The sequence below is a fragment of the Eublepharis macularius genome, chromosome 7 (genome assembly GCF_028583425.1).
Source record: "Eublepharis macularius isolate TG4126 chromosome 7, MPM_Emac_v1.0, whole genome shotgun sequence".
Classification (NCBI taxonomy): domain Eukaryota; kingdom Metazoa; phylum Chordata; class Lepidosauria; order Squamata; family Eublepharidae; genus Eublepharis; species Eublepharis macularius.
This window is the reverse complement of record NC_072796.1, coordinates 135,640,148-136,694,848: the sequence shown is the minus strand read 5'-3', so window position 1 is coordinate 136,694,848 and position 1,054,701 is coordinate 135,640,148. Positions and strand designations below refer to the sequence as shown.

General features: G+C 43.6%; 5 protein-coding genes across 7 annotated transcripts; 3 read left to right on the top strand and 2 right to left on the bottom strand.

The window, feature by feature from the left end:
- The first annotated feature begins 92,494 nt into the window (after positions 1-92,494).
- On the top strand, positions 92,495-385,463 carry PTK2 (protein tyrosine kinase 2). Of its 3 annotated transcripts, XM_054985812.1 has the most exons (34): positions 92,495-92,672; positions 115,319-115,379; positions 163,657-163,683; positions 217,071-217,297; positions 222,413-222,579; positions 232,745-232,832; positions 260,629-260,708; positions 264,518-264,580; positions 270,565-270,619; positions 275,162-275,302; positions 276,238-276,315; positions 277,156-277,263; positions 278,863-278,980; positions 280,307-280,337; positions 281,967-282,019; positions 283,810-283,863; positions 299,832-299,888; positions 304,039-304,136; positions 306,818-306,902; positions 314,240-314,340; positions 316,116-316,231; positions 317,806-317,906; positions 319,910-319,999; positions 324,876-325,080; positions 332,119-332,230; positions 339,318-339,404; positions 343,022-343,159; positions 344,569-344,700; positions 358,435-358,497; positions 364,014-364,053; positions 365,326-365,432; positions 377,359-377,514; positions 379,234-379,314; positions 384,393-385,463. In XM_054985812.1, the coding sequence occupies exons 4-34, from the start codon at positions 217,103-217,105 to the stop codon at positions 384,603-384,605; spliced, it is 3,213 nt and encodes a 1,070-aa protein (XP_054841787.1). In that variant the 5' UTR covers positions 92,495-92,672; positions 115,319-115,379; positions 163,657-163,683; positions 217,071-217,102; the 3' UTR covers positions 384,606-385,463. The 3 variants fall into 3 exon arrangements, with proteins under 3 accessions (XP_054841787.1, XP_054841788.1, XP_054841789.1); XM_054985813.1 differs by lacking the exon at positions 283,810-283,863; XM_054985814.1 differs by lacking the exons at positions 115,319-115,379; positions 283,810-283,863 and adding an exon at positions 297,015-297,032 and having other exon boundaries at positions 92,645-92,672.
- Positions 385,464-388,920: 3,457 nt separating this feature from the next.
- Positions 388,921-392,928, bottom strand: LOC129334123 (60S acidic ribosomal protein P1). Its single transcript, XM_054986077.1, has 4 exons — positions 392,734-392,928; positions 390,251-390,325; positions 389,612-389,729; positions 388,921-389,049 (listed from the first exon to the last, which is right to left on the bottom strand). Exons 1-4 carry the CDS (start codon positions 392,803-392,805, stop codon positions 388,970-388,972), a joined length of 345 nt encoding a protein of 114 aa, XP_054842052.1. The 5' UTR covers positions 392,806-392,928; the 3' UTR covers positions 388,921-388,969.
- An 11,684-nt stretch (positions 392,929-404,612) lies between these two features.
- AGO2 (argonaute RISC catalytic component 2) lies at positions 404,613-448,823 on the top strand. Its single transcript, XM_054984710.1, has 19 exons — positions 404,613-404,703; positions 420,698-420,893; positions 422,109-422,229; positions 423,989-424,170; positions 424,913-425,049; positions 425,204-425,338; positions 429,926-430,013; positions 431,562-431,709; positions 432,392-432,511; positions 432,840-432,962; positions 435,072-435,205; positions 436,468-436,652; positions 437,196-437,355; positions 438,252-438,342; positions 440,156-440,350; positions 441,952-442,086; positions 444,633-444,734; positions 446,005-446,204; positions 447,981-448,823. The coding sequence occupies exons 1-19, from the start codon at positions 404,658-404,660 to the stop codon at positions 448,087-448,089; spliced, it is 2,607 nt and encodes an 868-aa protein (XP_054840685.1). The 5' UTR covers positions 404,613-404,657; the 3' UTR covers positions 448,090-448,823.
- A 16,495-nt stretch (positions 448,824-465,318) lies between these two features.
- On the bottom strand, positions 465,319-469,190 carry CHRAC1 (chromatin accessibility complex subunit 1). The gene is made up of 3 exons (XM_054984596.1): positions 469,037-469,190; positions 467,540-467,666; positions 465,319-466,172 (listed from the first exon to the last, which is right to left on the bottom strand). The coding sequence occupies exons 1-3, from the start codon at positions 469,178-469,180 to the stop codon at positions 466,048-466,050; spliced, it is 396 nt and encodes a 131-aa protein (XP_054840571.1). The 5' UTR covers positions 469,181-469,190; the 3' UTR covers positions 465,319-466,047.
- A 509-nt stretch (positions 469,191-469,699) lies between these two features.
- On the top strand, positions 469,700-970,009 carry TRAPPC9 (trafficking protein particle complex subunit 9). The gene is made up of 24 exons (XM_054984964.1): positions 469,700-469,763; positions 472,182-472,218; positions 472,969-473,569; positions 492,212-492,357; positions 492,956-493,084; positions 501,975-502,001; positions 504,091-504,212; positions 506,389-506,514; positions 509,971-510,187; positions 512,479-512,622; positions 520,231-520,357; positions 522,856-523,001; positions 533,439-533,524; positions 542,173-542,299; positions 543,435-543,567; positions 544,365-544,528; positions 547,228-547,380; positions 555,981-556,105; positions 602,374-602,516; positions 609,824-609,934; positions 674,183-674,336; positions 687,644-687,734; positions 959,181-959,404; positions 966,844-970,009. The coding sequence occupies exons 3-24, from the start codon at positions 472,986-472,988 to the stop codon at positions 967,021-967,023; spliced, it is 3,459 nt and encodes a 1,152-aa protein (XP_054840939.1). The 5' UTR covers positions 469,700-469,763; positions 472,182-472,218; positions 472,969-472,985; the 3' UTR covers positions 967,024-970,009.
- Positions 970,010-1,054,701: the final 84,692 nt, after the last annotated feature.

The window sequence follows — 1,054,701 nt, the reverse complement described above, 5'->3', positions numbered from 1 at the left end:
ATGTGAGAGAGTCATGTCTTCAGTCACTCTGGAAAGAAGAAATCACAACGATGAAACAGCAAATAAATTTTCCCTTTAAAAGAAGGAAGACATTATTCACAGTGCTATATCTGCAGCATGCTTGAAATGCATCTTATGAATTTGATGGGTACTGTCTGCTCGCTGCTATCTTTGATATCTCACTACTTAATACCAATGGACTAAGAGCGGGATGCCATCTTTTTTATCAGAAACTTTGATAGGCACCTCTTGCCTAATGCAATCCTGACATGTACAGTATCTAGGAAATCAATATATGTGGCACACTTAAATATATTAGAGATACACCTATAAAAAGGACTGTCCTTCACTCATATGTGCCTGCCCGCACCTTGAAGTCTTTTGAGGAGATTTTGTTGCAGGGACCCAACCTGATGAAGTAACATTTGACAGGACTCACATGCACGCCTTCTTAACTGCCACCTCTAATCTTTTGAACGACCCCACAAATTAACATGTGGCCCCTTCATGGCAGGCCTTCTGATAGCAGTTAAAGGCATTTCTATTTAAGAAATTTAAACCACAACCCTTTAAAACTTCTCACTCACAACAATGCACACCCTAACATAGATCCAGAGGAGTTAGCCGTGTTAGTCTGTAGTAGCAAAATAGTAAAGAGGCCAGTAGCACCTTTAAGACTAACCAAGGGCCAAACTACAAGTGACAAATGACACAGGTTGGACACTTGTCAGTTTCCCTCAAGTTTTGATGGGAAATGTAGGCAGCTTGGCGGAATGTTGGACAAGGGATAGTTGAAAAGTCCATTGGACAGCAGTTGGAGAGCCAAACTGTGTGACCAGGATGCCTACATTTCCCATCAAAACTTGAGGGAAGCTGACAAGTGTCCAACCTGTGTCATTCGTCACTTGTAGCTTGACCCCAACTTTATTGTAGCATAAGCTTTCGAGAACCACAGTTCTCTTCATCAGAACTGTGGTTCTCGAAAACTTATCCTACAGTAAAGTTGGTTAGTCTTAAAGGTGCTACTAGACTCTTTACTATCTCCCAAACATAGAGTCTGGAGCTAGGGCTGCAAGAAACCAAGATGCCAACTCTGTCCCCCTATTCACTACAACAACACAATCACTGGACCTAACAACTCCAGTTTATACCATCTCAGGTTCATTCACTTGTTCGTCTCCCAACGTTATATGCTATCAAGTGTCAGCAACGCCTTTTCACTCTCTACACTGGACAAACTGGTCAGTCCCTATGCGAGTGAGAGAGAAACCCAGTCCCTCCCATTCTTCTCCCGGCAGGATCCTGTTACACCCCCCCCCCCCCGCCCCATCTCTGAGCTCCTGAAGGAAAATCAGCCAACTGGATTTTTGAAAGAGAGAATCTGTCCAGTCGAGTGGCTGTTCTTTGCAAGAAAATCCACTTTGTTCGGTTTTCCTCCAGTTGTTTAGAGAGAGGAAGGGTTAGACTACCACTCCCAGGGACACTCGTAGGACCAATCAAATGCTCTTCACATGTAATTCGTCTCATGTGTTTCCATTCTGAGACTCTAGAAAGCTCTGCCCGTCTAAGTAGACATTACTGATCTTGATAGTCCAGGAGTCTGTCTCAGGATAAGGCTGCTTCATGTGTTCATGGCCAAAGTTTCTTGGAACTTCCCACCACGTGCTGAAGAGGCAACCCCCTTCTCAGTTAACTTTTCAAAATTCAAGCTGAAAAGTGGCTTGCCTCTTCAGCGGTGCAAGCTGTAGCCCTGGAAAACTCAGCCCCAGCGGTCAGTGATGTTCTCTCAAGTATGAGGGGCTGTGGCTGAGAAGAAGAGCCTCTCTCTGGCATGCAGAAGGTCCCAGGTTCAATCTACGGTATCTCCAATTAAAAGGACCTGGCAACAGGTGATGGGAAAGGACTCCTCCTGATACCCTGGAGAGCTGCTGCCGGTCTGAGAAGACAATACTGACCTTGATGGCCTGATAGTGTGATTCAGCAGAAGGCAGCTTCTTGCGCGTTCATGCAAATATTGTTTGGTTGGGTCACAGTCAGTCATAGAGGAGGAAGGAAGCAGGTGAGTTTCAAAGTGCCTCCTCTCTGGTGCTCATAAAATAAGACAATATGGTGGCCCACACGAGTAAGATCAGAATGCTCCAGGAAGGTTTAAGAACCATAGGCTCAGAGGGCCTCTGGGGTGACTTTGCTACCATTTAGCAGCGCTACTGCTGCTTTAAGAGGGCTAATAGGAAGACCCGCCCATGCTCATTCCATGCTGCTGACCAAGTGATGTGTTATGTAGAATGGTCTTCCTCTCTCCCTCCCCTCTGATTGCTTTTCTGTGGCTTTTTTGTTTACTATGGCTTTTTTGTGTCAGACAACCCATTCACAAGTGCAAAGCACCTTCCCACATCCTTCCACTCTATAACATCTATATCATCCACAGTGCTCTGGTCATTGAACTAGGTTGTATGCTTCCCGAATTTGGAATGGATCTTCTTGGTCCATCTCTTGCTCTTCAGGCCGTTGCTCAAAAGCAAGCTCTGCAAGTCCAGATCAAATGTAGTCAAATGGACAGTGCCCTTTTAGTTTGGGCCGAATCGATGCCTTTTTATTCTGCTAGGGCTGATTCAGTATGCAGAGCAGACTCCTTGCTCTGACACAGACTTTTGCTGAGCAGCGCCGAAGCCGAGAATCGATACCATTTCCTTTCTTCACATTGATCACAGAAAGAGTTGCTGGGGTATGAATTTTCATTCCATCAGCAAAGCACCATGCTGAAGAGCTCCAGGGTGCAGGATCTAAAAACAAGTAAACAATCTCAGTTCCATTCAGATGCACATTACATCTCTGAAGAAATGTCAATCACACAAACATTTGACAAGTTTTTGGGGATGTTTGCAAAATGCAAGCCATAGGAATTAGCCGTAGGGTTTCATCATTTCTTTCCAATCTATGCAAATTCACTTTTAGGGTTTTTATTCTGTGCCATGGGGAAATTCACAATTCAACAAATATAGCACCATCCAAAACTGGACCTAATGGAACTGACATTTCTTGTGCTTCCAGTTCATTGCTGCTGCTTAAAGCAACCCTCTGATGCTGGGGTAGGCAACCCATACCGTTCCAACAGAGGCACACCAGACAATTTTGTTTAGCAGTGGCTCCCAGGGCCAAATCTCTCCCCAAGCAACTGAGGCTCCAGAAGCAACTGAGGCTCCAGAAGCAGTGGCTCCCAGGGCCAAATCTCTCCCCAAGCAACTGAGGCTCCAGAAGCGTTGCTTCTGCCTCCCAAGCTAGCATAGCCTGCATAGCCGCAAGGTGCATCCAAGGTGAATCCCTGAGTTGCTCAGGTTATGGGTTACTGCAAGCAACATCTGGCCAAGTAGCTGGGTGATAAAGATTTTGCTGTATCCTTACAATGGATTATCACCCAGTCATATTTAATGTCAGCTCTGTACAGAAGGGTAGTTTGGTCTTTGTTTAGTTGTCTCGTCTTTGTTAAATTGTGAGATATTTTTTGTTTCTTTCGGTATCTCAGAATGGCAACTTTTGCTGAGGATTTAGTGAGATGCAGATGTACTTAAACGTAATGAGCTAACCTGTCTTTCGTTGGTTAACAGCCCCAGCTTCATCTCCCCCCCCCCTTATATAAAATAACTATCCAGAATATTTCTGTGGTTTTAAAATTACTCTCTCAATACACATCCTTGTCTGGCTTCTTTGAAATGTGATCAACCCTGCTTATTTGCCCAAGTTCAACACCTCATGTAAACCATTCCTTTCCCTATCTTGCATTCCCTATCTTGCGTGTAAGGTCAGTTGGACAGAGCAGAATTTCCTTGTGTAATAATGTAAATTAATCTTCGGTCAACGATATCAATACTTGTTTAAACTGTGACAAGCTAGCTAGGAAGACAAGGTTATACAAGGTCACCCTAAGTTGAAAATGTCAGATCAGCATGTTTATGCTGCAATCCTCGGAATACATTTCTGGGAGTAAGCCCCGTGATATAAAATGGGACTGACTTCTGAACAGACTTTAAATCGATTGCTGCCTTAAAACACAACCTGTTTATTATGTACTGGGATCAGCTCTGTGGCACGGGGCTGCTTACCCGCATGTCGTGATTTCGCTCAGCGCGGGGCTGCCTGCCCGCATGTAGTGATTTCGCTCTTGGCACTCCTCTTGCGGGGCTGCATCCCATCCTCGTCGCCAGTATTATGTACTGGGGTAGGCCCCGCAAGTGATTCAGCCAGGCAGTGACTTCAGCTCATAATATAGTTTATTGTACAAGAGAACAACAACTGGCCCCGAAGGGGCCACAATATATACACTCCCAACTCCACCCCATATCCATAACAACCCAATAAGAACGTGGGCTTTAGGATCCTTCATTTGCATGCACACAACAAAAGACATCCTGTTTACTTGATTGCAATTGGCTCCTGTCCAAGGAATAACAATTGGTTGCTGACATCCCAATTCCTGATAGGATTGGTTACCTTAGGAGCCCAGTTCTCCTCGAAGCTAGCTCAATACATAACACTGTTGGCGTCTAATGCTCATGCCTTTGAGTTGCCCTTGTTGTGCTATTTTTGCCATGAGAAGATACTACAAACATCAGAAAAAGGAAGTCATTTCCAAACCAAAACTACGTTTTAGCCAAAGTACTGTTTTTGAATTACAGATGCAAAACACAATTTAAACACTGCTTATTGAAAGAGAATCAGAGTAAATGCAAATCTAGCCAGAGGCTCCAGTGCTCTGATGTATGTGTGTAACTCCCCTATGCACAGAGCTACCCCGTTCAGTTCAATTCAGGGCAAAGTGAAGCTTCGAAGCCTATTGACTTCAGTGGATCTAGAAAGGTGCAGTTCTCTTAGGACTGCACTGATAGCAGCCTGTGTTTGCCTCTCCTCCTAATTCCTGATCTTGCTCCATTAGTATCAACTAATTTGTCTCTGTACGATACAGAAGACAAAAGAGAGAATCACAGTAATAGATCCCAACAAAAAGCAAACAGCGCCATGACAACTAACTAAGAACGTTCTGTACACAATAAATTGTTTCATGAAATCCATCTTATTTGTTAGTATGCAGTTACGACCTCGAATGGAGTAGTATCCCCATTGGATTCAATTGGACATTTATTTGAACTTCTGGATACTGTCAGCGTACATATGAATATTGGGGCTATTATGTCTGTGTATCCACTAACTATAGTCTTCCAATGAGGCACTGTCACTTTAAAAGATAAGGCATGGGTCACTTTTATTATCTCACATGCTGTAGGTATAGTGATTTGTAATTAAGCACACAGCACTTTATCAAAGCTAAGCCAACTATTTTGAGCATGTCTTAGATCATTTGTTGCTGTTTTGTATTGATTTTGAACAGAAATTACTGTCACTGGCATATTTGCATTGAAGTTAGAATATTGCTTAAGCATACTAAGAAATAAGATGGATTTCATGAAACAATTTATTGCATACAAATGTGTTCTTAGTTGTCACAGCGCTGTTTGCTTTTTGTTGGGATCTGTACTATACAGAGGCAAAAGTCTTTTCCTGAATTTTTATGCTTTTTAAAAATTATTTTTGTACTCTCCTCCAACTTAGCATGGTGACACTTTTTTGAATGATTTCAAGCCACTCTTTGTTTGTCTTTGTTTGTGTTTGTTTGTCTTTGTTTGTTTGATTGTTTTTATTGCTTTTATGCTGCAGATTGTTTTGTGCTGATTTACGCTGCAAACAGACTTTTAATACTGTGTTTACCCAAGGCTAGATCTTACATTTGCATGAAAGTTACAAATATCTTCAGTAATAAACAACTTTATATGCATAGTATATTTTTAGGGAGGTCATCTTACCTTCAGGGTCATCTTCCTTCCAAGTAACTATGGTAGCATTTTAAGGGGAAACGTTTCTAATTGTCTTTTAAGGAAATTAGCTTTTACTCTGCTGCTTGTTTTAATGTTTTAGGTATCTGTTGTCATTTCATGCATATTTGATATTTTAAATTATGTTAACTACCTAAGGAATCAATAGATTGAGAGCCTGGAATAGAAATGCTTTTAAGCAACAAATAAAAGTTGATCCTATTACTTCTGTTTTGCTTTAATGCACAATTCATGCCAAAAAACCAATACCTTGGCCACTGTACTCTTATGGGGAGGTGCACCTTTGATTCCTAGTTTGCTTTTATTTCTTTCGTCTGAAGAATCTTTGTACCAAAAAGCTTCAACCATACAAAGGCTTTCTGAAAATCTGCTCACTAACACCGTCAAAGGATCTTGCCTTTTCTCTAGCATTTGGAACTGGGGTTTTCAACCGTTTCTTTCACCAGTTCATTGCAGAGCAAAGTGAATTTTTTATCCCTGAAAGGTGAATTATTCATCAAAGATATCACTTTTAGAATCATGCAGCCTTCCTTTTCTCATCTTCTTTTCCCCCCCGACTGAGTTAAATTGAGTCTTCTTGATGAGTTTTTTTTTTTTACTATGCTGTTTGGGAAACTTTTCTAAAATTAATTTGCCACAGCCTTGAAGAGTGGACCACAAATTCTGCTAGCGCCTGTGGTTTTTAACCTCAAAGGCTCTTCATTGATGGTGCTATTATTATACTGCGCCATAAATGTATGTACCTTTTTAGTTATCAAGGAATATGCATATCTTGAAAATTATGTACATACTTTCGCCTACCTTGATTCAGGTTATTGCCAAAGATAGGTTGGTTCTTTTATTTACTTGAGTTAGAAACGAGCAAGAGTCCAGTAGTACCTATAACTTAAGACTAACAAATTTTGTGGTAGGGTATGAGCTTTCGTGAGTCACAGCTCACTTCTTCAGATATCTGTACGCGCTTTTGGGAGTCACAGATCACTTCTTCAGATATCTGTATCTTACCACAAATTTTGTTAGTCTTATAGGTGCTACTGGATTCTTCCTCTTTTCTGCTGCTACAGACAGACTAACGTGGCTACCCCTCCTGATCTGGTTAAGTTAGTTTCATGATACGAAATCTGCCGTACCATTTTCTTTAGGAATATGGCACCTACGGAATGCAGCACTGTTTATCATATAATCTTCCTGCATTAGAGTGACTGAGATTCACAAATGAACACAAGAAGGGCCCTGCACGATCTAGCCATGCTCCGTAGCCGAGAGACCTAACACTTGCTTTGCATGAAGATTTGTTCATCTTTTACCTGAGCCCATCGGAGAGGACAATGCTTCGCTAAGTGGACCAATGCTCTGACCCACTATAAAGCAGCTCCTTATGTTCAGTCTCGTCTCCCAGTGTCTTGTTTCCAACAGCAGCCATGCTTTGGAAGCCCAATAGGGCATTTGACAGGGCAAGAGGTATCCCCTGATGGCTTCTCCAAAGTTATGGCCAGTTCATCCAAATGATAACACCAGCTTCAGGATCCGTTGCTAAAAAAATAATGTTTGTCCAGGAAGAAGCATAACCTCATGCCTGCTACGTATACGCAGGACTTTTTTTCAGCAGGAACGCGGTGGAACAGCGTTCCGGCACCTCTTGAAAATGGTCACATGGCCGGTGGCCCCGCCCCCTGATCTCCAGACAGAGGGGAGTTTAGATGGCCCTCCGCACACAGTGCGGAAGGCGATCTAAACTCCCCTCTGTCTGGAGATCAGGGAGCGGGGCCACCAGCCATGTGACCATTTTCACGGAGGGCGATTTAAATGTTTTAAAACTCCTCCCCTTGTTCCAGCTGATCCAAAGTGACATCATTGCACGGTCCCGGAAGCGTGCGTGCACTTTGCGCATGTGCATGTGGTACCAGGGGCACCACCTCCTGCCAGGAGTTGCCCCCTGTGATGGCAACCCACTGAGTTCCACCTCCTCTTTTCCCAGAAAAAAAAGCCCTGCGTATATGTACTTTCATACTCATGTATACACACTAAAGGCATGGCAATGCATCCATGTTTTCCAGGGAGCTCTTGCTCCTTCACTCTGGAGGCAATTCAGTCTGCTGCTAAAACTACTCAAAGTTGGTAAACATATCTCTATAGAGAAAGACGGCCTTTAGCTCGTAATCCTATCCCATCAGGTCCTGCTACATGTCTGTCATCGCTCATAGAATGAACTGTCCCAAAGTTTATTAACTATAATTGATTTATTTTTATCCCATCTGTCCTCTGAGGAACTAAAGCCTCATCTCATCATCATTTGCTCATCTTTCTCCCATTTTGTCCTCCTAACATCCCTGCAAGGTAGGTTAAGATGAGAGAAAGCAAGTGGCACAAAGTCACCCGGTGAGCTTGCAGTCCTCATCCAACGTTCTAACCGCTGTAATCACTATCTCTTGAATTTATATGTCTTAAAATGAGAATACTATTACTTAGAGATCTTATACAACCACTTCCCTAACCTAGGAGAGAATAGCACCATAGAGCCATCCCATATACCTACTGGATGACTGGGCTCCTGACACTGACGACTGTACCAAATCACAAGCGTCTTGGATTCTGACACCCGGATTATACATTACGTAAAATCAAGTTGTAAAGTGTTTCATAATCTGTGCTGTTACAATTGTGGAAAGGGGGAGTACACATCTGTAAAAAAAACCCCACCCTTGTACATAAAAGAATAGCATGATAGGAAGAAAGCTAATCTGAACGTTCTACCAGACATGCTAAGTTTCTGTGTGTAGAAAGATTTCACAGGGAAGTTTTCAAACATTCACTTCCCAGCCTATACAGGTGAAGTGGTACAGTCCAGGAAAAGCTTCAACACTTGATTGAAAGATCCTCTGGATGCCGCAACACATTCTGCAGGCTGTTGGTGCTGGGTTTGTTGTTTTTTTGCAATCTTTGTTTATTTGTTTACTTCATTTATACCCCACTTTTCACCCCAATGGAGACTCTAAGAAGTTTACAACATTCTCCCCTCCTTCATTTTATCCTCACAACAACCCTTTGAGGTAGATTAAACTGAGAGCATGCCACTGTCCCAAAGTCCCCCAGCAAGTTTCCATGCCAGAGTGGGGATTCAAACCTGGTTCTCTCAGATCCTAGTCCGACACTGATGTGACATCCCCTACCACCACCAGAAAAAGATAAAGATTGGTTCACACCGGACAGCTGGAAGTTAACATTTTCAGTTGCAAAGCACAAGCAATGTATTAAGATTTCCCTTCGAAAGGCGCAGCAAATAATTTCCAGCCAAGTAGCAGACGAGACAATGATGTCTTCGGTGCCTGATCACAACACAAAGCTCTCCTTTGTCACTTGCCTTGCTCAGGGCTGGTTCACTGCACACATGCAAATAGGCTATAACAAGCATGACACAGATGTCACGTTTCTGCTCAAGCGGAACACAAGGGTCTCGGCAAAACCGGATAAACCTGATCCAGAGCAGTGTTGGACCGCCACAGAGCGACACGGTGCCCCAAAGCAATGCAAGTGATCGTGTTTCACGCTGTAAGTGCTGACGCTCAGAAACCAGACCTGGTCCTTCCTTTGCATTGTGTAACATGGATCTCTCATGGCTTTTAACAATAAGGACACACAGGGCCTCTTCAGGCTTCTGAACAGCTTTGAAAAGTACCAGCTCTAGTGTTGGGGGGGGGGGCCTTAAGCAAAGTCGTCACAGAGATCCACCCTTGACTTGGAAGAAGCAAGGCATGCTGAGAATTTTCTCACACCATGTCTGAATTTGCAAGCCTCCCTCACCAAAATCAGAGGCAGCGTGAGAAAATTCTCAGCGGGTGAGAAGAAAAATAACATAATAATAACATTTGATTTATATACAGCCCTTCAGGACAACTTAACAGCCATTCAGAATGGTTTACAAAGTGTGTTGTTGTTGTTATTCCCACCACAATCACCCTGGGAGGTGGGTGGGGCTGAGAGAACTCTAAGAAAGCTGTGACTGACCCAAGCGCAGGCGTGGGGAATCAAACCTGGCTGTCCAGATTAGAGTCCTGCCGCTCTTAACCACTACTCTAAACTGGCTCTCCAGTGCTATTGGATGAAGGCTCCTTTTGCCACACTTGCGGCCCTAGCAAGTGCCCATCTTTGTCAGTAGTGGTGCCAACTTCCAGGTGGGGCCTGCAGATCTCCCAGAATTAATTTCCAGATGACAGAGAAAATGACTACTTTGGAGGGTGGCATTATCCCTCTCCAAGGTCTCTCCCCTCCCGAAACTCTGCTCTCCCCAGGTTCCAAAAATTGCCAGAGATTTCCTAGCCTGGAGTCATCAAACCTACTTGCCTCCCTCTGAAGCCCACCACGTTTGAATCATATCAGTTATTAGTTAATGCTGCTTCATGGCCTCAGATCCACTCTAGTGTTTCAGTGGATGAAAAACTTTTGCCTGCGGAGCAGAGCTTTCTCACCTTTGCCCTTCCTCTGCAACCTAAAATGCCCCCAGAAACGCTGCTCCAGGAGAACAAAATGCTCCAGTGGATCCAAACCATTATTTTGCCATTACCATTTTTTCCTTCCTTTCTGTGTTTCACTATTTCCTCCAGGCTACTCCAAAAGACCTCCAAAACGTCCTATCATTAACACTTGCTCAGATCCTGCAAACTGGAAGATGTGGCTTCCTTTATTGAGTCAAGTCATCTCATTTTAAGTATTCCTCTTTTCCTACTGCCTTCCACTTTTCCTAGCATTATTGACTTTTCCAGAGAATCTTGTCTTCTCATGATGGGACCAAAGTATGATAGCCTCAGTTTTGTCATTTTAGCTTCTAGGGAAAATTAAAGCTTGATTTGTTCTAGTATCCGCTTATCCCACTCATTTTCTACGTTGTTTTTACTGTGAGCAGCCCTGGCAACTCCTGTTGGAAGTGATTGAATAACACATTTGCTGAATGAGGAAATGAATTCCAGAGTCTGAAGAATCCCGACTTGCACTAAAAAAAATAGATATAAAGATAAGTACTAAAGGATAAAGATGCTGAAAGGGGAAGTCTGGGAGGACTTCTGCTAATATTTCCACTCATGAGTAGAGATGGGCACAAACCGAAATACGAACCAAAATTAAGCACGAACCAGGCCGGTTTGTGGTTCACGAACCACGGTTCGTCAGATCGACAAACCGCCACGAACTTCACTACGGTTTGTTTGGTTCATTTTTTGGTTCGTGACTGCAGACAGCCTGGTGCCAATCAATCAGTTTCCTAGGCAACAGGGGATGGACTTCCTGCAGACCTTCTGCTGACCTGGAAGTGACCTTCTCCTGGCCCAGAAGTGGGGATTTTCTGACCTGGATGTGACGTTTTCACGAACCAAACGAACCGGTCTGCGAACAAGGGGCAGGTTCATGAAAGTTTGTGGTTCGTGAAATTTGACAAACCACGAACCGCATGGTTCAGGTTTTTTCCGGTTTGTGCCCATCTCTACTCATGAGTATTTCATCAAATAACTGAGCGGAAATAAACATCCATATGATGGGGAAATCCCAAACCCTACCTCTGGCATAGAGAGACCTGGGGGCATAAAATAAACTTGCAGTGGCCTCTGTTCCCCTCATATTCCTCAGCAACCCAGTTTTCATAGGTTCCTATAACACACCCAGAAGCAGAAGTAGGTCAGACCAGAGGAACTGGGTGGGAAAACTCTCAAGCAGCTGAACGATGCATTTGATTTGCTTGCCTGCACAATGTAAGCCTATTTATATTTCCCCAGGCAACAGCTTTCAGAGGGAGTTGTGTATGGTGGTGGGTAGACTTGCTAGAAGAAGCCTTCCTCCGACACAGACCAAGAGGGAGATTGCCCAGACAGAAGGCTCTCAGTTGCCGCTGGCATGGGCCAATATTTCTTCTCTGCTCCCCACACAGATACTCTTCAAAGCCAATAACTCAAACAAAATCTGGAACTAGGCCAGACCTCAGGTGTGACTGCTTAGATTGGTCCTGCCCCTACAGCTAGAGACAGAGTTGCCAACTCTGGGCTGGGAAATTCCTGGAGATTGGGAGATGGACCCTAGGAAGGGCATGGTTTGGAGAAGGGGAGGGGCCTTAGTATAGTATAATGCCATAAAGTCCACCCTCCAAATCAGCCATTTTCTCCAAGAGAACTGATCTCTGTAGTTTGGAGATCAGTTATTATTCTGGGAGATCTCCAGGCACCATCTGGAAGTTGGCAATCCTATCTGGAGAACGTGCATCTTGCCAGGAGTAAAAATGTATGCAAAGAGGAGACAGCATGAAATAGTCCCAAGGATGTGAGGAGCCAATAACCCCCACTTTCTCATGTGGTTCTGTAGCCTTTGAATGAAGGCAGATGTCACATTTAAAAGTGGATGTTTGCAACTATCCTGAACACATTCAACACAAATAAACCTTTTCTGTCCCAAGATGAGCTCTGGGTGGGGTGGAGTGAGGTGGGGTGGGGAGGGAGCTTTCTGCAGATTTTCTGCATGGATCTCTTTAAACCAGGACAAGCTAGCTTGAAGGATGCCTACTGGCTATTGTTCATACTGTTACCAACCCCCTTCCCTCCCCAATTCCAAAAGCAGTTTTGCAACTGTTTTTTAAACTGCCTGCATTCTACATTTTTTTGCTAAGTGGAAGGATAAGCATGTACACATATAGTATATGCCTATAAGCCTCTTTAAAAGTATTTTTGAAATGTGGACAGCCCACCAAATTCTGAGGGGAGGATCAGAGTGACAGCTGAACTAGTATTTGATTTGCTGGTATGCCGACATAAAGGATATTACAAAGCTGGGATCACACAGTGAGCGAAGAATTGGCTTCGACAGCTGTTAAAGTATTAAAGGTGAAAACAGACATGGAGCAATGCTCAGCCAGTGACACATAAACATTTCCTTGACTGCTAGTCACAGGCGTTTATGCTTCCTTCGGCATTCAGCACAGACATTGACAAGTTCATACACCAACATGGAGTTTTCACACCAGTGATCCATGTTAATTCTTTGTGTCTACCAAGAGGCTGTTCTGGTGGAAGCAGAAACATTAGCGAAACGTATATAAATGAACAGTTTTTAATCTGGGCTTCAGTGCCTCTGTGGTTCTATCAGGAAAAGGAAGTGTTAACATAAATGGGGATTTTTTTCTCATGTCAAAAGGAAGTCAAGGCAGAACTGGCCATTCGCTTGTATCTCCTTATGAGAGTGAGAGGCATCAAAACTTATGTAGTGGTTACAAGACTGAGACATTCCTCATTAGAATTCTGGATAGCTTACAACATTGAACCACAATGCCTGAAGCCTGGAGTGAAATTTAGGCTCGGCTTGGCCCAGCTGACCTAGTTGTTATTATCTTGAGGTCCGATCTGAGGACTGACATGGCAGGTAGAGTGTTCAAGTAGAACTTGGGACCACTAGATTTGATATGCTGCTCTGCTGTGAAAACTCACAGGGTGATCCTGTGCTAAGGTTAGCCTGACAATGACTGGGACATGGGTGGGGGGGCATGCTCTAGGAATCTCCAGGAACTCTATGATAAAGCCATAGAGTTTTTGGCAATTCTTAGAGCTACCCTATGTCCCATCCCATTTTTTCCCCCAAAGTGATGTAGCAACATCAGTAACATCACTGTTTCTTCCCTCTCCCTTGACTTTACTTATATTCTACTTACCTACTGGACATTTACTTACTTGGATTGTCCCTCGGACGCTGCACCTGTTGAACAATACGACCACAAGGACTCAAAATACTGCAACAGCGGCTTTGACTTATGAGTTAAAGGACTGAAAATACTGTAGCAGTGGCTTGGACTTATTACTTAGGATACCTTTGCCTATTGGATTTCTTATATGACTATAATTTATAACTGATACTTTACTTTGGATTGTATATCATATTGAATAATTAAGAGCACTTTCATATTTCTTTTCAGTGTTACATTGGATATTAGTTAATTGCAGCACTGCGTCCTTCACGTGCAGTTTCTACTGCTTATAATATTGGTCTTGCTTGTGAGGGTGCCTCTCCTTGTTTTTTGAGTATAATGGGAGGCCTGGTAACCCTACCTTGTGCCCATCACAATCTCTCAGCCTACCCTACCTTACAAAGTTGTTGCTGTGAGGATAAATTGGAAGAGGGGAGAATGGTAGGAAAAGCCATCAGGGAGAAAAGCATGACATAAATGAAAATACCTTTTAGATTAACAGAAAACAATGGAAATATTAAGAAAATTACATTTCTTTTTAATGAATTGAAATACTCTTATTAACAGAAGGCGGTGGTTTTGCCACTTATCCCCCTCCTTCTATACATGTGTCAGTCCCTGGCAGTTGGGTCCCCAAGTTCTCCACAATTAACACACGGGTGCTCCAGTTGAAGTAACTTCATTAGAGATCCATTCAGTACAAGGTGCATCAACAGGTGAAATTGGCAGAAGTGACGTGTATGGGGCTAGCAATGTTAGTTATAGGGACTTTTCCCGCCAAGGGAAAGAGGACCGTTAAGAAGGGGGAGGGGTTGCAGCAAGACATTGTTTTAGAGCAGACAGTGAGAACGATGAACTTATCTTTGGTTCTCAGAAGGAGCGCCCCACGAGCTGGCTTCGGCTGGCTGTCAAGGACACTGGCTCCGTGAAGCGAGAAAGAAAAACATTTGTAACATTTGTAAGATAACCCACTGGCATGGAGCAATAAAGAACTTTCCACACTCTCAGAAGCCAGAGGCAGAACCCCTTCACATTCACGCAGATAGGGAGAAGGCATATGGGACAACATGTCTGACTCCCATCTTATGTTGTTTGGAAAGGCTTCCTGTCTTCCCAAAGCAGCAGCGTAGACTGCAGTGGGAGACCAAAAGCATAGGCAGCATTCTCTTCTGTCCGCAGAAATTACTGCTGGAGTCAAGTAATAGTTTCAGGGTATTTCCATCCTTAAAAGAGCCCTGTGGTGCAGAGTAGTAAGCTGCAGTACTGCAGCCCAAGCTCTGCTCACAACCTGACTTTGATGCTGGCAGAAGTCAGGTTCAGGTAGCTGGCTCCAAGTTGACTCAGCTTTCCATCCTTCTGAGGTTGGTAAAATGAGTACCCAGTTTCCTGGGGGTAAAATGTAGATGACTGGGGAAAGCAATGGCAAACCACCCCATAACAAAAGTCTGCCAAGAAAACGTTGTGAGTCAGTAATGGCTCGGTGCTTGCACAGGGGACGACCTTTACCTGTTTCCATCCTTGAGTACATAGATTAGGTATAAGCTGCCCAAACAACAGAATACCTACACAGGAGTTTGCACACTGTACTATAGATGCTCCTTCCTTCACAAATATTAATTGAAGGCAGCACAGATATAATATTTTTCCAAGCTTTATTCATTACCAAATGACACCAAATTATTCAGTGACAAGCCAGGTGGATAACTAATGGCTCAAGAGGATCTCTCCAAGCCAGGTGAGCAGGCAACAAAATGACAAACAAAGTTTGGTGTAGGCAAGCACAAAGTGGTCCACACCAGTACAAAACAATCCACACTTGATGTGTACAGTGTGGCATCTGACCCTACACTGACTAAGCAGGAAAAGTATCTTTAGGGTTGGGTGCATTGCTCAATTAATATATCCACTTGGTATGTGGTGAAAAAGACAGCTACAATAGCAAAGGAACTGGGGATAACACTAATAGCATCACAATGTCTTTACATATATTTGTGGGGTGGCCACATTTCAGGGTACTGCATACAAATTTGGCTGCCCAGCCTTGGAACTGGAAGAAGTGAGGAAAAGGGCAACCAAGATAATCAATAGTTTCAAGTGGGTAGCCAAAATGGTCTGTAGTAGAAGAGCAAGATTTGGGTCCAGTAACATGCCAACTAGATTTCCAGGGCATGAGCTTTTGAAAGTCAAAGCTCCTTTCATCAAATCTCGTTGGTCTTTAAGGTACTACTGGACCCCAGATCACAGAATCATTGCATCATAGAGTTGGAAGGGACCTCCAGGGTCATCTAGTCCAACCCCTTGCACAATGCAGGAAATTCACAACTACCTCCCCAGTGGACCCCCCCCCCAGTGACTCCATGCCCAGAAGAAAGCAAAACACCACCAGGATCCCTGGCCAAACTGGCCTTGAGAAAATTGCTTCCTGACCCCAAAGTGGCAATTGGAATTACCCTGGGCATGTAAGAAGGGGCCACAAGAACTAAGCACTGATGTAACCCTTCCTGCCCTTCCTCTCACACCCAGATTCACGGAATCAGCACTGCTGTCTGATGGCCATGTAGCCTCTGCTTAAAAACTTCCAAAGAAGGAGAGCCCACCACCTCCCGAGGAAGCCTGTTCCACTGAGGGACCACTCCTAACTGTCAGAAAGTTCTTCCTCATGTTCAGCCGAAAACTCTTTTGATTTAATTTCTGGTCTGACCTTCTGGGGCAATGGAAAACAACTTTGTGCCATCCTCTATATGACAGCCCTTCAAATACTTGAAGATGGCTATTATATCACCTCTCAGTCATCTCCTCTCCAGTACATGTATATAACAAGTGTCTGAAGCACCTTCCCTACAAGGAAATCCAAGGATTTCCACTTTAGAAAAAAAGTTCAGTGTGGGGGACATGATAACATAAAATTATGCATGGTGTGGAAAAGGGGGCTAGAAAATGTGTTTTTCCCACCATCTCTTAAATCACTAGAACCCAGGGACCTCCAATGAACGAGCAGCAAACAATTCAGAACAGCACAACGAAAGTATTTCTTTAAGTGATGAAAGGAAGATCCATAGTCAAGATCTCCTGCTTTTTATTTTGTTTTTAAAGTCAAAAGCACGGCATTGTTACCCTATGAGGAGGTCTCCTTGAGAGTTGGAGAAATTATCATGGAAGGAGAGGCTGCAAGAGGCAGGGAACTTTGGCATCTCCACCTAGGTATATGAGGATTGTCGCAGTTAGAGAACTCTTTCAATGACCAGACAGACATTTTAATCAAAAAGGGAGGGGTATTGAAAATAATAAAAATCAACAATACACAAAAAGACACACAACACATGCAGAGCTAACTAGAAAGCCGTGGTGAAAATTGGATAGAGTGAGGGATTTGGGTGATAGTTGCCATCCACAAGAGGGCATCTGAGACAGAGAGAGAGTGTCGAGCGACCAGCACGTCAATGCGGAAAAGCCCAAACGGAGGTTTGAGGGTGAATGCTAGATCCAAGAGCATGCACACACTATGGCAGAGGAGTGGTCTAATTATACCATGGAACCTACCCAGGGGCAAGATTGCATCTTCTGCCCCAAAACAATGACTTAATGGTTGCCCCTGGGGTGGGACAAAGAATTGGCGAACTGTCTCTGGGGCGAGACAATGAACTAGGAAGATTTGATTAAGTGTTCCCAGGTGGAACTGGTAGGGTGTGAAGATTGGTAGACTGAGTTGTGGTGATTAATTCAAGAACTCCGGGAGGACCCTTTGTCTTAGAATCTATGCACAACTCCGCATACAATAAACAAAACAACAGGGAAAAACAAAAACATGCAGCTCCTTCTACGGGATTTACTGGAGCAAACGATCCAGGACTTCTTTGCAAAGATAGTTACAATTGCTGAGGTCTAGAAGACAGGGGGAAAGGACAGCTGTGATTGCAAATCTATTCCTTTCAGACAAAACATGAGGCAGGTAAAGGTGTTCTTGAGCACACCTGAGTGGCAGGAGACACAGAAGAGGAAAGGAGGGGGAGAGAAACATATCAGTCATGTAGAATATCTCTCTATTGTCAATTGCCCATACTACAGCGTTACAAAAGTGAAGTGATTTTGGTGATGATGGGGGAATCCTCTCTCTGAAAGTGGAAGGTGCAAATGTCATGTCTAATTCTCTAAAACTGCTGACAGCAGCCACTTAAAATCTCGTCCTTGGCATGTTTCTGTTCTTGCCTTCCAGCAAAGACTCCAAATTACTGAACTAGACACTTCTTCTTTCTTTAAGTAACATCACCTATTTCCCATCCAGTTGTTCTCTGACGATATTATAGTTCCGCAAGAAGTAGGAAGTTTTTATCGTAGTATTAACTGACTCACTGCCTTTGGAGGTTGCTGTAATATTTGTTGATTTACTTATATACATGTTGAGTAGGAGGAAGGAAGGCCGGCAGGCAGGCATCCAGATGGGCAATGCTAGTCTTGAAACTGTATCAGTTCCCAAACAGCAAAATCTCACCTTTGTTAACTGGCTGCCAACAGTTTGACTGGTTTTAAAGGTACTTCTGCCACCACTCCTCCACCAGTAGTGAAGCTCTTCCCAGAGTTTAGGTTGATACCACGGCCAAGCTCAGCTATAATAATTAACAATTAATTGAATGCTGATAGACCTAATACAAGCAATGATTTCTTATGTGTCTGCTGTGAGCAATTCACAATTGCTTTGTTACTCTAAGAAGCTGTGGATGCTGGAAGCGAGAATTCAGAGCTCTGTCTCAGAGATAACGGTTCAGGCTAGCATTATGTATTTGCCAGATACATCCAGGCAGAAAGGAGCTCTTGTAAGGTAACATATTCAAAAAATGGCTTATTCCGTTAGATCACGCATGTTGTGTGATCCTACAGTTGTTCGCTTAGGGGAAGATCAGAGGGAACCATTTTTGGCATTTTGTTCTCTCTCCTTTCATTGCAATTGAAGTTCTATAGACCACTCACTCGACTCCACCTCTTTGTGTCTAATTGGGAAGGGCGCAGAGGGGTGACTGTTTTCAGGCATAACAAGGGGTTCCAAGAATGGTTGTTGGGGGTTTTCCGGGCTGTCTTGCCGTGGTCTTGGCATTGTAGTTCCTGACGTTTCGCCAGCAGCTGTGGCTGGCATCTTCAGAGGTGTAGCACCAAAAGACAGAGATCTCTCAGTGTCACAGTGTGGAAAAGATGTAGGTCATTTGTATCTACTCAGGAGGGGTGGGGTTGAGCTGAGTCATTCTGTAAGAGTTTCCCAGGGTGTGGAATGCTAATGGCGGGAGGCTTCACTGTATCCTGAGGCGGTTCTTTTGCATATGGATTGGTGCTTGATGTGCTAATCTTCTCTGCAGGGCTATTGTCGGGTGTGGAGTGTTTTGTTGGCCTGGTGTTTTTCAGAACTGGAGCCCATGCTCTGTTCATTCTTAAGGTTTCTTCTTTCCTGTTGAAGTTTTGCTTATGCTTGTGAATTTCAATGGCTTCCCTGTGCAGTCTGACAAAGTAGTTGGAAGTGTTGTCCAGTATTTTGGTGTCCTGGAATAAGATACTGTGCCCTGTTTGAGTTAGGCTATGTTCAGCCACTGCTGATTTTTCAGGCTGTCCAAGTCTGCAGTGTCTTTCATGTTCTTTTATTCTTGTCTGGATGCTACGCTTTGTGGTCCCGATGTAAACTTGTCCACAGCTGCAGGGTATACGGTATACTCCTGCAGAGGTGAGGGGATCTCTGCTGTCTTTTGCTGATCGTAGCATCTGTTGTATTTTTCGGGTGGGTCTGAATACTGCTTGAAGGTTATGCTTTTTCATAAGCTTTCCCATCTGATCAGTAATTCCTTTGATATATGGCAAAAACACTTTTCCTGTGGGAGACTGTTTTTCTTTGGTTGTTTGATTCATCCTGGGTTTGATTGCTCTTCGGATTTCATTTCTGGAGTAGCCATTTGCCTGAAGTGCGTGGTTTAGATGATTAATTTCCTCATTGAGAAAGCGCGGCTCACATATCCGTCTTGCACGATCCACTAATGTTTTCATTATGCCTCTTTTCTGTCGGGGGTGGTGATTGGAGTTTTTGTGTAAGTACCGATCAGTGTGAGTTGGTTTCCTGTAGACCTTGTGACCTAACTGAAAGTTTGCTTTGCGGATGACCAAGGTATCCAGGAATGAGAGTTTTCCCTCACTTTCTTTCTCCATTGTGAATTGTATGTTCAGGTGGATGTTGTTGAGATGATTCAAAAACTCCATCAATTCTTCCTCCCCATGGCTCCAAATGATGAATGTATCATCCACAAACCGGAACCATACACTGGGTTTGTGGGGTGCTGATTCTAGAGCTGTTTTTTCAAAATGTTCCATGTAGAAGTTTGCTATAACTGGGCTGAGTGGGCTCCCCATGGCCACCCCATCCATCTGTTCATAGAATTCGTTGTCCCATTGGAAGTAACTGGTTGTCAGACAATGATGGAATAAGGCTGTTACATCCTCTGGGAAAATCTGATTAATCAGTGCAATAGTGTCTTTTACTGGAACTTTGGTAAACAGGGATACAACATCAAAACTGACAAGTATGTCTTGTGGATTGAGTTTCAGAGAACTGATTTTGTTGATGAAATCTGCTGAATCTTTGATGTAAGACGAGGTTTTCCCGATGTGGTCCTGCAGGAGATCTGCCAGATGTCTAGCTAATTCATATGTCGGTGAACCAATGGCACTCACAATGGGTCGGAGTGGGACTGAATCTTTATGTATTTTGGGGAGTCCATATAGTCTAGGTGGCTGTGCTTCTGTCTTGCATAGTTTGCTGTGCAAGACAGAAGCACAGCCACCTAGACTATATGGACTCCCCAAAATACATAAAGATTCAGTCCCACTCCGACCCATTGTGAGTGCCATTGGTTCACCGACATATGAATTAGCTAGACATCTGGCAGATCTCCTGCAGGACCACATCGGGAAAACCTCGTCTTACATCAAAGATTCAGCAGATTTCATCAACAAAATCAGTTCTCTGAAACTCAATCCACAAGACATACTTGTCAGTTTTGATGTTGTATCCCTGTTTACCAAAGTTCCAGTAAAAGACACTATTGCACTGATTAATCAGATTTTCCCAGAGGATGTAACAGCCTTATTCCATCATTGTCTGACAACCAGTTACTTCCAATGGGACAACGAATTCTATGAACAGATGGATGGGGTGGCCATGGGGAGCCCACTCAGCCCAGTTATAGCAAACTTCTACATGGAACATTTTGAAAAAACAGCTCTAGAATCAGCACCCCACAAACCCAGTGTATGGTTCCGGTTTGTGGATGATACATTCATCATTTGGAGCCATGGGGAGGAAGAATTGATGGAGTTTTTGAATCATCTCAACAACATCCACCTGAACATACAATTCACAATGGAGAAAGAAAGTGAGGGAAAACTCTCATTCCTGGATACCTTGGTCATCCGCAAAGCAAACTTTCAGTTAGGTCACAAGGTCTACAGGAAACCAACTCACACTGATCGGTACTTACACAAAAACTCCAATCACCACCCCCGACAGAAAAGAGGCATAATGAAAACATTAGTGGATCGTGCAAGACGGATATGTGAGCCGCGCTTTCTCAATGAGGAAATTAATCATCTAAACCACGCACTTCAGGCAAATGGCTACTCCAGAAATGAAATCCGAAGAGCAATCAAACCCAGGATGAATCAAACAACCAAAGAAAAACAGTCTCCCACAGGAAAAGTGTTTTTGCCATATATCAAAGGAATTACTGATCAGATGGGAAAGCTTATGAAAAAGCATAACCTTCAAGCAGTATTCAGACCCACCCGAAAAATACAACAGATGCTACGATCAGCAAAAGACAGCAGAGATCCCCTCACCTCTGCAGGAGTATACCGTATACCCTGCAGCTGTGGACAAGTTTACATCGGGACCACAAAGCGTAGCATCCAGACAAGAATAAAAGAACATGAAAGACACTGCAGACTTGGACAGCCTGAAAAATCAGCAGTGGCTGAACATAGCCTAACTCAAACAGGGCACAGTATCTTATTCCAGGACACCAAAATACTGGACAACACTTCCAACTACTTTGTCAGACTGCACAGGGAAGCCATTGAAATTCACAAGCATAAGCAAAACTTCAACAGGAAAGAAGAAACCTTAAGAATGAACAGAGCATGGGCTCCAGTTCTGAAAAACACCAGGCCAACAAAACACTCCACACCCGACAATAGCCCTGCAGAGAAGATTAGCACATCAAGCACCAATCCATATGCAAAAGAACCGCCTCAGGATACAGTGAAGCCTCCCGCCATTAGCATTCCACACCCTGGGAAACTCTTACAGAATGACTCAGCTCAACCCCACCCCTCCTGAGTAGATACAAATGACCTACATCTTTTCCACACTGTGACACTGAGAGATCTCTGTCTTTTGGTGCTACACCTCTGAAGATGCCAGCCACAGCTGCTGGCGAAACGTCAGGAACTACAATGCCAAGACCACGGCAAGACAGCCCGGAAAACCCCCAACAACCATCGTTCTCCGGCCGTGAAAGCCTTCGACAATACATCGGTTCCAAGAATGTTTAATAAAACAAGAGCTTGTTCCTATCTTTAACAGCCGCATATTCCCATGCAAATCTTTCTGATAAGATCTAGTTGGAACTACTACTCTTTATGTCCACAGAAATCAAAAAGCTTGCTACCAAAAGAAGGGCTTTTTCTGTTGTTTTTGGAATCCTGCCCCCTACTCAGTATCTATTTCCCTGGCACCTACTTTTTTGAAATTCAGGCACCAGATAAAGACATTTTCTCCAGTTGATAATTACTTTGCTTGTCAGTTCTGAGGCTGTCATGTGCTTCTGCTGCTGCTTTTATTGCTGTTGCTGATTTTTGTGCTCATTTTTAAAGACTCAGACTATTGTTATTGGTTTTATGACATTTCAAGACAGATTGTAAGCTCCTTCGAGAACTAGCGCTACGTGGAGAAACGGCTTTGCTCACCACCTTTGTGTCTGTAGTGTGTTTTTAGGCTTTTAATTTTGGCAGTCAGCTTTTCATCGTGTGCACAGGAGAAAATTGTGGTAGAAATGTTTTAAATTAACAAATTGGATGGGATGCCCTTTGGGGGCATGGTGCGATCAATGCCACAATCACCCACCAAGTTTGAGCCAGTTTGGTGTAGAGGTTAGAAGCGGCAGGACTCTAATATGGAGAGCTAGGTTTGATTCCCCACTCTTCCACTTGAAGCCAGCTGGGTGACCTTGGGCCAGTCACAGCTCTCTTTGAGCTCTCTCAGCCCCACCCACCTCACAGGGTGATTGTTGTGGAGATAATAGCAACATACTTTCTAAGCTGCTCTGAGTGGGTGCTAAATTGTCCTGAAGGGCAGTATATAAATTGAACCAGGCATGCTAGATGGACCTTTTGTGCCTGTAGAAATATGTGAGAGCTATCTATATGAAGCTCACCTTAGGACTTCCTCAGTGGCACCATCATTTGGGCCCTACGGGAGGGGGAACAAGAGCGCTTCATTCCACAGCACTGTGTTAGAATCAGGCTAGAAAAACAGGTTAGAAAACAGAATCAGGGCCTTGTGAGTTTTAAATTGCCTGCGTCAAATGATGGTAGCATCCCCAGGTTGGACTCGGGGTTGTACCACGTCTAGTGTGGCATAAGTGTTCAGAGACTCAAGTTCAGCCATGAAACTTAGTGGATGACCCTGGGCCAATCATTTTCTCTCAGCCGACTCTATCTCACCTTGACCTGGATAGCCCAGGTGAGCCTGATCTAGTCAGATCTCAGAAGCTAAGCAGGGTCAGCCTTGGTAAGTAATTGGATGGGAGACCTCCAATGAAGACAAGGGCTGCAGAGGCAGGCAATGGCAAACCACTTCTGTTAGACTCTGGGCATGAAAACCCTGCCAGGGGTCGCCATAAGTCAGCTGTGACTTGAGGGCACTCTCCACCACTCTGTCTCAGGTTTGTTGTCAGAATAAAATGCGGAAGGGAGAATCCTGAATGCTCCTTGGAAGATGTGCAGGATAAAAAATAGCTAGACTTTCTTTGAACCACCCAGCTGAGTCTTAAGTGCTTATTGCAGTGGAGATATTAACCAACAATTTTCTGAGATACAGCAAGCCTTTGATATCTTGCTTGTCCTTTTCAGAATATGAATGAGGAATATATGAAGCTACCAGCCTTAATGGGATTTAGATTCATTCTTTCAGTGTTATGTTTGTTATGTTAATGTGTTCTGCCCCCCACCCCTCCAGTGTACATATTCCATTAAACTAGAAAAATGGGGAAAAAATGGCTTTGGAAATATCTACGCTAGCCTTTTTTCATTACTGAGTAAACAGATGTTATCTTCACCCTGCCCTCCCCCTATTAAAACATCTTCAAAAGAAAATCTTCTGTTTAATGGACCATGGAGTCCAACGGGGGAGTAAGTAGAATGCCAGAGATGTACATTGCCTTCACAATGTGTGTGATAGTGAATAACTGGCTGTTCACTAACGCAGCAGATTCTCGAAGATAAGTGTGTGTGGGAAGAGAAGCGGAGGCTGCAGCCGTACTAGGAAGATGCCAGCGGGGGGAAAGGATGCTAGCTAGCTGGGTTGTTCAGTATCTCGGGGCAACAATTTACTGAATGAAGGAAAAGGTGAGAAAAGGCAGTCAAATAAAAAGTTTAAGAAGGTCATGGCACGAACTTTTGGTAAAATACCAATCCACGTGAGAAACATTCTTGAGGAAATAAAAAAGTTTAGCATAACAAAAATAGCTTCTGCAGAAGTGGAAGCACATAAAAACTGAACCAGACTGCAGGTGTATCGAGATAAGTATTGGCTGCTTCCACACACGTTGGATAATCCACTTTCAATACTCTTTAGTGAACATTTGGAACTGCTCTTCCATGCATGGAACAAAAAATCCACTTCCAAAGGATTGCTAAAGTGCATTGAAAGTGCATTATTCAACGTGTGTGGAAATGGCCATTGTCTACAATGATCACCAGTGGCTCTCCAGGGTCTCAAATAGAGCTCTCCCACACTACCTGCTAACTGACCCGTTTAGCTGGAGATTCCAAGGATTGAACCTGTTACCTTCTGCATGCAAAGCAGAGACACTATCAGTGGGCCATGGGAAACAAGCCCCCTGGATCATTTTTTATTAAGCCTAATTCTCTGGCTCCGATGAAAACAAAACCTATAGCAGCCATCTAAAGAACGTTTACTAGGGAGTACATCCCATTGAACTCAGTGGAACTGACTCCCAAGTAAACATGCCAAGGATTGGACTGCCTGGATATGTGACTGGTTTTGCTCACACTCATTTTACTCTCTTGTTACCTTTAATTTCCCGTTCCTTCTTTAGTTGTCTCCTCCATCGTCAAAAAGTTAGACTGTAAAATAAAATAAAATATTTTTTAAACAAGTTAGACTGTAAACTCCTCAGGGCAGGGACCCTTCCCCCCCCCTTACATTTCTCAGTCAAATGCATGTGGATGGGAATAATCTCTGCAGGAGCATGGCACTGAAAGGTGTATTATGGGTCATCTAGACAAACACCCTATTCAGTTGAGGAAATCCAAAGCAAGAATTTCCCTCAGACATTACAGGCAATCTAAACAATCTAGAGAGCATGGGTGCATATCAGCATACACCTACGCACACTTCTGACTTTTATCTTTGGCAACATCAAAAAGCACCCCATCAACCTGGGGCTGGCATATCTCATCTGGTTTGAGAAAGTTTTATATTGGTGGAAAATTACCCAGCAAGTACAATAGACACAGGACCCTGTTCAAAAGAGGAATCTCATTTATCTCCTGTTCTCTTTTATTTCTTATTTCTGCCTTAATGCAGGAAAATATTCATTAGTACACTTTATCTAAAAGTGTTATTGTTAGCAGTCAAACCCTACACTCACGCTAACAGGGAAGTTTATGAATATGGCTATATCATAAACCCATTCCTGACGCGCTTCAAGCACAGAAACATTTCCTGGCTAGGCAGAACGGACCCTGACCCAGCTGGAGTCAGAAACTTACGGGAATGTGAGTCATAGGCAAGGCTGACTAGCTGCCCCACACTCTGGGAATGTGCAAAGATTTAAAGACAAAAGAGGTCTTCCAGGAGTTCTGGAGTTAATCTCATCCACACCATTTTGATCTTCCCTCATCAGCCTTCCCAATCTGGGCTATTCAGGGACCTGATAAGCCCTTCCCATCTAGCGATTGTGGGTCATCAATCACTTTTCTTACCTTTAGTTACACCTAGGAAGGAACAATCAAGCCTTTCCCATTTTATTGTCTCACTTCTGGGGACCGCCATTAAGCTATTGTTTTTAAGCAGAAGATGTGATCCTGCCCCAGGGTACGTTCCACAGTGTAATTGAACTGCCCTGCCACGCGCTCAGTGTGTGTCCTGGGGTTCTATGCACACCCTCAGATGTGAATTTGAGCTTTCTTCTTGCCCTGAAGCACTGGCCGCTCAGCTGCTACTCTCTACAGACATCAATGGTTGTTGTGGGTTTTCCGGGCTGTATTGCCGTGGTCTTGGCATTGTAGTTCCTGACGTTTCGCCAGCAGCTGTGGCTGGCATCTTCAGAGGTGTAGCACTTAGTGACACTGAGAGATCTCTGTCTTTTGGTGCTTCACCTCTGAAGATGCCAGCCACAGCTGCTGGCGAAACGTCGGGAACTACAATGCCAAGACCACGGCAATACAGCCCGGAAAACCCACAACAACCATCGTTCTCCGGCCGTGAAAGCCTTCGACAATACATCGAACACCTCTACGGGGAGGAAACATTCCAAGTGACACTGAGAGATCTCTGTCTTTTGGGGCTACACCTCTGAAGATGCCAGCCACAGCTGCTGGCGAAACGTCAGGAACTACAATGCCAAGACCACGGCAATACAGCCCGGAAAACCCACAACAACCATCGTTCTCCGGCCGTGAAAGCCTTCGACAATACATCGAACACCTCTACGGGGAGGAAACATTCCAAGTGACACTGAGAGATCTCTGTCTTTTGGTGCTACACCTCTGAAGATGCCAGCCACAGCTGCTGGCGAAACGTCAGGAACTACAATGCCAAGACCACGGCTATACAGCCCGGAAAACCCACAACAACCATCGTTCTCTGGCCGTGAAAGCCTTCGACAATACATCTACAGACATCCCTTATCTCCTAGATTGGTAACTATTGCCCAACCCTGTACTCCTCTCCCTCTCCCTCCTGTTTTTTAGTTAGCTCTCTTTGTATGTTGTGTGTGATTTCTTGTGCATTTGCTCTTACTGCCCCTTTAATAAAACCATTTCTATTAAACACCTGCCTGGTTCTTTCAGCGAGTTCTCTAAGAGAACGATCCTGGTATACATTGGTGGAGTTCCCCATTTGGGTAACATCGGGGCTTTTTTGGGGGGAAAAGAGGTGGTGGAACTCAGGACTGCACAATGACGTCGCTTTGGGTCAGCTGGAACAAGGAGGGAGTTTTTAAAAGTTTAAATCGCCCTTGGTGAAAATGGTCACATGGCCGATGGCCCCGCCCCCTGATCTCCAGCCAGAGGAGAGTAACTCCCCTCTGAACTCCCCTCTGAACTCCCCTCTAAACTCCCCTCTGGCTGGAGATCATTGGGCGGGGCCACCAGCCATGTGACCATTTTCAAGAGGTGCCGGAACTCCATTCCACTGCGTTCCTGCTGAAAAAAAGCACTGGGTAACACTATCAGCATGCCATATGAGGTATTTCTTTGGGCGCCATTTCTTATTTCTTCACACTTCACACCATCGAGAGAGAGAGAGAGATCTGAATATATGGTAATCTGAATACAATATAATATATAATTATATGTATAATGTACATTATATATAAGATATATAAGTTTGGTTCACTTTTAAAAAATACAATCCTGTTAAATACCCCTGCGCTTAAATCTGCCTTTACTTTTGTGTATTTTCACATACTCAATTTTATATTTCGTGGTGGTGGTTTTTGAGATAATACGTTTTATCGTCTCACTACTTTGTTTTTAACCAATTTGTAATATTTTTTTAACCTTTTTATCCCATCCTTCCTCCAAATGACCTGGGGAGTGTACATGTTTTTCCCCTCCCCATTTCATCCTCACAACAACCCTGTGAGGTCAATTTGCCTGAGGCAGTGATTGGCTCCAGGTGACTCCAGGAGCTTCATAGGAAACAGGCGTTTTGGACCCAGTTCTGCCTTCTAACCACTCCCCTTTGACCACAAGCAAGTAAGTTACTTGCTTATAGCTGCCCTTTCACTCTGTTAGAGTGTTAGATTCAGAGTCTATCTACACATGATGCCTCAGTGCATGTTCCTCAAGTGTAGGTAGGCGTAGTGTTAGCTGGGAAGCTTAGTTTAAAATGACAGAGCCAGCAAAGATCACTCCTCAGAGAGCACTCTGAGTCCTCACCTCCTGGAAGGCTCTGTCAATTTCACCTCTACAGTCTAAAACTGTGTGGGATCGCAACCAGCAGGCAGCGAGGAATGGAAATGGGCAGGAGCTGCCTTCCAGAGCCAGGCTTGGACTGGGAGAGGTTATAATGGGCTGAAGTTCCCTTCTGGCATTTCACAGCCCCTTCAGGCAGCTCCAGTGTCAGGGCCGGCGCGCCCATGGAGGCCAGGTAGGCGGTGGCCTCGGGCGCGCGGGCACTGGAGGGGCGCTGGAGGGGGTGTTGGGGGCAGAGGCGCGCGCAGCGAAGCTGGCATGACAGGGCTGCCTGTAGCTACTGCTGCAGCCAGCCAGCCAGCCCCTTGCTGCCGCCGCCGCCGCCATACACCTCAGCCGGGCGCAGCCTCTGTGCGCCGCTCGAGCAGCAGCTCGCGGCTTCTGCGCCCAGCTGGGGCGCGCGGCGGCGGCAGCACGGAGCTGGCTGGCTGGCTGCAGCAGCAGCTGTAGCCAGCCACGCCAGCTCAGCTGCGCGCTCCTCCGCCCCAGCCGGGCGCAGAAGCCGTGAGCTGCTGCTGGGGCGGCGCACGGATCAGCCTCCACGCGCTGCTCCAGCAGCAGCCCGCAGCTTCTGCGCTCGGCGGTCCGCGCGCAGCCCAGCCCCCCCGTGGTGCGTGATGACGTCTGCGATGACGTCATCACGCCTCCCGTGGGGCGCGTGCGCGCCCGCCGCCGCAGGCGCTGAAACCTCTGGCGCCGGCCCTGTCCAGTGTATAGAAAAACCTTTGCCCTGTCGCTGGCTCTGTCTTTTTAAACTACCCATCCCGGCTAACATTGCATCTTCCAACACGTGTTCTTCACATGTCAAATATCTCTTGTAGAGAGACTCTTAGCAACCTAAGGCTTGAGATGAGTAGTTCATTATCTCCCGGGTTTTTTGGATTCTGGGGTCTTCCCTGATTCTGTCTGAAGACTAGCGCTACTAAATAAATAAATAAATAAATAATACTTGGAAATGCTGCTGCAGCCATCTCATCTGTTCCTAGCTTGGAAACTTCACATCCATGTGCAGCCAGCACAAACCATGACCAGAGTAAAGAAGAACAAGATGATACAAAAGACGCAATCTCTCAAAAATGTGATGGGGTGGAGAGAGATTTGGATTGGTTGAGAATCCAAGATAAAAGGAACGGATGTGCAAGGCCTTTCAGCATCCCACCCGCCCCAAGAGTGACTCCTATTTTCTTTGTCTTCTCCCTAGACCCTTTCAGTGAGCAAGGACTGTTGTGAGTACAAACCTTTCCTCCGCATTTCCTGAGACGCAGGCATTGTGTGCCAGTGGAAGAGAAGTCTGGCTGAGTGGGTCACACTGTCAGCTTCCACACAGCCCTTGCTCTTTGCACAAAAACAAAGAACCCTTTATGAGCCGGGAATGAGAAGCTCCCTTGTCAAAAACAACCATGGATGGCTTGCTCCGACACAATACTTGCACGTAGCAGAGCTGGCATCTGGTGGGTCCAGCTACTGCTGACTCCCTATTCACACATCTTCTCTGACACCTGCACTCACACCCTTACACTGCCTGCTTGTGAGTGCTTGGCCACCCCTGTTCCAAACTGCATATGCTGTAGCACAAGTTTCTGTGGACTAGAGACGTATTTATTAGATGTCCTCATTTGGTTTCGTTTAACAACGCTAGGGAAAATTGGATTATCATTAATCGCCACTATGGTGTTTGGCCTCTGTACTTTTCTTTGCATTGCATTTGTTTTTTTCGTAATTACATCTCACATTTCATGGACTTTTGACCTTACTGTTTACAAAAAAAAATTCCAAAAATCTAGGGTTTCTGTTCCCCCGGTCCCACCCTCTGCCCCCGCCACCACTCACCTGGCCAGCAGGGGTGGGGAGTGGGAGAAGAGGCCTCCCAGACAATGTCAGTCCTGGGAGTAACATCATCGCACCACCCCGAAAGCATTTCCACGCTTCACAGCGGGCCAGTGTGGGTCCCAAATGGGCCAAATTGGGCTTGCTTCGGGCCCAAATAAGCCAGTGCAAAGCACGTGTGCACTTCGTGGGCATGGGAAGAAGAAAAGTAAGGTAAGTGCCAGGTCCCCCCCCCTCCCACCGGAAGGGTAAGGAGACCTGGCAACCCTACAAACATCATATATAACTGCCTGCCTAAATGAGGACCCACGCCATCCATCTGATGAAGTGTGCTCTAATCCATTAAATTTATGCTAGAATAAATACTTGTGAGTATTTAAAATGCCACAGGAGCTCTATTTGTTTTTGCTGCAGCAACAACATGTCTGCCTTTCCAGAATTAAAAACGAGGCAGCATGCTATTTGAGAACCAGCTCATGCCTCTGTGGTCATATGCATGACAAAACAGTGCTATGCTCTCTTAAATGAGAATAGCATTTGTGGACAGTGCTTATAGTGTTGAAGTGTGCCTGTGGAGACACCCAGCTCGAGCCCTTTCATTTTATGGAACTCCTTTGACGGTTTTAGACTAGCCCCTCTCACTCTGCCTGACCTACCTCTTGGGGTTGTTGTGATGAAAAAAAATGGAGACAGAGAAACCACTCTCCTCTGAGCTCCTTGGGAGGAGGATGGGGGGGGCAGGAAACACACAACACATAATGCAACAGAGTGATATGGTCAGCAGAATCACATGGTATGGTGGTGTTTGAATGAGCCATTTCAGGCGCCCGTGCATAAGATAAAGATTCTTTGCACAAAGAAAGCTAGCGTGTTAGGAAGCAGCTTTAGGTAGAAACTGTGTCAGTCCCTGGCAATTCAATCCCCAAGTCCCTCACATCAAGCACTCGGGTGCATTGGTTGAAGTAACTTTTATTAGAGATCCATACAGTTCAAGGTGTTCACACAAAGGTAGCAATTGGCAGAAGTGACTATTCAAAAATGGGCACTACTAATTATAGGGAAACTTCCCGCCCTTTGGGTCCGTTGACATTCTGGCGCGAAACCCCCAAAGAATTACATGGGAACTGATTAATTTAGACTAGACATGGTACAGAATGAAATCGTCTCTGTCTCTGAGAAAAGATATATTGCTCGCAGCTTGCGTCCAAGGACACTTAGCATGAAGTGAAAGTAAATACTTTCAAGAGATAACAGTCAACCCCCACTGGCTCAGTACATTATAGGTTAGCAGTTAGATGAGTAATACAGTGTACAGAATACAACCTTAGCAAACAGTTATGATCAGCACAAAATGCGTTCGGTGAGTGGGCCATCCCTTTAAGGGCATGGAAATGGCCACTGTAATGGCCACCATAACGGCCAGCCTTTCTAATATGTAGGAGCTGCCTCTCCCTTCTGAAATTTCCTTTCCAAGAAGGAACCCACATAGGTATTGTGACAGCCCTTGCGGGCAGCTTCCTATAATTTGGGAGAATTAGGCTTGTTGTGACAAACTTTTCCCCACACTTCCCTAAAGTGAAAATATGGTAGCATGTGTAAAAGCTTTACATGAGGTGGCGATATAATACAGGGTTCACTGTTGTGAGGTAATTTTATTTGAGTTACAGCAAGGCACTGAGTCCTCTGAGGCAAGAGTTTAAAACAGGAACAACAAAATAGGTTATTTAACTTGGGAGAGTTGTTTAAACTCTTTGCCAGGCACAGAGTTCCGCACACAGACAAAGACCAGCCTGGTTGAAACATTTATTTGCTCACACTCCAATTACAGCTTCAGTAAGGTTTGAAGTACGTGTTAACTTATTAGGATCACAGAGACTTTAAGCTTTAAACCACCTCTGAATGATATTTATTCAGCCTGTTATCACTCAGGGATTCTCCTTAGAAAAATAGTCACTTTCTGACAGGCTTCCTCAGCCTCAGCATCAGATAAGACCCTTTGCCACACAGAGGTATTAATCTTACTGGTCTGCCCTCTTCCCAAGAAGAGGGCAGACCAGGTACTATTGGTACTACTGGACTCTTGATCTTTTCCACTGCTACAGACTAAGAGCCAAGCTACAAGTGATGAATTACACTTGCCTGGCAAGTGAACAGACTGAGGGCCAAGCTACAAGTGATGAATGACACTTGAACGGCAAGTGGATTGAGTGGAGGGCAAGTGAACAGGGAGAAATACACTTGCTATTCAAGTGTCATTCGTCACTTGTAGCTTGGCCCTCACGTGTATTCCTCCCTGTTCACTTGCCATTCACTTGCTTTCCACCTGATCAAGTGGAGCGCAAGTGAATGGCAAGTGAACAGAGAGGAATACATGTGAGTCTGTTCACTTGTCAGGCAAGTGTAATTCGTCACTTGTAGCTTGGCTCTAACACAGCTACCTATTTTATCTCTCTTCCCAAGAGACAGACTTCCGCTTTCAATGAGATTGGGCCTACTAGAGATAGGCCTAAACTGTCACTCTGGCCCTCTTTCTGAGCTAGAGCTAAAACCTGCTCTGTACTTAGGGTTGCCAAGTCCCCTTACTAGACTTGGGCACGAATTAAAATATGAATCAAATTTCATGACAAATCAGGCCGATCGAACAAATACGAACAAATATCGGGCCGATCGAAAACTGCAGCCTCATGAAACGTGTTTCGCGAAACACGTTTCATGAGGCTGCGGTTTTCGTGAAATTCACGACTTTGGGGGCCAATTCGTTTGATTCGTGAATGATTCGTGATGTCAGACAGGCTGGCACTGATCCATTGATTTCCTAGAATGTCTGCAGGCCTTTTGTTGCCGTTGGAAACCCCAATCTTAGCCCATGTAACCTTGATAGGCAGCTCTCCCTGCCAACTGGAGAGCTTCCATTCTGCCCTATACAGCAAGGAGCAGGGGGGTTAATCCTCTCGGCAACTGAGGAGATGGGTCTTCTGTAGCCATGGGAACACCAATCTCATCCCTTCAAACTCTGTTAGTCAGATCTGTCTGCCAACCAGAGACCTCCTGTTCTGCTTTATGTGAGCATTTCTTATATAAGGCACAGCTCTCTGCCTCACGCTTTTCAGTTCCAGTAGACAGAGGGAGAGGGAGGACCTGCTGCTGGGATTTGGAGTGAGAGAGTGGAATTGGGAGCTTTTGGCTGGATTTGCTGCTGTTTTAAAAGAGACTGAACAGCCTCTTTCTTATTTTCAGCTCTTGGCCTTGCTAGGAAGGTCATTGGGTGAGGGTGCCTTTTTTCCTCCACCCCACCCAACCCCAGTCTCAGGGCATTGCCTGGCTTTGGGGCCTAGCTTGACTGAGGCCTACCTTTTTTTTCTTTAATTTTCTTTGCTTATATTCTTAGAGTATTTGTTCTTGCTGGTTTGTTGGGTAAGGGTGGGTGGAGGAGAGCCTGCTGAAGTCTCCCTGCAAGCTTGGCATCTCTGGGTAGGAAGGGGGCCGTTGAAGTGCCCTGGGTTCTGACAAATCACAAAACTAACTAATCATTTTGCGAAATGAGACAATTTCATGAAAGTTCATGATTCGTGATTCATGGAATGTGACAAAACACGAAATAGTCGTTTCGTTGTTTTCCCATTTCGTGCCCATCTCTACCCCTTACCCTCCTGGTGGGAGGGGGGGAGATCTGGCTCTTACTTACTTCTTCCCCTCTTCATGCTTTACTCCCACGGCTGTGTGATGACATCATTTCACACAAAATGGACACTCATGAAGTGCCTTAATCATTTTTTTCAGTTCAGGAAGATCAATAAACACATATAATCTGTAGTAGGGTTGCCAAATCTGGGTGGAGAAATTCTGGGAGGTTTGGGGGATGGAGCCTGGTATGGGCGAGTTTGGGGAGAGGAGGAACCTCAGCACGGATGTGATGCCATAGAGTCCACCCTCCAAAGCTGCCATTTTCTCCAGGGGAACTGACCTTTGACATCTAAAGATCAGGTGTAATTCAGAGAGATCACTCAGTGCCTCCTAGAAGTTGGCAATCCTATCCTTACACCTGTTGTTATAATCTTTGTAGAAGAAAAGCCACTGATACCATCATCACTCCTGGAAACAGTAATGAATTAGACAACTTGGGCAAGTTCCAGTGAGGACATTATGGAAAACAGTGACCTGTTATAATAGGCCACCTCCTCCCCTCGCAGAAGTTTTATACCGAAATAAAGTTTCCATCACAGATTCTAAACCTCTGCCCAGGTTCTCTGTTTCCTCCACTCCAGGGGCTCTGAGGGTACCCGTGAGATCCCTGGCAAAGGGCAGGTTTCGCTGACGGGTTCTTTTGTGCCCTTTGTGTCTGGTTCCTGCTCAGGAGCCCTTTGGGTCTCTGGTGCCATGGTCTCAGCAGGTGGTGTGTAGAACAGCCACAAATCTCTGTGCCGTAGCCTGAGTAACTTTGGTTCAGACCCATGAGTTCCACAGGTCCCGTTTTGGCTTGCCACCCTGGGAATGGAACGAGCAAGCTCCTTAATTAACTGCACCTGCAGCCTGTTGTTCCCAGCAACTTGTCCTTGGGAGGAAGGGAGCTCCAGATGCTCTCCCCACTTTCTCGTGCCTAGCAACGCAGGTATCAAATGTGCCCTGATTGGCTTACAGCCCTAGAAAAGATGGCTCCTCGCAGCAGTTCAACCCTCTCCCGTCTTGACCATTCTATTGCAACCATTATTCTATCTGCATGTGAGAGACTCTGCTCCATGGCAGGTCCTGTGATGACCAGCGCTGCCTGGTGTGATTTAGGACTTTCTTTCTGTGAGTATGAGCAACCTGGAAGCTACTTCAAAGAATGCAAGTTAGCAAGCCTGCATGTCTAGTCAGATAGTTTTAGCTAAACTTAGGTAAGCTGTTGTTATTTTATTACCTTTTGCTTGTGCCTTATAGAGTGGTTCGTGCCCTGCAAACACTCTTTTGAAGCTAATGAACAACATATATTTAAGCCTGGTGTCTAGAGTTACTAACCACATGTGTGCAAGATCTCCCAGAATGAACCTGGAGACTGGGAAGTCTCAAACAACTAAAGGGCTGGAAAACAAGTGACCCCTAGCAGACCTCAAAAGGGCTGCTAGGGGTCTTGAATGGCTGTGTTCAGCACTTGGGAACAGTAGGCAGGTGGTTGAACCTTTAGATAGGTGGCCTATCTGAGTCCTGGGTGTCTGAGGGCTCAGGATCCTTGGGAGTCTTCTGGGATCTTGATCTATGCAGCATTATGTCACCATGACTTCCTCTTCCAAAGAGGACTCATCAGGCTTATCTGCTACGTAGAGAACAGAGGATGGGCATCTGCTCAGCAAAGGATGAAAAATGCTGAGCTGGATGGACAAGGGTCTCATCCTGCAAATAAAGCGTATGCTATTATGATATTCTTCCAACATACGCATTTTTAAGAGAAGGAACTTGGATAGTAGTAGTCGCAGTCGTAGTCATAGTAGTAGTAATGTGTGTGTTATGTGCTCCGACTTATGGCAACCCTATGAATGAAAGACCTCCAAAACACCCTATCATTAACAGACTTGCTCAGATCCTGCAAACTGGAGGACGTGGCTTCTTTGATTGAGTCAAGCCATCTCGTTTTAGGTCTTCCACTTTTCCTACTGCCTTCCACTTTTCCTAGCATTATTGACTTTTCCAGAGAATCTTGTCTTCTCATGATGTGACCAAAGTACGATAGCCTCGGAGCCAAACTACAAGAGACGAATTACACGAGGATGAGCACGTGAAGAGAATCATAATGTTAGCTGGGAAGCTGAGTTTTAGAAGAGATCGGAAGGCTTTGTCAATTTCCCCTCTTTACAGAGCCTGGGAGATGCTCTGCAGAGTTTTTGTTAATTTCCTCTTTGCCTCCCAAAGACTCTATCAGATTCATCTCCTCTTCTAGGAGGTGAAGAGGAAATAAACAAACCCTCTGAGGAGTGATCTTTGCTGGCTCCTAGAGAGGGGAAATTGACAGAGCCTTCCGATCTTTTTTAAAACTCAGCTTCCCTGCTAACATTGTGACTCCCTTCACATGATAGTCTTCATGTAATTCGTCTCTTGTAGCTTAGCTCTCAGTTTTGTCATGTAGTAGTAGTAATAATAATAATAAGTAATAATAATAATCTGGATTATTAGGCAGTGACTTTGTTCATATTGAACTGATTGATCGTATGGAAGGACTCATATTGTCTTTTAAAAAATTCCCTTACAAAACACTAGAGGGAGCTAAAGTGGTGCACATCCAAGACCGACAATATTACAACAATATTACCCTCTTGTAGGGAAGATATTTTGCAATCCAGATGTGAATCCTGCACTGAGGTTGCGGAGAAGGAAAGCTCCTATAAGAGTGTCAGCATAAACATCTGTAACACAGCAAGTCAAGAACAGCTGCTCCACCATAAACCTCTCTGTATTAAACAAAACACTCCGTATGAAATCGGATTAAGCTAGCACAAGAGCTAATGCTTGAATGAATGCACAACCCAAGGTGGGGGGAGATAGAAGGGGGGGAGTTTGGAAATGAAAAGCATCTTGCTCATTATAAAAGGAAAGAAGAACGTGAACAAGTAATTGAAAAAGCAAAACTGTGCTCCCCAAGTAGCTCAGAGGAATCCGAATCAAATTAAAAAATCAATTAAAACGCAATACAAAGTGTTCCTTTGGGGTGGTGATTTTCTTCATAACTTACTTCAACACAGGTGGATGAAAGAATGACTTCCCATAGGCGTAATGTGGATGCTATAATGTAGCAAGAGAAGCAGAATTTGCTATAGAGAGAGCTAGCTAAACAGGCAATGTATTATTTGTGTCATAACGTCACAGTGTTTTGCATAACATTATATCTATATATCTATATCTTTCAGGTCATGTGCCAAATTTCTTATTTGAGTCAACAAATTGTTTTTTTAAAAGTGGTGATAACATTTTTTCTGTATTTGCTTATTTCCGCTGACCTTGTTCAGGTACTAGAACAGAAACTCCGCGGTTAATCATACTGGTCTAAACATTGTCCTGCTGGGAAGAATTGCCAGGGCATGTGAAATGATCGCAAAACAGACAGTGCCTCTGGGCATGTCTGGATTTCCTAACTCACATCAGTCAGTCATCATGTCCAGAGCCAACAATTTGGAAGATAAAGTTTCCAAAATGGGGTGAAGGAAGGAGCCCTCAAGTTTGCTTCTATCTCAGGACATCTTAAAAAACGTAATGACAATAATAATGACATTCAATTTATATACCTCCTTTCAAGACAACTTAACGGCCACTCAGAGCGGTTTACAAAGTATATTATGATTATCCTTGCAACAATCACCCTGTGAGGTGGATGGGGCTGAGAGAGCAGTGTCTGACCCAAGTCACCCTACTAGCTTCAAATGGAGGAGTGGGGAATCAAACCTGGCTCTCCGGATTAGAGTCCTGCCGCTCTTATCCACTACAGGAGAGAAAATCTCTGTTTTCTCTCCCGTAGTTAGTGAGAGCCCCCATCTTTCCTGAATTTGGCAACAGAGTCATTCTCAGGGGTCCAGACGTCCAGTGTATCTGAGTGACACAGGCAGGAATTTCTCTGCTCAGGTCTTTGCAGGGATGGTGGTGGAAAGTGCTGATGTCATAGCTGATCTAGGGCGACCCCTGATGGGATTTTCAACAGATACATTTGCTTTAAAATTTGCTGGTGGCAGCAGGGAGAGCTGCATTGCATTTAATTAAACATGTCATAGTGGTTAAGACTGTCAGACTAAGATCTAGGAAAGCCAGGTTCAAAACCTCGCTCTGCCATGGAAGTTTCCTTGCACCAGTCACATACACCCTCCGCCTAACCTACTTCACTGGGTTGTTGTGAGGATAAACTGGAGGAGAGGAGAATTGGGTAAGCCGCCTTAGGTTCCCATTGGGGAGAAAGGTGTGGTACAAATAAAGTAAATAGATAAGTTTTGATGAGACCGTCTCGACTCCATCTTTGTAGGTCGAGATGTAGTACCGCAGGGACACACTATAATAAAGAGATACAAGTGGACAGAGAAGGTCTCGATAAAAGTGAAACATATAACTAGAAAGTATAGGTCAATTGGGCTAGAAAATGACTAATGGGAAGCAAGGCTGGTCCCAGATATGATATTGTCCTAAACAGCACAAAATAACAACAAGAACAACATTTGATTTGTATGCCACCCTTCAGGACAACTTAATGCCCACTCAGAGTGTTTTACAAAGTGCTGTGACTGACCCAAGGTCACCCAGCTGGCTTCAAGAGGCGGAGTGGGGAATCAAACCTGGCTCTCCAGATTAGAGTCCTACCGCTCGTAACCACTAAGCCAAACTGGCTAGGATTTTGACAAGCTGTAACGTGTCCAAAGGAGGGCAATAACAACAACAACATTCAATTTATATATTGCCCTTCAGGACAACTTAACACCCACTCAGAGTGGTTTACCAAGTATGTTGTTATTATCCTTATGATAATTACCCTGTAAAGTGGGTGGGGCTGAGGGAGCTCTGAGAGAGCTGTGACTGACCCAAGGTCACCCAGCTGGCTTCAAGTGGAGGAGTGGGGGATCAAACCCGGCTCTCCAGATTAGAGCCCTGCTGCTCTTAACCACTACCCCAAACTGGCTAGAATGTTGACAAGCTGAAACATGTCCAAAGGAGGGCAACAATAATAACAAAAACAATAATAATAACATTCGATTTATATACCACCCTCCAGGACAACTTAACACCCGCTCAGAGCGGTTTACAAAGTATGTTGTTATTATCCTCACAACAAACACCCTTTGAGGTGGGTGGGGCTGAGAGAGCTCTGAGAGAGCTGTGACTGACCCAAGGTGTCCTAACTGGCTTCAAGCAAAGGAGTGGGGACTCAAACCTGGCTCTCCAAACTAGAGTCCTGCCACTCTTAACCCCTACACCAAACTGTTCTCTCTCTTCCTGCCCAGCATGGCCCAATCACTACCCAGTCCTTGCCAACTAACCATTTCCCTTCCGGTAGCGAGCTCCTTCTCAAGAACTCTGATTTTTCTCAGGTGGGGAAGATTCACATTGCAAGCATAGGTAAGGAGTGCTGGATAACTTAACAGGGATGGAGATGCCCAGGTTGGGCAAGGCCAGGCAAGGAAGTCTCTTTACCTGGCTGGGCTGGCTTGGTCCTTACTATAATACATCTGCTTGTGCTCCGCTTTTCCGTCTCCAGCTCACTTGGTCTGCTGCGGATGGACCTGGTCTTCATACTGGTGATCTTATAGAGTTATTATGATCCCCCCTTTCTTTCACATGAATACGATGTCACAGGGCTGGGAGGTCACATGTGTTCATCTCACTTCCTGGCAGTTCACCAGGTCCCGTACTGCTGCCTGCTCCCTGATACGGAAAGATCGAAGGCCACAGATATAAACTATTAATGGTAACCGTTCAAATCAGAGGAAGTGAGCTCTGACTCATGAAAGCTTACACTGGTATAAATGTTATTGATCTTGAAAGTGCCGCTGAGCACCTGTTTTATGTAGCAGTAGAGCAAAGCATACCTTTGAGGGATACTTTTGCACGCTTTTTCTTTTTGCATTTGCTTCTGTCGTTATTAAAACGTTGGAACTTTGCTGGTTGATCTCAGCCTTTCCTCTCCTCGGCCCATTCTATCTGCTCTCAGCAATGCTTTCTGCATCGTATTTCCTACATGTCATTTTGAGCACCTCTCTATTGCTCCCAGTGGCTTCTACTGTTTTTTATATGCCACATTTTATGTTGCCCTCCCTCCATGGAGTTCAGAGTCCCATATGTGATTCTTCTTTCTCTCATTTTATCCTTAAAATGTCTCCCTTTTCATTCCTTCTCGACTGTCCTCTCTCTTCACTTTCCCTGCCTGTCTTTCTAGTCTCTCATCTGCCACCATGAGCCTTATTTCTAAACCCAGGATTTTCTAGGAGCTAAATTTGGATTAGCTCCCCTCCCGTCACACTAAGCCGCTCTGCCTTTCAGCTTATCGTTATCTTCAAGAAGCATCTAAAGTTGCATCTTTTTGCTCAGGCCTTACCCATACAACATGCTGTTTCTACACATTTTATGTGCAATCCGCTTTCCTCAAGAGTCCTGTCTTGTCTTGAAATGCTACAAATCAGAGACTTCCAGTTTTTAATCTTTGTAAATGTGCATTCAGGTATTTGATTAATAATTTTGTGTTTGTGTGGAAAGAGTTGTCAAGTCGCAGCTGACATGGCAATCCCATAGGGGTTTTCAAGGCAAGAGGCCAAGAGAGGTGATTTGCTGTTACCTATCTCTACACAGAGACACTGGACTTCCTTGGTGGTCTCCTATCCAAGTACTAACCAAGCCCAACCCTACTTAGTGTCAGGTCTTGCCAGGTAATCCCCCCCAAGCACTTCACTGCATCGCTTAGGTGTATGAGTTAAAGTTACTTTATTAAAGAAGAACACCAGTATCAAGATGGTCAGACAGGATCATTGGCTGAAGTGACTCAAGGCAGCAAAGCAAGGTTAATTATAGGGCAAAGTCCCCACCCCACAGTGGGAAAGAAAGACCATTAGGACTTTGGTGCGCTGTGCCAGGGAGCCAGGAGAGACGGGAGGAGGGAAAGGATGAACTCTGCTCAGTCTCTTAGGAATTTGGTGCAGTCTCTGCTGGAACTTCAAGGCCACGTTCTCAGGCCTGCCAGGAAATTGTAACCAAAACACCTGCAAGATAAGCAGCTAGCAATCAGTCAGCAAAACAAGTTCCCTCTGCATGTTCTCAGAGGTACACTACACACTGCAGCAAGGAATCCATAACACATGACAGATATGCTGGAGGTGTATCTGACACTTAGTTTTTGAAAGCTGATGAGACTATCTTGAGCCATTCGGGTTATGGTTCAAACCCCCCACCCCAAAGCAAAGCCACTTGATTTATCTAAGAGTAAAAAGCATCAAATTATTTGAGAAAGGAAGTGGGGAGGGGAAGGGAGCAATTCTGCTGTAATCTACAAACAGCAGAAACAAGATCTTCAATCTCTATAACCTTGAAACTGATAAAAGGACTCTACTCGATTAGATCTTCTGTATGTACGTTAAGCTTTGTAACTTATAAATATCTGATGTGGGCACAAATTTTCAAGCGCCTATCTACATCAAGATAAATTCACTGGAAACTTTGAGGCTGTTTCAGATTTAGATTTTTTAATTTTATTTGTAGACACACCAACCGCCATGAATATTCATTTAATCATTTCTGATATTTATATCTTACCCTTCTTTTAGATATTTTAATTTAGGATAAGTTTAGCACTTAGCTATGATCTGCTGATAATTTTCACTGTGTTCTATTTTTGGCCACTTAGAGTAATTTTTTTTTATGAAGGACAGGATTTTTGTAAATATTTATATCCTGCCTTTCTCCTCAATGGAGACCTGTAGCAACTCACATCATTCTTCCTTCCTCGACTTTATCCTCACAACAAGTTCACCCAGCAAACTTCAAGAGCAGAACAGAGAACTGAACTCGGGTCCCACAGATCCTAGTCCACCACCATAACGACTATAGCATACTGACTCTGATTCTCTCTACATGAGACATCTTACACGAGGACGATCAAGTGTAAGGAGACACAAGGTTAGCTGGGAAGTGTAGTTTAAAAAGACAGAGCCAGAGATCGCTCCTCAGAGGGTTTGTTAATTTCATCTTTGCCTCCCCCAAGGGGAGGTGAAATTGACACAGCCTGAAGGCCACCTGGTGAGTTCATGGCAGTAGTGAGATTCGAACCAGAAAAGTGCTGAATTGCAGCTCAAATATACACAGTGCTCTCCCACCACCACTTTAACCCCACAACAACCTTGTGAGGTAGGTCAGTCTGAGACAGCGCTCCTGGTCCCAAGTCACCAGTGAGCTACTCCAAAGAGTGGGGGACTTGAAGTATAACCTTTTAGGTCCTAGGACAGCATTCTAACCACTGTCCTACCATCAAGTGTTTCCAAGCTAATTTCAGTTACTTTAAAAAAAATTGTGCATATAATTTTGCAGGAATTGTCACATAGGACTGGTATGTTAGATCACATCAGATAAGACATTGCGAAATAACTAAACAGATAAACACCAACTCCGGATGCACTTAGAGGACAGTCAATACCTGCAAGCTAAATTTATCCAGTTATTCTTTCTAAATTGTTCTGGTACATTAAACTGAAGATATTTAGATGCTGTGCTAGCACAGTGAATTCAGCTATAAATTTTACTGTCCGTAGGAATCAATACAGCAAAGATGGAACGTAGAGAAACATCCTGGAAATTTACAAGGTATAGAATATTGCTTGTGTACAGTAACCATCATGCAAAGAACGGCAGGTCACCCTGTTTGTATGCCTCCACGTATCCATGTGGGTACTGCAGATTTAACTGCGCTGGTTAATGTGTTTCTGACATGGTAGCTGCAGTCATCACTTGGTAGTCTGGATGCTCGAAAGGTAGGGTCACCAACCTCGAGGCAGTGTCTGGAGATCTCCCAGGAGACAGAGATCTGGGATGTTTCCACACGGCTTACCTTGTTCCGGAAAACAGTGAAATCTCGCGAGAAGACACTGTTATCGTATCTTCTCGCGCGATAACCGCATCTTCTCGCGTGATTTCATGCAAGATTTCGCTGTTTTCTGGAACAAGGTAAGCCATGTGGAAACGGCCCAGTTCCCCTGGAGAAAATGGCTGCCTCAGAAGGTAGACACTATGGAATTATACCCATCGGAGGTCTCCCAAATCCCCAGGAGTTTCCCAACCTGGAGCTGGCAACCCTGTTTGAAAGATCATCGCAGTTCAACTGCGACTGAATCTCACTACTGTCTATAAGCAACGGTTTGCATTGGGGACTGATCATAAAAGCAGCCATCCGCAACTGGAGTAAATCGGTGCAGTGCCAGTAACAGCTAACTGGCACAAGGACACCAGTCAAGACTCATTGTAGAATTTGATTGTCCTAAATGATGTGATGAGATATACTTGCCTGATTATTGTTATGGTGGTTCCTTCTTGCCCCTGAGGACGTGGTTAACACGAAACTGCGGAATCAAGACGGCACTGTCTGTGGGGCGTCGTGGGCTGCATCTTTACCGCCTGCTGGTTACAGCTCCACCTGGAAGAAAAGCACAGCGTCATTGACTCTATTGACTATTTTGACCAATTAGAGGTCTTTTTCATTATGGACTCCCTGGACTTACCTTACGGACGTCTTCCTTACTGAACTGGTTGCATTATACATAGGTGCACATGGGTTTATTGTTACTGTGCACCAGATACTGTATTTGTTATTGATTCTTGTTAATTCCCTTAATTGGTCGTAGAGAGTTTATACTCCATTATATTATTTTTGATACTTTTTGTGACTGATTTTTCCTACTCATGGGTATTCACCTTGTTTAGGTACAGCCAACTGGCAAGCCACTGTGTGTTCTTCCACCCTAGCATCTTCTCTTAGTTTGGAGCTTCTTGAAACATTTTGTTCTTCACAAAGGACTTGGAAGGAAAGAAAGAAAGAAAGAAAGAAAGAAAGAAAGAAAGAAAGAAAGAAAGAAAGAAAGAAAGAAAGAAAGATTACCGTGCATAGAAAGCATCTGGGAAATTCGTTCTAGCCTACCCATCCCCCTGACATGCTAATTTTCTGTGTGCAGGGATTTGGAGAAGAGGGTAACTGAAAAGCATTCAGTCTTATGATCCCCTACTTGCATTCTGAAGTGATACAGCCTAGCCACTGTTTGACCATCCCACCTTGTGTGTGTGCGTAGTTGGTTTCAGCATTGCATTTCTAGTCTGGATCCACAAAACATTGATTGTTGCTTCATACCCCATTGCCAAACAGTAAGACATTCGTGACCAGTTCAATTTACTTATTTACTTACTTCATTTATATTCCACCCTTTTCCCCAATGGGGACCCAACGCAGCTTGCAGCATTCTCTTGTCCTCTACTTTATCCTTAGGCAGTTGCAGCCTGTACTAATTTGACTAGCAGCTGACTCAGCAAGCGCTCAGCGCTATCTCCAAATAATTCTTTCTCGATCTGTAAACCACTTTCCTAAGCAAATGTTCTTGTCCATGCAGGCCTGACAAAAGTCTCTGGCACTGACCCCTACCAGAACTTGTGTGATGTGCTGTCTAAGTCCCCTCAAAACCCTCCAGTTTGTGACTAGAGATGGGCACGAACAGCAATATGAACAAAAAAAAGACACGAACAGCCCAATCTGCTGTTCGCAAACAAGCTGTTCGTGAGGCCCCATTCTAAACGAACAGGTGGTTGTTGCAAGCCTCGTTCATTGCTGTTCGTCAAGCCAGACAGTCTGGCACCTGCAATCAATTCCCTTGGCAATTTAGGCAGGGATTGTCTGAACTCTGTCTGAACTCCTGCTGTTGCCCTGGAAACCCCAACCTAAGCCCAATTTAGCTTGATAGGCAGGTCTTCCTTTCTAGTGTGAAGCTCCAAATTTGTTACAAGGGAGCAAAGACCGGGGGGATGGGGGCTCCCAGCTCTGACTTTGCAGACAGTAGAGAGGGAGAGAGACCATTGCTGTTGGCATTTTGATAGAGAGAGTGATGTGGACTCACTGTCTATGTTAACATCAAATGCTTTATTTCATCAAATTAAGAGTAGATTGCTAGATATTGAGTGTCAGAAGTTATATAGCCTGGCTACTAAAACCTGCTCTCCCCTGAGCTTTGAAGTTCCTCTCACTGTAGGGAGGATGGCTCCATATTTATCGTCCCTGAAGGTGCCACAACTTCGTAGAGCATTTTCTTCAGCCATTCTACATGGCAGATTTAGACTATTCAGCTAGATGCTGTTTATGTGTTGAGTCAATTACACATGTTTTTTTGCACTGTCATTTGTATGCTGGTATAGGTCAAACATACTTAAAATCTGTTTTAACTAGTATGATGGATTGCTCTGACTCACTGAAGGTCTATAGACTGTTGAACTATTCCTTTCATGACATCACTGAGAAGGTGGCTAAGTTTCTCCATTCTGCTTTGAAGTTTGAAGTTGCGTCAAAGGATATCATGGAAATAAGCTATAAATGTATTATTTGTAATGCAGTATTCTTTAACTTTGTTCTTTCTTTTTTGTAAGTGGATAACTTGAATTGCTGCTATATGTCAATAAAGGCTAACTTGAACTTGAACTTGATAGAGAGTGCATTGGAGCCTGAATTTTCTTTGTGTGTGGTGGGACAGGAATCTACCCCTTCAAGTTCCAGGGCTGCTGCCAGGCTCTGGGGCCAAACTATTATTTATTATTGGTACCTTTCCTGCTGCCTGCTCAGGTCAGATTTCTGGGAGTGGTGCAGTAGGGATCTTGACTTGGGTGATGGCTGGAGGAGAGCCTGCTGGCCCCCATGAATAGCCAACCACGAACATGTTCGTGAACAGGGCCATGTTCATGGTTGTTTGTGAGTCCCTGTTCGTGGATGGCGATGAACAACGAACATCATGTTCGGGGTTTTTTTTTCTGTTCGTGCCCATCTCTATTTGTGACGTCTGAACAGAGCCAAAAGGTTCCTGTATGGGAAAAGTTACTTCTGCACTCAGGCCTGGTGGTGGTTTCCTTTGCAGAGCACGAAGTCTTGGCAGTCGTGAATGCCTTTATAACCATTATGAGTGATCATTGTCTCTGCAGGCATTTAACTCTCGCATATGTGCCACCTCTATAACACCAGTGCTTCTTGGGAATTAAATATCATCTCGAAAGGCCGCAGCCAGGAACAGGATGTTAATCAGGTTTATCATAGCGTTTCATTTAGCCGGACATTGACTTTCTGTAATTGCTTGCTCAAAGGAGCAGCAGAGGTGAAGACATGTAATAACTTACAGAGCAAACTAGATGGAAGCAAAGGCACTGGCAGGCATCCACTTTAACCTTTAGCCAACCTAGGTGTTGCAGTTTAGGCCCAGGCATTAGAAGATACATCATCCAATGCAACCGTGTGAGTTATTTCAGAAATCCTGCAGTTAACTATTTTGGTGTACTAGTTACTTCTACAGGCAAGCCAGGAGTAGAATTCTAACTCAAGAAAAAGGGAGGCCCCCACAGATGATACAAAGTCACCACTATTCATCTGCAAGGGAAAATGAGCCCCAAAGATAACATGTTCAAGGTATTGATTTTAGTGTTTAAAGCCCTTTACGGTACGGGACCAGCATACCTGCGGGAGCGCCTCTCCCATTATGTCCCCTGCAGGGCTCTGTTCTCTGCAGACAAGCAGCTACTGGTGATCCCCAGCCTGAGGAACATTTGTTTGGCCTCGACCAGGACCAGAGCCTTTTCAGCTCTGGCTCCGGCCTGGTGGAACGCACTCCCGATGGAGATTCGGGCCCTGTGGGCAAGGTTGCCAGGTCTCTCTCTCCTCCCATCAGGAGGTTTGGGATCTGGCACTTACCTTCTCCCAGGCTGTGTTAAATCCTCGCATGCGTGCCCGCACACATTTCAGCAGTGACGTGATGACATTACTTCTGTGAGTGATGTCACCATACCAGCTGCATGAGCACTTCCGCACTTCGCACGGAGCTGATTCTGCCAGTTTGAGGCTCAAATCAGCCCCAAACAAAGCTCTGCGACGACATCACTTATGGAAGTGACGTCACCGCACCGGTAGAAAGTGTGCGCACAGCGTGTGCTCCTGAGGTGCCTGGTAGCGGCAGGCAAGCTTCAGGAGCTTGCCCCCTCCCGCCAATCACCCAGCAATCGGTGAATGAGGCGGGAAATCCCTGGGAGTTTGCCCGGCACTGGTGGGCACCTGGGAACCCTACCTGTGGGATTTGTTGCAGTTCCGCAGAGCCTGCAAAACAGAGATGTTTTGTCAGGCCTTTGGCTGAGTGCCAGCAATCTGTCCCCCTTCTGGCAGCTACACCCTATCTTCTACTGCCTTGAGCACTGTATCATAGCTGTGTCTGTAGCTTTTTAAGGTAGTCTTTTTACCTGTTAACAACGCCTGAATTTTGGATGGTTGTGATTACTCTTTTGTATTTTATGGTGTTTTAACTTTGTACCTTGTATTTTATTGTTGTGAGCCACTCTGAGCCTGTTCACGCGGAGGGCGGGATATAAATACGATAAAATAAATAAAATAAATAAATAAGACGAGGAGTTGCAATTGCTATTCAGCAATTTCCTGCAGCCTTCATGTGGGCTGCCCTCTCGGTTGGTCAACAAAGTATGCGAGAGTGTCAAGAATACAAAACTGTTGCCCATATATGGGAATCCTATTTATTACAGTTTCTAAGTATCACTCCTGCTTTGTGTAAACACAGATTTTTTGATCAGTTGTTTCAAGGACTTTGGAAGAATTGGCCATTGTCATTAGCGACATGGTGTTTCCTCCCAGGATACTCCTGTATTCTTCTCCTACAACCTGGATACATCTGGGCTTACTGCCAAGATCTCTTCAAACATGTTTCATGAACAATTACTTGATTGCTGCTGATCGCTTTGACAGCCGTAATTCTAAAACAAAGGGAAAAGTTATGTACTCTTAGAGGCCTCTTTCTCCAGGTGTGTGGAATATTTAGTCAAGTTTGGAGCAAGTCTATGATATATTGAGTGTCTCACACAGGCTGCTACACATACTGCATGTAATGATTTTAAGTAAATGTGTGTATATGTCTTTAAATGCTTGGTGTGGTCTAGATGAAGAGTAGGGGTGAAAGAGAAGGATGAGTGAGTGATATGATTAGTTGATGTAGGCGGAGTGAATGCAGTTTCAGACTTAGGTCCAAACTACAAGTGACGATTGACACAGGTTGGACACTTGTCAGCTTCCCTCAAGTTTTGATGGGAAATGTAGGCAGCTTGGCGGAATGTTGGACAAGTGACAGTTGAAAAGTCCATTGGAGAGCCAAGCTGCAAGACCAGGACGCCTACATTTCCCATCAAAACATGAGGGAAGCTGACTTGTGTTCAACCTGTGTCATTCGTTACTTGTAGCTTGGCCCTGAGAGTGGAGAGAAAATATTCGATCAGGGCAAGAGAGGTGAGCTGTGTGCAGCTTTAGCATGTTTAAACATTTCTGAGAAAAATATTGAGTCTGATATTAGCAGGCAAGCTGTGTGCAGCCTGAGTATTTTTAAGCAGTTCTGTGAGAAATATTGAGTCAGGAGAAAGCAGGCAAGCTGTGTGCAGCCTGAGCTTGCTTATGTTGTCTGAGAGAAATACAACCTGTGTGGAAGCCTGAACTGTGTGTTTGTGAAAGAACATTCAGTCAGGAGAAAGCAGGCAAACTTTGTGTGCGTCTGAGGAAAGGTCTTACTCGTAATTGAGAGAGAAATTAATATCAAAAGCAGGCAAGCTGTGTGTGAAGCCTGAGAGAAGATATGTGTGACTGGGTTTAAGTAAAGTAACTTTAAGAATTGATAACTCCTCTTTTGAAACCATCAAGTTTTAGAAATAACATGAAACCGATACACTTCTTATAAAAATAAAAGTTTACTGTGGTTTTTTTAATACCCCAGAGTATTTGTCATTCCTATATCCCATTCCTATCCTCAGGGCCACATAGTACCATGAAAAGCCTGACCCTTGGGCACATTACTAAAAGGAGAAATTTAAGTTATTCTGGAATTTAATTCTTGGTGGCAGCAATCTACCAAGAGGGGGCAAGAATAAAAGGCTTAAAGACCAAATCTACCCAAGAGAAAGAAAGAATCATAACACTGCACTACTACAAGGGCACCATACATAGGCTTACAATCCCGACGATACTTTCGATATTAATTTCTTTTGATATTAATTTCTCTCTCAATTATGAGTAAGACCTTTCCTCAGGACTACAATGCGACAGGGCATTTTCTGTGGTGGCACCTCACCTTTGGAATGCCCTCTCCCTTGAGACTTGCCTGGTGCCTAACACCTCTTTTTACCAAAATTAGAGTATTTTTATTGGCTTTTTAAATGCCCTGTTTCTGTTTTATGGATGTTTATGTTTATGTCCAATGGCTTGTTTTTCAGTCTTTCTACACAAGACATCTGACTTGTAACAAACACGTGTCAGAAGATGCAATGTTAGCCAGGAAGGGTAGTTTAAAAAGTTAGAGCCAGTGGCAGGGCAAAGTCTTTTCTATACACTGGAGCTGTGTAAAGAGGGTGTGAAATGCCAGAAGGGAAACTTCAACCCATTATAAGCTCACCAGGTCCAAGCCTGGCTCTGGAAGGCAGCTCCAGTCCATCTCCATTCCTTGCTGCCCTCTGGTTGCCATACAGCACAGTTTTGGGGAGGTGAAATTGACAGAGCCTTCCTGCAAAGGTGAAAATGACAGAGCCCTCTGAGGAGTGATCTCCGCCAGCTCTGTCTTTGAAAACTATGCTTCCTGGCTAATATTGCATCTCCCTACACTTGACAAACATGCACCGAGGCATCTTGTGTAGAGAGATGCGGAATGTCACATGGTTTTAATTGTAAGCCACCTCCAGCAGGACACTGAAGAGGTGGCATAAAATATCCTAAATAAATAAATACATACGTTAGATATTTGCAACTTAACGGGGGGGGGGGGGGAGAACAACACCATCATCTGACATATGGAGGAAGAGTTTGCACTGGTGAGGGAGCATGAGTTTCCTGTGAGCTATAGTTATTTCAGCACATCATTTTGGAAATGTTCTTCATGGGAGCACATGGATGTTTACATTGCTGGAACTATGACAGTCTTGTAGCTGCCTTGAGACAAGAAGAAAGGCAGGGTATAAATATTCTTCCCATTTGGAAGAAGAGAAATATTTGTTCTGCACCTGTCTGGAAGATGATAGGATCCACCATTAAACCCAGATTGCAATCCAGTCATAAATGCCACTTCTTTGTACAGAAGTCTTTTTCAAGGCTGGAAGTACAATTTAAAGGCTGTTCTAGGGAAATTAAAATGTTGTCCCCGCTTGGTTTTTTTTTGTAATTAAATACAAAGCAATAACCCAAGAGTATGCCAGTATACTGTTGGCTACTTAAAAAAACAACAACTTCACTTTCCTTTTGCAATTGCATCTATGCCTTGGCAGACAGCAGAGGTCAAAAGCCTCTAAATTGTGTTCCCTGATTATGCCAGGGATTTCAGCCCAACAGACGAGCTGCTCTAAAGTAACTCTATGCAGTTTCTTCTAACTATAGACAGCATCTCTCTCCCTCTCTCCCTCTCCCCAAGACCTTTGGAAAGTTGAGGCAGCCACCCTTGGAATTTCGATCCTTAGACATTTGCCTGTCTGGTTGAGCCAGCCCTGATCATATTAGCAAAGCCCTGGTTTCGCACATGGTTTATTTGCTTTGCTCTGTTTGCAAAAATAAATTAGGAGTTTCCTTCCTACCTAACGAAGCATCGAATACTTCTGTTGCCATAAACATTTGCTTTGGCTACAGCTCTTCTTTTCACACTGGATTGATTCGCCAGTAATAATCTACTGACTTTGCTCAAGGTGTGTCAGGGCGCTCCCAAAGATTTTTTTGACCAATTTATCTAACATTGCTTAGGAAGCCAGTTGGGTTTATTATCCTTTCGCCCGGCCTGCAAGATAGAGATGTTCTGCCAGGCATATTGTGGTTGAGGCAGGCGGGCCACCAAACCGGCTTCCGGCTAGGGAGGGGGCGGAGTCTCCCCAGACTGGGTCTTCACCTGGTAGCTGGACACCTTGCCCCTTGGATCTGTTAATACCTGATGGACTATGCAAAATGTGTGGGACTGTTTTAAAAGGATTTTATTGGTTGATATTTCAATCTATGCTACTATGTCTTTTATTGTATTTATTGCATTTTTGTGATCTACTCTGAGCCCGCTTGCAAGGAGAACAGATATAAATTTAATAAAATAAAACATAGATAAATAGAGACCTGCATAGGCAAAAGTCTCATGGGATGGGGGATGAAATGAAGAGGAGAATTAAGTGGGGTTGAGTGAAGGAATCCGCTAAGATCCAGTCCAGTGTTTTATTTTCTCCACTGTTCAACCCTCGGAGGCACTGGATGGCTGGTGGAGACAAAAAGGATCGGGAACACATCTCCCCATGTGCCAAAGGTGATGACTAGATTTGCCAGCTCTGGGTTGTGAAATATCTGAAGATTTGGGGGGAGGGGGTGGAAGCTGGGGAGGGCAGGGTTTGGGGAGGGGCAGGAGCTCAGCAGGTTATAATGCCATGCTGTTAGGGTTCCTAGTTGCTTTAGGAACCAGGGCTTTTTTTCAGCTGGAACGTGGTGGAACGGAGTTCCTGCATCTCTTGAAAATGGTCACATGGCCGGTGGCCCCGCCCCCTGATCTCACGGAGAGCGATCCTAACTCCCCTCTGTCTGGAGATCAGGGGGCAGGGCCACCGGCCATGTGACCATTTTCATTGAGGGCGATTTAAATTTTTAAAAACTCCTCCCCTTGTTCCAGCTGACCCAAAGTGACGTCATTGCGCGGTCCCGGAAGCGTGCATGCACTTTGCGCATGCGGTACCAGGGGCACCACCTCCTGCTAGGAGTTGACCCCTGTGATGGCAACCCACTGAGTTCCACCTCCTCTTTTCCCAGAAAAAAAGCCCTGCGTATATGTACTTTCATACTCATGTATACACACTAAAGGCATGGCAATGCATCCATGTTTTCCAGGGAGCTCTTGCTCCTTCACTCTGGAGGCAATTCAGTCTGCTGCTAAAACTACTCAAAGTTGGTAAACATATCTCTATAGAGAAAGACGGCCTTTAGCTCGTAATCCTATCCCATCAGGTCCTGCTACATGTCTGTCATTGCTCATAGAACGAACTGCCCCAAAGTTTATTAACTATAATTGATTTATTTTTATCCCATCTGTCCTCTGAGGAACTAAAGGCTCATCTCATCATCATTTGCTCATCTTTCTCCTATTTTATCCTCCTAACATCCCTGCAAGGTAGATTAAGATGAGAGAAAGCAAGTGGCACAAAGTCACCCGGTAAGCTTGCAGTCCTCATCCAACGTTCTAAACCACTGTAATCACTCTCTCTTGTCTGGAGATCAGGAGGCGGGGCCACCGGCCATGTGACCATTTTCACTGAGGGCAATTTAAACTTCAACCCCCCCCCCCGCCCCGTTTCAGCTGACCCAAAGGGACGTCATTGCGCAGTACCGGAAGTGTGCGCGCACTTTACGTGTGCACATGTGGTACCAGGGGCACCACCTCCTGCCAGGAGTTTCCCCCTGTGCTGGCAACCCACTGAGTTCCACCACCTCTTTCCCAGAAAAAAAAGCCCTGTTAGGAAGTATTGCCTGCACTACCTCTGATGAAGCCCTGCTCCATCCCGCTCTAAACATATACCTCTCGAGAGCAGTCATCTAGTGGCTCTTTCCTTTCAGACTTCAGTGAGGAAATGGCCGCCGGGGATCCCCTCTTGGATGCATTTCAAGCAACTCTTCCTTGGTTTAGTAAGTGTAACATGATGATCGCCTAGCAGCACTTCAGCTTGGAATACCCTTGCTTTGTCATATATAGCAAAATAATTTCTTTCCTGCCCTACTCTTCTCTCTCTCTCTCTCTCTGACAGCCTGATTAGTTCTGCAGCCCATTTTGCTTTAATTGTGATTGAAGATTAGCGATGATCACATTCCTAAATCCCCTTGCAGATGATAAAAGATAAAAATATGCAAAACAGACAGAATTTCTGCCTCGTGCTTCCTGATCATGGCAGATAGGAAGTTGCCAAACCCCAAAGGCAATCTATAGGGAGCTGTAGAGCTTGCTGCAGAATTTCTAGGACAGGCTGCCGGATACATCATTTTATTTGAGCTCCTTTCATTTTTTTTTTACAGCATCTGAGTATAGACTTTCACTGTGTCTCTATTTCATCACCATAACAGGCTTGTAAAATAGGATAGGTTGAGACATACATGCCCAAGGTCGCCCAGAGCACCTAGATTAAGTCTGGGTTTTAAGCAAGATATGCTGGAAGGCCTCTTCTGCACAGAGATCTACTTTACACTGATGATGATGTCAGTTTGGAAAATATATACTTAGTACTGATATTCTGACACTGCTAGGCAATATACCCAGTTGAAAACAGAATCAGGGTCTGCCTGCTGACCTGCAATTTAACAAACACATCAGAGAGAGGCTTTGGATTAACAAAAGATGTCCTTTATTTATAGATCCAGAGGAGTTAGCCGTGTTAGTCTGTAGTAGCAAAATAGTAAAGAGTCCAGTAGCACCTTTAAGACTAACCAACTTTATTGTAGCATAAACTTCCGAGAATCACAGCTCTCTTCGTCAGACGCATCTGATGAAGAGAGCTGTGGCTCTTGAAAGCTTATGCAACAATAAAGTTTGTTAGTTTTAAGCTGATTCCGCACACGTTGGATAATGCACTTCCAATCCTCTTTAGAGATCATTTGGAACTGAATTTTTCGAGTGTGAAACAAAAAAGAGCCCTCCCACAAACAGCCCAGGTGCCAGGGTTTTTGGTGCCTGCGGCCGGCCGGCTGGCCGAGCACGCGCACATGCATGCGCGCACACACACACACCAGCCTGCGTGATGACATCACGTGTGACGGCAGCACCAGCGTGCACAAGCCAGCCCGATTGCTGCGGCGGGCGGCTGGGGCGGCGCGTGGGTGGCCTCCCAGCTCTCCCGCTCAGTTGCCCTGCGCCGCCTGAGACACATGCCCGTGGCTGCTGCGTCTGGCCGGGGGCATGTGCTGGCGGCGGCGGCAGTGCGGGGCAGGAGGGTTGGGAGGCTGCAGTTCCGTGGCACGTGCTCCTGCCCCCGGCACCTCCTCAGGCGCCTCTTCCGGTGCCCTGCGCCCTGAGGCAACTGCCTGCCTGGCCTCAATGGGCGCGCCGGCCCTGCCCACAAATCTCAAACCCCTCCTCTTGCCATCACCCCTCTTTTGAACATCACACATGCATCTGGCTCACGTGCGTGGTTGTATAATTCCCCCCTCCATTTTAACTTTTTTTTTAGCAGTTGTTTCAATATTACAATATCTACGTATCCGAAGGGAATCATACTGAAGTGCTTGCTACATTGGATCACCCAGAGAACGGAATGCCATTTCTGATTTTATTTCAAATATGGAATCACACAGTCACACTAATCTACAGTTCGCATATTTATTAAACAGTTTCGCATTTAAAACTGTGAGTAGGAACTCAACGGTACAGAATTGAATGCTACGCATGTGTACTTCCTACAGAAGCTGAAAGACAGGACAATGATTGGGCAGGAACGCGCCAACGTCATTCGTGATGAGACGCAGATAAAGAACACATTTTCTGTTTTGGGACCTTTTTTTGCTACAAACACCCACAAAACACATATGAGGACGATGCATGTGAAAGGTGAGTTCTCAAAGCAGATCAGGAAGACGCAGCTTTGGGACAGGAACCCCCCCCCCAATAGAATAGTTGGAAGTGGCCTCCCTCTCTTTTCCTGGCCTGGTCCTGAGACAAATTGAGGCTGCACGAACCCACACTGCATTTTACAGAAAGAAGATTGGTCATCTTCCTTCTGTCTGTTTGAGCTTCTAGCCCAGCATTCTAACTGTTACACAGTGGCCGTCGTCACACGGGCTTTTATTTAGCGCTAAAATGGTGCTATTTCCTGGCAAACACCCACCTTATTCCAACAATGTAGCGATTTTCTCTCTTCTGCTTTGTGCTTGATAGTCGCGCTATTTTGTGCCTCAATGTGAATGCCTCACATCGATGTATTTCGCCTCGCAACATCCTATGCCCTCCCTTCAATCCCAGAATCCATTTTTTCCTGCGACTTCCCTTTTTTTATTTTATTATGTCCTTATAACGCCATAACGACATAACACAATGCAAACTTTCTGCTGAAGTAAAAATGACTCAATCGCCATGGCAGAGTCTTCAGCGATGGGGATCATGTCAGACAGGGAGTTTTCTGTGGGCAAAGGGCTATTTATATAATTTCAAAGTTGGAAAAACAAAAGGGTCGTAATGTGTTGCTCTAACGGAATGTTTATATGCTGTTATTCCGTTATAGCGGAATTAAACGCCAGAATAATAAAAAGGGGGGGAGGAGCTGCTTCTGCGCGGTTAGAGAGAACAGAACAGAGTGCTTCGGTGTGGACAGCTGGTGGCGCGAAGAGCCGTTAGGTGACCCAAAGAAAAGTTACTGTGCCGATAACAGGTAGGACGCTATATGCTGTAAATTTAACGGAAGAGATGCCCGTGTGACGACGGCCAGTGCTGGATGTCAGTGTAAATCCTGTGGTAAGGAAAGGGGTTTACCACCTGTCTTCTCTTACCATTTGAAGTGGATCTTTGGTCATATGACACTTAAGATCCTCGGTTGGATTTGCCAATATGTAATTTATCTCCGGAAAGCAACTACTGGAGACCTAGGCTGAATCCACACTTACCGGCATAGCGCTAAACAGTCGGAATGATAGCGTCTTCCTGACGCGTTTTATGACATCATCGCACCACGATGACGCTCTCATGGTGCGATGATGTCAGAAAGAAGACGCTATCATTCCGACAGTTTAGCACTATGCCGGTAAGTGTGGATTCAGCCCTATTGTGGATCACAGCAATTGAGCTGGGGCAGGGAGGGTTAATTGTTTCCCCCTTCCATGCTACTTCCCTTTATCTCACCCTTGTGAGGTTGCTTTTAGTTCCAATGGGTCAGTTACCTATAGTGTGTCCATTTTCCCCCTGAGTGGGTCTAAAAGTAGCTGGGGGTATTTGGGAAGAGTTCAGCACCACTCCCCCTCCAGTGCCATGGCCACAGTTAGGGTTACCGTGCTCCATCTTGGGCCTAAAAGTTCTCCAGAAATGACAAGAGATCTCCAGATTACAAAGATCGGATTCCCTGAAGGAAATGGCAGTTTCACTTTATGGAATCACATCCCTGCTGAATACCCCCTCGCGCCAAAAAAACTCTGCCCTTCTCAAGCTCTACCCTCAAATCTCCAGGAATTTCCCAAGCTGGGGTTGGCATCCCTAACCTCAGTCCATATCAGCCTTTTCCCATGCAGCTGCTTTTTGTAGCTAAATTGCACACTGTAGGATCTAATAATGGATCCCCCCCGCAACAATTCACATAGTTTAGCCCTAAGCTCCCTTCAAATAAAAGACATGCACGCTAGCAGGCGCAAATATAAAGAATGCAATCATAACATCGAGAACATCTGAGGCGGCAGTTAATAACCTCTGTCTTGGTGTGTAATCTCATTATCATCAAAACTGCATTCTCTCTTTTTCTTTGACGTGTGATAATTTATTCCACCGCCCACCTACAAGAAAAGCCCATGCAAACTCTGTGGTTATGGCTAGCAACGAGTCTGCATTCTTTTCCCCCTTTGGTGATATTGTTAACTTATTCACATTGTGGGTGGATAGCTTGGGTGGAATAGAAATTTGCATACACCGAAGCATGTACACCAGAAATGTAAATGTCTCCTATAATTGCATTCTAGTATGTATTAGGCAGAGTTAAAAATGGGCCTTATTTTCAGATATATTGTCGAAGGCTTTCACTGCCGGAGAACAATGGTTGTTGTGGATTTTCCGGGCTGTATAGCCGTGGTCTTGGCATTGTAGTTCCTGATGTTTCGCCAGCAGGTGTGGCTGGCATCTTCAGAGGTGTAGCACCAAAAGACAGAGATCTCTCAGTGTCACAGTGTGGAAAAGAAGTTGGCAGGTAATTTATATCTACTCAGGAAGGTGGGTTTGGGCTGAGTCATCTTGTAAGAGTTTCCCAGGTGTGGAATGCTAATGGAGGGAGGCTTCACCGTATCCTGAGGAGGTTCTTTTGCTACACCTCTGAAGATGCCAGTCACAGCTGCTGGCGAAATGTCAGGAACTACAATGCCAAGACCACGGCTATACAGCCCGGAAAATCCACAACAACCATCTTATTTTCAGACGTCTAGCCTCAACCTACATTGTCCTATAAATAGTATTTGTTCTGCTATGTGGGGCTGATGAATAAACTTGGCTTTGGCAAGTAAATCAGACCTGATAGTTATGGGAGGATCCTTGTGCCATAGAAAGCCATGGGCCTGCCTTGTTTTGAGTTTTTTGTCGAGCCACAAATTCTGTTAAATGGAGATGAACAAAGCATATGACTGTCCTGGAACTGAGATGTGAGAGTGAAGCAGCATACACATCTTGTATCTGATGAAGGGAGCTTTGAATTTTGAAAGTTTATACCCTGGAAATTTTATTGGTGTTTAAGTTACTGCTGGTCTCAAATCTTGCTCCAGCATACAAATGTGACATCTTCTATTGCTTTCACTTTGTTAGATTTTCCCATTTTGTGTGTGTACACCTTTTGATCTTTTTAACAATTTGTTCCTTTGATTTTAAGATCCTTTTTGGATTATTTCCCCAACAAAGTGACTGCTTTCAGGTCACCTTACCTGAGCGGGGAGCCCTTTATCTCACACATGCATGTACGCAGACATACACTCTAGGGGAGAATTCAGTTGTTGATCTAGGACAGCCTGCCTTATAAAATTATCCTAGGTGGTGGCAGAATATCTGCCAAAGGTGTATCTCTAAAGTCTAAGATGGTTGGGGTGCGTACAGATGCCCAGATTTCAGAGACACCTGGGGAATTTGTAATACAGGTTATTGTTATTGTTGTTGTTATTCGAATTATCCAAAACACAATCAACAATAAGCAGAGGTCACATGTTATTTTTGATTGGCCTTGCTAAGCTGATACAAGTTTCTACCGGAGACCTAAGTATCAACCAGATACCGGCGTAATATGTACGCTGTTCCAAGTAGCGCCATCTTTTGCAGTTCTGTAGGTGTTATGTCAGAAAGCTGCAGTTTTTCCATATGAATTGCGAAGCTTTTCAAGATAGTTCCAAGTGCCCCAATTATTATTGTTGTTGTTGTTGTTGTTGTTGCTATTATTGCTATTATTGCTATTATTATTAAATTTATATTCCGCCCTCCCTGCAAACGGGCTCAGGGCACATCACAACATATAAATAAATTACAGATAAAATACGGTAAATAAGACAATAAAATCACAATTCCATAATGCAAGTTCAGTAGCATAACAAGCTCTACAGCAACTTTTAATATCCCTGGATGGGATTTCCTTCACCCATCCCCGCAACCCATAGATAAGGAGAGAAGAAGGGGTAGAGACGTGAGTTGATGTTTAGGATCACTGCTCACACGTGGAGGCAGATGGTCCTACAGCCCTACCACCGATAGGAGACTGGGAGGGAGGCTGACTTAGTAAATCTTTTTCCCTCTTTCCATGGTTAAGTCTGACAAATAATGCATTAGATCAGGAAGAGTTTTTCAGATGCATTTAGGTGGAGGTTGCTCGTTAGTACTAACTGTAAATTTGCATACCAGTGAACATTCTGTATTGCTCAGAGGAAGACATTCAACGGTAAGGTTTGGAAGACAGGGCTCTTTCAGTGGTGGCCCTTTATGGTGCATTGTACAAAGAGTGAGCAGAATGCAGATGGGAAGTACTGAAGTGTCAGACTAAGGAAATCTATTCCACAGTGTGGGATCCACCACTGAAAAGCTTGTGATCAAGCAGTGGCCAATGTAAAAAGCCTGCTGGAAAACAGCAAAATGAGATGATCAGAGATGGCACATGGCTTCATATGGAGAGAGGCGATTCTTCAGATATGCCAGTCCTGGGTCATGAAGGGCTTCCGGTGTAAGAACTGGCACCTTGAACTGAACTCAGAAATAGACAGGGAGCCAATATGTTCATAAAACAGGAGAAACCAATATATAGGAGTTTGCGCCAGGTAACATTCTGCACCAGTTCACAGAATCATAGAGCTGGAAGGGTCCTCCTTACAGACCATCTAGTCCAACCCCCTGCCCAGTGCTGGAACAAAACACAGAGTTATATTCAAGGTGGTCCCACATATAATGCATTGCAATCATCTGCTCTCAGGGTTACTTAGCACAAATCAGTGCTGCTAGACTGATAGCCAGACTAGATATGATTTTTAAAGAGTCAGGTAAAGGTCTTCTGAGCTGAAATGGTGCAGGGGGGGGGATTATTTCCCTCTCTCTTTGCAGCTGCATGTTTCAGCTTGAGAAAATGACATGGGGGAGAGGCAGGGGCCCCTCCCCCACACAATGCAGTTCGGAGCCAAATCAGAGTCCCCTGATTTTTAAAATGACATTCCCTACAAGTGTTGTGTGGCTGCAGGGAAAGCGAGTCAGTTCTGGGTTTAAAAAACATAATATCTACTTCTGAGCCAAGCTATCCATAAAAAGGACTGGGCAGAGTTTCACACACTTCTACCACCTGTTCTGCTCTCAGACTAGCCTCCATATTGGGTGGTTCCAAGATATTTTGTTAGCAACAAATTGTGTCACTGCTGATTGCCTATTCCTCTTCATTCTGGGGCTGCCTGACTGCTTCTAAATAACCCAAACTATGGTATTCCCCAGAACCCCATGGTGCAGAGCGGTAAGCTGCAGTACTGCAGACCAAGCTCTGCTCACGACCTGAGTGTGATCCTGGCAGAAGCCAGGTTCAGGTAGCCAGCTCAAGGTTGACTCAGCCTTCCATCCTTCCGAGGTCGGTAAAATGAGCACCCAGTTTCCTGGGGGTAAAGTGTAGATGACTGGGGAAGGCAATGGCAAACTACCCTGTAAAAAGTTTGCCAAGAAAACGTCGTGATGTGGCATCCCCCCATGGGTCAGTAATGACTCGGTGCCTGCACAGGGGGACTACCTTTACCTTTTTTTATGGTATTCCCCGTTACTATATATGGACGTGTAAGTTGGACAGTAAAAACCTGACAGGAAGAAAATTGATTCATTTGAAATGTGGCGCTGGAGGAGAGTTTTGCAGATACCCTGGACAACCAAAAAGACAAATAAGTGGATACTAGATCAAATCAAGCCTGAATTCTCCTTAGAAGCTAAAATGACAAAACGGAGGCTATCGTACTTTGGTCACATCATGAGAAGACAAGATTCTCTGGAAACGTCAATTAATGCTAGGAAAAGTGAAAGGTGGTAGGAAAAGAGGAAGACCTAAAATGAGATGGCTTGACTCAATAAAAGAAGCCATGTCCTCCAGTTTGCAGGATCTGAGCAAGTCTGTTAATGACAGGACGTTTCATTCATAGAGTCGCCATATGTCGGAGGTGACTTGACAGCACATAACACACACACAGGTGGAACAATGGTGAAGCAGAAGCACAACTTCTTTGCTGCTGTTCTCACCACCCATAGACTCCCTATTGCACTCTGTAATAGGCTTCTCCTATTCAGGCTGTTTTCTGCCATCAATGCTCCATTTTCCAATTCTCTTCCACTCTCCCAGCTCCACAGCAAACCATGCAGCCAAGTTTCTATTCAAGGACAGCAGAGATGCAACCTCATCTGTTTCCCGCTAATGATTGCCACAGGAGGTGGTGGCAGCTTCAAGTATAGACAGCTTCAAGAGGGGAATGGATAAACGTATGGAGCAGAGGTCCATCAGTGGCTCTTAGCCACAAGGTATAGATGGAACTCTCGGTCTAGGGCAGTGATGCTCTGTCTTCTTGGTGTTTAGGGGGGGGGCAATCAGTGGGAGGGGTTCTAGTGTCCCTTCCACACTGGCAGACCTCCTGAGGACACCTGGGTTTTTGGCCACTGTGTTACACTGAGAGCCAAGCTACAAGTGACGCCTGACACAGGTTGGACACTTGTCAGCTTCCCTCAAGTTTTGATGGGAAATGTAGGCATCCTGGTCTTGCAGCTGTAATGGAGAGCCGAGCTGTAAAACCAGGATGCCTACATTTCCCATCAAAACTTGAGGGAAGCTGACAAGCATCCAACCTGTGCAAGGCATCACTTGTAGCTTGGCTCAGAGTGTTGAACTGGATGGGCCACTGGTCTGATCCAACATGGCTTCTCTTATGTTCTTATGTTCTTATTCTGTTTTAAGGCTCCTGCCAAGGCTTCAGGGTAGTTTCTATTCAGTCCCTCAAAATCCCCCAGAACATGCTGAAGTCCAAATGGATCTATCCGTTTCTGAGGGTGGGAGAAGTAAAGTGTCACAACCTCTGGTAGCATCAGCAGATAATGGGCAGCAGAGAAGAGGAGAAGCAGGGAACCGGATTGATGGCTGTTTGGGCTGGCATTAATGGATCGAGAGGGTCCGTGGCTCAGTGGCAGAGCATCTGTTTAGCATGCAGATGGTCCCAGGTTCAATCCCTAACATCTCCATTTAAAGGACAGGCATGGAGCAGGGGTCACTGGATGTGTGTGACGGGAAGGTAGTTGTGAATTTCCAGCACTATGCAGGGGGTTGGACTAGATGACCCTGGAGGTACCTTCCAATTCTATGATTCTATGATCTGGAAGTAAGTAACGTGAAAGACCTCTGCCTTAGACACTGGACAGCCATTCCTAGTCTCAGTAGACAATGATGATTTTGATGGACCAAGGGTCCGATTCACTATATGGCAGCTTCATGTGTTCATGTATGTTTTGATTTGGTGCTTACCCTTCCATCTTTAACCACCCTCCAGCAAAAATAGCCTCTGGCTAAAACTAGATACCAGCTGGTTTGTACAGTTGTGCAGTTTCTTAATAAGTGTAAGATGCGATCTGCTGAAACCAAATCAGCAGGAATTGCACACACATTTCATGTAGATTTCTTCCGTTTATTAATATCTGCCTGGAAAAAAATTAGGGGAATAACAGAGAACGAGAAGACAACAGCTGATATCAGCAGACTCTTGGCTGTCACTTCGGAGCAATGGTGATTCTTCCTGCCAACTCAAGAACTTCTGTAAAGAAATAACCATGAAAAGGCTTTGATTTGTTTCTGGGCTGAGTAAGATTCTTGAAAAGCCATTTCCTTTTTCTAAGATCTTGAGTGTTCTGGGCAGGAAAGTGAGACAATCCGTGTTAAACTGCAAATATTTCTCTGTATTAAGAGCACTGAAAATTCTTATCCAAAACAAAACAACAAAAGAATAAATAGGGAACAGTCCTGCAACCCAGGTAAGGATCCAGGTCCCCCAGTGGGGGTGGGGGATCCCCTCTCCCACCCTCCACCCCTTGCCACCACTCATCTGGCTAGGTTGGAAAGCTGTGGGAACGGGCCTCTCAGGCGTGCTCCCAGGGTGGCATGACAGACATCACTTCCCAGGAATAACATCATCGCACCACCCAAGAGCACACCCGCACTTCACAACAGGCTGATTTGGGCCCCAAATGGCCCAGCACGAAGTGCACGCTGCTCCCACGCCTGCACGATGATGTCACTATCCAGAAGTGAGGTCATCGTGCAGGCATGGGAGAGCTTGCATGAGGAGCAAAGAGAAGATGAGTGTCGTCCCCCGCCCCCGCCAGGAGGGTGACGGGACCTAGGCTGCTTCCACACATGTTGGATAATGCACTTTCAATGCTCTTCAGTGATCATTTGGAACTGAGGTTTTGTGTGTGAAACTAAAAATCCACTTCCAAAGGATTGCTGAATTGCATTGAAAGTGCATTATCCAACATGTGTGGAAGCAGCCCTAGTAACCCTAAACCCAGAGAGGGAGGAGTTTCACGGCACCCAATGCAAGAATCAACCCTCCCAGAACAAGCTTCTAAAAGTCCAGCTTTGGATGCCCTGTGGGCATTATTTTCAGCTGCAATGTGCAAGCTAAGGAAATATAAAGTCCAGCTGATGATTTTTCTGGGTTCCTGTTCCAAATGTTAGAAGGCAGCTGGAGCAACACAGTAGGCAGCCCTTAGCCTCTGGAATGGTCCAAAGAATAAATTAAAATCTACAAAAATAAAAAAGATCCATCTGGGGCAGGCATAACTCATCCGAAAAGGAAGCTCGGAGTCTCAAACTTGGCCACCAGTTTCAGGATGATGATGGGAGTTGCAGTGCCAAAAATGAAGGGAATTGGATCATCCTGGCCCAGCTAAGATTTAGAAGAAAAGGTTTAGCCAGGAAGGTGCATTTAAGGTCTTTCAAGCAGATCCTCGAGAGTTTTATTTATTGCACTCTATAAAAGCCATGCAGGTTGGTAGCTCTGTATAAATGAAAAAGTCATTTCTTCTGGTGGTAAAGTTCACGGTCATGGATCTTTCAGGAAGACAGTGAAATTGTTTTCTCCAAAAGCCAGTGAGGTATAGTAGTGTTGAACTAGAATATGGAAGAGCCAGGTTCGAATCCCCAGCCTGCCCCAGAAGCTTCTTGGGTGCTCTTGGACCTGTTACACCCTCTCAGCTTAACCTACTTCACAGAGTTGTTGTTTTGAAGGTAAAATGGAAAAGTGGAGAAGGATGTGAGATCCTTTATGATCAAGAAATCATTATGTAGGCCCCAGAAACCTAATCAAAGCGTTCCATGTTTGGGCCGTTAGCAGAGTCTATCGTTTGGCATAGGAAGTGTGATTACAGGTGGTTGTGAGCTGGTTCTGCTGGCTGGTGTGCGTGCAGGAATGAAAATAATAAATCATACACTTGCTTTATATTTGGAAAAGAAATGAGAGTTCTTTATTGTAGGAACTCCATACTCTGACAGGAAAGGAGGAGAGACAGATCCCAACTACCTCTCTAGTCTAAGGATGGACATGGATGCCAGGACAAGTCCTGCATCCATGCTGCCAAGATGGGGGGAGGAGAAGGAGAGAGGTGTTGCCTGGAACAATGCTGGAAAGAGAAGAAGTGAGAGGGAGGAAGTCAGGAGGAGGAAATCCCAAGAATAGCAGTCAACTTATCAAAGGACAGTCAGAGCAGTAAAGAGTAAACAGAGTGATTTGACCTCTCTATCTTTCTAACTCTTTGGTTTGTCCCACTCTGAAACTTGAGGAAAGGGACGACGTTAAATCCTCCTCTTCCAACACTTTAGCGCCTCACTGGGAAGAAGGTCAACAGAGAAAGGATGGCATATGTACTTTAAAGAACAAAGGGGATTTGACAACTTCCTTGACCTATCAGAGCCTCTGTGGCGTATTGGTTTGGCAACTCTAGCTTAGGAAATTCCTGGACATTTGGGGATGGTTCTTGGGAAGGGCAGAGTTTGGAAAGGAGAGGTGTTAGCAGTCAGACCACCCCCTACTATTGAGAGGCAGTTTAGAGATATAAAACCATAAACACCCTTCGTCAAACACACTGCCTGGCCAAAAATGAAACAAGATAGATGCCAGCCAGGTGAGAGCCTGGAAAAATATTTTAGAAGGGAATCACAGTGGCTGTTTGATTAATGGACCCTCCATGCCCTGGAGAGATGCATAATTTAGGACAATGAGTTTCCCAAGAAGCTCTTGACTAATCTCATCCACACCTGGCCTCACTTCCTCTCACCCATTTACCCCAACTAAGCACCACCTAACACTATTCACCAAACCTGATAGCTTTTCCCATCCAGTACGCACAGGATCATCAAGCACTGTTTACACCTACTATCCAACTCTGGAAAACCCATCAAGTTGTTGTTTGGGGGGCAAATATGTCAGCTTGCCCCAGGGAAGTAAGACAGCAAGAGAGAGAGAGCTGTCTTTTCTTCTCTCTGTGAAATGCTGCCTCCATGGACCTCCATCTTTGAGACTGGTGATTATAGCCTTCCCTGGAATTGCTTTCTCCTCTCTCCTCCCTGATTTCTTCTTAGTTAGTCTCATATGTAAGAGCTCCATGGCGCAGAGTGGTAAGCTGCGGTACTGCAGCCCAAGCTCTGCTCATAACCTGAGTTTGATCCCAGCAGAAGTTGGGTTCAGGTAGCCGGCTCAAGGTTGACTCAGCCTTCCATCCTTCTGAGGTCGGTAAAATGAGTACCCAGTTTCCTGGGGGTAAAGAGTAGATGACTAGGGAAGGCAATGGCAAACCACCCCGTAAAAAGTCTGCCAAGAAAACGTCGTGATGTGACGTCCCCCCATGGGTCAGTAATGACTCGGTGCTTGCACAGGGGGACTACCTTTACCTTTACCTTTTAATAACTGCTGAAGTCCTTTGTCTAATATCTATGATGTACTATTTATTGTATTTATAATATTTGGATATTTATTAACTATTTATGAACTACTGTTGAACAATGCCAAGACCACGGCTATACAGCCCGGAAAATCCACAACAATCATACTGTTGAACTGTTTAAGCTACATATGTATGTCACCTTTACCTACCTAGTCTCATATGTGTTCTGTATGGGCTTGTATGTTTGCCCTTTTATTTCTCTTTTAATAAAAACCTTTCCGGCTGAACATCTGGCTGGTTTATTTCAAGAGTTCCTTCAGAGAAAAGTCCCCATAAACATTGGTGGAGAATCCCAGCTACCCCCTCTCGCTTTGGGTAACAGAAAGCGCTTAGCAGGAATGTGATGCCAGGGAGTCCACCCTCTAGAACAGCCATTTTCTCCAGGGGATCTCTGTGGTCTAGAGAGTGGTTGTAATTCCTGGAGATCTCCAGTCCTCAACTGGAGGTTGGCTAGAGGTTAGAGTGCTGGACTAGGATCTGGGAGACCCAGATTAAAATCCCCACTCTGCCGTCAATACTTGCTGGGCAGGGCTTTTTTCCTGCGGAAAGAGTTAGACCTCTCACCCAGGGCAACTCCCGGCAGGAGGTGGTGCCCCTGTCACTATACGTGCGTGTACTTGTCACTTCCGGGAAGTGACTTCATTGCGCACAGCACGGCCGCCTCCCCCCTCCAGAGAAAGCAAGGAAGGAAGGAAGGAAGGTGTGGAAAGACATGGAAAGAGAAAGGGAGGGAGGGAGGGAGGCTTCAGCTGGGAGGAGGGGAATTCCCCTCCTCTCAGCTGAAGTTTAAAGCCCATTGGGGCTTTCCTGGCTTCAGCTGGCCTGCCCAGGGAAGTCTTGGGCTGCAGGGAGAGGTGCCTTAACAGTTCCACCCGGCTGAAAAAAAGCCCTGTTGCTGGGTGACCTTGGGCCAGTCACACGGTCTCAGCCTAACCTGCTTCAGAAGGTTATTACTGTGAGAATAAAATGGAAGAGAGGAAAATGGTGTATACTGCTTTTTTAGTCCTCCTTGGGGAGGACTAAATGAAGTAAATCCTTCTACTCTTTGCAATGGAAGGGACAGGCTAGAAGCCACGATGTTAGAGACAAAATATCCTCTCATTTACAAAACAAAGAGCTATTAGAGCCAGCATTCTTAGTGGTTACAGTGTTGGCCTAGGATTTAGGAGACCGATGTTCAAATCGCCAATCTGCCACGGAAAGTTGTTGGATGACCTTGGACCACTCACACTTTGAAAGAGCAATCCTAAGCAGGTCTACTCAGAAGTAGACCTGTTATTCAGTGTGGCTTACTCCCAGGAAACCGTCCTTAGGATTACGGCCTTAGCCAGAGCTACCTGACAGGTTTGTTGTTGCGAGGATAAAATGGAGGGCAGAGAACAATGTTCACTGCTTTGGATCCTCTTTGGAGAGAAAGGTGGGCTGTGACTTTTGTTATAAATCTAATTTTGGCTACAGATTACAAAAACACGACGCTTGCTCTTTCTGTTGCTTCGTCGGTTATCGCTGCAACTGTTTTGGCCAGATGCCGCTCATTCAGTATTCAAATTACCGTTAAATATTGCGAGCACAGTAAGCGATGGGGTTGGCAAGCGGAGCGAGTGTGGCGGGCCCTTCGTTAAACAATAAACTAGAAAATTAAAAATAAAAACTTCAACAAATTGGCTTGGGCATGAAGGGAGGGAAAGCGCGTTGCTCTTTGGCAACGATTTTATGGTCACTAACCAATATTGACAGTGACGCTCACAGAATCACATGACACCCCCAAAGGGCACGGATGGTCACCACTTGCTTTCAGCAACATCTTGTTTGAAAGCAATTTCCATTCAGCAGATAAAGCCGCTCCGCTCTCAAGACCTTTGGTCAAAGGAACTTATTAATAAAAGGAAAGGATAAACCAGCTGTTGAAAAGGCATATAAAAGCTCTGAATCAACTGACTTAAAACTATATTTAAGGTCTTCATGCAGGGAGCTGAGCGCTTTGTTTACATCACTCTATAAAAGCCATATGAGATGGTAGCTCTATGTAAATGAAAAATCATTGCCTCTAACCGTAAATGTCATGGTCATGGATCTATTAGGAAGACAGTGAAACTGGGGCACCACGGACAATATTTATTTATTTATGTCCTTTATAGTCCACCTTTCTCACTGAGACTCTAGCTGGATTACACAGTGTGAGATTAGTACAGTCAGTATCAAGGACAAACTGGAGAGCCAGTTTGTTGTAGTGGTTAAGAGCGGCAGGACTCTAATCTGGAGAACTGGGTTTGATTCCTCATTCCTCCACTTGAAGCCAGCTGGGTGACCTTGGGTCAGCCACAGCTCTTCCAGAGCTCTCTCAGCCCCACCCACCTCACAGAGTGTTGTTGTTGTGGGGATAATAATGACATACTTTGTAAACCACTCTGAGTGGGTGTTAAGTCAACCTGAAGGGTGGTATATAAATCTAATTTTATTATTATGTTTCCGTATACAATACCATGGGTAAATAAATACAAGTTTACAAGACATAGCATTAGCAAAAATCCAATACAGAGTAGAAAAAATGCTGAAACAGAAAATAAACAATTCTAGGACTGACATTAGACAACATGAGGCACAGATAGTGGAGAAGTCTCTGATCTCTAACTCATTAGCAAAGCATCTGAGACCCCATCCCTACAATACAGCCCTTCTATCTGAGTAAAAAACCTTTTTGAATAATTCGGTTTTGTATCGTTTGTGTGGAAAGCCAGGAGTGTAGGGGCTCTCCCGACCTCCTCAGGCAGGCTGTTCTACAAGGTAGGGGCCACCACAGAGAAAGCCCATGTACGGACTGCAGTTGATTTCACCCATGTGCAGGGTGGCAGCTGCAGAAGACCCTGTTTACATGAGCGAAGCTGCCATGGAGGAACATAGGGAGGGAGGCAGTCCTGTAGGTATGCTGGGCCAAGACCGTGAAGAATTTTGTATGTGATAACTAATACCTTGAACTGAGCATGGTAACTTGAGAATCAAGTTCCATATTTGGACTCCCTTACCCACTGAGATCTCAGAATACTTTAGAGGACTTTGTAGGTATTCAGAAAAACATGACTTGGAAATTTTTTTAAAATCCCCCCATATGAGAAGAACCAAGTTTGATCATTATTCTCAGAATGTTGAGACCAGTTGAGAATGAGGTAAAGGGGACAAAAAGTGGGGTGGGTGAGTATTTATTTATTTATTTATTTATTTATTTCAAATTCGTATTTCACCCTCCTCGCAAGCGGGCTCAAGGCGGATAACAACATATTAAAAATACAATTAAAAACAACACATTTAAAATAGGATGGTGGACAGCCTTCACAGGGAGAGTTAAGATTTATACACCCCTTTTTTCCAGGCCGGTGGAGGCCCAGCATCAGCCATATGCCTGGCGGAACAACTCTGTTTTGCAGGCCCGGCAAAAAGATAGTAGGTCCTGCTAGGCCCTGATTTCAGCAGACAGAGCGTTCCACCAGGTGGGAGCCAGGACCGAAAAGGCCCTGGCTCTAGTTGAGGCTAGGCGGGCCTCCTTGGGGCCAGGGACCATCAACAGCTGTTTGTCCCCTGATTGGAGTGTCCTCTGGGGAATATATGGGGAGAGACGGTCCCATAGATATGCTGGTCCCAGTCCACACAGGGCCTTATAGGTCAATACCAGAACCTTGAATCTGATCCGGTATTCCATTGGCAACCAATGTAGCTCGTGTTAGAACGGTGTTATAGGCGCCTTATTTGGCACTCTCGTAATAACACGCGCAGCTGCATTTTGTACCAGCTGTAATCTCTGGGTCAGGCTCAAGGGCAGCCCCGCGTAAAGCGAGTTACAGTAATCTAGCCTAGAGATGAGTAGAGAAACTGGTCTGCTCTAGGGCCCCTAGATCTTATAGAATTCGGGGCGGGGGGGAACTATTCCTCATAAGTCCCCAGCTTTTAATAATTTATTGTGCCAAAAGAAAGTTATATGGGGGGGGGCAAGCGGGAAGTAAAGGTCATGCAGGAAAAAAAACAGGGCACAGAGTGTTATTAAATATTTTACCTAGCAATATTATTAAAACACACAGTGTGCTTTTTAAATATATGGTGACGGCAGCAAGAATAGTATATGTAGCAAAATGGAAGACAGAATCTTGCCCAGATATGACAGAGTGGATGAACAAATTGTATGAATATGCGTCTATGGCCAAATTAACTTCTTATATACATAATAGACCAATCTTAGAATTTCAGGGGGGAAAGGAAAGACTTTTTTTGACTATGTAGCTGAAAACGAAGAATGGCTATTACTAAAGTAGGCCAACTGTAAAATTAACATTTTAAAACTTTGATTATAAATGTTAAGTGTATGTAAGTAAGGGGATGGAGAGGTGAAATAGTTTTTGTTAGTATAATAGGCTATTATATATTCTGTTTTTATTGTTTTTGTGTATTGTTACATATCTTGCTTATGTTATTATTTTTTTAAAGACATTTTGACCAACAGAGAGGAGGCAAATTACAGTTTTTGGGATTCTTTGGTGGTGGTGGTGGCGGCGGCAGGAGTTGTGATCATTAAAATGGTATAAAACCAGGGCTTTTTTTCAGCTGGAACGCAGTGGAATGGAGTTCCAGCACCTCTTGAAAATGGTCACATGGCTGGTGGCCCCGCCCCCCGATCTCCAGACAGAGGGGAGTTTAGATTGCCCTCCGCGCCGTCAAGCGGCTCAGAGGGCAATCTAAACTCCCCTCTGTCGGGAGATCAGGGGGTGGGGCCACCACCAAGGACAATTTAAACTTTAAAAAACTCCTCCCTTGTTCCAGGTGACCCTAAGCGACGTCACTGTGTGGTCTTGAGTTCCACCACCTCTTTTCCCAGAAAAAAAGCCCTGTATAAAACAAATATATCGTGTTATGCTTTACCTCTTATTTCTTCTTCTTACAATTTATCCTTGACGGTTCTCTTAATGTCAAAGCACACTAACAAAGGAATATTCCCCGAACATTCATGGGGAATTAGTTCTTGGTGAACGTCCCTGCATTATACCTGCTGCTGTTCTCAAGTAAAAGAAATCGAAGCCTCTAGCATCGCCTTCCATAGCCGGATGATTCACGCACACTTGAAAAATCAATGATTGTCTTATATGCATATGCCCGAACAACAGCTGAGTAGAAGTTGCTCTGAGTTACTCAATGTGCTATTAGGCACCAGCCCAAGGTTTCCTGAAAGCCTGGCCCTGTTGTGCCAAATTTCATTCACACTTCATCTTTTTGCAAATAGAATGAAGTCAAGCAACAGGATACGGTTTGCAAGTAGCAATGCAGTTGCTTAGCACCACCTCCGCTGCTGTCGCCGGGTTGGATGCCAAAGGAAAAATCCAAATTCTAATTCTCTCTGGTAGATCCTCTCTCATTGCTCATAGATACAGAGCATCTGTAGAATACCAATCAGAGAGGCTTGCAGGAGCATGAAATGGGCCTTTGAGGCAAGGAAACATAAATCGATTTGTATGACCAAAATGCAGTACTATGGTTTACTGAGGAGTACTGGGAGTTGCATGTATTGCAATAGAAAATTCAGGATACAGGAAGTGTTTGACTTTTAACAGCAACTGAATATGTTGTTATCCACCCTGAGCCCGCTCGCGGGGAGGGCGGAATACAAATTTGAAGTAAATAAATAAAAATAAAAGTACTGCAAGAAGAAGGAAACTTACAACATGGGGTTTTCTTGCTTTTTCTTGCCTTCGCCTCCAGTCCAGTGAGACCTCGAAATTTTGTTCCCAGGGGTCAAAGGATCTTCATGAAGAGCGTATGTGTAGGAAGGGGTAAGGTTGGGTCTGCAGTGTGAAAAAGGAATCAACAAAAACTGTCTTCCCCCTATTATAGATCCAGAGGAGTTAGCCATGTTCGTCTGTAGTAGCAAAATCAAAAAGAGTCCAGTAGCACCTTTAAGACTAACCAATTTTATTGTAGCATAAGCTTTCGAGAATCACAGTTCTCTTCGTCAGATGCATGGAGGGCCAAAAGAAACTGGTCAGATATAGAGGAGGAGAGGGGAGGGTGGGGTAGATGCAAACATCTCCTTCTGATATGCCGAGGCAAACAGCTCCTTCTGATGTGGAGATCAGTTTGCTTCTGTAAAGGTTCAGAGGAGTTAGCCGTGTTAGTCTGTAGTAGCAAAATCAAAAAGAGTCCTGGCGTGGGCTTTCAAGGATCACAGTTCTCTTTGTCAGATGCATCTGGCGGGGAGGGCTGTGGTTATCGAAGGCTTGTGCTGCAGTGGAATTGGTTGGTCTTGGAGGTGCTGCTGGACTCTTTTTGATTTTGCTACTACAGACTAACACGGCTAAGTCTTCTGAACCTTTACAGAAGCAAACTGATCTCCATATCAGAAGGAGCTGTTTGCATCTACCCCGCCCCCCCCCTCCTCTATATCTGACCAGTTTCTTTTGGCCCTCCATGCATCTGATGAAGAGAACTGTGATTCTCGAAAGCTTATTCTACAATAAAATTGGTTAGTCTTAAAGGTGCTACTGGACTCTTTTTGATTTCCCCCTATTATATCATCATATATTGGATTCAACCAGGAACTTATATTTTGTTCGAAGATTCTGTCAAGCTATTATCCTTCGACATCTGCAGGAAATTACCTTATGACTCAGCCAATGGTGCTTTACAAATTGTTGCACTTTTAGTTTCCCCCCTTTGTCACTGTTTTATTCGTCTTTCCCACTACATGATGTGAGCAGGGGCTCAGCTGCCTCCAGTCCCTCCAACATCATATTTTGTGTTACTGCCAGTCTGGGAGATTGTCTTCGGAATCATGAGAAATGTGTTACGTGATTGTTTCGCATGTGGAAGTTGTATGCTGGTTTTCTGCCCTGGAATTAAATCTGCCGCTGTGGTCTGACTGCAGCCTGGATTATTGTACTGCAAACATGCCAGCGATGCCACTCCAGTAGCTTGCACACTTTCACAGCAGCTGTGTGTTGCCATTTTGGGTTACAAAGAAGATTATTCCCTCTCATAGATCCAGAGGAGTAGCCATGTTAGTCTGTAGTAACAAAATAGTAAAGAGTTCGGTAGCACCCTTAAGACTAACCAACTTTATTGTATTCATCAATGCATCTGACGAAGAGAGCTGTGGCTCTCAAAACCTTATGCTGCAACAGGGGTGGCCAAACTTGCTTAATGTAAAAGCCACATAGAATAAACGTCAGATGTTTGAGAGCCACAAGGCATGATGCATTGAACTGACTTCATATGAAGAGGTGAGTTTGGGGGAGAGTCTTCAAAGTGGCATCACAGGAAGGGGTGGGCTTTGGGTGCAGTATGCTGGAAGTGACATCATCGGAAGGGGTGGAGCTTGGGAAGAGCCATCACCTGACCTTTGACTTGGAAGTGACATCACAAAAGTGATGTCACATCCTTGCTAGGTTTCACCGCCAAAGTCCCCAGGTGTTTTCTGAATCAGACTTGGCAACCGCAACATTTTTATTGAAAATATGAAAGACATGGAAAGAAAGAAGGAAGGGAAAAAGGAGGGAAGGGAGGGAAATAAATTAAACTAAAATAAAATGTATGGCCACAGCGACACTCAGAGACCTCCAGGAGCCACACAATATGTCTAGAAAAGCCACATGTGGCTCCCGAGCCACAGTTTGGCCACCCCTGTGCTACAATAAAGTTGGTTAGTCTTAAAAGCGCTACAGGACTCTTTACTATTATTTCCTTTGTTTTTACAGAGGCCAGAATATGGAACTTCCAATGTTTCCCCTATGGTCTTGATTTTATTTAATACCTGATTTCTGACATTGTTAAAATTTGAAAGCAACTTGGCAAGCCTTGATACATGTGACTAAGGTTTTTCAGAACTACTGTTCCTTTAAATCGCAGCTACTTCTCAAATCTGCTTAAGCTGCACAATCATTAAAGGATGGTCATGAAAAATAATGATCAATTCCTTTGGCTGCGAAGAGAAAGAAAGATTCAAGTCCAGGAGCACCTCAGAGTCTCTCTTCACGAGACATCTTACACGGGGAGACTCAAGTGTAGGGAGACGCAATGTCAGCTGGGAAGTGTAGTTTCAAAAGACAGCTCTGTCAATTTCACCTCTAAAAGACAGAGGCGGCAGAGATCGCTCCTTAGAGGGTTTGTTAATTTCATCTTTGCCTCCCCGAAGACTGTCAATTTTACCTCCCCTTCCGGAAATGCCCCTTACCTACTTCTGTCTACAGTGAACTCAGGCATTCAGTGATAGCCACACCAACAGCTGCCACCATTACAGTCTGCGGGTTTCCCGCTTCTGTTTCCATACCAGGCAAACCCACAGCATTTGTTTAGCTGTTCCCCCCCACCTTAAATCCAGCGAGAAATGAACAAATCTACAGACAACATAAGCATGTTTCATGGCTTTCACTCCTTTGTAATCCATTCTTATAGACTTCTCTGCTGTACTCCTGACTGCAGCTTTTGAGTTTAAGCCTTTATTGAATACTAGCAAAATGCTTACCATTCTGATAGGCAAGGTGCACATAGAAGGGAGACATGGATAGAAAAGAATTCCAGGAGGGTGCAGTGTGCTTCTCTGAGCTCTGCACATCGACATTTTGTAAAATTTTACTTCATTTATACCCCCCTTCCTCCCCAAAGTGGCTTACATCATTCTCCTCTTGTCTATTTTTTCCTCACAACAAACACTGTGAGGTAGGTTAAGCTGAAAGATTATGACTAGACATGGGCACGAACAGAAAAAACCCAAACATGGTGTCTGTTGTTCATTGCCATTCACAAACAATGAACAACGAACACTGATGAACATGAGCCTGTCGTGAACATGTTCGTTGTTCGTGGGGGCCAGCAGTCTCTCCTCCAGCCATCAAGATCCCTGCTGCACCACTCCCAGAAACCCTACCTGAGCAGGCAGCAGGAAATGTACCAATAATAAATAATAGCTTGGCCCCAGAGCCTGGCAGCAGCCCTGGAACCTGAAGGGGTAGATCCATATCCCATCACACACAAAGATAATTCAAGCTCCAATGCACTCTCTCTATCAAAATGGCAACAGCAACCGTCTCTCCACTGTCTGCAAAGTCAGAGCTGGGAGCCCCCCTCCCCCCTGGTCTTTTCCTCTTGTAACAAATTTGGAGCTCCAGTCCACACTTGGAAGGAAGACCTGCCTATAAAGCTAAATTGGACTTAGATTGGGGTTTCCAGGGCAGCAGCAGGAGTTCAGACAGAGTTCAGACAATCCCTGCCTAAGTTGCCATGGGAATTGATTGCAGGTGCCAGACTGTCTGGCTTGACGAACAGCAATGAACAAGGCTTGCAACGACCACTTGTTCGTTTACAATGGGGCCTCAGGAACAGCTTGTTCGCGAACAGCAGATTGGGCTGTTCGTGGGTTTTTTTTTTAGTTCGTATTGCCCATCTCTAATTATGACTGGCCCAACCTCACCCAGTGAGTTTCCATGGCAGAGTGCGGAATTGAACCTGGATTGCCCATCACTCTAGTCGCTACACTGTCAGCAGGGGTCAAACCACCTACTGAGTAAACCCTGGCTAGAGAGCAGGGTTATCAGGTCCCCTTATCCTTCCAGTGGGAGATCCGGGGCTTATCTCTTTGCTGCTCCCATGATGATTCTCCTGGGAAGTGACATCATCGCACAGGAGCGACGGCGGGCGTGTGCTTCATAGTGGGCTGACTTGGACCCCAAACAGGCCCAATTCGCCTGTTTGCAGCCCAAATCAGCCCACTGTAAAATGCGGGAGCGCTTTTGGAGTGGCACGGTGGCATAACTCCTGGGAAGTGATGTTGTTGTGCCGCCCCAGGAGCATACCCGGGAGGCCTGTTCTTGCACTCCCCGCCCCCAGACAGGTAAATGGGGGGTAGAGGATGAAAGTGGGGGATCCCCTGCTGCCACTGGGGGAATGAGATCCCTAGTAGGGAGCCAATTTGGCATTTACTGAAAACTGTAATTTGTTCCCCTCCAAGAATAGTCTCCTTCTAGGGTTATCAGTTCTGGGTTGGGAAATTCCTGGAGATTTGGGGGGTAAAACTTGGAGATGGTAGGGCTTGGGGACAGAAGGGACCTCAGCAGGGTATAATGCCATTGAATCTACTTTCCAAAGTAGGTTTTTCTCCAGGGGAAGTGACCTATGTTGCCTGGAGATCAGTTGTAATTCCAAGAGATCTCCAGCCTTCACTGGGAGGCTGGCAACCCTAGGTCTTTCTACTCTAGAACCATTTCTTACAGTAGCTATTTCATTGTCCATCATATAACATTTATCTACCAGAGAGATTTCCAACATTATTAAGCCTGTAGGCACTTTTAGCACTTGAGATCAGCCATTGGGCACCACTACAGAATGCCTGGGGTTTTTTTTTTCCATTCGTGCCCATGTCTAGTTTCTGGGCTCAAACGTTTCTATGATTTTCTGGGGCTCGGTTGACTGCCCAGATGCTGGGAGGATAGAAGTCTCCTCAGAGCAATGCAGCAGCATCATGGATCATGCCTGTAGCTTTCTAGGTTAGGGTCTGTTCAATGGATCTCAATAGTCTTGTTTATTATCATGCTCCAGTCTTCATGTCTGTGGAGAAGAACTTGAAATGCAAAAGAAAAAGGGCTCTGAAACCAGAGGCAGATGCCAACAGAATTTTAATTTTTCAGAGGAAGAAACTGCAACATTTTTCAGAACTCTAGGCTTGCAATCTGGCCTGCTGCTTATTTGAATTGACAGCCTTTGTGCATATGGTACTGCTGCAGGTAACTAACAATGAAATCCTAAGCAGAGTTACTCCATTGAAATCAATGCACTTACACTGGAGTAACTCTAGTTAGGATTTCGCTGTAATTCCTTGGATCTGTCAGAGTAACTCCTTGGCTGTTTCCACACGACTTACCTTCCTCCGGAACATCGTGGAATGTCGCAAAAAACACGCAGAAGATAGCGTCTTATCGCATGAAATCATACAAGAAAGACTTGATCATCCGGGAGTTTTGTGCGACATCGCATCTTCCTGTCGCGATTTCATGCGAGAAGACACTATCTTCCGTGTGTTTTTCGCGACGTTCCGCAACGTTCCAGAGGAAGGTAAGTCGTGCAGAAACGGCCCTTGAAACAGTGCAAATGCAGAGTTAAAGAGTTAACCCCAAACACACATGCCAAGTCACAATGCTCACAGAGCGTCCACAGAACGGGGCAGGACATCCTAGTGAGGGTGGTACAGTTCACACCAAGCATTCAGCTTAAGCACATGGCCACGTGTTGCTGCTCGCACCTCAACCGTGCCAACACACCACAAAAGAGAAGGCAGAGAAAGGAAAATAAGGAAGGAATGGAAATAAATAATTAAGAAAAAGACCTACACACTGAAGATTTCTATGAACCAGCTTAAGCAGATCTCCTTGGAAATAAAGCCCATTTGATTCAATGGGGCTTACTCTAAGAAAAAGTATTCTCCGAATTGCAGTCCATGTGTTTGTCAAGTAGTACATGAGTATAAACAGCGGTGCAGCAAGTCTCCTGTAGGATCAAACTGACAGTATTTATTTATTTATTTATTTATTTATTTTTTTATTTATTTATTTATTTATTTATTTATACCCCACCCTCCCCACAGATGGGCTCAGGGCGGCTAACAACATTAAAAAATACATTAAAATCACAAAAACAAAAAATCAATAATAATTTTTTAAAAATCATTAAAATAGTTCAGGAGCACGCTATTTAAACAAATATTGCGAGTCCGTATACAGGCATAGCAGATGGCCTAGGGCAGCCCCAGAAGAAGTGGTGATTTTAGATGGAAGAAGGGGGACACCCGCTGGCACTCAGCTGAAGGCCCGGCGGAACATCTCCGTTTTACAGGCCCTGCGGAACTGTAACAGGTCCCTCAGGGCCCAGATCTCCAGTGGGAGAGTGTTCCACCAGACCGGGGCCAGGGCAGAAAAAGCCTTGGCCCTGGTTGAGGCCAGACGGATGTCCTTCGGGCCGGGGACCACCAGGAGTTGCTTGTCTGCAGAGCGCAACAACTTGCAGGGGACGTAATGGAAGAGGCGGTCCCGCAGGTATGCAGGTCCCAGTATCCTTCTTCTGGAGAATAAAAATTAGTATGTTATTGATGAGGCAGTAAGCAGCCAGGCTTCCCTCCATCGTGTCTGGATTGGGCCCTGGCAAGAACCCCCCCTCTTTTCAGATATCATTGATTAGCCCGTCAGAGGGAGGACAGGAAGGAACCTGACATTTCGGCATTGTGTCTGAATCTAGTTGAGAATCCTCCATCCAAAGAACACTTAGAATAAATTTGAATATCATTTGTACTGGGTTTTTATTTGTGGAAGTTCCGTTTGGAGTCCTCTACTGCTGTTTTATTATTTGTATATTGATTTTAGTTTTTGTTTTTATCGATTTTAACTGTTCACCGCCCAGAGCCCCTGGGGATGGGCGGTATATAAATTGAAGAAATAAATAAATAAAAATGGGATAAAATTGAATGAATCTGTCATTTTAGAAAATGTATCTATTTCTGCAAGAAATAGCCTAGTATGGTATAGGCTGGTATGGTATAGCCTGATCTCGTCCGATCTCGGAAGCTAAACAAGGCCTGTACGTGAATGGTGGACCACCAAAGAAGACCTCTTCTGATTTGCTTTGAAAAACTCTTGCTGGAGTCTCCATAAGTCAGTTGCAACTTGATGGCACATACATACTAGACGTACTTGATGGCATCTATCCATACTATCTACTTCTGCAGAAAAAAATGCTGTGAATAACACCACATTATTTATTTAATTTTTAAAATTTAAATCCCCTACAATTCAGAGAAACATTTCCTTTTCTTCGTTCAGCCTGATTAGCCATGGTTCTTTTAATGAATATTTACTCTCCTGTAGTATAACTGGAACGGCTTCTGCTAAATTGTTAAATACTAAGATTACTGTTTTCATTTTCTGCATAAAGCTATTCCCCCCTGTTCAGTAATGGAAAAGATAATTAATGTTGTGCTGTAATTAAGTTCATTATTATTTTATTGTTTATACCAATATAGCGTAAGGATTTACAGGTTTATCCAACTGTTGGGGAATTAAAAGAGGTCGTGGTGGAGGGAGGTGGGGAATAATAAGATTAGTATAAATTGAAATGTTGTGTGCTGGACTAGGAGCTGGGAGCCCCCGATTTGAATTCTCACTTTGCCGTGGAATCTTGTTGGGTGTTCTTGGACTAGTCGCAAACTCTCAGTCTAACCTATCTCACATGGTAGGTGGGAGAGGAGAACCGATATTCTCGGGGGGGGGGGGAAGTATAGTTCATGTTGACTTCTAGCCACTTGAGACTAAAACAACATGTTACATGCCAAAAGCTACATCCAACCTGAATCCGACTTAAGAGGATGGACGTACATTTACAACTGCTCTGCTACGGGCTGAAACAGCTGGAAATCAGCATAGCGCAACCCTCATAAAGGGATTTTCGCCTTATGCAGATTGTCTTGCAAGGGTAAGAAAAGTAATATTATTTGCTTTATAAATACATAACAGTTCTTTCTTTCTTTCTTTCTTTCTTTCTTTCTTTCTTTCTTTCTTTCTTTCTTTCTTTCTTTCTTTTTCTTGTACTCAGTCATTAGAGGAGCCGTACCCTCCCTTCCATGGTTACAAATTCCAGTGTAGTAGGCGTATTTGTCTGTTGCAGAGAGAGAAACATTACATTTACTGAAGCGTAAGATTTCATGGGCTGGAGCCCACTTTGTCAAATGCATAAAATGGATTCTGAGTCAATAGAATATATCTAGGCATGGGAAAGGAAAGTGAAATACATATTTAGTGACATTTTAATACAAAACTCAGATGCAGACAAGGAATATACAGTGACTGTTCAAACCGATTATAGTTGGTGACCAGGAGTTATCCTAAACAGCTTCCCTTCCCCGCCAGCCATACTGGTCCACAACAAAATCCCAATCCACAAGCCAGTTGATATTGTGCATGCTTTTGTGTCCTCCAGAACTCTTCCTCAGGCTGGATATTAAAAAGAAAAGGGAGAGGGAAGAAAAACATAATGAAGGCCACGATATTAAGGTCTGTATGGAGAAATGCCATCCACCCAAGAATTCATCCCAGTACTTCAGTCATAGTAACTAAACTTTGTCCATCTTACTCTTCACTTTGGATGGGCACAAGTCATGACACTTTTCCCTATAGACTCCAGTTTGTCCATGTGAAAGGGACAATGGAGAGAAGTCCCAGCCAAGTAGCACAGTGGTTAAGTAGTTCAGCTGCGAATCGGCACTCTACTGGTTCGAATCCCATTACTGCCATGAGCTCAGTAGGTGGCTTTGCATAAGCCACTCCTCTCAGCCCCAGCTGGATTGTGGGGATAATAATAACACTCACCTCTTTGGGTGAGGCACTAATCTGTCTAGAAGGGCAGTATATAAATGCAGTTGTTGTTGTTGTTGTTGTTATAAGTAAGGTAATACTCAACTATAAACCACTGCAATATCAAGGAAAGCTAACCTGTCCTAATTAAACATCATTTAGGATAAGTACCTAGTACAGGGACAGAAGAGTGCCTGTTTTCACCTTTTCTTCGTTTCCTTGCTCAGCCTGACTGCTTGAAAGACCATGTGTACTCTTTTTATCCATTTATTAAACTTTTTTATATTTGATTTCTGGAAACATATCACACTTTTTGTTCTTGCTAACTGAAGTGCAGTAACAAGGAGAGGTAGCTGGAACTTGATTGCTCAAATATGCAAATACAGAGTGCTAATTGCAATTCCACTTAGCAGGAGGTACACTCTGAGTTCCTGGTGGCAGTGGGTGATACCAGTTTGTTTTGGGCAGCCCCAAGGAAAAAGAGAAAGGGGCACATCTCCAAGAAGAGATTTGGGGTGGTTGGGGGAGTTTCGGACCTCCCGTTGGTAACCTAAAAAAATGGGAGATGGATGAGTTTGTGGGTCCTATTCCCTTACAGCTTGCATTGGTTATTATATTTTCAATTGGATGGCTTTCATTTTTCCTTCTTCCAGCATGCTAGCGACAAAATCTGAAAAAGTTGGCCACACCTGGTGCCTATTGAAGTTTGTAAAGCATACCACAAGAAGCACATGAAGTGCTTTAGGCATCTGGAAAGCAAACACTAACAGCGCAATCCTATGGCCGGCCCCAACGCCGACGCGGCTGCACTGGTGGTGTGGCGGCGCCGCCGGGCCGGATCCTGTGCCAGCAAAGTGTGGCCGCAGCGGCGCCCGCAGCGGCGCAGAGATGCAATTTTGGAGAACCAGAAAGTGTTGTGGGCGGGTTTGATGCACGGCCGCCGCCAGGCGCAGCCAAAGGGCGCTGTTCCTGACAAGCGTCAGGGGGAGGGGCCAGGAAAGGCGCAGCCTATGGGCAGCACGCGATCCCGGCCAGGCCCCAGAGCAGCAGGCAAACCGCGCCCATGCCGGCAGACTGCCTCGGCTCGTGTGTCGGGCGGGGCTCGCAGTCGGGAAGGAGAGGGGTGGGCGTAGTCTGAGAAGCCTTTCCCCCGTTTGCCCAATGTAGCACCAAGTCCGTGGCGGCCGCATCCAGAGAGGTTGGCATGGGACTGGCAGGCGCCCTGCCATGAGGAATCCAGGGCAGCAGCCAGTCTCTGGCAGCAGGGGACAGCCCCCAAGTGGCGCCGAAGGGGAGGGCTGGCCTGAGGCCGCCACCAAGAGGCAGACACAGCGGGCCTGCCCCCTCGTCCCCATCCCAAGGCAAAGAACACAGACACCCATTGCACAGAAATCAGCCTTTATTATTATATCATCCCACCTCCCCCAGCAGACGTGAGGAAGGGGAGGCATGTAGGAGAGCCGTCTGTGCAGCAAAACACCCCACCCCACCCCCAAGGCGGCAGCGGCGGTCACCGGCGAGGCCGGCGGCCGGACCCCCTTGGCCGTCCACGGGCCCGGCCTCTCGCACGCAACTGGAGGGAGGGGTGCCTCTGGGGCGGGTGGAGCTGCTGCAGCGGGTGGGGCCGGAGGGTCGAGGATGGCGACGAGCCGCCCGAGCAGGGCTTCGGCACGGACTTGAGAGGCACGGACCCCTTCCCCCACTTCCAGTACCGCAGCCATGAACTCCCGGCCGCGGTTGTTCGCCTCCTCCCATGCAGCGTGCACCTCTAGCCGCTCCCTCTCGATCGCCGCCCACATTGCGGCTAGTGTCGGGGGAAGCCGCTGGGCAGGGCGGGGGCCGCGAGCCCGTGCGCCTGGAAGGATCCCCTCCATGGGCCCCTCCCCCTCAGAGGCGGAGCCAGGTCCTTCCCGCACACGGCCCATGGCACCCGGGGGCGGGGGGGCTGGAGGGGATGGTGCTGCAGGCTGGGACAGCTCCTCGAGCGGCTCTGTCGATGAGGTGTCCTGAACCGGCGGAGTCCCAGGGCCACCTTCACCCTCCACCGACACAGGGAAGCTGAGCGACTGCAGGAGAGCCGCTCCGGCAGCAGAGGTCCTCCGGGAGGGTGGCAGCTCGCGCAGCTGGGCAATCACCTCCCCGCCTATCTCCAGGCGCATGGTCCCTGCTGGAGCGAGACATGGGTGGGAAGAGGCCCCAGGGAGGGAAGAGCAGCGGCCCAACATGGGCTGCCACAGGCCACCAAGCTGGGCCAAGCACACCCATTCCAACTGCGGCCGCAGCCCCTCGTCTTGAGACCGGTCGGCGCCATGAGTGGCCTTGGATGTGTGGCCGAGGCCGGCGGCCGAGCCGGTCCCTGGCCCCACCAGCAGCAGGGCCACAGATACATACCGTGCTCCGGATCCATGCCCCCCGACGGGCCCGGTTGAGGCTCCTCGTCGCTGGCAGCAGGGGCTTGCTGTGGCGGTGGAAGGGCTGCCGGTTCCTGGGCCCCGCTCTCTGCCAGGGGGGGCACAGACTCCGCTGCCTCTGCCTCCGCCTGGCTTGGGTCTGGACCCTCAGGGGCCGTGCCTACTCACGGGAGAGGCCCTGTCACACATGTGCCACGATCCATACGTCCCCCCCCTCGCCTCCCTGAATCCACAAATACTAACCGGGCAGGACCTCAACGCCCAGGCCACCCACCACCGCCTCCGGGATGACCGCTCGCATGACCGCCTCTGGGCCTGGGAGCCCCTCGTCAAGGGCCCGCTCATAAGGAACCCCCTGAGACATGAGGAGGCGCACTCGTTTGCGCGCGGGCCCGAAAGAATCATTCCAGCGCTTCATTGCCGAGTGAGCAGTGCGGGGCGCGTTGCCCACAGCCGAGACCCTGTCAGCTGCCATCTGCCAGAATGCCCGTCGTCGAGACCGGGACGAGGCGCCCCTGTGCGTGCTCAGGGCGACCTCCGCATTCTCCACCACGAGCCCAAAAAGCAGCACTCTCTCGGCCTCTGTCCAGTTTGCCTGGCGCTGGCTTCCGCCGCCACTAGTGCTCTCAGCAGACATGGGGGTAGTGCCCGCTGGAATGTCCGGTCCCCGAGATAAGTGGTGGGAACCAGCCACCTAGTCATGTGCTCACCCATCCCCTCGGCAAGATGGAGGAGGGCACAGGGGGTGCAGGACCGGGAAGGGTGGCTGGGATGGCCCATGCAGCGGACAGAGGACCTGCTCCTGAGCACCACTTGCAACGGGCCGCTGAGACCGGTAGGCCTGCTGCTTCCAGGTGCGTGGGGGGGGGGGGTTCAGGGTGCTGGAACTCAACCTGCGTTCCTTCCAGGCAGGACCTTGATCATCCCCGCCTGGTGCCCGCCACTGCCGCCGCGGCTCCCAGCCATCCGGACCAGCCACCTCCTGCCAGCCGTGTTTGTCCGAGCGGCCCTCAGGCGGCGCCGCCTCAGACGCCGCCGCCGGTTCCAGGCCAGGGTGCCATCCCTGCTCCTGGGCGACATGACTTGCCTGGACCGCTTCCGCCTGGACAGGGCAGCCATACAGGCTCTGTGCGAGGAGCTCGCGCCCGCCCTTCAGGGGCAAGCTGCGGCTCCCCGGGGCATCCCCGTCCTCCAGAGGGTCCTGCTGTCCCTCCGCTACCTTGCGACCGGCTCCTTCCAGGGAGTCATGGCTGAGGCCTTGGAGGTCTCCCAGTCATCCGCCAGCCGCTGCCTGCATGCCTTCCTGGACGCCCTAGTTGGTCGGATCCGCGAGCACATCCACTTTCCCACCTCGGAGGCAGAGTTGGCACCCATCCGGGCTGGCTTCTCCTCCTTTGCAGGCTTCCCCAATGTGATTGGAGCAGTCGACTGCACGCATGTGGCCATATGTGCTCCCAGAGAGGAGCCGCAGGTCTACAGGAATCGGCACCGGTTCTACAGTATCAACGTCCAGGCAGCCTGTGACCACCAGGGGATCTTCACGGACCTCGTTGCCAAGTTCCCGGGAAGCGTCCACGACGCACAGATCTTCACCACCTCCGGCCTGAACAGGCTCCTGTCATCATGGCCTGAGGGGAGAGGCTGGCTCCTAGGTCAGGAGTTGGTGGGGGAGCTGTGAGGGGACGGGGATGGGAAGGGAGATCCTAACTCCGCCTCCCCTTGCAGGTGACCGTGGCTATCCATTGCTGCCTTACCTCCTGACGCCATACCCTGCGGATGAGCCCGCCGACAGAGCCAACTACAACCAGGCCCACCGGCGCACGAGGATGGTGATCGAACGTGCTTTCGGTCAGCTGAAAATGCGCTTCAGATGCCTCCATCACACGGGCGGCCGCCTGGCCATGCAGCCGTTCACCGTCGCCAAGCTCGTGGCTGCCTGTGTCATGCTGCACAATATTGCCGTGCGCCAGCAGCTCCCCTTGCCAGCCACAGAGGGCCCAGGCGAGGACCCCTGGCTGCCGCCCGCCGGTCGCCTTTCTCCTGACGCCCCTGCAGAGCCCCAGGAGCATGACCGAGCTGTGCGAGACAGGGTCGCGGAGCACCTGTGGCATGCTGCGCGCTGAGGGCCATGCCTGGCCATGGGGGGCTCGGCCGGCCAAACACTCGCCCTTTACGCCCCTATGGTGTCCCAGGCGGCCCCTCCGAGTCCCCGCTCCCTCAACCCCTGCATGTAGAGAGCATGGGAAAGCCGCCCCGGCCAGCAGCCACCGCCCCCCATGGACGGGCTGCACGGGAAAAGCGGTTAACGAACTTGGCTTTATTCCCAATCGATTCCAGGGCCGCATCAGGCGCCCAGAGAGCAGCTTGCCAACCCAGAACCCTGGCCTCAGCAGCCAGGAGGGTGAGGGCTAGGTAGCGCGTCGGAGCAGGGGGAGGCCAGCGGCCCCGCCACGGCATCCCCGTTACAGAGCAGGGGCCCGGCTGGGGTCCAAGATGCCTGTGCCTGGGATGGCATATTGGCAGCTGCCCGGCCGTCTGCGGGGACGGGCTCCAGCTTCGGCCGCTTCCTGCCAGGCCCCTCCACTGGGTCACCCTCTGGGTCTTCAGCGGGTGGCAGGTAGCGGGGTGGAGACCAGGCGGTGAAACCCCTCCCAAGTTCCTCCTCATCTGGCAAGGGGCTCCGGGCGGGCGCCGCTGTGGGGGCAAGAGGTGGGGGATGGGAGCGTCAGGGCCCCTGTGGGCTCTGGGGTTGTTGTCACGGCCGCAGGCCGCCCCACCCCACATGCCCGTGCCCCTCCTGTTGGCGAGACTCACATGGTGCCGCTGCCCGCGCCTGCTGGAATGCCCCGTGAACCCGGTCCATGGCAGCCATCCACCTGTCATTGATGGTCCCTGCAGAGGGGGGAGAGAGGGAGGGGGGCACCCGTTGGTGGCAGCCCGGCATCTGCTGCAAGCACCTACAACCTGCGCCTCGACGGAAGTGGCTGGGACGCCTCCGGGCCCTTACGGCCTGCCCTCTGTGGCAGCGGAGGAGGCTCCCTGGATGGCGCTGAGGACCCTGACTTACTGCGCGCGGGGCCCGCAGCCACCTCCTCTTCCAGGAGGTCATGCTCCACCTCGCACAGCGCCGTGTCTAGCCACGCTCGTATGAGGTGGGCCTCCTCCGCACGGCCAGGGAAGAGCTCCTCCAGGTAAACTGGCCGCGCAGTCATCGCACCCTCATCTGCCAGGAGGTCATTCCCGGCTGCCTTGGCAATGAGCTGGGCCCCGAGCCTGGCCGCCCACTGCTCCCGCCACCCGTCGCCCTCCATGCAGCTGGGACCGCTGTGGGTATAGTGTTTCTGTGCTGCCCACCGAACTACACCGCCCGCCGGCATGACCTTGGAGGGTCTGAGATGTAACAATTCCCTATCTTCTGTCTGGCAGCTGCATAGTTCATGGATAGGTTCAGCACAGGCCCCCCCCGTCTCAGACCTGTGGGTTGGAGGGGAGGGGGCCGTGGTGGTTGGCTTCCTATGGCCCCAGGGCCCTCTTCCCTTGCGGGGATGCTGTGCTGCTCAAGTGCATCCTTGCGGGACGTGAACCCTTGGGCCTGGCTGTACGTTGCGCCGTGGGACTGGGAATAAAGCTCATCTACACATGGACCCGTGTCTGCCTGCGATACTTTGGTGAACTGCCAGCCATATCCTGCCCTGGCACCATGAGCGCATGACCAGGCCCGCGGTGACAGCGCATCCCTTCCAAGGGGGGGGGCTTAGGATGCACAAGGACTGGCCAGGGGCCGCTCTGGCATGTCTTCCATATTGCCCTAACGCACCTGCCCTGCCTGGCATGCCGCCCTGAGCTGGGGCAGTCACGCAACCTGCCATCGGGGGGCCCTCCCGGGCCTGGGGTGGCCACCCAGCCTGCATGGCCCGGCCGGGGAAGGGGCACGCTGTGGCAGCCAGCCGGGAGGCCTCGGGCTCCCGCATTTTAGCCACTTTGCGCAGCTGATGCACTCTTCCACTGCCCCTGTGGGCGGGGCCAGCGGCCTTCCCTTCAGGATTGGCGGGGCTGGCAGCCTCGGAGTGGTTCCCCCCCCCGGCAGGGCAACGCGAGTGGCCACAATTGCTGAACGCAGGAGACGGCGCCGAGCCAGGGCGGAGCCACGCGCAGCCTCGGACACACCCCACCCCTCCCAACAACCATGGCCTGTTGGCGTGGGAGGCTGGCAACTGCTCCACGGGATTGGATGCGAGGCAGGACGCCCTGGGGTGGAAGGTGTTGGAATGACCAATGGGGCTGCTGCAGACGCCCGAGGGGCTGGACCCACTCTGGGAGGCGGCCGCTCATGGGACTGTGTTGCTGGGGCTGCGGCTGCGATGGGGGCGACCCTCCCCAGGCGCGCGAGACCTCCTGCCCGGGATATGGCATCCGCCTGCCACCACCCTGGATTCTCCATTGGTGGGGGCTAGGGTTCCCGCGAGTGGACCGTTTCCCCTGCCATCTCCCGCCCCCTTGCAGCGGCAGCTTGCACCACCCTCTCCCTTGCTTATCGGGTGCCAGCTACTCTCCCCACCGGGGATTGATCCCTCTCCCCGCTCACATGCCCCGCCCCAACCCTCTACCTGGCCATAGATGCAGGGGGGTTAGCCGTGTTAGCCTGTGGTAGCGAATTCAAAAAGGGTCCCGTAGCACCTTTAAAACTATCCAATTTTATTGTGGCATAGGCTTCTGAGAATCAAGTTCTCTTCGGCAGATGGGTGGTACAGACACTGGTCAAATACAGAGGAGGAGGGGGGGGAGGAGGAGGGAGGGAGGGGGCGGGGAGGCAAGACGGGGTGTGTCGGATACATTTGTGGCAATGTGCAGGTGGGGAGATGTGACGGGAGTGTTGGGGGAGGGGCGGAGGACGAAGTCAGACTCGCAGACACAGAAAACAGTTGTTGTACATCTCGTTTTATTGCACTGGAAAGAGCGGGCTTGCGTTTAGGCTGGCGAGGGAGCCGGAGCATTCCACACAGCCCTCCTTCCCGCTCGGAGGGGCGGGGCTGGGATGCAGGCTGCGACGCGACGGTGCTTCCTGGGCTGCAGCCAACCGTCCGTCAGAGATGTTTGGGGAGGGCGGGGCGCGGGGGAGCAGCCATGCCCTGGACGTGCCTGTGGGGGAAAAAGACACGTGTGGGCTTTGCCTCGTTCCACTGGCAAGGCAAGCCCCACACTCCGCCATCCGGGGGGGGGGGTTGCACATGGTCGAGGGCAGCAGCTGATGCCTGACGGTCTGGCGAGGATGCACTCAGCCTTGGGAAGCCTTTACCTTTATGGGAGGGAATGAGCTGGTCACAACAAACACCTGGCCACATGTGGTTTTCGAGGCGCCTGCCTCTGAGGCAGCCAGGGGCGGCCATGGTTGCCCCCCACCCCTGCTGGGCCTCACCCAAAGCGGCAAGTGAGCGGGTGGGTTCAGGTGAATGGGCGGTTTGCACTAATCTGCGGAATGCCCCCCCACCTCCTCCTTACCTGTCAGCGCTCCGTCGGTCATCACCAGGTGGGAGCACCAGAGTCAGGGCACCTGCAAGGAAACGGGAGAGCATGCGGTTAATTTGCAAAGTGTCATTCCCTTCTGCCACGGAAGGGTCAGTTTGTTTGTGCTTAGTTAGAAGCAACTAGCATGCATCAGTTAGCTGTGGAGTCATTCTTTCTATCACGGTAGAAAGAGAGTTAGGCAGACATTTGCACCTCTTCCCCTTTATGCGAAGTTCCCCCAGTTTTTCGCAAATTCCCCCGAGTGCATTCTGCGCCTGCCAATGTGAATGCCCTCAGCCCGTTTCGGTTTTCAAAGGGGCAATGCCACTCAGCAGACGGGCAGAGCCTCCGGCCGAGTGCTCACTTACCTGGGGGTTTGGGCGGCGCTGGCCGGATGTTTTGTAGGGCGCGGTCGCAGGTGATTGGGTGCAGAGAGGGGGGCTCGTCCACGCCGGGCGCGCACGCTGATTGGTCCCCGGGATAGTTCTCATCCTATGCTCCTTCGGGCCATAGGGGCGGGGCGGGGCGCTCAGAGAGGGGGCTGATTTTTCGCCGTTCCATGGACGCCTATGGGCTACGCCTTCTTTTTCCGTGGCGTAGCTTTTTTGCGCCGCTGTGGGCGTTCCCGCTTCTGGAGGAGCTTAGGGAGCGGACTAACTCCGACCCCGCCTTGCTCCCCGCCCCCCCTGCATCGGCGTAGGGCTCTACGCCACTTCTGCGCCGCCGCCCAGGCGCCTGTGGCTTGCACCGATGCTGGCCCGCCGGCGGGCCAGCGCCGCGTCCCAGCGCGGGCGGAAGGCCACTTACGCGGGCGTACGGGCTAGATGCGCCCTCGCAAGCCTTAGTTCGGTTCCTGTTCACTTTCCGTGCCCTTCTTAGGATTGGGCTGCCCGTGTTAGTAAATGCTATGAATAAGGTGAAATTTGAACCATCATTAGGTATACAAATCAGTACAGAGCAGCATCTTGTATTAGGAGAGCTAAGGAGAAAATTGGTGCCATGCCTGTTAAATATGTTTAGTTGAAGGCTATGTTCAGCAGCCTTAGGAAAACGTGTTGTGTGTATGAGGTGGAGGAAAGAGAAATCTCTCTTTTTCTTGAAAGGCAGCTGGATTAATCTGTTGCAGCCAAAATAAACAGGAGTCTCGGGTCACCTTAAAGACTGTAACTCAGTTCAGACATTATACAAAGCCTCGGTTTATTTTAACTACGGTTAGTTTGTGAAACTGAAATTCATCTTCAGACTCTGCTCAACGAATGCTGGTTTCGTTGGGCTGGATTCAGCGAAAAAGTTAATAGAAGGAGTTGGCAGAGCAGATCTCTCCTTCTCTCCAAGCAGTGGGGTTTTTGCTCTAAAAATCCTCTTGGAGAGTCTGGAGAACATTGAGAAGAAAACCTTCCACAGTTTGGGAAGCTGCAGCAACCTTTTTCTCCTTCCACTGTTGCAAACCGCTAATGGAAAAAGGAGAAGAAAGTGTTTTTACCTGATTACTTCCCCATTGCTGCAGTGCCCCGTACGGTAGTGAAATTTTCTTCACATTTTAGAGCAAACAGCAGGCTGTCTTTAGATGGGGAAGAATCAGTCACTGGGAAACTTTTCTGCAGCATCTAAGCCCATTAATTTTTACTAAAGCCTGGAAGGGTACTTGCTGCCAGGAACGCACCAAGATTAAGCCAGGATGTCTGCATTCCTATATCATATAAAACCATAGTTTAAGACCAGCTGTGGTTAATAAACCAACTCTGGATCCTGGCCTTCAGATCCTGTTTTGACAGAACTTAACTAGCTATAGTTAGCTTAGCGGCCTGCATTCCAGCACACTAACCACATATACACCTTTCCTCTTGGCTCAAGGCAGCTGATGCCTGAAATTAGCCTAACAATTTCTTTTATTCCAGCATAAGCTTTTTATGGACTCAAGAGTTCTCTGGCACTTTAGGGACAAACATATTTTTATTCTCACATAAACTTCTGTGGACCCAGGAACCTTGTGGCACCTTAAAGACATCAATTTTTTATCCTAAAGAGGCAGTGTGGTTATCTGGGCTCATTTTGAGGGGGAATGCGCAGAAACGCAGTTCCGGCAGTTTCCCAAAGAGGTCACATGTCAGGGCCCCCCGCTCACCTGACTCTCGGCCACTTGGGCCCGTTTCAGCCTGGATTGGGGCTGAAACAGCCTGGATTGGGCCTCAAATGGGTGGTGGATCACTCTCCTGCTCAGCAGCGGCCCGATCCTGACCATTTGGGGCCCCTTTTCAGCCATTTTCAGCCCCCTTTTGCCATTTTGGGCCCAATTTTGGCCCTGAATGGCCAGGATTGGGTCCAAAACAGCCAGGATAGGTGATGTCAGGGGGTGTGGCATATGCAAATCAGTTATGCCAATGACACACTTCTGGTGATGTCAAGAGGCATATGCAAATCAGTTATGCTAATGAGTTATGCTAATGAGTTCCGCCAGCTCTTTTTCTACAAAATGACCCCTGGTGGTTATAGTGGTTATGGTGGTGTACTGTCCAGGGCTTTTTTGTGTGTGGCGGTACTCACCGGTATTAAGTGATGGCACCTTTTGGAGAGGCTCTCCTAAGTTGTGAGGGGGAATTAGTGGAAATCAGTGCAGCCATATCTGTGAGTACTGGCACCAAAAAAAGCATTGGATGTGCCTGCCTAGATGCAGCAGAGCCATCCTACGCAAAGTTATATCCTTTTAAGTCCATCAGGCAGAAATGTGAAAACAAGCAAAAATCTGATAACAGTGTTGAAACAAGTGGAAACACAGCATAAATATTTAAACATGACATTAACCCATGAAGCAGAAATTACATAGGAGCATACTTACAGCAACAAACAGTACACAGAAGTATAACCTACAGTTCCTGTCCCTTTACCAAAGCATCTTTCTGAACGTTTTTTGATACCTAAATATGTTGATATTAGATGGATAAATTTATTGATAATCTGCAACAAGTTATTAACTGGGTTTTACCCTGTTATTATTTAATGCTTCCATGTTATGTAATATTTTAATACATAGGAATTTGATTTATGATTTAGGTTCCTATGTATTTTATTGGTCTTATTATTACTCATTGTGTGGAACCATATTGTCTTCTGAGCTAATGCAATAAAACTCTAGATTGAATGAAAAAATATATTTGTGGTACTAACAAGCCTTTAAGGAAGTGGTCTCAGAGGGGTGCATCAGTTGAGGGACAGGGGCTGTAGACTACTATTGTGTGCTACTGTGTACTATCTGTTGCTTTGATTATGATCCTACTGGGTAGTTCTATGTTGTTTAATGTAGTTATATGTATCAGTCTTATAATTGCTTCTGCTTCGTTTCTGCATTTCTTCAAGTTTGTTTTAGATTCCTGCTGGTTTTAAATCTTTGCAAATTTGCATCTACAGACTCTAATTCATTGTTTGGAGGGAAGGCAACATGGTATAGCTTGATCTCGTCAGATCTCAGAAGCTAAGTAGGGTCAGTACTTGGGCGACTACCAAGAAAGACTCTGACGAGGAAAGCAATGGCAAACTACCTCTTCTTCTCGCTTGCCTTGAAAGCCCTTTGCTGGGGTCTTGCTATATGTCCATTGCAACTTGACGGTGCACACACACACACCATCATTTATTGAAACATCCTTAAAATTTACTGTACTAACTTGCACTCTCTAATCTGCCTTGGGTCTCAATGAGAAAGGCAGACTATAAATAATGTATATTGTCGAAGGCTTTCACGGCCGGAGAACGATGATTGTTGTGGATTTTCTGGGCTGTATAGCCGTGGTCTTTGCATTGTAGTTCCTGACGTTTCGCCAGCAGCTGTGACTGGCATCTTCAGAGGTGTAGCACTGAAAGACAGAGATCTCTCATTTTGACACTGAGAGATTTCTGTCTTTTGGTGCTACACCTCTGAAGATGCCAGAGGTGAAAGCCCGGAAAATCTACAACTATAAATAATGTAGTTTCAGGTGGGTAGCCGTGTTGGTCTGTAGTAGAAGAGCAAGATTCTGGTCTCGTAATACCTTAAAGACCAACTCGATTTCTGGAAACCTATTTGGTCTTTAAGGTACTATGGAACCCAATTCTCTATAAATAATGTAAATAAATAAATCAGGAAGATATTGGTGCATAACCTTTTGTGGCAGTTATCTGATGACACCTTGAAGAAAAATAGTGCAATCCTAAGAAATCAATGGATGTAGAGTGGTGTGGTGGTCTCTACTCTGTGGAACGGCCTGCCTGAGGTCAGGAGCGCCCCCGCTCTGCTAGATTTCCGCAAATGATGCAAAACCAAATTATTCAAAAAGGCTTTTGTATTGTAGGGAGGGGCTCTCAGATGCTTCGCTAATGAGTTAAGGACCAGACTTCACTTCTATGTTGCCTTACATATTACCTGTTTTCTTAAATATGTGCTCCTGTGAGCTATTTGTGCTTCATGTGGTGTAATGTCAGCCCTAGAATTGCTTATGTTCTTTTCCAGCATTTCTTCAACTCTGTATTGGATTCTTACTAATGCTATTTCTTTGTAAACTTGTGTTCATTAACCCTATGGCATTGTTTGTGGAAATATCCTTGACACTGACCGTACTGGTCTCACACTGTGTAATCCGCCTTGAGTCTCAGTGAGAAAGGCGGACTATACAAGACATAAATAAAAATAAATTTCACTTCTATGGAGACAGATGAAGATGAGTAGCCACGATTGTCTGTCTGTAGCAGCAGCAAAGAGCAAAAGTCCAGTAGCACCTGTAAGACTAACGAAATTTGTGGTCGGGCATGAGCTTTCGTGAGTCACAACTCACTTCTTCAGATACTCACAAAAGCTCACACCCGACCACAAATTTCGTTACAGGTGCTACTGGACTTTTGCTGTTTTCTAGGATTGCGCTGCGACTGCTCCATCCAGTGAAGAGTGACTCCATGCAAAGTCCACTGAAGTCAATGGGCTTAGGCTGGAGTAACTGCCTTGGATTTTTTCCCTCCCTCCTCGCTTAGCTGTTGCTAGAATTGGGGGCGGAGGGGGGGGGACAGAAAAATTTGTTCGCCTCTGAGGCTGACGAAGCGCCCGCCACTTTCTGAGGCGCTTCTTCCCTCTCTCCCTCATGGAGGGAATCCCGCCAGATTCCCCCTCACGGAAAGGGGAAGCCGCGGTCGGCGCCGGCGGCGCTTTCCCTCAGGCGGGCGGCGCGCCCGAGGCTGCTTCTCCCGCTCCCTGGGCCGGGCTGGGGGAAAGAGCCGGAGGGCGGGCAGAGGGCGGCTTTCCCTCGCTCGCCTCGCAGCCATGTTCTGGGAAAGGCGCTGAGGGAGCCAGGCGGCGTCTCCCAGGGTGCAGCGCGCCGGGAGTGAGGAGGCAGGCGAGCCCGCCCGCCCGCCCGCCAAGGGGGAGCGGCCTGGAAGTGGCCGGGACGAGGGAGGGAAGGAGGTTGCCTGCCTGCCTGCCTGCCTGCCTCGGGGAGGAGAGGCGAGCGAGGCGGCGGCGGCGGCCGGGAGCGAAAGGGAAGCGAAGGGGCGCAACTCGGCGGGGGCGCCTTTTGTGTCGCGTTCCTCGCCCGCCGCCGCCTGAGGGGAGACGCGGGCTTCTCCGCGCTGCAGCCCGGGTGAGTCTCCTCAGCGCGGAGCGAGGCTGTGGGGGGCCCGGCTGGCATCCATGAGGGATGGGGGGGGCGCGCCGGCGGATAATTTCTAATGGAGGGATGGAAGGGGGGGCCCTTTCGAAGACACGCCCTCTCGTGGGGGGGGGGAGAAGTCCTCCTTTATCTCCCCCTTTTCCTGTATAAAGGAGAGGCGGGTGGGGGGTTCTCAGGCAGCGCCTCCCCTTTTTCTTTTCCTCAGGTGGAGGTTTAATGTGGAGAATACCTGCCCGGGTGTTGGGCTTGCCAACCTCCAGGCGGGGCCTGAAGATCTCCCGGAATTGCCAGTTGATCTCCAGGTGAGGGGGGGTCCGTCTTCCCCTGGAGGAAATGGCTGCTTTGGAAAGTGGGCTCTAGAGCATTATATCCCCTCTGACCTCTGCCTGCTTTCCTCAGGCTCTGCCCACCAAATCTCCAGGATTTTCCCAGGCAGGAACTGGCAACCCTTCCAGGTGTGTGTTTGTATGGGGGGGGGGAGAGATGAAGTAAAAAGGGGCCCTTTATGGGTCTCAGAAGGTATAACCCCCATGGAAGGAAGTGTGTCTTCACAAGTTGGATGAGGTGCTCTGACTATATTTAAAGATGTGTGTGTGTGTGTGTGTGTGTTGTTATTATTTATATTCTGCTTTTGTGTGTTTATATGTTTGTACACATGTATTTAAAAAGAAGTGTTTTATTGTTGATTTTTTTTAAGAAGAGATGCCCTCAGGCACCTTTCCTAATTTATTATTATGGACATGATGTATTATTACTGTTGCATTTATTACTGTTACATTTCTACATTACATACTGAGTTGTCGTCGTTTTAATTTGTTGTCACCCAGGTTGCCCAAGCAAACGTTAGGTTGCTGGGGGTTCTGCTGCCCCCAAACATCCAACTTTGAATTTTTGGTCTAGCGTTCTGGATTTTTTTAAAAAGAAAAGAAAACCCAAAGTCACTTTCGCCCCCTGTACCAAACAAAAGGGAATGGATTCTTATGATCATTGCTTCTACTGCTACATGCTCTTTTTGTATAGAGGAGGAAAGTGACTTGGTTTTCTTTTCTTTTTAAAATCCAGGTTGCCAGATTAGAAATTGAAAGTTGAATGTTTGTAAGTAGTATAATATTAAATTTTTGATCTAAGAATCTGGCTTACAAAATAAAGAGGGGAAGAATTAGTCACTTTCACTCTCTGTGTAAAACAAAAAAGGAATATATTGTTTTTACCCATTTTAAGCCAAAGGCTATAGAAATCTCTGCAACTCTGAACTTTGAATTTTTGATCTGGTAATCTGAATTGGGAGGAAAAAGAAAAGAAACAAAATGAAGTCACTTGTTTCTCCCATTCTGTACAAAAGCACAGAAAGGAAATGAGGTTACCTAAAATGAATAATCCTTCCTTTAGGTTACCCCCCCTCCCCAATTCCTGCCAAGTAGTGTGGGAAGGGAGGTCAGCATAGTTAACTAGGAGTTAGGGAATCAAAGGCATCGGACTTTGGAATGGAGGCCTAGGTGTCTCTCGGTTTCTTGTTTAGTTGAAGGGCTGGTGAGAAGTAAACACGGGGGAAGCGTGGGGTGGTCTTTTGGTGTGTAACGTGCCTATGGCAAAACCCATATATCTTCTCTGTTGTAAGATTGAGTTTTAAATCAGTGTTTGCTTCTGAGCATGGGAGCAGAGTGGGAAGCGGAAGAGGAGAGGGGAAGCGGTTGAGATTTCTCTCATGTGTACATCTTCTTTGCCGAAGACTCTTTCTGGTCATTTGATCCAGCAGGGAAAGGGAACAATGCAATCTGGTTTAAAACATGCATACACAATCTCTTTCAGGTAGTATTCTGTATCCAGTGTAATGACCCTGTCCCCAAGAGATAGCTACACTGACAAAAATAGCAAGCCCCCTTTCATTTCAAGTCAACAAAATTAATTTTAAAACTTTTGCTGGACTTTGTATGTTGCCTGTTTCCATCCGTCCTCTTCCTGTTTTTCTTATTCTCTCCTATTATTGGTTTTGCATTGATTTCTGTTCTTGATTAATATTTCTGGCTCATATCCTTTATATGCGAAGTTTTGCTTATGCTGAAACACTGTCCTATAAAAGTTCTTTATTCTTTCTTTAGTGCTGATGTTGGGTTTTTCTACAGCCAGGATGCTGTTGCATTTTTGGCAAATATGTACAGGTAATACCAGCAGCTAATAAAGACATTGGAAGAGAGTTGAGCTGAAAGCAGGAAGCTGGATAGTTGAGATTTCCAAGTTCATTGTTCATAGTGAACATCTGTACTGCAAACTTTCCACTCCCCTTCCCCACCCCCACATCTGGAAGTAGTTAGTTCTCGTTCTTTGTCTTTTCCCCAACCCTCCACCTATGTGAAATGATAGAAATTTCATCTACTCGCCTCATCGCAAAGGATCAGGGCAAGTCATATTATATTTGCCCTTCCTCATACGAAGGCTGTGAATAATCATTTTAATTTTTGTTACTGGTGACTGAGACATTATGATTCCCTGCTGAGCCACTAGCTGGGGTGCCAACCCAGGTGCCTCAGGGCAGCTGCGTTCAGAGCATCATAGCTGCTTTCAGCTCTTGCTATGGGGCTTCATGATGCCACAGATCTTGGCTTCACCATTAATGATGCAGACAGAGTTCTTGTGTGCAATTGAAGTGACATGATAGGGCTTCTTTGTATAGAAGAGCATGTTCTGGCTTCAGTTTGTTGGTTCAGGGGCTTATGACACAAGCAATGGTTTGGGAAGCTGCACTTCCCAGTGAGTGAAACTGCAGTAATGTTGCGTCGATTCAGCAGCATCCAGCCCACCTTTCTTTTAAATCCAAGGCAACTTGCAGAATTGAGAATCCCAAATAAATAAAATCAATAAGTAACGTTTTATTGGGAAACCCCAAGCAATAATTATAAAATCAGAAAATAGCAAGGATAAGTGAGGGTTAGGAGGTAAGCCAATTAAATGCTTGCTGGGAGTGGAGGAGAGAAAATAATGACCTCTGTAACATCAAAAAGAACAAGATCCAAGGGGTGCGCGCGCGCGTGTGTGTGTGTGGTGGGGGGTAGTTGAATTGTGTAGGAGAGGGAATTTTACATATGCCATTTTTATCAGTCTTGTGATGTGACAAATTACTGCACCTGCTGAAATACTGTTTTCTAGGCTTCTATCAATGGTTTAAGAGCCCCTGTCGCTGATTACATCTGGTCACTCTATCCCTGTTTCCAGTGGTGATGTAATCATATCCTGTTTTTCAAGTAAATGGTGTAGTATTAAGAGCCTATTCTTGTTGTACACCATGATTTCTAATTAATGATGACTAATACTGGAACATCGAAGAATCTTCAGCTTTGTATCACTTAAGCACCGGCTCCATTTCTACAGGCAACAGGCTTCCTGGTGACAGACAAGAAAATATACCAATAAGCATATTGCAACTTGACAAGTTTTATTTTGACAGTGATTTGTACAAACCTTCTAGGAAGATAGGAATCCCCATAACATGTTATTTTCTTCATTGCAGAAATCTTGATGTCTTTCTCTGTGAATGACAGAAGTATAGTTGGTGTGGGGTTGTCTACAATGGGAGATAACATACATGATATTCCAGCTCCTTTCATATCTCTTTAAGATTTGTAGATAATATTTTTGTACTTTTTATTCTCTGTTGCGTTGTAGGAAGATTAATAGTGTTGTTTTAGAAATGGTGATAGTGCTAATTGTTGACAAAATTATCTTATTTTATCTTTTAAAAAAAATAAAGATTGAGGGAACAGTTTCATTCTCTTCATCATGAGTAATACTACGTTTGTCTGCTGTTCAGTTGTATAGCAATTTCTTTCTAGCTAATACTAACTTCCTTTCAAACATATGGTTTGAGGTTAATTTAAACAAATATTGAAAGAATATTTTGAATTATTTTATAAAACTTGGAACATGTTGTTCAGGCTATTTATGTATTTAAGAGGAGAGAGATCATGAGAACGAAGAACTGTGAACTTGCAGCGGACCTATTCTCCCAATTCAATTTAGAAGGTAGAATCTGTGGATATTTGAACATAGCATTTCCCTTAGACCTGTTTGCTTCCTTCCCTGGGAAAAGTGTTCTTATGTCCTGATTTAGACGTTTCCTTTATTTGAGGGGTGGTGGCCAAGTGGTGGATTTTCTGGAGAAGGTAGAATTGGAAAACTTTCCAGTGTCTGATTTGTATGACTTGCATTTGGCAAACGGAACAAAAAAATTAATAATTGCACATGATGTAAAATATCGCAAATGTTTTTCTACTAGTCAGAAATTATTGAATTAAAATATATTAAGGGGGAAAATCCATGCAGTGCACTTAATTTGCTTTAACTGTCTATGTTTAAACAAATTCAAAGTTTTACTTCAAGTTGTCTTCATTGGATTACTTGCAAATGCAGAAGTGTGGCAATTCCATAGTATACACTGTCCTTACGTTGTGTATATACATACAGTTTAAAGTTAAGTTGCTAGAAATTGTTAACATTCCAATTTTAGCATGCCAGAAGAATTGTGCATGATATACCACGGCTGTCCATTTATGTTTCCGTAAATCTGCTAGTTTTAAGGGGCAAGAAGGCTACTTTTTTGCATTTGCTCCAACATACTAACGTGACTTCTCCACGAAAATTTGCTGTTTACTACTTTAAAGGGTTTAACTTTAAATGCAGTCACTTTTGGCTTCACTGTCAAAGTCCATAAAGATGCTGCTGCTATTTGCCACGTATATTTAACATTAAAGTCAATTTTGATACAGCACTGCTTGATCTATGTTTACTGAAGAATGTCCTAGTGTTCAGTGAGTCTGTGGACATCCTATCAACCATCCTTTTCCTCATTAAATGTTCTACTTGGATAAGTATGTTTGGTTAATATATATGCTTTTTAGGGATAGGTGTATAAAACTCCCCTAATATTAACATATCGTGTCCTTTTCATTATGCTATTAAGTATTTATTTTTTGAATAACATAAAAGATTTGTTTGCAGAGAAATAATGAATTTTTTTCCCAAACTGAGTGTGGGAACAAGTGCATAAGCCCAAGGACTTCTGTCTTGTTGACATCCAGCAAAGGGAAATTATGTTCAAAATGTTCTTAATGAGTTTAAAATGTTGTGTAGAAGGCATGCAACAAGTGGCAACTCATGACACTGATGTGCTCATATGTGACAGCAAACCATAGTTTTGTTTTACATGAGTAACAGGATCCTTGGCTTTATATACTTCCTCCAAATCTGCACAGTTCAGGAAAATGAAGCGTTACTTTTTTGTGGCAAACTGTGATTTACCTTTTTATCTGAATCAAAAACCGTTGTTTGCTTCTTCTCTCCCTCCCAGGATTGCAGTTTAATCCTGATCTGGAGGGAGGAGAACAAACCCATAGTTTGTGTGTCAGACATAGCAAATGATTTGCCACAGATGCAGAAGTGTTTAATTGGCTATATGTGAAGGGAAGAATGGAGTGTGTGAGTGCCCGTGGATCCACCAGACACATTCATGTAAGGAAAAAGCATTTCTTGTTGCATCTGATTCAGGCAGTTGTATTAAAAAGATGTACTATAGGTATTCTTCTACATAGCTTCAAGATTTGGATGTGTTTTTCTGGCCTATGTTTATTTTATTTATTTATTTATTGGATTTTTATACTGCATGCCTTTGGTTAAGAGATCGAAGCAGTTCATGTCAATAATCAGTTTACATTAGTTAAAATAAATAAAACATAATGAAAATCCATTAAAATCCAATACTGGGGGAGATTTTGCATTCACTTTATATCTGAAAACTTGACTTCAGATTTTTTGAGGAGTATGTCAGGTAGAAATATGCAAATTTTGAAGGTGAAGAGCAGTTTAGTGTGAAGTAACTTCTAATTGCAAGACATTTTAATAAGGCCAGGGGGGTAGCCATGTTAGTCTGCTGCAGCAAAAAGTCCACTGGTACCTTAAAGACTGGTACCTTAAAGACATATATGCAAACGTGACCTTTTTTGAATCAGAGCTCAATTTTTCAGATACATCTGGCCAGGGCTTTTTTCCTGGGAAAAGAGGTGGTGGAACTCACTGGATTGCCCTAGGAGAAAATGGTCACATGGTGGGTGGCCCCACCCCCTGATCTCCAGACAGAGGGGAGTTTAGATTGCCCTCTGTGCACAGCGCGGAGGGCAATCTAAACTCCCCTCTGTCCAGAGATCAGGGGGCGGGGCCACCCGCCATGTGACTATTTTCAAGAAGTTCTGGAACTCTTTTCCACCGCGTTCCAGCTGAAAAAATGCCCTGCATCTGGCAAAAAAAAATATTTCTGGAAATTTTGGTAACAGAAATCACAGAATGGGAGAAAAAATAAGAGTTGGATCAGAGAGAGGTCTGATGTGAATCTTATTATAAGTCTTTCAAATGTTGTTGAAGAGACTAGAATGTTTTTGGTTGATGTGAGAGCTCAGAGGTTCCATCCTGTCACGAGGTACAGATAAATAAAGTATCATGAAGTACACTGATGTCCAATCAATGAAGAAGTGGTCTGACTGTAAGAAAAAGTAACAAGCATCCGTAAAGGGTTACAATGTAACACATTGTATGTATGTTATTAAGATGGGTCAGTTAATATATCTAAAATGTGGGCCATGTTGAGCTATTAGCAATTACAGTGAGTAAGGAAATCCAAGTCTCTGTTTAGGCCAAGGAGACATATAGTGTTTAATTATTTGATTATTTTTAATTCAGCACTTTCACATTGAACTTCCTTTTGAAGTGTGTTTTGTAGAATTGTGACTTTCAGATCAGCAGTATTAGGTCCAGAAAGATTAAATATTTCCCCCACTGGCTTCTGAATATTGAGGCTTTTATGAAAGATTTATGTTCATTTATTCTCTCTTGTAGGAGCATGATCAATATGTCCAATTTAGATAGTAGAATTGCATCATTGGCACGTGATGTTAGGTTGGATAATGAGCAAGTGGAGGAGCCCAAGATGGTATAACTGATCATTAGATCCTGTAATAGTATTGCCCGAGCGTGTATGGGGACAAAGTTGGCATCTAGATCTGTAGTAGAGTTTAGATCCTGGGTTTGTTAGGAAGTCCTGTTAGGAGGTCCATTGTTGTTGGTGACAACTGCTTTAAGTGGAGGGGGGACGCTGTATGTAAATGAGAAAAGAGCCACCCAACCTTATAAGCTGTAGGTAACAAACAGTGGTGTTCTGTTACTATCGCCTTTTCAGCAGGGGTGAAAATTGCTGAAGTTCTGGTGGAATCTCTCAAGAGCTTTGTTCCCATCTATACAGATGATAAAAATGCCATCAACTGCTCATTGACTACTTTAGATTTAATGATGCACGTGTGAAAAGGAAGCTCTCAAAAAATTCTACCAGGACTTCATCAGTTTTCACCTGACAGTGACCTCAGTATGAACAACAGGTGACATTTCCTGGACAACAAAGTGAAACCATGTAATGGATGCTTAAGCATTGTTTGATATTAAAAGCCCACCACCTGCCAAGCATTCCTGTACGCTTCTGTAGTTATCACCTTTGGGCTTGTCTTGTAGCAGGCTGGCTCTGGGTACCTGTCTGGCTTTGTTGATCTGTTTTTTTTTCCCCACTTTGCTGGGAGGGTATTGTAATCCTGACATTGCTTGTTGTAAATCCTTCAGATGAACGTCTCTGTCTGAGGGATCAGAACAAAAGCAACTGTAGTGCTTGACTCAGTTGACTGCGTGTGTATCATGCTTGCCGGGGTTTTCGAGGAAAGAGATGTTCAGAGGTGGTTTGGCATGTCCTGTCTGTGCATAGCAACCTTGGCCTTTCTTGGTGGTCTCCAAACCAAACACTGACCAGGGCCAACTCTGCTTAGCTTACAAGATCTGATGAGACAGGGCTACCTGGGCCATCCAGGTAAGGAAGTGCTTGATTACAGACTATGAATTGTTTTATATATTCTGGGTGGTACTCGGAATACATTTTGTTAGTCTTGGAGGTGGCATGAAAGTACTGTTTTAGTTTGCTTTTTATAAGGACCCTGAGTTCAGTGGTAGAAAGATGGAATATAAACATTTTAAAAATAGAGAAAAACATAGACCTTTAATTATGGTATCCTCACTTAGAAACAGTATGAGTTTTTGACATTTACTTCTTACTTGCTACTGGTTGCACCTTTCAGCTGCTAGTGTTTTTGTGTGCTCTGTTGGATGCTTCCATTTTTTCTGCTTCTTCCCAAAAGGCCAAGGCCAGGGTGCAAACAATGCTTAGCATTTCATACAGAGAGGAAGAGGCTTTCAAATCATGGCCTGAGACACTGTCTTCTCCTCTCCTCTCCTGTGGTTAGTAAACAGCCTGATGAAGAGAGAACTTGAAATTTTGCACACTGTTTTGCATTGTTTTCATTGGTCTTGATAAAAGGTATTGCATGGCTTTTGTTCTTGGATTTTACTTCTTCTTCCTTTGTTCCATATCCCTGAGGTCACAACTTTGAATTTTAGGTAACATCTTTTTCTTTTCAGCTGATGCCCTACATGTGGAATCATATGATCTGATATTTCCTGTTTGCAAATAACTATTTAAATGCAATTTAACATTGTGATCTAAAGATGGGCAAGAGAGAGCACAGGCCTTAGGTACCCAGCCCATCTACACGGTATTAAACTTTTCAGAGAAAATGTGGCGTTTGTCCTCTCTTTTAAGTGGTTTTTAACCTTTTGGAACTCTTAACTCCTCAAATTTCTCTGTCATCGTTGGTTGGGTGGCAGTGTTTTCCTCGGGGCTTCCACAGAGACAGGAAAGAAAAGTAGCAGCAGTTGGGTCAGCAGGAGGCTTGGGAAAAGGAGCGGGACTGAAAACTTTGGGTTAGGAGTGATACAGAAGATCCTGTCCTTAAATCACATTTATTTATTCGGGAATTTTATTTGCTGCCTCTTCAGAGACCAGCTTGACCATCTGCCCCCGCCCCTTGCTTAGTGCATCAGTCACAAAAGTATGCCATTATTTTATTTATGTCACTTATAGTCTGCCTTTCTCAGGAAGACTCAAGGTGGGTTACACAGAATGATATCAGCACAGTCAGTATCAGAACAGTTCAATAAACAAATGCCATAGGATAAATAAATGCAAATTTACAAAGATATATCATTAGCAAAAATCTAATTCAAAGTTGAAGAAATGCTGAAACAGAGCATAAGTGACTCTAGGACTGAGATTAGACAACATAGAACTACCCAGTAGGGTCATACTTAAAGCAACAAGTAGCACATAGGAGCACGTAAGGAATAGATAGTATGTACGGCAACATAGTGGTGAAGTCTGTGGTCCCTAACTCGTTAGTGAAGCATCTGAGCCCCTCCTTACAGTACAGCCCTCCTATCTGAGGGAAAAGCCCTTTTGAATAATTCAGTTTTGCAACATTTGTGGGGGGCCGGGAGAGTAGGGGCTCCCCTGACTTACTCAGGCAGGCCGTTCCGTAGTACGGGGGCTGCCGCAGATAGTGCACATGTATGGGCAGCTGTTGATTTCACTGTCTTGTCTCTCTCCCAAAACAAAGCAGAGGCAGCAATTGTTGCCTTTATTTGTATCATTTATTGTTTTTCAAAATAGCTAGCTTTCTAATGAGTTGGCATGGCAGGGTGGTTAAGTGACTGGGCTCTGAGTCAGCACTCTGCTGGTTTGCCTCCCACCCCTGCCATGAACTCTGCAGGTGGCCTTGGGCAAGCCATTCCTCTCAGCCCAGCTCCCCAGCTGTATTGTGGGGTTAATAACAACACTGACTTTGTTCAGCACTCTGGGCACTCATCTCTCTAGAAGTGTGGTGTATAAGCACACTGTTATTATTATTAAATAAGTCTGATTGTACAGTGCTGTACTCATTTCTCTTCTGTTCATGCCTGCATTCTGTTCGTGTATCTCTTAAAAGAAACTTTTGTTAAATTTTAAATAGTTGTAGTACAAATGAGAGTTCTGAGAGTTATGAGAGATGAATGCCAAAATAATGATGGAATAGGAGTGATGAGGCAATTCTATCCTTAAGCTTGGATATCCTTTTTTATACTTGCTTACCGTGAAACATACCTTACCATAATGTAGTGGTATTCACTCTGTGGCTCATTTGTAATTACCATCAGCCAAAGGAGCCATATTTACTTCTGTCCTTATCATGATGCCTGTTCCTCAGGGACATAGATCCAGAGGAGTTAGCTGTGTTAGTCTGCAGTAGCAAAATAGTAAAGAGTCCAGTAACACCTTCCAGTAGCACCATGCATCTGACAAAGAGAACTGTGGTTCTCGAAAGCTTATGCTACAATAAAGTTGGTTAGTCTTAAAGGTGCTACTGGACTCTTTACTATTTTGTTCTTCAGGGAGAATCTCAGCTTATCCTTTCCTCCAGCTGTTTCAAGGGGGGGGGAACAAACTGCCAGCCACAAGCCTGATAGCACAAGGCCCTTGTCACGTTCCCGAAACATGAGGCAGGTGCCACATTAGTGAACAGCCAAAGGTAGCATGTCAAAGAGCCACATGTGGCTTCTGAGCCACTGAGTATCACTGTTACAGTATATAGAACAGAAGCTAAAGATTGAATTAATGATTACTGGGAAAAGTTAAATATCCATGCTATTGCAGGTTGCTTAAGCAAGCCAAACAAACGTTGGCTGCCTGCAAGAGAGGTGTATATTTTCTAAAGTGACAGATGAATGCAGTAATCTGTGTATAAAGCAGAAAAGGTAAATGAATCATATGAAATAGTATATTTTAAACAAATTAGCTGTTTACATAAAAATAGAGCCCCCCCCCCCCGACATAGGTTGCATGCCCCAGGTTCAGATGGTGGCATGTCCAGATTAAAGGATCACTAGTAGCATGGCTAGAATGATCTGTATTTGAAACTCTGTAATCCATTGCCATTCAAAGTGCTGGATTGGGTGGAACAATGGCCATACTCAGTGTAAAGCAATTTCATGTATACCAGGCTACAATCCTTTACACATTTGCCTGGGAGTAAGTGTCATTAAACCCAGTGGCATTCACTTCTGATTAAATATGCATATGATCAGATTGAATGTCACTGGCCGTTTAGCCATTATGTAGATATCAGTAGCAAATCTGATTTCAGATTTTTTTAAAAAAAAGAAACCTCAGTCCTAACCCTGCTACCAAGCAGGAAAGGGAAAACGAAGGGTAGCCAAAGAGAGCCTACTTTCGAGACACAAAAAAGCCTCCGCTGAAAATGAATATAAAGTTGGCTGCGCACCTCATGCTGTGATGCTCTTATAGGTGCACCACGATTTATTTATTTTTTGCCTTACAAGGCACTTGGCAGGATGAAAAACACCCTTGCTGTTGGCGAGCTGGTAAGTGCTTTTTTGGAATAGTGTTTTGACTGACATTTGTAACTAATCCTTAATAGGATGTGCTTTCTGGATTTTGTATGATTGATTGATTGAGAAATGCTGTTAAATATTTGTGACTCTTTTTAGTGAAATTGGAATCCTTTATTTATTTATGTCATTTATAGTCTGCCTTTCCCACTGAGACTTAAGGCGGATTACAATGTGTGAGATTAGTACAGTCAATTTCAGGGACAGTTCTATAAACAATAAGGTAAATAAACACAATTTTACAAAGATGTAGCATTAGTAAGAATCCAATACAGAGTTGAAATGCTGGAACATAAGGAATTCTAGGGCTGACGTTAGAAGCACAAGCAGCTCATAGGAGCATGTATTTAAGACAGCAGGTAGTACGTAAGGCAACATAGTGGTGAAGTCTGTAGACTGGCTTTGTGAAATACAAAATAAATTTTCAGGGCGTCTAAAACTGCTGCCTTAGCCAGAAAATCATCTTACTTTCTTTTGTTCTTTAGCCTGAGTTCAGAGGCTGGGGAGGGGAAACAGCATCTGTGTTTATACTTTTCCTCTGATTATTAGGAATTGTTTCCGTGGTCCCCAAAGACCTTTGTTGTTCCAAATGAAAAACAAAGGATATTTTAAACTGCATCCAAGTTGGTGTTGATTCTGTAAACATTTGATGTGTGCTTCTTTTCATTTGAGCTAGTATAACAGAGTGGCTAAGAAACATAACTGTAAACTAGGAAGTCCCAAATTCAAATAGCTCTGCTATGAATTGACTAAGTAGACTTCCACAAGCCAGTTTTCTCAGCCTCAGTTCTTCCTCTGTAATAGAGGGGATTTAAGGATCAATTAAGGACATGTGACAGAGAAACTGCATTATCACTATATATGATAGCAAACTGGTGTGGTGTATGCCAATTATGAAAGCATCATCCATAGGAGAAAACCTACATATTTGAGAGATTCCTCAATTGTGCAGAAAAATTACCTTGGAAATGACCTAAAATTCATTTGCAGCCACATGTTGTATTAACTACTTCTGAACTTTCTGATCCTATATAAATGTTTATATCATCCACTTTTGACTGTTCTAGGGTAGAGGACTCTGGGTTCAGAGGCAGAATTATCAGATGATGGGGGGTGGACTTCCTGTGGCATCTGAATGGATGCTTTTGGAAGCAGGAAGCAGGATTGGATTTGATGCTATGACCCGCTATGAGTACTTGTTTGATATAGTCTCATGTGTTTGAAAAGTATTTTTTGCTACTTTGTTTTGATGAAACTATAGGCAGTTGATAGGATTTCTTTTTAGAAGTTCCTCAAAAGAAGCAGAGGCTCAAAGTAATTGAGAGGTGCATGAACAGATTTTCTGCATGTTTTAAATGATACTGTGAAGGTCCCAGTTTGCATTGGGGCCACAATGTAGGTGAATTGAGTGTGCTCTAGGGCATGAAATTCTATGCTAGAATAAAATCTCAGAATTTTAGATGCCACAAGACTCCCATTTATTTTAACGTAGGAGGAAGATTGAAAAACTCTTTCTGCCCTGTAATTTTCGCTATCTTTTATTGGTTCTGTCCAGCCGTTTGTTCCCCCAGGGATGAGAAATGTAGAGGAAAATTTATGCAGGCAGCACAGGGAAGGAAGTGTTGAGGGAGTCTTGCCTTGTCTAGCAAGGAGGACATAGAGTCAGAAATACTAGAAAATATAAGGGGAATAAAGGTCCCCATGGAATTAATTACTGTTGGTGGAGATACCAGGACCTAAAGGTAACATACGAGTGAGGGTGTATAGTCATCCACATAAGCAATGATAACTAAATGGGGTAGTCTATGGAACATGACACAGTTTTATAAAATTGTTCATGGCTGGAGAACTCCCCCCTCCCCCGTTATGTAATACTGTGGGGAACCAATGAAGTTGATGGGCAGAAGGAAGTACGATTTCCATCAGCGTTTAGTTAAATTGTGAAATTTCTTGCCAGTGAATGCCCTGAGAGCCACTAGCACAGGTGGGTTTAAAAGAGGATTTGACAGATTCCTGGAGGATTGCTTCATCATTAGTTACTGTCTGTGAAATTCCATATCGGGTACAACAAGCCTCTGAATGCCAGTGCTAGAAGACGGCTTTGGGGGAAGCCATGGCTTCTCTGCCCTGTTGACAGGCCCTGTAGAGTATTGTGTGAAATGGGATGCTAAACTAGATGGACCACTCATTTGATCCAGCAGGGTATGTTTTACTCAAAAGGGGGAGCTGAACCCCTGCTCCAGGGGACCTTTCAGCCTTTATATACGCAGGTCTGAATAGACCTCCAGAGGAGACGGAAGTGGGGAGAGACAGATACTTAAACAGAGAATAAATAAAGGTGACCAAAGTTCAGAGTAGTGAAGAAAAGTAAAACGATAGCTTCTTTATGCAGCCAGAAAGACAGCAGTTCTAGGCATAAAATATGATGGCAACTTACTTACAGCAATCCAATAAAACCTTCATTCTGCAAGATCTTAGGATCCAGTTGGATTTATTTTAGCCCAAATTAATATGTTCATTCCACATGGATCTTTCAAGGAAATAAATTTCCAAAGGAAGTATTTTGTTGGTGGTCTTTATTCACGTCAGTTGAATCTCATAATTTGTGTTATGTTCATCTTGCTTTTCATGAAAATAAATATTTGGACAAATTTGCTGCCTACTCCTCTAAATGCTTACTCTGATACAAGTTCCATTGGAGCTTGCTCCATAGTAAGAGTGATGAGAACTGGAGCCATAATAGTTTCTATACCGATCTCTTGTAAATGATTCGTGACTACTGCAGTTGTAAAACATGTCATGTATGTGACTTTAAAACGGCTCACGTGATTGGTTTGAATATACACTGTATGTAATCTCATAATTTGATTGGGTGTCCCTGGATGTCTCAGTTACTATTGCTTTATCTAACAGTAAATAGTACACTGTTAATTCATATCTTCATCATGGTACTTTTGGAGAGTTTCTGAATAAACTGTCACACAGATGTTAGAGGGAGTAATCGGGCAAGCGGCCAGAAGGAGCTGAACGGAGGTCAATGTTAGAAACAAAACTGAAAGCAGTGAGTCATAAGGCATTTTGTGGGCAATGAAAGTTATGATACTTAGGGAGGCAGTGCGCATTTCTGTCTTGCCCTGGAATAGGTAATTCTCACAGATTTCAATCAGTAAAAACACAAAAAAGCTCCATGAAGTGACCGTGTTAATCAATACAACACGACTTGTAGAGGATGAAATGATCCTTGATCTCTCTTAGATAAAGTCTGGACTGTAGTCCTCCAAACTTGTGCAGAATGGAAATACATGCCGTCAAGATCCAGGGACACACAGACATGTGTGTGTTTTCATTGTAATTTTGTTGAAATTTTCCTTTGAGGTTTCTCTGTTTGAGAATTTTTACTCTTAGGTCAGTGTTGGAATGTCCCAGCAGAAATGTTCTCCCTCTGGTTTTTGAATGTTGTGATTTTTGATATCGGGTAAGATTTACGTCCCTTCATTCTCCTTTGAAGGGACTGGGAGCTCTGACTCTTGAAATCTCATACCCTGGAACTCTAGTTGGTCTTTAAACTGGTACTGCACCCAAATCTTGTGTTTCTACTACAGACCAACGCAGTCACCCTCCTGAAAAGGTGGAAAGATTCCATCTAAGGTTATGGCTCTTTTTTCATGAAAAATCTTCCACTTGATAACTTGTTCACACATCTGGATTGTTGAGACATCTTGGATCAGAGTGGAAGATTTAATATAAGTAGGTATATTGGCAGCTTTGGTGTTCATAAGAATCTTATACTACTGATCTGAATATTTTCTCTTCTCTGCAAGTGAGGTGTAAATCTGTGAGTTAGGATGTTCCCATCTGAGTTGTGTTTCAGTTGCTTGTAAACAAGCAATTCGGTGTCATCTTCAGCCCCCTTTCTCTAATCTGCATCATGCAGATAATGCTGATAAGCGGATACTGTATGTGAGGGGGGCTTTGAACACCCTAGGGTACGAATGCTAAGAAATAAATATTTCCCCACCTTTTTACCTTTTTGTTTTCTTGTACTTTATTTCCTATACTGTGCTGCCTCCAGTGTGCAATTTCATTTTTGCTTATTGGCTAATATAAATGTAAAATGCTAATGCGGCATGTCCTAGTATGGTTCCTCTGCTTTCAATATAATGCACTACATGGCACAGCTTCCTGTACAACTCATGTCTGCAAAAAGTGTTAGATGCAAAGTCAGTCGGCTGGTTCTTTCCTTGGTAAGAAAGCAAAGTGTTAAGTGTTTTTATTTTTTCAAGAGGTGTACTCCTTTGCTAGTAGTATAAATATGATTTCCTCCAACAGTAAAAAGAGCAAAGCATGGGGGCGGAAGCAGATCCTCAGAGATGTTATTTATTGGCTTGAGTCACTTTAAATCTGAAAGCCCTTCTATTTCAGAGATTATCCAGTTTACCATTCTGGAGTTATTCAAAATTGTCATGGTTGCCTTGTGTGTTGGCTGTGAAGGAACAGGCCTCTGTAGGCCTACGGTTATATTTAATGCTTAGTCCTGCTTGACATAAATTGAGATGGTGTGCTTGTTAATTCTGAGTGAGCTCATTTCAAGAGTTATGTCCCCTTGAGTTCTTGACATTGGCTATCAATCCCCCTTCCATTTTCTTGTTACCTGTGCTTTGCCCCTTCTTAGCAGTAACAGTGTTTTCTGCAATAGCCAGGAAGTAAGCATACAGAAATGTATCATAACAGACTATGAAGAAGTTTGATCCCAGGAGGAAATATTTAAAGGTGTTATATTCTTAAATAGAGATGTGAAGAGAGGGCACATGAAAAAGAAATGGAAAAATTGGAACATAATCTCTTTTGTGTTTTTCTGGTTTTTTTCCTCTGACGTCTTTCACTTTTGCCATTGCAATTTTTGGGAGAAAATAACAACAACCAACCCCACCCCCCTCTCTTAGAGAATATCTTCTTTTAGAATGTTGAATGAAATGCTCTTTATCTAGGTTTTAAAATACTGCTTTACATCCTCCAAATGTTTCCCAGTAACAATGAAATATCTACTTTTTAAGTGGCAGAATAAAATTTTTGTAACTCTGAATGTATGTACAACTTCCAGCATGCGTAAAAAAACTACTCTGTGTTTGAAAATACATGCTCAAAATCAAGAAATAAGCTGTCTTTTGAAAGAATAGACACATTGGCTTCATTCTGAGCAATCACTCAGTTTTTTGAAGTCTAGGGAAATCAAAGCTTCCAATTCTGAACCTTTATTTTTATTTTTCAGAAATTGATTAAAGGTGTGTGTGGGGTGGGGTGGGGGAATGAGATGGTAGAATTTTGAAGGATACTGTTAGTGTGACAATTTCTAAAATGTTTCTAAAGAAATAACTGATGTTCCAAATCTAAAGTTGAATTCAGTGTCTAGGTTCCTTGGTAGCGCTCATTGCTGTTGTTGATTAGGCTGGTGACAAAGGAGAGCTTTATTCAGCGAGCAGGAAGCAGTTTGAAAGAGGGATCATAGGTGTTGTGTGTCTGCTTAGCCCATGGTCACCTCTGGTAAACAGTATAGTCCTGTTGGCCCATGGAAAAAATCCAAAAACAAATTCCTGATAACTTTTATTGTTAGGACCCACTAGAATATCATAAAACAGTGTGCACGCTTTTGAGTCCCCCAGAATTCTTCATCAGACTGGATGTTCAGTACAAAAAAAACAAAACAAAACCAGCAGGGTAGGGGGAGATAAAAAAATAATTCAGGGCATGATAGAAAGCCCCTACTTTGCAGCTTGTAGGAGCTTAAAGGGAAACATGGGCTTTTAAACAGACTTTTGTTATTCCATCTTAAGATTCTGCAAGCTGCAGACTGGAAGCTTCACTGTTGTGTCCTGAAATATTTTTTCCTTTTTCCTTTTGCATTACTCGGCATCTTGCCTGATGAAGAGTGCTGGAGAATTAGAAATATTACATTTAGTTCCGTGATACTTTGTTGTGCTTAGATATCTTACAATGCAGCTTGCTGCCTCATCTCCCTAACATTATGTATATTTATAATTGTAGTTTGCATAAAAGTAATACAGTACTTAGAAAGATCACAAATATTCCAGGTGTTATGTTTTTCCTATTACAGTTAATGCATTTTTGTTCTTATCATAATAAAGTAAGTTTAGATCTGGTAAATCATAGAATCACAGAGAGTTGAAAGGTACCTCTAGGGCCATCTAGTCAACCCCCTGTAAAATGCAGGAAATTCCCAAATAACTCCTCCCTACACACAGTGACCCTTACTCCATGCCCAGAAGATGGCAAAAGTCCATCAAGATCCTTTGCCAAACCGGACTGGGGAAAATTGCTACCTAATGTCAAGGTTGTGATTGGCCTTACTCTGGGCATGTATGAAGCGGCCACAAGAACTAAGCACTGGTGTAACCCTTCCTGCCTTCCCACTCATGATCTCTGCATTGCTGTCAGATGGCCATCTAGCCTCTGCTTAAAAACCTCCAAAGACAGAGAGCTCACCACCTCCCGAGGAAGCCTGTTCCTCTGAGGGACCACTCTAACTGTCAGGAAGTTCTTCCTAATGTTTAGCTGAAAACTTTTTTGATTTAATTTCAACTCATTGGTTCTGGTCCGACCTTCTGGGGCAGCAGAAAACAACTCTGCGCCATCCTCTATATGACAACCCTTCGAATACTTGAAGATGGTTATCATATCACTTCTTAGTCGTCTCCTCTCCAGGCTAAACATACCGAGCTCCTTCAACCTTTCCTCATAGGACTTGGTATCCAGTCTTCTTACCATCTTTGTTGCCCTCTTCTGGACACATTCTAGCTTGTCTATATCCTTCTGAAAATGTGGTCCCCAAAACTGAACACAGTACTATAGGTGAGGTCTAACCAGAACAGAGAAGAGTGATGCCATCACTTCTTGTGATCTGGACACTATGCTTCTGTTGATGTAGTCCAAAATCGCATTTGCCTTTTTAGCTAATAATAATAATAACATTCAATTTATATACTGCCCTTCAGGGCAACTTAACTCCCACTCAGAGAGGTTCACAAAGTATGTTATTATTATCCCCACAACAAAACACCCTGTGAGGTGGGTGAGGCTGAGAGAGCTTCTAGAAGCTGTGACTGACCCAAGATCACCCAGCTGGCTTCAAGCGGAGGAGTGAGGAATCAAACTCGGTTCTCCAGATTAGAGTCCCACACTCTTAACCACTATACCAAACTGGCTACCACATTACACTGCTGACTCATGTTCAGTGTATGGTCTATGAAGACCCCTAGATCCTTTTTGCACATACTACTGCCAAGACAAGTCTCCCCCATCCTATAATTATGCATTTGATTTTTCCTACCTAAATGCAGAACTTTGCATTTATCTCTGTTGAAACTCATTTTGTTTGTTTTAGCCCAGTTTTCCAGCCTGTCAAGATCATCCTGTATCCTGACTCTTTCTCTGACCGTGTTTGCTACTCCTCCCAATTTAGTATCAGCTCCAAATTTAATAAGTATTCCTTGTATTCCTTCATCCAAATCATTTATAAAAATGTTGAACGGAACAGGTCCCAGGACCGATCCCTGAGGCGCTCTATTTGTCACTCTTCTCCAAGAGGATGAGGAATCATTAACTAGAACTCTTTGGGTTCAATCTGTCAACCAATTACAGAGCCACCTAACAGTAATAGGATCCAAACCACATTTTACCAACGTCGACAAGGATATTATGTGGAACCTTATCAAAAGCCTTACTGAAATCCAAATAAACTACATCTACAGCATTCCCCTGATCCAGCAAGGTAGTAAGTTTCTCAAAAAAAGAGATAAGGTTAGTCTGCTGTGACTTGTTCTTGAGAAACCCATGCTGGCTCTTAGTAATCAAAGCCATCCTTTCTAAATGTATGGCATATATGTTCATTTCCACTCAAATTTCCATTTTTCCATGGCTGAAATTTTTGAACAACTTACATCTCTATTTCTGTATTTTTTGCTGAGGTATATTGGTAGGTCTTAACAAACTGTTTTTATATGGCTTCAATTTCAGGTAGCCATATTGGTTTTGAGTCTAGTGGCACCTTATAGACCAATAAGGTTTTCAGAGTATAAGCTGTTTGAAGAAGGGAACTTTGACTCGCAAAACCTTTTACCCTGAAAAATCTTGTTGGTCTTTCAAGTGCTACTGGACTCAAATCCTGCTGTATGATTTTAGTTTTTGGATTTTGCTGTGGACTAACGTGACTACCAATTTTCTCTCTCTATTCTTGGGGACTCTGAATTGGGTAGAAAGGCAGCATAGAAACATTTTAAATAAGTAACTTGATACTCATATGAATATCTAAAAATAGTGTGCAGCTTTTCTTTTACACATGTGGAAGTAGAATTCACAGCAATACATTTATATAGGATTTTTTGTTTCTTTAAAAAAGGAACAATTACTGTTTGAGGTTCTTTAACGTATACATTTTTCACCAGAACATTGTGTCATTCCTGTAAATATGAGAGAGTGCAATGCATATTTGAGTGACAGTGTGATGTATTGGTTAGAGTGTTAATCTAGGACTGGGGAGATGCATGTTCAGATTCCCACTTCAGCTTGGGGGGGGCATACATTTGGAGGCCCAAGTCTCCTATGTGGCACATACTGCCTGTTATTAGCTTTAGCTTGGACACCAACTATGGCTGTTCCTTGAAAAGTGTGATCTGGCCGCGGTGATCTGCGCTATCATTACATCCAGACTAGGTTACTATAATGTGTTTTACATGAGGCTACTTTTAAAAATGTTCTGGAAACGTCAGCTTGTCTGAGACTATTGGCTGTTGTCAGGGGTGTGATGCAAGGATCGTATCATCCTAGTTCTGAAAGATCTGCACTGGCTGCCTGTTAGTTTATGGGCCCAGTTGATGGTTCTTACCTTTAAGGCCCTAAATGGTTTGGGGCTAGGGATCCCAGGTGCACTGGTGAGAGCGGGGAATCTCCTGCTCCCACCCTCTGCCCCACACCACCACTCATCTGGCTAGTGGGGGGGGGAACAGGCCTCCTGGGCACGGTCCTGGGGCAGCCCAATGATATCACCCCTGGTTTTGATGTCATCATGCTGCCCCAAGAATACTCTCAAAGCTGGCCAATTTTGTCCCCAAATGGGCCAAACTGGGCCTGTTTGGGGCTCAAATTGGCCCGCTGAGAAGCGTGTGCATGCCCCCTGCATCTGATTGATGATGTCACTTCTCAGAAGGAGCATGCAAGGAGCAAAGAGAAGGTGAGCTTCAGGTCCCCCCTCCCATTGGGAGGGTAAGGGGACCTGGCAACCCTATTTGGGGCCAGGGCACGCGAAGGACCACCTCTTCCCATACTGTCCAGCCTGCCGCGCAAGATCTGTCTTCCAAGGCTCACTCTGTGTGAGCCCATGTTCAGAGATGAGGCGGGTGACATCCAGAGATGGCTTTTTAAATAGCATTTTGCTTATGGAATGCCCCTCCCCTTGAGGCATCTACATTGCTTTCTTGTAGGCCCCAGGTCCCAAATGTTTCTGTTCAGCCAGGCTTTTAAATAAAAGGTTGATCTTTTAATATGATTTTAGCCTAGAAACCATTATTTTAAGCTGTCAGTGGTCTGTTTTTACGGTCTATGTTTTTATGTTGAGCTGGGTTTTAATGCTGGATTTTAATGATTATCTTTTAACTAGTAACAAAGCCCATTGTGGGAAAAAATACAATGGGCTCTAGAAAGGGGAGAATGAGCAGGGGAGCATTGCCTTCTCCTCCATGACTGATCCCAGGTGGGTGAAGGTGGGGGGCAGACATTGCCACCTGCTCCTCTCCTGATTCCAGCTGGGTGATTGGGGGGGGGGGCAGGCATTGCCACGTGCTCCGCTGCTGATCCTAGCCAGATGATGATGTGTGGGGGGGTGGGCATTGCCATCTGCTATGTTCCTGATCCTGAATGGGTGAGTCGGGGCTGAGCATTGCCACCTTCTCCGCTCCTTATCACAGCTGGGTGTAGGCTGGGGGTGGGCATTGCCACCTGTTTCACTCCTGATCCCTACTGAGTGAAGTCAGGGGGCAGGCATTGCCACCTGCTCCGCTCCTGATCCTAGCTGAGTAGATCCAGGGGGCGGGCATTGCCACCTGCTCTGCTGCTGTTCCCAGCTGGGAGCAGGGGACAATGCCCATCTCTTGCCTTCATCCAGCCGGAATTGGGTGTGGAAGCAGGAGGCAATACCTGCTCCCCCCTTCACCCAGCCTGGATCAGGAGTGGAGCAGGCAGCAATGGCTGCTCCCCCTTCACCCAGCTGGTATCAGACACGGAGCTGGCAGCAATGCCTGCCCCTCTTCACCAAGATGGAATTAGGCGTAGAGAAGGAGGCAATACTTGCCCCTCATTCACCCGGCCAGGATCAGGCATGGGGCAGGAGGCAATCTCCAGCCCCTCTTCACCTGGCCGGAATCAGGCACGGAACAGGGTGCAGTGCCTGCCCCCATTCACTCCGCCGGAATCAGGTGCGGAGCAGGAAGCAGTGCCCGCCCTCCTTCTCCCAGTCGGAATCAGGTGTGGAGCTGTAGGCAATGACCGCTGCCACTTTACCTGGCCAGGATCAGTCATGGAGGAGGAGGTAATGCCCGCTTGCCCTCCCTCTCCTTTCTAGAGCCCGTCGTATTTCCCCCCACAACTAGTTATAAATAATTCCTTAAAAGCTTAGCACTTGCATACAAGTTCTATGAGGTCTGACAACTTTGAACAATTCTTTTAACAATCAGGTAGTTGTGAAGAAAAATTACTGTCTTCACAACAGTTCTTATTCACACATGGGGACAACTCAGGCTTTCTTGTGGGGTCAGCGTCTTGGAAGGCAGTTCCGAAAACAAGAATGCTCTTGAATTAATTGCAAATACAGGTTTCTTGTTCTTTATTCCTCATTTGTTGTGACTGCTCTAGTTCAATATATCTGCAGTTACTCTTGAGTGTATCATAGGATGCTTACAGTGGAACCTGATGCAGTTACTCCACTCTAAGCCCATTAACTTCAGTAGGCTTAGACTGGAGTAACTCTGCTTAAGATTGTACTGTTAGTTTCTTAAAGTTACAAAAATGTAATCCAGCTGTAAATGTCGATTTGCTTTCAGTTCTGTACAAAATCTTGTGCTCTCTGCTATTCACGGTAACTGTTTATCAGTCAGTTCTAAAACTCTTATATTCTGCCGTGGTTGTATTTTTTAAAGTTTGTACATAGTATGTAAAGGAGGGAATCTGATCAATTCTAATTATTATTACAGATTTCAGGACCCATCATTCATAGATCATACCTACTGCTGAGAGCTGGAAAATCTGTTTAAGGTTTGTATTTTCTGCTTTTGTTTCTTTCCCCCTAACTTTGGGCGAAATAGTCATAGATGTGTTTCATCCAAATATGTGAATGAATGTATGAACCTTCAGAGTCAATATGTTCGTTTCCACCAGGAGGTTTTGAAAATCTAGGCCAGGGGTGGCCAAACTTGCTTAATGTAAGAGCCACATAGAATATATGTCAGATGTTTGAGAGCCACAAGACATGATGCATTGAAGTGACTTCAGAGGAAGAGGCAGGTTTGGGGGAGTGTCTTGAAAGTGGCATCACAGGAAGGGGTGGGGTTTTGGTGCAGTATGCTGGAAGTGACATAATTGGAAGGGGTGGAGCTTGGGAAGAGCCATCACCTGACCTTTGACAAAAGTGACATCACATCCTTGATAGGCTTCACCCCCAAAGTCCCCAAGTATTTTCTGAGTCGGACCTGGTAACCCCAACATTTTTATTGAAAATATGAAAGACGTGGAAAGAAAGAAGGAAAGGGAGGGAGAGAAATAAACTAAATTAAAAACTGTACAGCCACGGCAATACTCAGAGAACTCCGGGAGCCACAAGGTATGTCTAGAAGAGCCGCATGTGGCTCCCGAGCCACAGTTTGGCCACCCCTGATCTAGGCCATAAGGAAAGAGACCAATGCACAATAAAACAGTTTTAACATTACAGTGGTATGTAATGGACATTTTGAAGTCTGAATTCTATGCTGTTACTCTGTGACGCTCCCCCTGGTCAAGACTGTGTTGTCCTTGCTCTGGTGTGACCTTCCCCACAGTGGAGGACCTGCAAGGCCTCTGATTGGAGAGGGAAGGGGCTTACACCACCATATTTTTCCTCTTCTCAGTACACTCTGCTCTTACATGCTGTATCTTGAACCCGTCTGAGCTGATCTTATGAGTAGATTCCTCAGATGGTGACCAGGAGGAGCCAGAACCCATTCCAAGGGATGACCAGGAGGCCCAGGCAACACGCAACACCACTAGACCCCTTCCAGACGCACAGCCTCTTCCAGGTCACGGGCCCCTGGATCCTGAGGCCTCAGTTGAAGGAGTTACCCCTGAAGGCTCAGCTACAGACAGCACTGTTGACATGACAGAATCCAGAGCAGCCAGTTCCCAGCCTTGTAGGACCAGATCCTGAACCATCAGTCCCCCATGTTCTCCCCCATCCTTTCTGACCTGCCTATCATTCTTAAATAGGCTGCCCTTCCAATTCCGCTTCCATGGCTGGCTCCTCCCCTCTACTCTGTTTCCCAGCAGAAGTGTCCTGGAATTGTCTCCTTTGTAGCTGCCTCCTGTGTTGCTCCCTCCCCCAAGCAGGGCTTGAAGCTCCACCTGGCCGCCCAATTTGATTACTTAATCCAGAGCCTGTGGGCATGTCCTGTTTGTATAGCTGCAGGTGCCAGTTATGTATGGCTTGCCTCAGCCAAGTTGAGTTTCACCTGCAAGTCTAGGGTGAGTCCCATTGCTGGACATATTCTATAATGCAGACTGTTCTCTCAGTTTAAGGACACAATGGACAAGGATGATTTTTGTTATGCAGCGTACTGGTGAATGGAGATCTTAGGTATCTCACAATTACGTTGCATAGTACTTTTTGAGAAACTTCTCTTCAAACTGTTTTATCCCTTTCTTCTAAGGAACACTAAGGAGCAGTGTTAGGGGCAAGCAGCCCTCGCTCCTGCCTTTGATAACAAATGACACCATGATGAAAGTATGCATCAAGTATTTTTTTGTTTCATAAAGTAGTGGGAATATTGAAACATGATCAAATTGGCAAGCAATTGACCTGGCACCAATATTACAGAAACTAGGCACAAAATTTAATAATCATGGCTTTCAGTTTGTAAGAAATCAAATTTCTAATCCTTGGATTGCAAAGGTTCTCGAAAATATATGGGAGTATTTGGTGAAACCTTAGAAGGGATCTGAGCAGGATTTCTTATGACTAGGGTATAGCAGCAGAATAATTTACGTACAGATTTGCTTAAGTAGTCAATTTATACAAATTGTAGGCTTTAGCCTCTCAATAAATGGTATTAGTGTGTGTTTAAGGAAACAAAGCATGCAATAAAATCAGCCTATTTCTATGTGTCATTTGGTGGCTTTGCCCCTTTGCTGTCCAAGCAATCCTAAGTATGCTCAGTGCGCTTTTTGACATCAAGCGGAAGATCCCCTTGCTGTGTCACCAACTTCATTTGAGAGTTCACTGAGTGTCAGAAGTGGTTTATTGTGAAGCGTTGGGTGGGCAGCTTTTCTAGAAACACAAGATCACTGTTCCGTTGGGAATGTGGGTATGTTTGCAGTCTGTATATTGGTGGCCACTCAACCCAAATCTCTAGTTGACCTCTCCCAGCGCATTATGTAGATGTTGAAAAGTATGGGGAACAAGAACCTTATGGAGCACTGTAGGCCAGAGGCCAATGGGCAGAGCAACTGACCCCGGCAACACACTCTGAAACCTACCTTTGAGATAGGACTGAGACCACATCAGAACAGTGCTTCCTTGTCCCAACCTTGACAGACAGTCCAAAAGAATATCCTGATTGGTGGTATCAAAAGCCTCTGGGCGGTCCAAGAGAATTAACCGGGTCACACTCCCCCTGTCCATCTCCCAGTGCATGTCATGCAGTAGGGCAACCAAGACCATTTCAGTCCCATAACCAGATCTGAAACCAGATTTGAACGGATCTGAACAATCCACTCTGTTCTGGAATCCTTAATGTTTCCCAGCTGCAATTTGTTTGAGCGCCTTGCTCAAGAACGGCACGTTTGAGACTGGACAGATGAAATTGAAATCTCCTGCGTCCACAGTGGGTTTCTTTAGGATGCACACACCACTGTCTGCTTCAAGGCATGGGCAACCGCCTCCTCTCTCAAGGAGCATTTACTATTTCCCAGACCTGCCCCCCTGCCCCCCCAGCAGATATGGAGCTGCCAGGAGGGGCAAGGGTTGTATAAGCAGGTGGTAAGTCTCAGACTTCCAAGAAACCTTTCCACATCCACGGAATGGATAAGCTGAAAGGGTATCCCACATGACTGGGCAAATCAGCAATTCTGGATGTTCTGAGAATGAAACTCATGTCGTCATAGCTAGATATCTTGGTAAGTTTCTTGTAGTTTGTCTTACACAATCAAACGAAAGGAGGATGTTAAACTACTATTTAAAAGATCTGGGCTTTCCTCAGAAACCTCTGGGAAATTCAGTCATATTGTGTTCAGATAACAGTTAAGGAGAGTATTTTGATAATAACTTTCACGATGATAAATGCTTTATTAGCTTTCATGGCACTGGGAGGGGAGTAGGAAAGCACACATACTGCAATAGATGGTGTTTTGGTTAACAAATCTCAGTTGGCTAGTAAGAGCAAAATGGTAACAAAAAACTGAGAGATGGTTTGGTTGTTGATCTCCATTTCTGCTTTAGGATTGAACAACTTTAGCATGTGATGGGATATAGACCATTTAGGAGGGAATTTATTTGGGCCGGTGAGAAAATTGGTCTGGTGTGGGCTGCGGCTGAAATTCGTTCACAGGTATCTTTGCAGTGAAATAGGTTTTGAATTCTGAAAAGCCAAGAGACCACCTGTCGCACCCATCAGATGCTAAGTATTTTTTGGAAGGCCACATGTTTCTTTAGTAGTTTGTGTGCTGGTGATCTTAATAGTGCATGGTTCAGAACTGATCATTCCAAACCTTTTTGCAAGGATGTACGTATATACTTTGCTACATCCCTGATTGGGAATTAACTGTAAGTGTGTTCAGGTGTTGATGGCCCATCCTGTTCCTGCGGTTTGTACTGCCCAGCACTTACAAATTCTGCCTTCGTAAGAACCTCCTAAGTGGACCACATGCATAATGAAAACCCTCCATAATGTGAATCCCAGCACTCCGTCTACTGGTTTGCCATGGGAATTTTGGATGTCCTGCTGGGAGTCAGCTGTACATTCAGGATGATGCATCCTCCTCATTGAAAAACAGGTGTTGTTCCTTTACGTGCTAGTTTGTAGACGCTTCTTGCAAAGCCTTTATTTTGGCTTGCTCGATTTCAGACTTGGGAGCCCTATCCTGTAACAAATATTAAGCATGTTCATAAAGGACGAGCTGATAAGACGCAATCAGTCCCTTATACCCAGTCCTTACTCCACAAATCTCAGAAACTTGTATTGCCCTTCACCTTTGATCTGCTCCACCAAATAGAAAAAGAATGCCTCAGATTGGATGCTAGGAAAGCACTAAAATTTTGGGGGGATACAACTTGGGATTTCAAAACTCATGGAAGTGCTTTTTTCATTTCCTACAGACAGTCTGTGGCTGCCATTGCTAGATGGCTTAGGCAGTGCACCATCTCAGTACATATGATCAGGAAAGTTTCAGCTTGGAGCCCCTGTATAGCTCTGATATGCACACTTATAAAACAGGCGAATCTTTAAGCATTGGCCAATTTGTAGACTCTGCATCCTGGATACTGAATCTACCCTCTGGTCATGGAGAGGAAAGGGAAATTGCCACAGAGGGCAGTCAAAGCACATGACAGTCAAAACATATGACTAGGGCTGGGCTCTTAGATGCATGGGGAGAGGGAAGAATCGCAGCGCAGGGATAACCTGTTCTACTTCTTTCATATGTCTTCTGTATTTTGTTTGTTATTCTCAATATTCATTTATACTTGAACGGCTTCACTACCAAGTTCATTTACATGGGGCGGAGGGGACTTGGTCTGGGGAGTTGAGGGAACACCTGCCAGGTGGTCAGAAACTGGTCCTTTTGCACAGGAGGAGGGTGCTGTCCAAGAGCTTAAAATTGTCCTCTGGCTAGAATGGGGATTTGTGCTAGAGAGGGATTAGCTTTTGTGTGTTGATGAGTACGTGGCCATTGGTTGGACCCTCAACTGTGAGGCCTACACCTACCCACATTCTTGTCTCAAGTAGTCTTGTAATGAATTTTGGTCCTATTTTCTACCCGGTTTTAAATGCATCGTTATTTAATATCTGCATTAAAACTGCTGTGTGTCTCCATACTGATCCTTTTCCTGACAGGCTTTTAGAATTGTCTCCCTAATTTCTCAAGCTCACACGAATATTCTGAAAGTTCAGTATTAGTATGCATAATTGCAATGTTGAGGCACTGCTCTTGCTACAAGGTGTAAAGATATTGGGTCGATTATTGTAGGACCTGGATTATACAACAAAAACCTTAGATGGCCTCTGTGCTGCTTTCCTGTACCAGAACAGCAGAAGACTTTTTTCTTGCCCCAAATTTTCATTCTGTCCTAGATTTTTGTGCTGAAAACAAATAGCAGATGAAATTGAATAGTACTCAGAGCTCCTGAGGAGGACAGTATGCTATATGTTCTTGGCAGGGAGGATGTTAACATGGGAAGTTACTTATTTTTGGCAGCGATGGGATATGATGGTCTGGCATTAGCATAGTAATTGAGCATTTCTCATAATACTCAGTGAAAGTGCTGTCAAATGTTGGAATTGGTCACTAATGCCTAGCCTGAGGTTTTATATTTAAAGCCACCCAGTTTCCTTCTGCAATTGAAGGTTAGAAAACTCCAACAAAACATAGCTGGGTCTGCTTTTTAAAACTGCTTCTGTGCCGAAGGCAGGCTGGGCAATATAAAGATGTTTTTGTATGACTTTCAAGTATTCTGTTAATAAGATGTATGTGTTTGTTTGACTTTCTTTTAAAATGCAGTTCTGTATCCCTTTGCTTTGGAAGAAACCTGCAACAGCAGTTTGTGTTTCCCCAAGAGCTAGAAGAAAATAATTACTCACTTTTATTTTGCCTTCCAATCTCATGATTGCTTATTACTGGTTTGCACTTTCCCTGTAGTGTCACATTGTACAAGAATATCTGGCCTAAAGTTCATGTGTGTGTTCTGTGTATTTTTGTGTGCCTTTTTCTTAATTACAGACCAGGGAATCTCTCCCTAGCTCTCTGTCTCTTACGCTGCCATGTGCTCAACATCAATAGACAGCAAGCGTGTGACCCACCCACAAAGCTTTTATGACTCATTAGCTGGTTATTTTCTACCATTTGAGAACGGCTGAATGACATTTTCAACTTGTGGAATGAGAAACTCAGAAAATAATGAGCCTGAAATTCATTTGAATTGAAACCTGTGTCGTTGCTTGATAATATCTGCATGTGGAATTGAGTTCAGCTTGTTTTATTTCACTTGCAGTCGCTGCTAGAGAGCTCTCAAAACATGTCATGATGTCATCTAGAAATGTGCTTTATTTGGTCTGCTCTGTGCACTGCAGCCTCCTGTTCTCTTGAGTACTCCACACGTAACAGCTTAAGTGAGTCATTGGCCAATTGTGTAATCATTAGTTTGTTGGATAAATAACTTGCAAAATGGAGAGGAGTGCTACCTTCTCGGATAAAACTTCGTAACAGAATTCTCACTGTGGTTTGACTGGTGACCACAGTATTAAAATGCAGGATTGCAAGTACAAATATGCCCAAAAAGCTGCATAGCAGAGCCTTTTTCAGTTTTTTGATGAAAAAGTTTTGTGTTATCAGTTTTCTGACCACACGGGAACACAAAATTGGTATTATTAAGTTCAAAAGATTTAACATTATTTGGATCACCCACAATTAGAACACATGAAACTGCCTTATAGTGAATCAGATCATCAGGTCAGGTTTTTATTTACTTAGACTGGAAGCGACTCTCCAGGGTCTCAGGTGGAGGTCTGACCTTGGACTCCTTTCTTTTTTCACTCTTCGTGTCAAACAAAGAGGGCTCTGACTCTCGAAAGCTCACGCCCTGGAAGTCTAGTTGGTCTTTAAGGTGCTACTGGACCCAGATCTTGCTCTTCTACTACAGACCAACACAGCTACCCACCTGAAACTGTCTTAGTGGTAGGAAGCTTTTCTAATGTTATATGTGAGGATGGCATGTGTTGTGGGCAGAGGAACCATTGTGGGCTAAGGAACCATTGTGTTTTGACAGTCCGTGCCTGTGCCTCTCTCCCACAATTACACTACCTTTTTGAGTGGGTTAAGCTGTGTTGAAGGCTGGGCACATCGTATCTATAAAACTAATATAAAATATAGCTGAGGTCTGGTGGCAGTTGCTTGAAAGGATCTCCCCATGGCGCTTTACACCTACTGCCTTCATAACAGTTTAATACCACTTTGTGCATGTGCGTGTGAATTTTGCTCAAGCTGTGCAAGTCACAATGTTGGAGTCATCAAATGATGAACATGTATGTGCAAACAGGGCCCGTCTCTTGTTCCAGTGTGCTGTGGTACAATAAAAGCAGATTTTGTTGACTGTGCCACTTCCAGTCCATACTCACATGAAGCAGACACCATAATTTCACAAGCATGTCTTTGGTTTTGATTTTTTTCATTGAAAGTGGTTGTATCTAAAATTAAATGGCTTTACCTTGACAAAAATCTGCACAGATTCCTTTTTTGTTTTATTAATTCAGTTTATATCTTGTTTCAGTGGCATACATAGGTTCCTAGACAGATTCTTGTTTAGGCCTGAAGGCTGGTATATTGTGTATTTCTCCCTTGTTTAGTTTTGGAAGGAGAGAAATAAAGGGAGGGGGGGAGGGAGGGTAGAGTAGCTCTTTTGTTTCCTGGAGCTTTCTTTTCTTAGCGTTTGCATTTTTCCCTTGAGAGCAACGCCCCTTCTTTAAAACAGTTGAGCTAAGTGGGCTCAGCTGTACCTAATGAGCTCCATGTTGGCAGTGACTCTCTGAACCTTAGTTGGGAATTAACTCTTCAAGTCCTAGCTTTTGCTTGAGTGAGTAGCAGCAACAAGAGACAAGTACGCCTGTTTTCAGTGGCTACACTAGGTAGGAAGTTTCTTGTTCAAAAATAAAAATGATCAAATGTGGAGACTTCTGCTATGCTAAACTTTGTACCAGTTATTAAATTCTATGCTTGCATATTAAATTGAGAGGTGTGCAAAATTTGTGGAGCCTTAATGTTGCACAGTGAAACTCACCGATAATTTCTCTAAGAAAATACTGTGTGCCTTTATAACCACTCGTTTGCATTGATGAGTTTGTCCCCTCTTAGTCTCTGTGATAAAGCACTTGATGTCAATTGGCTGTAGGTTACCGAGATGTCTCAATTATTTACAGGTGGGGCTGCCCAGTTAACATGTTAGAAAAGGTACCAAGGAAGACTGAACCCTGCTGTGTCCTGACCTCATGCATCTTGGTGGATAAATGTGATCCAGTTTGAATTTGTATTGTCCTGTGCCCAGATCATGTTTGTGTGCTTGCGTAATAGCGTAAATGGCTAAAAAAATGAAAATTAGAAATAAATGCCATTGTGTTGGAGAGAGTGCACGTGTATGAAAAGAACAATGGAAAGGGTTTGCTGCTGCCTCTGTGGTAGGAAAGAGATTTGTTGTGCTCAGCAAGGGAAGTGCTACAAGTGCCGTTACAAGTGTTCATCTGACCCCGTGTTGATTTTCATATTCCAAATTTAGCTAAAACGAATACTTTGTTGTATAATGATGATACAGGCATTATTTCTGAAGCCAGATTGCGCCTCTCATGTGCGCTTAAGAAATTTGCAAAGTATTGCAGAAATGAGTACTTAGAAATTAATTGTGATAACATTCAAATTACAGTCTTTTCAAACAGCAGAGCAAAGTTTTAATGGCCAGAGGATGGACATCTGCTAGAATAAATGCAATCTTACAAGTATTTGGGTATTGTATTTCATTCTTGTGGTGAATGGGCAGCACATTTCCATTATGCACAAGCAAGTACTGAGCTGTCTGCTCAAACAAATATTCAATTTTGTTGTGCCAAAGGTGGGCACTTTTGCATCAGCTACTTTATGGAGTGAGTGCCTGCCTAGCTTGATGAATGCATTCCATAAAGAGTATTTTATATACTAATAGCAAAGTAGCCCTTCTCTGTGGATACTTAAATCGGGAGACTGGAGCCATGAATGGACAAGACAGATCTTCCTATACAACTAAAAAATGCTCCAGATTTGCATTTAGAAAACAAACAAACAAAATGATTAAAGGAGCTCCCATAGCTTTAACCAGATGCCTTTAGTGGCTGTTGCTAGACAAAGTATTCCAGATCTGGTTTCTTTCCGGAAAAGGCAAGGGGAGGGGGCTGTTTTGGCCTTTGAGAGAGCTTATTGGAACTGGGCCTAGAAACAATCACCAGGTAACTTGGTACCGTGCAACTTGCATGACTCACCAGACTTGGCTGGTTGCTATTGCTCATCAGCAGCCCCCCCCCCCAAGCCAGTGTAGTGTAGTGGTTACCATTTCAGAGTAGGATCTGGGAGACGTAGGTTCAAATCACCACTGTGCTGTGGAAGGTCAATGGGTGACTGATCCTGTCATTTACTCTGAACCTAACCTACCTATCACGGTTGTTATGAGAATAATATAGGCAAGAGTGGTGATATAAGCTGCTTTTGGTCTCCACTCTGGAGAAAGTAAATCAAGTAAATTATTAAATATAGATGAATGGGGGGCAGATAAAAGCTATGTTGTTTAGTGGGTTTGAAGGAGAGAAGGATATAAGGAAAGATGAAATGTGGGGGCTTCCGGGAAGAAGGAAAGAGGATTTAGCATGGGGAAGTAGATACAGGGAAAAGTGAAGTCCTTGCAGTTTCCCACCATGCAATTGGGCCTGGCTCAGCCAGCATCATGCAGCTGGGCTTAGGGGAGATGCTGCCTGTGGTGGAAGGGGGAAAAGTGAAAACGGGGACAGACAGGCGGGTAGGAAGGAGAAAAGGGGGAAAGGCTATGGGGGGCCGGGAAGGAAAAGAACACATGGTGTGGGAGGGGAACATGAGACGCCCCCTGCAAGTCCTTGTGGGTCCGCATTTGTACAGGCTGTATTCCTCATCCTCAGAGCTATTACTGGATGACCTAAATGTATAACAGCGGCAATTATGAGCCTTTAGGTGGGATTATTTTCTTTACCTGCTATTGCAAGGTAAAGCTCAGTCATAAAGTTCTGGTTTACTATTTGCCAAAGAGATCTGGCCTATAGTTTTGCCTCTCTAGTATTAGAAGGTGAATTTCTCAGCAACTGGAAGATGGTTATAATTCAGGAAGTTAACGATGCTAACTTTTCTACCCTGGTTTTACTATTTTACAATCTGGAGAAGATTTGAGCATTAGTCAAGCAATGTATTTGCAATATACAATACCAAAATACTCATGCTGTGGCTTGTAGACCTTGTTCACCATTAATCTTGGGTCTGAACTTTCCAGTATTAAAAAATATGTAAGCTATTTAAAAATCTTAAAGAGTACCAAAATACAGGAGAGCTTTTATATTAACATGGTACAAAGTTTTGCCATCGGTAGTCCTTGAGGGTCATTAAAAGCACATTTCTTCAAATGATTATCTTTGTTCTTGTAGATAAAAACCGTATCCCAAGCACTGTTGTTTTGTATTTATTATGAAGGAGCTAGAGGTGATGTAATTACTCCACTCTTGGGTATGGTTATTTTTGCTGGGGAGAATATTACATGTCACTGAAAGTGGCTTTCTCGTACATAGCCATTGAGATAAGATCCTGGATGTTGATAGAACTCTGTTAAACTAATCAAGCATGGACAATTGCTATATTTTGTTTTAATGATTGTATTACTGAAAGGTCTGTTGACTGTATAATAAACCTCATGTAATCATCTCCAGATCATTTGTTTTCCCTCTACAAACTGTGTGGAGATTGTTTCGGCAGCACAGTTACTCTGTTTAAAGATGTTGGAGTGGCTGTGTTTGCTTTGCAAAGTATCTCACTTCTATCTGGTACAGCATCACGTTGTTACCTCAGAGAGCATGGTACTGATGGTTCTTTCTCTGCTTCCATGTCAGAGGTGAGCGCTTGGTGTTTGAAATATTCACTAGTTTGGGGTCTTATCAGAGGTTCACATGCTTACTTTGGTGTGTTTTGGCTTCTGTCTACGGCCCTCGGTTTGCCCTCTTTTGCACAGTATCTATCAAACGATCATGTAGTTGGTTATAATGCTGGTTGCTTTAAATATTGCTTGGTTTCTGTGTTGTTTCATATTGAGGAGGCTATCAAGTGGGAGAACTTCTTCAAGGTAACACTGTGTGTGTCCAACTTCCAAGTTATAAAGAGCAGGTTTGTGGTTTTCATAAATAAACAGTTCTGATCTGCAGAAGAAATCTACTGTAGACAAGGGCTTTATATTAATATCCAGTGTATTAGAAAATATATATGTCACTATGTATCCCTAGGCTTATCTGTCTAGACCAATTAGCTATTCTGTCTTGGTCCTGCATTTGAGCAGAAAATATTCTGGGATCCCCTAGGTATCTTTTGTTGAAATATTCCACCTAAGTGTTAAAAGCTCTGGCTTGGTAGCTAATGGAACTGCTGACAGATCACTTAAGTATAACACTGTGGACGAAGATAACAGAAAGATGTTATTTTTAAGAGCTTGGGAGTTAGCTTTATTGTGCAGCCAACAATAGCAAGAGTTTCTCTGTTTCCGACTGTGATGGAATGGGCTTTTAAATTAAAGGTTTACAAAGTGCAGCACACAGAGGGTGGAAGAGAAAGGGTTAAAAAGAACTGCCTGAAGGAAGAATGATTGACAGGCTGCTCTCCCCTCTCTGTGATTGAACAGTGAGAAGGTGACAGTTGGTGCTGACAAAATTGTTGAAAGGTTGAAGTTTGGAGTCTGACAAAGAGGCGCAGCTTTAGATTTATGGAAGACTTTTAGTTAAAGTACTTAAACATGAAAGCCAGGACTAATTTAGACAGTCAGGATACTGGGGGTGTTTTGTTGGCAGAGCATGTGGGTGGTGAAAGGAGAGTCCCCTTCAGCAAAGTGATCAAGGTTATGTCTTTCGGAGAAGAATAATTCCTGCCCAGTGTCTAAAAAAAGGGGGCGGGTTGGCTCTGAGGAGGACCCTGTGCCTGATATAAAGGGTAAATAATGCTGGGTTGAAGTCAGAACATCTAAGCTGAGTAAAATCTATGAAGGAACCTTGTGAATGCAACTGAAGTCTGAAACTACCAACTTCTCACTTTGTAAGATCTGTACTACTAGAAGTGGGCACGAAACGAGAAAATACCAAACCGTGCAGTTCGTGGTCTGTCGCGTTTCACAAACCACAAACTTTCATGAACTTTCCCCGGTTCACGAACTGGTTTGTTTGGTTCATGAAAATGTCACTTCCAGGGCAGCAGAAGGTCACTTCCAAGGCTGCAGAAAGCCCATCCCCCATTGCCTAGGAAACTGATTTATCAGCGCCAGGCTGTCTCCAGTGATGAACCAAAAAACGAACCAAACAAACCGGCCTAAAGTTCGTAGCGGTTTGTAAGAAATGGGCTCTGACTAACTGCCAGTTCACGAATCACGAACTGGCCTGGTTCATAACGAATTTTGGTTCGTATTTTGGTTCATGTGCACGTCTAGTGACTACTGAAACTAAACTTTAAGAAGATTATTGTGCCTAATGCTTGTGAAGTAATCTGTTCTACAATCAAAATTTACCTCAGGTTTTCTTTCCCTGCCTACCTATATACCAACCCTGCCTGTTTAACAAACCTGCTGTTTCCTTTTGAACTTTACTCAGCCTCTAGTGCCATTTCATTTGAGGAAAATGTGAGCTTTTGCTTCTACCCTTCCAAATATTTGGGCTGGGGTAGAAGCCCTAAATACTTAAGCTTAAAGCGTGGGACAAAAAGACCTTTAAATAACACCCAGAGAAACACTACCAGAGGCTGTCCAGCCACAGCAAGCAATCCTGGCAGCTTTGAAGAGAAAATCTGCCTCACAGTGGGGGAGTGAGTGGAGTTTACATCATACCAACTTTCTGCCCTGCCTACTATTCCATAAAAAGATCGCATACTGGATTCTTTTCACTACTGTTTTTGACTGGTCAGATTTGGAAACAAATCAGAACAGAATAAGTTTACAGGTTTAGGAAAGAGTAATAGGGAAGGGGTTGTGGTCTAGTGACTGAGCGCCTGCTTTGTGCACAGAAAGTCCCAAGTTCGTTTCCCAGCTTCCCCAGTGCGGGATCTCCAGGCTGGGGATAGTTATCCACAGTCCAGGTTTAGGTAGAAAAGAATGAGAATTCTCCAACCCAGCCCTTACTAGTATATACCAGGCTTAGGTACTCATTACTTAAATAATATTTTTCAAATCCTTGGAATGGATGGGTTACTGCTACTACTCCAGGTTTCAGGCCTATGTAGCGATGAGGAGGAGGATAATCTGTGTACAGATGAAAATGACATAATGAAGTCAAAATATAATCCAGGGTTAAATGAAGTTAAAACTGATATTTTAGTTGGTTTTGATATAGAGTATAACATCCACCCCCAGGTCAACCTGAATATCCTTATTTGTATGAATATGTGAAATAAATTTTGGGATTTTCCTGGATGTTGTTGTATATTAAGGATTTTATTACTAAAGTTGTTATTGTTTACCTTGAGTATGAGAGGCAGAAAAGGGAGGGGGGAATGAAAGATCCAGACTTCTTGGGAAGAATCTATATCCTGTATAAGAAAGCAAGGAATTTAGCAAACACTGGTGTTTCGTGCTCTCTGCATTGTCTTCAACACGTATAGGCAATAGGATTTCCTAAGAATAAGCAGTTTTTTAATGAAAGGCTAAAATGTTTCTCCAGTAATTGTTACAGTTTTCTGGTTTCTCTCTATTCCCTCTTATCATTAAAGGTGTGCAAACTGTTTTTGAAGCAAGGGTGTGTGTTTAGATGTATGCCTACTATGAAATTTGATAGCTCCTGAGCGTTTACAGATTTGACAGACACACACACACACAGCGGTAGACGTAGGTACAAGCAGCCTTTCGAGAAGGAAATCAAACGTTAACTTTCTGTTCAAGGATATCTTGCTTCGCAAGGGCAAATGCAGGTTCTTGGATTTCTGAATTGTGCAACTAATGGTATGTATTCATTTAATGCTTGCATGAATTGGTGGGAAGTTGGTGATAAAGTACTGGAAACAAAACAAGCGACTACCAAATATACTACTTGGTGGAGAGCTTGGCTGTGTATTGTCAGTAGCATTTTGCTTGTTGCATATCATGTTAAATTTTGTTTTTCAAGCATGCAGTAATACTTGGCTTTAACTATTCGTATAAAGGCTGTAGTTCTCTAGAGATTTTGAGATGGTGGCATACAGGACATCTGTGGTACACGTTCATTTTGTGTGTGTTCTTCAGTGGCTCCTGTCAAGCAGCTTCTGGAAGGTTTGTAGCAATTTAAGCTGTATCATGGAAAATTGATAATGCCTACCAAAAATGCTGGGGTAATATATGTATATGATGGTTTGATTATTATGGTTAGTTGTTATGTAGTGCTTGGAAAAAAATGAAATCCTGCCCTCAAGTCATAGTTGATTTATGGTGGGGTTGTCATGGTAAGAGACTAACAGAGGTGGTTTGCCATTGCCTGCCTTTGCAACCCTGGTCTTCGTTGAAGGTCTCCCATCCAATTACTAACCAAGGCTGACCCTGCTTAGCTTCTGAGATCTGACAAGATGAGGCTCTCCTGGGAATTTCTGAAAATGTTGAAACCTGGAAAAGAGTGTTTTGGAAACATTAAAATATATGCTGTACTTTCCTGTCAAACTTATTTTACTGTTTTAACCACACAGAACACATTGCTAATATATTAGCATATAAATTGTACTATTTGGCAAATTAATGGAATTTAGAAATACAAATGCTTTAGTTTTCTACAAGCAAAATAGCAACTGTACCCAATACTTCATGCTGCACCTTATGCTACTTAGCACGTATATTTTCATTTGTGTTGGGGCGGGGGAATTAATAAGCAAAAGGGATTTTATATAGTCACTGGGCCATCAGCATATTTGGATATCAAAATTTAAATAAACATATATTTGAGTGTTGTATATGTTTTTAGAATGTTCAGGAATTATCATTGTCTAGTGCTGTAGATTCTCACATTAAAAAACTTCATGTTACATGGATTACGACCAAGGAAGACTGGGGCTACTATGCAGAAGAAGGTAATGGCAAACCACTTCGGCTAATCTTTTTGCCTTCCCCATGAGATAGAACTTAATGGGGTCACCATGAATTTGTTGCTACACGACAACTCACTTTACCTTTTAAAACTTCGTACTAAAAATTTCACTCAAAAAATCGTAGGAGGCTTTTTTTTTAGTGCTCCCCCAAATGGAATGGAAAGAAATCCTTGGGAAAAACTGTGCTTTCTCCACCCCACCCTTCCCCTCCAGTCCTTCATGGATCTAGTAATGTCTATTAGGATTAATCTTTGATGCAAGACCCTCCCCTCGTCTTAATCATATTATCAAGCCATAGGGCTAAGGTTCCAAAGGTGCTATTGTTCTACAGGACTATTCTGTTTGTTTTACATTCTATATAAATAACAAATGCTCAGTCTGTTCCAGGACTCCCATTTGCCTAATGTCAGAGCTTTGCTCTTAAACCACTAAGAAAAATCTAATTTTAGCAAACCGTGTATTGACCTGCCTCATAGTTATTGATTTTTCTGATGCTCAGAGTTAAATTAGTTCATTCAGAATATGTTGCTGCTACAGACATTTGAAAATGTACTTCTGGATAGCATGATGAACTGTATTCAGATGTTTTCCAGTGTGTTATTTGAACATGTGATAAAGTGGCAAATCTGTTGTTTGGGTGCGTTAGAGTCCTATGTTCTCTGATGAAAGTGAAGGACTATAAAACGAGGTTGCATGAATGCTATAAACAACTTTGAGAGATAGTAAGATGGAAGCATTCTGACTATAATGGATAAAGATGATCTTAATGAAACTTAAGTAACTTAAAATTGGGAAGACACAATGTGAAGGTATAATTGCATAGTATTCCTCTTACTCCCTGTATACGTCATGAGGAACGTAATGTTATTTTGCTTGACTGCTCAAGCCATTTCTTGGACTGAATCCATATATGACTGGCATTTGTAGTGGCTGGTTAGCAGATGGTTGGGATGTGTATGATCATGTCTGGTGGTCTAATTGCCTCGTAGGTTTTCATATGAAGAGTTTTCTCTTGCCAAAAAAAGTTATCACGAGCAACTTAAAGTAATAATTTTCCTTTCTAAATTGTACCCTGTCTTGGGTGGTTCAAATAAACACAATAAAATTGTTGTGAGGTTGCAGGCATTTTACTTTGGGTTGGCCATTTCTTTCTTGTGGTGGCAGCCTTCGTTTAAGTCAGGGCACTGATAAATAACTGTTTAAACTGGACTCAGTATCATGGAGAAAAATTACCAATTGACATATTTTACTAATAATTACCAATGCAGAAAGTAAAATGTGAAGATTTTAGTACTGGCAGTTTATGTGTACTGACAAACCTTCCCAGCTGAACAGCAACAACCCCCCTCCCCCAGTCTTACCATCTGTACAGTGCTTGATTTTAAAGCCAGCAACTTTTTACATCCAATTTTATTCAGTCCTATGAATATATCTGCCTAAAATTAACTCTCTAGTTGCTTCATAATCCTGCTGATTCAAGAAGCGTGCAGTAAACTGTTAAAAGCTTATTGTAATTTTATTGGTATTTGGCATAAATCTTATAAGGATTGGTGGCAAATGCTTGTACTTTTCCTTACATCATAGTTGACTGTTTGCTGTAAAATAGCGCAATGCCAAACAGTTGATCTTAGGAGTCTAACCGTTAATCTTTCCACTGCCGGATGTATTTCTCATCTAAGCTTCTCCATTATTCTTGGTTTTTAATTCACCTTCCACATTTTCCATTTTCAGTGCAGTAGAAAACAAGTTTACATTCCGATTTGAAATAAAAGATGGTTATGCGTTATCCATATTTTACTTTTAATACCCAATAGCTCTGCAAATATTTAATCACAACTAAATATATAATCCATAATATATTATAACATTGTTGAAAATGCTTCAGGGTGATGGAAGCTAACTTTTATAAAGCAGTATTCTTGATGTGGTGTTTGGCTGTGTGTGCTATGCAGTAGAAAGTCTCATTGAACCCAGTGGTATTTGCTTCTGGGTGAATATGGATAAAATTAGGGTCAAGTAAACTAGTAAAATTATTTCTGTGAAGGAGAACTACTTGATATGGGACCAGCTATCTCCTATCATGTATGGTTGCTGTGAGCTGCCTTAGGCAGAGTGGTTGCAAATTATGCTTTTATGGGTTATCTGCCAAAAAACCACACAGGGAAAGTTCAAGTAAGTCATAGTCTTTAGCTAGGAACTCTTCTTCGAATGTGACATGTAAACAAAGGATACCTATTACAACAGTCACATCATGGTGTGCGTTTGGGCATGTTGCTCTGGCCGTTACGCATAGTTTCAAGTATGCAGTACATGAATGCTTTCCATGTGGCAAGGAGTCTACAATAGCAGGCATTTTGGCAAAATGTGGCTAAGTGAGGTGGTATCATTTACAAACCTCAGAAGACCAATATGACCATCAAGCTTCATTAACTGGATGAATTGCTGCAAGTCTTAATTGTGGTCTGTTTATATTATTGTTACTGAGCTAGAATGTATATCAAAAGAAAACAAATTAAAATTGAGTTTTAAAAAGATAAATTCAGAGTAAAAACATTTTGAGCACATACATTCCAGTTAGTACTTGCTAAACGGGCCCTAAAATCTGTGCGGTATTAAAATTGTTCTCTTGGAAATGCTACACCATGGATTGACTTGCCTCAGATAATTTAACCACTTGTCTCGATATAGCTCAAAGAGGGAGCTTTTAAAAATCACAGCTGAGCTTGCCACCTCTTGCTCTTGGGAAATAGTAATTAGTTGAGTCTTGTTAAATGCTGTAATTCTGTTCAGGATACATTTGAAATGTTACTCGCTGAGGAAGCCTTGATGATGAAATAAAACCCCATTTGTCCCCTCCCCACTGCTTGGTCTCAAAAGGCTGATGTTTCTCAGGAACAACTTGATACCTAAAAGTGTGTGACCTTTTCAGTTCATTAGAACTTTTCCCTAGGTTGGCCCTGACTTGCCATGCAAGAGCCACAAAATTAATGTACATTGGAGAAGTTCTACTTGGTCAGAGAAAAAGTCAATCTAGTTCATCATCCTATTTCCCACAATGACAGCCTGTGTGGAGCTCACAGTGAGAGCATAAAGGCAGCTAGTAGGAGACCGGCAGGGAGGCTGATTAGGTGGATCCAATGCTGTCCTCAACCATACAAGATCTTGGCGGGCCCAAGTATCTTCCGACAGAGAGTTCCACCATGTTGGGGCCAGGATGGAAAATGCCCTGGCCCTGGTTAAGGCCAGTCGAGCCTCCCTGGGGCCAGGGACCATCAGTAGTTATATACATATAGATAATTCCAAATAAGTAGATAACAATAGTTATGGCAGCAGCATCCTATAAAATTATGCTATCTAGTATGTGTTTTCCGTTGGCAGTGGTTTACTACTAATTCAGCGTCTTCAGTCTTCCGGTTTATTAAAACGATCCAAGTTCAAAATTCAGGTTGGTATATACAGTAAGATACAACAAGTGCATTAATTCTAAATTTAAGCATATCTAAGAATTAAATACAACTATGTACTAAAATGAATAAAATCGTTAAAATCTAATTAAAATTTCTTAGATGAAATAATAATATTCTGTCTGATTACACTAGCCAGGGTGCAGAATCTTGCTACCTTGGCAGTAATTTCCTTACAACATATCCAGCAGCACTTGTGAGGTCCCATATTATCTGCCATGATGTTTAATATCTACTTCGAAATTTCTGGGGGATTGTCTGGAGGAAAGGAGCAAAGAGAAGGTGAGTGCTGGGCCCTCCCTCTTGCTGGGATGGTAAAGGGACTTGGAAACCCTAGGATAAGGCCTATTGAGTAACATACTTCTGGGTAGACCTGTTTAGGACTGCTCCCATAATTATCTGCCTTGGGTCTAAGTACATAAAATTTAGACTACTTTTAACAACATTTTTCCATCTAAAAGATGCTGTGTACAATAAAACCTGATTTACACCCCCCCTCTGTATACCTTTAACCAGGTGGTAAGAGAACCGCTGAGCTGGAAGCAAGTGGCCGGAGATCATATAACATCACAACAGCATGACAATTCTTTGGGCTTCCTCACTTTCTGAAGCCAGATGGGTGGCGCAACCCCAGAAAACACCTTCTCAGTCACACCACCAAAATTATTGAATATCTTCAATAATTCATTTGTCTGTCCCCCTCAATCATTTTCTCTTGCCAGCAGATGACTTATTTGTTCAGTTCGGCATTGCCTCAGTGACCTTCCTTCCTGTTTATGAGTTTTGTTGGTTTTAATTGGTTTTATATTATGTATTTTTAAAAACCTGTTTTAATGGGTTTGATTGTTTACTGCTGTGGAGAGCCTAAGTTGGGTGGAAAGGCAGGATAAAAATGGCCTAAGTAAATATAGACTGATCTATGACTGTAATAAATAATGCATTCTTAGTAAATAAGTAAGTGTGATGAGGGAAGGAGGAACCAAAGTTGTGACTTCAGCTCAGGTGGCTGTAGTGGGAAGGACCAAATATTCCTTCTACAAAACTTGCTCCATTCATGGTTTCCTGAATCAAATCTTAATTTTTTATCTGGCACATAAAATAATTGAAATAGGTGCTGGAAGAATAGCAGTGCCAAGTTCAGGTCTTCAGTCAGTGATGGGTGATTGGTGGAAATGATCTTGTGTTCTAAATATAAAATATTCTTCGTAGTCATCCCACAAACAGGCAATAACTCCTCCCAGAAACAGTCCAAACCCAAATATTCTCCTGCTGTGCACAATATTTTGAGATTCCTTGTTTATATGTTCTGTTCCGTTACCTCATACAGTCCAACGTCTTGGTCAATGAAGACTTTATTACGAATCCTAATACTCTACTCAGCAAAGCTTGAAGCCTTCTTCAGAAGAAGTGAACACAGGAATGCACAAGATTGCCTTATATGGAATCAAACCTTTGCTCCATCGAGGTCAATGTTATCTACTCAAACTGCAACAGACCCAGATGCCAGCTCTGCCCCTATATCTACCCAGGGAATACAATTACAGGACCCAATGGCATCAACTACACTGTCTCTAGCTCTTACAGCTGCTCATCCTCCAATCTGATATATGCCCTCATGTGCCAACAATGTCCTTCTGCTCTGTACATTGGACAAACCAGCCAACCTCTACGCAAAAGAATAAATGGACACAAATCTGACATTAGAAATGGAAACGTCCAGAAACCAGTGGGAGAACACTTCAATCTACCAGGACATTCCATCAAAGACTTAAAGGTCGCTGTAGTTCAACAGAAACCTTTCAAAAACAAAATCCAACGGGAGGCTGCTGAACTGGAATTCATATGCAAATTTGACTCTGTCAAGCTGGGACTGAATAGGGACTATGAATGGTTATCACATTATCACAGGTAACAGATTTCCTTTACAGAGGTGGGGTCTGGGGGAGCTCAGTGGCACCTGGCGTGGGCTTTCGGGAACCACAGATCTCTTTGTCAGATGCATCTGGCAGGGAGAGCTGTGGTTACCGAAGGCCCATACTGCATTGGAATTGGATGGTCTAGCTGTTTGGCTGCTACAAACTAACAGGGCAAACTCCTTTGAAGCCAACTGATACACACACTAAAAGGAGATGTTTACATATACTAGCAAAGGAATGTTTTGATTGCACCCCTGCTTCCCCCCCCTAATTGCCTCTTCTCTCTCCTCCCCTTTTCCTTCCTCCTCTTCTATATTTGACCAATCTCTGTAACATGCATCTGACGAAGAGAACTTGATTCTCGAAAGCTTATGCTACAATAAAATTGGTTAGTCTTAAAGGTGCTACTGGACTCTTTTTGATTTTGCTACCATAGACTAACACGGCTAACTCCTCTGCATCTACTCAAACTGGCAGCAGCTCTCCAGGGTCTCAAGCAGAGGTCTCTCACATCACCCCCATCTGATCTTTTTAACTGGAGATGCTGTAGATTGGACATGGGGCATTCTGCATGCGAAGCAGGGGCTCTTGCACTCAGTTAGAGCCCCTCCCCACTAGAAGAAGTACCACTTCTACTGGAGGAAGATGCCATCAACTGGAGGGAGGCTTCAGCTTTTGCTGATTGGAGTGGTATGATTTAAGCTGGTATCTACTTGTTTTGCTTGTCCTTGCTTTGCTGTCTGCTGATTGGCCAGACCAATCTTCTTGTTCCCTTTCTGGAAAACATCTGTGTACATTTTTTCATACTAAAGGTGTATCGTTGGGCCTTCCCTCCAATGTGAACTTCATCCAGCTCCAGTATATACTGCTTTCTTTGCTGGTGGAGTACTTAAGGTGGAACAGAATTCCTGCTTTTGAGTTATAATACTAGTAGGGACGTTCTGTAGCATTCAGGCCCTACTGTATTGTTTTAGAGCATAATCAATGTCTTGATATTAAATGTTCTTACTTTGTTCGTACTTGAAGACCAGTTGTGTTTCAAATGGCTTTTTTTGTGCTTGTTACTGTAAATCTGATGCAGTGTGTATGAGGAATGGTGCCTTTTAACAAACTTTTCTGAGCTCTGTGCTGTAAATGATTTATAACCCTGCCATAATCTGGTTTAGGCAGGAGACTACAGATATGAGAAGAATTATCTATTAGCAGGGGAATTTTGCTTTTGATTTGTATCAGATGATCAGTTTCTCTGATCACAGTATGCTAACATGAGGTTCTTTGCAGTGTAGAACAGTGGTTGCTTTTGAAGTTTTATTTTTTAAGAATTTTGTTCTGAGGGGATGTCTGAAAAATGGATTCAGTTTCCTTTGTGGATATCATTCTAACTACCTTCTGTCTCCAAAAGCATGGAGTAGATAAAACTCATCATATAGGACTGTGTGGAGGCATATTGGTCACCAAAGCCAGTTTCTGCTTTTGATGTTAGAAATAACATAGCTATATTACAATCACAAAAAACATTGTACTGGGGGCAAATTGGTAGAGAACTGGTGCTTGTGAGAAACACATCCAGAAAATCATAGTAATAGAGTTCGTTCTTTTTGGATTTGTTTGGTATTGATACTCCCCAATAAAAGAGCTGATATTTTGGGAGCTCTTCTGCTCATAGTGGGGGAGAGTTCTGGCATTAATGGCGATATTTGACTAGAAGGAGTATTTACTACTCCAACATGTGATACCATACAATCTGTCTTTCTGCCTCTCCACTTAGGGACAAAGAAAATATATTTACATAAGAAAAAACATTTTAGCGATGAAGGTCTGATAGCGTGAACATTTATTACTTACATTAATGTTGCAATGGATTCTTATACAGATAAGTCATCTACCCTCTGGCTTTCTTACAAAGTTCCCCAGAGTGTGTGGTCAGGAAGTTGGTGGAAGGTTGCATCATACTGGCTGTATTTATTTATTTAGTGCATGTTTATCCTTCTGCCAAAGAGCTCAGGGTGGTTTTTAACCTGATAAGACCACTGTGAGGTAGGACAGGCTGAGAGGGAATGACTGGCCCAATATCACCCAGTGAGTTTTATGGCAAGTGGGGATTTGAACCCAGGTCTTCTTGGCCCTAGTCTGATGCTGACCACTGCTCCATACTGCCACTCAATTCTGGCCCCCTCAACTTCGTTTCATGCTGTCATTGGGCAGCTTAGGCAAGACTTCAGCAGAAACTCTTTCTCAACATAACTTTGCCCATGCTGGCTACAATTCATCACAGCATGGGCCTGGCAGAGCTTTATTTCTCTAGAAAAATGTAGGGTCTTCAGTCTCTAAGCCCACTGTTTTCTTCCTGTCTTGATAACTTATGTATGAAGCAAGCAAGCAAGCACATGCCTTCTAGGGTTGCATCATTATGTCTTTAAAAATACCTGTTAAGATAATGGACAAGAACACAGCAATAGTTTTTCAGTCCTGTGTTCTAATTTGACTTCGGACACTTAAAATTCAGTAGCATCTACTATATAATTTTACAATATGGGATCTCTGATTCTCTTTCTCTGTACCTCCACTTTGTGGTATTTTCTAGTAGGATGAAAGTGTCTTGGTTCTGCGGAGTTAATAGAAATTACAAGCTAAAAGTCTTCTGCATCTATAATTACAACTTAAGCAGATGTTTTAGGGAGGAACAGCTTTGTTTGGTGTAGTGGTTAGTGTAGACCCAGTTTGGTGTAGAGAGCCAGTTTTGTGTAGTGGTTAAGAGCGCAGGACTCTAATCTAGAGGACCAGGTTTATTCCCCACTCCTCCACTTGAAGCCAGTTGGGTGACCTTGGGTCAGCTATAGCTCTTCCAGAGCTCTGTCGGCCCCACCCACCTCACAGGGTGTTTTGTTGTAGGGATAATAATGACATACTTTGTAAACCACTCTGAGTGGGTGTTAAGTCATCCTGAATCGAATGTTGTTGTTGTTATTATTATTATAATAAAATGTGGTACCTTTAGAAACAAAATTGTTTAAGATTGTTCATTTAGCTGACATCTGTCATATACTTTGGGCTTTTAATTGATGGTGTGCAACTTCCTATGGATTGCTCAAATTTTACTAAATCCACAGAAACAATGTACTGTTCTTTATTTATTGTCACCACTGTTGGTGACTGCTTCTTACATACTGTGTATTCAATGCTTATGGTGATATACTTAATTACAAGGCTGGCCCAAGGCACTCTGAAGCCTCAGGTGGAAAAGGCAAATGGCACTCTTCCCATTAATTAACATTTGGAGTAATCCCCTTGGAAGTTCTCTTGTACAGGACAAACTGATGAGGAAACAACACAAATTTACCTAGCTGGAAATAGAAACTGGATCATTTCCCAATATGCCCGTTATTTTTTCTTCCTTCTCATTTGTCTGCAAAGTTTTGTCTCATTCTATCACAGTAAAGGGGCATCTGTTGCACTGGGCTTTCCCCACATAATCTTTGGAATAACTCAACCACTGTTGGTTTTTATACAGCATACTTTAGATGCTATTGCATATACTTATTCTCAGATCACCTCTGAAGTTCCTGGGTTGGATCCAGTAGTGCAGAGCTGTATCCAACCCAGACACCTAGACAAGTGGAGATTGAAGATTTTCCTTCTCAATTATGGAATGCAATTAGAGGTGTAAAAATGTTTTGAGTTCAGTGTGTCCACAGTCCAACCCAGAGCCATGGTTAGGGACAAATGATTGTCTTCATGTCATGCACTCAAATTAATCAAGAAAAGGATTTATGAAATTGGATACACAAGCTAAAGGTCCGCTAAAACAATTTTCCTCCAGCTCTACTCGAGAACACTACGAGCAGTTTAAACACTAGAAATGTGAAATTAATAAAATATGCCTCCAAAGTTGAATTTTCTCTTTTATTAAACAGCAAACCTTTGGACTGATTGGTTGTCCAATGACCTATGAAACAAAACAATCTATGTCCAGGAATTTTATTTGGCCAGTATGAGATGCTACCAGTTAAATACACACCCATATTTATAGCAGTTAAAGATTTTTATGGATGAATTGTCTGGAAAGTCCAGATTGGATTACTTATCTCCCCTCATATTTCATTTTGGTCTAGGCAGTAATGAAAAGGTTTTTGTATAAATTATAAAACCTTTATTTCAGTAATTTGAAAAAGAAGCTAGTTGTATGAATTATTCTACTCTGATTTTAATCTTATTTATTCTTATTGCACAGCAATTAAGATACTCCACCTGGAGAGGGCACATCCCACTTGTAGTTGGACGTGGGGGATAGAGAAGAAAGCAAATACGTAGTAATTGATGGTTGTTGTGGGTTTTCCGGGCTGTATTGCCGTGGTCTTGGCATTATAGTTCCTGACGTTTCGCCAGCAGCTGTGGCTGACATCTTCAGAGGTATAGCACCAAAAGACAGAGATCTCTCAGTGTCACAGTGTGGAAAAGATGTAGGTCATTTGTATCTACTCAGGAGGGGTGGGGTTGAGCTGAGTCATCCTGTAAGAGTTTCCCAGGGTGTGGAATGCTAGTGGCGGGAAGCTTCACTGTATCCTGAGGAGGTTCTTTTGCATATGGATTGGTACTTGATGTGCTAATCTTCTCTGCAGGGCTATTGTCGGGGATAGAATGTTTTGTTAGCCTGGTGTTTTTCAGAACTGGAAACCATGCTCTGTTCCTTCTTAAGGTTTCTTCTTTCCTGTTGAAGTTTTGCTTATGCTTGTGAATTTCAATGGCTTCCCTGTGCAGTCTGACAAAGTAGTTGGAAGTGTTGTCCAGTATTTTGGTGTCCTGGAATAAGATACTGTGCCCTGTTTGCGTTAGGCTATGTTCAGCCACTGCTGATTTTTCAGGTTGTCCAAGTCTGCAGTGTCTTTCATGTTCTTTTATTCTTGTCTGGATGCTACGCTTTGTGGTCCCGATGTACACTTGTCCACAGCTGCAGGGTATACGGTATACTCCTGCAGAGGTGAGGGGGTCTCATTATTTGTATATTGATTTTAGTTTTTGTTTTTATCAATTTTAACTGTTCACCGCCCAGAGCCCCTGGGGATGGGCGGTATATAAATTGAAATAAATAAATTTAGATAGAAATATGAAAATGAATGTTTCATTGCTGTTCCTTTTGATATATAACATAATTTCTTTAATTTATAGGCTGGCTTTCTCACTGAGGCTCAAGGCTGATCATGTGGTACGAAACAATGTTATCAGACAGCATAAGTAAACAATCTAATAAGACTAGAATTACAAAAATTAGAAAAATAAAGTAACAAGAAAAAGATGCCAGGCATGATATAAGCAATACAGGAAATGGAGTTACAGAAGTAGAAGACAATAGGACAATATGCAGAATAAATATTGTTCCTTTTATAAAAATCCTCTTTCTGAACCATTCCATTATACTACAGCCCTATTTTTTAAAATAAAAATGCCCTCCGGAACAATCCTGTTTTACACAATCTGTGAACCAATTAGACATATGGGAGCTTTCCTTACTGCCTCAGGCAGGCCATTCCATAAAATGGGAGCCCTCCATGAGCCCTCGATCTTGCCCATTTATGTGGTGGCAGCTTCAGAAGGCTTTGCTCAGATGAGTGATGCTGTTGTGGTAGAATGTAGCAGGAGTGGCAGCCCTGTAGATACATGGGTCCAATGCCACAGATGGATTTGTAGGTAATAGAAGGATCTTGAATTGAATCCAGCAACTGATAAGTAGCCAATGGAGTGACTGTACAATGGGTGTAATATGGATATTCCTCCTAGCTCCCAGTAGTAACTGAGCTGCAGTATTCAGTATCAATTAGAGTTTCCGAGTTGACTTCAAGGGCTGATCCATGTAGAGTGCATTGCAGTAGTCTAGTCTTGAGGTCACTGTGTTATAGATCCATGTGGCCTGATTAGCCTGATTCAATGAAAGTGGAAGAATGCATTTTTTGCTGTTGAATGAACCTGCTTCTCCAGTAACAGTGTTGGGTTAATATGAACTGCTAGGCTCTTAACAGAGTGTTAGCATGGGTCAGCTGAACTTCAGCAATTGTGGGGTCAGCTTTCTCAACCATCATAACCACTGTCTTGTCAGAATTCAGTTTCCCCCAGTGCACTCTTGGTTAGTTTTTTTTTTTTAATTTGGAGGCCTGTTGAGGAAGGAGTGTGGGAATACATACCTACAATATAGAAGGTTCTGTCTGTCTGTGGCACACATAATTCTTCAGAATTTGAAGCTCGGAGTCTCAAAATTGGCCACCAGCTTCAGTATGACTATGGGAGTTGCAGTGCCAAACATGAAAGGAATTGGAACATCCAGACCCATGCCATCCCTAGAAACTCTCACCCCCGCCCTTTGCTTTTTGTGTTGGAAGCCATGGAAGCTACCACTCATCCAAAAATAAAGATAGGACCCTCAAAATTGGCCACCTGCTCCAGGATAATAGTGGGAAGTACCGTGCCTCAAACAAGGGGAATATCCTTGCCAGGGTCATTGCAACAGCCCCCCCCCCCGGACACTGTTTCTAGTAGAAGCTGAGGTATTCTGTTTGTGGCACGCATAACTCCTCAGGAAATAACACCAGTAGTCTCAAAATTTGCTGCTAGCTTTGGGGTGATGGTGGGCATTCCAGTGCCAAAAATCAAGGGAATCTATCCGTCCTGACTGGTTAGCCCCACAACATTGCTCTCCTGTTTGGAATGAAAGCTAAGGTTTACTCATGAGAAGCCAAGAAAGTGCAGGGTGCATAGACAGGAGCTGGAAAATAGCCCCTCTCTGACAAAACAATGGGGTTTTTATAGCTTCCCTGACCTATCAGAGCCTGTGTGGTATATTGGTTAGAGTGGCTTGTAGCACAATGGGAGAGTATCTACTTGGTGTTCAGGAGATTCCAGGTTCGATCTCCAGTTGAAAGGATCAGGCAATAGGTGACTTTACAGAAGAGCCTGCCTAGATCATTTGATGACTGGATTCCCATTGTGTTCAGATTAGCAAGAGGGATATGCAGAGCCAGCGCCATCATTGAGGCAGTGAGGTGGGCACTGCGGGGCTGGAGGGAGTGCCGGAGGGGGTGCTGGAGGCGGAGGCACATGCCATGGAGCTGGCGTGCCTGGCCTGCAGCTGCTGCAGCTGGCTAGCTCCGTGCCGCTGCCGTCACACGCCCCCTCCCAGGTGCAGCAACTGTGGGCCAGGCATGGCAGGTTCTGGGGCAGTGTGCGGAGCACGGGCAGCCTCCGCACGCTGCCCCAGCCATCCCCTGGCCAATGGAGGTGGCTTTGCTGCACGGTGATGTCACCACACAGTCCGGGGGCGCGCGCACTGCGTGTGCACGTAGAGGCAGCCATGGGCGCCAGAAACCCTGGCGCCGCCCCTGGGGATATGGAATCTTGAATGGGTGATAGACTGACACCAGATCTTAAAACAGATCTCTTCCCTCTCCTCCCTCTTGCTTCTGTTTTATTCTGGGACGTTCAGCTGGCTCTTAAAAACTTGGTGCCAGCTCGGAAGAAACAGGCCTTGCTAAGAGATTAATTTTGCTAAGAAAACTTGGAGTGGATATTTTTCATTTCATTGAACAAGCACGTGGGGAGTTTAATGGTGGTGGACAAGGGTTAAAAATCCTTGGATGCTGCCACTAATAGATACAGCCACCGGTTAGTTACTTTAGAGCAGTGCTAAAATTGATTAATAGCTACAAACTAAACAAGACTTTTACATGGTAACAAATGTGTATATGCAGGATTTGAGTCCAGCAGCGCCTCAGAGACCAGCAAGATTTTCAGGGTATAAGCTTTTGAGAATCAAACCTCCGTTCTTTAGATACATGTGTATGCTACATTGTTTATCTATAATTTAACCAAAAGAGTCTGGCATCTTCAGTTATGTTTGTTAGATTTAATATCAACAGAAATGTTAAACACCTGCTAGGTAGGGTGGTGTGTGTATTTATTTATTAGATATCACTTTGAAAATTCTACACATGAACATAAATCTAGGAATTAAAAGTCACTTTGATATCCCAAGATAGAAGGAAAAGGAGGTGTCAGCAAAGAGCTTTTTCACCTTAATGAACTGAGGATTGATAGCTTAACTCAGTAAACCCAGTTATGTCACTACGAATAAGGACAAGAGAGCATTTTATTCAACTTGCTATTCAAGCTTTCAGAATTATTGCTTGATCTTTGTATCCGTACTGCTCCATTCCATTTAACAGTTGGTGATTTGTTTTTCCAAATTCAGAGCATCCATTTCTTCAATGGATTTGCATGGAGATTTGCATTTCAGTTTTTTGGTGTCTTTATTAATTGAGCAAGTTCCAAATAGTTCTTCACTGATGAAGGGATGTTGCTTCTCTTTGCAAAAGGAAAATCCTGCTTTATTTCATGCTGCTTGCTTCTGTGCCTAACAATAAATTGTGAAGGGCTGCAGCTATCTCCCCGGATGGACTTGCATCAGTGCTTTTACTGTCACTATTTTAAAAAGGGACTGACTAAAAATGAATGTTAGCGTGTGAGGCTTTCAGGTGAACAGAATGGGCTTATTTACTAGCACACACACAAAAAATATTGGAGTTGAAGAGCTTCAAAAGGCTGATTGCTGTAGCTATTCTCCTTTTAGGATTTATTGCGGCTGCAGCCAGATTTAGCAAAATACGTTTACCCATCTGGCAGCCTGGAATTGTCTCGTCAGCTGAAGCTAATGGACTTAGTGATGGATGCCTTTTGTTTGCGCTGCCTGACTTTTGAGTGAAAGGAGACAAAAGAAGCTCTGCTGTCTTTGCTGTACTGTGTGATAAGCTGATGACCAAAGGCTGCCGCTCCATGTTGTAAGATCAGAGAGGAAAATATTATATGACAATTTAAGTGTTTGGGTAGAAGGATGCTGAAGCCATACTGAGCACACTGGACTGGAGCACGGAAAGTCTTTGCAAGAGAGCTACATGGAAAGACTATACTGTGGTAAGTAGAACATAAGACAATGCTGTCTTTCACCTCTTAGTGTATGCATGAAGTGTGGTGGAAACCTTGCACTGATCCCATCTTTTGGCCGTAGAATCGGTATCTCTGCCTGTGGAAGTAAGCTGGGAATAATATTAGTCACGTTGTTACCTTTGTGATCATTCTATGTAATCTTCCAAGATGGATTGTTCTTTATGTTGTTCTTGCATGAACTCACAGTTTCCCCCTCCACAGATCGCCAGAGATCTTGACCAGAAACATCTTTGGGACAAAATTAATATTCACTAGTTTGAACGGGGTGGTCTGAAATCCTTGCCTTCATAGTATGGCAGGCAGTGGGTGTGTTTGGAGATGTTCGCTGATAAGATTTTTTAAATGTCTGCCTGAGCAAGAAACATCTTGCTACAGTGTGATTAGAGAAGATATAACAAATTACAGTTTCTTTTAAAAAATGCACAGACATGCTGTGGTTTTTAATCAGTGTTTGTTTTTTCTGAACCCATTATATCTTAGCAGTGTCACAATAGCAAGTTTCAAGTTCTCTTTGCACTTGTGTAAAAACCATATTGTTTGTTCTGACTTTAAAGGTCTTTAGTGTGTGTGTGTGTGTAAGTGGCAGGAGAAAGTTATATAGAAATCATCTGCAGAATGAATTGCCCAGTATTTTCATATATATACAAAAAAAAACCCACCACCCTGTATCTGCTGCAGAGGAGAAGGGTGGAGAAGAGGCAGGCCTAGGAACTGTACTTAACTTCTTTCCCTACCTCCAGACTCTGGTCGAAATAACCAGTCTCCAAAACAATTTTTTGTGTGTTCACTTTCTGCTGTGGCTTATATAGCTGTATTTTGCATTGTATTGATAAGCTTGCAAAATCTTAGAACTTTGCATTTGGACTTATTTTATATAACTTACGTGTTACATTTTGAGAGCTATGATGTTCCCTCCTTACACAGCAGAAATGGCACCAGAAAGGTTTTTAAAATTCAAAAACAACTATTCTTAGAGGAGAAAGGTCATATGAAACCAGGGGTTGAAAATTTCTGAGGTAATTCAACATAGAAATCTCTGAGGTAAAATCAATACACGGACAGACTTTAGTTTTTATGCTCTTCACAGATATTTAAATTCTTATGTTTAGAGGCTTTTGTTCTTGTGTTTTCCCCAAACACTCTAGTACACTTTATTTTAGTATTCTCTGTCTCTTTTGGGTTTAAGAATGCTGGTCCTCAGTTTCTACTACCCCAAACCCCTTCTCTTCAAACACTAGAGCTTTCCTTTAGTTTTTAACAATCTTAGGGTCTCCAAAAAGCAGTTTCTAACCACACCCGACCAGGGATCTCTCCATTCTCTGGAGCTACCTCCCTGTTTAACTAGGTAGGGAAAGTCTTCTCTTTGTAGCAGATCTATCCCCTTTCTTCGGCTCAAACGGGAGTCTGCAACTACTTCCCAAACTTCCTTGCCAGCTTTCCTCCAGTTCTCCTGTTGGTGTAAACTGCTTTCAGTTAAGACTTCTTTTCCCCACCGTTCACACTGGATTCCTCTCAGCTAGGGCTGAAAACAGATACTCCTCTTTCCAGCTCATGCCACCTAGTCAAATTCCTGGAGTAGCCTTTTACTCAAAGCGCTCTGCGTCTGTGAGGGATTAACCCTTAACAGTCCTTCAGCTGTTTGTACAGCACTTCCAGGCATTTAAAAAGTGCAGTCCGTCACAAGAGCATATTTAGTTTCATTCTGATGTTTGCACATTTCTTTTCTCAAATTGTTTGCCTGATCAGAGCAGAAAAGTTCGGCATCACAGAACATTGTTGGAGTAATAGTGTTGAGGAGGACTGCATTCAGACATCATGAAAAACAAGCTTTATTTATCATGGGCAGGAACTTGGCTTACTGTGCTCATATTCTCCTTCTTCATCTCTCCTCCCCTCCCATGAGCCTGTGAAGACTTACTGGTTTCAGAAGTCCTATCTTCAATCAAACTCAGACCCTAAACCAGGTTTAAACTGCAGTTTAGGATTCCAGTTCGTGAGGAAGAAACAAATTCCAATTAGTCCAGATTCCTACATTTGGATCTCTAGACAAATCTGAGTTGGAATCTTTCCATGAATGGGACATCTTCATTTGCACTGTTGAGTATGAAGGGAGGTGGGAGGGAATGCACAGCGCAAGCCGGGCTCATGCATTTCACAAAGAAACCTCTGATGGTAACATCTAAATGCAGCTGCAGCTGAGGGTAGTTGCTGAGCTCGTCCCATAGCCTGGTTCCTGGAAGAGCGTTCCTTTTCATGGTGACCAAGGAAACTTGTTTGTTCTTAACAAGAAAATTGAAGTTCTTAAGATTTCCTGACACCTAGGAGCTTCTGTCTGAAAAGCGACTCACCAAACAGCTCACCAACTATCTCTGGTGATCAGTCAGTTGCTTCTTAGGAACCTGTGATCACAGTTTCAAGATTGCAGCAAAGGGGTTTATTGAGCAAGGAGAATCTCTTCACTTCCTCTGTTTTGCCTGCTCTACTCTTTACAGCTAATTCTGGGTTCCCATTTGTGTTACATATATGTGTGTTATGTGCCATCAAGTCACCTATGGTGACCCTAGGCATGAAATACCTCTAAAACGTCCTATCATTAACAAACTTGCTCAGATCCTGCAAACTAGAGGACATGGCTTCCTTTATTGAGTCAATCCATCTTGTTTAAGGTCTTCCTCTTTTCCTACTACCTTCCACTTTCCCTAGCATTATTAACTTTTCCAGAGATTCATGTCTTCTCATGATGTGTATTTGTGTTATGTGCCATCAGGTCATCTCTGATCTATGGTGACTCTATGAATGAAAGACCTCTAGAACATACTATCATTAACAGACTTGGTCAGTTCTTGCAAACTGGAGGATGTAGCTTCTTTTAATGAATCAAGCCATCTCGTTTTGAATTTTCCTACTGCCTTCAACTTTTCCTAGCATCAGGGCTTATTTTGAGGGGGAATGCGCAGGAACGCAGTTCCGGCAGTTCTCCCAAGAGGACATGTGTCAGGTGGCCCCACCCACCTGATTTTTGGCCATTTTGGACCCGTTTTGGCCCGGATCGAGGCCAAAACGGCCTATCCAGCACCGACCCGGTCCTGGCCATTTCAGCCCTGTTTTGGCCTCCTTACTGCACCCCCTGACTCTCATGGCTGTTCCTTTGCACAGGTCCAGCAACCCCAGGAATGACTTTTCTAGGGTCAAAGGGGACTGCAGAAATGAACACAGGAAAATGGCCATATCGGGTCGGCCATTTGGGGCCCATTTTGGCCAGGATCAGGGCCAAAACCTCCAGGATTGAGTTGGTGCCTGACGAGGGCCCCCTCCCCTGCCCGGCACCAGGGTGGATTTGATTTAAATCAAACTGATTTAAATCACAATTTAAATCACTAGTCATTAAGGCTTGATTTAAATCATAGTTTTCTACATAAAGACTAATTCTTGCTGGTATAACTTTAATATGCAAGTAGATGCCTGCCTTACCGATAGGTAAAGGAACTTCTTTAAAGTATTCCCAAACTGGGTCTCTTTTACGGCCTGCTGCCATTATAGGTTTTTTCCTCCAAGGAAAGAATGTGATAAACCTCAGGTCATACACACAAAAGATCCAAAGACTTGTGCAGTATTGTGCTCAAAAAGTTTCACTTTCATCTTGTACTGCTTGCCCCTCCCTCCTCACACTTAGTTTTTTCTTGTGCAGATCTATTCCACTCCAAACAATCAGAAAAATATTGTTTCTATTCACTGAACTTCTTGAAACTTAGCACTGGAGGGGTTGATTCTGTCTTCATAGGTTTGTAGAACAATAGGATTAAGGTCTTTTTCTCAACTCTGTTCATGTTATAACATTTTTGCTGTGAAGAAGAGGCATGTGATCTCTGCTGAGCTGACACAAATTCAGTTTTGAGAACTGCAAAACCAAGCATCTGTGATAATATCTTGTAGGCAGAGAAACTGCCCAGTAATCTTACAAAAACCTCTGGTGAGCATGACATTGTGAATGGATTAATGGAATTTATTTACCAAAAAAATTAAACATATACAGCCTTATTCTACATAATTAAAAACTAATCTTTATTTCATGATGGAATAACCTTTGGATGGTAATATATTTTCCTCAAAAAGCATTTTATTTTAAAAAATCCGATTTAAATCAAAAAAATCCGATTTAAATTTTAAAAAATTGATTTTTTTTGATTTTTTTTAAAAAAATCATTCATTTTTATCCACCCTGCCCGGCACTGACCTGATCTGGGCCGTTTGGGGCCTGATCAAGGCCTGAACATGCCCAAAATTGCCAATTTTGGCCCAGATCGGTGGTTTCATCCCAAACTGGGGAGAAAACAGCCCTGATCGGGTCACTGCTAGGTGGGGGAACACTCCCTCATCTGGCAGCAGCCGAATCCCAGCCATTTCAGGCCTGATCCTGGCCATTTTGGGCCCCTTTCAGCCATTTGGGCTCAATTCAGGCCCCAAATGGCCAGGATCAGGCCCCAAACAGCCAGGATTTGTCCTGAAATGGCCAGGGTCGAGCCTCTGATGGGTGGTGGATCATTCTCCTGAGCAGCAGCCCAATCCTGACCATTTTGGGCCCCTTTTTGGCCATTTTCAGCCCCTTTTTGCCATTTTGGTCCCAATTTCGGCCCTGAATGGCCAGGATTGGGTCCAAAACAGCCAGGATAGGTGATGTCAGGAGGTGTGGCATATGCAAATCAGTTATGCTAATGACACACTTCCAGGGATGTCAAGGGGCGTGGCATATGCTAATGAGTTATGCTAATGAGTTCCTCCAGCTCTTTTTCTACAAAATGACCCCTGCCTAGCATTATCGACTTTTCTAGTGAGTCATGTACTTGCTACATTTCTTCAGCCTTTTATATACACTATGTAAAATTTTGCTTGTGCAAATATTAGTGACAATTTAAAATTACCATATGCAGTTGACAAAAAAGCCAATGTCATTATGGTGTCAATACACAAAAATTAATCAGGTTAACAGAAAAGTAAATTCCAAGTGAACCTTTTTAAGCTATGATAATGTCTTAATGGCGCAAGACTCAATCTATTCATTTCATTATTAGTGTTGAACATGTAGCTTTCATCAGTGCTGCGACAGATGAAAATGCGAAGGTTTAGAAATCTTGATAAGCTGACAAACGTTCACAAACAGCATACGTGTTGAGTTAGGCTACCTGGAATTGTCTGTATGATTGCAATCCCTGGAATCTTCTACTAAAGTAGCAAAATCAAAAAGAGTCCAGTAGCACCTTTAAGACTAACCAATTTTATTGTAGCAGAAGCTTTCGAGAATCAAGTTCTCTTCGTCAGATGCCTGATACAGATACTGGCCAAATACAGAAGAGGATCTCCTCCTTTAGTGTGAAAAGTGGAACATCGTCTCTTGAAAGGCTAGAACAGCCATTCGACAGATTTATTTAAGAGGACAAAGCGTTTGGCATATTAGTTCTTAACATTTGACATGCTCCTTTAACAACCCTCTCTGTCCTCCTTTCCCTCCTCTACCTATCGAAATTGCTTGAATCTTCTTAGTGTTCTCCTGTCATTTAGCTCTTCATGTGGTCTCTCTCTCAAATCTGCCTTCACTTATTCTACGTTTGTTTTTCTGTTCCGTAATGCTCTGTCTCATATAGTAATAGTTTTGCTAGTCAGACCCCTTACATGGCCCTCCCCCAAACCTTTTATACTAGGGCACAGTTTTCCCTTTTCGTAACTGAAATAGGAAGTATCACATCAAGTAACTTAAACAGATGCATTGCTCCCAGAACAATGGCCATGCATCCTGCTTGCAAGTTGCAACTGCAGGATAGCTTGGTTCATGTTGTTTCCTGGCGTACTGCTCTGCTCTTTTGAGTTGGGACTGGGAGGTGACCCTGCTTTATGGGCAAGCTTCAGGGATTCCTTCAAGCTTATCAACTATAGAGCAGGGAGCATTGGCAAAACCCTACAGAATTCATACTCTGTTTGCCATCTTCTGGGCATGGAGTGGGGGGGGGGTCACTGATTGGGGGGCAGCTGTGAATTTCCTGCATTGTGCAGGGGTTTGGACTAGATGACCCTGGAGGTCCCTTCCAACTCTATGATTCTATGATTCCTTGAAATTATATTATTATTCAGACATTGGCAGAGAGGAGAAGGGAATCAGTGTTGAATGGGGCCTCCTCATTCTAGGAAGCAAGGGATTGGATCCTGTCTAAGATCTGTACTTGGAAGCACAACGTCCCTGCTTCCCCCTTCCCACTGTGCCTCCAACTTTTCCTTGAAATGGTGTTCTCGGGAGGGGACTCCAAGGAGCATCGTGAGAAGGGAGTCGGCACGTTGTTGCATGAGAAATGACCCTCCCTCTGCACACACATATTTTTTTTTTGCGGGATCCAGCAGAGTAGTCTATGCCTCCATCTGAAATAAAATCAGTTTTACTAATCCCTAGAAGTTCAAGTGCAATTGGCACTGATGAATTTTTGTTGGGAGGTAGGCCCATAGGACTAGCGCTCTCACCAAAAAGGTCCTGTTCTCTGCCATAGTGCAGTGTGAAAATCTAATGGTAGCACACATGCAGTTCATGAGTTTTTCTACATGGACTGTTTTCTTAAGGCGCTTCTACCTAAATGGATCACAGTGCCAATCACCTGCTGTCCTCATGCTTGGAGTGATTTACATTTTGGTAGCGCCTAGTCTTGCCCTGTTGGGGCAGTTTAAACAAAACTGAGGCTGAACCAAGACAGTGACTGTCCTGACCTCATAACGAGCTATCACTTCAGTGAGATGCTTCTTGTTTGCTAGGTTAGCATCCAGTAGCACCTTCAAAGACCAACAACATTTTCAAGGCTGTAAGGTATTGAAAGTCAAGATCTCTTCATTAGACTCTCGAAAGCTTATACCCTGGAAAATCTTTTTGGTCTTTAAGGTGGACTCAAATCTTGCTTTTCTACTGCAGACCAACTCAGCGGTTCCCCTGCAACTATCTTCTTGTTTACTGGTTATTGATGCTCATTGAAGGGAGTGTGTTGAAATACTTTTAAGCATCCCTTTCAAGTAACTTCGTAGCAGTCATTGTTCGAATTCCAGCTTATTGATCCTGCTTATTTTAAGAACTGCTTGAGTTGTAGTTACCAGGTGACGATTATCGTGTGCCCTGGAAAACTTCACCTAATTTTTGGAGATGAGGCTGGTGTCAAAGTATAGGAGCCTGCCAGGGGCTTCTTTTCCAAACCAGTTGGCAACCAATTCGAAAAGGTAATCTTTTTATATCTTCTTGTTTGAGCTTTCTGTCAAGAATTGTCTTATTTGAAGGAAAGAACTAAGTAAGAATATTGTGCACTGAGTACAACTCTCCCATTTATCTTTGATTTACCAACTACCCAGGTAATCAAAACTTGTATGAATTAGCTGTGGCCTTTCAATTTAAGAACCCTCTGTGCGGGAGTTGGGGAGGGGGTCATGAAACCATAATTTATCTCACCTGTATGTGGGATGAAAAAGTAAGACATATAAATAAAGGTTTTTTTTAGTGTTATGTGGGTAATATCTGCTTTAAAGGATTTTTTCATATTGCTCCAGTTTGAATCTAATATTACTACAAGCATTCCAATCTGTAGAATGTTAGAAGTGTGGAGAACATTGGGGGTTTTTGTTAGTCAAAAGTAAATTAATGTGGGTTCACATTCTTTTACAGTTCAAAATATCAGATGCCATATTTTGCCATAAATGTTGTCATTTGAAAGCTACACATGTTAAATCACTGATCCCTTTCCATGATAACGTTGAGGGTGCCATGTAGTGTAGACATGACTGTGTTTTCATTGATGCTGCTGCATAAGGTATCACAGAAACAGCTTTGTGTAGCTGAAAACAACTAGTTTGAGGCTTTGCTTGTGTGTTTGGCAGTGGGTAATGAAAAGACATTATTAATTCCTTTCCAGTTGGGTGGTAGAAATCTCACATGTGCTTAAACTAATATTTTCGGGTGTTTCATTTGGCAGTGTAAAAGTACCTCTCAATTTTTATTTTGTGTCCCTTAACCATGGCTGTTTCTGTATCATGAAAGAAATGGAGAAGCAAAGTTCAGCTCTCTTTCCTGTCCACTGTTTTAATTGTTGTTTTAATGTTTTTGTATGTAGTTTAGCTCTGGTTTTAATTGTTTTAATAATGTGTTTTAGTTTTAATAGTTTTTAAGATGTTTTTGTTGTGTATATTTTTTAGCTGCCTTGCTGGCTCTTAAGAGGACAGGAAGATGGGGTATGAATTTTGCAAATAAATAATCAGTCTCAGGGAAGGCTTAACTAACATGAAAGGCAGAGGAGTTGCAAAGATGTTTTGTATATTGCATAACTGGAAGTGCAAAATAAGTAAGCAAGCATGTATCATTTACAGGACCAAGTTGGCTTGAGTTGCGTGGCTTAAGAGGCACATGGAATTTTTATTCATACACTTACCTTGGCCCCAGAAGGATGGCAGAACCTTGTTTGTGGGTAGCTAATGCTGTTTGTGAGACAGCTGTCCTAGACTTTTTGAATGGATTTTTTTTTATCTTGAAAATGTAAATGTAGGCAAGGGGAGAACCCACACTTGCTTTGAATAAAGGGGCTGTTTGTAAAAGACAGCTTATGTGCAAACTGCTTAACAAAGTCACAGGAGCTCTTGAAAAACCCCAGGGGACAACTGTGTGTCAATCTGTGCTCCTGTGTGCATACTTTTGAAGTTGCCTTTTTCCTTTTGCCTCCGCAAACTTAGGAAGTTGTAAGTAGGTGGGGGAGGAGTAGCCGTGTTATTCTGCTGTAGCAAAATAATACAATAATCTGTTGGCACCTTAGAGACTAAAACAGTTTATTTCAGTATGAGCTTTTGGGGGTCATGGCCTACTTCGACAGATGGATATGTGATGGGAAACTGTACTGGGGGATTTTTATGGGGCAGGTTGGAAGAGAGCAGTTTAAAGCACGTCATCACCATAGTATTGCAATGGATTTTGAGTCAGAGGTGGTAATTTTTTGAAGGGAAAATTATTTGGGGAGTTAAAAAAAATATGTTATTTATAGTCCACCTTTTTCACTGAGACTCAAGGAGGATTACCCAGTACGAGTCAGTATAGTAGTACCTTAAAAACCAACTATATTTCTGGGGACAGCAGAGCTCTCGAAAGCTCATACCCTGGAAATCTAGTCAGTCTCTAAAGTGCTACGGGACTGGGATCTTGCTCTTTTATTACAGATCAACATGGCTACCCACCTGAAACTATGAGTCAGTACAGAGACACTTCAGTAAACGATGTAATAGGATATATAAAAGCAAGTTTGGTGTTTGTGGCTTAGACTAGGTCTTGACAAATTTTCTTTGGATCTAAAAGCCAGCCCAAACATTCAGGAGCCAGACTTATCAGTAACAAATATATTTTCATCATCATACGAGCCACCATGAGCAGCAGTCTGAAAGGGCATGTACATTTACTGGAAACTGATGTAAAGTGTAATAGAGACTCATCTTGAGTGTCAAGTTCAAAGCCTCTTATTTTCTTTAGTAAAAAAATCCCATCTATTATAATACTAGGATCTTGGACTATATAGGAAAACTGAGAAATATTCATTATTACTCCTCATACTTCCGGCTTAGACTAACATTTCAGTTGGTGTGATATAGGAGACAGACTGTGCTCCTTGGACTGGGGAGACTTCAGTTCATTCAAATTCCATCACAAACACAAGCTCTCACTTGACCTTTGGATCAGTCTTAGCCTAACTGACCTCTGAGGGATAAAATGGGGATGAAGAAATCCTGAGGACCTCTGCTAAAGGGTGGGTGCAAAATATAGTCATTAAATTAAATATGTATTGCAGTCTGTGTTCTTGGTCAGTTCAGTTATCACCACAAGTCCAACAGTGGCCAGTCAAATGATTTTGGGAAACTCCAAAGGGGAACCTGAAACAACAACATTGTACTGCGGTTGATTCCAAGCACCTGGGAAATTATACTTCCTTTCAGCTTCGATTTAGTTATCATGGGTGGTGGGAGGGGCTTCTTGTGAGGAGCAGAGTTAAGGTATGGTCAGAATGGCTTGCATGGAGGGGAGGGATTAATTATATGAGAACTATAAGTAGATTTGTTTATAATTATATAGAGTTTGTTACACAATAAGTAAGTTTCAACAGTTATTGAGGAAGTCCTTAAACAAATATGTAGAGCCTACAGAGTGATCAGTTCATGTAGCATGACTGTAATTGGCGCTCTTAAGAATATGATGATTGTACAATTTAATTCCACGCCTGTGTGGTTTTTTCCAGCTTATAGCCACACTTTCAGCTCGTTTCAAAACTCTCTCCATTTGTTACAGTGTAATTTGTGAACAAAATTAATCAAATATATATTAACAATTTCAGATGTATATAAGTCGGCTTACAATTTTGGTGCGCTTGTTTTTTAAGCACTTTGTTTCCCAGTTGTGTGAAACGTTCAGATTTTTCTGAAATCAAAACAAGTTATATATTTATACTTGCCTGGCAGGGGAGACACCATCATCACAAAGCAGGTTATATATTTGTGCGAATGCTGGCACGATGCCCCCTGGGACTCTCCAGCAGATACAAAGGATGACAAAGCTCTTTCTAGACTTTGCCACTTCAAACAGCAAGTAGTAGGTAATATGTTACTCCTTGTTCATCGTAACCTAGTTGGAGAGGGGTAAAGGTTCTTTCCGTTGTGCTTGCTTTCCACATTCAAGAGATTTTATTTGGAGAAGTATAGATTTATCCTGTCTTTTATGAATGATGATTGCTAAGGTGTGCTTTATTGTGTGCTTTATCAGTACTTTGGATTGTGAAGGATTCGCTTAAATCCTGAAGAAATGAATGGACAGCAGTGTCTTTTTTAAGAACAGAAAATTTCATTTAAGAATTACTAGGGTGACCTTTTAAAAAAACATAGTGTTAAGATGCAGCAAGCTGCCTTAAGACAATAAGAACATAAGAACATAAGCAAAGCCATGTTGGATCAGGCCAGTGGCCCATCTAGTCCAACATTCTGTCACACACAGTGGCTAGAAATCCAGTGCCATCTAAAGGACTGTCAGTGAGGCCAGGACACCAGAAGTCCTCCCACTGCCTTCCTTCCAGCACCAAGACGACAGAGCACCACCTCCCCACAAAGAGAATACCATCTATCTCCTGTGGCTAATAGCCACTGATGGACCTCTGCTCCATATATTTGTCCAGTCCCCTCTTGAAGCTGGCAATGCTTGTAGCTGCCACCACCTCCTGTGGCAACGAATTCCATGTGTTTATCACCCTTTGTGTAAAGTAGTATTTTCTTCTATCTGTTCTAACCCAACTGCTCAATAATTTCATAGAGTGCCCACGAGTTCTTGTATTGTGAGAAAGGGAGAAAAACACATCTTTCTCTACCTTCTCTAACCCGTGCATTATCTTGTAAACCTCTATCATGTCTCCCCTCAGTCGTCTTTTCTCCAGGCTAAAGAGCCCCAAGCGCCTCAATCTTTCCTCGTAGGGAAAGTGTTCCAACCCTTTAATCATTTTAGTTGCCCTTCTCTGTACTTTTTCCAGTGCTATGATATCTTTTTTAAGGTGTGGCGACCAGAACTGTACACAGTACTCCAAATGAGGCCTCACCATCGATTTATACAGAGGCATTATGATACCGGCTGATTTGTTTTCAATCCCTTTCCTAATAACCCCTAGCATAGCATTAGCTTTTTTTATGGCAGTCGCACACTGTGCTGACGTTTTTAGTGAGTTATCTATCATGACTCCAAGATCTCTCTCTTGGTCAGTCTCCGCCAGTTCAGACCCCATCAACTTGTATTTATATTTTGGATTTTTGGTTCCAATGTGCATTACTTTGCACTTGGCTACATTGAACCTCATTTGCCACATGGATGCCCACTCTTCTAGCCTCGACAGATCCCTTTGGAGTGCCTCACAATCCTCTCTGGCTTTCACCACCCTGAACAATTTCGTGTCATCTGCAAATTTAGCCACTTCACTGCTTAATCCCAATTCCAAATCATTAATAAACAAGTTAAAAAGCATTGGACCCAATACCGACCCCTGTGGCACCCCACTGCTCACCACCCTCCACTGTGAGAAGTGCCCGTTTATACTCACTCTCTGTTTCCTATTAATTAGCCAGTTTTCGATCCACAAGAGGACTTGGCCCTTTATCCCATAGCTACTGAGCTTACTTAGGAACCTTTGATGAGGAACTTTGTCAAAAGCTTTCTGGAAGTCAAGATAAACAATATCTATCGGGTCTCCCTTGTCCACTTGTTTGTTCACTCCCTCAAAGAACTCTAACAGATTGGTGAGACAAGATCTCCCCTTACAGAACCCATGCTGAGTTTTCCTCATCAGCTTTTGGTTATCAATGTGCCCACTAATTTTATTTTTGATAATAGTTTCCACCAACTTACCCGGTATTGACGTCAGGCTGACTGGCCTGTAATTTCCCGGATCTCCCCTGGAACCTTTTTTAATGATGGGGACAACATTAGCTACCTTCCAGTCCTCAGGAACAGATGCAGAGTTTAATGACAGATTACATATTTTTGTGAGGAGATCTACAAGTTCACACTTGAGTTCTTTCAGAACTCTTGGAGGTATGCCATCTGGGCCCGGTGATTTATCAGTTTTTAAATTATCTAGCAGTCGCATAACCTCCTCTCTCGTCACCTCAATGTGACTCAGGTCTTTCAAAACCCCTCCCAAAGTCAGTGCTTCCGGAGTGGGCATGCACTTCTTATCTTCCACAGTGAAGACCGAAGCAAAGAACGCATTCAGCTTCTCGGCCATTTCCCTATCACCCTTTAGTAATCCTTTTACGCCTTGGTCATCCAAGGGCCCCACTGCCTCCCTAGCTGGTTTCCTACTTCTAATATATTTAAAGAATTGTTTATTGTTTTTCTTTATGTTCTTTGCAATATGCTCCTCATATTCCCTTTTTGCCTGTCTGATCACAGACTTGCACTTTTTTTGCCACAGCTTATGCTCCTTTTTATCAACCTCACTCCGACTAGTTTTCCACTGACTAAAAGAATCCTTTTTACCTTTTACAGCTTCTATTACATTGCTTGTTAACCATGCTGGCCTTTTCCTAAACCTATTTGTGCCTTTCCTAACCAGCGGTATATATTTAATTTGAGCTTCCAGGATTGTAGTTTTAAATAGTCTCCAAGATTCCCCAAGTGTTTTGACCTTTTTTACTTTCCCTTTCAGTTTCTTCTTCACGTACCCCCTCATCTCAGAAAAGTTACCCCTTTTGAAGTTAAACATGGCTGTGTTGGTCTTATTTGGCAATTTCCTATTTATACATATGTTGTACTCAATAACATTATGGTCACTGTTCCCAAGTGGTGCAATCACATTTACATCTGTCACCAGGTCTTCAGCATTACTGAGGACCAAATCCAGGATCACCTCTCCCCTAGTAGGTTCTGTAACCATCTGTTCCATAGCACAGTCATTGAGACAGTCTAGAAACTCACTTTCTCTCCCCCGATTCGAACACCCATTGGCCCAGTCAATGTGTGGGTAGTTAAAATCACCCATTACAACACAGTTTTTTTGTTTAGCAGCCATCTTTAATCCTGTCATCATTTTATAATCCTCCTCTATTTTCTGATCTGGAGGGCGATAACAAACTCCCACAGTTAAGTTTCCATTTGGGCCCGTAATTTTAACCCATAGCATTTCCAGAAGCAAATCTAATTCAGTTACCTTCTCAATCTTACTGGAATGTATACCTTCTCTGACATATAGAGCCACCCCACCACCAACCCTTCCCTCCCTATCTTTCCGATATAATTTATATCCAGGAATCACCGTGTCCCACTGATTTTCCTCATCCCACCAAGTTTCTGATATGCCCACAATGTCTATGGATTCGCCCCCAACACTAAACATTCCAGCTCCCCAATTTTACCTCGGACACTTCTAGCATTTGTATATAAACACCTGTAACTTCCCCGGCACACTTTGTCTCGAGACGTAGTTAGGTCATCTGCACTGTTTGTCTCCATCTCAGTTGACAACTCTAATCTATCTCCCTGTAGAAGTGTTATACCTAGCCCTTCATCTCTCTGAGATGAACCATCCTGAACCAGAGACACTTTATCTCTTGTCGGCTTTCCCCTAGCATTTAGTTTAAAAACTGCTCTGCCACCTTTTTGATTTTAAGTGCCAGCAGCCGGGTTCCTTCTCGGGACAAGTGGAGACCGTCTCTCTTGTACAGCTCCCGCTTGTCCCAAAAAGAATCCCAGTGCCTAACAAACTTGAACCCTTCCTCCCTACACCATCGTCTCATCCACGCATTGAGACTCCTGATCTGCGTTTGTCTCTCTGTCCCTGCGCGTGGAACAGGTAGCACTTCTGAGAAGGCTACCTTGGAGGTCCTGGCCTTGAGTCTCCTGCCTAACAGCCTAAATTTTTGTTCCAAGACCTCACGACTGCATTTCCCAACATCGTTGGTTCCAACATGGACCACGACCGCTGACTCCTCCCCAGCACTATCTACCAGCCTATCTATAACACGTGTAATGTCCGCTACCTTCGCACCAGGCAGGCAAGTCACCATACGGTCAGAACGCGGTTGTGCCACCCAGATATCTACTTGTCTAAGGATCGAATCACCAACTACCAAGAGCCTCCCTCCCACCCCACCCAGGGATGATTCCTTGATGCGAAAGGAAACCTGCTCACCAACTGAAGAAGAGGTCCCTTCTGAGGGCATGTTCCCCTTATCCTCAGTACGGTGCCCTGATTCCACAAGATCCTCATTCTCCTTGACAACAAGAACGCTGCCATTTTTAGAGTGGGACACATCTATCCTGTCCCTGAGAATCTTGTCCTCGTGCCTATCTAACTGTCTCCGCTTCTCCAGGTCAGCCACCTTGGCCTCAAGGGTATGTACTCGTTCCCTGAGAACCAGGAGCTCCTTGCAGCGAGCACACATCCAGGACTTCTGACCAGAAGGCAGATAGTCATACATGTGACACTCAGTGCAATACACTGGAAAGCCCCCAACCCCCTGCTGGCATTCTGACTTCATTATTCTGTTTTAGGAATAACACACTAAGAGGAAAGAAAACGGCTATGATCCCCCGGCTAAGAGCCACAGGCCAAGAGCCCTTTAGCTCTCGCCCTTCGGCTCGCTCCAAAGGCTCGCGCCCCTGCCCAGCAGTTGCCTTTTCAATGCAAAAGGTCACTTCCTGCTAAGCACAGGAGGTGAGCACAAAGGGGTGTGTGGCTTGTACTCCAGCAACCCCCAGCAGCCTTACAAACACACTCACCCTCAAACACAATCAAGCCCAAACACACTCAGCCTCAAAACTACACTCAAATCAACACAAAACTACACACAAAAAGCCCCAAAGCTAGAGAGGACCACCCTTAGCTTCTCAGCTTAACCCACCACAGCCAAGAAAGGCAAAAAGCCCTTACCTCCTCCAGCAGCTGCAGACCGTGTGCTCCTGAGCCCAGGTGACTCTGCTCTGCCAATATGGACAAATTTGGACGTATCTATTGTGTGTGTGGACATAGTGCTCATATATCTGGGCTCTTCTAGCTGCTTTTGTAGATGCAAGACTCACACTTTTTTGGCAAGTTGTTTGCGTTACGTCTCCTACAACAGCATTTCACTGGCACTTTTACAGTTTGTTGTGGAGTAGTCCTGAATCAGCCAAAGGTTCCATGAACAATCTGTCCTTTTCAACATTGGTTCTACAGATTGCTTAGGACTGAAGGGTCCCTTCTGGTGAATCAAGAAATTAATTTTGTTAATGAAACCTGATCGCCTCCATGTCTCTTTAAACAAATGCAACCATTTTTAATCTTGATGTGTTACATACTGAGTTAAATTTGCTGCATTATAAATTCACTTAGTTGAAAATAGTGAATATGTTCAGTGATCTAACAGATCATTGTGTTTAACAAAAGCAAGGTGGTAGGGATATTTTGCTTCAAAAAAACAATATGTTTTCTTTTGGCTTTAAGCAGTAGAAGTGTACAAGAGTAACCATTCCTTGGGTGTTAGTTTCTGTTGTACACGGAAACTGTTGCCGGAGGCAAGTTGAGGCTTTCCTTCCTGGAGTATGTCGCTCTTTCTGCATTTTGGTTTTTCTGTTATACCGAGAACAAGTCAACATAATGAAAGAATAGGCAGTTAGAAGCATTAGTTGCCACCTGCCCCCCCCCCAGCCCCTTGTTGGTGTGGGAGGATGATCGCCATGGGGAACTGGGGCAAGAAAAGTCCTGGGAAACATGTGATATGAAAGCCTCCTGGCCGCTGCACTGTATCAGCAGTTCGTCAGGGAAAGCACACAAGGCAGGCCTCATGTAGAAGAAATTGCTGCAGTTTGTTACCTGACTTTATTTTCTCTTTTGGTCATGGTTGGGTAGTTGGTTGTTGTGGGTTTTCCGGGCTGTATTGCCGTGGTCCTGGCATTGTAGTTCCTGACGTTTCGCCAGCAGCTGTGGCTGGCATCTTCAGAGGTGTAGCACCAGAAGACAGAGATCTCTCAGTGTCACAGTGTGGAAAAGATGTTGGCAGGTTGGGTAGTGTTAGGCAGCAGTTTATAATTAAGGACAAGCCATCTTCATAAGCCTATGACTTACCTTGGTATTATTATCTATTGTTATAGACTTCCCTGGGTACAAGTCAGCACTGTGTTAGGTGTACTATTACCAGACAACTTGGCTAAGATTCAGGGACTCATGCAAATGATATGATCCCAACGCTTGTTTTTCAACAGTGCCCCCCTCTCTACTGCCTTTGAAAATGGTGTGGCCATCAGAATGTGTGCGCGCGTTATTGTTGAAAGAAAAAGAAAAGTTAAAAATGGCATGAGCCTTTTTGATTCCTGGCATCTTTCTTTTTGTGGAATTATACTAGCCTGTTTTCTCCTCAGATATCTGATAGCTGTATTTTGAGGGATTTTCCCCAGACTGCTTGCAGTTTTCAGCAATATTTGTATCTTCATAGAGGCAAGCTTGAAACTGCGTTTGAAATAGGCCGCAAGCTGAGCTGGGAAGCTTTCAGTATTTGTAATTATTTTTCTTTAGTGTGTTTCATTAAATTTTTATTTGCTTTTACAAAAAGGACTGTTGATGATAAGCCTAACTAAACACACAATATTTGTGTGTGTGTGTGTTTGCTAATACAAACTTTTGCTAGCTTTTTTGTCTGATCAAACTGTGCTCTGATTGAGAGAGAAGCTACATTTTTAGGAGGAATTAGCAGCTGGAATGCCTGTTGCTAAAGTAATATCTGGATTGGCCTGTTAAAGCTAGTTGCCGGCTTTCTTTTTTCATCTGCGTAGTCCTCCAATACTTAGTCCTCTGGCAGCAGAACACTGGGTTGGATCCCAGCTCCGCTTCCACGCACAGCAGCAACATTTGCATTTCCTTTTGCCTGAAGGCAGTACTTCCTCTGATTTTTCCTCTACCTCAAGATTCTCATATTCTGCCCCACACCATTGCTGTGGGTCTGTTGGCTGCTGGGTGCTGTTTCTAAGACAGCACAACATGTAGCAGGAAAAGGAGAAGGGAAATTTCTATTTCATGAGTACAGCGGGATCGGATCCAGTGGTTGTAAACACAGTTTATCGGTTCAGATGCCATGCCATATTATTTAAGCTGCTGTAATTGTAACTTGGCATGATATCTGAACTGCTCTCTTCAGTCAGCCTGCTGTGTATTACCGTTACTTGAATTATTGTTGGGTGGCTTTATGTCCCATTTCTGATGTACAGAATATATGCTGTTCAGCTACCAGACGGTATACCATTTAGCAGAAGACAAGATTGTACTCTAAGAGAAAAAGAGAGCAATAATACCAGTGTTTTTTTCTTTAAAAAAAAAAGTACTGGTGCTCATGATGGTTCTCCCCTCTCAGTCTGTAAGGATCTGCCAAGTAACTCTCAAAAGACTTCACTGCACGAGTCCAGGAACTGCGTGAGTTAAAGCACTTTATTGATAAGCTACTAGAATCATACCCCTACTGCTGCATCCCTTGCCAGGAGTGGTGTTTCTCCACAAGCACATGACATATATAGGATTCTAAGCACAGCCTAATCCCCAAAGACCCCACCCCCTTCAGGAAACAGCTAGCTAAGTTCAAGAGAGGAGCAGCAGGACAAAGCAGAGATGATGTGTTGGAAACTTCAAGGCCTTGAGGCACGGCTTCCTAGGCTAAAAAGAAAACACACAGATAACAGCAGAGTAGCCCCCTCCCTTGCAGACTTTCACATTCCAGTCAGAGAACAGCTTCCGCCCCTATCACCAGAGTTAAACAGTACACAGGGCCTTATAGTCCGCCTTTCTCACTGAGACGCAAGGCGGCTTACGTAGCGTGAGATTTATACAATCAGTATCAAAGACATTTCCAAACAGTGTCATTTCCATAAACAATGTCATAGGATTTTACACAGATAAAGCATTAGCAAAGATCCAATACAGAGTTGAAGAATTGCTGAAAAAGAACATTAAGAATTGCTGAAAAAGAACATGATTCTAGGACTGACATTAGATAACATGAAGCACAGGTAGCATATAGGAGTATATATTCAAAGCAACAAATAATATGCAAGGCAACATAGTGGTGAAGTCTATGGTCCCTAACTCATTAGCGAAGCATCTGAGACCCCCTCCCTACAATACTTCCCTCCTATCTGAGTAAAAAGCCTTTTTGAATAATTTGGTTTTGCATCGTTTGCGGAAAACCAGGAGAGTGGGGGCTTAGACTAGAGTAACTCTGCTTAAGACTTCACTGCATATTTTGTTGTGTCTGATTGACAAAATCTTACACCGGAATACATTTTTGGAGTCTTTAAAGTGCCACTGGACTAATGCTTTATTTTTCTTTTCATTGTTACAGATATTTCCAGACTTTCTTTCTCAACAGGTAAGATTTTGTTTTAATAATTTACAGTAAATTTCATTAAAAATGACTGTATAAATAAATACCTGCATGTGTTGTTTTTCTATTTTGTGGGCTTTAAGTAATGTTAAACGTTATAAGGAAATAGTGCCCTTTCTTCATTTGGGCCCTCAGACATCATGGTTGCAAACATGTGTCCACAAAACTGCATAGGACTGCAGCTCTGTCTTGAATATAGGGATGAAAGTAAATAGGGTATTTCTGTAGCTGGACAATAGGAGAGCTTTCTTATTCTTGGGTTTTATTTTTAAGCACACAGCTCAGAGCATCATGCATGGTCAAGAGTGGGGTAGGAGATCTCCATCCAGGTTGTGCCTACACAATCCTAACTGTAGACATAGAATTACAGCCGGTGCCTTCTAATGACTCTCTGTCCTGCTCAAGGCTGGGGTTCCAGGAGTTAAGTTACTGTGGTTGGAGCTGATAGTATATTGTGGTTGTTGTTCTAGCAAAGGCCGAAGGTGAACTGAGACCTTAAGTACTCTTTGAAAGAGGCCTCTCCCCTCCAGGAACAGGCTGCCAGTAGTTAAAGAAGCTGCCCGACTGCAGTGGTGCTGAGGTGTTCAGATTTTGGAGATGCTTGAGGGGGCCGTTTAAGGAGAGACCTCTGGTTCAGTAGTGGGCTCTAGGGTGGAGCGTTCGGGATCCAAGTCTAACAGCACCGTCTTATACAGAGTTACTCCAGTCTAAGCCCATCGAAAGCAATGTGCTTAGGCTGGTGTAACTCTGCATTGGATTGCACTGTAAATCAAAAGGCAGGGCTGTATCTCAGGGTGAGTGGCTGATTCAGTCTTGGGGCTCCTGCATATCAAGGGCTGCTCCAGAAGGTGTCTCAGCTACTTCCTTCGACACGGTTAGTGGCCCAGCTGCCGCATTCTCTGAGTCTTCAGCCTCTTTGCCTAATGAGGAGTCCATTCTCTGGTCTATGACGCTACTTGTGGTTTTGGGTTTTTTTTGGTTGTAATGTACTCATTGTTGTTGTTGCTATTAGTTTTCTAGTATGAACAAATGAATTCCTGGAGTGTAATAATGGCTCTTTATGTGTCTTAATCTTTTTTTTCCTTGAGTGCAATTTAAGACACTTGTGTTTGCAGACTTAATGTACATGTTCTCTCTCGTAAGCCATTCAGAGCTGTTGAAAATTATATTGGAGGAAGGAACAGAGTCCTTATATAGCTCTCCGAGGTTACCATTAGTTCATTGGACTTGGGACTTTTTATTGTTGTGTCTAATGTTTCCTCCATGGTGTGTATTCTGTGTGAGAGCCTTCCCAGACTTCTGGATGCTATCTTGATTGAGGGAGCTGAAATGAAAACTGTGGAGCCTGCCTGGGAAAACTGGTGGATTGTATGTGTGTAGCCTTCTACAAACAGGCACCCTGTGTTTATACATAGCACTTGGTTATTATTACTGAAACATGCACCATGTTATCTAATGGATATCTCAGAATCCATTATATCAGTCTAGATTTCTCAGGAAATGAAACCGTAACCACTCCTCAATGCAGGGATGCCAATTTTAGCTTCGGCTGCATTGTTCATACTGCTTTTCCTGTGACTTTTCAGTGAGTTTGCCAGTGAGAATACATCACTCAGAGAAAAATGGAATCATAAATGTTTAAAGGGAATTGGTTTGTTCTGAGTGCGTTTGCTGTCTGCAGGTCGCGTAGAGCTCTTAAAAAAATGTATATGGAATAAAAAAATAAAGAAGTCTTGTTTCCTTTGCCTGAGGCTTGAAAGAACATTGTTTTTTTCCAATCAAGAGTGGCAGGCCTTTAAAACTTTATGCCTAGGACTCTGTTTTACAATCTCTAGGTCATTTCTGTCTCGGGCAGATGCTTATGTGTGGGTGTCTCCATTGCAGTCTGCTCATGAATACTAATTTCTGGGGGCAGCAATAGAAAGAAGGATTTGGTATGACCTTTAGCCCTGCTTGTGGGTTTCTCAGAGGCAGCTGGTTGGCTCTTGTAGAAAACTGAATATTGGACTGATGGGCCTTCAGTTGGATCTAGTTCAGTACTTCTGTACTTTCCCATTGCAAAGCAAATTTAGGCCCCGTAGATGCATTTCTTTGTAGGTAAGCAGTTCAGCTGCTCTTTGAGAAGGAAAAAAGACAATGGTAATATCGGTATGCCAATTTGTTTTCCTTTGTTCTTTAAAGAGGTGGGAATAGGTATCACGGTCCTTCTAGAACCTTGTGCAGACATGCAAATAAGATAAATTTTAGCTGGCCTCTGTTAAAAATTAGTAGCTTCTGGTATTAGGAAACACAAGAATTTTATAACATGCTCTAAATGAGTGCACCCCCCCTCCCCAGATGATCTGGTTCAGAGTGCTTAATTTGTGGTTCCTCTTTCAAAAGGTCCTTCAGCTCTTGTTCTTATCTTTCATGCTGTAGACCACACACAAAGGGAAGTTCTCTGGGGATGCTTCTGGAGTTTATTCTGTATAAAACTAGAAGACTGAATAAGTGCTGTGGCAGACCACTTAACCCTTACGTCGCTCTGTGCTAACCCCATATATGTTATTGGAACTGTTCCAGAAGAGCGTGTGCATTTTATATGCTAGTACCATTAGGGAGAATTATGGATGAAAGAGAAATAAGGGACCAGCCCTCTAAACCTTCTTTGCATACCTTTGCATAGTAGAGTGCAGGGAATCTGTGGGTGGGAAGAGCGTTGGAAGGTACTTTGTCCAAGGCCCCAGACGGCTTGGTGTTAATAGGCTGTCTCCAAGGCCTCAGCAGAGTCACTGTTGAGACACTTGAAATCTCTTGGAGCATTACAAAAGTCATTATGATCTATAAGTCTGCAAGTTTAAACCGTTTAGCTCTTGCATGAGCTAAAACCAACTAGGCCTTAAGCAAAAAAATGTTCTGACCAATAACATTGGTTTTAACCATGCAACACAATGTTGAGTATAACTATTCTTCTTCTTCTTTTTGGAAACTTGCATCTCAAGGGTTTTCTTAAACATCTGAAGCATTAGTTGCGGGTTGCTTCTGTAGATCAAGTGTGTTAAAGTACAGTCATAAAGACTGGATTGTCCAGAGAAGCAGACTGAGCTGAGATGACTGATCTGTTTTCACAGTGCATGTCCCATTTCCTGGCCTTTTGTGGACAGGAACTAAAACCACAGTTTGCAGTGACACAGTAGCTGTGTCTCAGAAAACTAGAAGGAAAACAGCAGCTCCGAGAACCTTGGTTAAATATGAGACTTGAAAGTCACTGATCTACACCCCCCTCCAAAAAAAAACCCTTTCAAAAGGAATATACAACATGGAAGTGCTGAATTAGAATTCATCAAGAATGCTGTATGCCATACTGGCTTAAACAGAGATTTAGATTTCCTCAGTCACTACAGTTTCTAACAGCTATACAGGACCCATTTTTCAGACATCTCAATTGGCTGTTGTTAATATGCTTTATCAGACTAGAATTTTGTACCAGTATCAGTTAATTTCTGTTTAAGCTGTTTGTTTATCTGTTCAAACATCTGACTTCCCTCACCATCCAGTATGAGTAACTGCGAATTCTGGTGATTACACCTAACCTTTCTACATCAACTCTTTCCCTTTCCCCTTCCATTGAGATTTACACTTAAAAGACTAATAGTGTAATTCACGCTGTCTTCCCCCATAAATTTTTCCACTATGATTTTCCCTTCACATATCTGTCTGAAGAAGTGGGCTGAGACTCATGGAAGCACATGTTGAAATGAATGTCGTTAGTCTTTAAGGTGCTACTGGACTTTTGTTTTGCTACGACTAACTACCACAGCTATCACTTTGCCAACATACTGTGGTTAGCAAGACATGATTTTTATATAACATGCATTATTTTTGTTCCTTTTCCTGTCTTAACAACCATCTATAAAGTTTCAGTATTCAGCAAGTATTATAAGCATGGATGCAAACAGAAGATTTTTTTAAAAAAACTTGAATTTTATTGAAAGTTCCTGTTTTAAAGATAAGAAAAAGACAAGCACATAAATATCATAAATAAGACTAAAGATTTTTTTCATTTAAAAAAAACTATTGAAGACCAGGCAGTAGCAGCCGTAGAATGTGTTTTGGGTGTCTGCAGCATGTCTTTCTTTATGTGCGAGACAATTTCCATCATAATACACTTCTGCTCCACGAGGCAAGCAATGCAGCAATGGGGTTGCTTCCCCTGCTTTTTGGTCATAGTGTACTGTTGACAACCGGATTAAATATAGATGCTGTTGTTGCTTGTAGTCGCCGGCAGATAAAGGTCATCCAGAACATTTCCTTTCCTCTTTAATTTCATAGTTAAACCTTTTTGTAAGGATGATTGAGCATGTGCTGTTGAATGCATTACTTGATTAGGTAGTTTGTTAAACCATCGCATAAGGGAGTTATCCTACATTTCTCTAATCTCCATCATGGCTTTGAAGTCTTTGCCACTTACTTTGCTCTTCATTTTTAATTGAGGCCAAGAATATGAGACTTGAGGATTTGAGAGTCAAAATCACTGGAGGCTCTTGAGGGCAATTTGTTAAAAGTTTTATTATCTTAAAGCTGGATTGTAAGTAGTACTCCAGTGTCTTTAACCCTGTGTAAAGTCTTCTCACTATGTTTGTCACTGTGTGGCATACAAAACAGGAGAAAGATTGATTTATGTTTTTTTAATTGGACATCTAACTTCATTTCTATACATGAGTTGAATTCATATTTGTTGAGGTAGAATTGGTTAAATTAAAATTAATCCCATGAAAGATTTTACTTGATTTCACTTGAACTGAAGTGAAACCAAGCTGCAGGTGGGATAATATTGAAAAGGGTGCAGACCAACTTTTAATTTCTGGGGGAAAGTGGTGAACTTCTGGTTTGGGACAACTCTTCCCCAAGGGGAATTTTTTTGGGAAGAGCATCTGAAGAATTGATTCATATTGAGGGAACAAAAGGTAAATTAGAGGACTACTGTGCAAATTAAATACTGTGAGTCTCTTGCTCTAGATGCCATACACCAGAGAATTCTTAAAGAATTCAAACGTGAAATTGTTGATCCCCTAACCAGTATGTATAACCTTGCTATAATTTACCTCTATATTGGAGGACTGGAAATTAGCGAATTTACACTGATAGATAAAGAGGAGTCAGAACAGGTCTGGGAAATTACAGGCCAGTTAGCCCATTCCAGTAAAAGCAAAAGAAGATAAAGGTAAGGTTGTTATCTTTATTTACCAGCAGGTAGAGGAACTAAGCCTGTTGAGGGACAGTCAAGCAAGGCTTCTGCAAAGGGGGGAGTCCTGACTCACCAATATTTTCTAGTTATATCCTTGGACTCCCAAGAGGTTTTTAATGAAGTCCCTCACCAAAGATTTCTGAGTAAATGTAGCAGACTAAGAGAATGACATTAAAAACTGGTTAAACAGGAAGCAAAGAGTAGGAATAAATGAACAGTTCCTGCAGTAAAGAGCAGTAAGCAGTGGGCTGCTATAAGGACTGGTACTGGGATGGGTGCTGCTTAATTTGTTCCTAGAGGTCTGGAATTGTAAGAAAGCAGTGTTATGACCAGGTTATTATTTAGGATGGTGGAAACGAAAGTGAAGACCTCCGAATTGGGTGCATGGGTGAGACTGTGGCAAATGAAGTACATAAGCCTAATTTTAAATCTAAACTGTCAGATAGAAAAAGAGATTGTAAGGTTGCCTCAATGTGAGGCAGTGTTAAAAAGGCAAACTCCATATTTATTATTAGGAAATAGGAACGGAATATAAGACAACCAATATTGTAATGCCCTTATATCGATCTATGGCTTGTCCTTGTATGGAAGACTGTGTACAGTTCTGGTTGCTGCTGGTTTATGACAGAAGAGGCCTGCCCAGTTTTGGGTTTGCTCCAGAGCCTCAAAATGCCATTTCATGGGGATGGACACAGCCTGCTCACATCACAGATGGGAGGGAGGAGAGATGTAACATCTTCACCACCCTCACAGAACCTTGTTGACCCAGTGGGGGACCCATGAAGCATTTCCCCATCCATTCCTTCCTCTTTGCTCTGTGTCTGCTGTTTGCACACTCATTCATTTTGAGGGCTGTGAGCAAAAAACCCTAGGACTCTAGAGTAAAATTGGATTGGTGCAAGTTTTGAATTCATATCCCCAATTTTCTTTTTGGTCCAAGAAGTAAAATTCCTATCTCCTGGTGCCCTAGAAATATAGGTGCCAAAGAAGTAAGTTTTGATCGGTGTGCCAGTCTTTCAGTGGGCAGCGTGTCACCTTTTGCCAATCTCAGATGCCATCTAGGGGAGCTGCTGATGCATCTTCTAAGGCCGGAAGTTTTTCAGAGGTTTTGAAGAAGTGTTTAGATAGCAACTGTGTTTTTTCTTTTCTGTTTTCTACAGTCTTGCACTTTTTGTAGATTTGTCACTAAATCCTTTCCTTATCTTTTTCTCTCTCTTTCAAGAGTTGATCTATAGGCTAACATGGGGCAGTGTAGTTTTGATAGGTTATACCTTAGGCAGTGGAGGAAGAAAAACTACCAAGGAGGTATCTCAGGAGTCCAAAGAAGGTAGGCAAAAACTAAACACACAGCTGAGGAACTCAGGGCAGGATCATTGCACTGGTGTACCATGCAGAGTATGGATCTGTTGCATCCACATCTCCAAACAGATATTGCTGAAATGGAAAAGGGGACAACCAAAATAATTAAGGGCTGGAGTGCCTTTGCAATGAGGAAAGGTCTATGAAGCATTTCAGTTTAAAAAAAAAAGATGCCTAAGGGGGAGACAGGACAGAAGTTTTTAAAATTAAATATGGGCTGGAGAAAGTGGATAAGAAGAACTTTCCCCCACTGTCCTATAATCCTAGAATTCACTTCACCCAGTGAAGTGGATAGGCAATCGATTCAGGATGGAAAAAAGAAAATGCTGCATTCAATGGTGGAAAGTGCCATCAAGTCATAGCTGACTTATGGCAACCCATGCTGGGGTTTTCAAGGCAAGAGACTAACAGAGGTAGTTTGTCATTGCCTGCCTCTGCAACTCTGGTCTTCTTTGGAGGTCTTCCATCCAATTATTAACCAAGGCCGACCCTGCTGAGTTTCTGAGATCTGATGAGGTCGGGCTTGCCTGGGCTGTCCAGATCAGGGCATTGCATTTAATGTTTAGTTAAATTGTGGACTTCGTTGCCAGTGAACATATTGATGACCTCTAACAAAGATGACTTTAAAAAGGAATTAGATTCTTGTAGGATAGGTGGTTCATCAATGGCTGCTAGCCATAATGACTAAAGAGAAAACCTTTACAACGAGAGCAAGTACATTTGTGAATTCTGTTTTGGAATGGGGGTGCCCTCTATGCCCGATGATCTCTCTTGTTCAATTCTGTAAAATAGGATGCTAGACTAGAGGGACTACTGGTCTAACCCAGCAGGGTAGTTTCTTATGTTACTTCTATCAGCTTCTTTTTAAATAAACCATAACAGTGTTTCAGGTGTTTTTTCCCCTTAATTTTCCATGGTATGAAGAGAAAGCTTTAAGACTTAGGAGGACAGTTCCTACATGCTTACGTTTCTAAGTTTTTACAATCTATTTTCTTCAAAGAAAAAATGTACAAGTTAACAGGAAAGAGATTTGAGTGTTTAAGGTTTAAATATAGGTGTGAGTTAGGACTGGATTTTTGCATTCTTTGCAGATGTGTGTACATGTTCTACCCTGGCACAATGTGACACCAGGATAAGCCATGGTCCTGGGCACCCCATTAACTGTACTTTATGTATGGACACGAGAAACTGACTTACACTGAAGCAGACCATTGGTCCTTCAAGTTCAGTATTACCTGCTCAGACTGGCAGTGGTTTTCCAGGTTCTAGCTGCTAAATAAATATTCCCTGATCTGGATAGCCTATGCTAGTCCAAGCATGTAGATCTTGGAAGCTAAGCAGCGTCAGCCCTGGTTAGTACTTGAATGGGAGGTCACCAAGGAAGTCTAGAGTTGCTGTGCTGGAGCAGGCAATGGTAAACCAGCTCTGAGCATCTTTTGCCTTGAAAACCCTATGGAGTAGCCATTAGTTGGCTGCAGGTTGACAACAAAAAAGTAAATATTGCCTTAGACCAATTGTGTAGTGTCAAATAAAGTAAATTACTATGACAGAAGTACCCCATAGCCCTTGTGGTTTAAAAGAATACAGTACATTAGCATGCCTTCAAGAGATCTGTGAATCCCACTATATTTTATTTACAGGACTTTTTGATTTAACTTAACCTCCCTCATTTTAACCACCACCACCACCAATTTATATACCACCTTTTAGGACAACTTAACACACTCAGAACAGTTTACAAAATATGTCATTATTATCACCACAACAATCACCCTGTGAGGTGGGTGGGGCTGAGAGAGCTCTAGAGAGCTGTGACTGACCCAGGGTCACCCAGCTGGTTTCAAGTGGAGGAGTGGGGAATCAAACCTGGTTCTCCAAATTAGAGTCCCAGCACTCTTAACCACAACCCCAAACTGGCTCTTAATAGCAAGAAGTTTTCATATTAAGTGAAGTTAATATTTGTGTGAAATCACACAATTTCGAAATATTATTAAATAGATCTTGAATGTATTTTTTGCCTAAAATTGAAGGATTAGAACAGAGAATCTTTGATGGTACTTCCTTTCTTCATTAATAAATACACCCTAATCAATATTTTGAAAGGTACTTTTGCACCAAGCTGTATTAGTTTTATAGACAATTAGATACAAACATTATCTTTGCCCTCTTGCCTATAGCCTGCCATGCCCTTGCCCTCAGTGAAAAAGATGGGATTACATTAATGAGGTGTTCTTTTCCATTTCTCTACTTCACTGCTTTACTGTGTTTTTTTTCTTACCTCACATGTGGTGTACTAATAACATATGCTTGAAGTGATGACAGCTAGCAAATTTTTACAGCATCAGTAGAATTAACAGGCACTCACTTGGACATCTTCATAAGGGACACGCCCTGTGAAAGCAGGTTTTGTGTTCTCTAGCGTCCTTTTATATGGATGCCATAATTGTACTTTAACAATAAGAGTTAATTTGAAAACTAGAATTGGCATTTGATTAATAAAAATATCTTGTTGACCAGTCAGATGTTGTTCAATATTGGTTGAGTTTTTAAAACAATATAGTACAATAATTATGAAATAAAATATGGTTCACTTTTGGTGTAAAAGAAGCTTTCAGTGTAAAAGAGGGGCGAGTGAGCATGTGCATTGCATACTTGTTTTGTGAACGGCTGCTTCCTCTCCCGTATAAAATTGAGGCATCTAGTATATCACACTTTGTCTTAAACCTGCTTGCCTAGCACGGTGATGGACTCAGTGATCTGGCTATGCTTGAAAAGTGGCATGGAGAGAGAGAGCAGGCAGTTCTTGGCTAAGGGGGAATATGCTCAAATTCTTCTATGATATCAGTTCTAAAGGGGTAGCCATTTTACTCTGTTCTAGCACAATTACACAGGAGTCAAGTAACGCCTTAGAGACTAACACATTTTGTTTAAGCATAAGCTTTTGTAAGTCAGAGCTCACTTTTTCATATGTATGAAGAATGCAACTTATGTTCTTTACATTTTTCTGTGGACCAACACAGCTATCTACAATCTTTGTCAGTACACAGAAGTAATTCAAGTTTGCTAGCAATGTTTTGAAATTTGAAAACATGTTCAACTTGGCTTCCAAGAAACACTTGAAATAAATATTAACAAGAAAAAAGAAGTTTAAGTACTAATGGAACTGAATCTGAAAATAAAATTATCATCAGGTTAACACATGCAATAAATGTTATAATTATATGCATGTATATATATATTTTCAAGGATGTTCACTAGATATAACAATTGATATATACCACAAGAGAGAGACGTGTGTAAAAAAAACCAAAAAAAACCCATGGGTTAAATTTTGTAAATCACCTTGAATATTTTACAAAAACTTCTATTTTTAAAATAAACGTAAAACAAATAAATCACTACAATAGCTGACCCCCAAACGAGCTGATTCTATTTAACTTCTACAATTACTACTACATTCAGCACTCACTGCTGTATCTAATGATATCGCATTACAAAGGTATCCTATTCTGAGTACACCTGTGGCAACATGGAAATAACCATTAATTAAATTGTCTTATTTAATCTTTGAGGTACGTAAATTATTGTTGTGCCACAGAAGTCTAGTTTTCTTCTGTGGCATATCTTTGGGAAATGTATATTTACAAATTAGTCTCAAAGACTTATGGGAAGGTGTATTATCTTCTGTTTGCAGGGCTTTTCCCACATGTTAGTTCAGCTTCTCCTCTTCACCATTATCCCCCGCTTCTTTGAGTCTCTCTACACGAGACATCTTACACGAGTATGTTCTAGTGTAGGGAGACACAATGTTAGCCAGGAAGTATAGTTTTAAAAGACAGAGCCAAAGACTCTGTAATTTTGACCTCTCCACACAGAGCCAGCAGGGATCACTTCTCAGAAGGTTTGTTAATTTCGTCTTCACCTCCCCTTTGGAAATTGACAGATCCTTCAGGGAGGCAAAGATGAAGTTAACAAACCCCTTGAGGAGCAATCTCCATCTGCTTTTTAAACAATCCTCCTGTAGAGAGGGGTGAAGTTGACAGAGCCATCAGGAAGGCAAAGATGAAATTAACAAACCCTCTAAGGAATGATCTCCGCTAGCTCTGTGTAAAGAGGTAAAATTGACAGAGCCTTCAGCTCTGTCTTTTAAAACTACGGTTCCCGGCTAACCTTGCGTCTCCCTACACTTGAGCATCCTCCTGTAAAATGTCTCATGTAGAGAGACTCTTTATTCCTGGCTGCTTCAGAAGCTCCCCCGCCCCTCAAATGCTTGCTGTGTTTCTTCTTACCCATCCCCTTTTTCCAGCTTCTGCTTTTTCTTCTCTCCGCCCACTTCTCACCGCTTCCTCCCGTTGGCCTTGCTGAGTCCTGTAAGTTCCGTGCAACTCCAGCAACATCACTGAGAAGGCCCTTTGACTGTGATTGCATAAGCAACCTCAGATGACAACTGAAATGTTGGAAAGTAGCTTTTGGGGATCTCGGCTGCCATTTTGCAAAGACAGACAGCATTGCTGAGGTCCCAGCCTTTCTTAGCGTTTCCTATGGAATTTACTTAAGTGTGTGGGGCCCTTGCCTCAGTAGTAAGTGAAAGGTGTTTGATGCTTTGGGTAAGGCCATCTGTTTCAGAAATTCTGCTTACAAGTCGAAGTGAGTTGTTGCCGTAGGCAGCCTAAAATGGGAGCTAACGTTATTTTGGTTGCTCTTTTATTTCTTTTTTTCTTCAAGGGTTTTTCTTTATACTTGAGGATTTTTCTATAAACCTTTTGTACAAAAATCTTTACAATAGCCCTGTGTTCCCACCCACTCTCAGACCTGCACCGGTAGAGTATACTTTGCTATTAAATATATGATTATCTTTGAATTACTTGAAGTTCATTTGTTGAATCTTTGCTCAGAGGCTTGCTTTATTTTCTGATTTAGTTATACTATTTATTATTTCATATTTATATTTCATATTTCATATTTATATCCCACCATATTTCATATTTATATCCCGCCCATATTTATATTTCATATTTCAATCCCGCCCTCCCCGCAAGCGGGCTCAGGGCAGCTAACAACATTTAAAAACAATTTAAAACATTTTAAAACATTTTAAAACAATTTAAACAATGTAAAACATTTTGTATTGTATGGCAGCAACATCAGGAAGACTTGTAATATTTTGCATGCGTACTGTGGTGGACAATTTTTTCACAGGGTTTTTTAAAATTTTCTTCCCCCGGCAGAGGCCCAACCTTAGCCATGAACCTGGCAGAACAACTCTGTCTTGCAGGCCTGGTGGAAAGACAATAAATCCCACTGGGCCCTGGTCTTAGTAGACAGAGCATTCCACCAGGTAGGAGCCAGGACCAAGAAAGCCCTGGATCTCGTCATGGCCAGGCGGCCTCCTTGGGACAAGGGACCACTAATAGCTGTTTTTCTCCTGATTGGAGAGTCCTCCGGGGAATACATGGGGAGAGACGGTTCCTCAGATACGCTGGCCCCAGTCTGTATAGGGCCTTATAGGTCAATACCAGAACCTTGAATCTGATCCGGTATTCCTCTGGCAACCAATGCAGCTCGCATAGTATTGGTGTTATATGCGTTCTACTTGGCGTTCTCATAATAACACGCGCCGCTGCATTTTGCACCAGCTGTAATCTCCGGGTCAGGTTCAAGGGCAGTCCTGTGTAGAATGAGTTACAGTAGTCCAACCTCGAGATGACTGTTGCCTAGATCACTGTTGTTGTCACAGGTTGACAGGTAAGGGACAAGTTGCTTGGTCTGCCGCAGATGGAAAAAAGAGGACCTAACAACTGCTGCGACCTGTGCTTCCATTTTTAGGGAGGCATCCAGGATCATCCCCATGCTCTTATCCCTCGGAACTGGCACAAGCTGTGCCCCATCGAGGGCTTGGAGCCGGTGTCCCGAACCTAGACCCCCCTGGCTCAAGTACAGGACGTCCATCGTTGTCAGGTTCAGCTTCAGCCGACTTTGTCCCAACCAACCAGTCACGGCTGCAAACACATTTTACTACCATTTTAACTTCTTTTTCTGTTAGTATTCAATTTAATTTTGTTTTGGAGGAATGGTGTTTACCATTTTAATCAAATATACATTTTACTTTTCTTTTTTTTTAGTTTGTGCGGACTTCTTTATAAGTCTTTCTTTATTAATTGATTGATTGATTGATTGATTGATTGATTGATTACATTTCTAGACCGCCCTCCCCGTCGGACGGGCTCAGGGCGGTGTAACAACATACAATTTATAACATACAGTTTAAAACAATAAAAACATTATAAATAAACATTTAAATACATTATCCATGTGCAATAAAATTTCTCAGATAGCGGATATAAGTACGTGTCACACTTTATGAGCTCCTGCATGGGTGGTGGACGGTCTTCAGTGGTATGGCTGGCAAGAGGACAGCCTAGCCCCCACCAAATGCCTCATGGAACATCTCTGTCTTGCAGGCCCGGCGGAAAGATAACAAATCCAGCCAGGCCCTAGTCGCCTCAGACAGAGAGTTCCACCAGGTTGGAGCCAGGACTGAAAAGGCCCTGGCTCTGGTAGAGGCCAGGTGGACCTCCCTGGGGCCAGGGACCATCAGCAACTGCTTATTAGCTGATCGAAGTGACCTCCGGGGAACATATGGGGAGAGGTGGTCCCGATGGTATGCTGGACCCAGTTCGCATAGGGCTTTATAGGTCAACACTAAAACCTTGAACCGGACCCGGTATTCAACTGGTAACCAGTGCAGTTGATGATGGGTGTTATATGTGCCATGACTGGAGTTCTGGCAACCACTCGTGCAGCTGCATTCTGAACCAGCTGCAGTTTCTGGATCAAGCCCAAGGGAAGCCCTGCGTAGAGTGAGTTACTGTGGTCTAATCTGGAGGTGTCCGTTGCCTGGATCACTGTCGTAAGGTCATGGGTCGACAAGTAAGGGACAAGTTGCCGAGCCTGTCTTAGGTAGAAAAATGAGGATCGAAGAGCTGCTGCGACCTGTGCCTCCATAGACAGGGAAGCATCTAGGACCACCCCCAGGCTCCTAACTCTCGACACCGGGGTAAGCAGCGCTCCATCGAGAGTAGGGAGCCAGACCCACATGCAGGACCTCTGTCTTCATGGGATTCAATCTCAGACAGATCTGCTTCAATCATCCAGTCACAGCTTCAAAGGCATGTTCCAGGACATCTGGGGCAGAGTCAGGCCAGCCGTCCATCATCAGATAAAGTTGGGTGTCATCTGCATATTGATGGCACCCAAGTCCAAAACTCCATACCAGCTGGGTGAGGGGGCGCATATATACGTTAAATAGCAAGGGGGAGAGTATTGCCCCTTGAGGGACATCACATACCAGCGGATGGTGGGATGACAACTCCCCCAGTGCCACCCTCTGTCCCCGACCGTGGAGAAAAGAGGCAAACCACTGCAAGGCCATACCTTGTATCCCCACATCGGCAAGGCGGTGGATCAACAGGTCATGATCGACCGTATCGAATGCTGCTGATAGATCTAACAGTATCAGCAGTGCCAACCCGTCTTGATCCAGCTGTCTACGGAGATCGTCCATCAGGGTGACCAGTAAAGTCTCCGTCCCATATCCCGGATGGAAGCCAGATTGGAAGGGATCTAGGGATGAGGAATCATTCAGGAAGACCTGCAGCTGCTCTACCACCGCTCAATCACCTTACCCAGGAACGGGAGGTTCAAAACTGGGTGGTAACTGGCCGGGTCAGCAGGGTCCAAAGATGTTTTTTTCAAGAGAGGCCTAACCACAGCTTCCTTCAACGCTCCAGGAAAAATCCCGGAGCTCATTACTTCTTATTACTGCTTGTGTTCTAACCAGGGCATTCTGTAAAAGCCCGAAAATGTCACAAACAACCTTTTAGATTATTCGGAATTTTTCTTTCTGCAGAATGTATTGCAAGCCAAAGTACGAATAAGAAGCCCAGGCTTAACATATTACATTTGAAAGTTGGCAGGAAACATTAGTAGGAAGATTTTATTTACTTAAAAGGAAGATGACCCGGAATGTAAGATGGCTGCTTTAAAAATGTCACACACACACACACAAAATTATTATTGGACGTAAAAGATCCTCTTTTGGCAGAGAAGGAAATGACATACTTGTGAAAAACCTCATTTTGCATTTGAGTGAATTCTGTACATTAATCTAGTTGTTAATGTCTGGCTTTCAGATTACCTGCAGAACACTAAAGTGTATGTATTTATCATTGCTTTGTGAACTCTCATGGCTGAAGAAGTTTTGTGTAATCTGAAATTTCACTTCTGATGGGATTAATGTTCATTTCAGTCAACAGCATTGCAGGTGTCTTTCCATTTGTACAGTATGTTCTGTGTGTAGAACAGACAGTATATTGTATTACTCAACTGGTATATTACTTTACATGAATATTGCATTACTCAACACATTATATCTAAAATACAACTGGACACTCTTCTTGAATAGAGCAGAAACAATAAGTGGTGTTTTGTGTCTTCTGAGACCCTCTTCCCACTGTACTGCCTTGTTTTCTTTTGAAAAGCCACTCCAAAAATGTGTGTATGGGAGGGGGAAACGTCTTTGGAGCAGCCTCCCATATAGCACAACGGCTCTGAAGGATTTTTCAGGTGCAGAAAACTTGTTCGATTATATTGTCTGTATTTTTTGGAATAGCATCAAATCTTCTTAAGTATTCTTAATTTTAATGAGCTGGAAGGCTGAACGTTCTGAAGACTGAACGTAACTATCCCAAATGGGTGGGTGGATAGTTATGTACAACCTTGTGCTTAAGGAAAGTGCCTTGGGGATCTTCACTGATAATAAGCAGTAAATGGCAGGGGTTTATGTTTCGTCCTGATGGTTGGTTCCTGGCTCCTTGCTGGGGGCATTAGTTTGATCCTGATGTTTATGGGCAAGACTGCCACCTACTACATAACCCTTTGTAAACGCTGCCAAAATCTGCCTATGCTAAGCTTGGAGATGTGATGGCAGAGCCTAAGATGAGAAGGCATAATATTAAGTATCAGTTCAGAGTTCTCATTATTTAAAAAAGGTATTTAAAAAATAACTTCTTAAGCTTTATGATGACCTGGATTTCCTCTTCCTTTATGAAATGCTTTTTAGTGGCTTCATACACTGCAACCTTGATTTTTCGAGGTCAGGTTTTCTGTGTAGTGCCAAGCATATCACTTGTTTTCCTTATGAATTTTAATCTGTGTATTTTTTGCTTGAACTATGGCCATTCTGGGGTGTGATCATAATGTTTAAAAGAATTAAGGAGGATTTAGTTGGATGGCTGGGAGTGTGCAGAAAATAGGAGGCCTTATGAGGAAAGCAGACATTTTTTAGCTACAATCATTACAGCCACATCCTGATTGTCATAACTTTTCGTTTTTCTTAATATAGTTAATCACTTTGGTATTTTTGCTCAAGCAGCTAGATTTTTCATTCGAAACCAGATTCCATGCTGCGTTGCTTGATTATGGCCTTATGATTATGAGATTCCCTGGCTATGCAAAGAACATCTCCTTCATGAAGACCTTTAATTTACTCCATGAGTGTGCCTATTCCTTAGTCCATTTCAAAATAGATTTGCCACATATATGTGGATATAGTCTAGTGTGATATCAGTGGGTGATTGCGTTTTCCCAGAAACATATTGGTGCCAATATGTTTGGATTTTTGCACACAAACAAAGGTGTGGTAATAAGATTGCATAGACAGTCTGTTGACTACTTAGCTGCTCTATCTGAAAAATATAACAGCTAGCTTAAAAATTTCATTTTATTCCTTGGGAGGTAACACTTGTCGTTTTAACATCCAATAGTTCCAGATAACTTGGACTGGGAAGTTAAACTTATCAAGTAGTTGGAAACTGTGAGCTTTCCTTTTAGGGTACCCAAGGCCTTTGGCCATCAATTGCTGCATTTGATTTTGTGGTGTGCGTGTACTGGAATCCAGATATTTTCTGTTGAATCTGGCTGGTTTATATGTAAGGAGGACATGCGACGAATGAGAAATATTTGTGGATAGTGTAGTTCAGTGGCTATAGGAATCTATATCACATTTAGAGTCTTGTACAACTCTTTGCTGTGTAACTATTTTTTATGTTTAATAATTTGAACTGTGAAAATAGTAATTGAACTGTATTAAATGGATGGATGGTTTCTTGCAGAATCTTATGTTTATTTTGTTTCAACCTTTCCTGTACTTAATCAAGTCACCTCAAAAGAGTACTTAAACAAGGGCCTAATTTGGTACAGCTATCTAAAAACAGCCAAGGATAGCCTTTGAGTAGCCTTTTCAGAGTCTCTCTATACGAGACATCTGACATGTGAAGAACACATGTCGGGTCGGGAGATGCAATATTAGCTGGTAAGGGTAGTTTAAAAAGATAGAGCCGGAGGCAGGGCAAAGGCTTTGCTATAGACTGGAGCTGTAAAATGCCAGAAGGGAATCTTCAGCCCATTATAACCTCTCCTGGTCCAAGTCCAGCTTTGGAAGGCAACTCCAACCCATTTCCATTCCTTGTTGCCCTCTAGTTGGGATCTCACACAGTTTTAGACTGGAATGATGAAATTGACAGAACCTTTGGGGAGGAGAAGATGAAATTAATAAACCCTCTGAGGAGCAATCTCTGCCGGCTCTGTCTTTTCAAACTACGCTTCTCGGCTAACATCGCATCTCCCTACACTTGACAAACACAGGCTGAGGCATCTCTTTTCCCAGTGCAGAGACTAGATGAGCTAGTGATCATGATCAAATGATGCTGTTAGCATCTGCTTCCAAGGTCAGAACAATGAACTGGGCTACTGTTTCAGCCAATGTGGATCTTCTGCTGTTAGCCACTATGCACAATGTGTCCCAGACAAGAAGTGACTGGTGAGGATTTTTGTGCTGCCCCTGCCATGTTCCTTCTGTTTTCCATCTTGGAGAATACAGAGTAAACATGACTTCAAAATAAAGTCTCAGTGGAAATTTGGTTATTGCCATATTAGTGTCTGTTTTCATCCAGTTTCATCATAGGAGATGCATAAAAGAATCACAAAGTACAGGTTCGTTTGTTTCGAAAACGTCCATGCCCTTTCAGGGAATCTCCTCAAGGGAGGAAAAAACAATGAAACCCCATGAAAGCTGCTAATAAAGGATTCGGTTTCGTTTTCTCAGCCATGCCGGACGCTCCTCTCGGCTGGTCCGGGAGGAAACGACCGGGCACCCTGACCGGGCGGCTGATCCGCAAGGATTAGCCCCCAGGACTCCCAGGGAGGGAGCCAGGGTCCGGGACGCGGCGGGAAGAACTCCCCGAAATCAATGCGGGGGGGGGGGAATTGCCCGTTTGTCCCTATGGAGGCCGGCAGATGTGCGCGGCGCCTCGAGTGCCGCCGGGCAACGAGAAACGGCAAGTAAAAGAAACAGGCGGAAGCCTGTAAACAAGCGAATCCCTTCTGTTCTACAAGCGTTTGTGAAGGAGAGGTTGATCTGAAGAAGACTCGCTCTTCCCCTTCGTTGAGTTCCAGAATTTTGTTGGCGCCCCCCCCCCCAAATGGCAGCAAAGAAGCAAAGTCCCGCTCTCGGTAAGTCAATCTCGGCTACCTTGCAGAAGGGGGAGTCGCTCGAAGAGTTGGTGCACAGGGCGGTGGTGGAAGCTATAAAACCCTTTGTTGACAAGCTGAACGAAACTGATCAAAGGGTGGGCTTAATTGAAAGCGAGGTGAAAACCATTAAGGCAGCAGCGGGGGGGGCAGAAAAGTCTGCTCTGGAAAGTGCGTCACTTGTGAAGGCTACAAAAAAGGAGCTGAAGTTGGTGGAGAACCAGCTGATCGGGCTACAGGTGGAACGAACGCAGACAATTTTGCGTCTCCAAAACGTGAAAGAGGAGGAAAATGAGGATCTGTGGGATGTGGTCTCGGAACTACTGGCGACACCCGCTAGGACGACTAAAGAAGAGGTTAAAAGCGCCATTTTGGAGGTCCGTCGGGCTTCTTCAAAATATGCAACAAAGCGACAGTTGCCTCGTGAGATCATTATTGACTTTTCATCTAAAAAGATTCGGGACACCATCCTATATAACTCATACAATGCGGATTTGGACTTTATGGATTTGAAAGTCAAGATTTTGAAGGACGTTCCATTTCTAGTCCGGAAACGGCGTTTTAAATATAAAAAGTTTGCAGCTCTTCTGAGGGACCATGGAATAAAGTACAAATGGTTATTCCCGGAAGGAATATGGTTCAGATATAAAGATCAGGCCTATAAGATATTATCAGAAGATCAACTAAAGGATTTTGAGAATAAAAACCCAGAACTCTGCTGCACCAAGAACGAAGAAAAGGAGGAGCCGGAGGGGGGGGAGGAGGAGGAGAGCATCGCAACAGCAGTTGCACAGAGAGAATTGCATCCGGGACCTAGAAGGGGGAGGAAAGTTTAATCAGAATTTGAAATGTTTATTCTCTGTATGATTAACCACTCCATCATTATTCTATGGAGCTATTTTTGTATTATGACAGTATGAAGGGAAACATTGAAGTGTAGTGTTTAGTGTTTGTAGTTTATTCCCCCCCTTTTCCTTTTCCACCCCCCTTTGTCCCTTCCCTCTCCCCTTTCCTTGTGATAGTCTGGTGTAGTGTTTTGTAGTTATGAAAAATAAAAAAAATTATAAAAAAAAAAAAAGAAAGCTGCTAATAAAAAACGGCCAGAGCATAAGAAAAGCATAAAAAGTCGAGCAGCTTAAAACAAGTCTCGTGAAATAGTTTTCAGGCTGAAAAAAGACTACAAAAATTACGTTAAAAGATCATTAATTAATTAAAATTTATTTATTTATTTATTTATTTATTTATTTATTTATTTATTTATTTATTTATTTATTTACTTACTTACTTACTTACTTACTTACTTACTTACTTACTTACTTACTTACTTAGATTTATAGTCCGCCCTCCCCAACCAAGTGGGCTCAGGGTGGATTACAACAATTTAAAACACAGTACACAATACATCAGGAATAGCCATTTAAAATATAAACAATACAAATCATTCATTTAAAACATTGGCACCATATAAATACAGCTATCAAAATTGCAAACATAGCAGCACATTATACATTCACCTATAGATGATCATATAATGATGTGAGATGACTTTGGGTGGGAGGGCACAGAAACTCACCTCCCCCCACTGGGGGGAGGGGCACCACCCAGCATCACCCAGCATCACCCATATGCCTGGCGGAACAGCTCCGCCTTGTGGGCTAGGCGAAATGATAACAAGTCCTGAATTAAAGAATGAAAAATGAATTAAAAGTCTGTGTAAAAAATAATGTTTTGACCTGGTGCTTGAAAATAGGGTTACGTGCCTCTGAAGGTCTTAAATGGCTTTTGAACAGAGGTCGCATGATGTGGAGGTTGACCAGTGTGGTCTCTACCTCAAGCTCCACCTGACAGCTTGAACTGCCAGTAGCTTCTAAATATAGATATTTTTGACAAGGCTTAAGGTAAAGGGGGGTAGGGGGTGGCTTTATTAACTTCTTTGAGTGGAATAATGTTGTTCAATAGAGAAGCTTGAAACTGTATACAAGTATAACACACAGCATTTGCTGGGCTTATATGGTGACAACGTTTCAGTTATCAGTTGCTGAATGCAGAGAATAGTTTCCATCCAAGCTTTTATTCTTGAGGTAGTGGTGGAGGAAGGTGCTATCAAGTCATAGCTGTCTTATGGTGACCACCTACTGGAGTTTTCAAGACAAGAGGCTAACCAGAGGTGGTTTGCCATTGCCTGCCTCTGCAACCTTTGTCTTCTTTGGAGGTCTTCCATCTAATTACTAACCAAGGCCAACCCTGTTTAGTTTCTGAGATCTGACAAGATTGGGGTTGCCTGGCTGTCCAGGTCAAGACACTGCATTTAATGTTTAGTTAAATTGTGGACTTCATTGCCAGTGAACATATTGATGGCCTCTAGCAGAGATGACTTTAAAAGGGAATTAGACAGATTCTTGTAGGATAGGTGGTCCATCAATGGCTACTAGCCATAATGACTAAAGAGAACTTTCACACTGAGAGCAAGTAAATTTGTGAATTCTGTTTTGGAATGGGGATGGCCTCTATGCCCGATGATCCCTCTTGGTCAATTCTGTAAAACAAGTCGTAGCTGTCTTATGGCAACCACCTACTCGAGTTTTCAAGGCAAGAGGCTAACAGAGGTGGTTTGTTATTGCCTGCCTCTGCACCACTGGTCTTCTTTGGAGATCTCCCATCTAATTATTAACCAAGACTGGCCCTGCTTAGCTTCTGAGTTCTTGCAAGATTGGGCTTGCCTTGGCTATCCAGCTCAAGGCACCCCTTAATATGCCTACACACATTCCCTTGTCTCTGTGGTGGAGTGGGCATTTGAACCTACTTTTTGTTGGTGCAACATTTAATCACTCTACTACAGAGCAAATTTGCTGTGCACATTCCGTGAAGGAGTTGAATATGATTTGTTGTAATTAAATGGAAGTCTTTGTGCTGCTTATTGTTTCAGAAATTGAGGCAAAACATACACTGTGTTTCAGTGGCAAGTGAATAATTAATCAAACGGAATCTGCTCCACAATAACTAGAAAGCATTTTCACACTGAGAACAAGAAAAAGTGCTTTATATAACAAAGGGTAGATGAGAGAACGTATGTTAATAACTAAAAGCAAAGCCATTTAAATATAAAAGTTTTTGGAGGACTTTTTTGATTTGTGTGATTCTGGAAGTCGAAGAGCCAAAATGTGCACCATGTTCTGTGCTGTACACTGGGTTGCATGTATAAATGGTTGACTTATCATTGGTGGTATGTGTATTTGTATTTATGTGCTGGATGAAACTAACAATGAAATCCTAAGCAGTTACTCCAGTCTGGAGTTACTTCAGTCTGGAGTTACTCCAGTCTGCAGTAACTCTGTTTAGGATTTCATGGTAAATCTGTCTCCTGTTAACCATTTGTGTTTGATTTGTAATATGCATAGATACACCACATGTAGTGTGACCTGTACTGTGTACTAAGTTCTAGAGGTTTTAAACAACGACCATTCTGTACTTTGCGAAGAATACATTGCAATGATACTATTTTAGCTTGGTCCTATTTCTACGTAAGTCCGTCCGTCCGTCCGTCCATCCATCCATCCATCCATCCATCCATCCATCCATCCATCCATCCATCCATCCATCCATCCATACATACATACATACATACATACATACATACATACATACATACATACATACATACATACATACATACGCAATTGCTTTGTATCTTCCCCCACCTCAATTTCAAATGAATGCAGCTAAGTTAAGATACAGATGTTCTTGCAGGTCTTTATGCTAGATACAACTTGTAATATTTCAAAACATCCAAATACTATACCTAGAAAATGCAACGTTTTCTAGTTGGATTGCTTTTAAATGAAACATGACTGCAGATTAAGTCCCTCATTGTTTTGTGCCCCCCCCCCAATTATTTTGATTTCATCGGAGTACTTATTGCAATTCAAATGTCAGAATAGGTGGCTATGGTGCCAGAGGCGTGGATTTAAAGCTAAAATGGTTGCAACAGTGGTTCTACAGTTATGACCCGGGTCAGGCTTGATTTGCAGCTTAGTCAGTTTTAGAATCTGCTGTCAGTTTTGTAAACAGGAGTCTGCTGGCTGAATTGAACAGAAGGGTGAGATTAGCATATTAATAAGGTTGTTGCTAATCGCCTTCCCTCCCCCTCTCTCCTCCTCCCTCCCTCCCTCCCTCCCTCCCCCCTCCCTTCTCCCGCCTCTCCTGAATGAATCTAGGAATACAGACGCACACAGTCACATCGCTGGCTGGTTGCATTCTGCTCAGTAGCTTGTCCAGGGAAAAGGATGGTCTGTGCTTTAAATTGTCAAGGCATGAGAAGACTCTGAAACTGAAAGGCGTTCTTCATGCTGTCGGAATATATTATCAGAAGGACACAAAGGAATGGGGTGGGATTTGCCTTTTCTTTTTTTGCTTATACCTTTGCAGCCAGACCTGAATGAAAGACACTTAAATGCAGGGAAGGGTAGTTTTTTCTTCCTGCTTGAGGCTTGGCTACATTCAAGTGGCTGGTTTCCCAGCCCCCCTGCGGGAGCAAATATTACCGGAGAGCTGAATTGGAACATTGTATGCTGGAGCCTGGCGTGATCTCTATACGATTGTGTGTATGTTGTTCTTGGAATTGGCAGGGCAACGGGCCCCGAAACAAGCAGGTGTTATCTATATGGAGAACAGCGGCTGTAGCCCATTCCCAATATGCTGGGCTAAAGGTACACCTAACTTCCACATCTTGTATATATTTTACTAACTCTGAAACATTTCTTCATCTCTTTTGATGAATGAAGTTAGTGCTATTGAGAGAGGAAGGGTGGCATGAAATTGAAAACAAAGCCCTGTATTCCGGTCGTGCAATTCTGATGAGGCCGTCAGCTGTATTTCTTTTCACCTGATGTCCGGAAGCCTTAAATGTGTGGGGGTGGGGGTGGGGGGAGATAAATGAAAGGGCATTACTTTAACTAGACATTATTTTTTTGTTTCATTTTGCAAATGAAGAAGTCATTTGCCCCAATTAGTAGGATTTTCTGCATGCTTTTACCAACTAGTGTCATACATTTAATTCAAGGGAAGATGCTGCTATTTAGGGCTGTAATTTCAGTGGCCAAAATAGAGCAGAAGTGTGGCAAAGTATGAGCTCCGTTAGTGAGACAGAACAATTTTGAGTTTGATGCAGAAGAACATGCAAACAATACTACCGTAAGTGTAACAGGCCAGCACTTGGTAAGTGGCATATTGCTAGAGTCTGACTTGAAATTCAAGTTGAGCGCTTATAAGGTGCCAGTACAGAATTCTGTCTGATGGATTTTATTGCATTTCAAGGCATTAGCATTATTTGCATTCCTGTGATCTCAAAAGGCATTTGTATACTGGCATGTAAGAGTGGGATTCATGTACATTAACCTAAATTCTAAGGCAAAATTGTGCAAGAGGCAGAAACAGTTAATTAAAAAAAAACAGAAAAATTGTGAAAATTGGAATTGGATGACTTCCGCTTTATCATCAGATGAAGAAGGAATACTCCATCCTTGCGCTGAGCCTTACTTTGCTGTACCTTGTCAAGAAGGGAGCATTTGCCTGCTCGGTTTACTGTGTGACTGGAGACTACAGATGACTATGCCCGTGTGTGGTTTGACACATCATAAGTGAAGCTGAAGAGCTGGCACGTAATAAGTGATCATTTGTGCCCTAGTAAAGGCATTGTCAGTATTCTAGATTCTATTCCTGGCATCTCAGGTTAAAGCAGTTCTTGGAAATACAAATGCTTAAGACCCTAGCATACGGTACCAATCAGAGTTGCACAATTAGTGGGCTCAGCGGATTGTTAAGTATAAGGCAGCTGCTTGGCTTTAATGTGTGCCCCCCTTCCAAATCAGGCAGCTAGTTCTGCAGCAGACGGTATAGCCAGAATTCTTGCATCTTTTCTCCAGGCATGTACAGCTCAGCCTCTGAGGATTATTCTGGGGAGCACCTCAGGTTCAAAGTTGGTTAAGGCTAAAATTAAAAAAAAGTACCTCCCCCCCTCTCTTTTGGATCACAGATCAGTGTTTGTTGTTGGAAGTTAGGTGGAAAATGTTTATTCAATAAGCCAGTGGTAATGTTGAGTTTCTAAGGCAAAAATGCATTGAATGCTGTTGGCTTACATAAAATTAATGCCAAGTGTATTTTTGGTTAGGGTTTTTAAAATAGCTTCACATAAAGGATGCACTGGAGCCTTGCACTGGCTTAAACTAGGATGTAGGACTATACCAGTTGCTAAGAGTTAGTTCTATATCTGTTTGTATGTTGAGCTTTAAAAATGGTATGCTTTATGGCTGGTAAATCTAATGAACTATCACGTTTCCTAAATTGCACATATTGAATGGTTCAGAAATGCTCAGCATGCCAAAAACAGTTATGGAGTGGTGTTGTCACTCTATACTGGTCTTTCACAGATTATAGAAATCAGTTTTGTTAGGGATGTCTTGAAAACGAAATTGCAGTTAATGAAATTAAATTTAACGCAGCAGCAAATACATAGTTGCGTTAAGGGAAAAATATTCCTATCAATAGAGGGGCTAAATAGCTTGTCCTGTCAGTATATTAGCTTTTAATGTGAATTCATTTCATAATAGTTTTTTAACAAAATCACTGAATACACAGACTTAAAGTTATCCACTTATCTGTTGCTGGACAGCTCATGCCCTGTTGGGAAAACATGGGTCAGACTCCAGTTGGCATAAAGAATACCATTCTAAGAAGCCAAGACCTCAGCAAGCCTGGCTAGGATATCTGCAGGGTGATGATGTGAGGAGTATGAAGTGGTTATGCATGTTCAAAATACAGTTTGTAGATCAAGAATTGTTTTAAGCAACGGAAAAAATGCCTGGAATGGGACTTGTCATGAAAAAAGGCTGTTAACTATAGACAGGGTGAGGCAATTCACTGTTCAAATGTAGTTCCTTTGGATTCATATCCCATCCTTTCCTGGAGCATTGGGGCACTTTATCCTCATAACTTGCCTGTCAGATAGTTAAGGGCCAAGAGATGGTGATTTGACTAAAGTTACTATGGGTTATGGGGGATAAGAGTGCAAGATGCCCCTAAATCTTTTGGTTGTTGTAGTTCATTTCCTAAAGAGAGCTCTAGCGCATTCACAGTCTCTCTACACAAGCTATCTTACGCGAGAACACTCAAGTGTAAGGGGAGACAATGCTAGCTGGAAAGCGTAGTTTAAAAAGACAGAGCCAAAGGCTCTGTCAATTTCACAGAGCTGGCAAAGATCACTCCTCAGAGGGTTTGTTAGGGAGGTGAAATTGACAGAGCCTTAGGGGAGGGCGAAGAGGAAATTAACAAACCCTCTCCTTTGCTGGCTCTGTAGAGTGGTGAAACTGTTTGCCAGCTAACCTTACGGCTCTCTCTGCTTGAGTGTTCTCATGTACGATGTCTCATGTAGAGAGAGACTCAGTGTTTCTGTGCTATGGACAAACTACTTCATTGACTAGACTAGATGCATCTTTTCCCTAGTCAATATATCCTCCCATTTCCCCCCTCCCCTTTTATCTTGCTATGCAAAGTTGTTGCTTCACTAAGTTAAGAAAACTGGTGAGTCTACTAAGTGTGTGTCAAGGAGGGCAGAACTGCAGTTAGATGCATAAGCTCCTCTTTAACATGTAAGCTTTAAGGATGCTGGAGCCCTGTTGCTTGTGAAGTCTGGTTTAACTGCTACTCTGGGCATGTTGGATCAACCCTTTCTGCCCTTGTTTATGTCTCCAAAAATATTACCAGTTCTTAGCCCTGCCAGTGTTTTATATCTAGAAAGATAGGTATCTGTGTTTGAAGACAACACTGGCTAATTAGAAGATGGTTGTGTGTGTGTTATGTGCTGTCAAGTCGCTTCCGACCTATGGCGACCTTATGAATTAAAGACCTCCAAAACATCCTATGGTTGTAAGTACTGATAATAAGAAATGAGAGAGAGGGGGGAGAGAGAGAGAGCACTCAGAAAAGTCTCATGGGGATACTTGGCAAATCTAAGGGCACAGTCTATAGCACGTGTAATTGGAAGTAAGTTCAAAGTTTAGTATAATCAAGTCGAACTAGTCAGTATGTTGGGACTTGGAAATTGCTTAGTTGAATGCTTTTTCCTTGCATTTTTATATACATCAGAAAATATGTTGGGAGACGCATACTTAAGAAGAAGAGAAGTTTGGGAGTGGTGTACTAGTTGGGTCTAGGCAGATGGCTGCCCTTTAGCCCAGAGCTCTTTGTGACCCCGTTTCTGTTTGTGAGCAGTGGTGCAATGTTTCTCCACACTCAACAGATTTCCTCAGGGGTGTTTTCTCTCTGTTGTCTTCTTGCAGCTAGGTTTAGCAAACAAGAAAACTGTCCTTCCTGCTCCCAAAGGGGGGCGGGGGGGGGAGAAACTTCCCTGATGTGTAAAAAGCAAAAATCCTTGTCCCTTCAGTGGCTGTGTGGTGGACTCACATCTGCTGGTTATATATCAAAACTAGAGATTTTGCCATCTTTTATAAGTAATCAGTTTTCTGCAATGCACACAGGTACAGGGCTGTGGAATTCATTTTCATTTCTGGCGATTTGTTGAAGCTACCAAAGAAGCAGCTCTTCTGTTGCATTTTGGTGCCAGTAACCTCTTTCACATGCACCTCCCCGTGTTTGGTATGAGATAGCATGCCAAGGGAAAATTCTGCTGGCTTTGGTTTAGTGAATAAATATGTGAATCCACCCTAGTTTACCTATTGTGGTATTAACTTCCTTATGCACGATGGTGTGTCATCATCAACTCTTTTGAATGAAAGCCATATTATGGTTGTAAAGGTGTGACATAAAGAAATCTGAAAAGTGATCATTTCTGGAATAGTACACTTTTTAGTGATCCCCTGAGAACAAGGAGCAATGAGAGTTTCCTATTTGCAATTGAATAGTGACTGACTAGTCTTTATCTGATGAATATGCGTCACGTGGGCTGCTTGTCAGCTTAACCTTAAGTGAACAAAACTGGGTCTTGCTTACCTAGAGAGTAAATAGCTGAAGACCCAGGCCAGGGTAACAAAACAAAGAAATATTTGACTGATTGAAAAAACATTCAAAGCAACTGCAAAGTTCACTCTTGACAGTTACTCATCTGCACATACACCCAGTATAATTTAAATTTATGCTGCCGAGACTCGAGAAACTGTTGCTGTATTTCTATGTTGACTTTATTATTTTCATCTTGACCTACCATGTATGAGTGGCACTGCCTTTCTCATCCTTGACAGATTCCTCATGTTAATTCAAGGTATGTGTTTGCATAACAGCAGTTCTTTTCACTGTATTCTTGCTTCTTGTTTTGAAAACAGACAAATCAGTTCTCTCTTTTTGTGACCTAATCTGTACTCCAGAATTGATGTAGCTGCTACCTTGTCTCTATAATCAGCAAAGTGAAGCTTGTTCCCTGTATAGACTCTGCTTTACACCTAGTGCCATGTAATCTAATTAAGTCTGCAATATCTCTCAGTCTCCTTTTTCAGAAAGATCCAAACTGTAGTCTTCTGAGTGATGCTAAGATGCTCTGAAAACCTTTCTCACTTAATTTGAACCTACCCAACCCCCATCCAGCTTGGTGAAGGACCTTGGAAAATTATGTCACGTGCACTCCTTGTTTTGTGATGTTTTGGTTGGTCCTAGTTTTATAAAAAAGTAATATACAGGGGGTTTTTTTGGATTTCTGTAGGAAGCAAGCATTGTTCTTTTTCTAGATTCAGCCATGCCACACTAATATAATCTTGGTGCAGTGTAACTGGAGCTGGTTTGGCTTACTAGAAGCTTTTCCCTTTTGGAGGATGCTATGGATTCAAGAAACCTTTCCTGCTGTATCTATGTTAAGAACATAAGAGCAGCCATACTGAATCAAAGCACAGGTCCATCTAGTCTAGCATCTTCCTTTGTACTATGGTTCCTGGGGAAGACCTACAAATAGGACAAGAATCCAAAGCCTCCCCCGATCTAGTCCCCCTGCTGTAGTATTCAGAAGGTTACTCCATCTGCACATGGAGGGTCTATTTATTTCTACAAGTTGAATGAAGAAGAAACTTTATTTTGCCTTTCCTGAATCCATTGCACATCAACTTGATCGAGTGCTGCCAATTCTAATATGAGAGAGGGAAAAGTTCTTACAGTCCACTTCCTCTATCCCATGCATAATTTTATACGCCTCTGTTATATTTCTTCTTAGTTGCCTTTCTTTTAAATTGCAAAGCCCAAACTCCTTTCTTTGTTGGGAAGATGGTTCGAGACCCTTTAACATTTTGATTGCCTGTTTCCCCTCCTCCTCCAGTGCCACAATATCCTTTTTTGAGCCATAACAGCCAGAATTGAGCTGTTTCAAAGATAATGAGGACAGCTATTGTAATCTGTTTTGGAAAAGTGCTATAGAAATAATTTTGGACATGTGATCTCTTATACAGAAACACCCAAGATGGCTGCATGGTCAAGAGATTGTTCCATTTCACTTGTGCTTATCGAAAGACTTGGGCCTCATGTTCATGTATCTTTCATACATAATCTGAGGAATAATTAAGAAAAATGTATAGCTTACTTTCTTTGTTGACCTCGAGATTTCTGAACTACTCCTAAGTGGCAGCAAACTAACCCTTACGTTGCTCTTTGTTGCAGTAGGCATTTGTGTATAAAACATGTGGGATTACATTTGTAGTGAGAAGATTTCTGTCAAATCTGAACAAAGTTCAGAGTGGTTGCATGAATATTTGTTACTTACATTTATATTCCATCTCTGTTCCATGGGACTCACAGTGGCACACCTAGAACCCTTGGAACCCTCCTTGGAACCCTTTATAGGCATTGACCATGCCCCATGTTGTGGCATCATGTGCCTTGAAACCATACCTGAGACCTTAAAAGCCTGAATGCCTTAAAAGTGGACATGTACGCATGGCAGTAGCCAGTAGTTCTAGTGATGTATTTAATTTATACCCCTTGACATCTTGTAGGCTTGACTCGTCGTTGCATTGTTCCTGGAAATCAGAGTTGTGTCAAAGAGGTGATTTCCTTGGAGCTATGACTCTACACACATTTGGGGAAGTCTTTATGTGATGCCAGTCTGGTTTGCTCAGTGGATACAAGTCAGCACAAGATAGCCATGAAACATCAGGGAATGAGATATCTCTCATATACACGTATTACTATGTTTAAATGAAATAGGGGTGTGCGTGCATTTATATTTTTACAATAATGAAAAATGTAGATTGTAATTCATGAACCATAATTTTGAGTATTTGCGTGTCCACACTTGTTACGGTTATATTTAAAACAAGATAGAATGTTAAACAAATGGCTTTGTTTGCTTTTGAATGTAATATTTATTGTTTTGATTGCTTTCCCCCCTACTCATCTGAATCAGCTTCCACTTAGCGTTTAGGCAACTAATGTGTTTTTACAAAGCACTTTTGCTTTCTAATCTTTTCTAATGAACAGAATCCATCAAGCCAACTGGACAGGATGTACAGTTTGTATCGGTGAGATTAATGTGATCAAAATAAGCAGTTATATTTGCTTTAGTCTACTCATCTAATTTTTTTCCCATTTGTTGAAATCTTGTTGCAGCATTGGGAAAAACATCTATCTTTGTCTTGTGAAGAAATTTGACCATTTTGCATGGTTACTTCTGGTGCTATGTGCTTCAGCTTCATATAATCATAAGCTGGAAGAAAGCTTTTTCCAAGGTTATCAAAAAAATCTATCCCTCTGCAAAGCACTTTCATCCATATTTCATCCTTTTAATGTACTGCTGTGCCTTAAACAAAAGACCATATGAGAACAAACTATGGTTTAGATTCTGCAAAGAATTTCTGTGCTTGTACATGGAGTAGTTGGTTTATACTGCTTGTTGGTTTATACTGCTGGTTTATTGGGGAGGGGATTTGGCTTGATGAATGAGCCTGTGCTTGGCATTCAGAAGGACCAGTTGTCTGATTCAGTATAAAATAGCTTCATGTATACTAGTGAGGGGCATACAGGTTCAGTATAGACAAAAATTTATAAAACATTAGGTTGGTAAGAACAGGGAGAAATGGTGGGCAGGATAGCAGAGTTCCTTGACACCTACCACCTAAAGTTTATTTTGCCTTGTATTTGTTTGTGACAAACTCCTCACCTAAAAATACACATCTCTGCAGATGTATGTCAGAAAAGAGCTGGTGTGGTATAGCAGTAGCATGTTGGATTAGGACCTGGAAGGCCCAGGTTCGAATCCCTGTTCTGTTGTGGAAGCTCCCTTGGTGACCTTGGGCCAGTCACAAACTCTCACCTAACATACTTCACAGGCTTCTTGTGAGGATAAAATGGAGGAGAGGAGAATGATGTAAGGTGTTTTGGGTCCCCATTGGGGAGAAAAGGTGGAATATAACGAAAGTGAATGAATGAATGAATGAATGAATGAATATGGAGTAGTTGACAAATCTACTGATCCAGCAATGTATTGGGCAAACACTTTTTAAAATTGGAGTATAATAATCTAATCCATTATCAACATAGGCTAAAGCTGTGAAATTCACAGGATTTTAATATTTCTTGTTCAAAATGTAATTATTGTAGAGAACATTCACTCCACTGCAAAGCCTTGAGTTTCGCAAGCAATAGGACTTATTCCTAACATCGTTACAGTGAGGTGAGTAAGCCACTGGCCAGGGGTTCATTGATAACCTGGTGCTGTGGTGCTGCTGACAGAGGTTTGGTGCTGTGTCCACAGTCATGTTTAGCTGAAAATATTAAAAGGATACAGAAGGCCTCCTCTGCTTTATTTAGTGCCCCGACAGTTTATTTGGAAGTTACTGGTTTTTCACCCATAGCAGGCTGTGCTCTGGTTCTTATATTATATAGACACAGGTGTTTGGGTCAAAACAAGCTAAGGCTCTTGCATGTCCAGGCATTGCTGGGGCGACTGAGAAGAGAGCAAATGTGGCTTATGTAGGCTGAGACCCGCTATTATCCATACAGTATTGCCAAAAGAAAGAGTTGGATATCTGTACTTGAAGCCTTTTAAGTTGGATAGAACCATAATTCTCTAATATTAGGCAGGTCATGTATAGGTCTGTTTAAAAATCATAAAATCCCTTAGGCAGAAAATAGAAATGGTTGTTGTTATTACAACATGCAGTTTTCATATTCAGTGGGGCCGTTGATGAGGCAGAACAGAAAATTAGCAAGATTTATGGTGTAGTGCAATTCATTTCCAAGTGCCTCTAATAAGAAGTAGAGTTTGCGACTGCTTTGTATCTTATTTTGCTTGTGACTGATACAGTAATGTATCTACATAAATGAGACAGTCTCATTAAAATGGAGATTCAGGGTGCAAAATATGTTGTACGTAACATTTTCGTTTCATCTCAGTGTATACTCAGATTTGGTTCAGATGTAACATTTCTGATCCTTCAAATCATGGTTTGAGGTGTCAGGGTGGGCTTGCATGCTCTGTTCTCCTCTCACACCTTTTTGCACTTCCTCTCACTCAGTAAAACAGAGTTTCTTCATGCATCTGAAGCAGGTAAAAAACTTGCAAAAAAACAGGTATGAGCGTAAGGGAATATAAACATGAGAGTCCGGCATGAACCAGGTGTTTTCCAGTAATTGTGAATTGAACCATAGTTAGAAGTTCAAGAGGTGACATTTTGAAGAGATCATACCTTTTGCAATCAGTTATCTCATGTGACCTGACTATTAATAGTAAATACAATTTTTATTTTTCACAGCATACTTCTGAGGTTCTGCAGTTCAGGTTCTTCTTATGAAGGTCACCTAAGGAATGTTTCTAAAGGGATACCCAGTAGAGCTACGTTAGTCTGTTGCAGCAAAATTAAACAGTAGCACTTTTTGTTAATCCTGAAGGTGCTCTTGGACTCTAAGGAATGTTTGAGAACGTGAGTGATCAGTGTTTGAAGAAATTGTTTCTGCTTTCTTTATGCTTTTTCAGAAATTCTTTTGAAGCCCAGTTACCCACATTGAGCACTAGTATCCTGTACACGCCCCCGCCACCCCTTCTCCTGGTCTTCATATTTGTGTTCAGGTGCCTTTATGCAGATGTGGTGACAGAGGCCCTTTAAAGCATTAAAGGACGGAATCTGCAAGAACATCTCTTTAAAATCTCTACAGAAATGAAGGGGTCCTGAGTAAGAGCACAGAGATCTTTATAGAGGACTCAGAGATACAACAGACCATAACGATATCAGTGATTGAGACTATAATCTCTTACCACATTCTGCTACGGGTAGACTGCCACCACCTCCATAATTTTGCCCATGCAAAGATGGGAGCAACCAGAGAGTTGCTCTCAGTAACATGTTTACATACAGTGCCGAGTCCAGCTCTTTGGGAAGTGTCTGTTTTGTGCTGAACTGGAAACCTGATTTGAGCACATCCATTATTTTCTCAGAATGATTTGCATCTGAGTATTGGTGGTATTCAGTGTATCCATGGTCTGGGTGACTGCTGTTACTTACTGCATTTCCACAGATCTTAACTGAAGAGAAGGTGTATAAAAATGGAATAAATTAATAAATACTTGAATGCTGAAGGGTCATTGTTGTAGGCAGGCTTAAACACCATAGAAAATCAAGTACATTAGCATGCATGTGCTTCTTCTCTGACTGCCCATTCAGTAGGCTTCTACCATTAACACAAATGAACACATTTGTCTTTGGGAGCTAGGCAAGGAAGCAAAAATGAGCAAGGCTGGAACAGTTTGGAGACAAGCCATGCATCTTCCCCTGCCCCAGCAGGATCAAGGGGACCAAGGGAAGCATCTCTTTGAATATTTATTTCTACCAGGTGTGTTAGGTGAAAGGATGCAGACGGGGGGGGGGGGGGGTAGAGCCATGGCAAAGTTTATGAAATCTGGCCCTGACAAAAGTTGAATAAGCAAAGCAAAATGAGGAGGATGGAATAGAAAAACAAGCCATACACACCCCAACCACCAAAGATTTAACTGCTTTCTCTTGGCTTATCACTGGCTAAATGACTTTGTGTTCTCAAAACTCGGCCTTCAATTCACAGTGTTGCCATTGTAAAACTTGTGATTAGAATCTCTTCTGTAGCAAAAACTGTGATGAAGTTGCTGGAAAAAAATTGTTCATTAAAAAAGAACTTTTAAAAGTGTCTTAACATGCATCAAGAGAACCAAACAAGAGAACCAAACAAAAGTGTGATTTGCTGGGAGGAGGAGCAGTATAAAATTACTCTTAACAGTCTTCAAAATGCAGAGCTAATTTAAAGACTGGTGTTGCTCAATTATATTTAGAATTTACCATTCTGATGTCTTACAGTGTAGTTTGAACCCTGTAGTCTGTTCTCTCCTCGTTTCATCTCGTACAATTTACAGTGACCCCATTAAAGGCATTCACGTTCTTCTGGGAAAAGCAAATAAAATACACTCTTGTACTTTTTCCAGTAATAGCAAAATATTTTCAGAGTAGATTGGGGTTGAGATGGAAGCCATTACCTTACTATCTCTAGCAAGGACAGTCAGCCTCCTGTGACCCAGTAAAGATTGCTGTAAAATGTGTCCTTTGTGTCTACACACCTGGGAGTTTTGCTTGGCTGTGGAACTTTCTTGTAGGAAGTTCAAAGTACGGAGGCCTTAATCCTGGGTTTACTTACAGCACAAGGTTTCTACTTTCATTCACAAGTGGAAAGTCTTTGCAAGGTATTTATTCACACCCAGCAGATGCCATTGATTGGTTCAGTTGTGTGCAGCATGCATGCTTTCTCTCTTCCTTCTCTCCAAAGGCATTAGAAACTAGAAGCCATCCAGGTTTACTGGTGATCTGTGACTTGGTAGCTGGGGATTTAACCTGTGAGCATCCAGTCTTTGGTTAAAGGAGCAGCTTATAGGAAAATTAGCCATACAACAACTAAGGAGGCCCACTTATGAGTCTCTTGACTCTCCTTGTACTCCATGAAGACTTTTTGGCCAAGCTTCCTCACTGGTCTGATCAATGAAAATCTGCTCTGGCTATCTGTTGATGCACTTTTCCAATGTGACTCACCTTGCCATTCACTCATTATTGACTGTGTAAGAATTGGGTTCAGTAGTACTTTAGTCAGCAACTGCCTCAAAGTCTAGATACAGTCTTCTGGATTAATGAGTTCATCTCAGAAGAGGAGCAGCCAGTCATCAGCCTCACAGGAAGCAGCAGCAGGAGTCATTCCTATTGAATAACCTCCTACTCTGGCTTATTTCATTTATACCCTGCCTTTTCCACAATGGGGACTCAAAAGTGGCTTACATCATTCTCCTCTCCTCCCTTTATCCTCACGGCAGCCTGGTGAAGTAGGTTAGGCTGAGAGTGTGTGACTAACCCAAGGTCACCCAGCAATCTTGCATAGCAGGGTGGGGATTTGAACCTGGGTCTCCTGGATACTGGTTTATTAGTTTTATTTATTTATAGTTTGTAGTTAAAAGTAAAGTGTGGTGGAACAGACCCATTGACCTGCAGGCACTGCTCCATCTTGCCCTCTTGGGTATCCAGGGTCCAGAAACTGTCCAGGTCTCTACTCTCCTAGCTTTCCTGACCCTTAGAGGGGCCTTCTCTCCCTCTTTTGGTACATCACTGCCACCACTTAGCTTTTGTAGGAATTACAAAAGCTGGGAGCCCTGGTCCTCTCAAGATGGTAATTCCTTCCTGCGTTGCTGTTCAACCTCATGCCTGTGTCTCTTGCTACACAGCAGTGGGTAACCATGAAGATAGCTTACTGGATTTGGGCATCCCGGGGGATTAGCAATTTGCCAACTGACTGCTCCCCTATTCCTGGTGCCTGTTTTAAACAGCATGTTTGAACAGTGGAGGTCTGTGTGGTACAGAGAACAGCTACCAGCATTGAAGATTTTAAAAAAATTATTAAAAAGAAAACATCCACACACATACCCTTTTAGCACAGCAACAGATTGAGCAGGGAATCTATAGGAAAGGTATAAACACTCAGTTCCTCTGTCTCTCACTCTGTAATGTTCCAGCAGCCCTTATTCTAAGGAAGGATCTTTTAACAATGTTCTAAAAACTTCCCATTACCTTGGAGTCTGTTCAGGGCAGTTCTCACATAGCAGCTCTCACATAGCAATAGTGGTGTTCAGCAGGTGCCCAGGTGTAAGAGCTTTTCTCCCCAGATGGAATCAGCTAAAGAGAACTTCCTCCTCCATCCCAAGGGGTTTTGTTACCTTTGTTTGCCCCCCAACCCCCACCACATGAGTCAAAGAAGCCTTTCCTGAAGTCTCCAGAGAAGAGCCCTTCTGGCATCATAAACCTCCCAAATCTCTCTTTCCTACTAGTTGTCAGCTTCTAGCTGAGCTGACCATTCCATTGTCTTTGACTAGGGAGGCTATTAGCATTTCTAAAGCTAGTGATGTGTAGTGGTCAGAGCGTTGGGCTGTGATCTGGAAGATCCAGGTTCAAATCCCTGCTCTGCCATGGGAGATTTCTGGGTGACCTTGGGTTAGACAACTCCCACCTCCATGGTCCCTCTTACTTGTGACACCACCTCTGTTAATCTCTTGCCTTGAAAACCCTGTGGGGTTACCATAAATCTGCTGCAACTTGATGGCACTTCACACACACATTGTACAAGTTATTCTTGAACATGTCTTTTCTTATGGTTATTCCTATATCACTTTTCAGTGGTGAACTGCTTAAATAAAACAGCTCTTCTGTGTGTAACTCTACAATCACAAGCTAACTGAAATGCAGTACAAGGACCATTCTTTACTCTCAGGGGCTCTGCAAAATTACTGTATGTCTACAGATCTACTTAACATCCAGATATGCTTATCTGCTTGCTGATTTCTTAAATGTTCTGCTGTTTGGTCAGTGGGTGGTTACTAAGCTGCAGTGCTTTTTAAAAGGATTGGGAGTGATTTACATTTGCAAGACTAATAGGAGAAGTATGTATTTTTCAGATCCAATTTATTTGCATCTCTTTGGACTGAAGGGTAGGAGAGATTGGTGGACCACATCTGTTCCCTCTACATGCAAAATCTACTGACCCATAGAAGTGATTGCTTAATGTCTTCCTGACATCTCATTTACCTTTGATGCATGTAGAACACATTCATTAGTTTTAAGATCCTTCCTCTTTTTAGTGTCCCTCTCTGCTTATATTAATCTGAAGTTTATCTATCTAGAGCAGATCTGTTCTGTGTGCCGTTGCTCACATCTTGAATGCCAGTCAGCACTGTCTAGATGCTGTCTAGAGAGCCAGTTTGGTGTAGTGGTTAAGAGCACGGGACTCTAATCTGGAGAGCCGGGTTTGATTCCCCACTCCTTCACTTGAAGCCAGCTGGGTGACCTTGGGCTAGTCACAGTTCTCTGGAGCTCTCTCAGCCCCACCCACCTCACAGGGTGTTTTGTTGTAGGGATAATAATGGCATACTTTGTAAGCTGCTCTGAGTGGGTGCCAAATTGTCCTGAAGGGTGGAATATAAATTGAATGTTATTATTATAAATCAAATGTTTTATGGTGTTGCTACTATGATAGGCTTGGATCCACCTAGCTTTTCTGGTGGTAAAAATGAGGGAGGGAGAAGGCTCCCCTTTGACCACCAAAAATGCTATGCTGGGTGGGGATCATGGGTCCTGCATAGACAAAAGGCATATGCAGCTGGAGCTGTGATAAGGAGGGGGTGAGGTTGCGTGAAAAAGCTGACTGGATCCCAACACATGGTCTTTATCTTAGCTATTGCATTTGGTGCAGGTATAGGATAACTGAAAATTCCAAATAACTTTGCTCCTTCAAAACATTTGCCGTAGATCTGATTTTAAGAGATGTGTTTTAATTTATGTTTGTTTCTTTTGGTGTCCTATATGCTAATATATTAAGAGCATGTAACAGTCTTGCCAGATCTGACGGAGAAGCCAGCTAGTCCAGCATCTTGTTTTCAAGAGTGGCCGTCCCAGATGCTTCCAGGAATTCCACAAGCAGAGCATGGCGACAGTAACAGCCCCCCATTGTTACCTCTGACTTGTAGCTGGCATTCAGCGTTATACTGCCCTTGGATCTCATAGGTCCCATTTAGCTACCATGGCTAAATAACATTAACAGCCTCAGTTTCCACGAATCCTCCTGTGTTGTGATGACATCTTGTGGCCTTGAATTCTGCAAATCAATTATTCATTGTGTGAAAAAAGTACTACTTTCGTCCTAACTCTACCGCCAATCAGTTCCATTGTGCATTGCTTTTTCTCAGAGACTGAGAATACATGACACTTTTCTGCTAATGACAGGTTAGACTGCCCTAGTTTTATTCAGGAAAAAATAAATGCTATTTTTCACTCTGAAAAGGGCCTTGGTAATGTTTATTTGTCACTGTAATGGCTGTAGAAGTGCCTGAGAAAATGAGAGTTTAAGGTAGAGTCTCTGCCCAGGCCTAGTTTTAGCATCTCAACTGTAAACCTTTCAGAAAGGGAACACATTAAATGAAGAGGTTATGGCTTTTGCTTTTCTGAGTTAGGCTACTTCCTCATAAGTGTTCATTTACCCCTGCGCTCATCTGGTCAAACAGCTTATTATTTGTGCATTTTAGAACTCTTTTATGTAGTATCTAATCTATAGAGAGACAGAAGAGGAGAGAGAGGCTGTGGACAAAGAAGCGCATCTAGTTATACTGGAAACAGTCTGATTGCATTTGCAGGGTGGAGCAGCTGAAAAGTAGGGAGAGATGGATCATTAAGCGATAGGAGGCCAGTGCTATAAAAGTGGAGATAAGTTCTGATCTGAAGAAGCCCGAGGAATTCTTCCCATGAGTTACGTAAATCTGCTACTCCAATTGAACTAGCAAGCTTTCTGTCTTTCTCTGTGCTGGCTCCTGTCACAGGTGGCTTATGAATAGCTCCTTTAACTTCTGCAATAACAAATGGAAGATAATTTACTTTGTTTGGTAAAATCTAGGGAACACTGCACTGGAATGTGTTGCTTTTAAAATAAGTGCTTATTGACCCATTGTGTGTTCTAAAAAAGTCTGGAAATGGCAGAGTAGGGATTCGGACCTTTCAGTTCCCAGTCCAACATGTGAACTACCACACCATCCAGGCTCTCATTGGGTCTAAAAACTCAGAAGATAACTCCAGCTGTAATTTTTTCACTTAATAATGGTCAGTTCCAAAAAATTGTTGTGCGCACGAGCAGTGTAGTGTATCTATGGATTTTCCAATGTCCTCTTAAAATGCTCAGCCAGTGTGGGTTTTTTTAAAAAAATCCATTTGCATTTATATGGATTTTTGTGGAGGTTCTCAATCATAGTTGACATTGCTGATGTGTTGATATTGTGACATCATCAGTTTTAATAGTCTTTCAAGTTGATGTTTGTATGAAATACCACACCATTAAGCTTTTATCGGTCCTTTTTGTCCATTCTGAAATTGGGCATCTTGATTTTTCTCTCCCCCCGCCTCTCCCAGAAAGATTGTAAAACCTTTCCAATAACATATTATTTTCTGATGGTTTCTTATTTTTTTAATCCTTTTGCACTCACACTGTGTGTTTTTTTTTAAATAATTGGTCAGTGTTCTTGGAGTCCTGTCTTCCCTTCCGTGAAAGGAAAGCCATTTTGAAATGAAAGAATGGGTCAAATAGAATTCCTTCTGAGAGAGTTTAACTAGGTTACCATGTTTTCTGGTCCCTGATAGAGACTTTGTGCTGTGCTTTTATGACAGAGACAAGTGCAGGAGGGGCACCATTTTTTGCCCTAGTACCACGGAGCCTCAAATCTGAACAGGCTCAATTGATAACAACGAAGGATTAAACTCTCTGGAGTCCTCTCCGAGTCAGGAGTTAGCAAGTCTGTAAGTAAAGAGATGCAAGATCGCTTCTGGTGCTCGTGGATGTTCGCTTTGAATTATTAATTTTTGGGTGGGGGAAAGCAATTAGTCATAATTTTCCCTTTTCTCCCAAATTACTGACTGATGGGAAGTGACCCTATGGACCGGTATAAACTGTCTTTGTAATAATGTGCTCGCAGGTGAAGGGTGGACTCTCACTGATGCTGGATCTTTGAAAGCTAACGTGACTTAATCATATATTTTAGAAGTGGGTGCATTTGAACTTTTCAAGAATAGGAAGGTTTTTCCTTCTAAATGTCAAATTTGACAGTAGGTCTCAAAGCAGAACATAGCTGTGTAGAAAAATCCACCGAGTCATTGCTTTAAAAGGCTATTGTGTGTCAACTTTGAAGCCGTTCCCCCCCCGCCCCCCAGCCACCTTCTCATTCTTTATACAAATGAAACTTGGTGTTTTGAAAACTTTTAAAACTTGTCCTCACAATGATAGTGTAACTTTGACCATCGTGTTCAACATTTGGTGTCGAGAGGGGACACAGTGTTATGACTAATGCTGTTTGCTGTATAAATTGGGGTTGCTCATGGGTATTTCATGAGCAATGTGGATATTTTGAAAACCTTAGCCCTCGAAAGTAATTTGAACAGACGTATTACCATGCTTTTTAAAAGTAACACATAGAATGACTGAGTAACACAGCATGAGCTGCCGATGACCAAGTTCTGACTGAAGCAACTTAGTAAGAAACTCAAGAGGATTGAAGCAGAGAATTGTCTCTAGAGGGCTTTATTATTTGCAATTATTTGAATAAAAACATGGAAACACAGGAAGGTACTGGTTAGATCTATAAACAATCATGATGTGGTACAATATTGAGGAAGATGAGGGGAAAACATGGAACATGGGCACATAGAACATTGGGAAATCACATTTAGATTGCATTACTTGGCACACTTGGTATCACTGGTGGCAGGGGGGGCGGGTGGAAATAAAACTAAAAAGTTAGGTTTGAGGACTGTTCTAGGCAAGGGGAAGAAGGAAATCAACGTATGTGGGTGATCACAAATGCTTCTCTGTCCCCTTGGTTAGAATGGATCTTTCTTTGGCTTAAGGCCTTTTTCTTCTCCTAGCTTCATTCACTTTTAAGAAAGGCTGGTAGTGTAGGCACTCTCATACTTCCTTAAACATGAGGTGAGCTTGGTCCACCAGTTTCTGCTGCTGATCAGTATAATATACTCCAAGATCTTGCTTGCTGTTTGTCAGTCTGATGGGCAATTAGACTGGAATAGTGTTTGTTGGCCTATAGAAATTGTTTAGTATTAAACTTGTCCGTTATGGCATGAGTGTCCCTAATGTTTGTATCCCAGGAAAATTTAAAAATATAGCTTGGTTCACGCACAAACATTTGTGCCCAGAGGTCAGTCCCTCCTTAAGCACTCACATTGTCTTGACAAATCATAGTTTGTTGTAAAATGCAAACTGGGCAAACATGACTTGCCTGGGAATCGGACTTCCAAAGCTTGCTTTGGTTGTGGTTCAGACAACATGTGCAAACCATAATTTGTGTTTCAGACAACATGTGCAAACCATAATTTTCTCAGTTGTCATAAAATGACAAACTGTAGCTTGCTAAGAAATAGGAAAGAATAGAAGGAATCATAACATTTGTGGGTGGGAGAAGTGAAGAGGGAACTTGTAAGGTTATGGAGTATTCCTGATCCTCCAAATAAGGATTCCTTCTGTCTCTGTCCTCATTTTTCTTCCTTCACCCTCCTGTCTTTATTGGCAATTCCAAATGTAAAAAAAATTGTAATCATCTGTTGTAATCCACCTTGACTCTCAGTAAGAAAGGAAGAATATGATTGAATGAATGAATGAATTGCACAGTGTAAATCAATGCAATCAATAGGACATGAAATCAATAAACATGATTGGGTTAATTACAGAAATTTGAAACAAAGCAGAAAGTATTAGATATGATACTTTAATAAAGCAGAAAATGATAGTACATAAATGAAAGAGAGTGCGGTGGGAGTTGTAGGATTATAGATTCAGCAAACAGTTAATGCATACTATAAGTGATCTAATCCAGTGCTTCTCAAGCTATTTGACATGGCACACCGGCAATTCCCCCCCCCCCCAGTGTTCCAGGGACTGATATATGGAGCAAGCGAAGACTGTCTATTTCACTATAGGTGTGTGGTAGTCATTTGTCTCTATGTAAGAGATACAGCAGGGTAGGATAGAAAATAATTGTTAAAATTTATAATATTAATACTTACATTCACAGATCAGTGGGTTTGGAAGGGGTCCCAAATGTCAAACAAATACAAATTCCTACAAGCAGGTTCCTGCAACAGAATGTCCCAGCAGCTCTTCCTTGTTTCTGTCTCCCCACTCTTCCCTGTTGCTCCCGCCCCGGCACCCTTTGCTGCTACGGTTCTTACCTCCCCTGAACCCTTAACCCTTTCCCCCTACTTCTCAAAGACCCATAACGCTTTACCACTGCCTGGGCCCAGCTGCAGTGCTGGGCAGCCCTTGGGGCGGCTTGCCTTTCCATGGTGCTGCTCAGCCTGGCCTTGATGGCTGCACCACAGTGCTGGGCAGGAAGGAAAAGGTGTGTTTCCTACTCAAGCACGCAAACTGTAGTTTGGGCTTTTTGTTTTGGGGAGTTCATGTGATACATGCATAGGTATGTACGATATGATATTTATTTATTTGCAGTCAAAGACTATAATTGTAATAATACATCCTTAACAACCCATGTAACAGTTAGTAACAATATAAAAAGGAAAAGGGCTTGAGGACTACACTTAATTTTTAAAATATTTAAAAGGCATATAATTTCACAATGCATAAAAATATCTCAGTATTTACTACTTCCTACAATGGAATTTGACCAAATAGTGACAAAATTTGGCTTTTTGTCTGGAGATGGTCTGTTTTTCATCATTCAGAAGCCTCTCCAGGCAAGTCATGTCCGCCTCCAGTATTGGTCTATCTGGAAGTGGGGAGATAAACTTCTCCCTATACTTTTGATGAAGAGGGCAGCAAAAAAACATATGGAGAAGTGATTCTACTTCTCCAGAAGGGCAGCAGCAACATCTATCCTCATAAGGGATCCTCCTATATTTCACTTCAATAACCGTTGAGGGGATGACTGCACAACAGGCCAGGGTGAAAGCTCTTCTGTAAGATGGAATATCCAAATAAACCAGATATTTGGCCATATCCATGACGTATCTGGATTCCCTGGAGACCATAAAATGTGGAGATCTCGTTGGCGCTCTATATCTCTAACCCTTTGTTTAATTATACCTTTCTCCTGGGCACTGCCCTGCGTCAAAAGATTGTCCGGTGAGAGACCAATTTTCTCTAAATTGGTCTTAACCAGCCACCATCCACTTTGGCTGATAAGAATCTTGCTTTAAGAGGGAGAAGACCTTTTTGGTTGGTACAGATCTTAATCTGCTGATAGGCAGAGGATAGAATTCTGGCTCCAGTTCTTATTTGGCCTGTTTCTAGGCGTTTGGCCTGTTTCTAAGAGCGTTTGGCACACCTGGCCGAACTTGTAGAATGGCACAAATAAATTTGGATTGAGTCTTCTCAAGAACACGCAAATTATCAGCAGAAATGCCGAGATAAATGCCAAATATAAGTTGCGTTAGGGCTTTGGCTTGATACAGTTTAAATGCTGCTGGGACATATAAGTCCCCCTTAGAGTGGAAAAATCTCAGGATTACGTGGCTCACCTTTTTGGCTTTCCCTGTCATCAAATTGCAGTGCACTGTGTTGGCCCCCGAGTCCTGTATCGCCACCCCCAAGTATATAAATTTATTCACTTGCTGGATTTTATTCCCTTTTATCGTCCAAGAGTGCGTCTTAGGATGTCTACCAAATGCCAACACTTTTGTTTTATTGAAATTGATTACTAGGTGTTCTTTATCGCAGTAAATTGAGAATCTATCTAACGCCCTTCGCAGTCCGACTGGGGATCTGGACAAAATAACTGCATCATCGGCATGAAGCAGGATGGTAAATAACGCGAAGCTAACTTTGGTGGATGGAAGTTGGGATCAGTCGTATGTTTCACCACATCACTGATATAATAATTAAATAGCATAGGGCAGGGGTGGGAAAATTGCGGCCCGTGGGCCACATGCGGCCCGCTACAGAGGTTTTTGTGGCCCGCCAAGACAGTCAGTGTGATAGGGTACATTTGTCTCATTAAACTTATTCTAAAATTAAATGTGCTTGCAGCTATAGATGATATGAAATTAGCACAATAAATAAATTGAATAAAACTATCACTATTTTATTTAATTTATATTTATTGATTTTTATGATACAATTTGTACCTTTTCTGAAATGCAAAGTTAACTAATGAATGCAATCATTTTAAAAGGTGCAGCCCTCCGCTAACCTCCGCTCCCACAAAGTTGCCCCCGAGCCAAAACAATTGCCCACCCCTGGCATAGGGGCCAAAAGGCATCCCTGCCTAACTCCCTTGAAGGTTTTTATTGCATCAGTGAGCAGACCCTGTCGGTTGCATCGCACTCTGAGATATGATTCCTCATGCAGGGCACGCATAAGAAATAGCAGTTTTTTATTTATGCTAGAGGCCTCTAGTTTTTGCCACAATCTTTGTCTTGAGATGGAATCAAAAGCTGTCTTCAAATCAATGAAGGCGGCATAAAGAGAAGGTGAACCTTTGACGGCGTATTTTTCAATTAGCTGTTGCAACACCAGACAGTGCTCTGCTGTCGACCTTCCTATCCTAAAGCCTGCCTGCTCCATAGGGATGATTTCTTCTTGTTCTAGCCATAGTTCAAATTTGTCTAAGAGGTGCCTTGCATATATTTTACTAATGATATTTAGTAGACTTATGTGCCTATAGTTCGCGGGATTACTTTTATTGCCCTTCTTAAAAATAGGGACCACAATAGCAGTCCCCCACTGCTTTGGAATTTGACCATTTTGATCTATATATGTGAACAAAGTTGCAAGGAATTGTGTCCACCAGTCTACATTCTCTTTTAGTGCTTCGGGAGGTATTCCATCTAGTCCTGGTGCCTTCCTATTTTTTAATTGAAAAATATGGGCTATTATTTCTGATGGCCTGACTGGGAGCCAAGCTGGAAAATTCTCAGTATTTCCAGGTGAGGTGGGCTGACTATGGTCCTCATAAAGATTCTGGAAAAAGACAGTCCAGCCTTCAGCCGAAATATGCATATCCAGAGGCGAAGACATCTTAGGCCTCCAAACATCAGTGAGCTTCCAAAATAAGGCAGAATTATTTTGTTTGATAGCCCATAGCTTCAGAGTATACTCTTTTTGCTTCCGTTGTATAACCTGTTTATGGTTTTTTTTCCTGATTAACTAACGCTACCTGTGCCACTGCTCTCCTTTCCAACTTATCATCAAATTAGAGTGAATATAGACGGTTCAGTTCTTTTTTTGCTTGGGCACATTCTGGATCGAACCAGGGTTTGACGTTCCTATAAGGGTGGGTTGAGTTATTTTCTGGTAAACTTGTCATTATAGTTTTGAGTTAATAGGTGATAAGTATCTAATGGATCATAATTTGTATTTAAATTTGTGAAAGATAAAGTATATTTCGGCGCATTTTCTGGCATAAGAAAATCCTTTGCTTTTTTATCAAGTTTACTGGACAATCTTAACCTTTTCCCTATAAGTTCAACCTGTGTTGAATATCGTTCCTCCTGTCAGTTTAAATTCAGCGGGAGGACTTCAGAATGGGTCATCAAAATAAATAAATAAAGTAAACAAGGCAAGCAAAACTATGCAAATTAAGTATGCCAAATCTAGATTACAGTAAGTGCTGAGAAACGGCAGCCGTGGTCAAATGGCAGAGTTTTTGGACTCAGCATATACTTTGTAAAAACACCACAGTCTCTGCTGTATAGCATGAATCTTTGTACAGGGTAGGTTCATGCATGCATATCATGGTAGATACAAGATTAATAGTAGGTTGAACTGAAGCACAAGCCTCTGAAGTGTGTAATGTGTGTTTGGATTTACAACAGGTGTCATCGCTATGCTTCTTCAACAGTGTGGTGCCATGGTGAAAAGTCAAATCTATTATTCATCCAACTAGTGTGGTAGCTGCTCTGCAGAGTATGTCTTCAGATGTCTTTAAAATTCAACATATGATGAAGAGCAACCTACTCTTGCCCTCTACTTTTGTCTTTTGTAGCTGTTGTTTTTCTTTTCTCCTAGCTATCTTTTATGCATTAATTAAAAACTGTTGTGCATTAATTAAAAAGATTTCCTCTTGAACTTGGATGTGATTAAGCTCTTTAACTTGGGAATCTGTGATAACAGCCTCTACTTATAAAGCTTGTAAAGGCTATGACCTTTTCCTTTTGGAGGCAGGAAAACATTTTATAATACCCATAAATATTTATTCTGGTAGGTTCTAAAACCAGTTGGAAATAGGCTGATAAATTGGCACAGGTGGAAAGTGGTTGTCTTGTTTGTGAAGGCATTGGTTTTGTTGATTTGCATGCTGCCTAATTGATGACCACTTTCTGCTTCTGCAAATGGCTAGATAACATACAAATTATACTTTCTGTCATTCTGACATGGCAAGGCAAGACAATTAGTTGAATATGGACAGTCAGGAGAATGTAATGTTATGGCAGGAAAAACTATTCCCACAATCCTATGCTGATGTTTCATCCCCCCACAGCCCCTCACTGGAAGGGTGTTTGTGTCTGTGTCCATAAGAGAGTCCAAAGGGGAAAGAAATACCCCTAATAATAATAATAATAATAATAATAATAATAATAATAATAATAATAATAATAATAATAATAATAATAATAATAATCGATTTATATACCGCCTTTCAGGATGACTTAACACCCACTCAGCGGTTTACAAAGTATGTTACTATTATCCCCACAACAAAACACCCTGTGAGGTAGGTGAGGCTGAGAGAGCTCCAGAGAACTGTGACTAGCCCAAGGTCACCCAGCTGGCTTCAAGTGGAAGAGTGGGGAATCAAACCCGGTTCTCCAGATTAGAGAACCACACTCTTAACCACTAGACCAAACTGGCTCCCAGTTTGATCCCAGTTGATCCTGTATGGCTATAGTTTGCACCGTCCTTCCTGGCATTGCATCCAGCTTATGTGCCTAGATACTGTACTACTTGTGTTTATATTTGGTGCATCCAAAATGAATTATTATTATGATTCTGAAATAATTTTTATTGTGATGTGCTTTGAAGACCACATAATGAAAAAGTGACATATACATTTTAAAGTAAATTAATAAATTGAAAGGCTCAAGTGTGTCATATCTAGGCATCCTTGTTGGCTTCTTTTAGTCATCGTTTTTTCACAAGGGCTGTTCTCACACGTCTTACCAGCTCCAGTATGTTGCGCAAAGCTGCCGCAAGGACAGCATCTTCCTGGCGCGATTTCCTGGTTCTCGCGTGAAATCGCACCAGGAAAACGCTGTCCTTGGGGGAGCTTTGTGCGATGTACCAGAGCCGGTAAGACGTGTAAAAACGGCCAAGTTCTCATTGCTAAGTGCAAATACACATTTCTCCCTGTGGGGAGAAAGGTGGGGTATAAATTAAGTAACTTAAAAAAAAATCTGCATGCATGTTCAACTTGTCCCATTTCTTGGACTCAGCCAACCTAGCCACATTAATCCATGCTACAGTAACCTCAGGACTAAGGTACTGTGACACACACACTCTGCACGTGTGACGGCCCTTGAAGACAACATGGAGCTTACCATTGGTGCAAAACATAAGAACTACACTGCTGACAGAGGTTAAGCATTATCTATATTATCTATAATGCCCCAAATAAAAGTTATGTTGGCTGTCAGTTTGCTTCCCTGCTCAGTTCAAAGTGCTGCTGTTAACCTTTCAGGCCCAGAGACAACGAAAGTGAAGTCAAGACCTAGTAATTATTTAAAGCAGAATAATAACAAACCGCTTCTGGAATATGTAATACCAGATAACTCAAAACCATGGAGTAAGAAAGGTAATTTACCAAAGTATGTTAGCAAAGGCGAAGTACACTACCTACAAGAAATGTAAACTTACAAAATGATAGGGGGTGCACCTAAGTGATCTTTCTACACTTTTTCAATTCAGGAATATATGAATAGGGTTTACATATTTTTCATGTAATCTGGAAAAGATATTAAGAAAATATTGAAATGAGTCTGTAACTGGGATTTTGTCATTGTTCTATTTGTTCTATTTCTTATAATTTGTATATGATTGGGTTATATTTAAAATTTCTGCATGCTTAAGTATAAAGGATTGTCTATTGCACCACTTGTCATTTTGTTTCTGTTTATATTTCTTGTGGATAGTGTGCCTCATTTTTGCTAATATGCTTTGGAAATTTTACTCTTGTGTAATTTACCTTTCCTAGAGCTGTGCTTTTGTGTTATCTGGTATTACATATTCCAGAAGTGGATTGTTGTTGTCTGACTTCCATAATTACTAGGTCTTGGCTTTGCTTTTGTTGTCTTGTTTCTTGTTTGGCTTAACCTTAAGCCCCAATACTATGCAGATGTCGGAGGTTCTGTAAAGCATGTTTTTGGTGGATAGTGGCTTGCTTCAGTTCACTTGTCTTTTTTAAAAGATATTATATCTGCTTTTTAAGTTTATGTAAATTTCTTTGACTCCCACTGATCAGTAAAAAAGCAAAATACAAATATTTTAAATACGTCATCCCCTTCTATAGCCATTGTTGAGATATTATATCACGTACTCATGATATGGTGCTTGCATTTGGATCTGAACTGAAATATTTATTATCTATTGTTTTTATGCCCCACTTTTCTTACCAGTGGACCCAAGGTAGCTTACATAATTCTCCTCCATTTTATACCCAGAATGACCCTATGAGGTAGATTCAAGACAGGAAAAGGAACTACTTCTTTACACATATGATTAAGATATGGAGGAAGTAATGTTGGCCACAAGCATAGACAGCTTTAAAAGGAGATTCGACGGAGCCATGGAGGAGAGATCTGTCAGCAGCTAGTAGTTATGGTGTCTAACGTGAGCCTCCATTTTCAGAGGCAGTGAACCTCTGAATAACAGGTCCAGGAGGTAACTTCAAGGGAAGGCCTCCACTTTGGTGCCATGTATTTGGCCCTCCATAGCAACTGGTTGGCCTCTGTATGTGGCAGATGCTTGACTAGATAAACCACTGGTCTGTTGTTATGTTATTATAGGTTAGGCTGAGTAGGCTTCCCAGTTGCCTGCTGGTGGCAGGTGAGCTCTTGGGGGGGTTTACCCCTCCCCCGATGGCCGGTGATTGCCAAGCAACAACGGGGCGCGATCATGTCACTTCCTGAAGTGACGTCATCACACTGGCCACAAGCATGCTCCCATGTTTCGCTGGGGCCAATTTTGGCCCCAAACAGTCTGAATTTGGCCTGTGCAAAGTGCAGTAGCATGCCCATAATTGGCGTGATGATGTCATTTCAGGAAGTGATGTCATCTTGCAAGCACCAGGAGCACGCGTGTGCAAAAAGGGAGAAGCATGAGGCGCGAGGAGAGAATTTTCCTTAGCAGAAAAACTTTAAATGCATATGCCTGAATTAATAAAGATATCAATCAATTTAAGAGCTGAATTGATTTAATAAGAAAATCCCTGATGTGTTAACTAGTCTTCAGTGTATTGTTGGTAATGCTTAGAGGAAAGTGTCAGGTCCTCCTCCCTCCCGCTGGGAGGATATAGAGACCTGTCAACCCTAAGGCTGAGTGTGTGTGACTGGCCAAGGTCATCCAGCAAGGTTCAGGACAGAGTGGGGATCCTTGTCCAACTCTTTAATCACTACATCAAGCTGGTTCAAAATAGTCAGATAGGCAGGGGTATCCATTGATCATAATAAACTTATCTCAACATGAAGTCCATTGTAGGCCGTGTGAAAGTATAAATGAGAAGAAAACTGAATTGATTCTCCAAGAAACTGTTTGTGAGAGCTAATGCATAAATGGTTAATGATACAGAAGAGATTAATTTTGATACAGGAGTACGATTAGAAGTAAATAAATGAGCATGGGCAAACATATCTTGAAAATAGAAATTGGAGCTAACTCTTTGGGGAGCAGTTTGAATATCTCCGAGCAAGAAATGAAATAAAGGAAACTAGGTTAATCTAAGCATATAAGAACTGTCACTGCTTAGCCTCTGGGATTCTTCCCTTGTGGGGCTTATGCTGTTTGGTGGTCAGAATGAATGAAATGACAGCAGTCTCCAAAATCATTAAAGCATGCAAATCTATTGAAATGCTGCTCAGAGGTAAACAGTTGGCCAGTGATGTCAACACCATTTACATGTTCATTTTTCACAGTCTTCTCTGGTCCCAAAATGCGGAGCTCGGGACATATGTTCAGTGAACAATGAACAGGTAACACTTAATCCCCCAGTAACACTTTGCCAAGGTGACTTGAACATCAGTGAGAGAATTTTCCTTAGCAGAAAAACTTTAAATGCATATGCCTGAATTAATAAAGATATCAATCAATTTAAGAGCTGAATTGATTTAATAAGAAAATCCCTGATGTGTTAACTAGTCTTCAATGTATTGTTGGTAATGCCTAGATACTCTGTGTGTGTGTGCTAGATGGCAATGGATTTGTTGGTCAAAAAATAATTTCTCTGTCTCAGAGTTAGATAGCTGTTCATATCTCGCTGTCTTCAGTCTGACCAGAACACTTAAAGTCTTATTGCATATCAAGATGGAACTAAATGTCAGAATCCTCTTTTAGCTGCTCTAATCCCACATTTACTTTGGCAGTGTAAAGCAAGGCCAGGGGAAAAAATCCAGAGGCTTGGCAAGGTAAAATCAGCAGTCTACAGACTGTGTATGTGTGCATGTATGTTGTGACCTATCTTCCCAGCAATTTTGTCTCAAAGTTTAACTGCACTTGTGGAGGAGAATGACTTTGGGAAAGAGGGAGAGCAACTCTTTCCTCTGCTGCCATTTTCTCACTACAAAAAGATGCTTCTCCATTTTTATTGACAGAACAGTTCTCTGTAAATGATAAATGTTCATGTTTATGCAGAAATAGTACGTAGTTGGTTGAATGAAAGATTTGACTTTACTCCATGGCAAAGCAGGGGAGGACAAGCTAAGCAACAGGGCATAGAGTGTTAGTCTGTTGCAAAATAGTAAAGAGTCCAGTAGCACCTTTAAGACTAACCAACTTATTTGTAGCATAAGCTTTCGAGAACCACAGCTCTCTTCGTCAGATGGCACCTGATGAAGAGAGCTGTGGTTCTCGAAAGCTTATACTACAAATAAGTCGGTTAGTCTTAAAGGTGCTATAGGGCATAGAGTGTGATTGATTCCTCTTAATCATCTGACTTCTGGACTTGGGGGCTCAGATAGAAGTTTAAAGTTCTTCCTGAGTAGAGACCTTGTACCTATTCTCAAGAGCTTCAAAGTCTGCCACATCCATTCTGCCACATCCATTCTGACAATTTCTTGTAGTGTGAAAAGGATACAAGGAAGGGGGATACAAAGCTCTTGCTCATTGAGATGAACATACCCTGACTTAATTATGCTTGAAAAGCACCACTGAGAGCAGTTAGATTTGATCTGATTGAGGCCTTAGTAATGAAAATTCTCTTCCACTCCTCTGGTCACTCTGGACTTCCCAATTACTGCTCCTGGAAGGCTGCAAAATGTGGTACTGCTGCGGTGCAGCTGTAGATGGGCTATTAATCTATTATATAACATTTGATTTATTGTGCAAGCAAGACTCCTGTGTTTAGCAGAACCCTCATGTTGGAAGGTCAGAACTGTGTCTGAGAAATAATTTTGTCTAAGGAAGCAGGAAAGAATGCAAACATGGGATAAGATATCATTGTGTTTTGCATGCACAGTTGATAAAATTGGAAGTCTATTGGAGAAATCATCTTTGCCCTTTAACAGGTTCTAAAAACTGGGTTGTCTTTGGTGATCAGTCCGGTTCATCAGCAGTCAAAATACTGATGCTGGTGTGCCATTAAACCTCAAGTTGGGCAGGGGGAGGAACATAACTCATTAGCAAAGTACAAAGGAAAATGGAAAAGAAGGTGTGCTATTTTTCTTATTTGATATTTCTGTGTTTTGAAACCTCTGCATCTCCAAATAGCAGGGTGTTCAGCACTACATTTTCGGTTTCCTTTGGTAGATAGTAGAGGATAGTCTCTTCGTAACAAATGATTAATAAATGTAGGTGAAGTAAGTCTTTTGGGAGTGCAGAAGCAGGCATGCCTAACATCTCCTGAAAGAACCGAAACCTGCTTCTGTTATCTAAATCCAAATGGTTTCCACCGGTTTTCCTTATACATACTCCCCCAGACTTAGGTTGGGGAGTAGCTTGGAGCTAACTCTTACACCCTCAGGTGGGCGTGACTCTCCAGAGGCCTCCCTCTGGTTCTCCCCATCATCTGAGATCAAGCAGGTTATGACTAGAGATGGGCACAAAGTGAAATACGAACCAAAGTTTGTGACGAACTGGGCCGGATCGTGGTTCGCGAACTGGTGGTTCATCAGAGCCCATTTCTGACGAACCGCCATGAACTTTAGGCTGGTTCATTTGGTTCATTTTTTGGTTCATCACTGCAGACAGCCTGGCGCCGATCAATCAGTTTCCTAGGCAACAGGGAATGGACTTCCTGTAGACCTTCTGCTGACCCGGAAGTGGCCTTCTGCTGACCCAGATGTGATGATTTGCTTTTTTAAAATTTTATTTTAATTATTTTATTGGTTTAAAAAAGAATGCATACATATACACATAGACATCACATCAGGGGATATCAAGCAGAACTTCGTAAGAAATCAACAGCGATAATAATAACAAACTATGTATTATACTCATTTTCCATCTCTACAGTTCCTTCTTCTTTATATCTTGTTTTCCTTATCCAAAACCTAATTTTCCTGTAAGTCTACCCTGCTTATTTCCTGTAAGTATTCTCTCCCATCTTCATATCCTATACTTAATTTCTTGTTCCATCTATGAAAGGGTGACCCTCTTTTCTGCAGATCACCCCTACTTTGTTCTTTTATCAAGTCTGTTAAGACATCCATTTCTGCTGTTTCTAAGATTTTTCCTATAAGAAGTGATGATTTGCTGACTTGGATATGACGTTTTCATGAACCAAACGAACTGATTCGTGAACTGGGGCAGTTCGTGAAAGTTCGTGGTTTGTGAAATGCGACAAACCACGAACCGTACGGTTCGGTTTTTTCCTGGTTCGTGCCCATCTCTAGTTATGACTATTAATGAGACATTTTTCATCTATGGGCTACCTGCCACAGACTGATCAGTGAGATGCCTGTTTAATTTCATTCAAATGCTGTTAAGACTCTATTGTCCATAGCCTTTATAGATAAGAGTTATAGTCCTGCTGTCTTTTTAAAAGCTTTATTGGATTTTGTGTTGCTTATCTGTTTGTATGAGTTTGTTCTCCTCCCCCCGCAGCTTTGTTTATACTTAGATATATTTTTATTTTTAATTTATTGTTTGCAACACTGTGGACTTTTTAATGTTAGAAGTGGCCTATGAATTATACTTTTAAGGGAATTCAAGCTTCCTTTGTGCCAGAAAATTGTCTCATGGCCTATTAACTCCTTAGCAGAGTTACACTCTTCTGCTTTCACTGAGATCAGTGGGTTTAGAAGAGTGTAGCTTGGTTTACAGTTGTATATTTAGCATCCCATCAAGGATCCTCCTTTAGGATAGAGCCACTTTGCTTAACAGATCAGCAAGATTGTAATGATACACTTCTACCAAAGCCCGCAAAGATTTACTACTTCAGTGAATTTATCTACTATCCCTTATTTTATCTGAAGACTACTTGGGAAAAAATCAGTGGACTTATAGGCGTTTGAGTCTGTTTAGGATAGCTTTGTTAAGGTGCCATACTCATTTAAAAGGGAAAGCACTGATAGCAATACAAATTATTTAATGAATCAATCATTAGCAGAATTTTTGTTGCTTTAGGAATAAGAATAAAGTTTCATCCTGTTATCTTGGGCCCTTTCTTATATGCCCAAGGTAATGACAGTCACCACTTTGGGATCAGGAAGGAATTTTCCTCCAAGCCAGATTGGTCAGGGATCCTGAAGGATTTTTGCCTTCCTCTGAACATAGAGTAGGAGTCACTGTTGGGGGAGAGAGGAATAGGGGAGGTTAGCTGTGAATTTCCTGTATTTTGCAAGGGGTTGGACTAGATGACCTTAGGGTTACTTCTAGCTTTGTGTTTTGAGGTTTCTATGTTTCTTCCAATGCATTAAATTATTTCATATGTATAGCCTTGTAAAATGAGCTAGATGCTGTGGTGTAAGAGTCTGAGATGCTTATTTTCTTCCCTTTTCTCCCATTTCAGAATATGACAGATACCTAGCATCCAGCAAAAGCATGGCAGCAGCTTACCTAGATCCAAACTTGAATCACACTCCGAGTTCAAGCACAAAGACACACCTCAGTACTGGGATGGAACGATCCCCAGGGGCCATGGAACGAGTCCTGAAGGTTTTCCATTACTTTGAGAACAATAGTGAGCCAGCAACATGGGCGAGTATTATACGTCATGGGGATGCGACAGATGTTTGGGTGAGTTAATTTTATATAAAAGATGGCAGAGATGGTTATATGAAGGTCATGCTTAGACTGTGACATAGATGACTTGAGATTGAGGAGAAAAACACGGATGTTGAAATATTACTTAGAAGTCTGTTCAGCTCATGCTGTGAGTCATTCCGGGCAAAGCTTTAATTTCTAGCACTTTTCTCAAGAGAAAAAGGAGGGCATTAAACTGTGTATGCCAATGTAACTAACCTATTTTATATGATTGCTCAATTTCTGTGCCACAGTTATTTTTGGAAGATAGTAGCTTGGTTACACCGGCTCAGATTAACGTGCTCCTGCATTTGGTGTGTGTGAAGATAATTTAAATGTATTTAAAAGGAGTGTCTGAAGGTTGGTGTTTTAAAGGTCATTTAAGAAGAGGTAGCATGCTGTATAGTTTGACCAGCGTGGTCAAACCTTCTACAGATAGACTTAACCCGTGGCCTTCTAAATGCAGTTATTACATAGAAGACATCAGGGAAACAGGATTTAAAATAAACTTTTATTCATTGTCAGGAATAGGAGAAGTTAAGGAGTTCATTAGCAAGGCAAAAACAATTTACAGGTAACACAGAGTTTTTGCTGGGCTAATCAAGTTATAATCTTTGTTTCACGGAGTCAGTTAACCACCTAGCTTTTGTTTTGGAGGTGATTGTTTCCCTTCCCTCAACCTCAGGATTTTCACAGTGTTAATGTGAGCTACTCCCAAGACTACAAACTATTAGCCGCCTTCCCTCACACATGCATTCTGTTAGCCTGCTTTATCGTAAAAGACCGGTTCTGAGACTTCCAAAATCTCCCCTGAGAAAGGATTGTCAGCCTCCCCCTTCTCTGTTGTGAGCACAAGCCCTCTCCCCAAACATTCACTTATTTAGCCAACTTGCACTCCAAACACTGACACATGTATTGTCCGTCGAAACTGGTTCTCTCCCACTCTGGAGAGACAACCCCTATCTGATCTGAGCTGACAGCACACTGGCTTTTTCTCTCACTCCTCCCCTCTCATCAGGCTTCCTCCAGCATGCATGGGTCTTGATTGGATAAGCTGCTCTGCACATACCCCAAACAGTCATACAGGGGATTCTTGTCTTACACAAAGTGGCAAGATCTCTGCTTATCCATCACAAGGTGAATGAAGGGGTTTTTCGAAGTTTGCAGCGTTTATGTTTGTGTGCATGTCTATGAGAGCGTCATGTGCCATCAAGTTGTTTCCGACTTACGGTGACTCTATGAATGAATGGCCTCCGAATTATCATCATTGACAACCTTGCTCTGGTCTTGCAAACTGAAGGTCATTGCTTCATTTATTGAGTCAGAATGTGGTATGCAGGATAATCTGGTATGCCCTGGGGATCTTAGATTTTTATTTTAGACTGAAGTTGAAGCACACTATTTTTGTGAGTTGAAAAATACTGTTCTTCTTAGTGGATTTTTTAAAATGGTCACTCAGATGTAGCAATTTTTCATGTTGGAGGAAGTGTGAATAGATTCGGTACAGCTCATTCGACAGTATAATATGTGATTCTCTATAAACCACTAAAAGTAGTTTTAAAATCCCATTTAAATGTGCCTTGCTTGATTATCACCATGCTTTACAGTGAACACTGAAGTTTTGATATTTCCCATCCACTAACTTTAGAGATTATAATTGGCCTTCCAGAGCGCTAAAAATCAACCTTGCCATCAGTGCCGTTATTTGTCCCCCATGGCACACTTCAGATCTTAAGTCTTTTAAAAGCTTCATGGGCATTTTTTGTTTACTTGGTATGTCTATAATTGTTGGCTTTTATGGATGCTTCTGAAAGATTGAACAAGTTTGCTAATGGTTATAATGGCTTCTAGGAACTTTGTTCAACTTCTTTCTTTTCTGTTTAGGGTAAGGAAGGAAGCCCAGGCTAGAACATTTTAAACTTGTTGCAGTTAGCTTACAATTTTAATAATGTTGAAATCTGTTCATCTTGTGTTTTATGGATGATTTAGATGTTAGACTTGCACATGCATTGAAATGGTAAAGCAAATTTTTATGACAATTCTGGTTTCCATAATTTTATTTTTCCTCACCTTTTATGGAACAGACTGGCACATAAAGTGACTTCAACATTTTATCATTTTAAATTTCTGTTCCTCCTTTAATTTCCAGGCAGATTTCAACATTTTTGCTTTAGAGATCTTTAAACAGATATTCACGCAAAATGCAGCTTTGTGCAAATGTTAGGTGAAGAAAAAGCCAACCCTAATGTGAGGGGAAAGAGCCGTGAAAGCTGTGGGTGAACCTTGCACTGCCATCAGCCTGGCTGAGTTTAAAAGCAGCTGGGACGGGAGAGGGGGTTGCAGTGGGTGGGCAACAGAGCTCTGTTCCATTTACCTCATGTACAGAATCCTTGGTTGAAATGGAATTTTTTTCGTATGTTCTCTCCCACCTCCATCTTCCTTTGACCAAACCAGCCCTTCTTGCTCTACCTGATATTGCATCTCCTTTCCATTGTGTCTATGCAGACAGTAGAGTACAAGGCTTGGAGTGGAGTGGTTAAGAGCGCGGGACTCTAATCTGGAGAACCGGGTTTGATTCCCCACTCCTCCCCCTGTAGTCAGCTGGGTCACCTCGGGTCAGTTACAGCTTCTAGGAGCTCTCTCAGCCCCATCCACCTCACAGGGTGATTGTTGTTGAGAGGGTAATGATAACATACTTGTAAACCACTCTGAGTGGGTATTAAGTCATCCTGAAGTGTAGTGTATAAATCAAATACTATTATTATTCAAATTATCCGAAACACAATCAACAATAAGCAAAGGTCACATGTTATTATTGATTGGCCTTGCTAAGTTGATACAAGTTTCCACCGGATATCAAAGTATCAACCAGATATCGGCGTAATATGTACGCAGTTCCAAGTAGCGCCGTCTTTTGCAGTTCTGTAGGTGTTATGTCAGAAAACTACAGTTTATCCATATGAATTGCAAAGTTTTCAAGATGGTTCCAAGTGCCCCAATGACAATGGGGACTACTATTGCATTCTTCTTCCATAGACGGGTGGTTTCTATAGCCGAATCCCTATATTTAATCCTTTTTTCTTGTTCTTTTTGTTCGACTCTGGTATCCCCAGGAATTGCAATGTCGATTATCCAGACTTTTTGATTGTTGTTGTTGTTGTTGTTGTTGTTGTTGTTATACTCTGCAGCTGCTTTGTTCTCATGGCTGTTCACCTCCAAGTTAGAAAAAAGCATGACTGAGGCTCTTTTTGCCATGTTTATGTAGGTTTTTTTCAGTTGGACACTAGGAGAATGTTGATGGAATTCTTGGTGGATTCCTACATGTTTGACCCTTTTTGATCCTAGCTGATAAAATCTGCTAGAAGGGACCGGGTCAGTGGGTATTCCCAGTGATTAATGCCACATTGAGAGATTATTGTTTTCAAACCTTTATTTGAAACAAAACAAAACAAACCCTCACTGGACTGACTAATATTAACAGTTATTGTCCTTACTCATTTGTGAATACGCTGGTATGGGTTTTGTTTAGGTTTTCTTTGTTCTAACTGTAGGCTTATACATCAGTGATCTCTGTTAGGTTTGCCTGATTTTTTTTATAGTCTCATCTTTGTCTTGTATAAAGTATATCTTCCTTTCCAAAATAAAAAGGCTGTCATTTTTCATTGTTAGAAAAAATGTGTCCTACTTGGCCAGTTTTCTGAAATAAACTCTGCATGTTACAGAGGTTTTGTGCCAAGTTCAGAAAGCATAGAAAAATGAATGAGTTACATTCCATGGCTCCTTCTATTTATGTGCAGATGGTAGTGGTGGGGGATTTGCCATGTGCCCAGTTGGCAATGGTGGTGGATGACACAACACCAGGCCTTCATTTAACTATGTTAAGATGTTGTCTTTCAGACAGGGAAGGAGTTATTCTTGATGATAGTGCTGAGCTATACAGCTTGAGATATGGGCAACTGTCCTATGTAGAGAAGTTAGCCGTGTTAGTCTGTGGTAGCAAAATCAAAAAGAGTCCAGTAGCACCTTTAAGACTAACCAATTTTATTTTAGCATAAGCTTTCGAGAATCAAGTTCTCTTCGTCAGATGTCCTATGTAGGACATCTTGCTCAAATAGCAGCCACGTGAAAGTAAGATTTTTTTGTTAGAAATGAAGGAACAAGTTTCCCCACTTTTTCTACACGGCTCTCAGTGTATTCTGAAGCTAGGTTAGAAGAAATGCTGTGTAGAAATGATGTTCATTATGGTTCCCTTTCCCTAAGGTCAGCTGTTCACATAGTTGTTTGTTGCCCAACAACAAACAGGGAAAGGCCTGAGGCTTATTGGCCAAATACCTGTTACTTTTTAAGGAATCAAATAAGATGTGATCTTTTACAGTATTGCACTTTTTTTTAAAAGTGTTGTGACCAGCCAGTTAAAATCTTGAGGATATTAAAAATGAAGGAATTTCCTCCGAACTGTGCAGTCTTGTAAAAAAGAAAAGTTACCATTTACCCATTGCAGTCCAGTTTTACAGTCCAGCGGCACCTTGACCTGTTAGTTGTCTTCTAGGATTGGACCTAGCAGGGATTAGTCTGAATGCTTAAGTTTTTTTGCAGAGAGCAAACAAAGATCACAGTATGAAAACTTATTCAACAGTAACAGTATTGCCTGTTAGGAGTGTGGAGATTCATGTTGACACTTAAGGACAAGCAAAGGAATTCAAGAGCTTATGAGAGAGAGTTATCAGGCTTTTTCCTTAATCCTTTCTGCTCAATCACAGAGGAAGATGGAAAGCTGTTGGCTGTTGGTGAGATTGTCACAGATTATCTTTTAAAGCATTTTAAATCATTTTTATATGAAATATTTGACAAGCTTCCTATTGTGTAGTATGAATTGACTCAGCTTGTGGAAAAAATAAATGTAAAATGTCGCTATAAACTTTTAAAAACACGTGTAGCTAGCATTTTATTAATCTTCAAAGTTTTGATTGAGAAATAGTTTGTGATACAGTTGATTTTTTTCTATTATACTCAGTTTAGTATAGAAAAATGTTTTTTTAAAATTAATCATAAGCTATGCATGTTCTGTTGAAGTTTGTGAATTAAAATTGCATTTATTCTCCTTTCTAGGGCATAATCCAGAAGATAGTGGATAGTCACAAAGTTAAGAATGTCGCCTGTTATGGTTTACGGCTCAGTCACCTGCAGTCGGAGGAAGTTCATTGGCTGCATCCAGATATGGGAGTGTCCAATGTGAGAGAGAAGTTTGAACTGTCTCATGCTCCAGAGGAGTGGAAGTAAGATTTTATCCTTTCCCGTTGTTTAAGAGCATACTCTTTGAAAATTGTGTAGTGGGGCTGGAAAAATTGTGAAATAGTGGCTTCCTTTTTTTCTTCTTCCAGGGTCTGAGACTGTAGATGATGGAGAGAAACTGGGTATTTCAGTGGTGTGTGGTTCCAGTTGCCACAAGAAAGGCAGTGGGATGGCCGAGAAACTCTATGACTTCTTTGTATCTGTTTTGATTTTGGAAATTAAGGGGCATTCTTTGTATTTGTTTTGGGGAAGGGTGTTTGAAGAAATTGAGTCAAGTTGAGGAGATGAGAGTTGAAATTTTAGGACTACTAGTAAGCTGAAAACTAGTAAGACTCCAGGTCCAGATGGCTTACACCTAAGTTTTCTTAAGGAACTCAAATGGGAAATGCTGTATGTAACTTGTTGCTTAAATCAATTTCGATGCTGGAATACTAGAAAGGAGCAAATGTCACATCGATTGTTACTGCTGAGAACTAATCAGCACGGCTTCTGCAAAGGGAAATCCTCGCCAACCTTTTGGAGTTCTTTGAGTAGGTTAGCAAGCATATGGACAACTGTGATTCATTAGATATTAGATACTTGGACTTGCAAAAGCCTTTTGACAAAGTACCTTTTCAAAGAATTCTGCATAAGTTGATTAGTCTTGGAGTAAGAGGAGGGGGCATTTTATGAATTAAATATTGGTTAAATGACAAGAAACAGAGAGGTAGAATAAATGGACAGTTCTCTAAATGGAAGGAAGTGAGCAGTCAGGTTCAACAAAGATTGGGATTGGTACTGGTTTTTTAATAAATTGTTAGGGTTATTTGGGATGGTGAAACCAAGGCAGATTTTGAAGAGATCCAGGAGGACATTTCTATATTGGCTGAGTGGACAACAACAATGTAAATGAAGTTCAACATTGGCAAGCGTAATCCTGAGTTTAAATATATGCTGAAGGGGTTTGAACTGGCCAAGACTGACTGGGAATGAAATCTTGGAGTTGTAGTGGATAGCTCTGAGGAAATGTGAACTCAGCATGTGGCAGCTATGAAAAGACATGGAGATTAATAATCTCCAACATGGAGATTTAGGAAAGGGATTAAAAATAAAACGGCAATCTTGTAAAGCCATTATGTGAAAGTGAAAACATAATTTCAGATGAGTAGGCATGTTGATCTGCAGTAGAAGAGCAAGATTCGAGTCCAGAATCACCTTAAAGACCAACAAAATTTCCAGTGTATAAGCTTTTGAGAGTCAAAGCTCTCTTCATCAGATACATAAACTGACGCAGTTCTGTTTGCATGCAACCTTGTACAACACCTAGTGCTTTCCTCCCTATATATTATAGTGCCCAGAATCAAGTTGCGTGACTTGAGCAACTAGAAACACAGGTGGAGATACAATAAGTTTGACAGCATAAGCAAGTACCGTAGTCTTTCTTGCATTTCCGCTTGCATAAGACCTCTAGCTCTGGATGCAACCCAGTGAACACAAAAATAGTTTACCTTAATTTGGAATACTGTGTACAGTTCTGGTCACTGCGTCTCAAAAGGATATTGAAGAGCTCAAAAAAGTACAGAAGAGGGGAACCAAGATGATTAACAGTATGATCTGATCAGACTTACTCTGGTCTAAGCCCATTGAAATCACTGGGCTTAGACTGGAGTAGCTCTGTTTAGGATTGCACTGAAAGAGACTGGATCTCCATTCCCATGAGAAAAGGCAAAAGAATTTGGGACTTCTCAGTTTAGAGAAAAAGGTTACTAAATGGGGGAAATGGGGACATGGCCAAGGTTTATAAAATTAATCATATTATGGAGAAAGTGAATACAGAGAGCTTTTAAATCATCTCCTATTATGCTAGAACTCAATATTGGTTTGGGAAAGACAAAAGAAAATATTTCTTTATTCAACAAATAATTAAATTGTGGAATTCACACTCAGTGGACATAGTGAAGGCCACGAATATAGATCGATTTAAGGGGGAATTATACAGAGAATGGGTCTTTCAGTGCCGATTAGCCATGGTAACTAAAGGGAACCTCCATATACAGAGCATACCTTTTAATATCTGCGCCAAGAGTCATGAAAACCTTGACATCTGTGCCCTGTTAGTTTGACCCTCTGGGGTAACTGGTTGGCCACTGTGTGGAACAGTGTGCCGGGCTACATGGAACTCTGGCCTGATCTAGTAGAGCTCTTCCTATGTTCTTATTTAAAAGGAAGGTCTGGTGAACAGAGACAGCATTGAACTGGAAGCATGGAACATGCCAGTGGGGGTAGTATTGGCAAGTGGTTCTTGAGCTTGCTTAAATACACACTTGTGATGGAAAGCCTGTCCCAGATGGCTTATCTGCTGTTCCAGCAGCCTGAGACAGGGAAGGATACGGCCGCTTATCTGTGATGCATTAATCCTGCTGACAAGGCACGAAGGTGAGGCTGCATCAGGCAGTCCATGAGTGGAATGCAGAAATAATAAAGGGAGTAGAATGAATTAAAAACAAGAAGTCAGGAAGCAGAATAAAACATTACAGTTGGAACACAGTCCTTCTTGGGCTCTAAGGCTTATAGCAGATGACAGACTGGAAATTAGGGGGGGAGAAATTCAATAGAACTAACATCATTTACAGTTTAGGATTGCCTTGAAGTGTTTTTCATGCTGTGGGAGCTGTAGCAGGGGGGATTTTCAATCTGGCTGCAGGCCTGGGGTTGGGGACAGAGACAGCTTTAGTGGCACTAGTGGAAAATCGCCATCTTCAGATGGATAAAGGGAATCTAACTATTGCTGTGGTTAGATCCGTTGGCAGCTTTTGATACTGTGGATCCCGCCCTGTTGCTTAGGTGCCTTGAATGTGAGGTGCGTCTTGGCAGATCAGTCTTCAGATGGTTCTGATCTTTTCAATCAGATCAGATACAAAAGGTTGCCATGGGAGATGCTGGATGAATCGCTTGGGAGCTGACCAGGGTGTATGCCATTATTTCCATGTTGTTTTATAACTATGTAAACTTAGTTAATTTCCAGAGTTTTGGATTAAGTTGTTAATATGCTGATGACAGATACATGTTACTCTGAATAAGGGACAAAGTAGACGTGACATTGGCCAGGGGGTCTGACCAGTGGCCACTGAGATCACTTTAGAGAAGATGTTGTCCATTTAAAAAAAAAGCTACCGGGGGGGGGGTATTTCGGCACTTGAGAAGATGTGAGGGGAGGGGTGACAAGATGTCCTGTCCCCCCCGTGCTTGGATCAGGCCCTCACAGCAATATTTAAATGGACAAAATCTTCTCTAAAGTGGTGTCTGCGGCCATGGGTCAGACCTGTGGCCACTGTAAGATCTAAACGGCCTGCTGCATCTGCTTCTGTTCTGGCCTGGTGCCTGAATGCAGTGGACAAGTGGCTGAAAGGGAACAGAAGGTGCGTCCATATGCAAGTGATTCTGGCTTGAAGGGCCGCTGCTGGTTTGTTCCTCCTACCATCACTGGGGTGTAACTGTGCTAAGACTGTGCTAAGAACTTGGGAGTCTTGCTGGATGTGGGGGAAACAGGCGTTCATGACAGCAAAAAATGCTTTCTTTTGAACCACAACTAGTAAGGAAGTTGGCTCTCTATTTGCAGATATGTCATCTGCCTGCAGTGACCTATGCTTTGTATCTAGAGACACCTGAGCCACCCCTGTGCTCACTGGTCTTTGGAGCTGACTAGTCAGCTGTTGAGATACTGATACTTCTGGCCAGGGACAGGCTTCACAGGACCAGGGACAGCAGCCATGATGCCCAAATTGATGGGCCTGATGGTGGCCATCGGGGATACCTTCTTTTAACATGCTTCTGCTAGCGTTTTCACCAGCTGAGCACCAGGCACTGAATGGAATGCTTGAAAAACAGCTCCCCCCCCCCGGTCCATCATAGGGAATAATGGAACCCAAATATTTCCAGAATCTCGGGCAGGGAAAATCCTGAAAGGGTGTTGAGAGGACCAAAATAACCCAGAATACTGGTATTTAGGTCCTTCCTGAAACCTAAATATGAAAAATTCAGATTTTTTTTCCGGATGCACATCTTTAACATTGTATCACATAAGACATATAGAAATGACTTCCTTAAGGGCTAGCCTCCATAGCCCATCAATATTAAATTGACATTTTAAAAATCTGGTGAACAAAATGTTGGTGTATTCCCTGAACTTTTCGCATTTTATGTTCTGTGATGAAGATGTGACTCTTTTTCTTCCCTCTTCTCTTTCCCACTACAAAATTACACCATTTAACTAACTATACATTTGGAAAAATAAGTTTTTAAAAAAGCTTTGCCTACCCAATGTGACTTCAAAGATTAGTTACAAAATGTAAAAATGCCTATGTCACATATTCTGCTCAGTGATACTCTCATGTCTTAACATATTACAGAAGATAATAACCATTAAAAGCAAAGTTAAATAATTGTTCTGGTGTTTAGGTGATCAGGTTTTATAAATCCCTCCATGCATGCATCGTGACATTGGATAAATTATTCAGTATTTCTCTAGAGTGTCATTTCACATTTTATCAAAGACGTGCAGTCTGACGGGCTCTTTTTAAGCTATAGGAGTTTGTTGGGAATAATGAAAACACGGCTGTCATATTTTTAATACCCTGAAACATAGCATTTAGGATCAGATGACAGTACTTGTAAAAATATTTAGATTAGCAATATAGAAGAGGGAATCCAGGAAGTATTCTTGAATGTAACAGCTTATGGGATTGTATTAATAGACGCTCTTGGATGGGATTCTCTATTAATGACTTTAAAATACTGCGTGTGAAATGTGAAGAAGGGCATTATTACTATCTAGAGGAGAGCAAAGATATGACAGCTTCAAAATTCTGGCATTCATGTTTATAATCCAACTCTTAAAACTGTGTTTCTGTAGCAAAAGGATCACATGCTGGTGATGTGCAGTGATTTTTAGGTTGTAGAGTTTATATCTGCTGCACTGGACTCAAAAAAATCTCAAATAGATGCTAACAAATTTTTAGTTTGACTCCTATTTGGTTTCTCTGTTGTGTAATGTGTAGGGATGTGTGAATGTCCTTTTTTGTTTTTTATTGTCAAGTGTTGTCATTGTGTGAGCCTTTTCATTCCACACATTTTCATCCTGACTATCCCAATTAATTAGTTTCTTTTAATCCATGGGAACAAATCACATGCAGATCTTTTCAGTAATACTCTATAAAATTTTGATAGTATGATCAGGAAAACAGACAACTGTAGCTTCATCCTGGGTGAACTGATGTATGAAATTGGAATTTTCAAAGGTAAACAGTGTGGCCAAAAAATTCAGTAGCATCTGTAGCAAAGAGTGAAGGGAAATTTAACACTCTCTCTTGTGGGGAGAAAGGTGCAGGCTGTGTGTGCATTTGGTGAGTAAGCGTCTTACTGCAGGGGAGTTAGAAAGGCGCAGAATGAGTTGTGAGGTCTAGCTGAGTGTGGCTAGGAGAACAATGCTCAGGAGCAAAGCAAAACAGTTGAAGGAGGGGGGAGTACATTGCTGGCGGAGGGAGATTGATCACAATAGAAGAAAAGCTAGGAAGAAAACTGGGGATGCGGATGTGGACGATCCAAGTTGCAAGCAAGGGAGGCATGGATGAGAGTGGAAGAGGACAATAGGGGGCCCTTAGAGAGAGACGGAAGGAAAGGCCCATTGGTTGCCTGGTCCTGAAGCATGAGTGTTGTCCAGAGTTGTGGGGGCTGAGGGATTGTTCCAGGGATGAAGCTGAGCTGACTGACCTCCCTCAAGTGTCACAGTAGCAGTGGAGCTGCCTTGAGGTGGATCTGAATTGAGTGAACTCTGAGTCTCAGTAGTGGAGGAGAAGTCCAGGGAAAAACTGAAGCTAAAATGATGGGCTGAAAGTGGGTTCTCGTGTATACCTAAAATATGTGCCCATTTCTGCCGGTGGCAGGAACAAAATTTTCTGAGTACTTCAGTTAGTCCAAGGAGGAGGATGACAAGGCAGGAGATGAAGTTATTATGTTGGTTAAAGGGTTTAATTAGGTTATCTGGTAGATCTGTATTAGAAGGATGCTGTTGAAGAGAATCCAAGGTCCTGCAAATTCTGCTTATTTAATTTGACCTGGGAGTGGGGAGGTTCCATGGAGTCACAAGATGAGGCCTTAATTGAGTGGTGTGACATTTTTCACAGAGATCTAGCTTCATTACACTAAATTCCTGCCGCTCTGGTTTCCTCTCAGATGGAGTCTCCCTCTGGCTACCTAGGCCATAGGTGTGTAGGGCTCTGGAGGTAACACATATTTTTTCATTCCTTCATTGTATTTTCACAACCTTCTTGTGAAGTAGGTAAGGCTGAGAGAGTATCATTAGATGATCTGGAACAGTCACTTTCATGGTTGAGTAGGGATTTGAACTCGAGATGGTCGTAGTACAGCACTGCTACCTATGCTGGGTGAATGTAATGTACATAACTTCACCATAATTGAATACTGGATTTCAGCATATGATATTGCCCTTCTTACCTTGACACAGATGATCTGGTCACGTGGATTCACGCCATGTTAACATTGAGACTAGACTACTATAATGCACTTTACATAGGTTTTCCCTCAAAGTCAACTCAGAGACTCCTGCTGGTACAAACCGCTGCAGCATGGCAACAGACAGAGTGTCTGTTGCTGTAGATATACTCCTACTGCTAGTTTCTGTGCCATTAAAGATGTCATGTTTAATTATTTACGGTTTGTTTCAGCAATATTTCTTCTCTGTGTTTTGGATTTATGCTGTTTTAAAGTTCCTACAACCCATACCCCATTGTATTTATTCACTGAATGTCCTTGAGCATATGGACTTGCACTGGTGTAATCTGCCTTGGGTCTCATTGAGAAAGGTGAGCTATACACAAATAAATATTAAAAGGTGAAACTGTACGTTTTAACAGCATGGTTTTAAAAGGATGTTGCCAGTAAGCTTGAGAGATTATCGCAGTTTAATTTGAGTCAGTGCTTGCCTGACTGTTTTGAATTTTGTGATAATGTTTTCTTGCTTAGAAGAAACTTTAAAAATCGTACTCCTCTACTATGTGGTAGAAACTGACATTCTGGCACTTTTTAAAAACTGCTGTTCTTTGGTAAAGCGTCATTAAGTATTCTTTTTGAGAGGTGTGAGAATGAAAACCGGTTTATTTTTGTGCAGTACCAATTCATGCAATCTCTCTGAGATTTATTTTGCATCATTTGGGTCAAGACTGTTAGAAGTCAGAGTTAAATTCTGAAGCTGTGGCACTGGTAAAATTGGCTTTATATTTAACCCTCTGGAAGAACTTGTTTTCTGTAAAATGCTTTCTAGTAATAGCTGGTTGCTATTTTAAAAAGAAAAGGAAGCCACAAAGAGCCTTCTAATTATCAAAGTTTTAAAAGCTTGGCAACTTGTCTAGAAGCCTCAGATTTTAAAAGCTCTTGTGATGCTGATGATTATCTCTGGATATAATTGATTGCCTTAATATGGTGATAACGATGCTTTCATAGGCTGAGACTTGGTTATATTCCTTTTGACAAAACCATGGAGAGAGTGGAACGATGATTACAGTAAAAAAAAAACAACCTTGGAAGTGGAAGGAAATTATTTTCTTGTGAGATCAGATAGGAAGAGGTTTACTGTGCTTTTGTTGCATGAGATGCATATTAAAAACTTAACACTTCGGTGTCCTCAAAATGGTTGCCAGTAAAAATGTACGTGCAGAAAAAGAGGTGATAAAATTTTGGCAGCGAATGGAACTGAATGGTACAGTAATTTTGCAGGAATTAATGTTATTGGAAGAGCAGCTGTGAGGGAGCTAGATAAGATCCTTAAAGATAAAGATGTCTCTCTGGGAACCAAGATCAAGATAATCCAAACTATGGTATTCCCCATTGCCAGTTGGACGGTAAAGAAAGCTGACAGGAAAAAAATGGATTCATTTGAAATGTGGTGCTGGAGGAGAGTTTTGCAGATACCATGGACAGCCAAAAAGACAAATAAGTGGGTACTAGATCAAATCAAGGCGGAATTCTCCTTAGAAGCTAAAATTACAAGACTAAAGCTATCGTACTTTGGTCACATCATGAGAAGACAAGATTTTCTGGAAAAGTCAATAATGCTAGGAAAAGTGGAAGGCAGCAGGAAAAGAGGAAGACCTAAAATGAGGTGGCTTGACTCAATAAAAGAAGCCACATCCTCCAGTTTGCAGGATCTGAGTAGGTCTGTTAGACAGAGAACGTTTTGGAGGTCTTTCATTCATAGGGTCGCCATAGGTTGGAAATGACTTGACGGCACATAACACACACAGTGTTATTGTAGAGAAAATATTATAGTTCTGAACAAGGATGGTGCTAGTTAAGCATGTTAAATGTAGACTGATGTCCAGTAAAGTTAGACACGTGTATTGGTCAGAAACTTTTTCAAGTTTCACTGCAGTCTTTGGCATTGCTGAGACACTTGCTGGGATCTTGTGCATCATAGCAGAGTAGTTGAATGATGGGTGCCATTGCAGTGGTGTTAGCGATATAAATGCCATTGCTTTTCATGGAATCCTAAAAATAAAATAAACTTCCCTGCATTCAGTGTATGCCCATCTGAGAGAATGGCTAGCAGTTATTTTTAAAAGAGAAATAAGCAGAAAAGTAAATGTGTCTGTGTATTATGGAAGAGCCGCATCCTGAAAGGAACTACTTTTGTACCTGATGAAGTGAGCTTTTACTCACAAGAGCTTATACCTTGGAAAATTTTGTTGGTCTTTAAGGCGCTAGTGGACCTTTTCTTCTATTCTGAAAGAGGACATTAGTTGAGAGTGTATTGAATAGTGGATATTCTCCCCTCTTGAAATAAAAGCACTTGTCATCAACTGAAGTTACAAGACTGCAGCTGAGCATATGGAACTGCTGTGTTGCCTTGACAGATCGGTCTTATCTATGTACTCGAAATAATAGCCATGCTGAGAGAGAAGGCCATCCCATACTTAACGCTGCTTATACTGGATGAGTGAATATAGCCTTCAAAGCCCAACTTGCAGAAGTGAATTCAAATGGAGAAGGGGGGAAAAGAGAACCCTGTGCCATTAGCTCTCTGGTCACCGTAATGCAGTGCAGATTTTGCTTTACAGGGGAGAAAGTAGTAGAGAGCTGGTGATGATATAGAAATAATATGAACAGTGTGGATTATGTGTATTTATCTTGGCCCTTTTGTGCACAAAATGTTGTCATCGTGGTGCTCAGAATCCTGCTTTTTCATTAAGCAGCTTAAAGTGCTATGTTAGGATCACATCCATCCTGCGGACATACGATAAGCCACATGTTTGATTCCACCGGTGAATTTTGTAGCCGAGCAAAGATTTGAAGCTGCTATTCAGAGCTGAACTCAATAACCGTTATACCATACCTGTACTTCTTATTTCCCCCCCAGATTGGTTCTCTTGTCTTAATGTTCATTATTGTTTTGTGTGCATGTGTATAAAATATACAGGAGTTTCTTTGTCTCTTCTTCTCACATAGATGGAAGAAAAGACTTCGGGGTATTTCATGCAAATGCAAACAAAATCTCTCAGAAGGAATGTAATCAATAATGTACTCCTCCTCACGGTGCACATGGATTGGATTATGAAAATTGGTTAGCACGCATCTCAAAGCAAAACCCCAGACCATCTTGCTAAATCCAGTATTTAGTTATATAAGCAGATGTCATTATTAATACACACTACAGGCCAGGATCAAAAAAGGCTTGTACACATAAAGGAAAAGGGGTAGCGGATTTTTCTTTCTGGTTTTAGCATGTCATGAAACTTTGAATGCTGTTCTGGAGTGTCTTCCAACTTGTGGTGTGACTTTTTAGAGGGGAAGTGTAAAGAACAGCAGTAGATAGGGGGTGGGCAGTGATAATCATGCAGTTCTGGAGAGGGAATGTTAATATTAGATTGGTATTAATTCTGCAACTGTATATGCCGTACATACCCTGATGAATCAAGGTCATTATAAAATGCATAAATGCCATTTTAAGTGTAAAAATGTACTATTCAAGCCTTATTTTCAGTTGTGATACTGAATATCGAAAGGGAATTATATAGAGGATATTCTCTTTAGTGATGTGTTACTGAGGTATGATGTAGAGATTCCAAAGAAAATAAAAAAAAATTTCTTTCTTCATAGATATGAACTGCGAATCCGATATTTACCGAAGGGATTTCTGAACCAGTTTACTGAAGACAAGCCAACATTAAATTTTTTCTATCAGCAGGTAAATCTAGACTACATCTTTAATATAAACTCGCTTTTGTATCCTGAATATTTGTTTTATTTGTTTGTGTCCTGAAAGTTAATTTTATTTTGAACTTCTTAGTTTACTCAATTCCTGTCAATTGATTATGGCAAAAGTGGGAGCAGAGGAGAAACTGATATTCTTGAGCCTGTACTGCAAGGGCTGCCTATATGACACCATGTTTGTTCTGTGGGCCAAACTACAAGAGACACCATACACGTGGTGGGTTCATGCAAGTTTACCTGGGAAGTATAGTCAGAGACTCCTTCCCCTCTATAAAATGGATGATGAAGTAGCAGCTGTAATGGCGGCGGCAGCCTCAAAAGCTCCTTCTGCCACGGCTCACTTCCTGCCACCTTCAGGCTCCACTTGTCGGATGCAAGGGCCCAAAAGACCATTCGAGGGCGGGCAGCTGCTGCTCTCAGAGCAGTCTGTGTCTGACGGGCTGCCAGTCCCCGGGGAGCTGCTCTGGAGACAATCACCATGTCGGCAAAGCTCCAGCGACTGCAGAGGGATCTGCTGCTACTGTGACATGCTCTTCCCCTGCCCCTGAGCTCCCGAAGGAAAACCGGAGCGAGGGCATGTCTGAGCAACAGCAGCAGCAGCAGCAGATCCCGCTGCTGTCACTGTGGCTGAAGCTTCGCCAACATGGCAGCTGTCTCCAGAGCAGTTCCCCGGGGCTAGAGAGCAGCAGCTGCCCACCCCCAAATGGTCTTTGGGGGCCTTCAGGCTTGTCCGGCAGGTTTGTGCCTGGAAGAATGATTTGCGATGGCTGCTGCTGGCTTCCTCTGACCTCAGCCAGCAAGGGGAGCCTGAAACTGGCGCCGCCACTGCCACTGCACCTGCTACTCCACCATCCGTTCTCACAGAGAGAGGAAGGAGTCTCCGACAACATTTCCCAGGTAAACTTGCGTAAATACACCACATGTGCTGTGTGATGTGGGGAGATGGATTCTCCCAAGGGGATACAGAGAAGATCTCCTCCTTCTTGCTGTTCTCCATGGATGGGTACAAGCTATGAAGATCCTAGGGACTCCATCTTGTTCACATAGAGGAGGACAATGGGGAGAAGTCCCAACAAACAAGAATGAAGGAAATGCTGAAATCTGAATGATTGCAACTTCAAGTAATACTAGTGTGTCCTATTTAAACATCATTTAGGATAAGTACCAAGTGTAGGGAAAGGGAATTGCATGTTTTCACCTTTGCTTTTTGCCCTTGCTCAGCCTGAATGCTCAAACAGACCATATGTAATCTCCTTATTCACTTATTAAATATTCTTATATTTTGAACACTTTAAATCTGACCTCTGGAACCACCCGCACCTATTTGGTCTTGCTTTCTGAAGTGCGGTAATGTGGAGGAGCAGCAGGTACGCTTGCCATCCCTGGTGCATGATATATCACAACTTTACAGTTTTGAGCTATCACCCCCATGCTTGCTTGTTAAGAATGAAATGGGAGGTGTGGCAACTAGGCAGAGCCTTTAAACAGCAATGAAGGTATATAGTGCTGGCTCAGCAGGAGATACTCTCAGAATCGCTGGTGGCAGCAGTTGTTAGTTAATTTGTTTTTGGTACCCCCTAGGTAAGAGAGAGGGTGGCATCATTGAGCATAGACTCAGGTCAGTCACGGGGTTTTCCAACCTCCCAGGGACCAGACTGAAGGAATTGGGGGGTGGAAGGGATGTTGTGAGTCCGTTCTTTGACATCCTGCAAGGGTTTTCTTCCTTCAGTTCATTGCAGCCCTCAGAAGGACAACAGCAGAACATCAGAGGTCTCAGGAAAGGCTTTTTAACATCACTCACTTCAGTACCAAGAGACAGGCTGACTCCATGCGAAGCCATGTTTGCTGTATTCTTTTAACCTATTCTAAACTGTCGTGGCGATCATTTGATTTAAAGACAGTGAGAAAACTGCACAGAAAAGCAGCTTTCATATTTCTTCCTCCCTTTTTGTTCCGTTGTTTTGTGCACTTTCAAAGCAAAATGTCCATGCACTGTGAAAGCAAAGAACTTGAAATAATTTGGTTGTAAGAGAGGACAATCTCTGGGAAATGTGAGTTGAAAGAACAAGATAATTATTAGCCCTGCTTACATAGACTGCTTACAAGCAGTTTTAGGCTGCTTAGAGACTGTATATGGATGTTCTTAAGAGAAGGACAAAACCCAAACACATTAAATAAAACAGCAGTCTCAGAAATAAGCAAGGGATTTAAATGTGATGATGTAACCATACTGGAAATTACATGTCAGCGACTCAGCAATAGTTGAAATTAAAGTTGCTTCATCATTATTGTGGTCACAATCATAAATAATGAAAACCAGGAAAAAAACTGATGCTATGGGACAAATAAGTAAAGTAAGAGTAACAGATCATATTAGGGCTCCTGCCTTTGCTTTGCTCCACCTCCCCTCCCTCGTTGACTATTTTTGGTTGCTTTTGCCCTGTGTTTTGCTCCTCTGAGCACGAGTTGTGGAGCACTCAAGAGTGTTTCCCTTTTAGCCAGAGCAAAATATTAAAATCCCCTTTGCTCCATCTTGAAGTGGAAAGGGTGGGATTGGCTGCAGGCAAGTGTCCGTGTGAAAGTTCTGCCTGCAGCCAATCTGAGGATAGAGGGCAAAACTAAGTTCCACTTTCAAAATGGCAGAGCTAAGCTCTATTTCTTACAGCCATAGCCTCAACTGTTAAGGAGGAGATGGAGCAGTCTAGCAGGATTCTCCCTTGCGACCGCATTTCTGTGCCAGTTGCATAAAGCGAGTGAGCTGGTGACAGCAGCAAGCAGTGCAGGGTTGGGGTTTGTGGAGGCAGTCCCTGCATGTGTGTGTGTTATGTGCCGTCAAGTTGCCTCCGACCTATGGCAACCCAATGAATGAAAGACCTCCCAAACGTCCTATCATTAACAAACTTGCTCAGATCTTACAAACTGGAGGACATGGCTTCTTTTATTGAGTCAAGCCATCTCATTTTAGGTCTTCCTCTTTTTCTACTGCCTTCCACTTTTCCTAACATTATTGATTTTTCCAGAGACTCTTGTCTTCTCATAATGTGGCCAAAGCACGATAGCCTCAGTTTTGTCATTTTAGCTTCTAGTGAGAGTTCAGGTTTGATTTGATCTAGTACCCACTTACTTGTCTTTTTGGCTATCCATGGTATCTGCAGAGCCCTCCTCCAGCACCACATTTCAAGTGAATCAATTTTCCTCCTGTCAGCTTTCTTCACTGTCCAACTTTCACATCCATGCATCATAATGGGGAATGCCATTGTTTGGATTATCTTGATCTTGGTTCCCAGAGAGACCTCTTTATCTTTAAAGATCTTCTATCTAGTCCCTGCATGCCTCCACCCCATTTGCTCCTGCTTCCGCAACAGGGGCAGCCCCCCCGCTCCCCGCCCTGTGGAGTACACTGGGATTAGATTACAGTTTTCTGTTCCTTAAATCTAGTAGTATAGAAGTCATGTCTAGAGAGGTAAAACTTCCGAAATCTTTTCTGAAGCATAAAAAAGAATGAAAACCTTCCATCACAATCAATATGCGATGTAAGGCCACTAGGGATCACTGGTGACCCTCATTTCTGGATCTCCTTCCCTGTACCTGCCCACCTGATGCCGGTGTTGTCTGGTTTTAGGCACCAATTAATGCTTTTTTCCTTTTTGCCAAGCCAGTTGGTTCTCTCTCTTTCCTCCCCTTGCTTTCGCCTGCATGAGTGTCACTGTTCTTTGTTGTTTAATTCGTTTGTTGCCTTTTTTATTTTTAATACGAGATTTACTTGATTTTATTTATTTTACACTATATATCATTTTGAATTTCCCCTGGTGAATGCGCGCTTTATTTCATTTTAAGCCAATTTACATTTTTTTAAAAGTAATACATTATCATGCAGGAATAGAAGAAATTCATTTTTTTTATAGAAGAGAAATTTGAAAAATTAATACCCAGTTTCAGCTTTCCCCTTAATTTTACTTTAGTTTCTTGAAAAAAAATCTTTCCTCCATCAACTTCACGTCTCTGATCATGTCACATAGTAAGAGTGGGATTTCTTCCCACGGCTAAGTGGGGCTATCTTTAATAATCATCACCTTCTCTTCCTTTTAAATCTCTTCTGAAAATCCTGTTAACTTGAACCAGCTTACCCCTTTTCAAGCCTCCCTCTGTTTGACGGAGTTTAAAACCTGTCCCCTATTGCTAGGGCAACAGTGTGTGCTCTCCAATCCCATATCCTCTAGCAGATGAAAATAGGGAGACACTTGCAGTACACCAGTTCACACATGTAACAGCCACTGTCCAAAGCCTCCCGTTAACATGATTTCATATTGCTGCGAGCTCTGCTTTGTCTGCTGTTGTGCAAAAGCCTGTCCTCTGCTAATTCGATCCCCGTAAGCAGGAGGCCTCTAATCCTACAGGTTTGTCTCACACCCCTGTGGCTACTCCACTGTCAATAGGAAGACACAGGCTCCAAGATGTTACAGATATAAATTAAACAGTTTATTGGAAAGTACTATTGCACAATACTCTGCAGAAACAGAATCAGATGCATGAATATATGGGAAAAGGCATGGATACAAAACTATCAAAAAGATACGTATGGCTATGGAAAATAATACATAAAATGGCAGTGCATAAGCAAGTAAGTTCTGAGTCTACTGTGCGGTTCTAAACCAGTCCCCAGTAGAGGACACACTAGGTAGTGGAGAGATGAACCATAAACTTCTCTGCATTGCAAATAGATGTGAAACAAACGGTTGCCAACATGAGAGCAATCCTAATGCATGTTGATTGCTCTGAATATTTAAAACTCTGTTTGCCACTCAACCACCCTCTTGCCTTTCTAGTCATAGTTCAGTTCCCTACCAAGCAAAAGCAGCTTCGTAGCTATGGATCCAAGGCTCCAGGAAGGCTCAAGAAACAGAGGCCCCTGGCAGACTTGTGGGCCTTTCTGCTCTCAGAGTCCCAAAACAGGTGAGGGACAGAGTGAGGATAGGCCTTTGGAGGCCTCAAAACACAGCGAGAGAGCATCCTCAAGGCAGGTGGTCCCTAAAAAGAAAAGGCTGCTGTTGGCCCCAGGCTTTGTCTATTGGACTTTTCTACATTTCCCTTGGCGAGGAGCAGTATCACAGTGGGATCTTACTCCTTGCAGGAGAGGACAGAGGCATGGACTTAATTTCCCCTTATTTATTGTTTACTTTGGCACCCACGGGACAGGAAGACCCCATACCCGTAACATATTTCAGTATCCCAGAACAATGTGTCAGTCTGAACTCCTGTTACAGGTCGTGAGACTGGTCTTCCTGTTTGCCAGAGTTACGAGTGTCTTGCACCCATGTCCTGTGGCCTTTTTGCTTTCTCAGCAATGTTTTCTGGAGACTTCTAATGAGGAGTTTCAGTCCAAGGGCCAAGGGAAAGTATCCCTGTATAGTATGGTTGTGCATGCAAACAGTTGGAGAGAGAGGTCCTCTTTATGTGTGGGGCACGGCCCTGTGCGTTCTGGTTGCCTGTAACATCCAGAACGCCAAACTTCTCCTGGTATCTCAGCATCTGCTTTTCTTAACTCTGTTGATGCAGAGTGTTTCAATTGATGCCCTGGCTTCTGTGCTCCTTCAGGTGAATCCACACTCTCTTCCGAAGCCTTGAAAGAGTCAATTCAGAATTGGACCAAATGTCCAGCAATTCAGGCATCTCCTCACCACGTAATATCATGTAGAGCCAAATACAAGTGGGGCCATATAGAGGGAAGGGTCTTTTGTTATAAAAATTAATTTGGACAAGATACCTCTGTGAACAAAAATTTTCTTTCAATATTGTGGCACTTTTGAATTGTTTACAGCTGCTTGTGGTTACATATTTCTCATGGAATGCAAAATAGAAGCTCACTATGGTGTCACTGTAGTCTCAGCGAAAGTCTCAGCAAAATTTCTAATAGCAAACTGCACAGAGCCAGGATCTGAGAATCTGTAGCGTTCAAAGATGGGGGCTTTAACTGGGTCAATCCAAGGCCTAAAATGTACTGGACTAAAATCCTCCACATTAAAAAGCCAAAGATGTATTTGTTCTGCTCGTTCAAGGTACACTAGAAAAATGTAATGGTCCTATATTATGTTATATTTTAAGGTTACATCTTATACCTTTGCAACGTTTGCAATAGCACAGTATGGTGTGTTAGTGTTCATGCATAATCATTGCTATATGTATGTGTGCTAGAGACAAGATGTGTCCATTATTCATCCCAGGAAGGGGGTCAAATATTGAAGCATGACACTGCTTCCCAACTTAAAAGGCAAAACTAGGAGGAAAATAATAGAGGAGAGTGGCTTAACGGGGATAAGCAGACAATGGGGGCTGCCCCTTATAAGTAGGACAGTTTGAATGTAAGCAATTCAGCGCAAGTGCAGCACTGTGGGCAGAATATATTGCCCCGAATAATCTTTGCTTTGATAACTACAGCATTACAGGGAAATATGTACATGGACAAAGTCTGCAGGTGTCTCAGAAGACAGAGCGGGGACCTGGATTATTAGGCTTTCCCTGTCTAGAGAGCAAAGTTTCATGATCCTGTATAGCTCCTTGTCCCTGCCCTTGACTGTGCACAATCAAAGGCTGCGTCAGCTGTGTAAGTTAAGGAAAGATGTGCGTATTTGCTTAACTCTTCGTACTGATAGGCTTTGCAGAATTCAGTGTTTCTTGGCGAGGAATTTTTTAGCAGAATATATAGGGTCCCAACGTGATAGCTAAATTAGTCCTTGTTCAGTTGTATCACTTCTGTGTGCTGTATAGAATCAAGCATTTTCTAAATACTCAATATTTCATAGTACTGTGATATGTTGGTGCAGATTTACCCTATATGAGGTACTTGCCCCCATAACAAGAATAATGAAAATAAGAGTCAATATGAAGGGAAAGTTCTCTTTCACCTGTTTTGGATGTCCAACATCACATAGCTTCTTTCAGAGCTTTTTGATGACCGGATGGGAATATATTTGCTTTCTTGAGCATTTTGTTACTGATTATGGGCAGAGCTTACATTTGGCCAGCCAGTTGCACGGTAGTGTGGCAAATTCTTTGTTCTTTTTATTCAGTGGAATTATTTCCACAGCTGCTCACAAACAATGTGGAGTATGCTCTGGGCAACTACGCTCTTGTCTGTGAGGATGTTTTGTTTCACCTTACGTTAGTAAATCCCTGCATTGCTGATTTAAGCACCCTCACATTTTACCCATGAATTATTTGATTTGTTATTTGAATTTGGAAAAGTTGTCACAAGAGGGTTTCAGGAAATAAGGGAGGGCTTGGTGTGCTTGATCAGCTATCCTGACATAACTCTTAAAAAGGGTCCAGTCTCTCATCGACTTAAGTAGTCAAGGCATTAATCCAATTCAAGGCTTTTAAAAGCATAGCACGGGCCTTTGACTCACCTCCATTTCATGAAGAGATAAGTGATCACATTCATGGTGTCAGGTTGATTGCATGGATGTTGGTGACCTAAATAGACAGTAACTTATTAACTCTTGTGATTAAAAATAGGTGATCTAGAATGAATGACTTTAGGTATATAAATGTTACATATTTAAATTGATATCAGAATTATTTAGATGCTTTGATAGTCTTCAAGGGGAAAAATCTAGGGATTTTTAGGTTTGTGTGGTTGCTGAAAATGCTCGTTAGTTAGAGATTCCTATCCTCTTCACAATAATGCTGCTACTTAAAAATATAGACATACTGTTCCATAGTATAGTGGTTAATTTATTTATTTTACTTAAAAACATTCCTCCAAAGGTTAACAAGATGAGCTGACAAGTCCTCAGTTCAAACATCATAACTTTGTTGTGAATTCACATGGTGGTTTTCAGACACATCTGTACTGTGTGTGTGTGTTATGTGCCGTCAAGTCGTTTCCGACCTATGGCGACCCTATGAATGAAAGACCTCCAAAACGTTCTATCTCTAACAGACCTACTCAGATCCTGCAAACTGGAGGACGCGGCTTCTTTTATTGAGTCAAGCCTACTTTATACCATTTGTGGCTTCCTCTGTATAAACCTAGGAATCATCATTTGAGAGCACAGAGAATTTTCTGTTAGAGATTCACACCCCCATCCCCAAACTACAATTCTAAGGGTGTATGCCCAAATAAGACAATCATAGCATCTAAAAAAGTGTCATGGCCTTCCTTCCTTCCTTAACCATGACAAGCTGAAGAAAACTGAGGCCTCTCCAAGAATACCTGGAGGATGGCTCCCCTTCTCACTGTTGAGTATGCTGATACCCCACAAAAAGATACCGAGAAAGTGCTAACTGGCACGTAAACTATGCCGTAAAGGGATCTGATGATGAATGCAAAGATTGCAGGTTCTTAAAAAGGGAAGGATGATTCATGTTAAGTGTCACCTGTCTAGAGCTTGCAACTTGTCAAGATAATACTGTGAGCTATTTGTTTATAGAAAGTGAATTTCTTAGCTATATAATTAAGTCATATTTTGAAAAAGATGGCTACGCCGGTGACTAATCCATGTTAAAAGCTGTCCTTTTTCATGTTGGGTACCCCCCTCATATTCTTTCTGTCTCTATTAGATGTCTGTAGGTTTTCTTTTATGTTTTATGGATGGCTTCTTTGCAATCCTCATGTTGATATTAGTGGTTTCTTAGCTATTAGAGGTTGGGAGGAGATGGGCTATAAGCCATGGTGTCTGGGCTTCCCTAGGCAGCATTATGGGCAGAGAGCAACGTGGTGGTGAGATCGCATTACCATTCTAGGAATCCACCAGATTTTAGAATTTTGCTGATGGTGACCAGAAAAGCAGCCCTCATCCAGGACTTGATCCTGGATAAATCTACTAATGTGATATGTGTCACAGAGACCTAGCTGGATGAATGGTGAGGTAGAGTTGGTTTCTCTCAACTTTCCCTCCAGTTTTTAAGGTATAGCAGCAGACTATATCATGTGGATAGGGAAATGGAAGGTGGTAACTTGGCAATTGTGTTGGAATAGCTTGAGTTTACTATTCTGGAGGATTGCATCATCCATGCTGGGTTCTCTGTAACTGGTACAATTTCGGATTTCACAGTCATCATGACGACTGTGTGACTCGCTCAATCAATACCACATATATTCAGACACATTCTCAAATTGGAGATCTTACTCATTCTTTTGTCATGGGCAGGTAATCACCTGGGTTAGGTTTCAACTTTCAGTGCCCCTGGAACCTTTGCAGAGCTGGCAGGCCCATTCAGATGGTCCGCACGTGGAGAGCAATGGAGCCACATGGTTCCCTGAATGTTCTGGGGAATTTTCCTTCTAAGTTGACTGGCAATCATGTTGAAGTCCTGGTTGAATTCTGAAATAAGTTGGTGACCTGACCTGTTTGTGTGATTGCTCCAAGCCATCCTCTTCCCCTGGGCAATGTTAGAGCCTCACAATGATTATCTGATGGTTTGCACTTGATGAATTGGCATTTTATGGCTGACATCCTAGTCCTTATGCTTAAAATTCCCTTTGTTTTAGGAGAGTCATGTGACCATTTCAAACTAAGTTAACTTTATCTGCTAGTTTCCTGGTTCACAGAAGTTACTTCCTTGTTAGTGTGTGTTTGTGGCAAAAACTGACTGTGACATGATTAACACAGAGAATAAATATTTGCTTAAAGATATGTTGGGGCTCTGGAGATGAGTTTTTGCCTTATGATTAACTCAGGAAGGAGACTAAATTGTTCTTTTGGATGCGTTAGACATTTGGTTTAAGAAAATCCCCTTATGTCTTCTGTAACATTTCTCCTTTGTGGTCACAAACACCCACCATTTCTTGTGGCTGGAATCTGAAATGATCTCAGCTAACCAAGGTATTTGCCTTTAAGATGAACTTCTTGCGAGTGCCTCACTTTACAGTTTAACTAATTTTAACAAACCAGTGATTACTTTGTGAGACTCAAGAGTCTGATCCATGCTACTTCTTCCCCTGGACTTTCGGCATCTGTACTCTGGGTGCCTTTAATTGTCCCTTTTTATTATGGGCTGCTGGTGTAACAAAGAGCTTAGACCACATTTTTAAGCCTGATGATGATGATGGTGAAGTAATCTTACCTCTCATTCAGAGTCATCAGAACTCAGAAGTGCTTTTTCGAGTGGCCTGGACTTTTTACATTCTGATCTTGAACAGAATTTAGAGCCCTTGATGGCTCACTGTGACAATTTTGCAAGAAATTTCTCAGATAAAATTGTGTTTATTTGCTTTGACAGCTATATGTTAAATGCAACTGTTGTAAGTGATCCTAAGGTCTGTATATACTTTGCAACTTGTTTTGCTATGACACTGTGTACAGAATCCTTGACGAGGCAGCATTTACCTGCGAATCCAGGCTCCCCTGTCTTAGTCTGACGTTCTAACCACTACACCATACTGCTGCAAAGCATATGCCAGCTCTCATTGAAATTAAAAGTGAGTGAGATTGCATGTAGGATTGCTCATAGGGTATCCTTGGACTAAAGGAAGAGCAGCAACTGAACCTGTCCAATACTGCATAGTCTTCAAGTGTGCAATTCAACTTCATCAACAGTTTTCGAGGCAGGAGCCTTCAGCTGCCCACCCTGACAGAAGGGATAATTTTAAAGCCATTCTCCTCACACAATATGCTATTGACAGTTAATTCCCTACTCTCAATCACTAATGTCCTAATTATTAACATAGACATGGGGAGGGGACGTGTAATTAGTGCAGGATGTCAAAGATCCGACTTGTGTTAAGGCTGCACCTGTGACCTTTGTGATAAGGAAGAGCAGCAGCCAAGGGCAGATGGCAGATGAGGGTTGTCCTAATGCAAAATTGTGCTTTTAGAAGCTGTAAAAAAATAGCAGCTTTTATTTCCTTTGAGGGGGGCATGTCTCATTTAATGATTCATCTATTATGAAGCTGGCAGAAAGAGGGAAGGGGGGACTTAGATGAATGCGGCAGTAGCCATGCTGTAAATTCAGTGTCTTTAGAAGCCACCGACGATCCTACCAAAAAAGAAATAATGCAAGTGATATGGGGGGATTTATTTAGAACAGCTAGTGGTTCAGATTGCCGGAATCAGATATTTTATTTTCTGCAATTGGACCAGCATATGAAGTGTAACACCTAAATAAAGAACATAAGCATTTGCAGGCTTCCTGCAGCATGGGTTTGTGCAATGAAGAGGATTTACTTAAGTATATAAAAGCACAGATTATACATACTTCTGTTTCTGCAGCTGTAGCTCTACAGCTAAGTTCCTGAGAGCTGTTGTAGCTGTTACTTACTACGGGGAATGGCATCCCCTCACCCCCGACACATATACAGTATTATTGTTCAGTACAACTCTGTGTGTGTCATTTGGGAAGGGAAGATATCAGGAAAACTACATACTTAGCTATAAATTTGCGTATTCATGGCACAGTTTGTAAAAAAAAAAGGATGAATGAAGAATTACTGTAAAGATTGAAAGAACTATCTTCTGACCTAATACTGATTGACTTGGTACTCTTGCACAAATCAGTATCAGTAGGTCAACACCTGTGAATGCTTTCGGGTGACTTACAAGAAAACTCTTAAGTATAACAGTAGCTCTGAATCCAGCAGCACCTTAAAGACCATCAAGATTTTCAGGGTGTGCGTGAGTCAAAGCCATCTGAAGAAGGGAGCTTTGGTTCTCAAAAGCTTATAGCCTTGAAAAATCTTGCCGGTCTCTGAGGTGCTGCTGGATTCGAATCCTGGTGTTCTACTGCAAACCAGCAAAGCTACCTCCCTGAAACTGTAAAGGCTTTGTACAACAGGAATGGAACATCAAAATCTGGTTTAACCTCTTCCTATCCCAAAGATGCATCAAGATGCATTTAACCACCTAATCCCAGGTGATTCACTTTTTTAGGTGTCTCCCCCCCCCCCACACACACACACACTCCTGGCTCTTGGGGCTTCTTGCAACCTCAGCACCCTGCCCCATATTGTACTTTGCTTCAAGTCATGCAGTTGGCTGTTTGTGGACCTTGCCATGCTTTCACCAATCAAGAACCTCTCTAGTCGTGTAGACGGTTTGTTTAATGGTCGTGTTTGCATATGAGGTCTGGTTAAGTGCCCCAAAAACCTACAGCCAAAATGTATTTAGTGTTCAACAGGGCTTTTTTTCTGGGAAAAGAGGTGGTGGAACTCAGTGGGTTGCCCTCAGAGAAAATGGTCACATGGCTGGTGGCCCCACCCCCTGATCTCCAGACAGAGGGGAGTTTAGATTGCCCTCGGCGCGGAAGGCAATCTAAACTCCCCTCTGTCTGGAGATCAGGGGGCGGGGCCACCAGCCATGTGACCATTTTCAAGAGGTTCTGGAACTCCGTTCCCCCGCGTCCCCCCTGAAAAAAAGCCCTGGTGTTCAAGGAAAGTATGTCTCTGTGTTCTTCCTCTTTTTGGTCGCTGTTGGAAAACTGCTTTCTAGACTTCAGTGAATGTTTCCCTCCAAGATTTTATTGCTATGTTTAAAAAAAAAATCTGGCTAGATGAAGCAGACGTCTAAAATGTAGCAGCTGATAATAATAATAACATTCGATTTATATACCGCCCTTCAGGAAAACTTAACACCCACTCAGAGCAGTTTACGAAGTATGTTATTATTATCCCCACAGCAATCACCCTGTGAGGTGGGTGGGGCTGAGAGAGCTCCGAGAAGCTGTGACTGATCCAAGGTCACCCAGCTGGCTTCAAACATAGGAGTGGGGAAGCAAACCTGGTTTTCCAGATTAGAGTCCCACACTCTTAACCACTACACCAAAGTGATACAGTCTGTGATTAATTTCTTCGTGCATCAGAGTTAAGGCTAACGTGATGCTGAGAGTTCACACACGAACTCTTCATTCCTCCCATCTTGACTGTGTATCGTGCCAGTTGGATTTGCCAACAGCTTGGCTGCTGGAAGTCTTGACCACCGTTCCCTAAAAAAAGTTTTAAGGTTCAGGAAGAGATGAGTCAGCAAGTTATTCAAGAAGTGCAGGAAAACAGGGTTCTGTCCCAATAAAAAATCAGGCTCCTGCTGTAGCAAGATTTGCTTGAATGGTTAGTTATTATAGTTTGAACATGTGGAGTGAAGTGCTACCTTTGGTTTCCTGACTTGCAACCTACTCCTCTGCATGTTTACTTGTTGTAATACATCATGCTGAGTTCAGGGGGTGTATAGGATTGCAGACTTTATCACTGCAACATGTTAGTCTGTTGTAGCAAAATAAAACAGAAGTCTAGTGGCACCTAAAGACTGGCAACATTTATTTCAATATGAGCTTTGGTGAATCACTGTTCATTTCATCAAATATGGAGGTGAAACTGAGCATCCTCCTGATGGGGCAAGTTACAAGCGGGGGCAGGAGGAGTTAAGGCAGAAGGTTAATTCCTGCATGAGTCTTTCAGTTGAAGATTTACCTCCTAATAGCCGTATGCCATCATAGGTGGCAAATTTGCATGGGGGGGGGCAGTGATTACAAGGGTGTGTGCACTTAAAACTTTTCATTACCTGCTGCTTTTCTTCTGCAGCCCCTCTCCCCTCACCCACACCACTGCTTTTCTGCCAGCAAGGGTTTTGATCTGATCTGGTGGAGATATTAGTTATAGGAGGAATTGCAGAGGAAGAGAAGCAGATGGGAAAGCATCCCCTCTTATCCAGCTGTTCTTCTCCGTTAATGTGGTTTTGCATACTAGTTGTTGACAAGGAATTGAGACTTCTGTGTGTGTTTGCATCCCAAAAGATTGTTCTGTCTGCAATTGTTTCCTTCAGTTAGGGACCCAGTTAGCTCATCGTACCACATACATTAGAGTCGAGGGTCTCCATACCAAAAAGGTGGGAAACCACTGCCCTAAACTTGACTGTAACAAACCAGAAAGCTTATACATGGTTTCCACAGCACTGTTCCCCAGTGCCCCCGACCCTACCCTATGAAAGCATTATTCAAAATAGTGGTTTGCATGACCCACTAAGGAAGATAATAACAACAGTTTGTCAGAACTGTTGTCTGGTGATGTATTTACTGAAAAATCCAACAGTGTCCACCAGATTTCAACATCATGCAGAGGCAGACGCTTGAAGCAAGGAAGGTGTTTCACTCTAGGTTCTAGCCTGCTCAATCCTAAAAAAGCAAACACGACACTCAGAGGAGCCCATCTCCAGTGCCCCCACCACCCCTTTACCTCTTAGCATCCCCTAGGTAATCCTACCGCCCCCCCCCCCCCGCCCCCCGGGTAGTACTGCCTGTGGGAACCGCAGGTCTAACCTGCATTAAAGGATTGTTGCCAGATAAAATGGAGAGGGGAGAACCATATGCCTCAGCTCCTGGGAGGGAGGGAGGGAGGAAGGAGCTTATTGTTCTTCATTGCAAGACAAAAATGAAGGGGAGGACAGAAACTCAAAAAAAAAAAAGAAATCCTGTTATGGATAGAGAGAGCCTTGGATGGCAGAAGCTATGATATATGTGATTAGGCAGAATGGGATACAGCATTCTGTTATGTGAACAGAAGTAAGGCATTTATACTTTCAAATTTACTAAGTGTGCCAAAGCATATAATTTCATATGCTAGCGAAGTCCTGAATGATATATTTTGTTCTCAAGGCAGTCAAATAGGTTGAGGTTGGATTTTCTAAAAAGTAAACATCACAAATGTTTTGCTTTAACCCCATTTATCTTCACAATTTCTAGAAAATTTACAAAAGTAGTTACAAAGGTGGGTTTTTTTTCACCCCATGCCTTTGGTATTAGTGTTTCTAGGGGCGTTGCGTGAGTCCTTTTTACACGTAAGTAATTCAAAACATGCCCAAAAATATCGTCTAAAAAATACTGTGTGTTTCAGTACCAAACAAAACTTGAGATGGGTTTGGGGGGCAGACAGAGCAGCATTAGTTGTGGGGGGCGGGAGAGAAAGAAAGGCTGAAACATTTGGACGTTCACATTAAGGAGAGCATGATCATGCATACAGCCAAGTTCAGGGCATATAAGGCCCAGCTGTGACTCCAAAAGCATGAGCTTTTGTCCTTTGGCTTTTAGCCTGAGAGTCTGGCTGGGTAGAAGATCTGCCAGTGGAGAGAGGGAGGTAGACCCTCTACTCTCCACTTGACCCTCCCCTTCTTTTTTTCTTCTTTATATATTCATTGTTAGCTGTTTTACGTTCCCATTGAGGAGAAAAGCAGATTGTAAATATGCTAAACAAATGTGCTATAGGAATGATGGCAGTCAGGATTGGCAAATGCATTTTCAAGGACACTTGTTTTAATAGATCTTTCTATCCCATCTTTATCCCAAAGTGGTTTGCATGGTGCCTAGACTACTCACCTTTAGAGGGCAGATAAAATGTAGTTTTATCAGGCTTCTGGTTTTATTTATGTAAGCATTTACACCCCACCTTTCCACATGGTTCAAAGCAGCTTACAAAATGATTGAAAATTTCCACTAGCTCCTCACACCCCCTTAAAAGTCCTGGCAAATTAGCTAGCCTTGCAGCACCTCTTGAAGATCTCCAAGGAGGGCCCTCACCTCCTTAGGGAGCCCATTCCACAGAGAAGGAGCCACGATGGATAAGGCCTGGGCTCTGCTTGATTTCAGATGGGCCACCCTAAAAATATCCCGCCCAGTTGATTCAGCATCTCTGGTGGAGACTCTTTGTGTCCAGTCAGGCAGTTGATTTTTGCCTTGTCCTCAGTGCTTTTAGTGATTATACCAGTTTTGTTTACAAATTTACTGCTGTAGACTATTGTGAAGGAGGTTTTAAAGCTGCTGTTACCACCCTGCCTTTTATGGCTTTTTACTGTTAATGATTATCCTGTTGTTGATTATTGTTATGATTGGTGAATCTCTCAGATGCTGCCTCAAGAACCTGTTAGGGAAAGAAGCATTCCACAGATTGGGGATAATTGTACTTCTGCTTCTTGAATTCTGTCTGGCTGTTCTCCGCATCCTCTGCAATGCAGGGAGAGGCTTGCTATGAGAACGCCTGTTTCATCTTGCGAGGTGTCAGGTGTATCTTTTATGACCTCTGATTTCAAACGTGTAAAAAGCTACCACATATAACAGTGCCAATTCAACATTACCTTGGAATGTTGCTTTTAAAGTAACAGGATTTACAACTCGGAATACTCAAAAATTTGTGTAAGTGCTTATCTGAAGGTATACTGTCATCTACTGTCGTCCTTAACATCAAAGAGATAGTGTCCTTAAATTGTAATTAAAAATGTAGCTGCGCATGAATATGTATTGTTTTCCTGTGCCTTAATGAGGGTGCTTTGTAGTCTTGTTCCTTCTCCTGCATTCTTGTTGTAAAGCAGTACTAGGAAGAATAGATAGAAATGCCTGTATCCTTCAGCAGAGCAGTGGTTATATTGGTGCAAAGAAACGACCGTTTGTGGACATCCCTGTTGAGAGATGACATTTATCAATTCCTTTATCAGTAGAACTCACCTTGGCAGGTGTGTAAGATACAATTGAATCCTCTTAAATGCAATAATTGATCCAGCTTGGAACTGACCCATTGATTGAGTTCAGCATAGTACCGTGAGCTTCAGTACAGGAGACCTGGTTTAGATTCCCACTTCTACCGGGAAGTCAAGCTGTTTGAGATACGCCTCTGAGCAAGGGGAACTGGAAGAGTTCTTACTGAATCTGGCAGGAAGATATTCAGGCTATTCCCATAGTGGAAGTTTAAACATCTTTCCAGTTGGTTATCTCCAGGGGTCATTTTGTAGAAAAAGAGCTGGAGGAACTCATTAGCATAACTCATTAGCATAACTCATTAGCATATGCCACACCTCCTGGCATCACCTATGCTGGCTGTTTTGGACCCAATCCTGGCCATTCAGGACTGAAATTGGGCCCAAAATGGCAAAAAGTGACCCAAAATGGTCAGGATTGGGCCGCTGCTGAGTGGGAGAGTGATCTACCTCCCGTCAGAGGCCCGATCTGGGCTGTTTCGGCCCCAATCCAGGCTGAAACAGGCCCAAAATGGCCGAGAGTCAGGTGGGTGCGGCCACCTGACATGTGACCTCTTTGGGGAACTGCCGGAACTTTGTTCCTGTGCGTTCCCCCTTGAAATGAGCCCTGGTTATCCCATTCCATTTATGTAACAGGCTCAAGGCAAAGTAGTTTTTTCATAACACATGATTAATTGCCCCAGGATGTGGAGATGTCCAAAGTAGACATTAAGCTAAACATGTAGTAGAAGTGGAGCTAGTACTTAAAAAAGCAATTATGCAGCTGTTCCCTCCATAACATCTAGTAGAACGTACTCATTTTATGACATGCTAGCTTTCTGTCCTTCCCTATTTCCATTCTATATCATTGGCTGTCATCTCTGAGCAAGGAGATGTGAGGTGGCAACATGTTATCACTCTGCTCTGGTTATACCTCACCTAGAGTATTGTGTTCAGTTTTGGGCACCACAATTTCAGAAGGATATAAGCTGGAACATGTCCAGAGGAAGGCAACAAAGATGGTGAGGGGTCTGGAGACGAAGTCCTGCGAGGAAAGATTAAAGGAGCTCAGTATGTTTAGCCTGGAGAGGAGATGACTGAGAGGTGATATGATACCATCTCAAGTACTTGAAAGGCTGTCATATAGAGGATGGTGTGGAGTTGTTTTCAGCTGCTCTTAACTACTATGCCAGTTTGGTGTAGAAATTAAGAGCAGCAGGACTCTAATCTGGATTGGTTTTGTTTCCTCACTCCTCCACTTGAAGCCAGCTGAGTGACCTTGGGTCTGTCACAGCTGTCTGGAGCTCTCTCAACCCCACTCACCTCACAGGGTGATTGTTGTGGGAATAATAACAACATATTTTGTAAACTGCTCTGAGGGGATGTTAAGTTGTCCTGAAGGGCAGTATATAAATTGAATGTTATTATTATTATATTGTTAAGGCAGGGTCGGATCGAGGGGGGGTAGTCCGCCCTGAGCCTGCTTGCGGGGAGGGCGGAATATAAATATGATAAAATAAATAAATAAAAATAAATAGTCTGCCCCCGGTGCCACCAGGGAGGAGGCGCCAGGAGCAGCTGCCAGCGGGCGCAGGCAGCAGCGCAGGCAGCCTCGCAGCCCCCTGTGCTACCTTTCACCTGCCCGGCAGGACAGGGGGCGGGCGGCTTGCCGCGCACCCCCTGTCCTGCGGGGCAGGCAAAAGCAGCGTGGGGGGCTGCGAGGCCGCCCGCGCCATTCGCCTGCGGGAAGGCGAATGGTGCGGGCGGGCAACCCTAGATCCGGCACTGTATTAAGGTTGCACTAGAACCAATGGGTTGAAATTAAATCAAAAGTGTTTTCGACTAAACATTAGGAAGAACTTTCTAACAGTTAGAGTAGTCCCTCAGTGGAACAGGCTTCCTCGGGAGGTGGTGGGCTCTCCTTCTTTGGCTGTTTTTAAGCAGAGGCTAGATGGCCATCTGACAGCAAGGCAGATCATGAGAGGGAGGGCAGGAAGGGTTACATCAGTGCTTAGTTCTCGTGGCCCCTTCTTACATGCCCAGGGTAATGCCAGTCGCCACCTTGGGTTCAGGTAGCAATTGTCCCAGGTCAATCTGGCTACAAATCCTGATGGCATTTTGCTATCTTCTGGGCATGGAGCAAGGGTCACTGGGATGTGTGGGGAGGGGAGATAGTTGTGAATTTCCTGCATTGTGTGGGGGTTAGACTAGATGACCTCGTGAGGAACCTTCAAAGTCTATGATTCTATGACACAGCTAAGTTTGGAGGGGAACTAAATATGTGGCTATCACTTGGTAACAGACACATATGGAGAAGGAGGGCTGTGTCTCAGTATTAGAGCATCTCTTCCTATGCAGAAGTCCCAGGTTCAATCCTCAGCACCTCCAGTTAAAAGAATCCGATAGCAGGTGATGTAAAAGACCTCTACCTAAGACCCTGGAGAGCTGTTGCTGGTGTGAGTAGACAAGACTGACCTTGATGGACCAGTGGTCTGATTCAGTATAATGCATGTTCCTGTGTTCATGTATAGTTTGATCCTAATTCATATAAGCAGTTAGGAGTCAGAATAAGACTGGGGGGTCTGGTTCAAATCCCCTCTTGCCATGTAGCTTGCTGGGTAACCTTGGCCCAACTGTTCTTTCTCACAAGTTGTGATGTTAAAAAAGGAGGAAAGGAGAATCGTGTACATTCCTTGGAGAAAGGGTTGGGTAAAAATGCGCTCAGATGAATAAATAATTGCAGTAATTTAATGCCACAGACGGTACTGTAATAGACAGTTCTCTCTGATGTAACAGCTTGAGAAAAGAAACAAACAAAAGTGTTGCACTTGTTTAAAAAGGCGTGTTGGTCTGATTAATGTAATATGACTCTTTTTATAAAGAAGCTTACAAGGATTTTAAATCAATATAGTAGCTTCCTGGGGAAATAAGTCATTATAAAATTAATGTAATTGAACAGCTGCACTAATTAGTAGATATTAAGCTCACAATCATTTTCAGGAATCAAGTAAATAGCCACCAATAAGTGCAGAAAAATCTAAGCTTTCGATGTAATTCTGTTAAGCTGCAATTAGTTATCTTTAAGCGTTTTGAAGATGAAAAGCTCTGTCTGCCCTAAGTATTAATATTCAGTTTTTTCCCCTATAGCTTATCTCTGCTCTAATAGCTATGCACTGGGATGGTTATTATTAATTGTTCAAGCTAACAGAACATGTGGTGTAGCGGTTAGAGTGGTTGAAGCCCCATTCTGCTTACTGGATGACCTTGAGCCTGTCACATCCTTAGCTCAATCTCAGTGGAGAAGAGGTGAACAATGTAAGCCACTTTCAGTCCTCATTTAACAGAAAGGCGGGATATAAATGAAATAAATAAGCAGACCGCATGCAATCAATGATCTATATTACAATGCACATCTCAGTCAGACTGATACTTCAGGGCAAACAATGTAAGCAGCGGCCCTTCTTTAATGGTTAGAATTGAGCGTACATTCTTGGTACCCATGCTTGCTTTTTCTCTCGGACAGGGGAGGAAAGAAGTATTCTCAAAGGCCTCTTAGTGTATTGCTTTGATATCTCTTCCTTCAAATAATTCTGGCAGGGAGGATCATATCTGAGAGCCTCGCGTAGGCCTAGGAGGAGAACATGCCTCTGGAACGTATGTCAGCTTTTGGCTACAGATTTATCTCCACTGTTGGGTTTTGTGGGAAAGAAAAATGTGAGGAAAGGCCAATTAGGAGGTTCACCAGGACTTTAACACATTTGCTGCCACTGTCTGCGTGCTGTTGCAGCCAGCAGGGGGGCACTCAGCCGTTAGCCCCTCTTTTGTGACCTTCGGGATTTGGTCGCTCTGCGGTTTTCTTTGTTTTTTGTTTCTTGAGCCCCAACTAGCCATGTATGTTGCACAGGCAGGAGAAAGATAGCTAGACCTAGCTGCTTTAAAACAATACTTAGTGCCATTGAAGTCCCAAGCTGACATAGTCGTATATATTTGCATGAGAAGGTGAGCAGATACATCCACAATAGCTTTAGGCGGGTAGCCGTGTTAGTCTGTAGTAGAACAGCAGTATTTGAGTCCAATGGCTCCTTGGAGACCAACAAGATTTTCAGGGCAGGAGATTTCAAGAGTCAGAAGAACTCCCTTCTTCAGGCATAAGTGACTGTGAAGTTCCACAATAGTCTTGTTTCTGTTTTGCTGAATGAGAACATTCATGCTTGAAGTTTCCTGTCTGTGAAGCTTTTGAGGTAGCAGCCCTATGGACTACAGATGTAGGTTGATGTTATGTTTTGCTTTTTTTGTTGTTGTTTGCATTATTTATTTTCCGCCTTTCTTACCGGGACTCAAGGCAGATTACGTAGAATGAGTCAATACGATCAACAGGATGGGACATCCAGTAAACAATGCAATAGGATTTGGATTGTAGAGGTCAGGAAACAACGAGAAATCTGAAACAGAGCTGAAGCAAAGCATAAGTATTAACATGATGTGTTAAACAATACAAAATTTACCAAGTAGGATCCTCCTTACAGCAACAGACAGTACAAACTGTACACAATTGTATACTCCAGTCCCTAACCCTTTTCACCGTGTATCTTTCAGAACCGTTTTGTTACTTTATAGCCCTATTACCTGTATAAAAAAAGCTCTCTTGAACAATTCAGTTTTGCATAGTTTGTAGAAAGCCAGGATAGTGAGAGCCTTCCTGACCTCATCTGGCAGTCCATTTCATAAGGTGGGGCCACATTTGACCCTCTCAGTTGTTAACATGTAACTTTGGCTCAGAGGTGATGCAAATTACTTCCTAAGGTTACAAAGATTAATATTAATGGACAGTCAGGGCAGCTTCACATATTTTGGACTGTAGGAAAGGAAGCGCAAGTGATGTGTGCTTTCCCTTTTTGTATTTCTTGTGTAACATCTGAAGCAAGAAGTCACACAGCTCACCAATAGTGAGATGTGAGTGTTCCAGTTGTCAGAAGTGCTTACACACCTCTCCTTAGGGCAGATGCACAACATTCCTCTTTGAATGTTGAGTGTGTGTTGTCAGGGCTTGCCGCCGCTGCCACTGGGCGTGGCATTGGGCGGTCTGCTCCTAACGTCATAGGGGGGCCAGGGATGCTGCAGGACCCTGCTCTGTGAAAGGAGGGGCGGTATACCTCACCCAGACTCCCTCTCAGTCCACTCGCTGGCCTGCTCAACCTGGCCTGCTTGCCCCCCGTGTCCTCCTTCATCCCCTCCTTCCAGAACTCTCCTCCAAACCTCCACTCTTGCATTGCACCGCTCTCACTCCACATCATCACTCCTCACTCACACCCACCACCACAGGGCTCTTCCCAGCCAGCTTTTATAGGGCTTCCTCCTACTGCCCCACCCCTCTTCCAGCCTGGCCTTTGGCTGCACCAAGCAGTTGCAGCTGGGGTAGCTGATCTGGCCCCACTGACCAGCACCAGCTGTGCCTTGTTCTCTGGCTGCCCAGCCTCCCTGCCTTGGCTGATTGCTGAAGGCATGTCCAGCTGCAGTCCCCTGGCTAGCAGCCCGGCCTCCCTGGCTGAGCTGATGGCTGAAGGTGGGTCCAGCTGTGGCTCCTTGGCTGGTTGCCCAGGGCTTCCTGCAGAGTGCCTCCAATAGCCCCACCTGGAGTGGCTTGGCTTTTGGCAACTCCTGGGCCAGGCTACTATTTTCTAGCTGGGGCGTGGCTTTGGGTTGTTGGGGCTGCTGCTGCTTCTCCTCCTCAGGTAAGGTCTTTGGGTGGGTGACTGCTGAGCTTCCAATCCCTCTGCCCTTGCCCCCTTCCGCCTTGCCTAGCCCCCTTTCCCTCCCTAGGGGAGTGGGACTCGCTGGCCTCTCTCTGTCTCCCCCTGCCTCCTGAGGCCCTGGGCTTTTGCCCCTTGCCCCTGGCACCGGCAGGTTCTGGCTCCATTTGCCTGTGGGAGGGGTTGACCTGCTGTCCCCCAGCTGCCCCCTCTGCCTGCCAGTCAGACCGGTTGACCTGCTGTCAGCTGGCTGACCAGTTGACCTGCTGTCAGCTGGCTGACCAGTTGACCTGCTGTCTGCTGGCTGCCCCCTCTGTTTGCCCATCAGCCCGGCTGACCTGCTGTTCCCTCCTACCAAGTCTGGGGGCTGGGACCCAGACCCCGGACACACCCCCCCACTTAGCTTTGAGTTGTGGGGGTCAGGGTCAGATTCAAACATGCGGGACATGAAGTCCGCATCCACATGCTGCGCCCCCTTGCGGTACTTGATGGTGAACCGGAAGGGGAGGAGGGAGAGGTACCACCGCAGCACACGGGGGTTGTGCGCCTTCATGCGGTGGAGCCACTGCAGGGGCGCATGGTCCGTTAGTAGGACAAAGGGATTATTGGCCAGGTAGTATTGCAGGGCCCCCACTGCCCACTTGACCGCTAGGGCCTCCCGCTCCACTGTTGCATAGCGCCTCTCTGCGGGCTGCAGCTTCCGACTCAGGAAGAGGATGGGGACGTCGGTTCCGTCACGTTCCTGAGTCAGGACTGCCCCAAGGCCGGTGTCAGAAGCGTCTGTGGCCAGCGTAAAGGGTCGGTCAAAGTCCGGGTTCCACAGGGCTGTGGTATTAGAGAGGGCTGACCGCAGGTCCTTGAAAGCTGCTTCTAGTGCTGGGGTCCACCGGACTTGGTTGGGCAGCCCCTTCTTTAAGCAGTCTGTCAGGGGGGCGGCTCGGGAGGCAAAGTGGGGGATGAACCGCCCGTAATACCCCAGTAGTCCCAGGAAACGTCGGACCTGCTTCTTGGTCCGGGGCTGGGGGGCATCAGCTATCGAGGCCACCTTGTCTGGTGGTGGGCGAACTCGGCCTCCCCCGACCACAAAGCCCAGGTACTGGAGTTCCTGGAACCCCAGGTGGCTCTTCTTTGGGTTAGCCCGTAGTCCGGCTCGCTGGAGGGCCCTCATGACAGCTTCCAAGTGTTGGAGGTGGGTGGGCCAGTCCGGGCTGAAGATGATGATGTCATCTATGTACGCCATTGCATACGCCCGGCACTCTCCCAGCACTTGGTCCACCAGCCGCTGAAACGTGGCAGCTGCCCCATGTAGACCAAACGGCATCTTCTTGAACTGGAAGAGGCCTCGTGGGGTGGCAAAGGCCGTCTTCTCCCGGTCTGCTGGCCGCACGGGCACTTGCCAGTAGCCCTTCGTCAAGTCTAGGGCCGACAGGTAGCGGGCGGAACCTAGGTGGTCTACCAACACATCTGCTCGGGGCATGGGGTATGCATCGAACTGGGCCACCTTATTCAGTTCGCGATAGTCGATGCAGAATCGGGTGGTCCCATCCGGCTTGGGCACCAAGACTATCGGGCTCCTCCAAGCGCTTCGCGAGGGCTCGATTACCCCAAGCCTGAGCATCTCGTCGGTCTCTTTCTCCACTGCCTCCCACCGCTTCCTGGGGATGGGGCGCCAGGTAGCCCGGGCTGTCTGCCCCGGGTCCGTTGGAATGGCATGTTGGATCAGGCTCGTGCTGCCCGGCCTGCGGGAGAAGACCCCGGGAATCCGAGCCCAGAGGTCTTGTAGCTGGGCCCTCTGAGCTGGGTCGAGCTGAGGGTCCACCTTGGGCTCCTCGAACTCCGGGGCATCAGTGGTCCAAGGCAGCACACTGTCAGGGAGCTCTAGCGGGTCCTCAGCCACGCCACACTCCTCTTTTGGGCGCTCGTGCCACTGCTTTAGGAGGTTCACATGCAGGGTCTTCCGCCGACGCCGGCCGACCCCACACTGGACTTCGTAGGTGGTGGGGCCCAGCACCCTTCGAATCTGGTAGGGACCCCTCCAAGGGTCCCCTCCTCTCTTGGGAACACCGAGTGGTGCACGAGGACCTTCTCTCCGGCCTGGAAAGTCCTCATCCGCGCACCCCGGTCATAGGCGGCCTTTTGCTTTGACTGGGTGCGAGTCAGTCTGCGATTTGCCTCCGCTTGGGACTGTTGCACCCGGTCACGGAGCCGGCTCACGTACTCCTGTATGGGGGGTGCGGGGCTGCTGGCCCGGGGCCCCCAGCATTCTGTCAGCCGGGAGAGCATCCCCCTTGGCTTGCGCCCATATAGCAGCTCGAATGGGCTGAAGCCGGTGGAGGCCTGCGTGGTCTCCCGGAGGGCGAACATGAGCGGGTCGATGTACAAGTCCCACTGGTGAGGCTTCTCCCGCGTCATCTTCTTCAGGGCCTCCTTGACGGTCTGGTTCAGCCGCTCTGCCAACCCATCTGTTTGAGGGTGGTAAGCCGAGGTGAACACCTGCCGGATCCCCAAATTCTGGCAGAGCTGGCGCATGGCTGTGGCACGGAACGGGCCCCCCCGATCCGTCAAAATTTCGTCTGGCAGCCCCACCATTGCGAAAAACTTGGACAGGGCCCGTACCATCCCCGGGGTCTGCATGGTCTTCAGCGGGATGACCTCGGGGAACCGCGTGGCATAGTCCACAATCACCAGGGCAAAGCGATGGCCTCGGGGTGTGCGTGGCAGCGGTCCGATGAAGTCCATTGCGATGCGTTGGAAGGGCATCTCCATGACGGGCAGCGGGGAGAGGGGGGCCTTCGGCGGGCGGCGGGCTGCCACCCGCTGGCAGGTGGGACATGAGCGGCAGTGGGCCTTCACGTCTGCATTCACGGAGGGCCAGAAGAATTGCTCAAGAACCTTCCTCAGGGTCTTGTGGTGCCCCAGGTGCCCGGCCCAAGCGTGCTCATGGGCCGTGCGGAGGACTTCCCCCCGATAGGCTGCTGGCACAAGTAGTTGGCGGACCTCCCCCTGGCCATTTGGGGCACGAGCTATGCGAACCCAAACCCCTCCTTGCTTCTCGATGCGAGGGAGTCGTTGGGACCTCCGTTCATCCCGCACTTGCTCCTCCTCACGAGCGGCTGTCTCTCGCAAGCGCTGCAAGGACTCATCCGCCCCTTGGGCATCACGGAATGGGCGGTCTGCCAGGGTTCCAGCTGGGCCTCCAGTCCATGGTTCTGCCCCTGGTCTGGTGGAGGGACCCTCTCCCGGGTCGTTGGCTTCCTCCACTTGCAGAGCGGTGGCAACTTGTGGGTCTGTCAATTCCCCTGCCGCCTTCAGCCGAGACCCGGCGATCCCTGGGGTGTCTCTTCCCAATTTCTCCGCTGCCTGCTGGAGGAGCCTGAAGAACCCCGGGGCATCTCTTCCCAGCAGTATTGGTACGGGTAGGTGAGCTAACTGGGCAACTTCCATTTGGTGGCGGACCCCTAGGTACTCTATCGTGATTAGGGCCGTAGGGTACGGCTGGGTGCGGCCCATCACATCCGTCACCGGGATCCAGCGGTACACTGGGGTGGCAGCTGGGAGGAGCTGGGGCCGAATTGCTGAGACTGCACTCCCAGAGTCCAACAGGGCTTGTAGGATCAGCCGGCCTATCTTCACGGTGGCGCATAGACTCTGCACCTGCTTGCCAGGCGGTGGGTTATTTTCCCAAACGAGGGCGCAAACCCTTGGCAAGGCCTCAGTGAGTGTGCCGGCTTGCATCTGCAGCTCCGCTGTCTGTGCTAGTTCCACTGGAGCGGCTGGGTAGGCTGCCTCCAGCTTTCCCCACATCATATCCTGGCGTTCCTCCAGCCACGGTCCGAGCTCCGCTGGGGCGGCGGCCTTGGGAGGCCGCCCCTTGACTGGCGCCTGCATCGGAACGTCTCTCCCCGTACGGGCCACCAACTTGTCAGGGCTTGCCGCCGCTGCCACTGGGCGTGGCATTGGGCGGTCTGCTCCTAACGTCATAGGGGGGCCAGGGATGCTGCAGGACCCTGCTCTGTGAAAGGAGGGGCGGTATACCTCACCCAGACTCCCTCTCAGTCCACTCGCTGGCCTGCTCAACCTGGCCTGCTTGCCCCCCGTGTCCTCCTTCATCCCCTCCTTCCAGAACTCTCCTCCAAACCTCCACTCTTGCATTGCACCGCTCTCACTCCACATCATCACTCCTCACTCACACCCACCACCACAGGGCTCTTCCCAGCCAGCTTTTATAGGGCTTCCTCCTACTGCCCCACCCCTCTTCCAGCCTGGCCTTTGGCTGCACCAAGCAGTTGCAGCTGGGGTAGCTGATCTGGCCCCACTGACCAGCACCAGCTGTGCCTTGTTCTCTGGCTGCCCAGCCTCCCTGCCTTGGCTGATTGCTGAAGGCATGTCCAGCTGCAGTCCCCTGGCTAGCAGCCCGGCCTCCCTGGCTGAGCTGATGGCTGAAGGTGGGTCCAGCTGTGGCTCCTTGGCTGGTTGCCCAGGGCTTCCTGCAGAGTGCCTCCAATAGCCCCACCTGGAGTGGCTTGGCTTTTGGCAACTCCTGGGCCAGGCTACTATTTTCTAGCTGGGGCGTGGCTTTGGGTTGTTGGGGCTGCTGCTGCTTCTCCTTCTCAGGTAAGGTCTTTGGGTGGGTGACTGCTGAGCTTCCAATCCCTCTGCCCTTGCCCCCTTCCGCCTTGCCTAGCCCCCTTTCCCTCCCTAGGGGAGTGGGACTCGCTGGCCTCTCTCTGTCTCCCCCTGCCTCCTGAGGCCCTGGGCTTTTGCCCCTTGCCCCTGGCACCGGCAGGTTCTGGCTCCATTTGCCTGTGGGAGGGGTTGACCTGCTGTCCCCCAGCTGCCCCCTCTGCCTGCCAGTCAGACCGGTTGACCTGCTGTCAGCTGGCTGACCAGTTGACCTGCTGTCAGCTGGCTGACCAGTTGACCTGCTGTCTGCTGGCTGCCCCCTCTGTTTGCCCATCAGCCCGGCTGACCTGCTGTTCCCTCCTACCAAGTCTGGGGGCTGGGACCCAGACCCCGGACATGTGTTATGTTCCGTCAGTTCCAACTTATGGCAGCCCTACGCAGTAGGTTTGGGAAAGCCCTTCAGAACATCCTGTCATTAACAGCCTTGCTAAAATCTTGCAGACTAGAGAACGTGGCTTCCTTTATTGAGTCAAGCCATCTCATTTTGGGTCTTCCTCTTTTCCTACTGCCTCCCACTTTTCCTATCTTTATGAACTTTTCCAGAGAGTCTTGTCTTCTCATTCTAGGGAGAATTCAGTCTTGATTTGATTGAGAACCCACTTATTTGTCTATTCGGCTGTCCAGGGCATCCATAAAACCATATTTCAAATGAATCAGTTTTCTTTGGATGTTACACAATGAGTTTTCCCTGCCCTGGTTCATTTTAAAGTGAGCAAATACACCATTTTGATATGCATAGAAAGGATTGTTCAGTACATATGAATGATTTACCTACAAAGTGGACGAACACAGAAGCTTGTATAGGAAAATATTGGAAGAAGCAATGAATACGATCTTTGGTTGCAATTGAACTTCAGGGCCATTAATACATTTCTTCTGTAGGACACATTTCTGTTTGCTTTTACTTTAGGTGAAAAATGATTACATGGTAGAAATAGCAGACCAGGTGGACCAAGAAATTGCCTTGAAGCTAGGTTGCCTTGAAATCCGGTAAGACCATTTTACATATTTATTATTCAATATATGTTTGCAAGCTGAAAAATTCATCTTAATATTGATATTTTGATTGATGGGGATGTATTTTAAAGGAAATATTTTTTTAAAATGTAGAACCTGTATACTTTGTTGCAATATATTTTTGACGCTTTTCAAATAATGGGTTTTATTTTTAAAAAAATCCAGTTAATGGTCTCTTCATCCCACTTTTGTTCAACTCATGCATGCAACTAAATAATTCAAATGCTAAGAAATAAACTGCAATCTTGGAAATAATATGTCTGAAGTTAATTTGTTGTGAGATAAGCTCAAGATAAGCTGAGAATAATTTCAAAACATTTCTTGCTGATGTGACTACTAAAAACAAAACATGAAACACCAAGATGCACTGTATATTGAAGTAGAAAACTGTCTTTTAAAAACAAAAGATGAGGAGGATGATTCAGAACTGGAATCTCTTCTGAAGCTCATTTATGAGTATAATGTTGCCTAGGACTAAGCACTGGGTTTGGAAGGTTGGCAAGCTGCCCAGATATTCCTGTGCCTTTCTCCAAAGCTGGTTACTTAACTAGTAAGGAGATTGAGATGCCATTCTTCTATGCATCCTCCAATAAAAGCTCCTGATATTGTCATTAGATTTGCATATCGAAGAGTCAGGGATGCCTTTAGTGGAGAGAGCTGTGAGAATTACTGAGCCCATTCTGCTTAACTTGTCCCACAAGAGAGGGAATTCTCCTCCTTAAGAGGCAACAGCTCCAGTCTGTCAAGTCTTGCTAGCTATCAGTCTACTCCGTTGCGTGCTTTGCAGACAACCTTTATACATTGTGCTACAATCCCATCCTCAGGCTTGCCCTAAAGTGAGACCTGCTTGTCCTGGGGCAGCTCTGACTCCCATCTAGGTTGCTGGTTATCCAGCCTGGATGTATGGCATCGAATTGTCTTCCCCACCTTCATGGGGATAAAGGATTTTCACAGGCTTCAAGTTTTTCAACCTGGTCCTATGTTAAGTAGTTGCCTTGGTGGGCTGGCATGGAGCCAAGTTGTATTTTTGAAGTTGGGGCCTGTAACAGCAGTATCAAGGCATTGGGGCACAATAGGATGAACTTATGATCCATAGGCTTTGATGGCTGCCCAAAGAATAGGAAGGACAGCAGAGGTTGCTGGAACACCACCACTTTATTACATATCTCATGGTTACAACATAGCCTTGACCTGGGAAGAAGTTCCCACACTCCTCCTATCTCTGCCGTGCCCTGCCGATGCCTAATGGCTCTTTTGAGGCCCTTCCCAGTGGGCTCCTTGTCTTCCTGGGATGCCTTCAGGCCCTGGCATCCCTATGTATTTTCCCTATGCTGGCTGAGATATCCCATGCTAGTCAGCAATGCCCTAAACATCTTGCTCATGGCCAAGCAGTAGCTATGGATGCCTCCTTCCTTGTTCCTGGTCCTTTCTCCAGCAGTACTTTGGCCATAAGGGGCTTCTGTCTGCCGTGCTAATTTGATGGAAAGTGGATTGTATAGTGGGTTTCTCTCTCCACAATTTGTCTTCAGGTACTTGGATGCAAATTCTTTCCTCCTAATAAACTAGTCACTGTGTTTTGGGTGTGTTGGACCTCTTGGTTCAATGGGTAGAATGAAAATCCTGTATTCAGCAAGTAATTACACCTTTCATCCACCCCTTTTGAAATCCTCCAATGCCTTTCCTTTCAGATGTATACTATGGCACTGTGCAAAGACCCCACGAAACATTAGGAAGGCTCCAGTCTAGCACCAACTCAGCTGGAATTTCCCCCCTCGATGTCCTCCTTGTAGTCTGCTTCGGTTTCATAGAGAAATTTAATTTTTAAGCTGCTAATATAGTCTTCCAGATTATGAAAATGGGGGGAAGAGAGAGAGATACTAAAACAGTAGCAGTTATTACGCAAGCATATTCTGATTGTTGTTAAAGGTCTTTTAGTTGAGACAATTGCTTTGGTTATACTGTCGCCTTTCACAGCAGGGCTTGGAAAATAACAATCAATAAGAAATTAGTGGTAAATCGAGTGGCAGAGTAATAGGGCTCAGAAAAGCAAATGCTGATCTGTAATTTTGAGATGTGGTGCGATTCAAACTGTTGTCCATCCTGAACATAGCTAGAATGTGGCAGCAGAATATTGTCTGGCCCGTATATTCTGGATGTCCTCAGGAAACAATCACTGTTGCATCTGGTTTAATACATGAAATCTGGTCTCTTGCAAATCTCAGCTTGAAACACTTGAGGCTGTTGAAGTGAATAAAACACGTTGAATCCTCCAAGCCCCTCTTTAAAAATCTGAGTGAGATTTCCGATGGTCTGAGGTTGAGCCTATGAAAAAGGTCTTTCTTACTTGGTGGTGATAGAAGCACTCGACCTTGTCAGCAGGGTCAGAGGAATGGCGAGGTGGTGCCGGGGAAGCCCTAAAAGCTGATGAAAAACTGCAGGCCTATCTTTAGGTTGGTACTAAAGTTAATTCCATATAGGGATCCCATTCCCCCAGTGAAGACAGAGAATACCCCGCTTTCACCCTCTGCCCCCCGCCTCCACTTACCTGGCTGGTGGGGGAGGAAGGCATGGGAACAAGCCTCCTAGGTGCACTCCCGGGGTCGTGTGACAACATCTCTGACATCATCGCACAACCCCAGGAGCACTCCTGCACTTCGCCACAGGTTGGTCTGAGCCCTAAACAGGCTGAATTGGGCCCGTTTGAGGCCCAGATTGGCCTGCTGTGAAGTGCGCATGCTCCCTGTGCTGGAAGTGATGTCACTGCACAGCTGCAGGACTAAAGAATGCAATGAGGAGGTAAGAGTCAGGCCTCCCCCCCTTCCCACTAGGAGGGTAAAAGGACTTGGCAACCTTAATTCCATAGATGGCAGAGCCAACCAGTGGAGTGATGGACTCTACAGCAGGGCTCTGGCGTAATATGAGCCATATGATTACCAGAGGAGGGTAGGGCTGTTTGTTGATTCGTCTTTTTCTCCAAGAGCAGTACTGCACTCTTTCTAATGTACAAGAAGAAAACTATTAAAATGAGTAAAAAACATGTTAAATGTCACATGCCAGTTAAAATATTACTGCCTCATTAATAATATATCCTTGAGGAATAAAATTGTAATATGCTAAAAGGCTTGATGTTTGTTTTTACGCTCTCTCCAAAATCCAATCCAGTTCCTTCCTGGCAAGCCTCTCTGGCAGGAACATGCCATTGCTTTGGCCCCATAACTGTAAAAACCCAGTCATGGATACCTGTAAGCTTCACATCCCGATATCTGAAGCAGGCACCCTGGGGCAACCCTAGGTTTTACTCTCACAAAAGCAAGTAGACACACTGGCTTGAGAACCCTAAGTGTCTTGGGATGCTTGGGACATAAAGAAGGTCCTTATTATATGATATAATATATTTGAGAATGTAATAATACCATTGCAGTTCAGTTGCTACGTTTTAGCCAGCCTATAAAGGGCTTCTGTTGGTCAACAACTGGGGGCTGTGGCTCAGGGATAGAACTTCTGATGGGCACACAGAAGGTCCCAAATTCAATCCTTGGCATTTCCAGCTAAAAGGACCAGGTAAGCAATGATGCAAAAGACTGAGGTCCCAAAAGAGCCACTGACAGTCTGAGTAGACCGGACTGGCCTTGATGGACCCAGGGTCTAAGGCAGGGTCTAAGGCAGCTTCGTGGGTGTGTTCGAGTTGCAGAAATGCCCTGTGTGCATTGATGACTTGGTATTGGGTTTGTCCAGACAAGCAATTATTCAAACTATTTTTTTTGTATGTGTGCTGCTTTTAGGAGATCGTACTGGGAAATGCGAGGCAATGCACTAGAAAAGAAGTCCAACTATGAAGTATTAGAGTGAGTATATGATTTCAGCTTCCAGTCAGAATCCTCTTGCTTAGGGAAACGAAGATCAGTGCAATTAAGAGTTGCACTGCTCGTGCTCTTCACGGTGAGGTCATGATACTAAGGCTGCTTTTATTGCTTTAATTAGGATGAAATGGGAAATCATACAATCTAATACATTCCACAGCATTCGACCTACTGAGGAAGCAAGAGCACATCAGCTTCTGTCTTACCAAGACAAATTGGATTGTTTGCAGTTTAAACCTGCTGATACACAGCATCAGAGTGTTTTTCAGTTCATCTGTATTCTGTCAGGGCTCTGGGGATCAGCCGGTTTGGTCCTACAGACTTAACAGCGCTTTGTGTAAAATGGATTTTCTATTTGCGATTAGATTAATCAGTCACGGGACTAAATTACACGGAGTTCTTTAATTACTCACCAGTGCGTGGAAACTTACAATTTGTGGCTTTGTTTTGCCTTCCTGCCTTTCTGCCATATTGTGATGATGCAGTTAACACAACATTTGCACAGTGTGCGCTCCAGATTTTAGTAGTTCATTGTTAAAAGCCAGTATATTGACTTAGGCAAAATCTGAAATGTTGGCTTATAACCAGACTTCAGTACAGAGACTGTAGACTATCTTTGCATCCAATTCCTAAGAAGACAGTTGATGTTACTAGTGGACAGCAGGGGTGATCAGTGAGTCAACAAATTTTCTAGCAAGATAACACGTCTTGCTGGTTTGTGGAAACCAGAAAGGCACAAGAGAGTATAATGTGTAACAGGTGGACAGTTTAGAGTTACATTCCTCAATAGGCCACTGAGGCATAGACGCTGTGAGGACAAATGTGATAAAGATTATCACATGAATGAAAAGTGCTATAAAAACTTCCAGCATTTTAAAAGTACAGAGTGCACTTCCAGTATGTGCTGCTACATCTTACACACATACATATAGTGTAGATCAAGATGGGTAGCTGTGTTTGTCTGTAGGAGTAGAAAAGAGCAAGAGTTCAGTAGCACCTAGAAGACTAACAAAATTTGAGGTAGGGTAGGAGCTTTTTGTGAGGCTGATACAGAAGTGAGATGTGACTCTCGAAAGCTCATACCCTACCTCAAATTTTGTTAGTCTCATAGGTGCTCTTTTCTACTGATACATATAGTGTATTCATTCGCAAACAAGTTCACGTTCAAATTGATATAATGTTAATGAAGATGCTTGAGAGAGAAAGACAGAGAGAGAGAGAGAGAGAGAGAGAGAGAGAGAGAACACATTTCACAGTGAGTTCTAATGCATGTTTAATTGCCATTTAAGGGGGAAGGGCTTAATGTATTATCTTGATTTCTTGCTCCTTATTTTAATATAGCCTTTCACAGATTTTGTACCATGAAGCTCAGTGGAAGCATAGTATGAGTTTGGAAGGCAGGTGGTGGTTTTGCTAGCAGCCGTGTGCTTACCATCATCTCTCTCAATATGAGCCCATTTGGCAACTTAGCTCAGCATGGCAGTATTTGTTGGTTGTCCCACCCCCTTTGAGGTTTGCATTCTCCTGTTACCTTTTTATGGCCCTTTCCAGTGGCTGCCTCAGAGCTCTGTGCTGAAGTCCCAGATAAAGATGGGAAGGCTTCAGAGTCTGTAAAACTGAACTTTTTAATAGGCTGTAGGAACTACTTGAACAGGAATTTGCTGAATGGGTGTCCCCTTCTGTATCTGAGCAGCTAAGGATGAAGAACAGGTCTCTGGCTCACTGCCAAGATCAAAGCAAGCTTGAGCCATCTGCCAGTTAAGAAGCAGGAGACTAAGAATGTTCACAAGAGTCATCAAGGGCCTGGAGATGTTGGAACTCTCTATGCAAGGATCTGTCCAGGCTGATGCACAAGCTGGTTGTGTGAGGATGTTGCACCAGCAAAGGAACTGGTAGCCCCACCCATTACTGTATCTAGAGTAGAGTAGAGCCTGATCCTCCCAGGCTTCTAGAGTGTTATGATCTTCTCCTGAGACAGACCAGAATGTGGGAGGCTTTGCACTATGCTAGGTTTGTAGTGTGCTAGATTTGTAATGTTAGATCCTGGCTTCAGCTCTGACCCACTCCCTCCCTCTTTGCTCCTGGGGAGGCTCTGGGGGTGTCAAAGTTGGATAAGTCCATTCAGGGGGTATGTGATCTTCCTGCTCCACAGGATCTTGAATGGGAGCCATTGGGGAGAATTCCTTTCCTTCCGAGGAGTCTTCCATATTGAGGCTGGGTCAGGAGGACAGGTCCACTCCTGACAAGAAAAAATTCCTATCACAAAGAAGGTTTTGTGTGTGTTTGTGTTTGTGTGAGTGTGAGAGACAGAGAGAATGTGTCTGTGATACAGGCATATGTGCATGCATTACTTACCTGTATGATAACACAATTGCTTTGCAGTTGGCTTTATATGATTGGTAAGGCCGTGCAGGAAAAAGTTGTGTTTACTGGTATCCTTGTAAAACCAGGGCTTCTGGCTAACCAAATGAGCACCTACTACCTGCTCTTCCACAGCCAGCAGCAGGTGGAGGAGAAACAGGCAGCAAGTCTCGGTAGGCTCCTGGCAATGGGCCCCTCCCACTAGGCAGCAGTGCAAGTGCTGCCCATGACCAGGACGCACAGCCCTCCCCAGCCATGTGGTGAGAAGGGATTTAAAGGGCCAGAAAGCTGTGTGGCCTGGCCCCTTAAGTCCCCCATTCCCACTGCACAGCTGATTAGTGGTATAGGGGGACATTTTTTTCTGGTCCCCCAGAAACGTTTCAGTAGTATGGAGAGCAGGAGTATGGAGAGCATGGCTGGAAAACACCTCCTGTCGCCCCCTATACTTCCAATCAGCTGTGCAGCAGGGCCCTTTAAATCACTGCCTGTCACACAGCTAACTAATGGTGTGGGGAGACGGAGCAAGGGGCCCTGACAGTGGGATCCCAGCCATGGGCTCTGCCCCTCAAGGCTAAGGCTGGGATTTGTATCCCACTCTGCCACTGCTTTCTCCCTTGATAACAGGCAGCAGCAGTGGCAGACAACATGTCAGTTAGCCAAATGTACTAGTTAATGGAGTGCCACAAAACACAGCTTTTACTGTGTCTTATTCTCATATAGTCTAACCTGGATCGTTGCTGCTCTGTCAGATTTTTACATTACCTGCCTCTGTCAATGAAATATAAACCTAATTTATATTCAGTGTTGATCCAATTGCCTGAAGAGACCTGTGGGGCCCTGCCAGATCAGACAAAGGAAAATCTTGCTCCACCATCCAGTTTCAAATAGTGGTCAGCCTTTGAAACACTTACAAGCAGAGCTCGAAGAGATCTGAGAGATCTCTCTCACTGAGAGATCTCTGTCTTTTGGTGCTACACCTCTGAAGATGCCAGCCACAGCTGCTGGCGAAACGTCAGGAACTACAATGCCAAGACCACGGCAATACAGCCCGGAAAACCCACAACAACCATCGTTCTCCGGCCGTGAAAGCCTTCGACAATACAGAGCTCGAAGACTCTAAAATTGTAATCTGCCCACAAAACTATTACAGCAGTTTGTTGTGAAATACTATTCATACCAAAGCATGGTAGCCATGCACTGTAATGCAGCAGTGAGTAAAAACTTCAAAGTTGCGTGATGTGTTCCCTGTTGGAGTGCTTTTGCCTGTCATGTAAACTGTCGGATTTATCTAATATTATAGAAGAAGATAAACTGCATGAAATTTGAATCTAAGAAATATATCAAAGGACTTAATATAATTTAAAGTTTTATTGTATTCTCCCAGTTCTGTATCACTTCAAGAACATTTCTGATGTGTCTGTTATGTGCCGTCAAGTGACTTCTGACTTATGGCGACCCTATAAATTGATGACCTCCAAAACATCTATCATTCACAGCCTTGCTCAAGTCTTGCATACTGAAGTGGCTTTCTTTATTGAGTCAATCCATCTCATGTTGGGTTTTTGTTTTTTCTTGCTGCCTTCAACTTTTCCTAACATTGTTTTCTCCAGTGAGTCATGTTTTCTCGTGATGTTACCAAAGTAAAATAGCCTCAACTTAGTCAGCTTCTAGGGAGAATTCAGGCTTGATTTGATCTACAGCGCACTTACTTGTCTTTTTGGCTGCCCATGGTATCTGTAAAAGTCTCCTCCAAGGCCACATTACAATGAATACTTTCTTCTTGTCCTCTTTCTTCATTGTCCAACTTTCACAGCCATACATAGCGATGGGAAATACCATAGTCTGAATGATCTTGATCTTGGCCTTCAACAACAGCTCCTTAAACTTAAGGATCTTTTGTAATTCCTTCAGGGCTGCCCTTCTGAGACAGCAGCCTTCCAAGGGTAGCCCTGAAGGAACTGGTTATGTATTGGGTTAAAATAGGGCTTAGCAAGGCCTCTCTAATGTATTGAATGTTATGCACTGTGTTGAGCTTCAGGTTATGCCAAGGTTCCTAATGACTGAAATCTCATTGGTTACATTCTGTGGGCAGCAGCCAATCTGTCCTCTCTAATAAAGACCAATCGTTGGCCTGCTAGTCCAGTACATTGTATATAGTTCATGCAAATGATGGCATTCTAAAGTACATGTTCCTTTTGGTTACTGGTTATTATCAGGGCGGGGTATATATTGGCTCACATTGAGCTTCTCTGTCTGTCTGCTATTGTCTGTCTGTTCTGGCTTGCAATAAAGCATGTTGTGTTGAGCTGAATTCACTCTGGGCTGAAATCATTCTGAGCACCAAGCTCAGTACATAATAGAACTACAAAAGGTCCTTAAGTGTAAGGAAGTATCGCTGGAGATCACGATCATTCATACTATATTCCGCATACCATATCCTCTTCTCATAGTTGCTGCCAAAGAGATACTCTTCTGTCTTCAACCTTAATTTATTTTTACTCCTGTTGAAAAGTTTATTTTTCATCACGACCAGTATCTTTTTTAAAAAAGGTCTGCTATTCATAATGTCACAAAATGGTAGCTGGCTGTGTGCATTTGATACCTCTATTAATGCAATTTAACAGCTCTATTAATGCATTTTTTCCCTTTCTGTAAGTAAATGTACATCCACTAGATAGTGATCCCCTTGGTTATATCACTAGTTCAGAGTAGTTAAACAGAAATCGCTTCCACATGTAACAGGTGAAGCAAGTATGTGTGAGAGAGAAGGCTTCTCCCTCAGTTTGGAATTTAAACTGTCACTCAAGACAGTAAGTTAAATAAAAGTGAAACTTTGAGGTTTCAGGAGGGGAGGGGAATGTAGTTGGACTGAAAAACTTGTTTTCAGTTAAATCCACACACTGTCTCACATATAGCTAGATCAAGATGGGTAGTCGTGTTAGTCTGTCTGTCACAGTAGAAAAGAGCAAGAGTCCAGTAGCACCTATAAGACTAACAAAATTTGTGAGCTTTCGTGAGCCACAGCTCACTTCTTCATAGTGTTTGTCTTATAGGTGCTACAGGACTCTTGCTCTTTCCTGCTGACTCATATATACATATACATGGAAATGAGGAAATCGCTCAGGCAATGAAGAGCGAGTGCCACCAGGCAGGCTTTCTATCCTCTGTTTTGCAGAATGTCCTATTCTCCATGTGTCTCCTCCTATATTCTCTTATTGTTCCTCCTTATGTCCGCCCTATTTTCTATGCGCTGAGTCCTAAGGGACGTTGTAACAATGCTCTACTGACTAACACCATCCCAGGGTTGTTTTGTGAAGGGGAAGAGAATGTATATTTAGTGTGTATGCTTGGGTGTGTGTGTGTCACAACAGGGATCAAAGGCCTTCTTATGGATATATTCAATATTTAAACGACAAGAAAGCAGTTCAAGACCATGTGTTGTGGTTAATTTTTCATTCCTCATATTTTAACCAAGAGATATTGATGGGTGCTTCTAAAAAATAACTTGTATGACTTGTTAATATTCTCACATGATTTGATAGTAGTTCATTTCATGTTAATAAGCTGCTCAAAGTTTCTCATAAACATTACTGATTTTCTCCTTTCAGGAAAGACGTTGGTTTAAAAAGATTTTTTCCGAAGAGTTTGCTGGATTCAGTGAAGGTATTCATAGTTCTTACTAAAATGCTAGAAATGTATCGTATGTTGTGTCTCCAGCATACCATTTCTTCTTTCCTCCCCTGTTGTCATCTTTTTGTTTTACAAATTACTTAAGAGACAACTACCACTATTGTTAGTTAGTTAGTTAGTTAGTTAGTTAGTTAGTTAGTTAGTTAGTTAGTTAGTTAGTTAGTTCGTTTGTTTGTTCATTCGTTTAAGTTTGTATTACACCCTCCCCGCACCCCCCTCCCCCGTGTGTCTTCTCCCAACTTGTAACTGCTTTGCAGCTCCATGGTTGAGACCTGCTGATCAAGGTAAGCTGGGCTTCTATTCGGGTTTCCAGGGCGACAGAAGAAACACACCTTAAGGAAGCCCAAAGTATTGTCATACACCACCTTAATTTTGCTGTTTTACCACTTGCTGCCGTGCATGTAGCTTGTGAAGCCCAAACTAGAATTCACTTCTGCTGATGAATTTGGATGCTCAGTACTGCTCTTTCCATCCACCGCAAATTATGTTAAAGTTAAACTTAGCCCTCGGGGTTCCCCCCCCCCTAGGATAATACTCTAGTTGTTAGTAAACTGCTATAGAAGGAAGTGTACATTTTTGTTCAAGTATAGGCACTTGCACAGGAAGTGAAAGCGAGTATTACTGAGCAAAGTGATTATCTACCAGTGTCTTTTCATAGTCCCTGATGAGTAATAGCTGTCCTGCAAATGATGGCATGAAAGAGGTGCCTAAAGTGGCATAAAGCAATTGGGTTGGATCTGCAGAGCTATTCCACTAGCGTTGATGCAAGAAGCCTTCCTCTGACACAAGAGGCATCAAATGCGTAGATCCTTGCACTCATAAATCATAAAGTAAGAATCACTCTGTAAGATTTCACAGTTTGAGTGAGGATGTATCTTTAGCTTGTTAGCGTGCATGGCCATTGCTTATTGCTGTAGCATGGAAATGGGTGGGCTTCAGTTGGCTCTCCCCTCCCTGGCAGTTGTTGGGGGGGACAGGATTCTAGATTATTATAGGCGTCCAGAAAAGATGGTTGCATTCATTTACTTTGATTCTTCTGACGTCCTTGGAGGGGGTTGGGCAAAGTCCCCATCTTTCTGGAGTGTAGCAAGAAGCATAAACAAGCTTGTATATGACATACGTACAGTTTGTGAAATTTGGGAGGCAGGTGCATCATCCGTGTTCACACTCTCAATAACTACATGTAAGTCAAGGCTGCTTAATTTCATTCCTTTATTTCTTTAGCCTGCCTCATCACTAAAATGATGCCCACCAATTTACCACACATAATAACCCAATAAAAATCAATAAAAGCATGAAGCCACATTTGCCAGCAGTCAGAAATAAAATAATCATGTGTTTTACAGGTATTTTGAAAGATCAGCTTTAAAAACTAATATCAAAGGTTGCTGTGAAACCTTGTAAAAGTGAGGAGTGTGAGTTTTAACACAAATAGTAGCAAAGAGGTTATGAAAGAAGGAGAAAAGAATTCAACCAAATCCATAATGAGTACCCCAGAGACTGCTGGGAGCTCTATGGTGGGGACATAAAGAAGTGGTAGTTGTAAGAAGCCGACGGATATAAATAAGCATCAGTGGTATTTTATCTATATCTGAAGCTGAGTTGCTATTCTACATTCATAGTGTCTTTGAATTATTTACGAATATAAAACTGTTTTTTTCTTCTCCCGCTGTGGCGATTCTAGAATTTTTTTTAAAAAACTTCCACCATGGTGTTCGGATTTACGGTGTGCTTAGATCAAATAAAAGCAGAGTCTTCCCTCTCTAGAGGTACTACATAAGAACTCTGGAAAGCTGGACAACAAGAGCAGAAATTTGGAATATTTTTGTGATAGGAGAATGAAGTGTAGAGGAATGTTGGAAGCAGAAGCATGGCACAGCATGGCAGACTCCATTCAAATCTCGTCTCAGATATGAATTTACTACATAGTCTAAGCTGTCACTAACAACTTCAGCCTTTCCAACAATACAGTTGCAAATAATCTGGGTTTTACATGGGCCCCGCAAGTATTATTGACATGATTTATTTGGCACACTCAAGGACTGTTATATGAAAGCTGAGTATCCCTTGAGGTGGTGGTGGTGGTAGCGGTAATAGATTGTATTCAAGTGACTGGATCCTTCAGAAGGGATCTGCAGCCTTCTACTTCTTTCTGTAGCCCCCTACTCTCAGGAATAATTGGGGGTGAAGAGTGCAGAGGGTTGCACACAGGGCTTTTTTTCTGGGAAAAGAGGTGGCGGGACTCAGTGGGTTGCCGTTGGAGAAAATGGTCACATGGGTGGTGGCTCCGCCCCCTGATCTCCAGACAGAGGGGAGTTGAGATTGCCCTCCGTGCCGCTGAGCCACCACCCATGTGACCATTTTTAAGAGGTGCCAGAACTCCATTCCCCTGCGTTCCCCCTGAAAAAAAGCCCTGGTTGCACATGATTGAAGGAAATAGTTCCATAATATTGCCCAAATAAACTTGTCTGTGTTAAAGGTACTGTTGCAATATCATTTGCTTTGAGAGTTTGTTATATACCAAAGATTAGGGTAATAATTTTAATTAAATATCGACTGCCATCAGCAGTAGCCTGGTGATAACACCTAACCTTATGTTACAAACAAATAGAGAAAGCGTGCATAAGTCTCTGTACCAGCTGCTCTTTTGGTTTCGTTGCCGATGATGGAAACTTCCCAAAACCTCAGCATCTTTTTGATTTGGGGTATGGGTAAGCATGTGGTTATTTTTATTTCTAATGTGACTGGTAGTGTATTAGTTTCAGTCCAGAAAAGATTAGTCATGCTTAAATTCCTTTGAAATTAAAAGATTTAAATTAGTCGTGACTGACTTTTATGAGTTAGAATGAGTAACTTTTTCTGGATTGCGGCCCATATCTTCAATTTAAAAAAAAATTACCTTAACATTCACTGAGTCTAGGGGTTAGAACAGTGAATAAATCGAAGCCAGTCTTAAGAGCTACATCTGTAATATGTTGGTTTATAATCTCAATGTACTTGTTCTCCAAAGCATATACATTTTCCTAACCAAAAACACACTTATGTTTCTGTGGTGGTGGTGGGGGGGGGGGTTCTCGTATTTTGAATTTAAATGTAAATGAATATGACGCAGATAGAGATGTAACTGACTCCTTGTTCACACCTTAACTAAGCTTCTGCTATCCCAGAAGAAAGATTTATCTTTTCTCTTGGATAGCTTTCAGCAATTAGTTCAAAACTTGTCAAACAGAACTGCTCTTTGAACAATCTGCTTATCAGTGCATTTATTTATATAGGGTTCTTTATTGCTTTGCCCCTTCTCATCAAAAGTACACAGACACCTTTCTAGAGTTTATTTCCTTTTATTGAAATACACCCTAGTTTCTTAATGAAGCAACTTATCAATATATATATATATTGTTATTTGTATAAATCCTGCAAAAACAGAACACAGAAAGGCAATAAGTATTAGGGTTGTTAACATTTCCTAATTAAATTCTAAGTTTAAAACAATCAATGTTTCCATGAAATGCATCACAATGCAAAGGTAAATTTGTCACCTAAATCCTCATGAGATTTCTTCCAATCAGAACTCTAACGCACTATCTGAATTTGCATGTTTTATAGGTTATCTTATGCAAATATCTAAGATTTCTCACTTAATAGAATAATCAAGCTATGATTGGTTTGATACTTCATTAGATATTCATATTTTCTATTGTATAACCTTCTAATTAGCCAAAAAATGACGTTATACCCAACTTGCAAAACAAAACTATAAATGTGTGAGAAATGACAGAAAAAGTTATATTGGTAGATCACTATTGGTCTATGTATTGTCGAAGGCTTTCACGCCCGGAGAACGATCGTTGTTGTGGGTTTTCCGGGCTGTATTGCCGTGGTCTTGGCATTGTAGTTCAGGAACTACAATACAGCCCGGAAAACCCACAACAACCATCACTATTGGTCTGTTCTGTGATAGAGAAACATTAATCTTGATAGATTCCACTATTTTTAATTAGCTGTCAAGGATGAAAGGACACCTGCTTTGGTTACCTAACATTCTGGGAAAAAAAACCACAGAAAGTTCATACAAAGTTTAAAAGTACACACAGAATACAAGTGTATTGACTTGTACTGCTTAGTATTGCTTACTATAATGTACTTTTACTGCAACAGAGGGAGCTGGTTGTGATATCCCCATCTCCCAGTAAGGGCCCTGGAAAAAAAGCTTAAGTCATGAATAATAACAATTTAATTCAGCACTATGATAGTAGTCTGTTGAATATTATTAATTAGTTAAACTTTGCTTATACAACAGCACCTGTTAAAATGTGTGAAATTATTTTTGTTTGTAACATGCAGCAACAAAAAAACAAATTAATGCTTGAAGCTCCTTTCTGCTTCAGAAACGTTAATTTGTACATTTTGCCAGGAATTCAAGTAAATGTTAGCAATGCTGTGCTGATGAATGCAATTAATACTCAGTCTTGCTGGCAGAACTTTGCAACAGTGTCTGAATATTTCATTACCCAGGCCAAAACACTCCGAAAATTGATCCAGCAAACATTTCGACAGTTTGCCAACCTCAATAGAGAAGAAAGTATTTTGAAATTCTTCGAGATTCTCTCGCCAGTGTACAGATTTGACAAGGAATGCTTCAAGTGTGCCCTTGGTGTAAGTATGCTGCATGCAACTGTTCCAGCATGTTATGAAATCATCAGGCTAATTACTGTTCCTTAAATCAGCAATGAATTATCAGCTATTACAAGTGGAAGATAGGTTGTCTGCTGCTTTACCTATGCGCTAGTGATGAAAGGCATGCTCATTCTTTAATTTTACCCCATGAGCCCCAAAACATGTAGGTGAATTGCAAAATGCTTGCTTAAAAATTGTGTGTGTGTGTGCGCGTACACACATACACACAATGTCATTAAAACTTTGTTACTGTGAACAGAAGTTGCGGGTGAAAGGGAACAGAGAAACGATAAACAGTGGATGGAGGGATGGATGGAGTTTGCAAGCTGTGTTTCTGTGGGACACTTTTGAGATATTCATAGAATCATAGGGTTGGAAGGAACCTCTAGGGTCATTCTTTCTCAGAATTTAATTGAAAGCCAGCAGAGTGAAGAAGGCCTTTGCCCCCTTTCTCTTCCCGCTACAAATCCCTGAGCCCCCTGAAATTCTGCTTCAGGGAGGGGTGAAGGGACCCACAGAGACAGCATCGAAGGCAAAATAAGGATACGTGGGGGACACATGTTCAGTGAACACTATCCACTCCTCTGCCAGCAGAAGTGCCATTTCACCAGGCTCTTACATCAGTGGAACAGCATCTTTGGGTCCATTTATTTATAAATTCTGTTTATTTAAAATATATATTAGCCACCTTTCCTCTAAAGGTGCTCAAGGTGGCTTATAACGTAAAATCAAAAACCGCGGTTAGCAAGTTAAAACCACAATTAAAATACAGTTAAATCCATCCCTCTGAAGGACAGTTTTCCATTCTGTTTTACTTGTAAAGTTCCTTTGAAAAGGGTGACGTTGAAGGTCTTTACCCAAACGTTTTCTTTCTGTTCTCTCCAATTTTTCATCACTTCCTGTGGACATAAAAGTCAAGCTGGATTATTTCGGTGGAGTTGGCCATTGGTCCAGAAGAAGGAATCAGCTACCTTACTGATAAGGGTTCCAATGTAAGTCTGCTTCTCTGACTCTGATCTTGGGAGGGGGGGGGGGCAGGGTAGTACTGTGAAAGAGCATTTCATGGAAAGTTGTGTCTTTCAATGGAAATGAATAAGTGGCAGGTAACATAAATGAGATCTGCCACTAATTAGCGGGGAAGTAGCCAGGATTGTCAAACAGCCACTTTTAGATTTGTGTTTTGACTGTTGTTCTATTGCTCACAATAAAAAAAAAACTTACATTATAGATGGTAACATTTTAGAGAGAAATCAGAAATGCTATAAATATTTCAAATGCACTTTTAGAAACAGCAAAAACTGGTTTCTCTGCAAAATTCACAGCAGTAACTCTTATTGATAGATTGTAGCAGGTATATAGAGTTCAGCTTTTATTTTGAAGTACAATTTTTTTTGTAGAGAGCAATCAAGGTATGTGTACTACTATTAATCATAGCCAATGTGTGGTCTGTATTTTATTTTGTTATATAATTTGTGTGTGAGAGAGTAAGCAAGTAGATAGATAGTCTTTGATTTAAGAAAACTGAGTTATTCGCTATTTCTGGAGAGATCTTGTATCAGTTTCTCAGCTGGCTCTTTACCCAGCACCATTCATTGTTCAGCATCACTCTCTTCAGGCAGAGTTGCCAACCAGTCAGCATCAGCCCTTCCCACAGCAGAGGCTATGATGACATTGCTTAAAAATGGAGTAAGAGTTGCAAGATAGGAGGAAACTTTGGGAAGACATTTCTCTCTTGGTCCTGTGTCGGGATGGAGTGTCCCACAGTGTCCTTAGGGTAAAGGTACCCACAGTGTCCTTAATAAGCTTTTATTTTGCCATATGCGTTTTTGCAGCCAACCCACCTGGCCGACTTCCATCAAGTGCAGACCATTCAGTATTCAAGCAGTGAAGATAAGGATAGGAAAGGAGTGCTACAGATGAAAATTGCTGGAGCACCAGAGGTGGGTAGGCTGACTTTGCCACTGCCTGGTCAGGCAACAAGGGTTAACTGTTTATGTATGGTTTATGAATAGAGCTGTGTCTCTCCTCTACCCCTCCCCCTACAAATATTTAGGAATTATTTTTCAGTAGTTATTCTTCACTTCCCCCTGTGTCTTATTAAGTGCCCACCACACACACACTAAACTAGCCATTCAGCTAAGGTTGCTGTGCAGTAAATTTCCAGTGGGATCTATTACATTAATGCAATCCAAAATATGATCCAAAATGCTGGAGATCATGTGTATGCTGGCATCTACATTAGTGCACATACCTTTTCTTTTCACTTGTTGCTTCCAGAGTAATTCACGGTGTTGGTTGCAATGAAAAACCACGACAGCTTTTTCTGTGTGCTTATTATTACGATTTTTGATGGAAACAATTAACTTTTGCATTGTAGGGATACTTAGATGTTTGTTGTCAGCCATGCGTGGAAGTGTAAGGAAGTTTTAAAGTTGGAAATTAATCTTCCTGACCTATCTGTGTATTGGTTTTCATTGTCAAGAGCTGGGAAATGGTGGACAAGAGGAAAAAATGGACCGCAGTGTGTTCTAAAAAGAGTGCATTTCCATGTTTGGTCAGACACTGTTGCTACCCAAGAACTTTATGCAACACACACACTGTGATCCAGAGTAATTCAAGACCTGTAGATTTAAAACTACATGCAACGTGTATTAGTTTGCAGCCATAAACTTCAATGCCTTGGATGATCATCAAATGATCTTTAGGTGGCAAAGGTGTCTCATTTGTGCTCCCATTTTAAAACTATATGAAGCTGGTATTCGAGTGTTACAGATGGTGGGGAGGATCCCACAGTGCAGAGAGGGAACCTGCAGAAGCAGGATTTGGAGGTTAGTTTGAGAGTTATTTTGAACTGCTGCAGGACGTGGGGAGTGTACCCACAAGAGCACACTGTTGGATCCACCCCATTGCTTGAATATCGAACACCATTTAAATTTAGTTAGAATCTGCTATCCAGGTACATTTCAGGTCGTCTTCAAAGTTACATCAGATAATGAAGTTTGGTCTCTGACATCCAAATAGGAGGTCTCTGAGCTTCTTCCATTCACTATGTGCCAATGCTGAATCAAAATTTTCGAACAGGTTGTAAATGTAACTTGGTATGCTAGGGGTGGATTCATATATGTTAAAGTTCTCCATCCAATGCAGCCCCCTAAAGTACAGCTACATGGAAGAATTAACACGAGTCCATGTCACTGAGTTGATGCCCTGTGTTGATATCCCTGTAGAGACGCAAACCTACTGGGGAGCTGGAAAATGTGCTGCTGTGTTAATGTGCATTGCCACCTAAAAGTGGTCCACTGGTGTGGTTGTGTCATCTCACATGTTACATTTTCCCATAGGGCTGTTTCATGTAGAAGATTTTGGGTCATAGAAAGTGAACCTTAAACTGAATGATCTGAGCGCTTTTTCTGTTTACTGTTTTCCAGTAGCATGCTCTCCTCTGACATAACTGTTCAGCTGTTCTCCTAAACGTCTGTGTCTGGAATAATGCCTCTTTGTTTGGTGCCCTATTTTTTTTCTCCTCCTGCACTTTTTAGCCTCTGACAGTGACAGCACCATCCTTAACCATTGCAGAGAACATGGCCGATTTGATAGATGGCTACTGCCGACTGGTCAATGGTGCTACACAGTCCTTTATCATCAGGCCTCAGAAAGGTAAGAGAGAAATTTGTTTTACAGAAAATTCATATGGCTTCTGGCCAGGTTTGTGCTCAAGCAAAAGTAAATTTCCAGAATCCTCCATTTATCACCTAGTTTCTGCCAGCAGTGTATCTCTTGGTCTTTAAAAAACGAATGAGCAATTGAGATGGGGATTCTAGTAATTACTGTCATGCAGATAACTCTGTAATGGTATAAATGCAAGTTAATTGTATTCTAAAACTGTATGCCAAGTTATTCGCGATCATTGTTTCACTCCACTCATTCAGAAATACCTTTCAGCACTGTCCATTAAGGATGGATTGTCAATAATGATAGGAAAGTCAGGCCTCCTTTTAGTCACTTTAAAATTGACTATTCTGTGATAATTATATTTTACTGCTTTTTTGTTCCGTCCTTCTTCTAAAGAGCTCAGGGTGGCTTATATGTGCTTCTTTCCCTTAGTATCTTGAACCATACATTGATGAAATCTTCTTGTTAGGTTCAGTGAGGCTTCGTCGCATGGTAGTGTAGCAGCTTGTTGAGTGAACTCTCAGGGAATGCAAAGATAAGGATGCGTTCCCCTTTTTGCTTCCTCGGCTGATGATATGTACAAAGTGTGCTGGGTCATCCAGCGCCCACAGTACAAATGAAAGAGGCCCAAATCCTTCTGTGTACAGATTGAGATTTTTGTTTATTTTGCACTGAAAAATTACACTTCAGTACCCTCAGCATCATAGGCTGATGCAACCATAATGAAACTTTAGAATACTAATAAACGGAGGAAAATCTGACTCTGGAATCATCCAGTCCTGATCAGAGGCTTGTATGTGTATTGGCAACATTTCTGCAACGTTTTCCTTTTCCATTTCTTGTCTTCACTATGTGACATACCAGGCTTAGCCTGGGTGTCTTGGAAATTGTCTGCAGAAACTAATGGAAAGTCAATTCTAGAATTAACCCCTGGAGGGAATCATATTTCATAGAAAGCACTGAAAGAATGTGTTGCAGTTCTGAGACTTGTACACAAAACAGCTCTTTTTTCAGAGAGGGTTTTTTTACAGTGGGGATTTTCTTATATGCCCAAAGTAATGCCAATCGCCACTTCGGGGTCCGGAAGGAATTTTCCTCCAGGTTGTCCAGGGATCCTGGAGGTTTTTTCCCTTCCTTTGGGCATAGAGCAGTGATCATGGGAGGTGGGGGATGAAGGGGGTTGCTGTGAATTTCCTGCATTGTACAGGGGGTTGGACTAGATGACCTTTGTAAGTCCCTTCCAGCGCTATGTTTCTGTTCTAATGAAATGAAGGAAATACTGATTTTGTGAATTTTCCTTTCTTCATGCAGAAGGAGAAAGAGCTTTACCATCCATACCAAAGTAAGTCCTAATAGTTTGTATTCAGATGCTGAATAATGCTTTAAAGCATGTAAATGTATATTATGGAGGCTTTGAATCATCCTGATTATCTTCCATATTCATTATCCCCTTTTTAACATCCTATCTGAAGGGAAAACTCAGAAAAATATAAACTAGGGTTGTTATTGTCAGCATTAAATAACATTCTTAAGACAGTGTATTGTGTTTAATTCAACAAAAGTGTCATCTCCATCTCTGTCTTTAAACTGCAGCATCATTTCTTGGTATTACAATTAGGGTCCGTGGATTATGACTGTTTACAAGGACTTGGGGCCATCCAGTATTGTTACAACTGATAAGTTCCAAGTTAGGCATGAATACAGTCAGCATGACCCTTGGTCACATTAGATGCATTGAAAAAAAATAATATCTGTTTAAAATATAGCTAAGTAGCATTATGCCAATTAAATAAACACAAAATTAAAAATAGAATGATTGTCCAAGTGGAGTACAAGGAAATCTTACAAGGGTTCTACAGGATGAAAGTGGCCACACAGCAGCTCTGTTCAGAGTATTATTTATTAAATTGCTCGATAATGTACTAAGTGCCACACCTAGTTGAATTCCTGCTTTGGGGTGGAGGAACCCTAAGTAATGCCTGCTACAGTCATGAAAAAAGGGAGTCTAAAGGCCATGTTGGTCTGCTTCTTCTGCATTTGGTTTTCCAAAGGTTAGAAAACTACGGCTGTTCTGTTAGCCGGCAAGCAAAATGGGGAAGCACCTCATGGTTGAGAGGTCTCTTCAGCAGGGAAAAGGCTGGCAAGAGAGCAAACCAGGGAGGGAGTGAAAATCTTGTGCCCTCCTTTAAGGCCAAATCTTCAGTCTCTGATGGCTTCTGTTGCTAAATCAGATCTTTTGTTTCTAATTTACCTTTACACCATACATATTTTCACAACCAAATCTGAATTATTTCAGTGTTATCGGGTGTTTGCAGGTTAAAAGCATGACCCTATACATGCTTCCTCCAAAGTAAGTCTTATGGAATTCAATGGGACTTTTTCACAAGTGTGCTCAGACTGTAGGTGTAAGTTTATTAATGACTCCTACAGCCATATCTTTAAAACTATCTATGTTATGAGTACTATGAGAAAGCTGATAGTGGAGGACTTTTTAAGAACCAAAGCATTTTCCCCTCTATTTTGGCAAATTTGTCTTTTAAGATAGGTATGTCCTATGCACTTAAAAGAGAATCAGAAGATGCCAAATAAATCTCTTTATTAAGTTGGAAATAATGCTACCAATGAAAATTGTGAACATGGGGTTGAACTGGGTTAGCTAAGAGCACTGAAAGTAACTCAAAACCAAAGCCTGTCTTCTTTGTTCAGCATTTAACAAAGTCATATTATGCTTCTTCAGACTTGGTGAAGAACTCAACTTTAAAATTGAATTCTCAAAGTATTCCCTCTACTCTGACTCCCCCAGGTGGACTTAAAATGATAAACTTGCCTTTTCTCACCCTCAAAATTCGTTCCATGGAAAATGGATTGGCCCTACTAATTGCTGCAGGATGCCCCATTAGAATGAATGTGTTCAGTCACTTGGAATGAGTACAATGGATGGTATTCACAGATTTGAACTTATGTATTACAGGCTGGCCAACAGTGAGAAGCAGGGGATCCGATCGCATGCAGTCTCTGTATCAGGTAGGATACATAGGATGCTTGCTTCTAGGAAATCTGTTTTGTTTGGCCGGTTCTGTGCACGTTTTTCCGATAGGATTTCTTAAAATTACTGCTTTCTGCCTCATAGAATTTTCCGAAGACAAAACTTGCGAGATGCTTAGATCATAAAGCATACAAAGAAATCTGATTTTAAATTATTTAAATGAACTTTGCATTGATTTTAAAATATGCTTTACTGTAATGGGTTTTAATTAATCATGTTTATGTGCAGATTACTCTTCACAATTCATGTATGCAAGGGCTGTCATAAATGGAAAATAGCTAATAAAAATCTAGTGTTACATTTTATGAAAGAAGAAATCATTGCTGGTATATTTTGTCAGTTGGGGGTGGACAGAAAACGGGAATGAAAGTGTGCGTTCTCCATGTATGGATTTAGTGATCAGCCACAAAAGGTTAGGCAGTGGTTGTGAATTAACGATTTAATGGTAATTGCTGCATTTTAGCGTGTTGTGGTTTCCTTGTTTGGTTAAAGAATTTCACATTGGGATCCCTTTGGGTCTTTTCCCAAATTAAGCCTTTCTGAAAGAAGCGAGGGGGTGTGTGCATAGCCTAATAAAAACTTAGAGCACTGTAGGAGGCATTTATAGCTGTTGCACAGATGCTGCAGTCTGGCATAATGTGTGTTAAAATTCTCCATTCATATGAGGCCATGGCCGCTTACGCTATCATTCTGCTTCACATCTTCAAGTCGTATGTATAATGTTAAGTACTTGCATTTTGCAGTTGTTCAGAGAATGATTGTAACCAAAAAGCATTTTAGTGCTGAAAGTACCTTGGGATTGACAAAATAGTACTACAGAAGTCAAAAAGAATTTAGACATCATTTACTCTATCGAGTGGAAACATCAGAGATTGAATCCAGCCAGCTTCTCACCTAAGTCTCCTCACTGCAGCTCTCATCCATATGAATATCCCATAATCCCCCAAACAGCCTTTTCACTAGCAGGAAAGCTTCTTGGATCCCTCCCCAAGTATATAGCTGGTTTAAAGAAAACATTCCGTTAATAGACATATGCTTAACTGGACCTCATCCGTTCAGTGCCCTTTTGTCTATATATTAAAGAAATTATATCAGTGAGTTTGGATGCTCTGTCATATACTGCCATGTTAAATATTATTTCATTGTGTGATCTCAAGAAACAAATAAACCATGCTAATAATGGTTTAGTCCAAATTTGTAAGATATTCCACAAAGATTCATTCTCTCCTTATTCTAGCTGCATTGTCGCATAAGTGTTTATTGCCTGGTATAAGAGGTATTTGGTATAAAGAATGGCATATTATTCTAGCTTTTGTTTGGAGAAAGTATTTTCGCGCACCTGTGATACATGTGAACTTCACTGTGCTGTCTAGCTTGTGCAAGATCCCCTATGTTGTTGGATGCACATGTGTCCCTTAAGTTGTAAGCAAAAGAAAAATGGATATCTACCTTAGCTGGAGAAAGGATACTATTTAAAACAGCTATTAGCTGCCTTTCTCCTCTGCAGGAACTCATGACAACTTACAGTATACTTGCAACTTTCAGTTCATACATGAGTGATTCCTCTAGATACTAGCTGGAAGTATCCATCTTATTCTTGTAACTATTTCTGTGCTTTTCAATGGCTATAAATATGTCACTGTAATTGGTCTTTATCTGGTGGGATGGAACCCCAGACAAGTGAGTTTTACTTGACCTACCCTGGATCTTGCCCTGGGCACTATCACCATTTCCTGTTTCTTCTGTTTGTTTTATGGCTTGTTTTAAGAGGAGAAAAGAGGAGAGAGGAAGAAAGAAGGAAGGAGAGAATTAGACATATACGGTTAGAAATTTTAAATTATGTCCTATATTTTCAGTTACAGATTGGTCCTGGGTTGGAGATGACTGATTAGCAATCATCTCCAACACGACATGTAGTGACTACACTAAGTGGAGGTGGGGTGGGGTATGTCAGTGTTCACACTGAGCTAAGCTTTTAACCAACCCATCTACCTGAGTGAAGGATTCACGAGTTTTAGTAGAGAATGGCTTTCACCCCCGTAATGTACACACAGAAGATGATACTTAGTCTGTTGCTTTCCCAGCCAGCCTTTCACATCACCCTTTCTGTTGGCTCATGCAGTTGGAGTACTTGATCTGATGATTCATGAAGAAATTAGGCCAGTTTGTTGTTTAAACAGAAAATTCTAATTAGTACAGTGAAGAACCAACTGGGAAATCTTATCACTGCCTTTCTCCGGAGCAACCAGAACTCATTCTTAAATTCAGCAACGTCTGAAAAAAGTAGGCCAAAAACCAAGAGGATTTTGAATTCCATCATGTTCAACACTTCGGTTGCAGTAGGTTTAAATCCATGACCTTGTGCATGTTTCTAAAATGTGTATTAAATAAACCATCGGATCCCAATTTTGCAGAAGCGCTGGCACAACTCTGGAATTACTCATACTGTCCAAGTGGTTACTCATGAGGATTTGGTTCCTTTAAAGAAAGTTATTGCATTTTTAGGGAAACCCCAAGAGAGCATTTCCCACCAAAAATAAAGTGCCCAAACCAGTATTTAAAAGCCACGCGAACAGTCTGTGCCTGAAGCACAAATTCAAAATGACAGCACACTATGCCAAAACTTGAAGGAACCATGCTATGATTTTGAATTATTTTGTGCAAATAATGGCTCAGAAATGTGCAGGAGTAAGTGATGTTTCATGTAGTTGCCTAGAAGAGGCATGCTTTCCCAGTGAGTATGTCTGGATGGCACTGATGAATGAAAGCAATACATGTCCACAATGCACAATTAATGCAGAGTTATAGCATCATGGAGTTTTGACAGCTCATTGTCTAATGTGTAAAACCAACTGTGGTGATGTCATCCTGAACTGCATGATGAAATGCTTCTGTGATGATATTTAAAGTGTCTCACAGCCCAGAGGCTTGAAATAATGCAGAGGTCAATAGCTAGCTGGCAGATCCCACTGCCTCTTCCTTCAGAATTCTGCTCTTGGACTTTATCAGCTTTGCAGTTCTTTCTTACGTGTGCATCCTGCAGTTTTGAAGACTATTTAGGACTCCAAGCAAAAGATGGGTGCTAACGTTGAAGTTCTGCATAGCCAACTAGCTGCCATTTTTATTGTCTCAAATAAGAGCAGAAGCATTCTCTCTGATAAATCCTATTTCTAAAACATCATTGAACAGTACATTGTGTACTGAACATTGTGTTCAGTTTGGGGCACCACAATTTCAGAAGGGTATAGACAAGCTGGAGGGCAGCAAAGCTGGTGAGGGGTTCGGAGACCAAGTCCTGTGAGGAAAGGTTGAAGGAGCTTGGTATGTTTAGCTTGGAGAGGAGACGACTGAGAGATGATAAGATAACCATCTCAAGTACTTGAAGGGCTGTCATATGGAGGATGGCACGGAGATGTTTCCCGTTGCCCCAGAAGGTCGGGCCAGAACCAACAGGTTGAAATTAAATCAGAAGAGTTTTCGGCTAAACATTAGGAAGAACTTTCTGACAGAGTGGTCCCTCAGTGGAACAGACTTCCTTGGGAGGTGGTGGGCTGTCCTTCTTTGGAGGTTTTAAAGCAAAGGCTAGATGGCCATCTGACAGCAATGCTTATTCTGTGAACCTAGGCAGATCATGAGAGGGAGGGCAGGAAGGGTTACATCAGTGCTTAGTTCTCATGGTCCCTTCTTATATGCCCGGGGTAAGGCCGATCGCCACCTTGGGGTGAGGTAGCAATTTTCCCTGTGCCAGTTTGGCCAGTGGTTTGCCATCTTCTGGGCATGGAGCAGGAGTCAGTGTGTGTGTGTGTGGGGGGGGGGGCATTTGTGAATTTCTTACATTGTGCAGGGGGTTGGATTAGATGACCCTAGAGGTCCCTTCCAACCCTATGCTTCTATGAGTGGGCAGCGTTTTGGTTTCACTGGGAAATGCACACCCAGAATTGCTTGGTTTCTATATCTTTGGTTTCTTTCAACCTTAAAATTGATGGTGCTTCCTGTGTGCACTTTGCTTAGTGAAATCTCAAAGCTGCAGTTTTAGACCATTTGACATTTAATACAAACATTGCACAGAAGTTAATCAAAGAAGAGAGCAAAATGTTCCCTCCTTGTCTATATTTTTTATGTAGGGCTCCTCTAAAAATTAATCTGAATGCCTAGATTAATCCCAGACCTGTCACTGAAATTAATATAGGCTGTAAATTGAAAATTAAAGATTAAGAGCTTTTCTGTGGGTTCCTGAGATTTATTCACACACAGCCCTTACCCTATAGTGTCAGTCAGCTGGTATGATGTGATTGCCACACACATGCAAAGACCTCTGGTTACTCCTTCCCATTCAAAAGCCCTGTGGAAGTACGTACAGTATTTTGAAGGATTTTAATTCAATAAGGCACTTGTTTGGCTTGGCTCCTCTATTCTCCTTTCCCATGCCCTTTAGATTTGCCCTCTGGCTATTTTCTAGCTGCTCAGATGCTGAAATGTGTGTGTGGACACTTATGCATTCCCTATAAACATCATACAGTTTTTACACCCAGCATTTTTCTAACTATAGTGCCCACCTGGGGAAGTGCAGACGCAGATAGGTAAGGCTGAGAGCTCTTTGGCTGTTGTCCTTTGGTTTGTGCCTGAAGCCATACTCAGCTCAGGCTTAATTACCTTCAAACAGGAAGGGAAACAGAACCTCGGCCTAAATATTATGCCGCTGGCAGATATGTTGTCAGTCATTCCCCTTCTACGCAAGCTACGCTAGGTCATGTACACAGTTCAGATTCATCCTGTTGATGCATCATTCATTTAGAAGGGTTCAGACCCACTCCAGCGGGATCAGTTACTCTTGGTTCCATTTTCATCTGTGTTCTGCAATGTAATGTAGCATGCCTGAGTCCTGGAAAACGGGGGCTCCTAGCCACTGCTGGCAATACCCTCCCTGTCCCCTCCTGCTCTTCTGTTGTTTGGAGTCTCATGTGAATATGTGTGTCTGCCAGAAATGTCACGTCCATCTAGTCAAGTGCACTACTGCTCACAAAAGCTTACATCACAAGACTTTTTGTTATACAATTATAGGGGTACATTTTAATAAGGGAAGATAAGAAAGAATTTTACCAGTATAGCTTGATCTAAGTGTCTGGATTCTTTTTGGTGTTAGCAAACTCATGCTTCTGTGTCATCTCATCACCTCCAAGTAAGCAAGTGAGATGATACCTTTTATTGGATCAGCTAGTCTTAAAATACTGCAAATGAATTTTTTTTGAGTTGCACATGACTTTTCAGGATGACAGGATCAAAGCAAAGAATTAAAATGTATGTTATGTGGCTGAATGTACTGTGTGTTGAAGAAAAAAAATTATCAATAGCAGAAATTGTTCTGTTACAAATGACATGGCTTTGTCAGAAGGGGCTGAATCCACATGTACTGGCATAGCGCTAAACTGCCGAAATTTCTGACATCATCGCTCCACAAGAGCGGCATCGTGACACGATGACTTCAGAAATCGTGCCAGGAAGATGCTGGCATTCCGGCAGTTAAGCACTATGCCGGTACATGTGAATTCAGCCAGGGTTCCACATATACAAGTGCTTCAAAGGCAAAGTGCAGAAAGGAAAATGTGTGTTTCATCTGAGAATTTAATATTCAGAATTAGTAAAGTCTACCTCCAGTATCTCCTATACTTTAGAAATTTCCTGTAAGGAAGTGGGACCAGATTTTATCAGATTGTATATCAGAGATATACAATCTTTCAAAGGTGTTTGGATTATCTGCTTGTGAGTGCTAATGCAGCCAAAGTACTAGTGCACACATTTTTAAGCTTCCCAGTTCTTCTGGTGCAGTGATTTGGTGAAGCCCTGGACATTCTTAACTGTCTTGCCTCAGGGCTTTCAAGGTTGTTGTTTAGTGTACTGCACAGAGCAGCCAAAACACTACAGGTCCTTTCAGTCTTAATTTTGACTGGGGACAGGGAATAAAGAGGAAGATTGCAAGTTTAGTTTCATCTAGGGATGGTTTTGAAATCTATGATTATCAAAGTTCAGCTTCAAATTTTGAGTTATGAAATGTTCCAGATCAATTTCCTGGATGTAATGGAGTCTACAGGGGTCCAAAAACAATCCATATAAGGGGCCAGGGCCTGTTCATGGATATCTAGGTCCTGGCACACACTGATGATGTCACTGTTGTGCAGTAGGGTTCATAAACAAGCCCATAGAAACTACATTTTTCCAGGTATCAAGAGGTCTGGCTGTATTTGGGAAGCCATGGACTCTGGAATTCTAGTAACATCACAGGTGGAACAGGAGCTGTTCATAATTCACTCTGATTCTGAATGAATTGCAATTCTGAAAGGTACTGAAAGGTGACCTTGGGCTAGTCACAGCTCTCTGGAGCTCTCTCAGCCCCACCCACCTCACAGGGTGTTTTGTTGTGGGGATAATAATGACATACTTTGTAAACTGCTCTGAGTGGGCATTAAGTTGTCCTGAAGGGTGGTATATAAATCGAATGTGGTTGTGGTTGTTGTTATTACTTTAAATAAAGAGTCCAAAATATGTAATGGAGCAAAATCAGCATGTTCTGCCTATTTTTAGTTTTCTCCTGTGTGCAGTGGACTGTACCTCATTTGTTCCTACATGTCTGAACAGAAAAGAGTTGTTGAAAGATTGTAGTACTTTATTATGGAGCATTGTAGGAAGAAACCAAGATCTCCCCTTGCTGGTAAATCTGGGAAAAAAGCTGCCTTTCTGCCATTCAATTAATATCTTGAACCCTTTAGTCTAGTGTTAGTACCTCTCAACTTTAGGGTCATAAATAGGGTTATAGATCCAGAGGAGTTAGCCGTGTTAGTCTGCAGTAACAAAATAGCAAAGAGTCCAGTAGCACTTTTAAGACTAACCAACTTTATTGTAGCATAAGCTTTTGAGAGCCACAGCTCTCTTGGTCAGATGAGAGCTGTGATGCATCTGACATTGAGAACTGTAGCTCTCGAAAGCTTATGATACAATAAAGTTGGTTATAGGGCTGTGCACGGGTGGGGAGATTCGGTATTCCCGCTTCGGGTTTACCCAAAGCGGGAAACCGATTCAGAATACCCCCAAATCCGAAGTGGCAAGACGCTTCGGATTCGGATTTCAGGAATCACTTCAGTATGCTCCATGAAGATTCCGAATGCTTCGGAAAGCTTTGCTTCAGTGTTCCGAAGCAGGGCCAGCATGCTGGCCCCTCTTCAGGAATACTGAAGCTTGCCGAATCGGGTCTGCTTCGGGTATCTTTACCTGAAGCGAAACCCGAATAGCACAGCCCTAGTTGGTTAGTGTTAAAGTTGCTACTGGACTCTTTGCTAAATAGGGTTATAAATCACTTATAGCGAGAAGTTATTTTGACTTGATTCGAAAGTACCATTGCAGTGAAGCTAGCCTTCCCTCTAAGCCCCTCTGTTCTGCTCCTGGTGGTCAAGGGACCCACACAAATAAGAAGGGGGGGGGACAAAGTGGGGGTCAGCTGTGGGAGGAAGAAATTGACAAAAATCACACGGCCCATGTATCAGTGCTCTAACATAGATGTCTTTAAGCCAGTAGGGTAGATCCTTTGAACCTCTTTTTAAAAACGTTCTTGAAGTTTTGAGTGTACTTAGTTTTTTTACGTATGCATGAGGTATACATACATGTATGCTCATCAAAGAGCCGTGATTGGCTGAATCTCCCTGTCAGAGGTAGGCTTGCTGTTAAACATAGGTCTCTTGTGGAATAGCTATAAAATCTAACTTCCAAGAGACCAGTTGGTGCCACATTTCCAATTTGTTTTCATAGAGAATGTGTACCTCTGTGTTGGGATTATAAAAAAGAATTCCATAATAGCCGCAACTAACTTTTGAAGCTTATGCCCAGAGTTAATCTTCTTACTCCTAATATATTGGAAGAAAAAACCCAGATGGATTTGTATTTGATATTCTCCATATGCTGAAAGGCAACACTTTGGCAATTATTTTCCTCATTGCATTTCTTGCATTTGGCTGCAACGTGTTCATTTTCAGGATAAATGTTCTCAATTAACACAAGAAATGTATAAGGTCTGTAGAAATCCACTACCTGAATTGCTGTTTTTCTTGGATCTTTTTTCAGCAAAATGGATGAAACCTAGCTGAGAGGAATTTTCCTTGGCCTGCGATTGGGTTTAGAACAGCAAATATTAAGCTTTCAGAAAGCAAGCTTAAAAGAAGCATGACTTCCAAAAATAATAACTTACCCCTCCAGTTTATATAACTTGTATATAAACCCCTTTCATGCAGATGTTTTTCTTGTCACATACATTTCGTTTTGAGATTAAAAACAATATTTATTTACAGTGTTTTGCTTAAACCGGAGCAGGGGGAGGCTTTATATTGGAATCCATGGGGCAGTAAACACAGAAAGATCCATACACATCGTATCCTGTAATGATCCCCCCCCCCCCATGATGTATCCTAGAGAACATCATCCTGAGGCTGGTGTTTATTAGGCTTGGCTTGTACTTTGCCATCTGTCTTGAGCAACATGCTACATATCTGCCATGCACAAAGTCCCATCGAGGAATAATCTGAAATGAATGCAGGAATATGTTATTGGCTGCCTCATAGCTAAACTACAAGAGACGAATTACACGAGGACGCTCACGTGAAGGGAGTAGCAATGTTAGCGGGGAAGCCGAGTTTTAAAAGATGGAAAGACTTGTCAATTTCCTCTCTCTACCCAGCCAGCAAAGAGCTCCTCAGAGGGTTTGTTAATTTCCTCTTTGCCTCCAGAAAGCTCTGTCGGTTTCACCTCCCCTTCTAGGAGGTAAAGAGGAAATAAACCCTCTGACGAGTGATCTTTGCAGGCTCTGCAGAGAGAAGAAATTGACAAAGCCTTCAGATCTGTCATTTAATACTTGGCTTCCCTGCTAACATTGTGACTCTCTTCACGTGAGCGTCCTCGTGTAATTTATCTCTTGTTAATGGGGATCACCTCTGCTGACAATCTGTACCCCTTGACAATGCTATCCAAAAGCCAGACATTAAGCTTGAATTTAATCATTTTCAGACTTAAATGAAATTATTCAAAAAGGCGTTTGCATTGTAGGGAGGGGTCTCAGATGCTATGCTAATGAGTTAGGGACCAGAGACTTCACCCATAGACTTCACCACTATGTTCCCTTACATGCTATCTGTTGCTTTAAACACGGGCTCCTGTGAGCTACCTGTGCTTCATGTTGTCTAATGTCAGTCCTAGAATTGCTCATGTTCTGTGTCAGCATTTCTTCAACTCTGTATTGGATTCTTGCTAATGTTATGTCTTTGTAAACTTGTGTTCATTTACCCTACGGCGTTGTTTATGAAATTGTCCTTGACATTCACTGTACTAATCCCACACTGTGTAATCTGCCTTGAGTCTCAGTGAGAAAGGCAGACCATAAATTACATACATACATACATACATACATACATACATACATACATACATACATGCCTGAAGCTTTCCTTATCAGCTGGCATAGTGGAGCTCCTAACATTGAAGAGGTACGTGATGAAAGGTGTACATGCAGTCCATTGTTGGTTCTAACCTCTTCCCTCATGACCTGTGACAGTGCACCCTAGGACATGCCCAATACTCCCCTACCAAGGCTGCTCTTAATTAGTTAGTGTTTTCCAAGTTGCTTTGCAGGAAACTCTGCAGATAATTCTTTAGAGCTAATCATGGGTTCCCCCCTGAGTAGATCAGTAAGCATGAGTAAGGATCTGTGCAAGGCAGCTTGCCCATCGGGGTCCATCTTCTTTTGTGACGTGCACTGGGATATAAGCAAGCTATCCTTTGCTGGCAAAAAACAGTGCACATTTTATTGTGTGATCCTTGCCCTAAAGGGGCTCTGATGAAATAAAATGGTAGGATCCAACCAATATTTGTTTTTATTTATATATTTGTACCCCACGTTTCTCCCCAAGGAGATACCAAGAAGTTTACAGCATTGTTCTTCCCTTTTCCACTTTTAATTCTCATAATACCACCAGTTTTTCAGGTAGGTTAGGCTAACTTCCATGACAGATGGGGATTCAGACTTGGCTATCCTACTCCAGGGCAATAAGTACTGCACCACACTAGCTCTCATAGAAAGTTGCCTTTTACCTGCAAAACATATTATATGTTTGATTTTGTGATTCCCATGGCCAAACTGAAATTCTTTCCAAGCATGCCGTCTGGAAATTGTGTTTTAATGAGATTGCTCACAAGTGAATGTGGTATTTTCTAAGACAGATTTTAGTAAAAAAACAAATGGGAGTCCTGCAAAGAGATGCAGGGGGCATCTTCATTTCCTCTCCCCACTATTTCCTCTTTTCCTTCCCTGAAAACTCCCATAGCCTCTCCTCTTTTCTCGCTTTCTTCGCTCCTTCCCATCCTCCAGCCAGTCTACCGTTTTCTGCCCCCCTGTCTTCAGCTTTCCCTTCTTCTCTCCCCCCTGGCACTCTCTCCCTTGCAAAACTATGGCCCAGTTGAGTGGTGCTGGCTGGACCCAGTGATGCAGTGCCAGCTGCTGGGCTAGGCCCAGTTGCACGGTGGCGAACCCACAGGGGCACCTCGTTTTTGCCTGAATCCCCTTTCCTCACGCTGTTTCCTCTTTCCTTCCTCCTGGCAGTTCCTACTTCCTCCTCTCCTTCCCACCAACTTTTGTCTGTCCCTCCATCATCAGCAATACTTATTATTTACTTACTTTATTTGCACCCTGCTTTTCTCCCCAGTGGGAACCCAAAGCAGCAGCCTACGTTATTCTCCTCTCCTCCATTTTATCCTCTCAACAACCCAGTTAGGTCACTTAGGCTGAGTGGGCCTGACTGGCCAAAGGTCATCCAGTGAGGTTCTGTGGCAGAGTAGGTATTTGAACCTGGGTCTCCCAGATCCTGTTCTGAAACTTTAACCACTACACCACACTGGCTTTTGAGGAGTGGCTCCTGTTGAAAAACAGCAGCAGCTGGGCCTGGGTGAGTCATGCGCAGTGTATGATAGCGAGTTGCCCAATGGTTGCTGCTAGTGTGCTCTCCTCTGTGATGCAGGAAAATGACGTCATTTTCCGGCGCCACAAGGGAGCATTTGCATGTACAAGTTTATGTACTTGAGTTGTGGCTTGGCTTTGGGGGGAAAGTACACTTCCAGTTAGATTTCCCTAGACATCTTAAGTTTATATTTGACGTGTTCTTCATATTTTTTTTTCTGTGGCCTCCACCATTCCATTCATAAGGGACATAAAGTATCTGACGAAGGGAGCTTTGACTCTTGAAAGCTCATATTTTGGAAATCTGGCTGGTTTTTAAGGTGCTGTTGGACCTGGATCTTGCTCTTTTAAAGTAAACATGCTTAAATTACTACCCAGAGACTTGGATACAAATATTTCTGTGCTTGAGTGGAAAGTGTCTTGCTGATTTCCTTTCCCTTCTGCAATTCCCTCGTCCTCTGAATACTGCCTCTGGCTGGCTGGGGGGTAATCCTGAGAAGCTGTTCTAGATAAATATCACATTCCTTGTATCCAACCCACAGTCTCTCCATTCGTTCGTTCACTCCCTCACTTTCTCTCTAGGACACTTCTACTCTGCTTTCCCTCCAAACAACTCACAATAGCCCTCTGAGGTAGTTTAGGATTAAAGAGAGTGTCTGATCCAAGTTTACCCAGCAAGTTTTGTGACAGAGCAACACTGACACTCTTTCTCTTGCAAATTTGTCTCCTGTGCATGTAAGAATTTTGCTTATCTGTCTGTTCAGCGGTTCCATTTTTATCACACCCTTCCTCTGTTGAGCTCAGAGTATACGGTTCTCCCTTCTTCCATGTTTACAGTGCGATCCTAAGCAGAGTTACTCTCCTTCAAACTGCACTGTTAGTTTAGATTAGGTTAGGCTTGAGAGAGTATGTCCGATCAAGGATTGCCTAATGGATGACTTGGGATTTGAACCTGGATCTCCTGTCCTGATACTCAGACTGTTGCCTCATACTGGGTTCTTGCTGTAATGCTTTTGTTGCATAATTTCCCAGGCATCATTCAAGCATAAAATGAAGCAGCCGAACGTCCTGTAGTGATTTTCCCTAACAGGCATGTTCGGATGTTTGCAGCTGTTGTAGAATTCTTTGAATATACATTCCATTTGCATTAATTTCCTTAACATATATAGAAAGTATTCTGCTGTGCTTGTATCTAAATGTTAAAAAGAAAAAAGACATTTTATTCAGGTGTCATGAATTTCCATTCTTGGTGATTCTGGCGTAGGGCAGCCTATTGCTTTTTGCAAGTGGCCTCTTGTGATGCGAAGGCGGATCCTTGGGGGGTACCTGGTGACCCCCAGTCTAGCCCCGTCTAGCTAGCAGACACATTCTGGGCTTCACATTTAACAAAGCTAACCCTCCTTTTAAAACCAAGGTGTGTCCCCCTCCCCAATTTCTCAGCTAAAGCAATGGGACTTGGAGGTGCAGCTCCCATACACCTCCCTCACGGTGAGGGAAACCAGTTCTGATGGGGGATTCTTTCCACCACCAGGTAAGGAAAAGAGTGGAAAAGCAGAACCAACTGGCCACCAAGTGATCCACAGTCCATGTGAAAAATCCAGGCTTGCCAGGAAAATACCAACTTAAGTTCTTAATAGTTTTAATAGTTTTTCTTTGTCACATCCCTTTTTAAAAAAGCAAAACAGGAGTAAAGTATGTGTTTTTGAAACAGTATCTGAAGAAAAGTGGATATAGGTTTTTTACTGTTAAATGTTACTCGCAACTTAAGTATCAGTACCACTTTCTTATGTTCATTCCTTGCAGATGTTACTGCATATTCCTTTCCTCGTAAATAATTTGTTTGTTTTTACCCCCCCCCACCCTTCCCCTCTTCTTGCCCTTTGGTAAAGGAGTCAATCACTGTCAACATAAAATAAGGAAAGGCAGGCGTTTTCTCCCTTTTGTCTTCTGCTCACAGGAGCCGCCACATCAGGGTACTGCTCTATTTTGTCTCTAGGCTGCCTGATTAACTCAAAAGCTGAGCAATACTAACCTGGCCGCAGCTTTGTTCGCCTAAGGCTGGAGAAGAATTGTAAACAGAGTTCCAAGAATAATCCCATTGAAAATTCAGAGGCAATCTCTCTTCACAGTTATCCTTCAGTAAGGCACAGGAAATATTTCCAACTGCTGTAAGTGTCAGCTTTTTACTGGTGTGCTGTGAGGCAGAACAATTGAGTAATGGCCGCAGAGAAGCTCTCCCGACCCATCTTTCAGTGGCTCACTTGGGCCTCACACATTCTTGGACCCCTGATTGAGCATGCCGTTGAATGTAATAGAATAGCAGCTGTGAATATGGATTGAGATCACTTGCATTGATAAGTGATCTTGGCAGTGTGGGCTACTGGATACAGGTCTCTGTGCTTGTATAGGCATTGCTTTTTGTATGGCAATTACTATGAGATAGTTGTCATCATTTGTGTTATGGGGGGTGCTGTAGAAACTTTCAACAGGTTCTGTTATTTGTGTGGGGAGGGGAGGCAGTAATTATGCCTCCCCCCCACCCCCGGAGAGGCAAACGCATGCCAAAACCCTGATTGATAGGGTTTTGAGTGGTGCGTTTTCATCCTGTCATCTCTAACAAGTAAATGTTTAGAGCATGACACCTCTTGATGCAACTACTTGGAATTATGTTTTCTAAATATAGTATAAAACCTAGAGCACAGATCAAATTTAATTTTCCTAAATGAATTAATTTATTTTAAAAAAATATTAGCCGCCTTCTTACCTTGCAGGAACTCAAGCTTACAATATAAATACAATAATAACAAAATGAATAAAAACGAAGTTTAAAAATATAGTTTAGAACTGCCAATGAACATAGAAACAAAGTTAATTAAAAGCAGTCCTAAATAAAAACATCTTTGGCGGTCTCTTGAAGATCAGCAATGAGGGGGCTGGGTGCACTTCCTTGAGGATTCTGTTTCGTAATCGTGAGCCCAAAAAGGCCTTCTCTACTGTACCCACCAGGTGAGCTTTTTTAACTGATGAGACAATCAAGAGGGACTCACCCAGGCAGGAATATATGGGAGAAAAATGTTTCTCAGATACCCTGCTCCCAAGCTGCGTAGATCTTTAAAGACCGAAGCCAGCACCTTAAATTGAGCTCAAGGCAGATTGGTAGCCAGTGTGATTTCTGCAATATCCGCATCCCATGCTCCCAATAGCTGGTCCCAACCAGCAGTCTAGCGGCAACATTCTGCATTAGTTGCAGCTTCTGAACCATTTTCAAGGGTAACCCCAAGTACAGATGTCCCAAAGGCATAGATCACTGTGGCTGGATCTGACTGGGCCAGGAATGGGCATAGCTGATGCACCAACCAGAGCTGGGCAAAAGCACTTGGAACCCCTGCAGCCGCCTGGTTTCCTAAGGTGACGGCTGTGTTGAGCAGCACTCCCAAGCTGCGGATGTGGCTTTTCAAGGGAAGTAAATTGCAGCTTCATACCATGATTTTATTTTCAATGAACTTGAATTCGTACTAGCATTAGTAAAAGGTGTGCATCAAAGGACAAAATATTTGGTACAAAGCTTCAGGGGCTCTTTGCATGTCAGCTTAACTCATCCTTTCGCTTACACTTCCCTCTCCCAGTTGTGGAAACCATGAATTAAGGCACTTGTTATGCTGTGTGCCACGAAGTACTGGCTTAGTTTACTTCTTTTCAGGCTTCATGTTTATAACCATGGCGTTTACCTGCATCTTGTGAGCTAAGAGGAAATTAGGCCATTGGATTAGACTGAGAACAGCCTTAATTTCCCTCTGCCTGATCAGATCTTTTTAGAGTTAGACATGTAAGATGATTTTATTTTCCTGTTCTGTTTGGCACACTGTGATTTTAATACTATATTTCCCCATTTCTTTCCCTCTTTCTCTCTCTTCCTCCCCATCCCTTTTCTTTTCCTGCTGTTCTCCCCCCCCCCCTTTCTCTTTGCATGCCACCCGGATGAACAGATGAAATTAGTGGGGACGGTAATATGTGGTCATATATTTTTCTTCAGGCTTGTGTGTCACTAACATGCAATGTGCAGTTCTTGTGCTCATCTGTTATTAAAGTCCGATTTTTGTGTGCGCGCGCAAAGTAAAGTATGCATAAGGCCTGTTTGCAGGCTGAATTTCTTACTACTCTGCCAGTATTACAGTTACAGAAGAAAGTGACTGCTTTCTTTTGGGCTGGAACTTGGGTCAAAGCTAGATACTGGGTTGTTTCCTTTGAGGGGAAATTGGGTGAAACTGGCAGAGCAAGTGGATAACTTCTCCTCCTCTTTAATTCTGACCTGCTCCATGGCTCCTCCGTGAGGGTCCATGTGCTCCCTCCACCATCAGCTTTCCAGAGGTCACCAATGGCTTCTGCAGAGAGAACGAGGCAGGAAAGATTCATGTCCATGAACATTTTCACTTGCTGTTCATAGGATCCAGCCATTTTCTCGAAAATGTGCCTCCTGCAGAAAATGGCAGACATCATAGAGTTGGAAGGGGCCATAGAGACCATCTAGTCCAACCCGCTGCCCAGTGCAGGATCAGCCTAAAGCATCCCTGACAAATATTCATCCAGCCTCTTCTTGAAAACTGTCAGTGAGGGGAAGCTCACCACCTCCCTAGGCAGCTGGTTCCACTTTTGAACTAAAGTGGAATCAGCTGAAAACTGTTGCAGCTGTTGCATAACTTTTAGTTACGCTCTGCCCCCTCACCATGTAATGTCTAGAATAATTTCCTTCATGATTTAATTCCACAACCTCCCCCCTCCCCGCCAAGTTATTGGCAGCCAATTATGTGGCCTGGGATGGGGAAATACGGGATATAAGATAAGCGGTGTTAGACATGTTGCAAAGGATGAGGGGAGCTGAATGTCCTGGAGCCAGCTTAGTTTGGCCCTGAAGCCATTCTAGTAGGCTCAGAATATTTTAGCAAAGCGCAAACTGTGCTTCTGGGTTGGTACTGAGAATCTGTTTTGCTTTTCAGGGTAAGCCATTCATCTTGTCTGCAATGGGAAAAAATTAAATGCAAACAGATTTGAACTGCTTATCTCAGAGCCAAGCTACAAGTGACGCCTTACACAGGTTGGACACTTGTCAGCTTCCCTCAAGTTTTGATGGGAAATGTAGGCATCCTGGTTTTACAGCTTGGCTCTCCATTACAGCTGCAAGACCAGGATGCCTACATTTCCCATCAAAACTTGAGGGAAACTGACAAGTGTCCAACCTGTGTCAGGCGCCACTTGTAGCTTAGCTCTCAACTATACTAGTATCATCAAAAGTGAAGCTTTCCCCAGCAGAGGTCATGAACTCACTGGAGCAAATCTGACTTCTCCAGTATTTGGAAGGGAAAGGAAGGAAACCAGGAGAGAACAGATTAATCAATTACCTGTGCGGTTGGTATTTAATACAGACAGTACACACTTTTTAAAAATCATCCTTCAAATGTTCAACACGCTTTCTTTTGATTCTTTTGTGCTGGCGTCTGTATGGTCTGTGTGTTGGGTTTATTTTCTCTGTGCATGGGGCTCCTGCCCATGCAAAAAGACAAGGAACTATTACCATGTAGAAATATATCTTTGCTCAAGGAGCCAGTAAAAAGCAGCCCCTGAACCACTCTTGCTGATGCAATTACTAAAAATTGTCCCCTCCCCTCTCCTTTGTATGTGTGCATTCCTACACGCATAATCCACGGAGAAGAAAAGCCCCAAACACTGTTGAGACCAACTATAAGACTGGAAAGTTAACGACCACCAAAAGTATTCAGAGGCTGTCCTGTAGTTGGTGTTGACATACTTTATTTCAGTTTACGTTGCCAAGGGAAAATATCATGCATCCTTTCGACATGCTTTTATCAAGGAGATGCTGCATGCTCAGCATTGTGCAGAATTAAGCTTCACAGAGCCATAATCCTTTTGGAAAAGTGCACCTCGCTGCCACCCGCAGAAGCTCTTAAGGTTGGCCAGGGACTTGTCGTTGGTGATTAGAGCTTGGGAGGAGATGTTATTTTGAGGAGATTTCATACCTCTTTTATATAGAGGCAGCATCATAACTGGAAACTCAGGAGAGTCTACAAAAGTCTGTTTAACCGCCCCCATCCAGGCTTGGATAGGCTTTGCATGATAATTTAGGTAGATTTTTATAAAAATTAAATGTTTCTTTATGATTAGCGTTAAAGTTATATTTCATGAATTAATTTTTACATGGCAGTAGTAGCCAAAAACAATTAAATCATAAATAGGAGTTGCCTAGGACAAATGTTACCCAAGACTTCTTTTGGCAACGTGAAAAGAAATTGCAGTAGGTAAACCACATTTGTTTGCTGTCTGTCGATCCTGCATCTTTTATCCTTCACAGTATTCTAAGACCTGCAGAGTTCTTCCTTGTTTGCACTTAGATGAGTCTCTTGATAGTAGCTCCCCCCTCCCCATCCATTTAGGGTATGTGACAGGAAATTTCTGTTGATGGTAGGATAGGGCTTATTCATATTTTGACTAACAGATCTAAATAGGGAAACTGTCTACGACTTGATAAAAGATGCATTCAATATATGTTGCTAACCCCTGAAAAACAAGTCTGTGTAATGAAATGTAGTAGGCAATGAGGTCATCTTCATTTCCATGAATAACTCATGCATGGGGGAGGCGTTAGTCATGATAGCCTGAGTAGATTTATGTGGCAGGGAAAGGTTACAGGTTTATGTTGGGGGCGAGGACAAGAGGAATGAGGAATGTATTACATATCCCCCCCGCTGCAATTTGATTTTTTTTAAAACTGTCTGATTCCTTCCTTTCAGAAACAGATGATTATGCAGAGATTATAGATGAAGAAGACACTTACACCATGCCCTCGAGTAAGTAAGCCAGTTCATTCTGGGGCTTTTCGTGTTCCGCATCAGATCTGCAACCAATAGGACATTTCAGTAACCACTAGTAATTTTTTCTTATGGAGGCAAGTTGGTTGTGGGTCACCTGATGATTACATTTAAGAATGATTTGCACTTAAAAGAGAAAGTTCTTTAGGCAAGATGAGATTCTGGTGGCTTCAATTCGTTGCTTTTTTTGAGCTGGTATTATGAAACATATTCCTCAACCATCTAATAGCATTTCTGTCTGGCTAGGAAATATATTTTAATGAAATATATAGCCCCTAAAAATTCTAAAAGGTCGAGCAGAAACTCCAGATGATTTTAGCTGTTTGAGGCTGTACGATTTTAGACTGCAAGCAAGGAACATCAACTGCTGGAATGCTCTCCCACATTAAATAATCTCTATACGTACTGCAGATAGCATGTCTTACAAGACTTTGCCTGTTCAGTATTATAGCTTCTTTTGTTGTTTCTTCTTCCAGTGAAGCCGCACATGATCTGAGCTTGCACATAAAAGCCTGGCTAAGTGCCCAAAATATAATCCTTAAATTTGTTTATTTCTATGTTTAAAATATTTATAGCCTGTCTTGTTTTCTTATAGTCAAGACAGCTAACAGTGGAGCTACAACTTGTAGAACATAAATGTCCATTAACAGATAAAAATAATGCAGATTTAAAAGCACACAACTAAATCTGTAGGGACAGTTCACCTCCTTCAAATGCCTTCTGAAATTGAACTGTCTTGCATGCCTTCCGAAATGGAGCCAGGGAAAGTGCCCTTTGCACACATGTGGGTAGGCCATTCCAGGGAGATGTTGTTCAGTGAGTATGATGGCTCTAGGCTGTAAATGGCTTTAAAGGTAATAACCAGAACTTGAAATTAATCCCAGAAGCAAATAAGTAACCAGTGCAGTCGATGTAGCACTGGAATGTTATACCCCAAATGGCAGGCCCCTAACAGTAATCTCACGGCTTCATTTTGTATCAACTGAAGCTCCTGAGACATCGTCAAAGGCAGCCCCATGTAGACAATACTACAGTAGTCCAGTCTGAAGGTTACAGAGATGTTGTTCAGCATGGCTAGGTCTGCAGAATTTAAATAAGAGGGCTAGCTTACAAGCAAGATGCAACAAAAAGAAGACACTCTTAGGAGCATTGGGAGTAGACATGGGCACGAACTGGGGGTGGGGGGGGACGAACTGGGAGGTTTGAGGTTCATACAGTTTCATGAACCACGAACTTTCATGAACTTGCCCCAGTTCCTGAACCGGTTTGTGAAAACGTCACTTCCGGGGCAGCAGAAGGTCTGCAGAATAGGGGTGTGCTCTTTTGGTTTCCCCCTTTTAGTCGCCAGCCGCTTTTCAGCTGATGGGAGGGGAATCCCCATTAGCTGAAAAAAAGCTGCTGGCTGTTCTGCTTCCCATGTTTGGAGAAGTTTGCTTATTTCCTGCTAGCTTTAAAAGCCAGGAAAGGGCTAAATGGCTGGTTTCCCTTCCTCCTTTGGGGTATGCACACTCTTTTCCCCCCCCCCAAAGGCAAGAAAGTGTAGCAACATTGTAACATTGTAGCATAGCAGTATTGCAACATTGTGACATTACTGCACTTTCCTCCTGGCTTTAAAAGCCAGGAAAGGATTAAATAGCTGCTTTTCCCTCCCTCCAAGACATGTTTCAGGCTTTGCAATCCAATTGCGAACCAAGCGTTTTGCACAGCCCTTTGGAAACAAAGTGGCAGGGAAGCTGCTGCTGCCTGGTTCATGACGAATTTTAGTTTGTATTTCAGTTCGTGCCCACCTCTAATTGGGAGTGCTGGAGAGTGCTGTCAAGTCATAGCCAACCCCTGCTGGTGTTTTCATGGCAAGAGACTAACAGAGGTTCTTTACCATTGTCTGCCACTGCAACCCTGGTCTTTGTTGGAGGGCTCTCTTCCAATTGCTAACCAAGGCCAACCCTGCTTAAAGATCTGATGAGATCGGGCTTGCTCAGACTATCCAGGTCAACAGCATTGTCAACCTGTTTATCCATTAGTAAGGCTGGCTCCAAGAGCCCTCTCAAGCTCTCTGATCTAAATTAGCCTTTCTGTAGCTTTTGTCTTCCTAATAAGTGACAAAAAGTAGGCTGTTCATCAAATATGTTCATCAAAATACATTTTTCCAAGTTTCTGTTTTTGGCTGGGTATAAAATAACAAAAATTATCAAAGATTCCAAATGTGAGGATTCAGAAGATATTTAAAGTGAGCCTCAGATCTTGGTGAACATCTAGTTTGATCTTCAACTTTTCCCCTTTAAGTAGCAAGCAAATATCATATGTCATAACATAAATTGTGGTTTTGAGATGCTCTTACATTTAAACAATTACAAAGAATTTAAAAGGGTAGCCCTTGAAAGTGCACTTTGCGTATTCTACAGCATGCTATACTGAAGAGATAAAGTCTTAAATCAGAGGATGTCAGATTCTTGCTTGCAAACAAGGGGTTTTGATGCCCTGTTGGTGCCCCCTTCATTCAGCGTGCATACATACACAAATATAATAATCAACTGGCTTATTCCAAGGGCCTCAATCTTTGGCCTGCTTACCTGGAAATAAATCCCATTGAACATAGTGGGATTTACTGTTGCCTAGGCATAGGGTGGCTGCTGGTTCGGCTCCTTCTCTGCCCTGGACCCACAGGGCTGCCTGCGGCAATACACGCATGAACACACACCCCAATCTGACGTAGGCTGTTGCCTGGTAGTGGTGAAGAGTGCCCTCAAGCCATAGCAGATTTAGGGCATCCCCTGGCGGAGTTTTCATGGCAAGAGACTCACAGAGGTGGTTTGCCATTGCCTGCCTCTGCAACCCTGGTCTTGGTTGGAGGTCTGCCATCCGATTACTAACCAAGGCGGACTACCTCTGTTTAGCCGTGCTTGCGGGGTACTGTGGAGCTGGTTACAGAAAGTACAGATTTCATGCTTGGGGAAAGCTCCCAGTCATTTCGTGAACTTACTGTGTGTGGGTTTTTTATTAGAAATATTTTTCCAAATGTGTTCTGAATTTCTAAGAAACTATTTCTAAGCCAAGTGTTTGATTTTTCTCTTAATTGCACTGCAGAAAGCTATGGAATAGATGAAGGTAACAGGAGAAACTTTAATCATCTCTATGCTTGATACTTTGGAATGATGTGGTGTTTTTTTTTTAAAAAAACTGTTGACTCTCTATTACTAAAGTCTTAATTGGCTTAATTGTGTACAGTTAAGCCAGTGTATTTGAAAGCTTTGGGATTTTAAAGAGGAAAATGCATTATTTAAATAAAAACGATGTGTAATAACTGACTCCCATTATTTTTATGTCAGGCATCTTCACTGTTTCTTACTAAATATGATGCCAGTGTGGCATTCTGGCATGAGACCTAAACTTGTGGAGGGATACTTTTGGAAGCCGATACCAGGGAAAGCAAGAAATAATCATGTTTCCCAGTAAATAGCTTTCTGTGGATGATGGAAATAGAATAAGTAAGATTAAACAATTCGATTGGGAATTAAATGACAGATTAGAAAACCATTGCTTTTTAAATAAAGGTGCAATCCACTAAATAAAAAGTTAATAATGCAGTCTTATTTCAGTTTTGCTTACAATGTCAGCAGAATGCATTATTTAGCTGTGGTTTCCTCCCCACTTTTTAAAAAATCTGGTTCTTTTTCACCATCTTCTGCACACCTCTTTAAAAATACTCTTGGCTGATTTGCTGAATAAAACATCTAAAATACCGTATAGTGGAGAACTCTTAAACATACTGTTTGCAGAGGCTAACCCTTATTACACTACATTTGTTTCCGTGTGGTCCTGTAGGCCATAATCAATTAAGATGTTCTAGCATATATTTATTGCATTAATATAACTAAACAACTTTGGGACTAATTCAGTATGTCTGAATTTCACAGCATCCTTCTTAGATTTTCATTCAAACAGTTGTTTAAGTGGATTCCACTGGACAGACAGTTTTTATATAGATAATGTGCAGCAAACTCTAATCTGGTTTTCATGTGCCAGACCATTTTGTGGGAGTTACTTTTGACATTTTTGGCATCTTGTGGATTATTTCAGTTGAAAGCTTTTCATCAGTAGATTGAGATTTAAATGGATTGCATTCCAACAGCCAGGGATTACGAGATTCAGAGAGAACGGATTGAACTGGGACGCTGCATCGGTGAAGGGCAGTTTGGAGATGTTCATCAAGGAGTTTATGTGACCCCAGTAGGTATTTTTAATGTTGCCTTATTTTTTCATGAAACTAATTCCTTCCCTTCTAATTACATTTTCCTGCCTGCATTAATTAAAGATGACTGTTGAAAAGCTTCCTATTTACATGAATGTGGTGGGTGGAATTTAAAAAATTATCTTTAATAGAGAAGTCCGGAGAAGCCTCCGGCCCAGAAATGAAAACTCATCTTCTATCACTGTACTTACATTGAACAGGGACAGGGAGTCCCCTCTGTTTTCTGCACCCCAGATTTCATGCTTACCTTTCCAAAACTAGGGTATTTCTTGCTTGTGTAGTAACAGTGGCAGCTTCTCATAGGATATGTAGAAATCCTAGATTTTATCATTGCTACGATCTGGGCCCTTTCTTTCCATTCCTACTTCCAAAGATGGACGTTCATACGCTATCATGCACAGGTGATCTTTAGTAGGGCAAATGTCAGGCCCATAGCCAGAAAGTTTACAGTGATGAAGGGGTTATAAATGATTAGCAAAAAGAGTTTTGCCCATAGGCACAAGTTCTTCACACAGGAAAGGTAAGTTTTTGGAGGCTTGGCACTTTTCTGTTCTTCCTCTCTAACGTCCATGGCCCCACCTACTTCTTGACACCCCATCCTGAAAGCAAAGCAGATGCTCTGCCACTGAGCCACTACTCGCCCTCAGTAACAGGCTGGGAATGTGTGCATAGGTCAAAATCCCTTCATTTACATAACTGTTGCGGATCCTTTGTGAAAAGCTGAAGTGCACCTATATAAAGCTTTTGTGCCGAGATGTATCCCTGTATTTTAGTATATTAACTTACAACATGCTCCCTTTGTAGGATAACAACCATGTCTTCAGGACCATCTGAAACAAACCATCATGTGAGGGGGAATGGCTTTGCTAGAGAATGTAACCAAACACACACACAACTTTTGTACAATGGTAGACACAAGGGGTTGGATTCAAACAGGTTCTTGCTCAAGGAAAAAATACTTCCGCTTGTACGAGGGGAGGCATGTCTGAATTTTGTGGATTTCTCCTTCCGCCTGCACCTTCCCTTGTCACATTTCACCCTATTTCTAACACTGTGTTTGATGTAAGAGGGAGGGAGGGCAACAGGAGGAAAGAGTCTTCAGGAAAGTTCCTAGGGATCCCAGGTCCCTGTACCCTTCCAGCAGGAGAGGGGGGACATCGTCAGTTACTGGAAAGCTCCTCTTCTCATGTGCGCGCTCCCAGCGCCGACACACTCCCGTAAGTGACACCGTCACACTGGCCGTGATTCTTTGAGAGTCAGCCCCTTTGGGGCCAAAATCTTCCCCAAACGAAGTGCGGACAGTGCAATGACATCACTTTCAGAAGTGATATTGTCGCATCCACTGGGAGCACGTGCACCGCACACATTCCCGGGGTGCCTGCCGGCAGCTGGCGATTGCTGGGCAGCCTGAAGCCTCCCACCAGTTGCCAGCAACCAGCAGGCAAACCGCCGAGTGATTGCCGGCCACCGGTGGGCACGTGGGATCCCAACAAGTTCTGCAGACCCAACCAATGTTCCTCTTATTATGTGGATTATGGTCTTCATTGTGTATTGTGTTGTGAAGTGTGGTTTTTTTGCCAGGTTAGTATGGACCCCTTGTAGGGCTAATGATCCAGATGCTGATCACAAATTATTTAGAAAGTCAGTCTAGGTATGAAGAGTTCATCATGGGCTCGGTCTTACAGAGAACTTCTCCTTTGCAGCTGCAGTGAGCTTTGGCCCAGCAGCTCAATTGTGCCTTGGCACAGTTCCTGTTGATTTTTAATGGAGCACAGCAGGAGATATTCTTCATAGTTTGTCATTATATGGGCATTTAGGGAACAATGATATTTTAAGTAAAATATTCCTCTGTCTCTTCCTCTCTACGCCAAACCTTTTTTGAATTCTAATAACTCAGCATTATCTCTGAGAAGCAGGAAAAGAAGAAGGAATAGTTCCAGGATGGCCCCGGGATATAGATATTAAAATTCTTTAAAACTTGCAAGTATTGTTTTCGTCTAAACCGTTTCAAAAGCATCTCTGTGTAAAGGTAGACATTGAAAGGGCAGAACGTGTAGATGCGTATGGGTTCATATTGCTGTCTACTGAACGAATAATCATACAATATTGAAAATGGAAGGGGAGAATGTTCTGTTTTTATCATGTATCACTTCTATATTGTATAAAACAAGCCTGTCAGAAATTGAGAAGCAGTATTTTTAAAAGCTTCATCTGTTATACAAGAACACACACACAAGAAGGATCTCGATAGATCAGATCTAGTACCCAGCTAATCCTGCATTAGGTTCCTTGTAATGACTCCCTGGATGCTTTCAGGAAGCTTATGAAAAAAAGGGGGGGAGATTGAAAACAGAGAGGAGCTTTATTATTTACTTAGAAGTGCTGTGACCTCAGCATCATCCTGCAGAATCAGTTCAGAAAACATTCCTTCCTGTAGAAGGAACACATTAATATGTATATGAATTTTAATGTGTTAAAGTGAATAATGTGTAACAATTTTAAACAATGTTTTTGGTTAATCTGAATTAACTGAATGAACCTGTAGAATTCTAATTGAACTTGAGGGTGCTGTTTGGGGGGGGGGGAATTACTTTATCTACCTTAGTATGGGGTTGTATTTCTTAAAAGCTGAAGCTGCCCTGACCTTTGCTTCTTTCAGGAAAACCCTGCTATGGCAGTTGCAATCAAAACGTGTAAAAATTGCACCTCAGACAGCGTGAGAGAGAAGTTCTTGCAAGAAGCCTGTAAGTCATTAAACTCTTCTTACTTGATATCACGCTTGGGGTAGGCAACTTGCATCCAGTGGGCCACAAAATGCCAAGGTTCCTAGTTTTTATTCAGTTATGCACATAATTCTCTAGCTTTCGTTTGTCACACAGGTAATGGTGAACATTAAATGCTGGATTTTAGGGGAGAGAGAGAGGCATGCAAAAAAAAAAGGACAGATTCATTACAGTTTTAAAATCTAATGATCTGTCCTATTTATAATCTGCATTCATCTCCCCAACTCAAGACACTTGCCTGAACTGCCTCCCTCCCACCAATAGTTAAAGAACTAATATCTAAAATGCAGCGCTCTCCACATCTCATACAAATAGCTTACTATTTTATAATTTTATAGGGCTTGTAAAGCTGTTTGCTATTTTTATCGTGCTGTCCTCGAAACATCTCTGTTAGGTCAGTGCAATCCGTGTTTTGCTGATGAGGGACAGAGCTGGAGGAGAACAGGAAACTGAAGTGCACGCTCAAGTCTTTAGCAGAAAGTAGATTTTACCAGACCCAGCCACTTCAAGGGCGCTTCCACCAGGTTACATCTTTCATAGCCCATTGAAGTGGTTAGCTAAGTCTCTGCTGGGTGGGGCCTGTGCTGTTACCTCATTAAGAAAAGGAAAGTACAGTTTTGAAAGCAGCCGAGGAAGTATTGCCAAATATGCACCAGTTTATTTCCAGTTTATGTCATAATATAATGAAACACCAGTATTGACTTATTTTTTATCCCACCTTTTTGCCTCAAGGCAATTTACAGCTAAAACATATCATAAAAACAAAACTGAAAAAACAGATTCAATACCCCTCCCCCATTTAAAACATAGGGCAGGAAGGGAACACCCCAAAACCCCTCACCCATTGGCGGAAGGGGAAAGACAAATATCCCCAAGAAGAGAGGCCCATAATTTTGGTGCCATGGCTGAAAAGGCCCTGTCTCAAATTGCTACCCACCTAATCTCAGAAGGCAGGAGGACCCAAAGCTCAGAAGGTGAGCATAGCGGTCAGGTAGGTTTGTAAAGGAGTAGGCAGTCCTCCAAGAGTTCCAGTCCCAAACCATACACCACTCCCTCAGAGCAGCTTCTGTTTCTTAAAGCATTTGCCTCTTGTCCCCAAACTTCCAGCAACCCTTGAGTTAGCCTTTAAAGGCTTAGCTGTGTTTTGAGGGAAAGGGATGCTGATTTTCAGTTTTTAAGCAGGTCTTTGACCTTTTGAGCATTAATTTCTTGCACATTTTTTGTGCAGCTAGACTTTTGCCGTCTGCTGTCAGACAAAATAGTACATTTTTACCTTGCCTTTCCTTCAAGAAGCTCAAGGCAGCATGCATCATCCTTCCCTCTCTCAATGCGGTGAGGTAGGTTAGGCTCAGTGTGTGCGATTAACCCAAGCTAGCTCCATGGCAGAATGGGCGGAGGGGTTACCTTTATTTTCAGTCTTTACTCGAGGTTTAGGCTGCCTCTGGCGCAGACACATGTACCCATAACATGCAACATGCTTTAATGGCATTTTTGCTCACAGAACGAAACTTTTCATCACTCTCCCTCCCACTACAGACCACTGCTGTTCCTGAAATTCACTTGGTTCCCAGGGGGAGTGCTGGATACTATGCAGAAGTCTGCTGCAGGACAGGGAAATTAAGACATACTGATACGTGCACAACCCTCCCCTGCCAGCAGAAGTGCCCTTGCCCCAGTGGAAAATGTGCATTGAGTTCAACTTAGTGTGAAGGACTGCCTCAACCCATCTTGTCCAGCCAGCCAGTTAAGATCCTTTGCTCTCTGTGCCCCCATCTTTAGAGGTGGGGTGCATGGAGACCAAAGACAGGGCTTTTCTGATGGTGACACCTTGCCTTCGGGATGCCCTCCCCTGTGAGGCTCACCTGGGCCGATTCCAGACGGCCCTCCCCATCCCGAAACGTCGCGCGTCATCGCGCGGAAAACACAAAATGTCACGTTTTCTCGCACGAGTTTTGCGCAACGTCGCGCAAAACTCGCGCGAAAAAACGCAGTATTTCGCGTTTTCTGCACGATGACGCACGACGTTTCGGGATGGGGAGGGCCGTCTGGAATCGGCCCTGGTGCCTCACTCATTTTCTTTTAGGCACCAGGCTAAAACATTCCTTTTAAAATAGCTTTTTAATGAAGGAGTTTTATCTCTGAAATGTTCTGTGATCTGCTTCTGGACCAAAGGTCATTTTAGCTGCATCATTTTGGGCTGCTCAATGTGTATTTTATGCTTTTATGCCCTAGCTTGTTTTAATGGCAGCAACTTGCTTTTTAGTGGCTAGTTTAATGGCAATGGCTTGGGGTTTTTTGGCTTCTATAATGGATTTGTTTTTAATGGTGGTTTTACTGGTTTTGTTTTATTGCCTCAGCTGTAAGCTGCTTTGAGGATATCCCTGGAAAAGGTGGTATATGCGTTCTCTAAATAAATACTGGATACTAAGAAGTTTGTGCATGGGATAAGATTCAGAAATTTATAATCCCTGTCACATAATCTGTCTGCTACTGAATTTCATCCCCACTCCCACCTTTGGTTTAGATGTCTCATTCCGGAAAACTTTGGCTTAAAACATGAGCCACAGTGGCCCAGAGGTAACCATTTCAAATCCATGTAGCTACTTAAAAACATGTATTGAAACATATTTTATTTTATTTTAAAAATTTATTGGCTACCTTTCTACCTTATGGCACTCAAGGCAGTTTACAGTATAAATTAAATGACCATAAAACTACATAAAAGGCCACAATTTAAAGTCACAATTTAGGATTGCCGATAAATAGAAAAACTAAAATAGTCAAATGCCATACTAAATAAAACCAGCTACCTCCTGAAGATTGAAAGTGAGGGGGCCAGGAGGGAGGTTGCTCCATAATCACAGGGCTTCCGGCTGTTTCTCATGCACCCACCAGACAAGGTTCTTATTTGATAGGACAATCAGAAGGGCGTCTCCCTATAATCTTAATTCCCAGTCAGCAGCATATGGGAGAAGACAGTCCTTCAGATACCCTGGTTCCAAGCCATGCAGGACTTTAAAAGACAAAACCAACACCTTGAACTAGGCTCGGGGGGGGGGTGGAGGGGGGGATCAGTAGCTATTGTAATTGCTGAAGTATCAGGTTCACATGCTCCTAGTTGTTAGCCCAGAGCAGCAGTCTAGCTGCAGCATTCTGCACTAGCTGCAGCTTTCAAATGCTCCTCAGCTTTAAGTGAACTGAGCTGCTGCAGTTAGATCAGAATCATGTTTCCCTTCTATATTTTAAACTCTGCTTGGTACATACATATATAGCCTGATACTCGAGTAAACTCTCCTCTGTAGCAGCTACATGGAAGCTACCAAAGGTAAAAACCTGTGTGGCAAGTCTCTGTTCAGCAGGCATCTTGCCAGGTGGACCAGCTTTATAAAGGGGAATGTTTTCATGACTGTTTCACACATTCTTTCTGCAGCTAGTGCAGGGACATAGGACAGTAGCTGCAACATGTCTAAGAATCTCAGGTGGATCGAGCTCTATGTACAGCATAGCTTTCTTGTTACCATATATGAGCTTGTGTATGAAGCAGTCCTAAAAGAATTTATGGTCATGGCCTAATTCCAGTTAAAGAGCTGTGGGGTGGGAGGCTGATTATTATGAAGGTGATAACATTTTCCAGGATAAGGGGGGAAATATTACAACAGTTACAGAAGGGAGAACCGTGACAGATCTAACCTTATTCCTCAGGAATTTTTGTACCCAAAAAATCAGTTTCACTTAACTCCCAGGAGGTGGTTTTCTGACCAGGAATATGAGAGAAGGATTTAAATGAAGGGTATAATATTTTAAGTAGCAGCCTGAATAGCTCAAACTAGCTTGAGCTAGTCAGAGCTTGGAAGCTAAGCAGGGTCAGCCAGGGATAGTCCTTGGATGGGAGACCGCCCAGAAAGTACAGAGTTGCTCACAGAGGCAGGCAGTGGCAAACCACCTCTGCTCATCTCTTGCCTTGAAAACCCCCATGGTCCTGGGGTAGCTGTAAGTTAGTTGCCACTAGGCGGCACAATTAAAACTCCAAAGATCCTGATCAAAAGAATTAAATGATTTTATATCTAGAATGTTTGCTTCAGTGTAATTTAAGTAACTTTCTTATTTGGTACATTTCTGTAACATTTTGTACTCATTTTAAATGCTGGCATTTTCAGATTCTAATACAAAAATGAGGACAAAATACCAAATTAATGCAATGTCATGCATACAGTTAAGAGAGAATATAAATCAAAAGGCTGCTCCAAATTTGTTATGTGAAAGCACAGCTCTCTAGCAACTGAAGGAACCTCATTTTGATTTAAAGAATTTGTGGACTCCCCCAAACCCTCCTCTCTCCCCACACCCACCATGCACCAGATAGCACCATTTCCAAGTCATGCATGCCCCATGAAGAACAAACAATGGTAAAATATTTTGTGAGAAATACTAGGAACTCAGTCCAGTCAAGCAATGGTGCAGCCAGTTGTAAAGGAGTCCTACTAATAGAACCATAGTCAGCCATACTTGTGTGATGCAAGTCATTCATGTACATGAGCACTGTGCCTGGCAGGAGAGCCAAACTTGTGGATAGGGAAATTTTATATGGCCTTCCCATTTCCTACATTGGAGAAAACCTAGGCAGATCATTGGTGGGGGGGGGGGAGGAAGGGTTACATCAGTGCTTAGTTCTCGTGGCCTTCTTACATGCTCAGGATAATGCCGATCGTCACCTTGGGTCAGGTAGCAATTTTCCCCAGGCCAGATTGGCTAGGTATCCTGACAATGTTTTGCCATCTTCTGGGCATGGAGCAAGTGTCAGTGAGGGTGGGGGGTGGGGAGGTACTTGTGAATTTCCTGCATTGTGAAGGGGGTTGGACTAGATGACCCTGGAGGTCCCTTCCAGCCTAATTCTATGATTCTACCTGGCGAGGCAGAGTAGTAAAGCCCAGACGCAGGGGCCCTCCCATTTCCTACAGTGGAGTGAATCCCATCAATTGTGAACAGACCTTCACTTGCAGAATGGATCTTTCCTGCCTCTCCATTCTTGTTGTATACTTTTCTGCCTCCCCCCACCTCAAAAAGCTGCTCCTGAGCATTGGGGCACCCTCCTGAAAGGTGTCAGACATGATTGAGAACTGCAGGGGAAGCCATGAAAATCACAGAAATCCTCTGCTTGGCCAAGCAAGTTTTGAATTCAAACCTGTTCTGTCTATACAAGTTCATGTGTGCTCATGTTGTCAGACAAAGACAGAGGTCTATTGACTCTAGTAAGATTCCTCCACGTGCGGATGCTGCACCCTAAATATTTGTTTTAAACCAATGCTTGTATAACTTTATAAATACCACCATTGTCAGGTCAAATTATCTTAACGTTAAAGCAACATTCCGAACCATTTTTTAAGAGCTAGGATAGGGCATCAGAACACCCTGGTATTGTATAGCGGGATAGGTAGAATGAATACATTTACTATATAACGAGCTGTTAAGTAACGGTGGTGGCAGCAATGACCGCAGTTAAAGCACTTTAGCACACATGGAGGAAGCCAGCCAACCACCCTGTGCTGACCACATTAGTAAACTGACCGTCTGAATTTTCTCTGCTGCACAGTATGTTTGCATCAGACTAAGCCAAAGTGGTTGACATTTTTTGTGTAAATTATTTTGATCGCCAAGCCAAACCTAACACCAGTGTTTAACAAGAAATTACCCTTGACAGGAATAACGAGGGCTATTGTGCATGTGTCTAAAGCATAAAGGACCAACTCTTCAGAACTTCAACCTGTTTTCATTCACAGAGCCAGTGTTGTAATAAACCAGCTTAAATTGAAAATAGCACAGTTAATTTATAACAGCTACCAAACCATGAGCAGCCAAGATAAAGCTGCTACTTTAATATATGTGTTTGGAAATACTTATGTGCATGTCATGAGATAAAAGGCTGCTGTCCCAGGTCCAGACAAAGAATGCTATCTCTGAACAAATAGATGAACAGTTTATTATGTGCAAGGTACTGCTGTTGCACTGCTGAGACTGATAATAGGGTAATTACGCTCGTAACAAATAAGATTGGATACAAACCAAAGCGCTAAATGAGATTTTCTTCTGGTCATCCTATGCATGTCAGCCCTGTCTTCTGTCATTGCTGTTAACAGCATTATGCATCTGAGAATAGTGAACCATTTTTCCTTTTTCTACTGAATAAACACCTTGAATGATTCAAAAGCATTATGAAAAGATAAGGGAGTGTTAAGGTTTAAATAAACTTGCTGGGCTCCATCCCCCTCCCCCCAAATGTAGTGTAGCTTTTCTACGTTTACGTAACTCACAAACAACCAAAGTGAAGCTTATAGTATTAATTGGTTTACTTAAAGCTGAATTGACCTTTCAGGTCTTTCGTGCAGCTCAGTATAACATGTCCCGTTCTCTTAACCAGGGCTAAGCAATTGGCAAGGGGGCTCACGCACTCCTCCCCATGTCCTTTTTACTCCCCCCACCTGTTTTCTCAATGTTTAGTTTTAATTTGGAATTTGAAAATCAGTTTAAGCCCTGGATTCAGATTCTGACTTAAAACTGATCATGGTTAATGTTCACCTTTGTACTGGTGCGAGTTAGAACTTTTTAGCACTAAGAGGGAAGGGCAAAGGAATTTCAGGGGGAAAGGAAAGAATGAGTAAGCCCAGAGATTGTTCTGGGTCTCCTCACCATAGGGAGATGTTTCATCTGTAGCAGGCAAAGATGACTGCCACGTGGTGATTCTTTGCAAATAGCTCTATGTGGCAGCTGATTTATATCTGCTGTGCTTTAAAGGGCTGATCCCATGGTGAGCTGGTACATGCACAGTGACTGGCCACTTGGAAACCAGTGTGGAGTGGCACTTTGGTGTAGAGGTTAAGAGTGTCAGAACTCTAATATGGAGAACAGGGTTTTATTCCCCGCTCCTCTGCTTGAAGCCAGCTGGGTGACCTTTGGTCAGTCACAGCTTTTTCAGTGCTCTCTCAGCCCCGCTCACCTCACAGGGTGATTGTCGTGAGGATAATAACAACACACTTTGTAAACCGCTCTGAATGGGAGTTAAGTTATCCTGAATGGAAGTATATAAATCAAATGTTGTTGTTATTAATGTTATTATTATACTTCCAATGGACCTCCATGTGGAAGCTGTATAATATGGAGGCCCCCTGGCTGCTCCCAGTATTTAGTCTGGAGTTTGTAATTCACCCCCTCACTGCTACCAGGCTCATGGATCAACAACCCTGTTACATTGCAAATTGCCACGATCTTTTATTTAATGACAAAGCTCGCTTTCTCTGTTCTAGTAACGATGCGGCAGTTTGATCATCCCCACATTGTCAAGTTGATCGGCGTCATCACAGAAAACCCCGTCTGGATCATTATGGAGCTGTGTACTCTGGGAGAGGTAGGAAGCATTCTTCAGCACTTGCCTATTTCAGCTCCACAGATGTTTTGTGAAGAGGCTTGGGAGGGCTGCTTGCTTTGCCAGCCGTGTTATGCTGCTTGAATATTGCACTCCAAGGCAGAGCCATCAAAATGTCACAGCTGCAGGATCATGGATTTAAATTCAGCCTTGGAGTAACTGGGCAAAACTCCATTGGATAGAAGAATTTTGCACCTGTTTACCCCAGTGCCAGTTTTGATACGTATATAGACCTCAAAGGGGTTTTCATTTGTCAGGAGGAGCACTGAACGTGACAGCAAATTAAAACCTTTTATACAGGCAGCATATGTATGGTAAAAATAAGAACCTCATTTCCTTTCTGAGGGGAAGTATTCCTGATAGACTTATTGAAACAAGGTTACAAAATGGCATGGAGAATGGACATGTGGATATGTTACATAAAATTGATTTCACAATTCAACTCCCTTCTGATTTTTCAGTATTACTGTTTGACATACAAAATTGTGATTGTCCTCTTACCCCTGCTTCTAACAGTTCTTACTGAACCTATTTTTTACCAAAACATTTTAACTCATATCATTTGTAAACAGAAAAGAAAATAGCACAGATGTATTGTCGAAGGCTTTCACAGAGCACAGAGATTATCATGTGTGCCTTCCAGGTAACAAATTAATATAGAAAGAGCAGGGGCAGTTCAATCCTTCTGCCTTCTGGTGGATATTCCTCGTGCATGGACCTTCCTCTGCCTTAGTCAAGAACAGTGCTTGCTGCTGAACCGGGCTAAAGGGTCTCATCCCTTCCTTCGGGTCTCTTAATGTGTCGCTCAGAAGCGCAGCACATTAAGAAAGAGCAAGAAATGGCCAGGTGATCAGCAAGAGGTTTAAGTAGCAGCAGGTAGGCAAAATCCAATGGTGCAGGTACCATAAGGATGTCCTTGAGACCTAACGAATCAGAGAGAAGAAGGTGAATCAGGAGAAACCACTGTTGGTTCAGTTTAAGTATGGGAAAGAATTGAGTGAATCAGGTCCTTAGTAAAACACACAAGGCTTAGAAGATGTTGCCTTCGATGTGGGGATGACATTGAAGCAATTACGGACAGGGGGTGGGGACCACCACCTCCACTGTGACTTGGCTGAACATGGTTGAGCTTGTGCACTCATCCAGGGAGCCTCCATGAGCTTAGCTTTATTCCCCAGTTCAGTGAGAGCCAGCGTGGTATAGAGTGGCGGACTAGGATCTGAGCAGTCCAGATTCAGTTCCCCGCTCTGCCACGGAAGCTCCGCGGGTGGGCTCAGGCCAGTCACACCATCTCAACCTACCTTCATAGGGCTGTTATGAGGAGAAAATGGAGCAGAGGAAAATTGTACAAGCTGTTTTGGGTCCCCATTGGGGAGAAAGGCAGGATATGCATGAAACAAAATAAAATACAATTTGGGAATGCAAACAAATAGAATGGAAACGAGACCTGGGGGTTTTTTGTTTCCATTTTGACAGGCTGTGTAAAAAAAGTGCTTGGAAAGTGGTGTTATGTCTCTTGTTTTCCTTAAAATCTCACTTTGGTACTGGATGAACTGTAGGCAGTGTTCAGTTTGGGAATGTAAACCCTGAATTTACATTTTAACCCATTTCTGCTTTTAAGTTAAAAGGCAAGAACCAAAGGCCGTTTGTCCGAATCCAGAGGCTGTTAGCGTATAAGCACCTCGACTCCTTCAAGTATGTTTTTGTCTCACCTTCTGCTCTCTCTCTCCCCTCCCCCCTCTCCTCTACCCCTGAAGCTGAGGTCATTTTTGCAAGTAAGAAAATACAGCTTGGATCTGGCATCTCTGATACTGTATGCTTATCAACTTAGCACAGCGCTTGCCTACTTGGAGAGCAAAAGATTTGTACATAGGTAAGATAATTTGAAAATGATTAATTTTAAATGTGAAAAATGGATGGATGGTTCTCAGCAGCCATGTTGAATGTTAGATATTCTGGTTAGAAATTTTGTTTGCTAATCCAGAACTTCATCCTTCCACTGCTTTTCTAATTTAATTTGGCTTATTTTCCTGCTAAGAATAAGCTGCCTCTCAATCAGACTGATTACTCTGAATTTTCAAAATTGGCTCCCTTGCACTTACTGGTTTGGTTTATATGAATTCAGCCGCAGACAAGAGAGGCTTGGCATAGAGTGACACCTACTGGTCATCATCTTTTAGTGATTCACATAGTTGCATGAAATGAACAAAGGGGCCCGTTTGCCTCTGCCACGTCTTCTGGTGGCATTCCAAATGCCAACACAAAACTGTGCGTAGCCTTCCAAACGTTGGAGAACTCCGCAGCTATTTTGAAGAGCGGAAAGAACATTAAATAAATTCCTGCTTATGGATTCACTATAATTAAATATGGAGGAAAAGAACAAAATGCACTTGTAAGCAAACCTAAGAGGGTTTGCTTTAAGTAGCTGCTGTAGCATAGTGGTTAAATGGGTGGTCTGCGAATCAGTACTCTGCTGGTTCAAAGCCCAGTATCGACAGTCCTCTCAGCCCCAGATGTACTGTGAGGATAATAAAAACCCTGACTTTGTTCACCTCTCTGAATGGGGCACTAATCTATCTAGGAGAGCAGTATATAAGCACATTGCTGCTGTTGTTAGAATGATCAGTATTTGGTTTCCGGGAACAATTTTTTTTAAAGAAATGTCACATTAATTGTAGATGACAGAAGCACCTCAAAGAATCTGTGAAGTAGCATGTTTGTTTGATTAATTAACTTACTTTGGCACACAAAACTGCTAAATTGCTAACTGCTAAAACATTATAAAAACATATAATAAAAAAATCATTAAAAATTAAAACGAAAACTAAAGTATACACTAAAAACACATAAAACAGTAAAACGTAGGGCAGGAAGGGTGGGATCCTTGAGAGACAGTTTCTTCTACATGAGCAGCTGGCCAAATGCACTCTTCAAGTTGCCCAGTGATACTTAAAGCCATTGTATGCATTTAGAGTTGAAAACAATGGGCTTAGACTGGAGTAGCTTTTCTTAGGATTACACTGTTAATCTTGTATGTGGATCTGCTCCTTTTCATGGGGTAGGAGAGTTTTGTATAAACGTGTTCCTGGTAGGATTTTTGAAACTGTAGTCAAAACATCCAGAGATCTCCACTTCTCCTTCAGGGTGCTCACCTTGGGGTGGGTGGGGATGGGTCCTTCCTTATAGATCGGTATATTCCATACTTACCAGCCTACTGAAATGTGGGAAGACTGAGATTTGCCCCAGGTGTGAGTTTGTTTTTGTGTGTGCGTGTGTGCATGAGAGAGAGAGAATTGCTCTCCCATGGATCCAACCTTATAACTGTCATATCTACATCTCACAAAGGAACTTTGGTACTTGTTAAATTAAAGCATTTGTCTGCTTTACAGCAAATGTTGTAGCATATTAAATCTGTGCAAGATAATGACAGTTTATGTCCTTTGGTAGAGATATTGCTGCTAGAAATGTGCTGGTGTCCTCCACCGACTGTGTGAAATTGGGTGACTTTGGCTTGTCCCGATATATGGAAGATAGTACGTATTATAAAGGTGAGGAGGAATGTTAAAACTGTTGTAATATATCAAAGAACATTTTTGATTCAGAAAAAATAACATTGACCATTGTGACAGCTTAACCACATTCCCAACAGTGAAATGATGGATTTTTGGCATGCATCTGCATTCATTCATTTCTAGTAGCTATTATCCATAATATGTAATTGGAATTTCCGTGTTAAGAGTTAGTATACGTGATGAGCCAAGGGCTAAGGACAAAAAGGGAGAGGGGTTCTCACTTTTATGCCCTCATTGTAAGCTTTCCAGAAGTATCCTGGTGGTCGTTATAAGGAACGTAATGCTGGACTAGCTGGGCGCTAGATCTGATGTATCAGGATCCTTCTCGTGTTTATGTTCTCGTATAACAGATGAAGCTTTTAAAAATACTGCTGTCTCTTCTGTGCTATTATTTCAATATTTAAGATGAGCTTGGGAATTATAATACAGTACATTTTTAACAAATGATAGGACAAAAATAAGCCTATCCCAGTTTTAAAAAAATATAAAATGACTTATTACATTCAGCAAAAACTGTGACAGGGGTTTAGGAGTTCTGCCTGGGTTTTTTGCAGCATTTTTTGCACATCAGATCTCTATATCTTTGAGAAAAAGGGAATGATATTCATAATCAAGGTGCATCAGTATGAAACTGAGGAGATAAGTTAATGCTATTTGGCTGAGGAGTGGCACAACGTAATGATAAAGAGTGGCAGACTAGTCCCTGAGACAACTGGGCTTGAATCCCAGCTCTGCCATGGAAGTCCACTGGGTGACCATGGGCCAGTCACTCTCACAACCTAACCTATCCTCACAAAGTTGTTATTGTGGGGTTTAAGTCGAGGAAGGGGGAACAATGTGAAAAACCCCTTTGCCCAATCAGGAAGAAAAGTAGGATATAAGAATTAAAATTTAAAGGTAGAATATCAGTTTTAAAAATAAGCAGTTCATTTTAAAGAGAGAATTGGAAATTACACAGTGGAACTTATCACCAGTCTCTTTCAGTAGGAAAGCATCCTCTTTTCTCAGCCTTGCTTTTGCCTGGTTTTTTTGCAATGGGATAGGCAGGGCACCAGGTTGCATGGATTTTTGAGTTTTTGTGCAGCCATGATCCAGTTTCCTGCCCATCCTGGAGTGAGAGATATGTGAACTTGAAACAAGCAGGAGTAAGTGTCTGTACTGACGTAATCACCTGACAGCAAATCTGTTTCAAGGGCTCCTGAATCCGCCCGCCCCTCCGCCCCCACCATTAAGCCTATAGCCAGAGACATTACTCTCTACACTGGATGTGGACCAACTCAGCATGATTGTGGCTTTCCTTTTCAGCTTTATTGTTCTTGATGAGACTCCAAGCTCTTAGTTAACTATATTTTTTCCCTAATGTAAGAGAGGGGATATATCATCGCCTTTCTTTAAAAGCGGCTGCAAAGCAGCTTTCTCAGTATTTACCTTCCTCATTAGAGATGGGCATGAACCGAAATACCAACCAAAGTTCAGCACGAACCAGTTCGTCAGAGCTCATTTCGGACAAACCGCCACGAACTTTGGAATGGTTCGTTTGGTTCATTTTTCAGTTCGTCATTGCAGACAGCCAATCAGTTTCCTAGGCAACAGGGGATGGGCTTTCTGCAGACCTTCTGCTGACCTGGAAGTGACCTGTTGACCTGGAAGTGACCTGCTGACCCGGAAGTGGTGGTTTGCTGGCCAGGAAGTGACGTTTTCATGAACCAAATGAACCCGTTCATGAACCAGGGCAGGTTTGTGAAAGTTTGTGGTTTGTGAAACATGACGAACCACATGGTTCGTTTTTTTTCTGGTTCATGCCCATCTCTATTCCTCATTTTGACTCCCAGTAGAAGTCTGCAGATTCCCTTTGCTTGAAATGTGGCACAAAGTAACATTTCCCAAAGGCCTTTCCACTATTGAGGATAATCTTGTAAGCAGGCTTTAGCACAGGCAATTAAGAAGCATTTAGTTGTCTTTTTATCTCCACCTTGTAGCTTCCAAAGGAAAACTGCCCATCAAATGGATGGCACCCGAATCCATCAACTTCCGACGTTTTACCTCAGCCAGTGACGTATGGATGTTTGGTAAGTGAACACAGTAAGAGCTAGGTTTTCAAAACAAACCACTTCCAGCCTTCCCACTATGTCCCCCGCAAGGCCTTGCACTCTGAAGATAAGCAGCTTTTGGTGGTCTTCAGCCCCCAGGACATTCGTCTGGCCTCAACCAGGACCAGGGCCTTTTCAGCCCTGGCCCTGGCTTGGTGGAATGCACTCCTGATTGAGATCTGGGCCCTGCAGGACCTATTACAGTTCCACAGGGCTTGTAAAATGGAGATGTTCTGCCAGGCCTTTGGTTGAGAGCCAGCTAATTGTCCCCTGCCCATCCCCCCCCCACATAGTCTGTCGCTGGCTGCTCCAGGCTTACATCACAGCTGTATCCATGCTTTTTTAAAAAGATAATTTAATGTAACCTGTACTGTTTATGGTGCCAATCTAGTATTCTGTGTTGTATTGTACTGAGTTTTTAAACATTGTTTTTAGATAACTGTTGATGATTTTAATGTCTGTTTCCCTGTTGTTAGCCACCTTGAGCCTGTTCACGGGGTACAAATATGATGAATAAATAAATAAATAAATAAATAATTTATTTTGCCCTACCTGAATGACCATCATAGCAGGTGCAACATGCAAAGGGTATATTTGTATGGTAAGAACGTTTGTGGGGGCTGCAGGCATATTTGCCTGCTTGGTGCATAAACATAGCTACAGTCTCATGCATGGAATCTGTAAGTTAAGTTGGACCCCCCCCCCAGTATCGGTTGTGGTCTCAGTGCGGAAGCACGTAGGTGCATGGGGCATGTGGGGTCAGTGCCCCCTTAGAAATGCACTGTGCCCTCTCTCTGACTTCCCAGCTTTACTGCCTCAGGAGTTGGTGAGGCAAAAGGGGAAAGGGGGGATAAGAAGAAAGAAATAAATGACTAGTCTCCATAAGCTTGTTTTAAATCATTTCTTACAAGCCATGTTGCTGGAGCTTTCCTGTATGATGGAGAGTGCACCTTTGGGTGTTGCAGAATGCTCAAGAATGACCTCTTTTTCGCCCCCATCAGCAATTAAATTGACAAGGGGGCACTGTGATATAATTACAAGCAAGTCCCTGAATAACTGATGGCATGCAATACTACAGATGTATTTGCTTCACAAACTCCCAAAACAGATTTTAACATTTTAAATGTATTTTGTTTCTGTTCATTATGACTAATTTTATTTTAAAACATTACATAGTCAATAGCTAGAGATGAAAAAGTGCCCAATGTTGTATAGAAAGCATTTTGTTGTACTGCACTTTGTGTCCCCTTCCCCCCGGCCCAAGTTAAATGAAGACTTGAGCTCTTCTGAGGTGCAATTCAGGATTGTGCGTAACCACATCTAGATGAATGTCATCCTTTCAATGGCTTGGCAGTCTTTCAGTTGCCGAGATGCAACTATTTCACCATCACCAATGAATGTAAGGTTTTTTACTTCCCAAGCGCAAAAAAATGTTTAGGTAGACATTAGCAGGGCTTTTTTTCTGGGAAAAGAGGTGATGGAACTCAGTGGTGGAACTCAAGACCGCACAATGACATCACTTTGGGTCACCTGGAACAAGAGGGGATTTTTTTAAAGTTTAAATTGCCCTCTGCGAAAATGGTCACATGGCCGGTGGCCCCACCCCCCTGATCTCCAGACAGGAGGGCAATCTAAACTTCCCTCTGTCTGGAGATCAGGGGGCGGGGCCACCAGCCGTGTGACCATTTTTAAGACGTGCCGGAACTCCGTTCCACTGCTTTCCCACAGCGAAAAAGCCCTGGACATTAGACCGATGTAACCTCTCTAATGTGAATGGAAATCCATCAGAGGTCACACTAGAATATAGGATCTACACCAGCATGATATTTAATAGTCAATTTAAATAAATGCATTTAAACTTAAGTATATTGGACATACTTAGGCTTTTGTTGCTTCAGATTTACTTACCCAAGTCCTAGTCAGATTTACTTACCCTTATATCTACTCACCGTAAAATTTCTGGCTACAGGCCTGTTGCTGCAGCATGTTCTTAAGCGCTGTGGTTTAGTTTACGGAGGACTAAATGAAGGTACAGGAGAAGCTGAAGTGGTTGGGTAAAGTTCATGTTTGAAACCCCAGTGTTCAGAGTAGCCTTCGTTAACCCTCTGAATACCTGTGCTGTGGGCAGTGGGGGGAGGCAGGGCCTTTGGCTTCTAGGGCAACTAGTTGACCACTGTGTGAAATGAGAGGAGTGGATGCACCCTTGGCCTGATTTTGCAGAGTTCATTCTCATTTGATAGCCCCACCCCTTCACATACATAGCCCCAGCTTGGGTTCTGCTTTTGGGGCACAATGGGACATGATGGGATGGTGAGAATTGGCTTTTATTTGAATTGCATGTGTCTCTGAACAATAAGGTGCGAGTGGGGTGTTCATCGAAGTGTTCCATCAAGCTTAACAAAAGCCACGAAGCATGAGAAGGACAGTTTTGACCTCACTATGTTTAGGAGAGAGTACAGCAAAAAGGAGCCAGAGTTTAAGAGTCGATAACCATTACTTTACGCTGCCATGGGTGTGTGCATTGTCTTCAGAAATGTTTTTTTTTATACCTGACGATAGGGAAGAAGGCGGTGTGGGAGAGAGTCTCAGCCCTTGCCAAGCCTCCCCCCAGGCAATTTTTTCTGGATTACCAATGTTAGCATAGTTTCGATTGAAACTGCTTTGTGTCTGGCTTGGACTTTTTTTTTCTTTGTTGAAACTGAGCCTCAGACTGAAATACAGTCAAGAATTGTCAGCAAGTAAGAACAAGCCAGTGGAAACTAGCAAAAGCCGGTGTGACTCGTGCTGCTTCCTTATCAGCGGGTCAGCAGGCTCCGGTCAGCAGATGGATCAGCTAAATCTTTCATCGTTGATTCGTGGGGTTGGATTTTAGGAAGAGGGGCTGAATGTTCAGGCTGAATATTTATTATGTTGAGATCACATTCATTCTGGTGTGTTATTGCAGGAGGCAATGGGAAATCGTATGTTGAAGTTCTTTACCTGGCAACATAAAATTTTAAATAGAATTATCTCTCCTGTCCATCAGTATCTTCCAAATACACATTTTGAGAAGTTTGTATTTTGTACTTCATTAAAATTAGTTAAATGACAGATTCATCGACTAAAGCCAGTGGGCGTTTTTAATTATGAAAGGAGTTTTTACCTGGTTTCTCCATGATAATTATGTGCCTCCTAATAACATTACATATGGTAGAGTATACAAGTAAAATAATACTATTGCAGCGTTGCATGTTCATTAAATAAAGTCAGGAAAAACACAGCAACTGTTCAGGGAAGTCATTTACAACTGTCTGCTTAAACAAAATACTGATTTGCCTTCTAAAGAACAGCGAAGTAAGCCATCTACCCTTCAGGAGGGAATTCGATGCTGCAGTTGACCATAGCACATTCCTCCCATACGTCTCAAGGACAAAAGAGGGCCTCATGTGAAAGAAGGTGCTCCCTCAGGTCTAGAGGTGGGGGGGGGGGGGATTTTTTTTAGCATTTTGAATTTTGTCCAGTAGGCTGTTGGTAGAGCAGACAGATCATGGGTCTGAGTGTCTTGCTGACTCACCATGAATAAGAGGTGGTTAACAGCATTTTGCAAACTGGAGAGCCAGTTCGGTGTAGTGGTTAAGAGCAGCAGGACTCTAAACTGGAGAACTAGGTTCGATTCCCCACTCCTCTGTTTGAAGCCAGCTGGGTGGCCTTGGGTCAGTCACAGCTTCTCGGAGCTCTCTTAGCCCACCCACCTCACAGGGTGATTGTTACAGGGATAATAATAACAAACTTTGTAAACCACTCTGAGTGGGTGATAATTTGTCCTGAAGGGCGGTACACAAATCAAATGTTGTTATCTAAGAAGCCCCATGAAAATTACATGGCAATAGTTGGTCTTTTTGTTTCCAAAGCAGAGAAGAGGTTGCCAGTTCCTTGTCCTCTGGAAAGGACATGTATCAGAATATGTATCATTCCATGTATCAGAATATGCCTCTGATAAAAAGATGCCACCGCTGCCACCTGAACCTTCATATGCAGACTTACTGTTCCCCTGAGATCCCATGGGTGGCATTTGTCATAATGTATAACACTTGCTGCAGGATTCTGTTGGTAGAATACCAAGAGAAGGACTTTGTGCCTTCCCATACTGACCGTGCCTACTAGCAGATAACAGGGCTTCATTGGAGCTGTTTCTTTCCTTCTGTGAGAGAGGGGAAATTTGCTAACATGTGAACAGCTTACAGAGGAATTTCTGAGAACTCTTCAAAAGTAGGGCATGTTACAGTAGTCCAGGGTTGAGGTCAGCAATGCATATATAAGCACTGCTAGGTCAGACTGTTCTAAGAAGGGTTGAAGTTGGTAAAAAGCGCTCCTGGCCATTGCAACGTATGTGGATGTTCGGGAACAGTACTTTATCAAGAAGTGCCTCTGAACTGAGATTGCTTACAGCCATAAGGAGCAGCTGTAGCAGTTAACTGTCTTTACTTACCTCAGAGAATAGGAATTCACAGATATACAAATTTCCTATTTTTTTTCTTGGTGTTACACTTAACCCAATGTATTTCGTTTGTGTGATTGGAGTGTAAATAGCAAAGAAAATAGTAATTGTTTGAAATAACAGACGAGTAGGTCTTCCAAGACACATTTCTGAGCAAAGATTCTACTCTGTTTGCTGAGAGCTTGCTCAATTCCTCACTGGTGATTCCCACCCATTGTCTGACAACTCAGTCACCTCTTTTACCTGTACATCTGAGTGAACATTGCTTTGCAATGCCACAGTATTTAAATGGACTGGTATTTTCTCATGAAAGCTGCGTTTCAAGTTCCCTGCTTGCTGATTAAAACTTCGTTTGCACTTTTTGTTTTAATTTAATAGGTGTGTGTATGTGGGAGATTCTAATGCACGGCATCAAGCCGTTCCAAGGCGTGAAGAACAACGACGTGATTGGGCGCATTGAGAATGGCGAGCGGTTACCGATGCCCCCCAACTGCCCTCCCACACTGTACAGCCTTATGACCAAATGTTGGGCTTACGACCCCAGCAGGCGGCCAAGATTTACAGAACTTAAAGCTCAGCTCAAGTAAGAATCTCTTTCCTTTTCTGCTGACGTCAGATGGTCTGCTTTTGCAGCTGTATGGAAATACTGACTTGGGGAAGGATTGTGTGTTTCCATCTGGTTCTTGTGGATGTGGAGTGATGGCATTCTCTTGCAAACCAGTTTGTTTTTCTTTTTGCTGATTACCTTTTGGGATATTGTTATTTCGATTAAAGATGTAAATATATATGAAGTTGAAATAGCTGATGTCTAAAAATAGCTATGTGACAGCTGAACACACAGGTCAGATGGTGGGTCTTTTGAGCTCAGAATATTCTGTTCTGGTTGGCCGTTGTTGTCAAGCAGAGAAAAGGAAAGATCTTTCCTGATGCCGGCTACTTAACTGGCGATCCCAGAATTTGGACCTGGGACCTTTTCTGTAGTTCGCAGTTGCAGTTCTGCTTCTTACCTTTTCATTGGTGTATTTTGGATCATTGGAGATCAGTTGAATCTCCGCCAAATGCTTTTTTTCTGAAACAAGTATTTAACTTTATTTTCTCTGACACATTTCTTTTTTCATTCAGACTGTTTATTTTGTTATCATAGAATGGCTGGTTGTTAACATACTTCTGGGGGGGGCAGACAGCTGTAGCACAGTGGTTAAGTGGTTTGGCTGCGAATCAGCACTCTGCTGGTTCAAATCCCACTACTGCCATGAGTTCAGTAGGTGGCCTTGGGTAAGTCCCCCCTCTCAGCCCCAGCTGTTTTGTGGGGATAATAATAACACTAACTTGGGCTGATTCCGCACACGTTGGATAATGCACTTCCAATCCTCTTTATAGATCATTTGTAACGGATTTTTTCATGTGCAGAACAAAAAATCCACCTCAAACGATTGATAAAGTGCATTGAAAGTGCATTATTCAACGTGTGCGGAATCAGCTTGTTCACAACTCCGAGTGAGGCACTAATCTGTCTAGAAGAGCGCTATATTATTGCAGTTACTATTATTATGTCCTGTACAGTTGAATTTAGTCTTGTAGACTATACCTGCCCTGCATTCTGGAACTTGAAGCAGCTGCATGGAAAGCTATGCACTCAATCCCTTTTAACACAATGTGCAGACCAGTGCTAAAACCCTCACTGTTGCATTCTAGCCGTAAGAAAAAAACGAAACACTCCCTGCAGGTTCAGAAATAAAAGAAACCTCCTAATTTGGCTGATCAGCATTGGAATATCACCCCCAAGTGCCTTATTTTCCCCTTGTACAAAGATCTCCTGGCCTCCCTTGAACTCCACAGTATGGAAAGTGAGAATTCGCTTCGGCTGACACAGTCGCAAGGAAGTGCATTGCAGGCCCTCCGTTGGAATGAGCACACACAAAGCTGCCTTATACTGACTCAGACCGTTGGTCCCTCAGGGACAGTATTGTCTGCTCTGACTGGCAGCAGCTCTCCAGGGTCTCAGGTGGAGGCCTTTCACATCACCAACCCTCTGGGGATGTCGGGGGTTGGACCTGGGGCCTTCTGCATGCAAAGCAAAGGCCCTTCCACTGAGACGCAGCCCCTCCCAACAGGCCCACAAGCACCTTGCGAACTGGCAAAGCCCAAGTCCTTTCTCAGTTTGTGTGTATGGAAGGTTAGCGATATGATGTAAGCACTGACAGAAAGCACGAGAGAACTCCTTCACTTGGGCAAGGAGCCACTTCTGGGACTTGGATGCATTGGAGCTCCTGATTCAGGCTTGCCATGCCTACAAGAACTGTTTTTAGGAGGAAGACTTGAATATTTTCTACAAATGGAAGTTGCCTGTCTGGTATCTGAGTGATGATATCAGTAGCCCTCATATCTCCCCTGTTTCTGATGAGCAAAAATTGTTTTAGGAGTTATGGAATTTTAAAGGGAAAGGTAATTAGCCATATCCTCCAGCAGTCTTGTGAAATTAAATGAATCTTCGGTGGATCATGGCCCAGTCAAGGGAGTAAAATAGTAAAGAGTCCAGTAGCATAAGCTTTTGAGAACCACAGCTGTCTTCGTCAGATGCAGGAGTGTTTCTAGGAAGTGTTTCTCCAATAAAACCACAACCAGTTTATTTTTGCTTGACATTTTGTTCTAAGAACCTTTTAATCACTTTACCTCTGACGTTCAGTAGTGGTGCAAAAATGCATAGCACTCTATCTTAATGTATCTCTGTTGTTGTTGAGATGCAAGGGTTTTCAGGGAATTTTGCATTTAGACAGCTGTGAATAAACTGTACTTTATTCATGCTATGTAAATTAGTTACGCTTTGTTTCAGAAAGATTTCATCATGCTTGTTTTTCAAATTTTCTTCTACCATACCCTATTATAGCTTTTTCACTGAATGTCCTAACTGTTCATTACTGTATTTTGCTCAGTGAATGTCCTGGCTGTTGCTTATATTGTATTTTCACTTGCACTGTGTAATCTGCCTTGGATCTCAGTGAGAAAGGTAAACTATGAATAATGATGACAATTGGTGTAGCAGGTAATTATTAATCCCGTTTGACAGATTATTGCATTTAGGCAGATGTGAATACAGCTTACAACATTATCCGTTATTTATTTATTTTATTTACGTTATTTATAGTCTGCCTTTCTCACTGAGACTCAAGGTGAATTACACAGTGTGTGTCACTACAGTCCATTTCAAATGCATTTCAGTAAACAATGTAATAGGATATATACATGCAAATTTGCAAAGATTTAAAACAAGTAGAATTCCAATACAGAGCAGAAGAAATGCTGGAACAGAGCATAAGCAATTCTGACACATCAAACAACACAGAAACTACCCGGTAGGATTGTACTTAACAGCAACAGACAGTTGCTGTTAAGCAGAGTATGCTGAGTCTATAGTTGCTGTTAAGCATAGAAGCAGAGTCTATAGTTCCAAATCTCTTTACTAAATGTATCTCTTTGAGGCTTCTTCCTTACAATACAGTTCTCCTATCTGAGTAAAAAAGCCCTCTTGAATAAATCAGTTTTGCATCATTTGCAGAAAGGAAGGAGAGTGTGGGAGCTTTCCTGACTTTCTCAGGTAGGATGTTCCATAAGGTGGGGGCCGCCGCAGAGAATGCACATGTATGGGCAGCTGCTGATTTTGCCCATGTGCCGGGTGGTGCCTGCAGAAGCTTTTGTTCAGATGAGCGAAGCTGCCATGGTGGAACGTAGGGAGAGAGGCATAGGACTGACTAAGGCCAGGCAGAGCTTGGTATGGAACAGCGAATGCCTTGAATTGAGGCCGGTAAACAACCCTGTGCGGTAGGTGAGGCTGAGCGTATGTGCCTGGCCCAATGTCATCCAGCAAGCTTCCAAGGCAGAAGGGAGATTTGAAGCTGGGTCGCTCAGATCCTAGTCAAACACACAAGGGGAGCTGAGCTGTACAAGGAACAATGTTCCCAAAGCCATTTAGTGAGCCCATGCCTAAAGAAGGAATGTGAACTTGGGATTCCCTGCTCTGTACTGAGTTCTGCATTCTCTCCGCATGAGCCTGAGGAACATCCAGAAGATTTCAGTCAAAGTAGCTGTGGATTACTCAAGAATACAGTGAAATGCAATTCCATCTCAGGGCAGGAAATGCCTAAGCCATGGTAACTGTGGTTAGGATAATGGTATATTGCTGAAAATGCATTCTGATGGCTACTGCAAATCAAACGTCTCAGCTTTCCTAAGAAAACAAATCAAATGCCTCCAGGCTGTTTTGGGATATATCCGAGACAGGCTGCATGATAAGACGTGCTCCTTTAACTTAATCTGCTACAAATAATGTTCCTTTTGGGAAAACATGGCTTGTTCTGACTTCCCTGACCTCCTATGAGTTTTAGCCTTAAAATGCTAAAAGTGTATTAGAGCAGCTGTACGGAGGGATGGTCAGAAATATCTCTAGACGTTCCAGTGCTCCCATCTATGGGCTGACCCTCCCGATGGCGAAACAAAGACAGTTTTATGAGCTATTTTTAATCCTTTGCTTCGAGCCAGTTAAAGCTTCTCAGAGAAATTTCCACTCCGTGCTCTCTTCTTTGTAGAAACACACATGTGTGAGGATGGGCTGTTTCATCTGATCAGGATTGGGTGGGGGGGTTGCCCAGTGCCTCTGATTTTAAAGTTTTGCCCCTAACCGCATAATCACGAATCTGATTCTGATAAATCTGCATTCATTTTGCAGTTCATCCCAGGAATCTGATTTCAGTACCATGGCTTTGGCTGTCCACTAATTAAGTGAAATTGAGCAGCTCTGGCCATGCACAAATTTATTTATTTATTTATTTTAAAATTTCCTTTTAATTCAAGGCTGCTTAATATAAAAGATTAAGAATGCTTACAGTTAAAATCAGAATAAAATAACAAAACAAATACATTACCTACCATGATGATCACAGCAAACCTTCTCCCAACCATGGATTAAAAAACTAATAAGCAACTTGCTTTGCCATAAACCCTTTTAAGGAGGGGAATGGCGAGGTTGGTATTAGCTATAAAATGAATTCTTGCTATTAGGCTAACATTTGCAAGGTATGTGTCAGCCATTCAAAATGGTTCACTTTGCAGCCTTTGCTCTCCTCTCAGGTCTGTCAAACTGAGGGGAAGTTTTGGCCCTAGCATGATCAGTTGCAGCAAGCATCATCCATGACTTGTTCTTCTTTTAGAGATGGAACATTTTCAGATTTCCCCGCTCTCAGCAACATAGACAAACCTGTTTTAGAGGATCCAGGTGGAAAGTTGTCTGTTAGCATCTCGTTGGGGCACATAATAGAAATGTATGACTTTATCTGAAGGAAAAGGATAAGACTAAATTTGAAAGGAGAAAATATCATGAATTCCTCCTGCATCTGTTCAGACATAATTAGCATTTGCGAGGTGTGTGTCAGACTCCATGGCAATGAACCTAGATGGATGGGCAGACAAGTGGCTAAGAACGCAAGATACCCTTTTAGCATTGTTCAGTTTTAGTCTCTGTTTCCCATCTATCAGCTGTGTCAAAAGGTACCCATTGCATCCACCCTCCTCCAGATATTTTGTAAGCAAAAGATTCTGTTCACCATTTTAAAAATAAATCTTGAGAAATGATTGGTCGGTTGGCAGTGTGTGCATGGAGAACAGGCTTTGCAGATCTATGCAGCATGCAGTTGAAAATGAGATGGCAGCCTATAAATCAAAACTATTGCCTGGGTTTAATAGTTAGCAAGAGCCGGGGGCAGGGTGGGGGATTGCTTTGCTATAGAAAAATGGAGCTGAGGTGAGACTGCTCTAGCACTAAGCCACATGAACACACCTGAAGCCGCCACATTCTGAATCAGACCTGTGGTTCCTCAAGGTCGGCATTTGCCCACTGAGACGGGCAGTCGCTCTCCAGGGTGTCAGGCAGAGGTCTTTCTAATCGGCTGCTACCTGGTCCTTTCAAATGAAGATGCTAGGGGTTCAAAAGGGGCCTTCTGCATGAAGGTAGATGGCTCTCCCTCAGAGCCACAGCCCCAGCCAGGCAGATGATGATGCAGGTCGAGGGCAGTTTGAAAGAAGGGCCATTGCTGATGATGCAGCCAGTCATCTTAAATTGGCTTGTGGCTTCACGGGCCTTTGAATCGTTTCTAAAAGCCGCACATCCAAAGACCAATAGTGTGACAAAACAAATCTGCGTACAGTGAGAAGGGAAGCCCCTCTTCATACCCCTTCCATATTGGGGAGGGGGATGTTTCCATTCCTCTTATACCTGAAGTTTTCCTCTTGGAATACTTCGAACAGAACAACTTGTGCGTACCACTCTGGGTTTTCTGGGTGCTTGAGATTGCAAAGCAGCTTACTTGAAATCCACATATTTTCAATGGTATGGTTACATGTATTGCTATCGGAGTTTCTGCCTGCCCCACCCCATGAGGACTGGCAAAGCAAAGAACTAGAATGTAATACCCAATGAAGGAGGAATTTGTTTTTGGAATGAGCAACAAACTAGGGCAACTTTCATGACTTATTCTAGGCTGTTTACTGTGGGAACTAGACAAAGAGCGTACAAACTTTGATCAACCTTTAGAAACTCCTGATCTGCATCCAAAGCTCCGCAGTTGCCCAAACTGATCCACTTGCAGCTCTGAAGAGACTAGTGTGCAAATGATCAGATCTAGTGTGCAAATGACCAGATCGGCTTAGAACTCCGAAGAATCCAAGTAGTATAGGATTCTTTAACTGCTTAGTAAATTTAGGAAGTTGCATTCCAAGTTTTCTCAAGATGGCTAATATCCAAGTTTCATGATTTGCATAGCAGGAAGGGGAGGGAGTTTCTGAGGAGGCAGCAAGACTCCAAATAATCACTTCAAGTGGCAGAGAGGTGGTAAATAGATGAGTGATGAGAATTTAATACTCTTACTGTTTCACGGCAGAAAGAGTGATTCTCCTCCTTGTTAGCATAGTAGCTAAGAGAATATTCTATTTTTATTTGGTTGATCTTGCCTGCAGGTTAAGGGTTAAGGAATAAGAGAATTTTGGTCCCAGTTTTAAGAGTTTCAGGTTATTTTAAATTTGCCAGTAGGACTGAAGGGCAGTCAGTCTCTCTTTCTCTCTCTGCAACTTTTTCATAAGAGACAGTCTGCTGCTTGTCTCTGTCCAGAAATGTGGCAGTATTATTTTCCATGTGGAGTATGAATGTTTTCATGCAAGTATGTGCTTGATTAATTGCCTCAGAATAATTACACTGGTGCCATTAGATCAAAAAAGAATGTGAATTGCTTTTATTTTTTAAACGTTTTTCTGCGGTATCATTGTGATTTTCTAAATATATCTCTCCTTGCCACATGCCCTGGTGTTTTAAGAGTCTTGTGTTTCAAAATTCAGCTGCTAATTTTGCAAAGGCATGCTCCCCCCTTACTTCCCCTGCCCATTATTAGTTTTATATACCCTGTTTCTATTGCTGTCTTTAAAAAGAAGACATATTTGTCTAGCAAATTCCTTGCTAGTCTGCAGTCTGGAACCATCGGTTTGGGGAATGTGCTTGAAGGAGACTTGAGGACGGCATCTATTACACTCTGGGCCAGAATGCCATTTATCTTCAGTGCAACATTTATTTTCTCTTTAGTACGATACTGGAGGAAGAGAAGCTGCAGCAGGAAGAACGAATGAGAATGGAATCAAGGCGACAAGTTACCGTGTCCTGGGATTCGGGGGGATCAGACGAGGCTCCTCCCAAGGTACTTAAGATGGGGTCTCTCATATATCCATTCTACTAAAACAGTATAATGGCTTTATTCCATTAGGCTGTTTCATTCAGGATTGTCAGTATATAAGCCATTATGCCCTTTAAGATCCTGTTAAAACACAAAGAACTGGACGTTTCTTTCCTTTTTTTCTGAGAGTTTATTTCCTTTGTGGCATAGAAGTAATTTTGAAAACCCTGATAGAAAGAATGGTAGAAGTAAAAAGAAGTGCCGTTTTGTTCCATTTTCATTGCTTCTTAACATCATCGGGGTTTGATAGCTAATCTGAGCTTTTGCATGTTTGAGAGTAAGAATTTTGAAGTTAAAATTACTGAGTGCGATGAAGCGTAATTTGATTTGGTTGCTAAAGTGAAAACAAGATCCAAATTATGTTAATCTTAGATATTGACAGTGCCTGATAAGTGTAATATGCCTATTAGGAAACATTTTGCCATGATCGTGTCCTCTGAGCTGAATGTGCTGCCTTAATGCAAAGAGGTGTATACTTCTAATTCCTCTTCCATTTTCATCTTGTTAGTTGCTTGGGTGGGACTTGGTAAGGTTTTTGACAGGTCCTCTGTAGAGTTTCAGGCATTTGTGAAGGCAGTCCTCTGGTTGCTGTTGTAGTTGGGGATTAGTAGCCACATTTCTTCCCTCTGGATTCCCTCCTCTCAGGAGAAGGGGCGGCATGCGGTTATATTGTTTTGCCTGGGGCATGACCTTTTTTTCTCTTTGTCTTGTGTGCCTTTGCATAAATAACTGGCTGAGGAGAGTCCCCGACAGCCATAAAGTTATGTTTACGACTTAATAGCAAGTAATTTAGAAAGCAGTTCATTCCATTCTCCTTTCTGCTGGGGCAATTGCCTAGTCTGTGGATCATGAGACCTTTTGCTGCCATCTGTTTTCACTTCATCTCCTTGCCTCACAGCAACCTAAGTCTCAACATCACTCCTAGCTGCTGCTTCTCACCATTCCCCTGCTCACCCCCACACACACATTCATCCTTCCACCCATTTCTAAAGCATGCCCTGTGTACTGGCACTAGGACAAGAAACCCTTTGTTGTTGTTGGGGATCGCAGGAGGTGATCCCAGAGTCTTTTTATGATCCAAAGGCTCGGCTTCAAGTGAGAGGCTAGGCAAGAAGCAGAATGGGGATTGGGTCGGGAGGAATACCTGTGGGGAAAGATAGGCAAGACTGGGAGCAGGAATTGAAGGGCAGGACAATGCTGGGAATGCTAGGCAAGGGCAGGCATAATTTCTGCATGCTAGCAGAACGAGATGGTTCTGGGTGAGGTTCTTGCTCTCTTAAGAGAGCCGGCTGCTTCAGAAAGATTTTATGGCACATTAAGGGAAGTAGTTGAGTTTTTCTTGAGCTACCATAAAGCCTTGGTTGTTGTGGATTTTCCAGGCTGTACCATAAAGCCGGTTACTGTGTGCCCCAGAGCTGCCATGGTTGGATGGACTCTCTTTGAGGGTTGTTAGTACTGTAGCGCACCTCACTTCAGACAGGTGTGTGGTAGGGTCATGTTGCTTTTGGTGTATTCTTTTCTTTTTATTATACTGTTACCTTCTTTGTTTTCCTTATGTTCACATATTTTAGATGATATGAGCAGGGGACTTTGCTTTGTTGCCGTACAAGATTGACTATTCTTTATCAGTATCATTGTTGTGTGTGAGCCTCTCTCAACAGATCACATTACATGGGTTGGGCAACAAGAAATGCAGAATCATTTTTGTACGTTGATAAGTTGAGAGAGATTTTTTTATTGCAGTTTAATTATAGGTCACTAGCTGCACGTTTTTAGTTCAAATTAGGGTAGATGTGTGTTAAGGGAAAGCTAAAATCAGCACAAACTTCATAAAGAGCAAATGCAGATACAAATATAGTTAAAGTATGTATGCTGACCCTTAACCAACTTCCTAACCACAAAGCCCAGTGGACTACAATGCTACGCTCTGACTGGGTCAAGAGCAATAGGGGATGTGGGTGATAAGAAAAATTCCTTGATTGTGGTTTTCCTCTAAAGCCATCAGTCATGAGTAGACATGGGCACGAACAGCATTATGAACAGAAAAAACCCACAAATAGCCTGTTCGTCTGTTCGTGAACAAGCCGTCCTCGTTCATTGCCTTCGTCAGCCGTTCGTCAAGTCAGACAGTCTGGCGCCTTTCAATCAATTCACCTGGCAACGGAGGCAGAGACTGAACTCTACCTGAACTCCTTCTGGCTTTCCTTCTGGCTTTAACTCTTCAAAGTACTTCCAGCAGAGGGTCCCGTTTTTTGCCACTGTGAAGAGAAAATGACAGCAAAGCGGGGGGACACATGGATCATGCCTTTCCCAGAGTGCAATCTCTCTGAAACTTGGGGCGTCTTTGGAGGACAGTGAGGACTATGTCCCCTGCAAATTTGGTGGGTATTGGGCATTGGGAAGGTCAGTTTGTAATCCCTCAAAGTAGCTGCCTTCCAACAGGCGGTCCTGTGTTTGCTACTTTGCAGAGAAAATGACAGCAAAGTGGGGGGGGGACATGGATCATAGAATCATAGAGTTGGAAGGGGCCATACAGACCATCTAGTCCAACCCCCTGCGCAGTGCAGGATCATGCCTTTCCTGGGGTGCAATCTCTCTGAAACTTGGGAGGTCTTCAGAGGACTGTGAGGACTATGCCCTTGCAAAATTGGTGGGTATTGGACATTGGGAAGGTCAGTTTGTGGGGTGTTTAAAGGGCCCTGCCCCTTGCACATGGCAGGAAAGGGCTCTTTAAACTATCAGCTGGCAGGCGGCATGGGGGAATTTCCCCTACCACCTGCCAGTTGATAGTTTAAAGGGATCTTTAAGGGGCCACGAACAACGAACATGTTTGTGAACAGGGTCATGTTCGTTACTGTTTGTTGTTCATTGTTCGTGGATGGCAATGAACAGCTTGTTCGGTTTTTTCTCTTCGTTCATGCCCATGTCTAGTCATGAGATGTTGGTGCCCTTGTACCTTTGGGCCTCCTTGACATCTGTAGAGTCATCACCAAAAGCACAGAAATCTTTATCTGCCTGTTTGATTATGAACCTATAATTGAAGACCTACAGCAGAACTGGAATATACAACTCAATAGCCAAAGTCAGAAAACAGTATGGGAAGAAATACTGTGTTAAACAAACTTATTTACTACTACAATTAATACCAAAAAGAGGACTATCCTCTGCATTTATTGTACACCAAGTAGATAGATTCCTTAAATGATAGGACATTTCTGTTGGGGCTGAGGCTATGGCTAAGCTGGAAAGGAGGCCTTTTAAGTACTGTTCTGAGAGAATTTTAATGTGGATGACCCGTACCTGAGCAAAGTATGGCTGAACGGCTTGATTCCTAATACATACTTCTGCAGAAATAAATAAGTGGCATGAATGATAACAGCAGCTGTCTCAACAGCATTGTTTGAGGGAGTTAAACGTTAAATTCTTAGAACTAATCTAAGCAGATTTAATGCTTTCCATTAATCAATATGTAATTCTTCATTTGTTGTGTTAAGACAATCCTTTGAAAACTGTGATTGGTAAGCAATGGGACCTAATTACTAAAGAATAATTCTGAAATGTACTGTCTGCACTTTGTGGTGGGGACATGCCCTGGGATGAGTGAGAGGAAGGGAATTAACAGTGGAGTCCTAAGCAAAATTCCTCCAGTCTAAGCCCATTGATTTTAGTGGGCTTAGACTGGAGTAACTCTGTTTAGGATTGCACTGTAAATGTACCTTGTTGCCTTCCACCATGGACCCATATGGCCTCAGTTCTGCTTTGTGCTCTTCCACTGATATATACTGTTATATCAATTATGAGATTATTGATTATTTAGAAAAGGCTATTTATTTAAAGGAATGTCTGAACCCCAAATTCCTAAACATTGTCATTTATTTACTTCATATATAGTCTGCCTTTATCTCTGAGACTCAAAGCAGATTATATAATTTAAAACAATAGAGTAGGAACAATGTATAATAGTGTAACAACAAAACCCACGTTCATGCATGGATTACATTCAGCTGTAGAAACAAGGCTGTGTGACTAAGTTCCAGTGACAGAACATCTTCTTGGGGAATTGGAGTACATCATCTTGGAATATCTTGGGTCAAATTTGCTGTGGTGCACCCTCAAAGTGCATAGCACTTTAAGGAATCAGTTTCCTGCTAAGCAATTTTATTATATGTGAGGCAGACAACAGAGAAGGGAATAAAAAGGCAAGGGAATAACAGGCTGGATTAAAAAAATCAGTGCTTTTAAAAAAAAATTAAACGCATTCTAATTTAAATCAGATTTTTTAAAAATTTGAATTGGATTTTTAATAAAATGCTTTTTGAGTAGAAACCTATGTAAAGATAGTTTCTAATTAAATTACATTATTGCTTAGAGATATCTTGTCATGAAACAGGGATTTTAAATATGTAATTCTGTAGTATGAGATTCATGTAATGCTTTTTAAAAACAGAAAATGAACTCCCATGATTCATGCACCAGGGGCCCAATTTTGGCATGTTATTGCTCAGAGAAATCTTCTCACGAAACAGGGATTTTTAATTTGTAATTCTGTAGTATGAGACAATATATTCATGTAATGCTTTTCAAAAATTGTAAGTGAATTCCCATGATTCATGCACCAGGGGCCTAATTTCATGCTTTACAGAGTCTTCTGTAAAGATTATTTTGGTTAATCTTTTCTGTCTACCTAAAAGGACTTATTTTTCAGTTTTGTAGTTCTCGAACTGTTAATTCATGTCCTCATTGTCTGATACAACTGCAAAACTAACCTGAAAAGCTTCAAAATAAGACACAGTATAAAAATGTGTAGAATGTACCATTTAAAAACGAAACCTGCATCTATCTAAAGCCAGTTTGGTGTAGTGGTTAAGAGTGGCAGGACTCTAATCTGGAGAGCCAGGTTTGATTTCTCACTCCAATGCTTGAAGCCAGCTGGGTGACCTTGGGTCAGTCACAGCTTCTCGGAGCTCTCTCAGCCCCACCCATGTCACAGGGTGATTGTCATGAGGATAATAATGGCACACTTTATAAACCTTTTGGAGTGGGTGTTAAGTTGTCCTGAAGGGCGGTATATAAATTGAATGTTAATGTTATTATCTCTGAGTTGCACATATGTATTAAGGTTATAGCAAAATAGACTTTTAGGTAGAAAGCCAGGATTATTTATTTTATTTTATTTTATTTTATTTTATTTTATTTTATTTATAGTCTGCCTTTCTCACTGAGACTCAAGGCAGATTTCATAGTGTGAGATCAGTACAATCAGTAGCAAGGACAATGGTAGGCATTTCCATACACTGTCAAGGACATTTCCATAAACAATGTCATAGGGTAGATGAATACAAGTTTACAGAGACATAGCGTTAGCAAGGATCCAATACAGGGTTGAAGGATTGCTGAAACAGAACATAACCCATTCTAGGATTGACATTAGACAACATGAAGTACAAGCAGTATATACGAGTACATATTCAAAGCAACAGATAATATGTAAAGCAACATAATGGTGGAGCCCATGGTTCCTAACTCATTGGCGAAACATCCGAGACCCCTTCCCTACAATACTGCCCTCCTGTGTGAGTAAAAAAGCCTTTTTGAATAATTCGGTTTTGCATTGTTTGCAGAAAGCCAAGAGCGTGGGAGCTCTCCTGACCTCCTCAGGCAGGCTGTTCCATAGGGTAGGGGCCACCACAGAGAAGGCCCGTGCACAGTCTGCAGTTGATTCTGCTCATGTGCAGGCTGGCACCTGCAAGAGACCCTGTTCAGCTAAGCGAAGCTGCCGTGGAGGGACATAGAGAGGGAGGCGGTCCCGTAGGTATGTCGGGCCAAGGCTATGAAGAGCTTTGTATGTAATAACCAGTACCTTAAATTGAGCACGGTAGCTGATAGGTAGCCAATGGAGTGACTGCAGGATGGGAGTGATGATCATGCTCCTGCTTGCTCCTGATAACAGTTGAGCTGCAGCATTTTGCACCAATTGGAGCCTCCTAGTTAACTTAGATGGAAGACCAATATATAGTGCATTACAATAGTCAAGTTTTGATGTTCCCATAGCATGGATGCAGGTGGCCGGGTCGGCTGTGTCAAGATAAGAAGCCATCTTCCAGGCTAGAGTAAGATTGTAGAAAGCATTTTTTGCAGCTGCCTTAACTTGTTTTTCTAGTAGTAGCGCTGGATCCAGTATAACCCCTAGGCTCTTAACCAAGTCAGTGAGGTTCAAACAAATTTCATCGAAAGTGGGGAGTACAATGTCTTTCAGAATATCTGACTTCCCAACAAGCGTCACTTCAATCTTGTCTGGGTTTAATTTCGGTTTGTTATTTTTCAGCCATTTCACCACGGCTGTCAGGCAGCGATCTAAGATTTCTACTGCGTCCTGCAGGGACCTGGATAGCGAGATATAGAGTTGGGTGTCGTTCGCATATTGATAACATCATAGCTGCAAATAAGTTCTCCTAAAGGTTTTACATAGAGATTGAATAACATGGGAGATAGGTCAAGTCTTTGTAACAAAAGGAGAGGGGGAAGGGTGACATTTCCATGGAGGGATATCAAGTGTTTTCCAGTTAGGGAAATCAGAATAATCTGGAGGTGTCAGTGGAGTAATCTGATGAGAAGCTCTAAGGGCCAAACTAGACAAAACAGTAGCCCTGGGTCTGACCTGTGGATATTGCCACCATTTTAAAGCCGAATGAGGCAATTTTAAAATGCCTCAAGGGCACACAGCACAGTTAGATGAGCCTCTCTTGTATCCACCCTGGATCAGGATCAGGCGCTCACAACATTTCAACTCACTCCATGAGGCTTTAAAATGGCAGCGTTGTCCATGAGTCAGACCTGGGGATGCCATCACGTCTAGTTTGGCTCTAAGTAAACATTCCAGAGGTAGATCCTTCAGTCGTCCTCCATGCTAAAAGCAGTCTTGACAGTGAAAGAATCATACGAGGTATGGATTTAAATACGTAAACGGAGAGAATACATTCCTTACTTACAATCCTAGAATGGTTGTGAGTTGTCTTTTTTTTTTAATACAACCATATTTCTTTGTTTGCAGCCCAGTAGACCCGGTTATCCCAGCCCAAGGTCCAGTGAGGGTTTTTATCCCAGTCCACAGCACATGGTACAGCCAAATCATTACCAGGTAAAATACTTACTTGTTTAATATCTCAGTGTCTCAATATTTTCTTGCTTCTTGAAGAAAAGTTTTAAGGTTTGCATTGCATAATGATGTCTACCACATTGCCTGTAAGCCATAGGCAGTCCTGAGGCACTTCTTGGAGAATTTTGAGCATCTCTGCTTATAGTACTGCAATTATTATTACCATTAAAATGGATTATTCTTGCCAAGAATGGCACATGGATGTGATGTGATTCCTGCCCATAGGGCTTACCAATGTTGTTACCGAGGCAGAAGTATTCTGTTTAAGAAAATACGCACATCTTTGAATATATTCTGATAATCACATTCTATCTACCCGGTCCCCAATTTCAGAGTGCGTTAGGCAGTTGCCTACGCACTGTCAAATATATCTTCTTACCCTAGGAACTTTTTTTTAAAATGAAGTGTTCAGAATGTAAATGCTGAGACAAGTGTAATTTCTAAACTTGCACTGTGTGGCCAGATAGAATAAGCACTGTGTTTGTGTGTATTGATTTTTTAAAATGGTTACGTAACAAAAAATTAGGTAACAAAAAAATCTAGTAGCCAAATCAACAAAAGTTTGTCATCAAAGAAATAGGAAGTACTGAAATATAAAGAAGTGGATAAAAGAGAATTAGGACATTGCTAGATTGATGGAGTTGATGTAGTATGTGAAAGAATGAGGGGGAAGGGTAATGTCTGGTGCTAGAGAGACAGTTTATTATATGACAGAATGCTAGCTGTGATACCAAAGACTTCCACTTATTTCAAATTTCGTTAAAGTCCTTGTATATTCCCATAGTCAGTGGGTTAAAAGAATCCAAAGGCATCTGTATGCTCTTAGAGGAACCTTTTGTTCATGGAAGGAGTTTTCCAAGAGTGAGAGGAAGGGCGTCTTCAGAGCCAATCCATGATTTATATGTTACTTTTATCATTGCAATCTTGTAATATCTCAGTACCTGACTGGATGGTCCAGGCTAGCCTGACATCGACAGATCTTAGAAGCTAAGCAATGTCAGCCCTGGTTAGCACTTGGATGAGAGACCACCAGCGAGACACTTCACAGTGTCTCTTGCCTTGAAACGTGTTAAGGGTTTTTCAGTCTATTGGCTTTAGTTTGTTTGTAACCAACTGAAAGGGCATCAGTTTGCCCTTTGTTTGCCACTTGCCTTGCCTTGAGTCTTGAGGTGCAACTTTCAGAAAGTTGGGGGAAACCCAAAATTGGATTCCAAGGGAATTCCTCTACAAAAACCCTACAGGGTCACCATAAATTGGCTGTAATTTGACGGCCCTTTCCACCAACGGTATCACAGTATTTGGTTATGTGTAATTATTTTCTCTATTTAAAAAAAAAATTAAAAGATTTTTGAAACTGGTGTACTGGAGCATTAGGTGGTGGCAGAGGTACAACAGCCCAAAACTGCCATGCCCCCTTAGAGTCGGCTTCTCCAGGCTGAATGAGGACACCCTCTCCTTTCCCCCAGTGAGTCTTGGCTCCCTCTAGGCCGTTGTCCTCCTAGCTCCAGGTGGGTGTGGTCCCCCAGCCGCTTGCCCCCTGTCAGTGGTGCTGGGAAGATGCAGAGCACTTGGAGAGAGGAACAGCTTGACCACAGTGGCACCGCCGTCGGACTCTACAACAGCTTGAACAGTGATGAATGCGAGATAGCTTTAGGAGGGGAAAGGCTGCTGCAGTGCTGGCAAGGGGGAGGACTTGATAGCTGAGAGGAGAGGCTTCTAGGGAATGGATGAGAACTTTACTTGTAGGCTCAGACAAGAAAGGTGGATGTCGAAGAGGAAGAAATGGTGGAACTTGGCAGTGGCTTAGATTGGGATAATCTCAGAATTCTCTCAAAGCTGAGAGCCGGCTTATAAAGGAAATGATAGTATCTCACCTTACATTTATATCCTCCTCCTTTCTCCTCCTCGGGGAGCCAAAGCATCTTACACCATTCTCACCTCCATTTTATCTTCACATCAGCCCTGTGAGGTAGGTTAGGCTGAGAGTGTGTGATTGGCTGAAGGTCACCTAGTAAGCTTCCAAGCAGAACGGGGATTCAAACCTGGGTCTCCCAGATTCTAATCCAACATTCCTAACTTCTATACCACACTGGCTCTCAATGTTAGTATATTTTTAATAGGAAAAGTAGTTCCTGAACCTACTTTTTTAAAAAAAATGACACAACATGATGCTGTTCAGCAGGAAATGGTGGTGAGGTTGCATAGGAGGTCATACAGAAGAACAGATGAGCAAGAGAGTACCACTCTCCTTAAGTTGTAGCAGAAACATCTATATGGGGTCTGTACAAGTGTACCACTTTATTGAAGCAGGAAGTCGCAGATGTCACACAGACGTGTTGAACTTGAATTAAATGTACTAATTAGGCTCTGTTCCCCAGGGAGCTCTTGAAGCTTTTCAGGTTTCCTGAGAGAAACCAAACAACCCTTGGCTTTGCCTGGGCTTGACTTTGATCTTGCACTACACCCAGGATGCGTGACTGAATTATTGCAAGAAGACTGCTGCACAGATCCATGCAAAGCTTGGCGTCCTCAACAAGGAGGGCATCACTCTGCGTTTAAAGGCAAATCTCCTTTTAAAACCTCTGTGATTCATAAAGCAGAAAGAGCTGCACCATCATCCTGCTACCGGTGCCAACTAATGAGCTGGAGCTGGGGATAGGGTTGGCAGGCCCCCTCGATCTCCCAGCGGGAGATTGAGACCTTGCTCTTGCCTGGAGGAGGGGGGTGCGCGCGCGCTCCTGCAAGCGTGATGACGTCACTGCTGGGAAGTGACATCACCACGCAGCCTGTTTGGGCACGAATCGGGCCCGTTGTGGGCCCCTGTGGAGCACATGAGCGTTCCTGTGCTCTGCAGGGGCCCACAACGGGCCCGATCTGCACCCATTTTGGCACAGATCGGGTCCATTTTGGCGCGGATTGGGCCCGTTTTAGGCCCCTGTGGCATGTGGGAGCATTCCTGCGCTCCGTAGGTGCCCACAACAGGCCCAATCACACCAAAACGGGCCCGATTTTGGCACGGATCGGGCCTGTTTTGGCGCGGATTGGGCCAGTTGTGGGCCCCTGTGGAGCGCAGGAACGCTCCCGCACTCCACAGGGGCACCGATCCAGGCCAAAACAGGCCTGATCTTGACGGTTGCTGTGCGTGGGGGCGCGCAGCACCGCAGGGGGGCGTGCATGGAAGGTGCGCCCCCCCCCCCGCTGGCCAGGTAGGGAGCGGCGGAGGTGGCAGGGTGGGGGCGGGGGATCCCCCGCCCCCACCAGGGGTCTGGCAGCCCTAGCTGGGGAAGGCAATGTATTTAGTATGATTCAAGCATAAAGGATATTGTCGGTGAGCATCAGGTGCTTGTATAGCATTCAGTGCTTTGCACATTTTGATAGTGAGCATTTAACAACTTTTTCATGGAGTAAATCATCTCTCAGCTTTGTAAGTAAACCCTAGATGTCCTGTTAAAGCAGCATCTGAGGATATGTCACATTTGGGGCTCATAAAGTATTAATGTTGCATTTTTTTCTCTCAAAAGAATTTTGATGATAAAGAGCCTGACTAGACACTCCTTAAGCATTACTCATGGCTGTGTTTTCTTTTTAAATCTCTGTAGGTCTCAGGCTACCCCAGTTCTCATGGGATTCCAGCAATGGCAGGTAGCATTTATCCAGGGCAGACTTCTCTCTTGGATCAGACAGAAACCTGGAACCATCGGCCTCAGGAAATCTCCATGTGGCAACCCAACATGGAGGTAATTATTACCTGGATTCTTGGCAGCAAATTGACAGCAAATCCTCTTGTTTTCTAGCTCACACACTCAAATCTTTTCTCCCCTTGCCCTTTCAATAGGGCTTTGTTTTTTTTAAAAAAAAAATTAGACACTTCTGTCCATCTTGTTGACTAGTGGTGAGGCCTTTTTCCTCTTGCAAAATGGTACTAAATGCACCTGTTAAAGAATTGTTTGGGATTGTTGTCCTGTTTGAGTGCAGTTTTAAAATTGTTACCATGAGGGGAAATGCCTGTCCAAAGGGTCCATCTGGATTTGCCTGGAAGTGTCCATCAACGGGCTGCAAGCAAAAATCCTGCTTGGCTGCCTCTCCGCCTGGAAATTTTCTGGTTTTTTTACATTTTTGGGGTGTGTTTTCCTTTGCAACATTTTCCAAGCATATTTCTCCCAGGAATAATTCTCGGAGGAACTTGGGTGAAGGAAAATGCTACAAAACTGTATTTGAAATTTCACCCAACTGTTCCCCCCATCCCCAACTTAATCAGCAGATATTCCCAAACAGTTGCTAACCTAAAAGTCTCAGTCGTTGCCTTCCTGACTACTTGCTTCCTGGATTAATTTACACTCTCTCTGCCTCCTTCAGTTTTTGCATTTGTTCCCTCAACTGCTCCTGTCTGATTCCCTGCACAGATTTTTCCCCACATGGGCAGCAGAAAGCCCTGGCTGCAAATAGGAAGTGTACGTTACTCACTGGGCTCCCGTGCTCCCCTTTCCCTCCTTTTAACCTGTACAAAATAAAAAACTTAATTTTCTCCAGTCAAAGGGGAAACTCCAAGATAGTTGCAAGGGGTGTTTCTGCCTGGACACTCCACCTGTAACCGCTGTGGGGAGGAAGTGGAGCTAAGCTTCACTTTCAAAATGGGCGGGGCAGTTCCCTGCTGCTCACCATCCCCTCCGCCGCTTTTTAGCCCATTGAAGCAAACAATTCCTCAGTGGTGTGTGAACTGGACACCCCCCTGTGTGAATTGGACCTCTGTTAAGTGTCTAAATATGTGTTTTAATGCTACATTCATTCTTTTCAGTTCTCCTCTTGTATTGCATGTTTTTCTGTTCAATCAAAGAGACAGTCCATGATGGATAATAGATACTGTATAGCACTTCTTTACAGTGCCAAGTTCTTGGAAATCCTTTTCCTTTATCCTTGCAATGACCTGTAGGTTAGACTTGAGATTTTTGGCTTGCCAAAAAAACAGCATAGCTGTGGTTTGAACCTAGAACTTCCCTGTCTCTGACCTTAAAACATCAGTTTTCACAAGGGTAGTTTAATGAGCTGATTGTTACTTGGATTTAAGTCCAGTATGGATTGCATAGCAACAACATGTACAACATAACCATATTTACAATGTACCCCCCCTCCCCCGCCGCCTTTATAGGATTCCAGCAGTTTGGACCTGCGAGGGATAGGGCAGGTTTTACCAACACACCTAATGGAGGAGAGGCTGATACGGCAGCAACAAGAAATGGAGGAAGACCAGCGTTGGTTGGAAAAGGAGGAAAGATTCCTGGTAATGCCATTTCAGCCCTGTCACTGATTAATACAGCTCTTTCCTTGTAGCCGACATTTTGGTGCAGACTTGGGGCCGATTCAGACATTCATCAGAATGACAGCTGTTTGCAAAAGCATCTCATGAGTGCGATTATTCCTGCTGATAATTTGCAAAGATCAGATGTCCGCTGGCACTGTTCAGTATTTCCACAGTGCTTTTCCTTGAGTTCCCCACTCGAGATATCCCATCAGAAGCCTATTGCCTGTTGTGTTTCTGGAGAGAGGTGCTTCCATTTTATGTTCACTAAATGTTACGCTCTTTTTGAGAGCAAAGACAGGGTCGAACAATCGTTTCACAATAAAAATGGTACACTCCCACCAAGACATACCAGCATCTCCTCATTCTGCATCCCTGTGTCCCTTTTGAAATTTCTCTGGATTAGTGGCAGATAGCATTTATTAGTGCTATATAGAGACGCTCTTTGGGGTGGGGGCTCAAAGGCTTTGGTGTCCTCAGATTCCTCTTGATCATAGCCATAGATGTTCAGAAGTGGTAGTGGTATATATTAGCTCTCAGAAACAAGAGGCCCGTAATAAAGAAATCCCATATAAGTGATTTCCCCCTCCCCCAAGAGCTCATAATGTTTAATGTCTCATAATATTTTCCACGGCTTTTGGCATGCTGACTCCTCTGTCTCCAAAAGGACTTGTTTCCACTTTGAGTGCAAAAACGTATGTGTGCGCTAACTGTTGTCTTCACACTTGTCACACTGATGGAAGTGATAGTCCAGGAATAGCTGCTGTGTAAATTTTATTTCAGTCAGTCCTAATGTACATGAATTGTACACCACAGATCCAACACAGCAGCGCTTACAAACGTGTTTTTTTTCTTCCTAGAGTTCTCAAACCATGGACTCTAAAGTCAAATCTAAATGAGGGACAAAATACCTTGAAAACAAGGGAGCTGTGATAGAGCTGTAATATGGGAGGACAAAGCTTCTGTCTCCATAAGGAAAATAAGTCCAAGCATGGAATATCTTATAGCACCAATACTAAAGTACCAGTGTAGCCACATCACTTATAGCTACTAGTATAGTATCTCCCTGTTGTCCTTCCATTATGAATCTGTGTAGAGAGATGAGGAAAAACCTTCACTCGTCAGGATCTGACCTGCCATATCCTCAAAACTTTGGTTTGTGCAGACCTCTTCTTCCTATGAGGCTCAGTACATCCAGGGACTCAGGCAATGGGGAAGTGCGCTCAGCTTGTCCATTTCACACATTACATGGGAACAGACCCAAGTGTGCCGGCAAGCACACTTTTATTGCAAAGCTTCAGCCTTCCTAACCTCCTGATGAATGTCCCTGTTTGATATAAGCTTTTCCTAACGTCTTTCTTACAGTCACCTGTTGCTTGTTTAGAAATATAATGATACAATAATACAAATATAATGAAATATAACAATACACTAATGTATTAGTGTACACCCGAAAACTGTAACGTGTGAAATGGCCCTAAGGGTGAATCAGCTGTAGCTTTTCCCACCAACACCATCAGAAGCCAGTTAGAGATCTTGAATCTGTACCCAGTTTGTAATCTGCGGGGAGTAGATGTGTACACTGTACAGAACCATAGCTGGCTTGGCTTCCTAGGTTGGGGGTGGGGGGGCAGTATTTTCTATTTTCTCCATATTCAGAGGCAGCAAACGTCTAAAACCCAGTGCTAGAAGGCAACATCAGGGGGGAGGACTTTGGCTGCTGTGCTCTCTTTGTTAGCCCTCCGGGAAAACCGATTGGCCACTGTGTGAAACAGGATGCTGGACAAGATGGACGACTGGTCTGGACCCAGCAGGGCTCTTCTTATAGTCTGTTGTGTTATTGTATTATATTGTCCAGCCTACCCACTAAGTTCTGTAATTTCCAAGGCCTTCTGTCTGTGCCCCTGCATTCAGAGGTAAGGAGGGCAGCAACGAGAGACAGGGCTTTTTCAGTAGTGGCACCAGGGCTTTTTTTCTGGGAAAAGAGGTGGTGGAACTCAGTGGGTTGCCAGCACAGGGGGCAACTCTTGGCGGGAGGTGGTGCCTCTGGTACCACATGTGCGTGCGCAAAGTGCACGCATGCTCCCAAGGCCAATGACGTCACTTTGGGTGAGCTGGAACAAGGGGGGAGTTTTTAAAAGTTTAAATCGCCCTCGGTGAAAATGGTCACATGGCTGGTGGCCCCCGCCCCCTGATCTCCAGACAGAGGGGAGTTTAGATTGCCCAGCACCGAGGGCAATCTAAACTCCCCTCTGTCTGGAGATCAGGGGGCGGGGCCACCAGCCATGTGACCATTTTCAAGAGGTGCCAGAACTCCGTTCCACCACGTTCCAGCTGAAAAAAAGCCCTGAGTGGCACCTTGATTATGAATTGCCCTTCCCTTTGAAGCTCACCTGATGCCTACATTGCTTACTTCTAGGTGCCAGGAGAAAACCTTTCTGTTCTCTCAAGCTTTTAATTAATAGGTTGATCTTTAATATCCTTTTAGTCTGGAAACTCTTGTTTTAAGCTGCCAGTGGTCTGTGGTTTTATGCTGGGCTGGATTTTAATATCTTGTAATGTTTTGTTTTGTTACTTTTGTAAGCTGCCTTAGGCAAGTTTCTGAGAGATGGCATACAATTTTTCTAAATAAATCTTTTAAGATGTAGGTAGCACCAGACTTCCCCCAGCCAGGGCGCTGCAGGAAGTAGTGGTGACAACATGCCTGGGGAAATCAGGCTCCTGGACAGCACGACTGGGGAGGATCCAACCCAGACGGAAGAAGTGGCTCATCCCTGCTTGTCCTCTTTACGTACATCATTGTTGTCACAAGCACAGTAGCTAAAGGGGGGTATTAATTTCCCTGAGGACAAGCGTCCTTTCTTTTATTCAAAACTTATGTCACCAACTAAGAGCAAGATTTGAGTAGCATCTTAAAGACCAAGAAGGTGTCCAGGATATAAGTTTTCAAGAGTCAAAGCTTGCTTTGTCAGGGTATTTGATGAAGGGAGCTTTGACTGTCGAAAGCTTATACCCTGGAAATCTTGTTAGTCTCTAAGGTGCTACTGAACTCAAATCTATTGCAGATCAGCAATAGATCTTAAGTGAAACTATCATCAATTCACAGTCCAATCTTGAACATAGTTACTCCGGTCTAAGACCACTGAAATCAGTGGGCTTAGACTGGAGTAACTCTGCTTAGGATTGCACTGTAAGTCTGTTGTTTCAAAGAATCATTAGATAGGGGTAAAATGCTCCAGGCGGGGCAATGCAGCAACTGGCTCCCATGCCAGCTACAGCCCCATTTCCTGCATACGGAGCATCAGTTCCTGGCAGTCTTTGCTGACACAGTATTGAATAGTCATCCTGCACCAGTCTTGAGGACCCAGCATTAGATTCTCTAGAATGCATGTGGCTCTTCTGACGGGCGTTTGCCCCAACGGAAGGTTCCTTGTGCCATGGGGAACTGCTGCCGTTAGCAGAACGGGTCTACGGAATCCAATTCACAGTTTCCCAAACAAAACAAAACCTGATGCTGACCGCTGCCTAGCAAGCTGCCCAGATCGGGTGGTCAGATGAGATCATTTATGGCAACACTATTGCAGCAGGCCTAGAGTGGTGCTCCCTTCCTGTGGTGCCCCACAGTGGTGTCGTGAAAGATAGCAGGCAGGGACGTTTAGCAGCGTGGAAACAGTACTCCTAGAGGGCGTTAGGGAACTTTCCAAGGGGCAGCTTTGTTAATGCTCAGGTATTTATGATGTTTATAATTCTTCAGGGTATTCAGTCTTGCCTAAGGCTGCCTGCCAAATTTATGCTGAGGTAGGGTTTTAACTGGGCTTTCCCTGTTCATACCCTGGGACGGCTTGGAAGGCAGTAATGGCCCTGGAGATGGCCTCACTTCCAGACTTCCCCTGACCTCATATTGGGAGGGGGGGGAGCAGGAAGAACAGGCTCCCAGCTCGAACTCACAGCACCGTACTGGCAGCTTGTGCCTGCCTGCCCACCAGCTATGCCCACCAGTTCCTCTGCTCATGGGAGCCACAGCAGCGGCTGTTGCTGATGCTCAAGTTTACCTGCCCCTCCAATTGCGGCGACCGCCCCTCGCTTTTTCTCACGGTGGCCGCGACTGCACCCCTCACCCGCTCCACTGCTGTTAGATGCGCCTACCCATTCATCCCACTGCTCATAGCGATGGCTGAGGCTGCGGCTGTGGCTGCTCGTGCCCACACACTCCTCCTCTCCTGGGGGGGTGCCCTCGTCTGCCCATCCCTCAACTTGCCTGTGCCGGCCCTCCCCTTCTCTAGTGGCAGCTGCCCCATCGGAGGGGCTGCAGTGAGGAGTGGCATCGGCTGCGCTCATCTCTTCCTTTGCTCTTGCAAAAAAAAAAAAACCTGGTAGGATTTTTTCCAGGCTTTTCTTTAACTCTGATTTTTTTCCCCTTCCATGATGTACAATAGTACTGTACTGAAAAAGGAGACAGCCATTGCAGTGTTTTGATAAGTGAAAGATTTGAATCGGAAGTGGAATTACAACCGCATACATTGGTAATTTTTGCAAGGACTGAAGTTTGGTGGGCGGTGTGCGTTCTCCCTGTGGAAAAGAAGCTGTTTAAGTGTATGCAGCTGGCAAGTACTTGCATAAAAGGTATTGTTACATTGGAGGTATTATAGACTGTAATCTGAAATCCTGCTTTTAAATAAAAACAACAAAGGCAGCCCGGAAATGCCACAGCTAAATCTAATCCTGACTACATAGAAATGGGGATAATCGCTAGAGAGTGAAGAACTGTTTAGTAGAACACGTGCTGGGAGAGTTAACTAGTCTGCATGCCGGGCATTGTGTTTTCACAGCTGCTTTTCTTTGTTTTGCTACAGTCTGTTGTCTGTAGGGTTGAAGGATGTGTGTTCTTGTCAATGGCCTTGAAGAGGTAAACAGGGAACAGCCCCTTTCAGATATAATACAAGAACTAGAGAGCATTCCCAGGAGCCGGCGCTCAGCAGATGAAGTGGATTTCAAAGGAGGAGCCCTTGCTCTGTAGATGAGTGCCAGGTACATAATAGCGTGTACCGAAGACTACTAGGATTCCTCTCAAAAAGTTTAGATTAGATTGTTCACTAAAATCATTTTTCTCCACGTTTAAATAGCTTCACATCCTTCCAAATCTGGAAGTGAATGGCAACAAGGAGGACTCACCGGCGTGCCACATGTTTTGTGGTCTGATTCAGGGGGGAGTGTTGCCCCAGCAACGGCTGCCTTTTCCTCCCGGTCTGCTCCCACTGTGCTCTGAGGACATACCTTGAGCTTTACTGTTGTGTCATCGCAGTTTGTCACTCCTGCTTTTGGCCAAGCTTCCCTGAGCAAAATTATACTACATTACGGAAATAACATGATGTTTGTTTGTTTTCAGTTCTGAGGGACTGCTGGAAACAAGCCACTTGGACGCATTTAGATACTCTGTAGTGCCAGGTACTTCAAAGAAAACTGAGGCAAAGCACATTTGATCGGGGAAGCATAAGCTTTTAAAAAATATAAGATGGCTTCATCCAGCTGACATGGATAGCCCTTGCCATGTTATATTCCAGATTTGTCTACCAGTAGGGAATAGACACGTGTGCAAGCCTTGTAGCCGCTCACTTGCCCAGTTTAGAAAAAGTTGGTTTGAGCTTTTGTTTTGCAGAACATTTTTGTACATGTGCAGAAAAAAAAATAGTTTGTCAGGGTCAATTAATCCCAAAGTCTACAAAAAGATTCACTCATACCTCCACTGAAACCTCAAACAAGAAGAGAGAGGACTATATTTTTTGAGAATTTAACGTAAGATACATGCATTCAGTCACTTAAGTTTTAACTTTCTGGGCATGCCCTGTTGAGAGCCAGTTTAGTGTAATGGTTGGAGTGTTAGAATAGGACCTTGGATGTCTATGTTTTATTTATTCATTATTTTTATGTATGTTATTTATAGGCTGATTCCGCACATGTTGGATAATGCACTTTCAATGCACTTTAGCTGTCATTTGGAAGTGGATTTTTTGTTTCACACTCAAAAAAATCATTTCCAATTGATCTCTAAAGAGGATTGGAAGTGCATTATCCAACGTGTGCGGAATCACCCATAGTCTACTTTTTTCACTGCTATTCAAGGCAGATTACACAGTGTGAGTCAATATGATCAGTGGCTCATAATACAATAAACAATGCAATAGGTGTGGATTGCAGAAATATGAATACACACAGAAATCTGATTCAGAGTTGAAAACAACGCTGAAACAAAGCACAAGCAATTAGCAAAGCATAAGCATATTAAATGATGCAGAAGGTACTCAGTGGGTACGCAGTATAGTCCACAGCCCCTGTCCCTTAACCCAAACATCTCTCTGAACCATTTCCTTGATATGGTCCTTCTACTTGTGTTAAAAAGCCCTCCTGAAGAATTCAGTTTTGCATAACTTGCAGAAAGCCAGGAGAGCTTGAGCCCTTCTGAACCTCATCAGGCAGGCCATTCCATAAGGCGGGGGCCACCACAGAGAACGTGCACGGGCAGACCGTTGTTGGTTTTGCCCATTTGCAGGGTGACACCTGCAGAAGGCCCTGTTCAGATGAGTGAAGCTGCCATGGCAGAGCACAGGGGGAGAGGCAGTCCTACAAATACGAGGGACCAAATCCATGCTCAGCCATAAAGCTCCTTTGGTGACCTACCTCCCAGACTGGTTCTTGGGATGAAGCAGGAGGGAAGATCTTTGGTGGAAGGGCAAGCTAAAAATGGACAATTCAATAGCTAGAGGGGCTAGTTCTCTTGAACTGTGCCAGGCTATCCTACGATATAAAAGACTCACTGTGTTACTGACGACTCATGTCTTATCCTGGCGCAGGTGCACTGAGGGGTCCACGGGTGTACCTGCGCCAGAATAAGAAGTCATTTGTTGGGGGTCACACCCGCTGCAGGGCCCTAGTAGGGCAGCACAAGGCCTCCCTGCCACCTGCCCCGGGCTTCTGTGGCGCCGCAGAGACAGCGTGGCACCATGGCCTAGTGAGTGGCCTTGCTGCCACGGCAGCAGCAGGGAGGCCTGCCACGCTGCACCTGATGCTGCAGCCCAGCATGTGGTCTTGGAAGGGCTGTGTCTCTGTAGAGACAATGGGGAGACGCGATGCACCGTGGAGGGAGCAAGAAGGCCCTCAGCAATGCCACAGCTTGATGCACAGCCTCGGGAGATCTGCACCACCAGGAAGGCTTGGTGCAGTGCAGTGCGCTGGCGGCAAAAAGGCCACAGTGGGAGGGCTACCCGCCGCCTCCACGGTCTTAGGAGGACCATGTGCAGTTTGCACCAGGCCTCTGAGGGGCCATGGTGCAGCGGAGGCGCAGCAGCTCCCCCAAGGCTCCCTCAGCTGTAGAGGGAGCCTCTACAGCTGCCACCTCCTCCAGCTGTAGAGCTGCCACTGCCACTGACCAGGAGCAGTGAGCGGTGGTGGTGTTGTGGGTCGCTGGGGAAGTTTGGCAGAAAGAAATATAGCTGTAGAGGGGATCGGAACACTTGGTGGATGGGGGCAGGGGCTATCAAGAAACTGGCAAGATGTGGGCTCAGGGCGCCAAGCAAGCCGGGCAGGAGACGAGGGAGAAGGGGACTGAGAAGAAGAGGAAGCTGCCGAAGATGAGGAGGGGAGGGACTGGGGGCTCATGCACTCCACGCGCATCCACAGAGAGCCCCTCATCCAAACCCAGGCCCGCCCACTCACACCCACCCACCAGCACTTTGCACTCACACACAGACATGGACAGGCATGCAGAGGTGCAGAGTAGCGCCGCCACTGCCATGCCAAGCAGATTCAGGGACTTGTCCGCCATCGCCCTAATGACCACAGCCTCATAGTATTTCCCCTAAATCCACAGCGAGTGCAGTGCCGAAGCATTTTGTTTCACTTTACTGTTGGCCTGCCGGGGTCGTCATTGCGTCGCCATGGCAGCACCCTGCCCACTGTCAGCCCTGCCAATCATCGGGGGCTATGTAAGAAGGGCTCTTGTCACTGCACTCAAAGGTAGAGGGAGGGGCAATGGGGAGGAGGGAGGAAGCCAGCCACCCGGAGGAGGAGGGGAGCAGAGGGAAGCCTCAGTGAGTGCGGGTGGGCGCAGGTGCGTGTCTCTCTTGTGCGTTAATCTTTGCAACGCCGCACCTTGGCACTTCCACTTCTCTCCCCTCCAGCAACAACCTTCGCCATTCCCTCCTCTGAACGCAGGGTCAGAACATGCACAAGGCGCTGCACATCTATTTTGTTTGGCCAGCATGTACAATGGGAGGCGAAATGCAACCGCAGTCTTTAACAGCCCACTTTAAACTAACAGATCAGAGACAGGGAAAGGAAGTTAAAAAGAAGAAGGAGAAGAAGCTGGTCCAGCCTGAGCTCTGCGTTGAGATAAAAGGCTCCTGACATGACTTGCACATAGATGCGCTTCATTCTGCCTATCTGAACACTAATAGCACTGGGGAATAAAAGGCAGATGAGATCATTAGGCCCATCCTCAGGTCGCTGACTCTGCCAGGAGCAGCCGCTCAATGCCGCACTGGCTGGGGCAAAGAGATGGGAGAGGGAATGCAAAGCACTTCTGAGTGCCTCTTCCCCTAGCAGAGGTGCTGCTTGAGGCAACTTTCCACGCCAGACTTGGCAGAAGCGGGCTCCTGCTGCCTCCGCAGCTGCTGCAGGGCCTTGGGAGGGCGAGGCCCCACAGGGGTGATGGCAGGGCCTGGCCAAGAGGCGCGGCCAGGGAGGCCACTTGCCACCAAGAGAGGGCCCACCAAATCTGTTTTCTAGAGCCCGCTGTATTTGCTCACGCAACGGGCTCTGTTGCTAGTTTCAAGTAATGCTGAAAAAAACCATTTGTTCTGTATCAAAAGTGTTGGAAGGGCAGGCTGTGGCACATCACAACTGAATACTCAGCTATCCCTTACCCATAATCCTATGCTATTGAACAGGCTGTAGAACCAAGGAGTGTGTCTCGTTCGTGGCTCTCAAAGGGAAGGGAATATTGGGCCAAGTTTATCTGCTCCCAAAGCCTTACACCATTGAACCACTGATGGGGCTTGGGGATGGGGGGGGGTTAGTCGAATCCTGCACGCCTGTAGCAGGAAGCAGTAAAAACCAGTGTAAAGCAGTTGGGGAGGAGGATGATAGAGGAGGCCATCTGCTGACAGTGATTTTGGATAGCTACAGGAGGAATTGTCAGTTTCTCAAAGCTTAGATTATTGGCTCTACCCTTCTCATCCTGTTCTCAGTTTGGATTCCCGTCTATGATGGTTTTGCACAAACAAGTTGAGTATGTGTTCTCTTTAGCCGATTGTCTGCCTTGAATTAGTTTATTGACTTCATTTATAGTCACCCTGTCTCGCTGAGACCCAAGGCAACTAAAAACAACTGTGGGGAAGTGTGTAACACACACACGCAAGCAAAACTGGGTTTACAAAATTCCAGAGTAATGCAAAAATGACAATGTAACAGGGACACTAAACAATGCAATAAAACAAGATTAAAATATTGAAGAACAACGCGCTTGAAAACTATATGTAGAACAAGCAATGAAATAAAATTGGATTGCAAAAGAAAACTGCAAAAAAAAGCATGATAGGATAAACAATATAGTGAAATCTGCCTAATTTTTTTCTCAGATATTAAAACTACAGCTGTACTCCCTTTATAAAAATACCTTCCTGTTTAGAGCAGCAGCATAACCATTGCTGCACAACAACCCTTCCCTGGCCCCTCTGGAATAACTGACGTAATTTTCATCTCTCTTTAGGTTTGCCCTCCCCACCATTTGAAGGTTTTTTCACACACACCCCACATATATAGGCAGCACTGCTTGTCCTGCATTGACTTAAGAAAACAGCAATGACATTGATGAAACTCTGTGCTAAAATTAGGTTTTTATTTTAGGATTTTTTTTAAAGGCCAAAATGCCATAGTTTTTCCTTTGTCGAGAATGTGCATTTTTTCCCACTGATTTAATAAAAAGCTACATGGAATGCAGTCAAGTAAGGAAGGGATGCTAGAAGACATATCTTTTCCATTCCCAAAAGAATTCAGTGAAATGAAGACTTCTGTGCCCATTTCAGCTTTGCGGCATTTGTCTTGATTCCATTTGTTGCCATGTTGTGTGAGTAGTAGACTGTCACCTCCAGCTAGATCCATTGAGTCAAGGTTGCTTCCCAGGGCTTATGGCACTCTGGAAGGTGCTGAATCAAGGATTTCTGGTTCGTGTGCTTACCTTGGTGAGTTCTGGTGCAACCCGCAGAGCCGGGGACATACTGAGGCATGGCAGATACATGGGGTCAGGGACAAATCCTGGAGGAAACTAAGCAAAATTCAAGGTGGTTGAAAGGGCAGAACATGCCAAAGACATGGAAGGGCAGTTTTAAGCCGAAGTGGTTGACCAGCCTGCCAGTAGCCTTGTTCTGCTTCTATTAGGAAGGGCTGCATGAAAAAGTCTGGAGAATCCCAAGCGAGGCCTGCATTTTTGAGCTGCTCTGAAGAGCTGCTCCTTGATCGGCTAGGAGGAAGGGTAGACAGCCTTAAAGAAACAAAGGAGCTATTGGGTTGGATTGACAAGGTTCACAACATCCACGTCACAAAATGCTTAGAAAATTACCACCTTTCAGTGAATTTCCATATGCAGGAAAAGGTGAGGGTGCCACTCAAAGGTTTTCAAAATACCAACAGATAAAAACAGCACGGTGCCCTTGGTATTTGCCTAAGGAAATCCACATGGGGAGCCGGTGGAGAATGGCGTGGGTTTGTGCCGGAAGTAGGTCGCGATAGTACTAGGAAATCTGGAGCGATTGGCGGAGTTGTGGTTTGCTGCTGTTGTTTTTTTAATGTCCTTAAAAGGAGCTTCCCATTAAATTCTTTTGTCAGTTTCTTCTGTTTCTGAGAATACGCCCCAAAGGCTAAACAAACAGTTTTGGTTGAAAATTGTACATAAACGGTACAAACATGCATCATAGATGAAAGTGAAAGTTTTTAAGAGAGCAAAACTTTAGAGATAATCTTTTTTTTTTAACTTAAGTTATTTTTATAAGGCCTCTTAGAAATCAAGTTCACTCTCACTGCGTCAGCTCTGTCTTGAAACAAAACCAACACGCAATGATGCAGCACAGCACAAGGTTTCTGAACGAGATAGGAAGCAGCGCTGTCCTGTTGTATTTTCTGTAATTTGAGGAGAGGCGCAGCTTGGTAGCAGACGCCATGCATCATTTCCTTCCCAGTGACAGCAGCTCAGCCACACCCAATCTGCTCCCTCCTCTCCCACTGCTGCAGTACTCGTCTTGGCCATTTAAATCTTGGAGTGGTATTTTCCTTGTCCCATGGTACAATAGTTTGCAGAATTACTTCAGTAAGCCCATGGAATTTCAATTGCCACAGACTGGAGTAACTCTGCATAGGATTGCACGGTCAGTCACTTGCAAGTCGACGAGCAAAATCCTTTTTGAAGAGATGTCTACATACTTGGACATATCTCGCTGTGCTTTACCTTAACTTATTTCAAAGTGTGTTAATGTCTTCAGCCCAATCCTACGCAAACAGGATTACACCCCTAATTGTAGCAATGATGGAATAGATAAGTTGCAAAATCTTAAACCCCATTAATTCATTTTTAAACGTTTTCCTCTTCAAAGTCTATGCTGTAGGAACATAAGTCTAAAGTGAATGGGGGGGTGGGTTGGAGCATACACACATCAAGCTCTAATTGTCCTGTTTACAGACTGACCCCTGCTTTGCTCTTTTTTTCCAAGCCTGCTTTGATCTCCTCAGGAGCAACACAGTCCAAGTATGGAAGCAATGGCATATGTGTTCCTGGACTGTAAACGTCCTGCCTGCTTCAGCGCCATTTTCTCTAGTGGTATCTACTGAAGTTTTTTTTAAAGAGAAGTGATTGTGTTGACTCCTCATAATAATGTGACAACCCTGGCCTGGATAGCCCAGGGGAGCCTGATCTCGGTCAGATCTCAGAAGCTAAGCTGAGTCGACCTTGGTTAGTAATTTTCTTGCCAAGAAAACCCCGCCAGGGGTCACCCCAAGTAAGCTATGACTTGAGGGCACCTCACACACACATACAACTTGTCAATTTTGATTTAAACATTGCACTGTAAATGGTTACAGTGGGTACTACACATGCTCAGAAGGACAAAGGAGCAACCAATCAAAGGAGTCCCGGGGCAGATCAAAAGGACAGCCAACCAAAGGAGTCCCAGCAGTGTTGAGACTGCACCTGGTTCCTCCTATTATCCCATGCACTGCTCATCAGCAACGTTTTTGGACAACGTTTTGTGGGCAATTCTTGGACAGCTTCTCTGCCTACCATTTTCTCTAGTTCTTCGGTTTCTTTTTTTGTCAGCTATGCCTTTAGCGAATAATCAGCAGGTGTCTCTGAGAGTATAACAGACGCATGAGGAGACCCCGGATTTGCTTTCTCTCTGGGGGAAGCAGAAGGTTCTCTGGAGCTGCCACTGGAACATAGACACCATCAGAATAAGGAGGGGGAGATGTCTACCAGGGGCCGCAGCTGGTCATTTCAGCAGCTCCCTACCCCCATTCCTTGGGTGCACCATTTGTCATGCTGTTCCGTTACCGCAAACTTAAGAGTCTTGCAAATAATATTTTGTGCTATCTCCTGCTTTTGCCTCTTTATTTGATTGAACCACCTTTTAACTTTGTGCACAGAACACTGCAGCTTGCTTTATGTTAACAGATCTCATATCACAACTGCTGTTGGGTTTCAGGGGTTTAAAGTCTGCTGAAAGGGAATGTAAAGAAGTCACCGAGATTATTTCGGCTCCTCTTAACCTAATTTTGGTTCAAAAAGCATTGCAAATGAAAAGCCCAGGCAAAACGAAGCATCATGAAAACCCAATCTTGGGGGAGTTTAGTGCATATTAAATCTGCCATAATGAAGTTCAGTGGCACTTCGAAGTGCTTTGCTTGGATTGGATTGTCACCATTAATTGCAGAAGACGGTTTTCCTTAGGAACGCTGTACAGAGATAGACACGTTATCTTTTATTTTTAACGTCTGGTAGACTCTTTATTTTATCTCTCTGACTTTTCCAGAGATCTAATAAACAGTGGATCCTGTTGATTTCTCCTCCTGCTAGTAGAGAAGTCTTGCATCCAGCCTGTCTTCTGAACTTTCTGCATCTCTGTGCTTTTAAAGAGCTTCAGTAATTGGCCCCATTTGGGAAGCTTGCAGATGGAGCCAAGTACATTTAAGCCTTCCTCAAGCAGGAAACAGGAATTAATGTGCAGTGTTTCTCATCCTGTGGTTGAAATTTTCGCTGTTAGGAAGAAAAGCGCAGCAAAAGGACGGCTGTGGTGCTGCGACTGCTCCTCCTAAGAGAATTAAAATGCAGGTTTTCCAATGTTGTGTTGGGGAAATGGTACTATCAATATTTATCTCAAAGCCTTTTTATGTACAAGCAGAAAGGGGGTGGCTAAGAAGTTCAAAAAGAAAAAATAATGCTTTAGAAGGCTGCTTAGAAAGTCGAGTCTCTGTAGCGTTGAAAGAGTGGCGGGGAGGAGGGGGGGGGGTTCACCCAGGAGAAGGAATGTAACAGCATCCGTATTAGTCAAAACGTTCGGGTTTTTTTCCAGCACTATTTTCTTTGCCTTTAGTTAGACCTTTTTGTTCCTGTGCTATTTGACTTGAAAGGCTCTTTAAACCCAAAATACAAAACCACATTTCTTTTAATTCCTTTAGAAGCCTGATGTGCGGCTCTCTAGAGGCAGCATTGATCGAGAAGATGGGAGTCTCCAGGGTCCGGTAAGCACATGTGCCATCTTTTTCATCTATCAAGCAGACTTTGTTTAATTTTCTCGGTGGAAAAAGCTGTTAACGTTTTGCTGATCACGGCAGAGATGTTTTGATTTGCTAAGGGTCTGCATGATTATAATGTCTACCGCAAGAGATTTCCAAAGACTCGGATTCTGAGGGAATGGCAGTAACAGGAAAATCTTGTTCCTGCAGCTCTTTTTCGGGCTGCTGCTTTTCAAGCGGCTACTGAGACAGATGCTGCTTTTTCCCTCTTGCGAATAAAGCTCTAATTGTTTTTAAAGCAGCTGTGTGGTAGACACAGCCAGGTTGCTGGGTGCTTGTTTTTTCTTGTTTCTATAAAATTAGCTTTGCATATATGCCTCTGTCAACAGGAAGCAGATTTTTCAAATAACTCCTGCAGATGTTGAAGTCACTGGGGAGAAGTCCCCAAAGCTCTGTAGCAGTGCCTTTTATTTATTAAAATCTCTATGCTCCCTCCATTCCCTTGTGGCTCAAAGTGTCTGACAATTCTAAATTAAAACCATTCATAATAAAATAAAATCCCATTCCTCCGTCACCACCCGTAAGAAACTGCCTGCAGCTAAAACTCCATTAAAAGATCCTTATGAACGTACAAGGAGGGCACTCCCCTCCCCTCCTCAGGAAGTGTATCCCATAAGGTGGGGTCCTGTGACTGAAAAGGAGTGGGCTCTGGGCACCCAGGTGGGCTACTTTAAGCAAGGAGGTGAGCAAATGGTAATAACAGCTAGAGGACTATAATTGGTGCCTGGGGATATATGGGGGGAGACAGAGCCTCTCCGATATGGTGGTCCTTGGCCTCCTTTAGGTCAGGCTGTGCTAGCGTATTGTCAGACAAATGAGTTGGATCCAAACTGTGTTGGTGTATGGGCAGTACAGCTGCATCCATGGCATAGACTCGCTAACAATGTAAATAAATGTTTATTTTTTTCCCTCTGCCATGGCTCAGAGACTGTTTCAAAACAATTTCCCTAGGTGGAGCAAAAGCTGTAAAAAGACATCTCTGTAGACAGTCTGGCTGGAAGAGTCGCAGTTGATGAGTGAGCAGCCATCTAGACCGAAGAAACTGTTCTGAGAGCCAGTTTCGTGTAGTGGTTAAGAGCGGCAGGCCTCTCATCTGGGAAGCCGGGTTTGATTCCCCCTCCTCCACGTGAAGCCAGCTGGGTGACCTTGGGTCAGTCACAGCTCTTCCAGAGCTCTCTCAGCCCCACCCACCTCACAGGGGGATTGTCCTGAGGATAATAATAACACACTTTGTAAACTGCTCCGCGTGGGGGTTAAGTTGTCCTGATGGGCGGTAAATAAATCAAATGTGGTGGTGGTGGTGATGTAGTTCAGGGGATAGTCACGTAGGCTGTGCCCATCTTGACATCTTTCCAAAGCGAGATTAAAATTGTCCCCCTGCCAGAGTGGGTGGGATCTGATGGGAAGAAGAGGGAGTAATTATTTTGTTGGTTCAGAGAGTCTGCAGAGAATCTGAGGAGGGAGAAAAACCTATTTTTGCTCTTCCCTGCTGGGAAAGAAAAGAAACCATGTGGGCTGGCTAAAAACTCATGGATTCAGGAGGCGACTAATCTCCCAGGTGGGAGAAAGGGACGGTACCTCGGAAATAGGTAAAACGGCCTTCAAAATTGCCTTTACACAGAGAGATTCCAGATCTAGGGAAAGATGTTTGTGTTTACTACCTGTTTTTATTTGTCCTTTGCTCAGTGATTGTTGGAGGATGTCATGATCAACTTGCACGTGTTTTCTTAATCAGTAGATTCCCCCCCCCCCCCCAACAAAGCTGTATTCCCTTTTATGAAGTCTTCATTACTGTAGTGGTTATTTAGCCCCATGTAAAAGCCTAAACTGGGGAAATGTTTGCCAAAATACACGGAAAAGACGGAAGAACCACCAGCTGATTTCAGTAATTTAGACCCAGGCTTCAGTCTTGATGCTGCTTTCAAGGCCAGTTGGAGCAGGAGGCCTTGCGAAGTCTGTGGTTCCTTATTTGAAGAAGGGCTTTTGAAGAGTCACATGGACGTGGTTCAAGCTTCTAGAAGGGCTGAACTGGTATATCTGTACAAACCTGGTGGGGCAAGCAGGCGGTACCGTTTGTTTTTCTGCTGGGGATGGTGGAATAAGGCTGGAGAGTAGCTTGGGATCTAGACCAACTGAGTAAATTCTCCTTTCCCCTAGTAGAGCAGAGGTGCCTGACACACCCATGTATTGTCTGTTTCTTGCCATAAGATAGTATTGGTGGGATATTTTAATTCACTTTTTGCATTATTTGGAGATGTGTCTATAAAATCCAGGTGTATCTTAAGAACTTGATTGTTTTCAGGAATCAGAATATGGTAATTGAATTACTGGGCAGACAGAGCAGTGTTGCAGGCCTTGTGGATCAGCACTAGAAACTTTAGAGTACCAGCATTGGGTGTAGCCTAACAGACATTTGAATGCTTGCTTGTTCACAAAAGTGACTTCGACTGCTTATGAAGTACAGGCATGCTACTAAGATAGAGTCAGGCCCCCATTTAGGTTTTTGTGGTGCCTGGCCCACGATACTTCATTGAGCTCCCCACAGAGGGGCCATGGCTCAGTGGTAGAATATCTGCTTGGCATGCAGAAGGTCCCCTGTGCAATTCCCAGCTCTGCAGTTTGAAAAGAGCAGGTAGCAGGTGACGTGAAAGACCTCTGCCTGAGAACCTGCAGAGCTGCTGCCAGTCTGAATAAACAATACCGACTTTGATGGACTGATGCTTATATAAGGCTGCTTGTACATGTTTGTTCATGTGTGACAACTACTACCCTGCATCTGTAGCATAGTGGTTGAGTGGCTGGGCTGCAAATCAGCACTTTGCTAGTTCGACCCCCACTACTGCCATGAGCTCAGCAGGTGGCCCTCGATAAGCCGCTCCACTCAGCCCAGCTCCCCAGCTTTATTGCGGGGATAATTATAACCCTGACTTTGTTTACCACTCTGAGTGTTACTCATCTGTCTAGAAGAACGGTATATAAGCTCACTGTTACTATTGTTGTTGCTGCTGTTGTTATTATCTACGGTTGAGGTCGAAGGCTTCTTTCAGGGCTAAGTAGCCCTGCGAAACTGATAAACTGTAGATCAGGACAATTAAAAGGATGTGCTTCTTTACTCAAAGAATAATTAACTTGTGGAATTCACTGCTGCAGGATTATTGGTGGTCACCAATTAAGTTGGCTTTCAAAGGGGGGAGGTAAACCCATCAATGGTTATGAGCCCCAAGAACTTGAATGTTCAGAGTCAGTAACCCTGTTAAGAGGTGGGGATGGGGGAACAACAGTAGTGTTAGATTCTGGCCTCCATATACTGTTTTGTAGGCTTGTACTGCTTCAGAAGAGAATACTGTGTAAAAATAGTAGGTAGCAGCAGGTACATGTCCTAACTTTGCACATGCATCATTCCTATGATCTTAGGGGATGGAGGTGGGGTTAGTTTAGCTTATCTGCACTCCTGTGAACCAGGAGTGTGCCATCTCTAGTCTGCTGGCACAACTATGGCTATCCTCTGTGGCCTAACAAAAACCTCAGGGCTCTTGCCCCTTCCAAGGCAAGAGCATATCTTAAGCTGCGGTTCTGCCATCAGCCAATTAGGGAATGGAAAGAGCTGCACTGTGACAGCACTTCTGTATTGTCCCAAAGTATATGCAAATGTACCAGAATGTCCAGCCTTATTATTTCATAGACTGGTCAGGAGGAAAGTGTTAAAGACGTCATTTTCCAAATTTGTCTGTCATTATAGAGGCGACATTTAATTTTTTAAAAGAAGTGCCCTGTTTTGAGATACTGTGCTCTGATGTGCCTGCTTTAAATAAGTGTGACAATAGGAAAAGATCACGATGAAGTGAGTAGCGACATGGAGCCTGGCAGTGAGGTTGGTGCGCTCCTGGCCCCGCCCTGTGGACTGCTGCCTGTTCCATCCGAGGCAGAGCACACCGTTTCCAACAGTCGTTGAAACAGGAGCCCCCTGGCTACTGCTAGAAGTGCATATGCGTATCAGAGCTTCGCACTTTCCCAGAGTAAAAGCCAAACATCTGTTGCTCACGTGTCTTCCCCATTCACATATAAAGTGGGGGTGAGATCTATATTTTACATCAAAGGGGGTTCGTCAGTGAGTCAAACTTCACCCTCTCCCCAGCGCTTTGCTGCTTTAGGCCCTTTCTCCCAGCCTCTTCTGGTATTTGAGGGGGGCGGGCATGGTAGGATAATAGATTTCAAGGAGGAGAGGGAGGGTCTGCCTCTCCCAAGGGTGGTTTTTTATTATCCGGTCTAATTTGGGCCTGAGATTTCTATCTTTTATCCTGGGTTAAGTTAGAAGGAACCTTGATAAGGATTTTTTTCCATAGATCTTCTTTCCAGCTTTCAAGGTTGCGCATTGCTTGCTTTGCAAACACACATTTTTGTATAGGCGGGCACACACTCAGGAGAATTAGCCACAAAGGTAGAAACAGCTAGCAAGGACATGTTGAGTGAATCAGCGTAGGGAATTATTCTGGATTTATTGGTGGGGCAGAGGAGCTTGTGCAGGCACTCTGTGGCTTGGCACTGTTACGCACCGTGACCTCGGAATACTCTGGATATCGGTAGTTTACCATTCTTTGGATATGCACCACTTTAAAGTCAGAGCAACCTATCCAGCACTCTTGTGTGAAGATCATACCTGTGAGAATTCTCTGTTCCAAGTTGCTTTTTGTACGATAAACCTGTCCCATTCAGATTCTCTTATGGCCTGGCCTGTGTCAGCACTTTCAATTGGCAAAGGAAAACTCTTTCTCTCTGCAGATGTGCTTTTCATAAAGCTTTTCTAAATAAATGTTTTCCGAGAACTCAGATACGAAACAGCAGACACAAATGTCACATTTGTTGTGCAGTGACTGTTCAAACTTTTATTCAAATTGGCAGAGAGTTGTATAAATATGATTAGATTTCAATCCAGTATAAAGTCTTTCCAAATTATTAATCAAGGCCTTCTTGTTTGTTTCCCTTTTGATTGTGAAACAGAGCAGTAATTACTATGAAGAAAAAAACTCCTGTTAGTCTCCTGTATTCTGTTGAGCAGTAAGGAAAGATCTGAACCATAAGATTTTCAAACCCCACTTGTGCAGCTCGGTAGCCATGATTTATTTTAACAAGGTATTTCTGGACTGAAGTCATAATTTGCTATAAACATGCCATTCTGGTTGACTAATGGCAGCAGCGACTTAGCGTGGATATATCATATGGATACAGAGCAAAACAGCATGCAGTGAAGGGTCCTTTTTATTCTTTAGCCCATGATTTACACCGGGAGTTTGTTTTTCTCTTGAAATTTGAGATGGATAGGAGAGGAGAAATATGCTGAATATTTTTGTGGTTGGATCAGCCCGATGTTTAGAAGTTTTTTTTTGAGGCGAGGGTGTTAAATAGAGGGTTTTTTGCAGATAAACATTGTGAGTAGACGGACTGAATTTATTTTCCTTTTCCAGGCATCTAACCAGCATATTTATCAGCCTGTGGGTAAACCAGGTAAGCCATAAACAAACAGCTTGGTTTAAACTCTCCTCCCTTTATCTCTGTTTTGAAAAAAAAAATGCATTCGAGATTGAAGAGCTAATCCATATTCTTCCAGTAGCAACTTAGGAGTAGTCCCGTGTGTTCAAGAGACCTCCAGCTCAACAGCAGGAGAGCATGTGGAGTCTGTACGCATTTCCTTTTGTGGCGGTGATTCCTGTAGCATTGCTTGTACTCTCCGGGGGCATCTCAGTGCATGTCCAAAGCCAGAAGGTCAATTTGAAAAAGTATCAGGAGTACTCTTGACTCCTGCTGTTCATGTGGCAATTGCTTATCTCTGCAGTACCAGGTTTATTGGTGGGTGGTGAGCATCTCAGTTGCCAACTGGTGGTACTTAAAGGCGCTGCTGTGAACTGCCTCCAGTTTGGAAACGGGAAGCAAGTTTGGTTGAGGATTCCTTTAGGTCACACCTTAAATTCTTAGTTTTATTATTTATTTAGAAAATGAATATGTGACATCTCCAGAGACCTGCTTGAGACAGTTCTCAAAGTAAAAACACTATAGTAGTATCATAAAAATAACAGCATAATAAATACACGTTCAGATGTCACAAACAAGCACTGTTTTGTTTGTGTGATAAGAATCCAGACTTGCATTTTGTCTTAGATTCTTGGTTTGCAGGGAGCAAACAAGCCAAAATTTGTTACACTTGCCTCTCTTTGGACACCACGACAGTCTCTTTCAGACCGCAGAGGCTGAGGCAGGGTGTACTGGATTCAAAGGACTGCAAGCAAAATGTGTTTTCCCAACTAACCATTCCCACTGTAACCCCCTATACTTGCCAGAATCCTGAGGATCGGAGGACAGCATGGGAATGATGTATGTGCTCTGCCGCGGGAGGGACAATTGGTGTAAATGACACACACACACCCCATCACCAGTGGAAAATGGTTTTGGATCCTGACCAGAGACTTACCCAGAGCCCCACTCACGTAGAGCAGAGAATTTCAGCATTTCTGAAGGAAATTAATTCTCAGAGAAAAAGCAAACAGAGTTTATTTTTTATGCTCACTGATAAAAGAATGGCTTGATGGGATGTATTTCTAACTGCCACTTAAATGCTCCTGGTTTTTTAAGGCTTGCTTTGTGTGGAGCGGGGTTGCTGATGCAGGTTGAGCTTGATACCATTTGGGTGCATTCTGACTCCATGGATGAAATAAACAGCAATGGGTAGGATTTTCCTCCCTTTATTGTTGCATACAATGTTTCTTTTTTTTTTTAAACTAGATCACTCTGCCCCGCCAAAGAAGCCACCTCGCCCAGGAGCTCCCAGCCACTTGGGCAGCCTTGCCAGTCTCAGCAGCCCCGTGGACAGCTACAACGAAGGGGTCAAGGTATATTCGTATTCCTTCCTGAAACGCCTGTTTGCTACTCATCAATGAGTGGTTAAGTGTTTAACGTTATTGTTACTAATGTAGAAGTGGATCAGAGCTTACGAAAACCCAACGTCGCCTTTCCTGTTTAGAACAGAAAGATGTCAGCATCTCATGGCACTCAAAGACAAAAACTGGCCGGACTCTGTTGTAGCTGGTCATCCTCTATTTCGACTCTTTCAGTTCAGATTCCCTACAGAGGTGGCTGCTCAATTCAACCACAGGCCAAGGGTCAAAGGCGCAGTCTTTGAGATGAACTCAGGTGCCCCCAAACTCTTGGCCTACACATTTCTGTAAAGGTTGACATGGAATAAGAGCTCACGTATGTATTAAGTTGGAACACTGATGATGCCTTTTAAAGATATTAATTAGTTTATAATCACACCAAGCCACATGATATATTCAGACCCAATACATTTATGGACCACAGTGCTGTGCAGTAGAGCAGTCATTTCCATTTGGTTGCTCATGTAGAAGCCAAAATGTCATTTGTAGGAGTGTGCACTAAAAAAAAAAACCCAAACAGATTTGGATATATACCATATAATCTCAATATTCAGGTCCAAAAATAACAGTATCATATTAAGATGCAGGTTCTATTTGGAATTCCAAATATATTCAGCTGCATTTTTCCCTATGGGAGAAATATTTCTGGAGGGCTGGAAAGTCCATGTTTCAAGCAAACTACACCAAAATTGCAAGGAACTAGTCCTACCTGTCCCCTAAAGACTGCCCACCACAAGTTTTAAATGAATTGAACCAAAGAGTCCAGTTCTACAGGCCCCTGAACAAGCTTCCCTCAGCCTCTCTCCATTGTTTCCTGTGGGGGGGGGGGAAATCCCAAGGCTGTCTCCAGGACACTGGAAGCCTTACCCAGACACAGAACAGCAACCAAAACCAACAAAGCCCAACAGAAGCAATGTCAAATCAGAGAATTGTGCCAGAACCAGCGTCAAACCAGAGAATCCCTCAGAACCCAACTGAAGCAAGGGACATTGTTACAAGCCGAACAGAACCGGTGTCACTCAAAGGTGCCAGGCAGAACCCAGAGCCAATGCAAGCCCAACAGGACCTACATCAGTCCAGAGAATCCCAGTTTCCAACCTAGCAAGCCAGTAATCCCAAGGCAGCAGCCAGGCCTGGCAGTGGCACATGGCAAGTAAGCGACACTGACACAGAGACACACAAAAACAGTCACCTAGGAAGCCTGTGGGGGGGGGGGCAGGCAAACAGCTGCCGCCTTTAAAATGAGATTGCCAGTTATTCTGGAATATAGCTGAATTATTTGGGAATGTAAATACCAGTTTATCCAAATATACTTGAATAAGCCAGATATATCCAGATATACCCAAATAATACCAAATAGATATTTTTGGGGGGTGTATATTCAGCTCTGGAATACTGAATCGCATACCCCTAGTCATTTGTATTGTGCAGTTGGGTAATTAAAAGAGTTTGAAGCCAATTAAATACCTCTTCAGTTGAGAAAACAGTCACTCGGTGTTAAACCTTGAACACTATCAAGGAAATATTGGTACATGTGGCATAATTTTAAACAAGCCCCTCTTATCAGTGGGATGTGGCTAAACTGTCTTAATCTCCAGAAGGCTATTGGTGAGGGGTCCGTTTCAGTGTCCCGTCGATGTTGCTTGATTCCTGCCTTTGCAAGGATATGTTTGGGTTCCTCTTTATATTGAAAATGGATGTAAAAAAAAGGAAAACGTTTAATTATACGCCACGGAGCTGAGGAAGAGAGCAGATTCGTGGGAGCGAGCTAAAGCAAGCCCCACGATGTCGAAAAAAGAGTGGCAATCGGCAATAGAAAACTTGGACAAAAAACTTATAGACATGATGAAAGAACTTAAGGACACGAAATTGGAGCTTATTAAAGAGGTTAAGGAAGTTACACAGACAGTAAAGTCGGAGCTGTCAGAAGTGAAAAAAGGTGTGGAAACGATTAGCAGTGAATTACAAGGAACGCAGCAGAGAGTTAAAACAGTAGAAGACGCGATGGAGAATTTAATAGACACGCAACAAACAGAGATGAGGCTGGTGAAGGGGAGGATGTCAGTTGCAGAAACTAAACACATGGAGAAGCAGCTTCGTTTTCGTGGTCTGCCAGAAGTGGAAGGGAAGTCAGCGCAAGAACAGATGACTGAGGTGTTGGCTGATTACCTGGGGAAGGAGGAGGAGGAAATTGTGGCTATCCTAGATGTGGCGTATCGTGTGAACTCGAGAATTGCAACCCAGAGGAAACTGCCAAGGGATGTGATTGTGCAGTTTACAACTAGAAATATGAAAGAGAGGATTGTGACCAAACAATTTCAAGATCCATTGGAGATTGATGGCAAGACGATTATTATAATGAAGGAACTGCCCAGATCAGTGTTATTGGACAGGAAAAAATATAGAGTGCTAATTCAGACTTTGAAGGACATGAATATTAGATACAGATGGGAGTTACCGGAAGGAGTGTCCTTTGAGTTTGGAGGGGCAAAAAAACGTATCAGATCTGAGCGGGAGATGGAGAGATTTATCAAGGACAATGAAAAAGACTTACCAACAAAACCATGAATATGGAGTGTAAAGTATTATCTTGGAATATAAATGGACTAAACTCACCGAATAAGAGAAAAAATATTTTTCATTGGCTACTAAAACAAAAATGTGATATTGTTTGTTTGCAGGAGACCCACATTAGAAAACAGGATGTAAAATATTTAAAATCTGGAAAATTGGGCAAAGAATTTGTAGCGGCTTCCAACAAGAAAAAAAGAGGAGTGGTGTTGTATATAAAAGAGGAGCTCCAGCCAAAATTTGTTATGAGAGATGTGGAAGCTAGATTTGTAGCAGTGGAATGTAATTGGAACTTAAAGAGAGTGTTGGTAGTCGGACTTTATGCACCTAACGGTGCAAAGGAAAGCTTCTTTGAGGACTTAAGGAAGCACCTAGACGATCTTGTATATGACCAGATAATTCTTGCTGGAGATTTCAATGGAGTGACAGATTTGGAATTAGACAAAAAGACTACAAAAGCACAAAAGAAAAGAGGACTATTGCCAAAGCTTTTTTTTGAGTTGATTCAACAAGAGACTCTCGAAGACGTATGGAGGAGAGAATATCCTAAAACCAAACAGTTTACTTTTTATTCTGCAAGGCATCTTACATTATCAAGAATTGATATGATCTGGGCCTCAAAGGACTTAGCGCTATGGACTAAGGAGGTAGAAATAATGCCGATGGTAGGCTCAGATCACAACCCAATTATGTGGAAATTTGGAAAAAGGAGAAAAAGGAAAGCCTGGAGAATAAATGAGGACCTGTTACAGGAAAGTGAGAATATGGAAACACTGAGAAGAGAGACTAAGTTTTTTATACAATACAACGTGAATAAAGAAGTACCAACCAGTAAAGTTTGGGACGCGTACAAGGCGGTTGTAAGGGGCATACTAATGGACTTAAATGGTAGAGCAAGGAAAAAGAAAGAGGAGAAAAGACAAGAGATTGAGGAGAAAATAAAGGCCAAAGAAGTACAGTTAAAAAAGAGACCAGGGAAAAAGAAAATACATCAGGAAATCAAAATTCTTCAAGAACAGTTAACAGCAATGAGTAACAAAGAATTGGAGTGGAACCTTAAAAGACTGAATCAAAAAGCTTTTGAGGGTGCTAATAAACCTGGGAAATATTTGGCATGGCAATTAAAGAAGAAAAGGGAAAAGAAAATAATAAATAAAATTTGTGAAGAAAACAAAACGTATTTGGAGCAGACTACCATTAGCAGAGCCTTTTATAAATTTTACGCTAAGCTGTATAATAAAAAAGAAGTAAACAAAGAATCAATAGCATCATATTTGGAGAAAACCAAACTTCCAGAGATCTCGGAAGCTTGGAGAAATAAGTTGAACAGTGAAGTAACTGATGAGGAAATAAATATGGCAATACAATCCGCAAATCTAGGAAAGGCGCCAGGGCCAGATGGACTTACGGCTAAATTTTATAAGACAATGGCCAATGAACTGGCACCATTCCTAAAAGAGGTGATGAACGGAGTTTTTAGGGATCAAAGAATTCCAGACACTTGGAGCGAAGCGAATATATCATTGATCCCAAAAGAGGGCCAAGATCTGACTAGCGTGAAAAATTATAGGCCTATATCACTACTCAATAATGACTATAAAATTTTTGCGAAGATATTGGCGGAGAGATTGAAGGGGTGGCTCTCGGAAGTCATAGAGGAGGAACAAGCAGGTTTTTTGCCAGACAGACAAATAAGAGACAACTTAAGGACAGTGATCAATGCTATTGAATACTATGACAAGCGTTGTGACAAAGAGGTTGGTTTCTTCTTTGTAGACGCTGAAAAAGCGTTTGACAATTTAAACTGGGATTTTATGTTTGCCACTATGGAAAAGCTACAACTGGGAGAAAGATTCGTCAGAGCAATCAAGGAAATCTATAGAGACCAGTCTGCAGCAATTGTAGTGAATGATGAATTGACCAAAAAATTGACGATTAGTAAAGGAACAAGACAAGGTTGCCCGTTATCTCCATTGTTGTTCATTTTAGTATTGGAGATTCTGATGATACAAATTCGACAAGATGAGGAAATACGAGGAATAAAAATAAAGGACTACTCATATAAGGTCAGAGCATTTGCAGACGACATAATGTTAATTGTAGAAGACCCACTGGAGAACATGCCAAAAGTGATAGGCAAGATCAAGGAGTTTGGAGATTTGGCAGGTTTCTTCATTAACAAAAAGAAGTCAAAGATATTATGCAAAAACATGACTAAGCAGAAACAACAATTGTTAATGGAAACAACGGATTGTGAAGTAACTAGTAAGGTGAAATACTTGGGAGTTGAGCTGACTGCAAAAAATATAGATTTGTTCAAGAATAATTATGAAAAATTATGGACTCAGATAGAGAGAGACTTGATCAAATGGAATAGATTGAACCTGTCATGGTTGGGCAGGATTGCAGCAATTAAGATGAATGTGTTACCAAGAGTAATGTTTTTGTTACAGACAATACCAATCATCAGAGACTCTAAACAATTTGAAAAATGGCAGAGGAAAATATCAGATTTTGTTTGGGCAGGCAAGAAGCCTCGAGTGAAAGTAAAAGTTTTACAAGATGCAAAGGAGAGAGGCGGAATGCAACTGCCCAATCTGAGACTTTACCATGATGCAATTTGCCTAGTTTGGCTAAAAGAGTGGATGACATTAAAGAATAAGAAACTATTAGCCCTAGAGGGATATAAAAAAATTTTTGGATGGCACGCATACCTATGGCATGACAAAGTAAAGGTCAACTCGATGTTCCTGCATCATTTTGTAAGGAGAAGTCTATTTACAATCTGGAAGAAGTATAGAACTTACTTACAAGAAGGAACCCCCTTGTGGGTGGTTCCATATGAGGTGATAGATCCGAGAGCTGTGGATAATGAACAACAATGTTTAACGTATAAAGAAATAACTAAGATTGAAGTATCTAAACTTAGAATAAAGACGCAAGAGGAACTATCACCTAACTATGATTGGTTTCAGTATAGACAGATTAGAGACTTATACAACTCAGACTTTGCAAAAGGGGGCATACGAACAGAGAACTCGGAACTAGAGCAGACCCTTCTTAAAGAAGACAAGAAAAGAATATCCAAGGTATACCAAGTATTGTTGAAATGGTATACTGAGGATGAGATAGTTAAAACACAGATGGTGAAATGGGCTATAAATTTCAATAAAGAAATAACAATGGAGGCATGGGAATACTTGTGGAAAACCACAATGAAGACAACGACATGTATTAATATTAAAGAGAACATTTTTAAAATGATCTATCGTTGGTACATGACACCAAAGAAGATTGCGCTAGGGAATTTGAATACTTCTAATAAATGCTGGAAATGTAAGAAACATGAGGGTTCCCTCTATCATATGTGGTGGTCGTGTGAGGTAGCTAGGCAGTTCTGGGGGGAAATAATAAGAGAAATGAGTGAAATTTTACAGTTTCAAATAAATAAGAACCCAGAACTCCTGCTGCTAAACTTGGGAATGGAGGGAATTCCAGCCCATCATAGGACGTTGATTTTTTATATGACTGCAGCAGCTAGACTTTTGTATGCGCAGAAATGGAAAGTACAAGAAGTACCAACTATTGAAGATTGGATCTACAAATTGCTGTATATGGCTGAGATGGACAAGATGACAAGAAAACTAAGAGATCTGGACTCAGGGCAGTTCAACACAGACTGGGAGAAGCTGAAACAATACCTGGAGAAGAAATGGGAGGTGGGAGGAAAACTGTGGCAGTTTGAGAACTACTGAAATATAATAAAAGTATAAAAGAGAGGGGTGACTTTACCGGGGGAGGAAGAGAAATTTATAAGCAGTTAGATTAATTGATTGAGATATATATAGATATGTATAGGTCAACTGATAGAGAATAATTAATGATAAGGTTTAAACATGAGGATTGACTAACTAACAATATTTTCTTTCTTTGACAAGATTTATATGCACCAAACTGAATGTATAGAAGAGTTAAATTGATTGAGTAGCTGAGGAGTTATATAGAATTACCATAAAAAGTTGAAATGAGTAATATATAGAGAATAAATCAAATTGTTTGATTTAAATGTGGGAATTTTTATGGTTTATGATATATAGGTTTATATAGAATTATTCAAAACTGGAAAATGGGATAAATTGTTTATCTAAAGACGTATAGTTTGGGTGTATAATAATTAAAGGAGTTAATGATGCACTGCTTAATATAATGGAGAATGTATATCTGTTTTAGACAGAGGAATTTAATAGAAGTGAAAAGGGACAGAGGGTGGGAAAGCTGTTGGAAGTCAACAAAAGGGGGGGAAAGGGAGGGGGTTAGAAACGAAAAATTAGGGGAAAATTGATTGTAATGTAAAAATAAAAATGTTCTAACCCAATAAAAAATTTTTCAAAAAAAAAAAAAAAGAAAATGGATGTGAAAAGCTGTGCTGTCTGTTTCTCTTAGTTGTGCTTAGGAGAGCTCTGTTAGTTTTTATTTCCTTGCCTTCAGGAAGTGCCAGCAGTCTTAACCTTTTCCCAGCCCTTTTCTTAAAGAGGTCAGCTGAGCTGGAGCAGTATCTTGAAAGACTTGAAATCCAGTGTGATGTTGGAATCCCTACTTTGCCGTGGAAGCTCACCACCACACTTTCCACCTAACCAACCTCGCATGGTTGTTGTGAAGATAAAATAGAGGAGAAAAATGTATGCCACTTTGGGTCTCCATTGGGGAGAAAAGCAGAGTATAAATAAAGTTTATTCTCTCTCTTATGTTTATTGTCTTAGCCATAAGCCATAACAAATCACACAGTAAAAAACAATAGAACAAAAACACAGCAATATATACAATTAAATGAAAATGGACAATAAAATCAATAGCTTACAATGACATGTAAATTAAAGTTAAAGCAAATTAAAAAGACGTGTGTTGAGAAGCGTCACAGCACAGAAAGCAGTTTTGTGCTCACAACTCAGTGGCTACTTTAGACAAGTCTGGGGGCTACGATGCCTGGTGCTATTTCCTGTCATGTGGGTGTGTGACAAATGCATGCCACAAGTCTACTAATTGTGTGGTTTTGTGGATCTTGGCCTCCATAGGTGACAGTCTCTAAACAGAATTTTTTTCCGCGTCTAGGACTCAGTTTTTATATAATTTTTAAATCTTCATTTATACCCTGCCTTTCTCCCCAACGGGAACTCAGAATGGCTTTCACCGTTCTCCTCTCTGTTTCCCCCTCACTACTACTCTGTGAGGTAGGTTAGGCTGAGACTGTGAGATTTCAGAAGTTTCAGCCTTCCAGTCTCTGCCCAATACCTTTGGGAGTTGGGTTTGTGTTTCTTGACTACTGCCTGGAAACGGAGGCCCAAACTGCATATGCTTATTTTAATAGGATGCAAAAGTTGAGCCTGTTCTCTGCAGGCCTCACTGTCAGTGGAAGTGGCCAGTAGCCGATGAATGGCAAAAAGGGACGGTGTTTCCACTTCTCCATGGGCTGTTTCTAGCATTCCTTCCTTTGCACGTGTGCAGGTTAACTTCGACACAGCATTTTTGTTGTGCCGCTGACCCACTCTTGCTGCATAAGGTTGTGATTGTGTTTGGGGTTTTTAGCCTACCTTGACCCTAATGCTGAAGTTAAATATCACTTTTTTTTAATCCTGAACACTTGTGGGAATATAATTCCTCTCGATCCCCAGATTGGCTTAAACCCAGCTTCTTGAAAACAAACACAAATTTTAAAATGTCTTAACAGTGATTTTGAAGAATGCTTGGAATTCAGCTTTGGCAAATCTCCAACAGAAGAGAGCAGCCATGGGGGGGGGGGAGTGCCCTTGTTCTAGAAACTCACAGAACAAATTAGTGTGGAATGCTTGATTGTCTAGTTGGGTTGTGTTAAAGGTGCGCCGTTTATGTATGTAAATGAGTAATTCCTCTTTCTTGCAAAATAGTGGTAAGTCTATGTCTGTGCAGCTAGTCCGCAGACAGTTTATTCATGTCCAAATAGTTTGCTAAAAGGAAAAAAGGGGGGGGGGTAAGAACATGGGTATCAACTGCAACAAAGCTATGGTATAAAAAGTAATGGACTGTAACATCTTTTTAAAAATTGATTACGTGAAACCATGGAGGATAGGGCCACAGGGCTGTTACCCAGAACTCTGTACTGGCCATCTGTGTTTCCCCTTTGCTTTCCGGACGCTGGGATCAAACAGTGGCCGTTGCCATAGGGGCCTGCTTGCGAGTTTCCCAGGGGCATCAGGCCAGCCACTTGATTAGCAGGCCGCCAGTTCCAGCAAGATACACTCTTATAATTCTAGGGCAGCTGGAATGGGTTTTCCAAATTTAGTTTCTCAGGAAAACTAGCTCAGCCTCGCCTTTCCCAAGAGCTCTGTTCTCATTTAATGATCAAAATGGAGATGCTTGGTGAAGCAGCATCTATTTTAGGACTGGGAGGCAGTTTAAAGTGAAGACCCAGTTTAGTCCCATCGGTGGAATTCAGAATCAAGAAGTTTGCCAAATGGATGCCGTGCCCTTCTCTCTCCCTCTCTCTTTCTCAGAATGGAGTGAGATTGTCTCTGTGCTTAGAAGCCAGCAGATTGCTTTGTTAGAAACAACGCCGAAGTCTTTCAAGCTGCCAGCCCTCCGATTTGTTTTGTTTTTTAAAGGATGATTTGCTAATCAGGGTTTTGAGCTAAAATTGTTGGGTAAACATTAAAAAATGGGGAAGGAAGAAGACGATGTAGGAATCCCCCTTATATGGAAATGAGGAAAAGATTTCAGGACTCGCACACTTCTCCATTTGTTATATTCTCATTCGGTGCGGAATATTAACAACAGCTTTCTTTTCGGAGAGGCAGGATTGTATGTGTCGTCTTCTCTCGCTGTCTTTCTTCCTGCAGTGGATTTTCCTAGCCCTGCCTCAGGAAGCCACCAAACCTTGTGCTTTAATATAACATGGCTTTGTTGGAACCTGCCAAGCTAAACAGAGAAGGCTTTGCCTCAGAGTTTTTAGGCCTTGCAAAAGCAATCTGATGTGGGCTGAACAGAGATTTTCCCATGTCGCAAGCACCAGCAGAAACGACAAGCCTCAAGCTTTTTAATCCCGAGGGAATCTGGAGCGGGGATGTGTTTTTTCCCCCTCAGTTTGCCAGGGGAAGGGTCAGTGAAATGCAGCACAGATGACCCTGTTTGTTGACTTTGCAGAAGAGCAGGGATGGTCCTGGCTTCAGAAATAGCAGTGAAGCATTAAAAAGTTAACATCAAGCCAAGCAGAAGGATTTCCCTGCCAGGGCTCTTGAATTTCAGCAGAGGAACCAAGTGGGTTGTTTGTAATTGGCCCCCAAACCATCCTTCAGTTGAACTCCGCCAAGGGCTTGACCAAAAATCCTTCCAAACGGGAGCTGAGCAATTAGATGACTAAAGAATTCCTCCTGCTGAGCACTTCCTCCCTCTCCCAAACCAAGAGACTTCGGTTTCCTCTGCCTGATCTTTTTGTGCTGCCAGTTGGGTGTTTGGGGCACGCAAGAGAGAGGGGAGGGAGAGGGGGAGGGAGGGAGAAGCCCCTCACACATGCAATGATTTTGCTTCTCGCCTGGTGGGTTTGGACCTGTTGCTATTTGCATGTTCTGTTGTCGAGGGTGCATGGCAGATAACCCTTCCCTCCAGATCCAGAGCACAGGCCCCGTCTGGGTCTGCGATGCGTGAGAGGGCAGCCGCTAACCCCACCGGGCAGATAGGGGGACAAATGCACTGCGGGGCAGAAGCTTTTTAACAGGTCTCTCTTGCTGTGACTCATATTTTGGATGTTTCATCCTCTTGCTGCATTTATTAATATTTGTTCTCTTTTTCTTTTCCTGGTAAATTTCTTTAACCTTCCCTCAAACTCTGCTCGACACTAGCCATGGCGGGTAAGCACTCTGCGTGGGTGTGTGTGGGTGTGATTGGTGGGGCTGTGTGGTGGTACACCTTTCGCTTCTCGCCGATGTCAGTCTTTGCATGTGCTCACGTTGCTGCAGCCGCTACTCAGGCCCAGCCAACCAAACCCTGTGCTCCCCAAGTGAAGGTGTGCAAGGGGAGCAGGGGAGAGGAAGGGTCAGTGTGGCTTGGGAGGTTTAAAACAGCTGTGGACATCACCACGGAGCCACAGTAGGGGCGTGAGATCTGAAGGCACTTTTACCCTTCCAAAAGTATGCCAAAGAAATGAATAAGAGAGATGAATAGCTGTCATTACTGCCATGTCTTCAGCCCAAACACAAACATACCAAGACCACTTTTTGTCTTCAGGTTCTTAGGGCGGGGGGGGGGTCGGTTTCTCCCCAGCTCTGCTACCAGAGTTTAAACCAGGGACCTTTTCCACACAAAGTATGTCTTCTGCAAGTGAACTGTGGAGCCTGAGAAGACACTGGTTCTCGGGGGGGACACCTGCCTCCCCCACAGCGACTGTTGATCAGGACAGCCCGTTTGTGTTAAGGGCCTGCCACGGGAAGGCTGCAGTCTGCAGGGCTGCTGTATGGCACAGAGGAGACAGGAGGCCCAAGCAGGGATCTGGGCTGTGAAGGAATGGAGGGAGAATGCTAGCAAAGTTCCCCCTCCTGCATTCTCTCCCCCTCCCCTCTTCCTGGTATCATCAGAGCCAAGCTGAGCCCGAACCAAGCCTGGACTCCGCAGTTGTTAACTAAAAGACAGAGATTATTTTAGCCGGAATTAAAGGCAAATTCATGACAGTGTGTTTCGATCCACAGAGAATGCATCATTAAATAAATTGCAGTCATTTGATGTGAAGAAACGCTCATTGCACTCCCTTAAAAATCCTCGTGTGATTCCAAATCCATCAGTCACACTAGAGGGTTTTTCGTGTGCCTGTATGTGTGCATACCTTTGGGATATCTATCACTTGCCTGTTGTGTGTACAACATGGGTGGGAATGGAACTAGGTTTTCAGCAAATGATGTTATCTTTAAAAACACAGAGCAGGCAGATTTTCTTTACATTTTTCAAGACGTTGGGCTGTTAGGCTATTCGCTGGCATACTTTCATGCAAACCATTGAAATATAATTGTTGTAAATCTTATGAAGGAAGGAATACCGTAAAAGGAACTGAAGTGTAATGAAAGCGAGGCTGCAATCCCCTTCCTCCGGAGTATTCTTATTGAACGTAGGGAGTTTGAAGATCTCGTTCTACATAGTCAAGGCCATACAGAAATTCTGGCCTGCGATAAGTTGGGTTTCGGACCTGAATGTATGCCGTGGATGTATTTATAGCTAAAGAAGCAAGAGTGGTTTTCAGCGGAAGGAGGCGAGCGCCATCTGCTGGAGGAATAAAACTTCTCCTTCCTTTCAGATTCAGCCGCAAGAGATCAGCCCTCCCCCGACAGCCAACTTGGATCGGTCCAATGACAAGGTGTATGAGAACGTGACTGGCCTGGTGAAAGCTGTCATAGAGATGTCCAGCAAAATCCAGCCAGCTCCGCCAGAGGAGTATGTCCCCATGGTGAAGGTAGGAAGACCCCATTTCCCACCGCCTCACCCTGGAAAGCCTTATACTGAAAGGCTGTGTGTAGCCCTTTGGAGGGAGAGGCGAGGGCTGGGACACATGGCAGGGAGGGGCGGCGTGTGGGTGTGGGTGTGCGTGCATTCCCCCCCCCTTCCCTTGGCATCAGTATAGCGCATTCACATATCTTTTTGGACATGGTACTGCCTTATATCTGGTGAGAGTATTGGTTCATATAGCTCACTGTTATTATCCCATTATCTCACACAGGGCTGAGCAAGCTAAGAGAGGATGGCTTCCTAAGGCTTCCTGGGCAGGGCAGGGGTGGGGGAGAGAAATGAGATTCAAACTGGATTTTTCCTTCCTGATTTGGAGCGCTCTCTCTTAGCCGCTAGGCTCTGTTTTTATCAGTTCATCCATTGCCACGGTGGTGGGAGTTGCTTCTCCACTGCTGCCTCTCAGGCAACATCTGTATGTCAGAAGTGCCAGGGCAGGATGAGGGACGTGGACTTGTCTGCCAAATGCCTGTCTTAAGAGGGCAGCCTTGCATCTCTCCCAGGAGGCCAGCGTAGCCTTCCACTGCACATCCTCATGGGGGGCTGGGTGTTCCATAAAGCTGGGGCTGTCACCCAAAATGAGCAGGCCTGAGCACTGGCTGACCACACAGCTCGGAAGAGGGCTTAGTCAGGAGGCGGCCCTGGGAGGTGCCTAGCCAGAACTTAGGTGTGCCTTTATGTACACTGGCCCCAGATTGTGAAGGCCTTTAAAGGTCACAATCAGCACCTTGATTGGCACTAGCAAGTGGTATTGGTAGCCACTAAAACTGTTCTGAGATTGGAGTAACATGCTCTCATCTCCATGCTTTAACCAATAGGCAAGTAGCCCTATTTTCCAAATAGTCTTCAAAGGTAGTCCCACATATATCACATTGCAGTAGTCTAGCACTCAGATTACAGAATAATGGATCAATGCAGCCAAATCCACAGAGCTCAGGAAGAGGGCTGATTTCCTTCATCAAACATAGCTGATGGAATTCCATCTGTGCCACTGCATTTACCTGATCTTTTAACACAAATGCAGCTCCCGTAACACCCCTAAGCTCTTTGTAGATAGTCAAATTCAGCCCTACCCCTCCACAGTGAGCATGGACATCCTTGTCAAAGTCTCTAGTGCCTTACATCAGTTACATCTTGACTGGATTCAGCTTTAGTTCGTTCTTCCTCAGCCGCCTGACTAGTCTCCAGACATTGACTCAGCCCAAAGACTGCTGCTGTTCCTAAACATTGAGACAGTTTCTCCAACAGGTGCAAAGATAAAGTTGTTTGAAGAGCACTGAGCCAGGACTGGTCTTCATATGTGGCAGAATGGAAATTTGATAGTCAGTTGCAGAGGTGATAAAATGAAGTGGGAAAATCACATTATTGAATGCTCCTGGTCCTGAACTCCTCTGTGAGTGCTTTAAAAGCACCCACAGGAGAAGGATAAATATGAGCTTTTTCTCTTAGGTGTGCTAGGAGTTTACTAGGAGGGGATTTTTTAAATAGGGAGCCTACAGAAATGGCGGGCTGTGTCCTAGCACTCCATTCAGCTAACTTCCAGACCCTCCTCCAATGGAAAGAGCTTTCCTTTGTGGAGGAAGAGGCTGTTCCCCCAGAAGGAGGCGAATTGATCCACGGTGCCCATTGGGTGCAATTTAATCTTTCTTTGATTATTGTTTTTCACCAGGAAGTTGGTTTAGCACTAAGGACCCTTCTGGCCACCGTAGATGAGACCATCCCAGTGCTCCCTACAAGTACTCACAGGGAGGTAAGTGAAGGCTGAATATCACAATAATCTGTATCTGACAGGGGAATTTTTGTAATAGTATTCTGCTGCCATTTATAAATCCCCTACTGCCACTTACCCAAATATATTCAAGACACCAAGCGATACAAAGAGATATGGGCTTTAAAACCCAGATGCGTACGCTCTAGGATATATGCATAAAGACCAGTTACGTCCGACGATCTTATATACCCTCAGCACTGATTGTTTACAGAATAATTTACAGAATTGTTTAAAGAATAAGATTGGAGGACACTCCAATCGGGACAAACAGCTGATGGTGGTCCCTGGGCCCAAGGAGGCCCGCCTAGCTTCGACTAGAGCCAGGGCCTTTTCGGTCCTGGCTCCCACCTGGTGGAACGCTCTGTCTGCTGAAATCAGGGCCCGGCAGGACCTACTATCCTTTCACCAGGCCTGCAAGACAGAGTTGTTCCGCCAGGCATATGGCTGAGGCTGGGCCTCCGCCGGCCTGGAAAAAAGGGGTGTATAAAATCTTAACCCTCCCTGTGAAGGCTGTCCACCAACCTGTTTTAAATGTGTATTAATACACTGTTGTTTTAATATAGATGAATTTTCTATTGTATTTTAATACGTTGTTATCTGCCCTGAGCCCGCTTGCGGGGAGGGCGGAATAGAAATTTGAAATAAATGAATAAAATAAATAAAAATAATTACTAATTTTTTACAGAATAAAAGATCAAAAAACGTTAAAACAAACAGTTCTTCAGAATTACATTTCCCAGGAAACATGGCACCCAACAAGCCTGATTGACAGGACAATCAGATCTTACTGTAATATAAATACCTCAATGCTGAAGTCATACTTTTGTCATGGGTTCAAAATGCTTCTGAGAAATAACACATTCAAAGTTAAAATCTTAGTTGCAAAGTGGAAACAAGAGAAAATGTTTATCGTTAGAAGGAACTTCCTCGCCTCACTGCAAGATTGAGCTGACCTGTAGTTCAATCACAGAAGCCAGGGAGAAAGAATCTGCCACTGAGGCAAATTTGCCTCGTGTGTGTGTGTGTGTCTTTTGCTTGACTGAGCTCACACACAGATTCTAGAAGAGAGCTCCTAAAAGTCCCTTAAGAGGATCCTTTTGGGAAGGATTACAGAGCTAATGAGGTCAAATGGCTCCCATGGAGCAGAAGGAACTGGCTATTTTGACTGTTTGTATTGCTGAATCGTGACCTTTTCTCAGAATAAAGAATCACTGCTCTGATTAGGGAGATGCCATGAGCTCTTCTCTCCAAGGTGCCTGAGACAGGGGCTTACCAGCAGTGGCACTGCAGAGATGGATTTCCCTCCCTCCTGGCCTTCAAACAGCAAGCAAAAGCAGTCTTGCTTGAGAGAGCATTTGGGGTGTGCATTTTGGCTTTTGTTTCTGCCTGGATTCTGTTCTGGTTTATATGGGTTCTGCTCTTCCTTGTTTATTTGCTTGACTTTGTTGTTCTTACTGTGTAATTCTGTAACTCTCTTTAAAATGTTTTATGCCACCTTTGGGCCAGGGGGCAGGATAAATATATATATTTAAAAAAATAGTCTTGGAGTATTTTACACTTCAGGACATGTGAGAACCCTTTGAACAGAACAGATAAAGCTGCCTTATGCTGAGCCAGACCCTTGGGCCATCAGGGTCAGTCTTGTCTACTCGGACTGGCAGCAGCTCTCCAGGGTCTCAGGCAAAGGTCTCTCACATCACCTGCTATGTGATACTTTTAACTGGAGATGCTGAGGATTGAACCTGGGACCTTCTGCGTGCCAGGCAGATGCTGTTCCAATGTCTGAATTAGTGTGTCCCAGAAGTGCGCATGAAACGTGCTACAGGATATCGTCGAAGGCTTTCACGGCCGGAGAACGATGGTTGTTGGGGGTTTTCCGGGCTGTATTGCCGTGGTCTTGGCATTGTAGTTCCTGACGTTTCGCCAGCAGCTGTGGCTGGCATCTTCAGAGGTGTAGCACCAAAAGACAGAGATCTCTCAGTGTCACAGTGTGGAAAAGATGTAGGTCATTTGTATCTACTCAGGAGGGGTGGGGTTGAGCTGAGTCATTCTGTAAGAGTTTCCCAGGGTGTGGAATGCTAATGGCGGGAGGCTTCACTGTATCCTGAGGAGGTTCTTTTGCATATGGATTGGTGCTTGATGTGCTAATCTTCTCTGCAGGGCTATTGTCGGGTGTGGAGTGTTTTGTTGGCCTGGTGTTTTTCAGAACTGGAGCCCATGCTCTGTTCATTCTTAAGGTTTCTTCTTTCCTGTTGAAGTTTTGCTTATGCTTGTGAATTTCAATGGCTTCCCTGTGCAGTCTGACAAAGTAGTTGGAAGTGTTGTCCAGTATTTTGGTGTCCTGGAATAAGATACTGTGCCCTGTTTGAGTTAGGCTATGTTCAGCCACTGCTGATTTTTCAGGCTGTCCAAGTCTGCAGTGTCTTTCATGTTCTTTTATTCTTGTCTGGATGCTACGCTTTGTGGTCCCGATGTAAACTTGTCCACAGCTGCAGGGTATACGGTATACTCCTGCAGAGGTGAGGGGGTCTCTGCTGTCTTTTGCTGATCGTAGCATCTGTTGTATTTTTCGGGTGGGTCTGAATACTGCTTGAAGGTTATGCTTTTCCATAAGCTTTCCCATCTGATCAGTAATTCCTTTGATATATGGCAAAAACACTTTTCCTGTAGGTGACTGTTTTTCCTTGGTTGTTTGATTCATCCTGGGTTTGATTGCTCTTCGGATTTCATTTCTGGAGTAGCCATTTGCCTGAAGTGCGTGGTTTAGATGATTAATTTCCTCATTGAGAAAGCGCGGCTCACATATCCGTCTTGCACGATCCACTAATGTTTTCATTATGCCTCTTTTCTGTCGGGGGTGGTGATTGGAGTTTTTGTGTAAGTACCGATCAGTGTGAGTTGGTTTCCTGTAGACCTTGTGACCTAACTGAAAGTTTGCTTTGCGGATGACCAAGGTATCCAGGAATGAGAGTTTTCCCTCACTTTCTTTCTCCATTGTGAATTGTATGTTCAGGTGGATGTTGTTGAGATGATTCAAAAACTCCCTCAATTCTTCCTCCCCATGGCTCCAAATGATGAATGTATCATCCACAAACCGGAACCATACACTGGGTTTGTGGGGTGCTGATTCTAGAGCTGTTTTTTCAAAATGTTCCATGTAGAAGTTTGCTATAACTGGGCTGAGTGGGCTCCCCATGGCCACCCCATCCATCTGTTCATAGAATTCGTTGTCCCATTGGAAGTAACGTACTGTACGTTGTCCCATTGGAAGTAACGTACTGTACGTTGTCCCATTGGAAGTAACGTACTGTACGTTGTCCCATTGGAAGTAACGAATTCTATGAACAGATGGATGGGGTGGCCATGGGGAGCCCACTCAGCCCAGTTATAGCAAACTTCTACATGGAACATTTTGAAAAAACAGCTCTAGAATCAGCACCCCACAAACCCAGTGTATGGTTCCGGTTTGTGGATGATACATTCATCATTTGGAGCCATGGGGAGGAAGAATTGAGGGAGTTTTTGAATCATCTCAACAACATCCACCTGAACATACAATTCACAATGGAGAAAGAAAGTGAGGGAAAACTCTCATTCCTGGATACCTTGGTCATCCGCAAAGCAAACTTTCAGTTAGGTCACAAGGTCTACAGGAAACCAACTCACACTGATCGGTACTTACACAAAAACTCCAATCACCACCCCCGACAGAAAAGAGGCATAATGAAAACATTAGTGGATCGTGCAAGACGGATATGTGAGCCGCGCTTTCTCAATGAGGAAATTAATCATCTAAACCACGCACTTCAGGCAAATGGCTACTCCAGAAATGAAATCCGAAGAGCAATCAAACCCAGGATGAATCAAACAACCAAGGAAAAACAGTCACCTACAGGAAAAGTGTTTTTGCCATATATCAAAGGAATTACTGATCAGATGGGAAAGCTTATGGAAAAGCATAACCTTCAAGCAGTATTCAGACCCACCCGAAAAATACAACAGATGCTACGATCAGCAAAAGACAGCAGAGACCCCCTCACCTCTGCAGGAGTATACCGTATACCCTGCAGCTGTGGACAAGTTTACATCGGGACCACAAAGCGTAGCATCCAGACAAGAATAAAAGAACATGAAAGACACTGCAGACTTGGACAGCCTGAAAAATCAGCAGTGGCTGAACATAGCCTAACTCAAACAGGGCACAGTATCTTATTCCAGGACACCAAAATACTGGACAACACTTCCAACTACTTTGTCAGACTGCACAGGGAAGCCATTGAAATTCACAAGCATAAGCAAAACTTCAACAGGAAAGAAGAAACCTTAAGAATGAACAGAGCATGGGCTCCAGTTCTGAAAAACACCAGGCCAACAAAACACTCCACACCCGACAATAGCCCTGCAGAGAAGATTAGCACATCAAGCACCAATCCATATGCAAAAGAACCTCCTCAGGATACAGTGAAGCCTCCCGCCATTAGCATTCCACACCCTGGGAAACTCTTACAGAATGACTCAGCTCAACCCCACCCCTCCTGAGTAGATACAAATGACCTACATCTTTTCCACACTGTGACACTGAGAGATCTCTGTCTTTTGGTGCTACACCTCTGAAGATGCCAGCCACAGCTGCTGGCGAAACGTCAGGAACTACAATGCCAAGACCACGGCAATACAGCCCGGAAAACCCCCAACAACTACAGGATATCCTTTGAGACTTGAATCATGCCCCTAGCTATCAACTGTAAAAGGGAAAGGCAAAAAGCAAAAGGTGTCTTGTGTCCCCTTATATCGAAGCACAGGTTTTTGTGAACCGAAGCCCTCTTCATCAGAGCACATCTTTTCCTGGTGCTCCATGCTGTCTCTCTACTTCATTTAGTGTAGAATCTCAGCTCTCTTTCGTTTCAGCCTGCTCAGTTGTGAACAAGATGAAGCTCTGGGGCTCTTCTTGTACAGGAGCTCTTCACAGGGGGAAGAAGGGCCTTTGCGAATGTGCTGTGCCGATTCTCTGCCTGGCCTATGTTTTGTGTCACCTGGAACCTCTTTCTTTTTTCCAGATCGAGATGGCCCAGAAGCTCCTGAATTCTGACCTGGCTGAACTAATTAACAAGATGAAGCTGGCTCAGCAGTACGTCATGACTAGCCTGCAGCAGGAGTACAAAAAGCAGATGCTCACAGCCGCTCACGCTCTGGCTGTGGATGCCAAGAACTTGCTGGATGTTATTGACCAAGCCAGGCTAAAATCCATTGGCCAGTCCAGGCCCCACTAAAAGCAGAAAGTGGCGTTTGCATCACGCAATGTGGAAAGAATTGCTCTTGTAAGGAGCGCTCGTTAGCCTTCCAGCAGCAATGAGCATCGCCTGTGTGTGGTCCTGGGTTTCAAGCAATTCCCATCCTGCTTAACCGAACGACACCTGTTGGCGCTCTCTCTTCCCTCATCATTCTTTAAAGCAAGGATGGGCTCTTTTTTAAATAATCCCAAGGCCAAGAAAGGTCCGAGATCCAAAACATGGCAATTTTCACAGAACTCTGTACAGACGCCTGAATGGTGGGAACCAGTTTGAAAAGTTTCACATCACATGGAATGTGAATCGCTTCGATTTGCCAAGACTTTACTTTTTAAAGAAAAGTCTCAGATCTAGAACTATCCAAGCTGCAGAACTGAGCAACATATTGTGAAGAATTCTGGGAAACCTCAGGGCTGAGAATTCTTGCCTGCAATATATGGATTGTCCAGACTGGAATACTTTTTTTATTAGAACACTTAATGCCGCAAAATGCTAATCACGATTTACAGAGAAAGAAGATTAAAAAGCTATATTTTCAAAGTGTCAGTCATAAACCAAATCCCTCTTCATCTGTTTCCCTCCCCATTTCATGTGGATGTGTGTGAACCATTGGATCAGAACGTAGCCATAGAAACAGAGAATTTGGTCTCTCTTTGCCAGAATAACGTGCCAGTTTTTGTAGCAATTTTATTTTCCTTGGAAGCAAAAAACAAAAAAAAGCTGCTTTGTACCAGAGCAACTCAAAAGCTGCGTTTAGAAGGAAAAACAAGTTCTGTAACCATACATGTTCCCCATTTTTATATAATTTATAAAGATTAAAGCCATGATGAATATTTTAAACCTACTGTAGTCAAATCAGCCCTTGATATGCCTGAGGGAGGGAGGGGTTACAGGAAAATGTGGATCCTTCCGTTTTGTCCCCCCCCCCCCCGTTGCTTGTATGCTGTGCACCTTACCCTTTCTGGAGGAGGCAAAATAGGTATCTAGCATGCTGGCTGGTATAGAGGTACCGCCTCATATGCTAAACAGCAGCACTTCAGATTGTTTTGTCTAGCGAGCAGGGCCCAGTCTATGGAAAGGACTAAGGCAAGACTCAGAGGCACCAGTAACACCCTAGGGCTGTTTGCTGCCACACCAACATTTTCATGTATAGATGTGAGAGAGCAGGAGTCCAGTAGCACCTGCAAGACTAACAAAATTGGTGGTAGGGCATGAGCTTTCGTGAGCCACACCTCACTTCTTCATGGCTCACAAAAGCTCATACTCTTGGCTCTTTTCCACTGCTGATTAATATGGCTACCCATCTAGATGTGAGGGGTTTTGCTTATTCGGGGCCAAAAAGTTGTACTCTATCCCTTGCGTTTGTGTGTCGTTTTCCTTTACAAGGTGAATATCCAGTTATCCCAAAGAGCAGGGTTTTCCAAACTTTTATTTTTTTTTGCTACTGACATTGGATTAGCAAGCACAGCCTAGAGGGCTTCAGTAATGCTGTTTCCATTTTCAGGCTAAGCTCAGTGCTGTTTGTGAACCTCTGCTTAAGTAAATTTAAGCGTGGAGAGACATTGTTTAAAGCTGGAAACCTCCTAGGGATGAATTTTACTTAAACTAAGTCATAAAAGTAGGATGCTGAACCTGGAGAGGCACAGAATCAAGTCAATAATGTGACCTGAACAGCTTCCTGGCAATGCGAATGGATGGCCTGCCTTGACCACTCTTGTGCTACAAAACTTTAAGGCTGACTTGAAGTAGTTCCGAAAATGTATGAAATAAAAATAGTGACTATCCTCAGCAGAAAGGTCCTAAGATGATGATCCATTCTCGCACTGGAGGCCTTTAGCCAAGTGGCCCTGATCTTGGGATACTTAAAGCCAGAGATTGAAGCTATAAAACAGAACAGACAGATCTTCCTACACCCGTTCGCAGAAAAATCTGAAATCTTTAAAAAATAATAATCAGGGGATTAGGAAAAACTCAGAATGCTAAAAGGAGTGGACAGCTTTAACAAGATGCTCTTAGTGGCTGTTGCTAGACAACTGTAACAGTTTAGGCAGTATTCCAGGCTTGGTTTCTGTCACCAATAGGCAGAGGGAGCAAGGGCCTTTCCATAACTGTTTTGGCCTTTGAGGGAGTACTCCTTGGGGCCGGGGCCAGGACTAGATACCATTAACTTGCATGGCTCACCCAGGCCTGGCTGCTTCCCACTGTTCCAACAGCAGCTCTCCCACCCCACCCTTAACCAGTGTGGTGTAGCAGTTGAGTAGGATCCAAGAGACTCAGGTACAAATCTCCACTCTTCTGTGGAAGCTCACTTTGCCCAACCTACCTCTCAAGGTGGTTTTAAGGATCATATGGAGGCAAGGAGACTGATGTAAGCTGCTATGAGTCCTCATTGTGGAGAAAAGCAGTAAATGAAGTAAATTAATAAATACAGATAAATATAGGGAGCAGACAGAAGTTGTTTAGTGGGTTTGAAGGAGGACCGAAAGAGGCAATTAGCATGGGGAAAGGGATACAAGGGAAAAGCTCCCCACCCCCCAAACCCTTGCAGGTTCCCCACCATGCAACTGGGCCACAAGGGAGAGGCTGCCAGTGGAGGCTGCTGGGGGGGGGGGCAGGGAAAGAGAACAAATATATCCAATGTATTTACTTTATACAGAACGGAGCTTTGCTAGCCTGCATCTCTTGCCTTTCAACCCTATGTACAAATCTCTCCATACACAGCTATAACTTGACAGCAGTCTTGTTATATATACATACACCACCTGTTTTGCCATATATACCTCGCACAATTGTGCTTCTTACGATACTCTTGCCTGAAGTTTAGACCGTGATGCTCTCTCACATTAGAAGCAGGTAGTTTGGCTAAATGTGTGTCATGTGCCATCAAGTTGCCTCCAATCTATGGCAGCCCTATGAAGGAAAGACCTCCAAAACATCCCATCATTAACAGATGCAGAGGAGTTAGCCGTGTTAGTCTGTGGTAGCATCATCATTAACAGACTTGCTCAGATACTGCAAACTGGAGGACGTGGCTCCTTTTATTGAGTCAAGCCATCTTGTTTTAGGTCTTCCTCTGTTCCTACTGCCTTCCACTTTTCCTAGCATTATTGACTTTTCCAGAAAAAAAATAGGTAAATTATTTTCCATCCTTTCTGATGTCGAGGATCCATTTTGTTGTGTTCTAGAAGTCTACCTCAGTACCTGTGTCCCTTAGGGAAAGGATTCAGCAGCAGTTAACACCTTATAGATTCAATGTTTGTTGCATAAAAGGAAAGTTAGAATATTAATCTGACTTGGGGTTTAAAGATGTACTAGAGAGGCTAACAGGCAGCTTTAAGTTTCTGGGCAGACGCATATCCAATTAGCCTTGTAAGTGATTTGTCTGGATAGGTCTGATCCCAAACAGGGAGCTGTGTTTACAACTCAAATGCTTCTGAAACTTCTTGCGACTGATGTTTAATCAATTGCCATAAAATTTCTTGAGGTTTTGCTGTAAACTCTCTTTTGCATAACAGAAAATGACTCGGCAGCCTACTGCAAAAGATGGCAAAACCAGAAATTAATTAGGATGATAGCATTCATTCTGGTCCCTAGAAAAGAGCACATTTAATAGCCTCTCTAGGGAAAGTGGGCTCTAGCCTAGATGGCCCAGGCTAGCCCTAAGTCACCAGCTATGCAGGATCAGCCATGGTTACTACTTGGATGGGAAAACACTCAAAAGTAGTTCAGGGTTGCTACGAAGACACAACCAATGGCAAACCACCTCCATTCGTGTCTTGCTTTAAAACCCTGTAACTTGGCTGCAACTCTGACAGCAAGGGGTCCCCAGCCTTGCTAAGCCTACAAACATGTTTGGAGTTTTAAGAGAACTGTGGTGAAATGGAGTTGTAAAGGTCCAACATTTTTATTGAAATCCTAGGCATGTACTTAATGCATCAACAGAACTTTGGATACAGAGGATAAAAGCACGCTACTGCAGAGTAACTACAATGGGGGCCCCAATCTATGCACCTTTTTAGAATACTTAAATTGAGATCTATGTGACCTAAAGTGGGTTGCACTGGTTTAGACTGTGTCAACTTTAGTTCCAAGAGAATTGGCAAAGAGGCGATAACCACACTGAATTAAAACTGTGGAACACTCGATTCCAAGACATTGGGGGTGAAGACCTGGGCATTTTTTAGGGAAGGATAAAATGTATTCACTTTTGTAAGAGTAGGAGATCACAAGCAGCCTGGGATGCAACTGTCACCTGTTGCCTTGTAGCACTTAAGATCCTCATCAACAAACTATCTGATTCCACTTGTGTACTTGTATCTTTATTGTAAAAGAGTACAAAAATCAGCTTAGTCAAAAAGACCAAAGCCCATGTCGTCATCAGATTCTTCAGACTCTTCTTTCTTTTCTTCCTCTTTCTTTTCTTCAGCTAGGAAAGAAAGAAATGCGTATTACAACACTTGAACTGCAGCCACCAACAGAATTATATAGGAAGCCCAATGAAGTGTCTCAAACTGTCTTAACACGCACACCACTGCTCCAGCTGCTGTTTACAAGCTCAGCCTCAATCCAACTATACTATAACTAGCTTATATCCAGCCAACAGAAGGCCAATTTTCCTCCGATCTCCCCCCACACCTGCTCCCTTTCAACTCCTCAAAAGATTATTGCTGCGACCGAGTGAACTGTGTGGGTCAAGTGAGGCAACAGTACGGAGAGGTTGAAATTCCCCTTCCTTCCTAAACACAGATCCACTGCGGGGGGGGGGGGGGGAGGCAATTTCACACAGATTCACACAGGCCTTCCTCCATCAAAAATAGACTTTCTAGAGTTGAAAAGAATGGCAGGATATTGACCGCAACACGCGAATCCCACAGGTAACATTAACAATGAAAAGCCCATCAGAAGGAAAGTGGTTCTTGGTTACTTTCTGTATCCTACTAGGAACTCTATCACAGTTAACATTCCCATAGTAGACAGAGGGCACTTACCAGGAGCAGCGCCACCTGCAGGCGCCCCTCCTCCTCCAGCGGGGGCCGCAGCAGCCGGAGCACCACCACCCACTCCAACATTACAGATGAGACTTCCAATGTCAATGTTGGCTAAAGCCTAGTCATGTGATAAAACAGCACAGAAAGATCAATAATGCATTGTGTTAAACCACCCATAACCCCATGCCACAAAAACCTACAGTTTACATACAGATTTCAAAGGTACACTAGCTAATAAAGCCAAGCATCTAATCCTAAACACAAGAAGACAGCGTGCATGGCCGCTGTTAACGTTTGTTTGCTACATGGACAGGTTGTCCCTGTACCAATAAGTAGACAATGGTGTCACCCACAAATACAGACATCCTTGTAGTCCTCCCTCCAGCATGCAGAAAAATCCAACTTTGCAAATTTAACCCGAAAGGAAAACCTCAAAGACTAGATAAATAAATATGCTCAAAGGAAGAAACAATGTCTAGCATCTCAATGTCAATACAAGTAAAAGTAGTTCAGCCTGTTCAACCTGCCCACCCACCTCCAGAGCTTACAGAATTCACAAGGGGGAAATTTGCCAATTTCCCTTCCCCCTTTTTCCTCATGAGCCCCCAACTTGAAATTAGTAATTCCAGTCCTCCTTACCTTTGCAAACAGGCCTGGCCAGAAAGGTTCAACATTCACTCCAGCTGCTTTGATAAGTGCATTGATCTTATCCTCCTAAACAGGACACAAGAGCAGGTAACAAAATCAGACATCACCTCTCCCACTCAACCCCATCTTATGACACTTCTCGAGGCAATACCTTGAAAGTGCAGTATTCGTACTACCCCAATGAATCGAAAATAGGTCAAAGCAATATTCTGCCAGTACTCTGACTGACCTCACTTAGTAATAGTTATTCCACTGTCCTAAGAATGGTCAGCCCTGACCTGGATAGCCCAGGCAAGCCTGATCTCCTCAGATCTCCAAGGTAAGCAGGGTCAGTCTTGTTTTATAATTGGATGGGAGATCTCCAAAGAAGACCAGGGTTCTAGAGGCAGGCCATGGCAAACCACCTGTGGGAGAGCGGAACTACAAGTGACAAAAGGCACAGGTTGGACACTTGTCAGCTTCCCTCAAGTTTTGATGGGAAATGCAGGCGTCCTGGTCTTGCAGCTTGGCTCTCCGACTGCTGTCTAACGGACTTTTCAACTGTCACTTGTCCAACATCCCGCCAAGCTGTCTACATTTCCCATCAAAACTTGAGGGAAGCTGACAAGTGTCCAACCTGTGCCTTTTGTCACTCGTGGTTCCGCTCTGAGTCTCTTGCCTTGAAAACCCTAGCAGGGGTCACCATAAGTAAGCTAGGGACTTGACTACACTTTCCACCACCACAAACTGTCAAATGCTGCAACTGTGTAATCTCTACAAAGTACCCTAACCTCTGGGAGAAAGTTGGACCTTCCTACTGGCAATGCAGCTGTCAGAACGGAAACCCCTCAATTCTAAGCAGTGGCTGCTTCCTTAAAAGGCCCTCCTCCCCCCTATGAGGCTTTTCTACATCAAGTCCTGGAGGTAAGACAACCACCCACAATGGACAGACTAAAAGCCAAGCATGTACACAAATTCCCTACAGCTAAAGCAGCCTGTAGCAGCAGGCCAAGAAAGGCTTGCTTTTTAACTCAGTGACAGATGAAATGGGTTTAACAAAGTCCCCATAACCCTTCGTGGGGAGGGTGGAATAGAAATAAAATAAAAGTAGTGGTACAAAATCCTGGTCCCTTGTTGGATCAGGCAGCACCTGAAGTGCAGTTCCCCAAGGATCCCCTTTCTTCTGATAGGTTCTGCAACCTAAAAAGCAGTACCTCTATCTGGTAACCCTTGCATCTCCTGGCAGCCAGACTCTTTTCTATGTTTCTAAGTGCACTGGAGCAAAAGCTTTCGATCAAAAAGCAGGACTAAAGTGACCACAGGAGAAACCAGTGAAAAAAGCACAAGAGCAAGAACTACCCAGCCACAAGGTACCAGCCTGTATTTGATACTGCATTTTCTTCGTGGAGGTGGGACCTCCACTCTCTCCCATTCAGAAGAAAGCAGCAATAACATTTTCTTTCGGACACATCGGTATGGTCCTTCACAAACTCTCATTTTTCTCTCAGCATAGTTTAGTGGCTAGTGTTGAGGACCTAGGAGGCCTGCTGGGCGTCCTTGGGCCACATACACAGCCTAACCTACCTCACAAGGTTGTTGTAACAATAGAGAAGGAACTGATGTAAACCTCTTTGGGTCCCCATTAGGGAAAAAGGAAAGTATAAATGAAATTAGGAAATTAAGAGGGGGGGGGGTTCTCCACCACTAGAATCTTCAAGGACAAGGAGCAAGCCCAGACCAATTCAACCCTTTATTTTCTCCCAGTGGGTCGGGAAAAATACTGCCTGGGCTCACTCAACTTGATTCTCTTTTCAAAACCGTGTTCTTCCTCAAAGCGCTTCCTTCTACTGCTTATGCGAGAGAAAATGGATTAAGGTCCCGTACAGAGCTTCATGAGCAAGTAAGGATTTGTATCCAACTCTGCTTGCTCCGAGTAGTGCGCTCTAACCATTAAGCCATCCTGGCTTGTTTTTAAGATTTTAATGTTATTTTCTGTTAACACATGCCAGCTCGCCCCAACCGGCACAACGCTTAATTTCGCTTTTAAGAGGAACCTCTTAATCAGTAGCAGATAAAGGACAATACCGCACAGCTATTTCGCAAAGGTTGCAAATACGGCTGCCATCCTCCAGCTGGGGGCCTGGAGATCTCCCATAGGTACAACTGATCTCCAGGCAAGAGTTCAATTCCCTTGGAGAAAATGGCTACTTTAGCACTATAACTTGCTGAGGCCCCGGCCGTCCCAGTAGCTTCCCCATAAGTATCCAGGAATTTCCCCACCCGGAGTTGGCAACCCTAGCTGCAAATCACAATACGGACCGCTGCGCATACTACACGGGGGGCTTAACGGGCTCCCTGCTTGCTGCCGCCCACAAGGCTTTGGGCCCACGTGGAGATGAAAGCTAAAGCAGCACGAGGACTTTACGGCCGGCGCATGCGCTATGGCGACCCCGCGCGCATGCGCCCTCCCCTACAAGGCCTTCTTGCTCCCTCACCGTGACGGTGACTTCGTCATCGTGAAGGATCAGCGCGGAGTAAATGCAAGCGAGCTCGGAAACGGAGGCCATGACGGGTGAGGAGGTGCGCGGTGCTAGTCGCCGGCTGGGACTCGGCCTTAGCTTCAGGTGAAGGACACAGCACCTTAACGCGCCGCCGAAGAAGACGAAAAAGAAGGGCCGCGGCTTCGTGAGGGTGTTTTATATAGAGTCGCTACAACCAATCACGAGCCAACTCGGCCGAGAATCCACCAATGGATGAGGACATGGCGAAACGACAGCCGTTCGGAAGAAGGCGGAGGCGGGGCTTTGCCTTCACGCGGAATCCCGCGAGACGTGAGGAGAAGGTACCGTCCATTGAAAAGGGGGGGCTCCGTCGCTATGGTGTTTTGTGAGCGAAGGACGCTCGGGGCGTGAGCCAGGATGCAGCAATCAGAGAGAGGAATGTTCCACGGGAGCGTCCGTAGCCAATGAACGGCCGCCTCAGACAGGAAAAGCGGGGAGGAAAGAAAGGTTGGGCGGGGAGATGGATGATTGACGGACTGCGGCGGAAATAGCCGAGGGGAGCCGAAATTGATCGGGCTCAATCCCGCCTCCCCAGCTGGAGAACGTTTGGGCGGGAAGAGGGGGAGGGGCGCCCATCAGCTGCTGCCGCTGCGATAGTATCACCTCCGTATTAATTCAAATAGCACAACTTTTCGAAGTGTTTCTGTCCTGCCGTCCTGACGATCACATTAATAAAATCTCAATAAGACAAAAATAAAATCACACTCAAGCACAGCTGAGGAAGGGGGGGAATCGATCCCTGGCACAGGTTGTGCGACTGAGGATGGTTTTGCTTCACCCCTACACCTTTTTTTTGTTTAATTATCTCAAATATAATGTTTATTCTACCCTTCTTTCTAAAGTAGCATATGTGCTTCACGCCCCCATTACCCCTCACAACAACCCTGCGAGGTAGGCTTAGGCTGACAGTAACTTCCCCAAGGTCAGCCTAGCGAGTTTCAGGGCAAGCAGGGGCTGAAGCCTGGCTCTCCTTCCCCCAACACAAGCTACCAAGCTAACCGTTACACCACACTGTTCACTCCCAAGGATCGTACAAGGCAGGCCAATTTTTATTGAATATTGGTTTGCTTCATTGAACCCCCATCTTTCTTTCCAATGGGGACTAAAAGCAACTTCTCCATTGTAGCCTTACAACAACCCTGCGAGGTAGCAAAATAGTAAAGAGTCCAGTAGCATCTTTAAGACTAACCATCTTTATTGCCGCATAAGCTTTCGAAAACCACAGCTCTCTTCGTTAGCATGCATGCTGACGAAGAGAGCTGTGGTTCTCAAAAGCTTATGTGACAATCAAGATGGTTAGTCTTAAAGGTGCTACTGGACTCTTTCTATTTTGCAGCTACAGGCTAACACGGCTAACTCCTCTGGACGTGTGAGGTTGGTCAGGCTGAGAGTGTGTGACTGGGCCAAGGTCACTCAGCGAGCTTCCATGGCAGAGTGGCGAGTCGAACTTGGCTCTCCTAGTCTGATGCTCTAACCACTATACCATATTGACTCTGTCTTCTCACAGCAATCATTTGAGGTAGGTCAGGCCACTGAGACTAAGACCCAACGTCACTCGGTGAGCTTCTGGGCTGAGTGGGGAGTTGAACCTGGTTCTCACAGGTTCTCCTCCAATGCTCTAACCACTACACCACACTCACGAATTGTGAAAATGGCGTCCCTGTTCATTCATTTTAACTGTCACACCATTCCAGAGAGGTGGCCTTATTAGCATGTTGCAACAAACTGAAATGGGAGCCCAGCAGAGCACCTTAAAGACAACCAGAATTTATTCCAGCATGAGCTTTCCAGAGTCCAAGCTCACTCCCTCAGTCTTCATTAGACCTGCTGTAGCACAGTGGTTAAGTGGTTTGGTTGTGATTTTGTGAATCAGCCCTCTACTGGTTCGAATCCTTCTACTGCCATGAGTTCAGAGGGTGGCCTTGGGTCAGCCACTCCTCTCAGCCCAGCACCCCAGCGGTATTGTGGGGTTACAAAATAGAGGGGTTAAGTAACTACCTAAAATATATATGTTAGAGAATATTTGTTATAAATGTGCACAATGTAGATTAAAAACAAGTTTAAAACATAAGGCCTGAATGGCAAGCTTCATGTATATGCTAAAACTTGCTAAAACATCTCAAGATACAGATGATGGTACAGTGCAATGACCAACACAAATAGGCCAAGGTACAGTAAAATAACAACAACAACAACAACACTAACTTGTTCACTGCTCTGGGTGGGGCACTAATCTCTCTAGAAGGGTGGTATATAGGCGCAATTATTATTACCATTATTATTATGTGACAACCACCATCTTGAGGATCACTGATACAGCTCGGGCGGAGTGTGTGCGTGCACATTGGGATTATATTTTGTGTGGTTGCTTTGCTTTAGTCCACAAAAGCTTCTGCCACCCCCACCCCACCCCCAAATGTTAGTCAGCAGGGCTGGGATTAGGCCTGACAATTCATCATCAGAGGATAAGGACACCAAGATGTTGTCCCATGGAGGACAAAGCCATGACGTGTGTGGGCCCTCTGACTTCCCTGGAGCCATTGGGGGACTTGTAACCAGCTGTGGCTACCAAACCAGATGCTCAGGAGCAGGAGCCGGCATGAGAACCTGGGATTGCTGAGGGACACATGACGGAAACTTGCCCGTTGCCCCCATGGTTGCTTCCAGGACCCTAAGAGCAGAGAAGACAGAAAGCCCAGGCAGAAGCACAACTGCACCTCTGATGGCAGAGGCACGGCTAGCTGCTTGAGGCCTCTCTGCTGACACCAAGGCATCTGGAGACATGTATCCACCATAAGACTTTGCTGGATGCCGGACAGAGTGCTTGCAGACTCCAATCCACTGCTGCAGCTGCAGGCACTCAGTCCTACAGATAACCTCAGTTCTGCTCCAGCTGTTGTGGGTTCAGCAGTTTTAATAGTGCTTGCTATCCTTGATGCCCACTTGCCTCTGGGTGCAAACAGGACAGGAGGACGGGCTGTATAACTTACAGGCAAATTTCCTGGTGGGCCACTTGCCTCACTCTCTTTATGGTCATCGGTGTCAGTTTGCCATTAGTCTTTTCCCACGTTGCTGCCAGTTTTCAGCATTGCTGAGCTGAATTACCCCTGCAGCCGCTGGCTTGTGGCACTGCAGGGTCCACTTAGCTTGGCTTGCTCCAGGGCCGTTTGCACTTTCCAGTCTGTTCCTGTTAGTCCCAGAGGAGCCGCAAGACTTTTTAAATTAATTTTGTTGTAACAGATTATCCTGTGAAGATTAGCTGAAGATCCGTACGCACTTGTAACAAGGACATTTTATTGCTGCGTCATGCGCATAGTATACATCTTTTTCAGATATACCCATCTGTCTGGGTGTTATATCGCCCCCCTTCCCTTTCATTCAATATGAACAGAGCTTTGAAATTTTGAAAAACAAATCATTAAAAACACTTGAGACTCGCTTCTCTATGGAGTTACTGGAATGGCTGGGGACTTCTACATCCATTACAAAGCTGAAATTTGGAATATGCATTGTCCAAACCACCTTGGTTACTAGAGACATTTTTAATATTGTCACCCAAGGAATGCCACAATACAAAAAAGGACATTCTAGTGTCTGCCAACAGTCAGAAGTCAAAGGACTATTGAGCTGGTGTACCCACTCGCTCCCAGGAGGAATCCCATCTCTGGAGGAAGACTTGCTTGGCCTCCACTAGATATAAATGATGGCATTGTCAGACTTACCTTCCTCCATTATCTTTTCTCCACTTCTCTTGAGTGCCTTATCTCTTTTAGTTTAGCCTAATGGCACGGGGTAGTGTTCCTTGATTGATGTAAACCCCACTGGGAGACAATTGTTGCCCAAATATAACTGATAATCAAACAAACATGGGGTATTTTAACTCTAATGGTCAAAACATGGGGCATTAAGGCTCCAGTCTTTTGGAGACTTCTTGGTGAGTAAGCTGCACTGGTCACAGTGGGAATTTCTTCTTAGTAAAACGCAAAGAGTTGTGCCTCATGTTTCTAAAGGTCAACAGTCCAGCCAAAAGCAAACCCAACTACTCGTGAGATAGCATTCTTGCCTGTCTGTTAGGGATCACACACTTTAATCAACCTCTGGCTGAGGGAATGGGAATTTTCAGTGGCTGTCAGCAATGCCAGTATGAAATTGCACAATCCACATGTGCCAGAAACTGAGACGCATGGAGATTTTCACTTTATGTGTCCTCAAATCTAGGAAGAGAGATTTTAATCGGCAATGTTACTGTGGTTTGAGGATGCAAGCTGGATTTATGTTGAGTAAAGTTATATCTCTGTGAGAAGCCTTTTTCCGTGTTACTGTCACTACCAGCACCATCCCAGTGCTAGTGAACTGGATGCTAATATGTGGAGATGCTGGTAAGGAGTCAAGAGGGGGAAAAAAGACAAAGGGTTGGGTGGGAAGGGAAAATTTGGAGAGCAAATCAGATTTCCAGACAACACAACCAAGATACCATCAGAGCCTTAATTAAGAGGAAGCAGATGTTGGAAGACTTCTCCTTGGAGCGACGATGCCCAAATCTGCATGAAGCAGACCAGGGAAGAACCAGGAAGCTCCAACACAGTACAGTGGAGCAGTTTATTGGAGTGCGGCTGTGATCGGAGAGATCACCAGTTCAAATCTCACCTCTGCCATGAACTCACAAGCTGGCGTTAGGCACACAGTGGCTCAGATTAGACACAGCGTTCGCTGGTCCTGTCTTGCTTCCCTGCAGCCCCACAACAGTTGTGGGGAACCCTCCTGGGCCCAATTTGGTTCAGGACCATGATGCCGAAAGAAGGGGGTCTTTGCGTTCCCACTGTTCCATTTTTCCAATACAAATCAATCCTAGAGGACATTTTTGGCCGCATTTTGGGATTTCACATGTACATGCAGCCCTGCAACAACAATGTGCCCACCACACTGTCTGACGATGGCTGCAGCCCAACTTTCCCTTCCTGCTCCCCTATTCTTTCTCTCCCCAATTAATACATCCTTCCCATCTCCATTCCCTAAATATCTCACCCCAAGTTACTCTTCTCCCTCCTTTCCCCATTCACCCGCCCCTTCCCCTTTTCCCTTACTTTCTTTCCTTCCATTCCTCTCTCTGCCTTAAAGGCCAAATCAGGTAAAATGCTGGAGTTAGAAATCTTGGATCTTGTTGAGCATACAGATTCGTAACCACCAGTCCTAGAAGAGCACGACCACCTTTCCAATCTCCTTTTCCTGATCTGTCCCCTAGAAACGTCTCTTGCCCTGGTAAGGAAAATACAGGATTTGCACTATTTTCCCTTACTAATGCAAACAGCAGCACCAGGGGCTGATATATGTGTGGGGTTGATTGATGTCAGAGGTCAAAAGGATCAACCACCCACTGAAGTCCATGGTCTAGAAGGCCAATGGTTGGTTGGAGATCCTGGAGTGCCTCCGTGCTGGAAGAAACACTTGCTGTTATTGGACGGCCTTTCTCACGGAGATCCAAGGCAGGTCACACAGTGTGAGTGAAGATACAATATACAACAACACTTGAAGAAGTAGAGCGGCAGCTCTCTTATATCCCTTTTAGGTCATCTAGCCCTTGGAGAACGAACAACGTACTACCTGCTCTCCCCCCAAAAACATCCCAGGTCACCTGAAGGACTCTAGTGATATCATAAGAATCTGTAGGGTGATTTTCCAACTTGTTGGTTGAAAGAGCACGGAGGGTGTAGCACCTCTTTTATGTTCCTTTTAGACTCTTTGGCTCCTTGAAGCATGAGTAAGTTATGCTCTGCTTTCTCCAGCAGTTCTCCCTCACCACCCTAGAGGCATCTAACACTTCATAGGAACCTCTGGGGCAATCTGCCATTTCCCATCACCTGGAAGCGGCAGACGAGCATGACTCTCAGAGCAGGGGGACATGGCTGCTCTCCATCTCTGCTTTTTCTTTCCCTTCCTTCTCCGTGTCTTCTTTCCCACTCCTCTCCTCTTCCCTTCTTCCGCTCCCCAACCCACCTTCCCTTCTTCTTTTCTTCCATATGTCAATAAATTCCCTCCTCCCGAGGTCTTTGCATCTGTGTGGGAGAAAGAGGCAGTAGGAAGAGGGGAAGGAGATGGCTGTGGTCAATGTCCTCAGACTCCCATGAACTTTGTAGTTAATTATGTTTACTTGCTGTTATGATCTTCTCTTTCTTTAGGGTGGATTTTGCTTTAATCTTTCCCTTCACACCCTCTGGGTAGTTAGCTGCCACCAGGAATAATAAATTCCAATATATTTTATTTAAGTTTTCCCTTTGGTAACGTGTTTATGCGTCAGGCTCCTTCGTGGTTCTATGTGGCCCTGAGGATAGGAATGGGAGATAACAATGACTGCTACTCTGGGATATAACTAAACAAAATAAAAGTTTATTTTTTAAGAAACGTATTGGTTACATAAAAGTAGTTCTTAGTTCTTCTAGTTGCTTCATCCAAACTCATTCACACAGATCTCTTGTAAGGCGTCACACGCAGTTAGCCTTTTTCTCTAGGCTCTATATTTCCCTCACAGAGAACTCCTCAGACAGCACACAGCTAGCCTGTTTCCTTTTCACTCTCAATTCTCTCTCTCTCTCAGGCGCACACACAGTTTGCCTGCTTCAAATAGAATGAATATATAGAGCAGAACCACAAGTGACAAAAGGCACAGATTGGACACTCGTCAGCTTCCCTCAAGTTTTGGTGGGAAATGTAGGCAGCTTGGCGGAATATTGGACAAGTGACAGTTGAAAGGCCATTGGACAGCAGTCAGAGAGCGAAGCTGCGAGACCAGGGCGCCTACATTTCCCATCAAAACTTGAGGGAAGCAGACAAGTGTCCAATCTGTGCCTTTTGTCACTTGTAGTTCTGCTCATAGTCTCCCAGACACACTCAGTTCAGGCTTCCCCTCAGGTTGCCTTTCCCTCACAAATACATGAACACCCTCAGGCTGCACACAGCTCGCCTCTCTTGCCCTAACTGAATCTTTTTCTCTCCCTCAATAACTGAAAACTGCCTTCACTCCGCCCACTCTCTGTCATCAACCAATCATATCACTCACTCATCTCTCTTTCACCCCCCCCACTCTTCACCTATCTCACCAAACATTTAAAGACACATGCACCCATTTCTTGAAATCATTACACTTGCATACTGATTAATTGTCATTATTTAACACACATTATCACATATTGTGCTTCCAGCCTTTGATAGGGTTCAGTTGACTCTGGCTAACTCAGTTAACAGCCCAGGGGTTATATTAGACCCAGCACTGTTGCTAGAGAAACAAGTAAACACAGCTGCAAAAAAGGACTTCTCATAACTTAAACTAGCTTGGAAGATGCCCCCCTACCTTGACACGGCCATTCTGGCCACCTGGATTCATGGCACAGTAACATCGAGACTAGACTATTGTAATGCACTCTACGGAGGTCTCCCCACAAAGTTGACTGGGAGACTCCAGCTGGTGCAGAATTCTGCAGCTTGTTTACTCTCAGGAGCTGCACAGAGCATCCATATTACTCCCATTCTGCAGTCATTCCATTCATTTCCCATCAGTTACTGGGCTCAATTCAAGGTCATGACTATCATATTCAAAGCCCTCCATGGCCTTGGCCCCTTGTATCTGTGCCACTGGCTATGTTCCCTACATTCCTCCATGGCAGCTGTGCTCATCTGAACAGGGCCTTCTGCAGATTCCAACCCTGCAATTGGGCAAAATTAACAGTTGCCCTCACATGTGCTCTCTCTGTAATAGCCCCCACTTTATGGAATGGCCTGCCTGAGGTGGTTAGGAAAGGCCCCCCTCTCCTGGCTTTCCACAAATTCTGCAAAACTGAATCATTCAGGAGGGCTTTCTACTCAAATTACCAGACCGTGTGATAAGAAATAGTTCAGAGAGTTACCTTGGTAGGGTTGGGGGGCTAAATGCTATTGGGTACTGTCTGCTGATGTAGACATGTGCCTGTTAAGGAGTTTACACATTGCTAAACATGTCATGGAAATCAGTTATGCTTTGTTTCCGCTAGATTTCATCTCTGTGCTCAGCTTTATGCTTACTGAAAAAATTTCTGCTACCATTCTCTGTTATATCTGGTTCCCGGAATGTCCTAACTGTTGTTCATTATTGTACTTTGCTCAGTGAATGTCCTAGCTGTTGATTATACTATATTTTCACTCACACTGTGTAATCTGCCCTGGATCTCAGTGAGAAAGGTGAGCAAATAAATAAATAACAATAATGAAAATTTTCAATCCGTTATGTTATTATTGAACATAATCCACAATTTATTGTCGAAGGCTTTTGCGGCTGGAGAACGATGGTTGTTGTGACACTGAGAGATCTCTGTCTTTTGGTGCTACACCTCTGAAGATGCCAGCCACAGCTGCTGGCGAAACGTCAGGAACTACAATGCCAAGACCACGGCTATACAGCCCGGAAAATCCACAACAACCATAATCCACAATTATTTCTTATTTAATACGAGGGGCTCTGCCCCAGCTTTCTCCCTTCACCAACCCCCTAGCTCCCTGCACTTGTCATATATAATTGAATGAGAGATTCTGTCTCCTGCTGAATGAGTTGCAGCAATACTGGACAAAACAACAGCAATAATGCTTGTTTTTTCTTGGTGAACTGTAGCCAAAATTAGCTTTATAATAAATGTATTCTCTCTGGGAATCAGAATGTCAATTTTCACAGTAAATAAATAGGGCCTTCTCAGGAGTGGAACCTCAATTGTCGAGCTCAGGAGTGGAACCTCAATTGTTGAGCTTCATTTGCCTGGTACACAGTTTAATTTCTTTTAGTCACCCATTTACAAGGTTTGTATTCACTCTTGTCTTTAGTTAACGTGATTATTCTGCCCTTGTCCTCCTCTGCTCATTACATAATGTACTTACTGTCCATTGTTCTTTTCATCTTGTTTGCCCTGAAGCTAGTGGTTTACTGATGAGGTATTTTTAATTGTTTAGGGATAACTGAGTTCATCTCTTCTGCAGCTATGTCACGCCGAGAAAGTGGACACCAATAGACAGTGCTCTTTTTTCCCTCTAAAAAAGAAGGGCAGGTACTCATAGTGTTCTCCCCTTTCAGCCCAAGAGATGCTGGTACTCCATAAAGATATAAAAAAAGCCAAGCCGATAAATAAATATTGTCATCAAATTAATGACGATAGTCGCAAGTTGGTAGCCATGTTGGTCTGCAGCAGAACAGCAGGGTTTGAGTCCAGTATGTTGTTTAATATATCAGTCTTAGAATTGCTTACCCTCTGTTTCAGCATTTCTTCACCTCTGTATTGGGTTTCTACTTTCTGTAAATCTTTACAAATGTGCATTTATATATGCAAAGACATTGTTTATTGAAATGCCTTTGAAGTTGACTGTAGTAATTCACGCTGTGTAATCCGCCTTGAGTCTCATTGAGAAAGGGGGACTATGAGTAACATAAATAAATGAATAAATAAATGAACAGCATTTTCCAAGGGTATGAGCTTTCAAGATTCAAAGCTCCCTTCATATACAAATTCCCAAAGGCTTACTTCTGAGTCCGGCTGCAATCCTATACACCCAAACTTTGGCTCAAATCCCACACCACTAAATGGGAGTGCATCCCGGGATAAGAGATGACATCAAGCCCCATTGAGCTCAACAAGACCTACGTGTGCAGAACCATGCTGTAGATGAATGCTACATTGTGTGTATGACTATTGTTGTTATTATCTCTGTTTCCCTTAGTCCACCAGATGTCTGGGCTGGAATGTTTGGTCCCTCAACGACTCCGATTTTATCCAAAAATCAGTGAGGTGTATTGCCTTAGTATATGGCATATTACAAGGAGCGTGGCTTTTTGTAACTGGCCAGTTGTTATCCTGATTATTATGATGTTTGATGACATCCCAGATGTTTGGGCTGGAAAGTATTATAATCAATATAATATATTAATAAATAAATCCACCAGATGAGAAGGAACTTTTGGTCCCTCACTGACTAGGGAAGGCTTGGGCGTTCAGCCGAACTCTCTTCTGTCATAGGGTCAGCCTTGGTCAATAATTGGATGGGAGACCTCCAACAAAGACCAGGGTTGCAGAGGCAGGCAATGGCAAACCACTTCTGTTAGTCTCTTGCCATGAAATCCCCACCGGGGGTCGACATAAGTCAGCTATGACTTGGGGCAGGATTTCATTTTTTCATAATCAATATAATATATTGATAGATCATCATTATATTATCATAATTCACTAGATGTTCAGGCTGGAACTTCCCTCACCAACTAGGGTTTTACCTAAGAATCTAGAAGCCAGTCAGGTACTCCCTTAGTGTGTTGGATAAACGTTCCAAGTAGTGCAGCCATTATTATTGCTTTTGTTATGATTATTTATTTATAGTCCACCTTTTCCTCACTGAGACACAAATTCTCCAGAACTGTGAGCCCTGAGAGGGAAGGTTTGGGCATTCGGCTGACCTCTCTTCTATCATATGATGTGGAATTTTATCAATGTTTTTAATATGAAATTAATTGATATCTTGTATGTGAAATTTAAAAGATATATTAATTGATATTTTATTATAATCAATATATTAATCAATAATATAATTGTATTATTATAATCAATATAATATATTAATAGATTATTATCACAGTTCACCAGATGGGAAGAAACTTTCGGTCACTTACGGACTAGAGAAGCCTTGGGTGTTCAGCCGACCTCTCTTTTGTCTTACAATGTGGAACTTAATTGAGATTTTAAATGTGAAATTAATTGATCTTGTACGTGAAATTTAATGAGCATCTTAACTGATATGTTATTAGAATCAATACATTAATCAATAATACATTATTATAATCAATATAATATTAATCAATAAATTATCATCATCACAATCCACCAGATGAGAAGCAACTTGGGCGTTCAGCTGAACTAAATTCTGTCATAGGATGTGGAACTTAATCCATATTTTTAATGTGAAATGTAATTGAATTGATATTTTTAAATGTGAAAGGTAATTTTAAAAACCTTAAATATATATTTATAAATACTATAAATTATATACACATGCACACACGAAATATTTCTATAAATACATAGATACGAGCCTGAGTCTGTCTGACGGGGAGGACGGTCTAGAAGTGTAATAAAATAAATAAATAAATATTTAAGTCTGAAAAAACTCTTAAGCGGCCACGGAGGCGGTCGCCGCCTCCTGGGCGGCGACGGAAGGCGGAATTTAATCAATATTTTAAATGTGAAATGTAATTGATGTTTTTAACGTGAAATGTACTTTTAACGTGAAATGTAATTGAATGGATATTTTAAAATGTGAAAAGTAATTTTAAAAACTTAAATATATATTTGCACACACACATATATATTTATATAAATATTTATATAACTTCATATATGAAGATTAATATATATATATATAATACATATATATATATTTTAAAAAAGCGGCCGGGGAGAGCCGGCGCTGAGGCACAGGCGGCGGGGCGGGAGCGCCGCGCTTCCCTGAGGCGATCGCCGCCTCCTGGGCGGCGACGGAGAGCGGCCGGCCGGGAGTAGCTGAGGCCAGCCGGGGCGGGGCGAGCGCCCTCGCCTCGCCTCCCTCCTCCTCAGCCTCGGCCCTGCCCGCCTCTCGCCTCAGCTTCCTCCGCCCTCCCCGTCGTGTCTGCCTGTCTGCCCGCCCGCCCGCCCGCCTGCCGGGGGCTCGCGCGCGCGGAGGAGGAGACGGAGGAGGGCGGCCGGCTGAGGCGCTGCGAGGGGACGCGGCCAGAGGAGGAGCCGGGCGGGCGCTGCCCCCCCCCCCCCGCCAGCCGCCTTTCTTCTCCCTCTGCCGAAGAAGCAGCCGCCCGCGCGCCCGCAGCCATGTACACGGCGGGGGGAGCGGCCCCCGTCGCCGCCGCGGGGCCCGGTGAGTCGCGCCCGCTTCCAGACCGGGGGGGGGGGCGGCGGCGGAGAGCGAGCGAGCGAAGGAGGCAGCGCGCGCGGCCTTCCCTCCTTCCCTCCCTCCTCCGCTGCTGAGGCGGAAAGCAAAGCGCGGGGAGGCGGCGGCGGCGGCGGCGCGGGAGTGGGGGGGGGGGGAAGAGCCGGAGCACGAGGCGCCGCCAACGGCCTTTGGCTACGGGGCCGCCTTCTCCCCCCTCGCGGCCGAGCGCTGAGGGGCCCTGGGAGGCGGCGCGTTTCCGGAGGCCTCTTGGCCGAGGGGGCGACGCGAAATGGCCCCTCTCGTGCGGGGCGGGCGGGAGGCGAAAAGAAGCGGGAGTCTTTCCCTTCTCCCCCCCCCCCCCCACCCCCGCGCCGCCCGCCCGGCCGGCCGAGACCGCACGCGCTTTGCTGGGACCGGGGCGGGCTCGCAACGGCCGCTGCCGGTTATTAAGATGATCAGTCATAATAGGAAAGAGCAAGAGTCCAGCAGCACCGAGAAGGCTAGCGAAATCGGTGGTAGGGGATGAGCTTTCGTGAGCCACAGCTCCCTTCTTCAGATGCAGCCAGGAGGGCAGTCCATTTGTCCATATATATTGGAGAATCGCTCCGCTCTCCCAAGATATAAGGACAAATGGATTCATATTGTGGCTGCGTTTGAAGAAGGGAGCTGTGGCTCACGAAAGCTCATCCCCTACCACCGATTTTGTTGATCTTCTGAGTGCTACTGGACTCTTGCTCTTTGCTGCTGCTGCAGATAGACTAACGGGGTGACCCATCTGATTAACAATAATGTCATTAACGATATTGTGTAGTTTTAATACGCCAATCTTAGAATCGTTTACTCTCTGTTTCTGCATTTTTCCAGCTCTGTATTGGGTTTCAAGGTTTATTCTTCGCAAATTTGCACGTATATTCCCTATTCTGTTATTGGAATGTCTTTGGAATTGTTTGTAATGACTCTCACTGTGTAATCTGCCTTGACTCTCAGAAAGGAGGGCTATAAATAATGAAAATAAATAAAGAGCGCTTACTATTAGTAAAATCAGTAAGGATATTATTGAACACCTACTCTTAAGTGTTGTTTCTTAGTAGCAAGAATAATAAAAAACAAAGTATTAAGTACTGATAGTTCAGTGTTAACATTCATGAAGAAATTATTTAGCACCTGCTATTAGTAACAGCAACAAAATAATAATGGAATTGATGATAGCTTACTAGAAAGGAAAATCAATAAGGATATTATTGAGCCCCTGCTCTTAGTAGTGAGAGTAACCAAAAATAAGGATTGCTAGTTAAATATTAATAATATCCATGAAGAAATTATTTAGTACCTACTATTAGTAACCCTGGCATGGATAGCCCAGGTGAGCCAGATCTCATCAGATCTCAGAAGCTAAGCAGGGTTGGCCTTGGTTAGTAATCGGATGGGAGGCCTCCAATAAAGACCAGGGCTGCAGAGGCAGGCAATGGCAAACCACCTCTGTTAATCTCCTGCCAGGAAAACCCCACCAAAGGTGGCCATAGGCCACCTATGACTTGTGGGCACTCTCTGTCACTGCCATTAATAACAAGAACAAAATAATGCATTCATGTTAGCTTACTATTAGTAAAACCAATATTAAGCACCTACTCATAGTAGCAAGAACAACCAAAAAGAATAATGGTATTAAGGACTGATAATTCAGTATTAACATCCGTAAAGACATGATTTAGCACCTACCATTTTTAATAACAACAAAATAAGAATGGTGTTAAAGATTAATAGCTTAGTAATAATAGCACCATTAAAGAACTTTTGAGACTCAAAGCTCAAATCATATTGGTCTTTAAGGTGCTACTGGACTCGAATCTTGCCCTTCTACAGACCAACACCGCTACCCCCCTGAAAATATTAATAAAGATAGTTTCAGGTAGGTAGTTGTGTTGGTCGTCAGTAAAACAGCAGGGTTTGAGTTCCATGGCACCTTAGGACCGACAAGATTTTCAGGGTATGAACTTTTAAGAGTCAAAACTCCCTTCGTCAGAACTCTCTAAAGGTTATACACTAAAAATCTTGTTGGTCTCTAGGGTGCCACTGGATTTAAATTAATAAAGATGCTGAGGGCCTACCATTAGTAATAATAAAAAGTTACTAACCATGCTACCTACCACCCAGGGGTCCTGCAGTTCCATTGTAGATTCTCCATTCTACCCATTATTTAAATATATGATCTCTCTTTCTTTCCCTCTTTTTCACCCCCTCCCCACCTCCGGTAGTTTTTATTTTTTGGTACAGACATTTTGCATTTTTGCCGGCTTTCCCCATGCTGCCCGGCTAACTTTTACTGTGAGGTCTCAGCCCTCTAACACAGCCACCACAAGGTGTGCCGCTGTTGTCCTTTGCCTCAAAGTTAATTGATGGGCAGAAACGGCTCTCCCTCCACCGCTTTGTGAAAGTGAGTTTCTTTGTGGGCCTGAAATTGTGACCTTGCTTTTGGTACCTTCGCTTCTCGGTGGAGCAGGATGAAAATGGAGAAAACTAGCTTGCTGAAACGAACCCCGCTGTCCACCCTATGTTGCCTAGAAACCCATTCTGTTAGTCTCTGGTGGCACTGCTGGTTGCCGTATCCTTTATGTGGGTCTCTCTCTGTCCCATCCACATTGCTTACTCCCTCTGCTGTAGGCAGCTTTGCAACAGATCTTGCAGCCAACGTCATTTAGCTTGCTGCCACTTCTTCTGAATCCCATTTTTAGCTACCAATTGTTTTTGTAGTCCTTGTACTACTACTCTAGAGCTGGACTCCTCCACCTTTCCCCCTCATGTTGGTTACCCCCTTCATTGTGAGGAAAGCCTTGCAGTTACCAAACAGTGCCTCTTCTTTTGCTCTGGGTAAGTTGCTGGCACGCACTCTGTCCAGGGTTAAAGGGGGTGGGGGCAGTAGAAACAAGTAACTTCAGTAATTCCTTCTGTGCCTTGTATCTAATAGTAACAGTAAGGATGAATAAGAACGGTGGCCAACCTGTTTGGCAAGCGTGCCTCAAGCCCAGTCCAAAAGGTAATGCAACTCTAATGTTCACCGCTGTGTACATGCAGCATCTGAGCGTTGGTGTGGTTTTGCATTGAGTTTATTGAGCAGGAGAGGAGACTGACGTGCAGATTTCATATTATGACTAGTCCAAGTCACACACGGACTTTTCCTGTCCAAGTGTGCCACAAACAGCTGCTTGTACCCCAAGCTGGCTACTGTGTTTAATCTGTTTTGCCTCTTGGTGAACTAATTGGATTAATGAAGTGCACAGGGCTCTGTGTTGGTAGCGGTGTGCTGTGACTTTCTGCATTTATATATACTCCTTCAGATTCCAGTGCTCTAGATCTGAGGGTCTGTGCCAGTTTCTGCCATTTCAGTTCTCAGGCACTGAATGAGGGAGAGTAAGAACCGAGGAGAGTTTGTATTTCTGCACATAAGCCCTGTGGAATTGTTACCTGGAGCTTTCCAAAACAGTCTATTGAAAGCGCAATAAATACTGTTGTTCAGTCATTGCAGGAAATCTTGAAGTCTTTTCTCAGGTACCTTATTCAGTCAGTGTGGAGAAATTGCATTTATCACATCTCTCAAACCTGATAACTTGATGCTATAAAAACATTTCCTTTCCACTCAGGCGCAGTGTTAGTTGGAATAATGGGTGCAGTGTGGAATATGGTTGTGCCAAGTACCATGAGTGTTCTTAGACTCTTGTCTGTAAAATCACTACCAGCACATATATGTCTCCACTCGCTGTGTGTGACTCTGCTCAAAAAACTATTTGATCAAATTTGATCAACTCGGCTCTGATCAAAAAACTATTTTGATTCTTAAAACATGGGGAGGCTGAGCCACTTCCTCATTTATACCAGGATAGCCAAGCAAGAGATCCCTATATTGTAATGACGAAGTCAACCAAAGCCACTTTTCACTTCTGGCAGCAATGCCCATCTTTCTTTTACATACATATACACACACGCTCCTACCTACCCACCAGCACTGCAGCACACTTTCAGCTGATTTAACACATGACATGGCAAACATGTTTAGGATATCCCCCCCCCCCCACCTTCCTGCAAGGATATTCTGTGGGGGTGGAACTGGTATTATTTTTGTGGCTCGGATTAAAGATAACATCTTTTTTTTGGGTAATGTCTACCAAAGTCTTCCAGCATCTCCTATAGAGTTTTATGTGGGCAAATACAGAAGCATTAACATTAGCTGTTTGTGTATGTAAGAGTGTTCTGTATGCTGTAGGATCTTGGCAGCATCTCCTCAACCAGTTGACTTTGCCTTACCCCGTGAATCTTCACCTCTCCTCCCTATCTTGTCTGTTAAAGATTGCAAGCTCTGTAGATAGGAATTGCATTTTTTTTAAAACAATCATCTACTATATAGCCTGCTGGTTGCAGGGAAATCAGATTTAACAGTAAAGGAAAAGGTGAACTGCATTAGCATTGTTTTCAGACATGACATAGTCTGCTGAAGTTAGTAACCTGCTTGCTAACTATAAAACTGCTCTTGAGTTGATTTCATTTGTTGCTTCATACTTACTCATCTTGGAACAGATGCTTCCAAGCAGTGTACTCTGGGCCCAAATCAATTTGGCTTGGTCCAGATAATTATTGGAAATAGCTGTAGGATCAAGCTCACTGTTCTTTGCACTAAGCAGGACAGTAAAAACTGTGTGTGTGGGGTGGTGGGGGTGGTGGATATAGCTTGCAAAGCCTATGTGTTTAGTGGGGGATATCTGATTGAGTGTTACGGAAGATAACTTGGTGTGCATTGTTACCCTGTTTAGATATTACTTGAGGTAACTTGGCTACATAGCCTTAGGATTGAACTGTACAGAAGAGGTACAATTCTGATAGGATACCTGAACATGTCTTATATAAATTACGTCGGTATTTAAGTGTGTGTCACTCGGCTTAATTTCCAAAATGAAGAGGCATAGGTTGCTACCTGCACTTCATAGGTGGCATAAGCTGAAACAGTTGTGCATCCTAGAATTCATACATGGGAAATTGTCTAGTGACATTAAAAACTGCTTTGCTGATAGTGTGGAAGCTTAGTGCTGTGAATTTACTAGCTGCCCAAACACTTCCTAGTTGCCTTCATCAGGTATGGCTGCTGAGGTCCATTTGGGCTGCATGTTGATGATGTTCAGGTGCATGGGTCCTAAGTTAGGAAGGACAGCATTAGCTCCATTTATCTGGTACAGGAGTTGCTGTCCTAAATGCTTTATAGCCTAATGTATTATGCTTGCTCATTTTTCACTAATGTGGCAGTATCATTACAGACCATGTTAAATATAGTAAAGAGTCTGGTTGAAGGCCCAAATATAATTCCTACAGGAGGAATTCAATAACTTAAAGGCACTGCATTATTCTGGATGTGCTTTACAGTAGACAGGATTCAAAATATGGCATGTGATACGCTTCTGCATTGAATGAGTTACAGCTAGCCTGTGAACACAAACTTTTGAGATGCATATAATTCTACAGCAGAAATTATGTATGATTCAAACTGTTTTTTTTAACACTACCTGTATTTCTTTAGGAGCAACACACAGCCACTCGTTTAACTTCTATGAAATCATTGTAAAAAGCCATCTGTCTTCTGCTAAACCAGTGAAATATTTCGGAAGTAATGGCTGGGTTGAAATCCAGCAAAACATATGTTTACTTGTGTGTTCTTGGTTTTGTGTAATTACAAATGTAATGTGGAAGCAAGTTTAATTTATGCACTTGCTGCAGATGCTCGGAGTATTGTGTGTGATTTCCTTCAGGAAGATTAAAAAGAAATCTGTTCAAAATTGGTTTCTTATATAGTTCACATGCTGTGAGTTTAATTCCTAAACAAATAAGTAATTCCTAAACAAAAAAGACACACTTCTACTTGTTATCTGAATTATATTATGAGAGTCCTGTTTCAAAATAGGATTTTTACTTCATATGTAACATAAAATAAAACTTTTCATATTAGTTTTAATTAAGATACCATTTGCAACATCACATTCCTATGCCTTAGTATATCAGCAAATAATTACTTAAGATGAGGCATTCTGTTCATGCCTGACAATTTACCTCCATATAGTGTCAAGCTACTATACCGGGGAAGGTTTGCTGTGGCAGGTGTTTGAGATATGGGTAAGTTCTCTTTCTGGGATTCATTTTAGCCCTCAAGACTGAACTTCACATTGTTCTTAGAGAACTTTAGCTAGGAGGGTAATTTATTTCTTTGTCACTCCTGGTTTAAATATTTGCAATTTTTCTTATTGGTTCATCTGTATTTGTTATTAAAAATTATGAATGCCCACCTCTTTCTAAATTCATCAGTTTTCTTTGAGTTCTTTGTATATGCATAATCTCTGAGTAAAAAAAAAAAAGTGGTTGCGCTGTTAAGTGCCAGTATTACGACTTCTTCCTATACATTTTGGAAGAGCAGAACTTCTGCTTTCTGTATGTTATGTGTGAAATAAGAAGTGGTCAAGATTGGAAACTTCTAGGTTAATCTGCTTGGGGATCACCCCTTGACAATGACACTTTCCTCTTGGTTGTGTAGGAATATGAAATTTCCATGTCCAGTGCAAAGTAGGCAGATGTCCCAGAGAAGGGTAGCTATGGCGTATTCTCCCCTTTGGCACTGAGTGGGCAACTGCCAGTTCAGAGGCAGTGCATTGAGCACTAATGTCAGCTTGAGTGATGCCACTTTCATGGACCTGCTGGGGGTACCAGACAGTTGCTGCCCACAGTCACATCCAAGACATGCATTTAGCACCAAGGGGGCACCACTTCCTGCTACTAGGGAGAAATGTGCTAGGTATCTCTTCAGATCTCTTCAGTGAACAGTGAAACAGCTAAGTGCTGCCAGCCAGTTCAAAAGGGGCACCTTTTAAATATAAAGCTGATTCCCTGGCAGCATCAGACTTCTAGAAGTGATATAGTATGGACCAATTAAGGTATTGGAGATTGCTTGGAAGCAGTTTGTGGCCATAGTTGTCTTCCAGGTAGTGTTTCCGCTACCTGCCTCAGTAAATGCTGGAAGACTTTGAGGGTGGTGCCTTGGCAGTGTAGAGTTTGGTGAAGGTGTGACATCATTTCCAGGGGATGTTTTATGGATTTTTTCCCTAATCTCTATGCTAAAGACCATAGATAGGCACATGGGGAAATTCCTAGGGTGTCATTATGGAGGCCATTTTCCAGCCGTTTTTCTCCTCCTTAAATTTTGAAGGGGCAGCAGAGCTAAGCCTGTTTCTACGCCTGTATTTTTTTTTTCTGCCATTGTTGCAACTGTAATCAGTGGCAATCTTGCTAAAACCTCTTAACTTTTTCTTTTGAAATTATATAGACAACCAGTGTCCGTATGGGGCCACAAATCTTTTGAATCACAAGTGGAACTTAAAGATTTACTGATGGAATTAATACAGCTTCAAATCCACCTAGAATGCAGTGAAAACACAGCTGAATTTGTTTCATTTATACCTTGGCATTTCTTCCCACCAGGGGCCTAGAGCAGCATATGTTGTTGTTCTCCTTTTTATCCTCACAACAACCTTGTGTGACTCGCCCAAGATCACCCAGTAAGCTTCCATGACAGAGTAGGGATGCAGACCTGGTTCTTCCAGATTGTCTTCAAGCTTAGTAATCATTCTTTTAAAATCAAGAACAGAATATTTAAACAAATTTAAAACATGACCCATTTTATAATAATAAAATTATAATATTACCAGTAATAAATACTGGTAAGCATGTGTATGTAGTAGATGGAATCATATGATTAATTGCTCTTTCACATGAAAAAAAAATGCCCAGCGTATAGAAAATTGGATGGCAGGGAGAGAAGACTTCTAGAATTGCCTTCTCACTAATATGGTAATTTTTATGGGCAGGATTTTAAAAATAGAGAATTGTTTGGTGATGTGATCTTCCCTTGATTTGCAGTCTAAAAACAGTGAAGTTTTATAATTTTTAAAAAATACTTTTGCCCTATCTACCATGGTAGATTGTAGACTGATGCTTTATAAACCTAAATGATAATTGATTTAAATAAATATTATCTAGTCTCCTTTGGTCATCTCTTTTCTACTGGCACACTAACTTGCAGTTTTCAAGGCAGATTAGGTTGTGTAGATAGTTGATTTCTAAAATCTAGGTATCTTCTGTTTATTTTATGCACTGCAGGACAGCTTGTAAACCTTTCAGGGCTGGGGGAGAGTCAGGGCAGCAGGCTAGTTGCTTTAAAGTAGGCAGGCTGGGTGGGGGGAATGGAATATGGACTAGACAGGACAGCATTGCTTGATCCTCTTCTAACATGATTCTGGCTGAAGAACCAGACCTGAGGCTGTTGGCTTCTTGTCTGCTGACACAAGCAATGAGTTACCAACTAGAGATGGGCACGAACCGAAATACGAACCAAAATTTGTGATGACCCAGGCTGGTTTGTGGTTCGTGAACCAGCGGTTTGTCAGATCCCATTTCTGATGAACCACCATGAACTTTAGGCTGGTTGGTTTGGTTCGTTTCTCAGTTCATCACTGCAGACAGCCTGGCGCCGATCCATCAGTTTCCTAGGCAACAGGGATGGACTTCCTGCAGACCTTCTGCTGACCCGGAAGTGGTGATTTGCTGGCCTGGAGGTGACATTTTCACGAACCAAAATGAACCAGTTTGTGAACTGGGGCAAGTTCGTGGTTCGTGAAATGTGACGAACGTTCAGTTTTTTTCTGGTTCGTGCCCATCTCTGTTATTAATCCACATTACCTCACTTCATCTTAGATGTGCTTGTGATGCCTAGAATTGTGAAATAGTAAATACATTATATACTAAGTATATGAGTTATATACTAAGCATTACCTTGAAGAATCCACAGGCTCTTAACTTCATTTTCTGTTGATGTTGACAGAGCATGCATGTCACTCCCATTCTGCAGTCATTCCATTGGCTACCTATCGGTTATCTGATTCAAGTCAAGATTAGACTATTACATTCAAAGCCCTTCCTGACCTAGGCCTCTCGTATCTGCAAAACTGTCTCTCTCCGTATGTTCTCTCAAGGCAGCTTTGCTCATCTGAACAGGGCCTTCTGCAGTTAAGCTAACTCAACAACTGCCCATTACATGCGCTTTCTCTGTGGTAGCTCCCACCTTGTGGAATGGCCTGTCTGAGGTGGTCAGGAAAGCTCCTACTGTCTTTGCTTTCTGCAAAACTGAATCATTCAGGAGAGCTTTCTACTCATTATGGGGCTGCATCATAATAGTTCAGAGATATCCCTGGGTAAGGGACAGGGACTATAAAGACTAGGCTGTTGGGTACTGTCTGGTGGTGTAGATAGGTTCCTACTGGGTAGTTCGACATTGCTAAAGATGTCATGTTAATTACTTAAGTTTTACATTCAAAACTGTTTCATCTGTGTGTTTGGCTTTCTGGGAGAGGTTATCCTTAACACAGAAGTTCTTTGAGTATTTTAAAAGGTTAGTTAATGAAGCCAAAAGTTGAAGCAAGGATTGGCAGGGTACAACAACACAAGATTTATTGCTGGCTGTTGTGTAACATTGCACTATCTTCTACAAAACCCTGGGCTAAAATATGGGACTCAAACTTGGCAACTTCAATCCCCTCTTTTCCTTGCAAACTGAATCTGGTTCGGTTCCACATTTTTAAGTAAGTAAATACACACATGCGCGCGCGCACACGCACGCGGGGCAGAACCAGATTATAATAGTCTGCAGAATATTCTGCAGAATATTCAGACGAACACCTCTGTTAAAATCTGTTTAGCAACATGAGCAATTTGATTGGTTCAGTAAGTTCAGATACAAACTTCTCTTCCCTGGCGATTGAATTGTCCAAACTAATTGTTACAGATTTGCATGCTGTAACCCTTTTTCATATCTCCCTAGATGATGACATCTCTCCCTTCTCTCTCATCTTAACCAGTACTGCCGCTTAATAATTCCTGGCTGCTGTCCAGGGAGGAGCATCTTTAAGCAGTCTACCTCACTAGTTGCATAACTACAAATTTCTCCCATCACATGCAAATTCCTTTTTGACCAATAATTTATTGGGTTACAATTCCAGCTTTTCAAAACTTGCTGCTTATCATAAATATACCTATTTAGAACATCTGATGTGTCTCTGAAACTGAACCACAAGGTATTTTGTCTCAGGCTGGTCATACGTCCCTGCAGGGTGGGTTACATCAGGGTTCTCATATATGTGTGTGTGTGTGTGTGTGTGTGTGTGTGTGTGTGTGTGTGTGTGTATGTATATGTATATGTATATGTATATGTATGTATATATGTATATGTATATGTATATGTGTGTGTATGTATGTATGTGTATGTGTATGTGTGTGTATATATATGTGTATATATGTATGTGTATGTGTATATGTATGTGTATATATATGTGTGTGTGTGTATGTGTGTGTGTGTATGTATGTATGTATGTATGCATGTATGTATGTATGTATATATATATATGTATGTATATATGTATATGTATATGTGTGTGTGTGTGTATATATGTATATGTATATGTATATGTGTATATATATGTATATGTATATATGTATATATACATATGTATATATGTATATATATGTATATATATATGTATATATGTATATGTATATGTGTGTATATGTGTGTATATATATGTGTGTATATATATGTATATATGTATATATATGTATATATATATATATATACACACACTACAAATGTTTCCTAAACAGTGCTGTATTCTAACTTTTTAATATAACCATTAAAATCTCTTATAGCACCAGCATCACTTCTTTTTGTGGTGTTAATTGCCTTGGGCTATCTTGCTAGCCAAGAACCCTTCTCTTGACTGGTGCCTCCATTTACACCTGGTCTGTTTCATTCTCTGCGCTTTTATTTATTTTACTTACTTTTACTCAAGGTCCTTTGTATTAAAAGAGCATTACACTTCTGTATTTTTTCCATTAGACACTCATTACCCTTGTTGTTTTGCTTTGTGAAACTTGCAGCTACTTTCATGGTCTGTTTTGGTCCTGGGGATTTGCCCATGCCTGACTGGCAGCTACTTTGGGCAGTGGAAGAGGTGAACATCATCTTGGGCAGCTGCCACAACAGTGGAGGCTTTAAAATAGGTGCTGCCTTATGCAAAGTAAGGGATGTTTTGCAAGGGAAGGGATTTGTCTGAGGAGACCTTACAGGGCCTGAACAAAATGGTATGTGCTCAGCCAGGTTGGTTGAGGAGGATACTCAACTACTTGCACCTTGCAATGTGGGGTGGGAGTTCATGGAAGGAGGAGGAGCTATATGCTCTAAAGCCCCTCCCATTCTGAGCTGATGGATGTTGGAAAATTGTGGGATTCACTGCCAGTAGAGGAATTGATGGCCACAAGTGTTGGCAGCTTTAAAAGGGGGTTAGACCGATTAATAGAAAATAAGTCCATCAATAGCTACAAGCCATGGTGACTGAAGGGAGCCTCCATATCCAGAGACAGCAAACCAGTGCTAGGAGACAACATCAAGGGAAGGTCTCTGCTTCTATGCCCCTTTTGTCGGACCTCCAGGGCAACTGGTTGACTGTTGTGTGAAACAGGATGCCAGCCTAGATGGTCTGATCTGCCAGAGCTCTTCTCATGCTCTTATGTCCAGGCAAGGGTACCTGCTTGGCCTCCTCTAGACCAGTAGGCAAGATCTCACTCTAGGTGTGTTCAGTGAATGTGCTGCAGACGAACATCTGAAGAGGGCCAGGGGGGCAGTGGTAGGCCGCATTGCACTTATTAATGTTGATGTCAGTCGCAAGGCTTCCAAACACAAGGAAGTCCTGCCTGAAAGAGGGCAGCAAACACTGGTCTTCTGTGTAGCAGAACAGGCATAAATTGGCGCTGAATTGTTGCCTTTATTCATCTGTTTGATTATCTTCAATTACTTTTCCTAGATATTTCAATTTATATACTGTTTCTACAGTGTGTTTCCTATTCTTCTGTACTTATGTTCTTTGAATTTTCATATGCCTCTTGGAGGTTTTTGTGTTTTCTTTCCTTCCAGTTCCAGCCCTTTGTACCTATACTTATTCAGAAGGTCACCTGACCTTAAGGAATGGCTTTTCAGGTACAGTGAGGTCTTGTGGTAATAGCCATTTCTGCCCCTTCAGTGCTCACTTGGAGCCTAGTTCAGGGGTTCTTAGTTAAAAGAGTTATGGACACATTAAGTTAGCATTAACTGTTTCATGTTTTATTTATTTACTTATAGTTTGCCTTTCTGACAGAGACTCAAGATGGATTACGTAGGATACGCCAGTGCAATCAATAGGAGGAGACATCTAATAAGTAATGCGCTAGTATATAAGACCATTCAAAATAATTCTAAAATTGCCCTACGTTATTGCTATTTGCATAAATAAATACTATGCACCAGTCTTTGGCTCTTGAATCAGCATCGTATTATGCTTGGTGTTCACAGGTCACACAGATCCTTACACTTACTCATGGAAAAGTATAGCATAGTAGTGTGATGTTACATGGTATTTTAAAGGTTTCTTAAATCTTCAGTTTCAGGTGGGGAACTGTGTTGGTCTGCTGTAGAAGAGCAAGATTCGAGTCTAGGTGTACCTGAAAGACCAACAAGAGTTCCGGGGAATAAGCTTTCGACAGTCAGAGCTCCTTTCATCAGATATCTGACACATCTCAAAAAAAAATGCTCTCAAAAGCTTTTACCCAGGAAATCTTTCTGGTCTTTATGGAGCTACTGCTCTCGAATCCTAATCTGCAGTTGTTATCATTGTGTTCCTTCTCACTTCATACTCTTGCTGGAGTAGTCATTCGCCCTTCCGTCTTAGAGCGTTGGCCCTCTGATTCCAGACATCCTAGTTGGTGGTGTGTGTACTGTAGAGTAAAGGTGTATGCTTAGACGAAGCAGTTGAAATCACTTTTCAAAAGTAAAACATGAAATGTCAGTCCAGTTTTATTGAACTTGTTCCAGACGTTGTCATTTGTAGAATTTCTTAGAGAGACATTTTAGATAATTCTGAAAGTAATGGTATATGTAATTAAAAAAACACTTGAACGGCATGAAGTTGGATATGTAATTAAAAAGAGTTCAGAAGTTTTAGTTTTTAAATTACTTTGTAGAATATCATGGGGCTACAGCTCCTTAATTCTCTTCTGTTTGGAGCTGATAGGTGAAGATAGGGAAAGGACATGAAATGTTCAGTCCTAGATAAGGAATGTTTCTAGTGTGCTGGGCTCTGTGAAGCTCAAGCTATATAAAATAAGTATTGGCAGACATTGCTAGTCTAAAAATACATATTAAAATGCAGTGTGTTTAGTTTGGGAAATGAAAATGTATGCAGAAGTAATGTTTATAGTTGGTGTTTGGGTGATACAGGTGCAGAAATAACTAAGTGGACAATGTTCAGAAACAGGCTGGAGTATTAGAAACACAACCCTCTTCTCCTCTGTTTCTGTCTTTGTAGAAGGTACTTGTTGGAGAGCAGGAATTAGCATAGGGGACTACTGTTGCGACCCTAGCAGAATTTGACCTTAACATCATTCCTCATAAATGTCCCCATGCACAAAGAGTAAACCAGGCCAAGAGGGAATCTTGAGTACTTAAAGCTCCCTCAACACGGGAGGCACAGGTATTAATTCCTCATCTTCCTCACTCTGAGAAAAGATAAGACGGCTATAGGGAAGTGCTTTAGAAGTCTGGGGCATGATCCTATGCTCGGGTTCGCTTTCACGCGCCCAATATTCTTTACTGATCATCAGGTGCTGGGGAGACGTCACCAGGCCTTGCTTGTGGGCTTCCCTGGACCAGTGCGTGAAATGAAATTTTTGGACTAGGTGGATCATTGATTGAGTACTTTATATCGTTTATGTAGTGCTTTCAGGAGTTCGAAATGCTTCACTTTATCTTGTGACTATATCTGGGGTGGAGGCTGAGTCTGAGGGAGAATGACTTGTCCTGTTGATAGTTTTAGGTGGGTAGCCCTGTCAATTTACAGAAGAAGAGCAAGATTTGAGTCCTGTAGCACTTTAGAGACCAATGAGATTTCCCAGGGTATGAGCATTTGACAGTCAAGCTCTCTTCATCATATACAAGGGAGCTTGACTTCTGAAAGACGTATACCTGGAAAATATTGTTGATCTTTAAGGTACTGTTGGATTCTTGTCTTACTGAATTAATTGCAGGCTCAGTCAGGGATTTTCTGATTTGTAGCCTAGTCTCTTAGCTTCTATACTACATAAGATGAATGTAAAGCCATTTTAGGGGTAGGCAGGTTGTTAAGAACATGTGCTGAAGAACTTGTTAGTTATAATCGGGTGTCATAGAATTTATCTCTCAGCTGAACACTGATCACTTCTGCGCTGACTTTCTGATGTTTGAAACCATTTATTCCATAATAAATATTGGAAAGCTTATCAGTTGTGCTACTGTAATAGTTTCATATTTTGTGAAATGTAAACTTCTGAAATGATCAGGAGTTCTGCAACGGGACCACCAACAGTAATGGCCGTTCTTGGGAATTGTAGTTAAACGGAAGTATAGGGCATATCCTGCGATATGTTCCTGCAGAGAGCTAGTTAAGCTCCTCAGCCCATATAAGCTACAGATAGTCCATTTCTCTCTTACAAGGGAAGTTGCATCTTTATTAATTAGTGAGGGTTTTCATATATAAAATGAATTCACTTAAGCGTTCTAGTGAATGTTCCCTCCGTTGAGATATGAAAACAATTTAGCACTGGAAAGAAAGTGGTTAAGGGAAAGAGTATGCGAAGAAAGCATACTTGTTCTGTTAGAATAATTGTCATAAGGTGATAGTTCCAAGCTGTTAGAATTCCTATTTTTTTTTTAAAAAAAATACTGGCTAAAATTAAATACGAGCATAAAGATATACAACCTATACTTACTAACTCTTAAACGTGAATCACTGGCCATTGCAGTAAAATTTACAACATGATGCAAATAAAGAAATATGGGGACAATACATTCTTTTAAAATTAGCCTAAGCATATAAGTGCAGCACATTATTTTGTTGTTGTTAAGGGCCAAATACTGTTGGATCAGGGCTAGCCATCATAGGTACTAGGGTCCAACCCTGGTCTCTAATCCTGTATATCCCTAAAAGGCTCCATCTGCTGGGCCAGCTTGGATTAACTTGCATACTACTATTTTTATGGTCTTCAATTACTTGAGATCTGCAGTTTCCTCTGTTAACAAATTTAGAGAGCCTAAACAGGGGCATTCGTAAACCTCTAATTAGCTGGCTGCTCATGGATGAGCAGGAAATTTATGAGTGTAAGGATTTCCCAGGATTGTTCATGTAGGCAAATCATGGTTTGCTGTTAAGTATTCACGGTTGGTTCAAAGTATGTGCACTGTGTAGTAAAAAATAAAATAGAACTGTTAAGCGCCACGCCCCAGTCTCGCCCTACAAATGATACGTTTTTATTTTCAGCAGGTAGCTTGACTTTACACTTATTGTATATATTTTACGTGGTGAAAAAGCAATTCGGCAAAACAATAATTGCATGTGATCTACAAATTGTATCTGAGTTCTTACACAGTCTGTTAGTCCCAGTTACTTAACAATCTGACTAATGTTACCCATTTTTGTGGCTTGGGGAGAAACATTACCCATTTTTGCGGTTTAGGGATCATACTGTTAATCTGGTTAATTTGTCATACAGGCTTTCATTGTAGACCCTAAAATTATTGCTTGTTTATAATCTGGCTTTAAGGGCAGGTACTCTTGTTTAAATGATATTTGTTCTTGTTATATTTGCAACATTAACGAGAACAAAAAGTGATTTTGATTTTATATTCTAGTCCAGTGTATAGGTTACTTTGCTATTGACAACAAAAGAGATAGTACCAAGTTTTATGATAAACTGGATCCGTTCATCAAGAAGAAAAGGTCTAAGCGGCAAATAAGTATATTTACTGACCTGCATTGTTTGTTCTTTTCTTCCCACCCAGTACTTGCAACTCCCCCACCACTGCCACCTCCAATACAGGCATATGCATTTAAGCCTCCTCCTCGACCTGATTTTGGAACTTCAGGGAGAACAATCAAACTACAAGCCAATTTTTTTGAAATGGACATTCCCAAAATAGACATCTACCATTATGAATTGGATATAAAGCCAGAGAAGTGCCCTAGAAGAGTTAACAGGTATGTGCCACTCTTTCCTTTTCTTCCTTTGAACCTTTTTAAAAAAATGGGAGTGTTTCCAATAGTTCTGGCCGGAATGATTCCTCATTGAATAGCTAGTATGTGGCAGGCTCAGAGCAGATCACATTAGTTTAAAAGACATCAACTAAAATGGATAGCATAAAAAACAGGAACAATTCACAGATTCATCTGCAGTGCACATTGCACAGTCCCGTATACAGCCATTCGGGGTCCGTGGGGGCTGTTGATGATCATCGGATGAAACAACAAACCAGAAGCATCAGGTAATACTTCTTAGGAGTAGCCTCCAGTTTTAGTTTCTCCAAATCTTACACCAACCTAAAAATTTCCTTGTAGTTAATGGAACTGTATTTGTCAAGAAAGCTCTCAGATTTGGATCAGTCATTGGAATGTAGCTCACTACAGTTCATCTACTTCATCCAGTACTGAACTTGCTTACTGGTGGTGGTGCGTATTTTGTTACCAGACCTCTTAAATGGAGAGGTGAGGTTACCCTGCTGGGCAGGGGGAAGTAAACTAATTTGTCTGGTGGTGGTATTAAAGGACTTCGGAGAAACTGTATGTAGCAACAGGTAAGAGATTGCCTGTTCATGGAAAACTTACAGATCAAGAAGAAAGGCAACTGGGTTCCATCTGGAGGAAATGTAGAGACTTCAGATGGCTGTTCACAAATCATACTGTGTAAGAATACGTGCAGACTACCATATATTTTACTTTTTTCTGTAACATGAATTGCTGGAATTGAAAAAAAAATACACAGCATTTCCAGTTAAAGGGCCTGGCAGCAGGTGATGTGAAAGACCTCTGCCTGAGACCCAGGAGAGCCACTGCCAGTCTGAGTAGACAATACTGACTTCGATGGACTAAGAGTCTGATTCAATACCGGGCAGCTTCATGTGAGATAATGCTGTGGGATGCTTTGAACACTCTGCTGTATACATACATTATAATGGGTTGTATCTAACAACTTGGTTTCAGTGGTGGTAGAGCCCATAGAGAGCTCCTGATGCCGGTGGAAAACTCAGTGGAACAGAACCATTGCATGTAACCTGGTCTCTTGAGGGAGGGGAGGGGTCTCTCCTCACTATTAAATGTTTTGCTTTTTGTTTATAGCTGGACATTAACAACAGTGAATTGTTCTCAGCTCTTCAATCAACGTGAGCTATTTTGTTAACATAATTATCTTTTTTTCAGAGAAATAGTTGAACATATGGTCCAGCACTTTAAAGCACAGATTTTTGGGGATCGCAAACCAGTGTTTGATGGAAGAAAAAACCTCTACACAGCTATGCCACTTCCAATAGGGAGGGACAAAGTAAGTATTGGGTCAGTCACAGCTCTCTCGGAGCTCTCTCAGCCCCACCCTCCTCCCAGGGTGTCTGTTGCAGGGATAATAATAACACCGCTCTGAGTGGGCATTAAGTTGTCCTGAAGGGTGGTATATAAATCGGTTGTTGTTGTTGTTGTTATTATAATGGAGGAATTAGCATGATGCCCACTTGAACTGTGATACCATCTTTTAGATATAAGAAACTGATTTCATGTTTGGCCAAAACTGCTGTCTTTCCAAGTTTGGATTGCTTTTGTGACTAGATATTGATTTAAGGTCCAAGTAGGAGACTGGCATTCCTTTGTAGCAAGTACAACAGTTCCTTGTTCCATGACTGGGAGCCAGTGTGGCTTATATGGTTTGAAATATTTCCAGGAAGGTTTCCATCAAAAATATTACCAAGTAAAGAGTTTTAAGGGCCAATTGGGTAGGCATTGGAAGAATGACTACCAAATTGTACCACTAGATTGGTCTGTTTAAGATTTGTTCTTTGGTTATGTGACATTTTGTCTGGTTGATGTTGGGGTAGATGACTTATAGAAGCCCTACACTTTAGTGATTATTTGCAAAGTGTTTTCAGTAGAAGCTGTATTCTGGCAATATAAAATGGTCTGGTATCTAGAAGTGTATAAACAGAAACACAAATCTGTTCTGCTCATCGCACTAGCAAAGTAGTGTTGCTTGGGGATGGAGTATGACTGATCCCTGAGCGTTTAAGTCGGCAACTGTGTTGGTCTGCAGTAGAACAGCAGGATTTGAGTCCAGTAGCGCCTTAGAGGCCAACAAGATTTTCAGAGCATAAACTTTCGAGAGTCAGAGCTCCCTTCTTCAGACATGAGTAGGAATGGAGATCCCTGAACCTTTATATCTCGGCCAAAGGTGGGTGGGTTGTTTCAATGGAGGGCATCAGGATGTAAAGGTACGATGCAGCTTGATCGGAGCAGAAATTAGCATCTGTAGTGAGATAAGAGTCCCGAGTCTTTGATCCCTGACAGATAAGCAGCTATGCCCGACTAGCTCTGAACTTCACTGTGGGAAAGTTCAGTTTGGGACTTGGAACTGTAGAATTGCCTTGAAAAAAAATGTTGAGGTGCCATAGTGGATCTCCATCTTCTGTAGAAGGTTGGAACAGTTTGCCCTTACAGTGAATGTGCTTTAAATAGTCCCTTACAGCTTCTTCGGTTCCAATTCATCTGGACTGTGTCTGTGTTAGAAGGATCCTGAACATCACCTGCCTTACCTCAAAGGTGCTCAGGTTCTCCTTCCTCCCCCCTTCGCTTTTTATCATACTGCTTCCAGAGAACTGTGCAGATTCTTTGCCGTCATTGACATTGAATAAGTGCTGTGTAGCCATAATTAAATTTGGAAGCAGTTACTGGGATTCCCAAGGAGACTCCCGGCACAGCTCTTGAAATCCTTACGAAATAGCACGGCTTGGCGTTTACCGTGTTTATCTGAAGTCAGTGCATTGGAGCCCTGTTCAGTCTCATCGGCTTGTTAAATGGACATTGCCAAAACCTTATGCTTCTCTGAAAGCGCGGCGGGCAGGATCTAATTATGAGAAGTCCTTTATGAAGAGAGAAATGACGGTGAAGGGGATGATTCTGTTGAGAAGTGCTGTGGACCACTTTATTACTTCTGTGTCCATTTTGTGTGCTCGTTCGCTGTGTCGAGAGGAGTCCTGTGGGCAACATGCATGTTTAAACGGAAAGAATCATCTGGTTGTGCTTTCATAATGTTGCAGGTGGAATTGGAGGTCACCTTGCCAGGGGAAGGGAAGGACAGAATATTCAAAGTGGCAATAAAGTGGATGTCCTGTGTGAGTCTGCAGGCTTTACATGATGCTCTTTCTGGTCGTCTTCCAAGTGTTCCTTTTGAAACAATTCAGGCACTGGATGTAGTAATGAGGCACCTGCCTTCCATGAGGTAAGGGAAATGCCCCTCTATATGTCTTTAGGGCATTCTGCGGCCCTAAAAAAAAAAGACTTCTGTTGCCTGTTCTACAGTTGCCTCAACGAGTTCTACAGTTTGCCAGTGTAGTACATTTTTTGCACACACATAGACACATTTGTTTACCGCGCAGTCCTGTGCAAAGTCACTCCAGCCTACGACTGAGTTTCTGAGGTCACAGATGAATTGCACAGTTGATATGGATTCCTAAAAATCTCAGGTTCATTTGAAAATACAACAAGTTTAAGAATGCCATATGCTGATGGCCGACTTGATCGAAATTTCCGTATGAGTACCAGTGATCCTATGGGACAGGTGTCCATGTGTTTACATGAATGGGACAAATAGCTTTACATGCACATCTGTTAAAATGTAGTAAAGCACTGATAGGGATTGGAATCAGGACACAAAGTACACCTATTTGGGAGCTGGCCAGTGTGTGCCTTGCATGACCAGTTGTCATCTCCATTCTTCCCTTCGCCTTGCTTGTCAAGCACTCCTGCAGCCCTTGATTTGCCATGCCTTTCTTTCTGCAACCATGCTGCCTGTTCTAGCTATTGATAATACTGGTCTGTGTCTCAGAGATTGTGAGAATGAGGAGGCCTATGCTGGATATTGACCCATATTTTTCCTGCTACGCTACAAGGGTGTTGGATCAGGGGTTAACCCTGGAATAGTGTTGCTGTAATCTTTTTCTGTTGTCTGGTTTATATTACAGGTATACTCCTGTGGGCCGGTCCTTTTTTACTGCCTCCGAAGGGTGTTCAAATCCATTGGGTGGGGGCAGAGAAGTATGGTTTGGATTCCACCAGTCAGTCAGGCCTTCACTGTGGAAAATGATGCTTAACATCGACGGTATGCTTTGTGTTATTTTTACATCCATATCATTTATGTTGTGTTTAAATTGATCAATGAAATGCAGTTTAAGTGAAATTTCTGAGAATATTCTTACTCCCTTAAAGTCTGTTTCTTTTGATTAATTGCCTGTATTTTTCCTTTTCGATTTTAGTATCTGCAACAGCATTTTATAAGGCACAGCCAGTAATCGAGTTTGTATGTGAAGTTCTGGATTTCAAAAGTATTGAAGAACAACAGAAACCTCTGACGGATTCCCAAAGGGTTAAGTTTACCAAAGAAATTAAAGGCAAGTTGAAAGAAACTTGAACAAGACTTGGTGTGGAACAAAATTTTAGAGTTTTAGAAAACTGATTTATGACAAATGGGTTTTGATCAGCTGTTTTTATTTATTTACTTATTCATCGTTCATGCCTTCATTCTCCTACATTTCTCTTTCATTCTACCCCTCCCCCTTTTTCTGCACAACAGCCATCCTAAAAGATAAGTTAAGGAAGCAAGTTAAGTGCAAATCACCCAAGCAAACTTGCATCGCAGAGTACAGATTTGAACCTGGTTCTCCTAGATTCTAGTTTGACAATTCAATCACTGCACGACACCACACTGACTCCCAAGAGGATAAATTCAGCTTGAAGACTTTATATACATTATTTCAGATCTATTTAAAAGTAAAAAACAAACAAACAAAACAAAACCCACTCTTAATATAGCTGAAACTTTTAACAAACCCTATTTAAAAATTTAAAAGCAAATTAACACTTTCTTTATCCACCTTGCTGAGTGGTCTGTGGATCATACAAAACCATGTTGCAGTCTTCCACAGTTGGCAGTCAGCTCCATCTTGACGTTGCCACCTTTGTTTGCTGTGTGTAGGCCAGAGAAAACTGGAACAACCAGCCAACTCAGGTCCCCCATTTGCTTGAAGTTGGGAAAATGGGCCTTGGCTCTTGTCCAAAAAGCTTTCTTTGGTTACGTTGATCCTGCTCTGAGTGAGATAAATGATCCACCAAGACATACCTGTGGCTCCAGAAAGCCTCATATCCTTTCCCACTGTAACCAAGACCAAAAGATTTGACGCACCATTCCCATTGACACCTGGGACTTTTCATGAAGTTACTAAGCACTATAGAATTACTTCCAAGGTTGGCCATCACATCCTGTAGCACCTTCCCTGTAATTCAGAGTTAAAACCAGGTCTATAATGAGGTCAAACTTTTTGCAGTCAAACTGTATTTTAATGATACATTACAAATGGATTTGAATTTCTCTGATGTTTCTAATAACCAATGAGCTTTCGTAAGTGCTGTTTTATCCCAGTCCTTATTTCCTTATTCTTGCAAAGCACAGTTGCAGGTTTTTGTTCTAAAACATTTGTGACCAGGCATTTGCATTGCATCGTTATTTAGTGATTAACTCCTCTTAAATTTTTATCTACATACATCAGTTCCTGTTTAATAGGGCCATTATGTTGTTAATATTTATTCATAAAATTTCTTGGAACAAAACTCTTAATGCAGTTTCCTTGTTAATTTTTAAAAATAAATCCGTGCACGTTGCAAAATGTTCTTGATGTTCCAAGGCCATGAAAACTCTTGTTAGCTCAAGTCCCTTTCTAGTTCCCAGGTATATTAATCTCCTTATTCCCTCAAGGCAGTTGTGTCTGTGGCTTTATTTAGCTATCACAGTAAATGGCGGTGTTTGCTCTTTGCCTCCTTTTCCGTCTCCAAGCAGGACCCTTGAGGTTCTCTCAAGCTCTCTTGCATGCTGGCCAAGCATCGCTGTGCATGCAGCCAGTTCACTATTGGTCAGCCACAATAAATGAATGCGGAATGAACAGGCAAGTCTAGGGCAAGACAAGCCTTCTTCTCCATGTAGCTGTCAGATCTGTGGCTAAATAATAGTTGTATCCAGACTACCTTCTGCAATCAGACAAGAGTCCGTTGTTTTCAAAAGATTTACTGAAAAAAGCAACCATTATAGTCCACTGGCCCAGATGCAATATCTGGACTGGTACACGTGTATTGTTACGAATGATAGGCACAGAACAAGGTACAGAGTATCAAACCCCAGCAGGCCCAACCTCCCCCCATAGTTCTCAAAACAATCCGCTTGAGGCTGAGAAAGTGAAAGTTTCCCAAGGCTGGCAAAGCTGTAGTCAAAACATTCCTCTTCTGTGAGATAGCTGCTAGGGAATGTCTTGGCACCTGTGAATAAAGCACTCAGAATACTAAAAGAATTAAAATGGAGTCCCTTTGGTTATAACATTAAAGAAAGCATTCTGAACCTGACAGTAGCCACCTCCCCCCCTTTCTGTCTAAGTCATTTTATTGCATTCCATAAACTGGTTTTATGCTGAAACAGAACAGAGCTTTGTAGCCACCTCTTTTCTCATTTGTCAGATTCCCTAATCTTGTTTTCTGTCAGAAATTAAATAATTTTTTTTAGAAAAAACTCTTGGGCATGGCCTGGTTAATCACTCAGTTTTTATATTGTATCTCAGCTCTGTACTGAGATATAATGTACTTTGGAGCTTATGAGTGTTATGGGGAGGAAGGTATGGCAGTAGATGAGTTGTGCACTGGTTTTGACTTAGCAGTTTTTTGTGTTTATGGTGAAAAGCTGAACAAAGGCATGTGATTAATAATAACAGTGTGCTTATATACCTCCCTTCTGGACAGATTAGTGCCCCACTCAGAGCGGTGAACAAAGTCAGTGTTACTGTTATCCCCACAATGCAGCTGGGGAGCTGGGCTGAGACAAGGAGTGGCTTCCCCAAGGCCACCTGCAGAGCTCATGTCAGGAGTGGGAGGCAAACCAGCAGAGTGCAGATTTGCAACCCAAGCACTTAACTACTATGCTACTAAGCCATGGTACAAACTGAAAAAGCACAGTCCTACTTGGCAAGTCATCAGTAGAGGAGGTGGGGGCATGGAGAGGAGGAGGAGGGAGCGAGTCCTGAGAAAATCCCGTGGAGAGCAGAATGCTGCACAAGTGACCACATTTTTCTGCTGCCCTGTGCAGGCAGATCTGCATACAAGAGGCTGGCTGGGGGCGGTGCTTTTGAACAAGCTAAAGGTTTCTATTAGCGGACATAATGAGAAACTAAGGTTTGTGTCAACAGCTGTTAACAGACCAGGTTAAAATTAGCACCCTCCCACAAACCAGTTGGTTGAACAGTCATCATTTGGATGTCATGATGATAAGCCATGCTCTGATTAAAATACAGTTCATGAACTGTGATGTACTAGATGAAGACTATACCTGATAATATATGGGTATGATACTAATTTAAGAACTCAAGTTGAGAGCAAAAGCCTCTTGTATAGGCATATGATGCTTCTTGATGCAATAAAACCAGGGGATGTTGATGGATCATTGTCCCCCAGCCTTTTCTCTTGATAATTCCCTGGCATAGACGTCGTCCTCCTTTAAACTACCTGTAAAAATATTTCGCCAGTCATATTTTTCAATCCTGGGGAGGGGGGTGGGTGGGAGGTCATAACCCCTGATGCAGGCCTTTCACTTGGTAGCGGTTTTTTTCTTTACATACCATTTACAACCTATCAGGATGGCTGATTACTTTTAACTTTTATTTTTATCATTGAGCCCCTTGGAACCACTTAGTCTTCTAGTCCTTAAAAATGGCAGTGTCAGGACTCAGGGGTGCCATCCATGGCCTGTTATGAGGGGATGATAGGCTTGAAGGAACCACACAGTGTGCTTGATAAACACAACTAAGAAAACGGGTTTATTTTAGTGGTGAAGTGAATTGTAACTTCCTCCCAATTCAGCCAGCTGGGCGACACAGCGCTGGGTCTGGGAGGAGCGTTATCCTTCAGAGGCACACTGCCGCATGATTTAGTAGTGTGTAATGTGACCACAATGATCAGACCACTTGGCACTTTTAAACTGTTCTTTAATGGAGAGCAGGACCCTGACTCCTGCCTGTCAAAGTCAATAAACGTAGACCCTTCTGGACTCCCCTGCCGAATCCAGGAAACCTAGTAGAATCATAGGATCATAGAGTTGGAAGGGGCCATACAGACCATCCAGTCCAACCCCCTGCCCAGTGCATGATAAGCCTAAAGCATCTCTGACAAATATTCATCCAGCCTCTTCTTGTAACCTTGTTCCCTCCAAAACACCAACCGTGTTTCTTCTGTTGGTGGTCGATAGTTCAGCTCTCCACTTTAGGATTCCATTCCTTGTGAATGTGATTGGGCGACTGCAACCAAGGAGGACAGAGGGTGGAATCTTCTCCTGCCCGTCACGGGGGTATTGCCAGTCAACTCTACCCAGGGATGACAGAGGGTGGAATCTTCTCCTGTCCGTCACGGGGGTATTGCCAGTCAACTCTACCCAGGGATGACAGAGGGTGGAATCTTCTCCTGTCCGTCACGGGGGTATTGCCAGTCAACTCTACCCAGGGATGACAGAGGGTGGAATCTTCTCCTGTCCGTCATGGGGGTATTGCCAGTCAACTCTACCCAGGGAAGACAGAGGGTGGAATCTTCTCCTGTCCGTCACGGGGGTATTGCCAGTCAACTCTACCCAGGGATGACAGAGGGTGGAATCTTCTCCTGTCCGTCACGGGGGTATTGCCAGTCAACTCTACCCAGGGATGACAGAGGGTGGAATCTTCTCCTGTCCGTCACGGGGGTATTGCCAGATTCCTCTTCCTCACTGCACCTGGGAGGAAGGGGGAAGTGGGGCCGAGCCTCCTGAGCAAGCTGCTCTCACATCTAGCCTGTTCTCTTCACAATGTTAAGGAGAAGTGACTGCCGCTAAGAGAGAATTGCCGCAGCAGCTGAATTTTGAGAATCTGGTTTAACTGGGATGAAAAGGGCATTGATCACTCATGTTTGTGAATTACTAGGTTTGAAGGTGGAGATCACTCATTGTGGGCAAATGAAGAGAAAATACAGAGTATGCAACGTTACACGACGACCAGCAAGTCACCAAACGTAATATTTTGGTTTTTTTTATTTTTCTCAGAGTTACGTTGTACTTTCTCTCTTCCTCATAAGTTGCCACTTTGTTTCTCATGTACTTGCGTATGACCAGATAAAGAACTTATCAAGGCAGTTCAGGTGGGTCACAGCTCCCAGTTAGTTTCTTCTGGTGTCAGGGAAAAATACTTTTTAAAAAAGTACTTTTTAAAAAGTACTTTTTAAAAAGTAAAAAGTTTTGGAGCCCATCATGCTGATTTGATTTTGTTTCCTCTAGTTGATGAAAACCCACGTAAGCTCTTTCTTCAAATGTTTAGTAAGTGATTGGTGAAGGTTTAGCTTTCTCCTTACCTTGTGCAGTAGGAAACATTGTCTCAAGAAGTTAGTAATGTTTATTTTTTGAAGAGGGATAGAAAGTCTCTTTTGGGAAACTGGAAAAGCGTAAGGCAATCCGTGCTGGGCGTTATGGTTATGAAGTGCGTCTTCCTGTTTTAGGGGGAAGACATAAGCCTCTAGCTTCTAAATGTCAGAAATAATACTTTTTTAATGTTGAGAAATTGACTTCTTATGGCACCTATTAGAATCGGGTAACGTTGTAGCAGGTCACTCTAAGATAGAAAATTGGCTTGAGCCTCATGGAGAGAATTGGCTGGGGGTGCTCACATCTCCCAAGCATAGGATCTCATGAATCAAAGAAGATTAGAGTGAACAAGGACAAGTTGGTCTGTGATAAGCTTTTGGATCTATGAAGAAATGGCTATAAAAGAAGAAAAAAGTGCAAGGAGAATCAGGGGGACTTGTGCGCTTTCTTTCCATCATATATAAAACATGATTAAAGGGTTCCATATTTGGGGAGCCATAAATCAAGCTCTGATCTGCTGTCATGTCTGAATGCAGGTGCCTGGATAAATTGAAATTTGCTTCCCCCCCCCCGCCCCTTCCACCAGATTGGACTTCTAAACTGGGATTAAACAGAGTCTTAGAATTCTTGTTTGAGGGAGGGAAATTTTCCCAGGTGCCTGTATTGAGACATCATGACAAATGAGAACTTGATTCAAACCAGGCCGTCTTGAATCTCACTCTGCACTAGAGAGGCAGACAGACCATTTCTTTATTGTGCTGTGTGAGTGCCGCCTGTGTCAGTCATGCACTTCCCATACCTACTGCATGAGGAGTTTGCTGTGGGGGTGATCCAAGGAACGGCAGCAAATCTAGCCTGGTCTGCTTTGTTGGCAAAGTTCTGTGGCCTTGTGTGATGGCAGCTACATAGCACAGGGCGGAGTTGTAGCTAAGACTGCCTGGGCAAATTATTTATCATCGCCTTTTAGCAAAAACAAAACCTCAAAGACCTCTGCAGTCCAACCAAATAAATGTAGTGTAGAGTTGATCATCGGTACGATCGTTTGGATAGCAGATTTTCAGGACCCCGTGAACATACTTGCAATTTCTATAGCGCATTTAAGTATTTTTAAAATAAATAGTACTCTTGATATAATGGTGAGAGAACTGTGAAAGTATTAAGTAATTGAATTCTCCCCCTCCCCTGTACTTGATTGTCTGTAGATTCCCACTTCAGCAGGAGAGTGGACAGACAGTTGAATGCACTGTAGCTCAATATTTTAAGGATCGGCACAAGTTGGTTTTGCGCTACCCTCATCTTCCATGTTTACAAGTTGGACAGGAGCAGAAACACACATACCTTCCTCTGGAGGTAAGTAGCCTCTTCTGTCAAGATGGGTTATCCCTCCTCTCTGATACGCTTGTCAAAGGCACGTATGTTGCTTCCCATTGGCCAGCAGGCTTGGGTCGTTGCTCCCTGGTGCTGTTTTGTTCCATGGTAGGGGAAAAGGGATGCTACTTCCTGAAGTGCTATAAAGCAATTCCGCTCTGTTTCTGGATCTCTCTTGTCCCAGCCAGGTGTTTTCAGAAGGTCTGGATAGGAGATGGGTGGCTTGCCCCAGCCTTCTGTTCACCGGTGGGCTGCTGTGGTGCCTGTGTTTGCCCACTGTGGGAGGAGAAGGGGAACGCACAGATCTCTTATGCCTTATAAGGAGCCAGTTTGGTGTAGTGGTTAAGAGCACAGGACTCTAATCTGGAGAGCCGGGTTTGATTCCCCGCTCCTCCGCTTGAAGCCAGCTGGGTGACCTTGGGCGAGTCACAGTTCTCTGGAGCTTTCTCAGCCCCACCCACCTCACAGGGTGATTGTTGTAGGGTAATAATAACATGCTTTGTCAACTGCTCTGAGTGGGCATTAAGTTGTCCTGAAGGGCGGTATATAAATCGAATGTTATTATTATCATAGGAAACAGTCCACATGTCAGTGCTGAACCAAACTGAGTACTATATACTTTGAGCAGCCTTAACATTATAATTTGTACATTGCTTTGCTTTAGGTATGCAACATAGTGGCAGGACAGAGGTGTATAAAGAAGCTGACAGACAATCAAACTTCTACTATGATAAGGGCAACTGCCCGATCAGCACCTGACCGTCAAGAAGAGATTAGCAAACTGGTGAGTCCTTTCTCATAGGGAAGTATGGCTAGAGTTTTCCTGTGTGTGAAAAAACCTTCAATTTTGGCTTTTAAAATCAATGATGCGTGTCTGGCATGCATAATTCTGCATAACCGTCCAAGATTTGTCCTTTCAAGTAATTTGTGAATGTTTTAGAGAGGACAGGGGGTTATGAAAAGAAAGGAAGAGACAGGATAGGCTGAATGGTTCCTGGGTCATTCTTCACTTCCCCATTTCATTCTCAACAAACAAATACTGTATTTGAGTTTTTAAAATTAAGTCATGAAAACTTTGTCATCACTTTTTTTGTTTCTGTTTTTGTTTCTAGATGCGAAGTGCAAGTTTCAATACTGACCCTTTTGTTCGTGAATTTGGAATAATGGTCAAAGATGAAATGACTGACGTGACAGGTCGGGTCTTACAGCCTCCTTCAATCCTCTATGGAGGCAGGGTACGTGAGCAGAGATCCTGCAGGGGCTGTAAAGATGTCTCATTTTTTCTTCTTGATGTTCTTAAATGAATAAGGTAGCAGCTGCTTCTTCCCTGTTGTTGTGAGGATATGGAATAATACTTAGTACCCACACATTTTTTTAAAGGCAACTTACAAAACAATTTTAAAAATATAATACCGACAATAAAATAAGCAAATTCAAAATCTACAGCCAAAGCGGCAAACTAGAGATTAGTTAAAATCAGTAAAAAGCAGTACAACCAGTCATATACTTGAATTCTAAACAGAGTTACGCTCCTATAAACGTATTCCATTGACTTCTGTTGACTTAGAATGGTGTCACTGCTTAGGCTGGCTTGGTTAGCCTCCAGTAAAAGCATGGGTAAATTAAAAAAAAAATTGTCTACAATCTGAAGGTAAGCATTAGGCAAATGGATGTTGGAAGAGGATTGCACAGACAGGCTACTACAGTAGAAAATTCCTGTTGCCGGTAGACTGCCACTCACCTGTGAAAGAGGAGGCATACAAAGCAGGGCCTCTAATTTTTTTTTTTAATGGGGCAGGTTTGTTTGGGAACAGCAAGTATTTGTGATATCCTGGTCCAAATTGCCTTGGCCGTTAAAGATATCTTTGTAAAAGCCCATAACTTCAAATTTATGCCTCAAAATAAATTGATAGACTGTGAAGATCTTTTGTGGAGTTGTGTTGCTTTTTGTCTTTGTCAGTCACAAGTCTCAGAGCTGCGTTCTGAAGGAATTCTATTTTGTGAAGACTCTTCTCTAAATTAGGTGTTCAGAGAGCATGGACTACCCGGGGTCTACTTTTCCAGGAAGTGCCTAAATGAGAGAGTCAGTTTTGATTGAAGGTGTTTGGAGCATCCGTCTGTAGAGTCCGATTCAGTAGTGCCCCCAAGCTCTGATCTTCGGTCAGCTATTTCACCAGTCGACAGTTCCTTGGTCTTGTTGGAATTCTGTTTATTTGCTTTCCCCAAGCTCATCACTTTCTTCAAAGACTTGTTCAGGATATCCCAGAGTCTCCCTTGATTTTGATATAAAGGGGAAGTTGACTTGGATGTTCTCTGCGGATTGATGACACGTCACTCCAGCTCCTTGAGCAACCTCCATCTTCAGTTTCCTTTAGATGTGAAATGGGGCTGAGCGGCATTCCTCTCCCCACCTGACCTTGTAGAACTGTGAGCCAGATAGGAACAAAGCCACCCTCCCTGGTGGTTCCCCCTAGTTGTCATCCCAGCAGGCCAGTCAAGGAGGAGTTTTATCAAAAGCAGCCAAGAGGTCCAGGAGAATCTGTGACACCACTGCCTGTACTGCTCCTAGTGGAAGTCATCCATCAAGGCATCCAAGGCAGTTTCAGTCCTGAAAATACATTATAACTTCCTCTGTTAAGCATTAATCCATCCAATTCGTCTCCTACCACTAGGTCTAATGCAAAGAGGGACAAAGGACCCTCTTGATTTGTATCATCCACTGGTGTTGACTACTGAATGTCTACTAGGAAGGAGTTATGTTGTTGTTGTCCAGTCATTCCTTCTGAATGCAGAGATTGTGTGCAGTAGAATTCTAGACAGAGTTCAGGTTTGATTCTCCTCTCTGCAACCCATTTACTCCTAGCCTGAAACGTGATGTCTTGATGAAATTATAAAACACGGACGACTTTATTTATTAAATTGTCTCACTAGTTATTAGGCTACCAAGGCATTTTAAAGTCATCTGTAAAGAAAACGTAAAAGCGGACACCCTGGATCAGGCTGTGATGGCCCATCTAGTCCAGCAACTTGCTTCATATGGTGGCCAGCCAGGTGCTTCAAGCAGGAGGTGGAAGCCAAAACCTTTGCCCTTCTGCTGCTGTCCAGCTTTGTTATTCAGCAAGTCTGCCTCTGAACACAGAGGATTCTTTTAGTTGCTGTGTTTTATAGCTTGTTGATGGACCATGTCCTCCATGTATTTCTCCTTTACTGATCATCGCCACATGTTACAGCAGTGAGTTCTGCAAGTTAATTTCTTTTTAAGTAAAGTACTTCCATATGAAAGCAGTGCAAAGTCCCCTTACCTACGGTAAAACATTTGCTGCTTTCCCCCTTTCTGTTTCTAGAACAAAGCAATAGCTACACCGGTTCAAGGGGTTTGGGACATGCGAAACAAACAGTTTCACACTGGAATTGAAATAAAGGTCTGGGCAATCGCTTGCTTCGCTCCACAGCGCCAGTGCACTGAAGTCCATCTCAAGTAAGCGCGCTATTTTTAAAATTAATGCACATGATTTTTGAATTTTTTTCTTACAGTTTATAACCAGTGATGAGGGTTTTCAGAGGGAAATTGAGTTGGAAAAAATTCCAGAAAATGTTTAAATAATCTTGGTTAAGTAAAGCCTGACCCGTGTACAAGCACCGGATTTTTCCCCCGTGTTTCATATCTCACATCCCATCTAACATGATTGATTTGCAGCACGACAGCCTTGGCAGCTATAGATGGTACAGCTGTATTTACATATGTGAACTAGAACTTTTTCTATGGGAAAAATACAGCATTGGAAAATTTGCCGCCACACGTCACTATTTGCAACATTACTGTGCATGAGAGAACTTTCAGCATTGCTATGAGTTTTCAAGTAGCAGAATTATGTACTGCCCAAGTTGATGATGACAACTTAACAGAAGAATCGCATATTTTACATATAATGCAGTGTTTGTGCCATGTCTTTGTCTGCTTGTCATTAGCTATTGTGAAATGTGTGCTTGTGAAATTTACAGCCCTCTCCCGCGCGTCTACATTTGGAAGCAAATCCTACTGATTTCATTAAGGATGGCTTTTAAGGCTGTATGCATCGGATTGTATACTTAGCAGCCTATTAACTTCTTGGGGATTGGACCCCTGCCTCCTTCCTCCTCTTCTACAATTATATATTCTCCTCTAAATAAACATTATTACTCAAAAGCGCCTCCAGTCTACTATTGATAGGTGTTTGAACCCAAGCCTGTCCTCAAGGAAGAGCACCTGCCCCGGGGAGGGCTGGGGGATCAGTTTTCACCATTTCCCCCTTTTCTACTTTTCAGGCTGTGACTGAGGGTCTATGATTCTCAGGAATCACAATTGCGGGGTGGGTGGGACATGCTGGAAGTTCAGTTTGCAGAGAGTTGGACTCAAGTGGCTGTTAATAATGAGCAGAAGGAATATGTCTAATATCAGGGCGTTTTTGAACCACGAAATCCATTTTATGTTTGTGTGCTTATTTTGGAAATTGAAGTTTTGGTTGGATTCTTCTCTGCCTTTGAAGAGGTTGCTGTAGGCATTCAACACTATAGCTCTTTAAATGAAGGAAAAATCTAAGTTGAAAGTATTTAGCTATTGAATAGACTTATATGTGTTTTGGGAGGAGCCTTCATAACCGAAATAGGATAGCCACGGAATCAGGAATTCTGTGTCGGTTTAATTAAATGCAAAGCACAAGTTTTAGTCTCTTAAACACGATTCTTGTTTTTGTTTGTTAGGTCCTTCACGGAACAACTGAGGAAGATATCAAGAGATGCAGGAATGCCCATCCAGGGTCAGCCTTGCTTCTGTAAATATGCCCAGGGAGCAGACAGTGTGGAGCCAATGTTCAGACACCTGAAGAACACCTATGCTGGGTTGCAGCTTGTGGTAGTCATTCTGCCTGGAAAAACTCCAGTTTATGGTGAGTCTTTTGTGGGTTACAGTTAGCATGTTTGTTTCAAAGTGTGCAATACTGAAAACCCAACAAATGTGTAGCTGTGTTCATCCATAGCAGTTTTGACTACTTGGCTAGGCAACTTAGACTTGTAGCTGAGAAGGTAAACTTTGTTTATCTAGCTTATGTGCATATGTTGGTGTCTAGCCTATAGTAAAATGCTGCAGACAAAAACATCTTAAGTGATCTTAATTCAGAACACAGGTGTAGAATGCAGTCCTTTTCTTAAAGGGGAAAAGCCACATATAAATGGCCTAAATAAAAACCCAGCGGTCTTATACCGATAATTTAAAAAGATAAATGTCTATAACACGGGAATAATAGCATGACTTCTGAGAGGAGGAAGGTAAAAAACAACCCTTCAGATTAAACATATTTCTCTGTTTCTGAATGCACGTTTAATTTTATATGCAAGAGTAAAATGATGAATTTATCAACTGCTAAGGCAAAGAAAACACAGCTGTGATCGAGTAGAACTGGCTCGCCTAATTTTCTTTTCTAACTTGGCAGCGGAGGTAAAGCGTGTAGGCGACACAGTGTTGGGCATGGCCACGCAGTGTGTGCAGATGAAGAATGTACAAAGGACAACACCGCAGACACTTTCCAATCTTTGCTTAAAGATCAACGTTAAATTGGGAGGTGTAAATAACATTTTGTTACCCCAGGGAAGGTAAGAGTGACGGACAAATTAAGTTCCACCTCTCTCAGCAACAGCTATTCAGTGAGAGCTAATGGAATGCTGAGGCTGGTGGCAGTTGAGATCTGTTAGGACAGTTGGGGCGGGGGGGGGGGCGGATTTTAGGCTGCTGAGGGAGCAACAGAGATACTCTCTGCCACTAGAGCGGGTCAGGGTTTGGTCTTCTGCTTCCAAAACAAACCTAATGTCTCTCTCATGGAGATAAAGAAAACTTTGTTTTGGCAGGGAAGAAGCTGTTTCATTCAGAAACCGGTGTGGCGTAGTAGTGTTGGATTATGGTCTGGGAGGCCATAGGAAGGGAGTTACTTTTGGTCCCCATTGAGCAGAAAAGTGGAGTATTAATGAAGTAAATAAAATTGTGAGTTGTTTAAAGATGTGTTATGAGATGATGGTAAATGTAATGCTTTTAGAATTGGATTGCATTCACTTGGCAGGAACCCACAAATTTTGACTAGCTTCATAGCCTCTGCTGGCACTTACTCTCTCCCAGCTTGGGTTAGGGGCAGGTCTGGTCTTTGATGTAGTGTTAAGCTGTGGTGGAACTCAGACTTGTTGCTGCTTCGGAGTGCTCCCGAAGCTCAGTTTGGGGCCAGGTAATTTACTTTTATCCCATCTCTCACCATCTCTGCATGTTCCAGACTAAAAGTTACGGTTGAACCTGGTGAGAATATTTTCCATCCTTCACTGTTCGGGGTTCTGTTGAACTCCTTATGTTCCTTGAGGGGGAAAACTATACGTTTTGTTTATTCCATGCACTTCCCAGAAGGTCTGCTGAATGAATATGCTACTGAATATACTGACATGATGAATCTGTAGAACATGAAAATATGGACCCCAGCACCTTGTTGTCTTACGTTTTTCTTAATTAGGCCTCCGGTATTTCAGCAGCCTGTAATTTTCCTGGGGGCAGATGTCACTCACCCACCAGCTGGAGATGGAAAAAAGCCTTCCATTGCTGCTGTGAGTAAATTATGCACCATTTGTGAACAATATATTTCTGTCTTTGGTGGCGGAAAGTGCCATCGTGTCATAGCTGATTTCTGGCAACCTCTGCTGAGGTTTTTGAGGCAAGACACTAACCGAGGTGGTTTGCCAATACTTGCCTCTGCATAGTGACTCTGGTCTTCCTTGGAGGTCTCCCATCCTGTTATGAAACGAAGATTGACCTTGCTTAGCTTCCAAGATCTGATGAGTTTTGCCTGGCTTATCGAGGCCAGGTCGTAGAACGTCTTTACAATATTTATATTGTCTTGGATCCAGAGACCCAGCCATTGCAGCCTACTTCTGGAATTCATCCTTGCCACCTTGTTCTTTTCTACTGCAGCCTTTTTGCACCTTGCCTCCCTCGAGTCATTCTTAAGGGTCAGGAGAACTTTGGGAAGTTTATAAGATGCTGTGCAGGGAAAGAATAATAATGTGTGCTTATATACTGCCCTTCAGGACAGATTAATGCCACACTCAGAGCTGTGAACGAAGTCAGTGGTGTTATCCCCACAGTATAGCTGGACTGAGAGGAGTGGCTTAATGAATTCCACCTTCTGAGTTCAGGGCAGTAGTGGGATTTGAACTAGCAGAGTGCTAATTTGCAACCTAGCCACTTATCCACTATGCTGCAGCCTTGCATGGGTTTGGATTTTAGTGTGATTGTGGAATATATGCTTTCCTGTTTGCTTTTTGGGCCTTATGCAATGTTAAGACTTTGACATAAATACCAGTGTTTGCCAGCTTCATATATTGAATGAGATCTGGGCCCTGCCATTGTGTGCAAGAAGAAAATGCACCTCATGGAGTACCAGGTTGGAGGGCTTATGACAGGTGGTAGAATAATAAATAATAATAATAATAATAATCGATTTATATACCACCCTTCAGGACAACTTAGTGCCCACTCAGAGCAGTTTACAAAGTATGTCATTATTATTCCCGCAACAAAACACCCTGTGAGGTGGGTGGGGCTGAGAGAGCTCCGAGAGAGCTGTGACTAGCCCAAGGTCACCCAGCTGGCTTCAAGTGGAGGAGTGGGGAATCAAACCCGGCTCTCCGGATTAGAGTCCCGCGCTCTTAACCTCTACACCAAAGTGATTCCCCACTCCTCCATTGAAGCCAGCTGGATGACCTTGGGTCAGTTACAGCTCTCTCGGAGCTCTCTCAGCCCCACCCACCTCACAAGGTGATTGTTGTGAGGATGATAATAACACACTCTCTGAGGGAGTGTTAAGTTTCCTGAAAGGCGGTATATAAATTGAATGTTATTGTTATTATATACAAGGGGGCCACCACGCATGAAATTCTAAGTTATTGTTCTGTTGGCCCAACAGGTAGAGAATGGAGTTTCTGTTTCTTTGCCCGCCATACTGGGTTGGACACAGCAGAAAAGTTTTGCTGATGGAAAGGAGGAAATGTGCTTTTTTTTTCATCCCCCCCCCCCGGGGCGACGTCCACATGCATGCAATTGCCGGGGTTTCCCCTGTTTCCCAGGAAGAGCATGGGGTGCATTTTGGGCTGCTGAGGGATAGGAGAGGCGTTTCATTCCAATAACCAGAATTCCCTCATTCAGTGGAGATTTTGTGTGGGATCAGACCTGTTGTTTCTGGGGGGTCCACTGGCAGGAGCAGAGTTTCAGGTTGCACAGAAGGTGGCCAGTGGTGGTGGGAGGGACGAGGAAGGGAAGTTGCCTTCACCTCCCATGATTCCGCTTGCCCTGCTAAAAATCCGAGACCATGTTTTAAGAAACACATTTTCCAGTTGAAATGAACCTTTATACCCCCAACAGGTTGTAGGCAGCATGGACGCCCACCCCAATCGATACTGTGCCACTGTGAGAGTCCAGCAGCACCGCCAAGAAATCATCCAAGACTTGGCAGCCATGGTCAGGGAGCTGCTGATTCAGTTCTATAAATCCACCCGGTTCAAACCGACTCGGATCATTTTCTACAGAGATGGTGTTTCTGAGGGGCAGTTCCAGCAGGTGACCCTTCTTTTCTTCTCTCCCCTCCCTTATTATGCTGTGCTGCTTCTTTTGTATAATTCTTCTTTTGGGAAGGGAATCCAGATTATTTTTACTGATTTGAGTTTGGACATTAACAGATGGTGGCTTGGTGTGGAGTTCTCTTCACTTTATTTTTTTGCTGTGCCTTAAAGAAGGAGGCAGCTGAGGTCCCGTCTCCCTTTTACTTGCTGTTCTCTGAAGGCCGGGTGCCAAGTTACACGAGTGACCGACTCCCCCCTTTCCTGAGTGGTCTCCTCCTGTTGCCAGGCGATTCGCAGGAAAGGAGGAGTTTTGTCTCACTTCGCAGGAGGCTTTTGCCGGAGATTGAAGCAGCACAAATCTATTTTGCTCCTCTTTCCCCTTCCGAATTCTCTGGCAAGAGCGAGGGGACTCAGGGGAAGCAGAAAGGAAGTGGTGGGGGTCCAGAAATTATAACAAGCAGCAAAACTAAGCCAGCCGATTCTTGTGAAGACCTCTGAACTCAGATAGAATTGAAGTCTCTATAAAGGGGGAAATGCACATAGACTCAGTTTGCTGACACACATTATTTCCCATTATGACAGAATCAGCTCTTCACTAAAGAGCCAGAATAGGTTCCTATGTTTTAAATGTTTTTTTTAAAAAACTTCTTGAATAAATTATAATACTGACCCGCAAAATTCTTGAATGGCGTGGGACCAGGGCATTGGAATGACCAGTCTGCATTATTCCTTGATTTTTTTAGTTTTATTTGCGAATTGCATTTTAAAACGTGATTTTGATTTTAAGCTGCCTCGGAGGATTGTCAAGTGGAAAAACAGGATATAAGGGTGTGAATGTTTTATTTATGTATGTAAAGCTGTGTTTTCTAAGCGAACTTTGGCCTGTGTCCAGTTCCGTTTTGATCCAAGCTGCCAGTGGTCACGGCACTGAGATTGGATAGCTGGCAGCGGTGAGAATTTGTGCCGTGGGGCAAGGCGATGCCCACACATTCCTGTCTCCCACTTCTTAGCCTTTAATCTTTGTTCCAGAGTTAAACCTGAACTGGACCTTGGCGTTGCAGGTGTACATGGTACATTAACAGTGCCGGAATGATGATGTATACCACATACCAAGCCCGGCCAGCGTGCCTGGGCCCATAAAGGCTTTTGTTTACGGTATTGGCCTTCCTCCAAGTGCTCAGCAGTCTAATCTCATTAAGTAAAGAATGTAGGGCAGGTACCTGGTATTCCTGCGCGCTTAAGATCACCTGTTTTGCTGCAGGGGAAATACCTAAAGATTTGATTCTGTGAACCATTGGTGGTGGAAAGTACGTTCAAGTCGCCGCCAACTTATGATGACTCCATAGGGGTTTCAAGGCAAGAGATGAACAGAGGTGGTTTGCCATGGTCTGCCTCTGCATAGCAACTGTGATTTTCTTTGGCGGTCGCCATCCAAGTATTGACCCTGTTTAGCTTCCAAGATCTGACAAGATCAGGCTAGCTTAGGCCATCCAGCGCAGGGCTGTAAACTATAAGATGTTCAAAAGCGCTGTCTCCTAATGGCTGTATGTGTTTGGAACATTTCAGGATGACGATCTCCCCCTCCTCCTCTCAATGCAGGTTCTTCACCATGAATTACTGGCTATCAGAGAAGCATGCATTAAGCTAGAAAAGGACTACCAGCCTGGGATTACTTTCATTGTTGTGCAGAAAAGGCATCACACCAGACTGTTCTGCACAGATAAAAATGAAAGGGTACGTGGCAGTTTGCTCGCTTTGTGAGACCTGTGTGACACCGCTTCCCTGGCTTGCTCATTGCCACCTAGAGACGTTTGCTGCCAGGAAGGGTTCTTGTGGTAGTTCTCTCTGAGTTCACTGTAGCATAGAAAGGTTTAGATGTATTTTGTATAATGATTGAATGGGTTGTTTAAGGGGTTGGCGGTGAGATAAAAGGGGATCCTTTATACTAGATAAAACATGTTTTACTTAAACAGAACTAGATGAAGTAAATATGTTTAATGGTCTCAGGGTGGTTCGAAAGTGGAATGGTTCCATTAAGACTATGAGTTTCCTAGTTCCAAGATAAATACAGGTTTCCTTCATATTTTTCTAAACAGACCTAATCACAAAGACTTATTTCCCTTAGTTGCTACTTCGGCTAACACCATCCACACACAAAAAAAGGCACACTGGCTTCTCTCAGGCTACAGAAAAGGTAGATTCCTCATCTTACCCTCATGGCCAGTATGCATTTATCCAGCTACTCCGGGCTGGTCCTCTGGCCTGACTACATATTGTATGGATCTGTCTGGATTCCGTGTTTGCTTGTCGTTCCTCATTGGTCTGGGCTGGACTTCACCTCAGGTCACTGATCATTGTATTTGTATTTATTAGACTTCTATTCCGCCCTCCCCGGCAAGTGGGCTCGGGGCGGATTACATCATTTAAAACACAATAGTATAATTTCATACAATTTCTATAATCATTTAAAAACATAAAATCTCAGTCAGTTATAGTATAAAATATAATAAACAATTTCCAGATGGCAGGAATCTTTGCTTAGCTGATTAAAACAGGTGGTGGACAGATCTAATGGGAGGTTCAAATCATTCACTCCTCCTACAGGGCCGGTGGAGGCCTGGCAACCATATGCCTGGCAGAACATCTCTGTCCCCAAGGGAAAGATAACAAATCCTGCTGGGCCCTAATTTCAATAGACAGAGTTCTACCAGGTCGAAGCCAGGACTGAAAAGGCCCTGGCCGAGGCCAGGCGGGCTTCCCTGGGGTCATGGACCACTAATAGTTGTTTTTCTGCTGATCGAAGCATCCTCCGGGGCATATTTGGGAAGAGGTGGTCCCGCAGATACGCTGTCCCAGGTCCACATAGGGCTTCATCACTCGTTGCTCTGGTCTGGGGTATTTTTCATTGGGGTCATCACCATTTTTCTGGCCTGGGGTATTTGTTTCTCAACATTGGTCAGCTGCTCACATCAGGACAAAACATCTGCAGCAGCGTTGACTTTTCTTTTCACACGCTGGATGTTAAGATTGTACTTGTAAAAGCACCAGGACCACCTCTGCAATAATGTGTTGGTGTTTCCCATTGTTTGTGGTGATTTAACTGTAGTGTACGATGAACATAAGCTCAAATGGGAGAAACAAGTGGATTCTTGATAAGGCAGCTTTTCGTCCCGGTCACTGGGATTGGTTCGCACATAAGCCTTTATCGTATTTGTCAGAACCCCATTCAATTTTTCTGACAAGCTGTTTGCATGCCGTTGCCAGGCAGTGGTTTTAAGTGCTTTGTCCTACAGCACTCTCATTTAGCCTGTATCACCTCCGATGAGAGAACGCTATGACTTGATCTGAAAGTGTTTCAGTGGGAAACCCCACCAGGTCTGTTGCCCCACTTCAGTTGCCTTGGCATCCTGTGCAACCTCTGACCAGCGATAATTCTCTTATCGACCTCTTTCTGGTTTTCCTCATTCTTAAATATCCTGACCAGGGAAGATCATTTGCCATTTTCAGAAGCTGTAATCTAAGCTTTCTTGTGATTACAAGGTGTTTTGTGGGTTTCCACTCAGGAGGTTGATTCTTGGGCACCCACACTCGATATAGCAACCCTCTCTTCCTTATAAATTACTCCCTCACCCAGGGTTTAACAGAACTAGTAAAGAGCATAAGGGACAAAATGGACCCTTATTGAACTCCGTATGTTGGGTCTGAACTTGCTGACTCTTGAAATTCTTTAACTCCTACCAGTAAGCAAGAGCAAAGCCATTGGAGGGCCATCCCTCCCATACCCACCATGGACCCGTATTGGTCCAGCAAAATGTAATGGTTTACTGTGTCAAATGCGGCTGATTGATCTAACGAGTCACCCAAGAGACGTCGCTGTTACCCATTTGCAAGTGGAGATTGTCTACCGGAGCAGTTGCTTAAAACTATAACACAAAATAAACCACCTGCTTATTAACACACACACCCCCCGCCGACCTTATACTGTTACTATACCATGGTTTGCTTAAGCTTGCAGGCAGCACTGGTGCTTCTATCAAGCCGGGAATATGTAGAGCGAGATTGCCGTTAGCTGACATGCTGTGTAGCTCAGGGACACTGTATCGCTAGGGACGCTGCCTGCTGTTTCTGTTTTTGCATCTGGCTGTGCTTTAAAACATCGTAGCTTCAGAGCTGTGCAGTGTTTAGCACTGTTCCAACTTACGGGGCTGTCAAGGACCCCTGGATTGGATTCCACACCTATTAGGTAATGCAAACTTTTACATTTTATTTTACTCCTACAGGTTGGGAAAAGTGGAAACATTCCTGCAGGTACTACAGTGGACACAAAAATTACCCATCCTTCAGAATTTGACTTCTACCTGTGCAGTCATGCTGGTATTCAGGTAAGGCCTTAGGCTTGGCTCCCGCCTAGAATTTCCATGAGCACAAGGAGAGGGTACAATTTTTAACAATCCCCCCTCTTAGGGCAAATAGCCTCTCCCATGTTTCTCCTGGAGGACAGGAGACTCCCAGGGAATACCTTAGAGGAAACGGGAGATCTCCTGCAAGAGAGGGACTTGGCAAAAATTGCCCCTTACCCCACCATTGGGAATTCCGGGCAGGATTACATTGTGTAGTTCCCTTTTGTGGGGCACTTGAGGGGCTTGCCGTAATTATATGCAGTCCGATGTATTGTCGAAGGCTTTCACGGCCGGAGAACGATGGTTGTTGGGGGTTTTCCGGGCTGTATTGCCGTGGTCTTGGCATTGTAGTTCCTGACGTTTCGCCAGCAGCTGTGACTGGCATCTTCAGAGGTGCAGCACCAAAAGACAGAGATCTCTCAGTGTCACAGTGAGAGATCCCTGTCTTTCAGTGCTACACCTCTGAAGATGCCAGCCACAGCTGCTGGCGAAACGTCAGGAACTACAATGCCAAGACCACGGCAATACAGCCCGGAAAACCCACAACAACCATATATGCAGTCCATTGATCATTTAGTCTTGTCATTATCATGTATCATCATGTAATGTCTCAAATTCTTCCTAAAGAGGTAATACCTCCTTTTTATAGATAAATTCATAAAATTTTTAAGAAGTATACAAAGAAACATTTTTAAAACAACCTTTCAGGGGTCTGGGATGGGGAGAAAGCATAAATGTTGCCGCTACAACACCATTTTTCATCTTAGGTGCTGGAGATTTTCGCCTGCCTCGCCATATTCCAGCAGCCTCTTCTTCCAGGATCGAGTTATGTGGCTCAGCTTTCTCAGTCTGGCTGAGACTTGGTTCATAGAGGATTTTAAATTGGCTGTCTCAGAGGCCTGCTGCTCTTTGCGTCTTTTGACAATTCCTTAAACAGGGCTGAAACTATTTAAATATCTTCTGCTTTAAATTCAGAAGGAGCCATTTTAAATGGTGATTTTGGAGGTTTCATTGTGTCTGCAAGAGTGTGTTAAAAAAACAGCCTGAGTCCCTTAGCCAAGTAGAGAAGTAAACAGCTCCCCCCTCCATGATTTTTTTTTGTAATGGTTACCAGCAAATTTGGGGTCCTGATGACTGTAGATTATTCTAAGTTTTTCAGAAGCAGTTCAGTGAAGTGTAGCCATTTTCTTTGGAGCTACCGTCCAGGAAGTCAGAGCTTGTATATATTAATGTTGTTCTGTGGTCTCTTCAGGGAACAAGCAGACCTTCTCATTACCACGTTCTCTGGGATGACAATCGTTTCTCTTCAGATGAGCTACAAATACTCACCTACCAATTGTGTCATACGTATGTACGCTGTACTCGTTCTGTTTCAATTCCTGCACCAGCATACTATGCGCACCTGGTTGCCTTTAGAGCCAGGTACCATCTGGTGGATAAAGAACACGATAGGTGAGTGGCGTGTTTGTGATTGTTGGTCATTAGGGATGCCTGCTTTGTGTGGGCATTCTCTCGCTGCAGGGCCCCTTCACCACCCTCGCCCCTCGGGCCGTCAGCGGGTGGATATGACGTTGTGCCATGTGGCAACATCGTGTCTGGACAAAAACCCTGGATGGGAAATCAGCGTGTCATCCAGAAACGGCGCTTGAGTGTTGCCTAAGCTCACTGACGACATGGCCAGGTTTTCTCCCCGACACGATGTCGCCAAGTGGCCCAACGTTGTGTCCACCCCTTGCCCTGCCCCCAAGGCTCTTAAAGGAGTGCCAGATGACAGCCAGTCATCATCTGTACTGGTAACGAATAGTGTGTGTTTTTAAATAATTTTATTTATTTGCATTATTTATAATCGGCATCGGTTGCTGGGACTCCGGGTGGATTATACAAAATAAAGTCGTGCTGTGCTTTATAGGCCGGATCGTGACGGTGGAAGCGTGTGCTTCTTTCCCTTTCTGATGGTTATTAATTAGGATATGCCTGCATCTGTGGCTGACCTCAATTAAAGCGACATGGCTCCCTCCTGAACCTGGGTTTGACCTTCCTAAATGGGATCCCTGCTTGACCTCAAGTGTAGTTAATACCTATGCCAACTGTGGTTAAGGTGGGAGGGAGACATCTTTCCCGATAAAAGGAGGGCCGCAGGAGCGGATGCGAATGATGGCTTTATTCTCTCCGACTTCTTTCCTGCTTTCGAAGGAGAAGCTTGGTTATGTCTGCATATGTTAAATTTTACTGCCCGTGGGCTACTCTTTCATATGGTGATCAAGGATAACTTAAATAGTATAGGAAGACAATGGAATATTCCGAAATGTTGAGTCTGTTAAGGGTCTGCGTGCTTGAATATGCTTTGACTGCCATTTGTTTAAAGAAAGATACAGGGTTGGATCCATTGTTCCAGTGATAGAGGCAAGAAACATTTTATCATCGAGCAAACAGAGCTGGCCAAATTACTGGGACTTCTTTACACTTGATTGCAGAGTTATTTTTCCTTGTTGTGTAAGAAGTGGGCCCTGTGTTAAGGAAAATGCATTAACATTTTGTTTTCACCATTAACAAAAACAGCATAATTGGCAAAGGAATGGATATGGTTCCACTGTGGCTAAAGGGGTCTTAGTTAGGTTGCAGTGAGGTGGAACCTACAAGCTTTCTTCTGGTGCAAGAGAGAAGAGGGGTAGACTTGCACAGTTCCCTCTTCTTTGTAGCTCCCTGCCCTGCACGACTTCTTGTCAGCACAGGTCCTCTGATCCCTGGCATGGTCTTTTCATGGGTCAGAAGGAGCTGCTGTGACAGGGTGGGGAATAATCTGCTTCTGCCAGTGGAAAGTTAATACAATCTACCTCTGAGAAGAATGCCATACCACTGTGGGAAACCAAAAGAATGGGTGTGTACTTCCATAACCATGCAGGTGCACGATAAACAGCAGGAAAAACCACCATGTATAGGCTTGCTGGTTTGTTGTAAAGCAGTTTTGTGCATATGTAACTGCTGCAAGCTGGGAATCGACCAACTTGGCCTTCTCGACCCCCTTTCCTGGGGTTGGCACGTGCCTCATAGTCTTGTGAACATAGTGCATGTAGGAGATTTTGGCGGGGCGGGGCAAGTGGTTATTTTGAATTGGTGTGATGTAGGCTCGTTGGAGATGTATCCTACATCAGAATTGCCAAGTATCCAAAATGTGATTTGAGGTTCGAATAAAGGACATTTTTTCCTCCTTCCCTCTCCATCTTCTAGTGCCGAAGGGAGCCACACTTCTGGTCAGAGCAATGGCAGAGATCATCAAGCACTTGCGAAAGCTGTTCAGGTTCATCAGGATACATTACGCACCATGTACTTTGCTTGACATGTTGCAGTGATCTAAGTAACTCGGTTCAGAGTTGGATTCACAGGAGACCAGCTGCACTTAGACCAACAGTTGCCCAAGCTACAGCGACAGCCAGCAATGAGTGATGCATCTGTGTTTTATTAGGTTCTTAATTCCCCCCCTCCCCATTTGCAAGGAAAGCCTTCCGTCCAGAAATTTCAGACTCAGTTGAAACTGCAGACCTGTACAAAATCCCACAGCTATCAGAAGTGCGGATTTGCCAAAATCAAAAGCTGCTTATCAGAGAAAAGGAAAAAAAAATCAAAACCCACGGTAACTAAATTAAGAGCTGTGATCTCAGGGTGAAGACAAAACTTTTCATTTAGTTATGCTGTTCTCAGTATATACTTGTTCATTACTAATTTGGGAATACCCAGCCAAGATCAGGATTAATGAGCTGGGGAAAGTTTTATGAATTTGCTTTTATGCCTGAAAAGAGGAGAAAGCGCTAATTTGGGTGTCATTGAAAGCCTTGATTGTTCTGGATGCATTCACAAATGTTTTTTATCATCAAAATGCAAAAAGAGGAAAAAACCTGGTTTGTCCTTAAGTGGTCTTTTTGATGAACAGTCTGTATGTGGGTCTAAGGGCAAAAGTATTTTCTGAAGTCTGTTCTTGAATGTTTTTAATTGTGTTCATCATTTTTCGTAGAATTACTTATGAAATTATTTCAGGAAGAAAAAGGAAATCTATCCATTGAAAGATTAGCAAAGTGTGCCATTAAAAATCATGTTTTTAAACAAAATCCATTTTGATGATTAATCATAGAACTTGTCCTGTAGGACTGTGACACTTAATTTTCCAAAGTTTTTCCTTAAAAAAAAAATACGGGTCTGTGGTGATACAGTACAATCTTTTTCACTGTTAAGTTTGAATTAATGTAAAATGTATGTGTTTCACAGTATTAACATGATAGACTAGATGCTATTTATTTTTATTTACTAAGGAGTGCTCAACATATTTCTGTTAACATATCAAGAATGCTTTAGATTTTAGAAATGAGAAGCTTATCTTGGGGACACTAGTGATACAGGACGCAATTCACCAACCGTAGCTTGCAGGTCCTCTGTTCATTTCATCAGGGCTCGTATAGGAGGTTTTGCCCTCATGCCTTTGAAATGAATGAAGGATGCACTGTAGCGGTCGGTGGTGTATTGCACCTTTCAATATGCAACTGACGTGTGACAGAACTAAAAGATTTACATGGTATATATCGTTTAGCATGTATCTGGAAGGACTGTTCAACTTGGTAGAGCTAACGTTCTGTAGTTTAGACGTGGGCATGAAAACAGAGTTCTTGATTTGTTCAAGCACAAAATAATGTACTCGTTCGATCCTCTGGGGCATAGGAGTGGAAGGAGAGAGAGCAGGTGTTTACTTGAGGAAGGTGGTGACTGTCTCATATCAGGTGACTAGGAAGGGGAAGGGAGGGTTGCCATTCTCTCTGGAGAAGCATCCGTTCAAATTGAGACCTACTAAAATTAAAAACAAGACAAACTTCAGTATATTTGCACAGGGTTCACATAAAAAATTCATACACGCCATTGCACTAAAGATACCAGCGGGAACGCTACTAAGCTATTACAAAAGAAAAGGGGGGTGATTTTCCTGTTAACCTGATCTTGCCAGAGACTTCCCCCCCCCCCAAATATCTTTTAATTATTTTGAAATCTTAATTTACTGAGACAGCCACCCCACCCCCCACCCCCCGGGGCCGTTGCCGTGGAACAGTAGCACTGCTATTCTTTTGACCCATTTCTCTGTTCAAAGAAACAGGAAAATGGGTTCAGGCTGCTCTAAGGTGTAGTGTTGCCAGGGGAGAAAAGTGCTCAGATTTTGTTACCTAGAAAAGTTGAGAGATCTGACCTGCTGTGGTGCTGTCTGCGCCTAGCAAACAGTGCCTTGTATTGCCAAAAACGTGCGGCTTTTGAGGCAAGACTGTCAGCTTTTGGAGGATGGGTGAGTTGTCTTTAAAAAAAAAAAAAAACACTGTCCCGTGTGGCTCTGACAGCTTGCTAGGTTTGCGAAAACAAAGATCCAGTCCTGGTCTCTGCCATTCTGCTGTGGAAAGTAGCGTGAGGGGGGGGGTCTCCCCTGTGTGGTGGGTGATTTTTCCTGTGTGGCTTAGTTGCACTTCCACCTAGTGTCAGGAAAGATGTCGAAATACAAAGTCGCATTCAGTTCTGATCACTTTTTAAGTTGATGAACAAGCTAATTTTCAAAGCTAATCTCCTGCTTTTGAAACTGCACCCTGATTTAGCTGTCTGTGTGTCGGGCACTTAAGGTGACGGTGATTTGCTTTCCCCCCCAGCTGCTCCATCACCTTGAACCTGAATTGGGCAGAAAGAGACGGATGCAAATCTGCCTTGTCTTCCTGTTTAGAACTGGGTTGTCAGGTCATGGTCAAGACCATGTTCCACGGCTGCTGTCGATTAGCAATGTGCTAAAATAGTGGCTGCTGTCTTTAGGTGCTGGTTGGCAGTTGCTAGCCACTTGATCTCCCCCCCCCCCCGCAACCTTGTCATTTAGCCCAAAGTGTAGCTGTGTACTTCTCACTTGTCAGAATCTTGTATTTGTGACTCACGTAAGGTCCTTCTCCAAAGAATTAATGTTGTCTTGTCACTGGCGATTTTGTTTGCATATCTTTTTTGTGGAAGGAAGGTTTTTCTGCGGGTTAGACATGGTTATTGGGGGCAGAAAGGAAAAAAAAATGCGTATGATTTTCTCTTGCTTGTCCTCTTCAAATGGCTTTTGCTTTCTTTCTTGCACGCGTGGCAAACCTAGTGTCTGGCATATTTCAGCATCTTTTGGAGGGAGTGGGGGGGTTGTAATTTTTGTTTTGCAACAACTGACAATGCACTTTGAAAAAAGTAGGGCACTCTGAATATGCACAGGAACTGCTTTTTATAACATATGCATAAACCAAAACTTCAAATTGAAACCAAGAACACACCTTTCTAAATAGCTGTTTACTGCAGTGGCTCTTGTAAGCACAGCAATATCTCAGGTGAATGATTCTATACACGTACTCAAAATATCCTCCAGAACCATGTGAAATAGTTTACAAAACTGAGGAAGCATCCAGCATATATACTTGGAGATACTATTAAATCTGGTCCCTTTATCAGTCAAGTCAAATAATAAGATTGATTCTGTTGCTAATTTGGTCCCCCCCTTCTTTTTTAGAGCTGCTCCTCATTTGTCGATCTCTGGGTCTGACCATTTGTGTAGCTGATGAAGTACCACTATAGATTTTTGCCATCATGGTCTTCTCTTTGCCTGCCGTAATTGGCAATAACGGGTGCCAATGTTCAGTTGTATGTAGCCAAATAGGTTTTGCAGGATTTGCAATGACCATAATTGCTGCACTTCTTTCTCATACTTGACCCAGTCACCCGAGCAAGTTTCTTGATGCGGGTGGGGATTTGAACCCAGATGCTTGCATGTTATGCTGTTTCCCTCTGCACACCGGTTTGTTCAATGCCATGATGTGGGATTGCGTTAGAGGTAGGGTTGTGGTTTTCGATAGAGCAGAAGATCCCAGGTTCAGTTTCTAGTTCAAAGGATAAGGCAGTAGGTGATGTGAAAGACCTCCACCTGAGACCCTGGAGAGCTGCTGCCAGTCAGATAAGACAGTGCTGACCTTGATGGACTATACCAAAAATGAAATGCTTTTTCCTTGGGGAAACCATTTTGGCTGTTTTCTGTGATTTTGAGTGAAATCCTTAAAGAAGACAATCTTGAACTGTATTTGTTAGTGATTGCAAGTTGGCAGCCTTTGCTAGAAAAGTTTCACAGCTTTCCAGTTTGGCAGTTAAAGAGTTAAGCTTTTTTCTAACAAATGGCTTGGGTGTTCCTTGAGGGAGAGCAAGGCCTGCTTGTTGCAGGCGCATTGAGCCTTCTGGCAAAATGGGATCTAAATTGCTAATAGAAACAAGGAAGATGGTGTATTTTGAGCTTGCAGCATGAAGAAAACTGGGCCACTTTAAGGCTACACTTGATCTGACATGGCACTAGATAGTGCTTTTGCTTGTTTTCAGCGATACACAGGTCTCTTTACTGAGCTGTTTCAGCAGCTTACTGGTTTAACACATCTTACTTCTGTTTTTTGCTGTTTTAAATCACTAGGTGGTTATGGATTAAAGTTTAGCTTTTAGCTTTCTCTTTGCTGTCTTCAGTAATATTTGTTGATATCAGGGTTCAAAGCAAACAGAATCATCATTAAATAGTAAACAAAACAAGACGTAGGTTAGGTAGATTGTTTTGAAATAACAGTATATATAAGATCTGATACCCAAGCAAATTTTAAAGCAATGAATGCTGTAACATTTCCTAGAATTGGATTTAGTGGTGGAAGAAGGGGGTAATTGCTGGTTTTAGTCCACCTGAAAGATAAAAATCAGAGAATGTCACAGATTAAGATAAAATCTTATGAATAAACAGTACTGTACTTAAAACAAATTTAAAATTAGTTTTATTCATATATTATTTAAACAACGTAGAAACTCCCAGTAGGACTCTGTTTACAGGCTCTACCCTTTTACCAATAAATCTCTGACCCATGTCTTATTTTCACTCTGGGCTCTTTTTTTGATATTTCAAATTTCCGCAACTGTTGTTTTAGCTCAGCAGTCTCCCTGGTGGGGAGGTGGAAATTTTCTGGAAGAGAACAACCCCCCCCCCCCCCGAATTCCCCACTCTTCCCACATTTCCAAACATGGATGTAACCCTACGTTGGCTGAGGTTTTCCATCTGCTCAGCCCCACCCCACCACTTTTGATGCCTTTAAAAGCAGTTGTGACATGGAGGTGCTTATTTTTGCTTGGGGAGATGTTGCTAGTCGGTAATTTGACATATTTTTATGGGACTCCATGTTCGTATTATTGTAGGATGCTCTGTTCGTATTGAGTTAGGGTTTCATGTTTGTCAGCTGCCTTGAGTGTTCTTTTGAACAGAAAGGTGGAATGTAAATAAATAAGGGATAAACTGTGTGCTGGATGCTTATCTATGCCATTGCTTAGGTGGTTCTGCTTGGTGCTTAAATCCACGTGATGTCTCTTAATGTAAAAGAACAAAGGGGCTGACATCTCACCCCATCAAAAAAACCAATGGCTTTGCTTTTGGTTGCACATTGCCAAGTAAGAAAATCTCATAATGTAGCAAGTTCGGCTTTAGGAGCAAACATGTGCCGGATTCAAGTGCACCAGGCTTAAGTTTGAATTTTCTGGTTCATCCGTCCAAAATTTTTAATAGTATAGAGATGTAAAAGAAGTGCAGCAACCAATAAGAGTGTTGCTATTCCAAAGCGCAAACTGATCAACCAGCAATGATAACTGAAGCCATTTCTTTTTGTAAAAAACAAAAAGTACTATAATTGGTCTTTTGTGCCTTCAAAAAACACATGCTCTTGATGCAGAGAATACTGTTGCCTTCTGGAACAGATGCAAAAGCTGTCGCTGCCCCTTCTTCAGAGCCTGTGGGCTGCTGGCCAGAGGAGATGCTAGGAATGTAGAAGGGAAGAGACATGACTGAATCTGCCCCCTGTATCGTCAGTCATTGCCCAAGTAGGATTATGTCGTTACACTATCTCCTTTGCTTGGGTCTTGAGAGCAGACATGATCCGGACAGCTAGTTTTAATCCTGTTCCCATATTGACTTGGTTTGGGATATGCAACACATTTTATGTCCCACTGAATATTTTTATAACAATAAAGAAGCCTAGAGCTTGATTTTTTAAATTTAATTTTACAAAATGTATCCCCCCCTTTTTTTTTATCCTCATGAGGGCCACCACGGTAGCTAACAAATTAAAGCATGCATAATAAAATCACATCTTAAAAACCATCATAAACAACATTAAAACAATTAAAACCAGAGCTAAAATACATAAAAACAAGGGCAGGAAGGAGAGGATACCGAGAGAATGCCAAATGAAACAAGCCTTTACCTGCTGGCAGAAGATGACAACAGAGGAAACAGATGTGTCTTACTCTGGTTTCTCTTCAGATCGTATAAATCTTTCGCCTTTTACTACTGAGAAAGCTAAATCTTAGGTTGCCACCTGCCTAATCTCAGAAGATGGGGCATCCGAAGCAGGGCCTCTGAAAATGACCATAGTATTCAGGCAGGTTCATAAGGGAATAGGTGGTCCTTCAGGTATATTGGTCCCATAGGGCTTTAAAGGTAAGCACCAGTACTTTGAATTGTGCCCGGAAACTGATTGGGAGCCAATATGGATGGACGAATACTGGAGTGATATGATCCCTACAACTCACTGATTACTGGAGGGGTACTTTTTTTGCCTCATCGGAAAACTTGCCAATAGGTTTCTTTGCGTGTTTGGCTTTTAAGGATTTATGCAAATTGGGCTGTGGTGGTATTTGAACAGGAGAGAAACGAAGTTGCTCATTAGCTCTGTGTTTTGTGCTTTGCACTTCCATCCCATATTATGCAGGAGAATAATTCCCATGTTATAGGTAGATTCCTATAAGCTTGTGCATGTGTTTTAAAATCTGTGAATATAATGCTGTGAAGGGCACCAAGGTATGCTTAGGCTGTGGAAGTATCTCAAGAGTGCCAAGCTCTTAAGCGTGCATATGTGTTTGTGTGTGTCTTGGCTCTTTCTGCTTCAGGATATTAGCCAAGGGAATAGCATCTGTTGCCTGAGTGATAAATGGGGAGAGGCCCATGTGACTTGCCACTCTAATACAGATGTTGTCTTTCCTCCACAAAGTATGTTGGAAAACAATAAAATAATAAAACAAATCATACAAGGGAGAGAAGATCGAACTCTAAGTAGCTCTCAGTGATACGGGTTTTCCAGAAAAAAAAAATCAGAAAATTTTCCAGTGCCCCAAATAGTATCTGATTTAGCATATTTCTTTTGACTTACATGTAGCAAACAGTACTTCATGATAATTCTGTGTTCTGGTAGCAATACTTGAATTGAAAATTCAGTTTAAAAAAATTAAATCAGTAATGGGTTTAAATGTTACATTCAAACAACTACAAAGCTTTAGGTAGAAATTATTTTATTATTATTACACTTGTAAACATTTAATGCCAATATAACATACTTCCTTTGTTAAAATTTAAGGGGGAAAAGGCACTAGAATGATCAAAACACTCATTTTAGCATTGCCAGAAAACTGCATAATATGCAGTGGATGTGGCTGTTCACTCTTCTGTTTCCAGAGGCTTGGAAGCCCTGATCACTTTGCGTTGCGTTGCTCATTAGTTCCCTACAGATTGGTTTCGACAACATCCCTTCCGCTATATGAGACGAGACACGTAAATATGTATTTGACCCGCACAACCAATTAAGTGAATTTATAACTTGACTTTTTAAAGGAAAAAACGGATTATTTATATGTATTTTTGGTTTTATTTCCCCCTCCTCCCAATTTCCAAATCAATAAAACAAATAGGATTTTTTTTCCTGGAGATAAGTCCTTTACAAACTACTAATAGCAACTTTGAAATTGCCAACATTGCCTGGTATTGCATTGACAATGGCATCCATTCATTGTTGTTATTTGGATGGAACGATGAACCTTTAGAAATGGAAAACCATCCTCAGGAAAAAAAAATACAGCACTGAAAAATGCTCCATTCCATCTCTCTCGTAGCTCAGTTAATCAGTGATTTGCAGGCACACTGGACAAGTGTAAACCTTTCCCCCTGAAATCAATGAACTTCTTACGTGCAATTTTGAATTAGGTCATCTGTTCTCAGCAACGCACTCTTCATAGTCCCCATTTCCCCTCCCTTTGAGGAATAGTTGCCCATATTTTGAACGATGCATGGTTTTTTCCTTCTGTAGTTTGGCAGAAGCCCCACTGATGCTTGCAGGGGGCGTGGGGGAGAGTCCTGGATTCTAGTTAAAACTGGGGGCTGTCCTTTGCTGTGGAAAATTGCCCTGTAATTAACCCAGTGAACAAATCCTGTGGCATTACTTATACACATAAGAAAAATAATGTAAATAAGTTCTTATCTGTAATAATAGTTCTAAATTGCATCTTTTTTTCAGATCTCCCTCTTCCAACATCTGTTTTGTTTTGTTTAAATTACAGCTTTGCAGATTGTCTTGGCTCATTGTGGTCCATAACTTGCAGTAAGAGCTTCCTTTATGTTTGTGCTCTTTGTTGACAACTTACTTCTAAAGGCAACCAAGCAATCATTTCTTGTGGGGAGAGGCCTGTAGCAGGATGTAATTGCACTGATTCTTACTAACTTTCTTTTTACTGTAAAGGACTTTCTGTTTGCATCTTCTATAGCTGTTAGAATAATACTGTACGTAGTGTTTTGAATATCATAGGGAGGGAGTAGTCTTTGTTCATTGATGTGTTTCTAGGGATAAGAACCCATTTTACAGTATTAAAGGATGAGCTGAATTGGCGTCTACATTTTTCTCCATGTGAGTGTAGCTGGCAAATCTTTGGAGGGGCAGAGTTGGTTATTTTTGCTGTGTGTTTTGGGAAGTGTGTCCTTTTGTTTCTTCTCTGTCCCTCCCCAAACTGCACTTTGCTTTCGGATTAATATTCCCCTTCCACTTGCACCTTTGGTGTAATCAACTATACATGGCAGCTCGTGTCTGCCTTTTTGACCGGTAGCCCAAACCATCTCTTCTGTGAAGTTGTGCCAATGGAAATGAATGGGCAGAAAGAGAACCCCTGCATTTGATTCGCCGAGGATCCGTAACTTGATTGAGGTCACAGCCACACTGTTGTGATGCCTGTGTGAAATCACCAGTCACTAACGGAGGGCCAAAAGGGGCGCTGTTTTTATGCTACTGTACTTCTTCCTGTATCCCTGGGTGGCTATTGGGGGGACTGTTCCCAGATTCCTCCCTGAAGTCTCCATCCTCGTTCAGTTCTTACTGTTGTGATTTCAAAAGCCTTGATGTGAATCGGCCTTCCTATATTATTTAATTCTCCTGGGCACAAACGTACCTGCTAGTAACGTCTGAGTTTTAGACAGAGAAGCGAATGTCTCCGCACTGTCAGGTGCTGTTCTTTCACCCCTTGTTCAACGTCAGTTGTTTTTATCTTACTGATCTTGGTATTATATGTTGGTTGTGGTTTGTACCCTGCAGTATCCCAGTAAAATATCTGCTTTCTTTTTCATATTTTTGCCTAAAGTATTAAAAGTGAATGTAATGGCTTTGCCACACTACCGCAGAACACTCTTCACTTAGCGAGCAGATAGTGTTTAAAAACCTACCTCCGACCTTCTTTGAAAGAGATGAGGGTATTTTTTTTTTTAATTCTAAAATGCTATCGACATTTCTCCATGTAGCCAGATTTCACCAAATGACATGAATATCTTAGACCTTTTGACTTCTGGTTTGAGAAGTCAGGTGCCATACAGATTCTGGTAATATGACCTCGTCTAGAAGAAGCAGGTCTGATTTGACTTCCCAAGTAGCTTCCTTTATATTTTATGAAAATTGAAGCAAGTTGCTTTGACCGGTTTGGCAAGTTCACTTTTTTTTTTTCTTTAGGGAGAACAGTTACCACTGTGGCACACTCAGCTGTGCCTTGTTTTTTTTTCGTGTTGGTGCTTCCAAACAAGACTTTCCCACCAGGAATTAATAATGCACATAACGAGAGGGAGGGAATGGGAGTATTTTCATCCGGTTCCAGAAAGCTATACTTTAAACATGGTCAAGAACTAGGAGTGTTCTGGATATATTTTTACTCCCCCCACCCCCCAATTGAATGGCAGATCTTCAAACTGATTTTGAATTTCTCATTGGTTTTAAAAGAGGCTTGCAGTATAGTAGAAGTGGGGTGGGATTGGGGGAACATCCCAGTTTTAAAAAAAACACAAAAATCCAAACAAGTTGTGTGGCTCTTTTAGATCCAGTCAAACACAGATACGTTATTTTTATATGTCTTATAAAATCTATTATCATTTTGAACTGAAGGTAACATGAAGGTGCTTTAAATTTATTTGAATCTAAGATTTTTTTTTTTTTTTACAGAATACGTATTTAAGATAGTATTTAGGAAATTTTTCTTGAAACTAAGCTCGAAGATGCTATTTTCCCTGTACCTGTCAATTACTTATATAAAACTCTAAATGTACAAAAAAACAAAACAAAACCCCCAATTGAATTATGTTTTTCTATTGTGAGTGGTTTTGTTTCATTGTTGTAAGGACTTGGTTACATCTCAGATCTTGACACGAGTGCTAGTATAAAGGGTGCTTTTATCTCAGACTAAACTGTAGAAAACAGTCTTGCAGTCATCGCTTTCTTTTGATGGCCGAATGCATCAGGCTTTCATAATTTTTTATACCACATTACTATCAAGCTTGCTACCTTTATATATCCATAGGGCTGTTATCCACAGATCACCTACTGTGACATAGTGTTGCTGGTCAAGTATGTTTGTGGCTCACGATCTATGTCATAATGGCTTGTATACTAGAATGTTAATGAAATTAGGTGTGCTTGGCTGGTGGTTTGCAAAGTCCGCTTATAATTTCCATTGTCACTTGATAATTGGGGGGGGGGGGGAGCAGTGGCATTAGTGAACACTAGTGAAATATGCAGCGATGAGTCTAATGTGTTCTGCTAATAACAGCCGAGAACTAGAGAGCTATTTAAAGCCTGCCCAGGAGCTTTGGTATGTCCATTGGGATTTTTTATTTTGAACAGCAGGTCACACAATGACATATCCTAATATGCTTTTCAAATTGCCTTGAGTTTCCAAAGCAGGCTACCAAGTGAATATGAAGGGAATCGTTCAAGAAACACGGCCTTCAAAAGCCCCCTTGGATGTGTGGCACTAGTTCCTTTGGAGCTTGGCCTGGGTCTTTATCAGCAAGAGAAACACTCGGGCGTGATGACTTGTTGCAGGTTGTCTGACAGATCCGTTAGCTTCCTATTGAGAATCCAGTGATCAAGCTCACGTGCTTTGTGTGTATATGCAGCGGAATGGTTTTTTCCCCCTGGGCTTGCTTTTGTTGTAGGCTAGTACAGCGTTAAATGCTTCCCCGCCCCAATGGCTGGCTCCTGATTTTGCAAGCTGTGGCTTTAAGGAACCAGTACTGATACTGCACTGGCTCACAATTAGTGTTTTTGTTCTTTTAATTAATTAGGGGAGGAGGGTGCTGCTGCTTTGAGTGCCAGGATGCCCCTTATTTACAGTTAGTTACGACTGAGAACAGGGAGGTTTCCCAAGACTTCCCCCCCCCCCCCAAGAATGACCCATTACATCAAAAGTGCATTATGAGAGTTATGATGATGACTTACAGAAAAACCTGCTCAAATTAGTGTGAGGCCACCACGGTCATCTAGGAAAATCCATATGAAATAATACTTCACAATGCAATGGGCTGCCTCTGTTCAAAAACTTTCTCCTGTGTCAGAACCCCCCAAAAGGGCATAAGAATGTAGCTCAGTGGAGGCTGCTTAAAAGAGCTTCCGTTCCTTGAATTGTTATGCATCCCCTTAGTGGGCTGCTGGCTGACTGCAAGCAGGGAACATCGCGCCTCGTGATTCTGCCTTTTAAAAGAGGAGAACGATGCTGCTGTTGCTTTTCTGAATGAAATAAAATACATAGCCAAGCGATTAAGCTGGGATCTCCCCCCCCCCCCCCCGCCCCGCCCCTTTGTCCCTTGAGAGAGCTCCAGATTCCAGCAGCTTGCTCTCTCTAGAGACTTTTTGGATGTCCAAAAGTACCCTTGGAGCACAACAGGAAGAATGCATGTAAAGATCTCTGATCTTTTTTTTCCCCACCTTCTTAGCCTTTTGTTAATATCATACCCATAGGAAGAAATACAGCTCTTGGGGGAAAGAATCTGGGCCTGGTGCCCTGCTTTTAAAACAAAGACTACCTCTGACTATGATAAGTTGGCAAGATTGTGGGCACCTTTTAGTTAGCATTTTTGTGTTTTGGTTTGTTTTTTGTAAATCAGATCGCAGGATTTGGGTTGGGGAAGTCCTACCCTGTGCCGTTTTCTTCCCTCACCTATTTCCTGCTGAATCTATTATATTATCATACTTTCTTCAGGTGTGAATTCTGAGGCCTCTTTCTTTCTGTTGGTAGTGTGGAAGTCACAATGCTAACCTTGGAGTTCTCTTGTTCACTCCAAAGGCTGCTTCATATTAAGTTTTTTTTTAAAAGGAAGTTTATCTGCACACCTAAAAATGTTAAACACACACTGTCATATATAGGCACACGTGTTGGAGCTAGGATTGGCCTCTTCCCCTTGCTGACTGTACACAGAGTGACAAATCTAGGTTTGCTATTATATCATGTATGAAACGGCTTTGAAATTCCATTTGCTTCAGTTCTGAGACCCCAAATCTGTGTACGAGACTGATCATTGTGGCTATCAATCCCTAATAGTTCAAGCAGGGGTGTGTGTGCGTGTACAATAAAAAGGAATAGGAAGGACCAAAATGTTACAATGTAAGATTGGAGCTCATCGTTGGGAACACTTCAGGTTTAACCGGAAATTCCTGGAAGGTATTTTTAACCAGTTCTTTCTTTTTTTAAAAAAACTTAACAAAAACACATTCAACCGAAATTGTTACCTTGGAACGTCAGTCTTGTACCTACTTCTCCTTGGTGAAAGAAAAATGAGATTTGGAAACAATGTATTGGTCATCATTTGGGGGGAAATGCCTGTTTAATGAAGCAGAGGAGAGCCTTATTTCAAAGTGGTACTATATAGGAATGTGTTTAAGTCATTTACAGCTGTTAGCATCCTCTGCATGATAAGGCTCAAGGCTTGCAGTACATTAGACGTCAGCAGAAGGAGGGGCTGGAGCCCGCAGATCTGTTCCACTGAAGCTGGTGCTCTCCTCTGGCCCAAGGAGCCCCTTCCCTTCCGCAAGAGAGACAGCTACCAGCAGAAGAGCCCCTTGTGTCAGAAGGCTCCTTGTGCCAGAGATAAGCCCCTCCGTTAGTGGAACAGAGCTCTACCCCCACCCCTATAAAATGCGCACTAGTTGGGGGGGGGGAGAATGCAATTTTGCTACCACCCAATAGTAAAACTGTAGAATTCCATTTCATTATATAGATTATATATTTCACTCAACACATTTGTTCATCTTAAAAAAGCTTTGTTCATGAGAGTCAGTGTTTTATGCAGTATGTGTATCTGGAGCATTTAGTTATGTGCTTGCTTAATGCTACATGGTGATACTACTTTAACTTAAGCCTTAACAAACGTATTGAATTTGTCCACAATCAGAATATGCAAAAATATAGTACGATTAACTCTTCCCGTGAAGGCACATAATTTTTTTTTTTAATTAAATGACGCCATCCTTAAAACACATTAAAGTTTTTAAGGAGACTACTTAGGCATCTGCCAGCACCCAACCCCAATTATACAAAATGTGTATTGCGGAGTTGTATCCAGCCAACTTTTCTGCTGCTGCAAAAGTGAGGAGAGGGGGAGTCATGTAGGGGGGCCTATAATAAGGGGAATGGTGCTGCAAAAAGCTGGTTGGATTCCACTCATGGAAAGTGGTTCCAGGATACAGCCATACTATTGATCGAGGCGTGTGTGTGTGTAAATTCTATATACATCATTTGATTTAATTTTTTTTGAAGGGCTAGGAAATTACTGTACCTATTCATTTATTTTCCCCAAGTGAAATGTAGTGTGAAAGAGAAATCTGACTATTTCTAAGCTTATTAATTCATTGAAAACCTCTGTTGGAATAGTGATAGTTTTTGCATCTTTCAACTGACACTGAATCCGCCTGTCTCCGAGATGAATTAGAGGGGAAGGCGAAGTGTTGGGGACCCGGCTATCTTTCCAGTTTGGATCTACCTCAGACCAAGCAGTTGGGTGCTAATTTATTCAAATTTATCAATGAGATTGTCCAAAGTGACCAAATGGTGTGTGATTACTTGTCATCTGATGACAAGGACATTTGAGGGTTTTGTGTTAGGGAAAAAAATGCATTTGAGTTTGTGCCTTTTTTGTGTTTGAGTCCCAATGCATAGCAAAATCAAAGTATCCTACCCTACCCTAGAAACCATTTTTAACAGCAAAACTGAAAACTGCAGTCTATTAAAAATGTATTTGTGTATTAAAACTATTAAAATATACAATGTAGTGGAATGCTTGTAATGTGGAACCATTTTTTTTAAATGTAGAAATAAAATCTCAAATAAATCCCAAACTATTCTATGCATACATCTCTATGGCCAAGCACCATTCTGTATGGAGCATCTCAAGTTGTTTAAAGCCCTGGATTGATTTGCTCCAGTGTGCAAACAGAGCGTTCTCGTGGCCTGCTCCATTTGTTTCCATGAAGGGAACATATCCATGCAAACGGATCTGTTCCTGCCATTTAAATAGGAAGGTCCTTTTGGACAAGGGAGTTCTGTGGAAGGAGCTCAGTGCGCGTGTGCATGTGTGTGCATTGAAGGAACAGGATGAAAAATGTGTATATATGCAGTTACTAATACACAGTAATTTGTAGCTGTATATATACACATGTTCAATGCGAAGTGTTGTGTGCATATGTCAGGTAAGGGAATTAAAAGTTCGAAATAACTTTCTGCATGCTTTTATATAACAGTTTGAATACCCTTTTTACTATAAGATGACTTTTTTTACTTAGCTTTTTTTGGAGACTGAGTTGTAATATGCTATTGTTTTTTGAAGCCTGAAAAAAAAAAGACTTTATAAACCATAACCAATACAGCATGGGAAACATTTCCTGTAAAATGATATTTAGTTTTAATATTGAAAAAGCAGAATACCAACATTCCTAAATGGCAGGATTTAAGCTATGCCCTAATGGAGTTTTGCTGCAGAGAGACTCAGTGAACAGGTAAACAAACAAAAAAAAAAACATAAAAAATGTTTTACAAAAAACTGCCCTGATGGGTCTATAAGTAAAGCTATATTTTATAAAAGAGTAACCATCCTTTAATATGCTGCATATAAAATGATCAGCATTCTTGCACTTTGTCAGTAATAATGTCATGTAAATTGGCTTATGGTAAAGACTTTTAAAAAATGTTTTTAATGTACCATAGTACTTTGGGCAGAAGGTAAGAAGACTTACAGGTACCTCAAGATTGAAACAAGAGCCTGAATATGCTGCATTTTGTTCCTTTTATTTCATAGATCATTTTGTTTGGCTTTCATTAGTTTTATTCTGTTGTTACTGGCTACCTGGCTTTTAATTTGTAATTGTACTTTGTACCCCTGAAGAATTGGGAGAGTTGGTCTCTCTTCACTAGGTTAGAGATTCTTATCCTTTTCTGGTGTTTAATTCAGTAGTTGATATAAAGTCTGCCCTGCATTGTAAAATAGAGGATGTAGTGATTGTTTTTTGCAATGTAGTTTTTGAGAAAAGGGATACCAAGGTTGTAAAACGGACAATGAATGTTCTCTCTTGTCTTGACTGCCTGCCTGGCCTTTCTTGAACATGGCAAAGTTTGGGGCTAGTGCTTTTCCCCTCCATTTGCAGAAAATAAATCTTATCTTCAGATCTGTGTAACAATTATGTCATGACCAAGGAATAAGCTAATGAATCATTGTACCAGCAACCCCCCCCCCCCAAACAATAATCATCTTAGATAGTTTCCTTCGGAGTAACATTTATAGTCCAGTCCTCAATCACATAACATGGATAGAATCTTTTTCCCCAGAGGGGCAGAGAGAAACTCTTGAAGGAAGCTTCAAAAGACTGTGAAATTCAACATTTAATGTCCTGTTTTACGCTTTGGTGATCCCTCTTTCCATGTTTGTTTTACAGCTTGCTAGGTGAAAATACTTTGCACTACTTCTGCAATAAATTCATGATAAACTAACCTTTTACTTTTGTTTTGGTTTCTTGTGTGTGTGCGTGTGCGCGCGTGGGTGTGTGTGTATATATATTATAAACTAATACTAAAGATCTAGCATAGTGTTTTTTTACCTCCATACCATAAGACCTGTAACAAGCTCAAAAATGCTGTAAATCTTGACAAAATGATGTGAATGATATTTTATAAAGTTATTTTGTATGGTGTCAGTTTTGTTTCTGCCTCATAGTATGTCAATAAATTACTCATATTTACAAGTTCAGATTTGTTTTCTGTTATGTATAATAGATTTCAGCTGCCATAAATTTGCGTCAGAGACTGAAATAGTTCCTGACAGCACTCAATGGTCTTGAGAAGAAAATGCATCTGTTCGATGTTATAAAAATTCAGTAATGATTATCAATACTTTTATTATCTATACACTCATATTTACTCATTCAGTGATATTATACAGATTAACGTTAGCCACGAGGAACATATTTCTGACTTCCCTGAGGAGCCTGTAATCTCACATAAACAGAAAGGATTGGATCCAGCCTTCTGTTTGAAAAGCACCTCTGCTAGCTAAATGGATCCACAGGATCCACCTCACAGGCATGAGGGAGAAAGAAAAGTGGGAGGCAGCAAGAAAGACTGGTGAGCAGTATCTGCAGTTCTTTCATTTTCAGGCAGTTCGTTTAGCATTTGTCTCACTAAAATGCTACCAGTTCATTTTCGGACTGAAATAATGAACTATGCTTATGCTTTCATAGTGTTAACTACCATTTTTTTTATTTTTACTTGTTAAAATATTTGTATACCCAGTTTTCCACCTGAGTGTCCCCAAAGTGACCAAAAGTCTTAAAATACAGATGTGTACACACAGCTATCTTCCACGGATCTGTTTAATCCCCTTTTAACGCTGTCTATGCTATCACTACATTCTGTGGCAGCAAATCCCGTATTTTAATCATTTTTGTGTAGCGACGTGTTTTCTTTTGTATGGGACAAGTCCGCAGCCCATCACCTTCACTGGATACTCTTGGGTTTCCAGTATTTTGGGAGACAGACAAAATTCTCTGAGGAATTCAGGCAAAGCAAAGAAGTTGGTCATAGTTTGAGACAGCTGGAAAGGAATGCCACATCCTGTCTGACAATGAAAACAGGAAATAAGGGACAGTGAAAAATTTGGTTGGAGAACTTTTGTCCTTTCTCAACAAAGTAGTCACCACTACTGGCAAGATAACAAGGTAGCAGGCATGAGAACAAGCACAACCAGCAACACGTGAGTGAGCTGTGTCCTTGGAAGAACTTGACCCAAGGCACTTCTCACTTCCAAACACAGCAGGTTTGACCACAGGTCTCAGACAGAGGAGGGGTTTTTACAAGAGAAGAAAAAGCACACAGCGACGATAAAATTCTTCATGTACTTGTTTTATAAAAGATCTTATATAAAGTAAGCATTCAAATGTTTCCACTAAAAAAATATACAGCTGTTTCAAACAGTAATGAATCTCGCTGGCCAAATGTCATCTTTCAAAACAAGGCTGTTCTAACTTGTATATATTTAAACCTATATAGTTAACGACCTTGAAAATATACATATTTACATGAGGCAGTGGGACGCTGCTGCCCCCACCCTGAACACCACACTCATTTTTACAATCAGAAATTGGCAATGGAAAACCAGCTTCCTGTTTTAATTCCCAACGAGGTTGCACAAACTGCATTGTGACAGAACCCAGGTTAGTCTGTGCAGCAGCTACAGAGGAGGGTTCCCTTCCCCAGCTAATAGGAAAGGATAGCCATAATTCTGGCATGTTGAATAAATAAACAAAAATTACTCTGCATATTTGACTATAGAGTCACCCAATGTGAACAGAGATTAACTTCTATATTGAAAGGAGAGTATCCACTGGATAGTGAATCTACATTTGTCTAGCAGATACAGCAAAAAGCTATAGCTTAAGACAACCTCCTTCCCACACAGCAAGATGTGAGGTCTAGGTCAGTCAGTCCCATCTTAATTTCTGGCATATACTATAGTATTTGCTTGTGCAAACTTGTCAGTCCTCATGTGCTGAGAATCCACTAGCTTAGATATCTGCTTGCTAGAGACAGCACGAGTTTCTAAAGTTAATGCGCAGTAGAATCAGTCTTGTCACACTCAAGATGCTTCTTCATTTTCACTACTTTCTTCCTCTTCCTCTTCCTCTTCCTCCTGCTCTCCCTCCTTCTCTCTCTCAAGCATCTTCAGATACTTGCTAGCTAAGATTTTCTTTGGCAAGATATCTGAAAGAACGGCATTTTCATCCTGTTATAGCAAGTATCCTTTCAGAGCTACAAACTAGTGAGTGCTGCGAGTATTCTGCTGCAAGGCTGTCCACAAACTACAAAATCAGGTATACAACACTGTATCACACTTTCAGAAAGAAAGCCTTTCCCCCATTTTAAAGTCACAAACACAGTTACTAAAAAAGTTTGGAAAACCTATGCACAGTACTGTGTAAAGGCTTAGACACCTGAATAATTTGGATGGGGCTGTGACCAAAACATCAATCCGTCAGCCAGGATTTTTATTTATGCTTGTTTCTCCATGCTCCTTTTTCCCTTCTGCTACTGAATACTTTAGCACTCTTTAGTGGAAAATCAATAAAGAAACTACATGTTTTTCAGAATGAAATATTCACCAACACTGAACCAAATGTTGGCCTTATTTGGGCCAGGCACTAGGCCACCATGCCTTTAGTTCCCTACATACTTGAGAAAACTCAGTCTCAGCTCAGCCAATCCTACGGAAATGCCTTGTAGAGCTTCTACAGGGGCTCTGAATCTAAGGAAAAGAAACTGATAGCATATCAGCCTGGTGGAACGCTCTGTCTGATAAGACCGAAGCCCAGTAAGACGTTATCCTTTCACTGGGCCTGTAAGACAGAGCTGTTCCGCCAGGCATGTGGGCGGTGCTAAGCGGAGCCCCCCAGGCTGGTTGATGGTGGATTGGGCCCTTCCCACCACACAAATACCCCCCCATTTAAATCATCTTTTTACTACGAAGATGCTCTGAAGATGACTTAGGCTGGTCAGTTGTGCTGCTATGTTCAGATTTTATATGTATTTTAAATTGAGTAATATTTTTGGATGTTTTATGGTTTCTTTATTATAATAATTGTTTTATACATTTTAACTGTATGTGCCTGTAATCCGCCCTGAGCCTGCTGGAAATGTGGGGAGGGTGGAATATAAATTGAAAATAAATATATTACTTTTAATCTACGAATTGTTAAAACCTCTTACATGGGGTTAACCTGCTATTCTCCCAACAATCTTATTATGGGAGAATAGCCTCAGGCTTCCCACTGGGCCTGATAGGGATTTGATTCACAATCTCCCATCTACAGGTCCACTACCAAAACAGACTCTTAATTCTCTATGTATTGAAAAGGCACTGCAAAATGATACCAGTCAAATGAATGACAGACTACAAATTTGTTAGGCATCACTTTTTTAACACCTGATGATGTTCTATCATGTTTCCAATTGGACCTAAAGCACTAACAGTATAAACATGGCTTGGCTGACTTCTGAGACTACAATGGAACTGAAATGAGTACCCCTTTCGTAGATAGTTTTCTCTAGCTATAAGTTGGGCAAAGACCTACCTGCAAGGAACTGAAACGTCTCCGACTTCTCTGCTGTGCGAGATAGATCACTGTAGGTTAAGGCTTTGTTCTCCTTGCCTTGGCCATGTTTGTAGGAATGTGTTGCTAAATACTGGACAAACAACTCCTAAAGGGAAAAATAACGCCGATAAGCCTATAGCTTCAGATATCAACTGACTCCACGACTAGCCACTAACTGCACCCAATTTCCCAACATGTACATATAGATAATGACTAGTCAAAATCCAAGCTGAGGACACACTGTTGGTTATGGAAACCATGCTAAGGAGATGTTTAAAAACCCAGATTATATAGGACAACTCCAGCGATTTTTCTGGCAGCACTGCAATGTCTACAGCCTACATTCTGCACTCAGTTTCCAGCACTACCTTTCTGTTTCTACAGGGAAAGGAGGGACCGCAAAGGAGAGCTGCTCAGCAGAATGTGAACACGCTGTCCAACCAACCAGAACTTTTAGTCTACGTTCACACCACACAAAGTCATCCTTGAATGGATTTTCTGCGTTTCATGTCTCCCTAAGCACACTACTGGCTCAATTTCAGGTGGGCAGCCGTATTTGTCTACACGGTAGAAGAGAAAGATCCAGGTCCAACAGAACTTTGAAAATTTCCAGGAATCATCTGACAAAGGGAGCTTTTACTCTCACAAGCATACACAGTGGTCTTTAAGGTATCATTGAACCTGAATATTGCTATACTACTGGCTCAATGGCTTGAGGAAGGCTTTCACTCTTTACAAACAGGGTTGCTTTGTGCATAATCCTGAATGCAGGAGCAAGAAAATTCTTTGCCTGCAGTCAGAGGTAAGAGACAGGCCAGGGGAGGAGACCAAAGCAGTTTCTGGCCTTGTATGTGGCTGCAGCAGTACTTGGGGAAAGAGTGTTGTCATACCTTACACCCCCGTAAATGAAATTAATACCTGAGCAACCATCAGAGCCGTCCATTACCCTGTTTTAAACTGTTTAAATTGTTTGATAATTCATAGGGTACTGCCTATGGTTCTCTTCCAAAAGGAAGCCAAACAAATAGCCAAGCACTGATTGCTGTAGGGTTGCCAGCTCCAAGGTGGGAAATTCCTGGAGATCTGGGGGTGAAACCGGGAGAAACCTGGAGAAAGTGGGGTTTGGAGAGGGAAAGGACCTTGGCGTGACATAACTCCATAGAGTCCACCCCCCCAAAGTAGCCATTTTCTCCAGGTGAACTGATCTCTGTGGCCTGGAGACCAGTTCTAATTCCGGGAGATCTCCAGCCACTACCTGGAGGCTGGCAAACCTAGATTGCTGCCATCTTGGTAATTTATTTTTTATAATGTTTTAATGCATTTTTATGGCTCGTGTTCTATGGTGTTTTAAATTACGTGATCCCCCCTGGGCCCGCTTGCGGGGAGGGCGGAAGAGAAGCGCAATAAATAAATATTTTGTTCCCCCCGGAGAATGCAACGAGGAGCGCGAGCGGCGCCGGCCCCCTCAGCACCTACCGTGGCTTTGGCGATGAGGAAAATGGCGTCCGGGTTGATGCTGGACACCTCCGGCGAGCTCTTCATGATCACTCGGATCCGGGACAAGGGCAGCGACACCAGCCGGTTCTCCCCGCCGCCGCTTCCACTCAGCCCCGACGCCATCTTCCCAACGACGCGGCTCGCCGGCTGCAAAGGCCTCCTCACGCGACGCCTCTCCTCGCTTGCTGGGATTTGTAGTTTCCAACTCTTCGGCGTCGCTGCTCTCGCATGAAAGAAACAACTAGCAGTCCCACTATGCACCGCGCGAGACTCCGCCTCGAGGGAGCGTCTCCTTCTATCCCATGAAGCATTGCGATTTTAAAAAAGTACATACGGGCTACTGATCGGTCTTCTATGGAGGCCGTTTTTAACAACTCAACAGGTTCTAAGCCGCATTTCCGAGCTCAGTGTGAAGCGGCGTTCAATTAAAGTGTTTTTTGGGGGGTGGGGAAGGCGGTAGACGAGGAGGCCCTTTAAAAGAGTCCCCCCTTCAGAAACAAACACAAAAAAGCTCTCGGCACTGAGAAAACGGAGTGACGCATGCGCATTTCACCTTCTGAGGGCAGAACGCCACCGACAGTTCGGCTATCGCCTAGGGTTAACCTAACGCATGCGCGGTTGCTATCTTTCCTTCCCCCTTCCCGGCAGGCGTCTTGAAGAAGAGGCTGAGGAGAGGCGGAGCTATTACGTCGCGCCGGCTGCGTGGGTGAGCCGCGAGCCCCTGACCGTTGGGCGGGGGAGGGGAGGGACGGGACCTGGAAGGGGCGCCTCGCCTCGCCTCGCCCTCGGGGACTTTTACCTCAGGGGCAGAAGGCGCAGCCTCGCCCTCCCCAGGCTACGAGCCGCATCCTGAGGGGCGCCTCTTCCTAAAACCCCTTCCCAAAACTCCATTGCCTTTTGAAAGCACTCAAGCCTGAGTGGAGTGGGCGCGCAGCTTCACCTGAGAAGGAGGGTCGCCAACCTCCTGGAGCTCTCCTGGAATTGTACCTGATCCCCAGACGGCAGAGATCAGCTCCCCTTAGGCTTGCCAGTCTCCTGGAATTACAATTGATCTCCAGGAGACGGAGATCAGTTCAGCTGGAGGCAATGGCTGCTTTAAATGGTGGACTGTATGGCATTATAGACTACTGAGGTCCCTTCCCTCCTCAAACCCTGCCCTCTCCAGGCTCTACCCCCCAAATCTTTAGGAATTTTCCGACCTGGAGCTGGCAACCCTACCTCCCCTGGAGGAAATGGCACTCTTAGAGGGTCATTACACTAGGAAGATATATAAATTAACACTAGCATTATATAGGGTTGCCAGCTCTGGGTTTTGGAAGGTCCTGGAGATTTGGGGGATGGAGCCTGGGAAGGGAACTCAGTGGGGTATAAGGCCATAGATTCCATCTTCCAAAGCCGCATCTTTCAAAGGGGGGAGTGATCTTTGTGGCCTAGAGATCAGCTGTAATTTTGGGAGATCTCCAGCCACCTCCTGGAGGTTGGCAGCTGTAGTAAGGTGGATTCTGGCATCACATCCCCTGCTGAGCTCCCTTTCCAGGCACAACCCCCAAATCTCCAGGAATTTCTCAAGCTGGAGTTGGGAACCCTAGGTGGAAGCCATGCCTCTGTGATTTATTATGTTTCTAAGTGACCTGAGGCAAGTCAGAAGAGTAAGGCTTACTAGTCTATTGCAGAAAAAAAATAAACACGAGCCTTTATGGCACCTTAAAAGACAGACTAGGTTTTATTCCAACAGGTTCCTGTTTTTATATTGAATAAAAGGTTTGTTTGTCTTTCAAAAGTCTCCTACTACCTTTAACAGACCAGTGGTCTCATTTAGTATCAGGGCAGTTTTGCATGTGCTTCCATCCATCCTATCATCTTTCTCTTCTTCAAGGATTTATTGTTGTTGTTATTTATAGTCTGCCTTTCTCACTGAGATCCAAGGTGGATTACACAGTGCAAGTGCACAATAGTGAACAGCTGTTAGGACATTCAGTGAAAGAGATACAATAGGGTATGGAAGCAGAAAAAAGAAGAGAAACAAGTATAACTAAACTTTCTGAACTTTCTGAAACCAAGCATAACTGAATTATATGGCATCTTTAGCATCGTGGAAACTCTCTAGTAGGTGCACATCTGCCAGTACTCAGTAGAGTAGTGTATAGTCCCTACATTATTTTTTCTTCCCTGTATTCTCAGAACAGCCTTGTGAGATAGGTTGAGCTGAGAGAAGTGACTGCCATTCCCAGTTTTGTTCTAAACAAGAAGCGTGAGAGAATCCTGCAAACAACACACACACACACACACACAGAGAGAGAGAGAGAGAGAGAGCTGTGGCAAAGGATTTTTGCGTCACCCTCTTCCCAGTTTCTGCTTCATTGGACATCCATCATCATCATAACTCTGCTTATATACTGTTCTTCTAGACAGATTAATGCCTTACCCAGAACAGTGAACAAAGTGTTATGATTATCCCTACAATCTAGCTGGGGCCGAGAGGAGTGGCTTACCCAAGGCCACCTACTCAACTCATGACAGTAGTGGGATTTGAACCAGCCGAGTGCTGATTCACTGCCAAACCATTAACCACTGTGCTTCAGCAGCTCTCTGCTGGACATGTGCATTAGGGACTGCAGTTGTTAATTGTAGGCACTATCGGTTTAGGGAACTCTTCTGAATAAGCATGTGATACCTGAAAATAGTTCTGCCTACCCGAACTGTGTGTTGCTGTTTCACACAATATGAGGTGAAATGCAACACAGTAGTTTAAAATCCCTCTGGATTGTTTCCATGTGTTTTCATTTCTTCTCTTTCAAAAATAATGTTAGTTGGGATATCGCAAACTCGTTTAGGAAACAGTTTTTCTCTGTGGGAAGTTTATAATATATTAGAAGTCTCTTATTGCTGAAAAGTTTTTGTATTTTTTTTTTGGCCTCCAGAGGTAAGAAAATGCTTGTGTTAAACACACATTTGTTGGCTGCCGTGCTGTCTTTTGTTTGGACCTGTTAATACACATTCACAAAATGGGAAAAAACACTTTAGTTTTATGCATACATTTATTTTAAAAACGGTACATGCTGATAGTATTAATGCATGTGTAATATCTATGTTGCCTTACATGTGATTTTTTCCTGTTTTACAGTGGCAAGCGGCTCAAGTCTCTGCATATTTACTCATAAGTAAGTCCTACTGCATTCAGTGGGAATCACCGCAAAGTGTGCATGGGACTGCAACCTTGATATGTTATGCCTGGCATCTGATTTTCTATGTGTTCATACTGTTCTTCCCTATTCACGTGTCTGAGGGTGGGGGTTTCTCTCCATGGCAATTAATTTTATGAGTCAGCCCAGTCCTATGCAGATCTAACAACAACAACAATAATAAACTGCACTTATATACTGCTCTTCTAGACAGATTAGTGCCTCACCCAGAGCGGTGAACACGTTAGTGTTATTATTATCTCTACAATCCAGCTGGGGAGCTGGGGCTGAGAGAAGTGGCTTACCCAGGTCACCTACTGAGCTCATGGCAGTAGTGGGATTCAAACCAGTAGAGTGCTGATTTGCAGCCAGACTTAACCACTGTGCAACAGCAGCTAGTTATGGCCTCACCTATTGAAATCTGTTCTCCCTTAATAAAGGTGGGAGGGGGCAACTGGGTTTGACCCTTTGTTCTTCTGCTTTTTTCCTCACATGTTTTGTACAAACAGACAAGCATATCAGGGGAAAGAATCATGTATACTGTGGTATGTAAAGTGACGTGGGCTACGTGACTAGAATAAGTTAGAGCTTAAAAGTGCAAGAAATCTGAAGGTATGAATGATTTTTTGGGGGAGCTGACAGTCCAAGCCCCAACAATATCATGTTCATAATGTTGTGTATGCCCTTGAAATATAGATACTCCTAACATGAGTTGTTTTTGTTCATTAGCCTACATTTGATGCAACATGAGTGTCCCAGACTATATGCAATGTGCTGAAGACCATCAGACGCTGCTCGTCGTGGTCCAGCCTGTTGGGATTGTCCCTGAAGAGAGCTTTTTCAAGATCTACAAACGGATCTCCACAGTGAGTCAGATAAATGTCCGTGACTCTCAACGTGTGTTGTATATTCGCTACAGACATCATTATCCACCAGAGAACAACGAGTGGGGGGATTTTCAAACACATCGCAAGGTTGTGGGGCTCATAACAATCACTGACTGTTCCTCTGCAAAGGACTGGCCTCAGACCTTTGAAAAATTTCACATTCAGAAGGAAATCTACGGTTCAACGCTTTACGATTCTCGGCTCTTTGTCTTTGGACTTCAAGGAGACATCGCAGAACAATCTCGTACAGATGTGGCGTTCTATCCTAGTTACGATGAATGTGAAAATGTGGAGAAGAGAATAGAAGACTTCATTGAATCTCTCTTCATTGTATTAGAATCTAAGCGTCTAGACAGAGCCACTGATAAGTCTGGCGATAAGATCCCGCTTCTCTGTGTTCCTTTTGAAAAGAAGGATTTTGTAGGTCTGGATACAGATAGTAGGTAAGTAGCTTAATTTACCAACATACATGATCCCTTGACTGGTGAATTAGGCCTACAGATAATGTGCAGTATTTACATCATGGCTGAAAAAAAGATTGTTCCTGTAGCTCAAAGCCACATCACTGTACTTTATAACAATGGCTAAATTTTTGGTTGTTGGGAACCACCAGTCCCAACAACCAAAACCTTGTCAGTAAAGTTATAGATTGTATTGAAGAATTATAAAGCTGGTCAAATGCTGCAGATAATTTGATTGTGTTACTGTTCCTCTTGCTTTTGTTGGAGAGTGTTTCATTGGAAACATTGCAGTGGTATTTGGGTGAAATAAAACAATACCATTGCATTTACTGTAATATTTGACCAAACTTTGTTTCTTGCTTTTGAATTGTAACTTCAGTATATATTCTCCCCTTCCTCTATTTCTATGTCTATATAGGAATCATTGCATGTTTAATATTTTTATCCAGTATTTTTTCTGTACAGTGCATATTAACACAATTAACATTTTATAATATCACTGTTTATGAGTTTTTTTAACTTTTAAGATGTAAAAGAAAATAAGAACTTATTATTAAAAATAAATAATGAAGGAGAAAGGGAGGAGGGTGATCCAGTTAAAAAAATAGTTCATGCTCAATAGTGTTTAATTCTGGTGATGGTATTCCACTAGAGACTTGTTTTTGTGAACTGTCTTCATCTCTATTCTCCTCTCCATCTGCCTCTTTTTAGGGTTCTCCTGCAAGTTTTTCTTTTCTTTTATCATATGCTTCTAAGTACATCAGCATGGAAGTTACATAGCACTCAGCCTCGGAAGTACACCAACTTCTTTGCCAGTTCTCACACACCTGTGGCATACTAACAGTTTCAAAAGTTTCAGAACCTTTACAGTTGATTGATATTTCCCTGTCTGGTTGCCTATAGACAGTTCTTAGTTACTGTAGGCAACCAGGTGAGAGATTATTTAAAAGCCTGATGGTACCTGAGCTGATCTGCAGCTCTATGCCGTGTTGATGTGGAGACTTAAAGCAAGGAAAGCGTTTGGTATACATTTCTCCTCCAGTCCCATAGCTCAGAAGCAAGGGTAACCTTCTCAGATTGCCTGTTCTTTGGGTACTGTTTGAGTGGCATCTGAATCTACAGCGACTTCTTGTGTTACTTTTAGAAGACATGAATAAGGAGGTCTGTTCCTGAAGACCTTGGGAATTATTTAAAAAATGTATATTTTTCTAAGAACTAAATTTATGACTAATGGTTGGAAGTGTTTTTCCATAGTAGACCTGAAACACTGGACATTGCAAGAGATACAGATTTTTCTCCCTTTGTGATAAGTTCCCTGTCACATTGAGGCGTATTGGACTCTGTTATCAGAGTCCAAAGTTGATTTGATTTAACTTGTTTGGAACTATATAGATGAAGACTCAGAAATTTTTGCAGAAAAGCATTTTGGTTGTTGGAAATATATACAGTGTATCTCAGCATTGGGCAACTGTTGATTGAAGATTTGGGTATTGCTGAAATGAATGTTAATAGATACAGGAGGAGAGTATTTGTAATCCCAGTTCACATAAGAGATAAATTTTTGTAATATATTAAGAAAAGTGTGGTTTAATTTCAGGATTCCAGTAAAATTGTAGCCACTTTAAAAGAAGTGTTTTTAAGAGATTATGTGATGCTTACAAAGTTATTTAAGAAATGTGTGAGCGCAAAGCTGGGAAAAAAGTGTTATCAGCTAATTATGAAGTGTTAAGGCAACCAGGCAGTTCCAGTTTCTTAGCATGTTACAGCCTTCTAAAAAATGATGTAAGAAGGGCTTTTTACTAGGCAGATTGAAATAGATGAGTACACTTGATGGCTGGGTGCATCCCGTTGAGCTCCTGTTGATCCCAAACTGCACTGTGGTTCTGGATGAGTTTCATATCATATGTTCATCTACTTCATGCAATCTACAATTACAGTTAGGATTCCAGTGTCTGTACTGCATCTGAGATGTTTTGGTCCTAGTTTATCTCTTGTTCCTCTTGACATGGATGTATTCCATGGCAGGACTTGCCACAGTGCTGGTACAATTACATGGTGGGCAGCCTAAGAGAACAGAATCAAAAGAATACTTGCTGAGTTCAGTTGGAGAAAAGGGACTCACATGTGAATTGTTGGGAGTTGTTAAATTGGAATTGGGAGCCAGTGTAACGTAGTGGCTAGAGGATTAGGCTACAATCTGGCAGACCCAAATGTTGTGTGTAACCTTGGACCAGTCATACACACTCGTCCTAACTGATCTCACGGGCTTGTTGTGGGGATAAAACAAGGGGGAGCCGCGAACACTACCTTGTGATCCTTGGGGAGAAAGGGTGGGGTAAAAATGCAAAAAACAGAGAGAACTTTTTTTATGCTGTCTCTCCAGGAACCTGCCCCAGGTGGGTTACAAGTATAATAAAGCAAAACGTTAAAAGATATTAAGTAAAATCCAGCACTAAAAAAGCCCAGCCCAGCATAAAAGAATGATCATAAAAATAACCTACGGACAAAAGCAACAAAATGACATTAAAATATCAACCCCTTAATTAAAGGCCTGGATGAACAGAAACATTTTGGCTGGGTACCAAAAAGAAAGCAGCATAGGCACCAGACAAGTCCCAAGGGGACTGGCTTTCCACAAACGAGGTGCCACCACTAAGAAAAGCACTGTCTCTGGTTGCCACGTGCTTCACCTCTGAAGGTAGAGTCACAGAGAACAGGGCTTATGAGGAAGGGCTTAACTGGCGGGCTTGACAATATGTGAGGAGGTGGTTCTTCAGGCACCCTGGCCCCAAGCTGTTTAGGGCTCTAAGCCCACGCTTAGAATCAAATGGGCATCAAGTGCAGATCCTTCAGCACTGGGATGATACCATGCTTGTATCCTGCCCGTGAAGACAGTTCATGCAAAATGTAGCAACCAGGCTAAAATTTCTGAACTGTTTGGGTGGCAGCACCACCTAAAGCTCGTTACAGTAATCTAATCGGGATGTAATCAGAGCATGGATCGCTGTGGCAGATAGTACAAAGGTTTAATGATTGTTTCCATTGAAAATATGACAAAAGATTTAGATATTTTATAGTTAACCGGACAAAGTCAAAGATCTATGTAGGAGTCAGAAAAGAAATTTAGGGATGGACAGATTTCCAAGAGCGCAGAGAAGACCGCCTCCAATGTTCATGGGCATCTCCGGAAGTGTGACTTCTCTACACAGATGGCAAGCTATCCCAGTATTGTTTATCTTAGTTTAAGATGTGCAAGTTGACAATTATATATTTTTTAAAAATAAAGACAACTTAGTGGATTGGATTCAAAGTCCCACGAGGGGAGTGAACCTTGAAGACTGTGACTTTCCTGCCTTCACCATATTCTTGCAGCCCACTGAGATGGCCAAATACTGCTTCAGGGCAGGGGGCGGGGGGCGGGAGGGTTAGGATGGGCAGATGAAGTGGGAGAGGAGAATCAACCAAAATTGTCTTTGCCAACAGTAAGTTCTGTTATACTGACAGAAGAGGATCTTTGGATCCACACCAGTGTTTTAATGGAACTGTGTTCAAATCTAGGTGCGGTCACGTGCACTTGTGTGATAATGGTTTTAGGCACTGCCCATCACTTTCTACTGAACATACTGACAAAGACCAGAAAATTAACATTTGCTTTTGCTAATCTGTACTGCTAACGGAGTGATTTATTAACATCTCTTGTTGAATAAACTGTGTGCTTAACTTCAGTGTTTCTTTTTGTCTGAGGCTGTTTAATTTCCGCCCCCTATTCTTGTGTATTTCTAATTTTTGTTGTGTTCCTTCCTTTCTTGTTTCTTTTTTTCTCTCATACTGCCCTGTGAGTGTGTTTTTGGGTCTGAAAAGGTAGGCTTTTGATCACATTGCATTTAAAAACTCGCTGTTTTTTATGCGTGCTGCCTTCTACTCTGCCTTCATTGCACAGTATAGCATTGCTTTTCTGTGTCTTTATTTAATACAGCAATTGACTGTTGCTGCCGGGACTCCTACTGTAGTTTATCTTCTTTTAACATTTGGCACATACCTTCGACAGTGTTGTGTTTTTTTTCCTTTAATCTGTTTTTCCTTGAGCGAGGGTGAAGAGGAGAATGAAAATAATTTGCTTAGGAAGCTGCTGGCCTTCAAAACTTGGTGGCTTTGTGTTTTGCATTGTTTTGTGTTTCTTTAGTTCAAAACTTTTACAGCTAAAGATTTGCCTGTTCAGTTTCAGAACTGAAAAGTTCTTTCATGATTCTGAAGTGCTGTTTGTTGTTCCTGAAAGCCTGGAGGATGTTGCAACCTTTGGTGATGGTAGTTAAGCATGTTATCTTAACCTGAATTTGGTGGAAATGTTTCTTGTAATAGTTGACATGAAAATCTTCACCAATTTATTTTTGCATGGTTATTTCCCCCCATTTTGAGAATCCTTGAAAGCTGAACATAAATCTGAGCACTTTTTGTGTCTTCCAGTTTATCACTGAATGAGGTCTGGGTGTCTATTTAATTGTAACTGAGCCCTAAGATTTCAGAGGGTGTTTATTAACCCCGGAGAAGAAAAAGGATGAAATAACATACTTTTTAGCATGCAGTGCAGTTTAAAAAATTAATCGTACTATATGTTTCCATCCTTTTTATTGTTGTTCCTGGCTCTTGGCTGTGCTTGTGCTACTGCCTCTTGTAGCCCCTTAACTGCCTGGCTTTCTACATCTGATTGCTCACTTCTTTTTCTCCTCCTTTTGAGTACTGATTGTTGCCACATCTACCAGTTTGCTTACCTTCTTTCTCTCTGCAGTTTAGAATACCTAGACCCTTTTGTCCTTCAGTTCAGATGACACCTTCCTTTGGAGAAGATTGTTTAAGGCAACTGATTAGCTCATGTTTGCCTTATGCTGTTATGCTATTGGACTTTGAGAAAGTACTACCTACTGTACTTGGATGTGTTCAGGACTTTGTCTACTTCTGTTATTCTTCTAGTACATCTTGGCTACTCAAATACATCAAGTAGTTCCATTTCGGTGTTTGCAGTTTATCATAATGGCAGTTTCATTTTAAAAGACATTCTGAGTGGCTGATGATACAGAAGTAGATGAGTATGAAATTTGGTTGAGAGTATCAGTAGAAATTGGACTTAGCATCCAAAAGATTTTTTAGTTTTCAGAAAGACACTTGTCTTGTACTCACAACTGGAACACTCACTAAATCACAAAAAGGAGAGAATCACGGAAGAAAGACCTCAAAAAGAAACAAACAGCCGTGAAAGACTAAGTAACAACAACAACAACAACAACAACAACAACAACAACAACAACAACATGTATAAAATGTTTATTTTAACAATAAAGTACTAGATACAATATATAATCTCAGTTTCTGTGTTTTTCAGTTTCCGTATTTGTTTCTTCTAACAACACACCATGTAATAATTTAAAGAAACATTCCTACTTTTGGAATCACAGCCACATCTTGAAATTCTTATATATTGTATTGTTGAGAGACTTTAACCGATCTATTTATTCAAGTGTTTATGAAGACTACTTGTTTTGTATTTATTCAAATGTTTGGACTGTGATCTGGATCTGAAATTTTGTACATTGCATATGTTCTAAAAGCACTGAGAGGCACTGTCACTTTAGTGTATTGATAAGGCACTGGAACTTCTGTATCATTTTTCAGCGTATTAGGTACTGGTACCATATGAACTCTTTAATAATAAGCACTATGCACTTTAATCCTTACAAATCTCTGAATGGTACTTTGACTAATATTTCTTGTTGCTTTACTGGGAGACTTCAGTATATCAGTTGCCCTCTGTATAAATTGCAATGATTACATGGTGTGTTGTTGGAAAAAAACAAATATAGAAACTGAGCATATATATTGTATCTAGTACTTTATTGTTAAAAGATACATTGTACTTAGTCTTTCATTGCTGTTTCTTTTTGAGGTCCTCACTAGATAGGGTTGCCAGGTCCCTCTATCCTCCCGCTGGGGCTGTGTGAGCGCTTCCGCGCTTCACATGGAGCTGATTCTGCCAGTTTGGGGCCCAAATTGGCCCCGAACTAAGCGCAGAAATGCTTCCGCGGGCAGCACAATGATGTCACTTATGAAAATGACGTTGCCGTGCTGGTAGGGAGTGTGCGCATGGTGCGTGCTCCTGAGGTGCCTGCTGGTAGTGGGCAAGCTCTGGGAGCTTGCCCCCTCCTGCCAATCGTCCAACGGTCGGTGGATGAGGGGGTAAATCCCTGGGAGTTTGTCCACCACTGGCGGGCACCTGGGAACCCTATCACTAGACCATACAGTTCTTCTTTTCATAAACCAGAATTTCAGTTAACATTATTTGAACAATGCAGATTTATTTGCATTGGTACAACTGCTGCAGCGGACCGTAAATTTTTATCTATATTCAGGTAGCCAAATAGTATTTCTAGTTGCCAGTGAGGCTCAGCTTTCTTGCTTCTTTTATACCTTCTACCTGCTAAGCAGATTTTTAATGGCAGTGTTGGTTTTTCTGCCTTCTAGTTCATGCCACAGGAATTCAGGAACCATTTAGAAAGATGTGTCCCCTGTGCTGCTGACCTCTTTTGGTTTCATAGCAGAAGTTAGTACCAGTTAAGCAAAGATCCTCACAGATGCATTTTTGGGTTTGAAAGTGGAAAAGACATTAGGCCTTGAAATGAGAGAACAGGGATTTTTACCTCATATTACCACCTCATAACTAACACTGTGGTTTCTGACAAGATGCAAATGGTATTTTACCATTCATAAAATGGCAATAGTCATGTTTGCTTTCTTTTTAAAAAAGTCAGCGGTAACCCATGTGTGATGGTTCTGCCCAGTTTGCTAGCGGCATGCTGTCTGCTTGGCCTTCAAGCAGGTGAGTGAAAGGCAGCCAGTCTTGGAGTCTGGGACAGAAGTCATTCCCTTTGCTCCCCAATCCCCATTAAGCAGGATTTTGAGCTTCCTCTCAGGTAGCGTGCCATCACCTCTTGCTCGTCTTGACTCCTCTCCCTGGGTTGTTGCCAGGAGGTACTACAGATGAGAGCTTCGTTTTTGTAGCACGAGCATGTGGCCAAGTCCATGGGTAGGAATCAAGGCAATCTTAACTAATACAACTTTATTACTTATATACACAGGTCGAGAATAAATACAGTTCCAGGACTAGAGCGCAGACTAAGAAAAGAACAGTTTAGTTTATTTGATTTTTAGCCCGCCTTCCCCGCAAGTGAGTTCAGGGTGGGTTACAACCAGGGCTTTTTTTCTGGGAAAAGAGGTGGCGGGTTGCCCTCGGAGAAAATGGTCACATGGCCGGTGGCCCCGCCCCCTGATCTCCAGACAGGGGGGAGTTTAGATTGCCCTATGCGCCGCTCAGAGTTTAGGGTTTGTACTAAGGAGATTGCCTCCTAGCCCTGATTTTTAACCAAGACTGTATTTTTAATATGAACATGAATTGAAGGGGCAACAATATTGTCATCGCTTGCTGACTCATCCCACATGAGCAAATAAGAATAAGTATTACAATATACCAATCCACCCCCTCCTTTTCATTGTGAGTAGCTGCTAGGTTTCTCTCTTTTCGTCTGGGTCCTGTCTTGCGCTTGGGAGAGAACAGCTGAAGTTGTTTACGGGGAGCACACCAAGAAAGGGATTCAGATGCTACGCATTACATGCTTGCCCTGACACCTTATTTAAAGAGCACAGTGGTTTTAAGAAGGGCTCCTTCATGTTTTGCCTGCTGGCCATTTTTCAGTTCCACTTCAGCTCGCTGAGCTGCTTTTCACCCCGTGAGGCTCTGAGCTTGTGTGTGCATCCTAATTTTTTATTTATCTTTACTAATTAAAATATTTATACCCCATTTTCCCCCTTTGCTCAAGGCGACTTACAAGTAACTATTAAAACACAGAAGTGCATTGAGAACCACCTGGAAGAAGAAGCTGCTTGTCGAAGGGAGGGGGTGTTTTTTGGGGTGGGAAAAAATGACAGCAAAAGCATTGAATACGCCCTCCCCTCTTTCCTTCCCAAGTTTGGCTGATGTTCTAAAAATAATGATAGAAACTTGGGCCGATTCCAGACGACTAACCTGAAGGCGCTGCATGCCGCCATGTTCCGGATCGCGACGGGGAAAACGCGAAATATCGCGTTTTCTCGTGCGAGTTTGGCGTGACATCGCACCAAACTCACACGAAAAAATGTGGTATTTCGCGTTTTCCCCATCGCGATCCGGAACATGGCGGCATGCAGCGCCTTCAGGTTAGTCGTCTGGAATCGGCCTTGCTCTGCACCTCGGTTTATAGCCTATAATTAACCCCTCTAAAGACCTGTTAACCTGTGACTTTGCTTGACAGAAAATGGAGGAGGTGCACAACAGTGTGTTAAGGGTGGCTGCGAGGGGAGAGACCGGATCAGGGCCTTATTCTGGAGTCCCAAGTGAAAGCCAGGGAAGGCAAGGCCCCCAGGCCTCTACCTGCCTACCCCACTTAGTAAAACTATTTATTTGAAAGAACACATTTGCATCTTTTTTTCTGGAGAGCCAAAGTGAGTCTCACACACCCACACTCACACCTGCTACGACTGATCATATAGATATTTCCATCGCATTTTACAATGGGTCATTTCTTTCCTATTTATAATCTCTCAAATACTGTTCTTAGAAAAAGAGGGGGTGGGGAGAATGCCATTATATTTTTCAGAAGGCTTTTGGAGCCAGGGTTGATGGACCTCCTTTGATGAAACATGTCTCAAAATAGGCCTCTACCGTGGTTGCCAACTCTGGGTGAGGGGAATTACTGGAGATTAGGGGGTGGAACCTGGGGATGTTGGGGTTGGAGAGAGGAGGGAACTTAGCAGGGATGTGATGCCATATAGTCTGCCCTGCAACACTGCTGTTTTCTCCTGGAGAGCTGATCTCTGTAGTCTAGAGATCAGTTGTAATTCTGGGGGATCTCCAGACCCCACCTGGAAGTTGGCATCTCCAGCCTCTACTACAAAAAAGCTGCTACTACTACAAATAAAGACACCCTTACCTAAATAACGTTAAGTATTAGTGTTATGAAATGATAGTGACTGTTTTCCATTATTATGTAACATACTGTCATTTAATGTTAATGGTTTTTGAGGACAATAACTATTTTTCTGATTAAATGTTGATTGTGAAAATGTGTTTTGTGAGGTACAGGCAGCAACATACATCAGTGAAGTTATTTTTAATGTTTTAATACCACCATCTTCCTTTTTGTAAGAAAAATCTAATTCATTGAAAGTTTTAAAATGTTTCTTTTTGCATTCTTTCTTGGTATGTTATTAAATGTATGCAGTGCTAAAGTCTCTGACACCTTAACATTTTGGTTTAAAACATGAACTTGCATCTTTTCAAATGTAATATTGCAGTACAGAGATGTGAAGTGAACTTGAAATCTAGTAGTGAGATTGAGGCCCTACTTCCAAGGAAACTGCATTTATGCATAAGAACTGGATTGTTTTTGGAAGAACGTTTTAAATTGTTGAAAACATATACAGAATCAAGAAGAAAGGCCATAGAGCATATTCTTTCCATGTAGAAGATACTGGGCTCTGTTTCCAGCATTTCTAGCTAAAGGAAATAACAGGTAGTAAGACATCTTCTTGAAACCTTGGAGAACTGCTGAAAGTGAGAGTAGGCAATAGGGCTGGGTTGATTAACTAAACTCCAAAGTGGTTGGGAATTCGTCCTCCCTTTTCACTAAATCTGAGGAGCTGAACACAAGAAATAATCACAGAATAATCCTTCTTTCTCGTGTCCTCTGTCTGTGGATTATTATTTATTTCGTTCAGAAAATGTTTTATGCTGCCTCTCTATGGAACTCTGACTGCAGAGGTTTTTTTTTTTTTTTAAAGTCCCATGGGAGTGTATTTCTGACACCTTAAGAACTGGGAGTTTTCAGAAAAAGCACACCGGTGTATTACAACATAAAAACAAAACATTTCTTCAAAAGCAACCTCTTGTGTGATGAAAAATATACTTTTGTTTTCAGCTGAAAAGGGATTTCTATTTTTTGTTTTGTTTCCATGTTGTAATAGCTTTGTCTAGTATCTCTTAATTTTGGGACCATGGAAATCTGCACCTATAGGGCTTCAACGGAAAATGTTTCTTCTTGATTTTCATGAAAATTTGGGGCCCCTTCCAATGTAAATCTCTGATTGCTTATTAGTTCTCCAATAATCCTCACTCTTTTTGGAAGCTTGCTGGGTGATCTTGGGTCAGGTACACACACTCCCTCCTTTTTTTTTTTTGAAAAATTTTTTTATTGGGTTAGAATCCGTTATTTTTACATTTACATCCAATTTTCCCCAAATTTTTCATTTCTAACCCCCTCCCTTTCCCCCCCTTTTGTTGACTTCCAACAGCTTTCCCACCCTTTGTCCCTTTTCCCTTACTTCTATTAAATTCCTCTATCTAAAACAGATATACATTCTCCATTATATTAAGCAGTACATCCTTAACTACTTTTCTTGTTATATACCCAAACTGTAAGTCTTTGTTTCCATCTTGGATAAACAATTTATCCCATTTTCCAGTTTTAAATATTTCTATATATCATAAACCTATATATCATAAACCATAAAAATCTTACACTTAAATCAAACAATTTGACTTATTCTCTATATATTACTCATTCTATCTTTTTATGGTAATTCTATATAGCTCATCACATAGTCAATCAATTTGACTCTTCTGTACATTCAGTTTGGTGCATTATATAAATCTTATCAAAGAAAGAAAATATTGTTGGTTACTCAATCCTTATATTTAAACCTTATCATTAATTATTTTCTATCAATATTCTATCTATTAACCTATATATATCTATATATATATCAATCTGTTAATCTAACTGCTTATAAATTCACATTTATCTCTTCCTCTCCCGGTAAAGTCACCCCCCTCTATTATACTTTTATTATACTTCAGTAGTTCTCAAACTGCCACAGTTTTCCTCCCACCTCCCATTTCTTCTCCAAATATTGTTTCAGCTTCTCCCAATCTGTGTTAAACTGCCCTGAGTCCAGATTTCTCAGTTTTCTTGTCATCTTGTCCATCTCTGCCATGTACAGCAATTTGTAGATCCAATCTTCAATAGTTGGCACTTCTCGTACTTTCCATTTTTGCGCATACAAAAGTCTAGCTGCTGCTGTCATATAAAATGTTAACGTCCTATGATGGGCTGGAATTCCCTCCATTCCCAAGTTTAGTAGCAGGAGTTCTGGGTTCTTATTTATTTGAAACTGTAAAATTTCACTCATTTCTCTTATTATTTCCCCCCAGTACTGCCTGGCTACCTCACATGACCACCACATATGATAGAGGGAGCCCTCATGCTTCTTACATTTCCAGCATTTATTAGAAGTGTTCAAATTCCCTAGCGCAATCTTCTTTGGTGTCATGTACCAACGATAGATCATTTTGTAAATGTTCTCTTTAATATTAGTACATGTCGTTGTCTTCATTGTAGTTTTCCACAAGTATTCCCATGCCTCCATTGTTATTTCTTTATTAAAATTTATAGCCCATTTCACCATCTGTGTTTTAACTGTCTCGTCCTCGGTATACCATTTCAACAGTACTTGGTATACCTTGGATATTCGTTTCTTGTCTTCTTTAAGAAGGGTCTGCTCTAGTTCCGAGTTCTCTGTTCGTATACCCCCCTTTACAGAGTCCGAGTTATATAAGTCTCTGATCTGTCTATACTGGAACCAGTCGTAATTAGGTGATAGTTCCTCTTGCGTCTTTATTCTAAGTTTAGATGCTTCAGTTTTAGTTATTTCTTTGTACGTTAAACATTGTTGTTCATTATCAACAGCTCTCGGATCTATCACCTCATATGGAACCACCCACAAGGGAGTTCCTTCTTGTAAGTAAATTCTGTACTTCTTCCAGATTATATATAAACTTCTCCGTACAAAATGGTGCAGGAACATCGAGTTGACCTTTACTTTGTCATGCCATAGGTATGCGTGCCATCCAAAAATTTTTTTATATCCCTCTAGGGCTAATAGTTTCTTGTTCTTTAATGTCATCCACTCTTTCAACCAAACTAGGCAGATTGCATCATGGTAAAGTCTCAGATTGGGCAGTTGCATTCCGCCTCTTTCCTTTGCATCTTGTAAAACTTTTACTTTCACTCGAGGCTTCTTGCCTGCCCAAACAAAATCTGATATTTTCCTCTGCCATTTTTCAAATTGTTTAGAGTCTCTGATGATTGGTATTGTCTGTAGCAAAAACATTACTCTTGGTAACACATTCATCTTAACTGCTGCAATCCTGCCCAACCATGACAAATTCAGTCTATTCCATTTAATCAAGTCTCTCTCTATCTGAGTCCATAGTTTTTCATAGTTGTTTTTAAATAAATCTATATTCTTTGCAGTCAGTTCAACTCCCAAATATTTCACTTTGCTTGTTACTTCACAATCCGTTGTTTCCGTTAACAATTGTTGTTTCTGCTTAGTCATATTTTTACATAATATCTTTGACTTCTTTTTGTTGATATAAAAACCTGCCAAGTCCCCAAACTCCTTGATCTTATCTATCACTTTTGGCATGTTCTCCAATGGGTCCTCTACAATTAACATTATATCGTCCGCAAATGCTCTGACCTTATATGAATAGTCCTTTATTTTTATTCCACGAATTTCCTCATCTTGTCGTATTTGTATCATCAGAATCTCCAATACTAAAATAAACAACAGTGGAGACAACGGGCAACCTTGTCTTGTTCCTTTACTAATCGTCAGTTTCTTAGTCACTTCATCATTCACCACAATTGCTGCAGTCTGGTCTCTGTAAATTTCCTTAATTGCTCTGATGAATCTTTCTCCCAATTGTAGCTTTTCCATAGTGGCAAACATAAAGTCCCAGTTTAAATTGTCAAACGCCTTTTCAGCGTCAACAAAGAAGAAACCAACCTCTTTATCACAACGCTTGTCATAATATTCAATAGCATTGATCACTGTCCTTAAGTTATCTCTTATTTGTCTGTCTGGCAAAAAGCCTGCTTGTTCCTCTTCTATAACTTCCGAGAGCCATCCCTTCAGTCTCTCCGCCAATATCTTCGCAAAAATTTTATAGTCATTGTTAAGTAGCGATATAGGTCTGTAATTTTTCACGTTAGTCAAGTCTTGGCCCTCTTTTGGGATCAATGATATGTTCGCTTCACTCCAAGTGTCTGGAATCCTTTGATCCCTAAAAACTCCATTCATCACCTCTTTTAGGAATGGTGCCAGTTCATTAGCCATTGTCTTATAAAATTTAGCCGTAAGTCCATCTGGCCCTGGCGCCTTTCCTAGATTTGCGGATTGTATTGCCTTGCTTATTTCCTCGTCAGTTACTTCACTGTTCAATTTATTTCTCCAAGCTTCCGAGATTTCTGGAAGTTTGGTTTTCTCCAGATATGTCGCTATTGATTCTTTATTTACTTCTTTCTTATTGTACAGCTTAGCGTAAAATTTATAAAAGGCTCTACTAATGGTAGTCTGCTCCAGATACGTTTTGTTGTCTTCACAAATTTTGTTTATTATTTTCTTTTCCCTTCTTCAATTGCCATGCCAGGTACTTCCCAGGTTTATTGGCACCCTCAAACGCTTTTTGATTCAGTCTTTTAAGATTCCACTCCAATTCTTTATTACTCATTGCTGTTAGCTGCTCTTGGAGTATTTTAATTTCCTGGTATAATTTCTTTTTCCCTGGTCTCTTTTTTAGCTGTATTTCTTTGGCTTTTATTTTCTCCTCAATCTCTTGTCTTTTCTCCTCTTTCTTCTTTCTTGCTCTACCATTTAAGTCCATTAGTATGCCCCTTATAACCGCCTTATAAGCATCCCAAACTTTATTGGTTGGTACTTCTTTATTCACATTATATTGTATAAAAAACTTTGTCTCTCTTCTCAATATTTCCATATTCTCTCTTTCCTGTAACAAGTCCTCATTTATTCTCCATGCTTTCCTCTTTCTCCTTTTTCCTAGTTTCCACATAATTGGGTTGTGATCTGAGCCTACCATCGGCATTATTTCTACCTCCTTAGTCCATAACGCTAAGTCTTTTGAGGCCCAGATCATGTCAATTCTTGATAATGTAGAGTGCCTTGCAGAATAAAAAGTAAACTGTCTACTTTTAGGATATTCTCTCCTCCATACATCTTCGAGAGTCTCTTGTTGAATCAGCTCAAAAAAGAGCTTTGGCAATAGTCCTCTTTTCTTTTGTGCCGTTGTAGTCTTTTTATCTAGTTCCAAGTCTGTCACTCCATTGAAGTCTCCAGCAAGAATTATCTGGTCATATGAAAGGTCATCTAAATGCTTCCTCAAATCCTCAAAGAAGCTTTCTTTTGCACCGTTAGGTGCATAAAGTCCGACTACCAACACTCTCTTTAAATTCCAAATACATTCCACTGCTACAAATCTGGCTTCCACATCTCTCATAACAAATTTTGGCTGTAGCTCCTCTTTTATGTACAACACCACTCCTCTTTTTTTCTTGTTGGAGGCCGCTACAAATTCTTTGCCCAATTTTCCAGATTTTAAATATTTTACATCCTGCTTTCTAATATGGGTCTCTTGCAAACAAACAATATCACATTTTTGTTTTAGTAGCCAGTGAAAAATATTTTTCCTCTTATTCGGTGAGTTTAGTCCATTTACATTCCAAGATATTACTTTACATTCCATGCTCATAATCTTGTTGGTAAGTCTTTTTCATTGTCCTTAATAAATCGCTCCATCTCTCGCTCAGATCTGATACGTTTTTTGACCCCTCCAAACTCAAAGGACACTCCTTCTGGTAACTCCCATCTGTACCTGATTTTCATGTCCTTCAAGATCTGAATTAGCACTTTATATTTTTTCCGGTCCAATAACACTGACCTAGGTAGTTCCTTCATTATAATGATACACACACTCCCTCCTAATTTACCTCACAAGATTGTTGTGAGGATAAAGTGGAGGAGAAGTGAGCGGTATCAGCTGCTTTTGGTCCCCATTGCAGAGGAAAATGGCATAAATTAAGCAAATGAATAAATTAAATAAATACATAGGTTTTCATTACCATTCCTGATACTGAGTAAGATCAGAAAACTTCATTTGCTAACGTTTCAGTGTGTTCTCATAACCAGTCTCCATATGAGTTTCCATTTAGTGCATGCGAAAGAGTTCCCAAGGTTCCATTTTTCTACATTTTAGTAACTTACTGTGTGAGGAATACATGCAGGAATGTAACCTAGCTGTAGCAGCCCTTTCTTAAGGTCTGAAGTACCTGAGTTTAAAATGCTATTTCTTGTTTCGTAATAGGATTTCTCGTGACTTTTATGAACTCTGGATTAATCTAAAAGTATTGAAAGAAGTGCATTCTTTGTTTTTCCTTTTATCCCCTTATAAGCTCATTGAATAACAAATCTTGAGTAGCAGAAAGTTCTTGTTCATCTTCTTTTTTTAACTCCAGGGATAGAAGGACTGAAACAAATTTTGCTATGCCAACGTATTCTTAGGATCGTTATCTCTAAACAGTGTTTCCAAGGTGTGAGGGGGTGATTGATCAGTAATAAGTGGCTTAATAATAATATAGCCTCTGATAATCTTATACAAACGACATTCAAGCAGGACATGTAAAGATGTATCAATCCTATTAAAACTAAAAGGGCGGATTCTATCAGAATAAGGGCCAGTTTAAAAATCTTCCTTCTTAAAAAAAAAAAGGTATAGTATTCAATCTCGCAAATAAAAAAGGTCTGCAGTAGTGTGGAATATAGGGAAGTAAAGATTTTGAAGGAGAAATGCCAAAGAACGGGGCGAACAAACACGACGAGCTCTATATGTCAAATTTCCATGGCCGATTTCTAAAATGTGCTTTTTAATCAGAGAGAGCTTTTGATTTACCCATCTCGGAAATAAGATTAGGCATCATACCAACTTGTGGCAGTTTCTCATCCAAAGTTTTAATCCAAACCGATCTGCAAGTATTCCGTTTCAAGGCAGCCAATAGGTCATTATCAGCAGAAAACAATTTTATTCTCAGTTTGAGGGCAGAGAGCCACGCTCTTGCATCCATAGATGTTTGGCCAAATTCTGCTTGCAGTGCAGCATTTGAGACACAAGTTACATTCAGTAGTTTTCTTAGAAGTTGAGCAAGGGGCTGATCGATATTTTCAGATGCTGCTTTAATTCAAATAGCTGAACCATAAAGAATTAGGGGAACTGCTTTCATTGGAGATGGTGGAGGCCTGATAGTAGCTTTTATATTTATGCCAAATTCTTAAGTTGGCATGTGTAATAGAACAGTTTTTCATCATCCATTCAATGGATTGGATCTGTAGCTTGTTTTCTGCCAGCAGAAAGATGTGTGCACAGGTGGCTGAAGGGTGTTCACCAGTTCCCACATTCTATGGCCCTCTCACACTCAGCACTGTTTGGGGCTTTTCTTGAGGGGGGAGCATAGCAGGCTGCACTGGGGTGATGGGAAGTTCCCTTCCACAAGCAGAGCTCTGCTTACTGTACTGTCGATCCAGCTTCATACCTTGAAGCTGCCAAGGCACATTAGAAGAACTTCACATTAGCCTTGTTTTGGCAGTGTCATATTTTCTTCTGCAGATACACCCAGCTTGCATTTTACTAGAATAGGTGTACCTATTCTACCCTCTATATTGTCTCCTTGCGGTGTGCATACTAAATCCTTGATTTTTCTTGCTAACTCTGAAGAATAGAATGAAGTTTATAATACAAGCAGCATTTTAAGAAGATGCTTTTTATAGTGAGAGAGAACTGCCCAACTATGAAAATATGTTGAGTCCAAACCCACATTTGCAAGAGTAGAAAGAACTTCCACTCATTTTGGGAAGGTGGGGGAAGTGTTTCCTCGATTTCTCTTTTGCCTTCAGTTGCTGCCCTCTGGGCGGCATCTCATGCAACTTCCGAGGCCCCTGTGACTCTCAGAAGCAGGCTTGTGAGGCATGCAGTGAGCTGCAGGAGAAACGGGGAGGCGTGAATGATTTCTCTTGCGAGGGGATGCATGCTTGCGGTTCTTAGAGTCCATCCCATGATTTTATGGTTGATATGTGTTAATCATGACAAGTATGGAGAGGCTGCTTCCCAAATTTCTGGTCATTTTAAAATAACCCATATATAGTCTGATAGCCCTTCTTAAGAAGGACTATAATTCTTTCTATAATAAAACACTGATTTTGCTTCTTTCAGCTCATAACCTTATTAGGCTCCAAATTTTAATTGATAATTGGGTTAAGTTTTGACATTATATGAAAAATACAATAAAAACCAAGTCTAATCTGCCTCTGCCTAAAGTCTGCCCCCCTCCCCCCATATTTTGCACTTGTCCTTTCAAAAGCGAATGGAATCTAGGCAACAGATGCATGGTATTAACAACAGCAACAACAACAACATTCGATTTATATACCACCCTTCAGAACAACTCAATACCCGCTCAGAGTGGTTTACAAAGTATGTCATTATTATCCCCATAACAAAACACCCTGTGAGGTGGGTGGGGCTGAGAGAGCTCTGAGAAGTTGTGACTAGCCCAAGGTCACCCAGCTGGCTTCAAGTGGAGGAGTGGGGAATCAAACCCGGCTCTCCAGATTAGAGTCCCACTCTCCTAACCCCTACACCAAACTGGCTCTCTTAATGCAGCAAAAGCTGCTTCTTGGAATCGTAATTGTAAAACTCCCCATGTTGTCTTAAGCATTCAGTTACCTAGCCGTAGGCTGTTCTGATCTTCTTTAAGGGCAGCTAGAGGAGTCCTGGCCTCTACTTGCCAAGCCCTGTGGAGACATTAGCAATAGAGTCCTAAGCATAATACCTCCTTTTCAGTCTGTTGAAGTCCATGATCTTAGAAGGGTTTGACTGGTTAGGATTGCACTGTAGGTCAGCAAGATATGTGTCCAGTGACAAATATTAAAGCCTAACAAGATGTTATGAGTATTGATTTTTACGAGTCAAAACTCCCTTCATCACAATCTCAAAAAATTATATCCTTGTCTTTAAGGTGTCCTTGAACTCAAATGTTGCTGTTCTACTTCAAACCAGTATGGCTATCTAAATAAATAAATAAGTAAATAACAGTGCGCTTATATATCACCCTTGTGAACAGATTAGTGCAACACTGAGCAGCGAACAAAGTCAATGTTATCATTATTATCCCCACAATCCAGCTGGGGAGTTGGGCTGAGAGGAGTGGCTGACCCAAAGCCACTTGCAGAACTCAAGGCAAGAGTGGGAGTCTAACTAACAAACTGCTGATTTGTAGCCCAGCCACATAACCGATATGCTACAGCAGCTCTTTCACTATAGGCTAGTCAGTGACATCAAGGGAATGAGACAGGCAGAGAAAAGAGGAAGGAGGACTTCTGGGTAAAAGTGACTCTCACAGTCCATTGTACTGACAGAACCATTGTTACGTATTACATGAAATGGGATGTATTTGCTTCATGTTTTCTGATGGTGGTGTGTCTGCCTTTATTTTATTTTTTCTCACTAGTGAAAAACAATAACTATATTCCTGTCTGTGGTGAATAAATGGATACAGAAGTGTTAAAGCAAACTGCCTTCTGGTGCATCAAGGTAAATTGAACTGATTGTGTCTTACGCATTTTATGTTCCAGACACTATAAGAAGCGTTGCCAGGGTCGTATGCGGAAGCATGTTGGAGACCTTTGTCTTCAAGCTGGGATGTTACAAGATTCTCTGGTACACTACCATATGGCTGTGGAGCTTCTCCGTTCTGTAAATGACTTTTTGTGGCTTGGAGGTAAGAATGGTTGGAAATAAACAACAATTGTGTTTAAAACAGCTTATGACACAATTTCTGGTGCTTTTGTGATGCCTGCTTGCTACAACTTAAAGGGTAAAGCATTTACAACTTAAAGGGTAAAGCATTTATAGGTTTACCACCTTTTCATCATATCTGTTATAGGCCTAGGTCTACTTTGTTTTGCTTCTGAAGTCACCAGTTGGGTGTATGGGTTTTGTGGGGCTCTGAATTTTGGGGATTTGGAATATGGGATAGCTTTTAACAATTTTTTTTTAGCATGAGATGTGTATCGGAGGGAAGGTGAGTGAAAATTGACTATGTGAATGACCCTTTTAATAGGAAAATAAATCTTCACTGTGATTGATTTGTGAATTCATCCTGAGCCTTTTCTAATAGGTCTTTTTCTGTAGATGCTGGTAGCATCAGCTGCTTTGCCTTCTCCTAGGTGTGGTGAATCTTGAGATTGGTTTCAGAGTGCCTTGACATTCTCTTTGCCTAGACCTGCCTCAGTCCTTGCTGGTGTGCCTATTGCATTTGGAATTCTTTGAGTGGGCTGTGATATCATTGCTGTTTTAATTTTATGTTTCACCCATAGCTGCCCTGGAAGGATTATGTTCAGCTTCTGTTATCTATCACTATCCTGGAGGCACAGGAGGAAAAATTGGTCCTCGCAGGGCACAAGGAAGCTCACTTCCTGCAGAGGCAGGTAACAGACACAGACCAGGTAAGAACTAAATTGTATGCAGTCAATTTCCTTCTCAGTGTGCTCAGTAAATAATCATTTGGTGACATCATGCAGTTTCTTGAGTTGCTTACTGGAGTTAAGGAGATGATGGGATAGATCCCATGGTAAATTTCGACTACAGGAAGAGGGAAGTTTTGCTGAATCTCCCCTCATACTTTTCCTCTGGACCCCCTGGTTCTTAAGTGTAGTACTTTGGGGATAGTTTTGGCATATGGGGGAAGTGGGAGGAGAGGAAGTTCTGTTCTACTGATGGAAATCCCTTCCATCAGCAGAGATTTGCCATGGGACCAAAGCCTGTCTGTTTAGACTGTTAACCACATTGCATATAAACCTTTGTAAAATAGTCATGCAAGCCTTATTTTGACAATATTCTGTCCCCATGTAATAGCAGAGTAAGTGTTAAAAAAAAAGCCGGATGATGTATCTTCCCTATAAGAGGGGGAATGAATACACATTCTGCAGTGAGTGGCACTGCAGATGAAATCAACTAGTCTCAAGGAAATATAGAGATTTACTTTGCAGCTTTGTATTGGTAAAGGGAGCCCAGTCAGGTTAGTCATAAGCCGTTTTACTACATTTTGCCTTGAGGCCAATCATTTTCTGTTCCTGCATAAGCCTGCTATTTGCAGATTGTGTGCTAGTATTGGTGATTGACATGAGCACTGTGCAAGAAGTCCTAATGATATTCACATAACTACACTGCATTCAGCAAGAGTAAGAAATCCATTTCCCAAGGAAGAGTACGTGACAAATTGATTAGAGAGATCACATTCTACTAGCAAGCAGAAGTTTCTCTGTAAAAGGAAGACACACCCTTAGATCATGAAGCAAAGGCCTCATAGTAAGACTTTGCCATTGGAGGAAACAATATATATATATATTAATTACATCTGTACCATGATCTTAATATTCAGCAATCATCATTTTAAAGCTTTATTGCAACAGTAGTATGAGGAGCTGTACTTGGGACATAAAATTAATCATAAACTATGTATGCGTCTCCTGATTAATAGACTGTTACTGAATATATTACTAGTGTGAATTAAACTATCTGGCATTTGTTCTTATTATGCAAATATACAAAATGTCCCTTTGGTTAGATATCTAAAATAAGTTCAATTCAAATTAAGTATTGCATATGGTTGCCTTTTAGCTTTTCAGAACTGTAAGTGAACTGTTTGGGAGGGTCTATGAGACTGGACCAATCCTGTGCACGCTTACTTGTGGAATGAATCCTGTGGAATTCCCGTGAGACTTACTTCTGTGTGAGTTTGTGTAACTCTCACAGAGTTCCATGGGATTCAGCAGGTAGATTAAGAGATGTGGTGGATTTAATTTGGAATCAAGGGCCTGACTACATGTTACGTTTTCCCCAGGAACTTTTCCTCGCCATGTGGAGAGTTGAGTTCTGAAGTTCCGTACTTCCCAAGCATAGGCCTGAATCAGATAAGGACTGTGGTGCACAGAGAGAGGGGCTTCTCCTGAAATGGCTGAGGTGGGGAGGGGAGAGGCCTGTATTTACTACACTAGGGCTAAATTCCCACATTGGTGTTGGCAGAGTGACAGACAAGCAGTGGTAGTTACGCAGTACTGATTAAACGTGTAAAAAGAGTTTATTTAGGAACTACATATCAGATAGTAAAGAGTAGAGATGGAGATAGATGCTCGCTATCTAGCTACATCATAGAGAGAGTGTGCTCAGAGGAGAGAGAGAAGGAAGATATTTCCCTGTTTAGCACAATAGGAGACAACACAAGGAAATGACACTTAACAGAGAAGTGCTGTCTTCACTTTCTCTGGTGGTCCTAGGAGTGGGGCAGTCCTTACTCTTGAGATATAGCTCCTCCTCTCTGAAGGCAGAGTCAGTCAGCTGATTTTGATCCCGGAGGGGAGGGGCTTGTTCCTGGAATCACCAGTCTTTCTGGCCCTGTCTTCCAAGCAGGACGTCTTCAGCAACACTCTGTAGAGCGCAGCAATCCAGGTGAAGAAGAAACTGCCAGACACCGGCAGTGTGGAGCTCGCATGGGAGGGAAAGGCCCTACCGCCCTGCCCCACCTCCATATCGCTTTGGAGTGACTGCGAGCATTAGAGTCGATGGCCCTAGGTCCTCCTAGGTTTCACGGCCGTAACCGTGATGCTGAGTGAATAGCTAATGGTCCCTAGGTTCTCCTAGGTTCCACGGCTGCAACTCCACTGAGGTTTCCCATCTACAGGCTGGGAGGAACCCCTCCCCCCTCAGATGACCAGAGGGTGTGGTGTTTGAGTCCGCAGTAGCCTGTTATGGAGACCGATATTTCCGGGAACTCCTTCAGGCTTGGTAGGAGAGCCTCCAGCAGCAGCAGAGGAACTGCTCCAATCCTGGCAGCCCTGACTGAACTGTGGTAAGACTGATCCAGCGGGGAATGGGGGTCGCAAAAGGAAGGGGGGGAGGAGAAAAGAGTAGCAGAAGCTTCTGAGCCAGCTTGCCCCAAATAAAAGGGAACCTTTTATTTCTCCATCTTTCAGCCGGATTTCATCTGAGGTGCGCCTTTCACTTTCGTTTTCTCCCTTTGGTGGGGGAAAAAAATCTGTCGGCGGGAATGTCAGCAACGGCATGCCTCAGCCATTTCCCAGGCCCCAGGGAGCCCAAATCTGCGGCGTAGATGTGCCAAACTCCCAGGCCTCAGCTCCCTTCTGGGCCTCTCAACAGGCCAGTGAAAGAGAGAAGGCCCAAGGGCCTGCCTGAAAATTCCTGTTGGGTGGAATGCCAACAAAGGCAGGCCTAGCCACCTCCCAGACCTCAGAGAGTACAAACCTGCAGCCTAGATGTGCTAAACTCCCAGGCCTCAGCCCCCTCCTGGGACTCTCAACAGGACAGTAAAAGAGAAAGGTCTAAGGGCCTGGAACCGTCAAGCAAGGACACCTGAAAAAAAAATTCTGTGGACAAAATTGCTGGCAAAGGCAGGCCTAGCCACCTCCCAGACCACAGAGAACGCAAGCCTGTGACCTAGACTTGCCGAACTCCCAGGCTTCGGCCTACTCCTGGGCCTCTTAACAGAAGTGAGCTGCTGTAACATTCTAGTTAAGTGACTGGGCTGCGAATTCAGCACTCTGCTGGTCAACCGGGGGGGGGGGTCTAACTCCAAGATAGGAAAAGGGTTGGGATCCCCCCCCCAACTCAAACAGACAAGTGCCTTTGAGAACACAGCTCTCTGTTAAGCCTCCAACTGGAGGACTCTTGTGCTACCAGGTTCTCCCTCAGCCAAGGGGGAAAAAAAAGAGTGGGAGGAATCTGTTAAAAGAAGTGAATTTTCCCTAGTACACATAGTCACCCCGAGGCAAACAAGATATTTCCCCAGGAGCTGTATTCTAGATTGCTCCATAAGGTATTGAGGACCTGGAGTTCCTTGAAGGGTCAGAGAGGGTCCTCCCCAAAATTGGGAGCAACTCTGCCAGGGATTCCCCTTTCCAGTAGCCTTTTATACCTTAAGAAGGCTAAGAGGGAAACTCCAGCAAAACCCCAAAAGCTAACCACTCTTTCCTTTTTCCAAGTCTTATAAACTGATTCCAGAGACTACTAAGAGGATCAAGATGCCAGTGGTGGATGATCCAGTAACCTGCCTGCTGTTCAATCCCGTTCTGTCCACTGACACGAATAGCCATACCCAAGGATTTCTGTGTAAGGTGGTTTGAACTGGCTCTGTGCAGAAACTTGAAGCTTCTACTACATTTCTCAGAGCATGGGCAACAGCTTTGCTCTTGGCTAGAGTCGCATTTTCTTGGGCCTCAGACTTGGCTGCAGTGAGCAGCAAGATCTTCAAAGAGCTGAAGGACAGAACTAAGAAAATAGCCTTGGAAATAGTCCTTGCACCTCCTTAGATGCTCTGCTATGGTCAACAAGAACGATGAGTTCAACATGGCAGCCAGGCACAACGCTTGGCTTAGGAACTAGAATGTCGACCCTTAGGCCCAAGCCAAAGTAATCGTGGTTCCCTTCAAAGACATCAAACTGTTTAGAGAAGCTCTGGATAAAGAAAAGCAGAAAGTGCTTCCTTCAAAGAAGAAGGAAGAGAATTCGAGGAAGAGGCTTTAGTCCTTTCGAGAGCCCAAGTATCCTTTCCACTTGGGATGCATTAGACCATTCAAGGAAGGTCACAGACCAAACATTGAGAGGAGGGTAGTCCCTCCTCAACAAATCCGGTTGGAATACCAAGAGACCTGAGAAGGGAACTCAGCGTGATTACACTAAAGCAACAGACACGAGTGTGATTGGAGGGCGCTTACAATGCTTTGTAAAACCTTAGCAGCAAACAGTAAGCGACAGGTGGGTGCCAGATACAGTGATCAATGGATATTCACTGGAAATTCAACTCTGTACCACCTGAGTTTTTTCCTCCAGATCCAAAAGAATTGGTCAAATAAAACAGACACATAAGGACAAGAAAGTTTGGAATGGAAATGCACAATTTGTCTTGTCTGCCATTCAGAAGGAAGATTGTCTGGTTTCCATCGATCTCTCAGAGACACTTCCAATAGAGGGCTCTGCCTTTTGACCTGAAAGCACCACCGTGGGTGTTCACCAGAATCCTAGTAGCACTGGTAGGATGGCTGGACTGCAGAGAGTGGCTCCTTTCCCGTATCTGGACCACATCTTTACCATGGTTCCATCCCTGCTACAGCGGGCGGAAGCGATGAAATAGACGGTAACCTGTCTACAGGATCATGGATTCATGATCAACAAAGTAAAGACCAGTTTTACTTCCAACCCAGTAAATATTGCATCTGGGGATAGTGATAGACAGGGCTTAAAACAGAGTTTTTTGTCACAGGAAAGGCAGCAAAGATCCTGATGATGGTGGCAGAGATCTTAAGGAACCAGAAGGTGGAAGTGATGCTACTGGCTCAGTTGCTGGGGATGGTATCCTATCAGGATGTCCTCCAAGGGGGAAAGGTTGTAGGTCTGTGCACTCCATAGAGTCGTGTTACCATACCAAGAGGTGTTAGAGCAAGAGGTTCAAGATAGTTAACTGCTAGAGATCATCAAACAGGAGACCAACCGGTGGCTGGACCTTGTCAGATACCATGATGGCATCCCACTCAGGGAACCAAAAAGAATGGTGATGACCACAGACACGAGCCCATGGGGCTGGGGAACCCACACCCAGGGAAGAATGACATGGGGCATCGGGTTGAAGGAGAGATGATCAGCAGTGTAAACCCTTTTAGAACTTAGAGCTATCAGACTGGGTCTGGTGGAATTCCAGGATCTTCCCACAGGTCACTGCGTGTGAATATAGATGAAGGTTCAACTCAAATCTCTAAAAGCTACACATGTAGCAGACCAGGACAACTCCCCAGTAGACTAGCTAAGCCAGAGATGGACCCATTAGAATGGATGCTATCAAGAGAGAGATTTCAACTGATCTGCCAGTGTTTGGCAAGATTCAAGAAGAAGAAACCCTTAAGCCATAGTGGTAGATGCCACGATCTGCGAGGTGCCTCCACAACTTCTGTACGCTTTCTCTAGTACAGCTACTGCACAGAGTTGTTCAGAAGAATAAACAGCAATGTGCAGAAGTGATTCTAATAGCATCCTTCTGGTCCAGAAGGACGTGGTCTCATGACCTGAAGAGACTATCAAGCATGGATCCCTGGTACCTTCCACTGAAGCAGGGCCTGTTGAACCAGGGAACAATACAACACCTTCGACCAGCTTTGCCAAGCCTCACAGCCAAGAGGTTGAATGCAAAAACCAATAGGGTTGTATCATGCACAAGGCATAGTTGGTACAGTTCCACAGAGTTCCACAGAGTCTATAACAATACCTGCCGAGTTTCCAGACAGGGTGCATGGATAGAGGCATGGAACCTCTTAATGGGCCAATTAGGGAGATACTATCCTTCCTTCAAGAAGGGTTGAATAAACATTTTAACACCAGCACCTTTAGACAACAAGTAGCGAACATCTCAACAATTAGAGGTTCTAGGAAGGGACATTCCCTTATACATCATCATCATATCAACAGATTCCAAAGGAGGACATCATTGTTGAATCCCCCAAGGGTTCGCCGGTTTTCCCAAGTGGAATCTTAATTTGGTACTGGAAACATTATCCAAAGACCCCTTTGAGCCTATGTCCTCATGTCCTCTAAAGGAGTTGGCCTTTAAGACCATCTTTCTGATGGGAATCACGTCAGCTAGACAAGTGTCAGAACTGTAGGCGTTAGCAGTAGATAGGGAGCTCTGCTCTTTTCCTTCAAGATGCCAGTAGAGATAGTACTACCGTCTTTATATCCTAATCCAAAGCATGAGAAGGAAAGGGAATCTCACTACCTTGATATACGTAGAACCATGAGCTTTTACTTGAGCAGGACTAAAACAATTTTCAGAAGTCTGAGACACTAGATGTGTTTTTCTTCTTTTTTAGGAGGCCCTTCCTGGAACAGAGAGTGCCCTTTTCCATGTTAAGTAGGTAGAGTGAGGGTTCATAATTCTGGCATATCAAGCCAGAGGTTTGAAGATATCTCAGGGAGACATGGTGCACTCACTAAGGGGGGCAGTGACATTGGCAACCTATAAATTCTTTAGTCATTAGAGACAATCAGTACAATCACTCATTAGGCACTATAGAATAGATAAGTTGGCCACCACTGAGGCAGCTTTTGACAGGAGGGTACTACAACACACCCTCTAGACCTGGAAGCCGGACGACCCACCCTGGGGCAAACTGCTTTTGTATGTCCCAAGAATAAGGATTGCCCCATTCCTAGGACCACCAGAGAATGGAAGATTTGTTTTCACTTACCATGAAGCTTCCTTTCTTGGTGGTCCAGGAGTGGGGCGGTTCTACCCACCCGAGTTTCTTGGGGGCAGCTTCTAGGATTGGATGGAGAGTTAGGACAGTGGTCCTCCTCCCACAAGTGTCAAGGGAGGGACCTTACTATTTTAAAAAAAAGGTTGAGGGAAGTGGTTTTCTCTCATGGTATCGTGATGGGGAGTCAGGGCTTGGGAACGGATTGGTGATTCCAGGGACAAGCCCCTCCCTTCCAGGATCAAAATCAGCTGACTGACCCTGCCTTCGGAGAGGAAGAGCTATATCCCAAGAGTAAGGACTGCCCCACTCCTGGACTACCGAGAAAGGAAGCTTCACGGTAAGTGAAAACAAATCTTCCACTCCTGTCTAACTGATCCTTGCTGCTCCCCCGTATGGAAGGGTCTTCTCGTCTTCCTTCTTATACACCAGATATTTTTACTTCCATCAGTTGGGACAAATAGTGCCCCAGGACTGTTTCAGGTCAGGAAAATAACATATAAGATCAAAGTCTCCTTTCTCAGTGCCATGGTCTCTGTCTTGAATCCGGCCCTTGTATACCTGGGAAGCACAGAAATTCAGAGAACATGTTTCTTTACCTGGGAGAAACATCATCCATAGTTAGACCTTCCAAAGTGACATGTTTGCAGCATGAGTAGTCTTCTTTAATAGATACCTTGGAAAGTTGTCATATGTTCAATACAGTGTGTATGAAATGCTTTAAACATTCAGAAAGCTGTACGCACAATATTAAAGAGACTGGGCTGATCTTTGCTATTTCAGGATGCTTGCTAAGCCCTCCTTCCCACCTTTTAAATGACAACTGGCCACTTCAGGCAGAATGAGGAAAGCGAGACGGAGTGCAACTTGACACACGAAAGACATTGGTTTCTGTTCCAGAGAGGTAGCCGTGTTAAGTCTGCCACTGCCAAAATATTAGAGTCTTGTGGTGTCTTAAAGACTGGTTTATTGTGGCATAAGCCTCTGTGAGCCAGGGCTCATTGCAGCATTAGCATCCGCATCAGATTATAACGGGTAGCTCTACCCTCATGTTGCAGATGGGGGCTGGCAATGGGAGAGACTGACTTGCCTAAGGCAGTAAAGCAAATGCATCCTAGAAGCAAGATATGAACTCAGGTGGGGCTCCCTGATTCATAGCTCAATCTCAGGAGCTTAGCTGCTCCTGTCATCTTAAAGGACCTTTCTCTCTTAAAGCTTCAGTACAGAATGCACGTGGATCCTTGTTTGCCGCATGGATTCCCACAGGGAAGACAGTTTGGGGTTTACTGCTCACCCCCAACAGCACCGTCCCCAAAAGAGTTATGCTTTTCTACATTCGTTGAAAACAGTGGGCTCAGAAACATGTATGGCACTGTAAAGCTGATGAGAAAAAAAAGCAAAGTTTGACATCGGTGTGATTTTACCATCCTCGCAGATGTGTCCACAGAGCCTACTAGAACTCTTACCCACACATAACTTTGCTAATCATTTGCAGCAAACCAGACCATCTTAAAAAACAGAGAGAATACATACACTTTGCAAAAACTTCCGTGCTTAGTTATTTGGAGTCAGTTCTTTGCCATTAGAGGCAACCAGGCGTGTGGACAGTATACAAGCCTTGATTTCAGCTGTCACATTAAAATGCCAAAATGAACCTCCTGAAGAATTTCAGATGTGGCTGTATAAACGCTAACAGCAATAGGTTGAAAAGAGCATGCAGTAGATCAGCTTGTTAAACAACCATCTGCCTGAGGTCTGCAGTGAGACAGATGCTGTCCCAGGTGAACAGACAGGAACGTTTTATAAAAGGTGCAGGAGTTCTCCTTCCTCCCGCTTTTAAGACACATCTTTGCAGCGAAAATATTTGTGGGATAGTAATTTGTGTGGAGTTATCTTCCGGGCTGAGAGATCCATGCAAAGCAACAAGACCCCACATGGCTACTAACATGTCCCCCATATTATATTTTGGTCTAAGTGTTTTGTAATAATTCTGCCACTGATTGCTTCTTTGCATTGTTAAAAAAAAGTAATTGTTTATTTTGGAAATGCTGGTTAATACTATCACTTTGGTTTCCCTTAGGGGCACAAGAAGTTCTCATTGATCCAGGTATATTTATAAAGTGTTTCGAAATATATTTTTGTGTTAAAGGTTTTTCTAGTACTGTTTTTTAAACATGGTACTAGCAGTTTATTCTCAGCTGTTTTCCCCATTGCACAAGCAGCCAATGTATTACCGTCTCCCAAGCCATGAACATACACATGGGAACATTGTCTTTTAATGAAAAAAAAGATTATGAAAGTATAAAGGTATATTAATACACTATAAATAATGTTGCATAATATCGCATATATTAAAATTCAGATATTAATGACTAAAATGCTGTAAAACATATATTTATATACATGTGTCTAATTTTCACAGAATCAACAAATACATCTAAGCAGGCTGAAATATTCTCAGTGCTTCTTCCATTCCTGTAGTATTACAAGTTTTGCTAGTTTTGCAGTCTAGTTTGTTTAAGCCAAGTAGTTAGTGCTGGAAGTTCAGAATTATACCTTTTATCTGCTGCTAAAATTCTGGCTGCTGAAAATAGATTCCAGTTGAAAGGAAGAAAGGAAGCTAAAACAACAGAGGAAGAAAGAATTTTTTGTAAAAGAAAAAAGAATATTTATGTTAATATTCTTTCTTTTTCTTGTCTCATCCCTTTATTTTAAGGACTATCATAGCTGCTTGATACCTCATCTCTCTACCCCCACACCAGCTGCATGTTAAAATAAACTCCAGGCATTTCAAATTTTAACTTGCCCTCCCTCAACACACATAAAGCTTGTGAGTTGAACCCAGTGGTTCTGCTATTTGATGGAGAAATGAGTCCTCACTTTAGTGGAAAGGAACCACTGGATACAACCCAGTATTCAGAAAAAGTCAATATATCACTTAGATTTGAGGATTTTCAGTTTTTTTTTTTAAAAGTCACCCACTTAGAGAATGGCACAGTGCTGAAAAACTGTGATCTTCGATCTTAATAATGACTTTGGAAAATAGGCAGATCTAAATTATTTCTAATTGATACTGTATTTTAGCAGATCTTGTTACTTTTGAGCAGGGTTTTTTTTCCGGGAAAAGAGGTGGCGGAACACTCAAGAGGGAAATGAGGAAGAAACACACGGGATTCTTTGAAAGAATATTATTTTCAAGCACTATTGCCAAGCAGGGCTTTTTTTATAGGAAAGGAGGTGGTGGAACTCAGTGGGTTGCCCTCGGAGAAAATGGTCACATGGCGGAGGGCAATCTAAACTCCCCTCTGTCTGGAGATCAGGAGGCGGGGCCACCAGCCATGTGACCATTTTCAAGAGGTTCTGGAACTCCGTTCCCCCGCGTTCCAGCTGAAAAAAAGCCCTGTTGCCAAGTAGTTTTAAGAGGTGCCAGAACTCCGTTCCAACGCGTTCCCCCAGAAAAAAAGCCCTGCTTTTGAATCATTCTGTTTGATGACAAGGAATTTACGTAAAATGTGAATATTGTTAAGCAGTGTTTCTGTCAGAACAATAAAATTCCCTTGGCAATCAGAATATTTCTCAGAATTTGTGTTGAGTTTTATTAGTATTTAAATAACATACAGTGTAGTGGGTAGGGTGGCAGATTGTGATCTGGGAGACCCAGGTTCAAATCACCGTTCTGCCATGGAAGCTTGCTAGTTGACCTCAGGGCATTCTGTTGCTCAGCCAAAATAGAGGAGGGGAATTGTAAGCAACTTTGAGTCCCCATCGGGGAGAAAAGTGGCATATTAATATCTCAAATAAAAACAAACAAGTAAACAAATAGGAGCATATTTCGACATCACGATGATAGAGTTATGTTTCTTTGCAAGTTGTTTTTTTCTATATGGTTATTTAAACAACCAGTATGTTCTTGCTAATTCTTCTTTGCACAGCTTTTAAAAAGAAATCTTTCTTTTATCAAAAGAAATCTTTCTGTAACAAATCAATCAGTACATTTAGGAAATTAAATGTGCATTATTCATTAGCTTGGCCACACAAACGGCAACTATTTTTAAAGCTCTGTTACTTGTTAAAACTTGCCAATGGTAAAGGCGTTTAATCTTCTGAGATACAATTCTTTGTTTTTTACTCTGACCTTGTTTATATTAAGTAAGACCTGCTGTTAACTTGAAAAATCCTGTTTCTCTTCAATGCAGGTGCCCTTACTTCAAATGGTATCAATGCAGATACCAGTACTGAAATAGGGCGTGCAAAGAACTGTCTTAGTCCTGAAGACATTATAGATAAATACAAAGAGGCCATTTCCTACTACAGCAAGGTAATGTTGCTGCATTATACGAGAGGTTTTATTTGATACGTGAAAGAAAATCATTTACCTTTCTGATATATCCCCAAAGGCTACACCTCCTTCTCTAGTGATGTTGGTGAAAGCTGGAAGGGCAGAGCAGGGATAGGAGATATAAGAAACAGATTAAGAAGGGAGAGTTATTATATCAGTAACACCCAGCGTTTCTCCTAAGGTACCATATTGTCAGTTAGGAGTGTGTGATCCGGGATTTGTGGTCCAGCTAAATAATTGGATTTCTGCCGATGAGGCATAATCTGGCTATGTCAGATCACATTCAAGAATCCTGGATCGGATCTGGAAGCTGGACTCTGATGGGCCGGATTATTCAGCTGCAGAGACAGCCGTAGCAGGAGTAAGCAAGAAGGCACGCTCTGCACCACAGCGGGAGAGCAGCAGGAGGCTAGCTGGTGGGAGGGCCCAGCATGAGGCTACGAGGCTCTGCCTGCTGCATACTGTTACACACCAGCCTGGTGCCAGGCTCTTCTGCCTGCCAGTCATGCAGCCTCGTGCCCAGCCCTCTGTCCCCACTGATGTCCCATCCCTTCCCTCTATCCATGCCCTAGCTCCAAAAGAGCTCTTCAAGCCACCACTGCCTCTGGCAAACTTCACCCCTCCTTGCTTCAGTTTGGGTCTGGGATTGTCTGGTTTTGCATTGATTCCTTTGCATCGCTTTGGTTCTGTTGGGCTTGATGGTTAAGCTTGCTTGGGTGTGGGACTTGCCTTTGGACTGCCTTTAGCCAGGGATTGCCTTCGCTGAAGATTTTCTTTTGCCTGGTAAATCTTGAAAATCTTTCCCCCGTAGGAAACAATGGAGAGTGGCTGGGGACAGCTTGTTCAGGGGCTCATAGAATTGGACCCTGGTGTCCAGTCTCCTGAAACTTGGGAGGGGAGGGTCTTTAGTGGACAGGAACGAATAAGGTCCCTGCAAATTTGGTGAAGTTTGCTTGAAACCCCCCAGCCTCCTAGTTTCCTCTGTTATTCCCCATAGGGAATAATGGTTGAATAAATTCAGGATTCTCTAACCAGATTAGACCAGTTAGTACTGACCTGGATTTCAGGGATACTGCATTTCCCTATTGTTAATCAGCCCCAAACCCTGCTGGGTTCAGATACATTTCTTGGTGTAACCCATTAGTTGCCTTGCAGCTTCGGAAGCCAAAGAGTACGAATTAGTCGTAACAAAACTGTTGAAGCACTTTTTGTGGTGAGCACAGTGTACGGGCCAGTTCTGAGAAGAGAACTGTTGCCTTCATTTTCAGCTTGTGGATTTCCCAGGGTCATCAGGCTGGCTAATGAGGAAATTAATGTTTAGAAAAATGGTCTGGTCTGCACCAACAGAACTTTTCTACTTTGTCCTGTGTTGTGAATCTGCAGAACATGACCTTTGTTCCAGTTTTAATGTCATCATAGGATTCTTCATTTTCTCTAAAACCCACTTCTTGGGAGTGAATGCTAGAGAATATGCGAAAATGTTTGTAGTTTATTCTGATAAGACACTTGATGCCTGTGTTTTATGGGAGGAAGCCAAGTACAATAAGGGACCAAACCGGATAATTTGCCATGCTATGGACTACAAACTAAAGTACATTGTGCTTTATTTTATTTTAGGAAAATTAAGCCAACTTTCTCCCTATTGGAATTTGGAATAGGGGAAGTCCCAGTTTAGAATATTTGTAGCCTTGAAATTGATGGAGGAAGGTACATGCAAGCAATCTGAAAATTGATGCTATAAATCTTTTATGCAGTATTTAAAATTACTGTGCAGAAATAAAAGGAGGGATGAATAATAATAACATTTTGGCTGCCATCCCATGCAATATTCTATTGAATTTTAGAGAGCTGTAAGTATTCTGATTGTGGAACAATTATGCATTGTTAAAGAAGTCTTTTTTGCTAGGTTGGTATGTTCTCTCTGTGTGTGTGTGTGTGTTTAACTTGTTAGTCCTTTGTTATGTTTTATCTGTAAACTTTAAGTATTTGGTCTAGATGGACAAGACAGCTTTGCATGACTGACAGGTTATGTTAAAATTTAATCATGCAGCTGTTCTTAATAATCTATTCCCATAGAGGATGGCACTACATATATGAGTATGGGGGCACACAGTTGAATGTTGTTTCAGTACCCTATGCTTTTCTTGCTTCCTAGTACAAGAACGCTGGAGTGATTGAGCTGGAAGCCTGCGTGAAGGCCGTGAGAGTCCTGGCAATACAGAAAAGAAGCATGGAGGCTTCTGAATTCCTTCAGAATGCTGTTTACATTAACCTTCGTCAGGTGAGAAAGTAATTAATGTAAAGTCTTTACCTATTGGCAGTTGAATATCACTTACACTTCTAACATCAGTAGGGCTTCCCCCCCCCTTTACCTTTTATACTGCATGGTGGTGGTTATGTTGTGGGGGGGTTAGTCCTTTTTTGCACATGCACAAGCACATGCATGCTCTGGGAGCTTCTGCTGACATCACCTCAGGTATAAAACTGAAACCGCTGGAGCCCAGCAGGACCAAATCGGCCCCCCAAATAGAGGAATTGCTATGTTTTGGGCTGATTTGGCCCTGCTGAGCCCCCACTGTTTCTGTTTTAAACCAGAAGCGCTGACAGTTGAAAGCGCTCTCTGTCCTGTGGTGCACGTACTATTTTGTCACATGCTTCAGAGGCTCCAGCCTGCTTCCTAACACTTTTTCCCTGCTGCTGGCCAGGTGAGTGGGAGGGAGCGAGTGGCAGGTGGGGGTGGGGATCCCACCTCGAGCACGGGGCTGGCAACCCGAGCCTTAGGTTAAGAGAAAATGTTTAACGTATCTGTAGCATGTATCTTAAATGATATCCAAACAAATTAGTTTCGGTGAGAGAGATGCAAAGGGCCTAGCCTGAAGATGCTTGTCAGGGGTGAAACAAGAATGTGCCCAGTACAGAGTATCTAAGAAACTGGCAGAAGTGGAACCTTTCATTTTCTGCTTTGAGAACCCCCCCCCCCCCCATGAAAGACACAACCACCTGTTTAACCCAAACATTACTGAAAAAAATTGAGCTGGGGTTGTTATAATAAATTTATCTGTTTTGATGTCTTGCTATAATCAGCAGTATTTGAGTCCAGTGGTACCTTAGCAACTAATAGGATTTTCAGGGTATAATCTTTTGAGAATCAGAACTTCCTTCCTCAAAAACTTTGACTTTCGAAAGCTTATACCCTTTTTAGTCTCTTAAAGTGCCTCTGGACTCACATCCTACTGCTCTTTTGCAAACCAGCACGGCTACCTACCTGAAACTTGCTATAATCAGTAAGTCCAGAGGAGTTAGCCGTGTTAGTTTGCAGTAGCAAAATAGCGAAGAGTCCAGTAGCACCTTAAGACTAACCAACATTACTGTAGCATAAGCTTTCAAGAGCCACAGCTCTCTTTGTCAGATGCATATAATAATCAGTAAGGTTTCTCTAAGAAAACTAAAATAAAACAGGTACAGCACAAATGCCTGAATTTACACAACAACTTTGAAAACAAGGTTTAGAAAGCAATGGATATTTTAAAATATTCCATAGAATATTACTGTAATTATTTTAGGTATGTTGCCTTTAGATGGTAACTGGAATTGGGTTTTGGATAACTTAGAGAGTTTTGCGAGACCATTTAAAAATGACCGTTGTATCCAGATGACATTTAACCCCATACATACTGAAGCATTCCTGTAGTTCAAATAATGATAATACTGGAGGTGTGGATCATCTAAGAAAATTTTATGTATACATTTTGACATTCATACAACACTGGTTGCTGATTGTTATATTTTAAAACGTTCTGTTGATGCTGCTGTAAGATCTTGTGCTTTGTTTTCTTTCTTTACTAAAACAGAATAAATGCAATAAAATGTAATTTTTAAAAAATATTATCACTTTTTAAATATTTTAGTATGGATTGGATTCTGTATAAACCATGATCCAAAGGTGCTCACAGACTTGAAGCTTCAACTAGCACAAGAGGCGACATTAGAGTAGGAAGTGAGGATGAATCCCCTGATTTCCCTCCCGCCTCCGGTGGTATTTTGTCTGTGAGAACCGCACAGTGCTCTGCACCAGCTTTTGAGGGGCTTCTGGGGGAAGGGGTAAACTGTATCTTTTAAGCCCCGTGGTGCTCACAGTTTGAAATGTCCAGCCCTACGAATAGGGTCAATGAAACGTTATCACTGAGTAGTTTTCCTTAGAGGAATTTTTAATCGAACTTCACTTACAAATAGTTAACATCTCTGAATTTTTAATGTTTCTGGTGCTGTGATGCTCCCGTTTACTTGCTTCAAAATACTCAAAACCTTTTGGGAATATGTCACTCGCTATATCGGCTGTGGCAGATTTAATTGTACTTTTAATGTTCTTTGTTCACTAGGGGTCACCAGTGCTGCACTCAGGATTGCTTATAGCTGTTGCTGTAATTCTGTCAATGTGAAATATTGCATAGCAGCCTCTGAGCAATTCAAACAAAATAGATTTCTCTTGTGGGTTTAGTTCAGTCTTTTAAACATGTCAGTCAAGCATCAGAAATAATGAGCCCTGATGGGATTTGATACAAATGTTCGAACGAGAATTGGTAGTTTGGGTTACTTGTCTTGTGTGATGCCCACCGAGCTTCTCGTTGCTCCTTACTCAGGTTTGGTTCTCAGCAAGGTATATCCTGCTCAACAATGTACAGAGTCAGAACTTTAAGCTGTGTAGGAAACTGAAATGGCATTAGGCTGTTTTCTGAATTTGATTAGGATAACTTTGCATAATATCTTAGACATTCTCCTGTGGCTGTCCATAGTTCATTTGTCTTAAAACATATTTTGATCATACCTAGAAGTACAGTTCTTTAGTGTTCAGGGGATTAAATTCTCAATTTGCTGAGTATCATATAATCCAAAGAGCCTGTTAGGATCTTCCCAGAGGTTTGAGCTAACCCAGTGGAAGTTTGGTTTTTTCCCCTCCATCTTTGGACATTTGAATCCAATACCATATTACCAATTGTTTTTTAAATTCCTTAGGCACAAAAGTAGGTTGTCATGAGGCGGGGGTGGGGGGCACTAGTCAAGAAACACATCCACACCCCTGAACTTACGGAACTAATTTTATAGCTGTTCTAGATTGTGGCCATAGTTCTCAGTATCACAGTGTAATATTTGGATCCAGTAGCTCCTTAGAGATCATCTAGATTTCCAGGATGTGAGCTTTTGAGAGTCAAATACCTTTCAGCCTCCTGAAAGTAGACAAATTTCTCCATGATGACAACTGCTCCCCCTTTGTCACCTTCTTTAATTATGAGACTGGATTGTTTCTGAGGCTGTTCATTGCATTTTTTCCAGCATGAGTGAAGTTGTATTGTGAGAGATTATGTTTCTTGATTATGTCCGTTTGGCTCAGTGGCGAGCGTCTGCCAAAGAGAGCTTTGATTCAAAGCTCACACCCTGGAAATGTAGTTGGTCTCCAAGGTGTTACCAGACCGAAATCTTGTTCTTCTACACGGCTACCCACCAGAAAGTACCACAGTGTGTCTTTCTGTCTTTTGCCATATATCAAATGGCAAAAGACCATTTGACCATAATATGGCCACACCATATTAACGTTGTATTTTTTCCTGAAATAACAGATTTTCGCCCCAACAACAAAAAACTTACCGGGCAAATATGTGGTCATCAAAAAGTTTTTGTTTTAAGAAATTCCAGAATAAAAATGTGTCATTTTCTGTTATTATTAAAAAATAACTTTCAGCTGTCTGAAGAAGAGAAAATTCAGCGCTACAGTATTCTGTCCGAGTTGTATGAACGTATTGGATTTCACCGCAAATCTGCGTTCTTCAAACGTGTCGCAGCAATGCAGTGTGTGGCACCCAGCATAACGGAGCCCGGGTGGAGAGCCTGCTACAAGCTTCTTTTGGAAACCCTTCCTGGTTACAGTCTGTCTTTGGACCCTAAGGATTTCAGCAAAGGTACGACTGGTCTTAAAAGGGCGGGAGGAGGTGCACGTACACTCCGTCTCTCCTAGATTTTTTTAAAAAAACTTGGATGGAATATATTAAAAGAATATACATAAGTCAGATTAGAAATTGGGTGTTGAATGGGATGTGAACCTGTACATGGATCAGATCTGTGAATTTATACTCACTAATATGAGGAAAAGCTGGGCAAGCAAAGGCAAATTTTAAGACATTGGAACGGTGGCTCTTCCAGCCTTTCTGTGGTAGGCCCTAGCTAGTAGCTGAGACTCTGGTAGATAAACTCTATTTCATTTCTCACATTGTAATCTCCCCTTGACATTGCTGAAATTGAGTTTATCCATGAATTCAGAACAATGGACACCGCCCCCCCCCCCACCCCCCGGGGTGTGTGTGTACAGAGACTTTATTCTTATCTTACTACAGATGCTAATTTCTGTTCTAATCAAGCTGCATTGTACCTTTACATCCTGCTGCCCTCCCTTGTAACACCCCACCCACTTTTGGCTGAGCTATCAAGGCTCAGGTTCTCCATTCCTACTCGTGTCTGAAGAAGGGAGCTCTGACTGTCGAAAGTTTACGCTTTGAAAATCTTGTTGGTCTCTAAGATGCCAGTGGACCCAAATCCTGCTGTTCTACTGCAGACCAACACAGCTACTCACTAACTAATATCTAAATAATTTTATTTTTATTAGTATTTTAATCAAATATTTGTCTGTTCCTTCTAGCCTTAATGAGGATTAATTTGACTTTTTTAAAAACAATTGCTCTGTTGGGCCAGCAAGATTTGAGCCTAGTGTTGGGCCAATGTCAAATAATTGATTTTAAGCCCAGTTTTCAGATGATAAACTTAATTTCTCCAGAGGAGTTATCTGTGTTATTCTGTAGTAGCAAAATGGTAAAGAGTCCAGTAGCACTTTAAGACTAACCAACTTTACTGTAGTATAAGCAGGGCTTTTTTTCAGCGGGAATGCCATGGAACGGAGTTCTGGAACCTCTTGAAAATGGTTACATGGCTGGTGACCCCGCCCCCTGATCTCCAGACAGAGGGGAGCTGAGATTGCCCTCCGCGCCACTTGGCAGCGCGGAGGACAATCTAAACTCCCCTCTCTCTGGAGATCGGGGGCGGGGGCACCAGCCATGTGACCATTTGCTCCAAGGGCAACCCACTGAGTTCCACCACCTCTTTTCCCAGAAAAAAAGCCCTGAGTATAAGCTGTCGAGAACTACAGTTTTCTTTGTCAGATGCATCTGACAAAGAGAACTGTAGTTCTTAAAAGCTTATGCTATAGTAAAGTTGGTTGGTCTTAAAGGTGCTACTGGACTCTTTACCATTAAACTAATTTCTGTTTAACATTTAATGGGCATTCAGGCAAATTATGTAATGTCAAAAAGAATTTGAGAGAAAATATATCTTGGATACGAAGAATATTAGTGAACATCAGATTGATTGCAATGATCTGTGTTCAGTGCCACAGTGTGTGTGTTTGCATATGTGTGTGTGTTTATTTATAACAGTTACTAGTGACCTTTATACCTTGCAGGAACTAAAGGAAGCTTAAAATATGAATAAGATAAAAATCATAAAATGAATGCAAACAGTTTAAAAACACAATTTAGGACTGCTAATAAACATAGAAACAAAATTAAAAGCAGTCCTAATTTTTTTAAAAAAACTGTAATTGGTTGGTGTAATATGAAATATTAGATTGATTTTTTATCCATATGGCAAAGAGGTATGGTATAACAATGTAGGGAACACAAGGAGCTTTTTTGCAGGATGGCTTAGAGGTGTTCAGGAACCTTGGGCACAGTTAACATCGAGACCTTTAGCTTAGGAGCAGTCTTGCAGTGCACACATGAGGATTTGGCATTGGTGCTGTCCTCTCATCCTTTTGTGCAATGCAGCACAGGCAATCCATCACAGAGTAGCTGCTTTTGGAGATCTACCTGATGAATGCCTGTCGGCTATCCTATGCCTACTTGGCAGCCCTGCATCTAATTAATTAATTATTTCATACCTCTCCTATCTCCCCAGTGGGGACCCAGAGCAGCTTACGTTGTTCTCCACTCCTCCAGTTTATCTTCACAACCATCCAGTGAAGTAGGTTACGCTGAGAGGGTGTGACTAGTCCAAAGTTACTCAGCAAACTTCCACGGTGGAGTGGGGATATGGACTGGGTCTCCTGGATCCTAGGCTGACACTCCAAAAATCTCTTTTAAAATTGATTTTATAGAGGATATTTTAGCATCTTGTAATGTAACGTGTTTTTACCTTTTAAAAGGAACTCATCGTGGGTGGGCTGCTGTCCAGATGCGTTTGCTTCATGAGTTAGTGTATGCATCTAGAAGAATGGGAAACCCAGCGCTTTCAGTCCGGCATCTATCTTTTCTCCTGCAAACCATGCTAGATTTTCTTTCTGATCAAGGTATGTATATATTTTCAATTAAAATATATACATATTTATGGTATTGCGAATGCATAATATTAACAGATATATTATTATATACATTGTTTTAGAAAGGATGGGATCCATACTGCTGTTTGTATACATAAGAGTTTGAAATACGTCCAGTGTGATTTTTGACTTACATTTTTTGATCAGCAACCTCTTCCACTTGCATCACAAATCTTCTCTGTTTCAGAAGTGATTTAATAAGTGGCATGAGTTGGCCAAGTGGTAGAGCAGGTGCTATCGTTTTTAGAAAAATGCTCGCTCAAAATGATTGTATATAACTAGTGGATTGTCAAAATGATTTTTAACATTGGTTTAATTTGTATATTGTATTTAATTAACAAACATCTGATTATAATTATACATTTTAGTACTACAGTATAATTGAGAAGCGCAAAGGCCTATAGACTTTGGTCCCATATCTGTTTTGCTTTTCTAGTGCTGTCCTCTGTTGTGGACACATTCCTCCATTACTTAGTGTTTTCCATGCATTTTCCATTTACCAGAGAAATGTTCTTCACACCAGAGAACTATCTCCGTAACAGATGGCGACACTGTGCAAGCTGAAGGAAGGTGCAGGAATTCAGCTCATAAAATGTCAGAGTTTCAGAGTTTAGGTGCCATAGCTGAAAGAGTTTTCTAATTCATGCTTGTTTATCATACCTCAGATGATGATAGAATGCAGAAAAGAGCATCTGTTTATGGCCTAAACAAAGGCAGTCCTTAACATATCCTCATCCCGAACCGTTTTATGGTTTTAAAGGATAAAATCAGCACTGACTGACCTCTAACATGAATTGTGAGCCAGTGTGTATAGTACAATACTGCTAGTATGCACAGGAAGGCAAGACTCAGATTATTTCTGGCTGTCACATTCTGAATCAATTGAAGACTCTAAATACTTTTTGAAGGCCCCTCTGTGCAGAACATAACCATCTTAAGTATGACCAAGGCATGCATAACAATGTCAGATCTACTTCCCTAGAGCATATTTTTGTTCCAGTTATTCATAATAATATATAACACCCGCTCCCCAACTCGATGACAAAAATGTAATGCTTATTATGTTTGGTTACAGAAAATCTAATAAGCTAGGTTCTGTGTTTCTTCTCTGAGCATCTTATGACACATCTGTCCAGGCAGCGGCCTGGCCCAGATCTCCTGACTTTCAGAAACAGAATTACAGCAGGAACCTTGAGACCATTCTCTGAGCTCTTCCATTAGGACATAAATGGTGCTGTGCCTTCACATTAGTGTGTTTTGCATTAGGCTTTGAGACTATCACTTGGTGTACTCCCTATGCCATGATTTTCAAGCTTTGTTGCATTCTGCTTGCTTCGGATTAATGCATACTCATTAACTTCATTCATAATTGGCACCTGAGAGGGAAAAGAAGTCTCAGTTCCGGAAAGTGGGAAATTTCTTGGATGCTGTTTCAGAAAAAGTTTCGCCAGTGAGAGAATTCTGGAGAGAGAGCCGGGGGCTTTATTTTCCAGCTCAGTGGTTCCATTGGGGTTTAACTGTGAATTTCACAAGTTGGGCAGTTGTGAAAATCATTTTTAGAAATGTTGGATTATAGATTCAAAGGCTGAAATAAAAATATAATCAGACTGAGCAGGGCATCTTGTATAAATTAATGCTTGCCATTAATTCATGAGTGAGAGTGAAGGATGGTTTATCTGACACTTGGCTAATGAGTTGGCTTAATGTGCAAAAAAAATTATCTTGGTTAATTGAAAGTGCCTGCAACTTGTCTTTGCATAACTCATTAGGTTTTTTTTCCTAGTGTCAGACAGTTAATTATAATAGTGAGAAACTAAACAAAATACGTTTTGCAATGTAGGCTTAGCTTGATAATATAAATAACATAAATAGTGAAATATTTTCTCTTTTCTGTGTGACTTTCATCTCGGGGAACACTTGGAATATCTTGAAGTAGACTGGTCATCACTGTATTTGATATCTAAGTTATCAGTGCTAATATAATGTAAAAATGTTTGTGCTATTGCTTCATACTAATAATTTGAACACACTGGAAAACTGAAAATGGGTTTGCAACATGAGCTTTTCTTCTAAACATCTTGGTGAAGTGTATCACCATCGTTCCTATTGCACATGTAGGGAACTGAGGTTGATTGACTTGTCCGATCCATATGGTCAGTTCATGTCATAGTGTCAGGTTCCGCCATGGGCGCCACTATGCTGGCCGTCGGCACGCCTGCCCTTGAGTCTAGGAAGCCATCAGGGACAACGCAGGTTCTTGCTCTGTGGAAGGAGGGGGGGTATACATCACCCTCTCTCCCTCTCAGCCCACTGGCAGGCCTGCTCTACCTGACAGAGTCCCGGCTGCCTCCCCTTTCTCCTCGCCTTCCAAAGCCTCTGCCCTCTTTGCCTCCTCTGGGCTTGCTCTTCCTTCTGTCCCTCATCTCTCTCACTCCTACTTCTTCCAGCTTCTCTCTTTCACTCTCCCAAACCCCACCACGCTCCTACACAACCCACCACGAGCTCCCTCCTGAGCCTGCCTTTATAGGGCTTCTCCCAACTTCCTCCTCCCTTCCTCCCAGGCTCTGCTCTATCCCGGATGCTCTCCAGCTGGGCATGCCCTCAGGTGTTTCCTCCCTCGTCCCAGTCTCTCCCTGCTCTCCTATTCTTTCTTGCAGGGTGGGGCTACATGTAACCCAGCTGGTGGCCCCCTCAGGAGTTCCTCCTCCCCTCATTCCCTGCTCTCTCATCCTTTCCTGCAGGATGGGGCTTGCAGGGCTTTTCCAGGTGATGCAGCTTGGCTGCTTCTGCCTCTGCTCACGAGGTGCTGCCCTGACCTCCTGACTTCTGGCTAGTTCCCCAGGGTGGAGGTTGCTGCTGGTTCCCCCTAGGGCTTGGGCAGGGGCTTCTAGCCCGTCTGTCCTGGTCTCAGCACCCCAGGTAGGCATGCGTGCTTCTTGCCCTTTGGGGCTTGGCTGGGCAGTGCGCGCCTGGCAGTCGTCCTCAGCTGGCTCCTTTCCCCCCTCACTCTCTGCTGGCTGGAGCTGAGTCGCCTCCCCTGGGCTCTCTGTGCCCGCAACCGGGGTGCCGTTGGTCTTCAGGTAAGAGGTCTGTGGCAAATCCGGGGCGCTTGAGGTGCTCATCCCCGGACACACAGAGAGAAAAATGAATCAAAGCTAGTCCATATTCAAGCCCACTTCTTTATTTGCTGCAGTGTTCTAGCTTGCAAAGGGACACACGACAAGAATTTATGTGACATGCATATGTGAATAAATGCCAAGTACAGACCACAAGCAAAGAAACAAAACATGTAATGTGTGTGAGGGTAGTGTAGGACAGAACTGAAGAGCATAAAAGTTCTCCTTAAAAATATTGAAAGGAGATATAGGTACATGATGTATACTCTTGCTTTCCCCCCCCCAGGCTCTGCACAGCAGGAATAAAAAGGGGGGGGGATGAAAACTAATAAAATTGTCTTGAGAGCTGAAGGTTGTAAGATAAAACACAATTATTTTCTGACTTGTTAATATAGTAAACACCTTCTTCTCAGAGAGATAAAATTCTGAGTTTGGAAGAGACCAGAAATCACTCCTGTTCTATTGCATTGCTTCCACTTTGTTAAGTGATATCCACATATAACAGGAACTTGGCAACTTGCCAGTGGTCCAGGGTAGAACAGTCACTGCTGATGGGAAGAAGCTCCTCCCTGGAGGCAGGCAACGGTCATCGCTCTTTTGCTGTCTCCTGATGGGAGGGGGTTCTTCCACAGTCTTCTCGTCTTGGCCCTGTCTGGTTTGTAGACAGGCGGTCATTTCTCTGCATTATTAGACAGTGCGGCAACTCCTTTTCTCCATAGTCTTCCTTGTTTTTCTTTCCTCTCTCTGCCTCACTGGAAGAACTTCTCATCTATTGCTGCAGGAGTAGGGTTGGGGCCCTTTTCTGGCATACCCTCCCCTTTACACAAAGTTTCTGTCTTTGGGAGGGGAGGATCACTGTGGGGGACTCTGCTTTAGCCGCTGCAACTGCGGTGGCGGTTGGGGCACTCATGCTCCAGGATGGAAGAATGCTCATGCCACCCAGTCAGGGCTTCAAAGCCTTGCAATGCTCTCCTTGCTGTTCCAAATTCCTGAAAGCCTGCGGCTGAACATAGCCCCTCTAGCCAGATGTGTCCACAGTGGTTTGCTGAGCGCTGTCTTGAACTGGTGGGACTATAAGAGAAGACCCCTCCACACTTTTTTCCAGGGTTAAGATGGGGAAAGGGAGGGAAGATGGTGGAATGCAGAGGACTTTCAGATTCAGGCACTCAGCAAGGGGAATGTGAAAGCTGGCGTAGTGTAGCGGTTAAGCAGTTGAATTGCTATGCAGCACTTTGCCGGTTTGAATCTCACTATCGCTGTGAACTTACTAGGTGGCCTCTCAGCTCCAGCTCCCTAGCCATATTGTGGGGATAATACCACTGACTTGGTTCATTGCTTTAAGTGGGTGCTAATCTGTCTAGAAGACCAGTATGCAAATAAACTGTTGAAAAGGTTTAAATCCTTTCAGGAATCCGCACCCAACCCTGACTTCAGATCCTACAGGACCAAAGGAAAGTGGCACCAAGCCAAACCTTCAGCCAGTGCCAGCAAGCCCTCATCCAGCACCAGAGAAGGAGGAAAGAAATCCTCACCCTGACATCAGACCACCAGAGGGGGGGACCCCCCCCAGACATCAGGGGCCGCCTGCTATGCTTTGTGAATGCCTGGCACCATACAATCTGAGATCAGTATACAGTATCCAGGGGCAACTCATTGTAGCTCAGTTTTCTGCCTCAAGACTGGTTCATTCAGGTTGATAGGTATTGCTGTTCAACCCAGCATCACCTCGTGTTCCAGGCAGTAGACCGTCTCCTCCTCATCGGATCAAAAGAGCTGATCCCATAGAACTGGAGGGAATCTGGAGTCTATTCCATCCTGTTCCTGGTTCCCAAGAAGAATGGAGATGTGAGAGCGATGCTAGACCTGAAATGGTTGAACAAGCAGATAAAAGACAAGAAGCTTTGCATGGAGACCTTTCAAGTTAATTGAAGCAGCAGCTCACATAAGAGACGTCTTAGCCTCACTGGATAGGTCAGAGGTCTACTTTCACATCCTTATTCTCCAGGCTCTTAGGCACTTCCTGCACATTGTTTCTGCTGCCCACCATTGCCAGTATTGGACCCTCCCCCCTCAGTCTGAAGTCAGCTCCCCAGTTATTCATCTAAGTGCTGGTGTCCCTGATGGCACTTCTGTGAACCCAGGGAGGTCTTCGCCTTCCCTTACCTGGACAACATACTCATCAGATCACCCTCCATATTTCAGGCATTTGTGGATGTGGACTGGACTTTGGCCTGCTTTCAGACCCATGGCTTTGTGTTCAACAGGGAGAAGAGCTGCCTTGTTCTGTCCCAGTAGATTCTCCACCTCCTGTACATATCCATGAAGGTGGTTTTACTGTCTCAAGAATGTAACTCCAGATCAGATCACTAACACCGGAAGTGGTGCAGAAGTCTCGGGTGAACCTCCTGACACTGGCAAGTCTCCTGGGTGTGCTCGCGTCTTGTCAGGATGTGATTCTGCGGGGCATGTTACACACACACACACACACTTCAGCAATACCTGCTGCTCTTGCAGAAGGAGATCAAGCAACATCTTCAAGTCTCTATTCTCATTCCGAGCCAGCTGCAACAAGATCTCCAGTCGCGGATAGCACCGGGAAGGCTACAACAGGGATCCCCATTGAGGGAAACACCCCCCCCCCCCAGGATTCTAATCACAATGGATGCCCCTCTCCTGGACTGTTGGGCTCATTCTTACTGTGAAGTTCCCTCCGGAGTGGTCGTAGGGTGGGACCGTCAGTCTCTCCTTACTGTCAGAGTCCCGGTGGGAGAACCTTGCTGGAGGCCATGTCGCAGTCTCTCCTGTTCTTTATCGTTCTTTCTGCTTTTTTCCTTTCCTGTTCTAAATTTGTTCTCTGACTGTTGGAGTGTATCACGTTAATAAGTTTTAGTGATTGGAGTAGCATGGCTTCTGGACAGATCTGGGAGACTGAAGGAGAAGCCTTTCCCGCCCTGAGTCAGCAAAAAAAATAATAACGACACCCCTGCCTGCCTCTAGGGAGGAGCTTCTAACCATCAGTGTTGGCTGTTCTACTCTAGCAGCGCTGAGAAGGGAACTTCACCATAAGTGAGCAAACTTTCCACTATCTTTAGTGGTGCATGAGGAGCAAACATTATACTTTTACGAGTGGTGTATTCACAATTCAAGGGACAGCTTAGAACAGCGATCCAGATGGCAAGAGGGAGATTCCAGATCTTCTGTCACATCTAATCTGTGAGAAACTATTTTCTGCATATGACTGCTTAGACCCTGTCAGTTGCGCAGATGTAATGCTTCTGATCCCTTGGCCAGGTTTAATGGGTGATAATGGGTTGAAAACGTCACATATTCTGTCTCCTCTCTCGTGCCAGTTCTCCCCCCACCCCGTCCCATCATCCAGTTTCTGTTAAAGATATAACTCTGCTCTGCTGGTTTTGCTAGAGGGCCACTTCATGTGGGGATTATGGGTCAAAGACCCATATGTGCAAGAGGTGCATAAGTCCTCTTGCCGCAGCGGATGCTTCAATGGCAAATGCTCGGTGCACACATTGCGCTTGAAACTTTTCTGATCAAGTTCCCTTTAAGATGGATAGATAATCTTTTATCCGAATATCTGTTTGGTGCCAACTTTAGTTTCCCCCCTCAAATCTTTCTCCAGCTCCCTCTCCCCGCTTTGAGTGCAACCTTCAGCTTAGTCCTTGTTACCAGGTGAAGGTAAGGTTAAGCGTGGCTAACAGCATTTGCACACATACATCCTTTGTTACTCTGGCGTTTCTCCCATCCTCTCAGTTTGCTTTCTCTTCCAGCGTTAAGCTCTTCAGGGTGGGAGCCGTGTGTTTATATTACTCTGTAATATAATGTACATTACTCTGTAATGTAATATAATATAACCACTGATGGCCTCACTTAATCATAATAGTAACCATCAACAGACCATGTTTTGCAGGAAATTAAAGTCATTGTGGAGAACAGATTAGCAAATTCTCAAAAGATGAGCTAGACAGACCTCTTCAGCACTTAATTGATATGTGTAATGTGTGGAGCAACTGTACAGCAAATTCACTTGTGAAATTCTAGCATAAGCTGTTAGTTTTTGATGGTTATGCTGTTAAACAGTGTTTAATATTGTTTAACTACATCAAGGTTATTAAAACTGAGAAAGTAGTCCTCCCCCTTTTTTTTTCTGAGAGATCAACCAATTAATTGTCATTAGCTTTGAAAGTACAGACTTTCAAAGCTTAATGACAAAAAATGTGGGATAAAGACTGTATCCTTGGGGAAAGTGTGGCTGGATCCAACCAGGACGTAAAGGATCCCCTTTGATTACCTCCCCCCCTCCAAAGTTCTTCTAGGGATAATGGGGCCCGCATGGCCAAGTAAGGAAAGGAATTAGGGGAGATTAAAAACTGGTTGGATCCAACCCTATGTGTTCACGTATTGCAGCTTTGAGGCAGATGTAATGGAGAATTTCATTCTGTTTCAGAAAAGAAAGATGTGACACAAAGTCTAGAAAATTATACGTCAAAATGCCCTGGGACAATGGAGTTTATTACTCTTCCAGATGGCTTAAAACTTCCACCTGTTCCATTCACTAAACTACCCATTGTAAGGTAAGTCAGTAGTTCAAAAGTGGAATCAGCTGCCTAGGGAGGTGGTGAGCTCCCCTTCACTGGCAGTTTTCAAGAAGAGGCTGGATGAATACTTGTCAGAGATGCTTTAGGCTGATCCTGCACTGGGCAGGGGGTTGGACTAGAAGGTCGGTATGGCCCCTTCCAATTCTGTGATTCTATGATTCAAGAAGCTGTATTTGCAACCCATTTAGAGACATCTAAGTCATTGGCATCTAGCCATATTGGGCTTGTCAGGTTTTTATGCTTTGCATCCCGGAGGGTAAAATGTTTCTTGTGACCGGTGTGCTGTTCTACTGGTCACCATTGCAGAACATTTTAATATCTCCATGAAATGGCAGCCTGTTCTTGTATCTTGCAAGCAGTTATTGTTCTGAGGGACAGCACTTGCTTAAGCGGCAGTTGAAACTGCATCTTAACTCCTGACCACTCATCTCTGCTGACTCAATAACTCTCAGCCTTAATATATGCATAGTCATGGTGACTCAGAAGGATAAACATTGTAATCAATATAGCAGCATCTAATTGTTTGAATGATGTGTTTTTGTTCGGTTATAATGAATAGATTTTTTTTAAGACATGCATGTTTTTAGTCTGTTAGCTGTCTTGGTGACCCTGATGAGTGCAGAAAGGTGGGGTATACATTTTGCAAGTAAATAAAATAAATTCTAAATGTTATGTTAGGGCGTTTCTTTTGCCACTTTTCTTGATGCTGGTTTGTGCAGGCATGAAATGCTCAATTGAAGACCAAGCCATTGTTATACCATCCCCTTGCCATGTTTTGTGCTATATAATAACTTTGGATGAGATACATATAATAATGAAAGAAATCGGAATTTGTTTTGCCTAGTAATAGTTTTGAGTTATAGCAATGTTATAAGATGTGTAATTTGCATGAGATATATAATAACTTTGTGAATGAAAGTCATTTCCACCATAATAGCAATCTTGCCATGTAAGAAAGGAAAAAGAAATGTGGAGGGGGAGCCTTTATTCCACTAAAGCTGAAAAAGCCAAAAGAAAGTTGAGGAAAAAGGGTATATCTGCTCTTAAAAAGCACTGATATGTAAACATTAATAAACAAAAAACAGCTTCAGAAAGTCAATAAAATACATTAAAATGCTAATTATGTTAGAATAAAACAAAGCCACTTTCAACAAAGTCTTCATCAGTGGTCCATCATCACAAAGTAGCCATAAAACAAATTTACAAAAACTATGTTTGTACATATATGATACACACACTTACAGTGAAATCTTAGGTAGAGTTACTCCAATCCATTTAGGATTTCACTGCTATTTTGTGAAAATGGTTCTCTGATGAAGACTTTGTCAAAACACATTCGGTTCTTTGTTTTATTCTAACATAATTAGTGTTTTTTATATATTTTATTGACTTGGTGAGATTTTATTAAAGCTTATGTACCATTTCTTTTTAAGAACAGATAACACCTTTTTTACTCCAATAGTCTTGCCCTGTTTCACTGACAGGGCATTCCAGTTTGTTTTGTTGGAACTGTCGTGGTTGCATTCCATCCAAAGAACTTTCTGTAATGTCTTAGATCCCCTGACTTTGTAGAGGCAATGGCTTAGTTCAAGAAATCTGAATTGGCATTGCCTGTTAATAATTTTGTGTTGCAGCAGTGTTATCAGATGGATGCAGAGTAGTAAGCTGCAGTACTGCAGCCCAAGGTCTGCTCACTGAGTTCGATCCTGGCAGAAGCCGGGTTCAGGTAGCCAGCTCAAGGTTGACTCAGCCTTCCATTCTTCCGAGATCGGTAAAATGAGTACCCAATTTCCTGGGGGTAAAGTGTAGATGACAGGGGAAGGCAATGGCAAACAACCCCATAAAAAGTCTGCCAAGAAAACGTCATGATGTGACGTCCCCCCATGGGTCAGTAATGACTCGGTGCTTGCACAGATACCTTTAATTAAAAGGTATCTGTTGGTGACACATAGGAACATACTCTGTATACATAAGACGTTCTAAATTACTGTAAGTAATATTGCTGCAATTATTAGACACATCTTTTTAGAGCTTGGATTCGGCTTCTTTGAAGATGAAATGTGCGCTTGCAACAATCTGGCAAATTGCTAGGGCTAGGCAGGAATGGATACTACACGTGCAACTGCATATTTAGTTTAGAGTCTGAAAATTTTGTTGGAGCATAAAGAAGGCAACAAAGATAGAGAAGGCCAAGCTTCAGAAGTTAATATCAGGCCTGGCTTCTATAAGAGCTTCATATTGCCAGCCAATAACAGGAGCATACGTTGCTCACTCCAGTTCTCTAGTGTACCTTACAGTCCCCAGTTGGAATTCCTGGAGGGTTACTTAGTAGAGATTTCTAAAATTGTCCTGTGACTTACCTTGTTTCTTCCTTTTCACTACATCAATCACTTTAATTCTCTCTGCTAACTGACAATTTGCTTATAGGGTTTAACAAGCCTATATTAAAAATCAACTTGTTCATTATTTAACAGATCTGTCAAGCTCTTAAACCTCCCTGTCAGCCTTCGACCACAAAAAATGAAAAGCTTACTGGGCCAGAACATGTCAACCAAAAGTCCTTTTATATATTCTCCAATCATTGCTCACAATCGTGGAGAGGAGCGAAGTAAAAAAATAGGTGAGAATATGATTTCTGATCCTTATTCGCTTTTAAAATGCACCCCGCTTCTACATGTGGTATGCCACTGTCACTTGCCACTTGCAGGCTGGCTGGCTTTTTCCCTGCAAATTGAATCAAATAGCTATTGCCAGTTTTTGGATCAATATGCTATTTCCTCCTCTTGATTATAAAACTGACTAGACAACCTGGCTCAGGCATCTTGCATCCGTCTTGGCTTTGTTTCTGCTTTCCTATGTGTTAGGCCAGTGCTATCTTTTCAAAGGGAACAAGTAGTTCAGGTTTTCATAGACATCATTCAAGACGACTGCAAGAATATAAAGTGATTTCCCCCCACTCCTTTCTAGTCTTATTGAAAACCTTATTGAAAACATGAGAACCACAATGGTAGCAGATTTGTTGCAATGGTTTAGGGTAATTTAGCAACGAAAGCTTTATTACTCGGAGAGGAAGACTTCCCAAATTATTGTTCATATTCATAAAAGGCCAATGAATTTTAATGGACAGTAGCAGCTGGTGCACTATCACTTTCCCTTGAAGAACTGGTGTTAAAAGGTCTCTTTACAGCAATGTATTCCTTAAGCTCCATCCTACCCCTCTCATCTGTCTTACCTCTCCAAGCTCTATCTGGATTTTTCTGTGCTGTTTGAAAATAAAGGAGAAATGCCCTCTGCTTCTTGTGAGAGTACCTGAACTGTTTTCAAAAATGGGTATGAAGGTACATTAATTATTTTAAGAGAATTGACAGAAATAACTGTGCTAAACTTTGAAGTATTTAGGAGGGTTTAGTCAATAATAATTACAATCTATTTAGTACATTTTTATTCTCTTGTGGTCCAAAAGTGGGGCAGTCCACACTCCTGGGTAGCTCCTCCTCCTCCTCTTACGCAGGGTCGGCCAGCTTTGCGATGCCAAGGGGGAGGGGCTTCCCTTGCTCTTCAGTTTTTTCTGGCCCTGCTCAGGAGGGAAAACGCACTTCTTGCTCCTCTGGAGCAGTGATCCTAATTGCACAATGCTTAAAAATAGAAGAGTGGTGCTTGGCTCGCAGAGGATAAGGAAGGACTTGTTCCTCTCCCCCCCCCCCGATCGCCAACCTGGGAAGGCGATAGCGGTGCGACAGAGGACCGCAGTTGCGAGCAGCAGAGCCGATGTTCCTACTGCTCTAGGACCTGGTATCTGCAGGGGCTGCGGCAAAGCACCGAAGAAGCAGCGGCCACGGAATTGAACGTTGGACGTGTTTGGCGCCAAAAAGCAGCGGCTGCCCTGAATTAAGTGCCGGAACGCCAGAAAGCGGTAAGATCCCGTCAGCTCGAGGAAAGAGGTGGAGGCATGTTTTCGTGCTAAGACGAACCTGGACGGTAATTAATCCGATAGGCACCTAAATTTAATGGCCTGGATTCATGTAACCCCACACTTTGCACTTTTGTTTTAGGCGGGATAGGCTTTTTGGTGGGAATCATGGAGAAAGCGGGCCTTGCAGAGAGTCAGTCAGAGGAGGCAGCCATTGGTGGTATGGAGTCTCCGAGCTCGCTGTTATCTTCACACTCCGTCCAAGGGGAGAGCCAGGAGACAAATGATCCTGACCTTTTGGGGCAAGAGGCAAAGTCCAACATTTTGGCATGGATAAGGTCAGAGATTAAGAAAGAGCTAGAAGGGGCGGTGAGAAACCTTATAAAGCAGGCTGTTCCCCCCAGACAGGACAAACCTAGGCCAATCCCTTCAGGAGGGAAAAAGCAAACCAAAACTCATGCCCATTCCAAGGTAAAAAAGAGACGGGTGGAAGATTCTAGTGCATCAGAAGAGCAACAGTCATCTTCAGACCTTTCTGACCAATCCTCTGAAAGTGAGGAAGGAGAGCTGTCCGAAGAGGAAGAGGAAGAAGCAGGCCAAGTTCAAACTAGGCTTTTTCCTCAACAAGTGTATAATAGGCTCCTGGCAAAGGTGCTAAGAACCCTAGAAATAAAACAAACAAACCCTGGGTCACAAGATACAGATCAGTCGTATCCCCAAGGCTTGGAAAGGGCTCTTCCAAAAATGGGGCCCAAGCAAACAGGGGTACCCCTTCCAGACGCCTTTCATAGCATCCTCAAAGAGGAATGGGAAAATCCAGCAAAGCCTAAGGTGTATCATTCTGTATTTCACAAGCTTTATTTCCTGACACTTGATGCAGCAAAGAAGATCAAGCCGCCCATTGTGGACTACTCAGTTTCCAGCCTTGCTACTTCATCAGTCCTGCCAATGGACGCAGAGGGCATGCCCAAAGATCTGTCAGACAACAAGATTGAACAGGCGCTGCACAGGAAATTCGAAGCCTTGGTGGTATCATTGAGACCCTCAGCTATGGGCAGCGTACATTTGGGCCTCAGACTTAGCTGCCGCAGGAAGGGAGGTTCCCAAGGAAATCAAGAATGAAGTTAAAAAGATAGCACTAGCTAGCAGCGGCATTTGCAGCGGACACCACACTAGACTCGTTCCAGATGTCTTCAAGGGCCATGGGTGTCAATGTAGCTCCAAGACGTAACACCTGGCTGAGAAACTGGGATGTTGATCCCCAAACATGTAGTAGAGTGGCAGCTATCAAATTTGCTGGGAACAAGTTGTTCGGAGAAGCCTTGGAGAGACACTTCGTAGAAGACACCGAAAAGAAAAAGGTCCTGCCTTCAAAGTACAAGTTCAGACAATACTTTTGTGAAGGCAAAAGGACCCTGAGATTGGGAACTGACAGACCATTTAAAAGCAGGTGGCAATCTAGTCAGCGGAACGAGGGCAGATCCTTCACCTTCAGAAAGTCGGCTGTGCAAGTAAAGGGCCCAAAGAAAGGTAGTCAGGCATGGCTGTCAGCAGTCAGCCTCTCAGATCGGAGAAAGGCTGCAAAATTATGCCGACTAGTGTAATCAAACAGTATCGGACAAGTGGGTGCTGGACATAGTATCCAAGGGCTATTCCTTGGAGTTCGAAACGATCCCACGAAAACGATTTATTCAACTTCCAAGGAACACCTTACATCTGAAACATATCAGGATAAAGGAAGCAATTCTACACCTTCAAGAGAGAAGGACCAGTACCAGTGCAACATCAGAGGCAGGGACTGTACTCAGTGTTTTTCATCGTGCCGAAGAAAAACGGGGATGTCAGGGAAGTCTTGGATCTAAGCTGTTTGAATCAGTACATAAAGTCACGAAAGTTCAAGATGGAGACTATGAAGTCCACCATCGGAGCCATACAAAAAGGGGACTTCTTAGCCTCCATAGATCGGTCAAAGGCCTATCTGCACATTCCCATTCGAGCAGCACACAGGAAATATCTTCACTTTGTTTACGATGGGGAACGCTGTCAGTACAGAGCCCTGCCGTTCGGGTTGAAGTCTGCTCCGAGAGTGTTCACCAAGGTGCTGGTAACCCTAATAGCCTTCCTCAGAACAGAAGGAATAGCCCTATCTCCATACTTGGACGCCGTCCTCATCAAAGCCTTGTCCTTGGAGTCAGCTCAGGAAGCAGTGAGGGTGACTATGGACTGTCTGGAAAGGCACCGTTTTGTCATCAACAAACAGAAGAGTTCACTGGAGCCAGCGCAACACATAACTCATCTATGAGTGTTTGTCAACATGGTCAAAGACAGGTCCTTCATATCGCTGGAGAGACAGCAAAAAAATTGTGGCCTTGATAAGATCGGTACAGAGAGAGAAACAGGTGGAAGTAATGCAGTTGGCAAAATTGCAAGGAATGATGGTGTCGTGTCAGGGTACACTCCAATGGTCGAGGTTCCATACACGTCCGTTACAACAGTTTCTCCGACCATATCAGAAGGTCATAACTCACAAACGGTGCAAGAAGGTGGAGTTACCAGATGCATTGTCCAGGGAGATGGAATGGTGGACAGAACCGAGCAGATTCCTAGAGGGATCGCCATTAAGAGAACTGAAGAGGCTAGTACTGACTACAGATGCGAGTCTGACTGGATGGGGAGTGCACATGGAGGACAGAATGATACAAGGATCATGGAATGACAAGAAGACTTCCAGCATAAACCTGTTGGAACTGAGGGCCATAAAGAACAGCCTATGGAAACTTTAGGATTGTCTGAAAGAACGGCATGTCATGGTCCACACAGACAACATGATGGCAAAAGTCTATATGGCAAAAGTCTATATAAACAACCAAGGAGGAAACAGGTTCAAAACGCTATGCAGAGAGGCAAAGGAAAACTTCCTCTGGGCAGAGATGAACCTGAAGTCCATAAAGGCCATTCATGTAGCGGGTTAACAGAATGACCTGGCGGAATGGCTGAGCAGAAACAAAGTGGACCAATCCAAATGGAGACTGAATACTCAGGTGTTCAACCAAATTTGTCTAAGATTCGGAAAGCCGGAGGTGGATCTGTTTGCGAAGACCCAAAATGCACAAGTTCCGAAATTCTTCTCCTGGCAGAAAGAACAGGAAGCATTGGGCACAGACGCATTGAGCAAGGACTGGCCAAGGTCCCTTCTGTATGCCTTTCCACCAATAAGAATCCTACACAGAGTAATTCAGAAAATAGTGAAACAGCAGGCGGAAGTGATCATGGTTGCTCCATTCTGGCCACGGAGGCCATGGTTCCAAAATCTGGGACGGCTGTCACTGGAAAAAACCATGGAAACTTCCATACAGGAAGGATCTGTTAACACAAGGAAAGATACGACATCCAAATCCAGGTTCCCTAAGTCTCGCTGTTTGGAGGTTGAGCGTGGTCAACTACAAGAACTAGGATATTTCGAGAAAGTGATGTCCACAATGATGGCTTCATGGAAACATTTGACAAACAAAAGCTATGATAATACGTGGCAGACATTTCACATGTGGTGTGATGAGAAAGGAAAAAAACCCAATTACAGCATCGGTGAAGCAGGTTTTGATATTTTTGCAAGAGTGACTGGATAAAGGACTCAGCACCAGAACTCTGAAAAGACAGGTGGCGGCATTATCGGCTGTTAAAGGATCCAAGAAGGGAACATCACTCACAAAACACCCTCATATCAAGAGGTTCCTGAGAGGCGCTGTGCTGTTGAACCCACCACAAGTACACAGGTTTCCCACGTGGAACCTCAACTTGGTGCTTACGTCCCTTACAAGAGAGCCATTTGAACCTATGGCGACCTGTTCCTTGAAAACGCTGACATTAAAGACAGTTTTTCCTAGTTGGGATAACTAGGGTGAAGGGTGTCTGAAATAGGTGCCCTGTCAGTTAATAGGGAACTATGTATTTTTCATAATGACAGAGTAGTTCTTAGGTTAGACCCTACCTTTATACCTAAAGTGAACTCGCTGTTTCACAGGGAGGAAGATATAATTCTGCCTTCTTTCTGTGTGAACCCCAAGGACGAGAGGGAGAGGGAATGGCACAAGTTAGATGTAAAAAGGGCTCTGAGTCTCTACATAGAAAGAACCAAGCACTTACGCAAAGTGGAGAAGATGTTTATTTCATTTAGGAAATGCTCCTTGGGAGAAAAAGTGACAACATCCACATTAAGTTGGTGGATTAGAGAGTGCATCTTTTTGGCATACAAAGCTAGGAAGGTAGAGCTCCCTGTAGGAGTCACGGCTCACTCCCTAAGGGGTGCAGCCACTTCAGCGGCTTACAGGGCCCTTCCTGTGTTAGAGAGGATATGTAGAGCGGCAATGTGAAAATCCATACATACCTTCACTAGATATTACAAAGTAGACCAGATAGCATCAGCAGCATTTGGAAGGCGGGTGCTTCACCATGTCCTGTAAAAAAGAAAAGAAAAAAAAGAATGAAAATACCCACCCAAGGGTACACTGCTAGGCATACATCCCAGGAGTATGGGCTGCCCCACTTTTGGACCACAGGAGAATGGAAGATTTGTATTCACTTACCGTGAAGCTTCCTTTCTCAGTGGTCCGGAAGTGGGGCAGTCCACAAACCCACCCAGTGTATGATAGATAGGGTTATTAAAAGAAAAGAAAAAGAAAACAAGTGAGATCTGTGACGTTAGGTTTTTGAATGTTCTCAGTTATTGTGTTAGTATTCTAGCTTATAGACTAGAAAGATTGGAGACGGGAACGAGCATTGGAGGGGTGATCCAGGCTTGGATACAAACTGAAGAGCAAGGGAAGCCCCTCTCCCTTAGGATTGCAAAGTTGGCTGACCCTGCATAAGAGAAAGAGGAAGAGCTACCCAGGAGTATGGACTGCCCCACTTCTGGACCACTGAGAAAGGAAGCTTCACGGTAAGTGAATACAAATCTTCCATTTTGTCTTTCCGTCACAGAATACAGGGCAAACATACATGGTTTTCCCTCCCACCATTTAATTCTCATAACAAATTTGAAAACAAGCATAAATCTGAGTACAGAGACGAAATATTGTTGAAATAAACCTTAACTTGACATGACATGACATATTAAATTATGGGAAACTATACAGTCGGAGTGTATCTACAGCAACATATAGTACCGAGTAGTATAGTCTATAGACCCTTTACCAAAGCATCTCTCTTAGCCATTTCTTACAGCACAGCCCTCCTATCTGACTAAACAGCCCTCCTAAATAATTTAGTTTTGCATAGTTTGTGGAAAGCCAAGAGAGTGGGAACTTTCCTGACCTTTTTAGGCAGGCTGTTCCATAAGGTGGTGGCCACTACAGAGAATGTGCATGTATGGGTAACTGTTGATTTTGTTCATTTGCATTGGGCTGAAAGCCCTGTTCAGATGAGTGAGCACAAGAGTTATCCAGGAAGACCTGTAGTTTGTCTGGTACTGCTTTCTAAATCACTTTGTCTAGGAAGTGCAGATTAGAGACTGGACAATACTTGGCCACGTGGTTTTTTTTTCTAGGGATGGCTGAGAGAAGGTGCCCTGAATTAGTGACTGATTTATGATAGTCATAGAATCTTCACAAGATTTTATCAGGATCCAGTGCACAAGTAGTAGCTTTAATAGATGCCAGTATCCTGTCACTGGGTCCGAATGGTTCAGAAGCAGGCTGGATGGTCTGTTGAGCATTTTGTCCGCCTTGCTTGTATTACAGATGGCATCCAGATCAGAGTGTATTTGTCCTATGTTTGTTAGCAAAAAATGTCACAAAGGTGTCACGGCTAATTGACTGTTCTTGAGCCAGTGAAAGTTTAGTTTTTGGAGTCAGAAGATGTCAAGATACCTTAAAAATCGGGATGGGCATGAGCCAGCTGATGCAGTGGTTGCAGAGAAATAACATTCACTTCTTCTGGATAAAATGGCTCCTTGGAGGGTGGCCTCTATGGCCTTATACCTAGAAATGTAAAGCCCAGACAAATTGGGGAGAGGGATGTGTTTTTCCTCATTTTTCCCAAGAGCCCCTCTCCCCAGTTTTTTCCATAGAAAAATTGGAAATTTGGGGGAGTACTAAAATAAAGTTCCTATAAAATATTTTCTCTTCTAAACTAAATGAAATTCTTCTAAAGACAAGATTGGCATGCTGTAAATTTAAGATTTCTGCACTTGAAAGGATACCTAATGTTCATGAGGGAACCTGCAGGGCTTCCATTGCTTCTCAGCTGTTGCATGTCTTCTCTTGTCTTTCTGAACTGACTCTTCTCTTATGGTTGACCTTTTCAACTTTCCCTCAACCTACTGTAACTCATATACCCACAGGTTGGGTAACAGTAGCTTATTGCCCTACCTTACTGGACTCTGGAGGTGAAAAAACCCACCATAAAGAGGTAGGACAGAAACTGGACCAAGTCCTTGGAGGAAAACTTGGGAATTGAGCTCTCTAACCAGATAGTTAGCACAATATACCTTAATTTTTATCTGCCACAGATAACCATAGCTTCCATTGCAAAAAGAAGGGTGTGTGTGAGGATTTCTCATGATTAGATTTGCCAGTTCTAGGTTAGGAAATTCTGGGAGATTTGGGGAGTAGAGCCTGAAGAGGGTTGGGTTTGGGGAGGGGAAGGACCTCTGTGGGGCTGCCACTTTCTTCGGGGAAACTGAGCTCTGTAGTCTGGAGACGAGTTTTAATTCCAGGAGGTCTCCAGCCGCCACCTGAAGGTTGGCACCCCTACTGGGTATTGTGTGAGCTTTCTGCAAACGATGCAAAACTGAACTATTCAAAAAGGCTTTTTACTCAAATGGGAGGGCTGTATTGTAGGGATGGGGTCTCAGATGCTTCACTAATGAGTTAGGGACCATAGACTTCATCGCTATGTTGCCTTACATATTAATCTGTTGCTTTACATATGAACTCCTATGTACCACCTGTGCTCCATGTTGTCTAATGTCAGTCCCTGAATTGATTATGTTCTGTTTCAGTATTTTTTCTACCCTATACTGGATTCTTGCTAATGCTATGTCTTTTAAACTTGTGTCTGTTTACCCTATGGCATTGTTTGTGGAAATGTCCTTGATACTGTATTGAAATGTACTTAATACTGATTGTCAGGGCTTTTTTTCTGGGAAAAGAGGTGGTGGAACTTAGTGGGTTGCCCTCGGAGAAAATGGTCACATGGCTGGTGGCCCCGCCCCCTGATCTCCAGACAGAGGGGAGTTGAGATTGCCCTCTGCACCACTCAGCGGCGCGGAGGGCAATCTAAACTCCCCTCTGTCTGGAGATCAGGGGGGCGGGGCCACCAGCCATGTGACCATTTTCAAGAGGTTCCGGAGCTCCGTTCCACCGCGTTCCGGCTGAAAAAAAGCCCTGCTGATTGTACTAATCTCATACTGTGTAATCCATCTTGAGTCTCAGTGAGAAAGGCGGACTATAAACAAACAAACAAACAAACACATAAATAAATAAATAAATACCTTTAATGGCTGGCATTGCATCTCCCACGATTATCCAGAAGTCAATGGGCAATTTAGGGGTGCCTCACTTTATTTTTTGTGGAGTTAGGCCTGCAACAGACATACAGACCAACCAACCCTTTTATCATCATTGGGGGATTTGGTCTTATTTGGCCTTATTTCCACATCAGCTGGTAGCTGGGAGGACGGTTCAATCACCACCTAAGCCATTAACTTCCTCAGTGACCTTTAGCGAGGCCACATGGCCGATCTGGTGGTTGAACTGGAACTCTCAGGCTCATCCTCTCCGCCACCAGCCGTCTCGTTGATGTCATGGTTTATACTGTTTTTCCTTTGCATCGTTTTCTAATTTTGTAATCCTAGTCCTGTGGCATTGTTTGTATTGGAGTTCTTCTGCTGTCTGATTGCATTGTTTTATACTTTGTAATCTGCCTTGAGTCTCAGAAAGGTGGGCCATAAATAAATAAATCAGCCCGGAGGCCAAATATTAGCGAACTTTTGCAAAAGGAAAATAACTTTTGGACACATACCTTGGAGAAGTGATGTGAAAGACAGCAACTTGCTTAAAGCTGCACAGGAAACGGCCTGCCAAATCCAAGTCGAATTCCTCTGTAGCACATTTTCTGCTGGGAGTTAGTTTAAGCTTGGTAAGTAGTTAATGAAGGACATAAGAGGTGACCTGCTGGATCAGAGCTGTGGTCCGTATGGCCCACCATCATGTTTCACATGGGGGCCACCAAGTTGCCCGAGAGCGCCAGCAAGCAGGGCATAGAGGCCAAGGTCTCCCCCTGACGTTGCCTCCCAGCACTGGCATTCTGAATATGATGGTCTCTTTAATCATCATGCCTAGTAGCCACTGATGGACTTCTCCTCCAAGAATCAGTCCACCTCTCAGTCATTATTTGCCTGTACTTGCGTAATATCTTGTCCTTTCACCGGATAACCTGTGTGAATCTACCACCAAAAGCTAAAAAGCCACACAATAGTTCTAAATTGCCTGTTACAGGCGAAGCAAAATTGAGCCCCCAATGAGAAGTAAGATAGTTTCATCCTGGCTGTCAGTGCTGTGTCTCCCTCCCTCCTCCAATTTTCTCCAACCTTCCTGGGTCACAATATAAATTTTAGATCAACAGTCAAGATTCATCTTCAGAACGAAAACTTGGATTGTGGTACATGACCAGCAACCACAAGTAATCCAAGGATGTGGCTGATAAAAGATATTCCAGTGTACTGACTGCTCCTTCACCCCCAGCATCAGTGGTTGTCCTCAGATATACTCCACTGCTGTAGTGGAATGTATACAGATCTCCACAATGTACAGTATGAACAAACCACATGTACTGTGAAGGAAGTACTATAGACATTTTAGGCAGTACACTTTGCATGCTAGGATGATTGCTGTTTGTCCTGGAGAGTTTTCTGAAGAGAGAGAGAGAGAGAGAAAAATTTTGCTCACGCTCAGAAGTGCACTTGTGTTGCTTTCTTGAGGGGAGGGAGAAAATGATAGGAGATTGCTAAATGCTGGATTGGGATCAAATAGTCATCTAACAAGTCCATCACAATGTGTAATCGTGCAAAGCAGGCCTGTTTTAATTTAGAGTTAAGATACTTCTGCCTCCTTTTGTGAAACTAATCTTCTGTTTCTCATTTTTATATAGATTTTCAGTGGGTCCAGGGAGATGTCTGTGAAGTTCAGTTGATGGTGTATAATCCAATGCCTTTTGAACTTCGTGTAGAAAATATGGTATGTTTTACATCGGTAAACGGGCGTCTTGGTTCGTGGTAAACGTTATTGATGGCATAATACTTAACTGCAGCTGAGATGGAATGAGGGAATTTGCAGCAGGGACCAATCTGGCTTTGGTGTGGGAGTTCAGGATCCAAGAGCCTAATCTGAGACTCAAAACACACGAGACGAAATACCTAGATTCAACTCGTGTTCTCTTACCTAAAGGTTTGCCGGGAAGTGTAGGCGTCCTTGCAGCTTAAAGTTTAGCATTTACAGTGCAGGCGTCCTTGAAGCTTAAAGTTTAGCATTTACAGAGCAGCGAGGAGGGAAGTGCAGGCGTGGGGCGCCTTTCCTCCCACTCTCAAGGTGCATCACGGCATTTTCCCTTCCCCTCACCCGGCCTGGCCCTGCAAAGCGATGCCTGGCTGCACCGGGAGACTTTAAGCTGCAAGGACCCCTCTCTGCTGCTCTGTAAATGCTAAACTTTAAGCTGCAAGGACACCTGCACTTCTCCCTGCTGCTCTGTAAATGCTAAACTTTAAGCTGCAAGGACGCCTACACTTCCTGACAAACCTTTAGGTAAGAGAACATGAGTTGAATCTAGGTATTTCATCTCGTGTGTTTCGACTGTTAGTTTAAACAAATTCTAGCTAATTCCAAGTATTATCTTAAACTAAAAGAATAGACTGTAGGATCCTGAGCTCCCATGACATAGTCCCTCTCATCCATGTTTCCAGTTCACTTCTCCCTTCTCAGCTGCAGTTAAGCATTATGTCATGGTTTGCGTACGGTGAAAGTACTAATTGCAATCCTGTTCATGAACATAAACTGTGCCCTGCAGAATCAGACACATGGCCCATTAAGGGAAGTGAATGGCAGGTACCTGTGTGTCAGTGCTAGAAGTCTTCAAGCCAAGAAACTTTAAGACAAACCTCAAGCGTTTCTGCAAATATATCAGGAGCAGGAAGCCAGCTAGGGAGGTGGTTGAGCCTGTGAATGACAAAAGAATAAAAGAATTACTTAAGTACAATGGGGAGACGGCAGAGAAACTGAATGGATTCTCTGCGTGTGTTTTCACTGTGGAAAAGATGGGGCTGTTGTGGAATGGCCCCACTGACCCCTGAGCCCTGTTCCATTTTGGCCCTCCAAGGCATCTAAGCACTCAACGGTCCATCTACAGAGGCAGCAAACCTCTGAATGCCAGTGCTGGGAGGCAGTAGCACGGAAGGGCCTCTGTCTGGTTGGCCCACTGGGCAACTGGTTCTGCACTGTGTGTGTGATGGGGAAAATGACAAAACACCCCCCCCCTTGACCTTTCGTATGGATTAATTTTCAACCAAACATTGGTTTTAATTCCCAAAGGTCCTGTGCACCAGAGGGCAGTTTGGGCAAAGTCTTGCCAGGTTCTGCCGAAGGAGGGTAGTGTAATGATGCTTGTTCCCCACACAGCAGTAATTAATTTGTTGACATCTATAAACTTTCTTTATGTGTTTTTATGGTTTTTTTTTTTAAAAAAGGATATTTATTTTAACTTTACCTAAATCACTACAAAGCTGTAGTCTGTTTCTCTTTGAGACATTTTCTTTTGTTCTGTTATATCTGATTGGCACATTATGCTCTGTTAGTTAAGGCATCATGGTTAAACCCAGGGGTTTTTTTCCAGCAGGAACACGGTGGAACGGAGTTCCAGCACCTCTTAAAAATGGTCATATGGCCGGTGGCCCCACCCCCAGATCTCCAGACAGAAGGGAGTTTAGATTGCCTTCTGCACCGCCGAGCGGCATGGAGGGCAATCTAAACTCCTCTGTCTGGAGATCAGGGGGCGGGGCCACCGGCCATGTGACCATTTTCGCCGAGGGCAGTTTAAACTTTAAAAAACTCCTCCCTTGTTCCAGCTGACCCAAAGTGACGTCATTGTGTGGTCTTGAGTTCCACCACTGAGTGTCACCACCTCTTTTCCCAGAAAAAAAAACCCTGGTTAAACCAGTTTTTTAAAATCATTATACAACTTGAAAATTCTATTCATCATGAAATTCAAACCATTTGTCTTATCCCTCTTAAGTTTGTCAGAGTTATCTGCTAAGAGAGTAGTGTAATCAGGGCAAATTTTAATAAAACTGGAGGTAAAATGACTTGAGTTATAAAAATTTAAAATGCGGTATCAGTTTTCAAGTACAGTCGTTTGGTTGGGTGGCTTTGTATGCCAACAGCAGATCCCCCCCACCCCAATTTACACTGCTTGCTATATGCATACCTTCCTGTGAACATTCCATGTTGCTAATTTCAGCATGTGATCAAGTTCACATTACAAATTTATGTACTACTAAGCCTGCATTTGATGTGATCCCCAACCTACAGAAGAGAATTGCAACTAAAAGAAGGGAAAGTGTGGAACCAATGTTGTAAGTGACCACAAAAGTGAGACGGTCCAGTGTCTGGAGTGGTTTGCATGACAGATACAAGTTAAGAAGTTACCTCTAATGTATGATTTCTATGAGGTTTTGTGGCATGCGAGTGAATCCGTAAAGGCCTTATTTCTTCCCTTAAAATATTTTTGTATTCAGTTGCTGACTGCAGTGTCAACTAATGTATATTGTGAATACTGCCCTGAAACAACAGAGATTCATCTCGTATCAACCAGAGATTCAAAAACATTGTGTTAGTGACACTCATGTGTAGGACAGTCTTTCTTTTTATGAGCTACCCATCTGAAAGCTAACCTCCATTTTACATTATCTTTTGCTATACTATCTCCAAAATTAATTAGCAGTGTCCTTGATATATACCCACCATGTTTCCAATGGCCTATTAGTGTAACAAAGTCTGTCTCTCTGTGTGTGTTATCTGCTGTCAAGTTGCTTCCGACTTATGGTGACCCTATGAATGCAAGGTCTTCAAAACATCTTTAACAGCCTTAATAAAGCCTGCTATTTTGAAATCAGTAGCATAAATGAACAGTCAGTAATGTTAATGAGAGCATCTTTGCTAAATATCTCATAGATTATCAGGACAGAAGAGCTAGCGAACTAAGATACGGCAAGGGTCCAAATGCATTCCATCAGAAATGTGATGTTGGCTAGGAATCATTGCCTTAAATGTACATTCTTCATACCATTCATTTAGCATGGAGGGTCTGAAATTACACATTGCTATTTCCATAACCAAAAAGATATAATGGTAAAAATGTTTATTTTTGGCGTAAGGCATAGGCTGTTTAGTGGTTTGTGTAGTGTTTTCTTTTATGCATAATATTTTAATTGGTGGGGGGTGGGTGGGAGCTAAAACACCACCTCGTTTCCCCCTTGCTGCACCTGAAATGTGCTCTTATAATTGTGTTTTCATAGAAATGATTTGTGATGTCATACTTTCATCATAATGGTTTCCCTGCAGGATCATACAGTTGAAGCAGATGGGTTTTGGAGGAAAATCTATTTTTTTCAAAGGCACATAATTCCATAAAATGAGCTAAACCAGCAAGGAAGTTGTTACTGAAAATGATGTTTTGGTTTTTAATTTCCCTGAAGCATTTAGTGTTGCTTAAAGGAATCAGTTTTTTCCTGCTGTCTCTTTAGGGCACATTTTTTTTAAAAAATGTATCTCGCTATTTCTGTAGCCTGTTACTTTATCACTAGCAATTATTTTGTTGCCATTGCTTCTTCTACTGAAGCCTCCTATGCCCCGTATAGCTTAACAATTAGTCAGGGGAGGGAGAAACACCCCAAACCCTTAAATGTTGCCAAACTGGCACATCTTTAACTGCCGCAATTCTTCAAACTCATCCTGATACCAGAGGAAATAATGGGTTGGCTCATGTAGATTTGTTAGGCTACTGCAGGTGCTTTTCTCTATCTATCCCAGTGTATGAGATCACAGCCTATTCTTTAAGAGTCACATGATATTCTAAAGAACGGAATAATATTGGAATAGTAAAAGCAACACATCCGCCTGTATTTCAGACTAACCCTTAGAAAGGGATACAGTGCAGTCCTATGTAGCATTATTCTCAATGGAATTCGACGGGGTGGGGGGTAGCTCTGCCTAGGAGGGCACTGCTGTGCTTGAAGGACATTGGAGAAGTCTGATAAAAAAGAAATTATAACCATGAGTATAATAAATAAGTGAGAGATTACCGAAATTACAGCAAGAATGACAAAAATGGCTGTTACACACAGTAGAAGGTTACAAATGAAAGGAAATTGTCCAGATCCTAGTACTTAGGTAGAAATTCACACTGCCTGTTGGGTGCTACCATAACAAATGGCAAATAAGCTAGAATTCTTGTTGAATTTTTCCACAGATCCCCTAAAGGAACCTTTTCTTCTTCATATTTCATGTTCTATTTTTGACAGAAGTTATTACGAGAAAGATACATAATGGATGGAGTGGGGGGTTTTTTAGTGACCACTGTGTGTAATTACAGCACAGAACTGATCAGACAGTGGTTAATTCGCAGTTTTGCAGACAACAGAACTGGTTAATAACCTGGTGGTTTTCTATAAACTTTTATGGCTAAATGTTCCTGTTGTGTCTGGAATTTATTTAGCTGCGATTATTGTCCCACGAGTTAGACTAAGCTAAAGGTTAATTTCTTCACTGTCAAATTGTGGGTGAGTAATTAAGAGTGGTTTTCTTTGCTGATTCTTTAGGGCTTGCTTCATTGCGCCCTATCAAATGTTAACTTGAAGAATATGTTTTGTGCTTGCCTTGAGAAGGAAGTTCTTTGCTGTCGGATATGCTGATAGAACTATTTCTGATGCCACAGCAATGGGAAATGTGACCTCTTTGGGCAGGCTAATGTTTTGAAGGAATCAGGCTTACTTGTTTGGGTTGGTATGGCATTGGCATTGCAGAGTCTGAGGGCTCTGATGGAACCTGGCATAGCTCTTTGAAAAGCAGATGGCATGGTGGCTAACGGTGCTTTCTGTCAGCTGCATCAACTCTCTGGATAACTCTCCCCCTTCTCAAATGCCATGCTTTTGTACCCTCAGTTAGACTACTGTAACATATGCTCTGCATGGTGCTGCCCTTGAAAACAACCTACCATCCCTAACAATTTTAATTATCAAACTAAATGGCATAAAGATCTTAATGAAGTACTGACATTAGACGACTGGGAAAAAGTATGGGCATCGAAATTAAATAAATCCTCAACTATATTAACTAAAATACAAAGCTATAAAATTATACATAGGTGGTACCTAACACCCAAAAAAATCTCCTTAATTTATTCTTCAGCATCGCCCTCTTGTTGGAAGAAATGCAATAATGAGGGTAATTTTGCTCACTGTTGGTGGGAATGTCCCTTGATATCTCGATTTTGGTCAGAAATACTAAATATTATTAAGGAAATAACAGGGTACAGTGTCCCTATGTCACCAAAAGTAATCTTCTTGGGACTGTGGGATCAGACATCAATCCCAAATGTTAGAAGAGACCTTATCAACTCTCTCCTGGTGGCAGCTAGGAGTGCAATAGCAACCAAATGGAAAGACCAATCTCCACCTACTACAGAACTTTGGTTTACAAAAATCTGGAACCATTTGATAATGGAAAAAATAACTGATAATCTACATCAGACGGAATATCAGTCTTCGGGATCAAACTTCTGGGAAAAATGGATCCCATTTTATGAATTCATAGAAGCAAGAGATCTGCAACCTCCCTCTTCACACCACTCATTGTTAATGTATTAAAGTTGAAGCACTGTGTTAATATTTGTAAATGCAATGTATTATATTGGTTTGTTGTTTAATTATTGTTACAGTTCTAAAATTGAATAAAAATATATATTAAAAAAGAAAAGAAAAAAAGAAAACAACCTACAATGAAAACTGGTTCTGAATACAATGAGGCTGAACATTGTAAGACAATGCCTTGGCTGCCAGTTTGTTTCTGAGTTTAATTCAAGGTGCTGATTATAACTTTTAAAGCTCTTCGAGGCCTGGGGCCTACGTATCTCTCCCCCCACGCTGTTTGCTGGCCTTTGCCTGCCATCCTCTGGTCAGTCTTCTGTTAAAGGTTGCATACTTGGTACCTTCTAGAGGCCAGTCCTTTTTCAACAATGATTTCCAATTTGTGAATTGGGTTTCCTGAAGAAGTGAGGGAGATAACATATATTGTCGAAGGCTTTCACGGCCGGAGAACGATGGTTGTTGTGGATTTTCCGGGCTGTATAGCCGTGGTCTTGGCATTGTAGTTCCTGACGTTTCGCCAGCAGGTGTGACACTGAGAGATAACATAATTTAATGGTTGGTTTTAATTGTTTTATAATGTGATTTTAGTATTTAAGCTTTAATTTGTCAGCTTCCTTGGTGGTCCTTGTGAAGACAGACAGGCAGGATATAAATTTTGTTAAATAAATAAAAATATATATATTTAAAGCTTTTAGGGGTACTGTAAGCTTGTTCTCCTTCTAGGACATTTAATGGGATTTGAGCTGCATATGTTTCCTTGAGGGTGCTAATCAAGTTCTATTGTGTTATTTATAGATGCAGAGAAGTTAGCCGTGTTAGTCTGTGGTAGCAAAATCAAAAAGAGTCCAGTAGCACCTTTAAGACTAACCAATTTTATTTTAGCATAAGCTTTCGAGAATCACAGTTCTCTTCGTCAGATGCCTGATACAGAGACTGGTCAAACACAGAAGAGCAAGAGAGGGAAGAGGCAATTAGGCGGGGAGGGGGAGGGAGCAATCAAAACATTCCTTTGCTAGTATATGTAAACATCTCCTTTTGGTGTGTGTATCAGTTGGCTTCAAAGGAGTTTGCCCTGTTAGTTTGTAGCAGCCAAACAGCTAGACCATCCAATTCCAATGCAGTATGGGCCTTCGGTAACCACAGCTCTCCCTGCCAGATGCATCTGACAAAGAGATCTGTGGTTCCCGAAAGCCCACGCCAGGTACCAGTGGTTCCAGTGGATTTTTGGGACTACTACCTCTCTCATCAAAGACTTAAAGGTCACTGTAGTTCAACAGAAACCTTTCAAAAACAAAATCCAACGGGAGGCTGCTGAACTGGAATTCATATGCAAATTTGACTCTGTCAAGCTGGGACTGAATAGGGACTATGAATGGTTATCACATTACCACAGGTAACAGATTTCCTTTACAGAGGTGGGGTCTGGGGGAGCTCATCTGACGAAGAGAACTTGATTCTCGAAAGCTTATGCTAAAATAAAATTGGTTAGTCTTAAAGGTGCTACTGGACTCTTTTTGATTGTGTTATTTATGTTTTTATTTTAGAACTGTAAACTACCTTGAACCATAAGAGAAAGACGGCTTACAAACATTTAAATAAAATAAATGAATAAATGAATATTTTTGAAGGCTGGATCTGTATGGTACTTTCAGATTCTAATTTTTGTCACAAAAACATATGTACCACCATAAACGTATATATCATTCTTTATTCTTAAGTTTTGCACATATAGAACTCATATGCTTACTGTTGTTGTCAAAGAAACAGGGGATACACATGTAGGTGCCCTTCTCAAGTGCCTGGAATTTTCAAGTTGGTTTTTTGAGAAGATCCACATAGAGTGTATTCCAGTAGTCCAGCCTTGATATACCATGGCTTGGATCCATGTGGCTGGATGTTGGGTCAAGGTAGGGAGCAATTTTCCAGGCTAAATGCAGGTGGATGAAAGCATTTTTTGCTCCTTTACAGCTTGACAAAAGCTCCTTTACAGCTGTTGACCAAGCAGGGAATGCGGTCGGGAACTTTTGTCAAGCTGTAAAGGAGTGAGTATCTTTGGGGGCAAGAATGAAATAGTTTATAAGAATATAGAGATTGCCATATCATGTATGTGATTTTTTGCAGTTAATTCCCGTGATCAAGAAACTCATGAAACAGGAGGATACCCGGAATCCTGTTGGGAAAATTACTGGCTATTTGTTCATCCTGCTATTGTGGGGACCCCTTTCTTTGCTATTTTTGGACACACATAAGATACGGATTTTTCCAGTTGAAAATTCTTCACGTCTTTGGCAACATATTACCATCATCACATGGACTTTTTTCATATTCATGACCAGGAGTTACCGTGTATTATAAAGCTCCGGTCTGGACTTCTTTAGCAATTACAATAGCAATAATTGTGTAGGCTCCAGTGTATTGTGAGGAGCCAATTATTTTGTCTAGCTCCTTTGTCCCTTATTGGTATTATTTTTGTTACATAATTATGGACGCCTAATTTCTTAGGCAGATAAATGGTGTATAAGTTGTGAACTTTTGCTATTGGTTCGATATACGAGGACGTTGGTCTGTTTTTTTTTATCTTACCCGTATCAGCCCTTTGCTGGTTCCTTTGTGCTTGCACAGTGAGCTGTTCTAGGTTTTTTGGGAGGTGTAACCCCCCCAACCCCCACTTTTTTGTTTTCAAGTTTTTCTAAAAGCCTAGGGGACCCCCAAGTTTGGATATAAATCTCCATTATATCAAGGTGACCCTGATTTGCACATTTAAATATCTGCAGATCAGGGCCACTTGGCTATATATGACATTCAAATTGAGAGTAAGATCTGAACAATGAAAACCTTTGTTAGCACATGTTAAGTTAGATCCACAGCTGGCTTTTTTCAACAACCTATTTTTGGTATCAATAACATGCATGCTGCTAGGTTCATTCACCTGAATATAATTCTTATACATTTGTCTTCTATCTCTTTCAGGGGCTTCTGACGACTGGAGTTGAGTTTGAATCTCTCCCTGCGGCGCTCTCCCTCCCAGCAGAATCTGGCCTCTACCCTGTGACGCTAGTGGGTGTTCCTCAGTCTGCAGGGCAGATCACCATCAATGGTGCATATTGCTATTGCCGTTGTCTTAGGTTTCCTCAAGAGTGAAAGCAGTAGGCTTCTGAGAGCCTGTATGAATGTTACGCATTTCCTGCACGACCAGCTCTTTGCTGTCTGTTGGTTGTTTTTATCACTGCAATTCTGGCCAGCTCCAGAAAGTACCTGCAAAGAAAAAAAAACTAGCAATAAATTGCCCACTGTACCTTTTTATTGCTTGTTAAAATTGTACATATAATATTCCTTCAAGTTGAGATTGTGAAAATTGATTTTGACAATAGAATATTGAGCTAAACTGTCTATGAAGTTTACATGAAAGGACTTTTTTTGGTTAAAAATCCTGCTCTAATGCTGTTAAATATCAATGGAAACGATGAAAACAAGAGGCTTATAGTTTTGCTAAGAAGGATTAATTTTAAATCTGTTCTTAACTAGTTTGTTTTCAAGCAAGTCAGTCAGGAGTCTGGTGCCAGAGTGTTGTCCTCTATTGGGATTCTTGCCCAGAGAACAGGCTGAAGGTACATGTGCACGTGCCCATTCACATGTGCGCCTTCAACATGGGGCCTTTTGGGGACTTGAGTCTTTGTATACACAGACTGCAGAATCTTGTGGCATTTGATAGATATTAAATCTGTCTGATGGAGAGGGCAGCGACCCACGAAAGCTCATACTGAAATAAATTTTATTTTTTAAAGTTCCACTGGTTTTGATTTTGTAAGTTGCTAGCCTTCTTTTACTCACTTATATCCTCAGAATATCAGATCACAGCTTTGCTTTGAATTTTCAAAGCCAGTGAGAATTCACAAACATGACAGTTTAAAGGTAAAGGCTAACTATATTTTTAGTTGCAGAGGAGTTAGCCGTGTTAGTCTGTAGTAGCAAAATCAAAAAGAGTCCAGTAGCACCTTTAACCAACTTTATTGTAGCATAAGCTTTTGAGAATCACAGTTCTCTTCGTCAGATGCATCTGACGAAGAGAACTGTGATTCTCGAAAGCTTATGCTACAATAAAGTTGGTTAGTCTTAAAGGTGCTACTGGACTCTTTTTTATATTTTTAGTTGCGTGATAAAGCCCAAATTAGTCACTGGTGTGTGGGTCACCAAAATCATGCAAGTTGTGATTTCATCTCTCTTGACGGCAGGTTACCATACTTCAGTCTTTGGTGTCTACAGTGACTGCCTTCTGGATAAGTTACCAGGAATAAAAACCAGTGGTTGCACAGTGGAGGTCATTCCAGCTTTACCTAGATTGCAGATTAGCACTTCATTGCCAAGGTAAGAGAGGTTTTTTTTCCAAGTTAGCAACTGGTTGATGTCTAAAGAACTGAACTGTTTCTGCGTATCTGTCAGCAGCCTCCAATTCTGCAATTTTGAAAAGTCATTTGGGAGAAAACATGAAGGCCGACTGTGCAAGACCCCTCTGGATCCAGACCATTTACAATAAGTAATAAAGTATAAAAGCAGCTCGGCTGTGATCTGCCATTTTGCGGGGCTGAGGAGAATAGGACACTTTCTGTCTCTTATTGAGCTCCCTTCTCTCTCTGCTATTTAAGCTTGGTGCATACAGCCTGGTTTTCCAGTCTCCTAACTGTGATTAACGTACTGGAGAGATCCAGAACAGTTAGAAACTAGTTTAATACTCTTAGTTTTGAAAACCATCCATGTAGCATTGAGAGATGTTATACTGGGGAATATTTCTACATTGATTTTTTTTTGTTTCCTGCTGAAAAATAAATGAACGAAGATTTCATAGTATTTTCAGACGTTTTAGCCACTGTTGTACCATAAATTAAGTTTAGGATATTTGTTTGGAAAACAAGTAATCTTTAGATGTGCCTTCCTACTGCTATGCTCATGTCAGAAGAGGGCAGTAAAGCTAATTTTTTATTCTGTAAGAAGTAAGCATGGAGGTACTTCTTATCAGCCACCAAGATCAAAAGGTATGGTGGGTAGGGAGCAGGAGTGAGCAAGGCATGGCACGCCAACAAACACAATGTAGCCTTTAGAATGCCTTTAAAATGTTAGGAATGTTGGCGGCATTATTCACTTGCATTTTACTTGCCTTTTTAAAGGTCTGCGCATACACTGCAGCCGTCCTCAGGGGATGAAATCACCACCAATGTGTCAGTCCAGCTCTACAACGGAGAGACCCAGCAACTTATCATTAAGCTGGAAAATATTGGAACCGAGCCTTTGGAGAAGCTGGAGGTAACGTCAAAAATGGTCAACACAAAAGGTATGCTTATGGCCCCTATGCGATTGTGCAAAGAAACTCCAGATTCTAAATGAAATAATAAGGTACGCAGGAGATCACACAAGCTGATGTGTTATGTGCCATTCATAGGCAGTTTTAAGGTCCACACAGGAAAATAAATGCTATAATGTGTTGTGTCCAATTCAGTTCAGCACTGATCATTTGAGATTCAAAGTCTTTGTCCCATGTTCTCCGAGCACGTGAAGCTGCCCTCTGCTAAATCAGACCTTTGGTCCATCAAGGCCAGTATTGTCTACTGAGACTGACAGCAGCTTTCCAGGGTCGCAGCCAGACGTCTTTCACATCACCTGCTTTCCCCCAAGTGTTTTCTTCTTCCCAGAAGAATCAGTCTTTCAGTTTCACTTCTCTCTCTTAAGGGACTATTTTTCCTTAAAAGCAAATAATATACTGGCAGTCGAGAAAAATCAAACAGTTGTGGCTTATGTTTTTTTGTTATTTCCAGTTAAGCAATATCTTGAATTTCGTTTAGCATATCAGAACATATAATTGGCTTCCTAAAATGGTTTTATATTCTCAGTTTATACATTAGCTGTCACCACATTTCTCTGAAGAGTTCCACTTATTTTCATTCATTAAATTCTTAATTCATTATTTTTTTAATCCTTAAATTCATTAAATTCTTAAGGCATCTGCCCTTTCAAATTAGTAGTCAATTAAGGCAGAGTGATTTAAATTAATATTCTGTTATGTTTTCTTCACCCACAGTAGCCAGTATTCAAGATACTATTTAACTAGTTCTTTACATTCAAGAAAGCTTTATTTGTTTATATTTATTGTACAGTTTTCCAAATAGATCAAATATGTAGATAGATCAATAGATCAATATGTAAATCATACTTAAGATTACCTTCTAAAATTAATTTTTTTTAAAGTTGCATATGCTATAGAATTACTAAAAGAATATAATAATATTTGTGGCTATAAAATAAATCTTCACAAACATTATATGGAAGGCAGAACATGTACTAAAGCACAGCATCTCAAATTACTGTGAAATTCTTTAAGAGCCAGTGGTTGATTATCTTGAGAAATGGATAGCAGGACACCAATAAAATTGTTGATATAAAAGGTGGTGTTACCTGAATTGGTCTCCTTGTGAGTAATAGAGAGTGAGGGAATTAGCAGCAAGGAAGACGGCTATGTGAGAGGCAGTAACTATGGGATCTTTTGCACCAATTTTTATGGGGTCCCTTCCAGATAGCAGATGAGACCGATGCTTTAAATTCAAAGAGCAAACTCTTATTGAAGAGGAAAAACATACGCACACACAGGAATAATTAATAAAATGGTCACACACACACAGAGTCCTAGGAAGCTAGTGAGAAGTTGGAATAGAGTGAGAGAGGGGAAAGTATATCTACCTATCCTAAAGAGTAGTCCAGTCCATGGAGGAAGAGAGTAGCTTCAAACGTCCAATGTCCTTGGCCAAGAGAGCAAGAGGCTTGGAATAACCTCAAGGGAGCAGCACTTCGGATCCAATAAGTGTGCACGATTTGAATGAAGCAAGGGCACTACTCTTATAGGGAAAAATGTGCCCTGACGTGGGAGAGCCCACCTAGTCGTTGCAACAAAGACTCCAATGGTCAGTTCCTGGGAATAACTAAGGTTTGATTTCCTTGATTGCTAGCTGCTGGGGCATGTAAAAGAGAATGCAAAGTCTCTCCTGGACCTGCACAAAAGGGGCAGTTTGTTAATGGAGCTAAGTTGATGAATTTAGTTGGGGAATTTACCTTTTCCAGGAACGAATTATAAGAGCTTATGAATGGTAATTGATTTGCTCCTCAGTCATGGGCAGGAGATCTCATCACTAAAGGAGGGGAAAGGAATGTGTTAAGTGGGATGACACTACGAAACCTTTGGATTCCTTTCGGAGCTGGGAAGACTGTAAACTAATCACCACTGGTCACTCTGCATTTACATGCGACATTCCATTCATGCCTGGTTTTCCTGGGTGAGACTCAGCAACTGCTAGCTGGAATTCCCGTTTGCAAACCAAACTGCAATTTGATCCGGGGGCCTTGTGATATTATATCACAGGTAGCTATATTAAATAGCTATTAAAGATGGCGGAGGCTGGGCCAACTGCTTACAGTTTGATACCTTTTTAAAAATAAGACTCCCAAATGGATAAACCCACATTCAAGCCCAAAGGAGGTGCTTAAAAATGTGCAACTTTTTACACTGTCATGGGATTTTCTAGTGATTTCTTCTAAGTTAGATAGACTTACTCTGCTTTGCGGTTTAATAATTACTACCCAGATAGGTATTATAATGACTGCAAATGCTAGAGTTCAATTAGATTTGCTTCCTAGATAAGTTATGATCAGATTCACTAACATATAGAAGTTATGTTAGCAACACGTTCCCAAAAACAGAGAGCACATATTTCATGCTGGTTATGATGTGGTGGAAGGGAAATCTTTTCCCTTTCTGATTTTATTTTTGGAACATAATGGGATTGTGTGTATTTAACAGTCTATAGCATTAATTCCCTTTAGTCATGGAGAAACATGAAACATGGTAGAAAGCAATGTTTTCTACCCCAAATAGAAAACTTAAAAAAAGAAGTAATTTTTGACTCCGATTTTCTTTTTAGTATGACACGTAGCTGCTAATTTGTTTCTGCTTGCATGTGACTGTAAATATTGATTTTGATATAGGAAAGTTGTTTGGAGATTTTCTGAGCTGGAACCTAGAAGATACACTTTCACAGTTTCCCCTGAAACCCGGGAAAATTGCGACGTTTACTGTGAACATTAAAGTGAAGCTTGATTTCTCCTGCCAGGAAAATCTCCTGCAAGACCTTAGTGATGGTGAGTTTTGGATCCTGTGTTTGATATAAAGAGCAGTGCTTTTATTTGGGCAAGCACTGATTTTGGGCTCAGTGAATTCTCTTCCAAAATTGAAGGGTGAAGCATCACTGCTATCATGCAGCCCCTCAAGGGACAAACAGTTATAAGAACCAGTGGTATCTATAACTGAGTTTACGGGTGTCTCAGTAGCTCCTTGAATGCAATGGTTTTTGATAGAGACCAAGCTTACCAAATTTCACATTGGTGGGGTTAGCATGAACAAATGTCACAGCTTCTATCATATAATTATCTCCATTTAGGGTACACAGATCCGATTAAAACAGAAACAAATCTCTGATTTGGTTTATGCACTTTCTAAGTTAATACAGGGGGCTTCCAAACCCTTCTGTCTATCCTCTTACAGAAGGAAGATAAGGCATACTAGTAGGCATAAGTTTTTTGAGCCACACAAGTCAAAATGAAAAGAGATTTATTCCAGGAAGCAGACCAGAACATACAGACTGCAGTGCATAGAAAGTAAACACAAACAAGCAGTCTAAAAGCTAAAAATAGGTTTCAAATAGGAACTTGGCATCAAAATCAGGAAGAAAATCACATGCTTCTTGCAAAGTCTGTCAAGTTGGGTTCCGAATGGCTAACACCTCTCAGTTTCTGTCTCTCAGGTAAAAAACCCACTTTTAAAAAATATACAACTAGAAGCTCTTTTTCCACATATGAAGCTGACATCATGTATCAAGTAATTTTGAAGCAATTTGATGACATTTCAGTGTGCACAAAGATGACTCACTGAGAGGAAGGGAACGATTAACATGGGAATGTCTCCAGGGTGGGTGTGTTTATCTCACAGCAGACTATTTATGCATTTGATTTATAGCTTGCCACTTCGCAAAGTTTCCCGGAGCATATCAGTAAGTTCAAATCATAAAGTCCCAATATCGGTGGCTAAAGTAGCCTGATTTCATCCAGTCCCTCAATGCAGTACACATTGAGAACCAACATGTGGTCAGATCTGGCAAGCTGAGTTAGTGATCTTGTTGGTGTTTTAATTAAAATACGGATTTCGGTAGTGGCGCTGCAGAGTAATAGCAGGATTAATTTCACCACACTCATCCAGGAAAATGTAATTCCAACTGTGTGAATGTGATATTTGTAGGCAAGTACAGCTGTGTCCTCTTTTCCTTATCCCTAACATCCAGGGCTTTTTTTCAGGGGGAACGCGGGGGAACGGAGTTCCGGAACGTCTTGAAAAATGGTCACATGGCTGGTTGCCCCGCCCCCCTGATCTCCAGACAGAGGGGAGTTGAGATCGCCCTTTGCACCACTGTGTGGCACAGAGGACAATCTCAACTCCCCTCTGTCTGGAGATCAGGCTGGCGGGACCACCAGCCATGTGACCATTTTCTCCAAGGGCAACCCACTGAGTTCCACCACCTCTTTTCCCAGAAAAAAAGCCCTGCTAACATCTGATTAAAATTATAAAATTAATTTGTATGTTTTTACCCCGTTGCTTTTAAAACTTATTGTTCGACCCCCTCTGCTTAAGGCATAGCACTTGTCCGTGGAGGGATTGCTACAGGGTTTAACAGGATCCTTTTCTTCCCTCCTTGATGTGTGCAAGTAAATGCATGTGCGAGTAGCACAGCAGGACCGTTATGGAGAATGAGAGTCCTGGCATAGTGCTTGTGTGTACATTTGCCCTTTTTTGGAATGGTGATTGAATGTGTCCTGAGTAACGCATCTACTCATTGATGACTTTAGTAGCTTTGGTGGATAATCTCCGTCTACAAGCTGAAAATGACAGTGCTTCCTTTCTTGTTCTGTTAGACCTCTCAGCTGTGTTTAGGTCCTGATAGACTTGGTGTGTGGCATGGAGAAAGGGGGTCAGCTGTTGTGAGAGAGGCTGGATTTGTTTTGTGAGATAATTTGGAAGTTTTGTAAGTCAACAGCATTATGCTTCAAGGAGGAACTCGGGTACCTTTGAATGAGGTATGGAGCATTGATTCAGAAGATGATCCAGAAAGAATGTGAGGCCTAACTTTTTCCACTCGGTGTATCTGACGAAGGGAGCTTTGACTTTCTAAAGCTCATATCCTGGAAAATTTAGTTAGTCTTTAAAGTGCTACTGGACCTGAGAATCTTGCTCTTCTATTGCAGCAGGGTTAGAGATTTCAATGATGCCACTACTACTGAATGTCACACTGAAAACTGAACCACATGGCTGAGATTAAGTGAACTATTTGTATTTTAAATTATTATACCGGTTGTAATCCGCCCTGAGCCTGCTGATGCGGGGAGGGTGGAATATAAATTCAAACAAACAAACAAAACAAACAAACAAACAAACAAGACCCTTTTAACATGTCAATCCCAATCTAGGCCAATCTTGTCAGATCTCAGAAGCTAAGCAGGGCTGGCCCCTTGTTAGTACTTGGATGAGAGACCACCAGGGTTACTATGCAGAAGAGGGCAATGATAAAGCCACCTCCGTCTGTCTCTTGCCTTGAAACCCCTTCAGGGTTGCCATAAGTTGACTGCAACTTCATGGCACTTTCCACCACCCATCGTCCTATGTACTTTCCAGTCTGTCATGATTTTTCTGAACAAGATTTTGAAGCAGTGTATTTTTCATTTTAAAAACCGATGTTTTTAAATGATGCAATTCCTCACAGGATTGCACAATGCATCTTTAATAAACTGCTCTTTGAAAGAGATGTGGAGTTGACACTAAAATAAATACTACTGTGATGGAAAGCAAAGCCACAACAGATGTTAACTTGCTTCTTTGTGTAAATATTTGCTGGGAACTTTCCTCTACCGAGGGACATATGCAAATAATTTGGGCTCAGTGTCTTCCACTGATGCAAGTAGAATATTCTTGTTCACTTTTCCTCAGCTTTGAGAAGATGTACAGAAGGCCACTGTTGTCATTGATGCAGAAGACACTGATGAAGTCGATTGTGTAGTATATGTATCATCAAATAGAACGTGTTCAAGGCATCAGACAAAAGAGGGCTATCTTGATTGTGAGGAAATGGCTGAAAGGAAGCAGCTCAAATAATTCTTCCACATTCAACGGGAAGCTGCTGAATTGGACTTCATATGTAAATTTGACTCTGTCAAGCTGGGACTGAATAGGGACTATGAATGGTTATCTCATTATCACAGGTAACTGATTTCATTTACATAGGCGGGGTCAGGGAGAGTCCAGTGGCACCTGACGTGGGCTTTCGAGGACCACAGTTCTCTTTTTCAGATGCATCTGGCGGGGAGGGCTGTGGTTATTGAAGGCTTGTGCTGCAGTGGAATTGGATGGTCTTGATGGTGCTGCTGGACTCTTTTTGATTTTGCTACTACAGACTAACACGGCAAACGCCTTTGAACCTTTACACAAGCAAACTGATCCCCACATCAAAAGGAGCTGTCTGCATCTCCGTATCAAAGGAGTTGTTTACATCCCTCCTCTCCTCCTCCCCTCCCCTCTCCTCCTCTATATTTGACCAGTTTCCTTCTGCCCTCCATGCATCTGAGGAAGAGAACTGTGATTCTCGAAAACTTATGCTACAATAAAATTGGTTAGTCTTAAAGGTGCTACTGAACTTTTTTTGATTTTGCTACTACAGACTAACACGGCTAACTCCTCTGGATCTATTCACACTGGAGCAGCAATTTATTTATTTTTTATGTCATTTATAGTCCTCCTTTCTCACTGAGACTCAAGGCGGATTACATGGTGTGAGATTAATACAATCAGTATCAAGGACATTTCCAGAAACAATGCCATAGGATAAATTAACACAAGTTTACAAAGACATAGTATTAGCAAGGATCCAATACAGAATTGAAGAAATGCTGAAACAGAACATAATTAGCTCTAGGACTGACATTAGACAATATGAAGCACCGGTAGTACATAGGAGTACATATTTAAATCAACAGATAATATGTAAGGCAACATAATGGTGAAGTCTGTGGTCCCTAACTCATTAGTGAAGCATCTGAGACCCCATCCCTACAATACAGCCCTCCTATCTGAGTAAAAAGCTTTTTTGAATAATTTGGTTTTGCATCGTTAGTGGAAAGCCAGGAGACTGAGGGCTCTCCTGACCTCCTCAGGCAGGCCGTTCTACAGGGTTGGGGCCACCACAGAGAAAGCCCGTCTACGGGCTGCTGTTGATTTCTGGATTTTTTTGTGAGCGATACATGACAAAAAGTACTTTCAAAGGCAGAAAGTACCCATGTTTTTTGAGAGGGTCACCTCAATCTGTATCTTTTGGCATGCTTTTTCATGAATGTAACAAACATTTGTCCCTCTGTCTTAGTTGTGTCTTTGAATAATGTGCTTTAGTATCTGTAACTGTGGTGCCACAGTAGACAAAATTCTGTCACTGGTAACCACCCATCTATTTTTGAGCATGGACGCATGCCTTGGCAGAAGAAATTGTTAGGCAGGTTTCTTTGGGAGTCAGACTTTTAAGTATTCTGATCTCAGACTATTTAGAGGTTTATATCTGATGATCAGAAGTTTGAATTGTGCTTAGAAGTGAGTATTTTAAAACAGGGAGAGATGAATTGGTTTCTGGTAGCCATTGACAATCTTGCCACACTGTTTTGTATGAGCTGAAGTTTTTGAATAGGGCATTGCAGTAATCCAGTTTGGATATGATCAGGTCATGGATAACTGTAAGTAAATTCTGCATGTTTAGGAGTAGATGTAGATGGTATACCAGCTGAAGTTGAGAAAACATGCTACCCTACTTCTCTAACCAGTGGGAGCCCAAAGTAGCTCATAACCTCCTCCCCTTTTCCATTTTATTCTTTCAACAACCCGCAATTGTGTGTGTGTGATTGGCCCAAGGTCACTCAGCAAATTTCCATGGCAGACTGGGAATTCGAACCCGGGTGTCCCAGATCCGAGTCTGGCACTCTAACCATTACACCATGTTGCCTTTCTAGTATAGGCTGACCTTCAATACCTGCTTGGCATCGCTCAGTATATGGCAGCTGAGTTTTGGTTTGAAGCATGTGATTAGATTGCTGGACATACATTCAATATAATGAAACAGGAAATGCTGTGGGCCGCAATTTGAATTTTGCATTTGGGGTGATTGTGATGTATATCCTATATTACCTTCCATCTAGTTTATTCTGGAATGTTTTGAAATCAGCATGACATACACAGCCAAAATGTATGTGGTTTGAGAAGTTATTCCTGGTCACCAGCCTACTTATGTATCTCAGAAATAGAACGAAATGTGCGGGGTGGGGCGCCTACTTTTCCCAGAATGTAATTAAAAATTGGTATTGCACAGCATCTCATGAATATGATAGTTTTAATAATACAGCAGAAAGTGCTGTGTATATAACTTATTTAGAAGTTACAATAATGAGTTCGGTTGGAATCCCAAAAATTTATTTGGGCAAAAATCATGTTAAAAATTGATAAAGGTCTAATGATTTCATATTTTAATTAACTCTTGCGGTATTAAAAATATATTATTGTTTGTTTTGTAATTCATGTTATCAATTATTTAACTTTAAGCCAGTGTTACTAAAGATATTTTCAAAGGTTTTATTTCAGTAAGTGTCTGCGGAAATAATCTTTCTTCTACTGTTACAGATTGAGATAATAAATGCTCAGGATGGAGGAATGTGACAAGATGGCACAGGCTGCTATTGGGGCAGTTTAGAGAGTCACAAAATTCGAGCTGCTTGCATTTGCTAGAGCTTTAAGTGTGGGAGCAGCAAGAAATCAAGTCCCAATACCACTGAAGAGATGAGGTTTATTTTCACTGCAGGTCAATAGCTATACAAAGGGTAGCCCATTTCTCTTAGAACATGCTTTCTGAGAAGTGCACACGAGCACTCGATACAGTACACGAATTCTGAAGAGAAAAAAAAAATGTACGTTTTTTTAAAATTGGCAAGTGCTCAGTTTATAGGATCTGAATTATACTGATATTTGTCTTTACAATTTAATAATGTTTTGACTGCCCCAGTTTGTGGACCAAGGCTCAGTGGTTTGAACTGCTGGAGAAGCAAAACCCACATACAGAAAGCAAGGCAGAAGGGCTGGTTGTATTCATGGCCCAAGATAGTTAACTGGATAACAGCAGAGTGCTTCCATGGAAAAAGGACACAAATTGACTTGGGCACTTGAAAATGGCTATATAATAAGAGAAGCTGATAGAAAACCTTATTAGTAACCAAATGCGGAGAGGCATGGCTAACAATGCAGTCCTAAGCAAAGTTACCCCCTTCTGTGTCCATATAAGTCAATAAGAAGTCTGTTTCGTTTTTTGGTGTTTCCTTGAGGTCAAATACAGTTATAACATTGGATGCCAGTTGGTTAGAATTATGGGAGCAGACAGATGGTTTGTATGCCATCTCCCCTCTCATGCCCCAGTTGACCAACTCCTCCATTTCTCTTTTTGCCCCAGTCATTATAGCTGATTAAGATTAATTGTGGTTAACATAAATCTGGGTTGCTCTCAAGCTAGTTTGTAGAACTCTGGTTCAGTCCAGCATTCATTGTAACAAGTCCCATTTCCTGCTTGTCAGAATCCAGGCAAAGAGCTTTTCTCTCTGCAAGATTCAAGTCCGGTAGCATCTTAAAGACCAGGGTATAAGCCTTTGAGAGTCAAAACTCCCTTTGTCAGATACAAGTAGGAATGGAAATCCCTGAGACCCTGTATCCCAGTCAGAAGGTGGGAGGGATGTTGCAAAGCAGGTCAGGATACAGAGGTACAATGGAAAAATGTTTTCTTAAAGCTGTCCAACCGTATTAGGAGATTGTTGCTGATTATTTATTCATTTATTTAGCAACCTTGATATACAAGACCCCTTACAGTGGCAAGGTCTCTACTTTGCTTTGTGTTTTTTGGTTGCTTGTGACTAATATGCCCTGTTGGTTGATCTTAAAGGTGCTACTGGACTCTTTACTATTTTGCAACTACAGGCTAATATGGCTAAGTCCTCTGGATCTAATATTCCTTGGGCGCTATCAAATATAGTACCAATAATAATATCAAGGAAAGGAGGCAGTGGCCTAAGATAAGGCACACCTGGGAGCATATCAAAGACCTGGAAGCTAAGCTGGTTTACATTTCCCTGTTACAGCTTAGAACTGGTGTGGTACAGGGGTTAGAGTGTCTGCCAAGGACCTGGGAAATCCAGGTTCACGTCTTCACTTGGCTGTGGAAGCTTGCTGGTTGACCTTGGGCCAGTCCCACACTCTCAGCCTCACCTGCCTGACAAGATTGAAAGGACAACAGGGAGGAGAGGAGAACAACGTGAGTCGCTTTGGAGCCCCACTGAACGGAGAGGCAGGATATAAATGAAGTTTAAAAAAAAAAACTTCAGCTAGTTCAAAGCTAGGATAGAACTGATTTTTGATAGGGTCAGTGGAAAGGTTGGCTTTCCTGCCTTTCGAATCCAGAGATCTGTCTACGGGAAGAAAATGTTTATTTTCTCCTTAGAAAATATGGATTATTCTGTCTATAAGGGAGTGGTTATAGCTATATACCTTTGAATTTCCCCCCCTTTAGGGTAGCATTTTCATTGGAGGGATTGATAGTATTTGAAGAAAGTTTCCATCGTTCATTTCTTTCCAAAGAAAACATTACTTATAGCTCGTTCAGATAGCCCTTTTAATGGGTAACCTTTGAATGCAGTAAATATTGCCTGAATGATGAAGGACTGGGTTTCAAATGACAGTCTTTTACTGACTGTCTGAAAGCATTAAATTTAAGCTTATATATTAATCATTTTAATGTTGTCTTGGTGGTACTTAATGTGATACTTAATATTTAACTTAATGTGATAGTTAATATTTAACTGAGCTACTAACAGCACAATCCTGAGGCCTGCCATGCCGCTGATGCCCATGTGTCCGCGCACCTACAGCGCTGCTTGTCCACATCCTAAGGACTTTCACGGGAGAGCCACACCAGACGCCGAGCTTGGCAAGGCACGGCCAAGAGAGAATGCTCCCTAGTTGTCCTGGCAACACTGGCAGAATTCACCAACTGCAGGGCAGTTGCAGTTGACAGCGCCGTGAGTGGCAAGGAAAGGCACAGCCAGTCCATAGGCCGGGCCGTGTTTGCCTTTGCCAGCTGCCAATGCTTCGCTCCCACCCTGCAGAGAATAGGTGCACAGAGCAGAAAGACTCCTGCAATCAGGCTTTCAGCACCTCAGCAGAGGCACCTGCCTTGAGAAGGGTGCTGCCCCATGTGGGGAAGATCTCTTGCACAGACAAGAGTAACATGCAGAGACAGACTAAATCTTAAGGTATTTCTGCATGGAGGCTGGAAAAAAGAACATGCATGAACATGCAAAACTGTCTTATAGTGAGCCCACTGGTCTGTCCTGGCTTAGCAGCAACCTTCCAGGATCCCAAGTAGAGAACATTCTTAATTGCAAAATAGATGTCCAGGGTGCCAAAACCTAAAAGCAATTTTGCTGGAAATGCCGGGAGTGGAAGGAACTAGAATCATCCGTATGTAAAGCATGTGCTCTAACCACTGGGATTAAAGCTTTTCCCCAGCTAGAAACATTTCCAGTGTGCCCCCAAAATAACTTTGGCCTTTTCCTTTATTTTCCAGATGGAATTAGCGTGACTGGTCTTCCACTTTCCAGTCCTTTTCGACAAGTGATAAAACCACGAGTGGAAAATAAGCCTATAAATCCACCAGAAACAACCAAAGTTGGTGACTTTGGTAACTTGAAGGTAAGTAAGCAACATCAAGAATAGATGTTTTAGATGTTGCATCAAATGTTCTGTAATTGAAAGGGGGTTGTGTGCCGGTCAGATCAACAAATTTTAGTGAGGTTTCATTTTTCACATTTTAACTTTTCAGAGGCCCTGATTCTAGGGTAGATTTGATTTGCCTTTCAACAACTATAAATACACATGATAGCTAAATATGTGATAACTGAATACAGTTTTAATGAGATTACTAAGCTGAAAATCTTATACGGTATAGCCCTGTACAGATGATCCATCCGCACATTGACTGACTGCGCAGCCATGAGCCATCGGGCATGAGCACTTTAATCCTAGCTTCCACTTCTGCCGATTCATCCACACAACATAAACCTTGCAAAGGAAGTATGAAGACCTATGCTCCCTCCCCATGATCAGCAATGTTCAGAAAGAGTGTGACTGATCTTAGGGAGGGAGCATTTGTGTAGACATTTCCTCCATGCACCGTGCAAATGGGCGGGGGGCGGGGGACACTTTTGACTGCTCTTTCTTGTGCCATGCAGTTGGAGCATGGAAAGTTCATCTGTACAGGGCTTGTATGCAGGGGCCATTTTGTAGAAAAAGAACTGCAGAAACTCATTAGCATAACTGGTTTGCATATGCCACACCCCCTGACATCACCTATCCTGGATGTTTTGGACCCAATCCTGGCCATTCAGGTCTGAAATTGGGCCCAAAATGACAAAAAGAGGCTGAAAATGGCCCCCAAGAGGTCCAAAATGGTCAGGATTGGGCTGCTGCTGAGCGGGAGAGTGATACACCACCCACCAGAGGCCTGATCTGGGCCATTTCGGAACCAATCCTGGCTGTTTCGGCCCCAATCCTGGCCGTTTCGGCCCCAATCCAGGCCACAGTGGGCCCAAAGTGGCTGAAAATCAGGTGGGCGAGGCCACCTGACATGTGACCTCTTTGGAGAACTACCAGAACTGCGTTTCTGTGCGTTCCCCCTCAAAATGGGCCCTGCTTGTATGTCATAACAAATCTTCCCATGAGAACAGCAGTTTACATCGTAGTGAGGTCCGTTGGAAAATCTTTTCCCACTTGAACCTTGTCTGATGGATGAGCATTAGAACTCATGGTTTGCACACATAGAGGAACGTGCGAAGGATACATTATTCAGTATGCTTTCTTTCCGTAACACACATTTTTGAAGGAGAAAAGTAGTAATAGAACCGACTCACTTTGCTAGGAGGAGTTGCCAGGCCATGCTAGATTTCTTCTATGCATATATATGGCTACAGAACAAACTTCTGTGAAGAGTTTGGAAGTTACCTGTTTAGACAGAAATATGAACGTTTTCTTTTTCATTCAGTTTTTAGGAACAGCTGTCTCAGGTCCTTAGTAGCACTAGTGGTATGAACGCTGGTTTGGATCCATCTTTGCTTGTGACCAATATGTCTTGTATAACAACAGGGAGCTCTTGAAGTGATGCACGTTCCCGTTTTCACAATAGAACATGTTGTTTTGTGGGAGGGGATATATACTGACACGTCTTTGTGTGCTTGGGCACAGTGATCTGGTGCCTCAGGACACCAGGTTTTAACATTTTGTCATTTGTGTGTTTATTAAGTGTAAGTCTTTATGGTTGTGTGTCTTCTTTTGTTGAAAGCTGTCTAAAATGCTGTGTTGAAGTGGGCTGTACATCTTTTAAATGAAAGAATATACTGGTTTCAGCTTAGTTAGCAGGAGGTGAATACATATATGCATCTGCCTCTTACTGTCAGACTATTGGTACATCTAGTTCAGTACTATGTGGACTAGCAGTATCTAGCTGAGGTCTTTAACAGCCTTGCTACTCTTTAAACTATAGTTGGCGGAGATTGAACCTGGAGCCTTCTACGAGCAAAGCATGTTCGGGGTTGTATCTCCTAAGCAACAATGGCTAATAGAAAGCATTTTAATACTTGTCATAGTCAAGAATCTTTAAGAGCAAAAGGATCGCTGTAGTGACTTTGAAAGAGAAGGAGGCTGGGATTCTTAGCAGCAGAAATTTGAAACGCAGAATATGGCAGTTCAATTACATTTCTCCCATGGTTGAATGAGGCTTACAGTAGATAATGAAAACATCACACAGTATTAAAGCCTCAAATCTCCCATCAACCTAAAAAACCCTAATATTTGATCTATTACATCTAATAGGAAAGTGGATAGCCCTTACGCTAACCATAAAAACAGCAAAAGTGGCCTGTCCACAGATAAGATAGATGGATGGGTGTATTTTTTGGGAGAGGGGGCAAGATAAACAGAACAATATAACTTTATAACTATATTCCTTTACCAAAGCATCTTTCTTAATCACTTTCTTCTAGTACAGTATAGCAAGAGTACTTCCTCCCCCGCCCCCGGCAAAGCAAGCCTTGTTCCTTGGCAACCAAACAAATGTGTTCATCATTATTTTTTGTTTATTTTGAGAATTAGAAGGTATCAGAAAATGTAACATATAACTGCTTGGATTTACTTCAACAAAAACATGGTGTCGTATGGTTAGTACAAAGCTGTCATACAGAAACAAACCCAATTAACAAAGCACAAACGGTTTTAATCTCATGAGTTATTTTGGGGTCTAGATTGGATTTGTGGTATTTAAAATTCCTTCACTGCTGCCTGTTCTTTACCCCCTCCCCTTTTTTAGTTTTATTGTTGTAATGCTATTTGTAGGGTAGACACAGAGAAGAGCGGTCAGAGAATGTCATACTGCCTGTCTCTCGTGTGCCACAGAAGTTCATTTTCAGCTACATGAAGGGAAAAATTGAAATTCACCCAGTGTATGTAACAGTGCTTTTGAGGCCAAGTGTTCAAATGCAGCATTGTCAAGCTATTTTTAGAATGCTGTTATCCCTACAGTGCTGTTTAAAGATTCAGTTGAGGCTGCTAATAGGTATATTTATATCCGTTCTGTCAACTGCCACAGCATGCATGTGGCTACAGATAATTCTATTCTCGGGGACTGTACCATGGTTACCATTACCCTGGCTGCTTAAATACATGTTTTATGTCCATATACATTTCTCAGATACCTGGTTTACATATTAATGTGTGCTCTTTATATTTGATGACTGTATGTGGAAACAGGTTGAATATGAAATCAGCAATCCATCAACCAGTTGATTTTTAACCACGAGTGCATCTGAAGTGGCTTGAGTAGAATGCTTTGCCACTTGTATCTGGCGTTGCAATTTTTATCAAAAATGGAAAGGCATTATTTTGCTAATGCAAAATAATTTTGACCTATGATCCCTTCATTGTAACTAGCTGGTAATTATTCCAGGAGACAAAAAGTCAGTTGCCCTCAGGCAGTCATGGTAAGACTGTGGTGTGAAAATAGTGTTCCACTGTGGTGGGGGATAAACCATGTTAATAAGAATACTATCAGTAAAGGTATATCACTACTTTGCTTGCACCACTGCTTGGGAATATGTACATGCTTGAATAAATTTAGACACAACTCAATGAGGATATTAACCAAAGTATGACAAGGGTAGGTTTGCCAGCTCCACACTGAGAAATGCCTGGAGATTTAGGGGTGGAGCCTAGGGCAGAGTTTGTGGGGTGGCCTTAGCAGGAGTAATGCTGTAGAGTCCCCCTTTCAAAGCAGCCATTTTTTCCTAGAGGAACTGATTTCCAGTCTGGATATCCGTTTTAATTCTGGGAGATATCCAGGGCTCACTTGGAGGTTGGCAACCCTGTGCCATCAAGTCACTTTCATCTTATGACAACATTATGAATGAAATCTCTCCAAAATGTCCTGCCGTTAACAGCCTTACTGAGATCTTGCAAACTGGAGGATGTGACTTCCTTTATTAAGCCATCTCACCTTGGGTCTTCGTCTTCTCCTACTGCCTTCCACTTTTCCTAGCATTCTTGACTTTTCTAGTGAATCTTGTCTTCTCATGATGGGACCAAAGTACGATAGTCTAAGTTTCATCATTTTACGTTCTAGGGAGAATTCAAGTTTGATTTGATCTAGAACTCACTTATTTGTCTTTTTGGCAGTCCATAGTCTCTGTAAAACTCCCCTTCACATTTCAAATGTATCAATTTTCTTCCTGTCAGCTTTCCTTACTCAGCTTTCACATACATACATAATAATGGGGAATACCATAGTTTGGATTATCTTGATCTTAGTCCTCAGAGAGACTTATTATATAGCCATTTTCAAGTGTCAAAGTCCATTTGTGTCTTTTAGCACAGTTTTCCATATAAGCAGTCTGCTGTTATCCAGTAACTATCTTGGGCTGTGAATACAACCAGCCCTTCTGCCTTGCTTTCCGTATGTGGGTTTTGCTTCTCCAGCAGTTCAAACCACTGAGCCTTGGTCCATAAATCAGGGCAGTCAAAATATTATGAAATGGTTTTATTTGTAGAGGCAAATATCAGTATAATTCAGATTCTATAAACTGAGCGCTTGCCAATTTTTAAAAAACTTACATTTTTTTTCATTCTTCAGATTTTGGGTTCTGTACCAAGTACTGGTGTGCACTTCTCAGAGAGCCCCCCAACTTGGTTGCTTTTCATTTCCCAGCACTTCACTAGGTATACATAATAAATTTTCTGTCCTAATGGCATTGCTCCGAGCTGTATTCCTCACTGCGGAGCCCATAGTGGGTTTCTTTTCATTCGCTGTTCTTGAAATCTGATATCGATTTGAACCTGTCCTGTATGTGTTTGGGTATGCTTGGGGAACTTGGAGATGGGGAGGTGTTGACATAATATGTCCACAAAAATAACAAGCATAGAATATGATTGCTGGTAATATTCTGGATGAGAAAAGAAATAACTGCAGAAGTATGACTTGCTAACAGCAAATAATAACGTGCAAACTAATAATGTAAATGTTCAGTTTTGATGCAATATGGGTCCTGTTCCTTGAGAACTCAGAAGAAGATATTTCTCTGAAAATGTCTGCACATTGCACATTCCTTGAAGTGTACATCTGTGTGTGAGAGAAAGCTACACAGCAGTGCCACCCACAGACATGGTAGGGTTTCTGCTGGAAGAAATCATCAGGTTTGCAGAAAATTATTATCATAAATTAACCAGTTGACTGATAAGGACTTCATATCCCATAGAGGAGACGTAGTGTTGAGAACAGTTGAGTTTCAGTTAAAAGAAAAATTGAGGGGAGGAGAAATAATTCTGCTCAGAACCCTGAAAGTTGACAAATTTGAGGGTGAGATTTCCTTGGCCACACCTGTAACTCCTTGTGGGCCCCCAGTTTGTGTATGTATGGGTCTGAATTCCTCTACAAGAGGGAGAGGTCAGCAGGGGAGAGTGGGCAGCAGTGTATGAAGGAGCATATGCCGATCATATACTGTTATATGCACTTACGTATGCTATTGATGTAAAATATGTAACAAAAGTTGTAGGTAACAGAATCAATTCCCTTTTATATTGCTGTAGCCTCCAGGTCTTGTCTGTGTTAAATTTCTCATATGGAGTCTTTGGGGCTTACAAGGGATAGGAAATGTACAAATTCACTGAGTTTGTATTTGAAGGTCAGACAATAATATTGATATTGATTAGAACTTCAGACTCTACAAATGAATGCATCAGCTGCAAAGGAATGGCAGGATGAATTACTCCTGAAAGCTGCTTCTACCTGTGTGTCTTCGCTTGAAAATAACTTCCATAGTAATCAACAGGAGCTGTTTCTAACTACATATGGTAAGGAGTTTTTGTCTTCCAAACTTTTCTTCTGCTAATAGTAATAGTAGATTACTGTTAATAGTAATTAATTAATACCTAACCGTTATTTCAGGCAGAATAAGACAAGGCACCTTAGAGGCAATTAATCTTGTACAGAGCTCTTTAGGCACTCCAACCTGGACACAGTACTTGGGAGATGCTGATGTACCTTTCCATGTGCTTTCGGAGGCAGCTGTACTGCCTAGAGAAGCCTGAACTTGGCAAAGCTTGGAAGCTAAGCAGGGTTAGCCGTGGTTAGTATTCAGATGGGAAGCCACCAAGGAAGATCAGAGTGGCTATGCAGAGGAAGGCGATGGCAGAATCACCACTGCTGCTCTATTACCTTGAAAAATCTCTTGAAGGGTCACCATAAGTCATTTGCAACTCAATGGCACTTTATTATTATTATTATTATTTACAGCTGGGGTAGGTGGGGCTAGACATGATAAAAGTTGTATCTCATTTTGCATGGAAGGGAGAAATGCCTATGATATCTATGCATATTCCCAGGAATTCCTGCATGTACAAGCAACATCAAGTTGGCATTTAGTAGGCTATGGTGACATGAACTTTTACAGTGCAATGTCTATTTCATCAGGTAAGGAAAGTTCATACCATGATAAACCAATTAATCTGTGAAGTGCCACCACATTTTTCTTTGCTAGTTGCTGTGGTTTGATGCAGCTCTTCCTGATCAAGTGCAACTTGGATGTTGAAATAGTGGAAATTACATTTTTGACTTGGCCTTAATTATATGTGCTCACCTTCCTCTTTTTAAAAAACTCTTGTCAGGCCACTTTAAATGTTGGTTTGTGTGCCCTGTGTTTGCACTCGGAAGAAAGTACTGCAATGATAAAGTCAAGGCTTGTATAGAGGAAGAGAAGGTTTTAGTTTTAAATGTCACTGTAGTCAATGGCTGAGAAATGAACTGAATAAATGTTAATTAGTTTGCAATCCATGTGGTAGTTAAGGAGAAAGAGTTTAGTGATACAGAGGAATGCTGGGGGAGAAATCTCACACTGGTTAATACTACATTTACAAGACCAGGAATTTCATTTCGGAGATTGTTCCATTCTTGTTTTTGAAATTACCTGGCAGTTCATTTCACTGTGTTATCACAAAACCTATAACACATGATCCCAAACTCTAGGGATCTGAAGGAATTTATGTATGTCCAGTTTCAGTAAATTGGTTACAAGTGTGGTAAATGTTAGGTCATTTTAAAATGGTTTGTTGTTCTTAGTGTGGTATTGTTCAAGCTCTGTTGGCCAAATGAGCAGTATCATTAAAGTAAGTAAAAGTAATTGGTCACAAGAGTTTCAGGCATTTTGCAGAGATTTCCAGTGTAATCTCTTGCTCTTCTGTGTTTGACCAGTCTCTGTATCAGGCATCTGACGAAGAGAACTTGATTCTCGAAAGCTTATGCTAAAATAAAATTGGTTAGTCTTAAAGGTGCTACTGGACTGTTTTTGATCTTATGGAGAGTTACTCAAGTCTAAGGTCATTGATTTCAGTGGCCTTCGACTGGAGTAACTTTTCATAGGATTGCACTGTTAGTAATCTTAAGGACCAAATTCTAGTCTGATCCTTTTTAAATTGGCAGAATGCTGGCAGTTGCCATTCTTCCTCCCTCAGTTGACTCTGCTGTTCAGGGCTTAGTAGATCTGTTCTTAAACTTCCCTGCTGAAATCAACCATGGTAGTTACAGGTTACTATATGCCAGTTTGTGAGTGAGAAAGAATTAATAATCTCATACATGCCCTGTGGATTTTGTCTACCAGCATGTTCTTGGACGTCTATTTATGTCAGCAGTGTTGTATGCGCTAAGATTTGGTGGAGTATAGAAAATGTACCAAATGTATTACTGGTTTCAGAATTTAGCTTCTTGGGAGTATGAGTGTTCATAAAAGAAAGGGGGATGTGAATGTTTGGCTTTAGATTTTAAATTCACTGTGTTGTTCTCCTTGTCTCTTACCATCAGCTAGAATAAGTTATGTAAATGAAAAGCAAGATCCTGTAAATTTCCTTAGGATACGTGATTTACAGAGGCCACAGAATTTAACTTTGGTGCATAATTTAAATTGCCTGGACGTAGTGGCGTATATATTTATTCCATAAACTCCAGCTTCTCCTATGCACTGGATTGTTAAAATAATCTTAACAGTGCATTCCTAAGGAGAGTTAAATCCTTCTATGCAGGGCTTTGTTTCTGGGAAAAGAGGTGGTGGAACTCAGTGGGGGTTGCCCTCGGTGAAAACGGTCACATGGCTGGTGGCCCCGCCCCCTGATCTCCAGACAGCGATCAGGGGGTGGGGCCACCAGCCATGTGACCGTTTTCAAAAGGTTCCAGAACTCTGTTCCACCACGTTCCTGCTGAAAAAAAGCCCTGCTTCTATGCTCATTGACTTCAATGACCTTAGAAGGGTGTAATTCTGCTCAGGGTTGCACTGTAAGCCACTTAGAGCTTGGGAGACCTAGTTATTGATGTATGAAAGTATAAGCCACTTGTTCCTTGGGTTTCCAACTCCCCTCCAGATTTATACTTGAAGTCAAACCATTTTTTTCCTAGTAACTTTCAGATGAAAGTGTAGAAGCTAGAATGATTAGGTTCAAGGCAGGAAAATGTTAATTTAATTGTTAGAGCTTATAGATTAACAGCTGTCTGACTAGGAGGGGTCAGAAGTTTATTTTTTATTCTAGGTCTAACGTGAAAACCATGACAAACTATTTCCAGGAACAGTTGATGGAAATAGAATGGTTTGCAAAACCATCTTTCATCAAAAATCTTTTATCAAAAATAAGGTTTAAGATGGGGGAGATCTGAGTAATTGGGCACAGTTTTTGTCCCTCCATTCACAATGCAGCCAAAACATGGCAGCAGCTTGGTTTAATAGAGATCTAAAAGTATAGCGAAGCGCATGATTTCAAATATAACACACATTTCTGACAAGCAATAACATTACCTTTGAAATTACATTATGTAGCCACAGACAGCTCATTAAATTGCTCTATACCCAATGTCATGTGTGAAAGACACATAATTTGTAGACAGCATTTTCTCCCGTCTGCAAAGACAGTGAAAAATTGGTTTATAATCAAAATAAGTTAATACTATAGAACAAATTACCCTTCAAAGAACTTGGGGAAAGATTTTTTGTGTTTGAATAAAATGCATAGTCTTTTCCTAAATAATAACAAGTGAAAATATTTGAATAATTGGACTGTACTTTCTTTCAAATATCCTTTGCTTTGTGAACATTTTAGTGTTCTAAGAATGTTAGTACTGTGGTAATTCTGCTAAAAACATAGACTGCTAGTTCAAATTGATATGGCCTGTCATTATGACTGGCACCGAAATAAGATTCTTCCAGCCGGTGCTTAGTATTCAAGAGTACTAATCAAAATGCATGTTATGGTTATATTGTCACTTTGTGAATGGGTAAATTTATGTCTGGGTTGCACCGCTTGAGACGGTTGAGGTGGATTCATGCGGCTGCATGCTACATCATAGAATCCGATGCTCTGCTTACAGAACTGGGTGTTGAGAAGAAGGATTTTATCAAGTCCTTCTCCTTGACGTACTAGTTTTCTGTTTGCTGGGAATGTATTTAGTTTTTGAAGTAGCGTTTAGCCATGTGAGACCTTGCTTGCTCTGTGAAATCCGCAGGTGTTCTACCTCCTCTTCTGCCTGTAAGAATTAAGCCTTGACACAGTAAGAGAATATAGAGAAAGACAATTATGCTGCAGGCCTTCTCTGACTGCCCCAGGGTTAGCATCACTGAACATTATGCTCATGATCAAATTGAGAGGAGCGATCACTTCTGAATGTGTATGTTCCTTTGGTGACTGACAGGCAGTCAGCATTTGCTACCAGAATTGTTGCTTGTTTCTATTTTTGTGTGTGTGTGTAACTGCATTTTCCATCTTGGCTTTCAGTTACATTTTTAATGCATATCAAATGGCTTAGTTGACATTTAAAGCTCTTGACTAATCTATTGATGCATATCTTTGTGACCTCCTAATTCCTTCTGCCATGGTGTAGGGATCTAGGGTCTTGTAAAGCTCTTGTTTTGATGACCCCTAGACATTTGAAATTACAGAGCAGAAGGAACATAATTACCCGTTTGGAATGCAGCCAGGGCGCTGGGGTTAATGCCTCTTCTTCCCTTGCAAAAAGTCATTGGGGAGATTTTAATGACAGGGCCAGGACTCTAGTTTTTTGTGCCACGTGGAAGATGATTCTTTCATCAGTGTAGCCCAAATGCAACGTCACTATATCCTTCCAATGCAGACTCTTCCATTCCCCCAGATACCAGTATTTGTATTTCTAATTTCTCTCAAACTCTTTCCTTGCAATTATCTTTCATATGTGAATTTTACCTTGTGCGATAGAGAGTGCCATCAAGTCATAGTTGACTTATAGCAACCCCTGGTGGGGTTATCAAGGCAAGACACTAGCAGAGGTGGTTTGCCATTGCCTGCCACCTCAACTGTAGTCTTTGTCGGCTGCCTTTCCCCAACAAATTCAATTCAAGATGCTGGTTATATGTACCTTAATAACCGTTCACAGCCTCCGACTCACTATTGGAAGGTCTGTCTGCCTGTCTTTGTCCTTGTGTGCCAGCTATGGTCCTCTTCATTGCCCTAAAGGAAAAGGTGGGAAATAAATATTTTAATAAAGAAATAAACGTTTTAGCGGGCATTCATGATTGTTAATGACACGTTGCTTGTACTTCAGTTGAGTCAGCAGTTGTCTAGCCTGACAGATGGTGTAGTACCAGAAAAGGTCATAAAATGGGGATCCAACAGCTGGGGAAGATGGTGAGCTAATCTAATAAAGTAATAAAATGGTAGCAATTTACTATTTTTGTCACAATGCTAACTTTAATATTGTAGAGGATAACTCTTCAGTTCCTTGATTGTTGTTGATTGAATTGATATAATGGGAAACCCATATGGAACAACTAAGAAAAAAATGGGATGTTGCGATGACTAAATGCAGTAATAATATTCTGCTGCTGCTGCCAAGGGAGCTGCTTCCATCAAGGACTGGGCTTTCCATCTGCCCGGCCCCGCCCCTTGTTGCTCCAGCCTACAAAGGTTGTTGTAGCCTGCCCTGCTGCTGCTGCTGCTGCCAAGGGAGCTGCTTCCATCAAGGGCTGGGCTTTCCATCTGCCCGGCCCCGCCCCTTGTTGCTCCAGCCTACAAAGGTTGTTGTAGCCTGCACTGCTGCTGCCGCTGCTGCCAAGGGAGCTGCTTCCATCAAGGGCTGGGCTTTCCTTCTGCCCGGCCCCGCCCCTTGTTGCTCCAGCCTACAAAGGCTGTTGTAGCCTGCACTGCTGCTGCTGCTGCTGCCAAGGGAGCTGCTTCCATCAAGGGCTGGGCTTTCCATCTGCCCGGCCCCGCCCCTTGTTGCTCCAGCCTACAAAGGTTGTTGTAGCCTGCACTGCTGCTGCCGCTGCTGCCAAGGGAGCTGCTTCCATCAAGGGCTGGGCTTTCCTTCTGCCCGGCCCCGCCCCTTGTTGCTCCAGCCTACAAAGGCTGTTGTAGCCTGCACTGCTGCTGCTGCTGCTGCCAAGGGAGCTGCTTCCATCAAGGGCTGGGCTTTCCATCTGCCCGGCCCCGCCCCTTGTTGCTCCAGCCTACAAAGGTTGTTGTAGCCTGCACTGCTGCTGCTGCTGCTGCCAAGGGAGCTGCTTCCATCAAGGGCTGGGCTTTCCATCTGCCCGGCCCCGCCCCTTGTTGCTCCAGCCTACAAAGGTTGTTGTAGCCTGCACTGCTGCTGCTGCTGCTGCCAAGGGAGCTGCTTCCATCAAGGGCTGGGCTTTCCATCTGCCCGGCCCCGCCCCTTTGTTGCTCCAGCCTACAAAGGTTGTTGTAGCCTGCACTGCTGCTGCTGCTGCTGCCAAGGGAGCTGCTTCCATCAAGGGCTGGGCTTTCCATCTGCCTGGCCCCGCCCCTTGCTGCTCCAGCCTACAAAGGTTGTTGTAGCCTGCCCTGCTGCTGCTGCTGCTGCCAAGGGAGCTGCTTCCATGAAGGGCTGGGCTTTCCATCTGCCCGGCCCCGCCCCTTGTTGCTCCAGCCTACAAAGGTTGTTGTAGCCTGCACTGCTGCTGCTGCTGCTGCTGCTGCCAAGGGAGCTGCTTCCATCAAGGGCTGGGCTTTCCATCTGCCCGGCCCCGCCCCTTGTTGCTCCAGCCTATAAGACTGCTGCTAGGGGACTGCTCGCCTTGTTACTGTTTATTGTTTTTATACTATGTGTGTTAGTTACTGTAGTCTATGTTGTTAATTTGGTAGGGTATTGGGGTTTTGTGTATGTTTGATAGCTTAGTCTGTGATAGTTGGTGGGCTGTTGATTTTGTGAGGGTGGTGGGTTAGCACTATGTTCATTGGTGAGGAGGCCGGCTTGGGGTCGGGGATCCCAGTGATCCGGGGACGCGGGAGGTATGGTGGTGGGAGCAGATTATGGAAGGGAAGGGCATTGAGACATGGTAGGGCTCGGTGTCCTTCCAATCTGCGTCCCATCCCAAGATATACCTGTTGTGGGGCTAGGATATTAAACCACTCTCCGACACTGGCGCTGTGCAATGCCAGGTCCATAAATAATAAGACCAAAACGCTGCAAGATTATCTTGCAGCATTGAATGTGGACCTGGCTTGCGTGACTGAGACATGGGTGAGGGAGGGCGAGACGGTCGCTTTGAAAGAACTAGCCCCCCCAGGTTATACGGTCCTCCACCAGTCCCGGACAAGTGGTCGGGGGGGAGGCATGGCTTTGCTCATTCGGGAGTCTTTCTCCTTCAGACCACTCCCCACCCCAAAAATTACTGGCATTGATTGTGTGGGCCTAGTGTTGGACGCCGAGGAGAGGTTGGCAATATGCGTGGTGTACCGACCGCCTACTGCACCTGCATCTTCCCTGTCTGGTCTCTTGGAGGCGGTGGCCAGCTGGGCCTTGGAATTCCCGAAACTTTTGGTTCTCGGGGATTTCAACGTCCATGCTGACGACGATGCCTCCATGCAGGCCATTGACCTGGTGTCCTCCATGGCGGCCCTAGGACTCTCCCAGTTTGTTTCGGCTCCCACACATCAAGCAGGTCACACGCTGGATTTGATTTTTGGGGCAGGGATGATGGTGGTCTTGGATGCCTATGATGCAGTGCCATGGTCAGATCACTTTGTTCTGAAGGCTCGTCTGAGCATGCCGCTCCTTTCCCGGGTGGGCGGTGAGCGGATTTACGCTCGCCCGCGGAGGCTTATGGATCCAATTGGTTTCCAGGCGGCTCTGCGGGATCCGATGCCCCCTGGCAGTACGTTAGATGAGCTGGTGGATGATTGGCATGGCCGTCTTTCCGAAGCCATCGACGCTATTGCCCCCTGCCGTCCTCTCCGAGCCCGCAAACGGGTAGCTCCTTGGTTTACCGAGGAGATTCGCCAGATGAAGCGGTCTCTGAGACGACTAGAGCGAGTGTGGAGGCGGGGGCGCGACGAAGAGGCAAGAACATCTTATAGGACGTTTATGAAAGCCTATGAGGTGGCAGTGAAAGCAGCAAAGAGGGATTTCTTTGCTGCTTCCATTGCATCCGCTAGCTCACGCCCGGCTCAATTATTTCAAACAGTTCGGTCGGTCTCCCTCTCTCAGGGAGACCACCAAATTCTTAATTCAACTATTGGCTGCGAGGCTTTTGCGAGCTATTTTGCGGGTAAAATCTTGTCCCTTCGCCGTGGCCTGCCACCCACTGTTGATACAGTAAGGGAACTGGAGACCCCTTGGCCGTCTTCTGGGTCCGTATTAGACCATTTCAGCCTGCTCTCTCAGGACGATGTGGACAGGATCCTGCAGGGGATGAGGCCAACCACCTGTCCTCTGGACCCCTGCCCATCCTGGCTGGTGAAGGCCAGCTCGGAGGGGCTACGGGACCATCTGGAGGCCATTGTTAACATCTCCCTGAGCTCTGGGGTTTTTCCAGGAGTGTTAAAGGAGGCGGTAGTGCGGCCCCTCCTGAAAAAACCATCTTTGGACCCCACTGACCCGTCCAGTTACCGCCCAGTGTCGAACCTCCCGTTCCTGAATGATGCTCTAGTCCTGGACCCATTCCAGTCTGGCTTCCGTCCTGGCCATGGGACGGAGACAGCCTTGGTTGCCCTCACAGACGACCTTCGCAGGCATCTGGATCGAGGCGGGTCAGCGCTGCTTGTGTTACTTGATCTCACAGCAGCGTTTGACACGGTTGACTATGATTTGTTGGCCAGCCGCCTTGCCGACGTGGGGATTAGGGGGACAGTCTTACAGTGGCTGGTCTCCTTTCTCCAGGGTCGGGGACAGAGGGTGGCGCTCGGGGGAGATCTATCGGCCCGTCACCCTTTGGTGTGCGGGGTTCCCCAAGGGGCGATACTCTCCCCAATGTTATTTAACATCTATATGCGCCCCCTCGCCCAGTTGGTGCGGAGGTTTGGGCTGGGTTGTCATCAATACGCGGATGACACCCAACTTTTTCTGTTGATGGACGGCCGGCCAGACACGGCCCCAGACAATCTGGCCAGAGCTTTGGAGGCTGTGACGGCATGGTTGAAACAGAGCAGGCTGAAATTGAACCCAGTGAAGATGGAGGTCCTGCAGCTGGGACGGGGGCTGCCAGATGTTGGGATCCAGCTCCCTGCCCTGGATGGGACACCACTGGCAACTTTGCCAGTGGTAAAGAGTCTGGGTGTGCTCCTGGATGCCTCCCTATCGATGGAGGCCCAGGTCACGGTGGTTGCCAAGTCTGCATTTTTCCATCTTCGTCAGATCAGGCAACTTGCCCCCTACCTGACGCCCCAGGACCTGGCTACAGTGATCCATGCAACGGTCACCTCCAGGCTAGATTACTGTAACTCACTCTACGCTGGGCTACCCCTGGGCCTGATCCGGAAACTACAACTGGTCCAGAATGCGGCGGCACGGGTCCTGACTGGTATACCTTACCAGTCACACATCACACCTGTCCTGCGCCAGCTGCACTGGCTTCCAGTTGAATTCCGAATCAGGTTCAAAGTGTTGGTTCTTACCTTTAAAGCCCTGAGTGGGTTGGGACCGGCATATCTTCGGGACCGCCTCTCCCTGTACGTTCCCCGGAGATCGCTCCGATCAGCGAATAAATATTTACTTGTGGTCCCCGGCCCTAAGGAAGCCCGCCTCGCTTCAACCAGGGCCAGGGCTTTTTCAGTCCTGGCCCCAGCCTGGTGGAACGCTCTGTCAATGGAAACCCGGGCCCAGCGGGACATATTATTGTTCCGCCGGGCCTGTAAGACAGAGCTGTTCCGCCAGGCGTTTGGTGATTGAAGGGGGCGGTGCCATGTCGGCCTCCCACCTTTGGGGTGGGGAAGGTTCTCCCCACCACTGCACCTTGTTAATTTGTTTTATTATTTGTATATTGATTTTAGTTTTGTTTTTATCAATTTTAACTGTTCACCGCCCAGAGCCCCTGGGATGGGCGGTATATAAATTGAATAAATAAATAAATAAATAAATAAATTCTGCTGGTGCCGAGAGTGCAGAAAACCAACTCCATCCTGTTAATCTATGGGACAGACTGTTAAAAGTCTCTTCCGCTAATGATATCTGTACAAATTTGAAAAGGAGTGGAGCCCCTTGTGCCGTTACTTTGTGTGTGTGTGTATTATGTGCTGTCAAGTTACCTCTGACCCATGACGACCCTATGAGTGAAAGACCTCCAGAACATCCTATCATTAACAGACATGCTCAGATTCTGAAAACTGGAGGATGTAGCTTCTTTTATTGAGTCAAGCCATCTCATTTTAGGTCTTCCTCTTTTCCTACCACCTTCCACTTTTCCTAGCATTATTGACTTTTCCAGAGAATCTTGTCTTCTCGTGATGTGACCAAAGTACGATAGCCTCAGTTTGGTCATTAACTTCTAGGGAGCATTCAGGCTTAATTTGATCTAGTACCCACTTATTTGTCTTTTTGACTGTCCGTGGTCCTCCAGCACCACATTTCAAATGAATCAATTTTCTTCCTGTCAGCTTTCTTCATTGTCCAGCTTTCACATCCATACATAGCAATGGGGAATACTATAGTTTGGATTATCTTGATTTTGGTTCCCAGAGAGACATCATTATCTTTAAGGATCTTCTCTAGCTCCCTCATGGCCACTCTTCCAAGTCTCAATCTTCTGATTTCCTCGTTGCGGTCTCCCTTTTGGGTTGATGATTGAGCCAAGGAACAGAAAATCTTGAAACAATTTCAATTTCCTCATTGTCAACTTTAAAATTATGTAATTCCTCAGTAGTCATTAGTTTCGGCTTCTTGATGTTCAGCTGTAATCCTGCTTTAGCACTTTCTCCTTTAACCTTTGTAGAATCTCTTCCCCATGGAGTTTGTCTTCAGAGTAGTGCCCTTCCTTTTATTTTCTTTCAGTGTGTTGCTTTCTCCCAAAGCAGCCCATGATCACTTCTTGTTATCACAAGCCTCTGAGTGAGTAAGCCATTAATGGATCCTGCCCAGGCAGCAGCTGTATCTAGGGTATTGGTATGCTGTGTAAACGACTGGGGTGCCATTTTGTTGTTAATGTATAACAGTGCAGTCCTAAGAATGCTTTCATGGGCATAAGACCTGTTAAAGAGAGATCTTAATAGATCTGCTTAGGATGGCTTTCTATGCTGTGCATCGGTTATGCTCTCAGTATACTGTTGCTGGTACTTAAACAGTACTTAGTTAAACAGTAAGATGCCTTATTTAAGCAATCTGACAGGATTAGTGATATAATATAATAACAACAGTAATAACATTCGATTTATATACTGCCCTTCAGGATAACTTAACACCTACTCAGAGTGGTTTGCAGTGTGTTATTATGATTTCCACAACAATCATCCTGTGACGTGGATGGGGCTGACCCAAGGTCACCCAGCTGGCTTCATGTGGGAGGAGTAGGGAATCAAACCTGGCTCTCCATATTAGAGTCCTGCCGCTCTTAACTGCTACACCAGACTGGTGGGGAGACGTTCAAGGACTTGTGTGTGGGAGAGATCTTCTTTCTCCTCTCCCACTATTTCCTCCGTTTCTTCCCTCCAGTCCCCCATGGCCTCTCCCTTTTTTCTACTTCCTTCTCTCCTTCCTACCCTCCTGCCAACCCACATATATTTGTCCTCACTCTGTCTCCAGCTTTCCTTCCTTCTCTCCCCCTGGCAGCGTCTCCCTGGGAAAATCTGATGCAGTTTCAGCCACTGGGCCAGACTGAACCCAGATGCATTTTCCCAGCTGATGGCCCACTTGCACTTGTGGTGAACCTGCAAGGACTTGTGGCACCACCTTACTTTCTCTGTATCCCCCTCCCCACACTATTCTTCTTTTCCCTCTCCTGGCAACATCCATATCCTCAACTTTTCATGCTTTCTTTTCTCTTTCCTGCCCACCCACCTTTTATCTGCTCCCCATCTTAAGCTCTGTTTATTTACTTCATTTATACCCAACCTTTTCCCACAATAGAGTCCCAAAGCAGCGTACAGCTGCTTCTCCACTATGTTATCCTCACAACATCCTTGCAAGGTAAATTAGGCTAAGAATGTGTAACTGGCCCAAGGTTACTTAGTGTGCTTCAGTGACAGAACGGAAAAGAGTCCAGTAGCACCTTTAAGACTAACCCACTTTACAGTAGCATAAGCTTTCGAGAATCACAGTTCTCTTCTTCATGCATCTGAAGAAGAGAACTGTGGTTCTCGAAAGCTTATGCTACAGTAAAGTTGGTTAGTCTTAAAGGTGCTACTGGACTCTTTTCGATTTTGCTACTACAGACTAACATGGCTAACTCCTCTGGATCAGTGACAGAATGGGGATTCAAACCTAGGTCTCCCATTTCCTAGTCTGAAATTCTAGCCACCAGAGGTTTTGGGTGTGAGTGTATTGAACAGTAGTGAGCAGCAAGGTCTGGGTGAAGCCTGGTAGCATGTTGCCTGGTGGTTGCTGCTGGGCCTGTCCCAGATGAGTCCTCCCTCAAAGGCCAAGACAGCCCTGAAAGGGCCATGCTCTCTCCCCCTGCCTTTTACTGACAGAAATCAGGGCTTGGAAGGGTGGCAGTACTGTTGTGATTTCTTAGCAAGGGCCACTGAGGGCATTCCTTTCTTAAAGCTACAGGCTTTCCTTCAAACTTTTGGAGAGGTAAAACTCCCAGTTGTTTTTTTTAAAGATTTCAAATTTTACTGCAAACCTAGGGCTTTTCTCAGGTTTGTGGAAAGATCTGTCTTGTCAGTCCATGGCCCCAATCTCCAGATTTAAGGATCCACAGATGGGGCAATGTTGAATATTAAATACATTGGTTTCCCCTTTCCTTGTCTGTTTTGTGTCATGTTATCCAGTCTAGAATTTGAATCCAACAAAGCAGTCATAAATTTCTTTTTTTTGAATAACAGATGCCAATAAATATATGTAATCTAAGGCCTAGTTCATACACGCAGGTGAATGAGGCAGTGAAGTGGACAACACCAGACTGTAGGTCATGGATTCCAATTTCGAATGTTCTTTCACATAACAAAAATCTGCAAATAGAAAATAAGCATAGTGGGTACCACCTTCTCTCTCTGTTTGCTGCGCTGTCTGTCGGTTGCATAGGCCCATCCTTGGCTGTTTTTCTGGCTCCAGGCTTTTCTTCTCATAGAAGAGGAACTCAGATCTTTTACCTGAAGCCTGAAGTCATCCACTCTGTTCTTCCAGCTCATTCTCTTGCATCTGTAAAGCATGTGTTACAGTTGGGAGGGCCTTAACAGGGCAACCTAGGCAGAGTTACACCCTTGCGCTGCATGAGTCACGGATCGCTAGAATTGCGCTTTCTTTCATTTTCTCTGGTATCTTTTTAAAAAATCACCTGAGATGACAAGAAGGTCTACTCAAGACAAAACATGAACAGGGAAAGGAGGAAACAACTCTTTCACACGTGTTCTAACGTCTAGAAATTCAGATGCACACGTTTATCTAAGGCCAACTCTTGTATCCTACTAACTCCTAATGTATGTTTTCCTGGTGCGTGCATTCAAACAAGTAGGAAAAGAAAAGTAATTCCTAATGCTGGCTTTAATATTGTGCAAGTAGGATATACAATTGTAACTTTAAATGCTACATGGATCAGGTGATTGTAATTCAGTACAAGATGAGAACATCTGAGACTTGTTGATTTGCCATACCAAAAGACTGCCTGAGGGGCTGTGTGGGACTAATAATGTGTTCCTTTTTTGTTGTTCTAAAATATTATTGCTTGTCTGTGTTCTTTTTAAAAATAATAACAGGTACATTATTTACAGATGAAAACTGTCAAAGAAATGAAGTTCTAAAGCAAGCTGTGTGGTAAATAGCCATATAATCCTAAGAATGCACAAATTTATTGATATCTAGTTGTGTGTTTTCTTGATACTCCTTTTAAAATAGAGTTCTTTTATAAGTAATGACAACCTTTTCATACCAGTCTGTTTCCTTTGTTCCAGCGACTTTCCTGAATGTGGTGCTAAAGACTTGTGTTTAGCTGTGCATTAACTTAATATCATAAACCATTTTACTATCCTGTAAAGATTTGATTTCCTATTGTGCTAATATTGAATGAAATGCACCAATGTAATTCAATGTTTATAGATACGTTTTAGAAGGGGGGATGGATGGAAAAATTTATTCACGTTGAAGGGTGCCAAGTTTCTGTAAATATTTCAGTTTTAATCTTTAAATGCTTTCTTCTGCATCCTTTACAGCCTGGGATATCTTTGATCTTACTAAGGAAAACATGATATGAGTGTCTGCTTTTAAGGAGAAAGACTTAGGATTTGAGATTGCAGGATAAATCTAATTATTTCTATATGACAATGACTTCAGTGTTTTAAAAATGCAGTAATTGACAGAGAAGAACAAAACATATAGCCTCAATATCAGGGAAATATAGTGAAAGAACTAAACTGAAAACAGCACAAGTCAGTTAACAAGTAAAACTACACTCCCCGTGCTGAGTAATATTCATGCAGATTATTTTTATTTTCCCAGTTTTTGGGATGTTTGTGTGTGTGTGTGTGTTTAACTGCAAATCTCTTCAAGCTCATGAATTTAAAATGAGGTCATATGAAGCCCCCCTATCTTGTAAGCAGATGGTCTGCAGCTAGTTGCTGTCTTGTGGCTAATGTAGTTGTTTGCAGTAGGGCATATTGTCTCAGTATGCCTTTAATATTATGGTTCCAGCCATTATGACAAATTTAACCTTTTCTTCTGTTTCATGGTGTCTTTGCCTTTCTTATATGTAATGCTGCAAGCATTCATTAGTGTGATTTTTACTTTTGAGTATTTCTAGCACCCCATAAAATATGGCCTGATTTTTCTTCTTTTCACTGATAGACTTATTCAAGGTATAGATTTCACACGGACCGTGGAAAAAAGGGAACAACCAAAGAATTAAACCAAGGCAATACTTTTTTATGCATTACATCTGGTGTTTGCTTGAGGTTTCCACAGAACTACTTGACAAAATTACAGGTGTCCACAAAAGCCAGAGTAGCCCCATGTTTTCTGAGTCCAATGTCACTATGTGCAACAGTGGAGGGGAAGAGGTAACATCTGAACCTCTTAACTTAGCTTTTTGTTCTTCATTAGTAATAACACAAATACTATCCCAAAGAGCAGCACATTTAGTAGCCAAGGTCTGTGTTTCATCATGTCCATATACGTTTGAAAAAAAGCATTAGTTGACTCTAGTTAACATAAGTGTACTATCTTTCTGATTTATTCTGTATTTCCATAACAGACCTTGGTGCTGAAGAGGTTGTTTATCTTTACTGGTTCACAGGGTATTTCATTTTTTCCCCAGTGAAGCTTGTTTTGAAAGAAGTTGATTGGACTCGCCTGCTATGCTGGCACAGCTTCTAGTATTACATTCTGTTAAAATGAATTTAGTGAGAAATTGACTGGCAGGGACCAGTAGGCTCCATATCTTAAGTTGGAACGTAGCTGAGTGACACTCATCAGTCCATTGTACCAATACCAAAGCATTTTTAGCTTCTTTTGATATCTTACTCCTTCAGGAGACCTGGTTAATGGATGAACTAATTTTCCTTGACTACACCACTTATTTCCAGTGCGCTTCTATAGGTCCAAGGGTGTGTGTGTGTGTGTGTGGGGAAGGGGTAGGCTGCTGGGGGAGGGTTCTTACTTGTCTAGTATCTTCAAATTTGAATATTGGATACTGCAATCTTTTGGTGGCAGATGACTTGATCATTGCACTTCTGCTGAAATTGGATGCTTTGACTGTTATTTTTTCCTCTGTTTATATTCTGCTATCGACTCCTACCACCAAGACACAGAAATAGAGCCATTTGGGAAAAATAGTTGATGGTCTGCATGCCCGATTTCCAGAAATTCCTTTAGTATTAGCGGGTGATTTCAATGCAAGGATAGGCAGCGACGACTACACTCCTCTCTTTAAGTTATTTGGTCCTGATTGCGACAAATTTCTTAGACCTGCTTGGCATAATAGAAGATCTAAAGATGCCAAATAAATATCGCAGGCCTAGTACTAGCCAAGTTTGCAATTAATAATAATAATAACATTTGATTTATATACTGTCCTTCAGGACAACTTAATGCCTACTCAAAGCTGTTTACAAAGTATGTCATTATTATCCCCACAACAAAATACGCTGTGAGGTGGGTGGGTCTGAGAGCTCCAGAGATCTGTGACTAGCCCAAGGTCACCCAGCTAGCTTCAAGTGGAGGAGTGGGGAATCAAACCCGGCGCTCCAGATTAGAGTCCCGCACTCTTAACCTTTACACCAAACTAGCTCTCAGAGAAATATTATCCCGCTGAATGGCTATTCAGTCTACAATGCCGATGTCTTCACAGGCCCCTGAGAAGCCAGTTCAAAAGACTTTGTTCTTGTTTCTCTTGAGTATTTGACCCACTTCAAACAGCTAAAAGTTTGTGATTATATGGGAATTGATCACCTTCCTGTTTCTTTTCTTATGGCTCTTCCTCTTGATCAGTATCTTGCACTAGCCCAATGTTTTTCACTCTCCCGAAACAATAATAATATTTGTTGACTGTGCTGGAGTATCAACTCTAGTGACAAAGCCTGAACAATAATGAGTACTACTTCTTGTAACATCATAGTTAAGAAGGTCCTGCAGTCAAACTTAGCTTTGGTTGGCTTAGCCAATTTGTATAAGATATTTGATTTGTTTAGACCACTTTTCGTTACAAAGAATCTCATCAAAATGTCTTTTGAAGCTAAGTGTAATAATTGGTTCAATGTTGATTGCTGAGCAATCACGGGGTGCATTTAACAGGAGCATCATAAGTTTAAAGGCAATTGCACAATATGGGGTTTTCAAGAGTTGCTGGAACTTAAGAAAACTTACAGAGAACTTATTAAAACCAGAAAATGGCATCCTTGACTAAGAAATGGGGATGTCTCACCTCAGCTATTAACAACAATAAGGCCTTTTGGCTTATGCTGTTAATTCACATTTCAAAATTCCTTGCTGCAGTGTCCCTTTAGTGTGAGAAAATTATTGCAAGGAGTTATTCTATGATGCTGGTCTTTCCAACTCATCCTTGAATATTATTTCTCTTGACTGTGCAGCTGTGTAGCCTGAGATATTAATCAGGAAGATCATATGTCTTATTAGGGTGCTAAGATTAGGAAAAGTTCCTGACCCCGATTTAATTCCTGACAAGCTTTTTAAGGTTGATCCTCAGTGGCGGGCTGCAGTCCTGTCCCCAGTGTTCACTTTAATTAATTCATCTGACCAGATGCCTAATTCATGGAGAAATTCGATTATAGTCCCGATTTTTAAAAAGGGGCCTAATTGGATCCATGCTGCTATTGACCAGTTAGCCTTCTTCATTGGAAAAGCTGTATTTCTCTTACTCCGGATAGAGTTGGAAGCTGTGTTGGGTCATGAGCAGATTGGTTTCAAATGAGGCTCCTCTACTTACGACCATCGCCTAGTACTTTACCTAGTACTTTACCACCTGGCTGAGAAATATTCATCCTTTAAAAGGAGCAATTATATGTGGCCTTTATTGGTCTTAAAGGGGCCTTCAGTGTTATAAATCACCTCAAATTGTGGAGTAAACTTGCCACAACCGCCATTGACAAAAGGCTCCTAGGGTTTATGCAGCGATTATATTGAGACCAGCTGTTCAAGGCACTGTGGGTATGAAGGAAATTTAACAAACTCATTTAACCTAGGAAGAGGGGCAAGACAAGGGTGTTTACTAGCTCCCATTCTGTTTAATCTATATTTAATTAATTTAGCATCTAATTTTGACGAGTGATGCCATCCTCATAAATTAGCTGATACTACTGTTCCTGTCTTGCTTTATGTGGATGATGCCGCGATTTTGTTTCGCACCAGGGTTGATCTGCAAAAGGTCTTGCAAATATTTACCAACTGTTTTCTGAATGACAGGCTGGTGATTAACTACTAGAAATCTAAGATCCTAGTCTCCACCAAAAGTAGGAGATAGCCCCCCCAGTACAATGGTCAATCAATGGATTTAATATTGTGCCAGTTAGTACCTTCTCTTATTTGGGGATTCTGTTTCAGCAGACTTATCTTGGAATCCCCAAATTAGAATGGCGTTTAACAAAGCAAAACCCTGTGCAAACTCTATAAACCGGATCTGCTATAATAAAGGGAGGGTGGTGGTGGAGCAAATTCCTGGAGTTGTGCAGGATTTTAATTTGAAAACAGTTCCCCTAATTCTTTATGGTTTAGCTATTTGGATTAAAGCGGTATCCACAAATATTGATCAGCTCCTTGCTCAGTTTCTAAGAAAACTGTTGAGTATACCATGTTGTGTCACAAATGCTGCATTGCGGGCAGGATTTGGCCAAACATCTTTGGAAGCAAGACCGTGGTTCTCTGCCCTCAAATTGAGATTAAATTTTGGGTGTTTTTTTTTTTTTTGCTGAGGGTGGTCTGTTAGCTTTCTTGAGATAGAACACTTTCAAATTGTTTTGGATGAAAACTTTGGATAAGAAACTGCTACATGTCGGTATGACGACTAATCTTATTTCTGAGATGGGTAAATCAAAAGCTCTTTCTCTGATTATAAAGTACATTATAGAAATCGATCTTGGATGTTTGACATATAGAGCTTATTGTGTCTGTCCCCCCTTGTTCTTTGGCACTTCTCCGAAATCTTTACCTTACCTCCCTATATGTATTGTGGAGGTTTTTTATTTGTGAGATTGAATATTAAACCTTCTATGGTTTTAGAAGGTAGGTTTTAGAACAGGCCTTATTCTGATAGAATCTGCCCTTGCGGTCTTAATAGGATTGATATATCTTTACATGTCCAGCTTCAACGCCGTTTGTATGAGAATATCAGAGATGTATTAAGCCACTTCTTACTGATCAATCACTCTCCCCCCACACACGCACCTCAGAAACACTGTTTTATCTGCTTAGAGATAATGATCCTAAGATTACTTTGATAGTAGCATAATCTGTTTCAGTCCTTCTGTCTCTTTGAGTCCAAAAAAAGATGAACAAGAAGTTTTTCCTGCTCAAGATTTGTTAATCAGCTTCAACAAGCCACAGAATCAATAATGTGTTTATAACATTTGGGGAAAAAACAAGTAGAAGATAATCCTTAATAAATACAGCAGTATTGTAGAATATATTGTGAGCTTGTCAGATGTTGCGAGTGAATTTCCATTGGCCAACTTTTTGTCTTTGTTCAGCTCATGATGATCTAAGTAAATTACGAAAGCGGAATCCCCAGAAGTTGGAAAGCTGCTTTGAATGTGACTGTGCAATTCTTATATGCCTGATTACTTGGCTAGCTTCATGTTCCTCTGAGTAATGACTCGCTGTTTGGGAATTTCCTCCTGATTTTTTATTAAATTCTGAAATAGAGCTGACTCATTGTAATCTTTCATAAGCCTTTGGAAGTATTCATATTACAAGGCCACACTGCAGTAGTTTTAAAATTTTCTAGCTTCAGAGAACCGTTCCCTCATTGAGTTGTCTGCTCTTGCATATTTACCACAAAACCCTTGTCTGTTGTGGAGGATTCTTGCAAGTGTCCTAGGGCATTGGAAGATGCTGGTCAGTGTTGGGCTTTTGGAGGAGTATGGATCTGGACTTCCTCTGTATTATGTTTGATATTAAAGACCTATAACTTACGGAATTCAGTCAGTCTTCCACCTAGGAGCTTTTAGCTAGCTGTATTTGAGGAAAGGCTTACCCAATGCTGAAAGTGTCTTATCAAGCCCGCAAGGTCTTATCAGTCTGCTGAAAATATACGGCTTGTAGCTGTTTTTAGAAGAGCTACTCTGCTACTTAAAGGGGAAATTGGACTGTTTGCTTGGAAAACACTCAACCTAGATGCCATTACTGGGCGAATTAGTTAGTCTGTTAATTCTTTCAGTTTTTGAACTCTGTTTGAAAACCCTGGAACCGAGCTTAGGGTGAGTGTTACGACCCCTTTCTTTCTCTTGGGTAGATTTTTCCTGGCTTTAATCTTTCTCTTATACCCTCTAGGTAGGTTGCTGCCACCAGAAATATTATATTCCAAGATATTTTATTTAAATTTCCCCTTTAGTAACGTGCCCAAGCATCAGGCTCCTTCTTGGGACTATGTGGCCCTGAGGATAGGAATGGGATAGAGCAACGGCAGATACTCTGGGATATAAAAAAACCCCAAAGTGAACTTTTATTTTTATAAGAAGTGTATCAGTTTCATATTATTTCTAAAACTTGATGGTTTCAAAAGAGTAGTTTTCACTTCTTAAAGTTACTTTACTTAAACCCAGTCACACAGATCTTCTCTTAGGCTTCACACACAGCTTGCCTGCTTTTGATATTAATTTCTCTCTCATTTACAAGTAAGGCCTTTCCTCAGGCGCACACTCAGTTTGCCTGCTTTTCTCTGACTGACTGTTCTTTCACAAACACACAGTTCAGGCTACCCACACTCTCAGTCATCAGCCAATCACATCACTCACTCATCCCTCTTTTTCACCCCCACTCTTCATCTATACCACACCAAGCATTCAAAGACACATACACACATTTACTTCAAATCATTACAGTGAGTTTCCTATGCCGGTGCCTGGTTGCACTTTCATTGGCAAAATGCATAGAAAATGGGCCACACAATTTCGTCCCTTTAGGACATTGTTATCTGTACAATAGTAAACAATATCCCCAAAGTACAGCCAGTTACTAAATGGCTTTCTGTAAACAAAAAAGCACCTGGGGTCCGAAATAAACCCAGAAACCTATTTATTTTGCCATCGAGGTACTTTTTTATTTCATCCAGATCCATTTAACGTAAGTATTAGAAATTATTAATTTTATGTGATTTTAGATGCTTTCATTTAAAATTCATGAAAGTTCAATTGTCTACTTTTTTAGTTTCCAAGCAAAGTTTTTGTTGTTTCAAATCAACAACAACAAAAAATCTTTCTAAAGGCACCATACTGATGTGAGATATTCAGTATTTGAAAGGAGAAGGGTGAATCTATGCAAAACAACCATTCTGCCTCATATCCAGATGTGTTTCCAAGCTCTTGATGTCTTTGTATCATCAAACACAATGACTTCTTCAACCAAAAAATGCTTTTATTTTTGTTGAACTTTTCTATCCCAAGATAGTGAAATTTGGCTTTAGAGTATGAATATATCCCATAATACAATATGTATATTAGTAGAGTCTCTTCCTACTAGTTGATTGACTAATAAAAAGCTGAGCTCATCCAAGGCTGGCACATCATAGCATAGATGGTCATCATAGATACATTCTTTCTCTAGCCTTAGAAACCTTTGTCCATGCAGAGAGAAACCGAAACAAAAATGTCTTTCCTCCAAGAACTGTTCTGACTTTCCTCAACCTCCTTGAGTGGAGCCTAGTAGGAAGTTGTGACGAACTGCTGTTTCTTCTCTGATTGATCAGTTAGAACCAGGCTGAATGGAGTCAGTTGTTTTCTGATAGCATTGCTCAGAGAGAGTGAATGTGTGAGAGTCTGACAGGGAAGGTCAGACAGGTTCTTCTCTTGAGTGAGAAAAGAGAAATATTTTGCCTTAACTGTAACATTAATGTCCTAAAGAAGAATTCTTTTTAGGAATTCAAAGTATAAGTGTTAGCGTAAACTGAAGCCCATTTTACACAGATACGAGAGAACTGTGAGTGTGTTTTGGCCTGAGTTACTGAGTTGAGATTCCCTTTCAAGCCAAAAGAAGGAGGGTTATATCTACTGAGGAGAAGATTAATTCTTGCCCAGTGTCTAAAGGGAGTTTGGCTCTGAGGAAGACTCCCGGTCTGTTGTGAAAGGAAAACAGTTTTAAACTAACTTTGGAAAACCTGATCTGTCATAGGAAACTCTGTGAAGAAACATTGTTGCTGTAACTAAAGTACTAAGTAAAACATCACCCACTGTTAAGAAACAAGAAACTAGGCATCAAGGACATGATTTTGCCAATTATGCAAAGTGTATTCTGTATTACCAACAAAATTTTACCTCAGCACCTCAGTCCACTAACTACACTTATCAAATCCCTGCCTGTTAAATAATGTTATTTCTTTTGAACATTATAGTCTCTAGTGCCATTTCCAACAGAAAGGAAGAAGTCTCCTGCTTCTTCCCATCAGGTTCCTGAACTGGGCTAAAAAGCCAAAAAAATATCTGCCAGACAGGGTGGGACAAACAGACTTTCAAACCCTCAAATAATAACATGCTAATCTGCCAAAGTAGGCAAACTGCATTTTGGTGGGAAAATCTGCCTCACGGTGGGTGATTGAAGGGGAGATTCATCATAGAAATGCTTCAGAAGAGTCTAGGAAGCATCACATTTGTGTCTGCAGGAATTGTCCATTCAGAACAGTGGCTACTGTCATGGGAGGTATCTTGGCCTGGAACATATGTTATGTCCACCATTTTGTAGTAGTGTACACTGCCCTTCCTCAGAACTGGTCCAACAAGACTTCGAGGAGATGCTTAACAGAAGACAGAAGTAAAATAATGGAGTTGGGTGAACTTTCAGAACATAGGAGAACAAACTATAGTTTCTAACATCTTTAAAGCTGGTACCAAGAGAACATGCCAGGAGAAATTTGGTTTGTTATTATAATGCAGGGGGGTTGGGGCTGGGGAAAATTCAGAAGTGCACCATTGCATCACTTCCAGGTTTTTACTAGAAGTAACATAACAGAGCACACAATGTCATAATCTTTAAAGAGTTCTTATTTTTCTCCCAAGCAATGTGACCTCAGTACGGAGGATCCTCCATCTGAACTGGGGACTGACAGTCCTCACCGATTGGTAGTGGTCAACAAACTAACTTTCATGGAAATTTGTCTGCAATTATTGCTCTTTTCCTCTGAAGAGCCACAAATTTCCCCAGAAACATGACTTGAGAACAGACTGCCTTCAGTGAAATCCTAAGCAGACTTACTCCAATTTCAATGGGCTTAGATTGGAGTAACTCTGCTTAGGATTTCACTGTCAGTAATCATTTTGACGCTTATGTAAAACATATTGGAGCAGCATCTATAATGCTGATATTCTTCTACACTTCTCTTGCCTTTTAAATGAGTAACAATTTGTATATTAGAATCTTGTTTCCTTTTGGAAAATGCTTTCTCATTACATTCAGTGATGTGGCCTGTATCAAAGGAAGAGACGCAGCGTATGGATGCTCTTTCAGTACCAGTCATATGAATCTATTCTTAAATCTGTCTTTGTTGGAAAGAATATTTTGGCTGTAGAATGAACACGGCATTACAAATCTGAACAAAACTGTTTAGCGGTTGTCTGGGGGAATGAAATGGTGATTGCTCCTGATTGGGATCTGCAGCTTTCCTTTTGTACTTAGGACGGGGGAAAGCATTCTCGTAGCGGTTTTAAAAAGTGTACACATTAGCAGCCTTGTATGCCTGAATAATAATGTACAGCAGTCACTTATTTTTGGCATAGCTATAGTGTTATCATTTGCCTCGAGTGTTTAAACTGCTATTGTCCTTCAGCACTATTTTCTCTTGAATCTTTTTACACTACAATATGCACTTCATTTCTGTGCAACTTGATTGGTGAAAAAAAATTGATTTTCCTGGGTCTGCTGTACATTCAGCTGTTTTCACAGCCCAAAGATATTTCCCCTTCAGTCTCATGATATTCAAATTAGATCATGCCAGGTTCATCTCCTTTGTTTCTGTCATCTTCCCTGAGTTGCACTAGAAATAATCTTTACTCATTGTGCTTACTAGCGTGTTGAGAATTTGGTTACCGCATGCTACAAGTTTGTTAATCTTTTAATTGCTGCTGAATGGTCCATTGTTAAATAAAACAGTATTAGGAAAGGATAAAGAAGTAAAACACCTTTTTGTGTTGCCCAGTATAGCCTTAAAAAAATCTAGGCAATAAATCTGTCAGAAGAGCTGTACATAGAAAGTTAAAGATTAGGGACACAGCACTGGATTTAATAAAGCTAGACAGAAATCAAACAGGTAGCAAGCTGATGGCCACAGGCTAGAGTCACCAGTACAAGGCTGGCAAATGATGGCACTCACAGAGGCATTGGGGCTTTCACCAACATGGTCATCATGTTGTTGGTGATATGCTGACATCACTTCCTGTGCAACCATAGAGTTTTGCCCAGAACCTAGAGCATCCCTGGCAGTAGGCTGATGTCACATCTGGTCTCACTGGGATGTTGTTGTCGGGATGCTGGTGTCACCTTTCCCCCATTTCTATTTTTCTCCTGTCACCCTGCTGACAGCCAGTGGGAAGGACCCACTGGGGGCAAGGAAGCCTGCTGGAGACCAGTCAGGACCCCACAAAACCTCTTTATCTGCCTGCAGCAGTCCTCATGAATTTTAAGCATGTTGTATTAAAACATTTTGCTCAAAATTCGACTTGTGAGACAAAGAGGCGGTCATCCTTTCTGTTTTTCACATGAATTTTATCTGAATCACTGTCTTGTGGCTTTTGGAAAGGCAAGTATGACGCTGTCAATCTGCCTCTGGAGGGAGCCCGCATGTTCCTTAGCCTCTGACATCTCCATTGATAGCCCATCATCTATTTCCGTGTGTTCCAGAGCAGCAAAATCCTTACTTGTTAGGTAATATCAACGTTGACAATTCATGGAGGATTCGGTTTTTCCTGGCCTGTCTTTTGGAACGGCCCTGCTAATGTAAAAATCAGTTTTCTCTGCTATGAAGGGCTGAAGGAAGTTTGTTTAAGTTTGGGAAGCTGGCATAGAAGTATTTATGAAAGCTCAAGCAGGCGGTGGCCACTTTTGCCTTCTGCTCAGACTGTGATGGTGAGAGTTGATTGGAAAAAAATGAAGCTTTCCCCGTTGGCTGATAACTAGTTTTAGGGTTGTCCTGAAAGAGCACACAGTTTCTGTAGAAATTGGAGAATGGCATACACTGGGAAATGGTCCAGCGTTAAATATCTCATGTACTGCCTACATGCCTGGCCAGTCGGATCATTTTTTGGGAATCCTGATCCATATACTGCTGGTATAAGAGATTTGGGCTGAGAGGAGAGGGAGTAGGGGGAGACATTTGCCAGGTTGTGATTTAAGTCTGCTTCTCACATTATGTCACATACATATATGTACTCATATGTGGCATGGGGAGTGTAAGTGAAATGTAGCATTTCCTATGCTTTTTTCATTATCTATTGATACACATTTTAAAACTTGGTTTGAAACACGTAACTGAATAATAATAGCAACAACAGCAACATTTGATTTATATAACACCCTTCAGGACAACTTAACGCCCGCTCAGAGCAGTTTGCAAAGTGTGTTCTTCTTATTGGTTGGGCGCTACCTAGAATTTCCACAAAGAGAGGCAATATTTGGTCATTCTCCCTTCTTACAGCAGCCACCAAAATGCTGGTCTGTGGAGTACAGGGGATAGCTGGGGGAGGAGTTACAGTTCTCCTGTGGGAGGAGGAAATTAGCTAAAATCAGCTGGCCCTCGCACCTGTGGGGTCCACGCATTTATGTGTTGAGTGCGAACAGTAGCGGCAGTACCAGCAAGCCAGTGCTGCACTTTCTAAATCCTGATATAATGTTGAATCTGTTTAAAGATTTATTATGGAAACTTGGAAGCTGTGCAGGTTCATGTATTTCTGCCAGTTCTGTCCAATCTGTGCATTAGCAAATTGCCAATTATTACAAAGACGCCCTAGAGCTCATGTGTGAGCTAGTTTCGGTGGTGATTTTCTGTGAAATTATCCAGTGTAAAATATCTCACAAGAGTCCCTATTCCTATGTACCTGCACGGTTGTGCTTTTTATCTGGGAGGAGGCGCTGATCCGTATACTGCCACCATCAAAGATTCAAGTGGGTCTTCTCAATGAGTAGCACCAAGCCTATTTTATTTTATTTGTATGCTGCCTCTCCATTAAACAACACCCTAGTGGCTCACAATAAGTCATTAAAACACATAATGTAGAAACACATTCGCCACACACTCTCCCTCAGATTGAGACAGCTACAAATAATAAGACAAGCTTTATCTTCACCTTGACTCTCAGCCAGTTGGAGGAAGAAGGAAGAAAAACACGATACTCTGCCAGTTGTCAAGGCGAACAACCAAGTGTTTACCTGACACATCTCAAGTATTAGATGAACCCCTGCAGGGTGTCGGAATTCCAAAGTCAGGGTACCACCACAGGAAAAGCCCTGTCTCTGATTGCCACCCACTCTACTCCTGAAGGTAGAGGTACACAGGGCAGGGGCTATGTTTTAAATTTAAGTGTTTTAAATTAAAAGCATTTTTTTGTTTTTGAAATGCCCGTTGAACTGTCGCGGATATAGTGGTAGCTTTTTATGAACCTGAAGAAACATATCTAGTGTTTTAGGGTGGGGAATGAGAGTATTTTCAGTTATTCAAGGATACCCGGCTAGGGTTCCAGGTGTGGTTGTGGGTGTCCAGGTAATTCCAGGTGTGGGTGTCTTTCCTTGATACATAGGAAGGGAAAGCAGTGAGATTCCTGGAGGGAGTAATTTTGAAAATAAACTATTTATGCCCTTCTAGCGTCCTGTATATCCTTGTAAGCGCTCACTCTACATTTCTGTTTGTCTCTGTCAACCTATATATCTTAGTCTGGGGGAGCAGGTGCAGATTTACAATGTTAATGTACATGCCGTGCAGCACGCCAGCTCTGCTTTGCAGCCCAGTAGTATTCTGCTCACACTTCCAATCGTTACAAGCCAGGTTATTTTTAGCCAGCTGAAATTTAAAATATTCCTTTCTGCACTTGTTTTTTCCCCCTTTTTTATTGAGCTGTAGTGCGTGTTTCAAGATGGATCCTGCTGCTGAGTGGTCTGGTGAGGGAGGGGATAATGATGCATTGTTTAATTTCTCAGACGTGTATCCTGCAGAAAAGCTATATTTAGTTTCCGCCAGTTGTCACTACCACTATATTATTATACAAAGGGGTGATGCAATTTCATTGCTCAGTGGCTTGATAAGACATAAATGTAGATGAATGAACTAGACAAACATGTGGAATAGCGCACATGGTGCTCCTGAAATTCAGCTTACATGCACGTTGCACTGCGTCGGAGGAAAAGCTTCAGTGCTTTGCATAACTATTTTGGGTTTTGTGTCCTAAAACGTTAGGTCAGCATTTAGTTACAGTGTGAGTTCTCACAAGGGCAGCAAATATCACAGATGGCCAGTTTGCTTTAAATAGATGACTGATAGAGTTATTTAAAGCAGTTAAAATAGAACTAGGTAAGTAGGCGTCAGTTTCTTGGTTTTCTGTACTATGGAAACTTTCTTAAGGTTCCATATTTATTGGAATGGGGGACAGTCACACTGCACCATGCTTTGATGGTTCTGCTCTTACTTAGGGTGGTGCATTCTGAAGAATCATGCTGGGGGACTGCCCTGGCGATGGCCCTGGGGCATTCATGTTTTGGGGTCTTGCGAGGGTTCTTCTTGTCCTCCATACTGCTAACATCTACATCAGGAGTCCCAAACCTTTTTGAGCCTGTGGGCACATTTGGAATTCTGACACTGTGTGGTGGGCGCAGCAACAAAATGACTGCCACAAAATGGCAGCTGCAGGAGGCGGAGCTAGCCCCAAAATGACCGCTACAGCTTCCATTTAGTTACACAATGAAGATTCTTGTGCTGTGGAAGCAGCTTTGGCCAAAGCAAAGTTTTAAAAAATCTGTAGAGCCAATCAAATCTCCAGTGGCCAGTCAGAAGCCCTGTTGGGCAAAAGTCCCACCAAGCCCTACCCACTTTCTAAAAACACTTGGTGGGCACAAGGAAAGGCATTGGCGGGCACAATGGTGCCCATGGGCACCACGTTGGGCACCCTGATCTACATGAAGCTGCTAAGAGAAGTCATTTTGGACTGAGATGCCACTGAGATGCAGATGAGACCTGGCTCTATTTCTCCTATCAACTGGGTTGGGTGACTGGGAAGTCCTGAACAGGTGCAGCAGTGTTCCAACTTTTTTTCTATGGAAGCTCCCCAAAATTAAATTTTCAAATCCTGAGGAACCGCGCCCTATGAAAATGTTTACAGGCCAGAAAAAGTTGATGGCAGGGAGTGTGATTCAATTACTGTTAAATTATTATCAAGAAATTTTATTTTTAAAGAGCTGCTATTATACATATATAACTCAGCGTACACAACTTAACAACAGTCATATTTTTAGGGACATATGAAATTTTTATGGTATTTCAAAAGTTTTATTCCACAATTGTGCATGGAACCCCTGACAATGTCCTGCCAAACCTTGGTTGGGAATCACTGGATTAGACAGATTGATGGAGGGTAGGTGTGTCTGTGGCTACTAGCCATGGTGACTGAAGGGAACCTCCACTTCCAAAGGCAATAAACCTCTGAATATCAGTGCCAGAAGGCAACTAAATGGGAAGACATCATGCTCTGTTGTTGGTCCTCCAGAATAACTCGTTGGCACTGTGTGATATCGGATGCTGGACTAGATGGACCGCTGGTCTGACAAGACTGAGGTGCTGTTAGAGTCTAGCTACAATTCAGAGTGCTGTTTATTACCTTTAAGGGCCTCAATGGCTCAGGTCCAGGATACTTGAAGGACTGTCTCCTCCCATGCTGCCCAGCCCTCCAGTTAAAATAAAGACTCCAAGGTCAGTTCTCTGTGCTTCCTCCTGCAGAGGTGAGATAAGTAGTGACCACAGACAGGACTTTTTCAGTGGCATCTCTCTCTTTTGCAATGCCCTCCCGCTTCAAGCTCACCTATATTAAATTAGTGCGAGTGATTGATTCCCCCTCCCCTTGAATTTCCAGGTAAGCAAAAATTTCCCTGTGTGTTTTATATTCAAGTCAAATTCTTTAATCTGTTTTCCTTTGGAGCGTGCTTTATTTATTGACAGCATCAGAATGAATTACATGGTATTCTTGCGAGCGGGGCAATTTAATACCTTTGCATTCTAAATGGAATAAAAGGATGAGCTTTAATCATGACCTCACAAAAGTGACTCACCCTAGTTATCTTTTTGACTGGTATCTTATTATTGAATCATCCCAAAGGGTAGTTGCAAACTAAGGGTATGACCTGCAAATTCATGCTTGTTGCAAACGGTTGTGAAGCTCGGAACTGAATAAGGGTTTTCAGCACTGGCCCTTAAATTAACTCAGCTTCTCAAAATTATATATTAAGAACCTTTAGGCAGCCTGAAATTGAACTTGGACAGTTATGACATTTTGTTTGTGCAATCGCCTCTCTCTCAGTTAGAATTTCTCTGTAGCAGCTTTGCAGTGTACAGTATGACGCACTTCTGAGTCCATCGTGTTGTGTCCAGATGAAAATGTGAATGGAAGAATGTTCTGCTGACGGAGTTTTTCTTCATATATGACAGAAGACAGAGTGAATTGTAGCAGCGGCTTTCATTGATTTTTCCCCCAGACAATTAGTGGTGCTGCTGACACTTCGGCCAGGTTTCTGGGTGTTCTCAGTTGGATATCATTGGGCAACCTGCAGATGCTCAAGGATTTATTTCTAGGATGGGTAGGAACTTTGAATGGCATAGAAATACAGCTTTGAAGATGTGGATAATCTGTAAATCACCACCTCTAACAATTATATTTAATCACTGTCTTGCCGTGTCTCCTAGCTCTTCTTACTTCTGGCAAAGGTCTCTATCTTCTTGGCCTTCCTTGTTCTTTTTGGTTTTCCCTCATTAGTTTTAAAGATGGTGTTGACACTTGCACACCATTTTTAAAACCAGTCCCATTCTTCCTAAACAAATCTTGCCATTTCACCACTGTGTGGGACTTTGCCATTACAGGTGAATGAGTGTGCGTGTGGTCTATGTCCTACAGAGGCCAACAGTTAGGACCAGTACGATGTAGGACTGGGCGAGGGGCAAACTTGCTGATAATTTTTAGAGATATTTGGCTCATTGTTATAATATTTCATGGTCCAGGAAATCTGGTAGATACTAGGATAAAAGAGTAAGAAAACTCGTACAGCTTTTACAGTACTGTATACACTATAATCTTAATATTGGATCCCAATTGGGGAAAGAAGTGGAATTGAATTAAGTAATGTATATGAGCCCTGACCTGAATGGCCAGGGCTAGCCTAATCTTGGTCTTGGTTAGTATTTGGATGGGAGACTGTCAAGAAAGTCCATGGTCTCTCTGCAGAGGCAGTCAATGACAAACTACCATCTCCTGCCTTGAAAGCGCTGTGCATTTTCTATACGTTGACTGCGATTTGTCAGTGCTTTACATACATGTGGAAAGCTATAACCTTTTAAAATACTTTTTAATTACTTCTGGGCATGTAGGTTCTCTCTCCATACTACTGTTGATCCTTTTGTGTTCAGAGAGAAAGGAAGGGCTTTCTTCTCTCCCTTTCCTCTTTCTCCTTAGCATGAGGCACGGCAGGTCAGACAAGAGAGATTGCCAAGACATCCAGAGGGGAGGAAGCTAGTGGTGGAGAAATGGGAGTATAAGCATCTCCACCCCATTGTGGCCATCTTGCTCTTTTCCTGGCTGGCTGCCATGGTGGTGGTTTTATTGTACATAAGAACATAAGAAGAGCCCTTCTGGATCATACCAGTGTCCCATCTGTAGGTATACTCTCTCTTCTTGGCAACCAGCTTATTCTAAGCAGCTGCCAGCATGCTGGAACGAGAGTACCGAGTCTGGAGTAGGGTGGGGGGTTGTTGTAGAGGACAGGCCCTTTTTTCTGTCTCTGGCCTAAGACCTGCAGCTCAAGGTGACTCACAGCTTACCCATCATCCAGTCCCTGAAGCAGCAGCTGTTTCAGAGTGGGAACTGCTTGTCATCCACTATCCCATCGGGCAGTGGCCGTGCTCACTTTCCTGGAGCACGTGGTAGGTGCTGCATTAGGTAACAATGCCCAGAAGAACCACAGGTGGCATATCAGAGAGTCACATGTGGCTCCTAAGCCACTGAGTGTCACCGGTATATAATACTTGGCTCAGTTGTACAGCTGTATTTGTGTACAGTTGTGGTTGGCTTACCTGAAAACAAGGCAGCATCCAAAAATGGACATCTAAAAGCACTTTAACCATTAAAGTGCCTTCCCTAGGAGGCAAGGATAAGTCGTTCGGGCTGTTTAGGAAAAAAGAAAGCCATGATGGGGAGCCATGCTAAAAACTTGAATACAGAGCGGAACTGTTGAAGCGCTAAAACATCAGCTGCAAGTAGCCTGATCAGCAGGATGACACGAACTTAAGAATTATTATATTGCCTAGATTGCAGACCATAAGCTACAGTTCTGGCCAGAACATTTAACTGTGTCAGCAAAATAACCCTTATTTATCTATCTTTCTGTTTAAGAATGGGAAAAAGTACTAGAAGGCCTAAACACTGTCTAATGTATGGAAAATAATACTGTTTGTAGCATCAACAGTGGAATACACCTGTATCGATACATTTCACAAAGTGTACAGTCAATGATGAGAATAGTGAATGTAATTGTTATAAAAATGTAACTCCATAGCCAGTTTCAAGGATCAGTTGTGAGTATGTTAGAAAGCCAAAGTAACTCTCTTTTCACTATATACCTCAGAGATTAAATCAAATATAATTTACCTGTAAAAACTTCCTGGATCACATTGCCTAACAAAACAATCAATCGGAAAAGGATAAAAATGAATATTTTAAAGATTAACATAAATACATGAGACACTAGTACTTGGCCAAATTGAAAGATATTCACAACAAATTATACACAATTCACTCTGAAATCTTAAAATTGAGAAAATAACGTTTTGTCCCAAATTTATTGTCCAGTTGCAAATGTGTGTATTATAAAAGAGCACCCGAACAGCCTCCCATTTCTCCTTCAGTATCCTTCAGGGTGGGTTTGATGAATTAATTTAAATTGTGATTTAAATAATTAGTCAGGGTTGATTTAATCCATGGTGTATTACATAAAAGTACATTCATGTTATTTCTTTAAACTTAATACTGTACATAGTCTTCACAATTCAGAGTTAAAAGCAGGTATCATTTTTAGAAGGTACTAAACACTATACGTTTCTAAAGTCATTCATTTTGAAAAATGTTTAGATTGGTTTTACAGCTATATCAAAAATGAATTATTGTTGAGTTATGGTATAGTAGAGCTTGAATCAGAGAAAGGTACGCTCAGAAAGACCTCAAAACTTCTGTAATATGTTTTTTTATTGTCTTTTCCTTTTTCACATTTATCTCCAGACTTCTCCTTGCCCACATCCATTCTGCATCCCAAAAATCTGTTCATTGAACTTGAAATTTTGCTTTTTTAGGGAGAGGCAAAGCATTTACTCTGCACATATATTGGCAGAGGAACAAAAAGACTGAGGTCACAGTTCTCTGGAGCTCTCTCAGCCCCACCCACCTCACAGGGTGTTTTGTTGTAGGGATAATAGTAACATACTTTGTAAACAGCTCTGAGTGGGCGTTAAGTCATCTTGAAGGGCGGTATATAAATTGAATGTTGTTGTTGTCGTCATCGTCATCGTCGTCATCATCTTTGAAGACACAAATCCACACTTTCAGAACTACAACACTCAGCCCCTCTGATGATATCTTCTGGACGAGGTGTCCCCATTGTGTCAGCTGTGGGCAACACGACGGCCGCTGACACTTGTCTAGGAGCCAATTTTCTGTTGCATCCGTTACCAGGCATCAGAATTTCAAAGGTGGCTGCACGCTCAAAAAGCGTGAGGACCCCCCTGTTCTAGGCTGAGCATTGAGTCCCATGGAAAGAAATACTAGACTAAAGTAATCTATATAGAAGACTCTGACATCTCATTAGATTGGGTCCCTAATCCATGGGTTATTGAAACTCATTAAAGAAAATCTTAAAACATTATGAAGATATTATCTTATACTATAGAATTAGAATTTATAATACTTATTCCATGATGAGATATTTTGAGGTGTAATGTGCCTCAATTAACACTATTTTTTAGATAGGTTTGCTTTTTATTCACTCTGGTATCCTGGGAAGCGAAGCCAGTGGAATTTTATATATATGATACTAGTACGAAAATATGTCTTAATCTCTTATTTCAAATATTTATTTTCTTAAAAAGAACTCAGAGACTAGCCTGAAGTGTTGATTATTTTGTTTTTAATTATATGTGAAAAAGTTCCTTTTTAAAGATTCATTTTGAAAAGCCCAACATCAGATTCCCATCTATTAAGATAGTTTTAGGTGGAGAGTAGAGATGGGCACGAAACAAACCACGGAACAAAATTCCAAACGGAACGGCCGGTTCATTTTCAAAGAAATGTGTTCCGTGGGTCCGCTTTTTTAATGGAACAAACTACTTTTCCTACTGTTCCGTTCCATTCTGTTGCTGGTTCGGGAAGCCAGACACTTTGCGCCATTCAATCCATCACCCAGGCAACAGTGGCAGTCTTTTGGTTGCCCCCAGTCTGAGGCCTCCATGCTTGATTGGCAGCTGTCCCTGCGAACTAGAGAGCTCCCACTCTAGCCCATCCAGCCAGGAAAAGGGCCAGCCTCTCAAAGTAGCTGCGAGCAGACACTCCAGTTTTTGCCTCTGCAAAGAGAAAATGACAGGAAAGGGGGGGACCCATGGATCATGCCTTTCCTGGGGTTCAATCCCTCTGAAACTTGGGGGGGGGGTCTTTAGAGGACAGTGAGGACTAAGTCATCCGCAAATTTGGTGGGTATTGGACATTGGGAAGGTCAGTTTGTAGCCCCTCAAAGTAGCTTCCAGCAGATACTCCAGTTTTTTACTACTGTAAAGAGAAAAATGACAGGAAGGGGGGGGGGACCATGGATCATGCCTTTCCCAGGGTTCAATTCCTCTGAAACTTGAGGAGTCTTTAGAGGACAGTGAGGACTAGGTCACCTGCAAATTTAGTGGGTATTAGACATTGGGAAAGCCTTGTTTAGTTTGGCTGTGAGCGTGAAGGTGCCCGATCTGGGCTCCCTTGAACCTCGAACCGATTCGGAACCAGCTAATTTGTGGTTCATGTTCTGTGAAAATGAACGAACCACGTGGTTCGTCCCCCCCCCCCCCCAAATTCTGTGCCCATGTCTAGTGGAGCGCCATTTTGGTCTGCAGTAGAACAGGAAGATTTTAGTCCAGTGGCACTTTTAGAGACCAACCAGATTTTCAGGGTAAAAGTTTTCAAAAGTCCAAGCTCCCTTCTCCAGTATCTGAAAAAGGGAGCTCTGACTCTCAAAAGCTTATACTCCAAAAATGTGGTTGGTCTCTAAGGTGACACTGGATTCAAATCTTGCTGTTCTACCTATTAAGGGTAATTCAAGCTTTTACACGAGGTCTTTGCATAGTCTGAGCAGTACTGGAATCCTACAGCAAGAAGTGTCTGTATAGTCTGGATAGATAGAGTAAATCAGCATTGTTTCTTTGCTTACATAATTTATTCTGTATTTTTTAAAAAATATTTTGCATAATTTATTTTAGTACTTTTCCATCATGAGAATGGATAAGGACTATGTCTTGTTCTGAAGCACCTCTCAAACTTCTGAGACTGCAGGAATCGCCCACTTACTTCTGAACATTTCTTGGCTGCTGTGGTTTTTTGGAAATTGAAAACTGAGTTGCTCAGTTGAATGTGGCACACCTCTTATTTATGTCCCAGTCTCTTAGCACAAAGTGGAAGCTAATAACTTGATTTTTAAAAAAAAATGTAAGAAAGAAAGAAAACAGATTGGTTGCAGAATGTAGCTGACAGTGCTACATTTTCCTTACTGCAGTGCTTCTCCTTCACAGAATGGCAACATGTGCAGCCTCAGGTATACTCTTTAAAGGAAAATAAATACTTCCAATGCAATGGCATAGAGTCAAGAATGCATAAATAAAATAATAATGCAAAAATATCCATTGTCATTAGCAAGTAATAGTATACAAATATTTTCATGATGATATTAAGATATTTGAGAAGAAAAAGTAGCAAGGGAAAGAGCAAGAAAATGTCTTTAGAATATGGATACTATGAAACTCTAGGATTGTGTTAGTTGTGAATCCACATTCTCTCCAGTTCTCAAGGTACTTTAATAACAGAAACAACAAGTATTACTGTGGCATCCTAAACAGTGGTGGTAGCTGGCACAGGAATAAAACACTAATTTAAAAAAAAAAACCTTGCAAACCAAGTTTATTTAACTTCAAAACTTACATTTTAAAGTGGTGATCCTTCTTGTGGCAGCTCTAATTACGGGCACCTACTTCCTTGTGCCTTAAAGCAGAGGGCCAATCTCGGCTCTCCTCTACTCTCTTGGAGCAAGAATTGCTTCAGAAAAGTCTATGAAGTGTCACCTTTGTGTCTACAGGAATACTCATTCAGAAAGAAAGAATTACTCTCATCAATGTAGGAAACTTGGCTTAGAATTCTCAACATTTGGAGCCTTGGCCCAGCCCTCCTGGCAGCCATTTTGTGCACGGTCATGCCCCTATTCTCCTTTGCAAGCCCTTACCCGTTCTCAAAATCCAAACGTTGCTACAGGCTCAACAAGACTGAGGAGTCCTGGTTTAAAACATCCTTCTGTATCAATATAAACAATCAATTGCTTGCAGATTTAACAGATAACTTTGTAACAAAAAGTAGTATGACACGTTTGCGTTTTCTGACATTTATTGTTTTTATGTATGGCCAATGTTGTCTTTTGTTGTGTTTAAACTTACTCAGCACCCCCTCTTATTTTCTCTCTGAAGTAAATCTCCTTGCCATTGCTACCAAATGTATAGTTAAAAGGATAGAATGCCCATCCTTTGTGCAATGAACTTGTAGAACCAGCCAAGAGAGAGGATGGGTGGAAGGAAAATCCTCCTTAGTTCTTATGGTGATTTGTCAGGTCTTAGGATTTCCATTGGCTGGAAAGACTTAGGAGCTCACCTTTTGGGGAGGGGCCATAGTTCAATGATAGAACCAGTTTGGTGTAGTAGTTAAGAGCGGTTTGGTGTAGTGGTTAAGTATGACAGGACTCTAATCTGGAGATTCGGGTTTGATTCACTCCTCCTCCTCTTGAAGCCAGCTAGGTGACCTTGGGTCAGTCACAGCTCTTCCTGAGCTCTCTCAGCCGTACCTTATCTCACAAGGTGGTTGTCGTGAGGTTAATAATAACACACTTTGTAAACTGCTCTGAGTGGGCGTTAAGTCGTCCCGAACAGTGGCATATAAATTGAATGTTGTTGTTGTTGTTATTATTAGAACTGCATAGCATCCAAAAGGACCCAGGTTCAACCCCTGACATCTCCAGATAAAAGTATCAAGTAGCAGGTGATTTGAAAAGCCTCTACCTTAAACCCTGGAGAGCCCCTACCAGTCTGATCTTCATGGATGGAGGGTCTGATTCAGTATAAGGCAGCTTCATGTGTTCATTTTTTTCCTCCAGCACTTGTAGATTCCTATGATATATTTAGAAAGATGTCCATAATACACATTTTCTGTTGTTGTTATGGTGTGTTGTTATAGCAGAGTTGATAAGTGAACACAAGTGAGCTTTATGATGGGAGTAGGATTAAGATGTGTTTGTTCAAATTTGGCACTCTGCCTCAATGACTAGCTGTGTGCTAACATGGTCTATAAACAGTCCCCAAACAATAGTAGATGCAAGCTCGAAATCTAGATAGAATCACCATTAAAATGTTTATTTTTCCTAAAGTGTGTGAGAATGGGGTTTAAAAAGGGATTATTTCAACCAATGAGCCGACGTAACAGTCCTTAGAGTTGAAAGCATTTGTTGAGCTCCTTCCAAATACTTCAGAGGGGAGATCTGCAAAGGTACCTGGCAAACATACTGCCAGGCATTGTTCGAGTCCTAAGGAATCTGATTAATCCAGTTTTTAAATAATATTTGTTACAAATATTTAAATAAATGGTTTTATAAACGAGGATGTGTAATCTGTATTTTTTGAGGGTCATTAATACTTGGGAATTATGTGCATGCTGGCAAGTAGAGGCTGCCGTTCATCAAATTAATCATGTTTAGGTAGATTTTTTTAAAAAAACAACAACAACACTAGTTGGCTATATTTTCAGTGCCATAAATGGGCTTCTGGCTGTGAAGGTTGCATTAAAGTTAATGGACACCTGTGCAGCCAGATTATCGACAGTTTGCAGCGAATTTACCTCTCTGCTGTGAAGCAGCTGGAGGTACCGTGGAAATATGGGATCATGTTTAAAAGTGCTGCCCCCCTCCCCAGCTTTCCTTTCTAGGAAAGCTACTAAGCCCCTTGTGGTTATATTTGCATGGCATTTAATTTAATTTCTTTAAATTGCTGTGTGATATTAATAAAAGAGAATTACTTTAATCCCTTTACAATATCTGTTATTTCTATGTCAGGCTTGTATATTCAGGTGTGGTCTTTCCTCATCACCCTGCCAATGGGGGTTTGAAGTGCGTCATCTTTTGAGATTGTAGATTTGGCTGTTGCGTTCTATGTATACTAAGATTGGAACTTGCTTTTAGTGTCGAGCTTATAGGAATTCATCAATCCAGAGGGGCTGGATCCTTCAACGAGCTTCTTTTGCGAGCTAATTACCAGAGTCGTATCCAGGGATGATGGAATCTTATCAGCTTAAGGACACTTCTTTAATCATAATTAGGACAAGACCAGGCAAAATTCTGAGCAGAGGCAAGTTTGAGAATGCGAACCCTTTTCACACGTTAGATTGATCCTGCCTGTAGATGCATACATCTGTTTGTAAGAAAGAGCCAATATACATTCACTTTATGCATGAAACTGGGGACCAGCAATTGGATAAATGTGGGGGCTTTATCATGTGTTCAGCTGTACGTATGTTTGTTGACAGTAACGTAATTATTCAACACCTGAATAAAGAACAATCAAGTGTACATTGTATGTGGATTGTACCTCCTTCCACTGTAACTTGTGAACGGGGCTTTGGTTGCTGCTTGGAGTTGCAGGATGATTTGATAGAATCTGAGCAATGGAACTGCCGCTGTCTTCAGAAATAAGACGGGAGATCATGACTGTTTCATGGATTATAGAGATATGGATAAGAGGGGAATCTTAGTGATTTGGGGGGGGGGGCAAAGAGATTTGGGTGTAGAATGACTCTTCAGCCAGACAGTGTTTAGACTCCTCCCCTCTTGTTTGGTTACTTTTCATGTAATTCTTCTAGTTGTGACAGATTTATTGGGCTCCGAGCTGGGCCGTTTCCACACGGCGTACCCGTGCTCGTAACGTCCCGGTAGAATGCGCAAAAAACGCGGAAGATCACGTTTCCTCGTGCGAGATTTGCGTGACGTCGCATGATATCGCGCAAATCTCGCACAAGAAAACGCGATCTTCCGCGGTTTTTGCGCATTCTACCGGGACGTTACGAGTACAAGTAAGCCGTGTGGAAATGGCCCTGGTTCATGCTCTGAGCTGGTTCCTCTGTACTGAAACATGCACAACAGAAATCAAAGTAAAATTGGACCAATGGTTCTAGTCTTCAAACCCAAGACTTTCCCCATCTACTCCTGCTCCTTCACCTCTTGGTTTGAGACCCTTCTTCCTGGTTCCAACCCTGTTATTCCAGTACCAGTATGTTGCAAGCAGTGTTAAAAACTCTTCCCATCATTTTAACTCTTGTTGACTTGCCTTTCCCCACCTTGATTTATATTTCCCCTCTTATTTCATATTTCCAAACACTGAGCTAATAAAGGAATAAATGGAAGCAGTACAACACACAATGTCAGCTTCGCTATACAGAAGAAATGAATGGAACTTGCACTTTCATGCTTTATTTAACATTATGTCACAAATACATTAGAAGCAAACTGGATCACTCCTTACTTTGCAAAAAAGCAGCACAAACTTGAAATTATTTTTTCACAGTAGAATCTTGTCTTAAGCGGTGTCAGCTTTCTGGTGCTACTGATTCCAACTCAGCATTTTGTTAATTAGACCAGCTGGAAATGTGTGTATTTAGAGTGAGTCAGTCCCCTTCCTCCCATTTTGTATTCACGATTGATTATTAAGTGAGAGAAACTGTAGTTAATAACAAAAAATTAGAAAACAGGAGTTTGCACAACTTGTCCAGTTTTTAAGTGTTTGCCTATATTTCTGTGTGTGATGTAATAGCTGTCTGTAAGGGTACTTGCTTTGAGATGTGTAGAAAGTGTTTATATTGCCATATTTCCCCCCCTCTTCACTACCTTCATTGTTAGGCAGAGGGCATGAGCCAAGTAAACACCCCCCCCCCCCCGAAAGGTGAACATGTTAGACACTTAGCAATTTTTTTTTATTTTTTATTTTTGATGGGCCATCTTTATATTATATATTAAATATTAAATATTTATATTAAATATCCTGACTGACAGTTGCACTGGAGTGCTAAACATCTGTTGAGTTTTACTTTGCTTCAGCATAAACTGGCGAAGCAGTAATGTAAGATGAACTGTGTTATGTATGAGGAAACAGTTACAAATAATTTTCTTTTTTGGCTGAATAACTGTGATCCACTAAGTTACAGTGGATGCACTCAAAGAATTCAGAGTAGCAAAATGTAACTGAGCAAAGCGAGGTAAGATGGAAGTTGATGGCTTCACTGTAAGGTAAGATTTCAAGTCAGCTTAACATTCCTTAAGAGACAGTGTGGTAAAATGCAGCCAATGTAGCGAGCAGATCAGAATTAGGTCCCTAAAGAAACAATCAGATAACCTAGTTCACTGTGTGTGTGAACGAGGGAGTTAAAATAGCCACTGTTATTTGCTTAAACTATTGGTACCGCATATCTTATCACCTCCAAATATGTGTGCAAAATTAGTCTTCACTTACATGAGCAAGTAATATATGAGGACAAGATGCTCAATGATGATGACAGACTAGCATTGTTAAATATGGCAACCCCCCCCCCCACTCCAATAAAGAATCTTGTAGCATCTCCCATTGACTTTCCTGGAACCTCTGTTGCATTTAAATAAGGTCAGCCAGAGCAGCATTCGTAGATTTTGGGCCCCTTTTTGCCTATTTTCAGCCCCTTTTTGCCATCTTGGGTACAATTTCGGCCCTGAATGGCCAGGATTGGGTCCAAAACAGCCAGGATAGGTGATGTCGGGGGCATGGCATATGCTAATGAGTTATGCTAATTAGTTCCTCCAGCTCTTTTTCTACGAAATGACCCCTGTGTGTGTGTGTGCGCACGTGCGTGCTGAGAACCTATTTAATTGTCTGTGGTGTCCCTTTAGTACAGAAATATACATTTCAAATGATTTCAAGCAAAGTGTATTTATATCTAAATATGAACCAAAAATAGATTTTTTTAGTTTGGTTCTTGTAGCACCAGAGGTCTATAAAGTTATTAATATCAATATTTGACAGGGTTTTTTTAGAAGCTAGCACAAGCATGATTGTAAATGGATCTCCTTATTTATACCAGAATTGCCTAGAGAAATGCACGAATATACAAGACAGAAATTATATCATTAAAGTCAAGAAAGAAAATTGACTGATCAAGAAAGTCTGTATACTGTATTACTTTAATTCAGGGTTGCCGGGCCCTCCTAACTTAAAACTGGCGGCGGGGGAAAGTGTACCAGGCAAACAAACTTCTGTTCAAGCTGGAAGCAAAGAATTCCCAGTGGGGCTCATTCTTTAGGAATCAGCCCCAAATATAGTGTTTTTGCGATATTTGGGGCCAGTTCCTAAAGAATCAGCCCCACTGAGACCCTGTTGCTTCCAGTTTGAACCAGAAGTGATGTCATTGGAATTCCCCGAGGAGCATGTGCACACCATTTTGCTGCATATCTGCTGCTGGCCAGGTGAGTGAGTGGTGGCTATGAACAGTGGCTGGGGGTGGGGCTTGCCAACTATAATTTCTTAGAGCAGACCTGCACAACCTGTGACATGTAAAGCTGAATATCTCCCTCCAGCCGTGTGTGGATCTTGGTTACAGTAGACTAGTTCAAGCTCCTTTGTATGGCTGATAAAATGGCTAAGCTGCATTCTCCTTGATGGGTCTTCAAGTCTGCTTTACAGCAAGTGTTCATTTACCCTACCTAGTTGAAAATCAACTATATTTTCATAGTAGAAACAAATATCTGAATGTGGGTATATTTTTCACTCTTATTTTTCTAGACACTGGACGCCATCTTGAATTTCAAATATTCTGGAGGTCCAGGACATGTTGATGGATATTACAGGAATTTGTCCCTTGGGCTTCATGTGGAAGTGGAACCATCTGTCTTTTTTACTCGTGTCAATACCTTGCCTGCAACTAGGTATGTTCTTGCTTCACAGTCTTACCACAAGTTAAACTAGATCACACTGGGTTGGGTCCAAAATCATCTGCAAGTGGAAATGTGGCAGTTTTTATTACAGCCTCCCCTCTCCCATTGTAGACTTGCATCCCCTGTAGTTGCAGAGCGCCAAGCTACATGCTACTATTTCCCTAGGAATATCCCTGGGTTGGGTGGAGATGCTTATTCTGAAACTCTGTCGTGCCCAGGCCTATGGAGGGATTATTTGGGTTGGGACTGCCGTGTATGGGTTGCCAACAGGCCTGGAGAAAAGTGTTTGTCCTCTTCTGTGGAGGCTTAATGGGATGTTATTTGCCAGGTGGAGATACTTACCTCCCTGCTATGAAAAACATCAGTTCCATGCATTTTTTTGTCAAGTTTCTGGCAACTTATGGCGTCCCCGTACCGTTTTCAAGGCAAGAGACATTCAGAGGTGGTTTGCCATTGCCTGCCTCTGTGTAGCTACTCCGCACTTCCTTGGTGCTCTCCCATCCAAATACTGACCAGGGCTGACCTTGCTTAGCTTTCAAGACCTGATAGGATCAGACTAGTCTGGACCATCCAGGTCAGGGCTTTATAAGGGTCAGGAAACTTTTTCTTCAAGCCTGTTGGCAGCCCTAATGGAGAGAAAGAGCTTGGATTCCCCTACCCCGATCTGTGTTTCCTACCTGCCCTGGAGACGCAGTTTGTCCCATTTGAAAACATAATATGTAGTCACAACATGGCAAATAGCACCCCCCCACCCCCCGGCAGAGTGAATCTAATCCCTCTTTCTTTGGGCACCACAGTCCTGATCTGAATTGGGGCCATACGTACCTGGGAAATGCCAGTTTCAGAATACATCTCCTTGCATAATCTGTGTATGTCGTACAGGGAAAGCAATGTGTTGTTAGTCCCTAAGAATTCTCTGATCCTCAGAAGTATCATTTTGAGAGCTGTTGTTGGAATAAAGAGTAGAGTTACCAACACCCAGGTGGTGGCTGGAAATCTCCCAGAATTACAACTAATCTCTAGCTCACAGAGATCAGTTCTCCTGGAGAAAATGGCTGGACATTGCCAGTGTTTCTATGCCATGTCTGGGTACAATCTAGAAATGACAAGAAGCAGCTCTAGAAATCTCTAAATACTCGATGGTTTCCACTGATTCCTAGAGGCACCGTTTGTCACCCAGTTTGAGTGATTAGATTGTACCCAGTTTAAGTGATTTTCATGAGATTTTACCCACAGTTTGTTTTGTTCTGTGGGTGTAAGTTTGTATCAGTAACCCGGTGAATGTAAATTAACAAGTCATAAATGGTGGCCAACATGCTATCTTTGGAAGTGCCCTCTCATCTCTTTGGGAATGCATTTTATTGGCAGGTAACAATTCCACGAAGTCCAATTCAGTATTACATTTTGCATAGTAGACAGTATTTGATACAGACTCCACCTTTTCTCAAAGCACTTCATCAGAAGTTGAATTGTGTTGCCATTCAACAAGACACTTAGGCCACGTGTGGAGTGTGGGAGACAACTTTCATGGAATTGAGTGCCAGTCTCTCTCAGGTAGTGGGAACTTCTTTGGTGAAAGCATCAAAATAAGGTCTGGCTGTGCATGTGTGTGAAGAAGAGCCTCTTATTGTTCCTTTGGATTTTGGCTGTAAGCACAAAACAATCATGTTGTGGTTGTGTGCTTTGTTGGTGGCCAAGAATCATCTAGAGTACTTTGTTGAACAAACTCCAGATATAATTGGGATAAATAAATCACGAGGTAGAGACAATGCCAGAAGGTCTGTTATATTCCTCCTTCGCCATCTTCTTTTGTAAATGTGCTTTTGCTATACAACCATTAAGGCAGATTTATTTTCAAATACTCTTTTTCTTTTATCGTATCCATTATGATTTTTTTATCACCAGCATTCTTGCCTAGCAGTTGTACTTCATACTATTGATCTCCTATCACCAAGACAAGCTTTGTCTCATTAATAAACTTCTTTCAAGTGACAGATAATGCAGATTTGTTATTTTTCCCCTACACACCTATGAATAAGTGTCATTTAGCAAAACAGCTTGTTTCTTGATTTTTAAAATTTACTCCCTTTAGGCTCTAAGACTTGCATTCTGCAAACTGGGATTCAAAATGTTCATTTTTGTTTTTCTTGCTTAGTCTTGAAAATATTTTTTTCTGGGACATTATCACACGTTAGATGCTTTTTTTGTTGTTGTTCTAACAAACACATAACATTGCCCCTACTTTTTAGGAGATGGTGGTTGTCGAATGTGGAGTTGGATAACTGTATTGCCACTTTCGGCCAGTGACTGTGCCACAGCCTGCTTATCCATGGCTCTCCCTTTACATGTATACACTAAACTCTTGCCTCTTTGTCCTACAAGTCTTAATTTAATTGACACATGGCTGGTTTAATCTGTCCTAGGTATATTTTTCTAGGTGTGGTTTTCTTTAAGCTGATACTCTGATAAGCTAAAGACTGAATCAAATGACAATTCTAAATTGTTATGCATTTAAAATGCCTTTGCTATTAAGAAGCAATGTTGTCAGTTCCTTAACAGCTTCAATTTCTGGGAGCTACAAATCGACCAGTTCCCTAAGATCTAGCGGTGTTACAGATCTAAAATCTAGACCTGAATTACTGGGGCCCTGTCTGTATAGTCCTCTACAGAGTTATTCCAGTCTATTCTCGTGGATGCTGCTTGCTGCAGTGCCGCACCTCCCGATTCCACCTTGTACCTGGCAGCAAGGAAAGGCCCTGCCTGCTGCCTGATGCATTGGTATAGCTACCTTGTCTGTAGATCACAGATCTGGTGATGAGAAAAGACACTGCCCATCCTCAGTGCCTCAGTGAGGTGCCGTTGTGCCACATCTCCTGATCCCATGACACTTCGGGTGTGCTAACTCAGTGCCCCTCCAGCTAGGGTTGCCAACTTCAGGTCGAGAAATTCCTGGAGTTTTGGAGTATGGATTATGGGGAGGGTGGAGTTTTGGAAGGGGAGGAACCTTAGCAGGATACGATGCTATAGAATCTACTCTCCAAAGCAGCTGTTTTGTAATTCAGGAGCTCTCCGGGCCTCACAAAGAGGTTGGCAACCCTACCTCCAACCTTGGGACTGACCGGCACCCTACATGATTGCCTAGGTATGTCTAGTGGACAGGCCGGCCTTGGCTTAGAGTGGAGAAACTCTGCATAGAATTGCAGCATCAATTTCCTGCTTGTTTACTCTTTTGGCCAGTCTTTTGACCGCTGAGCTCCCTTAGAGCTCTGTCTACAATTGCCAGTTAGGATTCCAAATGGGGGAAGTTCAGGTTGCCCTCCACTCTGGTAGTACCTCATTACTTATATAGTCCTTCGCTTTGGCTGTTACAGGACTGCTATTCGGTCACCCTTGGGACAAGATTGAGTCCTCTTTCCCCTTAACATTATTGTTTCAGGCTGTTTCATTACCGATATAATGCATTTTCCTGCTTAACCCATTCACTGGTCTGTCATTCTTATTTCCGATAAGTAACAGGGGTAGTCCATTCCCTAGTTCTTATGTGAGGTTTTTTCACAACAAAACTTATGCTTCCTTTAGTATATTTTGTCTTGGATCTGTTTTTCTCAAAAGCTCCAAAATCAATGAAGGTTCTGCGACAGCCCAGAAACTTAACCAGTGCCTTGCTTGGAGGAAGATGAAGCAATAGCAAAATGCAGCCTGCTGTTAGTTTATACTGAGTGTGTGCGACAAAGAGAGAGAGAGAGAGATCTACTTTCATGGTTCACATATTCTAAGCAGGGCTTCTTTTGTCTGTCAAGACAAATTCTGGTAGAATTCAGCAGCTTCTTCTAATCCCGCAAAGGTTTTTTGCCCCTTCTCAAATCTATTATGCGTTTCTATTTTAGGGTTACTAATGAATAAAGCAAGAGTATTCTCCTCTGTCTCCTCTACTGGTTTTAGTCGTACCCCTCCCATTTATTACCATGATAAATGCTTTTTATATATTCATGCTAGAAGGTTTTTCAATGATTAAATATCTTATGAAGTTATTATTGCAGTGTAATAAAATTTCATTCTTTATGACTTGTGCTTTCTCAAAATGACTAACTGGCTAGAAAGTGTCAAGATGTGTACCTGCTCTTGCACTTTTATCTTGTAACCCCTAGTACTGACACATCTTGGTACAGCAGTGGATCTAAAACCCACTGAAATGAAGGTGATGGTAATTATTGCCAATATTATCCAGAGCTGCATTATGTGGAACTGCAGTATCCTGTCTTATGATCTAACACATACTTTCATACTGTTCCCCAATGAATCCAGAATTAGTTCCATCCCCTTGTTCCAAAACTACAATCCCTAACACAGAATAAAATCTTCATGTGTCCCATTCAGCCTCCTCTTTGCTTCACTGATTGTGAGGACAGCTGAGCATCTGAGGGTCTATGGCTCAATGGTAGAGAATTTACTTGGCATGCAGAAGTTCCTAGGTTCAGTCCTCAGCATCTTCAGTTAAAATAACCAGATAGTAGGTGATGTGAAAGACCTCAGCCTAAGACCCTGGAGAGCAGCTGCTAGGCTGAGTACCAGTACTGACCTTGGTTGACCAATGGTCTGATTCAAGTATATGGCACCTCACTCATAGCTCTTCCATCTTGCCAGCATTAAGCTTCAGTTTGTTAGCTCACATCCACATCAGACCTGCCTCCAGGCACTGGATCAGGGTTTCGACAATCTCCCTGGGATCAGCTGAGAGCACGAGTTAAAGCAGAGTGTCATCTGCATACTGGTGATAACCCAGGCCAGATCTCCAGATGACCTCACTCAGTGGTTACATGTAGATGTTAAAGAGCATAGGGATTAAGATGGAGCCTGCAGAACCCCAAGGCCGAGGGGCTGAGCAACAGTCCCCCAGCACCACTTTCTGAAACCTATCCTGCAGGTAGGACTGGAACTTTCCCAGCCTGGAAAGGTGGCTGGATGGTTACCATGATCAATGGCACTGAAAGCCGCTGAGAAGTCCAGAAGAAACAATGGAGCCACACTCCTTCTGCCCGTCTCCTGGCACAGGTCATCAGCCAGGGTGACTAAGGCTGTTTCAGTCCCATAACCAGGCCTAAAACCAGATTGGAAAGAATTTAAATTATTTGTCTCATCCAGAAAAAAAGCCTGAAATTGTTCACCCGCTACTTGTTCAGTCATCTTGCTCAAGAATGGAACATTTGAGACTCGTTGATAGTTTTTAAGATTTTTGGGTCCAGGGCAGGGTTCTTTAGAAGTGGGTGCACCACAGCCTGTTTCAAGGCTGGAGCGACCAACTCCTCTCCCAAAGTGGCACTAACTACCTCTCAGATCAAGTCAGCCCCCCCCCCCCCGGCAGATTTAAGTAGCCTGGAAGGGCAAGGATCATAAAAGCAGTGGTAGGCCTCAAACCTCCAGGAATCCCGTCCACATCCTCAACCTGAATACGCTGAAAATATCCCAAGCAACTGGACAGGTTAGCATCCTGGAACCATCTGACCTTATCACTGCTAATGTAGAGTCCAAGATCGAATGGATGTGAGAGATTTTATCTGCAAAATACTAAGCAAAAACAGTCACGGCATTTATAGTTATTTATTGTGAACTGTATTGTAGATATTTATATAGAGAAGTAGGGTATACATATTCTAGATAAGTAATGAGCTGTAGAATTATTCCACAAAGTATTATTTTAAATGTATTTTTAAGTTCCCTAAAACAAAATTCAGTATACAATTCATAATTACTTATAATCATGTTAACAGTGCAATCCTAAACAGAATTAACTCAGACTAAGCCCATTAAAATGAATGGGCTTAGTCTGGAGCAACTCTGTTTAGGACTGCACTGTAAGAGTCTTAATTATTATAACAGTACTGTTAATAAATGCACAACATGAAAAGAAAACTACCCCCAACACTTGTCTGTTTAGCACTCCAAAATATCCTGAAATTTTTAGATTTCTCTAAATCTGTTCATTCTTTGTCAGCTTTCCTTAAACTAGATATAAAAAGATAATCTTACTAAAAAAGCTAGATAGTCTAGCGATATATACTATGTAGCACAGACTAACCAAGCCACAGGTATGAGATCAAACAGTAGTGTTTCCTGCTTCCTAAGAGTGGTGCTATCCAAACAGGTTAACAAACACATTTTGGAAGATGAAGATCTGTTTAATTTTAAAAATAGAATTACATGATTGTATCACTTATTTGGCTTTCTCTCACAACCATCAATGGTACTTAAAACTGGAACATCCTATCAATATTTCTAGCATATTTGGTTACAGTTGCTGTACATTTTGGATAGTCTAGAAGGTCATTCTGATAATTTGTTGTAGCAGCTCTATCACAAACCAGAACAGACAGTATACGTCTACCTACGGTTGCAATGTTAAGGACACTTTTCTGGGAGTAAGCTCCATTGGATGGCATGAGATTTACTTCTGAGTAGACCAGTCTAGGATCGATCCCTATATCATCCAATAATAGGAATCGATAACATTATCCAACAATTTCTCCCATTTTAAAACATAGTTTAAGCTGTCTATTATGGTCTTTGAGAACAGTCACTAAATTATCTGTCTATTTTTCACCTGCCTTTCTCGCTGAAACTCAAGGCGGATTATGAGCTATAAAAACAATGAAGTCAGACAGCACAAGACATGCAGTAAACAGGTCAATAGGACTAGAACTATTGAATTAGAAAACAATGTAAACAATTTTTTAAAAAGTTTAAGGCATGGCAAAACAAAAATGCAGGTGTATTGTAAAGAATGAAGATAATGCAGTAAAAGCAAGATGATATATACAGTAAATATTGCAATAGGCAATCTTATCCCCTTAGAAAATGGCCTTTCTGAATCAATCAGTTATACCTCAACTCTAATCTCTTTTTAGAAATGTCCTCCTGAATGTTTCTGTTTTGCACATTCTACAGAATGATCAAAATGTGGGAGCCCTTCTGACCTCCTCAGTCCAGCTGTTTCTCAAGATGGAGCTAGATGAGATCTAAGTCTGGTTCTTAATTTTCTTTCAAATTGAGTTAATGATTGTATAACAAATTTCCATCTTCTCTACCAATTAATTTTTTTAAAAGTCTAATCAGAAACAAAAAAGCAAGCATTTGGGGTTCCCCCATCCATTATTGTAATTAATTATATGCAAAAACTTTCTCATGATCTGGTCAACTCTTTTTAGAAAAAAGTTACAAACCCCCACCGTAAGAAAAAGATCAATATATCCTTTTGTTAAAACTGTCAACAAATAATACCTTCTTTTAATCTCTCCCAACAGTACCCGCCAATGCCATTTACTGCTTGATGTGTTCAATGCTACAGAGCATGAGCTCACAATCAGCGCAAAGAATAATGAAGATCTAATTTTGCATGCTGCAGAATGCCAACGGTAAGTAGGAAACAAAAAAGATGACTTAGTGGTGTTTTTGTTTGTCTTATTCTTCAGTTACACTGAGTTACATTTTTATATACCCAAATGAGTTTTTAAAGGATTTTTAAAAATGTATCCTTTTATGTTTTTTAAAGAGAATATGAACTCAAGGAAGTATTGTATATAATGGAGAAGTATATAGTGGAGAAGTACAGAAGCAGTATTACTATACATAGAAGCTGTTTTTTGGGAGTAATTAATTATGATACGAATTTGATTATCAAACCGTTGAAGTTAAATTTTGTGATAGCCATTTGTAATTCAAAGTAGTAAGTGCTAATCCCATGTCTCAAGATGTCTATTTTACTTCAGCATTTAAATTCTATGCACACGATGTCTGGTATTCAATAGTCTTGAACCACCTCATTAGTGAAAAGATTTATCAAGGTGATGATCTGAGTAGATCAGCCCCATCATCTGTCTTTCGTGATGCACCTCAAGTGAGCTATGAAAGTGTTTCATGAATGCCTAGTAAACAGATCTCAGACAGTCACTGGAAAGTTCATTATATTTGCGACTCTCTTTCCCATCTTCCCTTTATTTAGCAAGATGCTGTAATATTAGCCATGTTGTGGCTTGTACAAATAGTGTCTTTCCATTTACAAATAGAGCAGAAGAAGCAGAGTTGTCTTAAGCATGCCACTGGCTTCAATGTCTGATTTGCCTGAGCTTCTCTAAAGAGATTTTTTTTTTTTGTATAAATATATGCTCTGGTCAGATTGTGTTGGCCTTAGTTTAAAAGCTATGGACAAGGTGGAATACATTTTCTAAAGGTATAGGCAATGCAATATTTTATAAAGAGGTAACTAGGAAAGGACTAGGCTTCATACTCCTACCCTCTGTAGCACCAATATTGCTTTCCAGGTTTCATGTGTGTAGACAGAAAAGCCATATGAATTTTGCTTATTCCGTAAAAAAAGGATATGCCAACGGCATCATTTCCATTACACAGGATGTTCAGCAGTCTTGGGGTTAGATTCAACTACAAGTTCTGCAGGTAAAATGGAAAGGGGAGGGTCTCCGTTGACCACCAAAAACAACTGTGCTGGATGGGATCTGTACGTAAAAAGGCCATGTGGCTAACGGACACTATTAAGGAGGGTAACTAGGGGAGAATGGGTACAAAATCTGGTTGGATCCAACCCAGTATGTCCTTTTCTAGGTATTTTGTCTTAGAGGGCACAGTTCAGGTGGGAAATAAACTTGTGAACAGAGAGCTGTGGTTGTTTCCTATTCAGGAACTCCTTCTGGCAAACATCAAATTTAATTTAAATCAGAGACTTTAAAAAAGTGCTCTCCGTTTGGGGCTGGTAGAAGTTGCCAAATAGGAAAAGTTCTGATCCATGACCAGATATCTGGATCAACCAAGGAATTTTAGCAATGTAATCCTACCTGTTTTTCTGAACTTGTGGTTACCAAGTTTGTACTGGGGTGGTTACCACTAAGAACAGACAACCCAAAACTGTTTTCTGCTTATTAATATCCATGAAGTTTTGATATGAAGCATGAAAGTGCTGATCAAGTTGATTACACACATCACTTGTTTAATCTGCATAACAGTGTGAGTGGCCTGTGAGGGCCATGCTAGAGATTTCAAAATGATGCTGTGTCATGCTGTGGTGTTCTTTTACCCCTGTGACTTAAGCCATGGGAATAAGGGAACAAAAGCTCTTCAGCCCACTGCGTTGTGGTTCTGATCAGAACTGGGCCTTTGCAGCATTTTTAAATTTCTTTAAAATGGCAGCACCATCCACGGATGCCTTGTTACTTGGGTGTTTCAAGTTCTGCACCCACCAAAGTACATTCTCTGGGAGCCAAACTACACAAGACGAGTTACACAAAGCTATGCGAGTGTCTAGAATTATATATGTTCCTACCAGCCCATGTCCATTTTACCCGGGTAAACACGTGTCCTGTAGCCCTAGTTCGTGCATGTATTGGGTAACTTGTACAGTTGCGGTTGCGAGTGTCCATAATCGTAATCAGCAAGTTGTCATTGCAGAGCGTCGATTTTGGGCAGCTTCTGCTTCTCCCTCCCCTCTTTTTGCCCTTAGATCTGGCTTACACCCAAACTGTTTTGCTTTTAATAAGGCATGTTTTAAATTCTCCTGTTTTCTAGTTGATGCCACCGCCTCCCTACTCCTCCTTCCTGCACTCTCCTCCCCTCGTAACTTCCTCCTCCTCCTTTCCATGCAGCATCTTCGGTTAGGATAAGGAGGAGGTGGGAAGAAAGATCATGGCAACATGATTGAGCATCTGAGCAAAAGTTCAGAAACATGCCTGATACATGAACCTGAAAAGAATGGGGTGGGGTGAGGATACTTGTTCTCCAGCTTGGCTCAGCGATAAAGAGCAAATTGGGTAAAATTTGGCCATTATTTCTAATGGGAAATGTTATTTGGGGATTTCCAGGGGTCTGGGAGGGCCATTTTAGGACCAAATTTTACCAAATTTGCTAGGGACCTACTTCTAGTGGTTCTCTAAAGACTCCTCAAGTTTCATGAAGATTGGACTTCGGGGAGGGCACGTTATGGGCCCCGAAAGAAGGTGCCCCAGCCACCTTCAATCTCCATTATTCCCTGTGGGCAAAACTAGGGAAGCTATCTCGAGGTCTGGGGTGGCATTTTGCAAGCAAAATCCTCCAAATTTGTAGGAGACCTAATCCTCACTGTCCTCTAAAGACCCCTCAAGTTTCAGGGAAATTGAACCCCGGGAAAGGCATGATCAATTGGTTTCCCCAGTTGCTATCATTTTCTCTCCACAATAGGAAAAATGAGGTTGCTGATGGCACCTTCTGGGGGGGAACTAAAATAGCTCCCCAAGGTCCAATCTCAGTGAAACATTGGGGGGGGGGGTCTTTAGAGGACAGTTAGCAGTAGGTTTCCGGAAAATGTTGTGCATTTATTGTGCAAAATGCTACTCAAGCCCCTGGATAGCTCCTGTAGTTTTCCCCATAGGTAGTAATGGAGATTGGAGGTGGCTGGGGACAAACAGGCAGGAAAGAGTTGATTCTGGCTGACAGCAAGAAACGCCATGGCTTCCCACATAGGGATTGCCCACCCCCTTTTGCATAGATGCCCCCCCTTCCTGATGGGCCGAGGTGCAAGATCTCAGCAGAGGTATGGAACCCCTGTTTTTAGTCCCCCTCGGAAACCCGGTGGGTTTTTTTCCCAATAAATCCAATTAAGTAAACAAGTTTCCCTCTCAAAAAAGCTGCAGAGGAAGATTTGAGCAACTGCAAAGAGAAAATGCATCATAGGATACCATCTCTGTTCTTGGAGGAATGGGGAAGAAACACGTGCCAATCTGAGCACGTGTGCAGTGTGGCCCCAGTGTGCGAGTGAACAGGAAAGCAACGGGGAAACACATGTAAATGCATTCATGTGTCATGCACATGTAATTCGTCTCGTGAACTTTGGCTCTGGGTTGGATTCCATGGATCTGTTCCACTAGCTGAGACCCCTTCCTTCAGTGGAAGGCTCCTTGTGCCAGAAGAAAGTGTCATCACTAGCAGAATGGATCTGCAGGATCCAGCCCGTGGGTGCAGGAAGCAGAGATTTTTTTCCAGTGGAACTTGCTTCCTAGACAAGCAGTATGTCTTTTGAGTACCAGAGGCTGCAAACAACGTGGGGTGGACTTCCTCTTCCTACCATGTTTGCGATCATCTTGCCAGCCACATCATACTGGTCTGGACGAATCTTGCTCTGAGGCACCGAGGCAACAAGGCGATATGGGGACACATGCCTTGTACACCATGTGTCCTGTCTGAGATGAGGCAGAAGGTGTTGTTTGAATGATTTCATATTTTTAAAATCTGTTGTTTGTAATGTCTGTTTTATAAAATTGTTTTATATTGTTACCTGCCTTGGGTCCTGAGATGCTCCAAAGAAAGGCAAGCATATAAATATTTTAAATAAATACCTAATCACTTAACTGGACCTAAAGCATTCTACAGCTCTCTGGCCAGTACTTGTATGTCCCATTACCTTTGTATCTGAGAGAGATTTCTGTGTGGTGGTTAGAGTGTCAGACTAGGATCTGGGTGACCGAGTTTGGAATCTGCCATGGAAGCTTGCTAGGTGATCTTGGGCTGCTCCTAGACTAGCCTAGCTCACAAGGTCGTTGTCTTGATAAAAATGGAGAAGGAGAAATCTTGCGAGCCACTTTGGGTCCCCATTGGGGAGAAAAGCGAGGTAGAAATGAAGTCAATAAGCATCATCAGGTCGCTGATAGTGGCCTTTTCCATATTGGAATTACTGTCTCCCCTGTGTCAATTAAGAGATTGGAGGTGAGATCCTGAGCAGAATTACACCACTGTAAGTTCATTTACAGCACTCAAAAGTAATGTCAGAATTCAGATTTATTTTAGGGTAAGTGGGAGAGAGGAAAGATTTGCTTACAATTTACTGTTGGGGGGGTCAAGCCACATCATCTTTGTGCATAGCAACTTCATTTTTTCAATATTTTGCTTATTGCCATGATGTTATTTGAATATCATAAACTTGGTTAAGGGAAGAGCCATGTTTAGCCCAGGAACCAGTTACCCCGGGGATGCTTTTGTGCCGAATAGTGTTCCCCCAGAAGAGGACTGCACGTGAAGTTTTAATTCTTGCCTTAAACCAACTTGTATACAAGGGTCTGAATGTCTAAAGATGTGCCTCATTTCATTTTCTAATATGGCTAGTGAAAGAGGAATGAATGACATGAGTGGGTGTCTGTTGCGCATCATTTAACGCCCTGAGGATTGATTGAAATCGATGCTTTCTCATCTCATCCTGTGTTTATAAACTTGGGTCTCCTTCAAAAGTCTGTCCACGTGTAATATAGATTTTGCTAAGTTCTAGGCAATAATAGTCTGATTATATTTTGCAAAATGATCAAAATAAAATGGAATTAAAACCACTGAATTGGCTGACTTCCTTTGCCAAGGAGAAATTTCATTACAGATCAGCACTTTGTTGTTGTTGAATTCTTTTTGGTCATGACTTTTCCCCTCTCTGTTCATTAATTAGGCTGGATAATGTGTACTATAGAAGTGTTTAGTTCAGTGCTTTTAACCCAGAGGTCAAATACTGAACGATATTTAGTGTAATCTGGCAAAATAGCCAGTCTACTTTGTCAATATAATCCATTATTTTACTTCTTGGCCCCCAATATTCATTCAGGGTATGTGCAACTACCTCCTTTCTTTCTTTCTTTCTTTCTTTCTTTCTTTCTTTCTTTCTTTCTTTCTTTCTTTCTTTCTTTCTTTCTTTCTTTCTTTCTTTCTTTCTTTCTTTCTTTCTTTCTTTCTTTCTTTCTTTCTTTCTTTCTTTCTTTCTTTCTTTCTTTCTTTCTTTCTTCTTTCTTTCTTTCTTTCAAACCACATCAGCTCTAATTAGCAGTGGCTATTCATGAGGTCGGTATCTCTCATCCTTTAACTGGGATCTGGGACTTTCTGGTTTGCAAAGGATGTGCATACCATTGGGATTGGCCCCTCACGAAGTTGAATGTCTCACTGGAATGTTTTTCCATTGTTTACATTAGTTTTTTGTTTATTTAAGGATATTTACTTCACTTTTCTCCCTAATAGTTTTACCCAAATTGGGGGGGGGGGTCTCCTTGCAAATTGGGGGAATTAGCATAGAAGGAGACACAGCAAGAGGGGTAACTAGCAGGATCTCCACCAATGTATACTAGGATCATTCCCTTAGAGGATGCTCTAATAAACAGGTGGGTTTTCAACAGGAATGGCTTTTTATTAAGGGAGCAGTGAAAGGCAAACACACAGGAAAAACACATGGCATATGCACAGAGCTAAGTGGAAAATAGGGAGGAAGAGGGAGAAAGAGATTCAAGGTCAGGCAGTATTTACTGCATTCAACATGCAGTCCAGGAAATGAGTTACAGCTGGCTAGAAAGGGTTCCTGGAACTTCATCTGAAGAGGATATTCTGGGGGTGGTTGGATTTCTCATCTCTGCTTCCTAGTTTGGTGTAGTGGTTAAGAGCGCGGGACTCTAATCTGGACAACTGAATTTGATTCCCCACTCCTCCACTTGAAGCCAGCTGGGTGACCTTGGGTCAGTCACAGCTTCTCGGAGCTCTCTCAGCCCCACCCACCTCACAGGGTGATTGTCGAGGGGATAATAATTACATGCTTAGTAAACCACTCTAAGTGGGTGTTAAATTGTCCTGAAGGGTGGTATATAAATTGAACGTTGTTGTTGTTGTTGTTATTAGTTTGGCGTTCCTTCCTCAGTGGTGTTGCCCTGCTGTTGCTACTGCTTCCCTGGCCTCCAGCTGGGAAGAGAGGGGGGGGGGGTTGCTGGCACCTTTGTCCTCCTCATCCTCCTTGCTTCAGCCCTACACTTTTGTAGTGGGTGCCTGGTTCTGTCCCCACCCATCCCCTGACCACTGCTGTTCAGTTAATCCGGTAGTGTTTTTAATGTGGATGTTATTGGGTCAGCAACCTCTTCCTCCCTGCATAGTAGCTGTCAGTCGCAAGAAACCACCTGACAATACTCTGCTGGGAAGCATTGCCCAGAAATAATGATGGCAGAGAAGTAATTTCTGTGTTTCCATCAACACCACCGAGTTTTAGCTGTATTAATAGCATTTCTGCATTACGATCGCACACCCCTGCTTTAGCTGTCAGCTCAGAAGTGCTTCTAGGATGGCAGAACAGTTGCTTTCCACCCTCCCTTAAACTTATTTCTTAAACCCTTTACCAGTGAAATTGGCCCAGGCTTTGTGAGGATGGAACCATTCTTATGGCTTAAGATAAGGTGCAAAGAACTGGTAGTGCTCTTCTCCATTTTAGCATCCTTATGTCTCTCAAAAGTTCCCTTGATTCCCTTGCTCACGCTAACGCGGAGACCATTGGCAGAGCATGGAACAGGTGTGTAGATATGCCGGGTGTGTAAGAGCGCGGATGTTGGTGGTAGCTCCTCCTTTTGTATTTAACCGATGCTAAGATCATGGTGATTCTTGCAGTTGTGCAAGAGGCACAGGAGGGTGAATGGTGAAAAGAGAATGCAGCCTAGTTGTGGTCACATAAGGTCCCAGTTATATTTTTTAGGATGCGTGTGAGAGCAGACTGTTACATTAATGAAGTAATAAAATTATTAAAATTGTGAAATGCAATGGGAAGAGATTTTCCTTAAATGGAAAATTGATGTTGGTTCCATTCGATGTTTGTTGTTCATTGTTATGTGGCTACAAGCTCATTTTCTTGTGATTAGTCAAGTAGCTTTTGGAAAGGTGATTGCTATTTTTTAAGCAGGTGTGCTTTCCCAGCACAAGTCATCAAACAGGGTAGCCAAGGCTGTTTCAGTCCTAAAACCAGCAATCTAAGCAATAAGCAGCAGTGACCTAAGCACATCTCTCTTTATTCTGCAAGGCTATTTCCCGTTTTATTTCTTGTGCAGCTCCTGAAATCGTATAGTAGAGGGAGAGCTGCTGTGCATAAACATTTACATAATTTGTTTTAACATGCAGGTGTGCGTTGTTAACATTTTGAAAGTCACTTTTCTGTGACTTAGCCTTGCTAACTATAGTTGGGCTATGTTCTGTTTGTCTACAGCCCTACGGGACCAGAGAGGTGTTTGCTCTTTTCCTTTTGTACACATTACATTATCTAATAAAAAGGCCGTCTAGATCCCTTTGTGAAGCAGATATAAGTGCTATGCAAAAGAAGCAAAACAATTAGCTCTCGAAATTGAAACTCTGGGCCCTTGCTGTGCCTTCAGCTTGCCTGCTTTTAGCACAAAGAACGTAATTTCAGGGCACGGAAGAAAAGGTCTGTCTCCCTCTCGTTGATGAATATTAAGTGCTCCAATATGCTCATATTTTGAACATTTGAATAGAACTGTGACAGAAACAGGAGTCTTCGTCTAATAGCAGTAATTGTTCTCTCTGATTTACCTGTCTTGTGCTGCCAGAAATGGAGCTTATCTAAGACTAATATCTGGTAATCTGGAATACCTTTGTGTAGTTTATACACTAATATCACATTTCAGTTTTTAAAATAGCACTGCACTCTTTTATCTCTATCTTTTTTTTTTGGTTAAGCAATAAAGATCTTTTTTTTCATATGCTGATATTTGTTCGGAGTTGCTCATTGTGTTATAATGGGAACTTCTTTTTTAATAGGTCCTCTAGGAGGAACCTTACAAAATCACTCAGTGTTTCGTTTATTCCAGTCTTTTAAAATCTTCCAGGTATCTAGAGAAGGGTATGTTTTAAAGTACTAATTAAAAAGAGGAGGGAAAGAATAAAGCTAAAAATTTCATAGAAATTTGAAGTACGTGCTGTACCCATTTTCAGATTCTTCCTGAGCACAGTACTCTCTAATATTACCATGCAATAAGATATATGCATTTATTTGTAATTTGACTATTTGATTTAGTGTATTCCTTTTAATTTAGGATGCAATAATATTAGTAGCATTCTGATAACTAATATTTATCCCAGGTAACCACTGTTACGGCTTTTTTGTACCTTCAGTCAGCATGCCAGTTCTTCTGCAAATCAATCCCTGCTTCCTCATTTGTAGGAAATTTGGATGGATAAAATGTTTTCCTTGAAACATTTTATTTGTTTGTTTGTTTATGTTTTTGGCTTCTAGCCTGCCTTCCCCACAAGCGGGCTCAGAGCAGGTTACAACAAAATAGAAATACATTTTAAAATCACAATCAAACCACATCATAGTTATCATCAGGGCTTTTTTTCAACTGGAACGTGATGGAACAGAGTTCCAGAACCTCTTGAAAATGGTCACATGGCTGGTGGCCCCACCCCCTGATCTCCAGACAGAGGGGAGTTGAGATTGCCCTCTGCTCCACAGCGCAGAGGGCAATCTAAACTCCCCTCTGTCTGGAGATCAGGGGACAGGGCCACCAGCCATGTGACCATTTTCTCCTAGGGCAACCCACTGAGTTCCACCACCTCTTTTCCCAGAAAAAAAGCCCTGGTTATCATAAAATACAGTTCCCAAGACAGCAACTAATATAATCCACCCCTGCCAACAGGGGTGTATGGGTCAGGGGAAGGGAGAGGGAACAGTCGTTGCTATCCACGCTACGACTCATGTGAGGGGTCAAGATGACCATATGGCCCCCCTTGACAAGAGACCGGTAGGGAGGCTTACCAAGGTGAATACGAGACCATCCTCAACCATGTGCCTGGCAGAACATCTCAGTCTATCAGGCCCACCGAAAGGATACAAAGATCTTGGCGAGCCCGAGTATCTACATACAGAGTTCCACCACGTTGGAGCCAAGACCAAGAAGGTCCTGACTCCAGTCGAGGCCAGTCAGGCTTCCCTGGGACCGGGGACTGCCAATAGATGTTTATCAGCTGCCCTAAGCACTCTCTGGGGTACATATGGTGAGAGGTGGTCCCGCAGGTATGCCAGTCCCAGTCCAGTAAGGGCTTTATAGGTCAAATCCAAAACCTTGAATCGAATCTGGAATTCCCTGGGGAGCCCAGTGTAGCTGCTGCAGGATGGGAGTAATATATGCCCTCTACGAGGTACCCATAAGGACACATGCAGCTGCATTCTGTACATCCATACATCTCTGGAACCAGGGTTGTAGAATGATCTTCCTGCTGAAATGAGGAGTTTGAGCTGGGTAACTGCTTTTAAAAAGAGCTGCTAGACTTGCTTATTGTGTCAGACTTTTCTGCTTTGGGCTTGTTGTAAGTTTGTGAAGCGTAACTTGTTTTTAGCTACCGTTTCCCCTAGCATTCGTTTCTTGTTGTATTGGGCTTTTTACTCTCTGTAAAGCGCTTTGCTTATATGTTTGAACAAATGTTTGTTCCATGTGCCGGGGATGGAGTGAATAGCTCCATCGAGTATAGTGGATTTATGATATTAACAAGGACAAGTGAGCCACCGTGAAGTGTTATAGAAATGATTGATTTAACAGTCAGAAAAAAGGGGGAGATGTACAATTATGGGGTGGCTTTTCCTGAAGTGCGCCAGAAGTATCTCTTCAGCACTCTGGGCAGTTGCTGGGGTAGTCATATGACACATCAGTGATTCAGGTTTGGAACTTCTCAGTGGTGGTGCCTTGCTTGTAGAGCTCCCCACCAGTGTTAATTCATCGGATGTATTTTCTACGCCTGATAAAAACCTTGATGTTCACTCTTTGCTTTTCAATACAGTCTCTGACCATACTGTTTCTGGAAGTTTTAATCTGCTGGTGGTTTTGTTTTACTTCAGGTTTGATAGCTTGTTCTACGTTGTATTTTTTCTAGGCTGTCTCAAGTACTATGACTTGTAGCTGGGTTTGGATTTTTTAAAACTTTGTATAGTTATATTCGTTTCATTTTAGTTAATGAGCAAGTGCTAATGCAGTTAAATAAAGTGGACATTTGAGGAACTTGATGGAAATGTGGGAGTGCAGGACGGACTATAGGCTAGGGCTACATGTCAGGCAATCCAAATAAATTTTCACTGCAAATTAAGGACCCTCATACCTCATACTTTTCCTGTTCTAGTTTTTTCTTACCTACCTTCTATGGAGGTTCCTCTATGATCTTGGGAAATATTTTTAGAAACGGGTACCACTTTTGCCCATGAGTTAACTTCTCTTTAGAGACATGAAGGAAATAGTCACTAAGCAGATACTTATATGGAATGGTGGATTACATTTTTTTTAAACTAATCAAACAAAAGAATAACGTAGGTATCAAATGTGTCAGAGATTGGCATGTTTAGAAATGGGTGGGTAGGTGTTATTGTTTAGATAATTGTACTTATTTTGGAACTCCTACTGATGGTATTCGTTGACGACACTAATAGCAACATCAAGCAGGGAGCCAGGAAAGATTGAGAGATTAGGAAGTTGCATGAGATTTTGCCTACAAATTTGACACAGGAAGAGAAACTTTATACTATATTTTATAGTAAAGTGGCTCATGTCTATTATGAAAGCAGGACACGCACAGAGGTTTCTATGTACTTCTCCGTACAAGTCGAGAGAAAAATGGGACTTACAGTATAATTCTAAACAGAGTTACTCCAGTCTAAGCCAACTGATTTCCATGGCTTAGGCTGGAGTAACTCTGCTTAGGATTTCGCTGCTAGTCGAGTTTTAGTCACATATTTCTCTGCACTTGACATGTATGTAGAAGTATTAAATAGAAACCTCAACCTTGTTTCTGGCTGGTCTGTTCTCATAATTGACATAAAAAGCATCCAAAAAAGAATATTGAGGATACTTGATATTAAAGGAGGCAGGGCAGAGAGAATTGGGGAACTAGGCCTGCTCAAGCCAAGAGTTTATAGAATCTTGGAGGTGAAGATTTGGTTCAGATTTGGAGATTTTGCATTTTTTAATTGTCCCCTTAATTCATAAATTTCCTATTGGAGGAAAGAAGCTGGGTACTTGTGAAGAACTGAAAGGGAATAAAATATATGGAAATATAGCCCCTCCCCTGAGCCAGATCTTCCATTCCAGTGTTGCCAAGTAGGCCCCCTCCCCTGCTTTGAAGCCTGCTATGAACTGTGCTAAAGTTTCCTGCGTTGCTGTTTTACTGCTACACCCAAAGACTGCTGTGCACGTGTGTGTATTCTGATACACGTGTCAGCTTCCTGCCTGCGTGTCAATTACCCTGCTGCAATAGACTGTGTAGTTTACTGACTCCATGTTTGGATAACTGCACAAAGGACTCTCTTTCTGGGCAGCCCTGCCCTGACCTGTATCTGGACTTCCAAGTGTGTGTTTGGACTCTGTTACAAGTGTGCCCCGTGCCTGCATTGCCATCTGCCACGGACCGTGCCTGTTCCCTGCTTTGGACTGTGTTTTAAAGTGTTGTTCCCCCTGCCTCCATGGAAGCCTGCCTCATATGGGCCCAAGCCGCTGCTAGCAGCCGGGCGCCTGCCGGGGAAACCTCCAGCGAGCCTGGCTAGGCGCTCCTTGGTCGGTTCCCGCCTGGAGCCTCCCGCGAGCCGGTCGCCGAGCTTGCCCTCGCTACCGGGCAGCCTGCTATCCAGCCCCAGCTATGCCCAGCCGGCATCCATGTTCTCAGGCAGCCAGAAGACCCTGGGAAGAAGACTGCTTTGAGAAGCCATTTCGGTGAAGCGGGCACACCACGTCCGCAGCGAGAGCCCCTCGCCCTGCTCTGCATATCTTAGGAGCCGCCCCGGAGAAGAGCTAAGTGCTGACCATCCCAAGCACTTAGAGAATGCATCTCAAAGGAACCTCCGCATTCCAGAAGCTGATGACATCAGGACAAGCCCTGTCCGCTGGAACATCCTTTCAGCCCACTTGGATTTCCCCCTCCCTCTTTTGTCCCCTCTTCCTGAGGTGTCACTTATCACAATCTGATTACCAAAGTGGCCCATCCAAGCCATTCAGTAGCCCATTAGACCCTTTGTTTTAATCTGTGAGAACCACCAAGTACAGCACCAGCCCCAGGGTACGTTTTGGGGTATTTAAGCTGGTCTCCCAGACCACTCGGTGCTCAGGCCATTCCCTATCCAGACCTCCTTGCTGTCCGTCTGTGGTCCCAGTGCTGGCATTGGGCCACCCTCGCTGCTGTGTCTCTGCTTCGCTCCAGGATAAGTGAGTATTCCCCCCTATCATCGTTGGGAACCAGCTAATGCGAACGTCTCTGTATTTCATACCCTGTATTTCTTAGGTCTTGTGTGTTCTCTGTATGCTTGTGCAAGCTAGGCTTACGCTACACTCAATACACGTGTTTGAACCTTACTCCTTGTCTGCCTCTTTTTCACTAGAGTGTCTGGGATCGGGACCTCCGTAAACATAGGTTATGATCCTCGCTTAATATTAATAGTTACAGACTGCTACAGCTAATTCCCCATTATAATAAAGAGCAGTTCTGGTAACAGTTTACTGGTGGAGAATGTGGGCATAACCCAGTTCGTGTGAATGCACGTGAGTCGACACGCGTGTCTTCGGCGAACTGACTTAGAGGAAAATTTTCCAGACCTCAGTGTAAAGAGCGCAATTTAGCTCAGGGAATTAAAAGTGTGAATGTGTGTGGCTCTAGCGAGCATTTCTATCTTGTGGGTTGGCTTTTTCCCCATTTCCTCCTTCAGCCAGCTTTGGACTACTTGCCTTTTGTGGTGCACCGCGAGGCCCTCCAGCCGTTATAACCGGTGTACTGTGGGTGAGGACCTCTGAACTGGTGAAGTTCCTGGCCACCTTCCGGGCCGCCTAAACGCGTCTATGTGGGTGGGATCCCAGAAGTAGGCTCTAGATATATACGCATATATATACTTCCTGAAGCAGCACATATAAAATTCTCTTCCGCCCTCCCCCGTCTCTCCTAAGTCCGTCCAAACCCCCGTTCCTGCCAGCACTTAGGCTTCAATCCCCGCTCCGGAGGAAACGTGAAGGGATCGATAGTCCGTTCGTTTGTTCAGTCAGTTTAGCTTTGGGAATCTAAAGCCAGGTTCCTGAAGCCCCGCGGCAGCAGGCCGCACCGTGCTTAAGAGTTTTAAGGAAGACTCTTGGGCGCCTTTCCGCTTGCGAGTTTTAAGTCAGACTCGTGGGCGCACCTCGCTTGGGAGTCAGTGGGACTCTGGGGCACATTTTCGCTTGAGAGTTGGTAGAACTCTTGAGCGCTTTTTCCGCTTAGGAGTACCGTAGCTTTACTCCTGGGCACTTTTGCTTGGGGACTTGCAGAGGCAGTCCTTGAGCGCGTTAGTCTTTTGGTCGAGGCTTGGAGACAGTTTAACCGTTTGTCTCTGAGCGCGAGGCCTGGGGACACTTTGAGTTTAGCTCTTGGGTAGAGAGCTTGAGAGCATTTTGGCTTCTAAGCAGAGGCTTGGGAGTACTTCAGTTTCCGAGCAGAGGCTTGGGAGCATTTCTGGTTGCCTGAGCAGAGGCTTGGGAGACCCCTTAGTTGCAGTTTCCGAGCAGAGGCTTGGGAACACTTTTTGGTTTTCTGAGCACATAGGCTTGGGAGACCCCTGAGCTTTGGCTTCTGAGCAGAGGCTTGGAAGCACTGAGCGTTTTTGGTTCTTGGGCTTAGAGAGCTTGAGAGCACCTTCTGAGCCAGTAAACTTTTCCTGGTCCCATGGCTTGTAAGCAAGCTTGAAACGGGAATAGGAATTTTCCTTCTCCCCCGGTGGAGAAGAACAGAGTGTAGGACCCTTAAAAATACCCTTGTGAACCTAAAAGTAGGACCTTAAAACCCCCTGGTAAAAACCCTTGAGGACCTGAGGGAAGGATAAACCTCCCAAAAGGAACATAGAGAGGAAGAAGTTGTTAAAACCCTTGAGCAGCTTTAATCGCCCCACCCCGGGTGTCGCTGGTCCACTCTTTAACCTCCCCCGAGATCAGCCTTAAACTAAAAAGTAAAATGTACCGGGCAGCCCCCACCGTGCCCCGCCTGGAGAAGTGGCTAGTTAAGAAGGGAGATTGCCCTTGGGAAGCCGGTTCCTTCAAGGGACCCGACCCGCTCCAGATAGTCAGAAGCGCCTTCCAAGATTTTTGTGAAAAGGAGAAACCCAGGTCCAGTAAGAAAGATAGATACGGAGCTTGGGCACTTTTCACCGCCCTACAGGACAGCGTGTCCCTAATTAATAAGCTACAGGCAGCCCAAGAAGAGCAGGAACAGGAGATAGAGCAGTTAAGGAAAGAAAAGAAGGAACATGAGGCGAAAGCAGCCGAGTGGCGTTCAGAACGCGTTAACTTCATGCTGGAGAAGCAGGGACTAACCACTGCCCTCCAAGACGCCCAGCACAAGGCTGAAGTAGCCACCGCTCGTGCCGATATGGCTGAGCACGCAGTAATTGAAGGACAGGAGAAGATTGCAAAATTAACCCATGCTGCCCAGTTCATGGCAGAGCAGAAAGTCGCAAAGATAGCCGCAGCGGACCACTCCGCTTGTAAGAGGGAGCTAGAGGCCCTAAAGCAGCACCTGGGGATGCAGCAGGCCGTAATTTCCGCCGTGCATCCCGCAGCCCTCTTGGCCCTCCCCGAAGGTAGTACCGACAGCTGGTCACCTCCTTCGCCCCAGCCCGAGGAAGCTCCACAGCCCCTCCATCCGATAGCTACCAAAGAAATTGTCACCACAGACGATGATGGCAGGAAGACAGACCGAATAGTTAAAGAGACCCGCAATTGGAGGCCCGATGAGCTCCAAGCCATAGCGGACCGCATGGGACCCCTGAAACGAGACTCAGCTATACAATGGTTTGCACACGTGACCATGTCACAGCCCTCCGCCAGTGGCTCCGATGTAGCTCAGCTGGCTCGCCATTGTGCCAGCCCCGAAATAGTCACCTCCCTCAACGCATATATTTCTAACCGGAGACTAGCCACTCGCAGTCAGTATGGTGCCATGAAAGAGTTGTGCGCCTTCCTGTGGCCCACCAAGAGTTTAAAAGCCCTGTATATTGCAGAGTCTCAAAAACCCGGAGAGGATCCAGAGGCATATTTAGCCAGGAAACAGCTCCTAGCCGAACTAGCAGACGAGGTAGATTTAGATTTGAGCGACATGCCGGACTTCGACGACTTAGAATTCAGGAGGGCAGTCATAGATGGACTCAACAGCACCACTCGCCTAGCCCTAGCAGGAGTCGAGCCCGGGAGCATTACATGGGGAGAGCTGGAATCCCGCATCAGGAGCATTGCTGGCCTGTTGCGAGAGACCGGCGCCATCCGCCATGTGAAGTCCCCGGCCTCGCGTAGAAAGGAAAGCGAGCCGATTAGTGCAGTTACCTATGCCAATCATGGCCCCCACTCTCAGTACCGACCACAGGGACGCAGCCCGTATCCGGAGGCAAGGGGAGGAATCCTGAGGGGAAGGAGCAGTAGCTTTAACCGGGGAAGAGGACCGAGGGACTACCGTCCGGGAGTTTCCTTTGCGCCTACCCCGAGTTACAGTTCCTCCTCCCAGCCGGGACCCCACGAGCCCCGACTACAGGATGCACCCATAGCCCCTTCTCACTCGCGAGCATCGCACCCGTACCACCATCAGGTCTACCCGCCTCCAGATCAGTCTAATGCTTGGGGAGCATCGCAGGGCGACCACGAGGGCTACCGGGACCGCGGCAGCACGCCCCAGTCCAGGGACTCCCTCCGTTGGGAACTATGGATGCGCCTCAAAAACATTGGAGCGAACATGGAGCTCTTCGACGGAAAGCCCACGTCCGTTCTAATGAAGGCGATCATGGAATGGGAAGACCAGCAGCAGCCCCCAGTACCTCCGTCGGCGCCCCCTTTGCCGCCGGACCCTCCCTTCTCGAATCCCCCGATAGCTGCGGTTCGGGAACGCCCGAGCCCCAACAACCCCTTTAGAGGAAGCGCCGCTTCCACCGATCAGGGTGCAGGATCAGAATAGGGTTGCCCCGAGTCCCAGTCTCCCTCCGTGGGCATAGTTGCCAAACTAAAGCCGGACACATGGGGGAGACCGACAGTGAAGGCAGGGATCGGGACTCCCGGGGAAAAGAAGAAGCCTGCCACCCTCCTCATAGATACCGGAGCTTCACTTAATATACTCCGGCCCACCTTAGTCACAAAGGGCACCCAGACCCCCACTACCATGCAGCTCGCCGGTTTTGGGGGCGGCACGCAGGAATCCCCGGTCTGGCAGGATATCCCCCTCTCCGTTGGGAACCTGGCCACCCGGATTTCGGCGTGCGCAAACCGGGGAGAAGACGATGGACTTTTGGGCATGCCATTCTTCCGTGCCGAGGGACTGACCATTGACTTAGCGAACGGGCTCCTGTGGCGCATCCCGGGAGGCCCAGACTTTGTTAATGCGGTCCATCGATGCGCAGCCCTCAAGGCCCCCCTTCCTCTCGCCCCCATCACAGGAGACCCCTGGGCTCAGGACTTTCCCGAAGTGTGGGTGACAGACAAGGCCGAGTGTGGGATAGTGAAGGGCGCCTGCGTCCTGATTGAAGGAAAGGACCCCCCTCCCCAACGACAGTACAAGTACCCAGCGGAAGCTGAGGCAGGGATAGCCAAAACTATAGAAGGACTCCTTGAGTGGGACGTCATACTCCCGATGCAGTCCATCTGCAACGCCCCATTGTGGCCAGTTCTAAAAGCAGATGGAGTGACCTGGAGAATGACGGTCGACTTCCGTGCCCTGAATGCCACCACCCCTCCAGTTGCCCCGGTTGTGGCCAAGTATAATGAGATCCTAACGGCCATTGCCGCTGGGTCCCGGTTCTACTCGGTCATAGACCTGGCCAATGCTTTCCACTCCATCCGGTTGCATGAGTCTTGTTGGTACAAGTTCGCGTTCACTTTCCGCGGCCAGCAATACGCATTCAAGCGGACCCCCCAGGGATTCCACTCCAGCCCCAGCATTTGTCATGCTCATGTAGTTCAGATGTGGGAACGCCTCCAACCCTCCTCGAGGCCCCACGTACTGAGCTACGTGGATGACATTTTGGTCCACGCCCCCACGGAAGAATTAGCCCGCCAAATCACCAGGGAAGTCCTGGAACTCCTCCGCGAGACTGGGTTCAAGGCTAGCAGGGAAAAGGCCCAATTGGTTCAGACCAGCGTCAAGTACCTGGGTCTGACCCTGGGACCCGAGGGTCGCACCCCGGACGCCCAGCGAATGGAGGTCATTTCCAAGCTGCCTGCACCCACCGATGTCCCCTCCCTCAGAGCCCTTCTAGGAACTTTTAACTTCTTCCGAGACTTCATCGAGTCCTTTGCAGACAAAGCTCGCCCCCTTTATGCTCTCCTCAAGAAGAACACTCCCTGGGAGTGGGGACCGGAGCAACAGACAGCCTTAGCCGAGCTAAAGCGCAGTCTGGCCGCAGCCCCGGCCCTAGCCCATCCAGATGTTACCCAGCCCTTCTTTATCCAGTTGGCAGTATCAGACAAGAGCATAGGAGCCACGCTCACCCAGCAGCAAGCAGGAACCGCTAGAGTAGTAGCCTATGCCTCTCGCAACCTAACCGCAGTAGAAACTAAGTTTAGCCCATGCGAGAAGACATGCCTTGCTCTGGTTTGGAGTCTGACCCATTGGGAATTTATCATATGAGGTTCACGTACAATAGTTCAAACCACTCACACGCCCCTCAAATATATCCTGTCGGGAAAGATACAAGACGGACAAGTTTCAAACGCTCGCATAGCCCAGTGGACCCTGGCCCTGGTCAACCGCGGAGTAGAATTCAAAAAGGAAACCACTGAGCCACCAGCCCCCTATGGCCTATTGGTAACCGGGACCGAGCACGAGTGCCCCCTGGACCCGCCACCACAGGTTGTCTGGCCAGTCACTTGGGGAGTCCCGCTAGAGGAAGCCTGACAGAACGGCTTCACATGCTGGTTCTGTGACGGCTCCTCCTTTCACGTTGGAGGCTCCCCTCGGACAGGCTACGGCGCCGTGCGAGTGAGCGACGCCCATACCCTCAAAGGTCCAGCCCGTCCCCATTCCAGCCAAGCGGCTGAGGTGCAAGCGCTTCTGGCGGTGCTTGAGTTTGAGCCCCCAGAAAGCCCACTTGCCATTTACACAGACTCGGATTGGACGGCCAAAGCCGCCACGGTCTGGCTCCCGGTGTGGCAGAATCAGGGGTGGAGAGCTAGCAATGGGAAACCCGTAGCCCACCTACAGCTATGGCAGCAAGTAGCAGCACTCCTCCAGTCTCGCTCAGGCCCAACGCAGGTGACCCATGTCAAGGGACACCAGAAGACGAACTCAGAGACCGCTTATTGGAATGACCAGGCAGACCTTGCAGCCAAGGCAGCCGCCACTGAAAGTGCTCCCCCACCGGAACTAGCCACCGATTGTCCCCTCCGCCCTGTCACCACTCGGGCACAAGCCCGCAGCCAAGCTCAGGGAACCGCAGGAACACTAGACCTAGCACAACTGCAGCTATCTGACCCAGAAATAACTGACCTCCTAACCGCAGGAAGGGATCAGACAGGAAGACTCATGATCAGAGAAGAGGAAGGCATAGTTTGGGCAGTAGATGCAGCCGGCGAACGCCATTGGGTAGTACCATTGGAAGTTAGGGCTGACTTAATTCAGTTTGTCCACGAGCAGGGACACCGAGGCAAGGATCTGACTCTGGAAAGGGTAAAAGAGGTTGGTTGGTGGCCTGGCATGCGCACCGAAGTAGCGCAATGGGTAGACAACTGTCTGTCCTGCGCTATGGTTAATGCAGACCCCACCGGACCTAGAGCTCCCCTCCAGCATCAGAGAATTGATGGACCCTGGGCTCGCATACAGATTGACTTTATCGGCCCCCTTCCCCCCACTGCTCGTGGCAATCGCTACTGCCTCACTGTCATAGACCCCTTTAGCAAATGGGTCGAAGCGTTTCCGTGCAAGCGCAACAATGCAGCCACCACAGCCAAACTACTGTTCAACAATGTCTTTTCAAGATGGGGCATTGTGCGAGTCATGGACTCCGATTTAGGCTCACACTTTATCGGAGAAGTTACACAGGAGCTTTGTAAAGCACTAGGCATCCAGCAACGGTTCCACATAGCCGGCCACCCTCAAGCTTCAGGCGCCATAGAAAGAACCAACCGGACCCTCAAGGAGGCTCTCCGCAAGATGGTTCGCTCCTCCGGGAGAGACTGGGATGAAAAACTCCCCATAATCCTAATGGCCATTAGAGGCACTACCGCAGTTCACGGGCTCACACCCCATATGGTAATGACAGGGCGAAGAATGCAACTCCCGGAAGCCTTCTGGCTAGATACGCAGCTCCCTTCCGACATGCAGCCCGTAGTGATTAATGATGCTTGGGTCCAGGACCTGCTCTCATCCATACACGCCGTCCACATGCAAGTGGCCCAGAAGTTGGGCACAGCTCAGAAGGATATGGACCGCAAATTGGGATGGGTCAGGAACCCCAGGCAGTGGGAAGAAGGACAGCTCGTTCTGTACAGGAAGTTTTCGCAAAAGGCGCACTCACTAGCAGCCAAGTGGCAAGGCCCAGTCCCTATCACAAAAAGAGTCTCCCCAGCTGTCTATCAGGTAGCCATCCAGAGAAGGACAGGAGGAACGTGGCTAAAATACTTTCATGCCTCTCAGTTAAAAGAATGGAAAGGGAAGCCGCTGCAAACCGCCCCTCCTGTGTACGACCCTGGGGGAACCTCCACCAGTCCAGCCCCCCTCTGCCCAGTGATTCGCCAGATATCCCTCCACCCTGGGCCAGAGATACCGTGTGTCCCCTTAGACCAGACCTTTGTAGCTTTAGAATAAAAGAAATAGTAGAATATGTAGATATCGGTGTAAATGTTAAAAGTTTTTCCAATTCTATTCTTTAACTTCATTAGGCGGGCCCCACAGTTGGGACCCTTGGGGAAGACACGGCAACCAAAGCCAAATAGGACCACCACCGAGAGTGATTCTTAATTGGATTGTAAGCCGCATGTTTGGAAAAAAATTGCACAGGCAAAAGAGATTTGCTGTGTGTGAAGGTGGTTGGAGAGGCTTTGGCCCAAAAGTGAATGCGTTTCCAATATTGGAGACACACCAATAAAGGTGATCTCTGTATTTGAAAACATTTCACCCGCCGTGCTGGTGAAGATCCCGCATCTACGTAGATTCGGGATCTCACCTGCCAGACCCACGCTTTCGCATGATGGTCGGCTTTGGCTTTGAGGGCCGTGCCTCCCCTGGAAAAGGACCCCCAGATAGCCCAACATCCCTCTTTTACTAATGTTCATATTCGTCATGGTGAGTTGCTATACGGCGCCACCATCCAGTACGCTTTAGTGCAAAAGTAAAAGACCCGCCAGTATTTTGTAAATATGTTACCTCTGGAATGTGTTATTGAGGTGCGTTCGCCACGCACAAGGGGCAGCGTGCCTCATTTACATAGCCAGAATCCCCCGCGCCAAGATGACCCCCGAATAACCCAGACCCAGTGGCGCCGGCAGATCTCGGCCGCCTCCGCCGCTTTTCGATAAACGCTGCCGAGCACCTTCGGCTCCACTTCGGCCCTTTCCGCCAGCAGCCGCCCGCCCCACGAAATCTTTTCCCTTGCCCGTACCGTATAAGGGAAAAGAAGGGGGGGAGACATGTTGAAGATATAATGAAGCCATGCCAGGCCTTCCAAGTGAGGGCAACCCGAAAGTACCCCAGACCCGTATGCTTCGTGCTCAGTGCATTTTTCTTTTTTGCTCAGTGCATTTTTCTTTTTGCCCGGTGTACCTTTTTTTTTAAAACCAGAAAACGGGGCCTCCCGAGGGAGTCCCTCCAAAAATTGGTTGTCCTGCAAACATATGACGAAGGCCTATTTTTGAAAATTAAAGCGAGGGCCCCCGTCTGCAGCAACCCTTATAGTTACTGGATACCGCTCTCTAGTTTTTTTTTCCTTTTAAAGCGGCAAGGCCAGGCCGAGCCGGACCGATAGCTCCCAGCCCGCAAAATAAAAGCAGCCCGCCACCGAGCAAGGGGCACCTGAAGGTCACATAGCCTAGGCACCCAGAGACCCTTGGAGCGAGTTTGCATAATCCCGCCTAACGCACAGCCGACCCTTGCTCGACGTAAAGACGTTTCCCCTCTGAAATATACACGCTTTAGAAAGAAACCTTCGCATAGGAGTCCCCCAGAGCAACAAGCTGGAAGGCTCGCTTAGTGCTCCGGGACTTCTCGTTCGAACCCCGCTTAACATACAGTGCTGGCAGAAAAACGCCCTCCCTTTTCTTTTTCCCTACTTCACCTCACTCATTTATTTTGCTGCAAGAAACTCAGGGAACCTGTACTTATATCCGCAGGTCTCCCCAGGATATTTTCACTACAGAAAGGAAAAAGGAAGGCCAGGAGATGAGGCACCTGGCTACTCTGTGTTTGCTCGTACTGGCAGGCACCCTAATAGAGGGACGCCCGTCCAAATTAATGCCCTACCCCCACTGGAGATGTATTAATACACTGGCAGGAAATGAAATGATGGTCTGCAAGGTTGTGCAGCAGAGCAATATGACCACCCCCACGGACCGCACAAACTTCCGCAGTTGCGAAGAGCAGTGGATCCGACCCCCAGAGCTTGTTATTTTATGTGTGGGAGTCAAAACTATGTCCCAAGAACTAGTGTGTTACTCGCCCACCGATACCGTTTCACCACTTGCTCCGATTCCTTGTATGTTTCTCCCCCGCGTCAGGCCTGCCCCCACCGCAGTCCCGGTGGTAGACAAATATACCACCCCTGCCAATGTCGAAACCTCGCCCGTTGTCACTGAGGCTTTTGGACCATACTGTGAAGTTGTTTTAGTGTCGGCCGCAGTATGGAAGGCAGGAGACCCCTTCAGAATGACCATCCTACTAGGCACCACTACCACTGAATCTGCATCAGTCACTATCACGCCCCCTTCAGGCACGGCTCTCTCCTTCGCTATAGAACGCTGGGAGAACCTGACCTGGATTGTAAAAGAGGAAGACCTAGCCAAACACGGCCCACCCGATTGGATACTGGTTCAACAGACGCCCGAATGCCAAACCAAGCCCCTAGTAGAGAAATTTCACCGGCTTGGGCTGCTCTTTGTAAATTTGACTCACGAACCAGGCAATTATTCCCTGCTGATCCGGACCCAGGAGACCCACACCATCCAAATTGACCCTTTGATTGCTAGCAATGAACAATTAAGCCAAGGCGGCACGCATATAGTGGGCTCCCATGTTTTGAAAACTGACATTCGAGAGAGAGTTCTAGTCCGCCCGCAAATGTCTTTAAAAGAGATCCGCATAGACTTAGCTGAGCTAAATGTAACCCAGAGGCTGCCGCAGTGCGCTCCCTATCTGGAGGCCGGTAGCAAGGGTTGGAATGCATGGCTACAACTGTGGATCGACCCCTCTCCTTCTCTCTCGCGTGCCAGACGAAGCATTGCCGACTGGACTGCTCCTGCAGCCGGAGGCTTAGCAATCATGGATTCGGTCAACATTGAGACTCTCGCTAATAAGTTTGCCCATGTCACGACTAGCATCTCCGACTTAGGTAAACCGGTGGTGCAGTCCCTAAATTCCATTTCGAATGGGCAACACGAGATCAGCTCCATTTTAGTTAACTGGGAGAGTCAAATTGAAAGAGATTTTTCTCTGCTGCTCAAAGGGACACAGTCTTTTGAACGCAACGTGTCAATAGCCATGGCATGTATGCAAGCCCAACAATTAAATCAGGCTGTGGCCATGGGGCTAATTCGGCAAGCCACGGACGGGCACTTGCCCCTGGAAATTAAAAGATTGATTACGCCCAAATTGTCACCTATAGAACTGGAGCTTGAATCCTGGTGGTCTCTTGTAAATTCCTCATTCTCACCGACCACCCAGGAGCTTAAATTATTTTTATTAACGGCCAGTGCGCATGAGTCATTCCACGTGTATCCAGTCGTGCCTCTGGGACTCCAAGTCAGTGACACCGAAGTCCTCTACGCTCGCCACCCCGACCATTGGGCCCGCTTCACCCCGACCGGATGGCAGCTCGTCAGCCTCCAAGGGTGCCAGCATCGAGACCAGACCGGCTTCATTTGCCAAGACCAAGCCTTTGCACCACATCACCCCTGTGTAGCCCCGCAAGTCGACGCCCTCAACGAGTGCTCCTTTGAGGTCGTCCGGGAGAACAGCTCCGCTGTGGTCTACATTGGGAAAGGATGTGCCTGCGTGCGAACGGCCTGCGATTTTGTGGTCCTGAACTCGTTCCAGCTGAAGCCCGTGATCCCGGGAGTCAATCGCTGCTTTTGCAACCTGTCTTCGGTGGCAGCCTGCGACTTCACCTACACGGTACCGGTCTGGACCCAAAAAGAGATCCTGGTGGCACCCTCCATCTATCGCTATGTGAAGCCTGTCTCCCTTGGCATCGGTCTGGAGCTAATCCACGAGCTCCTGGCCCACCCGCAGCTCCACCGCACCCTCCAGAGCATCCAGAGGGACGGGGACACCACTGCTTTGGTTGTGTCCCACAACGGGAAAGAGATTTTGGATCTCGTCCAGCGGATTAAGACCACCGGCGAGCACTCGTGGTGGGAGACCCTCTTTGGTTGGAGCCCCACTGCCACTGGAATTTACAATTTGGCTCTGCACCCGATCGTTGTGATTTTGGCCTTTCAAGTTTTATTATGTGCCTCATTACTTTATTTGGGCTGTTGGAGCCGCCGACAGCTCCAGCAACTCCAGCTGTCTTACCGCTTGGATCACTATAGCCCCGACCTTCTTCTGCCTTAAGGGTTGTTCTTGGCGCCCCGTTTTAGCCTTTGTTTGTTTTATTGCTTGTGTTGTTATGATCATGTGTACGGATCCTGAACCAGCCCCATGGACGCTTTGCTGCCGGACACCGCTCCGAGGCCCTCTTGTGGACTAGGGGGGGACATATTTCTCTGCCTCCCAGCCCACGGCCCGTCTCCAGACGACCGCCAGCAACGCCACCTCCATGAGGACTAGAACTGTGTGCCTGAAGCCCTTCTCGCCGCCTGCCGACCCTGCTCTGCGGATTGTCGCAGACAGCAAGGTGGGGTGGAAGTGTGCTTTGGAGCACATGAACTAAGTTTGCTTGTTCTTGTATATATGCAACCCAGTCCAGCAGCTGTACTGCAGACTGAGCCGTCTGTGATCTTTGTGCCCTATTGTTTTATGAATTTCTTTGCATTGCTTCTTATGAATTTTAACTCCCATGAATTTAGCCCCGAACTAGTCCCTCTCTCTATCTATTGCAAGTGCGCCCATGAACTTTATCCCTATGAATTTGATTTTAACCCTAGGAATTGCCTTTTTAACCCGACTCCCTCCGCCGAGGTAATTCTAGCATATCCATTATTTTATGAATTTGGTTTTAACCGGGACCCCTCCGGAACGGTCTCTTTTAAAGGTTATGTTATTTCTGATTTTAAGCTCGATGAATTTGGTTTTAATCTGACTATATGAGTTGGTCTTTTAATTGCAGAGTTTATTTTTCTGACCCCCTATGAGCCCTTCCGCCGCTCACCCCTCATGAATTGTTTCCACGCACTTGCTTTTACTCTTGCTGCTTTTATTGGTTTTAACCTCCCGAATCATTGCTTTTAATCCTATGTATTTATGTATTTATGGTTTTAATTATCTATGAATTGTTCAACCCTTGATGAATTGATCTATGCCTTGCTTGCACACTTCACGTTCATCCTCTATGAATTGCTTTTACTCTTACATTCATGAATTGTACCCATGAATTGTCTTTGCCTTTAATCCTATGCTTACGAATTATGAATTGCCCCTGGTTTTAGTGTATCAATCCACCATGAATTACGGACCTCCAGTTATGAATTGATCTATGTACGCAAAATATGAATTATTTCTGCTTGTATACATGAATTGCTATTACCTATGAATTATTACTATTTATTCTGACGGTTGCACTTAGCACACCCCCTGGTGTGAACCCAGAGACCTGCAGCCCATTGGCTGATCTAAATTGCACTTATTCGGTTAGGTGGTTCTCCAAACTAAATTTTTGAGTGACGCCTCCTCCCCCTTCCCTTCCCACTCCTTCTTCGCTCGAAGCTCGACCACCGGACATTGCCGACCACCTCGCCTTTGAAGTCAAGTTCGGAGACCCGCGCGCCTGACGTCCCGGGGTCTCCGAGGGGGGGAATTGTTGCCAAGTAGGCCCCCTCCCCTGCTTTGAAGCCTGCTATGAACTGTGCTAAAGTTTCCTGCGTTGCTGTTTTACTGCTACACCCAAAGACTGCTGTGCACGTGTGTGTATTCTGATACACGTGTCAGCTTCCTGCCTGCGTGTCAATTACCCTGCTGCAATAGACTGTGTAGTTTACTGACTCCATGTTTGGATAACTGCACAAAGGACTCTCTTTCTGGGCAGCCCTGCCCTGACCTGTATCTGGACTTCCAAGTGTGTGTTTGGACTCTGTTACAAGTGTGCCCCGTGCCTGCATTGCCATCTGCCACGGACCGTGCCTGTTCCCTGCTTTGGACTGTGTTTTAAAGTGTTGTTCCCCCTGCCTCCATGGAAGCCTGCCTCATATGGGCCCAAGCCGCTGCTAGCAGCCGGGCGCCTGCCGGGGAAACCTCCAGCGAGCCTGGCTAGGCGCTCCCTGGTCGGTTCCCGCCTGGAGCCTCCCGCGAGCCGGTCGCCGAGCTTGCCCTCGCTACCGGGCAGCCTGCTATCCAGCCCCAGCTATGCCCAGCCGGCATCCATGTTCTCAGGCAGCCAGAAGACCCTGGGAAGAAGACTGCTTTGAGAAGCCATTTCGGTGAAGCGGGCACACCACGTCCGCAGCGAGAGCCCCTCGCCCTGCTCTGCATATCTTAGGAGCCGCCCCGGAGAAGAGCTAAGTGCTGACCATCCCAAGCACTTAGAGAATGCATCTCAAAGGAACCTCCGCATTCCAGAAGCTGATGACATCAGGACAAGCCCTGTCCGCTGGAACATCCTTTCAGCCCACTTGGATTTCCCCCTCCCTCTTTTGTCCCCTCTTCCTGAGGTGTCACTTATCACAATCTGATTACCAAAGTGGCCCATCCAAGCCATTCAGTAGCCCATTAGACCCTTTGTTTTAATCTGTGAGAACCACCAAGTACAGCACCAGCCCCAGGGTACGTTTTGGGGTATTTAAGCTGGTCTCCCAGACCACTCGGTGCTCAGGCCATTCCCTATCCAGACCTCCTTGCTGTCCGTCTGTGGTCCCAGTGCTGGCATTGGGCCACCCTCGCTGCTGTGTCTCTGCTTCGCTCCAGGATAAGTGAGTATTCCCCCCTATCATCGTTGGGAACCAGCTAATGCGAACGTCTCTGTATTTCATACCCTGTATTTCTTAGGTCTTGTGTGTTCTCTGTATGCTTGTGCAAGCTAGGCTTACGCTACACTCAATACACGTGTTTGAACCTTACTCCTTGTCTGCCTCTTTTTCACTAGAGTGTCTGGGATCGGGACCTCCGTAAACATAGGTTATGATCCTCGCTTAATATTAATAGTTACAGACTGCTACAGCTAATTCCCCATTATAATAAAGAGCAGTTCTGGTAACACCAGGAGATGATTAAGCTGTCAGGGGCTAGAGCAGTCCAATTTCCCTGTCTATCATATTTTCTTTACACATACCAGTTTGATGTAGTGGTTAAGGGCGGCAGGACTCCAATCTGGAGTTTGATTCCCCCCCCCTCCGCTTGAAGCCAGCTGGGTGACCTTGGGTCTCTCTCAGGCGCACCCACCTCACAGGGTGATTGTTGTGAGGATAATAATAACACACTTTGTAAACCTCTCTGTGTGGGCGTTAAGTAGTCCTGAAGGGTGGCATATAAATGGAATGTTATAATAATTGTTGTTATTGTTATTATACACTAACTGCTACACAGTTAAGATCCTCAGCAGTCATGCTTCCGAGAGCACGCTCAGTCCTCATCAATCTGTGCTGAGGTTCTCCCTCCTTTTTAATCTACAAACTCATATTATTAATGTGTATTTCAGGAATATACAGAAACTGCTACATTGCCTGTGGGCAATGGTATTAGAGGGAACAATATTAAGATGGTCTCAGCCTTGCTACATATGGGTTTCTGTGAAGCAATACGGAGCCATGAGGAAAAAGTGCCTTGTAACCTATTAAAATCCCTTTTTTTAAAGTGCACAGACTCCAAAGCTTGATTTCATATGTTTTATGTGTCATCAAAATTATTTTTGATATAGCATGTTCTGTAATTTAACTTATTTTCCTACATTCAGGGCCATATATGCTTGAAAAAAGCATATAATATTCTGCAGTCTGTGTTCTGCAGAGCCTAATATTGGTTCATTCTTCTTTCACTTTCTAAAACATTTCCATACTATGTAAAAACTACTTCAAATTGGCAGCTTTAAAGAAGTCCACCAGATTGACTGAGTCCAGAATATACATGAGAAATTATTAGTGGAGAATTTAAGAAATGTATTGTTTATGCCAGGAGGAAAGAAATTTATTGTTTATGCCAGAGGAGACTGGTAAAACACGAGATTTTGACAAGGCTTGCTGAACTTAGGAGCTAACCATGGTTCTGAAATATTAAGGCCCTCAGAATTAAGTAAAAGATCAACAGCTGGAACTGGTTAGAACCTGCCCCTGATATAGAAGTATGGGAAAGGAAAAGTCAGCTTATATTTTATGTTCATTTCTGATGCCTCATCTCTCCCAGAACGAACATTATTGGTTACATAGTTGATGCACTGAATTATTCTATTAAGCTGTTCTCTCCTACACTTTAACTTCCATTGATTTGTCAACCTTAAGACACTTTTCTGCTGTTACTGTTAAAAAGTACTGTTTGTAAACATTGCCTGAGCAGGCTCTGTGACTTAAAAAATGTTTCTGTTACCACTACAATTGTTACATGCAACCAAATGTTAAGGAATTTTTGCAAAACCAGGGACTTCTGTGCGGTGAATTTGGAATTTAGTAAAGTCAAGTGAGAATATCCCGGAGTCTTCTATTCCACTCTCTAGAGAGGAAATAGTTTTCTTTATGATGAGTAGTGCTACCTTGGGAAGGGGAAGAAAGGTCTGGCAATCATACATTGACATAAACAATGTTTCAGAAATAATTAGTCTCCTTAAAAAATAAGTCATGATCTTTTCATTATGAGAACTAAGAATTTATTGAGGTGAAGTAACTAGTTTGCTGTAGTGGGTGAGAGCGGCACGACTCTAATCTGGAGAACTCCGCTTGAAGCAGCTGGGTGACCTTGGGTCAGTCACAGCTCTCTCAGAGCTCTCTCAGCCCCACCCACCTCACAGGGTGATTGTTGTGGGGATAATAATAAAATACTTTGTAAACCGCTTTGAGTGGGTGTTAAGTTGTCCTGAAGAGTGGAATATAAATTGAAATGTCGTCATTGTTGTCATCGTTGTTATCGTCGTTGTCATCATCTTGTTGGCTTGACTGTTTTGTACATCTTTGTAAAAGAGCATTTGAACTATAGGAACTGCCTGATTATGCTGTTCTGTTTGTACTCTTACAGTTACTTTAGAATAGTCATTTAGGGCATTGCTATCTCCTGGAAATCCAGGAGGATTTGTGTAATCTGTCACTGGACATCAGAGAGAGAAGATGGTATTGGTGGTTGTTTCCTTGAGGGAAACCTGTAATTCTGTTCTGCGACGGGCACAGCTTGCCAGGTCATCTGTATTCTTTCTGAATGACTTATTCTCCCTTCTGCATAACTAGAGTTTTTTTCTTTTTCATTTGCCTCCAAATTGAAATGTATGTCAGCCAGCCGAGCAAGTGGCAGGATGATATTAATTTATCACTTACAGCAGCAGGATCAACCCTTTTGGCATCAATATGCCCATGCATTTTACTGGAAAGTATTAACTGTTACCTAGGCAGTAGGGTGCATCTGATTATAGAAAATTGTAACAAGCTTATTCAGTTGACAGGGGTTATGCCTCCCCAGAAAATAATGAACTTCCTTAAGCCAAACAGCCTCAAAGATGGATCAGGACAGAAGAGTGCAGAGCTTATTGTGGGAAGGGCTGGTGCAGACTACATTTCGTCTTGATGGGATCCCAAATTGAGGCTCTATTTGAATCTCTCCCCCCCCCCCACACACACACACGGGAAAGTGTGCACCTCTTTAATGGAGCAATTGCATCCCCCACTGTTCTTCTTAGACTATTTGACTAAATGCCCTGGGAACAAGTTCTGCTTCCAAATAGGCTATTGAGTCAAGTGGCAGACTGGAGCCTCCTTTTTCACAGGTCGATTCACTGAGGAGGAGCTCCAGTTTGTCTTTTGATTCAAGTAAGTAGCCATTCTGCTATTATACGTGGATCTCTGGGGAGGGGGTAGCACACCTGCAGCTCTTTCTCTCAACCTCTACCCTGAACAGAATGCAGGGAGCTGCAGAAGTTTGAGAGGGAGGGTGGCATATGCTCCAGTTTTGGATCTGTAATCTTACTCATGAAGCTACTCTACTGTTTTCAAAGCACTTCAGAAGAACTCTCTGGTGCTACAAAACTGGGGGATAAACTCAGAGAGGTAAATGCTTTCATTTCTCTGAAAATGGTTCCAGATCATCTCCCACGATGGCATTTAGTTTGCTGCAGATGTAAACTAAATTTACTTGTCACTAGTGGTCTTCACTACAGATGGGTCCTCCGTTTGACTGTTGGCTCTGGCCATTCACAGCACAAAGTGTTGCAATATTGCTCCCTCTGCTTTCAACATTTCTATCTGTCCCCATACTTTGCTTGCAATGTGTATGTCTCTTCCACCACTTTGACAATTTGGAGATTTTCACCACCTGTACAGGACCTCAGCTCCTCAGTTATCTACATATCATACTCTCATTGCCATCTTCCTTTGAGCTATGGGTCAGCAAGGAAAAATCCACTTTGATGCCAGCGCAAAAAATTCCATTTCATTGGCGACATACTGGACCATGTTAGACAGATCCACTTTTTTACTTATCAGTGCATGCCATATTGTCACTGTGGTATTTTTGGCTGTCTACTGGCTGTAACAAACTGCACTAACAGTTCAATAACTATCAAGCCTCATAGCTGCTACCATCACAATAAACACATTTGCCAAACACCATATGCTTGCTCCTTGGCTCCTCATTACTTCCAGGTCCACAGGGACCCCCAACGTAAAGTACTGGCTGCCACTCCTGCAGTTCTTGCTTTGTTACAATGGTAGGCCCACATTCTTCATTTGACACCGGGTGTGCCTTTCCATTGCCCTTTCCCTTGTGGTGGAGAGTGCCCTCAAGTCATAGCTGATTTATGGCGACCCTTGGTGGGGGTTGCATGGCAAGAGACTAACAGAGGTGGTTTGCCATTGCCTGCCTCTCCACCCCTGGTCTTCGTTGGAAGTCTTCCATCCAATTACTAACCAATGCTGAACCTGCTTAGCTTCTGAGATCTGATGAGATCAGGCTGTCCTGGGCTATCCAGGTCAAAGATCTGGCCACAATATCCCAGCATTTAGGACAAACGTCAATTTCATGAAACTCATGGCAATCCAGAAACCTCTTCTTTCTTTTTCCTGTATCCTTTCCATCCAACAGACCACATCGCTACCAAATTCTACATCAACAAACAAAATCCTACCCCCTATTCTGTTCTTGCTTATTGCAGCATTGTGACATGAATGCATAGAGCACATATTTTCCCCACGGCAGTTTAACTTCCTGGTGAACACAGCATTCGAGCAGATGCACTCAGTGGGGCAAGGCTTGTAGCACACAACTAGAATGTTGAACAAAAGCTACATAAGCATGTTCTGATTTTATGAGGCACAGCATGGAAATGACAAAGAAAAGCAGTCTGCATATCTGTAACTGATGCTCTGTGCTGTCACGCAATCTACTCTAGAACTTGATGGAATTTCTTCTGTGCCAAGGCAGAATCCCATTTGCGGAGACCACTGGAACGAAAGTGACTCGTTTCTACGTATGTAACCAACCGAGCTTAGTGAATCTAATTGGTAACTTAGAAAAGAATGGAGGCATCACAGAGCATTCTTGCCAGCAGCTGAGCTTGGGTTTAGTCGCTTGCGATTTGCAAAACTGATTTCTTGTACAGCACAGCCTGCGAAGTGCTCTAGATATAATCTGAAACTCTTGTTCCACGTGCCAAAAGTTGTTTATGAGCAATGTGCTGTTTTAAAAGGAAATGTAAAGTGTAGTTGAGTCTTCCCGGGTCTGGCCCTTCATCAGTACTTTAAAGATTCCCATGAAGCTCTTTGCTGTGATCTGGTACAACTCTGCAGAATGCAGGGCAGGGCATGAAATAACAGTGAAGATGTTAAACATTTTTCTACAGCATTTTTGCACTGCTGCTTCGAGTAAAAAGAAAAGTAACACTCTTTAAATAGTGTCAGGCTACCAACAGCATCTAGGTTCTAGTGTGACAGAGACTGCATTTCTCATTAATGGTGACTTGAAATTGCCTTTAGTTGCCATAGTAACTATCTCAGCCTTACACATAAAATTTATTCTGAGAAAGGTTATTGTGGCAAATGGTACTAATTGGGAGGGTTTTTTCCTCTCTCTGTGTTACTATTTTTAAACCATGCTAACAGAAGATCCAAATGTTAAATTTAGCAGGATGGCCGATTAACTGCAAATGATAATGCTTTGTTGCTATCATTTTTGTTTAGAATTTAATATGTTATGTTGATTTAGTGCCAACCAGCAAAGTTCTGTCTTGTTTTACCAAACACAGAGAGGAATAAACTGTGGCTTGGGGTAGAGCATGCACTTTTCATGTGGAAGGTCTTGGGCTCCGTTCATGACATCTCCGGTTAAAGTGATCTCCCAGAGATTATGCTAAGAAAGACATCTTTTTAAAAAATTGTATTGTATTTTACATTTTTACTTGTGAACTGTTTTGGGAATTTTATATGGAAAAGTGAAATATAAATCCTTACATAAAATAGATGGTTGTTGTGGGTTTTCCGGGCTGTATTGCCGTGGTCTTGGCATTGTAGTTCCTGACATTTCGCCAGCAGCTGTGGCTGGCATCTGAAGATGCCAGCCACAGCTGCTGGCGAAACGTCAGGAACTACAATGCCAAGACCACGGCAATACAGCCCGGAAAACCCACAACAACCATCGTTCTCCGGCCGTGAAAGCCTTCGACAATACATCTTACATAAAATACTTCTGCAGCTGTCATATATTTAGTTTGAGAGAGATATAATTTTTAAACAGGGTGCTCTTGATCAATTTTGAGACTGGTAATATATTGTAAGAAAATATAAACACGTGACTTTGGGAAGCCTCTCATTTTATTTATGTACTTCAACTATACCTCAGCGTTCTCTCCAATGGGGACCCAAAGCAATTTACATTGTCCCCCTCCTCTTTTTTATACTCACAACAACACTGTGAAATAGGCCAGAGTGAAAATATGACTGGCCCAAGGGCACCCAGCAAGCTTGCATGGCAGAGTAGGGATTTGAACCTGCGTCCCCTCCAAGTTTGCCTCTCCTTTCCTGTTGGGAAGTGGTTGCTTTCCTCCTGTATCGAAACCCCACCTACTCAATCTGAAAGCAGCTTCTGGCTCTCAATTTCTTTCTCCTTTGTCCCAGCATTTGTACCCTCCTGTTGCCACCTCCAGATTAAAAAATGATACGGCTCTTCATTCCCACGCCACCTCACTCCCCCTTTGAAAGCAATTCTCATTTTGGCCCTCCCTTTTTATATTTTCACCCTGTCACCTGCCTTGTCATTTGAGAGAGTCCTATTATCTCGTTAAGTTGCCCTTTTGAGGACAGTGGAGAGCTTTCCCTCTAATCAAAAGATCTTTCGATCTTTGATTATTTTGTCCTTCCTCCAAAGAGCGCAGTGGCTTATGTGTCCCTCTGCCCCTGGCTTTTCTTAATTTGAGGGTGGCTTTTCATAACTATTTAGGCTGTAGATTGGGAGTTGACAGTGCTGTTCTATGTGATTTTTGGTTAATCTTCAGGGCAAAATGCTTCTCTCACCTTCCCCTGTACCCACAAGCTGTTACAAATTTCCTTTGATCTAGGAATTATCTTATTCTAATAGGTACTATTATGGCAAGAATGGACTTTACAATTGGCAGGCAGTAAGTCCAGCTGCACTTTGAGGATCTTTGAGTAAGGCAAAGGAAAAGGGAACTTGAGGAGGCCATTGCCAGAAGTCTTAGGAGTAACAACATCAAATGAATAAAACCCACAAGGGAAGCTATTGGGCCATGAGGTGCAAAGCTGTGAGCGGACTGCTGAAGGGAGATTGTGGGCACGCTCAAGACCTTCCTCGCATCTGCTTCCACTTTGGAAGAAGGCTGGCAGATAGCCTTTCCTGAATCAAATTGTTCGGGAAGCAGTAGGAAGAACTGAATCAAGCAGAGCTGTCTAAAAAAGTTCTAGGGCTAACTGAAAAATGGAAAATTAACACATCATCAGATCTGGGCTATAAATACTCAAGAGCTCTTAATGAACGCAAACGCAAAACTGCTGATCTTCTAACAGAAATGTGAAGTATGTCAAGATCAGCCTCCATTCCAGAAGACTAGAGAAGAGCCAAGGTCATGACAGTTATAAAAAGGAAATCCAGGGAGAGACAGGAAACTTATCTTCAACTCCATGCTGGCGGATAGCTGTAAAATTTTCAGTCATGAAAAAGTTAGGGGTTTTTCCCCTGGCTTTTTCCCCCTTCAGAGAAATACAAACATTTGGGTGGAAAATGAAATGTACTCAATACTCACCTTCCCATCAAGCCCAAACTTATTTTATTGCTCTAACCACACAAAATGAATTATTTACAATTTAGTAGCATATAAAAGTGTACTTGCCTGATACCTTTCTGAAATGTCAAAAGTATAAATGGTGTTGTTTTCTACAAACAAAATTGTGAGTGTATCCAAGACAAGAGAGATGGCATAAGGTACAACCGTTTGCAGCTACCTTAGAACATGTTAGTTCTTGCCCATTAGAAAGGTAGGAAAAATGAAAGCTGAAAATAAAAATACAAGTTTTGTAGCAAAGAAAAAAAGTGTGATAGCAGCATATAAACAAACTCATACAGTCATAATAGGGCTTGGCAGTATATTTCAACATCAAGCCAAATTTTATAACACTGAACATATTAAGGAATTCAGTAGCATATTACCACCATACACGTTATAGTATATTAATTGTGAACAAAATTAATTACTCTTAAAACAAATAAATCCTTCAAATATATTGTGTATTTCTATACAGGAATTAGCATTATCTAATGCTACAGCTGGTCTTACTTAAAATTCTTTATACAGTCTGAGCAGGTAGAACTTTGCTTTAAGAATAATTTTTATCATTCCAAAATAGAAACTATTTCATAAGATTTCTTTTTCAATATCCTCCAATAGTCCCAACATTTCTCAGGAAAATGTGTTGGGGAATGAGGGGGAATGGAAAAAACATACCTTTTTAACCCAAATTTTCCCATTTGTTATAATGGGCTTTCTCAGCTCTATACCAAAGTAAAATCTTAGAAAGTGTTACGGAAGATGGAAGAGGAATTACTGTGACTTTTGTAAAAATCTGGCCTCATCAACCTCTTAAACTTCTTTTAAAGTATCAACACGTCTGTACTTAGTGTTGTTAGCGGTCAGAACCGCCCCCATAATATTAGAAGGCTTATTGTTACGGTTATGCCATAAGCCCCTTTTCTGAATGTGCTTCAAGCACCAAAACTACTGCCCAAGCAGGCAGACACTTGGAAGAGGAGAGGGAACATGCAAATATAGGGATGACAGGCAAGGCCAGCTCACCCCCCCCCTCCCATGGCCCGGAGGTACACTAAGGATCCTAATACAATAGGGCCTTCCTGGAGTTCCTGACTTAATCAATGCAGCGCACCCTATCGATCTCACCTTAACCACTTTCCTCTTCTTAAGCTATATCAAGAACTGATAGCCTCAACCGTCCACTTTGCGGGTCATCAATTATAACTGATAACTTTAGTTCCGTCTGGGAAGACCTAATCAAACCTTCTTAGTTCACTTTTACAGTTTACCACATTATTGTCACACTTTAGAGACAGTTTGGCAGCTCTTTGTCTCGCCCCGGAGTCAACTTCTCAATCCTTTGTCCCCGTCCGCCCCCCCCCCCCCCCGGAACAACCACTCAAGTCTTTGTTTTGGGGGTAGAAGATGCAATTTTGCCCCAGGGTAGAATCCATGTTATAAATCAGACTGCCCCTCTGCCCTGAAGTATGTGCACGTTTTGGATCCAGCATCCACCTACAAACCTCTGTTTGAGTCCCGCCTTGTAGCGCAGTCCGCTCAACACTCCTCCTCTCCCGGATGTCTAGATTGTAAATATCGCCCGATATTTACTCTCTTTCCTACTTAGCCCTGAATGCTTGTTGTGTGTGTGTGTCTTGTATGCTGTTGATCTTTGTTACTCTCAGTAAAAATCCCCTTTTGTTTAAATATCGGTCTGGTTATTGGAAAGAGTCCTCTAGCTGGGACAAGCCTCATATACATTGGTGGAGATCTGTTAGTTACCTCCTCTCGCTCTGTTTTCCTTACTGTTAATTCCACACAACTCACAAAGAGACCTTCCCTTTGGGTAAAAGTGTGACCCAGTAGGCATATACATTTTTTTATAAGGTGCCTCACTAAAGGCTTCAGTGTAAACTTAACTATTATGAGATAAGATGTTTACTTTCTTGGACAGGTAAAAAGAGGAAGGAGAGGGAAAGAACAAATTGACAGCTTTCACACTGGGTTGAGTGATCAGTGGACCCCCTTTCTGATCTGGGTTCACCAGAGCTATTATCCATCATTGACCTGAAGCTGGGGGTGCTCAATGAGGTAACAAAGATTTTGACCAACAACCAGTTGTTCAGGATGGTGAAAACACAAAGGGATTGGGAAGAGCTCCCAAAGATCCTCTCCGAATTGGGTGAATGGGCAGAAAAATGGCTGATAACATTCAGTGCCAGTAAATACAAAAAAAATCCTAATTTTATTTATACACTGATAGTGTATTTGCTAGTGGTGATAGGCCACGAGAAGGACCTTTGGGTTGTGGTGCAGAGCTCACTGAAAATGTAAACTCGGTGCACAGTGGTGATTTTTAAAAGGCCAATTCGATGCCAAAGTTCATCAGGAAAGGGCGGAACCAAGAACAAAACTACCAGTGCAAGATTTCCAGAGTATGAGCTCTTGAGACTCAGAGCTCCCTTCTTCAGACAAAATTAGGCATGGTGCGGAGGAAGTGGATAATGAGAAACTCTCCTCCCTCTCCTCTAATTCTAGAACACAGGAGACTGGACAGTAGATTTAAGGCAGGCAAAAGGAAGTACTTCACATGCTAGGGAGACATCTTGTAAAACTCTCTGACACAAGATGTAGTGAGGGACACTGGCTTCAGTGAATTTGAAGAGGGGGCGGATGGTTTTATGAAGGATAGCTTTATCACTGATGGCTATGCTAGCTGAATGTGCCTCCAGGTTCAGAGGCAGAATGCCTCATTGAGGCTTATCGCTGGGGTCAAGGTTTGCTTGCATCCACTGATTTCATGCCAAACAAAGAGAAGAGGAATGATGGCACACTTTTTATTTTGTAAACCATGGAAAGTTTGTTATAACATCACTGCTGCAGACTTGGCCTTTTTGATGCCCTTGACAGGTGCACTAGGGTGAATTGGGCACATCCCATAGTTTTTAACAATGCAACTGTGATCAGTGAGCCACTTACATTGCAGTACAGTAGAGATTTAATGGGTCCGTTATGCATTGGAACATGGGAAAAAATCCTGTCCAGACAGATGCACTAATTTAATGTTTTTGTGATTGGTATGGTGAAGTGGAAACAGTAGTAACAAAGTTTAACTTCTCCCCCCCAAAGCCAGTCACAATAAAGTCACCTTCACCGCTTGCGCCAGGATTTCTTGCACCCGCAACCACCCCCATGTGCGCGCACCCCGGACTGTGTGATGATGTCACCATGCAGCAAAGCCTGGCCCAATGGCCAGCAGGTGGCTGGGGTGGCACGCGGAGGCTGCCTGTGCTCCGCACACCATCCCGGCCGCCTGCCATGCCTGGCTTGCGGCTGCTGCGCCCAGCCAGGGGTGTGTGGCGGCAGCGCAGGGCTGGCCAGCTGCAGCAGCTGTAGGCCGGCCACACCAGCTCTGTGGCATTCACCTCTGCCTCCGGCGCCCCCTCCAGCACCCGCAGCGCCCGCCTCACTGCCTCAATGGTGGCGCCAGCCCTGGTCACCTTCAAAAACATGACTAAGTTGCAGAAGAGAAAGTGTGTCCCTTTTGGCCCTTGAAAGCTAAAGCTGCATTCAGTTGTCTTGTGCAGTAAAGGGTTAATATGTACCTACTATTTCTAACTTGAATTTGCCTTACAGTAGGGTTATGCGAGTTGGGTTTGTTCACATGTTGGGTGTGTGTGTGCTGTGGCTCACTGGAAGAACCTCTTTGCATGCAGAGGGTTCCAGATTCAATCCTCAGCATCTCCATTAAAAAGACTGGGCGGTAGGTGATATGAAAGACCTCCACCTGAGACCCCAGAGAGCCGCTGCCAGTCTGAGTAGACAACATTGACCTTGATGGACCGATGGTCTGACTCAATATAAGACAGCTTCAGGTATATGTCCTTTATCACGTTTAAATGTAGCCCAAGTTGTACATAAAAAGGTAGGACAAGCTGAGCAGCCGTTTCTGCAAAGCAAGATATTTTTTCTTACATGCTTAGCTTCCTTTGAGGACGTTTCTGTTTTACCCCAAAGCTGTAATTTCCCCCATTCATATAAACACCGGGGCTTCAATCAGTCTTCTCCAGAAGGGAGTTCCAGGATCTTGACAATCTATATTGAATTTTGATCAGGTACTGATTTCTGGACTATTAACTTTACATTTCTTTTATTTTCTTTGTGTGGAGGTTAGCTCGTTTTATTGTTTTCTCCGCTTTCAGCTTCATTGACAACTACACTGACTAGCATGGCTAAGGACGATAAAGGGAAGTCTTTGTCATTTGGAATCCGAACGTCTGTGAACATTAATCTCACAGAATGTTGCTAAGGCAATGCTGTTTTTAGGGATGGAGAAAACAAATGAGGACTTTTAGCTTAAGCTGCCCCTTTTGAAAATTCATTTATGCCTGCTGCACAGTTGCAAACCTAGTAGCTTGATGCAGGCAGCTTGTCTAAGATGCTTTCCCAAAGAATAAAGAAATATGCAGTATAATTTATGGGAGTATGTATATAATTATCCTTCAGGAGCCCCTGATACTGAGAAGATACTGGATTCCCCCCCACCAAACACACACACACTAAAGTAATAGAAAAGTCAGATATCACCTCATTTCATTGTTTAGTTTATAGGGTAATCACAATCTTCGAAGTCTGAGATGTGGCTTCTTTTAAGCACATGAAAATTTGTGATCCTCATGGCCTCAAGTGGGTTGTGTCCACCACCCTCCCCAGTGATTCCTCTCAGACCCTCCAGGTGGAGATGCCACAGGCATTCTGGGGGAGGAGATGGGTAGCCCCACCCGGCATCAATGAGCAGGCAGCCCAGAAGCTGGCTAGGGCAGCTCCTCGCGAGCAAGGCCAGGCATGCTCAGCAGCACAGAAGCTGGCTGGGGCAGCTCCTCGTGAGCAAGGCCAAGGAGACCTCAGCTGGGGATGGCCCGCCTTCAACCCCACCCTGCCAGCAAGGCAAGGAAGCCAAGAAGGGATTAGTGGTAGGAGGGAAACACCTGAGGGAAGGCACAGCTGGGCCAAGTCAGGAGAGGGAACAAGCCTAGAAGGAGGGTGGGGCGGGGAAAGGAAACCTAGCCTATAAGGTGGCTAGGAAGAGCTCTGAGGTGGTGGGTGTGAGTAAGGAGTGATGGTGTGGAGCGAGAGCAGAGCAGTATGAGAGTGGAGGCTTGGAGGAGAGTTCTGGGAGAAGGAGATGATGGAGGATGCAGAGGGGAAGCAGGCCAGGTTGAGCAGGCCAGCGAGTGGACTGAGAGGGAGTCTGGGTGATGTATACCACCCCCCCTTCCACAGAGCAGGGTCCTGCAGCATCCCTGGTGCCCCTCTGACGTCAGGGCCAGCCCAGCTGGGGCCCCGCCCAGCGGCGGCAGCAACAAGCCCTGACAATCAATACCACTACAACAATAAATGTTGACTTTGCATCTGAAAAAGCGGTTCACAACACAACAGACTTAAAAGTTTACAGAACAGGGCTCAAAGTATTAGTCAGTGATTTACTGCCATTGGTGTAAATGCATGCACATTTGCAGTAGAAGTATTGTATGCCCTATATTGTCCATTCTCTTTCGGAACTCCGCATGTGAAATCCAACCTTTTAAGAAAGTGAACTTTGCAAGTTTGAGATCAAAGATATACCTGAAACTGCCCCGATCTTCAGCACACTGGCACTCTCGTACAGATAAGGAGATTCTTAGGAGGGAACAGACACATAACCACTCATTAGGATCAGTGGTAAAATAATAACATTTGATTTCTATACTGCCCTTCAGGATGACTTAACACCCACTCAGAGCGGTTTACAAAGTATGTTGTTATTATCCCCACAACAAAACACCCTGTGAGGCGGGTGGGGCTGAGAGAGCGCCGAGAAGCTGTGACTGACCCCACGGTCATCCTGCTGGCTTCATGCGGAGGAGTGGGGAATCAAACCCGGCTCTCCAGATTAGAGTCCTGCCGCTCTTAACCGCTACACCAAACTGGCTCTCAGTTTGATGTAGTGCAGGTGTTGTTTGCAGAAGGTCTCAGTTCTAATGCCTGCCCCCCCCTCTTTTCATGTAGAGGTATTCTAGTGGTGGAAGATACCTCTTTTTGTGTACCTGAGATGTCAAGAGGGCATCTGCCATTCAGATTAGATGGTACTGAATTAGATGGACCAATGGCCTGAAGCAGCACTGCAGTTTCATGTTTGTATATCTATTTGAATAGGATGTGTGTTCTAACGTAAAATGTGCCCCCCCCATCCATTGCCCAGCTAAGAGACCGTTAAAACTTTGTTTATGTAAGGCTAGAAGTGGGTTGCGGCCACAGTGCCCCCTGCACTTTATAACTTTTTGCATCTCATCAGCCTGTAGACTCTTAACACGGGAGGAAGAGCAATTAAAGCTTTTCAGTTTGCCTTTTTACTTTCAACCAACTTGATTGATTTGGAAGAGTTAAACTTGGTTTTCCGTACTCTCTATAGTTTCTAATGGCTCGCTTTTTAGAAACCTTAATTGGCTATTCTTAACATATTTGATCAGGCTGTAACCCTTTACTGATGTCAGTTAATTTTATGCTTCAGACTGCTGCTTCCTTGATTAGCTGTTGATCCTACTTAATTACACATTTGTTTATCTGCACCCATGGGAGAGAGGCTGGAACCTCTGACCTCTCCTCATCCCACCTGATCCATTCCCGTCTCTTACACAGAGAATCACATGGGAAAGATTTATGATGGGAGTCACACCTAACTTCTCCCCGCCCCCTCTTCCTCCCTCTCTCTGTTTCTATAATTTTTCTTATAAATATGTGGGAAATTAAGTTCTCTTTATAGCATCTGAAGATGCTCTGATTCACGAAAGCTCATGCTGGAATAAACGTTAATCTGTAAGGTGCCGCTGGACTTCTGCTTTATTTTGCTGCAGTAGACTTAACATGGCTACCCCTTTGGTAAGATATTTGTGCCATTCTTTACATAACTCACAGTGGCAGAGCTATACCCTTCAAAATCCTTTGTGGTCAGTGGACACATGAACACATGCAGCTGCCTTATGCTGAATCAACAACAACAACAACAACAAAGCCTTTATTGGCATATCCCACTTTCTACTCTTATAAGGGCTACCAAGGCAGCTGATACACTAAAATATGTGCAGTAAAATCAAATTTTAAAGCCATTAAAACCACTATCAAAACAATATAAAATGGCTGAAATACATACGGAACTGTGATTAAAAACATTGGGCAGGAAGGAATGATCACTGAGGAAATGCCAAACAAAACCAAAAAGCACTCACTGGTTGAAGAGGGCAACAGAAGGGGACAGATGAGTCTCCCTGGGGGGAGAGAGTTCCAAAAATGCCATTACTGGTGCCGTTATTGAGAAGGTCCTCTCTTGGGTTGCTGCCTGCCCAATCTCTGAAGGCAGGGGCACCCGAAGCAGGGCCTCCAAAGATGACCGTAGTGCTCACGCAGGTTTATAAAGGAGTAGGCAGTGCTTTGGGTATGTTGGTTCCAAACCATATAGGGCTGAAAGGTAAGCAACAGCGCCTTGGAATTGTGCCCAGAAACAAATGCCTTCTCTTCAAAGTTCTTGTTGGTGCTGCAGCTCCAAGAAAATAAGAACAATATGGGCCTCGTGGAGCAGGAGATGACAGAAGAATCTAACCTCTAAAGAGTTCGAGAGGAGTTGGGAAGCAGTTTGGGGTTACAAGAAGTATGGGTGGTAGTAAGACTCATTACTGGCTAGTAAGACCATCACTCATTTCTTTTTCTGTTACATTGTTAAAGCCATTTGTGCTCGTGTGGGATATTGAATGAAGTGAAAGAGGTGTGCAAGATACAGTTTGTTTGTTCCACATTGAATGTATATTTGCGCATCGTTTCAAGGAAAAAATCACTTCACTTGAGCAAAGAACTTCATCCAAAACTTGCATTTACTAGAAGGGAAACTCTTAGTACAAATATGGATAGGTAAATTTAATTCCTTAAAATCCAATTAATAGTTATCTTCAGCTTTAAAATGCCTTTAAATATTTGCACAGTTTTATGCTGTTTGTAGACGTCAGTGGGAAAAAATGAAGCTAATTAACAACTTAAAAATTCAATTCGCAGGCCCTCAAAGACACTTTGAGGCTAATATAAGTATCAGATTTTTTTTCTTAACTTGCTTTGTTATTCACATTCTGAAGGCAGATATCGGAGTAAATAATGTTTTACTAGAGTGTATTTTCTTTTAAATTCCTATATTATTGGTATACTTGCTACCACTCAGCTCACCTGACTGGTGGGAGGGGGAGGCATGGGGGTGGAAGAAGCGTGTGCAAATGTTCCCACACTCCCCAGTTGCACCGGCGACAGAGAAGCCACTGGGCGTGCTGAAGCCGAGCTCAGTAGAAATAGCCTCCAAAGGGGAGGTTTTTGACTGAGCTTAGCTGCAGCGCATCCAGCAGTACCTCTGTTGCACTGGAAAATGACATCATTTTCTGGTGCAACAGGGGAGCATGGGAGTTAGGTACCCCACTGCCTGCCCACCCCACAGCCACTTGCACACCTGCTTTGGCCCCTGAGACCCCTGGCAAGTCTAATTATTGGAGTAGTTTTTAGTGTATTTGCTACAATCGTAGATCAGCCAAGATTATGGGGGTAACTTCAAACACAATCAATGTTAACCTCCTCTGATCATTTTCCATGGGGCACATCCCTAGGGACAGAATGGATATGCAAGAAACCTCTGAGGTGCCTTAATTGATGGTGGTGTGGTACATCTTTCAGTCTTACAGCCTTTAGCTTCTAAATTTCAGAGCAATATTTTGCAATATATTTCATTCATTCATTCTCCTGTTCTGCTAAGTCCAGGAAGTGTTTCTGAAGAATCTAATTTCTCAGAATTTTGTGAATGTTTGTTGTCGAGACCTATCTAGCAATGCTGCAGGTTTTGATTTGCAATGTATATAAATATATTCACAGAATCATAGAATCATAGAGTTGGAAGGGGCCATACAGACCATCTAGTCCAACCGCCTGCCCAGTGCATATATTCTATATGAATAGAGTAATTTGACGAGCCACTGTTGGAATTTTGAGGAATGGTAGCGGCCACCACCAAAAAATGGTTACTATTTCTGAGGCAACCTTAAAAGATTAGAAGGTTCTCGAAACCGAGCATCCTATATATAAAAGAGTAAGTGTATTATACACAACCCACTTCCTATCCTGGTGCACCACCAGAGGGCGCTGCTGTGGAGCGAAACCCAGGCGAGTCAGCCTGTCTCCAGAGAGCGCTCCACAGTGGGAAGCCCAGGCCAGGATAAGGAGGAAAGCAGATGGCAATGGCCACCCCCTGCCTTGATCAGCCAGGATCGGGAGTGGAGAAGGGGGCAATTCCTGCTCCTTACATCCACACAACTGGGATCAGGCATGGAGCAGGTGGCAATGTGCACCCCCCGCCTTCACCCGGCTGGGATCAGACACGGAGCAGGTGGCAATGTCCACCACCCGCCTTCACTTGGCTGGGATCAGGAGCGAAGCAGGTGGCAATGTGCACCCCCCGCCTTCACCCGGCTGGGATCAGACACGGAGCAGGTGGCAATGTCCACCACCCGCCTTCACTTGGCTGGGATCAGGAGCGAAGCAGGTGGCAATGTGCACCCCCCGCCTTCACCCGGCTGGGATCAGACACGGAGCAGGTGGCAATGCCCACCACCCGCCTTCACTTGGCTGGGATCAGGAGCGAAGCAGGTGGCAATGTGCACCCCCCGCCTTCACCCGGCTGGGATCAGACACGGAGCAAGTGGCAATGCCCGCCCCCTGACTTCACCCAGTTGTAATCAGGCGTGGACCCGGAGGCAATGCCCGCCCCCCCTTCACCCAGCCAGTGTCAGTCACGGAGGAGGAAGCAATGCCCGCCTGCCCCCCTCCCCTTTCTAAAGCACATTGTATTATTTCCCACAACGGGCTTTGTTGCTCGTCTTTTTATAAGGGAGGCAGTTGTTTCTGAATGGGTGCTTCCTGTAGATCCAAAGGTGATGCCTCCTTGGGTCTTCTTGCTAGGTTGCAAAGCCATGCCTGGTAACCTGCCTTGAGCCCGCTTGCGGGGAGGGTGGGATATAAATATAATAAATAATAATAATAATTCAAAAAAACTAGTGGGAGCTTTGGGGCTATGGCGGGGGTGAGGGAGAAGGGGCTGTGGTATCACTTCCAGGGGAAACCTAAAAGTGTCATCAGGTAGCGTTAGGATTCCTCCGTCTTGAGTCTCTGCCTGGCCATGTGCCACCCTCCTGGCTTTCCCTCTCACTCTTTTACCTCCACTGCCACCAACTGGTCTGTATCGGAATTGCATGCTGAGAGGACCAGTACTCCCTGCTTCCCTTCTCTGCATTACCATTGTAAAGCACCAGCTGCATCTCCCACTACCTTGTGTTGGTTACCATGGGGACAACTTAGTGAACTTGTACACTCCCAGGGAATTAATAATTTACCAACTGACTGCCCCCTTTCCCTGGCACCCTTTTTATCATGTTCAAACACTGGAAGTCTGTGTGGTTTGGAGAACAGCTACCGGCATTCAAAATTCAGAATTTATCAAAAGTTAAGTGTTCACACACATACTCTTAGCACAGCAACAGTGAGCAAGGAATCTAAAAGAAAGGTGTTAAAACACACCGTTCCTCTGTCCCTCACTCTCTACGTGCTGTGAAGGTACAGGGTGCCGTCAAGTTGCAATCGACTCGTGGTAATCTTAAGAAGTTCTACCTCATGGGGTTTTCAAGGGAACAGATGAGTAAAAGTGGTTTGCCATTACCTTTCTCTGCTTGGCAGCCCCACTGTTCCTTGGTGGTCTTCTATCCAAGTACCAACCCTGCTTTAGCTTCTAAGCTCTGACAAGACTGGGCTAGCCTAGGCTGTTGATCTTATTCTCAGGCTCTTCAACTTAGAAGTTACAGTGTTCGAAAAGCTTCCTATTACCTTGGTGTCTTTGGTCAGGCAGGCAGCCTTCCACATGGCAATGGCAGCCCGCAGCACGATATCGGGAGTGAAGGCTCTTTCTTCCTAGATGGAATCAGCCAGACTGTTTCCTCCTTCAAACCAAGGGGCTTTATTATCTCATAGAGGTAATAGAGTGTCTGACAATTCCTAGAGCTACCCAACATCACTTCCAGGTTTTCCCCACAACTGATGTCATGGTGCACATGGTGCCAATTTAAAAAAAAAAATCTCCTGATGCCTGTTGGAGAAGCAGCGGGATATAAGGGCTGCCAGTGGGAGACGTTCTGCTTTAGCAGTAGGCCTGCCAGCCCTACTTCAGGTAACAGAAATTCAGGATTGGCCCTTTACTTCAGAGACTTTTGGAAAGAAACAAATGGGCACCAGATACACATTGGCAGTCATCATGGCACCCCCAGGTACTACCCACAGGTTGGGGATTACTGGTATAAACCTTGCATTGTCCTATATGTAAACAAAAAACCTCCCTGAATGTAGAAATGTAGCTTGTTGAGGAACAACTAGCCTAGAACTCTTCTCGATATGCCAACTTTCCACAGGCAGTGACAAAGCATCCTTGCTGTTTCATTTGTGTGAGGAATTAGGCAATCGAAGAAAAAGAATAAATCAGTAGTATGAAAGCTATTTTATTTTTTTAAAGGCAGACATCTTCCACCTTTCTAGAGGTCATATCAATATTTTGAAAAGCCAGCTTTGTTCTGCCTTTATCATTAGAAATCAATTCGGGCACCTGAACCAACTTATGCAATAGGCTTGTGTAAGACACATAACACACAAGAATTGTTTAGATGATCTGAATATGTATTTGTGTCCTGTTCTGCTTCTTACTCTTAGACAACCCTCACTTTGGCTGCATGAAAAGAAAGAGGGACCCGTAACACATTTCCATAATAATAATGTGCTCTCTGAGTCATCACTATTGAATTCCTTGGCAATTCTTTCCTTCCAGCAACACTGAAGCGGAATTCAGGCTTTGGAAGATAAAATTTTAACTCTGATGACTAATGCACAGATTTGTAGAAAGTATAGCAGAGGTCATTATATCCCCCTCTCCCCTGCAAACACTTTTCAGTCTTAAAATGTGAGCACATTTTTGTGTTTACCTGAGAAATTTCAGTCAGTGAAGTTGCAGATCCTTATAGTGTCACAGAAATCAGATATGTGAATGAAAGAACTTTATTTCTGCCATGGAGCCAGAGGAGTTAGCCGTGTTAGTCTGTAGTCGCAAAATAGTAAAGAGTCCAGTAGCAACTGGACTGGCCAGTTATATAAAGGTGGTGAGGGGAGGGGGGAGTAGATGCAAATCAGTTGCTTCTGTTATTGAAATCAGTTACTTCTGATAATGAGATAACCATTCATAGTCTCTATTCTCTGTAGACTTGGATTGAATAGAGACTATGAATGGTTATCTCATTATCAGAAGCAACTGATTTGCATCTACTCCCCCCTCCCCTCCCCACCTATATATCTCTGGCCAGTTTCGTCTTATCCTCCATGCATCTGACGAAGAGAGCTGTGGTTCTCGAAAGCTTATGCTAAAGTTGGTTAGTCTTAAAGGTGCTACTGGACTCTTTGCTATTTCTGCCATGGGCAACCTCGGTAGCCACTCAGAGTCTCTTATGACTCTTAAGGTGTGAACTACAGTTGCCAACTACAGGTTAGGAACTTGATGGGGAGGGCAGGGTTTGGGGAGGGGAGAGGCCTCACGGGGTATCATGCCTTAGAGTCCACCCTCCAAAGCAGCCATTTTCTCTGGGGAAAATGATCTCTGTAATCTGGGGATTAGTTATAATTCTGGGGGATCTGCAGGTCCTGCTTGTGGACTGAATTAGTATCAAGGCCTTTCTACATTCTTGTGAAAATAAGCGATCAGGTGTTGGAGGTATTTGTGTTTCCATCAAATGTGTGAACAAAATATCACAGTTCAGTCTCCGAACTGCTTCCCCTACTCTTTCGTGTTGTGCACTGCGAAAGGTGGTATCTGCTGCAGAATCGATTTCCCCCCTGATTTTCCACGGTTTTTCTTCCTGCCCATATATCCTGATGTTTGTTTTACACCAAAGTTAAAAGACAGGGTTTTTGAAATGCAGAATATTTTCTCTAGTGTCTGCCTTTTACCCTCCCCTTCATCCCTCTGCATCTTGATTAGTTGAACATCAATGTGTAATCATACCATTCCCCACATTTCTTCCCCCACCACTCTCAGCCCTCATCATTTTTTTTAAAAAGTCGTCATCTGTTATGTGTTGTGTGTTCACACAAACCTTAGCAGTAAAATTGTCTTCCCACCAACACAGGCTTGTGCAGGAGTGTGTTGTGTTTCCTGTATTTTTTAGGCTAGTTTCCCCCCCACTTTTTAATTTTTTTAAACAACATCGCGACATTATCCTCAGCCAATCAAGATAAAGATTTTTTTAAAAAAAATTTGGAGCACAAACAGGGTAAGGTAGAGGTTAACCACAATCTCAGTTAATGGCCAAATGTTACAACGTTATAACGCATGTGCAGAAACCCCCTACAGAACCTCACCAAGTATAGAGTTCACAAAGGAATAACAGATGATTAAAAATTTAGCAAGTAGCATGATATGGCGGTGCTGCTTTACTCTTTGATATAAATCAGAGAGTAAAGTTTAGGGTGGGAGCCAGTTTGGTGTAGTGGTTAAGAGCAGCAGAACTCTAATCTGGAGAGCCAGGTTTGATTCTCTACTCCTCCACTTGAAGCCAGCTGGGTGACCTTGGGTCAGTCACAGCTCTCTCAGAGCTCTCTCAGCCTCACCCACCTCACAGTGTGATTGTCAGGAGGATAATAATAACATATTTTGGAAACCTCTCTGAGCGGGTGTTAAGTCATCCTGAAGGGCGGTATATAAATCGAATGTTATTATGTTATTATTACATTAGCAGATATATAACAAAGAAAAAGCACAAGCCCGCTTTCTTTAGAAAGCTCTTTTTGGCTCGTTTAAGAGTTGTCACTCAGCTTCAGCAAGGTTAACCTGTAACTTTACAATTTTAATAAAAGAATGCATCTTCGTGGCATGGAAACCACTGAATGTCAGAGTCACATTTTACAAGAAGCTTAGCTTTTTAATGAAATGCTGTGCCTAGGGAATGCAGTAAAGGTAAATAAGTTGCCCTTTTGACAGGTTGCACTGTTTCTTATGGATCGGTTCCAGCCCATAGCACTTTAATTTTGGTAAACAAATATTTTCTTCATTCCCTTGGTAAGGGAATGTTAGCCCAAAAAACCTAAGTAAAGCCAGAGGAGATGGCTGAATTCTTTCACCTTCTGTTTGCCTTTTGACTATATATGAACCTTGAGCCCAGGTCCAAGCAGAACTGAATTCAGCCCTTTAATTTTCCTTGAGGCAGATAAACTGAAGTCCACATATCCTGAGTGGAGTTTTCAGGATGAGGCAAATAATAAAGTTACTATCACGCTTTTTTGTAAGCATTGAGGATTGGTGTGTATTGATGGTCAAACTCTTCCCTCTGAGATAGAGCTGATTCTGTTTATTTATTTATTTACTTATTTATTTATTTGATTTATACCCCGCCCTTCCCGCAGATGGGCTCAGGGCGGCTAACAACATTAAAAAAAATACATTAAAAGTCAAAAACCCATAAAATCAGTAGTTTTTAAAAAGTCATTAAAATCAGGGTGGATAAAAATCAATGATTTTTTTAAAAAAATCAAAAAAATCGGATTTTTTTTATTTAAATCGGATTTTTTGATTTAAATTGGATTTATTTAAACAAAATGCTTTTTGAGGAAAATATATTACCATCCAAAGGTTATTCCATCATAAAATAAAGATTAGTTTTTAATTATGTAGAATAAGGCTGTATATGTTTAATTTTTTTGGTAAATAAATTCCATTAATCCATTCACAATGTCATGCTCTTCCAGAGGTTTTTGTAAGATTACTGGGCAGTTTCTCTGCCTACAAGACATTATCACAGATGCTTGGTTTTGCAGTTCTCAAAACTGAATTTGTGTCAGCTCAGCAGAGATCACATGCCTCTTCTTCACAGCAAAAATGTTATAACATGAACAGAGTTGAGAAAAAGACCGTAATCCTATTGTTCTACAAACCTATGAAGACAGAATCAACCCCTCCAGTGCTAAGTTTCAAGAAGTTCAGTGAATAGAAACAATATTTTTCTGATTGTTTGGAGTGGAATAGATCTGCACAAGAAGAAACTAAGTGTGAGGAGGGAGGGGCAAGCAGTACAAGATGAAAGTGAAACTTTTTGAGCACAATACTGCGCAAGTCTTTGGATCTTTTGTGTGTATGACCTGAGGTTTATCACATTCTTTCCTTGGAGGAAAAAACCTATAATGGCAGCAGGCCGTAAAAGAGACCCACTTTGGGAATACTTTAAAGAAGTTCCTTTACCTATCGGTAAGGCAGGCATCTACTTGCATATTAAAGTTATACCAGCAAGAATTAGTCTTTATGTAGAAAACTATGATTTAAATCAAGCCTTAATGACTAGTGATTTAAATCGTGATTTAAATCAGGTTGATTTAAATCAAATCCACCCTGATTAAAATAGTCCAGGAGCAGACTATTTAAACAAATATTGGGAGTCCGTTTATGGGCATAGTAGATGGCCGAGGGCAGCCTCAGAAAAAGTGGTGGTCTTAGATGGAAGAAGGAGGACACTCCCTGGCACTCAGCCAAAGGCCCAGCGGAACATCTCCATTTTATAGGCCCTGTGGAACTGTAACAGGTCCCGCAGTGCCCGGATCTCCAGCAAGAGAGCGTTCCACCAGGCCGGGGTCAGGGCAGAAAAAGCCCTGGCCCTGGTTGAGGCCAGGCAGATGTCCTTCGGCCCCGTGACCGCCAGGAGTTGCTTGTCTGCAGAGCGCAACACCCTGCAGGGGACGTAATGGAAGAGGCGGTCCCGCAGAAAGTTCACTTTCTGTTTTAGTCCAAGCTTAATAAAAAAACACATTTTCCCTCTAAGTATTATATGATGCATTTGTTTTTCAATGTATATAAACTGCTTTTCTTCATAGCACAAAACACAATGCGAGCAATAGTAGTTTGATCTGGTGGATGTATTCTGCGAATGGTGGGATTTTCCTGTGACGCAGGTAGCCTTCCGCTGGTGGAAGAACTTTCTGCATCAGAGAAAGAGCCTCGTGTCTGGAGCAAAGTGCAACCATGAGCAAAATGGTTCCAAAGAATCCAGCCCCCCAAATAATAAATATTATTTGTGATGCTTTTGTCGAGGTTTTGGCTGAAAAAATCTTTCAAATACACTTTGTTTCTGATACTGCTTGTAGTCTAGCTGAGACAGTAGACATGCCCAGTAGACAATCTCATCCATTTATGGATCATTTTGATCTGCTTACCGCAATGAATGCTGACAGGATCACAGGTTCCATAAAGGCAACCAGTTGCACTCTGGATCCTTGTCTGCCCTGGTTACTGAAACCATGTCAGGATCACATCAGCGAGGCCCTGATGTCCCCCATAAATCAATCAGTGTCTGAGGGCACCTCAGTCAATATAAATATAAAAGAACCACAACGATAAAAAACCCACTAGCACATGTCAACAAAACCAGGAATGAAAAAGCGTACATGTCACCTCTGATCCTATCTGCCTTAAATTTAAAAGATAAAATACAATTTCTAAGATTCCCACCAAAGCACTTTCAGAAAGGTAAGATCGTTGTACGAAACCAAAGTCCGAAAGATTCGGGGTTTTTAAAGGTATGGTCCAATTATGTGCATCTCAAATGTGTCTCCTACGAAGGCGCGAGGTAAGACCCCTCTGAGCATCAGAGTTAACGTTTTCCCAAGAAATATTAATTTCAAAACTGCTCAATTTTTTCGGCTCATTCTGAGATTTAATCTAGGCATGGAGCCATTTATATTAATAATTTACCTTTCTCCAGGATGAAATGGCAAGCATTGCCGACAGAGTAAAAAGCAAATACTCAGGCCTACAGTGTTTAAAAATGTATAGCATTAAGAGACAAGGGTCGTGACACCATCACTAGAGAAGAACGATGTGGCCAATTATTGCCTGGTCTTTAATTCATCCTTCCTGGGAAGGTAATAGAGAGAGAGGGTGGTTGCAGAACAAGAGTGATCCATGTGGTTGCAGAACATAATCCTCACAGGGCAAGCCCCCCACCAATGACAACCGTTCACCAAACAGCAGTTCTCTGATACCTGTCCGTAAGGAACAATTTAAACCCATCTGAAGCACATTTTCTAATCCCTACTTGTATCTTAGCCAGATGGCATAGTCCACAGTATTAAAACTTGCTGATAAATCTCGTATGAGCAACAAAGAGACACACCTCTTGTCTACATGGTGATGGTCAGCTGAGGGCTGTTTCTGTCATAGCTCAGCCTGAAACCAGATTGAAAGGGATCCAGGCAGATGAGTTATCCTGGAAGACCTAGAGCTGACCTGCAGCTTCTCCCTTTCTCTCTTCAGTCTCTACATAAAGCCCTTAGGGAAAACCATTCGTGGATTTGGAGGAGGCTTCATCAGTAAGCTGATGACACCCACATCTATATTTCTTTAAATCACCCGATGTTGCTGAACCAACATCTTACTACTGTGGCCAAATGCCGAGAGTGAACGAGTCAAAACTGAGGGCTTTCCCACACAGCTGCCTTACTCCTGATTCTCTTAGCTATCGATCCCCAAGTGTGGGATCAGTTTGGGTATGGTTCTTCCACACGTCTGTCCCCTCCTTGCATTTTTAGAGTTTTGGAATGGATTCATTTTGTTCTGCCCATACCTTAAATCATCAGGGTTTTCAAGTGAGAGTGCTGTCGTCATCAGTGGCATCATCAGTGATGTCACAGAACCCCCCCTTTTATTTTTTGGTTCACGTTTATATCAATGTAAAGGCTGAATTTTTTAAAAGATTAAAAATGAACACATGGAGAAATCTTTGGATGGGGAAGCCTAAAAGGCGAGTGGATCCACCACCTGTACCTACGTTCCCCTAAGTCCCGTCTGCCCCACCGGGGTCCTCTCCAGGTTGCCTCAGAACTAGGAGGCAGAGGCTGGCACTGGCCTGGCAAATCGACCTCTGTTGGAATGGAGCCTGGAGCAGCAGCAACGATGTGCTTTTCAAACCATGCTTCTTTTTTGATGTCAGAAGTGGCCACCCCTCTCCCATGGGCCCCCAGGACTTTTGCAATTGTTTTGTAAAAAAATGTAATTTTCATAACGGTATATTGACCTTCCATGGAACAATACATGCAGCAGATTGTCTGAATTCCCAGCTTTCATTTTTTAAAAAAACATGCACAAAAAAGCGTTTAGCCCCTTTCCTTGCAAAGATATAAGAAAAAAGGCATAGAACAGGCTAGAGACTTACTTTTGTGTGTGTGTAAATTTAAGCTGGAATTCAGAGAATCTGCTGCATGTATTGTTACAACAGTAAGTTGATATAACACTATGACAATGACAACAACAACAACAAAGCCAGGAGAGAGGGAAGGAAGGTGGCAGGGAGTGGTACAATGATGACGAATGCCCAGTTATCAAAAAGTGGGTTGGAGGAGGGTGGGAGTGGGCGGGACAAACAAAACCAAAGTGTACAATCTGCACAAGGAAAAAATCGACTCAAAATCGGCTTCCAGAAAAAGATTTGTATAACAGAGGTCTCAAAACAACTGGGGAAAAAGGGGAAAACCTAAAAAAATCCCAAAGTAAAAACTAAAGGCACAAAACACATGCAGAAACCAGGAGATAAACTGAAGCAGTATAGGGACAGAACTGATAGAAAAAACCTATGTGGAAAATCTGACAAGACAGAGGAAATATTGGTTGGGAAAGTCTTGAAGGACATTGTGCCTCCCACTTTTAATGGGGACCGGTTGACCCTTGCTTGCTCAGTTTAGAGCCTAGCGGTTATCATTGGTCCAGCGTTCTTTCTGGAGAAGCAGGTTAATGCAGGTACAAAAATGCATTCTTCCCGTTTCATTTATTCCAGATGTTGGTCCTCGACCTTGACTTGCCTGACCTGGTCATATGGATCCATGACAGGATTTCTTTCAGGCTAGACTATTGTAATGCACTCTGCATGGGTCTCTTCATAAAGTCAACCCTGAAACTTCAGTTTTTGTAGAATGCCATGGCCTGGTTACTGTCCAGCTGTAGGCAAACCACGCATATCGCACTTGTTCTGCATTACTCCATTGGCAGTACCAATCAGTTACCATACTGAGTTCAGGGTTCTGGTTATGCCATTGGACCCTCATATCTGCAGATCACCTCTCCTTCTGTGCTCCGCCATGACAAATGCACTCATCTGAACCAAGCTTTCTGAAAGTGCTATCCTGCAAATGGGAAAGTTCGACAACGGTCCATTCATGCACATTCTCTGTGGTGGTTCAGAACTTGTGGAACAGCCTGCCTCAGGAAGTCAAGGAAGACCTCACACTTCTGCCATTTTGCAGAATGTGCAAAACAGAAATGTTCAGGAGGGCATTTTTATAAAGAGAATTAGAACTGTAGTACTATAGAATTGCTCAGTCAGGTGCTTTTATCAGAGAATAGGAATGCAATCCATTGGAATGTTTATTGTATGAATCTCCTTGCTTTTTTACATTGTCTTCTATATTTGTAACCCACTAGCTGCATGATGGTATGTTGGACCTTGATTTTTTTTGGTTGTTTGTTTGCATTGTTTTCTAGTTCTATTCTCCTAGTTCCATTGGATAGTCTTAGGGTTGCCAGCCTCCAGGTGGTGGCTGGAGATCTCCCAGAATTACAACTGATCTCCAGGCCACAGAGAGCAGCTCACTTGGAGAAAATGGCTGCTTTGGAGGGTAGACTCTATGAAATTATACCTTGCTGAGGTTCTTCCCCTCCTCAAATCTGCTTTCTCCAGGCTCCACCCCCCAAATCTCCAGGAATTCCCAACTTGGAGCTGGCAACTCTACATAGGCCAGACTAGTCTGAACTTGTTGAAATTGGGAAACTAAGTAGCATCAACCATGGTTAAAACTTGGAGGGGAGATCACCAACAGTTGCTATGCAGAGGAAGGCAATGGCAAACCCTTCAGGTCATCTTTTTTCTTTGAAACAACCTTTTGAGGAGTTGCCATGAGTCAGTTACAACTTGAAAACAATTATTTTGGTCCTAGCTAGACCCAGCTCATTAGATCTCAGAAGCTAAGCAGGGCCAGCCCTGGTTACTACTTGGATGGGACACACCCAAGGAAATCCAGGGTTGCTACACAGAGGCTGGCAATGGCAAGCCACTCCTGTTTTTTTCTTATCTTAAAAACTCTTACGGGTTGCCATAAGTTGGCTGCACCTTGACAGCACTTTACACACACAGTCCTGTCGCTGTCTATTGGATATCTTATGATGTCTGATGGAATTTTTTCCCTCTCTTGTAATTCGCCTTGAGTCCCACTGAGAAAGGTGGGCTGTAAATTAAGTACAACAAAACAAATCAAACAAAACCCTTGAAACAATTACGAAAAGATGAGCAGCACTGTTTCAGAAGTATCTCTGTCTTTCTGTCTTTAAAAATATCTTAACCAGAGAAGAAAGTAACGTGATGGGCTCCTCTTTTGAACAAGTGAGATGCATTTCAAATAAAATGTTTGGGTTTTTTTCCAGAAATACAAATATAACTTCCTCAAATCGGATTACTGTGAACACGCAGAGAGCATGACTACCTCAGGGGGCATTTATTCCAAAAGTTCTTCTAGCAACTTGTTTTATTGCCTGATTTATTTTGCAGTTAGGGCATAGTTCCCTAATTTTTTTTTCCTTTGGGGGAAGCTGCTCAGAGTATTCGTCTAACAGCCCTTTCATCTAAGCTTTAACAGCCCTGATTCCTTCAATACGTTGTATGCTTTAAACAACCGTCCGCAACCGTTGTCGTTTTATGTTGGTTTGCTTTTAACGTAGGGTTAGGAAGATGGAAAATGGAAAGCAACATTTTTTAAAAAAAAACTCGCCAGACCGGTGTGATTTATATCAGTGTTTCTTCTTGGTGAACCAAAAAACATTTTAAAACTGAATTTATATTAAATATTATCAGTTAACTAATAATCGATCCTTCCTGATTCTTTTTTTTTTAATTGCTCCATGTTTGGTAATGCATTAATCTGCTATACATGCTTTAAACCAAGGGTAGGCAATCTTTTCAGCCCAAGTGCCAAAGGAGTGCCGTGTCTACCTGTGATGATGTTGGTGTTCCTGCAAACAAAATTTGATGGGGCGGGGGCGGGGGGAGGGAGAGATGAGGATTGTACTTGGCCAGACACACTTGGAGCAAACCACGTCCCAGCAGCACTTCCAGCGTCTTGGGCTTTGGCCAGGGGAGTGAAGTTCTTCCTGTTGCGTTCCCTGGCACTTCTGGCCTTAGCAGTGCTTCCGGTGCCCCGATTGCTTATAATATTTATTATAACATTCAATTTATATACCGCCCTTCAGGATAACGTAACGCCCATTCAGAGCGGTTTACGAAGTATGTTATTATTATCCCCACAACAGTCACCCTGTAAGATGGGTGGGGCTGAGAGAGCTCTTGAGAAGCTGTGACTGACCCAAGGTCACCCGGCTGGCTTCAAGTGGAGGAGTGGGGAATCAAACCTGGCTCTCCAGATTAGAGTCCTGCCGCTCTTAACAACTACCCCAAACTGGCTTAGGCAGAGATCTGGCCCTGGGTATCATCAAAATGGTCTGATGTGCATGTATATCAGGCATTGCCTACCCCTCCTTTAAACCTTCATCCTCAAAAATTTCCATAAGTAAAAGAGCCAGAGATCACTTATGGTAGATCACTATGAAAATAGGCCCTTTTGACATCTATCACATTCAGCACTGGAGACGTCTCCTGTCAAATAACGGCTATGAGCAGCAAATAAAATGTCCTAAGGACATTTCCATAATATTTTTACCAGCTGCTAATGATTGCTTGTTCAGAAACTTATTTTAAGTAATAATTGCAGATTAAAAATATGCCTATCTATGGAAATAATTTTATTTTCACTGTGTAGGCACCCATGTCTAATTTGAATTCTTCATGGAAGACATTTTTAATTGTCTTGGATCCCTTGCTTCCACAGAGAGCTCAGAGCCCTGCCTTACCCCGTGTGGTTGTTTGCTTGCTAACATAAGAGATCTGGAATTAAGCTTTAAATTTTCGATCTCTTAAAGGTTAAGTTGTATCCCCTGTATCCTTTAAAGCTTCAGGAAAATCCCTGGTAAAGGCTGCAGGGATTTAGCTTTCAATCAACAATAGGCAGGCACAGTGTGGCAGTTGTTCTCTGGACTGAGTTCTTCGGACCAAAGCTATTTTAAATTGGCAGAGATTTGAATGATGTTGGTTCTACTTGGGGATGGCGTGTTCACTGTTGAAGACTGAAAAGATGAGAGATAAATACTTTTTGACTTGGAACACCATTGGCTATTTGTCCTTGGTAGAGTCAACTGTATGATGGCTGTCACTTGTTGGTTTGGACTTGCTACGTCTGTGTGCCCACTTATAGAGAAGGATATCAACGGGTAAAGGCTTCTGCGCTGGTCTTGGAGCTCAGTCTTCATGGAAACAGAGAGTGGTCTAATTTCAGTATGATTCAGACAAGGCAAAATTATTTCCCTGTGTGAATTTGCACGGACCCAACATCTTATTCAAGATAGAGAGGAGTTAGCCGTGTTAGTCTGTAGTCACAAAATAGTAGAGTCCAGTAGCACCTTTAAGGCTAATTAACTTTATTGTAGCATAAGCTTTCGAAAACCACAGTTCTCACGCATCTGACGAAGAGAGGTGTGGTTCTCGAAAGCTTATGCTACAATAAAATTGGTTAGTCTTAAAGATGCTGCTGGACTCTTTACTATTTATTCAAGATGGGCATCTACATGTGCAAAGCTTGTTTATTTAGATGTTTTTAGCCTGCTTTTTTTTCTCAGAGTGGCTTACCATGTAAAAAACACACACACACAAGTGAAAGCCATCAGAGTTCACGACTATTACTTACCATCAACAGAGTAATTCACAAGGTAGACAGAGGGTAGAATACAGTAGGTGACACCTATGCCACCTTTGATTAAAACAGTTCGGCAGTATTCAGGCTCGTACTTGCTTCCTTCCCATAAAGTAACCTTCCCCTTTCAACTCCTGGCACAGTTGCAGATCTCTGGCATGGTACTCATGCATCTCTAGCTTCTTGGATTAAACAAGGCACCGAGGGCCTCTGCCAAGTCTCCTGGGTAAGTTCTGCCACTCCATTGGCATCATGTTTAAATCAGGCCATGGTTACAGATAAGCAAGGAACAAGCGGCATTGTTGATTACAACATGGGTTTGTAGAGTGACATTCTCAGAATGAAGAGCAGAGGAACGCAAAACAACCCTGTCCATAAGTATGTTCTGCCAGAGAGCTGTTGTTCAGTTGGCTTTACAGCTTTGCTGTTCACAGTTTGTGTCAGTCAAAGGTCTGACCTTGTTGGGCATCTTTTTCTTCTTAGGCATAAAAGTGAACTTCCCCCTCGGAGATATGTGTTCGTTGGTGCAGTATGATGTAGATTTGAGTGTGTGCAGCTCTTGTTTAATTGGAATTTCTGCCTGCTCATCATGACACAGTGTTAACCAAAAACTTTCGTCTCCAGAAAACAGAACCACTCCTGCAAAATCACTGAGCTCTGGCTTAAAAGAGCCTTCAGTTGTGCCGCCGCTGCTGTTTAATTAATGTGGCAGAACAACATTATTAGTGAGTTGCTTTATAGCCTCTATGTCAGTTTGGGATATTCTTTCAATAAGACATTCAGGTAGGAGTTTATCAGTGCACACAGTGGAGTTAGACCGTGCTCGAAAATTCAGGCCAACTCAGGGGTGTGTGTGTGAATAAAGCATTGCAGCTAACAAAAAACCCCACAAAAACTGAATCTCTTAAGGACACAGAGTTGCAATAGGCAACAATACAGGCAGTTACTTTTCCTTGAGGATCATTAATTTTGGGACAGAGAGGGAGTAAGCCAAATGGCTAGAAAGTGATTGCTTCCCTGTGCAATAGGAGGATTTAAATGACCTCCCTCGCTTGGGGGGTGGGGGAGAGAAGAGGCAGACTCTTCCAAGGGAAGATTATAAATTCTTTGGACAGAGATGAGAAGCTATTATTTTATGGCTTCTGACCGAGGAGGCAAAAGCCATTTGGACTAAACTAACGACTCCATCTTGTCTGTGTGGTGAGGAACGTTAGGGAGAAATCCCAGCCTTGAGAACTAAGATAATGCTGATCTTTAACTACTGCAATTTCAAGAACTTCTAGCCTGTCTATGTAAACTTCATTTAGGATAAACATTGTTCAGGACTGGGTGTAGAGAAAGGGGACTGTGTGATTTCACCATTTCTTGTACCCTTGCTCAGCCTGAATGCTTCAACAAGCCATGTGTGTTCTTTTAATTTGTTTATTAAACTTCCCTGTATTTTGATTGCTGTAAGCCTGATCTCTGGAAACACACCACACCTATTCAGTTCTGCTGTCTTAAGTGTGATAATCGGGAGGGGCAGTGGGTTAGCTGCCATCCCTTGAGTGCAATCGCTTAAAATTGAGAGGTTGTGATAGCTCACCCCTGCAGGAGTTTATTAGGAGCAAAGCGGGAGAGTCAGCAACTAGGTACACCCTTTGAATGGTCACAGAGCGGTAGATCTGCAACTCCTTTAGCAGGAGATAATCTCAAGAGTTGCTCGTGGCAGCAGGGGACGTCCAATTTCTTTTTGAGATCTCCCAGGAATAAGCAGAAGGGGTGATGTTGTCAAATAGACGCTTGGATAGCCACAATGTTGTTTTTTTTAACCTCCCAGGGACCAACCCAAAAGAACAGGGCTTACAAGTCCATTCCTTCACGTAAGTCAATGCAAGGAATGGGATGAGACATCTAATAATGTGCGTTAGACATCATTGTATAAAATTTGAAACAGCATGCCCTTGTGCTTTCGGCTTGCGTGTCTAGAGGCAGAAAATCAGCATATGAAAATGTTTGATAACCCCCTAGAAAATCCGCATCTGGGAGATGCCTATGTTGTAAGGCAACGAAAACCTTTGGGAGGATGTTAAAGCATCTTTACTGTGGACCAGTAAAGTAACAAAATATATTTAGCTTCGAGAATGCCTTATTCCAGGCTGCGTATTCGTGTCGACCTGTGAAATATGAGAAACGAGTCAAGTTCTAAAGTGCAGTGTTACATTGGGGATAGTATGGAAAGGTAAATCAATTCAAAATTAATCAGAGACCAAGTGTACGCCATCTCTCCTTTGCATGCTGTTTAAACCAGGAGCAGTGAATGCTTAAGGCTGAATTATTAGAACGATAAAGCAGCACCTTATCTTATTAAAAACTATATTCTTAGACGGAAGGTGCTTAGAGGCTATAAAATATATGTTCATCAGCAAAAGCATAAATGGGTTTCACTGTGAGGCGGATTTTAATAAGCAGCAGACTTTTCAATTGCGTATCAACTTTTAAGATGGATTTTGATCTTTTTTTTTAAATTGAAGCAGATCTTAATTGTGGAAGGCGTTATGAAAAATGCACTTGTAATTTACTGATCCCATCACAACTATCTTTTGAACGTACCTTTGTGGAGAAGACTTTTCTTCTCACTCATGAGGCTTCGTAGAAATATGTGTACAGCAAATACAGCAAATTTATAAAACCCTCAAGCTGGTCTTTTTGAGACCTGGGATGTTCAGATTCCGAGCATCTATTGTATTGCACACAACAGAACAGCCATTTGATATCAGAGCATCTTCTGGAAAGTGTTTCATTGAGGGTGGCCAAGCAAAACGTCTAGTCATTAGGCGACAAAAAAGCCACAGGAATCACAGGTATCGGCTGGGAGGGGTGATATGCAAAGGGAAGGCACCCAAGGCAAAGTGGGCCCTGGGCTGGTGTTCTGTTTTTTAGGACACTGCACTTATATGCTCACCATCCTTCCCTCCCTGTTCCTCCCAGGGCTTATCCATGACTCCTACTCTCTCATTTCCTAATTTCCTTTATCACCCTAATCTTTACCAAAATATTCTGTGAATGACTAAATATGGCAACATATGCAAATTAAAAGATGTCATGGAATGAGGAGCAGTGTGCAGATGTGGCAGATAGTAGTATTGCTTTGGTTACTACACAAGTGCCTCCATCACTACTGAAGGGATCCTCAAGCAGCTCTACTCCTGAGCAGTTGTTGAAGTACAAGGGAAGGTTGCCAGCATTGTTAGCTGTCAGAGCCCTCCCTGACACTAAAAGGGCAGTTTATGGATATGAAATATCATAAACCCGTTCCTCAATGTGCCATAAGCACAAAACACTGCTTAACAAGGCAGAATGGATGCCAGATGGAGACTGGAAAGTTAGCAAAACATGAGTAATAGGGGAATGACTGACTGGTGGCCCCCACGCCCTGAAGAGCAGCAGAGATAACAAGGCTTCCTGAGGAAACTCCCAGCCTAAATCTCATCAGTGCCCTTCTGTGCTTCCCCTCACCTCTCTAACTTAATCTGGCTATTCGGCAAACCTGACAGCCCTCCTATCAGATACTTAAGAAGTCATCAAGCTGTATTTTTACCTATATTCCACCCCAAGATACATCACCCCTTTGCCAACTTTAATGTAGATGAATTTTTTATTGTATTTTAATATGTTGTTATATGCCCTGAGCCCGCTCGTGGGGAAGTCGGAATAGAAATTTGAAATAAATAAATAAAATAAACTCTGGTTGTTTTGGTGCATCTCTGTGGACCTTCTCCCCTTCAAGACTGGTAATTATCACCCTTCCCTGAAACAACTTCCAATTTCCTCACTGTTTTCTTAGTTAGCTTGATGTGCGTGCTGTGTGTGTTTTCTCTGTGTTTGGCTTTTTATTGCTCTGTTAATAAAGAAACCTTTCCTGTAGAGCATCTGCCTGTTTATTTGAGACTTCTCTAAGGGAACAATCCTGATATACATAGGTGGAGATTTCTCAATTCTCCCCTTTCTCTGTGTCTCGTTTAATGCTAATTCCCCCAACACACAAGGAGACCCCCCATTAGGGTCAGAACATGGGTGTGGGGGAGTATCTAGGTGTAGTGACAATCTACTGAAGGGCAAGTTGAGTCAAGAATACCTCTTCCCTTAAGCCTTCCTCTGTAAAAACTATGGAACTTCTTGAGATGAGAACCAGACCCTAACAAAGTATTCACTTAACCCATATATTACTAAACTTGTGGTATTTAAGATGGTCACTGCCACCTCTTTCTAACTGCATTAGTTCAGCTATCCTACTATATAAAAGGCTAACCGTGTTCCTGACAACTCACTTCCTACCGTGGTGCGCCTCTAGAGGGTGCTGTCGTGGAGGGAAGCCCAGACGAGGTTGCCCATCCGTCCAGAGAGTATGCCGCGATGGGAAGCCCAGGCTGGGATCAGATACGGAGCAGGCGGCAGTGCCCCCCCCTTCAGCCACCTGAGATCAGGAGCGGGGCAGGTGGCAATGCCCACCCCCTGCCTTTACCCAGCCAGGATCAGTTGTGGAGCAGGAGGCAATGCCTGCTCCCCCCTTCAACCCACTGGAACCAGGCACGGAGCAGGCTGCAATGCCCACCCCCCCTTCAGCCGGACAGAATCAGGCACAGAGCAGGTGGCAATGCCCGCCCCCCATTCACCCAGCCCGTATCAGGCATGGAACAGGAGACAGTGTCCAGCTCCTCTTCACCCTGCCGGTATCAGTCACAGAGGAGGAGGCAATGCCCGCTTGCCCGCCCTCCCCTTTCTAGAGCCCGTTCTATTTTATCCCACAATGGGCTTTTTACTAGTTTCTCATTAAACTAGTTCCTCCGGTCTAAGCCCAGTGAAATGAATAGGCTTAGACTGGAGGAACTTTGCGTAGGATTGTAGTATAGGATGGATTTTCACTTTACTCTTTCAGTGCAAACCGAAGAACACTTTCTTCAGTAGGATTCGAATAGTCCTGTTTAGCATTGCTCTCAGGTGGCAACAGGAGCACATTTGCAAGGAATTAAGTCTTGCTGAACTCAGTGAGACTTATTTCTGAGTATGCCTTTAGGAACGGAGAGTTCTTATCTTATTGAGACTCCTTACTTTTTTAGAATATGCCCATGATATGCATACCAATTACAAACAATCTGGGAGGCATCAGCATTTTCAGCAAGAGCATTTTAAGTAAATAATTAAGCTGTAAAAGCCCATTTTTGTGAAATTAGTAGACCTTTGATACATTAATGGGGAGTTATCTTTCTCTCTGCCACATAGTTCTTGTGCTAATGCAATCCTTTCTTTTCCTTTAATGAAACCAGTTTTGGATGATGAGTGGAAAATTTTCTTGTGGGCTGTCTGAGTAATTTTATTCTACAATGGCATTTTATTATATTTTTAAGTTGTAAGAGAACTAAAGACTCGCACTAATTTTAATAAAGCGGTCAATTTAATTAAATGCTGATGGCCCCCCTATCAACACAACTCAATTTCTAATTAAACATTATTATTATGTCACTTGAGTAGATGTGCTGCTGCTTGAGTTAAAGACCTTTTTTGCATGGGGAGGGGGAGAGAATGCATAGATTTGTTTTACGTGGGGCGGGAAATTACTAGAGGTACCCTAGGCAAAAAGCACTACAGCGCATGATGTGTTCGTGTTTTGAAATCAGCTGTGGTGCACATTTCACTGCTTTCATGGAAGTTCAGAAGGCAGAAGCATCTGGCCCAACACAAGAGGCATTCATCCAGACCCAGAAGCTTTACCCTGTGCTCTCTTGTTATTGTCATCTAGCCAGTGCTTGGGGCTGGGGTTGTATGTACAGCCATCCTTCCACATGCACCATCCATCCCAGATCAGAGACCCTAAGATATATACACACACAGGCAAGTTCTTGGGAAATATGAGAGAGAGAGGCCTGGGGACTCATGTGGTCAGAAACCTCTGCAGGATAGGAAACTACAGTGAAAGAGGAGGAACCAGTCAAAACTGGCACTGGTGACTTTTCCAGCAGTAGCGCTTCTACTGGTGCAAACAGGTCTGTTAGTATAAAGGGAAGTTGTTTGTCCACGCAGATCCGGTGAAGCCTGCATCAGCCCCTTACAGGTCAAAGAGGGCTGCTGGAGAGGGTGGGAAAGCAGACAAGAAAGATCTACTCACACTTACAGGATCTAACCCAAAGTTCTTCAACAACTTCAGTTTGCATAAATCAAAGTATTTTCAAATGTGTGCATACAAAACAGAAAATAGATAAAAATGCCCTTTTTTGTATCAAAAATATTTCAAATATTTATTTTGTTGCACCTAAAAGTACAATATGTTAAAAAAATTCACAGATAGTTCTTGCATAAGATGGTTGTAGCCTAAATTTCCATAATTTGAGAGACTTACTAGTCCACCTGTAAACACATTGATCACATTCATGCACCACAATACACCAGCACTACCAAACTATCATTGTGAAATTATTTCTCTTCTTGGGTCCACATATAAATAACTTAAACTGAAAAATAATGTTTGGGAAATGAAGTCAAACAGAAGGAAGAGATCTATAATGGAGAGAAAGTGTAGGGAGAGGTCATATTTTGTTGGCTTTGGAGCAACACAGAAAAACTTGGATCTGGGGGGTTCAGGTGGGAGGTGGACGATGAGATATCAGACAGTTCAAGACCCCATCAGAGTATCTGTGATGTTTACATTTTTTCATTCCAAAATTTGCTTGTATTCTTTGTACTGAAATTTAATCATTATGACACCCATTCTGTTTTCCATTAATTCAGTATGGAGAGATCCTTGACTTTCACAGCTTGAGACTGTACAGTGTAAATCTTTTGATGACATCTTTAGAAGGGTTATCTCATCATTCCAGTTAATTGTCCCGTGTTAGGGCCAAACAAGATGTCCAGGTTTATGTTCCTAAAGTGAAAAGCTTGAAACCATTTCCCATATATTTTCTTTAAATTTTTTCCCTCCCCTCCAATATTTCTTTTTAATACACACATACAAGGGAGCTGCTTCATTTGCGCCGAACTCCATTTATTGACGCAAACATGTCTGACTGCTGCTGCTTTTAATGATGCTTTAGTGATGTGATGAAAAGTTGTCATGTACTGTCTTTTAAAAAAAATAGTATTTCTACAATAATTGTTGTCATTTTAATTGCAGTATGGCGATTCAAGTTGACAAGTTCAGTTTTGAGAGCTACCCAGACTCGCCTGGTGAAAGAGCTCAATTTACAAATCTGAAGCAGCTGGAAGAAGAGAGACAGCAGGCAAAAGGTCTGGAGATCAACAGCAAGTTAGACATTCTCTGGAAAATTATATCCTTTCCGAATCATTCCCCCCCACTCCTCTCTTGTAGCTGGCCTGTGACCTTTCATTCAAATTATTTCTAAGAAGAGGTCTGAAAGAGGAAATGGTTTGAAATGGGGCACTTAACATAATTATAAAATTCTTAAACTTAATCGCACTCTAATTTATTTAGGTCTTCCAGTAGGTTCTTAATACGGCCGTACTATTTTCTGATTCCAGGTCCATCCGTTTTGCTATTTCTGTGCACGTAGAAAACCGTGCTATTTTTGCACACTGCAGCAGTTCTGAGGCAGGATGATATAGCGAGATGAGGGAAGGCTGAAGTCTCTGGGACGATTTTGGGCTGTTCCAACAGAAGTATAGTGTCCAGTTCATGCAAATTGATGGTGTTGCTCTACTCTGCTCTGGTTAGACCTCACCTAGAGTATTGTGTTCAGTTTTGGGCACCACAATTTAAGAAGGCTATAGACAAGCTGGAATGTGTCCAGAGGAGGGCAATGAAGATGGTGAGGGGTCTGGAGACCAAGTCCTATGAGGAAAGTTTGAAGGAGCTCGGTATGTTTATCCTGGAGAGGAGACAACTGAGAAGTGCTATAATAACCATCTTGAAGTACCTGAAGGGCTGTCATATAGAGGATGGCACAGAGTTGTTTTCTGCTGCCTCAGAAGCTTGGACCAGAACCAACGGGTTGAAAGTAAATCAAAACAATTTTCGGCTAAACAGTAGGAAGAACTTCCTGACAATTAGAGTGGTCCTTCAGTGGAACAGGCTTCCTGGAGAGGTGGTGGGCTCTCCTTCTTTGGAGGTTTTTAAACAGAGGCTAGAGGGCCATCTGACAGCAATGCTGATTCTGTGAACCTGGGCAGATCATGAGAGGGAGGGCAGGAAGGGTTACATCAGTGCTTAGTTCTTGTGACCCCTTCTTACATGCCATGGGTAATACTGATCACCAGTTTGGAGTCAAGTAGCAATTTTCCTCATGCCAGTTTGGACTGGGATTCTGGAGGTGTTTTGCCATCTTCTGGGCATGGAGCAGGGGACACTGTTTGTGTGTGTGGGAGGGGAGGTAGTTGTGAATTTCCTGCGTTGTGCAGGAAATTGGACTCGATGACCCAAGAGGTCCCTTCCAGCTCTATGATTCTGTGATTCTAAGGGGGTTCATGATAAGAGGTTTATAAAATTATGCGTAGGGTAGAGACAGTGGACAGAGAGCACTTTTTCTCCTTCTCCCAAAAGACTAGAACGCAAGGGTACCCAGTGAAATTGATGGGCAGTAGATTCAGGACAGACAAAAGGAAATACTTCTTTATGCAACGAGTTATCATATGGAATTCACTTTTAATTTTTACCAGTCAAAAGATTTCTATGAGCTACTTTTCAGAAGAGCAAATTATCTGGCTGTTTAAGCTGCTGATGCCAAGGTCCAAAGAGAGATTGCAATGCTTCTCCATGTAAATGAAGGTCTATAAACAGTTTCTCTTGCCATTGATCTAGTCCATTGTGGTGTGCAGGTCTGTTGGTAATGCGGCACTCCCCAGCTGCGGCAACTGCCGCTTGGCTGGAGAGGTGGGTGGGTTTGGCTCCCTGGAAGAGGCGGAGGCTGATAGGGCTTTCCCAGACATCTGGGTATTATGGGATCCTGTGGCGTACCACTTAGGGCCTTGCCTGGGGGGGACACTGCCATGCTGCTTGGTGACCATTTGACCCCAACCACCAAGGAGAAGATCCTGAGGGGGGAATATGTCAATGTCTTTATCCTTTTCTTCAGGGAGCTGGAAAAGAAGTATAAAGAGGACTTGGAGGAGCATGATAAGGGGCGCCTTAAGCGCCATAGGGTCTACCGGACCTGGGCTAACTGGCTGCCCGGTTTTCTGATATATGTGGAAGTAATTGCCTGGGCACAGCCATGGAGGGCGGCATCGCTGATCCAGTATATGGACATTATTTACAGGGAATATTCAGATTCCAGCGGTGCCACTTGGATGCAACATGATGAGGCATTTAGAATGCGGGCTGCCCTTAACCCCTTGATGTCCTGGGACCAAGTGAACCAGTAGCTGTGGCTGCAGGTCATGTCCCCAACTCGGCCAAATGCAGCTGATCACTCAGATAGTGGTCATCTGGTGCACCGCCCTGCTACAAGCACGAGCAGCCATGGGGGGCAAAGGCCCTTCATGGATAATGGCCCCCGCATGCTGGGATTTCACTTCCCAGGGGGTGTGCAGCAGGAAGGCTTGTAAGTTTGGGCATGAATGCCCCGTGTACAAAGGTCCCCACCCATTCACCGCCTGCAAGAGGCAGAAGGCGCTTAGTGAACGGGGAGGGGCCCCAGTCTACAAACAGGCTGCTGGACGGGCCACAGCCCAGTAAACGTAAGGGTCCTTGAGGCCAGGTTTCAGCACTATCCCAGGGAAGGGTTCCATTCCCGTTCTAGTGACCATAAGTAGCAAGACAATATTAAGTCTATCTCAGGTCCTCCTGGGAATTGAGCTGGGCACAGGGCCTAGTGGTTGCAAATTTGGCACCCCTTCCTTTCCATACCAGGGCAGCATCCATGGAGCGGCCAACAGGGCATGCAATTCAAGGGGGGCAGTGTTGCCTCTCTGCCTTTCGAGGGTGCATTGGCCCTCAGAATCAAGTGAGCTTTTACTAACACTAACATCTTCTAGGGGGTGGTCGGTGAGAGGGGTCCAGTATCCTCTGTGGCCACAGAATGGTTTTATGGCAGCACAACAAGCCAAGTAGTTGCAGTTTGGGTCCCGGCTCGGCTCGAGCCTGCAGGGCCACTGTCGTGTGATGACCTGGGCCATTAAGGGTAAGACCTTTCCTCGCAGGTGCGGGCGGACTTGCAGGAGAGAGGCAAGTGTGTGCCTGACGTCCTGATGATCTGGCGTGCAATACTTCCGTGCCGGTTGGGTGGGAAGTGTTGAACCCTGCAGCAATAGAGAAGTCTAGGCGGAAGGCCAACAGAGACTTCTTCAGAAGCCTTAATGAGTGGGTTGAATTTAGCTGCCCCACCCACAAATCGGGGCCGAATTTGCACACCTCTACTGAGGGGATGGAGTGTACCTGTCAGCAAAGTGGAACAGGATATTCATGGAAGGCTGGCAGCAAGGGCTCAGGGTGGCCTTAAGCCACTGTGGAGCGCAAAGGCCTAAGCAGAAGCTTGGCCTTTGCGGTGATAGGTTAGATGTAGTGGGAAAAGCAGCGGGACGGCGAGCACCCATGGCATATTCCCATTGGTGGGAAATTGGGGTTTGTCAGGAGCAGCTGGCTGCTTCACAGCCCAGTGGCTAGGACAGACGCCCATGTGGAGAAACCCTTGGACAAGCGAGTCCTCCCCCAGTTTTACGGCGGGTGGAGCTTTAAAGGGATCAACCACATCACCTGGCCAAGCTGTGGCACAGTCATATGATGGATGGCTTACACTCGGGGCAGAGAGTGGGTCGCCCAGACTGGTCAGGGTGGAGGTCCAAGAATGACCCCGGGGCCTGACCTGTACTGCTAGTTAGGCCATTGCTGTGGTTGCAAGTTATCTTGTCATTATTTAATTAACAGCCATTTATATCCCAACTCTCGTGTCTGCCTCTTCATTCCAACTGGGGGGGGGGCAAACGGGTATGTTTTGCTATGGAGGCTCTTCTTCTCCCTTCAGGTCTGGCTTGTAGGGAGCTGGGTGCAAGGGTGCTCCTTGAGCACAGGGATAATTGGCAATAATTTTAAGGAACAAGATACTCAGTTTTAATTCAGACAGCGTTATGTAGTATATTTTAATGTATTGAGGGAGTTTACATTAAGAAACCAGTTTTTTAGGGGGGAGGTGTGTGATTTTTTAAAGTTGTTCTTCGGCATGTGCTGGTGACATCTGCTGTTGTCTGCACAGCAGAGTCGTGTCGCCTCAATTCATTATTTGAACAGATGGCACACAATTTTTAGATTGGCTAATATTTTTCAGCCTGTGCTTTTTTATTAATATTTTCTAAATATTTAGTGGGTTATTCAAAATAAGAGCTATTTTTTAAAGCACTTTTGGCAGCTTGAGTCGCATTCCTGGCAAGCAGGATGGTTCTTCGGCAGCTAGAAATGGGAAATTCCTGGACTTGGTTATTACAAAGTATTATATCTGTTTGCCCAGACTACTAGACTATTGACACTGGGCATTAAGTTACAAAGACACTTCAAAAATGCTATAAGACAAAAAAAATTATAGACATGAGAATTAAGAGCCAAGAAGGGCATGTTGGACAAGGCAGATCCCCTGGGGCCTAAACTAGTCCTAAGTCTTTAAAAAACAGAACATCCAGGGAAATACCAAAACTTCAACCACTCTTGGATTCACCTATCCCTTCCACCTTTGAAGGCACAAAAGAAAGAGGCTTCAATTGAACATCCTGTTGTAAATTGCTCAGCAGCACAAAATTCTAGAGGCATGCCAGTTGTAGGGAATATGAACCCTGAGTGGATGGAAGGAGAAATTGAGGCTAACCTCCTTGCTTCTTACACATCTCTGCCTAATCAAGACCAGGAATCTATACTGGGTCGCTTAAAAGCTTTGATATGCACTTTGAAAGAACTAAGATGGCCTCTAAAGGGACCCCCTAATCCACCAGGACCCTCTGGAAAAGCAGCTGAGCTGCCAGCCATTGTCCACTGGAGCCTGTTATAACTATCTGGAAAGGAACCTTTCATACTAACTTGGTCATCCCACCAGATGATCCCGCTCTTTGCAAGATCTCAGAAGATTCGATGATGGTGGAAGAAACTAATGCATGACAGGTAACGCAGCACAAGTCCGGAGGGGGAAACCATCTCAAGATTATCTCCTGGAACATCGCTGACTGGACTTGCATAAGAAGTCTGGGGTGCTCCCTCTTACAGAAGAGATATGATATCCTTCTCTTGCAGGAGACCTGGACTGCTGGTGAAGTTTTAATTGATGGATATCATTCCTTCACAAATGCGGCAACCCCTGGGAATGGACCAGGCAGGCTAAAAGGGGGTCTGGGAATTTAAATTGCCACCTCATTAAGGACAAAATGTGTACAATTAAACCTGCTAAAGGAATATGCCATGGCAGTTTGTTTGCATTTTGGCAAAGAAAGACTCCTTGTAATTAATGTGTACTTGCCCCCCCCCCAACAGAGAAAACAAGAAATTAGGAAATCCTGGAATGAATTGGACTCATATATAGAAGACCTCATGATTGACAATCTGACATGGTTCTGCTGGGAGGAGATTTAAATGCAAGGATAGGAGCAAATGATAAGGTTGCCTTTGACGGATCTGAACCTACATCCTTAGAAAATGATGAAAACAGGGATTTTCTTCACATCTCTCGACTCTCTAAGGACAATAAAGTCAATGCTGCCGGTCACCATCTGATCTAAATGGTAAAAAGGGATGAATTCTTCATTCTAAATGGTTCCACACCCAGGGACCATCCTGGCGAATTCACGCACTTCACAGACTCCAGATGCAGCACTCTCGATTATTTTATAGCGAGTTCCAATCTTCTACTCAAAGTTCGGAACCCCCAGGTTCTTCCAGAACTGGAAAGCAATCATCTTCCTCTCCTGCTTGACTTGGCCCCTCTCGTTCCCCAATCTCATTACAACATTGACCTGGGACCATGTCTGGAACCAGTACAACATATGGGATGCCATGCTAAATGGTCAGAAAAATTAGCCAGTAAAGTTAAGGAATGCTTAGAGGGTGACAAGGTTCGCCAGTGGAGGCTAGCAATTATGTGCTCAAAGGAACAGAACCCCCTATTACTTCTTGATCATTTATTACAATTACTGAAACCAATTTTGACTCGGGATGCCTATATTCAAAAACAGATATGCAAGAATTTCACGAAGAGGTGTTGGACAAAGATTGTATAACAGCACAATGGGAACTAAATGAGGCATACCACACATACAAGAAGTCAACGGGACCAATGGCCACGGACGCCACAAACCACTTACTGACCCTCAAGAAGTCTTATAAGAACATCATAGTGAAGAAGCAAGAAGACCTGAAGAAAGTGCACAAGGAAATAATATTTTCATCTAAAGAGAAGATTGCCAAGGAATTTGGGAGACTGATCTTGTCACACTCAAACAATAGTGACTCTCCTATCAAGTCTCATATTACAGCAGAGAAATGGGAAAAATTCTTTCGAAAACATTACTCCGCAAGCCTTCCACTTCTGCCAACCCAGAAACAAGATGAGTTACCCTCCTGGCCACCTGTGTCAGTACAGGAGATTGAGTCACTAATACGAAAACTTAAGAAGGGCAAGGCACCAGGTCAGACTTTATACCACCTGAACTATTGCTGGAGAACATGGACTGGTGGAGCCCCCCTCCTGGCTGCTCCCTTCACACATGTTGACTCAACTGGAGACATTCCTGAGTCGTGGAGAAATGCCGTGATAAATCTCCTTCTTCAAAGCAGGGAGGAGAAATGACCCGAAGAATTACCGACCAACCAGCCTACTGAGTATCTTATGGAAGCAGTATGCAAGCCATCTCCTTGAGAGGCTTAGGGACTGGCTGGACTGTGAGAAGCTTCTAGTAGATGAACAGGCAGGATTCAGGGAAGGGCGCTCCACTATAGGACATGTTATGATCTTAACTCACTTAATATGTATCTAACAGTAGGGTACCCTTATATGCAGCCTTTGTAGACTTAAAATCTGCATTCGACTCCATCTCAAGGGCAAGACTCTGGGACAAATTGAGTAGTACATCCATTGGCAAGAGGCTCCTTTTCCTGATAAAAGCCCTATACACTGATACAACCACCAGGATTAGATGCAGTAAGAATGGGCATTTAACAAATGCCATCCCAGTAGAGAAAAGAGTCAAGCAGGGCTGTGTTCTGGCTCCCTACCTCTTCGCCCCTTTATATAAATGCCTTGATCAGCAATCCTAAGACAGTTGATACCCATCCCTCCGTCTTAGCTAACCGTCCTATAGTTGCGCTGCTCTATGCCGATGACATGGTTCTGTTTTCCAGGACAACAGCTGGTCTTAAAAGAGCACTAAAACAATTGGGGCACTACTGTGATTCAAATTTCCTGGAGATAAATTATCAAAAAAACAAGATTGTGGTCTTCAGCAAGAGGCCCAAAATAGGGCCCTGGTCCATTAAGGGACATAGACTAGAGCAAGTACTAAATTACAAATATCTTGGGGTTATGCTCCAATGTACAGGGATGAAAAAGAACAATCATGATTACATTGCTAATAAAGGACGTAAATCAACACTTAGTATAGTCAAATTCATCATAACTAAAGGGGGACGTTTCATCTCTGCTGGCCTCAAATTATATTCATCTAAAATGATCCCACAAGTAATGAATAGTGTCACATTGGGCCCCCTTTCCTAGAGCTTTACTCCATTGGAAAAGATCCAAACAAATTTTTTAAGAGCTATATTCCCCTTCCTAACCAGTGTCACCCCAATGCCACCCTATGTCTAGAAACAGGTCTGATTAGACTAGAGGCCCGGGTAACTCTCACTGCCATAAATGTTTGGCTGGGGTTATGTCATAATTCCTCTGACGTTACCGCTCTAATTCTTAGAGAAAGCCAGTATTCATCTTGGCTTAAGGCAGTATACCACAAGATCTCCCTACTGGGGTTCTCATTTGAGTCGCTGCAGATAATGTCACCTGAAAAAGCTAAGACTGTAGTCAAACAAAGAATATATGACATAGAAAGGCAGAATGATATTGCAAGGGTTCCGAGCCATCTGGCCTCACAGAAAATAAAATATGTAGTAGCCCCAGAACCGTACTTATCACTTCTAGAGATTCCAGCACATTATAGGCCTATTCAATGGCCAGATATAACATCTTTCCATCAGCGGTAACAGAAGGCCGGTACAAGAAGGTGCCATTGATAGAGCGGCTCTGTCCTTGTGGGTCGGGGAATATAGAATCGATTGTACATGTATTATTACATTGTAGGTTCTATGAGGACAACAGAGTAAAGTTTATTCACCCCTTGTTAAAGTGGCTTCATGGGTTTGTGGACATGAAAATAAGCCAAAAATTACTTTTTGACCCTAATCCTCAGTATATATTGAATTCCGCCAAATTTCTAGCTATAGCCCACAAAATTCGCACAGATAAAGCCTAATGCAGTTGGGAGGTTGTGGATTCAAGAGAACGAGTAGTTCCTGCATTTTGACTGTAATTGTCCTAGAGAAGGTGGGGAATTTTAACGTAAACACTGTAGCTAGGACTTACTGCATTTTTATAGTCTTGATTTTAGTGTATTTTTGTTTATTTATACTGTTACTCTGGATTTAATACAGAGACTTGTGCTGGTTATATACCTAATAAAGTGGGGATGGGGGATTTGCTGAAATAATTTAGAACAAGTTTGTCCATGTCAGTGCCTTCCATTCAGATCTGACAGATAAAGATTCTTGCAACTTGGACATGCACGTGATTATTCATTATAATGCCTCTCTCTTCCCTTCCACCTCCTTGTAGCAGGGATCCAAGTTTTGTATGTTTATTTACTATCTCAGGGGCTAACTATTATGTAGGTTTGTATAGACAGATAAATAAAGGGTACTTTTGGAAGTGGGACAGTTGACTGTGCGGAAGCAGCTATGAGAAGAATACAGCACGTACTGGGGAGGAGCTGTGAGTCAGTGACAGAGCATCTGCTTGGCATGCAGAAAGTCCCAGGTTCAATCCCTGAAGTCTTCAGTTACAGATCAGGTAGGAGATGATGTGATAGACCTCCACCTGAGACCTTGAAGAACCACTGCCAGTCCTAGTTGACAGGGCTGACTTCGATGGACCAATGGTCTGATTCAGTATAAGGCAGCTTCATGTGTTCATGTGTACTTAAAATGACTGAATCCCCCACTTCTCCACTCCAGACTGATCGACCGTGGTGTGTTTTTCCCCAGAGGGGGTTTCAAGCACATGTTAGGAAATGTGTGTTTGGAACCCTCATGGGTGGAAAAAGGGAAGCATGTGATCTGGAGCTGAGTAGTTATGGGAAAGGGATTAAGCACCCCTTCCCCAGCTTCTTTGTGTTCTAAATTTGCCACCCTTATACTGAGTCAGGCTTTTCATCCATCCGGCTCAGGATTGTCTACTCTGACAGGCCATAGCTCTTCGGTGTTTCAAACAGAGATAGTTCTCAGCGTCTTCTCTCTGAAATCCATTTGACTGGAGAAACCTGAGACTGAACAGTTGACATTCTGCATTCAAGGCTTAGTGCTCTACCGTTGTGGTATGTGTGATGCCGAGCTAAGGTCATGTTGGCAACAGGTCAATTTGATAGTTTCATATTGTGCGTGTTATCTGCCGTCAAGTCGCCTCCGACGTATGGTGACCCTGTGAACGAAAGACCTCCAAAACATCCTATCTTTAACAGACCTGCTCAGATCCTCTCACTGTAGGGTTTTCAAGGTAAGAGATTAGCAGAAATGGTTTACCATTGCCTTCTTCTGTGCAGTGTTAGCTGAAGTGACACTGCCGTTGTCTGTGAAAGATCCTCCGCCAGTGTCACCTTCCTCTATGGCTGCTGCCCAGTAGCTAACCTTCAAGAATTCCTCCGCTCCGATCACCATTGCAACATTCAATTCTCTTCTGCTGATGTGACCATTGGTTCCTGAAGACAGTGGATGCATCTTCATCTGGTGTCTCAGCTTTGACCATTCCGCCTTGAGTGACTCTTCCAAGAGTTTAGACTCTTGACCAAGCCTGTGCTCCTGACGGTGTAGCTCTCAGCTTCATTGACACACTCGAACCCCCTTACCACGTCAAGGTGTGTATCCAAGAGGGGAGTTTTATATTATATACCATATATTCCCATCTCTTCCTTCACGGAGCTCAAAACTGTTTACGTACTGTTCTTAGGAGGTCTCCCATCCAGGCTGGGATAAGGCCAAGACTTGCCTAAACTCAGCATTGTTGCTCTACCATATAGCTTTAGAACACATAACTGAGAGCCTATTATTATTTAACTTTATATTGACAGGTAACAGGCTGGCATTAAATACCAATCCATATACAATAGCTAGTACAAATATTGTGACTATGAAAATGAATGGTGGCAGCTGTCGCTTGCAGCCAAGGAAGAAAGGACCTCCCGAACATCGTTTGGTATCCATTTCAATTAACATTGTTTTGAGTCCAGACTCTAGTAACATTATGCTTTCTACCAGGCAAGCAGGATAATATTCCTAGTCTCTATCCAAAGAACCATGAAACAAAGTTCATGAGCCAAATAGGATTAAACATTTTTTTTCCTTCTCAGACAGCAGATCTCAGACCACCTGGCAAAATATTTTTGAAACTTGAACATTGAGAAGCATTGCATTGTAAATTCAAATTAAAAAAAAGTTAGACATGAGTCTAAATAGGTCATGGACTCTCAGCCCGTTCCTCAAATGCTGTGGGTGAATCATGTTGGAACTTTAGGGGAGAAGGTCTGGAGATGGGCAAATTTTTATTATTTTGCAGTGGGTTTTTTCGGCATTTGTCTTGGCCCTCTCCTTATAAAGCAGCAGCCCTGACCTGGATGGTCCAGGCTAACCTAATCTTATCAGATCTCAGAAGCTAAGCAAGGTTGGCCCTGGTAAGTACTTGGATGGCAGATCACCTAAGAAGTCCAGGGTTGCTTTGCAGAAGCAAGCAATGGCAGACTGCCTCTGTCTCTTGCCTGTGGGGTCATTCTAAGCCAGTTGCAACTTAACAGCACTTTACATACGTAAAACAGCATTGTGCTTTCTTTACTCTTAACTGGTCACACTGAAGCTTTCATGAAAATTTCTCAGCTTTTCTTCTGCCACAGTTACTGTGGCTGCTTCACCAAACAGGCTCACTCTTTTACTTTAAAAGTGCAACTATTCGAACCCCCTCCTGGTATGAGCTATATTTCTTTTTAAGGATAAACTGCTAGCTATGCAGTGAAACTTACAAGACTTTTAAGGATTAACTGCTAGCTATGCAGTGAAACTTACTAGCATCTCTACTGTTAGTCTGAGGAAGATCTTTTACTGTAGAGATGAAAATAGCAAACAGTTATTTCATAGCAGAGAAGAACAGGGAAGAGATAAATGATTAAACATATTTGTTAAAAGGAGTGGTGGATGAGAGAATGGGACATGAAGGCTAATGGGATTTTACATCATGACCAAACACAACAAAACAAGAGTCCCAGACTAGCTTAGATGAACAGTGCTGCGTTAATTCATATCTGAAAAGTCTCAACGAGATTTTATTAGACGTTCAAGAAAGTAGGGGGGGGGCAAATTGGGGTGATGGCTGGAAAAACATGGGAATGCAATAGGTTGAGACTAATATTTCCTGGCTCCTCCCTGTGGGATTGCTGTCAATCCTGGAGAGCTAAGATGTAGTTGTGTGGCAGCATCCCCCCTAACAAATGCATTTAGTGGGATGAAAATGCCATGGTAATCAGTATTCCAAAAAGTTCAAAATGCAAATGAGAGGGAAAGTATATTCATTAATCATTTTAAGCAGTTTTCCATTAGTGTAATTTCTATTTATGAAAATGTGCTAATTTATTTATGCTGAAGTAGCAATGGGATGCATTCATTCACCTGTATTTATTCACATAGGAAGTGACAAGTAGGACAGAGAGAAACATCTTCATAGTTTGATGCCCGAGGTGAAGCTGCAAAGCAAAGAGAAAGCAATTAAGGGCTGTGAAGTTCAGCGTAGTTAAAAAAAGATCCTAAGTAGATGGTTATTTGAGTTATCTGGCAACTGCGAGTAACTTTGCAGATATAGTATGTTGGATGCATATTCCCACTTCTCCACAATGCTTGTTATCCTAAAGATACGCTATCAGATTTCTCCATTTCCCTTAAAGATCAGCATTAAATAAACACAGTGCAGGGTATCTGCATGCTCATTACTTCCAATAGCCCATCTTGAGAATATACACCCAACCGAGACATCTGGAGAAGGGACTTTGCTGAACAGGGCTGTATGAACAATCAGCACAGGGAGCTGTATTTGTTTTTGTTTGTTCTTTGTGCTAACCATGATGTCTGCAGCAAGAAAGAAAAGGTTAAACGGCTTAAAGGAACAAAGAAGGGCCCCATTATTTGCATGCAGAATGACCCAGTTGCAATCCTTGGCATCTTCCATTTATAAAGAATCTCTGGAAGTAAGACTTGGAAAGAGCTTGAGAAAATTGCTGCTGGTCATAATGAACAGTATTGGGTTGAGTGGAACCAATGGCCGGATTCATCATAGGGCAGTTTCCTGTGTTCTTGCTGCTTGGGTCAGAAGACACCGATGTCATTGTTACGACCCCTTTCTTTTTCTTAGGTAGATGTGGTCTTTAAGCAGTTTATTTTTGCCCCTCTTGGTAGATAGCTGCCTTTTAGTAACGTGTCCAAGGGTCAGACTTTTCGTGGCCCTATGTGGCCTGGAATTCTTCTTAGAAGCTAAAATGACAAGACTAAAGCTATCGTACTTTGGTCACATCATGAGAAGACAAGATTCTCTGGAAAAGTCAATAATGCTGGCAAAAGTGGAAGGCAGCAGGAAAAGAGGAAGACCTAAAACGAGGTGGCTTGACTCAATAAAAGAGGCCACATCTTCCAGTTTGTAGGATCTGAGCAAGTCTGTTAATGATAGGACATGTTGGAGGTCTTTCCTTCATAGGGCCGCCATAGGTCAGAAATGACTTGACGCCACATGACACACATGTGGCCCTGAGGAAAGGAATGGGATATAGGAACGACAGATACTCTGGAATATAAAAAAACCACAGTAAACTTTTATTTTTATAAGAAGTGTATCGGTTTCATATTATTTCTAAAACTTGATGGTTTCAAAAGAGGACTTAACTTAAACCCAGTCACACAGATCTTCTCCTAGGCTTCACACACAGCTTGCCTGCTTTTGATATTAATTTCTCTCTCAGTTACAAGTAAGGCCTTTCCTCAGGCGCACACACAGTTTGCCTGCTTCTCTCTGACTGGCTGTTGTTTCACAAACACACAGTTCAGGCTACCCACACTCTCAGTCATCAGCCAATCACATCACTCACTCATCCCTCTCTTTCACCCCCACTCTTCATCTATACCACACCAAGCATTTAAAGACACATGCACACATTTACTTAAAATCGCTACAGTCATGTTCAGAAGAGACACCTCAACCAGAGAAGTAGGGTGTCTGCCCCCATTTAGTCTTTATGCTGGCTGAATTCTTCGTTAACGTCTAAAGTATAATTTCAAGACTTAAAAATTGCAGGCAGGCATGTTTTCTTTTTACAAGCGATATTTCTCTCCAATGTTCCTTAACTTATCATTCACCCCTCTTTGAAGCGTGAAGGGGAAGCAAGCGTAGAAGGAGTTCTCAATCAACTAGTCCTGGAGCACCTGCAATTGGCGCCTCTCCAGTGGGGTGAGTAAGACTGGAAAGACTGATGATTCTGTAACATTTGCCTTCTGATACCGTATTTCTTACGAAACTGAACTCTGCAAAATCACTTGAAAAATGTTCAGCAATGCACATTGCTGCTCACAGCTATCGTTTCTTTCAGTCATTTGTTGGAAATTGCTGAAGTACAGTGGCATAGTATGAGACCTTTCCCTTGCTATATGGAGTTTGCTTGGTTGTGGAAAATCATTTAGGGCAGACTTTTATTTTCTGAAAACCGATTATTAGTGCTGGGTTGTAGCTTTGCCGTCTAGTACCTGCTGCAGTGGAGCAGAGATTAGGTCTTCCTGTCCCCCCTTCCCAAACACATGCTACTAATTATTTTTTACAAGGCATAACTATTATGCGTTCTGGTGTGCGTGGTTGAGTAAATTATCCAACACAATACATACTGATCAACGAGAAAAAAAATGTTCTCAGTTACATTTAGTAATCTACAGGGCTTTTTATATTCTCTCTACGCCTACAGTCAACACAGGAAATGCTCCCTTAGTAAATTGAAAGTGGGTACGTTTTCATAACTGTGTAGGAAGGGCTGTATAAGCCTCATGAGAATCGTGCTACCTGTTATGTGCCAGGCCCCATGTAACAAGTTCTCGGAGTGTTTGCATGCCAGAGGCTATGAATTTGAGCAAAGGGGCAAATGAAAGGGGCTGCCCAATTCTTTCCCACCTGTCTTTCCCCCCACAGGTGGAAAGAACTAGTTTGGGGAAGGCAATTGTTAATGGGAAAATGTCTGGAGGAGAAGGGTTTGCAGTAGCCACTCCCGCCCACCATTCTTCCTTCACTGGCAGCTTCCAGTGACTATTTCTCAGCAAGGCAATGCTATGAGACTGTTAGGCACATCTGTCATGTGTAACATCGGCCTCAGCCTGTGGTTTGGTTGCAGCGTGGCTTTTGCATAAAACATGTTAATAGTTCTTAGTACTACCCCAACTTTGATATTTGGAGGTTCTTTGTGATGCTGCCTTTCACTTTGGTTTTTGATATTCTGGGATTTGTTTCCAATCCTGGGAGCTACAGTTGAGTAGGCTGTTTCCTCTCCTTCAGATATATAAGCCAGATGGAGTTTATTTTTTATTTATTTTATTTATGTTCCATCTTTCTCACTGAGAATCAAGGTGGATTACATAGTGTAAGTCAATATGATCACCAGCTCTAATGTTCAATAAACAATACAATAGGGTATGCATTTGAAAAGAATCATCAACACAGATACAGAAACACAGAAATATAAATTTGAATAATTTGATTTTGGGGCCACATTTCCCTCTTAAAGGTAGCATTCATGGTTGGGCAGCAGGTGGTTGTTTGGGATTCTGTTGCTTCCTTTACAGTTATTCTTTACAAGAAAAAAAGGCTGATTTAAATTTTAGAAAAAGTATTTGTTTATTTAGATACTGCTCAAATGAAAGTGAATGCTACTGACTGCCTATAACAATAAAACATACTGCTTTAAAATGATGATGTAAGGACTTGTTACTGTTTGTAGTCTTAAAAGGTGTTGGTTGGAATCGACATGAGGAAGTTCTTCCTTTTTTCCAGTGTTCCATTCTGTGTTAGTATAGAACTTCTCTTTATAATTCCTCTGGCCCAGCACACAAAAAATAACTTTCAGCCAGAAGCAACGGCCGCTGGTGGTTGCTGGTAAAACCATTGATTGCCATGAGATGGGTGATGAAAGTCCATATTTTTGGATAATCTGTGTTGCTCCTTTAGGATGGTATTTTCCTTGCCCTGAAGGAAACAGAAAGATGAAGATTTTATAAATAATTTTGTAGTAGCTTTTGGTGGTATATGCTTGTTAAAGGAAATACAAAGTGACTAGACTAAAACTGAGAAGGTACATTTTTAAAAAGGTAAAAGCCTTAAAAATAGGAAACATGCCACAGGATCATATGAGAGTTTTTAATTTATTGTTAACAATAGATTTTTCTGTTCAAGTCTTTTGTTTTTAAAATAGATGTCTATTAAAAATGTGCAATAAATCATGACTAACCTAATTGAACATCTCAAAGTACAATGCACTTTCTGTAATTTATAAGTTTCTGTTTATCACCAGGCACCAACCCAAATGTAGAAATAGATTTGTGTTTAACGTGCATAGACAATGTTGACATATTTACAAAAATGAAAAGGCAAGTTTTATGTTTGAAAATGTTTTCTGTGAAGCACATTAGTGCAAATTTTAGAGATGGATTTGTGTGTAATTTTTCCTGAGTCCTCCGTTCATCTGACATTTAAAAAATCATGCAAAGGGAGACATTCGTTGGGAGATCAGGATTGGGCCTCTGGCATTAACATGTAAAAAACATACATACAGTAAGTTAGACATTACATTGATGTATGGTTTTGTCTCACCTGATGGATGATCAGAGACATAACGGAAGAGTCAGCCTCGCTTTTGGTATCCAGCCTTTGTTTTATGACATCCATCAGAATTTGGGGGCGGCTGAGACAGCTAAATATAGTTGATGGTTTGAACTTGGACACACATGCAGAATGCTGAGAGCTTTTAGCTGGAATTAGCTAAAAATCCCGCTGCAGCCTTGAGATGGTGGCAGCTATTGGGTTGCCAACTTCCAGGGGGTGGATGGGAATTTCCCAGAATTACAACTGATCTCCAGGGCACAGAAGTCAGTTCTCCTGGAGTAAATGACGGCTTTGAAGGATGGACTCTGTGGCATTATATTCTGTGAGGTCCCACTCCTCCCCAAACCCTGCCCTCTCCAGGCTCCACCCCCCCCCCCCATCAAATCTCCAGCAATTTCCCAAGCTGGACCAAGCAATCCTACATGGGAATGTGATACAGATTTAGCAGTTGTCTCTGTTTGTTTCCCCATGTGTCACTTGTATATTGCCGAGTAAAGAAATCGCCAAGAAGCCTCAAGATCTTTTTCATCTACAGGAACTCCGTAGCTCTGTTCTTTACCATCTCAACTGTGGAGCATGTAACAATATAAACTAATTGTTTGTCTTCAGAGATTAGATGTAAGTTTTAGAAATTCTTTATTACTAAAAATAAAAGCAAAGCATATACTGGAGTTCTAAAATTAAGCTACTTATTCTTTGAATTCTGAGATAATCATTGACCTCAGAAGAAATTTCAAGGAAAACCTTGCGGGGGAAAAACCCGTCCCTCTTTCTATCTAGGCCTGGTAATTAAAGTAACTTGCTGATCTTTCTGCCCGACATACCCATGAGGGTAGTCTTGGGTCATATCTCAGAATCCATATTTGCATGTTTTAATAATTCAGCAAGTTGATCTTAATTAGTTAAAATGCGGGTAGCGCTTTGCAGATGCAGCAAATGGTCTACGTTTAAGTGATTGCTTAATGGCAACTCATGCTTAAAATTCAGTAAGCATTTAATTATAATAAAGTGCACAGTATGAAATCAAATAAAAACCTGAAGAACTAAAATATTGAGCTTCATTTGCTCTGTAAATCTTTACTTTAGAGCTTTTTAAGCAACTCACATTTGGAAAGGGTTTCTGGCAGCAGTGTGTGTGTGTGTGGGGGGGGTGCTGCAGGATTAGTGGCTTCAAATTACATTTGGGAACCATGTGGCAAAACGTAGGAACTTTTTGTGTGAGATTGCCAGAAAATGCAGATAAAAAAACACACATCCCTGAACCTCCAGCTCATAAAACAAATGCAAAAGGTGATGATATACAAGCAATGTTGGCTGCAGGATTTTGGGGGCCCTTGGGCAAGGCAACCTGGACTGAAGAAGGTGAGGCTACAGTTAATTCCTGCATGGGAGTTGATCAAAGGGAGAGGCCATCCCAACTGTCCCATCAACCAGTGAAGCTCATTGGAGGGTACCCAAGAAAGGGCCTTTTTCGTGGTACCCCCATGACTATGGAACAGCCCTGCCCCCCCCCCCCCAGGAAGGTATGCCTGTCCCTGTCAGTCTTTCGGAGGCAGGTGAAGGTGGTGTTATTTAGGACTCCAGAAGCTAAGCAGGGTTGGCCTTGGTTAGTAATTGAATGGGAGACCTCCAACGAAGACTGAGGTTGCAGAGGCAGGCAATAGCAAATCACCTCTGTTCGTCTGTAGCCATAAAACCCCCTCCAGGGGTCACCATAAGTCAGGCCGAGGCTTGAGAGTGTTCCATTGTTGGATCAATTGGTCCACTAGGATCAAGCCTTGTGTTCCAGCTGCTCAGAGGTCAGCTGGCCAGGTGACTGACTGGCTCATGTGGAGTCCAGTTGACCAGTTGTAGGACCCTTCTGCTGTATCCCTTCTACTGCTCGTCTCCTCAAGCTGCCATGGCTGTGGCTGAAGCAGTTTCTCTTCTCTGTTTGGGCTGTGGGCCTAGTTTGGGCTATATTGTACATCCTCATTCTTCTAGCCAAGCAACTTCCCTTGGTCAGCCAGTAAGAAGGAGGAATCCATGGGTAGATCAAGTGTTGTGCCACCTATGGTTTGGGACTATCAGGTGAGCTGCAAAGCCCTATTTGCTCAGTTGTCAGTCCAAACAGCACTTCCATTTCTTCTGCTTTTTTGAAGAGTTTACTGCTGGTGCACATGTGTAGACAGCTGGGGCACCTACAGCCTATTTTTGCAAGCACATTGAGAAGAGCAGCAAGATTGTGAGACAAGGTCATAAGGTTTCTTTTTAAAGCACAGTTTCAGAATCTTTCTCCTCCCAAAGCCCCTCCCTTACCTTCACATTCTTGCGCCAGCCTGACCCACTCCTCATGCAGCATACTTGCAACATGGAATTCCTTCTGCACAACCGGGGAGTTTTTCATTTTATCCAGTCTGAGGATTCTTGGACATCATTTGCTTTTATGACTGTTGCCCCTCCGGGTTGCCTGAATCTGCCAGGAAGTGATGGCTGACTGGGTCCTGCAGACAGTAAATGACCTCCTTGAGAAAGGGGTTGGTGACCCCCCGCCCTTGAAACAGGTGGTGGTTTGTCCACTCCTAAACAGTTCAGCTGTGGCCCCAGGAGATCTGAAAAACTATCATCCAGTTTCAAATGTATCATTCTTAATTGAGGTGCTGGAACAAGTGGTGGCTTGAGGGATTGCTGGATGAAGTATATTACTCATGTTGGTCTGCTGTAGAACAGGAGGATTTGAGTCCAGTGGCACCTAAGAGACCAACAAGATTTTCTAGGTATAAGCTTTTGAGAGTCAAAGCTCCCTTCTTCAGATATTTGAAGTGCTTTGGGAGCCTTGACTCTCCAAAGTTTACACCCTGAAAAATGTGTTGGTCTCTAAGGCGCCACTGGACTCAAATCCTGGTGTATATTTCAAGCTTGTTTTAGGACTGGTTATAAGATTGAAAAACCCCTTGGTCGCTCTGGTGGATGACCGCAGCTTTTGATGCCAAAAGTCACAGTATCTTTCTGGACCACCTTTCATGTTTAGACCTGGGATGGCACCTTTTGTGATGGTTTCATCCCTACCTGGAAGGTAGAAGGCAGTGCTGGAGGGCTGCTGCTTGGTCCCTTGGCTTCGGGGTTCCTGCAGTGTTCCATTTTGCCCTCCATGTGCTTTTTAACACCTCCACGAGGCATGCTTCGCATAGGGAGGCTGTGGGAACATTGAACTGGTGCCTGGAGCCGGTTTTGGAATGAATGAGGGCTAATAAACGGAAGCTTCATCCTGACAAGATAGAAGTGCTACTAGCAGGCAGAAGAACTGACCCAGCTGTTGAGGTGTCTCCTGTTCTAGATGGGCTTGCGCTTCCCCTAAAGGAGCAGTCTTGTAGATTGGGTTTCTTTTGCTAGGCCTCTTGTTGGCTAAGCCGCAGTAGGTGACAGTAGTAGCCACCTGATCTTCTGATAAACCATCTGCAGTCTTTCCTGGGTAAAAAAGATCTTGACAGTTCTCAGCAGACTAGGGGAATCGGGCAAGAACAGAGGTGGGAATGGGAGTGATTTTCTAAGGAAGTGCACTGAATTAGCATGTGAAAATTAGGAGAATTTTACAGTTTTTCCGTCAATTAGCAGTGCTTTGTGGTGCACTTTGAACCAGCTGACAATATTAGAACATGTTTCATTTAACTTTTTCAGTTCATGAAGGTCTGTTTTCTTGATTTTTCCCCCAGCTTTGGCATCTCGGCTTTGGGATGCTTTTGCAACAGTGCTCAGTAGGTGTAACGGGTCTGATATATAAGCAGTAATGTTGCAGCCAATGGGAGGCTGACTTGTGAAATTGAAGAAATAAAAATGCATCTGTGCATAGTTAGGTGTTCATGAAATTAACATGAAGAAATGAAGATGCAGTTTGTGAAAGGATGAGGAACAGTTTGGGATTTAAGCCACAGCATTTAGGAACAAGCTGTTCTGAAAGATAAGAAAAGTAAAAGTTCTGCCTTGAGGAAAATAAAGGTACTGTATTTTGGCTGATGTGGCAAAATCTCTGTGGACTACAGTTAAGAACAATAATGCTGGGTTTATGATTCCTGGAAGATATGAGGCATAAAGGCAGGATTTATTTATTGTTTTACAAAACAGTTCAAAATGTGCACAGCTCAAGCAAGACATTAGATCAAGCCCTCAACAGTTGAGTGATAAGTATTATCAGTGGTGGAAAACTGACACGTGGAAAATATTTTAACTATGCCTTTCCCATGGTAGCTTGAAAGAAGGTGACTTGGCTAGAACCGTCCTGAGATCTTTGTTGAAATTAAGTGTTTGTTTCATGTGAGTTGTCTTTGGCTTTTGAAATGTGGCATATAAATAAGTATGAAGGTTTGGAGGCTAATCTGCACACCAGTAACAACAACAACAGCTGTGCTTATATACTGTTCTTCTAGACAGATTAGTGCCCCGCCAAGAGCAGTGAACAAGTTAGTATTGTTATTATCCCCACAATGCAACTGGGGAGCTGGGGCTGAGAGGAGTGGCTTACCCAAGGCCACCTACTGAGCTCATGGCAGTAGTGGGATTCGAACCAGTAGAGTGCTGATTTGCAGCCAAACCACTTAACCACCATGCTACAGCAGCAAGAGATTCTGACGATGAAGTGTGAAGGTGGTTTACTGACGCAAAGATCATTATCCTGGGGAGTGACCCCCTCCAGGGGGGGGGGTATAGGGACCTGGCAATCCCAGTTATTATCCCATATATTTCTTCTCTCTCTCTTTTTGGTGATGTTCAGAACAGAAACATGCATATTATATACTTTTAGGCTGAAGAGGCTGTCTGTCTCCTCCAGCTCAAACTTACTGACTGACACTGCAATCCTGTGCTTAATTACCCCTGTCTAAGTCCATTGCTTTCAGTGGGCTTAGACTGGAGTAACTCTCCATAGGATTGCAGTGTACATTATCAGTGCTGAATATTGTAGCAGCTTTATGCTGAATTGCTTCTTTCTTTCTGTTGACAGCCCCGACTTTTAGTAACCAAGACAATGCGAATAACGATTTGTTCTAATAATGCTGACAATGAGTAAACAACCTTCACACTTCTCCTAATTAGGTAACAGGAGTTGTTTCTGTTCAGGCCTGTTCTTCTCTCCGAGGAACGTCGCGCTAACAAAATGGCAAGAGGGGCTAATTTTTATGCACCACTTCAAATCCTACCTGTCGAAATTACTTCAGACGATCAGAAACACAATCGTTTGAGCAGTTAGTCTGTATCACTTAAATGGCTGGGGGTGATCGTCTGAGCTCCCACCAAGTGCTTGTTCTTATTTATGAGGGCAGGAGAACTGACATGCATTCTGGAGCATTGGCATTGCTTCGATCAGCGAATAAATATTTACTTGTGGTCCCCGGCCCTAAGGAAGCCCTAAGGAAGCCCGCCTCGCTTCAACCAGGGCCAGGGCCTTTTCAGTCCTGGCCCCAGCCTGGTGGAACGCTCTGTCAATGGAAACCCAGGCCCAGCGGGACATATTATCGTTCCGCCGGGCCTGTAAGACAGAGCTGTTCCGCCAGGCGTTTGGTGACTGAAGGGGGCGGTGCCATGTCGGCCTCCCACCTTTGGGGTGGGGAGGGTTCTCCCCACCACTGCACTTTGTTAATTTGTTTTATTATTTGTATATTGATTTTAGTTCTTGTTTTTATCGATTTTAACTGTTCACCGCCCAGAGCCCCTGGGGATGGGCGGTATATAAACAAACAAACAAACAAACAAACAAACAAATAAATAAAAGGCATCATTAGCACATTTCTTGTTTCAAATCCTAATGCGAGAATTGCATGACAGATGTTATGTCATATAATGAAATTCCTTCAGTACCATTTGTTCCAGTTTTGCCCGCCTGGCTAGGAAGGAGGTAGAAGACATGCAGATTTGAGGTGAATGCAGGGCTCAGCTTAAACCCAGTAGATAGTGGGATTGGTCTGTGTAGGTCAGGGATTCAGGACAGAAATAATTTTAGTTCTGTGAGCACGCTTTCTTTCCCTGTCTCCCTCTGACTTTCACTTATAAGGCTACAGGACTGTAGGTGGTGTCATGGTGAGCAGAGGCTGTTTAACCTTTTCCTTGCCATTCTCTCTCCATATATAATGTCCCCCTTCCTAGATGCTTTCCCGTGAGCAGGGAAAGAGATATGGGAGCTCATAGTTCAAGCAGGTAAACTAACAGTGCAATCCCAAGCAGAATTACGTCCGTCTAATCCCACTGAAATCAATGGGCTTAGACTGGAGTAACTCTGTTTAGGATTGCACTGGAAATGAAGTGGATTCCAGATTGATTGAAGGATGGAGGGGGGGAGGGAAATAGCAGGAACATGGATTTTTCATCGCTTCTGTTACTGCTTTCGCACACATTGGCTAATGTACTCTTAATGCACTATAGAGATTGTTTGCAACCAGATTTTCCTTTTTCAGAAGGAAATTCAGTTGTAAACGATTACTATAGTGCATTGAGAATGCATTATCCGATAATGTATGAAAGCAGCCTTAAGTCACACAATGGGTTCTGTGTAAAGCTTTTGAGGCTTCTTAATGAGACTCGTCCCAAATACAAGTGTCTTTTCCATGCGTCTGTTTTGACGTTTAGTCCCTGCCTAATACAAAGCACTGCTACAACTACCAAGGAAGTAGAGTAGCAAAGGAAAGAAGCGATACCAACACTCGTGAAGCATAAATGTTTATTTCCATTACTCTTTCCTATTGCTCTGAGGGAAGCAGAAACAGCTGTGTCTTCTAGGATGAAAGGCTGTGGAATCTGGGACTTTTTAGTTTAGAAAAAAGACAACCGAGGGGGACATGGTAGAGGTTTATAAAATTTGGCATGAGTAGAGAAAGTGGATAAAAAGAGAACCTTCTCTCTCTCTCCCTCCCCCATAGTACTAGCACTTGGGGGCACCCAACAAAGATGATTGGCAATAGATCCTGGCCAGAAAAAAGAAAATACTTCTTTACACAGTGAGTAAGTTCTGGTATTCATTGCCAGTGGTTGTCTACAAGCATGAATGGTTTTGTAAGGAAGGTTAGACAGATCCTGTCAATTAGCCATGGTGACTAAAGGGAATGTTGATATTCAGAGACAGGAAACCTCTAAATACCATTGCTAGAAGGCAATAGAAACTTTGCTTCTATTCCCTGCTTATTGGACCTTTAGGGTAACTAGTTGGCCGCTGTACAACACAGGTGGTTGGAGTAGATGGACCACTGGTCTGATCCAGCAGGGCTGTTCTTATGATCTATACCTATTTGGGGTCCCAGCAAAAAATATTTCTCTTATTCTGTCATCTGGAATAGTGGTACTCTATGGCTGATGGAGAGCTACATTATTTACAATTACCATCAATGAAAAGAGCCACATTTATTACCATCTGTGGCATGATGTCTGAACCTTGGAGAGGATTGCAACTACCTCTTCCTCTGGAAGCAGCTGTTTCAAGGTGGGAACTAACTGCCAGCCACATGTTCAAATGAGCAAGGGCCTTGCCCAGTTATAGGGGAAATTAGGTAGGTATCGTACTGGGGAATGGTGCTTGGAAGGGCCATAGAGGGCATGTCAAAAAGCCAAAAGGTAAGTCTACAGTGAATCCCCCCAAAACAAACTGTATACTGAATAACACCTCTTAAACTTACATGCCTGAAGACGTTCCCAGAAAGCTGAGCTGATCCAAACCAGGCTTACTGTATAGGCTTGTTGATCGACTCTGAACTCGTTCTTAAGTTGCCTTAGCTGTGTGGTGGCTATAGCAGCACCATTATTGGAGTAACGTAACTAACACCATGTTGGAAGGCAGTAGACCTTCCAGGGTCACAAAAGAAGCCCCTCAACGGTGCCACGTTGCTAGTCAGATTTAATTGCATGATGGTATTCATGAGGCAAAAAGGCCAATTTCTAGCTTTAAATGGCTACGTCCCTGTTGTCGTATCAACTGCACTGTATGCCGACCTAGTAGTCTCATTCTTCTCCTTCACTTTGAGGGAGTGAAACACATTGAGAAAAATGCCTTCCCTAGACCCCCCACTTGTGTGTTCTGTGAAAAAAGGGCTGTGTGCAGCTATGAGGTTCCAAAGTGCCAGCTTAATTCCCTTTTTTCAGTGTTTTCTACTGCCCTGGTGTCTCAGTGGAAGGTTGTAAAGCAGATTGCACAGTTCCGTCCAGTTATTATTACTCATAAATCTTGACACAGACAATACACATACTTGAGGATGAAAAATGGACTGGAAAGATGCAGGGCAAACCATGAAAATGAGAGTTCAGAACTATGGTTAAGTTTACTTGAGAGGGAGCCAGGGAGAGGCTTCAGTTTCTTAGCCGCTGCAGTGCATTGTTCTAATACAGGAAGTTCATTCCGAAAGCAATACGTAATTCTGACGAACAAAAATGACAAGATGTCGCACAGGGTGTCTCGCAGATACAAAAGACAACAGGGCGAGAGAGGAGCTATCAACTGATTACTCTCCTGCTATCTCCCTGAACTGTAGCTTTTTCTGTTGTGACAGTTCATAGGTAATATCCTTTCTTATCAAATGCAAGAAATGATAGGAATATATAAACATGGATTGGCATACACTAGAGTAGTGATCATCAACCTCTTCTGGCCCTGCACCCAACTTTAGCCTTGCCATTACAACACATTTTTTAAGAACCGCCGTATCGTTTTCCTTTTCCTCCTCTGACTTCTTCTTATCTTTCTCTTTCTCATAAAGAAAATATGTGAGCATGACTCAGCTTTCGCAGCTAAAGGATTATACTAGCAAGGTTCATCAAACTAGTGCTTTTGAATATGTGGGCATTCATCCAGAGCTGGGATGAAGTCCACTGTGCCAGGAGCTTGATAGGCTTTTGATTCCATTAAGTGTAATAATTCTGTGCATGAAACCGTTGCCCCAGAAGAATACACGAAAAGCCCCTAACACCTCATTGTTAGTTCGGTATCCTGGGGTGGGGTGTTCCCTTCTTCCAAAAGTAGCTCTCCATTGATTCAAGCAAGATGATCCTGACATTCCTTCAGAGTTTTCCTCTGAATAAAAGCAGTCTCTGATGTATGTTGAGAAGCTGGTGTTTAATAAAAATTGAGAATTCCGGGAACGGACACTCTGGACCACTGTCAAATAGTTTCACTTGTTAAGTTCTTGAGCATCGAAGGATTGTGCCTATGGAAATCCCAGGCATGATTTGGAATTGACAAGGATGCTTCTGTCAGATTTACCTGTCATATAGTCAGCAGATGCTCTTTCCGAAGAGGGTGTGCATAGGAATATATTGCGGCCTTATCTTTTGGAAATGCATTGGAAGTCTACAGGATCTTTTAAGGGTAAAAATGTATGTTCTAAATCTGCTTCAGGAAGCAGACGAGCAAGATTCAAGATCAACAAGATTCCCAGAGTACAAGCTTTCAAGAGTCAAAGCTCCCTTTGTTAGATGATGTATCTGCCAGTGGGAGCTTTGCCTCTTGAAAGTTTGTACTCTGGGAATCTTGTTGGTATTGGAGTTGCCACTGAACTCAAGTCTTGCTCTTCTACTGCAGACCAATGTGGCTACCCATCTGAAACTATCTTCAAGGGAGCAGAAAGACTCTATAAGGGACTTGCCAACTGCAAAATCCTTTCCCAGTATAATTTCAACATTGCTTTGTGTGCTCAGAAACTGGCAAAGATCATAGAAAATGGTAATGTCAGACAGTACCTAGATTTATTTGTATTATTTATAGTCCGCCATTCTCACTGGACCTCAAGGCAGATTACATAGTAGAAGTCAGTATGAACGTTGGCTGGGATATTCAATAAACAATACAATAGGGTAAGGATAGCAGAAATTTGAAAACAAGCCGAAGTCCAATTCAGAACTGAAAAACAATGCTGAAAAAGAATATATGAAATAGCACAGAACTCTAGTAAGAGCATACTTACAGCAATAAACAGCACGCAGTAGAATACTTTACAGTCCCTGTCCTTGTAGCTGGCCTCTAAGGAGCAACTGGACTCCAATCTTGCTCTTCTCCTGAAGACCAACATGAAAATATCCCTGTACCAACACACCTCTCTGAACCATTTCTTTACAGCACAGCAGTATCAGCAGTGTAAGAAAGCCCTCCTGAATAATTTGGTTTTGCTCTGTTTGCAAAACAGTTCCATAAGTTGGTGGCCACTACGGAGAATGTGTGTGTCCAGGCAACTGCTGATTTTGCCCATTTGCAGGGTGGCACCTGCAGAAGGCCCTGTTCAGATGAGCAAAGCTATTGTGGTGGAGTGTACAGAGAGAGGAGGTCCCATGGATATGAGGGCCTAAGTTCATGGAGGGCTTTGTATGTGATAGCCAAAGCCTTGAATTGAGCCTGGTAACTGATGGATAGCCAGCGGAGTGACTGCAGAATGGGAGTAATATGCATGCTCCTCCTAGCTCCTGCTAATAATCGAGCTTTGCCATTCTGCACCAACTTGAGTCTCTGAGATTGACTTTGAGGGGAGACCTATGTAGACTGCATTACAGTAGTCAAGTCTTGAACTTATCATGCTATGGGTCGGGTCAAGCATGCGGCTAGTGCAGCCCTAGTATGGCAGGATTTTTAGCATTGCTTTTGTTTGTTTGTTTTTAAAAAGGTTCGAGTAGTTAGTATTGCTGAGTACCACTTGGAAAAAAAGCTCTAGTTATCTTCTCTTTCATTTTATACACCAAATTACGCAAGTGCTTTAGACTTCAACTTTGAGTTGAATGGATGTTAAAATCTGTCTTCGGAATACACGGCTGAAGCTTTTGTGTCGGTTGTTAATGCTGCTGTGTTGTAATTGCTGATGCTTTAAATGCAAGTTCATTGGCATTTTATGAGCTTCTATTTATAGCAAGAGCAGAAAGCTCTCCGTTGCATTCTGCAGCATCGAAAGCCGCTGTCCCTAGTGGCAGCGAGATATTTTTAGCAGCAGCATTTGGCAGTGGAGGGGGAAAGGTCAAGAATTCAGATGAGGAGACGATCTGCTGCTTCAAGGGATATTGTGCATCAGTTGTTCGTTGTCATTCTCCAGAAGCAGACCTAGTTATTGTGATGCTGAAGATAAATCTTCTAAAAGATTGTCACAAATGCGAAGCCAATGATCATCTTAGCTGCTTACGTTACATTTTCTCATTATCTTTGAGAGCTGATTTTCAGCCCTCAAAGGTTTCATTCAGGAATGCATTAGTAAAAAAAAAAAATAGGATGGGAGAAACGAAATCAGTGGCATGAAGTTGCTTTGTATTTTGTCTGCTCTCCTGAGCAGACGTATATCTCAGGAGCAGCCAAGAATTTTTAATGCCTATTGTTGTCTGACAGCTGCTATGCTTCCACGTTCTTAACAATTTATTATCGCATAATAAAAGAAATCTGTGTTTGCTTCAGTAAGCAAGGAATTTGAAGATCTCCGAGAGCCTGAAGTGCAGAATTGTGGGTTGTTTATTATTTATGCATTATACCAAAGTGTGTAAGAGCAGAGCCCCGTGAAGGAAACACAAGTTGGTTTATTTTAAGGCTACAGTTGTATCGTTCCCAGTGGGCAAACTGGCCAGACAGATGGAACAGTGGGCCTTGAGAAGGGCACCATAACAATATGGAGAACGAGAATCGGCAGTACTTTTAGCCAAACTCAGGGTTGGGAGACTTCTCTGTATTTTGTTAACAAATTAAAGATCCACCTTCAGCAACTCGGGAAAAGCGACTTAGGAAGTGTTTCTTTTTTAGTTTTGCAGGCCCACTACTTGTTTACAATGGCTCCGCACATTGAAATACAAACAAAGCCTCATTTTCTGCAGTCTAAGCTTTTTTATGTTAAGTTTTGCATTTTCAGGGTTAACTGTTTGGCATGCAGCTTTTATTGAATCAAGCTAGTAAATGTTTTGCAAATCAATTGTAAACTTAAGGCTAATTCACGTGCATGCACCAAAGTTATTATGTGCAAAAGCATAATGGGTAGGTGCAACAGATATATATTTGCAAATGTGTACCATGTAACTATACTTACTAGGCAGCCAGGAGTGACTGCAACACCATGCTGTGTGAAAAACCCGGGTTTACTACTACGCTTGTGTGAAAAGTGCCTCTGTTGCAGAAGGTTCAAATAGGCAAGGAAAACAGTTTTCCATCTAACAGGTGTGTGTAAGAGACTCCAATACAAGAGTATCTTTTTTTTCCTGTGACAGTTCAGTGCTTTAAAGAAAGATATTCTAATTTCTTTAGAACATGTTTGTTGTTAATGAGGTTTGATGCATATTTAGACTTATTTACATGTTTTAAAGAAAATATTTAGCCTGCCTCTCCAGAAATCTGTTTGAGGTGGTTCACAAAGTTGAAAAGAAGTAAGAATAAAATCATTTTTTTAAAAAAATGAAGAAATCAGCAGTTGCAGAGAACATGGCAGAGGCATAGGAAAAGAACAAGAGTCCAATAGCACCTATAAGACTAAGACAGTAGCACTATCTGAAGAAGAGAGCTGTGACACACAAAAGCTCATACCCTACCACAAATTTTGCTAGTCTTCTAGGTGCTACTGGACTCTTGCTCTTTTCCACTGCTACAGACAGACTAACACGGCTACCCATCTTGATCTGCCAGAGGCACAGAAAGAGCGTAAGAGTAGTATAACATAAAAGCAGTATTCAGCAGCATAAACAGCACTAGAAAAATTTAAGAGAGAGCATAAAGCAGCCCTCAAGGGAGAGGCCAACAAATGAACAGTATGAGGATAACTCTTTAGTTAGAAACATTCTGCCCTGCCGCCTAAAAAGTGCATTGAATTGAACTTCAGAGAAGAGAGCTTTCGAAGGAGAGGCCCCACCACCAAGTAGGTCCTATCTGTAGTCGCTACTCACCTCAACTCTGCGGACTGGCAGAGAGAACGGGGCTTGAGAGGAAGGTCTAAACTGGTGGGCTGGACAGTGTGGGAGGATGTGGTCCTTCGGGTATTCTGGACCCAAGCTGTTTGATCCCTTAAATGTAGGACTCATCACTTTGTGTTGTTTCCTGAAACAAGCATGTCACTGTTGAGACGATTAAATGGCACTGCAGAAGCTAGGAACACTGGGCCTTTTGGTGGGAATTTCTGAAATTGACCAGCTGGAGGCAGTGGACAGAAGGAGAAGCCCGAGAAAACCCCTCCAGGAGTAGGGGGACTCAGGAGAGCAGTGTATCACCAAGCGAAGATTCAGGATCACTGTTGAATTCCTAAACACCTTGGAGGGCTGAAAGGGAACGGGGCTGTTCCGTGACATGATCATCTTTTCTCGGATTGACACCCATCTAGCCTCACATGGCAGGGGCACCTGCCGCTGGCCTCCAGAGATGACCACAATGAACATATAGGGTCATATGGTACCATCCAGGGCCAGTGGAATAATACACCTAGCCCACTTGTGCTGAAAGTGAGTCTTGGAATTGTTGCACAATGAACAACCCATTGTGTTTTGGAGATACGTATAAGAGTCTGCCATACATTCCCAATGCACGGTTGACAGTAACTGGACAGAATGGATCACTGTGTCGGGGTGGGCACTAATTCACCTAACATTGATGGTGGCTTTATATATTGCATGAAACTATTGGGAAAGTAAAGTCGGTTTGAAAGCAAGTGTTCATCAGTAAGGTAGTGGGAATGAATTCAGACCTCTCCAGGCTTTTAATACATTGTATTTGGTAGATACTGAAAAGTTTCTAGGGAGTCGAACCAATGAAACTTTAATGATCACTAATCTATTCGGTTAAACAATCTCAGTCATAGGAGATGATTTATCATGCGGTTGATCTTATTTGACAGTTTTGTTTTTCAATTTGAAATAAAGGCAGCTGCTTCTAAAGTCCTGCAAAGAATTAAACAAAGCCCAGGTTGGGTCTGATTTTACAGCTATTTTAGAACCTTTTTATAGCTGGGGAGATGAAAATTTCAGAAGTTATACAGGATAGTCAAATTTGACTTGGAACATATAACTGTTGATTATAATTAATTGTATTTAATTTCTTTGCTGTATAATTCTTTGCACGATGACCAACTTCAAAGTTGCATAAAATCTAGGGAAAATCTCCCGAGCCCATATACACAGGAGAGGTTTGGTTAAATGCAAAATCCCCACATCTGAAAGTGGTTCCTCATCCATTTCAAAGGAAGTGTCAGTGTTGCTTATGCATGGGTCAGCCGTTAACATGACTTGAATTGAAATTTTTGTCTTTTGTGTTTCTCCATGCATACAATGATATTCTTATAGAGATGTGGATGGGACTCACTAGTTGAAAAAACTATTTCCTTTCCTAGAACTAGAGTATAGTTAATCTGCACAGTTCGAAAGACGGGTGGAAAGAATCAGCACATTTGAGTTGTACTGTTTGTCTCGTCAACTAGGACTGAGGATGCTGGTTAGGTTGGAAAGACCTATAGAACCAGCTCTGCCCAGACGGTAGTTGTATTCTGAGAGCCAAGCTACAAGTACGCCGACACAGGTTGGACACTTGTCAGCTTCCCTCAAGTTGTGATGGGAAATGTAGGCGTCCTAGTCTTGCAGCTTGGCTCTCCATTTAATTGAAGTTTACAGAGCGGCAGTCTATGGGAGGCAGAACATGCGGTCGGGAGGGGAGTGCACGCATTGGGCTCTCGCTGGGTGCCCCCCTTCCCCTCCGCTGTGTGTGTGTGGGGGGGGGGGTTCTGTAAACTTCAATTAAATGGAGAGCCAAGCCGCAAGACCAGGACGCCCACATTTCCCATCAAAACCTGAGGTAAGCTGACAAGTGTCCAACCTGTGTCAGGTGTCACTTGTAGCTTGGCTGTGAGACCCTTCCCAGCTTTGTGGGACAATCCTATGAGGAAGTGATTTGAAGTATACATGAAGGGAGCATCTGCTGCTTTGGACATTCTAAGTGAGCATTGAAAATGGAAGTGAGATTTTTTAGGTATATGTATTTCAGGTTTATGTATTTCCAGAATACAGGGGAAGAACGGTGCTTCACCTCATCTCCCCCTGCAGGATTCAGACATATAAAGAGAAAGATGCACAAGTAATTCTCGTGACATCCTCTGCCTCTTCTGCTACAGTATTGAAGCTGGAACGGCCACATCGCTAGCTGAGTCAGGCTGCTTTGGAAACGTTCAACAAATCCAGTTACCGACAGAAGCAGAACAGCAGGAAGTTTCAGAACAGTATGGTAGTTTGTTTCTTTCACAGAGCTCCTAACCTCAGGCCAGATGTTAAACAAAAAGGGAGAGAAGACGAAGAAAGTTTGGAGTTGCTATTGCTACCCATAATTAGTCTTCGCTTACGTATAAATTTTGTAGCAAACAATATTTCCCACACTGTTACTGAAGATGCCAATTGGTCTTTGTTTACTGATGTTTGGAATGGAAATTTTGGCTGTGTACTCTTTGATAAAGAATGGAATTTGAAACGGGACCAAATATGATCTAGACAACCCATTAGAGGACAGATATCCACGTTTCTGGAACCTGTCAGAGCCACCTGGAGTGGTCTCCGCTGGAGTAAATATTTCCTGGACTCTTCTTCTTTTGGATACATAGTGCTTATGACCTATATACTGTGTAATTGTGTTGCGCTAAGCTTGTATTTGCACTTTATAAGGGACATGCAATAATATAAGTAGTAGGCACTTTAGCACTAGCACTTTATAATTATATTTGAAGGTCTGTAATATTGCAGCACTTGTATGAATTATTGCTCCAACTGTGGGTCTGAGTTCTTATAAGGTTGTAGTCGTGTATTAAGAAGCTCCACTGTGAACTTAAGTTGTTGTGGATTATGATTAAATACTTTATATTTGTACCTTGACTGTGGATTACGATTAAATACTTGACTGATATTATTAGTATATTTGTACTTTGACATATTATCAGTAAGTTCACATGGGATTTTCTCTGCTTTTGTAAGTTTTTTACTGTGTTACTCTCTGTATTGTGATATTACCCATAATTAGGGGGCAGAAAGTCATCTTCCTGCACATCTGGAATTCTCCGGCAACATCCTTTTCTCTCTCCCAGTTTTTTTTCAGAATTAAACTTGAGGAGGACTTTTACAAAGCTCCAAAACTAGCTGACTTTTTGGTGAGTTTCAGTTGACTCTAATAAATGTATCGTGCTGTTGCTGCTTTTGGGACTAACCAGGCTGCTTGTATTTCATTTGCCTTGTTGAATCACAAACATTTCTCAGGTCTCTGTAGCCCTGCTTGGGGTAAGCTGCCTTTTATTTTAGAAAGCTGCAAACATGTTTCTGTTTAAAATGAAATCCGTTCCATAATGACTGGAAAGCTATCTTTGCTATAAAATATATATTTTTAAAGAATACTCTGTCAACTCTACCTACTCTTATTGCTTCAACTAGATTTCCATTGTGCTCAAAGAACATATAATAAAGTGAATGATTGCGCTGCATTTTAGGAGTGATACAGTGATGGCTCATGAAAAGACTCCAACACATTATCTGGTAAAAACCTGTTTTCAGGGCCTACCACGGCTAACTGCTGCTGGCTCTTTGGTTTGCATACACTGTCATTTTTCAATCAAGGGTGATATTTGCATTTAGTGCTAACCGGTGAGTTCAGGAGCTCGGTGCTCTAGTGTCTGAATGGACTGGGACTCTCAAGTGTGTGCTGCTACTTAATTCAAACTGGATTATTAGATAAGTCATAAAAGTCGACAGGGTCAAAAAAATCTCTTGCCTTATTTGGACCTCAAGATCTGAGAAGAGGTTACTCTTGGTGTCCATAAAAGGCAGGGATGTTGAGGGCTTTGGTGTTAACCATCACATTTCTGCCTGCAGTAAATAATTTTATTTAAAATATTTATAGACCATGCATTCTTCACCAAGTGAGGAACTGAGGCAGTTCCATCGTTAGCACATAAACCTGCCAACAGCCGTAGCTCTTTCTTGTTTCCACCCCATTTTCCACCCCCTCTTCTCACTGTGCACGACTTCTCCCCTCTGCCTTGGTGTCTCAACCATTCTCCATTGCCCAGATCAGAGTGTGTGCTAGTCTGGAGGCATGCTGTGTTACACGTGCTTGTGTGTATCTGTGAACTTGCAAAAATATTAAGGTAAATGCATGTTAAGAGAAGGGCAAAAGGTAGCTTTGGAATGGCTTCTGAATAAGATGGAAAACAAATAGGATGTATATGCATGTAGATTCAACAAATATCAAATTTTTAAAAGGTTTTTTTTAACACCTCCCCCTCCATCAGCAATGGGGCATAGTGAAACTGACCAGATTAATAGACCTATTCGTTTGATATTGGTTAAAACAGAGTTGTATATTCTAAAAATATATTAGGAGATGGGTAATTGGCAAGTTATAAAGCTGTTTCATACAAGGTCAGACTGATGGTCCACCTTGTCTGGTGTTGTCTGTTCCAATTTACATCTGTCTAAGGCCTCAGACAAAGGTCTTTCCCATGCTGGTGTGCCTGGGACCTTTGGGTATCCCTTTTGTTTAAATGTAAACCAGTGTTATTCATTTATAATGATATTTGATTTCTAAATGATATTTTATTTCTAAATGTGAAGGAAGAAAAATACATCAGTTTTTTCCAGCATACATCGTCCAGATTCTAGCAGTTAAGAAAATTCACTTGAAATTCATAAACTTTCCTGGCAATGAGTGCAAGCAATGATAAACATAACTGTTACTGGAATAAATATAGAAAAACTGCCTGTGTTTACAAAACAGTCTCGAATGGCATGGGTAACACTGCATAAGGGCAACTGGTCTCTGAATTGCTGTACAGAAAACAGGGCTGTGAATAATTTCTCACATTCACTTTTAAAGATAAACGGTGCCCAGCCATAAATTTATCCCAGTATGAAGATGCGAACAAATGTATAATGTTACAGCTGCAGTGTTGCAAACATCTGGATGTGTGGACACATGCACACACAGTAAAAAAAGATGTGAAGTCCAGAGACTCTCAGGAAGATTTCCTGATGCACGGCTCTTTTCTAGGTGATTGCAAATTTAGACTTTTGTGTTGGTTTGTGATGGGTTAATGCAAAAGTGTGCCTGTGCCCAAATGGTCATGTGAGATGCCGACTAGAAAGGCTAGGCGTGATGTCCCTCTCTCCTGAGCTTGACACAGATATGGATGAGGAGATGTCCAGTTCAGTTCTTGATAGAGGCCTTGGGATTCATGGGGAGGAGGCAGTGGAGGGCCCACGTTGCCCCCCTGAGCCAGCAGTCCCATCCAGGGAACACAAAGACAGAGTGAGAAGAACAGGACTTCTAGACCTGAGCCAACTAGTAGTCTTTTCCCTGTTGTCCTCCAAGTAGACTCCAGTGTCACCACCACCACCACCACCACCAAGCCCTTCTCATTGATGCCAGGAGCACTGCAAGAGTCCACAACTCTAGGAGCCCTCTAAGAAATACGCCTTGCCCTCAGAGAGTGAGGCCTTCTCCTCTGGTCTTTGAGAACTCCAGTGGCCCTTGGGGAAAATTGCCAGTTTGGAAGCTATCCAAGGTCCTGCTGCTTGCCTGATTTAGCTAAGCCTGATTCAGTAGATGGCCGGCCTTCAGTAGACAAACCAGCCTTGCTGGTGGCGATTCTGTTTCCTTGTGCCCATTTCTCTGTGGCTTGGCTCTGCCTTGCAGGCATCCACCCAAGTCAGGGCACTGGGATGAATCCCATGACCCCTTTCGTGAGGGGACTTTCTGTTTTGTAAGGGGAGGGTGTCTGTTTGCATGGACTTCTCTGTTGAGCTGCAGCCTTCTATACCATTCCCAAGAACTCCCTGAACCTCAGGATCATCTTTCTGAGCATAGAGGGCTGCAGCACAAATGAGGAGGTGGGAAAGATTTGTTACAGGAGAAGAACTCTGCACGTAGTTCATAGGAATCCAGCCCCTGTTCATAACTTCACAGGGTAATTGTGGACCATTGGACTTGTTTTAGTCTCCGAAAGAGAGCAAGGATAATTGCAAGTCTTACTGACATTGCCCTTCGCTAAGAATGACATAGATCTACCCTAAATGTAATAGAATGGCCTCTTTCCCTGCCTGAAGTTGCATGTAAACTTGCATGAAAAATGCCTATACTTTCTTTAGCACAAACAGCTCGAAGATTTTGTTGCTACGTAGTTATGTTGCACCAAAAGTGTAAGCCCTAAAGAAACATTAAAAATAAAGCAATTTTACATAACCACCCTACATACAGCGAAGACCGTATTAATTATGAATGGTGTCCAATAAGCTGGGTCATCTTGGAGAGTGCTCCTTCGTTTGTCTAAAGTACCCTGTGTGCTTGTTTGGGACTTTTTGCTGAATTTCATTTTGCCTCCTCTTGTGCATTTTTTCAAGTGGAAAATTGTCTAGAGTGATGTTATTGTTATCATTTGTATTCGAATTTCTTCCCTTATAATCCCAGCGGGTAAAAACACATACACTGCTGATACCTTTGAAAGTATTTTGACCTAAGCCTCAAACAAACAAAAGCTGCCTTAAAAATGCTGAAAATGTTTACTGTAGATGCTTGTTTTATGTATGAATAGCTAGTAAAAGATTAATGAAGTGATGAGGTCTGCTCTTCCAGTCTCTCCAGGCATTATGTACCCGGATTATGTTGTGTGACATTGTAAGGTGCCATCATGTTGCAGTGATTTATGGCAACCCTATAGGGTTTTCAAGGCAAGAGATGAACAGGTGGTTTGCCATTGCCTGCCTCAGCGTAGCAACCCTGGACTTCCTTGCTGGTCTTCCATCCAAGTACTAAACAGGGCCAACCTTGCTTAGCTTCTGGCATCTGACGTGATTAGACTAGCTTGGACCATCCTTATTGAGGCTCATAACTGTATATGAGTCTTTCATCTGCTCTGAGTTACTGGAATACATAATGCTTTGTAAAATAGGGGACTTGGGAGTTCTAAACCTGAGCATTTGTATCTGCCATTACCAAAATATCTATCAAATGGGAGGAGAAGGGGTGTGTAGTAATGAGATTGGTGTTTTTTCCCTCTTTATGCTCACACACATCCCTTTGCTTCCTGGCCTGTTGGGTATGGCACATCTGCTCCTTGCCTTTTTGTCTGGTATTTTATTTTTCAGACTTGAAAATCAGATTTGAGATGAAGGAGGGACTGTTGTAATAACTGCTGATCTCAGAAAAGCACAGACGGCTTCCTCAAGACGTTGTTCACTTATGTATTGTTTGGTGCATTTGGAACCTTCCCCTTGCTTTTAGAAAAGGTTGCAAATTCTCCCCCAAACAGTGTGCTATGTTACCCTTCTTGCCAGTTTTCTAATGGCCTCTTGCCCGTTCACATCAGCAAAACATCCCATCAGGAAAAGGCAGGCAGATACCCGGATGTGTGGGACGTTATTGCAGAATGTTAGATGACTTCAGCTTACTTTTAAAGGCTGTTTTGTGGTGTGTAGCTACACATAGCTACCGTTCCTTGAAGCTTGTGGAAAATTTAGATATACTGATTTGTCTGCGGAGATCCCCAAAATATTCAAATGAGAACTGTGGAGCTTTAGGAAAATAATTAATTTCAAATATGCCAGCCTCCTTAGGCAGTCAGGCCTGTCCTTCTGGGTATAATTCCCGCATAGTGTTATCTACTCCCAAGACAAGAGGCTGCACTATTGCAATAGCCCTGAACTGTAAGGTGAACGGCAGGATCAGATCCTTAAAATAATGAATGCATAAAGAAGCTTCTGTTTCTCTTCTCTGTTTTATGAGAGCTGGCAAATAGCCTTCCTTTTAAGTTATGTATTTCCTAGGCAAGAACACTACAGGCTGGTTTTAAAATATATTTGTAGAGCAGAGACTTCCAAACAAAATTCTTCAAAGCCATTACTCAGCACAGCCACCGTGATCAGTTTGCACTTTTTGTAGCTGAAGTCAGCAATCTGGGAAACCAAAGTTAGGGTATTGTGGTCTTTTTTAAAAGATGAGGACCTTGCTTTAATGCACAATATATATTACAATGAGTACATTACAAAGAGCTGGCTCCAGCCTCAATTAAATTTCCCCCACCCCCACCCCCACCCCACTGCCGTTCCTCAGGATCCCCCATCCGTAGGAGCAGCATTTCGAGGGCTGCCATGCATAGCGGGAGCCAGGAAGTCAGTTATGTATGTTTCATACCACAGATTAGTGAAACACAAAAACGATAACGTCCTATCGATGAAGACATTTTTATTTTCCATTAGCAGCTGAATTTCATTGTAAAAATAGTTTCAATGAAGTCCTGCCCTCAAATCATAGCTGACTTATCGCAACCTCTGGTTGGGTTTTCATGGCAAGAGACTAACAGAGGTGGTTTGCCATTGCCTGCCTCTGCAACCCTGTCTTTGTTGGAGGTCTCCCATCCAATTACTAACCAAGGCCAACCCTGCTTAGCTTCTGAGACCTGATGAGATCAGGCTGTTCTGGGCTATCAACTCCTTCTTTTTGCCATTGACATCTCAGTGTCACTGAAGGGGGACATTTCCTGTCCAATATGAAACAAACCCTAAAAATCCCTTCCTGAATGCAAAAATACAAGCGAATCCCACAATGCTGCCCACAGAGGCACGGGAGGGAAGCTCTGAGCCAAAGATGAGGCAAACCCAGTGAAGTATGTATATATAGACCACCTAGACTCCTTTCCTTATCGTCCAGGCAATTAGTAGCTGCTAGGCACCCCTCTCTACCCAACACCTCTATTTTCTTGTATTTCTTCTAATGGAATGATTGGCAGCGCCCCCCACTCCCCAAGCATATCTGCAAAAGCCTCTCTTTATGTGTGAAACTTTCATGCAAATTTTCTGATGGGGAAAACATTTAGTACTAAGTAGTAGGCTTTGTCTTAGGACAGAAATGAGAAATTCCACCATCAAAAAGTGTCCAAGTCCCAATAATTTGATATCTATCTGAAGTAAGAAACTAAGTGGAAATTTGTCTTCCATTCTCCTTTTAGGCTGAAGATTACTTACTGAATTGAGACAGAACAAAATGTGTTGGGGAGGATGGATTCTGCCATGGATTCAGACTGTTCCAATGGTCTTAATTCTGAACATTGACATTTAATATTTAGCAGTGTTCATGTTTGTACCTTACGGGAATGACCGCTGTAATTTTGTCTTCTCAGTTTTGACTTTTGACATTCAGTTTATTCATTCTGGCTTTAGCCCTGGATGCTACAAATTTTATGGCAACACATGGAAAATCCGTTGTTCCCATTCTGTATGTTTCCAGGCAGTTTTCAAACTTTAACTGCTCGATGCACTATTCTTTAAGAATGCAATATTGTAATATGCAGGATAAAGTGATAGAACACATAAAATCGTGAAATATTAAATATCAAAGAACTTAGAACACTCCCTCAAATATGACTGCAAAATACAGACAGTGTACTCTATAATGCACCTTGAGTCTCAATGAGAAAGGCTGGCTAGAAATAAACATAATAAGGAGGAGGAGGCATTTTTGATAGGGACATCCAAAAGACTGAGACCACCAATAATGTGGGGGGCTACTGGATCATGGCCTGCAGTTGGAGGCCGAGGTCTCCTATGTGGCACACAGTTCCTTTTATCAACTTTGGCTAATGGGTCAGCTACAGATGTTCCTCAAAAAGCATATTATGGTCACAGTGATCCATGCTTTGATTATATCCAGGTTAGATGACTGTAATGCCCTTTATGTAGGGTAGCCTTTGAAACGGTCTGGAAACTCATCCAAAATGCAATAGCCAGGCTGTTGTCAGGGGTAGGATGCAAGGATCATATCCCCCCGGTGCTGAAAGATCTGCACTGGCTGCCTATTTGTTTCTGGGGGAAATTTTCAGTGCTGGTTCTTACCTTTAAAGCCCTAAATGGCTTGGGGCCAGGGCACTTGAAGGACCACATCTTCCCATATTGTTCAGTCTATGAGTTAAGATCTACATCCCAAGACCTACTCCTTTCAGAGGTGAGGCTGGTGGCAACCAGAGACATGGCTTTTTCAGTACTAGAACTTCACCTGTGGAACACCCTTCCCCTTGAGGCTCGCCTTTATGTTGCTCAGTTAGACTACCTTGTCCCCAGGAGATTTCAGCAGTAGAAACATTTGGAATAGGCATTGTCCATGCACACAGTCACATGTTACCAAACAAAATGAAGGCTACACCAGTGGTGTAACGTTTTTCTAAATAAACAATTGAGAGGAAACATGGAGCTGTTTTTCATCCATCTATTGATGACTCTTCACTTCAAATGTATAGGCAATCTCTCTGAGCAGCCTCATTGGCGGTAAACACGACAGGTGATAATCTTGAGCTCCATAAACAAGTTCCTGGGTTGGAGTCAACACATGTGCCAGTACAGCTCTGCTGTTTAGCAGGATTGAATGAAATGCTGAGCCATTCCTCAAGGCCTTGCCTGGTCCCACAGGTGACTCATGAGTTTGGTCTGCTGCAGTGATTTTCAAACTGTGGGCCAAGCCCCCAAATTGAGTCACAACTGCCTTGCAGGTGAGTCACAAGAGTTTAAGTGAAAACAGGTGAATTGGGAGAGGAAACTCTGCGAGAGTTCATGGCAATGGTTGTCCTTTGCATTACTTTTGAAATGGACATGAAATACAGCCAGTTTCCCAATGCTACATAAATATTAAAAATGAAAAATAAAGTGTAAAATGTTTACTGTTCACCAATGTGCGACTCTTGTGTTTTATATCGGCAAGCCAAAAAGTAGCATGGAGTCGCTTTGCAAATGAGTCCTGCGAAGTAGGTCAAGTTTAGAAGTGGGTCCTTCTTCAAAAAGTTTGAGAACTTACTGTATCAAGTGCAGCTGAGAGAACAATTAAGTAAAAAAGAAAAGCAATGAGCCATTTATTAGTAGATAAGACAAGTTGCATTGTGTGTTCCAGTAGAGAAGATAGAGGAATTTTGGAGACCGACTATAACAGCATGATTAATTGCACTCAGCCTCTCATACGGAATCTTCCTGCTTTAACAGTACTGCTTAGCAGTTGCTCTGTTACAGTTCCGACACTGAGCTGTTTGTCTGATGCTCATTAAAACCATCAGTGCACAAAAACATTGGTGTGCTAAAAAGTTTTTTATAATAAGGATATAGCTACTTAGAATCATTAACTGTTGTAAAAGCTAAGGGTATGTTCCCCTGACGTATGACAAGACTTTTCTTTTTAAAAAGTCTGTTCCACATTCTCTGCTGGCAGCAGCACACAAAATTATTGATTTATTTAAAACATCATTAGAATTACAGTGCAATACTGTTTGACCAGTCTCTGTATCAGGCATCTGACGAAGAGAACTTGATTCTCGAAAGCTTATGCTAAAATAAAATTGGTTAGTCTTAAAGGTGCTACTGGACTCTTTTTGATTTGGCAATAAGAAAGAATCAGTTGAAAGCAATAACGAAACAACCAAGTCAGGGGTAGTCTTAATGATTCTGGGGCCTTGGGCAAAAGTTCTGGATGGGACCCAGAATCATGGCTGTCCTCTGAGCCACCCCAGGCTGAAGGGGGCAGCCATCTCCCAATGCAAGTCATGTGGGTGCACCCCATAGTGACCTAGCCCAGAGGGGATGGATGGTGCGGGCGCAGCACCACTGAACCTCTTGGCGGCTACCTGTCTGTCTGTCCTGGCAAGAGAGGAACATTTCACCCCTGAGCCCTCCAGCTCGAGCCCTGAAGGGAGTATGGAGCAGGCGGGTGCATTACTGCTTAACCCGCTGCCTGCTGTCCATGTGCCCAGTTCCTGGAGAGGCAGGTGCACTGATTGACCACTGACCCAGCTGGATGCCCCCTGCCTGTTGAGCCCTGGAGTCTCTTCTGACATCTTCCCTCTGTCAGGGTAGGTCCGGGGCCATGGGTGATTCATGGCCTACCCAGCCCAGGGCAGTGCCACGGATGCCCTGTGCTGAAGACTGTCCCGCACCTCTGCTCAATACAGTCATGAAAACATTTCTGTAAAATACCAGAGAGAAGACAGAGTAGCATGATGCCTTACTTACAAAACTTGGATAAAGCAGATTATAGAAGAGCAGTTACCCTCCTTAGAATGGACACGTTACCATCAGCGGTCATGGAGGGCAGATATGCAAAACAGCCACTCGAGAAAAGAGTATGTATATGTGGGGCTGGACAGATAGAAACTAGGGGACACGTACTCTTCGAGTGTGAGCTTTATCAAAATATTAGGGCAATCTTCATAACTCCAATTTGTAATCAGTTCCCAGGTAGAAATGATAGATTCTATCTAGATAAGCTTTTAGCCGATAAGGACCATGAAATTACATTAAAGGTGGCAAATTTTGCTGTGCAAGCCATACGGATTAGGAAGTATTTTACAGGGGGAAATATTTAAATATTTTATAATGTTAAGGATTTAAATATTTAACAATTTGGTCTTAGGCATTCAGGTTTTAAGGTTTTAAATATTTAAGAATCTGTACCCTGAAATTTTAGTGAATAGATTTGTAAATAATATGACTTACCCTGACTGTAGGTTGTATGCTATTAATGTGTGGTCTATGACCGTAATAAAGATTGATTGACAGAGTAGCATCAGTCCTGTACTTGACCAAACCCTGCAAATGAATAGGTCAGTGCCTGGCCCCTCCATGATAATAGTGCAAATGCCAGGCAGACCTCTTTGTAAACTTGGTGCCACAATGGAAACAGCTCTTTGTATGTGCAACATTATATGTACATAAGTATTATGGTCAACATCCAATTATAATAATAGTCATAATCAGGGATTTTTTTCAGCTGAAACGTGGTGGAACGGAGTTCCGGGACCTCTTGAAAATGGTCACATGGCCGGTGGCTCCCCTCTGTCTGGAGATCAGGGGGTGGGGCCACCAGCCATGTGACCATTTTCGCCAAGGGTGATTTAAACTTTTAAAAACTCCCCCCTTGTTCCAGCTGACCCAAAGTGATGTCATTGTGAGGTCCTGAGTTCCACCACCTCTTTTCCCTGGAAAAAAGCCCTGGTCATCATAATAACAACATTCGATTTATATACCACCCTTCTGGACAACTTAACACCCACTCAGAGCGGTTTACAAAGTATGTCATTATTATCCCCACAACAATCACCCTGTGAGGTGGGTGATGCTGAGAGAGCTCTGAGAGAGCTGTGACTGACCCAAGGTCACCCAGCTGGCTTCAAGCAGAGGAGTGGGGAATCGAACCTGGTTCTCCAAATTAGAGTCCTGCTGCTCTTAACCACTACACCAAACTGGCTCTCCAGAGGCAGTAGAGGTGAAGATGCAGTGTGAGTTACATAGTTATATAGCTATACATCTATATCTTGGTCCTTTGGGAACTTTCACAGTTGTTTCTGTTGTCACTTTCCAAATTGGTACAATCCTCTCTCTGTCTCTAACACCTTAATATGGTTTGATCTTTTTGGACTTCAACGTAAATTTGTGGTGATATGCTTTGTTGCCTCTTGCATGTTGCAGCTAGTGGGTGCTGTGTCCCAGCTATACCCGTTCAGGTGTGGTGCTGCTGAATCTCTATGACATGCAGATTTTTTTAAAAAAGAAGATATCCTATAAGATAAAATCTGTGTGATGATACTGGGGGAAAAATTCTTGGTCGTATTAAATGTGTAATGCCTTAATTTTTAATGCCCTAGCGGTTCTTCAGCTGTTGCAGTGGAAAGCAACTGGAATTTGGTGCACACCTAGCCCAAATACTGATTACCAAGGGCTAGGAGGAGCCCCACCATTCAAAAATGAGGATATGTGTTGGGGTGTGGGAGTTCAGCTGCCCGTCAGGCACAGGTTTGTGAGAGGAGCAGCAGTGAACAGAAATCTGTGCTTGAGCACACTTGCACAAATTACTACCAGTTGTACAAAATGCTTACCAAGTGTAGCTTTGTTTTATATCGCTCTCACCCACACTCCACTTCCAGTTACCATATGGACCGAACATACTGGGTTGGATCCCGTCTAAATTTTCTACTAACAGAAGAGGTGGGCTAATTGTTCCTCATGCCACTCCTGTGTGTCCTCTAACCCCAAGAACTGCATGTGGGGCAGATCCTTGGGCTGCAGTGGGAGCACAGAGAGGAGGCAGGAATGCTCTATTCAGCTATCAAAAGTCTGGATCGAACCCACTGTGAGGACAATTGTGGCATTTAGCAAACAAATTGCTTCGTTTGACTGTACAGTGGAAGTCTGGTTGAAGAAGTACTTGATGCTTAAAAGATATGTATGCGTTTGTCTGGATTGATGAATGTATGAATTATGGCTGATTCTTAGTTTTCACTTGGGGTGATATCATTCTTGAGGAACGGATTTCTGTAGTTCCATAAAAGCTACTTCTTTCGAATTGGGGAAAATATGGATACTTCTGTAAGTTTGGTAATACTGCATTCATTTATAGCGGACTATAATTTAAATGAAAGTGCTGTTTTGCAGTTTTAGACTAAAATATGATGGAGAGAAACCAGAATGTACATTTTGATATGTATCTTGACTTGGCTGTGCAAGAAACAAATGTACATAGCAGAGACAGCTGACAAGGTTGTGTGGGAAAAAAATGCGGTATATAGCTGAGAAGTGAAGGTTTCCCTGCAGCACTGAAGCCCATATATTGAGAATGCTGCAGCGCAAAGGGAGAAAGAATAATAGTTGGTTAGAGGTGAAATGACAGGGATTCATTTTGTGATATGGGAAAAAGCATCCCTAAATATGAGGGAGCGATGCCGAGCCACCTGATTTCCCACACTGCGCTGAGGACATTTGAGCCAAATGACTGTGTTTTTGTTTCTGGTTTCATTACAGTGATTTGTGTAATGGCATTTGGCCTAGTTCCTCAGACACCTTTCGGTTGCTCAATTTATACAGTGTTTATCAGGCTTTTTTAGTCCTCCTCACCCCCAATATATAATACAGGGTCCTATATTTTTACTTGATTTCTGGGCTTAATATTACATTGGCTTTGATCCGAGTATGCAATTCGCCCCAGGAACTTTCAAGAAAAGCATTCTTAATGGGACCATTGAAATTGCTTTCCTCTAAAGACTAGGCTGTTTACACTGTCAAAGGTGTGTCTGAGATTTCCTGTGGTTTCAGCAAGGAAAATGGTTCTATGACAGTTTTGGGATTTCTGGGGCTGAACCATCTGTTTTCGATATCTTCTTTATTTTTAGTGGGGGCTGCTCCGTGGTTGGGCTGCTTCAGCATTTTCTCCATTACGCCTAGAGGCAGTTCTGAAACTTTTCTTCCTAGGGTGGCTCACAGATAGTACGATGCTGTTGTTCCTCTGCTAATCTTTTTGTTTCTTTATTTTTATGATAGTCTTAGAAATTTTGGCAAAGATAAGTTGCTCTGAACTAGATTTTAGTCTTCTGGTCTGACGGAAGGAATAAAGGCCACCACATTCATCTTATCCCAACTTGGGATAAGTTGGGATAACTTGGGCCAATAGCCTGTTCGACCTGAAAAAGACAGCAATATAACTAAAAAGTTATTGCTGTTCAATATACATTAAAAACAACAATATGACTAAAAAGTTATTGCTGCTCATTATTCACTAAAAACAGATGATGTTTACTTGCGGCAGCTATATATTTACACACATCCAATGTTGCGTTAAAATCCAGGTCTGCTAACAGGGTCATTAAATGATTGTTAGAAGGGCAAACAGGCTTCTTATTCAAATAAGGATCCAGAATTTTTCTTCTAAGATCTGAATAAATTATAAAGAAAAAGAAGAATTGCTCGCTGACAGTGAGGAGCCTGGGTGTGACCTTGGATGCCACACTTTCAATGGAGGCCCAGGTCATGACCATTGCCAGGTCTGCCTTTTTTTCATCTTCGACAGGCCAGGCAACTAGCACCCTATCTTTCGCCCCGGGACCTGGCCACAGTAATCCATGCAACGGTCACCTCCAGGCTAGACTACTGCAACTCACTTTACGCTGGGCTGCCCTTGGGCCTGACCCGGAAGTTACAGCTGGTCCAAAATGCAGCTGCACGCATCCTTACCGGAACGCCAATCCGAGCGCACATTCATCCTGTGCTGTGCCAGCTGTTCTGGCTCCCAGTGGACTTCCAGATCTGGTTCAAGGTGTTAACCTTGGTGTTTAAAGCCCTTCAAGGACTGGGACCTGCATACCTGCGGGACCGCCTCTTCCATTATGTCCCCTGCAGGGTGTTGCACTCTGCAGACAAGCAACTCCTGGTGGTCCCCAGCCTGAAGGACATTCCACCTGCCCTGGCCCCGGCTTGGTGGAATGGTCTCCCGCTGGAGATCCAGGCCCTGCAGGACCTGTTACAGTTCCGCAGGGCCTGTAAAACAGAGAGGTTCTGCCGGGCCTTTGGCTGAGTGCCAGCGAGTGTCCTCCTTCTTCCATCTAAGACCACCACTTCTTCTGGGGCTGCCCTCGGCCATCTGCTATGCCCATATACAGACCCCTAATATTTGTTTAAATAGCCTGCTCCTGGACTATTTTAATGATTTTTTAAAAATTATTATTGATGTTAAGTTTTTGTGATTTTAAAGTATTTTTTAATGTTGTTAGCTGCCCTGAGCCCATCTGTGAGGAGGGCGGGGTATAAATTGAATAAAATAAATAAATAAATACCAAAGACTTATCACGAACTCTGAATCCCCTTTCTTGGTCTGTAAATCATCCATGTAAGACAGCAAGTCTACCGCCAAATCACCTTGAACACGCCCGATCTTGTCTGATCTCGGAAGCTAAGCAGGGTCAGGCCTGGTTCGGAAACCACCACATACATCATTAGTTCATAATCCTTGTCATTCAAATACTAGAATATTATGGTGGTGTCACAAGGAGTTAGTTATTTACATAATTTTAAATCTTCCTTCAAAATGGATTGTGTTGAAAGTGTTCAAATACAACATATAGAAAATAACTGGTGAAAACCACACTATCCAGCGGCCAGCCCTCTGTTGCTAACTCCAACAACACAATCTAGTTTTCCTGCCTAAGGGCCAAGTTACACATGACGAATGACACTTGAACGGCAAGTGGATTGAGTGGAGGGCAAGTGAACAGGGAGAAATACACTTGCTGTTCAAGTGTCAATCGTCATGTGTAGCTTGGCCCTAAGTTTGTCAGGAAGGTCATTCTGCAATACAGATGCCACCACTGCTTGGACTGAGGCTAATTTAATAAACCTGCACAAAGGAACTGAGCGCAAACTCTACTTGGGCAAACACAACTGATGAACAGGCATATCCTGTCCAAACTGTATATGCAAACTGTATTAAAATACAAACTGTATTAAAAAGGAAGCCTGTCCCTTATCAGCTGACCAATGGAGATCAGAAAACCAAAGTGTCTCTGTACCACGACTAGGCCTGAGGCCAGACTCAAAAAGGGAGAGAGTAATGAGTTATATCTTCTTTGCTGGATGCTTCAGGCACTTCTGCCGACTATGGGTGGCATGTTATAATCAGCACACGTCATCCTCTAAAGCAGTCCAGCCGGGTTCTGGTCTTGTCATGGGTGGTGGGCATGGAGGAATGGATCCTTGTCAGATTCCGTTCTTCAGGTCTGTTAAGGCATAAGGTTATGTTTTGAGGACAAAGTGCTTCTCTTTAACAAAACAAAACTATAGTACCTTGTTTTATATTTGTAGACACATAGAGAAATTTGTGAATGATTTATGGCGCTCGGCCTTTGAACAGTGGATGAGAATATTGAAACCGATGAACACTGAATACTGAACTGATTGAATGCATCATATATATATATATGATATATATTTGTTTCCACCCATCAGCTTACATAAATTCATTGACCAGGTATGCTGGTGAATTTGATGACTGATTTGCTTGAAAATTAAATAATCTTTTCAAGAGAGTCTAATGCTGGGTGGAAAGATCGAGAGACACAGAGTGGTATAGTCTTGTCTGTAGTAATCCATTCTCCTGGAAGTTGTGTGTCAACTGCTTACCATTGGAACTTTGAAAAAGATAACATGAGAAAGGTTTTTTATTTATTGTTTTTAAATTTTATTTTTATAAATTTTCCCCAAATTTTTTCATAACAATATACAACAAACAAAAAACTGTTTACAAAGTATAGAGCATAAGTATGCCTTAGAAGAGAGAGTGATAAATATAACTTAAGGTCTTACAAAACATTTAGTGACTACAACATATTTGATCAAGTTGCACCAATAAAACTATAAATGAGTGGATTGGGGTTGCATAATTGCTTGGTATTGCTAATATGATTTAGGAAAGGTAACCGCTGTTCAAAGAATATTGATTGGTATTGTGGATTGTCGATGGATTGCAAGCGATCAGCTATTTTGTCCATAATGAAGACCTAATGTTTCAAAGCGCAGCCAAGGTAATCTTCCCTCAAATCGCAGCAAGCTGTAGAACCAGTAATTGTGGGAGGTACCTTGTCTACCTTGGTCACTAGAAAACGTGAATGGGAAAGAAGTCTTGTGACTTGGGAAAAGTTATCAAGGTGAGCTTAAAGGATAACTGCATACTTCTTGTGAAAGCTTTGCATGAAGTTGACATTGAGGGCTGTTACATAGTTAATGCTGTTATTCATGTACCTGATTGACTTACTCAGGAAAAAAGGAAGTCAGGGTGGGAAAATCACACTTTAGTTGTAAAAATGTCTGCCTCTTAGCACTTCTAATAAAAGTAAAATATCCAGTAAAGACTCAGAGGAGCTTTATTGCACAGTCAGAGCTCCCGCAATGCAAGACTATTGCAAATTGATTGAGTCGCTTGAGTACCGAAATCTAGAACCGTATTTCTCTTTAAATGTAGATTATTTGTTTGCTGCTTTAAACATCATTTCATGGGGCCATCATTTCTTGGGGCATTCTGTTTCATTTTTGTCTCTTACTGGTCTTACAGTAACAACAATAATAAAGCTGACTTCCCCTCTCCCTAAACTTTCAGGAAATCTGATGAGAATATAGTCCTATAACAATTGCAATATAAAAGAGGAGTTTCTCCAGTTGTCCATTGAACTTGTATGTGAAAGGTACGACTTCTATTTGTTCAGAAATGGCTCCTTTGCTTCTGGAAGGTGGCCTCCTACCATCCTCTTGCCTGTTTAGTCCTTGTCAAAGAGAGATGAAAGCTCTGACCCTAATTGGCATTGGGCTGTATAAAAGCTCAGTTTATTCAAGTGTGCGTTTTCATAATCCCTATCAAGGAAATTTTTGAGGTACCATGATGATAATAATAATAATAATAATAACATTTGATTTATATACCGCCCTTCAGGACAACTTAATGCCCGCTCAGAGCGGTTTACAAAGTGTTATTATTACCCCACAACAATCACCCTGTGAGGTGGGTGGGGCTGAGAGAGCTCCAGAGAACTGTGACTCGCCCAAGGTCACCCAGCTGGCTTTGTGGAGGAGTGGGGAATCAAACCCGGCTCTCCAGATTAGAGTCCCGTGCTCTTAACCACTACACCAAACTGGCTCTGATGATTTGATGCATGGTCTAGTTGTAAAAACTACAACAGTTTGGCTTCTTGGTGGTTACATTTGAACATTAGGGTTTAGTAGAATGCTCTTCAGATATTTTCAGTGCATAAAGGAGGCTTGTGGGTGGGGAGGGGGGGAGAAAGTCTTTCTTGAACAACCTGCAACAAGATTACCTTTAACTGATGGCAAACTTCAGGAAGAATGGTTCTCTCTCTGAAAAAGCTTTATTGGCCCTCAGTGATGTTGTCAGAGGGCTAGACCTGACTGGATGCATGATAACATCACTGTTACCTAGACAAAGAGTGATTGAGAGAACCTCCACATTCAGGTGCAGTAAACCTCTAAATACCAGTTCCAGGAGGCAAGTTCAGGGGAAGGCCTTGGCCTCTACGCTCAGTTTTTGGCCCTTCCTCAGTAACCGGCTCGCCACTGTGTAAGACGGGATGCTGGACTAGATGGATCACTGGTTGGCCCAGCGGGGCCTTTTCTTACGTTCTTATGAGAAAAAGGGCACTGAGGCCATAGTTGGCAGAGACCTACATTGGAGCTGCTACCTGATTGTCAAGTGGGAGAGACAAGCTATTTGAAAACGTGTGCGCAGATGGGCATCTTAAAAGGTGTACCAAGAGAAAATGCTTTCCTTCTGCAGCATCCCCTTAAAAATGTCTAAGGCCGTTTTCACACTGCTTGCCTGCCACGGAACATCGCGCCAAGCTCCCGGAATGACAGCGTCTTCCTGGCGCGATTTCGCGTGAGAACTGCTGTGTGAAAACGGCCTAAAAGGGGTTTCTCAGAAAGGCAATTTTTTGCAAGAAGAGAAAAATGTAAAAAAAAACCCCAACGCTCCTGTGTTTGGGCTAAATCCTTGGACACTCCAGCTGATATACATAGAACACCACTTCTTCATTGTTATTTGGAGCTGGGTGGAGTATGTATATTACACCTATCGTGCAGTCACTCTGTTGGCTACCAGTTAGTTACGGGGGTTCAATTGAAAGTACTGATTATTACGTACAAAATTATTTACCCTCGTATCTGGAGGACTGCCTCTCCTGCTCTGCTTTTTCAGTTTCACTCATCTGAGCAAAGGTGCCTTCCTGCAAATGTGTGAAACCAACAGCAGCCCATATGCAAGCTTTTATATTGTGGCCCCCACTTTGTGGAAGGGCCTACATGAAGAGGTGAGGAAGACTCACACTCTTCTATCATTCCGGAAATGTTCAGAAGAACATTTATAAAGGAAATAGGGCTATAGTATAATGGAATGGTTATGGGACTGGTTGTTGTGGGTTTTCCGGGCTGTATTGCCGTGGTCTTGGCATTGTAGTTCCTGACGTTTCGCCAGCAGCTGTGGCTGGCATCTTCAGAGGTGTAGCACCAAAAGACAGAGATCTCTCAGTGTCACAGTGTGGAAAAGGTGTTGGCAGGTCATTTATATCTACTCAGGAGGGGTGGGGTTGAGCTGAGTCATCCTTTTGCATATGGATTGCTAAGTGGCTTGATGTGCTAATCTTCTCCGCAGGGCTATTGTCGAGTGTAGAGTGTTTTGTTAGCCTGGTGTTTTTCAGAACTGGAAACCATGCTCTGTTAATTCTTAAGGTTTCTTTTTTCCTGTTTCCATATGCAAAAGAACCTCCTCAGGATACAGTGAAGCCTCCCGCCATTAGCATTCCACACCCTGGGAAACTCTTACAGGATGACTCAGCCCAACCCCATCCCTCCTGAGTAGATATAAATGACCTGCTAACACCTTTTCCACACTGTGACACTGAGAGATCTCTGTCTTTTGGTGCTACACCTCTGAAGATGCCAGCCACAGCTGATGGCAAAACGTCAGGAACTACAATGCCAAGACCACGGCAATACAGCCTGGAAAACCCACAACAACCATCATTCTCCGGCCATGAAAGCTTTCGACAATACATCAGTTATGGGACTGTTATGTGTCACACAGTTTATGGTATGAATTTTCTTGCTCTTGCTGCCTTCTTGTCTATTTTTGTAATCCATCTTTCCCCCTGTTTATGAGGTATGCCAAACTCCATCCTACCACAGTGAGTTGTGAATCTTTTCCATACTGCTGAGATCCAAGGCTGTTTATTTGGAACTGCTCTGGGGGAATATGACAATTTTCAGCAAGTTTATTAATTCAGGAAGGTAACTTGTTCTCCTAGATAACTGGTTGGTATTCTTTTGGAATTTTGCTAAATATGTGGGAATGTCTGTTAACATCTCACAACACCTCTGGCCTTTCTGTTAGGTCCTGATTTTAGGATGACCTCATGAAATCACAAGAGAAGCCTTTAAGTACAGTTTCCTGCTCATCTCATTGCGAGATTGTATCCTGTTTTATTTTTAATTCTTTCACAAGTCGATTAAAGTTTCTCGGCTTAACTAAGATAGAGTCCTCTTGGTATATCCATGTCTTCTCTGAACATAGATCCAGAGGAGTTAGCCGTATTAGTCTGCAGTCGCAAAATAGTAGAGTCCAGTAGCAACTGTAAGACCTTAGCACCTTTAAGTCTTAAAGGTGCTACTGCACTCTTTACTATTTTGTTTCTCTGGGCAGAGAATTACAAGGTTCTGGGGTAACAAGCTAATATTTTAATTTTATTTAGTACCTAAATGTAATGCCTTTTAGCAATTCAGAGTCATGTTGGGTGAAACAGCAAATCTATGTATGTATATGCACCTATCTTACAGTGAAAAAAATCCAAGCATTCATAGCAATATAGATCTGATGTAATTCATGAGTTTTACTCAAGTATAAATGCATTTTGAAAAGAAAAAATGCACACCATGTGCAGAGCTCAGTTACACTTATGTGCAATAATTTTTTGTCAACTTTTCGTGTAATTTACTAAAGCAATGAAAAATATGCCGTCATTTGGCAAGACATGTATTTTAGTAAATGGAATGAAGTTATGGTGGTAAAAAAATGCGTTTGTGTTGATGGTACAACAATAAAAGGTTACAGTGCAAATTAGATCCTTTAAAAGAAGAAGGAAAGTTTTGTGTTTGCGGAAAAGCACAGGGAGGGTAAACATGAAAGGAGCTAAGTTTGTAGCCAAGATGTGTCATTGATAATGAACAGAAGGTACCCTGTTAGTGTTAATTTTAGCACAGCGGGAGCAAATTGGCAGAAGGCCAGCAGTGAGGCATTTCAAGTTATATGCCTTGGTCCCAAGTTTGCCTGCAAATTAAGAAGCCCCCAAATCAAGTTACAGAAATATTTATTATCATGTTGATATTTCTCATAGAAGCATTTCCCCTCATCGTTGTTAAATTAATATTTTTACCATATGTTAAATTGAAACTGCTTCTTTACAATGAAAAATTACTATGCAGCAAGGTGAATTTCTGGGGTTTTTTTTAACTGTCAAGGCCTTTTTTTCTCACTTTCCCCCCAGCTAATTCTCTTAAATAATCATAGTATCTCTTATTGTTTGTGACTTTTGGGGTGGAATAATTATTTATTTCTGAAGTATATTTCCCCCCCCAGTGGGAAATATTCCTCTGATGGAAGTGACATAAACTTCATTCCACTCGACGACCATAAATGCATATATTTCTGGCATCCTTCTTTATTTTTAAGTACATGTTATTTTTAATCATTTTCCAATGCTTGCTTCTTTCTCTGAATTATCTGGGGAAAAAGCATTTTGAACTACTTGCGATTGAACAAAGATATGTATGAAGATTCTATATGGTGGACCTTAAAGCAGTGTTGGCAAAACCGCGGTATTCTCATTGGGACTGATTTCCTTTCCCTTTGAGAGAGTGCACTTAGCCACCAATGATCCGGGAGTCAGTGAGTGCTGTTTTCATAGTCTTTTCTGTATAGAATTGCTAACTATGGTGTGTTTCTTTTTTTGCTGAACTGATATAAAGGGTGTGACCTTTGAGACAGAAGTGTCTTCTGAAGATGAAGAGTCTACATCAATGATTCAGTTTTGCATTTCAGTGCTCCCTGCTCTTGCACATATGTCGCTAGTGCATTGTTGCTTTCGGAAGTCATCTTTGCAACGCTTCTACCAGTAGTATACAGCATGTCTTTGAAATCTGTGTTCATGTTTGTTGCGTTTATTGTGGTATACCTTGGGCATATATTGGATTTATAAACATGTAGAGTTGTATACACCGTTGTTGGTAAACAAATTAAATTAGATGTCTTATGTTCAGATTTATGAAGCTATAAAGACTTCTTGGTCTATCTGAGAGGGATACCTATCAGTTTCCTATTGAGTTCTGGATATCAAATGGAGCTTGAATTCATTCATTTCAGTGACAGTTATTGATGTGAATTGTAATTAAAAAAACCCCTCGTCTTGTAAGGCTGTCAGTTCCCCTGTATGCCCTTTTCAGACTCTAATTTGCAAGAACAATATAATTTAACTTGCACACCAGCAGACCTTAGCAGGTTTGGAGATTGAATTCCCCCCTCCTTTCTGAAAGCGGCAGATCACAATTAAGAATGACTTGTATTTAGACGGGTTGCAGTGATAGTTGTTTCCAGCCGCTCATGATTTTTATAGAGACTGGTACTGCATTCAAACTCTTTGGCAATTTCAGATAGGAAGACACTTACTTCTTGGAAAACAAATTAAGCAGCGAAATGTTGAATGCTGGAGTTGTAGATCCTTGGGCATTCTATTCGAGTTTTTCTAGTGCTATTCTTCAGCACATTTTTACCAAAATAATTATTAAAGTATAATAGTTTTGTGCTACCGAATGTGGTAATTAGTAAGGTTAAACTACTAAGTGCACAATATTTACAGAATAAAATGGGTTCCTTTAGAATCAATCAACTGTTTTTTTTTAATCTACATGGTAAATGTATACCTTGTCTTCCTCTATAATAATAAAAGGCTCCATCCTTCCGTAACTCACAAAACTCCTTAGAAATTAAAGTTAGGGGTCTCAAAATTGGCCACTGGCTTCAGCATGATCGTGGGGTTGCCATGCCAAATATGAAGGGAATTGGAACATCCTTGCTTGGGTTATTGTGACAAACCAACCACCACCACCCCCTCTTTCCAATGGAAACTGAGGCATGCCTTCTCAGAAGATAAGACTGTGGGTCTCTAAGCCAGCCACCGGTTCAGGATGATGCTGAGAATTGCAGATCCAAAAATGAAGGAACTCCAACCACCCAGCAGAGATTAGCTCTACATCTCCCTGCTATTTGCAATAGAAGCCTACACCAGAAGCCAGGAAAGTATAGGCAGCAGTGACATGAAGGCTGGAAACGATTCCCTCCCTGATAAAACAGTGGGGCTTTAATAACTTCCCTGGCCTATCAGAGCCTCTGTGGCATCCTCGTGGGTAGAATATTGGTCTAGAATCAGGGCCGGTGCATCCATGGAGGCAGGTCCGGCAGCTACCTCAAGTGCTGAGGTGCCGGAGGGGGTGGCCAGGGGCAGGGGTGCGTTCTGTGGAGCTGGCAGCGGCAGAGCTAGCAGCTGAGTGGAAGGGCTAGGAAGCTGCCTGTGCACCGCCCCAGCCACCTGCCACGCCTGGCGGCGACAGCGCAAACCAATCTGAGTGGGCAGCCTCCCAGCCCTTCACCTCAGTTGCCTCGTGCTGCTGCCGCCTGCACACAACTGCGGGCCAGGTGCAGCAGGCGGCCAGGGCGGCACGGGGCAACTAAGCAGGAGGGCTGGGAGGCCACCGATGCACTGTCCCAGCTGCCTGCCGTGCCAATGGGGCCAGCTCGCAGTGGCATGCTGCGTGATGACGTCACTCGCAGTGATGTCACCACGCAGTCTGGGTGCGTGTGCTTTGCGCACATGCGTGGGGGCGGCAGCAGCCCTGAAGCTGCCCTCGGCCTCAGGCACCAGAAACTCTGGCACCGGCCCTGTCTAGAATCGAGGTGATCCCTGGTTCAAATCCCCCGCTGCTCCTGCATGTTGTTAGCAGACTTTGGGCCACTCACACAATATCAGCCAGAGCTACTTCACAAGGTTGTTGTAAGGATAAAATGGAGGAGAGGAGAACAATGTCAGCTGCTGTAGGTCCCCACTGGAGAGAAAGGCAGGATATAACATTGCTATCCTCCCACCGTGCAATTGTGTTGGCAGATGTCGATGCCTCTTTTTAACTTGGACCACAAGTTATCTAAACTGAGAGTGAACCTCTAGCCTAATCAGTAAAGAACTCTGCTCATTCAGTCTTACTTAGAGAAGAACAATCTTCTGCTAAAATGCGCCCATATCTAAATGCAGGTGCACATTTCATCTTCCTAACGAAATTTGACAGGATTATAGAATTTTAACACAAGGCATGCATGCAAAATTCACTTGTATTAATTTCCCTTTCTTCTCAACATCCATATTTTCTTTTAAGCATTAGTGTTAATTTTCACCATCAAGACTACTTTAAAAATTCAAGCTTTATGTCCGGGGTCTGAGGCACAGCCTCTGGACTTGCTGGGAGGAGGGGACAGGAGACAGCCAGGAGACAGATGCCCAGATGCCCCAGCAGACACCCAGGGCCAGAACCTGCCAGCACAGGAGGGAGGGAGGAAAACAAGCACCTAAACCTCAGAGGGTTAGAAGGGGCAAATGGAGGCCAGCAAGCCCCACCCTCCAGTGGGAGTCTAGGATCCTAGGCAGGGACAGTGAGGACAACCAAGAGGAGGCCAGGCCAGAGGGAAAGGGCACAGGCACCAGGGAAAGCCAGCCAGCAACTAGCCAGACAGAAACCTTACCAGCAGTAGAGGGAAGGCCGTCAAGGCACCACAGAGCCACACCCCAACCTGCAGGCAGGCTAGAAGGGATTAGCCAGAGCCAGGTGGGGCAGGAAGGCAAGCAGCCACAGCTGGAGCTGCCTGAGGCACTCTACAGGAAAAGCTTGGCAGCCAGCCAAGAAGGCACAGGTGTGCCTGCCCCAAGCAGCCAGCTCCCTAGAGAAAGCTTGTCAGCCAGCCAAGAAGGAACAGGTGTGACTGCCCTGGACAGCCTGCAGAGCAAACCCAGGGGCAGTTGCCTGAGTCAGCCAAGGGCATGGTGAAGGAATAAAAGGAAAGTCCACACACAGGGTGTGGTGGGTTGTTGTGAAGGAGGAGAGATGGAGTGCAGAAGGATGATGAAGAAGGAGAGAAGACACGAGCAAGAAGGAGGAGGGCTGTTGAAGAAGGAGAACAGTGTGAGGGACAGCTGGGGCAGGTTGAGCAGGCCGGTGCGTAGACCAAGAGGGTGTCAGGGTGATGTATACTGCCCCCCTTCCACAGAGCAGGCTCCTGAAGTATCCCTGACACCCCCTTGGGTCAAAGCCAGGCACTGCAGTGCTCAATGCCATGGTGCCCAAAGAAAAACCTGACGCTTTAGAATGAGGGAAACCTTTTTGCTAACTTCCCTGATGTGTTTCCAAGAATCAACTGCCAGATATTGTATGTGGCAGTATTGCTCTCAAGAATACATACTTTTCTGCAAAAAACATAGGCCATTGGTCACTCATACAAATGATCACACTTTGCTATCTTCTTTAGACTCTTCTTCCATCACAGTCCAGCCATGCTGTTGTGAATTTTTTGGGGGTCCAGGGTGCATGTGGGTATGCTTTCTCCCTATGTAAAATAGTGCCAGGAAAACTTCCTACTTTCTTAATCTGGTCACTAATTCCTAGCAATTTATGCAAACACACTAGGGGTGGGAGGGGAATCGCTTTGGGATAAACTTTTCCCCCCTTGTACATGAAAATACTTGCCCTGTTACTTGGCAATTATAGTGCTGTGCTGGATTAAGTGGCACATTTCCTAGGTACCCAAGTAAAGGTTTTCCTTTTTCTTTCTGCATGTGTCTTTTTTATTACTGCAAAATCTCACTCGTGTTCTGTATTGACTGGTGGAGCTTCTCCCGTGGCAGTAGCTGAGGAGGAGGCAGCGGCGGCAGCTCTGTCCCAGTTTACGGTTGCATTTACAAAAAACTCAAGTAGGTTTCAGCCACTAGGACAGTTTAATTAATACCAGATCGAGAAATGAAAGTAATGACCTTCTGAGCCCAAATCACTAATGGCTATTGGCCTTGGCTACCTAGTCTAAGCAATACTAAAGGCATAAGCACACGGTTTGAAATAATGACACCCTGCTGTATATCTCACTATCCAAATCATGGGTCATTGCTTGGCAGCTGGGGTCAAATGGCTAAAAGCAAACACATTGAAAATGAACCCAGACAAGACTGAGGTGTGATGCTGGTTGGGAAGCTGGAGATCTTGAAGGACATTGTGCTCCCCACCTTTGATGGGGTTCAGTTGACCCTTGCAGACTCAGTAAAGAGTCTCAGGGTGATGCTGGATTCAGAGCTAGAAAAGTTAAGGCAGCTTCAAAAAATGCCTTTTACAAACTGGCCTGGAAGATGACCGTTTACCTCGGGACGGGCGACCTGGCCACCTGGATCCATGCCATGATAATATCGAGATTTGACTGTAGTAATACACTCCACATAGGTCTTCCCTTGAAATCAACTCTAAACCTCCAGTTGGTACAGAATACTGCAGCTTATTATCAGGAGCTAGGCAAAGCATGCGTATCACTCCCCCTTCTGCAATTACTCCATTGGCTACCCATCAGTTATGGGGGTCAGTTCAAGGTTTTGTCTATCTCATACAAAGCTTTCCGTGGTCTTGGCCCCCATATCTGCAGGACTGTCTCTCTCCCTATGTTCCAACACAGCAGCTTTGCTCATCCGAACAAGGCCTTCTGCAAGTGCCACCCTGCAAATGAGCAAAAGCAACAGCTGCTCGTACAGGCGCATTCTCTGTAGTGGCTCCCCTTTGCCCTGTTCTGTTGTCAGCTGTAGTCCTGTTTGGAGTGCTGTAGCTGCGCATTTCCTTGCCCAAGGAGGTTTGTCAGTCAAATTTGCTGCCGTTTTTCAAAATTTATTATTATTATTATTTAGTTTGATCATTTGACAGCCTTGCTCGAGTGTTTTTGTCTGGTGGGCAGGGAAAAGTGAAAGGGGGCCCGTCTTGAGATGTCAGAATTTATATCTGTTCAGATTTTTCATTACTGAAAGTTATGCTTTTTAAGCATTCTGATTTATTGTTTTATTCCTTGTATTTTTATTATTGTTGTAACTCGCCCTGAGCCCACTTTCCGGGAGGACAGGCTAGAAATCAGATCAATCAATCAATCAACTATAAAAACCATTAAAAGCATTATAAAATCTTAGTCCATTATAATAAAAATATAAAAATAATTTCTCAGATGGCGACATCACTGCTTAGCTAATTAAAAACAGGGTAGAGGACAGATCTGATGGGGAGGTTTAAATCGTTCACCTCCTCCTCCTCCTATAAGGCCAGCAGAGGACTGGCCTAGCCTCAACCATATGCCTGGCAGAACATCTCTGATTTACAGGCCTGGCGGAAGGATAGCAAATCCTGCCGGACCCTAGTTTCAATAGACAGAGAGTTCCACCATGTCGAAGCCATAGGAACGGAATGTTATTATATCTCGCTTGACTTCTGATAACAGACAACATCCTTGCTGATGCTTTCCCATCTGCTGTTGTTCATGTTCGACATAGAAGCATCAAATAAATCTACCCAATTTACAAGGAAGTTGCCGTCAGAGAAAAGACTTTTCTGCCTTAGGTCGTCTGGCATCTGGCCTCTTTTGTGGATTGAAAAATACCAGGTCCATTGCTTTGTGGAAGCTTTAACCTTCCCAGTGATTAGCTTCAGTAATTATCTCAGAAGCTGGTATCACAATAAGAGAGACACTCCCCCCCACCCCACAACCTGCAATATGTCTGGTCTCTTCAGACGGACCAGATTGCCTGGCCTCTCTTATTGAGGTAATGGCGCTGGCCTTATATTATGCCTTATTGGGTGGTGCAATTTCAAATTGCTAAACTCAGTTATCCTCTTGCAACTTACAAGTCGATTTTTGCTAATTGCCTTTTCCCATGACACACTGCTCTTGGATTCATACTTTTCAAGTTTATAGTAGATGTTTGCATCAAGTGGGTCACCCTTCTGTACCATTTTTCAAGCACGCCATCAAACTGATCGACACTGACTTCCATTGCACACACTCTGAGCTGGGTCACTCAGGTTTTATTTATTTATATATTTACATTATTTATAGTCCGATTTTCTCACTGGGACTCAAGGCACTTTAATTTTTTTTATTTAATTTAAAAACATTTTTTAGTTCTGTCCCAGTTTCTGAGTCATAGATTCTTAGAAGGTATTGTTTGGGGCATCATTTGGCTTGGCTCAATGGCAACATTGAAATATGTGTCTTCTAAGGCGGAGTAAAATAGTCTGATCAAAGCAACTAGTTTTCAAAAGAGGGCTGGCATGCCTAGAAGACCCATTTGCCACGGCATCTGTAATTTGCCAGAGTCCATCTATAATTCATCTTTGTGTGTAGACTCTTCTCCACATGCACTCTGCTGTGCTTCTGTGGAAGTAAAGCTGAAAAGTAATTAAAATGCCTGTCTCTCAGGTCTCTTAATTAAAAATAGTGTTCTTCAGCAGCTGAAAGATGTCGAGGTCTCCCTCAGGCTTTCTCTTGCTATAAAAAGAGCCTCCTATTTTTATTTCCCCCCCTCTTCACTGAAAAAGAGCCACCCACCCAGCATATTCATCCCTTGCTGCAATTCACTGATCCAGGAGCAGGTCTGAGCCATTTAAAATTAGCAGCCATGCCGCTGTAGCCTTTAGGGTGCACTACTTCATTTTATAAAAGGAAACCATCCGCTTGGTGCATTACTTAACTAAAGCACTCAACCAGAATAACCCACATGCAGTGTCAATACCTTTTACTTAAATAAAAAAACTAAAAAACTTTTTATGTGAAAATTACTTTCAGCAAATGAGAGCTGCAGATGAAACACATTTTCGTTTTTCTTTCCTCAGCAGTCTCTAACCTCTTTCTTTCTTTCGTTTGCTGTGTGAAATTTATACACTAGGTTTATGTGATCTTCCTTACAGCCATGAGCTTGGGAGATGTGAGGAATATCCCCTGCTAGTGAGGTACCTAGGGAGAATTTGCATGGCAAATTAAGCAACTGCCAGATTTATACAGTTGTCTTTTTTAAGCAGCACCCCCCCCCCCGATCAATTAACCATTGAAGTTCAGATCATCCAGGATTTGTCTGTTTTACATTATGATAATGGAAATATGGGGCATTTAATACCAGCTTTCCCCATTCTGATTCTTTCCAGCTCAATGAAGAACAATATTTGGGTGGCCCTTTCTTACTTGTGATGATTTTAAGTGTGTGTGTCTTTAAATGTTTGGTGTGATACAGATTAGGAATGGGGGCAAAAGAGAGGATGAATGAATGTCATGATTGGTTGATGACCGAGAGTGTTGGCAGAGTGAACTGCTGGTTTTTAGTTACTGAGCAGAGAAAGAACAATCAGTCTGGGCAAAACAGGCAACCTGTGTGGAAGCCTGAGGGGATTCTCATTCTCATTCAGTTAGGCAGCCTGTGTGGAAGCCTGAGGGGATTCTCATTCTCATGCAGTTAGGCAACCTGTGTGGAAGCCTGAGGGGATTCTCATTCTCGTTCAGTTATGCAACCTGTGTGGAAGCCTGAGGGGATTCTCATTCTCGTTCAGTTAGGCAACCTGTGTGGAAGCCTGAGGGGATTCTCATTCTCGTTCAGTTAGGCAACCTGTGTGGAAGCCTGAACTGTGTGTGGCTGTGAGAGAATGTTCAATCTGTCTAAAGTAGGTAAACTGTGTGTGCACCTGAGAGAAAGTCTATATACAATTGAGTAATTGATCTATCTGAAGCAGGCAAACTGTGCGTGCCTGTGAGAAAAAGTGGCTAAGGCTAGGAAGTACCCATATTCCTTGTCTTCTTTGTAGGGTCAGTCACAACTTCTAGGAGCTCTCTCAGCCCCATCCACCTCACAGGGTGTTTTGTTGTGGGGATAATACTAATTTGTAAACTGCTCTGAGTGGGTGTTAAGTTGTCCTGAAGGGTAGTATATAAATTGAATGTTATTATTAGGGTGGTTGGTGGGAATAAAATGAAGGAAAGGAGAACTATATCTGCTGCCCTGAATCTTCCTAGGGGAAGGGCGGGAGTTAGAGATGGGCACGAAACAAACCACGGCTGGTTTGTTTGCACTGAAACACATTCCATGGGAACGCGTTTTTACGGTGCCCAATTTCGGCCCTGAATGGCCAGGATTGGGTCCAAAACAGCCAGGATAGGTGATGTCAGGGGGTGTGGCATATGCAAACCAGTTATGCTAATGACACACTTCTGGTGATGGTAAGGAGCATGGCATACGCTAATGAATTATGCTAATAAACTATGCTAACGAGTTCCTTCAGCTCTTTTTCTACGAAATGACCCCTGATTTACCATATGGTTTTATGCCAAAATTATATTTACATATGCTTTGCGAATACTTGTATTAGCAATTTTGTATACTTAAAAAACAAAATTGTTTTAAAATGTGATGAAAGGTTGCTCAGGATCCATTTTCCTTTCACACATAAAGTGTAAATATCTATAAAGTGCTTAGGCTGCTAAAATCCTATTTTTAAGTGCTTAGGCTGCTAAAATTCTATTTTATCTCATTTAGCCAAAAACTTTTTTAAAAATTGGCAAACATTTCCCAAGAACCAGTAAATACATTTGTAACACATTCCATTTTTGCATATTTATTCTTCTAAATGTCATTGCACTCCTTTATGAGTTAACTGAGATTTTGCCTTCCAGCTGATAACACATTGTCCTTGCCTGAACAGCAAAAACTACGTTGAATTTGAACATAAGTACATCTTTTGTTTAACATATAGCAGTAGGCTGCCCATAAGAGTTGCAGTCTTGCACTGTTAAACACATATCAATTGCATAGTGAGTGAGACTTATCCAAGTTTAATTCTGCACGGGAATGTTGCCTGTGTCAATTCAGCAGCTGCAACAACGGCCAAAGGAGGTGATACGCCATGCTAAAGATTCATATTTGGAGGCCATTCTAGGTACCATCTTGGTGCCCATACAGGACTGCAGAGTCTCTTTCAGATTCCGAAGTCTGAAGATCTGATAGACTAGATTTATCTCAAACCAGTGCCAGCCAACTAGCTTGTATTCAATTTCCACCTCTGCCTGAGTAGAGACAGGCAGGTGTGTACTCAGGTTCTCATTCTGGTCTCCCAGCTGGGACCTAATATCTAGGCAGAATGAATCAACTAATGAGGAGAGCCATCCCGGCCCAGTGCAGTGCTGCAGAGCTGAATTTTTGGCCCCACACTAACATTTGAGGAAAGGAGCATCGTGTGTACCGCAGGGGACTCAATTACTGCAGCAGGAGAATAGATTCTGATGGATAGCAGGAGAACAGTTGACTGTTGCCTTATTACTATTTTGTTAGTAATATTAGAAGTAGTAGCAGGTTGGTAGGGTTAACTACAAGCTACGTTTCAGAGGAAAAAATCTGCTTGGTTAATTATAGCATTTAGAAATGCGTCATGGTGAAATCTTTCCTCATTGGACGGCAGCTGGGCACCAGGTGAGAGGATAGATGGTGCACTAGGAAGTCAGAGCGAGGCTTAACAAGAAGAGGATTAATTTATGTTAAGAGGCTAATGGTTGCTTAAAGGATCTGAATGATGGAGAGCCATTCCGTTGCATTTCTTTCCCTTTTGTAAACGAGTGTCTATTGATTTAAGAAACTTCGCCAAATGAAGCGGTTGAGGCAGCTTTGAAAGAGTTGATCAAAAAGCTCATCAGAAGTCCCTGTAGTGAAATCTAATTGTCTGAAAACTAATTCAGAAGTAATCTACATTTTATATTCTGAGTATTTTATTTCAGTGGAACGTGGCGGGGGAGAACATTCCCCCCCCCCCTAGATCTTAAATATTAAAATGCAAACAGATTTCCTGCCTGGTGGCATGCACGTATTACAATGCAAATGATTCTGATTTTTCTAGTGAATGCTGAAGGGACAAATAGGCCATTTCCCCATTTTGATAAATTCCTGCAGCTGTATGCATCCAGCAGAACGATACGGTAAGCTGTGGCGTTCTAGTGCAAGAAATTGGCCTTAAAACGTGATTTAATAGTCACTTGGCACCTGTGTTAGGCAAAGAGCCTATCCATCATACCTGCGCCTTATGAAAATAGAAACCACCAAAAAAATCCTATACCATTAAACAAGTGAAGCGGCTCTTACATCGCTTTTATGATGGATAATACGGTTCAGCTGAATGCAAATAATTTTAAATTTATTTTTCAATGCAAGGAAAGAACTGACGATCATTAGGTATGGTTAATTAGGGTGCAAACTACTCTCATAGTAGAAAGATGACACACTAAGAAGTTCATAAGTTGTAAGTGTATTTTTGGCATCCAGACGTGCAGCCATCTGTTTAAAGAAATATCCTTACTGCTGTGACATCATATCCTTTAGGACTACTACATTTTCCACTCATTTTACTTGGGCCATTAGCTGCTCCTTCCACCTACACTCAATGATTTTTTCCCCCCTGTCTGCTACCCACTCTTCGTTGCGGCTGCAGTATGGAGAATAACTTGCTTACCTGGACGAGATGCGCACTCCAATACAGCGCAGTACAACAGCAAAATAAATGGAGGTATGGGGCACCTCAGCAGAAACTAATGATGTTGGAGACCAGCAAGAAGGTCTCCTTGAAATGAGGGAATTGCCCCAGTAATTGAGAGGGAAACCCTAATATGAGAAGGGTTTATGGACACTTCCTTTTCTGCACCAGCAAAAGGGGAGCACCCAGCCCATGCTTTGAAGATTCTTTGAGTCACGAATCCTTCTTATCCTATTCCCATTGTTGGTGTAGAGGAAAGGATTCCTGGAAGACCTAATTAGCTGTGTTGATGCCGATACCTTTGTGAACTATTAACAATGACTCAAACTCTGCTTTTGTTTGAAATTGATTCCATCCCCTTCCTCCCTTCACACGATTGTGTCTGAATTTCCTGGCTTTAGAATACAAGAGAGAAGCCCTTAAAACGGAGGATAACTGAAATCAATACATTGGGAAGGATGCTGAGTGTTGTAAGAAATGAAAAAAGCAGTACTTTAAGGAGAGCCGTTGGGCTTTGTCTGAGGTGCGCGAAGAACATGACTTTAGAAGAATGGAGAATTCATATCTGGGGCTTTATGGAGCCAAGAAAGATGAATCTGTGCAACGTGACTGTTCTGGAATTTGAGCTGTGCGTAACGGCTGTGTCCCTCAAACATAAGGATGTCTGAGAGCTTTCCAGTCTTGATCTTGTGAATATCAAAGAGGGTGTGTTGGGATGGTTCCAGTTCTCATTTCACACTGGTCATTAAATCTGTTGGTAGGCAAATCAATATTTGCTCAGCCCATAACTAATGTACACGTGCGGGAAAATGCCTGTATTGTCACTTCCAGAATGGGTGGGCATCAGCAGGGTAATGAGGGATAAATACATGACTTAAAATGAGAGAGAGAAAGAGAGAGAGAAATCCAGGTGTCTGTGACAAATTAAGGACAATTGTGATTGTGGTGCTGCTCAGACTCCCTAGTGTGGCTCAAAGACTGTTGTCCATTTAATCTCCAGACAGCCCTATTGTCGAGCGCTGCATGGGATGACCTATAAGCTGTTTGATAGATTTGGTGAGCACAGAAGTTCCTCGCTGAGATTTTAAGCATGCTGGGAATATCATTTAATATAAATTATCTCCCTCATAAACTTCTCTTGCATTGATGGAAACAAAATGATGTTTACTGCTCTCAGGTTTGGATTTATAGTATGGCTCTTTTAAATATGCGGTCGTTGGTGTGTGGAGAGGGGCGTGCCAAATGGCTTTCATATGAGCTCCAGATGTTTTTTTTTTAGTGGAATTTCAATAGCAGGAAGAGGTAGTATATCCATATTTACTGTGATGCTTTCTGTTAATAAAGTATACTTACTGCATTTTAGAGGTAATAAAAAATTCAAAGTTTTATGATACACAGCTATTAATTTGTTTGTTGTGCCGGGTATTAAGACCTCCTAGATACACAAGCTGAGGATGTGTTAGGAAGTGGATCACGTTTTTGTAAGAAGCAGTTTTTACGGAGTATGAATTCGATGGCAATGTTTACCTCTGGTTTTGTTTACCACAGTCAGTCTCTTAAATTGTGACCCCAAGCACTCTAGCGCTGTGGCATTTGGGCTGAAAAATCAGTAGATGCTCCCCAATACCGTAGAACAATATGCTTTTTACTGCCTCCTTTTACAGGGCTCTAGTTTCAGGCCTTGTAAGGGATTTGACTGTGGTTGAAGGAAGTTTTCAGTCTAGATTGCACGTAAGCACTTCTGTTTCCCTAAAAAAGGAGCCTAACAGAGCATCTAGCTTTGTACGCTCTGATTTGATTGACAGCAGCTGTGGAGGCGTTGCATCCAATGGCCCTTCCTGGAACTGTTCCCTTTGATCTTGCTGGAAATGCCTGGGATTGAACTTGAGCTCCCGCACGTGCAAGACATGCATTCTCTGCTGAGCAATTTTCCATTGCTGCTAAAGTGTGAGTGTGTGTTGGGGGCGGGGGGGGCGGGGTTGTCTGCTTAAACAGTTTATATTCTACAATTAATCTTAACCAGAAGCTAGTAGTTGAACTCTCCTGTAATCATATTTTGTACCACCCGCTTAGCTCCCATTGCTCTCTGAAGTCCTGATGCCGAGGGATTCCTCCTGCTTGCTACGTTCCATATTTGAACGTTCCCCAGATGAGAGGGAGGCTTTTTGCTTGTGCCGTGTCTCTTTTTTTTTTCAAAAATCATGTGAATAATCTGCAAAAATGAAAATTGGTGAAGTGCTCTTCCAACCATTCCCCTCTATCAGATACCCATGGTAACCATAGCAACCTTAAAATGGCAGCACAACACAACATAGCTGACTGGCATAGCAAAAGTTTGAAGTTGATTTAAATAGCATTAATAAACAAATTGGTACCAAACATTCAAGTGATTAAAATTAATGCTTATTGGATTCATTTTAAAATGACAAAATTGTCATCTAATAATTTGAATATTATTTAATATCATTAATGATTAAAAATGAAAGAACAGTGGAACTGAAATGGTTTAATCTTCTCCAGCGGTTCCTACCGGCTGGTAACTTTACAGAAAATTACATTTCCTAGAGTTACTTTAGTGCCAGTTAGAAATTTCCAGTTTTATACATGAATAATTTAAGTGAATTACTTTGATTGCTGGCAAATGACTTTGATTCTAATATATTTGAGCCATTATGATTCTGTGGATTTATCTGTGGTTCTTTCAGCGATGAACTGTGCAATTGGGTTGTTATTTCAATAAAAAATTACTTTTGTGTGAAATACTGTGGATATTATATTAGGAGAGAACTATTTATCCAAGCTTTGCTGTTGTTATATTGCCTCTTTAATACTGAATGGGAAAAATGATCCCCTCGACACACTTTGTTAACATCAGGCTACTTGGACAGAAGATTACTCATAAAATGTCCTTTAACTATGCTTTAAAAATACAGTAGGGATGGTAATGTGTCTGACATTCTTCCTTCGAGAGAGAATAAATCTGTAATCAGAAGATCTGGTCTTGGTAAACTGAATATGTATGGAATGGAAAAGAATTTCATGGTGCCTGGAAGTTACACAGAGACTGTTTGTTTGAACCAGGAGAATTATTGAGCAGTAAACTGAAAAGAACTGGGGTGAGAAAATGTTATTTAGTCCATGGGTATGTTACCTTTCTCTCTTCTAGGTGCATTCAAGAAGACTGACAAAAAAAAAGGGACGAAGCAACAATTAAAATATCATAAAAACAGCCAAATACCAAAGGGCATCAGGAGAACATAATAATAACTGTAATTTCTGGCAGTTCATTCGAAGGCCCTCCAGAATAAATGATCTTTTAAACTGAATCTGGTGGAAAGCTTGCAACAGCAGAATCAATTCCATCTTTGGCTGGGAGGAAGTTCTGCAGCTTGGGGGCAGTAGTTGAAAAGGCACTCTGGTGAGTTCCTACCAACCTCACATGATTCAGTTTCCCACAGGAAGTCTTCGGCCCTCGATCTCAAAGATTGGTCCTGCAGGTTGTAATGGATGGAGGCAGTCCTTCAACACCTGTGGAATAAGCAGTTTAGGGCTTCAGAGGTTGGGCATAATGACTACATAAAGTCTATATAATTCCCCGGTATATGGGGCATATTGAACAACAATTGGTAGATCAATTTGGTCTGGGACATTTTGATAAGCCCATTAGCCTCAAATATTGAAAACCTTGATTTAGCTTATCAAAAATATTACTCAGGCAGGTTTGGTTCTTCAGCAGCTAGTATAGGAGTCTTGTTATCAGACTGGAAGCCCACAGGGTGATAGTTATTTATTTAAAACATTTCCATCCTTATCTCCTTAGGCTCAAGACAGAAAACCAGAGCTTGAGGCTGATCAGCAGTGGCTACGGGATGCTCGTGCAGGTCTTAGATAGTAGGGAAACAAGAGTAGAAAAGCGATCACAATGAGATGCTAAAGGTTCTGGGAGAACAACCAGAAGGACGAGGAGTTAAGCCCATCTGAGTCCTCTCTCACCCCCAATTACAGGGATGGTAGGTGCTCTAACCTGGAACACTGTCAACATCTAGCAGCTTCAAAATGTGTCTCTTGATATTTTCAGTAGGGATCCTTAGGGGGAACAAAAAGCCGTAGTGAATAGATTTTAAACACTCTGCCATGTATACAGAATTAAAATTCTGTCTCTGTTTCCGCTGGTGGAAGAGCCACTTAAGTTGGGGGAAGACTTCAAACTTTGCTGAGTGGAGTGCCCATGGACATGCCCCTGTCTAAAAGGTCTGACTTAGCGATTCTAGCTTGTCAGATAACTCTCTTTTCTTTCCCCAAGAGGTGTTCGTATTCTTTTTTTAGCAGTGACACTTCTTGGCCAGTTGTCGTGGCACTAGGTCTTTCTCAGAGAGGTCGACATTAATAGACAGTGGTACCATGTCATCATTGTGGTTTTAGTTACTCAGTTGTATCTAGACCCAAAACAGCTGGGGTTGGGAAAGACAAATATTTGTGCTGTTTTCATGCACATCCGTCACTTCTGACCTTCCACTGGATGTTTTAAAACAATAAAATGATTTTCTTGAGTGGAGTAGCTTTTTTTTTTTTTTTGCAAAAGGAAGAATGTTGCTTCTGAATTTAATTGTGATAAGTATACCATGAAAATGACCTTTGATAAAGGAAACAAAAATGCAATTTCAAAAGGAAGTCAGCAATAATGTGTAGGGAAATTCTGCAAATATTTGCAAATCTGGAGATATATATATATATTTAAAAAGCATGGCTAATGTACTTTTTGTTATTCATTTATCCATTTCTCTGTTGTTGAGGGATTTTTAAAACAGCTTAATAGTGCATGAATATCATGCACTGTTGGTTACCCTCAGCTTGTAGTGGTCAGCTAAAATAATAGCCACCATCTGTTTATGTAATTGCTTTTTGAGGTCCGAGTATTTCTCAGTCTCCAACAGTGTACTTTCTGAAGCATACAAGGTTACAATAAAGAAGACTGTCCTTCTTAGTAGAACCCACAAACTAAATGAATATGTAAGTTAAACTCTTTGTCAGCTTCCTACACTTCCCTAGTGAAGGTGGAACTTAGTTCTGCACCTGCAGTCACAGTTTGGATGGGAGCTGGAAGGAGACAAGTGATTTGGTCGCAGAAGTTCAGTGCGATTCTGCAGGTTCCGATGGGATGAAGCTGTGCTGTCTCATGAGGGCTATTCAAAGCACTACACTCTCTATATTGAAGTCCGGTGCGTGGTAAGCTACACTGTTCCCTGCCTGTATTTCTCAACACATTTAAATGCAAGATATAATACAATGCAGTTTGTAAACCAACATCACCATACCCCTCTGTCTGTGAGTGAAGTGCAGTCAAGTTGCAGCCGAGTTATGGTGACCCCTGCTGGAGTTTTCAAGGAAAGAGACAGACAGAGGTGGTTTGCCATTGCCCATCTCTGCCTAGCGACCCTGGACTTCCTTAGTGTGCTCCCGTCCAAATACTGACCAGGGCAGACCCTGCTTAGCTCCTGAGATCTGATGACATTGGGCCAGCCTGGGTCATCCAAGTCAGAGCCATGCCGCTCTACACAACCCTAAACATATTTTAGCCTCCCCTCTGCAATAGTTTAATGTTGCAAGCATTTCAGGACTTAAGCCAGATAAGTCCAGCTGGCAATGAGTGACTTATCCAGTTTTAGACTTCACCTGATGCCCAGGATGGTGGGATTTGGGTGCTTGGATTCCCGTACCATTCATCTATAGTAGCTGTTCTGCTGTAATTTAGCAGTGCCCTTCTTTTGTATGAGCCAAAGCCTGCTCACTTTAGACTTGAATCTTGCAATGTTGCCAGTGTATTTCAAATCCTGACAACATTCCTAGTTTGGGAATGAGCAGGACTTTTTTTCAACTGGAATGTGGTGGAACAGAGTTCCGGAACCTCTTGAAAATGGTCACATGGCTGGTGGCCCTATCCCCTGATCTCCAGACAGAGGGGAGTTGAGATAGCCCTCCGCGCCGCTGGAGCGGTGCAGAGGGCAATCTCAACTCCCCTCTGTCTGGAGATCAGGGGGTGGGGCCACCAGCCATGTGACCATTTTCACCAAGGGCAACCCACTGAGTTCCACCACCTCTTTTCCCAGAAAACAAGCCCTGGGAATGAGGCTCTTATTTTTATCAAGTGTGAAATATCAGCAAACTTAAAAACTAAGGTGCACTGCTCATAGGTGTTTTCTAGATTGCTTCAATAGTTCTCGGTCAGTGATGCTCATTCAGTGGTTTGGGAGCCACATGTGTCTCTTTGACATGCCACCCGTGGCTCTTCTGAGCCCTGTTCCCCACTGTGGCACCTGCCCCATGTTTCAGGAAATGGGGCAAGGCCTTTGCACAGCGGGGTTTGTTCTTGGCAGGTGGTTCCCCCCATAAAACAGCTACGGACAAAGAAAAGGATATGCTGCAGGCTTTCCTAAGAAACAGGCCTCCTACCATCCCAAATATGGAAAGACAATTTCTAGAATAATACAAGTTTCTAGGTTAACTGGTTGTGAGCTTTTAACATTTTCACGTAGGAAAACGTTCAGTACTTCGCTGGTAGACTGAAATGTTCACTCCAGTAACAGAAACACGGCATCAGGCTCCCGCTCGACTGTTTTAGCTTCACGATGCTAATGTTCAGACCCACAAAAGGCACAGTGATCTATGGTTGTTCCATGAATATTTTTAGACATGTTTACAATAGATCAAGCAAGTTTTACTTTTGCCATTTGGCTCCTTAACATAGAAAAGTTTAGTCCAAATTCTGCACAGTGTTTACCAAGGCTCTGTCTTTCATCTTTCCCTGTAGCTCCCTGATATGGAAAATCCTAGGCTTGAGAGCACTTTGAAGCCTCTCGAGAGCTGGAGGTGGCTTTCAAGGATCCTTGTTTTTCACCTTAGCCTGGCTAACTTTGAAGAAAATTTCATTCAGTCCTCATCAGCTTGTAAGAAAAGTCTGTAACACAGAGTCTCTAGGGGGTACGAAAACAAAGAATAAAAGATCATTATTGATCTTCAGAGATATATGAGAAATTCTGCCAGGGAAGTCGCTCTTAGGAGTCTTGATAATTTGCAGACTTGGAGAGAAGGGAAGCTTCTCTTCAGCAATGCACAGAAGCCAGCAACTTAGTATCTCCCTCATGAGATCCTAGAGAGAAAATGTGCACCTGCTTTATACTTCATTCGTAAAGGAAGTCCTAAGTAGACGTGGGCACAAACAAAAAACCCCCCAAACAAGCTGTTTGTTGTTTGTTGCCATCCACGAACAACAAACACGACCCTGTGCATAAACATGTTAGTTGTTCGTGGCCCTTTAAAGATCCCTTTAAACTATCAGCTGTCAGGTGTCAGTGGGATTCCCCCCTGCCGCCTGCCAGCTGATAGTTTAAAGGGCCCTTTCCTGCCACATGGAAGGGGCAGGGCCCTTTAAATACCCCACAAACTGACCTTCCCAATGTCCAATACCCACCAAATCTGCAGGGGACATAGTCCTTACTGTCCTCCGAAGACCCCCCAAGTTTCAGAGAGATTGCACCCTGGGAAAGGCATGATCCATGGGTCCCCCCCTTTGCTGTCATTTTCTCTTCACAGTGGCAAAAATGGGACTCTCTGCTGGAAGTACTTTGAAGGGTTAAAGCTAGAAGGAAAGCCAGAAAGAGTTCAGACAGAATTCAGTCTCTGCCTCTGTTGCCAGTGGAATTGATTGAAAGGCGCCAGACTGTCTGGTTTGACGAATGGCTGATGAAGGCAACGAACGAACGAACGAGGCATGCAATGACCACTTGTTTGTTTAGAATGGGGCCTCACTAACGGCTTGTTCGCGAACAGACGAACGGGCTGTTCGTGGGCTTTTTTCTGTTCGTAATGCTGTTCGTGCCCATGTCTAGTCCTAAGTGATTTAGAAGTAATATGGTTAGGAAAAATTACTTCTAAAAACAAAGGCTTATCAACTGTAGGAAGAAACTGAGGGTGATTTGCAAGGATTTAAAGCTGCACATTAAACTGAGGAACTAGAATGTTGTGGGCCACCAGCCAGCCCTGCAAGGCCTGCATGGCTCTGGGATGGCTAGGCTAGAAGTGGTGTGACATGGCCAGTGGGGTGGGGGTGGCAGGATACATTCTGTTTCCCTGTTGTTACAAAAGAATAATGGGAGTGAGATGAGAGGGGAGTCGGGCACTCTTGGAAGGAGTAGAGTGGGCCTCTGGAGATTTGGATGTCTCAGAGAAGCCTGGACAGGGAAGGGAGAGAGCAACCCTGAAAGAGGATACGGCAAACCTTGAGACATGAATCCAGCAGAGGGGCATGCTGGTGTAAGGGAGACAGGGAGCATGGGGTCCATGGGAGCAGCATAGTATCTGAAAAGAAAAAGAAAAGGATGGGAAAACACAGCACAGAGCAAGTAAAGGCAGAGGAAGAGCCAAAGGCTGAACAAAGAGATTCAGGATCCTAGTCTGAGATCCTTGATACCCTAAGGGTGACAGATATATTGAAGAACTAATATGTGCACAGCCATGGGTGGTTTGCCGATCAGATCTTGTCTCTGTACCACCTTTTGGAATCCACAGGGGTCCGACATAGGGTTGGCAGTCCCCTGCTGGGTGTGGGGGATCCACTGCTCCCAACCTCCACCTCCCATCCCCACTTACTTGGCCAGCGGGGGAGGCATGGGGCACCTGGGGCTTGGTTCAAGCTCAAATTGGCCTGGATTGGGCTGCTGTGGAGCACGGGAGCCGAGTTGGCTCGATTATGGCCTGATTTGGGTTCGATCGCCCCCCCCCCCCGGTGGAGTGTGGGAGTGCTCCCAGGGCATCCATGGCCCTCACAATGTGTGACATCATTGTGTGGGCACGGGAGCAACAATTTTAAAATGTCAGCAGAAGCAATAAAGGGAGGACTCAGTAGATCTCCCTGGGGAGGCAATTCCACCACGTGGGCACTGTTACAAGGAAAATCCTGCTCTGTGTCCAACAGATCTCATTTTTTTAAATGGACTTGTTGGTAAAGAATCATTAGGATTTCTTGAGGATGGTACGATAAAATTAGTCAAGTACATCCTTGGTGCAGTGGCTAATCATAGCTCAAAGGTCCTGCTTTGTCTCAGTAGACAGTGCAAGCAGATCCTCATCCTCCATCTTAAAAGAGATGTGGGGGCTCCAGGATACCAGCTGGACTTGAATGCTGCTGCTCTAGTGGGCATGTTTTACATTTCCACTACTAAGGGCAAGTAGCAAAATCCCTTCCTCGCCCACACACAGGAATGTTCCAATGCGGGGACTGGCATTAGCAGTCTACAAATGAATTAGATAAACTTTAATAGAATTTAGGAATGGAAATTGGCATACAAAAGCTATTGAACAGAGAAATAGTGAGGTGACGATCACATTGCTAGATGATTGCAGGAAAGAAGAATTAAAAGGGTTCATCCTGGTTGTATTTCCTTCTGCAGATCTGTACCTAAAATTGTCATTTGCGTCTCTTTAGGTACCCACCAATTCCTTTGTGATCTGTCTGATTACCGAATGATTTTCTTCTCCAAATTCTGTTAATTGTTTGACCCAATTATTTCAATTGATGGAAGCAATAAATTGATTTGTTTAATTGCTATATCAACCACATTTGTAACCTAACACCTCATTATTTTTGCCACCCATCTGGTTTACAGATTGCCCACGTGCTCTCTCCAGAACTGTTTGATGGTTCATTTGATTTCCTGCATAATTACTTGCTGCTCATTTGGTTCTCTGAATAAATAATACGCTGTTGCGTAATTAACACACTCTAATTCGTTGTTAATTGTTTTCTTTTTAAAATATCTGAACTGAATTTTCTGTTTCTGCCAACTAATTGTGTTTACTTTTCCAAATCAGCTATCAACTTTCCATTCAGAAGGCTCCTGCTTCCCTTTGTTACTGTTAAGTTCCTACTTTACTATGATCTACTCGTCTTTGTGCTGGCCACACATCTCAGGTGCCTGTCATTGTGAGAGATGGCCAGGACTGCCCGGTTCTCAATTTCAAATCCTCATTACAGAGCCTGACCGTTCCTGATTTTTGTTCAGAACTCCGATTCAGAGAGGGTTGTAAGGGAAACGGCCTGAACGACCACCTCCTTTCTCTTTCAATGGCAAGGAAACGTAACTGATATCTCAGGAAAAGTACTTGGGAGCAGCTCTTTTTAACAAGGATGCTGAGAACTTGAGTGCAAATTCTTGATTGAACTCTGTATTTCCATGCGAGTTAAGCCTCCTTGCCAGAACCTTTTGCTTTTGTTGCTGTTTGACCAATTCAAAAAAGCTGAGCAGCTTTGTGTATATTAAAGGGTCACCAACAGATCTCGCTAGGGTTGCCAACCTTTAGGTGGGGCCTGGAGACCTCCCAAAATTACAGCTGATTTCCAGACTATTGAGATAAGTTCCCCTGAAGAAAATGACTGCTTTGGAGGATGGAGTCTGTGGCAGTATAACCCACTGAGGTCCCTCCCCTTTCCAAACCCTGTCCTGCACATGATCTAGACCCAAATCTCCAGGAATTTTGCATCCTGGCATTGGCAACCTAGGTCTTGCCTTGGTATATAAGTTATATCTTGTGCCTGCTTTGTGCTTGGATGAGCTAAATTTTCTCAACCAGTGGAGCCAGAGTTGTAGTCTGGGTCATTAAGACTTACTCGCTGGTCAAGCACAGACTCACTGACAGTTTAACTCCCCTCTTTGCAGCTGCACAGGCAAATGTATCCTTCCAATTACTGTTTTTGAATACCCTGGTGCAAATTTATCCTCAACCAGGGTAGTTTGCTCTCTTTCTAGTTGTCAAGGGGAAAATTGTTTGCCAAGAAGAGACATATTGCAAAGAGAATATGCTTTGAGACCCATCTATTTTGCTTGTGTAAATGTTAAAAAAAAAAATTTTTTTTTTGCAGACCTGGGGAGATTACAAATCCTGTGAGGCTGTGTAAAAAATAAAACAAGAGTCCAGTGTAAAAAATAGCATGTACAAATTGCTCTAGATCCGGACAGCTTGGCAGCCATTGACACGCTTTAAGCTACACTGCTGTAAGGCACATATTGTTGAACCCAAAGTAGTAACAGTGGGCTTGTTCCAGTCTTCCTTCATACCAACTCCATCAATGCTTGAGGAAAAGCAGTCTTCAGATGTGATGAGTAAATCTTTGGCTTTATGATAGTCTTATCTTACTTTAGTGACAGAAATTCTTTAGATGTAATGTTTTGCTCTCATTCGGTGGGGAAAGAGCCACTCTGAGAGTTGGAGAATCAGCCTGTGCCGTGGTCTGGCCACTGCCTCCTCAAAGCATGGATGAACTTGCTCTACAAGAGCAAGTGTTGGTTGAAATGGTCCACCAATAGAAATGGATGGATCCAGACATCCTCCAAACTGCAAGATTCCAGTTGATGGCCCTATTGAGATTGTGGCAGAAGTCTGAAATGAGAACCTTCTGGAAGCTATGGACATGGCTGGCCCTCTGCCCACCTCTCTGATTCTCAGCTCTAGTCAGGCCTGATTCTCATATAGGCATGCGCTCAAGAAGCCTCAAGTGTCTGGTTAGCTTTCCTATATCAAATCATTTAACACCTGGCAAGAGGTACACAACAGATAACATCTTAGGTTCATTTCCAGTTTTTGTACACAAGTAATACTACTATGGAGTCTCTTGACAGAAGGTCTCTTTAACAACAGGACTGTGGGGGGCAGGGCTCGAGCCTTTACTGGCAAGCAAGAAGATTCTGTCCACTGTAGTGAGCCAGTCATTGGATGACGGCTGTTGGTTAATTGCATCAATACCCTCAACTGACATGAATATGAGTACTTTATTAATGATAAGTTCAAATGTCAACCATCTTCCCTTCAAAGTTCAGAGTATGCATCTCTGATTGTATCTGATGGAGAAATTTATAGATGACTAAGGCATGTAGAAGATGTAGATACGAATGAAGCTTTCCTTGCTTAGCAAATGAATGTGAAATCTTATAAAAGAGAGATGTAAAAAGGAAGAGATTCCCTGGAAATTTATCAAATGCTTAGAACCAAGGATCAGATTTCAAGGGAAAGGGAAGTTTCTTTTTTCCTTTTCTCTATGTAGCTGTGCATAAGCAGTTTTCATGAGCTCAGGCATTAATATTGCATTATGAAAGATGCTTTAAACATGAATTTATTAGTCTTAACTTCCCAAAAATGTGGTAGTTCTCTAAAAAGTTGTGTTTAAAAGGTACCTTAACAGATCTTTCGTATTTTTGTATTAGAGGTTTTGAGTGAAACACTTTTTCTATTTGCTGGTAAAATTAGATTTTGCGGCCAAATGGTCACATCCAAGCATTTGAAATCCTGTGTCTCTCATTTCTTCTTATTATCAACTGCAATGTTACAAAAACATGGATTGGCATGGCCAGGTCAGCTGAGCCTAGAGGCTTTCCTGTACACTCGACGTATTCCTGATTTTCTTAGCAGTTGATCCCTGAGCATTGGAATCGGTTTGGGAACGGTTCTTCTGCACATCTGCCCTCCCTTTGCATTTTTATAGTTTTGGAGTCAGTTTATTTTGTTCTGCACATGCCTTAAGTAGTCAGGATTTTCAAGTGAGGGGCTGTCCTTATTGGCGGCATCACAATAGCCCCTTTTTATTTTTTGTGCATGCTTATAACGTTGTATTGATATAAGGGCTGTTTTTAAAAAAAGAGCAGAAATGAACGCACGGGGAAGTCTTTTGCATGGGGAAACCTTAAATTGGAGGTGTTCTGTCACCCATACCTAAGTCCCACCTCCCCCTCAGTCCAAACTAGAGAGCCTTGTCCAGGCTGACCCAGAGCCAGAGGTTGAGGCCAGTACCAGCAAGACAAATGACTATGGGCTTTTCAAACAGTGCTGCTGCTTCTGGCACCAGACGTGGCCATCCTCCCCTCCCTTGGACCCCCAAGGCTTTTGCAATTTTTTTAAAAAATCATCATTTTTGAAGCATTATAGTGAACCACTGTTAATAACAACAACAGCAACAACAACAACATTTGATTGATATACCGTTCTTCAGGACAACTGAACACCCATTCAGAGCAGTTTACAAAGTGTGTTATTATTATCCCCACAACAATCACCCTGTGAAGTAAGTGGGGCTGAGAGAGCTCCAAGAAGCTGTGACTGACCCAAGGTCACCCAGCTGGCTTCAAGTGGAGGAGTGTAACAACTCAAGCAGATCTGAATTCCAGCTTTCATTTTTTTCAACAGAAAGTCTCCAACCACTTCCTTTGCAGAGATATAAGGAAAAAGGCACGTCTCCTCAATGCAATGGGTTAAAGTCACATTGAGAGCCAGTTTGGTATAGTGGTTAAGAGCGTGGGACTCTAATCTGGAGAGCTGGGTTTGATTCCCCACTTCTCCACTTGAAGCCAGCTGGGTGACCTTGGGCTAGTCACGGCTCTCTGGAGCTCTCTCAGCCCCACCCATCTCACAGGGTGTTTTGTTGTTGGGATAATAATAGCATACTTTGTAAACCGCTCTGAGTGGGTGTTAAGTCATCCTAAAGGGACAACTTATTATTATCAAATGTTATTATTGATTCTATTATTATTAAATACTTATAAAAATGAAAGCTGGGAATTCAGAGAATCTGCTGCATGTATTGTTACAATGGCAGGTTGATATAAAGCTATGAAAATGATAACAAAAAAGGAGGATGCTGGTGAAAGGAATAGTTTGATGGTGGTGAACGTCCAGTCATTGAAAAATGGCCTGGAGGTGGGTGGGAATGGGCAGAAAAACAAAACGCAAAGAAACATTCTGTATGAGAAGAAAATTGACTCAAAATTGGCTTCCAGAAAAAGATCAGAGTGGTCTAAAAACTACCAGAAAACGGGGAAAAACCAAAAAAGCGAAACAAAGACTAAAGACCAAAAAAAATCAGGATAAATTGAAGTAGTATGGGGCCAGAACCAATGGAAAAAACCCATAAAGAAAACAGAGACTGGGCGAACAAACACTATTTTGTAATTGTATATATTCAGTTACTTTACTTCTCAATTTAAAATAAACTTGTGTTTAATGTGTAACACTATTATCTGTATTCACTTGCAAAGATAGTTAATTTGATAAATTATATTCTTCTGCAAAGCAAGGGAAGAGAAACAATTTGCAACTCTTAGCAAACAAGTCTTCAGTTCTTTCTGCATCATTCCCTTAACATCTATATAGATTATTTTTAAAGATGTTATTAGTTTAAAATAAAAGAATGACCCATTATTGTTTAAAAATCAATTCGTGGTTGTTCTCTTAATGTTATACACATTTAATCCTCGCAGTTATTCATTTCTAGCCTTATTGATTAGAAGACTTTTTAAAAAATAGAACACAGCCAGGATTTTTGATTCTGTAAAGTTTGTAGTTTTAAGTTCTTTGCCAGTTAGGAGGCATAACAACAACAACAACAACAACAACAACAACAACAACAACATTTTGAGAGGAAAATAAGTAATTATCTTGCTAAGAATCTTAGAAATAAAGTAATTATAAAGCCGATGGTTGTTGTGGGTTTTCCGGGCTGTATTGCCGTGGTCTTGGCATTGTAGTTCCTGACGTTTCGCCAGCAGCTGTGGCTGGCATCTTCAGAGGTGTAGCACCAAAAGATAGAGATCTCTCAGTGTCACAGTGTCACAGTTCTCCGGCTGTGAAAACCTTCGACAATACATAATTATAAAGCCATTGCTAGGTTATGTAGAATTCTTATTGAAATCATTTAAATATTAGAAGCTGGTCTAATCATTCATTTTTCTCCTTTGGTTAGGGTGAATTGTGGCACACTGAGTTACTCTTCACCTGACAGCCCTTAGGTTATGAAGTCAAGACCTGTGGCAAGCTTGCGTGCCTGGCATAATTTAAAAAAAGTTTTCTGGGTATTGGTGAAACCGAATCCCAATGTATAGTGGACTTTTTTGCAAAACTTTCAGTGCTTGTAAAGACCATGCCATAGTAAGAAGGTCATTTCTAGAATTACCTTTCAGTCAAGAAAAAACAGAAAGCTTCCCAGAAACGATGACCTAAATATGTCTGCACAGCATCGAACATGCCGGCCACCTGAAGACACACATTTACACACACACATTCACACGAGGACAAAATTTTCAAACACTATGGTATGGATTTTAGCCACCTCTGCTCAGCGTAGAGGAATTGTGTTATATTACTACCTGTTTCAATGTGGAAGGAGCTGCACCAGTGTAGTGAGTTGGTTAGAGTGCTGGGCTACAGTCTTGGAGACCCAGATTTGAACCTCTACTCTGCTTTGGAAGCTTGATGGGGGACCAGTAATAACAACAACAACATTTGATTTATACACTGCCACTAAATGGCAACTTAATAGCCACTCAGAGCAGTTTACAGAGTGTATTATTATTATCCTCATGACAATCACCCTGTGAGGTGGGTGGGGCTGAGAGAGCTCTGAAAGAGCTGTGACTGACCCAAGATCACCCAGCTGGCTTCAAGCAGAGGAGTGGGGAATCAAACCCGGCTCTCCATATTAGAGTCCTGCTGCTCTTAACCACTACACCAAATATTCTCACCCTAAACTTTTCACAGGGTTGTTGTGAGGATAAAATGGAGCATACAAGACTGATGCAAGCTGCTTTGGGTCCCCATTGAGGAGAAACAAGAGAGTCTAAATGAAATAAATATAAAGCCTGAAGAACACGAAGTACAGTTCAACATGATTGGTAACATGTTCATGTTAAAGAAAGGAGCATACTTCATACGATACTTAATTCACTTATAGTTTCAGTTCAGACCAAGCAAATCCAGGGTTTTATTGTGGTTAGCTTGTTTGTGAGCTGAGTCCTGGTTTCACAATCATTCAAATCCTGGTTTGCCTCAACAAATACTGGTTTCAGCTCTTGCCCTCTGTTGCCTGGGAGGGCAATGTCAGAGAACAAGCCGGGAGCAAAGCAGGACCAAACCAGGATGTTAAGATTCAGATGTCACACAACCCCCTGCTTAAGTCTCATTGTAAGGCCTGATCCACAGGGTAGTAATGTGCCGTAGCAGGGAACGCCATGCCTTTCGTAGAGTGTTTCATCTCCATGAGCAAAGCTCTTTATGTCACCTCCCTAATCATCAGAATTGTAAAACGAGTAAGAATGGTTTAATACACACGTTTCTGAGTCGAATCCAATGGAATTTATCTGTGGAAAGGGGACAGAGAAAAACGTGTTAACGTGTAGAAAAATATAGCATCGTTATTTAGCTGAATATGTTAATATGGAGGCAGAGTCTCTGATTATCTATAGCTTAGAGTTGAGAAAAACTCTCCTTGATAGGTGAAGTGCTTAGCTTTGTGTTAGGCTGCCTTTTCATGCAAGACATTACCAGCCACCTTTGAGGGAAACTTGTATTCTGCAAAATTGGAATTGTAATTACTTTGAACTCCCTTGTAGAGAACAAAATGTACCATGTATAGACTTTCTTTGCAAAGGCTGTGCGTGGAATTCCTAACGGGTTATAAAATAGTAACCTCCATATTTCACCTTGCTTTGAAACTTGAGGACAATTACAACAGGAATGAAGCATATTCTACTAAGATTCCCTGCATGGAATTGGTGATCTCAGAACAGCTAACAAGATCAAATACCCAGTCATAGCTCCAATATACAGAAGTCATCAGATGACTACACACTTTGTCCAAAAGTCATTGTAAAAAGCCCCATTTTACGGACTCTTCTGAGATCTAATGGGCTAGCATATCTCCCCACGAATGTAATTCCATAGTTGTGAGGCATTGGCAGAGACTGCTCTGTCAGGGAAGATAAGCATACTTCCAGATGAGAAGGCTTGGACTTCTCAGCTGGCCTAAGTGCATATACCAGAATGGCAGTCCCTAACATGTGTGTGCCCAGGCCATGAAGGATTTGAGTCCCATAGCACCTTAGAGAACAAGCCTAAAGGCTCATGATTTCTCCACTTTTCCATATATCAGAAGAAGGGAGTTTTGACTCTCAAAAACTCATATCCTGGAAATCTTGTTGGTCTCTAAGGTTCTACCGGACTCAGATCCTGTTGTTCTACTGCGTGCAGACCATCATGGCTACCTAGCTGAAACAGGCCATGAAGGGCTTTAAAGTTTACTGTATTGGTTCCAACATTCTTTTGCTTTGCAAAATACTCATGTAAGGTTCACTGCTTCAGACTGCACCTTACTCTCCTCTCCTGTGTTACCTAACCAGTCTCTGTGTTGGGATTATCCCCCATAAGTACTCGAATAGCACATTAGTCCCTTGCTCACTTCTGGAACCCCACTTCAGGGAACTTTGAGGCTCATGAATTTTTTGTCTTGAAACGCATGGAGTACAGGGCAACAAAACAACCAGTGAAAATCCAACCTAGGAAATGGCATTCAATCTATTGCCAGCTTCACTGGCAAAAATGCAGGGCAGATGGATTGATTTATGAAAGTGGAGATAAAAGACAGAATTAAGAGATTGCACGCATGAGTTAGGGGACCCAATTACAAATCGGCATGGGAGTAGTTGTGTTGTGTTGTTCTATTCCGTTACATCTTTAATGTTTGTCAAGGAAAATCAATCCCTTGTATAGGTTTTGGGAAATGGCTTTAGAGGTAGAAGGTGACAGCCCGAGTTATTTAAAAAGGTGATTACATGAGATAAGCAGTGTCGCAGAACTGATACCCTTAGAAAGGAGGAAAGGGAGGAAGCAATGATTTTTTTAAGCAGCAAGTATTGATTTTTTCATTGATTGGGAACTACATCCACAGTTCTGTCCGCCAGATTAATCTGAGCTTTAGTATTGGAATTCCTGCTTATTTCCTTTGTCTTGTCACCACAGCTGCTTCCTCTTAAAACTTATTTTATCCAGTGAACCATTATGGAAAGATAACTGCATTCAATTAAAGGCATTGGTTATTACATACAAAACTCTTCCCGGCCTTGGTCCGACGTACCTACGGGACTGCCTCCCTCCCTACGTGCCTCCACAGCAGCTTCACTCATCTGAACAGGGTCTCTTGCAGGTGCCAGCCTGCACATGGACGAAATCAACAGCAGCTCATACATGGGCTTTCTCTGTGGTCGCCCTTACCCTGTGGAACAGCCTGCCTGAGGAGGTCAGGAGAGCCCCCATTCACCTGGCTTTCTGCAAACAATGCAAAATTGAATTATTCAAAAAGGCTTTTTACTCAGATAGGAGGGCAGTATTGTAGGGAGGGGGTCTCAGATGCTCCGCTAATGAGTTAGGGACCATAGACTTCTCCACTATGTTGCCTTACATATTATCTGTTGCTTTAAATTTGTACTCCTATATACTACCTGTGCTTCATGTTGTTTAATGTCAGTCCTAGAATTGATTATGTTCTGTTTCAGCAATTCTTCAACTCTGTATTGGGTCGTTCCTAATGCTATGTCTTTGTAAACTGTATTTATTTATTTTAAAAAAAGTAAACTGTATTTATTTATCCTATGGCACTGTCTATGGAAATGTCCTTGACACTGTATGGAAATATCCTTGACACTGACCGTACTGGTCTCACACTGTATAATCCGCCTTGAGTCTCAGTGGGAAAGGTGGCCGATAAATGACATAAATAAATAAATACATATAATTTTCCTAGATCCAGTGAGATGGTTTTCATAAGAGCCCCAACGATTAATAATCTGAATGTTCACTTGAAATATGTATATAGGCTGAGACAATAAGGAACGTTTTTCTCCGTGTTCTCATGTTGTGTTCCCAGATGAGAAGTTTCATTTGGAAATATGTGAAACAGTTGATCACCCTGCCCATGTTTCTACAGTGTGCAAAAACGAAGCCAAACACTGCAGTAAATGAATGAAACAGTGGCAGGTGTAAGTAGCTCACTATTGCAGTCACGAGCACTCCACATTACAAAAACCACGTTATGGTTTAGATCCTGCCCAACATTTCTGAGGCTGAAAAGTGATTGGTTTTCCCCAATTCTCCTGCCTGTTGCAGACCCCTGATTTCCACTCCCTGAGTTAACTGGGGATCCTGCATCCCCCAAGATCCGCATTTTGGGGAGTACCAGGAAGGGGGAGGTGGGAGATTTGGGCTCTGTAGACAGAAATCCTCCCATCAATTATACGTTTAAACAGAATCCAAGCCTTAGGGGAATCTTGGCTAGTGATAAATCAAGATGTGAGGAGAATAGAATTTGGCAGTTGCTGTCTATCAGGTTGACACATTGTGGGATTTTGTTTCCAGTTACTGTTTCCTTATTATGGCTGTCATTGCTTCTTCTTTCTCCTGTATGCATCAACGGCGAAGGCCTCTTGAGCAGCTGATTGCCCCTTATGCAGTTCAGCTTTGTCCGAAATGTCTTAGAAGAAGTAACTGAATGGCATTAGGAAGTACTCATGGAATCCTCTTCGAGGAGATGCATTTGGGTTTATCTGGGCCTGAGACTGATGTAGAGGACCAACTGGGTAGAAAACGTTAAGCCCTTTGTACGTCCTTTACAACAAACACATCAAAAGTAACAAATATATAACTCCTTTTAAATCTGAAAGCTCACCTCCAGTGATTTTCATAAAGTCTGATTTAGACATTATTTGTGGTCCAGCTTCTTCTTCTTCATAGAGTCAGGTGGGTAGCCCGACGAAGGGAGCTTCGGCTCTCAAAAACCGATACCCTGAAAACGTTGTTGGTCTTTAAGGTGCTGCTGGACTCAAATCTTGCTGTTGATCATATGTTTCAGTACGCTGACCACCTGGCATATTGCTAGTTTCTTGGTCTGCGTTCCCAGCACCTGCTCCCACCTGCTTGGCTCCCTAAGACTTGACAAGGTCTCCAATCCTAGGAGGAAGGCAGCTAACAGTGAACTCCTAAGCAGAGCTGCATCCTTCTAAGCCTGCTGACTTCAGTGGAGTTTGAAGGATGTAAAGCTGTTTAGGATTGCGCTGTAAAGTGCGATTGGATTTGGAATCCAAACAGCCACCATTCCAGTTTTACCAGTGGAAGTTAATAAAATGGGATCCGGGGGAGGGACAAAGAATGTTGTATTTTAGCAATGTTCTAAGCTACTTTGAGATCCTTATTATCTGAAAGCGGGATATAAATGAGGTATAATCTGTAATGATGAAAGGTTCCCTCCATCCACCCGACACACATATGAATGAATGAAATCCTGCCCTCAAGTCATAGCCGACTTACGGTGACCCCTGGTGGGGTTTCCATGGCAAGAGACTAACAGAGGTGGTTTGCCATTGCCTGCTTCTGCAGCCCTGGTCTTCCTTGCAGGTCTCCCGTCCAATTACTGACCAAGACCAACCCTGCTTAGCTTCTGAGAGACTGGGCTTGCATGGGCTATTCAGGTCAGGGTGAGGCACATATAACTCCTCAGAAACTGGAAGCTAGGGGTCTGATAACTGGACACTGGCTTCAGGATGATCACGGGAGTCGCAGTGCCCCAAACAAAGGGGATCAAAATAAAGGGGCTCATGTTATTGCCAGCCCCCCCTCCCCACTATTTTCAATGAAAGCAACATTTGTCTGCGGCAGCCAGAACTCAGACGAAAATAAAAATAGCAGTCTCAAGGTTGGCCACCGGCTTCGGGATGATGGTGGGATTTGCAGTGCCCCAAATGAAGGAATTCTGACCACCCAGCAGAGATTAGCTCCACCACATCCCTCTGCTATTTCCTATGGGAACAAAGGTTTCTTTAGAGGAAGCCAGGAAAGTGCAGGCAGCACAGACAGGCAGGCTGGAACAACTTCTCTGGCCTGTCAGAATCTGTGTGGTGTCCTGGGGCAGTATGTTCGACTAGAATCAAGGAGATGTGTGTTCAGATTCCCACCCCACCCCTGAAAGTTGCTTGCAACCTTGGGCCATTCTCACATGCTCAGCCAGACCAACTTCACAGGGTTATTGTGGGAACCAAGTGGAGGGGTGGAGAACGATATCAGCTGCGTTGAGTCCCCACTGGAGAGAAAATCAGGGTATGATACTAGTTACAAAGCTAATTTCGGCTAAGAGTCGTCAAAAAGGGATGAGTGCTATCGCTGTAGCTTTATCCAGTTTGCAGCAACTCTTTTGGCAGGAGGCAGTATTCAAACGATTATTATATATGGTGAGTGCAGGGATGTATGGGGTTGGCGAGTGGAGCCTTTAGTACATAAGTGAATAGTGGCCATTTGCAAGGAAACACATAAGGAGATGATGTCCCTCGCAGGATTTGTAGCGGTTAGTGAGTTTCCATCCCCATGTTTTAGCATCTACAGCTGTGGTGTTGTCCTACTCTGAGTTTTCCCATTCCTTCCCAACAGCTATCAAGGATGTGAAGCAAGGGTGGAGAAATTGTGCTGAGCCACACAGCCCGTGGCTCGCTGACATTATGGCATGAGGCAAAAATACGCCCTGCCCGAGTGCCTGCATTGTGTATAAGGGAATGTCTAGACTAACTCTAAGAGCCAAAGACTCCATTCAGTAATGCATAGCAAAAAAAAAAAGAAGAAACAGAAGTTTGTAATGCATTATGGCTGGTTGCTTTAAATACCAGTTGAATTATTAAAGTCTTACTGATGATTGCCAATTGCTAATTACAGTTCTCTGATGTGCTTACTGTACTCTTTGAAATCTCATGCAAACAGACAGATTAAGTCAACTGTGTACCTTAATATTATCAAACTGTTACGTATGTTCTAATTAATAACTGGTCTTTTTTTTCCTTAAAAGAAAATGAAATGCATTTGTTAAAGCTCCTAGATTTTCATAATTCTACGAATACATAGTTGGGGTAAAAATAGAACCTGCTAGCTATACATATTCCCGTATATCTGTTTTGCTCCACTGAGCCAATTAATTCTCTCTCTAAACAGAAGGAGAAACACCTGAGATTTTAATTAGCAGATCTCAAGGGTGTTCCTATCTTTGGAGAACTGGGTTATTTTTGGACGTGGTGGCTAAGAAAGGAAAATATATTAAGCACCTCTGGAATCATGAAGCTCTGTGATCCAGACGTTATGGCGGGGGGTGCGGAATGTAGAAAATGAGTCATTTTGTTGCCTTATGTTAATCCAGTACCTTTTTGTCCTCAAATTGGCACAGTTACAGCCTCCATCGTTGAACAAGATGGACTTCTGATTCTGGGTAGTTTGCCATCAGTAACTGTGACTTTTGCTGAAGTTGCAGCAATACGGCAATAGGTGATTGTTGTGTGTTCCAAGATGAACAACTCACTGCAAGTAGCTGTAAACACTGGAAAACACCTCTTGAGAAAATCTTTCTTTGTAGGGGGGGAGCTTGTCTAAAGGTTATCCAAATGGGTTTTTACAACAGGAGGACTGCTCCCACCAGAGGGCCTCACTTGTGTTCGACCCTCTTACATGCTATTATGGGGGGAGAAGAAGTATTGCTGGGTTTGTGCAATATGGGTTGCCACCTGAATTATATGTTGCCTGAATTTTGTTGTTGCCGTGAATTTCCTGCATTGTTGTTGATGTGATTTTATTGTTGAATATATTTATATGATGTGATCCGCTCTGAGCCCGCTTGCAGATAGAGCGGAATATAAATCTAATAAATAGTAATGAATAATAATAATGCATTGCTGGATTTGTAATCTAGTTTTGTTTTATTTGGGAGAATCTGTGGATTCAGCTGAAGGATCCTAGAAACTGGTGTATGGACTGGAATGTGATGTGATGTGATAAGATGAGCAGCTGCTGAGAAGTGGGTACTGAACAGGAAATGATACATTGGAAAGCAGGCCAGCAGCCTAATAATAATAATAATGAGCCAGTGCTAGGCTCTCATGGCCTTTTCTTACATGCCCAGGGTAACGCCAGTCGCCACTTTGGGGTCTTCTTCCAGACCAGATAGGCCAGGTATCCTGAAGGTTTTTTTGCCTTCCTCTGGGCATAAAGCAGGGGTCACGGGGGGGGGGGGATAGCTGTAAATTTCCTACTATTTATCACCACTCTGTTAAACCCAGAAAGTATTGTAGTACTGCCTATGGGGTTTTTATCCGAGTGAAAGTATGTAAAAGTTATATTGTGGTAGCTGCCCTCTTGATATTCCTCTTAATTATTTATTATGTAATTACTTAAGATTTTAACTGTTTTTAGGGTTTTTATGTATTTATTGATCATGTAACATTGCTATGACTATGTTTTAAATGATGTAATCTGCCGTTCGCCCGTTTGCGGGGAGGGCGGAAAAGAAATATAATAAAATAACTAACTAAATAAATAAATAGTTCAGGGGGTTGGACTAGATGGCCCTTCGGACCACTTCCAGCTCTGTTTATGTGTTTCTAAGGGCCAAGCTACACATGACGAATGACACTTGAACAGCAAGTGTATTTCTCCCTGTTCACTTGCCCTCCACTAAATCCACTTGCCGTTCAAGTGTCATTCGTCATGTGTAGCTTGGCCCTAAGACTTTAATCAAAATGATTTCCCTTGCACTGAATGATGCTTAAAATAGGAAGAGGGAGGTAATCAGCCACATTTCTACACTTCAGTGCACTCTATTTTAATGAACTAGATGTACACGTGTGGACATCAGACCAAGGAAACGAGAAATTTTTGCATTTTCCTCAGTGACTAGCTTAGGACCATAGAGAAACAGCCAGCTTTGGCATGGTGGTCCCATTTCTCTTTCACAAATTATTTTTGATAATTGAAAGTATGCTATTTCCTACTGTCTACCCAATATGTATCTTGTTTGCAAATAACAGTACAATGCATATTTTTGTCATGTGCTCGTTTTTCAGAAATTAGTGCTTTCTAGGAAGGTCTGTTACTAAATATCCATATTTTATGTATTTATTTATGTAGAGTATTTGTTCAACTAACATTATTTTATCTGTTCAACTAACATTATTTTAGTTGACGGAAGGTGCGATTGGATATATATATTTGTTGAGGTCCCCGTGCTTCATGTATTCAAAGACCATGATGAGAGGATCCCACTCCCCCCCTCCAATAGAACTTCACAATGTGCTCATTCTGTAAGTTGGTCAGCAGTTGTGCCTCTCGATGGGAGTCTTTGCAAGCATTGTTGCTAGCATCTTTTAGTGTCTACAAACAAAAAAGAAGGGCTGCCAACTCCAGACTGGGAGTTAGAGATTTGAAGGTAGCACCTGTAGAGGAGGGAATGGAATTTTGCCTAGAATCTATGGCATATCATAGAGTCTGCCCTCTGAAGCTGCCATTTTCTCCAGGGGAGCTGATCTTCGTAGTCTGGATTTCAATTTTAATTACAGGAAAAGTTGAGGCCCCACCTGTAGGTTGGCATTGTGCGTCTGTGTGTTTTCATATATGGAATATATATATCCCAGTGGCAATCTGTATAAACTGAAGAAGTTCCTTTTATAGGAAAACAAGTTAGTTTTTGATAACTGATTCGCAGACATGAGCATGAATTGAAATGCGAAGCAAATTTCCTCACAAAACGGGCCATTTCGTGTGTCACGAAACTGCGTTGGGGGGGGCACAGTTATCACGAAATTCATGACTTTTTGGCCTGCTTCGTTCGCTTCATGAATAATTCATAATTTCAGACAGGCTGGCACCGATCCATTGATTCCCTAGACAACAATGGGCCCAGACCTTTTGTTGCCATTGGAAACCCCAATCATAGCCCACTTACCCTTGATTGGCAGCTCTCCTAGCCATCTGGAGAGCTTCCATTCTGCCCCATACAGCCAGGAGCAGGGGGTTAATCCCCTAGACAACCAAAGAGGTGGGCCTTCTGTAGCCATGGGCACACCAATCTCACTCCTCCAAACCCTGTTAGGTAGGTCTGTCAGCCAACCACAGACCTCCTGTTCTGCTCTATGTCAGCGTTTTTTTTATAAAAGGCACCTCTCTCTGCCTCATGCTTTTCAGTCCCAGCAGACAGGCAGAGGGAGGACCTGTTGCTGGGATTGGAGTGAGAGAGAGAGAGAGAGAGGGAGAGGATTTGGAATTGTGCTTTTGGCTGTTGTTTCTTTAAAAGAGATTGAAAGAACCCTCTTACTTCCAGCTCTTGGCCTTGTTGTGGGAAGGTCTTTGGGTGAAGATGCCTTTTTTCCTCCACCCCACCCCACCCTAGTCTCAGGCCTTAGCCTGGCTCTGGGGCCTAGGCCGCCTCTTTTTTAATTTGCTTGTCTTTGTGTCATCTCAATTATTTCTCTGATCTTTTGAGGGCTCACACTCCTGCTGTTTCCTTGTTTCCTTTGGTTTTATTTTAGGGCCTCTCCCCCCAAGCCCAGTCTCAGGGCCACTGGCTCTGGGGCCCAGCTTTGTGTGGGTTCCTCCTGAGGGCCTCAGTCTCTTCTGTTTGTTCTCTTTCTCTTGTTGTGCTCCTGTCTGGTGCAGCTCACATTTCTTGTTTTGCACACCCACTGTGTGCACTTCATTTTTATTTTGAGCACTCATACCTGGGCAGGTGTCTCTGTGGTGTGGTGAAGGGGACCATTGAAATGCCCCTGGTTTTGACATACCATTAAATTAACAAATTGTTTCGTGAAACGAGTCAGTTTTGTGAAAATTCATGATTTGCGATTCGTGAAACATGATGAAACGTGAACCTCTCGTTTTGGTTTTTTTCTGTTTCATGCCCATGTCTACTGATTAGTTTCTGATACCTGATGTATGCTTCATAATACATTTACTGCTTCTTGTTCTTCCTTTTTTTTAAAGGTTAATTTTCAATCTTTTAAAAAATGTCCACTGACTGTGAAAAACATTTTCAAAAGAGAATTAGTTCTGTTGCTTTTCAGAGTACGTTAGAAATTTAATTTACGTGCATTTTTCCCCATTAAATCTTCCGCCTGGTACTTGGTTTAGAATGACCTCTTTCCAGAACACTGTCAATATACCTGTCTTCCATGTATGTGTAAACTTAGCAGCATTCTAAAGGGAACATTGTTACACTCTGGCATTAGACTTCAGTATTGTTTATTTGAAAATGCAATTTCTCCTTAAGCTTTGTTGTCTTTTCTTCATTTGCATTTTCTGCTCTGGTTATATTTTTTCTGGCTGCACAAAGAATGACTAGCTCACTGCAGTCACTGTATATGCATGCAGAGTATTCCTTTAAGTCATATTGGGGCTTTGTTTTGTCCTTCCGTATGTGTGCAGGAACCATGGGCAATGCAAGGTCAAGTGTAGACATCCACCAGATCAGTCCAGGCAACAAGCTTGGGGAGTCTTCTGCAAGTCTTACATTTGCATCTTTTAACAGAAAGTTAAAAAAAAGAATTAAGGTAGGAGAAGGAACTTGTATAAAATTAGGATTAAATGTCAGCCAGAGTCAGAGCCTGAGAAAAATTGTTGTTACTTTGATTCTTCCGCTGTTTGAAAACGGTAGTACTATAAAACTTAACATCATAATTTTTTCCCCCAAACATGATATTTCTCCTTTTTTTTGTCCTGCTTGGGGTATTGCTCTGAACTCAGTCTTAGTGTGCCATGAGTGCGTTCGACAGATTTGACTTTATTGCATTATAGAATGGCATCATATAGTTTGTTGTTTGTTAGCTCTTGACTTTCCTTTGAATGACGCCCAAGTGGGCTGACACTTCTTGTCCTGTGGTACTGGAGACTTGGAGGAGAGGCAAAGGTGAGGAGAACAGCTTGTCCTCAGCCTCTTTCTGCCCAAATGAGAAAAGCTGGAATGGCAGCAGTTCAATCATAAACCTAAGAAAAACAGCTAGTACTTGTCAAGCTAAGAACTTCCCCATGGGATGGCTTCCTCAGGGTTTGAGGTTTAACCCGCAGTTGGGTTTAACCCGAAAGCCCAGTGCTTTCAACCTGGAGAGAACAGCCAAACATTCTGAGTGAGTTTCTGAACCAATGGTAAATGCAGCATAATTTCACAGATCATGACTCAAAACTGCGGTTCTCCTCTAAATGCTTGGTTGGATACCTTTTTAAAATGGGGTGAGAAGGTGTTCTGTTGAGAACAAATGTAGAGTAGCCGTATTATCAAATACTTACTAGAAACACATGCAACAGTTGAGAAGACTGAAATTACATATAAGGAATACAGAGAAGTTTGATTCCCTGGTGCCACATTTTACTCTAGAAGGTATTTCACAGGTCCGTAAATCTAAATGCAGTCTATGGTTGGTGTATAAGTTCTTGTTCAAGGTTGATGTGCCTAAATTTAGGCCGATTCCAGACGGCCCCCCGCCTCGCAAAACGTCACGCGTCGTTGCGCAGAAAACGCGAAATATCGCGTTTTCTCGTGCGAGTTTTGCACAACGTTGCGCAAAACTCGCGCTGGAAAATGCGATATTTCGCGTTTTCTGCGCGACGACGCGCGACGTTTCGCGAGGCGGGGGGCCATCTGTAATCGGCCTTAGTCTCGTTTATTTTAATGGAGTTTTAAAACTAGCCTAAATCGTCCTTAATTGGGTGCAATTATTCTAAACCAGTAGAAATATGCTGTATGCTGCTGTATCTTATACTAAACTGGCTAGCTGGCCTGTGTGGTTGCCAAGAGCCACCATAGTGAGGCCTGTCATGGACAAGGTAGGTTCTTGCCGTCCTTGGAGTACTCTCCAGATATGCAGAAAAATATGATGTCGTAAATTGACCAAAACATTAAAGCCTGCCCCCCACCTCAAGTTGGTCTGATGAGGGCTGAATATGGGATGAAATGCTGAGAGCAGCTAAGTGCGCGGTGGAGAGTGTGTGTGAAATCAGCCCATTTCATACCCTGAGAGGATCTTGGAGATATAATTTGTTTAAGGGAGAGATTTCCAGATTGTTCCTTTTTACCTACTTCCTTGAGGACCCTGGTTTGTTATCATTTTACTTTCAAGACTTTTCTCTCTTAAATGTGCAAAGTGTACCAGATTTGATTGATTACAGCTTTCTTTATGTAGAACCTGCAGCTGCTGTTATGATCGCTGGCGTTATCGTTCTTATTAGCCATCAATGTTCCTAGCTCTTTATGGCATGACGGAACACAAAAGACTGGTTCCCTCTGATGTTGAGATCATTTTGAGTGGGACAGTTCAGCCATCACATTTGGAGCATCAATAATGAATGGCCTGAGGATGCATGGCCCGAAACACTCTGGCTAAAATAGCATCTCTTTCTCCTCATTAACCAAATGAAGCCATAAAATGTACCCATGGTGGGTGAGATGGATTGCACACACATGTGGCATCCCAGGAACAGTGGGAGAACAATCAAACCGGACTTCTGGAATTTAGACAGTACAGTAAAAAACAGCTGAGGCCAAATTTTAAAATTGATTAAAATTTCAGAGAGAACAGAAGACTCGAGCATGTACTGTGACAATGTCAGAGGGAAATGGGTTTTCTCTCACTTAGGACAGCCCTTTCCCCTTTCCATATCTGAGATGTTTGGGTCCTGATGACCCACAAGAAAGTAGGGTATCTTGATCCCATGGTCCCTGCTGAAGACAAGTGGGTCGGGATCTGGTCAGAACCTGGTTGGGAGAGGGCTTGGTAACCTCAAATGCACCACTTTGGGTTCTCTGATGTTAGAAATGCAAACAGACCAGATGGATGTACTAGTTGTGCACGGAGGATATATCTGTCATTTGAACTGCATTCAAAAATATGAAACTCCATGTGTGGTCTGCACTTTTATAAGACGGAGAGAAAGTAACTCATTCCACATATTTTTTAACGGTTATTATTTATTATTCTTTGCCCTGACCTGGATGGCTCAAGCTAGCCCAGTCTCATCAGATCTCAAAGCTATATAGGATAGGCCCTGGTTAGTACTTGGATGGGAGACTACCATGAAAGTCCAGGGTCGCTATGCAGAGGCAGGTAATGGCAAACCACTTCTGTTTGTCTCTTGCCTTGAAAACCCTATGGAGTTGCCATGAGTCAGTTGCGGCTTGAAGGCATTTTACATTACCATTATAGTTCACACAAGAAACGTTCATTTCATGAAGTGCAGTGCGGTACAGGCGGGCCTTAATACATGCTGCATTTGGAGGTACGGATATACCTCCAAATTCCAGATTTTCTGAGAGAGGATCGTAGGGTTTTTTTTACACTTTTATCTTCAAATTCTTACACATACCATTGTTTTTTGAGCAAAACTTGCCAGAGCTCCAAGGCTACTGGTTGTTTTGTTAAGGCTGCCGGTCGTTCTGTTCGTCTTGTCTTTTATGTATTGTATTATGCTGCCTTATGTCTGCTTGGATGTGCCCTGAGTGTAAGGCTCTCACGTTATGTTCTGCTATCCTAGTCTAAGGGGTCGGGGGGAGAAGCCGAATGCCTAAAATGAAAATCAATACATATGCTATATACCTTTTTATATTTTATACAAAACGATTGCCCTTTCAGGAAAAGAATCCCAAAATTATAAACCCGTTTAAAGAGTTCAGTCTTACAAAATACAAAATTCACAGGCTCTTTTCCAGAAATGCACTTAATGCTATTGGAGGGTAGGTAGGGAAAGAACCCACATGCCTGAAGATGAATCGTTGTGTTTTTCCCTGTATTGTTTTCTCAGTTTGGTGTAGTGGTTAAGAGCACGGGACTCTAATCTGGAGAGCCGGGTTTGATTCCCCACTCCTCCACTTGAAGCCAGCTGGGTGACCTTGGGCGAGTCACAGTTCTCTTGAGCTCTCTTAGCCCCACCCACCTCACAGGGTGATTGTTGTAGGGTAATAATAACACTTTGTAAACCGCTCTGAGTGGGCATTAAGTTGTCCTGAAGGGCGGTATATAAATCGAATGTTAAATCGAATGTTATTATATTATTGGTTCAGGGTAATTTAACGTTATGCAGCTGGATAGTTCCCCTCTCACCCTCATCTGCAGGATGAAGAATACTGAAGGCTTTGCACTGTGAGGATGAACGCCATCAACAAGTTCCTATCAAATATCTGGAGCCAGTGGATTCAAATCAAACCCCCAGCATATCTCACAGTGACCTGTATGTTTTCCTCTCGGTCACCATTCACATTCCTGACAGCTACAGGTCAAACTGCTCTCTAACCAAACTGTGGGAACAAATGTAACCATGTTTGCCTTTGGGAGAGAAATGGAATAGAGGCCATGCCACAGTCATTGAGAAGCCTTAGAAGTCCAGAAAGTGAAATGTTGATAAAACGCTTGATATGTTACAACATCCAACTGGCCCAAAAGATCACCTGATGGTGCACGATTGGCTTACACCACTGGCCGTTGACCAAGCTTAGTGTGGAAACCAGAATTTTCTATGCCCTGTTCGCCCACCATAGCAGCTAGTTGGCCGCTGTGTGAAAGAGGGTGCTGGACTAGATGGACCTCTCGTCTGTTCCAGCAGGGCTCTTCTTACGTCCTTATGTTCTTATGAGATGTTTCCATAATTACTGAAGTCCCTGGAAGAAGTTTACACTATTTAGTTTGTGTAAACAAATTTGAACAAAACGAACCCTTCTGCATCTAACCATTCCTCGGTTTGTTATTTTCTATTCTGTTTTCTTATCACCCGTCACAGTTGCTGTTGTCACCTCGCTGTTGCTGCGAGTTATTCTTGCGGAAAGTGGTATACATTCTAATGTGATTTAGAGTAGCAAATGACATTGGGTGCTATGAAGTGATACAAGTAGAAAAACAGTCCATATTTAACACATCATGTTGATTACTCATGATGATAGTTCAGAAATTCAAGAGTATCCAGGGGCAGAGTCATTCTCCTCACTTGCAGGATGCAGAGGAGTTAGCTGTGTTAGTCTGTGCTTGCAAAATCAAAAAGAGTCCAGTAGCACCTTTAAGACTAACCAATTTTATTGTAGCATAAGCTTTCGAGAATCAAGTTCTCTTCGTCAGATGCATGGTACAGAGACTGGTCAAATATAGAAGAGGAGGGAGGAGAAGGGGAGGAGAGAGAAGAGGCCTCTTCTCTCTCCTCCCCTTCTCCTCCCTCCTCTTCTATATTTGACCAGTCTCTGTACCATGCATCTGACGAAGAGAACTTGATTCTCGAAAGCTTATGCTACAATAAAATTGGTTAGTCTTAAAGGTGCTACTGGACTCTTTTTGATTTCACTTGCAGGAGCCTCTCTGCAAAAAGCTTCCAGAGCAATCCAGTGTTCTTTTTGCATTTGGATCCAGAAGAGAAAGAGAAGGTTGCCACACGCCCTCCTCGGTTCTCAGCATCCTTCAGCTGACCATGCTCTGCTCTGCCTCTTGGGGCTCAAACTTGCATTCCAAGTTGGCAGACAACCAAAGGGGTCCCCCCTCTTGTCTGGGAGTCTTCTTCAGTAGGGTCAGCCACTAGCAAAAAGAATTATTTTGAACCTTGCCTCTTAAGTAAGCCAGAAAATATATTTGCGTGTGTCTGATTTGTGGGCGAGAAATGGAGACCTGGGCTACTCTTCCTCCCTCTCCCTCCCTCTCTGTATTTCTCTTAAGATGTCCATCAGCACTGGTTTCCTTTTAGTAGCTAAGCAAAGCAGTCTGCAGTGCAGTTTGTGAGAGATTCTTTACAAGCCATCATTAGTAGCACCGCCCCCCCAAAAAGATCCTGGGTGTAAAAGAACTTCAGTAGCTAAATATAAATTCTAGAAAGCACCGATGCTTTGAAAGAATCAGTAGAAATACAGAGAGAAGTATCAAAAGATAAGTTGCTAGCTAATCCTATACTTACAAAGAGCCTCTACATTCCCTTTCCTGGGAATGGGCCTAAGACCGAACATCTTGGCACAGCTGAACAGGGGCTGTGCTTGATATCAGAGTCTGGACTCTGGTCTTGACACAGAACTGCTGCCCAGGCTAACATATTTATGGATTATCCTGCAGTCTGGGATTTTCTTCTAAGAGTCAACCAGATTTTTAGGGTGCAGGCTCCAAGTTCCCCTCCAACCATACTCTTGACCAATCACAGCGAAAGTCTGGATTAAAGGAGGTAAACCAGTAACAATATGGGCATTTTGACAGTTTAGCAAATGGTTCAAATTGAAGCTGCGATGCAGTTTCCTTTCCCAGCTCAATCCATCACTCTACCTGTCACTCCTTTCCTGGGATATAATCTCTCCATTCCACCGAATAAACCTTTTTTTTATTCTAACAGCCCATTTATCCTTTTATAACAAGCACACCCCTTTAGATCTAGATATGGAGAGGGCTATGGCTCAGTGGTAGAAACTGGGCTAATACCATTGCAAGGTATATTTGTGCAGTTCACCTATTCATTTGAAAATGGGAACCTGTTGCTCATTTCTTTAGGCTCATTTCTGCTTTAACAAATATTTTAGCTTTGCACAATGTTAGAACAAGGCACAGCTCTAAAACAGTCATGTTTTAGTTCAGATGGCAGCAAACCGAAATTTAAATGTACAAGTAAAAGGTTTTAGTCACTTTGCCAGAGTAACGTTTTCCCCTGATAATCCCTGTTAATTCATTAACAGAAGCTTTTTCAGTATTAGAAGTTTGTGTATTGAGGTTGCCAGGAAAAGTCCTTAGATTATTATCTGTGTAATCTCTGAAGGTTGAGACACTAGTACAGGGTGAACAGAACGACAGAACAAGCTGGTTATTTATTTTATCATTCTCCTGCTGCAAAATTGCTTTCTAGCTCAAAAAACACACTTGGATGTTAATGTATTCCGTTCAACAAACTTACTTACATTATTTAGGGGTTTCTCCCTATTTCTAGACAGAGTTGACCATTACACACAGCAGGTGTCTGCAGCCGTTTCCTGGTTATTTCCATGCAAAATACAAATGGGGACCGGTATCATTAGAAACAACATTAGCTATCTATTTTTAAAGGCATAGAAGAATCCTGGGTGCCTGATTTTTCAGGAGTTAGTCTGCCACCTGTCTAATTTATTCCCTTTTCCTCCCTTTTTATAGTGTCAAGAAATGACAATCTTTGGCTGTAGATTCTAGGCTCATGGTCAGGAGGATGATGAACAGGCAAGTTGATGAATAAAGTGGTCAGAATTGGAAAAACCTGCTTTGTTGTCCTGGGCTTGTTTTACCCAACTTGCCCTACTCACAGCTGATTTCATTACCTGTTTCCCATAATGGATATATCTAACCATCTTCGTGAATGTCCTGGGGTGGTGACCCCACTAGAGTTGCCAGGGATCCCAGGGGCCCAAGCAGGGGACAGCGGGGTGCTTACCTCCCTTGCACGCTATGCACGTGCACGCTCCCATACTCCCCCTCCGCAGAGGAATCCTGGCACACACTGACTGAAAACTGCCAATTTGGAGGGGGCATCTCGTCCCACTAATTTCCTAACAGGATGAAGGAAGGAGCTGCAGCTTTTGCATGTCCGCTCAAAGTGAAAACAATCTCCAAAGGGGTGGTTTTCAGTCAGAGCGCACCAGGATTCCTCTGCGGAGGAAGTTCTTACCTGGGAGTCCTCTGCGGAGTGCTCCCGTGCTCACCTCTTGGCAGCCAGGTGAGCAGGGCTTGGAGATGGCAGGTGGGGGCAAGGGATCCCCCATCCCAGGTGAGGGGGACCCACGGCTTCACCCCTACACTCACCGTCTCCAAAGGTGCCTCCAGCAGGGGACAACCTTACCCAGGCACCGCTGAGGCAGGCAGCTCAACCAGGAACTGTGGGGAAAGGGGACGATGATTGAGCCGCATCCAAAGGTGCGCCAGCATCAGCCTCAAAGTCTTGCAGGGCTGGCACATCTCTTAGAAGGGAGGCAGGGCTCGGTCAGCAAACTGCACTCAGGAACAGCCTGAGGAGGAGGCTGTCAGAAGCTGAGGCCTCCTGGGGCCTGGATAGGTAGGCAGAATAGCCTCTTAACATCTCTGAGGAGGGCAGGGCAGCCTAGGGTTGCCAACTGTGGGTTGGGAAATTCCTGGAGATTTGGTAGGCGGAACCTAGAGAGGGCAGGGGTAGGTGAGGGGTGGGGCCTTAGCAGGGCATAATACTATAGAGACCACCCTCCATAGCAGCCATTTTCTCCAGGGGAATTTATCTCTGACATCTGGAGATCAGTTGTAACTGTGGGATAACCCCAGGCCCCAATGGAGGCTGGCAACCTTAACCCAGCTAGGGAGTAGAAAAGAACAAGAATCTAGTAGCACCGATAAGACTAACAAAATTTGTGGTAGGATAACAACAACAACAACCATTGATTTATATACCACCCTTCAGGACAACTTAACACCCATTCAGAGCGGTTTACAAAGTACGCAGTTATTTTCCCCACAACAACAAACACCCTGTGAGGTGGGTGGGGCTGAGAGAGCTCCTAGAAGCTGTGACTGACCCAAGGTCGCCCAGCTGGCTTCAAGCGGAGGAGCAGGGAATTAAACCCAGCTCTCCAGATTAGAGTCCCACGCTCTTAACCACTACACCAAACTAGCCTTCATGGGTTACAGCTCACTTCTTCAGATACAGCTATGAATGTGTGTCCATCTGTCCTTATATCTTGGAGATTGGAGTGTGTACAGAAGCTGAATGATAATATCCAGTAAATGACAAAGGCAGGTGTGATTGAATAGGGTGGAGAATACAGAGGGGTAGTGCATGTGGAGAAATTAGCATGGGTAATGAGACAGGAAGCCTTTGTCACGATTCAGTCCAGGTGGATGCATTGTCTTGAGCTTCATTATCAGTTGCAATTCAGCAGTCTCTCTTTCTAATTGCCCTTTCAAATTCCTCTGCAGGATAACTACCCCTCTGCATACCCCACACTATTCAATCACGGCTGTTATTGTCATTCGCTGGCTATTATCATTCGGCTTCTGTGATCACTCCACTCCCCAAGGCATGAGGACAGATGGACTCACATTCTAGCTCTATCTGAAGAAGTGAGCTGTGGCACATGAAAACTCCTGCCCCACCACCAATTTTGTTAGTCTTCTAGGTGCTACTGGACTCTTGCTCTTTTCTACTGCTACAGACAGACTAACACGGCTACCCATCTTGATCCAGCTAGGGAGGTCATTGGCCCAGATTCCCTTCACTCAGCTTGAGCCTACCTCTGAAGAGATGGAATTGGAGGAGGGCTCCAGAGTCTGGCCATCCCCAGACAATCCTTTATAAGGCAGGCCCTGGGTGGGTCAAACAGGGAGAGACAGACAACTCGCAAGGAGTTTGGGGAGAGGCAGTCTGAGAGAGTGTGCTTGCGAGACTAGGTCCTAAATAACTCCCCTCTCCCGATTCTGAGGCTCATCCATGGCTAGACTGCTGGTGCAAAGGGAATCTGACAGTATCCTTGGAAGAGCTCGTAGGAGCATAGATGGTTTTCCCTTCCCCATACTAGCCTCCTGATATAGGTAAGGCAGATAATGATCGGCCTAAATTTACCTAGCAAGCTTCGTGCCGCTCTTGGTATCTGGACCCAGCACTCTAACCACTTCACCGCAATCCCTCTCTGGCTAGAGCAAATGGATTAAATAGGGCCCAGTCGTATTGTTACAGAAATAGCGGTGGGCTGCTCTATGGTCCTTTGCACAGCTCTTTCCAATTTCATCACATGCAACAAGCCAAGCTTTTGAATCAAGAGGAAACGGTAGGAAGTTGTCAAAGGACAAACTCGCTTTCAGACAAAACACATTTTTAAAGAATATGCTTTTAATGTAACAAAGCATTCCTTCTACGATCTGTCTTCTCCAATTGACTCTAACTGAATTTTTTTGTTTTGTCTCGGCCATGGCAGAATGTACTTCTTGTATGATTTGTTTCATCTACTTTCCCTTGAAATACCCAAGCCTATGTCATCCTTGCGATTCTGCCCGCAAGCCAGCTTTTAAAGAAATGATCAGAACTACCCACATTTGGTCCAACATGCAGCCAAGACCAGAGAAGACTTTAAACTGCGATTTCAGCATAAATCTTTTAAAATTATTAGTAGTGGCTAGATATCAGGGAGGCTGATGAGGATTATTGGAAAAATCTGAAACCCTTGCTCTGTTTTAGCCTAGTCTTTATTTAATAGTTGTCCATGGCAGGCTCAAGATGGCGCTGTGATGTAGATCAGTCACTGTTCGTTGCCTTGTCAGAGACGGAAGGCCAGATGTGTTCAATCGAGTGCCACAATAATTGGCTTTATGTTCCTGTGCTATTCAGTCCTCAGATAATACTGGGTTTTTTTATGGAACACAGATGTCTTTTTTTTTCCAGTTTGAGGTCTAATTTCTTTTCAGTTTGTGTACAGCCAGCCAAGAAAACCATCAGTACGGAATCTCATCTCTTGATGAGGAACACCTAGTGAGCTGTCGCTGTCAGAAAATGAAGAACTTGAAGCTACAATTCAGGTTGAAAATTGACCTAGGCTGTCTTCTGTCTCTAAAGCTATAATTTGTTCTTCCTCAGGAAATTATCTGTAACTTTTCTTTTTGAGAAGCTGCATATTTTTAAACATTAAATTATAGGGACTAGTCATTGACCTCTGACACAGATGTACTATCTGTTTTAAAACCAAAGATGGTCACTTGCTATCTGCAGCTAACAAAGAATGCAGAGAATGCTATTTAATAGTGTTTAGAATGTGTATAATATGCTTTGAATGCTCAAAGCAATTCATGTAGATGGTTACAAAAGTTCTTTCAATGGCCTTGCGACGTCGGTCAGTAGGATCCACCAAGCAAGCCTGTGGTTTCAATCAGATTCGAATCTGGAATAGTCTCACGCTTCAAAACCTGATAATTATCCTTCTTCGGTTCTTGTGGTTTCATTCAATTGGGAAAACTGTGTTCGTTCTATGTGGCTTCAACATAGCTCTCTTATGCTTGCATTCATGAATGTTCTCGATTTAAAACTCTTACGAGGCTGTTACGGATACAGGAGGGGCAGTTTATGTCTTATGAGGTCGCATTATCAAATTGTTGAATGGGAAAAGGTAAAATGAAGGAAGGCAAAATTGTCCTAGGCTGCTATTCATAAGTCATAGCTGACTTATGGAGACCCCTGGCAAGAGACTAACAGAGGTGGTTTGCCGTTGCCTACCTCTGCAACCCTGGTCTTCGTTGGAGGCATGGCAGCTGCAGCAGGGTCAGGGACAAATCCTGGAGGAAATGAGGCAGGATTCAGGATTATTCAGAGTAGAACATACCAAAGATTTGGACTTGTTCTACATGCAGTTCTAAGCAGAAGTTGTTGACCAGCCTGCCAGTGCCTTGTCCTGCTTCTATTAGGAAGGCGGTAGTGGAGAGTGCCCTCAAGTCATAGCTGAATTATCGCGACCCCTGGTGAGGGTTTCATGGCAAGAGACTAACAGAGGTAGTTTGCCATTGCCTGCCTCCGCAACCCGGGTCTTTGTTGTAGGTCTCCCATCCAATTACTAACCGAGGCTGACCCTGCTTAGCTTCTGAGATTTGACAAGATCGGGCTCTCCTGGACATTCATAAGGAGCTAAAAGATTATTAAAGCTGTGTACTGTACACAAGAGTACAGACTGATTAACAGCTCCCCCTTCTTCTCACAATACTCCTGTGAAGCTGACAGCGTGTGACTGGCCCACAGTCACCCAGCTGGCTTCAGTGGTAGAATGGGGATCTGCCCCTCCCTGATAACAGTGTACACGTGTCTGTTTGCAAAGTACAGTTTTGAGTCGTGCAGACATATTCTTTATTAGTCTGTATTTTTTCCTGACTGCACAATGGTTAAGAGAACTAGCGTCATGACATTTTGTCTTTCTCTTGTCTACTCCACTTGTGACATCACAAGACGGGTGTCTTTTTGGAAATTGGTCCCCACTCCTTCCACAGTTGGGAATAATTTTTTTTTAAATCTTTGACGATGAACAAGAAGACACTTTATAGAGGGCCAGTGAGAGCAAGAATGTATCAGCAGGTCTTTTGTCGCTAGTTGCCAGGACTGCTAAGTGTTTGTTCAGGTATTGTTATTCAGGCAGGGAGGTTTGTACTTTGCATGAGCGTGTCATTGATTATATGCTCTCAAGATTTCCAAAAAGGCACTTATATCAGCCCCCCACCCCAAAGCAATCTAGCTACAGTGCTGTAACTTGAAAGTCACATTGATGGCATCCAGAAATAATTCAATTGTCATGCATTCTGACTTCTTTAGGTAAACGCTCAAGCTGCTGCTTCTTCTTTTTTTTCTCCCTCAAAGGAACAAAGCCAACAGATCAGAACTTGGCAAATGAGTATGGAAAAAGTCTTTTCCTCGTTCATTTAGCACTTCACATAGATAACTGGCTCTCTGTAAGCACTGGAATACACATGATAAGTCAGAGGAGGACAAAGCTATCTGTCAGTGTATGATGGTGGCATGCCTGACAGCAGCACATTTGTAGCAGCCCCTTATGGGCCGGTGGCTTGGCTGCTCTGTTTACAGTGAGGGGATGTGAGAAAGGAAGATGAAGAAGGCCGCCTGGCTTCTTGGATTTTTCTTTATTTTATTTCTCAAAGATTCTGTACTGTTTGACAAGTCATAGAAATCGGTTTGCAGCATGTAAAACCAGGGCTTTTTTTCAGCTGGAATGTGGTGGAACGGAGTTCCGGAACCTCTTGAAAATGGTCACATGGCTGGTGGCCCCACCCCCTGATCTCCAGACAGAGGGGAGTTGAGATTGCCCTCCACACCGCTGAGTGGCGCGGAGGACAATCTAAACTCCCCTCTGTCTGGAGATCAGGGGGGCGGGGCCACCAGCCATGTGACCATTTTCTCCGAGGGCAACCCACTGAGTTCCACCACCTCTTTCCCCAGAAAAAAGCCCTGTGTAAAACAATAACAATAATTAAAAAATATGAAAGTATGCTAAAATTACCATAAGATCAGCAGCAGCAAAAATAGCTTGCAGAAAAATAGCAGTTTTCCTTCTAATTCAGATCTTATTCTCCAGTGTCAAATGCCCAGCTGAATGCCATCTTCATCTGCTCCTGGAAAGATTTAACCAAGGGGGACACAGACTGGAAAAAAGTTCTGTAATGTTAGAGCAACCACTCTAACAGTGCAATCCTAAACAGAGTTAGTCCAGTCTAAGCCCGTTGAAATTAATGGGCTTAGACTGGAGTAACTTTGTTTAGGATTGCATTGCTCAAGCGCTGCTCTTAAGGATGCCAATCTTGCATCTACCCAAGCTGGAATCTAAGGGGAGGGGGGTATTGACATTATGGAGCTGGGGTGTGTGTGTGTCATAAAATAGCCTATGTCCTGTTTAAGTCTTTAAAGATCATAAACAGCACCTTGAATTGCATCTGGAAACTAAGAAGAAAGATGTAGTATATTCCCTTCTGCTTATGCCCTACATTAGATAAACGGCAGCATTTGGGATCAAATGAAATTTGTGGACTGCCTTCATGGGCAGTCCCACACAGAGTGAATTTTAGTAGTCAAATTTAGATGTCCCCAAGGCATGGACATCCTTTCGTTTCAGTAGCAGATCTGCTTAGGTCGGTAAAAGACGCATTTGGTCTCAGTTGCGATCTAAAGCTCCTGCAGAGAAGAGCCCCCAAATGGAAAATTTTGAACTTGAACAAGCTGAATGGTCAAATCTATGCTGCATGTGTGTTTGCGGCTATTATAGTAAAGGTTGAATCTTGGTTATTTGAATCTAACTCTGCCCTTAAGTTCCTTCACCGCATGCCTTCTTACCAAGCCACGCTAGTGAATGAACGAGAAAATTCTTCGTGGTGGCTATGCAGAGGAAGAAGACACGCTTAAGAAAAGGCTTCCACTAGTTGGCAGCGGTGGGTGTTTTCATCCAAGGAGAAAGCAGGAGAGATGTTTGTCCTGAGAAATCTGTTACCTTCTTCCAATCATGTGACAGGACAGAAGCTGTACTGTGACACCTGTCCTCTCTGTCTACTTGAATGGAGTTTCAGTTCTTCCAACTTTATCAAATCCATTACCAATCCTAGACACCCCTTTAGGGCAGGGACAGCTTCAACTTGTCCTGATTAAAAGAAGGCATAGAGTTAAGCTGTCCGCAGCATATTGATGACACCTTACTCCATGTATCTCCATGACTTCGTATAGATATTACATGTAAATAGCCTGGGAGACGGAATGGAACCTACAGAAACACAACAGGACTGGGGTCTCCTGGTTAATACATTCTCTGTTTGGATATGTGCAGTTATCGGAGTGCTCAGTCTTCAACTCCATAGGAAAAAATGTGCAATTTGTCAGTGTCACCTTTGTAATGTGGAAGTATGCATTATGAAATGGCCTTTTGAGGTGCGGTAGAGGTGGCATTGAAAATGATGTATGGATTAATTAATTCAGGTTAATGATGTTATATGAATTGCTTGCTTAAGTCTGCTAATTATTGGTTCATCTTCGTTCTTCTGTGCCTCCACACATGGGTACTGCGCACGCGCAGGCCAGCCGCCGGAAGATTTTTTTATCGCTTTCCCAGCTCCGAAGGGGCCGTTTGCCGCGCGCCTCAGCGACCGTTTCCCGCCCAAACGGTCACATGCTCCTCCAGCGGCCAACGGCCCCTTCCCTCAGTTCTCTTCTTGCCGCCGCTTGAGGAGAACGTTCGCTTGTAGCTCCGTGTTTTTACCTGTGCTTTGGATTGCTTTCTCGTGCTTGACTTGGATTCTGATCTTGACCTTTCTTCTGCTTCGTGATTTGGACTGACTGATTTGGTAGTGTATCAATCCGGACTGTATTTGACCTCGCGTTTTGGCTTGCCCCTCGGAATGGCTTCTACAGCCCTGTTTAAGCACTGTGCCCAGTGCCGTGCTAAAATGGCCCAAACGGATGGGCATAGCCTTTGCCTGCTTTGCCTGGGGGAGGAACACGTAGTCCCCACTTGTAAGATCTGCCAGGGCTTTACGCATAAAGCCAGGCAGGAGCGGTCCGCCCGCCTCAAGGCTTCGCTGTGGCAGCGGGTCTTGGACGCCCCTGGGCCCTCTGAGGCGGAGAAACCTGGGGCCGCGGAGAAGGCTGGCCGAACCTCCACCCATGCCGGGAGCCGGTCGCGAGCGGGCTCTGTAACCTCTTCAAAATCGGTGGCTACATCCCGCCCGGCGGACAAACCAGCGTCGCGGGCAAGCTCGGTGGCGAGGTCTGCGAAGTCCCCGCACAAGGCGGCGTCGGTGAGGTCGGAACCGGGGAGGTCGACTCCGAGGCCGGAACCGGGCGAGTCGGATCCGATACGGTCAGCCCCGGCGTCGATCGAAAGGCCTGTGGCAGTCCCGGGACCGGAGGCTACACGAAAGGCGTCTACCAAGAGGGCATCGGTTCCAAAAGCTTCCTCCGAATCGGTTCCGAAGAAGAAGGCTAAGAAGACCAAGCATCGCTCTCGGTCCCCTCGGCGCCGGCCTGCAGAGGAGGTGGTCCTGGTGTCTCCACCTACGCCATCACCTCATCTGGATTCCCCTGACCGTCCCCTCCTTGAGGAAGAGGTGCCGGATCCGGGGGCCTATGTGGTCCTGTCGAGTGGGCGGCGTTCGCCAACACCGGAATCGAGCCCGGCTCCGCGTCGTCGGATCCGAGAGACGACCAGGGATCCTTCGCCTGCACAGTCTGCCCGTAGCCAGCGGTACTGGTCGGAGGGGAGTGTCGGATCCGAGCGAGTCGGATCCGAACGGTCTGTGGCTGCACGTCACCAACAGGCTACAGGTCTACCTGAGGCTTATCGGTGCCAGTGGAAAGGGGCTCCACCTGGTTTCAGATCATCGGATCCGGGGCCGTCGTCGACTAGCCGTCGTGAGTGGTTGCCCCCACCCTTCCCAGGAGATGAAGTGTCAGCTCTTGCGTCTGATGAGGATGACGAGGATGCGGGATCCGGCTACCGCTCTGAATCGTTCTCTGAACCATCTCCAGACGACAATGTCGGCCCATCCACCAGCTCTCCCTTCGAGGACCTGCGGATTTATGCAGACCAAATGGCCCGCATGTCCAAGGCTTTGGAGATTGACGTGTCTTCCGTGGTCCCGAAGACGAAGGACAAGTTGCTGTGCAGAATCTATGGGGAGAACCCGGCTACAGTAGGTTTTCCTATGTTGGAGGGCTTGGAGGAGATCATCGACAAGGTCTGGAAGTCACCATCTGACCTGCCTGCCACGTCCAAACGCATCGAACAGATGTATAAGATCAAACAAGGGACGTGGCAGTCTCTCATCAAGCACCCTCCACCATCATCCTTGATAGCCGAAGAGATTCAGCACAAGAGGTCGGGGTCCTCCTCCGTCCCACCAGATAAGGAGGGGAAGAAAATGGACGCACTGGGTAGACGTCAGTACTCAGTCGCTGCTTTAGCCCTCCGGATAGCCAACTATCAAACAATTATGGCGGGCTATCAGCTCTACCTATGGGAGAAGCTGGCCAACTATGTCACTGACCTCCCTGCTGACAAGAAGGCGGTGGTGTCGTTGCTGCAGACGGAGGCAGTACGATTATCAAAACAACAGATGAATGCTGGAAGTCATGCGGCTGACACGGCTGCTCGGGGTATGGCGTCAGCGGTGCTTCTGAGGAGGCACTCGTGGTTGCAGTCGACTGCCCTCCCGCAGGAGGTGAAGGCCAAGATTGAACGTCTGCCCTTCGAGGGTGACTCCCTCTTCTCTACCACCACCGACGAGGCGCTTAAAAAGAAAAAGGAGGACCGGCAGACGGCTCGCTCCCTGGGGGTCACTCCGGCAGACAGGTCCACGTTCAAGCCTCGGTACTCGTCGAGGTATAATCCCTACCAGTACCGCAGCAGATACCAACCCCGTCCGTACTATCCGCAGTACCCTTCCTCGCAGCGCCAGTATACCCCAGCGCAACACCAGGGCAGGAGGCGTAGGCCATTCAAGCCCCGCTCGTCTCAACCTCCACCCCAGCAGAAAGATCCGCAAGGGGCTGGAAGGCAGTTCTGAGGACCCGGCCCTGCGGCAGCCCTGAACTTTTCGGACAGACTCAGTCCTTTTTTGTCTGAATGGGAGTCAATAACATCTGACTCATGGGTCTTAACGATTGTTGATAAGGGGTACGGGCTGGAATTCACTGAACTGCCGATGTGTACTTCGCCGCTGTATGCGGTGAATAATACCTTGGTTGAGCTGGAGGATGAAATTAGGTCCCTCTTGGCTAAGGGCGCTGTGGAAGAGGTGCCATTTGTGGAGTCTGAGAAGGGTTTCTTTTCCCGGTTCTTTCTGGTCCCTAAGAAGGACGGGGGTCTACGTCCCATTTTGGATCTTAGGGGCTTAAATGCCTTTCTAAGGGTCACCAAGTTTAGGATGATTACACTGCCTGCTGTAATTGCCCTGTTGAGGAAGGGGGATTGGTTCGCTGTCCTGGATTTAAAGGACGCGTATTTCCACGTGGGGATCTTGGAGGAGCACGGGAGATTTCTGTGCTTCGTTTACAAGCAGCGGGTATTCCGTTACAAGGTTCTCCCCTTCGGCCTTTCCACAGCCCCACGTGTGTTTACTAAGTGCGTGGCTCCTGTGGTTTCCTTTCTTCGAGAGCAGGGCTGTACCATCTACCCCTATCTCGATGATTGGCTCATAACAGCGAGCTCGGAGGTTAAGCTGCTGCAAGATGTGGCATTGGTGCTAGACACTTGCGAACGCTTGGGCCTCCTGGTTAACTTTGAAAAATCTAAGCTGACACCTAGCCGTGTTGTGCCTTATATTGGGGCAGTGTTCGACTCAGTGGAGGCCAAGGCTTTATTGCCTCCAGAGCGGGCACGTTCTTTGAAGGGACTGGTAACCCTGTTTAAACGGAATCGTTATCAGCCAGTGCGCATGATTCAATGCTTGCTAGGGCATATGGCTGCTGCGACCCCGGTGGTCCCTTTTGCGAGGCTGCGGATGCGCCCGCTCCAGAATTGGTTTGTGAGGAGATACAATGCTTTACAGCATCCTCCGACTGCTAAATTCTCTGTTCCCAGAGCCGTTATATCCTCTCTGGACTGGTGGTTCTCGGATGTTAATTTGTTTAAGGGGACCCCATTTGGTTTCCATCATCCCGAGTTCTCCGTGACCACGGACGCCTCTCTGCAAGGGTGGGGGGCTTTCTGTGGGGAGCTATGTGTTCAGGATGTGTGGTCTGAGAGAGAAAAGGGTCTCCATATTAATGTGCTTGAACTGAGGGCTGTTCGTTTTGCACTTATGTCGTTCACAGCAATCTTGCAGAACCATCAGGTGCTGGTGCAGACGGACAACACTACCGCTATGTATTACCTGAACCAACAGGGCGGCACGGTGTCCATGATCCTCTGCAGGGAGGCCACGCTCATTTGGGAATGGGCAATCAGGAATGGGGTGACGCTTCGCGCCATTCATGTAGCTGGGTCGGACAATGTGCAGGCGGACACTCTCAGCAGGGTGCACATGCTGAATCACGAATGGGGGCTCAACGCAAAGTACGCTGGGCCGATCTTTCGGAAGTGGGGTCGCCCAAGCATAGACGTGTTTGCGACGTCGGCAAACACCAAGGCCGAGGTCTTTTGTTCTCGGGCAGGAAGCGATCCCCTCTCTATTGGGGATGCCTTCCAATTTACTTGGGCCCGGGGACTACATTACATGTTTCCGCCCGTCCCTCTCATACCCAGAGTGCTGTGCAAGGTGGAGAGGGACAACACGGACTGCATCTTAGTGGCTCCGTTCTGGCCACGGCAGCTCTGGTTCCCGAAGCTGCTGGAGATGTCCGGCCGAACTTACGTGGCCCTTCCGCCCCGGAGGGATCTCCTCCTGCACGGGGAGCTCTTCCACCACGAGCCCAGGAAACTACACCTGACCGCTTGGCGGATTCGGCCCCGTCCCTAGTTTTCTCTGAGCCCGTCAGGAAGGTCCTACTGAACGCTAGGAAGCCCTCCACACGGCGTGCCTACAAGGCGAAGTGGAGTAGGTTTGAGGCTTGGGCTGCCTCTAGGAAGGTGGCGCCTCTGGATAGCCCCTTGGGGATGGTCTTGGATTATCTTTGCGAGCTGAAAGATCAGGGCCTTAGTGTAGCATCTCTGAAGGTGCACCTTGCGGCCATCTCTGCGTTCCATGATCGGGTGGATGGCTGCACGGTTTTCTCTCACCATAAGTCCCGCCAGTTTTTGAAGGGGATGCTTAATCTTTACCCGCCTGTGTCACCCCCTGTGCCCCAGTGGTCTCTCTCCCTGGTCCTGGCCAGGTTGATGTTGCCCCCTTTTGAGCCTTTGGCTACGTGCCCTCTGGACTTGCTCTCCTACAAGGTGGCATTCCTCGTGGCGATCACTTCTGCCAGACGGGTCAGCGAACTGGCTGCTCTTAGGGCAGACCCCCCGTTCCTTCGCTTCCATGCGAATAAGGTGGTCTTGCGACCGTGTCTGTCGTTCCTGCCCAAGGTGGTGTCAACCTTCCACCTTTCTCAAGAGATTTCTCTGCCTGTATTTTTCCCTGAAGCTTCTACTAAGGGGGAAAGGGCCCTCCACAGTTTAGATCTGCGGAGAGCTCTGGCTTTTTATTTGGAAAGGACAAGGGTGTTCAGGAACAGTCCTTACCTTTTTGTGTGTTTCGGGGCGAAGGACAAAGGCCGCAGGGCGTCTGCACAGACGGTGTCACGTTGGATTGTGACAGCCATTGTGAAGGCCTATGCCACGGCTAAGGTGGACTGTCCTTTGGGTGTCAGGGCTCACTCCACACGGTCCCAGTCGACATCTTCGGCACTGCTCAAGGGTATACCTTTAGCTAATATTTGCAGGGCTGCAACTTGGTCGTCCGCCGATACCTTTGTACGGCATTACGCTGTGGATGTGAATGCCAATGAGGATGTAGCTGTTGCTAGGGCTGTCCTCCATTCCTTGTTTCCCTAGGAGTATGCTGGTTAATATGCTCCATTGGGGAGGTGGCGGCGCTGTATATGGTGTATATATATATATATATAGATATATACTTTTCTTTTGTAACATATGTGTATGTGTATATATGTTGTCTTGTTCCTTTCTTGTTGTATAATAAAATTGAGTTGGATTTCACCCCTCCTTCCTTATTGTGTGAAGCTTGGTACTCTCCCATGTGTGGAGGCACAGAAGAACGAAGATGAAAACAGGGTTAACATACCTGTAACTTATGTTCATCGAGTTCTTCTGTGCCGACACACAACCCTCCCTCCTACCCCGCTGTGAACTCCAACGCAGGTCACTGTACTATGGCTGGGCTATGGCTCTAGTCTTCTCGGGGCTATGGCTCTGTGTGTTGGATGAGCGGCGGCAAGGGAGAACTGAGGGAAGGGGCCGTTGGCCGCTGGAGGAGCATGTGACCGTTTGGGCGGGAAACGGTCGCTGAGGCGCGCGGCAAACGGCCCCTTCGGAGCTGGGAAAGCGATAAAAAAATCTTCCGGCGGCTGGCCTGCGCGTGCGCAGTACCCATGTGTGTCGGCACAGAAGAACTCGATGAACATAAGTTACAGGTATGTTAACCCTGTTTTTACCCTCTTGGTCTGATTGAAACTTTGGAAAGAAGCTATAACTTTGGGCCAGAACCAAAATAACTACGCAACTACGTGCCCAAAGACTTTTTGACCTAGGATTCATTCTACATTGCAAATGATTTTTGAAACCAGGGTCGAATCCACATTACTCATTCTAAGTCGCATTTTCCCCGCATTCCCCACGCAATCCCGAGTGCCGGTCACATTACCTCATTAAACAGACGCATTTCATTCGCATTTCTCCCGAATATGTGGTCACAGGTTTTCAACGGGAGTTTCACGGTGGCCGTGAACGGGCCAATGCGCAATTTACATGGTTTTTTTAACAACCACCTCCCTTCCTGTCTCTCCGGCCGTTCCAAGAGTTCCTATTGGTTGATTCAACTTGCAAGTGCTCCGTAGTCTGCAAAGACTGTTTTTGACTTCATAGCATTGGATTTATTGATTATGCTGTTTCTGAATCAAATCTGGTAGTTTGAAAAATCATTTTGGGGTGAATCCATCCTCAGAACGGACTCGCGAAACTTCCTTTTTAACTGTTTTTTATTTTTTTTATTGTATATTACTGTAATATCGAAATTATGAAATATCGAAATAATGACACTCCAAGGAAGTGAAACTTCAGTAAAATTCAGGCACTGAACTGTCCTGCATAGGAAATGCCCACGAAAACTTCCCACATGCTTCCAAATTTCCAAAAAAGAAATGGGAGAGAGCCATCAGTGCTGTCAGTGGGGGAAAGAGAGGCATCATTATCTTCAATGGTGTTTCTTTATAAGGCAAGATCGAAATAACGGAAAAGTGCGCTCAAAAATTTTTTAAAAAAATGGGCGGGAAAAAAGGTCCCGCCCAAAAAAGCGGTTTTCGAGTGGCCGTGTGACCGGAGGGATGCGCGAGAAAGACGGATTGGAAGCAGGGATGTGAACGAAGAGGAAAAAATCGCGGATTGGAGGCAAACGGAAGATATCCGATAAACATGCGAGTAATGGGTGAATGTGGATTCGACCCAGAAAGGGTTTAAAGTATTTTGTAATATAGCAGGAGGATCTGCTAGTCAAATAAAAAAGTTTTTTAAAAAATTACTAGTATCTCATATCATCGACAATGTCTAAAATAGACGGTTTGATCCCCCTCCTCTGTATTTATACCTTACTATATGTGTGTTTTAGTACTCTGATAGCGCTAGAATGTGTATCGTTTAACCTTTCTCTACAGTTTCTTTTAAGTTCTATTTTATCAAGATTTTTATTTATGTATAGATCAGTTTTCAACAATGTCATCCTCCCACTTTCTAGAGAATTCGTTGTAATTCAGTAGAGCTCAAACTGAGAGTCGGGATCCCAAAGTGGGCGCCGTTCTCTCATTGGTGGATTAGGGGACTGGAGGGAGGCAGATTTTTCAAAGGGTGATCCGAGAGAGGGGGCTTCAGGAGGCTCCGTGGAAAATTTGAGTTTATCTCTGCATAACACGCAAAGAGACCATGAAATGCAGCCTTTTGGTCAGCATGACCGATATAAGAGATTCCTGTTGAGGAGGGTGATAGTAGTGTGGAGTCACTTTGCAAGTGGATCAGAAAAAACTACAGTTAAGTTTCCATGCGGGTGCCGCTTCAAAAAGTTTGAGGAGCCACTGACGTAATGTAAGGAAGAGGTTTTAATACTTCCCGAGATTGTTGTTGATGTAATGGTCACATAGAAAGCCTTGCTTCTTTATTCTGTTGAAGCCATAGTAGATCGAGTGCAGGATCTTCTCCCAACCCCGAGTTCCCAGGTTGAGATAAGAGCAATATCTAGGTCCTTTGTGCGCTAATTCTTCATTTTCTATTCCTTTCTGATTTTAAAAAAATCCAGTACCCTATGACAGCTTTCCTATCATTTCATGTAAAACTCCAGGGTTTTCCAATGCTGTCAATGCCTGCATAAACTTGATTCAGTCCTAATATCCTCAAATGACTTAAGGCAGCTGTTTGTTAAAGTGGTGTCTTATTTTCCTGCTGTCTCTTGTGTGTGTGTCAGTAGGCTAGAGATCCTCTGCATCTGTTTTCCTGTTCTTTTTGAGTTTTGCTGTTGTATCTGCATGGAATCGCCCACTCCTTGCTCAGCTCTGTTCTTGCAATTTGGGTTGATGGTTTGGCCGTACATGATTTACTAGACCATTTTCTGTAATGATGTATTGTCAAAGGCTTTCACGGCCGGAGAACGATGGTTGTTGTGGGTTTTCCGGGCTGTATTGCCGTGGTCTTGGCATTGTAGTTCCTGACGTTTCGCTAGCAGCTGTGGCTGGCATCTTCAGAGGTGTAGCACCACACTGTGACACTGAGAGATCTCTGTCTTTTGGTGCTACACCTCTGAAGATGCCAGCCACAGCTGCTGGCGAAACGTCAGGAGCTACAATGCCAAGACCATGGCAGTACAGCCCAGAAAACCCACAACAACCATTTTCTGTAATGCATTGAGGCATGTACCATTTCGTAAGCCCTGACCTGGATAGCCTAGGTGAGTCTGATCTTGTCAGATCTCAGAAGCTAAGTAGGGTTGGCCTTAGTTAGTAATTGAATGGGAGACCTTCAGTGAAGACCAGGGTTGCAAAGGCAGGCAATGGCGAACCACCTCTGTTGGTCTCTTACCATGAAGAGTCACCATAAGTCAGCTGTGACTTGAGGGCATTCTCCACCACCATACCATTTCATAAAAGTACAGCAAGGCAGATTGGAAGTGGTAGTTAGGAGAGCACACCTACTGTGATGCCTTAAAAAATTCTAGAACACAAACTCACGGATATATTGCAAGTATATTAACATGATACAAAATGTTACTTCCAAATGAAAAAATGTAAGACCATTACAATATATGATCCACAGCTAAGTTTATTTTACTCCATCTGTGTCACGCCTTTCTCCTAAGTGGGGACCCAAAGCAGCTTACATTGTTCTCATATCCTCACAACAACCCTATAAGGCAGATTAGGCTGAGCATGTGTGACTAGTCCAAGGTCACCCAGCGAGCTTCCAGAGCAGAGTGGACTTTTGAACCTGAGTCTACTAGATCCTAGTCTGACAACAGCACACCGGTCAAGCTGAGTGACTTCATGCACTTTGAAAAGATCTCCTAAAAGACAACTTCTCAGAAGTTCAGGGCATATAATAGACGGCCATCTCTCTTTCTTGTTTCCAGAATATGGCTCTCAGAGGTATACAGCCTTGGAATATTAAGGTTTTAGGTTTGGTTATCTTGGCTAAGACGTGATCCCTATAAATTTATATAGTACTTTTTCAATCCTGTTTGAGAAACCAAATTACAGAAATTAGTCGGGAATCAAGTCCTGTAGCATTTTAAAGACCATCAAGATTTCAAAGTTCTTATCTTTCCAGAGATCTGACAAAGGGAGCTTTGACTCTTGAAAGCTTATGCCATGCAAATCTTGTCGGTCGTGAAGGTGCTACTAGACTTGAATCTTGCTCTGCTGACCAGCACAGCCCTCGACGTACAAGTACAACCAGCTAAGTTCTGGTCATGTCCATCAGCTGCAGGAAACCATTTGTGCGGCTGGGATTTGATCTCCTCCTCTTGCTATCAACGGAATGAAGCAGTTCTGGAAAGCCTGTGCAAGTGAGTTGTTTATAGGTCAGAAGATTGCTAGGAAATGAGCTATGTTGGGGCAGTTCTAGGCCTTCAGTACACCCCTAGAACTCCCCGCATCTGATTTTTTTTGTCCTGATAGTGCTAGTGCATCGGCAGAGAAATCCAATTAATCTAGTACAATTTTATGCTGGGTGTACAAAGCTGTGAACGGCTCTACAGCTTTGAACCTACCTTTGCGTCCTAGCTCCTTTTTGCATGTCCCTTTTATCCCATTTCACCACTCTTGGTGCAAGACTGTTGTGGGTCCTGTGTCGCTCCTGCCATCTGGCACATCCATTCCGTAACTCTTTGCCTCATTGCTTCCCCATCTAATTTAGAACTGCAGCTGAAATCTCTTTCTGTGTATATAATATAATGTCACTTCCAGCTCCACCTCCTGTTCTGTCTCTTATTACTTAACATGGTTTTGCATTTGCCTCTGGGAATCCAGTTTATTTTCAAGAGATTTTTTAAAATTACTGTATTATGTTGATGATATTTCTCGGGTTGCTTTATGTATGAGGTTCTCAACAAGTTCACAAGTTCTGTTTGCAGAGGTAAAGCATACATGCTTTGAAACGTGGTATTCTGCATAGTATTTCCTCATAGAGCCACCTATTTTTAATTACATAAGTGCAGGGCTCATTTTGATGGGGAACATGCAGGAATACAGTTCTGGCAGTTCCCCAAAGAGGTCACATGTCAGGTGGCCCCTCCCACCTGACTCTCAGCCATTTGGGGCCCGTTGCATCTTGGATTGGGGCTGAAACGGCCTGGATCAGGCCTCTGACAGGTGGGGGATCACTCTCTTGTTCAGCAGCAGCCTGATCCTGACCATTTTGGGCCTTTTTTGCCATTTTGGGCCCAATTTTGGTCCTGAATGGCCAGGATTGGGTCCAAAACTGCCAGGATAGGTGATGTCAGGGGGTGTGACATATACAAATCAGTTATGCTAATGACACATTTCTGGTGATGTCAAGGGGGTGTGGCATATGCTAATGAGCCATTCTAATGAGTTATGCTAATGAGTTCCTCCAGCGCTTTTTCTACGAAATGACCTCTGCATAAGTGCGTTAGCTTTTATGTGTATTGGTAGTGATGGCCACAAGCATAGATAGCTTTAAAAGGGGTTAGACAGACTTGTCTATGGCTACTGGCTGTGAATGAGTAAAGGGGAAGCCACCATACACTGGGACAGCAAGCCTCTGAAATCCAGTGCTGAGAGGCAATAACAGGAGGGAGGCCTTGACTTCTGTGACCTGTTTGTTGGCCTTTCAGGTCAACTGGCTGACCACTATGTGAAACAAGGTGCCGGACTCAATGGACCACTGGTCTGATCCAGCAAAGCTCTTCATGCATTCTTATATTGCTTTTGGAAAAGAGCAATAGTCCAGTAGCATCTGTAAAACTAACAAAGTTAATGGTAGGGCTTGAGCTTTCGTGAGCCACACCTCACTTCTTCAGATCTGAATAAGTGAGCTGTTGCTCACAAAAGCTCATACCCTCCCACTGATTTTGTTAATCTTATAGGTGCTGTTGGACTCTTGCTCTTTTCCACTGAGGCAGGCAGACTAACACGGCTACCCGATTTATATTGCTTTTTTCATCATAATTCATCCTGAGTCCAGCTTCAGAGAAAGGTGGTTCAAAAATAAATAAATAATTAATAAAAACCTCATACTTTGTAAGAATACAGAACGCCTGTGTGTCAAAAGCTCACCATTTCCTTTCCTTATCAGTCTTCTCTTTAAAAAAAAATGGCGTCTTGTTTTTGCAGCCTTTCTTTAGAATAAGATGTCATGCTGCAGGTTTTGCTTGGCTCCCTCAAGTAAGATACTTCTGGTCTTGGCATTGTACAGCCTGGAAAACCCACAACAACCATCGTTCTCCGGCCGTGAAAGCCTTCGACAGTACATTAAGATACTTCTGTTTGCAGCCATGACCCTGTAAATCGTGTGTGTCCGTGAAATCCCAGAGTGTTCCAATTAAAGCACTCCCATCTTACTGTGTAGGTATTTCTTGTTCAATACTGAGTGGGGAATGGCCTTCCCTTTACTGGCCCCTCCTCCCTTAGTTTGGCACCCCTAAGCTTTACTTGGCATAGATTGCAAAACTGTCCTTTGTTTATCCATATGTATATATATTATTTTCCACTTTTGAATACAATCTGAAGAAGTGAGCTATGACTGTACCACAAATTTTGTTAGTCTTATAGGTGCTACTGGATGCTTGCTCTTTTCAAATACCATCTTGTTTGTTTATTTTTTTTTACTCTTGATTTTTGTTTATTTTCGACCTTCTTTTGAGTCTTTGAGTTTTTTCCAAGATACACATTTTTAAAAAGAAGGTTCAGACGTGCAGTGGAACTAAAACACCTTTCAGTAAAGGTTTGGTTTTGATCTGCTGCGGTGGAATTGGGTCATCACTTTCAATCATATTTCCTAAGGAGTACTCTATCAGTGCTCCTCAGTAGTTTCTTTTCCCTTTGAATGACCCATATGAAATTGGGTGTCCTCCCACCAAACACACCAGAGCCATTAATTTGTTGCTTTTAACCAAGCACATAATGACTCCTTAACAAGAGATGAGTCGTTTCCCCAAATTAACCCACCTCCTAGATTTCTACTTGTAATGGACAGGAGGCTGCCCTGCCCCTGACAGGTAAAACAGCCGCTGAGCCTGTGGGAGCGCTGCCCCAGCATCCAGTCTCTGTCCATTGGGGGATTGGAATATTGGAGGGAAACACAGCAGCAGTGAGTTGGTTTCTGCTTCAGGAAGAGAGCAGTTTCGTGTATAGCTGTGCCTCGTATTGTGGCAGAGTGGTTTAGCTCTACCTTTGGGAGAGGACAGAGTTGTGTAGCCTGTCTCTGGTAGTCAGCAACCCTCGTACCATTTAGTCTGACACTTGGGACAGGGCAGACTGGTGCGGGTATGTTTGTACTTGAAAGCATTGAAGGGAATTAATATCACAATAATAATAACAACAACAACATTCGATTTATATACTGCCCTTCAGGACACCTTAACACCCACTCCGAGTGATTTATAAAGTGTGTTTTTATCCCCACAACAATCCCCTGTGAGGTGGGTGAGGCTGAGAGAGCTCCGAGAAGCTGTGGCTGACCCAAGGTCACCCAGCTGGCTTCAAGCGGAGGAGCGGGGAATCAAACCCGGTTCTCTAGATTAGAGTCCCATTACTCTTAACCACTACACCAAACTGTCTTTCTGAAGCCATAACCAGCTTCAATTCATGTGCCTCACCCAGATTTCTCCTTTGAACATCGAGAGGCCTGGGCTGCTCTTCTGTTCTTTAAAAAAACACCTGTACATAAATAACTCTTCTTTGTTATATTTATAAACCTTCTGCTTCAGTGATCTCTCTTATTCACCACAAAACTTACCTCAAAACAGCAAGCCCGAATTCATTCTCTCTCTCTCTCTCTCTCTCTCTCTCTCTCTCTCTCTCTCTCTCTCTCTCTCTCTCTATTTATTTATTTATTTATTTATTTATTTATTTATTTTCTGCTTGGCCAACAAACGGGCTTGGAACGGATTACAACAAAAGATATAAAATCAACAGGGTAGCATAAAGATAAAAACATTGGTATAAAATCATTTTAACAGTAGCACACATATTGCGCAACCCTCCAGTATCGATCTGTGGGGCAGGGTGGCCAATTGAAAAGGTGGCAAAACCAGAGGGGCATACCGCCCCCCCCCCTTATTGCAGGAGGTCGGTTGGGTGGCCAGCCTGCCTCAGCCCCCATATGTCTGGCGGAACATCTCTGTCTTACAGGCCTGGCGGAATAATAAATCCTGCTGGCCCAGGACTCCTCAGGCGGAGTTCCATATATGCTTGCTATCATAAGAACATCTGGCAACTGAGGGAAAGTTTACATTTCAAAATAAACCCAGTTCCATAAAATTATAGGAGGCAGTCTGGGTTTCCTCAGTTGGAAGAAAAGGCCTGTCACGCGACTCCATTTTGTTAATTTAGGATTGGCTCTTAAGGTCCCATTTGGGGAGATGTGGCAGCTCAGGAGGAGCAGTGGCTGCCAACTAACGCTAGTTGCCCAGTTACCTCAAGAGGCCAGTCTTTATCTACCTGAAAAGGGAGAGAATTCTAATACGAATTAATGCTCCAACAGAGAAATTTAAAAAAATGGGCTCAGAGCAATGTGTCCTTTTCCTAAATTTTATTAAAGAGGATAGCAGGTGAAGAACAAGCATGGATGAAGGCAAAACCGTCTCTTCAGGCATCATTTTCAGGCTGTATGCCTGTCACATTCTAGTTCATCCATTTAGTAAGCAAAAGTCAGTGAACGATCTCATAATATCACATCAGACTCCTAGCCCAGCAGGAGTCGTGTAAACAGTTTCAGTGCAGCAAGGCTGACTCTCGAGGGCATCCCAGTTTCAAGCACTACGTAGATATCTGTTCTCTGTAATGCAGACAAACAGTGCAATCCTAAGCAGAGTTACTCCAGCCTAAGCCCATTGAGAGCCAGTTTGGTGTAGTGGTTAAGAGCACGGGACTCTAATCTGGAGAACTGGGTTTGATTCCCCACTCCTCCACTTGATGCCAGCTGGGTGACCTTGGATCAGTCACAGCTCTCTCAGAGCTCTCTCAGCCCCACCCACCTCACAGGGTGTTTTGTTGTGGGGATAATAATAACTAACTTTCTAAACCGCTCTGAGTGGGTGTTAAGTCATCCTGAAGGGAGGTATATAAATTGAACGTTGTTGTTGTTGTTGAGATCAATGGGCTTAGACTGGAGTAATCCTGTTTAGGATTGCACTGAAAGTTTATCAAGCTGAATCGGTCTGTCATACTTCAAAACGGAAATTTCTTAAGGCCCAGAGAGGCTTATAAAGCATGGCTGCCACATAATTCCTGCAACTGGAAGGTGAGCAATTTTCACTAATTCCGCCCTTCGGCTCCCTTCTCCCCCCGGAACTATCCCTGAGGGTCTCCTGGAACGGAATTTGAAGAAACCCAGTGGGCTTTAGCTGGAGAGAGAGTCAGGACAATTCTGTTCCATTGGTGGGAGTGCATTCCATTCACAGAAAACAACCTTTGGATCTAACCCGTGGTTACTTACTACTTTCATTTCATACCCTTTGAGAATAGATAGCACCATATTTTAAAGGCCCCAAACACCTGATTGCTTTGCTTTGATGCTCAAGTTGTTTACATGTTTGACCTGTTTATTCTTTGTTAATATAATTCTGAATAACTGTATGTTGAATATTACCTCTTGCTTAATTTACTGTATTGCATTCAGATTCTTCTCAGGAAACTAAAATCCATTTTAAATGGAAATAATGACTTTTGGATTGTTAGCAAACAGTATTTCCTGAAAGCATTCAATAGCCTTTAGAAATCCACCTGGGTGAGTGATGTTAATAATTAATCGCTAGCATGAAAGAAATTGTATTATTAAAAATTGAATACTGCTTGCCAGCTCTTCTAAAATTGTTACAGTGCTGGGTAGATCAGTGTAAGCAGTGAGAACGTTCACAGCAAGCTGGTAGACATACGGCTGAGTCTATTTGATATGATGGGGAGCTTGTTAAATGCAAACGTGAGAAGTGTAGCTTAATATTTTATCAACGAGACCATATATATCTGTATTCAGCATTACATTTTCTCCCATCACAACGTGTTGCCAGACATACCACGAGTTTCTTGCAAATGGCTGTCCTTACTTATTTGCATAATGCCATTGGGACTCTACAAACACCCGTGGCTTCTCTCACTCAATTTACCATACCTTTAGCATACTGTTCTGTATCTGAGTAGATCAAAAAGATCTGCGACCACACTGGAGACTCCTGTTGCTTTGTTAAATATTGTACTGTTCTGTCTTCGAAGACGGGACATAATATGGTGGTTTGGTGGTTGAAAAACATTAGAGGGTTCTTAGTACCAATTTCCAGGTACAATTAAAGAGATGCCATATTTATTTTGGAGCCTAACGTTAATGAAGCCTTTGTTCTCCCACTTTCTATCTGATCACACTAGCTGGCAATTGGATAGCGCATCTGTCTTTAAAAACGGAGGGTCTTAATTACATCTGGACTCACCCTCCTATTTTAGGATTTATACATCCGTTCCAGTAATTATACTGTGCAGTGCGTATGTATTTTAACCAAAGCAGGAGTAGCCTGCCCTGCACCTGTTTCATTCTTCCTGAATGAGTGCTGTGTACCTTACAGTGCAGCCTACAAAAACACATTTTATTGTTTTGTTTTTTTAATGAATAATGAACTTTACTCTTTCAGCCTTTTAGAGAACGGGAACATCGTATTTGCAGAGCCAAATAAGCAGGTTATGATGTGGTTTTCCAGATGTCAAATCAAGGGGACAAGAAGAAGCGATCAATGTCTGTCTGTCTGTCTAGTTAGAAAATGTATATGCTGCCTCTTCGGAGTCCTGTTTGAGGTAGCTCACAACATAACAATGCAATAAAATCATAACATCGAAAGTATAAGAATTGTAAGATATTATAATTATCAATAATATTATTATCAATAATAAATAAGCCGTAAAAAGCACATAAAACAATATCCAGCAACCTAAAATGATATTTGAGCAATAACATTATGTTAGAAGCAGACCATAAAAATAGCTAAAAAGACAGAACCCCTTAGTTGAAAGCCTAAGACTTGACTTGGCCTGGCACCTAGAAGCAGTAAGGTGGGTATGAGGTGAGTCTCTAGGAGAACAGTTGGGTTAGATCTCCCACTCCTGGCTGTTCAGACGTTCATGATGGGTAACAGTGGATTAACTGTGCAGTCCTAAGCACAGTTGCCCCCTTGTAAGCCCATTAAAGCCAATGTGCTTAAAAGAGTGTACCTACTTAGGATTTTCAATGTGAACTAGGCCATTCTATTGTGTTAAATCTATCGAATGATATGTGCTCCTCTTTTACAGTTCCAAGTCTGAAACATCAAGCCAGCCACCTAACCATTTTGATATTTGTTGGAGCAGAGTATGAATTCGTTTGGGCCCTGGTGGCAGTAGATGTGTCAGATCAGAGCAAGTGGTCGTCTTTGAAGCTCTGGAGACTGCTAACCAGAGTTAAGGTCAATGAGTGACGTGTAGTGAGGAGGGGGAAACACAGCAGGGGAACCAGTCCATTAAAAAATTCAAAGGTGATGGCCAAGATAAAGTCTGTGTCGGGACCGAAATCACATGAAAGGGGGCAGGCTTGCAATGAATGTAAGTTAGTTCTTAGAGACTTCTTAAAATTTAGAAAAGGATACCAAGCGGGAAATTGTGAAGGGGTAGGCAAACCCTCATATATTGCATGGAATATGGCATGTAGGGCTGCCAGGCTCAACCTGGCACACAGCAGGAGGGCAGCTGCGGGGGGCATCATCACAAGCATGATGACATAACTTCTGGGGAAAACCCGGAAGCGGTGTCATTAGCTATAGGAATCGCTGGAAATTGCTACCATGATTGCTTCTGGGTTTCCCCTGGAAGTGATGTCCTCATGCTCTGGACCCTGGTGAGTTTTTTTAAAAAGCGCCTCCCCCTTCAATCGCCACTTGGAGCTGTTGCAGGCAGTGGGAGCTCAAGGCAAGTTCTCCTGCTCTGACCAGGGGTTTGGCAGCTTTGATGGCATGGTAAGTTTTGGGATAAGTTGCCTATCCAAAAGAAATGAAACTCTGCATTGTCCATCGAGTAGCTCCAGCTCAGAGCTCTTAGAGCTAAGCTACAAGAGACAAATGGATGAGGACGAGCACATAAAGGGAATTGCAGTGTTAGCCGGGAAGCTGAATTTTAAATAGATTGCAAGGCTTTGTCAATATTCCCTCTCTCCAGAGCCAGGAAGATTGCTGCTCAGAAGGTTTGTTTATTTCCTCTTCGCCTCTTAGAAGGGGCAGTGAAACTGACAGAGTCTTCTGGAGGTAAAGAGGAAATTAACAAACGCTCTGAGCAGCAATCTAGCCCTGTGGCGCAGAGGGGTAAACTGCAGTACTGCAGCCCAGGCTCTGCTCATGACCTGAGTTCGATCCTGGCGGAAACTGGGTTCAGGTATCCGGCTCAAGGTTGACTCAGCCTTCCATCCTTCCCAGGTTGGTAAAATGAGTACCCAGTTTCCTGGGGGTAAAGTGTAGATGACTGGGGAAGGCAAAGACAAACCACCCCATAACAAAAAAGTCTGCCAAGAAAATGTCGTGATGCGACGTCCCCCCATGGGTCAGTAATGACTTGGTGCTTGCACAGGTGCTTGCACCTTTACCTTTTTTACCTGAGCAGCAATCTCTCTGGCTCTGGGGAGGGGAAATTAACAAAGCTTTCCAGTCTCTTTTAAAAATCAGCTAACATTGTGACTTCCTTCATGTGCTCCTTCTTGTGTAATGCATCTCTTGTAGCTTGGCTCTTAGGTCCACCCACTTTCCTCTGTGGCTGTGGGGTACAGTGCCAAAATTTGGAGTACACATGCATACAGAATATAGCCTCTTCTCTGTTTACTTTTCCTGGATGCCACATATCTGCTCTTGAAGATATTTGGGAGGTTTACTGCTCCTATTATACTCTGATAAGGATATGTAGTGGCCAGGGGTGGACCAGGGGTTTTGGGCACCCTAGGCCAGCCACTAGCTGCTCCTCTTCCCCTGTGTACAGCCCCATGTGGAGAGAAGGAGCCACTGCTGGTCGAGCTGAGTGGCTGGGGATTCTGGCAGCAACAGAGCTGGTGGCTACATGCTCCTTCTTCCTCCTTCACATGGATGGGGTTGGGCAGAGGAGGTAGAGAAAGCAAACTTGCGGTTTGCCACCCTGATTCCGTCCATCCATCTGGTGCCCTAAGTAATCCTCCTAGGTCTCCCTAATGGCCAGGCCAGCCTAGTTGTGGCACTATAGGTGTTCTACTAAGTGTGTTTGTTACTCTGTTTTTTTAAAAAATGTCATATCAATCCAAAAACTTAGAATTAAATAGGGATCAAAATCTGTGCCTGTTGTTATGAGCTGTATTTTATTTTCTTATCTTTGCCATACCATCGGTATGTTTTATCGTATAATTTATGTCCTGGCTGCGTAGATGAGTGACTGGAAAATGCAAGTAGTTACAGTGCCATAAATCCAAAAGTTACAGCCACAAGAGCATTGTTATGCATATGGGGAACTGATTTTTGGAGTACAGCAAAGATACTGTGTAAATAACATTTCTTCAAATGTGACAAACAGTTGACATGTTCAGTAAATTAGTTTAATTAAAATCCAAAGTGAATTATGATGGGTGAGCTATGCTCTTTTTCAGCGGCTCATAGGAACAAAAGAAAGTTTAATCTTCTTTGGTGTTGGGGGAAGGATGAGGAAACTCCATACAACATATCAAGAGTAGAGATGGGCATGAACAAAAAACCCCTGAACCATGCTGTTTGTGGTTTGTCGCATTTCACAAACCACAAACTTTCATGAACCTGCCCCGGTTCATGAACTGGCTCGTTTGGTTCATGAAAACGTCACATCCAGGTCAGCAAATTGTCACTTCTGGGTCAGCAGAAGGTCTACAGGAAGTCCATCCCCTGTTGCCTAGGAAACTGATAGATCGGCGCCAGGCTGTCTGCAGTGACGAACCAAAAAAATGAACCAAACGAACCAGCCAAAAGTTCACGGCGGTTCATCAGAAATGTCCTCGCTGATGAACCGCTGGTTCACGAACCACGAACCGGCCTGGTTCTTCACGAACTTTGGTTCGTATTTCATTTTGTGCCCATCTCTAATCAAGAATCTTGTAAGTACTTCCTTATGAGGAACAGATCATAAAAATTGTTTGCTGTTTTCTATTTTTAAGAAAGTAGCCCAGAAAAGAATTTTTAAAAAACTGCAAAGAATTTGATTGTAAGAGTTGCAAATGAAGGAGTCAAGTAAGAAATCCTTTGCCTCAAAGTTCTGGAAAAATTAAAGGATTGGTTAATGATCTTTCAGCTTGACTTTGAATTGCGGTGCACTTTCCATATGCAGAACGATAAACATACATTGTCTTAATATTAGAATAGTAATCCTATAAGAGAGCACAGACAAGATTCTACTTTAGGTCAAATAAATTGGAGGCATTAAAACGCGTGGCTTGTTGGGCTCTGTTTTTTGGTTAATTTAAGAGGTTCCCGCTCTTGTATCATAAACTCCTTCCAATGTAGAGGATGCTGAATTATGTATTTTTTAAAAAAGCCCTGTTTCTTAGTACTAAGACAATCGGTTATAATATTTTCTGTTGATAAAGGGATTTTTTTCCTGAAGCATCAGGCCCAAGTAACAACAGCAGCAGCAGCAACAGCTGTGCTACTCTTATACTGCTCTTCTAGACAATTAATAATAACTTTGTGCTTATATACCACTCTTCAGGACAGATTAGTGCCACACTCAGAGCGGTTAACAAGTTAGTGTATTATTATCCCCACAAATCAGCTAGGGAGCTGGGCTGAGATAACTGGCTTACCCAGCAGAGTTACTCCAGCCTAAGCCCATTGAGAACCAGTTTGGTGTAGTGGTTAAGAGCGCGGGTCTCTAATCTGGAGAGCCAGGTTTGATTCCCACTCCTCCATTTGAAGCCAGCTGGGTGACCTTGGGTCAGTCACAGCTCTCTGGAGCTCTCTCAGCCCCACCCACCTCACAGGGTGTTTTGTTGTGGGGATAATAATGACATACTTTGTAAACTGCTCTGAGTGGGCATTAAGTTGTCCTGAAGGGCGGTATATAAATCAAATGTTATTATTATTATTACATAACAGTCATGGAAAATTGAACAGTCTGGATAATCGACATTGCAATTTCTGGGGATGCCAGAGTCGAAGAAAAAGAACAAGAAAAAATGATTAAATATAGAGATCTGGCAATAGAATCCACCCGACTATGGAAGAAGAATGCAACAGTAGTCCCCATTGTCATCGGGGCACTTGGAACCATCTCAAAAACTTTGCAATTCATATGGAAAAACTGCAGCTTTCTGACATAACACCTGCAGAACGGCAAAAGACGGCTCTACTTGGAACAGTGTACATGTTATGCCGATATCTGGTTGATACTTAGGTCTCCGGTGGAAACTTGTATCAGCTTAGCAAGGCCAATCAGTAATCACATGTGAACTCTGCTTATTGTTGATTGTGTTTCGGATATCAACAACAACAACAATCGATTTATATACTGCCTCAAAGCGGTTTACAAAGTATGCTATTATCATCCCCACAACAATCACCCTGTGAGGTGGGTGGTGCTGAGAGAGCTCTTAGAAGCTGTGGCTGACCCAAGGTGACCCAGCTGGCTTCAAGTGGAGGAGTGGGGAATCAAACCCAGCTCTCTTTAGAGAAAGAAACACCAGGAATGGAGCATTTCATAGGCGCAGCGAACCCCTTAGAAAACAGCAAGTTCACAAAATGGCAAGGACTGGATTAGGTGACCCTTGACTCTTCAGCAACCATAGACTGTATGATGTGACTAGAAAGCTTCGGGGGGCAGACTGCTGGTACATTGCAGCCTTCTTTTGCAACCGTAATGCAGGGCTGCTGCGGCAGAATCAGCACCAGGTTGGGGCTGCAGCTCAGCAGTAGAATATCTGCTTTGCATGCTCATGGTCTCTAGTTCAATCCCTGGTGCCTCCAGGCAAAAGGATCAGGTGATATGAAAGACCTCTACTGAGATCCTGGAGAGTTGCTGCCAGTTAGAGTAGTCAGTGTTGGCCCTGATGGACTTATGGTCTAATTTAGTAGAAGGCAACTTCATGGGTTCATTTGTATGTTCAAAAAGAGATTGGCGGCGCCATGAAAAGAGGGGAAGACAACAGAGAAACAGGAGGTCCAGGAGACCATTTCAAAAGAAAGAGGGAAAGAGGGAGTAGCAGGCTCCAGAAAGCCTCTTCTACAACAGTCCTGTGCCAGCAGTAACAATTCCTGCACCCTTTGGTAGCTCTCAGGCTTCTGTGGCACATGGGTTGACTGTGTTAACTGCTCTATCCAGGCCTGAGAATACAATTAAATTCTTGGAGAAGAATTTGTCACTGTTAGCTGACTCATTCTTATGCCTGGAGGTAACCTTTAATATTGTACGTATATGGCCTTTGTCGGTGGGCTCCTTGAAATACTCCTGCCGGAGGGGTTGTGGGGTTATTTATGAGAACAAGATTGCAATTTGAGATCATTAGCTGAGAACCTTGTTTTTGCCATAGGCTGCAAAAATAAGCGTTTGGGTCTTCACAGTTGCAGCTGCGGACGATACAGACATAACATGAATTGAATTGACTTTTAGTAACATGATGCCAAAGCTCCACTTCATTTTCTGTTAGGCAGAAAAACAGGATTAGTATGTCTGGTACATGGTCCTGTTTTCTGTCACACTCAAATGGGCTCCCCCCTTCCTTTTTCTTTTCCATACAAAACAATCTGTCACAGGAAACGGCAAGTACAACGTGCGCATGCTTGCAATGCCCTTTTCACAGCAGTTGGCATTGATGCCAACAGGGACTGATTGGAAGCATGTTGGACTTGCAGGATATCTGTTCGAAAAAGAAATGACGGCCTCGCCCATCCGCCAGCTGAAGAATTCACAACTGCTGGGAGCTGGCCTTGCCTAATTCCCAGAAAGAACATTATCCTAACTGCCAGCTGCTCTGTAGATAGCAGCCAAAGACTGGGGGCTATTTTGTCTTGGGCTGAGCTTGCCTCACTTGGCATCTGTTCCAAATCTGTAAAATGGGAGCAATAATGACTTGTGTCTCAGGGCTGATGCAAGACTGAATGGCATATAGACTGTAAAGCCCTAGCATGCTGGAGGCATAAGCAGACTGTTGTAGAAAGTACTTCTGCACTGTTATTGGGCTAGATACTTTGAAAGCACTAAAGATTTTATGTTTATTTACCCAGCTTTAAAAAAAAGCATCATTTCTATATGGAAAAGGCCAGATTTGATTGTCCATTTCTCTTTATTCATAATATTTGATGATTCTGAAAAGATTGCCATGGAGGTAGAACACAATTACTGGTGAATTCAAGCTTTGTAGTTTTTAAAACACTTGCGTTCTGCATACAAAGTAGCTTGCTCCTTTAAACTTTCATCTCAGTTGCCTAGAAATTCCTCATTATTGTCATTTGCAATAGATAATCGACTAGCCCACCAAGAAGAATAAGCTATTCAGGAGATTAATTTTAAAGAAGTGATTAAATGGGCAGGGCTAAGAGAGGCCTGGATTATATACTGCTAAATATTCCAGCACACATTTGATATGTGACATCTAAGTAGTGTGTGAATTAAGGGCAGTTTGCAAAGTGGGAAACTTTTATATTACTCACCCCACCTCACCATTGACACGCGCAGCACACACATTTTTGCTTTGCAAATGTTAATGATGTAACCTTCACTGGGCAAAGCTTGACCCCATCCCAGCTTCATATATCTAAGCACTTAGCTCCATAGGAGGCTGATAATGGTCAGAATATGGAGGAGCAAAAATCTTCCAGCAGATTCTCTTCTGTGGTTAAATTTTGAACATGGAAAAAGCCTGGCTGTAAAAATGAGTGAGCCAAGGGAAGAAGGGCGCTTTGCCGGGGCACTTTGTAAAAAAGCTGTATGCATAAAAACTGTAGAAGACATGAACCCAAGAGGGGCCAATGACTAATGATGTAGTAACACGATTTTGAGTATCTAATGGATTAGAATATCAAAGATGGGATGCAATAGGGAACACGCTCGCAAATTTGCCATACATCAGACAGTTTGGAGCAGTACAAAATCCCTCAGCATGCAGTGTTTCATATAGATGTGGTGGTAGGCACAACGCAACGCTTTTTAAGACCGTAAAGCTTGAGCTACCCCTACCTGATCCTTGGGCGGAAGAAAGAGATCCAGACTAAACCCAAAGTGACGGTCTCCTGGCTGCTGTACTCCTTGCAAAATAATCTTGACTGGGGGTGGACAACTACAAAGAGCTATTGCTCTTTGGCACTGTCCTAAAGCAGGATGTTGTTTTAAAAGTATTATAGTGAGATTCCTCCTAACATCATCTGCGTTTAGTCTTGGAGCTGGTTTCGAAAGAACTACAGGAACTCTGAAGAGGGTGGATATTTGTAGGGCAGTGGTGGCGGAGGATCACGTTAGTTGAAGGGAGGGAGCTCCTGTTAATGAGATATGGAAGAGGGTGGGTGGGCGGCATTTTCTTGCTTTCCCTCTAGTTGCTTCCCTACATAAGCTGTTTCTAAAAGTGTAGGGTTCTAGCCACATTCTTGAGAATTTGCCCCAAAGGGGAAAGATTTCTGGGGTGGAGAGATTTAGGGCAGCCAGTCCAGATTGCCGTGACTGGAGGGAGATGATGGGTGGAAGAGAGCGGAAATTCTCCGAGGCTTCTATCCCAATGAAATTCAGGAAAATCCACTTTCTATGCAGCTGCTTTCATTTCCCAAGAACATGTCTGTGGCTTGCCTTCTTTGGGGTGTGGCTTGCTACAGCATCCACCCAGCATCCACCCAGTTGCAGCCATTTGGGTTGCTGTGAGCGGCAAGATCTCCTTATCTGACCGAGGTCATACAAGATGGGTCCAAAGAGAAGCATGTCTGCCTGCTCTACAGTTACAGAGCACCCTTCATCAGGGAGCCATGCCGCCATGTCTTCTGGATGCAGGCAAGGCATATGAACACGCGTGAAGCTGCCTTATACTGAATCAGACCATCAGTTCATCAAGGTCAGTATTGCCTACTTGGACTAGCAGCAGCTCTCCAGGGTCTTAGGTAGGAACCTTTAATATCACTTACCTCCTGATCTTTTTTAGCTGGAGATGTCAGCGATTGCACCTGTTGCGTGACAAGCAGATACCCTACCACTGAGACACAGCCCCGCCCCAAGACTTTTGGATTTTCTTTGGTTTTTCTGGAGTTAAGAGAATGTGATTTTTAAAATCCATTTCCTTTTCGACATTTTTGAGCGTTTTAATCCGTGTGGTTCCGCGTCTCAGTATGCATCTTATTACCTAGCCTGAGCCCTTGGGGTGGGGGCAGGCTATAAGTTGAGTAAATAAATTGAAGCTGAACTCATCTTTTTTTTTAAAGGAATGTTTAAAAGCAACAATTTTGAATGATCTAGAGAATAGCATTGTGGCACTCTGATGAGCATGTTATGAGACTGAGTAAATTGGATGTTGGAAATCTTGTCCTCGGAGGTAAGGATAAATAAGCTACTGACGAGATGAGTGATTGGTAGTGTGCAATCCTGAAATTGTCACTTTCATATGTTGGTACACACACCATGGGGAAGCAGGTGACAGAATATCAGTTCCTCGCTGCAAACTGCAGGCGTGTCTTCTGCAGAAATGTACTGGCTCAGTCTGGAGGAAAAAATTCTACATTTTCTAGTGGGTAGACAACGTGGCTGATTTATTAGCTCTTTTCTGTCTCTCAGTTCTTCTGACCCGATCTTCTAGGGTGTGCACGTGCTTCTTTTGGCACATTAAATTGCTGCTCTGACTACTTTTTAAAAGCAGTCATTTGGCCCAGTGCAACCTTGGATCATTTATATCTCTGGAAAAAAAAACACCAGCTGTTACGGCATTTTTTCCAGTCTCTCCAAATAGCTCTGCATCATCTTATCTTCAGGCCTGTTCAAACAATCCCAACACCAGGAGAACTGCATAGAGGCAAGTGCAAGAAGGCCATGCAGCATATATTGCAAGGTGCATGTTTACATGTGTATGTTTGTATATCTGATTCCTGCTTTCTTTGCAGCCAGAGAAAGGTTACATCAGTGCTTAGTTCTCGTGGACCCTTCTTACATGCCCAGGGTAAGGCCAATTGCCACCTTGGGGTCAGGAAGCAATTTTCCCCAGGCCAGTTTGGCTAGGGATCCTGATGGTGTTTTGCCATCTTCTGGGCATGGAGCAAGGGTCACTGTGTGCGTGTGCGTGTGTGTGCGTGTGCGTGCATGTGTGTGTGTGTGAGTCCTTGGCAGGTAGAACCCTCCAGTTCTCCGCAGCAAACATGCAGGTGTATTGGTTGAAGTAACTTCATTAGAGATCCATCAAGTTCAAAGTGCTCAGACATGTTCATTGACAGAAGTGACGTAACTGGGGTTGGTGAGGTTAGGTATAGGGAACATTCCTGCCATCAGGATGAGGGCCATTAAAGTTTTTGGGAGCAAAAGAGTCAGGAGGGTTGTCAGGGAAGAGCTAGGTTTAAACTAGACAGAACAAAGAATGAAATCATCTCAGTTCCCAAAAAAGATACATTTTGAGCTGGCTGCAGCCAGCCTTCAAGGCCACTTCTGGAGGCAGCGGAGAAAGAGAAAGTAAATACTTGAGAGATAACCTACTGCCTTAACATCAATAAGAAACTTCTTATGCCCTCAGAGGACCAGTACAGAACACAGAATGTGTTCATGGCAGATATGCAGACAGAATACGTTCATGGCAGATATGCAGACAGGCATATATCACTGTGCGTGAGCACGTGCATATGTGTGTGAGGGAGGGAGGGATGGAGTTGTGAATTTCCTGCATTGAGCAGAGGGTTGGACTAGATGACCCCGGAGGTCCCTTCCAACTCTATGATTCTAGGTGCGAAGATTGCAGGAATCTTGGATGCTTGCCTACATCAAATGTAACATTTCATGCATGGCAGGAAGCAAAAACAAGATCTACCTTTTTAGCAGTGAGCATGTATGAGGCACATTGGTTCAAGTTCTCTGGAGTCATAAATGTAAGCATTAATGACAGTATTGATGTGATGTCCCCGATTTTAAGGGATATTTTGAGGGGCCGTTCCATAAATTGTTTTGTAAATAGTTTGAGTATCAAAGGGTCGGATGAGGTTTCATCAGTCCCAAGAGTATATGGGAGCTGTGTCTGGAGGGGGTTTCTCCACCTTTACAGCTCTCTTTTCTCTGTGTGTTGAAGAAGCACTATTTCCTTTCGCCCCTTTACATGCAGACTGATCCAAAGCAGAGTAACTCCAGTGCTGAGTGTTTTCTGAACAACAGAATCGGAAAATCTTCTGTGCAATAATTGAACCGTGTCTTGAGTTTAATGAGAGTAGAAAACTGAAGACTTCATGCAGGACAGGCTTAAAACAAGTGGATTTACAGTATAGAAAATAATGTATTTGTCAAATGATACGTTACCATTTAATTAGTAAACACAGTGAAGAAGCAAAAGTCAAGGACCGAATGATATTTACTGTAGTGTATTATTGATTATGTAGTGTAAATGCACATTCTCATTACTGTGGAGCAGCGTTCCCCACTTAAAAGCTAAGCATTGTGAAGAGTGAAGGATTGTACAGCTTCTTCCATGTATTCCCCTCCATAAATTCCTTCTCAAGAGTTTAACAGCCTTTCATACCTTTAAGTGCATTGGGGAATGAAGTCTGGTCCGGAAATATTTGTCCACAACGTGCTTGGAAATGCCTGTTGCCCTTGGTGAGGTACATCTTTACCACAACAAACCCTGAGGTGGATGCTACCACTGTTGCTACAGAAGTGAGAGGAAGGAGGACTCCTTTTGGCTTCCCCCTTCAAGACTACTCCTGGAGTGATTCCGCACACGTTGGATAATGCACTTTCAATCCTCTTTATAGATCATTTGGAACGGATTTTTTGTGTGTGCGGAACAAAAAATCCACTTCAAACGATTGATAAAGTGCATTGAAAGTGCATTATCCAACGTGTGCGGAATCAGCCCTGGAATCAGGGGATGGGACGTAGGCTGCTAAGAGGAATGGAACTGGGTAAAATCACCCCTCCTTCTCCTTGTGCCAGTGGAAAACCTGGTAAGATCCAACCTTCTGAGGTGCTTGTGTTACCCAAATAGGAATCTTCTTGTGAGCGGAGAGAATTAGCATTAAAGGAGACACAGCGAGAGGGGGTAACTAGGGATCTCCGCCAATGTATACCAGGATCGTTCCCTTAGAGAACTCTCAAATGAACAGGCAGATGTTTAAAAGGAAAGGTTTCTTTATTAACAGAGGAATAAGATCCAAGCATACAGAAAACACACACAGCATATGCACACAGATAACTAAAAAAACAGTGGGGGAATGGGAAAGCAGTTTCAGGGAGGGATGTAGTTACCAGTCTTGAAGAAGGTCTGTGGAGGAGCAGCAAAATGACCGGCACTTTACGGAAGGGGAAGAGAGGGCTCAGATATAATCTGAGTGTGTGTGGATGGGTCCCAGAACACACACTCACTGCACATGGCAGAGGGCAGCCCAGTTATAGTGGAAAACGTACCCTGGGGTAGACCAATAACTTGCCTCAAAGATAATGGCTTGTCCGGAGCTTTGGACAATAGGAAAGGCTTAATGACTCTACCTGAGGTTGAGAAAAGGTGTGAATGGGGCTTGATGACCCAACAACTTTTGGATGGGGAGAGCTATCAGGTCCCCGAAAAGCCCAGATTGAGAAGGTATGGAGGGGCATTTGTGAGATAAAGCAGGAACTCCTGGAAGACCTTTGTTTCACTTAAGTGGTCCTCTGGGGTGTGGAGGAGTAGCTAGTCAATCTGACACACCTTCTGACAATTTTCCAACTCCAGCTGGAGCTGGCATCTGTTCTGCATGGACAGGCAGTGTTTTGCGCTTAAAGCAAATGAGGGAAAGCGGTTTATGATATTCCGTATCCATAAGCTGCTCTTTTCCAGAGGGAGTCTGACTGCTAACCATGGCTTTTTTTCAGCTGAAACATGGTGGAACGGAGTTCCAGCACCTCTTGAAAATGGTCACATGGCCAGATCTCCAGACAGAGGGGAGTTCAGATTGCCCTCCGCGCCACTGGTGCGGAGGGCAATCTAAGCTACCCTCTATCTGGAGATCAGGGGGTGGGGCCACTGGCCATGTGACCATTTTCGCCGAGGGCGATTTAAACTTTAATGTCCCTCTTGTTCCAGCTGACCCCAAGTGACATCATTGTGCGGTCCTGAGTTCCACCACTGAGTTCCACCATCTCTTTTCCCAGAAAAAAGGCCCTGCTGCTAACACTTGCAGTTCTGTTTAATTTTCCGAGCAAGACTTAAATGTTGGTTCCTGTGCAGAGGAAGGTTTTCAGAGCCACAAATTGCAGCAAACTGTACTCATTTTAAGCCCCACTGGTGGTATCCATCTCTCACGGACATTGTTCAGATGTCATTTCATGCTCCTCACTAAAGGTTTCCGATGGCATTTTGCTTCCATAGTAGGAAAGGACATGGTAAAATCTGGACAAATACGTATGCCACTGATGGGACTTTCCAGTTGTAGGGGGCAAGAAACTCCATTGCGGAGATTAAAAACAGGAAAAGAATCAGGCACTCAAGTAGGCTGATAGACTTCAGATGTTAAAATGGAAGTTTAGCAAGTTTCTACTCACAGATAGACTTATGTTGAATGAAGATGAGTATTAACTATTTATACAGACATACATATCCCCCAGTGTCTAAAAAAGAATATACCCCAGCTTTCCAAACTTCTAGATTCTGGACTACTATTGAAAAGGTTTTCTCTGACCTGAAACCCATCACCGATTATGACAATCTAATGTGACATCACAATAGGCCACCTTTTATTGCACTATATAAAATGCCAGATCCTTATATGCCCTGTGTAGTAGTGCATTAGTGACACTTAAAAAATTTTTAGCATCCAACATGGAGTATGTAAAACTAGATATAAAACTCTATAAATTTCTGTAGGGTAATATAATATCCATTAAATATATGTTGTAACTCCAAAACTTCTGTTACCCCAAAGCTTTCTAAAACTGACTGAAAACAGAAAGGGGCTTCCAAAAGGTATTCATACTCAGGTTTGTTGGTGTCCAGTTGTCATCTTTTGTTTCTCTGCAAGCCATTTTCGGCACCGTGGAGATTATATATGGTGTTCTACTTCTCAATGAAAATCAATGGTCATTAGATGTGTGTCTTATTAGCAGCCCCCTGGTATCTTACGAAGGTGCCATTATCTGCAATCTTTTATAGTTCTGTTGTGCTCCACTACAGAGAAAGGAAAGGTCTCTTATTTCTAAATTAACAAGACAAAAATAGTTTGTTGAGCTAGACTACATGTCACCTTCAAGTAACTAAAAATTAGCACTTTTCCTCTGTCATGCAATGAAGAAGACCTTGCCATCCATTCATTTCTGTTGTCAGAGATGAAATTGTAGGAATTCTTAAGTAGCTGAGCTTTCCCCTTTTTCTATACTATTAAAAAGCATGTTTGAACAATACAGAAAACTCAGTTAAAGGCTGCAGTACTTTTGTGTTTTTTCCCACCTAACATAATTTTAAATGGCTGTGGTTCCGATCCTAAGCTGCATTTCTGTTCTCGGTAGATATTTTTGCTTGGGGCTGGCTAGCTGAGGGCAACGTACAATAATGTGTGTTGGCAAGTGGTCAATAAAGCTAACTGTACATATTTAGAAGGCTGGATAACTTGCTGAAGTTACTGTGGATGGCAGCTGAAGTTTTCAGGGGACAATTTATACTTCCCTTCTCCTCCCCTTTTTGACCCAAACAGGCCCCTTATTTTAACAAAACAATATTGTTCTTGTATAGAAGAGTTAAGGAGCTTATTTTGGTAGACAGGTAAAAACATAAAAGCGTAATGGTTTTTCACAGCCAAGCTGGGCTTCGGATCTCTTAAGAATTCCTATAGTGTCACTCACATGCCCAGGGTTACAGAACTGAGGGTCTGCTCCTCTGGTGAGAGAGATGGAATTATTTTATCTGTGAAAGGCTCAGTAAACACTGGGATCTTTGATCCTTACACCTTCACCTCGCTGATGAGGATAGTGGAAACATGGACCTTATCTGTTTAGTTCCTACACTTTTCCAGGCAGTGCCTAGCCAGGAGGGTTGTGGGGCAGGGTAGCAGTGTCCTGGGGAAAAAATAAACCCTCATCCATATACAGAAATTTCTTATCATAGAGTTTTGGTGATTCCTAGAGATACATGGAAGTATGGTAAGAATTCCCGGCTTTACCATAGAGCATTTTGTTTGTTATTCCGGGTATGTCTAGGAATTGCCAGAACTCTGTGGTAAGAACGCCTTCTAAGCAGAGGAGGCTTTATTTCTCTTTTTAATTTTTCTCCCACTGCCTCTTCAAGCAGTGGTGGGCAACAAGACCTGGACTGGGGGATCCCCTAACCCACCAGAGGCTTGGCAGCCCTTCTGGAAACCCTTGTTTGGTGTAGTGGTTAAGAGCATGTGCAGAAACCCCCTGCAGAACCTCACCGAGTATAGAGTTCACAAAGGAATAACAGATGATTAAAAATTTAGCAAGTTGCATGATGTGGCGGTACTGCTTTACTCTTTGATATAAATCAGAAAGTAAAGTTTAGGGTGTGAGCCAGTTTGGTGTAGTGGTTAGGAGCCTGGGACTCTAATCTGGAGGGCCGGGTTTGATTCCCCACTAGAGATGGGCACGATCTGAATTACGATTTCAAAAATGCCCCGATTTTGGCATTTTCACCATCGTGACTCAGCTGATTGGTTCTGCCCATGGCAACCGATACAGCTGTCGGGAGTTTGCTAGTTCGGCACTTGATCGGATGGGTCAGTTTCAGTTCGCAATTGCAGACTTTCTGGTGCTAGTAATTAATTCCCGGGGCAACGGAGTCAGGGAAATGAGCTGTTTGCCTTCCTTCTGTCGCCCTCGAAACACGAATGGAAGCCCAGCTTTCCTTGATTAGCAGGCTTCCTTCCAAACACGGAGCAGCAACCCAGGGGAGGGAGGGGGAAGAGGGTGGGCACAAAGGAAAGGCAAAAGGCAGCGCGGGAGGCTGGGAGGCCGCCTGCGCCGTTCGCCTTTCCCCAGGACAAGGGGCGTGTGGGCAAGCCAGCCGCCCCTTGTCCTGGGGAAAGGCAAGAGGCAGCGCGGGAGGCTGGGAGGCCGCCTGCGCTGTTCACCTTTCCCCAGGACAAGGGGCACGCGGACAAGCCGGCCACCCCTTGTCTTGCGGGGCAGGTGAACGGCGCGGGCAACCTCCGAGCCACTCGTGCTGCTGCCAGCTCCACAGCGCACCGGGACGAATGGCTTGCTGCGTGGGCAGGGGCGACTCAGGAGCACGCGCGTTCGCGGGCGCAACAGCCTGACTACGGTTGCTCTGGGTGCTGGCCTCCTCGATTTCCGATTTTGGACCGGAAACGAGACGTGATCGGTTAGAATTGGGAACCTGCGTTCTGCAGCAGCCCGGATCCACGATTGGCTTGATCGGGATTTATTTTTGGATCGTGCCCATGTCTATTCCTCACTCCTCCCCTTGAAGCCAGCTGTGTGGCCTTGGGTCAGTCACAGCTTCTCAGAGCTCTCTCAGCTCCACCCACCTCAAAGAGTGTTTGTTGTGGGGATAATAATGGCAGACTTTGTAAACCGCTCTGAGTGGGCATTAAGTTGTCCTGAAGGGCGTTATATAAATCAAATGTTGTTTTTGTTGTTATTATTGAATCAGACCCTGAAGATGAGGAAAGTCAAGGTCTCATCATTCTCTCTTTATCTCAGCCCTAACCTATAGCCTCCCTAAGGTATCCTAACCTGTCTACAGGAATTGCCGCTTAGAGATCCAGTGTGGACAATGATGCTCAAGGGTAACACAAAGAGGAATATTTTTTTCCCAGTTCGATGCAGAAATAGAAAATAGAAATGAACCAAACCACCACTGAATTATTGTCTCCTGTTCCTTTTCTTTGTGTATTGTTCTTTAAAACTAACTCCCCCTTGAAGCAGGTGCCTGCTACTCAATACATAGAAAACTTCCGGAAAGTTAGTAAATATCTGAAAGCTGGCTAACACAGTTTGTTCAGATGCATTTTGGGCACGATCCAGGGGTGATTTCTCCTGCACAAACTCCACTAAAATGAATAGGATCTTCATAACAGCACTGCAGAGTCCATCTGGCACTGTCCTTTTCTTTCCTTTTGCCAATTGCAAAACACTGTCTTCATTCAAAGGGCCTTTAGGTGATAGGTTTTGAACATCTTCTTTTGCTAACCTGTGGAGCATCTGGATTTTGATGCTGTCTTCTTTAATCAGTTGTTTTTAACTTGGTATTTTTAGGTTACGAAGGGTCTTAAAATATTTATATAGCATTGATTTATATTGTGTTTGTTCTAGCCCACTTTGGTAGTCCAGTAGGAGGGATAGGCAAGCTGTAAAGATTTTTAATACATGGATGGATGGATGGAAGGAAGGAAGGAAGGAAGGAAGGAAGGAAGGAAGGAAGGAAGGAAGGAAGGAAGGAAGTTGTGCTAGAGAACTTCATACTGGATTGTACCTGAGGATTGAAAAAGCTGTCCATTGTTCAAGTTAATTTGGTTCACTTCTCTGCCAGCAGACATTGACTGAAGTATTGTTAATGTTTCTGGTAGTGTAAGTTTAAATAATCTGTTCTGTTAATTATAGAGCTCTCTGTACTGGACAGCCTCTTCTGTTCATTTTTATTCCAAAAAAGCTGTGAGTTTAAATGCACTAAGTGAACTCTTAGTAATAGTTATGATAATTCTGTGTCCCACAAGATTCCTACTGCATTGCACCACTGATACACGTACTACCAGTTTTGAACAACTGCTCTGAGACATGGCATGGTCTGAAATGTAATCCTCCTAAAAAAATCTCGACAAGGCAATCTCTGACTTTGAAAAGCTCAAATCCTGAAACTCTTGTTGGTTTTTAAGGTGCCCCTGAACTTAAATGTGGTTCCCCCTCTCAGAAAGGAACCCAATACAAATGGTAAGTTCTTCCTTTTTTCTAACAGTGGAAAATTGTGAATCTTAAAGACTAACTTAGGAATGATAATTTGTCATTTAAAAGATTCTTTGTTCTCCAAACTGCAATAATTTTTGCTTTCAGACAAATTCCAATTGCAGCTAGCCATGGGGAACTAACAAGTCTGCTGAGAAAAGGAAGACTATGGGAACCAAATTCTTCAGGCCTGGAGGAGGTCCATGCAACCCGGTATATTTTCATGTCAAGACTAACAGTAAAAACTCTTCGCTGTAAGTCTGGGTAGTTTGAGGCGAGGGGGCAGAGGGATAGAATGAGCTTCATGAAACTCTGTACTAGAGATACAATGAACAGCTGGCTTCTCAGACCTCAAGCTCAGGACATCAGAGGCATTGGCCTTTGGGATAAGTTTCAGTCCAGAAGAGTTAAAACAGTCTCAGAAAGGACAGCCTAATCTCCAATATCTCTCTGTTATGAGCTGGCAGAAGAATTCTTTTTTGATTAGCATTGCACCAATGGCATGATGTCACTTCCAGCAAATACCCAATTTTACCATAGAGTTTTGTCCAGATCCTAGAGCATCTCACCAATATCATGCCAGCAATGTGACTTCGCTTCTTGGTATTTACTGGAAGTGATGTTGCACTACTGTCATTGACATTATTCCACCCCATTCCTACTCCCTCCCTCTCCTGCTGGTTGCCAGATGAGGGCTGGCAACTCTAATGCCTGGACACATAAGTGACTTTCCTTGGAGGCAATGTTGTGGAAAATGAGAAAATAAAACTTCTTGATTTGCTGGAATTAATTGAGCTGTGGTTATCATTGGACTAACACTCTGGGTTAGGGTTTTTTTCTTTCGATGGCAGATGTTCTTTACGGAGATTATTTTCTTGTTGTCTGAATGACACTCCAATTTGCAACCTGGCTCTCTACAGTAATCCTAATAAGGGTCTAATAAGGAGAGCAATTTATTTCCTTTCTCTCAGTAAAAATTGCTGCAGCTTTCAAGCCATTATGATGCCTACAGCCTGGCAACAACAGCAGAGGAATAGTACCAGAGGAATTTCTGGTGTACCAGGAGAAAATTAACTTGTGGTTCTTTTTCTATCTGATTTCCTTTTCCTTAACATTTTTTCGCACAACCCAGTCTATAATTTACTTTGGTATCTGTGTTTTTTATAATTCACCATGCACAAATTGATGAATTTGTGCAGGAACTTCATTGGTGCTGGAGAGTGCTCTCAAGTCATAGCTGACTTGAAAATCCTGCTGGGGTTTTCATGGCAAGAGACCGACAAGTGGTTTGCCATTGCCTGCCTCCCCAGCCTTGGTCTTCGTTGGAGGTCTCCCATCCAATTACTAATCAAGGCTGACCCTGCTTAGCTTCTGAGAGCTGACGAGAGCAGGCTCACCTGAGCTATCCAGGTCAGGGTAGAAACTTCATTATTCAGTGATATAAAAAGAACTTTTTGTTACTATTTGGGGAGAAAATTATGCGTACCCCTCCATCAGCTGAGAGGTGCAAACTTTTCTCCCCTTTCATCACTTCTCCCAACTCCAGTGAGGATTGGTTTCCATCTTAATCTCTGATTGTTTCATATTGTATAAAGCAACGTTTCCCAAAGCAGCTTGCTGGTGACTCATATTTCCTACTCTCTATAAACAATTTGACAGCCTTACAAGCCAGCTTGGCGTAATGCATCTTATATATCTCTGTCCTTTGCCTGTGGCACATCCAAGATCTAATGGGCTGTATACTTTTGTGGGCTGGACACAATGCAGTCTTATCCTTTGAATCTACTGGCCAAAGTCTGGCCTCTCTGCAGATCACAAAATCTACACAATAGGGTAACCACAGCTACAATTTACATTTCTGCAAATCCAGGGGATGTTAATAACATCATGAAATGACATTCTGTTTGTTACTTTGGTCATTGAAAGAATGTAAAGGCTTGGGGTCAGACTCAAATTTTGCTAAAACCACCAAAGATAAAGAGATCTGCCATTGTGGGGCAATCACCAAGAACTTCTCATTACACGCCCTTACTCTTAGAAAGGGAATTGTCCGGGGTCTGAGGCTCTGCCCCCGGATTTAACGAGAAGGGGAGGGGAGACAGCCAGATGACCACCGCTCAGCTGCAGCTGCCCAGACAGACACCAAGACCCTGTCACACCCAGCAACAGAGGAAAGAAAGGAAACACCCAAGCCCCAGAGAGTCAAACGGGGCAGGGGAATGCCAGCCAGCCCCACCCTCTGGTGGGAGAATAGGAGCCCAAGCCAGGAGGGAGAGGGCACAGGCATCAGAGATGACCAGACAGCAAGATCACCAACAGTAGCTGAAGGACAGCAAAGACAGCACAGGGCCACACCTCAACCATTAGGCAGGCTAGAGAAGGCTGGAAAGGAGAAGCTGGGAACAGAGCAACCTCAGGTGGGGCTGCCTGAGGCAGTCAGCAAAGGAAGCCCAGCAGCCAGCAAAGGAGGCACAGATTTGACTGCCCAGAGCAGCCAGCAGAGTAACCCCAGGTGTTGCTGCCTAAGACGTCCAGGGCTGAGGCTAAAGTGCTGGAGGGCATGGCTGGCAGGTGGAGCTAGGAATGGATGATGAGATATAAGGGAAGTCCACCCACAGGAGAGGGTGGGTTGTTTAGGAGCGGAGGAGGAGAGAGAGGGAGAGCATGAGAGATGGAAGGAGGAAGAGCAGAGGGGCTGAAGAAGGGAAGGAACAACAAGCTGGAAGCAGGAGGAGGCAGCCGGGAGTCAGCCAGGTTGAGCAGGCCTGCAAGTGGATTGAGAGGGAGTGAGGGTGAGGTATACCCCTCCTCCTGCCATGGAGCAAGGCACTGCAATATCCCTGGTAGCTGCCTGGAGTCGAAGTCAAGTGCGCTGGCATACAGCACCGCGGCGTCCGTACTAGAATCTGACAGGAATGAATATTGCTTTTCTCCAGATCCTGGAACACTTCCTCTTCTCCCCCTCTCATTTAGTTCAAGAAATGTTCACCAAATTAATATTTTTTTCATATTGTCTTCACGAAAGCAAGCACAGGGATTCATCTGCACAAAAGTGTAGAGTTGGGCAATAGCACCTACTTCTGAGCAATAGCAGTCTCCAAAATCTAAGGCCACTGATTGATTAAAAGAAAGCTTTGTAAAAATTTCAAGAGCTTTTTCTAGAATAAAAAGTAAGCTTTGGCCGATTGGCTTTAGAAAGAGAGAGGTTGCTATGCATCTGTAACAAATCGTAGACCTTGTTAGGTTACCAAGTCTGAGTTGTAAATTCCTGGAGTTTTAGGGTTGGAGCTAGGGAAGGAGCAGTTTGGAGAGAAGAGGGCCCTCAGCAGGGTAGAATTCCATAGTGTCCACCCTTTAAAGCAGCCAATTTCTGCAGGGGAACTGATCTTGCTAGTCTGGAGATCAGTTGTAATTCCAGGAGAGCTCCAGGCCCGGCCTGGAGGTTGGTGACCATTCGGAAAGTCATCCCCCCCCCCCCCAGTTTTCTCTTCTTGTGGATTTCCCAGTATTGGTTAATTCTTACATAATTCAAGAAGAAAACCATAGAATTCTGGTTTTTGTCACTTTGAACACACCAAAAAATAAAACTAGATTATTTTTCTGATGAAAAGCACCAAACTTCCTGTCACCCATTTTATTTCAGATATTTATCTCTTTAAGCTTTGCTGTGATAGATTTCATAATTACCAATTAAAACATTACATATGAATTAAAGCATTAAAGCAGAGTAAGTGAGGGTTGCTTTTAATTCATTTCCTAATTATTCTTTCTCGTAAGAGTGGGATTGACTGAACCCTATCATAAATAATTACATTAGTCCCACATTTAGTCATTTATTGCTGTGAATTATTTTTAATTACAAGAAAATTCTCTCTTTACAGAAGCAGATATTTCCACTCCTCGTTTTGGAAAACCAGTTCAGACAGCATCAATGGGATCTGAACAGTTAATTTCTGGGCAGTTGAGTTAAATAAATTTTAACTGTTGTTCACCAATAAGTTAACCCCAGAAACAGTATCCATCATTAAAACGAAATCTCCCTAATCAAGATGATCTCATCTTGGAGAGAGTGCTACCCAGAATGCAGGCCAGTATCTGTCTAATTTTTAATCTAGCGGAGACTTTCCAGGATCACATCTGGGACTGGAAGAGATTAAACAGTTAAGCTAGGCTGTAATTGGTTCTAATACTGGAGTCCGTAGCCCAGAAACATAACCGCTATAATAACAGAAGGCATTTTTTGCTTCATTCTCAGAGTTTGTTTTTATTTTAGCAGCTCCCTAATGGAAAATGTAATTTTAATATACACGATAAGCATGGATAACATTAGACTGTTGATTTAAAGTAGACCCCTTAAAGAAAGAAATTATCTTTTCTCCAGTCTAGTTCTGGTAAATAATGAATTAAAAAAAAAAAACATTTCTGGTTTCTTGCTCTGTTATAATGATCATGCAGGTCTTAATGGAAGAATAAATCCTCTTTTTTGTGTTTGTGGAAAAAAGGATTCCCCATTCTTTGTTGATTTCTGTCTTTGAGAGCCAGCAGAGAGAAATAGAAATCCTTGTATTTTGTAAAATGCAAAGTTAAATGTATCTTAATATAGCAGAATTGACTTGACTTCGGACGATGAGCAGAGTAATCAAATTAATTGCTTAAAGAGAGTGTCTTTAAGCCACCAGACCCTGTTTTTTTATGCCTGTGCATTTAGGGTTTATGGGGCAGGAGCACTTACTCTGTTCACATTTCCTGAGAGCAAAAGGGAATTCTGCTGTTAACTTTTATTCTGTTACTTCCTTGCTGCTTACCTCTGCCATTTGTGGCTGATGGTTACACTCAGTCTGGTTGGGGGCTTGACATTTGCTTCATGTAGCCGCTGCCGCCACCACCCCCCCCCCCCCACACACACAAAAGAAAGGTAAAAAAAGAACCAACTTGCATCAACAGCGCCTCCTAACAATTGTGCCACAATTTTGTCACATTGCCTTCATTTTCATGCCGGGGAATGTATGGTCTTCTGTCGTGTTATTTCTGGAGCTTTGAACTAACTGAAGCAGGGGCCTAGCTTCCTCGGGACCCAAATGTGGGAATTCTCGGTAGTCTGTGCTTCCAATAAATGTGCTAGAAGGTAAAATCATAGACCTTAATAAACTGCATAATAGTACTACATTCAAGTCAAAGTAATTCCTCGCAGAGCAAGGAAACACCCTAAAGTGAATGAACAAAGCCTGCCATTCAAGAAATTTATTTTGATCAAAAATAAAATCTGCATTTATGAAGGATTGCATTCTTCCGAGATCCATCTGCCATATCCATTTGTCCTTCATTAAGTGATAATTAGATGATTCGTGTCTCTTATGAGATGAGATTTGGGAGTCAATAGTGTCTGAGCAATACAAAACGGGTGAATTTTCCATTGATGGCTGGGGGAAGAGTAATTTGGGAACATACATGTTAAGATTCTTTCTCTGGGGGACTAGAATACTTGTCAGCTAGCTAAAACGTGCACGATCTGCCTTGGTCAAAGCCTAACATTTCTTCACTTCTTTGTAAATCTGGGCAGAGGGAAGAGTCACAGGCGAGTAGGAAAACTGATAATGTATCAGCTAGAAGGTATCGGCAAATGCTTTCCCCTTATTTAACATGCTGCATAGCTTCCTTTCAGGGCTTTTTCAGGTATCAGGCATGCTGATTCTGCACCTGACATCTGAGATTCACTTCTGCACATGCTGAAGTGAATCTCCACACAGATTGTCGCTAGTCGAAGCATCAGGCTTGGCAATCACAGATTTACCCCTGTTGCAGTGTTTAAAAGAGCCTCACATTCTGCGGTAGGTGCTTTCCCCATGCAGTATCTTCCCTACTACTTGGGGCTTAGCGCTCCTGCTCAGTCATCTGCTGGAGGATCTGACATCTGGCACGAGCCTTAGAACTGGGATATGCTATGTTTGTTCCCTGGACAGTGATTTCGGTGAGCCATTGATCAATATGTCAGTCAAGTGAATTATGCTGTGTGGCAATCTGGAGTGGCATCAGCTACTCGGGGCAAGCTGGGGGAAAATCCCATGTTGGTTCTTAGAGAAACTATTTATTACTGTCACTTGGGAACAGGAAGATTGGTTTTTAAAGTAGCAAAGACAATCATCTGCTTCTTAGCTTTTGTGCTTTCTGCTATTTTCAGTCAACAGTGGGGAAAACAACCTGGGTCCTAGGATTCAGCTGTTTGTAGAGTTAACAGGTTCCCCCATCAACTGGTGGGGGATTAGGGGAACTTACTAGGTTCAGAGAGCTTGCTGGCAAAGTCATTATGTTGTTAGTGACACACTGGCGTCATTCCCTGTACTCCAAGAAGTGACATCAGTGTGTTGTTGGCAATGCTCTGATTTTGGACAAAACTCTATGATTTAACCACAGAGTTTTGTCCAAATGCCAGAGCATCCCTGGCATCCCCCGGCAACTCTCTGACATTGCTTTTGGGCACACAGGGAGCAATATTAGTGCCAGGGTTGCCAACCTCTAGATGGTGACTGGAAATCTCCTGGAATTACAACTGATCTCTAGGTGAATGATCAGATCCCCTGGAGAAAATGGCTACATCGGAAAGTAAACTCTGTTTATTTTATTTTATTTATGTCATTTATAGTCCGCCTTTCTCACTGAGACTCAAGGCGGATTACACAATATGAGATTAGTACAATCCGTATCAAGGACATTTCCATAAACAGTGCCTTAGGGTAAATAGATACAAGTTTAAAAAGACATAGCGTTAGCAAGGATCCAATGCAAAGTAGAATAAAATACTGAAACAGAACATAATCACTTCTAGGATTGACGTTAGACAACTTAAAGCACAGATAGTACATAGGAGTACATATTTAAAGCAAAAGTTAATGGTTAAGTTTATGGTCCCTAACTCATTAGTGAAGCATCTGAGACCCCATCCCTACAATACAGCCCTCCCATTTGAGTAAAAAGCCTTTTTGAATAATTCAGTTTTGCATCGTTCGTGGAAAACCAGGGGACTGGGAGCTCTCCTGACCTCCTCAGGCAGGCCGTTCCACAGGGTAGGGGCCACCACAGAGAAAGCTCGTGTACAGGCTGCTGTTGATTTCGTCCATGTGCAGCGTGGCACCTGCAGGAGACCCTGTTCAGATGAGCAAAGCTGCTGTACAAGAAGGGAGGGAGGCAGTCCCACAGGTATGCCCGACCAAGGCCATGAAGAACTTTGTATGTAATAACCAATATCTTAAACTGAGCACGGTAACTGATAGGTAGCCAATGGAGTGACTGCAGGATGGGAGTGATGCTCCTGCTCGCTCCTGATAACAGTCGAACTGCAGCATTTTGCACTAATTGGAGCCTTCTAGTTAGCTTAGATGGGAGACCTATGTATAATGCATTACAATAGTCAAGCCTTGATGTTAACTCCTAGGCTCTTAACCAAGTCAGCGAGGGTCAAACAAACTCCATCGAAAGTGGGGAGTACAATATCCTTCAAGATCTCTGCCTTCTCAACAAGCATCCCTTCAGTCTAGTCTGGGTTCAATTTCAATTTGTTGTTTTTCATCGATTTCACCACAGCTGTCAGGCAGCAATTTAAGATTTCTACTGCATCCTGTGGGGACCTAGATAGCGAGATATAGAGTTGGGTGTTATCTGCATATTGTTGACAACCAACTCCATAGCTCCAAATGAGTTCTCGTAAAGGCATTACGTAGAGGTTGAATAACACGGGAGATAAGATTGCGGCCTGCGGAACCCCGCAAGATAGTTCCCATTGTGGAGATAGCTGATCTCCAACGGCCACCCTTTGAGTCCGTTCCATGAGAAATGATTTCAACCAGTCCAGGGCACATCTTACAATGCCCACTTCTGTTTCTAAATGCCTCAACAGGATTGATACTGATACTGTGTTGATAAGAATGTAATGAGTTCCCCAACCATCCCCTGCTGAGGCACCAACCAGACCCTGCTTAATAGAAGGAAGGTTGCTGCATCATTCGGACCGTTCCTCTGAGCCATATAGTAGGGTAGTTGCCATCTGTGTTTCAGTAGTTTCTGTGGCTTTAATAAGTGGCACAAAAAGTTCTCTAGGTGAACCTCTCCTCAAATTTCCCTACTTGAAGCTGGCAACTCTAGTCAGGACACCGCCAATCCTTCCGTTTCCTACCATCCCCCCGCTGGGCAGCAGGGCAGCACCAGAGGGGGCTTGGCAAGCTTGACTCTTCTCCACAGCAAATGCTATTTGTCATCCACATCCTGTCTGTGAATTTTGCACCATTCCCCAGAACGGAAGACCGCTGTAAACTGTAAGCTCTCAGGTCTCAAAAAGGATGTTTCAAAGCAACTTCTGTTATCATTGGCTCCGTTAATAGTCGCCTGTCTGTCAAGTGTTGCTGTTTTGATTCAAGGCATTGGAGGATGCTCTTGGCTGTATATAGCATTAGCATTCTTTTGTTCTACTGAGTCTGCCTTGATGCTAAACACCAGCTTTAAAAAAAACCTTTTCATTCTATTCCTCACAGTCATAAAGCTCAAACCTACTTTGTAAAGGGATCATAGCTCAGTGGTTGATCAAATGCTTTGCATGGGTCATGTCCCTGGCTCAATATTGTAAAGAAGTGTTTCCCAACATTCTGATAGCTGGGGTACAAAAAATTCTTAGTTCAAACTGGAATTAAACTTCACTCTTACCCATGAAAACACTTACTCCTCCTCTGACTGGAAGAAGGCATGCAATGAGATGACAGGCAGTGATTAGTGGAGGATTGGAGAGAGTCGCTTCTTAGGTGGAATTATTGTGGTATTTCACAAAAGAGATGAGAATCAATGGACGTTTATCCAGGAAACCACAGAGAATACATACGTGGCCTTCTCTTAGGGCAGCAAGATATGAGTCCAGTGGTACCCAAGAGACTAACAAGATTTTCAGAGTGGTAGCTTTCGAGATTCGGAGCTCCCTTCTTCAGACATAACTAGGAAGGAACTTGCCTTAGGGGAGGGGCTAATGCCTCAGGGGTAGAACATCTGCTTGGCATGCAGAAGGTCCCAGGTTCAATCCCCAGCCTCTCCAGTTCAAAGGACCAGGTTACAGATGATGTGAAAGACCTCCTCTGCCTGCTGCCAGTCTAAGTAGACAATACTGACCTTGATGCACAAATGATCTGATTCAGTGTAAGGCAACTTCATGTGTACATGTACTTTGGACACATGTTGTACGTGGCAGTAAGGAGCTTGAAGGGAAGGTGATTCTGATTCAATAAAGTGGTTTTTATTATTTTTATTGTCTACAGGAGATAGATAAAACAGTAGAGAAAAAAGACACTTGAACTGGGTTCAAACAGCAGTGGCACTCGCTTGAGCATAAAAATTACCCATTTACAAATAGTCCCAATGAGTATGTTGCAACTATGTGGAAAGTTTATTAAACCCATCATGTCTCTATGGTTAATTTTTCTTAGTGTTATATTTATAGTCCGCCTTTCCCACTGAGACTCAAGGAGGATTACACAATATAAGTCAATGCAGTCAACAAGACAGGACAGCCAATAAATAATCTAATAGGATTGGGATTGCAGAAATTTGAAACCAAGCAGAAAGCCGAAACAAAGTGTTAGCATGATATGTTGATGCAGAAATTGCATAGTAAGATAATACATATAGCAACAGATAGTATGTACTATACCCAGTAGTATAGTCCACTGTGCCTTTCCCTCAATTAAAGCATTTTCCTGAACCATGCACATGTACAAGTAGTTGTTGATCTATGAATTTCAATGGCTTCCCTGTGCAATCTGACAAAGTAGTTGGATGTGATGTCCAGTATTTTAGTGTCCTGGAATAAGATACTGTGCCCTGTTTGAGTTAGGCTATGTTCAGCCACTGCTGATTTTTCAGGTTGGCCAAGTCTGCAGTGTCTTTCATGTTCCTTTATTCTTGTCTGGATGCTACGCTGTGTGGTCCTGATGTAAACTTGTCCACAGCTGCAGGGTATGCGGTATACTCCTGCAGAGTTGAGGGGGTCACTACTGTCCTTTGCTGATTGTAGCGTCTGTTGTATTTTTCTGGTGGGTCTGAATACTGTCTGTAGGTTGTGCTTTTTCGTAAGCTTAAAGCACAAGCTTAAGCTTAAAGCATTCATAAGCATAAGCACAACTTCAACAGGAAAGAAGAGACTTTAAGAATGAATAGAGCATGGTTTCCAGTCCTGAAAAACACCAGGCCTACAAAATACTCTACATCTTACAGTAGCCCTGCAGATAAGATTAGCATATCAAGCACCAATCCATATGCAAAAGAACCTCCTCAGGATACAGTGAAGCGTTAGCATTCCACACTCTGGGAAACTCTTACAGGATGATGCAACCCAAACCCACCTTCCTGAGTAGATATAAATTACCTGCAAACATCTTCTCCACAGTTTGACACTGAGAGATCTCTGTCTTTCGGTGCCACACCTCTGAAGATGGCAGTCACAGCTGCTGGTGAAACATCAGGAACTACAATTCCAAGACCATGGCGATACAGCCCGGAAAATCCACAACAACCATAAATGACAAAACTGAGGCTATCGTACTTTGGTCACATCATGAGAAGACAAGATTCTCTGGAAAAGTCAATAAGGCTGGGAAAAGCAGAAGGCAGTAGGAAAAGAGGAAGGCCTAAAACGAGATGGCTGGACTCAATAAAAGACGCCACCTCCTCCAGTTTGCAGGACCTGAGCAAGCCTGTTAATGACAGGACGTTTTGGAGGTCTTTCATTCATAGGGTCGCCATAGGTCGGAGGCAACTTGACAGCACATAACACACACAGACAGTGCAGAATACTTGGCTAAGTGAATCTGCCTGGCAAAGAGGCTGAGGAGAAGGGGGCAGTTAAAGAAGGTGCACACTTTTCCTGTCCCTGCAGCTTTCCTTCAGGTCTCCGATGTTCAGAAGTAGCATGATGCTGGAAACCCATTTGTGGTCGAGGACTTCCTCTGTTCATGGCTGAAAAGCGGCTAGCTTTTTGGATCTTACTCTGGGGACTGCACCGGTTTGTGACGGTAGATGATGCTATCTTTGTTAATTCAGTCAAGAAGGATGCTTAATTGCCATATATGATAGTAAGGCATTATTTCGGAAGTTTGTTTGAGCATCCTCTTAGTTTGGATTTAGGATAACCCCAGTAGTCACAAGAGAAGCCTTTAGAGAGAGGGATGGTGCAATTCCCTGTCTTCTCATTGTGTGGCAGTGTTTTGACTTTATTGCCTCCAAGAGTATATTAAAGTTCTGTGACCTAACTAAGATGGTATCTTCATTGGCTTCTTACGGTTCCAGGATTGTCGGGACTCTAGGGTAATGGAGTTTTCTGTTAATATACAGCATGTAATTTTCTGCCCCAAATAGTCATTTACTCGGGAGTATTTTTACTCTGTTTTTTAACCAACAATTGGCTCCCCAAGTGGTGTAGGGAAATAAAAGTTGCTACAAATGGAAGTTACAGTATCAAAGAGGAGCTGTTTGTGTAAGGGATTGTGGATAGATGACTTCTTTAGGGTTGCCAGCTCTGGGTTGGGAAATTCCTGGAAATTTGGGGGTGAAGCCTGGAGAAAATGGATTTTAGGGAGGGCAAGGGCCTCAGTGGAGTATAATGCCATAGAGACCACCCTCCAAAGCTGCCATTCTCTCCAGGTGCTATTGGACTTCTTACAATTTTGCAACTACAAATTAACACGGCTAACTCCTCTGCATCTGTTCTCTCCAGGGAAATTGATCTCTGTTGTCTGGAGATCAGTTGAAGTTCCAGGAGATCTCCAGCCATCACCTGGAGACTGGCAAACCTAGATTTCTCCCTCTTCTCCCTCTGCCTTTTAGCAATGATAGTTGGGAGAAGAAGGGCTCCCTCCTGCAGCCAGATCCAGGCATGATGGAAAGGCAAATTAATAAAGTATATCCAACAAGATCATGGAAATCAGTTTCATCCATGGTGCAATTTCTCCTGTGGCACCAAATTTTGGATAGAGCATATTAGAATCCTTTTACAGTGCCTGTCGGTCATGAAGTGAAATTTGTTGGCATGCATGCAAATCAACCAGGTGTGCTGCTATAGCTGTCTCTCCGTCTTGTCTGACTCCAGCTCCTGCAGCTGACAGGACACGATGTTTCAAAAATAGCTCCTTTAGATTGCTTGGGAACTACTTGTTGAGAGACAACAGAAAAGTAACCTAGCAAGGCTTATACCATAACTGAGCTTTATTACCATCTCGAAGCTGTATAGATGAAAAATAAAGCTGTAAATCTGCCTTCAGCGCAGAAGTATCCAGCATTTGATCAAAGCCATAAATTTGGTTTATCTTTGCTAGTTTGCAGCAATAAGAAGCCACAGAATTGGCCCAGCATGGCAGCTTATTGGGAATCAGGTGCTAAACAAAGGCCAGAAAAAGCAGAAGCAAACCCGAGGCTCAGTCCAAAGAATTATTGCACCAAGAAGCAAAGGGTTTCGTCTGGGACATGCTCACTGCTCAGCTGCATTCACAGTCATAGTGTCCTGACGGTGCTCCTCTGGTGTTAGACAGATTTTTAATAATGGCAACAGTAATAAATGATTATTTCTAAGGCTTTGGACTTAATGCTGTGCAGAAATCAGTGGAAATGTTTGAAATGAAGCCATGAAGCTTGACTCTTCGATGCTCTGTTTGGTTCCATGTAGAGATGTATGTAGCTGTCCAGTACTTTTGAGACACATGAAGCTCCCTTATATTGGATCAGACCCTTGGTACATCAAGGTCAGTAGTGTCTGCTCAGACTGGCAGCAGCTCTCCAGGGGCTCTTTCACATCATCTCCTACCCGATCCTTTTATCTGGAGATGTTGGGGATTGAACCTGGGACCTTCTGCCACTGAACCGCAGCCCTTCCCTTTAACAACTTTGTTAAGTCTAGGTAGATTGTTGGATTATAACAGGAGAGTATGCATCTCAGATCGTAAGAGTGACCCGTTGGTACTTACCGCCAACTTGGCTACATAGAATAAGTTCCATAAATTCTCCTTGATGTACCAGGAATTGTGGTCTGATGGGTGACTTCTTCCACATGTGGTGGTCTTGCCCAATTATTACGTTTTTTTGGAAACAGGTCCACCAAAATATTTTTTTCGATTACAGGCGTAAAGTTAAATGTTTTTCCAGAGGTTTTTCTATTGGAATATCAAAAACCTTTAGTAGAAAATAAACAACATAATAAGCAAATCTCTATTTTACTTTCTACAGCAAGAAATACTGTTGCCGCTCATTGGAAAAACCCCTTGTCATCCCATATTGACACTTGAGTGGGTCACATATGGGCTGTTTCCACATGGCTTACCTTCCTTCGAAAACTTCCGAAAAACAGCATCTTTGCGCGTGAAATTGTGCTAGGAAGACGCTGTTACCGTAGAAGACAGCGTCTTCTCGCGCAATTTCGCGCGATAACAGCGCGCGAAGATACTGTTTTTCAGAAGTTTTCGGAAGAAGGTAAGCCATGTGGAAACGGCCATGGTCTTACTTTGTTATGGCAAAGATTACTGTTGGTACTATACAACCATACTCTGAGAAAGCTCACAATAACTTTGTGACAATATGGGGCCCACTTGTGCAATTTTTGGCTGAACAGGATTTTATTCTGAACAATCCAATTTACAAAGATACGATCTTCTTTTAGTGGTTTTTTTCCCCTGCAGATGGTTGAATACTTTGGTTGTATTTAGATTGTTTACTTGTATTTGGATTGGTTTGTAGGTTGTCTTTGTTGTATGAAATTTGTGTTAAATAAAAAAAAAAAAGATCATAAGTGTGAGGTTTTTAAATAAACCTACACAATGGTTGCCGTAAGGAAGGAATGAAGATTGTTTCAGCCAGCAGAACCAGTAAGGGAGCGCTCTAGTTCAACAGTGGTTTGCTCTGAGCTACGGCACCTATGTACAGTTTAATTTGTCGTTCCAAAAAGCCAAGCAAGTGACTTTTTAATCTTCTCTGTTCATTGCTGCCTTATGAGAACCTCACATACCTGCACCCACCTTTACAAAAACACTTACTGCTCTTAGGGAGGTTTAATAATAGCTGGGTTTATATTGCAGCTAATTCCTTTTAGAAAAAGAAAACAAACTCCCCCCGTCCAGTTCACATAATCAACTGATGAATTGTTCATGGTTGCTCAGGGAATCAATACCGTCTTTGATTTACACGGGATGGGACTGGTTTGTATATATGCTGACAAAGTCAGGAACTCACTTTCTTTGAAGCAACAAAATTATTTAAGTGGTTTGTATAAACTATTTTATTGGCAAGAGAAGATTATGATGTGTAAATTTAATAAGTCTGCCAAGTGCTCATCTCCTATATGTATATAAAAAGGGTATAAAATTTTGTCTTCCCCAAGCAACTTTAAACCTCTCCAAGTGCTGTGCTGTATAAATGCCTAGCTCTTGAGAAAATGGCCAGGGCTTTCCATAACATTATTGCCTAGTGAATTTGCAAGAGCCCGTTACTTCTTCAGTCACCAAAAATGCCAGATCAGGGTTGGATCTGTCAATTAAGCTAAGTAATCTACAGAGAAGTGCCTTAGCCAAATGGAAGCCCCAGACATAATGTAATTCTCGGGCAAGGGCTCGGCCCGTTTTGTTTCTTTCATCAGATTTCATTAAAGAAAAAAAAATCTGTTGCAGCTCTTGTTCCAAGCTCCACCCACCTGACCGCCTAGACATGATTCTTCCCAATCACCGCCATGCTTATGTGCAAGAGGATGTACACATATGTCATTTTTAGTTGCTTTCAGTTTTTTGTAAAATAGTAGAGAATCCAGTAGCACCTTTCAAACTCACCAACGTCATTGTAGCATAAGCTTTCGAGAACCACAGCTCTCTTTGTCAGATCCATGCAACTGACGAAGAGAGCTGCGGTTCTCTAAAGCTTATGCTACAATAAAGTTGGTGAGTCTTAAAGGTGCTACTGGACTCTACTATTTTGGAACTACAGACTAACATAGCGAACTCCTCTGTGTGAGAATGTACATGTAAGTGTTTTTGTGCCATCTTTGCTGGTTGTCTGGCTTCATTTGTTTCTTTTTTGCTACCTTTGCACCATTTGGGCACAATTCACCATTTTTACACTAAAGTGGGCATCCAAGAAATGCTTCTGAATCGAACCAGAGTATTCACAAATCTGAGACCTTGGCTGTCATCACACGGCCATAAATTTAGCGCCAAACTAGCGCCATCTCCCGCTGAATTCTCACCTTATTTCATCTCTCTTGCGATTTTGCCATTTTCCCCAATTCACGCTTTGTGACTCTTTATGTCGTCTTTATCCACTTCCATGTGAATGCCCTGGATCGACTATGAACGCTTTGCAACACCAAAACGCTCATTCTCCCTGATCATCTGTCTCACCTAACACTGATTCTCCTGCCCTACACTCCCACAAGCCCCAGTGCGATCCGCAATTAAGCCTCAAAGTAATTTTTAAAAAAAAAAACATCAGCCTTATAGCGTTATAGCGCTATAACACTATTCTGGCACAGGTGGGAAACCTCTGCTACCTATCACGGTTGGCTTTTGGGTTGGCCCAGCACAACATTATAATAGAAGAGTGATATAATGCAAATATGCGAAAAAAAATTTTTAAAAAGGGGGCGGGATTTTTAGGGCCCCGTTTCTGGAGGCACTTTGACTGATCGTCGAATTGCGCTTTTCCCTTTTAATGTGACTGACTGGAAGCGCAAGCAGTCGTCAAAAGATGGGAGAATCCGTTCTAATAACGATAACAAAAGAAACGATTTCTAGTGCAAAACTGACGAAATAAGGGCCCGTGTGACGATGGCCCATCCTTAATTTTGGCATGCCCAGAGTGCTTACCCATTTCCTTCATTTTACCTTCACAGCTGTGTCCTGTCTTTGGGCTGCTCTAGAAGATACACATCTGCATGGGAATGCACTCAGTTTAACGCACTTTGCACACAGTCATGCAGTAGTCGCAGTGAACTGCTTCTTTTTAAAAAAGGAGAGCTCAGATGAGTTTAGAATGGCACTGTGACGGGAGTGGGGGAGAGCTGCCTTTCTCCCAAGCCATTTTCCCATGCACAGATTCTCCACATGGAACAGCAAAATCAACAAAATAACCCCCCAAATTATTTTCACGCTGGCTTTTCATTGAACAAGTGTTCAAATTTAAGTCACTGTAATAAATCATCTCAGGTTATGATTCTCTTCTCGTTGTTGAAACTCTGCCCCCTCCCGGTTTCCTCGGTCGATCTGAACAAAGGAACATCCCCCTGGTTTGACTGTCTGTGATCAAACCTCATGTTCTTGCACAGCCATTGATTATATTTGTGTGCAATGTCTCCCATCTGAAAGCAGGCTTTGTGCAGAATGTGATTCATATTTTTATTCTAGTCAGAAGTCTCTTGAAGTCTCTCTGGTACTAACTAACTTCAAAGTGAACATTGTGCTCTGTTGTGACTCTTCCATTGGTAGATGGGAACATGACTGTGGCTCATGCTTTTTACTGCACTTTGTGGGGTCTGCTGTGCTACTTCCTTGAACCAGCTTGCTTACTATTAGTCATAGGCCTTTTTTACTGTATTATTTCTCCGGTAACTTTCTGTTCTTTCCGATAAGTATCTGTGGACTCCCTCAAGAGTTCTGCAGGTTTTTCTTGAGACTTAAAATTCTTTTCCTGCCCGTGTTTTGAATGACTCTCGGTCATGTTTTGTTTCACTAAATTTTAGTACTACTAATTTCGCTCCGTAATAACTCAAATCAGAACCATTTTATTTCTAAAGCTTGCCACCACCAAGTGGTTGCCTCTCCTTGCCTCACGCTGGCATTCACTGAGCCTTAGCATCGTTGGCAGTTTTGGTTGTGGGTGGCCTAGCAGCCGTCAAAATGACCACCAAGATCTCTATAGAAAAGAGTCCAGTAGCACCTTTAAGACTCACCAACTTTACTGTAGCATAAGCTTTCGAGAACCACAGCTCTCTTTGTCAGTTGCATCGTCCGCTTTCAAGAACCACACATCTCTTAGTCAGATCTGATGAAGAGAGCTGTGGTTCTCCAAAGCTGACGATGCATCTGACGAAGAGAACTATGGTTCTCGAAAGCTTATGCTACAATAAAGTTGGTGAGTCTTAAAGGTGCTACTGGACTCTTTTCTATTTTGCTACTACAGACTAACACGGCTAACTCCTCTGGATCCAAGATCTTTATGACACACTTTTCTTAAAGAATTTGACGTTTCACCTCTGATTTTTAGCTGTTCATAACCCATGTTGTGTTTGTCTTTATATTTCATTCTTGTCTGCAAACTTGGGGCTTCTCCCCCAACTGTCCCTTTTTGATCCGTACTCAATGGCCTGGTTCAGAATTAAACAAGAAAGATATTTAGGAGGACTCTCAAGGGGGAGGGTCTCATTTCCCTTGCAGCTCTCCATTTTGCTTTTCCTCTTTGCTTCCCTTAGGCAGTGCCTGCAACCCCTCCCATTTGATTCTCTCCCCCCCCATTACCTACCTCTTCCCTCTTTCTCCTTGCCTCATTCACCCACCCACCTTCTGCTAGCCTCCCCCATCTTTAGATTTTCTTTTCCTTCCTCCCCCCTTTCCCATCCCTCCTTCCTTCCTATTTTATCTTCTCAGTTTGTCTCTCCGGTCTTCTCTCCAAAACTGATTTTACTGGAGCCTCAGGATCCTCAGAAATGTTGGTTGGGGGTTGCCTAGCAACACCCCAAATCTCGCACGACTGCGTTGTGAGATCTCAGTGGCAGTCTATGACTTTAGTCTTCTTAATCCCAAATGACTATGCGTGTGTTGTACACTTAATATTTTTTTCTCCAAACCTGGGTTTCCCCCCAATTTTGCAGAAAAACCCTCCTTATTTGTACATGTAGAAAAGAGCAAGAGTCCAATAGCACCTAGAAGACTAACAAAATTTGTGATAGGGGATGAGCTTTCGTGAGCCACCGCTCACATCTTCAGGGTTTGAGCTTCCCTGAGCTATGGCTCACGAAAGCTCCTACCCTGCCACAAATTTTGTTAGTCTTATAGGTGCTGCTGGACTCTTTCTCTTTTCTACTACAACAGACAGACTAACATGGCTACCCATCTTGATCTATTTGTACATGATCCAGGTCTGTGGAGTTCTAGGCTGTTGTTCAGAGGGGATTTGCAAAGACTTGTCTGGGGGAGGGGGGGCTTGTTTCCCTTCCCTGAAACCTCCCATAGCCTCTCCCCCTTGTTGTGCTTCCTTCTCTCCTTCCCACTCACCTACCAACCTACCTTTATCCACTCCTCTGTCTTCAGCCTTCCCTTCTTCCCTCCCCCGGCAACCTTTACCTGGGAAAATCCACCAGGCTAGACCCAGCTATGCAGCTCTGGCTTTCAGGCTAGAGCCAGTTGTGTAGTGCCACACAATTGTGCAGTGAGGAACCTTCAAGGACTTGTGAGGCATCTCACTCTCCCCTGTATCTCCCTCCCCACACTGTTTCCTCTTTCCCTTCTCTGGGCAGCCTTCCCCGTCTTCAGCAATATTTATTAATTATTTCATTTACACCCAGCCTTTCTGCACAGTATAGACCCAAAGCAACTTACATCATGCTCCACTCCTCCATTTTGTCCTCCCAACAACCATATGCAGGGCTGGATCTAGGGTTGCCGGCGCCCGTTGCACCCCTTGTCCGTCCCTCCCGGCGCTGCATGATGATGTCACTTCCGTGACAGGAGGGTAGGAGGCATTCCGCCTGTGTGGCAAGCCGGCTGCCCCAGTGCACGCCTGCACCACTGCCACCAGCTCTGCAGCGTGCTGGACGCTGGGGCTGCTGGCTTGCCGCACGGGCGGCTGAGCACAGGGCTAGGAGGTCCTGCACGCGTGGCAAGCCAGCTGCCCCATCGGCGGGGCAGGTGAGGTCCTCCCAATCCTGTGCTCAGCCTCCCGTGCGGCAAGCCGTGGCGCTCTCCTGGTGGCTGATAGCCACGCCCAGCGCCCCCTTTTTGGTGGCACCGGGGACAGGCTACCCCCTGCCCCCCCTTGATCCGGCCCTGACCATATGAGGTAGGTTAGGCTGAGAATGTATAACCGGGGAGGGCTGTGGCTCAGTGGAAGAGCCTCTACTTTGCATGCAGAAGGTCCCAGGTTCAGTCCCTGGCATCTCCAGTAAAAAAGGACCAAGAAGCAGGTGATGTGACAGGCCTCCACCTGAGGGCATGGACAGCTGCTGCCAGTCTGAGTAGACAACACTGATCTTGATTTGGACCGGTGATCTTATTCAGTATAAGGAAGCTTCGTTGTGTTTATGTGTGTGAGAGAGAGAGACTGTATGAGCTTCCATAGCAGAGCGGTGATTCAGCCTTGGGTGTCCTAGATTTTAATCTGGAATGCTAACCAATCCACTGCATTGACTTTTGTGAGGTGGCTGCTGTTGAACAGTAACAAGTGGCCAGTTCTGGGGGAAATCATGCCAATTGTGTAGTATCAAGTTGCCTGTTGCTTGCTTCCAGCCCAGCCCTGGCCCTTAAAAGGGCTGCGCCTCCTGCCTTTTACTGAAAGAAACCAAGGCTTGAAGGCTAGTGAAATGGTAGTGTTTGTCTAGCAAAGTCTACCATGCCAGCATAGAGGGCATTAGCTTCTTAAAGTTCAGGCTCTGTTTCTATTATTTATCATGTTTTAAAAATTTATTTCAGGTTTTTCTGCAAACCTGAGGCTCTTTTCAGGTTTGTAGAAGGATCTGTCTTGTTTGTTCATGACTCCAATTGTGGGATTTAAGTAGCCACTGATCTGGCCACGTTGAGAATTAGATATGTTGTTGATGATGACATAAATTGTCAAAAAAACCAGCTTTTGATACCATCCTTTAGTACGGTGGTTCCCAATACAAAATGTTCTTTGTGGAGGGAATTCTTAATTGTGCTGGACGTGGACACGGTCAAGAGATGCCTGACTGCTCCTCACATCTATGGCCTTAGTGATGTCACTTGACTTGGAGGAAGGGGGACCTCATCTCTGGGCGCACATGTTGAGTTGCAGATCTTTCCCACAGCTGATAATGCAGGGATTGCTAATCTAGGTGATGAAATAAATGGTCCAGTAGCACCTTAATTAGTAACAACATTTATTCCATCAGACACTTGCTTGAGTCAGAGCTCACTTCAGATGTATGAACTGTCTGGGGCTGACCCCTCCTTCCCTATGCTTACCGAGCTACCCTGGTGATAGATCAGCATGGGCAGCCATGTATGTCTGACTATAGCAGTAGAAAAGAGCAAGAGTCCAGTAGCACTTATAAGACTAACAAAATTTGTGGCAGGGTATGAGCTTTTGTGAGTATCTGAAGAAGTGAGCTGTGACTCACAAAAGCTCATAACCTACCACAAATGTTGTTAGTCTCATAGGTGCTACTGGACTCTTGCTCTTTTCTACAAGATACTCTGGAGTGATAGAGAGGGAGACATCATTTCCCAATGAAGCTCCTGGTTTGATGATCTGCCAGAGATGTGGTAGGGGCCAAGGAAACCAAGTGGTGGGCCCACAAGGAAGCTGGCAGCTAATGAGTGGCTCCTTAAAGGGCTGCGGCCCACACCTCCACTCAAGGCACAGGCTTTTCCAGCTGTCACTGAAGACCGGAGGGAGTGGCTATGAGATACAAAATGGCCCACCCAAAACTCTTGCAAGGAGCAGTTCTCTTCGTGAATAGGCAAGCAGCCCTAACTGGACTGGGCATACTTGGCTGGGGATAGCCTGATACCACTTGCCTATATGGGCACTTGGATCAGGTGGGCTCAGTTGGGGAGGCATGCCTGCACTGTGGCAAGCTAGCTGGCATTTGAAGCCAGCAGGACTGACATGGAGTTGGGGGGGGTGCGGCTACCATGGAGGCCACCCCAAGGGGGAGGCAAGATGGAAATCTGCCCAAGCTGGATGGATTCATGGCCCCCTTGAAATAACCTCATGGCCCTTCAGAGGTCCCCAGCTTACAAGTTGAGAACTACTGCTTTGCTAAGTTTCCGTAGCTGGTCCGGTATGCAATCTTGTGGTTTGCGGAAGGAGTGGATTTCAATATGATTACTCCTGATGAAGAAGAGCAAAAAGCCCTGATATAAACCATCCCCTCAATGAGCTGTTACTGTTGTGCTAAGTCATGGATCGATACAACCCGCATGCCAATCTTGTCTTAATTGCCCAAAGGGCCTAGATTAAATAAAGCTGTAAATTATACTGTTGAATATTGATCCTTAAATAAAAGTTATTGCCTCTAAGTGCTGACACCGTACTTGACACTCCAATCTCTTTACGACGGGCAATCTTGTCCAAAACTGGGATCCCTGAAAAGCGCTAAGAGTATATATATTAAATGTAAAAGTAAGAGCTGGCCAGCAGCAGCTAACAGGTCAAGGTACATTTAAGATGCTAACCAGTGCATCCCTGAGAATTTGCCCTTTCCCTACTTTTTGGTAGGCCATTATAAATGGGTGCCGTAGGCTGCTCAAGCCACAAATGTGATGACAGATAGGACAATACTCAGTAGTTAACTTAAGACATTGACTTCTGTGCAAATTCAGCTATAACGGATGGGAAGCCATTTTTTTTGTTGCTCCTTGTACTATGTAACTACTGATTTACTGATGGGTAGGAGTGTAGGGGGTGAAGAAGGAACTCTTATGGCAGTAGCAGCACAGTCAGATGTGTGAGAGTGCCAGAACAGGGTTGAAACAATTTCCTCCAGCCCTGGAAAGCCCCTGGTCATATCTGCCCCTGCGGCAAAGATATAAGGAATGGAGGAGCCAGGGGGACATGCCTGCCTCTCCATCATCATGCGTTCTCCAAGTTCTTTTTTGTACTAAGTGTTATCGAGACACTCAAGGCCTTTATCTTCATGATATTTTTGATTATTTTAATTGAATTGAGCATTCTGGGCACCCAATTAGTCAAACATTGGAGACATTATAGATCCAAAGTCTTCCGCCCGCATGGTAGGACAATTGTTTCAGTGCCTTAGGGACCAATTAGGTTTTTCTTTGTCACAGTAGACTGTATTATTAGAGGCCTGAAGTAGTTAGTATGCCTTGAAGTTTTCAGAGAGTTGGATCCAGCTCCTTTTCTAGCCACAGATTTCCAAATGCTTCCATCAACCAATATACACTCTTTGGGCCTATTCATACATTGTACATCAGTATGTGAGACATTTATATAGAAAACAAATGAATTAGGATTTAAATTTGGCTGGCAATTCCATACCCTTCTGTTACATCCTTTCACTCGTTCTTCAAACCTATTATCTCAAATCAGCATTTAGTTATAATTATGTATCACTTTCTAAGACATGTTTCAGGTAGGTAACCGTGTCGGTCTGTAGTAGAACATCAGGATTTGAGTCCAGTGGTACCTTAGAGACCAACAAGATTTCCAGAGTATAAACTTCTTGAGAGTCAGAGTAGCTCTTGTTGATCTCTACGGTGCTACTAAACTCAAATCCTGCTGGTTGTTGTGGGTTTTCTGGGCTGTATTGCCGTGGTCTTGGCATTGTAGTTCCTGACGTTTCGCCAGCAGCTGTGGCTGGCATCTTCAGAGGTGTAGCACCAAAAGACAGAGATCTCTCAGTGTCACTGAGACAGTGACACCTTGTGACACTGAGAGTTCATCTTCGTTCTTCTGTGCCTCCACACATGGGGACTGCGCAGGCGCAGGCCAGCCGCCGGAGAATTTTCTAGAGCTTCCATGGCTCCGAAGGGGCCGTTTGTCGCGCGCCTCAGCGACCGTTTTCCCGCCCAAACGGTCACGTGATCCTCCAGCGACCAACGGCCCCTTCCCTCAGTTCTCTTCTTGCCGCCGCTTGGAGAGAACGTGAGCTTCGTTGCTCTGTGTTTTTTGTGCTTCGTGCCTTTCTCTAACTGATTGCTTGGCTTTTGACTTCGGACTTCGTGACCTCGACTATTCTTCGGATCTCGCTTTGGACTTTGACGTGGACTCGGTAATTTGACTCGGACTGTCTTTGACCCTTCTTTCGCGTGCCTCTGGAGATGGCCTCTACGGCTCTCTTCAAGCATTGCCTGCAATGCCACACTAAAATGGCCAAATCCGATGGCCATGATTTGTGCCTTTTTTGCTTGGGGGAGACCCACAATGTCTCGGCCTGTAGGATCTGCCAGGGTTTCACCAGCAAGGCCCGGCAGGATCGCAAGGCCCGGCTAAATGCTTCGCTGTGGCAGAAGGTCATGTCAGAGGGAACCCCGTTACCTCCATCCAAGGCCGGCCCTAGCCCCTCTGCCGAACGGCAATCAAGAGCTGGCTCAGTGGCCTCCGCGAGGTCGGGGTCGAAACCGCGTCCCCCGAGTGCCTCGGCATCGAGAGCGGCCTCTCCAGCGCAGGGACCGGTGCGGCCGCCCCGTAGCGCGTCATCCACCAGGTCGGATCCGAGACCGACGTCAGAACCGAGGATCCTGGTACCGAGTCCCCAATCGGAACCGACAACCGGCTCGATTCCGATAAAGTCTAAGAGGTCGAAGCCGAGGTCCCCTTCGAAGGCGAGGAGCGCGTCGGTTCCAAGGTCTTCTTCGGAACCGGCAAAGAAGAAGAAGAAGACCAAACATCATCGGTCGCCGCATCCCGCTCCCCAGGAGGAGGTCATCGTGCTTCCTCACACGCCTTCCCCTCATCTGGGTTCCCCCGAACCAGAGGAACTCTCCGTGCCGGTGCCGGATCCGATGGCCTTCGAGACGGTGCCCGCAGAGTTCTCGTCGGGGCCGGAGCCGAGCCCGCGCCGTCGGAGCCGACCATCTCCTGCCCTTCGGTCGCCGAGATTGGAACCGAGCCCGTCTCCTCGTCGGGTCCGTCCATCTCCTGCCCGTCCATCTCCACCTGCTGCCGGTCGTGAGCGACGTCGGTCCGGGGACAGTGGCCGCTCCGCCCGGTCCACTGCGTCCCGACATCGACAGGCCTCTTACCTTCCCTCACCGTACCATTGCCACTGGGAAGGGGCGCCTGCCGGTTTCTCCATGTCGGAACCGAGGCCTTCGACATCAAGGCCAGCGTGGGCTCCCCCTCCAGTCCAGGTTGAGGAATCCCAGCTCGGTTCCGATGAGGGGGAAGTGGAGAGCCTTGGCGACTACCAATCGGAGTCCTGGTCCGAACCGTCGCCGGCTGAGGATCTGGTGCCATCTGCGGGCTCACCATTCGAGGACCTCCGCATCTACTCCGACCAGATGGCAAGGATGGCTCAGGCCCTCGAGATGGACATCTCTTCGGCAGTCCCCCAGACCAAGGACAAGCTCCTCAAGCGGATCTACGGGGATAATCCGGCGTCTATTGGCTTTCCCATGCTCGAGGGTATTGAGGAGATCGTGGAGAAGGTGTGGAAGGTGCCCTGTGACCAGCCTCCAACATCTAAGAGGATTGAGCAGCTTTACAAGATCAAGCAGGGCACCTGGCCGGCACTGGTGAAGCACCCTCCACCTTCCTCCTTGGTCACGGAGGAATTCAACCCCCGACGGTCGGGTCACTCCTCGGTGCCTGCCGATAAAGAGGGCAAGAAGCTGGATGCCATGGGCAGGCGCCAGTACATCGTCGCTTCGCTGGGTCTGAGGATCGCCAACTACCAGACCATCATGGCAGGGTACCAACTGTACCTCTGGGAGAAGTTGGCATCCTACACTCGAGACCTCCCACCTGAGCAGAAGGCTGTCGTCTCCCTGTTGCAGACAGAGGCTGTCCGGCTGTCTAAACAGCAAATGAATGCTGGGAGCCACGCTGCCGACACTGCTGCTCGGGGAATGGCTTCGGCGGTGGTCCTCAGGCGCCACTCCTGGTTGCGGTCTACGGCCCTGTCCCAGGAGGTGCGTTCCAGGGTGGAGAGCATGCCCTTTGAAGGGGACTCGCTGTTCTCCAAGTCCACCGACGAGACCCTGAAAAGAAAAAAGAGGACAGGCAGACGGCGCGATCCTTGGGTCTGGCTCCTGTGGACAAGCCCTCCTCCAGGCCACGGTACGCTCCCCGGTCCGGCCCTTACCACTACCAGGGCAGATACCAACAGCAGCGGCCGGGCTACCAACAGTATCCTGCCTACCAGCAGCGGCCTTACCCTCCCGCACAACAGCAAAGGAGGCGTCGGCCCTTCAAGCCTCGTCCGGCACAACAACCGGCCCAGCAGAGAGATCAGCAGGGCGCCGGGAGGCAGTACTGACGGGTCACGCCAGCCGTATCCCCGAACTTTTCGGACAGACTGAGTCCACTCCTCTCTGAGTGGGAGTCAATAACATCTGACTCATGGGTCTTAACTATTGTTGAACTGGGATACGGGCTGGAGTTCGTTGAGCTGCCTAGATGCAGTTCACCCCTGACAGCTGTCAATAACACTATGGCCGAGCTGGATGCGGAGATCGTGTCGCTCTTGGCCAAGGGTGCTGTGGAAGAATTGCCCTATGAGGACTCTGTAAAGGGTTTCTTCTCTAGGTTCTTCCTGGTCCCTAAGAAGGATGGGGGCTGACGTCCCATTTTAGATCTGAGGGGCCTTAATGCCTTCCTCAAGGTGACCAAATTCAAAATGGTTACATTGGCGGCTGTGATCGCCTTGCTGAAACAGGGGGATTGGTTTGCGGTCCTTGACTTAAAGGACGCATATTTTCACGAGGGGATACGGGAGGAGCACAGGAAATACCTGAGCTTCGTTTACCGGCAAAGGGTTTTCCGGTATAAGGTGCTCCCCTTTGGCCTGTCCACTGCCCCACGAGTGTTCACGAAATGTGTGGCCCCTGTGGTTTCCTTCCTGCGGGAAGAAGGCTGTACCATCTTTCCGTACCTCGATGACTGGCTCATCGTGGCTGAATCGGAGTCTAGGCTGATGCAGGACATTGGCTTGGTACTTAGCACTTGCCAACGCCTGGGGCTCCTGGTGAACTTTGAGAAATCCAAACTGGTGCCCAACTGCAAGGTGTCCTACATTGGTGCACTGTTAGACTCTGTGGAGGGTAAGGCCCTGCTCCCCTTGGAGAGGGCTCGGTCCCTAAGGGGTCTAGTGTCCATGTTTAAAAGGAACCGATTCCAGTCTGTGCGCACTATCCAGTGCTTACTAGGGCATATGGCAGCGGCCACCTCTGTGGTGCCCTTTGCTAGGCTGCGTATGCGCCCGCTCCAGAACTGGTTTGTGCGGAGGTACGATGCTCTGCTGCACCCTCCATCCCTCAAATTCTCTATCCCGAGGGTCATCCTCTCCTCCTTGGACTGGTGGCTGTCTGATGACAACTTGTTTAAAGGGACCCCCTTTGGGTATCAGCACCATGACGTCACGGTTACCACTGATGCCTCTCTGTTGGGATGGGGGGCTTACTGTGGTGATGTGTCTGTGCAGGATGTCTGGTCTGAGAGGGAAAAGACCCTCCATATCAATGTGCTTGAACTAAGGGCCATTCGTTTCGCACTTGTGTCTCTTACAGCACTGCTGAGAAATCGTCAGGTCTTGGTGCAGACGGACAACACGACTGCCATGTACTACGTGAATCAGCAGGGGGGCACAGTGTCCATGGCCCTGTGCCGGGAAGCCACGCTCACTTGGCAGTGGGCTATCAGGAACGGCGTGTCGCTCCGTGCTATACACGTGGCTGGGTCAGACAATGCCCGGGCAGATGCCCTCAGCAGGGTCCCTTTGCTGGACCACGAGTGGGAACTGAACGTAGAGTGCGTTGGGCCGATCTTCCAGATGTGGGGTCATCCAGTGATAGACGTGTTCGCCACTGCGGCGACCACCAAGGCCCACACGTTCTGTTCCAGGGCAGGGAGCGACCCCCTCTCTATTGGGGATGCCTTCCAGTTTACGTTGACGCAGGGCTTGCACTACATGTTTCCTCCGTTCCCCTTGATTCCCAGGGTCCTGTGCAAGATAGAGGAGGACGGGACGGACTGCATCCTGGTGGCCCCCTTCTGGCCACGGCAGGTTTGGTTCCCGAAGCTCCTGCGGATGTCCCAACGGACATATGTGAGTCTGCCCCCTCGGCAAGACCTTCTCCTAAACGGGAGCCTAGTCCACCACGATCCCAGGAAGCTGCACCTAACGGCTTGGCGGATCGTTCCTCCCCGGTAGGCTTTACTGACGAGGTACAGAGAGTCCTCCTGAACGCCCGTCGGCCATCCACTAGGCGCGCTTATGCGGCCAAGTGGCGCAGGTTTGAACTTTGGGCACTTGCTAAAGGAGTGGTGCCTGACAGCAGTCCCTTGGGGGTTGTGTTCGAGTATTTGTGCCACTTGCGTGGCCTGGGCTTGAAGGTGTCCTCCCTCAAGGTCCACCTGGCAGCGATATCAGCTGCCCACACCCGAGTTGAGGGTGCTACGGTGTTTTCTCACCCACGATCCCGCCAGTTCCTTAAGGGCATGTACAATCTTTACCCACCTGTGTCGGCGCCAGTGCCTCAGTGGTCACTGTCCTTGGTGCTCTCACGTCTCATGTTGCCTCCATTTGAACCTATGGCTACATGCCCCTTGGATATGCTATCCTACAAGGTAGCATTCTTGGTGGCCGTCACATCAGCCAGAAGGGTCAGTGAGCTGTCTGCACTGCGGTCTGACCCTCCCTTTCTTGTGTTTCATCCCAACAAGGTGGTCCTGCGTCCCTGCCTCGGGTTCCTGCCCAAGGTGGTGTCCGCCTTCCACCTCTCGCAGGATATCTCACTGCCTGCATTCTTTCCTCAACCTTCCTCTAAGGGGGAAAAGGCCCTTCATTCCCTAGACTTGAAGAGGGCCCTAGCCTTTTACCTGGATAGGACGAAGGAATTCCGCTCCTGTCCTCACCTGTTTGTATGTTTTGGGGCCAAGGACAAGGGTAACAGGGCTTCCTCACAGACCCTGTCTAGGTGGATTGTGACGGCCATTAGCAAGGCCTATTCCCTGGCAGGGGTGGCTTGCCCGCTTCATGTCAGAGCCCACTCCACGCGGTCCCAAGCATCCTCTTCGGCACTCCTCAGGGGGGTGCCCCTGGTTAACATTTGTAAAGCGGCCACATGGTCCTCTGCAGACACCTTTGTCAGGCATTACGCCATTGATGTCAATGCGGAGCAGGATGTATCTGTGGCCAAGGCTGTCCTACACTCCCTTTTTTCCTGAGGGAGTTTTGGTATGACTTTCTGGGCGTACCTGCTGGGTACCCTTGAGTGGAAGAGTGTATATATGTACCTTGGGGTGTATATATGTAAATATTGAGTATTTATGTGTCCTTACACAGTTTTTTTTTTTTTTTACATAGATGTATATATGCATATCTATTTGTTGTTGTTCTTGTTTGTTCAATAAAATTGTGTTGGACTTCACCCCCGCCTTCCTTATTGTGTGAAGCTTAGTACACTCCCATGTGTGGAGGCACAGAAGAACGAAGATGAAAACAGGGTTAACATACCTGTAACTTATGTTCATCGAGTTCTTCTGTGCTGACACACAACCCTCCCTCCTACCCCGCTGTGAACTCCAATGCACGATGATGTGATGGCTGTAACGGAAATTGGTGTTTTTAAGGTGTTATGGCTGAAGTGTGTTGGTCAAGCGGCGGCAAGGGAGAACTGAGGGAAGGGGCCGTTGGTCGCTGGAGGATCACGTGACCGTTTGGGCGGGAAAACGGTCGCTGAGGCGCGCGACAAACGGCCCCTTCGGAGCCATGGAAGCTCTAGAAAATTCTCCGGCGGCTGGCCTGCGCCTGCGCAGTCCCCATGTGTGTCAGCACAGAAGAACTCGATGAACATCAGTTACAGGTATGTTAACCCTGTTATCTCTATCTTTTGGTGCTACACCTCTGAAGATGCCAGCCACAGCTGCTGGCGAAACGTCAGGAACTACAATGCCAAGACCACGGCAATACAGCCCGGAAAACCCACAACAACCATCGTTCTCCGGCCGTGAAAGCCTTCGACAATACATCAAATACTGCTGTTCCTAAGGAATGTTAGTCTTCTTGTTTCTGTTAGTCTGATGCGCAGAGATGAGCTGTTCTGTACAAACAAGGACACTGGGAAAGAGATTTAACTTTCTAGGTCATTTTACCCTACTTTTCTGTACAATGAGGACCCAAAGCATATTAAAAAACAACAATTTGAAAGTGCAATACACTATCTCTTGGACTAGCCCTGGGTCCACTGGATTGGCTCACTTGGTGGCACAGGCTGCAAACCATGGGCTAAAAACAAAGAGATGCCAAAGTGCTCACATCTCTGGCCCTACCCAGGCTTGAAGAGGTAGCCACAGAAAGCAAAACAGAAGCTCATCCTAGATTTTACCCAGCGGGCAGTCATTCCGAAAAATCCTCCTCCGTTGCTGGTAGAACCTCTGGTCATGCCCAGGTTTAAATATCTGCAAAAAGGAAGGGAAGCAGAAGCAGTCTGGATGTTACATAGCTGACAGAGATGCTCCCAAGAATTCCCCCCCTTTGCCAGGAACCAAACTGCATTGGGGGACTTGCGTGTCCAGAACCTGGTTGAGTTTGCCACTTTCTCGAGTGGATTATTTTCAGCAATGCTGGGAGTGACAGTTCATTTCCGTTGGGGTGGGATAGTGATGGAAGCAGGGCCAAGTCTGCATAGGAGAAGGATGTGGCTTTTTAGCAGCTTGCTTGAAGGCCCACAGACTCCAGTTTATGGACATCCAGAGCACGTGAATGATGTCTGCTGTTTCATTACAAGACATTAATAGCATATTTAGATGCTTTTCGGCTCTGAACTTAATAACTTCTGTCTGTGGCCCTCCTACAGTTACCAACCTCCAGGTGGGCCTGGAGATCTCCTGGAATTACAACTGATCTCCAGATGGCAGACATCAGTTCCTCTGGAGAAAAATATCTGCTTTAGATAATGGACTCTGTGGCATTATAACCTGCTAAGCTCCATCCCCCCTGCAGCATAGTGTTTAAGTGGCTGGGCTCTGAGTCATGACTCTGCTGGTTCAACTCCCATGACTGCCATGAGCTCAGCAGGTGGCCGTGGGGAAACCACTCCTCTCAGCCCCAGCTGTATTGTGGGGCTAACAACAACACTGACCTTGTTCACCACTGTGAGTGGGGCACTAATCCGTCTAGAGGAGCAGTATATAAGGACAGTTATTATTATAAGGGAGCTGCTGTAGCATAGCGGTTAAGCGGCTCGGCTGCGAATCAGCATTCTGTTGGTTCGATTCCCACTGCTGCCGTGAGCTCAGCAGGTGGCCTTCGGTGAGCCACTCCTCTCAGCCCCAGCTCCCCAGCTGTATTGTGGGGTTAATAATGACACTTGGCTTTGTTCACTGCTCTGAGTTGGACACTAATCTGTCTAGAAGAGTGGTATGTAAGCACACTGTTACTATTGTAAGTCCCACCCCTGGCTCCACCCTCACAATCTCCAGATACTTCCCAAACTGGAGCTGGCAACCCTAAACACGTCCCCCCCCCCCCCATCATTAAATTTTACTGATTGGAGAAATGATTACCCAGATTTTGTTCCCTTAGCTCAGAAGATGACCCAACTGCCAAATTCCTCTCTGGTTTTAATAGCAAACCCCAAGCCGGAGGAGAATCTCTTACTCCTTCCTCCCATCCCACTTCATCTGCCCTGTAGTTGAGGAGTGATGTGGTGGCCGCAGGAAGCTGCCAAGAGAAGAGAAAGTTCTGGCAATGTCACCTCTGTTCTTCTTTCTTCTTCTGTTTCTTCTCTATCTCCAGTGTGTTCTCAGAATGTTTGTTCTCAGAATGCTCGACACAGGCGTGACAATGAATAATGAAAAGTGGAAGCGACCTGTGAGTCCTTGCCCATCTCTACCTTCAGCCTTTGCACACACACCCTCCACTGTGCCTGGATGACTTTATCCCCAAAGTCTGACTGTGAAATCTTAAGCAGAGTTATTCCAGTCTAAGCCCATTGATTTCAATGGGTTTAGACTGGAGTAACTCTACTTAGGATTTCACTATTAGGGTATCACTTATTTCCCAGTTAAGTTTATGAGATTACTGGGTTATTTTCATCTTGTCAAAATTCCAAAACATTTTCCACTAACAATGTAAATTTTGGAGAAAAGATCCCAGGAAAAAGAAATCCTCTGCATGCAGAAATATCCTGTCCTTAGTCTACAGTGTGTGTGGGTGCAAGGATTTTTCTTGTGATTTATTTTAGTATGTTTTTTAAAAAATATGGCAGCTCCTACATTAAAATCAGTGTTACGTAAGATGTCTCCAGTGCCTTGATGAAAATGTGGAGTGTGTTGTTTTTCTAAGAATGCGGATTTTTATAAAGTATGTTGATTATAAACATCCACAGCAACCTTGAATATGCAAGTTGCTTGCCTATCCATGTTTTTTTTTTGCAAACCTTCCCTATGGGAAAAAACATTTCCATTCTTCTCTGCTTACAGGTTTAGTTTTTAAATAAAAACATACCAGTAGGGATTTTTAATTTTTTTAAAAAATACCTTGCAAAATAGAAAACAATAGTCAAAGTTTCACTGGAGCCCTCTCTCTTAAAATCTGGCTAATATTGTTGCTTGTGGCCATTTTCCTCTGCATTCAATCTTGGGTAAACTCTTTTCCTTTCTTGTATGCTTCTGAAAGTTATCTGTTTCAAGGCTATCTGTTGTTAGAAAAAGTAACTTGGAACTTAAAGAGGAGGTTCTCTCCAGAAGACTGAAAGTAAAAGAGAAAGGAGAAAACAGTGCGGAGAGGTAAGAATGACAGGATTTGAGAGGATTTAGAAAGTTTACATTCTCCATGGAAAGAAAGTAAAAGTAGAACAGAGAAGCTAAGCAACTAGTGGTACAAATAAAGCAATCCTTTCAGATCAGACTTGGGTCAGAAGAGGAGAACGAAGGTTGTTATATTTGCAGTTTCAGTACAAGGGAATGGTTGGTATAGGAAGATTTTGATTAATAAATAGATCCGAGAAGAGCAACAAAGAAGCATGGCCTCTTCAGATGGAGGTCATCCACTAAAGCCACCAGAGCTGTCTCCATCCCATAGCCCAGCCTGAAACTAGACTGAAAAGAGTTCAGAGCGCAAGAGTTACCCAAGAAAACCTGGAGTTGGTCTGTTACTGTTCTCTCAGTCATTTTGCCTAGAAAGGACATTTTGCCTAGAAAGGATAACTGTTCACTTCCTTTTTGTGTAGGGATTGTTTTTTAAGTAGTGGATGGTTAACCGGCTCTCTGAGTGGCTGAGGGAAGGTGACCTGAGTTTGTGACTGATTTATGGTAGACTTCAAGGGCTAATTAATGTGGTCCTTACATGATTTTAGCAGCCAACTTGGGCACAGATACACTGCACAAGTGATAGGCTTAACAGATCTCAGGATGCTGTCAATATCCATCATGGTAACTGGTTCAAAATGGTCCGTAGGTAGACCAGACAATGTATTATTCCTCTGCCTGGCCTCCAAATCAGAGCATATTCATGTTATTTAACCAGCAAATAAAACCACAGCAAGAATATTCTCTCTTGGTTGTGATCCGCTGGCTTTCCATTACTTCCTTCATCTTCACAGATAAAAAGAGGAGAAGTAGGAAAGGGAACTTATGTACATATCCATGTTTTTTGCCAACCCTTCTTTATGGGTAGAGACCATGGCTCATGCATAGAGCATGTGCTTCATATACAGAAAGTTTCAAGTTCAACCCCCAGCATATCCAGTTAATGTAGTAGGTGATGTGAAAAGTAGTAGGTAGTTGGTGATGTGAAAGATCTCTAAGAGGGAAACTGCATGAGTTTCCCACAAGTTTTCATGGGAAACTCTGCCAGGGAGAAGAGGGAGAGAATCCCTCCCCACTGCTCAAGGGCCATATTGAGGAGGTCAGCTCAGGAAGTCAGCAGTCTTGCCCGCCTTACCATATAGCTCTGGCCAGCGCTCTCTCTTCTTCCCACCCCAGCCAGGAGTGTTTGTGGCAGCCCCAGCCACCAGTTCACACTTGGAGACTGAGAAAATACATAGTCTGCTCAGCTCCCTCTGGCTGCTGCCGGTGCACTCCCTCCTTGCAGAGCATGGAGTGCATTTAGAGGAGCAAGGGGAGTACACCAGCGGTGACCAGAGGGGGCACGCTCCCCTTGCTCCCCCAAATGCACTCCGCATTTGGGCTTTTTTACTTCCAGTCTTTGGTTAGGGCAACGATTCTGTAACCTTGCCTCAACAGGGAGTTACATATACAAACTCACATTATCAGTATATGATGTTAAAATATGTAACTCTGAAGCTATCCCTGTACGGAGGTAGACTATCGGTCAGTGTTGTCTGCTCAGTAGAGATGGGCACAAACCGAAATATGAACCAAAGTTCACAACGAACGTGGCTGGTTTGTGGTTTACGAACCGGCAGTTCATTAGAGCCCATTTCTGATGAACCACAATGAACTTTAGTTGGGTTCGTTTGGTTCATTTTTCAGTTCGTTACTGCAGACAGCTTGGCACCGATCAATCACTTTCCTAGGCAACAGGGGATGGGCTTTCTGCAGACCTTCTGCTGACCCGGAAGTGACCTTCTGCTGGCCTGGAAGTGGTGATTTGCTGGCCTGGAAATGACATTTTCACGACCCAAACAAATTGGTTTGCGAACCAGTGCAAGTCCGTGAAAGTTCATGGTTCATGGTTTGTGAAATGTGATGAGCCACGAACTGCATGGTTCATTTTTTTCTGGTTCGTGCTCATCTTTGTCATGTATGCCTGCCTGCAGAACATGCCATGAGTATGTTATATGCGACCTATTGGTCCCCTGACACTATGCAGAGTTCTGAGTACCAGTCAATGCCTGTTATTTGGAAGTTCAGTGTGTTATCTCTGCTTTGAAGTTAAACACTTTAATTTCTGCAGCTTACGGCCTTGAGACCAGATGCAGCCAGTCTGAAATGTATCTTCCCTGAGAACAAGGATGATTTCATTCCCAATTTGCTATTGTTGCTTATCATAGTCCAAACTCTGATACTTTTTGTCTCTGGCATTCGCGCCAGAATTCCAACGGACTACTAACCTGGGGGTGGGACCTTAACCTATAACTAACCATGATTTCCTTCACTATGTCACTTCTACCAATTCCACTGTCTGAGCACCTTGAACCTGATAGATCTCTAATAAAAGTTACTTCAACCAATTCACCTATGTGGTTGCTGTGGAAAACTGGGAGATTTACTTGCCAAGGACTGACACTTTACTGCTCAGACTGGCAGAGGCTCTCCTAGGTCTGAGGCCAAAGTCTTTCACATCACATTATGTTATCCCTTTTTCAATACCAGATTTATGGCCGGGGGGGGGGGGTTGAAACTGGGACCTTCTGCATAGAAAACAGATGGTCTATCACTATGCCTTAAAAAAAAAAGAAAGTCCAAAAGCGCTGAAGCTTTTAAAAAGAATCCGTAAGACTTTCTCACTATGTGTTAAGTCCTTTTCCTTTGTATGTTTCGAAGTCATTCAGAAACCTGCTTAAGTAGCTTGTTTATCACCAGCCAGTTCCATTATTCTCTGATATTATTAATGTAGGCTTTTTTGTGTACTGTAAAAACCCCACAATAGCATCAAGTAACATTACAACAGGTGTCTCTTTCATTTGAATACCTGAAGAGCTGTTAGGAAAGAAAAAGAATGCCTATATGCTCATAAGAATTTGCCTTGAATTTGAATATTAGGGAGAGCAAACATAAATGCTTATCATTTGAAACAAGATAAAATTATTAGGTGCTACTAGATTCACACCCTAACCAGTGACATCACAAGTATTTTTCCAGAGTACTGCATTACTCATCTCTCTGAACAAGAGTAGGAACTTCTAGTATCAAATCAGAGTAATAGTTGAGTGATTTCTGGCAAGATTTCGGATAGCTGCTTTAGGACCAATCCTGAGCTGGCTTGTGCAGAAGTAAGGCATATGTTTTTACTCCCAGGAAAGTGTCCTTAGGATTACAGCCTTAGTCTATTTATTTACTTAACTTATACTCTGCCTTTCCACAACATCTCTTTTGTTGGAGCAGCTCCTGTGTGGATCCTCAATCCCTGCCTCACAACCAGACTTGCCCTTTGTTTTTGATAGCAACTCGTCCATGTATTAGCCTATCTTGTCCAAAATGGGACCTAACAACTTAGACCAAGTCTTAACGTGGAAAGAGCCTATATTTACAGCTCTTATTTTTAAAAAGTCCCAGAACATTCAAGAGTTGGAGCAGGCTCTTTCTGCTCCAGAAATACCGGTGCCAGGAGGCAACATCAACAGGTCCTCTATGCCCTCTTGTTGGTCCTCCTGAGGGCCAAGCTACACATGACGAAAGACACTTGAACGGCAAGTGGATTGAGTGGAGGGCAAGTGAACAGGGAGAAATACACTTGCTGTTCAAGTGTCATTCGTCACTTGTAGCTTGGCCCTGAGTAACTGGTTGGCTGCTGTGTGAGACAGAATGCTAGACTAGATGGACCACTGGTCTGATCCAGCGGAGCTGTTCTTATGTCCTTAAGCTTTTTCATTGTTCAAAATTTCCATCTCAATCTCCTTATACTCCTTTGAGAAAGCTCTGTGGTAGTGTTGGTAGCCACAGAGGGAAGAACGTCATGATGCCACCATTCTAGAACTCCTCTCTTTCTTGAGAGTCTCATCTGACCCATTTTTAGTTTTCCTTCCGATTGACTATGAAGACTGCCCTCTTCTGAAAGGCTTTTTATACTAGGTAGCTTTTTAGTCTTTTAAAGATGACTTTTATGTTACTGATTTGTAACTCATCTCACGTCTATGGCAGGTAAGAAATGCAGAAACATCTCAGTCGACACAGGCCTTCAAATGTTGCCAAATTATTTGATTCCAGTGGCGACAATGAACAACAATGGAAATTTGATTTGGACATAACATTTGCATGTGTAAATATAACGAAAGTGTTGTTGTACCTTACCATGAGCCGTTGGAGGTAGCGTGTTTGGTCAGGAGCCCATGAACAACTGCAGCTCTCTAATAAATCATAAATCAAGACCAAGACACATATTTAAATTAAATGAAGTCATTGTCTATGATATATTGATATTTTTTAATGTAAGCTCAGTCTAAGTTGACTGTAGTTGCTAATGGTATTTAGTTGGAAGCACACAACCAAGGGAGGGGATTTCCCAGACTCTCTTTTGTTGGTCGGATACAGAGGCCAGAGTGTGTTCTAAATCTTTTAAAAAATACATCATGGGTCTTGTAATGGATGAAAGTCACATTGCTAGCTCCAAAATATTATCAGAGGTAAGAATTGTGCATTTAAAATAATATGTTGGAGGGTTGACCAGAAGATAGATCTGTCAAGATCCATTTACCTCCAGACTACTTTATTTTTTCGTTCAGGTATGGGATAAATTCATGTTTGGTTCAACTATGAACATCACACTGAAATTATTGACAAAACATGACTGTTTTTTTCTCTTGCATTTGAAAGAAGATCAGATGACCTGTTATTGTTGCGTCAATCAATGTCAATCTCTGTTGCGGTCAAGGGCTGCTACTCCTGCTCACTGCCACGTTAAAATTGAATTCATGCAGTCGTTTTGTTTTTGTTTTTAATAAGTAGATGATCTTTATACTCACCAGGCTTGCCGTTTGCTGGCCCATGGCAGACAAATCTCTGCCCTCGGCCCCAGTGCCCACCCTCAAGACATTAAGGAGTGGGAGAAAAAATGGCCTCCATAGTCCATATGGTCTTTATCATAGAGATGAGAAGAAATTCCTAGAGTGTCACCTGGAAGTGCTGTCGCATCTTTCCCAAACTCCACCCTGCCCAAGCACCACTATCAAAATCTCTTGGCATTTGCCAAGGCAGTTCTGGCAACCATAATTGTATAGTAGTGGGAAAGTATTTCTGTCATATGCAGGTCATGATGTAATATCTGATTTTTTTAAATGTACTGCTGTTTAAACAAAGATCGGCAGTGTGTGTATTTTAAAATTTCCATTTACTAAACTTAGCATTTATTAATGGGCATTAAATTACACTGTGGCTGTTGCACTTCACATTGTGGATAATGTGGGAGAAGTTCTCCTCCCATTATAAAGTGTTGTAGTTGATCTTCAAGACACTTTCAGAAGCCTTACAGTTTTATTTCTGGCAGTTTAACTTACTGTCTGCTGGTGGCCTCGCCATTCTGGGTGGCAAAGAAAAGAAAAATGTGTCTGGTGTTGTTGTGTAAAGCTTTCTGCTTTTACTTGACATCCCAGGTCCTAGGCCTAAGTACATATAAAAAGCTGTAAAGCTTGTTGAGTGAGGATTATAAATTGATGCTGCAGTGATTTTCTTAACCCCCAGCACAGACATGTAGGAGTTCAGTTTGTAGAAGACTACATATCATTTTCCCACTAGAAATATTTTAGCCTCTTCTGATATTCCTCAGTATTGCAGAGCTGATTTCAATGGACTTAGACTGGAGTAACTCTGCTTAGGATTGCATATTAGTCTTGGTCTACCCTCTTGCTTGCAAGATCTTGTAACCCATTGTAAAGTGGATGTTAGCACATAAAAAGCGGCAGAAACACCCTGAGCAGCCCACAGATGAGTTTGCAGATTTTTATTGTGGCGTGTGTGGATTGGGTGACAAGTCAATCCTTTGCTCTCAAAGCTTTTCTCCTATTCCTTTTTGTTCTAGGACCTCTATAAATATGCAGGTGTGCTCTCTTTCTCCCTTCTTAAATTGTTTCATGAAATAATACTAATGCTTTTGGATTTCATGAAACACTATCTAGATCGCTTGGTTGCAATCTAGATTGCAACTGTCTAGATTGCTTGGTGTTCTTAAAAGGTGAACCCTCAACCACCCCATGATTATAAGCCTTCAAGCCATTCTTTTTGTGTCCAACATGCCACAATATGTTGGCACTGGAAGTAGTTGATAAAATAGGTTTAGCTTCCAGATATAGATGAATCCTTCCTCATTCTTACACCAGTCTAAGCAAGAAACCAATCGAAGACTAGCACATAGCTTCAAAGGAAATAGCTAAGATCCAGAGATTGTTGTGCTCTGTTTTCCTAATAAGAGAGTTCACCATGAACTCTGGGATCTGAATAAGCAAGTTCTGACTTCTAAATCTAGTTTGCTAGCACTGAGTACCCACCTCTAGGGGGTGCCAGGACGAATGCCAGGACGAAACCCGGACATGTCTGAAGACTATATTTTGGTGTCATCTCAACAGATGCAACAACAACATTATGCTGAAGGTGGAAATAGAGAGAAAGCAGTTTGCTCGAATCACTGCACTGGTAGCCGGGAATGCTAGAGACCTGCTCCATTTCCATCATCCACAATGATGCTTGAAATTGGCAAATTGCTTGGAAGCAGCGAGATTCTCTTTGATTTTCAGTTGTTTTGTTCTTCAGGGTAAGGGCGAGTGAAGGCATTTATTCTTGTGAATGTGTGACCTGAAAGCAAGGGCGGGGACTAAAAGCATTTTGGCTGGCTGGCAGGCCTTCCAGGTTGTTGTCATTGTAAGAGTAGAGTGGCAGGGCCAGATTTTGCTGAGAAACATATTTACTAAAATAAGAGTTCATTTGTACCGATGCAGTTAACTATCTTATTTCCCCCCATTAATCACAGTGCCACACTGTGACACTGAGAGATCTCTGTCTTTTGGTGCTACACCTCTGAAGATGCCAGCCACAGCTGCTGGCGAAACGTCAGGAACTACAATGCCAAGACCATGGCAATACAGCCCGGAAAACCCACAACAACCATCGTTCTCCAGCCGTGAAAGCCTTCGACAATACATTAAATCAAGTTAATTGTTATCAGGTAGAACCATCAGGGAGCCACTGGTTGTATTTCTTTGTAAAAAGCTGACGGCGGGGTGTTAGGGAAGGTCAAATGAGCAATGTCTGTTCAAACTGTTTCTTCTTGTTTTGGATTTCTTTTTTTAAAAAAGAATCTCAGTAACATTCATCAAGTCAAACAACAGTGACAATGCAGGTCTTTTGCCCCCTCAAGTGCTCCGGAAAGGTTGGAAGCATCCTTGGGACCCCAAGAGAATTCCCAAGAATATGCCAATGAAAGTTTTCAACAGCTGTTGAGAGCACCTGGTGATGTATTCCAAGTGAGAAAACCTACAGGCCTGACCAGGTAGAACCCCAAAGCCCGAGTGACTGTATGCTAAATACATTTTGAGACTCAAATGATAGCTTCCCTGAGCCTGTGTTTGAGCTATGATTGAGTAGCTGGTTCTGCTTCTGGAGCTGAACTCCAGCTCCTATATCTGTATTCCCTGTCCACCTCTTATACAGCTATCCCTTGCCAGTTGGCATTTGAGGAGTTTCTCTCTGAGGAGCTCTGAGACCCTTTGGGCAGCAGGCAGCTATACTCCAGAGTATCTCATGATACCCTAATAATTCAAGTTTGAGTTCTCCATAAATAGGTTACCTGAATTTAATTTAGTGTATTTAAATATTTGTATCTTGCTTCCCCCCACCTGAGGACTCAGAGGGAATTGCAGCATGAAATACACATAAGAACCTGATTTTAAAAAACGAAAAATATGCAACCCAGCTGGCTCCCAATCAAATTTGACATAGATGGTGAGCTACAAAAGGACACCATAGAGAGGTGATGACAGGAGTGGACTGGGAAATAAAAATGGCCCTGGAACAAGGCTAGCTAATCAGCTGTCAGTTCCAGGGATGGTAGTCATGACAGATAGATCCCCAACCCCCTCACAGCAAGTACTCCAGGGTCTTGGTTGAAAAGGTTTCATTATCGAGATCTATTAAGTTCACAGGTCCTTCCAAACATGAACAGGAATTGGCAGGAATGAGAATACAAGTGTATACACTTTGATATAAGGAGCAGGATCCCCCCTCCCCTGGGGCAGTTAGCAAAAAGGCGCGAAAGTCCCAATTCTCATGAGAAACACAATAGCTTTGTTTGGCTGGAGAGAGCCAGAAGATTACAAGGAATTCGACTCCCTCTGTCTCTTGCAAAGAGTTACATTTTAATACAAGGTCAGCAGCAGGCTTCAGAGATAACAGTCTCAACATTAGTACTTCCGTTTTTAGGCAAGCTCAAGATGGCATGAATATAATGGTCACAGTACATGAGCATAATAACAGAGCATATAGATACACAGTATGATCAAAGCAATACAGGGAACAGAGAACATATGAATGGCATGGATGAATGGGATGCAGACATGACAAGCCAGCACGTTGGGGGCTACTGAGCTCAGTAACCCTGACAATGAGTACTAGCTCATCCTCATCCTACAAAATGTCAGTAATGCTGGAGGAGACGACTGGTGAGCTGACACCAATGATCAATGAAGAGTCTGAGCCAATTGGCCCTGAGACGCTGACAGAATTGATGTGGTTTGGCCACCAGCAACTCTCCTAGACAGTGGGCTGCTGGAAAATTTCCCTATACATTGCCAGTCCTTCTCTGGGTGCCAGCTCTGCAGCCATGGCTCTCACCGGGCCACAAGTTGTAAACCAGAGGCTAAGGTCCTGAGCCCTTAGTCCTCTGGCCCATCTTGGGTTTTAAGCTACCTGCAGAAAGGGGAGATGTTCAGTCCACGTCTTCTTCAGCTGGCTCAGATCTTCACAAGCTGTCCCCTTCAACTATTTCTGATGGAGAGGATTCGTAGTAGTTGCCGGCTAAAATGACTAATGAGGAATTACACAATTTTAAGGTTGACAATGAGGAAATTGAAATTGTTCAAGATTTTCTATTCCTTGGATCAATCATCAACCAAAAGGGAGACTGCAATGAAGAAATCAGAAGATTGAAACTTGGAAGAGCAGCAGTGAGGAAACTAGAAAAGATTCTTAAAGTTAAAGATGTCTCTCTGAGAACCAAGATCAAGACAATCCAATCTATGGTATTCCCCATTGCTATGTATGGATGTGAAAGTTGGAAGCGGACAGGAAGAAAATTGATTCATTTCAAATGTGATGCCGGAGGAGAGTTTTACAGATACCATAGACAGCCAAAAAGATAAATAAGTGGGTACTAGATCAAATCAAGCCTGAATTCTCCCTGGAAGCGAAAATGACAAAATTTAGGCTATTGTACTTTGGTCACATCATGAGAAAGGATTCGCTGGAAAAGTCAATGATGCTAGGAAAAGTAGAAGGCAGTAGGAGAAGAGGAAGACCTAAAACGAGATGGCTGGACTCAGTAAAAGAAGCCACAGCCTCCAGTTTTGCAGGATCTGAGCAGGTCTGTTAATAATAGGACAGATTGGAGGTCTTTCATCCATAGGGTCACCATGGGTCAGAGGCAACTTGATGGTGCACACACACACAGCTGCTAAAAAAGAATGGTGGTGGGTCCGGTCCACCTGAATATCATATCCTCTGATTTGCAAGCTTTGTCCTTTAATCCAAGATGAGTGGTAGATGATTTAGGAATATTTGGTGAGGCAAATGGACTCTGGCAATACTCAGTGGTACTCATTACATCACCTGATTCAGGACAAAACATGGCCGCTGGTAGGTGAACAGTCTGTATGCGGGTCAAAGGAAGTAAGAGATCAAAAAAGTTTCAACAATATTGTTTGCCCTTGACAAAGCTGTACATGACACGATAGTCTTTGCTGGCATCGAGTTCATCATTGGAGAGGACCATGGCAAGCGTCAAGCTCTCTGGCATTTTCCAACGTGCCCGTTTGGAGAAAGAAAAGGACAAATTATATGACCACCAAGCTGGCATATATTGCTTCTTGTAAATATGTACCTTCAGTATATACAGTCTTGCGAAAATTCGTCTCACTGGACGCACCTGAAATAGAGAAAACTGCAATAGATTATGACTACATCTTAACAGGAACGGTGCCTCCCAGCAGCTGAACACAGCCATTGTGGACTTTAAGGTTGATATTGTTAATAAGGTCTTGCATTTTGTCTCTGTAACAACTATACAGTATTATTGATCACAGGAAGGTATTTCAGCACTTAGCACTTTAGTATATTTACACTGGAATTTGTATAAAAATTATTTTAAAAAACTTTTATAATATTTATTGTGGCTGTATAATAATTAATTGATCCATTCATGAGAGTCTGTTTGGAGTAGTCTTCACGTTGTTGCCCTGTTGGGGAGTTTTCTCTCCTTTTTGGGAGTTAAAAGTATTTAGGACCTGAGACCTCAGGTTAACATTGGGTTCCCAGAGCTGGCTCATTGTGATGTAGTTCTGATTGTGAAGAAGTAATTATTTGTGGAGAATGAAAAATGTGCAAAGAAACACTGGCCCCCAGACTTACCTGGGGGCTCAGGTTGCAGGCTGTGTGTGTGTGGGGGGGGGTGAGGGCAGGGATGGCATGGCAGCTGCCATGTAAGAGGGGCAGGGAAGTGCCAGGGGCCTGGGGAAGCACCCACACACATCTGCTGCAGGCCCCTGGTCAAGAAAGCTGGTCCCCCCACCCCACCCCTCAGCACTTGGCTCTTGGCTGGCATCCCGCCCAGCCCTCCCTTTTGTCACAACTTTGGAGAGGGCAGGCAGATTGGGCATAGGGCACCGATCCATTTTGGGGGAAACAGGGCCCTCAAGCTCAATTTTCCTATTATGGGGATCCCCTTAAGGGGTCTGGGGAGTGAGGCATGGCAGGTGCATGCCAAGTTGGAGACTGTCAGTCTGCCTCACTTCCAGGTGGCAGAGGATGATTCACACAGGGCTGTTCACCCACATGGCATCCCACTGACTGTCACCCCATGGTTCCCCCCCCCAGCTGTGGTCTGAGGGGGCATGGGGGTCATCAGCTGGCAGGCAGGGCAGCCAATGCTCGGATCAGTGCCCTATGCAGTGCCTTTGCTCCACGAGCTGTAATTTCAATAAAGGTGTGGCCTCTTTCAACTTCGACACTGGTGTCTGTGTGTTTTGTCCCCTTGCCTCCTCCCTGCTCTTCCCCCACTCAGCACTAGCCTGCAAATGAGAAGGCCTTTGAAGACAGTAGCAAACGGGAGTTCTCCCACCAATCTGGGAGTGATTGTCAGCATTGGGAGGAGGAGAAATGAAAGGGCCCGCACCATTTCACCCACGCCCCCGGAACTAAAATGAGGACGGTGTGGATCAAATATATTTTTTACCTGTTACTACATTGGAAAAACAGCCCTAACAAATTCTGACTTCAAATGTTAAATGAACAACTTGCCCTCTTTAATTCTCTTATTACTTGCATCTACCTTTTAAATGCACTTTTATCTGGTATAAGAAGGAGGCTGTGGAGCATGGATAAGCCTAGGCTTTATGATTGTAGTTACTTTAAGGAGATCCTGTTGTAGATGAATAGGGAATTGGCAAGAAATTTTAAATTGGCCGGAGTGACACAATGAAATGAAATAGGATTTAAAATCTTCTCTTGCTTATAGTGGTTCATGCAATATCGACTGGATGCAGTGGGCTGGCATGCTAAGTGGCAGAAATGTCTCTCCTGAGAACTGGCAGAATTATTATGATGCCACCACTGGTTTTGTAGTATTTTTTTTTCAGTGACTGGGTTATGTTCACAGACAGTAAGATAAGGGCTCTTAATTTTGAACAAGAGCTTGCTTTCATATCTTGCTAATGATTACTTAAGTGATTCTGCCCCTTAAAAATAATAGAAGCAATGTGATTTATTGAATGTGAATACTCTAGTGAGAAATAAATTGAGTGGGTTTTTTAAACAACGTACTATTATTTAGGACTTGGGCTGTAGATAATGATTTTTCTTTCTAAACTAATCTATTTTACAAAGATAAAGACCAAATACACCAGCACTCTCTAACATAGAAAATTTGATCCAATTTAGAGTTGGCTCAGCAGAGATCTATACTTGCCCACTGTCTAGAGTTAAGGTGACCTTGGTCACAGAAAATGATATTCTTAATGCATTTTCTGATTGTGAATTGCTTTAGGCCCCCTGGCACAACTTTTAGCATTCATTTAAGAAGACAAATAACTGTAATCTGTTGTTTCCAAATCAAGAATATCAATTCTAAGACATTACTATGCAGGCCTGTTGTGGGGTAGGAGTAAACAAGACCTCCGAAGGGCTCTGAAAATGTAATAGTGCTGCTTTTTCTTAACCTTCTGTTAATGCTCACAGACACTTTGAGGGATGTTCCGGGAAGTTGAAAGACTTTTGCCCTGCTCTGTCTTTTGGCCACCAGCCACCCCCAAGGGCCATATCAAATGCGCTGTTTGAGCTTCTTACAGTTAACTGCTCCATGTACATACATATATTCTGAAAAGCTGTGTTCTGAGTGTTACCACTACAGCTTTAGATGCTGTTTGTGTATTTGTACCTGAGATGAAAACTGCTTTGATGCCTAACTTCATGACAGGGCTGGATCTAGGGTTGCCAGCGCCCAGGGCAACCCAAGTCCAGCCTTGCATGTGTGTGCAGAGTGCGCATGCTCCCAGCTCTGTGCGATGATGTCACTTCCGTGACGTCGTCATGCACTGCAGAGCGCGCCGCCCCACACGGCAAGCTGGCTGCCCCGGCGGACTGTGGAGCTGGCGGCGGCAGCGCGGGTGGCTGGGAGGCCACCTGTGCCATTCGCCTGCCTCACTGAGGGGGCGGCCGGCTTGCCACGGGTCCCCTGTCCTGCAGGGCAGGTGAATGACACAGGTGGCCTCCCAGCCACCCGCACTGCTGCCGCCAACTCTGCGGTGTGCCGGGACAGCTGGCTTGCCGCGCAGGTGGCACACTGACAGGGCGGCAGGCTTGCCACGTGCCCCCAGCTCTCGCAGCAGGCAAATGGCGCGGGCTGGCTCCCACTACCCTCTGCTCAGCCTCCTGCACGCTCCCAGGAGCTGGCAGCTGCGCCCGGCACCCCCTCTTTGATGGCGCCAGGGGCAGACTACCCCCCTGCCCCCCCATCGATCCGGCCCTACTTCATGATAAGCCATTTGTGAGCAGTGGTCCCACTTACTGTTGCCATATTGCCAGCTTTGGCAACAGCATTTCTTGGTACTCACTGTTTTTATCTGTCTCTGCGCCTGTCCAATCTCCCACTGGTTGTCAGTGAAGGACTGACAACCCAATTCCGCATGGTTTGAGTGATCTTCACAACCTTGGTGTCCTTTTTATATCCCTTAGATGCTTTACATCACACTGTTGAGCGCCCAAAGGAGAGAGCCCATAGGATTCCTAGTTTGGGAGATAGCTATGAGCGCCCAAAGGAGAGAGCCCATAGGATTCCTGGTTTGGGAGACAGCTATGCCGAAGCAATCAGCAAGGATATAATGACGAACTAGGTGGACTGTAGAAAGGTTCCCTGAAAGGAGTGTGTTGTGTTTTAATATCTGTATTTTGTTTAATTGTTGATATTTAGAAGTTTTTACAGGGGAGATTTTTGAATAGGCCCTATTCAGACAGAATTTGCCCTTGTGGCCTTGCTAGGATTGATACATCCTTTCATGCCCTGTTTGAATATAGGTTCTTCAAAAATATAAAGGATTATAATCCCTTATATAAATATAAGGGATTATATTTAACCAGCCATCCCCTTATACTTCAGAAACCCTGGGTCTTTTGCTTTGCGATAAGGATTCTAAATTTATGTTAACCATTGCAAAATATGGCTCAGTCCTTTTAGCCCTTGCATCCAAAAAAGATAAGGAGTAAGTATTTTCCGCTGCTCAAGATTTATGAATCAATGAGCATCTAAGGGAATAAAAAGAAAGGATGTTTAGAAAGGGAAACTGTAACTTGATGCTGGGCAGACTAGACTGAAAGGGGAAAAGGACGGAGAAGGAAAAGAAAGATGGAGCAGAGAGTCGAGCAGGGGTTGTAAGAAAGACCAAAGAATACAGTCTTATGCTGAATCCTGTCTCGTGTTGTCTTCTTGCCTGCATCAGACTTACAAAAGAGTCATTCTGTTAAAGGAAAGAAGAAACTTGTATTTAAGTATTCCATTGCATCAGAAATATTGGCAAGATACAAGAAGACATTTCTTGACCTCCTCGCCACGGCTAACGAATCTGAAGTGCCCTTTGGCCTTGTGTGCTTCTCGTCTCCTTGCTCTCTGAGCCTTCCATCTTCCTGTTTTCAGCACTGTGGTTGTTGTTACATCTGCACCAAGCAGAGCGCTAACCATAGTTAGTCTTTTCAAACCTACTTTCTAAGAGCCAAGCTACAAGTGACGCCTGATACAGGTTGGACACTTGTCAGCTTCCCTCAAGTTTTGATAGGAAATGTTGGCGTCCTGGTCTTACAGCTTGGCTCTCCATTTAATTGAAGTTTACAGAAACCCCCCACACATACACAGCGGAGGGGAAGGGGGGCGCCCGGTGAGAGTCCAATGCCTGCACTCCCCTCCTGACCTCATGTTCTCCCTTCCATAGACTGCCGCTCTGTAAGCTTCAATTAAATGAAGAGCCAAGCTGCAAGACCAGAACGCCTACATTTCCCATCAAAACTTGAGGGAAGCTGACAAGTGTCCAACCTGTGTCAGGCGTCACCTGTAGCTTGGCTCCAAGAGAAGTGTGAAAATGGAAGAAAGAGAGAGGCGCAGGGGCCCATGAGTCTGAGGAATTCTTCCAGTCTTTTTGCCATGGTTCCGAGATCAGGGAAGATAAAATCTGCCACAGGCTGTTACTTCCTTGTATTTTCATTTTTACCTCCATCACAGATAAAAGGAGCTATTTAGACAGAAGCAACTTACATGCTCATTACGGTCTTATCTTTTGATAGTCCCAAAGTACATGTTACATTTTGCTTCATCTTCTGTGTGAGAATGCGGAGAAAGTGGCACATCTCTTTCCCAAGATGCCAAGTGGTCTCCTAATGACTGGAAATCACGTGAAACGGAGAGAGAAAGAGCTAGCCAATGCTTCACACGGCTCTTCCCTCCTGCTTTTTGCCTGAACACTTAGGCAACGGTAACGGGAAAGGATTGAAACAGTCAACGGCGTATTGCATTTTTCTTTCCTCTTTGCATATCTGGACCTTTATACTTGAGATAATGGCTGGAAAGTGGAAAGTATTCCTTTCCGAGCGATGAAATCAGATCCTTTCCACTGGCAAGCAAGATCAAAGAGATGATTAACATGTCCGGGTAGCCCTCTGCCAGCCTGCCCAATCAGTATTATTAGCCTTCGTTAGTATCTTAAGTCATTAAGAAATTCCAACTGTTCAAGATTAGTCTTTGCCAGAGAAATCCCAGGAACACGGGAAGAGTCGGCTCTGCCTCTGGCGGTTTCTTCACTTAACTCTTCTGTTACAGCAAAGAAAAACTATGGTGGATTTGTGAGCTCCTCTACATTTTAAATTTTATTCTTGATTAACTCCACTTCAATTATCTCCCCCCCCACCTGTTCCTGGGTCTCTAGGATGATAATTGCTACTGTAAAACTGCAAATACCTCCGAGCTAATGCATTGGGGGGGGGGGGGGTTCTGAAAAAATTTCATTGTCCCTTCTTGGCACTGTCTTGTCTTCCTCATTCCCAATTTGTGTTTGCGACATCTAGAAGACACTAGCACTTTTGTGGCTTGCTTTTTCTTCTGTTTTCCCTAATTAGACAATCGCATTGCATCATCTAGTTACAGAAAGGGACAGTGTGCCAGTTTATGGAAACCATAAAATCAAGAGGCAAAGATGTGTGTAACCCCCTGAATCCCAAGGACCAGGTTCAATTTCTAGAGTAATGTTCACAAATTCAAAATGTAAATCCAATTTATTTAAATATAACAACGCCACTGTGAAAAATGTCCCCGAAGCTATTGATAGTGGTTCACTAACCAATGTCCCCAGAGCAGAGTCCTACTCACAATCCACTTTGTAGAGGGCGCAGACAGTACTGTGGGTTCGTCCAGAGGCTATGCCTGGAACAGAGTCCCAGATATCCAGAAGGCCTTCTCACAACAACAGGAACTCTTCTTGTGAAGATGCTGGATCAATCCCCAAGCTTGTTGGCTGCCGTAGGAGCAATTCCCCTTTCGTCTTGGCAAGACGAAGCGGGGCAGCTGTGTACTAGGGTGCTGACCTCAGGCAGTCAGTGAAGAGTTCAGGTATCGGCAATTCTTGCTCTTTACTCTTCCTAGCTTTTTTAGGTCTTTCCAACCTCCGCTGTCCTCCCAGGAAAAAGTGTTCAATTTTTCTGAACTAACAGTTTCACCTCAGTGTCCTTTTTAGATCCAACATTTAGAAACAAGCTTTGGCTTGCAGAGAACATTAGTTGAAGCACCTCTTCCTTTGTCCTTTCAGCTATCCTAGTCCTGCTTTATACCAGCTCTTGTAGTCATGGTGGCCCTTTCAAAAATATGCCCCATGAGCCTTTGCTAATCATGCAAATTAATACAAGCCTATGTACACATCAGCTATCTGCTAGTCAGGTCTGGCCTAAGGTCTATCTGCAGTCTTCTAATCAGACCTAGGTCCAAACCCTTCTTTCAGTACAGGCCTACGTGTAGAGCTATCACAATTTTGATGTAAACAGAAAGAGCAATAAATGTATACAAATATAGTAAAGTCATTCTGGAATTGCTGCCCTGGCCCTGTTCACTTGTTACATTCACTTCTCTCGTGAGAGTGATTTATCCTCATCGAGAGCGAAATAGGTGAGGCAGGAGCACATCATAGACACAACCAAAGCAAATGACAGTCTCCGAAGTGACAGAATATATAATCCTCCAACACTATCTTCAGATAATGATCTTTTCCAGGTTTTACTTCTCAGCAATACACAGTGAAGAGCAACTCCATGAAAGCCGAGATCAGATTTGCAGGGGCATTTTTTAACCTGAACCAGCATTATCTTGTAAGGGTGGGATCCTTCCATTCCACTCAGCTAAGGTCAGATCCTTCCTCCAGCACAGGGAATCTTCCTTTAGAGACACTTTCCTCCAGAGGAAGCTCCGTACTCTAGAGAAAGACTGAGCATAGCCAGGCAAAGTGGAGGAAGCCCATGACCCCTTATTCTGCTATTATGATTAATATGTTGGGGTGCCAGGCCCCCCTACCCTCCCAGGCAGGAGATTGAAGGCCCAGCACCTACCTTTTGATGTCCTTCTCTCGTGGAGTGTGCACACTCTCAGCCTGTGAGATGATGTCACTTTTGGGAAGTGATGTCGTCGCGCAAGCCACAGGTCTCCCTGGGAGTGCTCCCGCGCTCTGCAGGGGGCTGAATTGAGCCTGATTCGGCCCAAATCTGGCCACTACAGACTGTGGGAGTGCTGCTGCACTCCTCAGTGGCCCGATTTGGGCCAAATAAGGCCGCTGTGGAGCGTGGGAGTGCTCCTGAGCTCTGCAGCTGCCTGATTTGGGCCGTTTGGGCCGCTGTGGAGCCAGGAGTGCGTTACGCCAGCCCCCAGCAGGGGACTGGCAACCCTATTAATATGGCACTTCAAACTCTGCAGGCTTCGTTTGCCTTTGCAACAACTTTGTAAGGAGATCACTGCTATTGTAATTTTAGAGGTGGGAAGACTATGAACAAGGACACCCCAGAACTCTTGGTGGTGGTTTATTTTCTGAACCTCCGTGGGTTTCTATTCTGATGGGCGGGCCAGTATCTGACAAGTCTTAAATTAAACAAAACTATTAACAGGATTTAATGGAGGAGGGGGACCGTGAGTTTAGTAAAAATCAATTAAGCATGCAGCATTCTCCCCTGCTGTGTGTAATTGGCTTGAGTATTTTATATGCAATTGTCTTGATTGTGGTGAATAGCAAAAAAAATGGCTACATACAAATGTCCTAAAGGAGTCCTCTCTTCACTTGTCAAGCTCTCTGTCCTACTTATCCAGTAACAGAAAGTGTTCCCCCTCATCTGTTTTTACAGGCTGTTTGAGTGGGACTTGAGAGGCCTTAGTTCAGAGGTGAAGTAGTCCAGCAGGACCATGATGAGATCTCCATGAGGAGGTCTTGTGCTACCTTTCAGTCTGCACTGCACCTTTGTGGAAACATGCACACCTCTCTTCCATGGGGGTTTGTGTTGCTGAACTTGTGCACATGTGTTGAGACTAGACATGGGCACGAACAGAAAAAACCCCGAACATGGTGTTCGTTGTTTGTTGCCATCCACGAACAACAAATATTGACGAACATGACCTGTTCACAAACATGTTCGTTGTTCGTGGGAGCCAGCAGGCTCTCCTCCAGCCATCAAGATCCGTACCGCATCACTACCAGAAACTCTACCAGAGCAGGCAGCAGGAAATGTACCAATAATAAATAATAGCTTGGCCCCAGAGCCTGGCAGCAGCTCTGGAACTTGAAGGGGTAGATCCCTATCCCACCACACACAAAGAAAATTCAAGCTCCAATGCACTCTCCCTGTCTCTATCTCAAAATGCCAACAGCAACTCTCTCTCCCTCACTGTCTGCAAAACCAAAGCTGGGAGCCCCCCTCCCCCCTGCTCTTTGCTTCCTTGTAACACGTTTGGAGCTCCACACTTGAAAGGAAGACCTGCCTATCAAGCTAAATTGGACTTAGATTGGGGTTTCCAGGGCAACAGCAGAAGTTCAGACAGAGTTCAGACAGTCCCTGCCTCCGGTTGCCAGGGGAATTGATTGCAGGTGCCAGATTGTCTGGCTTGATGAACAGCAACCAACAAGGCTTGCAACAACCACCTGTTCGTTTAGAATTGGGTCTCATGAACAGCTTGTTCGTGAACAGATGATTGGGCTGTTCGTGGGTTTTTTTAGTTCATATTGCTGTTTGTGCCTATCTCTAGTTGAGACTTGTCCTAAGCAAGAAAGGAAAATATGGTAAGGTGGGGTGGGGACAGACATTTTCAATATGTGCAAGGTCTTCGGCATATTGGCTGTAACAGCACAAAGCAGTTGATTTAAGTGATTGCTGGACCCCTCAGTCTCCTCCTTCAGTGCCCATCTGAATTTGCCCTTCACATATAATAATATTAATAATAACATTTGATTTATATGCCGCCCTTCAGAACAACTTAACACCCACTCAGAGTGGTTTACAAGGTGTCTTATTATCATCATGACAATCAAACTATGAGGTGAGTGAGGCTGAGGGAGCTCTGAAAGAGCTGTGACTGACCCCAAGTCACCCAACTGGCTTCAAGCGGAGGAGTGGGGAATCAAACCTGGCTCTCCATATTAGAGTCCTGCCGCTCTTAACCACTATAACAATATAACTATTAGTTTGTCACTCATGGTGGGACAGCAGCATTTGAGTCCAGTGGCCTGGTCTACTGCAGACCAACACGGCTACTCACTTGAAACTATACTCATGGGCAAATGGTAACTTATTCTATGAAACAACTTTAAAATACCCTTTCACTCTTTTCTGTTATTCCGAAAGAGGTTAGGATGTTTAATCATGACATTTCTTGAATCAGATTTAATGATAACATGATATTTATCCTCTCCTAGGAGCAGAATGGCAGGATAGCCTCTGAAGGTCCTCCGTTAAACAAGATTCATATTGTTCTCAGTTCATCACAGTTGTAATTTTCTTTGCGCTTGCAGAATGTTCACTGTCCTGTAAGGTCTCTGAAACGGGTGCCTAATTGCTAGCAAATCCACATGTACGCTAGCATTGTATGTTGTCTTTGCTGTTTTAATTGGTGCCAGTCACATAGAATTACTGACATTTCTCACCAGCCCCTTTTTTGTGTTCCCCTTGCTTTGTCTCCCAAAGGCAGACAGATCTCCCGAGATTTCCTTAAGTTAGCCGTGGTTATTTGGCTTTTCCCCAACAGACTGAATTGTTTGCCTCTTCTGAAAGTACTATTTTGATGTTTCTTCTTGTTTTTCCCCATAGACTTCCCAAAGGCGAGTTGAGATGTGATTGCTTTCTTTCTTGCATCCGGCCTCTTAAAAAAAGCTAGAGTTCTTTTTTCCCCCAGCCAGTGTAGGAAGGAAATGGGCGATGGGAAGGATGGGGCAGTTTGAAGCAAGAGTTGTGGAAGAAAGGGACAGGTAACAGCCTTTTTCTCTTCCTTCATGGGATTTGGAAGACAAGTCCACTGTTGTATTGTCGAAGGCTTTCACGGCCGGAGAATGATGGTTGTTGTGGGTTTTCCGGGCTGTATTGCCGTGCCACGGCAATACAGCCCGGAAAACCCACAACAACCATCAAGTCCACTGCTGTTCTCTGTTTCTTGCGACCATCTAACACACTGAAATAAAGCAGGTGAAATTTTTCCTGGCATCACAGTGGAGCAACCGGAAGCACTTTATAGGCTGTGGATCTGATTTAGAAGCTGTAGTTTGAGCATCTACAGTTCCAAACTGCTCAAACGGGTGAGAATTCCCCAAGCACCGCACTCTTGTTCCCGTGCTTGTATTCTGCATTTCCTTGCTAATTTGTTTTCTTTGGCTAGACTGGGATTTAAAAAACGGTTTGAAAAATGATGTTGTTCTTTAATTCATCCAGCCCTTGTATTAGGTATTAGCACATCTCTCGCCAGCCAGGCCTCCTTGCTTTCTTTAGCCCTCATTTGTTTTCCACTGATGCTGGCTTTTCTTCTGCTGTGTTGAATACTATTCTTTTTCCTGTTTGTTTTGGATAAATCTAGATGGGTTGTTTGCTTTTCCATCTTCACACTGTATTATATTTCTGAATGGCCATTATCCCCTGTTTATCAGCTTTTGTCTTTGCAGTACAGACCTTGTTGAATTGAAATAGCCTTTCGGGGAAACTTGCCTGCCAAATAAGCAAATACGGGTGATGCGAAGCATTGAATCGGTTTCATAAAAGCCCCGCTGCCTGAAAAAAGGCTTTTATTTCTTATGAACATCAAATTCAGTTTGCTTCTTATTTTGTCTTCTGAATCTGAGTAAAACTTGCATTTATTATTTGTACATCATTCATTTCACATTCTAGGGTGTGTTAGAAATGGCCTTTACCGTCCCCATTTCTCTTGTCAGGTGTCTGTTTTGAAAATGTTTAACCCTTATTTTAAGTAGTAAACCTATGGCAAAATGTACGCACTCTTGCCCAGAAGAGATGGTTACGATTCCTTATTCTCCAAGAGAGGCAGAGGTGCAAAAGCTGACATTCTCAGGAAGCTTAGTTCTCTGCTTGGCCCTTTGCTAGCCCTTCCGTGAAATCGTGGCGTGCAAGCCAGCCCTACTGGACCTACTGAACAGGGCTGTCTGCTGTCATCCGAACCACAGCTTGGCAATAGCACGTGTCTTCCTTATGCATATCAATATTGGCCTAGCCACCCTGACTCCCTGGGGCTTGACTCCAAAATGGTGAGCTATTGATTCCTACGATGAGGTGAGACCAGAATGAAATGAAAAGCAAATCTTGATTCTCCTTGACTGCAGTGTTTAAAATGCAGGACAGGAGGCAGCCAGCAACTAGGACAGAGGGCTCCAAAAATCTGCAGGGAAGTTTGGCAAAGAGTGATGACAATGATAATGATATTAGCCGGGTTTCTGTTTCAGAGTGGATCCAAAGAAAACTCGTAATGGATAATGGGATGCTTTGTAGATGGGGAGAGCTGTTAAGGGGAGGGAAATCCAGAACGGACTTCCTACTTAGACAGGGCTTCCTATTCTCAGGATTAGATACGGTGGATTTCTTTGCAGACCGTCTCTGTATTTAAGTTGTAATATGCACGTACACGCTGTCAAGTTGCAACCGACTTACAGCAACCCCAGCCAGAGGCTTTGAAGGCAAGTGAAGAGCAAAGGCGGTTTGCCATTTGCCTTTCTCTACAGAGCAACCCTGGTTTTCTTTCGCAGTCTCCCATCCAAATACTGACCGGGACCAAACCTCAAAGATCCAGTGAGATGAGGCTGTATCATGTAATCTCCCCAAGGTGTAATAACCCTCAAAGTAATTAAGATGGGGATTTTGAGTGTTTGTATATTGCTTTGCAACGGGAGGCAGAATGGAAATCTGCTGTGGCGTTTCCAAAGCAAAAATGTCTTAGTCACACATTTGCATCCACTAATATGGTATTTTTGCTACATCCCACCATAGAGTGATATGCTGTCTGAATCCGTTGGGGATCCAATAAGGAGGATTTTGGTGTTCATTTGGATACCAACACTACTACTTTAAAATGCCCTGCTAACAAGAGGGAGGTTTTGGGCCCTCCATTCATGGACATTCTTTATCCTGGAAATCTATTGAACCCCTAGCCGAAGCGTTGTCAACGTGTTGGTCAGTTTTATGTTCTTTGGCCTCACTTTTGATCATCCTGATTTTTTTTTAATTTTATTGGATGGTTAACATATCATACGTATTGTTAATACATACTAATTGTCCCCTATGTATATAGTGTATGCTCCCCACCCCTCCCCTCCCCCTTTCCTCTGTTGACTTCCAACATCACCACAACCCCCTGTTTCTGTTCCAAATTCTATCTCTTAGTTGTCATTTTAAACTTAATGGTAAAGAGATCATCCTGATTTTCGATGGGTCAGAAGCTTGAGTGTATGTGTTTTATGCTAAACTGCTTGTATTGGATGCTTTAGATTTATTTGAAATGGCAGTCTGCTTGAAGGTGCAGGACTAGAGAGGCCGAGCCATCCAAATGAATGAACTGGTAGACAACGGGGCTTGTTTTGTTTAGCTTTCATATCGCCAATCATTAACAGAAGTGTCCATTATCCCCGATTTCCCTTAAATGCAGTGGAGGGTGCATTCTCATTAATTTCTGCACAGCCACCGAAGCAGTCACTCCACTTCGCCTTTCTTCTTTGTTTTAAATGGAACCCATCTATTATTGAAATTGTTTCCAGTAATAAATAAAGGCAGCTGAAAATGTGATTACGTCTTGTCCCTAATTTCAACTCTGTCTTTCCTAATTTGAAAGCTTGGGGTGTGTGTGTTTGAATTATAAATAAAATGTTGATTTCAACGGAAGTGATTGGTGTCTCTTGCAATCCACTTAAGAATAGGTTTTAATTTTTTCCTGAATGTCTGCTGTGGGCCAGGGAGCCGCGGTTGTTTTTAATTTTGCATAACCCTCTAGGACACCATATGAAAAATAATCACATTACAAATGCTGAGTAAATTTCAGACAAAAATGCATCTGTTCTAAATCCGGTCTGTAATTGGTAGTATTGCAAAGCACAAGGAGATGAAACAAACAGAACAAAAGCGTGTGATTTGTAACCCTAAAGGTCAGCATATACAGTCCTTTGGGGACCTGCTAGATCTGTCTTCATCCTGAGATCATTATTTGTCTTCTCCCTCTCCATCTTTTGGTAGTTCCAGCCTTTATTCTGGAAGGGATCTGATAACCCAAGCTTCCTTCTGGAAGAAGCATGGATTTCCTAGTTATATGGCAAGTCTGGAGAAATGACAGTCTCTTTCATGGCATTTAATAGGACTTAACGTAATCTGAGTTTTGCTTCATGGTCATATAGATCCAGAGGAGTTAGCTGTGTTAGTCTGTAGTAGCAAAATAGAAAAGAGTCCAGTAGCACCTCAATTCTCGAAAGCTTATGCTACAGTAAAGTTGGTTAGTCTTATAGGTGCTACTGGACTCTTTTCTATTTTGAGTTTTGCTTGTGGCTGATATTAAGAGGCGGATACTGTGTTAATTGTCTGGGATTTTCAGTGGCACTCTGTTTCCAAGGATTGATTGTGGTGTTTGTTTGAGATTTGGAGCTTTAATTTTTGAGAAGTTATGCCTGCCACAAACAGAATACCCCAGCTCCCACTGGACACAGCAAGGTGTGTGTGTGTGTTTGTGGCTTGCCAGAGACGATCTCGGCTTCCAGTACAAAAAGCGTGTGTGTGGGGTGTGTGTGAAGATTTCTGATTATTTTTGGCACTGCAGATCCCACGATCATCCTGAAGTTGGTGGCCGATTTTGACATCCCTATCTTTATTTTCAAGCGAGTTTTATGGGTCACTAACACATACAACTTCCATGGCAAAAGGAGGAGCATTTCTGGCAATAATTTGGGCCACAGTGTTCCAATTTCCTTCATTTTTGGTGCTGCAATTTCTGCCATCGTCTCAAAGCTCGTGGCCTGTCTCAAACAAGATACCCCAGCTTTTACTGGAAATAGTGCGGCAAAGGAGGGTTGGTTTGTCATAGTGACTTGGGCAAGGATGTTCTTAATCCATTCGTTTTGGGCACTGCAACACCCACCGTCACTCTGAAGCTAGTGGCCGCTCTTGAGGCTCCTGGTTTTATTTTTGGATGACTTGTGCTTTCCAGAGATAACTATGGCTTACAAAGCAAAAAGCGGAGGTGAGAATTTCTCGTGATTGCGTGAGTCAGAACGTTCCGATTCTCCTCGTTTTGTGCACTGCGACACTCTCCAACATTCTAAAGCTAGTGGCTAATTTTGACCCGCTGTATTTTCAGATGATTTGTACCTGCCAGAGACAACTACGGCTTCCCACAAAAAAAAGCTGATGTGTGTTGGGGGAGGGAGCGAAGGTTTCTGGGAAGTGCGTGAGCCAGCACGGTCCAATCCCCTTCCCGTTTGGTCCGGCAGCTCCCATCATCTTCCTGAAGCTGGTGCCTGATTTTAAGACTCCTAACTTTAATTTCTGAGCAATTGTGTGCGCCATGGATGGACAAACTCAGTTTTTTTATTACGGATAAGGGAGAGGGAGTATCTGAGTTGGCGAGCTGATACTCCATACCCAGTTGGCATTGAATGATCTTTGCAACGTGTTCCTGACCCGCAAGATATTTTATTTTGAATAAGTCTGGGCAGCCAGGTATTACGTATTCTATTGTTTCTTGATTTATCTTTAACAAGTGTCTCACTGTGGTCTGCGCTTTATAGTCTGAAAGTTATTGGTAGCTGTTACAGTGTTTTGAATAGCAGTGATAAAACCATCAGTTTCTTTAACCACTTCACTACATCCATATATATCCTCCATTAAGTCTTTCACAGTATCTCCCAAACAGAGATTTGCCTTTCCCTGATTCAGTTCTTCGTTTTAATGATACTGAGGCGGATGGGAATGATTCATCATGGAAGTTCAGAGGGTTGAAGTTTATACTGCTTGCAGACCGGAGCAATCAGATGCCTTGAAGTAATTTTGATGTTTTGCTATCTGATTTTTACATATGTATGTACTAAGCCTCTCTCTCTCTCTCAGATCTTGGGATATGCAGTTTCCCTCTGAGGCTTTTGGATTATTCATCCTGAACTTTGACATGCATGTGTGGGTTAATACATCATGCTCCATCAAATCAGTAACAGTCCACTTAATTAAACTTTGTAGAGTAAATAAATCAGAGTTGGGAGTGCCCAAGTGTTAATTGCATTTGTTTTATTTGTAGCTTTACGCCCGGTTTTTAGCATCTTAAGGAATCTCTGTCCATAGACACACTGGTAAAAGGATTATAAAATCTATCTGCCTGTTCTGATTGATGCTCTGCCACTTGAAGGTGGTGTTCATACACACACCAGGCACTCATGTTGTGGAAGGTCTTTACCTTTAATTATGTGGAAAATTAACATGGCAGGAGAATTCGGGGAAGGTGTTGCAGAAGTGACAGCAGTTTTTCCTGGAAGTAACATGATCACATGTGCAAGCTCAGTGAGCCCCTCCCCGTTTTTCCCCCACTGCTTCTCCAAGCAGAGACGGGGGCAAGGGATGCCCATTCCAGCCAAGGGAATGGAAGGCCTAGAAGTTACGCATTTTTCAATCCAGATGGCATTTTATCATTGTGGAAAATTTGGCCTAAACTAGTCATGATGCCTGGAGTTCTGTGAATTGAGATTCCAGTGTTGTTTTGTTGTTTGTAACAAAATCAGGTGCGTTTGGACTCCGTTCGTATCAGCGCTGTGGTATGAGGGAAGGGAGGGGGTAAGCCTTCGCTTTGTGCCATTTTCCTGATCCGAAATGGACCCACAGAGCCGTTAATTTTCCCCATGGTGACAAACCTACAGAGACCCTTACCTTAATTATTTGCTACATCTATAGGCTACTGTTTCAACAGTCATCTCTCCAAGCAGCTTACGTCAATCAAGAGAGGCAGGCCCGGCCCTCAGGTTTTTAATCTGAAAATGCAAGGCACCTGAGAGAAGGGGTACGAGAGCAGGCGGAGGACGGTGATCCGTTGAACAGTTAGAATTTATACAATTGGCTAAGAGGATCTTGTTTTGAGGACATGTGTCTGGCCTAGAGTAGGGAAGTGTTGCTACCCTGTGAGAGATGACCCTTCAAGCCATTAGCCCACCGGGGCTTTTCCCAGGGGCCATAAATGTCCATTCGCCCCTGTGACTTGCTTGCAGGACACCTTTGGTTCGGTCCCGGCCATCTCAGCGCTCTTGCCGGAAACCTTGGAGAGACCCTGCTCATTTGAGTAGAAAATGCCAGGCTAGACAGACCAACCCTTTGGATATGAGGCAGATGCTCTCACCGTTCTTTGTTCTCTCACTCGGTTTGCGTGTAATATGAAATCATAGGTCATTTTAACTTTCAATTTAAAACTTGATTTAAAAAAATCATTCAATACCTTGCTTGTAATCTGAAAATGGTTACATTCATTTTCAGCTGCTCAGTGATTTGTATTTTATTCTCTGGGTGGGTTGCTTTATTTTAATGCTGAGTTTTTATTTTATAACTTTTAATGTTCTGTTTTATTATGTTATTTTGTAAGCCACCTCAGACAGGTTCCCCGGGAGAGGCAGCATAAGACTTCTTCAAATAAATTTTTAAGAATATATACTTAGCGACACAAACTTGCAATGATCTAAGAGGCAGGGGGGCTTTTAGATATTTTAAATCAGCAAAAAGATCATGCAAAACCTGGCTTTCTCGGGCAAATGCTGAGCCATTCTTAATCCAAGATGTTCTTCATCTGTCTTGTCAGGGCTTTTTTTCTGGGAAAAGAGGTGGTGGAACTCAGTGGTGGAACTCAGGACCACACAATGACGTCACTTTGGGTCAGCTGGAACAAGGGGGGAGTTTTTTAAAGTTTAAATCGCCCTCTGTGAAAATGGTCACATGGCCGGTGGCCCCACCCCCTGATCTCCAGACAGAGGGGAGTTTAGATTGCCCTCCATGCCAAGTGGTGTGGAGGGCAATCTAAATTCCCCTCTGTCTGGAGATCAGGGGGTGGGGCCACCGGCCATGTGACCATTTTCAAGAGGTGCCGGAACTCCGTCCCATCACATTCTCGCCGAAAAAAAGCCCTGTGTCTTGTGGAGCCAAGTTAAGACTAATTATAGTTATAAACCAAACAGATTCAGAACCTGGTTTAACATACCCTAACTGGCCATAATTACTTAAGTGGTTTTTGTTTGGACTCCTCTGCATCTTTGTTTGGACTGTGACACTAAACATAGTTTGTTTATGATTAAACCATGGTTTTATGTGTGACAGTGGAACCCAGTCTGATTCGCATGCACACAGAGAGGGCTTGTACAACCATACAAATTCACACACTCATGCCCATCTCTAAATGCAAGCTGTTGGAAGCAACTCGAAGAGGGATGCTGTTGCTTTTGTGAGTTTCCCAGATGTCTGGCATGGCCGCTCTTTCTGCCTCCTCCCACCTTACTACAGAATGTCAAGCACTCCTTTGGCTATCTGCACTTCTCTGTGGGCCGGGCAGGAGTCAGTCTTGTGATCACAGTTGCTTTGAGTATCGGTTCCAGACGGAGCCTCAAAGGGGCCCCGCCAGTCATGCATTTGATTTACAGCATTCACCACTGCCGCTTTAGGTATTGGCAAGCTCTCAGCACTGCGCTGTGGTCTGCATGGCTATGCTTAAGAGCATTTTCACAACTGAAAATTTCAGCTTTGGGAGCCATTGCCGATTATTCCTATTTATGTATGCAGTGGTTAAGGACACGTTAAACACAGGGCAACAGTGTGAAGTGAAGTGGTCCCTGCCCAATTGGCTCACGATCCGAAATGGCAGAGCTAGTAAATAAGAGAATTTTTACTAGATGATTATCAGTGATGGTAGCCGATGTCCCCCTGCACTGCTTTCCACAAACGGAGGAACAAGGACACCCACCAAGCCTCCAAAGGTCATGGCACGTAGAGCAGGACTTGTCAAGATTTCCTTACCAAGCAGGTATGTCTGTGCAGCAGACAGTCCATCTGCCTCTCTGGCTTTGTAGGGCTTCCTCAGCCCAAACCAGCACTCTGGATTGCACCCAGAAGCCAAGTGGGGGCCGCTGCAAATTCCTCTGTCTCGTGGCTCTTAATCTCCATTTATTAGTTTGCTTCATTTAGGGTGCTGCATTTAGCAGCGCTGCTTGACTATTACCCGTTTAAACGGCTCATTCCTTTAAACCTATTTAATTCTTTATCTAATTGATTAATGTAATAAGCTCGTAAGTATTATCTTATTCCCAGCACATTAGCAATCAGAGGCTCAGGGCCAGCCCCGTGGTCTAATTGAAGTGCCGCTGAGTTTTCCTTTTCAAGGCTGTCCAAGATAAGGAGCCAGAGGCAAAGTGTTCCTTTCCTGCCGAGAGGAAGTGCTTCACATTGTTCCGTAATGATCACCCTGGTGGCCGGCACTTGCCTCGCCTGCAAAAGGGCATTTCATCAGTCGCTTTTCACACAGGCAGCAGTCACAGGCGACAAACTGGGCTCCTTGAAGGTCCTCTGCCTTCAAACGTGTGTGTGTTAGAAAGTGGGCTTATTCAGGAAATGCTCGACAACTTATGTTGCTCCGCAACTGTGCATTCTTAGTCTAATGTAACCACAGCCCGAGCATCTCTGTTTGCAGTGCTTGCTTACAAGCTATAAAAAGGACTTGCTCGGAATTCATTTGATTGGCATGTTCTTATCAAAGCAGGTCATTGTTTTATCAAGTAATCACATTGCTGTTGTGGGTAACGGGTCATGTTATCAAAAGCAGGTAATATTGAGTCCAAACAGAAGGAAACCTTGATAGTGTTTGATCAGTACATCCGTAGCTTAAAGTGGTGTTTACTGATTCCCACATTTCGAAGAGGAGCTGGCTTGCTCTTTGTTAAGAAAGTGAAGCAGTTGGCAGTGGCAGGTCTAAAGGAGTTAATGCTGTATGGACCAGATTGCTGTAGTGGTTAAGAGCGGCAGGACTCTAATCTGGAGAGCCAAGTTTGATTCCTTACTCCTTTGCTGGAAGCCAGCTGGGTGACCTTGGGTCAGTCACAGCTCTCTCAGAGCTCTCTCAACCCCACCCACCTCATAGGGTGATTTTCATGAGGATAATCATAACACACTTTGTAAACTGCTCTGAGAGAGTGTTAAGTTGTCCTGAAGGGTGGTATACAAATCAAATGTTGTTGGTGTTGTTTGTTATATTTTACCAAATTTATAGATATTATAGCTTTAGGTTAGTGTGCTGCCATGCAGACGGATTTTTCTCCAGCTCTTCTGTGGTGGTTGGGATGTTTATACTGTCCCTAAGAAAGTAGCATTCTAGAATCCCTTTTGCAATACCATTTAATATAGGGCCAAAACTGAGCCAGAACCTTTGGTATAAAAAAAGTGGCTTCTTTCTCAGTAGCATACGAAAAAGGCAAAATGGGACCTGGTGGCGATTATGTTATCATGGGCAAAACTGGCAATTGCAACAAAACGGAAGGAGAACGATCCCCCCTCGTTAGACTTGCGGTATTTGAAACCTTGGGAACAAATGCTTATGGCAAAGAGAGCCACTGGAATACAAGAAGGGGGGAAACAGTTGGGAGATGGAACCAATATATTTTAACATGGTCTCCAATAATGGTTTTTTTGGCTTCAAATGAAAATCTACCAGCACCAAAGATTTAAGGAGTTATTGCTGGTCTAAGTCATGTATAATCTGGGTGTCTTGACTTTTGCAAGATGCTGTTGTGTTCTGGATGAGTTAGTAGCTTTAATTTAATTTATTTACTCCCCCCTTCCTCTTCTTCCATTGTATATAGCTATAGCATAGTTACTGTGGTGTTTTGTTTTATGTAATAAAATGTTTATTTTAAAAAATTGCATATAAAAAAACCTATTGATATCAGGCTCTGCCTCCATCTTACTCTACTACAATAGCCAAATAATGCTAAGAGGCACAGAAAGAAATCTGGCATACAGTGCGGTGAGAGGAAGGAAATTGATTGAGCCATCAGCGATGCTCTGTCATGTTCATTGTTACCACGATGCTTTGTGAGAACAATGGCCTTTAAAGAAACGGTCTTGAAAGGTAATGCAACGGAAGAAAGGTAACCAAACTGTCATGACTGTATATCATTAGCTAGCTCGATATTGCTAAGTAATATGGCAGTTGGTTATAGTAATGATAGATACCACGTTAGCCACTTCGGCCCCAAACATCCATTTCTCATTGCGCACTAAAAATCATTTGCTATCAAATGGACGTTATGTTCTCGGTTGTTGTTCCAGTTTAAAGCGTTCTCTGAATGCTGTACAAATACTCAGCACTTCCACTCACAAGCTTGCCTATTCCACAAGGAAATGCACGATCAGAGCTCTCCTTAGCACTGAAGTGAATAGGAAAGATTATCTGCGTAAGGAACAGCAGGATTTGGGTCCAGAGGCACCTTAGAGACCAACAAGATTTTCAGAGTGTAAGCTTTCAAGAGTCAGAGCTCCCTTCTTCAGACACAAGTAGGAATGGAGTTCCCTGATAATCTCATTGGTCTGTATGGTGCCACGGGACTCAAATCTACTGCAGACCAACACGGTTACCCACCTAACTATCCTTTCTGCACAACGAAGCTTCGTGTGTGCATGATGCTTCGGTTCTTCCAAGTAGCCGCTATGGAGGGCTGATTCGATATGTTTAAAAAGCTGGTCCTTAAGGGTGCTTTCTGGCGTAATGCTTATCGTTTGTTTTGCCCAATGTGTACATTAAACTATATTGTGCCTTGAAGAATGTTGGAGTAGGCAGGGAGCTTCTTACAGGCTTTGCTTTGTCAGTTTGGGGTGGTGTGTACATCTATTTAAAAAAAAAAACAACATGCTCCAGTATTGATCCTCTAGGGCCCCTTTCACACTGCTCACCTGCTGCTGGAACGTCGTGAAATATCTTGCAAAAATGCGGAAGATAGTGTCTTCTCGCGAGAGTTTTGCGCAACATCGCGCAAAACTCTTGTGAGAAGACGCTATCTTCCGTGTTTTTTGCACGATATTTCGCAACGTTCCGGCAGCAGGTAAGCAGTGTGAAAAGGGCCTAGGTGTTTTCTGCATGCAGACAGGCTTCTGTGGTTTCCCCATAGCTGCTGTGTAGTGGCAGCAGCTTTCCCACTTAGCAGGTTTCCCCACAGTTCCTCTACCTGAGTCCCCTAGCAGTACTATTTTCTAGCCCTGTGCCAATAGGAGTATTTTAGGGTTTTCTTAAAGTCATCAATTGAATATCATTATAAAATTATAACACTATGTGTATCAGCTTTCATGTTTTTTAAAAAAAAGTATGGCTGTATCCTTTTTTATTCCAGTGGTATAACTTTCCCATAATATCTCTGCAGTGAAAGGGGCTAGACATTTGTTACAAAATAAAAGCAAGAGGAGAAAGTGTCCGGGGCAAGGAAAATGGCTGCCATGTGGGCAAAGAAAAAGAGGAAACACTGGCATGGCAGGCCTAATTCTCCTCTCCCACATGAGAAAAGACAACCGTTCATTGCAACAGCTGGATATTCCGAGCTCTTAGTTTGTCCATTTGGTCCATTTTCCACGAAAACAGTATTGGTTAATGAATGGTCACGGTCGGTCAGTCGGTTGGTCACTCGCTCGCGCGTCACTCACTCACTCACTCACTCACTCACTCACTCACTCACTCACTCACTCACTCACTCACTCACTCACTCGAATTGTGGTGCTTCCCCCAACTTTAGATCTGAATGGGGAGGCCTTATTCCATTGTTGCTGGATGCAAGTTATTGCTGCTATTTTCTTTTAACTGCTTATTTTTATACTTTTATGACTGGTTTATTTTTATAGGGTTTTAATTGTTACACGGGTAACTTGTTTTTAGTAGAAAAGTCGCTAATCGGTGGATGAACTTTAAAAATGGTCTTTTGGAAATTTATTTCACATGAAATATTGAGAACTACAGAAAGCCCCCCCTCTTCTCCCCGGTGATGGTTCCAGTTTTAATTAATTATTTTGAGGATGCTCTTAGTGTAATGGATGTGTAGCGCAAGACACATTGATGTTTATTGTACCTCATTTGGAGCAGCACATCAAAGGCCTCCACTGCTTTCCTGGAAACAATCAGAGGCTGCAGTTTATTGTAAAGTCCTTACTTTTTATAGCATTAATGCCATCTGTCTTGTCTGGTCAGGTTAGTGAGTGGGGGAGGCCTCCCAACTTCTGAGGCATTTGTATAAATGAAGGCAGTTGACATTTCTAAGATTGATGGCAGCTCGGCTTGTTTTCCCCAATCTCTTTCTTTTAGCAATTAAAGGTTATGCTTTCTTGGTTTGTCAAGCCTCAGTTTTAAAGAGAGTGCCTCTTTAGAATAAAAAAACTCTAAGGGATTTTTTTATTTGTTTGTGATTATGTTAAAGAATGCACAGTACCAAAAGAACTATCAAACGAGTTAATTTTGCATCTCTTAAAATGAAGCAGAAATTAAGAAGATGAAAGGTGTTGTTTCCGTATCTCTTGATTTCGTTTTACGAAATCATGGCTTTGGAAGAGGTTGGGATCATTGGATCCCAATGAACTAGCATAGTTGCATGGGTTAGAATGGGGTTCCAGGTTCAAGTTCCTACTTCGCCATGAATCTTGGGCCAGCCACTCTCTCTTTGCGTAAACCTACCTCACAGGTTTGTTGTGAAGATAAACAGAGATGAGAACAACATGACCTGTCCTGAGCTCCTTCAGGCTTTCTTTAAAGAATATGGTAGAAGTTTCATCTCTCTGTGTGTTTCCTTGAGAACACTGAGGAGTGAGCTGGGGTAGTGTAGCGGATGGGCAGAATTTGGATCTTCTGTTCCTTGATTATTTGACTTCAGAAGCTGGTTCAGGGAAATGTATCCTCCAAATAGTGGATTAGATATCAGGACTACGTAACGATAGGCCTCTATTTTTACAGCCTGCCTTCCGCTCTTCAGGTGTCCTGTGAACAATGGTTAGAGTGTTGAATTAGTACGGTTGCCAACTCTGGGTTGGGACATTCCTGGAGATTTGGGGGTGGAGCCTGGAGATGGTGGGGTATGGAGAGGGGGTGAACCTCAGTGGGGTGTGATGCCATTTTCTCCAGAGGGGGAACTGATCTCTGACACTGGAGATCAGTTGTAATTTTGAGAGATCTCCATGCCCCACCTAGACGTTGGCAACCCTATGAACTAGGACTGGGGAAACCTGGGTTCAAATCCCTATTCAGACAGGAAATGCATTGGGTGATCCTGAGCCAGTCATTCTCTCCCAGCCTAACCTACCTTGCAAGATTCTTGTCAAGATAAAATGAACTGAGCTGATGGGAGGGTGGAGGAATTAAAATGTTCCAGCCAGATCGGTATGGCAAACACCATTTGAACCACAGTGGCTAAGTTTGCACCGTTTTATTACACATGGACTTAAAGCATGCACCACCTTCTCCTTGACTGCACAGAAGGGAACTACAGAGCAGCTTGCCCAAGGACTGAACTCCCACGCTTGGTCTCAGCAACCAAGTGGCAAGACAGGAATAATCTTGTATCATTTGCTTTGCCGTCATGTTGAGGTGGACACCTGTCAGCTAGTGCTGAAGCCTTGTGTTGTGTTTATTGTGGCTGTCTAAGCAGCAGTTATATTCAATATATTGTCGAAGGCTTTCACGACTGGAGAACGATGGTTGTTGTGGATTTTCTGGGCTGGATAGCGGTGGTCTTGGCATTGTAGTTCTTGACGTTTCACCAGCAGCTGTAACTGGCGTCTTCAGAGGTGTAGCACCAAAAAGACAGAGATCTCTCAGTGTCACAGTGTGGACAAGATGTTGGCAGGTAATTTATATCTACTCAGGAAGGTGGGTTTGGGCTGAGTCATCCTGTAGGAGTTTCCCAGGGTGTGGCATGCTAATGGTGGGAAGCTTCACTGTATCCTGAGGAGGTTCTTTTGCATATGGATTGGTGCTTGATATGCTAATCTTCTCTGCAGCGCTATTGTAGGATGTAGAGTATTTTGTTAGCCTGGTGTTTTTCAGGACTAGAAACCATGCTCTATTCATTCTTAAAGTCTCTTCTTTCCTGTTGAAATTGTGCTTATGCTTATGAATTTCAATGGCTTCCCTGTGCAGTCTCACGAAGTAGTTGGAAGTGTTGTCCAGTATTTTAGTGTCCTGGAATAGGATACTGTGTCCTGTTTGAGTTAGACTATGCTCAGCCACTGCTGATTTTTCCGGATGGCCAAGTCTGCAGTGTCTTTCATGTTCTTTTATTCTTGTCTGGATGCTACGCTGTGTGGTCCCGATGTAAACTTATCCACAGCTGCAGGGTATGTGGTATACTCCTGCTGAGGTGAGGGGGTCTCTACTGTCTTTTGCTGATCATAGCATCTGTTGTATTTTTCTTGTGGGTCTGAATACTGTTTGTAGGTTGTGCTTTTTCATAAGCTTTCCCATCTGATCAGTGATTCCTTTGATATATGGCAAAAACACTTTTCCTGTGGGAGACTGTTATATTTACCACTTCTATGTTTCATGTGCCCTCACCTGGATAGCCTAGGCAAGCCTGATCTCATCACATCTCAAAAGCTAAGCAGGGTTGACCTTGGTTAATAATTGGATGGGAGACTTCCAAAGAAGACCAGGATCTCAGAGGCAGGCGATGGCAAACCACTTCTGCTAGACTCTTGTCTTGAAAACCCCACTAGTGTTCGCCATAAGTCAACTATGACTTGACGTTATTCTCTACTCCATGTTTCATGTACAATTAATTCCTGTGTTGTTAGAACGTTTGTGTATGTGAGTGGGACCTACAGTGGGTAGGTGGAAAATCCTTGTTCTACTGCCTCTCACTCCCATGAGCTCCTGAGCTTGGTTTTGCACCAAGGATAAAGGAATACGCCCAATCTAGGCAAGGGCAAGTGAGAATAAAGGGATCTTTGACAAAGTGATGAAGCTCCTAGTGCAAGTTTAGAAGAACTGCTGAGACGGTGAAAATGGTGAAACTAGACAGAGTTTGTTGTGGGGAATAATGAGCTGACTCACAATAGTCACAATAATATCGGGCATACAGCAACATCAAATGCTAGAAATGCAATTTTTCCAAATGCCAGAGTATGTAAAATGTGCCACTCAAGAAGGGATGGAAAGAAACAAAAGAAATTGAATGAGAGACTGAAGCAGGTCTTACCACTTCATGTGCCAGCAGGTTCTAGACAGAGTACCAGATCCTCCTTGGGGGGCCCTAATGTCTGGGCAGGCAATAATCAAAAAGGTAAATCCAGGAGGAAGAAGAGTAACAATGCTGATGCATGTAGCATGGTAGTTCATTCTTAAGAAAGCAATAATCTTGGGCTGGTGAATGTTCAAAATGTTCAAAATTTGAGACAAATTTTAGCCTTACTTATCAGAAGGGGGGGCCTTAACAATGATGTAATGATGTCACCAGCAATGCAATTACATCACTTCCTGGGTGACTGGAAGTGACGTCGCCCAGCCAAAACTCTGCATTTTAAATACTAGAACATTCCTAGCAATGCAATGATGCCACTTCCAGATGCCCTGGAAGTGACATCACATCCCCCGTGATGCTGATGACTGTGCCCCCCCCCATTTCTTTCTCGTCACCCAGCTGAGTGACAGTGGAAATGGGCAGTGAGGGAGAGGTCTCCTGCTTCACCCTAAGATAGATGGAGTGACACCTCTTGGGATCTTCATATGACAGGCAGTGAAGAGCTGGTCTTGGTCACCAAGGAGGAGAGGGAGAGAGAAAGACCCACAAAATGGAGGCTTGATGGCAACAATTCTGTCTTTGATCCCAGTCTGGAATGGATTTTTCTTTGTTGCTCTTAATTTAATCTGTGGCTTTTAAAGCTTCTTAGACTTGGTTGTATTAGTTACTGTTAAATGAGGTACAGCAGTGAATGTGTTAGATTCATGTTGCTGCTTTCTATACACCTGTACAGAAAATAACATTTTTTCTTTATTCTCCAGATTTGAGACTGGAATAGGTTTGTTTACTTCGAGCTTGGCAAATGGCTGGATGCAGCAAAGCTAACAATTTGTCGAGGCTGAAATTTTATAACTAAAAAGTTAAAAGAAAGTGATGGTTTTAAACCCTTAGGTACATGGCCTTATACTGAAGTTGCAATCTACAGAGGCCTATTATTTAATTCAGTCTATTATTTGAACACACAAGCAAAGAGCCTGCTTGCTTTTTACTAACAAAAATGTAGACACTTTCCTCTTTCACATGATTTCTAGAATCTTTGATAGTTTCTCAGAAAGGTATGGAGATTGCTGGTTGTCACACCCTTGCAATTCTGAGGGTTTTTTTTCCAAGCAAAGATGCTAATCCCAAGAGGCATTCCGCTTGAGCCATGTTGAAATGAAGTGAGTAGCATGGAATATGAGTTAAGCCTAGGGTTGTCATGTGCCCACCGGCACTTCAGTGGCTATTGGGGGGAGAGAGAGAGAGGGAGAAAGAAAGAAAGAAAGAAAGAAAGAAAGAAAGAAAGAAAGAAAGAAAGAAAGAAAGAAAGAAAGAAAGAAAGAAAGAAAGAAAGAAAGAAAGAAAAAGCTGACATTGATTCATTTCATTTCATTTATTTGATTTTTTTTGTCCACTCTCCCCATGGCAGGCTCAGAGCAGAGTAACAACCAGATTAAAACATACATAAAACAGTTCATACAATGATAAAACTCAATTGATACAACAATAAAACTCAAGAAGGTGGTCCACAAAATATGCCCTGCCCCATTAATAATTAAGGGAGGTGGAGGTGGAGAGAGCAACCAATCTGATGGAAAGATGGTGTTACAGCACTTTTGGGACAACCCAGTAGTGATGTCATGCCGCTGTAAGTGTCTCCATAAACTCTATTGTAAATCCATAGAGTTTTTGGTGATTCCTAGAGAAGACTGGCTCTGGCATCACACTGTCACTGACAGCCCCCTTCCTCCAGTCTTTTGCTGGTTGCCAGATATTTACAGTTTAACTGTGATTAAATAAAAAGGTGCACAAAACCAGCTTGTCCGAGGATTGCATGTGTGCACCTGACTCCTCTCTCTTCCATGGAATGGTGGTTTAAAACTGAATCTAGTCACCTGTAACATACGAGGGTAGAAACATGACCTAGCAGAAGTTGGTTTTCTCCTTGCAAGCGGGGGATCTGCACTCACAGGAGGAAGCAGGATTGTCTCCAGAGTGACAGAGAGATACTGAGGTGCAGACTTTGACTTCACTGGAAATGAATTTACTGTCTTTTTGGCGTGTCTTCTTTCCATGGGACTCAAGGCAGCATTCTAAAGGTACATAAGTGGTCTCCCATTTAACCAGCCCTACACTTGCTTTTCTTCAACAGCCTGCATCATGTGCTTTCATGTTTGCAAGGGACCTGCCATGCCCTGGAGCAGAACATAGTGCTAAAACTGCGTAAACTTTCTGCATGCAGTACTCTTAACTGATGGCATTCAGACTCTTTTCTGACCATTGCTGTTCAGTTTTTAAAGAACCATTTTCCCCATACATATCATCGCCTAGTTCACCCCATCCCATTTCATTTTTGCAGTTGACATTTGTAGATTACCCACACCTCCACTGGGGTTCCTCCACAACTAGCAGAGCTGATTCTCAGTCTTTTCTCATATAAGTAAATTGAATTTAAATTTGCTCTCGTTGTGTGGATGTTTAAAAAGAATTTTGCGGGAGCTTAAAAATGGCCTTCACCAGAACACTACGGGGGGTGGGGAGGGTGTTATGAAAAGCTTTGCATATATTTCTGGATTGTGGCCCAGAACTTCCACTTTAAACTTTAGGTAGATTCCAGTGAAAGTGATAACGGTGCAGAAATCCATCTCTGACAAATATTGTGCAAAGTGGTTCCTCACCCTTGATTCTTCCTCTTCCAGGAAAGCTATTATGGTGATTGTCTTTGCTAAGGACTGTGGTCCCTCTCCATTGGGAAGCGTTCTGCTATAATCAATTATCTATTGTGAATATTGCTTTCAGAATGCCTTTGCCAGGTGTCCCCTCTGGTGTTCTATAAAATGGACTGCTACTTTGCCAGATGGTTCCTTTTTTGGCAGTGGGGCAGGGGGGAATCTTTCCTGTCTTGCTTTTGGATCTCAGAGGATCCCCAAGATGTGTTTACTTCAGCTCATTTATGCAATTGCAGTCTTTGCAAGAGCCGGTGTGGGATTCCGCAAGTTCCAGCTTGGCCATGAATTTGCTAGATGTCCTTCGGCAAGACGCCGTCTGCTGCGCTCAGTTCCCGATTTTTAAATATGGGAATCAAGAGAAGGCCAAATACCATCCTTATTAATACCTCAAAAACAGCCCGCAGCCTACAAATGTGTATTCACTGGTGTTGCAGGAAATGCATCTCTCTCATTTCTTGCGTAAGTTGAAAAAGTCCCAGTTTCTTGAAATAATCTGATTTCATCGGCTGTCTCTTGCTCAGCTTTTGCAAAAAATTCTTTGTATTGGTTTTCCTTCTCATTTAAATCCTCAACTCTCCATTTTGGCCAGTGGCATTACCAGTGGGTCCTTTGATGGAAAACTGAAGGCAACAGCCCAAGGAACCTTGGCCCTTGGTCCGTAGCCTGTGGGTCACACCCTGTGCCCTCGAGTGGATCCAGAACCAGCCCCGGAGGTGAAACTGTGCTTTTTTTTTCATTCTTTGTTTCCCTGTCCAAGCTGTATTTTTTCTTGCCTTTTCAAAAGCTGCTGTGAGTGCCCACTGGGGAGAAAAGCAGAATATAAATATCTAAGTAAATAAATAATGTGGAACTCTGCTGTTCACTTAATATGTTTTGCCTTTTGTTTTAATAACTTTTGTTCTCACTGTGTTCCACTTTTTTGTTCAGCACAGTTTAAACCTCACCTTGTGCTCTTCCTCACGCAGTTCACTGAACTGACTGTACTGGCACTTTAAGACCGAAAAGTTTGCTAAAAATGGCTATCCAAGATGCCCCCCATTTTGTGGCCATTTCATGTGTTACGGTAACCACTGTATGTATTAAGCTGTTGGTATCCAGGGCTAGTTGTCACTACAAGGAAGTAGGAAGCCTCTTGGGTCAGGGGTCTGCTCGCCACAGGCGTATCCCATCTTCCTCCAGCTTTACCAGCAAATGAGTAGCAGTGAAGTAGGCGAGTCTATCTTTTAATTCAGAGGAGTTAGCCGTGTTAGTCTGTAGTAGCAAAATCAAAAAGAGTCCAGTAGCACCTTTAAGACTAACCAATTTTATTATAGCATAAGCTTTCGAGAATCAAGTTCTCTTCATCAGATAATTGTATCAATCACAGTTAACAATAGCTCCTGGTCTGATGGCCAGTTAGCCAAACACCACATCCCCCTTGTTACTTGCTTCTGGTCCAGGCCCCAGGTCTGCCTCTTCCTCCAGGTGGGACCTGAAGATCTCCAAGAAGACGTGATATCACGGAGCCCACTCTCCAAATAGGGATGTTCACCTCTGGTATGACCTGTCCAGACATCAGAGATCATTTCCCCTGGAGAAAATGGCAGCTTTGGAGAATGGACTCCATGGCATTATAGCCTGCTGGGGTTGTCCCACCCCTTCTGAAACCCTGCCCTCACCAGGCTCCACCCCCAAATTTCCAGGAATTTTCCAACCTGGAGTTGACAACCCAAACTCCAAGAAACAGGGCCCTGCCCCAAATCTTTAGCTGCTGGATTAAGCTCTGGTTTCCAGCCGTGGTGTGTACTGCTTAACTGGGCTTGCCATTTGCCTGCCTGTGGAGGGTAAACCCCAGCCCTCAGCCGCAATTCTCTGCCCTTGAGAAATTGAAGAGCAGGAGGAAATGGCCTTCATAGTGAGGCCACTCTAGGAATTTCCCTATGTCTGTGGTCTTTATCATAGAGTTTAGTGGAAATTCCTAGAATTTCTCCAGGCACCCCTTCAAAATCTCCTAGTATTTGCCAAGGCACTGCTGGCAACTGTGTACTAGCTAGGTGAACAATTCCTCAGACTTGTTTTAAGGCTCATTCTATCCTTTAAGCCAATGTTGTGTGTCTTGGAAATAACAGATCAAGTTAGGTCTTCTTTATGCCCCCCCCCCCCAGGATACTTGCTTTAAAACTTGGTGAAGGTTAACATTTTGGTAATGTTGTTTTTGAGACAGAAGTACATGCCGAGAAATGTAACTCTCTATTACCCTTAGCCTCTGATTATTACTGCCTGCTTCTTCCTGGCGAGCATCCACAGTTGGGAAGGTTTAGCAAATGGACAGATACAAATTTTCATTACTGTCAACAGCACAGATTCAATATAGCTGCAAAAGATCAATCTGTGTTTGCATTCTGCTTCACATATCATCAACAGCATTGCTACGTTTTGATCCTGGCCCTTCCTTATTGTTGGTGATAGTTTGTGAGGCTGTGCCGCAGATGGTAGAAAGGTCACAGATTGATTTTCTGGCACTGGGGCTAGAGGCTGTAGAGTTTTACTTATTTATTTATTTAACCTTTTAAAAAAAAGGTTTTGCTTTGCTTGGTAAATGGTGCAAATTGGATACACGAATGATGATGATGATGATGATGATGATGATGATGATGATGATGATGATGATGATGATGATGATGATTTAATTTTTAACCCACCCTCCCCGCAAGCGGGCTCAGGGCGAGGTACAACATGGATTAAAATTCAGCTTAAAACCAATTATAAAAACAGATAAAATACAGATAAAAACAGATATTTATGTTATTGAAGTAACATACAGAGGAGCTTTGAACATTATATACAATTTCCCAACAAAACCAAGGTAGCTCTGTGATTAAAAAGGAGCAATTTTTCTCTCAGCATCCTTTCAGTAAAAGGGGGGGGGGGAGAAAAAGGTCTCTAAGCATTAGCACTATTTTCATTTAGGACACTGGGTCTGGCAGCCTGGCTGGCATGGAGAAAATGAGTGTGCTGTGGCTTTTATATATTTATTTATGCAGCAACCTCAAAATTTCAGAAATTAAGTACCTTTCAGGGATTGGTGCTGATCTAAAGCGCAAGCTTAAATGAAATGCTAATAAGGTGCAAGTGATTTTTAGCCACAAGACCAGCTTATGGAGAGATAATCTACAAACATGCTATAGGTGTATTTGGAAAACGCAAGCCGGAATGTGTTCCGGACAAGGTGGAACCAGTACGTCCTGTCTGTGTACTCCCTCTTTCCCCTCCATCCTTTCCTCATGTGCCACACCAAGAAGATTAAAACTGTTCAGGAATTATGGTTGTTGTGGATTTTCCGGGCTGTATAGCCGTGGTCTTGGCATTGTAGTTCCTGATGTTTCGCCAGCAGCTGTGACTGGCATCTTCAGAGGTGTAGCACTGAAAGACAGGGATCTCTCAGTGTCAAACACCTCTGAAGATGCCAGTCACAGCTGCTGGCGAAACGTCAGGAACTACAATGCCAAGACCACGGCGATACAGCCCGGAAAATCCACAACAATCATCGTTCTCCAGCCGTGAAAGCCTTCGACAATATATGTTTAGGAATTCTTCAACCACACAGTAATTTGTGGTGGCCCCTGAATCAGGCCCTTGAATAAAATGGGAGTTTTTTCTTGCCTACAGACCAGGATTTGGAGGGTTTAAATTTGGATTAGTATCTCAGTTTGTGTGTGTGTGGGGGGGGCAAATCAGGCTTCACAACAAATGACTTAAGGTGAGTTGTAGAGGGATGAGCCTTGAGGGAGGGAGGGTGTGAACCTGAGGGTATCTGTTTGTGACAGCCATTTTGGTTAGGATAAAAGGAGTTTATCCCTTTGCATCTTGCCTCACAGGTAAAAGTGCCTTGCTCCTTATATCGAACCTTGAGCTTCTTCCAGTCTCCAAGAAGTCTTGCATTTACTTCACTGGAGAACCTTTGGATAGTGCAAATGTGACACCCTTGTAAACTTAACATGGAAAGCGGCACCTCTTCTGGCACTCCCCAAATTAGACCGGAGAGGACATGGGGCACAGTCCTCCCTAAAATCAAAGCAGTGTGATTCCTTTGCTGGGGGGATTCTGCCCCCCTGGTCTTAGAAGCCTCACCTGCTTCAGGATTTTACCCCTCCCTGGAACTTTCCCTGCTCCTCTTTCAGTGGGGATCTGCCCCACAGCTTGAGAATCAGGGCTGTAAAGGATGTGTCTTTTGCTATGCCATGAAATGTCTTTCCAACTAGTGTCGTGCCGATTATCCATGTTGCTGTAATCCCTTTGTGTGCCTCGTCAAATAGCTTACGGTCTCCCTTTTTAGAACTTAAATTGCAACGCAGATCTAAAGCCATATATTTTCTCATGCCCGCTTTAGTATGAAAATCTTGCAGAAGCGTGTGAGGAAAAGATGAAAAGAATCAAGCAGCTGACGTGACGGGCTCTGTTTGCCTTGTGCCTCGAATTGTCTGAGGTGTTTCATTATTTAAGTAAATATCTGCCGCATTGTGAGAGGTTGCTAGTCCTGAAGCAAGGGAGAGGAATTCAGAATCAACAGATGAAAGGGACTCAGCGGGGCTCTTGCTCACCTATAGCGATGATGTAGCGGGCACCATCTAGCAAACTGTGGAGAAACTTTTGCCAAATGTCTGCCCCGGGAAAAAAATGGATGGTTTCACATTCATTTAGATCCACAGCATGCCTGCCTTTCCTGTAGGATCTTAAGTGAAACAACCGACTGTCATCGCACTGCTTATAGGCCTGCTGAGGTAAAGGCCACCCTCAAGGCCCAGCCGGCAGTACTGCAGGTTCGAAATGAATGAAATTCTGCCCTCAAGTCATAGTTGACTTATGGCAACCCCTGGCGGGGTTTTCATGGCAAGAGACTAACAGCGGTGATTTGCCATTGCCTGCCTCTGCAACACTGGCCTTCCTTGGAGGTCTCCCATCCAATTACCAACCAAGGCTGACCCTGCTTAGCTTCTGAGATCTGACGAGAGCAGGCTCTCCTGGGCTATAAGCAGACAAGAGACAGAAGATATCAAGAGGAACTATTACTGCTCACAAAGCTCAGGGCACGCTTCCTTTGCCCCTGAGCACCCGTAAACCATGTGTGTATATGTGGCATCAAGTGCAATCGACCTATGGCGACCCCAGCAAGAGGCTTTCAAGGCAAGTGAGAAGCAGAGGTGGTTTGCCGTTGCTTTCCTCTGCAGAATCTTGGTGGTCGCCCATCCAAGTACTGACCCTGCTTAGCTACAGAGATCTGATGAGATCGGGCTATACCATGCTGCCTTCCCTAAACCATTGCAGGCTGAAATGGGGGACCCCTTCAAGGAACAGGTTTTGCACTTACCTTCTGGAATCGGAGACTTGGCCCCAAAATTGAAAAATTGTACTGAGCCCTAAAACAACGATACTTGGGCCTTGCTTGCAGGTTTCCTCAAGTGCTTAGTATGTGGCAGCATCCTCTCATTTGAGAGCACACGTGAAGCTGCCTTGTACTGAATCACATCCCTGGTCCATTGAGGACAGTATTGTTTACTCACACCGGCAGCGGCTCTCTAGGGTCTCAGGCAGAGGTCTTTCACTTCTTCCACTGCCTGGTCCTTTTAACTGGAGATGTCGGGGATTGAACCTAGGACTTTGCATGCAAAACAGAGCCACTACCACTGAGGCGCACCCCTTCCCGATTACTCCAGGAAGACTGCATGTAATGTAATATACCCAGCACTCTCTTGGGAGACCGTTCCCTAACAATAAGGGGAGATATGGATGGGGATTAGAGGGTGTACGCTTGAACAAGGGCTTTGTTTTTATTCTGTTCTCCAGATTAAAGCAGGGTATCATCTCAAGAAGCTAAATAATTAGGAGGTTCTTTATTTGGAGCCCAAACCTAATTGCCAGTATTGTCATGGCAGCCGTGCTAATTCAGCAGCTCCTTAAGTGGAAATTCCCTGAATCGCGATGGATGCCTGATGCTAATGCAGCCAGAGACTTGCACGAAGCTCCAATTTCAAGACGCTCTGTTTTGTATTTGGCCTTCTATATTTCTCTCTGTGTCTGCGAAACACCGCTAAGTGCCATTAGAGAGAGTTTCTGTAGTGTGTGTGTTCAGCGCCGTCGTTTTATTAAACGCAGCTCTTCCTGCATCCTTTGATTTGTTTCTGATGTCGTTGAATGCTGATTAGATATTGTCCAGACAAGATGATAATAAGATCTGATCAACTGTTGCAGCTTGCTAATGAAAGCAAACTAGGGAGGATTGTGTTAAAGGTTTAAAATAAAAACGTTCTTTGACAGTTTTTATTAGAGTTTGTCTAGTCTATTATTTAACAAACCTCTTTATTGCTTAAAGAAATGATTGCACTATTTCAGAAGGAGCTCATTTTTCTTCAGTTTCTCTACTGTGAGCTCCAGACAGTTTCGTGCTGTGCCTCTCATGCTAATTCTTTTTATTGCAGCAGTTGGAGAATCTTAATGAAATTTAGCAATTTTAAGATCCTTTGCTGTCCGCCACATCCTGGACATCATTAAAATCTGCCTGATTTAGCTGATCCACAGACACCCAAACCGATTCTAGGGTACATCCAGGGAGAAATGCGTGCTGATTCAGCAACCACAGGCCGTTTTCTGAGTACGTTGTGCTGGTTCAAATGGCAGGAATGGAACCAGCCGTACTGTGACTGGACTCAACCCTCTTCTCCCCCCTCCTTTACTATTTGTTCTCTCCCGGCTCATTATAACATTATTTTTCAAAATCAAAAATGGCAGGGGAATATTTGCAATGGAGATGTGGTAGGTGCAGGAGGGGTTACACTCCCATCCAGACCCATCTTGAAGATGTCTCTCAGATCCTCTAAATTTCTGCAGACATGGAAATAGGTCATTTCTTAGAATCTCTCTACACAAGACATCTGACACATGAAGAACATGTGTCGGGAGATGCAATGTTAGCCGGGACGGGTAGTTTAAAAAGACAGAGCCGGCATCAGGGCAAAGGCTTGGCTATACACTGAAGCTATTTGAAGGGGCTGTGAAATACCAGAAGGGAAACTTCAGCCCTCTCCAGGTCCAAGCCCGGCTCTGGAAGACAGCTCCAGCCCATTTCCATTCCTGGCTGCCCTCTGATTGCAATCCCACACAGTTTTAGACAGGAGAGGTGAAATTGACAGAGCCTTCAGGGAGGCAAAAATGAAATTATTAAACCCTTTGAGGAGCGATCTGTGTCAGCTCTGTCTTTTTAAACTGTGCTTCCCAGCTAACATTGCGTCTCCCTACACTTGACCGAGGCATCTCATGTAGAGAGACACTTAGTCAGTGTGATGTCTAATTCCTTCTGAATTTATTTGCATGCAGGAATGTAAGTAGGGTTGCTAGCTCTGATTTGAGAAATTCCTGGAGATTTGGAGGTGGAGCCTGGTAAGGGAGGAATTTACACACACCTGTCACTTCCTTTGACTGAAGCCAATGGTAGTTAGATTGGCTATAAGCGCTCAGTCATGAGGGAGAGTCAAGTCTAGCAGCACCTTAAAGACCAACAAGAATTCCAGAGTATAAGCTTTCAAGAGTCAGAACTTTCTTCATATCTGACAAAGAGATCTTTGATTCTCATACCCTGAAAATCTTGCTGGTCTTTAAGGCATTGCCATAGTCGAATCTTGCTGTTCTACTGCAGACCAATATGGCTACCCACCTGAAAAAATCATGAGAGTTATTCTGCACATATCTAAAGACACATACCTTCTTTATTAACTCTTAAGAAAAAGCTGCCTTTTGGGAAACGTTTTCTGTAGAAGCAGAACAAGATTATCATTGTTTACTGGGAGAGGCAAAGGTGATGCATAATTAGACCTTCCTTGAGGGTTTTTGCATGTGTTTGTGTTTAAATCAACTTGTTGTTGCTACGGTGATAATGTGTGCCTTTCATCAACCATACTTAAATGTTCTTTTTAGTGTCTTATACAGGCCATACATGTTTTCTTTAAAAAAAGGAAATGTGCTCCAAGATTTCAGGCATCTGAGAGTCATTAGCAGGGAGGGTAGTATTTTCATTTATCCTGTAGTAGCTTAGAAATTACTGAATCATGGTGGGGAACAAACAGAAGTGGGGGGGTTGAGAAGCCCCCGTGGATGTGACCCAGGACAGCAGCAGGGTTGGAGCAAATGGGCAGAGGAAGTACTGCTGAAATATGCACTGTTGTTTCTGCGCCCACCCACTCAAACATTTCGCCTCTGTGTGAACACTCATCCTGTGGTTAGCACTTGCCATTACTTCCGCTGCGTCCGTTAAAATTAAATATTCAAGTGCAGCAGACGAATGAATCGGGAGACTTTCTCCTCTTTGCAAAACGTGGCCTTTCCTCTCCTGCGGCTTCAGCACGCCTGTGAATTAGGTTCGCTATGCTTTGGTAGCAAATGTGTCTTTGTTCTGAGGACATCTACAATGAAGACTTGGCTTTCAGCTGGTTTCGAAGCCTCTGTTTTGGCTTTGCCCTTCTAGAGGTTGCTATAGTGTCTAAGCAGGCAACTGTGTGTTCCTGAGGTGCCAACCAGAACTCTCTTGTTTCCTGTGGCCTTTCTGAAGACTTATTTATGGGCAAATGACTCTCTGTAAAAATCACTGGGGGCATTGAAAAGAACAAGAGTCCAGCAGCTCCTATTAGACTAACAAAATTTGTGGTAGGGTATGAGCTGTTGTGGGTCACAGCTCACTTCTTCAGATACAGACATTCAGATACAGATTTCAGATATAGAAAGCTCATACCCTACCGGAAATTTTGTTAGTCTTAAAGGTGCTACTGGACTCTTGCTCTTTGCTACTGCTACAGACAGACTAACACAGCTACCCGTCTTGATCTGTCTCCATTGGGGCATTGGTATACCTGAGCCAGCAGAGGTCAGGAAAGGGATTTCATGGGAGGAACCGAGTTTAAAACATGTGCATTGGTAATATGCTGTATATTTTGTACTCAAAAATCTATATTCACGTAAAGAATATCTCATGAGGAAGCAGCCTTAAAGGACATATATTATGCGTCAGGTATCACACACACCTAGACAAACTTCAGGAATTTCCCTCCTAAACTTCCTTTCTTTACAGCAAACATGTAGGGAGATTTGTTGGTTGGTTTATTACAATAGTCTCCTGCAGGGCTTTTTTTCTGGGAAAAGAGGTGGTGGGACTCAGTGGGTTGCCCTCGGAGAAAATGGTCACATGGCTGGTGGCCCCGCCCCTTGATCTCCAGACAGAAGGGAGTTTAGATTGCCCTCCGCGCTGCTTGGCGGCATGGAGAGCAATCTCAACTCCCCTCTGTCTGGAGATCAGGGGGCGGGGCCACCAGCCATGTGACCATTTTCAAGAGGTTCCGGAACTCCGTTCCCCCGCATTCCTGCTGAAAAAAAGCCCTGGTCTCCTGGTCTTCCTGTAAGGAAATCAGGGCCATGTACTTCAGAGTTTGCCCATCCTATCCTCCCGACAGCTTCAGCTAAATAATTGTGACTGGCCCAAGATCACTCAATGAACTCCAGATCCCTTCAGGTCCAACAACCTGTCTCCTACAATAGCTTTCAGAATTTGGGAAGCTCGAACACCCTCAAATTCCGCTCATATCCTGTTCGTTGTCTGTGAACAGAGGCCTGTTGTTTTGCTTCAGCTGGTTCAACAGTTTGTCACTTTGTTTGAAGGTATTTGGCAAGTTGTCTTCCTTACTAACCAGGTGGTACAGTGCAGTTGGCTTTTTGTACATGTGTGTTCTTGCACTGCCTGATTGAGCTATAATCCCCAGTTCCAACCTTGCTGTGTAACTTCTCTGCTCAGCAGTTAATTGTTTAAATAGACAATTAGATCACTTATAAATTATATACATCATTAAATGAACACATGCTGTGTTTCAATAAAATCCTACCCTTCGGGCTCCATCTAACTGGTCAATGACACTACTGGCCACTAGCCAGTTTGAATCCACATCATCTTCACGCATGCTCAGTTTTGGGGACAATCAAATGCAATCTAGCTCAGCAGGCATTCATAACTGCTCTGCATGAACTGGAAAGGCCGCGTAGCTCACACCCAATCAAGGCCTTCAAACATTGTAAGATCAACAGTCGAGTTTGTGTGTGTATAAGTTCAACAGCTGAATGTGTGTATCAAGTCACCTCCGACCTATGGTGAGCCTATGAATGAGTGACCTCCAAAATGTCACATCATTAACAGACTTGCTCAGATCCTGCAAACTGGAGGACGTGGCTTCTTTTTGTTTGCGGTGAAATTCACAGCATCCCTATTTGGAATGGACGCAACTCACAGGAGCAGTTCTTAGAAAGGGATCGCAACAAAATTCTTGGCATTATTAGCATGCATGCAACTCTACAGTTATATCTCTAAATATAATAGCATCTTGGGCGTGTTGATGAAGGCTACGCTGTGGCAAGCAAGCAGCTGCTTCACATCTTTCAACATTAGCATGATACGAGGGGAAATATTTCCCCATCTATAAATAAATAATATACTGAGAATTATTTACTGGAGAGAAAAAAACAGCCATCTTCTTAGAAAGGTGTTTGGATATGAAGACACACGCGTGCGCGCACACACACGAATCCTGCTTTTGCAGAAATGTTGGCATATGAGCAAGCGAAACGTAAAGCTTTTCCAAGTGTGCACGAACAGCGGCCTTCAATGTGCTTCCCCCCCACACCGCAAGCACTCTAACATATTTTATTTTATATATTTTGTAATCTACCTTGAGTCTTGGCAAGAAAGCCATTCTATAAATGAAGTATGTAAGTAAATAAATAAAGTGATGCTTTAACGGGTAGAGTCCTGCTTTGGTTCCTTCCGCTCGGCAGCTCTGGGGCCATTGGTCAGCAGAAGGAATTGCATCTGAAGCCAAGATAGGAGTGCTTTGGACCAAAATCCTTTTCATCCCATGAGTGAGGGGAGCCAATTCTGTGCTGCACCTTGCCATAGAGTTTCAAGGCTCTCTCCATGGCCTCGGTATCTTGACTTTTGTGGAGGCCCTTCAGCACTTCCAAAACACTCCCCTCCCTCCCGCCCCTTCCCCCCTGCTCAGTTCCTTAGTCCCTCTCACCCCACTGTGTCATGTGGTCCCTTTCAGCCAGAGGCACACTATGGAACGGGCTTCCAGTCTAGTCTGCGAACATTTCCCCTGCCCCTGCCAGCACTTGGGTTGGATCCTTCCGATGCGTTCCACTAGTGGAAGCTCTTTCCATCAGCAGAAGAAGCCTTCCCTTATGCAAGATGCTCTTCCACTTCTGCTTGCAGCATGGGGCTGCGGGAGCCAACGTAGCGCTTTCCAGTCTTCTGGCGTTTCGTGGGCTTTTATGATACGAAGGGCAGGAAGGGCTGCGCCCGTATACGGACTCCCAATATTTGTTTAAATAGCCTGCTCCTCGACTATTTTAATGACTTTTTAAAAATTATTATTGATTTTATGGCTTTTTGACTTTTAATGTATTTTTTGAATGTCGTTAGCCACCCTGAGCCCATCTGTGGGGAGGGTGGGGGTATAAATCAAATAAATAAATAAATAAACAGTCCACTCAGCCCACTCTCTATGAACTCTCAGCCTGGTTTCTCTCTTAGGATCTGTGCATCTTTGGTTACCACTCCCAAGTCCTTTTTTTGTCATTTCCTGATAGGGCTCCCCCCCCCCATTTCTTAAGCTCTATTGCTATGGACAGCTCTACGTTTCCTCCATCTCTGTACCCCTCCCCCCAGTTACACCAGTACTTTCTCTGACTCCGTTCCTTGTTTTTAAATGGCTGACTGGTCCTTAGATGACCATTTCACCTTAAAGTAAATAACATTTCCCAGCAGCCTGCACCTTATTTTAGAAGAATCGCTGCTAGAGTTCTATTTTTGCATCATCTCTTGTATAGCAAGATCCCTTGATTAATTTTAGAAGTAATCCCCTTTGGAATAAAAAAAAATAGTAATACTGCAAATGCATTCCAACTCTCATATGAAGAGGAATTAATCTCTCTCAGGAAACTTAAACACAATCTGTCTGAAACACACATCTCTGGTTGTAACAAATACAAGAGTCACATGGGATGTTAAGATTCTGGTTTTGTTTTTTTCCTGCAGTGCAGTCTTGCTTGGGGAAGGCTTGCGGCTCTTGAAATAACCGTGCGTGTCTTCAGTTCAGAGGACTACTTGAAAAGTAGCATCTGCTATATATCAAGTGGGGTTAGATTTGACAGGCGGAGGATGAACATTTTCTTCAGGATGTAACAAGGCACACCAGTTGACTGCTGGGGAACGTCTGCTCTACCAGGTCGCTAGTCAAGTTATTACATGATTACCCAAATTACAGGCGTGACACTGTGGAAACAGTTCTATTGATCGATTGTGGTGCAATAGTTTATGTTGTGAAGACTTTTTAAAAAAAATCACAAAGAGGAATTTGTGACTCTTAGTCGGTGGCCCCCATTTCCAGTCTCCAATATCATATCTAATTCCAGATGGCATAGAGTTTGTGATCTGCAAAATAGATGTAATTCAACAAGAACTCGGACATGGTTTTGCATCCACATTTCCTTCAGTCCCTGCTCTTCCTCGCTGGCTGCTACTTGTAGAATAGGCAGAGGTTGGCTGTCTGCTCCAACTCGGTGTAACTGTATGAATCCTAGATGATACGAGAGGTGTAAGCTGCCGCCACCTTACACCCCCAATAAAGTGTTGTCAGGCTCAGAGGAGCTGCTGTATTGAAGCAAATTTCTTCCCCTACATTCTAGCATGCCGGGAGCAGGGAGTGGGGGAAGGAGATCAGGCAAAATCTGCAGAAGCCCATTTTGAAACAAAGATAATCAATTTGCCCTTCTCTAAGAGCCACAGAATATCCGGTAACAAGCTGTTTGTGCAGAGGAGCAGCTGGCTTAATCCTTCACCAAACCCTTGCCTCTTCTCTGAAGTTTAAATAAGCTAAAGCTTTATTTATTTCATTGTGTTATTTTTCAATTTAATGCACTCTTGCACTTACAGTTTCTGGCCAGGAATCAAAATGTAAGTGGCTGAGATACTACGGTAAAAACTATTGCCATTGTGCCTCTAGCTCAGCTGGAAAAAGGTAGCGCTGTGAATGACAGTACAGAGCATTCCCACCCCCTTGTTCTTCCTTTTTAAAAATTTACTCTCATTTAGAAGATCTTTCTTCAATCATGTTTCTTCAAATAACTCGTGTGGGGACAAAAACATCTTACGAATGGTTTTGAGTGTGCTATAGAAGCCTGCAGATCTACTCTCAGTGTAAAGGCAGCAAAAAGAGAGCAGTAATTGTCATGAAGGCTCTAAGTGCTGCTCTGAAGGCAGCTAATGGTTGAATCCTGACCAGGGCTGGTTCTCAGACCAAGCCACCCAAGAAATGCACATGAGCAGGGTGCCAAGGCACCGCCAGTCACCCATGGCACAGGGAGGGACTGGCATCCCTTCCTGGACCCTTGCTGCTGCTGGCTGGGTCCAAGCCAGCAGCTAGATTTGCTAGACCTGCCCTGGCACTATCAGGATCTTGATGGGGCAGGGCATGGGTATATTGTGCAATGTGGCAACATCACTTCCATGTGAAGACCTGGAAGTGAGGTCACCATGTTGAGCAACACTCTAGGAATTCTCTCAGTCTCTATGGTAAAGACCACAGCGATTAGGCAGGATTCCAGGAGCATCGTTTGACATGGTGATATCGTTCCCTACCCATTTTCTCCCCACTACTTCATTAATACTGATGGAAGACAGGGGGAGCCAGCAGATGTTTGCTCATTTATAGTGGGCAAATGGCAGCCCTACCAGCAGCTGTGTAGGTCCAGGAGAAGATCGTTGTTCTTTGCTTGGGATGACAGAATAGCAGCCCTGATTGTGGCAGAACTGGGTGAAAATCTGGGACAAATCCACGGGTGGGTCAATCTAGTGGCAAAGTCATTTGCAGGTTGAGGATCTGAACCACCAAACGAGCTGAGATGGACCAAGGATGAAGGCAAGAAGCAGGTTAACAGCGAAGCATGGAAGGGTCCACCTTCAAAATCTGAACTTGGGTAGAAAGGTGGCATTCAAATGCTTTAAATAATTAAAGGAGCAGGAAAATGAGAGTGAAAGAACAACTAGGAAGCCATCACATGGCCAGAATCTGGCTGTTTCCCATGTGACTACACAGGCTGAACCTGAAGGCCCTTTAGAGCCAGGCCACCTGGGCAGCTTGCGTGGAATTGGTAAATTCCCTTTTCCGAATGTCCTCCTTAGCACTTTAAGCAATTCTTCAGCTTTTAAGAACCATTATATCAACATGACATTTTCACGTTTAAATTATTAGGCATTCAGATGTTTTAATTTTCACCAGTGATATTTGCCCCTAAATCCTTGCCAAGGAAATTTTTTAAAGGTTGTAAATGTAGAGGAAAAAGCATCGCACCTCTTTTAAATGCTAAATGCAAATGCCTTCTGAATATCTGCCCTTCATCTGTTACTGTAAGCACCAGGATGCAAAGGGACGAGGCATTAATATTCCTCTTTAGATGCCATTGGCATAGATATGTAAATTAGCTCAGGAGATCTCTTGCCTGAATTGGGCTGTGTAATGCATTAATTTTAAACTTCATAACGGCAAGCACTCAGCTGCTGTTGTACAACAGGCTCTCTAGAACTGGAGAAATTATGTACTTGGTTGCCTCAAAAGGCTCTATGTCAGCTTGTGATAGCTACAAAAAAAACACAAACCACTCTTCTGTGCTCCAATGAGTACGTACACCTAAATCTGATAGATCACTTTCTGGCGCCTTTTAATGTACATCTGTGAAATTCTTCCATAGATACTAGGAGAGTGATAGAAGAAGAACGTGCCATGAAGTTGCAATCAACTCATGGTGACCCCATCCATGGGGCATTCCGGGCAAGAGATAAACAGAGGTGGTTCGTCATTGTTTTCCTCTGCATAGCTACCTCTGTCTTCTTTGGTGCCTGCCCAAAGCAACCCCACTCTTCCTTGGTGGTTGCCCGTGACTGTGGTCAACCCTGCTTAGCTCCAAATCTCTGGTGAGCCTGGGCTAAGCTGAGAGGAGACAGATAACATAAGCACTAAAAGCAGGCAGAATGCAGCGACAGATTCTAAGAGGAGATTGGGTTTTTCTACTCAAGAGCAGCCCATCTTTGTTGATACCATTGTCAATCCATCTTGTGCTTCAAACACTTTCTCCCCCCTCCCAGCTTTCCCAGTAAAAATTACAATGTATTTTGTCTGTCCTTGAATTTCTTTTGCTGCCTGTGAACTTCTGTGTCTTTGATCCTTCAGCTATTTTGATGGGTTCTCTTTACCATTCAAAACCAGAGCCTTTTTTGAGATAAAGATTTCTCTTTTAATTCAATGCAGAATTATAAAAGTGCTGGCACAAACCTAACAAGGTTTCTTACCTCTGCCCATTGTAATTCTCACCTGGCTTTTATAAGAGCAATGAAGACCTGTCTAGATTTTCTGCTTTTCTTAAATGTTATTTCCATTCATTGGTACAAGACAGTTGCCTATACAATCAGCATGAAAATCTTTTTTACGTAATGAAGTAAAACAATATCAGAAATAAACCGAATGAGCCATATTGCCTAAATACAGTTACAATCAAACAGTGCTCTAAAGAACGAAACCATCAAGAAACACCTACATACGTTTGGACTTCTTTTAATGTGCTGAGCTGGTCAATGTGGGAAGCCACAGAGTCAGTATAAAATATGTAAGGTGGAAGAAACAGAAAAGACAGGGGAGATCTAAGAGTGACTTCACTGTTTTTCCAAGTTCAATTTGAAATTCAAACTTTTCCTATACAAGCATTCAGGATAAAAAAAGAAAAAAGAGTCCAGTAGCATCTTTAAGACTAACCAATTTTATTTTAGCATAAGCTTTCGAGAATCAAGTTCTCTTCGTCAGATGCCTGATACAGAGACTGGTCAAACACAGAAGAGCAGAGGGAAGAGGCAATTAGGCTGTGACTGAGAATTTTTGGACAGTTCACTTTTGTTTTGTTTTGTGCTGGAGTTCTAGAGAATCCCACCATCATTAGACAGTATTCCCAACTGTCCTGTCCTCCAGGAAGTGTATGGATCGACCTTATTCATTTTTCATACAGTTTGCTGCTGATCTAAATGATTAACTTCTCAATGCACCTTTTCCTAAATCAAATGCAAGAAAAATCCATTATGGTTCATATCTATGTTATTTATTTATTTACTTCATTAATACCCCACCCTTCACCCCAGTGAAGACCCAAGACAGCTTATGTCGCTGTCCTCTCCTCAGTTTTTATATCTATTTACATGATAAGTGAATCGTAAAACCCCACCAAGAGTTGGGAATGCCTGCGTGTTTCTCAACTTGTTTTTATCGTTATGCTAGCTGACAAATGGTTTTGTGTTTCCAAACTGTTCTTTCTTGTGAGTGTGCAAAATGGCATCTTTGGAGAATTGTTTTAATAATGGGGTCATTACTTAGAAGTATCCTTTGTTGCGTCAAATCTGGGTGATTTCTAATGGCATCGGTTTTGAGTGATGAGAGGGAAGAAATGGCTTCGAAGAAGAGAGAGCTCTTTTCATCGAGAGTGGTAAAGATATCAGGTATTCATGGGTCTCAGTTTCACAAATGCTGCCACAGCTTTTCAATTCAACCATCCTAATTGTGCTGTTTAGTGCCTAGATGTTGCTTTTGCTAAATGCTCAGAGAAATTCACGCTGTCTCAGTGGTGCTTTTTTGTATTTTTAGCTTCTGCACTTAAAGGTCTTCCAGAGGGACCTCTTCAAATGGAAAGCACAGAATAAACATTCAGCAAGCTTTTCTCGCCCCTAGCCCACCATCTCCATAAATAAATAGCCAAATTTTTATGGCTCCAAAGTACCTCTCATTGTGCTAAATACTTGCTTGCTTACTTTACTTACTTACTTACTTTATGTCCTGCCTTTCTTCCCAAAGTGGATCCCATTGTTCTTTTCTCCTTCGTTTTATCCTCAGAACAGATCTGTTTTGTAGCTTAGGCTGAAAGCATGTTACTGGCCCAAAGTCTCCGAGTAAGCTTCCACGGCAGATTCAAACTGGGGTTTCCCAGATCCTAGTCTGACACTCTGACCATTAAGCAACACTGGCCTCTATGTCTGGCTGCACCATCTCGCTAATCCTTAGAGCAACCCTTAAGGTAGACTATTGTGACAGTATCCATGTTCCAAATGTGGTGAGGAGCCTATAAGGTGATGTCTTGCCATAGACCACTCAGTGAGTTAAGGGCTAGGCTAAGTTTTGACTAAGGGCTGCACAGTGAATTCTCTTAATCTGGCTAACTCGAGCAAACCAGAAATCCACCTGTATGCTGGGGTGTTTTTTTGACCTTTGCACACTGGCAAATACAAACAGTTTGAATACAAACTGTTTCCAGTGCTGCTGTCGAGCAAGGATGGTTTGAAGACCAAAGCAGGCTTCTTCTTTAGGTCTGGTGTATTCTTCATGGGGCTAACCAGCTGTGGCAGTACCTAGGACTCCTGTTGTGCCTGAGATCTGCCTGCACCAGTCTCTACCTGCCATTCAGAGGTGGGTAAAGGTGCTAGTTTGTTCTTAACAGTCTGCTTTTATTTTATTTGTTTGGTTGAGCTCAGGCTACTTGGTGGAGCATAGCCTGATCTAGGCACCCAGCTTATTGCATCATGTGCAGTCTGGGACCACAATATTTGGTGCTTCTGGTTGGCAACGTGCAAGTACCTGGCAGCATCTGTGCAACTTTCTATGTGCAGAAGAGCCCAGACTTGCAATTCAGATCACATTCACCCTCTCAGAGGTGGACTTCATGCGGCTTAATGTGCTTTAGACCCTGGGACATACATGTGAAAGCACTCTTCTTGTAAATGTTACAAACTTATTTGGGGCATGCGTATTGTCATTGGCAAAGCAGTGCTTGTAGCACCTCCCAAGGTACTTGCCAACGCTCAAAAGCTCCCTGTAGAAACACAAGCACTGCTGATCAAAAGAGGGCTACCTTTTTGTGTGCTGGCAACTGGCACCTCAGTTTTTCTGTTTTGTAATGTCAGCAAAAGTAAAAGCCAGTTCCCTAACCCCGAGCCTGCATAATTTTGCAATTATTGTTTTTTAAGTTCTAAATGTTTTTGCTAAATTTGACAAAAGGTCATCGGTTTCCACTTTACCGTATGATTCCTAAATATGAATAGCTTTTGATGCACCTATTTTAGCCGTTTCAGCAATCCTTTCCTGGATTTTTCTTTTTTCTTTTTGAAGATTTGCCATCGCAGCCCCAGACTTAGAGCACATTTCTCCCTTTCAGAATGCACTGTCCTTTTGTCTTCTAAAGAGTTACTGCCCTGCTCTTATATGGCTCATTCCGTTGAGACCTATGTGTGGGGGGAATTCCCCATTGAACATACATTTGAAGCTGCCTTGTATGGATAAAGACCACTGGTCCATCTAAGCCAATATTGCCCTTTCTGGTGGCTGCTCTCCAGGATCTCAGGTGCTTCCTGCTCCCAGAGAATCCTTGTTCGCTCGAGATATCCAGCCATTAAACTTTGAACCTTAATTGTGCAAAGGATTTGTTCTGCCAGTGAGGTGTGGTCTCTCACATTCTTATATATCATGTCATGGAGAAGAAATCGCGTTACATATTTTATGCAATGTGGTTTTCTGTTCTTAATGTAAATTTGAAATATTATTTTAATATGTGGGATTGAGGAATGGAAATCATTCTACCAGTTTCCTTGGGCTGGGCGATGATATGCCTTGCAGAAGTGACCTGCATTTCTCGGTCTGTGGTTGTATTCTACACACACACAAAAGCTCCGTTTCTGAGAGCCAGAATCCACGGAAGTAATGGGTTTAGACTTTGCAAAGGAGCTTAGATTCCTTTTGACGTATTGACGAGATAGATGAGAGGGAATGCTAAATCCCTGGGTTCCAGTGGTGCCATGGACACGCTTGAAGATCTGGGATGAAGCATTTTAACTTCTTGCTCAGCGTATCTCTTAATGTAAAACAAAATGCGGAAACAGTTGTCTCCTGAGAACACATAAGAGAATTCCTTGTTTTTCCTGAAATGTGCCCAGTTAATGAATCCAGTTTATAAATGCATGCAATTCATAAATATCTTCCACATAAAGCCCCTTAAATTTAATATTTATTTTATGCCTTCAGCATGCCATGTGCTACATAGCTCATACTCAAACTTATATCCTTGTTTCCAGGAGGGAGCTAGGATGGGGGAAATTATTGGTTGAATATTTTGATACAATTAGACCAGTAACTTTAGTTGGGAGTCTGTTACAGTGCCGGGCAAATCAGGACTTCTGTGCAATTGAAAACATCTGTACATCCTCGATAAGAAATAACAGGAAGAAGCTGTGTGTTCTGTTTTGACAGCAGACACATTTCTGTGAAAATGTCCATGTCCCATGTGGATTCTGTCTGTGCCGGGGTGGGAAGGGCTTACTTAAATTCTGCAAAGGAAAACCATACATGTGAGTAAAAGTTTGGGCGGAGATCTTCCTCCGCAACGGTTATGCAAATCCGCAGACTCCGAGCTGAATTCCCATCTTCGGCTCGGTTTGCTGTGGCTGTCGTGACAGAATCGAAGCCAAATCCGAGTATACTGGAGGCAGACAAACAAATTAATAGTGAAACCCATCTAAAGCACAGAGAGCTGGAAAGGCATCTAAAAATAGAATGCAGGCGAGAGGCGAATGCACTGTCAATAAGGGAACGTGCCCATCATCGCGAAGATCATTTCAATTATGTCATCTTTAATACTGGCCTCCTTTGATTTGTTTCAAGGCAGGCACAACCCTAGCAGGATTTTTTTCTTTGTATAGCTGCTTCTTTGCAATCTGCGCCCTGCAGAATGATTGGCAGGGTGAAACAATACAATTGCTCAGCTGAATAACTGCTTAGATAAAAGGGTAATGTCTAGGCAAGGGACAACAGGTGTGTGCTTTTCCACTGAAACTTGGTACAAAAACGAAGACGCACACAGCCAAGATGCTTCCTGACAGTCGGGCAGACCAGGGGGGAAACTCCAAACCACCCAAAACAATTAACAATTTAAAATGAAATGCATAAAAATCTGGGAAGAGAAAGCAAAGACGCAGGAGAGGGAGGAACATGAGTCATCACGAAAATAATCTTGACTGTCCCTTTTAATTTCCCCCCCAATAAAGCTATTTACAGAATAATTATATTGAAGTGAATACTGCATGTGAATATCCAGTGCTCTTTCAAACAAAAAATCTGTAAAAAGCATCCTACTTTGAGTGCTTTTTGCTAAGTTTGTCATATTTACATTACGTTTTTCTAAGGCAAACATAGTACATTTTATTACTGCTACTGTATCCTAAATTCTAGTTTGCCAGATATACGTGCTGGGCTATTTTCCAGCCATTTGCAATATTCATTTTTGCCTGTTAATCACAATAATTCTAAAACAATGTATTCTCACAATGTTCTCAAGGAGCTTGAGAGCTTGAAATAAAAAAGGTGTCTCAAGAAATGTTGGTGCTGACTGGTAGATATAAGGTGGAGAGTTAGATAGGCAAACAGACAGAATCTATCCAATATATTTTAATCTCACCCTTCCTGCAAAGCTACCTGGATGGCATACGTGGTTATTCTTTACTCATTTTACTCTTACCACACCCCTGTGAGGTAGGTTAGGCTGTACAAGAATTACAGGCCTATGGTGACCTTGGTGGAATCTGGATCTCCCAAATACTAGTCCGACATTCAAACCTCTATACCACACCATCTCTTCAGGTTCCATTTAAGAACCTGTTTCCATTTGAGAACCTGCACAACCCCCAACAGGGAAAATAAAGACACAGAAGGAACGATGTCCACAGCATGATACTAACTGCTACTATCGGGTGAAAAGAGAAAGGTGAAGCTGTAATGATCCAACTGCCGTATCGTAATGAAGCTTCGCGATTGCATCTACAATTGCATGTTAAAGGCGTAATGAATTCTCTTCTCTACTTTATCTTTCCAGTGTCTTTATCTCTTCAGTGCAGTTGGCTTAATTAACTGGCTTATTTTTGATGGAGGTTTTGTTTTCCTTGACGCACTTTGCTATTACCTCCACATCACTGAATAATAAAACTCCAGCACTATTAACAATGATAAGTGGATTATAATAGACCCCTTACTGATATGCATTATATTTGGTCTTTAATGTAAAGTTCCGTACTTTTCACTGAATTAATCATTTCGACTCGTGGAAAAGAGTGAACCTCTTGCAAAGACCAATTCATACTTTAGAGAACTAGGATGTGGGGAGACGGACACTCAGGAGCTGAAATGGGAGGGCTCTTTATTGCATATTTTCTTTTTTGTGTGTCTCTGCAAAGGGTTCCTTAGTAGGGGTATGCGTCTTGAAATCCCTGAACTGAAAATATATACAAAAATAGCTGTTTTAGGCCATAACTCCAATTTTTGGGATGGTAAACTCAAATCCAGGATTCTTCAGCATTATGGAAACACAGGGCTCATTTTGAGGGGGAACACACAGGAACGCAGTTCCGGCAGTTCCCCAAAGAGGTCACATGTCAGGTGGCCCTGCCCACCTGACTCTCGGCCATTTTGGGCCCATTCCAGCCTGGATTGGGGCTGAAACGGCCTGGATCGGGCCTCTGACAGGTGGTGGATCACTCTCCCACTCAGCAGTGGCTCGATCTTGACCATTTTGGGCCCCTTTTCGGCCATTTTCAGCCCCTTTTTGCCATTTTGGGCCCAATTTCGGCCCTGAATGGCCAAGATTGGGTCCAAAACAGCCAGGATAGGTGATATCAGGGGGTGTGGCATATGCAAATCAGTTATGCTAATGACACACTTCTGGCAATGGCAAGGGGTATGGCTTATGCTAATGAGTTATGCTAATGAGTTCCTCCTGCTCTTTTTCTACGAAATGACCCCTGTGGAAACACATCCAAAAACTGTTGCTTTTCACGTTTGGGTGCTTACAGTCAGGAGGAACAGCAGGCATTTTGTTTTTCTCTGATTCCCCTGATTTCCCGGGCAGTAGCAATTTTCTCTTTTAATCGGATTCCTGCAAAGAATCCAGGACAGTGCTTCCAGCTAGTCATCATCAGAGACAAGCCTCAGAGAAGGAAGGCTTCCTAGATCAGAGCCATTTCCCTTAAAACTCTTTAACTGTAGTAGTAACTAAGGTACCCCTATAGTGATAGGTGGAGACATGTTTGTCTCATACAGTCACATAAATTTTTTTTAACAGTTATCAAAGATTGCAGATAGTGATGGTGTGGGAGGGCAGTTTTCTACAACAGAAGCCTTTCTTACTTTGTGAAAGGAGACAACAAATCACAACAAAGAAGGATGGCAAATGTAGAATTTTCAGCAGAAAGGTAAAAACAGATTATCAGCCAATCACTGTAAGATTATGTACAGAAACCAGATGTAGCGAGGAGAATTTTTTAAAACATTGACTGCCAGCACTCTCCTGATGGGTTGCCACTGTTTTCCCACCATAGGAAATAGCCAAAATGTGCTGATGAACACTTCCTTTGAGGGCCCGTACAGTCGAACACCTTTGTCCATTCTGCTTGAAACAGAGTGTCTTTTAATTATAGCGAGGACTTTTTCTGTGCAGATTTTGTGCCATTATCTTTAAAAACAGTTGCCTCAGACCCTCAAATTGGTTCTCCATTAAAAATAATGATTCCAAACGTCTAGATTCTAACTCCTCCTCCCCCGAAAAGAAACCTACAGATTTGAATCCTGACCTCGCCTACCTGAAAATCAGGTGTCCATCCCGAATCCTGGATTTAAAACTATAATGAATTTTTTCTCAGCTCACTCCCTTATTGCTTAAACCTAATCGGTGTGACCATTCAGTAATGGAGGTGGTGCTTTTGTCTCCACTCTGTTTTCTCTATGGAGTGCTACAGCATGGTGCACCCACGGAGATCTTCCATCCAGGTGTTCTTGCTTTTTGAATTTGATACAATAGGATAATATAGCAAGCAGGTAATACATCTTTTACATAGTGGTATAATCTGCAGTCCCTTTCCTTTTATTAAGTACCTTCCTAAACCTCTTACCTTTATAGAAAAGTCATGAATGATTGAAATGTATTGTTTTCGGGTTTTCAAAGGACTAGAATCACACAGCCTGCCACATCCTAACATTATTATATTACTTCTGTCATGCCTCAGGTAGGGTGAGCCACCTTACGCTGCCACCACTCTGGAATTTAGGGTCCCTTGGGAAGGCCCAGAGTACCCTTCCAACCTCTGTACCTTGGCCAATAAACAGGCATGAGGACCCACCAGAGTAACAACAAACAAAAGGATTTATTTACAAGGAGGTCAGTTAACAAAAAAGCAAGCTGCATTAGCAACAATAAATGGGTGAAAGCAAAATAAACAAAAGGCCCTAGTGCAACTGAACTCACTGCCCCTCTGTCAGCCAGGCCTGTCTTCTCACTGTACCTGGATGAAGGCTTCTGTCCCTAGCAGAGACCTCCTCCAGCCTGCTCCCTGGGAGAAAAAGAACATAGGCTTTTCCCCTCCCAGACTTATATAGCACTAGCCCCCTGTGTTCTGATTGGCCGAAAAGGGCACCAAAACGGCCCAGGGGCTCCTGGGAATTGTAGACAGGCCTACTCCCACTGCTAACAGGCTTCTGAGGCCTTGCTAGGCCTTCCTGGCACAGCCAGATCATGATGACTTCTAAGAGACATAACTGCAGTTTTGCTTACCACATATTGGCTTTAATAGATAGGAAGGATACATGGAGCCAGAGAAAAGAGGCAAAAAGCACCCCTCTCCTTTCTGCAGAAGAAAGTTGGGTGGCAGGGAAACCTAAGCTACTTCTCTCTCAGCACTGAACAAATGAATGCTATTTTAGGGGGAGTTCCCTGGATTTACATCTGACTGCAAGTCTGATCTGACCTGTGAACTGACATGTCATTGTTAGCCCACTCCTTTATTGTCGTAATTCATCCTTCACTGATAAAGGACCGTAAAAATGGAAGATTTTGGCTTAAAAGCATAGCCTCTGTTCCCCATATGTAATACAAGAAGGTTCTGAGAATCAGCAGCTTGAAATATTATACTAAAATCAACTCTGGCTGGGCAAATTTACATTTAAATTACATGTGTAACTTGTAGATGTGAAAATAAATAGTGGGGAAGCATAGATGGGAAAATAGAGAGGTATTAACCTTCTGTTCAAGACCGTGTTGCATCGTCGTGTATGTGTGTGTATGTACACACACATACGAGACAGCTGCTTAATAGCTAGCATCATTTAGTAGTTAATAATCAGTTCCGGAATTCAGAACAGATTGAAGAAGACCTAAAGAAAAGGTCAGAATATATTTTGGTGTGGATAGGCTGACATTTGTCACAAATAATGTAGGCCTGATGGTGGTAGATGATCATAAGAACTTTGTAGGTTGATTCATGGACGTTTAATTAGTTGTGACAGTTGTCATGTCTGCTGCAAGGTATTAGTATATTTATTATTTAGAAAGCACCTAACAGCCGGTATCTCTACAGATTATCTGCTTGGAACGTACTAACAGTCTCTACAAGTTTATGGTTAAGGAATATCATCGTGTCACTGTTGAAAATGACTCTTAGGGCACAGATGCCAACCATGCTAAAATCTTGAAATCTTGTACTTGGAGGGAGTGTTTAACTGGTAAATGAGCTCATCATTGTCTCTAGTATGCTGTTTTGCCTGTTTGGGCAGAAACTACATTTTTCAGATGTTCATCTGGACGGCCTAGGAACCATTCATGCATAATCGGAGTGAAATGTACAGAGCATTATAAAGCAATGAGGCAATTGCACATAACAGCCCCAGTCTCTAAACCATGGTTAAGGTGTTGGGAACAGGCCGTAGTATCACATGTATCACATGAACACTCTCCGGGCCCTTCCCCTTCCTCAGGCAAATTTCCCAGTCTTAACAATGATTAATATTTGTTTGTTAGTTTGACTTTTATACTGCTTCTCATTGGTTAAAAGCTCAGAGCAGTTCACATCAATCAATTACATCCGTTAGAATCAACAAAACATAAAAATCCTATAAAATCCAAACAATAAATACAACATAATACAAAAAAAATAACAATACACAATTGTGTAACAATACACAATACTCGCAACCCCTGATCAGTGTTAACTTGGGAAAGATCAGTACCAACGTTGGCTTTAATAACAACAACAACAGCTGTACTTATATACCACTCTTCTAGACATATTAGTGCCTCACCCAGAGCGGTGAACAAGTTAGTGTTATTATTATCCCCACAATACAGCTGGGGAGCTGGGGCTGAGAGGAGTGGCCAGAGAGAGGAATTCAAAGGTTGCAGGGGAGGAACATGCAAGGGGGTGGCTTCGTGGAAGAGAGTCTGCTTGGCATGCAGAAGATCCCAGCTTCCATCCTCAGTATCTCCACCTAAAAGGACTGGATAATAAGCGACGCGAAGACCTGTGGAGGCCTGCTGCCGGTCTGAGTATGCTGGCCTTGATGGACCAGTGGTCTGATTCAGTATAAGGCAACTTCATGTGTTCTTCATGTGTTCAGTCCGATAACTAGACCTATTTCTTAGCCATGAATATGTTACATGAATTGGTTTATAGCATCAAATTGATCATACCCAAAATCTACATCACCGAGAGAAATTTGGATAATGAGGAATTCTCTTTTCCACGAACTGCCTACTGGTGTTTAAAATGGATGAGAGAAGCTTGCAGTAGACAGAAATGAGCCTTTTTATTGGCATGCCAAATTATTTTAAAGGTTTGCAGGCCTTCGAACTATGCACATTAATTTTTTAAGGCTGCTGAGGTATCCGGCACAAAATTGAAATAAGATTTTACAGGTGCAACTGTGATTATTTCTCACCTGCTACGGTGTCCTCTTTTTTCCATCAGAATTCTACACTGTACTTTCCCACTGTTTTACACTTTTAAAAAAGTAATTTAATTTTTAATAAAGAATTTAACTTATCTTTAGGAGGCTCTATCCACAGGCTGACATGTTGCTTTAAAATTTATAACTTTCATTAGCAGAATGTCAGCATAATCAAAATACAGGGCAAAATTGTAGATGAAATGCAGACGTAATGGCCTTAAAAGCTAAAGCTGAACAAGATGCTTTTGTGGCCAAGTTGGGACACTAATTCTGAAACTCTTTAATAAAGAAATGGTTTTATACTTAGAAAGGCTTTAAAATGCTTAGGGGTGCCAGAGATATTTTACAGTGATTTGTAAAAACGTATTACAAAATGATACTATGTACATTTAATTTACTTGTTACAATTTTGAAACTTGGTTTTTCTTGAAGCCGCTTCTGCATATAGATCTGTTTGGAATAGAATTTACGATTTGTCACCTAATAGTGAGGGCTCAAGTGAATGGCAGAAGATACTGGGAATGCCATTCTGTGATGGGGACAGCTCCCAGGGGCTATGTTCTGTAAAGCCAGTTTAGAGAAGAGCAGAGGCCCAGAGATTTAAGGTGGAAAGTGGGACTGTTTATATATATATATATATATATATATATATATATATATATATATACACAACATAAAGTGTGTGTGTGTGTGTGTGTGTGTGTGTGAGAGAGAGAGAGAGAGAGAGAGAGAGAGAGAGAGAGAGAGAGAGAGAGAGAGAGAGAGATGGATAGTCTCAACATTGACTGACAAGTGTCAGCCTTTGGATTGAATCTGGTCCTCCAGCTGCCAATGCACTCCTTTATAGTTTTGACAGTTCCACGGTAAGTTGAAACTGGGTGTTGAATATACAGTTGAGAAAAGGACTTTAGTTTTCAGACTGAATTCTGCCATCCAGCAGAGAAGAAAAGTAGTGGCGTTGCATGAGCTTCTGTCCCCAGTCCCTTCACCAGCACCAAACAATGACTTACCAACACAGTAGAAAAAAACACTTTCCACTGTGTTAAGGTTTACCTTGACTAGGGTTATCAGGCCCGGCCTGGCAACCAGTGGGAGACTGGGGCAAGGGGGATACATGAGGGGCAGATATCAGCAGAAACTCTATAGTATAACTGGGGAAAACCCAGAAGAGATGTCAGTTCTCTCTAGAAATCACAGGAAAATTTATGATTTTACCATAGAGTTCCTGGCAGTTCCTAGAGAGGTGTGATGTCACTTCTGGTTTCCCCCAGAAGTGATGTCACATCATAGGGTCCAATGCCCATTATTTATTTTTCTCATGGGAAGGAAATGGAGCTGCAGGTGGGGAACTGGAAACCCTAACCTTGATGCTTTATCAGTAAATTGAAGTGCATATAAAGCTGATTCTTTTTGCTTTCCTTTGTCCCTCTGATGCAGCTCTGGCAGGACTCTTAGTGAGATGAAAGGAAGTAAGTTTAGAGAGGAAAAACCACCAATTGCTTTGGGTGTGTGTTGTGTGTGTTTATTCTATATTTTAGAACTGATATAGGCATGAGATCAGCAATTACAGTTAGGCCTCACTATAACTAAAGTGCATCAAAAATAAAGTGCTGTCTATAGTCTGGGGAGATTCATTAACTGATAACATGTTAAAATGAACTCACACCCTGCATGTATGTGTGTACATCTGTTTATAAGAAAGAGACAGTGCATGTTCACTTTACAAAAGAAATCAGGGACCAGTACTGGGGTAAACGTGGGCCTGAAATCACACGTTCCGCTGAACATACGTGAAATGTAACTTGAGAATTACTCAACACACGGATAAAGAAAAAATCAAGGCTGCATAGATTGTATGTGTATTCTGTGTCATTTGTGAACAGAGCTTTGTGTTTTGTCAGTTTTGGACTTCAGCCACTACTAGAAGGTATAGTGCTAGCGGGGGGTGGGTTGCTTTATAACCAAGATCATTTGAGACAGGTATTTTAGCAGAGAAAAAGCCTGGAAAATGGGACAGTTGGCAGGTACGTTGTTATGAATTAATCTTATGCTCAGTACATTGCATGACTGACAGCCTAATCTCAGCAGGCTACCAGACTGTGCCAGAAATAAGTCAAGTTGGACTTAAGTTCCTGCTGGGAAGCTGCTTGCCTTCTAAAAAGTCACTGTCTTAGAGCCAAAACACACGTTAAGAAAAACCTAGGTTCAGCACGTGTTCTCTTACCTCAAGGTTTGCCGGGATCTGTAGGAGTCCTGGAAGCTTAAAGTAGGCGTCCTGGAAGCTTAAAGATCTGTAGGGGTCCTGGAAGCTTAAAGTCCTGGAAGCTTAAAGGATCTGTAAGCGTCCTGGAAGCTTAAAGGCGTCCTGGAAGCTTAAAGCTTAAAATACAGGCGCCTGTATTTCCCTTTCCCTTTTTGCTGCTCTGTAAATGCTAAACTTTAAGCTTCCAGGACGCCTACAGATCCCAGCAATCCTTGAGGTAAGAGAACACGTGCTGAACCTAGGTTTTTCTTAACGTGTGTTTTGGCTCTTATAGCCTGAACTCACTGTGTATAAAACTGAAAGAAAAAGAGAGCCAGAGCAGGGTCAAATTAGGATCTGGAAGACTCACATTCGAATCCCAGATCTCTCATGGATTTCTCTGGGTATCCTCGGGCGAGTCGCTCTCCTTTAGCCTAACCCAATTTACAAGATTGTTGTGAGGGTAAAATGAGATCCGTGTATGTCACCACAAGATCCTTCGAAGAAAGGCAAGATGAAATATCCTAGAGCATAATCGTCTCATCTGATAGCTGTGAGAGTGTTAGGGCTGCAGCAGCCATCCTTGCATTGCGTGTGCTGTCGATGTTGTGTGCACCACTTCGACACTTCCAGGGAAAACCTGGACGTAGGATAGCTGTAGGAATTGCTGGACGCTGTTTAATTTTAATTTTTTAATTTAATTTAATTTATTACATTTATATTCCGCCTTCCCTGCATCAGCGGGCTCAGGGCGGATAACAAGAATTCAACATATTAAATATCACTAAAAACTTTAAAAACACTACATCTAATCATTAAAATTACAGCTATACAAATATATAAATTTCATATATATTCATATAAATAAACAAAGAGGCAGCACATAATTTGAAATTCGACGTTCCATACAGCGGTTCTTCCCAGAGCAAATATATGAAGTTTAAAGTATGGACAACAGCATCTGCATAGGAGGGCATGTGATTTAACCCCCTTCCCCCTCAATGGGGGGGGGCACCGCCTGGCATCAACCATATGCCTGGCGGAATAGCTCTGCCTTACAGGCCTGGCGAAATGCTAGCAAATCTTGCTGGGCCCTGGTCTCATAAGACAGAGCATTCCACCAGGCCGGGGCCAGGACCGAAAAGGCCCTGGCTCTGGTCAACGCCAGGCGGGCCTCCCTAGGGCCAGGGACCCTCAAAAGATGCTTCCCACCTGGTTTACTCTAGAGTTCCCAGTGATTTCCAGAGCTACTTTACATCACTTTGGGTTTTCTCCAGAATGACAGAAGCGCACATGATACTGCTGCCTCCTCTATGTCCCAGATGGGTGCCAGGCATGGCATGACCTGGCAACTCTAGGCAGCGTACCGGGCAAAAAAACTGAAAGCACTTTTGACACAGGGTAGGTAGTAGGTGCACAGTAACAGGGCTACACTTCGGGTAATAGGTACACAGGGCTGGATCTGACACCTTCTTTCTGCCAGTACAAGAAGTCTTCCACTGGTGGTAGTGTCTCCACTCACAAGAGATAGGAGGGGAGATTTTGACTGCTGCCTCCTCTGCGTTGCATTTGCCCATTTCAGTAGCTCTTTGCTGACCTAGGCACCTGACCTCTAGCACCGCCTTGAGTGTCTGAATGCTCAACCGCCAAAGAGGAGGGGGGAACTGGTTATCTCTGAAGTATATGTGTGACTGGGTTTTGCATGTGTCTTATTCCTAACAAAGCCTTTGTAATATCATGACGTTAGGTCTTTACAATAAGCTTCAAAAAACCAACCGGTGGAGACTTTTGTAAATTCCTTGGCAAGATCCTTACAGATCCCCAGTCACACATATACTTCAGAGATAACTAGTCCCTTCCCTTTTGGGGGTTGGCCATTCAGGCTTAGAGCACTCAGGGCCAATCTGCCAGATACCCAGCAGCTACACAACCTTGAAAGAGAAACTGCGAGCTAACCTTGGGAGAGAAACCCAGCTGCACCATCCCCTTCTGTTGGGACAGATGGCAGATGCCAACATCTTGACAATACCCATTATACCCAATGTGTGCACCCAGGTGAGGTCTTAGGCTGCACCTGTTAAAACTGTTGACTCTTGCTGGATCAGACAAAGATCCATCCAGCCCACTGTGCTGTTTCCAACAGAGGCCAGCCAGATATCTTTGGGAAGGTGAGTATGTCCTAGCATCTTGTAGACTGCTTTTGGGCTTGGAGATTCCATTCTCTCCTGGTTGATAGACCTGTCCACAGTCAATTCATCTAATTCTCTTTAAAAGCCACTTTGGCTGTATGTGGAATGGATCATTCCCAAAAACTTTCAGTTACAAGTGGAGATAGTTTGAAATGAGTGACTGTTTTGGTCTGCAGTTGGAGTAATATCTGGGTCCAATAGCACTTTAAAGACCAACTAGAATCCCAAGGCTTCAGCTTTTGAGAGTCAGAGCTCCCCTTGTCAGATCCAAGTGACGCTTGAGACATCCCAGTTAACAAAGAGAGCCTTTTCAGTTTAACAGTTTCCTCTCCATACTTCTTGTTGGGGTAGGGGGGGGCAAATGATATAAGCAGAATGTGGTGGTTCTAATGGGTTCATCTATGTGCAACATAAAATATTTTCTCTCCATTGAAGAGATACATACTTCACAGCTCTCCAGTCTCATGCCAAAACCCAACGTTTCACCACTTTAGTCCAGTGGTTAGACTGCCAGATTAGCTCCTGGGTTCAATTCTGCATTCACCCATTACATTCATTGGGTGACACATCAATCCATCAAGGTTAGTAATGTCTGCTCAGACTGGTGATGGCTCTCCATAATCTCAGGCCAAGGCCATTCACATAACTTACTACCTGATCCTTTTTAACTGCAGTTGCCGGGGATTGAACCTGGGACCCTCTGTGCAGCAAGCAGATGCTCTACCACTGGGCCACAGCTCCTCCCCTATGGCCCTTTGGTCCATTAAAGTCAGACTGGCGGCGGCTCTCCAGGCTCTCAGGCAGATGTCTTTCACAACACCTATTGCCTAATTCAGGCAGTCTATGTATCATGGAACCTTCCATTTAGTAATAAGGTACTAAAGGGTACCACCGTATTAAATGTTTGTGAGCAACCAGATTAAAGATGGTGGCAAAACAAATCCTTCATATTCTAGTTGGTCACAGAAAACCTCCAGAGATAAGTTTGAGGCATGTTGGTAATTTTTTAAAAAAATGTTATGTTAAAAAAAAACCCTGAACTTCACTTCAAGCCAGTGCCCTTAAGAAGCAACATTTAGCAGCAGGATTTAGTTTGGCAAACTCAAGACCCACACAATAGTATGCCAGAACTAGGCAAAGGGAGTGAGTTCTCTTGAATTTGCCTTCTCTGGCACGACCCGCCTAACAGGGGCTCCCTTCTGGGACTGTGAAAGCCTGATTGGAGCTTTAAATTGGTTTCTTTCTCCAGTGAAAGAAAATAGTCATAACATTAATAACTTCTTGAGTTGCTAATGCACTGCCAGTTGCTATCTCTTGAGGGGAAATCTTGGACAGTAGGTCAGCCATTGAGAATAACAGCAGTGCCTGTTATTACCGAACCTTTGCCTGTAATAGGTTGTTCCAGGCAGCTGTTTGCGAGCGTATGCTTGGGCGTTTGTAATGATGAGAGTATGGTTCATTTATGCCCGAATGGCTCCAGTGATTTCTTTTCGGAACGTTTACTCCTCACAATGGCTTCTACTTTGCTGCTATTTTTACCCGGCCAGGCGCAAAGAGGTGGATTCTTCTTGTAATCGCACACCCTGTTCATCCGTGTCAAGGGCTGCTCTCTTAGCTCCCAGTAGAATCCTGTTTCCTAGCATCGTCCGGGCCTCTCCCATCTAAAGTAAGACAGTGGTCACATCGTAATTGGTTTTTGCAGTAATTGCCCCAGAGCTGCAGAGCGATTTCAAAGTAGACAAGGCATCCTTTGCTAAGATGCCACCCAGAGAGACTGCGTTCTCCCTTTGATCTCAGAAATTACAACTTGGGTGGCTCTTCCTTCTTCCGTAACTGCAATGCTTCTTCACACTTAATACACATTATATTATGAATTATGATAGGGTCCTAGAATAAGAAACAACAGTGGCGCTCCAGAACTGTCAGAATAAGGAGTTTGGTGTATCTCAGCTTTGCGAAACAACTGTTGAGTATGGGAGCAGCTAACATGGCTAAATAAAAAGATATTTCTACTGATTACATTTATTTATTTGTCACGTCTGTATTCTGCCCTGACACTAAAGAACTCCAGGCGGCCTGCCTGGAGTTATTCCACTTTGTTCTTTTGAAGGGGGTTAAGCTGGGAGGTGATTGCTGGGCCAGAGTCAACCAGTGGGAAAGAGCAAGAGTCCCTATCCAATCATGCCCAGTATTGTCATTCACCAGTTTTGTCACTTACCTGCTATTGTCATTTGGCATCTGAAATCACTCCACTCTCCAAGATACAGGTACAGATGGACTCACATTCTAGCTGTATTTGAAGAAGTGAGCTGTGATTCATGAAAGCTCGTACCCTACCACAAATTTTGATAGTCTTCTAGGCGCTATTGAACTCTTCCTCTTTTCCACTGCTACAGACAGACTAACACAGCTACCCATCTAGATCTATCACCAGAGTCAACCAGAGAGCCTTGATTTGAGTCTGATTGTTCCTTCACTGAGCTTCATTGGCTCTGTACCTTGAGAAGCTCACAGTGACATTTTTATTCTTGATGGCAAGCTTATGTATTACATTAGATTCATTCTGTGAACTTGACTCCTAAGACCACCCAGTGAGCTCACAGCTGAACACAGATTCCAACCCTGTATATCCAAGCCCAGCGCACACTACCCCAAATTGCCTTATGTGACTTGTGCACATTCAGGGTGTCCCCCATCTGGACGGGGTTGCACTCCCCTTGAAGGAACCGGTCCAAAGTTTGAAGGAGCTCTTGGACCATGCCCACTATGGGATAAGATAAACAGGTGGCAGCTGTTGCCGGAAGAGCCTTTTATGAGCTTCGGCTGGTTAGTCAGCTGTGGCCTTCCCTGGGCAGAAAAGATCTGGTCATTGTGGTGCTTGCCTTAGTTACATCTCAGTTAGATTACTGTAATGCATTCTACAAGGGGCTGCCCTTGAAAAGTGTTCAGAAACTTCCAACTAGTGCAGAATGCTGCTCCCAGAATGTTGACTAAAATGGGTCAAATAGACCATATTGCGCAAGTCCTGGTGTATCTACACTGGCTCCTATTCTGTTTCAGGGCACAATTCAAGGTGCTGGTGTTTTTAAAGTGCTATATGACTTGGGTCCAGCATACCTGAAGGACTGCCTACTCCTTTACAAGATTTGTTTTGGCAGTAGTGTGTCCAAAATCACAAGAAATGATGGTATCGCTCTACTCTGGTTAGATCTCACCTAGAGCATGGTGTTCAGTTTTGGGACCAAATTTAAGAAAAATATAGACAATGTGTCCAAAGAAGTGCAACAAAGATGGTGAGGGGTCTGGAGACAAAGTCCTATGAGGAAAGTTTGAAGGAGTTCCGTAGGTTTAGCCTGGAGAGGAGATGACTGAGAGGTGATATGATAACCATCTTCAAATACTTGAAGGCCTGCCATATAGAGGATGGCGCAGAGTTGTTTTCTGCTGCCCCAGAAGGTCGGACCAGAACCAACGGCTTGAAATTAAAAGAGTTTTCAGCTAAACATTAGGAAGAACTTCCTGGCAGAGTAGTCCCTTAGTGGAACAGGCTTCCTCGGGAGGTGGCAGGCTCTCCTTCTTTGGAGGTTTTAAAGCAGAGGCTAGATGGCCATCTGACAGCAATGCTAATTCTGTGAACCTAGGCAGATCATGAGAGGGAGGGCAGGAAGGGTTACATCAGTGCTTAGTTCTCGTGGCCCCTTCTTACATGCCCAGGGTAATGCCAATTGCCACCTTCGGGTCAAGAAGCAATTTTCCCCAGGCCAGTTCTGCTAGGGTCCTGGAGGTGTTTTGCCATCTTCTGGGCATGGAGCAGAGGTCACTGGGTGTGTGTGTCTGCGGGGGGGGGGTAGTTGTGAATTCCCTGCATTGTGCAGGGGGTTGGACTAGATGACCTTGGAGTTCCGTCCAATCCTATGATTCTATGAACCTACCCCTCCACTACAGTCATCAAATGAGGCTTACTTCAGGTGAGGCCCTGCTTCTGAGATTAGGTGAGTGGCAACCCGAATGAGGATCTTCTCGTCCATGGCACCAAAACCTCTGGAATTATCTCCCCAAAGACATTTGCTTGTCCCCTTCCGTTGCTATCTTCTGCTAGTCTGCCAGGAACGTATGACACCTATTCTAAAAACTTCATTGACTACCTTTTTGTGTCTAGGCTGATGCTGTGTCTAGACGGATTAGAAGGCGAACAATATTTAACCAACCAAGCTCTTGACGACCTGGGACTAACAGAGCTGAAGGACCACCCCTTTGCACCAGTTGGAGTTCTCTCCGAATGTCATGGTTGTGGTTCCATCACTTCTTCAAGGAAGGTCCACCATGGCGAGATGCTGCTTGTTCTCTGCAATAGCACTCGTAATTTGGAACTTTGAAGTAAACCCACCTTTTTTCTTAAGTTTTGGGAAGCAGGCAAGGCTGTTCTCTTTCAAATGGCTTTTTCAAGTTAATTGATTGAGGACTTTCATATTGTAGTTCTCGTCGATATTATTGGCCAGTACTAGTGCTATTTACCAAATTAGTTCTGATTGAGCAAGTAAGCTTAGCAGTCATGGGATAAGAAGATTGGTCCTCTAATGGATTAAAAATCGGTTAAACAATGGGAAGCAGACAATAGGAATAAATGAACAGTTCTCTCAATGGAGGGAAGTAAGCAGTGGGGTCCCCCCGAAGATCAGTGTTGGAAACAATCCTGTTTAATTTGTTTATAAATTATTTGGAATTAGGAGTGAACAGTGCAGTAGCCAAGTTTGCAGATGACAAGAAATTAGTCAGGATGGTGAAAACCTAGCCTGACTATGAAGAGTTTCAGGACGATGCCCACAAATTGGGTGAGCGGGCAACAATGCGGCAGATGAAGTTCTGTGTAGGCAAGTGTAAGGTGATGCACACTGGAACAAAAAAAAAATCCCAACTTTAAGTATATGTTAAGACCTAAACTTGCTGAGACTGCAAGGGAAAAGGGACCTTGGGGTTATAATGGATAGCGCAATAAAAATGTCAACCCAGTGTGCCACAGATATGAAAAAGACAAACTCTGTACTGGGTATTATTAGGAAACTGGTTGAAAATAAAACAGCCAATATCATAATAACCTTTAATAGATCTCTGGTATGGCCTCATTTTGAATACTATGTGCATTTTTGGTCAACATAGATCAAAAAGGAAACTGCGGAGCTGGAAAAAGTACGGGAGAGGGCAACAAAGATGATTAAGGGCTTTTCCTATGAGGATAAGTTTAAGAGTCTGGGACTTTTCAGTATAGAAAAGAGATGACGAAGAGGGATCACGGTACAGGGTTATAAAATTATGCACAGGCTAGAGAGAGTAGACAGAGAGGACTTGTTCTTCACTCAGCGGCACCCAGTGAAGTTGCTGGGCTGTAGATTCAGGACGGACAAAGGAAACACACCTTTACACAACGAGTGATCAAAATATGGAATTTGCTGCCGGAGGATGTAATTATGGCTGCAGGCATAGATGGCTTTAAAAGGGGATAAGCCAGATTCCTGGAAGAGAGGTCTATTGATGGCTACTTGCCATGGTGGCTGTAAAAGGAACCTTGACATTCAGAGATAGTAAGCCTCTGGATATCAGTGCCAGGAGGCAACATCAGGAGAGGGCCCTATTTGTTGGCCCTCCAAGTAACTGGTAGGTCAGTGTGTGAGATGATCCGATCCAGCAAGGCTCTTCTTATGCATCGTTCCGTATTTTAAATCCGTTGGTGGCCATCTTGGATCATAAGATGAAATGTGAGATACATTTTAAAATAATAAACACAGAGATGATAAGTAAATAAATACCAGTTCTTGACCAGAGCAGGGAGTAGCAGCCCTACTAAAGGAGTGGGAATGCAGTAGAACAGATACCAGATATTGTCGGATTGGATTTATTCAAGTCAAGGAAATGGTTCACTATCCTCCCTGCAATAATTCAATAAAGGAAGCCCCGTCCTCCTGTTTGCAGGATCTGAGCAATTCTGTTAACGATAGGATGCTTTGGAGGTCTTTCATTCATAGGGTCGCCATAGGTCAGAGGTGACTTGACAGCACATAACACACACACATATCCCTACATGCAAGACAAATGGAGGGCTTGGCTAGAAGCATTTGGTCTGCTGTGGGTTGGTTTGAGAAGCAGGCAGGTAAGTAGAAAAGGAATAGGTTTACCTGAGCCTGTTACATGTTTTAGAGATGTCAGAACAAAATTAAATGCTTTGGGAAACCATGGCTGGCTGCACTTTTGAGAGCCATCCCTCATAATCATGACAAGATGTTATTAGCACTTTAGTCAAGCAGCTTTCTGGAAGGGTTTATGAGAACAAGGGAGCCCCTTCTAGTCCGGAAGATCAGTCTCATGCTATGAAAAATTCTAGACAAATTCATGCAACGTTCCAAAAAACAAGCATAACATTTTTTTTTTGTAACGTGCTGCACTGTGTTCTACCATATCAGGAGTCTGAAGGAAGGAGCTCTGACTCTCAAAAGCTTACACTCTTATTGGTTTCTATGGTGCCCCCAGATTCTCCTCTGGTTTTTCTAACATATCAGTAACGGAATTTATGGACAACAGGGATGGAACAATAAAATATGAAGTCAATGCATTTCAAAAGCTGACAGATTCCATAAAGGCAGTAATCAGCTAACCAACTGCATATAAATACATGCAAATGACTTGACATTTTCAGCAGACAGGCATTGTAATTGGATGTGCTTTGTGAATGGCCGCCTCCCTTGGATTTCATTGCCGGCCCAGACCTGTTCAAGTTCTGATTTGCTGACTGTAGGAAGTATTGTTTTAAATCACTTTAGGTTTAAATACGGTGAGTCCCAGTTTTAATGTTGTGCAAGTTTAATGTTTTTTTTAAATAGTTGAATGATTTGTCATCGAACACATCTTCAGAAATCTAGAAAATAATGCTACCATTATATGTCAGTATTCATTATCCATTGTTTAATTTCTTTCCGCCAGTCTTGAATATTGACTTTGTATGTTTCTTTAGGTGGCCTCTTTCACATGTAATGCCTTTCCCAAGAGAGATAAAGTGCTAATCACATCTTGGTATAATAATAATTGGTGTAACAACAGTAATAAATAATTGAGGCACTGTGATCAGAAAATTTACAGAAGGTATGGGAGATTTGACCATCCCATGACTTGTGAATGTTTTCTGTTCCGTTTGGTTCCAATTGACTCCTTTAGCATTTCTATTGATCTTTAAATCCTTTCCATTGGTGAACTGCTGTTCAGCTGGCACATCTGTTTGTACAATCATCAAAAGCAATGAATGAAACTTGCTTTTGGAGTTGAAGAACATGGCTATCGATTTCTTAAGGAAGGCGCTTGGTCTTGTGTGATGATAGAAAGGTTAATTATTCTATGAACAGAGAGAGGGAGAAAGTGCAAGGAGCTGAATTGTTTGGCTCCCTGCTGTTTGAATGGCAAGAAAGACTGGGAAAAAATCACCGTTAAATAGCAGGCAACTTCTTAGTAGTTTTAAGAATATATTACTGATGTTTCTTGTGAGATTGGCAGTCCTTTGTGAATACTCCGAATTCACATACCCAAATTACAGTAGGTTTGCGTGCAGTAGCTCAGAGGGGAAGACAGTACAACCATATTCCCAGTTTCCTCTTGCACAAATAAAATGGCTAGAGCGTTGCTTGGTCTCCCCCCCTCCCCCTATCCTTAATCGATGCATGGCTGGAGTCTGGTGTCTGTACCATTCAACATGGATGATTGATCTGCCAGGAAATTTCAGCTTTATTTATTTAAAACATTTACAGTCTCCTTTTCTCCCAGAAAGGACCCAAAGCAGCTAATAGCACAAATTAAAACCAGCAATTCCAATAGTACATAGCCAGAAACTAAAACATAGAAAGCCAGAGCAAAGAAAAGGGAGTTCTGTCATAGCTATTAACTAACCTCAAATGCCTTTGCAACAGCCATGTCTTGTGCAGTTTTCTGTAGCCCCTGAGGAGGTACCTTCCTAGCAGTTCCGAAAGACTGTACTACGCCATAGGGGCAGCCACTGTAAACACCCAAAACCAAGGATCATAAACACTCGAATCTCTAATACAGCCGATGAAGTTGATGCACAGTAGATTCAGGATAGACAAATGGAAATACTTATTTATTCAAATGTGGAATTTGCTGCCAAAGGATGAAATGATAGTCACAGGCATAGATGGCTTTAAAAGGGAATTAGATTAACAGATGATAGGTCTATCACTGGCTTGGTGTAGCCAGTTTGGTGTAGTGGTTAAGAGCGGCAGGACTCTAATCTGGAGAACCGGGTTTGATTCCCCACTCCTCTGCATGAAGCCAGCTGGGTGACCTTGGGTCACTCACAACTCTCTCAAAGCTCTGTCAGCCCCACCTACCTCACAGGGTGTTTGTTGTGGGGATAATAATAACACACTTTGTAAACCGCTCTGAATGGGAGTTAAGTTGTCCTGAAGGGTGGTATATAAATCAAATGTTGTTGTTGTTGTTACCAACCATGGTGACTAAAGGGAACCTCGACATTTAGGAGCTGTAAACTTCTGAATACCAGTGCCTCTCCCTCTATGCCCTCCAGAGTAACCAGTGAGACAGGATGCTGGACTAGACAGACCGTGGGTCTGATCCCACAGGGCTCTTCTTCTGCCATGCTCAGGCAAGGCCTAGTTCAGATCTAACCCGTGATTCATTTTCATGGAGAAATGCAGCCCTAACGATTTAGATAGGAATTGCTGTATCATGTAGAGAAATGGAATTTTAAAAGAAGACATTAAAAGTCAATGAATCATTACCTCCTAGAAGTTCTAAGTTGTTTTAGGTCTGGCTGCGCTCATATTTTGAGCTATCAGTTTTCTGCTGCTTGACAGTCGGTATTTCTTGTAGCAATCACACCCATTGGATACCTCGTTGTTAGCCAGGAACAGAGATTGTGTCTGTCTCCTTTGTTAGGTAGGCTGCTTGACAGCCACATGTCTGCAAACAGTCGAAAATTAAAGCATTATCCCACTGCCTCCACACTGTGTGTTAATCTGGGGAAATAATGCAACTCAAACGGGGAAGGATATGCAGCAGGTTTTTTTTTTCCTGAAGGCAGAGAAAGAAAAATACCATGCTTATTAAAATGTTCTGATCTCGTCTTTGACCTGGTTTTATCAGTAAGACTTAAATGGTACCTGTTACTCCACATTGTGAGACTGGGAATAAGATGATAGAAGCTTTTGCAGGCAACAGTAAGGCAAGGACTGCGATTTTCCCCGCTGCAGCTAGCCTGTTAAGTTATATTCCTTTTAGAATTTAGCTGATCTGACCATGTACATCTGCTCTGCAGTACCTTCAAGGATGGACAACATGCTCTACATGGGGCTGCCCTTGAAGACAATGTGAAAACTTCAGGTAGCTCAAAACGTGCTTGCCCATTTGTTAACAGTAATAATAATTCAGTACACTTATGATTTTTACTTTGGCTTCCAGTATGTTTGCAGTTTCAGTTCAAGGTGCCTGTGCTTACCTCTAGAGCCCTTCACACCTGGGGCCTATAAACTTGAAGGACAGTTCATTATGTTGCTGATAGTGGATTTTAAATGCCTTAGTTATGTTGTTACTCACTTTGGGTCCCTGTGCATTGGGAGAAAGGCAGGCATACAAATATTTTAAATAAGTAAATATAAATTAAAAAGCACAGTTGGAGCAGCCTAAAATGTATTCTTTGCTCCAGTAGAAGTATAAGGAAATGAAAAATTAAAGAGAATGGAAAGTAATGCTAAGTTAAAAGTAAGATGCAGAGGAGTTAGCCGTGTTAGTCTGTGGTAGCAAAATCAAAAAGAGTCCAGTAGCACCTTTAAGACTAACCAATTTTATTGTAGCATAAGCTTTCGAGAATCAAGTTCTCTTCGTCAGATGCCTGATACAGAGACTGGTGTATCTGTATCAGGCATCTGACGAAGAGAACTTGATTCTCGAAAGCTTATGCTACAATAAAATTGGTTAGTCTTAAAGGTGCTACTGGACTCTTTTTAAAAGTAAGAGGAAAGCAAAAACAGGACTGATCTTTGTACAAACAGGCTAGCAGGCAGTGCTTGGCACAGGGTCTAACAGGAGTCCCATCAGACTGTGTTCTGCCCAGATGTCTGTTTTTTCCCAGTTTATTGATCTCAGTTTAAATGAAACCCAATTCAGCTGTAATTATAGGCAATGTCCATGTCAATACAGTTCTTAGGCATGGAAAATTAAGGTGGGACGAATTGGCCCCAAGAGAAAGACCGCCTTCAGGGAGGTCCCAAGTCAGTGCCTGTTTTGCAAACCCGGCCTTTCATCTTAGATCTCTGCTGAGTATCGTCTTGATCACCTACGGCTTAGAAGGCTTTGCTGTGCAGACCTCTGCAAGACAGTGTTTCATTAGTTGCTTTTAATTACTTCTGAACACCTTAAAATAATATTCTGCCTGCCTGCCTGTGGCATTTGAAATGCTAATGAACTTCACATCTAGCACAGCACAACCTTGTCATTTGAATTTTCCATCGCAACCAAAAGGCCTTTTCAGCATCTGTAACTAATACCTGTCAATAGAGAGAGTGAAGCTTGCATGTGACCATCTTATCGCTCAATAGTCATCAGGCAAACTGCCTGCTTGACAGGAGGATTGGTCTACTTTTTCTCTAGTGGCGCCACAAGAGGGACATGTCTGGCAGGTATAGGGTTGCCACGACCCTCCTGGCCTGAGAGGGAGGACATGGAGCTTGCCTTTGTCTTCTTCCTGACAGCCTCCTCAGGTGCACGCTGCCCTGCACCAGCATGATGACATCACTTTGGGGAAGTGATGTCATTGTGCAAGGCGGGGAGGACACACTAGCTTCACAGCGAGCTGGGCCCAAACCAGCCCACTGAGAAACACAGGCGCGCTCTTGGGGCAGTGTAATGATGTCAGTGACGTCATCGCACTGGCCATGGGAGGTCCGTTCCCCACCTTTCCCTCCCACTGGCCAGGTATGCCCGGTAGCAGAGGGTGAAAGGTGGGAGCGGGGAATGCCACTTTGAGGCATTGTGTTCTGGATGAGAAACCTGTATAGAAATGGGATAGAACCAGGGCTTTTTTTCAGCAGGAACGCAGTGGAACGGAGTTCCGGCACCTCTTGAAAATACTCACGTGCTCAGTGGCCCTGTCCCCCCTGATCTCCAGACAGAGATCAGTTCCCCTCATTTCCCTCTTGAGAGTTCCACCACCTCTTTCCCCAGAAAAAACGCCCTGGATAAAACTATAACATTGTAACACCACTGCTTTATTGTTGGCAAAGCTCACCTTCTCATTAGTCTACATGGGTGCCATTTTGGTGGAGATTTGGGTGTGGCACACTGTTCTCATTTCTTGAAAAAGGTATATCTGTGGAAACCCAGCATCTGGGTCAGTTGGATTTCCTACCATCTCTGCCTATTAGAGTTTCCATTATCTGGCTGATCTGACCATTGCAGGTCATTAGTGACAAATCATGTCATGAGGGGGTAAATATCCTATTGCTTCTCAAATTGCACAACCTTGTGTTTCCTCATCCTGGTTACAGAAGTCGTTATTGAGAATAAAATTCATCGGTCCTGTTCCTTATTCTGTTGTAGAGTACTGCAGAGATGATTTTTTTCCTGTTGACTATAGGTTATCCTCATGGAGAGCTGGCCATCAATAGCTGCTGTCTAAAATGAATAATCTCCGGCTACTAGTGCTATGACTTAGGGTTACCAGCTCCAGGTTGGGAAATTCCTGGAGATTTGGGGGGTGGAGCCTGGAGAGGGTGGGATTTGGGGAGAGGAGGAGCCTCAGCCGGGTATAATGCCATAGAGTCCATCTTGCAAAGCAGCCATTTTCTCCAGGAGAACTGATCTGTTGGCTGGAGATCAGTTGTAATTCTGAGAGATCTCCAGACACCACCTGGAGGCTAACAAGCAACAATCGTGAACTAACTAAGTTTGACGACAATAAAATTTTTTAGCATGCAAGCTTACAACCCCAAGAACTGTACAAAAAGTGCCAGTGCATATTCCAAATATCTATTCCTAAATCCTATGAACTATATCCTTAAAATGCCAATATTCAGTATTGCAATAGCCCGCTCAAAGTTCCACAAATAATGAATCTCAATTTTACATAATCAAAAAGAGTCCAGTAGCACCTTTAAGACTAACCAATTTTATTGTAGCATAAGCTTTCGAGAATCAAGTTCTCTTCGTCAGATGCATGATACAAACTGGTCAAATACAGAAGAGGAGGAGGGAAAGGGGAGAGAAGGGGACATATATCAGAAGGGGACAAGATGCAATTAGCGGGGAGGCAACCAAAACATTCCTTTGCTAGTTGCCTCCCCGCTAATTGCATCTTGTCCCCTTCTGATATATGTCCCCTTCTCTCCCCTTTCCCTCCTCCTCTTCTGTATTTGACCAGTTTGTATCATTCATCTGACGAAGAGAACTTGATTCTCGAAAGCTTATGCTACAATAAAATTGGTTAGTCTTAAAGGTGCTACTGGACTCTTTTTGATTTTGCTACTACAGACTAACACGGCTAACTCCTCTGAATTTTACATAAGTAAACACTATTTCATCAGGGCATGTATATTCAAAAATCAAGCACGGAGAGTGCTGAGTCCATAGAATATTGTCATTTATGTACAGTTCAATAAAGGTGGTGTTAAAAGGCATAATAGTGTTGTCCAATAACCTCAGGGGAAGCCTCGGCTTCTATGCCGTGTTTGTTGGCCATGCAGGTCCACTGTTTGACCGCTGAGTGGAACAGGATGCTGGACTAGATGGACCACTGACCTGATCTGGCAGGACACCTCTTACGTGAGCTCCTGGTTGCCTCAGCTAGGAGCTTACTAGGTGGTCTCAGATGACCACCATATTCCCCATCATTTTGATCACCATACTAGATGGACTGTTGTATGGAGGGCTGAGAATTTAGGCTGAAGAAAACGAACCCAGAAACACAATAATGATGCTGGACGAGAAGGTGGAGGCCTTGAAGGACATGACGCTTCCGGTGGGGTTCAGCTAACCCTTGCTGACTTGGCTAAGAGCCTAGAGGTTATACTGGGTCCAGCATTGCTGCTTGAGAAACAAGTTAATGCAGCTGCAAAAAATGCTTTCCTCCAATTCGGCTTAGAGGGTAGCCTACCCCCATCCTGCAACATCTGAAACTGAACTACTGCAATACACACTATATAGGTCGCCCCTCCAAGTCAACTCAGAGACTCCAGTTGGTGCAGAACTCTGCAGCTCAGTTATAATCAGGAGCTAGGTGGGACGCACGTATTATTCCCATTCTCCGTTGTGTCCCTCACCCTGTGCAATGGACTGCCTGATGAGGTCAGGAAGGCTCCAACCCGCCTGGCTTTCTACAAACTATGCAAAACTGAATTGTTCAGAAGGGCTTTTTATATAGGTCATAGGCAGGGCTTTTTTCTGGGAAAAGAGGTGGTGGAACTCATTGGTGGAACTCAGGACCACACAATGACGTCATTTTGGGTCAGCTGGGACAAGGGGGGAGTTTTTTAAAGTTTAAATTGCCCTCAGAGAAAATCGTCACATGGCTGGTGGCCCCGCCCCCTGATCTCCTGACAGCTCGGTGGCGTGGAGGGCAATCTAAACTCCCCTCTGTTTGGAGATCAGGGGGCAAGGCCACCGGCTATGTGACCATTTTTAAGAGGTGCCAGAACTCCATTCCACCACATTCCCGCTGAAAAAAAGCCCTGGTCATAGGGTTATACTGCAATGAATTGTTTCAGAAAAATGCTTCGTTATAAAGACAGGGACTCCACAGACTAGACCACTGTGTATAGAATGTTCTGCCTGTTGCTTTATGTATGATCCTGCTATGTAGTTTCTGCATTGTTTAACATGTCGTGTTAATGCTTATGCTCCGTTTTTAGATTTCTGCAGTCCAAATTGTATTGCACTACTGGGTGCCCCATTCCCATTGATGTAATTGTCATATGTTGTATGATCTGCCTGGAGTAGGCTTACCATTCCTTGTGGGCCCTGCCACCTCTCACTTAGCTGGCAGGGGGGAAAGGTATGGGAACGCAGTGCAGGGGGGAGAAACATGCTCCAGTATGTTCCAGAGTGCCCCTGCGTGCCCCGTGTCATGACAGGAATGATGTCATTTCTGGCATAACTATCTTCAAGTGCTTGAAGGGCTGCCATATAGAGGATGGCGTGGAGTTGTTTTTCACTGCCCCAGAAAGTGGGAACAGAACCAACAGGTTAAAATTAAATCAAAAGAGTTTTCAACCTAACATTAAAAAGACATTTCTGACAGAGCGGTCCCTCAGTGGAATATATAAAACAAATTATCATTTATATACCGCCCTTCAGGACAACTTAACACCCACTCAGAGCAGTTTACAAAGTTCGTTATTATCCCCTCAACAAAAACACCCTCTGAGGTGGGTGAGACTGAGGGAGCTCCTAGAAGTTGCAACTGACCCCAGGTCACCCGGGTGTCTTCAAGTAGAAGAGTGGGGAATCAAACCTAGTTCTCCAGATTAGAGTCCCACGCTCTTAACCACTACACCAAACTGGCTTCCTCGGGAGGTGGTGGGCTCTCCTTCTTTGGAGGTTTTTAAGCAGAGGCTAGATGGCCACCTGACAGCAATGCTGATTCTGTGAACCTGGGTAGATCAAGAGAGGGAGGGCAGGAAGGATTACATCAGTGCTTAGTTCTTGTGGCCCCTTCTTACATGCCATGGGTAATGCCGATCGCCACCTTGGGGTCAGGTAGCATTTTCCCCCAGGCCAGTTTGGCTATGGATCCTGATGGTGTTTTTCCATCTTCTGGGCATAGAGCAAGGGTAACTGGGTGTGTATGGGGGGGAGGTATTTGTGAATTTCCTGCATTGTGCAGGGGGTCTGTAATCCCCCCTGAGCCTGCTGGAAATGTGGGGAGGGCGGAATGAAAGTCGAAAATAAATAAATAAATAAATGACCCTAGAGGTGACTTTCAACCCTACAATTCTATGGTTCTGTGATTCTAAGAGGCTGATTGAATAAAAATTGGCCTCCAGTTTGGGCCTGGGGCTGATTTTTACTCAACCATTGGCACAACTCATTACTTCCCTGTTGCACCACGAATGATATCATTCCTGGTGCAATGCGGGGTGCTCTGGAGCCTGTGCGTAAAGTGCTTGCACGAGGTGAGTACCCCCGCACTTCCCATCCTCTGGTTTGCCCCCCCCCCCAAGACCTGGCAACCCTACCCTGGGGCCTGATAAATGATGTCAATAAATAAATAAATATGTTCTTTTGAATGCTCAAAAAAGAAAAGGGTTCCTTTGCTGTTGAGTTTGAAGAGCAGTTTCATAGAGCTTCCAGCTAATTAATATACGGCTTCTTAATAACATTTGCTCTTCTGAGGAGGAGGGCTGGCTGGCCAGTTGTCCCCCTCCCCCATCTCTAATTCCTGTGAACAGTGTAAGTCTTTTGTCAAATTATGCCAAGCAGTTTGAGAGACTTGATTGTTAAATGCATTGAGATATTTAAAGAGGGCAATCTATGAACTCACAGAAAGTCATTTTAAAATTCAGGGAAATCTGTCATCTTAAACAATTCCCTAAGTGGCTCTCTTGATAAGAACTCCTTGTTATGGGTGAATACACAGTTGCGTCGAGAGTTTTCTTTGTTCAGAAAGCTCATGTTCCCAACTATTGTCAAGAACAGGTGTCTGCGGCAGTATGCCACGGCAGATATTCTTTCCCCCAACACACCGGATGAATCCATAAATTGTCACAGTAGGTCAAACCTGCCTGACTTTCCAAGTAATTAACAATTATATTGGATTTTTGCTGGGTATATATTTTTTAGAAAAGCCTCAAGGCCACTGGAGTAAGAGATGATGACATTCTTTTAAATCAGTGTTAAAAGATAAGTGTCGGAGGAAATGGACCTCTGTTCTTACAAAACTGATTTCCACCAAGCAGCCAGGCAGTAGAATTTAAAGCTAAAGTTATCCTAGAAATGAAAATAAGAGGATTTTTTTAAAAAATGCCATAGGTCACCAAATTGGTGTTCCAGAAGAAACCCCTTGAAGGAGGCTGTGGTGTGTAGTTCTGTAAAATATTTCAGATTTTACTTTGGTGACCGCTGACTGACTGCTGTTTGGATCCCGTGGTTTATGCCCAAATTCCCTTTTTTTCAGGACCACGCAGTCTTTTCCTTAACCTCAGTATATGTGAAAGCCCCTCGCTTCCATTTTCTAAGTATGTGCATATTCAGAGATAAGTTTATGTGGGCTAACTGATCCAGAGGAGTTAGCCGTGTTAGTCTGTAGTAGCAAAATCAAAAAGAGTCTAGTAGCACCTTTTAGACTAACCAATTTTATTTTAATGTAGCATAAGCTTTCGAGAATCAAGTTCTCTTCATCAGATGCCTGATCCGAACTGGTCAAATACAGAAGAGGAGGGGAGGGGAAAGAAGGGGACATATATCACAAGAGGACAGGATGCAAGGAGATGTTTACATTTACAAGCAAAGGAATGTTTTGATTGCCTTCACACTAATTGCATCCTGTCCTCTTGTGATATATGTCCCCTTCTTTCCCCTCCCCTCCTCTTCTGTATTTGACCAGTTCGGATCAGGCATCTGATGAAGAGAACTTGATTCTCGAAAGCTTATGCTACATTAAAATAAAATTGGTTAGTCTTAAAGGTGCTACTGGACTCTTTTTGATGTGGGCTAACTGTGTCTGAAAAGCTTTTAACCGCGAGTTTTTCTACTCGAGACATCTGACATGGGAAGAACACATGTCAGGAGATTTGCAATGTTAGCTGAGAAGGATAGTTTAAAAAGACAGAGCCGGTGGCAAGGCAAAGGTTGTATGAAGGGGCTGTGAAATGCCGGAAGGGAAATTTCAGTCCATTCAAACCTTTCCAGGTCCAAGCCTGGCTCTGGAAGGCAGCTCCAGCCCATTTCCATTCTTCGCTGCTCTCTGGTCGCAATCCCACTCAGTTTTAGACTGGAGAGGTGAAATTGACAGAGCCTTTGGGGAGGCGAAGATGAAATTAATAAACCCTCTGAGGAGCAATCTCTGCCGACTCTTGTCTTTTTAAACTATGCATCCCAGCTAACATTGCATCTCCCTACACTTGATGAACATGCACCAATGAGTCTCATGTAGAGATACTCTACATCTGGGGTATTTCTAGGGTAGAGGTCCCCAACCTTTTTGAGTCTGCAGGCACCTCTGGAATTCTGACACAGAGGTGGACAGAACTGCAAAATGGTTGCTGCAGGAGGCAGAGCCAACTGCAAAATATCAGGTTATACATAACTCTAATAGTAGCTCTTCAACATTTCATAGAATCATAGAGTCGGAAGGGTCCTCCAGAGTCATCTAGACCAACCCCTTGCACAATGCAGGATATTTACAAGTACCACTCCCCACACCCCTAGTGACCCCTGCTCCATGCCCTGGATCCTTGGTCAAACTGGCCTGGAGAAAATTGTTTCTTGACCCCAAAGTGGTGATCAGCATTACCCTGGGCATGTAAGAAGGGGCCATGAGAACTAAGCACTGATGTAACCCTTCCTGTCCTCCCTCTCATGATCTGCCTAGGTTCACAGAATCAGCTTTTCAGGTAGAAGCTCTGTTTAACAGGAGGTCTTTTAAAATGAACATATTATTTGCATACACACAATTTACCTTCAGTTATGCAGTGTTGTGGTGACAACTGCTGACAAGGCAGTATTTTTAAACATCTGCACAGCCAGTCAGATCTCCAAAGGCCAATCAGCACCTATGCTGGATTAAAGCCCCATTGGGTCCCACCCATTTTCTAAAATCATTTCATGAGTGCCAGGAAAGGTGTTAGTGGGCAACATCCTGCCCACGGGGACCATGTTGGGAAACCCTGTTTTAGGGTTGCAGAGCTATGAACCCCCCCCCCTTTCAGTTAAAACTCCAGCTAAAGTCGTGTGTCAAAATCCACCCCTTTCTTTACCTGTGAAACATCAGAATGGTGAAAGGAAGAGCAGGATGTGGCAGCAGGAATGATATTCTTGATTTGTGAGGGCCAAGTGTCACATGTGACACAAGGATGCCTTCAAAGGGGCAGTAGGTAGAGCAGCTCTCCCCTTCTGGAATCATAGAATCATAGACATAGAAGATACACCCTGGGGTCATCTAGTCCAACCCCTGCACAATGCAGGAAATTCACAACTACCTTCCTCCCTACACACCCCCAGTAACCCTTGCTCCATGCCCAGAAGATGGCAAAGCACCATCAGGATCCCTAGCCAAACTGGCCTCGGGGAAATTGCTTCCTGACCCCAAAGTGGCGTTCGGCGTTACCTTGGGTGTGTAAAAAGGGGCCACAAGAACTAAGCACTGATATAAGCCTTCCTGCCCTCCCCTTTCATTATCTGCCTAGGTGGAGATCTTCCCTGAGAGACTAGATAGCCACCTGTCAATGCTCAAGCACTGGATTTCCTGCAGTGAGCTTGGGGCTGGGGTGTATTACTATTAAGGCACCTTCCTTCCTGTTCTAGGATTCTCTCCGTGAAATCCTAAACAGGGTTAAATTCTTCTAAGCCCAGAGCTTTTTTTCAGCGGGAACGCCGTGGAACGGGGTTCTGGAACCTCTTGAAAATGGTCACATGGGTGGTGGCCCCGCCCCCTGATCTCCAGACAGAGGGGAGTTTAGATTGCTCTCTGCACCACTCAGCCGCACGGAGGGCAATCTGATCTCTGTCTGGAGATCAGGGGGCAGGGCCACCAGCCATGTGACCATTTTCTCCAAGGGCAACCCACTGAGTTCCACCACCTCTTTCCCCAGAAAAAAGCCCTGTCTAAGCCCATTGACTTCAGTGGACTTAGAAGGATGTTGCTGTGCTCAGAATCGCGCTGCGTGTCTCCAAATGGGCTAAGTGTTCTTAAATCTTACAAGGGAGAAGTTACCATTTTCAGCAGCCTTCCCGTAACCCATTAGCATCTCTGTGAAAAGGATGAAGTAGGAAAGGACAAGGGTCCATGGAGAAAACTGTGTTGCTTCACCTTTCTGTTTGCAGTGGAGATTGTGGAGTGAGGGGTATGTCCAGTTCCACGAAGAACTTCTCTTCCTCGGGAGTGTACTTTGGCTTCTGATGTATGGTTTGTCCTGTGGCCCTTTAAGTTGCTTCTTGCTATGTTATAAATTGATTTGTTCCTTCTGCTGCTGCCTTGATGTTTTAAATCAGCTCAGAAAACTTTTTAATAATAACGCACAGCCTAAGTTTGCAGGACTGAGTCATATGCCTGTTTTGTACTCTCAGGTCGGCTCAGCTGCGTCAGTTTATGTAGGCTTGAGAAATACTTCGCTCCCGCTTTGATTTGATCATCTTTTTAAAAAGGGAAGGAGAAACACTTTCCTCTCCTGAGCCCCTTGTTGGCTGATTATCTCCTCCACAGTCTCAGAAATCAAGTCTGTAATTCATCGGCGTTTCTTTTGCCACTGATCACGGTAATGGTAAGAGTTCAATGGCTGTGGAACCTAATTTTGCTGAGTAGAGCTTAGGAGAAAGATTTGGCTGTATTTAATTATAGGTCAATTGGCCTGGCAGGGTGAGAATATGGATTACCAGCCACTTTTTCACTGAGTCAGTGTTACCCGTTCGTTTACTTCTTTTAATTTGTTCTAATGCTTGGACTTCAGCTGGGCAAACGACCTGTTTTCCAGCAAATTAATTTTGGCAAAGCAAACTACACAGCAGAATAGCTAACTACTGGAGGCTGAACTATGTAAAAGTCAAGAATGCTCTCAGGAACTTTTCCTCTACTACCCTGCCAGTCCTTTTTATAGGTTTTCTCTCCAGGTCATAGAATTTCTGCACTTGTCCATTTACAGGCCCATTAAAGACCATTAGGTAGGAGAAATAACGCCATTAAAATGAAACTTTGCCACCCTATAAGCAACTTACATAATAACAAAATTATTTTGCTTTCCCTGGTCCCTCTTTAGATAACAGCCATGCAGACAAAAACAGAAGTATGTTTAGAGATGGGAAGGCCCAAAAGAACTTTGGAAAAAATCAGAAAAAAACCTCCCCGGCCCCTGTTTTTTGTCCGAGGACTCTCCATTTTTCTAATGGATAAATCAAATATTCTGGAGAGTGTTGGGCGGGGGGATTCCCCATGATCCTTTGGGGATTGCAGGATTCAACCCAAGGAGAATAAAATAACTTCTTACGGCTTAGTATTTGTCGATCGTCAGTGGAATCCTACTGCTTTGGTAGTATAAAACTCTAATACGATATTCGAGTTACGCATGTCATTGTGCGGGTGGCGGAAAAGGTGTCTACCACTGGTGACAGTACCGTAAAATATCCATGTCCTGAATCACTAAGATGCATGGAATTGTTTAAAATTCAACTCTGTGTGGTTAGCTGTCTAAAAACGTGATGCTTTGGAGATTTTGAAATGTTTTCTCTGGTTCCATGTTGGTGCTGTACACGCAGCTAAAGAGTGAAAGGCAAAATCAACAGGTATGCTGTCATCCACTGTGATAAGAGGTGGTCTTGTTCTGAACTTTTCAAAGTGCTTTTTCTAGATCTTAAATGATAAACAGGGAGGAAATGTTATTTAGGAATGATATTCCTGTCCAACTCCTTTCACTGATAACCAACCGTTAATACGCTTATTGACAGATAAATTTACTAAAATTAACACTGAACTCTATATGGAAACATGCAATGGACCATATCTAAAGTGATGTTTACCTATCCTTTGCCACAAAACCTTGCACTCCATCTGTTTCTTCTACCGCTGTTAGGTAAGAGTTAATCTCTGCGTTCTTTAATTATGCAGCTGTCTTTCCACTAGCTATGGCAAAGCTCTGATATTCAGAGCTTCTGCAGATAAGCTGATAGCCCCGGCCAGCTTGCTTACCACCGCCTGTGCAAATAATTCTGAGAAGAGAGACCTAATGAACCACCAGACTGCATTCATTTGCACATCATTGTATCTTCCTTTGAAAGTGTGTGAATCAAGGACCAGATTTGACACCTGTTCCTCTCATTTTCTTCACTCTCTTCTCTTTAAGAAATTAGCTCTAAATTATATTTCGCTGTAGTTTTTGCCACCCAACTGGCCAATTAAAAAGAGTGGCATGGATATGCTTCAGTCCACTGCAACCCTTGAGAGATGAAGCTTAAAGCATGCATTGTGAATTCAGGACTTCTTGACACTGCGGCTTCCCACCGGTTAAATGGGCATTAGTTCTTAACCTACTATATAAAAGGGTAAGCGTTTTCCAGACAACTCACCTCCTATCCTGGTGTGCCTTAGAGGGGCTCTGCTGCAGCAGGAAACCCCGGCCGGGACCAGAAGCAGAGCAGGTGGAAGTGACCACCCTCCGCCTTCACCTAGCTGGGATCAAGAGCAGAGCAGGAGGCAATGCCCACCCACCCCACCTTCACCCGGCCGAAATCAGGAGCAGAGCAGGAGGCAATGCTTGCCCCTGCAGTGATCAGGAGTGGAGCAGGTGGCAATGCTTGCCCACCACCTTCACCCGGCTGGGATCAGGAGCAGAGCAAGAAGTAGTGTCTGTGCCCCACCTTCCCGTGGCTGGGATCAGGAGTGGAGCAGGTGGCAATGCCCACCCGCCACCTTCACCCTGATCATGGCTGGGTGATGGTGGGGATCAGGCATTGCCACCTGCTCCATGCCTGATTGTGGCTCGTTGAAGGTGGGGGGTGGGCATTGCCACCTGATCCTGGCTGGGTAAAGGTGGCTGGTGGGCATTGCCACCTGCTCCACTCCTGATCCCAAAGCAAAGCAAAAGAGGGGAAGCACTGCTGAGAGCACAGGAAGAAGATTAGGAGTGGAGCAGATGGCAATGCCCACCTGCTGCCTTTACCAGGCCAGGATCAGGAACAAAATGCCCACACCCCACCTTCGCCCAGCTGAGATCAAGAGTGGAGCAAGTGGCAGTGCCTGCTCCCTGCCTTCACACGGCTGGGATCAGGAGCAGAACAGGTGGCAGTGCCCACCCCTGCCTTCACTCGGCCATGATCAGGCACGGAGCAGGTGGCAGTGCCCACCCCCCACCTTCACCTGGCCGGGATCAGGAGCAGAGCAGGTGGCAAAGCCCACCCCCACCTTCACCTGGCTGGGATCAGGAGCAGAGCAGGTGGCAATGCCTACCCCCCATCTTCACCTGGCCAGAATCAGGTGCGGAGCAAGTGGCAATGCCCCCCCCACCTTCACCCGGCCAGGATAAGGAGAGGAACGGGTGGCAATGCCCACCCCCTGGCTTCATCTGGCCGAGATAAGGAGTGGAGCAGGTGGCAATGCCCACCCCCCCTCCCCGCTTTCACCCAGCCGGGATCAGGAGCAGAGCAGGTGGCAATGCCCACCGCCCACCTTCACCCATCCAGGATTGAGAGGGGAGCAGGTGGCAATGCCCACTTTCTGCCTACACCCGGCTGGAATCAGGCAAAAACCCACAGCTATCTTGGGAGGCAGACGGGAGATGTTCATCCATCCCTGAGTAACTGAAGCCTGCACAGGTGTGCAGTTCTGTGCCAGGAAGCTGTCCCTGGATTGCTGAACTGGTGTGTCTGCCCTTCCATTTAAGCTTGATGATGCTTCTCAACTGGAAATGAAACGAAAAATTGTTAATCATATGAAAGAGAGCGAGAGAGAGAAAATAGTCTTGCCTGGCTCATCCATCTTTTTTTTCCCCACCAAGTAGTGTGGATTGAGGGAGAGAGTACCAACACTGTAGTCACCAAACACAGGCTTAGTTCAGATTTTTCGTTCTCGTTCTGCCCAATCAGGGACCAGGTGCCAAATCCCAGAGGTGTTCCATACATATGGTCAGCTGCCTTGGTGAAATCTATGTCAATACTAACCAGTAGCATAAAATAGAGTATCTTCACGTGTGCATGTGGGTATCTAGTTGTACACTGTGATCTTTTCACCATTAAATGCGACCTTGTAGCCCTTTAACCCCCCTTTCTGCTTCTGTATTTTATTAGTCTTGTGTCTGACGCTTCCACTTCTAGGAGCAGCCTCATGGGACGGAAAGAAAGCCAGGGATTTATATCTGTTATCCTTTTTCTTTTTTAATAGCAATACTTTATTCAAGTTTGTTTTTCCGTAGGGCTGGATTTACGTGGGACCAGTTTCCTTTTCACTGTGTGCTTTATTAAATCCTTAGCTTTTTACCTCCAGTTCTCCATTAAGCGATCTGTTCCAGCAAATACCAGTGGATTGAAAATTCCTGTTGTCGACCGTTGTGGAGCTTACCAAAGGCTGCAATTAAGAGTCTTTGCAGAGGGAAATTGGTTGCCGAATGTATAGCACGTTACGGTTTGGGTGGCTGCAGCAAGTATCCTCTCTTGAGCCAGGCTGAAGTCCTGTTCCGGTTGGGTAATTTAGGCAGCGTGGGCTTAGGGTATGTTGTAATTGTCCTCCAAGTACATGTAGTCCTTTTATTTCAAGCAACAAGGCATATCTAGTTTTCCTCCCGCTGGAAGAAATTGCCTTCACGTGAAGATTGCTTTATCCTTGAGAGCTGAGATGTTACGGAGCAAATCTAGCTGTACTTAAAGGCGCTATTTACAGGGCTATTCCTCCTCTTAGAGCCTTTTAGAATCTTTTCAGATCTTCGGAAGAGCAATTCCCAGCCTTCTTGAGGATGTTGGTACCTTTGGAATTTTGTAAACGGCTAGTGGCAGGTGCTGCCTAAAATAGCTGCCGTAGGAAAGAGCTAATCTCACATTTGTGTGCCATTGTATTATATGAATTTTACATGGTGATATCTTGTTTGTAGTGCTCCATCCTAGGCCTTTTCCCTCATCTTGGGATCTGGTCTTCTGTGTTGGGATTTCTAGATCACAACCCATGTAGGAGATCTTTATTCCCAGGAGAAAGGTCCTCAAGCTGTCCTCAATCATGCTGGCCGCCTTGAAAACAGGGTGCCAGAGAGGAGGGGCCAAATGTTAGTGGAATCGCCTTACATCATCAGGTTTGTTGTACCCCAGTTTTATTGTGGTTGCAAACCCTTCAGGCGAGGCCTGGAGATCTCCCAAGAATTACAGTTGATCTTCAGAGTGTACAGAATATCATTTCCCCTAAAAGAAATGTCAACTTTGGACTCCATAGCATTATACCCCACAGAGGTCCCTCCCCAAACCTTATCCTCACCTGGCTCAATCCCCCCAAATCTCCAGGAATTTCCGAACCTGGAATTAGCAACTGTAAATTAGTCATATTCAAAGTCCCGTGCATCCTTTGTGTTAGTGCTTTCTGTTAGGTAAACTGTCCTACGACAGCCTTATTTATCAAGAGAAGCAGACGTATCCACCAGCTGTCCGCTGCATTTTTCTTAATCTCCTGCTCAATGAATTTTCCTTTCGGAAACCTTCTTATTTATGAATGTGACCCAACTTGTGCCCTGTGGAAGAGATCTTATTACTGTACCGCCCAGATGCCTTCGAGGCTGTTTGTGAATCTTGCTTCAGAAACCAGATTTATTGTTTATTTCCTACTGCATTATCAGATGAGGTTGTGGGCCTTGCTTGCGAGTTATGAGGAATGGGGAATCAAACATGGCTTTCCAGATTAGAGTCCTGCTGCTCTTAACCACTACATCAAACCGGTGTTACTTGGCCCATCTACTGCTGATTGGGATAGAAGCCAGAGCAAGTCTTCCTCCGCTGGCTCCCACCCAACTTTATATAAGTCATGGCAAGCCATTCATACATCTTGGGCCTCCCTTGTTAGACTTCTGGTTCTTGCCATGAGATCCAGGAAACAGTACCCATAGTGGCATATCAGCCAAGATGCTGCCCTGCTCTTCCTGAATAGCTATCAATGATATGGACTTTTTAAATATGTATCTCTGTCCCATTTCCCCACACTATGGAGCACCGCAACAATCATTCTGTGAAACTCATAGTATTTTGCAAGAGAAGTCGGCATAGTTGTTAGAGTGTCAGACTAGGATCTGGGAGACCCAGGTTGGGACCCCCTCTCCACCATGGACACTCGTCAGGTAACACTGGGCCATCACACAGTCTCAGTCTAACCTGCCTCACAGAGTTGTGAAGATAAAATGGAGAAGAGAATGATGTAAGCCGCTTTGGGTTCCCGTTGGGGAGAGTGGTAGGGTATAAATGAAGCAAATAAAAAATAATAAAGTAAAATGTATGTAGCATCACTCATAGCTGAACAAATGCGCCAGTACTATCTATTTGGAATTGGTACGATCAATATAGAAAGAAAAAGGATGGTTTAAATATGTCAATATACTGTCCTTGGCTTTGCTCATGTTGGGAAGTTGCATGGATAACTTATTTCAGTTCTGTGGTTTGTGTACAGGTATGCCTTTGGAATCTACCTTATGGATGTTAACATTGTGTTGGAAATTGACTCAAAGAGAGGGAGAAAAGATCTCTCTAGCTGTGAACTCTTCCCTTACAAGGCTAGTGAATTGATTTAATACTGACCCAGAAGGAATTTTGCCAATTTCGAATGGTATCGCTATTTCCTTTAGCATTCTGGGGTTCCTTGGAGGCCTCTGTTTCTCTCCCGACCACTTTAGTTTAAATAGCAGGCAGGCTTCCAGCACCCCACGGTTATGTTTTTAGGATACAATGTTCTCTCCGTTAACTTTTCAGCTCCAGAAGTCTTTATGAACAGCCTGGGGCACATGTCGTTACACTGCACACTCTTGTGTAGTGAGAAGACATCTTCTGAATGAATACAAATCCTATGAATAAATTGTAGGCTGAATGTGTTTTTAAGCAGGGTATGGCATTCCCAGCTAGTGCAAAAAAGGAGTTTTGAATGGCGAGAGTGCCAAAGTCTAGCAGGTGCCAATGGCTCCAAGTTACCAAAAGGGCTTTTTTAAAAAAAAAATAACCATTAGAAGTGCCTTGAAAATATTCCTAATCTGCCAGTCCTACGGTGCCACCCTTCCACATTAAGCTGTGGAAAGATACAAGGGCCGTTTCCAGGCGGCTTACCTGCCTCCGGAACGTCGCGCCATCTCGTCGGGAAAACGCAAAATACCGCGTTTTCCCCGCAAGATGGCGCGACGTTCCGGAGGCAGGTAAGCCGTCTGGAAACGGCCAAGATCTTCCGCGGCCACAAATATGAGTCGTTGTTTCAGGCATTCCCAGAATAATTTCATATGGGCCCCTGTAAAAGAGAAGAGAAGTCACATGCGGTATCAAGAAAATAGTAAAGTGAACACCTACCTGCAGAGACTTACCTTATTTACAGCTACCTGTCATAGGAGTATGCGTTGCCAACTCGATGTTCATGAGCCCAGAGAAAGTGGGAAGCTGAGTAGCTTTAGCTTCTGATTAGTACATGTTTTTTTGTCTATAAGAGTATGTTAAATGATTGGACGTGAGAAATTAATTGGATGTGAATGTTCTTTACTGAGTTTGTTCTGGCTGTTGATTACTAAGAGTAACAGCCTTGAGGACTATGTATTATCTTGCTGTCAATTATAAAGGCTTATAGTTTGAAACACACTAGTATTTAATAGTTATTGTTGTATTTATTGTATCTATTGACCTCATAGCACAGTGCACTTTAATGGTTAAAGGTGTAGTTAAATATTCAATCAACATTTATAATTATTTGGCACTGCGCACTTTAAATATACAATGACTGGTATTTATGGCTGCGGAAGATCTTGTATCTTTCCATAGCTTAGTCCAATTCCATGGTGCCCTTTATTTCCGTTTACCCTTCCACATTATGCATCCACAAGTCATGTCCACATGAACTATGTAGGCGTTTCACGTACACACAAAGCTGCCATATAATGAATCTGACCATTGCTCCATCAAGGTCAGTACTGCCTACTCAAACTGACAGCTACTCTCCATGAGCTCAGATCAAGACGGGTAGCCGTGTTAGTCTGTCTGGAGCAGTAGAAAAGAGCAAGAGTCCAGTAGCACCCAGAAGACTAACAAAATTGGTGGTAGGGTAGGAGCTCTCGTGAGCCTCAGCTAACTTCTTCAGATTCTTCAGGTATCTGAAGAAGTGAGCTGTGGCTCACGAAAGCTCATACCCTACCACCAATTTTGTTAGTCTTTTAGGTTCTACCGGACTCTTGCTGTTTTCTACCGCTCCAGGGACTCAGGCAGTGGTCTTCCACATCACCTACTAACTGATTCTTTGAACTGGAGATGCTGAGGATTGAATCTGGGACTTTCTGCATTTCAAGAAGATGTTATTCCACTGAGCCATGGCCCTCCCAAGAGGCTGTAGTGGGGCTGTGGGCCAAAGCACTCAGTATGTAACTATGGTGTGGCTGTATATGTATCCTTTGGGATGCCCAATTCCTACTAGCATACAAAACACCAGGGGTCATTTCGTAGAAAAAGAGCTGGAGGAACTCATTAACATACCTCATTAGCATAACCCATCAGCATATGCCACACCCCTTGCAATCACTGGAAGTGTGTTATTAGCATGACTGATTTGCATATGCCATACCCCCTGACATCACCTATCCTGGCTGTTTTGGACCCAATCCTGGCCATTCGGGGCTGAAATTGGGCTCAAAATGGCAAAAAGGGGCTGAAAATGGCCAAAAAGGGCCCAAAATGGTCAGGATCAGGCCACTGCTACGTGGGAGAGTGATCCACCACCCATCAGAGGCCCGATCCAGGCCGTTTTGGCCCCAATCCAGGCTGAAATGGGCCCAAAATGGCTGGGAGTCAGGTAGGTGGGGCCACCTGACATGTGACCTCTTTGAGGAACTGCAGGAACTGTGTTCCTGCACGTTCCCCCTCGAAATGAGCCCTGCAAAACACAGTAAGGAAAGCTCATGGCAATCTGGAACATCACAGTTTTTTGTGTTTATCCCTGCTTTGTTAGCTACTTTCGCTCCCCATTAGGGAGAGAAGTGGGGTATATATGAAGTAAATAATCCAGTTTTATCTGCATGCTGAATGCTTCATATCTTCCATAGGAGTGTCCTCTATAGGGTAATGAGAAACACAAACATTAGTTGGGGGGAAAGTGAATTAGAATAAGTATAGAGAACTGATTAGCTTCATAACCAAAAGAAAGAAGTAGAGCTCATATCTTGAATTATCTATAATTGCCATTCAGCTTTGCAGCAAGAATGTCTGAGCCAACCAGTCCACTGAGCCCCGTGATCTAAGCATTTTTCTTTCCAGACAACATCACCCAGTGTGAAGATTTAATTGAAGAAAATTGTTCTACATCCAAATCTTTACAACAGTCAAGAGATTGAGCTGCTCCAAACGAGAACGCTGATCAACAGTTTGCCAGTGATAGATTTGGGAATTAAAAGTCAGCTGATGAATGGAGAGGAAGCTAATACAATCCAAGTGAACAAATTAAAAAAGTAACACTGTGCTTTTGAAACGTATCCTTTCTTCCTCCGTTGTTTGTGTCTAGTACAGAATTAATAAAAGCAGAATGCTGCTGTGGTGATCACAGTCAGATTAAAAACAGGAATTTCCAATTGGGATAGCTAGTTTCCCCCTTAAATTGTTGACCAAACCAAACAAAATGCCTGGAGATCCAAATAATCAAATCACCCCAGTAGTTTTTTTAAAGGTAAATGGCCATGGGGATCAGGGCAGTGCGGATCAGGGCCACCATATGTGTTAGGGAAAAGGAACTGATCTAGGATTGGCAACTCCGGGTTGGGAAATTCCTCAAGATCTGAGAGTGGGCTTTGGGGAGGGGAGAGACCTCACCTGGGTATAATGCCATGGAGTTCACCCTCCAAAGCAGCCATTTTCTCCAGGAGGAAGTGACCTCTGTAGTCTGGGGATCACTTGTGATTCTGGGAGAACACCAGCTGGAAGTTGGCAAACATCGGCTGAACCCTTCCCAGTTGGAAACAGTCACCTCTCCACTCTGAAGGTGGTTATTAATCCTGAAAGGCACCCTTCCTTTGTCTTTTAAAGCAGGTCTGTTTAATTTGGCAAAATCCTACATGTTGTGGGGCTCGGAGCTGCAATTTACCTTTTAAAAACCCTGGGAGGATTCAGTGATGGATCTTTCCAAGTCGCACCTGGATGAACCCAAACTTTTGCTGGTGATCCTAACTCTATTATTCTGTGGAACCAAGGTTAGGAACGTCAGCCAAGGAGTCTAAGATTTGTGTTCCAGTGGAAAGAAGATGTGGTGTGGAGTTAAAAGAAAACCACCTGGGAATTTGAAAGGGGATATTTTTAACTTAGAGGTGGGGAAAAAACCTCTCACACGTACACACTGGAATATCCAGTAAAAAAACCCTGAAAGCTGCCACTGGCCACGATTCTTGATGGAGCACAAAGTAACTTAATTTTGCCCCTCGATATTGGTGTAAAGTACATTGGGGCCGTTTCCACACGCCCTTAAAGGGACAGCACAGCACACAAACGCAATGCCGGCAACATCTCTGTTTGCAAAATGGATGCGGGCAGTTTGGCTTCTGGGTTTTGGGGTGCCTTTTCTGGGACAGCAGAAAGTGCGTTCCCAGAAAAGGCGCTGAAAAAAACGGAAGCCGAACAGTCTGCAACCGTTTTGCAAACGGATTCATGAGGAAAAGCTGCCAGCATTTGGTGAGTGGGCCATCCCTTTAAAGGCATGTGGAAATGGCCTGGGCACCAATACGGTACAGAAGCGTGTAACATCAATAATCAATCATTAATCATGGTCTCTCTTTTTAAATCCCCTTATTGTTTTATTTACTTCATTTTATAACCATTTTTTCTCCCCAGTGGGGACCCAAAGCAGCTTGCAACGTTCTCCCACTCTCTATTTTAACCGCAAGGAGTGGACTAGGAAGTGAAAACAGCCCTGGAACAAGCCAATTGAAGCCACCCCTGCTGTGGGACAAACCAGCACAGCAGGGCCAATCAGCTCAGTGGGGTTGACAGAAGCATTCGCTCACCTTCTGCATCCTCACCCAAACCGGGAGCAGTGGAGGAGGAGACGGTTGGCGGGCTGACACACAAACTGTCGTGGCCAATGAAGGGTCTGGCCCAGTGGCCCCTGGGGCTCAGGCAAAGTTGCTGGGGCTTGGCTCTACTTGCTCCAACCCTCCAGGAAATTTCCATGTAAATTAAATGGCCAGTCTGTCTCTTTTAATTTCATAACAATTCATGGAGTGGGTTAAGCCGAGAGTGTGCAACTGGCCCAAGGTTATCCCAGGCGATAAACCTGAGAGTTACACCTGATGGTTTAACTGAAGTGCAAAAATGAGTTGCTTTTTTAAATGGTTTCAGGTGGGTAGCCGTGTTGGCCTGCAGTAGAACAGCAGGATTTGGGTCCAGTGGCACTTTAAAGACCAACAAGATTTCCAGGGTTTGAGCGTTGAGTGATAACCCCCTTCTTCAGATGGCTCTGTCTCGCTCATACCTTGAAAAACTTGTTGGTGCCGCTGGATCCAGATGTTTTGTAAATGGGACGACCACATTTTTCCTTACATCTTTTTATATATTAGTGCTAGAGACTTACCTTTTTTTAACAATAAATCTGAATTTCCAAAGAAAGGGTTCAGAATATCACTTGAGACAGCCTGCCTTCTGCACATTTTCTGTGGCCCTGAGCACATCAGAATTAGAGTTAAAAACAGTTTTTGCTTTTCCCACCCCCCATTAGTCGCCATATATTCTGCATTTTGCCATAAGATATCAACAACAACAATAACATTTGATTTATATACTACCCTTTGGGACAACTTAATTCCACTCTCAGAGCGGTTTACAAAGTGTGTTATTATTATCCTCACGACAATCCCCTGTGAGGTGTGTAGGGCTGAGAGAGTTCTGAGAGAGCTGTGACTGACCCAAGGTCACCCAGCTGGCTTCAAGTGGAGGAGTGGGGAATGAAACCTGGCTCTCCAGATTAGAGTCCTGCCACTCTAAACCACTACACCATTGACAGATCACTTGGTTGTTGACATATTTCCCCATAAGCTTGAGCAACTTGTCAGATATTGTCATCTGTTACCAGATCTCGTTTCTACCTGTGACTTCTTTTCTGGCTTTTCCCCTTCTTGACCTCTGCATGCATTGCCCTTTTCCTTTGGATTCTGTGGCTGTGACATTGCATGGCATTAATCTTGAACACCCCTCTGGCTTGTATTCCGAGTTTAAGGGATGTTGAGCTTTCCTTAGAAGTACCCCCTGCCCTTCAGGACCTGACCAGACTGGCACTTGCAAAGAGTCTGATCCGACAGTGTCATTCTCTGATGACGGCAGAATTGTGTTCTTTTTTCTTTTAGTCTACCAACTACTGAATGCAATCGATTCTACAGAAGTATGCAGTCAAATATCAGTGGGTGCTTGTGGCTTACTCTTGTTAGAACATTGCTTGGTGTGATTTCTGTTATGTTTAATTTGGATAGGAACAAAATGACACTAATTCGGTTTTAAAATGTTTTTCTTGCTTGGAAGATTGCCAAAAATTAGGCAGCGAAATGGGATTATGGAAGCAACAAACTGTTTCACAAATTAGTGTTGGTTTGAGGTTATTTATGTTGTATGCAAAGATTCTGTATGTGGTTTCACGCTCTGTTTGCATGCAGTACTTAGGTCTGCCATGGTTTCTGGCTAGTCTTGATTGGTCTTTTATTTCTAAAACAATTGCTTTGGCTTCATTATCTGCTTCCACTTCAAAAGTATGCATCCCCGGTACTTATCCTGCCTCTTTTTACCCATTCTGGAAATGCATCGATTCATTCTTGTGAGCCGTATTCCACTTTTTGAACTCCCTTATTCTAGAGATTCATGAAAACCAAGGACGTGAAGGATGGTTGTTGTGGGTTTTCCGGGCTGTATTGCCGTGGTCTTGGCATTGTAGTTCCTGACGTTTCGCCAGCAGCTGTGGCTGGCATCTTCAGAGGTGTAGCACCAAAAGACAGAGATCTCTCAGTGTCACAGTGTGGAAAAGATGTAGGTCATTTCAATGACCTACATCTTTTCCACACTGTGACACTGAGAGATCTCTGTCTTTTGGTGCTACACCTCTGAAGATGCCAGCCACAGCTGCTGGCGAAACGTGACCTACATCTTTTCCACACTGTGACACTGAGAGATCTCTGTCTTTTGGTGCTACACCTCTGAAGATGCCAGCCACAGCTGCTGGCGAAACGTCAGGAACTACAATGCCAAGACCACGGCAATACAGCCCGGAAAACCCACAACAACCATCGTTCTCCGGCCGTGAAAGCCTTCGACAATACATCAAGGCCGTGAAATTTGTGGGGTGGGTGGCAGAGAGAAAGGCAGTCTTTGTAGTTCTGGAATGCACTTAGTATCATTTCCCCCTTATTGCTTCTTTGATATTGACTTCTTTGGAGAAGAAATTGATAGAACTCGCAATCCCATACCATCAGAGGACTGGTACCTTCAGAAATATAAAGGAGGATCAGCAGTGTGTCCATCACACGTGTAAAATCTAGGATTAATTTCTTAGCATCTCCTACTTACAGTCTTGGAAAGCAGGGCTGCAGAAAGCCTTTCTCTGCCTGAGAGCTTGGAGAGCCACTGCTAGTCATAGTAGACGGTACTGCTCTTAATGGTCCAGTGGCCTTACTCACTGTGAGGAGCCATAGTTCCTTGATTCAGCACGTTTTTAAAGATTCTGTGTTCCGTCCACAGAATTGTCTGCTAATGGATCATGAGAAGTAAGAGTGGAGGAAAAGTTTTTCCTGAGATCATGGAGAACAGAAGAACAGGACCCGATCAGAGAAGGCTAGCAATACTTAGGGTCGCTAACTTCCCGTTTGGGGGGGTGGGGATGGAGTTCTCCCAGAATTAGAACTGTTCTCTAGATTACAGAGATCAGTTCCCCTGGAGAAAAATTGGCACCTTCAGAGGGTGGATTGCGGGGACAGGTTGTGGCCCTGAGATAGAGCATCTTCTTGGGATGCAAAAGGTCCCAGTTTCAATCCCCAGCGTCTCCAGTTGAAAGGCTCAGGTAGCAGGTGATGTAGAAAACCTCCACCTGAGATCCCAGAGAGCCACTGCCAGTCTGACTATACAATACGGACTTTGATGGACCGGTGGTCTGATTCACTATAAGGCAGCTGCATGGTGACTCGAGGGCATCCCCTCCCTGCTGAGGTCCTTCCCCTCCCCAAACTCTGTCCTCCCAGGCTGCACCCCAAGATCTCCAGAAATTTCCAGCTCAAATCTTGCAACCCTAGCGATCCTGCACATGGTGCCCACTGTATGGATTTCCTGGTGTTCATTTCTTTCTCGAGTATTGGGAATGAAATCACTTTGCTTGACACTGCTCCTGGAGAACAGATCAGTAGACCATAGCATCCCTTCCTCTCTTAATAATAACAATGAGAAACCAGGAGGACAAAGCCAGGAGAAATCAACCGCTTTTGCCTTATCCAATTAGGTCTCGTGCCAGGTGAGCGTTTTCCTCTCGGCTGGCCAACATGTTTATTCAGTTGCTGATTGGCAGAGGGACTGGAACAAGGCACAGATTCGCCTCATTTCCCGTATCCAGCTCCTCCCTTCCTACTATTCAACCATCCTTATATTTTAGAAGTCTCAAAATTGATTACTGAAAACTCTTAACAGTCAGGTGTGGCCAGTAAGAAGAAGGGCTGAATATGAAGTTTTTAAGAATTTGCAAACCTGGTACTTCAATAGAACACGTCCTAGCACCCAGAATACTGTAGTTATCCATAGGGCTTTGCATCAGCATTATCCCCTTTATAATCCAGCAAACATGCAGTGGTTTCATTTCAAATTTATGTTCTAGTTGTAAAAATTGTTCTGGATGACTCTGGCCAGGCCTGATTCAGATATAGGAGTGCACTTAAGAATCCCTAAGCATCTAGTTAGTTTTCCTATATTTAATCACTACACATAATGTTTTTGGTTCATTACGGGGTATAGTACACAAGTAGTACTGTTAAGAATCTCTGCTTCCATCCTAAGCCTTCATTATTAAAATATGATTATTCAGTGTTCTTAATATTGGCCCATTCAGCAGAAAACCATACCATCCGTAACTACATAGATCATCAGCGGAGAACAGTTACATGAGTCCAAGGAAGCATCTTGCCCAAAGATAAGCAGATCATAGGCATGGAGCCTCTTCTAAGAAGAAACTTCCGATCAATTCAGCTTCTCATATTTATAGGATTTCAAAACCATCTCCTAACAATAATTCACTGTTTCACTTTAAAGGGCTTAACTAATTAACTAATTATTTAGTTAATTAATTAACTAATTAATCTCAGCTAACTAATTATCTTGTAACTTCAAACACCAGGCAAGGTTATCTTTATTTGAAACATCTTCTTAAAGTATATAAAAACGGTTAGGTCATTCTTGCTACATTTTATCTTAACAAAGTCTATGGAAAATTAGTGACTCCAAGTTTCTCTCATGCATATGAATATCTTTTGGCCCTTCAACAATACGTCTGTCCTTGGATTATATCTTCAGCTTCTGTGAAGTAGGACATTCTTGTCATTCTCAGACACTCTCTGCATCTGGGCCTTAACACATTGTATCTATTGATATGGTTAGAAGGCTCTTCTACACAAGGACATACAACTATGAGTAGCTATGAGTAGAACTACACAAGAAATGCGGGTGCATGTCAGGTTCTGCAAGGTTCCCTGGTCTTAGAAGAAAAAAAACAGCCGCTCGATGCGATGCTCAGTCAGAGAGAATCACAACTGGAGGGACTCTCTCTCTCTCTCTCTCTCTCTCTCTCTCTCACTCACACACACACACACACACACACACACACACACAAATCCTCCAGGAGCTTTGGGGGGGGGGGTGTAACATGAGACAGGAAAAAAGCCAAGGTTTTTGTGTATGCGAGAGAATCCCAGTCCCTCCAATTGTTCTCCCAGCGAGGAATTGCATCATGAATTTTTTCCTACTTCCTGTTACATCCCCCCTCCCCGCCTCCAAGCTCCTGGAGGATTTTTGAGAGAGAGAGAAAGAGAGATAATCCTCCCAGTTACAATTCTCCTCAGCGGAGAATCGCATCAAGCAGCTGGTCTTTGTAAGACTACCCTTCCCAGGGAAGCTTGCTGGACCCAACACATGCTCTTCATGTGTAATTCATCTCGTGTAGTTCAGCTGTATGTTACTTCTCTGTTTCATACCCGTCTCCAAGGTTGTTCTATTCACAGAATCACAGAGTTGGAAGGGGCCATACAGACCTTCTAGTCCAACCCCCTGCCCGATGCAGGATGAGCCTAAAGCATCCCTGACAAATATTCTAAGCCTTTAGACTACCTTTTTGGCATGTCTAGCTATGGGGCCGGGCTAGCCCTGTTTCTGTGTACAAAGGCATCTTCTGTGATTTTTTGGGTCAAATCCAGCAACTATTCTCCTATAATTCTAGCCATATCCCTATCAGGGATGATGAATGGATATGGAACACATACATCGGGTTTCACACAAATACACGTGTGTGCAGTTAACTAGGAGAACTGGGATGTGGCCATATTATGTTTGCATGACAAGTCCAACGGTAGCTGTGACTTTTTATGAATCTGTTTTTGTTTGGATTTCTCCATCTCTGGAAATACTGCTGGCTGCCTTATAACGTAGCAGCAAGCGTGCCAAACCCTGCTTTGTGTGTTTTCAAGTGGAAGAGCCGACAGGCTTAGAAAATGAAAGGGAAACGATCTGTGCAGAAAGGTCCAAGAGGGGTCAAAGGGCACAGGAACAGTGCTTGGGGTTCTCTGGGAAACAAATTGCATAATAGTGTACAAAACGGATTTGGTAGGTTTGAAAAACAGCCCAGCAGCTGAAAACTCCTCTATCAAACATGCCTAGTCAACCAAAAAGAAAAGGCTGCCAGGAATTGTTTCTGATTTTGTACAGAAGACACAGAAGAGAGATGAGATACTTGCCTAATCTAAAGAACCCGGCAAGAAAATCAGCTTGCCTTGTACGCTGCATTAGTTTGCAAAGGGACTGTATTTCTTCTCATTCCGAGTCTTTCCCCCAGAAGTTTTGAAAATCTAAACAGGCATGAACTTAGTCATCCAGCAGCTTTTTCTAATTTATTTATACCCTCTGGCCCTATGAACTTCTCCATGTAGTGTTCAACATCCAGGATGAATTTTTTAAAGGAGAGAGAATTGGGTCGAGGGCGCTCTTGTAGCTGTTGCTGGCTTGAGCTGCTAACAAAATTACAATCAAAGCGGATGCCACTCTAGCTTGGAAGAACTGCTGTTCCCGCTCACTCTTTGGGACTTGTATCTGCATTGAAAGCACTTTGCCTGACTCTAATTTTATCCCAGCCTTCCTCGAAGGAGCTTAGGGCTCTCCCCCTCCCATTTTGTCCCCACGACAATCCTATGAGGGATGCTGAGAGCATGTGATTGGACTGAGGTCACCGTGGCAGAGACGGGTTTGAACCCAGCTATCTGAGATCCTAGTCTGACCCTTGAAGCACTGCTAGCACTACAGCATACTGACAGGATTGTTACCTGGCATGCATTGAAGATACTTGCGACTTTACTGCTCTTTTTAGGCTACCTATCAGTTACCATTCACAGTTTAAGGTATTGGTTATCACAGACAAAGCTCTTCACAGCCTTGGTCCAGCATACATACCGGACCAGGAGTGGTGCCAGGGTTTTCAGCGCCCGTGGCTGGCCAGTGGGCCGGGTGTGCACACGCACACGCGTGCACACCAGCCTGCATGATGACTGGCGATGACATCACGTGTGATGTTATCACGGGCACGTGTGTGAGCTGGCCTGATTGCTGCAGCGGGCGGCTGGGATGGCGCGTGGGTGGCCTCCCAGCTCTCCTGCTCGGTTGCCCTGCGCCACCCCAGACACCTGCCCGCGGCTCCTGCGCCCAGCCAGGGGCATGTGCTGGTGGCAGCGGCAGCGCAGGGCGGGAGGGCTGGGAGGCTGTAGCTCCATGGCACTCGCTCCTGCCCCCAGCACGTCCTCTGGCGCCCCCTCCGGCACCCCGCGCCCTGAGGCAACCGCCTACCTGGCCTCAGTGGGCACGCTGGCCCTGTACCGGACTGCCTCCCTATGTTCTTTCATGGCAACTTCACTCATCTGAACAGTTCCTGCAGGTGCCAGCCTGTACATGGGTGAAACAGCAGCCCGTACACAGGCTTTCTTTGTGGTGGCCCCTACCATGTGGAATGGCCTCCATGAGCAGGTCAAGAGAGCCCCGACTCTCGCGGCTTTCTGCAAATGGTGCGAAACCGAATTATTCAAAAAGGACTTTTACTCAGATAAGAGGGCAGTATTGTAGCGAGAGGGTCTCAGATGCTACACTAATGAGTTAGGGACCATATACTTCTCCACTATGTTGCCTTATGTTGCTTTAAATATGTGCTCCTATGAGCTACTTGCACTTCATGTTGTCTTATGTCAGTCCTAGAATTGCTTATGCTCTGTTTCAGCATTTCCTCAACTCTGTTCTTCAACTCTTGCTAATGCTGTGTCTTTGTAAACTTGTATCTGTTTACCCTATGGTATTGTTTAGGGAAAGGTTCCTGATATTGACTGTACTAATCTCAGTGAGAACAAGTTCATCGTCCTGCCTGGGGGCTTTACTTTAAGAGAAAAGATGCTGGATTAGATGGACCATCGGTCAGATCCAGCACGGCTACCCTTGTGTTCTCATTGACTCAGTCACACTGGCGGGTTCACACAAACCTTTTTTTCTCCAGCTGTACACAGTATGACAGAAACTCTAAGTCAAAATTCCAGCTTTGGAACACAGGTACCAAGGGAGAAAATCCGTACATTGTCCCTTTCAGAAGAAATGAGGATCACACACATTGGAAAGATAGTGTGTAATGTGTTTGTTCCATGTGTGCAGTCACCAGGGGTCATTTCGTAGAAAAAGAGCTGTAGGAGCTCATTAGCATATGTCACGCCCCTTGACATCACCGGAAGTGTGTCATTAGCATAACTGATTTGCGTATGCCACACACCCCTGACATCACCTATCCTGGCTGTTTTGGACCCAATCCTGGCCATTCAGGGCTGCAGTTGAGCTCAAAATGGCAAAAGGGGCTGGAAATGGCCAAAAAGTGGTCCAAAATGGTCAGGATCAGGCCACTGCTGAGCGGGAGAGTGATCCACTACCCACTACCCACCAGAGGCCCGATCTGGGCTGTTTCGGCCCCAATCCAGGCTGAAACAGGCCCAAAATGCCCAAAAGTCAGGTGGGCGGGGCCACCTGACATGTGACCTCTTTGGGGAACTGCCAGAACTATGTTCCTGCGCATTCCCCCTCAAAATGAGCCCTGGCAGTCACAATGCCAGGAATGTCGCTGAAGAGGGCTTAGAATAAACAAGTTTACAGGATTTCTTTATAATGGAAAAACTAGCAGATCGTTTAGCTCATTATGAAAATCAGAAATATAAATCCGTTTTTGGAACTGTGGTTCCCAATCCTTGAACACTTAACAAGCAACCACTCAGTGTTATACGCAATCCCAAAAAAGGAATACTACGACCTGTTGACAAATTATTGAAGAAGAGAACGGTCAAAATGCTACATTCAAGAAAACGTTGTAGCAATGTTAATAGTGTTATCAATGCAGAATGTATCAAGGATGTGTCTACTCTAGAAGTTAATTGTTTATTGTTACAAAGTTGAGCATTTTTGTATGTTCATATGTTGTAAATTATATATTTGAAAAGTTAAAAATAAATAAAAAACTGTAAATAGAAAAAAAATACAGGATTTCTCATGCATTTGAAAGATATACAGTGGGCACCAGACACTGGGGACACAAAGGGAAAATTCGGAACAGTTGTAATAACTTGTGGATTCCCTTCCCTTCGCTCCCCACACAAACACAAACCTTTTAAATACGTACTTGCTTTCGAAGTAAGGCACGTGGGATGCAAACAGAAGCTAATGCCTTGAAATGCTATTAATAAAAGTAGTCTATCATGAACCTTACTCACTTTACAATCTCTCAGCCTCACCTGCCTGTGGAGTCCATATTTGTATGCTAGCAAGCTGGACAGCATTCTCTGCAAACCAGACAGACAGGCGAACAGCTTAGAAGAGGAAATGCCATACCGAGCCTCAGAAATGCCACCTTCAGCTAAAAAGTATGCTGCCCATCAGCAAAGTTAACTTGTAGATGACGAGACCCTCATCCCGATTACGGGACACGGAACAAGCAGCTAAAAACAGCTTTGCAACAAATATTAACCAATTACATCCATTGGATCCCACTGCAGCAAATAATCACCAATCACGTAAAAGTTTGATCAAAGCCTTTGTCTGCGTAAGTGTAAATGTGTAACTCCATTTGGGGCTGTGCCTTTCCACTGGAAAGTCCCTCCGCCGAGACCAAATAAATTCTATGTATTGTCGAAGGCTTTCACGGCTGGAGAACGATGGTTGTTGTGGGTTTTCCGGGCTGTATTGCCGTGGTCTTGGCATTGTAGTTCCTGATGTTTCGCCGGCAGCTGTGGCTGGCATCTTCAGAGGTGTAGCACCAAAAGACAGAGATCTCTCAGTGTCACAGTGTTACAATGCCAAGACCACGACAATACAGCCCGGAAAACCCACAACAACCAAATAAATTCTGTTTGTTGATTTATGGAACAAGAGTGTTTCATTGGACGCCTCGACATGCTTCCCGTCTGACAAAGTGAGCTTAGATTCATGAAAGCTTCTACCTTGGAAAATTATTGTTGATCTTAAAGGAGCGACTGGGCTCGAATATTGTTCTGTCTCTTAGGGTTATTGTGAGAATGAAATGGAAGGGGAAAAAAGAAAACCACCTGCTCGTCCCTGAGCTTTTTGGAGCAAACGTGGGATGAAGAAGTAGTGGATAAGAGATGAAATTAACAAAAGTCCTGCTCAGATGGAAAATCCAGCATCCGTTTTGGAGCATATGGCATGAACAGCACTTCTGTAATAGCACCACGCCCACACCAAATTGGTATTCTGAGGCCTGCTACCTCTGAAGCTGAGGGGTTCCATTAGAAAGGTTAAGGCATAATACAGACCAATTAAAGACTTATATGAGTCAGATAAAAAGAAATTTGGTTTTAGAAAGGAAAATTCAGAATTGGAAGAACTATTATTAGGAGACGATAGAAAAATGATTTCGAAGTTTTATAAATTATTATTGAAATGGTATACAGAAGATGAAGTGGTTAAGGTTCAAACGGTGAAATGGGCATTGAATTTTAATAAAGAGATTACAATGGAACCTTGGGCGTATTTATGGAAAAATGCTTTGAAAATATCTACGTGTATTAATTTGAAGGAGAATTGTTATAAAATGATGTATAGATGGTATTTAATGCCGAAAAAGTTGGCAAATATGAATAATGTTATGTCAAATAAATGTTGGAAATGTCAGGAACGTGATGGTTCTTTTTACCATATGTGGTGGACTTGTGATAAGGCAAGACAATTTTGGTCTTCTATTTGTGCTGAAATATTAAAAGTTTTGAAGTGTAATTTGCAGAAAAATCCTGAAATGTTTTTGTTAGGACTTAATAGGGAAACTGTAAATATGAAGGATAGAACACTATTATGTATATAGAACACTATTATGGTATATGATTATAGCTGCAAGACTGTTGTATGCGCAATATTGGAAGCAAGATAAGATACCAGAAGTTGATGAATGGATACAAAAACTTCTGCACATGGTAGAAATGGACAAACTAACTAGAAAGTTAAAAGAGCAAAGCTTAAATTTTGATGGATTGGAAAAAATTTAAAGATTATCTGGAAAAGAACTGGGATGTAAAGGACCAATTGTGGTCCATGGACAACTTTTGATGAGCACTATGTAATTTGTTGATTTTTATATTGACTGTAACTTTACCTTAGAAGAGTCTGAGAAATAATAGAATCAGAGGGAATATTATGTGAATTAAAGGGTATAAGTGCTGTTGGAGGTCAGAAGGGAGGGGAGGGGAAGGGTGGGTTGGGATGAAAAATGTATTTTGTAGAAGAAAGATATTGAAGTGATTATGTTTTTTCAACCTATCCAATAAAAATGTTTTTTTTTTTACAAAAAAGAAAGGTTAAGGCATGAAGCTGTGGCTCAGTGGCAGAGCCTCTTCTTTGCACGCAGAAGGTTCCCAGCTTCAATCCCATCATCTCCAGGGTAGAAGGTTTAGGTAGCAGGTGATGAGAAACACTCTCTGCAGGACCTTGGAGAGCTGCTGCCAGTCTGATGTTGATAAGGCCAAGGGTCTTACTCAGTAGCATGTGTCCATGTGGGAAGTCATTAATAAAGACGATGCCCATGAATTGAAAAAAGCAGTGGAGCTTCAGACCATTTTCTCCACATTATGTTGTATGCATGTTGGTAATTATAATGACATATTCCATTGTGAACACACTCAAAGGGATTTGTGCCTTTGACATAAAGGCCTAGTATGGAAGCCCATTTTAATTCTTTATAGCCACAGAGTTAGTGAGTTGGCGCCTGAGTTGTGTTGGTGTTTCTGAGAAATAATCACTTACGGGCTAGATACAGTGGTGGGCTTGATGCCCCTTGGCCATCCTTAAAGATCACCCCCCGGTTTAGGTTGCAGGTTGAAGAATCTGCCTTGGACAGTTCACTCCATTCATTGTTCCCAACTTTTGTATATTCTATGGCTGGGTAATGCGGATTTAAAGTTGTGTGGCATGAAGACCAAAGAGGAGTAAGAGACTGCCTCATCGGAATACTGCCCAGTTAAGGAGACCTATCTCCCTACGTGTGGGAGGACAAAATGGCACCATGCCGATGGCACAACATTAATTCCGGCAAATGCCAGAATTCCAGTAAACTCAGTTTTGCCCAAATCCCAGAGGGTTGCATCTAGATTGTGCCAGTGATGTGACTTCACTTCCAGGTTTTTGCCGGAAGTGACACTGGGCTGCCATTGCAACGTCAGTCCCCACCACCACCCCAGGCATGATGGATATAGATTTGAAGAAAAAGGGATTTTATATACTTTTTATGTACTACTTCTGTGCCTTTTCAGTATTACATGCTTTGCACTCTTTCTATGCTCAGGAGCCAGTGTAGTATTTGTAATGCAACCTGTAAGAATATGACACTTGAAACAAGAAGACCAAAAGAAGAATGTATGCAGAACCTCTGTAAGAACTGAGGACTAAATATATTGCTTGTAGGAGATGCACTTATAGAAATATTACACATATGTTATACTAAAACTGATTTGATGCAGCAAGCTGGTTTGGCCGCCTGTAGCATTTTCTCCCTTAAGGCTGCAGAAAAAAAACTAGGGGAAAGGGCATAAATGGGGGGGAATCCCTTTCTGCTCATGGACTTCAGTTATCTGAAGGCACCAAGGCTGCTAGATTGAGACTTGCTGGCACCCTTGAAGGTGCAAGTGTTATGCCCAGAAGGAAGTAGGTGAAAAGTTGGGAGGTGTCCTTCCAAAATGAGGACAAGATAAAAAAAAGCTGCAAGAATTGGAATCTCCCCCAAGTAGAGGGGCCGACCCAGAATTGCATCTTCAAATCAGAACTAACCCTAGATACCTTACGAGCCAATAAGATAACAAATATTAGAATATTGTAATATTATTATAATTACCTGAAGGTATTAATTGCTTTGCACTTCTATTGTAATTTGAGATGAGCTTTGCACACGAGGAGACCGTCTACTTCTGTGTAAAGAAGGGGCTCATCCCCCGGTTTTATTAAACCATCTGTTTTGCTTCAATTCAAAAAGGACTCCAGGATCTTATTTTAATTTTTATTGTGGTTGGTCGGAAAAGGGAGAACGAACCACAGAGGCGCAAAGTTTTGCGCATAACAGGCATACAGTCATTTCTGTGGAGGAAGGCAACCTTCTTTCCGTGGTGATCTCCTACTGACTTGACTTTGTATGGGAATTTTTACAAGTTTCAGCAGTACCTGGGTTTGTCTCTTCCTGTTTTCTGAAACGCTAGAGATTCTCTCCCTTTTGTTGAAATCCTAACCCAAGCAAGGAAGACAACAGCCATAGTTTGTCTGCTGTGCTAAAGATTTCAGGAGACCTTAGAGCCAATAGGGATTCCCTCCCAAGCTACAGTTAAAGTCATCTCAACTTTCTAACTCCATCTTGTCAGCAAGTGGAATCCATGGCAAAAGGACTCTGTGTGATAAATTCTTTGCTCATTTTGCACCAGTTCGTGTGGTGCAAGGGATTGTTTCTGCTTTGGTGGGGAGGGATGATTTCCCATGTCCCAATGCGGCTGTCTCAGAACGTGGCTTACCGTAAAGGTTTTCTACCTACGCTAGCTTGTGCAAACATCCTTTGATCATTTCACAGAGACAGTTGTCTATACAGTTTTATAGGTGCCAGGTACCGCTGCTGAGTTCAGGAAATAATTAGTCTCTGTACACATACACATCCTAAATCAATTTTAAACTAATTGGCTGCAAGAAATATGAAATAAATTAATCTGATGGAAGCTGCCGTCGTGTGACCTTTTAGATTTTAATTGGATGTGGAGGAAGGATGCTTGAACCAGTACGTGGTGGGACATGCCACGAAAAAGGGAAAGCAGGGGGAAATTGTCTTTGGTTCATCACTGTTGGAGTGCAGCTTCTGTGGCTCAGCTGTGGATGGTCAGTGTTCATTGATGGACTGGCTTGTTCTAAATGCCAGTCTCTGCTCTTGGGAAGCATATCTGGCCATGAGTTGCTACAATGGTGGGGGAGAGAAAGCGCAAGATTTTGCCAACTGAAAGGGGTTTCCTTCCACAGAGTCTTGTAAACCTTAATTGTCTAAAATCTGTGATAGAAGAGTGAGTGCATCTATATTCTTCCAACAGGTTGGAGAACCTTAAGAAGGCTTTCTCTTTGTTGTACCTATTCTCTTTGTTTTTCTGTAAAAGCTTCATACAACCTTTCTATAAAGGTCAGTTATAACAGAGATTTCCACACCTTTTTCTTGTGGACAAGATTGTCGCCTGCTAATTTATCCCTGTCTAGTTTGAACAGCATCCTGTGACAGGGCAGGCAGAAATGTTTTGGAGCCATTCATACAAAGAACAGCAGGATTTGAGTCTAGTGGCACTTTAGAGACCAACAACATTTTCCGGGTGTGAGGTTTCAAGAGTCAGAGCTCCTTTCTTCAGAACTCCATGTGGGTCGCCGCTGAGGGATGACTGTTAACAGTCATCCAGTGATGGAAACTATTGTGGGAATCTGCTGCACTCTGTTATTTTGGCTAAAATATAAGACAAGTCTGGGTGTCATGGCCCAGTCTGGGCTCAGTGAGAGCGAGGACTCCTCAGGAGGAGAGGGGCTTCGTGTAGCCAGCCAGGATTCCTCAGGAGAAGAGGAGCTCCATGTAGCTGGCCATGACTCAGCAGAGGCTGGTAGTCAGGAGCGACAGCTGCTGGCTAATTGGAGCTTACAGCCAGCAGCTGAGGCAGAGCCACCAGTACTCTCCAGCCCCAGCACCACAGGGGAAGCTCGGCCAGGGACTTCCACAGGGGAAGCTCAGTCAGGGACTGCCAACACCACAGGGGAAGCCCAACCAGGGGCTTCCACCCCCCCAGGTTCACCTACACCTAAAGAACTCCGCAGACAAAGGCTGAGGCTGGAGCTGCAGGAGAGACGGCGCAGTGCTCATCTCCTGAACCGACACCAGCTGCTGGAGAGCAATGATGAGTAGCAGTAGGATGGAGCCCCAGCAGCTGGCTGTAACCCATGCCCGGCTATAAAAGCTGAGCCGAGGGAACTGCCAGGTGTGGAAGCAAAGTGTCAAATGACTTGCAATCATGCTGTGTATCTTGCTCATGCCTGCCTTTGAATCTGACACTATTGGCAACTGACCTTGGGCTGTACCTGACCTGGCTCTTGGACTCTGGACTCACTCCTGGCGTTTAGTTCATGCTCTGACCACAGTTTGGACTTGGCTTTTGACCCTTGAACTCCTGTTGGGTTTTGTGTTGGTGCTTGGACTGGAACCACCCTGCTTGGGCTGGCCCAGCCCGTGACATTGAGTCTGGTACCAAATGAATTTGTGAGCTCACATCTATGCATTGATGCATAGTGACAATAATGTTGGATGTTGCTGAAATAGTTTTTTTCATACATCCACACAGCTTTGTCTTGTCTGAAGGTAGTCTGTTGTTCCATCTAGTCAGTTCTGTCTAACCGATAGAGATCATCTACCTAGAGAATCTTTCTTTTGCAATCAGTTGCAAACATAGTTCAATGTACCTGATTTCCCAGGAATTTCAATTATTAGTGGCTGATTAGCTTATAAAAATTCAGCAGAATTTCAGAACTGTAAAGCTGTAGAACTGGAGGTTGTTTCTAGGTTATCCTGCAAGCTTCTCACTAATTTTCCAAAACAAATCTCTGTACATTTAGAAGCCACATTGCCCTTGGCTGTGCCAAGCTGGCCAGGAGAGGGAAGTGAAAACTGACTGGGAGTTTTATGTCGGTGCTTCTGATTTGGCTAAAAGCTGCATACCAACAGCTCTTGTGCTCCTTGCAGCCCAACTGATGTCTCTCCGTTTGGAAAATGATAAGTTATCCCTAGGCAATTAGGGGGCAATGTTGTATGAATGCTTGAAAAAAAATTCAGTTTGGATGCCCCTTGGGAGAAGCCATGGCAGAGCATCTGCTTGGCATGCAGAAGGTCCCAGGTTTGGACCCCGCCATCTCCAGCTGAAAGGACCAGGTAGTAAGTGTTGTGAAAGACCTCTACATGCGACCACTGGAGAGCTGCTGCCAGTCTGAACAGACAATACTGACCTTGTTGGACTGGTGTTCTTGGAAGAGGTTTTGGCTCAATGGTAGAGCTTCTGTTTGGCATGCAGAAGGTCCCAGGTTCAATCCCCAGCATCTCCAGCTGAAAGGACCAGGTAGTAGGTGATATGAAAGACTTCTGCATGAGACCACTGGAGAGCTGCTGCTAGTCTGAGTAAATGCTGACCTTGATGGAATGATGGTCTGATTCGGTATAAGGCACCTGTGTGTGTGTTCATGTGTGTGCCCAGAAAACCTCTGTATGGAAAAACTTGGGTGTGTAAATATTCCAGTGACCAACTGCAGGAGACTCTGAGCTGAAAGGAACTAAGGTCTCTTCCCCCTGAGGCCCAAGAAGTTGGACCACCCTGGTCTGGAGAACTGGTTATATTAGCAAACACATCCATGGATGAGATCTTTCTAAGGTAGAAATGGGCCACGGGTAAACAAGTGCAGCCCGTTTCTTTCATTAGACAATGTGTACGTTGCCTCTCCAGAGACCTCCTTGAGGGGCGTCGCAAAACAAAAATGGTACAATCAGATCTGAAAACACCACCCTAAGAATTACCAGTCCTCAATAAGCCCGTGTACATACTATGTTGTTTTTGCAAATGCTCCCTGCTGCAGAACTGGAAGGAGGATTTTGTCTGATCAAGATTGTTTGTATTTGTTTAATGTACACATTTTATATATATTTTTAATTTGGAGTAGATTTCCCAAAGGCAAGCATTAAAAAAAAAATTGCAGAAAGGCGACCTTCTGACTTTTGAAATGCCTGAACAGCATATCTCGAATGACTGCTGGATTCAAAAGGTTATTTGGGTGTGATAATCCGCACGCAGGGGTTCCTTTGAATCCACCCCCAGAGACTGACCCTCCTCCTGCTTGTGAGCCTTGTCCGAAGCAGAGAAATGTCTGCTTCGGTACATGCTTCAGAGACGTGCCACGCTTAATGAGAAGAGCCTACAGCGAGCAAGGTTACAAGACAAGCCGATCTGAAGGCAGTTATTCCAACAAATTTCAAGTGTTCCCTTTTCGGAACCATCCCACTCATATTGCAGAGTCAAAAATAGAATGCAGAGTGAGTGTGTGCATGCACTCAAGCTGACAATCTTTTATTAGCCGGGTAACATAGAGAGAGCTCTGTTTTTCTCTCACGCATTGGGTATTAGTGAGCGCGCTGTATTACATTGCAAATTCCTGCAGCACGTGCACTGCTTCTGAAACACTCTCTATTAACTGGAGGATTTATTCCAGGCAATGGCAAATGTGATTGTGGCCCTCCGGTGCTAGTTTGATAATAGCCGATAGATAATTGGTTATCTGTCTCCTAAATTCTCTTCTTGCATTTCTTCCCTGCTGTCTTTTGCCTGATATTTGACAGCATGGTTACATTTGGGCAATACCTAGAAAAATCAACAACAAAGGCTTGGAGCCTACAAATAGGTTCCACACTTACCGGATATTCTATGCTGCAGATTTCGCCTCCTCTTGTCCTAGGAACCTCCATTTGTGCAAGTTTTTTGTGAGCTTTTGCACAAATGGAAGTGCCTAGCGCAAAAGGAAACACACTTTGTGGCATGCGCCATCCGGGATGCAGAGGACATGTTCACATGATCCTAGTCATAGATCTGAAAGTCCCGCATGGAACATCGCAAAGCAGCCACAACCATCTTCACAGGTGCAAGTCTGTGTGATAATGCAGTTAACTTTTCATCTGGGGAGAGTGGTAACAGTTGCAGAGGGCACTAGGCTGGTCACTTCTACAAGAACTGGCATGGCTCATCTTTCTGGTTTTTTAATGTCTCTGGGAAAAGCCAATGGCATTGTGTCTATGTGAGGCAGGAGGTTTAAGGTCACTGATGTTACTGGCAAGATGTGGAACAAAGAAAGGCTTGCTGGAGGAACTGTGATCCTCAAAAAAGCTTTGCATTTTTATTTACCATACGCCATTTTAAGCAGTTAGATGAAGAATGCCTCCAAGAGGCTACCCTTCTCTCCCAGGCAGCCAAGGCTTCATCTCCAACCTCAACCACACTTAAACATGTGCAGATTTCATTGACTCGTGTTTGTGTGTCACCCATCTTTCTGCCCACTCTGATCTCTCTCCACTGTGAAATGTATTTTGCCAGTTCCTTAGAGCAGTGACTTGTTATAATAATAATAACAACGATACTTCTTTTGCATACCAATCATCTAGACAGATAGTGACCACCCAGAGAGGTGAACAAAGCCAATGTGGCTATATGTGCAATACAGCTGCGAGGCTGTGCTGAGAGGAGTGGCTTATCCAAGGCCACCAGGTTGAGTTCATGGCAACAAGTGAGATTCAGACTGATGAAGTGCTGAATTGCAGCGCAATTACTAAACTAATACACTAAACCAGCTCTCAAGTTTGTACTGGGCTCAGAGAAATAAAGCTTTGGGCCCTGTTCTCAGCCATGAACTCATTTGGTGACCCTGAGGGAGATCTTTACCTTTTGACCATTTACCAACAACGGGAGATCTTTGTGTTATTTCTGAAAATGGGCTATGCAACCATTTGTTCATTAAATGTGGAGGAGTTCTCCTGGATTTGTGTTTGATTGCTAGTCCACACAAATACATGGGTTTCAGATGGGTAGCTGTGTTGGTTGGCAGTAGATGAGCAAGGCTGGAGGCCAATAGCACCTTAGACCAATGAGATTTCCAGGGTAAAAGCTTTTGAGAGTCCTAGTTCCTTGTTCTGTGAGCACATTGGGGCGTTGTTAAACTTCTTAGTATCCCCTGTTCAATCTGTCATTTTTGCTCTTTGTGTTCCAGATGTGTCGGTGGAGGGAAAGCTGTGCGACTGTGATATCATCGCCGACTGCAAGGTTGGAGACCCAGTACAACTGGAAGTGAAACTGACCAATCTGAGCAAGCACAACGTGGGGCCCTTTGCTCTTACTGTGATCCCATACCAAGACTACCAAAACGGCGTCCACAATTATGAGTTGGATGATGCCATCACCTTTGTTGGATCCAATACCTTTTATATCGATACGGTATGTTAATTTGCAACTGTCATTTGGTTTGCCCCCTTAAAATGAAGTATTAAGTCATCCTCTGTGTTTATAGGCATAAGGGGTGGGTATCTCTATTGGGTATCTCTGGCCCTCTCTGGATGTGATGGCGGAATATCCATGAATGAATCTCCCATGGGATTGTTCTGAGCTTAAAAGAAGTGGGGGGAGGGGGAGCTGATGCCGATTGAACTGCATGCCCAGGGCAAAGAAATACAGATGTCATTATATATTCAGGTGTCACCTTCTATAACTTCCAGTGTGACAATTTTCAGGCTGCCATTTGTTGGCTGTCCCACTGCTTAGTGTGGCCTGTGTGGCATTGACCATAGCCTGGGCCTTTTCCATCACTGTCCTGCTCTGCGGAATGGGCTCCCTGTGGAGCTGAGGTGTGCCTCCTCCTTGGAGATATTTGGGAGGTGCTTCAAAGCTTTTGAGGTGAACAGTTACCCCCACTAGAACTAATGGGTTTTCAGGAACAGCGTCGAAAAGACAGTCAAATAGCAGTGATGAGAGATGAAGTTCTACGACGAATGGACACATTGTGGTATACACCGTAATTCCAATGTGAAATTCTTAATCTCCTGACAAAAATATGCAATGTTGCTAGAATCAGTCTTCCTTCAGGAAGACTGGAAGGTAGCAGATGTAAAGCTACATTTTTAAAAGGGATCCAAGAAATTTTAGGCATGTGAGACTAATGTCTTTTGGGGGTAAATTGGTGGAAACTGTTATTAAAAGTAGATGTGCTGAGTGCATAGATGAACCAGCCTGACTGAAGAAGAATCAACAGGCTTCTCTAAAAGGAAATTATGTCTCACCAACCTCTTTGTGACAGTAAATTTATTACATTTTTAAAAAGATTTCTGTCCTGCGCTCTCCAAAATCTTCCTGCAGTGGCTAGTAACTAATAGATAGACAAGATTGATCAGGTAGACATGGACTTCCGAAAAGCTTTTGACAAAGTCCCTCACTAATGCTCCAGGGAAAACTTTAGCAGTCCTAAGTGTCCTTGTAGATTATAGTATGTGCTGGCAAGTTGGAGCCAATTTATGGTGACCCCAGCAAGGGGCTTTCAAGGCAAGTGAGAAGCAGAGGTGGTTTGCCATTTGCCTTCCTGTGCACAGCCTTCCTTGGTGGGTCCCTCATCCACGTATGGTCCCTGCTTATCTTCTGAGATTTGACAACATTAGGCTATACCATGCCGCTTTCCCTCCCCCTTGCGGATTAGAAATTGGTTAGTAAATGGACAGTTCTTCATGGTTTTAGGGCAAGCCCATGAAAGGGTTTTGTGCCTTTAGGAATATTCCTAAAGCTCCTGAGGGGAAAAAATCGTGCTCAAATCTGCTCCCCCCCCCCCAAAGGAGAACTTTGCCCTTTCATGTATGCCCTGAGGCAAGTTCTTTCGCACTCAGTTGTCTTCTGACTTCCATGTTATAAGCAGCTCCGAAAGCAAACTCACAACTTGCTACTTGGGAATATTTTCCCTCAGCTTAACTTATATTTTCGTTACTGGCTTTCAAACAGGTGAACGTCTGTTCTTATTTTTATTCCCCTGGGTGATATTTCCCCCCCACGTTTTAAAAATTGGTGGGCCTGAAGCCAGAGGCAGCTCTTTAAGTAATTTTCTCACAAATTCTCCTAAGGAATTTTTCTTTTCTTTTTTTTTACTTCTAGCCTCACTTTCCCTCATTTTAGTTTACACTTTCATTTCTGTGGTACTGGCTAGGCAACCATTGGTCCTCTTTTTATTCCCTTAAAGATTTTTCAGTATTTCGACATGAAAGATGCAGAATGGATCCTAGATCCTGCCGAGCTGGTTCCTGGAGCCTCTCTTGTATTTCTCTACAATAGTAATGTTAACTGTAGCAACCCAAACACTAAATGAGGTTTTTAATAGTTTATTCATTATTACAAGTTTCAGGATGTTTATGTTCTTTATTTATTTTATTTTTATTTATATTTCAATTTATATACCGCCCATCCCCAGGGGCTCTGGGCGGTGAACAGTTAAAATCGATAAAAACAAGAACTAAAATCAATATACAAACAATAAAACAAATTAACAAAGTGCAGTGGTGGGGAGAACCCTCCCCCACCCCAAAGGTGGGAGGCCGACATGGCACCGCCCCCTTCAATCACCGAATGCCTGGCGGAACAGCTCTGTCTTACAGGCCCGGCGGAACGATAATATGTCCCGCTGGGCCCGGGTTTCCATTGACAGAGCGTTCCACCAGGCTGGGGCCAGGACTGAAAAGGCCCTGGCCCTGGTTGAAGCGAGGCGGGCTTCCTTAGGGATTCTTATTATGAATCTTATTATGACTAGATGGACTTCTAGCCTAGTTCTTATTATGTTTCTTATATATTTTATTTAAAAGAAGAATAAACAATATTATGTTTTGCTTTGTAAGCCACCTCATTACAAAACAATATTATGTTTAGTTTTGTAAGCCATCTCATGCAGGCTATGGAGAGGTGGGTTAAGTGCATGGCTGGGACAAAAAGCCACACAGGTCGGAGAGCTGCAGCAAAAGAGGAGGAACTGGGCAAAACTGCTTCCTCTTCCTAGTTGCAGAGCTATGGTAGCAGGAAGTTCAGGGGCAGAGACATGGGAGAGGCTGTGATGTTGTGCATGGCACTACGTCACTTCCCAGGGAAAACTCAGAAGTGACTTTCGGTAGCTCTAGGAATGGAAACCATAGAGTTTCTTGCAATTCCTAGAGCTACTCTGTATTGCCTCCAGGTGATGTAACAGAGCACACGACACCAACTCTTTTTCTCCTGCAGCTGCTTGGGGTGGTGCCAGGTAGGAGCAGTAGCTGGCGAGAGGCCTCCCACTAGGACAGAAGGCAAGGCAACCCACGATATCACATGATTCACTATTCTCACTGCTGCCCCCTAGCCTGCATGGCCATTTTGTCCTCAGTTCCTGTGACTCCAGGAATCATGTGATCAAGTCTGTGAAGGCAAGAGTCGTTCTGATTGTAGTGGGTAGCTCAATGTAAATGTCAAATGAGTGTGCAGCAGCAGTAATAAAGGCAAACCCCATGCCAAACATTATTAGGAAAGGGACTGGAAATAAAACAGCCAGTGTTATAATGCCCCTATGGAGAGCTATGGCGCTGCTTCATTTGAAAAACCCTGTGCAGTACTGGTCACCCTATCTGACAAAGGACGTTGCAGAGTGGGGGAAAGTATAGAAGAGGGGAAACTAAGATTAAGCGCCTTCCCTATGAGGAAAGGCTGAAGAGCTTCTCAGTTTTGAAAAGAGATGACTACTAGCAACACAGCCCATTGTAGGAAAAAATAGAAAGGGCTCTAGAAAGGGTGGGTAAGTGGGCATTGCCTTCTGCTCCATGCCTGATCCTGGCCTGGGTTTCCTGCCATGGCAGTGCCCTCTGGAGGCGCACCAGGGTAGGAGGTGAGTTGTCTGGAATACGCTTACCCTTTTGTGTAGTAGGCTGTTTGGGATAGAGAAAGACGATAGAGAGAACTAAACTAACTTAAACTCAGCCTCTGTGCTCAGTTTTTTGGCCATCCAGGGCAAATGTTTTGGCCACTGTGTTAAACAGATTGCTGGACTAGATGGACCTCTAGCCTGATCCAGCAAGGCTCTTCTCAGGTCCTTATCTTTTCAGTTGTCCAGTTTGAAAGTATCCATAATGACTGATGTATTGAAACATTATGACCATTATATAATTTTTTTATTCTCCTTTTTTTTGAGACAGTCTGTATACATTTTTCTTTGTCTATGGTAAATCGCCCATGATATCTGTTCAGTTGTTGCTGTTAAGCAAGCTTTTTAAATGAGTAAGAATGGGAAGTATTCCTCTCTAGCTTTTTGGAGAGGTTGCTTTTAAAGGAAATGTTTACCAACCTTGGTCCTCCATTTGGAGAGGGGGAAAAATAGCAATCTATTCAGCCAGCAAGTTGGATACAGAAATGTATGTTTATTCAGTACTTCAAGTATATGAGTTATGTTCGGAGGAAGGCTACTCATGGTCTCAGATAACCACTTTAGTGCATCCCAAGAAAGGATTTGCTCTAAAGTATAAACTAGGCAAACCTTCCATATTTTTCTTAAATTTGAATCCAATTTTGCTGCTTCACAGAGAGGTGATAGCTGGGGACAGGACCACTTTCTACCAATTATTCTTGGCTTGTCTTCTGTCCCCTCTTGGTAGATGAAGATGTGGCAAGTCTGTCGGCTTGACTATTATTATTACTATCCTCACAGCAATCACCCTGTGGGGTGAGTAGGGCTGAGAGAGCTCTGGGAAGCTGTGACTGACCCAAGGTCACCCAGCTGGCTTCAAGTGGAGGAGTGGGGAATCGGTTCTCCAGATTAGACATGGGCATGAACCAGAAAAAAAACCAAACCATGGGGTTCGTGGTTCATGGGGTTTCCATGAACCACGAATTGGCACGGAACTGGCCCAGTTATGAACCATTTTGTGGCTCTTGGGGTTTAATGCCCCTTTCTGGCAGGGAAAGGGGCATTTAATTATTTAAAGGGACCTTTCCTGCCGGTTGCAAGGGGCAGGACCCTTTAAACTATCAGCTGGCAGGCAGGGGAATCCCCCCTGCTGCCTGCCAGCTGATAGTTTAAAAGGACCTGCCACTTGCAAGGCAGAACCCTTTAAATGGCCCACACCCGAGCCCCATGCCCCCAGACCCACCCCCCAGATGCCCAGCCTCAGCCCCAGCCCCTCACTTCCCCCCAGCACCAGCCCCCCACTTCCCTCTGATGCTGGGGTGGTGGAGGCCTCCTTCGCTGCCCTGCAGGCCTGTGCAGCAGAGAAGAAGGCCAAAAACACCCTTTCCACTCCACAAATGGCAGCTGCAGCTGCCATTTGAGGGGTGGGAGGGCCCTTTTCCACCTTCTCTGCTGCCGCGCGGGTCTGCAGGGCAGTAGAGGAGGCCTCCACCACCCCAGCATCAGATGGAAAGTAAGTGGCGGGTTGGGGCTGGGGCTCATGGGGGGTGGGGGGTGGGCCATTTAAAGGGCCCTGCCACTTGCAAGCAGCAGGTCCCTTTAAACTATCAGCTGGCAGGAGGTAAGGGGGATCCCCCTCTGCTGCCTGCCAGCTGATAGTTTAAAGGGACCTGCCACTTGCAAGCAGCAGGAAAAGTTTAAATGGCCATTTCCCCCGTGGAAATGGCCATTTAAACTGGCCCTTTAATACGAACCAGTAGTCCAGTTCGTGGAAGTTCGTGGAAATGAGCTTCCACGAACCCTGGTTTGCGAACCCCGAACCGGGCTAGTTTGTGGGGTTTTTTGGTCCGTATTTAGGTTTGTGCCCATCTCTACTCCAGATTAGCGTCCTGCCTCTCTTAACCACTACATCAAACTGGCTCAGTTTAATCTATCACTGTTGCAGCAATTTGATGTTTCCATGCCCCATCCAGTATTTTAGTCTGAACATTTCATTCCTTTCATAAACCAGCTATACATATTTCAGAGAAGTTTATCACTGCCTGGTTTGCCTGTTAAGAGCTGCAGTTCTCTTGGATTTTTTTTAAAAAAGTGTCTCTGGGGGAGTGGTTATAGAACGACCTGCTGGAAGACTGCGGTTTTTTTTAACCTTTAGAAAAACAAGCAGGGCTCACCTTTTGAGGAAGCCTTTTACAATTGTGTTGATTGATGTTACAGCCATGTCTGGTGTGTTGATTTTCTGGGATGATGGTTTCCTTAATTGCTGTTTCTCTGTTTTTGCGCATTGTACTGTTTGAACTTTGAAACTGCCTAAAGCTTGTGCACAAAAAGGATCGGAATCAATGAAATAAAAAAATAAAATTTGAATTTCTCTATCAATTTGTGTGTCTAGTTATCACGCAGTCGCCAGTGTATAGTTCATCTGTTGTCCCATGACTGAAGCAATCAATACACTTTGGCAACAATACTTTATCATAACATTCTTAATTGGAACATGTTGGATGAGAATATTTCCTCCTCTCAATAAAGCAAGCTGATGGCCTCCTTCTTACAATGTTAGCCATTATTTATATTCTGTGGGTTTTGGCACCTTCCAGATACACCATATAGTGTGTGGTATGCTCATTGCACAGAACTAATACTCACTTAATAAGGACTGAACACCCACTTGTATCAGTGGCCATTTCTCATACAAGTTTATGGAGAACCAGTTTGGTGTAGTGGTTAAGAGCGTGGGACTCTAATCTGGAGAGCCAGGTTTGATTTCCCCACTCCTCCCCTTGAAGCCAGCTGGGTGACCTTGGGCTAGTCACAGTTCTCTGGCGCTCTCTCAGCCCCACCCACCTCACAGGGTGTTTTGTTGTGGGGATAATAATGGTATACTTTGTAAAACTGCTCTGAGTGGGCATTAAGTTGTCTTGAAGGGCGGTATATAAATCAAATGTTGTTGTTGTTGTTGTTGTTGTTGTTGTTGTTTATGGAAGGGCTATAACCCACAAGTGCTGTAGAAATGTAAAACACCATAAACGGCAATGACAAAGATCACTGTTTATGACATCTACCCGTGATGTTGGACACATGCTTTGGACCAATGTATAACATAAATTGAGATGGGAGGCAACTAGGAACACGGTCTTTTCAGTGGTGGTGTCCCATTTGTAGAGTGGCCTGTCATTTAGAGTCCTCCTGGTACCTCCTGGCTTATTTGGCACAAGGTTAAAACAGTTTTGTTCATCTAGACCTTCAATTATATTTTATCCCATTTTACTTACCTTGTCCAGTTTTCCGTTGCTTATGCTTTCAAGACCTGCTTTTATGTTGCAATTATTTTATGCTGCTGGTTTCAGCAGTTAGTGTTTTAACATACAGATGAAGATGGTTTTATTGTTGATAACTTAGTTTTACTGAATTAAACTCATTTGTAGCATGACTTTTTAACTTGTATTATTAAATGAATGTTAACCACCTCAAGCAGATTTTGGAGAGGCAGGTTTTTTAAGCCTTCTAAATCACAATTATAAATGTTTCTGTTCAGGAAAATCTTTTTGAAATAGTCTTAAGATCTAGTCAGGTATCCGATGCTAAGCAGGGTAGGCCCTGGTTAAGACTTGGATGGGAAAGTACCACGAAAGTTTAGGGTTTGCTATGCAACAGCAAACCATCTCTGAAGGTCTCTTGCCTTGAAAATCCTACTAGATCATCATAAGCCTGCTGTGACTTGATGGCACTTTACACACACAGGACTTTAGTTGTTTTCTTTCTTTTCTCATTTCATTTTCTGTACAAGAACGTGCATGCTGCCTAAACAGTAGGACAACTCTTTTACTTTTGCATGTTGAGCCACTTCACCCACTTTAGTTGGGAGAGTTTAGTGTGCATTTTACGAATTTTTTCTAAATTGTTCTCCGAAGGCTATATCGAGCTGCATCCTGTTGCCGATCGATATCAGTACATTTGTCCGGCTAACTTCCAGCATCTCTTCCAGGTGAAACCAACAGAGAACTCGGTGTGCATCGGTGCCCTCCTTTTCCTCTACACGGGCGATTTCTACTTGAACATCAAATTCCATGAAGACAACTCCAGCAGGGAGCTTCCCCTCTCGTGGTTTTGCCTGCCCAGCGTTCACATCCGTGCTGTGGAACCTGTCACCCAAACCAACCTGTAAATGTACCGTACCATATTGCGTTAGCATCCCCGCCCAGCACGATGTGGCTCGTCCTCCGCTTGGTCCAGTGTGTCGCTTTCCGGTCTGAGAATGTTGGTTGGTTTATAGAGGTGCATCCAAATGCTTGCCCTCATTGGCTGGTGATAATTCGGACAGCTGCATTTGTGTATTTGAAAAGACGTGATTGAGTATATCGAGGGACTGGATTTTCCTCATTAGCATACCAGATAACGTTCTCCTTTGCTACAGTAACTGTTACTGAAATAAAATTTGTGGCTTTTGTTGTTAGTTACTAGGAGGTAGGCTTCAGTAGTAGCCTAGCATTTGTCTAGCTGAGGGTTGTTAATTGCTGTCTCTCAATTTTCACTAAAGGCCCGATGGGCTCCATTTTCAAGCCACTTTCCTCTCTCCAACCTTTAGGAATGCTATAGCATTTTTCAAATGTACAGGAAATACAGGTTAAGAATATGGCATGGGTCTTCCCTTTGTCCTCCTGTAGGCTTTAGATCAATTCAGAAGACCACACTCACGTCTTATGTTCAATATGTGTCCTTCCTTTTTTTTAGATGGCTTAGATGTAATGTTGCCGTAATTTGAGAGATTTGCTGTGACACTTGGATCCAGTTTATTGCACCATCAGTACCTGAGATCTTGGATTGTCCTGGATTACCAAACAAAAAAGAAATCTGAGCCCCGATGGAACATTCAAACCACTTGGCCCACTCACATTCAATCCAATCCTGTACAAATGGTTACCAAAGACTGAAAATAAGTCCCTATGCGGTTGAGTGAAAGGATTCTCAGAACTCACCAGAACTGTTTTAAACACAGTTTGAGGCAAGGAAAATGAAATGTTTACACTGTGGATGTAACTTTCTAGGGAGAAATATCCACCCAGTGGGAATCTTGAATCTTGTATTTTCCACCATTTCTCTTTCCCTTTTCCCCTACTTTTATTTGTTGAAACACTGGATCTTCCCAGCTATGCAGTCAATCTACAGAATAAAACAGATAGAGGGATCTCAAAGTTAGGGAGAGTAGCAAGCTCATGCATTTTGATAAATATCCTGCATTCCAATAAATGCAGAACAATCCAGGTCATTTGTTAATTTTTCTGTGCAATAAGAACCTGGGAAATCCAGGAGAGAAATTCTGACCCTCGGAGAAGAAAGGTCAGTAAGATACTAAGGAAATGAGGTTGACTTGAGGAATGTGCCTGTAACTTTTCATTGTCATCTGGACATTTTTCAAAGCCTGCCTGGGGCTGGTTTATTGGGTCGGTTTAGCAGGCAGAATACTGAATATCTGACAACCAACTGCTAATTAGAAGGAAGAGCTTAAGCATGGTTTATTCTTTGTGATCAGAGTTACATTTAGCTTAATTAATGTACTAAGCATGGATAAAACTTTCTTACTAGTGGTGGATACCTTATTCCTGAATTTTCTTCAAGATCTTTTATTTCAAAGGGCAATGTGTAGAGAACCCCAAACGTTAATGTGTCTCACACTATCCACAGACAAGGTTCAGTTTATTTCATTCCCACTTTTAACTTTGAGGAGAGGGGGGCACATTTTTTCCAAATTTCTTCTCAATAACCACAACACATTGTTAGGAGTCAGAAGTCAAATCTGCACTGACTCCAGTCTGTGCACGCTTGAGCCTGAATTAAACCAAAAGACAGTATTGCACAGACTCCCCTGTATAGCAGAGGAGCACCTCACATACACCTGTGTCTTTTTCCAAATACACATATTCACGTGTTCTCTGGTTGCTCATTTCCCTGTGATACTTCTACTCTGGCAATCCAGAGGTCCTGGTGGTATTACCTTTACTTAAAGTTGTGGATCCGTACCTCTCTCCCAACCTCCCACCTCCCTGAAACAACACTCCTTAGTAGTCTGCGGCTCCTGGGCCATGGAAAATGGCATTCTTAAATGCAACCATAGGTTGATGGAATTTGTACGTTATCATCTTCACTTCTCTTGGATTTTACTAGATTCAGAGGCACTAAAAATCAACACAAAAATTTGCTTTGGGTTGAAAGACTATAGAGCTTTAGAATGTCACAGAGACCACAGAGTTTGCTGAGAATGGGGAAATTAGGGATATCTGTATTAACTCCACCATTGGGTTACCATCTCTGTCTCGCCCGCTAGTCTTTTGAGAGGCACCTTGATCCTTCCATGAGGGCGTTCACTATGTAGTTTAACTCCTTAAGATTCCTCATCAGACACGTATCATTTTCGGAAACCCATTCCTAGGTAATCCTGCTCACTTGCCTGAACGGCCAGTAACATTGCAAAGTGGGCAAGTTTTTCCTTTGTTTTCTGTGCTCTTTCATATACAAGCGGTTGCAACAACAGTTGATGCTTGTCAGTCATTAACAGGCTCTGGGTAAAAAGTGTCTTCTCTCCACTGCATAGTCCATCGTGTTTTTGCTCTCAGGGAACCTCGGCTCATAAACTGATATTCTGCTTTGTGCAAGGGGACTTTTGCAAGTCTTTCCCCTTAGAGAATCACAGCACCTAACCTTCTTTCTAACTTGTGCAGTTATCTGCTTGCACATACCTAACTGTGTGCGAGGTTGGATAGTTGGATAGTTTCTGAAAGCTGGAGGTGGTTTGTAAATGTCTAGCTAGAAGAACGTTTCCTATTGTGGTATCATTTCCCAGGACATTGTTCTAATTTTGTGGCTCCCTAAGTGTCATGTCTTTTATGTACAAGAGTCCACTGAAACAGCTTCAGTGAGAGATGGTGCTTTCTCAAGCCCCTCTAATCTCTGGCAGTGTCAGGAGATTGTTTTCTTCCAATTTTGACACATAACGGGCCATCTTGTCAATCTGACATCACCCCACTGAGATGAATTAAATCATTCTTTGAAAAGTTGCCGCAAACTGAGAACATGCGTTGGCCTGTACTGGAGAAGCTTAAATCATATGTAAGATGTGCTTGCCAAATAAATATTTCGCGTTGGTTGTTTACCCATCTGTATGTCTCTACCGTGTATGATTTTACTGCTTGAAATCGCATGACAGGTAAGCTACTGGCCCCGCTTCTGGAGCCCTTTGGAAGAACCTCAGATTGTCCACTGAAGATCCATTTTCTTTGATAAAATTTGAACTATGGTTGTTGGGGGTTTTCCGGGCTGTATTGCCGTGGTCTTGGCATTGTAGTTCCTGACGTTTCGCCAGCAGCTGTGGCTGGCATCTTCAGAGGTGTAGCACCAAAAGACAGAGATCTCTCAGTGTCACAGTGTGGAAAAGATGTAGGTCATTTGTATCTACTCAGGAGGGGTGGGGTTGAGCTGAGTCATTCTGTAAGAGTTTCCCAGGGTGTGGAATGCTAATGGCGGGAGGCTTCACTGTATCCTGAGGAGGTTCTTTTGCATATGGATTGGTGCTTGATGTGCTAATCTTCTCTGCAGGGCTATTGTCGGGTGTGGAGTGTTTTGTTGGCCTGGTGTTTTTCAGAACTGGAGCCCATGCTCTATTCATTCTTAAGGTTTCTTCTTTCCTGTTGAAGTTTTGCTTATGCTTGTGAATTTCAATGGCTTCCCTGTGCAGTCTGACAAAGTAGTTGGAAGTGTTGTCCAGTATTTTGGTGTCCTGGAATAAGATACTGTGCCCTGTTTGAGTTAGGCTATGTTAGGCTATGTTCAGCCACATAGCCTAACTCAAACAGGGCACAGTATCTTATTCCAGGACACCAAAATACTGGACAACACTTCCAACTACTTTGTCAGACTGCACAGGGAAGCCATTGAAATTCACAAGCATAAGCAAAACTTCAACAGGAAAGAAGAAACCTTAAGAATGAATAGAGCATGGGCTCCAGTTCTGAAAAACACCAGGCCAACAAAACACTCCACACCCGACAATAGCCCTGCAGAGAAGATTAGCACATCAAGCACCAATCCATATGCAAAAGAACCTCCTCAGGATACAGTGAAGCCTCCCGCCATTAGCATTCCACACCCTGGGAAACTCTTACAGAATGACTCAGCTCAACCCCACCCCTCCTGAGTAGATACAAATGACCTACATCTTTTCCACACTGTGACACTGAGAGATCTCTGTCTTTTGGTGCTACACCTCTGAAGATGCCAGCCACAGCTGCTGGCGAAACGTCAGGAACTACAATGCCAAGACCACGGCAATACAGCCCGGAAAACCCCCAACAACCATCGTTCTCCGGCCGTGAAAGCCTTCGACAATACAAAATTTGAACTGTTGGAAAAAACAAGGGAGCAATAGATGGTTGTTGTGGATTTTCTGGACTGTATCGCTGTGGTCTTGGACCACGGCAATACAGCCCGGAAAATCCACAACAACCATCATTCTCCGGCTGTGAAAGCCTTCAACAATATAAGGAAGCAATAGATTCTCCTGGATGCTCTTTAGTTTCTGTAGTTGTGTCACTTTTAAAAAGCACAATGTGCATTGTTCTTTTCAGAGGCCATTTCCACACAGCTTACCTGTGCTCGTAACATCCCGGTAGATCGCGCAAAAAATGCAGAAGATCGCGTTCCGTCGCACAAGATTACCGCGACATCGCGTGACATCGTGCAAATCTCGTGCGAGAAAACGTGATCTTCCGCATTTTTTGCGCGATCTACCGCGACGTTACGAGCACAGGTAAGCCGTGTGGAAACGGCCAGAGTGAAGGAGTTCCTTTTTTTCCAGTTCCAGAGGGATAGCCATATTAGTCTGTTGCAGGAAAAATCAACAGGATTCTGAAGGCACCTTAAACCCTAACAAAATGTTTAATTCAGGATGAGCTATAATGGATTAGAGACGTCTTCTTAAAGCCTAAAGATGATTGAAGAAGTGAGATGAAGTCTTGGCTTAGACAAGAGCAATGTTACAGCCTGATGTATCTGACAAAGGGAGGTTTGACTCTTGAAAGCTTATACCCTGAAAGTCTTACTGGTCTTAAGGAGCTACTGGACTCGAATCTTGCGGTCCAACCCTGATTTAGGAACCCTAGGAAAGCGTCGGTGAGAAATTGCCTGGTACCGTTGTTTTGGGAGAGAGGAACAGAGGTGGCCTTCCCATCAGGTAAGCCAAGCCATACCACTTTGGGCAGCAGGTTATGAGGACCATTAATGGTGGTAGAGTGGGAGATGGATAGATCTGGCCTGTCTTCACAATCCGTGGGCAAGATCTCCTGCTCCATTGCAATGAATAAGAGCTGCGCACGAGCATGACTTTGTTGTGTGGACAATGATGTACAGTGGAGCCAGGATGAGGAGCCAGTACCATTTTATTCTGTCTTCTGGCCACAAGTGGGCCCTGATGCACCAGGGAACCAGTGGGTCATAGGGCAATCTCCCTATAGTGCAGTGTAATGGTGATTAGACTGTCAGACTAGGACTTCAGAGACCCGGGTTCAAATTCCCACTCTGCTATGGCAGCTTTCTTGGGTGACCTCAGGCTTGTCACACAATCTGAGCCTAACCTACCTCACAACGTTGTTGTGAGGATAAAATGGAGACGGAGGGGATATTGCAAGCTGCTGTGGATCCCTATTGGGGAAAATACTGGGGTGTAAATGAAGTAAATTAATAATAGTCTTGTATATCTTTTAGTATGTGGTTTGATCTATTTTAGAGCATTGCTATCCTGAAACAACAGATGGGTCTAAAAATGTAATGAGTGTCATTTCGAGTGCCTTTTGCTGCTTTTTTGGCAACATTGCGCTGTTCTGGCAGCTGCAGCCTCGTGATCTATCTCTGTGTACATCTTGTCCATTAATGGAGATGTGTCATTATGGCTTTTACTAGGCTCTGCTGATTGAGCCGTTGACATCACACTCTTGCTTTGAAGTGCAACCATTTGTGGGGATATCAGGTGCAGATCACAGAACAAACAGATGCTGGTATTCCAATCTGGGAAACTGGATTAGCCGTGCCATGTGTAGGGCAGGTGGGCAAATCTCTGGGACAGATCATTCGGACCTCTCTAAAACAGTAGCATGCCTCCATCTGTATCCTCCCCGCCCTTGACCTGGAAAGATGCTAAGAATGGCTTTGTGCTTTTTCGTGAATCTTTTAAATCCAATGGTTGATACAATATGCAGTGCAGGAATCTTTCGGGGCCTCCAAGAATTCATCCTGGAGTCCCATTGGCTGACTCGGTCAATCCTTGCTTGAATCAACACGCCCAGCGGCAATGCGGTTCTTCTTGGCAGTTGAACCAGAGGCGTTCTTTCCGCGCTTACAGGGAGTTGCTCATCCCGCTGAGGGGGCTTAGAGACCACAGCAAGGAAGATGTGGAAGTGGAAGAGGGGCCATGGCTCAGTGGAATAGTCCCTGGCTTTGCATGCAGAAGGTCCCAGGTTCCTTCCCTGCCATCTCCAGTTCAAAGGACCAGGTAGAAGGTGATGTGAAAGACCTCTGCCTCAGACCCTGGAGAGCCGCTGCCTGGCTGAGTAAACAATACTGTCCGTGATGGACCGATGGTCTGATTCAGTGGGGCTTCATGAGCGAAGCCCCTCTGGTGCAGCAACGGTAGCCCAGTTTAGTGTAGTCCCATCAGAGTCCACCTATGCTAGTATCTCCCACCAGCTGACTCCCCATCTCAGTCTCTGTCTCCTTTCTCTCTTTGGCACTTGGCCTCTTCTCTTTGTCTCCACTAGCCTCGACTGCCCTTCCCTTTTGGTCCCTCTTTCACTCTGCAGGCACCCCCTCTCTGACTCCATTCCTCACTCTCCTCCAATCTCCACCTCTTCCAATGCCTCATCCCACTTTCCCCCTCCTCTCTTCCCCCATTGATTGGATCTCTAAATCTAGATTCTGTATCCCAGCTATGGTTACCAGTCCCCCACTGGAGGCAGGGGATCCCTTACTCCCAAGGTCCGTCTGTTTACCTGGCTGGTGGGGGAACATGCCTCCTGGGGTGCGCTCTCAGGCAGCACGGTGCACTCCCACGCTCCACAGTGGGCTGATTTGGGCCCCAAATGGGCCAAATTGGACCTGTTTGGGGCCTAAATTTGCTCGCTGTGAAGCGCAGAGGCTCTCTAGGGATCTCCCAGCAGTGCTCCCTTGCTCTGCAGCGGGCCAATTTCAGCCCCAAATTGGCTCGATTTGACCCACTGCAGAGCACGGGAGAGCTACCAGGAGGACCCTGGAGAGCTCCTGTGCCTCACAGTGGACCAATTTAGGCCCCAAATGGGCTCGATTCAGCCCCAAACGGGAGCTCTCCCAGGGATGGCACAATGCCTTGCATGATGACATCACTTCCCAGAAGTGACATCATTGTACTACCCAGGAGCACACACATGCTTAGTGCACGCACAAAGACCATTACAAAGGTGAGTGCCAGGTGTCCAACCTCCTACTGGGAGAGTGAGTTGACCTGTCAACCCTAATCCCAGCCACACCCCACTTGATCAGGTAGGGCTGGTGACTGGATCCCTACTCCAACTGGCCAGTATTTTTTAAAATAAAATTTAGACCTGGTCTTTCTGGACCATCATAAGGGCCATCAAGGCGGCCAACAAATTAAAACATACATGTTGAAGTCACATTGTAAAACCTTTCAAATCAACCCAAACACATCATTAAAACAGTTAAAGCCAAAGCTTAAAAAATGCAGAAACAAAACAATTAAAACAGTTGAATCCATTAAAATGATGGCCATGAAGGAGGAATCACTGAGGGTATGCCAAACAAAATAAAAATGTTTTCCCCGCTGGCAGAAGATGGCAACAGAAGGGGACAGACAATCTCCCTGGAGAAAGAGTTCCAGAGTTTTGGTGCCACAACCAAGAAGGCCCTGTCCCAGGTTGCCACCCACCTAATCTCAGAAAGTGGGGGCAACCAGAGCAGAGCCTCCAAAGATGTCCACAGTCCTTCAGATATGTTGGTCCCTATTTCCTGTGGGTTGCCCAGTGAAGGGCTCCTCCAGGTCAGTTATTGTGATGACCCCTCCCTTACTGCTTGACTGTCTTGTCAACTAGTAAGATGAAGCTCTGCTCTGTGTGGCACCCCACAACCACATATGGGATTACTCCATGTGCTGATCTAGATACACATCATGTGGTTTGTTGCAGACATGCTTTCTATATAGAACTTGTCTAATGCATAGAGCAAGCCTTCAAAATGGGATAACTCCGAGATCTGGATATATGTAATGCTGACCCGTGTGTTCGCGTTCAGTCACATACCAGAAATCCAACCTTCCCTTGAAATATCCAGTATTCACAGAGCACAACCAGTCCCAGATCGCCCAAAATTTCCCAAACTGGAATCGGCAACCCTACTTATGAGTTAGAGTAAAGGTAAGTGCAAGCACCGAGTCATTACTGACCCAAGGGGGGGACGTTGCATCATGATGTTTTCTTGGCAGACTTTTTACAGGGTGGTTTGCCATTGCCTTCCCCAGTCATCTACACTTTACCCCCAGGAAACGGGGTACTAATTTTACCGACCTTGGAAGGATGGAAGGCTGAGTCAACCTTGAGCCGGCTACCGGAAACCGGCTTTCGCCAGGATCGAACTCAGGTCGTGAGCAGAGCTTGGGCTGCAGTACTGCCTCTTACCACTCTGCACCATAGGGTTCTTCTACTTATGAGTTAAGTTGCTGTTATTACCGCATTTCACACAGGAGATAACACAGGAGAATGACCGGATGATTTGATAGGCAACACTCTAAACACTAAATTGCACTGTATGATGTTAGTTAGGGTTGCCAGCTCTGGGTTGGGAAATTCCTGGATATTTGAGGGGTTGGTTAAAGGCAAAGGTAGTCCCCTGTGCAAGCACCGAGTCATTACTGACCCATGGGGGGACATGGCATCACAACGCCGTTGCCTTCCCCAGTCATCTACACTTTACCCCCAGGAAACTGGGTATTCATTTTACCGACCTCAGAAGGATGGAAGGCTGAGTCAACCTTGAGCCGGCTACCTGAACCCGGCTTCCGCCAGGATCGAACTCAGGTCGCGAGCAGAGCTTGGGCTGCGGTACTGCCGCTTACCATTCTGTGCCACGGGGCCCTATTTGAGGGGTGGAGGCTGGGAAAAGAGGAGTTTGGGGAGGGACCTCAACAGGGATGTGATGTCATAGAGGCCACCTTCTGTTTCTCCATGGGAACTGATCTCTGGAAGATGGCAAACCTGATATTAGTAGAAACGTGCTAAAGCTGTTCTGGCTGTAGCGTCTGTGGGTTTGCAGAGCATGTTTGCAAGTGCAGGAATGGGAGAAGAAAACAGGGAATGGGAACTGTACTTTGAAAGGTGCGCAAAGTGCAGTCTGCAAGCTTGATGAACGCCACACTGCTTCGGGACATTCTGTGTCCCAGTAACTCTTCAGTGTGTGATAATTACAATGTGCTTAGCTGCTTCTTTCATAGCTAACTTGCCAAGCCTTTAAACGCTCCATGGCAGCCTTACTAAAGAAGATTGTAGGCCTCTTGATAAAGCACGCTAATCTTGAGTACAGTCCAAGTGAGTCGGATGTGTACACAGAAATCGCCACAAATATAACGGTCCACTCCACTGGGGGGCTGCTTGCATCATCATAGGCCCAGAGCTGGGCCCCACTGGATGCAAATCCAAGGGGGTCTGCATGTTAGCACAGCATGCCCTGTGGGGGAAATGGGGAGGGGGGCACTTTATTGTAGCATAAGTTTTCGAGAACCACAGCTCTCTTCGTCAGAGATGCATTTGACAAAGAGAGCTGTGGTTCTCAAAAGCTTGTGCTACAATGAACTGGGTTAGTCTTAAAGGTGCTACTGGACTCTTTACTATTTTGAAATTTGAAGTGAACTGCAAACTGCAGATTTGTTCCCGTGGAGGAAACGCCAGTTTCAGAGGGCAGACTCTAGGGAATCCCATCCAACATGAGCTCCCTCTGCACCTCAGACTCTACCCTCCTCAAGTTTTGCTCTAAAATCTCCAGGAATTTCCCAACTCGGAGTTGTCGATCCTAGTGTGCTGTAAAGAAGCCCTTTCACCTGACCTTAGGACTAGAGAAGGTGCCCCCCACCTAGGGTTGCCAGGTACCCCTCACCTCCTGTTGGGAGGGTGGAGTCCCTGGTACTTACCTTGTGCTGGGCACGAGGTCTTCTTTTGCGTGCACACCCCGGAGCTGGCATGATGATGTCATTTCCAGAAGTGACATCACCACGTCGGCCATGCGAGCACTCCTGTGCTCCACATGGGGCTGATTCAGTCCATTTGGGGCCAAAACTGGCCCCAAATGAAGTGCGGGAATGGTTCCATGGGCAGCATGACGACATCACTTCCGGAAGAGACGTTGCCACGCTGGTTGGGAGCATGTGCATGACACGCACTCCAGAATTGTCTGCCGGTGGCGGGCAAGCTCCAAGATCTTGCCCCCTCCCGCCGATCACTGAGTAATCAGCAGACAAGGGGGCAAATCCCTGGGAGTTTGCCTGCCACCAGCGGGCATCTGGGAACCGCACCCCCATCCAAAGTAAGGGGGTGGCTGCTGGAACAGAAGATGGAGCAGGCCCAACTCGGGTCAGGATGGAAGACACCAGCTTGCTATGTTGTAAAGCAAAATTGGCAGAACAAAAGACAACTTCCTTCTTCATCCTGCCTCACGGAGCACAAGAAATCTTTCAAACCCTACTTACTAATGGAAAAACAAGTCCAAGTTTTAAAATCTTTTTAGAATAGCTTAAATAGTGCATACAAAAAGTGAATATATTAAATAATTACCATAAATAATCCTAAAATCCATGCAAAAGTCTAGTTCCATCAGTATTGCACAATCCATGTACAGAAGACATATTTCTTATCCAGAAATCACCAACTGTCTGGGTAAACTATGTACGCCGCTGGCGCCAGGGTTTCTGGCGCCTGCAGCCACCCTCCCTTGTGCACATGCATAGTGTGCACATGCGCCCCTGAACTGCGTGATGACATCATCACGTGATGACATCATCAAGCAGCAAAGCCGAGGCCATTGGCCGGCGGGTGGCTGGGGTGGTGCGAGGAGGCTGCCCGTGCTTCGCACACCACCCTGGCCACCTGCCGTGCCTGGCCCGCAGCTGCTGCGCCCGGCCAGGGGCGTGTGGCGGTGGTGGTGGCAGCAGCGCAGGGCTGGCCAGCTGCAGCAGCTACGGGCCAGGCATGCCAGCTCCGTGGCACGCGGCTCCACCTCCGGCACCCCCTCCAGCGCCCCTCCAGCCCTGCGGCGCCCACCTCACCACCTCAATGGTGGCGCCGGCCCTGACTGTATTGTATCAAATAAGTTCTAAGAGGTAATGCAGTAACATCACTCTCTCTCTTCTTTTTATAGGTGCCCTGTGCCCTGTTGGAGCACAAGAAGTCTTTCAAACCCTCGTGGGGCTCTGTAACCAAATGCAGGCACTTCTACAATCCGGTAGTGGAATTGGCTACCTAAGGAAGTGGTGGGTTCCCCCTCATTGGTTGTCTTCAAGGAGCGGCTGGACGAATCCTTGTTGGGGATGCTTTAGGCTGTTCCTGCCTCAGGCAGTGGGTTGGAGTAGATGGTCTGTAAGGCCCCTTCCAACTCTCTGATTCCAAGGGGGTCACTGTATGCGCTCACCCAGAACGTTGCTCAGCTTCGAAGGAACAAAACTGAAATTTGGATGCACAGTGGACTCAAACGAAAGCTCCTCAGTGGAGATGGTCAGTGAAGCAAAAACCGTGAGTCGTGTCTGAGACATGGCCGAAAGCAACCTTCGGTGGGCCAAACCAGACCAGATGCTGGGGGTTCAGCGTCTGGAGCTCCTGTGCGGGGGGGAAAGCGGATAATAAATCCAATAAATAATAATATAAAATAATAAACAGCAAGGCTTAGATAAGGGCAGGACGGCTTCAACACCCACCCCCCACATTCCTGTTTTGAATAAGGTCCGTACACACCTGGCAATTGAATGTCAAAAAAATTGGGTGCTGCTAGCTAAACAGAACATCCAAGTTCAGATGCAGCACCCAATTTTTTAAAAAATACTTTATTTAGAAGTGGTTGTAACAGGTTTATAACAAGGATCAGAGAATAACAGTGGTATAACAACAATAACTGGTGTTCACTTGTCCAACACAACGGTTGTACATAACTATAGTATGGTTCAAAGATAGAAAAGAATCCATATATGTACAGAAAAAAAGAAAAGTCAATATTAACATTTAAGAGAGCAAAAAGAGACATAGTTATAAGTAAAACAAAGCACCCTATTTTTTTGATATTCAGTTACCAGGAGCGTGGGAGCTGGATTCGCAATGGGAACACAGCATGGTGAAATGTGGGGTTAACCCTCCCGCCCCTCCAAGCCATTTTCATGATTAAAACCAGGGCTGTTTTAGATTGAGAAAACAGCAGGCGGGCTTAAATCCTCGTGCTGTTATTCTAGGCCCAGAGCTTCCTGTTCTCATCTGTGGGTAATTTGAATTCACAGGAGACTGTACTTGTTATTTACACCAACCTGACTGATGGACTTACGGAACTCTCTGCCACAAGATACAGCAATGTCCAGCATGTTTGCTGGCTTTAAGAAAAAGCTAATGAAATGCATGCGGAATGGAACTACTGATGGTCAATAATGATGGTACTTAAATAGGGCTTCCATGTATAGGGGCAATATACCTCTGCCAAGAAACAACAACAAGGCAATTCCCCTTGCCTTGTATGTGAGCTTCTCAAGGCCTCTGGCCGACTGTCATTATAACGTTCGACTGGATGACTTTTGGTAAAATGTCTTTTGCCAAAGCCATGCGATTCAAGCACTTGATGAATTAGACAGCCAGCGTGGTGTATGGATTAGAGTTTCATGCTGAGATCTGGGAGACTTAGGTTGGATTCCCACTCTGCTATGGAAACTTGATGGGTGACCTTGGGGCCAGTCACAGCCTCCTACTTAACCTACCCTACAGGGTTGTTGTGAGGATAAAATGGAGAAGAGGAGAGCAACGTAAGTCACTTGGAATCCCCTTGGGGAGAAAAGTGGGAAATGAATGAAGCAAGTAAATAAATATCAGCTGAAGCATACTGTATGTGGAAATAATGGAGACTGACTGCCCAGAAGCTCTGCTTCTAGAAATTGTACAAATCCCCACTCAAGAGCTTCTAGTCCTGGACTCTTGAGACCTGATGATCTGCAACGATATCAGCTATTCTTTGTTGGAAAATAGGCAACGCGGAGCACTCTTTGATGGGAGGAAAACACACTTTTATCCCTGTAGCAAAATACAGGGCTCAGACTTTAGAGGAAGTCTTTTCTTTGCTTTAGAGACGTGCAAGGGGACAGAGGCACACTGTCTCCTGGGAAAAGCTTCTCGCTGGTCCCCCGTCAGCACTTTGTGGAAAGATGCTCTGATTCTTGGCCCTTTGTGCAAAATACCAGGAGACCAATAACAAGGCAGCTCCCAGATCCCAGGCAGAGACCACAAGAAATCATCCAAATGAGCCGATTGAACATGCCGGAGGCCTCCCATAATCATTAGCGTGGCTCCATTTTCATTAATTTAAAAGCTTGGCGTTCCTCTGCAGGAATCTTTTTTCCGTGGCCAGATTCCTAAAGAAGCACACTCTCGTTGCTTTGCTATGGTGTAATGCAGAGATGCTGCAGGGAACAGAGGTGGCTCTGGGTTCTTTCAGACATGCTGGAATAGCAATGGCTCAGTTCTCCTGCGCCTCGCCAGGGTTAGCTCCGTTCCCCCAGCTGAGTCGGCGGGGGAAAACCTAGACTATCAGCCCTGCTCCTGGGGTCGCATTGTTCATACATGCGCTTCTGCAGCATGGATTTATCTGTGCTGAAGTCACTGCTCTTCTTCGGGGGGGGGGGGTGAAAAAGAAAATGCACCCCTTTAAAGTAGAGAGTAATCGGTCTTTCCTTCCTAGGGTCGCCATAGTTCGGAGGCGACTTGATGGCACATAATGCACACACACAAACAAAGTAGGGGAGTGTGTCACATAGACAAGGTCCCTATGTTGCTGGGCTGTCTGGCAAAGTGGGCTCTCTTCGTCAGATGCATCGTCAGCTTTTGAGAATCACAGCTCTCTTCATCAGATCTGACAAAGAGAGCTGTGGTTCTTGAAAGCTGACGATGCATCTGACAAAGAGAGCTGTGATTCTCGAAAGCTTATGCTACAGTAAAGTTGGTTAGTCTTAAAGGTGCTACTGGACTCTTTTCTGGAATGACAACTGATCTTCAGGTGACAGAGATGAGTTCCCCTGGAGAAAATGGCGGCTTTAAAGGGTGGACCGTATGGCATTATACCCTGCTGAGGTCCCTCCCCTCCCCAAACCCAGCTCTCTCCAGGTGACAACCCTTAAATCTCCAGGAATTTCCCAACCTGAAGCTGGCAACCCTAGTTCAGACACAGTATGTAGTCTTGATGGCTTTACAGACAAGTGCAACTGCCTGCCTAATAGCGGAAAGATAGTTCCACAGGTGTGTATGTGTGTTTGTGTGAAAGATTTTTAATTCAGTGATTTAAAAAAAAGTCTCTGGCAGGTGCTGTAAATAATCTTACCTAGTATTTATAGAAAGCTTTTGGGATAAAAATATAGCAGATGCAAAGTAATAATATATGACAAACAGTATGTCTGGGCATGAACAGAATGCCTTTTCCTCTCTGCTGAGCAACTGAAGCTTTTCTCCATACGCTGAGTATTAAGGAGTTTCTTTCAGGGCAAGTGGACAGTCATGCAGCCCTACGGCAGCCCCACTGTGCCCTCTGCCCTCCCTTGGCACCAATCTGTGAACCTTCAGGAATTTTTGCAGAAGTATGTCTTTTCTTCACACACGATGGAACGAAGCCTGTAGCATTCTTGAAGAAGATCTCGAAACAAGGATCAAGCCAGGCTCCTAGTTGAATTGCATGGCTACTACAGCCTCTGAACCACATGGCTGTAGCAGTCTTCTGCAAAATATTAACAACACACTGGAAGAAAATTTGTACCTTGTGTGGAGTTGTCTTGTTAATTGTTAGACTGGAACCTTTCTGTTGGAAACAGAAGTCAGAAACAGATGTTATGTATTTATATTATTATTGGATGTTATGAATTGGAATAGGATATTGATGGTGGATCATTGTGAATTTAACTGATATTTTGCACTTGCACCTAAAATAAACACAGACAGACCCACAATTATAAATTGCGCTTCATAAATTGCTCTTTAAGTGTTGCTACAGCACATCAGTCAAAAGCCAGGAACATAAACCACACACCCAGAGCCTGAATAAGTGGCATGGGTTTTTATTTCTTTCTGTCTCCCATGAAGGGAGGGGAACTCCCCCCTTAATAGTTACTTTCTGAACAGCAGAGGAGACCATTGCAGAATCTGGGCAGGGCGGATTATCCCGTGGGTCCCTCCTATGGCCTTGAACTAACAATGAGAAAAGCCAGTGGCCTTCTTTCCCAAGTGAATAAATTCTCGCAACGGTCTGAAGTATTGGCAAAGTACATCTATCAGGATCAGAAAATTGTACATCAACACATCACTTATGACAGCACGGGGGCTGCTGGATGCTGGACGGCCGTTTCTACTCCTCCTTCTCCCAAACGGGAAGGCTATAAAAAGCAGGCAGACGAGGTCCAATCAGTTGGCTGCACTGGAAGCAATTTGCAAGCGTTAGTTAGAAAGGGGAGACGGGCCTCTACCAAGAAGAGTTCCTTGACTTGATGAAGAGGCCTATGACTGCCATCCGCGGCAGCACTGCGCCCCGACATTATGAAATTCATACATATTCAAGCATTTTCGCAGAACAAACACTGAGGAGGCTATAAGAAAACACAACGCAATGATGGATTGTTCCTTAGATGGAATATGAAAAGCCTTCATTTGGGAAGCCAGGATACGGTGGGGTGCGATTCTATTCAGAAAGATGTTTATTTTTAAAAAATGCAGAGAGAGAGAGAGAGAGAAAGAGAGAGAGATGCTATACATATAATAAATGGAATTTGCTCTCTTGAAGGCATTTTTCTGCCGCTGCTTAGAAATTCCTCCATAGATTCCATTGATGGTGGCTGAGGAGAGGATCTAGGAGTGCAGAGATCTGCCGCTGCGTGGGACCTGCTGAGACAGTAGACTTCCCAGACCTCCCACGATGGCAGGAGGCTTCGTACCAGTAACCCCCATTGCCTGGCATTGCTCCAAGAGCTGGAAAGAGAAAAAATAAAATAAAATAGTGATGTCTTTGACATCATTACATCACTTTCGGGTATACCCTGCAAGTGACAAAAGGTAGCTCTAGGATCACCAAAAACTCAGTGGTTTTACTACAGAGTTTCCAGCAATTCCTAGAGCTATCCTTTGCCCCTTTGGGGTTGTACCAAAAGTGACATAGTGAAATCGCTGGCATAAGATGCATGCACCTTGGCCTGGCAACCCTATGAGTTACTAGAATTACAGCAACAACAACAACTGCGCTTATATACTGCTCTTCTAGACAGATTGGTGCCTCACCCAGAGCAGTGAACAAGTTAGTATTGTATTATCCCCACAATACAGCTGGGGAGCTGGGTCTCCTTGTTGCTTTCTGGATTCTCTTTCCTTTTCAGGAATGGAGTTGAGCAAGAGCCAACTCAGCTGTCCATTGCCTCTGACCTTACCAATGGAAATAGAGGGTTGTGCCATTTTGGCATGCTATAGCATATAGTCCCCCTCTTGGATACACTCCTTAATGTGGTGAGGGGGGTTGAGTGTGTCAGTGAAGCTGAGAGCAACACTGTCAGGAGCACAGGTTTGGTCAGGAGTCTAAACTTCTGGAAGAGTCACTGGGATGCATTCCGCCCCTTCAGGAATCAACGGTCACATCAGCAGAAGAGAATTGAATGTCCACGGAGGAATTCTTGAAGCTTAGCTCCTGGGCAGCAGCCGTAGAGGAAGGTGACACTGGCGGAGGATCTTTCACAGACAACGGCAGTGTCACTTCAACTAACCATTGCTAGTACTGTGCAGAAGAAGGCAATGGTAAACCACTTCTACTAATCTCTTACCTTGAAAACCCTATGCATGGATGTGAAAGATGGACAGTGAAGAATGCTGACAGGACGCAAATGGATTCATTTGAAGTGTGGTGCTGGAGGAGAGTTTTGCGGATCCCGTGGGCAGCCAAAAAGACAAATAAGTGGGTACTAGATCAAATCAAGCCTGAATTCTCCCTGGAAGCCAAAATGACAAAACTGAGGCTATCATGCTTTGGTCACATCATGAGAAGGCAAGATTCTCTGGAAAAGTCAATAATGCTAGGAAGAGTGGAAGGCAGTAGGAAAAAATGAAGACCTAAAACAAGATGGCTGAACTCAATAAAAGAAGCCACGTCCTCCAGTTTGCAGGATCTGAGCCGGTCTGTTAATGGTAGGACGTTTTGGAGGTCTTTCATTCAAAGGGTCGCCATAGGTCAGAGGCGACTTGACGGCACATAACACACACACACACAATCAAGCTCCTAGGCCTTTCCAATATCTTAACCATCAAACAACTAACAGCTTGACAAACCCTTCCTTTATGATACCTCCTTAAAGGGAAATTCTAACATGCACATTCTCCCTGGCTGGGCCCATCACATACCTGTGAAGGAATTAGCCCTTCCCTTAGTCCAGCTCTAGGCCTCCTCTCACCTGCTGCAGATGGGCTCTTGCAGCTGGCAGCTTTGCTACTTCTCATGCTCTGTGACCTTCTGCTCCCGAGGCACTAAATTCTGAACCTTGTAACAGAAATAATATGTTAAAGAGAAAATGGCATGGGTTACAGTTGCATCCTTCCCAAACTCCACAGTACCGAATGTTGACAATGTAGGATTAATAAGTAACGAAGTGAAGCCGAGCAATTCAGAGAGCACAGCTAAGCGTGTGTGTGTGCGTGCTGATGAGGCGATACACTCACAAAGAGTCCATTTTCTTCAGTAAAGAAAACAAGGGCCCTTTTATTTAGGAACTCCACTCAGGATAGGAAAAAGGAGAGAGAATCTATTTAAGCTAGGATGCTGGTGGATACGAGGAGCAAGCCCTGTGACCTCCATGGTGGCAAGATGGAGAGACTGTGCATGTGTGTGTTTGTGCATACTTCATTTATACCATGCCTTTCTTCCCAGCTTTCTTCCCAGCGGGAATCCAAAGAGGCTTACATCGTTCTCCTCTCCTCCATTTTATTCTAACAACAACCCCGTGAGGTAGGTTAAGTCGAGTGGGGCTGGCCCAAGGTCACTCAGGGACAAACTACACGAAATGCCAGACACATGTTCTTCACATCAGGTTGCGCAAGCTTAACTGGGAAGGGTAGTTTTTTAAAAAAAACAGCCGCTTGATGTGATTCTCAGCCAGAGAGAATTGCAACTGGAGGGACTCTCTCTCTCTTTCAAAAATCCTCTGGGAGCTCAGGATGGTGGAGGGGACAACGTAACAGGCGGTAGGAAAAAAGTCAAGTGTTTTTGTGTGGGAGAGAGAATCATGGCTGGTTCCATCTTCTCTTTCCCCTCCTAATCACCCAGCTTCATCTTTCTTATTTAATGATGTGCTAATACTCTTCCTTACTGTCCAGTCTTCATCTCTGTCTCTGTTTTTCTCTTTCTCTTCTTTCTGTCTGCCTTCACTCTCCAGTTTGTCCACTTGGTACGTTTTTACCTTACCCCTTCTATTAAATATTGAGCCTAGTGCTCAAGTGATATCAGCCAGGCAGTGACTTCAGCTCATGATAGTAACTTTATTGCAAAAAAGAACAACGTGGCTCCAGGGCCGGATCGAGGGTGGGGCAGGGGGGGTGGTCTGTCCCCGGCACCACCAGGGAGGGGGCGCCGGGAGCAGCTGCCAGCTGCCAGAGGGTGCAGGCAGCAGCACGGGCAGCCTCGCAGCCTCCTGCGCTGCCTTTCGCATGCCCCGCAGGACAGGGGGCGGCCGGCTTGCCACTCACCCCCTGTCCTGCAGGGCAGGCAAAAGGCAGCGTGGGGGGCTGCGTGGCCTCCCGCGCCATTCGCCTGCCCTGCAGGACAGGGGGCGGCCAGCCGCCCCCTGTCCTGTGGGGCAGGAGAATGGCACAGGTGGCCACGCTGCCTTTTGCCTGCCCTGCAGGGCAGGGGGTGCGCAGCAAGCCACCCACCCCCTGTCCTGTGGGGCAGGCGAATTGTGCGGGCAGCCTCGCAGCCCCCCGTGCTGCTTTTGCCTGCCCTGCAGGGCAGGAGGTGCGTGGCAAGCTGGCTGCCCCCTGTCTTGTGGGACAGGCGAAAGGCAGCACGGGGGGCCGCGCTGCCTTTTGCCTGCCCTGCAGGGCAGGGGGTGCCCGGCAAGCCGGCCGCCCCCTGTCCTGTGGGGCAGGCGAAAGCAGCGCAGGGGGCTGTGAGGCCACCCACACCATTCACCTGTGGGGAGGCAAATAGCACGGGCGGCTTCCCAGCCCCGCACACTGCCTCCGTTCCACCCTGCGTGATGCAGGAGAATGGCACAGGTGGCCGCGCTGCCTTTTGCCTGCCCTGCAGGGCAGGGGGTGCGCAGCAAGCCACCCACCCCCTGTCCTGTGGGGCAGGCGAATTGTGCGGGCAGCCTCGCAGCCCCCCGTGCTGCTTTTGCCTGCCCTGCAGGGCAGGAGGTGCGTGGCAAGCTGGCTGCCCCCTGTCCTGTGGGACAGGCGAAAGGCAGCACGGGGGGCCGCGCTGCCTTTTGCCTGCCCTGCAGGGCAGGGGGTGCCCGGCAAGCCAGCCGCCCCCTGTCCTGTGGGGCAGGTGAAAGCAGCGCAGGGGGCTGTGAGGCCGCCCACACCATTCACCTGTGGGGAGGCAAATAGCACGGGCGGCTTCCCAGCCCCGCACACTGCCTCCGTTCCACCCTGCGTGATGACATCACCAAAGTGAAGGTGGGTTTGGGCTACTCAGGAAGGTGGGTTTGGACTGAATCATCCTGTAAGAGTTTCCCAGGGTGTGGAATACTGGACAACACTTCCAACTCCTTTGTCAGATTGAACAGGGAAGCCATTGAAATTCATAAGCATAAGCACAATTTCAACAGGCAAGAAGAGACTTTAAGAATGAATAGAGCATAGTTTCCAGTCCTGAAAAACACAAGGCTAACAAAATACTCTACATCCTACAATAGCCCTGCAGAGAAGATTAGCATATCAAGCACCAATCCATATGCAAAAGAACCTCCTCAAGATACAGTGAAGCCTCCCTCCATTAGCATTCCACACCCTGGGAAACTCTTACAGGATGACTCTGCCCAAACCCACCTTCCTGAGTAGATATAAATGACCTGCCAACATCTTCTCCACACTGTGACACTGAGAGATCTCTGTCTTTTGGTGCTACACCTCTGAAGATGCCAGTCACAGCTGCTGGCGAAACGTCAGGAACTACAATGCCAAGACCACGGCTATACAGCCCGGAAAATCCACAACAACCAAAAATAAATAAAGACCAACTAGATTTCCAGATTATGAACTTTCGAGAGTCAAAACTCTCTTTGCTCTCGAAAGCTCATACCCTGAAAATCTAGTTGATCGTTAAGGTGCTACTAGACCCAAATCTTGCTCTTCAACTGCAGATCAACACAGCTACGCATCTGAAGCTTTACACCTGGCCATGGCTCGCCACTCTCCTACATGCAAATGAAGTTCGAGTGGGTGGAAAGTTATGGTTATAAAATCTACTGTAGAACAGTGTGCACATTTTAAAAGATGAAATAAACACAAGGCAAACCGTTCTCGGCAATAGCTTTTTTCATACTTAATTTGCTTGTGTTTGTTTTTTTAAAAAAACGCCCATAAATAGTAGCACAATTGTATCATCAATCATCTGAGGAACGTATCACACAAGATAATGCATCGCATAATTAACCCTACTGTTTTCCCCAGCAACAAATCACATGCTATCTTTTCTCAGAATGTTCTGAAGCATCGATGAACTGCTAAATACGTTCCAAAGAAAACTTATGTTTTCCTACACCCTCAAGCCGATACTTTTGATAGATGGCCACATGTCTGGCAGGGCTTATTAGATGTCAAGCTGTTTGATTGGATTGTTTTGTACTGAGACTCGGTAAGAAAGACAGGCTACTAATAAAATAAATAAATAAATACAATACAGTGCAGAAGTTCCTTTCCTAAGGGTCCCCAACTTTTTTTTCAACTTTAAATAAACTTTATTAAAACAGAAAATTGTACAATAACAGATTAAAAACAACATACATCAGAAGTTAGAAATCAAAACATTAAAAGATGCCAAATATTAAAGTATACACAAGAATTACTAAGTAATTGAAGAACAATGGGTCAACTAAATTTGCAATCCTGGATAGAACTAGCTAACAATAAATCTACATCATAAAAGTAAGAACTGTTTGGGGTGGGTGAAGTGGAATGTTGCCTCATTTGTATTGTCGAAGGCTTTCACGGCCGGAGAACGATGGTTGTTGTGGGTTTTCCGGGCTGTATTGCCGTGGTCTTGGCATTGTAGTTCCTGACGTTTCGCCAGCAGCTGTGGCTGGCATCTTCAGAGGTGTAGCACCTCTTTTGGTGCTACACCTCTGAAGATGCCAGCCACAGCTGCTGGCGAAACATCAGGAACTACAATGCCAAGACCACGGCAATACAGCCCGGAAAACCCACAACAACCGTTGCCTCATTTCTTGCTATAAAGTCAATTATAGGTTGCAATGTTTCAACAAAATCAGAGATGTATTGGTCTGACTTGATCTGCTTTTGTTGATCGAGAATCTTCTCCATTACAAATACGTCCCATATCTTCTTTTACCAATCAGAGAACAGAGGGAGTTTACTGTTCTTCCAAGCTGCCGCAATGTCTAAGCGGGCTGCAGCGCATAAAAATGCTATTAGCTTAAGTCATAACTTGGGTATACCTGTGTTTTGAAAGAAATTCAACAACATTACTTCCGGCTTAAAAGGAATCAGACATGTTGTTATAGTTAATATTTGAGTTCGAATTAGACACCAGAGTGATTGGACATGTTTACAAGACCACCATATATGAAAATAGGACCCTCGGTCCCCACATTTTTTCCAGCATGTTGATTGCTGTTTGCTGTTCATATGATGAATTTTAACCAGCATAAGAGACCATCTCATTAATAATTTAAACATTTGGGTTTTAATATTGATTGATCTGGAAGTAAGCCAATTTAGATTGCCAGATCTGTTACCATTGATCTTTAGAGAGTGTAAAACCAAGGTCCGCAACTTCATTTCCTAAGCCCCCCCACCCCAAGACTTTGAAGATGTTGCAAGCAAAGAAGCAATGGATTCGGACAATGGGCTTTATACAAAGGCACTCAAAGGTCCGGAATTGTTAGCAGTCATACCCCCTCTTCACTCTGAGAGGGCAGTTTATTGATAGAATATCGTAAACCCCTTTCTCATATGCCATAAGTTCAAGGCACTACCTGGTTCAGAGTGGATACCAATCAGGCAGGAAGACTGGAAATTTCCAAGATATGAGTCAGAGGCGGGTGACTGACTGTCTCTCTATGCCCCAGAGAGGTGCAGAGATAACAAGGTTTCCTGAGAAAACTCCCTGTCTAAGCTCATCAACAGCTTCCTACATCTCCCCTCACCCATTTACCCTAATCAAAGCTATTCAGCTTACCAGATAGCTCTTCCCATCCGGTATTTACCAGGTCATCAAGCAATATTTTCACCTATAGTCTATCCCAGAGAGGAACCGTCAAACTTCTCCCCACTTATTGTTCTACCTCTGGACAAACCATTGTTTTTAGACAAGGGTGTCATCTTGCCCCAGGGAACATTTTGCCCAGAACACACACACACACAGCGCATGTCTGGGAAGCCCAGTTATAATTGGGCTTCCCAGAAATGCACTGTGTGTGTGTGTTCTGGGACCCATCCACGTACTCCCAAATTCATGTTTGAGCCTTTTCCTCTCCTCTGCTTTGTGAAACGCTGGTTGTTTTGCTACCTCCACGGACCTCTGCTCTTCAAGACCGGTAATTATCACCCTCCCTGAACCACTTTCTCCCGCTTTCCTCACTAATTTCCTCTTAGTTAGCCTTGTATGTTTGCTGTGTATATTTGTGTGATCGCCCTTTTTATTTCTCTTTTAATTAAAAAAAAACCCTTTCTGCTTAAACATCTGCCTGATTTTTTTGAGAGTTCTCTCTTTTCTCTTCCCTTTTTAATGGGATTTTAAACTTTTCAATAAAATGAAAAGTATTGTGAAAAAAAAGCGAGGGCAGTGGTTTAGATTTGGTCCAAAACAGCAAAGAACCAGCACACACACATACACAGCACACACACACACCCCGCTCGACCAGCACCCCTCCCTCCAGGTTAAAGGTAGAGGAACCTGGGAATTCTGCCAGAGACAGATCCGAGAGCTACAGTGGAAAACACCCAATGATTCTGTCCTCCAGCCGGGACTCTAGCAACCAGTGCTCAGGTTCCTCGTGCTCCAGTGGGCTCCTCTCCTCTCCAGCCGTTAGTTCTGGCTTGCCTGTTGTCAGGAACTCTTTTCAGCAAGGCATCCTAAAGGACAAGGACCCACTAATCTTGGCTGAGCACAGTAGCCAGCTGACATTTGTGGACACCAATGTTTTCGCTCCTCCTTCAATTCAGGGGTGAAGTGGGGGCTTGTCTGTTGCCATTATGAGCTTTGTAGGCAATGTGTTTTTTTGCTGATCCAGAGCCTACAATGAGGTCCAAAATTGAGCTTGGGTAGATGCTTGCTAGTTTAAAGGTTACCATTGCCAATTGTGTTACCCAAACAGGAGATCTCCTTAATTAGCTGGGGAAATTAACATTAAAGGAGACAAGCGAGAGGAGGTGCCTAGGAAACTTTACTAACGTTTTATAGGGAGTATTCCCTTAGTGAGCTCTCAAATAAATCAAGCAGATGTTTAAGAAGAAAAGTTTTTTTTAATTAAAAGAGAAATAAAAAGGGCAATAATACAAATAGGGGCACTGATGTCTGTCAGCGGGAGATCAGTTGAAATTCCTGATCTCCAGCTTCCACCCGGAGGTTGGTGACCCTACAAGTGGAAGCTTCAACTTCATGCCCTAGGATCCACTTGAAGTAGGGTTGCCAGTCCCCCTCTGGGGGTGGAGGATCCTCCGCTCCCAACCTCCATCCCCCACCCCCACTTACCTGGCCGGCGAGGGAGGCAACAGACAATGGAGCAGGTAGATGCCAGGTCCCCTACCTCCCACCAGGAGGACAGGGGGACCTGGCAACCCTAACTTGAAGGGTTGTCTCCTTCCAATATGACCCCGTGGAGCAGTTGCACCTACAGTTTCCAACACTGCCTCGGCAAATGCTGAGAGATGGTGGGGTGGAACGGTGCCTGGGTGTAAGTAGCGAAGGATTTGTATGCTGTCCCTTGTTCTCGTCTCTGGTTGGGGGGGGCTTACAATAGAGTAGAGAGATAAAGAGGAAGACACACTATACTGCTTTACCTGATGCTACCCCTTTGGTGTGTAGATTGCTTCTCTCAGGGAACTCCTTCCTCCTTCTTCATCTCCCTCACATGCACTCCCACACTCTCCATCTTGCCCCCACGGAGGTCACAGGGCTTGCTCCTCATATGCACCAGCTTCCAAGCTTAGATAGATTAGCTCTCCTCTTTCCTATCCTGACTGGAGATCCTAAATAAAAGGGCCCTTGTTTTCTTTACTGAAGAAAGTCGACTCCGTGTGAGTGTATCGCCTCATCAGCACACCCACATGGCACAACGTTGGTAACACCTGCAGCATGCTTTAAAGAATTGAGTAAAAATCTGCATGATAGCCAGTTTGGTGTAATGGGTAAGAGTGCGGGACTCTAATCTGGAGAGCCGGGTTTGATTCCCCACTCCTCCACTTGACGCCAGCCGGGTGACCTTGGGCCAGTCACGGCTCTCTCGGAGCTCTCTCAGCCCCACCCACCTCACAGGGTGTTTTGTTGCGGGGATAATAATGACATACTTTGTAAACCGCTCTGAGTGGGCATTAAGTTGTCCTGAAGTGCAGTATATAAATCGATTATTATTATTATTATTATTATTATTATTATTATTATTATCATCATCATCTGCGGTTGTTATTATTATTATTAGTCTGTTGTTGTTGTTATTTATCATTATTATAGTACTGATTTTCGTATACTTGAATTTACCCATCCCATGTTTTTCCGGACAGCCTGCTTCCCGCCAAGGCCTGCACACCAGACATCGTATACAGCTGTCTTGGGGGTTACACAGGCCTTGGAATATCTCTACCGAGCTGCTCGCTCAGCCGTTAATCTCCTGTTGTTTTCAAATCCCCTTTGACTCGAGTCTTTGCAAGCCAATAATCAAATCACAAGGAAGGTCTTCAATGAATTATTTGGCTTGGTTTGTGAACACATTTGAAAGGATAAATAACCTGCAGCCGATATTAGTCACTTGCTGCGTGCCCCTGACTTCCTAGGGAATCCTTTCGGTCTCAAATGAGAGGAAGCGCTTGTGCTTCTCCTGGCTGGCGTCGCACACTTGTGCCAACTTTCATTGTTCATAACTTGTGAACAGAGCAAAGAGCAAAAGGGAATTGACAGGGCTACTAATAACAACATTTTAAAAAAGATATTACATTTTCTAAAGCTGCCTAAGATTTCATTAAAGCTAATGCAATTCTCCCCTGGACACCGACAATAAAAAACGCACTCTTCAAATTGTGTAATAGGTCTATCACACATATTATTGCAGCTATTGGTTTCCTTTAAGTACACAATATATCCTGGGGAAGGGAGAGAGATTCTATCATTTTTGCAATCAGATGCCTCGAAATGGAACGTATTAACCACAACTGTATTACGAGCAGTTAAATCGATGACCATAACCAACATACGAAGGAGACGAGACTGAGGCCCATCAACGGCAACCAACTTGGTGCTTCATTTTTAAAAAGGGAGCTGCCTTTCCTTATCCTCCAAAGTTCTCCTTGGAGATTCATTTCAAATCCAGTTAAAATAATGGACATGTTTATAAGCATACCACCAGATCTGTAACAGATTATGAGCAAGTTACTGTTGAATTGGATAAAAATCCCTGATCAGAACGCAGGTCTGTTCAGGCCCAAGTCTCCAGTCTTCAGGGGGGACTCAGAGGCTAAGGTAGCCTTTATAGGTTTTGGTATTAACCTATAAAGCCCTAAACGGACTGGGACCAGCATACCTGAGGGACCCTCTCTTCCCATATACTCCCCGGAGGGTGCTGAGATCAGCCGATAAGCATCTACTGGTAGTCCCTGGCCCCAGGGAGGCTCAATTGGCCTCAACTAGGGCCAGGGCCTTTTTGGTCCTGGCCCCGACCTGGTGGAACTGTCTGTCTGAGGACATCCGGGCCCGCCAAGGTCTTGTCTCCTTCAGGTGGGCCTGTAAGGTGGAGATGTTCCGCCAGGCGTATGGTTGAGGCCATCAGGGTTTCCACCAAATGAACCTCTCTCCTGGTCTCCTCTATGTCTGTAGGGGGTATTGACCATCTACCCCCCATATATGAGCGACCACGCATGGTTAAGCTGCACCTCCACCTCCATCAGATGTTATATGGTTTCTATACGGTGAGCAGGTGTTTTATTAGAAAGCTGTGTTAATTTATTGTGATTTTATCTTGTATATTTTATCTTCTGTTGTAACCCGCCCTGAGCCTGCTTGTGGGGAGGGTGGGATATAAATATATTAAATAATAATAATAATGATAGACATACAGGAAAAAATCCATGAATGGCCCAGGAAACTAAATGGAATGATATTCAGGGACAGTGCGCCTTGCACACTTGTGCTAGGAGGCCGCCTTAGGGGAAGATCTTTACTGCTATGCCCTGTTTGTTGGCCCTTCAGAGTAACAACAACAACAACAACATGCGATTTATATACCACCTTTCAAGACAACTTGATGCCACACTCACAGTGGTTTACAAAGTGTGTTATTATTATCCTCAGGACAATCACCCAGTGAAGTGGGCGGGGATGAGAGAGCTCTGAAAGAGCTGTGACTGACCCAAGGTCACCCAGCTGGCTTCAAGAGGAGCGGCGAATCAAACCCACTTGTCCAGGTTAGAGTCCTGCTGCTCTTAACCACTACACCAAACTAGCTCTCCAGTAGCTAGTTGGCTGCTGTGTGAGTCAGGATACTGGACTACATGTACCACTGGCCTGATCCAGAAGGGCTCTTACACACCAAAAATGGTTGTTTTAATCATATCAGATCCCATTTATGGATTCCTGTGGTCCAGCTGTATCTGTCTAGAATGCCCTTCTAATTCGGCATCTTGATTCCAACCTTCAGGAAGTTGATCAAGATGGGTAGTCTTGTTTGTCTGTAGCATTCGAAAAGAGCAGAAGTCCAGTAACACCTAGAAGACTAACAAAATTAGTGGTAGACTATGAGCTTTTGTGAGTCACAGCTCCCTTCTTGAGATACAACTAGAACGTGAGTCCATCTGTCCAACAAGATAGAAGTCCAACAAGATATAAGGACAGATGGACTCACATTCTAGTTGTATCTCAAGAAGGGAGCTGTGACTCACAAAAGCTCATACCCTGACACTAATTTTGTTAGTCTTCTAGGTGCTACTGTTCTCTGGCTCTTTTCAGCCTCAAGGAAGTTCGTAGAAAGGGCATGCAATCACCATCTTTGTTCAGTTCCCAGCATCTGGCATTCTGAGGTCCAGTGCCTCTGAATGTAGGGGTTTATTTATCGAGCTGAAGTATTTTCCACCCTTTTCCTGAACATTTACTTATTTATGATTTACATTATTCATAGTCTGCCTTTCTCACGGAGACTCAGGGTGGCTCAAGTGTAAGTCAATGCCATCAACCGAATAGGATATCCAGTAAGAAGATTGCGTATATTAGGTGCCATCAAGTTGCTTCTGACTTATGTCCTATCATTAACAACTTTGTTCAGGTCTTGTAAAAGGAAGGCAGTAGCTTCCTTTATGGAGTCAAGCCTTCTCTTCCTTTTTTCCTATTGTCTTCCAGACCTGGATAGCCCAGGAGAGTCTGATCTCATCAGATCTTGAAAGCTAAGCAGGGTTGGCCTTGGTTAGAAAATGGATGGGAGACCTCCAGCGAAGACCAGGGCTGCAGAGGCAGGCAATGGCAAACCATCTCTGTTAGTCTCTTGCCATGAAAACCTCACCGGGCCGGGGGGGGGGGTGTCACCATAAGTCAACTATGACTTGAGGGCAGGATTTTATCCATCAATTGGATTCAGGTTGCAGAAGTCTGAAACTGGGCAGAAATCTCAGAACCCACCTACTTACCATGACCAGAGATTGAATGATCCTCCACAAATTTGGCTTGGTTTTTGAGAATTACACCAGGCACAATATGCCCTGACCTGGATAGCCTAGGTGAGCCTGTTCTCATCAGATCTTGGAAGCTAAGCAGAGTCGACCTTGCTTAGTAATTGGATAGAGCCCTCCAAGGAAGACCAAGGTTGCAGAGGCAGGCAATGGCAAACTACCTCTGTTAGTCTCTTGCCCTGAAAAGCCCGCTAGGGAAGAGGGCACTCTCTACCACCACACCAGGCACCACATGAGATCAGTAGTGGAAGAGGGGGAGAAATCACTGGTAAATGGACTCCACCCTCAACAGAGATGAGGAAAGAATTTTAAAGGAGTCATTTAAGACCACTTGTTGAATGCTTTTTAAGGATAACGCGGGATGCCACAATTCGCTGCCAAACCATAAGCCAATCAAGGATATCATGGCTGTATCCAAGGCAGTCACATGTAATGGCACATTCTGGAGGAGGTAAACACCCGCTTGGAAAGTAATGCCTGGAGTTGAGAGTGACTCAGCACTTCTATGCTGACAACAAAGACAGCCGGTCGTGTCCTTAAGCTTCTGTTTAATAAGATTACTTGATTGCTTGTTACCTGGAGCTCTTCTGGCTGCCATAAACGGTTATGTTCTTGCAAAAAAAAAAAAAGTCGTTTGGTTGGAGTGCTGCATCCCTTATTCATTCTGGTTCTGAAAGGCTGGGCAATCGCTCCTCTTCATAAAATAAAGAGCCCTGTTTGAAGCAACAATTGGACTTGGGCCGTGCAGAGTTAGCCAACTACCTCCCAGGAGCAGGAAAGTTTCGAGCGCAGTGTAGCAGAAATCATCGCTGCCCCCTCCGCATTGCTACAGCAGCTGACCAAATGGCTACACACAGACACGCTCCTATATCTGCTGCAACAGAGGTTGTAGACGGGCATGCTTCAGCCTGTTGATGGGACGGATGAGACCTTTGTCAACAGTGGCAGGAGCAGCTGTGAGATGGCTAGAAAATAATAATAATAATAATGCCATTCGATTTATATACTACCCTTCAGGACAACTTAATGCTCACTCAGATCGGTTTACGAAGTGTTGTTATTATTATCTCCACAACTATCACCCTGTGAGGTGAGCGGGGCTGAGAGAAGCTGTGACTGACCCAAGGTCACCCAGCTGGCTTCAAGCAGAGGAGTGGGGAATAAAACCTGGCTCTCCATATTAGAGTCCTGCCACTCTTAACCACTACACCAAACTGGCTTTCCAGTTGCAAGGAAAAGCAAATCTGGCTGATGGGTGTTGTGCTGTCTGGGGCTGTCCAAATGGCCAAACAGCCAAACTAGGTTTAAGGAGCGTCAGTAGGGTATAGTGGCTAGAGTGATGAACTAGGATGTGGGTGACCCAGGTTCGAATCCCCACTCTGCCACAGAAGCTTGCTGGGTGACTTTGGGCCTCTCACAAACTCTCAGGCTAACCTACCTCACAGGTTGGATTAATTGGGGAGAGGAGACTGATGTAAGCTGCTTTGGATCTCCATTGGAGAGAAAGGCAAGGTATAAATGAAATGAAATAAATAAAAAATAATTATAAAGCGGGATGAGCGGGTTCCTGCAGTTCTATTCTACCAAGGGATCGTTCCTGCTCCATTTTTAGAGATTCATTCTGAAGCTCTTCTGTGGTAGCTCACAACTTTGGATGGAGCAGAGCACCAGGAGCGGAAAGAGAGCCTTGATTCTCCTTTTGCCTTTTCTTCCTTTGTACCCCTTGCCCTCTTTGGGTGCCTGCAGAGAGGTAAATTTTCCGATCCAGGCTCTTTGAGATGGCACATGAACTGCTTCTGAGAGCCCTGAGCTTTGCACTTCAGAAACTCCCTCTATATGCCAAGTTTGAATCTCAGACTTGGTTGGCCCACTTATCAGATGTTCCGTAGAATGGGTTCCGATCTGATGGGCAGTCCAGGGCCATTTCCACACAGCTGGTTTTTCCCTTCCTTTGCCCTTTTTTTGCGTGTGTTTTGCTGAGTCACTCTGAAAACACAGCCTCCACACACACTCCCCCAAAGTGCTTACCTTGCAGTTTGGGAGGAGAGATCGGACACTTTCGTCATCATAGCCTGCCTTCCTTTCAAACGTTGTTTTTACTCTGCACATGTGCAATTGCATGCTGAGAGCTTTGGAGGAGGAGCTAGGCTGTGATAGAACGATTTCTCAGAGTGCTTTAACCATTCACAATCCCCAGAATGCAGAAGAAGTGCTCCATCAGCCCATGGCAAAAGAAAAGACCATGGAAAGTGCGGTCTCAGAAAAAGCGCCGAAAAAATGGAAACCAAACAGCCTGCAAGCATTTCACAAATGGAGACGTCTGGAATCATGGGTAAAGCCACCAGTGTTCCTTGATGGCCCGTCCCTATAAGGACGTGTGGAAACGGCCCCAAGTGGAGGTCCTATCTTGATTGCAAAATCTGACCTATTTGGATCTCACAACCAACCACTTTTCAAGACAATGGGTTGGATCCCACAGAAGATTTCTGCACACATAACCATGTTTGCCTAAGCAGAAACACTAAATTGACTCCTGGCTGTCTATCATGTCTGCAGGCACAAGGCATTTCTTCTGATTACAGTTTCAGAACTAAATCAAATGAAACCATGCGAGCCATCTGTTGCTTGTTCCATTGCTCCATATGCACATCGCTATGTCATGAACATTTATATTAAAGAGCTGTGTCTTGCTGCAGCCTGTGTGCTGTTGCTTGCACAAGCGGAACTGTGCTAAGCTCAGTTTCCTTTCTACTCGCGCCACGCTGGATCGCAATCCTAGACAGAGGAACCTAGCAAAGCACTAAAGCCATATTTCACATTGGATTCGGTGAGAGAGGAGAGCTAAAAGGATGGCGTTTTTTGGTTGAGAAAGCAACGGAATAGTATCATTGGCCAGCTGCCAAAATAAGACAAGTGTTGTGGGGAAGGGGCTGTGGCTCAGAGGTAATAATAATAATTGTGCTTATGTGCTGCTCTTCTAGACAGATTAGTGCCCCACTCAGAGAGACAAACAGTGTTATTATTATCCCCACAATACAATTGGGGAGTGCTTTACCCAAGGCCACCTGCTGAGCTCATGGCAGTCATGGGAGTCAAACCAGCAGAGTGCTGATTTGCAGCCCAACCACTTAACCACTATGCTACTGTAGCACCCTTATAATAATAACTGCACTTATATACTGCTCTTCTACACAGATTAGTGCCACACTCAGAGTGGTCAACAAGTCAGTGTGTTATTGTCCCCACAAATCAGCTGGGGAGCTGGGCTAACTGGCTTACCCAAGTCCACCTGGAGAGCTCATGGCAGGAGTGGGAGTCGAACTAGCAGAGTACTGATTGGCAACCCAACCACCAAACCACTCTGCTACAGCAGCTCCTGCTTGCAATGCAGAATTCCCCAGATTCAGTCCCCAGCATCTCCACTGGAAAGGATCAGGTAATAGGTGATGTGAATGATCCCTACCAGGCGCCCTGGAGAGCTGCTACCAGTCCAAATAGACAGTACTGACCCTGATCAGCCAATGATCTGATTGACTTTAAGGCAGCTTCATGAGTGTGTGTGTGTGAGAGAGAGAGAGAGAAGAGCAAGAGAGAGAATCTGGCAATACTTTATTCTGTACTGTCTTCACTGAACTTGCTGTTGCATCTTTTGTGAACAAAATTGAAGGGCTGGCTGGCAAATTCAGAACAGTGCTGTCTGGGCCATGCCACTTCAGACTGTCATTGGGAGATTACATACTCAAATACCGCCCTATCAAAAAGAATGAGCTCCCTGCAATTAGAGAGCTTGTATTTCAGGAGGAAGCCAAGCTAGAATCTTAGTTCTTGATGTGCTGGATCTCTACATACCCAACTGCTGCTTGGTGGCATAGAACATCTCCTAGAAATAAGGAAGGTGTTATTGATAGGCAAGTGTGGACCCTGCTCCTTTCTTTCTAGGGAAACTGCTGTCCTATTTTCTCAGATATCTAAAGTGTCTAAGCTGTGCTTTTAGCAGCGTTGGGCATAAATCAGATACATATCCAAATGTAATATTAAGAAAATTCAATTCCCTTCTAAATTAACTAATATTTTATTTACAGATCATGAGCGTTTGTAGGCTATTATCTACTTCATCAGATGCTGGCGGGACTGAAGGGTGCAAATTGGGGAAATCTGGGGGTGGAATGCTTATGCAAGAGTTCTGGGAAGGGCAGTCATTGATGAAGACGGTGCATGGGGGGTGGAAATCAAGCGTGCAAAGATAATGTTACTTCTAAAGTTAATAGCGGGAGGAGAAACTAATTCCTCTTTAGTCCTAGAAGAGCAGAGTCAAATTTATGATGAATTTCTGGTTTGACCACCTCATGTTCCATCTCTCTACCTGAACACGGCTGTGTGAGGGTACCTGCTCCGATAAAATGACAGCTTGGTGTAGTGGTTAGAATGTTGGACTAAGATCTGAGAGGCCGCTCTGCCCATGGAAGCTCACTGGGTGACCTTGAGCCAGTCACACTCTTTCAACCTTTCATACCTCACAGGATTGTTGTGAAAATGAAACGGACAAGGGGAGAATGATACTTTAAGCCACTTTGGATTCCTGTTGGGCAGAAAAGCTGGGTATAAGCTTATAAATTAAGAAAGAAAGTTAAAATGTCCACCGGCCGGCTTTTAAGTGGGTACTAGATCAAATCAAGCCTGAATTCTCCCTAGAAGCTAAAATGACCAAACTGAGGCTATTGTACTTTGGTCCGATCATGAGAAGACAAGATTCTCTGGAAAAGTCAATCATGCTAGGAAAAATGGAAGGCAGTAGGAAAAGAGGAAGACCTAAAATGAGATGGCTTGACTCAATAAAAGAAGCCACGTCCTCCAGTTTGCAAGATCTGAGCAAGTCTTGTTAATGATAGGATGTTTTGGAGGTCTTTCATTCATAGGGTTGTCATGGGTCAGAGGACCAGGACTACAGAGGCAGGCAATGGCAAACCACCTCTGTTAGTCTCTTGCCATGAGTACCCCACCAGGGGTCGCCAGAAGTCAGGTATGACATGAGGGCTCTCTCCACCACCATTCTTAGCAGTATACTGGATACCAAGGATATCCAAGTCACGCTCTGAGAACAGCTGGAGGGAGGGAGACAGAATGGTTGGCACAAGAGGGAAAGAGGATGTCCAAGGAAGCTGGAGAATGCTGGGATGAAAGTGCTTTCTCAGAGCCAAGCTACAAGTGATGCCTGACACAGGTTGGACACTTGTCAGCTTCCCTCAAGTTTTGATGGGAAATGTAGGCATCCTGGTCTTGCAGCTTGGCTCTCCGATTGCTGTCCAATGGACTTTTCAACTGTCACTTGTCCAATATTCCACCAAGCTGCCTACATTTCCCATCAAAACTTGAGGGAAGCTGGCAAGTGTCCAACCAGTGTCAGGCATCACTTGTAGTTTGGCTCTCCGCCATCAGAGTGCCCCAAGTGTCTGCTTGTGCCAGGAACAGAATCAGACCCTTGGGTGGAGCTGTCTTGTATGCCACAAATGAGCAGGTCACCCAGCATGGCTGCGGAAGGTGCTTTATTTTTATTTTGATGCGAGTATTCAAACATATCCTGCAGCCTGATGTGGTATAGTCACAGAAAGCCTATACCACATAACTAATCTGAATGTGCAGACAGGTTTGGGGGGTCATTTCGAAGGCTCACTAACTCAGGTCTGCATGCAGCCCATCAGAGTTTCAATCAAGGTTTACATCGCCACTCGGCACAGATGGATAAATGGTGTTGTGGTGGTGGTACACTTGCTCTGCATGCAGAAGGTTCCAGGTTCAACCCCTGGCACCCCCAATTAAAAGAACCAGGCAGCTGGTGATGTGAAAGATCTCTGCCTGAGACCCTAAAGAGCTTTTGCCAGTCTGAGCAGGCAATACTGACCTTGATGGACCGAGGGTCTGATCCAGTATAAGGCAGATTCATGTATGTTCCAGGGTCTTCTGAGACCCTGGAGAGTCATTCCCAGTCGGGCCAATTTTATTGTTTATTTCGATATTAACACACCGCTTTTAGATATTGGTGAAGAGTGCCCTCAAGTCATAACCGACTTATGGCGACCCCCCCCCTCCCCGGAGGAGTTTTCATGGCAAGAGACTAGCAGAGGTGGTTTGCCATTGCCTGCCTGTGCAACCCTGGTCTTTCTTCAAAATCTCCCATCCAATTACTAACCAAGGCCGACCCTGTTTAGCTTCTGAGATCTGATGAGATCAGGCTCACCTGGGCTATACAGGTCAAGGTGCTTTTAGATATTAATACACTGCTTTTCTCTCTCCTCACAACAACCCTTTGAGGTTGGTTAGGCTATGAGAGACTGATTGGCCCAAGGGCACCTGCTGAGCTTCTTTGGCAGAGTGGAAATTTGAACCCAGGTCTCCCAAAGAGTTGCCAGCTCCAGGTTGGGAAATTCTTAAAAGATTCTGGCAATGAAGCTTGTAGAGGGTGGAGTTTGGGGCAGGGAGGGACCTCATTGGGGTATAGAATAATACAGTCTACCCTCCAAAGCAGTCATTTTCTCCAAGGGAACTAATCTCTATGGCATGGAGAATAGTTGTAATTCTGGGAAATCTCCCACTACTACCTGGAGGCTGGCAAACTTAAGATCCTAGCCTGATGCTCTAACCAATACATCACACTGTCTGACTCAGTATGAGGCTGATTTATATGTACTTTTGTGAGTTTAGTAGCCAGGTTTTAGAGTCTTGAATGCACAGTTTCCTTTGCTGACATAGATTAAAAGAGGGCAGGGAATGATGACTTTTTAAGTAAAGAGAAGGAAGGAAAGCTACAGGCCAGACCTCCAAAGAACTGCCTACAGAAAAAAAAGAAAACAAGCAATAGGTAGATATTTGGAGGTCTGGCCTGTGGGCTTCCTTTCTACTTGACATTAAGATCACGTCCTTCTCTTTTTTGGGGGGGGGGGTGACCTTTTAAGTAAGACATTAGCATTTGAGCCCGTTTTCACATTGATCCCATTTTAAACTTGTTTTAAACTTTTATTTTTGTTGAGACATAAACGATCCTTATGCGGAAAAGCAGTTGCTCAAATGCGTGGAGTTCTAATGCTCCTCTTTTCGGTTTGTGCCCAGAGGCTTTGCCCATGCCATGATAAATCTGTTTGTTTTGGTACTTGTTGAGGAGCCCTTGAATTATTAAAAGAGGAGAAAAAGACTTGTGCTTTTCTTTCATTGCTCCTGTGTTTATAGCTAGGTAAGGGAAAGCAAACAAAATAAAGTGTTTGTGTGGAAGGGAAATCTTTGAGGAAATCATTTGAGGAAATCTTTGTGTGTCAAGTGCCATCAAGTCACAGACAGTGTATGATGACCCCGTAGGGTTTTCAAGGTGAGATATGAACGGGGTGGTTTGCCATTGCCAGCTTCTGTGTAGCGACCCTGGACTTCTTTGATGGTTTTCCAGGGCTGACCTTGCTTTGCTTCTGGAAGCTTAAGCTAGCCTGGGCCATCCAGATCAGGGCAAGGAATTCTTCCAGAATTTCTATTTACTAATCTCCCCTGTGCATTGTCTTTTCTGTAAGGAGCTCGGGCTGTCATGTGTGGCTCCCCCTTCCTCCTCAGAACAACACTGCAAGGTAGGTCAGGTTGAGAGAAAGTGACGGACCCAAGGTATGCTTAATAGTATGTTTAATGGCAAGGGGGAATAGAAGTCAGGACTCCAGATGCTAGCTTGATCCTCTAACCACCACAACAGAGTCTCTCATGTTCCATTTTTTTTTGTAAAATCTTTATTGTTATATTCCAAGAAAAAAAACCCGTCACCACAACACCCGTGTAGGGACAGCCAGGTGGTAGCTACATAAATATTATTCCATACCATATTGTATCATATTCACAATTACTCCCAATACAACTCTATTGCCCTATACATCATTCCACATAACCTTACAATCAAATATACTTCTCAATTTCCTATTAACTGACTAATCACCCCAAATTGTTGAAACGATTCTAAATACCTCACTATCCTTCTAAACCAATTCTCCTCTTGTTCACTAACCTTTAACCCATTCATTCTATGTATCTTCATCGTAAGGTACTCTAAAACTATTATATTATTCATTTTATCCCTCCAGTGATTAATCATCAATTCCTCAGCTTCTTTCCAATTCCTTGCTATCACCTGTCTTGCTGCTACTAACATCAAATTTATCCACTTAGATTCCTCTCTTGACCTTAACCCTATTCCATCCAAATTAATAAGTGCCATTGCTTTAGATATTCTTACCCTTCCTCCCACTATCCTCGACATTTCCAACCCAATCTGATCCCAGAATTTCTTTACTAAGGGACAATCCCACCACATGTGACTGAACGTTCCCAATTCTCCACACTTCCTCTCAGGTTCCATTTTAACTCCAGTCTCCATCCTGGGTAGGGTTGCCAGCCTCCAGGAGGTGGCTGGAGATCTCCTGGTATTATAACTGATCTCCAGGCCATAGAGATCAGCTCACTTGGAGAAAATAGCTGCTATGGAGGGTGGACTCTGTGGAATTACACTTTGCTGAGCTCCTTTCTCTCTCCAAACCCTGCCATCTCCAGGCTTCACCCCCCCCCCAAATCTCTAGGAAATTTCCTACTTGGAGTTGGCAACCTTAATCCTGGGGACACATAAGCAACGGATGTGTAAAGGCTTCAGTTATGACATGTGCTCCTCAATCTGCTTTATTTTTTTATTTTTTTATTTATATTTCAATTTATATACCGCCCATCCCCAGGGGCTCTGGGCAGTGAACAGTTAAAATCGATAAAAACAAGAACTAAAATCAATATACAAACAATAAAACAAATTAACAAACTGCAGTGGTGGGGAGAACCCTCCCCCACCCCAAAGGTGCTCAGAAGCAAAATCTACTTCCTCCCGTGAAGAAACCGTCAAGGCCCATTTAGCACAGAATACTGGGTTGGAACCACCCTAAATCAGTGATCTCGAGGGATTTCCTGGCGTCCATTTCTTTCTTCCTCAAAGCGGCTCTTCCCCAAGGTGAAGAGTCAACCTAGCTTTCCTCCATCTCAGTGGAGCAGGAGAACCCAGAAACCACTGACTTCATAGTAGAAGAATGCTTGGCTCTCAGCCCCAACATTTTGTGACTGGCCCAAGGACCCCATGGCAGCCATTTTGTGGTGGCACCCATTCCCCGTTCTTAATATTCTAAAAGTGCCCACAGGTTTAATAAGATTGGAGAGACCCCTGGTCCAGAGCCACATGTAGCTCTTTGATATGCCACCTGTGGTACTTCTATGAACATGGCTCGCCATGAGCCACACAGTGAGTTCCACTGCTTTATCTGCTGTGCCACTCTGGCTCACAAATCCTCTCCTAAGATCCACGAACACCAAATTCCATGCATACCGTGCCCATTCACTTCAACTGAGGGGCCGATCCAGACATACATGCTCCTTTCATGGGCAAATCAAACTCTTCTATTTAAATGGAAGGCAAACTTCTCGGTCGGGGGAGTGCACACGTATGTTGGAACTCTTGGGTTTGTGTGTGATCTTGAGTAGAGATGGGCATGAACAGAAAAAAACCGAACATGATGTTCGTTGTTTGTTGCCATCCATGAACAGGGACTCGCGAACAACCACGAACATGGCCCTGTTTATGAACATGTTCGTGGTTGGCTGTTCGTGGGGGCCAGCAGGCTCTCCTCCAGCCATCATCCAAGTCAAGATCCCTACTGCACCACTCCCAGAAACCTGACCTGAGCAGGCAGCAGGAAAGGTACCAATAATAAATAATAGCTTGGCCCAGAGCCTGGCAGCAGCCCGGGAACTTGAAGGAGTAGATCCCTATCCCACCGCACACAAAGGAAATTCAAGCTCCAATGCACTCTCTCTGTCAAAATGCCAGCAGCAGCTGTCTCCCTCTCCATTGTCTGCAAAGCCAGAGCTGGGAGCCCCCTCCCCCCTGGTCTTTGCTCCCTTGTAACAAATTTGGAGCTCCACACTTGAAAGGAAGACCTGCTTATCAAGCTAAATTGGGCTTAGATTGGGGTTTCCAGGGCAACAGCAGGAGTTCAGACAGAGTTCAGACAATCCCTGCCTCTGGTTGCCAAGGGAATTGATTGCAGGTGCCAGACTGTCTGGCTTGACGAACAGCAACGAACAGCTTCCTGACCCCAAAGTGGTGATCGGCATTACCCTGGGCATGTAAGAAGGCACACAAGAACTAAGCACTGATGTAACCCTTCCTGCCCTCCCTCTCATTTTTATATTTATGCCATATTTATGCCAGACTGGCTTGACGAACAGCAACGAACAGCAACGAATGAGGCTTGCAACGATCACCTGTTCGTTTAGAATGGGGCCTCACGAACAGCTTGTTTGCGAACAACAGATTTGGCTGTTCGTAGCTTTTTTTTGTTCGTATTGCTGTTCATGCCCATCTCTAATCTTGAGACAGCCAATATTTTCCAACTAACAATGGACGCAGTTCAGACAAAGTTAAGCATTTCTACCCATTCATTGCAATGGGAACGTTAGAAAACCTTGATGGAATGCAAAGGGGCTTAAGTTTGGTGGGAGATTGATTCAGAGCATTACAGATGGCCCCTCCCCTTTAAAACCCTGTGTATTTTTAGAGCAAGACCACATAGATGCTGTACTTTAGAATTGTCTTTTATTGATTTCCCCCCAGGATTTTATGTCTGGAAATGGAAAAATACTATAATTGCCAATAAGCAAGTTGCATGACTATAACGGAAGGGGAAATGCACAGAGGAAAATACTATATTGCATTGCATTGAGCTGCTGCTGTTTATAAATCCTCTTGCAATGAGAAACTTGGGAGAGCCTTGCTTGGTTAGCTCCTGCAGTCCTGACGCTGGCTGGTCATCAGCATGCTGACTGCACCTTTGATTATGAAGATACTGCACAGGTGCTCGGCCAAAGGATGGGTTCTCATAGCATAATATTTTTATCATCTCAAAATATTTTTCCAGTCACTTGGAGTTTAATTCACATCTCTGAATTTGTTAACAGTTTAATGGCATTTTAATCATAGAATCATAAGGCTGGAAGGGACCTCCAGGGTCATCTAGTCCAACCCCCTGCACAATGCAGGAAATTCACAACTAGCTCCCCCTCACACCCCCAGTGACCCCTGCTCCATGCCCAGAAGATGGCAAAACACCTCCAGGATCCCTGGCCAATCTGGCCTGGGGGAAGTTGCTTCCTGACCCCCAAGTGGCGATCGGCATTACCCTGGGCAGTTAAAAAGGCGCACAAGAACTAAGCATTGATGTAACCAGGGCTCATTTCAAGGGGGAATGCACAGGAACTCAGTTCCGGCAGTTCCCCAAAGAGGTCACATGTCAGGTGGTCCCACCCACCGGACACTTGGCCATTTTGGGTCCGTTTCAGCCTGGATTGGGGCCGAAACGGCCTGGATCGGGCCTCTGACAGGTGGTGGATCACTCTTCCGCTCATCAGTGGCCTGATTCTGACCATTTTGGTCCCCTTTTTAGCCATTTTCAGCCCCCTTTTGCCATTTTGGGCCCAATTTCGGCCCTGAATGGCTAGGATTGGGTCCAAAACAGCCAGGATAGGTGATGTCAGGGTGTGTGGCATATGCAAATCAGTTATACTAATGAGTCATGCTAATGAGTTTCCCCCACTCTTTTTCTACGAAATGACCCCTGGGTGTAACCCTTCCTGCCCTCCCTCTCATTTTTATGTCTAGGTTCACAGAATCAGCATTGCTATCAAATGGCCATCTAGCCTCTGCTTAAAAACCTCCAAAGGAGAGCCAACCACCTCCCGAGGAAGCCTGTGCTACTGAGGGACCACTTGGTCAGGAAGTTCTTCATAATGTTTAGCCGAAAACTCTTTGGATTAATTTCAACCCATTGGTTCATCCGTAGACATTATTTAGGCAATGATCAACTTGTTCTAGTTGGTTTATGGACCTGTGTTGAATCACAGATTGAGTTCTCCATCACAAGGAGATTCACCCAGAGGGTGGAATGATCTAGTCATCAGTGGAGCAGGTCTAGCATCCAGGTTTGAATGCTCTCAAGTCTGGCCCCAACAGGTGGAGTCAGCAGGTATCTGGGACAACAGGGGAAGTACATACTAAAACCTTGGTCTTCAGCCAATAATAATTGGGCGTACGTACTGCTCTTCAGTACAGATTAGTGCCCCACTCAGAGCAGTGAATGCAGTCAGTGTTATCATCATCCCCACAATGCAGCTGGAGAGCTGGGGCTGAGAGGAGTGACTTACCCAAGGCCACCTGCTGAGCTCATGGCAGTAGTGGGATTCGAACCAGCAGTGTGCTGATTTGCAGACCTCCATCTGCTGGATCATAAGCCATTATAGAGCCAACATATTTTTGTGAGTTTTCAGAAAGGCTTGCTGTTAGTGCCTATGCCTAGAGTGAAGGGGCTGTGAAATGCCAGAAGGGAAACTTCAGCTCATTATAACTTCTCCAGGTCCAAGCCCGCCTCTGGAAGGCAGCTCCTGCCCATTTCCATTTCTTGCTGCCCTCTGGTTGCAATCCCAGACAGTTTTAGACTGGAGAGGTGAAAATGACAGAGCCTCCAGGGAGGCAAAGATGAAATTAACAAACCCTCTGAGGAGCGATTGCCGCCAACGCTGTCTTTTTAAACTATACTTCCCAGCTAACATTGCATCTCCCTACACTTGATGAACGTGCACTGAGGCGTCTCATGTAGAGAGACTGTGAGACTTCAAGATAACCTGCTCAGCAAAACTGAGGACGGAGCTCAACAGTCCTTTATGGATTCGAAAACGTAACTCACAATTTCCAGAACTCCTGGTTACCAAGGAAGCTTCTTGTGATGGCAGCTATAAATTGCCCGGGCCTTCATGCTGCAAGGCTGTGACAGTTTCTTTTACAATTTCCTCCAACCACATTATTCTTTGCCAGTTACATCCTTGCAACAACATTTCAGAGGTGGTGAACAAAGTGGAGCCGGGGCTGTCAGATACAGCTATAAACTTGAGTGCAATCACCGACGCAAATTGCTGTGCTCCAGCCTATCGCTGCTTAATCCAAGGTAAGCAATCACTGCCTACTTGCTATCTTATGATTAACCTCCTTCTCTGTGGGCAAACTTTGCACACCCAAACAAAACATTTGTTACGTGGGGGGAAGGGCATACTTTAAGAAGATTAGGAAGGAAAAACACGCTTCATGCTGTCAAATGATCAGTCCACAATCCTACTGGCGTGTGGGTGAGGAACAATGGTTTATAAGGAGCACGTTGAGATGTGTGTTACATTAACTATGGATCGAAGGCGTGGGCCCACCACCTCCACCCTCCTGCTTAGAAAAATCAGTCCGACGCTACTGGCCTGAAGGGTTGCTAGCCTCAGGCACAGTTGAAGATTTCCCAGAATTACAATTAATCTTCAGACTACAGAGAGCAGTTCCTCTGGAGAAAATGCTCACCGTGACATCAAATCTCTGCTGAACTCCCTCCCGAAACTGTGCCTTCCTCTGGCTCAGTCCCCAAATCTCCAGGAATTTTTCAACTCAAAGGTGACAACCCTAATTGGCTATCACTCCCAACTTGACTCTGAAAGAATGGAAATAAAGCTATACGTTGGATTCAAGTGTGTACATTGACTTTTCTCTTCCAGTTCATCCTCGTTATGATCCTAAAAGAGGAGAGTTAATCAATATATATCTATTTCAGAACCGTGCCATAGAGGAAATGATGGATAAAGCTGCAAAATGGAGCTGGGGACACACAGGGAGGGAGATTTCTGTACAAACTTGGAGGAAGTCCTAAGGTTGCAGAAAAATCTTATATTAAAAATACAGCAGGGGGTTAAAGCCCCCCAAATAACAAACAATGCTTGTAGTAGGGCTGGCAGGTCCTCAGGGCTTAAACTAGGGGATGGGAGGGGAGGTTGTGGGTGCATCAGGAGTACTTACCCTCGGTGCATGTGCGCAGTTCATGCATGCTGTGGAGCATTTCTGTGTCATGCTAGGAATGACATCATTCCCGGTGCAACATGGAAACGATGGGTCATGCCAAGGGCTGATTTGGAAAAAATTGGCCCCCAATCTAGGGTTGGGGCCGATTTTTACCAAATTGGCCTTGGAGCAATGTGAATGTGCTCCAGAGTGTGTGGGACTGCATTCCGGGGGGCGGGGGTTGTTGACCAGCTCCTGTGCCTTTTCCCTCCCCCAGCCAGGTGAGATGCAGTGGGGAGCAGAGACTCGGAGTTGGGGGTCCCCTGTCCCCACTGGGGGAATGGGATCCCTAACTTGTGACTTAAAGAAAGTATTCTTAGTGGCTGGAATTCTTAGTGGCCACAACAATATTGGCAAGCCTTCCAAGCCTTGGTTTCTGTAAAGCAAAAGTGTGCAGAGAGAAGCAGGAGTGTACTGCGGGGCTGAAACAGTCCTAGAAAAGGTCCCCCCCCCCCACTATCATTTCCCCTGACCAGTGATATGCCCAACAGTTACGACTGGAAATTTAATACCCACACAACTTGGCCTGGCCTCGTGCTGCCAGCCACCATGCAACTCAGGCCAGCCCAGCGCCAGCTACTGTATCACTGGGCCTGGCTACAGTGTAGCCCAACCCAGTGCTGGCTACTACACAGCTTGGCTGGACTTTCCCTAGGGAAAAGCTGTTGGGGTAGTAAATGAGTGAAAGCTGAAAACGCAGGGGCAGATAAAGGTAGGTTGGTGGGCAGGAAGGAAAGACAAAAGCCAGACTGATAGCACTGGGCCTGGAACTGGTGGTGTGAAATGAAGAAGAGAGGCCCTTGGGCTTGGCAGTGGCCACCACGACACTACTGGGGCTAGTACCAGCCACAGCCCCCATGCCACTGGGTCCAGTCTAGCCCAGCGCCTGCCTCAGCATCATTGGGCTGCCATTGGCCCCGCAATGGAGGCTACCAGGTAGCTGTTCTCAGCTCTGCACGGGCAGCCACCATGCAACTTGGCCAGACTTTTCCCAGGGAGAGGCTGTCAGGGGTAGGGAATGAGGGAAGACACCAGGCAGATACAGGCAGGCCAGCTAGTGAGTGGGAAGGAGAAAAAGAAGCAGGAAAAGGCCTATGAGTGCTGCTAGGGAAGGGGGAATATTTATTTATCCATGGAATGTCCTAACGGTTGATCAGGTTGTATTTTGCTCAGTGAATGTCCTCGATGTTGGTTATGTCGTATTGATTTGCACTGTGTAATCCGTGTTGGATCTCAGTGAGAAAGGTGGACAATAAATAAATAAATAACTGGCATAAAAAGTATGCATGGGTAAATTGTGCCCCTGCTGTTAATCTCCTTGCATTGTGTTTGTTCTGCGTTTGCCAGGGCCGTATTAACAGAAGGCTGGGCCCCTAGGCTTTCAGGTATTTCTGGCCCACTCCGGCACTTCAATTTTTCACCCCACTACGGCTGACAGCCTGAACTTGGTACGGTAGATACTGGACCGCAGTATATAGCCCTATATCCATTTTGAGGGTCTTCTGAACAGGGGTCATTTCGTAGAAAAAGAGCTGGAGGAACTCATTAGCATAACTTATTAGCATATGCCACGCCCCTTGACATCACCAGAAATGTGTCATTGGCATAACTGATTTGCATATGCCACACCCCCTGACATCACTAGTGCCAAAATTGAGCCCAAAATGGCAAAAGGGGGCTGAAAATGGCCAAAAAGGGGCCCAAAATGGTCAGGATTGGGCCACTGCTGAGCGAGAGAGTGATCCACCACCTGTCAGAGGCCCGATCTGGGCCATTTCGGCCCCAATCCAGGATGAAACAGGCCCAAAATGGCTGAGAGTCAGGTGGGCGAGGCCACCTGACATGTCACCTCTTTGGGGAACTGCCGGAACTGTGTTCCTGCGTGTTCCCCTTCGAAATGAGCCCTGCTTCTGAAGAATTCTATTAACAATTTTAAAAAATATTTTATTGTGCGAGTAGAACTCCTCAGGAAAGCATATTTCGGGGGTATAATTGTTCAATATTGTAATATTTTGAAGTGAATAAATTTTTATTATTTATTAAAAATATATAATTTATGGATAATTGTTTTAATATAAGAGACAATTTGTTTCACTTCAATAAGGAAGCAGTTAATTATCTTATTAATAGAGGTTATATAAGAGAATCAATTAATTGTAATTTATGTGGGGGTACGCCTCAGCAAAAAAAAAATGGATGGGCCCCGAGTCCCTGCGGGGCCCCTGGGTTTCAGCCTAGTCTGCCTTATGAATAATACAGCTCTGACCTAGGCTTCGGCCTAGTCAGCCTTCTGAATAATACGGCCCTGACCTAGGCTTCGGCCTAGTCAGCCTTATGAATAATACGGCCCTGACCTCGACTTCGGCCTAGTCAGCCTTATGAATATGGCACTGACCTAGGCTTCGGCCTAGTCAGCCTTAAGAATAATACAGCCCTGGTGTTTGCTTAGTGATGACTTGGGAATCTGCTGGAGTCTGCTTGGCTTTGTGGTTGCTAATGACCAAGTCTGTTTGGGTGACAGCTTGATAGCTATTATCCCAGTTGTAGAACGAAAATGAGCCTCGTGGCACCTCGAAGACAAACAGATTGATGGCTGCATAAGCATTCATGGACACTTGGACAGATGCAAAAAATAGGTTCTCAGGCAGTAGAATTTATAAAGCTGTAGGGAAAGGATATGAACTGCACATGGTGAGATTTCTATGCAAATATCAAAAGCATGCAAGGTAGGTACAGAGAGGAATTGATCAAGTGGGTCGAGGGAGTGGACCCATCCTAGACAGAGGTGATGTTCATACTGGAATGCTTTTCAGGCTCTTGAAGGCCTCTAGGTCTAGGCTTTACTACTCTGCCTTGCCAAGTAGTAGAGACCAGGTAGGTGAAGACCTAAAGGGTGTTATCTAAGCTTGCATCTTTGAGCAACTAGGGTCAGATGTCCAGAAAAGGGCAAGAGGAAGCTTTCTTTTGCTGGTTACGGAGCAGGGCTGGCATCAGCATACCATGAGAGGGGGGGCAAGAAGGGTTACATCAGTGCTTAGTTCTCATGGCCCCTTCTTACACACCCAGGGTAATGCTGATCGCCCCTTTGGGGTCAAGAAGCAACTTTCCCCAAGCCAGTTTGTCTGGGGATCCTGACATCTTCTAGGCATGGAGTAGGGGGTCACTGGGGGTGTGGAGGGGAGGTACTTGTGAATGTCCTGCACTGTGCAGGAGGTTGGTCTAGATGATCCTGGAGGTCCCTTCCAACCCTATGATTCTATTCTATGAAATGGAGGCAGCTGTCAGTACCCAGGGTTTCTGGTGGGACAACTGACATCAACCTATCTGCCCACACACCTCCGCTGCTGCCCAACTGAGGAATATGGATTTGAAGAAAGGGATTTTATATACCATTTCTGTGCCTTTCCGTATTATATATACCAGTATTATATATACCATTTCAGTATTATATGCCTTGCACCTTTTCTATGCTCAGGAGCCATTGTAGTATTTGTAATGCAACCTGCAAGAGTATGACATTTGAAATAAGAAAATGAAAGAAGTATGTATGTTAAAACATGTTAAAACTCTGTAAGAACTGAGGGCTAAACAATATATTGCTTGTAGAGAGGCACCTGTAGAAATGTCACACAAATGCCTTTTGAAGAAACTGAGTAATGTAGCAAGCTAGGTCAGCCACCTGTGGCATTATCTCTCTCAAGGCTGCAAAAAGGGGAGAGAGGACAGATAAGTGGAGGAACATTCCTTTCCACCCACAGAAGATGTCCCTCCGAGGGGAACAGGCACAAGGACAAGATAAGGAACTGCAAATCTTGGAATTTCCCCAATTATGTAGCTGACCTAGACTTGCGTCTTCCAGTCAAACCAACCCTAGATACCTGTGTCAAAGACTACGAGCCAATAAGATAACAAATATTAGAATATTGTGATATTATTATAATGAACCTGAGGGTATAAATTGCTTTGCACTTCTATTGTAGCTTTGATGAGCTTTGGACACAAGGAGACCACCTACTCCTGTGTAAAAGGGCTCCTCCATTGTTTAAATTAAACAATCATATATTGCTTCATTCTACAGGACTCCGTGGTGTGTGTGTCTCTTATTGTGATTGGCGAGAGGGACACCTAAGGCACAAGTTTGTGCATAACACAACTGCTCATCCTTCTTCCCATACATGCTGGCAACCATTTTGCCATCCATGCTCCCACCTATAAGCACTGTCCAGGGAAAGGGCATGTGGGTGGTGCAGAAATCTATGAGCTTGGGTGCTGAGAGGGCCCGATAGGGGGGAGATACACAAGCACATGGGTTGGCAGGTGGGAAGGGGGGCATGAGTGGGGGACCTGGTGGGGACAGAGGAATGGAGGGGGACCTTGGGGACTCTCTGTCCAGCACCCCCCAAAATCTGGAACTGGCTGTGCCTGGGGAGTCACAGGTGGTGAGGTGATGCTACATGATAATGTACTTTATTCAGATATTTATATCCCCGTTTTCTACCGTGTGAGCACCCAAGGCAGCTTATAACATTGTTCTCTCACTGGGCTTGCCAACAGTGTGGAGGGGAAAAAAAAGTTATTTCCTTTAATATAGGCGTAATGGGATGTTATTTACTTGGCAATGCTATTTACCTCTGTGCCTTCCGCTGCTCATTTGTTGGGGTTTTAGCAAGCGTTATCCCTGCAGTCATGAAAGAGTCAAACTATTGTTTGTGTTTAGCTAGACATAACTAGTTTGCAAAGGATCAGTTAAGTGTCGAGTCACCATTGCAGCCCACCGGTTGGTTTTAAACCATCAAGATGTAGAGGCTAAGTTAGCTATTGTTTTCTTACCCATGTAACTCTTTTTACCCAAATATATAGTAAACCGCTTTTTTAGAAACTAAAACATGTATGCCTGTGCTACTTATTTCTGCTGTGCAAATTTAATCTCTCTACTACTACTAATTATCCAACACCTTTTCTACATGTTAAACACCTATTAAAGGGATAAGATATTTTTTCTCCAGATGGTTGGCAACCCTGTCTCCTGTTCTCCCTTTAGATGACAAGTCTTGTTCTGGAAGAACTGTTCTGTGTAGACAGATCAAGATGGGTAGCCATGATGGACTGTCTGTAGCAGTAGAAAAGAGCAAGAGTCCAGTAGCATCTATAAGACTAATCTGAAGAAGTGAGTTGTGACTCACAAAAGCTCAAACCCTACCACAAATTTTGTTAGTCTTCTAGGTGCTACTGGACTCTTGCTTTTTTTGTTCTGTGTCGATTGGTTAGCGATGCGAGAGGCTCCAAGACATCGGGGAGGGGGCTGTTAAGCCCAACTTCTTCTAATCGGAGAGTGTTTGTGGTGTCCCTAGGTGTAGAAGCTGAAAGAAGTAGATTGTGGTCTGCTTTTCCCAAGCAGTGCAGTCGTTGATGTGCATGTTTTAGGTTTGTAAAAATGAACTTGGTTCTGCCTTAACATGATTTCACACACCAGCAGCCAGTCTTTTGTGTGAAGTGGCTCTTACAGCTGGCTCCTACAGTCGACAGAATCAAAAGGTAAAACATTTCCTGGAGTTCAGATTACTGGGGATGTTGAAATGCTCCACTCTTGCCACCCCAAAAACCCACAACAAAATAAGATCTCGGATCAAAAAAAGAACTGTGTCAGGTAGAAAGATCTGGTCTAGGCTGGCATGGCTGGCAACTGGTGGGAGACTTACCTGGTGAGGGACGAGCCATGCCAGCAAAGTAATGATATCTCCGGCAACATGCTGACATCACTCCCCATGTACCGAGAAGTGATGTCAGCAGATGTGCTAGCATTTGGGCAAAACTCTGTGGTTTAACCATAGAGTTTTGTCCAAATGATAGAGTGCCCCCAGCAATGTGCTGATGATGTCACTTCCAGGCACCTGAGAATGATGTCAGCGCATTGGGATGCAGCTCATCAGTCTCCCCCCCATTTCCCTGCCATTTTCTTCCTTCTGCGTACTGAGCAGTGGCAGAAATCATTCTCTGGTGGGAGGGCAATCTCCTTCCACCAGTTGGAACATGAGTAACCTGATCCAGTCTCATTTTCTCTCTGACATGCTAGTTTTCAGCCTGTGTAGACATCCCTTTTGTTGAATCCTGCTGGGCTGTTCTTCTGTCCAAGTTCCAAAGAAACGCCATCAATTTCCATTTTTATCTTCTGTTAACTAGATATACAGGCCAAAACATAATTATGACACCTGAATGACATCAGCATCATCATAAGAGTAATTTTTAGCATGTTCCTTGTGGGTCCAGCCAGATATTTCTTGTTATGTGTGAAGCAGAGACCTTTCATAAATTAACATTCCAGCTGACAAGCATATTACATTCTATCTAGATGGAGATGGCAGAAAATGACACTGTGCCATCATTGGCAACAAAGCAAAACACAAAGCGGGAAGGTTTTCTCTCTCCTTCACCCCCAAAGAATCTGGCAAGTCTTCAATACAAACACTGATATCTCATCTCATTTCAGACACCCTTTAGGTAATTGAAGGGGAAAAAAAGACTTCCAGGTGACATTAAATTGGGAGGAAAAGTAATTAAGGGAGAACAATACTCCTGGACACCAAAAAGATCTTAGATCATTTAAGTAATTGGGCACAAGGATGACAAAGAGAACTCGGTGTGGATAAATGTGGGATAATGAGTCTTGGGCTCGGAATACAAAGAGGAGGCATGTAAATGAGGCAGGTTTCATTGCATATTAAATAGCCAAGAGATAGAGCCCATTGGAAGGCCTACGAAGTGGAGGCCATAGTGACAAAGGAACGTAATTTCTCTGCAACCATTGTATCTGCTGGTTTGTGACCATCCCAGTTGTTTACGGCACCTTAACATCTTCTGACTCCTAAATCTGAACCTTTACTGGCAAAAAGACAGACAATTAGCTGCGACACTTTTGCAAAGTATTTTGCTGATAAAATAGCTCAAATATGCTCTGCACTGGAGGACAGCTGTCACATAGGAGAAGTGGAAGGACTGCTTAATGCTCTGGCTGGCCCATTTATGGATCATTTTGACCCATTGAATATTGACAGTATTCTGGCATCTATGAAGACCACTACTTTTGCACTAGATCTTTGCCCATCTTGGCTGTTAAAATCTTGTAAAGAATACATAATAGAGTCCTTGATGTCTATCATACATCAGTCTCTAACCCAGGGCACCTTCCCTCGGCCACTCAAAGAGGCAGTCATCCACCTCTGAAAAATCCATCCCTAGACAAAATGATGTGGCCAATTATGGTCCATTCTGTAACCTGCCTTTTGAGGGCAAATTGATTGAGAAAGCAGTAACCAAACAAACTCCAGATATTCTTGGATAATGCTGGGGCTCTGGACCCTTTTCAGTTTGGTTTCAGGCTGGGTTGTGGGAGGGAGATAGCTTTGGTGGCTTTATTTGATGACTTCCATCTGAACGTAGACAGTCATGCTCCTTTGATATTCCTCTGAGATCTGCTGCCTTTGATACAGTATACCATGCCAGCCTGTCCAGGTGGCTGGAGGCAGAAATGGATATCAGGGGACATGTCTTGGACTGGCTTAAATTAATTCTCACAGAACATACAGAAAGGGGTGCAGTTGGAAACAACTGTGGGAATTACCTTGCGGGGTTCCACAAGGTGTAATTTTATCCTCTATGTTATTCAACCTCTTGGTAAAACCTTTAGGAGAAAACATTCTGAGTAGGGATCCCGGGTCCCCTGCTGGGAGCAAGGGATCCCCTGCTCCCATCCCCCTGCCTTCTGCCACCACTCACTTGGCCAGCGAGGGAGAAGGGCAGAGGACTAGACCTCCTGGGTGCGCTCCCAGGGCAGTGCTACAATGTCACTCATGGGAGTGACGTCATTGTGCCACCCTGGGAGTGCTCCTGTGCTTCACCGCAGGCTGATTTGGGCCCCAAACGGGCCACATCTGTGAAGTGCATGTGCGCTCCAGGCTCATGTGCAATGACATCACTGCCTGGAAATGACATCATTGTGTCATCCTGGGAGTGCATACGCTTTGCACACATGCAAAGACGTTGAAGAAGGTGAGGGTCAGGTCCCCCACACCCCACCAGGAAGGTAAGGAGACTTGGCAACTATAATTCAGAGCTATCGAATTGGCTGTCATCAATATGTAAAATACGTGGATGATACCCAGCTCTCTGTTTCACGATCCAAATCCAGTAGCAGTCTTGAATTACTGCCTCACAGGTGTGGTCAAATGAAAGCAAACAAATTGAACTTGAACCCAGACAAAATGTTAGTGATGATGATTGGGAAGATGGAGATCTTGAAGGATATCATGCTCCCCACTTCCAAGGCGATTCAGCTAACTTTGTAGACTCAGTTAAGCGTTTAGGCGTAATACTGGTCTCACCACTGCTGCTCAAGAAGCAAGTTAATGCAGTTGCAAAGAAGGCCTTCTTCAAACTCAGACTAGCCTGACCCCCTACCTTGACACAGCTGATTTGGCCACCTGGATTCACACCATGGTATCTTTGAGACTAGACTACTGTAATGCTCTTTACATAGGTCTTCCCTCAAAGTCAGTTTGGAGACTCCATTTGGTGCTGAATGCTGAGCCTCAATTACAATTAGGAGCTAGGTGGAGCATGCCTATTACACCCACTCCTTTGGCTTCTCATCTGTTATCATGCTCAGTTCAAGGTTTTCACAATCATATATAAGCCCTTCATGGCTTTGCCCTTGGCCCCTCATATCTGAGAGACTGCCTATCCCCTTATTTTCTGTCAAGGCAGCTTTGTTCATCTGAACAGGGACTTCTGCAGTTGGGCTAACTCAACAACTTGCCCGTACACATGCAGTCCCTTTCCTTTTGTGAAGCACTTTCCTGTTAGGGTATACAGTGTACCTGAAAGACCCCCTTCTCCCAGATGGTCCTACTCATTCACTCCAGTCATAGCTGGAGGCCTTGCTTTGGTGCCTTTGCCATCTGGGGCTAAACGGGTGGCAACCCAAAAAAGGGCCTTCTCAGTTGTGGTGCTGAAACTTTGGAACTCCCTCCCCAGGGAGATTTGCCTGTCTCCCTTTGTCGTTGTCTTCCGCCAGCAAGTGATTCATTTGATTCATTTGGCATAACCCCAGTAAACTCCTTGCTGGCCCTCCTCCTTGGTTGTGTTTGTACATTTATACATTTTTATCGTGTTGTTAAATAGTTATATACTGCGGTCATTTCGTAGAAAAAGCTGAAGGAACTCATCAGCACAACTCATTAGCATATGCCACGCCCCTCGACATCACTGGAAATGTGTCATTAGCATAATTGATTTGCATATGCCACACCCCCTGGCATCACATATCCTGGCTGTTTTGGACCCAATCCTGGCCATTCAGGACTGAAATTGGGCCCAAAATGGCAAAAAGGGGCTGAAAATGGCTGAAAAGGGGCCCAAAATGGTCAGGATTGGGCTGCTGCTGAACAGGAGAGTGATCCACCACCCATCCAAAGGCCTGATCCGGGCCGTTTCGGCCCCAATCCAGGACAAAATGGGCCCCAAATGGCCGAGAGTCCGGTGGGTGGGGCCACTTGACATTTAACCTGTTTGGGGAACTGCCAGAACTGTGTTCCTGCACATTCCCCTCGAAATGAGCCCTGGTTATATATACATTTTGAACAGTGTTGTATTGTGTTTAATGCCTGATGAATAGATGAATAGATGGTGTGAGGGGACTCAGCAGTATCCCAATAGACGGAGGTCCCAAACAGGATTCAGCACCCCAAGTAACCAAGACAGAAATGTTGGCAAAATATTATTTATTAAAGCAAAAAGACCCAAATAAACTAATGCACAGTAGATATTTCTGACCATGCATTCCAAGCAAGGCATGCCCGCTTACTTATATACCTTCTCGCAAACAAGCCATCAGAAAAGATATTTAGAATATCAAGTTACTTCTACAAAAATGCAAACACGTCTACTCAAAAAATTCCTAAAGATTGACGGGTACTATGATCTGTTAAGTGACACCCCTTTGGCACCTCTTGTTATCTTTTTGCATACCGAGAGGGGTACATTCAGGAGACAATAAGGGGAGTACTGGGGAATCAAAGCCACACAACATCCAGACACTCTCGAGGCCATCTCCCGTCGTAAATTATGGCACTCTGGAACATCTCCTTCTCTTGCTGTCTTCAGCTGAATTACTAACGTTGCAAGGCTGTTTCAGGTAGGTGAAAAGAGGGATAAAGGGAGGGAGTCAGCCGAAACTCATCCCTGCATGTCCTTCTGTAGAACCAAAGTTGGATTAAACTCATAACTAAAAAGAGTTGGCTAAAATATGCACAGTTGTAAGAAAATTCCTTTAATAGATAGATAGATAGATAGATAGATAGATAGATAGATAGATAGATAGATAGATAGATAGATAGATAGATAGATAGATAGATAGATAGATAGATTTTTTAAAAAGTATAGCACAATTAGTTCTATAGAAAATCCCTCCCAAACAACTCAATTTTATGTAGTTTGCAGAATGAGAGATCTCCAGACCTCCAGACCTCCTCAGGCAGGCCATGACACCATTCATTCATTCATTCATTCATTCATTCATTCATTCATTCATTCATTCATTCATTCATTCATTCATTTATATTCCACCTTTCTCACTGAGACTCAAGGCAGATTACACAGTATGAGGTGACTTGGTTGACAGTTGTGATGTTCCGTAAAAAAACACACACAATAGAGTATGGAATTGCAGGATTTCAAAAACAAGCATAACTCCGGTGTGGAGCTGAAACAATACCAAAGCAAAGCATGAGTAATTTGACCAAACATATTAAATGATGTAGAAGCCAGCCAGCTGGAATGTAACTACCTCAACAGACATACCCAATTAGTATAGTCCACATTCCATTATTCCAAGGCATCTCTTTGAGCCTTTAACTTACAGCACAGCCCCACGACCCATGTAAAAAAGCAATCCTGAATAATTCAGTCTTGCATAGTTCGCAGAAAGGCAGGAGAGTGGGACCTTTCCTAACCTCCTCAGGCAGGCCATTCCACAGGGAAAGTACTATATAAAAGGAAAGGGACTACATACAGGACATATTATCTGTTTGCCACACATATTATCCTGCTGTCACTGCATTATTTTCTGCTGGTATAATACCATTTTTCTGCATTCTGTTTGCCCTCTGTTTCATGTCTAATATGCTATGGTTATTCAGATTTCTCATCGTATTCATTGTATCGATTTACGATAAGCCGTAAGTCAGCTATGACATGATGGCGCTTTCCGCCACCAAGCCATTTCCCAGCCTTCCGGAAAGGTTGCAAGGAGCAGGCCATGATCCTTCGGGAACACACGAAGCTGCCAAATCTGATCCATGCTTTGGTCTGTATCGTATTCTCAAGTGCACCAGTTTGGGGATCCTGAAATACACATATTGCAGGCTAGTGCTGCAAGGCGACAAAGCACGCCAGACAACTGTGATGGAGTTGAAAGAGGCCACAACTTTATGGATTTACAGCTCGTGGAGCATTGGTGCTGCATAAGGCATTGATCTGAAAATCAGCTGTTCCGCCTGCCAGCCAATGACCCCCATGCCCCCTCAAACCTCTGCTGGGGGGGTACCATGGGATGACAGTTAGTGGGGTGCCATGTGGGTGTATACACCTATGTGGATTCCCTGCCACCTGAGAGTGAGGTGGACTGACAACCGCCAAGCTGGGCATGCACCTGCCATGCCTCACTCTCCAGACCCCTTAAGGGGATCCCCATAATAGGGAAACTGGGCTCATGGGCCCTGTTTCCCCACAATGGATTGGTGCCCAATGCCCAAACCGCCTGTTCGACTCCAAAGTTGCGACAAAAGGGAGGGCTGGGTGGGATGCCGGCCACAAGGCAAGTGGTGCGAGCTTCTGCTATCAAGGACTGGTGTGGACTGGAGGGAGGACAGCACCTCCCAGGTCCATAGCCCTCTCCCCATCCCTCGCCACCCAGACCAGCCTGCCCCAATTGGCTGGCCTCGGCTTAGATCCCTGGTGGTGTGGGCTGCCCGCAGAGGCTACCAGGAGCCCCGCCGCCCTCAAACATGGTGGCCACCATGTGACCCCCACTCCCCTCCCCACACAGCCCTAAACTGAGCCCCCAAGTGAGTCTGGCGGCCAGCGTTTAATATTAATTATCGATATTAATATCTTAATAAATAATATCTTAATAAATCCACTGTACCCTGCCTTTCTCTCCAATGGAGACCCTAAGCAGCGTATACCATTCTCCTGTCCTCCATTATATCTTCACAACTGTGAGGTAGGTTGCGCCGAGAGTATATGACTGATCTAACCTCACCCAGCCAGCTTCTATGGCGGAGTGGTGAATTCAAACCTGGATTTTCCAGCTCCTAATTCAACATCTCATTCTGATATTCCAGTTCTCAGCCTCTTGTCTCACTTTTTCTTTAGGCTCAATTTTTTCCCATCAGGGACCAAAAATGCAACTAATGTTCCTGCCAGCAAGCTGTCCCACCCCAAACCTTTTTAGAAGTGCAATGTGGTACATTAGTGCGCCATTCCATCATTTCTTTTTCCATTCCTATATTTATGGAATGCGTTCCTGTTTCTAGGGTCTATTCTTGCTACACTGAACAGTATCGTAGCTTAAAAAACTTACGTGCTTTTTAATTCTTTGTTTAAGAGAACTCCAAATGCTGCCATTCAAGCCACATGAAGTCTGTACCCTGTGATTAACTGAACAATAGAAGGAACTCTTCTCCAGGAGCTTTTAACTTTTTCGCAAGTCCATTAGATATATACAAAAAAAGTACCCCGTGTTCTCTCACGTCACCAACAAACGTTAAGACCATTTTAATACATTTTCCACATTCTGTTGGGTGTATAATAGCTTCTAGAAATCATATTTAACGAGTTCTCTCTTAACTCAGTTACAAACACAGATTTGGTTGAATACAAATATAATCCTATTGCTTCTATCGGATGTTCCCCAGAAGAACCTTTTCCTGTTTCATATTATAGATAAGAGCCCTGTTTTATATGCAATGGTATAATTGTGCTAACGATGACGCTTTACTTAGTACAGCATTTAAAATTACTCTCCAGTCCTGTTAATGTAATGTTATTTTTTCCTTTGGTTCGTAGCATTTTAAGGGCCCCGTGTGTTCCACTGGGCATCAGAGAGACATTTGATCAATTATAGATTATGTTGTACCGATAATATCCACCCCTTTTCCCCACTGAAGACAACTAAGCATTTTGCACAGGGTAGTAATTGCCTTAAGATTATGTCCTGACTGAGATCTCTTCTCTCCTTCCTTTCCCCCCCTTTTTTCCCCGATGAAGAGTGCTGGAGAACTTGGAAACTTACAACCTGCATTGTGTTATTGTGGGTGATCTAAATGAAGCTAGGCTTTTTAAAAAAATGACCCATAAAAATCCTTGAAACTCATAAAAAAAAAACACTTGCATAACATACCATTCACTTCTGCTATTTTTCTATTTTAATTCCATGGTCATTTGTACTCAGTCTTATCCAGATGGCAAATATTTCCCCACGTGGACTAAATATTAGAGCAGAAATGTTGAAAGGCTGTGGGTGAGTGGGTGGGTATAACCAAAAATTGCTTTCCAGGGCTCTGACCCCACCCTGTACAGCGATTTTTGATGGTACCCATACTCTCCACCACCACCCCAACTGCGCACTGTGCAAAGATGTTGTGTACCCTAGATCAAGTCACAGAATTCTCTGTAAAATGCAGATAAGCTCAGATATGGAGTTTATTTATGTAAAACTTTTCTATCTCACCTCCCTCCTTCCCATTGGAATGCAAAAAGGGAATGGGGAAGCTGGCAGAGTTAGAGTGCCACAGTAGATTTTTCCTGCCTTCTCCCTTTGGTGGTAACTAAGGGCCAAGCTACACATGACGAATGACACTTGAACAGCAAGTGGATTGAGTGGAGGGCAAGTGAACAGGGAGAAATACACTTGCCGTTCAAGTGTCATTCGTCATGTGTAGCTTGGCCCTAAGTGAGATACCCCAAATTCTGCTGTTGGGGGACCAACAAAAACAGCGTGGAGAGAAAGGTGTGCAGATAAAATACGAATCATCATCATCATCATCATCATCATCATCATCATCATCATCATCATCATCATCATCATCATCATCATCAAAACACGCACACACCTCCGCTGCCAATAGAAGAGCCCTGTCATTGCTGGAAGTGCAAAATGGCACCTTTGAATCCAACCTCAATGAACAATGAAAACAACATCTTAATTTAAAAAATGAGCAGCAACATGCCCACCCTCCCCGCAGCTTGAAATCTGAAGTGAAAGCCTTAGAAAAGTACTAGCCAAAAAAAGATGCCGGCTTTCCAGGTTGGTCTCGTACTCCGAAAAGGATCTCTGGCTTGGCAGATGTTAATGGCTTCCCCTCAAGAGGCGTGGGACTTAATAACGAACTCTGTGTAATAAAACATTTTGGCTAAGTGAACCTGATTCCTGCGTCCCGAGGGGATCTCTTATTGGGAGTGTCATAATTCTTTGTTCCCAATTAGTGCCTATTTAGCACTCGCGCTCTCTTTTGCCTTCTTATTTAGGAGCCAGGATGATTCGTTTCTGTCCTTCTAATCAAGCTGTTAACGAGCTTCTGTGGTTGTTTGTTCCATTATGGCACTTTGATAGGACTCTCCTTGACGCCCCCCCTCCAATTTTTCCCATTGGGTTGCTTTCATCACAGAAACGAGATGTTCCAAGCTTTGATATGCAAGAGATTACACACATACAGCTGCTTTGATATCTTGTAAATACTAATGCTCAATTAAATGATAATCAACCATTCACTTTCTTCTTGAAGTGGTGCTTTTAAAAAGGAAACATGCCAGATTCCTCCTGAGAATTGGGGCGTGGCAACAGACGTTTTTACTCAGACAGAACGCTGGAAGTGGCTTCATACTGAGTCAGGCTATTGAGCTATCACGGTCACTATTGTCTGCTCTAATTGGCAGCTGCTCTCCAGGGGTTCAAGTCAAGGTTCTTCACATTCAGCTATTCCCTGATCCTTTTAGCTGGAGGTGCCAGCAACTGAACTCCAGACCTTCAGTATGCCAGGCAAATGCTGTACCACTGAGCCATGGCCTCAGAGGGGAAATATATGGCCCGATCTAATACACTAGTCGAGATATTCACCCCTGTTCAGACTGCCTGAGTATGTAGTAAGCAAGGTTTGTTTTTGAATTTTTCACCCCTATGTTTTCATCCTGAAATTCCTCATTTCAAATATACATCCATTAGTTGAAACCAAGATACTTTATTTTCACACCATGTTCTGTTTCCTTGCAATGAAGTTTTCCTATCTCTCTCTCTATAAAAGGGAAACCGTGTTCCTGACGACGTACTTTTATCCTGCTGTGCCTGCGCTGGAGCACCAGGATAAAAAGTGCATCCTGGCCAATGTGGCCTCCAGAGGGAGCCACCACAGCAGGATGGCCAAGGTGAGCCCACCTGCCCCTCCAGAGGGCACCGCTGCTCAGGACTGCCAGGTGAGCCCGTCTGCCTCTATGGAGGGAGCTGCCACGGCAGGATGGCCAGGCGAGCCCGACCGCCCCTCCAGAGGGAGCCACCACCACGGGAAGCCCAGCATTCTCGTGTTTTCTAGGGCTCTTTTTTAAAAAACAGGCTCTGTTGCTAGTCATACATATATTTTAAAAGGCAGGCTATCTCAAAGAGACGCTTCACTAATGAGTTAGGGACCATAGACTTCACCACTACGTCGCCTTACATACTACCTGTTGCTTTAAATATGATCCTACTGGGTAATTCTATGTTGTCTAATGTCAGTCCTAGAATTGCTTATGCACTGTTTCAGCATTTCTTCAACGATGTATTTGATTTTTGCCAATGTTATGTCTTTGTAAACTTGCATTTATTTACTGTATGGAATTGTTTATTGAAATGTCCTTGATACTGACTGTACTAATTTCAGATTATGTAATCCGCCTTGAGTCTCCCAGAATTACAACTGGACTACAGAGATCACCTCTCGTGGAGGACACGGCTGGTTTGAAGGGTGGACTTTATGGTATCACAACCATGCTGAACTCCCACCTCCCTCAACTCTGCCTAGGGCTGCCATGCCAACTCCAGGTGGCAGCTGGAGATCTCCCAGAATCTCCAGGCCACAGAGATCGGTTCCCCTGGATAAAATGTCTACTTCGGAGGGTGGACTCTATGGCATTATACTTCGCTGAGGTCCCTCCTCGCCCCCAACCCCACCATCTCTGGACTCCACCTTGGAAATCTCCAGGAATTTCCCAACTTGTAGTTGGCAACCCAGATCTGAGGTTAACATCATAAGAAGCCCCGTTTTGTTTAGCCCTAGAGCTAGCAGCAGGGCCTTCTCGCTTGTGGCACCTCAGCTGCAGAACACCCTTCCTGCTTGTATTTACCTGACACTCTGCTGAATTTTTAGCACCGTTAAAACATCTCTCCTTTTCCTATCAGTGGGTTGTTTCTTGTTAGTCTGTGTGCTTCCCCCCCACCCTGCTGTGTACCTCCTAAGGGCACTTGTGGTATTGTGAGATATGTTTTATGCTGCCTCCTTTGATCATATACTGCCATTAGGTGCATATATTTTAAAACATTTTTAATGCGTTTTCTTTTATTATATATTTGGAGGCTGCTAGACTAGCTGGCTTTGAGATTTTTGCCAGTTTTTAAAATCAGTATTCATACTTTTATCTCTTTTTATGGGTCACGTTTTCAAAATAAATTTTATCGTCAGTTGCTTGGGAAACCAGACTTGGCTGCTGTGAATGTGGGATATAAACTAAAAAGACCTTTCCGCTTTCCTAAAAAACACCATCTTTACCTGGTGCCTAAATGGCAGCAACAGAGTTGAAATTCCTACGTGTGCGGGAGTTCCATAATCTTGTTTCCACTCTTGAAAAGGAACCAACTTTCGGGTGCTCTCACCAAACTTTCATCAGTGGGTTTCATGAAGAAGGGCTTTTGAAGATCTTAAAATATAGGTAGACTCTTAGCAGACCTAGTTTGTCCTTTCAGTATCCAGGATGCAGAACATTAAGGGTTGTAAAAGTGAAAAATGGCATTTTACATGGGGCCCTGAAACAAACAGGTAAGGAAATTAAATGCAAAATTGGCATAATATGATATCTTTGGCTGCTCCTCGTTGGTAGTAGAGAGTACCCTCAAGTCATAGCTGACTTGGCAACCCCTGGCAGGGTTTTCACAGCAATAGACTAACAGAGGTGGTTTGCCATTGCCTGCCTCTGCAACCTGGGTCTCCGTTGGAAGTCTTCCATCCAATTACTAACCAAGGCTGACCCTGCTTAGCTTCCGAGAGCTAACAAGATCAGGCTCACCTGAGCTATCCATGTCAGGGCATAAATGACATCCTGCCCTCAAGTCATAGCTGGCTTATGGTGACCCCCGGTGGGGTTTCAAAGCAAAGACTAACAGAGGTGGTTTGCCATTGCCTGTCTCTGCAACCCTGGATTTCATTGGAGTCTCCCATCCAATTACTAACCAAGGCTGACCCTGCTTAGCTGCCAAGATCTGACGTGATCAGGCTCACCTGGGGTATCCAGATCAGGTCCTGCCCCCAGTTAACAGGCTGATTATCATGTTCTTAATCAGTTATAATTCCTGGAAAGTCTTTAAAGGGAGCCACATGTCAGATTAATCTGGATGCAACCAGAGTCTCAGCCTGGAACCATCTGCATGCACAGCCAGGGGTATGGTTGCCAACTCTGAGTTGGGAAATTCTTGGAGATTTGGAGCCAAAGCAGGGGGAGGGTGGAGTTTGGAGAATGGTGTGACCTCCACAGGGATGTGATGCTGAGTTTGCCCTCCTATTGTCTCCAGGGAGACTGACCTCTGCAGCCTGGACTCTGGAGATCAATTGTAATTCCGGGAAATCTCCTGGCCCCAGCTGGGGGTTGGCAACCCTAGCCAGGGAGCATCCACTGAGAACCAAACTCAGGATCTACCTAAAGCTGATCTGAGTAGATTTTTAAAACGAGGCCTTTTTATTTAAGCATTCCATGTAAAGAGAACACTTTGAAATGAATTCAATAATAAATTAATAACAGGCCATGCTTGGGAGATATTGGAAGGGAGAAGGTGAGGGGAATAACAATAGAGAAGCTAGCATAGATATGATTGTACATCTTCATTTGGAGGGCAGGCTGGGTAATACAGCCAGTGTTGTATAGTGGTTAGAGGGCTGGACTGCTGCTCTTCCATGTAGGTCACTCTTGTGCCAATCACCCTCTCCCAGCTTAACTGGTAGCTGTGGGACAGAATGGGAAGAGAAGAGATCATAGAGAGCTACCATGAATCCCATGAAGGAAAGCCAGATCAACAAACATTTTATTTCTCTAGAACAGGGGTGGCCAAACTTGCTTAATGTAAGAGCCACATTGAATAAACGCCAGATGTATGAGAGCCACAAGACATGATGCATTGAAGTGACTTCGGAGGAAGAGGCGGGTTTTGGGGAGTGCCCTGAAAGTGACATCACAGGAAGGGCTGGGGTTTTGGTACAGTATGTTGGAAGTAACTTCATCAGAAGGGATGGAGCTTGGAAAGAGCCATCACCTGACCTTTGACTTGGAAGTGATGTCACATCCTTGCTAGGCTTCACCCCCAAAGTCCCCACACATTTTCTGAGTCAGACCTGGCAACCCCAAATATGAAAGACATGGAAAGAAAGAAGGAAGGAAAAAAGGAAAAGGGAGGGAAAGACATGGAAAGAAAGAAGGAAAGGGAGGGAAAGACATGAAAAGAAAGGAAGAAGGAGGGAAAGAGACGAAACTAAAATAAAATGTATGGCCATGGCGATACTCAGAGACCACCGGGAGCCATACAATATGCCTAGAAGAGCCACATGAGGCTCCCAAGCCACAGTTTGGCCACCCCTGCTCTAAAGCATTTGTATTCAGCTCTTTTTCCAAAGAGCGTGGCTCTCCTTCCCTCATTTTATATTCACAACAACCCTGAGGGGTAGTTTAGGCTGGGAAGCTGTGACTGGCCCAATGCCATTCGACAAGCTTCAGGCCAGAAGGGGGCTTTGAACCTCTTAAATCTTCGGCCTGCGCTCCAACCACTACACAGTACTGGATCTCCCGGAAGAAGGAATCTATTAGTAATGGAATAGGTGAGCTTTGCATACGTGAGGACGGGTCTATGAAACCGAGGAATGTGTATTGTGTTGCAAAGGCATTTTCAGGCTGGGTTGAAATGTATTAGTTATGCCGGGGGGGGGGGGGAATGAGAAATCCTTTCCTGACTAACATCAGTAGAATTCCTTTAGGAAGTTATGAAGCTTTGAAGGGAGAGCAGGCAGGCATCTGTGGGGGACACTTTAGGGAGGTGATCTTGGAGATTTGTTCAGTTTCTCTAACGATATAACAAATAATGGATTTCTGCAGATAACTTGCAATGATTCATAGGGCTGACCTTTGCGGTGGAAGGAGGATAAATGAGTCTTATAGATTTTTGCAGATTGTGACACATGAGAGAGAAGAAACTCCTGGAAGCAGCCACAAAGGGAGAAGCCACAGGAATTTTCGAAGAAGGTTGTTCGTAATGATGCATTCTAGATGAGCCGTAGGCAGTGCCTCTCCATCAGAAACCGATAGTGATTTAGATATAATAATTCAGAGTAGCTCAGCATTTCCACAGAGTCAAATGTATTTAGCATTAATTTCATCTTCTTCACAATCTTGGCTGGCTGGTATTATGGTCCTAAGATTGCAGACGGGGTGGACTAAGACAGAGAGAATGGCTTGCCGAGGAGTTTCATGTCATGGTTGAAGTGAGATTGGATATTTCTTGGGTCATGGATTGGTCACTTGGAGCACAAAGCCAGTGTCCTCGGCTTTTTCCAGGCAACCATGCAACCAGCTGAGCATAGGATGGTCCACCGGAAACTGGTCAGTGATCCACTAGCAGATAATGTGATCTACCTTTCAGCCATCCCATTCAAATAGCATGTGGGGGCATGCTAATTGAGGGGGCACGTTCTGTGGCAAAATAGTAACAAGCCCAATGAGGCCAGGAGCAGGGCCGGCGCGCCCATTGAGGCCAGGTAGGTGGTTGCTCAGGGCGCGGGGTGTCGGAGGAGGCACTGGGGGCGGGAGCATGCACCATGGAGCTGCAGCCTCCCAGCCCTCCCGCCCCGCGCTGCCGCCGGTGCCAGCACATACCCCCGGCCGGGCACAGCAGCCGCAGGCAGGCATCTGGGGTGGCGCAGGGCAACCAAGCGGGAGAGCTGGGAGGCCACCCACGCACCGTCCCAGCCACCCACCACAGCAATCGGGTTGGCTTGTGTGCACGCCCGTGATGACGTCACATGTGACGTCATCATGCAGGCTGGTGTGTGTGTGTGTGCACGCCCAGCTGTCCGCTCCTGGCGCCGGAAACCCTGGCTCTCGCTAAAAAGGCTATGCATAGGCTTCTTAATTGCCCAGACCTGGCAGGGAATTCCCTGGCCTCTGTCCCAATTTTCGATCCTCAAGAAATTGAGGAACAGGAGTAAAAAATGGCGTCCATAGTAACACTCTAGGGATTTCTCATAGTCTCTATGGTCTTTACCATCAAGATATGGGGAAATGCCTTGGGTATCACCCACAAGACATCACATTCTCCCCAAACTCCCTCCTCCCCAAATCTACTTTCATTTGCCTAGGCTGTGTTGGGAACCCTGGCTAAAAAGGAAGTAACTAAGTGAATTGAATATACGTTATACCGAATCAGTAGCTCAGTATTGTCTGCTGTGACCGGATCTCCAGGATCTGAGACAGAGAAGAGACTTTTTCAAGACCTTCCAGCCGAGACCTTTAACTGAGATGCCAGGGATGGAAGCTGGAGTTTCTGCAAGCAAAAAACCATAAAAAACATTGGAGAAGCCTTCTTTTCCCCCAGAGCAATGATCGCAGTATCATGTCTTTTTGGATCCAAGGCATGATAAACAAATTGAACCGAACCACACCTGCGTCAGCTGTGATCTAGGGTTGCCATCCTCTAGGTGGTGGCTGGAGAGATCCCAGAATTATCGACTGATCTCCAGGCCACCAAGATCAGTCCTCCTGGAGAAAATGGCTGCTTTCAAGGATAGACTCTATGGCATTATACCATGTTGAGGTCTCTCCCATCCCCAAATCCCACCTTCTCCAAACTCCGCCCCCCAAATCTCCAGGAATTTTCCAACCTGGAGATGGCAACCCTCCCTAAACACTTTTTCTGGGAAGAGTCACTGTTTTTTTTAAAATCACAACAACAACAACAACAACAACCTTATGCTTATATACCACTCTTCAGGACAGATTAGTGCCACACTCAGAGCGATTATCAAGTCAGTGTCATTATTATCCCCACAACAGACATCCTGTGAGGTGGATGTGGCTGAGAGAGCTCTGAAAGTAGGGTTGCTAGGTCCCTTGAGTCCCCTAGTGGGGGTCTGGGAACCTGGAACTCACCATCCACAGCCTCCGTAACCTCTTCTCTCGCTCCCTTGCTCCTGGCATGCATGATGATGTCACTTCCGGGATGTGACGTCATCACATGGGTCAAAGGGTGGCCTGGCCTGTGCTTGCCAAAAGGCTGAATTTTGGCAAGCACTCCTGTGCTTGCCAAAAGGCTGAATTGCCCCCCTTGGGCCCCATTCTGCCCCAAACGGGCCCGTTGTGGGGCACGGGAGCAGCCTGTGCCCCCCTGCTGGCCGTGTAAGTGGGGTTGGGGGGAGGAAGTGGGAGCAGGGGATCCCCCGCCCCCGCCGGGGGAATGGCAGCCCTATTTGAGAGAGCTGTGACGGACCCAAGGTCACCCAGCTGGCTTCAAGTGGAGGAATGGGGAATCAAACCCTGGATCTCCACATTAGAGTCCTGCCGCTCTTAACCACTACACCAAACTGGCTCCCTTTGATATGTCCCCCTTTTCCCCCTTTGATATTTTTCTAGGAGGCAAGAAAGCATTTTCCCACAGGCCAGATGGTTGGTGATTTGTGTTTTATTTACTTGAGCCATCTGAAGCTTGTGGAGTACATGAAGCAGGTTTCTTTTTTCCAGACCTCTCGTCAATCAAGGTCAGTGCTATATATTCAGACGGGTCAGTGGCTCTCCGGGGTTTAATCACTTCACTTATTTGCCTGATCTTTTGAACTGATGAAGCTTGGGATAGAAGCTGGGACCTTCTGCATGCCAAGCAGATGCTCCATCACTGAGACACAGCCCCACTCCTCAAATGATATTTGTGCAGGACCGTCAATCCTAAAACAGGCAAAGGCTTTCCTTTTACTAGAGATCCCCAACATGGTGCCCATGGGCACCATGTCACCTGCCAACACCTTTCCTGGTGTCCCCCAAGTGTTTTTAGAAAGCGGGTGGAGCTATGTGGGACTCTTGCCCAGCAGGGCTTCTGATTGGCCACTGGAGATCCAATTGGCTGTGCAGATTAAAATGCTGCTGTTTCAGCTGCCACCAGAGTGTTGGTTTTATTCCCTCTCACTCCTCTTTCCCAGAGTAGTTTTTCCCCTACACTTGGGCTTCCGATGTGTGTCTCCTGTGGCAGCCATTTTGTGGCTGGCTCTGCCTCATCCAGCGGCCATTTTGTAGTTGCACCCACTACTCTGTGTCAGAATTCCAAAGGCACCCACAACTTCAAAAAGGTTGGTGATCCCTGAACTAGCAGGTTGTTCTACATTTTAACTAGGAATGCTCTCCTTGTTTCATGTGAGTTTCAAAAGCCCCCCCTTTTCCTGTGATTTTGACGTTTGTGAACACATTTGTGTTCTTTTTAGTGCTGTCCTTCCTAATGCCCTTTCCGCTGTTCTCTTTAGCCTTTACAAGACTCTGGTTTCTTTGCCTACATTGCTGTTTAATCCTATTGGCTCAGGGTGTGTGCGACCTGTGCGGCTTTGTTGATGATGTCATGACGCTATATTTGAAAAGATGATGTTATGCACGCTCGTAAGCAAAACCAACCAATTGGAAACAGTGTCCTGTGTGGGGAAATAAGGCCAAGGTCTCTGAAGGCAAAGCTGTAGGGAAAAAATAGTATTGGGGGAGAAAAAGCAGCAGATAAGGGGAACAAAAGCACACCGAACAGCAGTGAAATAAAAATTTATAGCTGAATCCCTCTTTTTCACAGTAATTGAAACGGGCAGCAAGTGCAACCCTAAAGAAAGCTAGAAATGTTCCTCAAGGGGATTTCCTAATTATAACTCCTTGGATAATGTTGACTTTCCCCCTTCCTTTGTAATACTAGTTGAATAAGAATTCGTAATCCACTTTAGTCACTCTTCCTAACTGGAAACTCGATAACCTTATGCCATTCAGTAGGATGGCAGAATGGGGCTGCCCACACGCAAGGTAGGAATTTCTGTATTTTTGCAGAATTCCTCCAGGGACGCAGGGGTGAGGGAAACAATCTGTTTTTGAATTTAAAAGGAGAAAAATGCTAAAAAGCAAACTCAAACTCACCGAACCTGCTTGTTGGGCTACTTTATAGCAGGCGTTCTTCACTTTCATTTGCAAACTACTTGTTTCTGCCGACCTAGGGTAATTCCGGAAGTAGAATCATAGAGCTGGAAGGGATCTCTAGGGTCATCTAGCCCAACCCCCTGCACAATGCAGGAACTTCACAACTACCCCCCCGCAACTGCAGGAACTGCTTTTAATATTTCATAGCTCCTGGAGGACAACGAGTGCTGAAGATATTTATGGCTGTCCAAGGCCCATGAACTATTTTAAACCACCTAAAGCAAAAGAAAGTGAGAGAGAAATTGGCCTGCTTGACTCTCAGAGGGGAATATCAAGGTCAAGCAACACCCACTGTAAAGTCGACATTTCTTGATCCTCATTTCCTCCCTGTCCATCAGTCCCGGATTCTGTAGCTTGTCAAGCTCTTTCATCAGTTTGAAGCTGAAGAATCCTGGCAGGGGGATTAATTGAAATCAGGAAAAACACTTCCTCTTATGGGTGGTAGCATGTCGAACACGTGTGTGGGGTGATGGTGGTCAGTGCATCGGTTCTTAGTTTTGTAAGAACGATCTTTACTGGCACCAGAATGCTTGATGGATTGCAGTATTTCACTGCAGATGAGAGCCGGTGGATATGGCAGTGAGATTCCTCCAAGATGGCTAGTATTTGGCAAGGAGGCTCTCTGCCTATCTGACCTCTGTAATGTCCAGAGAATCAATGATGCAAGGGCCCCTATTTCCCCCACTTCTTCATTAATACCGCACAATATCAGTGAGGCACAAAACTGCATGTCTGGTATCTTATTTCCATATATGGCCACGGCGGCTAGGCTTTTATATGCACAAAAACGGAAAAGTACAGAATTGCTTTCAATCGAGGACTGGATTGTGAAATTGTCAGAGTTAGCAGAGATGGCTAAACTTACATCTCTGATCAGAGATAAAACATTGTCTACCTTTATGGTTAACTGGAAACCCCTTATTGACTTTCTGTGTGAGACAAGGAAACATGAACTGATGATTTGTGGTTTTGATTTCTAAGATATTAAAACTTTAAATGTTTGATAAAACATTTGTAGAGATGAAATGTGTATTATTTTTCTTTGTTATTTTCCATTTTTGATCTTTTTCTCTCTTTGTATTCTTTTTTCTTTATTTTCTTTTTCTGTTTCTCTGCCCCTTTTATTCAGCTTTTAATCTTATTAATAAAATAAAAAGTATTCTATAAAAAACACCCTGCATGTCTTTCTAGAATTCTACAGGTACAGAAAATTGTCTTGGCGTGCATAACAGAGACTCAGTTGGAAGAAAATGACATGGAGCGGAGTGTTTGCCCCCAAGTAACTCTGCCTGGCTATGCCGTCCTCTAACAACTGGGCTCATTTTGAGGGGGAATGCACAGGAACACAGTTCTGGCAGTTCCCCAAAGAGGTCACATGTCAGGTGGTCCCACCCACCTGACTCTTGCCCATTTTGGGCCTGTTTCAGCCTGGATTGGGGCCAAAATGGCCCGTATTGGGCCTCTGATGGGCGGTGGATCACTCTCCCACTCAGCAGCTGCCCAAATCCTGACCATTTTGGACCATTTTCGGCCATTTTCGGCCATTTTCAGCCCCTTTTTGCCATTTTGGGCCCAATTTTGGCCGTGAATGGCCCGGATTGAGTCCAAAACAGCCAGGATAGGTGATGTCAGGGGTGTGACATATGCAAATCAGTTATGCTAATGACACACTTCTGGTGATGGCAAGGGCTGTGGCATATGCTAATGAGTTATGCTACTGAGTTCCTCCAGCTCTTTTTCTACAAAATGACCCCTGCTGACAACCCAACACACATGGCTGGGGAGGAGGGGTGTCTGTATTGGATCCTTGCTAATGGTATGTCAGGTAGCTGGTGCTTGTGGTTGATCTTTTCTACCTGAGATCTTGAAGAGCCATTGCTAATCAGGACAGACAATACTGAGTTCGATGGAGCAATGACCAAGCTTGAGATGAGGAATCTGATTCAAGTCCAGTAGCTCCTTAAAGACCAACAAGATTTTCAGGGTATAAGTTTTGTTAGAAGGGACATTCAAAAGCTTACATCCTGGAAATCTTGTTGGTCTTAAGGCATTTCTGGACAAGACTCTTTTACTGCAGAACAACAGAGCTACCCACCCAAAACTACCTTTATTTATCAGTTTTATATATACTCATATTTTTGTGTTTGCCCTTTGTTATACTTCATAGTGCATTATTCATATTTGTTAAAGGACTTCAAACTGCACTGAAATGTATTTTTTTGCTTTTTTATTTATTGACCTCATTTATACTCCACCATTCTTCCCAGTGCAGACCCAGAGCATCTTACATCCTCCTTCTCTCTTCCATTGTATCCTTATAAACAACCCGGTGAAGTAGGCTAGATGGAGAGTGAGTAACTGGCCCAAGGTTATCTAGTGAGTTTCCATGGCAGAGTGGAGATTCGAACCTGGATCTCCTGGATTGTGGTCCAACACTCTTAACCACTATGGGGATAAGGAAATGAAGGAAAACTTTAGAGTCAACCCATGTACTTTAATAAGTCCCTTGTAAGATTCTGACAGTAGGAAGATGGAATAAACTGACTTGACTTACAAGTAAATATGGTTAGCATTCTGGGGTCATAGTTCTCAACGAATTTTCTCTGGATTCGGGGCCTCAAGCGAGACACTCCCATCAAAGAAAGCTAGCAACACTGTTTAGAACGTAGTAAATTTTTACTTTTTGATCTGCATTTATTTAATTGATCAATCAGGCTAGACAATTTTAATTTACAACAAATTTAATTTAATTTATTGGATTTATACTCCGCCCTCCCCACATCAGCGGGCTCAGGGCGGATAACAACACAATTTAAAACATATTTAACGATCATTAAAATTATAAAAATACTACATCTTATCATTAAAATTACATTTATATAATATAATATAATATAATATAATATAATATAATATAATATAATATAATATAATATAATATAATATAATATAATATAATATAATATAATATAATATAATATAATATAATATAATATAATATAATATAATATACACACACACACATAGAGCAAAGAAACAAGGCAGCACATCATTTGATTTGGACGTTCCATACAGCAGTTCTTCCCAGAACAAAAATATAAAAAGATGGACAACGACATTGCATGGGAGGGCATATGGTTTAACCCCCCCTGCCTAGAGGGGGGCACCGCCTAGCATCAACCATATGGCTGGCGGAAAAACTCTGTCTTACAGGCCCGGTGAAATGTTAACAAGTCTTGCCAGGCCCTGGTCTCATGAGACAGAGCGTTCCACCAGGCTGGGGCCAGGACCGAGAAGGCCCTGGCCCTGGTCAATGCCAGGCGGGCCTCCCTAGGGCCAGGGACCTTTAATAGATGTTTATTACATGAGCAAAGGGTCCTCTGGGGTTCATATGGGGAGAGACGGTCCCACAGATACATCGGTCCCAGTCCGTGTAGGGCTTTATAAGTTAGTATCAAAACCTTGAACCTGATTCAGTACTCCACTGGTGTCCTGTTGCAGACTCACACTGGCAGCAGGCAAGGGATAACTCCCAAGTTGTCCGAGCAGGGCAGCACCCAGTTCCAAGTTTCAGGCACCAACTGGGCACACTCACGGCTTCAAGTCCAAAGGGGGCTTCCAGAAACACGTCCACAGGAACAGGCCAAAGTCAGGGACAAGAGAATCAGTTCCAAACACAGCAGCAAGGTCAGTAGTAAGCAGACTTGTTGCTTCCACGCAGCCACTCCCTCTTCGGCTGCTTTTAACCCTCACAGTGCTCAGCTGCCTGTGCTACAGCAAGCACCTGCCAGCTGTCTCAGTCCTGCTCCTGCGAGCACTCATCATCACTAACGATGCTGGGCCGGTGCTGTGCTGCTAGCCTGGCACTGTGCCTTCTGGCTTGTAGGGCTCTTCTAGCCCTCCTCTGGCAGCGCTCCCGAGGCTCTGGTGATGAAGGGGGAGAGCTGGCCTGCACCTGGCTTTCTGTTGCCAGCCCAGGGCTGGGAAGCTGAGGAACCGATGTGCTGGGACCTGGCTGTGGATCAGTATCTGAGCCTTCAGGGCCTGCCTCCTCCTGCAGTGCCTCTGCCACTGGCTGTGGATCTGGGTCAGGTTCACCAGCTGCCTCTTCCTCAGAAGAGTCCTCTGAGTCTCTCTGCTCTGCTGGGCCAGGTTGGTCCATGACAACTGGCAACCAATGCAGCTGGTGCAACACCGGTGTAATATGCCCCCATACCGGTGCTCCAGCGATGACCCGTGCTGCTGCATTCTGTACCAGTTGTAACTGCCAGATCAGGTTCATGGGAAGCCCAGTGTAGAGTGTGTTACAGTAGTCCAGCCTAGAGGTGACCATTGCTTGGACCACTGTAGTCAAGTCGCGGCACGATAGATAGGGGGCAAGTTGCCTGGCTTGTCGAAGATGGTAAAAAGAAGACCTGGCAACCGCAGTGATCTGATCCTCCATCTTCAGGGAGGGATCAAGAATCACCCCCAGGCTCCTAACTCTTGGGGCCAGTGTAAGCACTGCCCCGTCGAGTGTAGGAAGCCGGGGTCCCGAAACCATCCCTCCACGACTCAAGTACATGATCTCTGTCTTTGTAGGGTTCAGTTTCAGCCGACTTTGTCTCAACCATTCAGCCATAGCGTCAAAAGCACGCTCCAGGACACCTGGTGTCGATCCAGGCTGGCCGTCCAACAACAGATAAAGCTGGGTGTCATCAAAGTAACACTATTGAATGCATCAGAAAGATACTAATATGAAAGGGGATAGGCAGTGAATCCTCTGCAGAAATGAGAATAAAATGAATTATTTTCTAAAAAGGCTTCACTCTTCTTCTACCTCAAATCCCAAGAGCTTCCTAATCAAAATATATCCATCATTCATCATTATAAATCTTTGGTATTGAAACCACTGGACATTTTTATCACTGGCAGAACAACTGGCCGGGCCAAATACTTCTGTCTTTTTGTCTGCCCCTGCCGGCCATCCCATTGGCTTAAATCCCCAGCTTGAGAGACCATGAGTTTTCAACAATCTCCATGGGAACCAGGAATGATTAAAAAACAACAACAACTCTGGAATCATCCGAAGATGGTTTGGTATTCGGCGGTTACCATGGAGACCAAAAATAGCATCGAAAACAGAGGTGTGTTTTGTGTACCGATTTGACTTTAAAAAACTTTTATTTCTATAAAAAAGCCTATACTCAGAAACATTCCAACAAAAGCAGAGCCCTGCAAAATTCCTAGTTCATTCTAGATTCAGTCAGATAACTTCATATATAACTATTCTCGAACATTGAAACAGAGATAATCTCTCTCTCTGTCTGAGGAGAAGAAAATTATTGGACTGTATTGGATTGGGAAATATAATGATATGCTTCTTTCTCAAAAAGTAATGGGCTGGATCCTGTGGATTTATTCTACTGTGGTTAGTGCTTTCCTCCAGGCTTAGTATTTATCTCCTGACCTGGACAACCCAGGCAAGCCCGATCTCATCAGATCTCAGAAGCTAAGCAGGCTCAGCCTTGGTTAGTAACTGGATGGGAGACTTCAATGAAACCCAGGGTTGCAGAGGCAGGCAATGGCAACCTACCTCTGTTACTCTCTTGCCATGAACCCCCTGCTTTGACTTGATGGCATTCTCTACCACATTTATGTATTTATAAGATGAAGAGAGCCCTGACTGGGATAGCTCAGGTGAGCCTGATTTCATCAGATCTCAGAAGTTAAGCAAGGTCAGCCTGGGTTAGTAATTTGATGGAAGCCTCCAAAGAAGACCAGGGTTGCAGTGGCAGGCAATGGCAACCCACCTCTGTTAGTCTCTTGCCTTGAAAACCCCACCAAGGGTCATCATAAGTCAGCGATGACTTAACAGCACTCTCTGCCATAAGGATCTTTCCTCTTATATATTAGAAGATGAAGCTGCCTTATTCTGAGTCAGACCTTTGGTCTGTCCAGACCAGTATTGTCCATTCTGATCAACAGGAATTCTTTAGGGTCTTTCACATCACCTACTTTTTGAATTGACATGGGATCCTCTGCATGCCAACAGCCTCTCTCATGCTGTTGAACTGGAGGAAAGGATTTCCATTGGTGGAATAGATTTGCGCAATCCAACCCAGCCTTCTTCTAGCAGAATGCATCTTCAACCAGTGGTAGTCTGGTAGGTTGCTACCTGATCTTTATTACGTTTGTATCCCACCTTTTCCGAAAGAGCTTGTTTTGCTGTTACTACTGCCCTGCAAGGTAGGTTAGGCTGAGAGTCCTTGGGTGATACAAGATTACACAAACAAAAATAATTTGAACCCATGTCTCCCAGTGTACACCCACCATACTATACTACATCACACTGATCACAATGTAGAGGATATATATGTTGTTTTCCCCCTCCAAATACTCAAAGGATTTCACCTTGGTTACTTAAGTGATTTTTACAACCCTGTAATTTAGACCAGCACTATTATCATCTCGAAACAAAAAGGTAAGAAGGCTGAGAGATATTAAGATTGGTCAAGAACGTCCAGGAAGCTCGTGGCTGTCCTGTTTGCATCCAGAGACTGAGTCAGGGAGTAAGGCAGGAATCATAGCAGTCACTTTCAGATCTGTTGATCCCACAACAGCCAGAGCCGAAGTGAGGTTATCTATAGGAAAGAGCACCTGCTGCTGGAGCAGTGGCCTTGAGGCAGCAGGCATTCACAGCTGCACCTTGTCCACAATTTTGCAAAGCCTTATGGTGGATCCAGGTCTGCAGATGCCTCGTGGTCAACAGAGAGGCCTTGGGCAGATGGTCGTGATCTCCACCATTTGAGTCGTGCTTTTGCCCAGGCTTTCCATCTTCTCTGCTCTTAGTGCCCTGGGGGCAACCATGGGGCAATTGCCTAGTCCCCTTCATGTGTCTCTCAGCAGTCCAGGTGGTGGTGTTACTGGAACTGGTCTCCTTGCAATAAAATGATTTGTGGGGGGAATTCGCTAGCAAGGAGAATGGCTATGCAAGAGGCCAGTAACCGCAGGCATCTGTCCCCAGTTTCTACCAGGTCCCTTCCCAAGATAGCAAACGAGGCTGGTTCTCAAGGTCCAACAGTAACTTTTATTAAGAATAAAATGACATGCACATATTATGGGATAAAAATTCTCTCTCTCTCTCTCTCTCTCTCTCTCTCTCTCACTCACACACACACACACACACACACACACACACACACACACACACACACACACACACACACAGTCCTAGGAAGCTTAGTCAGAAATTGTGGGGGGGGGGGAGAGAGGGAGGGAGGGAGGGAGGGAGGGAGCAGATATATTATCTACCTATCCTGAAGAGGGGTCCAGTCTACGGGAGAAGAGAGTAGCTTCGAACGGCCAGCATCCTTGGTCAAGAGAGCAAGCGGCTTGGGCAAACCTCAAGGGAACAGTGCTTGCTTATGGATCCAGAAGTGTGAACAATTTGAATGAGGCCAGGGCTCTACCTTTAAAGGTAAAATGCGCCCTGAGGTGGAAGAGCCCACCTAGCCATTAGAACAAAGACTCCAAAGGTCAGTTCCTGGGTTTGACAAAAGGTTTGAGTACCTTGATGGGTAGCTGCCGGGGTGTGTGAAAGCAAATGCAAAACATGTTCAAGCGCTGTACAAGAGGGATAGTTTGTTAGTGAATTCCACCGGAGCTAAGTTGATGGCTTTTAGATGGGGACTGTACTTTCCCAGGAACAACTATATATACTTATGAATGTCGTTTGATTAGCTCCTCAATCAAGGACAGGAGATCTCATCACGGAAGAAGGGAAAGGAATGTGTTAAGTGGAGATGACTCTGCGAGACCTTTGTTACACTGGGTACCTACGGGGCTGGCAGGACTGCAAATTCAATCGCCTCTTAATCGCTCCACATTCCTGTGCAGCATTCCATGCATGCCAAGTTCTCCCGGGCGGGACTCAGCAACTGTTAGAGGCTCTCTAGTGGCAATACAGCAGCCATTTTAACTCCAGAGGCCTGAGCATTTTTAATATCACAAGAAGCCATGCCCAGAACTGCTTATTGAACATGTCTCCCGATGGCTCTGGGGGTCAGAGGGCCAGGCACCTCAGGGTCTGTCATGGTTTTGTCCTCTGTGGGATCTACCACCATGGTATCCTCATCTTCTGATGAGGAATTGTCAGGCCCAATCCTGACAATGTCCAAAATTCCAGAGGACTGACAAAGAGAACTGTAGTTTTTGAAAGCTTATGCTACAGTAAAATTGGTTTGTCTTAAAGGTGCTACTGGACTCTTTACCAAACTGTGATTTTTAATAGGCAACATTCATCTCATAGCTCATGTTCTTAAATTAGCTCCATCTGTTCAGATGGAAGATATTCTTAAATTCTAGACAAACGAGCCTGACTCTGTACTCATGTATGGTTAGTATTCAGTCTCAGTGTACTCAAGTATGGTTAGTATTCATGAGATTACAACAGCAGAATGAGTGGATGAGGTGGTAAACAGCAAAAAGACAGCTAGTGTGTCCTCAGTTCCTGCTAACAACTAGTGTGTGCGTGTTTCATAAGCAGAACCAAAGTTTCTATTTTTTTTACAAGCACGATGGATAGGTGTAGTGCTCTGTTCAGGAGCATCTGGTCAACTGGAAGAAGATGAGCTGGCCACAACAGTGTGATTCTCTTACATGGGCTGATTCCGCATACGTTGGATAATGCACTTTCAATGCACTTTAGCTATTGTTTGGAAGTGGATTTTTTGTTTCGCACTCGAAAAATTCAGTTCCAAATGATCTCTAAAGAGGATTGGAAGTGCATTATCCAATGTGTGTGTAATGGATTGAGAAGACTGATGTGCACTCACAGTGGATTCTTAGTTGCCTCTCTTCTCCTCATTTACACCTGTCATTTCATTTTGAAGGGGTGGTAGATCACAAAATTGTGTCCCACTTATTCCTCGACTGTATATGAAAAGCACTCAAGAGCGTTTTAGAAAATATAATAGCTAAAAGTGGAAGATGGATAACAGCTTGCTTTTGGAGCCTATCAGCTGGTGTCCTCCATAGATTTGTTTGCATGCCTTTAATATAGCTTTTCAATCTACCCGTAAAGTTATTTTTCTTGCCAAGAACATGATAAACCAGCAACAGAAATCAACGGCTGGCTGACTCAGCAGACCAATAAATAAGGTTTACCATCTTATGACTTAGAGTTTTGTTCCCTTTTAAAACAGATAATGTGGCTGTGTCATAGACATAGAGCTGAAAATACCAGCAGTGTTCAGCAAACAGTTGAAAATGTGTTTCAGCACCTTGGCCAGCCTCATGGTTACTCTACTCTCTCTTAACATTCCTTCTATGGGTCGAGCTACAAGTGACGAATGACACTTGCCTGGCAAGTGAACAGACTCACGTGTATTCCTCCGTGTTCACTTGCCCTCCACACTACGTGATCAAGTGGAGCACAAGTGGAGGGCAAGTGAACAGGGAGGAATACACATGAGTCTGTTCACTTGCCAGGCAAGTGTCATTCGTCACTTGTAGCTCGACCCTGTGGCTTACTTTGTTTTGCTGTGTCCATCTGCTCCCCTCCTCATTAAACATTGCAAATTTGGGGGAATCAATATGATTAGCTGGATCTCTCCAGGGTCTTCATACGTCTTGGCACGTATCCTCTCACTTTACTGTACTGTCCCTTGGTATCTGACAAAGAGATCTTGATTCTTGAAAAGTGATGCCCTGGACGTCTTGTTGGTCTTTTAAGTGCTACTGGAACCGACTCTTGCTCTTCTACATGGCCACCCACCGGAAACTTCCTCCAATTTTTGTGGTTCTTCTATCAGAAAAGGGGCCACTTTCCATCAGAGGATGTTTCTTGAGGTCACAGGAAGACTTCACATTTTGCTGAGTAGCTGGTTACTTGTTGTTAACTCTGGAATTCTGTTAATTCAGAAAGTCGATGAGATTTGGTCACATCATGAAAAGACAAGACTCACTGGAAAAGACAATAATGTTAGGGAAAGTTGAAGGCAGAAGGAAAAGAAGAAGGTTCAAAAGGAGATGGATTCACTCAGTAACTGAAGCCATGGCCTTCAATTGCTGTTAGATGGGATTTTTTGGGGAGTCAGTAATTCACAGGGTTGCCATAAGTTGGAAGTGACTTGACAGCACATACAAAATGAGATTAGTGGGATCTTTCCATGACAACAAAGGAATTTGCGTAGCGTTGCATTTTAGTCAAAGTTGGAGGATCTGGCTAAGCATCTCTGAATTTTGATTGAATAAACAGCTAAGTTCATTTTATGCCAGAGCAGGAAATGAATAATAGTCATCTATGCACCTGTGGCTCCTTCTCTGCTGCCAATTCATTTAGCCTGTCATTTTTTCTGTAACATCTGACTGTAGTTGGTGAGCATTTGCTCTTTGCTGAGGTTTAGGCTCACTGTCTCTCCATAAACCAACCTTTTCTGGCAGATGATGTAGTTGATGAATACAATGTAGAATACATATGTATTCATGAATACATATTCCAGCTTCTCCACACATGCACAGTTGGATTGGGGCCCATAGCTTGCCAATGGAGATCTGTTGTTTTCATGACAAATATCTAAGACTTGGTCCAGCTGTCGGCCACCTATAATGTTTCCATCCAAAAAACTTGGGATTTCTATTGAAAGTGCTGGGAATAAGAAGAGGCTACATGTAGCATAGCCTTGGCCACCGCAATTTAAGAAGGATATAGACAAGTGTCCAGAGGGGAGCAACAAAGATGGTGAGGGGTCTGGAGACCAAGTCCTATGAGGATAGATTGAAGGAGCTCAGTATGTTTTGCCTGGAGAGGAGACGACTGAGAAGTGATATGATAACCATCTTCAAATACTTGAAGGGCTGTCACATAGAGGATGGCACGGAGTTGTTTTCCGCTGCCCCAGAAGGATGGACCAGAACCAACAGGTTTAAATTAAATCAAAAGAGTTTTCAGCTAAATATTAGGAAAAACTTGACAGTTAGAGCGGTCCCTCAGAGCCAAGCTACAAGGAACGCCTGACGCAGGTTGGACACTTGTCAGCTTCCCTCAAGTTTTGATGGGAAATGTAGGCATCCTGGTCTTGCAGCTGTAATGGAGAGCCAAGCTGAAAGACCAGAACGCCTACATTTCCCATCAAAACTTGTGGGAAGCTGACAAGTGTCCAACCTGTGTAAGGCGTCACTTGTAGCTTGGCTCCCAGTGGAACAGGCTTCCTCAAGAGGTGGTGGACCCCCTTCTTTGGACATTTTTAAGCAGAGGCTAGATGGCCGTCTGACAGCAATGCTGATTCTGTGAACCTGGGCAGATCAAGAGAGGGAGGGCAGGAAGCGTTACATCAGTGCTTCGTTCTCATGGCCCCTTCTTACATGCCCAGGGCAATGCCAATCACCACTTGGGGTCAGGAAGCAATTTTCCCCAGGCCAGCAGCTAGGGATCCTGACAGTGTTTTGCCATCTTCTAGGCATGGAGCAAAGGTCACTGGGGTGTCTGTGGGGCTAGTTGTGAATTTCTTGCATTGTGCAGGCGGTTGGACTAGTTGACTCAGGCATTCCCTTCCAAACTTAGGATTTTATGATTTTGTTATCCTTGGCCACTTACTCCCAAAGAGTTCCTTCCAATTGTCATGCAAATGATGTGTTCCTTCAGTGAAGTAGCCAGCAAGCTACAAAGCTGAAATAAGTACTTAATACAGCAACCTCCTACTTATCCCTGCAAATATAACCTATTTTTTTTACAAAATCTTTCTTTTTGTATCTAACAATAGGAGACCCCGCTCCTCAGATTTACTCAGCATCGTTCCTTATTATAGTATCTTGTGTGTTTACAAGCTGCCTTCAGTGCTACAAAATTGACAACTTGGGGGCCAAGCTCTTCCTGAAATAGCGTGCTTATTAAATCATGGCGGAGACAAGATCTCTTCCCTGCTCCTCTGCCTCTTTGGCCCCGGGATGCACCAATTATGGCCTCCACTTTATGGACCAAAGGGTTGGGAGTGTGTAAAGCCTAGCCAAGACAATTATGACTTATTCTCACTGAATGAAGTGTTTTTGCCCTCAACCCTAAAGAGGTTTGCAGAGAAAAGTGAGTGCTGCCATTTTGAGCAGTGCACTTTCCAAATAGCCTTGGGGGGTGGAGGTGGAGGTTTGGCTAAATCTGTAGAGAGACATGCCTTTGCATGAAGTCTTGTACAATTATTCAGGGGCAGGTATGTTTGTGCATGTGTACGTGTTACCAAGTTGCAACCAACTTACGGTGACCCCAGCAAGGAGCTTTCAAGGCAAATGAGAAGCAGAGGTGGTTTCTCATTTGATTCCTTTGCAGAACAGTCCTTGGTGGTCCCCTATCCAAGGTCTGATCTTTAATCATAACCCAAAAACTTCTATAATCCTCTCTCTGCGTCCAGATTTATGTGCATTTTACTGTGTATGAATCATTAGCTCAGAAATATATAAGCTGAGCAAAACCAGGTACTTCTGAGCTCAAAAGCTTTATATCTCTTTCAAAAAAACACTTTCCTTAAATAGGTTCTCCCGTTCCCTTTTCAAGCGCCCTGACATATTCACACAGTAGCTAAAGACAGTTCCTCCCTCTCAGTGCTTTCAGCTTGATAAGAATAAAGTGGCCCCTTCTTACATGCCCAAGGTAATGCCAATCGCCACTTTGGGGGTCAGGAAGCAACTTTCCCCAGGCCAGTTTGGCCAGGGATCCTGGAGGTGTTTTGCCATCTTCTGGGTATGGAGCAGGGGTCACTGGGGGTGTGAGGGGGAGATAGTTGTGAATTTCCTGCATTGTGTAGGGGGTTGGACTAGATGACCTTGGAGTTCCCTTCCAACCCTGTGATTCTGTGATGCTATGATCCTATGAAATACTGAACCAGTGTGTGGTGTAGTGTGGTCTGGGAGACCCAAGTTTGAATTCCACTCTTCCGTGGAAGCTTGCTGGCAGACTTTTGGACAGTCATGCATGCTCAGACTAGCCTACCTCACAGGGCTTGTTGTAAGGATAAAATAGAAGATAGAAGAGAGACATGGCATGCTTTGGGTCCCCATTATGGATAAAGGCAGGGTATAAATGAAGTAAAGGACGTAACTGTTGAATGAGCAGGTCCTGGAAGATGAGTAGGTGGAGTTTAAAGAAAGATCACCTTCTTGGGGTGGGGAGACCAGATGCTGTAAAAAACTTTGTGACCTATGGGTCAAAGGACACACAACAAACCTCTGTATAATTTGAACAAGTGACTGGTGTGGTTTTGTACTATTGTTATAAAGATATGTTTGCAAGGCATCTTTGCTTCATTTTCTGTTCTTTGAATGGAACTCTCTGGATAAAGCCAACCTGTCTGTGTTCCGTTAGCTTCTGTCTGCATGTTGAATCTTCCATAAGAAGAAAATCCAGGGCCTTGGGTCTCAAGAGAACCTATCACCAAAGCACCCTAGCAGGTGTTATAGGCATAAGAACAGAACTGGCTAGCTGGATAGGGAAGAATAAAAGAGTGACGAGGTACACAAACTTTCCCCAGAGTATGAGTTCACAGCAGACTGAAAACACCGCTGTGTCAGCCCACCCTACTTGTGCTCACATGTGGATGCCATTAACTCATGCTAGGATGCAGAGGAGAACCAGTTTGCAAGCAAATACACATTTGAGCTGCTATAGGGCTTCCATTTGAATTCCAGATCACACAGGTAGAGGAAGTGACCAGGGTCATGTCTGAAAACGGGCAAAGCTGATGAAGATACAGCCCTCTAACCTGACAGCAATTCTAAAGGGCACCCTCGAGATACACTATGAAGATGTGCAGAATGGTTTTCGTTCATCAATAAGATCCATTGATTGGTTGGTTCATTCGTTTGTTCGTTCATTCATTCGTTTGTTCGTTCATTAGTTCATTCGTTCGTTCGTTCATTCATTCATTCGTTCGGTCGTTTGTTCGTCCATTCATTCGTTCATTCACACTTTTCTTCCCACCTTTTATTCTTGGGTAGGGTCCCCAGAGCCACTCACAAGGACAAACATTAATATGCATTGGTTCAGCTGGCACATCATTGCATCAATGCACCAGCCAAATTCTGCAATAGGCCAACAGCTCACGGAATAGGAGTGTTTTATATATTACTCAATGTTTCTTGATCCAGCAGAGTACTGAGAAAGTTCAATTTCCTGAGATAATATGTAAGAAGAACCTTCCTGGATCAGACTCGTCGTTCATCCAGTCCAGCATTCTGTCTCACACAGTGGCCAGTTTGTTACTCTAGAGGGCCATTCCCTGATGTGGAAGGGTGGGAAAAGGTGGGAGAGTAAAAAGTGAATGAATGGATGGATGGATGGATGGATGGATGGATGGATGGATGGATGGATGGATGGATGGATCGATCGATGGATTGATCAATCAATCAGTCAAGGCATTCCCTGACGTTGCCTCTTGGCACTGGTAGTCAGAAGTCTACTGCCCCTGAATGTCTAGGTTCCCTTCTGTAACCATAGCTAATAGCCACTCCATGGCTCTATCTAACCCCCCTTTAAAGCCATCTTTGCCTGGTGCCTTCACTATATCCTCTGGCAACAACCCCCACATTTTAATCCCTTGTTGAGTAAATCAGTAACATGTCATATATTTTGAATGTGGCCTAAAACGGCTGTCGTCGTGGCTCTTACACTATGTGAGATTTGAAAGGAAAAATCGCCACATGGTGATTTGTAGCACATCCAGATCGACCGTGTGAATTGGTCCCGCCCCTATAATAAAGTAAACAGTGAGTGTTCCCCCCCCTTCTCTGAAATTCCTTTTACTTGCTATGTAGAACATAGTTGTTTTCAGTCACATTTGTTGATCAGCACGCACAGGGCATCTTGCTCCTTAGCATTATCACACAAACTACGCACACAATATGTTACAAAAAAAGGAGGGGGTTGTGAGCCTTTGCAAAAAAACCCCTTTCTTTAACCACTCTGAAATATCTTCCAACTCTTGCAGGCTACCTCTTCAGGAGACCTTTGGCTAGAAGACCAAGAAATGATGTCACCTTTCTGCCACATGCCCGTTCTGCAGAATGATAAAAAAAAAGATACAGGAGTATAAAAATAGAACAGGAGAGACAATTCAGGCTAGACCAGATGCTCAAATTGCTGCCACCTAGGCTGATTTAATACTGGCGTGCTTCAACCAGAGAAAAAGAAGAGAAACGGTAAGTCCTAAGTAGACTGCAGCCTTTAAGATTGCAATGGTGAAAGGGTGCAAGAAAAAGGCACCTTTTTTTTTCAATCTCAGTTTTGTAAGCAGATGCAAAACACTTGACGTAGGTCTGCCGGTGTGTTCAGAATGCATTACTGTTGGTTTTGAATCACAGAGACGCTTCATGCATATGGAATCGCATGTGTGAGCATTTGTCCGGACACCCCAACGTGAACTTCCTTTATCAGCTCCGCAAAGGCACAGTTTTTCCCCCAATGGATGCCAATTTGTACATTCTGCAGCCAGTCATTGGGTGCTAAGTAAATCATGTGACATACATTCTCATAGGACCTCGAGAGCATGGATGGCCCTTGACCCTGAAGACCTTGACAGGTAAGTAATTGAATTGAATCTGAACATAATTTACTCCATAACAAGAGGACTAGCCACATATATACTATTTAAATTGCCATGCCTGTTTTCTGCCTTCAGGAAATTGTCTGCTGGATAACACTAAAAAGTTTATCTGGGCCAGCATTCTAGTGGCCAACCCGATTCCTCTGGGAAGCCCACTAAAAGGGGATGAAGGCAAGAGTCTTTATCTGTGGTTGTGTCTAAGCAACAGGTGTTTGTATTTTTGAATATGGCACTTCCATGGAGCTGTCCTAGCTAACAGCCATTAATAGATCTGTTATGCATTTGTTTGGTCCTATTAAAAGAAACCTCAAATAGAGGCTGAGCTTACATCTTGTAGCAGTGTGTTCCACAAGTTAATTAATTGTTGCATAAAGTAGTTGGATCAAGATGGACAGCCGTGTTAATCTGTCTGTAGCAGTAGAAAAGAGCAAGAGTCCAGCAGCACCTATAAGACTAACAAAATTTGTGGGAGGGTAGGAGCTTTCGTGAGTCACAGCTCCCTTCTTCAGATATGAAGAAGGGAGCTGTGACTCACGAAAGCTCACATCCTACTACAAATAAAGTAGTTGATTTGCTCTGACCGGAGTCTACTGCAGATCAATAGTTTCAGGTGGGTAGCACTGTTGGTCTGTCATAGAAGAGCAAGATTCGGGTCCAGTATGACCATAAAGAGCGACTAGATTTCCAGGGTGTGAGCTTTTCTAGTTGGTCTCTAAGATACTACTGGACCCAGGACTTATTCTACTGCAAATCAGTTTCATTGGACCATCTGGAGTACTGGTAATGTGGAAGAAGGAGAAAAAAATCAGTGGGTTGCAAGACCCAAATGGTTGAAGAGTGCAATTTACCAATGAAACTGGTGTGCAGTTGTGGCACGGGAAACCCCCAAGATGGTTATAGGCTCCCGATTCCATGCAGTCATTTACCATATAATACTACCCTCTTTTTAGTATCTCTGTTTCAGGAGACTTCTTTTGCTGCTATTCGTTGAGACCTCTTTTTTTTAAAAAAAGAATCAGGGATATGTTTAAAGGATATAATTTCCTGGGAAATAAAAACTCCATGTCCCAAGGCAGTGTATCTTGGAAGACCAGTAGTTGTCTAAATTTATTTAGATAACATAACATTAATAACATTTGATTTATATACCGCCATTCAGGACAACTTAACACTCAGAGCAGTTTACAAAGTGTGTTATTACTATTCTCACATCAGTCACTCTGTGAGGAGAGTGGGGCTGAGAGAGCTCTGAGAGAGCTGTGACCGATCCAAGGTCACCCAGCTGGCTTCAAGCGAAGGAGTGGGGAATCAAACCCAATTCTCCAGATTAGAGTCCTGCCGCTCTTAACCACTACACCGAACTGCCAAATACCTTCTTTATCAGGCAGTGGGGCTTAAAACTGCCTGGATAGTATGCCCCTTTGCCATGTGGCCATCTGCGCCTTCCTTCAGGAGATCGCACAAGCATTATGCTCCTTCAGTTCTGATCTCTGATCTTAGATTTTGGAAGAGGTAAAGGCAAGTAAAAGGTAAGAAAAAGGCAATTCTGCACATGTTCAGAAACACATATTATTTCACAGGGAAGTTGCAATTGCAAGCACCTGCAATTGTGGCTTCCCTGTGAAAGAACATTACAAGGTGTGTGTGTTATGTGCCGTCAAGTCGCTTCCGATCTATGGCGACCCTAGGAATGAAAGACCTCCAAAATGTTCTATCTCTAACAGACTTGCTCAGATCCTGCAAACTGGAGGACGTGGCTTCCTTTATTGAGTCCAGCCATCTCGTTTTAGGTCTTCCTCTTTTCCTACTGCCTTCCACTTTTCCTAGCATTATTGACTTTTCCAAAGAATCTTGTCTTCTCATGATGTGACCAAAGTATGATAGCCTTAGTCTTGTCATTTTTAGCTTCTAGGGAGAATTCCGGCTTGATTTGATCTAGTACCCACTATTTGTCTTTTTGGCTGCCCACGGTATCTGCAAAACTCTCCTCCAGCACCACATTTCAAATGAATTGATTTTTCCTGTCAGCTTTCTTTACCATCTAACTTTCACATGGCAATGGGGAACACCATAGTTTGGATTATGTTGATCTTGGTTCCCAGAGAGACATCTTTATCTTTAAGGATCTTATCTAGCTCCCTCACAGCTGCTCTTCCAAGTCTCAATGTTTTTCTGATTTCTTCATTGCAGTCTCCCTGTTGGTTGATGATTGAGTATCTTACATTTAATGATTAAGAACAGATATCTACCTATGTGGTAGTGGGTATTTATTTTTCTGCTTTTGCCCCTGCCTGGCTGTATGTACTCATGCCTGCCTGGCAAATTCCTCACTACAAACAGGGGAAAGCAACCCCCAAATAGAATCCATCTCACTCAGATTTTCTTCCCCGTGTTCTCACGTGTTGCTGTGGTCATCAAAGAGAAGAGTCAAAAGCAAGCAAGAAGCAAAATGCCCAAGGAGGAAAAGTTAGGGGTGAGAGTAGATGAGAATGAATTTGGTCACTATGGGATTAACTGAGTCATCTCCACCACCCTTCTGTTGCTTCCCTTTCTTCACTTCTTTCCAGGCAATCCAATATAAAACTGATGGCACATTTCCTCTTACATCTCTGTAAGGAAAAGGGCTAAAGATTACCTTTAAGAAAAGGAAATTCAGAAAAGGGGTATGGGGTATTTTAAAGGGGACATTGCTTCCATGTGCTCTCATAAAAACAGACCTGTGTTCAGTAAACCATTTATGAGGAACTCTACCCAGCAAGCGGAGTATGTGGCCCCATTTTCTGAGACAGTATCGCATGAGATGGCAACTGTGAGGGGAGGGCTTCTCGTGAGTAGCCTTCTTCTTGATTTGCTAGCTTTCTGTGTGCCAGTCTCCCTACCTGAAGTGGTAAAGTCCAGGAATATTTGACCAACCATCTCTTTCAGCTTTAGGAGCCAAGGAACATTATACTCCACATTATTGTCGTTAGAATAGAGAAAAGGCACTGACGTCTGAAATAGGCATTGCATTTGGAAGGAGGAGAAAGAATCGGGCAGGCTCTAATGCAAGGAAAAGACAGGATGCGAACAGAACAGTTACCGCTGTTGCAAAAACCTTCCTGTGTCAGGAACTTTGGAGGCCCACGTCGTCAATCTATGATTAACCAATTACGCTGATTGATCGATCAATACGGTTAGCTCCAGAGAAAGCAGAGAGAGGATGAGAAATGTCAGATCTCAGTGTGTTTTTCTCTGGGAAGAGAAAGAGAGAGAGAGAAAGAGAAAATAAAGGCATTATCTTCTGTAACTGAACATGCTGTGCCGTATCTCCTGGGACCACTCGGATAATCCCCTCTGGGAGCCCCTGGGTGTTATTTGCAGGCCAAGCTTCACCCCGGCCCTCAAGCATCCCTTCCCAGCAGGAACGGGTAATCATTCAAGGGGACATTTTCATTCCAGGCAGCTGCCCGCAGGTTGCGTTCCTAGCCCGAGTGCTATTTTTAGCTCAGCTCCTTCGTTGCTATTGATCCCAGTCACCCTCTGTTAATTAGATACACACAACACACAGCAGCATTTGCAACCCATTTATCAATTCTTTTCAGCACCTCCGTCCCTCGGAGACGCAATTTGGAGCCCTCCTTGAGACGAGCTATCGATCTGCACCACAACTTTTACTCCACTGTTGCCAACTATTTATAGAACCTTCCTCTCCGCCATGCTTCCCAATGGGGGGGGGGGGGAAATCATAAATGGCCCGCCTAAATCGGAGGTTGAGGTTTGAAAAGAGGGGGGAGGATAAAGGAGTGAATGCTCTCAGCATTCATAAGTTGGCACCAAATCGGATACTTGCCAGGTCTGGAGGAAATTTCACAGCAGGGACTAGTGGACTTGGTTAGAAAATAAGAATGGTCTTGATGGAGCAGACCAAGAGGTCATCTGGTTTATCCTGTTGCCAACAGTGGCCAGCGAGATGTCATTGCAAAGCGTATAAGCACATCATTTCTACAAGGGTCCATGTACCTCCAGGTTCAAAGCCAAATGTGATTTTCCGAAGCTGGAGGTTAGAAAGTGGAAGAGTGGGTCTTGATTTGGGCTTCCTTGTGGTGCCTCACTGGCCACTGTTGGATATGATGAACCACTGTTGGACTTGATGGACCACTGTTGGATGGACCACTGTTGGACTTGATGGACCACTGTTGGATTTGATGGACCACTGTTGGACTTGATGGAGCATTGTTAGACTTGATGGCCCACTATTGGACTTGATGGACCACTGTTGGATTTGATGGACCACTGTTGGACTTGATGGACCACTGTTGGATGGACCACTGTTGGACTTGATGGACCACTGTTGGATTTGATGGACCACTGTTGGACTTGATGGAGCATTGTTAGACTTGATGGACCACTATTGGACTTGATGGACCACTGTTGGATTTGATGGACCACTGTTGGACTTGATGGAGCATTGTTAGGCTTGATGTACCACGGGTCTGATCCAGCAGGGCTTCTCTGAAGTTCTTCTACCCATTCACCTTCAACATTTTTGAAGACCCTTCCTCATAAATCTTGTTTCGCAGCCTTGCCCAATCCAAATATTTTATTTACTTCATTGGTACCCCACCTTTCTCCCTGTGGAGCCTCCAAAGCAGCTGATATCATTCTCCTCTCCTTCATTGTATCCGCACAACAACCTTGTAAGGTAGTTTAGGCTGAGGGTGTGTGACTGCCCTCCATCTCCAGAGGCAGGAAACCTCTGAATACCAGTGCCAGGAGGCAACATCAGAGGAAAGACTGCCCCATGCCCTGTGGCTGACCCTCCAGAACCACTAGGTGGTGCTGTGTAAAACAACATGCTGGACTAGATGGATCAACAGGGTACTTCTTATGTTCTTGTGTCATTCAGCAAGCTTCCATGGCAGAGTGGGGATTAGAACCTGGGTCCCCCGGATTGCAGTCCAACCATGAGTCCCTTTACATGACATCTTACACAGGGATGCTCAAGTGAAGGGAGACACAATGTTAGCTGGGAAGCATAGTTCAATTTCACCTCTCTTCACTAGGGTGGTTTAACAAGTCAGAGCTGGTGGAGATCTCTCCTCAGAGGGTTTGTTAATTTCACCTTCGCCTCCTGAAACAGAAATTAACAGAGCCTTTGGAGAGGTGAAGATGAAATTAACAAACCCTCTGAGGAGCGATCTCAGACAGCTCTGTCTTTTTAAACTACCCTCGTATAGAGAGGTGAAATTAAACTACGCTTCCTGGCTAACATTGTGTCTCCCTACACTTGAGTGGCCCATGTAAGATGTCTCACGTAGAGAGAGTCCAGGTTACCACTATACCATGTTGGCTCACAGCTGAATTATTTTTAACATTTGACAAATTTCTCATTATGCTGAACCTGAACACAGCACCTGTCGAATGAAATCCTTGGCTGTACATTTCGATGGCCTGGCAATAGAAGGGTGTCCCCATTCCATTTTGAAAAAAAAACCCAGCAGGTATCAACACTTACAATATCTCAGTAATCCTTCTTTGCAAATCCTTCTAATCTTCCATTGATCAACATAATGAGCCAGCTTGCAGTTTGTATAAGAAGAAGATGCAAACGAAGATTAAGAATTTATATACAACATCTGTCTATGTGGCACTTCGTAGGATTAAACGAAACCGATCCTTGCTTGAAAGCCTACTCTAGAAAACCAGTCAAGATTGACAAAAGAAAACCAAAGACCAGAGCAAACTCAAAGGGAAAAAAAAGCAAGTCCCCCAACATAATCCGCTATGTGACACATTACATGATCTGTTGTGTTTCTAGCATTGTCTAAAAAAAGCCAATGGGAGATATTTTTCTGTGGTCAAGAAAGGGATTTCTTGAGGAAACTGATGGAATCCATTGCCCATAGATGCTGGAGTCACCCACACGTGTGAGACTGCCCACCTCTGGGTGGGGCCTAGAGATCTTCTGGAATTAATACTGCTCTCCAGGCTACAGAGATTCATGGAATCATAGGGTTGGAAGGTACCTCCAGGGTCATCTAGTCCAACCCCCTGCACAATGCAGGAAATTCACAACTGCCTCCTCTCCCCCCCCCCTACACCACCAGTGGCCTCTGCTCCATGTCCAGAAGATGGCAAAACACTGCCAGGATCCCTAGCTGAACTGGCCTAGGGAAAATTGCTTCCTGACCCCACGGTGGCGATTGGCATTACTCTGAGCATGTAAGAAGGGACTGCAAGAACTAAGCACTGATGTAACCCTTCCTGCCCTCCCTCTCATGATCTGCCTAGGTTCATGGAATCAGCATTGCTGTCAGATGGCCATCTAGCCTGTGCTTAAAACCTCCAAAGAAGGAGAGCTCACCACCTCCCGAGGAAGCCTG

Excerpts from the sequence above, each read along its gene's own strand:
- PTK2 (XM_054985812.1), top strand. The coding sequence starts at position 217,103 with ATGGCAGCAGCTTACCTAGATCCAAACTTGAATCACACTCCGAGTTCA. Across the intron at positions 278,981-280,306 it reads TATCATCAGGCCTCAGAAAG|AAGGAGAAAGAGCTTTACCA; the intron begins GTAAGAGAGAAA and ends TTCTTCATGCAG. Across the intron at positions 377,515-379,233 it reads AGTATGTCCCCATGGTGAAG|GAAGTTGGTTTAGCACTAAG; the intron begins GTAGGAAGACCC and ends GTTTTTCACCAG.
- LOC129334123 (XM_054986077.1), bottom strand. The coding sequence starts at position 392,805 with ATGGCCTCCGTTTCCGAGCTCGCTTGCATTTACTCCGCGCTGATCCTT. Across the intron at positions 390,326-392,733 it reads ATGACGAAGTCACCGTCACG|GAGGATAAGATCAATGCACT; the intron begins GTGAGGGAGCAA and ends TGTCCTGTTTAG. Across the intron at positions 389,050-389,611 it reads TGCAGGTGGCGCTGCTCCTG|CTGAAGAAAAGAAAGAGGAA; the intron begins GTAAGTGCCCTC and ends TTTCTTTCCTAG.
- AGO2 (XM_054984710.1), top strand. The coding sequence starts at position 404,658 with ATGTACACGGCGGGGGGAGCGGCCCCCGTCGCCGCCGCGGGGCCCG. Across the intron at positions 437,356-438,251 it reads ATTTTGTTACCCCAGGGAAG|GCCTCCGGTATTTCAGCAGC; the intron begins GTAAGAGTGACG and ends TTTCTTAATTAG. Across the intron at positions 442,087-444,632 it reads GCACAGATAAAAATGAAAGG|GTTGGGAAAAGTGGAAACAT; the intron begins GTACGTGGCAGT and ends TTACTCCTACAG.
- CHRAC1 (XM_054984596.1), bottom strand. The coding sequence starts at position 469,180 with ATGGCGTCGGGGCTGAGTGGAAGCGGCGGCGGGGAGAACCGGCTGGTG. Across the intron at positions 467,667-469,036 it reads TCCTCATCGCCAAAGCCACG|GAGTTGTTTGTCCAGTATTT; the intron begins GTAGGTGCTGAG and ends TTTTCCCTTTAG. Across the intron at positions 466,173-467,539 it reads GACGTTTCAGTTCCTTGCAG|ATATCTTGCCAAAGAAAATC; the intron begins GTAGGTCTTTGC and ends CCGTTCTTTCAG.
- TRAPPC9 (XM_054984964.1), top strand. The coding sequence starts at position 472,986 with ATGAGTGTCCCAGACTATATGCAATGTGCTGAAGACCATCAGACGCTG. Across the intron at positions 542,300-543,434 it reads AGGGCAGATCACCATCAATG|GTTACCATACTTCAGTCTTT; the intron begins GTGCATATTGCT and ends TCTTGACGGCAG. Across the intron at positions 543,568-544,364 it reads ATTAGCACTTCATTGCCAAG|GTCTGCGCATACACTGCAGC; the intron begins GTAAGAGAGGTT and ends GCCTTTTTAAAG.